Source organism: Stegostoma tigrinum, chromosome 29 (assembly GCF_030684315.1).
Source record: "Stegostoma tigrinum isolate sSteTig4 chromosome 29, sSteTig4.hap1, whole genome shotgun sequence".
Classification (NCBI taxonomy): domain Eukaryota; kingdom Metazoa; phylum Chordata; class Chondrichthyes; order Orectolobiformes; family Stegostomatidae; genus Stegostoma; species Stegostoma tigrinum.
In genome coordinates this window covers 28775741-29756796 of record NC_081382.1, presented here as the reverse complement: position 1 = coordinate 29756796, position 981056 = coordinate 28775741, and the positions used below count along the sequence as shown (strand labels likewise).

At 41.6% G+C, this 981056-nt stretch overlaps 7 protein-coding genes and 1 long non-coding RNA gene across 25 annotated transcripts; 4 read left to right on the top strand and 4 right to left on the bottom strand.

The window, feature by feature from the left end:
- Nucleotides 1-72019: 72019 nt before the first annotated feature.
- On the bottom strand, nucleotides 72020-102969 carry slc2a8 (solute carrier family 2 member 8). 2 transcript variants are annotated; one of them, XM_048558760.2, is made up of 10 exons: nucleotides 102344-102969; nucleotides 91754-91916; nucleotides 90975-91181; nucleotides 87898-87997; nucleotides 85951-86162; nucleotides 84770-84919; nucleotides 83178-83286; nucleotides 81675-81842; nucleotides 79660-79805; nucleotides 72022-73716 (listed from the first exon to the last, which is right to left on the bottom strand). In XM_048558760.2, the coding sequence occupies exons 1-10, from the start codon at nucleotides 102418-102420 to the stop codon at nucleotides 73576-73578; spliced, it is 1473 nt and encodes a 490-aa protein (XP_048414717.1). In that variant the 5' UTR covers nucleotides 102421-102969; the 3' UTR covers nucleotides 72022-73575. The 2 variants fall into 2 exon arrangements, with proteins under 2 accessions (XP_048414718.1, XP_048414717.1); XM_048558761.2 differs by lacking the exon at nucleotides 81675-81842 and having other exon boundaries at nucleotides 72020-73716.
- Nucleotides 102970-103076: 107 nt separating this feature from the next.
- fbxw2 (F-box and WD repeat domain containing 2) lies at nucleotides 103077-131370 on the top strand. 2 transcript variants are annotated; one of them, XM_048558725.2, is made up of 7 exons: nucleotides 103077-103270; nucleotides 111827-112336; nucleotides 114033-114227; nucleotides 115707-115840; nucleotides 118115-118201; nucleotides 120806-120975; nucleotides 122616-131370. In XM_048558725.2, exons 2-7 carry the CDS (start codon nucleotides 111847-111849, stop codon nucleotides 122902-122904), a joined length of 1365 nt encoding a protein of 454 aa, XP_048414682.1. In that variant the 5' UTR covers nucleotides 103077-103270; nucleotides 111827-111846; the 3' UTR covers nucleotides 122905-131370. The 2 variants fall into 2 exon arrangements, with proteins under 2 accessions (XP_048414682.1, XP_048414684.1); XM_048558727.2 differs by lacking the exon at nucleotides 118115-118201.
- A 2380-nt stretch (nucleotides 131371-133750) lies between these two features.
- LOC125465342 (ras-specific guanine nucleotide-releasing factor RalGPS1-like) lies at nucleotides 133751-847749 on the bottom strand. Of its 9 annotated transcripts, XM_059638202.1 has the most exons (22): nucleotides 847574-847749; nucleotides 846717-846856; nucleotides 777192-777266; nucleotides 661568-661694; nucleotides 637130-637237; nucleotides 635497-635547; nucleotides 615697-615780; nucleotides 612319-612408; nucleotides 608343-608435; nucleotides 552845-552971; nucleotides 330649-330786; nucleotides 306755-306848; nucleotides 258217-258284; nucleotides 200506-200632; nucleotides 184689-184837; nucleotides 173357-173408; nucleotides 171084-171164; nucleotides 159033-159138; nucleotides 153285-153377; nucleotides 140756-140861; nucleotides 139385-139476; nucleotides 133751-136910 (listed from the first exon to the last, which is right to left on the bottom strand). In XM_059638202.1, the coding sequence occupies exons 4-22, from the start codon at nucleotides 661622-661624 to the stop codon at nucleotides 136881-136883; spliced, it is 1746 nt and encodes a 581-aa protein (XP_059494185.1). In that variant the 5' UTR covers nucleotides 661625-661694; nucleotides 777192-777266; nucleotides 846717-846856; nucleotides 847574-847749; the 3' UTR covers nucleotides 133751-136880. The 9 variants fall into 9 exon arrangements, with proteins under 9 accessions (XP_059494185.1, XP_048414651.1, XP_048414649.1 ...); XM_048558694.2 differs by lacking the exon at nucleotides 777192-777266; XM_048558692.2 differs by lacking the exons at nucleotides 846717-846856; nucleotides 847574-847749 and adding an exon at nucleotides 823144-823427.
- Nucleotides 466536-519833, top strand: angptl2b (angiopoietin-like 2b). Its single transcript, XM_048558699.2, has 5 exons — nucleotides 466536-467218; nucleotides 483814-484622; nucleotides 513971-514164; nucleotides 516842-517112; nucleotides 517861-519833. The coding sequence occupies exons 2-5, from the start codon at nucleotides 483836-483838 to the stop codon at nucleotides 518058-518060; spliced, it is 1452 nt and encodes a 483-aa protein (XP_048414656.1). The 5' UTR covers nucleotides 466536-467218; nucleotides 483814-483835; the 3' UTR covers nucleotides 518061-519833.
- Nucleotides 847750-862527: 14778 nt separating the features above from the next.
- Nucleotides 862528-906406, bottom strand: zbtb34 (zinc finger and BTB domain containing 34). Of its 5 annotated transcripts, XM_048559057.2 has the most exons (3): nucleotides 905756-906406; nucleotides 905388-905482; nucleotides 862528-868897 (listed from the first exon to the last, which is right to left on the bottom strand). In XM_048559057.2, the coding sequence occupies exon 3, from the start codon at nucleotides 868870-868872 to the stop codon at nucleotides 867343-867345; it is 1530 nt and encodes a 509-aa protein (XP_048415014.1). In that variant the 5' UTR covers nucleotides 868873-868897; nucleotides 905388-905482; nucleotides 905756-906406; the 3' UTR covers nucleotides 862528-867342. The 5 variants fall into 5 exon arrangements, with proteins under 5 accessions (XP_048415014.1, XP_059494271.1, XP_048415013.1 ...); XM_059638288.1 differs by having other exon boundaries at nucleotides 905388-906406; XM_048559056.2 differs by lacking the exons at nucleotides 905388-905482; nucleotides 905756-906406 and adding an exon at nucleotides 893154-893344.
- On the top strand, nucleotides 893084-920278 carry cfap144 (cilia and flagella associated protein 144). 4 transcript variants are annotated; one of them, XM_059638289.1, is made up of 6 exons: nucleotides 893486-893644; nucleotides 903909-903987; nucleotides 908739-909002; nucleotides 912145-912204; nucleotides 912302-912405; nucleotides 918443-920278. In XM_059638289.1, exons 2-6 carry the CDS (start codon nucleotides 903936-903938, stop codon nucleotides 918533-918535), a joined length of 573 nt encoding a protein of 190 aa, XP_059494272.1. In that variant the 5' UTR covers nucleotides 893486-893644; nucleotides 903909-903935; the 3' UTR covers nucleotides 918536-920278. The 4 variants fall into 4 exon arrangements, with proteins under 4 accessions (XP_059494273.1, XP_059494272.1, XP_048415018.1 ...); XM_048559061.2 differs by having other exon boundaries at nucleotides 893486-893908; XM_059638290.1 differs by lacking the exons at nucleotides 893486-893644; nucleotides 903909-903987 and adding an exon at nucleotides 893084-893098.
- Nucleotides 920279-930639: 10361 nt separating this feature from the next.
- On the bottom strand, nucleotides 930640-941803 carry zbtb43 (zinc finger and BTB domain containing 43). The gene is made up of 2 exons (XM_048558514.2): nucleotides 941725-941803; nucleotides 930640-934676 (listed from the first exon to the last, which is right to left on the bottom strand). Exon 2 carries the CDS (start codon nucleotides 934671-934673, stop codon nucleotides 933240-933242), a length of 1434 nt encoding a protein of 477 aa, XP_048414471.1. The 5' UTR covers nucleotides 934674-934676; nucleotides 941725-941803; the 3' UTR covers nucleotides 930640-933239.
- Nucleotides 941804-942747: 944 nt separating this feature from the next.
- LOC132206047 (uncharacterized) lies at nucleotides 942748-979856 on the top strand. The gene is made up of 3 exons (XR_009442775.1): nucleotides 942748-943744; nucleotides 976215-976285; nucleotides 978906-979856. It is a non-coding gene; the product is annotated as an uncharacterized LOC132206047 (long non-coding RNA).
- The last annotated feature ends 1200 nt before the right edge of the window (nucleotides 979857-981056 follow it).

Sequence of the window (981056 nt, the reverse complement as noted above, 5' to 3'; positions counted from 1 at the left end):
AGAGGATCGATTGCTTTGCACTGCTCATTCGTTTTAGGATATCTGTTTAGGCGAATCACTCAGGGAGTTTATAGATGCTTTACCCAATCTCAGCAGCGCACAAACCAGAACATTTACAGAATTGAAGCAACTTCATAAATGACATTGCAAAATGTGTAAGAAAATCAATGGCAAGAAAATTGAGAGTCTTAGTACAAACTGAAAGCAGCCATGAAGATGTTCTTGCTGGAAATGCCCCTGATAATTGAGCTTTCTCTCATATGAGTACAATCTGAACTTGGACTTCTGTCTATGGAATACTTTTGCAGTAATGTTACTAGGCAACAATCTGTGAATACATCTAAAGGTCAATCCCATAAGTCCAAAACATTTTCGTATATTTTGGAAGAATCAATATAATCTAAGTGACGACTCCTTTATTCTAATGCCCTCATGTGGAAGCACTCCCTAGTCTCAAAAATTATGTGTGATAATATCAGTGCAGAAAATGCGCAGGTGATTAGAGTGGATTCACTAAAGCTGGTTATCTCACGAAGCTTCCTTGTTCCTTCCACACTGTGATAGTCAAGTTGTGTCCTGTCCATTTTCCAACACTGACCAGTCACGAGACCAGGAACTGTGATTGAGAAAAAAATGCAGATGGTGTCTTCAGTTCTCAGAGGCTGGGGCAAAAAACTAAAAGAGGAATGAGGCTTTTCAGGGACAGATGGATGGAGGGAGCCAACAACTAACACAGTGATAATAAAATGTGAGGCTGGATGAACACAGCAGGCCAAACAGCATCTCAGGAGCACAAAAGCTGACGTTTCGGGCCTAGACCCTTCATCAGAGTGAGCAGTCCAGAGGACACATTTCTGATTTAAACCATACAAAATTTCATGTTAACTTTGTTTCCCTCTCCGCAGACGTGGCCAAACCTCATGAGTTTCTCCAATACATTTTGTTTTTTATTTCAGATTTCCTGCAACCACGGTACTGAGCTTTCATTAAAAGGCCAATCTTCCATAAATAGACTGAAAGGAACTGGTGAGGAACTGCTTCTCTAATCACAGGTTGTTCATGGTCCAGGCTTACTGCTGATTGGCTCATTCGTGAGCCAATCAGTAGCAACTGCAGGAAAAAACTTGCTTGTCATTGGAGGAGAAACCACCATCTGGGAAAGCAGGCATTGGCAGTGATGCAGTTGTTGGGAGAATGTTGGCCCTTGCATAGGTAGACTTGAACTGGGGTAGGTAAACTCAATTCTTTTCCCCCCAAGACCTCCCTTTCTTGGATTTGCCGGGAACGGAGGGTTTGAGTTATAAGGATAGTTGGGACTTTTTGGACTGAAATGTACAGGGTTGAGAAACGTCTTGAAAAATTATGAGGGGTATAGGTAAGATGAATGACAGGTGTCTTTTCCCTTGGGTGGGGCACTTTAAGACAAGGGGGCATATTTCTAAGGTGAGAAGAGACACATTTGAAAAATACATTAAGGGCAATTTTTTTTAGACAGAGTGGTTTGTGGATGGAATGAACTTCCAGAGGAAGTGGTGGATGTGAGTACAGTTACAGACATTTAGATAAGTACATGAGAAAAAATTGTTTATTGGGATATCGGGCAAAAGCAAGCAGGTGCGAAAAGTTTAGTTTGAGTTTGTGGACAACATGGACTGGTCTATTTCCATGCAGTATGACTCTGTGGCTGCTTTTGTGGTGCAAGGTCCATGATGAAGCATTGGATGCCACCTTTTTCTGAGGCTGTGAAAAGGCCACTGGGGGATGGGGGTGTAGTTTGAGGTTGGGAGGGATGGTTGCCTTTTATCTGAGGTCATAAGGTGGTTGGTGGGGCTGGTGGCATTTGCTGGATTGGTGAGTTCTTTCTCCCAGGGCCAGGGAAGTAGGCATCTCACAAACGAGCGCAATTAGGGTGGCGAAGGAAATGGCTGGAAGAGAATTTGGAGAAGGAGAAGAAAATGACCTGGATTGGGAATTAGTGATGGGAGAGTGGGGTGCAGAGATGGGGAGAGAAGGAGCCTGCAAGAAGCTTGGATTTGAGACACGCAGCGTTCAACAGGGACAGATCTGGAAGGTGACCTGAGGGGGGAAGAGGGTGGTGAGGAAACAGGTTTAAGCTATCATTAAAGGAAAACAAAAAATTACTGTTGTAATTAATTCTTTGCAAATGAACATGGAATCTCTGACTTAAATTCAGAAGCTACTATACCTGGAAAAACGAAATGGATCCCACTCTAATTATAGAAGCCTAAAACCCTACAGTGTGAAAGTAGGCCATCAGACCATCAGACCATCACATCCACACTGAGACTCTGAAGAGCACCCCACCTAGAACCAACACCCAACCCTATCTCTGTAAGCCTGCATTTCCGATGGCTAGTCCACCTAACCTGTGCATCCCTGAGCACAATGGGCAATTTAGCACAGCCAACCCCTCTAACCTGCAGGTCTTTGTACTGTAGGAGAAAACCAGAGCACCCAAAGGAAACCCACACAGACACAGCGGCAATGTGCACACTCCACACAGACAGTTACCCAAGGCTGGAATCAAACCTGGGTCACCGGTGCTAACCACTGAGTCATTGTGCCACATGAACTGTAGCAGTTGTATTGAAATCTGAGATTGAGATGTGAGGTGTGGTAATTAACCTGGTCAAAATGTTCCAACCTTGTGCACGTGCACTGATAAAACTTTAGTTGGTGCTCAGTAATTTGTGAAAAGTGTGTTTGGGATAATGTGTGAGGATCTATCTGTCAGTTATTTTGAAATAAAATTATTAACTTATGTCTAATGGTTTGTGGCATTTAAATTGTGTTGTGTTGGAAAAGTAATGCCCTCTCTGTGCGCTGTGGCTTTAACTTTGATGAAGAGTTGAGGATTTTAATGAAACATTCTAATTCTGCTTCTGTGAGAATCAAAATACGCCATATGCCGATACAAGTACCAAAGATATTGTTATTACATGACTGCATCACCTCATATGTGGCGTTAATGGCAATGAAAAAGCAGCCCTTGAAACACTCTCGAGAGGAAGTTTTGGGGAAAAGCAATTGAGAAGTGAACTTGATTTGGAGGTTCGCGTGCCCTTTGGAATCATGCACATTGCAAATTGTAATTAATGAGCAGAGGCAGAGACATAGCAGTAATGTCACCAGATCACAACCCCAGATTTTTTAAAAAATTCATTCATAGGACAAGGGCATCACGGGCTAAGCCTGCATTTGTTGCCAGTCCGTAATTGCCCCTGAGGGCAGTTGAGAGTCCATAGAATCTCGACAGTGTGGAAACAGGCCCTGTTTCCAGCTCAACAAATCCAGACCGACCCTCGGAGCATCCCAACCAGACCCGATTCCCCAAGCCCACTAATTCTACGCATCCCTGAACACTATGGGCAATTTAGCCTGGCCAATCCACCTAACCTGTACATCTTTGGACAATGGGAGAAAACCAGAGCACCCAGCGGAAACCCACACAGACTGTTGCCCAAATCGGGAATTGAACCACAAGCCCCTGGTACTGTGAGGCAACAGTGCTAACCACCGAGGCACTGTGCCACCCAAACCACATTGCTGAGGGTGTGGAGTCACATGTAGGCCGGACCAGGAAAGGATCCAACAAAGGATTTCATGGTCATCATTAGACTCATAATTCCATTCCTTTTTAAAAAAAACAATTCGGATTTCACCATCTGCCATGCCATAGCAGGATTCAAACCTGGGCTCCTAAATTAACAATCCAATGTTCATTCCCCTAGGCCATCACCTCCCCACAGTTCTCTTCTTCGGAAGAAAAACAGAAATTGCTGGCAGCATCTGTGCGGCAAGAAAGCACAAATAACATTTCAAGGCTGGTAACGGGCTCTGATCAAGTGTCACTGGACTCGAAACATAAAATCTACTTACTTCCTACAGTTGCTATCAGCAATTTCAGTTTTTGTTTCGGATGTCCAGCATCTGCAGCTCTTTATTTTATTTTAATACTCTGGGGACATACGTTAGTGTGCCACCAACGTAGATGGTGAAATTGTAATTCAATAAAAATCTGGATTAAAAGCTAACCGAATGGTGACACTATAACAACTGTTGTTTATTGTTAAAAAAAAAACCATCTGATTCACTGGGAAAGAAATCTTTACTTGGTCTGGCCTACATGTGACAATAATGTGGTTAACTCTTAATTACCCTCTGGGCAATAAAATGGTGGCCTAGTCACATAACAGAGAATTTATCTTTTATAAAAAGACACATTATAAAAGATGGTAGGAACTGCAGATGCTGGAGAATGTGATGAACACAGCAGGCCAAGCAGCATCAGAGGAGCAGGAAAGCTGATGTTTTGGGCCTAGACCCTGCTTCAGAAATGAAGTCAGCCTTCTTGCTCCTCTGATGCTGCTTGACCTGCTGTGTTCATTCAGCTCTACACCTTGTTACCTCACATTATAAAAGGTGAGTGAATTCCCTGGAACTGATCTGTAATTTGCAGTGTTTTTGTTCACCTGACTCCAATATCTATGTCTATTCTTGAATTATTTGCTCTTCTAACTTTGTTTTTCATGGGATGTGCCCTGTGTCTAAACATGAAGTGCTTTATCCTGACTCATTGTGACCAGTTGGATTGTTCTCTTTCTGTGATTGACATGCTGTCCCATTATTGCTCTAGTTAAGATGAAAGCTGTGATAAGGGTATTTTTTTTAATGAGTTGTGGACATTTATGAAATCGAAGTTATGCTGACTGCTTTGCCTAAGAAACACTTGGCTATTTTTGGACATTAATCCTTTTCCATTACATTCAGTGGAGAAAACAGCTGTATCTCCTTTCCAGAAAAATCTGGCAGATCTGAAGCATCGCACAAACACCCCCATCGTGATTTGTAAGATGAAATCCCTCAGTCAGCCCACTCTTCAAATAATAGACAGAGATGAAGAGGAATGTGTTTTGTTGAAGCATATCCATCTTATTGTGCAGTGGACAACTCCTCCGGCCTCACCTGCATCCACTTCAAACTTCAAAGCTACTTCTTTCAGTGAAACATAAAGCACAGATCATTTGTTCATTTCTCACAGATAATACAGGACAAGTAGTGAGCAACACTGTGCTTTATTTGACTGTGCAAGGAAGTAAGGAAAAGGTCATGGTTCTGCAGTCAGAGTTAGAAACCATTAATGAAAATCTTCAAAAGAATCCAGCAATCTATTGAGTGGCGTCTTTTTATCTCTTGGAAAGGTCATGTCTTGCATTATTATTTACAAAGTGTTAATGCCTTCTCTAACAGGTTTATAGACAGATGGAAGGGCACTATCCTTCCAACAGCTACCCAGATTAGTAACCTGTTCTGCTACGTAGGCAAGATAATGAACCATCCTCAAATGCCTATGAAATTATATTGTACAAGGGGAGTCTGTGATATCAGAAGTTAGGACTGTTCTGAGTTTTACCTTCAAATCAGACCTCAAGACCATCACTCACCAGTAAAAATGAATGTAAATGCCCATGGTAAAAGCTTGTTACCATGCACTCCTTTTATATTGAATGAGGGAATTAATTTCCTACCACAGCGGAAAGAAATGACATGAATCTTCTTGAGAACACAATCTCGTTGAGGCCTTAGTAACAAACTCATAAGATTTCACTCATTACCTAGCAATCCTCACTGCTGCACAGGAACATAACATATTTCCCCATACTGTGCAGCAGCTCACCCCTATCTTCTCTAGGGCAATGGGGGATGGACAATGAATGCTGCCCCAGCCACTGAAGCTCACGTCCCATGAAATAAATTGAACTTTTTTTCTTTTATTCATTCACAGGATGAGGGTGTCACTGGCCAGGCAGCATTTATTGCCCACAGGGCAGTTAAGTTTCAACCCCATTGCTGTGGGTTTAGGAGTCACATGTAGGCCACACCAGATAAGGATGGCTATTTCCTTCCCTCAAGGACATTCGTGAACCAGATGGGTTTTTCCCCAACAATTGACAATGGATTCATATTCATCACTAGATTCTTAATTCCAGATATTTATTGAATTCAAATTCCACCATCTGCTGTGGCATGATTTGAACCTGGGTCCCTGGGACATTGTCTCTGGTTTGACAGTCCAGCGATAACGCCACTAGGCCATCACCTCCCCACATGGGACTTGTGAAAGTCTAGAGTATATTACATCCAATCCGGATGCTGGTTAGCTCAGTTGGTTAGGTCATCGTCAATGGCCTCCCGCAGACAAGGATGACTCTCGCCCACACTCAGGGGGAGTCCATAGGTGGCTGTACCGACTGATCCAGCTTCTACAGGCTCCATTCCACTCTGGGCAGGTGGTGGCCATAGGAAGGGGTGGTTGGGGCATTAGCTGTTTTCACCTGGCTTCCACTTTTTCCTGACAGGAAGTCTCGGGGTTCTTGACACCTTTCCAGGTGCTGCTCCTCCTCCACTTTGGATGACCTTGGGCCAGTGCTTTCCCAGGTGTCTGTGGAAATGCTGCACTTCACCAGTGAGACCTTGAGGGTATCACCGAAGCGCTTCCTCTGTCCGCCTGGGGCTCACCTGCCATTTCGAAGCTGGGAGTAGAGCCCCTGCTTGGGGAGTCTCGTGTCAAGCACATGGGCAATGTGTTCTGTCCATTGCAACCGAACAAGGATGGTCAGTGCATCGATGCTGGGGACGTTGGCCTGGTTAAGGACACTGGTGTTGGTGCATCTTTCTTCCAGCTGGTTGGATAGCTGGTCCACAATGCAGGAAGATGCCAGCAGTGTGGGTTCCATTCCTGTACTGGCTGAGGTTATTGCGAAGATCGCTCCTTCTCAACCCTTCCCCTCACCTGAGGCATGGTGAACTCCAGGTTAATCCACTACCAGTACACCCTAATGTTCATCTGGGACACTGGCAACTTTGTCTTACAGTTAAGTCTTAATTATATTTTGAGGATTTCACTTTGGTCAGATGGAGCGATTGAATTTTCAGTCTTGTGCTTTCTCTCTGGTGAGTGTGAATCAGATGCAAAGTATTGACTTAGGGAGGATTCTTCCCTGGCCCTGATCAATGTGGGTCTCAGTGAGAAATTTTTGGAGAATTGCATAAGAAGGTGAGCATTATTTAACTGGGCTTATCACCCTCATTTCTACCCAATCCTGTCACATTAACACACATTCTCCTGTTCTCTCACCCACCAGATTGAAACTAGACATTGATATGGACATCAGAACAGGTCCCTGGTGACCCAAATGCACTTTTTCCATCTCCAGATCTCCGCCTTGGACACTGGGCACCAATGTTTCAGGGAAAGCTTTGTGGCCAGTGTCTACCTGGGCTCCACATCCACTGATGCGGGGATCTGCCAGATGCCAACATCTCTGCAACATTGTGGCGATTCTCAGATCCACTTAGAGCATCCTTTCAAACTGTCATGCTGCGCTTTGGGGTACAATCATTGAAATACTGTTGCAAGGACATTTTGACACAGGGACAGACACTTCGGCCTGTATGTCAGGGCTGTCCACTTGCTCTCTTACCTTGCCTCGCACCTTCCTGCGTGCTCACAGCGTCTGTACCCTGCCTTGTCATGCCTCTTAGCACTTTGACCTCAGCTGTACTCAAACTAATCATGCCATTCCTGTCTTGCCTTGCCATTTTGTGCAAACACAAAACAAGGCAAGGTTATGAGCATGTTGCTGTACAGCTGAGTGCTACAACATGTACCAGCTGCCTGTGCAGCAAACACGTGCCATGCACATCAACCAAGCGGCCCTGCCTCAAGTAAAGAGGGGCCTACTCTCAGTCCGTGGGAGGTCATGGACAGTGTCTGATCAGTCCAGGGGCTTGGACACAGCTTGTGGTGGTCAGGACGAGGGGGATCTATCTCAGTATAGACCTGTAGACCAGGGAGTAGGTCATTGCAAACAGCAGGAGATTGGTGGAGATCAGTCAGGGGTCTGGTCAGCCATCAATCAGGTCAGAGGGTGCAGCACTGTCAGTCCTGAGGGTGAAAGGACTGAATGTCATTGAGGGGAGCACGTGATACTATGGCAGGAAGGTTGGGATGTAGAGACAGCAACCTGGGATGCTGAGGACACAAAGATGGTGAAGGAGTTTGACATATAATGGGGGGGTGTGTGGTGGGTGGATGGTGGTGGTAGAGAGAGCCGGAGGTGCCCTGGACGACGTAGGATGCTGTAGGAGGGTGGGGTGATGGACAGTCATCACCATGGCCTCAATGGAGAGGAGCTTTGCAGCACGATGGTGGGCAAGACCAAACTGCACTGAGGAGGCTCAGGACACAAGAATGTGGGGTTTAGTTCAAGGCCACACTGAGAGCCTGACAGATCACCTTAAACAATTTGTTAGCATAGCTCTCATTCCATGTCTGTTGACATTCACTCATCATGCTGTGCAAAGAGTTAATCTTTCAGCCTGCGTCCTTCCATCAAAATAAAAGATTTTACAATTTAATTCACTCACCTATCTTTATTCTACACTCCAGAGTATTTTGCTCCTAGAAGAACATACCAGTAGCTTGGGAATAGACTCGAAATGAGTAACACCTCTCTGGTACTGCTTCTTAACATCAAGATCTTCTATGAGTGCTGTTAAAAATGAATTTTATTCCATAAATTATATTCAGAGTGCTATAGAAATTGAAGATCAAATTAATCCAATAATAAGTCATTAAAACACATAGCTATTGGGGACTGTTCCTGCACATAATTTCCTACTTAAATTAGCACAAATAGGATGGCTAAGAAGGCTGGCACCATTCTCCTGGAGAGAAGTGAATGCTACTTCACACCAACACAAGAAACGCACTGAAGCATCCTCTGAGTCTATAGCGCAGCAGATTAAAAACAAAATGTTAATACTGGGAAAACAAAATGGAATTTTAAATTTATGACAATTTTTGAAGCTGTAGTTATACTGCGAGAAGGGTACTGAGAATTACTAACTTTTAGTGTTAAGTTGTGCCTTTTTGTTAAAACCATCAGCTAATGTGTGTCTTATTTAAAATGGGTTGTCCCTTTATAAAATGAACATTTGTAATAGATTGCTATGTGAACTTTCAGCATTTCCTTGAACAGTCTCACTCTCTGCTGTAATCTCTGGCTTATAAAATGTTCAGCTTTAAAACAAAGTTATCCATAGTTACTCCACATTGATACAGCAAGGACTCAGTGAAAGTATTTAGGGCTCTGGTGGCCTCTTTCCCATCTTGAATTAATTGCGGTGAAGTTCCTTATTTCCAGGGAATGGGATCAACAATCGGTTCTATCCACAAAATTAAAGAGCATCCTTGTAACACAAAGAACCATTGTTTACAACTGGGTCCATAGCTGATGCCAAATACATTAATGTTTTGTTCTGTTATTTATCTCTGTGAATGCAAAGATCAAAATGATTGTTGGGCTTCTAAGCATTAGACAGTGTTACCAATTAAACTGGACTTAGATAATTCATTGATAGGCTGGACACAAGCTTGGAATATTTTAGTGGGAAATGTTTCATACTTCAGGCTGGGTTTTAGCAAAGCCATGGCAGCAGGAACTTTTTCCTGAGAAAAGAACCATCTGTTTGTGACTAATTCCAGGCTGCACTGTGGCAACTGCAAATTCAGGACCATCATCTTTTTGAATCTCACATTTCCTCTTGCAATCTAATCTCCCTGAATGTCATTATTGGCTCTCTGTTTAGGCTCATGTTCAGTCTTGTTAGTCACATTCCTCCTAGGGGTGAGCAGTTCTATTTCTTGGAAATATTAAAACTCAGGTTTTTCCTCAGGTGTTGAGTTACAATCGAGCTGCTTGTGTTTTAGCTGTGTCTGCTTTCTGCAGTGTTCATTGTCTATTATACTGCAATATTAATGATCACACATCAAAAACCGCTAATGATGTTCAGTTATTAGACTGAATCCTACTTACTATTGCTGAAGTATCTCTGGAAAACAACACATTTTGTTGAAGCTTTTCATTTTATACTCATCAGGATAATTCATAAGAATAGCAATGTAAAGAGGAACCACACTTTTATCGAAGTGTTGCCAAAGAGAATGCACCGTTACTGATAGTTAACTGATTTGTTTACTTTTTAAACTGGGCATGTTATTTCTAATTGGACAAGGCGTTACCCTAAGAAATAACCACAGATGGCTGTCATCTACTTTGTTGGGTTGAACAATGTGTGTACATTCTCTCTCCAGAGCACAGGGTCCTGCGTATTACTGTATTCCAGTACACACAAATGTCCCACACAGGCACAGTGTCTATGGAAACACCTCTACCAATCAGAGTCCACTTACAACCAAACAACACTCTCCTCTCAGTATAAATGTTTTCCCCTTATGTTGGTATTTCTCGTTAATTGTCCGGATCACCGCAAGATGAAAATCTTCAACAAGACGTGACATTTTTCAGATTCTGTATTACCACTTAATGATATATTCTTTTCTTCGATGGCAGTGATATTTTGTTTTGTAATATCTAACTCCATTTCCAAATTCTTTCTGCCTAATTTATCAACAAATCAGCACAGGATCTATGGGCTGAATGTCCTTTAAGTTTCTATGATAATAAGAAGGAAACCTTTTTCCAGACTGGAGCCAGTTTCCTCTAAAATTCATAACTGGTGTCAGAGGCATCTCACTTTTCAACTACTCTGCTCCAAACTCTTCCTTTTCCTCCTGCAGATGGCTTTGTTCTTACACCACATGGAAATGTACAATATAACAGATAATGGGGCATCATTATACTGTGGAAATTATTCCCACAGTTATGGGCATTATTGGAAACCACACAACTAATTCCTAATGGTATCCATGATGTTATTTCATTATAGTTACAGAGATTCATTTTCCATCATTGGTACTGAATTTACTCACGTACTAATGTAATTACTATTCAGGAAACCTATCAAGCTGCGTTTCTGCAAGTGTTGTATCCCCATAAAACTCTCAAATATGCGCCCCCCCCCAGCCAAAAAACATCCTTACTTGGAAATCTATTGCCATTCCATCACTATCACTGGGCCAAAATCTTGGAACTCCCTCTCCTAGTGCATTGCGTGTACCTATCACAAATGGACTGCAGTGGTTTAAGAAAGCAGCTCAAAATTACCTTCTCAAGGCCATCCAAGAATGGGCATTAATATTGACCCAGCCAGAGGCACCCACATCCTATGAATGAATTAATTTTATTAATTAATTTTTAGAAATGAACTTGCAAGAAACCTACCCAAGTAGGCATTTTGTAGCCTTGTACAATCTTTTGGGAGTAAGTGTTGAGGGAGGCAATAGCCTAGTGGGATTATCCAGCTGGGTGGTTAACCTAGAGACACATGCATTGTTCCAGGGCCTGAGTTCAAATCCCACTGTGGTAGATGGTGGAATTTGAATTCAATAAATATGTAGCATCAGGAGTCTAATGATGACCATGTCACTTGTCCAAAAAAACTATCTGGTTCACTAATGTCCTTTAGGGGTGGAAATCTGCCATCCTTACCTGGTTTGGACTACATGTGACCCATAACAATTTGGTTAACTCTTAACTATCTTTTGGGATGGGTAATAAATGTTGGTCTAGCCAAAGATATCTTCATCCTGTGAGTGAATTTATTAAAAAAGATTTGCTAGAACATTACTATTGCTGGAGAATTGTAGCTACAAGGAGTAATTGGGGTTGTTTTTCTTGGGGCTGAGAAGACTGAGGGGTGGCATGATTGAGTGTACAAAACTGTGAGGTGTAAAATAGAGCAAACAGGAGGAATCTGTTTCCATTGGCAGAGAGCTCAAAAACCACAGTTCATGGATTTGAGCTAGTGGCAGAGGGATTAGAGGGCAGGTGAGGAAAAGCTTTTTTTTAATGAAAGCACAGAGGATAGTGGGTGTCTGGAATTCACTGCCCAAGTTCATGGTAAAGCAGAGATTCTAGATGGTTTTAACTGCTGTAATCTGCAGGGCAGGGGATCGTGTGCAGGAAGATGGAATTAGAACAGGTATCAGCATGGACAGGATAGGCTGAATGGCCCCTTCTGAGCTGTATCATTTCAATGGTTTCTAATATAACTGTATCCTATATCCATTGAGTGTCTAGAGTTCTCACTGAACCTCATTGTGTTTTTTACAATGGTATTACAATTCTGTTTAAGTGATAGCCCTGCAATAACTGATCCTTACAAATCCACTTCGTACCTAGGATGTCTCTATAGTATTGCATTTGCCTTCTTAAATGCCAACTGAACCTGTGTGTTAATCTTAAGAGAATACTGAACAAGGACTCCCAAGACTTTGTGCCTCAGGTTTCTAAGTAATTTTCCATTTCGAAAATAGTCTGTGCCTCTAATCTTCTTACCAAAGTGCATAACCTCACACTTTCCCACATTTCATTCCATCTACCACTTCCTCGCACATTCTCCTTTCTGTCCAAGTCCTTCTGAAACCTCCCCAGTTCCTCATCACTACCTGTCCCTCCACCTATCTGAGTCATCTGCAACAATGCCTTCAATTCTTTCATCCAGATGGTTAAGATATTATATAAATAGTTGAGGTTTCAACATGGACCTCTACGGAACTGCAGTAGATATCCTGAAAGGGACACCTTTATCCCCACTCTCTGCCCTCAGCTATTCAACCAATCCTCTATCCATGCCGATACCTTACCTATAACACCATTGATTCTTGTCTTATTTAGCAATTTCCTGTGCAGCACCTTGTCAAAAGCCTTCTCCAAATCCAAATAGATTACGCCCACTGGCTCTCCTTTATCTAACTTATTTATTACCTTCTCAAAGAATTTGAACAGACAAGGGAGCAGTCACCCCACTGGGGGTTTTCTGCAGACCCCCAAATAGCAGTAGGGAGATCGAAGAACTCATTGGGTGGCAGATTGTTGAAAAGTGCAAACATAGCAGGGTTGTTGTTATGGGTGACTTCAACTTTCCCAACATAGATTGGAACCTCCTTAGTGCAGATGGTTTGGATGGAGCCGTTTCCTTAGTTAGTATGTGGACAGGCTGACAAGGGGGGAGGCCATTTTGGATCTGGTGCTCGGCAATGAGCCAGGACAGGTGTCAGATCTCGTGGTGGGAGAACACTTTGGCGACAGTGACTACAACAGCCTCACATTTACCATAGCCATGGAAAGGGAAAGGAGCAGTTACCAGGGGAAGCTATTTAACTGGGGTAAAGGAAACTATGACGCTATCAGACAGGAGTTGGGAAGTACAGATTGGGAGCAATTGTTCCACAGCGGACACGTGGAGGCTGTTTAAGGAGCAGTTGTTGTGAGTGACGTATAAATTTGTTCCTCTGAGACAGGCAAGAAGGGGTAAGATTAAGGAGCCTTGGATGACGGGTACAGAGGTGCTTCTTGTCAAAAAGAAAAAGGCGGTGTACGTAAGGTGGAGGAAGCACAGCTTTAGAGGATTACAGGCTTGCTCGAAAGAAGCTCAAAAGTGGACTGAGGAGGGCCAGGAGTGGGCACGAAAAAGGCTTGGCAGAAAGGATTAGGGAGAACCCAAAGGCATTTTACTCATACGTGAGCAATAAGAGAATGATCAGGGAGAAGGTAGGGCCGATCAGGAATAGTGTAGGGAACTTGTGCGTGGAGTCTGAGCAGATAGGGGAAGCCCTAAATGAGTTTTTTGCTTCGGTTTTCACTAAAGAAAGGGACCTTGTTGTGAATGAGAACTTTGAGGAGCAGGAAAACAGGCTTGAACAGATCAAGATTGAGGAAGCTGATGTGCTAGAAATTTTGGCAAACATTAAGATTGATAAGTCCCCAGGGCCAGACCAGATTTATCCTAGGTTGCTCCGGGAAGCGAGAAAGGAGGTTGCTAAGCCGCTGGCAAAGATCTTTGCTTCCTCACTCTCCACGGGAATTGTACCGGAAGATTGAAGGGAGGCAAATGTTGTTCCTCTTTTCAAGAAAGGGAATAAGGAAATCCCTGGAAATTACAGACCAGTCAGTCTTACGTCTGTGGTCAGCAAGGTTTTGGAAAGAATTCTGAGGGATAGGATTTATGACTATTTGGAAAAGCATAGCGTGATTAAAGAGAGTCAGCATGGCTTTGAGAGGGGCAGGTCATGCCTTACAAATCTTATTGAGTTCTTTGAGGAAGTCATGAGGGTTGAGCAGTGGATGTGGTGTACATGGACTTCCACAAGGCATTTGATAAGGTTCCCCATGGCAGGCTCATTCATAAAGTCAGGAGGTATGGGATACAGGGTGATTTGGCTGTCTGGATACAGAATTGGTTGTCTGACAGGAGGCAAAGAGTGGTTGTAGATGGTAAGTATTCTGCCTGGAGGTCAGTGCTGAGTGGTGTTCCGCAGGGCTCTGTTCTTGGGCCTCTGCTCTTTGTAGTTTTTATAAATGACTTGGATGAGGAGGTTGAGGGGTGGGTTAGTATGTTTGCTGATGACACAAAGGTTGGAGGTGCCGCTGATAGTATCGAGGGCGACTGCAGGCTTCAGCAAGACATTGGCAGAATGCAGAGCTGGGCTAAGAAATGGCAGATGGAGTTCAACCTGGATAAATGCGAAGTGATGCATTTTGGAAGGTCGAACTTAAATGCTGAATAAAGGATTAAAGGCAGGATTCTCGGCAGTGTGGAGGAACAGCGGGATCTTGGTGTTCAAGTGCATAGCTCCCTCAAAGTTGCCACCCAGGTGGATAAAGTTGTTAAGAAAGCATATGGTGTTTTGACTTTCATTAACGGGGGATCGAGTTTAAGAGCTGCGAGGTTATGCTGCAGCTCTACAAAACCCTGGTGAGACCACACTTGGAATGTTATGTCCAGTTCTGATCGCCCTATTATAGGAAAGATGTGGATGCTTTGGAGAGGGTGCAAAGGAGGTTTACCAGGATGCTGCCTGGACTGGAGGGCTTGTCTTACGGGGAGAGGTTGACTAAGCTCGGACTTTTCCCTCTGGAGAGAAGGAGGAAGAGAGGTGACCTGATCGAGGTGTACAAGGTAATGAGAGGCATGGATAGAGTCGAGACCCAAAGACTTTTCCCCACGGCAGGATTGACTGCCACGAGGGGTCATAGTTTTAAGGTGTTAGGAGGCAGGTATAGAGGAGACGTCAGAGGGAGGTTCTTCACCCAGAGAGCTGTGAGCACATGGAATAGTTTACCAGTGGTAGTCGAGGAAGCAGAGTCATTAGTGACATTTAAGTGACTGCTGGACATGCACATGGACAGCAGTGAATTGAGGGGAATGCAGGTTAGGTTATTTTATTTTTGGATTAGGATTATTCCACGGCATAACATCGTGGGCCGAAGGGCCTGTACAGAAAAAAAAATTGTCAGGTATGACCTCCCCTTGACAAAGCTGTGCTGACTCTGCCCTATTTTACCATTCATTTCCAAGTACTCTGCAATTTCATCCTTACTAATGAACTCTACAACCTTACCAACAATTGAGGTCAGGCTAAACAGCCTCAAGTTTCCTGCCTTCTGACCCCCTCCATTCTTAAACAGGGGTGTTACATTAACTATTTTCCAGTCCGTCAGGACCCTCTCTGATTCAAGTGTTTCCTGAAAGCTCACCACCAATGTGTTTACAATCCTATCGGCTTCTCCTTCAGAACTATGGTGAGTAATCCATCTGGTCCATGTGATTTATCCATCTTCAGATCTTTCAGATTCCCCGGCACCTTCTCTTCAGTGACGGCCACTCACCTCTGCCCTGGGCTCTCTAGAGGCTTTGGTGTGCTGCTGGTTGCTTCACCCCGAAAACCAATACAAAGTAAATATTCAGTTCCACTGTCATTTCTTTGTTCCTCATTACTACTTCTCCAGCCTCATTTTCCAGTGATCCAATGTCGTCTTTTGCCTCTTTGTTACCTTTTTGATATATAAAAAAACCTCCTACAGTCTCCTTTTATATTACCAGCTAACTTACTCTCATATTTCACCTTCACCCCCTTATTGCTTTTCTCATTTAAATTCTCTGCTGGCTTTTAAAATGTCAAAAATCTCATGATACCAGGTTATAGTCTAACAGGTTTATTTGAAGACACAAGCTTTCAGAGTCTCGCTCCTCCTTCAGGTGTCACAGAGAGAGATGGCATCAGACACAGAATTTATAAGCAAAAAATCAAAGGGTCATAGAAATGGCATGATGTTGAACAAGCCTAAGATGTCTGTTAGATCTCTAATCAGCTAGAAAGGGTTAATATGCAAACTCCTGAATTTCTTTCAAGTCACAGCCCCAAGACAACTAAAGGTTTAATCAAGATAATAAAATGTGAGGCTGGATGAACACAGCAGGCCAAGCAGCATCTCAGGAGCACAAAAGCTGACGTTTCGGGCCTTACCCTTCATCAGAGAGGGGGATGGGGGGAGGGAACTGGAATAAATAGGGAGAGAGGGGGAGGCGGACCGAAGATGGAGAGTAAAGAAGATAGGTGGAGAGAGTGTAGGTGGGGAGGTAGGGAGGGGATAGGTCAGTCCAGGGAAGACGGACAGGTCAAGGAGGTGGGATGAGGTTAGTAGGTAGCGGGGGGTGCGGCTTGGGGTGGGAGGAAGGGATGGGTGAGAGGAAGAACCGGTTAGGGAGGCAGAGACAGGTTGGACTGGTTTTGGGATGCAGTGGGTGGGGGGGAAGAGCTGGGCTGGTTGTGTGGTGCAGTGGGGGGAGGGGACGAACTGGGCTGGTTGAGGGATGCAGTAGGGGAAGGGGAGATTTTGAAACTGGTGAAGTCCACATTGATACCATTAGGCTGCGGGGAACCCTGCCTCACATTTTATTATCTTGGAATCTCCAGCATCTGCAGTTCCCATTATCTCTAAAGGTTTAATCAGTTCCCTCAGTATACCAGAGGTGACATCCCAGGTCAGACAATGCATTTTAGGTGTGAGGCCTTGTTTAGAATCTGGATGCGTGTCGATGTGGAGTCAGACTGGTTTCATTTCTAATAAAGGAAGAAGGCTTCCCAATCCTTTGACTTCCGACTAAACTTCACAGTCAAAAACAAAATCTAGTCTCAAAGTGCAGGTCAAGTAAAACTGTTTGAAGCCTAAACACCCTTTCATTCTTTGTGTTTTTATTACATAATTATTAACGTGCAAAATGAGTCTTAGCTACAATTCATTGTATTTTCGTGTTGTCCCTACCATGGTAACTTGCCAGAATCTCAGAATGGAATCCAGATGATCTTACTGGTTCCACTAGATAGAGGAAAAAGTCTTTCCTTATTTTTGACATAGTCTGTACAGAATGACTTCATCAGTCAATGTTGGCTGCTTGAAAAGAAATCTGGTCAATCGTTTGTCTGGGAGACATTGAGCAGATGGCTCGGCTCTTCGGGAGACAGTGTTTACATTAGATGCGACGATGACGTAGATGTGTGATGACAGCTTTGGAAAATTGCATTTTATCTGTCTTTATCCCCCTTTTAATTCTAAGCACTAGAGCAGACAGCTGATCTAATCCTGTCCCATGCCACTATTATCCTGAAGTCTGATCCTAAGGATATACAAGAAGGTTTTTACATGGAATATTTTAAAAATTGCTGTCAATTATTTTTGCCACTCTTTATCTTTGGAGTAGCTTCGTTGCTTCCACTCATAATTAAGGAACTCAGCATGTAGGAATTGTGTGGGAGGACCATTTATAACATGTTAGTATTGCTTCCTGAACAGAAAAATAAAACGTATGCTGTTTATTATACCTTTTGCGCAAAACATTTTCACTTTTAACCTCCCCTATCCTCAGATACAAAATATATTGAAAAAAATCCCTCTCTAAAAGGAAAATTATATACAATACTTCCAGTGTATGACACACTTTGCTTATTTATGCTCTATTTATAACTCTGGAGACAGTTGCTGAGCAGCTCCACTGAACATAAACAATTACTACCAAGTTGAGCTGACACAATAGGATGGAGACAAATTAAAATGACAAATGAGTACCTTATGGGAATGAAATCCTTTTTTTTTCTCCCCAGTTAGTATCTTACTCTGGGGAGGCTGATTGATAGTTTATTGATGTCATCAGATTTCTGTTATCTCAACTGAGACTTTTTTCTGGTTAAATTTCTTTTCACAAAAGTCAGGTTGACTTTTATAAATAACAAAAACATTTATCTTCGCAAGTCCTGGCTCACCATCTAATAAAGAACACACAGTCCCCATGGCTCTTACTTTCAATTCCACCCCACACCCCCCCCCCCCCCCCCCCAACCACTGACACCCAACTACCAGTGTCACTCCCCACCCCGGGCACACAACTATACATTAATAAGCAGCTGCATTTTCAACATATATAGCCTGTGTTTCAAAGCTTTCTAAAACCATTCTCCAAAGCTGTTGTACTTCTCTTTTGAGGCAATGCCAATTTTGCAGACAGGGGAGCAAATTAATCCATTGTGTTTAAATATTACCAAGGGACATATCTGGCACATAACATAACTCACCCAGTTACTCCCTTGTTTGTTCATGTTGTAATGATGTGACACTAATACATCACATAACTCAGTGATGATGCATTCAGAGGGAGATCAATTAATGACAATAACGCACAGATCATACAGAAATCTGAACTGAAACCAGGAAATGCTGGTTGAATGATTGAATGTTACACTGCAGAGCAGGGGCATTCAGCCTGTTCAGCTGGTGCTGGGTGTTTGAAACAACCAATGATAGGCCTCCTGATCAACAATTTATCCAAGATAACAAAGTGTGAAGCTGGATGAACACAGCAGGCCAAGCAGCATCTCAGGAGCACAAAAGCTGACGTTCCATGTTCCTTTTGATTTCAGCTTAGAAAAACTGAGCATGTGAACAGAAGACTTGGCTTCTGACTCTATCACCAATTACTGGTAAAGTTCTGAAGAAGGGTCATTGGACCCAAAACCTTAACTCTACTTTCTCTCCCCTCTCACAGCACCAGGGACCTGGGCTCGATTCCACCTTTGGGCAACTGTCTGTCTGTGTGGAGTTTGCACATTCTCCCCGTTTCTGCGTGGGTTTCCTCTGGGTACTCTGGTTCCTTCTCACAGACCAAAGATGTGCATGCTCGGTGGATTGACCATGCTGAATTGCCCGTAGTGTTCAGGGATGTGTAGATTATGTGGGTTATAGATGACTGAGTCTGAGTGGGATGCTCTGGGGTCGGTGTGGACTTGTTGGGCCAAATGGCCTGTTTCCACACTGTAGGCATACTGAGATGTCACCAGGCCTGTTGAGTTTCTCCAGCAATTTCTGTTTTTGTTCCAAATTTGCAGCATCTGCAGTTCTTATTTTCTTTATGTTTACTGTTGGAGAGTTTCCTGGATAGTAGTCGTCTGTCACGTGAAGCAGTCACTCTAAGGAACCTCTGTCAGTCTGATTGCTGCTGTTAAATCGCATCTATCTCAATTTCTCTGTGTAACTGATATCACTCATCCTGGTTCCACTTCCAACACCTTGACTTCCTTCCTAAAGTGTGGTGCCCAGATTTGAACACAATTTAGCAACTTGCTTGCTTCGGGACTCTATTCACATATTTAAAAAGTAAACAATGCTTTTTTCTCCATCCTGCCTTACCATCTTCAAAGATTTCTGCACACAAGCCGGGAGTACCCTTATTGTTGCACCATCTTGAACACCTCACATTTGTAGCTTGGGTCTCTGTAAAGCTGCTGGGATGGTTTAAAAAAAAGAGAACTTTTGTCCTCCCAAACTTAATTTGATTATTTAGTTTTTATTTTACAGCAAAGTAGAATACTTTCCAGCTCTAAACAGCTGAATAAAAGATCATTAAGTGACTTCTTTAATCCTGAATTGTATAAAGCCTATCTGAGGAGCAAGCAACAGTTAAAATATTGAAGTAAACAATTGTCCATGTGAATTAAGCTTCGAGAGTAAATTGCTTTTATAATTTAGTTTTACCAGACTTTGACCTTTTTATATGTTTTCCCATATGGAACACAATCAAAGTGAATCAATCCCTCTGTATTTATTGACTTTCATCTTGAATTCTCAGAACTGCCCTTTTTGTGTCCTAAACTCCAGGCTTAGTTAATGTCAGGCACAGATATTGTGCGCAGGATAATGTAGATGAATGGATTATAGCAATTCACAAAGTAAGTGAAATAAAATCATGTCCTCTGCTTTGGGAGTGCTTAATGCTAACATTTGTGCATCTGATATTGGAAAGTGTTCTATTTCCCCACCACTAACATCAACAATATTAATGAGCAGGCAAAAGAAAATCACCCAAACCCTTTAGAAATCCTTTCAAAACGAAAAAAAATTGCATTTTCTTCCCTGCTGGTATTAACATTTACTAATAGCACAATAGGTCAACTTGAACAACGATATCTGACATAAATATCTGAGGCAAAATGGTATTGGAACATAATTATTAAATGGAAGGTCCATATTTCTTCTTCACATTGAGGATTTTTTTTTTAAAAGAGCATTTATTAAAATTCTCTTTTTTTTAATGCCAGCGACATGTAAAAAGAATGCTCTGGGAAACAGGTGCTTCCATCTTATTGCTTTGTAACCTATGAGGGTTTGAATTTTTACAATTCAACGTGGCCCTGGAGACATGTTTTCTGTGCTCCACGAAACTTTACAGTATTCACCTAAAATCTAAACTTGTATAGTAACCTCTGTCTATATTTTCAGTTGTACAGTGATAGGTTGCATTAAGCAAGCAGTTACCTTTCAGAAATACTTATATTGTCCTCAGTGCTTTAATAATGTTGCAGTGTTCTGCACCAGCCAAAGGACACTTTAATACAGGACGGTGAAGGACACTGTATTCTCTGGAAAAATAAACTTTAAAGATTTAGGGTGATAGTTTTCTTATATTCTTCCATGACCTTATGAGATTGGATCATTTTGCAAACTGACAAACAATAAATTCTCATTGTTGTTGAAGTTTGACAGGTTTAACATTTTAATCCATGGAATGTAGAACAAGACAAGGCTACAAGCCTTTTCTGCCATTCAATAAGCTCATGACTGATCTGATTCTAATCTCAACTCTATACTCCCGCGTACGCCTGATAGATTCTTGATAAGCAAGGGGCTGAAAGACTATCTACTTCCACCTTAAAAATTTTGAAAGATTCCGTATCCATTGGCTTTTGAAGAAGGGAATTCCAAATATTCTCAAACCTTCTGAGAGGGAAGAAAAATGTTTCTGCATCTCTGTCTTAAATAGATGACCCCTTTTTTTGCAACGGTCACCTGTAGTTCTAGATCCCGCCACAAGAGGAAACATCCTTTCAACATCCACCCAGTCAAGTCCTCTCAGGATCTGACATGTTTCAATTAAGTCACCTCTGACTCTCTGAGTTCCAGAGGATATAGGCCCAGCCTGTCTAGCCTTTCCTTATAAGACACAATCTGCTCATTCAAGGTATTAGTCTAGTCTAGCCTAGAGAGTTCACTGCTGCAGAAAAAGGTTGAGACCAAAACATTGAATATTTTCAAGAAGGCGTTAAATATAGTTCTTAGAGCTAAAGGAATCAAGGGGAATTGGGAGGAAGTGGGAATAGGGGACTGAATTGGATGACCAGCAATGATGATATTGGATGGTGGAACAGGCACAAAGGGCTTCTGTTCCCATTTTTTTATGTATTGGTGTTAAAGCTCTGAACTGTGTTAATTGACAACATCCCCCAGTTGAATATGGTGACCAGAGGAATACACAGTAGTCCAGACGCAGCATCGCCAATTGCCTTGTATAATTGAAGTATAACCTCCTTCCTCACAATCAGTTGTCCTCCCACAAAACATAGCTTTCCTGATTAGTTGCTGCAATTGCATACTAACCTTCTGTGATTTATGCACTAGGAGACCAGATCTCTCTGGATTTCAGTGCTTTGCGTATTTAGATAATATGCTTCTTCTTTATTCTTTCTACCAAAATGGACAATTTCACAGTTCCCAATACTGTACTCCATTTGCCAGATCCTATCTTTATCTCTTTGTAGGCTCCTTATCTCTTCTTCACATTCATTTTCCCATCTATCTTTGTGGCATCTGCAAATTTAGCTATGATACCTTTGATCACTTCATCTAAAACATATGTATATGTTGGAAAGAGTTGAGGCCCCAGCACTGATCCCTGCGGCATGCCACTTGAAATCCTGCCGGCCTGAAAAAGACTCATTTACTTCTAATTTCTGCTTCCTGCTAGCCAGTCAATCTTCTAACCATGCCAATCTGTTACCCACTTTGGCAGGGGCTTTTCTTTTATACAATAACCTTTGAAGTTGTACTTCATCAAATATTCTTCTGGAAATACATCCACTGGCTCCCTTTCATCTACAGCATAAGTTACTTCTTCAAAGAACTCCAATATGTTAGTTACACATGATTTCCATTTGTCAGTACCATGTTGGCTGTACATGATTGCCTTGAATATACCCCATGCTTCGGGTTCACAGCCATACCTGGCTCTTGTTGCTATAAAGAAATATATTGGTGGCAATTTTCTCGTTGACCTTCTTGTTTTGACCTGCAAATTCAATGAACGTTTGTTAAGTCCCAACACTCTGTTTCTCTTCATCATAGGAGTTTTCTGCCCTGTGACTCCAAATATTTATGGTTGTCCCCTGTCACCCTACCTCTCTGTGCTAATCAGCAAATCAAACTTCCTGAGCCATGTGTCAAATCATTGCCCCTAACTGCTTAACCACTCCACACTTGCCTACATAAATACTTCAGTCTTTAGATAGTTAGTTAACTATTTGAGAAGGAATAGGGCCTTGTTACAGGCATCTCATTCTCAATCAGATAGTAGGAACTGTTTGACCTGTCTGTCTCCTCTCCACCTGTTTTCCCCTTTATCCATCTTCTATCTATCTCCCCCTCTCTTCCTATTTATTTCAGAATCCCCTTCCCCTCCTCCATTTCTAAACAAGGGTCTAGACCTGAAACAACAGCTTTCCTGCTCCTCTGATGCTGCTTGGCCTGCTGTGTTCATCCAGCTCGACACCTTGTCATATCATTTTCGTTCAAATGAAACTAGGCCATGTTTAAATTTGAAATCTTTAAAGCTGCATCTTTTCTGAATAAGATCGGAAGAAAGACTTATATTTATGTAGCTCACAACCTTTTGTTTTCCCCTTTACTCATTTGAGGGATGAGGGTGCCGCTGGCCAGGCAGCATTTATTGCCCATCCCTAATTGCCCACAGGGCAGTTATGAGTCAACCACATTAGAACATAGAACATAGAACAGTACAGCACAGAACAGGCCCTTCAGCCCACAATGTTGTGCCGACCATTGATCCTCATGTATGCACCCTCAAATTTCTGTGACCATATACATGTCAAGCAGTCTCTTAAATGACCCCAATGACCTTGCTTCCACAACTGCTGCTGGCAACGCATTCCATGCTCCCACAACTCTCTGCGTAAAGAACCTGCCTCTGACATCCCCTCTATACTTTCCTCCAAACAGCTTAAAACTATGACCCCTCGTGCTAGCCATTTCTGCCCTGGGAAATAGTCTCTGGCTATCAACTCTATCTATGCCTCTCATTATCTTGTATACCTCAATTAGGTCCCCTCTCCTCCTCCTTTTCTCCAATGAAAAGAGACCGAGCTCAGTCAACCTCTCTTCATAAGATAAGCCCTCCAGTCCAGGCAGCATCCTGGTAAACCTCCTCTGAACCCTCTCCAAAGCATCCACATCTTTCCTATAATAGGGCGCCCAGAACTGGATGCAGTATTCCAAGTGCGGTCTAACCAAAGTTTTATAGAGCTGCAACAAGATCTCATGACTCTTAAACTCAATCCCCCTGTTAATGAAAGCCAAAACACCATATGCTTTCTCAACAACCCTGTCCACTTGGGTGGCCATTTTAAGGGATCTATGTATCTGCACACCAAGATCCCTCTGTTCCTCCACGCTGCCAAGAATCCTATCCTTAATCCTGTACTCAGCTTTCAAATTCGACCTTCCAAAATGCATCACCTCGCATTTATCCAGGTTGAACTCCATCTACCACCTCTCAGCCCATCTCTGCATCCTGTCAATGTCCCGCTGCAGCCTACAACAGCCCTCTACACTGTCAACGACACCTCCGACCTTTGTGTCGTCTGCAAACTTGCTGACCCATCCTTCAATCCCCTCGTCCAAGTCATTAATAAAAATTACAAACAGTAGAGGCCCAAGGACAGAGCCCTGTGGAACCCCACTCACCACTGACTTCCAGGCAGAATATTTTCCTTCTACTACCACTCGCTGTCTTCTGTTGTGGGTCTGGAGTCACATGTAGGCCAGACCAGGTAAGGATGGCAGTTTCCTTCCCTAAAGGACATTAGTGAAACAGTCAGGTTTTTCCCACATGACAACCAGCAATGGGGTCACGGTTAGCATTAGACTATTAATTCCAGATATTTATTGAATTCATGTTCCACTAGCTGCTGTGGCAGGATTCGAACCCAGGTCCCCAGGACATTACCTGGGTCTCAGGATTAACTATCCAGCGATAATACCACTAGCCCCTGGCCTCCCCTTGATTCTCAGAACATCTCAAAATGCTTCACAGGTCAGTGACATTAATTTGAGGTGGAGGTACTTTTGAAATGTAGGATGCATGACAGCAAATTTCCAATTAAATAAATGATCCAATAATGTTTTTAGGCCATCCTCTTGAAGTAAAACATGAACATTAGTAACGACAAGTAGGAGAGAATGAATGGGAGTCAAACTCTCTGACGGATCAATTTATTAGATCTGTGAACAATTGAACCTTGTGGACTCAAAGGCCGCAGGTTCGCCTGTTCTCTGTGCCGCTTGTTGTTCACTACCGCTGTAATGTCGTCAGGTTCTGCAGATCGGAAACATGTGCTCATCAGGTTTGAATTGTTACCAGAGTTTCAACATTGTAGGCTAACACTGAGCCAAAGTATCTGGTGTGTATCAATGTATCTGGGTGTCTGCACAATCATTGTGCATCAGGGATTCAATGATTTTAGCAGGATGTCAGAATACTGGTTGTGGGAGTGAAATGACAATCTCCAGCTTGGCCATATTAATCATCCACCATTGAGAGTTTAAACCTGCAGAAGTAAATCCTATATGAAGTCACAGATCGTATAAAGGGTATCAGTGACAATGGGAACTGCAGATGCTGGAGAATCCGAGATAACAAAGTGAGAAGCTGGATGAACACAGCAGGCCAAGCAGCATCTCAGGAGCACAAAAGCTGACGTTTCGGGCCTAGACCCTTCATCAGAGAGCTCTCTGATGAAGGGTCTAGGCCTGAAACGTCAGCTTTTGTGCTCCTGAGTTGCTGCTTGGCCTGCTGTGTTCATCTAGCTTCACACTTTGTTATCTCGTATAAAGGTATATTAGTATTTGAGATATCCAGGACAATGGAAAAGCAGAAATCAGCAGCCAGGTTGGGTGTACTTCTCCAGTGTGAAAGACGCCTCATGTTCTGTGGTGTGGTGTTAATATTCGAGTGACCAATACAACAAAGGGGCAGAAGGTGGTATAACAGAAAGATCACATCTCCCTCTGGGATGTGATAAAGCATCTCATGTTACTTTAATATAATGGACAGGAAGTAACAGATGAAGTTGGAGTCAGCTGCTGGAATGGTTACTACCATAGATGTATACTTCTGTCCTCTTGCCCTCACACTTTCCAATTGATCAACTGTATCCATTCCATTGTATCCATCATCCATAAGACCATAGCGACCATAAGATAAAGAAGCAAAATTAGACCATTCAGCCTATTGGGTCTGCTTTTCCATTCGATCATGGTTAATGTGTTTCTAAACCTCATTCTCCTGCCTTTCCCCTGTAACCCTTGATCACCCTTACTAATCGAGAACCTACCTTTCTCTGTCCTAAATACACTCAATGATTTGGCATCCACAGACCTCTGCAGCAATGAGCTCTGCAAATTAACCAGTTGGGCTGACAAAATTTACCCTTATCTCAATTATTAAGCATTGACCCTTCACTAAGGCTGTGCCCTCAGGTCCTGGCCTCTCCTATTGGTGGAAATATCTTCTCCACACCCACTTTATTCAGGCCCCTCAGTATCCTGTAAATTTCCATCAGATCCCCCTTTATCCTTTGAAACTCCATCAAGTACAGACGCAGAATCCTCGAAGGCACCTCATATGACAAGAACTTCATCCCTGAGATCATTTTTGTGAAGCTTCTCCGGAATCCCCCAATCCCAGCACATCCTTCCTTTGCTGCAGGGCCAAAAACTGCTCCCATACTAGAAATGTGGTCTGGCCAGAACATTATACAGTCTCAGCAGTATATTTCTTCCGCTTGTCCTCTCAAAATGAATGCTAACATTTCATTTGCTTTCCTAACTCTAATTGAACTTGCATGTTAACCTTAAGAGAATCCTGAACTAGGACTCCCAAGTCCCTTTGGGCTTCAGATTTCTGATGCGCTTCCGCATTCAGAACATAGTCTATGCCTCTATACTTCCTACCAAAGTGCACAATGTCACACTTGCCCACATTGTATTCTATCTGCCACTTCTTTGTCCACTTCCCTAGACTGTCCAAGTCCTTCTGCAGCCTCCCCACTTCCTCAACACTACCTGTCCCTCCACCTAACTTTGTGTCATCTATAAACTTCGCAACAATGCCCTCAGTTCTTTGTCCATGTGGTCGATATATAATATGAATAGTTGGGGTCTGACTCCTGCGAAACTCCACTAATCACCAGTTGACATCCTGAAAAAGACCCCTTTATCCATACTTTCTGTCTTTTTCCAGGTTCAGCCAATCTTCTATCACTATCAGCACCTTGCCCCTAACACTGGGTGCTCTTGTCTTATTTAGCAGCCTCTGAATCGACAACTTGTCAAAGGCCTTCTCGAATTCAAATAGATCATGTGTCTCTTTTGTCTATGTGCTCATTATCCGCTCAAAGCATTTTCAGGCTTTTCAGGCATGACCTCTCCTTGATGAAGCTGTATTGACTCAGCCCTATTTTACCATCGCACTTTCAAGTACTCCGCAATCTCACTCTAAATAATAGACTCTAAAATCTTACCAATGACTGAGGTAAGACTTATGCTTTCCTGCCTTCTGCGTCCCTCCCTTGTCAGTGTTACATCTGTCATTTTCCAGCCCTCTGGGACACTCCCTGACTCTGTGATTCCTGAAAGCTCACATAAGAGATTGGAACGGGGGTAGGCCATCTGACCCCTCGAACCTGCTCATGGCTGATCTTTTCATGGCCCCCAACTCCACTTACCTGCCCACTCACCATAACCTTTACTTTGTTTACTGTTCAAAAATCTACTTTTGCCTTTAAAACATTCAATGAGGTAGCTTCATCTGCTTTGCTGGGCAGGCAATTCCACAGATTCACAACCCTTTGGGTAAAGAATCTCCTCCTCAACTCAGTCCTAAATCTGCTCCCTCTTATTTTAAGGCTATGCCCCCTAGCTGTTATCAGTTTTAGACAATGCAGTGAAAAGATTAAGAATCTGAAGCAGTCATTGTGAGGGTGAGGTTAACTTTCTTCACCCTGAATTACTCTTGTACAAGGATTGTAACCTCATGCTCAAAGTTTAAAACTTCTGCTGCTGTGAGAAGAAATAAGGTTACACTATCAAGCTGGGCTTCTGTTCTATACGGAATTTACAGCATAAAACCAGGCTTTTCAACTCGGTCCTAAATCTGCTTCCCCTCATTTTGAGGCTATGCCCTCTAGTTCTAGTTTCACCTGCCAGTGGAAACAACCTCCCTGCCTTCATCTTATCTACTCCCTTCATAATTTGATGTCACCACCAATGCCTCCACAATCTCCTTCAGAACTCTGGGTATAGTCCATCTGGCCCAAGTGATTTATCCACCTTCAGACTTTAAACTTCTCCATCGCCTTCTCCTTAGTATGGCTACTACACTCTCCTTGCTCCTTGGTTCTCTTGAAGTTCTGGTATGTTGTTAGTATCTTTTACGGTGAAGAATGACGTAAAGTACCTATTCAATTTCTTCACCATTCCTTTGTTCCCCATTACTACTTCTCCAGCCTCATTTTCCAGTCCAGTGATTCTATGTCCTCTCTTGACTCTCTCTTCTTTTGTCAATAGCTTAAAAAATCTTGCAATTTGTTTCCTCCTCTGCTTTACTCTCCTATGGTTCAGTTGCTCTTTCTTTCTGATAATTATCCAGTAATTTACCGTCTGCTCTAATGTTGCGACCCCGGTACTATACCTTTCACTTTCTGTGATGATATCTACTAATTTTCTCAGCCATTTCAAGCACTTCCTTGTTGGTCTTTCTGTTGGTATAGGGCATGCAGAACATCTGCCTCCACACCATAAATGCATCCAGCTTATCAATAGGCTCCTGGTTTGAGGAACCTGTCTCTGAGCCATATAACACAGATGACAAGATGGATCACTTCAGCATTCTCTTCCTAAGGTGCAGGGTCAGCTTCTTTGATGTTCACGCATTCTTCATTCTGACAAAGCCGGTCTCAGTTATCTCCATTCTCCTTTGGACCTCACACTCACATCTCAAATCGTCTGGAATAATCTGCCCAAAGTAGGTGATCTTTTTTGTTTGTTTCAATATTGTTCCTTTATATCAAATTCACTTCTGGGTTATCCTCTGCTTATCTGACCTGTTGATTAATAGTTAAGCAAATGGGGCAGCCATTATCTGTTGAGTGGAGATGATGTTAAAGAGGTGATGGCCAGGAATTGGGAAGACTTGTTGCTAAGGGTATCCATGCTGTCAATACTGGGGGTAAACAGTTGCAGGGAAGCGCAGCCGGTGCAGTCCAGTTTCATTGTTCGCAGCTTCTAGGTACAATTAAACCAAGGAGCCACATCTGTAAACAGTCAGCTAGAAGGCACAATGTGACAGAGCTACTGCCTAGCAGTGGAATAGATAACATGAATCTTTGCACTATTCTATTGATTAAATGTGTACATCATATGCTTTAATTCATTGAGGATAAACAGCCATTATAAACTTTGTTTGTGCCAGTCCTGTACCGTTATACCTCTCCTAATCAAGGTTGGAGGAAAGGAAAAGGAGGAACGAAAAGCAAGACTCTAAATGTAATACTGGATATAGCAAAGACAATGACCAGAGGTACTGTACCACAGTGGTGCAGTCTCTGCCCCTGAGCTCCAGGTTCAAGTCCCATGCCCAGGCTTGGTGGACTAGGAAAGTGCATTCATAATGTGGTCAAATAGCTTTAATTCATTCCAATGGCAGACTAAGCAGATATTCCTGATTAGCCAGGTGATGGAAAGTAAATTGGAATCTCTATTATAGCATTGGATTACACCATGTACATAAAAGTACATGTTTCTATAGCAACCTAGAGTCTCCCAGTGAACTGTCACACAACTGCACCACAAAGGATATTGATGGCAGCTATGTAATCTTGGGATGATATCTGAGAAAAGCTATGGCACTGAATTCACTAAGCTGGAGTTTGGAGATAAAAAGCAGTACAAAACAGACAAGGGAAAGAACAAGTTACAAATAATGCAATTGGAACAACCTCTTTTAGAGATGACGAAGACAACAAAAGCTCTTGAGTCCGTAGGCTCTAATTTAATTAATCTTTATATGTTATGCAGGCACATGCACGTAGCCCACACTTTCCTTACATTTCCCCTAACCTATTCACTCAGAGCCACTTGGCAGAGTAGCTCAGGTTGTGAATTCTAGTTATGGAGTTTGAATGGGGATGAAGTGGAATCTCCTGAGGAACCGTTCATAAACTGGGAGGATAATAACAAAAGGGTAAACTATCTCCTGGTGGTGGAGTCAGGTAGTTTGCAGAATAACATTGAGTTGTTTCCCACTGAAATAAGGAGAAGTATTTTAAAAAGAAGTAAATAACACTTGTGTTGACTTTCTCGAGTGGGGGAATTACGCTTCATCAAGCTTTCATTGAAATTAAGCTCAGAGTGTCCAAAGAGGTTTCAGCATGCAACAACCAATTTTCCCAAGTCTTTTATTGTCAGCCTGTGGCACAAGCCTTGATCAGCAATAGTAATTTTCTACTTCTTTATTAAAGTGGTTTGCAACATAATCCTCCACACACTCCTTTGGTAACAAAAAGAACTTAAGGCTGCAATAAAACTGCTTCTTTGTGAAATCGTGACACTAAAGGTAATCAAGAACTATTTAGATGAGCACTTGAAATGCCATGGTATACAAGAATACGGGCCATGTGCTAGCAAGGTGGATTAGAATGAATGGATTTCTGATGGATGGACATTTGGCTGAATGGCCTCTATCCATGCTGTCAATACTCTGACTCTCTATGATGATATACTGCAGCTATTCTATTTACCATCACCATTTGTAGTGTGACAAAGGACTAGCAAAATAAAATCAACCCTTGCAGTTCTTCATCAAATGACCAACTGATTGCTCATTTTACACAAGACTTTATCAACACCACATGGACGTAAACAAAGTGATTTCTTTCGAATCAAGTCCAAAGGAGAAATCTAAATTGACAGTTACTCTTGATTCTTGGTCAATTTACTCACCGATATTCTTTATTTCTCTAAATGTTTTGCAATTCCTCAAAGGGCTCTTGTGGTAGTGTTCCTACCTCTGAGCCAGGAGGCCCAGATTCATGGATCACCTGGTCCAAAGGTGTGTTATAACATCCCTTCGCTGATTGGTAAATACCTTAGATATTATTTACCAATTCTCTCATTGACACACATTAGCCTGAGACGAGATGTTTGCTGAAGCTTGTACAAGGCAGATTCTGAGTGTCACAGCCTGAGATAGAAATACCTGCTCATTTAAGGTGTGTTAAAAAAGGATCCATCAAAGCAAATGCATGAGATAAAGAGAATATGGGAATATATTAACATTGTATAGAATGGAATAATATAGTAAAGAGAGTGTAAAATTCTTTAAACTCATACACGCCAGCATAGTGTGTAGAAAAGGATTATTTATTTACATTGAGGGAAGGCAATGGCCTAGTGACATTATCACAGGACTGTTAACGCAGAGTTGCAGGTAATGCTCTGGGGACACGGCCGATGGTGGAATTTGAATTCAATAAATATCTGTAATTAAGAGTCTAATGACAACCATTGCCATTTGGTTCACATTTTGGAAGAAAACTGCCATCCGTACCTGGTCTGACCTACATGTGACTCCGGACCCACAGCAATGTGGTTGATTCTTAACTGCCCCCTGGACAATTAGGGAAGAAATGTTGCCTCATCCCGTGAATGAATAAAGATAAAAAACATTAGTAGAGAGTTATGTAGCCAAGTGACATAGATTCAAAGTAATTGTTGGAACGATGAGAGGGGATTTGAAGAATTTTCACCCTGAGGCTGCTGGGTATCTGGGACCATCTGCCTGAAAGGGTGGTCACAGCAGAAAGCCTCAGAGTATTTTGGAAACAATTGGAAAAACATTGGAACGGCATCATCTGCAGGGCTACAGTCCAAGAGCTGGAATTTCATCACAACTTAACTCCGCAGCTGATGAACAAATTTGTTAAACTCTATCTCTTAATACGGAATGAGGGCCTTCAGTTATGCAGTGAGGCTGGGGAGCCTGAGGTTGTTGTACTTAGAATAGAAAAGGTAAATAGGAAGTTCAGTAAAGGTGTTCAAAACTACTCATAGTTCTAATTGAGTAAATGGAGAGAAGCTATTTGTACTGGTGGACAGACAAGTAATGAGTCAATGCAGTTTCAAGGTGATTAGCAAAAGAACATTAAGATAGGTCATAGTACCAAGAGTTCTTATTCCAACCAGAATTCCATCAACAAACACATTGACCTGGAGCCAATCTATCATCCTCTGAGAAAAAGAACAGGAAATGACATCACCAACCCAAGGAAACCTAACCAGATAAATAGAAAGCGGGACATAACACCAGCACTTCGTCGGAGGCTCACTGATGATGTTACCTAGAATGGTGACGAAACGTCTGAAAACTAACCTTCCAGCTCAGCGAGCAAACTCACATCCAGTTCTTATGTTCTGGAATGCACTGCCAGAAAGACTGAGGTAAACAGATTCAGAGGGAATGCTTGAAGGACAATTGGACAAATTAGTGAAGGGAATGAATTGCAGAAAGAGTAGACTGGGATTAATTAAGTAGAGCCAGCATAGAATCCCTGCAGTGTAGAAGGAGGCCATTTGGCCCACTGAGTCCACACTAACCCTCCAAAGTGCATCCCACCCACACTATTCCCATAACTCTGCATCTCTCACAGCTAATCCACCTAGACACTATGGACAAATTGACTACGGTCAATCAATCTAGCCTGCATATCTTGGGACTGTTGAGAACAAACTGGAGCACCCAGAGGAATAACCAATGCAGACGGGGGAGGATGTGGAAACTCCACACTGACAATTGACCAAGACTGGAAGCAAACTCAGATCCCTGGCTCTGTGAGGCAGCAGTACTAACCACTCAGCACCATGCTACCCCTTAAGTACAATTGACTGAATGACCTACTGTATCTGTGAACTATCTACTATCTATTTTTAATTGTAATTTTGACATTAAATTTCTCCCATTTCAAAATCACTGAAACTTCATGCTGATATGTTTGGTGTTCTTTCTGTTCTTTTAGGCCTATTTTGTACAGAAAATGTCCATAATTCTATTTGAACTCTCAGAGAACGCTGTTGAATTTCACTAGATATTTATTAACAACAATAGCTACTTAATAATCTCCACCTTTAACTTTTTACACGATTGTACAGGAGGTTTGCAATTTACAAATGTCTGACTCACGAACTCTCATACTTACAAATGCAATCCGTACAGTATGTAATGTTAAAGATCAGTCATTTAAACATCTCCTGTACTTACAAATGGCTGCTTTCTAATGGCCTGCATTGTACTTCAACTTGCATCCAAACTGATGTACGGACAAACTCAGGAGCAGAATTTGTTCACAACACAGAGACTACCTGTATAAATAATGTGCATTTGAAACTGAACAGTAGTGTCTGCTTCTGGGGAACTTGCACATGGCTGCAACTGATGCATCACCTGACTCATGCTATTACAAAGTTATTAAAACAATTAGCTTTACAAAAAAGGTGCTTTGTTATATGTGATTTGCATTGTGGAGTAGTTATGCTGCACATCACAAGAGGTTAATTGTAGCAGAAAGTAAATCAGCACAGAGTTAAAATGATTGGCACAAGGGGGAAAGGCATGGTAACAAAGAACATGTTCACCCAGTGAGTAATTGGGCTCTGCTATGTGCTGCAAGGACATGTAGTGAAAGCAGGTTCAATTGAAACACTGAAGAGGGTATTGGAAGAATATTTGGATAGAAATAAGGTGCAAGTATATGGAGGAAAGCTGGAGATTGGCAATAGGCAATGATGCTCATTTGAAGAGCCAGTGTGAACATGATGGGCTGAATGGTCTCCATCTGCACCATAATAATTCTGATTCATTTTTTAAAAGACAGAGTCATGGTGGGTGACCATAGATTTCAATATGCCTTGTTGAGAACTCACTTTCAGTGGAATAGGAATAGTGTTTTCTGTCAGCAATGCAGGCTCATGATTCCCTATATTAGGGCTGCACATCTTCAACATTAATTGATCAATGAGCAGCCATGCCTTCATCTGTCCTGGCTGTAAGCTCTGGAATGTCCCCTCTGAACATCATTGCCTTTTTATATCTCTCTACATTTTTAACTTATCTCTTTCTCCAAGCTTTTGGGCACTATTTCTAACAGCTCCTTAAGGAGTTCAGCATGTAATTTAGGTTGATATTACACTCCTATGAAGAACCTTTGCTCTAACATTAAAGGAGCTTTATCAACGGAACTTGTTGTTGGTCAATGCTTCAAAATCTCAAAACAACAGTCTGGCCTGTACCGTGACACTACTGAAATCTGTCTTGTATTGTGGTACTATTGAAGTTGGTCTGTACACTATTGTATACAGTATAGTGTACACTATTGTGTACTGTACTGTGACACTATTGAAGTCTGGCCTGTACACTATTGTATACAGTATAGTGTACACTATTGTGTACTGTACTGTGACACTATTGAAGTCTGGCCTGTACACTATTGTATACAGTATAGTGTACACTATTGTGTACTGTATTGTGACACTATTGAAGTCTGGCCTGTACACTATTATATACAGTATAGTGTACACTATTGTGTACTGTACTGTGACACTATTGAAGTCTGGCCTGTACACTATTGTATACAGTATAGTGTACACTATTGTGTTCTGTACTGTGACACTATTGAAGTCTGGCCTGTACTGTGACACTATTGAAGTCTGGCCTGTACACTATTGTATACAGTATAGTGTACACTATTGTGTACTGTACTGTGACACTATTGAAGTCTGGCCTGTACTGCGATAGTGTTGAAACTGGCTGCAAGATGGCAGCCCCCAAACAGTCCCTCATGGTAGGGGTCACATGACTGCAGCAAGCTAGGAAGTACCTTGGTATGGGTTTTATTCCATTCCAAACAATTTCCATTTGTGTCTGGGCTGCACAATGGAAACTCCTCCAATAAGCAGGTGATGTTTCTGCTGTAATATGGAGTTTAAGAAAAAGTTGTTGCATACTGCAACTAGCTGTGCCAAGCCCCAGATTTAGGACGGAATGCAGTGCAGTCAGCTCTGCTCTTGGGCAATACCAGCGAAGCAGCAGTTCATTCATCATGTGATGGTATAAGATTCACTCATGCTCAGGTCCGTGGTGTCCCAGAGTTTTTACTTCACCATTACATAAGAAACAGGAGCAGGAGCCGATGCAAATCTGTGTGTAATCACTGAATCTCTACATTGTGTACTCTGACCATTTATTCTAAGCCACTTTTGGGGGGGTCAGTTTTAGTTTTGTTGTACAATGATGTTGTAAATGTTTCTACCAAACTAAAGTCTGTAAGCGTGAAATTCTGTTATTGGTGCTGTTTGCCCTTTCTGCCACATTGTTGCCCACCGAATACTGAAATGACTCCCCTGTATTATTCTGCTTTGTCTTATCAGAATAAGTTCATTTTGTTGTATAGAGGGAAGGTCAGGTGAAAGATTCTGGCAAATAGGCCCTCCTTAAAGGATGTGTGTATTATAGAGGTACAACTTAATTCCAATCTCTGTCAAACATTAAAACAGAATAAAACAACATTAGAAATAGCAGCAGATGAGGCTGTTCATTCCATTAGGCCTGATCCATCAACTAGATCATCACTGATCTTCCATCTCCATACTATTTTCTGGCACTATCCCTGTATCTCTTGCTATCTGTTCACTTTGGTCAAGACCAAGAAGACAGGAGTGTGAGAGAACTTGCATGTGTAGGCGCAAAAGTAATTCTCTGTCCTTCAATCTTTAACGCTCTGTTTGATCGCTGGCCACAAAAGCTGGCCACGAGGAGGACTGCTTAATTTGATGCACTTCATGGCGCTCACCCTCGGGATTAGCAGAGCATCATTTCTCACAGTAGGCAGTAAGCCAGCTGAACACTGTGTGTGGTAGCTGTAGGGCTTGAGAACAGAAACAGAAGACAGCTCACTTCAAAAACCTGGCAAGTACCCAGCAGCCCACAGCATCCTGCATCTCTGAAATAGTTCAAGGATAGCTTTTTGGCATTGTATTCCTATCTTTGAGGGCTCCTTACCGTAACCCTAACCCTAATCCCCCTTTCACAAACGTACCACATGTTCTCTGAAAGCCATACATATCCATTCCTTGAGGACAATTTCAAAGTGAGTGACATCTTTGTCATATTGATCTTTCCAAGTGACTCACTATGGGCCATTTCAGAGCAGTCTAATTACATGATGGACAGTCACATACAGACAGCCAGTGTAACAATTTCTGTCCACATCTGTCACATGCTCCTTCAACAGAATTCAGTTCCTCCACAGCATCCATTTGGCTGCCTTCCTTAAAAGCACCAACAAAAAGACATTTCTGAAGAAGGGTCTCAACCCGAAACATCAAGCTTTCCTGCTCCTCTGATGCTGCTTGGCCTACCGTGTTCATCCAGCTTCACACCGTGTTATCAACAGAAAGACTTCCCTGGTTAAGTGTGTTTGTCAGAGGCACACATCCATTGATGGGCCAAAGAATTTGACTTGGATTGGTGGGTATTTGTTAGTGCCCACCTTATGTACTCATCTCTGATGAATCTTCTGGAAATTCCCACCAGCTTCCAGAGGGAAAGGAGGAGCACACAGGGAGCAGTCACCTTTTCCAGAAAAAAGAGCAAACAATTACAACATTTCACCTTTTATCATTTATACTGTCGCATCACATGCTGCAGTCCACAACCCACAGCAGGAAGACTGCAATGATTCAAGAAGGCATCTCACCACCAACTTCCCAAGGGAAACTAGGGACAGGCAATAAATGCTGGCCCAGCCAATGATGCCCATGAGTGAATTAAAAAATAAAATCAGAGCTAACTTAAACATTGTGCCATTAGACCTTGATTAGTGAATTCACCTGCTGGATAATTTGTGGCATTTATAACAAATTATAGCCATTAAATCGCTGATAAAATTATAATTAAAAAGTAGCTCAACTGAAAAAGTTGCCAATAACTTTTCCTATTGGGAACATATGTGTCCCCCTCCCATTGAGAAATGGAGCTTCTATACAAACGCAATGAGCGATTTATTTATGCATATGGTCGCAGTAAGGACTGCTTCAGTCCATTTGTTTTAACTTTAGTGAAACTTGTTTGTTAAGTAAATCCAAAGAACCAACAGGAATTACAACTCTCAGAGTCCATTTAGAACATGGAACATAGAACAGTACAGCACACTACAGACCCTTCGGCCTACAATGTTGTGCTGACCCAATACAATACCAAGATCAATTTACCCTGCATACCCCATATTTTTACTATCCTCTATGTGCCTATCCAAGAGTCACTTAAAAGTCTGTAAAGTATCTCTCTCCGCTACCTCTGTTGGCAGTGCATTCCATATGCCCACCACTCTCTGTGTAAAGAACCTACCTCTGACCACTCCCCTGTACCTTCCTCCAATCACCTTAAAGTTATGCCCCCTCATAATAGTCATTTCCACCCTGGGGAAAAAGTCTCCAACTATCCACTCTATCTATGCCTCATCATCTTGTACACCTCTATCAAGTCACCTCTCATCCTTCTTTGCTCTGATATAAAATATAGCAGCATAGTATCTGGGCATGGTCTCATCTAAAATCATCACATTGACTATTACGTTATGTCATCATATTTGCTCAGTGGTTAGTACAGTTGTCTCACAGCGCCGGGACCCAGGATCTATTCCAGCCTTGGACAACTGTCTGTGTAGAGTTTGCACGTTCTCCCTGTGCCTGCATAGGTTTCCTCCAGGTGTTCCAGTTTCCTCCCACAGTCCAAAGATATGCAGGTTAGGTGGATTGACCATGCTAAATTGCCCGCAATGTTCAAGGGCGTGCAGGCTGGGTGGATTAGCCACGGAGAATGCAGGGTTACAGAGATAGGAAAAGGGGGAATGGGTCTGGGTAGAATTTTCTTCACAGGGTCAGTGTGGTGGACTCAGTGGACTGAATGGCCTGCTTCTACACTGTTGGGATTCTGTGATCTCTACTTTCCTGGAAAATTAATTAAAAATATTGTATCTGATGTTCAGAGAAGTAAGTAAGGCGCTCTACTCAGTGATAAATGTGAAGCGAAGTGAGTAACTCACCTCTTGACTCCCCAAAGCCTGTCCACTGTCTACAAGTCAGGAGTGTGATGGAATACTCCCCCTTTGCCTCGATGGGTGCAGCTAAAACAACACTCAAGAAACTTGACACCATTCAGGACAAAGCAGGCCGCTTGATTGGCAAATGATCGACAGACATCCATACCCTCCACCACCGATGTTCAGTAGCAACAGTGTATACTATCTTCAAGATGCACTGCAGAAATTCAACAAAGATCCTTAGACAGCACCTTCCAAACCCATGATCACTTCCATCTGGAAAATCAAAGGCAGCAGATACATTGGAACATCAGCACCTGAAAGTTCTCCTCAAGCTACTCACCATGCTGACATGGAAATACATCTCTGTTCTTTCACTGTCACTAGATCAACATCCTGGAATTCCTTCCCTCACGGCATTATGGGTCTACTTACAGCACATAGACTGCAGTGGCTCAGGGAGGCAGCTCGCCACCATCAGCTCAAGGGCACATAGAGATGGGAAATAAATCCTTGGCCCAACCAGAAACTTCCACCTACCACAAGTGAATTTAAGTAAGTGTTATAAGGCCCATCATAGAAATTCCAGAAGTAGAGCAGGTTTTTTTTTAAAAGAATGTATTCTTAAATGCAAGCATCACTGGCAAGACAAGCATTTCTTTCATATCCCCCACTACACTTGAGAATGTGATGTTAAGCTGCCTTGTTGAACCCCCTGGTACAGCATCAATGCTGTTCGGGAGAGAATTCCATGATTTTAATCCAATGACAACAACACACAATTACACAGAGAGTTGTGAGAGCATGGAATGCATTGCCAGCAGTAGTTGCGGAAGCAAGGTCATTGGGGACATTTAAGAGACTGCTAGACATGCATATGGTCACAGAAATTTGAGGGTGCATACATGAGGATCAATGGTTGGCACAACATCGTGGGCTGAAGGGCCTGTTCTGTGCTGTACTGTTCTATGTTCTATGTTCTAAAGTCCTAGCCTGAATGCTATCACTTACCCTGCTTCCTTACCACCTTGTGTCCTGGCACTCTATTTCCCTTGGCACCCTATTAACTAGGCACCCTACTTCCCTTGGCACACTACCAACCTGGCACCCTACAACCCCTTACACTTAACTTTGGTACTTACCCTTTCAGAGCAGATGCCAAAGTGGCTGTCTAAGATGCTAGCCTATTAAGTTATAGATTACAGGATCTACATGCAGTTTGCATTCCCCGACAGTGCTGTGCTACAAAGAACCTGGCACAAAGGAAGTACCACCCCTCATTTCGGATGGAGCCCCGGCTGGAATCTCCTGTAAGAAATGCAGAGCTGTTCCGTTTTGTGAAAAAGGATCAGAGTGGAAACCAGTGTGTGATTTCCACTCTTCAGAAAATCCAGCCCACTGTGTGTAGATATTAACAAACTGGTTGGGAAAATGAGCGCACCTACTGTCAGCAGCAGTTTCAAGGGCACCATCTGAATTTCCATTTTGGGACTGGTTTAAATAGATCTTTCGAGTATCTCTTGAAAAACAATGTATTCAGTATTCATGTATTCAACGTATTCATATACAGCAGAATATAGCTATAGATAGACTGGAGACTTGGGCAGATAAATGGCAGATGAAGTTCAATCTGGGCAAATGCGAGGTGATGCATTTTGAATGATCAAATCCAAGGGTGAACTATACAATAAATGGAAAAGTCCTAGGGAAAATTGATGAACAGAGAGATCTGGGTGTTCAGGTCCATTGTTCCCTGAAGGTGACAACGCACGTCAATAGGGTGGTCAAGAAGGCATATGGCATGCTTTCCTTCATTGGGCGGGGTATTGAGTACAAGAGTTGGCAGGTCATGTTGCAGCTGTATAAGACTTTGGTTTGGCCACATTTGGAGAACTGTGTGCAGTTCTGGTCGCCACATTACCAAAAGGATGTGGATGCTTTGGAGAGGGTGCAGAGGAGGTTCACCAGGATGTTGCCTGGTATGGAGGGTGTTAGCTATGAAGAAAGTTTGAATAGATTAGGATTATTTTCATTAGAAAGACGGAGATTGAGGGGGGACTTGATTGAGGTCTACAAAATCATGAGGGGTATAGACAGGGTGGATAGCAAGAACTTTTTACCAGAGTGGGGGACTCAATTACTCGGAGTCATGAGTTCAAAGTGAGAGGAGGGAAGTTTAAGGGAGATAGCCGTGGAAAGTTCTTTACACAGAGGGTGGTGAGTGCCTGGAACGTGTTGCCAGCGGAGGTGGTAGACGCAGACACGTTAGCGTCTTTTAAGACCTATTTGGACAGGTACATGGATGGGCAGGGAGCAAATGGACACAGACCGTTAGAAAATAGATGACAGGTTAGACAGTGGATCTTGATCGGTGCAGGCTTGGAGGGCCGAAGGGCCTGTTCCTGTGCTGTAGGTTTCTTTGTTCTTTGTTCGTGTTCTCTCATTTGCCTTAAGGCCACATTCTACCATTTCTTAGTTACATCTCCAACAGTTTACTGTTTGGCAGCACTTAGCCATACGCATATCTTGTGTTTTTAACTTTTTTTAATTCTGAAAGGAAAATTAAAAGATTTAAGACCACAGGGTGCACATTTAAGAAGCTTTTGAAATAACTGACCATAATTTCAGGGATAGGTAATGAGTTTTGCCGCATAAACGAATGTCAGAAACAAAACAACACAAACTGCCGATTGGCCACGTCCTGTGCTGTAACCATTCTACACGCACATTGTCTGGTTGCTGTTGTTTTAGCGATTTTGATACCTCCTTATAAGAGGTACGTTTGCACCACCTTCTGGTACATTGTTGAAATACAGTTCAACTTGCCGTGCACTGATTTCATCGGGCCAGCTTTCACAATGATGTGTCTTTGACATATCCAGTGTATCCTGTGGGATGTCCTATGAAAATACAAACACATTGGACAGAAAATGTACAAATAGTGCCAATTTACATGTGCAAATGTTTACATGTTAAAATGCACAAAAAGCTATGCTTTCTATTAGCTCACTATAGATGTTAGGATCCAGTTTCTGAAATCATTTTGTAATCAAGTCACGTGAACCTGTCTTCAATCAGAATTGAGTATGATGTCACCCTCCCTGTACTCAACATTTTATCTAATTAAACAAAAGGAAACATTTAAAACATGACTACCTTATAAAGTCTCATACTGTAATAACATTAAATCACAGATTATTCATAATATAATAGAATGCAGTGAGGTTATGAGAAGTACTTATTAGAATCAGTTTTGGCCTTCCACCATTGTATTCTGGAGTATAGCCAGTAGAATTATTTCATTGCAAGCATTAAGTCTGAAGGATGCTATAAATCATGACCACTGCAGAACTAAATGCCTGTCTGATTGATTCAAAAATGCAATATAGACCGTCACTCTATATGTTTCCTTACACTTTAAACAGGGAGGACCATACAGTCAGCAATGAGTAAACAATAGAAGAACAGATTCTTTTTCACAAGTGTTCACAGCTACAAATTGTAAAGTCCATGCCATGGTTCTGTTGTAAATATTTGACTAAGATACTCTATAACGGAAATAGAAGGGGCTGGTGTGCAACACATAAGGGGAGCACAGTGGCTAGAACTGCTGCCTCACAGTGCCAGGGACCTGGGTTCAATTCCACCCTTGGGTAACTGTCTGTGTGGGCTTTGCACATTCTGCCTGCGTCTGCGTGGGTTTCCTGTGGGTGCTCTGGTTTACTCCCACAGTCCAACGATGTGAAGGTTGGGTGATTGCAAATGATGTACAGAGTAGGTACATTAGCCAAGGGTTACGGGGATTGGTTTGGTGTGGACTTGACGGGCTGAATGGCCTGCTTCCACACTGTAGGCATTCCATGATCTGGCTGTTTGTCTCTTATGTCATATGTTATGAAGATGATTACATGATTAACATTTTTGAAGAACCCATGTTGAAATATTGTGAACATTTCGATTGAATGACTGAGGAGACTTTTCTTAAAGAAAAGGTTACTAGAAGGACAATTTGGATTTTTAATTTAAAAAGCATATAATTAGTGGAAGAGACAATAAAGCTACGTAAACAGCTGGAGATTCATGGACTATGGAACCGCCAAGTCTTGCACACAGAGATGTCACATCAGGAGCCTGAAGTCTTTTTGGATATTGTTTAGAAATCAAAAATGGAGTGTAGCCTGCTAACAGAGAGGACAGTCAATTCAACTTTTCCCAATTTTTTGCAGGAAACCGTTTTGATAGTCTGGTTTGAGAGCTGGAAAAATGGATGCAGCAACTCTCCAGTTAAACTTCAGGAAGATTCCGCTTGATGTCTCCAGAATGAACAACTTCTGGAAAGATCCCAATGACAAACATACCTGCCGACTGAAACCTGTCATTATGTACCAGGACACCAGAATGAAAACAATATGAATTTTTCACATCTTAACACTTTCTATTCAAGAATTAACAATTATTTGGCCAAAATATTTTTTTAAAGTTAATCTCTGCAGAGAAAGTTCTTTTATTTCTGCTCTACCTACGTTGTGTGTGTGTATTCTAGGCTATATAGAAGGGTGAATACCTTCAATTTTGTATTTCAAACTGCATCAATCAGCTTTACAACTTTGCTGAGTAATAATAAATTCCTAATTTTATTGTTTACGAAAGAAACCTGGTTTTGGATTTATTCCTTTGCATTCTGAAACTAATTTCCAGATGAAATCTCCAATTGGTCATGATTGGTAAACAGGTAATACATTTAATTAAATGCTGTGACCAGAGTTGTGGTGGAAATAGACAGACAGTGCACTTCACCAGTTTTGCTGGTAATGCAAGATAGGGGAGCAGAGCTTTTACTGAGTCCAGATGCAGTGAACTGTCAGCCAGTAGTTGACAGTAGCACTTTGGTTAGAGCTGGGTGCGCCCTGCCAACAACACTGCCCCATTTTCCTCTTCACAATTAAAAGGGGAGAGCTATGCAACTTCCTTTTAGAAACCTACACTCTCACCTGCTCAGGAAGCTAGACCTATCTGCAAAAAGAGGATAACCTCCTGGAAGCATTAGGCTAGACCATTGAGTCTAGTGAACAAAACAACATTGCATAGTGGGTGGTCCTACAGATGTGGCTAACAATGACACATAGAATGTGCTGGATGCATTTATTCAATAGGGAAGAAACAGAAATTGCTGGAAAATCTCGGCAAGTCTATCAGCATCTGTAGGAAGAAGGCAGCGATAACATTTCATTGGGACTCTGGTGTAGAAACACTGGACTTGAAATGTGACTCTGTTTTCTTCCCCCAGATGGTGCCAGAGCTGCTGAGTTTCTCCAGCACCTTTCACCTTTGTTTCAGATCTCCAGCATCCACAGTTCTTTGTTTTGCATTTATTTAATACTTCTCTCCTTCACATTTTAACTGTAATAAGGGCCTCAGAGCAGAGATAAGCCCATGTGGTCCAGTTGATTTAGGCTGGTGTTTATGCTCTACATGATCCTTCTGTTGTTTCTTAACCTTCTCAAACTCCAACAGGGTATCCGTCAAACTATTCATATTTTTGTACTTGTCCTGGGGTGACCTCTCTCTCTTAGCAAAATCTGTTGCACTGATAACTCATTCCATTCTCTGCTGAGTGCTTCACTGAGAATAATTTTGTAATAATGGAGCATGAATGACCCCACTGCATCCATTGAGTCAGGGGGGGTGTTAGTCTAATTTAGAAGCAGCAAAGTCATTCTAAAATATAAATGTTAAATTCCCCCGTTCATGGCAGAAAGAGTGATGGAGATAAGCTGACCTTTGCCCTGAATGTGATTTAACACATTCATCTTCATCTCATCTTCAGACAAGGCAATTTACAACCTTCTGAACTTAATATTAAGTGCGGCACCTTCAGATTGTGAACCCACTCCCATTCCTTCCCTTTCTTTTAGCTTTACTGGTTGTATTCTATGTCACCATGTCCTTTATCCTCGACCCCCTACCCCTCACCCCAGTGCGATTGTCTGTTCTTTCCTATCTGAAATACCTTGTTCTTCCATTCTCACTTCTGATCACTTAATCTGTACTACCAACATCCTTTGTCCCCCAGCACTCCTCTCCTGACCCCCATCCACCCCACTATAACATAAATGCTGTGCCCTCCACACTTCATGTCAGCTCTGACGAAGGGTCATCTCAATTCAAAATGTTAGCTTGCGCTCTCTCCATGGATGCTGCCTGACCTGCTGTGATTCCCAGCATTTTTTGTTTTTTGCTCTTTCCTCTTGTTTACCTGATAATGTCAGCACCGAAATAGAGGGAAAATCTGTTGGTTATAATTCCCTGGGTAAGAACGTTATTCTGAAGTCAGTCTATTAAAATGCTGATGACTCTGTTGGACGAACATCGCTTTGTATTGCTTAATGGGTCTGCTTAGGTAGCTTTTCCCACTTGAGCTGGCATAATAACTGTGTCAGCTTGACACTGGTGATTTGAACACTTACTGTACTTGGAGGAGTGTTGTCCTAGTGGTGTTGTCGCTGGCCTGTTAACCCAGTGACTCAGACAACATTCTGTAGATGCAGAATTAGGCCAGTGACTAGGAGCAGGTTTGAATCCCACCATTGCAGATGGTAGAATTTGAATTCAATAAATATCTGGAATTAAAGACTCTAATGATGACCGTGAATCCATTGCCAAATGTCAGGTAAAACCTATCTGGTTCAGTAATGCCCTTGGGGAAGAAAACTGTTGTCTTTACCCAGTTGGACCTAGATGTGACTCCAGACCCACAGCAATACGGTTGGTTCTTAACTGCCACCTGGGTAATTAGGGATGGGCAATAAATGCAATGCCCTCATTCTGTGAATGAATAAAGAAAAGTACACTGTGCATTGCCAATAACTTAAATTCATAACTTTAGAAATGTGTGTTATCCCACATAGAACTGACAATACCTGTATAATTGGAAAGAATACTCTGCAAAACAAAAAGAACCGGCTACAGCAGCAACACAGTTTCATTTACAAGAAACAAGCCCCTTTGACAGTGACACCAGGTCTGCAACACTTTCAGAGGTCACTGGGTCCAGTTTGTGAGTGTGATAAAGCTTGTGGAATAGGGACAGACTGGCCAAGAGATAATTTGTTTGGAATAATAATACTGTTGGCTAATAAAACATTCAGTTAACCAAAAGAAGCCAAGGCCACAGTGTTCCTTTACAACCCAACTTGTTTTAAGAGAGGAGGGAGACGGGGGGAAGTGAGAAAAGAATCACGTGAACAAGACATCATATCCAGGAGGACGAACATAGCCCCGATCAGGGCTGGAGTGAGTAGGTTCAACTGATTCACAAGGGTCAAGTCTGGTTCCAGGTGGAATTGAACCAGGAGGAAACTGCCCTGGTATCCCTGAAGTTGGATCAAAGCCAGAACTTGGTAATCCTAACCTTGAAGGTTAAGAATCATCCCACCCCTTAGTTCATTAAATGGGCTGAGTCATCTCCTCCCACGACAAAAAATACCATAGAGTCAGACTAGGGGGCTGTGTCTGTGGTGCAGTGGGTGGGATGAAGAGTGGGTTAGTGCCTGAAAACCCTCTCAGCAGGATTGATGAGCTGTGAACCCATTGGAAAAGTTCATCACCACATTCCTAAAGGAGAATTCAGAATCTACACCAGCGTCTCCAGGGCAAGCGAAATCAGCTGGCCATAACTGAACCAGGAAGAGACCCAAGTACCAACAGCTTGTATGAAAGTGACTCTCGCTGCAAACTCACATTTGGAGTCAATCTGTGAGCTTGCTTTTTCTGAATTTGGCCAAAGTACTTTTAAGATAATACTTGCAGAGGTTGTTTATTTCTCCCAGAATGGGAGTATGTGCATTTTTTAAAGATGGTTATAGAGTTTTAGAGTCATACAGCACAGAAACAGACCCTTCAGTCCAACTCGTCTATGCTTACCAAGTTTCCCAAAGTAAGCTAGTTCCACCTGCCTGTGTTTGTCTCATATCCCTTTAAGCCATTCCTATTCATGTACCGATTCTAATGTCTTTTAAATGTTGTAACTGTAGTTCCATCTACCACTTCCTCTGACAGTTCATTCCACACACAAACCAACTTCTGTGTGAAAGAATTGCCCCTCAAGCCCCTTTTAAATTGTCCTCCTCTCACCTTGAAAATATGCCCTCTAGTTTTGAACTCACCCACCCTTTCATCTTATCGATGCCCCTCATGATTTTATAAACCTCTATGAGGCCATCCTTAACTTCCTACGGTCCAGTAAAAAAGTCCCAGCCTATCCAGCCTCCCCATAAAACTGAAACCTTCCATTCCCAGCAACATCCTGGTAAATCTTTTCTGAACTCGCTCGAATTTAATAATATCTTTCCTACAGCAGGGCGACTAGAACTATACTCAAAACATGGCCTCACCAACATCCTGTACAACCTCAACAGGATGGCCCAACTCCTATACTCAAAGGTCTGAGCAATGAAGGCAAGTGTGCTAAATGCCTTCTTAGCCACCCTGTTTGCCTTTGATGAAACTTTCAAAGAACTATGTACCTGAGCCCCTAATTCTCTCTGTTTGACAACTGTACCTAGGGGCCTACCATTAACTGTATAGGTACTGCCCTTGTTCACTTTACCAAAATGTAACACCTCACATTTATCTAAATTAAACTCTCTCTGACATTCCTGAGCCCATTCGTCCAATTGATCAAGTTCCCTTTATAATCTTAGAAAATCTTCTTCTCTGTCAATTATAGCAACAATTTTGGTGTCATCTGCAAAATTACTAACCATGTCTCTTAAATTCTCAAATTGTCTATGTAAATGACAAACAAAAAAGGACATAATACTGATCTCTGTGGCACACTGCTGGTCACAGGGCTCCAGTCCAACGAACAACCCTTCACCACCCTCTGTCTCCTACTATTGAACCAATTTTGCATTGAATTGGCAAGCTTACCCTGAATCCCATGTGATCTAACTTTATTAATCAGTCTATCATGCAGAAACTTATCAAATGCTTAACCAAAATCCATGCAGACATCTACTGCTCTGCGAACATTAATCTTTTTGTTTACACCCACCAAAAACTCAATGAAGTTTGTGAGACACGGTTTCCCACACACAAAGCCATGCTGACTATCCCTAATCAGTCCTTGCCTCTCCAAATGCATGTAAATCCTATCTCTGAGCATCCCCTCCAACAACTCATCCACCACTAATATCAGACTCACCAGCCTATAGTTCCCAGGCTTCTCCTTACAGTTTTTCTTAAATAAAGACACAACATTAGCCACCCTCCACTCCTCTGGCACCTCACCCATGACTGTAGATGAGACAAATATCTCTGCCAGAGACCCTGCAATTTCTTCCCTAACTTCCTGCATTGTCCTGGGATACATTTGATCGGGTCCTGGAAATTTATCCACCTTAATGTTTTTAAGACCTCCAATACTTCCCCTTCTGTAATGTGGACTATTTTCAAGACATCAATATTTATTTCCCTGAGTTCCCTAGCCTCCATGTCTTTCTTATATATGGAATGCTCTGCCCCAGAAGGCAGTGGAGGCCAAGTCTCTCGATAGTTTCAAGAAAGAGATAGATAGAGCTCTTAAAGATAGTGGAATCAAGGGTTATGTGGATAAGGCAGGAACAGGATACTGATTGTGGATGATCAGCCATGATCATAGTGAATGGTGGTCCTGGCTCGAAGGGCCGAATGGCCAACTCCTGCACCAATTTTCTGTTGTCTATTGTCTATTTCTCCACAGTAAAAACTGATGCAAAAAATTTGTTTAGTACCTTTCCTGTGACCTGTGGTTCCACACTTGGATGACGTTGTTTATCTTAAGGAACCCTATTCTCCCCCTTGTTGCTGTTTTACTCTTGACCCACATGTAGAATCTTTTTTGGATTATCCTTAACCTCATCTGCAAGGCTATCTCAAATCCCCTTTATGTCCTCCTGATTTCCCTCTGAAGAATGCCCCTTCTCCCCTTATACTCTTCAAGAGATTCACTTGATCTCAGTTGCCTATTTCTAATGTATGCCTCCTTCTTATTCTTGATCAGAGCCTCAATATATTTATTCATCCATTGTTCCCTTCTCTTATCAACATTGCCCTTCACTCAAACAGGAGCACAATGCCTCTGAACTCCTGTTATCTCACTTTTGAAAGCCTCCCCCTTGTCAGTCCTCCCTTTACCGGTGAACAGTCTACTCCAAACAACTTTTGAAAGTTCCTGTCTCATATTGTCAAAATTGTGTTACTCCAATTAAGAACTTTAACGTTGATTCAAGGCCTATCCTTTTTCATAACTATTTAAAAATTAACAGAATTACAATCACTCACTAACACTTCAGTCACTTACCCTGCCTTATGTCCCAAGACAAAGTCAAGTTTTGCTCCTTCTCTAGAAGGTACACCTACATATTGATAAAGAAAATATTCTTGATCACATTTAATGAATTCCTTGCCATCCAAGACTTAACACTATGGCAGTGCCAGTCAATATTTGGAAAGTTAAAATTCCCTACTATTACAACCTTGTTATGCTTACATATATATGAGATCTCTCTCCATATTTGCTCCTCAGTTTCCCATAGACACCTGGTGGGGAGGGGGTGTACAGTAGAATCTCATCAGGGTGATCGTCCTCTTCTTATTTTTGACTTCTACCCATTTAGCTTCACTGAGTGAACCCTCAGAAATATCCTAAGTACAACAGTAATGATTTCCCTAACCAAAAATGCCACGCCCCCTCCTCTCTCGTCTCCCATTCTGTCTTTCTTCTAGCATCAAAAAACTGGAACATTGAGCTGCCGGTCCTGTCCCTCCCTCCGTCATGTTTCTGTAATAGCTATGATGTTCCAGTTCCATGTTAACATTCGTGCCCTGAATTCATCAGCCTTACCTGTAAGATCCCTTGCAATGAAATCAATGCAGTTTAATTCTTCACAGTTACATCATTCTCTGATTTGTACTTCCCTGCCTTTTCCAATTAACTTGCTTTCTTTAGTTTCAGAGCCATCCTCATCTGTCTTTCTATTCTCAATGCTATGTAGGGTTCCTCCAGGTTGCATAAACTTGCACAGTGTCAAATCCTATGTTGATAATCTTTGCATCTTTGCTCGAGTAGGCATTTTTTACAATAAGCTAGGTTTTTACTTAAGAAACCAGGCTGACCCTATTTTTGATAGTGTAAGCTGCAGGGCCATGGGCCTTGTGGAAGAAGATGGGATTAGATAGGACATCTGACTGCCTTTGTGTCAGCATGGACAAGATGGGCTGAATGCTCACCTTCTGCGCTATATTATCTCTATGGCTCTGCTTACAGTCTACTGAATATTTAATTGGTAATATCACCTGCCCTGCTGTGACCAATGGAAAACTAAGACAATGACAGAAATAAGTACAACTCTTCCCCCAACGTGGTAGTGACATTAATGAGGACTAAATGAATGGAAGGACATATTGAAAGGGTTTGTGTGTGGAATGAACTGCCAGAGAAAATGGTAGATGCAGTTACAGTTACAACATCTAAAATATATTAGGACATGTACATGAAGCAGAAAGGTTTAGAGGGATATGAGCCAAGCATGTGCAAATGGGACGAGTTTAGTTTGGGAAACCTGGTCAGCATGGGTGAGTTGGATCGAAGTGTCTGTTTCCATTCTGTATGACTCTATGACAATATAAGTGGGACAAAGCTGAATGCAGCATACACACCAGCATGGACCATATGGGCTGAATGGCCCATTTCTGAGTTGTACCTTCTATGAATATATTCAAGATCCTTGCTTCTTATTTTTCCTTTCATTCCTGCTGCATAATTTATCATAAGTAGCTGGGGAGACTGCAGTGGTAGAGCCTGATGTATCTTTTCTATGGTAATTTTTGCTGCAATATAGGATTCAGCCTCATTTTACAACAATAGCTGAAAAATCATTATTTTACATATTATTTAAATGCGAATGAATGACAGAACCATGACACACAAATATGTCTCTGCTGGTTTTTTCATTGGAACAATATGGCCTAATGTTTCTGCTTGTCTATTCCCCTTTGGCTTGTGTCTCTGCTTTAAACATTAATCCACTTTTCCTTTAAAGGCAGCCACTGTCTCTGCCTTAGCTACTCTCTACAGTGATTTTACTCTTGTGCTTTTGTACGTCATATTATATTTATGCTAGCATCTGAAGAAGACCAGCAGGCATGTTGATTAAAATAAACTGTTGAACCGAGCAATTTTATATGAGTCAGTAAATCGATCAGTTAACAGATTTATATCCAAAGCTTTAGTCTTCATTCATTGTTAAACAATATGTTAAAAATACTTTTATTTTTGAAGAAATAGATCACGTTGGAAATAGTTAACTGAGATGGGATTTTATATTAAGATTGCCTCATAATATTGCAAAAATGAGAAAATGCTACTTAAATCCATTCAGCTACAAATATATATTCATTGCAAGCTACAAGTATCATTTCCTGTATCAGAGGCACGTCTATGGTGACTGAGGTTGTCTTATTATAAATTATGTGTTGCTCTGGTGCACTCGACGGTAACTTCAAAACATTCATAAATTTAGCTTGAACCTGAGTTTGTGAAAGCTAAATTAACATGCACAATTAAAATGACACTACAGTCAAAAGGTGTGTTTTAATGATTGCAATAAATCTTAAACTCCTTCAAAGTGTCAAAATAATGCCCTGCTTACATGCGGAACATACAACACCTCAGAAGTGTTGATTTATATTATTAACTACAGATCTTACTCAAAATACAAAGAAGTTGTTAATCTGTACAAGTGAGGTTGTGTACTGTGATGGACAATGTCAGGTGCCTACTTATGCATCTTCTTGTGTATATTTTAGACCATTACTAGGGCATTATTTCCTGTGGTGATAACAGCTGTCAGTGTGCAGTTTGCCCGATGTCATTGTTGTCCCAGTGACTTCAATGCTTTTGATTTTGCTGTGATCTCCAATTAGCGACTAAAGGACAACTGCAGAAGTACGTGATTCAAAAACCTGACAAACCAACTGTTTCCAATCCTGCGGTGCATTCTCCACATTCATAAAACATCATATCGGTTTCTTATGAGAATTTCCTCCGTCAGCACGTGACCTAGTCGGTGTATCTGTTTCTCACGGTCTTCCAATGCCAGCCTTTTGAGCCACAGCAGTTTATTCTTTTGATTTATTTTTTATCATACTGAACTGAAAAGGTTGCTTTCACTGTATTCTTTAAGTTTACACTACATGGGGCAGCTTGGTCTTTTGGGGTGGCATTTACACATTCACCTACAAGAGTCTAATGAGATACAATGTATTGTAAGCAGTTTTCATTAGTAGCTAGCTAGAGGTTATATTGATGTGATAGACACTGTTAGAAAATTTGAGATGTCAGGTCACAATGCTTCGAGATCTCAAGCTGTCTGCTCACAATTCTAGAGGGCATCATCACAGCTGGTGGTGCTTTCGCACTTCCCTCAGTCTTAACCCTTTTAGATCCCAAATGCAAGTACCACAAACCCAACAAGGAACTGACTGCTCCCTGAACTGCCAGTGCTCTATCCACCTGACCAACTCCGATTCACTCATTCACTCATGCTTTCACCCATCAGTTCACTATGTCCCACAAACTCACCTAAAGTCTTGAAACTCTTCCCTGAACATGGCAGCTACTGTCATAAAAGGGAGAGTGCTCTCTCCTTCTCTTGACCCTCCTGGTCTTCTGCATGAAAGACTTCACTGATCCATTCCTACTGCAGCTGAGATTGGAGGATTCATTTGAAAATGGGCAGTTTCATCAGGTGGAAGAGAGCTTCATGGGCAGTGGCAATATACCCAGCATTGATAAATAAAACCAACAGAACCGCAGATGCTGTAAATCAGGAACAAAAACAGAAGTTGCTGGAAAAGCTCAGCATGCCTGGCAGCATCAGTGAAGAGAAAATCATTTTAACATTTCAGGTCCAGTGACCCTTCCTCAGAGCTGTTCTGAGGAAGGGTCACTGGACCCGAAGCGTTAACTCTGAATTTTTCTTTTCTTCACAGATTCTGTCAGACCTGCTGAGCTCTTCTAGCAACTTCTGTTTTTGTACCCCAGCATTGATGCTGAATGGGGGATCTGGGCAAACCTCTTACCCATTTTACAGATTCTGTAAGATGGGCTGAGCATTTCCAGCAAGCTGTCTGTTTTGTTTCAGACCTTTTTCAGAATTTTGGAGAAGAAAATGAGATATGGGGTGAGCAAGAAATGAGGATTGATTGAACTGTCCTCCCAAAGAGCTGACAATGAGTCAAATAGAGGCTTTCTGTACTGCATTAGTCTAGAATTCTATTTACCCTAGAAGTTGACAAACCAGACGTGACAAAACAGATTACAGGATACTATCACTTTGTTGTTGGAGAGAGCTTTTTGTGCAAAAACTGGCAGCTGTGTTTTTCACATGATAACCATAAGTACGCATCAAAAATAATTATTTGGCCATAATGTTGTCTCTTGCAGCTTTTCCTTTACTGGGCCACTACCATCTCATATTAATTCCACTCTGGTAAAAGTTTGAGTAAGTTTGGCCTGTGTCTTGAATTCCTCTCACTTGCAAACAGCCATACTCAAGTTTAATAAAACAATTTTAATCCAAACAGAGGATGGGAAAAAAATTGTGGCTGTAGAGAGCTGCTCTTTTCTTGAGGTATTTCCAGTGTTGGAGCTGATTGCCTTAAATGCTAGGAGCAGCGATTACTGTTTTATTAGCTGTTGCATTGTTTTGGAACTTTGAAGAAAAGAGAGATCAGAGCAAAGGCATTTTAAAAAGGAGGAAGGAAGACAAAGCAGTGACCATGTGGGAGGTGAAACAAATGGAAAGTAACCCTGCACAGCTGTCTGACCCAGCAGTGAACCTGACAACAATTAGAACATAGAACAGTACAGTACTGTACAGGCCCTTCGGCCCACGATGTTGTGCTGAAATTTTACCTTAAACTTAAGGTCTATCTAACTGCCACCCCTACCTAATACTATAATTCATATGCCTAATAGCCACTTAAATGCCTCTAACGAGGCAGACTCCACTACCCTCTCCAGCAATGCATTCCATGCCCCTATCACTCTCTGAGTAAAGAACCTACCTCTGACATCTCCCCTACATCTATCTCCACTCACTTTAAAACTATGCCCTCTCATAATAGCTACCTTCACCCTGGGAAAAAGTCTCTGGCTATCCACTCTATCTATACCTCTGATTAAAAGGCATCTGGATGGGCATATGAATAGAAAGGGTTTAGAGGGATATGAGTCAAATGCTGGAAAATGAAACTAGATTAATTTAAGATATGTGGTCAGCATGGACAAGTTGGACCAAAAGCTGTTTCCATGCTGTACAACTCTATGATTCTGCGGCCCGCTCTTTTCCAAGCTAATGAACACTGTTTCTGCTGGTGAATATATCAGTATTCTGTGCTGCTAAGCAGGTGCAGACCAGTGAGAGAATAATCTGTTGCTTGTTTTGTATGCAGACTCTGTCCTTCTCTGGTGAGCATCAAGCCACTGAACACAACATGATTGTCTGGCATTTGACAAGTTTGACAAAACCAGAAGCAGTTGCTTCTTGTTCAAAGAAATTAGATTATTTAAATTTTGATATTTAAGTCTTTAAGAGCAGAGAATAGTGCAGGCTGTCATAATGTTGACTATTCCCTATGACACCGATGTTTTACCGATGAAAAGCATTCATTAAAATATTCAAAAAGAATAACTCAGGGCCATTTGCTGTTGCCGTCATGTTGCTAATACAAATTACTCATTATTTCTGCTCCTCCTTCTCAGAAAAGTATACATACCAGTCTCAATAAGTTATTCAGCTCAAACAAGAGATGAGAATGAATTTGTGCTGGCTGCTTGTTTAGACACCGAAATAGCCAGACAAGAGTTGACAGATTAATAATAAAGGAATGAGAGTTCACAGAATACAGTCGGCCTGTTGAAAGTATTTCTGCCTTTGTGCTCAGAATGAAAAAAGCAGTGGCCATGTGGGAGGTGAAACAAATGGGGAGTAACCCTGCACAGCTGTCTGACCCAGCAGTGAACCTGACAACAATTAGAACATAGAACAGTACAGCACTGTACAGGCCATTCGGCCCACGATGTTGTGCTGAAATTTTACCCTAAACCTAAGGTCTATCTAACTGCCACCCCTATCTTATACTATAATCCATATGCCTAATAGCCACTTAAATGCCCCTAATGAGGCAGACTCCACTACCCTCTCCGGCAATGCATTCCACACCCCATCACTCTCTGAATAAAGAACCTACCTCTGACATCTCCCCTACATCTACCTCCACTCACTTTAAAACTATGCCCTCTCATAATAGCTACCTCCACTCTGGGAAAAAGTCTCTGGCTATAGATTTTTATGTCACATTTTCAATGTACAATTGCAAGAGCTGAAATAGTCAAGAACAAAACGGAAAAGAAAGAAGCCCTGCATTGAGTTGAATTTGAACAGAAAAAGTACAATTTTATAGTTAACATGCATGTAACAAAAGTTATAGTAGATATGTTTTATATTATTTTTGGGGCTGTACAATATTATTTCCGTTCATTGTATTGGCTGTCTCTTTAAGCAGAGGCAAGAGGAATGTTATGATAAAATGACGATATGTTAAATGGTTAAAGTTTTGCATGTCGGGCTTCTGTAATTCCGCCTTGTTTTCTTGCTGTCACCTATGTGGGACACACTAAAGAAGCAGGATAGAAAATGCAAAATTATTCTTTAAAAGTTAACAAAGGAGGTAATTGATATAAAGATCTCTGCCAGGAGGCACTGATTGTATAAGAGTCCTAACCAGATAGTGTCAGCTGTGTCTTTGTTGACAGCACTCTTGCCTCTAAACCTCATGGTCATGCTTCAAATCCCAGTCCGTGGCTTAAGTACATAAATTTCAACATTGACAGTCCAGTACAGTACAGAGGAAGTGCTGCCCTGTTAGAGGTGCTGTTTTTTGGCTGAGACCTTAAACTTAGGCTCTGTCTGTTTTGTTGGGTGGTTGTAAAAATTTCAAGACACCATTTTGAAGAGTAGGATGATTATCCCCAATGCCTTGGCAAATGGATATCCCACAGCAATGCCCCACACAACGATCATTTGTACATCGTGCTGTTGATTGCATTCACAATTTTTAAGAGGTCTCCAAAATACAGATGTTAGTCTGTGATGCTGAAAAAAAACTGAACTGATGAAAATTTTGGTGCAAAAACAAAGATTCTGCAAACACTCAGCAGGTCAGTCAGCTTCTAGGGAGGGAACTGTCAAAATTTTAGAGTTGTACCTATTGCAAGTCCAAGAAATTGGGACAAATATTAATAGATTCAGGTAAAAGGAGGAGGAATGGTAAAGAGAAATGAAATAAATATATATGGATCTCTACTTGATGATGCTGCTCATTATTCTCAATCAAGTAACAAAAAAAATTAAAGGAACAAAATACTTGAAAGAAACGAAAGATTTCTGATTAGCTACATCAGTGGGAGGCCAAAGGAAAATGAGAGAAAATGGGCGAGTGGGTAAATTACAAGGAAATAACCAAATTTAATGTTTTCAGTGGCATATTGTATTTAGTTATGAAGATTGTCACTATGAATGTTAAATCTGTCTTCCAAATACCCCTCAAAACAAAGATTCCCCTCGAAAGGGAAATGCCTTCTGTCTTGATTTACAGGTTATCCCCATGTTACATTAAAAATGAGTTCCTGAATAAAATTGTTTTGTAAAACAGACACAATGATATGATTGGGGGTTATAATCCTGGGACAAGCCTTTTTGTTAATGCATTCTGATACAAATGTGTACTGCAATAATTTAAAGCTAAGGAAACATATAAAACAAGAACAATAGATTTATCCGATCAAGAGACAGCTATGAAAATGTATTTGATTAATTTGATTACACATCAGGCTGTGAATCTTTGTGTTACTTAGGGGAATGGATGAGTGGTGATAGAGGTGAGTTTTTATTCGAAGTTTGCACAAACCTTTTGGAAGGGGTTTTTGAGGATCATCAGCATTCTTTGAAGATTTCTTTGTAGTGGAACTTTTAATAACTTTTTTCCTGTGACATTGTACTACTCTACTGTGACTGATGCTTTGAGCATACATTAAAAGAATGCAGCTGTCAGACTGGAAAGTAACAATGTGCATATAATGGCATTTTTTTAAATAAAAGTGAAGTATACCAGAGCGCATAGAGGGGTGGTAGCATAGTAGTAATGTCACGGAACTAGTAGCCCAGAACTCTGGGCTAATGCCCTGAGGACATGGGTTTGAATCACACCTTGCAGTGGTAAAATAAATTTAAAAAGCTAGTCTATTTGCAACCATTGTCAACTATTGTAAAAACCCACCTGGTTTACATTCTTCAGGAAAGAAAAATTGCTGTCCTTAACTGGTCTGGCCTGCATGTGACTCCAGACCCAGAGAAATCTGGGCTTAATTAACCTCTGGGCAATAAATGCAGGCCTTTCCAGCAACGCCCACATCCCATCATTAAATGAATGATTATATTTAATACTTAATTTTATAACCTTGAGAGGGAAAAGCTCCACTTCATAACAAAAAGAAACTTGCCATGAATAACCCAAAGTGACCAGAGACAGCATAAACTAAATAAAGGACTTATAAATATGCAAAATCAGCACAGATCCTACTGAATGGGAAACATACAAGGCCACAAAGGGCCACAAGGCAGCTAATAAGAGCTACCAAAGGGTTAAAGAGGAAGCTTGCTAGTGACTTCAAAATCGGTAAGAAGGAATTTTATAGATATGTAAAGGGAAAGCAGGTGGTCAGCAGCAATGTTAGCCCAGTAAAGGCCGAAACTGGGAATCCTGTCAATGACTATAAGGAAAAGGCACACATTGTAAAATTACTCTGCCTCAGTATTTACTGTAGAAAAGAAGGATAGCATGCCCAATGTTGTCAGGGAGTTTAGAGTGGATTGGGAATGGGCGGAGTAAAATTAACGTAAGTAAAACAGTGCTAATGAGGAAATTAATGGAATTATAGAGTGACAAATCCCTAGGAAATGTTTCTATCCCAGGGTATTAAAGAGGAGCACATTGTAGATGCCCTAACTATGAACTTTCAGAATTCTCAGGGTGTAGAAGTCATCCCTCTGGATCTGATTTTTAAGAAAGGTGATATAGAAAAATCAGGGAATTACAAATCAGTTAGCTTAACATTCATGATGGGGAAATTGCTGGATTCGATAACCATTGATAGAATAACGGAACCTTGATAGGGAAAGCCAGCATGGATTCATGACAGACAAAGCTCACTGAATTTTTTGGAGAGGTAGTGGATAGGGGAATGCCTATGGGTGTAGTTTATATGGACTTCCTGAAGGCAGTTGATAAAGTTCCACATAACAGACTGTTAATTAAGATAAAAACTCACGGAACTGAAGTTACTAACATGCCTGGGTAATTGATTGAGTGGCAAGTGACAGATAGTAGGGATAACGGGTAAGTACTCAAGTTGCCAGGATGTGACAAGTGATAACCCACAAGGATCTGTGTTAGGGCCTCAGTTATTCACATCATTTGTTAATGACTTGGATAATGGCATAGAAAGTCAGAAGGCTGGGGGTTGATCTGATCAAAGTCTTCAAGATACTAATAGGGTAGACAAACTATTTCCACTGGTTAGGGATTCTAGAACTAGGGGGCTTAGTCTGAAAATTAAGGCCAAACCATTCAGGAGAGATGTTAGGAAGCACTTCAACACATAAAAGGATGGTAGAGGTTTGGATCTCTCTTCCACAAACAGCATTGGATGCTAGATCAGCTGCTAAATTTAATTTTAAGACATAATTATTTTGCTAAGCAAAACTGTTAAAGGGATATGCACCAAAGTTCAACCACGATCTCATTGAATGGTGGAACACACTCAATGGGCTGAATTGCCTACTCCTGTTCCCACATCAGGAACTATGGGCATTCTGACTAAGTTTGCAGATGATACAAAGATAGTTAGAGGGACAGGTAGCATTGAGGAGGTGGCAAGGTTGCAGAAGGACTTGGACAGGTTAGGAGAGTGGGTAAAGAAGTGGCAGATGGAGTACAACGTGGGAAAGTGTGAGGTCATGCACTTTGGTAAGAAGAATAAAAGCATGGACTATTTTCTAAATGGGGAGAAAATTCAGAAGTCTGAAGTGCGAAGAGACTTGGGAGTTCTAGTCCAGGATTCTCTCAAGGTAAACTTGCAGGTTGAGTCAGTAGTCAGGAAGGCAAATACAATGTTGGCATTTACTTTGAGAGGACTTGAATATAAAAACAGGGATGTACTACTGAGGCTTTATAAGGCTCTGGTCAGGGCACATTTGGAGTATTGTGTATAATTTTGGGCCCAATATCTCAGGAAGGATGTACTGACCCTGAAGTGGGTTCAGAGGAGGTTCACAAGAACAGTCTCAGGAATGGAAAGCTCAACATTGAGGAGTCTGGGACTATACTCAGTGGAGTTTAGAAGGATGAGGGGGAATCAAATTGAAACTTTCAGAACACTGAATGGCCTGGACAAGACAGATGATGCGAAGATGCTCCCATTGGTAGGAGAGTCTAGGACCCAAGTGCACAGCCCTAGAGAAAAGGGAAGTCCTTTTAGAACGGAGATAGGGAGAAACTTCTTCAGCCAGAGAGTGATGAATCTATGGAATTCACTGCCACAGAAGGCTGTGGAGGCCAGGCCATTGAGTACATTTAAGACTGAGATAGATAGGTTCTTGATTATCAAAGGGACAAAGGGTTATGGGGAGAAAGTGGGAGAATGGAGTTGAGGAACTTATTAGTTATGATTGAATGGTAGAGGACTCGATGGACCAAATGGCTTAGTTTCTGTTCCTATGTCTTACGGTCTTATGATCATAACCACAAAAAGTTCTTTGGCATTATTGGATGCAAGTTCGAAAATTATCATCCCAAATATTTATTTCTGTCATAGTCCTTCAATCTTCATACTTATATATGGCCCTCACAAATTCATTATATGTAGGCAACTTCCAGCAAAATCCTGCACCCTTTACTTTTACTGAAGTATATCAAAATGGGAGGGAAAAAACACCAGCTGCAAGTCTACACTCCTACATTTGGAGCAAAAGAAATTCTCCAGGTACAGAAAGGTAGCTGCAAGTTCTGTTTAATATGTAGACATTCACTTATCCTCATTCCAGGACATTCATTCACAGCTGCAGCTACTCTCTCCTGAACATGCCTTTCTCTCAGATTCACAAAGGGACTGCTAGACATCTACAGTGTTTATCACAGGTCAACTTGCAGACGAACTGTACCACAGTAATGGGTCTGAATGTGTATTAAACTTTTGACAAAGGAGTTTTATAAAATTGAAAAAAAAAACGCTCAGCAAGTTACTCATTATTCATGGATGCATTACCTGAATGTATAGCGTGCTAGTTGGGCCAAACAGCAATTCCTGATTGATTTAATGGAAATCTATATAGAACATTACAGCACAGTACAGGCCCTTCGGCCCTCGATGTTTTGCCGACCTGTCATACCGACCTGAAGCCCATCTAACCTACACTATTCCATGTACGTCCATATGCTTATCCAATTTATGTCCGTTCTTGAATAAGGAAATAAAGTTGCATATGGCCAGACTATCAGTGACGAAGGAGCGGTCAAACCTCACTTCAGAGGCTTGGGCACTAAATTCAGGCTGATAGTCACAGTGCAGCACTGAAAAAGTGAAACAGTATTGCAGGTACTGTCTTCTTGATGTTAAAATAAACTAAGGTCCTGAGATAGATGTGAAGGATCCCACAGCGCTGCCTAAAGAAATGTTGGGAAGTTCTGTGGCAGAACAATCTTTATTCCTCATTTCATACATTTAAATAGCTTAACTGGTAATTACACTGGGCTCTTTGACATTGGGAAATGTGCTATCAAAATGCAAATCTTCCTCTCTCTCACTCAACACTAAGCAAATCTCATGAGTTAGGCGCACAGCAAAAGCTTCATTCTGATTGCACCCAAAGCAATATTCCATTGCTTACGTCCAGCATCTGATGGGGCCCCACAATGTAATGTCCAGTTTATGTGAAAGCCAGCACTTCTGATGTAGTCACAGACTTCAGCACTGGACTGCAGGATTAGGTACTAAACACTTGCGGACTGCTAATTGAACATTCTTCTCACAATTTAAACAGCAGCTGACATGCGAAGACAGAAAGATTGGTATTTGTGAAGTACCAAAGAGCCTTCTGCATCTAAAACTGTTCTTTGAAGTACACAATTTGCAACTTTTTCCTAAGTGCCGGAGGCTGAGACAATCTCCCCATCAATCAACAGCACTGTCAAATTCACCTCCCCAAGTGGAATGGACAGTGTGCAATCCCTTTGCAGGTTGTCAAAACGACAATTCCAGCCAGATTTCTCCAAATATGGTCTAGTCATCATACCTGAACGTTGAATTTATCACTTGCCCAATGTCAACAAAGTCTGATGATCATTTTTACTCCTCTTGCATCTACAATGGAGTACTTTCTCCTTTGATCTAAAGTCACTGACAGCAAGTGTCCTATTATCGCTGGGTATTCACAGGATTCAGCACAAGAATGAGTTTAGTGCTAAATCCCCACCCAGAAGGCATTGATGTCTGGTTGGCTTCCAAGTTCTGGAAGGTTTCATCACATGATCTTAATGGCTCTGGTCCCACTCAAAGTCATTGATTACCAACATGCCCATTCTCACCGAATCCCATACGCTGTCAAATAAACAGGCCCTTTGCTATGCATTAGTTAAAAGTGTGTCTGTTTACTGACTAACCCCTCACGTTGGAAAGATGTTCAGACGGTAAATGATGCAGATTGAAATTACTTTGAAGTTTATTCTGGCTGCCACGAAACATATTTTTGAAAAGCTGGTGTGACTCAAGTGCAAGAGATAATGGGAACTGCAGATGCTGGAGAATCCAAGATAATAAAATGGGAGGCTGGATGAACACAGCAGGCCAAGCAGCATCTCAGGAGCACAAAGGCTGACGTTTCGGGCCTAGACCCTTCAACAGAGAGGGGGATGGGGTGAGGGTTCTGGAATAAATAGGGAGAGAGGGGGAGGCGGACCGAAGATGGAGAGAAAAGAAGATAGGTGGAGAGAGTATAGGTGGGGAGGTAGGGAGGGGATAGGTCAGTCCAGGGAAGACAGACAGGTCAAGGAGGTGGGATAAGGTTAGTAGGTAGATGGGGGTGCGGCTTGGGGTGGCAGGAAGGGATGGGTGAGAGGAAGAACAGGTTAGGGAGGCAGAGACAGATTGGACTGGTTTTGGGATGCAGTGGGTGGAGGGGAAGAGCTGGGCTGGTTGTGTGGTGAAGCGGGGGAAGGGGACGAACTGGGCTGGTTTAGGGATGCGGTGGGGCAAGGGGAAATTTTGAAACTGGTGAAGTCCACATCGATACCATTAGGCTGCAGGGTTCCCAAGCGGAATATGAGTTACTGTTCCTGCAACCTTCAGGTGGCATCATTGTGACACTGCAGGAGGCCCATGATGGACATGTCATCTAAAGAATGGGAGGGGGAGTAGAAATGGTTTGCGACTGGGAGGTGCAGTTGTTTGTTGCGAACCTAGCGGAGGTGTTCTGCGAAGCGGTCCCCAAGCGTCCGCTTGGTTTCCCCAATGTAGAGGAAGCCACACCGGGTACAGTGGATGCAGTATACCACATTGGCAGATGTACAGGTGAACCTCTGCTTAATGTGGAATGTCATCTTGGGGCCTGGGATAGGGGTGAGGGAGGAGGTGTGGGGGCAAGTGTAGCATTTCGTGCGGTTGCAGGGGAAGTTGCCGGGTGTGGTGGGGTTGGAGGGCAGTGTGGAGCGAACAAGGGAGTCACGGAGAGAGTGGTCTCTCCGGAAAGCAGACAGGAGTGGGGATGGAAAAATGTCTTGGGTGGTGGGTCGGATTGTAGATGGCGGAAGTGTCGGAGGATGATGCATTGTATCCGGAGGTTGGTGGGGTGGTGTGTGAGAACGAGGGGGATCCTCTTTGGGCGGTTGTGGCGGGGGCGGGGTGTGAGGGATGTGTTGCGGGAAATACGGGAGACGTGGTCAAGGGCGTTCTCGATCATTGTGGGGGGAAAGTTGCAGTCCTTGAAGAACTTGGACATCTGAGATGTGCGGGAGTGGAATGTCTTATCGTGGGAGCAGATGCAGCGGAGGCAGAGGAATTGGGAATCGGGGATGGAATTTTTGCAGGAGGGTGGATGGGAGGAGGTGTATTCTAGGTAGCTGTGGGAGTCGGTGGGCTTGAAATGGACATCAGTTACAAGCTGGTTGCCTGAGATGGAGACTGAGAGGTCCAGGAAGGTGAGGGATGTGCTGGAGATGGCCCAGGTGAACTGAAGGTTGGGGTGGAAGGTGTTGGTGAAGTGGATGAACTGTTCGAGCTCCTCTGGGGAGCAAGAGGCGGCGCCGATACAGTTATCAATGTACTGGAGGAAGAGGTGGGGTTTGGGGCCTGTGTAGGTGCGGAAGAGGGACTGTTCCACGTAACCTGCAAAGAGACAGGCAGAGCTGGGGCCCATGCGGGTGCCCATGGCCACTCCCTTAGTCTGTAGGAAGTGGGAGGAGTCAAAAGAGGAGTTGTTGAGGGTGAGGACGAGTTCGGCTAGACGGATGAGGGTGTCGGTGGAGGGGGACTGGTTGGGCCTGCGGGACAGGAAGAAGCGGAGGGCCTTGAGGCCATCTGCATGGGGAATGCAGTTGTATAGGGACTCAAGTGCAAAGTTGTTTCCAATCTTTTCAACTTACTGGCAATTCTCTAATATGAGCTAGCCTACTTCCAGAAGCACCTCTTCTTACACCTACACCATTCTACAGAGGGTTGAAGTGAAGCTATCTCAGAGGTAAATTTTGTCAAGCAGTTTGAAAAGAAACATTGGTTTGTGTAGAATAACTGATCAAAAGGTTCTATTTGGCTTTGTAGAAAAGAAAGTCAGTAAAATAATTACTTTACTCTAAATTTGTGAAAATGTCAATTTTTAAATAAGTTATGATACAAATACATTTAGGGTGCAACCAGGATGAATAGATGTTGTACTATTGCAGGAGTAATTAGTAACTAGCAAGCATCTTTCTGGTTAGAATTCAGTTGACAGCATTTTATGGCTTGGTCAATTTCACTTTCAACACCTCAGATCCATCAAATGAGAGGTTTTTTTTTAAAAGCTGGTTTGCAAAATCATCCACAAACTCTCAACTTCTATGACAAAAGGAGGGCATAGGTTTCGTATAGAGGTTGCGCTGATGAGAATACAGCTGTGAATGAGAGTAGATAGTAAGAACTGTTGATGCTGGAGTCTGAGATCTCAGTGTACAGCTGGAGGAACACAACAGGCCAAGCAGCATCAGAGGAGCAGGAAAGCTGATTTTGTGACAAAAAGGTCCTGACCAGAAACGTCAGCTTTCCTGTTCCTTTGATGATGCCTGGTCCGTTAACCAGGATAGATTGCTTCTAATGGAAAACTGTAGATTGTGAAGGGTAGCAGGTACAGGAACTGGAAACAGTGAGCACAGTGAGAACGTCAGAAACAAAGACACATTCCAGCGATCTGACATTAATGTCAACAGCTTGGAAAATTTCACAGCTGTTGCGTGATGGTACGAGCATCAACGTAATCCTTTGTGAAGAGACAGTAGAAACAGGAAGTATGTTTGCCCATGACAGGCTACTTGGATCTGTGAAATGTGTAATTAGCTTTCATTCGAAGTCAATCCAAAACTCACCAAAACTGCCTTCTTCAATGAGTGGTATTACCTTTTGAGTGTGGAACTCTCTGATCCCAACATACTTTAAAAATTATTAAATTTTAATTAGACGTTCTTCTACATTCGTCTTATATATTTAAAGTAAAAGCCAAGGGAAATAATACAAGTAGAAACCGAGCAGCTGCTAGCAGCATCAAGTACACCACTGGCAAGCATCCCCTGTCCTGCTGTTCTTTGAGGTTTTGAGCCATAGACACTGAGGTGTCTCCTCCAAGCTAATAAACACCTTGTGAGGCCTTGGCGTTTCTTTTTAAAAAAAAGGAACAATAAAAGCAGCCTGAATGGGTATAGTCAGATTTTAGCAGAACCAGGGTTTTAGTTTAGTTTTCAGGAGCACTTGGGGGTTTGAAGTTGCTATACATTTCTCTCTTCCCTCACAAAACACTGGAGGTCTCAGAGAATTTTCTCTCAATGCTCCTTCCTCATGTACTAGAGAACTACCTGTGAGATAATCTATTTTACTGAATTGGCCTTTGACAAGGGTGTGTTTATCGGATGTTGCTATATTGAACACTTGCTGTTTAGTAGTTAATTTTATTATTCTTTTAAAGTTTTCCAAGAGATAAAGTTAGACCAATTCTTTCTTCCTAATGTTGTATTTAACTGTAGGGAAAAAAAAATTAGGGCCTAGGCTACCTTCTTGATATATTTTAAGGAGGTTTGCTCTGGTCTATAACAACAGACAGGGAGAATATCCAGGGTTTAAAATATTTAATGAAAAAACCTTCAGTGAACAATTTGTTTTATGTCTATGAATAGGTAATAATTTACAGAGAGAAGCTGAACGATATGAGGTGATAAATAGGCTAAGACCTTTCAGTTCCCCCAACGTCAAGCTCATTTATGTCAACAGCCCAGAGAGAGTATATGAAGGATCATTCCACATTGCTGTCAATGCAACACTTCCTCAGCACTGAAATTCAAAATCAACTTTGGAAGGTATGTTTAAATCCTGGAGTGAGATTGGAAGATGCCTTTAATGTTTTCTTCCGGGTACTCATGTCCATTGTCTTTGTTTTCAGATCTGATACAAGGATATGCATTAAAAATAGCACAAATGAAGTGAGAGCAACAATCTGAACATAAGCAGAAATGATGGAAATTCTAACAAGTTCTAGCAAGTAGGATAGAATGTAACCTTTCCCGATCACTCCCTCAGTTTAGACACTTGAAACGTTCAGAACAATCAGTAGCAACTGGCTCAGACCCAGAGTTGATAGTTTTGTTTTAAAATCATCTTGATGTTACACTTAATCCTTCACGATGACCAGAAATATCAACTGCTTCCTCTGCAGATGCTGTCCAGCCTGCTGAGTATTTCCAGCATTTTCTGTTTTTAATTTGTAGATTGAACATCCATGATGTTCAGGTTTTGAGTTGAACCAAGTGCTTAGTCGAAATGCAGGGTGTACACAGAGTGTTAGGACATACAGGGTCACTAAAATCTGACTCACAATAAAACAGGGTAACTTTCTTTCAAAAAGGCTGCACCTACACACTACTTTGTGATTTGTTTATTTGAGAAGATAATTAAACTGAGAATGAGGTTTTAATATTTGTTTTGTGACTTTAGTTCAGCTAAAGCTGAATGGTATCGTTAAGTGGGGGATGGGGTGAGGGGTCTAGAATAAATAGGGAGAGAGGGGGAGGCGGACCGAAGATGGAGAGAAAAGAAGATAGGTGGAGAGGAGAGTATAGGTGGGGAGGGGATAGCTCAGTCCAGGGAAGACGGACAGGTCAAGGAGGTGGGATGAGGTAGGTAGGTAGGTAGGAGATGGAAGTGCGGCTTGGGGTGGGAGGAAGGGATGGGTGAGAGGAAGAACAGGTTAGGGAGGCAGAGACAGATTGGACTGGTTTTGGGATGCAGTGGGTGGAGGGGAAGAGCTGGGCTGGTTGTGTGGTGAAGTGGGGGGAGGGGACGAACTGGGCTGGTTTAGGGATGCGGTGGGGCAAGGGGAAATTTTGAAACTGGTGAAGTCCACATCGATACCATTAGGCTGCAGGGTTCCCAAGCGGAATATGAGTTACTGTTCCTGCAACCTTCAGGTGGCATCATTGTGACACTGCAGGAGGCCCATGATGGACATGTCATCTAAAGAATGGGAGGGGGAGTGGAAATGGTTTGCGACTGGGAGGTGCAGTTGTTTGTTGCGAACCTAGCGGAGGTGTTCTGCGAAGCGGTCCCCAAGCGTCCGCTTGGTTTCCCCAATGTAGAGGAAGCCACACCGGGTACAGTGGATGCAGTATACCACATTGGCAGATGTACAGGTGAACCTCTGCTTAATGTGGAATGTCATCTTGGGGCCTGGGATAGGGGTGAGGGAGGAGGTGTGGGGGCAAGTGTAGCATTTCCTGCGGTTGCAGGGGAAGGTGCCGGGTGTGGTGGGGTTGGAGGGCAGTGTGGAGCGAACAAGGGAGTCATGGAGAGAGTGGTCTCTCCGGAAAGCAGACAGGAGTGGGGATGGAAAAATGTCTTGGGTGGTGGGTCGGATTGTAGATGGCGGAAGTGTCGGAGGATGATGCGTTGTATCCGGAGGTTGGTGGGGTGGTGTGTGAGAACGAGGGAGATCCTCTTTGGGCGGTTGTGGCGGGGGCGGGGTGTGAGGGATGTGTTGCGGGAAATACGGGAGACGTGGTCAAGGGCGTTCTCGATCATTGTGGGGGGAAAGTTGCAGTCCTTGAAGAACTTGGACATCTGAGATGTGCGGGAGTGGAATGTCTTATCGTGGGAGCAGATGCAGCGGAGGCAGAGGAATTGGGAATCGGGGATGGAATTTTTGCAGGAGGGTGGGTGGGAGGAGGTGTATTCTAGGTAGCTGTGGGAGTCGGTGGGCTTGAAATGGACATCAGTTACAAGCTGGTTGCCTGAGATGGAGACTGAGAGGTCCAGGAAGGTGAGGGATGTGCTGGAGATGGCCCAGGTGAACTGAAGGTTGGGGTGGAAGGTGTTTGTGAAGTGGATGAACTGCTCGAGCTCCTCTGGGGAGCAAGAGGTGGCGCCGATACAGTTATCAATGTACTGGAGAAAGAGGTGGGGTTTGGGGCCTGTGTAGGTGCGGAAGAGGGACTGTTCCACGTAACCTGCAAAGAGACAGGCATAGCTGGGGCCCATGCGGGTGCCCATGGCCACCCCCTTAGTCTGTAGGAAGTGGGAGGAGTCAAAAGAGGAGTTGTTGAGGGTGAGGACGAGTTCGGCTAGACGGATGAGGGTGTCGGTGGAGGGGGACTGGTTGGGCCTGCGGGACAGGAAGAAGCGGAGGGCCTTGAGGCCATCTGCATGGGGAATGCAGATGTATAGGGACTCAAGTGCAAAGTTGTTTCCAATCTTTTCAACTTACTGGCAATTCTCTAATATGAGCTAGCCTACTTCCAGAAGCACCTCTTCTTACACCTACACCATTCTACAGAGGGTTGAAGTGAAGCTATCTCAGAGGTAAATTTTGTCAAGCAGTTTGAAAAGAAACATTGGTTTGTGTAGAATAACTGATCAAAAGGTTCTATTTGGCTTTGTAGAAAAGAAAGTCAGTAAAATAATTACTTTACTCTAAATTTGTGAAAATGTCAATTTTTAAATAAGTTATGATACAAATACATTTAGGGTGCAACCAGGATGAATAGATGTTGTACTATTGCAGGAGTAATTAGTAACTAGCAAGCATCTTTCTGGTTAGAATTCAGTTGACAGCATTTTATGGCTTGGTCAATTTCACTTTCAACACCTCAGATCCATCAAATGAGAGGTTTTTTTTTAAAAGCTGGTTTGCAAAATCATCCACAAACTCTCAACTTCTATGACAAAAGGAGGGCATAGGTTTCGTATAGAGGTTGCGCTGATGAGAATACAGCTGTGAATGAGAGTAGATAGTAAGAACTGTTGATGCTGGAGTCTGAGATCTCAGTGTACAGCTGGAGGAACACAACAGGCCAAGCAGCATCAGAGGAGCAGGAAAGCTGATTTTGTGACAAAAAGGTCCTGACCAGAAACGTCAGCTTTCCTGTTCCTTTGATGATGCCTGGTCCGTTAACCAGAATAGATTGCTTCTAATGGAAAACTGTAGATTGTGAAGGGTAGCAGGTACAGGAACTGGAAACAGTGAGCACAGTGAGAACGTCAGAAACAAAGACACATTCCAGCGATCTGACATTAATGTCAACAGCTTGGAAAATTTCACAGCTGTTGCGTGATGGTACGAGCATCAACGTAATCCTTTGTGAAGAGACAGTAGAAACAGGAAGTCTGTTTGCCCATGACAGGCTACTTGGATCTGTGAAATGTGTAATTAGCTTTCATTCGAAGTCAATCCAAAACTCACCAAAACTGCCTTCTTCAATGAGTGGTATTACCTTTTGAGTGTGGAACTCTCTGATCCCAACATACTTTAAAAATTATTAAATTTTAATTAGACGTTCTTCTACATTCGTCTTATATATTTAAAGTAAAAGCCAAGGGAAATAATACAAGTAGAAACCGAGCAGCTGCTAGCAGCATCAAGTACACCACTGGCAAGCATCCCCTGTCCTGCTGTTCTTTGAGGTTTTGAGCCATAGACACTGAGGTGTCTCCTCCAAGCTAATAAACACCTTGTGAGGCCTTGGCGTTTCTTTTTAAAAAAAAGGAACAATAAAAGCAGCCTGAATGGGTATAGTCAGATTTTAGCAGAACCAGGGTTTTAGTTTAGTTTTCAGGAGCACTTGGGGGTTTGAAGTTGCTATACATTTCTCTCTTCCCTCACAAAACACTGGAGGTCTCAGAGAATTTTCTCTCAATGCTCCTTCCTCATGTACTAGAGAACTACCTGTGAGATAATCTATTTTACTGAATTGGCCTTTGACAAGGGTGTGTTTATCGGGTGTTGCTATATTGAACACTTGCTGTTTAGTAGTTAATTTTATTATTCTTTTAAAGTTTTCCAAGAGATAAAGTTAGACCAATTCTTTCTTCCTAATGTTGTATTTAACTGTAGGGAAAAAAAAAATTAGGGCCTAGGCTACCTTCTTGATATATTTTAAGGAGGTTTGCTCTGGTCTATAACAACAGACAGGGAGAATATCCAGGGTTTAAAATATTTAATGAAAAAACCTTCAGTGAACAATTTGTTTTAGGTCTATGAATAGGTAATAATTTACAGAGAGAAGCTGAACGATATGAGGTGATAAATAGGCTAAGACCTTTCAGTTCCCCCAACGTCAAGCTCATTTATGTCAACAGCCCAGAGAGAGTATATGAAGGATCATTCCACATTGCTGTCAATGCAACACTTCCTCAGCACTGAAATTCAAAATCAACTTTGGAAGGTATGTTTAAATCCTGGAGTGAGATTGGAAGATGCCTTTAATGTTTTCTTCCGGGTACTCATGTCCATTGTCTTTGTTTTCAGATCTGATACAAGGATATGCATTAAAAATAGCACAAATGAAGTGAGAGCAACAATCTGAACATAAGCAGAAATGATGGAAATTCTAACAAGTTCTAGCAAGTAGGATAGAATGTAACCTTTCCCGATCACTCCCTCAGTTTAGACACTTGAAACATTCAGAACAATCAGTAGCAACTGGCTCAGACCCAGAGTTGATAGTTTTGTTTTAAAATCATCTTGATGTTACACTTAATCCTTCACGATGACCAGAAATATCAACTGCTTCCTCTGCAGATGCTGTCCAGCCTGCTGAGTATTTCCAGCATTTTCTGTTTTTAATTTGTAGATTGAACATCCATGATGTTCAGGTTTTGAGTTGAACCAAGTGCTTAGTCGAAATGCAGGGTGTACACAGAGTGTTAGGACATACAGGGTCACTAAAATCTGACTCACAATAAAACAGGGTAACTTTCTTTCAAAAAGGCTGCACCTACACACTACTTTGTGATTTGTTTATTTGAGAAGATAATTAAACTGAGAATGAGGTTTTAATATTTGTTTTGTGACTTTAGTTCAGCTAAAGCTGAATGGTATCGTTAAGTGGGGGATGGGGTGAGGGGTCTAGAATAAATAGGGAGAGAGGGGGAGGCGGACCGAAGATGGAGAGAAAAGAAGATAGGTGGAGAGGAGAGTATAGGTGGGGAGGGGATAGCTCAGTCCAGGGAAGACGGACAGGTCAAGGAGGTGGGATGAGGTAGGTAGGTAGGTAGGAGATGGAAGTGCGGCTTGGGGTGGGAGGAAGGGATGGGTGAGAGGAAGAACAGGTTAGGGAGGCAGAGACAGATTGGACTGGTTTTGGGATGCAGTGGGTGGAGGGGAAGAGCTGGGCTGGTTGTGTGGTGAAGTGGGGGGAGGGGACGAACTGGGCTGGTTTAGGGATGCGGTGGGGCAAGGGGAAATTTTGAAACCGGTGAAGTCCACATCGATACCATTAGGCTGCAGGGTTCCCAAGCGGAATATGAGTTACTGTTCCTGCAACCTTCAGGTGGCATCATTGTGACACTGCAGGAGGCCCATGATGGACATGTCATCTAAAGAATGGGAGGGGGAGTGGAAATGGTTTGCGACTGGGAGGTGCAGTTGTTTGTTGCGAACCTAGCGGAGGTGTTCTGCGAAGCGGTCCCCAAGCGTCCGCTTGGTTTCCCCAATGTAGAGGAAGCCACACCGGGTACAGTGGATGCAGTATACCACATTGGCCCATGTACAGGTGAACCTCTGCTTAATGTGGAATGTCATCTTGGGGCCTGGGATAGGGGTGAGGGAGGAGGTGTGGGGGCAAGTGTAGCATTTCGTGCGGTTGCAGGGGAAGTTGCCGGGTGTGGTGGGGTTGGAGGGCAGTGTGGAGCGAACAAGGGAGTCACGGAGAGAGTGGTCTCTCCGGAAAGCAGACAGGAGTGGGGATGGAAAAATGTCTTGGGTGGTGGGTCGGATTGTAGATGGCGGAAGTGTCGGAGGATGATGCGTTGTATCCGGAGGTTGGTGGGGTGGTGTGTGAGAACGAGGGAGATCCTCTTTGGGCGGTTGTGGCGGGGGCGGGGTGTGAGGGATGTGTTGCGGGAAATACGGGAGACGTGGTCAAGGGCGTTCTCGATCATTGTGGGGGGAAAGTTGCAGTCCTTGAAGAACTTGGACATCTGAGATGTGCGGGAGTGGAATGTCTTATCGTGGGAGCAGATGCAGCGGAGGCAGAGGAATTGGGAATCGGGGATGGAATTTTTGCAGGAGGGTGGGTGGGAGGAGGTGTATTCTAGGTAGCTGTGGGAGTCGGTGGGCTTGAAATGGACATCAGTTACAAGCTGGTTGCCTGAGATGGAGACTGAGAGGTCCAGGAAGGTGAGGGATGTGCTGGAGATGGCCCAGGTGAACTGAAGGTTGGGGTGGAAGGTGTTGGTGAAGTGGATGAACTGCTCAAGTTCCTCTGGGGAGCAAGAGGCGGCGCCGATACAGTTATCAATGTACTGGAGGAAGAGGTGGGGTTTGGGGCCTGTGTAGGTGTGGAAGAGGGACTGTTCCACGTAACCTACAAAGATCCCCCTCGTTCTCACACACCACCCCACCAACCTCCGGATACAACGCAACATTCTCGACACTTGCGCCATCTACAATCCGACCCCACCACCCAAGACATTTTTCCATCCCCACCCCTGTCTGCTTTCCGGAGAGACCACTCTCTCTGTGACTCCCTTGTTTGCTCCACACTGCCCTCCAACCCCCCACACCCAGCACCTTCGCCTGCAACCGCAGGAAATGCTACACTCGCCCCCACACCTCCTCCCTCACCCCTATCCCAGGCCCCAAGATGACTTTCCACATTAAGCAGAGGTTCACCTGCACATCTGCCAATGTGGTATACTGCATCCACTGTACCCGGTGTGGCTTCCTCTACATGCAGAACACCTCCGCTCGGTTCGCAATAAACTGCACCTCCCAGTCGCAAACCATTTCCACTCCCCCTCCCATTCTTTAAATGACATGTCCATCATGGCCCTCCTGCAGTGCCACAATGATGCCACCTGAAGGCTGCAGGAACAGCAACTCATATTCTGCTTGGGAACCCTGCAGCCCAGTGGTATCAATGTGGACTTCACCAGCTTCAAAATCTCCCCTTCCCCCACCTCATCCCAAAACCAGCCCAGTTCGTCCCCTCCCCCCACTGCACCACACAACCAACCCAGCTCTTCCCCTCCACCCACTGCATCCCAAAACCAGTCCAACCTGTCTCTGCCTGCCTAACCTGTTCTTCCCGCACCCATCCCTTCCTCCCACCCAAGTCACACCCCCATCTCCTACCTACCAACCTCATCCCACCTCCTTGACCTGTCCGTCTTCCCTGGACTGAGCTATCCCCTCCCTACCTATACTCTCCTCTCCACCTATCTTCTTTTCTCTCCATCTTCGGTCCGCCTCCCCCTCTCTCCCTATTTATTCCAGAACCCTCACCCCATCCCCCTCTCTGAGGAGTCTAGGCCAGAAACGTCAGCTTTTGTGCTCCTGAGATGCTGCTGGGCCTGCTGTGTTCATCCAGCCTCTCATTTTATTATCTTGGATTCTCCAGCATCTGCAGTTCCCATTATCACTGGTATCATTAAGTGACAGGTTGATAACTCTTTACACAATTTCCTTGTCTTCAAAGAGCAATTCCAACTGTTTTTTATTTTCATGAAGATTTTTTGATACGCTATTACATAATCTGCTTTATGGCGGTTGCTTAAAAAACAAAAGTTCATACAGCATGCAATGTTAAATTGTTTGTATTAGGTTTAGGAATGATCTAAGATTCGTCAAAAACAGAGGCAAAGCTCCCTGTAAAACAAGTAACAGGACATTTGTGGCTAGTACATTTCTCTTTACTCCACCCACTTCAAATCACTTATTGAGCCATGTTGTTAGGATCAAAATTCCTTTCCCTGCTTCACTATTGGTCGTGTTTGGTGAGGTGCAAATGAAACAATTATATCGCAGTCCATGTAACTGAAGCTCCTTATTCAACTGAGTTATCTGAAGCTCTCTAAAATGGATCACAAATCATCCAGGTTTTCTTCAGTCTATTCACACAAACACCTCCCTTGGCGGGTGAAAAAGATGAGCCACATATACTTGTCATCTAACCAAAGCTCACTCTCTTCTTGTTGGCAAACTGTTATCTGAACCTTTCTACTCAACTTGATAGGGATGGTAAAGGTTATTTTGTCAAGATATAGAATTACACTTTGTACATTAAAAGCAGTAAAATCCCAATTTTCAATGAAATAACTACAGTTGCCAGGTTGTACTCATGCTTAGATCAGGAAAGGCAATGCCTAATTAAAGAAGTGGATTAGACATACAACAACTTATAGATTCTATTATGTTCGATTTATTACAATATTGGCAAAAAATTCAACAATTTTAAAAACCAAGTATTTTATCATTCACATTTTATAACAAGCAAGGTAAACATGAAATTAACAACATACTTCATTTTTCTGACATTATTCAGTGAGGTAGTGTGTTAAATAGGGTTAAAAACAGAAAGTCCAAGGATGTAATCTTCTGTAAAACATAAAACTTATCAAAGCAACAAGGAATAAGTAGCCTTGTCAATTCTCTTCAATTTACAATAGTATGATAATTACACATTTTTGAAAGAAATTAGGCTTGCATTAAGTAGTTGCTTTGGATAATGGGCCTTGCTATTTGTTTTTAAACAAATTTACTGTAGACACTGTGGTAGCAATTTTGACTTTGAATAGTAGGGAATTGGGAGAAATGAAAACAGGCTCCTCATTTCCTGGTTCCAGTTTACACAATCCTTCAAAATTACCCCAAATAAATGTTTGTGTACAAACTTTGCCAGTTGAGATTCTTCCACCAAATGACTCATACAAATTTGGCTTTCTATAGTGACCATGCACAATTGTCAAAACAAATTTAAAATAAGATAAAATTTTAAAACAAAAATTTTAATCTGTACAGTACTATATTCACTTGTGTCCAGTCTTCTGTTTATATATATCAGTGCAGCATGACTTCCAGTCCTAGAATTTGCGTTTCGTGTCAAAACAGATTATAGGGGAAGATGAGCAGGGAACCAATACAAGGAAATAAACAATAATAAGATAATATATCGACAGTTGCAGTATCAACAGGGGTCCAGGGTTTGGTACTGTTTAATTACCACTTTAAAAGATTTGTATACAATCACAGGTATACAATATTGAATAAAAGCAGCTTTAAAATAATTGATTCATTTAACTGCCCTTAAGTAGGTGCTTTAAAATAGGCCTCAATTTGTTCCAATGTTCTCCCTTTTGTTTCAGGGACAAAGAAAATAGTGAAGAGCAGATTCATGAAACAGAAACTTGAAAAGAGCCAGAAGGTTCCATACTGGGTAATGTTTTCCTAAAACAAAATGGAATAATTTGAGATTTTCTGGTAAAATAAAAAAGTTATTTAAATACTTAAAAGAAACAAAGGATTATCCTAAATTTACGCATAAATAAAAGCACTGACTAACTTCATTAAGGGCATGACTTTTACTACAAAATGGGAGCAACAAATTTTATTCCTTTTTCAACATGTAGCAGCGATCTCCAGTGTGTGACAAGCAATATACATAGCTTATATCTGAATGCTGATATTTTTGACATCGCTCAAATCTATCTGTCAAAGAGTATAAGGTGGGAAAACGTAAGGTTGTAAGAAACCGTAACTAGGACCTGATCAACAACCTATTTCTCATCGGCTGGTATTTGAAGTAGTTTCTTTTTCATCATTTAGTGCTTTATCTTTCAAGTAAAACGTTCAGATATTGTTTCTGATTCAATGTCTGAATAGGCTGTTTGGTATCTCTCAATTCCATTGTGACTGAACGTCACAACCCTGCTCTTTTTACTTTTGAAGTTTGATTTTCGAAAATCATCTCCAATAACTGATTCATGAGCTCCTCTTCTTGCTGTCTAATTCTATGGGCTCTGAGATCACAGAAGCATAGAAAACAAGTACAGAAGCAGGCCATTCAACCCTTTGGCCTGCTTCAACATTCAATGTGATCACGGATGATCATGCTACTAAGTACCATGTTCCTGCTTTCATTCCATCCCCGAGTCAAAAATCAGGTGGTAAACAATCTAGGATGCTTCCTCCTGTGATGTTACAGGTTCTTTTATCTCTATTGGTTGTTCCACTATCACTTGACAACATTCTTGAGACCGGCAGGTTATTTCCCAAAATAAAATTAACTCCTTCTATAGGAATTTGTTTCACTAGTTGTATTACAATTTCTCCATTTACCAATTAACTCTTTAATCCAACTCTGTATAATGGTCTAATTTGTAACTTCCCTATTCAAGTTCAATTAATATTTTCTGCATCATTAACCCTTCTGGAAGGCAAATAATACCATCAGACAACGTCAGTGACTGACTTAGTCATACAGCTGTGCAGCTCAGAAACAGACCCTTTGGTTCAACTTGTCCATGCAGACTAGATAATCTAAATTAGTCTACTTCTATTTGTCAGCATTTGGCCCATAATCCCTCAGTCTTTCCTATCCATGTACCCAACCAGATACCTTTTAAAATATTGTTATCGTACCAGTCTTCACCACTTCTCTGGCAGCTCATTCCATACATGGACCACCTTCTGCATGAAGAGTTACCTCTTCTGTCCCATTTACACTTTTCCCTCTCACCTTAAAACTATGCCTTCTTGTTTTGGACATTACTTCGCTGGGAAAAAGACCTTGGCTAATCCCTCTATCCATGCCCTCGTGATTTTATAAACCTCAGCAAGGTCACCCCTCAGCCTTCAATGCTCGAGGGAAAATATTCCAGCCTATTCAGCCTCTCGCTATAGCTCAAAATGTCCAAACCTGGCAACATCCTTGTAAATCTTTTCTGCATCCTTTCAAGTTTAACAATATCTTTCTTAAGGCAGGGAGGCCAGAATTAAAGACAGTATTCCAAAAAGTGGCTTAACCAAAGTCCTGTACAACTGCAACATGACATCCTAACTCCTATATTCAATGCACTAATAAAGGAAAGTGTACCAAACAACTTCTACACTATCCTGTCTACCTGTGACTCTAACTTCAAGGAACTATGAACCTGAACCCCAAGGTATCTTTGTTGGCAACACACACGTTAAGTGTACAAGTCCTGCCCTGATTTGTCTTACCAAAATGCAATACCTCTTTTTTTCTAAATTAAACTGTATTTGCTACTCCTTGGCCCATTGGCCGATCTGATCAAGGCACAGTTATACTGAGGTAACCTTCTTCACTGCCCACTACACCTGACCTAGGGGTCATCTGCAAACTTTCTAACCATTCCTCCTATAGTCACGTTGAAAAGGACCAATCACTGATAGCACACTGGTCACAAGCCTCCAGTCCGAAAAACAACCCTCCACCACCACCGTGTCTCCAACCTTCAAGCCAAATTTGCATCCACATGGCTAGCTCTCTCCAGATTCCAGGTGATCTAACCTTGCTAACCAGTTTACCATGCGGAACCATGTCTGCTTCACTGTCTCTTAATATCCTCATTGATTTACATACTTGATTCAAACATAAGGAAATACCTCCTGTTTGAGTTGAAATATTTAACCTCCAGCAGTTTCAGAGACTTAATTCCAGCATTCAAAGGCGACATTTCAAGACTGTCCTGAGCCACTGTTCCCTTCTGAAAATATTCTGAGAAACCATGTTTGCCTCCTCAATAAATGTAGGCACTCTGCAGCTGATTATTAAATTAAATCCCTCCTTGGAACCAGAATCATTCTCAGAGCTGATACTTCTTTCTTCACTTTAAGCATTTCTTATGCTTAAACACTTGTTAAAATCTTTCTCCCTCTTTGGACTTAGTTGCTTTCCTTCCAAGTGCCTTTGCTTTTGTTTTTTATCTCAATTTCAATTTCAAGTATTCTTAACTTAATGTCCCTCTTTTCTTGCTTTCCCTTAGGAGACTTTACTTTTCTTCTACCATATATACATGTGTAAAAGTTGAATTTTTTAGACTTTTTAAAAGGTTACGGCGGGGGGGGGGTGGGAATTGTCTATTACATTGATGCTACTTTCGAGGGGCTGAAATTCATGCTAAGGTCCAAAACACCGCATCGTTAGCAGAAGCCCAATTATCTCTAAACGAAGGAAACAGAACAAATTATGGTAATTACTGTAATATCTTATCTTCTAGTTCTGCACAAAAGCTGTTGGCTATCTTACTTCTCTGCAAAATAGTAAACCACGCCTTCTCATGAACCTTGTACATCATCTAGCACTCGTCTTAAATCCAAAATTCCATCTTTTGATTTGTTTCATGCATGGATTCAGATGGTTTAATGCCTAATACGTTGTACATTTTGTCGATTTTCAAGTGCCCACTCAGCAACATTTTTTCTCCAGTTGTGGCCACTTGCTAGGTCTACCTCTGTTGGTACACTTTCAGTTTAGCATTGTCTGAAGTTGGTTTGATATCTATCAAGTTTCTGCGAATGCTAAATTATCTTGCTGCTAGAGTTATTTGTCTTCTCTGCAACTTCAATAACTTTCAGTTTAAAAGCTGCTGTTTTTTAAAATTTTGTTCCGGAAGGCATTTTTACATTAAAAGAAGAAGAAATTTCAAAACACAACAGCACGAAAGAACATTCATTTCCTCATCATAGCATTTATGTACAGGATAATACCTTGATTCACAAATGTTGATCTGTTATTTGTGAAGAAATAGGGTCAGTGTTTACATGAATTATACAAAACATGCCAGACCTTTTTTTTTGCCAAATAAGGGTCAACTTTTACGTGAGATTGACTTTTACTCGAGTACATATGGCATCTCAAGTCTTTATTTCTAACTACAATGCAGCTAATTCCAGTTGTGATAGCCCAATTTCAGGTTTCCTTTCTGCCAATTCTAAACATTAGATAATCACGTGAAACAGCTCTTCCTTACAAAGATCTTGCTTTTACTCCCAAGTTTCAATGTGCCTGCTAACGTTGTTTCATATTAGTCGAGTTTTCAAATGATTCACTAACATCTTCAGCTTTCAGAAAAGTTTTAGCAACATTTGAAGCTATCTTCAAAATTTGAGCAATGATCTTTACTAGCTGACTGAAATCCAGTTTGATAATTAATTTTTAAAAAAATGATGTGTGGTCTTTCACTGAAACAAACAATACTGCAGATTTAAAAGAATAGAAAAATGTAAAAAATGTGAAAGCATAATAAACCATGCTATTTACATGCAACACAATTTTAAAAGATTTTGAAGCACCTGGTAAAAATATAGTCCCAGCTGTTCAACATCACTCAACTATCCTTCTATATCCCATCTATAGGGGGTAACTTAATCTGATTCATTCAATTCTTGATCTTTAGAGTTTGACAGCTTTTCCTTGTATGTTCATATTTTAGGTTGGACTTTCTCAGCTTCACATAACTCCTTCAGAGTTCTAGCCAAATACTTCTCAGCTAGAACTTTCAAACAAAACCCTGTAACGCTGACGTAATCTATTTTCTAACTAACCCATTTTCTCCACGAGAAATTTGTTCTTACGTTTAAGCAGAACTTTGCTAACCAAAACCAAAAGCCATTCCAATCAAAGTTCTTTCCTTCAGCAAAAATGAATTCTTGCTTCCTCAAAACTGAAAGAAACCTAATGATTTTCAATATTTAATGTTAGATCAAAACCTCCAACTCAAACAAGTTCCCATTATTATTCCAGTCAATTACAAAACGATTTCATACACAGACACGAACCCATGTGACCACTTTAAAATTCAAACTCAAGCAAATGATAATACATAAGAATCACATACATTGTACCAAACTGAACTGTGTGATGTAAAGAACAGAAAAAAACAGATTATTAATCAAATGGAAATATAAAACTGTGGTATGAAAGGATTTCTATGTCCTTAATCATAAATCACGAAGGTAGTCTGCAGGTACAGCCCTTAATTAGGGGGATGACATATTAATAGTAAGGATGTCTTGCTACAAGTGTACGTGGCACTGGGGAGGTCAACAGGTTCGGACTCTTTACCTGAGAGGGATATCTTTGCATTAGGAAAGTTCAGAGGGATCAGCTTAGTGAACGCTCCGAGTTGGAGGCTGACTTGTGAGGAAAGTCCGAGTAAACTGCTCGGAATATTTTGGAGTTTTGAAGAATGCCACGCTCTTACAAAAACATAAGATTCTGAAGAGGCTTGATATGATGAATAAAGAAAGAAATTGCTGGAAAAGCTCAGTAGGTCTGGCAGCATCTGTGAAGATATATCAAAGTTAACAATTTGAGTCCAGTGACTCTTTCTCAAAAGGATCATTTCACCCAAAACAACAACAACTCTGATTTTTCTTCACTGATGCTGTCAGACCTATGGAGCTTTTCCAGCAATTCTGTCTTTATTCCCGATTTACAGTTTTCTTTTGGTTTTTACTGACATGAAGAATGCTGAGAGGACATTTCCTCATGAATCTGGTTGTAGAAGGCAAATAAGGGCTGTTCCATTTAAGACGGACAGGAAGAAGAATTTCATTTTTCATAGGGTTATTTAATTTTCAGAATTCATTTCTCCAAGAGAATGGAGGCTGTTTAACTCTCTTGTACCCTCCTTGCTTGTGTTTATGGGGGACTGGCAGAACAGTGAAACTGAAGACAGTTGTTTAAGCTATTGAATGGAGCAGGCTCGAGGGACCAACTGGCCAACTCCTGTTCCCATTTATTACGCACCAACTTTAAATAGTTAAAAATCCATTCATTTGAATGCGGTCAAAGGCATTAAAAACAAAGGTTAAGGTGGTGGCATTGTGGTAAACATCACGAGGCTGCCAATTCAGAGCCTCTGCCTAATGTTCCAGGATATGGGTTTGAATCCCACTGTGGCAGATGGTAAAATACGATTTCATTCCAGATTTCAGTTAATTAAGATAGACTAACAGCAACCAAGTATTATTTGCTGATTGTCATTAAAACCCAGCTGGTGCAATGTCCTTTAGGGAAGGACATCTTCCATACCTACTTGATCTGGCCTACATGAGACTCTGGGCCCTAATAAAATGTGACTGGTTCTCCAGACCATTTCAGAGGACAGGTAAGAGACAGAGTCAGTTGTTCAAAGCAATTAGGAATGGGCAAATGCCAGCAAAGGCAATATCCCCTGCAAGGAAAAAAAATGCAATCACTGCAGAGAGGTAGAAAACTAACCTTTTAAATCTGATGCTCAGAAGCAATTATCAATCCCATATTGAATACTGTCAAACTGGCTTGTCAATTCTGATACCGATACTAAATTCTTGTTTACTACTCTTCGGATAGTTACTCAAATAAAAAAATGTCATACTTACAACAAGGTCATGGAATTCCTTGGTTACCAGAAACGCTGTTGACCAATTTGTCAGGACACATGCTCCACTTGCTATGCCTCTCGCCCTGACTGGAAATATCTCTGACATCACCAACCATGGAATAGGGCCACAGCCAAGTGCAAAACCTGAGGTGATCATTTTGTCTTTTTAAATAAAGGTTGTAATTTATAAACATTGCAGAAATAACATTTACTGTTTTGCTCCAATTTCCAATCTGGAACTAAGGAACCGTCTCAAGATGAGGGGTCAAGAATGAGACAAGGAGTTATTTCTTCATACAAGACTGTGAATCTGTGAAGTGATCAATTCCAGAGATACAATGTGGTTGTTTTACTGGCTTAGCAATCCAGAAGCCTGGACATAGCTCCGGGTATTTTTATGCATCTGGTGAATTTAAATGCAATTAAACCTTCCATATAGAGACAGTATTGGTAACAGTGACCATAAAATTAAGGGACTATCATGAAAATACATCTGGATTGTTCATGTCATTTAGGGAAGGAGATCTTTGCTGTCCGGCCTACATGACTCAAAATCTACAGCGAATGGTTACACACCCCCTGGAAACTGCCTAACAGCAGGGCTGTTTTCAAAAGAAGTAGTTCACTATCAATTTCTCAAGTGCACTTGAAGATGGGCATTAAATGGTGATGCTGTATTCAGGGAACTAATTTATATTTAAAAGAAGGAGACAGATTGGGCTGTTTTTGTTCAGCTATTGAATATATTCAATGCTGGTTCAATAATGTATGAACTCCAAAGGAATGAAGGGATATGGGGACCACCTTGAAGTGATACGGGGATCGGGCAGGAGAGAGGAGTTGATGTTGAAAAGTCAGTGACAATCATACTAAGTGGCAGAGCAGGATTAAGAGGCTGTAAGGCCTATTTTTACTCCTCTCTTATAAGAGCAACTGCCATTAACCAACATGAATCACCTGATAAGAAGTGAATGACAACGGAGTATGTTCTGCCAAAGGCAAGATGGCGAGCACAGCACTGACATCATAATACCAAGAGAACACCTGCCCCATCCCCTACCCCATCCTCAATGCTAGCAGATTAAAACAGCCCACCACCACCACTCCAGCTGCATCTCGCAGCCCCTCGCTTCAATACAGCATCCCTTGCCGCACAGCTTGCCACTGTTTCTTGCTGAGCATGTCAATCACCTAGTGGTCGTTTTGCGTTATCATATAGCAGTCTATCAGCATTAAAGGTCACTCTGTTCAAACAGTCGTGCAAAGCCGAGTAAGTGGCATGTTGGTAGACAGAGGTGACTGAACCTGCCTCCACATTTGCACTTTGTTAATAAATGGTACCACAGTGGTTTCATTGAAGTTTTCTTTTCAATACTGGTAGGGTGACAATCTCTCATGATGGCAAGTAGAGGGGAATACAACTTCAAAACGCCACCCACATCTGATGATACAATGAAAACAGTGACTTCAGTGATCTGGGTAGCAGGAATATGAAAACCAGAGTTCCTGGCACCACTCCCAGTTTCAGAGTCAGAGTCAAATTGCTAAAATGCTTTCATGTATGTTTAGATAAAACATACAAAACTAAGAACACTTTGGGTTTCATAGCCTTGGACTATGGCAAGTTACGGCCTAAGAGTCACAGATGATTCAGTTCAACTCAGCAGCAAGGCAGGGGGATTCAGTTATTGCTGTAACTCCTGCTGGCCATGCAGCAATTACTGCTATAAATTCTGCAAGAGGACATCAGGAGATGTAAGGTTTGATTGCAAAAGTGATCCAAATCAGTCTGCTACGAGTGATGACCAAGGCTTATATGAATAAGGCTACGTTAGGTGGATGTCTGACGCATCAGTAAGTCTGCCTTTGGGAGCATAATGACATGGAGAAAATATCATTGGTACATAAAAACTTTAACAATTGTATTACATCAGTAATTTTTCAAACACTGAAAAGTGGAAAGTAAATTTGTTTCATTTGTTCAAGAAGAATTAGCACAAGTATTAAATTTACCTGTTATAAAGACGACTAGACAGACAAGAGGTAACCATGTTGGAACCTCAGAAACTGAATTCACAACGGTTAAAACGTCTGTTTTATGGAGAGAGGAGTTGTTGATATGCGCTTGCCAAATTTTAAAATATACCCCAAAGACTGCTGCACTGATGGACATGATCAATGCTGTAATTAAGCACAAAATAGCAATTACCGGCTAGTTTGGACCTCGCAACAAGTAATTTTTAAAAACAATAAAAGCTTTAAATCTCCATAATCCCAACAAATCTGAAATTTTGGGTGGTTTCTGCATTGATCTTGCTGACAGGGGCCTTCCCCAGAAGTCAATATGGGTGCTGCGGAGCTATGTTGCACTTAGATTTGTGTCATAAACGTGCATCCACACAGTACTGGCATACACGGAATATGTGGAGGGTGGGGCGACATGATCAGGTTTCAAAAGATTTTGTTTGATGCTTCTCTGAAATAAAATCAAATCAAGGAAATTCATAGTACATATGAATCTTGTAGCTACAGGGGGACAGTCTAAAATTCTAGGCCTACATTTTTAGGGGCTGCTAAACAGTGGGGAGGTTGAGAAGTGAGCTCACTGTGACAGACTTTCAAATTCTCTGTAATTACATCATTTCTAGCTCCCTATGTACTATTTTAGCACAAATTCTGAGATTAATTTAGGACAAGGCTACCTGAATGATGGACTAAAATTTAGAGACAATCCCTGTCTTGTTTCTATTCCATGATTTCACTCTTTCCTACAACTGCTGTACCAATTCTTGCACATACATTTTTTAAGATCTACCCTGGCATGGCAGTTGGGGAACACACCTTTAAGTTGGGCAATGTACAGAAAGTCTTGGACACCTACTAAAGGCTCAAGGAGAAACAAAGATGTAGAAGTTAACTGTCCTGGTAGGGATGTTCTTTAGTGATAAGCGGTCTCAGATTCCGAAATATACTTGTGCAAAACTCTGACTTCACAGAGACTAAATGTAAACAACACTTGTTCACAATCTGACTTCAAGCTTAAGCTAGTAATAACCTCTGGGTTCTGACAATACATGGGCGATGATTCAAACTTTGATCAAGATCATTTTCAGATTGCCAAGTCTGCCCTATTGCTCTGAAAGTTATGTTTTATTTCAAATTTAGACAGCTTGCAGTGCCGGCAAAACAACACTACTTTTACAGAAACAAAAACAGAAATTGCTGGATAAACCCGGCAGGTCTGTCAGCATCTGACGAGAGAAATCAGAGTAAATGTTTCAGGTCCAGTTCTGGGGAAGGATCACCGGACCAGTCAAGTTAACTCCTATTTTTCTCCTCGTTGCTGGCAGGTCTGGCAGCAACTTCTGTTTTTGTTTCGGATTTCCAGCCGTTCTTTTGGTTTTTACTTAAGATTTCCACAGTACATGCTGCCACTTGGGTTTTTAAAACTTACGTTTGCTGAATTTAGAACAAACTGAAGTTCTTTCTTTTGGTAAAAGAAGGAAATGGGCTCACCTGATATTGCCAGGAGAAGTTTTCTCCCTGCTTTGTCCATGATGATAGCAGCCACAGCTGTGAAAACTACCTGAACAACACCAACTATTACAGAACCCTCACTGCTGTTCTGAAAGAGAACAGCAGGGACAAAAATAATTGTTGCCATCCTAAGGATAAAAGATTATTAGTGCCACCTATAAGTGACTATAAACATTCCTATTCCATACCCCACAGTGAAATTTGTTATCACATACTATAGTTGGTAAGTTTTATGACTTGGGTGATGTAGTCTGGTCTTTGGAGCAACATTGTGCTCTGTTCTGATTCTATTCAACACGGGATTGCTGTAAGAACATTTTTAACTAGACAAAAAACACACAACCTATTCTTCAAGGGATAGATAACTGCATACATTAAGTGAGTATTTGATCTGGCGACTCAAATAAACCTGGGGCAGGAAGTTTCAGATGGTAGTTAGAGGTTGGGATTTGAGGGAGAAAAAAGAAACAGGCAAAGTGGTTTGGCAGCACATCAAAACCATACATGAGGTCCTGTCAGATCACTAGTAAATCAAAAAACAAACTTCCTTTGCATTATCTGGGGTTACTGGCAGTTTAACTCATGGCTAGTAGTACCACTGGGACTTAAACTAAAATACCTTTCTAAACAAAGCAGCTAGCACAGAGTTAAGAAATTAATATATACATTAAATAAAGTGGGAATAAAGCTTCAATGTTGATCATTGCTCATCTACCCAAGTTGAAATTGTGTATTTTTTTAAAACAAAAGTAACTCAAGAGATGTGGGCTTTGCTGGCTGGGCTAACCTTAATTGCCCATCCCTAGGAAAAAGTGATACGCAAAGGCAATGGAGCACAATATACATCTTGTATTTTATGCAGCACCTCTAACATATTGAAACATCCCAAGTGCCTCACAGGAGCATCACAAAGCTAAACCTGACACCAGGTCCCATACAGTATCATTTGGATAAGAGACCAACAGTTTGGTCAAAAGGTAGGCTTTCACAGAAGTTTTAAATGAATAATAGATGGAAAATTTAAGACAGAAGCTCAGAGCTTGGGCCTTTGACAGCTGAAAGTACATCCAATTGTTCAGGAATAAAAATCTGGGATGGTCAAGACAAGTCTTCTTGTTACATTTCTGACTATCTTATGTAGATATTAAACAATATGCTTAGACAGTTCCTTTGTAAAGGGCACTTTTCTGTGGTGATGGCAGATGGTAGTAACTTTCTCCCAATGAATCGATGAGAAAAAAAGGAATGGTTTTACTGCATCACTTAATTGCAAGTTTGTCTTGTATGACTCATGCATACTTGCATTAACTGGGCCTGTGCTTTCAAAAATCTCTGTTCTAACAGAAGCCACTTATAAACCAGTGAGGTCAATCAAGAACAACGTGCATTAATGCAGACTCATAATACAAGGATATATCTACATGTTGACGACTTGTCAAATTTAAGAACCAGGGTAATAACCGAATGTCTTGCAAGTGCAAACCTTTTTTGATGCAAGTACGAAAAAGGTGACTGCTGAACAGTTAATATAAAACATGAATATATTGTCTCTGATTATACAACTTTATTACCTTAAAATGTGCTTGTTCAAAGATGCTTTCAGCATAAAACATCACTGCATTGATTCCACTTAACTGCTGAAATAGCATCATAGATATTCCTATAAGTAAAGGCTTGTAAATTGTTGGATTTTTTAGATCTGAAAGTGCAAACTTGGTATCCTATGAACAAAATAGAAAAGGCATGAGCAGTTAAAATATAATGAATCAGTCAACTGACATAGCTGTTACAGTATCTAGCATTGCCCAAAATCTGTACGTTTTGCTATGTAAAACTGGTCTGCATGCACTGTCAATATCCTTCTGAATTGGGTCAGAACTACAAAATTTAGCCCATGTGTAGATGAACACAGAATTCCTGATTCTGTCAACAGGTTGTGCTATCACCTACAGCCAATGCCCTCTCACCCACCTCTCAAAAAGCTAACAACGAGATCAATTAATTTTGAGAAATTTAGCTTGTTATATTGCTGTTAGAAACAATAGAAGCAGCTTTGCTCAATGAGGTGCAAGGGGGTTTTCAGCATCAATTTGAATAATAACCAAACAATGGATCTGCCTACTAAAACTGTGGAATAGTATTATAACTGCTACTAAAGTGTGATGAATTGCCAAATTTTTCAAGTTCTGGCAAATATAATTGAATTCACTGAAGGTGAAAAACTTACGAACGACACTTTTATTACAGCAAACAAAACTGAAGTGATTTGACTATTTCTGCTTTTCATTTATGGTTTGGACAGCTCAATGTCACCGTTGCAGCTCTACAACAGGAATCCTCATTAAGCACTAGTGCTTGCTAAGGGGCATGTCTTGGGTTTTCCTTTGCAGTGGTGTATATATAGGGTCTAATTCAGTTTGTTTATTGATGCCCTTCTTGGTGGAGAACCAAGCCTCTAGAAATTCTCATGCCTATCTCAGTTTGGACCACAGCTAGGAAAAACTGGAAGTGGCGTAACCAGTTCTAACAGATGCCACAGTTTAAATACTAGACGGGAAAACACAACAGTGCTTCATGAGAAACTGTACTGATGATGTTACTCAGCAGGATCATGAAACGTCGGCGAACTAATGAACCAGCTCAGTGAGCGAACCAACCACAGCATGGAGTGAAGCAGTTTGAATTTCAAAGTTTATTCAAAATGTGTGACCAACCACTTTAAAAAGGTTGGAGCTTCATTCAGTACAATTACCTGCTCATCGCAATTTGCTTCAATCTGTCTGCATTCCCATTCAGAATCTACTTCAGGTCCTCTCAGCCATGCCAGGACCCTTAGTGCTTCAGCACGTTTGTTCTTTCTAAGCAGGTACCGGGGAGTTTCTGGCATGAAGCACATTAGTACGACCATGAGGGTTGGTGGTAAGGAACATAACACAGCAAGCCAATACCAGGTCAAGACCATTCCTGACAAAAATAAAACAAGTCATGATGTAGTTACCAGTAAAATAGTTGAGCTACTGCAATACAGATCATCCTTAAGGATCCTGACAGTGTGAATATGGAAAGAATTCTTCCTCTTGGAGAATCTAGAACAAGGCGGGGTGGGGGGGGGGTCAACATTTAAAAATAAAGGGATCGCCAATGTAAGACAAAAAGAAGAATACCCCTCTCCCCAGGACCGTAATTAGCCATGATCTTACTGAGTGGTAGAATAGATTTGAGTGCCATGTGGCCTACTATTACTTTTAACTTACATGCTGACAAAACTGAAGGTTAGATCAGAAACAAGATCCAATCTCCAAAACAATTCACCCACTTTTAATTGCCCAGTGTGAGCAGGAAATAAGTTGATACCAAACTTTACGTTGAGGGATATAGCTGTGGTTCTATGGCACGGGCAAACCAACAAGGTCGCTCATATGCGTGCACCCATACTATACAAGTTGTGCATATTTTAATGTTACTATTTGATGATCTCGTGTTGCATTGTGTTATATACACTTGGTGGCCAATTTATTCGTCCATACTTGCACGGTTTCCTTTTACTGTAAGTGCAGAGTTAGGTCAGTTCTCTAAAAAGCCACAAGCTGGTATTTTAAGCCGAAAATGATTGCCACAGAAATAGTACTGAACCCAGGCTGATTTCATAGCAGGCTGAGTTCAAATGTGTCCAAGCAAAATTTGTCAATTAATTGCAAGATTGAGTCTCTTCTGCAACCAATGTTCATTGTCAATGCTATTTATTGCCAAAGTGGAAATGCTGCCTGATTTCTACAGAAACAGAAGACTAAGAGTGGGCTTCCATGTAGCATGCCTTTTCTTTGAAAGGCGTAAACTTAGACAACTAGCGCTGTCAATTTATACCAAATGAACTGATCAAAACAATACTGAAAATAATTTGCAGGTAAAGCCATTATGACCACTACTTTACATATCTCAATGCCTTTCCTAAACAAAATGACAAATTGTCAGCTGGAAAATTAAAGAGTAAAGATGCAAGATTCAGGGTGTGCAGGGAAGTAACAAAGTAGTTGTGACAGGGAAATGCACAATAAAGTTGCATAATAGTTCAGCTTTTTGAAAATGCAATCTTAAAAGAAAATGATGCATTTCTGCCCAGTAATACCTGTAGGATTTTTCTTGGTGGCAGAAGGGAGAGAGTGACAGAATATACACACACAACCATAACATGCCTCTCAAAATTGGAGGGTCATCTTTTTACTTGTTTCAAATGATGCATGCTAGGAGTAAAAAAAATTAGCCCGGGTATGGTAGAAGGGCAAGTAGTTCATCTTTGATGGCCCAGTTTAATTGAATTATTTGGTTGAACCTCTTGTAACCTTGAACTGTCAAATGAGGAACCAAAGATTTTCTCAGTCAGCAACATTAATGTCAAGGGGCACAGGAATTGCTGTCTTCAGCGCAAGCAAGTCCACTGTCTCGTCTTGATGACTTTGTAACAAAAGCTCCTTTGAAAACAGTTTGGGAATGTGAACAATGATTTCAGTCTTTCCTCAAACCAAATCAACATCGAGGAGGTCATTTGCGCACGTGTACAAAACTAAAATCGCTTGTTGTCACTGTTAACCTATGGGTGCATCTGCAAGTGCACAGAGAGATTATGGCAGCCACATTTAATATGTGCACCTCATTTCAGCATTAGTAGCACACATACTGAAAAGAAAACCTTAATTCATACCACTGACATATGCACCCATGATTCCGGTTACCACCATCAGCTGAACACTGGATCCTAACAGCCCTCGTATTTTAGGGTGGGCCATTTCAGAAATGTAGACCTAGAAAAGAAAATATTATTGCACATCAATTATGTAATTTTTTTGTTGGGTAAACCCAAAAAATGAAGAGGGCTTACACCAGTCGCACCAGCACAAGGAACGTCAATTCTTTGCGATAACCATTGCTCATTCCTCTTATTTCTGAGTTGTTGACTGACTCCTCAGGAAGCAATAACAAATCAGTTTTCAGGAATGTAAACTCAGTGTTTCTTAACAATACATTATCAATTTTTCAGTTGAGCTTGCCTTCTCGTGGTTGACTTAAGCCAGAATAAGTGGCAGAAGTTTTGAATACTTTATGCTGATGGTTTTTTTTCCCCCAAACCTCACCCAATTCATGTAAATATTTAATTAAATGTGAAACAATTCAGGTTCAGAAAGTAGGCATTTCAGACCAGTTGGGAAGCTGATGCTTTCTGACATTACGCAGAGGCAGTTCCACAGATTCATTCATTTGATTTCTGTGGAGATGATCACAAGGGCAGAGAATGCTTGCATAATTCAACTTGTGGACCATACATGAGTCATCACCATGTGATGATTGTCTCTTTGTTTTCTTGAGGGAAACAAAGAATGAATTTTGATCATTTTAGCCTTTATCCTCCGCTGAGTACATAAGTACAAGTACATTTTTGTTTCTGCAAACTCTCTTATTGGCTTCAGGTTTGGTTCTTTTGAAGAACTTGCCCAAGTATGCATTTCTCTCAATTTGATCCTCTTGTACCTGACATGATGATACATTTGTTTATTTGGAACAGCATTCATCCAGCTGAATTTTATAAATAGGAAAAGCCACTATAGAATTTTTATTTATAGATGAGATGGTGAACAATTTTAAAATGGTCAGACTTGTGAAATAGCTAATATGTAGAGAATCCTGGTTAATAATTGAGGATAGTTTGACCTGTACGTGCAGAGTTTAACTGTGATCATACAAAATGTGTTGAGTAAAATGCCCAATTCCAAGTTTATACAGTAACTCTTTGGATCAAACAGATTGATTTTAAACTTACGAGGGATCTGTAAATATAAAACTAGGCAAACTGCCATTTTAATGCAAACAAACTTTCAGTATCCCAAACAGATTCTGGTTTTTGCCCAATATAAAAATTCAAGGACCTTTACTTATTAACCAAGTTGTGCAAATTTGTTAAAAAAAAACAGAATTGATAGCAATGGCCCAATGTAGTTGTGATGTGAAAGCTGTTCACATTGATCTCTGCTAACAATCACATAAGAAACTCACAATAATGATAACAGCTGTGGGTAATTTTAGCCTAATTCACTCAGTACAAAAAGAGACAGATTTGGGTCAGAAACTGGCACTACATTGCACTGATCTGGCCCTCGTGTGAGCAAATAAATATGGGCATGGTGTAAAAAAGGTTTTTTTTTTAAATTTCAAAAACATATTCCATTCATAAGGAAGCTTTATACCCTTAGTTACTACAGCAGTTCAGTTCTATATAGCTGTTGCACATTGAGAACAAAAACCCAAGACATTTCTTACTTATACAAGACTATATTTACATGCATTTGAGGCTCCACGACAATCCAATAACTGAATGACCCCAACTAACTTCAGCAGAAAGCGGACAACAGCCCCAACCTTTATTCCCTCCCTCAGCATATAGTTCTGGACCTAGGAACGTGCCAGTCTGCAACATTCAGTCGCGGTCAACTCTTTGCTCTTGAAGGCCAACAAGTTTCCGGCAAACCAAAGAACATCTTTCACCAAGCTGATGGTCCTCCAGGAGTAGTTGATATTTTGTCGCAGTTTGCATCTCAGGGGAACAGCCTGTAAAGCACACAGTCCTGCTTCATGGAGCTGCTTGGGATGAACCTTGACAAAAACTACTGCATCTCTCTCCAGACTTCTTTTGCAAAGACACATTCCAGTCGGTGACAGTCTCTATCCACTACACAACCACCAAGAAGATAGCGTGCAGTGTTGCAGAACATCCCGGTGTACACGAAGGATTTCACAGGTAGTGCTCTTCTCACCATCAGCCAAGTGATGTCTTAGCCCTTGTTGGGAACTTCTAGCAACAAGGTATTCTGTCAAGTGACTGAAAGCCTGCTGTATTAAAGAGCAAATCTCTTCATTACAATTATCCACATTGTTTCCTTCTATCTCAGTCAGCTTCTCCTTTTGGAGATAGACTTTACACTTTCCTCCTTCTACTGTTGACCGTAACTGACCTCAAATCATATGATACATATTACATAGTAGAAAGGCACCTCGCAAGAAAAAGACTGTAGTTTTTAATTTTCTACACTGAAAATTACAACTTATTAATCCTAAGGGCTTCTAATGGGATGAAACTTTAAGTGTTTTCCATGTTCCAGTTCAACCTAGAGGGCTGCCAAATAGGAGTAAGATAGCAATTTAATTTCATTTCCACTGCTAATCTTTGACAGAAGAGAAATGGGCACAAAGAGGACAGTAATTAACACAACTCTAATTGGTAAAATACAGGAGGACATGTTGAGTGACTGCAATGTGTTAATTATTGATTTGGTCTTTTACATTCCTCCAAAATGACATTTCAAAAGCTTTTGCTCAGAGCTACTATAGAGATCAGCTGGTAGCTATCAATAATATCTATTTTCAAAGGGGGAGCTTCCATATTGCATTGGCCTTTATTCTGACCACAAAAGATAAAATTTAGAGCAAGCTTAGTCTAATGTGTCTCTGGTGCTGTCCACAGGTCACAAAACAGGTGTCAACAGCAAGCACTGCAGGAGTCATGATACACACAGCACAATTAATGGACGTGTCTGACAGTAACGGGCCAGATCACAGGGAAATACAGAAAAACAATTTGTAAAAGGGGAGGTGTTGGAAGGGAATTCAATATACTTGGAAATTCATTTTACTCAGTGTACTTTTACATATTCTTGCAAGGCTGTCAATAATTCAAACATTTTTATATAAATACAAGAACCTTAATCAAAGTAGACACACAGAACTTACAGGCACAACCAGTGAGGTGACTCCACTGGCCAATCCAGTCAATATTCTACCACCGTACAGCATCCAGACATTCCGTGCTGCAACAATTATCATAAACCCGACAACATACGGAACAGCACAGCTCATCAGGGTCAGCTTTCTGCCAATTTTATCAACAATCCATCCTCCAATTATGCCACCCACAGCTGCACCTACAGTAACTAAGGACTACAAGAAAAAAGGCAGGTATTATTTTCATTTCCATTAAGTATTTCAATTGTTTCACTTACATTTATATTAGCTAGGCAGAAAAAAAACTCAATATTGAAACGATTCATGCAACTTAACAATCAAACAACTTAATGTATCCTTCTTATTCATTCAGACATTGCACGCTATCAAAAGAAGTATGAATATTCATTAAATTTCAACATGCAACCCCCATGGTGACAAAAGGCTGATTAAATTAAAATGTCTGTTGCCACAAAAAGGCTAGCTGACAGATGAAGTGGGGCAAATGAAGGAGATAAGTCAGCTGAGAAATTCTTTGAACAATGAATTAGTAACATGCTTTTTCCCAAACCTATTTTAAGTACCACCATAACTGTTACAAGCTTATTTGCTGATGGTTGGGAAGAATGGAAAATCAAAGAGGTGAATGAAACACCAAATATCAGATTCAACAGCAAGATGAGTACCTCAATTAGGAGGAACACTAAAATTAAATATTTAAAGAATCTGCAAAACCAAACATTCAAAAGGTTGAAAAGATATCCATAGATTGTAAGGTGATTGCTTACCCCAAACCAGGAAGCTTGAGTGGAATCAAGATTCAGATGCGGGTTTGAATCAGTTTGCAATTCTGGAATAGCAGGAGAACTGTAGCCAAGGACAAATCCAAAACTAAGAGGCCCCAGAACAGCAGTAAATGTAGCCAGATACAGATTCCTATTCCACACGTTTCTGTGAAAATACAGGGAAACAGAGCCAGCCTTTAATCCAAACATGTTTGAAGATTTGAACATTTAACACTGTGGGACAAGCATGTAAACCTTGCAAATAACAAAGGTAAGTTATGTTGGTCATATTTCATTTTGTAAGATGATAAGCAGGATTGCTTCATTATAAACAAAACATGAACAACACATTTGCAGGGGCACAGATAACCTTTGTTAGAATGGGATACTAGCAGAGGGCAAAAGACACGGAGGGGTTAAATTAAACACAGACACTTGCAAATCCAGTGTCACTGAGCTGCTTTCTAGCTACATACTCTCCTTTTTCTATTCATTGGACATATTCCACCTGTGTCTGCCCGTAACTCTGGACCAATTTTCTTTTGAGCCTGACAAGGTAATACACAGAGGTGGCTGGTGGCATTTCTTCATTCTTATGGAAATGCGTCTGTGTAACGCTGATTTTAAAAGAGTTTTTTTTAAAAAAGCAACAAGTTGATGCCTTCAAAAGGCAAGATTTAAAAATAAACAAAAATGGTTATATTTGAAACAAAGAGGAGGAATATCCATTCAACACTTCAAGTCTATTCCCCCATTCATAATGTTCATGCTGAATATCCAAATCGATATCTTGTGCCAACTTCTACCCCTTATCCTTTGAGGCCCAAATGCTACATCCAACTCCTGAAATCATAATGTTTTAACTGGAGTACTTTGTGGTTGCGAACTCCACAGGTTCACTACTAACTTGAAGAGATTTATCCTCATAGTCAGTCCTAAATGATTTCATTCTTCCAGAATCTACCTTGTCTAACCCTGTCAGAATTTTATAGGTTTTCATGAAATCCCACACCCCCCCATCCTTCTGAACCTAGGTAAAATAATTCTAAACAGCTTCTCCTCACGTCAGTCCTGCAATTCCAGGAACCAGTCTGGTAAACCTTTGCTGCACTCCCTCTATACCAACAGCACACTTCTTCAGATCGGGCAACCAAAACTGCATACAATATTCCAGCTGTAGTCTCATGAAGGCCCTATATAATTGCAGCAAGAAATTTATTGTTAAATAATGATTGAAATTATCAGTGAAGTATTTTCAGACATATTTATGTTACAAATTTCATTGAACTGAACCATGCTAGCTATAACAAGTTGTCTTTTGACTTGTCTTTACCATGAGAATCTTAAGTATTGGAAAATGGGCCAACTTTTAAATGTAGAGTGGACTGAGCCCTATTCAAATGACCTGTGATGCAGAAATGTAAAAGATTATTTAAAACACATTATAGGAGAACATTGTCAAATTTGACTTAGCGTTTTTGAATCAAAGCACATGAAGTACCGAAAGTCAAGAACTGAACCTAATCCTGTTTTAGAAACAGGCATTTTAAATATTGGTGAAGAAAAACAAAGGAGCATTGAAATGAAATCCAATATCTATAGAATTATGTCAGTCACTCATAGACAGGAATTTTCAGAAATTAGTTTTTCCTTCATATTATGTTTACATTATCAAGCAAAGGATATTCAACCTTGTGATTGGAACTATGCCCATTTTAGAATAGTCTTTCAAGTTGCCACTTTAGTAAATATTTTCTTGCAAACAAAGCATGAAAAATATCTTCATCAAGAATTTAGAATTAAAATTCTGAACTACCTAAGAAATTTCATGTTTCAGGAATAGATTAACTTCTCAGAAAGTTCGTATGTAGAAGACTAAAGGTTCAGAATGCAGTTCGAAAGATTTGGTCACAGAAGCGAACAAATATTTTTCAAATGTTTTGATCAGTAGTTTGCAGCTGTCTAGAAAACGAGGGATGTTTTGTGCGAGGCTTGCTGAAATCCTGCATTGGGCCAGCATAGCATCATCTAAAGGGAATCGGTGGAGTCTGTGAGCAGGGCAAAAAACAAAGGTTTTTCAACTTGTGACTGAAGAAGCCTCACTAAACCAGAATTTTCAAGTGTGTCCAAGAAATAAAAGATGAGAAGCATAAAACTAAATATTTTAAAAAAGCTTTGACAGATCAATTTCTGAAGTTACGGCCAGATTTCTAAAACTAAATATTCAGGGTCAGAGAAGCTAGTTGATGACACATGATACCACACTGAAAATTCACTTACTCCCGAAGACACCAGCTTAACTGGTTTTGGCACCTCTGGTGTTTCAATATCACATTTTGAGCCACTGCAGTGACTTCAGCGCTACATCTCTGGAGAGGAATGCTACAGTGACCCTCAAGAGATGGGAGATATCTTCCAGGTTTGTGTGCTTAAGTATAGATGCCAAGATTTGCTAACACATCTTTTCCATTATAAAGGATCAGTGAATGTCACTGTTATCACCAATTCAAAATCCAGATGATTGTATTTTATGAGCTCTATGCAATGAATCCAAGTCAAATAGTGTTGAATGGATAGTTTCCATTTTTCATACTTGGATGACATTTCTACTCCTTTTACAGCTGGGGAACCAAAATATCTCCAACCCCAGCCTTATCCCATGCCCATCCCTCCCTCTCCTCGTCCTCATCTCCCTGACTTGACTTAATTTGTCCACCTTCCCACCAAATGTTCTCAATAATCCCCTATCACCATCTCTTCTACCTTTTCACCAGCTGCACTCCCTCCATGTGATTCTGGGCTCCCCTCCTCTTCCCCAGTCCTGACAAAGGGTTTGAGCCTGAAACATTGACGTTCCTGCTCCTTAGACACTGTCTGACCTGCTGTGCTTTTTCAGATTCACACCTAAAGACACTGGCTTCCAGCATCTGCAGTCCTTATTGTCTGTAAGTCTATAAGTTTCTGTTAGAACTTGGAGTTCATGTTTCAGAATTCTCAAGTGTTTCTAATACAATTAAAAAATGGTTACTTTCTTTTAAAGCCACAATTCTAATCACCAATTAAAATTTGGGCTTAAGGTTTGCAGCAAGGTTAGAATACCTTCTTTCAACATAAACCTGTCTCTGCAAAAACAAAACTCTCTCATTGTATGAACATTTGCACTCATTAACCCAATTAAAAGGAAATTGCTTACCCATGTGCTGCTTTTGAAAAACAGTAAGAATTTGTACCAATACAGCATTATCTACCAACTACTGAGCATGCTAGGGAAATGGCAGTAGGGTACAGGTGATTAAGCCTTTAGCATGTGATAGAGTTCAGTCAAATTCAATTCAGTTTCTTTTCAAAAAAAAAGAAATTCAGTTTTGAAAAACACAAATGTTCTGATCAACAGCCTGAATTGGCTATCAAACTAGTCCAATCAATTACATGTCAATTCCCATTATTTTAGTTGTCATAAAAGTCCTACACTGGGGAAGCAAACTATTCGGTCCATAAGCCCACACCAACTCTCCAAAAAACATTCCACCCAGATCCATTGCCCACCCTATCCCTATAACCCTCCATTTCCAAAGGCTAATCCACCTAGCCTGCACATCTTTGGACTGTGGAAGGAAACTAGAGCACCCGGAGGAATCCCATGCAGACATGGGAGAATGTGCAAACTCCACACAGACAGTCGCGCCAGGGTGGAAGTGAACTCAGGTCCCTGGAGCTGTGAGGCAGCGTCGCTAATCACTGAGCCACCGTGCCATCTTGAATGAAGCATACTGTAGGAAACATTCATCTTCAGATGGACTGCATTGTAGGAGAAATTAAGGGCAAATGGTTTGTTTAAAAATTTATGAATACATGATTGAAAGAATCACTACCAAGGCTAATGTAGTTTTTCCATAATTTTTGGAAAAGGTTTAGAATCAAGCCCAGAGCTGAGAATTTGCTGGAGCTGCCAGTAATCAAAGGGATGGATTCTGTACAAACAGGTAATTCATGGTGATTCACACTCCAAATACGTAATAAAAGAGGGAAAAGGTATGTTTACCCTCAAAGCTCAAGTAACATCAAGACAAACATCAAGAGCATAAAGTCCATAGCAAACATATTATTTTAAAAGAATGAAGCTGGGGTGATGATAATAATAGGGAGCCAGGATGCAGAAGAGTTGAATCAAAATTTTTCATCTGTCTTTCCAGTGTAAGGCACTAATAAACAGATCAAAAGAAAAACACAATGTCAAAACAAGGAAATTTCTCTGGTCTTGATGGAATGCACCTTAGGATATTAAAAGGAAGTAGCTATGAAGAACTGGATGCAATTGGTTCCAATATTCCAAGAATCCTTCTGAAAAACTCTGGAAAGGTTTCAGAGGCCTGCAAAATTACAAATGTAGTTCAAAAAGGGAAGGAGACAAAACAGATAATCCTAGACCAAACTGGCTTAACATCCATTATTGGAAAAATGCTGGCATCCATGATAAAGAAGGTAATGGCACAGCACTTAGAAATATAAATCAGGCAAATTAAGCAGGGCTTCATAAAAGGGAAAACATGTGTGACAAATTTACCAAAAATCATCAAAGAGGTACCAAGCAGGATAAATAAAAGGGAACTACGCAGTAAAATATTTGAATTTGATAAAATGCCACATTAGGTTATTTAATAATAACATGATGTAGGTGGGGTGAAGAAGGTATTACCTTGGATAAAGAATTGACTAACTAGTAAAAAAACAAACAGACTTGGGATAAGGGGGCGGGGGGTGGGGGGGGGGGGGTATTTTCAGGGCAGCAACACCTAACTCAAAGTGCCATAGGGATCAGACCAGGAGCCTAGAGTCCAACTGTACTGTTTTTCTCTCTCCACAGTTGCTACCAGACATGTTGAGTTTCTCTATCACTTTCTGCTTTTATTACAACTTAGGCCACACATGGAATACCGTGAGCAGTTTTAGTCCCCTCATTTAAAAAGGAAAGATATAGTGCTATTAGAAGCAGTCCAAAGAAGGTTGCCCAAGTTGATCTTAGAACCACACCTAAGGACAGGTAAGTTGGGCCCGTATTTGTTGGAGATTACGAAAATGAGACGTCATGTTGTTGAAACATAGAAGATTCTTTGGGGTCTCAGAGGATAGACGTTAGAGAGGTTGATGCCCTCTCTGAAGAGTCTAGGATTGGGGGCACAATCTCTATTTAAGGGGTCACTTATGAGGTTGTACACATCTTGAAAAGCACAATCCACCATTGCCTCCGCAACAGACCTCAACAAGGCAACAACACAAATAGACACACTTGTCACCCTACCATACAGAGATGCATCACAGATGACCACAAGACCATTCAAGCTGCTAGGTGTCAGGGTAGCCCACAAACCAACCACTGCCATACAACAGCTACTGATGAACGTAAAGGATCCCATACCCACAACTAATAAAACTGATGTAATGTACAAAGTACCATGCAAGGACTGTGAGAAACATTACATAGGCCATATGAGAAGAAAACTCACAATAAGGATACATGAACACCAATTGGCCGTCAAGAGACACGACCAATTGTCACTGGTCTCAATTCACACTTTATTCTTTATTCATTCATGGGATGTGGGTGTCGCTGCCTAGGCCAGCATTTATTGCCCATCCCTAATTGCCCAGAGAGCAGTTAAGAGTCAACCATACTGCTGTCACATGTACGCCAGACCAGGTAAGGATGGCAGTTTCCTCCCCTGTAGGACATTAATGAACGAGATGGGTTTTTCCAACAATCAGCAATGGATTCATGGTCATCATTAGACTCTTTGTTCCAGATTTTTATTGAATTCAAATTTCACCATCTGCTGTGGTGGGATTTGAACCCAGATTCCCAGAACATTAACTGGGTCTCTGGATTAACAGTCCGGTAATCATACCACTAGGCCATTGCCTCCCACGGACAAAGAAGGACACAAACATCCCTGGGATAACACATCCATAACAGCACAAGCCAAACAGAGACATGCCAGGGAATTCCTGGTGGCCTGGCACACTAGCTGGAACTCCATCAAACGCACTGAACCAGGCCCGTGAAAAACCAGTGAAAAACAGAACCGTAAGTGATATCACCTACCCCAGCAAACAGAAGCATATAAATAACAAGTGGGACAGAACACGAACGCTCCACCAGAGGCACACTGACAATGTTACCTAGCACAGTGATGAAATGTCTACAGTCAAACACAAAAGCTCAGCGAGCAAGTCTACAATCTCATCCACAACCTGAGCTACAAATCTTTTCAAAAACTTTAAGCGGTCACCCACTTCAGACAGAGATAAGGAGGAGCATTTTTCTCTTAGAAGGAAATGAGTCTGTGGAACCTTTACTGCAGAGTTGGAGTGGTTGCGTTGTTAGGCATATTCAAAAATTGAGATAGGCAGGCATTTTACATCACTAAAGAAATCAAGAGTTATGGAGAAAAAGCAGGAAAGTAGATTTCAGGATAATCAGAAAATGGTGGAGCAGGCTTGATAGTCCTTCTCCTGACGTGCCTTATATTATCAAATTACTTAAACAACTGTATATGATGGAAAGCAGACATAACATATCATAGTCAAGAAGTACTGACACTAACAATAGTTCTGAAATAACAGAGCTATTCATGACATTCAAGAACAAATTAGAACATCAATAAATTCATAGATACATTGATTCAAATTTCACAATAATGTACAGATCTGAGTAAAATTTACACACCTATAGAATCAGCTCTTTACAATCCAATGGTACATGTTAATTTCGGAGACGCTGCTCAGTGAAATAATTACAGTTTTAATGAAAACGTTGATCTTACTCAGAGTGACACTGTTCATATCTCTGCTAACTGGAGCAAGGCAGTGTCATTGCTTGAAGAGATTAATCTGATATTTTTGCAGCTATTCAAACCAAATCATTACAAAACACACGAGCATGAAAAAGACACTTGAATCTCTTCAAATTGATCCAACAATTAGCAGAAGAGAGACAGGACACACACACGTCCAATGCCAGTGGGCACTGCAATAATTTTGAAACAAAACTCTGAATTTGATATTTATTGCTAAAGTGATAGAGGATAAAAGTAGGGAAGCATTACTGTGACTGCACAAGCATTAGAATAAAATGATACCTGGAGTTTTGCGTACAATTTCAGTGCCCTTACTTAAGGAGAGATGCAGTTGTACGGGAAGCAATTCAGAGGAGATATGCTAAATTGACTCGAGAGATGAGGGGCTTGTTTCACAAGAGATATTGAGCAGTTTAAGCCTATATTCTCTGGAGTTTAGCAGAATGAGGGGAGATCTAATGGAGGTATATTGCGGTATACAAAATGCTAAAATGGATTGACAAAGTAGGTGTAAAGAGTACATATCCTTATATGAGGCAATCTAGAATGAGACATCATAATTTTAGGATAACGGGTAGCAGATTTAAAACTGATGAGAAATTACTTCTCTGAAAGGGTTGTGAATTTGTGGAATTCACTACCTCAGAGTGTATGGATGCTGGGACACCGAGCATAGGAGGAGAAAGATTTTTAAATTAGAATTGTTTTGGACAGCAGGCAGGACAGTGAGGTCAAGATGAGGTCAGTCATGATGGTATCAAACAGCACAGCAGGCTCAAGTGGCTGAATTGACTATTCCAACGCCTAGTTCTTATGTATGTAGACCAGCCAGCAGCTATCAGGCAAAATATTACTACATTATGAAACTAGCTCTGATTAAGTGCTTACAGCCCAATCATCATCACTATAAAGCAAAATGTCATTGTTTTTATTTCAGATTTCCAGTAATAAAATGCTCAAGAAACACAGATCTGTGGAAACAGTAAACATTTCAAGTTAAATGACTTATTCAGTACTGAAGCAAGGTAGAAACATGATGGGTTATCAATTATCATAAACCATGCAGGAGGGGAGGATAAGCACAAGGGAAAATTTGGATATGGCAGAGGGATGGAGGGATTAACTGACAACAGTGTCACGGATCAAAAGGCAATGAGAGTGGTGATGGGTGTTATAAAGGGAAAAAGCTTTTTTCCTTTTACAGCCAAGAAATCTCTATTTCAAAATTTTCCAGTTTAGATGATGCTCCTTGCATTAGAAAAATCTCTGAATATTTCACTTGATTAAATGTGAAAAGAAAAATGGGCATTAAAAGGGGAGGTAAGAAGCCCCAGGAGGATGAATCCCACAGGTATGCATTGTGCTTTGGTTTTCATAGCAAGGTTGTTTTACCTTATCTGTTGTTTTAACACCGGAATTTAATAATAACATTTATTCTTGCTTTACAGGTTTATCCAACTCTGAATAGTGAGTCACGTGAGAAGGCTGCAGGTTAACAGTGGATTCATTCTCTGATTTAGATATGCTAATTTCACCATTGTTTCCAGAAAATCACTTTATTCTATGTATCGCTTACTGGCTATCCTGAAGATACTCTATGCATTACCTTAATGTAGCTTGATTTAAAAATCACCCATTAGATCACAAAGCTACAAATGTCTTATCAAAAGAAGGGAGGGAGAAATCAGATACCTACAGTCCTCTCAGTTTAACATTAACTGTAGAAAATTTGGTGGAATCAGTGGAAGCACTTGGACAGATATCACAGGAACAGTCAGGATGCTTTTATGAAACAAAGGACATGGCCTGATTTAATCTGATTGGATTTTGAGATCAGGGCACCAGCATGGCAGATAGAAGCCTATGGATGCTGTCCACATGAACTTTCAAGATATTCGATAAAGGTGCTGTACATGAGATAATGGGCTTAAAACTAAAAAGCAAAGAATAGGATGAAAATTTGAGATATGATTCCTAATTGGTTGGGAGGCAGAAGACAAAGTCAGCATTATTCTGATCAGATGCGACAAATGGTGCTCTCTAGGAATCTGTTCTGAAATCTCAGCCTCTCAATTTTGAATAACATCCGGCCTTGTTTAATTTGTGTCACTTGTAGTTATTGCTTTCTTTTTAAAAATGCCATCACGTTGTTATTACCTTTACAGTATAACTGGAAAGTGGACAAGGAAAGACTAACATTATATTTTCTTTCACAGTTTCTAATTTGACAAATTCCTATGAAGCCCCAGCCTTCTCAAGTGACTCCCTATTCAGAGTTGGATAAACCTGTAAAGCAAGAATAAATGTTATTATTAAATTCCGGTGTTAAAATAACAGATAAAAAGGTAAAATAACCTTGCTATGAAAACCAAAGCACAATGCATTCCTGTGGGATTCATTAACACCTAAGAATAGAGATCACAAACAAAGCAGGGAGCAAATTTAACAAACCTAGAACTTGATGTTAGAAATGGGCAACGAGGTGCAACTTTGGTGCAACTCTTGGTTCAGCGCTGCTACCCTTGCTTCCAAGCCTGAACGTTTTGGGTTTGAGCCTAATCCCAGAGATACGAGCGTATAACGGAGGCTGAGACTCCAGTGGCATGCTCCACAATGATTTTGTCACATGTCAGATGTTAAATACAGTCTCATCTGCCTTCTCAAGTAATTTTACGAGATCCTATGGCACCAGTTCCAAATGGTGCTGGGTCTTTCTCCTGATGTCCCAAGGTACTTTTTAATATTGCAACCGACAGCAAAACAAAATCTGCTTTTTATCTTGCTTTGAGCAATTTTACTGCTGCAATAGCTTTCAGTATAACTCTGAACATGGCATTTGAAGTACAGGAATGCTGAGTGTGCTATCTCAATGCAAGTTTGATCTCTCTTCCAGGGACTGTTGTGCTGATTCAAGTATGTATTCTATTTGCTGCCAGCCATATTACAGGACTAACAGGAACAATGACTTATTTATCATGCTATTGATGACAACTTTGAGAATCTAGCAAAGTCACATGTCAAACACTTGCTACTCAGAGTTCTTTACCTTACAATCCCACTGCTCATACTGTAGACAGCACAGTGGGTATACCGCCATCTGTGTGTGAAATGTATGAAATGAACTATTTGGGGGCACAGTGTGCAAATAGCAGCTGCAAACTCATTATTGAAAGCTCAGCAACTAAACACTAGATTATGGTTACACCCAGGATAGTAGGGTGTTTGCATAGTTGACCATTTCTCACCGAAAGGAACACCCTTACAAAATAAATCTTTCTACTTTACACGAATATCACCTGGCCATCACTATCCCCCATCGCATCGCAAAACAACACCTTCAGAAATAAGACGAGTATACGAACATTAACATTTTACAAATGTCAGTTACTGATTCACCAAAAAAAGTCTGCGAAGTGGCAGAACAAACGAAAACTTCCCAGTAAGTACTATGGCAAAAACACTAGCGAAAATAACTCAACATGATCGACAAGGAAGACAGCAATTGCCGCACGCACTGGGTGTAACAATGAGACAGTAAGAACCGCAGATGCTGGAGTCAGAGATAACACAGTGTGGAACTGGAGGAACACAGCAGGGCAGGAACAGCAACTTTCCTGCACCTCTGATGCTGCCTGGCCTCTTGGGTGTAACAATATTGCAAAGAACAAAATCAGATGCGGCTGGAAAGCACTGGGGGAGATGCAAATGAGGGGGGGGGGGGCGGGGGAGGATCACTTACTGAAAATACTGTTGCTGTTGTTCAGTGAAACCCCCAGCAGCAGGTTCCAGGAGCGGCGTGTGCTCTTCATTGCTCATCGTTGTCCTCCTCAACTCCTGCTAGCGCAGCAGATGCTTCGGGAGGAGCATGCGCTCTGGGGGACAAGGCAGGGGATGACCCTCATGTGACCTCCCCTCCCCCACAACAACTGCCTCGTCTGCCATTTGCCGACGGAACGGCTCCACTTCCACCGTTCGCGTTCAATCACACACACAGTACACTACGGTCCCTTTCACCTATCGACCTCCCCTCCCCTTCTTTTAGTTTCGACAGGCCGGATCTCGTTGTTCACCGCTTTCCCACCTCTCCCGTTAACAGGGGTGTGTGTCCCTGTATTAGATACCTCCCCGGACCTCCCCCCTCCCCCCAAAAACACACGGAACGGCGCGTGCGCACGCGTAACGCTGACCCAGTCCTGGTGTGGGGGGGGGAACGCCAGGGGCGCCGCCATCATTGATACAGGCTCCTTTTTTTTACACGTAAGGGTTTAAAATCAATCCCTCACGATAAAACATAAATATCCTTTTGACTTAATCGCCCTAACTCATCCCAAGGAGCTTCCTCCATTTTCCCCACCGCACTGTGTACCGAAAAGGAAGGCGGGTAATCCGGTTGGCGGGGTGACGCGTTATCGGAGCGACCTACGTCAGTATCCGGCTGGTCGCGCCCCTCTCGTCGTCATTTCCGACCGTCTTCCCTACTTGGACTTGTCCCTTTTCCCTCCTGCACGGCTGCCCCGGTAGTATTCCAGAGGATGCAGCTTCGGAGGTAGCAGGAGCAACAGCGGCAGCAACAACAGTAGCAGAAGGAGGGGGCTCGTGTGAAGAGTGAATGTCCCCCCGCCGGACCGGTGGCGACGGCAACTATGGTGACATTATTCAGGAGATGGTGAGTTGTGGTGGGGAAGGAGGGGTGCGATGGTCAGGGCCCGCTGGGCCTGGCGCTGTCCGTTTACTGTTTTAAAGTTATGCCAGCGTCGATGGCTGAAAGGTGTGGGCTCCTGCTTTATACGGCTGGCCGCCTCCAGCCCGATGGCATCACTCGAATCGGATGTTCTCCTGCTTGACTTCCACTTCATATAATTTTCCCTGGTTTAATGAGCCAGTGCAGGCACGAGTGGCCGCCACTGTCATTCACCTATTTGTACAGATTCAGCCGTGCCCTCCGTTTCTCAGCCAGTGATATCATGATGCCGTGCTTATGGGTGTGAATAGAGTACAGCCTTCATTTCAGTTCAGATTTTTATCTCGTAACTCAATTTAACTTCGGCTGATGTGCTCTTTTCTTGGTATGTATGGGTACACCGTGCAAATCTGGCCAGTCGTTTGTCACTCGTGTCTGTTTTGACCTTTCTGCGCTTGATAGTAGAGCGGACGTAGAGGATGGGAGGGAAAAATAAATTGGCGGAAAATCGACGCACACAGTAGACAAAGTCTGAAGAGGAGAAAGATGTCCGAAGATGTGCAGGTTAGGTGGATTGGCCATGCTAAATTGCCCTTAGTGTTAAGGGATGGATAGCTTAGGTGGGTTATAGGGGGACAGGTCTGGGTGAGATGTTCCAAGGGTCACTGTTTACTTGTTGGGCTGAAGGACCTGTTTCCACACTGTAGGGATTCTATGATCTATGTTCAGGAAGAGAGGTTTATAAGATTCAGAGCTGAGGCCAGGCTTGGGTAAAGTATGTTGATTCTGAAATGATGATGATCAGGAAGATGCTGCATATTAGCCAAGATGTGGGTGTTAGATGAGAGCATTCTGTATGATTAAATAGTGCATTTAATAGCAGAGGTGAGAAGTAGATTTGGTGATCGGCTAGGATATTCTGATGGGGTTAGATATCTAGCACAATATGTCCAAGGAAGGACCAGTGGCAGAGGGATGCAAAGTTGAACTGCTTGGCTTTAAAGCTGGGTATTTTTGAGCTGAAGAAAGTTCCGACTTGCTTCAGCCCAAATGTCTGACGCTACTGTGATGATTATGGAGAGGATTTTCTTGAAATCCTGATTATAGCAAGTTGGGCCAAATCAAGTTTCCCTCTCACTTGGTATTGTATGTTGTGCAACTTTTGTATTGGAGTATCTAACATGGAAAAAGTGGTTCCATTCTTTGCGCTTGTTTAAATAGGACGTGCTTCAAGTTGTCACAACACTATTTTATAGTACAGTACCGTCTTCCTTTTGGTCTCTGAATAGGGAGACATATTTTCAAAGCACTTTGTTACATGTTCATCAGGACAACGTGTAGAATGCCAAATTTCAAATGATCGTTACAATTTACACTGCAGGAATCAAAGGTATTCATTGGAATCACTCCACTTATGCTCAAATTTAATTTTGAGTTGGGGAGTTGAAAATCTGCAGATGAGTTCTCCACTCTGCTAATAAGTTCATGGGATGGTGATGGCCTGGTGCTGTTATCACCAGACCATTAATCCAGAGACTTAGGTCATGGACTCCCATGGTAGATGGTGGAATTTGAAAACTTTGAATTCAGTTTAAAAAAAGTCTAGAACTAAGAGCCTAAAGATGACCCTGAATCCTTTATCAATTATTGGAAAACCATCTGTTTTACTGTGTCCTTTAGGGAAGGAAACATGTGACTCCAGATCCACAGCAATGTGGTTGACTCTTTAACCACCCTGTGGGCAATTAGGGTGAGCAATAAATGCAAGACAGTGATGCCCTTTTCCCATGATTCAATTTTAAAAACTCACCTGTTAGAATTTGTATGATTTTATGCACCTAACATTGATCAGCAAAGATGTAAATAGGGCTCTCACCGTTTCCTCAGTTTGTAAGCCTGATGCACACACAGGTCACTGGCTGTCCAGATCAGATCATTGTGTGCTGTGCACCTTGCAAATGCAGAAAAATGCCAACTGTTGATACTTTCAAATCTGACAATTTTCAGGGAAATTTTAAGCTGTGTGACTCTTATTACACTTGCAATAACTAAGTAATTGCCAACAGAATGCTGATACCTGTCCAAAAATTAGTCTGCAACATATTTCTGCAGCAGTGTATGAATTTGTGTTGGTATGATACTATTTATATGAGCCACATGTTGTAATGCTTGTTCGATCAAATCAAAGAGCGTGTTTTTTCAATTATTTGTTGTAGGCAGAGCACAGGTTGTACACTGCAAAGCGCTTGCAGTCTCCAAAGTAGCATGTCTGCCATTAGATGCTATTCTGATATTGAGCAATACTTGCTGAACAACACCGAGTGCAGTTATATCTATGCTTGCAACCAATTTAACATGATGAGTTGAACTCTTAATCTGACTCAGTTATGCTAGCTAGACAAAGTTCTCTGTTTACAAAAATAATTTATTCAAGCCTTGCGCATTTTTAGGAATTTTCTCTGCAGCTTGAATCCTCATTTCTTTCTCCATGGCAATGCTTTGACAAACCAGAATTGACTTGTCAATTGCTTAGCACTCTTTTTTTTTCTCTTTTCCTCCTGTGGAATAAAATGCGATAGTTGGCGGTTTGGCATTCTGTCTTGTTTTGTCCTGATGAGTGCAAGATATGTTTGACAATATGCAATATCAATTATCACATTCTGTGCTATCTCTTTATTGACCATATAGTGGCAGCCATGACTCGAGTTGATAGCACACCAGCCTCTGAGTCACAAAATTCCAGGGTTGAGTCCATCTCAAGATCTTTGATCCTGAAAATCAAAGCTAATGCAGTACTGGAGGAATAGTATGTTGTTGCAAGAGCTAAAGCAGAGGGCTTATCTTTCCCCTCCTGTAGATACAAGACATCCTAAAACGCTGTTTCGGTGAAGACCAGGCAGTTTTCCCAGTGTTAACACAGTATGGAGTTGGAGGAGCACAGCAGGCCAGGCAGTATCAGAGGAGCAGGCAAGTTGACATTTTGGGTCGGGACCCTTGGCCGAAATCGTCAACTTTCCCGCTCCTCTGTTACCTGGCCTGCTGTGTTCCTCCAACCCTGCACTGTTATCCTCCAGTACTGCATTAGCTTTGATTTTCAGCATCAAGATCTTGAGATGGACTCAACCCTGGAATTTTGTGACTCAGAGGCTGGTGTGCTATCAACTCGAGTCATGGCTGCCACTATATGGTCAATAAAGAGGTAGCACAGAATGTGATAATTGATATTGCATATTGTCAAACATATCAGCATCAACAGTTCTTGCTGTCTCTGGGTTAGCTCGGTGTGTTGGCCAATGTCAATGTCCAAATCAACATTACAAAAACATTGTGGTTGGTGTTCATGGGATCTCGCTGTGTGCAAATCAGCTCCCATATTTCCTGCATTACAGAAATGACTTCACTTTGAGAGTACTTCCTTGGCTGTAAAGTGCAATGAGACATCTTGTGCCCATGTAATACATTATAAAAATGCAGTTCTTTTTATCTTGGGATTTACTGTCAGTTACCCTATGTGACTATTGTGGCCACTTTCTAACACTGTACAGGGAGCCTCTTTCACTTGTAAAACATAAATGGTTAAGAATTGCCATGCATTAATTTGTGATTAAAAATGGTGCCCATGGATTGCTGACATGTGTGAAACTACTCCCAGCAGCATTGATGTCGAAAAATAATCCCTCTGTTTAGCTTGTTGAACTACAGACTGATTCTCTCCCTGTTGCTATGGTTGGATTTTGTTATCGCATTAGTCTGAATATTTTCAATAGTTGTACTATTTAACTGTCATTGTTTTCAGCCCACTCAGTATACGGTACATACTTCTATCAGGGAGTCTTTGTAATCTGTTTTCACTTCAAAGATGAAAATTCTGTAGATAGTGACACTTCAGGGAGGGAATGCTCTTCCTGTTACTATTTAAAAGGAATTGGTTTTAGAATTAAATCAGGGTTGAAATAATATTCTTCTATTGGCCCAGTATATTGTAAATCCTGATCTGGTACTGCTTTGGTTTTGGATGAAACCCCTCAATGTCATAAACGGCATCTTTCCTAACACATTGAGGTCATTGCCTGTTTCCTTTTGTGTACCTGGACTTAGCTATCTTCCAGCAGTGTGCGTGTCTCTTTTTCTTCATTTTGGAAAGACAGGCATTCTTAGTTTTGCAGACAGAAGGTAATTAATTGTAAAGAATAAATAGATCAGCTTCTACTTTGTCTCATAATTTGAAGCAGTGAGGACTAAATTGCTGCTCAGAACATTTTGCATGGCCACCAGGCCAGTCCATTGACTGGAGTTCTGAATAATGCTGTGGGTTTATAGTTGCTTTAGTTATGACACAGTTAAACTAATGTCTGTTCTGTTTAATAGGAAGTTGATCCAACCTTGTGTAAACTTTGCATAGAGCAGTGACCTTGAGGCTAGATTCCCAATAGCATTCTATCTAGTGAGAATACCAGATTCCCTTTGGAATGAGGGCGACATTTCAGTATTTACCTTCTGAAAATGTTCTGTTCCTGCATTGCTGACTTAGATACTTGGAATGTTTATATTGTTGTTACCTTTTTTGTTGTTAATAGCTTGATACAAGAAGGGGCATACATGAGCCGCTGTAATTTAATGGTGGGAGCATCTTAGCAGTGAAATGAATTAAAGGCTACAGCCACCACCATTACTAGCACACATTGGATGCAGTATAAATCAAAATGATCTAGACACAGTCCAAATCTAGAAGGAGGAAAAAAATCAAGTGCGCTGTGAGAAACATACATTTCAAGTGGACATAGTATAAATTGCTATGCATGTAATTTAACCGGAACTCCATGAGATGTAAACACGGTAGTTGTGACAAGATTTCACATGAACTAAAACAATGCTCTACTTCGTTGTAATTGTAACACAAGACTACGTGTCAGATCAGAAATAGGAAATATGGGGCAGGATCTTGGGAGACAACGTCTGTCACCTTTTCAAGCTTTATGGATTGTATGGCCTAAGGTATCGACTGACTCCTGTGATTTTTGATATAAATGTTGTCTGACCAGCTGATTGTTTTCAGTATGCTAGCATCTTGAGTATTTTGTTTATTTCTTTACATGATACACAGCTGCAGTTTCTGCTTGATTTCCCTGTTGAGAAGAACACACTTGCGGTTTCAGTCTTGGCCTGGGTTGCCCACTCTCAATCTGCCTGAGTGAATGCAGTGTCTGCTGATATTATGCTTCACGGTGAGAGCTGTGCATTGTGTCCACGGTCAGCCAGTTGTGCTTAATTCTAAATTTTGGCGATCTCCGATTCATGCATCATTGAGCGTGAGCATAAAGCAGCATTTATCTGTCTCTAAAGGTACCAATATGAAGAGCTGAGAACAGGTAGCATTACTGTTCAATAGAGTAAAATCTAAAGGTTTAATTTCTTTTATATATTGAATTTTGTAAAGTTTTGTTTTAATACTGTACTGTATTTTTAGTGACTAACAGAAGTAGTGGACCCAAAGACTCTGTGTTGCCTATGTTAACTTAATTATATTTGTGTTATACAGCTTCCTTTCATCCCCAAAGCACTGAATTATTTGTGAAATCTGCTTTCTATATAAACATACCACTAATTTGATGCATGGCTAAGTTCCAGAAGTAGAATATCAGCTGAGTAAACAAGTATATTGATGGTTGGTTCAATGAAAAATGTTGACCAAAGCACTGGGAGATTTCTGAAATGGCCTTGACTTAACATCTCATCTGAAAGACATTGTGTATGACAGTGTGACCTTATTTCAGTGATACAGTGCTTATATTATGTTTTCAAGCTTTGGAATGTGATTTGGACGACTGACCTGCTGACACAGAGGTTAGTGTGCGGTCAGCTGAAGTAAGCTGAAAGCTGGTAGAGCTAGAAGTGGTATAAATGTTAAACCAGTAAAATGTCGGTAGATGAAGATAATCTGTCATCTACAGTCTTTGTACAGAAGACAAGAAACTCATTTGAAATAAACTGCTCGATAAACACAGTTGGATAATTTTGGATGCATTATTTCTGCATGAAACCAGGATGTTGGTGGGTTGTAAAAGGAATTTAATTTCCTCCCACCACTTAGCAATGCTGTCGGATCGCTGGCAAAGAAATTTCCTGGGCACCTGGAAGTTCCATCAGTGAGGGATTTGGGAGAGGGGGTGGGCGTTGTTCTACTTGGACTTTATGCTGTCTGGCCTGTTCCAAGCGGAGTAGAATAACATTGCTTCATCGGAGGCCTCATTGATGTTGTTACCTATCATGGTGATGAAACATCAGAATGAAAACAAGCCAGCTCCGTGAGCAAATCAACAACCTCACCCACAATCTGAGCCACAAACCTTTGCAAAAGCCTTAAACTCAATGCTTGTTTATTGCTCCAATTCTTGAGCAGAGGTAGGTTACTGTGGCTCAGGAACTTGCATGGTGTTGATGTTTAGTGAACTCTAGGTGCAGTTTACTTGCAGAATTTGAATTTTCCATGTGTAGAACCAGCACGCTAACTAGCTTTCTAGCACAAGGTCTGCAAAACATTATCATGACATGAAATTGTTTTTCATTTTGATTGCTTAAGCTGATACTGCTACTGATTTACAGAAGAGGAGATGAGAAGCTCAGTGATCTGAGTCAAACGGCTGTTCATATGATTTTTAAAACACTCCAAGGTGTGAAAATAGGTGAAAGTCAGAGCTTGTGTATCCCTCGTGTCCCGTGATATGCTGATACTGCTATAGGGATGCTTAGTGTAATGGACTTCAAGGTATTAACAGGCTTCATGGTTTGAATGCTGAACATCTGTTTCAGGGGAGATTGCTGTCATGCTGTCTGACTTGTTTTGCCAGCTCCAGAGCAGTTTCTTCAGTAAATGGTTGGAACGTGGAGATCTATTTTGAAATCATGACATCCTGAAGCTTGGGTCTGTATTGTCTTCAGTAGTGCCAGGAAGTGAGCTGGTCCTCTGGTTAGCTCGCTGTATGGCTCTCCTTGTCAGGTCCACCTGATTTAGCTGTGTTTGTGTTTGAGATGCTGACAGCACTGTTGTAAGTATCCTGACAAACTGAGCAGAGCACAGGCAAAGGACAAGAGAAAGTAATTTCCATGATAAGCATTTCTCAGTTCATTGCCAGCACTATGCCACACTAGCTTCTGTTGAGCAGAAGGGGTTAAACAGAATGACACCTGACACACATTATTTCCAAAGATTGCTGGGGCTTCTCGGTACGTCCTTGTGGCCTCTTTCATCAGGCTAAGTGTTTATGGAGCCACGGCACCATACTCCAGCTGTGCGCCGTCTTCTCCTTTACAAAAACCAGAAGTGAAAACAGGCTTTCAATTCAGAGCCCAACTGTGTGCTTAAATGAGAGGTATTGGAAATGGTCATAGAGTTATTATGAGGGTGAAGATGCGTAAAGGTTTCACTTTTTCCCTTTTGATTCAGCCATAAAGTTGGAAAGGCTCTGCAATTGTGTGGACATGATAGAGCATAAGGAGTGTAATGTTAGCATCAAGTCTTACCTGTAAGCTAGTCATGCCATGAAGGAAAATTCTGCATGCATTCCCGTGTGGGTTATTGACTTGCTCTAGAAAGAAGACTGCTGTGACATCTGACAAATCCATTGTGCAATATTCCACTGCTGTCAGGAAATTTTGGAGCCCTGCTCTTGTTAAGCTCTGGCATTTTCCTGCAACTCCACAACATTACTCCTCTATCTTGTCACAAAAATGCTTCTCTTTAAACTGCTAATAGCCGCTTTGAGCAGGGACCAACTACTTGATATCATTTGCCTATTCTCAGCAGATAAACAAAGAAGACTGGATGTGAGTTTGAATTTGCTAGTTAATTTAAAACTATTTGCTGCATTACAGGTGAATGGAAAATTGTAATTCCACAGACACACAACTTTTTAATTAAGTAGCTTTAGTGTAACAGGAAGAATGGCAAATCCATGTGCTTCACTTTTTAAAAATGGCATACTCATGTATTACTTTGTGGTGCTTTGTGGTCACACAGCCACTTAAGCACTTTTGAAGAGTGGAACTTTGTAGGTAGATAAGCAGAGCACCTAAGAACGCTGATCTGTTGATGGCCTAAATGCAAAGGTACTTGTTCAGTGTCATCAGAAATCAAGTTTTTTTTTAAACAATGCTTTCATATAAACTTGTATAATCTACAGTGTACTAGGCGTTGTTCATAATTAAAACAGTTGGTTCCATTGTGCTTTCAAGAAATTGGAGCAGAATTTGAAATGGCAAATGACATAGACATTGAAATACCAGCTTCACAGAAGTAAGTGACAAGAAAATTGGTTATAGGAAGCTCTTCTCAAAAGAAGCAAAAGTTGCAGTTCCATAAAATTTGCTGCTTTTTCTATGACAAAGCCCTGCCTGTGCAAATATATTCACTGCAGTTCATAAGGCAGCGTGGAGTGTGATTGTCTCCTTTCAACCCCTTCCCACAAAATGTTTTGGCTGATATTTTAATCTTTTCTATATGTGGTTAACTGCAGACGTAATATGTTGTCTTATGTTTCACAGGTATATTGTCACATGGCCATATGGAGAGAAAGGACTTTAATGCATGGCTTGATACCCTCTCCAGCACATTTATCACTCTGACCGAGAACCAGAAAAATGAGACCCTAGACCACCTGATCAGCTTAAGTGGGGCTGTCCAATTGAGACACCTCTCCAACAATCTGGAGACACTTCTGAAACGGGATTTCCTCAAATTGCTACCGTTGGAGCTTAGTTTTTACCTGTTGAAGTGGCTTGACCCATCAACCCTACTTATTTGCTGCCTAGTCTGCAAGCAGTGGAACAAGGTGATAAGTGCCTGTACTGAAGTGTGGCAGGAAGCCTGTCGAAGCTTAGGCTGGCAGATTGATGATACAATTCAGGACACTGTGCACTGGAAGAAGATTTATCTGAAGGCAGTTAGAAGGATAAAACAGCTACAGGACAAAGAAGCCTTTGAGACCTCCTCTTTAATTGGCCACAGTGCTAGAGTGTATGCTCTTTATTATAAAGATGGATTGTTGTGCACAGGTCAGTATAACAAACAACGACTGTTCCAAGAATGTTTGGGAAAAAAATGTGTACAAGATATGATTTGTGAAATGTTTATTTGTGCTAACTATTGGACTTCTTACAAAATAGCACCCATAAAATAGAGTGAATTGTTAGCCAGAATTTATTGGCAGCGTAAGATAATGTTTTTTTGTTGTAGTTGTGTTCTGCTTTTCCTCCTAAGTTCTTTTCCCCACATGACAGACAAACCTATTGGGGCTGAAATCCTCTCTGTTCTGTTGCCCAGTTAGCTTCAGATTGTTAGGAAGGCAGCGCCTAATCTTATTTATTCGTTATTTCCCTTACTTTCTTCCAGTCAGCACAGATACTGTTTGCTCTGACTAACATCCTGGTTCTGTATTCAAGTCACGGCTGACCTAGGGAGCCACATAGCTTTTAATGAGATTGAAATCTTTGTGTCATCAATATATCGGTGTCACTTGTAACTGGTTGTGGTTGTCATCAGTCTTTCTGGGTATTTGCTACAATCCACTCCAGACAAAAATTGTCTGTAAATAGTATCAAATGTCATGTTATCATTCTGGAGATGAAAATCACTGGGAGTTAAGGTCTCTATGTTTAGAATTCTGCAGGAGTAATGACCTCGCCAGTCTACTGTACCTATTGTATCTTGATTGTTACTAAAAATAAGCTGTATCTGCCTGTTACTACCTCATTTGCCAGTGCGCTGCTTTCAAGAGTACATTTCAGTCTCGTGCTTGTTCCACTTGCCATTGATGCTAGCATACAAAATGTCTCGTCTCATCTTGCGTATTGTTTGATTAATTGTCTCTTGGCTCTATAGTCAATTTAGGAGATACAATGTTCCCTTCTACACAAACAAACTGAATCCATAGTACTGACCAAAGCATTAAAGTTGACATTACAACCCAGAACTTTTCTAATCCAGCATGGGGGCTTTTATTTCTTCTGAAAATAAATTTGTAATTTCAGTTATCATAGATAAAGTATGCCTATTATTTTTGTTGAGGCTCCACCTTTTACCTTGCCTTGACAAATTGAACCCAGGTTCATGGATATGCTGAGCACTTGGATCTCTGAGGATCGAGGTAATCGGTAACAAGTGACTCAAATTATATTAGAGTGCCATTGGTTGAGGTCCACTTTAGAAACTAACTTTTGATATACTGATAAAAGGAATTTTGTAGGGAAATTACTGCAGTTTAAAGTTTGTAATAATATCCACTTGCGTTATATACAATAGTGCTTTTGTGCATGTCATCCTTTCTCAACTGCTTATTCTACATAGCTTTAGAAAATTTTTAGTATTTACTTAAAACTAAGTAAATCAAAACAATTTCAGTTTTTGTCATTTGGATTGGAAGTACCACTGACAGGTGCTTTTGGTTAGAGGTCCTGTCTCAATGCTTAAGTGCTTTTAGGTAAAGTTATACGGTAAAAAGGGGTTAGAGAGTTTTCTCAACACTGCTAACTCAGTTGAGCTAAATCTAATGTTTGCTGCAACAATAATTGAGGATTGAATGTCTCCAGGTAAGAGAAACTGGTTATTTAAGAATGATCAGGTCCTGTTTTGCAGACATCGGAAGTATGCGGAATTATCTGTTTGTGCTTTAAATTTGATGCATTTTTACGGTGAAATCCTTCAACGCATTTGCTGACAATATTAGTGAATTTATTTTCTTTTGAACTGCAGGCTCTGACGATCTATCTGCCAAACTCTGGGATGTTTGTACTGGTCAGTGTATATATGGAATCCAGACTCACACGTGCGCTACAGTAAAGTTTGATGAGCAGAAACTAGTTACTGGATCATTTGATAACACGATAGCCTGTTGGGACTGGAGCTCAGGAGCTAAAACCCAGAACTTCCGAGGTCATACAGGAGCAGGTAGTGAACAGTGCCATACCTTTTGTAAACAATGTGATCAACGATTCTGTTAATAGACCTTTACCGTAGTGATGTGGAGGTGCTGGTGTTAGACATGGGTGGACAAAGTCAGAAATCACACAACATTAGGCTATAGCCCCACAAGGGATTTATTTGAAATCACATGCTTTCAGAGTCACCTGACAAAGGAGCAGTGATCGAAAACCTTTGACTTCAGGTAAACCTGTTGGGCTATAACTTGATGTCTTGTGACTGCTGTACATTGTCCTTTTACAGTAAATTTGTGGTTAAATTAGAAATGGCTGTTAAATTTGGAGTGTTGCAACCCTTTGCCTGAAGTCCTAAGATCTCTAATTTAACAGGCCCATATTTCTTCCAATAAAAGAAACCCTGTAAAGCTATAATAAGGGGGATGGGGATTCTTATTTTTCATCATGCAGCTCCAATATATTAGGTATGATATTTTGTTACTATTCACTTCTTGTAGAAAGTGTTTTTTTTTCCACTCCCTAGCTGGCATCTGTAAATACTCTAAATCCTAAGCACAATTCCTTCTATCAGTTACACAGGGAATACCTTAACTTGTGCATTCATCATTTCTTGCTTTTTGGTGAGCAGGTGGGTGTTGTAATTTGGCATTTATTCACAACTTAAGAGCCTTTGCTTTGTTCATCTTGCATTTTTTTTTTCCTTGCCCAAAGTATCTTCCATCATGGATTTGAAGCTCTAAAATATTTTGAGAATATTAAATTGATGTATGTAATGTCATACATCACCTAGTCTGCTTGAACATTGAAAGCATGGTGCACTAATTTACTAGTTTTCATTTCTTTTTCCTCCCTTGTCTAGTGAAGCCTTTCTTCAGCTACTTAGCTTTATTCGCATCCTTGCTTCAATGCCACAGTCTGTACGCTGCTACCAAGCTGCCACAGTGACTAGAAAGCTACTTGACTAATTGGGACATATCCATTCTGGGTATCATTGTTGAAATTAATGGTGAAATTAAAACTAGTCCTAGTACAAAATAAAGTCAGTGAGTGATAACTCATCAGTGCTTCTCAAACTACTACTTCCCCCACTGTGACTCCATTTAGAACCTTGAAAATTGTCTCTGATGTTACTATCCCTCAGTGAATCATTGTTTGGGATGGAATTAGAGAAGACCTAATGAGAATGGGGATGGGGCAAGGGACTTAAGGAAGCCCTGGTATACACATTGGATTATTTACTGGCATAGGTAGTGATTCGAAAGATCATCTCTCTTTCTTGATTTGACCTGGCCCTTCCCTTCCCTAGACCCTGGTAAGCTCAGCTATCTTAAACTAAATGTCACCTTCACAGCATAGTTGGTTAGAACAGAGAGAAATATAATAGAAAGCACAAGCCATTTTATCCATACGTTTAAATAAATGTTGTTTTTGCTTACTGACTCTTGATATTAAACTGCTTGTTCTAATATCAAAACAATTTTCTGTTCAGTTTTCAGTGTTGATTATAGTGACGAGCTAGATATCCTGGTCAGTGGGTCTGCAGATTTCACTGTGAAGGTCTGGTCATTGTCAACAGGAATCTGCCTGAATACACTTACTGAGCACACTGAATGGGTGACTAAGGTACTACTATTGCACCACATTTCAGTTCCAGCACTGCTTGTTTGTTCTGTTTAATTAAAGTGAAGCTGTTCCTATGAAGACCTAACTCGGTGCTTTGCCACATACTATGGGTTTTGATAATTTTTAATATTCTGGGCTGGTAGCGGAAATGGATTATTTTCTACTGCAGGTATTCAATGTCCAGAACCTTCATGAGTCTACTCTAATCCGGATGCCTTGTAAAGCTTTTTTTTCTGATACCACAGAAATGCCCCTGGGAAGAGGACTTTACTGGTGTAAATTTTCCATTTTTCATCTGAGAGTCCCTTTAACTGAGCTTGTTGGCTTACAGACCAAGCATTGCTTTGGAGCTGCCAAATTTGAGATGGGGTTGGTTTGGAAACTGAAACCCAAAGTAAAAGGGCAGACTATTTATTTTTCCGTACTCTCATTTTCTTTAGTTATGTACTTGGTGGTTGTCATCAACTCCAGTTTATGGTACCTAGATCAAAATGAATCACTTCATGAAAATGGACCTGTCAAATGCAAGTGACATGCTCTATGCTATCGCAGTACTTCACACTAAGATTTTTGTACTCCAACTGTTGAAAGTTTTGTTTAATGTGAGACTTCAGAGCAGTTAGTCATTTAACACATTGAAGAGCCTCTTCTGTGCACTTTAATCTATTGAGTCTGAGCGAATCTAACAGCATTAATCCCACTTTCTGGCATTTGACTCATAATCTTAAATATTATGTCATTTCAACTGCTCATTTATTTACCTTTTTAAAGGTAGTGCGGTTTTCCATCTTTACCCTGTCAGGCAGTCAATTCCAGATTCCCATCACCCCCATGTGAGGAGAATGAAGTTTTCCTGCAATGCCATCTCAACCTCCTGCCTTTCACCTTAAAATTATGTTCCCTTGTTAAAGAAGCTTCATCTCTTAGGAACAGCTGCTTCCCATCCACCATGTCCAGGCCCCTCAAGGTCTTGTGCATTTCAATCTCCACTCAGCCTTCTTTGCTCTAAAGAAAACAGTCCGAGTGTTGACCGCACCTCCCTAACCTGTCCTTCCTCCCACCTCAAGCCCCACCCCCATCTCAAATCGACTAACCTCATCCTGCCCCCTTAACCTGTGCGTCCTCCCTGGACTGACCTATCCCCTCCCTAACTCCCCACCCACACTCACCTTTACTTCTCCATCCCTGCCTCTTTGACCTGTCTGTCTCCTCTCTACCTGTCTTCTCCTCTATCCATCTGCTATCTGCCTCCCCCTCTTTCCCTACTTATTTCAGAACCCCTCCCTCCCCATTTTTTTGAAGAAGGGTCTCGATCCGAAACGTCAGCTTTCCTGCTCCTCTGCTGCTTGGCCTGCTGTGTTCATCACCTTGTTATCTCAGATTCTCCAGCATTTGCAGTTCCTTCTACCTCCGAGTCTATCTAGTCTCTCTTTGTAGCTAAACAGTGATCAGAGGAATTTAGCTGCAACAGTTTTGCTGTTATGTAGCATTCGGTAGTTGTGAAGTTTGAAGACCCTAAGCAAAGCTTGACGGTTTCAGCATGTAGGATTAAATTTCTACCACTATGAAAATGTCAATTATTGCCTTTTAACGTAAGGGATTGAGTCATGTCATTGTCGGAAGAAGCTGGTCTAGTCATGGCCATTTGGCCAAGCTGAATTAAAAAATATAATATAGTTGTTTAACATATCACAGTTCCGTTCTTGTGTTACAAGAAAATGGCACAATAGCCGCACCATTTAAACTAATGGGGTGGAATTGCATTATAGCCAAAACAGGTAAGGAAAGTTCGCGTTCTAGAAATAAATTCTTTAATCCCCTTTAAAGCCAGTTTGCATTGAAGAAACACATTATGGCAGAACTAACTGCACAGTAATATTCTAACCGGAGTAGGTGGAGTACTGGAATATCGTAAGGTGCATGTAAAGTAGGTGTTATTCATTAGTTAGAATGGACTTATGCTTCCTGTTTGTCTTAAGTTTAAGTGCAATCTCAAAACTTATAATTTGACCAGGTTAATGACTTTCAGGAAACTGCTCTAATTGTTCATTTGCAACATGCTTACTGTGTTGGTGAATTGTTTGATCTTAAGGCATTTGGTGGACAATTCTGTGGTGTTGCAGTCTATGTTGAAAATCCCAAAAATGAGGATAATTTTGCCATAACGATGGGGCTGTGAGTTCAAGCTGTCGTAGTCCTCTGATTTTTAATAATGTTTGATGCTCTCGTGTCTGTTTCAATCTCTGCCTAAACCACCTCTCTTTCCCAATGTAGGTGGTTTTACAAGTCAGCCAGGTAGAATCCGTGATGCACAATCCGGGGGACTATATTTTACTAAGTGCTGATAAATATGAAATCAAGGTAACTCAGTTTTTAAGGGAAGATGCACTCTTGTAACATTTTACTACTAGGGGACTTGCATTTTGTCAGCAGTACTTGAGATTGCTGAGATTGGGCTTCTTCAAATCGCGCAGCTTGGAAATCTTGCACACTGATAATGGTACTCATGGCCTGACTCCTAAAGTATGTGCAGGTGTTCTGTGGTCTTATTGTTTAAATGATTGCTATTTCTAGACATGACTCTACTGGTCTATTTCTCATAACTATCATTAGAACTCCTTATCCTTTTGTCCTTTTATTACTGATGCATATAACTAATGACCTACTTCAATTATATGAATTTTAAGATTGCTACAAAACAGTTGGCATAAGGTGGTCTATTTACTGGTAAGCCAGATTTATATAAATAAAAGATTTAGGTCTTTGTACATCAAACAATGTTTCAGTCTGTTGCATCAGTCTTACAGTTATCAGATAACAGACAAGCTTGAATGGTGGAATGGATTGATAGAAATATGTTTTGTTCCAATATTTAACTTTTATCTGCAGTTTGTGAATGAGTTTTTTTTGTGGGTTTTCAGCCACAGCAGTGCGTGGAACTATTCATTCTGCCACGTTAGCAGGATTTGACCCGTAGGTAACAGCAGCTAAATGATGAGCTGGCATAGCAAAATATAAATCTATATTTTCTTTGACATTTGAAGCTTATGAAATGTAGATGCAACTGAACTGAAATAAATAGTTTTCAAAAAGCAAATAATTTACTAAGGTTTTGATGAAAGTTTGTCTCCAAAACCAGCACAGGAAACAAACTCCAAATTGGTGAGTGTTATGGGCTTATTTCAGCTTCAGACCCGTGTTGGAGGTATAAAATGGAGACTGCTACACATCTGTTTTTTAATTATCTTTGTTTTTTTTATATACTGACCTCTTTGTGCATAAAGTACTATTACTTGCACAACCTTAAGTATTTTTGATTCTTGATGAGGGAGTTAGCATGTAACTTAACCAGGGATGTGTCACAATCTTTGAGGAGACGTGACTATCTCCCTCTCCGTCTCCCCCACCCTTATCTTTTCTTCCACCTCACAAAGAAACCCCACCCAAGTCCCCGTTGCCTCACTTTTTGCACAGAGGTTAGGCATGCTGATTCCACAGCAGTTCTGCTAATGTTCAGATAATTTGTTAATGGATTCTGATCCATAAAGCAAAATTTAGTGGATGTGCCCCCCCCCCCCCCAATCAGAGAATTGGTGGTTCGGTAGATAGCACTGTTGCTTCACTGTACCAGGGACCTCCGTTCAATTCCAAACTCGGACAATTGTCTGTGTGGAGTTTTGCACATTCTTCCCATGCCTGCGTAGGTTTCCTCCTACAGTCCACAGATATACAGGCTGGGTGGATTGCCCATAGTGTCTAGGGATGTACAGACTAAGTGGATTAGCCATGGGGAGTTGCAGGGTTACAGGGATGGGATAGGGGCTGTGGCTCTGAGTTGGATGCTCTTCGAGTATTTGGGCTGAATGGTCTGCTTCCACACTATGACTCTAAGAATTCAATTTTTGTAACTTGAAAACGAGTCGGTATCACTGCAAAGTAAATGTGAATTAATAGGTACGTTGCATGCAGAATAGTACCTACAAAAAGGCTACCTCCTAGCATGAGTAGTCAGTTCACCCCACAGGTCTAGCCCTAGTTTCATCCAGTCAGTTGTTCCAAGTAGCATTCTACTTTCTCCTCTTCAAGGAGTTTGTGGATTCTTTGCAGGTAACATTTTAAAATCTGTACTTCTTTCCTCTTTGGCACACACAGAACATAGAGGCAATGAGTCTCTGTATTTTACCTTCCATAATGATGGCACTGCTACCATGTCAAAGGCTCCCAGATTGCATGGGCCCATTCTTTTTATCAATAATCACAATTTATTCCTTTTAGCAGTAATACAACCTCTTGAAAAAGGACTTCTAAACATTCCAAAAAAAAATTCTCACACATTTTAAAATAACTGCGAATCTCAAGTTGAGTTCTGAATAGTATTTCTTCAAATCCATTACATTCAGAGTCATCCCTTCAGGAAAATTTGCTAGGATGAAAATATTCAAAACATTCTCATCATGTGAGAATGGTTCTTTTGATTAACACTTTGAGTTCATATATTTTGCATGCTAGAGAATTATCTGTTGGTGGTAATTTCTAATGATTCCCCTTCAGTAACCAGTAAAGGTGTGAAAAGTACCAGTGAAACTATAATGTACTTGGGTGAGCAAAGCACATTTCAAGAAGTTGCATCCTGCTGCCTTCGTCAATATTTTTTGGGGATTCCTGGAATTAAAAGATGCTTTATTTTTTTTGGTTACCTCATTGCACACTCTGAAAGCTGGTTCCATCCTTCTGGATTCTATTACTTCTAATCTAAGAGGTCCGTTGAGGGCCGTTTAACGGAAATACATTGATTCAAATATATAAATTGGGAGAAACCTTTTAGGAAGGCTGGCTTGTCGTTTCGGAATGGTTGAGTTATGTATTCTGTTGTTGCATTCTAATGTGCACACTAACATTTTTTTGAAACAATCTGCTAATAGTTCTAAAAACTTTACAGAATATAATTAACTGTTGCATTTATAGGTTTGGCCAATTGGGCGAGAAGTCAACTGCAAGTGTTTGAAGACGCTTGCTGTGTCAAATGATCGAAGCATATGCCTCCAACCAAGACTGCAGTTTGATGGCAAGCACATTGTTTGTGCGTCTGATCTAGGATTGTACCAGTGGGACTTTGCCAGTTATGATATTATTAGGTATTGTTCAGTTGTTTCATTTGTCAAGATTATCAAAAACATTCGTAATGAAAACTTTACTGTCTCAGCATGGGGCATGTGGTGGTTATTTTGTTCAATAACCAACATGTAAATTCAATAAATCTGCATTGTGGCCCTGTACAAGAGAAATTAACAAATAGTTCTTTGGTACAGAATGTGAGTATTGCTGAAAACAATATATATTTTGTTGAAGCTTCTCGTCATGACTCAATAGGGGAGTTGGCAAGGAATACAAGTCTAATGGGAAAACAACCTTTTTCATATTATACGAATGAGACAATTGATTGGTAAGAGTGTTAGATCTGATTGTTAGAGGTCTTGCCATGGGGAATGCAACAAATGGATGATTGACAGTTAACTGCCAAATTTGCTTAAACTTAACTAAACACATTGACTCTGATCAAGGCATTGGCTTGAAAATGAACCAGCGAAAGAATATTAATCTATTTTGTTGAGTCGAAATGGGTTCAGTGTATGTCTGTAAAGAACAGGGCTGCGTGTGTTAATATATGTATTTTCCAGTAAGTGCAAATATATCATACTGTGGGCCTGACTGAGGTTAATGTAATTCCTGGTACAAAAAAAAACCTGAATGAACTGTGGATGCCTTATCAGACGTACAAACTGCTGGAAAATCTCATCAGGTCTGGCAACATCTGCAGAGAGATAGCAGTTTTGGGTCCAGTCATTCCTCTTCAGAATTGGTGGTGGGTAGGAAAAGGTTGGTATTTATGCAGAAGGTGGTGGTGGTGCTGAGCGGTGAAGGGGTAACTATAGGAGGAGATAGAGCCCAAAGAGAGAAAAATAGCTGGACAGACAAAGGAGGGGTGGGAAATGAATAGCTGCTGATGGGGACGACTAGCAGTTGACAATGGGTTAGGGGCAGTAGCACCCCATGTGATGACCAGGTTTGCTGTGTGGAGGTTGGGCTAAGGACAAGGGAGCAGGTGCCTCCAGCCTAAAATTGTTAGTCTTGATATTAAGTTCAGAAGGTTGCTGATTTCCCAAGCAGAGACAGATGTTGGCTAGGGAACACAGTGCTGTTCTGCACAACATTCGATCTAATCTACTGTATTCACTGCTCATAATATGGTCTGTTCTACACTGGGGAAATGAAGCACAGACAGGATGACTGCTTTACACAGCAGTTATGTTCTGACAAACAAAAATCACCCCGAGCTTCCGGTTGCCTTAGACTGCAACACACCAGTGTTCCCTGTTCAACATCTCTGTCTCAGACTTGCTGCAGTCCTCCAGCAAAGCTCCACGCAAACTGGAACGACAGCACCTCATTTTCTGCTTGAGAACTCGGCAGCCTCCAGGACTTGATATCAAGTCCAACAATTTTAGGCCTTAAGGCACTTGCCTTAGTATCTACTTACGTGCTGTGGTGTCAGATATTGTTTGGATATGCCGTGGGACATATCCCTGCCTGATGCGTGCTGTATAAATGCACATTGATAATTGCCATTCAACATAACAATCTACTAAATTGTCAATTTGCCTGCTTCCTTTTCGACCTTTTTGGAGAAATCCAAGCGTTAAATGATTTTTTTTCCCATTGTGTTAAAATCAGCAGTTAGAATACAGCTTCACTTACTTGTATTTCTTTTCTTCAGAGTTATTAGAACTCCGGATTCCTCGAACCTTTCTTTGCTGAGCCAGGGAGAAGTCTTTGCTCTGCTGTTTGACAGCCACTATCTGTACATCATGGACCTAAGGACAGAGAAACTGGTAGGTCGTTGGCCTCTACCCGCATACAGGAAATCTAAGAGAGGTTCAAGCTTCCTGGCAGGAGAAACAGCATGGCTAAATGGACTCAATGGCAAGAATGACACAGGCCTGGTTTTTGCAACGAGCATGCCGGATCATAGTATTCATTTGGTCCTATGGAAGGAGAATGGATGAAGTATGAAAACTGTAAGGCATAGAGTGCTTGTGCTGCTGCTGCAGATGATATTTCAGAGAATGCCAAATGCTGCATGAACCAAAGTCCTGCACAAGACCTGGCATTCTCGTGTGTGTATAGTACAGTTAATTGCCTTTATTTTTTTTAAAATGTCAAATGACACCAGCATGTTGGAAATTATTTTTACAGCTTGAATCCATTTGCTTGCGAATTGATGTAACCAATGCAGGAACAGGGAAGAGAGAACACACTCGTATCAATTTAATTTTGAGGCACTGTTTAGGAATTTATTTTGAGCTGATGATTGAAAATTATGCTTGAGAAGCACACTTCAAAGTAACAGATTTATTGTTTGCAGTATTCTGAACATTCCCTGAATGTCTTCGTTTCTTCTGCACCTGACAATATGGAATAACTTACTTTTTATACATATAAATATTTCCATTCAGGACTTTGCCTTAACGCTTTTAGTAGTGGTTGCTCTCAAAGAACATGTTTGTAGACCATAGGTAGGTACTTCAAATTTGTCCACATTTTATATTTTGGTATAGTCAGTATTTACAATGATATTTTTATTGAAATTTGCTCATGTTGTCACAGTTGTTAATTATCTTCAATATACTCTTTCTGAAAACAATAGTTGGAAATTTACTTGGTTGCTTTGCTCATTGCAAGTCTAAACATGGAACCTTTATTACAAAATACTGTAATGAAGAAGATATTGACGTTTGCACTTGAGTTTGCTAGACACTACTTAAGCTGTTTCGTTTTCTTTTGAGACTTGGGGTGATAGGTTAACGTGGGAAAAGAGAGTGGGTTGACCACTCCACCTCTGCCTCCCATAAAATGTGGTCATCTGCAAATCTGGTCATGAATGTTGAGATCATAAGCTATTGTACAGCTTTCAGTCAAGAGGTTTGCTATCCATACTGCTCAGATAGGAACAGGATTAGGCTGTTCTGCCATTCGGTGAGATTATGGCTTACTTGTATCTGCTTTGGCTTTATCCCTGCTGAGATGGAACTACTGTGCTCCTACCCAAGAGGAAGTTGAGTATGATTTTTAAATGTTATAGACTGTGGGCAGAGCAATCACTGATGTATGTATTATATAGTTTTTAAATGCAGGAGAGAGCATTTTTTTAAAAAAGTCTTCTAGTGTGCTTGTCTCTGTTAGGTCTGTAATTACAATTGTTCCATGGTGATGCTTAAATTACACCCCAGTGGTAATATTTGTTGAAGAATTGCACAGGTGTATGCGACTTGTTTCGAATCTGTGGATTTCTTCTTGAGTAATAGGTGCAGCTTTTGCTGAGAAATAACAAGAAATGAATAAGAAATCATCTGTTCCTTTTATTATATGTAAAATAGTGAAGATTTTTATTTTTAGAAGTCAACAAAATGAAAAATATGACTGAACTATAAATTATAAAGTTGTAATAGCAGAGTTGTCAACAAGTACTTTCTTCATACTTCTGAAGGGTGGATACTTTCCCCTCCTGATGCATGTAAAACCAAAATAACAGAGCAGGTCCAATGAAGAGGTCCCCTTTAGTTACGCTGTATACCATATCTTAAAAGCATATGCTACCATAATGTTGCAAATTTTATTTCTTGTGGTGTCATCCTTTTTTGGAATGTAATGTGTTATGATCCTGAGACACTCTTTTGATTGCAATTTGTGGAATAGATCGACGTCCACAATTTTAAAAGTATGAGGACAGTGTAAAGTTCCTGGCTTCACGTGACAACTACAATATTCACTTTCCTTCTATCTTTGGTTTGAATGTATTGAGTATTATTTTGCTTGTAGACTGATTCTGTAAGAAACTTCTAACCTCACATCAACAGATTAACCTCTTGCTGTCTGTCATAACCTCAGACTATCTGACAACACATGCAATAATACATTTGTCTAAGGAAGTGAAACATTTTGGTTTTTCTATGCAGCCTCTATGTTTATGTTTAATTTTACAGTTCATCATCTGTACTTCAAAATCTAATATTTTATGTTTTAATGTGAGGCATGAAAGCATTTAGTCAGCTTTTTCAAAATGCAGCTGACTGTCAAATGTGCAATTACCTGTTACGTTCTTGATGGCATTGTTGCTTAGAGATGCCGAAATTTCGTCATGGTAATGTCAAATGTTCACTGGAGTGGCCAAAGATTTACACCGAGGTTGTTCAGTTTTACCTTTGCATACAGATACACAGTAGCTATGTGGTTTGATTCCCAGAATGACAATGAGGTAAATTCTTCTTCTGAAGTATTATTTGTTTTGAAATCTGTTGGTTTAGCGTAACGATGATATCATTGAAGTAAAATCATCCTACTTATCCATATGACTGGCCGTGACGTGTAAACCGCAAGGTGTACATTTTTCTCTTTCTCCTCTTCTCCACCCCTCCCCCTCTTCCTCCCTTGACCTCCAGTACCCACAAGAATTCCCTACAAATGGTGTGTTTGAAATCCTGAAAGACCTCCAAGTAAGTAACAGCATTTGAACATTATTCCTGTTTGAATGGAAATGTAAACATCCATGGGCCTTTACTTTCTTTTAAACTCTTACTCTGTGACCAATTATCATTGGCTCAGCATTTTGAAGCTGTATATTATATTCTGCAGAAAACAGGGGAGGCCAAAATGTGTATTTAAAGAATAAGCGGCTCCTACCATTGATCTTAATTGAATTAATAATGTTTGTGTTTGCGATGGTAGTATTTAAGTCAGCAAGCAAGAAATGTCAAGGATATGGCTCCTTAATTTTACCATGTAGTAATTTTGGTGCATGGGTTTAATTAGCAGGTGTGAAAAATGATGTGAATTATAAACAATTTCTCTCAATTCCTGCAAGTATCTATTAAGTTTGACAAATGGGAAGATGTGCACTGATGTGAATGACTGTTGGGATACTTTTACACACAATTCCAGGAGATGTTTTATAAGCAACTCCTCACTATTCATGAGCCAATAATTGCAGCAGAAATATATGTGGAAGATGAGAAGCTATCTTTAGTGTAAAATGTAGGGACAGAAATAGGCCATTCACCCCGTCAAGTCAACTCTACCATCAAATGAGATCATGGCTGATCTGATCATCCTGTACTCCCCTTTTGGGCCTTTTACAGCCTTTGATTCTCTTACTGATTTAAAACTATCCGTCTCAGCCTTCAATGTAATTAATGATCTGGCCACTGCTGGTAAAGAATTTGACTACCCTCAAAGAAGAAATTATTCCTCATATCCCCAAAGTGTGCTAACCTTTATTCTGAGGTTATGCCCTCTGGTCCTGGACTCTCCCACCTGAGAAGACACCCTTTCTGCATCTGCTTTTCAAGCCCCCTAAGAGACTGTATGTTCCAATATGGCCACCTCTCTTTTTACTAAATTCCAATGAGTGCTGGTCCAGCCTACTCAACCTCTCCTTGTGAGCCAATCCCTCCAAACTTGGTTCACCCTAATCCATTTATTTAACCTAACAAATATCCCTCTGCCCTGATTTGCCTTCCCACATTTTTTGTCATCGGAAAATCTGGCTACAGAATATTTTCCTCCTCCAAATCATTCATGTATATTGTTCATAATTGTGGCCGCAGCACTGGTCCTTGTGGCACTCCTCTTGTTTACAGGTTGCCATCCTGAAAATGGCCCCCTAGTGCCAACTGTGTCTTGTTAGTTCAGGAATCCTCTATTCATGGTATATGCTACCCCCAGCATCATGGGCTGTTACCTTTATTAAGCCTACTGTGTGGTACCTTTTCAAACGCCATGTAAAAATCCAAGTATATTACATATACGGCTTCTCCTCTGTTCTCCCAGTTATATCCTAAAAGAATTCTAGAAAATTTGTCAGGTGTGAATTCCCTTCCTCTAGTCAGTCAGAGCTAACTCTGCTTAATTTTATATTACGTATTTCTAAATGTTCAATTATAATCTTTATAACTAACTCCTAATGTTTTCCCAATAACAAACTTTGTTAACTAGCCTTTAGACACCGGTTGTGTTTTTTTAATCTTCCCTTTCTTAAATAAGATATGGTAATTTTCCAATCATTTGGGACTTTTCCAAGAATCCTTAGATTCTGGTAGACTATTATTGGTGCATCCACTATCTCTGTAGCTAGCTTTTTTTAAGGTATATGTTTGACTCCTGTGCCATTTTTTGGTTCCCCATTATTATTTACCTAGCTATTCTCTAAAGAGCCCACGTTCACTTTGAGTTTTCTTTTCCTTTCTAAAGCAGCTGTTGCTGTTTGTCCAGATGCTACCTGCAGGTTTACCATCAAAATTTGCTTTCTCCTTCTTTTCACTTTATTTTTATCCTCTTTTGTTGAGTTTTAAAGCTTTCTCAATCTTTGCCACATCTGTATGTTTTTTATTTCTCAATTTGAAGTCCTCTTGGTTAACCATGGTTAGCTTATCCTCTTGCTACTTTTTCACTGGCATATATCTTTTCTGTGAGCCATGAGATATTTTCTTAAACCTATTTCATTGCTTCTTAACCATTTTTACTGCTAACCTCCATTTCTTGTCCATTCTAGCTGGCTTTGCCCTCATTCCTTTATTATCACACTAATTTTAATCATAACACAATTGTTTCTGATTCAAGTTACTCCTACTCAAACTGAATGCTAAATTCTGCTCGTTTATGGTCATTGTTTCCTAGAGTGCCTTTTATTCTGATATCATTTATTAAACATATCACCAGATCCAAAATAATCTGATCCCTGATTAGATCGACAACATATTGTTCTAAGCAGTAGTCCCAGATGTTCTATGCTGTCTGACAGTGTTGTCTTTTCCTTTCTCATTTCTTACCTCCACCCGTATGGATTCTGCGTCTTCTGATACAAGATCACTTCTTGCTGTTGTACTACTATCATCTCACTACTTTCCTTCCTGCTTGCCCTTTCAAGAAGTTGCACTTCTGAATATTTAGTTCCCAGCTTTGGTCTCATTGTAACCATGTCTCTGCAATGACTGTAAAGCCATACTTGTTAACCTCCATTTGTGCTGTTCATTCATTTATTTTGTCTGAATACTGTATGCATTTAAATAAAGATCTGTTAATTTTCCCTTTTAACCACTTTCACTCCTCTTGACTCTTACTGCTGTTTTCAATGTGTAGATTTAAAAATATAATCAGTGAAGTATGCTTCAGTTCTTTATTATGGCAGAGCTAATTTTGATTTTCATAAGCAGTGAATAGGCAAAATTGATGATGGCCTGCTGACGAGTTAAAAATCCATCCCCCCTCATTCTTTTCAGGTTGAAATGTGGATGTAGAGTTTAAAAGCACGTGAAGGGACCCTTCAGCTCATTGTGTCTGCACCAGTCTTCAAGTATCTGTCTACTCTAATCTCATCTTCTAGCACTTAGTCTACAGCCTCGCAGTTCAAGTATTCATCTAGATGAGGTTGCAGACTTGCTCGCCGAGCCAGTTTGATTGCAGATGTTTCGTCACCCTGCTCGGTAACACCATCAGTGCGCCTCCTGTGAAGCATTGGTGTTCTGTCCCACTTGTTTATATGCCTTGGTTTGCTGGGGTGATTGGTATTACTTTCGATTCTGTTGTTCAGTGGTTTGGATATTGGATCCAGTTCAGTGTGTTTGTTAAAGGAGTTCCGGTTGGAATGCCAGGCTTGAAGGAATTCCCTGGCATGTCTCTCTTTGGCTTGTGCTTTTATGGATGTGTTGTTCCAGTCGAATTTGTGTCCTCCTTTGTCCTTGTGTACTGAGACCAGTGAGAATCGGTTGTGTCTCTTGGTCGCTCGTTGGTGTTCATGTATCCTCATTGTCAGTTTTCTTTCAGTTTGGCCTTTCTAATGTTTCTCATAGTTCTTGCATGGTATTTTGTATATTACACTAGCTTTCTTGGTTGTGGATATGGGATCCTTTATGTCTGTCAGTAGCTGTCGCAGAGTGGTTGTTATTTTGTGGGCCACCCTGATACCTAGGGCTTTGAGTAGTCTTGTGGTCGTCTCTGATATGTTCCTGATTTACGATAGGGTGAACAGTATGTCTGGCCGTGTTATAGTCTTGTTATGGGGTCTGTCAGGGAGATAAGAGCAGCTTGTGCTTTTTGGGTATCCATTCCTTTTACAAACTCTGTATAAATGCTCCTGTTCCATTTTGCACAATTTAGGGTTGTGGCTCGTTTGAATAATGTCCTGATGCGGCTGTGTTTATGGATGTTTGCTGGTGTAATCTGGTCTGTATGTATTGTTTTTCTACATGCGCTAGTCTGGAGTTCCACCATTACATCTAGGAAGGGTAGTTGGATGTTGTTTCTTCCTCTTTTTTTGTAAATTTTATTCCAATGTGGATGTTGTTTGTCAGTGGATTTCTTTCAGTCTTGTGCGTTTGATAATCATGAAGGTGTCATCTACAAAGTGGACCCAGAGTTTGGGTTGGATAGTGGGGAGCATTGTCTGTTATAGCAGGGTGATGAAATGTCTGCAATTGAACACACCGGCTCGGCGAGCACATCTACAACCTCGTCCACAACCCGTGCTACAAATCTTCTCAAAAAGTTCATCTAGATACTTAAATGTTGTGAGGATTCCTGTTTCTATCAATCAGCTTTTCCGGCAATGAGTTCCAGATACTCCACCTTCTGGGTTTAAAAAAAGTTTCCTTAAAACCTCTTTACTGCTCCTGCCCTCAAATATGTGCCCGTGGTTATTGACCTCTGTGCCGGGGGGAGACAACCTTTCTATGTATCCTATCCATGCCCCTTATTTTGTATGCCTCAATTAGACCCACAGTTCACTCTGACGAAACCATGAAGCAGCTTCAAGTCTGATGGCACCAACATAATATAAAAACATCCTTCTGACAAATTTAAACTCAAGACCTAATCTGAAAGTTTGACCTAGAATTTGCAACACCACATATAGACAGCAGAAAGGCCGCAAACTGAGACACCATGCAAAAGCAAATGCCAGTTTTGAAATGTTCTTTTTTTTTCTGTTGCTTTTTTTCCAAACCACATTCTCTATTTACCTTGACTTCTTGGTTTGCTGCAGCCCACATAATGTAGATGTACCGACAGCGCTATTAGCAAGGTTTTCACCCAGTGACCAAGGGGGAGTAGAAATGTTGAGGGTGGTGGGGGATGTCTGCTGAATTTTAAACGGATAGTACATCAATGCATCTACTGCCAAGAAAAGGTCATACCTTTGGAAATTACAGCAAAAAAAGACTGTGTTGCTGCTGTGCTTCTTCTAGACGGTGCACACTAATCAGTGGTTGGAATGAATGTTTAAGTGGATTTTTTTTAAGCTTTTTGAATAGACCTTCAATCACATTCATGTGAAAGTATTCCATCGTACTCCTGATTAATCTTGTAAATGTTGGACAGGCTTTGAGTCAGACGGTGAGTTACTTGCCACAGAATTCTAAGCCTCTAACCTGCTTTCGTAGCTGCAGTGTTTTATATAGTTGGTCCAGTCCAGTTTCTGCTGACCTTCTGTTTAAAAACCCTTAGAAACAAACTCTATACACTGGGGACATAGGCATTCTGTTTCTTTTTGGGGGAAAAAAGACATGTTCCTTAAGATTTACCTTGAGTTGAGTCTAATCTTTGTCACAGTAGAAGTTTGAACAGGTGATGATCATGCCACTGAACATCAAGGGGAAGTAGGTAGCTAGCTTGTAGTGCATATATTACTTGCTATATATGGTTAATGGACTGTATTGAACATTATTGAATATGCCAGCTCTGACTGTATGATGAAGGGAAGATCATTGAAGCAACCACTGCATCAGAAGGATTCTTCACTTTAGTGTCTTTACTTCTGAACCTAGAGGCCTGGGTTGAAGACCTACCCGCTCCAGAGATGTGTCATAGCATCTCTGAATAGATTCATAGAAAATACCTATCCCCCACTAATTGCTGCAGTTCAATCATCCTTTTGTGCTATTTTGACCCCTGCCATCGTCCATTGCCTTCAAATTTACTAGTGCTTTTTGATGCTGTACTTGGACAAGTGTTGACTTGATGTTAAAGAAAGCCATTCTCCCCATACCTCTAGAATATGGATAGTCTGGCCATGTTTGAACCAAAGTTGTACTGAGGTCTGGGGCTGAAGAATACTGAAGAAGATTAAGCGAGGCATCAAGTCCTACAAATAAATAACCATAAAATCTCAGCATGTTCACTTCTTCAGAATAACTATTGGAAGCCTTCAGGTATTTCATGTAATTTTGCTTTGTATACATGTTTTCTGAAATTCTTACAGAAGTGTACAGAAAAGAGGTTGTAAAAAAGTGAAAACCAATGTTCGCACTTGGAGGTTATGGCAGTATTGCATTTCAGATGTGAATGCTGTTTCGCAAACACTGGTGTACAACATGAATTCAAGACATAACCAGAACCTTCTAACCATTTAATGACTACCTTTTTAAGTAGCGCACGGAAGTATGTTGTTCTCCACATTGATTAAATTATTCTTGTTTTTTGAATTGTGGCTGAAGTTTTTTTTAAAAGGTAAGATAAATTTAAGAACTTAGTGCCCAAACTGTGTGTGGTGTCGCTTGATATTTTAAATTCAAACTATGAATAGATGTTAACAGGGCTTATCCAATAGAGGGCAGTCCTTCAGTCCTGTATTGGTCTAGATTGTAAGTGTAAACAGAGTGCCATTTGAACCCAGGATCTTCGGACAGCACAGTGCTATAACCTAAGCCACTGCTGAAGCCTTTCTTTTCCTTATCTTCCGACCCACTTTTTTTGATGTCTTGTAGTAATATGACGTCATCCATGAAGCAAAATTACTTGAACATTTCACCAAGCTTGTGCTACAAAAGAGACTGAGTTGCTGTCAACCATTCAGATTAATGCACTTTTTTTAAAATAGCAATTTGTTTATTGAGTTAAGTGAAACTGCATCATCAATGTAACAAGCTGACAAAACAGCAACTTGATACAAGCCTGAGATAACAAATAATTTAGCTAAGAACATCCATTTGGGGCTGTCTGAATTCAGTGGTTTAAACAGATTAAGCTGAGCAGTTGTAGAAAGAAACACTGACACACATGCCATGCGAGTAACCTCCTTCTATTACCATACTTTCTTCTGGAGCTGTATGAAAATCTACAATTTACTACCCCTATGTGTAAAAGTTCAATAGCAACACCTGCTGATCCAGCACTTGCCTCAACTAAATAAATGTGCCTTTTTATTAGCACTTTAGCGATTGAACCCATTGCGTTCAAGCAAACCGATTTAGTTAATTATGTGCATTTTTATCAATACTTGTGTTACATTTGATGATTATAATCATGAATCGAGGTCAATGTGGATTCATATTTGTATAGTTATAGTGCACTTGGTGAACTCACCACACATTCTCTGGCTGCTTGCTGACAGAAGTGTCATGAAGGCAGCCAGTAGCAATCTACTGCACAGACATTTAATACAAGTGCTTAAAATAATGCAGCTTGGTGAAATGAGAAAATAAATTTCTGTATGGTAGTTGAATCGTGCAACAGAAGCTGTCATTTTAAAAATAAAAATGAGGTTCTCAGTTAACTAAAACAGCCATCATGGGGCTGTATCAGAGATAATGGGAACTGCAGATGCTGGAGAATCCAAGATAATAAAGTGTGAAGCTGGATGAATACAGCAGGCCAAGCAGCATCTCTGGAGCACAAAAGCTGACGTTTCGGGCCAAGACCTTTCATCAGAGAGGGGGATGGGGTGAAGATTCCGTAATAAATAGGGAGAGAGGGGGAGACGGACCGAAGATGGAGAGAAAAGAGTATAGGTGAGGAGGTAGGGAGGGGATAGGTCAGCCCAGGGAAAACTGACAGGTCAGGGAGGTGGGATGAGGTTAGTAGGTAGGAAATGGAGGTGCGGCTTGGGGTGGGAGGAAGGGATGGGTGAGAGGAAGAACAGGTTAGGGAAGCAGAGCCAGGCTGGGCTGGTTGTGGGATGCAGTGGGGGGAGGGGACGAACTGAGCTGGTTCAGGGATGCAGTGGGGGAAGGGGAGATTTTGAAGCTGGTGAAGTCCACATTGATACCATTGGGCTGCAGGGTTCCCAAGCAGAATATGAGTTGCTGTTCCTGCAACCTGCGGGTGGCATCATTGTGGCACTGCAGGAGGCCCATGATGGACATGTCATCTAAAGAATGGGAGGGGGAGTTGAAATGGTTCGTGACTGCGTGGCGTCCTCTACCTTGGGGAAACCAAGCGGAGGCTTGGGGACCGCTTTGCAGAACACCTCCGCTCGGTTCGCAATAAACAACTGCACCTCCCAGTCACGAACCATTTCAACTCCCCCTCCCATTCGTCAGACGACATGTCCATCCTGGGCCTCCTGCAGTGCCACAATGACGCCATCCGAAGGTTGCAGGAACAGCAACTGAAGTTCCGCTTGGGAACCCTGCAGCCCAATGGTATCAATGTGGACTTTACCAGCTTCAAAATCTCCCCTTCTCCCACTGCATCCCAAAACCAGCTCAGTTCTTCCCCTCCCCCCCACTGCATCACACAACCAGCCCAGCACTCCCCCCCCCCCCCCCCCCCCCCCACCACTGCATCCCAAAACCAGCCCAGCCTGTCTCTGCCTCCCTAACCTGTTCTTCCTCCCACCCCAAGCCGCACCTCCATTTCCTATCTACTAACCTCATCCCACCTCCTTGACCTGTCTGTCTTCCCTGGACTGACTTATCCCCTCCCTACCTCCCCACCTATACTCTCCTCTCCACCTATCTTCTTTTCTCTCCATCTTCGGTCCACCTCCCCCTCTTTTTCCCTATTTATTCCAGAACCCCACCCCATCCCCCTCTCTGATGAAGGGTCTAGGCCCGAAACGTCAGCTCTTGTGCTCCTGAGATGCTGCTTGGCCTGCTGTGTTCATCCAGCTTCACACTTTTTATTATCATGGGGCTGTTCCTTCAGATTGTGCCCTACAGCATGGAAACAGACCATTTGGCTCAACAAATCCACCCTGACCCTCCATCCCACCAAGACCGATTTTCCCCCTTACCCTCTATTTCCCACAACTAACATACACACCCTGGATCACAATGGCCAATTTATCTAACCCACACATGTTTGCGCAGTCCAAGGAAACTCATGCACCCAGCAGAAATGCAAACTCCACACTAGCAGTCACCTGAGGGTGGGATTGAACCTGTGTTCCTGGCACCATGAGGCAGAATTACTAACCACTGAGTGACTTGCTGTCCTATCCATGTTAGGCTTTAGTTTTTATGCTGAAGGGCTTCAGGTGTTGTACCCATACATTGCAGTACAATCTGCATGAGTATAAAGATGGGGAATTGGGAGACTGGGCATGTTGTCTTTAAGCATGGTTTGTGTTTTATTTCTGTAGTCATAATTTTCCCAACCAGCCGTATCTTGTGCACTTCTGTACATTTCAATATTAAGTAATGAATGCCAGGCACACTACCAGCCTTTGAATTAGACTTGGACATCTTCCCTATAAATAAGCTGCCACATGTAATTCTTGTGACAGTGCTGTTAAAGTGGACTGGCCTTGGAATTGTGTGGGTACCGTTAATGTTGGGCTGACTTCATTTGACATTTTTTCCCTACGCCATTGCTGGGTATATCACTAGTATACACTTGATGCATGTTATTGGAATGAGGAAATGAAAATTTCAAACTCAGACATGAAACAAAATAATACTGATTGCAGATTTACGCAAACTGGAATTGAGACATATTTATGATATCACAGAACAAATTGTGTGTTGGAGGGGGCTATGAGGTATAGAGAACAAGAAAAGTTATTACTCTAATAAGTCACAAGGTGCAAATTCAAACTTTAATACAGAGGCTGGGAATTAAATGGATCAAGCTACACTGACCTCAAATGCAGATTTCATACTTGAAGGTATAAAGTAAAATGTGGCTATGACATCTGCAGGATGGATATATTTGGTGCTAGGCAGTAGTTTTTGTTTTGGAAATTGTTTACTATTAATTATTTGTGCTTTTGGAAGTTGTTGATCCACAGAAATTCAAATTCAGCCACTAGCTGCATTCCAGTTTCAACAGAGCAGGAAATGTGGACAATTCATTTACTACTGCATCAGTGAAAGCTAGTACACAGATACCAAGTACATCACCAGTATAAGTAAGTAAGATTACATGCAATATTGTGGTTTACGCAACGTAGCCTCTGTTAATGTGGTTTTGGTTTGACATAACCTTGAAACTCCAGCTACAAATAAAGCACTGTGATATTCCCCTTACTTACTCCAGAAGCCCTAATACTAGATTAAGGATAACTTGCATTCCAGCATTTTCACCTGTAAGGAAATGCCTAGTCCTAGTTTAGTTCCTTCAAAGTACAAATTCTGATTGAGCTATGGTTTAGTGCCCCAACGAACATCTTCCCTTATTGTGGAACAGCAAAATGACTGACTGCATATTTTAATACCGTACAGTGCTAAATTATGAACCTTAATTAGTTTTCTTTCTATGAAAATACATGCTGACTTTGGCACAGAAAATCTGAACAACGAACTTATTAAAACAAAAAAATTCACTAGAGATGTTGCAAATTAGCCTGAATTACTATCAACAGAAGTCCTGGTGCCTGCCTGTCAGAACAGAGGGTTAAATTTGAACCAACTGAGCTACTTTTGATTGTCAGGCAGATAGTTTAAAAATAAATTATCCCAGTGTTGCCAAAACAGAATACATTTTATGTGGAAACCATGAGACACAAAGACACGGTGCCAGCAAATATTTTAACACATCTTGAAGGCTTAGATAAATGTTGGGACTCAAATTCATAGTCTTTGCTGAACCTTGCTTCTGCTGTACATTAACTACTATATGCAACTCTTTAAATAATACACGACAAAAGAGGGTTGTCATACATTATATACTTATTGCAACAGTTATGCAAAAGTCACTTAAATAGTTTAGAAAACTGAAGACTTTTACAAAGAATTGCTAGAATCAAGTAGCATAGCAAAATAAATGAACATTATCCAAACACATTTAATTTGATTTGTAAACCATATTATAACTGGCATAATGTGATGGTGTAAAGCGCACATCTGGCACAGTAAAGCAGTCATTATTGATTGGTGCATAATGGTTTCTTTACCTGGCTGTGCTGTATGTACAGAATTCACCTTTGCCCTCTGCACTGCTTCAACGAATTGCGTAGTGGCCAGGTAGAGAGTTCTACTGCTAAAGACCTTAGACCAGCATAAACATCCTCAAATTGAAAATACTGCCTGGCATGGGATAAGGTGGGTGGCAGTGTTAATGAAAATATTCAGTTGGGACAGTTTTATTTTAGAGAGGGGAGAAAAAGGTAAAAATAAATTGGTTTGGGATGGGCATGAACAATGAGGTTTGCTCAAATGTCACGATAGATTCAAACTCCACTAGATGAAGGTCGCTGGAACAATGAGATTACTATCACCGCCACAGATAACTTTGAGGCAACCACTGTGCCAAACAATTCAGTGCACTTCCATTACAAAAAAAACTGTTCACTGATTTACTATTCTAAATGCCACACAACGCAGCCTGTTAACACTGTCAGTAGTACATTTTGTGCATAAGAAAGATAATACCCAACATGGGCTAAAAATTGTTCCATTACAATAAAGCAGCTTAAGAATAAAAACAAACATTTAAAAAAAATATAGGCAGCAGTTATTACGCACAGTTCCGTGGTCGACAACTATTTGTGGTATAGTCAGTTTGTAGTTTCGCCAGTGCTAAAACTGTGTCTAATGTCTGCGGCTGATACCATAAATTAGGAACAGTCGTTAACTTCCTCTTTCAAGACATACCAAAATCATTTTAGGAAAAGTGCTTCAGTTTTCAACGCTGACAATTGATGCACAAATTTCTCCTCGTAAGAGTTGTTTTTTTCCTTCACTTTTTTTTAAAATCCATTCGATAGTTTTATTTCCCATTGCTTGGGTTGGCACTTTGATCACATCACATCACATGTACTGGATTCAAATGTTCACTCAAATGACATCAGATTGGTTGGTATCTGAAAGTAGATGAGAAGGAAACACAAAAGTCAAAAGCCATACAAGAACATGAGAATCAAAAGCACATGTAAGCCATTTCGCCCCCTTGATGAGCTCCGTCATTAACTCCGCTTTTCTGTTTGTCCCCCATAACCTTCACTTCCCTTGTCCATCAAAATCTCTCAATTCAGCCTTGAAAAAAAATGATCCAATCACTACAGTTAGCTGGAGGAGAGGTGACCTGAGCAAAGCACTTCCTCTTTATAATTGGGAGACTTCCTTCTCTTAAAGAAGGAAACTATATTCCTTAATTCTAGATATCCCCACAGGGAGGAATATCCTGTCAGCATTCACTCTGAAGCCACCTCAGTATGTTTTCTGTTTCAATGAGATAAGCTCTCATTCTTGTAAATGTTGCCAATGGGTCTGGAAAGATCTGAACAGGTTAACACTTGATTGAGTGCAAGGAATACAGCCCCTGTGATGATGTCATGAGAAATGGAGATTGAAGTAGGATTTCATAGGAGACTTTTTTATTTATAACTTGTAAATAGTGCAGAGATATAACAAACTACATCTTGTTCGTTCTCTGAGACTCTACGTGTTGGACCAGAAGGTGTACTGTAGAGAATTTCAGGATAAACTGACAAATGCAAGAATGCCCTTCCTTAAAGGTAGTGTGCAAAGCTGTGCATAGGACTGAGTGTGGGTTTACCAATGCCCTATACACTTGTAGCAAGACCTACTTACTTCTGTATTCCATTCCTCTCACTATGAAGGCTAACACTCCACTTGCCTTCCTAAGTGCTTATTATCCTTGCAAGGACACTCAGCCATCTTGTTCTACAGTATTGTGCGCTCTCTCCCCAGATTTCACTGTCTTCCCAACAACATGCCAGTTACATGATTGCACCATCCCCTGGAGAAACCTGGATCCATGGAAGATTGTATTATATTAATGAGTCACCAGGCATCTGCTGCCTGACGGAAAACGGTGGCAATCTCAAAATGGGTGCACTGACCATGTCTGTCATGGGAGCTGCTATTTCAGCCATAGCGAGTAATGTAACTTTGATGCTACTGGACTTGCTCATCTTGTCAACTGAAGGATGGTAATAACAGAAGGAGTAAAGGAGGGTAACACTCAAAACATTGACTGCTCCTTTCCATCAGATGCTGCCTGGTTTGCTGTGTTCTTCCAGCCTCTTGATTCCAGCATATGCAGTTTTTTTTGGTCTCTGGCCAATTTTTACCACTGCAAAGTCTTTTCACAGGACGTTTGCTTTGAAGAAGTTCTCTGCCTCCCTCAGACATGAACTCTGAGTCCTTTTCTCACAGCTACACTGCTGTAACCTCTTCAGCCCTCCATCTCTTTGACCACAGCATGTAACAAACCCACTACTACAGCCAATGTGACCTTCCTCAGCTCCAGTCCTGAAGAAGGGCAACACCCGAAACATTGATTGCTGCTTTCCTTCAGATGCTGCCTGGCCTGCTGTGTTCTTCCAGCTTCCTGTTGCCTACCATGGTTTAAATGTTGTGAATTTGTCACAAATTTGACCCCATATAAATTAGGCGGAAACAACACTTGCATTCTCAAATCAAAGGAAATGATTTAATTTATTGTTTCTGGCAAGTGAAGTAATAACAGTTACATATACTGTTCTCCAACTTAATTGGAGACTCAAACAGCCGCATTATTTCTCCAATGTCAATCTTTCTTCATTTTAGAGATTTTTGACATGGCTAGGATTATTAATAGTTGATGAGTGGAACTGATACATTCCAAAACATCTTTGCCTAGTTGATTTTTAAAAAATTTTTAACTAGGTACATTCTCAAAATCCAAATCTGAAACTGGGACGAATTGGTTTGGTACCAAGTTTTTGCAGTCCTAAAACTATGAACTCTCTGTGCTTTCCCCCACAACCTCCTTCTCAGTCTCTGTGAAGGAAAGAAAAATTGCAAACTAACAAAATTGGGCACCAAGTCGATCTTCCATTTAATTTTTCAGGTATTTAGTCATTATTTCAATGAGAAGGAATACTACCTACTGCGGGAGTCAATGAGCAAAATCGGCAAAACAAAGATTAACAATCAAAATGGGAACAAATGCCTTGGTTTTAACTCCACCTACTTTGTAGAAACATGAGGAATTCACTTCAGTCATTTTTGCCCTCCATCTGCACCACTACCTTTACTGCCCATGCCAGTGAAACCTCTTCGTAAATGCAGGTCAAGCTCTGATAAAATCAGAGGGGACCGACCTATCATTTTAATCTGAGCCGTGAGCAAGGGAACGATGCTGACTTCTCCTTAAGGCGTAAAGTCCTGGGCACAGCAGCCTGGGATGACAAGCTGTGTTTAATAATACAGATTTAACAAGCTTTGTGCAAGAGCTTTTCCTCATTTCTACAATTTAAAAAGGTGGTTTCATTTTTTTTTGCCATCACCAGTGAATACAATACTCACTTTGGATGGTCATACATCTTACCTGAGGCCGATTGCTTTTGCATGCATCATCCAAGTGCTTGTGCCACAATATTGCATGAAACCTCGAGCTGGTCTGGAACTTGTAAACATTACCTGTAATGGAAAGGCAAATGTGTATTCACATTGGCGACAACAACTTGCAAATATACAGAGCTTTCAAGATGATAAAATGACCTAAAAGTGTTTCACATGCAGTCAACAAATTTGAATCTTCAAAAATGAAGACCATTTGATACTAATTCCCTGTGACTCAACAAGTGAAGCAAGTCACTCACCTTTCATAAATGCTGTTGAACTGATTGAAAGAATGTCCTTTTGCAATGCAATCTTGGTAACAGCAGTGTATTGATCTAAACTGAATTGATTCATTATCTATTGAGGGAACACTTCAATTTCAATATTCATTAATTCCAGTGAATCTTCAGACGTATCCGATCTTTTTTTTCCATTGTTGATTTAATGGTCCACATTTTTACTTCCAAAATTTGATTGTCATGACTCCCCCAATACTCAACCCACCTGTGCTTTCTTCCCCTTACAATTTTGAAATAGCAATCAGTTTAAGGGTTAATGCTGTTTCATGCAACAGCTACTGACAATATTGGTAGCCCAGTCTCCGGTGTACAAAGAGAAGCCTCTGGTCTATAAACCAAATGGCCAACCACTGGTATTTGTGCATTCTGTAAATAAAACTTCCATTTCATCAAAAGAGTGAAGCGGAAGTTGCATTCCAGCTAAACATCTTCAGAGACTTTCAAGGAAACTTTCAATAGGAGAAACTATCTACAAGTCCTCAGCTACTGACGAGACAATTAACCATCTCCACGGAGCAATTTCAGTCTGCTGACCCTACCTCTGGATTCCATCTTAAAAGGAAGGATATTGTTAAACTGATATCTCTTAGTTATTTCGCACTTAAGTTGTTGCTCATCGAATAATCTTTCTCCTTTTTATGACTTTGTCTTTTCATATATGTTTGTAAATATGTCAGTGTTGCAAAATAATCCCTGGTGCCTACTGGTGTGTGAAATAAACCCTAGTCTAATGTTACAATCGTGTCATTGCGGTACTTATAAAGATGAGAATTCAGGGAGGGCGGGGGGGGAATTGTCACCCACGTTTCTTAAAATTAAATCACTATCTGCTTATGGACTGGTCATGAGTACAGTGAGACAAATTTGTCTTAAAGCTCACAATCTCTGTAAACCGAACTCAGCTAAAATGTCATAAGAAAATACATTGAAATGTCTGATTATACAAACAGTTTGGAGACTACATCTGCCACTGTAGCATTGAGGCCGAGTTACTCAAGGACAGCTCCGCACAAAGGAAATTTGAGAGAATAGACCATCTTTCTCATTCTGCGGCTCACCTTTATCAGGATCGCTTAACTGAAATATGTCTGGGTGCTCTGGGTCATCAGGTAGAACGACCATCCATCCTGCTATAGACACCTTCTTACTTGGTGATGATTTGAACTGTTCAAAAAATAGTAAAGTACAGGTTATGAACAATTCAGAAATCTTAAGAAAATGACTCATTAAAGAGATAAAATGGTCAGGAGGTTCAGAAACTGCAAACGAAAGACACACCAACTGATCAATTGAGTCTAGTGGCCATGATCCAGATACCCTGCTGACCGATGTCTTGGTGATTAAAGATAAATCGATTTTGCCAATTCGCTTTCAAGAAGTTTTCTTTGCTCTTCGTTAATCATTTGTTCATAGTTTGTGCAACATTGAGAAAAGATTTGATTTAGATAAATGAAAATTACAGATAAAAGATTTCCAGATTTATGAAACTCTGTAAATAGATGAACACGTTCTCAGTTGGAAAGCTACTTAAAATAAAGCAACTTGCAAACCATCAAGAGCTGTTACCAGGCTGACGATAGCTAAACAAAACATACAGAAGCATTTATTTCCTAACTTCCCCTCTGCCGACGCCTGCTCTGATTGTTGACTTATACATTCAGCTCTACTTACAGACGTCTAAATCGAGTAAACCATGTGTTCCAGACATGTAAAATCCCAGGAAACTATCAAATTGGTGTGCAGAATGATACTAATTTAATAGCATAAACTGTTTTGCTGCTATCCCCAGTCACGCACCATAGTTGTTGTGCCTACACAACTATCGACATATCCATTAGCTCGATATGACTTTTGAGGATTTTTTGGACAAATAGTGAATGTTGGAAAATATTCATATTAACCTACTGAGGTGTCCATTCAAGTGATCCACACAGATCGCCTGTTATTGGCCACAACTCTGGAACAGACCACAAAATATGCTGCAAACTGCTTAGGGACCAGTAACTTTTCCTCCCCACCCCCCCCCCCCCCCCCCCGCCCCCCGCCCCCCAGTGGACCAAGGTGAGAGTTTCAGGATGGAGCTCACTAAAACGGTAATATATTCCATGGTTTTAAAGAAATAACAATAAACTTTACAAACAAACATTAGAACAGTAATACAATCTACAGTACACGTACAATTTATTTCTAATACCTAGAATTAACATGTTAAATTTGGGTAACATCAAATAATGCACATCAAATAGCAAATGTCATCAAGACAGAACCTGCAGACTTCTCAGCAATTCCTGCAGACATTATTAACTTAGTGGGTCATCAAATCTTACCAAATTTCACATGGAATAATATTTCTTCATTTTTGCTGATCTGGCCTTGAAACTTTCTGTCAGGGATTGCTTTGACAACAGTGCCCTTTACTGGTTTGATCAGTCTCTTTTCCTTTGACTATGTTCCTCTGGACTCCAACAGCCTTCAGCACTCATTCGTAAGCATAACTACAGCTCTTCACTGACAACCAGCTTCATTAAGCTAAAACTGACCCTAAGTTTTAATCTGAGTGCTCAGTTGTATCCAGCAAATGTGGGCTTTTCGACTCTGCCATTCAGTTAGACTGAACAGTTAGTGGCACACTGCCTTTTCTGTGCTGTTTATGGTTCCCAGGACTTACACTACACAGAGCTTTTCATCTGCTTCAAGACTTCCCCCACACCCTCCTTGTGTAGTTCAGCTGCCTTTTGCAGCACAGTTATCAGTAGCACTGCTGAACATAGGGTTTTGCTTCTGTCTCTCGGTCTCCTTAGGCAAATAACTGGAACCCCAGAACTGCTCTTCATTAAGTTCAAACTGTTTTGAAGGCTCAATTGCAAAAAGCCTCTCCTCCATAGGTGAGCAGATCAGATCGCTGTCACCGAGTAACACTTAGAACTGTCTGTTCTCCAAGTGTATGTTCCTAAAGAATGTTGGAAATCGATTGAATCACTTGCCTAATAAGGAGCATATACTTTGCTCACATCAGCCAGCTTTGACAATGAAATCGTGAGGATTCAGGGTCACTAGCCCACTGAAACTGACAGCCACTTCAGGAAACTGCATGTGCACATAATAATACACACTCCAGAAGTTGTCAAAGGGTGCACACTTCTTCAGTTGGTGCCTCCCCCAACACCAGCCTACCATGGACTTGCATTACTAATTAAAAAGTAACTTCCACTTTCTGGCTGCGAAACTCACTAAAATCCCTTCATAAAAATTTCAACATCAAGAATCAAGTATCACTAACATACCAACTTAATACTAAACACCTTCACTGACCCTGTTTGTGAAAAGTAAACTTACGTTTGTGAAATGCCAAATCTCACCAGTATGATAAAATAGTCCGCATTTCAAAAAATACTTGTTCACTTTTAACTTCTAATGAACTCGATCATTTCTGTCGCAGAGTTTCAGTGTCTTTAACTATATGATTTGCTATTTGACAGAATCCTTCAAACATGGGTTGGTTGCTCACACTGATTGATGAAATCACTGTTTCTAACTGTCTGGGAGATCGCGTGCCAATTTAAACTGTTATGGGCAGAGGGGAAATTCAAACCATAGAGATTGCTAGCTCAACAACATTGCCTTTGTTGCTGACTGCAAACCCAGTCTATGAGTTAGGTAATTAAAATGTAGCCTGACTTGTATCCTAACAGTCCTTGGATAAGCATATGGATAATGATGGGATAGTATAAGGGGAGGGGATTAGATTAGTTCACAGGTAGGTGCAACAATCGAGGGCCGAAGGACCTGTTCTATGCTGTATTGTTCTATGTTCGATGTTCTGTTACAAATGCACCAAAAGAAAGTTGAGAAAAGACCAGCAAGACAAGAACATGCAGGGGGTGGTGTTCACATGTGTTTGTTAATCCTCGTCCTTCTAGACAGAAGTGGTCATGGGTTTGGAAGGTGCTGGTCTGAGGATTTTTGGTGAATTTCTGCAGTGCATTTCGTTGATGTGTCACGCGTGTTGAGTGTTATTGGGCTGCACCCATCCAGGCGAGTGGGGAGTATTCCATCAGACTCCTAACTTGCACCTTGGACCGGCTTTGGGGAGTCAGGTGATGAGTTACAGGTCGCAGGATTCTAGTTTCTGAACTTGCTCTTGCAGCCATGGTATCAATATGACCGGTCCAATTCATTTTCTGGTCAAAGATAAAACCCACGATATCGATAGTGGGGTATGATACATTGAATGTTGAGGAGGGACACTTAGATTCTGTCGTGGTTTCTCTCTCTTTCCATTCGGACAGATTTAGCACATTGCCTTTCCCCGTTAGATCATCCTCCAATTTCTTCCTTCATTTTCATCTCAAGAGATATTGTTTTGCATCCGGTGAAACAGCCCCACCACCACTACCCACCGCAGTTACAGATCCTGTCAAAAGCATAAGGAATTCATTTCTGAAGAAGGGTCTCGGCCTGAAACGTCAGCCTTCCTGCTCCTCTGATACTGCTTGGCCCGCTGTGTTCATCCAGCTCTGCACCTTGTAATATCAGGGATTAATAGCTGCTTTGGTCATGGCTTGAATGCAATGTCAGTGATGATCAGCTGATGCCAGACTTCACGTAATTGGAGACCGGGGGAAGAACGCAATCTGCTGAAGCCTATCTCTGTAAACAGTCAACATATGTTCACTGATTTGCAGTGGCATGGTTTCAGTCCTCTTATATCACAGGCAGCCAAAGCAGAATCGTGAAATTAATGCAAGCTGGTTGCAGTCTGCAAACCGTTTACCAAGGAGACCAGTCAACACCAATAAAAGTGGGAAAGTGAGCAGACAATGGGCTAGGTGGGGCACACTCCAGCAAACACCTACAATAGTAACAGGACCAACTAATCTCCCACAGCAGTCAACAAGAAGTGTACAGCAGCTGGCAAAACGCCTTACTCCTTCCCGAGCCCCTGGATCACACATCAATAAATGTTTGCTCGTTGCACTGGGTTCCAGCCTTCTTTGATCAAGAACTCAGAGCTTGGTCATGATCCCGAGACAGCACCAATCAACTCAGTGACTAATAACTTTGTACTTTAATGTGATTCTTCATCGCGGTGCAAAAATTAATGTTGCCAATAATTTTGAGTGTGACAGCAGATGGTACAGAGCTGTGGAGCTGTCATCAACAGGGAACAGTGCACAAATAGATGACACTAAGGTCACCACAAGCACTTGCAATCGAGTAACACAGCTGTCACACGCAGAAACCCGAGAAAAAGATCAGTTGCCCTGTTAGGGCAAAGACACATGGTCAGCGACAGCAGGATTCAGGGGAAAAATTTCCCCAGCTGGTCACATTTGAAAGATGTCAAAAAGCATTTGAAAGTAATTTCTCTCCTGCCAGCAGCACCAGCCTGTTTTAATTAACTGCTGTGGCTGGCAGAAGCAGACATTGTGCACACTTGCTTCTGGTTTAACAGGTTGTGTTTTTTTCTGCAGAAATAAATCCTGTGGTCACACTGCGCTCCTCCTAGGTGCCACAAGGTGGCAGTGGAACAGCCCTCCCCTGAAAGAACTGGGGAAAATCGTTCAGTTCTGAAAAAGTCATACTGATTTGAAACATTAACTCTTGTTTCTCTCATCACAGATGCTGCTGGAACTGACAAGTGTCTCCAGCAATTTCTGTTCTTGTTGCATGAGTCACATCTCAAATGTGGCCTTATCATTTGTTACTCTGTTACAAACGAGACAAACTATATGATCAAATATTATCTATATCTCATCAAAATGTTATTAAGCTCTCAAGACAGTCTGCACCCTAATAGGAGTATGGGTTGCGTATGTAGATTAATTTGAACCAATCTACAGTCCAGTATCATGATTTCACCGATAAACACTCATGACTTTTGCACCTTTGGTACAAATCTAATTTGCACATTCCAAACACTGCTATTGGTTCCAAGCTGTAAAGGACACATAGTCCCAAAGGAACACAGAGCTGCTCTCTCATTATAGGAGGAGAGGGAGAGAGAGAACTGATAGTGGTTTCGCCTGAGGGTCACCAACCTCAGGTGAGAGGAGAGATTGAGAAGGCAGGAATTAAATTAGCCCTGAAGGTGTCACTGAATCTCAAACCAGCCATCCAGTTAGCTGAGCGAACCGACCCTTTCCAAGCTGTAATGACATTTTTGCTCTCTGAGAGTTCACTAACTTGGCACAGAGTTTGAATGCAGTCAGAATATGTGGACAATAGATACTATTTGGGAAATTTCCAAAAGCTTTCTTTCCTAATCAAATATAATGCACTCAGCATCTCAGGAGCACAAAAGCTGACGTTTCGGGCCTAGACCCTTCATCAGAGAGGGGGATGGGGGGAGGGAACTGGAATAAATAGGGAGAGAGGGGGAGGCGGACCGAAGATGGAGAGTAAAGAAGATAGGTGGAGAAGGTGTGGGTGGGGAGGTAGGGAGGGGATAGGTCAGTCCAGGGAAGACGGACAGGTCAAGGAGGTGGGATGAGGTTAGTAGGTAGCTGGGGGTGCGGCTTGGGGTGGGAGGAAGGGATGGGTGAGAGGAAGAACCGGTTAGGGAGGCAGAGACAGGTTGGACTGGTTTTGGGATGCAGTGGGTGGGGGGGAAGAGCTGGGCTGGTTGTGTGGTGCAGTGGGGGGAGGGGATGAACTGGGCTGGTTTAGGGATGCAGTGGGGGAAGGGGAGATTTCATCCCTAAACCAGCCCAGTTCATCCCCTCCCCCCACTGCACCACACAACCAGCCCAGCTCTTCCCCCCCACCCACTGCATCCCAAAACCAGTCCAACCTGTCTCTGCCTCCCTAACCGGTTCTTCCTCTCACCCATCCCTTCCTCCCACCCCAAGCCGCACCCCCAGCTACCTACTAACCTCATCCCACCTCCTTGACCTGTCCGTCTTCCCTGGACTGACCTATCCCCTCCCTACCTCCCCACCCACACCTTCTCCACCTATCTTCTTTACTCTCCATCTTCGGTCCGCCTCCCCCTCTCTCCCTATTTATTCCAGTTCCCTCCCCCCATCCCCCTCTCTGATGAAGGGTCTAGGCCCGAAACGTCAGCTTTTGTGCTCCTGAGATGCTGCTTGGCCTGCTGTGTTCATCCAGCCTCACATTTTATTATCTTGGAATCTCCAGCATCTGCAGTTCCCATTATCTCTGATAATGCACTCAGGGTGACTTTATAGGGTGGAATTGTCCAGTAATTCTGATGATTGTTGTCAATTTGTTTTAAACTTCTTAGGAAGATGCCTGCGTCTTGCACTTCCGAAGCCTCTGGTTGGCAGTGACCTGAGATACTGCCTGAAATTTCATGCCTGCATTTTGTTGGTGTGTATTTGCAATTTGGGTGGTCACACTGCGCTCCTCCCAGGTGCCACAAGGTGGCAGTGGAACAGCCCTCCCCTGAAAGAACTGGGGAAAATGGTTCAGTTCTGAAAAAGTCATACTGATTTGAAACATTAACTCTTGTTTCTCTCATCACAGATGCTGCTGGAACTGACAAGTGTCTCCAGCAATTTCTGTTCTTGTTGCAGGTTTCAAGCACCTGCAGTATTTTGCTTTTTATTTGAACACACATTTAAAATTACTAATTGATAATGTTTCCATAAGTGCAAATAATATATCAGCTCTTCAGTCAGTTACACTGATAAAGAAAACAGAAATCGCTTAAGGTTGTCTTGCTTCACCAATAAATCTGGGGCCATTTTGAAGAATATGTGCAGGAGATAAGCAGGAACTCAGGAAAATCGCCTTTCTCCTCATATAGATCCAAGGCTGAAGAAACTGGTGAAGAAATAGCAAGAACAAATACAAAGTTGCAGGAAAAGCTCAGCAGGTCTGGCAGCATCTGGGAAGGTGAAAACAGAGTTAATGTTTCGGGCCCGGTGACCCTTCCTCAGAACGGAAGAAATAGCAAGGTTCATTCAAAGGGAAAAGGTCACTGTATAAGGCTCACCTGCCATACTATAATGAAGAACCTGGGTATACCCACTCTGGCTGTACACAGCAAACAATGTTTGTAATGTAAATGTAAATATACACTGTAAATATAACCTGGCATGACAAATGCAGTGATACACCACTAATAATGTATTGGGGGAAACAGATCCACTTTATCTGGTGTCAAGTTTGAAGTGATATGATACATTTTTACACATTTTAGGAAGGAAGTATAAAAGAACATGAGAAATAGGAGCAGGAGTAGACCATCCGGCCCCTCAGATCTGTTCTGCCATTCAATAAGATCATGGTTGATCCTTCTGTGGACTCAGCTCCACTTGCGCTCCCACTCACCATAACCCTTAATTCCTTTATTATCCAAAAATCTTCCTTTGCCTTAAAACAAAGTAGTCTCAACTGCTTCACCGGGCAGTGAATTCCACACATTCACAACCCTTTGGGAGAAGAGGTTCCTCCTCAACTCAGTCCTAAATCTGCTCCCCCTTATTTTGAGGCTATGCCCCCTAGCTGTTATCAGTTTTGGAAAATGCAGTGAAAAGATTAAGAATCTGAAGCAGTCATTGTGATGGTGGGGTTAACTTTCTTCACCCTGAATTACTCTTGTACAAGGATTGTAAGTTCACGCTCAAAGTTTAACACTTCTGCTGCTGTGAGAAGGAATAAGGTTACACTATTGAGCTGGTCTTCTGTTTCACACAGAATTTACAGCACAGAACCAGATGTCACACTGCCTCTTCTCCTTCGTTATATAACACTCTTCTCCTTTATCTCTCCAGAGTTTGTTTTGCTTCTTGGCCACCTTAAACACTCCACAACATTACCAATCGCTGTGTAAAGCAATTTATTGTCGTTGCTGACAGAATACACGTTCAGTCAGATGTTTCCACCTGTGAGGGTGCTAACTGATTGGTGAGCATGCTGCCATTGGAAAATGCAGCAGTTAATGATGGTTGACTGCCAGGTTTTATTAAGCTGTCAATCATCATTAATTGCTGCATTTTCCACAGCAACGTCCACTGGCCAATTCACACTCTTCTCATACGGTGTTTGATTTGATTTATCGTCACATGTTCTGAGATACAGTGAAAAGTATTGTTTTGCGTGAAAACTAGACAAGTCATACCCTACATAAGCACATCAGGGTAATAGAACAGAATGCAGAATATAACGTTACAGCTGCAGAGAAGGTGCAGTAAAATATCAATTCTAATATATGAGAGATCTGTTCATTAATCTGATAATAGCGGGAAAGAAACTGCTCTTCAATCTGTTGGTATATGTACATTTTTGTATCTTCTGCCCAGTGGAAGAGAGTATAACAGGGATGGGAGGGGTCTTTAATTGTGTCAGTCACTTTCCCAAGGCAGCAGGCAGTATACACGGAGTTAACAGAAGGAAGGCTGGTTTGTGCAAATGACTGGTCAGTATTCACCACTCTCTGTCGTTTCTTGCAGCCTTGGGCACAGAAGTGATGCCAAGCTGTGATGCATCCAGACAGGACGCTTTCTATAGTGCATCTATATAAATTAGTAAGAGACATTGTGGACATGCTGAATTTCCTTAGTCTTCAGGGGATGTAGAGGTGTTGGTGTTGACATGGATGGACCATGACACATTGTTGGTGATATTTACTCCTAGGAACCTGAAGCTCTGAACCATCCCTACCTCAGCACCATTAATGCAGACAGGAGAGTGTCCTCCACTCTGCTTCCTGAGGTCAGTGACCAGCTCCTTCATTTTAGCTGCCGCCAAAGGAGAGATTGTTGTATCTACACCATGTCACTAAACTGATGCTACAAATCAGGAACAAAAACTGTTCTTTCCCAGTTGAGGAAGGGTCACCGGACCTGAAATATTAACGCTGTTTTCTTTCCCTCACAGATGCTGCCAGACCTGCTGAGCTTTTCCAGCCACTTCTGTTTTATTGTTTCATCACCATAGGTGTTGGTGTTCCTCTTTATTCATATTCTTGCAAATTGTCCTGATGAATGTAAATTGAAAAGCTTCAACAAAATGTGCTTTTCTTCAGCAACACTCAAGTTTCTTACTACCAAACGAATAAAAGAAAATTTCTCCATCATTCCACATTGCATTTATTAGTCACTATCTTGTGTTTACAAGCCGTTGTCTTGCATCTTCAAAAACATCCCATTAGATCCTGACATGACCTTTTAACCTCTGTCAAGTAATCACTGCATGGCGACTGCCCTTAATTCAAATGACAGTGACAGATGCAGGGGGTGATCCACTGCTGTTGTTGCCTTTTGCCGCATTAGATCCTGCATGCAGCATAAAGACACCAGTAGATCCTACAGCTGGCAAGTTATGAGGAGGGAAAGTGAGACAAAGAACTGAAGAATGTCTAAAAATGTCAAAGTTACAGAAGTGTTACTTCTTTGTCCCAGTAACAAGTGTGATGGAGCAGGTTATTGCTTGTAATGATGTTTGTTTTGAGCAGAACTCAACCCCTTAGTTTCAAAAATATAATGCCTTTAATGAGGTAAATTGGGTAACACAGTCAGACACTAACCCACATAAGGAGACACAAAGGCTTGGTCATTGAGTTAGGTTTTTAGGAATGTCTTAAAGGAGGAGAGGTAAAGAAATGGTGATGTTTAGGGAGGGAATTCCAAAGCTCAGCAGCTGAAGGTACAACCATCATTGTTGGAGTGATTATAATCAGCTTGGAACAGACAAAATTGGAGAAATCCTAGACATAGGGTTGATGGCCTAGAGTTCTCTGATCTTTACTCTATTTAAGAATAATTTTTAACAAGTACTTTGGTTTGTGCATGAAATAGAAAGGTTTGTTAACACTTGCACCCTAACACCACGAGGAAGTACACCACTGGGTTAGATACATGCACAAACACCCAGAAGATGGAGCTGTTCAACTTTCTAATAGGGTAGTCCCAATCTTACCAACATTTATAAAAATGCAAAATAATTCAAGAACCACAGAAGTTCCTAACTGTTGCCATTGCTAACTTTTTACATCATCTGAACTGACCTCCAACTTCAAGCATTCAATTGCTGTTGTAGACAAAGTTCTGAATAATGTTCAAGTCACATTTCGTTCCATTCATTATCAAAGCAGATTTATGAATAAAGCCCAGAGATCAATTTAAATCAAACTGAAACATTCACAGATGCAAAGTAATTAAGAGTTTAAGCAGACCATCAAATACCACATCAAACAATTCAAAAATATTAAACCGGAGATTCAGGGTAAATTATCGCTGGCAGAAACATTGCTGTGTTTCTGGCTACATTGCTTTTCTCAGAAATCGACAAAATTCACATTTTTCTTCATTTGGATGTGCCTTTTTTCTACAAAGTAACTTTCATTTAACCAGAAATGGAACAATACTGTCAAATCAGATACTGTAAAGTAAAACAGAGTAAAATCAGATACCATAAAATAAGCCACTTCACTCGGCCTCAGTAATGTTCTTCAGCCGTTCCCACTGGTCAGTTCTCCCACCTTCATTCATTTGGGGCTCCTTTTGTCAATGTACCACCGAAATAAAGACCATTTTTTGTGATGATTCCAGATTCACAAAGGGCTGTTATGAAACTTGCTCAGGGTTTCTGTGCAGGACCAGTGTCAATCAGCTGAGTGAATTTGTATTCCAGAAGCCTGGGCAGAATTTGAACATTTCCCCAAGATGGAAATGACCAATGCATAGCTCGCTCTGTTACACAATCTCCTCAGGAACAGACAGCAAAGCGATACAAGATTGTTTATTTTCTCATGTACGGGATATCACTGCTCCGAGCAGCATTTGTGGCCTAGCCTTAGCTGTCCGTGAGCCAGTGGCTTGCCGGGCCATTTGAAAGGGCAGAAAAGAGTGAACAACATTGTTGTGGATCTGCTTCATGTGTAGTGCCAGACCAGATAAGGATGGCTCACGTCCTTCCTTAAAGGGCATTACACAACCAGACTGGAATTTACAACAATCAACAGCGGTTACATGTCATTAGAGTAGCTTTTCATTCGACGTTTCATTGAATTCAAATTTCATCGTCTGTCCGCGTGGGATTTAAACCCATGCCCTCCAGAACATTAGCCTGAGTCTCTGCATGGCCAATCCAGTGCTATTGCCAGTGTGCTACCACCTCCCCTACTTGAAATGAATCTGATGAGTTTTATGATTCAGACCATAAAATAGGTCTCTACAAAGACCAGAATGATCCAGGTTGGTATTTTTATCCCTAATGTCAGCATCAATAGTGTTAAGAACTACAACCAGCCCAAAAATGATGTGTTCATGGTCTATCATGTTTGTGAAACATTGTCAAAATAGGTCACACTTGTTGTTTTGTTGGCACACAATCTAAGCGTTTTAAACAGCCTGGAATCCCATGTTTCAGTGGGTTTTTGAACCACTGTTCAATTTTGATTTCTACAGAAAGGGGCAAGAGTCATTCCCTAAAGGCAAATGCGCAGCAGTGTCAAGAGCCTGAGTCTGCGATAAATTGTATTCGAGGTCCAAGAAATAAATTGGTTTGATCTTTTCATGGGAAATGGGCGTCACCGGTAACTCGCTTCTCATCCATTATTGCCCTTCAAGGGAGTGGCTTACCAGAACATTTCAGAGGACAATGAAGAGCCAATCACATTGCAGAGGTTCTGGGGTCATATGCAGGACAGACCAGGTAAGGATGACAGATTTCCTCAGGACCTCAGGTTGATGGTTTCACAGTCACTATTACTGAGATTAGATTTCAATTCCAGATTTTAATGATTGAGTTTCTGGTCTACCAGCTGTCAAGGGGAGGTCTGAATACATGTCTCCTGAAAATTAGTTGCTAGTTTACACCAAGCCACTGCTCTACCCACCTACTTAACTACTGCATTTGGCTGCATCCTGAATAGACATACGCGCTTCAAGAACACATTGACTCTTAAGTGGTGAAGGTCAGAAGTCGTACAATACCAGGTTATTGTCCAACAAGTTCATTTGGAACCACCAGCTTTCAGAACACTGCTCCTTCAACTGACGAAGCGCAGTGCTCCGAAAGTTTGTGACTTGAAATAAACCTGTTGGACATACCCTGCTGTTGTATCAATTCTGACTTTCACCATCCCAGTTCAACCCCAGTGCTTGCACATCATGAAGTGGCAAAAAGATGCAAAGTCCCCCTCTAAATCACTCACCATTCTGACTTGGAACTCTATTGTCATTCCTACAGTGTCAATGAATCAAAAGCCTGGAATTCCTTCCCTAACAATGCAGTGGTTGTTCTTGAAGCACATGGATAGCAGTGGTTCAGGAGAATGCTCACACCATCTCAAGTGCAAATAAGGATTGGCAATGAATGTTGGCCTGGCCAGCGACCCATAAGTCAATAGTTAAAAAGAGTAGGTATTGAATAGCATTCTTTTTCAGATGAAATGAAAATGATCAGAGAGTCAGGAAACTTCAAGTCAAAAGCCATTAGTGACTGAAGAGAATTAAAAATGAATATAAATTGATTTAAGAATAAGAGCCTGGACAGTTGCGTTGACAAGAGATTATTTTAACATCCATAACTAATACATAAGGAAATCCATTTCACGTTATAAAAATTAAGAAACTTTCTACTGCTCCTATTAACTTAAATCTGGGGATTACTTACATGCTTCCTCTCAGAGGCTCTCAGTGACTTTGCAGAATAATACAGCAAGAGTGATCCAGACAGTATGAGCCAGTAGCGAGTCCAGGATGACATCTGTAGGGAAACAGAAGGTCAAGCAACTTTTCAACATTAAACTGAGCGTAGCTGTATTCCTGGGTGAACAGCCACCTAGCCTGTGTTATCCAGTAAACCAGGTTATAGGTTGCCAATTTCCACATGTAAGACCCTTAACATTCTGCAAATGCCATCATTGTTTTTCTGATACTACACTGCAGGTAAAGAAGGTTGTTCTCTTTCATAGCATGTTGCCTCCCTCCCCCTCCCCCACCCGGTATTTCACAAAGTTTTGGCAAATCTTTGTTCCTGACATTTTCTTCCAGTGCGGTTTCTGGAGGTATTGGTATGGTCACAGCATGTGTACCATGACTGGGTGACTTCGTAATAATTAGAAAGTTGTGAGAATAATGAGGTTTAAATTATTACCATATTGTGTTGACAATACATAGAGATTGAATATAGAACATATCTCAGTACAGCACAGGAACATGCCCATCAGCCCACCATGTCTGTGTTGACTGTGAAACCATTCTAAGGTAATTCTATCTACCTACACATGATCTGTATCCCTGTATTCCCTGCCTGTTCATGTGTCTGTTTAACTACCTCTTAAACATTGCTACATCTCTGCTTCTACCAACTCCTCTGGCAGCTCATTCCAAGCACCTACCACCCTCTGTGTAAAAAATAACTTGCCTCATACATCTACTTTGAACTTTCCCCCTCTCACCTTAAAGCTAGGTGCCCTAGTATTTGACGTTTCCACCCTGGGAAAAAAGACTCCGATTAGGCCTGTCCTGGAATACTGTATCCAGTTCTGGCCTACATTTCCCTATCCATGGCTCTCAAAATTTTATATAGTTCTATTAGGTCACTCCCCAGCCTCTGATGCTCCACCAAAAACAAGCCAAGTTTGTCCATCCTCTCCTCATAGTTAGTGCATCAAAATCTAGGCAATATCCTGGTAAACCTCCTTTGCACCCTTTCTAAAGCCTCCACAGTCTTCCTATAGCGTGACAACCAGAACTGCACACAATACTCCAAATGTGACCCAAATAAAATCTTGTGCTGTTGCAACATGACTTGCCAATGTTTATACTCACTGACCCGACCAATGAAGGCAATCATGCTGTATACCTTCTTTACCACCTTATCCATTTGTGTTGCCACTTGCACCCCAAGGTCCCTCTGGATGTCACTGTTTAGATGCTGAAAGATAGGCTCGCATTCCCCTGAACCCTTCCAACAATCTGAATAGAGTTTTCTGTGTTGGCAAGCCCCCGGAGAAGGCAGTTAATAATCTGGGGACCAATGTAACAACCACTCAGTCAGTGATATCACTCAATTCAGGGAGTGCATTGCAACGAGAAATAGAAACAGCTTCAGAATGAAGTCTTTTCCTTGTAATTTCAGCGCCTTTCAATTGAGCTGCTGGTCTTACCAAAGAAAAGTGAAAAATTTTTCATATGACAAAGTGAATTCAAAGTGTCTTTGTTGAAGTGTAGCTGTTCTGTTAAAGAGGAGTAGTTGCTGGTGCAGTGTTAATGTAGCAAAACGGAAAAGGGCATTAATATATTAAAAGCAGAACATTTAATATCTGTAATTAGAAGTAATTAGTTGTTTCTGCATTTGTTATTTGTTTTCTACCTGTGAATGGATTATTTTTCAGGATGAAACGAGGTTGTGTCTTTTTATCGACAAGTCTGGATTACTCTATACCAGTTCCCTTTTGGGCTAGTGACAGTTTACAATCTGGGTTTGTCTATGTATCTCCTATGGGCACGAACACATGGTAGAACAGTGGACTCTTTCTGAAGTCCCACAGTGGATTGTGCTTCACAGTGTGATGCAAACGGTACAAGGATGCTTATTTATGGAAGACTCGCGAGGGCTGGCACAGTATCACCGGCAAACAAGGGTTCAGCTGTAAAGCTGTGATGCAAAGGGAAATAATTTGATAGGATGGTAATATTAAACAAATCATCTATCCATTTTATACTGTTTTATTTTGGCCATTATCAGCTGTACCATGGCCAATCCAAAATCCCTCCCCAACCTCCTGGACATTTTATCTCAGAAACCTCTTCCTGTTCCACGTTGCAAAAGAAAAATAATTTGCAGGAAGCAGCTGGTACTGGCCAGGCTGGTATTTATTGTCTGAAATTTGAGACGAGTTGCACGCAGCATGCTCCCACAAAAAAAACAAAATGCTTATGTCTTTTTTCAATACCGATTGAGATACACTTCTAAGAACTCCCTTGCTCTTTTTCAAAATAGACTATGGGATTTTATTTTTACATCTACCTGAGAAGACAAACGGGGCTTCAAATTAACATTTCCTCCAAGTGACAGCACTTTAGAGAATGCAGCACTCTGACAGCACTGTGCTGTAGTGTCAGCCTGGAGTTTTGTGCTCAAGTTCTAGAGTGTTACTTAAATCCATAACCTTGTTAAACAGAGATAGTAGGAACTGCAGATGCTGGAGATTCTGAGATAACGAGGTGTAGAGCTGGATGAACACAGCAGGCCAAGCAGCATCAGAGGAGCAGGAAAGCTGACGTTTTGGGTCTGGACCCTTCTTCAAACCCAAAATGTCAGCTTTCCTGCTCCTCTGACGTTGTCTGGCCTGCTGTGTTCATCCAGCTCTACACCTTGTTACCTTGTTAATCAGGCACGGTCTGGGAGATGTGGGGTTGGGAGTTGCACAATCACTAAAGTCCATCCCTTCAGCGGGTGTGCCCAGGCTCAGGCCGCATTGTCCCCCTCTGCATTTGAACATAGCAAGACTGAGCTCATATGTGAGAGAGACAGAGTCGTGAGGAGGTGCTCATCCAATCAAAGGCTGATTTTCACCCATATTTGGTGTTGATAGGTTCACGAGTGAGCCAATCAGCATCAAATGTGGGAGAAAGCCAGCCTGTGATTGTGGCAGCAGCTTGGAAGGCAAGTGGCCACTGGAATTGTAGTCAGCACAGCCCTGGGAGGTGGGGGCTGCTGTCAGAACGTCAGAGGTTGGCCGAGGACAGCTCCAAACCTGGGGGTTGGTTAACAGCGGTACAGGAGTTGCAAAATATGGCCCTATGTTGTACATGCTAAGCAGGGTTTCTGAGCATGAATCCCAGTCTCAGGGGTTACTGTTGAGGGTCGGCCGGGGCGGGGAGGGGATGCTGTTACCTGATACTGCGGTGGGAGTGTTGGGAAGGAAAGGGAAGGCTGTAAGTATAGCTTTGAGACTGGTGGTGTGAAGAGGAGATTGCAAAGGAGAGAGAATGGGTTTAAACCCGTCAACAATGGAACACTCAACTATTTAGGAGCCTAGAATATTTGAAGTCACAAACAATAAGTCCACTGAAAATGAATGTGGAATCTCTAGCTTAAGGCTGCATAAGATCAGGGGCTACTGTTTGGGGAGAAATGTAGCAGCTGCTGCTGCAAGCAAATTGTCAAATTGGAATCTGCAATTGAGATCTGAGTAGTAGACGGTTGGGGTAATGACTGTTAAAATCTTCCAGTTTTGTTTATGTGATAAAAATGCACTAACTACGCTCTCACCAGTCTGTAGAGGGTCCATTGTGGGTGATGCATTTCTGTGTGTCTTTATCGGTCATTCCAGAAGCATGAAAATTTTATTGCTAACTTATGTCTGTCATCTTGTGGCAGTTTAAATATTGTGGGGGCTGGGAAATTAGTGATTTTGTTAGAAGTTGAAATTTTAAGGGAGGGTTGATAATTGACATATTGTTACTGTGGGATTGTGTCAGCTATACTAACTGATTTAATGAGAATTAAAAAGGAGTCCCTGAAACCATAGCAAAAATCTTGAAAATTTTAAAGCAGCCCTGAAGAAAATCTCAAGGAGTGATCTTGGAAACAAATTACTTCAGAATGGGATAATAAAATGTGAGGCTGGACGAACACAGCAGGCCAAGCAGCATCCCAGGAGCACAAAAGCTGACGTTTTGGGCCTAGACTCTAGGCCCGAAACGTCAGCTTTTGTGCTCCTGGGATGCTGCTTGGCCTGCTGTGTTCGTCCAGCCTCACATTTTATTATCTTGGAATCTCCAGCATCTGCAGTTCCCATTATCTCTGATACTTCAGAATGGGAATAGGTTTAAAGCAGAGCTGGTGGCATAATACGAACGGTCAAACAAACAGTGTACAATCATCTGGAAGTTGTAGTTTTAATTGTCTATTGAACTGAAAATAGAGCTTTGAATGGTACTTTTGAATAAGGCATAGAGTACTAAAGTGAAGAAATCTTGTTGAACCTACATTAAACAGATTGACCCCATTGTGACTGTAACTTAAAAATGTAGGCACCAAAAGTTTATGAAGGTCTTATGCAGGGTTCAGAATAGGTTTACTAGAATGGTTCCAGGGATGAGAGATTACAGAGAAATTGACGTCACTGTCCCAAAAGCCAAGAAGGATTTGCTCAAAAAGTACAAACTATGACGGGTTTAGATGGAACGAATGGAAACTGTTTTTTAAACAGGAGGTCACGATTGATAATCAGGTGACTCAGATTGAATTGAACCAGACAGACTGAAATGAACTGATACCAGGAAATGTAATACAAAGTCTGGAATGCACTCATCGCTAACATTGAAGTGGATACAGATTCAAATTTGAGTTCGAAAGGATGTTGGAGGAAAAGTAAAACACCAGGCAGATTGGCTGGAAGGGTAGGAGGCAGCTGAAAGGCTGATTGGGTTTCTCTTCCAAAGAATTGGTGCTCATTCAATGGGCTGAATGGCTTCCTTCTGCGCTCCACAGTTATATTGGACCCAACAGACATCCCAAAAGCACTCGACAGAAACTGTCAAAGGTCAAAAGGTGGCTGACAAGGCAGGGCAGGGCAGAGATGGAGAGATGAGGGCGCAGAGTGGAGGTGGAGAGATGGTGAAAATGGAGGGGTTTAGACGAACAACAGAAGAGAGACATAGATAAGACACACTTTGACTGGTTCAATCTTCCTCTAAAATGGTTTCTTTCTTTCAGGAAGGGTAGGTGATATTTTTCCAAAGGTATGTCCTTGTATAAAACTCCACAGAAAGCACAGAGTTTCCTCGGTTGATGTCCTATGTTTTCCTAACTCTGATTACTAATGGCTGAATTAGTGCAAGGACCTCATGAACTCAAAGCATAACTCCATCACCATGTCAGCAGCCTTATTGACACTCTTAGAGATGCCATGATGCGAGTCCCGCTTTCTGGTCAATCTGGGCCTCCTTCCTATTGCTGCCATACCAACAGCACAGGACTGCTATACTCCTTCACGTAGTAACCTAACTCTGAAAGCACAAGGCTTCACAGTCTATCCACCTGCTCCCATCCCTGAAGCTGGATGCTGAAAAGGGAGAAGCAAAGGGACAACTGAATGCAAATCATTAGATAAATCTACATCTGCTTGCCCTTAGGACACAGTTCATGGTACCCATCATTCACCTGTTTTCCACTTCATTACACTGTTTGCTTTTATCATTTTTAATTATTTGTATAATTTAAGTGGAGGAAGAAAATCCCACGAATGTGAGACTGATGGGAATTCCTCAGTGCTCAGTGCTCATTAGGTTCAAAGATTTGATACACAGTCTGAAGATGATTAGCCACAAATCACTGCCAACTCAAACAGCTGAACATTTGGATGATCTGAAGAAAATTAATGCCGTTGATGTAAGTTCCACTTACTGCTGGCTTCTTGCCTTTCTTCAGTAAAGTTTTCCGTCTCAGTGGTCCTTCTATTGTGATGGCCATGGCGGTTCCACTTAAAGGGCAACTACATGCATCCGTTGGGCTGACAAGGAAGGAAATCAGGTTTAGAATCATTTGGAAATGTGACCGATGCAGCACTGTAGTCTGTAGATTTCTCTTAAGTGCTGCTTTTTATGGGTAATCATCAGCTCTGTCTTAAAGATTATAAGCTCAAGTTAACGTTTTAAGTACATTCAGTCTGAAGGTACATTACAGAACTCAACATGTGCCAGCAAAATCTCCAACACCGAATTATCAACTAATCCGTCCTTTTTGTTATTTTAGGAGTTACCTGCTATTGAATGAGATCACCACTAGCCAGTAACCAGGTATACTTTCACACATAAGAAAATGAGGTGTTGTATTTTCTACCACAGTGAGCAAACAAGGGGTTATATAGGAGTGTGTTGAAAGCAGTATAAAATTTATTATCGTTTTTGGAATTTCGATCATTTTTTAAGAAGATGTGGGTTTGTGATATAGTGTTTTTTTAAGAAGGGTCAGAATGTCATTCGGGAACAGTGACCAAAATGCAGTAGTTCCAAGAAGACATGTGACTATAATCAAGAACTTGGGAGTATCTGGGAATATCAATGCAAAAAGATGTTTATATTTCTAAATTTATGACAGGCAGTATAAATGCTTATGAACACAATATAAATCATTAGTTGTGTTTTTGTTTCAGTTCAAAATACACCAGAGTTTTCATTGAGAATATTCAAGAGCTGAATTCAAAAGCAAGTTTTAGGTTATCTCCTAGCAGATTTTAGTTCAGTTCAAAGGAGCAGCAGTGTTTTCGGGTTTGTGCAGTTTCCAAGCCAGGACAGTTTGAGATAAACATGTTCGGGTTGTTAGAACTGAAAATATTTAAACCATCACAGCTCTAAAAGGTTCATGACTCAGAGAGAATGCGTAACATTGCCTCCAACTCCAACAGAAAGAAACTGAAAGAAGTCAGCTATGCAGAAATTTAGAGCTGCATTAGACTATAATTTATGGAATCAGAGATTTTTACACAAGAGGGCCTTCTGGCCATCGTGTCTGTACTGGCTTCTGAAACTGCTGCACAGCTAGTCTCATGCTACAGGTATCTCCCTCTCAACCTTTGCTGGTCTAAAGAAAATAACTCCAGCCATCCGATCGTTCCTTACAGCACAAATCCTCCAGTGCTGGCAAGATCTTGGTAAATTCCTCATACAATCACAGTCTTCTGATAAAAGTGCTGACTAGAACAGCAAGCAGTCCTCCAGTTGTGGGCTAACCAGCATATTACAGAGTTCTAGATAACACCCCTGCTCCTGTGTGCTATACCTCAGCTGGTGGAGGTAAGATCTTGCATGCTTTCTTGACCACCTTATCCACCTGCTCTGCTACCTTCAGGGATCTATGAATGTGCAACCCTGGCTCCCTCTGTTGATCATTTTGGCTAACCCATTGGCACATTACTCACCAGTGACCAGAAAAAATGTTTCGCATTTACGCATCAATGCAGCTGAATGCCACACAATACTGAATCTCACCAAACGACATGCTCACAAAATGCACCTTACAGAACAGTGCATAGTTCCTTCACACAACATTTAGGTAGCATTCCTTGAGTTGGTTCTCTCAACTTCAGCCTGTTATAGCAAAACATGACAGCAATTAGCTGAGTTATCTGCCAATGGAAGCAGCAAAGCAACAGTATGAAAAGCAATGAAGGCTAAGTGGTATAGTTCCCTGGGTCAAGTCTGAGGAACCCTCTGTCTCTGGCCCAGGTCGATTTATAGGAAATATTCTACTACTGCTCTGTTTCAAAGCATGCACGCTTGATTTTGCCTTTTCCTTTTTCTTGGCCACAACATTGGTGCTTGGCCTGTTAGTTCACTTGATTGACAAAATTGGCTTGGGTTGGATAAAAAGTTTCCCTGACGTTAACTGCAGTCTATCATTTAGCTTGTGACCTGACCACTTCCACTGGGTTCAGATTTTACTTAATCTCTGTTATTCTACAGGGAATGATTCAGTTCAGGTTGTGTAGCACACAAAATTAGAGACAGAATCTCGCAAAGTTGGACAGGGGAATGAGGGGCCAGTGTCATTTCAGTCTGAATTTCTACAATTTATCAAAGTAACAGTACTGCCAGGCTGTAAAGACAGGGTAGATAAACAAAAACTATTTCCACGGGTTGAAGATTCTAGTACCAGGGGGCATAGTCTAAAACTTAGGGCCAGACCACTCAGGAGAGATATTAAAAAGCACTTCTACATGCAAAGAGTAGTGGAGGTCTGGAACGGTCTTCCTCAAACAGTGGTCAATGCAAATTCACTTGTTAAATTTGAATCTGAGACAGACAAGATTTTATTAAGCAAGGGATATGGGTCCAAGTCAGAGATATACAGTTAGACCACAGGTCTGCCATGATCTTAATGAATCTTGAGGACTAAATGGCCTACTTCTGCCCCTGAGAGATGGGATCATGTTAGTGGCTAAACTCCAAAACTATCATGAATGGTGCTTGCTGGCAGGCCTCTCAAGAACAGTTCACTCCTTGAGACAACTGATCCAAAGTTATTAAATAAATTTCATCTGGAATCTGGATGTCAATCTGTTCCCATGTAATTTCCACCATCTTTTCTACAGAGGAACAGGCCATTCTGCCCAATGACTTCATTTTAGCATTTATTCTCAACACAAGATCCCTCCAACTCTCGTTCTTCCAACTCTGTCAACATATCCTTCTATTATTTTCTCCCTCATGTGCGATATCAACTTTCACTTTAACTGCATCGATGCTTTTGTTTCAAAACTTCCTTGCGGTAATAAGTCCAATGGACTTAACCACTTTCTGGTTAAAAAGTTTCTCTTATATTACCAATTGGATTTAGGTGACCTTCTTACATACATGGCCCTGAGTTAAAGGTGCAGAGCTGGATGAACACAGCAAGCCGGGCAGCAGCAGTGGAGCAGGAAAGCTGACGTTTCAGGTCTAGACCCTTCTTCAGAAATGGGAGAGGGGAAGGGGGCTCTGAAATAAATAGGGAGGGAGAGGCAATGACAGATCCACCTTCTAGCATTTGTTTGCCATTCTCTAGTTGCCCTTAGGAAGGTGGTGCTGCAGTCCTTTTTTGGTGTAGTTACACTAACAATGCTGTTCAGGAAAGGGTTCCAGGATTTTCACCCTTCTATTAGGTTGCTCATTTCATCTTTTACTGAAAAAGCTTCTGCCTGATCAATTGCACTTGACAGGTTCCTTTCAGTTCTGGTATTATTTTGGCACATCATATTTTTTTTACGGCAGGCACGGAGCTTCTATATTCTTGCTATAATATGCAGACCAGAACTACTCATCGTACTCCGATGTGGTCTAGCCAAGGTTCTATATAAGGTCAGTATAAATTCTTGTTTCTCCTGCTTTTCTGAAAGAAACCAGTGTTTTGCTTACTTTCTTATGGCCATATGAACCAGCATTGTAACTACTCGTGAATTTGCAATATATGTTTTCACAGATCTCTATTCCTCTACCCTCATTTAGACTAATGCTTTCCATGGAATATGCGGTGTATTTGTTCTTACTACCAAGTGCCACCTTGCCCTTAACTATACTAAAGTCAATTCTAACGTGACCTTAAGTGCTACTGTTGAGATGTTTTGATCACTGCACAGAAAGCAGAATGAAGCTGTAATAGTGACATACCTGCTAGCAGTGACGTTTCTCCAAATCACTGTCACCTCCATCATTAGCCCATCAATCCCCCCAAAAGTTTATGTTTCTCCAACTCTGACCTCACACCCCGTTCACACTCCCCATACCGCACCATTGGCAGCTGGGTCTTCTGCCATCTAAGCTTTAAGCTTGGGAGTTCTGCCCTTTCAGACAATGCTAATAGAGCGGACTTCTTTGGCCAAACTCTTAGCCTAATTTTCTCCTCCTTTGGCTCAGTGACAATTTAGATCTGAGAATGCATTTTACCACATTAAAGAGGCTACACAAATGCTTTTGTTTGTTCATTCCACATCTGTACTGCAGCCCTCAGACAGTAAACAAAGGCCAATATTGCTTACGAACTGAAACAATGCAATGTTTATTCAATCAACTTTGTCTGGATTGCATATCATTAGAGTTCCTCTGATGCAGAATAAATATAGGGTCAAAATATCCCAAGTAAATGGACACAGATGCACTGAAGAGATGAAGGTGTTGTACAGGAAATTATTCAATACAGAGGTTTTGAATCTGTGAGGGAGCTTAGCTACTACCAGTTTTCTTTTTGGGAACACGGCCAAGTTTGGGCCCAGGCTGTGATTTCATGTTAGGGCCTGTGTGGAAGTGAGGTTAATCTATCCCAAATGAGACCTGACACATTGGAGAGTGGGCAGCCATTGGCCCTGTGTTAGCTGGATGCCCTCAATAAAAATGAAAATCACCTCTGCGACCCTAGAACATCCTAAAGCATCAGGCACTGTGGTTGCTAGGCAACCAATGCGTTATGCACCAACGTTGGCAGGATGAGGATGAGGATATTCAGGCCGAACATTTAATCTGCGAATGCAGGATGTTTTAGGAAAGAATGATCATCTCATTGTTTGCAGCTCTTCTTCACAAGCTAACCATTTCAGTAGTCTAACAATTTCAAACAAACGATCGTGAATTTTGGACCAGTCAATGAAACAGGATGCATTGCTATGGTTGGCATGGCGACAGTAAGGATGTCTGTCAATTGACAGTGTAGCATACAGTTGTTTGTTTGTTAGTTCCCTGTGCTTATTGAATGCTAACGCGTCCTGTGGGACCAGCAGTATTAGACTCAGTCACAGGCTGGTGAAGTCAAAGTTGGCAGGTTCTGCTGCTGGCATCAACCTAGACTTGACAAATCAGTATGAACCCAATTCCCCAGCGATTTATCAAACATACCCAAATTCAGAATTAAAGTGAGACTCTCACTGACGCTCTCCAGGGTGACCAGTGAGGAGAATGGAAAAATAATCACACAGTGGCCAAGGTGAGGTTGGGGTACTGTTCTGGGGCAGTTTAACCAATCCAGCTAGGGCCTAGCTGACTCTGTGCAGTTGGTGTTTACACAAAGCAACACTGCATTTCCCAGCATGAAAATTTCTTACTGTAAAAAAGAAAAAAAACTGCATTTCAGAGTTTCAGAAATAGTAGGAGCTGCAGATGCTGGAGAATCTGAGATAACAAGGTGTAGAGCTGGATGAACACAGCAGGCCAAGCAACATCAGAGGAGCAGGAAAGATCTCAGGATCTTCCAGTGTGATTTACAATACATATTTTTTTAAAGTGTTGCAATGTAGGAAAAACAGCAATAGACTTGAACACAGCATGTGCCCATAAAAAGCAATTTGACAACAAGCATCAAATTTGGTTTTTAGCCAGGTTGATTAAGGGAACAAGATATTCGGTAGGACATCCTGTCTTCAAAATAGTGCTGAGGGATCTTTCAGAGTATAAAAGTGGCCTTGGTTTCATTCCCATCAAGAGAACAGCAAAAATAATTCCTTTGAGAGTCCCTTCCAAATAGTGGAAAGGAAAGTAGCTGAAGTTGCATTCCCAAATGATACAAATGGAATATTTTTCATGTCTGACCAACTAACAGTTAGAGGCACACGTGCAGGCGACACAGTTTCATAGTAGTGCTTCCTCTTAGCTGTTGTTAACAGTGCAAGTATTCAGTCATTGAACATAACATCAGGCTGCATCTTGAATACATTTGCTGTATAATTGTTCCCACTGCTAGCATAAATAAACTTTGGTTATGTTAATCGACTGGTTTAAGGTCATTTATATCAGGGATTATCATTTCAGGACAGGCACAGTATATAAAAGCAGTCTCCTACGCACAATTTACTGGAGGATATGCTAGCAATGTTGGCAGAGCCATATCGATTCAAATTGCAACTGTCTGGTATGCACACACAATTATTAATGAGTGTCAACGTTACAGCAGCAAATATTAGCCTGGCATCTGGAGTACATGACTAATCATAGATGAGGTGAGCTCCATTCTAGTTGTATTTTCAAGTATCAAGCTGCCAAATCACCCTTAGTTAATCTAAAACTGCAATTGGAGTCAGGTTCTCTCATACATTAGGGTGTTGAGAAGGTGTCATGTGACACTCGGGTGCTTAATGTTTGTCATTGCTCTCATGCTCTGTTGTGTTTAGGCTGAGCTATTCCAATGCTTTCTCAGCTGGACCTCACCGGGCATCCTCCAGAACCTTAAATTCAAGCTGTTGCTGGTGTCCTAACTTGGACTCACCCTGTTCATTTTGACACTTGATGATGAGGTCACCGTTGATCAGCAACACCTCATTTTCCAAACTCTCATTTTTGTTCACAAATCCTTCCATGGTCTGTAATCCTCTCCCCCTACTCAACTGTCCAAGACCGCAACACGTCTAGAATTTTGTTCTCCATCACTGGTGGCTGGATATTTACTGAGCTCAGGGCCACTGTCTTGTCTAGAACTCTTCACCTCTCCTGCCACCTTCTAAGATTACTTACTACCTGCCTCTTTGACCAAGCAAATTATCTGTCTGAGCAGCTCATGTGACTCAGAATCAAATTCTGTTCTGTAACGCTCCTTGGATCATTTTCTAACATTAAAAAGTGCTACCTAATTGCTTGTTGTTGGCACTTTATTGTTCAGCCAGGTGCCTATGTATACGATAGTCTCCGAACCAACCTGCAGATATGGAGTGATTGCTTCTTTTTCCATATAAGGGTCATATCTAAAAGGCAAAAGGTTCAGTGGAATTGGAAACAGTGAGAGAACTCTTAACTCTGAAGGAACTCAACCAACTGAAGCATACCACTGGAATTATTTAGCTGCTCATAAGGTGAGAACCGTCTTTCCAAATGGTTTGCAGGATTATCTAAAACAAATGACAAGAAAGCTCAGGCCCCCATGTCCAGTTTACGTTCTCACTGTCTGTCAATGAACCACACCAGGGGGGCATTTAATAACTACACCTGAGAGCAAATTGGTTTCCTGCCAGGGACAGCTGCCTTGATACCAGCTTTCTCTGCCAGGTACATCACCTTGACCCCCAACAAGAACCCACTTCCCTTAGTCCTATGGAGGATACTGTCAGCGCAGTCAGAGAACAATTGAGAAGTGATTTCTTTCTTACCCCGATTCATCCTTAGAGTATGAGCACTGCTGGCAAGACTATCCCCAGTCACCTAAGAGAAAATGCTGGCATTATTACTTCAGCTTCCATCCATGTGGTGAAGGTGCTGCCCCCATGGCACCGTTAGGCTGGAATTCCATGAACATGACTTGGTAATAAATGAAGAAATGGCAATACGTATCCCAGCTGCGATGACACATGACTGAGAAGCACCTCATGAACAACGTACAAGAAGTATTCTCCACAGAATGAGGGGCTATCATGACAGTATCTTGCTGGATACAGTGCAGACACACACTAGACCCTTACAGAGCCACAATCAACATGAAACTTAACATCCATCATCAAGTAGTGAGCCCTGCTTTCTCAACACTCTGTGTCCAATGCCCTGGACTCAAAACATGGCTGTATAGCAGTTGGAGGCTGAGTAGCAAGCGCAATTATAACCCGTTTATTGTACCAAAATCCTGTGCATAATACCAGCAAATGAGTTTGTGCCCGTTCTTCAAGAACCTTTGTCCAAAACCTTTGTTTCCTCTTTGGTTAAGTTTAACTGTAATGGAAGGACGTAAACAGAGTTGGTCATGCTGTGCTAATGACTGAGAATTACTGAAGTCAATCTCACCTACTTGGGGTACTCACCAGCTGTGACTATTTAATTATTTCAAGTATTTTCAATTTTTGTTTTCAATTCTACCTTCAGTACCTTGTTGTTACTGTGCTGCAGTACATCCTATTGATTTTTTTTAAAAACACTCCCTGCAAAGCAAATGTTTAATGCAACATTAACTGGACACATTGAGCTTCCTGGCAAATGTGCAACTTTGCACACAACTAGTTGAAACTTCTAAGGAAACCAATATCTGCATCAAGGTAAGATATTGGATATGGCAGGCTGTCGTGAAAAGTCCCGAGGTGTTGGTTAATGTAGTCAATATCATTGGAAGTCCTATTTGTGTCTAGTGCAATTTCAACTATTTCCTCACAATGTGTCAACTCTGGCGTTTGCCTTGTTCATTAGGTGTCACCATGTAGAAGATCTCCTGATTGGAATTTCTAGAACAGAACAGAACAATTTTGATAAAGTCAACTGCATTTTCCCAAACTAACCATAAAGTCCTGATACTGCAAGAACAACAGTTGGAGGTGATGAGGTGAAGGTGAGCCCAAACATTGGGTACAGAATGCATAAATGCACCTTTATGGGTCGATATGCAATTGACCCTTATGCAATAATTACAATATTACAGATTATAATAAATCCTGCAGCCTTAAGTATTAACCTTTGTCTTTCTCAACCATCCACTGTCAAGCATTTGCAGTAACATTGGTTTGGGAACAATAATCATATTAAAAATCTGACTAAAAATCAACACCACTTTCGGTCATACTTCCATGCTAACAATTGATGTTTTAAATGCCACAGTAAACATTCAGAACCAAAGCCATATTTTCACAGGTACTGACGATAATCTTGCCATCTTCTTCAGATACAGGAGTGGTGACAGAGGACTGGAGAACAGCAAATGTTATATGCTTTCTCCAAATGGTTGTAAGGCCAAGTATAATAACTACAGGCCTGCTAGTTTAAGCTCAGTGGTGGGAAAACTTTTAGAAACTATAATCTAGGTCAAAATCTACAGTATTTGGATTAATGATGGGAAGTTTGGGTGAATACGTAAAATACATCTTTTTCTGTTTAACCGATTTTTATTTTGATGAAACAACAGTGAGGATAGATAAAGGGTTGAGGCACATGAACTTCAAAATGACAGTTGATAAAGTGCCAAAAACGAATCTTGTCAGCAAAGTTCAAAACCATGGAATGGAAAGGACCATGGCAGCAGAGAGAAGTACAGACGGCTGAGGGACAGGAAACAAGAAGTTAATTTTTAGACTGAAGGAATGTAGATATTTCAGTTTTCTGTATTAACATTAGGACTACTGCTTTTCTTAGTTTATATTAATGATCTGGACTTAGGAATACAGGGCATAATTCCGAAATGTTTAGATGACACAGTTAGCTTGGGACTATTGAGAACCATGAGGAGGATCATGGTAGACTGCAAGTAAACCTGGACAAGCCGGTGGAATGGTTGGACATTTGGCCAATGAAATATATTGCAGAAAGATGTGAAGTTATACATTTTGGAAGGAGGAACAGGGAGAGAAAATATATAAGAAAGGATATTACTCTAAAGGGGGTGTAAGGGAGCTACAGACTAATGACAGAAGAGTGTGACTAACTGAGCTTGCAGAAAACTTGAACAGACAAGATCAGCCCAATGGTCTCCTTGGTGTAAGTATTCTGTGCTATTTGTGAATAGTTGCCTGTAACAAAGCAGTCATCATCAGTAGATGAGGCTCTTTTGTGATCTATTGAAGTCTGTGTTCAAAACCATCCCCATCTTGTATGGAAAAATCCAAGTGTATGTCAAAACATTTACTTTTGGAGATAATTTGACATGTTCAAGCTGCATTTCGTCGGCTGAAAAATAAGAAGTATTTTAATTTGTACAACAAGCCTGCATACACTGGATACTGGTGGGAAACTCATTTCAATAGCAATTCTTTGCAAGCAGCCAGTTTAAAGGTTGTAATTTGATTTGTTTTTGCTGGCACTGAGTCTGTATCACAGTCCTATACAAAGGAATGAAAAGGATCTCGGATTTTGTGCTTATAAATGCAAAGACTGGCTGCAACGCAAGACTAGAGAGGGAGATGCTTCATTTAAGGAATAGGAGCAGGATGTCGCGTGGAGAGAGACCCAGAAAAAGAAACCGGCCAAACATGTAAATGAAATGTACCAATCAGAGTCATCTTGTTTCGTTCAAAATGGAGCTCCAGCATGTTCCAAAAGTTCATTTCCAAGTATTACTCTGTTTGTATTGGTTTTTCTCACAGGGGATCAGTGCTGTCTGGTTCTGCTTTAAACAGAGTGGCTGATTGCTGCCAGCCCACCAACCAGGGATGCTGGAAAAGTCCTGAACACTGGAGTAGGGCATTAGAAACATAGCCAAGGTTCCGCTCCCTATCCAATCAGCCCTGTTTGCAGACTTGAGGTGGAAACTTCTTCATGAAGTACTATTACTATTGACTCATGTCAATAACCAGTTGACAATGGCTTCATGAGTTCAGGGCGGGTGAGGTACCTGAAAAAAAAACCGGCTTGGGCAGTATTGTGTTGTCATGGGCAGATCTGTCATTGTTAGATAAGCCCTCTGCTCCCATAGCCCTTGATTGCAGTCAGTGGTTGCTAAGTTAGTTGCCTTAATAAAATGAAAAACCTTTGCACCTATTTTGTGCGAGTATACTGTGTTTCTATTGCATATCTTAGAGGCAATTAGGAATTAAAAGATATTTAGTGCTCACGTGCTGTCTTCCAAGCCGATCTGATATTGTATTTTAATCGATTATTATCCATTTTGCTCTCTGTTGCTTCCCAGCAAACATCCATGGAATAATTATTATATGACACCATGCCCAGAAAGCCAACCCAATTTCAAAGAATTTTTAGCGTTTTGTCAAAGTACTTGGTTAATTTTTTTTTGAAGACAGGTCTTTAATGGAAATACTCTATCCAAGGCAGAGTGTCATATAAGATCAATTATGAAAGCTATAAAAAGGGCAGAGTTCCTCACATACAGTTGATGAATGAATGATACAAGAGGCATCTGGGGTTTTAGCATGCTGGTATGCTCATTTCTGCAATCGTCTTCATTAGATAGAATGTCACACATACTGAAGTGATGCTCACATTGTGAGACAACACACAATGAGTTATCAGTGAGATAGAAGCTCAAGTATTCATGTCAAATAATATATACTGTATTTTCAGTTTGTAGGTGACCAGCTGCAGTTTTTTTTCTTAACAATTCCATTAAAGCCACCCAGCAAGTAACTATATGATCATGTATCCCAGACATGGAATGAAGTGCATGACTCTGTAGTGGCTATTGGTGCAAAAACTCACCGGTGTAACATTACAAACCCTCAATAAAGCTCCAACAGTATATACTATAATCATAACAGTCATGAGTGGCTGACCTCAAAGTTGGCAAGTAATTAGACACCAATTGACCTTTATAAAGCACATGATTTGCTCTTGCAGCCTATAACCCCTGTAGGTTATTGTCTTGGGATCAGCCTCACATGTCCATTATTGTGTACATTGTCTATACTTTGAGCTCAACACTCAGCATTATTCATAGCAATAAACCTAGACTCAGTCTACCTTGGGCTTGACAAAGGGTGCAATTCTAAAATAAGCCAAATCCGTGGCACTCTAGTGTAATACCACATTTTTGTTTTGAAAATAATCCTCAGCTTTGGGAACAGGGTGTTACTGCTAGCCCAGGCAGTTGAGAAGAGGTTCATGTTAGTTGTGTGCTCAGCTCAAAACCTTTCCATATCCTTTCACAAAACAAATTATGTATCGCCAGTATTCGGGCAGCCCAGCAGTTACTGATTTACAAGGTAAATGTGAATGATTAGTCGCTGCAGCATATCCAAAGAATCTCTTCACCTTTTCAGCCCATTATGTCACATTTGTGCTTTCTGATATTGCGTTGTGATGTACCAGCCCAATCAAAAGGGAAAATGCAGTTTCCAAAGGGAAATGGAACTGCTTCACTGTACGGTGATGCTGCCAGTGAGTGACAAATGGTGGCTGAAGAAACCAGGAATCAGGTGGGTCTGCCCGTACATGGAACATAAAGACTTTCCACTGAAGAGATAGCACTCAACATGGCAGATGACAAACTTGATTCGGGATGGAGGCATGCAGGTCCACAAGATTAGCTCACAATTTCTGACCTTTCACCTTTATGACAGGCCCCCTCCCCACCTTACTGTACCTGTTAATACTGCATCGGCTCCTTGGAGAATTCTTTACTGAAACCCGCCAGTTGGGACCTAGTGTTGCATACAACCGATTCCTGTTTGCAAATTTAAACATGAGTCCTGTAGAGCGCATAACCCCACATAATATACACACGCTCATATAAGCATAAAGAATAGGCCACATGCATTACTCTCAGCCAAGAGCTCGCTACTCCCTGCTTCAGTTCCTGGTATGCGTATGCTACAATGGGTGAGGCATTGCAATTGATCTCCATTCCCCTGGATCAGGCAGGGTGTAAGAACAATGCTCTTGCCCTCAATGTGCCCGCACTAACCAGTGCAGGTAACTGGATGGCAAATGGATCGCAGCCTTGGAGTGTGTTACAGCTCACATTTTCATATCTTGCTGACACCTGTTGTGCCAGCATTTTAGATGTCATGGGAAATAGACTTTAGCAAATCAGCATTATAAAGTATCAGGGCAAGCAGATTGGCAAATGAGAATTAGTAAATAAACATGAGATAGTAGGAACTGCAGATGCTGGAGAATCCAAGGTAACAAGGTGTGGAGCTGGTTGAACACAGCAGGTGTTTCTGAAGAAGGGTCCAGGCCCGAAACGTCAGCCTTCCTGCACCTCTGATGCTGCTTGGCCTGCAGTGTTCATCCAGCCCTGTGCCTTGTTAACTTAGAAAATAAACATATTCAGGCATTTACCAGGCCACATCATCCTGCGAGAGACGAGCAATTGATAGGTTCTGATGAAAGTCGTTCTAAACATTTAAAGTAAGTTGGTTCGTATCTTAAATTAAACAGTAGGAATATAAACTTCTTACAAATATTTTAATTGCGTAGTTTACTACTGTAGTGCCTAACGAGTTTTGAGAAGATTTGTAGCTCAGGTTGAGGTTCTGGATGTGAGTTTGCTCGCTGAGCTGGAAGGTTCGTTTTCAGACATTTCGTCACCATTCTAGGTAACATCAGTGAGCCTCCGACGAAGCGCTGGTGTTATGTCCTGCTTTCTATTTATCTGGTTAGGTTTCCTTGGGTTGGTGATGTCATTTCCTGCATTGGTGATGTCATTTCCTGCATTGGTGATGTCATTTCCTGTTCTTTTTCTCAGGGGATGGTAGATTGGCTCCAAATCAATGTGTTTGTTGATGGAGTTCCGGTTGGAATGCCATGCTTCTAGGAATTCTCGTGCGTGTCTCTGTTTGGCTTGTCCTAGGACAGATATGTTGTCCCAATCCAAAGTGGTGTCCTTCCTCATCTGTATGTAAGGATACGAGTGATAGTGGGTCATGTCGTTTTGTGGCTAGTTGATGTTCATGTATCCTGGTGGCTAGCTTTCTGCCAGTTTGTCCAATGTAGTGTTGGTCACAGTTCTTGCAAGGTATTTTGTAGATGACGTTCGTTTTATTTGTTGTCTGTATAGGGTCTGTTAAGTTCATTAGTTGCTGTTTTAGTGTGTTGGTGGGTTTGTGGGCTACCCTGATGCCAAGAGGCCCGCGTAGTCTGGCAGTCATTTCGGAAATGTCTTTGATGTAGGGGAGAGTGTTTATGGTTTCTGAGCCCGTTTTGTCTGTTTGTTTGGGTTTATTGCTGAGGAATCGGCGGATTGTGTTCATCGGGTACCCATTCTTTTTGAATATGCTGTATAGGTGATTTTCCTCTGCTCTGCGTAGTGCCTCTGTGCTGCAGTGTGGGGTGGCTCGTTGGAATAATGTTCTAATGCAGCTTCGTTTGTGGGTGTTGGGATGGTTGCTCCTGTAGTTCGGTATGTAAGAACAGGAAATGACATCACCAACGCAGGAAATGACATCACCAACCCAAGGAAACCTAACCAGATAAATAGAAAGCGGGACATAACACCAGTGCTTCGTCGGAGGCTCACTGATGATGTTACCTAGAAAGGTGACGAAACATCTGAAAATGAACCTTCCAGCTCAGCGAGCAAACTCACATCCAGAACTGTCGTGCCTTTATTTCCACTTTTGTTCTGTACTAGTGGAACTGGTTTTACAGCCTTATTTGACTATTTCTCAGTCACTGAGTAATTTTACCCTATTAGCTTCCAAAATGTTTCTAATTGATAATTCATAAGCATCACCAAACAGTAAATGGGTAAGGTGTTTCACTACTAAATATGTTGAAATTAGAAACAATTCCCCAGGAAATGCCATCAATTTACCTAAAGTCGGTTTAAACCACTAAACATTGAGGAAATCTACAAACAGTGAGGAGAGGTGAATAAATGCGATGAAAAATGTTTGCTTCAACACCACTCACCTCTCCAATCCCGAGGACAGCTCCTCACTGAACTCAGAGCTCTCGCTGCTTCCTGTTAAAAAAGAATAAATAAATGGAGAAACGTGTTGAATTGATTAATGTGAGATGGCGACTAAACATTACTGCAGCATTCTGGAATGTTGTTGTGATAAAGCAATGTTACTTCAGAAGTCATTTAGAAGACTTAAGAATTTCGGATCAGGATGAAAGGCAGCAGTTCTTTCAGTATTTCTGCAAGTTGAGTGTTGTCACGGTAACAGAAGAGTCCTCTTATTCCTATTGACCAAGTTATAAAGCATTTAGTTAGAAATTTTGCCACATTTCACTGAGACCTGTATTGTTCTGTTTGACCTGCGAGGCACTGCCAACATATGTCAGGATTGTTGTCAGTTCCTGCCTTGTGTGGTCAGGAAACAGAAAGTCCTTGCTTAGAGCCTTAGGGGAGACGGTGGCTCAGTGGTTAGCACTGCTGCCTCACTGCACCAGGAACCCAGGTTTGATTCCACTCTTGGATGACTGTCTGTGTGGAGTTTGCACCGTTCTCCCTGTGTCTGATTCTGCGTTTTCACTGTAACCCTTGATTTTCTTTATGATCACAAATCTGTCCATTTCCGCCTTGACTATTCTTAATCACTTAGCCTTAACAACCCAGTCTAGGCCTGAAACATCAAACTTCCTGCTCCTCTGATGCTGCTTGGCCTGCTGTATTCATCCAGCTCTATGCCTTGTTATCTCAGTGGTAAAGAATTCCATTGATACACCACTCTCAGAGAAGAAATGCCTCTCCTTCTCTGTCTTAAATGTGTGACCCTTATTCTCAAAAATATGCCCTTTGGCTCTAGACTTCCCCACAAGGGGAGATAACGTTTCCACATCTACCCTGTCAAGTTCCCTAAGAATCTTATATGTTTCACTAAGCTTGCTTCTCATTCTTCTACATTCCAATGCAGACCAACCACTCAGCCGCTCCTCATAAGACAATCCATCCATGTCAGGTTTCAACCTAGTGTATATAAGACATTAAGAAATAGGAACAACAGCAGGCTGATCAGCCCCTTGAGCTTGCTCTAACATTCAGTAGGATATTGGCTGATCCAACATTCGTCATTCACATTCTTGCATTTACCCCCCTAACCCTTGATTCCACAACTGATGAAGAATTGATCTATCTCTATCTTAAATATGCACAAGGACTTTGCCTCCACAGCTGTCTGTGACAAGAAGTTTCAAAGACTCTCAACTCTCAGAGCAGAAACTCCTCCTTGTCTTAGTCTTAAATTGGCACCTAATATTGTCAGACTGTGCTCCTCCGGTCCGAGACTCTCCCAAGAGGAGAAATATCCTCTCAGCATTTATCCCGTCAAGCCCCTTAAGAATCTTATACATTTCAATGAGATCGCTTATTAACCTTCTCTGGACCATCTCCAATGTGACTGCATTTTTTTCCCTCAGAAAAGGGGCTCAAAGCTGTTCACAGTATTGCAGCTATGGTCTCAGCGATACCTTGTACAGTTTTACCAAAACTTCTCTGTTGAAATAAACGCCAACATTCCTTTTGTCTTTCTTATTCCCTGATGAACTCAGAGCTCGCTTTTTTGTGAAACAAGGACAAGGACTCCTGAATCTTCTCGTTTGTAGTTTTCTGCAATTTAAAGGTTGGCAGCCTTAAAATGCCACTCCCCCTTATAACAACTCTGTCTTCGATGAGTTGGCCAACCTTCTAGCCATGCTCACAAACAGCCTCCAATAACATGGGTGCTAATCTGATGAAGTAGCCCAGAGTGTGGTAACATCAAATACCTTCTGGAAATCCAAATATATTACATCCACTGCTTCCCCTTTATCCATTCTGCCTGTTACCTCCTCAAAGATTTCTAATGAATTTGTCAGGCGTGATTTTCCCTTCATGAAGCATTGCTGATTCTATTAGATCGTATTATGCATTTTCCCCAATAACAGCCATTGTGTGGTCGCTATGAGCAATCAGGCAAGGAGTGGGGTTCATTTGTTCTTTTTAAATAGAGGGATGAAAATAGTGGGGAAGAAAGAGGGGTATTATCATTGGGTGTGGTGCCCCTTATCGAGCGGGAGCTCCTTCTAAGAAGGCAACAATACCATCCCTTCCTTCCTACCTGCAAGTTCTTTAATACCCATTTCCCCACGTCACTCCTGGAGATGCACTAGCCAGAGTGGAAGCATTGGAGCTATCCTCACTCAATCTGACCCCCAGGAATTTTCCATCTTCCATTATCAATGATTTCATTTCGAGAGTACTTTGTTCGGTGTAAGTTGCTTTGATACATCGAGTGTTTATGAGAAGTGCCACAACAATACCTCGTTGTACTTCATATTTGTTTTCGGTCCCCAAAAATGTATTCAAACAAAGCAGGGCAGGTTACTGCTCACTTTCCCACAATGTCTTTTCCTCTGTCTTTAATTCTTGCTGACATTTTCTTCCAGTTGTGACAGCTTCTGGCTACTCTGCAGCACAGATAATTCAATTCACAAGGTGAGGAGTAAAGAATTGGGCACCTTCATTCTACTGCAGTTTAATAAAACTGATCGAGTCCCATTAGAGTTTTACGATTACTGTTTCCCAGCTGATCTGATTGAGGAAATCCAAAGTAAAGTTATGAAGGTCGAGTAATTTCAAAAGCTGGAAGATTACAGGGGTCAGGCTGATGGGACACACGCACAAACACAATACAGTACCCAGTCATTATGAACTGTGAAATTTTCAGATCTTTTAAGTTCTTTTTGGTCATCTCTGGAAGCAAGAAAGACAGGTTAGACTGACCATACAAGGATTGTACTAAAAGTCAGGAGACATGAAACATTCCATGTCAGAAACTCCAAGAGTCATAGTCAAGAGAAAGCAAAATGAAATCTGCCTTCCATGTTACAATAATGTGGTTTTATCTCACTCCTCTCATTAAACAGATTCTCAATTAGTGTTTCCCATTTAATCTAAATCATTAGCTGTGTCATGAGAATATTCAACAGCAGTTTGGCTTTGGGAACAGAATCATCATGAAATCATTTATTTCTTGTTTGACATTTTCAGAAACAATATCCTCTTGAAGCAGCCACATGTTGGCAGCCAGTGTTATAAACTAAAGTGGAACTGCCTCTCCCAATTTGTGTCATTATCTTCATATTACTTGAAAGGAAAGCATTAACAAAACCAGCCAGCAGTTCTATCAATGGTCTGTGCATTGTAAAGAGACTCCTCATAGTGGGATTGAATGGTAAATTACAAACAATTTAAAAGAAAACTGTTGCCAGTGAATTCCTTGCACTTAACTATTCATTTCTTCCTGACTCATTGTTCCAGCCTCAGACAGCATTTTAGTGAGTTTCCACTATTTGAAAAGGCTAAATACATCTCCAACCTAACTGCATAGTTCCTGTTACCAACTGGTAATCTTCCATTTACATCAAGACAAAAAGAGGGGAGACCAAATTTACCTGTAGTTTCAACAAAAAGTTTTTGTCTTGTTTGTGGGACTTCTTGCAAATGCCAATGCTCAATTAACCTAGAATAGCAGCAGCTCACTGGCTGATCTCAGGTGAGTAGTCTCAGATTGGAACATTTCCTGGACTCAAAAAAATTATCACAGAGTGGGGCAGAAAGAAACCAGGAAAGAGTTGAGTTATGTGCAGCGGGGTTCAAGTGGGAAAATGGATTAAACTATAGCTGATAGCTATACACTTAAGGATAAAACTGAGGGAGGGCAGTGCAGCAGCAAAGAACAGTTCAGATAGCTTGATCACACGAATAGTTGTTCTCCAAAGGATTGGGGCAGGTTCGTGTTTTGGACTTGTTGCTTAGTCACTATGTGTAACCTCTTAATCATTACAATAGCAGATTGTTACTATATTCGCTGGCATATTGAACAAAGTTACAGGTGTATAAGAAATTGATGTATCTTTATTTTAGCACCAATTAAGATTTGACAATGACTTCTTTCAACATATGCCCTGGAACCATAAATCTATCTGCAGCTACATCCACTGTCCTTCTCATTATCCCCTCTCTCTGGTCAGTGTGTACTATAGCCTCCTCCACAAACTGCATGTTCAGCTCCTTGTACATATAGACACAGTAAGGCAAAATGCCATTTTCATTTATTAATAAATGATCCTAGCAATTCCCCTGGTGTATTTTTCCCTACTTTTTGAACTCTTTCATCACTCTGACACTGTCACCGAATTCCAGTTTCTTCACGCCCTCATGTTACCAAATTCAGGAATTAGAGCTGACACACTGCTGTGTTTCTCAGTCTCAAAGGGAAAGACATCTAGCTGTGACTCTAGGGGCAGTTTATGATTTTCATAACTGCTGTTTACCTGGATTAATCAATTTCTCAGCCAAATACACAGTTTACATCTCGCTTCCCAAACTGAGCAGATGGTGAGGACAGAGTTTACTGGGCAGACAGTTGAATGGATGGTCCATCAAACAAAGGCTAAGTCATTAACTGCTAGGAAAAGCTTATTCATGAACCATAGGCTACCCACATTAATACTACTCCAGTGATGTATCTTCAGTAGGTTTCTTAAACTGTACACGTTTAGGGTTAAATTACATAAAGCCAAAGATTTGAATAATTGTTTCAATCATTGCCTCAGGTTCTTGGCAACATTTCCATAGGAATAATAAAATTAACTCAAACATTAAAATTATACCTCATTTCTGTTTGTTCCTAGATGAATAAAGTATTGAGTCAATTTATGTTTGAAAGTTTTACCTGAGATGGCTCCTAATTTATTTTCTGTGTTAAAACCTCCACATGGAGAAATTATCCTTTAAGATTTGTTCATGACTTGTTTCTCATTTTCATATCTCCTGTGATGCACATAAAATATCTTCATATTCAAAATTTCGATACCACTAGCTTTTTTATTTCCAAAAATTGAGATTAATTATATAATAGCTAACTATAGAATATTCGAGGGTAATTACTAAGGGTTAGAGGTCATTGCCTCAGCTGTCCCTAGAACTTCCCTTGTCAATATTTCCAATTTTTTTCCCATCTCACAACCAAATGCAATCTTTTTGCCAGACCAACACAGTGTTCCTTCCCATCACATAATCCAGCTACAAAAGTAGCATCAGCCGACTGCTGGGATGTGACTGGATTGAAAGAGGTTCAAGAGGGTCAAAATCCTGGAACTCACTCCCAAACGGCATTGTGGGTCAACCTACGGAATATGGGCTGCAGTGTTTCAAGAAGGCAGCTCACCACCACCTTCAAGAGCAATTAGGGATGGGCAATAAATGCTGTCTAGCCCACATCCCATGAGCAAATAAGACAAATGAAGAAAACTAGAGGTGGTGGATAATATTGTGAGTAGGGTGGTTCTATATGGCCTCCAGTCACTACAGCATTGTCTCAGGATAACATTAGTTACTGTATTTTCACACTGTTTAAACTCAATTTTAAACTCATTTTAAACCATGAGTTGATAACATATTTCAAGAAGAGAAGTCCAACCAGACAATGGCCTTTCGCACCCTCAATCATTTATCTCCAGAGATCAGGCTAAAATCTGTAGCCTAGTCAGAGCCGACTTAAGAGTTGAATTTCCACTACTCCGGTGGGTGCCTCATGTTGGGAAACTACCCAATCTGGGCATTTTGCCTAGTTTCAAGGCCCCTGTTACACCCAATTTTAGCTCAGTGGAAGCAGGAATCAGATACAGTCAGGCCACTGACCCCAGTAGGAAATTGTACATTGTCTCTGGTATAGGCGATGCTGGTTACAAGACACATGGTGATTCTGTGACTTCATCACATTTGTTTTTGAAGATTTGTGCTTGTCTGTGTTGGTCTGGCTTTATCCCTCACACGCCTCACTGCACTGCCCCACCCATGACCATGCTGTCCCTTTCATGCCATGTCCCCACCATGCTACTGCATATCTCTATGGCACCTCTTTGTCTCCATATATGCCAATATTATTTTATTAGTTATTCAATTTCCACTAGGGACACAATCAGGAGCTATATGACGATGAAGAAAATAATGTCTGATTATCTAATGTAAACGTCATGTATTCATATCTGACACTGAAAATAAGTTCTTTTTATTCAAAGATTTTAGGTCCCCCCAAGTACTTAATCTGTTATTAAGACAAGGCTGTATTCAATTTCCACTTCAAAAACAACTAATCCTTATTAGCTTCTTTAAACCAAATATTAGGTCAACTCCCTAAATGTTTTTGTAGTTTACTGAGACTCATAGAACCAGTCAACAGTTCTTGAGAAACATCAACAAAGAATTCTCTTGAAGTTTCAGGAACAAATGGTAATTCTGTTTCAAACCTGCAGCTGGCAGCCTGTCAATAGAAGTAGGCAGCGCAAGGTGTTTCTTAACTTTAATAGATAGTTTCAGCCTGTTCAGGTTTAAAGGCTCAGGATTTTAATAAACATGCTATTATGACACATAAACAAATCTCACCCGCTCTTCAAGAGTATTTATCACTACCAATGCATTCAATTCATTAAGGTCCCTGGTGCATCAAAACTGAACTCAGCACGAATTTCAAATGGTTCTGCTGAAATGAAGTTCCTTGCCTGAGAGATACATGTTCCACCCCTTTCTCCCTGCCAACATTACATTGTGACAAAATGGGGCTTAACCCTCTGTTTTGGTTTCCATCTGCTGTTTTAAAGGTCTCAAGTCTTACTCCATGCAAGTCCGGCCCTTTGCCTCCAGTGAAACAACAACCCATAAGAATACCACACTGTCTAAAGGGAGAGAGTTTAGTAATGAGACAACTTGTCATTAATGATACCAAACTGAATGCAACAAACACAAAATCCATTCACATTCTTCCACAGGCTTTATTACATTCTCAGAATCATGAGCGACATTTCTTACATTTGACCCAGATACAAGCTAGAACAACATGTTGTTTGCCTGGTCCGACCTAAAATCCAGACTGGAAAATAAACGTCAGAGCCCGGCTGAAGCAAAATTCAGCGAGAGTAATTCTGGATTGCTCAAAGGCAAACAGCTCCACCAACCAGAAGGTGGAAGCTGACTTGTGCAAGATCCCAAAGGTTTAACAGTGGTTCAGTGTAACACGTTTCTGATAAGAGCAGCCAAGGGCTGGTTGGTAGCACACTTGGCTCTGGGTCACAAGGTGCTGAGCTCAGGTCCTGCACTACAGAAGTTGAGACTGACACTACAGAGCAGAGCTGAGGGAGCAATGCATATTGACCCGAAACGTCAGCTTTCCTGCTGCTCTGATGCTGCTTGGCCTGCTGTGTCCTCCAGCTCTACACCTCGTTGTCGCAGATTCTCCAGCATCAGCAGTTCCTGATATCTCTGAGTGAGTATGATTAGAGTTACTACCTTTGGGGTGAGACATTAAATTTAATTTCCAACTGCCCTCTCAAGCCTACGTAAAAGAAAATCCTGGAAAACTACTTTGGAGGAGAGTAGAGGGTTATTCCTGCAGACGTAGACATTAATTAGCCCTTGATCAACATCACAAAAAAAACTTATTCTGAAAAAGTGTTTCTTAAAATCATTGGAATTTTTAAAATCATTTCAAAATTCTGTTTGTTGGAACTTGCTGTGTGTAACCAAGCTGGCTGTGGAACTTCTTACAATCCTAAATTACTAGAAAACAGAAGTACCTCATTGTCTGTAAAATACTTTGAAATGCCAGGTCAATGGGAAAGTTGCTATCTAAATGCAATTAATTTTCCTTCTACGCAAGCAGACATCAAAGAAAATTTTTGTTGAAGTACATTGAGATCTGCAGATTGAGGGTCAAGAAGTGGATCCATCATAATATAAAAGCCTCCTGCAGCCTGCTGTGATGCTACAGGACTCTGTGCATCATACATTCATACAGACATACGGCATGGAAATAGACCCTTCGGCCCGATTCATCTATGTCAACCAGGTTTCCTAAACTGAACTAATTCTATTTGCCTGCATTTTGACCATATCCCTCTAAACCTTTCCTGTCCAAATAGCTTTTAAATGTTGTAATTGTATCAGCCTCTCTACCATTCCCTTTGGCAGCTTGTTCCAAATACACACCAACTTCTGCATGAAAATGTTGCCTCTCAGGTCCCTTTTAAATCTTTCCCCTCTCACCGTAAACCTATGCCCTCTAGTTTTGGACTCCCCCATCCTGGGGAAAAGACCTTGGCTATTCATGCCCCTCATGATCTTATAAACCTCTCCAAGGCACTCCTCGGCCTCCTATGTTTCAGGGAAGAAAATATCAGCCTATCCAGCCTTACCTAATAATTCAAAACCCTCTAGTTTGGGTAACATTTTTGTATCTGTCTTTAAATTCAGTACTTTGGGCGATTGGAGTTCGGCTGCTGAGTTCATCCCAAATGACAGTGGTAATTCCTATTAAGAATCATTTTAGCTTTGAATGAGAACACAATCAACTGTGTAAGAGTAATTCCCATGACACAAATTACTTAATAGTTCAAATTGCTTGTAACTGCTCCCTTGGTTAGGTATTTACATTTCTATCATGATCTATTCAATTTCATTACAACTTGCAATTATAATAGCACGCTCAACAAGCAGAAATGTCCCAAAGGACCAGGAGTCAATGTAGGTCAGTGAGGATTATATTGATGAGTGAATGTGACACGGATGGGGGCAGGAGAAGTTTGGATGAACTGATGTTTAGTGAATATGGAGGACAGGAAGCCAGCCAGGAAAAGATTGGAATAGCTGTACTTAAAGGGATGGAGGTATGGTTGAGGGCTTCGACAGCAAATGAGCAGAGACTAAAACTGAGGCAGGCAATGTTGTGGAGCTGAGTCCCAGTGGTTCTTGGTGTTGGAGAGGATCTGGTGTTTGAAGATCAACACTAATTTGAAAAGATTGGGGACAGTATGGTTCACCTGGATGCAGGGTCTAGGAGAATCCTTAATAACATCTCAGATTCTGCTTTCCTTTATTGAAAACTAATCAAGCCACAGTGTGTTTTCACATTGCAGCAACAGAGACTTAGCTCCAACTTGCCAACAATTCATGAACATATAATAGAGAAATACACTGCCTGCCACACTGACAGGCAGACCAGGTAGTTTTGAAAAGAAGGAAAGTTGACCACAGCTCTTTAAAATAAAACTACAACTCAAACAGCTTTAAATATTGACCCGTGATTTGCAAATTAGGAAGCCGTCCCAATGTGAAAGATGTCCGGTATATGAAAAATAAAAGTAACCTACAGGGAATAGAATCCCTACAGTGTGGAAACAGGCCATTCAGCCCAGCGAGTTCACATCAACCTCTGAAGAACATCCCACCCAGACCCAACATCCCCCCTCCCCTCACCCAGTAACCCTCCATTCCCCATGGCTAATCCACCTAGACTGCACATCCCCTGACACTGCAGGGTAATTTAGCATGGCCAATCCACCTAACCTGCACATCTCTGGACGGTGGGAAGAAACTGGAGCATGCAGAGGAAACCCACGTAGACATGAGGAGAATGTGCAAACTCAACACAGACAGCTGCCGAGGGTGGGATCGAACCCAGGTCCCTGGCACTGTGAGGCAGCAGTACTAGCTGCTGAGCAACTGCCGCCCCTCAAACTGCAGACACTGCAAGTCTGAAATGCAAGTGGAGAACAGCAAAGAAACTCAGGAGCTCTGGCAACATCTAAGGAGAAAGAAACAAGAGTTAGTGTTTTGCGTCTGATGCGACTCTTGTCCAGATCTAAAGAGTCATCTTGGATTTAAAGTGTTAACTCGGTTTCCTTTTCCACAGATGTTGCTAGACCTGCTGAGTTCCTCCAACATTTTCTGTTTATATTTCGCATCAATGAAAGTTGTTGTCAGAAGTACACAGCCAGAACAAGTGAGGCTTGGATTCATCATAAACTAGAGCTGCCAATAAGTTAGGGTCTGATTTTTATATGGCTAGCACTTTAAGACTGAATCCTAGATATAAATGTTGTGGTTGGAGTCATCAAGGTAGGTAATGTTAACACAACGAAGCAATGAATGAGACAGTGTGTGCACTCACTCTCGATTCCTCACAGCTGAGCTGCTGTTGGGTGTAACAAGCAGAAACCTGCACCCACCCCATAAGACATGTTTCTCAGTACTGTCCATAGATTCATGTAGATACATAGTCAGGTTAACAGAGCTGAAGCAGCAGTGTTGACTAATCCCTTCTGCTCAGGAATGAGTGCTAGTGGGGAGCAAGAAGGAGAAATGAAATAAACATCAAAAAAATGAATGTTCTTCAAAACTGAAGACCACAAGCGACCTTGGTGTGCATATCCATAGATCTCTCAAGGTGTCAGGGCAGGAGGAGGAAGGCAGATGGACTATTTGCCTTTTTACTTTCTGAGGGATAGAATACAAGAGCAAGGAGGTTTTGTGAATGTCCATGAGGCTAAGATAATGGAAAGCAATCGACTGAGAGTCATAGAGGATGTACAGCACAGAAACAGACCCTTCGGTCCAACTTATCCATGATGAGAGAGGAAAGAGAGAGAGAGAGAGAACGAGAGAGAGAGAGAAAACGAGAGAGAGAAAACAAGAGAGAGAGAGAACGAGAGAGAGTGAACGAGAGAGAAAGAGAGAGAGAGAGAGAAAGAACCCATCCAGATACCTTTCATATGTTGTAATTGTACCCACCTCTACAACTTCATCTGGCAGCTCATTCCATAAATGCACCACCCTCTGCATGAAAAAGTTGCCCCTTAGGTCTCTTTCAAAATTTTCCCCTCTCACTTTAAACCTGTGCTCTCTAGTTTTGGACTCCCCTTACCTGGGGCAAAGACCTTGGTTATTCAGCCTATCCAGGCACCTCATGATTTTATAAACTCTATAATGTCACTACTCAGCCTCCTATGCTCCAGGCAAAGCAACTCCAGCCTATTCTGCCTCTCCCATTAGCTCAAACCTTCCAACTTTGGCAGCATTCTTGTAAATCTTTTCTGAACCCTTTTCAAGTTTCACGACATCTTTCCTATAGCAGGGAGACCAGAATTGTACACAGCATTCCAAAAGTGGCCTAACCAACAGATATAATGGGTGGAACGACCTATCTCTGTGCTGTGAATATCCATAAGGCTATAATGATAGAAAGAAATTGACTAAATGGCACATTTTCCAACTGGCACTCTCTGGTGTTAATGCTTAATCTATTTGTATCCAACTCTCACCTGCACCATTTCAATGGTGGAAGATTGCATCAAATTCCTGGCTGTAACTTAAATGATTGGAACAACAGAGATTGGAGCTGACAGACAGGTTACGTTTTAAGTGCACTTCCATGAGATATGAATGACAGCTGTAGATCAGCCGGCAGAGGAGTACTCTTACCAATTGAAACTCCGTTGGAAAAGATGGAGCTTTCCTGATTCTTGGCAGGACTCTGACTTTCAAGAACGCTGTCGTCCAGCAGGTGTCGTGGCCGCTCAGTTGGGAACGTTGCACTTTTGCTTTCAACGACGCTAAACTGGCACATCACACTGGAAAAGAGGAAAACATTTGGTTTAACCAAAAGACACACCTCTCTCCTGTAATATGTCTTATTACCCCTGTGTACCAACACCAACTTGTATCTACTTAGGTAGCAACTTTAGGGGAATAACACATCCTAAGGTGCTCTGTCGGAGTGTTAGAGAAGAGAAGATAATGGAACAGATGACCAAAAGCTTAGTCAAACATTTTAGGGAGCACATCAATGGAAGAAAGAGAGGTCAATAAGCAGAGAGGTTTAAGGAGGGAATTCCTGAACTTTTGGGCTTACAGGCAGCCAAAGGCTGACGGTGAGAGATGAACAGGGCTTGGCGCAAAACCAATGAAGGCAATTCAGTCAAACAAAACTGAAAGAAAAATCTTTTCTCTCAGGCAGGTCAAGGCGGGACCACCAAACTCAGAGCAATTAAAGTCGGGAATGTGTAAGAGGTCAGATGTTTGATATCCGAAAGTATTGGAGGTCTGGAAGAAATTACAGCCCAAGAAAAGCATGGGGCCACATCAGACTTGAAAACAAAGATGTGAATTTTAAAATTCACGAGCATTGGTCGACCAGGAGACCATGGAGGTCAGCAGACAATGTGGATGAAAGGTGAATGAGATTTAACCTGAGGGAGAATACAGGCAGCAGGGTTTTGGATAATGTCAAATTTTTAAGGAGTGTAGAAAACAGGAGGGCAGAAAACATGAGGGCATCCAGGAGTGTGTTGGAATAGTTAGGTCAAAAGACAGGTAAAAATTACAGCAGCTTCATTAAGTGTGGCACAACCGATCCTGTTTTAATATGAATACTTAATGGTTAATAACATGCAGCATTTGAATATTCAATGGAACACTGGCAATAATCCAATAGCGAAGTGAGTTCATCAATAGTTCCAATTAAGAAGGTTAGTTTTAATCTACAGTCTGTGCTGTTAGTCAAGATCAGGCACAGTTGTGGCACTAGAATGTACCTTGGAGTTGCTTGACTGCTAAAGCTCCTGTACAGGATCATTATCCATTGACCTCTAGGGAAGGTATTTGTGTCTAAGTGCTGGATGGAGACACAATTGGAACTCTGCTGTAATTCTTTCAATAGGTACACATTTTGACACATGAATAATAAGTGACTGGTAGTGTATGGTAGTAATATGCCATACTCATCCATTCCGTGCATCACCATATACACAACTCTATACTTTGTCAACTTGTCTAAGGTGAACTAAACAATCTAAAGTCAATATTGAATTTCCTTGCTCTCTCCATCAACCCAAATTTCCAAAATGGAACATTTCTGTCTCCTGTTATCTCAGTTCCTTCATCACTGATAGCATCACCATCTCTACAATTCTTTTCCCACATATCTTCCTCTACAATCTCTCACTCTAAAATTCTAGTGTACCTAAAACACGGTTGTCTATAATTTCATCATCCCTCCCAACCCTCCGTGTCCCCCAATGTGTTGAATTTTCAATCTTCATAGCTCTACCACACTCCTAGCTGTGCGTACTTCTCCAGCCTGAAATAAACTCCAGTACTTTCCAGTTTCTGCATGTTGTAAAGCTTTAAGCCCTGTGACGATGACAACCCTTCATCACCAACAGCAAGGTATTTTTACCTGATGCAGCAACGCCTATGTTATCCCTCAGAAGGAAGGAACTAGGTGTAGATAATGTGTTATGAAGGATACAACATTGTTTATTGCAGTTAGCTATTAAGTACAATGATTACAATGACAGACCCCAATATCCAGTCTATATGAACCCACTAGAAGAGCATACTTCTAATGAATGTGTCATCCAGAAAGTCATTCCAATTGAGATGGTGTCTGTGATCTTTCTACCTTCTTGTGACATAAGATACAGAGACGTTATCACTTACTGACCATGAGTCATAACACAACAGCTTGACGCTTTATCCATCGTTTACTAATTTGGGAATCACCTCAGGGTGATTTTTTACATCAAAAAGTGTTGTAGGATTGCAATCTGTTGTTGTCAATCAATCAATCCATGGGAAGGTGTTTGATACCTTCAGCATTGCTTAGAAGAGGAGCAAACCAACAAAAAGACAGGGAATGGACATCCGAAAAAATGAAACACTTTTTAAACACTTGATCTCCATATTTCCACTGAGACACATCTTCAGACATCAGTTCACTTCTAAGTTTCCCCTACATGTCTCAACACCACTGTTTCCTCCCTGAGAGAGTGTCGTGATGTAAAACAGATGTTAATGATTAAGGAAGCAAATTAAACATTCGAAAGTTTTTATTCAGCCTGTGTTCTTTTATAACCTGTTTGTATGGAAACATGAACAGCTCTGACTGCAACCTGGCAACTGAACACAACAGGGCCACTGTGGGCTTAACATACTCATTTGTATGGGAAATCAGTGTGGGTTATCAGCTTTATTAAAAAATTGTGATCTATTGCTGCAAAACCTATTGCTAAACCATCAGGATGCGACATGTCTTTTGTCTTGGTTGAAGGTCTTTTGCAATTTAGGTGCCATCCTTAGGACACTATCTACTTGGTACAGCTGAGTTACACCCCCAGCACTGCCTGCAGGTGAAGTGGAGCTTGTTAATCTTCGCTCGGGCCTATAGTTACATTTTTAACAATCTCTAAGAATTTGTTGGCAAGACGCCTGAGATTTTTTCTTACTGTTCAGAAGGTGGTTTGCATTAGGTGCCATTAAACAGCTGAAGCCCTAGTGTCTCCAAGCCATCTTCTTGTAGCAGCACACAGTGTTTGCCTTCAGACTTGGCTTCTTGAACACAGTGGGATTTTGCCCTGCCTCACAAAACAACATTTCCATCTCTGCTGTACGACTGATCTGCATCATAATTTAATAATGCGCCTGGAGCAAAAAAGGCAGCTATAACACGATGTAGATTTCGTCAAACCACATTAAATTGTCTAAATGTGGGGTTGATCAATCACATGGACATGTGGATTTTATAGTCTGCATTTGCTCGGAAACTGATGTAATTGGAATTACTGCCTGCCCTCCTGGAGGTTCACTTGGGAACATTATTAAATTATAATGCATCACAAATGAGAGGAATTTCACTGCACACGTATTGGGGCTGAGAAACACTGAGCAGTGACTTCCCTCGACCATTCAGTTACATCCTAAGCTTTGCAATTTGGAATTTCCACTCAATTAGACTGGCTTTTGCTGCACAATCTACTTCAGATAATTGCACCCGACACAAACAATACTAGAACCTTAAGCAAAATTTCCGTTTGCCACTGACTCAACTTTCTGTGATCTTTTATGCTCATTTGAGTAACATGGGTGTTGGAAACCTCTCTGCTTGGCCACACCCTGAGATGGTCGAATTTGTCACCAAGTCAGAGTTCCATTTTGGGGCAATGACTCGCTGAGGCAGAACTGAGCTATACTGCTAGTTCTGCTCTCTACTCAAAGAGAGCTCATTAAACGCATGCACAGAACCTTGCTTAGCTTCTAAGAAGGTAGGTAACTGGCAGCTCACATTAAAGTACCCTTGCCCGTTCTCACTAACTGTGTCCATTTTTAGCATTCATAGAAACTTCAAGAACTTGATTCTTTTGACCACAAATAATTTTGTAGAGGCTTCATGTCAGAAATTTTCCAGTGCAGCCATACCCCCCACTGCTGTTTTCACAAGGGCACTTTCTTATTTTATTTAAACAATTCAAGGCTTTTGTGCACATACTATATGAAATGGCTGATAAACAAGCTAAATTTGCTGACATGATTGACTCCACATAAATTCTACAAGCTCATGGAATAGCTCCAAAACCAAATTTGTATTTATCTGTAAAGACCTCTCTTCACAGCAGTTTTTGCTGTACAGTGGAATTTGGTGACAATTTGAAGAGCAATTCAGTTGGAAGTGTTATAATTGAAAGAGCATTTTATTCCCATGGTTTTTCCTCACGTTTACCATAAATTGTTGGTTCCTCAGTTCTAATTAGTTTGACTACTATTTACTCAACTCCCAATGTTATGATTTTGGAAATAATTTGGTTGGCATATGTTCCACGCAACATATAATTATATAACATGTCTATCTCATAACCCTGAAGCTACACAGGACTTTTAAAGTGACACTAATTTTGATGAAAGTTCTTTTTGTTTCCCACTGAAGCATATTTGTATATTTCCCAAAAGCAAAATCTACCATGTTTATTTTAGAAAAAAAGATATTGAGTTTTAGAACATGCTTTGATGCATTTATGGAACTGTGTCCATTTGGACTAAGTCAGTACAGTGTGGAGCTGAAGGAACTCAGCAGGTCAGGCTGCATCAGAGAAGCAGGCAAGTTGACGTTTCAGCATTTGGATTAATCCAGCTGAATATGGGTTCATCACAGCAAAAACAATTCATGCTACTGTGAGAATCCATGCATCTCTCAACACAATTTTACATTATATTTACATTTTGAAATCTTACATTACTGAACATGATTTGTAAACAAATTGATACAGAATAATATTCTAGTAACTCTGTGTTTATACTCACTATCTAGCATTTAATTCTAATACCTCAGCTAAAAGACATGGTTAATCATCTGGATCGAGTCTGGAGCCTTGGGATTGTCAGGTTGTCACATAAAATGATGAGAAGCCCCTTAATATCGATGTATTGCTCCATATGATTTGATAGGATTTATTATCGTCACATGCATCGAGATACAGTGAAAAGTATTGTTTTGCATTTTAACCAGGCAAACCATACCTTACCAAAGTACACCATTAGGACAAACACCTGAATGAGCAAGGCTCTGAAAGCTTGTGTTTTCAAATAAACCTGTTGGACTATAACCTGGTGTTGTGTGATTTTTGACCTTGTTCACCCCAGAACAACACCAGCACCTCCACATCATACGTACGTCAGGATATTAGAACAGGCTGCAGAATACAGTGTTACAACTGTAGAGAAAGATCAACCCTAATATATGAAAGGTATGCTAATAAGTCTGCTAACAGCAGGGAAGATGCTTTTCTTAAATCTGTTGGTATGTGTTTTCAAACATTTTTATCTTCTGCCCGATGGAAGAGGATGGAAGACAGAATAATTAGGCTGGGATGGGTCTTTGACTATGTTGGTTGTTTTCCTAAAGCAATGTTGGACTAGGATAGAGATACTTTTTAGAAGTGTTCAAGGTACAGTTGACTAGGTTCAGTTCAGTTAACACTGGGGTGACAGTAGGTAGCAAAGTTTGAGTGTGTGCTAGGATAATGATCGGTATTGGGGTGAAGGTGGGCACGGCGACTTCTTTCCCGACTCTGATTTAATCTCTGAGGTTACCCACTGCTCTCTGAGTTTAATGTTGGCTTGCTTTCTGTCTTTATTGGCAATGCCAATCTAATATTGCTGGGTGTGAAGAGGCAGCCATGATGAAACAGTTGAACTCCTGCCTGAGTGCAGAGTACAGACGAGACACTTGTAGACACAGACTGGATAAGAGCCAGTGAACAGAATGTACACCTGGGGTTAGGATCAACACATCTGGAAACGATTGATTAATTATCACCACATTTAAGTTCAGTGACTCATACTAACTAACTCACTGAATACACTGAAGCTGCTCACCATGGAGACCCTATAAAAAAAATCAAGCCCAATAAAAACAGCTTCTGATTGCTCACCTTGTAACATTGCTGAAACAAGTTATTGAAGGATTTTCTTTGAGGTGCACTGAGCAGGATGCTGGAGGTATTTATTGTGCAGTGATTAGTGACCAAGTGCTTCCTCTTAATGGGGTACAGAGGGTCTCGTGTCAGATGGAAATTTACACTCATCAGCTTGCACTTTGTCAGCTTAAATTATTTCTTCACCATTTTACTGGGCCTTGCATTCCTCGATTACAATACAGAACAAAGATACAGGGTAAAGCAAAAGACAGGATAGTAAGATACAAAGATGCAGAGTAAAGAAAGATATAGATTATAGATACAGATTAAAGAAAGATAGAATGAATAAAACTATAGAGTAAACATACAGAGTAAAGAAAGATTCAGAACAAAGAAAGATACAGAATTACAAAGAGAGATACAGAATAAAGATACTGGCTAGAATAAAGTGCACTCTATTCTTCATTCACCAATCCTCATCTCAATAAACACTTCAGTTCTAAAGAAGTCCTTTTCCTATTTCCAATAGGAGTTATTCCCCTGGATGCCTACCTTGATATCAAAGAGTCAAGTTGCCAACTCTATTTTTCTGGAAGTTCCATCAACTGACTTCTGACTTTCAATTGCCCCACCTCCATTCCCTGCCAATGGTCCTGGTCCTCGAGCACGTTCATGCAGAGCCTTCTCTCAGCCAACTGGAAACTGAAAAGACTCTTCTTTATCTAAGCAGATGGTTCTTGCTGGTCGACCAGCCTTTTCCCATCAATGTTGATGCCTTCCAAAGGAATAAATAAAAACCCTCAGAAGAAAGCAGAACGAAACCTCCATTCTGTTTAATGCCCTAGGAATTAATCTGTAATGCCTGGAAACTCTTTGTCCAATCCTGTAGGGTTGGCAGCCATAACACAGTAATAATTAGTGCCAGTTGCTTCCCAACTCACTGTAAGATTCATGCTTATTGTGCAAGTGTATTGAGGTTACACTTTTCAAATGGCTTTCCATAACACAACAGAAAGGGTTCAATTTTAACCATGTTCTGCCTGGTACAGGGTGAAAGCGAGAGTCATCATACCCAATGCATTCCCACTTTCACATGGCTCTCTAACTATAAATTGTGGGCAGTGAGGACACCTGCACCAAGCTACCATTGACTCCTTTAAAGATGAGAAACCAACCCCCATCAAGTCTTCCAGATCCAATCTGCCATTTTTACCCAATCTAATACTGACACTGAAGTGAATGAACCAGGGAGCAATGTGGATCCACAAGATGATGTTTCAATTGGAGGCAATGCAGGAGAATATCAAGTTGGATATCTGTAATTGTGAACATGATTGGACCAGAGACAAGGGATGTACAAATCAAGAGTAGGCCATTCAGCCTACCATACCTGTTCCACCACTTGATAAGACCATAACTGGTTTGATTGTAACTTCAAATCTACATTGCCACTTACTCCTGATAATCATCCATCCATGGGCTTGTCATGAACCTCTCCACCTTTGCCTTAGAGCTATTTAAAGACTGTGATTCCAACATCATTTCAGGAAGAGGGTTTCAAGGACACACAAACCTGTGAAGAAGTTTCACCTCGTCTGTTTTACATGGACAAGCTCTGTTTTAAAACAGTGATCACCTAGTTCTAGACTGTCCCATAAAAAGAAACATCCTCTCCACATCTATCCCATCAAGGCTCCTCACGGTCTTATATGTTTCAATCCAGTCATCCCTTACTCACCTACAGGCCAGCAGGAGCAAGCCCATCTTTTCTTCATAAAACCGACCACTTATTCCAGGTATTATCTGGGGAATTTTCTCTGAACTGTTTTTAACATATTTGCACCTTTCCTTAAATAAGATGGCTAACACATGGTATCAACAATGCCCTGTATAACTCAAGTTTATAATCTCCCTACTTTTGTATTTAATTCTCCTTGCAATAAATAGTACAGTAGTAGACTCACCAACTTGAAGGGCATTTAAATGGTCATTGGATAAACATATGGATGATGATGGAATAGTGTAGGTTAGATTGGTTTCACAGGTCGGCGCAACATCGAGGGCCGAAGGTCCCGTACCGCGCTGTAATGTTCTATGTTCTAAATGATAACATTCTACCAGCTTTCCTAATTATTTGTGCTACCCACGTGCCAACATTTTGTGTTACAATTAATTGGATCCCTTTACATCTCAGTGCTGTGTAATTTCTCTTCCTTTAGAAAATATTGTTTTCATTTTCAATTTAATATTTCTCCACATCATATTTCTTTTGTTAGATCTTTGCCCATTAACTTTGTGCTCTTTATATCTTTTTGCAGCCTTCTCATGTCTCCTTTATCCAATGTAATTTCCTACCCATCTTTGTGTTATCAACAAATTTGGCAAAGCATACCTTCTGTCCCTTCATCCAAGCCATTTACATAAGATATAAACAGTTGACGCTTGTGGCACACACTCCCCCTTTCATTTTTCCAACCTGAAAGATTTATGCCTACATTTTACTTCCTGTTAACGAGCCAATTTTCCAACGATGCCATTATTTTAGTCCACTACACGATAAGTTACTATTTTCCACAATAACTCTTTATGTGACACTTTATTAAATGTCTTCTGCAAATCTAACAAAAGCCATTGGCTCCCAGTAATACACAGAACACATTACATACTCAAAGAATTTCAACACATTACTTAAAAAGTATTTCCTTTTCGCAGAACCATGTTGGCTCTATCAGATTGCATACAATGTTTCTCAGTGCCCTGCCGTGTCCTTTACTAACAGCTTCTGATGCCTACAGTCTAACAGATTTAAGCTAACTGTCCTGTGGTTTCCTGCTTTCTGTCTCCCTTCCTTTTTGAATAAAGGAACTGCGTTTGCTATCTTCGAATCTCGTGGGATATTCTTTGAATCTCAGAAGTTTTGGAAAATTAGAATCAATAGATCAAACCTTGCATTGGTCGCCTCTTTAAAGACCCAAGGATGAAATCCAATAGATCCCAAGCACCGTCAATTTGCAGCTCCAACATTTCACTCAGTGTCACTTATTTCCCTAGTGATTGTAACTTTCGTGTGTTCCTTCCTCCCTGCCATTTTCAGATTTTTAGCTGCTTCTGGGATGGTCCTTGTATTGTCTGTAGTGAAGCCTGATGTAAAGTATTTGGTCCACCAAACTACCATCATTTATTTTCTATTGTTAATTCTCCAGTTTCACTCGCTACAGGATCATCACTCACTTTTGTTACACCTTTCCTTTTATTTTTGCCTTTAGATATTTTTGGAAACTGTTGGATAGCAAGAAGCTTCCCCCTGCCCGAGTGGGGGACTCAGTTCCTAGGGATAACAATCTTAAGGCGAGAGGGGAAAAGTTTAAGGGAGATATGCATGGAAAGTTCTTTACGCAGAGGGTAGTGGGTGCCTGGAATGCATTGCCCGCAGAGGTGGTAGAGGCAGGCACGATAGCATCATTTAAGACGTATTGAGACAGTTACATGAATGGGCAGGGAGCAGAGGGATACAGACAGGCGACAGGCTTACATAGAGGAACCAGAACGGCACAGGCTTGGAGGGCTGAAGGGCCTGTTCCTGTGCTGTAACTTTCTTTGTTCTTTGTTATCATCTCATTTTAAATCTTGGCTAGCTTTCTCTTATTTTCCAATATTTCCCTTTACTAAATTTTCATCTATTTTTGATTTTTGTATTTTGCCCAATCTTCTGACCTGCCACCTATCTTTGCTCAGCGATACGTTTGTTTTAAATTTGATACATACTTTAATCTTTCTTGCTCACCATGGAATGTTTACTGTCAGAGCTGTGCAGCATGGAAACAGACCCTTCAGTTCAACTCATCCGTGCCGACTGGATAACCTAAAGTGATCTTGTCCTATTTATCAGCATTTGACCCTTTCTATTCACGTACCCATCCAGATGCCTTTTAAATGTTGTAATTGTACCAGCCTCCACCACTTCATCTGGCAGCTTTCCATACACATTCTGCCCCCTGTGTGAAAAAATTGTTCTTTAGGTCCCTTTTAAATCTTTCCCCTCTCACCTTAAACCTATGCTCTCTAGTTTTGGACTCCCTACCCTGAGAAAAAGACCTTGGCTGTTCATCCTATCTATGTTCCTTATGATTTTATAAACCTCTGTAAGGTCATCTCCTCAGCCTCTGACACTCGAGGGAAAATATCCCCAGCCTATTCAGCATCTCCCTATAGCTCAAACTCTCCAAACCTGGCAACATCCTTGTAAACCCCTTCTGCACCCTTTCAAATTCAACAACACCTTATTTTCGAAATGTATCAGCTCCGTATATTCGGAAATATCCCCTTAAATATCTGCCACTGCATCTCCATTGCCTTATCCCTTAAGCTAATTTACCAATTCACTTTAGCTAACTCTGCTTTCACGCTCTCATAATTGCCCTTATTTAAGCTTAAGAGCACAGGGCTGAACGTTATTTTTTTATTGGCTGTCATTGTTGTTGTATTTCAGTGGAGGGTTTCTCTCCACGAAGCCCCCTTTGTCTTCTCTTGCCATCCTCCAAAACAACCTCACTGACTACCACTCAGCCCCGTAGAGCCCCCCAATGCGAATGCTAGCCCAATTCCCCTACTCCCTTAGCCAGAGGAGCTCAGCACTTCCAGGATATCCTGGAATAGATCATCATCCCTGATGTCATTTTTAAAAGGCCCGGATACGGTAATAGATGAAATAAAAAGAAGTATTGCTCAGACTTCAGTAAGAAATAAAATGAAGGGTCTCTTTTTGAGTGCTGGAGAACAAATCTAAAGGGAGTCTAGGAAGACTCTACAGAAGAATGAAGAACAAGATTTGGCATGAAAATTTGCACGGTAGGGGAAACTATTAACTTATGTAGCTAAAATAGAAAAAAGAACCCTGAAGTTTAACTAAAAATCCTAATTCCACGATGGTAGCATGCTTTTGAGTAAATGAGGTGTGTCTCTAGTGCACCACTCAGTGGACAGTCCATGGAACTGCACACAGTGGTGAAGCAATTTTAAAGGTAAACTTCTGGAAGAACTGCTGATGCTGGAAATCAGAAACGAAAACAGAAATTGTTAAAAATTCTCAGCAGCATCTATGGAGAGAAAGTACGAGTTAAAGTTTCGGATCCAGTGACCTTGCTTTAGAGCTCGAACATGTTTTGAACCAGTTTGGGTGTTTTCTGATCACAGCCTGTCCCATTCAAGAATGTCAGGGCAGATGTGTCCTGGCATGGTCACCAAAAATATGCAATAAAAATAGAGACTGATGTGTATGTAGGAATTTTCCAAGAAAAGACGACAGAGCGTACAGATGCATCCAGACCTGGGTGTCCTTATTTGCTAATCATTATCCGTAAGCGTCCGGGTGCAATAGTTAGTGAGGGAGGCTAATGGTGTGTTGGCCTTCAGAGTGACAGGATTCGAGTACAGGAGCAAGGATGTCTTGCTGCATTTGCTCAGAGGCTTGGTGAGACCATACCTAGGGCAGCGTGTGAAAATTTCATCTCCTCGTCTGAGGAAGGATGTTCTGGCTACAGAGAGAATGCAACAAAAGTTTACCAGGCAGGACTGATGTGCAAAGAGAGACTGAATCGTTTCGGACTACACTCACTGGAGTTTAGAAGAACTGTCACAGAAACCTGTAAAATTCGATGAGGGCTACGCAGTGCAAATGCAGGAAGGATATTCTCGATAATCAGAGTCCAGAACCAGGACACTTAATAGAGATATGGGGTAGGCCATTTAGAACTGAAATGGGGAGAAATTTCTTCACCCAGAAAATAACAGAAATAGATGAGAATTGGATTATTCAGATTTCTCTGAAAAATGGAATGAACATTCTCCATTGAGTGCTGGACAGCAAACAGACAGCAAGGTGATACATCTATAGAAGATTTGGCATGAAGAGTTACATGGAAGCTGAACTGTTAATGAGAGGGTGTGGAGCCGGTGGAATTCTCTGCCAAAGACAGTGATAAAGACGAAAACTTTGAATGTTTTCAAGAGAGAGTTAGGTCTGTTTCTTGGGGATGAAGGAATCTAAGAAAATGTGGAGAACTGGGTACTGAGATGGATGATCAGCTATGTTCACACTGAGTGGCGGAACAGGCTCAAGGGGCTGAACGGCCTACTTCTGCTCCTCTTTTCTATATTTCTAATGTCAATCATACGGTATAAAAGAGAGTTTGCACTTCTGAGCTCCACAAAAACAGTCCAAGCCAGTACCACTGGGGGTTTAGGCCACAGAGCCTGTCCTAAGCTGCCCCAGTAAATGCCCAGGGATGGGTTGGGTATCAGTGCCAAGCCTAGCTGACTGCAATGGACAGTCCTTTTGGTTCTGAAATAACTGCACAGAGGCTGGTATCCCATCACCAAGTCACCCTCTCTTTTTTTTAAACTTGGGCAGAGTACACTGGCTGTGGCTGGCCAGCTCAGAGTCAGTCCCTGAAACTGAGGAGATTCCAAACTCCAGGTTATATTGGTCAGCCAGGGCTTTCCTGATTGGCCCGGGTTAACAACCCCAATCAAGGATCTCACAGACAACAAGATCAAAGCTGGTTCCAATCACCATAGGCTCCATTCAAACAAAGCCCACTGTGAAAGCTGTCATCTCCTCCAAGACTGACCAGCAGATGCCACACACACTGGTCTGCCTCCGAATTTGTTTCTTCCCTGAGGTATTTATTCCCTGTGTTTATTGCCCCTTTCCTGGTTCGCTTTCCAAACGCCCTTTGCTTCTGTAGAAGAGTTCACACATGCCCCTCCCCTCCCCCACCCCTGCCCAAACTCTTCTGTTTTGTTTCCCATAGACGTTGCCTGACCTGCTGAGTACTACCAGCTGAACCCGAGGTTTTTTTAAAATAAAGGCCATGATTTGCAGTCCATTCCCGCATCTGTTTCCGGGGCTAGAGCATTCGGAAATATCTAATGCATTCCAATTACATAAAGTAGGAATTTAGTGCAACAAAATGTCATTTGCCAGATAATTCGAATGAAGCAACTAGCTGAATAAACTGAGCCAATCTCAGTGAGCAGTGTTCCTAGCTCCCTTTGCTGGAAAATCTTCAAACTTTTGTTCTGAGTTGCAACAAGTACACAGCACCAAAGATTTTGATGAGATAAAGAGGCCCGCTTCATACATGTCCACAATCCCAACGGTATAAGTAAATGGACAGGACCGTGAACATCCAAAAAAAAAGACATAGCAAACAATTAGGTCATAAATTCCAACTTTGAATACACTCCTCCAATTTTTTTAACCAAGCATTCTAACGTATAGAACCAATTTTTAAAACCTAAAAACAAATACAACTTTGCTTGACTTTTTATTCTCTTCACCTATGTGCGCATTTTTCATTTTTAAGGGGTTTGTTTGACTTTTTAAGGCATTCTTTATTTCAATTTATTACAGAATTTTTTTTTCCTATTACGCCTGCTCCTGGAACATCAAACTCAGCCTTAGGTATTTGGGATCCATGTGTTTCTGGCTGTTTCCTTCCTCCAACCTAACTCTTTCAGCACTTAATACAAATTCTCACCTCCTTTAGGCAAAAAGCAAATGAGACTGGCTGCTACTAAAATGCTGAAGAAATCCAATTCCATTAAAGCTCATGTGGCCATTGTACCTCTTCTCACAGCAGATCTATAAATCCCATTTTATTTCCAACAAAGAATGCTCAATGGAAACAAAAACACTGCTAATACCCAGAATGGGAGGATGAAAAGCAAACAGAGATAAGAAATCTTCAAGCCTGAAACTGTTAAAACATCTTCTGCAACATTCCTCCTGCAAAGCTGTTTGCCCCAACACTTTGTGCCTGGAGGCATGAATCACTGGGAGTGATAGATATGTGAGGTGCATCAGTTTTTCCAAAACTCATCCGTAATGTTTATTAATTTTCATACTTTCAGTCTTGGGATCTCACAAAAATATCTGCAGGCACAGTTCTGAACAAGAGTGCTGGGGTTTCATCAAGTGTTATATTTCTGAAAATTTATGCTTAATTATTGTCAGAGGTTATTCTATACTTGACAGTGCAGCCTGACCAACACTTGAAACAGTCAAGGTGCCAGGGACCTACACGAGTAATAATTTTAGTTGACTTTCAGAAGGAGTGATTAACTGATCTTTGGAGAAATGATACAGCGCAAAAGCAGGCCATTTGGCCCTTTTTTCATCTTACAATAACAAATCATAAATGCATGAACCAAGCGGAGGCTTGGGGACCGCTTTGCAGAACACCTCCGCTCAGTTCGCAACAAACAACTGCACCTCCCAGTCGCAAACCATTTCCACTCCCCCTCCCATTCCCTAGATGACATGTCCATCATGGGCCTCCTGCAGTGCCACAATGATGCCACCCGAAGGTTGCAGGAACAGCAACTCATATTCCGCCTGGGAACCCTGCAGCCCAATGGTATCAATGTGGACTTCACCCTCTCCCATATGCAAACAACCACTGCTTTCCAATCATAACATCTGATATTAAATCAGGCCAAGTCAGATGCAACAGTTACAACAAAATAAATGCTTGCAAAGCAACAGTGACCTAATATAAACTGAAGCAAAACTATTCAAATTAAGCATTCCAAAGTAAAAACCCACATGTTTATGATAGTTTTGTTTCTTTTGTGCCTGCTACTGTAACAGAATTTGGCTGCTGAGATATGGAGTCAGAAATGAAGAAAGTGTGTGTAATTGCACACTTTGGCAGAGAAATGAGTGACGGGTGTCAGTAGAGGAGATTATTTTTCTGAATTTGGAGGTGGTAAATCTGTTATGGAGCTGTATGGCAGCAACATACAAACGGCAGGAAGTTGTTTCCGTTAAGCGGGGAGACTAGGACCCGTGGGCACAGCCTTAGAATTAGAGGGGGTAAATTTAAAACTGAAATGGGACGACATTTCTTCAGCCTGAGAGTGGTGGGCTTGTGGAATTCATTGCCACGGAGTGCAGTGGAGGCCGGGACGTTGGATGCCTTCAAGGCAGAGATCGACAAATTCTTGATCTCAGAAGGAATCAAGGGCTACGGGGAGAGTGCAGGGAAGTGGTGTTGAAGTGCCCATCAGCCATGATTTAAATGGCGGCGTGGACTTGATGGGCCGAATGGCCTTACTTCCACTCCTATGTCTTATAGTCTGATGATTTTATGGCAGAAATAAGAGTGACCCTGCACCAGAGGGTCCCCTCCATCATTCATTATCTCACAGCTGGGCTTCTACATCAACTTTATTTTCCTGTGAAGTCTTCATGTCCCTCGATTCCCTTACAGCCAAAAACCTATTGATCTCAAACGTGAACCTATACAACAAGAACTAAGCATTCGCAAACACCTGGCATTGAGAATTCCAAAGATTCACAGACCCATTGGTGAGGAAATTTTTTCTGAATCTCGGTCCAAAATGGCTAACCCCTCATTCTGGGACTTTGACCCCTACTTGGAGTCTCAGTGAAGGGGAGAAACAGCCCCTTTACATCTATTCTGTCAAACCCTCAATAACATTTACATGTTTCAACGAGATCACTTCTTATTCCTGTGAACTTTGGAGAATATAAGCCCGTTCTGCTCAATTTTAATTTGACAGAGCAATGGTGGAAGCCATATTAAAGGTGGTGGTTACAATACCAATGCCAATCTTTGCAGAAAAATTAGTCACACGGAGTGATGATTAATTTTATCCTGTGATAGAAGAGTATTCAATGGAAGAATCATTTATAGGATCTTGTATCTGCATGTTGAAACTCTCTTTCCTGAATTAAAGCAGTAAATTGACTTTTATACCAAAACTCTATTCAATGGGATTCTTTCACCATTATCTTAACAGTGGAGAAAATTCAAGCCACATTTTCCACAGTGATAGACATCCAGGGAAGAGAGATAATCCATTCAAATCTCTCAAATAATTTCCTCGCTGCACAACATGCAGAACCAACAAAACATGACATGACATTGCTGTTAATGCTGGGACAAGCCATTGGCTGTCCAAACCACATTTAGTGTGTCATGAGAGAACTCGCTTGAGATTGAGGAGATAATTTCACCCACTTGTTTCCCAGGCTGTGGCTCTTCCTGTGTCTCGGCACTGGGGGAGTGTTGAGGCTGCCCATTACGGAGGCATCAGGGCACGTTGGCCTACGACTGTACCTCACTGAGGCAGAAACCTCTGAGGGACCTGAAAAGAAACAAGAACAATCATCACAAAAATGTGCAGCTTGTCAGAAGTGGTAAGACTGATCTCCAAACACAAACTCAGGCTTTTCTATCAATTTCTCTGCATTGCAGAGTTTTAAATTATTACCTAAAAAGGATGTCTTTTACTAACAAAGTAAACGGTTTCGTCAGCAGAAAGCACTGTTCATCTTCAGTGGCATAAATGAAAATACCACAGTAAAATACTAAAAAGACCTTTAGCTTTCTTATATTCATTTTTGTGGGATGTGGTCATTGCCGACTGGCCAGCATTTATTGACCATCCCTAGTTGTCCTCGAGAAGGTTGTTGTGAGCTGCCTTCTGGAACCGCTGCAATCTACCTGCTGTGAGGTGACCCACAATGCCATGAAAGAGGGGAACTTGAAGGTGGTGGTGTTCCCATGCATCTGCTGCCCTTGTCCTTCTAGATGGAAGTGGTTAAAACAAATACATTGTTATGGGGCACATTTATCCCAAATATAGCTCCACTTAAAGGTCACTAACTGCAAACTGAAGGGTTTAACAAACCTATGAGGGATGTATTTTTAATAATAAATGGGTATGTCACAATGAGGAGGATTAATGACATCTCCTTACACTTGGAAGAGATTGGTTTGGTTGGACGTCAATTCCTTTCCTAATAGTTTGCACATACATCTCCTTCAAGACAGAAAAACCTAGAGATCAGTGCAATTTGAATTTACAAAGTATTCTCTAGTGGTACACAGTGTAAGCATAAGAATTGCCAGGCATCTGCATGATCTGGCATTCACTCAATATGCAGGCATTACCCAACAAGTGAGTGCATTGAGAGATAGATCATCATTCACTTGGGCATGACCAATGATCATGAGGCAGTCTTACTAAAACAATTTTATTTGTTCCATTCATCAGGCAGAAACAAAATAGGTTAAACCAGTATTTATTGCCATCTCTGATTACTCATGAGAAGGTGGTCATGAACGATGCACCTGTAGTGTTGTTAGGGACAGAATTTTAGGGTTTTGCAACAGTGAATGAATAATGATATACTTCCAATTGAAGATGGTATGTGACTTGGAGTGGCAGTTGCAAATGAGCAACTCCTCTACATATACTGATGTAGGTCATGCCCATAAGGAGATCACAGTAATATGTAATACAGTGAGAGGCTCAAATACCTATTTCAGTCACTGCTTTGCAACTCATTGGCTATTCCCCAGGCAACATGAAACAAAATTACCTCTCAGCAAGACCCCAACATTGGGAATTCCAATGTTTACATTGCAGGAAATGACAGCTTCTCAGCACATGGCACACCAGTGTTAACCTGGAAATGCATTTGTTATCATAAAATATTGAAGCAATTTCGAATGTCTGGAGACAATATCCACAGTTGAGCCTAAACTAACTTGAACAAAACTGTTTATTGTTTTATGATAAGGTTCATTTCTGCAGAGATTGCAGTAACAATGGGAGGCTACAGATCACTTGGTTTTGGCCTTGATCATAATATTAATCTAGACATTTATTTCATACCAAAGTTACTATTTTGCTCTCACCATTGAAGAGAGCAGGTTTTCAAAGCAACTGCAAAATCCTCATTTGAAAATGTACAAACTTAACAGCAAAGTTACTTTTTTTAAATATAATATCTTCATGTAGTTTTTGATTGACTGCTGGAGTTTAATGATGCCCCCTCTCCCCTTACCCTCATCCCAAGCTTATTTTGTGCAAGTTTCTTCTGTGTGCTTGGCAGAGACTTTTAGCTTGCTCACTTCTCCTGCAGGACATTGTCACCCTCTGGCACTTCAACCCAAATGGCCCTTCTTCACATGAAAACCATTTTGCTACTCAATTGCAGCATGTAGCACAGTCATTTGTCACTGGGTACAATCCAGAATTGGAACTTTGGCTGACTTCTCCCTTCTGTAATCCAGATGACCCTTGCCCCGGGATACTGCTCCATTGCAAACAGCTGCCCACTTTAGGCTGGGGATTGAAACTGGTACCTTCCCACTTTGCTGAAATCTGGGCAGTCGCCCGGTTCAGCTCTGACTTGCTGTTTGATTTTTCTGATCTGCCCTTGCGGATTCTAACTGTTCTTAATTTAACTTCGCGAGACTGAATAAACATATACCATATTAGATGGAACTCTCTTTACATTTACAGCTGTTCCCCCTTTCTCTGTGTCAAACCCAGCAGCCACTTTTGCACAGAAGCAAATTTAAACATGCATTTAATATAATCCATGTTTAGGATACACACCAGTTGGGGAAGCTGCTGTGGGGGTTTTTGATGGGTTTTTAATAGAGAGATGGAGATTGGGAGTGGGGCGCTGGGAAACAGGTTAACAGTAACTTAAACTTTCAATGTAGGGCATGGGAGAGGGTATATCTTCCTTCCTGCCCCCACTGAAGGTCTGGATGTTATATTAACCTTGAAATCAAAAGAAGCATCTTCTGACAGAGAAATCAGAAAAAGACAACATGGTCCTCTCTAAGTGGCCAGCCCCATTTTTCATCTATTGATGAGGCTCCCATCTGTACAATACATTATTGTTCGAGATGTAGGATTTGGTATATTCTCAGACAATTAATGTTTTTGTTTTCTTTTTCTTTCACTTCTAAATAACTTGTAGCTTTGCATCTCTGGTTTGGAATGATAAAATAGTTAAGTAGCTCATTCCCAGGTAATAGGTGACATAAAGCAAGAAAACACTTCATCAATGAGGAGTGGTTGTTAATGTAATGGGACGTCCAGCAGCAGGTGGATGGAGGGCACCAAACAAGGGAATGCAGCAGTTCACTCAGAGCTCTATCAGGACGCAATAATGAGGAGGCTGGGCAGCAGGAGCAGTTGAATGGACTTGCTGAAATACAGGATGTTTTTCATGCAAGTGAGAGAAGTTAGATAAAGGATTCCTCAGCCTGAAGTAACCTATAGGCTTTGCTCTGTGTACATACTGTAAATAATTTCTGTTTATCCTTAATTTCCCTTCCTATTCACCATGATCTACTACCTGTACAATAAAGAATCCCTGCTTCACGATCTTTAGGCCTTCTATCTGTTCAAATCTCATGTTATATTCACCAGACAGCTGAATAAATGATCTGTTGTTTCTTCAAAAAGAGATTAGTTAATATCATAGAATGAAGACTGGAAAGGAAGAGCCAATCATGTTGCACAGCTCTCTGCAAACACATATTACAAACAGGAGTGGGCCAGTTTGCCCCACCATTTATTAAGATAATAACTGATGTGACTCTTGCCTCAAACCAAACATTTTCTGGACCAAGAGGTATCAGATGTGTCAAGGGTATCTACTTCCACTTTAAAAATATTGAATATCCCTACCTCCAACAACTTCAAGCAAGAGACTTCCAAAACGCCATGTCATTTGAGGAGAAAATTCCACATCTCTCTCCTTATGTTTGAATTGTATCTCCTCATTCCACTCTCTCTTACGGGGGAGGTACCCTTTCAGCAGCTTCTCTGTCAAATCACCTCAATAAGATGAAGATGTCACAGAATTCAGCATGTCCCAATCCTTTGCCCTTACCTTGTATCTTTGCAATGTCATTCTCTCCATGTGCTTAGCCACTTTGAAAACCACAAATTGTATCTGTTTCCCTGTACCCACAGTGAGTGCATTCCAGATTTTAAACACAACAGAACAGATATTTTCCAAACAATCATTTCAGAGATGTCACCACCCACCCTTGGAGAACCTACGTCTCCTGGCACAGGGAAAAGACACTGGGAACAAATAGCATTAATGATAAAGGGGACAATTAGGAAACATCTCAATAGCTGTGTGTGACAATGCATAGAGATAGAAACAATGTAGTTTGCACTCTCTATTCAGAAGGAAAATGTGTAATATTCTCTATTTCACTGGAGAAGCCTTATTTTTACAGCATTGAGTCCATCCATCAAGTCTTGGCCAAACTCAACAAAGGCTATTTGGGTTAGATTCAAGCACTTTACACACCATAATCATCAAAATAAAAGTGTTGACAAACTAATAGCATGGAAATAAGCTCTATACTTGGGCTTAAAGTCCCATTCTACAAAGTATTCACTGGGCAGACAGAATTAATATTGCACTTCTAATCTCACTCAGTACTCAGAAAGCATTGCTCTGATACCGTAACGCTCGGTCCAATCAAGTGAAAATTAACAATCCCTCGGCACCAATCAAGGAGCTGCAGGGAGTCCTGACATTAACCATCATTGCAAAAGCAAACAAATTAACTAGCTATTCATTCCATTGCTATTGGAGAGATGATTCGGGTGCAGAATAATTGCTGCATTTGCCAAGCTATCTGCAAGCATTTCAATCCAGATGCCATTCATCGTGTAAAGTGGTTTGAGACATTTCACTGCTGCTTTATAATGGATCTCACAGATGATAGGAGACTGAAATCATACATTTCCTCATATCCTGCCTCTCTCAATTATATCTTGAAAGCTTTCATTCCCGTCCAATTACAGGAAACAGTCGAAATTTTACAATCTTTACTTTTTAAAGGAGACAGCCCATTGGCAAGTAATGGTTTCCAATTAAAGAAAGGAATACACAGCTTTTTCACACAGTTAATGTCACTGAGCTCCTGTCAGGAAAGCTGCTATTTTGAACTTCACCGCAACAGAACTTTCTCCACATTAACAAATTTAAAAGTTGTGACAATCAACCAACAAGGAAACTCCTGGTCCAAACAAAAATTACAGCAGTCAAGTTATTGCTAGGTCACGATCCCATTGTTTTTGCCTAATTTGTAGGTTAGTGTTTTCTGGTTTTGTCTTGATTAATTACAAATAAACAACATAATAAACTGAACAGCAATTCATAGATAAAACAAATTGTGTGAAGTAGTAATACGCAATGAGAAAAGAGGTGGAAAAATTAACTTGGTTTGAATCTGTGGAGGTAGTATCCAGGGTGGCATGGTGGCTCAGTGCTTAGCACTACTGCCTCACAGTGCCAGGGACCCGGGTTCAATTCCACCCTTGGGCAACTGTGTGGAGTTTACACATTACCCTATGTCTATGTGGGCTGCCTCTGGGTGCTACAGTTTTCTCCTACAGACCAAAGATATGCAGGCTAGGTGGATTGGCCATGCTCAGTGGCCTGTCGTGTTCAGGGATGTATAGATTAGGTGGGCTACAGGGGTGGGGGATTGTTCTGCGTGGGGTGCTCTGAGGGTTGGTGTAGACTTATTGGGCCGAAGGGCCTGTTTCCATGCTGCAGGGATTCTATGAGGGTGATGTCATAAAATCCTACAGTCCTTATGCCAACTCATCCAAAAATCTATTTGATTATGTTGCAAATGCTGGGCTTTGTAAGATGGTCATGTTTTAAACTGTCTTCTTTAATATTTAGTTCTGGATCCGAGACAAATCTATGTGACCTGCTTGTTAGAGAGAGAAATTCAAATTGCAACTTCTCCAAAGTCAGGTGCAAGTGTTAACACCTCAGTACCGAGCCTCGCTGGTGCCCAGACACTGAGTCAGACGAAGGTATTTCAGGAAAGATGACCTGCACCAGGCACTGATATTCCAGCAGAAAAAATAACTTGCTTTTGGATTAACCACCACGCTGAGGGTCAGTGAGGATGGAACACATGTACAAGGAAACTGGGATTGTGCAGAGTTTAAAATTATTGAATCACTGGAGGAGGAAACTTTACTCTTGAAAGTTCGTTTAAAAACTGAGTGAATACTGAGTGAACAGAACTTTAGACAAGAGGACTTTGAGAACATTCATTCTGTCAGGGCTGGAGGAGCTTGGGGTTTTTAAACACAGACTGCATTTCTGCTGATTGTTTCATTACAAAGTGTCAATACATTGAATGTTTGGTTGAGAAATCCATAAGAAACCTTTTCTGTAGCGTAGTGAATTATTGCCCACCAACTAATGTTTAGGCGATATTGATTTCAGGTTGTTTGTTACAGTCCAATCTTAAAATAGGAACTCTGATCTAATTCTTTGAGCAGGTTACCGGGAAATCCATTTCTCTTATTGAAAGCTATTGCTCTCCATGGGAATTGTAACATTACCACCAATTCTATGCTCTTTTCCCATTGCCCTGCAAGGTTTCCTCCCTGTAAGTGTTCTCTTCAGAAAGTTGCTATTGAATCTGTTTCTACCATCTTTTCAGTCATGCAATCCAGGCCTTAGCAGTTCATTACAGATAAAAATCCTCCTCGTCACATGTCAGATTCTCTGCTATGCCCTTGAATTCTTGTCCTGTGCTAACTGACTCTTTGTGCCAAGGAATCGCTTCCTCCTTATTTAGTCTATCAAAAGGCTTTCATGATTTTGAATGCCTTTATTAAATCTTCCCTTAACCTTCTCTGCTCGCAGGAAAGCACACACTACTTTTTGTGCACCTGAACTCCTTCATTTCTATTATTCTAGAAAATATGCATAGTCGTTATGGTCTTGCTATCTTTCCTGAAGGAAGATACTCAGGTTTGGCTACAATTGTCTAATTGAAACCTAACCAATGTTTTGTACAGATTTACCACCACCTCCATGCTTCCATATCTTGTGCTTCTGTCTACAAAACCAAAGATCTCACATACTTTTCAAAAACAACCTTCATAACCTGCCCAGCCCCCTTCAACGATTTCTGCACTTAAACCTCAGGAATTCTCTGTTTTTGCGTCTCCTTTAAATTTGTACCTTTTTGTTTAATTGCCTCTGCTAATATAAACCCCTCAATACACAACCTTTGGTGTTGCAGTCTTCGCTGCATTAAATGTTATTGACCTGGGATAAACCACAGTCTGAATTTATGTTTCGACAGTTTGTCTACTTGGGTTCCTTTCCCTGTTGCTTCTAACTGCCTTACCATTTGTCAATGGACTATTCAGGAAAATCTGTCTCCACAGTTTTCCACAGCTGTCCGTCTCCGGGCTGTTCAACATACGTTCACAGAGACATAACTGATGTTATACATTTTCCATCACCACCCCCCAGTGTTTTCCTCTATTAACCGTACTGTGGGTGGAAAAGTTTCAACGGGAATCTGAAGTCAGTCTTGCACAGTCCTTTTAAAGTTTTGACTAATCTGACACCGTGCTGTATTTTGTACATCTAAAGTATTTTTTAAAAATCATTCCCTTGGCTGTTTCTGCTTTCTGCACCCCGTGGTGCTTAATGCCATTACATTTCCAGGATATCACACGAACAGAACTGTCACACAGTCAGTGGGAGGTGATACAAGACACCTCATCAAAAATCAGAAAGACACTTGCCAGACACTGTTGATCAATGCAAGAAAACTTGTACTTTGAACATCATCAATTGGCAACAACGAAGTGTCATTTAAGTCTCCAGGATATCCAGAAACATTTTACAATCGACAAACTACTTTTGTAGTGTTCTCACTGCAATGTGTATTGTGCAGCTTTTGGGAGGGTGAAGTATCAAGTGTATGAAGTTCCTGGCCCCAGACCATTTAATGGTTACAGCATTGATGGAGGCCATTCAACCTATCATTCCCATGCTGGTTCTCTGTAAGAGCTACCTAGCAACAGCACTCTCCTGTCATTTTCCTTTTTCTTAAAAAAACACTCTTGAGAGAATTACATAATTATCTAAAACATTTTGATTGAATCTGCCTCTGCTCAGGCAGGGCATTCCAGATTGCAATAACTGCACAGTGGCTAGTATTCTGTAACCAAGTTACCCTTTAATTACATGTGCACAGTACACTGGCTGTGATCAGCCAGTTCGGAGTCAGGCCCTGAAGTCAGGAGACTCTCTGAATCCCCTGTTTACATCTGTCAACCAGTGCTCTCTGACTGACACAGGTTAACGACTCTAATCAGTGAACTCGGTCAATGAGATCCACCTAGATCCAATCACTGCACAGATCTTTACACAGAGAACAGGAGAAAAGATTTTCTATTATGTCACTGCCTCTTCTTTGGCCAATCACCTGAAAGAAGTGCCCTCTAGTTTTTTACACTTCATCCAACAGGAAAAGTCTCTCACTGGTTTCTATGTAATACCCTTAAGATCCTGAAATGGTTGTATTTTTCAATACATATCCAACTACCTCGTGAATACATTACGGTGTTTAGCATCTTAAAAACAAGTGTACGTGAGCTGTGCGAAATCCCTGACAGCTTGCACACTCCAGCTTAATAAGATTCTACATCCAGGCTTACACAATTTGATCTATACATTCAATGTTCTGCCACTATTATTATTTAGTGAATTTTGACTTCCTGTTGGAACATATTTCCATTGAACTGGCTCCCCATATAAATTAACTGCGGCTTGAGAACTGGCAGGAATAATCACCAATCTGTCACTAACTCTTTGAACTGCAGTCATATTCATTAAAAATTACATTGATGTTTTCTTTCATAAATCTCAAACCCCACTGTTAGTTTCTTGAACAAATCAAAAATGTGACACTTTGCTCTGCATTAACTTGGTTTTTTTTTCATTCTTCATGGAATCTTGTATGCCTCAAGGATAAAATCCTGTTTATATTTTAACAGAAGAACATCGTTATTTCGTAAAGATGGAAAATGAGACAATAACCATTTAAACAACAATCTGTGGTTGTCATGGTGATAATCAGATTCAATCAGATAATTTTTTCAAGGACTTTGAATGAAATGTTTCACAAGACAGGGACTTGAAAAGGCCTGTATACCTATCACTGTTAAGGAAAAAGATACAGATCAGTTCACAGATATCAATGAGAATGATATTCATCACAACAGTACACCAAACTGCTTTAAGTGATATGGTTTGAATTTTTTTTAACAAGTTGCATTTCCATATTGCTGATGTGGATTGGCTAGTAAGAGGACATGTCAAGGAGAAGCTCTAAGACAATATGCAAAGTAAATATCATTCTGAAGGATGCTCACCAGACCTGAAACACTAACTCAGCTTTTTCTCCACAGATGCTGCCAGGCCTGCTGAGTTTCTCCAGCTATTTTTGTATTTGTTACATATCATTTGTTCTGTTTTCATGTTGGAAGGTGCAGTATCATATGCATCATTAGAAATGAAAATGTAGAAATGACATGTTTGTTGGTTGCAGGACCCTTGCTATTGAGCTTATCCAGGCACCTCATGCTTTTATAAACCTCTATAAAGTCTCCCCTCAAACTCCTATGCTCTGGTGAATAAAGATTGAAGCTATTTTCATAACGCAAACCCCCAATTCTTGGCAACATTCTGGTGAATCTTTTCTGAACCCTCTCAATTAAATAATAGCCTTCCTCCAGCAGGGTGACCAGAATTGCACAGTACTCCAGAAGAGACCTTAGCAATATCCTGTACAACCTCAACACGACATCACAAATCCTATTCTCAAAAGTCTGAACAATGAACACAAGCACACAATACACCTTCTTAAACACTCTGTCCATTGCATAAAATCCTGCTCTGCAATGAACAATAAGGAAAGTGCAAGAGGTAGAGCTCATTGATTAAAAATCTTCCAATGCTTTCATTTATTCTTGAAGAGCACAACTATATGTTGACTCTCTAAAAGCTTTAACAGATGGCTGAACTCTGTTTGCCCTCTCTGCCACAAATGGATCCTGTGCTACCCATTTGGTTACACAGCAGTACTGGAGAATGACAGTTTATGTTTTAACAGATGCATGGGTTCTTGTGGAAGGTAATGGTTTTTCATGGCCAATTCAAGTGAGTGTTGGTTTATTTTGACAGATTCGTGAGCACCGAAAGGAGATAAAGTTTGTTTTTGCAAAGTGCTTATTCATGTGTTGGTTCATTTTGACAGATGTGTGAACTGTTTAATCACTTTCAAATGTTCTTATACTGCTCCTAAGGTCTATTTTTATAGTGAATCTTAGGCCAATGAGTTGGGGGATGGGGGGGGAGAAACAAATAGGAAATGATGGAGGGTGAGGGGGATAATTAGAGGGTCAGTAGGGAAAACAAGGGGGATGAGGTTGAGAGGAAGCGTTTTGCAGTAAGCTGATGAACTGGGGCTACTGTTTATAGGATACCTTCTCGAAGTCTACAACTGGCAAGTCTATGAAAGTTGTGTATGTCTTTCATGCTAGTAGCTTCTTTTACCAATAAATCTGCTAGATTAGTCAGACATTATCTACCCTTCACAAATCCAGGCTAACAGCATTGATCAGCTCAGTCATCCAAGTGCTCAGGCTGTCTGTCATTGATGATAGATCCCAGTAACATTCAGCAACTAACATCAAACTGGCAGTTTGCAGTTAACTGGGTTCTCTCTCCCCCCTTCCTATGTTTTGAACTTTGTGAAGAACCATGAATATATACACTAATTTCTCCATTTTGTCTTCTAAAATCCTGGCTTGGAAGCTATCAGGTTCTGCTGATTGATTTATTTCAAGTCATTTTATCCTTTCCATTCCCATTTTATGAAACATAAAGTATTCTAAATACACTAAGTGTCTTGCCTTGTATTATTTGTATTATTGTCTTTCTGAATCACTTTGAAAGCATACAAAGTACATATTAGATAGTTCTGCCATTCTCGATTTCAGATACAGTCTCACCTAGGTTTGTCTTCAGTTGATCCTTATTCTTTCTACTGATCTTTTTATACAAACTTTTGTTGTCAACTTTGATATTCCCTGCAAGTGGCTGTCATGGTCCTTTTTGCAGTTCTTAGTACTCTTTTGTTGTTTTTGAAATTCAGTCAGCAACCTATAATATGATGTGCCACCATCCGGCAACTTTACAGCTATAGCCTGCTAGATTTTCTGTATTCCTTTCAAATGCTTTGTCACTATTCCAATTCGTTTTCTACTTCACTTGAACAGTCAGTTTTTATTCATTAAATCATGTAATTTCTTTTTGTTTGAAGCACAAGAATTGTAAATCATTCTCGTCATGATCAAGTCAGAGATACAGAGTGGTAAGGGAATGGAACGCTTTGCCTGCAACGGTAGTAGATTCGCCAACTTTAGGTACATTTAAGTCGTCATTGGACAAGCATATGGACATACATGGAATAGCGTAGGTTAAATGGGCTTCAGATCGGTATGACAGGTCGGCACAACATCGAGGGCCAAAGGGCCTGTACTGTGCTGTAATGTTCTATGTTCTATGTTCTATGATGGTCCAATCTTACGCTTGTCTCCAGCTTGTATGCAGACAGTTTTCCAGGCCTTTGTTCACAGATTCAGTCTAAACTTCTCTCTTTTTTTTAAGATATTACTGCAGCCTGTGACAAAACCTGCAGCATTCCGGCTGCACTGGCTACACTAGATGGCGAATTTTCCCACTTAATTAATTTTTGTGCCTGCAATTTTTACATTAAATTCCTTCATAAGTTTCTTTTTCTACATACATTGAAATGCTTTATATTCAGTGCTTAATTTACCAACATCAATTGCTCAAGCTGACACAGCAGTAATGCAACCTAAACAAGTATAGAACCTTTTCTAATGGTCTAATAATAGTAAGCATGAAATTAAAACAATATATAAGCTCTAAGATTTAACAGAAAAACATCTAAAAGCTGAATATTCAACAACAGGCAATTAGCACAGATTCTGAAAGGAAAGGACATGGCTGACTAATCTTATTGAGGCAATGGAATGGAAAGGTAGGATACTGTGGCAGAAGTAGTCTACTCAAGGTTTCAGAAAAGCTCCACATAATATACACATAACTAAGATCATGTGAAGTCAGAAACAAGCAGCAGAACAGATAGCAAGCAGATTACAAAACAGAAAACAGAGTGTTGGGTTAAATGGTCATTACTCAAATCAGCAAACGTTGGGAAGTTGTATACCAAAAGGGTCAGTGTCAGGTCCACTGTTGTTTATTACTTGTATAAACAACTTTAACTCAGTGATCGGAAATATGGATGAATAAACAGCTGCAGTTCATTCAGAAGGGCATTGTGGCAAAATTCAGGGAAACATTATTAAACTTTCGGAATGGACGTACAAACTGGGAAATAAACTTTAATATCTTATTCCTTTCATGACAATGGTGGGGGCGGGGAGCGGTGTAGCTGCAAAGCCAACATTTTTGCCCATCTCAAACTGCAGCTGAACCAGGTGCCTCCTCGGCTATTCCACAAAATAGTCAAGAGTTAACTATGGAGAGGTATTGTGGGTCTGGAGTCATATGTAGGCCAGACGTCTTTCCCTAAGAAGGCCCTAATTATACATTATTACAACATTTGATGTTCAATGTTATGGTTACCATTACTGACACTTGCTTTATATTTGGAATTTTCTTCAGTGAATTTAAATTCCACCAATGCATTGGTGAAATTTAAATCCATGGCCCCTGACCATTTTTCTGAACTTCTGAATTATTACACTACTGTTTCCTCCCACATAGAGAAATGTGAGGGAAAATATTTGGTTGGAAAGGATGAAGCAGCTTGTATTTATTGGAGAATAAGCATCTTACATTGATGGTGGAATCAGGGCGAGGGTCAAAAATCACTCAATATAACAAGTCGGGTACTAATTTAGTAGTAAGTAATAAAGCAGTTGGGTTAATTTCTGAAGGGACAGAATTGAAAAGAAGACCATTTATGTTCCACTTCCACACAACATGGATTAGATTTTGCTTGAGAGTAGTGTCCATACTGGAGATGGTGCAAAAAGATTCAATAGAATGACACCAGAACTGGGAGGTTGTGATAACCTGGAAAAAATTGAACAGATTGGAAGTGAAAATTGACATTGAATGTTGCAAAAACAAAAAGCCGATGGTTAGAAGCTCAGCTCAGGAATTACTTGGATGTCATAACAGCAGCATTTGTTTCAGCCAAGGGTGGTTGTGTGGAGGGATGTTGAAATTGCCAATAAGGGTAAGAGATAATGGCTTTAGTCTTCCCAATGTGTAGCTGGAGCAAATTGCTGGTCATCCACGGGATTTTGCATTAGGAGTCTGACAGCACAGAGGCAATGGAGCAATGGGAAGAATTGATGGAGAAGACAGGTTGGTATGTCACTGTAGTGTTGAAGCTGATCCCACTCTGTAGATGACGGGCCAAAAGGCAAAAAATAGATGAGAATTAGGAAGGAGCTAAGAAAGGGAGGTTAAGATGGCACAATAGTGTGCAAGGTTAACTAGATTTCTAAATCAGAATACTAAACATGGACTCTTATTTGTAAATATAAGCAGCACTAGACATAATGATTTTTGACACAGATGCAGTATGGGAAGGAAAAATTGCAATTTTTTTTAACAGGTCTGTGGAATTTGTAATTCGATTTAAACATTTTTGACAGACATTTGAGAGTTTGCATCAAGGTAAACTGATCAACTGTAATTTTCTTGAATAAGGAGGAATACCAATGACTCTTGCCCTGGAACAGTGCCGACAAGATGGAAGTTAAGATGAAAAAGTATGGCCAGACACAGAGAAGACAGACAAATAAAGCAATTAAAGAATAAGGTAGAGAATTCAGCATGGAGAGAACACAGAAGTCACATTTACAAGGTGTTATGAGAGTGTAATACAGTTAAACACGATAAAAAGCTGAGGACAGGATTTAAGCAGGGATTGTGAATGGGACTACTTTCCAGCTCCAGTTTTGCCAGTGATGATTGGACCATTACTAGCAATTATTAAACGGACCAGATAAAAGACCATCTGGGGAACCTGTGCCATCGAGTCGTGAACCAAGCTAAACAGGTTCTGTAGCAGCATGCCATTCAGGTAATGATGATCTTCAGGGATCCCACATGGAATATTGATGCTGGTGAACATAGCTTAAGGGTTGAATCAGTTGCGTGGGAAACTGAGAGATCCTACGTACCAGAGATGGAGTTAGAGAATGCTGGAATTACACATGGTGTCACATGTTTATGGGAAGTGATGAAGGTTCCTCAACGTTATGTACCAATTTTGTCTTGAAATATAATTTGCTTGGTAATTTATCATTAATTTGCAACGGTCTTTATTCATGTTAAAGTTACAGCAAGTCAAACATTACTGCTATTTCTTTTCATTTGGGTTTTTTTTGATAGAACTGCTTATTTTGGTTTCTGTTTCTCCTACAGAGATTTCCATGAACTAATATTCCCAATTCCCACTTACCTTAGGACCTTACACAGAAATAGAAATGCTCTGAGCATCTGATTTATGGATATTCAAGTGTTTAAACTATTCTTATCTCTAGTACCCTGTAAATAGTTCAGTATGGCAAAAGTGTAACCAAAACTCTCTCAAAGTTGATTAAATAATTAGCAAAAACATTATGTTTAATTTCCCATCCCTCAAAGCATACCAAATAAGAACCACAACTTCATACATTTCAACCATGAGTTTTCGTTAGATCCACAGCAACATGAAAGAACAACTCCCAGACCAGAGTCAGCTGTTAGAGGGAGCGTGATGATGACTCAACAATTGGTTGATTCTAACGGGTGGAGGTAGTGTGTTCAGTCCCCCACCATGGTGGGTGTTAAAGTGCCAACTCAGACCTTACCATTTCTCCACCATTCCTGGGGGCATTGTTCTGCTGTTTACGGATGGGAGGAACGACAACACTGTGGAATAGAACTTCCCCGTTCAACAGGTCCCTTCCCCACAGTGACTGCATGCAGGTGGATTTAATACAAAACTATCTTCTGTCTCGTCTAACAATCAGTAGCTAGAAGATAGACTTGTTGCATCCTTTCCCTAAGATTAAATGCCATGCACTTTAATGCTCATTTTTCTGACTTTGGGACATCTAAAAGCATTTCACAGCCAAAATACATTAAGTCTGCTCACTGTAATCATGCAGGATACATGGAAATCCCAGCACATGCCCAAAAACAGCAATGGCCTGTTTTAATGGAGGTTAGCTCAGGTATAAATATTGACCAAGGTAACAGGGTGAATTCTCTTACTCTTCTTTAAATAAGACCATGGGATCTCATTACTAATCGAGACTCAGCTTAACATTTGGCTTGAAAGTTGGCAACTCCAACAGGGTAACCTTCCCTCAGTACTACACTGGCATGTCCACCAGGATTTCTGCAACCTCTTGTCTGGTCCAAGGCTTGAAGGAACAATGTTTTGATTCAGAGGAGGGAGTGCTACCCACTGTGCTACAGCAAACACCATTAACACAGCAACTTTAAGCAATGCCAAGATCAAGGCACTGGTGACTCTCCTGTAAAGAAACTCGCTTTCTAACTGACTTGAAATGAAAGTGACAGAACTGACACCAATCAAGGCAGCTTTCTGAATGTTCCCACAGACTGCAGAGGTAGAGCAGCTTAGAAACAAAAGCAGCTTGTTGCAGAGAAGTCCTCTATTTAGCAGAGCTGATATAACATCTGGAGAAAGCCGCAGGCAAAAATAGCTTTGGGTAGCACTCTATCATTTGTTAAACTTACTGTTCTTTCATTAAGATCATTAGATAGTCAATTATACTTCCACTGCATATGAAAAACTCAACACATCAGACCTGCAGCCACTGAGTCTACCAAACACTTCTGACAAATTTTGCAATAAATTTGTAATTGTATCATATAAATTTGCGATGATATTATCACTCTGCATACTTTCGGATTCCCTATAAATTGGACCACACAGCTGCTGCTACTATTTGCAAAAGCCCATAGCTAACATTATACTTTCCATGAGAGCACACCTCTTTTGATACAATTAATGACTTAACAGCGGCACGGTGGCTCAGCGGTTAGCACTGCAGCCTCACAGCACCAGGGATCCGGGTTCGATTCCAGCCTTGGGTAACTGTCTGTGTGGAGTTTGCACATTCTCCCCGTGTCTGCGTGGGTTTCCTCCCACAGTCCAAAGACGTGCAGGCTAGGTGGATCGGACATGCTAAATTGCCGGTAGTGTTCGGGGTGTGTGGGTTATAGGGGGATGGGTCTGGGTGCGATGCTTCAAGGGGCAGTGTGGACTTGTTGGGCTGAAGGGCCTGTTTCCACACTGTAGGGAATCTAATCTAATCCACATGATAACCAGACATTAAAGGGATACTTTGCAACAGTCAACCCTTCCACAAAGCCTCTTGACTTTAGCGAGTCTATTGTTTATCTGTTACGTTATTTACAAAGAAATGTGACAGTCTCTGAGTGACACTATTCTATATCTGTGCACATTACCACCTTTCTCTTTCCTTGGGGTAAAATGTACAGAGTAATACTAAAGCTAAGATCAATATCAAAAAGTACGGTGATATAAAAGTTGTTAGCCACTGTTTGTGCACAAGGTAAAATATTAAAAAGGCTCTTCCACTAAAATTTTTGTGGGAAGGCAAGTGAACAATTCTATTTCAATTTATATAGAATTTTGGATTAGTACCATCACAGTTAAATAGCCATGTTAGAAATATAACCAGGCTTACTTTCTCCCACATTCCCACTTCCAACAATCAGAATATAAAACTTGCTTTTCTCTTTTCCAATGCTATTCCAGTTGGTCAATGAGAGAACGGTCATGAACATCATGCATTTCAATACTATCTCAGTGACAAGGGGAAGGGGCTGCCTCAATGATGAGAGTCCCACTCACTGCTGAGAAAGGGACCCCCTCAGTGAGGGGGAGGTGATTATTTTGTTTTCTTTATGTGAGCCTAAAATTATTTTCAGTAAAAACCTTTTTATCAACTGACAGGATGAATCATTAATATCCCTCCTTCCACGTCATGTCTTTCAGATTCTTTTTGCTTGATTGCAAGTATCGAAAGTTTCTAACAGGTCTTGTTTTAGGCTATGAATAAAATAAATTGAACTGAATTCTTCCATATCACATCGATGGTAATAATTTGTGCCTGCTTCTGTGCATTTGGTGTTAAATATTTATGAGGGCGCACAGTGCATGAATCCAAACAAATTCAATTAAATCTCCCATAGTTAATACAAGTGAACAGGTAAACTGGCCATATTCCCAAGGAACAATCTCTCAGAAAAAGCCAACTGGTGATAGTTTAACCTGAGGGTCATCATATGGATACTGATGGGATAGTGTAGGGGGAGGGGGTTAGATTAGTTCACAGGTCGATGCAACATCGAGGGCCGAAGGGCCTGTTCTGCGCTGTATTGTTCTATGTTCTATGTTCTATTCTCTCAGCCGAGGGGAGAGATCGAGATGGACAGTCTTTCCCTGTAACCTCAGCCACTGAGGAATTCGAACCCATGCTGTTGGCATCACTCTGCATTACACACCAGCCATCCAGTCAACTGAGCTAAAATGACCCCTTTCAGCTGAACCATAGGTTAACTAAAATACAAAAACATGGCTGTTGCTGTGAAACCCAGAGTTGACAAACAGAAACAGATCACTCAGATATCATAATGTTTGTAAATGCTTGTGTCACAACTGCTCAGTTTTTCTTTAAAGGACTTTGCTACATACCAAACTTACTGGCAGTTTTTCATAATGTGCATTTCCCACAGTGTAATATGTAATTAAGAATTTTGTTACTGTTTAGAACAGTTTGTATATAAAATATAAATCAGAAATTTTTGGCAGGAAGAACAACATTTTTTGTTTCTGTTTATATTTCAGATAAGAAAAACGTTCATTTATAAAAACCAAAAGAACTGCAGATGCTGGAAATCCGAAACAAAAACAGAAATTCTTCGAAAAATTCAGCATCCGTGAAGAGATAGCAGAGTTAATGCTTCGGGTTCAGGGACCCTTCCTCAGAATTCTCATTTCAATTCGACTCTTAGATTTTCATGTGTATGCCATTTCTCAAAAAAAAAATTGGGCGCCCTAAAGCACTTTCCAAGAAATGAAGCACTTTTCGAGAACAGCCACTTTTTGGAATTTAGGAAACACAGTTGTCAACTGGTGCACAGCAAGCAGTCACAAATAGCAATACAATATTGCCCAGATAGTCTAATTTCCGCATTCTCTACTGAGGAATAAATGATGGTTAACATCACCTCCCCCATCCCACTTTTCTTTGAAATAGTACCACGGGGTCTTTTATGTTGATCTGAGAGGGCAGATGATTCTGAGCCCAATATCCTAATGACTGTAACTCTGAAAATGAAACAATCCCCTCAGTATGGAGCACTAGCCCAGAAATTGTGAACAGTTTTGGTGCTGTTATTTAAGGATATATATAGCAGCACTGAAAATCTGTCCGTAGAACATTCACTAGACTGATTCTGGGTATAGAGGGACTCCTGATGAGGAGAGATTGAGTAGATGGGATTATATTCATTGGAGGTTAGAATTATGAGGAGCATTTATTGAAACAGTCTAAGGGAGCTGACAGAGTAGCTGCAGAGAGATTGTTTCCCCTTGTCGGAGAGTCTAGGAGCAGAGAGCATAATCTCAGCCTAAGGGCTGCCTAGTTCGCACAGAAATGTTGCGGAATTTCTTCTTTGTGAATCTTTGGAATTCTTCACAACAGAGGGCTGTGGCAGCTTGTTAAGTGTATTCAAGACTGAGATAGATTGATTTTTGAACAATAAGGGAATCAATGGTTATGGGGCAGAGGCAGGAAAATGAATTTGTGGATTATCCACAAATCCATAAGCCAGAATGTCATTGAATGGCATAACAGACTTAAGGTGCTAAATGATTTAATTGTGCTTCTACAACTTATGGTCTTTGACTTCTGTGCTCAATTTTGAGAAAAGGACTCAAACAAGCAATCTTTGAGAAAAATCCTTCCAACTGAACCACAGATGACACTTGACAATGTTTGATTTTTTTTCTTTGTACTTTATTGAAGTGGTTATGTAGACTTGGTGAAATCTTGCTCTTCAAGGGGCACATGTAACAACAATAAGTTGCATTTATGTAAAGCCTTTAGTGTAGTAAAACACTTCATAAGAGCATAAACAGCCAAAATTTGATACTCACACAAAAGATGAGACGTTTCGACAAGGCAATTCAAAGCACGATCAATGAGATAGGTTTTAAGGAGAGAATGAGAGCAGTGCGCTGAGACATGCTAATTCTTTAGTTCTAGCATACTTTCCCAGTTCACTGAGTTTTATCACAAAGCTATACTCATTAGGATACAACGTGGTGAGATGGAGAACAAAGCTCTCTTTACAGAAACACCAGCGACTGCACTTCACAAAACTGTTCATCGTTAGAACATGCTGTGGGGTGTCCTGAGGCACTGTGTCAACACAGGGTTCTTTCTTTTCTTCACCTTTCTCCCAAACTCACAGAAGGCTCCTTTCTCCGCCAGTATCATGTTCCCACCTCCCACACCAGCCACTCTTGTGGCCTCACTGAATGATGTTGCAATATTAGTCTCAGGTCTGTGTGTGGCTGCACATCCCTGGCCATGGGTTTCAAACCACAGAGTCATGACTATAGACTTATTGTACCTGGCCGAGGTGAAAGGTGGCTTTCTTGCCATCTTTTTGGCCCACATCCTAGAGGTCAAAATATTTGGTTTATTCCGTCAGTAGAATTAACAAAACAGCATTTTATTTCCCATCCTGAATTGTCATTGAGAAGGTGACGGTTGGCTGCTTTCACGACATCCAAGCCCTTGTTCCACTCTGGCCATATTTCTCGGGTCTATGACATCAAGTATGGGTCAGACTGGGGAACGACAAAAACACCTTCCTTGAAGATTGTTAAGGATCCTGATGAGCTTTCTCAACAATATGGCTGTGAAATGGCCACCAAAACTGATACCTTTTTATCACGTGGTAATTAGAATAAATCTAGGCCATTTGGCCCTTCAAAACTATTCCACCATTAATGCAATCATGGATGATCCTCAATTGCAAAATCATATTCTTGCTTTCTGATCATGCCCCTTGATGCTGTCTAAATCCAGCAATATTTTATTCTAGAGTGCTTAATTCACTGCTGCATCTGATAAGGTACCGCATCGAAGGTTGGTGCAGAAACTAAAAGCTCATGGACAGACAGTGGGCAGGCCAACAGAAAACAGACTGTAGGTAAAGAAGCCACAAGTAGTGAACCACAGGGATTGGTGCTGGGACTGCAACGGTTTTAAAACGTACAGAAAAGTTTTAGTTGAAACAATGAAAGGTAATGGTTATCAAATTTACTGATGACATAAGGATGGATAGCGGATAGACCACATCTTTTTCTTGTTCTGTATTTCTGATTGTGTACTGAAATGGGAAAGGTACGGTTTTAAAACTGAGGAACATGAAAGGGATTGCTGATTTTTGAAAACAAGTTAGTGGAACTCATTGTGAGCATCTACAACATGTTGCTTTGCAAATGGTTGGGGAGGGGGTGGGGGGACGGTGTGAAGGAAAAGGCACAGGGAGATAAGATGGCCCAGTGCCTCAGTGTATAATAAGGTACAGTCAGCAACAGATTGCTAATTGGTTTGTGCAAATATGGCTAGTTGTGGATGTTGGAAGCCATCAGCCTGACAACTGGCTGATTGGCTTCTGGGTGGGTGACGAGGCTGGGTGTTTACTGCTGTAGCTTCCAGTCTGTTGGAACAGCAGGATCTGTGTCTCCATCTCTTTGTGAAGTAAAATACCTGAAGTGTGAAGAAAGCCAATTACTTTCTCCCACCAGTTGCTGGGAGCCATTGCCTTTAAACAGCAAGTAAAAGACTTTGAAACAAGAGTATCAGCTGCCCTGTGCCTCCTATGAAGAAATGAAAGAACCTAGAGGAGGGAGATCAAAGAATAGAAGAGCTTGAGAAACAAAATGAAGATCTCATTAAACACTGTGGGCTGGTGAGGGCAAGAGGGAGAAATCACATGCATAAACTGAGTCTCCAACAGGGTGACAATCCCTCAGTTCTGCACTGAGTTTCAGGCCACATTAAGTGTTTAAAGATCTGGAGTAAAGCTTAAGCCGACAACCATCCTATTTAAAGGCCAGTGTATTACCCACTGAATGAAGACTGAAACCTGTGCCTTGTTACTATTTCACTGAATATACCTCTTAATCAAATATGTGAATAAAAACAGCAGGGCTCCTATTATTGTTTCTGCAGTCTTAGTTCCTATTGCAAATTTTCTTAGGCTCCAGGGTGTTTGGGCACGTTATGATATTATCACACTATATTTAAATACATCATGTGGTGTCAGCAGACAGGTTGGCAGACTGAGAAATATGTTGGCAGTTTTGTTTTAATCCAGTCGTTATTCCAGGACACCACAGAGCATTGTATTAAAAAGGCACTAAAAATACTAGTCAGAGGTTTTAAGAAACTGGTGTGAAATACATAACCTGCAGCATCAGAAGGGAGTAACATTCCCTGCAGACTCACAAAGCAAAGGTGCCAGCAAGTTGGAGGATTTTGCTTTTATGCTACTGCATTATGAACTTTCCATGCAGTTTATCCATACAACGTTGGGTTTATTAGAGGTTTTGCCCTAATCTCAACTGTTTCCCAACACTGTAGCCACTGGATAAATGGCACATTACAAACCTTCCTGTGTGCTAATGCTGTTCAAACATCATACCCCCCTCCAAATATTTTTTTAAAAATTGTTTTTTTTTCAGTGCTTAATCTATTGTACTTATTGATTTCTAAAAAATAAATACACTCTAAAGAAATCTCAAAGTTTCTCTCACATTTTAATTTGGTTCCAAAACAGTGACCTATTTTCATTTTAATATAAAGTAAATATCCATTTAATAGCTGCAGAAAAAGGACGTAGAAACCCTTAGTTGCAGGACCAATGGGACATCATCTGGCCTCCTTTGTACTGAACAGAAACCCTCATCAAACCTCAGTTGAGACTGTGAATGAGAAAGTTGATCTGATCCACGACATGTTTCACTTGGATTTGCCGTTATCCCTCTTTCCCCAACATGGAATCAAATATCCACAGCTGCAATCTCAATAAAAACTGCAACTTTTCAGTGCCTAGAGAGTGGACCTACACATGAACAAAAAAAAAGCCAGCTTTGCCCATGAAAGAAAAATGAGCAATATGTTTCTGTATCACAGTTGTACAACGCACGTTCCACAAATATTTATATATTCACAAAAGTCAAGATGTACACAAAGATTTGCGTAGATGCACAAATATCTGCAGATAATTGTATCTGCTTCTTCTTCGGCAATGCCTTGGGATTGACAATATCTTGCTAGCACTTTAGTTTGATGGGTTTGGAGATGGCTGAAAAGACTAATATGTGATCTGCTTATGCAGCAGGTTTGTTTGTAATTAATTCTGTTGCTCGGATGTTAAATATTGATGATTCAAAGGTAATGAGGTAAGCAGATAGTCATAGGCCTGTCCAGCACGGAAACAGACCCTTCCATCCAACTCATCCATGCTGACCAGATACCCTAAATTAATCTAGTCCCATTCACCAACATTTGGCCCATTTCCTTCTAAACCCTTCCTGTCCATGCACACATCCGCATGCCTTTTAAATGTAATTGTGTCAGCCTCCTCCACTTCCTCCAGCAGCTCATTCCATACACACACCATCCGCTGCATGAAAATGTTGCCCTTTAGGTCCCTTGTAAATCTTTCCCTCCCTCGCCTTGAATGAAACAGCAAAGGCAGTCAGCTGTGAAAGTTTGACACTCCCTGTTTTTTTATTTACATCCCCTGTGGTCCCTGCTTCTTCTGTTGTTATAATGTACCCTTGATCTGATCTTATTTTTCTGACGTTCTAAAACAATGCAACAGGTTATAAAACAGTAATTACTGCTCCATGAATTCAGGCAAATCAACTCCAACAATGAAAAAAACCTCAAAAAAAAAGCAGCTCTTACAGCCACAATCTTTTCCTGTCCTCCATCTTGGATTACCCAGAATCCTCCTTCATTATGAACTCATGAGTTAATTGTATTCAATTATAAATATGAGAGGGGTCTTGAGGTGCAGTGGTAAGGTCTGTACCCCTGAGCCAGAAGCCCCAGGTTTAAGTCCCACCTGCTCCAGATAATACATCTGAGCATGTTTATTCAAAATATCTATAATTAAAGAGTCTTGTGGCAGTGTCCCTACCTCTGAACCAAAAGATTTAGGTTCAAGTCACACACAGAGGCGTGAGGGAACACACTTTCTAATCAACCTGTTCAGATGCCTATTCAAATGTATGTAAAGAAGATTCAGCCAGGGGCCAGCTGGGTTTCACAGAGCTAGATTGGCAGAAATAAATATCCAGCTAGGAAGTGTAAATGCCTGGACTTTGCCTAAATACAATTAACTTCCAGCGTACAAGACTGGTGATGCTGGAAGGCTGGGATGGATGGACTGTTTGCGCTCTCCAACACCGCAATATCAGCCACTCATGCTCCCTGCAGACTCACTGGATGGGGTCCGTGCATCCCTGAAAGAATCTTCCGGATGTTTCTTGGTCACAGGCCCTGGACTCCCATGAGTCACCGGGGGATGTTTGAGCTCTTTATGGATGCTTCCAAGACATCATGGAGGTGTTCTGCTCTTCCTGGGAGTCTTCTGTCATAATTGAATCCAGAGTAAAGTATCTGCATTATCATGCAGTGTCCCCTGTAATTGGCTCACGACTGATTGGGATTGAATGTGAATTGAACAGAGCACACAGACTTTAACTTCCATATGTGTGCCATTTTTCGTTACTTGTGTAACTTGGGTTGGTTCTCTGTTGCTCTGAGATGAGCTGAAATCATTCTAAGGAAAACAGAATTTTGAAGCATTTTGGCATATCTCTCCTCTTTAATGACCCATGTCCTATGACACTGGAGCCACTTCATTAAATCGATCTTGTGCCTGCCATTTATTGCGCTGTTTGCAGTTTATAACTGACTACAACTTGATTATTAATTCATATTTAACTCATGTCAATTTTGAATGTTAGAGTATGGGTAGTTAGGTATGATAATATTTCATTTTTGCTTTAACTCTTTTACAGTAAAAATTCTCCTGTTTTAAACCACGGCTTCACTCTTTATATAATTTAGTGAAATTTCAGATTGCTTATACTTGTTTGAAAAAATCTTTTCAATCGGTCTTTACAAAGATTGTGATAAAATGTAAGGCTTTTCCATTTCTTGATTATCTCCGGTCGTGTAGATGCTTTAGAAATAAATGAACCTCTTGAGGCTTGTAGCAAAATCTCTGCACCAATTACAGACAAACAATAAATTACATCACTTCCTGGAGTTCAGAAGGGACTTCTCCTTGAACAAAGACACTGCATAGAACTCTTCACTCTGTGAATGGATTAAAAGATAAACTGATTAATCTGCCAGGAAAACACCCACTCAGTTGGGAAAGGGTGATGTTGTTCATCTTGAATTGCACTCTAATAATGGACTGAATGAAGGTATTGTTTTCGAGGATGAGCATATTGATATATTGTCTTTGCTACAAGTGCAAATTTGCAGTTGTCTGGAGTATTTTCACATCTTCAGGACTCAGTAACTGAAACACCAATGAAAAGTGATCACTGCTATGTAGGCAAATATGGCAGTAAATTTAAATGAGCAAAATCCCACACACTACAAGTGAGATGAATGAGCAGTTAATTTGCTTTGTGGCCATATTAACTGCAAAAGAACTTGTGATGTACCTGAAGTAGCAAGGCCTGGCTTTAAATTAATGGCCCGAGTGGAATCTTCTGTCTCTGACAATGTGACATTCCCTCAGTCCTATTAAAATGTGCCACTCTAAGTTAGCTTGTGAAGTTAGATTTAATTTACTTTCTGACTTAGGTAACAGTGCTATTCTCCGTACCAGAATAACACTGAATGCCGTGCAGCTATTTAAAACATGATTGTAGAGTCTATTTGAGTCTTTTTTTATTGGATTTTAGTCAATTCTCAATTCTCCAGTTGTACTCATATTTTCAAAGTGCAATTTACCCTTATAACAGGATACATTTAAACAAATTAAAATCTCCTTTCAAGACTCAACACTAATCCAAAAAGACCAACAGGGCATAGTAACATGGTGATTATTTCATTGGAGAAGTAATCCAGAGAGGAGTTCAAATCACACCACAGTATCTCCAGACTTTGAATTTAGTACAATATGGGAATATAAAGGCTACAGAGGTGGGTACATGGTCACCAAAGAACAACAAGTTAACATTAAGCAAGACAACAAGAGTTAGCACCTTCAGGCGAGAAAAAAATTGCTTCAAAAGAAGTCACTTTACCTGTGACAAATACCCATTTGCACATTTCCTATTCCGTATTTAGGTTTAGGTCTTTATTGTTGTTCTGTTCTCCTTTTAAGCACAAGTATCTCCATCTGTAATGATCTAACAATTCACTGTGCCCATTTGGCAGAAATGCTAGTTTTCCCACGCCATTGCCAAAGTAAGATGTATCTGGGTAACATCAAGCTCTGAATAGGAGTCTGCAGGAAAGGTCATGATGAACAAACTTCACATTCACAGCCCTGGGAATACATCTTCCAAATTATTCATTGCAGCGATAGGGGTCAATCCTTTAATTTCTTGTGCAAATGAAGGACAATGTAAGCAAATTATTCCCTCATATCTTTTAGCACAAGTCATGAAAGTGCTCATTCTAACTTGGAAACAAAAGTATCTTTTTTTTTCCATAGAAGCTACTGCAGGGCTGTTGAAAGACATTTGGATCCCTCTGTTTACATTTTGCAAGTAGAGGTCCCTTCACTCCAGAAAGCCAGGCTGTGTAGAGCCTTGCTTCTCTCCAAACTCCACATCTTATTTGTCCAACTTAATACTGAGGCTGACCCATTGCCTCCCTCGAGCACCGCACAGACCTGAGGGATGGCATATCCATCAGTCACTGTGGTTAACATTTATAAAAACAAATATTCTCCTCAGCTTATTCATTTCTGATTCATAGTACTTAGAAGATTCTGCAAATTCAATTTACTGAATTGCTCAAAAAGTGAGGAATAAAATAAAGCAAGAAATTAAAATTTCAGTCTCATTTTGCTTTATGATATTTTAGCATCACATCGGGATGTCAGTGCAATATTTGCTCAGGCAACATCCTGGACCTAACCACATTTGCAAGTATTTCATTCTCTCCATCCTGCTGAGAGAAAATTAGCCTCTTCATAAATGTTCAGACATCATGCAGCTCCACTTACAATCGTTCAGACAATGAAACCGTACATGCTTTCAGCAGTATGAGCTAGGCACGAGCAGTTAAGTTGCTTGCAACATGAGTTCCAGGAAATGACCATCTCCTGTTGATATCCAGTGCCATACCCAATGCTGAGACACCAAAGCATCAACATCCTGAGATCCCCACTGACCAGAACGTCAGAATGATTATTGAAGCTGTGACAATTAGAATGCCTCACAGCCTGGGCGTCGACCAACTGAGGGGGTCCTCTGTGATAAAAAGTATCATATGGTAAAAGAATCACATGAAGAACAATAGACTTCCTGACAGGAGGCCACTCTTTGAAATTTGTGATAGGGTGATTAAAAAGGCATTTAGCATGCTTCAGCATGCTTGCCTTCATTTGAGTATAGGAGTTGGGATGTCATGTTGAGGTTGTAGAGGACATTGGTGAGGCCTCTTCTGGAGTACTGTGTGTAGTTCCAGAGGAAGTGGTGGAATCAGGTATAGTTACGACATTTAAAAGACCTTTGGATGAGTTCATGAATAGGAGCTAAGCGCAGGCAGATGGGACTAGTTTAGTTTGGGATTATAGTCGGCATGGACTGTTTGGACCGAAGGTATGTTTCCATGCTGTATGGCTCTATGAATCTGTTACATTGTTACGTGATCGCCATAATCATTTCTTCAAAGTTAAAGAGGGGGTGATAAGCAGATCCTGTCAAGCATCTTACAATTTGTTCTCACAGATGAGCCTGAATAATGGACTGCTTTCAATGCTTATCAATTCTTGTATAAGAATATCAGGTTTGATCATCTAAAAGTCCTGCTTAATCAGTGGTAAATTTCAGTGCTGTTTTGCTTGCCATGAGAATGTCGTCACCTGGGGATATCAACCACCATCAGTTCATGTGGAATAACTCTCAAGAAAACAGACATCAGTGACTAGGCTAAAGCAGAAAGGTCACAGAGAAACAGGAAATTAGTGGGAGACTTGGCCATAGCAGCTGTAGAGTCTTAGAACTTTCTGCCCAAGAGGACTGGGAAGTACCTTCGCCACATGGACCTGTGCAGTTCAAGGGATGGAGAAAGCCAAGAACCACCACATCAAGGGACTGGCATTAAATGCCGGCCTTGCTAGTCACAACCACGTTTCAAACCAAAATTGTACCAAACCATTTGGCTGGATAAACACACAGCCTTGTTTATCCAGGATTGACATTGGGATTGGGAGGAACAAGGAACTGGGAGGAAGGAAGAAGGCAGTGCAGAATAATGAAAGATCCAGATATAATGCTGAACCAAAGCTGTTCCTGCAGTTTGGCTAGAAGGCAGGCTTGCCTTTTCCTTTAAAAGCAAAATTAGCGACTAAGTATTCTTTTCTCATATTGCATTGTAAATGAAAATAACTAAGTATCTTTCCAAGGTATCAAATGCTTCAACCTATCTTTTTTCAAGTTGCAAGATTGCAATTTCCTAAGAGAACCTGCCCTTTTATATTGTGCTGCAAGGAAAGCACCATCAAATTCAACGACAGGTTTTCTGAGGTAGGGAATCTATTGTGAGCTTTCTGCTAACAAGACTTACCGGCAGAACTTAGAGTGGAACCTATTAGTAAGCATTAATCATTCCAAATACCATGTTTTTTAAAGTGTAATTTCATATGATATGTTTTTTATGTAGGGACTTGACACAATTTCTCATAATTGCTGTCTTCCTGGAATGTCTCTCTTTGGCTTCCTGGCTGTACCTTTATTTTGGCCAATCCCATTGGAAGGAAATGCCTCATACAGCTACTTAGGTGCATACGTGTCACAGTTAACTGCTAACTGCTCAAAACTCCCATCAAATCCAGAATTCTACTTCAAACACACATTACAAAATGAAGCTGGAAAAGCTTTGGGAAATAAACTGTTTGACCAGTATCGATGTCAACTAAAAATGTATTTGTTTTAAGAAAGTTCTTCTTTATCAAAGAACCATTGAGTAGTGTAACAGAAAAGGAGGATACTGTATCCATCTATTTGATGCAGGTTCTTTTTTTAAAAAAAAAGTAACTAAACTAGCTCTTTCCTTGCAATTGTTTTGCTTCATGCATTGATCTAATTCTCTCTTCATTTATAATCTCTCAGTTTAAAACAAAATGGATAAGTGAACTGCTACGTCTTGCACTTTTATGGGAACAGCACTTTTCACACATACACTATTCACCCATGACCATGCTAACATTCAACCTTTATTGCCAATGCCCAAGGAGGAGGTGGTAGCATGGGATAATGTCACCAGACTAGTAATACCAGAATGCCAGGCTAATGTTCTGAGACATGCGTTCAAATCCCACTGTGCCTGTTGGTGAAATTTGAATTCAATTTAAAAAATTGATTTTTTTTTTAAAAAAAAGCCCAATTCAGTTTCTAATATTTCAAACTTTTTTCTTGCTCCATAAAATGCATGAAAAAAACAACGTTTAATCAACTTCCTGGTCTGCCGTCGGTGAGAATTCCTTAATGTGATTGTTACCTATTTCGGCTTGATGACATTGCTGTTATTGGATGCCTGGAGATCTGATTGATTTGCTGTCACTTCCATACTCGCTTAAGGAAATCAATGCAAGAGAGATCACTGGATCATTCGGGCAGCTTTCTGTGAAGTTAGTATTGATGCTGTCACTTTGCTGCTAACAGTAAAACCTAAATCCAGGACTTGATTCATTTTGCACAAACAGATTTGCTAAATTAACCTGTATTGCTCTGTTTATTTTGAACAGTGCCGAAATTAGGGAAAAAGAAATTAATGTTCCCTCAAGAAACTGCAGTAATGGATTTATAAAAATGTCAGCCTTTTGTACAAAGTATAACTGCCTCATTTAATACATACAATAACACTAAGGCAATTTGCTTAGGGTAATTAAGAAGCATTTCAGAAGCAGTCATGAGTATTATGCTCTGACAAAACAATGTTTGTCTATATTGCTGTTAACTGGTGTTTCCCTTCAATTGTATTATTTATGTAAGGTTTGTGTGGAGCTTAAACACTGGCAGGGACTGGAAAGAGAACGGCTTCTGTCAATGTTGTACCATCCATGTCATTCTATGAAAGAGCTTTTGTAATTTTTTACTGCCCCACTTACAACCTTCCCATTCAGCTCCTTTTAGCTTGTAGGACTGGAGAGGGAGATGGGGAAAAGGAAGGATTAAGTACTGACTATGGGGTTTTATTACATTGAAGAAAAACATTGCTGCTTTTATTTGCAAATGCACACCAGTAAATTACTACCATGAGTTGTATTATGGGCATCGCGACTGTGTCTGCACAAAATGAAAGGCTACATATAAATATGAATATTTTACACCAAAAGAAGATAGAAAAGTGTACTTTCTAAACAGTGAAAAGCCAGAAACCATGGAGGTTCAAAGAGTATTATGGTTTCAAGCAGTAGGTGAAAATACCATGAGCAGATACAGAAAGTAATCAAAAAGGTTAACGGAATGCTTTTTTTTAAATTTGGAGGATTATAATATGGACGGTTACAAATTAAAGTTGAGCCACACACAAAGCCCTGGCTGTTCCTTCCTAAGGTTCTGGGAGCAGTTCTGATCAGCAGACCTTCGGGAAGGATAGATCAGCCCTGGACATTAATGGCAGTGCAGACATATCAGAAACCTGAACGATACTTGGATCCTAATGGTCAGGCTACGAGAAAAAAACTTCACTAACCAGGGTTGAATGCTCTAGAATTTAGTCAGTTAATGGGCGATCTGATCAAAGTTTTTAGGGTACTAAGGGAAAGAGATAGGTCACAGAGAGGAAGTTCTCCATGTGACACTCCTTGGCCCATTACCCATCTGGTTAAAGTCACAGAATCATACAAGCATTCCTTCGGTTTCCATCCACAGTCCAAAAAATGTCCAGGTCAGATGGACATGCCTTGCTAAATTGCCCATAGTGTCCAGGGATGTGTAGCCTAGGTGGATTAGCCATGGGAAATGCAAGATTAGGAGGGTAGTGTAGGAAGGTGTGTCTGGATTGGACGCTGTTCAGAGGGTCAGTGTGGACTTGATGGGCCGAATGGGATTCTATGATTCCATGAAAGGAATTATTCCTGATTAGGAAGTCTAGGATTAGAAAAATAGTGCAAAACACACAGCCAGGCATTTCAGGGGGTAACACCTGTTCACACAAAGCATGATAGTTCCACGCTTCTATCTCTTCCTCAAACAACAAATGATGCTTCAACCAAAGCTTTATTAAGAGAAGCACAGCAAATTTAGGCATCTATAATCCATGTGGAGGTAAGTAAATCATCTCATTGAACAACGGAAAGAGGCCTGATGAGTTGAAAAATAATCTAGTCCTGTACGAATTAATACTTTAAAAAAATTACTGCTTCATAAAATTAAAAGATCTACCTATGTGATATAATCTAGATACTTGTCAGGAGCATTAAAAATTATAATGCCCTGGCACAGGTTTTTAACGAGTATCCCACTCTCCAAAACTCCTCAATAACTCTGCTAACTTCAGATTTCACTGATTGTGGATGCAAAGGAAGACATCTTTACCCGTGTTCCCCTCGGTGACTGATGGAAAATTATATCAACAAACTTGAAGATGCCCCAAGATAAGGAAAAATATGACAGAATTTTTGAGGGAAAATAAATTACTGCCCACTTTTCCTGAGCTAATGTAAGGAGTGCATTGCCAATTTTTATAATGGTGTGGCATGAATAGCATTATGTTGCATCCTTTTTACAATTTGTAAAAGTACTCAGGAAATTATTAAATAGAATGCCAACTGGAGAAATGCAATCGGCTGACCTCAGCAGTTACAAATGTAAATAATAAAATCTGTGCCACTGCTGCAAGCTTTCTACAACCACCACACAAAAACCGCTTTAAGCATTATACAGAAGCTCTCAAGTCATCAATTGTTGACACAACTTCTCATTCCTCAAAAGTTGGTTCAAAATTCTTGGACTTGATTTGACTCAGGAATCCAGTGACTGGAATATTTATATTTTTGCCTCTCAGCTCCAGACACTGTTTTTCATTTGTCTCTGTTTGCTGTATTGGTCTTCTTTGTACATCTTATTTTGAACAGCTTTGCACAATTTACTATGTGCAATAACTGTGCTTGATTCCTTCCCTTTACAGTCCTTCATTAACATACACCGTAGCTTCTGAAAATTAGAAATGCTTTTCCAATTGAATTAGATTTTGTCTGTAATATGGTGGATGCCAATTATGATATTTACGCACAGACTCACTGTGGACTGTCATTCTGTGATGTTGGTTAATAGGTTGTCCAAGCAGTGCAGGGGTTCTGTGATGAGAGAGAACAGGGCAAGCAATGGTGTGCCTTCTTAACCAATCAGGCTGAAGAATCTTTACTGAGTCACACAGAGTCTAAACCAAGAAGCACAGTTAGAACACAACTCAATAAAATTCAACACAAAAAGCAAACTAAAATGAGGGAAATAAAAGTGGAATTATAAAAGGAGACAAAACAACAAAAATTTTTAAATTCCCATCCTAACGGCATGATGGAATGAAGCTTCACTCTCTATTTGCTTAGAAAAAAAATATTTCCAGTGTCTGAGGGGTTGATTGGTCATCAATACCTAACATGCTTTCAAAATTTCACTTAGACGTAGTGTGTATTTAGAATGCGATTGAAGTACAGTAACTTTACACTATTAACCTGTTCAAAAGTCAATTTTCTTGCCAAGGTAGCAGTGTAGAACATCTGTGGAGAAGCAAGCAATTTGGATACAACTTCCCCATTTCCATGTATAGCAGTTCTCGAAATACATTGGGGTTATCAACAAAAATCGCAGAATCCTGACAGTGTGGAAGTAGGCCATTCAGCCCATTAAGTCCACACCAACCCTCTGAAGCCGATCCCACCCTGACCCAAACCTCCTAACCCTATCCTTGTAACCTTGGTTATGCACCAGAAAAGTGCAGCCTACATCATAACGACTTGTGCTGAGGAATTTTTCCTGGCAAGACCTACGTCAATACATGGGATATGGACTGTAAGAACATTAAAGTCATCAATGCGATTTATATATGGTTTCAAACTGTATTCTTTATACAATCGTTTGTACATTCATTCAAGGAAGATACAAATAGCACCTAATATCAACCACATTTCACCTTTTCCACATGCTTTACCAGTACCAATTCAGCATCTAATGTAATAGAACGTAGAACAATACAGTGCAGAGCACGCCCTTCGGACCTCGATGTTGCGCTGACCTGTGAACTAATCTAAGCCCATCCCCCTACACTATCCCGTCATCATCCATATGTTTATCAAGGACTGAGGTAACTACATTGGCAGGCAGCGCATTCCACGCCCTTACCACTCCATGAGTAAAGAACCTGCTTCTGACATCTGTCTTAAATCTATCACCCCTCAATTTGCAACTATGCCCCCTCGTACAAGCTGACGTCATCATCCTAGGAAAAAGACTCTCACTGTCCACCCTATCTAATCCTCTGATCATCTTGTACGTCTCTATTAAATCCCCTCTTAGCCTTCGTCTCTCCAAGGAGAACAGACCCAGGTTCCTCAGCCTTTCTTCGTTAGATCTTCACTCCGGACCAGGCAACATCCAGGTAAATCTCCTCTGCACCTTTTCCAATGCTTCCACATCCTTCCTGTAATGGGGCGACCAGAACTGTACTCAACATTCCATAATAAGACAATTCTTATGCCCTCCACTAGCACTTCCATTATCACTGCAGTTGCCATAACTGCGAGCGTGTCGAAGATGCATTTTGCAGTCTTTTTTTACGCTGTAACAGCAATTAACATTGTTCAACTTGTTCAAAACCTCTCATTGGATATGAGTGACACTGGCTGGGCAGACATTTATCGCCCATCCGTGGTTGCCCTTGAAGTTGGTGATGAGCTGCCTTCTCAAACTGCTGTAGGTGGATGGATCATTAGGGAGGGAGTTCCAGGAGTTTGACTCATCAACAGCGAAGGGACAGCAATCTACTTCCAAGTCAGTGAACAACTTGGAGGGGAACCTGAAGGTGTCGGCATTCCCATGTATCTGCTTCCCTAGTCCTTCCGAATGGTAGCAGTTCTGGATTTGGAAGCAGCTGTTTAAGGTGACTTGGTGAATTTCTGCAGTGCCAGCTGTGACTGATACTCACTGCTGGCACTATGTATGTGGTGGTGGTGGAGGGAATAAATGTTGTTAGATGTTATGTTAACTATATAGGTACGAGCCGCAAAAATATTTAAATGGGTAACTGAACTATCCAAATTCATCACCATCAGATTTGTGCTCACGAATTGCTTTCTAGTTACCATTTTTCCTGTTGTTTGTGCAGGATTAATAGAATTTATTGCACATTAGCAGCAGTATAGGTAATTTTTAAATTCAACATAGATAGAACATAGAACAGTACAGCACAGTACAGGCCCTTTGGCCAATGACATTGTGCTAACCTATTATGCTACTGAGAACAAACTACTCTGCATACCCTACATTTTACTATCCTGTTCAGAGATAATACACATCTAGAGCAGGTAGGACTTGAACCCAGGCTTACCTGGCTGAGAGGTATGGACACTACCATTACACCTCGGCAGCACAGTATGCTTTGGGAATGTGATTTTATCTTTCAGATGTTTGCTCTAGCAGTTCCTTAGGAATGCATCAGCATTTACAGGAATTGTCTGCAAGTGTGCCAATATTTCAGTGTTTTGCTCAGAATGCAGCAATACTAAAAAAAAATCAGTGATGTTGATGTGGGAAAGTTGCTCACTTGTGTGAGATACAACTTTAGTATACAAGATGGAGGGGTAGAAAATCAGACCCAGGTACAAAAAGAAAAAAGGAAAAAGCAGCCCCAGGTCCATTACTGATGGCAGCTAATGATTAAAAACAAAAGTAACGGTGGGGGAAAACTGTTCAATTGTGAGAGATAACACTTCCAGTTGTTAAAATAAAGTGACCTAGGGATGTCTTGTGCTGGGGCGAGCCTATGTAGACTATGAGTAGTAGCTCTATTTTGGTACTCGACAATAAACAATGTTCCTTTCCAGACTCCTGAATTATGACAACGTGTCTCCAAGAGTACTTTGGTATTTCTTGTTGAAGCTTTGGGACATTCCCAACGTTTATAGAAACTTTTCACACACAGAACAGATTGAGTATTGCCGGTCTTGATGCTTAAATTAAAGTAGATTCTAAGCCATATAGGAGTCTTGCCGTAGCAATGTATAACCCAATTTTATTTCTTTTGGTAAAGAGCTCAGAGATATTTCAGCACAAAAAGGTAGCAGACACACAAATTTGTAGCGTGAATGCCTCATTCTGTGGGCATTGGCTTTTGGAGTCCAACAAATGATGGGAAGCTGACAAGGACAGTTTCTGGCCAATTTAAGAGCGAACTAAAACAATTGTTTATAGCACACAGTGTAAGACTAACACAATCAACAGCAGGCAGCCATTACAACTTTATTTACTACTTCCCAACAGAGAGGGCAGTATAACAAAATACTTGGTGATGACAAGACACTACAAAAGCACCTTTGTGTCAGAGATAATGGGAACTGCAGAGGCTGGAGAATCCGAGATAACAAAGTGTGGAGCTGGATGAACACAGCAGGCCAAGCAGCATCTTAGGAGCACAAAAGCTGACGTTTCGGGCCTAGACCCTTCATCATTTGTTGGACTCCAAAAGCCAATGCCCACAGAATGAGGCATTCACACTACAAATTTGTGTGTCTGCTACCTTTTTGTGCTGTGTTCATCCAGCTTCACACTTTATTATCTTAAAAGCACCTTTGTGTCTCAGTTTTGTACAGACTGCCATGTCACTGTTAATCATTAGCCCTCTCTCAGTCTTTTCCTGTACATTAGATGCCTTCCCCTGTCCTTGGGAAATTCATCTTGAATGTAAACCAAAAACCAAGCGACATAAGAAGTTTACATTCACTCGTAGTGCCTGGGCTAGCTCTCTGCTATCCATTTTGCCCCATTCATCGAATCTTTCCACCTCATTAATACATGGGTGCTTCAAAATCACTCACTTGCTCAGCTGTCTGAATAGAATTGCGTTTTCATTCTGATTTATTAGATTTTCCTTAATGGATGACATTGCATGAGTGTCATTCATGGCATTCATTAAAGAAAAACTAATAAATCAGATTTTGTGGAGCTGTACCCAAATATGTATTCCTTTTGAAAATCAATCAATCATTCACAAAGTAGTTACATAAAAGACATCAAGTTACATAAAGCTATGGGGATGAGACAAATGAGCATGTCCCAAAAGGGAAAAATGTATACATAGCCTTGGCAGCTCTCCTAAACTAAAACACCTCAAGTAGACATAACATTGTAAGTGTAGTCTAATTAATGAATTGTAAAAATTGAGTTTGCATTGGCACTTTATACTCTGACTAATAACATCTGGAATGCTAAAAAAAAGGTTTTACAACTTACAAACTTGACTTTAAAGGTTTATGGATCAGAAGCAAGCATATCTCTCAGTTACACTACTGCTTTCACAGTATTATTATCTCTTACATTCTTTCTTTAATCAACCTCTCAAAATGAATCACCTCACATTTCTTCACATTGGGCAAATTGATAACATACAGATTCTGTTCAATCTGTAAAACTGACGCAAGGTCACAACATGAAATATTGTCCCTGCTTCTCTGTCTGCAGAAGCTACCAAATCTGTGGAGTTCTTTTCCATTCTCCAGTTGTATTGTATTTTACGCTGCTCCCCTGAAACCACTCGTACTCCTTTGTCTCACCTGTAAATGTTGGCGGTGTGTTCTGAGAGCATACACATACGTTGTAACAACTCCCTACCCTGACTGGAGGGCTCCAATGTTCACACTTCTGCTGCCTAAAAGACACCCCCAATCCAGTATTTTTGTTTCCTGCTCTTCCACAGACACACTGTTAATGCCAATGCGCTCTTTTCCAAACCTTATGCTGAAGAATCAACCTCCAACTGTGCTAGTGTGACTCTTTCGTACGCTTTGTAATTTTTCACTAAAATTATGAAAGGTTCAGATAGAATGAATAGAAACGAATGGATAATCAAACGGCCCAGATTTAACTTCACAACTGGTTGCCACGAGATTCGGAGGCAACATGAAGCAAAGCTTTCCCGCAGAAAGAGTTAGGACTTGGAATTCATTCCGACTTGATCTTGTGGTGGGTTCACATTCAGCTTGGTGGCTCAAAAGGAAACTAGGCAAATATTTGGTGAGAAATTAAGGATTGGATAGATGGGAGGATGGATGGTGGAAGACTGTAGAATTGTTCTCTGGGCAAGAACTGGCACAGACTTGACGGGCTGAATGACCTTCTTCAATGCTGCACTATTCTCTACTATAGCCAAAGCCCACTGTGAAGGCATTTGGTAGAAGCTCTTGAGGATTAAAAGTGGTGGAAGAGGGGCCCAGAAACAGGAGAAGCACCAAGGCTCACGATTTCTCTCCCTGGCCCTGTTTGTAGTTTCTCCACTCTCACTGCCATTCTATCTTCAAGACTAAGACATAGCAGTGTGTCATGAGTGATATACCAGGGCACGCCTACTCTCCATGTAACTGTAAGCCAACAAAAACACTCCAATGAGAAAAGAGAAGTCGTGAGAACATAAACTGGGCAAAAACGAATGGTTCTTAGGCACAGCCATTTGATATAGTTCAGTACTGGATTATGCATAATATAAAACATGTTTATATGGGGGAGGAAATCCCAGATCATGATTTAATCTTCATTGTGATTCTGTTCAAAAGAATCAAAATGACAGCAATGGGTCAGGTTGACACATTTATAAGTCATCACAGGAACACCGATCTCTCCACAAACAGTTCTAAGTTTGGATGCTCTTTAAAAGAGACTAGCCTAATTGGAAAGCAGCCATTTATTGTATCGCACATGGCTTGCGCACGGTGGAAGGACTTGGAGTGGTCCTGGGTTCCAGATATAATCCCATACAACACAATGAGAGTCACCAAAGTGATGCAGCCATCCGATCGGTTATGATTTGTTCTCAGCCTCGAACAGAGTCGAACCACCAAATGAGCAGATCTCTAAGTGTTAAGGGAGGTTAAAAACCTTTGCGCAAATTACACCACTGGATGCACTCAGGGTGGCACAGTGGCTTTGTGGTTAGCACTTCTATCTCAGTGTCAAGGACCCGGGTGTGATTCCAACCCTCGGTCAACCGTCCGTGTGGAGTTTACACATTCTCCCCATCTCTGTGTGGGTTTCCACGGGGTGCTCTGGTTTCCTCCCAGAGTCCAAAGATGTGCAGGCTAGGTCGATTAACCATGGGAAATATGGGATGGGTCTGGATGGGATGCTCTTTGGAAGGTCAGAGCAGGCTCAATGGGCCGAATGCCCTCTGTAGGGTTTTCTATGGTTAAGCGAAGAACTTTGTTTTATTGGCCTTCATTGGAAGGAACTTACCAATAAAATATTAAGACAGATCAAAACAGGGCATACAAGCCAACTTCATCAGAGATGTAAAATGTGCAAGTGCAAACATGCCCTTCCTCGACAGGATCATGAATGGTAAGAGTGGAAGCGATGTTGTAACATATTGATCCCGTGAGAACTTCAACACTTTTACGCACCAGGAACCTTGTGTCTGATCCATTAGAGATTCTTATCCAGCTCCTGATTCAGAAAATCCAGCTATGTCAATGCGCAGATCATATGGTGAAAAAGCTGACATCAGACACAAACCAGTCTCTTTTGTTCTTGAGCTCACGATGATTAACAACCGGAAAGTGTGACCCTGTTGCTGACCGAATGACAAAAATGGTAGTGACAGCCCTGAGCCAGTACTCTCCATTAGAAATAGGAAGAAATACATTGCATCAATGCCAGATTGTCCATCAAGTTACAGAACATTGCAGCCAGATGTTCAACTAATGAATAGAAAGTCTGACAGTCGGATGACCTTTCAGGAAATCCAGTCGCAATTGAGCAAAGATGTACTGTTCAAAAATAAAGTGACTTAATATTCTGGACAGTAATATCATGGGATAGATCACCAACACTTCATTGAATTGCCCTGGTTCTCATCCAGATTGGAATCAAAATTCTGTCAGGTCCATAACAGGCATAGAATTTACTCCACCACATGACCAGCCTGGTGGTGAACGTAATTCTCTACCCTCAGAAAGGAAACACAGCACCAATGCAGACACTCAGGCTACCTAAACTCCTGTCCCATTTTATCTCCAATTGTCATGACTTTCACTCTCCATTTCAAGGACTACTCTCCTTCAATTCCACACCAATGGGACAACGGTGTTTCTATCCTTGAAAATATAATCCATGTACTTCACAGTGAAACACATCTTGTTCGACGGAAGTCATCACTAGACTTCCTCTGAGAACCTAAATGAATTCAGTTGTGAGCGATGGAACAGGAATGACCATGAGGCAGCCAGCATCTGTAAAAAGGAGAGATAATTGAGCTAAGGTTTTTGGGTGTAAGTTCTTGCTGGAAAACGATCCTTCTACAGGTTCTTCTGGTCTGTATCCCACTGAGCAATTCACTGCCCATGAGTTATAATGTCAACTCGATGTTCAAATCTCGAGGTGTAAAGTTCACACAGCGGTGTCATTACATCAAAGTACACAAGGAGGATTTGAAGAGGTCTGTGTACAGTCAGCCTACACAAAATTGAATGTGCTTCTGGAAACCGATATCTTGCTTTTGTCACCTATTAAATGCTTGGTAAAAAAAACTTCATTATTAATTATAGGAATAACTCTTCAACTGTGTTAACTTATGTGTTGTCACATCAGCACATGACACGGTGTGGCACCCGATTCTGAAAATGGTCTTGAGGATTTCGCCTTCACTATTTTTTGGGATCAGAGTTAAATTTGCCTTTTAAGAATCATAGAATTCTGATAGTGTGGAAGCAGACCATTCAGCCCTTCAAGTCTATGCCAACCCTCTGAAGAGCATCCCACTCAGATCCAAGTCCCCACCCCATCCCTGTAATCCTGCAATCCCCATGGCTAATCCACCTATCCTACACATCATTGGACTGTGGGAGGAAACTGGAACATCTGGTGAAAACCCATGCAGACATGGGGAGAATGTGCAAAATCTACACAAGTAGATGGAGTTGCTTATCATAGAACTGAAAACAATTCTTTAGATACATCTTTCTCATAACATTTTGTGAACTGTCTCAAAAAATTACTCCCCAGGCTAGCTGAGCAAGACAAATTTCAGTCTTCTATCCTCATAACTCAATGAGTTAACACAATCATTTGTGTATTGTACCTTATTTCTCCCTTGGACAGATTGAGTACAGTATTAAGATCAGAGCTCAAACACTGTGCAGTGTGATCAGGTGCCCACTGACTTGTATTCCTCAGTTTTGGTGATTGCTCCACAGTCAGAGGACAAGACATGAGGTAGTCATGGTTCTATCCTCAGTTAGCGGGCCTGAGACAACTCTCCAACTCTAGACCCAGCAGAAGATAAGGTTTGCCAGGAACACTTTGAATGAAAGCTGAGATTTGAGCTCATCGGTGATTGGTGCTGCAAGTCCTTGCTTTTTCAATTGTCTCCCCAAGCACATGTGCCAACCGAAGAAAAAAGACACATGCATTTCAATCAGAAACCACTTTTCTTCTCAAGCTGCTTTACAACCAAAGTCATACCTTTGAAATGTAACCATAGTCATAAAGGCAGGATAAGCAACAGCCAATTCTGTGCATAGTAAACCCCCAAACAAAGGAATCTCATATTGACCAGTTCATATGTTTGTTTTTTGTGATGTTGATATAGACATTATACTGACCAGGACACCAGGGAATAACTCCCTGCTCTATGTCGAAGTAGTGCCATGAGATCTTGAACATCCATCAGGACCTCAGGTTAACATCTCATTTATAAGACAGCACTGCCAACTGCATGGCATTCCTTAGTCACATACGCTTAAGTTTGTGAAATTGGAATAAAACCATGTAACTTCAAGGTACGAGTGAGTCATTATTGACCCAATAATCTATTAATGGTTGATTCCTCAAAAATCAATTCAAAAATTTCTGCCATGTCTTTAATGATTGCTTATTTCTACAGGACAATGCCGACCTCTTGTCCTGAACAGATGGCATCAACAGCAGGGAGACGGCCCAGCGTGGACTTTGTGGCAGCAACCAGCAAACTTTTCCAGGGCGAGCAAGGGAAGTGCCATTGGAATCGATGGCTGCTACTTGGCAGGGGCGACGTTGGTGAGGTCAGCCCAGCAGCGAAAGGCAGTGCCTGAGGATCTGCAACTTGGCCGTCGCTGGCAATGGGAAGGGCATCAGAGAGACATTGACAAGGTGGGCCCAGCAGTGAGAGATGCGACTCAGACGTTGGTGGGTCTAGCCCAGCTGACGGTCAGGGGGTAGCGGAAGACAATCAGCCCAGCAGCAGACGATGGCGCCTGAGGATCAGAGCCTCAACCTTGATTGGGTCTGGTGCAGACGGCGGTGGGGTGGTAAAGGAAGGATGACAGCATGATGATAAGCTGGCTCAAGACTGATAGACTTTATTTAAGCTACACCTTTTTATCTTCTTAAAACTGTTCAAAATGGCACTGGATTGTGGCAACAATGGAAAAGTTTTTCACTGTATTTTACTGTTTTTCTCACTGTAAAATACACATGGCAACCACAAATCATCCATTCATTCACTTGTTGATTGGGATGATGCGACATTTCATGGTGCACAGCAAATTAGGCTTCTTACGCCCATCGCATTGAGCCTGATAAGTGACGTTTAGAATTAGGCAATTGCTGGGTGAAAGCAGTAGCAGACTGATACTGCAGTCACATCACAAGAATATACAAATGTACACAATGGCTGGTTAGTGACCAACACAAAAATGAGCCATGTACCTAGACCTGACAAGGGTCAAGGGTCTGGCACTGGTCTGGCAAGGAGTGTGGGGGCTGGTCCACAGAAACGAGTACACTAAGCAAAAAGGAAAATCATATTTTTAAAGTTCTTCAGCTGCTAAAAGTGGGTCTCCACGTGTTCCTTGCTGAAAGGCCATTAGAAACTCATGTCAGTCTGCCTGGTTTGTGAGTGATGGTATGATCAGATTTAGGAAACAGGCACAAATTATCACCAATGAGCCATCCCGTCTGGAATGCGGAAAGCTGTATGTGGCAAACTAGTCTTACGTGGCAGGTTCTAATCTTCAGCACTCTGCCAGTTTTGTCTCGTAAACTCTTTAAACAAAAACCTACAACCCTTAAAAGAATTACATCGATCAAAATGTAAGATTTTACAGGCTGCTGCAGTTTGAGATTATTGTGCTAAGCACTGCAATGAAGACAAGAACAGATGTCAATTTCTAAATTCTTTAACACAAGTGATTTTAACAGCATCAATTAATGCTTATGGAAAGTTCCAGTCATCTGCTGTTTCAAGGCCTCAGTTTATCCATCTGCGACACTAGTTGGAATTCTATGCCAGTAAACTTTTAAACTTGTACCCACCATCCAACAAGCATGACGTCTCTTGTTTGTGGAGGCTGAATTTCGTTATCTTTGACTGCACCAGTGGCGAGGATTTTTCAAAGCCTCATTGTGCTCTCAGACAATATTCGTTCCATGGGGTTTGAAACTTGAATTCTGCTCCTGTTCTCTAACTAAATATACGACGTAACCAGTGTCTTCAGCTGGCTCTTGGTGCTGAATTAAACCTCAGGCAAAAAAAACCTGACACCGTCAATTTCCTGCATAAACACACAAGATAGGGCACCAAGGTTCGATTTCTGTGTCGCTTTTCAGGGACACTAGGCTGAGCCGTTAATTTTCCCCTATTTTTCCTTCTTGTTTCTTCAGTATGACCTCACCCCTCTAACTGTTAATCAGGAGCCAAGTTCCGTCTATTTGCTTTCCAATTGACCCTATACCAACATTAAGGTAAATATGTGGTCGAACAGCACCAATAAAGACAAAAATAATCCTATATATAGTATATGTTGCATGTTATAATATAATATAGGATAACTGCAATAATGATTTTCTAAAATTATTAGGCACGAGGAAGAAAATAACAGTCATTGATGTTCGAGTTCACAAAATTACCAGATTATTGAATTTGTGTCCGTTGTGAATGGAAGATTGAAGGTTAGAGAGACACAATGGGCTGGATTTTGTGACTGAGGCACTTTATTTTTTTTGAGTTGAGAGATTCGGACAGAGCCACCTTAGTTTAAAGGGCCCCAGACCAGGCAATTTGCACTCTGGGGAGGCAGGTGTGAGGCAGAGTCAGGCTTATTGATCTTGGAAACAGATCTTCTTAGGCAGCCACATGCACAGGGGAGAACTGAAGTAGAAGCCCACAACAATTTTCTGAACGCCCTCCCTGGGAGCAACAAAAATAATGAGACTCTCTCCCCCCTCAACCCTCACATTACCCGACTCATTCTCACTTCCCATCGCCCTTCACACTCTACTTTTATTTGCCATGGCCCCTCACATACCCAGGCCAACTCATGCCCATGTTGTGTCCTTTACCTGAATGTGCTATGTACATAGTGAATACATATGAATCATTTAATAATAATTTCAAATGTGGCACTGCTAAGGAAAAAGAAAACCCATTCATAAATGTGCTTTGAGGAAAAAATTACATCACGAAAAATGTTAAACAGACCCCTAAGTATGAATCATAGAGGCTTCAAGCGTATCATATCTTTTAATCCAGTCCAAATAAACACTGGAACATGGTTAAAAAAGATCACAGAAAGAACAACTTACTACAGCCTCTTAAAAAGGTCAGTCAAACATAAACCAGCCATTCAGTTCAGATCTCAAAACAAAAAAAAAATCCCTACTTAACTCATATTTTTTACTGGTCTTTGCTCTTAGCCAAGCCTGCATAGCAAAGGCAGTGGAGATGTTTGCAATTATGTATGTAAATGTAAAAGTATGGAAAGATTGGCTCCAATTCGATCCTTCAGAAAACAGCTCTTAGGAATAAAACAGAGTGCTTGAGAAGAGTTAAAAACATTTCTAAGAATTCAAAATTATGCTCTAACTTTTGTTTTCTATGAAAGCAGTAAGGGAGGTTACGTGAACAGAACAAAACATTGGCATATAGTTCACATCGATGTACGTGCAGCACAGCCACTTCAGAGAATCATCAGAGAATCCCTACAGTGTGGGAACAGACCCTTCAGCCCAAATAAAAGTCCAACCGACCCTCTGAAGAGCATCCTGCCCAGTCCCATTCCCCTGCTCTTTTTCTCTGCAGCCCTGCATTTCCCATGGCTAACACTTAACCTACACATCCCTTAACACAATGAGCAATTTGGCACGGTCAGTTCACCTAGCCTGCACATTTTTGAACAGTGGGAGGAAACAACAATACCTGGTGGAAACCCACACGGACACAGGGAGAAACTCCATACAGACAGTCACCCAAGGCTGGAATTGAATCCAGGTCCGCAGTGCCATGAGGCAGCAGTGCTAACCACTGAGCTACTTGTCAATTATTTATTTACTTCAATAACAACCCAACGAGATAGCATGGGATGTCCCACACTTGTACCAGTGGTAAATTGGTCCACCTTATTGAAGCACATCCAGCTCAGATATTAAGGCCGTTGTGTTACTATCATAAATGCAAGATATCCAGTTTATATACACATGTGTAAAGTTGTGCTGCTGGAGATTGATAAAGGATTAATAGAAACACTTGAGAATTAAAGACCAAGGAGATTAGTTTGTGAGCTGTCCTTAAGGGATTTCTCAGATTGTGGAAATATTAACATTATTTGCTTCATTCTTTCTGCAGCTGGTTTCATACTTCTTCCTTGCTGCACCAAAAATAAAGAAAAATTACTTCAAAAATGTTCCACAAGTCGAGTTAGTGCAGCGTCAGCGTTATTTTACAAAGGTGAAAAATATATGCTGCTCACAACCTTTGTTCCCAGTGTCATATCGCCTACTCAAAGGGTATAAGCCATCCTCCCTCACCACTGCAGACAAAGCCAGGTCTTTTGGACATTCTTTTCTCTCTGAACACAAGTGTCTAGTTGTATCTTCGCAATAAATGACACACTGGTAATCTTTCTTACAAACGAGAGTCAACATTGAAGCCTGATGGTGAAGCCCACATGACTAACAGTTGCCTCCATCTGATGCTGAAATTATTTCAAACAATTTGAAAATGAATAAGACCAGGCAGTAACTTCCTACAGATGCAGCAGCTGACATTCATTATCTAAGGGGAACCATAAAGGTTCATGTCATAGATTAGGAAACTCAACATCTATCAGCTGAAATATGACCACACTGCTAAACTAATTTGCCCCTTGCTGAGAGAGTTTACTGTCATGCAGCAAATGCCATTCCATTTCTCCGCCATTTGAAGTGGATTTAATTGCCTGAAAATTGAAAGCCTCCAGACAAACATTTTGATACCATGTTAACTTGAATCCACATTTTCCACCTCAAGTTACTGCTAATTCAGTCTCTTCATTGCTGCCAGAGACCTTACTGGGTTTCATCTATCCACTGCACTTTTGACAGGACATGGTGTAAAGTGAAAATCATCGACTATTCATAACTTCTAATTTGAACCATCCCTAAGAACATCAATGTGTGGCTCTGAGTAAAATGAGTAAGCAGCCATCAGTTGGGTACTGAATTACGATTCCAAGCTCAAAACTTTAGAAAGTAATTACTTAAACAGCAATGATTACAGAATGATTCATTACAATTCACTCACTGGATGTGGGTGTTGCTGGCTAGGCTAGCATTTATCGCCTGTCCCTAGTTGTCCTTGAGAAAGTGGTGCTGGGCTGCCTTCTTAAACTGCTGCCATCTATATGTTGGAGGTTGACCCACAGTGCCATTAGGGAGGGAGTTCCAGGATACTGACCTGGCAACAATGCAGGAACAGTATCATATTTCAAAGTCAGGATGGTGAGGGGCTCAGAGGGGAAGTTGAGGTGATGGTGTTCCCATATATCTGCTGCCCTTGTCCTTCTAGATGGAAGCAGTTGTGGGTTTGGAAGGTGCTGTTTAAATATCTTTGGTGAATTTTTGCAGTGCATCTGGTAGATAGCACTCACTACTCCTATTCAGCACTGTGTTGGAGGGGGTGGATCCTTGTGGATGAGGGGCTGATCAAGCAGATTGCTAGACCTGGGTGGTATCCAGCTTCTGGATATTAGTACTGCACTCATCCAGGAAAGTGAGGAGTAAAGCATCACGCTCCTGACTTGTGCCTTGTAAGTGTTTGCCTGGCTTTGAGGAGTGAGGAAATGGCTTACTTACTGCCCCTGACCTGCACTTGTAGCCACAGTATTTGACCTACAACCACAACAGATATTTATAAGGTGTCTTAATGTAGTGTAATGGTCTGAAGCACTTCAAAGGAACGCTATCAGGCAAAATTTGACATCAAGGAAATCCTAAGTCATATGACTAAAAGTTTGGTCAAAGCAGTAGTTTTAAGGCATGTTTTGAAGGAAGACTGTGAGGTAACAGGATGCAAAGATTTAAGGTAGGAATCCAGAGGGATAGGGTTACAAATGCTGCTGAAAATTGGAAATACAGAAGACGGCTTGCAGCTCAGTTTAAGAGATGATAGTTACTGAGGCAGACAGAGGCCTCCAGCCTATACAGAGAAAGACAAAAACCCAGCATAAACATTTCCAAAAGAAAGCATTGCAGCTGATTCTCTAGCTAGGCCTGGAGCCACTCAACTCTGCAACAGAAGATGCTCGAGCAGAATGACACAGTCAACCATTCAAAATGAAGGCGGCACAGGGCTGAGCTGGTTCACAATAATTGTGGGTTGTGGAATGAAAAGAACACTGGTTTATGTTGAACATAGAAGACAGAAGACAGAAGACAGAACAGGAAAATTGACCTATTCTAAGTTGCTTTCAGAGTAAAGGTAAGTTGGAGAAGCATTTTACAGATTAAAAACTAAAGACCAGTAGGAAATTTAAATACAAATTAAAAACTAAATAATATGGAGGTGCAGGGGCAGATGATTTGTTGTACCTGCATGATGTGGGAGCTGGCGGAACCCACTGCGGTTCATAGCGACCACATCTGTAGCAAGTATTGGTTACTCAAGAGTCTTTGGCTTAGAATTGATGAGCTGGAGTCGGAGCTTCGAATACAGTGACAGATCAGGGAGGGGAAGAGTTACTTGGACATCTTGTTCGTGGAGACAGTCACACCCTGCAGATTAATTATTTCAAATTTCACCAGTGGTCAGGGACTGGTGTTGGGTAGGGGTTGGGAGGGGGGTTTGGGTTGGGTTGGTGGTGACAGTGACATCAACTGAGACAGGTAGAGGGATCCTGAACATAATACTGGAGGACACTCCACTCTTGATCTCATCCAGCAGATAGGAGGGATTTGCTCCTTGACTGGTTGGGGAAAGAGTCTGCAGGGAGGATGGTCAAATTGACTACTGCATTGTGGCACGGGAAGCCATTCAAGTGGGTGGAACACAAAAAAATGTAGGGGATTCTGTAACGAGAGGCACAGATAGCATTGTGAGCAGGACCGAGAGTCCCACATAGTGTATGGCCTACCCAGGAAGGATCCAGTTGCTGTGGTCCATGTTGGGGCCAACAACATAGGCAAGAAGAGGCAAAAGGTCCTGTTCGGGAGTAAACAGGAATTAGGAGCAAAATTAAAGAACACGACCTCAAGGGTTATTAATCTTTGGATTATTTCCTGAACAATGTGCAAATTTACAGACCAGTAAAGACCAGCAGGAAATTTAAATACAAATTAAATAATATGGAGATGCAGGGCCAGGTGATGTGTTGTACCTGCAGAATGTGGGAGCTGGCGAAACTCACTGTGGTTTATAGTGGCCACATCTGAAGTAAGTGTTGGTTGGCATGGAGATAAGAAAATTAGGTAAGTGAACACATGGCTAAATGAGAGGAGTGGGAAAGAGGGTTTCCATATCGTAGAGCAATGGCATCAGAATTGGGGCAGGAAGGAAGGAATAGGCTCCACTTGAACCAATCTGGGAGCAGAATCCTGCGGAAAGGTTACACAGGGTGGTCACAAGAACTTTAAATTAGTGGGCGGGTGGCTAGGGTTGGGGGAAGGTGTTTAAGAGAGGTTATTAAAGTTTCCAGAACAAATAATAGGACAGAGAGTATGGAAAGGGTCAGGAATCTAACTTCAGGCACAGAAGATTGACTGACAAGGGAAATCAGAGACCGTATAAAAGCAGCAGAATAAGTATACCACACAATGAAGATTAGTGGGAAGCCAGAGGAAGTTCACAAGAATGATCCCAGGGATGAAGCATTTGTCACCCGAGGACCGGTTGAGGACTCCAGGTCTGTACTCAACAGAGCTTTGAAGACTGAGTTGGGGGGGTGGGGGCACGGGGTAGGGGTGGAGATTGGATTGAAACTTACAAAATACTGAGGTGCCAGGATTGACTGGAAGTGGAAAAGATGTTTCCATCAGTAGAAGTGACTCAGACCCAAGGGCACAGCCTCAAAGTGGAGGGATGGTGCTTTCGAACTGAGGTTGAGGAGGAATTTCTTCAGTCAGAGGGTGGTGAATGTATGAAACTCATTGCTGCAGAGGGTTGTGGAGGCTGAGTCATCAACACGTTTAAGGCAGAGATAGATCGGTTCTTGACCGGTAAGAGAATCAAGGGTTACAGGGAGAAGACAGGAGAATGGGCCTGAGAAACATTTCACTATGATCAAATGGTGGAGCAGATTTGATGGGCTAACGGTCCTAATTCTGCTCCTATATCTTACGATCTAAATGATTTTGCACAGTGAAATATGGAACAGATTACCAGAGATACTGATTGATGTGGAGATCATGTCAACCTTTAATAGAGAGATAGATAACTGAAGGATAGCAGACTCATGGAATTAGGGCAATTCTTCTGTGAAGGATTGACACTAATATGGTTGTGCTGAATGACCTGTATCTGTGTTATACGTTCAGGAAAAGGGAAACTCAGGGGCAGTCCTTTTCAAAAATGACACAAGAGCAATTAAAATGGCATAGAACTCAAAGTAGAGGAATGGGACTTATAGCTCTACCTAGAGCTTCAAGTCATCTACTCCTACCAGCGGTATCAATCTGTTTATTTCCCCCTTACATCAAGCTTCTCCTTAAATGCATCCGTGCTGTAATTTTCCAATAATTGATGATGTAATAGCAAGTTCAACAGTCTGATAGAGAGCATCATTCCAGACTTGAAAACATGCCCAAGTTAGAAGCAATGGTTCCCAAATGCAGTATTTGTTAAAACTTAGAGAAGCATTTGACTATCTACTATGCTCCATTGTTCTGTTTGCCTTCGTGCTTCTCTTCATTGAGTCAAGATGTTTTCCACGACAATAATGCAACGCACTCCTACTCTCCAGTACTCAAATGAGGATTCCAGGCCCTGTCTACTAAGAAGGTAACACTTACCTGCTCAGCTGCTAATTTACCTCTGGCTTTGATCCAAAAATACTTGAGCTTTACTGAAAATTTGGTTTTATACACCAAACAGAATGCAAGTGAAGATTATGGAATTGGTTCTGTGTTTTCTGGCATCTCATTCAGAACATTACTTGGTCTGTGAAATACTCAAGAACCACTTTGAACATTCAAACCATGTGACAGTTCCACATTGCAACCAATGAGACAAATGATTTGATAATGATCAACATCCCCAGTACATCTTGGAGGATTAGGATAAATTTTACACATTTGCACTTGTGTCAATCCTGTACCATCCTCTCCCATGTTGCACTCTAAACTTCAGCTCGTCCAAAACCCAGATCCTAAAGGTAACAAGTCTTCTGTCCCCACATTTCAGCCATACGTTTGCCCTACCTAATCCAACAATACCTTGATTTTGAACTTTCCATCCTCATTTTCAAATCCCACCCTTGGATTTGCCTTCCTCTGTCATTAACCTGCTCCCTAACCTAACAATACCACCAAGAACTCTGTGCTTTTCAAATTCTGGCTCCTTGAGAATCCCTGCTATTCCACTGGTCACCAAGAGCGCAGCCCCTCAAATTTGAAATTTACTGCAAGGATCTCCGTCCTCCTTTGAGATAGTCTATAGTCTACATCTTAGACAATGCTATTGGATATCTATTCTCCTTTCTCTTTATGTTACTGAGTGGTCACATGTTGTTCCATGCTGCTTCTTTGCTATATGAATGCAAGTTGCTGTTGCTGCAGAGCTTTGACTTGAGCAAAATCCAATAATGTGGGCAGTGAGTTGAATGTAGATTATTTGCTGCGCACTTTAATTACGCTATACTGTAACGAAAAGATGTAGGTGGGATGCACCATGAAATGAAGACACCACAGGCTCTAATTCCAGAGATGAGCTCCCATCGCTCAAAGCTCTGTGACAAATGCCATCTCTTTAAATGACATCTGGTGTAAGATTACTGTGTCGGACATGCTTTGCTATGGAACTACTGCGATTGTGCCGAGAACTCATGTTGGCACTGAGTTTCTGCACTGACGTGAGCAGTCATAAATCTGTCACTCTGTCCACTGTAAGTCCCTGCAGTATTTTCTCAATCCCCAACTGGATATATTGGCTCTTGGATTACAGATCTCAACCCATCCCATCCGATCCCATGAACTAGGATTAGCATCTGAAGCAACCTAGGCCCTGCAGTCAGCTAGCAAACATGTGGAAATCAGCTATATTGTTTTTGCATTTGATTTTTAATTTCATATGTAAATAAATCTTCTGCTGAAAGCTCAGCAACTTGGCAGTGACTGGTTCTGTCAAGGCAGCACAAAGACAGAGGGCTCAATGTGACTTCCCAACACATGGGATTTATTGCAAGATAGGCGAAGCCACAAACCGCAAGCCTAAATTCCAGTTTACAGTTCTCTGTTGTACAAGCTGATAATCAGATGGAAACAGTTGCTTGCAAAAAGCAGTTAATACCTGGAATAAACAGAAGCCTTGAAGTCTCAGTGACAGGAAATAAATGCACAGCAGTAACAATGTCTCTTATTGACAGTGACGTCTTCCTTCAGCACCTGTTCCCATTCAAATATTTAATTATTTACTTCCACTGAGAGGTACCTCCATCAGTTAACAGATAGCCTTTGTCCTTGACTTGCCATGCAACTCAGTTGGAAGTGAAGGAAATCAACAGCAATTGCCCCAACTAGGAACTGACTCAAGCCTGACCAGAAATTGTTAAATGGGTGCAATAAAAGGTGTATTTAACCAACTTTAAGTGACACTATATAATGTAAGCAAGCTCAAGTGCTACTTGAATCCCTACAGGCCTCCTCCATTAACCTATATTTTTATTACTTACTGCAAACCATCCATTACATTTAGACTATGCACACACATCAGTCTCAAAACTTATAGCAATGCTAACAGTACTTAAATCCAATGAGAAAATTACTTTGATTGATGTCATTACTGTAAAAATTACACTCCAAGACTTCCAAGAAGGCATAATTAAGGAATTATCTTGCAGTTGGTTATGGGAAAATCACAGGGCCATTCCGAGCATAGGAGAATAAAAAAGCCTTGTACACAAAATCACTTCTGATTCCTTTTCATTAAGTTCTTAATCCTTCTGTGAATATAACAAATGCTTGTATTTGAACATTGTATTTTACACACTAGAAACTTACTCTGCAGCAAACAATTGACCTTTTGTTGTTTGTCTCAAACAGCATGAATACATTTGCAAATCAGCTATGAGGAATGGGACCAGACCCGAAACGTCCGCTTTCCTGCTCCTCTGATGTTGTTTGGCTTGCTGAGTTCACCCAGCTCTACACCTTGTTATCTCAGATTCTTCAGCATCTGCAGTTCCTACTATCTCTGAGGAATTCTACGCCTACTTATCACACTGCTCCTTGATCCCATTTTTAATCATATAACACATTTGTTGCAAGCGAGTTTTGAGAAGATTTTTGTAGCTCAGGTTGAGGTTCTGGATGTGAGTTTGCTCGCTGAGCTGAAAGGTTCGTTTTCAGACGTTTCGTCACCATTCTAGGTAACATCATCAGTGAGTTTCCAACGAAGCGCTGGTGTTATGTCCCGCTTTCTATTCATCTGGTTAGGTTTCCTTGGGTTGGTGATGTCATTTCCTGCATTGGTGATGTCATTTCCTGTTCTTTTTCTCAGGGGATGGTAGATTGGCTCCAAATCAATGTGTTTGTTGATGGAGTTCCGGTTGGAATGCCATGCTTCTAGGAATTCTCGTGCATGTCTCTGTTTGGCTTGTCCTAAGATGGATGTGTTGTCCCAATCAAAGTGGTGTCCTTCCTTATCTGTATGTACAGGAGCAACCATCCCAACACCCACAAACGAAGCTGCACTAGAACATTATTCCAACGAGCCACCACACACTGCAGCACAGAGGAACTACGAAGAGCAGAAGTAAATCACCTATACAGCGTATTCAAAAAGAATGGGTACCCTATGAACACAGTCCGCCGATTCCTCAGCAACAAACCCAAACAAACAGACAAAACGGGCTCAGAAACCATAACCACTCTCCCCTACATCAAAGACATTTCCGAAACGACTGCCAGACTACTCGGACCTCTTGGCATCAGGGTAGCCCACAAACCCACCAACACACTAAAACAGCAGCTAATGAACTTAAAAGACCCTATACAGACAACAAATAAAACGAACGTCATCTACAAAATACCTTGCAAGAACTGTGACAAACACTACATTGGACAAACTGGCAGAAAGCTAGCCACCAGGATACATGAACATCAACTAGCCACAAAACGACATGACCCACTATCACTCGTATCCTTACATACAGATGACGAAGGATACCATTTTGATTGGGACAACACATCCATCCTAGGACAAGCCAAACATAGAGACGCACGAGAATTCCTAGAAGCATGGCATTCCAACCGGAACTCCATCAACAAACACATTGATTTGGAGCCAATCTACCATCCCCTGAGAAAAAGAACAGGAAATGACATCACCAACGCAGGAAATGACATCACCAACCCAAGGAAACCTAACCAGATAAATAGAAAGCGGGACATAACACCAGCGCTTCGTCGGAGGCTCACTGATGATGTTATCTGGAATGGTGACGAAACATCTGGGAACAAACCGGCAAGCTCAGTGAACTAGCTTACACCTCGAACACAATAAAGACCCACTCTCTTGTGGACCGAGAGGACGAGAGTGCTATCTTGGAGGTGAAAGGAGGACGTCGGGTTGGCTGTGCACCCTTGCGACCAGTGGATCTTAATGCTGGCTTCGGCCTAACGCTGGTTCAGGGGAGCAGCCAACCTGCAACGATGGCTGTGGCAAGTGCTCGTGCCCCAGGTCAGGGGGTCCGGAACACCATCCGTGTTTCTGTAAAGAAGGTGGATGAAGGTGCACCTGTGGACCGCACCTTCTTCGTGAAGAGGGTCCTGTTGGACTGTTGTGGGTTCGCTGCTGCGGACATTTACTGCCTGCAGGATTTCCCCGGAGGAGGTTTTTACGACGTGACCTTCAGGAGTGCCAAGCTTTGCGAGCGCTTCCTGGAGGTTTTCAAGGAGAAAGGAGGTGAGGGCCCCCTCTCTGTATTGACCGCTGTCCCACTGTTTGTGATGCCAGCACAGAGGAGCCGTATGGTGACTGTACACATGTACAACCCACATGTGCCAGCAGTTGATGTCCTGACCTTCCTCGGAAGGTATGTGAAGGTGGAAGGGGACCTAACTGACATCGTGGACCCCTTTGGCATCTGGACGAGTAAGAGGCAGGTCAAGGTGACGCTGAGGACGGGCGCAGACGGGAATGTCGCACACCCACCGTCCAGCTTCGCGATCGGCGGTAGCAGGGGCTACCTGACCTATGCAGGGCAACCTAAAGTCTGCCATGCCTGTGGTAGGTCAGGTCACATGGCGGCCGACTGCAAAGCCACCATCTGCAGGGAGGAGGGACACCTTGCAAAGGATTGCCCACGAGAGAGAAGCTGCAACCTTTGCGGGGAAGCGGGCCACTTCTATAGGGCATGCCCGCAGCGGGGTGCCACCTACGCCCAGGTCGCCGGCAGGGGAAATGCGGGGCCAGCCCCCCCGGAGGAGGAAGGCACCAGGGCCCAGCAAGGACCCCACTAATGTGCAGGAGGGCCAGGCCGTGCAGGATGGGCCCGAGGCCAGCAAAGCACCCCTGCAGCCTCCGATCCCCCCCGAAAACCCGGAGCCAATGGAGGCGGCGACAGGCGACCCAGGGGAGTGGACAACAGTCCGGAAAGCGAGGAGGAAGGTGCGTCGACAGGCCCAGGAACCGCAACAATCAGGCAGGAAGAGGCAGCTACAGGGGGGCTATAAGAGCTCCTCTGACGAGGAGGATTTGGAGAGGGCCCACCCGAAGCAGAAGTTAAAGGTCTCGAGGGGGAAGGAAAGCAGCACCCCGCTTCCAGGTGATGGGAGGCGTCCTGAGGCTCACTCCGACACCCAGTCAAGTGCCGCTGGAGCACTGGAGGGCCCCCCGGAACTTCCAGGCGGGAAGGAGGAAACAGCGCGTCCCCAGCCTGACCCGGAGCCAGACCCTCCTACCTCCGCACCCCTGACGGGGGGATGCCACCCGGAAGGCAGCACGGATGGTTTCCTGAGCCCGGAGAGCGTCCAGCAGTTAGCCCGGGCAATGGGCATGAAGGGACAGATGGAGGGGCTGGACCTTGGACTTGGGGAGGGTACTGCGGTCACTGCCCACAATGGGGGTACGAGTTGCAAGCATTAATGTGCGCAGCGTCAAGTCAACCGCGAGATGTGTGTCCACGTTAGCCTACCTGACCACCATCAAGGCGGACCTCCTGTTTCCGCAGGAGTGCGGGATACCGCACCCCGGCAGGTACGGGAAATGGTCCGGCGCCTGGACCTGTGGGCCTTCGATCTGGTCGGGGGGTAACGACTGTCGCTCCTCGGGCCTGGCTATTCTGCTGCGGGGGCGCAACTTCACTATCTCTCAAGTTCAGGAGGTGGTGGGGGGGCGCCTCCTAGTGGCTGACATCACCTACAGGAATGCTCCCCTGAGGCTGATCAACGTGTACGCCCCAGCGGTACGGAGTGAGCGGTTGGCCGTCCTGTAGCGGCTTCCACCCCTGCTGGCTACGTCCAGGCCAGTCATCCTAGGCGGAGACTTCAACTGCATCATCGATGCAGATGGAAGATCCGGCGTGGGGACAGCGGGTGGGGGGATTCAACTGGACGTCACGTCCAGATTCCTGATGGGCACGGTGAAGGATGCCAAGCTGCTCGACGTCTTCAGCACCCCTGCAGACGGAGCGCAGCAGAGGTACACCTGGTCGCGGCCAGACGGGTCTATCCGCTCAAGGATAGACTTCCTGTTTGTGTCACGGACGTTCTCGGTCAGGTCCACCGGTGTCGAGCCGGTGTTCTTCTCTGACCACTGCCTCCTGTTGGCCGACTGTCACTTACAGGTCGACCAGCTGGCCGGCAAGGGGACGTGGAAGCTCAACACGACTCTGTTGACCCCAGAGAACGTCGAGGAGCTTAAGAGGGAGTACGCCGGTTGGAGAACCGTGAAACCCCTCTTTGAGTCTCCAGGCGACTGGTGGGAGACGGAGAAGGAGAACATCAAGAGGTTCTTTGTCCTCAAGGGTGTTCAGAAGGCAAGAGAGTGGCGGGGAAAGCTGTCGCAACTCCAGAAAAGGGTGCAGAACCTGCTCCTTCTGCAGTTGATGGGGGTCGATGTCACGGAGGACCTCCGCGAGGTGAGGGGCCAGCAAGCCTCGCTCTTCGCTGCGCAGGCCTCCAGGAAAATCTTCCGGTCCAGGGTCCGCTCCGTGGAGCAGGACGAGACCTTTCAGAAGGTGCACAAAGAGAGCTCTGTGCTTAGCCGGCTGAAGGAGGACGACGGCTTGGTGACGTCGTCTCGGCCCGACATTTTGAGGATCAGCAGATCCTTCTATGCCGGACTGTACGACACGAAGCCCACGGACAGCACGGCCTCCAAGTCGTTCCTGTCGTCTATCACGGAGGTCTTAGATGACGGCACGAGGGAGTGGCTGGACCGGCCGATATCCCTGGACGAGCTGGCCAGAGCCCTCAAGTCCTTGCAGAGGAATAGGGCTCCCGGAAGCGACGGCTTACCGGTCGAGCTGTATTCCGCTCTGTGGGGCCTGGTTGGCCAGGACCTGCTGGAGGTGTACGATAGTGCGCTTCGGGCAGGGGAAATGTGCAAGTCCATGAGGAAGGGCATCATCACCCTCATTTACAAGAGGAAGGGGGAGAGGGAAGAAATTAAGAATTGGCGTCCCATTTCACTTTTGAACGTGGACTACAAAATCCTGGCCAAGGTCATTGCCAACCGTGTCAGGTCTGTCCTGGAGTCAGTGATTCACCCTGACCAAACTTGTGCTGTGCCGGGCAGGAAGATCACTGAGAGCCTCGCGCTCATCAGGGATACGATCGCCTACGTACAGGACAGGCGGGTGGACACCTGCCTCGTCAGCCTGGACCAGGAGAAGGCCTTCGACAGGGTCTCTCATGCTTACATGAGGGTCGTCCTCTCCAAATTGGGGTTCGGGGAGGGCATCCGCAATTGGATCCGGCTGCTCTACGCCAACATCGTTAGCGCAGTCTCGATCAACGGGTGGGAATCAGACAGTTTTCCCGTCAGATCTGGAGTCAGGCAGGGCTGCCCGCTCTCTCCTGCCTTGTTCGTGTGCTGTGTGGAGCCCTTCGCTGCCTCCATCAGGAAGGACGTGAGCCTGAAGGGCGTGACTATCCCAGGCAGCGGAGGCCTTCAGGTCAAGACCTCCCTGTACATGGACGATGTCGCCGTCTTCTGCACTGATCGTCGGTCGGTGAGTAGACTATTGGACATCTGCGGCCAGTTTGAACTGGCCTCGGGTGCCAAAGTCAATAGGGGTAAGAGCGAGGTCATGTTCTTCGGGAACTGGGATGACTGCTCCTTCATCCCCTTCACCGTCAGGACAGACTACCTGAAGGTGCTGGGTGTTTGGTTTGGTGGAGCTGGGGCATGCACTAAGACTTGGGAGGAGCGTATCGCCAAATTGAAGCAGAAGCTGGGCAGGTGGACGCTCCGGTCCCCCTCGATCGCGGGTAAGAACCTGGTTGTCAGGTGCGAGGGGCTTTCGGTACTGTTGTACGTGGCGCAGGCCTGGCCTATTACCTGGACCTGCGCCGCTGCGGTCACCCGGGCCATCTTCCACTTCATTTGGGGGTCGAGGATGGACCGGGTCCGCAGAGACACCATGTACAAAGACCTGGGAAATGGGCGAAATGGCGTACCGAACGCCACCTTCACCCTGATGGCTACCTTTGTGTGTGGCTGCATCAAGCTGTGCGTAGATCCTCAGTATGCAAACACCAAGTGTCACTACTTACTGAGGTTCTACCTGTCCCCGGTGTTGCGAAGGATGGGCCTGGCCTCGTTGCCGCGGAACGCTCCGAGTAGTTGGACCGTTCCGTACCACCTGTCCTTCGTGGAGAAATTTTTGAAAGGAAACACCTTTGACCACAAGGCCGTCAGGCAGTGGTCAGCACGTAGTATCCTCGGGACCCTCGGGAAAAGGAGAGGGTGGATCCCGTCGTGTGGTTCCCCACGCAGACTGCCAAAGTCGTTTGGCAGAATGCCTCATCGCCAGAACTCTCAAACAAGCACAAGGACATTGCTTGGCTGGCGGTGAGAGGGGCTCTGCCAGTGAGATCCTTTATGCATGCCCGGAATCTCTGCACCACCGCACGCTGCCCTCGAGGTGGCTGCGGGGGCGACGAGACTGTCGATCACCTCCTTCTGGAGTGTGCCTATGCGCAGGAGGTCTGGAGGGGGATGCAGTGGTATTTGTCGAGGTTCGTCCCGAGCAGCTCCGTGACGCGGGACTCCGTGCTCTACGGGCTGTTTCCGGGGACGCACACCGAGACCAACATCAACTGCGCCTGGAGGACCATCAATGGGGTGAAAGACGCTCTTTGGTCTGCCCGCAACTTGCTGGTCTGCCAGCTGAAAGAACTGACCCCGACCGAGTGTTGCAGACTGGCGCACTCCAAGGTCCAGGGCTACGTGCTGAGGGACGCGCTAATGCTTGGGGCAGCCGCCGCCAAGGCGCGGTGGGGAAAGACCACTGTATGAGCCCCCTCGTCCAGAAAAGGGAAAAGAATCCTATTTGGTAACTGGGCCCAGCTGGTGCCTTCCCCAACTGGTCAGGGGGCCAACTGGGACTGTGCGGCGTGACGACTGCCGGGGCGGTTTCTTTGCTTTGTTTTTTTTCCTCTGTTTTGTTTTTTTCCTTTAGTTGGTGTACGTACTCCCGGGTAACCCGGAGTGGCTTGCATGACTGGGTAGGTGTATGAATGTTTTATTTTTTGTACATTCCATGAATAAAGTATATTTTTTCAAATAAAAAAAAAAGGTGACAAAACGTCTGAAAACGAACCTTTCAGCTCAGCGAGCAAACTCACATCCAGAACATTTGTTGCAAACCTGACTTGGGGCAAAGCAACAATTTCAGCCACTAAGGCAAGCAAGGGTGTGTTGCTGAAGTAATCCTGGCTGCATTTACTGTTACTTTGTGTGTGAAGTACAAAGCAGAAATTCATAGGCAGTGGCTTCAGTTCTTACAGCCAGAGAAATCTGAAGGGATTAATTTCTGAAATCCTTTTCCTTACCTGCTAGGTCCTCTTTGGAGGAGACCAGACGGGGAGAACTGTTCCCTGGTTCTATCTTCAAAGATAATCTATGCATCAAGCAAAAGAGAGAGAAAAAAAACACACAAGGCTTCAGTTAAATCTGTGTAGACTCATTGATCACAGAAAGGAAAACAGAACATGTTCATATTCCTCTAATGAGCAAGCTGGAAGTACACTTTTTCTCTCTCAAGTATAAATGATTGTAAAGACAATTGTTTGTCTTTGTGACATCAAGCATAAAACACACATCTGATCTCAATTGTCCCAGTAGGAACTTGGGTAATCCTATGAGAACTACAGAAATGATTCAGAAGATGATGATAGATAGATGATACCAGTGGGTGACAGATTTATTTTTGGTTGAATAACTCCTTTTCAAACCCATTAGTAATCACAAACGTGCTATCTAAACGAGAGCACTACACAGCACAAAAAGGATGCTTCTGAGAAAAAAAGAGAGGGTTCTCATTTTCACACTGCTCTAAGTGTTCCTCCCCTCAGTGAGACAGCCTTTGAACTCTGCACTCCGGAGGTTTCACTCGACTCCCAGCCCGGGGATCACACTTTCACAGAACCTCCTGAACTCCTTCGAAAGACAACCTACTAAACTCTATATAATAGAAAGTTACCTCTAAGAGAAATATGGGGAACCTACTGCCCTTTCTAGAGATGTGAAAAATATTCCAACTTCTGTTCAGTTAACCACTTGGCACAGCAATGTCACTGTTTAAATGTCAAACTATTTAAGTAATGATTTTTTTTCTCCTGTGACCTTTGCGTGTATGAACAAATCATTATTTTGCAAGCCCAACTTATAGAACCATACGGTTACAGTACAGGAAGCCATGAAGCTAACTCTGTGTGTGCCAGCTCTCTGCAAGATAAGTTCATCTAGTTCCACTCCCCATGCAGTCCTGCAATTTTTCCCTTTTCAGATATCTATGCAATTCTCTGTGAAAGCTGTAATTGAGTTTGCCTTGACTACTTTCTTTGCAGGGCATTCCAGATTCTAAAAATCTTCCTTGAGTCAGCATTATTCCTTTACCTAATCACCTTAAATCAGCGTCCTCTGGTTCTCAACCTTTCTGCCAATGGGAATAGTTTCTCCCCTGCCTCTCTGTCCAGACCCCTCTTGATTTTGAATACCTCCATCAAATCTCCTTTTAATCTTCTCTTGGATTAGATTAGATTAGATTCCCTACAGTGTGGAAACAGGCCCTTTGGCCCAACAAGTCCACGCCGCCCCTTGGAGAATCCATTGAATACTCCATTCTCCAGTCCCATCCCCCTATAACCCACACACCCCTGAACACTATGGGCAATTTAGTGTGGCTGGTTCACTAGCCTGCACATCTTTGGACTGTGGGAGGAAACCGGAGCACCCGGAGGAAACCCACGCAGACACGGGGAGAATGTGCAAACTCCACACAGACAGTCGCCCGAGGCTGGAATCGAACCTGGGCTCCTGGTGCTGTGAGGCTGCAGTGCTAACCACTGAGCCACTGTGCCACCCTAGGTGAATAGTCACAGATTCCATCTGTGCAACTGTACATACAACAGCTTGGAACATCTACTGTAAATGTACACATAATGGTTTTGGAAAGTTTATTGCAACTGTACATGTGACAGCTTGGAACATCTACTGCATTTATTTTTTTCCCCTCTCTCCTAAAGGCTATGGCTTGTGTTGGGCTGTGACAATAAGACAGTTGGCACTCCCAGTTTATAATTGCACGTTTCATGCTGCGAACTGGTGAGAGTGCGTGTTGGGGTGAGTTCGCAAGCTTGACAGCAGCTTAACTGACTATGAGGGGCATCGGAGCTGAGCCCGACACTGTTTTCACTTTTGAAAATCAAGCTCAATGGATAGCCGAGGAATAAGGTTACCAACCCCCTCAGGTTTGGACTAGAATCTCCCTGAATACTTCAGTTCTGATGAAGGGTCACTGGACTCATTAACTGGTCACATTAACTCTGCCTTTCTCCCCAAAGATGCCACCAGACCTGCTGATCTTCTCCAGCAATTTCTGTTTTTGTTGCACATGTATATTAAGGCAGATCTCACTGGTGTGGTTCAGCAGCCCAACTCCTTCATTGCTTCCCACCAGCCCCAAGCCCTTGGCAGAGATGAAGGAGGACAGAGCAACAAACAGACACACAGATACCAGACGTACAGGCCTTCGAGTATCTGCTGAACAGCACTGGGCTGTATAAGTTTCTGAAAGTACTGAAGAATTTGTGATTTAACTGAGAACTCAGGCAGACCTTCCGATCTACGGAGGATCTCAGCCCAGACCCATGTCTAGGTTCCTATGGTGCTTTACCTTTTGGATATCATTAGACCATACGAACATAAAATGTTGGAGAAGTAGGTCATTCGGCCCATTGAATCTGCTCTGCCGTTCAGTGAGACCATAGCTGATCTGAAATCCTCAACCCTGCTTTCCGGCCTTATAACCTTTGATGCCTTGAATATAGCAAATAATACAGGCTCAGTAGCCCTCTGCAGTAAAGATTTCTACAAATTCATTACCCTCAGAAGAAATTCTTCCCTGTCTCTGTCCTAATTGAGCAGCTCTTATTCTCAGGTTATACCTCCCTGCTCCTAGATTCTCCCACAAGGGGAAACAATCTCTGCATCTATCCCGTCAAGCCCCCAACGAATCTTGTGTGTTTCCTCTTAATCTTCTAAAATCCAAAGAGTACAAGCCCAAGCTATTCAACCAATCCTTACGAGAAAATCCCTCTATTTCTGGGATGAACCTAATAAACTGTCTCTGGAATGCTTCCAATGACAGTGTATCTTTCCTTGGGTGAGGGAGCCCAAACTGTTCACTGCATTCCAGATGTGGTCTAATTCACGCCCTCTATAGTTTTATCAAGGCCTCCCTAATTGAATACTCCATTCTCTTTAAAAAGTGAAGCCAATGGGAGATCAGAATTGTGTCCTCTTGGCTCATAGAAAGGCCTACTCCAGATCTGAGCATACTTTTGTTGCAAGTCTAGTTGTGTGTAAATTTGGGAAAGCATAGAGGAGCATAAACATCAGCAGAGGCCAAATAATTTGCTGCTAAGGCAAAGATTGTATGTAATACATAAACTGCATTCCAAGGAACTCTTTCTTCTCCATTTTGTAAATCAAACAGCTTGAGAGGATTCAAACTGAGACATTTTAACAGGCTTTGGAATATATAAACAAAAATTAAATTATAAACAATACTGTAATTCAAAGATTGCATTCCAGTATTTCTTTATTAAAGCTAAATATTTCAACTTCTTCACCATTACTAATTTTCTCTTTTTCATGGTTTGCCATAGCTCACATTTTCTATATCTACTGCCATGTTGCTAGTTTTGACTTTGATTGAAATTCTCTCTCTGGCAATTAGTGTTTTTAGCAAGATTGACTGACTTGGACCAGGATTGGGACAAATGATATGAAACACCAACAGCACAGCAAATCTGAAATCGTCCAAATACCTAGCTGGCTCGAAGCACGATCATACCAAGTATATGAACGCACCTTTTCTTTTACAGCCACTCACTGCTGTGCTGTATCTCCTGATTGATATGCCTTGAAGAGACAAACTAATGTCATCACTACGTGTTTGCATAAGTCTCTGAATCTACATTACCTCAGATCACTTGAAGCATGGTACTCTACTAGAAACATGCTCTTCTGTTGTAAAACTTTAGTTTACTGTTAGTCCAGACACTACATACTTGAGGAATGTAATGTTTGTATATAATAGTTCATTTCAATAAATATCTGTTGGATTCTTCAATACCATAAGGGTTATGGTGAGTGAGCAGGTAAGTGGAGCTTACTGACAGAATTACTGCACATTTCCAGCATGTCCTGCTTAAGTTTATGATAAAATTAGCTGACAGAACAGAGGAATTTGAGATTCACCTCTTTGTTGCAATGAAGAAATGGTCACACAGTGAGAACCTACAGAGAACAGGATCACAAACTGGATCTGCAGTTCTGTTGGTAGCAACCTCAGCAGCAGGACGTTGGTGGGTTCAACGCCTATTCAGAGACCTGGGGGCAAAAGAACTGAACTGACTCTGACGCAGCCCTATGGCACTATACAATCAGAGACACGTTTCCTTGGAGAGAAGTTAAGCTGCCTGTTCTCTCAGGAGAACATAACAGATCCCATTGCATAATTTTGAACATTGGTGGAATTGTCCTCAGAGTCCTTGCCAATATTTATCCCTCAATTAACAACACAAAAAGTTTAATCAGCAAAATGCTGGTTATTGTGGTATTTGTGGAATTTGCTGTCTGCAAATTGGCAGTTTCTTTAAATAGCGATGACAACTGAATTGTCTGTGATCACCTGCCAATTGCTTTGCCAGCTCCTGAAGTCTTGAAAGGTGCTATATAAATGTAATTTTTTTTTACAAAATTTGGCAAACATCTTTGCTAAGTCAACATACTGGTTGATAACACAAAGGAGGAGAAGCTAGATACCATCTTTTGAATGAGAAGATAGGTTTCTGGACAGCTCTGATCCCAGTGTTCAGGATGCTCTCCTGAAACAGGAAATAGGTGCATCGAATGTGAAGGTCAGGGACCAGATGCCACCTTTTGGCCCTCAAAGCAAAACAGGTCATCAGCAGAAAAAATAGACACCATACGTACATCCTCAAGTTCATGCGAGGCCTTGTCAGCTAGAGACAGACAATAGATGTCAGCTTTGTGGGCGGCATGGTGGCTCAGTGGTTAGCACTGCAGCCTCACAGTGCTAGGGACCCGGGTTCGATTCCAGCCTCGGGTAACCGTCTGTGTGGAGTTTGCACATTCTCCCCATGTCTGCACGGGTTTCCTCCGGGTGCTCCGGTTTCCTCCCACAGTCCAAAGATGTGTGAGCTAGGTGGATTGGCAATGTTAAATTGCCCACACTGTTCACGGGTGTGCAGGTTATAGGGGGATGGTTCTGGATGGGATGCTGCAACGGGCAGTGTGGACTTGTTGGGCTGAAGGGCCTGTTTCCACACTGTAGGGAACCTAACCTAACCTTAGGCAGGGACGCCCATATCTCACAAAGGAACAGCATTTTAAAAAACTCTTTTTGGATAAGACTCACAAAATGGTAAGGAAACATTGGATTTTGAGATTTTATTAACTATTTCTTTTATAAATTTAGTCTGTATTGTATTTAATTGTCAATATGTCTGCTGCTAAGCAGGAAGTAGGTCAAAGATTCACTGTCCAATCCTGTATGGGATACACTGCTTGCAGTATCAACTTGTTATGTCTTTAGTCAGTGAAAGTAGAATTCACCCCATCCTACATCTATAGTATCTTCAGCAACCACAGCAAGGAGCAGATGGAAACATTACCATGGGTTCTTTCCTTTAAAAAATGGAATGCCTGTGGTTTTTAAAAGACAGTGGGTTTCTGTGTGCACCAGACAGGACTTTAGCCTAACAAACATTGCTGTTGCCTATGTAGAATCTTTGCAAAGTGGTGGAGACAAGGTCTATTTTGGCTGCCACTGTATCAACTGTTGTAATATGGCACAGATTAGAGACCAGTCAGGAGTGATATCTTTAAGACAGTTCCATGATTTCACGACCTGGTGATTTCTGGTATAGAGTTATCCAAGTCACCTTCAGTCACTCTCTCAGTCAGTTGTGTTCGTGTGATGTGCAGCAACATCAGTATTTGACTGTGTGCGTGTCAGTCTGTGATTATCATAGCCTTGAAAATAGGTAACATTGGAAAGAAACTTCAGCTTTTTGACCCAAGGAGAAATGGGCTATCTGTGGTATATCTTGTGAGGACTAATATGTAAAAAACACAGGAGTGACGTCCTGTACCACAAGTAGCGCTGTGAATCCAAACCCTCATCAGCAATCATTTTCGAAAATCACTTCATCATTAATGGTGGGAAACAGCAACATCAGTGGAACAGGCGCATTGCTACTTTCAAGCATCAAGTTTAATTTCTACCTGCAATATATAACTTCTTGCAGAGACACCACACTCCTGGTTCAAAATGAAGGATCAAAACGCTGGTGTTCATGGTGACTATGTTGGAAATCGTTGATACTGGACAGCTATTTTCACACTGCCAGCTGAGACATCTGCTGCCCACTCACACTGGGTTCCCAGTTTATTTCCTGGTGAGTTTTAAACCATCCACACTGGCAGCTGTTCGACTTGAAACTATCAGATATCACTCAAGTCAGGAGGTGTACATCCAGAGAGTTCTTGTTTTCAAAGAAGCTATTCTTTTGAAGCAAGGACATTGTTCACAAGACCAGTTTTTATTGTCCATTCCTAATTGCTGTTGAACTGAATTTCTCACTTGGCCATTTTAATAGGCAGCTAAGATAGAGTCATAAATATTGCCGTAGGTCTGAGTTCTCACGCAGGTCAGAATGCTAGATTTCCTTCTTTGAAGAGCATTAGTGAACCAGATGGATTCATATGACACTTGATGACAGCTTCATGGTCACATTGCTGAGACTACCTTTCAAGAATATTTTTATTAATTGGATTTAAAATCCTCCAGATGCTTTGGTTGGATACTGAGGGACTAATGAATGTGATGCTCAAAAACCTCATCCCTGCAGCTACATGATTCATACCAAACGAGACACAAGCACTGACTAATTGACTCCAGCCTCGCTGATTCCAGCGCCACACTAACAGATGGCTGAAGGCACTACTCACTGTGCAGGGATGATGTGTGAATATGAATCCAGGGATGAGGAATGTAGAAAAAATAGAGAATCTGCAACCTATTCACCCAAGGGAAGGAATAATTAAAAAGAGACTTGATAGAGCTGTTCCAAAACACAAGGAGGCTGGAAGGAGTAGCTTGTGAGAAATCATTGCAATTGCCAGAGGGGATGAGATCAGGGGTGGGGTTGGTGGTGTGCCGGTGACTGGGGAAACGGCTCTAAGTTTGAGATCCAGGGGACACTGGATCTGGAATGAAGTGCCTGAGATGATGATGGCTGTAGAGTCAGCCAAAACATTCAGAAAAGAAACGATAATTATCTGAAGAGGGAAAAACTGCCAGGCTGATGGGAAAAGACAAGTGAGGGTTTTTTGTCCTGCATCGATATGGACAAGATGGCATTAAAAATCCCCTAATGTACTTTTAGCATTCTATGATTCCAAGTAGACATATTGTATTTCATCTCTTCAATTTGGTACTAATTTAGTATACAAATTACAAATGAGCTTGTCCTGCTTTAAAATTCTAGAAGATAGTACAATAATTACACCACCATTGTCAATTGTTGTACAGTAATATGATCTGACGGAATGTTTGAGACCCAAGGGAATGGGGGAATAAATGATGGATATACTAATATTGAGTTAATTGGGTTTGAAATGATTGTACATATTTGGAGAGTTGATAATGGAGTGAGAGTTTTATGGAATGTAGCTAACTGAACTAAAGCTCTCAGATAAGCGTATGGACTTGAATTCTGTTTGAATACAGTTATCATTTGGAGTACATCATCAACTTTTACAGATGCACCATAGAAAGCATTCTATCTGGATGCATCACAGCTTTGCAAAGCAACTGGTCTGCCCGGGACTGCAACAGTTGTGAATACAGCCCAGTCCATCACACAAACTAACCTTCCATCCACTGACTTCATCTACACTTCCCACTGCCTCAGAAAGGCAGCCAGCATCAAAAACCCCTATCTCCCCACTTAATTATTTTCCAACCTCTTCCGCTAAGCAGAAGACTCAAAAACTTAAACACATGTACCAACGGGTTCAAGAACAGCTTCTTCCCATCTGTTGTTAGATTTCTGAATAGACCTCTCAAATTTCAAATCTTATGTTAGTCTTGCTTTGTGTGCACCTTCTTTGCAGCTGTAACTATGTATTCCTCACTCTGTTCAATCACCCTATGATCATTGTATGGTATGATCTGCCTGTACTGCATGCAAAACAAAACTTTGCACTATACCTAGGCACACGTGACAATAATAAATCAAATCAAAAGTTAACCAACAGGGCAAATTCAGTAAATATTTATACTGATTGCTTTCCCTAATATGTGCTGCTTATTTGTAGATATGAGGGACAGAACTGTTGCGAATGGGCCTTCACCCCCACTACTGTCCTTCCCCTGCACAGCCATCAGGGAACTGCTGTCAGCTGATGATCAATGTAAACTGTGGACAAGTTGGAGCTTGTCTCTTGACCATCCAGCAAGAGCTACAGCAACTCACTCTGAATGCTGATGTGAACTGGATGCCGAAAGGAAATTTTATTCTCTGTTCTATTCTATTAATAGCTGGTGCTGCAGACACACAATTGTCATTCAATATCATTATAATCTAACATAATCTGATGAATGCCTGAAACCTGGTGGAATGAAGGAATAAACAAGGGCATTGTGAGAAAACACATTTTGACGCAACAAATAGTTAGGGTAGGGGACCGGTTAGCTCAGATACTGGTTTGCGATTAGGAGCGATACCAACAGCATGGGTTCAATTTGTTGGCTGAGGTTACCATAAATGACTCTCCTCATTTGAGGTATGGTGACTCGCAGGTTAAACCACCAGCAGTTGCGTCTCTCTAATAAGAGAGCAGCCCTAAAGTCTGGTACGACCATGGCAACTGACGCTTACCTAAGTTAATTCCACTGCTTGGAATTGTGGTGGACTCATGTTCAACTCAGATATTCAAAAGGGCATTGAATGATTATCTGGATAGAAACAGTGTGTGGGGAAAAGGCAGGAGATTGGCACTAGGCAACAGAGCTCATGCAGGTGTGATGGGTCAATTTGTGATTCAGTACAAATTTATTTTAATCCAAAACTGATATCTACGTTGGTATTAAGTACATTCTACGATAGAGACTTTTAGAATAATTATTCGGTTTGTTTCTGGCCATATTAGCTTTACTGCGATGATTCTGAAAACTGAAATCTTACAGCATTCAAATAGGAAAGCAATTAATTCTCCTCCTCAACTCTCATGTGTAACAATGGATACTGCATTTAATTAGTAACATGTAGAAGGTGTAATGAGGAGGGGGCCTCTCGTGGTACAGCAGTAGTGTCCCTACCAGGGAGGCCTAGGTTCAAGTCCCACTTGCTCCAGAGGCGTATAATAACATTTCTGAACTGTTGATTCAGAAAAATAGGTTAAAGTTAAAAAAGGTGTAATGAAGACAATTTGGAGGTTGAAACTATTTGGAAACGTTCCCTCAGCTTAAGACCAAGACAAATCTCTCCATGTCTTATAAGGGTATGGACATGTATGTTGTGACACAGCTCCTGCAGGTCCAGTCAGCTTCCTGCCACATTAGCCATGCAGCTTTTCTTCAGATAGAAGTTGCAGCAAGCAGTGTATTCAACTACAGAACTCTGCACAGCCCAGCCTAGTCTACTCCTCACCCTAGGTACACACTAGCAACATACAGCAGGATGTTTCTTCTCAATGAAAAGGAACACTGATGCAGACTGTAACACATCTGCATACTTTGCTGATAGCATCAGTTAATTCAGTTTAAAAAAAACAGGCACTGAATATGATATCTATCTAATCTAGATAAATCTTTGGTTCACTGTTTTAATCATTCAAAACATCACAGCTCCTCTAATGATGAATTAAGTTGTTAATCAGTAAGTGTCACCATCTCCTTGTTGAACTTGGCCTCATTATTCAAAGAGGGATGCGTACATATAAACTGATGAAGAGTGAAGGGAAATGGAACAAGAGTCGCACAGAAAATTAACTAAATGCCAATTAGACAAAGAGGAGACAGGAAGAGAAAAAGAGAAGGAAGTAATGCAGTAATTTCAAAATTAAGTGCACTCTGTCCACTGGATAAACACCGCTGCTGATATCCTGCACAGCATCATGCCAATGTCCTTAGCTCATAATGAGACACCATGAGGTTCAGTCCAAATGTTCTGTTATGGCCAATCATTGCTTTATCTTATCATTACCACCACAGAAATGTAAATTGTAAACAATTATCTAACTTTCAGAACAAAACATTGTGTACAAAATCCCAAAGTGTTTTTCAGGACAGCAAGCAGGGAGGCTACAGAATGTGATCCTAGGCTTCCTTAAAGAGAGATGTGGGGAGGTGGTAAATGGCCAGGGAACACCAAGTTAGCAGACTGCGTTGACCGAAAGCTTTTCCATCTTGTTGAAGCATATAAATTTATTGAAACATAGTAACTACCAGGGGAGCTTCAGGCTGAACACTGAAAGGATGTTGACCCTTGTGGAAGAGATCAGAAATAGCAGTCTTGTTTTTAAAAAAAGATTTTTCCATTTAATATGGAGATTAGGAGACTTTTGTTTTACTCTCAACCTATCAAAAGTCTACAAAAATCTCTTTCCCCAGACTGCAGCAAGATCATTGAATATTTTTAAGGGAGAGGAGATAAATTATTGACTAACAGAGGTGTCCAAGGTTATGGTGTGGGGTGGGTGGGACTGGTGGCAAAATGGAGTTGAGGCCACAATCACATAAGTGTGAATGTAGGTCAGGCTTGAGGGGCTGAATAGCCTTGACGCGTTGAGTTGTTTGCTTTAGTGTTAGCGGTGGCGAAGTGGAGGGAAGGGAAGTGAGCAGAGGGGACAGCAGCTGAGGCCCTGAGGGAACATGCTGGAACTGGATGGCAATTTTTGGACTTCTCAGTGACGCTCACATGTCATGATCTGATGAGAAGCCCCAACTGAGTCAAGATGACAACAAAACAGTTACAAATCTATATCGCAATTATAAATTGTAACAAAGCTCAGCTGTCTTCAATCTCTGCATTTATTACAATGGTGGCAAGTGACAATAGACAGGATGAATGTTTTTCTGCCCAAAAGTGATTCCACCAACAGCTTAGTGGTGCTGGGACAAATAGGTGTGAAAGGACAATACAAAGTAAAATGACACTCTCAATTTTCTTCCTCCCTTTGAGTCTATGAACATGAGGAGTTATGGAGCCGGATGACCAAAGAGGCAGACAGTACATTGATTAATACAGCCATCACTTTAACTGTGAAATAAATACAGCCGCCTCCTCAGAAATTCCTCACAGCTTGTCCCATAATATTGTCATCACATAGAAGCAGAAACAAAACATTCAAACACAGAAGAATCCCTGCTTCCCTCCCCCATCCCTCGCATCCCAAACCAAAATAAAATCCCTGGAATTCATCAGAATACATTTTTTTGAGGTTGGCCAGATTTCTGACAGACGTTCCAAACAAATGTATCGAGAAACTCGCAAAAGTAGGTTAATGGCTGCCTGATGTGGAGCAGGAGTCCATTCTTTTCCAGCTGTGATACACTCATGTGTCGAAGCCTGGCGATTTTAGACACTCATTGCCTTTTATAATTATCTTGTAGATAATGGACTTGCAGAAGATGCACTGACGACAAGATGGTCTCTGTGTTCTCACCAGTTGTAAATACACTTTGCTCAAAACCCCAGCAGAATATGTTTCCTCAGCCTTTTTTTTAAAAACAAAGGTTTTTTACATTGCTACACTGTGATTCCATCTGAAGGGAAAGAGTCAGGTGCCTGAAACTGAAGTGTACGTTCGAACAGTTGTTGTGTTATTTGCCAGGATCTGTGGGAAGGGCCAGGGAGGGGTCTTAGGGAATGGATTTTTCATACACAAACATGGAAAGAGCCCATTCAGCCCATCCAGTCCATGCCAGAGGGTTTACGCTCCACTCAAGCCTCCTCCCTTCTTTCTTTACTATATCAACAGTCATAGCCCTGTATTATCTTCTCCCCCCCATGTGTTAGTGCAGCCTTTCCTTCAATACATCTATATTATTCACTTTAACCACTCTCTGTGCTAGCAAGTTCAAAATGCTCACCACTGTTTGGGGAAAGAAGTTCCTCCTGAATTCCCAACTGGATTCCTGGTGACTCTTTTATTGTTAACCTGTGGTTTGCTCCTCTCCACAAGCGATTACTTCTGTGCTAAAGATTCAATTATTTTATTTCTGCGAGATCGACAACAGTCTGATTACTAAATCCATTTCCATAAGACGTAGGAACAGGAGTTGGCCATTCAGCCCATCAAGTCTGCTCGACCACCCAACGAGATCATGACGGGTCTGATATTCCCTAAATCCACTTTCCTGCCTTTCCTCCATAACTCTTGATTCCCTTACAAGGCAAGCATCGGATGGATAATATGGCACTGTCAAGACAAGACAAACCCACAACATTGCCAGCTTGGCAGTTGTTGTCCTTTCTGGAGCAGAAATAAATTGCTGAGCCTAGTCTCCAAAACAGTGAGGCCTTTTTGCAGGTGACAGTGATTGAGGACAGCTATAAATGATGACAGAAGACTGGAAATAAAACCTTTCTATCTAAATGTATTTGAAACAAGCACCTTTCAAGTTGTTAGGCTACTCATGACAACAGAGCACAGATACTTGATTAATATTGAAGCTAGGCTTCAGTCAATTTTTGCCTTCAATTCAAAACACTTCACTTGTCCTGTTCACTTGATGTCCTGCAGTTATTACATCTTGACGATACTTATTCAGCAGTTCAGAATCGTTAACTGCTCTGTCAAGTAAGCACAATATCAGCTGAAACATTAACATTAATCAGAGCTGGCATATTTAAAAATAAAGCAAACATCAGATTTTATAAATTAATGCCTTGCTTAAGTACATTTGCATTAGTTTAAGTAGTTTAAGATGAATTATGTTTTGGAGTATTTCAAGAGTCATACTTACAACGGCAGCTTGCATCGATATAGTACCTTTAGAGGAGTAAAACGTCCTAGGCTGCTGCAAAAGAATAGACCAACACTGGCACTGGGCTGAAAGAGGAGACATTAGGCCTGGGGACCAACTGCTTGGCCAATGAATGAGGTTTTTAGCAGTGGAGAAGACAGACACTTTGACAAGGTGTTCTATTTCCAAATAATCTCGCACGCTTCCAAATCATTTATACACATCCACTTTACAATCAACAAGGAACAAATAAAATTAAGAGTGCTGCATTTCTTTCAGCTCTGGACAAGAATGTTTTGGTTCTGAACCTCACAATATGTTCTAAATGCCTAATTTATGCTGATGTAGGTCAGGATTTTCTGTTTGAACTCAGGACCCTGTTGCTAAGATCAAACGCAGATTCAGACCCTGCAACAGGTCAGGAATAGTCCCCCCAACAACAATTTTTGCATGATTGGTCAATGGATGACTTGATGAATGTCTCATTTAGAATGGTCGGTGAACTCCCAATACATGGCCTCCCAGCAATGACATATTAGCAGTCCCAGGGACCAAGCTCACAACAGCCAGCTCATTAGGAGGTCCAGGAAGCAATGGATGGAGAGGGAGTGAAAGGAGAGAGAGGGTAGACAGAAAGTGTGCACGTGTCTGTGAGACAGACAGATGGAAAGAGAAACAGTGAGAGAGAATGTGCACATATGAGACAGATAGACACAGAAATGCAGAATCAGAGGAGGGAGACTGCATGTGTTCGAAAGATAGACAAACAGAGAGAGAGACAGAATGAAGGAGAGAGAGTGTGCACGTCTGTGTGGGAAGGATAGACAGAAAGAGAGGCAGAGAGAGAAAGAGACAGTGTGTGCATGTGTGAGAGACAGATGGAAAGAGAGATAGAGTGACAGAGACAGACAATTGACAGAGAAACAGAGTGACAAAGAGAATGTGCATGTGAGACAGACAGAAAAATGGAAAGATAGACAGAGAGAGGGACCCAAGATGGAACGGCCTCCGGGGCAGATAATAAATAAGCTAACAAAGCCTCCAGCTGGCTAGCCATGATTGTGGAGGGACAAAACACTCCACTGCATGAACTGTTAACACTGCTTTGGTCAAACGGCCGTGACGGGAGCCGCTGGCAGTATGAATATTGACCCCCCCACCACCCTTTTCTCCCACCTGGAGGTCAACCACAGGAGAGCTGTTCAGATCTGACAAGACCTTCTCAAACATGGCTGGGAGGTAGCTTGGTGCCGGTAAATGCGCACAAACCACCTGATGGTAAACATCGCCCCTGGGCAGCTTGGAGAGGGAGTGCTGCCTTGTTGGCAATACAGTCCCTCAGGATGGAGGTAACGATGAAATCCCAGCTTCCTATTCATGCAGATCGCTGAGGACACAGTCCTAACGAACACACCCCATGCAGAGAGCAGTTTCCACTGTCGTTAGCTTTTTGGGAAGGGACACCACTGGTCTTGGAAAAAACCCTTTAGCGCTCTTGTAAAAACTAACACGGTCTGAGGTGATCTGAATTGATAGGGTGTAATGTTACAGTGAGTTTCAGAGCATGAGAACATTTAATGAATAAAGGCCCTTCAGTCCAGTAGCTCGCTCCATGTACAACATATAGATTTGACCCAGCTGAGGGCAACATCTGGCACACTTAACAACAGCCTCATTCTCCAAGGAAATCAAAGACGATTCCAGAATAACCGACTAAGTGTATAAATCCTGGACAATTGCTTTCCTTGGCATCTCATTTTCTTTTGCTGTCAACACATCAGTTATCATAGTGCTCCAGGCAGCCACAACATACTCCCATGCTGTACTGCTGCCAAGCAACAGCTCTCTCTGCTGGGAACAGCCCAGAGCAAATGCTGCCCCAAACTGTCAGCATTGGTAATCCCAGGAGATCAGGATGATTGTTTCTTGTGGGTGGCTGGTTTTAAGCAAGCAGTGTTGGCTGTGGATTGGAAGATGGCTGATGAGCTGTATCCTTACCTTGCAGGCTCTTCCAGAGTGAGGGCAGAGACATGGACCACTGGATGTGCTGGTCGTTTGTTGACATAAGCAGCTGTCTGTTGTACGTGTAGGTAAACTGAGCCTGTGTCTCCTCACAGTGTAGTTTTGCTGGCCCCATCCTCCAAGCATGGAGATCTGCAGATCTTGGTCAGGCGTGGTTGGGGAAAACAATTTCGCTGCCTCCCTATAGGAGTATCACATTGAGCAACTAGGTTTCATTTATGGGGGCATTACCCAAACCTAACAGTCCACAGTACAGTTCTGAACTGTTGGTCTGAAACCACATTTAGGACAGACCAGGTAAAGGCATCAGGTCTTCTTCCCTACAGGACATTAGTGAACCAGGTGGGTTTATAAAACAGTGGGCACTACCACAGGGCTAGCTTTTTATTCTGGATTTTTTTTTATTGAATTCAAACTTCAGCCATCTGCCATGTTGAGATTCCAACCTATGTTCCCAGTGTATTGACTTGCGCATCTGGATTACTAGCCCACTGATATTACCACAATGTCACTGCTTCCCCCAGTTACTGTGTGTTCCAGGATACTGATACAATAGTTCACACAAGCAATGTAGATGATAGATCCTAAATGGATTCTTCCACAAGGTATCGTTATAATGGGCAGTGCTTATGTCACTAATTAGCATTAACCCTTTCAGTCCCACATACAGCACTTTCCATCTCTTTCTCTCTGTGGCTGTTCATGTTGATCGGAAGCTCTTGGCACCACCTTCATTGACGTGTCTCAGTCTTGGTTACAATTTCATTTCTTCCCAAGTGACCTTCACAAGAGCTTGAAGATGGTCTTTGAAAGGTTTTCTTTGGTCCCTGTGTCAGTGGCCTTCCTCGCCTGCCTCTGACCACAACATAGGTTTGGACTCTGTCACTTTCCCCTATCAGACCAGGGAATTCCGACCCATTAGCTCAAAGCAAAATCAGGATTGTTTAAGGGTGAAAAGACCTCTGTTAAACCTCTTAAATTATTACTTTATCGCTTACCAAATGGAAATATTTCCTTTCTACAAAGTACAGACAGAGATTACTTCTTGCTCTGAGTAATTTATTTACGAGGTTTTAATCAGGAAGCCTGAAAATCAGGGTGATGCAGTTTGAAGAGAAATTATGTCAGACACAAGTATATTGGCCGTATGTACAGAGTACATTTACCACATGGCTCAGGGCAGCTGTTAATATGCTACAGATGTAACTGAGACACCTAGACTCAATTGAAGAAGAAGAAAGGCCCGGATTAGTATCCTGGGGAAAGCTGACAATTCCAATCAACAGCTTTTACAAATCTGTTGCTTCATAAACGTCAATAAAACCTAGAACGATCCATTTTTAAACTAGACCCTAAAGAGTACAGGCTGTGGTCTCAGACAGTCCCAAGGATCAACAGTTCCTGTATTTTTCTGTAGTTGCTGACTTGCTAGCCTCATACTCCTGTTGCGCTGAACAAATTGAAGAAGTGATTTTGATAGCACTGTTTACTTCTGGGTAGTCTCTCAAAATTCAGGATAGGAACTCCAGGAGAGAGTGTGTCAGCACTTGTAAAATGTTCCTGGGAATGTGTCAATGTTTATAACAAAACAGTGGTAAGTGCCAATATTTGCAGGGGGTTGCCTGGAGTATGTCAAATTTGTGCATGGGGTCCTCCGCATGGATATGTTGGCACAGCACAGCCCCCAAATCTGTTGCATGACACTATTTTTTGCACAATTGTCTATTTGAAGAAACAGCTGAACAGCATTACAGACTGATCTAGCTCAATCAATGTGCATAACAAATCCGATCTGACCAAGATTTATTCAACACTGGAAAATAATATCAAAACCCGGCTGTAAATGCAGTTGTGTCATTTTACAGTCTAGTTTAATTAACACATAATATTGGTGACAACAAACAGCAAGGCACCCCAATTCACATCAAGTACTGGGCCCCTCCAAGTACTGCATAAAAATTCAAAGCACATGCAACTGCCACAGTTAAGGGGTGATGTGCTTAAGATAAACTTCAGGCAAGATCCAGCAACCTCTTTTTATAAAAACAGAAAAGCCATCACAAATCATTATTGATGTAGAAAGTTGTGCATGGTTCATTTGAGTATTAAAGTGACAACATTTGTGAGACAGAGTCTAAAACACAGATACAGCTTCCACTTCCAAGGGATTTTAAATAAATGCTACACCAAATAAATAAATGTTACTTCAAAACTTTACTGACACTATCTGAGATGTTGTGGTTTTGACTAAGAAACAATTCAGCAGCAACATATCACCCAATGTTTACCATGTCATGGATTATTTTCCCTGAATGAGGTCCCAGATATAGGGATTGGCAGGGAAACAGCATCAAGTTCCTGAACTTGGCATTTGAAAAGGCCAAAGCTTTAAGGAACCAAAGGATAAAGAGCCAACTAAAGAAGTTGTCATCAATCAAAACTTCAAAATTAATTAGATGAAACACTAAAATATACAGGGTCCACACAGCCCACAGACCATGTCATTATTTTGGACTCAGGTTCTGAAGTTTTAGGCATGTCAGTGACATTTTAAACTTCTTTTCCCAGTCTTGTTTCAATGCTTCCCCATCCTGTGTTGTACATGGAATCTCAGCCAAGAGGGTTCAGAGGATCAGAACCTTGCCCAACCCGATCATAAATTGAACAAAATCAAAGACTCGCTTATTTAGCATGAATTTTGCAATCGTTCAGAACTTGAAGGAGGCCAATATTAGTGCAAGGTTGTCACATGCTGCCTGCAGGATTTGACCATCTTGTAATTCTCATTTATCTCAGGCAGTGAGTAATTAGGCAGAATAACGATTCAACAGATCCAAGTTATGACTAAGCCATCTAGCTCAAGCTGTACCCTTTCACAATCTGGATAAAGCCAGAATTATTAAAGGCTGAAACATATGAACTATGTCTTCAGATGTTAAAATACATTTGATACAATGAACTGATCTGGAATGTTGTGGAAGCCCGCTCGGGTATAGAGACAGTCAAGTGTTGAAATTTTCTCGCGTTCTATTCTTGAGCTGTTCTTCAAACTTGACAAAAATTACTTTGTACATAACCCAAAAAAAAGTTCCTCTCAGCAAAATCTACACAGCAACCAACTCCAACATCACTGTTTCAGTTCTAAACAGCCTGACCGAGACAGTTGCTCAATATTCAATCCGTTATTTGCTATGCTACTCAACAGACTGCCTTTCAAATGTGCAGTGTAATTGTATTGATTTTCACAATAAAATAGTCAGGCAATTCCAAAACTAAAACAATTATTTATCCTGAATTTCAACTAAAGTGCATTTAAATTGTGCAATTTTCATTCTCTGCCAACTCATTAAAAAATTATTGGGCTGATTTGAATTTTTGGGAGGAGATGTGAAGTGGCCATTATGGAGGTAGGCAACCCACCTAATCATCTATTCTGGTGAAATGAATGGAACTCAAAATCGTAAGCAGTGATTTGGCTAATCTGGTAATCACCCATTTCACACTATAATCCTCTGAACCCTCTTGGCTGAGATTCCATGAGGGAATACACTGAGTCTCCTTTACAACATCCTATAGAAGATGATGAGCAAAGAAAATAAATTTACAGCTTTGGTTTCGGAATTGACCAATTAAACACTGAACCGTACCTTTCTCTTTTAAAAATGCTGACAGAATGCTGTCTAATTCCAGCTTTCTCAAATGTTTATTTGCAATTTTAAGTGTTGTTATTGAGAGGTTTCTGCCTCATTGCAGCATTGTCAAGAAAAATGCACACAGGTTTGGGTTTCACTGTGAATGGTGAAGGAATGGCTTCCACTGTTTCCCTCGCATACAGTCACACTGTCATCTGTCAGGCTTGACAACCAAGATATCTACTAACTCCCTGGTTGATATATACAGCGGAATCTGTGGCGTTGTGAATTGGACAAGCAGCAGGGAAGCTCCTCAATCAATTAGATTGAAAGATCCTCACTGAGACATGTAGACTGCAAATCAGGATGTACAAAAATAGAATTACATACACATTATTGTACAGGATATGGAATAAAGACTGGAACATGCTTTTGGAATTAAGGGGAGACATTTGTGATGATGCCGTGACTTTAAGAAGGTTATTTTATCCTTGGTTTTTTTGGAAGAGAAGTTGTAAAGATCGAAGCACTGAAGAGTCTAGGGAATAGCAGTTTAATAATGGAAGGGGAGTAGCCAGTTCTCCCAGTTCAGATTTTTTCTAGTTTTTTTTTAAGCTGTAGCAGTCACAAGATGTTTTGAGTACCAGAAGTGTTGCAGCCTTCATTAAAGAATTCCACTGACTTGCCTGAAAACTCTCTCTGGATGTTGTTCTTTCCTGCCTGTAAGAATATGTGTTTGAATTTACATTTCTTGCCAAGGAGTGTGTTTATGGGATGTTACTCTATTGGAACAGCTCATTAGTTAAGTTGCTGTATTGGGTTTTCCAATAGTTGAGTTACTCTAAATTCCGCTTTCTTTTGTTCATGTTTCAACTGTAGTGTTTAAATAAATTTTGTTTTGCTTAAAGCCAAGTACTTTGACTGGTTGTATTGCACCTAGGAAACCCACTTCACACCTGCCTTTCAAATCAATTACAAGAAGTTCGAGTCTAGGCTACCAACTCAAAATATTTTGAGGGGGCCTGGCCTCGTCCATAACACATAAAAAAGGAAACGAACAAAACAAAAGTCTACAATATCAATTTCCTCCTGAGGAAATGATCTTCCACACTTCTAAAACTAACTGCTCAAGGCCAGAGAAGCTGTTCATAAATGACCTCATAACATGAAACTCTCTCACTGCTAAATAAACAACACTAACATGGTTTTTCCCTCTTTCGTGGAGACGAATGAGTAATTACCGTGAGTTCACACAATTACAAACATTTCGGTATGGATTCCATTGGCGAGGACCACAATAGCACTTCCAGCTTGCCACGGTGAAATGAAGTTGTGATGTCTTAAATAAAAGATGTCATGAATATACTGACAGGAAACCACTGGGATGATTTTTAAAAGGTGAGGCCACATTCTAGTGATTTGAGACCACAGGCTTCACCCAAAGAGAGTGGTGACCCTGTGAAATTCATGACCGCAAGAAGTAGTTGATGCCAAAACACTGAATGTATTCAAGAGGTGATGAGATATAGCACTTGGGGTGAATGGGATCAAAGGTTATGGGGAGAAAGCAGGACTAGGGCTACCGAGTTGGACAATCAGCCATGATCGTGAAGAATGGCAGAACAAGCTTGAAGGGCTGAATGGCCTCCTCATGCTCCTATCTTCAATGTTTCTATGTTTCTAAGAGGGAAGAATATTTCCGACACTGTACATGACAAATTTCAAAGTTGTTTAGGGGAGAAAGCCTGTCTGCATGAGCAAATCAAAATTATCTTAGGGGGTTATAAATGAATCCTGTTCCCTGTTCCAATATGCAGGAGATCCTGAATCACCTGCCCGAGGAATGAGCATTGAATAGATTAATTCAGATAAGTATTCTGACTGAAAGAAGAATTCTCTCAGCCACGATTTAATCAAATTACAACTGGAATCCACTTGCCATGATTATATTTGGGCTGCAGGTCAGTTGGAGAGAGGATAATGTGACAAGCCAGCTAACTTGTTTTCTTTTGGAGAAACTGTTTTCATCAGGCCAGAAGCAGAAAAGATGTTGAAGTGGCAAGCTCCCTGTGTAAGCCTCACTTCCTCTCCCTTCAGCCATCCTGCCAGCTCGTACCCTGCCTGCCGGTTATGACATCCTTGTGCCACAAGCAGAGATATATTTACTCAATTCAATCCAGCAGCTACTTTCAGAAGAACAGATAAACCATCCGTCTAGACTCCAAAGCCACAGGAGAACCGAGCCCAATCCAAACCCATGCAAGCCATCGACCTCCAAGACCTGTATCAGTTCACTCTTTATTATTCTTCAAAATTACCCTTTAATTTATCCTGCCAATTTGAAAACTGCTTTTTGTAGGTGTGTTTATGACAGTTGGGATTTTTACTTAGATTTGATTAAAAGCCATGAAAAAAATTATGCTCTACTTTTCCAGAAAAATAGCTGCTAAAAACTGCATATTTCACAGTCACAACACAATAACATTCAAGCGCTTACAGAATTGACAAGCATACCCTTCAAATGTATTTTTTAAAAATTACTCAAGTGAGGAGGGGGCAGAAAAAGAGCCATTCCAACTCTCCTCCTCACCCGACTGTAACTGTATCCAGGTCACGAACTGGTTTCCAACTAACAGGCAGCCACTTCAAGAGCAGTGACAGCATGGAAAGAGGTAGCTCAGTGGAGGAAATGGGACCCACGAGAACAAAACTGACTGTTCCAAGTGAAGTGGCAAGAAAAGGAAACTCAATAATTTAATGGCCAAATAGTTCCTGAGCTCAGATTGATACATAACAATAAATAGGATCCAAACAAAAGGAGAAATTGAAAATACACAAATGAAGCCAATATTATTTCCGATCTGGGGGAACGGACTGGATCCAAGTAGTATCAGGGAAATGCTCTCTGTCTGACCAATGCCTGGCACCTGACAATGTTCACACTGACTATGACCTCATTCCATTGTCAAATAATGGGCCAGATTTTCTGAGGAGGGCCAATTTTTCACATCACTAAGGATCTCAGTGTTTGAACTGTTGGGGGAAAGCAAAACACAACTCTTTTTCACAGCAAGATAATGAAATGTGAGGCTGGATGAACACAGCAGGCCCAGCAGCATCTCAGGAGCACAAAAGCTGACGTTTCGGGCCTAGACCCTTTCCGCTCTCTGATGAAGGGTCTAGGCCTGAAACGTCAGCTTTTGTGCTCCTGAGATGCTGCTGGGCCTGCTGTGTTCATCCAGCTTCACATTTCATTATCTTGGATTCTCCAGCATCTGCAGTTCCCATTATCACTGATACTCTTTTTCACAGCAGTCAGTTGTTGTGAAAAGCAAAGGGCCAAAATAACAGACTGCCACTTTCGCAGCTGCTATCAAAAGGCAAACATGAAAGGCAAGTGAGAGATGAGAATGGCAGAAGGATTAGGTGCAGGTTTGAAGGGTACCCGGAGGGTAGATGGACTAGGATTCGAGTCGAATTCATACTGATAGATTGTCATGTGGGTAGGGTGCCGCTAGCCAGTGTTGACCTGGTTAGTGGAGAGTTCAGATGGGTGACAAATATTGTGTTCAGCGGGTGGCAGGAGAGGAAGGGATGTTATGTCCCAGAGGAGGCGGGCGGTTTGCTGGGACCAGAACAAGGTGGGCTGTGGGGATCGGGTCCAGCAGAGTGGCAGGGATGTCACATTTGGAGAATGGGAAACGTGGTCGGATGGAACAGGTCAAAGAAAGGTCAGGTCCAGAGCAGGACAAGGGAAAGGAGTAAGGAAATGGAGGTCAAAGGAACGTCAGGAAATGGAGCAGGTCAAGGGGACATCAGCTCTGGTGCACAGCGTGTTGGGTCAGGCCTAAAGGAGGAGATTGAGGGCCAAATCCACAGCAGGCTTTTCCAGCCTATGAGGGAATTGGGCGCGGTGAGGACCAGACCTGAAGAAAGAGATGGGTCAGATTTGGAGCAGAAGGGGTGTAGGAATGGAATCATTCGTGGAAGTGGAGCAAGGGCTGTCTGGACCAAAGCAGGGGCAAGTGAGGAGGTTGGCTATGACGCTGAGTGAGTTGGGGGGGTGGTGGTGTGCAGATGTTGGGTCTTGCGGGTAGGTGAGTGAGTGTTAAGGATCTGGGGGTATTGGGACCCAGTGGGAAAAGGGGGTGAGGGGGTTTGTGTCTCATCAGAGTCGAGGGGAGATGGTATGGAGCAGTGAGGAAATCAGTTGAATAGTTTGTCAGGAAATGGTCTAGGTATTAAAGAGCCTAACCTTGCCTCCTTGATTAACTTCAATAGATCTTTTCAGATTCTTTTCGGTGGTCACAGTGGGGGGCAGAGGGGGGTGAATTACCCAGCAGAATGTTCAATTTCCTGGCCAATTCCTTCAAAGAGTGCTATGATGGGGATTCCATTGGGTCACTAAGTACAAACCACCTACATGCCAACCTACTGGGGCCAACCAAAAACGGTCAGGATGAAGAAACACAAGATTGATTTTAAATTACATAAATCTACATTTGAAGAACAAACATCAAACAATTCTACAATGAAGGGATTCCTGAGAGTAAAGGTGATAAAGAAAATGCTTTCGGTATGATGACAGACTATTAGTCAAAAGCCTCAATCAATACGATGAGATTATTACTTAAGATATTTACGCATTTGGATATGTCTCAAAGATAGCTGTCTAAGTCAAAAGACATTATTCTAACCTTGAATAATTTATTGGGAAGTCATATTATTTGTAACCATTTGTCTGCATTTATATAGAAACTTTCTTTGGGTGAAAATGACCCAAGGCACAATACAATGTGATGCAATTATTATGTAGGGAGTCGGTTAGCTCAGTTACTTGGACGGCTGCTTTATGATGCACAGTGATGCCAATAGCATGGGTCCAATTTCCCCATTGCCTGAGGTTACCACAAAGGGCTCTCCTTCTCAACCTCCTTCCTTGCCTGAAGTCTGGCAACCCTCAGGTTAAACCACCACCAGTCAGCTCTCTAATCAGTCCAGTAGGATCACAGAAACTTGGCCTTTTCTTAATTACGTATAACAATGCCTTCACATGCAAAATGTTCCGAGATAAACCACAAAGGGGTCTCTTCATAGTTCCATGGATTTGTGCAGTGATGAACTGAACAATACAGACTAGAAATGTTTTGAGGTTGAATTGCAGTTCTGTGACAGGTCAATTAATCTCGGATACAAGGCACTAAAACTAGACACTAAGTTACAGAGAAAACAATCAACTGGACTTACTTCTGATAGCAACAGTGATCCATGCATTATGGATTCTCAACAGTGCTCTTCTGTACTAACAAGATGTCACCATTCTAAAAGATGTCTGTTGAGAGCCCTAGCTTAAACTCAACCAGATTGTGAGAGCAGGCCTCAAACACTCCTTCAGAAAAAGAGACAAGCCATTTCAAAATCAGACATGGAGGAACTTCTTCATTCAGAGGGTGGTAGACCTTTGAATTCTCTACCCCAGGAAGGATGTCAAGATGGAGATCACTAGATTTCCAGTAACTAATGATACTGGGGATATGGAGATTTTGTGGAAAAATGGCTTTGAGATAGTTGATCAGCCTCGATCTAGAATGCAGTAGGCTTGAGGGGCTGATTGGTCTATTCCTATGACCTTTCAGGTTTTGGTGGCAGCCACACATCAATGCTTTGCTCAATGAGTTGAAACCATGGTGATGGAGAAAGCACGGTGACAAACATGTTCACTCAGCTGAACCAAACTGTCCTCCAAATCTTCACTCCAGGCCGGAGTCTGTAATCTAGGTTGACAATCTTGTGCACAACCGACGAAGTGCTGCCTTGTCAGAGATGAACCTTCCAGGTGAGAAATGGATGGTCTGACTGCATATTCTGGTAGGTACAGGAGGCACTGTGCATTTTCCTGATGTCCTTACCAGTATCTTGCCTCCTATCAGTAACACCAGAAACACTGTGTGCCCACTTGCCTTCATTGCAGCTTGTGGGACTTAATCTCTGTATCTGGCATGCTTTGAGCTATCTGCATACAAGTTGCAATTTTGAATCAATTCAAGTTGGAACTCTAGTGGTCCACTGGTAGTGTTATTGTTTCTGAACCAGAAAGTTCAGGTTCAAGTCCCACCTAATCCATAGGTGCTTCATAATATCTCTGAATCAGGTTGATTGGAAAATATCGCTCAGTACTAGTTAACATGTCTTTGCAGTGAGCTAATTTTTAACACCTGGTACAGATGGAAATTACATTTTTAGACTCCTATCACCCATATGAACCCACATGAATTAGCCTTGTGATTGTTCCCATGGAAACAAAACTAGTTGTGCTTTGGCCAGACAGACGTGGTTATGAAACAAAAATACATTTAAGGTCAGACATCTACACAGAATAATTTACCAAGGGATAATGGCTTTGGAGCTAGATATACATATATTAACCATGTGCAAAATGACTTTGCTGTAGAACAAAGAAAACCTCAAAAGACATATGAGATGGGCAGCTGGTTGATCCTGTTTTAAAACAGACTTAGCCTATTTAAAACCCAGTACAAAACTACCCCAACCTCTGTGTACAGAAGGTAATTCAAGATGCATAATGTAGGATGAGACAGAAGTTAAATATTCTGCAACTTTGCTTGAAGTACATTTGGAGACTCGTGAGGCATTAAAAGACTTTTTGTCAGAGATTAAATTAACCCGGTCTAATACAGTATATTGTGCAGTGCCTGGGAAAGGATTGGATTTTATTGCCCGAGTGATCTTTCTTTACATGCAGATTCTTAAATACTGAAGCAGAATGCAGACATTGCCGCACAAAATATATTTCTCAGCACACACTGTATAAATTACTACCACTTTTTGATGAACGATTTGCCTCCCTTACATATATGGGAGCAAGGCAAATATGCTGGAAATGGTCAAGTGAGGATGAGGTCAGGACAAATACAGGAAGGGAAAATTCGCACTGCTCCAGGTGAAACAATCTTTGAACATTTTTTCTTTTGAGGATATTTCCTTCAGAATATGTGCAGTCCCTTATATATTCTTCCAATTACTGGCTATACAATGCTGTCAACTCAATTACATGTGGATTGATTAAGAGACATCTGTCTCATAGAACTGTTGGTCATAACAATATCTCAGTTTATACACTGCCTTGTTGCATCAAGATATTCAAAATAGTTCGCAGAATGAAACACTCTGGAAGAGTACTGAAAGCCACTTTATTGGATTCAGCAAGGCCACAGAATCCCTACAGTACAGAAAGAGGCCATTGAGCCCATTGAGCCTGCACCAACACTCCAAACAGCATCCCAGCCAGGCCTTTAAAAATTGGGCCAAGGGGATCTGCTTGCATATGTCTGTTATTGTTGCATAAAAATCTGTTCTCATAGTTTTAGTTGACATTATCAAGAATGCTTTCATTATGGAATTATTTATATTTGACTGTATTCCACAACCTGTCATTATTACATTGGGGTCTGTAGGCTTGAGATTGGTTTGAAAACTCAAAGTGGCTGTTAAGGAGTTAACAGCCTTTAATGTACCATTATGAATACAAGTATTGTTTTTATAAGGGGTAAAGTCCTTGAGATGGTCAAAATGTATTGAATGCGTTTTCATGGATGGCCTTTTTTTTAAGTATACAGTGAAGTCTATGTGGTGGAGGCAGGTACAATTGCAACATTTAAAATGCATCTGGATGGGTACATGAATAGAAAAGGTTCAAAGAGATATGAGCCAAAAGCTGGCAAATGGGATTAGATTAATTTCGGATATCTGGTCGGCATAGAAGAGTTGGATCGAAGGGTCTGTTTCCATGCTCCACGTCTCTATGACTCCATTTCATTTCAGCTTGACTCCTAAGGACTGCCAATGGTGGATACTGTGCAGCTTAGCGTGGAATGTATGAAAGCAAGGGTTACTGAGTCGGGGAAGTATAAATTGGATTGAACTGGCACTACGTTGGTAGCTAGGGGCTACAAGGTGGCCATGGGGCTAGGTGGGTTAGTGTAGGCGTACAATAGGTCATAGCAGTGTGTGGTGGCCATAAAGTGAGAGAGGAGACTTCGAGGGTGTGGGGGATAGTTGAATGCATAGATTGGCAGGAGTTGACATGTAAGGGAATGTGGGACAGTTGGGGGAGGGGGACTTAAAGCAGTGTGAAGATGAGGGTCAGGAAGTCTAAAATTTAAAAAAAAACTGGGATGTTGTCCCAAATAGCAGAGGTAGTCCTTTTAAATAGTCTGCCCTGTGTTTTAGCAACAGGCCTGACTCTATTCTCACTCCAGGGTTGTGGGATGCAGGAAAATTTTCCTAGTTACCCCCATCTCAGGAGGACTTTCAGACCTGAATCTAATATGTAGGAGCTGCTACAAGTCTTAGGTCCACTCTAGATACTCTGTCATGAAGCATTTCTTGTTGCTCCCACAGGCAGATCCTAGATCTGATACATTCACAAATGCATGAGCACTGCCTAACGTGCAATTGCACAAAATATAGTCAGGGTGTACAGATGTTGGGCAGCTTTATATTATGAACCAAATATCACATCCGTGGCACTTGCCCACAAATGTTCTTCTCAACTTCTTCATCTGGCTGATCTAACACTTCATGACTTGACTAATGCATCGTTAAATTGTTTTATTTTGTTGAAGCCGAGTGAACATATAGAATAACTGTAATCAGATCTGACTTAGCTTTCACTGCACGTGCAATCTAAGCCAGGCTGCACAAACTCAAATTAGTGAGTTAGCCACCCCTTTTCTGACTGCAGTCAGTCTGCTTTGTCTTTTTATCATTCATTGGATGTGGGCGTTGTTGGCTAGGCCAGCATTTATTACTCATCTCTAAATGCCCAGAGTCAAGAGCCAATCACATTGCTTTGGATCTGGAGTCCAGACCAGGTAAGGACAATAGTTTTCTTTCCTACAGGACATCAGTGAACCAGATGAGTTATTCCAGATAATCGGTATTGGTTTAATTCATCATTAGGCTTCCAGGCTTTCTTTTCTATATGAATTAAAACTCACCATCTGCCCTGGTGGGATTTGAACCCACGTCCCCAGAATGTTAACTGGGTTTCTGGATTATTAGTCTAGTGATAACCCCACTAGGCCAACACCTCTCTCTAGTGTCTCTGAGCTTTCTTTCATTTGGTTAAGCTACCTCATCCTGCAGACAGACCTGAACTGATTGACCATCATAGGTGCTTTACTCATCCTCAATACAACTAACCATGGCAAGTGAGCGGACCTGACCTTTCAAGTTCTCTCTACTCAGTGACTTTCCAAGAGATCTGTCATTCGAATTGCCAAGGTGCTTCCCCAAGTTTTGGTACAGGATGCCTAGCAACAAGATCCTACCTTTTAAGAATGAAAGTAACCAGCCAGAATGAATGAGTTTTGGAACAGTCCACTGACTACTACTTTCTAAGTTTGAAGCAATGTACAAGCAATAGCATTCTGCACATCAATCCATTTGACTTGACATCCTCAATGCCCCGATCTTTGATAAATGCAGTCTTTTCTCTTTCAACAGCTGTTATATGTAACCGCAAGGAGAATGTGCACTTGTGTGAACCCACATGTCATTTGAATACAACACATCTCCAAATCTTTTTGGGAAATGAATAATCACAAAATGAAAAACAAGAAAACATTCCTGGATTTGAACAACATTTTTGTTTACAGCACTGACACTCATTACGAGCGATGTTGAATTCCCCAAGAATAGAAAGGACTAATATGATTTTGCAAAAACAGAGCAAACTACACTGACACCTGAGATGAAGATTACTTTTGTCAGTTCGCACTTTGGTTCGCTGACTGGTGCAATGCAAGTTAAATGGAGCTGCAATTTTAAAACATGTCAGTTTGAGAGGGCAACTGGTGTAAAATACCCATTTACAAATAGTGACAAGGGAGTACGCTCAGGACTAATACAGAAAGGAAGGGAGAATTTAGATTTCTTTTTACACAACAGATAACTAGAACAAGTTGTGTGTGGAGTAGAACCTATTCTAGGACAAGAATTTGAAAAGTGTGGCTATAAATAGTTACGGAGAGAGGGCATTTAATTTGGATCTCAATTACCTAGCTCTGGATGAAATGCTATTATTGACATGGAAAGCGGAATGGATTCTCGACAAGTTGCAACTGCAACAAATCATTGTCTATAAACTGTAGCATCTACCTAAAGCATGGAAACCTGAACTAAATGCCAAACATCAGGAGGGACAGCCCTCATAGCAGCAGTTTTTCATGTTAGAGTCTGTCTCCTACTGGCACATTCATGAAAATATTGAAAACTGGAATGGCACACAATCAGAATTATGATGGTGCAGGAGCAGGTTGTTCAGCACAACACGCCTGCACTGGTCCAATCATTTAGTGCCAATCCCCTGCCCTTTTCCCTATATCCTTGCACAACATTTGTATCCAAATCAACCAATGCCCCTTTTGCATGTATCAATTTAAACCGCACCCCCACCACATTTCCAGGCAGTGCGTTCCATACATACCCCAAATACCCACTGAATGAAGAGGTTTTATGTCACATTACCCTTACTTCTTTTGCATGTTTCTTTATATCCGTGCCTCTCATTCTTTTATCTTTTACGAACAGAAACAGCTTCTCCCTATGTACTCTGACCAGCCTGCACATGATTTTGGAAACATCCATCAGATTTCCCCCTTCTCTCCAAGGGCAACATTCCCAATTACTTCAATCTATCTTCAAAACTGGCATTTCTCATTCACGGACCCGATCTTGTAAATCACTTCTGCATTCTCTCCAACACATTCGTATCTTTCCTAGAATGTGACTTCCACAAATGTACACAATGCCCTTAAGTATTTGAATGTTAATATTATCAACAGTGTGTTTCTTGCTTGATTTCTTTAAGCAGTTATTTATTTCATGTGCTCAGTATCTTCTGCTGGACTTGAGATTCACCCCTATTTAGAATAAAATATGTTCATCTTAGTTTAATGATACTGAATTTCTTCTTGTTGTTTTTCACATCTGGAAATACTTCCAATTATTCCTAGCTTCGCTTCACCTCCCTTTGACATGATTCTGAACAGACAGTAGCCTTAAACAAGTAGTACTGCTAAAAGGGAGCCTCTAAAAAAATGACATATTTATGGCTACAAAGCAGCTCTGACACCTATGTTGATTTTCTATTCCATTAGCAACGCTCTCCCCCTCAGGATAAAAGTCAGGGCACTTCAAGTTAGAGGCAATTTATTTCAAATAGCATCTTGGATATTTGGTAAGGGAAGGCATTGTATAGATAAGTTTATTTACTAAGTAACCTGCCAATCCCATATTTTTCTATTTCCTGACAGCACACATTTTTAAAAGAAGCTAGAGAAGAATCTATTAATTTTTACAGGCCTCCTCCTGTGCTTCTGCTTCTTTTCCAAAGGATTCGTAATTACATAGAACATTCTTCCAAGATTTGTAATCTCTAGACCACAGTTTAATCCAACCATTCTGGTGAATACACACTGGCTCTTTGTAACTACATTGTTTATCATCCCATTTTGTGACCATTATTATAGGGTCAGACATTTTCCTTCATCCTACACAAACCCGCTGATAATTGGAATTCAGATTTCAATTTCCCATATATCATGCCAACAGCAGTCTGAATACACAACTCACTTCCGAAGTTTAAGAAGAGACTTGTCAGCCAGCAGACCATCAGGAGGGATTGGGCATAAGCTACAACGTTGAACGTGATGGAAAAAAAAAAGAACTTGTAATTACTCAGCACCGTGCATATTCTTAAGATAATTTTAAGCTTTTGCCTGATGGGTAAAGGTTGCCCAGAGCATGAAAAGAGCTCCCTGCATTTTTTTAAATTTGATTGTGTCGTTTGTTATTTTCAGCGGCTGAATAGATGAATGGGCCCTGGGTTAATGCCTCAGATGGAAGACAGTGTCTATGACAATGTTGTTCTTACTCAGCATTGTGATATCTATTGAGCCTCCAGCAGAGTACACCTATCTGAGTCAGCGATGATCATGTTATCTCTCATAGCATAAGGTGTAGACAACACTGTATTGAAAGATACAGTCTGTTACGTACAGACATTCTATTCACAGGGACATGCGTGTCTGGGCTAAAGTTCAGCTGTTAGATTATACAGAGCAGCACACTTCTCTCAGCGTGTCAGGCTTCAAGTGACCCCCAAGGAAGAAGGTGTCTGAGGCTGATACATTGCATGCTATGATAGTGTAATGATGCATTAACTTGTCTCCTAAACTGTATTGACAAACCGACTGTGATATAATGGAACATACTGCAGTGTCAGCAAAGAAATGTGTATCTACATCTGGAGTTTGGCTCGTGATTCAAGTGAAGAGTAATATCACTGAGCTGACACTGCCATTTCCTTGTAGCAATGTTGCATAGCAACAGTAAACCACTAACCCACACATTATCACACAGATTAAAAAAAAACATGTTAAACAACTGGCCATATGATCATCCTTTAATTCCACATCAGATCAAGTATGATTTTAGCTTAAACTTAGTCAACACAATATGACTTGAAAGAGGTGAGATATTTATTGGCATTGGACATCCTTGATCAAATTTCAGAGTTTTACATGCACCCCCTTATACTTAAGTTGCAAGGGGTTGGACAGTTCATGTAAAAGCTTCCTCTAATTTCATCCAGTAGTCTTACTTGCTGCAGAAGTAAGGAGGACAGTCCTGTTTCCAGACCCTTCCACTGAGCCTGCAGCTGCATTATTGCTGCTGCTTGTAGTTGACCCCAGCTGGGAATCTGCTGTCATGGTATGTCATGGTTCTCTGTCTTGGTCTATCATCCACCATACACTTCCACTGCCACTCAACTGCAATCACTCTGTGATGTTCAGCATCCAGCTTGCTCCCTCTTTCTGCTGTCCTCCACTCTGCCCTCTGGCAGACAGCTCTGTCACTTTGCACATCAAAATAATGACACTCTATTTGCTAAAGTTTTCTTTACAGAAGAGTTCTTTTTGTGCATGAAAGTAGCTTTCACTTGTCTGTAGTCTGTAAGTTGAACTTTTAGCATATGTCTTAGCATCTGTATTTCAAAAGCTTCTGTTTCCTTCCTCAGGCATTTACCCATTGCCCAGGTGTCTGAGGCATATGGGAAGGGGATAGACTGCAGCATCTTAAACTGGAGTTTTCCATCTTCACAATATTGCTTCTGGTTACTTTTTTGGAATTCAACATTGCATTCATCATCCTCTGTTTTCTTTTGTCCTAAAGAGTCCAACATATTCCTGGTAGCTAGTTCCTTTGCTACAGCTGTACAGATTCTATAATGTCTTTGTCAGAGTAATTTTAGTATCAGCGTTAATGTGCCTCCACCAACATAAGCGTATTCTTTTCTCACTCCGTGAACTATGAGGTCTCACTGCAGCATACGAAGTGAATACTATGAAATGGCAGTGAGAGGATGCACTGTTCTGATGTGGTTGTTGACTCGGACCCAAGCAGGCTGTGGTCTGTCTGACTGTGGCTGAACATCTTGGGCCCTTCAACAAACCCGATACTGTCAAAACTGGAAAATGTATGCAATGCTCCTCAATTTTCATTAAACAAAGTGCGTTTGTACTCCAAACTGTGAGAAAAGGTTCGAAGAAAGTATACATGTTATGGTTTGTCAGTTTTCTGCATATAATTTATCAGCAACCCTGTTAAATTCAGCTAAAAGCCAAGAGATAAGTGTTAACAAAGAGGCTATTCTGACCATGGGCCAGACACCTTGGCAGCAGTTTCTTTTTAAATAGATAGTGCAATAGTTTCCATCTCCCAAGAAACACGTGATTCATTGCACGTGGTAGGCTGTAATGAAATGCATCACTGAAGATGAAGTAATGCCAATGGTGACATTTCTATTGTACTGGTTTTGGATTCAGGGCATATGTTGAAACACAAATGATAACAGCTGAAAGAATTAATGAGTAAAAATATATGTATCAAACATAATGCTAGTAGGTTTTATTTTACAGAAACTGAAGAAATTCACTGCCAGAGGAAATGGTGAAGGCTGGTACAATTACAACATTTAAAAGGTATCTGGATAGGTATATGAATGGGAAGGGTTGGGAAGGACATGGGGCAAATGCTGGCAAAATTGAACTAGATTAATTTGGGATATATGTTCGGCATGGACAAAGGGTTTGGTTCCATGCTGTATGTCTCTATGGCGCTACACAAGATGTGAATGTCCTTAGACGTATGGTTGACTGATGTGTATTTAAATGTACTGAAGGCAACTCCAAATCCACTTTTGGATCTGCAAACTGACATCTTGATTGAAAAATCCCAATTGGAACAATATTCAAGAAATCTGTTTAGAGGGAGAGGAGTTGGTGTTAGTAGCTGGTACTGAAAAACATGAATATCCCTGTCATTATTTTGTAACATGAACAATTCCTGTCTTCGGGCATCTTTCTTCTACTGCTGCAGTAGCACATTCATTTAAAAATGGGTTCCAATGGGTCTAGTGTCTATATCCAAACTGGGATGTGGCAATATAGAGGCAAACAAGAAAGTGACTGTGACCAAGGAGGGAAGGCAAGTACCGATGTGATTTAGGCACTTGAAGAGGGGGTGGGGTGGGGGGAAGGCTGGGGAAACGAAGAGATTCCAATGGCTCTTGGTAGGGGGTAAGGACCTCTGTGACTTCAATTAGGAAAGCCAGCATGGCTGTGAGCAAGGATAATGGGGAACTTGAATGTTAGCCTAAAAACAAATTAGTGCAGATGCAAGTAATCTGAACTGATAACAGAAACTGCTTGAAACACTTAGCAAGTCAGGCAGCACCTATTGAGAGAGAAAAACAGAGTTAACATTTCAGGGTGTTGATCTTTCAGTTCGGACTTTTGTTTCCAAAAATTCTCAAATAATCTACACCCGCTCTAAGTGAGCTGACATATAACCCCTACAGTGCAGATAGTGGCTATTTGGCCCATCAAGACTGCACTAACCATCTGAAAAGCATTCCACACAGACTTAACCCCCAATCCCATTCCTGAAACCCTGCATTCCCCATGGCCAATCCACTTAACCTGCACATCTCTGGATTTTGGGATGAAACCAGCGCACCTGACAGAAACCCACACAGACACACGGAGAATATGCAATCTCCACACAGACAGTCACCTGAGAGTGGAATCAAACCCAGGTTCCTGGCACTGAGAGACAGCAGTGCTAACCACTGAGCCACCATACCAACCTTGATAGAATCATTCCTGCAGTCCATCACGTCTGCACTGACCCTTTGAAGAGCATCCCACCCACATTTAGCTCATTGACTCCATCCCTGTAAACCCACGACCAATTCATTGCGGTCACCTACACAAATTAAGAGCTCGGTGTCAGAAAGGTTTAAATCTTCATCAAGTTCACTACGCACCACCCACTGTGATGACGTCACAGGGGCTTGGTCAGAGGGAGGAAGGCAGGAAGGCAGGAAGGAGCTGGCAGGAGACAGACCTGAGGTTAGAGAGCTCCCAACAGTCTCTTTAATGTTGTAGGTCATGTTCGTGACTTCCGTAAATATTTGCAGTAATGCAATAAATTGTTCAGTCTTCAAAAGCCTCTAGTTCAACTAGAAAGGTAGCCATCTTCCTCTAGGCCTCAACCACTCGGGGCTTGGAGGAAGAACAATTCAAACTAAGCAGCCGCTATTACCCAGCTTTTAACTTGCTACCCTTCTTAATTATAAGGGCTGATAGCTCCAATTAATTGGTTCTATCTTGGGCCTGAATGAGCTATTGAATGGGTGTCGTGGTAACTGGTCTTTTAGCTGCCTTAGGAATGTTAATAATCTTGTATGGGCCTACCCCAATGTGTCCACATAAGATTTGCTACATGGCTCATGTCAAACACGAGCATGTCACATTCCAGCCCACCTCACACATTGTGTTGAACACCCATGCTCTCTTACTCTTATCTTGAAGACTTTTTCAACAAATGGTTAAATGTCTTGTGCTATGTTTTGGTTTATCTTTCAACATCACCTACTCACCAGTAAAGGCAATCTGGTCTAGTTTGATGTTGTACTTTCCTCTTTAAATCATATGGTGATATAAAGTCTCTTGTGTTATAACTAACGTTTTTCAAACTTCTTATTTGTTCCAGGGATGGTGACATTGTTGCCAAGACCAGCACTTGCTGTCCATCTCTAATTGCCTTAGACAGGGTGACTTGTTCAGCCGTTTCAGAGGTCAGTTTAGAGTCAAACACATTGGTGTAAAGCTGGAGTTAGATAGAAGATCGACCCGGTGAAGATGGCAGATTTCGTTTCAGAGGTCAGTTTAGAGTCAAACACATTGGTGTAAAGCTGGAATTAGATAGAAGATCGACCCGGTGAAGATGACAGATTTCGTTTCAGAGGTCAGTTTAGAGTCAAACACATTGGTGTAAAGCTGGAGTTAGATAGAAGATCGACCCGGTGAAGATGACAGATTTCCTTCTCAGATGAACACTAATGAACCCAATAGGTTCTCACAACAATCCAAGACTAACTGTGTATTTCAGCTGTATTAATTTATCAAATTTAAAATTTTTCCAGCTGCAATGAAGCTTATGTCTCTAGAGTTGCCCCCCTCCTACCTCTAAATGATGAGTCCAGTGACACATACCACTGCCGGAAATACATTTTTAAAAAATTCATTCACAGCATGTGGGCATCTCTGACGAGGCCAGCATTAATTGCCTTTCCCTAATTGCCCAGAGTTCAGTTAAAAGTCAACCACGTTGCTGTGGCTCATGAGTGCCAGACCAGGTAAAAGGTGGCAGTTTCTGTCCCTAAAGGACATTAGTGAACCAGATGGGTTTTTACAAAAATGGTTTTATGTTCATCATTTGACTTTTAATTCAAGATTTTTATTTAAATACCACCATCTGATATGATGGGATTTGAAGCCAGATCTCCAGAACTTTATCTGCATTAATAGTCTCATGATAGTACAACTAAGCTATCGCCTAATTCAATTAACTTTATCCAAATTATTCCAAATCCAGCTCTAATCTGGATCCTCAAATTGCTCACATAGACTCTGGAGAGAGTTGGGGTAGGGGAGAGGAGCAAGTGGGGAATGGTAATGGGAAGGAGTATTGCAGCAGAAACTCAGGCGGATAAGGAATGTGAAGTGAGAGTAATGGTTTGGGGGGGAAGGATGGTGAGAGGGGAGAAGAATGTGCATCCCGCATCACAGTGACTGTTCATAGAATCCATACAGGGTCTTCAACCCAAAATGTCCACATCAACCCTTGGAGCATCCTGCCCAGACTCATACCTCTAAAATCCATCTCATCAACATATCCCTGAACATCACAGGCAATTTAGCATGGCCAATCCACCTAGCCTGCACATCTTTGGACTGTGGGAGGAAACCAGAGCACCCGGAGGAAACCCACACAGATACAGGGAGAATGTGCAAACCCTACTGGGATTGAACCGGAGTCCCTGGTGTTGTGAGGCAGCAGTGCTAATCACTGAGCCACCATACTGCCCTTTCTAAGAGATATCCTTAACAAGATGTGAGGGAATAAAATTAAAATTTTTCCAAGGTCTTGCAACATGGAGGTCAGGACATCAAACTGAAACTTGAACTCTGTATTTCTCTACACAGATGCCAGTAAATTTAGTGAGTATATGTTGCACTTTTTGATTTTATTGGGAGGTGATGCAAGGGATACTTACAGCTTAGACTATCAAAACCCATGTCCTATGGCACACTCTGTGTAACAATGTGCCAAACGCCCACGTCTGCATTTGCTCCGTGTTGTTAAGTACGTACGTTTTATCACAGAGCTTCTGCTTTTAAGACATGGTTTATGCAGTTCCTCTATGCATTACTTTGCTCAGCTTAAAACAGGAAAACTGTGGGACTCTCTGCAGATTGGTGCCAGAAGAATGACGACTCTAGATTGAGTTTCCATATACTTCCATCGGTAATATCCGTGCAAACCAGGCAGAACGAGGGCAAAAACTCTGCCTGGGATTGCATCTATAAGGCGGCTTTGCCCAGCGCCTTGAGTTCTGCGTGCTTTCGTTTTTTTTAAACCTTGGTTCGGAGTTACCTCAGTCCCCTGGTCATACCTCCAGACTGAAATGGACAGGTTGTGTCTGTAGACTGCCTCAATAAGACTCTTCAAACTGCACACAGTTCCTGAAGCCACATTGTAATGTTTCTCAGATCAGGTAGTGTTTCACTTATTCAGGAAGTGACTGATACTTACCAATAAATTCATTCCATAGTAATTTGTCATCCTCAGAGAGTGTGGAATCAGGTTTATACAAAATGGAAGCCTCATTGAATATTCATTGCAACAGCTAAGTAACCCATTTTCAGCTGTTATACCAGAATTGCACCAGGTTATCACTCTTAAACACATTGGAGGATTACTTTTCAAATAGACAGAAAATCAAAAAGTACAATTAAATTGTATTACGCTACCCCAAATTCTGTGGGTTCCTGGAAAATTTGTGGTGACAGAAGTACATTTTAGACAAAGCTTCAAGCCTAACCTACACTGCACAATTTCAAACATATTCTCCCAGGTTGCAAAAGCAGAAACTTTAGCCCAGATAACAAAGTGTGAAGCTGGATGAAGACAGCAGGCCAAGCAGCATCTCAGGAGCACAAAAACTGATGTTTCGGGCCTAGATCCTTCATGATGAGGGGTCTAGGCCCGAAATGTCAGCTTTTGTGCTCCTGAGATGCTGCTTGGCCTGCTGTGTTCATCCAGCTTCACACTTTATTATCTTGGATCCTCAAGCATCTGCAGTTCCCATTATCACAGAAACTTTAGCCCCCTGTTTTCTTTGACTCAAAGTACAAGCCAGTCACCCTCAAGAGCTGCAAACAGTTAACACCTGGTTCTTCAGGTTCCACATAGATTAAGTAGCAATCTATCAGTATAATCCCAACAGAGGCAACTGTGGTGAAAGCACAGTCTGTTGTTAGAACACTGGGATGCACATTACGGTGTTTAAATAAAATAACTTTGTCTCAGATCAGATTCTCAAAGTAATTCTCTATTTCATATTGTTTCATGAGCCTAAGGCTTGCATATTTTTGCTGCAACATTGAAAATTTGATTCAGCTATGAGGGTCACAGAGACACGGCATTTTCCTCTTGATCCTTTTAGATTAGGGTTCTTCCTGGGATTATGCAAGAACACTGAGATTTCTGACAAATGCTGCACAAAACTGTCGCATCAGCCGGACTAAATTCACTCACTCAATCTTACTGCTTGCTCTTACAAACAACAATCAGTGAATAAATCTTCTCTGTGGTTAGATCATTTACAAAAGTGTCAGGGAAAAAAAATGTACACCCTGTTTCTGCCAGCAAAACATAGATGGATAGAAAACACAATGCAACATCAAAAGGTAACAAAATAAAAGTGTATGCAGGTTTATCCCAGAGCATTGGGCGTAACTGACACTGAACTGCGTTTGAAAAGGATTAGATTACACAGTGGAAATTTCACAGAATAAATTACATTACTTAGGACATGAAGAGTACAAAAGCAGACCACTTGGCCAACACAGCTCATGGCAACATCTATGTAGTAAATTCTCTACCCAATTTTTTCTTACCTACTTCTGTCAGCTTAACTCTCTACTCCCTTCCTCCTCAAATGCAAGTCCCACCTTTCCTGAACAGATTTTCTTCAATTGCTCCCTCTTGTTCCACATTCTTGCCAGTCTTTGGATAACAAAAATGATTCTACCACTTGTCCAAAGGTTTTTTCCTTTCATTCATGGCAGTGTGCGAGACAGACAGTGAAACTATGTGTGCAGATGTATTTTTTAAACCTGCACTCACCGAGCGTGATTGCCTGTAGCTAATTTTCCAGACTGCTGTGGATCTGGAGTCACATCTAGGCCAGAGCAGGTAAGGATAATAGTTTCCTTCCCTCAAGGACCACAGTGAATCAGATGGGATTTTTCTGGCAATAAACACTAATTTCCAGATTTTTATCGAATTCAAATTCTACTCTCTGCCATGGTGGGATTCGACTCCTGGTTCCCAGAACATTCCTTGGGTCTCTGGAGTAACAATCTTGCCATCACCTTCCCTTATGTGTGAAAGAGAGAGAAGAGAGTGAGTGAGTGAGTGAGTGAGTGAGTGAGTGAGTGAGTGAGTGAGTGAGTGAGTGAGTGAGTGAGTGAGTGTGAGAGTGTGTGTGTGTGTGTGTGAGAGTGAGAGTGTGTGTGTGTGTATATACATGAACATATGCATACACGTATGCAAAGGAGAGAGCGTTTGACAGTGTCTACACGTGCATGCACACGTGAAAGCAAGTGTGTGTCTGCATGTGTGTAAAAGAGAGTGTGTACACGTGTGAGAGAGTAAATGAGTTTGTGTGTGCGCATGTGTGTGTATGCAGGGAGATATGAGTTGGGCACAAAAAAAGTGAATTTTGAGAGATACCAACTGCGACAGGCGGTTTTTATTAATCTCTAATTTGGTTTCATGCAGGATTTGCATTGTCTGCAAAATATCTTAGGCCCATGTCCCTGCCTGTACCTTTTCCAGGCTTTTGGATTTTAAAAACTGAGGGTTTTCTTCCATGAAAAGGAATGTGTTTGAAAATTCCGGAATGTAATGTAACATATTCTTATGACACTTCATTAATTTGGCACATGGCCTCGCCAATACAAGGCCCAAATTTTAGATCATTGGCCATGCACTTTGTTGCGATTGGCAAGGCCACAGGGAAATGGAGTGTTGATCAGGAGAGGGACAAAATGGCACAAAGACTATGAAGGAGATGGAAAGAATGCAGATGGAGTGATAAACATCAATCAATGCCAATGGAACAACTTTTCATTCATCAGGGACTTTGGGAGATTTTTATATACATTTCCAGCAGATTGTACTTATTCAGCAAATGAACCACTTAAAAAAATACACAAAGATGGCAGAAGAGCTTGAAAACTAGACTCACAGTGGATCACAAACAAAAACATTTGAGAGTTCCCTGCTAGTAGCATAGTGATAATGAGTAGTATCCTGTGTAGAGTAAGTACTAATGTGTAGTAATAGTAATCTGGTGGCCCAGATTCTCCACACACAGTTCAATATTCAATTCAAGTCAAAATTACTCGATTCTTCCGAAAATTCACCCGATTCCCCCAGAAGGGAATGAGAACAGTAAACAAACAAATGTGGCATATGAGACTGGTCAGTCTCGTAAACTTCAAAATGGAGGACCAGTGTGACTGTACACTCACTTTCCAGTATTACTTTCTTTCAGTAAATCGGTTTTCTTTCTTCTGGGTCACTAACGCCCTTTGGGAATCTGCTGTTCTAAACTGGAATTGCCTCCATACATGTTTGCAGATCCATAGCAATGTGAATCAACAGAAATGGCTTAGCAAGTTACTCACTTCGAGGGTAGCTCAGTGGGCCTAGCCAGTGTTGAAAGCATAAAGAATTTACTTTGAGACACTGTTCGAGTAACAGCCTAGAATTTCCTCAGAAAGAGCTGTGCCTACTAAATGAACAGTGCCTGCCTGTAGCTTGCTGAGGGTGGGTCTCTTGCTCTGTCGCATTCCCACTGATGCAGTCACTCGTGTAAAAATCCATGCAGTTCTGCTGCGTGGAAACTCCCACACAACCTTTATTAAAAGCTTATTTCCTTCATTCCCAGACACTCAGTGGCACGTCTCATCAGTTTATGAGCTTTGCAGAATAATTTATGAATGCAAACTTTTCAGTCTTCTGTCGAGTGGAGATGAAATGAATTGACAGTCATCTGAGATCAGGTCATCAAGGGCACTTTGAGAGCCCCATTATTCTGTATCAGCACCATCAGGTCACTGGGTAAAGTGTTAACTGGTTGGCTGGAGGTGAGGGGAGAGAGAGAAAATGTCTAAAAATACTGATCAGAAGGGCAAGGGACAAATATGGCTCAAATGAACTAAAAAGGAGATAAAGACTAAGGAAGAACAAAGCAGGAAGTTAAGAATAAACTAGTCAGCAAAGCAGCTGGAAGAAGTGGGCCACAAGGGACAGAATTACAGAATATTGCGAACTATTGGTCTTATACCAGAGGGGAAAGCAATCTTCCCCCCCAGTACCAATGTTAACTGCATGCTGTAGTAATCCAAACCAAAAGCACTGCTGCACTTTTTCCCTATGGGCCACGATCGACTTTCGTTTCAAATATTCGTCCAATTTTCTATTAGCAGTTCCAATGGTCTCTACGTCAACTCATTGTGGCAAAGCATTCCAGAAATCTTGTGTAAAACCAGTAATTCCAAAACAAAATCCAACACATGTGGACGAGACAGACTTTTCAGTGCTCTGGGTAATCTGCCAGACAATAATCTTTCCATTTTGTGGCAGATTGAAGAAAAATTGTACTCAATGTCCCAATTGCTTCATATGCTAATCAGGTGGTTTACCAAAAAGCTTAATTTAAAAAAGAAGAGCCGATTTGAAGCATGTTCAAAGGATAAATAGATTGCAAGGCAGCAGAGCGTGGGTATGCAACTGCAGAGCATGGGGCCTTGAAAACACAGTAGCTAATGGTAGGGGCGAAAGGAATGGATAGCACACAAAGTGTAGGAGAATCTAAGGAATGCCGAGTACTGTGGAGTGCTAAGAATAAAGAACAATACAGCACAGTAACAGGCCCTTCAGTCCTCTAAGCCTACGTTGACATATTTTGCCCTTCCATACTGAAACTGCCTTCACTTCCTGGATCTCTATCCCTCCATTCCCTTCCTATTCATCCAGGTGCTTCTTGAATGCTGATGTTGCGTCTGCTCCCACCACCACCTCTGGCAGAGCATTCCAGGCACTCACAACCCTTTGTGTGAAAAACATACCTCGCGCATCTCTTTTAAACTTTCCCTCCCCCTGAACTTGAACCCGTCTCCCCTCGTAATTGACCTCTCCACCCTGGGGGAGAAAAAAACCTCTTACTTTCCACTCTATCAGTCTGAGAAACTTTTCAGGCTGCCCCTCAACATCCTGCATTCCAGTGAAAACAAACCCAGTCTATCCAACGAAATCAGAGGTAATGGGGACTGCAGATGCTGGAGAATCCAAGATAACAAAAGTGTGGAGTTAGATGAACACAGCAGGCCAAGCAGCATCTCAGGAGCACAAAAGCTGATGTTTCAGGCCTAGACCCTTCATCAGAGAGGGGGATGGGGAGAGGGAACTGGAATAAATAGGGAGAGAGGGGGAGGCGGACCGAAGATGGATGGAGGAGAAGATAGGTGGAGAGGGGATGTGTCAGTCTGGGGCGGACAGACAGGTCAAGGAGGCGGGATGAGGTTAGTATGTGGGAAATGGAGGTGCGGCTTGAGGTGGGAGGAGGGGATAGGGGAGAGGAAGAACAGGTTAGGGAGGCGGGGACGAGCTGGGCTGGTTTTGGGATGCAGTGGGAGAAGGGAGATTTAGAAGCTTGTGAAGTCCACATTGATACCATTGGGCTGCGGGGTTCCCAAGCGGAATATGAGTTGCTGTTCCTGTAACCTTCAGGTGGCATCATTGTGGCACTGCAGGAGGCCCATGATGGACATGTCATCTGAGGAATGGGAGGGGGGCGGTTGAAATGGTTCACGACTGAGAGGTGCAGTTGTTTATTGCGAACCGAGCGTAGGTGTTCTGCAAAGCGGTGCCCAGGCCTCCGCTTGGTTTCCCCAATGTAGAGGAAGCCACACCGGGTACAGTGGATGCAGTATACCACATTGGCAGATGTGCGGGTGAACATCTGCTTAAAATGGAAAGTCATCTTGGGGCCTGGGATGGGGGTGAGGGAGGAGGTGTGGGGGCAAGTGTAGCATTTCCTGCGGTTGCAGTCTATCCAACCTTTCTTCATAGTCAAAATCCCCCATACTAGACAACTTCCTGGTACACCTTTTCTATGCCCTCTCCAAAGCATCTACATCCTTCTGGTAGTATGATGATCAGAATTGAACACAATATTCCAAGTGTGGCCTAGCTAAAGTTCTACAAAGCTGCAGCATAACTTGCCTATGCTTACGCTGAATGGCCATTCCAATGAAGGCAAGCATACCATAAGCTTGTTTTACCACCTTCAATGATCTGTGAACCTGCACACTCAGATCTGTCGGCATATCAATACTCCTAAGGATTCTGCCATTAACTGTATAAATTCCGCCTGTACTTGACCTTTCAAAATGTATCACCTCACATTCGTCCGATTAAATTCCATCTGCCATTTTTCTGCTCATGCTTCCAATTGATCTGTATGCTGCTCTATCCTCCTCATTATCCACAACTCCTCCAATCTTTGTATCGTCTGCAAACTTGCTAATTAGACCAGCTACTTTTTCCTCCAAATCATTTATGTGGAACATGAACAGCAGAGGTCCCAGCACTGGTCCCTGTGGAACACCATTAGTCACAACCCTCCATTCTGAAAAGCATCCTTCCACCACAACCCTCTGTCACCTATGACTAAGTCAGTCCTGTATCCATCTTGCCAGCTCACCTTGTGACTTCATCTTTTGTAGCAGTCTGCTGTGAGAGACCTTGTCAAAGGCTCTATTGAAGTCCATGCAGACACTATCTTTTCCCTCATGTATCATCATCACCACCTCCTCAAAAAACTTCATCAAGTTAGTGAGGCATACCTCCCCTGTACAAAACCATGTTGTTTATCACCAAACAGCCCATTCGCCTTGACATGTGTATAGATCTTGTCCCTAAGAATCTTTTCCAATAATTTCCCTACCACCAAAGTGAGATTCACAGGTCTGTAACTTCCTGGATTAACAATGGGACAACATTAGCTATTTTCCAGTCCCCTGGGACCTCACCCGGGACCAAAGAGAAAACAAAGATATTTGTCAATGCTCCACCAATCTGTTCTCTTGCCCCCATCATTATTCTGTGATAGACGAAGTAAGAAGAGATTTACAGAGATAGGGAGAGCCAAAGTTTATGAAGAGACTTCTACGCAAATATGAAAATTTCACATCAGAGGTAATGGGAGTCAACGTACATCAACATCGATAGAGTATGAGTGAGTGGGATTTGGTGCAATGTAGGATAACAGGCAGCAAGTGATCTGCTATTCACTCAGGTTATGACAACTGGGAGATTAGCCCTGGATTAGCATAGTCAGGACTGTATACTAATATAGAGAAATCTTGTTACATGTATAGTCCAAAGTAACTAACTGAAAGTCTTGTTTATATTGAACCTTTCACTCCCTTTGGCTGCATCTAAAGTGCTCCATGGCTAATGAACGGTTTGCGAAAGAAAGAAGGAAGAAAGTTCCATGATTATAAACTCCTGTTATGGCCTCGGGCAGCTAAACTATTTTTGAAATGCAGTCATCATTGTAAATTTCGTGGAGCCTACAGCCACATTTCACACAGCAAGCTCCCACAAACAAGAATATGATGATGACAAGATAATAGGTTTTGTGAATAAAAACAAAATACTCTGCATGCTGGAAACACAAAACCAACACAGAAGTGAATTGAATCGAATTGAACTGAATTGAACTGAATGAGCTTTCTTGATATTATGTACTCAAATGAGAACAGTGAAAAGTTTATAAGTGACCACTTACAATGCTATCTTAGGTACAAAGGTATCTAGGCACAAACCTTAGTTCACGAATAGAGAAATGAAGAAAAAAATATATATTACAGCTATGCACAATATGATTATTGAGGGCAAGTTAAAATGCTGGAGAAACTCAGCAGCTCTGAAATCTTAGAATCCCTACAGTGTGGAAGCAGGCCAGTTGGCTCATTGAGTCCACACCAACCCTCCAAAGAGCATCCCACCAGACCCACCCTATTCTATCCCTGTAACCTTGCATTTCCCCTGGCTAATCCACCTAGCCTGCACATCCCTGTACACTACAGGCAATTTTGAATGGCCAACCCACCTAACCTGCACGTCTTTGGACTGTGGTGATGAAAACAGAGTTAACATTTTGAGTCCAGTATAACTCTGCCTCAGAACGTCTTGTGTTTTTTGGTTGAGAGATTAGACAAAGTGGATAACTGCCCCAATCTTCTTTGGAGCAATGTCTTTACATTCACCTCAGACAGCAGACAGAGCCTTGTTTTACTGTTTCATCTGAAAGAAAGTATGTCCACGTGTGCTTCCTCCATACTGAACTACAGTGTCAGCCTACTGTAGTCACCGTATCTTACAGAAGTAAATGAGGACCCAATTTATTTTATGCCTGTGGTAGAAATGATCAAATAATTCATATCTTGGTTGCACTAGTTGAGGAATAAAGGTTACCAAACAGGGAGAATTTGCTTAATCTTCATCTGCTAGTGTCAAGAGGTCTGCTACTTTAGTGATTGAAACCAGGCAGATCTTATTTACAATAAGATCCTTGATTGGGGGTTTTTAACCTGGGCCAATCAGGGAGCCCTGGCTGACAGATATAAACAGTGGATTCAGAGAGCCTCCTGACTTCGAAGAAAATAAAACAAGGGATTCAGAGAGTCCCCTCCCTTCAGGGATTGACTTCAAGCGGGCTGGTCACAGCCAGTATGCTGTCCAAGAGTCAATAAAGGCTAACTTGGTGATGGGATACTGCCTCTGTGCAATTATTTCAGTTACATTTCCAGAGCATGATGACAGGCCACAGTTTAATGCCTCATCTTGTATGACAGTTACATCTCCCTACATTTCAATAGTTAGTAGGTCCTGTGACACAGTGGGAATACTTGCTGCCTTTAAGCTAGAGAGTCTGGTTTCAAGACCCTCCCAAATTCCTGATCAGTTACGTGATGGAGAGAACATTGGAGCCTCTGCCATCACTATCCTTAGCTCCAGGGTGACATGCAAACATTCATGTTGCCACAACGACTCCTACACTGAGCGCACTGTAACACGCCACCATGACATTTCCATCTCTATTGAAAGATACCTTAAACAATAAACCACCACTGAGGTGATGTATAATCCTCTACACTTACTTAAAATCCACAAATATGACAGCTACTGCCAATTTCACAAGTTAGCACTGTTTTTAGTCTATACTGTGACATTCTTTCAATCGATACAGGCCAGAGTTTAAATTACAAACTTCAATGTGGAAGGAAATTATCCATTACGGGAATGTATGGCATCGGCATCATATTCTGAGAAAAACGTGTGCAGCAGCTCAATGTAAATCACATTGAAACAGGGAAATAAATTGTGAAAAAGAACAGAATCACACAATCAGCCGCAAAATCTGTTTCTTCCTTCAACAAACCATCTACAATCTTGTGGTTGAAGGAGACAGATGCCAGTAAACCACAGGTAAAACCTCCAAGACAATGTATCATTATGAAATATATTCCATCATCTGACAAAATTTCACATCCAAGTATGTCACAGGCCATCATTCAACCCTGACAAAATACAATACATTAATCCCATGTGCCAGCAGCACTGAAACCATTGTGAACTGCAGAATCTTGATTCTTTCAGACAGACACAGCAATAATTGCACTGAGGAGGCAATGGAGGGAAACTGAAGTAAAGCAGAATGTTTGTCAGATAACATCTGTAATTCACATGTTTTCCAACAAATTATTTGATCAAATTCGACAATGTTTGATTTTAAGAGTTGAAATGGACAGGCATCCAAGTTATTTTAGTGATGAAGATTATGATTAAAATTTAAAAATGTGCTAATAATTTGAAATCCATTCCATCAGTTCTTTTTTAATAAGGGTCAAAGCCAAGACTTTCCAGTAACTTTTAAATGCCAAAGCAAGTTAGTTAAATTCCTTTTCTTTTTCCACAGAGTGCAATCTGTGTTCATTAAATTCAGCAGACACTCAACAGTTTAGTTTTGAAGAAAAGATATATTTTTCCATGATTTCTTTAGAAAGAAACTATTTTCCATCTGTGTAAATATGATCTGTATTGTTGCATTAAACAGTACTCTATCCAGAATCTGATTCCCATTATCATGTATTGGCCAATTTGCTTTGTATCTCTTAGGTGTCTTATTTATCTCAGAACTATGTAGAGGTGACATGATGCACAAATGCACAACACATTTATATTCAGTACTTTAAAATTGATAAGGAGGTGGTATTGGATAAACTGATAGTACTTAAAAGTTGCTAAGGCATTAAAGCAGGGTAAGATGTATCAAAGGACATTGAAGGGAGTGAAAGTGGAAATTGTAGAGGCACTGGCAATTATCATTCAATCTTCCCTGGATTTGGAAAGGCTAGAGGTTTGCGTCAATTTTAAGCAGTGCAGACGCAATGGGCCAAATGACACCCTTCTACACTGAAACAGTTCTGTGATTCTGAAAATAACACAGGATTTTCCATACATATAGTCTTATCCCAGAACACAGGCCTTCTCTATGTTAATTTGATGTCTAGCTCCACCTACATGCTAAAGCAATCAAGCACAATTACGGAGAACAGTGGGTAGTCCAACACAAACAGATCAGTCAAACCGTTGGACACTACATTCATAATTAGAATGAGAAGATTAATTTTTTTGCATAATTTTGACTGCCTCACATTTTAGTATTGTTACTACATTCTGTGTTTTCTCAGTAGCCCTTGGCCTATTGCAGGAAAGCAATCAGAAATCCTTTCCTCTGTACTTCTCTTCTCTACTCCACACTGTCAACCTATATCTGTAAATATTATCCTATCGATAACATTTGAACATTAAAACTATTATTTATTGTTTGTGCATTGAGCAAGGCAAATGTTTGAACTCGGGTGTCTCATCTTAAATTGTTCCTGTCTAGTTAACATTTCCAGTGAATTCAATTTTTTCTTTGCCTTACCATTGACAGATGCTGGGGTGGATGGACGTATTACCCTGTCCAGCAATTCAAATTAGGAGTGTTGTCAAGAAGACACCTGCCCTTGTACATCATACTGTCAACGAGATGATGTGCTGCATTAGAAACCTCTGCTGTCTGGTTCCACCTTCATTCTGTCACTGTTGAACCTCCTCAATAATTGCACTGTCCAACCCCACCCTGCATTTAAGTTGGACTTCCTTGAAATTTGCTCCTTCCAGAAGAAGTAAGTTCATGTTTTTAGAGGCAGCAGCATTGGGTTGAACAAGATTAGCACATGTTAACAGTATGTTAACATACACCTGTAAGATGGGTATGCAGAGTTTGTCTTACTGTCTTGAGTGCTTCCAGACCATATACTTGGAGAACTGTTAGTCCACTTACTTGCCCAGTCCGGGCTAGTCCAAAATGAGTCTTTGAGAATAGGCTCATTCTAAAAACCATTGCGAGCCCAACAATGTGTCCTCTTGTTAGTTACAGATCTCAATAGGTGTGAAGGTACATGATTATAGACTTAACATCTGTAATACACAAAGAAGCTCTTTGGGGGGAGAAAATGCTTCACACTGATAAGTCTATAGACCAAGAACCACATTAGACTGGCATCTCTCTGTAGTTTACATGTGGTCTACCGGTTGGAGCAATTTTATATTGCTGATAACATGAAGAGGTCTGTTTTCCCCTCTTAAAAATATGATCATTACCATGTGATGACAGCAGTCTCCCACACAAACTAACTCTGCCAGGACAGGGAAAAGTGAACTCCTCCATTTCAATAACTGTCACCCATAGAGTTTGCTTTTCTTGTAATTCTGGAACTAGATTTTTTTATTTAAAAGCTGCAAATGTTGTTATTCTAAAGGGAACATTTTTTATTCCCTTCAGAAACTACAAAGAATACAGTATATTTATCTTGTTACTTCTATTGGATTTTAACTATAATCATTTGTGATGATTTTTCTCTGCACTGTGGAACATAGTTATTGTATACAGAGTTCTTCATGAGTGTCCGGTTAAAATGACAATATTTAATCCATGTGTTTGACATTTTGGTAAACGTAGCAAAATCAAAGCATTTTTAAGCTTTAGTTCATGAAATTATCTCATCTTAAATAAAATTCCAAAAAACATTACTATCAAACTGTAAACAGTCTTCACCCTGAGGTAAAGTAGTCATCATTTCTAAGTTACTCAACAATTCCCTTGTGAACCCCTTATTCCCGTATAAGCTACAGAAGTGCATTGGCATGCGAACAGTATATTACATCAGTTACTTTCCCAAACAATGCAATCTTTTTACTGAATACTATATGGTTGTAAAACAAAAATGCACTTACTTGTAATTGTCCTCTTCAACAAATTTTTGTAGCTCTTCGATATACCGGACAGACTTCAGATACTTCTGCACATGGGGCAATGTTACTAAATAATCTGTGAAGAAAATAGCCATTACAATTAGTTAAATCACTCCAGTGAGAAATCCAGTTTTTAAATGCCATTCTAAAGACATGCTGTTTCTTGAGAAAACTTGGTTAAGATCCTAAGTGCAGAACATCATTGACTCATTCTTTTGCAGTACTTTGAAAGAGAGATTTTTTTAAACCTGCTCTGAATTTTTTTTTGCTTTTCTCTTCTTCCTTCCAAAGTAGACAACTGTATTTTCCCCATGCTATACTCCATCTGCCAATTCTCTCAAGTCCAGTCCACTCACTTAACCTCTCAAAGTCCACATATATTCCTCACATTCACCTTTCTACTTTATTTTGAATTGTCATCAAATTTGGCTCCAACACCGAGTAGCAGAGAGATATCACGGCTTCACGACCTAAGCTTGGTCTTCCATCTAAAAGACACTGCAAGGTGTGAGCATAACAGGAGCAAAGGATAAGCAAAGAAATGTTGAATGAAATTAAAAGAGTTGCTTAATATAAATATCAACTACAATGGTCTTTTGTATTCTTAATCAGCTGTGTATTTGTTCAAATACTGAAGGAATTGCAGCAGTTGAAGCATTGCTGGACAAGTCATTTCAGATAATTTACTATGGGTTGCAGTACTCTTTGGGAGGACTGGTGGTAAAATAGGTGGTGATGTTGATTCTGAACCGAAAGCTGAGTTCAATTCACAGTTTAGGAATGATGAGCAAGGAATGCACATTGTTATAAAGTGGAGATTGAGACCTTCAGTAACCTAAAACCGAAACACCATCCTCACCCTATAATCTGTAAAAGGAGTGTGAAAAGTGGTGTAAACTGCCTTTCAGCAACTTATAGTGGTTAAATAAAACAAATCCCTGACACTCACTTTACAAATCAATACAATTTATTTATCTAACTCTAACAGCAAACAAATTAACTAAATTTTTAACAAACTGAATAATCCAGGCCACAATTCAGGATTTTTTTTATCATTTTTGTAGTTGTTGATGTGTTTGTTTATGATGATGTAGTCATTGTCTGGAAGCACTGATAAATTGATTCGAGTTCCAAGGCTGTCTCTATCTAGCTTTTTGATCATCATTTCCTATTCTCCTGATTTCTGTACTCTTCACTAACTTCTCCAGCCTAATCTAGGCAGCCCTTCCAAGCTTTCAACCTTGGTAGATAAGAGTAACAGGCAACTGATGACCCTCCTACACACACGCCATCCTGCTTTCTTTACTGGGTCACAGTGCTGGCACTCTTCCCATAACAGCCCTGCTGTGGTTCAAGAGGAAGTTAAACACCACCTCCTCAAGAGTAGTAAACGCTAGCCCAGCAAGAAACATTCACACCCACGAACAAATTTATTTTTTAAAATTCCACTTTTTTCCTCATTTGGAATCTGCGGGAGGTGTTTCATCACTTGAGTGATAAAGAGGCCACACAAGGTCTCCTCTGTAAGGCTATGCTCATGTTTTTCACAATTTCTTTACAAGTAATATCCTATATTTGAGTCAGTCTATCTAAGGAAGCACAGAGGAATAGCAGATAGCTTTGAAAATTCTACAAGAATGCAACAAAAATATTATCCAATTTCTGGGGTGCTTTCAAAATTGGCTGCAGCGAGATCTTTCAAGCTGTAAACATAACAAGCGGTTTAGGTTCAGATTGAACAACTGTCCAACTCGAACTGCTTCAGTTTTATTCAAATTCCTACTCATGGGTCAACGCAGCTTTCGGGAATGAGCAAAAGTGATTAGTATCCCAGCTTGATTTTTAATATCTCTAACCGCCTGGCAAAACAGGGTGCAGTCATCAAAGTCAGTGAGGTGTGGAATATTGTTTAGCACTTATTGTCTTTGAACTGATACTACTGGCAAACTCTGTATAAACAAGGCTTTAAATCTTGGATCTTTAAATATTTTCTGAAGAAGGGTCTAGGCCCAAAACATCAGCGTTCCTGCTCCTCTGATGCTGCTTGGCCTGCTGTGTTCATCCAGCTCTACACTTTTTTATTTCAGATTCTCCAGCATCTGCAGTTCCTGCTATCTTTAAATCTTGGAATTGTTTTTGTTCAGAGTTCGGAAAGCAGAATCTTTAAATCATCCAATTTGTGCCAGATCGAGACAACCTTGGAACTCGAATCAATTTATCAGTGCTTCCAAAACAATGACTACATCATTACAAACAAATACATCAACATCTAAAAAAAGGGAAAAAAAAATCCTGAATTGTGGCCTGGATTTGGCGGTCAGTCGCAAAATGCTGATGCTTGCTAATGTCCTTGAAGAAAGCTGCCTGCAAAATCTAACAAACCCTGTAGCATGGATTTCTCCTTTCCCAATGTCAGCATGAATCTGGTGCTAAGCCAAGAAGATCCGTCTGCATCCAGCAACAGTGATGACATGAAGTTGGGTAAGCAGCCAATCACTTTAATAAATTCTTACAGACAGCAAACCACTGGATAAAATTGGTCCGTCAGATTTTATCATCATTTTACAGCAAACAAAAATCAATGTGGCATACGTGGGATTAAAGTAGAAGTTGAAAAACTATCATAAATTTTGAAACTTTTTTTTAAAAAGAGCTGTTGGACTTATGGTAAGTGATAACAGAGGAATTATTGCAGGTGAACAAAGGGAACTATGGAGCTATGAAGGGGGAGCTGGCCAAGGTTCAGTGGTACAATTCCCTATCAGGGATGGCAGTGGAGCAACAATGGCAGCTATTTCTGGATATAATGCAGAAGGTGCAGGATCAGTTCATACCAAAGAGGAAGAAAGATCCTAAGGGGAGGCAGGGGCGGCCGTGGCTGACGATGGAAGTTAAGGACTGTATAAAGATAAAAAAGAAGTATAACATAGCAAAGATGAGTGGGAAGCCGGAGGTTTTAAAGAGCAACAGAGGATAACTAATAAAGGCAATACTTGGAGAAAAAATGAGGTACGAAGGCACACTAGCCAAAAATATAAAGGAGGATAGTAAAAGCTTTTTTAGGTATGTGAAAAGAAAAAAAATGGTTGAGACTAAAATTGGGCCCTTGAAGACAGAAACGGGTGAATTTATTATGGGGAACAAGGAAATGGCAGAAGAGTTGAATAGGTACTTTGGATCTGTCTTGACTAGGGAAGACACAAGTAATCTCCCAGATGTAATAGTGGTTGAAGGACCAAGGGTAATGGATGAACCGAAGGGAATTTATACTAGGCAGGAAATGGTGTTGGATAGATTGTTAGGTCTGAAGGCTGATAAGTCCCCAGGACCTGATGGTCTGCGTCCCAGGGTACTTAAGGATGTGGCTCTAGAAATCGTGGACGCATTGGTAAATATTTTCCAATGTTCTATAGATTCAGTATCAGTTCCTGTAGATTGGAGGGTGGCTAATGTTGTCCCACTTTTCGAGAAAGGAGGAAGAGAGAAAACAGGGAATAATAGACCGGTTAGCCTGACGTCAGTGGTGGGAAAGATGCTGCAGTCAATTATAAAAGATGAAATTACGAATCATTTGGATAGCAGTAACAGGATAGGTCAGAGTCAGCATGGATTTACGAAGGGGAAATCGTGCTTGACTAATCTTCTGGAATTTTTTGAGGATGTAACTATGAAGATGGACAAGGGAGAGCCAGTGGATGTAGTATACCTGGACTCTGAGAAAGCCTTTGATAAAGTCCCACATAGGAGATTAGTGGGCAAAATTAGGGCACATGGTATTGGGGGCAAAATACTGGCTTGGATTGAAAATTGACTGGCTGACAGGAAGCAAAGAGTAGTGATAAACGGGTCCCTTTCAGAACGGCAGGCAGTGACCAGTGGGGTTCCACAAGGTTCAGTGCTCGGACTGCAGCTATTTACAATATACATTAATGATATAGACGAAGGCATTAAAAGTAATATTAGCAAATTTGCTGATGACACAAAGCTGGGTGGCAGGGTGAAATGTGAGGAAGATGTTATGAGAATACAGGGTGACTTGGACAGGCTAGGTGAGTGGACGGATACATGGCAGATGTAGTTTAATGTGGATAAATGTGTGGTTATCCACTTTGGTGGCAAGAACAGGAAGGCAGATTACTATCGACATGGAGTCAAGTTAGGTAAAGGGGAAGTACAACGAGATCTGGGTGTTCTTGTACATCAGTCAATGAAAGCAAGCATGCAGGTACAGCAGGTCGTGAAGAAAGCTAATGGCATGCTGGCCTTCATAACAAGAGGAACTGAGTATAGGAGCAAAGAGGTCCTTCTGTACAGGGCCCTGGTGAGACCGCACCTGGAGTACTGTGTGCAGTTTTGATCTCCAAATTTGAGGAAGGACAATCTGGCTATTGAGGGAATGCAGCGTAGGTTCACAAGGTCAATTCCTAGAATGGCGGGACTATCATATGTTGATAGTTGAAGTCACCAGACTACCAGTATGAATCCATGGTTAGAATTCTCTCCATCTAGTTTGCTATCATGTTTGGTAAGATACTAGTTTGATGAATACTGATGGGATACAATGTTAATAAGGTATTTAATAACTTAGTAAGTGATGATCCTTCATTAGCAGCTCACCATTGTCTAATAAGAAACCCGGCAAATCTATAAAAGATGCAGCTGGTTGCTCCTTGCCTCACGTTGGGCCTAGTTGAATTTCTCACATGACATTGCCACAAATCTCTTCATCATCCACATTATTCAGGCCCTTATGAGATTCTGAGCATTGTTTCTGATGAACAATCTTGCCAGGTGTGGAAGTCCAATTTTATACTTATTGAATTTCAAGTTTCTATAGACAATAGACAATAGGTGCAGGAGTAGGCCATTCGGCCCTTCGAGCCAGCACCATCATTCGTTATGATCATGGCTGATCATCCACAATCAGTATCCGGTTCCTGCCTTATCCCCATAACCCTTGATTCCACTATCTTTAAGAGCTCTATCTATCTCTTTCTTGAAACTATCCAGAGACTTGGCCTCCACTGCCTTCTGGGGCAGAGCATTGCATTCGTCGAGTCATAGCAATGTACAGCACAGAAACTGAACCTTTGGTCTAACTCGTCGATCGTGACCACATATGCTAAATTAATTGTGTCCCATTTGCCAGCATTTGGCCCATATTCCTTTAAGCCCTTCCTATTCATTTAGCAATTCAGATGCCTTTTTAAATGTTATAATTGTATCAGCATCCACCACTGCCTCCAGCAGCTCATTCCATATGTGCACCACTCTCTGTGAGAGAGCATTGCCCCTTAGATTCCTTTTAATTTTTTCCCCTTTCACCTTAAACCTATGCCTTCTTGTTTTGAACTCGCTTACCCTTCAGAAAAGACCTTAACTATTCACCTTAACTATACCCCTCATGATTTTTTTAACCTCTGTAAGGTCAGCCTAAATACACCTCCCATATTCAGATCCAAATCATTTATTTAAATGACATGCGATTGGAATCTTCCAAAATTTCCTAGGGTCCAGGAAGATTGAAACAAAGTAACATCATCATTCAAAAAAGGGGGTGACAGAAAGCCGAAACTTAAGCAATTAAAGCTGCAATCAAGCAGTGTCAACATGGCTTTTCTAAAGGGAAATCATGTTTCACAGAATCATAGAATCCCGACAGTGTGGAAACAGACCCTTCCGCCCAACAAGTCCACACTGACCCTCAGAGCATCCCCCAGACCCATCCCTCTGTAACCCACCCATTCTACACATCCCTGTACACTATGGGCAATTTAGCACGGCCAATCCACCTGCACATCTTTGGACTGTGGGAGGAAACCAGAGCACCTGGAGGAAACCCACGCAGTCATGGGGAGAGTGTGCAAACTCTGCACAGACAGTCGCCCGAGGGTAGAATCAAACCCAGGTCCTGGATGCTGTGAGGCAGCAAGTGCTAACTACTGAGCATTTATTAAAATGCATTGTGCATGTAACAAGCAGGATAGATAAAGGGGAGCCTGTAGATGTAGTATACTTTGATTTCCAAAAGGCATTTGATAAGATGCCATGTGCATGGTTACCACACAAGATAAGAGCTCATGTTTTTGGGGAGAAAATTGGTATGGATACTGAATTGGTTAAGAGGAAACAGAATGTGGATAAAAAGGTGATTTTTAGGACGACAAACTGTAATCAGTTGAAGACCAAAGGGATCGTTCTGGGATCTCGACTATTCACAACATATTGATGATGTGGATGAGAGAAATAAGTGTGTTGTCACCAGATTTGCTGTGAATAATGTCCCAGTAGTATTACTGCTAGACTATTAATCCAGAGACACATCTAATGGTCTGGGGACTTATGTTCAAATCCCAGCATGGCAGATGGTGGAATGTGAATTCATTAAAGGTAAAAATCTGGGGTTAAGTCTAATGATGACGATGAAACTTTTGCCAGTGTTGGAAAAACCCATTTGGTTCACTAATGTCCTTTGGTAAGAAAACTGCCATCCTTCCCTGGTCTGGCCTACACTCAACTCTAACAAACAACAATGTGGTTGACTCTCAACAGTTATCTGGGCAGTTAGGGATAGGCAATAAATACTAGGCTGGCCAGGGATGTCTACATCCCATGAATGAATTTAAAAACAAAATGGAAGATTGTCCACTTTGGCAGGAAAATGAGAAAAGCAGAATATTATGTAATTAGAGGGATACTACAGAATGCCACAAGACATAAGGATCTGCTTGTCCTTGTGCACAAATTACAAAATGCTAGAAAACAGGCACAACAAGTAACTAGAAAAGCAAATGGCATGTTGAATTTTATTGCAAGTAGGATAGAGTCTTGCCACAATGGTACAGGATATTGGTTAAAAGCCACCCCAGAGCATTGTGTATAGTTATGATTCCTTCCTTGATGAGGGATATAATTGTATTGAAAGCAGTTCAGAGAAAGCTCACAAGGCCACTTCCTGTGACGAAATGTCAAGGAGATGATAGCTGGTCTGTTTGGTGTTGGGAAGAACAAGAGGTGATCTAAGTGAAACAAAAGATATCGGACGGGGCTCGAAAGCCGAGTTTCCCTGATCAGGGAATCCAGAACCTAGGGGGTCAGGGTTTCACAACAAGGGATTTCCCCAAGAATAAGCTGAGGAGAAATTTATTTTCTGCAAAGGTGGTTAGCCTTTGAAATTCTCTTCACAGGCCATTGTGGAGGCTTGGACACTCTCAAGGCCAAGTTGGACAGGTTATTGATCTACTAAGGACTCAAAAAGTGATCAGCATATCGGAGGAAGTTGAGTGAAGGCTGCTATCGGATTAGCTACGATCTTCATCGTGAAGGAAGATTCCAGACCAAATGGCTTAATCCTTCTCATGTTAATTCAAAGATATTTCTAGAATCAGTCTTTGTTGCTCAGCTAAAAATATTCAGGTGGCCTTGCGGTCCAGGGGTAATGCCCCTACTTCTGGAGCAGATGATCCAGGTTCATATCCCATCCAACTGCAACTGATCATAACATGGCCAAACAGGATGATTAAAAATATGTAGGAGCTACAATTTATGCATATATTTTTAATCATGAAGTATTCAAATGATTTTACTGACTGTTTATTTTAGGTATTGCAAATAAATGTTTAAGTTAATGTGGACAAGGCATTAATGAATAAATCACATATGTAAAATGACAAGAAATGTGCATCATTTTAATCCTTCCAGATTTACAACAATAAAGCTCCCAGCATTTTGCTAATTAATATTTAAAATCTATTAAAAGTATTGGAACATGAATATGAATCCACTTAAAAAAAATTAGATCATTATCATTTCCACATTCAACTAATTCCTCTGCTTGTCAATAGTCGCAAAATTACAGCTGACAAAGGTTATACCTCGTACTGTCAGGTCAAAGAGATTACACATCTGCTTTATGCATCAATATTTAAAATGAAATTACATCTGCACTGTTGATATAGGGCAATTACTCTTCCTGCAGTAATTAATTTTCAGAGCGACTTATCAATTCAAGTTTCCACCCTGTTAACAGCAAAGTATTTCCTCATTTCCAACATAACCTGGTTCACAACTGATAAAATTAATTCCTCATTTTGTTGAGAGTCAATGTAGGTTCCTGAAAGCCCTGGATGACTTCTTCCCTTCCCAGTCAAGGACTATCGTAAAACGCTAGCTGTTGTGTCAAACTTTGTTCTGTCATACTCCAGCTGACAAGTGACAGACTTTCTGGTACAGTAGCTAACTTTATAAAAGGCATTATCTCAGCCATTAGTGAAAATGTGAATTCACTAAACCAGAACCAGAACCACTTGGTGATGCATACATGGACAAACTATGGCCTGGTGGGATCATCACTAGACTATTAATCCAGAGACCCTGATAATGTTTTGGTGACCCAAGTCAAATCCTGCCAAGGCAGATAGTGGAATTTGAATTCAATAAATATCTGGAATTAAGAGTCAAATGAAAACCTTGGATGATTTAGGGGAGGAAACAGCCATCATTCTCTGGTCTGTCCTATATGTGACACTTAACTGTTCTCTGGACAATGAGGGATGGACAATAAGTGCTGGTCTAGCCCATGACATCCACATCCAGTGAATGGATCAAACAAATTGTACTTTTTCTTTTTGACATTCAGCACCAAATGTCACATAATTGAGTCTGACATTGATGGATGGTTTAATAGAGTGCTGCAAGCATATAGCAGCAGTGTTAGCAGTCGCGATGACAGTAAAAATGCAAATGCTCACCATCGCTGTGACTGTCAAACTGACAAGGCAACTCCCACATGTATAGTTTTCCAAGGTGCTATCAGAGATTCCAGATCTACACAAAGTGCACAGTTCAAATGCAGCCAAGTGGAAATCCTCTGAAGTCACCGGATTTGACACAAATTTTAAACATTTGTCATCAGTCTCAGTGAGGAAACCCTTGAAAAAGCTATCTTGTTGAGTAAGATAAAACTTGATTATTAATAATTTAACGAGTGCATAATTATTTATGATCAACCTCTCCGGCAGCAAAAAAGTCTTGATATTTATGGAATTGCACATTTCTCCATTTTGCTTTTAAAAACTTCCACATATTTTTAAATTATAATTCACGATGTTCATGATATTTCAGCTTTTACCTTACTCCTATGTGATAAGATTCATAGTTATGCAGCATGAAAACAGAAGCTTCAATGCAACATGTCCATGCTGCCCAAGTTTCCAAAACTAAACTAGTCCCATATCCTTCTAAACCTTTCCTCTTCACGTACCTGTCCAAATGTATTTTAATTGTCATAATTATACCTGCGTCTAACACTTCCTCTAGCAGCTCGTGCTATATATGAACCACTCTCTGTATGGAAAGGTCTTAGGTCCTTTTAAAATCTTTCTCCTCTCTCCTTAAAATTATGCCCGTTAATTTTGGACTCCCCTATCCTAGGGGAAAGACTTCTGCTATTCACCTTATCTATGCCCCTCATGATTTTATAAACCTCTACAAGAATACCCCTCAACCTGCTACACTCCAGTGAAATAAAAGAACCAGCTTATGTAGCCTCTTCTCATGACAATAACAGGACAGCATTGTGGCTCAGTGGTTAGCACTGCTAGGTCACAGTGCCAGGTTCGATTCCACCCTCGGGCGACTGTCTGTGTAGAGTTTGTACATTCTCTTTGTGGCTGCATGGGTTTCCTTCCACAGTCCAAAGATCTGCAGGTTAGATGGGTTGGCCTTGCTAAATTGTCCATAATGTCCAGGTGGGTAAGCCTTGGGAAATGCAAGTTTATGGCCTGCTTCCATACTGTAAGGGATTCTATGAACTCAAACTCTCAGTCCTGGTAACATCCTTGGAAATCTTTTCCGCACCTTCTCCAATTTAATGATATATTTGCTAGAGCACAGCGGCCAGAACTGTATTCCGTACTCAAAAAGTGGCCTCAACAATGTTCTGTAAAATTGCAACATGACATTCCAATTCCCAAACTCAATGGTCTCAGCAATGAATGCAAGCATGCCAAATGCCTTTACTACTCTGCTTACCTGTGGCTCAGTTTTCAAAGAATTATGTATCTAAATCCCCTGGGTCTCTGTTTGACAACACTCCTCAGCACCTGACTATTAACTGCATGAGTCCAGCCCTGGTTCATCTTACCTCGCATTAATCTAAATTAAACTTTATATGCCTCTTCTCAACCCATTGTTCCAATCGATGGCAATTCATTTGTAATCTTAGATAGCTTTCTTCCACTGTCTACCACTGATTTTGGTGTCATCTGCAAACCTACCAACCATGTTTCTTATATTCTCACCCAAATTGATTACATGAATGACAAACAATAGCAGACCCAGCACTGTCCCTACAGAACACAGTCTGAAAAACCGCCACCATCACCCAGTCTCCTATTGTCAAGCCAAATTTGCAACCAACTAGTAAGGTCTTGCTGAATCCCATGTCATCTAACTTTATTAACCAGTCTACCATGTGAAACCCTATCACAGGCTTTACTATAGTCCATGAAAGTCCCCATAATCTATTTCACACTCACTTAGTAATCATTTTATAGATAAAGGTAATGTTATTTATTTCTTGGTTTGCTGACTGTGGGAATATGTCACCAGGATTGGCTGTTTTGCCTGTTTAATGTTATCACTGAACCCCAGAGATCTTCATGAGATGACACTGGACTCAAACTAACATTGGGAAAGGGGAAATTCTCACCAGAAAATCAATAGGCTTTTATAGCCAACTACCTTGGAGTTCAAGGACAGATGGCATCTTCTTTCCTCTGACTGTGAAGCCATTGTATACTGAGAACTCCTTAGAAAGTGGGACTCATCCGCAGAACTAAGTTCAAAAACAATATTTGCCTCAGCATTTGTAAAGGCGGCAACCTAAGTAATAACATTATTTTACTAGCTACTGAAAATACACAAAACCATCGGTACTACTTTGATAGCTTTAGCTCTTCAGTTTTAAATCCCCATCCCTGGCAGCTACTGAAAACATATGGCAGTAAGAGTTTATTTTTATTCTCAGACTGTATAATAGCCTGCACAAAGATCCATAGATACTGCACATTGAGATCAAAACTGAGTGATTAGTGATAATCACAAAAAAACAAACCTACAGGTCAGCACTGCGTATGCAATGAAATTTGAGTACATCAATTGTCTCGCTGTTTTAATCAGACAGTACAACGCTGCCTTGTCTCCACTGCAATGTCGGTGAATAATATTTAAAAAAGAAAAAAGCATCAAGAAGACGACAACTTGTCAGCTTGCAGCTTTAATCGGCTCTTTTACTATCACTGAAAATAACATTGCTCAGAAGGGCAAGACCCTAGCTGTAACATATTATTTCTAATTAATAAAATAGATAGATGGCAATTTAGGTAGTCAAGTGGTCTGAGATCATCAGGATTGTCATATTCTGAGATATGTTGAGTTCTGAGCTACTTGACAGAGGAACAATGAAGAGGGAACTATCACTCATCTTCAGGATAAATTTATCTAAGAAGTTTATTAAGTTGGTCTCTCACATGCTGACAGCACAGGCAGAGTGGTCTTGGATACAAAGCATCACTCTGAAAGAATGCTATGTAAGCATGCACTGATTGCAAAGCAAGTTGGTATTGCTTCACACAGACTCACTTGTCTTGTTTTGAAATGAATGCATTGAAGTGACAGCCACTTTAATGGTCTTGTGCCTCATATCTGTATGGAATTCAACAATTTTAATTTGATTAACTTGGTTCAACCATACAAGGCCATGTTTCTTCCCCACTTTTGCAAGAGTTCAAGAATTCCAGGCTTTGAGTTTCCAAACCTTCAGCTCCTTTTGGCTCATCAACAGAGACAAATGGCAAAGAAAAATTATTAGTCAAACAGAATATCATGTCAGCTCCATTCTGGATAGTGGCCAAGATTACTAGAGCATAGCAATGTAATGTATCTAAAGGAAACCAGTAACTATCTGATGCAGTGTGCATTTCTCTGTTATCCTCGGGTTAGGAAGAACAGAGAATGCACATGCCAACCCTCAACATTATTATTGTAACTTGGGTCTTAACTCAATCACTAAGCGACTATCAGATACTGGGTGATTAAAATCAACCCAACAGGAAGTCAGTTACAGAAGAGGTTGTTGCCCTGAATATGAGAAAACTTGGAGTAAATTGTGAAAATGTAACAGAAAGATAAAGACAAAAAATCAATGGCTAAAATAAGATCCAACTGCTAATTTGATCCAAAAGCCCCACTGCAACCTGAATTACATTTTCCCCTCCACAGATTTAATACTTGTTTCTATTGAAGGCCAAGTGAAAATTGATTCTACAATTTGATGTGAACGTTGATATTCTGAATTCAATCCATTCACTTAAGCTGGCTGTGAGCCAACAGCAGCAACACTGGAAGGCTCTTCCATGAGCAATTGCTTAAAATTTCTATTCATGGTTGTGCTTTTCTGGCTGTAGGCTTTGCTGATGGTAGAGGGAGGTCAGTTGAGGAGAACTGTGCGGTACTATAACTAGGTTAAGAAGGAATCTACATAGCACAGCTGAGCTTTTTCTGACAAACCCTCACTAACCCAGTCAGTGTCAAGATTCTTGGCCTGATACAGGGTGGGTGCTGATTCAGGACATCTCCAACAGTAGGGGGAAAAAAAAATGGGGAAACTGAGCACTACACAACTTTTGGAAAAAAAGAAACCTAAAAATACTGCTCAAAATTTATATTAACAAGTTGGGCTTTGAAATGAAAAGTACAATTTCTAAATTTACTACGATGATGCCAAATCTAAAGTGGAGGATTCAATACAGAGGATAACAACAAGTTACAGATAGACATGAATAAATTTGCAGACGGGGAAAATTATTGAGAAATGATGTTAAAGACCAATAAATGTGAGATACTACTTATGACCTGGAAGGTACACGTCTGTGGAGGTTGGAGGAACAAAGTAATCTCAGAATGCAAACAGATTTATTATTAACTTGTGCCACAGGTTAGCAAAGTCAACTGAAAGCAAACCAAGCAGCAGGTATTATTTCTGAAGCATGAGAATTGAAAAGTAAGGACCCTATGCCAAGCCTGCATTGACCGTTAGACCATGAGTGCTGTTGAGTGCGTGGGCACAGGAAAAAAGTTACAACCTGGAAATAAAGGGACGTGTGTTATTTATGAAAGCTCTTTATGTTGACTGTTGCTTGGAGGACTTCGGTTTTGAAGGATTGTGGCATATGGAATTTATTGCAAGTTTTCTGTCCATACCTGGAATAATTTTATTAAAAAAAGGCCATTCAAAGTCACTATGGCGATCAGATTTTTTTTGGCTCCACGACTGGTGATAACCACATGCTTTGCTTTAGACCCTGGTGGGAATCTCGAACAGTGACTGGCTTGAAGAGCTGCATGGTTTATCTGGTTCAGTTGGAGAGGAGCTGCTAAGAACAAACTGCTCAGCCGATCTCTCTCACTTCTGAAGGCAGGAAACTTTATAGCAGTTAGCCAAACATCTGTCATAAGGAAAGTACTAGAATCCATTATTAAGAAGGTTACAGAGAGATACTTAGAAAATGACAATGTGATAAGGTAAAGCCAACGTGGCTTTATGAAAGGAAAATCATATTTAATTGATCTATTAGGGTTTATCAATGAAGTAACATCCCCTGGTGGACAGAAGGGGAATGATAAATGCAGTGTACTTGAATTTTCATCCAATAAGGCACTTCATCAACAGTTATTGCACAAGGTAAGAACACATGGTGTTGGAGGTAGCATATTAGGATTGGCAAATGAGCATTGATTAGCTAACAGGAGTGGGAGAGTAAAGATAGATGGGTCTCTCTCACATTGGCAAACTATCACTAGTAGACTGCCACAGGTATCGGTGCAAGGTCGTCAACTATCTACCAGCTGTATCAAAGATGTGGATGAGGGTACAGGCGTTAAATGTGCTGATGACACTGAGACGTAAGAGCTCAAGTTAAGAAGAAAAGGTTGAGTGTAAAAAAGCATAACAGACAGGTTAAGTGAATCAACAAGACTTTACTAAAGTTGTACAATGTGGATGAATGTGTGCTTGTTTGCTTTGGCAGCGAGAATAGAAAATCAATATACTGTTTAAATAAATAGACATTACAGAAATCAGTTGTATGGAGGGATCTGGGAACGCTGGCCAATGAATCACAAAAGGTTAGCAAGCAGGTGCAGCAAGTGATTAGGAAGGCAAATGAAATGTTGTCATTTATTGCAAGGGGAATGGAGCTGAAAAGCAGGAACGTGTCACTGTAACTGCAGGGCATTGATGAAACCACATCTGGAGTACCAAGTACAGTTTTGGTCTTCTGATTTCAAAAAAAGTGTAGTTGTTTTAGAAGCAATTGAGAGCAAGTTCACTTGACTCACTCCGGGGATGAAAGGGTTGTCCACAGAATCCCTACCATGCGGAAAAAAGCCATTTGGCCCAACAAGTCTGCATGAACCTCCAAACAGAGCATCCAACCCAAACCCATGCCCTTATTCTATCTCTGCATTTACCATGGCTAACGCACCTAATCTACACATCCCTGAACACTATGGGCAATTTAGCATGGCCAATTCATCTAACCTGTGCATCTCTGGATTGTGGGAGGAAACCACAGCACCCAGAGGAAACCCACTCAGAGACAGGGAGTACAAGCAAACTCCACACAGACAATTGCCTGAGGGTGCAATCGAACCCAGGTCTCCAGTGCTGTGAGGCAACAGTGCTAACCAATGAGCCACTCTGTCACCCTTTCTTATGAAGAAAGATTGAACAGATGAGGGCTGTGCCCATTGAAGTTTGAAAGAATGAACAGTGATCCTGAGGGGAGTGGAGAGGGTGAATACCAGGAAGAGGTTCTCTCTTGAGGTGAAGAGTTAGCTAAGGGAACATAGTTGAAGAATCAGAGGTCTTGCCAATAAGATGTTTTTTTTTGCTCTGTGGAGCTTATTAGAAAGTGGAATTCTTTTCTGCATAAGGTAGCACGGCTCAGTGCTTGAATTTATTCAAGGTTGAGTTATGTAGACTTTGATAGACAAAATAAGTAAAGGGTTTTGGGGCCCAGATAGGAAAGTGGATTTGAGACCACAATCAGAATAGCACGGCTTGGTGTTTGAATTTATTCAAGGGTGAGTTATGTAGACTTTGATAGACAAAATAAGTAAAGGGTTTTGGGGCCCAGATAGGAAAGTGGATTTGAGACCACCATCAGAATAACCACCATAAAAAAGAACAGTGGGGCAGGCTCATATGGCCTATTCCTGATCCTATGTCCGACATTGCTGTATCCTTGCGGCTTTATACCATACTGTGCGTTATAACACTCCTGTGAATCATTTTGGAATGCTTCTTTTCATTAAAGGCGCAGTATAAATATAATTTGTTGTCATAGCGGTACTGTTATATAGACTAATGCAAATAAAAGTTATATATACAGTTGTTATATAGATGTTTAATTTTAACACAAGTTGTTACATAGATAGTTCTTATTGCATAGATATAGTTGTTATATAAATGGATTTAGATGCACATATATGACTCCAATATGTTTCATTAGAAGATAATTTACATAGTTTCAGCTCAAATTAACAGCTGTTAATCAGCTCCAGGAAAGACTTTACATTTGAACAGTTGATGACACTGCCCAAATAACAGCACTCAGCTGTTCCTCCTTCAGCACGTCAGGGCTGTTGAAATCTTTCCTCAATCACAAAAATACTTCATTACAACCTACCATCCATCAGCTCACAGCGATACTAATGGATAATGGACAACTTGGGAAAATTCACACCACTGCAGTTTGTAAGCGGAAACCCACAGAGCTGATGACAGAGGAGCAGACTAATGCAGCTGTTACTGACCACTTACTAAAGCACAGATGTAAGAACACTCAGCCTCCTAAAGACCACACTATGTCAGCTTGTTTTATGCTGGGCGCAGTCTAACTGAACAAGGAACTTGTGTTCTATTTTTGGTTTAAAACAATTTGCCTGCTGTTTAATACTCTGTGCTATGTCTCGAGGTTGGGATACAGTTTACCTATATGAGGAATGTTCACAATGTCACCATTTCATAGTATAGTGGCCGGAGGGAATGAAGGTCTCAGACTCCGTCTCAACTAGGGCCATTTGAAGCATGACATGCTGATGGAGGCACTGCGACACCTCACTGGGGTAGCACAGTGGAAACCAAGCCCCAGGGTTATCACAAAATTCCCAAATAAATGTTTTTTAAATCTAGATTGATAGAAAACATGAATTAAATTTCTGTATCAGAGATAATGGGAACTGCAGATGCTGGAGAATTCCAAGATAATAAAATGTGAGGCTGGATGAACACAGCAGGCCAAGCAGCATCTCAGGAGCACAAAAGCTGACGTTTCGGGCCTAGACCCTTCATCAGAGAGGGGGATGGGGAGAGGGAACTGGAATAAATAGGGAGAGAGGGGGAGGCGGACCGAAGATCTGCGGTCCGCCTCCCCCTCTCTCCCTATTTATTCCAGTTCCCTCTCCCCATCCCCCTCTCTGATGAAGGGTCTAGGCCCGAAACGTCAGCTTTTGTGCTCCTGAGATGCTGCTTGGCCTGCTGTGTTCATCCAGCCTCACATTTTATTATCTTAAATTTCTGTACTTGTCCAATGCAAAGCCTCAACTTGTCACCCCTTATGTTTGAACATTTTATCCTTGTGTTGGATTCCCCCACGAGGAGGAAATGTTCCCAGAGTATCTATGCTCTCCGCAACCTTCCCATGTCTTCATTCTTTCATGAGTGTGGGCACCAGTAGAAATGCCAGTATTTGTTACACAGCCCGAACAGCCCTGTCTTGCTAGGCCAGTTCAGAGGGCAATTAAGAGTCAATCATATTGCTATGGACCTTGAGTCAAGTTTAGGTAGGAATCATAGAATCCTTACAGTGTGCAAGCAGGCCACTCAGCCCATCAAGTCCGTACCAACCCTGCAAAGAACATCCCTTTCAGACCCAACCCCCTACCCTATCCCTGTAACTTTGCATTTCCCATGGCTAACCAACATAGCCCACATATCCCTGGACACTGTGGACAATTTTCCATGGCCTATCCACCAAACTTGCACATCATTGGGCTGTTATTGTGAGACAGAAGTACTAAACACTGAGCTACCCTAAAGACGGCAGATTCCCTACCATTAGTGAACTAGTTGGGTTTTTACAGCAGTTGATAGTAAATCTCATGGTCACTATTATTGAGACTATTTTTATATTTATTAACTGAATTTAAATTCTACCAGTTGCTGTGATGGGATTTGAACCAGTGTTGTCAGGGTATTATTCTGAGACTTTACATCAATAGTGCAGTGGCATTAGCACAAGGATGCTGCCTGACCCCACCCAATAAGATGCATTCTTTTAAACTCCAAAGAGTATAGATCCAATCTGTCCAACCTGTCCTCGTAGGACAATACTCTCATCCCACGAAGCAGCTGAGTGAAACTTCTCTGAACTGCTTCTGATTCAAGTGCATAGTTATCCTTCAGTAAGGAACCAAAAACACCCTACACAGTTACTGCAATCTCACCAATAACCTGTACAGTCTCACTTCCTTCTGTGGGGATTGTAACAAGGCCAGCCAGGTGGATTGATAGAATGTGAGTTCCCTGATTGAGACTATTAATCCGGTCTGATCAGGGAGCCCTGGCTGACAGCGAGAAACAGGAAGCTCAGAGATTCCGTTCACTCTGACAGCTGACTCTGAGGGAGCTGCACCAGTGTCAAGTGTCACGCACATGTAAATAAAGGGTGACCTGGTGACAGGGTATCGGCTCCTGTGGAGTTATTTCACCTTCATCAAATATTTTTTTCCAGAAGTTATCATTATTCCTATTTAAAGGACATTTGGATAAATACATGAGAAGGAAACGTTGGGAGCAATTTGAACCAAGCACAGGCATGTGGGACCAGCTTAGTTTGGGAACATGTTTGGTGTGGACTAGTCTGTTTCCATGCTGTTTGATACTACATTTCTATGACTCTATTCTATTTGAACAGTTAAGGACAGACATCACAACACTACTTTTAAAGAAGAAAAGTGCAATGGGCCATATCTGTCCATTTGGATTGATCGAGATGGTTGCTGTGTAAGGCTTGCAGCAATTTGTGTTTAGCTTCGGTTAAAATTGAACTCTAAATCTGTGCTGAAATTTGAGTTTTGCTTTTCCCAATTGCCAACTGGGGTTTACTTGATGCATTTGACATGAATGAAAAGGCCGTAGGGTGCTGCCCTGTCTTGTGTCAAGGTCGTTGGCCTCAGCTGATGACAGAAAGGATAGGCCTTGATATCCCAAAAGAAAAATAAATCAGCCAAGCTTCTCAAGTAATGACCCACTTAGAAAATTTGCACTAAGGATGCAGGATGAGAATTGGAAGAGACCTGCAAGCATTTGAGTCAGAGGAAGTGGTCACTTTAGTTGGGAGAATGTCCAAGAATTTGTGAAATGGGATTACAATTGGAGTCAATACCGTTATGGGAGAGTGCTATGTAGGAGTGAGCAAAAATCTCTGTCATTTTGAATACTCGACTAAAATCTTGGATTTTTAACAGAACTTTCAAAAAACAAAAAGAAAGGCAGCTGGGCTATGTTCTGGAATCCACAATCATGTGGATAGCTGTCTGGAACCATAGCTCAGTTACAATTCCGATTCATGCCTTAGCCCTAAAGGATCAATGAACCAGACCTAAGGCAATAAACTTAGATATATTGGGCTCTTCAGAGGTACCAAGGCATTCAACTTCAACTCATAGATAACAGTGTAGAGCTGGATGGACACAGTAGGCCAGGCAGCATCAGAGGAGCAGGAAGGCTGACGTTTTGGGTCTGGACCCTTCTGTGGAAATAGGGGAGGGGAAGGGGGCTCTAAAATAAATAGAGGGGGTGGGGAGCAGTGATGGTGGATAGTGGAGCGGATAAGTGGGAGAGAAGATTGACAGGTCAATGAGGTGGGGATAATGGGGGGGCGGGTCTTGGGTGGGGAGATTTTGAAGCTTGTGAAGACCACATTTAGGCCATGTGGCTGTAGGCTTCCAAGGCGGAATATGAGGTGCTGTTCCTCCTGTTTCTGGGTGGCATCGTTGTACCACTGGAGGCGGCCCAGGATGGACATGTCGTCCAGGGAGTAGGAGGGGGAGTTGAAATGGTGCGTGACTGGAAGGTGCTGTCGTTTGTCACGAACCGAGCATAGGTGTTCCACTAAGCAGTCTCCCAGCCTCCACTTGAACTCCCCAACGTAGAGGCGGCCACATCAGGAACAATAGATACAATAGACCACATTAGCGGATGTTCAGGAGAACATCTGTTTAAGGTGGAAGGTTTTTCTGGGGCCTGGGATGGGGGTGAGGGGGAGGTGTAGGGGCAGATGTAGCACTTCCTGCGGTTGCAGGGAAAAGTGCTGGGGGTAGTGGCGCTGGTGGGGAGTGTGGAGCGGACAAGGGAGTGACGGAGAGAGTGGTACCTCCGGAAGGCAGACAAGGATAGGTAGGCAAATATATCGTGGCAGTGGGGTCAGATTGCGGGTGGCAGGAGTGGTGGAGAATGATGTGTTGAATCAGGAGGTTGATGGGGTAATACGTGAGGACAAGGGGAATTCTGTCTTGGTTTTTATTTTGGGGATGGGGTGTGCGGGGTGAGGTGAGGGAAACGCAAGAGATATGGTCAAGTGCATTTTCGACCTTAGTTTGGGGGGGGGCGGGGGTAGGTTTGGTCCTTGAAACAGGAGGACATCTGAGATGTTTGGGAGTGGAATGCCTCACCTTGGGAGGGGCAGAGACAGAGGAATTGGGAATAGGGGATCGCATTCTTGTGGGAAGGTGGGTGAAAGGAGGTGTAGTCCAGGGAGCTGTGTAAGTCAGTGGGCTTGAAATAGATATCAGTTTCCAAGAGTCTACCAGAATTGGAGACAGAGAGGTCCAGGAAGGAGAGAGACGTATCAGAGATAGGCCAGGTGAATTTGAGGTTGGGATGGAAGGTGTCTGTGAAGTGGATGAACTGTTCGAGCTCCTCATGGGAACATGAGGCGATGTCGATACAGTCATCGACGTAGCGGAGGAAATGGTGGGGGATAGGGCCAGTTTAGCTGCGTCAGAGGGCTGTTCCACTTATCCTACAAAGAGGCAGGCATAGCTTGGGCCCATGCAGGTTCCCATGGCCATCTCCTTAGTCGGTAAGAAGTGGGGGGAGTTGAACGAGAAGTTGTTAAGGATAAGGATGTGTTCAGTTATGTGGTTAAGGGTGTCGGTGGAGGGGGACTGGTTGGGCCTGCGGGACAGAAAGGCTCAATTTTAGGCCTCAATTTAGGCATCAATTCATATTCATTCACCAAAATACTCGACTTTCCACTTATTCAGAATACATTTACACTTACTCCAAACAATCAGGAAGCCAATTTACCATAAAGGGGACAACAGAAACACAATGGATAATACAGATCTGCGAGGTGATAACAGAGCACAGAGTCTGTGCAGAGACAGTAAGAACTGCCAATGCTGGAGTCAGAGATAACACAGTGCTGGAGCTAGAGGAGCACAGCAGGTCAGGCAGCATCAGGGGAGCAGATGTTTCAGGTCAGGATCCTTTCTCAGAAAAGGGTCTGAAGAAAACGGTCCTGACCTGAAACGTCAACTTTCCTGCTTCTCTGATGCTGCCTGGCCTGTTATGTTCCTCCAGCTCCGTGCTGTGTTAACACAGTCTGTGTGACTGCTAGCCCTGACCTGGGAGACAGACAATGAGAGAGCCATCTCTGCAGCTACCAACAGAAGAGAGAAGCCAGACAGCGACTCTTCCTGAGAACTATCTGCACAGCTATCTCCCTTGAAATATTCTCTACCAGGGGAGCCAGCGGTAACCGACCAAGACCTGCAAATCCGACGACCTCCGAAAACCACTGAGATGCCTGACAAGGCCTCAGACACATCCCGAGGTGAAAACTGGCTCATAAAACCACCATAGAGTAAGAAAACACGATGTAGAGCTGCATGAACACAGCAGGCCAAGCAGCATCTCAGGAGCAGGAAGGCTGACGTTTCGGGCCTAGAACCTCTTATATCTCTAAGTTCTTCCCGTTCTGATTAAAAAAAGGCATTGATCTGAAACATTAATTCTGAAGCTATGGACAGCCAACTGAGTTTTCACCTATAACAGTGACAGCAGTGTATTTTGTTATTTTTCATGTGTAAAAAGATAACAAATTGATTGAACTCATTCTAAGTACTTTATTCCAGTTAATTATAAGCTGCACATAAATTAAATCAGTTTGCTGTTCTAATTATGTGATCTTTCACTTGTGTTCCTTTTGGTCCAAAAAGTAAGAGAACACTTGACAGCACTTTTACACAATCTTCTAGGCCCAAAACGCCAGCTTTCCTGCTCCTAAGATGCTGCTTGGCCTGCTGTGTTCATCCAGCTCCATACTTTGTTGTCTCGGATTCCACAGTTTCTGCAGTTCCTATTATCTCAGAGTAAGAAAACGCAAGTTCTCAAACCAGACTGAAGCCCTACACTGTCCGAAGTCTTCAGTGAAGCACCAGCTGTGGCAAGTAGGAATGGCCAGCTGTACTTCAAAATTGAGTTGATCTCCAGTGATGAGCTTATGTCCTCGAGATCTAAAGTATCCAACCTAGCTGACAGGGAGGGGAAGGTGGGTTGGTGACAGTGCAGAGAACCCCCAAGGTCAGAAAATCAAATTAAACTGTCTGTGTTGTGAACGACTATTTAGTTTCTAATAACAATTAGCCTATGTCAAGTTAATACTGATAATGTCAGTTTCACTGTTTTGAATTTACCTTTTTATCTCTTATATCTTATTCACTTTTGTGTCATTTCTACTTTTATTATTTTTACCTTTTTATTTCTCATGATATACTCACCTTTGCATTTAATAAACACAGAGATTCTTTGCCCTGAAACACCTATCTATTGCCTTCTTCACTTCATATTCTTAAATTAAGTCTGGGATCAGAATTAGGGATCTGGGGGTGATTCGAACCACCGAAAACTCAGTAAATTACTTGATCACAGACCAGGATCCTTGTAGCTGTTATTACACAATGCAAAACCTGTTGTGAGATAAAGTAAAAGGTTAAATCCTAACCATACACCTATCACAAAAGTCAAGAATTGGCTGTAAAATGTGTGTTAAAGCATCTCCACGCATATTTTGTTTTGAAGGAAGCTCGGTTAATATATTATGCTTTAAAGCACGCTATTGTGAACGTTTCAGTTCTATTATTGGTATTTTGTTGGGATCAGAAACAGTGGTCACTCTAAGTAGACTTGTTACAACCATTTTGTTCTGTTAACACTGAATTTCGAGTCAATCAATAGTGAACGCTGTCGTATTGAACACTTGTTACTTGTACTGGATTCTCTAAACATGCTGTCAAGCGTCTTCTTACCTTTTGGAAGATCGGACCAAAAGGAACACAAGTGAAAGATCACGTAATCAGAACAGCAAACTGATTTATTTTATGTGCAGCTTACAATTAACTGGAATAAAGTCCTTAGAATGAATTAAATCAATTTACTATATCTTTATATGTGAAAAGTAACAAAATACACTACTGTGATAATGGGAACTGCAGATGCTGGAGAATCCAAGATAATAAAATGTGAAGCTGGATGAACACAGCAGGCCCAGCAACATCTCAGGAGCACAAAAGCTGACGTTTCGGGCCTAGACCCTTCATCAGAGGGTCTAGGCCCGAAACGTCAGCTTTTGTGCTCCTGAGATGCTGCTGGGCCTGCTGTGTTCATCCAGCCTCACATTTTATTATCTAAAATACACTACTGTCACTGTTATGGGCGCAAACTCACTTGGCTGACCATAGCTTCAGAATTAATGTTTCAGATCAATGCCCCCCTTTTCTTTTAATCAGAATGGGAAGAAATTAGAGATATGAGGTTTTAATTAAAGTAAGGAGAATAGGGTTGACATATAGCTCCAGCAATAACCTTATTGAATAATGGAGTAAGTTTGAGAATCACTGGACCTAATCTTGCCCCTGATTTCTTTTGTTCAAGATGTTAATTATTCATATAGCCTTTATTCACCTGCCAGCATTTCAGACCCAATACTGAGTTGAACAATTTTAGATCATAATCACAGCTCCCACTTTTTGGGACAGGAGATTCTGGTACTGCATCTGCTGTTTCCATTTACCTCTCCTCCAGGCCTTCTGATGATAACACAAGTCCCTCCAGACTTATCCTTTCTTTCATTGCCGATCTCGATGCCATCCCCTTTGTTTGTCTTTGCTTTTTGTCAGTCACTTTCTCTCTCCTGCTTTGTTACCTTTTGTTCTTACCCTGCACCCCCTACCTCTTTTCATTGGTTTTATGTAAAAACAGAAATGGTTAGAGTCAAACTCTATCCAGTTCAGTTCGAAGGTCATCAATCTGACATAGGAATTCTGTTTCTGTCTCCATTGATGCTGCTTGACGGAGTAGGCTTTTCTCGCATTTTTCTGTCCATATTTGAGACTTCTAACATCTGCAGTATTTATTTTCCACGCATTAAGTCAACACTTCTGCATGACGACAGAAGAATATTATTGTGGAAAGAACATACTGAATTAAACGCGAAAGCACAATATAATTCTAGAGTGAAAATGAGTAAGAGTGCAATTGAAAAATTTGATATTGATATGCAATTGGGTAATAAGTTGAACAAGTGTCCCACATTGCCAGATAAACAGTTTAGCCCCATGCTTCAATAAGCTGAGTAAATAATGTTCGCATTTTTAAAGCTTTTAAAGCACTTCTTACATAATCTATATTTGTTGTAGGATTTAGCTTCATTTAATCAAAAACAAATTGAAAATTGAATACAGACCACAATTGAAAGAAACTTGTAAATCTGAAATGATCCTCAAAATGTTGTTCATCTGATTTGACCTCTGCTCATTCTCCATGATGCTGTCAGATGCTGGGTAGGCAGAGTCAATGTAGATCAAATCCAACAAGTAAATTCCTAAAATTGAAAGACAATTTTCTATGTTAGACTATGAAGCCATAATTTGACAGCAAAATAAAAATTGGTTGGAAAAGAACTTGTTGAATCTCAGAATAACTTCTTGACAACATCTGTACAGAATGATTTTCTCCAAATTGTACATTATTGAATTTAACTAGAAAACCATTCTGAAAATTTTGATTGAAAATGAGAAAAAAAAACATGCAATCCTTCTTTTCCACTCTGCTAGAAATTTGTAACAGACAGTTTAATTGATTTCACTACAGTTTGTCAATATCTTGGATGTCACCATAAATGGACAGAAGACAAATAAGGCACCATTTCTGAATTGAGCCACTAATAAAGGCATGTTTTATTATTTTCTGACACTATTCGACTCAACTAGGTTAATGTTTCCTGGTTTGTTCCTCTATCCCCCTACCTCCACCTCCCTATTGTTGTTGTACAGAAGCACACTTCTTTATTCAGGCTTGTGTAAATAGAATGGGAGGAAGATTTCATCCAGTTGTAGTCCTTGGAGATCTGGGACAGTATTTCTTGCTATCTGTTGCACTTCAAAATCCATAAATGATCACTCTGCCGCTCTTATCCTGCTCATTATTGCTGGAAATTACAGGAGGTGTGAACGCAGCCATCACAAAACCTAGGTTTCCATCCACTGACTCTGTCTATACTTCCTGCAGCCTCGGCAAAGCAGCCAACGTAATCAAAGACCCCTCCCACCCCCGTTAGACTCCTTTCCACCCTCTTCCATCAGGCAGAAGATATAAAAGTTTAAAAACATGTACAAACAGATTGAAGAACAGCTTCTTCCCCACTGTGATCAGATTTGCGAATGGACCCCTCATATGGGAGGGCGGATCTTTCTCTGCACCTTTGCTGAGGCTGGAACACTATACTCTGCATTCTGTTCTAATTATCCTGATGTACTTACATAAGGTAGGATTTGTTGGGTTAGCACGCAAAACAATACTTTTCAATGTATTCCAGTACATGTGACAATAATGAATCAAATCAGAATGCATCGAGTCTCTCATCTTGGGCAGATTCCTGACGCAAGTCCAATGCCATAATTTTAAGCACACCCATGTATTTGTGTGCATTCCACCTTCCTATGATTGTTGTTTCTGTGTCTAATTCAGGCATGGGTACAGAACCACTGCCTCGGTATGAAAACAGTTTCATGAATATTTTTCCCCTTTCCCCTTTCCCTTCTCCTCCCCTCCCAGGGAACATCCAGATCAAATCAACCAGGAGATGTCAAATATTTGGCCTTTACGTTTCCAGTGGCATGTAATAGATAGGTTCCCATGTTACTTAAATACTGCTCAAAAAGTTGAACAAGTCACGAAATGAACCAACCAAGAAGATACCACTCTTTCACCTCTCAGACATTGTTGTAAATTCAGTCCAGGAAGACAGATTAGAAATCTCCTCTGTCTGCAATGTAGCGATCTTTTACAAATTGAACTTGCTCAGTTTTATGGAATTCACAGATGACATTTAATTTCCAATCGACTTGCAGTATCTTTCAGCGATTCATCAGGGGTAATTGAGGTCAAAAAAAGTACCAAAGGCAGCAGTGCTGCAAAAACGGGTGGTTTTCTGAAGCTGGAAGGTGGTCTACCATTTGTGCAATATATAGGCAGCCTAAATCTTTGTCTGACTGTGTTATAACCTGACACAGAACTGCTTGATGTTGATAGTGGTGGAAAGTATCTGAGATCCAGTACAAAAATATGGTGGCATTGAGCATTTTGTGGAACAATTTGGAGGCAGGGGGGTTGGGAAATGACACAGACCATGGAAAATGAAGAATTTTGTACGAGAACTGACAATGACCTGAGAACATTGGAGTGAAGTCATGAATGAGATACAAAGATTTTCCTCAGTTACAGAACATAAGGTTGGTGACAACGGTCAACAGTATTTAATTATATTCATTTTTACCAGAACACAACAGCTTCAACATTATAAATTTGTACTTTCCGACCACAACTTCGAAATAATTTGTTAATCAGCATTAAGATAACTTACTTGGAATTGGATTTTGCCATCATGCATGCCAGCTCCAGGCACAACCGTTTATTAATTGCAAAGGCATCAAATAAAATACAAATCCATGTCTACAAGTATATTAAAGTGCTTATACCTACTCTCGTATCTCAGTTCTGTTTAAGCCACTGGATCAGCTGTCACGAAATTTAAGATGCTGCAGTTTTCACCAAATATATCACCTTTTTTGTCTCTCTGGCAAAACACTGAGCAGAAAAAGCACTGAAACTTTCATGTGCTTAGTACAAGTGTGTAATCAAAGGTTTTCCACAAAATTTCAAGGCACAATAAAATTGAGATGGTGTTGTTGTATCAACTAGGTAGATGAAGAGTCATCTAGACTCAAAACGTTAGCTTGCTCTCTCTCCTGACCTGCTGTGATCGTGCAGCATTTGTTGATTTCAGTACAGATTCCAGCAGTAATTTGTTCCTGGAATGCTCCATGGCTCATTTGCAGAGAATATGAGAGCCACAATGAAGTCACTTCACACAGAAATGTGAGAAGAAAATGGTGCATTCCTCTGTCCCAACAAAATATTTCAAATAAACCCAATCGTGGAATTACAGGACAAGTCAGGCTCTAAAGAGTAAAAGGGATAGTTTATTTTCTGATGCGAGACCTAATTCAAGATTTAACGAAGGGCTTTGCTCTTCTCCTGTCTTTGTCGGACATGAACTAGCCTCCAGTGCATCTGTAGCCACATCTGCTTTTAAATACTCCAAATTGAAATCTGGACTTCCTGCAACACAGATCAACATCGCTCAGAACACCTCACAGAACATTTACACAGCATTTAAAAATAGGAGAGAGCTGCCTTTGATCTAACAGGCGAGATGTAGTGAATTTCCTCTTACAAATGTGGGATTGGGCAAATGGAACCTTCAGCTGGCATTCTTGCTAACTATTTTTTAATCATTCTTCCGTGGGAAGTGGGCATGTTTGGCTAGGCTAACTTAATGCCCCTCCCAAATTAAGAGGGTGGCACTGAGTTGTCTTCTTGAACTGTTGCCATCCTTGGGATGAAAATACTCACACACAGTGTTGTTATGGAGGCAGCTCCAAGACTTTTGCACAGTCACAGAGAAGGAATGGCAATGCTGTTCTGAGTCAGGATGGTTTGTAACTCAGATGGGTCCTTGCAGGAGGTTGTGTGTTGCACTTTCCATCCCGTGGTTCAGGGTTTGGAAGGCACCATTGAAGGAGCCTTGGTGAGCTGTTGCTGTGGATCTTGTAGATGGTATACACTGCTGCCACAGTGTGCCTGTAACTGAGGGAATGAAGATTCAAGGTGATAGGTGTGGTGCCAATCAAGCAGGCTGTTTTGTCTGGATGGTGTCAAGCTTCTTCAGTGTCGTTGGGGTGAAATTATTCAGACAAGTGGCGCGTATTCCATCACACTCCTGACTTGTACCTTGTAGATATTAGACAGGAATTGGTGAGTCGGGAGGTGATTTACTGACCACAGAATTCATAGTTTCAAAACAGTATTTATATTGCTTCTGCAGTTCAGGTTCTGGTCAACGGTAACCCTAAGGATGTTTATTCTAAACTAATAAGAATGGCAGAACGAACAGCAGTGCAGGCAAGTTTACACTAGCTCGTACTGAAGTGGAGTGCACCCTCGGGAGCTTGATGCGTGTTTCCCAAATAATTCTTGAATAGATGATCAACTGATGAGACCTCAGTCCTGAATTACTTCACATGATTAATTGTGCTGTAGATGATCTTTGCCAACAGCTGCATACATGCTATGCTGTGACTAATCTTCCAAAACCTGTTTTCTATAAAGGGACTCCAGCTTAAAATTCTCCATTTGTCATCACACCATCATGCATAGACACGACATCTCAGATCACCATCTCTTGCTGTCTGATCTCAATTGGTTTGCTTCTTTGAATGCCACAAACTAAAAGTACACTAACCTTTTTTAATGCATCACCTAAACTGTCTTCAACTCATTCCTAAGGGTATAAATCATTGACAACTCTGAACAGATGAAGGGTCACACTCGATGCCTGAAGCATACACATCTCACAGGTGAGATGTAGCATTAGGCCTTTTCATTGTGCGAACACATTGAGAGCTACTGGGGGAGCCTGTGCACATTTGATAAATGAGAGAAATTCTCATTGCCAAAATTGAAAAGAGTAACTATGCTGAAACCAGCTGAATACAGTATATAACCAAGAAAATCTCATGTATAAGTTGACCCCTATCATTTAGCCCAAATATGCATGTCCATATCATTCACCTGCCACTAAATTCAACCTCACTAGATTCCACATTTGCTCAATGATCAAATGATAGAGCAGTACTTCACTGTCCAGCCCCTTGTATCAGTGCATGTTAAGGCTCGTTGTTCTTATATTTTGAGAGTGGGTTGGAGGGACAGGTCCTGAGCTGGCAACTCTGCAACAATAAGGTGATGGGAGAAGGTGAATTTCAAGTCTCAAATATTACTAGTGGAAAAGACAATCCCTCCACTTTTTAACTAAAAATTCAGTCTTAAAAGCTTGCCCTGTACAGGTGTATTCAGTATAAGTTGTACTGGAAAAGCTGAACAGAAGGTTAGGTCCCATCACCTTATATTACAGAGACACTACTGATTTTATTACTATTACACTGATTGCCTGAGCAATGAAATTGCTCATCATTTTTCTTAAACAGGTTCCTGAGCTTCGTTTGCCAGTTTTTGCATTGCTAATGACATTTACAACATGTAGATCGCAGCTGACTGGTTGATTGTGGAGTCTCTGAGTGTCAATCTCACAGACCACCCACATTCCCTTGTGCACGTGGCTGACAGTTAATCACACTGTTTGCTCAGTGTCTGTGCAGTCATCCTCAAGCATTACTTTCACTCCCAGAAGTTATGCAGCTACAGAAAAGTGCACGCGCCAAACTGGCTCTGCCAGCCTGTTGTACAGAGTTTCAGTCTGGGCCAGATGGACGAGCATTGCATTGAAATGACTGTCAGAACCCACTGGTTGCTAAGGACACAACAACTAAACAGAATCTTCTCACCCCTTTGCCATGTCAAGACAGCACAATGGGTGAGGATGTCTACAACCCAATTCAAAAAGTACACACTTGAGAAAAAACATTTCAAGAAACTGGTTTCCATGTCAAGTGAGGATGCACCTACCATGCTTGGCACAAATGTGGACCTTGTTGCATTTTACAGAAGTGATCCTGATTTCCTCTCTTTCGTCAATTAGTTCTATATACTGCACCAGCAAACAGTAGCAAACAACATTATAGACGTTCCCATGTAATTAAAGTTGTTAAGACTATGGACTCCATGTGAGCAAGAGCCCTTCAGCACTGCTTATTTAAATCTTTACTCAATGAGCTCAATGCTGCTATGGCAAACTAATCTTCTTTGTTGATGTGTTGAGGTTATGTCAAGGGAAGGCCCTACAAACAGTTTTAGATCTGATGCCTGAAATCATCACTTATTTAAAAATCAAGAAGCAAAGCGTGCAGTGAGTTGGCAGACATTGCGTAGTTGCTAGGCTTCAGATTCCTTACAGACATAATGTCAAAACAAAATGAACAGAACAGTGAACGGCAGGGAAAAGACAGAGACATTGCAGTTATGATGTGCCGTGAATGCATCAGCATCGAAACTGGGCCTGTAATCATTCCAATTAAACAACGAAAATGCAACCTTTCCTGAGTTTGGAAAGAATACTAGAAAAAAAAATCAATAGGTGAAGAGAGATAATGGGAACTGCAGATGCTGGAGAATTCCAAGATAATAAAATGTGAGGCTTGGGGACCGCTTTGCAGAACACCTCCGCTCAGTTTGCAATAAACAACTGCACCTCCCAGTCGCAAACCATTTCCACTCCCCCTCCCATTCTCTAGATGACATGTCCATCATGGGCCTCCTGCACTGCCACAATGATGCCACCCGAAGGTTGCAGGAACAGCAACTCATATTCCGCTTGGGAACCCTGCAGCCTAATGGTATCAATGTGGACTTCACCAGTTTCAAAATCTCCCCTTCCCCAACTGCATCCCTAAACCAGCCCAGTTCGTCCCCTTCCCCCACTGCACCACACAACCAGCCCAGCTCTTCCCCCCCACCCACTGCATCCCAAAACCAGTCCAACCTGTCTCTGCCTCCCTAACCTGTTCTTCCTCTCACCCATCCCTTCCTCCCACCCCAAGCCGCACCCCCAGCTACCTACTAACCTCATCCCACCTCCTTGACCTGTCCGTCTTCCCTGGACTGACCTATCCCCTCCCTACCTCCCCACCTACACTCTCTCCACCTATCTTCTTTACTCTCCATCTTCGGTCCGCCTCCCCCTCTCTCCCTATTTATTCCAGTTCCCTCTCCCCATCCCCCTCTCTGATGAAGGGTCTAGGCCCGAAACGTCAGCTTTTGTGCTCCTGAGATGCTGCTTGGCCTGCTGTGTTCATCCAGCCTCACATTTTATTATCTTAAAAGGTGAAGAGAGGTGGTTCCACTCAGAAAACTCCTAAGTGTAACACAAAAATCTGCTCTCGATACATGGCTTGAATTTCTTTCGCAATGCCTCATTCGCAGCATCCATCTCATCAGCACTTTGTCAGGTAGCTGATGAACTGTTAACAAAGTAGCTGCAGTCAGCTATACTGGGTGCTGCCAGAATTTCTTTCTTTCCTCAAAAGGTAGAATATCTTGCTAGTACATTCAGTAACAGAAGATTCAATAAATTAGTGGTGAATTGGCCAAACATTCGAGCCAACACAATAATGTCACCATTAAAAGCTGCAGCTGCCACGTTGACAACTCTCAAAATTCCTTTGCAATTATTAACAGTGGGGATGTCAGCCCAGCCTGATGTTATAACCAATGACATTACACTGAAGCCACATGCAATTTCTAGTAGAGATCTGTCAATGTTCTACTATTAACTATTCTCCCCTCTGAGTCTGACCACTGAGGCCTTTTCTTTGCCTCTTCCTTCACCAATGTTCCACATTTCCTGAATCCATTTATTTACACTTTAGCTCCTTGAGCACCAGTTTCCCTCTGACACCATATCCACACAGCCATTATTACTTGCAAAACTGCTCTTCACGAGGACATGGGAGTGGAGGCCCGAGCTGTTCCCAGAGTTTTCTGCAGTTCCGCTCAGGAATAATTACCATTGTCTCCTATCACAGCCACTGCACAGTAATTCAAGTGATATGGAACAAAACTGTACATGTCCAAGTCTTGTTTTATTTCTAAAAAGCGATTCATCTTGCCAAAGCTTTTCTTTTTAAATCTTGCACTCATCTAGACAAACACAAGATTTCCAAATGTCAAATAAGCACAACAATTTTTAATTGTGGAGACAGTGGCTGGGTGGTATTATCACTAGACTATTTATATTGAAACTCAGCTAATGCTCTGGAGACATGGTCTGGAATTCTGCCATGGTGGATAGTGGAATTTGAATTCCATAAACATCTGCAATTAGGAATCTAATGACATCCATGAAACAAATGTGGATTAGTTGGAAAAACCCATCTGGTTCACTAATGTCCTTCAGGGAGAGAAATCTAGCAAGCCTAGTCTAGCTATATGTGACTCCCAAACCACAGCAATGTGGGTGACCCTTATCTGCAATCTGAAATGTCCTAACAGGCCACTCAGTTGTATCAATCGCTCTGAAGTCTAAACAAAGAAATGAAAGTGGGTGGACCAGCTGGTACAGGACACAGACTGCAGTGGCTCAAGGAGGAAGCTCACCACCACTTTTTTTCCAATGGCATCTAGGGACAGGCAATAAATGACAGACTGCACTCCAATGTCCTCATAAAGAGCAGTTTTGCAAGTAATAATGGCTGCATGGATATGGTGCCAGATGGAAACGGATATTCAAGGAGCTAAAGTGTAAATAAATGGATTCAGGAAATGGGGAACATTGGTGAAGGAAGAGGAAAAAGAATGAACTAAAAATAAAATCATAGGATGTTGAGTTGGTTGGCCACTTGACTTGGATTTTGCTGTACTGAAAGCAGTGGGGAACAACAGGCTTCCCAATAAAACCCCACTGCCTGGGCTTGCTGAACTCCATCTACCTTCATCAAAATACTCTAGCACATAGCACAGGATTGAACCCAGAATGTTCCTGATCGGAATGTGCTGCACAGTTGAGCTTTCAGGTCTTTGAATGTTATAGTTCATTCTGACTGAGCATTCTACTCGCTTGACTGTGGTGTTCAATCATACAGGATACCTGTCACGGCCCTCTGCTGCCAATATCGAAGTTGAGCACGTAACCAATAAGAGGTTGGCAACCACTAAGGCTCTGGTGATCATGTCTCTCTGGGTTTGAATAGAAGTGTGCTGTGTGAGTGGAGCATTTACCGAGTACCGTATCAACCACTTTCTGTAGCAGAGCTGGCAGTGGATAAAAAGGAGGAGAAAAAGCCCCCCGAGGTCTTTAAAACAGCATCGGATCACTTATCCCTGCGAAGATAGTCAACAGTGTAAATTGTTGTTTTGATCCTTCAGCTAATAAAGCCTTCTAGCATTCACTGTTTAAAGTGAATGTTATTTGGTGACAACATTTTATTTGGGTAAAAGGGGTTCTATGATTACACAGATTTTATCAAGAAGATCTATTAATAGACTGTCTTTGAGGGGAATAATGTTTGTTTATCATTCATGGATGTTGACATGGCTGTCTGGGAAGGGAAGTCTAGGATGCTTGCTGATGATTGCACAATGTTCAGCATCATTCGAGACTCCACAAAAGCTAAAGCCACGTGTGCCCATTTGCAGCAATACCCGAACCACATTTGGGTTTTGGGCAAGTAACATTTGCACACAAGTTTCAGGCAAGGATCAACCTGAACAAAACAGAATAAAACCGCCTCCGCTCACCATTTAACTGCATTACCATTGCGCATCCCACATCCTGAGAGTTACCACTAAGCAGAGACTGAAGGCCTCAGAGTGCCAAGAGCCTAGGTTCAATTTCACCCTCAGGTGGCCATCTGTGTGGAGTTTGCACATTTTCTCCATGTCTGTGTGGGTTTCCTCCAGATCCTCCAGCTTCCTCCCACAGTCCACAGATGTGTAGATTAGGTGGATTGGCCATGCCATAGTGTTCATGGGAGTAAAGGCGAAGTGGATTAGCCATGGGAATTGCAAGGATAGGGGAGAGAGTGGGGTCTGGTTGGGATGCTAACAGGGCCAGCGTGAACTCAATGAGCCATGTGGCCTGTTTCCATACTGTAGGGAGTCGATGATTCTGTGAACGGGATTAGCTGTAAGTTTGGTAGCTACAAAAGCAGGTCAGAGGCTGGAAATTCTCCAAGCTGTAACTCAACTTCTGACTCCCCAAAACATGTCTGTACACAAATCAGGAGCGTGGTGGAACACTGTCGTCTTGTCTGGATGAATGCAGCTCCAAAAGTACCCTCAAATTTGCACACCATGCCGAACAGATCAGCCTGCTTGATTGGTTCCCCATCCACCACATTAAATTTACTCCCTCCGCCATTGATGCAGAGTTGCAATAATATGTACCATCTATAAGATGCACTGCAAGAACTTACCAAGTCTCCTTTAGCAGTACTTTCCAAATGGGTGACCCCTACCATGTAGGAAGACAAGAGCAGCAGATACATGGGAACCCCACTGTCAGCAAGTTCCCCTTCAAGTCATTCACTATCCAATGTCTCTTTTCACTCAGAGTTGCTAGGCCAAAATCTTGTACTCGTTTCCTAACTACACAGTGGCTGGCCCAAAAACCAAGAACTGGCGTGGTTCAAGGCAGCAGCTCACCACCAGCTTCTCCAGGGTATTAGGAATGGGCATTACATGGCGGCCTAGCAGAAGCATCCACATCCCGTGAACCATTGAAGAAAATGATATTTAGATAGGTAATGCCTCAAGCAGACAATGTACCCTGCAACTTCCAAAAGAGGACTAAGCTATATTGCAATTTTAAAATCATAGTCACAACATGTGCTTTCATGTATATTGAAAACTATTGTGCAACAGCAAGCCTCCTTGCTGCAAATGATAAATAAGCATCTTTTATCTGTTAAAAATCATACCACAAAATGAGAAGTCAGGGTGAATAGTTTAAAGCTTCAATAGGAAAAATGGCCTAACCACACGCTACACCATATTTATTTAGCAGCACAATTATTAGTCTTCCTTTCTATATTAGGGATTAATGGACATTTCGACTCCATTGATACCAATGTTCAAAGAAACTAATGTGTAGAAGGCACATGTATACGGTCAAAGATGAGATTAAAACATTGTAGCTGTTTATGACCTGAAGCCAATAAAAATGTAAAATGGTAAAGCAACCTTTGGGTTTACTGCCAGATGCTCGTATTATTTAGCAGTTTCATGGCCAGAAGCTCAAAAAAGTAGATGCAAGCAAATTGCACTTTCCAGGAAACCTTCATGGATAGACAAAAGTACCCACGAACCCTAAGCTATTAACTGAACTGGAGACAATTTAAATATCTCAAGAAAATGGCTACACAGGGTAGATTTCCAGGTACAGCTACAATATAGCTGGAGTTTGAGAGGACATGGAACTAAAACCATAATCTCTGCAAAGTCAGGTTAACTACTACAGAAAACAGAACAGTGATGTGGCAGGAGGAGACTCCCTGATCCAAATGACTTTCAATAGAGCTGCCTGTGTAACAAGAAACAAACAGCTTGAGAGAAGGGGAAAAACATTTTAGCAAATTATCTATCCAGGCATTTGCCAATTAACATTTATTTTGCTAGTGGACTAACTAAAATGCAGCACCTAAATGGGGAAAAAAGTAAGTGCTGGCAGCATTCAGCAAAGTTAAAACTCTTGCTGATCGCATCTTCAGCTGTGTCAATACAGTGTGGAGCTGGAGGAACACAGCAGGTCAGGCAGCATCAGCGGAGTAGAAAAGTCAACGTTTTGAGTCAGGATGCTTCATCAGGGCTGGGGAGAGGGAAGGAAGCTCACAAATAAATGGGGGGCGGTGGGGCTGGGAGAAGGTAGATGGGGTGGTGATAGGTGGATGCAGGTAGAGATTGGTCAATGGGAAGGGTGGGGCAGATAGGTGAGAAGGAAGGTGGACATTACCTATACCCTCCATCTCCTCCAAGACTTTAAATTCCTGTCCTGCAGTTCTGATCAGTTCCCCTCCACCGACAGTCTTATCTGCTTGACAGAACTTGGCCTTACCCTCAACAGCTTTTCCTTTAACTCCTCCCACTTCCTACAAACCAAAGGATTCCCACATGGGTCCTAGCTGTGCCTACCTCTTTGTAAGATACATGGAACAGTCTCTCTTCTGGAGTTACACTGGCACTATCCCTCACCTCTTCCTCTGCTACATCGATGACTGTATTGGTGCTGTCTCATGCTCCCAAGAGGAGCTCAAACAGTTTAATCACTTCTCCAACACCTTTAACCCCAACCTCAAATTTATCTGGTCCATCTCTGACACCTCGCTCCCCTTCCTGGACTCCTCTGTCTCCATCTTCGGCAACTGACTCAGCACTAACATCTATTTCAAACCCACGGACTCCCATAGCTACATTAACTGCACCTTCTCTCACCCACCCTCTTGCAAAATGCAATCCCATTCTCCCAATTCTTCTGGCTCCTCTGCTTCTGGTGTTCCACTCCCAGACGTCCCAGATGTCCTCCTACTTCAAGAAATTTACCTTCCCCTCTCCTGTGATTCATAATGCACTCAACCGCATCTTCTGTATTTCCCGCACTTCTGCCCTCAAACCCCCTCTCCCCAACAACAATAAGGATTGAATCCCCCTGGAGGTGCTACATCCACCTCTACACCTCCCCATCACCCCTGTCCATGGCTCCAAACAATCATTCTGATTTGACAGGGATTCACCTGTACGCCTTCTAACTTAGTCTACTGCATCCGTTGCTCCCAATGTGCTCCCCTCTTCATCAGAGACCAAGTGCAGACTCGGTGACAGATTTGTGGATTATCTGCACTCTGTATGCTTCAATCAACACGACCTTCCAGTTGTCAACCACTTCAACTCTCCCTCCCACTCCCTTGGCGACATGTCCATCCTGGGCTCCTCCTGTGTCACAATGAGGCCACATGAAAATTGGGGGAACAACACCTTATATTCTGCCATGGGAACCTACAGCCCAATGACTTCAACATAGAATTCACTAGCTTCAAAATCTTGCCTCATCCCCTTTCCATCCTTCCTTCCACTTCCTCAACCCGACAATCTGCCTATCTTCTTCCCACTGACAAATCTCCACAACCCCCTACTGGCATCCACCTATCGCCACCCGACTTACCTTCTCCCAGCCCCACACCATCCCCTCCTCCATTTATTCCTGAGCTCCCTTCCCCCTCCCCAGTCCTGATGATGCATCCTGACCCGAAACATTGACTTTATGGCTCCTCTGATGCTGTCTGACCTGCTGCGTTCCTCCTGCTTCACACTGTATCGACACTGACTTCCAGCATCTGCAGTTTTTGCCGTCTCCTGCACGTTCCATTCGTGTTGACTGGAACTTGAGAGTATGAGACAAATGAGCCTGGTGCAGACTGAAAGGCCGAAATGCACTGGAATGCAATTCCCTACAGCTTGTCCATGTTTGTTCTCTACAACATTAAACAAGAACACAACTATGACACAGGAATGGTAGCTAGAATTAATGACAGTGCAGCTCAATTATTTGTCGAACACTGTGAGCTGCAGATGGATATGTGAATACAGTAATATGCATTGCTCTATTTGACACAGTGCAACTAAAATAGAAGTCAATTGTACACTGAAACCACCTTTTGTTGACTTATGTGACAGGCCATCCTTTACAGCTAAGATTAAGGCAGCTCTCTCAATTGGAAGTGTAGGTCAACCATCTGATCTTCACACCTAATACTAAGACAAAATAGAGCATTTACACAACAAATGCTAGAGGATGCTCATTCTCTGTTTTTATAATGAAAATAGATACAGGTTCATTGGTCTAACCCTATTGGAGGTTGGAAGGCATGGTTTTACTTGTTTTCTGTCGACAACTCATTCTCCTCATTCCCCAGCAACACCAACATAGACAGAAAGGAATCACTCCAATGTCTTTAACCAGAGCTATGGCAGCAGCCTGGAATTCAGATAATTCACAACTGAAGTCCGATAATGATGGTGTTAAATAGGGAGAAGGCGCCTTCTCACTGTTTCTGGCAGTGAGACAACAGCTGGATTTTACAGTCCCTCGCTGGTGGGGCTCAGAAAACACAGGGTGTGGCATGGCTGCCGGGTGTCTTCATGAGACCATCACTATTTTACACACAGCAGGGGGAGGCTTACACCAAACAGGTAGCCTGGCAGATGGAATGGTCCAATACTGTCAGGGGAGGCAAAGGGGTCCTTTGGGAGGCTCCTTGAGATATCCCCAGGTTCTGGATGTAAGTTTGCTCGCTGAGCTGGAAGGTTCATTTTCAGACGTTTCGTCACCATTCTAGGTAACATCATCAGTGAGCCTCTGGTAAAGCGCTGGTGTTATGTCCCGCTTTCTATTTAGCCACCAAAAGACATGACCCACTATCGCTAGTATCTTTATATACAGATGAGGAAGGCCACCACTTTGATTGGGACAACACATCCATCCTAGGACAAGCCAAACAGAGACACACACGAGAATTCCTAGAAGCATGGCATTCCAACCGGAACTCCATCAACAAACACATTGATTTGGAGCTCATCTTCTCCTCTCTGAGAAAAAGTACAGGAAATGGAATCAACACAGGAAATGACATCACCAACCCAAGGAACCCTAAACATATAAATAGAAAGCAGGACATAACACCAGTGCTTCACTGGAGGCTCACTGATGATGTTACCTAGAATGGTGACGAAACACCTGGAAACGAACCTTCCAGCTCAGCGAGCAAACTTACATCCAGAACCTCAACCTGAGCTAAAAATCTTCTCAAAACTCGCTAATATCCCCAGGTGAAATGTGCCACTTTAACCCTCCATGCCCTGACACACAAATCCCAGCATCCTTCCAGGGTCTGGTGATGCCACTCCAGACTTGAACTGCCCCCTCCATGACTTGCTTTTGTTTGGGTTCCAGCTATAGTCCTAACAGTGGTCATCGCTTGAACCTGGTGATACTGGGATGACAGAGGGCTGTCACCCACCCATTTTGGCTGGCACATTTTTCAGGCAGCAATCGCACTCCAGATTGGGACTGAAGTCTCACTCTGAACCAATGAATGCACTGCACAGATATATCTTCATTGCGGGTGGGCCCCCGACTGGCTGGCTGGCGTTGGGGGAACAGTGAGTGAGTGGTGGTATGTGAAACAGGCAAGCACACAAAACTTCACAAAATCAAGCAAAGTGAATACAATGTAGAAGGAATCATACATTACCTCTGCCAGCTGTCTAGTGACACTATTAGGCTGGACGACAGTGAATATCCCAACCAGCAGTGACAAATCAATCAGTCTAACCTCCCAATGGTCCTTCCTCCAGAATGAGCTAAACCTGTTTACCAGCAACAAAGTCCTCTTCCTCAATTCTTGCAACATATGAAAATCAATGGAAAAATGTTCACATTTAAGAGTCACACAGCATGAAAACATAACCTTCGGTCCAATTAGTTCATGCCAACCACTTTCTCAAACTGAACTAGACCTGCATTTGGGCCATATCCCTCCGTCCGGCCCATCATATTCAGGTCTGCATGATGAATTCTGAAAATGTTTCGCTTTTCCTCCAGTCCAGTGAGTTTAGTGAATGAACAGCTGTCCAGCAAATTCTAACAAGGTCTTAGGTTGGATCCTAGTCCAGGATGGGCCTAGTATTGGTAGGGGGTACAGGAGGGGTATAAATGGCACAGTATAGCCCAACATTCCCAGCAAAGGCAAAGAATCTACTGGCTCGGGATGATCGTCATGCTCAGCGTAATAACCCTGGCTCGAAGGCTGGGCAGGCAGTCTCTGCATGTGGCCAGTATCTGGATCAGATTCACCTTCTCCAAAATCTTATATGGTTGGCTGGAGTATCCTTTATGATAGTCTCCAAGCACCAAGAATCAATGTCAAAGTGCACACAGCAAGAATAGTAATCCCTTTCCAGCCAAGTATTTGCAGGAGACGAGCGGCAATGCAATAAATCCCAGCAAGAAGTCAGCGTGATAAAAAAGGCCAAGGGATAGAAAATAGGAAGAAAATTTTCTGTTAAATATTGCTGAAATAATTTAACGTTCAAACTGTCTTCAAACAAGGCATAACCTTTGTTTCAACAAAGGCATGAAATTAAAAATCTTCATCTCAACACTTACATTGACTTTTTAAAGAGTGCTGAGAAGGTTTAAGTATCTAGTCAGAAATGCTGCAGTAATTTGAGGTGCTGGCATTTGTAATGATCTGTTTGCTGCTGATTCAACCCATGCGAATGAAGAACAGTGGGCCACTCAGCCCCTCGAGTCTGCCCTGCCATTCAGTAAAATCCTGGCTAATCTGAACCTCATTTCCACCTGCTCCTTCAAGAATCTACCCACCACTGCCTCAAAAATATTTAAAGACTCTGCTTGTACATTTTTCCTGCAAGTGTTGTTCTTTAGCTGAACTAAAAGTGAACATTGTACACAAAATGCTAATGGAAAATAATAAAATACTACATCTAGCTTTCCTTAGAAACAGCAAGTACAATCCAACATGCATCCAGTCATGTCATAACATTCAACAACTCTTGTCGTACCTTTCTGCAGGGCTGAACATTGTATAATAGGATACATAAGGCAGGGGAGTAAGACTAGGGAGTAGTACCAGCTCTTGAGGCAGGTGAGGTTGATACTGGAGGAGAATATCTACACATTGCGCACAGCCCTTGCTTTGCCTTACCAAAAATTCAGCAAGCTTTACAACTGTTTGCTGAAGAATGTCACCTGCTAATGTCAACCTCCCACTGCAATCCAACCATTGCAGAATGGATTTTACATCGCTTGTCCTTTTTTGTTTAGTTCTAAAAGGTCCTTTAATACACCGAAAAATTCCTTGATTTAGTTTGCCACAACATGGAGATGTCAGTGTTGGATTGAGATGGACAAGATCAAAAATCACACAACACTAGGTTACAACCCAACAGGTTCATTTTAAAATGTAAGCTTTTGGAGCTGAGCTTTGAAAGCTTGCAGTTTCAAATAAACCCATTGGACTATTACTTAGTGACATGTGATTTTGGACCTAGTTTGCCATATGAATTGCTAAAAGGACCTGATTTAAGCTAAATCAATTTAAAACCTCTCTCTCTGCCATTAAGAAAAGCACATTGTAGAGAGAAATGCCCCTGTGGCAGCTCAGTTACAGAGAGTGGTTCATGAGCTATACATGTCACATCAGCTTTTATAGCCCAATGGAAGAGTTAATGTATTCTTATCATGACAACACATACTATTGGTAATAAATAGAATACACTACAAACAGCCCTAGTTTGGCTATGATAGACTGTAACTATTCGTAGAGAGGTATATGCCAGGTCAAATATGAATAGGCGTTATCTGAATCAAGGTCATTTATTTATGCACTCTTCACTGGGCAAAAACAAAATCCTGTTTAAGGCCTGCATTACCTTCAAGATTATACCCCCTGTACAATCCTTGAGGAGAGTAGCTCCACAGACTTCCATCAATGATCATGAAATTCAGGGGCATTTTATAAGATCCGATTCTAATCTTCTGTCATTCAAATGAGAAGGTACACATTGGCAAATTGCTTTGTAAATAAAAATATACTGCTTCTTAAATCATTCTCCTAGCATTCTCATGTGTAAACCAACCTCATCATTCATTTGGTCTATTGGAAAAACATTACCTTGTTCAATTTAAACACCTACATATCAACAATGGCAACATGTCAAATACAAAGGTAATTGGCTGTTAAACACTGAGGGGTGAAGACTGGTGCTATATCAATGCACGACTTTCTTTTATCCTGCAGCTAAGGCTCCATTATAGAGAACAAAAGTAGTTCAAAAAACGTTATCTTAACTTGAATTCTTTTAAAGAGCACAATGTTATTTAACTTTACTTGCTGGTCTGATTTTGGCTTACCCAAAGTCATTTGACTTTAATTTTATTGTCATGTGTATTTTACTATAAGAACTCAACAAAATACAGTGAAAACTTTTCATTTGTCACTATGAAATAGTACCATTTGGAATAATTTAACATCTAGGGGAGAAAAAAGCTACAGCTTAAAGACAGTCTATCAGTCCTGAGCCTGCTCATTAGTGTCAACAACACCCGCACTGCCATCCCTCCGTCACTGACACCGGACCCAAGGTACTTCAAAGTCATCAATTCTCTGGCACCATATTTTGCTGCTGGACCACCCCCCCGCCCCATGACACCTCTACTGATGTAGCACAGAGCAATTGCAAGTGCCGTGCCTGCTCCAGAAAATTAAGTAGTGTTATGAAGCATGGTCAACTCCCTCTGATAACTAAAATTGAAACACCTAAGGAAGCTCACCTTGCCTCTAAATCTGTTAAAAGAAGTGTGAAAAGTGGTATAACTAACTCCTTAACCTGCACCCTCCACCCATCACAATCAGTTATGAAGGGATGGTTAAATGAAATGAACGCCTGATAATCACTCTATAATCAATAAATAACAATTTATTTATCTAACTAACAGAATTATTAACAAACTGACCAATTCTCCCCTTAACTATTTACTATTCCAGAATAAAATTCTCATGGTAGGCTGTTCCAATAGATACAACACCCACTTATATAAATCAATTAATAAAAAATAACTTTAAAATTAGTCACTTAAAATTATATCCAAGAGACATCTTTGGGAATGTTTGGTGCCTTCTCTGCTGTTTTTCAGTCAGGAACATGAGTTCATAAATAAGGATTACAGGCTAGATTCTTCTATCCCAATGCAGGCTTTAAGCGTATTGGCAGGACTGGGATCTCCACTTCCCATCCCTGTTGCCAATGATTTTTAGCTGTGAAGGTTATGGAATGAGTGAGGAGCCTGCACGACAGTGATCCTATTTCTGGTACCATTTTTAAAGTTGTCATTTCAGGCCTTCTGTAATTTTGATGGAGTTGGACCAATTTGGGTAGATGACAAGAACTGCACCTCCACAGAGCATTGTGAACCATGCAGGGAACTGTGGTTTAGAGACTGGAACTATTTGAAGGATAAGTACAAAATTTCTTGCTTACTTCACCTGTCAGAATGAAAGGTTGAAGCCAAGGTTATATGGATGTTTTCAGTACAGTGAATGGGACTTTGTTTTGGCATAGCTAAGTGACCATTAAATAGTGCAGTTGCCAGATTGTTACTTCAAACAACTGACAAGATGTCAAGGTAATGAACAGCATTGTAGAAGTGGGATATACTTCCAATGCTTTAGATACATTAACCACTGGATAAAGTGCTGGGCTACATTCTACAATAGTGATCTCTAGACCTGATGGTATAAAGTGTCTCCAATGTTTTGATTTCATCTGTGAAGTTCAGCTAAGCCATCTGTTTTACTGTTTATACATTTTGTCAGAAAGCTGCATTTCTAGCGATATTGAATGGCTTGGATGAATTTTGCTCAGGAAGGTTTGATATACAACAGTTCTGTGGAATTTCATTATGTGGCTGATTTTCAAATCCACTAATGGATTTGGGGGTTGTTTACTGAATTGGAAAGAGAAATGTGACTTTTTCTCATTTGGTATATTTATCAGTTTAATGTTGACTTCAATTAATGGATATGATATTTTCAAAGACTTTCATATGTCATCATTGGGCTCTTGAGTCCTCTTATAGCAAATGCTGCTGAGAGCGGTATGGGGAGATGAGGGGGTTGAAGTATTTCTGGGAAGGGTGGGTAGTGAAGGGCTGTTGATGTATGGGAATGAGAGGGAGAGTAGGTGAGTGTTAGTGGACCAATGTCCAGCTAATAAAGCTGGCCGCCTTGGCTCTGGCTTCCTTCCAACTCCATCATGAACCTGCTCAACCGCAGGTTGGTCCCACCTCTGGAAAATCAAAATGGCAGCAGTGCCTGCCAGTTGGGAGGCAGCATTATGATGTCAGCAAGTCTGTCAACTTCCAATTCCATTGCAAAGGTGAAAGCCCAGTCCCATTCATCCCCTTTCCCCCAGCAAGAAAGCTTCCCTCAAACTTCCTCAACAATTACCAAAGGTCAGGCTTTCTCCCACTTTTTGAGAGCTCCCCATGCCATCTCACAGTCTAAATGCAATATGACAGTGATACAGAAGATAACCTCCATTTGACCTCTACGAGTTAAGAACAAGAGTCCACGTGGAGAATATGTGACATGTTCTATTTATTGCACAACTCAGCCCAGTTGTAAAAGAATTGATATATAATGCGGGAAAATTCAGCAACAGGAAAACAAATTCCACTGTATATTTAGAATAAAGCCTGTAACTCTATCTCAAGTTAATTGGACATTATATCAATCCACTTTGTGCCATAATAAGTAGGACTAGCAGCTTGGTGTGCTGACTTTTCCATTGACTACCTCAACTATGAACATTTGCTGACTGCACATGTTCGATTGCAGTCTTCAGAAATCTGCAGAGGAGAAGGTGGTCACTGTGGTGAGACATTCTTCTGAACCGTGGGACAGCAGCTGGGTCTAAGGCAGTCTGGTCATGCCACTCAAGTAGTAGAACTGACAGTGACGGAGCTGGCACCAGGGAGGAGGTGGTGACTGTAGAACCAAAGCTGGAACCTTTGGCATCTTGCCTTACTGCCCTGGGAGGAAATGGGAACCTAAAGACTGTAACATCAGCTGCGCAGCCGTCACAAGGAAGATGGATCAGATAAAAAAAATTCCCATATTTTACTGGTGACTTAATTCGAGCTCACTTACTCAATTGAGGTTAACATAAATAATATGGTTAATTTTGATGACATGACAGATACCTTAAAACATTTGAGCATGATCCCAACTGTGCAGCAACAATAATATTTTACACTATTTTATATATTTTATAACATGACATTTTACAAACACAACTGCTAACATTTGTCTTAATATGAGGGACATTCAGAACCCCCCACAAGGCTTTGCTGTTTCTGTAATTTTTAAACAAACTGTTTAATGCTTTGAATTGCTAACATTATACAATATGAAACTATCTTTTCATTTCACTTTGTGTCAGAATGCAAGCACTGCACAAATTAACAGGAACATTTCTCAGCCAGCTGAAAATTTACCAAGACCCCTGGATTTGCCACATTTAAAATTGATCTGGTATCATGTTAGAAACAATTTTTTTAAAAAGTGTGCTGATATCTTGGGTAATACTGATGGCTCTGACATGTCAGAAATTTCTTACAGTGACTGAAGTACAGTAATATGACTCTCTGACTAAATGATGGCCTTATTGTCACACAGAAGTACCTACAGATCTATATGTAATCCAAGAATGATTTTAGAGATAAAATGACAAAGTGTGGAGCTGGATGAACACAGCAGGCCAAGCAGCATCTCAGGAGCACAAAAGCTGACGTTTCGGGCCTAGACCCTTCATCAGAGAGGGGGATGGGGAGAGGATTCTGAAATAAAAAGGGAAAGAGGGGGAGGCAGACCGAAGATGGAGATAAAACAATATAGGTAGAGAGGAGAGTACAGGTAAGGAGGTAGGGAAGGGATAGGTCAGTCCAGGGAAGATGGACAGGTCAAGGAGGCGGGATGAGGTGGTAGGTAGGAAATGGAAGTGCGGCTTGGGGTGGGAGGAAGGGATGGGTGAGAGGAGGAACAGGTTAGGGAAGCAGAGACAGGCTGGGCTGGTTTTGGGATGAAGTGGGGGGAGGGGACCAGCTGGGCTGGTTTTGTGATGCAGTGGGGGGACGGGAAGAACTGGGCTGGTTGAGGGATGCAGTAGGGGAAGGGGAGATTTTGAAGCTTGTGAAGTCCACATTGATACCATTGGGCTGCAGGGTTCCCAGGCGGAATATGAGTTGCTGTTCCTGCAACCTTCGGGTGGCATCATTGTGGCACTGCAGGAGGCCCATGATGGACATGTCGTCTGAGGAATGGGAGGGGGAGTTGAAATGGTTCGCGACTGGGAGGTGCAGTTGTTTGTTGCGAACCGAGCGGAGGTGTTCTGCAAAGCGGTCCCCAAGCCTCCGCTTGGTTTCCCCAATGTAGAGGAAGCCACACCGGGTACAATGGATGCAATATACCAAATTGGCAGATGTGCAGGTGAACATCTGCTTGATATGGAAGGTCATCTTGGGGCCTGGGATGGGGGTGAGGGAGGAGGTGTGGGTGCAAGTGTAGCACTTCCTGCAGTTGCAGGGGAAGGTGACGGATGTGGTGGGGTTGGAGGGGAGTGTGGAGTGGACAAGGGAGTCGCGGAGAGAGTGGCCTCTCCGGAAGGCAGACAAGGGTGGGGATGGAAAAATGTCTTGGGCGGTAGGGTCGGATTGTAGATGGTGGAAGTGTCGGAGGATGATGCGTTGTATCTGGAGGTTGGTGGGGTGGTATGTGAGAACGAGGGGGATGCTCTTTGGGCGGTTGTGGCGGGGGCGGGGTGTGAGGGATGTCTTGCGGGAAATGCGGGAGACGTGGTCAAAGGCGTTCTCGACCACTGTGGGGGGGAAGTTGCGGTCCTTGAAGAACTTGGACATCTGGGATGTGCGGGAGTGGAATGCCTCACCCTGGGAGCAGATGCGGCGGAGGCGGAGGAATTGGGAATGGGGATGGAATTTTTGCAGGAGGGTGGGTGGGAGGAGGTGTATTCTAGGTAGCTGTGGGAGTCAGTGGGCTTGAAATGGACATCAGTTTCTAGCTGGTTACCTGAGATGGAGACTGAGAGGTTCAGGCAGGTGAGGGATGTGTTGGAGTTGGCCCAGGTGAACTTGAGGTTGGGGTGGAAGGTGTTGGTGAAGTGGATGAACTGTTTGAGCTCCTCTGGGGAGCAAGAGGCAGCGCCGATACAGTCATCAATGTAACGGAGGCAGAGATGGGGTTTGGGGCCTGTGTAGGTGCAGAAGAGGGACTGTTCCACGTCACCTACAAAGAGGCAGGCATAGCTTGGGCCCATGCGGGTACCCACGGCCACCCACTTTGTCTGTAGGAAGTGGGGTATATGTGCCAATGTGGTATATTGTATCCTTTGCACCCGGTGTGGCTTCATCTACATTGGGGAAACCAAGCGGAGGCTTGGGGACCGCTTTGCAGAACACCTCCGCTCGGTTCACAATAAACAACTGCACCTCCCAGTCGCGAACCATTTCAACTCCCCCTCCTCAGACGACATGTCCATCATGGGCCTCCTGCAGTGCCACAATGATGCCACCCGAAGGTTGCAGGAACAGCAACTCATAATCCGCTTGGGAACCCTGCAGCCCAATGGTATCAATGTGGACTTCACAAGCTTCAAAATCTCCCCTTCCCCCACCGCATCCCAAAACCAGCCCAGTTCGTCCCCTCCCCCCACTGCACCACACAACCAGCCCAGCTAGTCCCCTCCCCCCACTGCATCCCAAAACCAGCCCAGCCTGTCTCTGCCTCCCTAACCTGTTGTTCCTGTCACCCATCCCTTCCTCCCACCTCAAGCCACACCTCCATTTCCTACCTACCACCTCATCCCACCTCCTTGACCTGTCCATCTTCCCTGGACTGATCTATCCCCTCCCTACCTCCCCACCTCCCCACCTATACTCTCTCCACCTATCTTGTTTTCTCTCCATCTTCGGTCCACCTCTCCCTCTCTCCCTATTTTTCCAGTTCCCTCTCCCCCATCCCCCCTCCCTGATGAAGGGTCTAGGCCCGAAACGTCAGCTTTTGTGCTCCTAAGATGCTGCTTGGCCTGCTGTGTTCATCCAGCTCCACACTTTGTTATCTTGGATTCTCCATCATCTGCAGTTCCCATTATCAGAGATAAAATGAGCCTGGTTACAATTAGCCAGCCCTAACAGTCATAATAGCTGCATAAATAAATGAAACTGCACTTTTAAATGAAAAATCAAACATTTGTGGAAAATGTAACTTCAATGTTTTTCGACTTGCATGTACAGGTGGTTATACAATGTGTGCAGGACAAAGCACAGCCTTTATTGAATGTACAACTAAAACGAATCAACAAATTACCAAGGCTAAGAGGAATATTCTTGCCACATTTCTTCCGGTCATGTCCACCCCGGATTCTGCTCCTCTCTCCGACAGGATTTCAGTCCCAATCTTTGTTCTTGTTCGCTGTCATTCATTTTGCTGATGCTGTTGGTATCTGACCAGGTATTTGCTAAAAGTCATTGCCTCAGCCAATCATGTTCTTCAGTGACTCCCTCCAGCTCAGACTCACCTCGCGTGGATTCCAAGTCAAGTTTCATCCTTCCGGTTTTGAATCCACCCAGGATCACAGGTATCTCCACGATTTTAAGTGTCATACAGATGGCTGCTCTCGCTGCATCCATGAGATCCACATTCAGTGCCATGCAGCATTCATGTGCACACTCTGCTCCACAGTTCCACTTCATCCTCTGGCTCACTCTGCATGGTAACAAGAAACTATTTTTCTTTTCCTTTTCGGCACCAAGGCACACAAGAAAAGAAACCAGATTCTCACTGGGCCTGCAACATTAACTGATTTCTTTCAACTGATGCTGCTCGAACTGCTGAGATAGTCCAGCAATTTCTGTGTTATTTTCGGATTTTCAGCATCTGCAGTTCTTTCAGTTTTTTTTAAAATTTAGAAATAATCCTTTGTCTTTTTTGGCTTATTAAGAAAGAAATCTGCAGGGAAATAAGTAAACTGCATTTTCCAGTTAAATACATCCATTATGTCATGGATTAGCACTGATGTTTACCTTGGGTGTGCCCAAGTGTTGGTGAACTTGTGATAAACCCCCTTATGCATTATTCGTGTTAAGTTGAAATTGCAAGAATTGATAAAACAAATAGAAACCCATGTAATTTCTCCTATACTTGTTCCTAGTACTTTAGGAGTGCATATTATCTTTGTGTTCATTATCTATACTAATTTTTGTGTGTCTGATTCAATAATTGGCAATGGTTACATGTCCAAACTGGAGGAGATGATCTGTGCCTGATCAAATTTAGTTAATGTCTTAACCTCAAAGGAAATATACTGCAGTGCTCAACCCATCAACGCCTCTGCTTGACAGAAAAGATCCAACGAATTGGCTTTCACGTAATTGTTGCTTATAGCTCGAAGGTCGCCATGTCTATGTCATCCTGCCCTCCTGCTATAAGCCTTCCTTTAATGTAACATGATTTTCTGAACAAAGCTTCCCATAAAGTTTGGGACTTGATCAGGTCCCAGTGACTTAAAACACATAATGGTAGATAAGACATCCAGCACTTCCCCTTCCGTGACATGAACTCTTTTCAAGACATCACAACTATTTCACCAAGTTCTCTAGCTTCAATGTCCTTCTCCACTCTAAGTACTGATGCTACATATTTGTTTAGTATCTAACCCACCTCCTGTGGTTACCTTTAAGGTGCCCTATTCTCTCCATAGTTCCTCTTTAGCCCTTAATGTATTGATAAAATTTATTTGGATTCTCTTTAGCCCCATTTGCCAAAGCTGTCTAATGACCCCATTTTGCTTTCTTGATTTTCCTTAAGTATACTCCCACTGCCTTGAAACTCCTCATAGGATTCAGTCGATCCCACCTGTTTATACCTCATCTATGCCTCCTTTTTCTTGCCCAGAGCCTCAATTTCTCTAGTCATCCAGCATTCCCTATACCTACCAGCCTTATCCTTCACACTAACAGGAACATAATTACCTCTGACCTCTCATCATCTCAGCGGTAAAGGCCTCCCATTTCCCAACCATTCCCTTACTTGCAGATCACCTCCTACAATCAATGTTTTTAAGTTCCTGTCTAATACCATCAAAATTGGCCTTGGTCCAGTTATGAACTTTAACTTTCTGATCCTTTTCCACATCTATTTTTAAACTAATAGAATTCCAAATCACTTGCCCCAAAGTGCCCCCATCCCCCACTGACACCTCAGTCACCTGCCCTGCCTTATTTCCCCAAGAGTGGGTCACATTTTGCACTCTCTCTGGTATATACATCCACATACCGTTTCAGAAAATTTTCTTGTACACACTTAAATTCCTCTCCATCGAAGCCCATTACACTACGACAGCTCCAGTCTGTATTTGGAAAGTCAAAATCCCTACCATTACCGCCCTTTTATTCTTACAGATAACTGAAATCTCCTTACGAATTTGTTTCTCAATTTCCTACTGACTTTTTTTTGGGGGTGGGGCGCTCTGTGGTACAATCCCAAGAAGGTGATTATCCCTTTCTTATTTCTTAGTTCCATCCAAATAAGTTCCCTAGACATCACTTGTCCTACCTTATTTCCTAATGGGAACAGCCAGGATGATCACATTTCACAAGTGATTGTTCATCAACTGGCCTGAATCCATGACTTTTGTCATCAAAAATTAAGTGTAATATCATACACTCACTACTTGCAAAAGATCACTAGGTTAATGGATAGCCAGACCAACAGGGGTAAATAAACAAATAACCACAGTCACTCATGACTTGGCCTGACAGATCATGCAGAATTATTTCCAGTCTCTCAGAACTTTACAAGAAAGTGTGGCTGTTCAGTCCCTCATATCTGTATTGGCTCTTTGAAAGAGCTGTTTTGCCATCGCCCAAAACTCATTTCATTTCATCTCATCTCTGAGATAGTAAGAACTGCAGATGCTGGAGTCATAGATTACATAATGTAGAGCTGGAGGAACACAGTAGGCCAGGCAGTATTAGAGGAACAGGAAAGTTAATGTTTGGGCTAGGACCCTTCTTCAGAAATGAAGGTCCCGACCCGAAACGTCATCTTTCCCACTCCTCTGATGCTGCCCAGCCTGCTGTGTTCCTCCAGTTTCATACTATGTTATCTCATTTTATCTCTAGCTCTCTTCCCAATAATCTTAAGACAATTCTCTCTGATTACTGAATCACTAAGACTGTATTCCAATTTCTCCTAATTTTCTCCATCAAAACCCTTCAAACCTTTGATCATGTCTGTCAACTCTCACTTCAGCCTTCCTTGCTGCAAGGAGAACACTATCAGTTTGTTTAAGTTGCTTCAGATAACAGATGTCCTGTGCCTCTGGTACTATTCTCAATCTCCTTGGCAGGCTTTTCAAGTTCTTTTTCAAAAAAAAGAGAAAAAAAATTGTTCATTCATATGATATACAGATGTTGCTGGCAAAGCATGCATTTGATGCCTGTTTCTAAATATTTTTGTGTGAACTATGTGATTTCTAATTCCCCCTTATGGTACTACGCTCTTGTCTGCCTTTCATTCCCAAACATTTTAATGCCTTGAAAAATATATTTCTTCAAGTATGACTCCCAAAACGGGACATAATTCCTTGGCTGAAACCGCACCAGCAAAATAGAAGATTTTTAAAAATCATAAATTCTTCGCCTTTGTACCCTGCCTCTATTTATAAAGATAATAATTTGCAGATAATAATTCAACACAGCTTATCCAGCACTCTTTACAGATCGGAGATTGTGATCATGAGGTGCTGTTTCAGCACACCCACTTGTAATTCCTGTGAGCTATTTGTAATTCTATTCTTTTCATTTATATTGTTTTTTCAAATCCTCCCTATTATGTAGTGCTTTAAATTTTGCAATTTGTCTTTATTTGTAATAACTTTTATATAGCACACAGTAGGGCAGAAGAGACTAGCCAAATGGCACGGCAGTACAGCTCCTGCTGTTGTTAGGCAGCTTATTCCCACTGTTAGGTAATGAAAGACATACAAGAGCACAATGCCACAAAAGATAATTAGAAAACACAAAGTTAACTCATACAGAAAAATTTCAAACAAACTGTCTTAGCGTACCAGCTAAGAGGAAATAACTTGGAAAAGTTTAAACCCACAGCAGGGCCTCCTGTTAGCTCCAGATGAATGGTTACTACAGGAAAGAACAAACTTGGATTGGATTGTAATGTCTGCAAGAGGACTGCAAGCAGGCAGGGAAATTGGTGTCGCCCGCTGGAGTGCCAGTTTGCCAGCACCATCACATTGTTCAGAGGTTTATTAATTCAGGCCAATAGCAATGAGGTTGCTGGCTTGCTTGCAGAACTGGCTGGTTACTGTACAGGCGTTTTGCTGCCATAACCTAGCATGGTAACAAAACATCTGTACAATAATTAGACAGCTCAGCGATCGAGCCAACAATCTCATTCACAACCCGAGCTACAAATCTTTGCAAGGACCTTAAAGCTGATAGGAATTTTGGCCAAGAGACTCACTGAGATGTCAAGGACTGAGCCATTAGTGTGAATGAAGGCCATCCCTAGTGCTAAGACCAGTGGTGGCTGAGGGGGCAGGGGTTTGGGGGAGGGTAGTCAGAGCTGGGATCAAGTCAATGGTTTAGTCAGGTGGTTTGGCCTTCCCCCATCCTCCGCAATGGTAGCCCAGCTGCCAAAGCTATTTTTTAATATAATTCTAAAATTTGGACAGACAATCCCTCAAAATAGAGGTCTCCTCTCCCGATCTCCCTCACCCTGTCTTATGTGAACTTCAGGCTGCTGTGTCTTCGTGTGAGATTGACCAGAGAGCCTTGGAAAGCCATCATCCTTCATTGCCCATCCTCTGGGACTAACTGGCCAATGTAAGGAGCATCTCAGCCACATGATACGGGGCTGTGCCCACCACTGGCTCCTCCACCAATTTGACCTTGATGTTGAAACTCTGAAGCAGAGGACAAAATCCTGCCTCCTTAATTTCTCAGGTGGTCTTTAAGAAAATTGCAAAGCCACTCAAAACAACAAGCAGCACTTGTGTGTCTGAATGTAGGTCTGAAGGTGGTGGCAAGAAAGTCATGCAAAGTACAGAAGCTACATGTACCATCTTCACCAAGCTTTGTAAGCATTTTAACGTTAACCTCCTGAATCAAGATCCAGCACAAGAGAAATATTAGCTTTTGCTGTAATTCACAAATATTGTATGCCCACATGAATACTTACATCAGTGTTCTTATACATTTGTTAAGACACCAAGCGGCAAGTTTGCCTGAAAAGGATTTACATACATAGAATTATAGAGATGTACAACATGGAAAGAGACCCTTCCGTCCAACTCATTCATGGAGACCAGATATCCTAAATTAATCTAGTCCCATTTGCCAGTATTTGGCCTATAATCCCTTTCAACTCTTCCTGTTCATATACCAATCTGAATGCCTTTTAAATGTAATTGTACCAGTCTCCTCTGGCAGCTCATTCCGTACACAGAGTTCGTAGGAATGGCCGATGCTGGAGTCTGAGAGAACAAGATATGGAGCTAGAGGAACACAGCAGGCCAGGCAGCATCAGAGGAGCAGGAGATGGACCGAAAATGTCAGCTTTCCTGCTCCTCTGATGCTGCCTGGCCTGCTGTGTTCCTCCAGCTCCACACCATGTTACCACAATCCATAGACACCCTACCCTTTGTGTGAAAAGGTTGACACTTAGGTCAATTTTAAATCTTTCCTGACTCACCTTAAACCCATGTCCTCTGGTTTTGAACTCCCCACCCCTGAGGAAAAAGAACTTCATAATTCAGCCAATGTCCCTTATGATTTTATAAATTTCTATAAAGGTCACTCCTCAGTCTCCAATGCTCTCAGGAAAATAGGCCCAGCCTATTCAGCCTCTCCCTCTAGCTCAAACAAAACATTGGAGACATTTAGCAGCTCAGGCAACATCTTGACAAGTGAACACTCACTTGACTCTGGGTAATTTGCAGCTACTGTGTATCTGCTCCTTTTTTGCAACAGATTCTGTTCTTATCGTACACTGCAAATGAAGCTTTCAAATTGGACAACATAAATCTACAATATTTTCCCAGAATGCTAGATCTTCATAGGGTGTTGTTCTTTGTTTCTCCAATTCTGTTGAACAACTTTGCGAACTCTCATCATTTCTGCTGTTAGATTTTGGAGTTTTCATTTTCCACCAAGTTTTGTTTTTGAATTCTTGCCATAGAGTGATTTCAAATGGATTATGGACACAGACTTATCATTACATTTGAAAGAAGACTTCCGTTCTTTTCCAGGCTCTGTGTACTTACTTTGGCTTAAGTCATTTTCTTTAAACGGTATTCTGTTTTTATTACCTCAAAAGCTAAGTAAAAGAGTGGCAACAAGAAACTTGGAAAAGAGCTTGTGCTTTTATTAGGCATTGGAAGAAAAATCAAATCCATACATTAGTATTGAGATTCCAACTGGCCAATAATCTTCACTTCCAGTAAGCATCACTTTCTGAATGAATAGGATAACTTGTCTTCACTTGTTCTTGTTCATTTTGCTGTTGTAAAGACGAGGATATCCCTTTGGTTGGAAAAAAAGCATACATATTCCCATGAGCTGATATGTAGTGAACTACACAGCTAAAGGACACTAGCCAAAAAAAAATCACAGGAGGGATTCGCCAGAAATAGAAGGATGCATAGCAATCCCAACAAAATAAAGACAGAATTTAATGTTCTCCCTCGTTGTGGGATTGGGACAAGGGTCATTTAATCATGTGGGAGGAAGACCAGTGGAGACTCCCCTCCTTCCTGCCTGTGCTGACACAGCCTATCAACAGTCGTCCAGTCCAGATCCACTTCCTGCCCACATCTTACTGCTGCTGGTGTTAAACCAATGACAGGCTGGGGCTGGAGCTGGAGGTAAGGGGAGCTCAATAAATGAAGGCCACTGCCTCTGTGGACGTCAGAGTTAGCCACGTAGGTCCCTGTAAGGCTCAAAACAAATCAGCCCCAGAGTTGTTTGTGAGCAGGAAAAGCTCAGTGGCCTTTGAATTTAGGAGCTCTGTAGTCACTCCCTTTGAAACTCCAATTTAATTTTGCTTCCTCCCTCATTATTGTTGCATTGTCTCAGTGGTCAGTGCTGTTAATTGTTTGCTCGGGAGATCTATGTAAAACAAAATCCCCGGGGTCTCGGGTGCATTAGTTCCGCCAATAACTCTGTGTTGATTTCCCTCATTTCCTCACCATTCTGATTTTTATTATTATTATCACACTGTTCCTGGTGTGCAGTGCCTGGAGCCGTTTCTTAATTGTGCATCTTTGCTAATCTGCCGTTCGTTCATTAAAATAAAAAAAGGGGTTGTGGTCAAAGCGGTGGATGAGAAACCCATTTGAACTGGGCTGTTGTGCAGCGGCAGCATCCCAGCCTCGAGGCGAGGAGGCCAAGATCAATCAGCCACGGAAGTATACTGTAACATGTCCAAACAGGTCAGAGTTAAATAAAAGAACTGAGCCGGTGCGATATTGGCTTCTGGATAGCAGGAGGATTCAGAGGAAAAGGTGGAAACTGAAGATTGCACTATTCTTTCAATCTACAATGAACCTTTATGAAAACCTTTTACTGCTGAGTTCAACAGACACGCATAGGAGTGTGTGAAATTCAGTACATGGTGGTATTTCCTCCTTCAAAAGGTACCTGGTGCTGGATTAAGGGACATCAGGAAAGACGGAGGTGCTAAACCTCTCCCAGCATCACTCACCCATCGACTCGGAACCAGTGATAATACTGGGCTTCGGGCAAGTGTTGTAAAGCCAACAGCCACTGACTCCCCCATGATATTGTCACACCATTGGTCAGCCTTTTGGCAGAAGGACCTTGGCCTCCAACTTCCCTCATCTTAGGGAAAGAAGCTTGTTGCTGTCCAGTTAAGTGCCAGAGTGTCACTCAATTCAGAGGCAGTGAGCTCTGTCTGCCTCTCCCACTGTCAGACAAGACCCCTCCATTGAAAACCGTTCAATAACTGTTGGAGTGCTGTATACAGTTCTGGATATTAATAGGAAGGACATTAATAAATTGGAGAAGGTTCAGCAAAGATTTCCTGTAAGGAACTGTAAGGTTTGAGAGAGAGGAGAGGCTGGATAGGCTGGGCCTGTTTTCACTGGAGCATAGGAGATTGAGTGTGACCTTGTAGAGGTTTGTAAAATCATGAGGGGCACAGATAAAGTGATTAGCCAAAGTCTTTTCCCAAGGGTGGGAGAGTTCAAAACTAGGGGGTTTGAGGTGAGGAGAGAAAGATTTAAAAGGGATCTGAGGGACAACCTTTTCAAACAGAGGGTGGTTTAAGTGTGGAATGAACTACCAGAGGATGTGGTAGATGTAGGTACAGTTACAACTTTTAAAAGACATTTGAACGGGTTTGAAGGGATATGAGCCAAACGCAGGCAAATGGGACTAGTTAATTCTGGAAACTAGTTGGCATGGACGAGTTAGACCGCAGTGTCCTTCTGTGCTGTATGACTCTAACTAACTAACACCGTATGGAGGGTGGCGAAGATATCTACAAGACAAAGAGACAGAACAATGTACAAGGGACAAAGCCCTGGCAACATGAAGAGCCCCAAGGGAACCAGCCATCAATCTCTATTTTAGACTCGGGCACTTGAACAATTTAGTAGCAGGTAGCAAACTACCACTGAAACTGGCTCAGTGAAACAATTGCTCAGTTCTCTGCCAGCAGTGATTTGTGGCTTTATATGGGATACGAGCTGTTGCTGCAAATGACCAATAGCAACTCCAGGGGGCACTTGTACCTAATAATCAAAATGAACAGCTAGAAGAGAAAAGCGAAGACATCAAGGAAGAAAATGGTTGCCTCACGTACAAGTGGTGAGTCAGTTAGTTCAGACGGCTGGATGGCTGGTTAGCAATGCAGGGTAACATCAATAGCACAGGTTTAATTCCCAAATTGGCAGAAGTCATCTTGAAGGTCCCACCTTCCTGATCTTGCCCCTTGCCTGAGTATGGTGGCCCTCAGGTTGACATCATTGGGTGTCATTCTTAACTTAGAGAGAGCAGCCTTATTCCCCACTGCGATTTTGGTGCTGGCTGTTATTTGTACATATTTCTATACTATATTTGTTCAATGAGGCAGCACTATTCGTATAAGGCACTGGTTTAATTGAAGAAGAATTGAAACAAGTAGAAGCATAAGGGCTTCTACAGTAGTAAAGTCATCATTGTCTCAGAGGACCACAGGACTGCCACACACATGCTCGAGATAGTGAGCCATTACAACCCTGATAAACCCCATCACCACCTTTAAATCCAGAGTCTTCTCAAGGAAACCACCTCCCAGTACCACAATCAGTGTGTCCCTTACTGTATTTGAATATTTTTCCCATGATGCATGCAAAAGCCTCAATACATTCCCAAAACAGAAAAAATACATACTTTATGGAGAGTGCTCAACCTTTCCAGCATCAGACGGCAAGGAAGCTAATCCCAACATTATCAATTCCCTGCTGTTGATTTTGAGCCTTGAGTGAATTCTGAAGGTCATGCTGGGAAAATTCACAACACGTGCATTGGCAACCTGCCCTGGTCATGTTCTTGGTCCAATCCATTGGGCTTGGGATGGTACATTTAAATTGGATGAAGGGGGTGAATTGTCTGGCGCGGACACATTTCTGGCAGGGGGCCAGGAATTCCAATGCCACTGAATTTGTGAGTATTAGTACAAAGTATGCAACTGTGTGCAAACTGCTTTTTTTTTGTGCAAGCAGGTTGAAAAGTCGCTTGTTGTTGTGCAAATGCAAGGTCGCCTTTTTCATGCAGTAAGAATAGAAAGCCTATTCACATGGAAAAGCACTCCAGTATGGATAGAAAAGTCTCCAGTAGAACAGAAAATCCTGTTTTCCCAACAAACTGGCTTCCAGTAACCCACTTATACACCTCCTGGAGCAAATAATGAAAAATACACTTGTCAATCAACAAAGTGTGGAGCTGGATGAACACAGCAGGCCAAGCAGCATCTCAGGAGCACAAAAACTGACGTTTCGGGCCTAGACCCTTCATCCCCCTCTCTGATGAAGGGTCTAGGCCCGAAACGTCAGCTTTTGTGCTCCTGAGATGCTGCTGGGCCTGCTGTGTTCATCCAGCTCCACACTTTGTTATCTTGGATTCTCCAGCATCTGCAGTTCCCATTATCACTCACACTTGTCAATCAATTCTCTTTTCCCATGTGCAACTGACAGTTTGCCATTGAGATCAAAATCTCCACACAATTCAAGGAATAGCACCCATCATGTAGCTACAAGTCAACTTAGGTTATGTCACTAGTTAATGAGATCCATGCATTGATCTCAAAATGCCTGCCACGGAAACTAGTCAACTACAGTGTAAATCAAAAGGACTTCAAAACATGCAATTTTCTTCATGAAGTCAGATTTCATCCTCCGTGAATGGAAAGGCCAAAAGGTTAATCACAGATGAGTATTTCTGTTGCAAGCACTTTCTCACACAATGTTCCCATCAATATCTTCGCCCACAAACATATTCCCAAACTACATGGTGGAAAATTGCTGTATCCACCTCCATGTGGGAGAAAACCCTGTGTGAATCATGCTGAGAAAGAGTCTCACCATCAGGACCTTTCAATAAAACAAGTCCCCCTGTTGCATGACTGTTGCTGAGTTTGGTTAGCTCAGTTGCCCGAACAACTGGTTGCCACATGCTCACTTCTCACACTGGCTGAGGTTACCACGAAGGTTCCTCACAATCTCTCCTCTCTTTAATGAGCAAGCAATCCTATGGTCCTCTTGGGGCAATGATGACTTTACTACTGTAGAAGCCCTTACGCTTCCACTTGTTTCAATCCTTCTTCAATTAAATGTGCAACTCCAGTATCTTACACAAATAGTGCTGCCTAGTTGACAAATGGATTTAATTTTCCTCCAGCCATGAACAGGAGCTAAATAGACAGTTAGAACAGAAAGTAGGAAAATAAGTTTCTTGTTGCCCATGACATTTTTTCTCATGCGAGCGAAGTCACTCTGACCAATCAAAAGCAGGATTTGAACTGACAAGTCTCAGATAACATTCAAGCCACAAATGTGCCAGCAATGATAGCTTCCAAATAGAATATATAGCTGTGTCATCCAAACAGTATCCAATTATCAATGTGGGTGGCAGCAATATCACGTACATCATGACCACACCAGGCATAAAACTGAATCAGCTGTGAATTTGTATGGCTTGTTTAGCCTTGCTTAGTTCAGTGTTTCAATTTAAAAAAAAATCAGCAATGCTTTAGCCACGAACAAAAGCAAGGTTGATTATATATCCAACTATTGTTGCAAGTTGCCAAGTATAAAGTCATGCAGGCATGGCTAAAATCCAGATATAAAGATTAAAAGTAGATACACATAAAAGATACTTATAAGTATGAAAATAAGACATTCTAACTTTGTTGCAGGCCTGTTATTTGCTTGAACATTCTCTCCGAGGCCAAGTAGTTAAAAATTTTAAGTCAGAATTCTGCAGCTGTAAATCTTCTGTAGCTTAATAGTTGGTTATAGCTTCCACAGGTGAACTGAGACAAACAGGTTCTGGGAGGGGACTGAAGGCTCCTTTATTTTACCTTCATATTGCATGTTGAGTCTCTCGGTAGTCTGTGCTGGAGTCTTTGGATGGATTTCCTTTGTTCCTCCATCCCTCTACTGAGAGCCCTTTATCTAAAACGTGTCTCAGAAGCTTCTTGAAACTCTGTTTACTAGTGTGCCACAACCTTACACAGATCAAATTTAAGTTTGGGGCTATGTTACCTTCTGATGAACCATCGTTCCACAAATCCAGTCTCCATTTCTTCTCCTACGATTTGAATTCTCACAACTTAATGCAATCCTAAATGTCCCCCTTTGTGATTCATGCTGAGATAACATGTCAGTCTGAATGTGTTTTGTCTAATCGTGAACTGACAAGGATGTTACTTTGTGGAGAAATAGTAGGAACTGCAGATGCTGGAGAATCTGAGATAACAAAGTGTGGAGCTGGATGAACACAGCAGGCCAAGCAGCATCAGAGGGGTCTAGGTCCGAAACACCAGCCTTCCTGTTACTTTGTGGAGACACCTCTAAAATGTTATCTCAGTTTTATAAAGTCAGAATAGCCTTAGTTATCAAGTTTGTATCATTGTCACACAACTGGCCAGAGGGCTGCTTAACACAGCCAGAAGGATGTCATGGATCAGTGAAGACAGGAGAGATTGTTTACAATCAAACAAGCAGCTCACCCTCTTCATCCTTTACAAGCTGCACCTCACTCTACAATGTTCGAGTAAAGAATGAGGTGGGATATACAACCATGATAACACTTATAAAATCCAACATTATTTAGCTCACAGAAAGTTCCTTCAATACAATTTCTCCAGGGAACTAGGATGGAAATAAAAAGGCCTTGACATAGCACCCACAACATCCTGGGGACACATTTATATTAAGAGAACCCTGGCAACTATTTCTACTCCTGATAGTCCAAACAAGATGGCAGCAGAGTAGCAGGGCTGCAAGTGGGCCATGCCTGGGGCTCATCTATTTCCATCTGCTTTCTTTCTTTTCTTTTTTCCTTTTTACTTCAGCTCGCTCTCTTTCATTTCTTCTGTTGTTTCTCTTTGGCAGCGAGAGCAGGCCATGCACAGAGTGGCAGCAGTAACTTGGTGGTCAGAGGTGGTGGTGGCAGTGGATGCAGCTCCTCCTCCTGGTGACTGGAGGGAGTGACAGCAAGGACTCCTCCCAGCGTTCAGAGCCAGCAGTAAAGCTCCCCCAGTGATCGGGGGGGGGCAGCAGCAATGGATTCTTTAAGATGGCAATGCACATAATTCAACCAGAAACTAGAAATGATGTTCATTGCAATTCTTCCCGATTTGTGGATTTCCCATGGTGCAGTTCATAAAAAGTCAAGATAAAGCAAATTTCTCTTAGAGTATACACTGTTGGTTTGTTCTACTTCCCAGCCAAGTCCCCCCAGCAACGGCAGTGTGCAACAACATCTCTGAACAGGTTGATTAGAAAATATTTACATGCTATAGGTCTACAAATGATGATCTGCTATTTATTATATTCCATCTAGTGGTAAAAGTATGCAGTTTCACACTTAGCAGGAAGTTTTATAGGGGGAAAGGCACCATCTAGAGGCATTACAAGATGACGATAGCCAAATAAGGTGCACAGGACAAACAGTAGAATAATTAGACATTATGCTTTCAGAGGTACATACAGTGAACTCTTCTCCTAAAAACCATTCCGAAGAAAGCTTGGATACTTCCTGGAAAACCTGAATTCATTTGTTTTTGAACATTCTGTTTGCATCCATTGTTTGCATTTTCAGCTGTAGATGGTTTGAGCTATTCATTTTGGTTTTTATATTTTCAGGTTTAATTATTGGAAGTCATCCCTGTGGTACAATTAGGATTTTGCTCTGCCTCTATCCCAATATGGATGAAATCAATTATCCTCTCTTCCCTCCTGACAATGGGCTATCTTGCCTTGTTGACAGATCTGTAAAAGCTGCCACTGTCATACATATAAAACAGGGGATAATTATCAAAGGTCTTCAATGAAACTCAGTGGGTTCAAAATTCCACCAAACCTTAATCATGAAACTTACACCAGCGATAGTGATCATGAATCTGTCATTGACTTTTGCCAAAAAAAATCCTGGAAGGAAGGAAAATCTGTCATCCTAAGTTGGCCTGGTCTCCATATGACGCCAGACCCTCAGAAATACAGTTAGCTCGACTTATCCTTGGAAATGGCCTGGAAAGTCACTTCGTTCAAGGGTAGTTACACACAGGCAACAAATGCTGCTCTTGTCAGTAACACCCACATTCCAAACAAGATAAAAGCCACTGTATACATTTTGAGACCACTTTAGTCTTCAAAAAAGTTTTAAATCTTTAAAACATTCTATATTGCGATTCTATGTACAAGGTATAGCTGTCTGATATGCTAGGAAAGATTTGTCTGCAGTGTCTATGAAGGAATGAGCTGAAAGAGATTGTTCATTGGCTGTGAGTATACTCTCTGCACTTCTAAGCCAACAAGGGCCCCACATGGTCAGAGTAACAAACCTCATCAGTATTTCCAAGATCCTGTCATCAATGAAGCACTTCACTCAACTGAAGGGCTTAGAATTTTCTTGATTTCCTCCCCTGACCTCCAAGTCTAGCCCACAACAAAGCGTCCTCTCTCTCAGCCAGAGGAATTAGCCAGGACTTCAAACCACTGCCCAGACTACCTGCTTTTCCCGGCCTTCTTTCATTAGTTCACAGAAGCTGTCGTTTTACCGGCAAACAGCATAGTCCTGTCTCCCCTCTGAGTCACAACACACCCCATACCTCACAACTGGATTATCTGGAATGTCGACAGAAATTTTTTATTTCATTAAATCGACAAAAAAAATAATCACCAGATGCAACATCAGTTGAGCTGTTCAATAAGAGTTACCGCCATTAAATGAGTGAGAACAAATTGCAGGGTAGTTCTGGAATACTGATTACAATATTCGGCAAATCAAATATGAAAAGGCAGTGGTGTGCGAGATGGGAGAGGTTGCAAGGGGAGACTTTAGTTAACACTCCAAATCTCCTTGTCATAATCTCATGGAATCTTGGCAAAAATGGCAGCTCAGTGGGATGGATTTTACTGCAGCTCGCTATATCTTAAACAGATTTTCAAGATGCGACTAAGTTTATTAGGTTTTTCTTAAAATGGGCCAAATGTATGTGTAATATTAACGGTAGTAAAGAGCAGTGCAGACAAAGGACTCCATCAGAATCATTTCATTCAAGTACTTTTGAAAACATCAAAGAAACATCACAAACAAGTCTCAGTTTTATCTCAGTTGAGAGATAAGCAATTTGGAATCCAAAACGTCAAACTCTGACAAGGTCTGATGGTTCTTTTGTTTGTCCAATATCAACATTTTGGGCCAATTTGGAATGATTTTTGTTATACAAGTTTTGCTCTGGTGCCATTGCTAACACAGACCGGCCATGAGTTAAACACTTCACTTCATTTTGATCTTGTATCAGCCAACTTCTGAAGGAATAAAACAAACACCTGTTAGCATCCTGAACTTGGCCAACTTGAGAGGTTGAATGCCCAATGCTTTTTCTGACACCCTGCTGTGAATTAATCATGCTCCTTGGGTTGAAGGAGAGGAGGACAGTTTGTACAGCTACTGTTTACTGTTAATGGATTTAAAGAAGGCTCTTGAGATCCAGGAAAACTCTGAAAATGTAACCTAAACTGATGCTCTATTGTAGATATCAATATGGCATTCCTCACAAAATATGATCATTTGTCTGAAAATTGTTAACATATGTTTTGACTGATTGATTGAAGGATGGATTTATTGTCACATGTCCCGAGGTACAGTGACAAGCTTTGTTTACGAGCAGTACAGGCAGATCATAGTAAGCCAGGATGTACAGATCAAAAAGGCTTAGACAGGCATACAGGTTACATTGCACAGGGGGTGCATTTGGCGAGATCAAAGTTAGCTACAATCCTGCGCATGAATGGATCAGATTGCTTGGCAACAGCCCATAGAGGAAAATCCATTAGGTAGGAAACTATATCTAAAAAGGGACAGAGTCCCTAATCTATCCTAATTAACAAAGAGAAAATCTGACATGCTTCTCTGTAAACATGCATATTCAGGCATGAGAACCCTCCATTTTTTGAACTCATGTGGTCCAGAATAACACTGGGATTAAACAGGTCACATAACTGGTAACTCGTATTGACTCGACTTGTAACGCAGTGGTAGTGTTCCCACTTCTGAGACAGGAGACCCAGGTTCAAGACCCACCTGCTCCTGAGATGTGGAATAACATCTCTAATTAGGGGGAAAAAATTATCTAGACTAGGCTTGCATGCCCTTGAGTACAGAGGTTAAAGGCCACCGGAGGTAATTAATGAACTTAGTAGCAATAATCTTGAAGTAAGGTGATATAATCAAGTCAAAGGTTGGGTGACATTAGAAGGTCTTACTTGAACATAAAGTATCGGAATTCTGCAACACAACTGAAGGGCTCAGCTAAAAACCAAAATGGAGCTATTTCAGCTAAGTATATGGACCGATGTGGAGCCAGTGACCTCACCCTGGTTCTTATGATTAAATATGCCCAGTCACGTAATCAGGAGTTTTCACCCCATTAACAAATGCACCAGGGCTTTACGAATGGCAAGGCATTTAACCGCACACAGTAGCAAAGCAGAGGATTAAAGATATTTTCAGTATTTCTCAAAAGCAATGTGCAATGAGAAAATTATATCTGAAGTTTGCATTTTGGATCAGGCATAATCCATTATACTCACCACCACTGAAATGTCAGAGCAAAGCATTTGAGAGCAAAATAAAAGGAACGAATTAGAATAACTGAACACATTGGCCAATAAAAACTGCTTCAATGGCAACCTTTTTAAAAATATATTCACTCATGGGATGTGGGCATCACCGGCTGGCCAACATTACCCATTCCCAGTTCCACTTGGGAAGAACATTTTTAGTGTGATGCAACAAACTATTGCAAGGTACTTCACAGAAATGTTATAAGACAAAGTGTAATACTGAGCCATTTAAGGAGTATATAAATAGATTAGGAGAAATAAAATTAGTCAGGGAAAGAGAAGCTATGAGGGTAATTTACACCAGAACATAAGAAGCGATAATAAAATATTCTACAGCTACATTAATTTAAAATGTGAAAGTTAAAGGGAACAGGTCCACTAAGGGATGGTCAGGATTAAAATGAATCAAAAGTAAAATGACAGAAATATTAATTAACAATTTTGCTTCACGTAGATGAATCAGGTAAACATACTGTCGGAAGATGAGATTAGAGAATGACAGGAACTGCATTTAAAAAAAGACTAACAGTAAATTAGTTAACCAGACTCAAATAGGATTAAAATGCCTCAACAGATTAATTGCATCCCTTAACATTTCAAAATAATCCAGAAAAGGAAATCAGTGAATTCAAAGGAAATTTCTCTCCATAGAGAATGTGGATTTTGCTAATGCAGGGAATGGGGGAACCGAGAAGTACAGGCACAGTCAAATGGAAGTTAGATTTGAGAAGAGGCGGAGGATTATTCTGATAGAATTAGCCCAGTAAAAAAATGAAGGATGCTGGAGTAGAGCATAAATGAGTGCATGGACTGGTTGGGCTAGATAGCCTGTTTCTAAGCTCTCTAAGCTTTATACACTAAGTAAATCTGTCATTCACAGAATTCTGTCCCTTCTTTTCACATGGTTAAGCTTTACAACTGAACACTTGTCATTGCTTTATAAACTTCTTGTTCCATGTCACAAGCAGAATGTGCTGGCAGTGACACAGGGTAAAATCTGTGACGGAAACGTATGATGTGAATTAGCTGATCAAAGCTGACAAATGACAAGAGCGAGAAAGTGGAATGACTCTGAGTGCAGCGTTAAAGAATGTTTTGGATTGAGAAAAAGCCGCGAAGTGCAGCTGCCAGAATTGGATGACACAGTTTCTCAGTGACGTATGCTAACCCGGGCTTCCCTGTGTAATTATGTCTGTTGCCCCCACCCTCCATAATTTCTATCTATACTTTCCATCTCTTGGCTCACTTCTCGATGATCAATTGCTTTAGGTCAGCTCATCATTGTCGAAGTTATTGTGACAGACATGCTACATTCCAAGCCTGTGATATCAGGGGGTCATGGTTCCCATTATTGTAAACTTGATTTCTTTTTTGATAAATCATAGGTGTCAAAGATTCATGATAATACTCAGGAATAAATTTTGGCTGTCGGGTCCACGGTGGTTGGAAGCATCGATAGTTTAAAGAGAGCATCCCACACATAAACAACTCCAATCTGACTGGAAACTTGGAAAGATATCACACAACCACCTTCTTTTTGTGTAGTTTGACATAATGAAGCCTCATTCATTTTATTCATTTAAGTGATATATTGTTTAACAATTTCAATCTGTCTGGCATTTAATCATCGACATGTTCTTCACCAGTATTGTTTTCCACATTCCTTTCTTTTCTCCCTCTTTGGCCAGCCCATAATTTATGCTGAACTGTGTTGTGTTTGGATGGGACCCATCAGGAGAGAATGCAAGGCGTTCATGCAATTCCTCCAACTTTAACAAGTAAATCAAATGAACACCACGTGAGGACAGACTCCACTGCCTGGTTTTAAAGTAATACTGTAACTGAAGAAAACTTCAACCACAGGGGAATACAGTGTAATTTCCCTCAAACCCTCACAAATGACGTGTCTTAAAGTAACTTGGGTGGCCGGACAACAGTGAAAACAAAATGCTTTTTAGCAAATCCCTACTCAATCCAGACCCAGGGATGGTTTACTGCAACCATGTTTCAGCTTCATAAAATATTGTTTTGATAATGTTGGCCTGAAAGTCTTTGGGCGAGAGTCAGTTAAATATAGGAAAGAGCCGAATTACGTAATCCTGTCTGGAAGCAATTACACACCCACAACAGCGAGAGACCTGAACGACAGATCAACAATGCAAGATGCACTCTATCAAAGTCCTTATCAGTTAATCCCGTCACATGAATGTTTGACCAATTTTCACTCATTTAGTAGGGCCTGCTTTTTAAGGCCCAGAAATATTTTTACAAATTCATCTGCAATGGTGGGGAAAAAAAAATCACACTACCAATTTGATTCGTTTAAAATTTTCATTTGAACTTTTATTTACCAGGAGGAATGAATCTTTCCATTTTCTCCAAAGGCCTTGCGGATCTTCCTGGCCCACTCACTCCCTCAAACCAACGAGACAGATGGTTGCTACATTCCCAGGCCTCCGCTTGTGTTGTTGAGTTAGCTGTTCAGACTGGCTGTGACCTGGGAGCACACTCTCATCCTGCTCTTCTCCTGACTAACACCAGCTTCCCTTTCCAGACCACTGCAGGCATTAAGGAGCCATTCTGAGAGTTACCTTGAGGCAGGATTGGAAACCATTGGAAATTCAGTGCAAGGAAGAAGGGGAAGAGAAGTCACAGATAGTTCTAAGGAGGGAATTTCATAGTGTGGGGCACAAAGCTATTAAAGACACACAGTGAGGCAAAGGGATCTGGGCAATAGGCAGGAGTTGGAGCAAGTGTGTATTTGTGAATGGGATATGGGGCTAATAATGCTGTACAGAGAGAAGGTGGCATGAAAGAACACAAAATAAGTGTGAATTTTAAAATCTGTGATGTTGGGTGGTAAGCAACTCATGTAGCTCAGCAAGGGGACAGACGTGATGGGTGAGCAGGACTTGAAGAAGTATAGGATACAAGTAGCAGGATACCACTCTGAAATTGCAGTATTACAGTTAAAAGTAGAGAGGCAGGACTAATTGGATAGAATCATCATGATGGATCAAATGGCTTCCTTTTGATAGTGCAAAAGGAGTTGGCAAAAAATTTGCCTCGGTTTAGAGTGGATACAGTTCCCCTGGTATCATTCCGCACTCAAGTACCAATGTCCAGCAATAATGGAAGCCAATGAGGAATAAACTTTAAAAATGGATTCTTCAATAAATTCTCACTATTCAACAATTGTGCCAATAATCCGGCCTGCATCACCAGTAATTATCAGTCATTAAGAGGTGTCAATCTTTGGAAAATCTGACCACAAAGGTTGTAACTGCTTTTGAGGTGAATGGATAATACTTTACCTTCAATTTCCTTGGTCCCACATTGTGGAATTCCCTCACTCATCTGCCCCAAATTGCCTCTCTCCTGTTTTAAACGTTAGTGAAAGTGTTCAATCTCCCTCCGCAGCCTTGCCTCTCCCAGGCTCTATACTTTGATCATTTTGCCTTCCTCCAATTCTGGCTAGCGCACACACACATGCCCAATTTTCCATCACTTCACTCACAGGCATTGTTCCATCAGACACATGGAACCACAATTTGCTCTTTAAATAATTCTGTCTTCCTCTGTAAATCTTACATCTTTGACCAAGTTTGTAACACTGCTCCTAATTACTCCTTTTTCATCTTGGCTTTCTTTTTTTGGTTATTATGCCTCTGTTGATGCACCTTGGGATCGTTTTGTACATTCAAAGGTACTAAGCAAATGCAAATTGTTGTATTAAATTTCATCAGCACAAACATACAGGCTATAAATCTCCCAGTTTGTAAACTATAGTTCCAAAGATTTCAGTTCTCTACTGGAAGAAACATCAATTAGAAAATTATCCTTCAGTGTGTCCACCTTGTCTTTTTTCCTTTATATTACTGCTCTGAAGAAGCCAGAGCCAGATCTATCGCACACTTTCTTTCCATTCTTTCATTCAATGGCCAGCAGGGACATCTAATCTGAAACTGTACGCAGTGCATTATTGACAGACTCTCTCTCCCACTCTATGTTACTGTTTGGTGCTGAACACAGACTAAAACTATTGAGCTTTGCGATCTGCATCATCCATCCACAGAGCAGAGAAGGGTGTTGTTAATTACGAGAATCCATACAGTTTCAAACTGCAGTCCATGATTCCCCCTGATACCGCAGGGAGCATCAGGAGTCATTACATTACAATCCATCATTCACCACATTGCTACTCATTTTAAATACTTTTTTGAACAGCATTACATTAATAGAAGTTTCTGTAATTATTTCTTCGTGGACCAACCCAGACTTCTTGATATTTCTCCTGCCTACCCACCATGTTTATTGGATTTAGTGCATGTCATTGTCATCGCTCTGTGCTTATAATTGCTGCAATAACAGCATGCTGTAGAAGCTTCTCATCTTTCATTCAGTGAGAGAGGATTGCAAGAATGCCAAATCTCCAGAAGGACAACAATTTAGATTGTTTCAAAGGAACTTTAGTGCTCTTGTGATCATTCCTTGATGTGTGCAAATCAAAAAGCTGAAACTGTGTTCTTTTTTATTTTTTAATATTGAAATAAAAGATAGCTTTCTTTCCAGGATATTGTTTGTCAGGAGCATGGTCACAGATTCCAGGCAAAGGGTAGATGCCTGCAGAGATTTGCCTGCAAAGACTGATAACTTCTCTGTATATTTTTAATTCACTCCTGGGGTGGGGGCATTTCTGGCTTGGCCAGCATTTATTGCTCAATCCTAATCATCCAGAGGGCAGTTATGAAGTCAACCACATTGCTGGGATCTGGAGTCATGTTCAGGCCAGACCAGGTAATGATGACAGATTTCCTTCCCTAACTAAATAATATGGATTCGAAAGGCTTAATACTGAGGAGTGCCAGAAGCACCAATCACGATGATGATGTCATATGCATTTGTGGGCAGAACATCTTTGGTCTCGCTCTTTTCAAGATCCTAATGTGTGGTCCTCCTCCAACTCTCCAACAATGGAGACAGATCTAGTTTGTAAGGCTAAAGGGATCAAAAGAGAGTGGGGAGAAAGTGAGAACAAGGGACTGAGTTGGATGATTAGCCGTGACCATATTGAAAAGGGGATCAGGTTTGAAGAGAAGAATGGCCTACTCCTGCTCCTATTTTCCTTGTTTCGACATTTAATATCAATCATATCAATAACCTGCAATTAGTTGTTAGCATGCAATGAGTGACATCATGTTAACAAGAGGCTCCTCTACTTAGACCAGGAAGTGAATTTCCGCGACCACACCAGACCTAGCAGGGCCTGGAGTTACCAGTGTTTTAGGAGATTGGCAGAGGCACCTCATACAGTGCAGTGAGCTGGCATGCCTATTCAATAACATCACTGTTGTCTTTTAGGTCACATTCGTAGTTTGGCTCCCCTTTTCATTTACGGTGATTACCAAAATGCACTCATGGCTGGGCCTCCCCTCATTCCACCCTCCATATAGCAGACATCCCCCAAAATTCTTTTGCCCACAACCTAACCCACCCACCCATTCACCATTCATCCCTTTCCTCACTGACCTACCCCATCTCCTGGATAAGCAACGCCATGATTTTGAGATTCACATCCATGTTTTCAAATCCTTCCATGGCCTCTCCCTTCCCTACCTCTACAATCACCAGCAGCTCTAGCACCCCGAGATATCTGTGCTCCTCTATTCTGTCTACTTGGGCATCCCTGATTTTAATCACTCCACCCCTATTAAGATATTAAGCTCTAGACTTCAACACAGAAATCTCTCCAAACTCCTTCAAGTTCCTTAAAATCTACCATTTGGCTTTGTCATTGGTGATCATTTGAATACCTCTCAATGTAAGGCACATTTTAACATGAGCCATAAAGTTCCTCAGAAGAATCTTCGACATTGTGATACTTGAAGAGGTGTAATATAGCTCCACATTATTGTTCAAGAACTTACAAGTCACTAGCATTATGTACATGCTGGTCAATCGTCCGCTGGTTGGGTAGATAACAAAGTGCAGCTGATATTTTGCCAAACCCTTTTAGACAGTGCTTAGTGTCAACTCAGTATAGGATCAGAATTTGCTCACAAGACTAATAGACAGACAGAGGGGCGGATAGCCAAGAAATCAGCAAAGAAACAAATTTTCTGTAAAATATCTGAAGAATCTCATTGGCAGAAACATAGACGTCCCAAATATTGCACCTGAAAAAACAAAATCTCTAGATTGAAGCCCAGCAAACAGTCAACCATCATTACCAGTGATGTGGAGTCAACCTTCTGTGTAATGCTCTGAGAATCTGTGCAAAATAAAATCATTACGTACAAAGAGAAGAAAAGGGGTGGAAAGTGATGCCGTTCATGAACTACTGTCGCCATTCCAAAGGGATAGCCAAATTCTCCTCGCTCAAAGCAGAAATTCTAAAGCTGATTCAGTGATAATGGGAACTGCAGATGCTGGAGAATCCAAGATAATAAAATGTGAGGCTGGATGAACACAGCAGGCCCAGCAGCATCTCAGGAGCACAAAAGCTGACGTTTCGGGCCTAGACCCTTCAGAGAGGGGGATGGGGTGAGGGTTCTGGAATAAATAGGGAGAGAGGGGGAGGCGGACCGAAGATGGAGAGAAAGGAAGATAGGTAGGGAGGAGAGTATAGTTGGGGAGGTAGGGAGGGGATAGGTCAGTCCAGGGAAGACGGACAGGTCAAGGAGGTGGGATGAGGTTAGTAGGTAGGAGATTGAGGTGCGGCTTGGGGTGGGAGGAAGGGATGGGTGAGAGGAAGAACAGGTTAGGGAGGCAGAGACAGGTTGGACTGGTTTTGGGATGCAGTGGGTGGAGGGGAAGAGCTGGGCTGGTTGTGTGTTGCAGTGCGGGGAGGGGATGAACTGGGCTGGTTTTGGGATGCGGTGGGGGAAGGGGAGATTTTGAAGCTGGTGAAGTCCACATTGATACCATTGGGCTGCAGGATTCCCAAGCGGAATATGAGTTGCTGTTCCTGCAACCTTCGGGTGGCATCATTGTGGCACTGCAGGAGGCCCATGATGGACATGTCATCTAAAGAATGGGAGGGGGAGTGGAAATGGTTTGCGACTGGGAGGTGCAGCTGTTTATTGCGAACCGAGCGGAGGTGTTCTGCAAAGCGGTCCCCAAGCCTCCGCTTGGTTTCCCCAATGTAGAGGAAGCCACACCGGGTACAGTGGATGCAGTATACCACATTGGCCTGGGTGAAGAACATGAAAAATTATTAGCTATCAAGCCATGAATGGAGATAAGTCAGAACGTTTAGCACAGGAAAAAGTTCTTAATTACAGTCACATCAGGGAAGCTTCTCGCCCAAAAGTGTGCACACACGACACCCCAATTAGCTCAATTTCCATTTTGAATACTATACAGTACACGCTTAAAGATTAGAGTGCAGTAGCATAGATGCATTGGCAAAATTCATTGCCACAAAGCTGCATTGAGGAGGTCCATGATGAAAAAGACTCAAGCCTATGTTTCACTCATATTCTCAGTACTTTCGATGTTACTGCCAAACCTTTACAAGCGTGAAAGTTTTTCTGGCCAAACCAGAGCAATGGGTAGGTAATTGAGCTTTACACTCATCGAACTTTGCAAGTGTTTGAACCCATTTCAAATTTCAGACTTCAGAACTGTGCACACGCCTTGCATCTCATCAAAGACAGAGGATCCCCATCAGCCTGATAAAAACATTCTGCTTGAACAGATGATCTGCCGTTTGGTCAAATATTTTGCTGTTTTAATCGCAGGAAACTAATTGTGAAGAAATTAGCTTGTGCTTCATCTCCACATGTGCAGCTTGCTGCAATATAGTAGTCTGAGTGCCAAGGAATTCCTAATCTATTAACTACATTGTAATTTGCCACATTTCCCGAACACGATAATTCGGTATAATTTCCTCCAGCCATGTTATGGATTAATATATCAAACTGGTTAATTCAATCAACAACTAGAGAACATTAAAAATAGATATTACTATGTGGCAAGTGGGTATGCAAGTTCACATAAAGTCAGAACAGATTGGCTTAACTTCAGGCCCTGGACTGGCTAACTGTTCCACTTATAGATAGATGCTGCTATGTTCATTGTCTCAGTTTACTGTGCACCCATTTTTTGTGGTGAAAATAAAAATCTTGCAGTTTTATTTGGCCACACATCGCAGTGGCACCAATACTATGTTCACGCTGACCCTGCTACAATTCCTGGCTTCCACCTCCTGCCCTTTATATTGTTAAAGGATTAGCTTGAAGGTCAATGTCAGCACAAAGTCAAAACTGCTTTGCGCTGAGGTAAACATGAGACAGATCAAGTGGGAACACCTCAGGTGAGTATGAAATCCATTGCAGTGAGGTTCGGGGCAGAATGGAATACTTCACACTGCTGGCTTTTGCAATCTAGCTGTACCACCCCCACCATCAATATTTAGTTATTTATTGCACATGCCAGATCAGTGTCAGAATCACAGACTGCTCTCTAACAGTGACAGCGCCACCAGCACTGCAAGAAGCTGAGGCGGCCACATTGTCACCAGAGCCGACAGTGAGGCCTAGGGAAGGCAGCTTCAAAGGGGCCAGATAGGGAGGCCCCAGTTCTGAGGATGTGGGGGAGGGACAGTATTTCGAGCAAGTGGGGGTCTCCATCCATTGGCAATATCCTCCACTAAGACTTCCCGTTCAACATGGCCTACCCAATGAGAATGGGCTTCCCCCACCCCCATCCGTCCGCAGGCACACCGTCCGGGGTTTCCCTAGCAGGTTCGAAACATTGGCGTGGAGAAAGAAATCACAGTATAAACATCCGTATTAAATCCCAAGAAAGTTATTGAGTATTATAGAAAATAGCATCCCTCTCTGACTCTATCTCTTGTTAAAAGGGAAAGCTCTCAGCAGCTTCCTGGGTTGACAAACATGGGGAAGTGAAGTCTGCCAGCTTTATCATGGACACGTTTTCAGCACTGGCACCGAAGCAAGACATCGCCCATCCTGACAGGAAGAGGGGGCTGATCACACCCGGATGCAAACTGGTTATCCACAAGTTCAACAGGACATCGCAGAGACAGCTGGTTTACAAGCTGGCTCTGAGCATTTCCAATAGAAAGAGGAAGGATAACTTTGACTATTTGTCCCTTGCCAATGGAACAACTGAATAAAAACATTGAATAAAACTCCCAGGACTGGTGCACGGTCCTCAGCTTTTTGTCATTTACATAAATAATTTGGATGTAAACATCGGAGATACAGTTAGTTAGTTTGCAGATAACACAAAATTAGGTGGCGTCTTGGACAATATCTCAGAGTACAATGGGACCTTGATCAAGTGGGACAAGCACTGCCAGGCAGAGTTTAATTCAGATAAATGTGAGGTGCTACATTTCGGTGAGGCAAACCAGGGCAGGGCTCATTCAGTTAATGGTAGGGCCCTGAGGAGTGATAACAAACAAACAGACCCAGGGGAGCAGGTGAATAGCTCCATGAAAATGGGGTCACAGGAAGACATGGTGGTGAAGATAACATTTGGTAAGCTTGCCTTCATTGGTCAGAATATTGAGTACAGGAGTTGAGATGTCATGTTGTAGCTGTATACAACATTGGTAACGCCATTTTTAGAATACTATGTACAATTCCGGTCTTCCGGCAGAAGAGATATTGTTTAACTAAAAAAGGTGTAGGAAAGATTTACAAGGATGTCACCAGAACTGGACAGTTTGAACTATTTGGAGCGGCTGTAAATGCTGGGGCTATTTTCTCTGGAGTGTTGGAGGTTGAGGGGTGCCCTTATAGAGGTTAATAAAACCATGAGGGGCATGGATAGGCTGAATAGTCAAGGTCTTTTCCACAGGGTAGGGTAGTCCAAAACCAGAGGGCATGGGTTTAAGGTGAATGGGGAAAGATTTAAAAAGGATCAGAAGGTGGTGCATGTATGCAATGAGCTGCCAGAGGAAGAAGAGCCTGAGTACAATTACATTTAAAAGGCATCTGGATGGGTACACGAATAGGAAGGGTTTACGGGCCAAATGCTGGCAAATGGGACTAGGTCAGATTGGGATGTCTGGTCCGCATGGACAAGTTGGACCAAAAGGTCAGTTTCTGTGTTGTCTAATTCTGTAACTGTATGACTCTAATAAAGGTATGTCAAGCAGCTTGCAAGATGCAAAAATCTCTTCAAATTGTGGAGGGTTTGTAGAGGAAACCTTTCTGGCAAACACTGAAGGAGACTGAGAATAGAAGATGTATCGACCATGGAGATCAGCTTCACCTATCAATTTATCTGATCCAGGACCAGGAAACTGCTCAGAGCGGATTATCCCACCAGCCATGGAGAACTGCACCCCCTTAAAATCCCCCATCCATTTATCCAAACTGGGACCAGTTTTCTCTTTACGGGTCTTGTAATGTTTTTGCCTGTTTAGGTACCTTATCATATCTAATTGCTGTTTTAAAGTAATTTAATGAATTTTGAAACCAATTTTAACTGCTGTAAAAATCACCTTGTGACTTCAACCAACTTTTTTTTTAAGTAACCTTCTCTGGTTGAATACAAGTAGCAGCAGAAAGAAGCTCTTTAAGAGGCCACTTAAAGACCCTCAGCTGGTTACTGGGTTAAAAAAGTCACAAGCCTTCTCGCCCTTAGTATAACTGGGCAGATTCGGGAGGGTGGTGAAATTTCTACCCTACATCTCCCTGCCATCTCTGCTCCCCACCCCCAGCCCAATTAAAAACAAGCTTCCTGCCTCCCTATCTGCTTCCAGCGTAGAATAAACATCTGTCCCAAAAATTCTAGATAATTTCATTCTAGATATTTTTAAATCAACCCTATTCCAACATGTTATGATTCAGCTCTGGAGTAGATGGAACTTGAACTCAAGCCTTCTGGCTCAGAGTAGGGGCATTACAACCGTGGCATAACAAGCTTTACACGTAATCGCAGCACAGTGTAAGGCAAAATTGTTACATGCCAACACCCAAAACTTTAGAGTGAATGCACAGGAAGGGAAATGTAAATATTGAGCATTAATCCGATTACCCTGATCATATGGAAGTCTTGTTTAGACAATGGAATTGTGCCTAGTTGGGTAAACTAAGCTCTGTATTCTGCAACTGTGATGGACAATATTAAACATGGCAACTAATGTCCATCTGATTTAGTTAAACAGATCTTGTTTGGTTAATGCCGAGACAATCAGTTGATACAGTTGCCAGAAGGAAAAACGCTTCATTTTTGTTATCACTGACATTCCTGGCACTGTGGGATAAACAGAAAGCACCAAATCACAAATTACAATCCCCAACTGACCCCCATTTACTGATGTTAAACCGGTAATTTGTGTCTTAAGCTATTCCAGTAAAATTCTTGTAGATACAATTAGGCACTTAATTAAAACAACTGCCTCCAAAAATGCTAGAGACACAATTCACTTTGTCACGTCAAGCAATATGACTTGCCAAGATATAAACTGTTTAGGATTTACCCAAACACTTGGGATTTTTTTTAAAAGACTGGGGAAAAGAACATCAAAAGTCTTTAGTCATGGTCATTTTCTTTTTTTTTCAAAGTATGGTTAACACACTCATTTTTTATGAAGTGGAAAAGGCTGTATGCTGTCAAGTCTCAGTGAATGAGCTATTGCCTTAAAGGCTTACACTGAATTAGCCAATGCTCTTCCCTAAGAGTGTAATGTGATGGCATTCCTGCTTCTGCTGGCCGGATTGCAGGCTGCTCCCCTCACTCTGAAGAGTAGATAATTCCATCCATGTGAACAGAACAGCATTGATAAAAGTTGCATCAAGGCAGGAAGTACAATGTTTAGTAATTAAATTCAAGTGGAACGTCCATGACCTGGGGTCATGTAAAACAACTGCTTGCAATAATCAGCCAGCTCTGTCATGATTTACTCAGGCTCAAACCACCACATCCAGAATGCAAAAGTAGATTCTTCTTTAGTAGTGATAATGGGAACTGCAGATGCTGGAGAATCCAAGATAATAAAGTGTGAAGTTGGATGAACACAGCAGGCCAATCAGCATCTCAGGAGCACAAAAGCTGACATTTCGGGCCTAGACCCTTCATCAGAGAGCTTCTTTAGTACTTCTTTTGCACAACCCAACGGTCCTGTTCATTTTTATTTCATTTCCGGTACTGATAGGGAATCATATTCAATACTGTCACATAAAAGCCACACGCACATACACAATGAATACTGGGGTGTGGAGAGAAGGGTGGAATATGACTCCCAGACACTATGATAGGTTAGAACTTGACTGATTGCCTTTGCCAGTGTGTCCTCTCTCAGAGGACACGGTGTGAAGCTGGATTATCACAGCAGGCCAAGCAGCATCAGAGGAGCAGGAAAGCTGACATTTCAGGTCTAAACCCGAAACGTCTGCATTCCTGCTCGGCCTGCTGTGTTCATCCAGCTCTACACCTTGTTATATCTCTCATGCTCCATAAATGCATTATCTTTGGCCACATTGTGCAGAAGTGCCGAGAGTGAAAGCTGTCCAGCTGTCTGAGGTTCCACGGACTCCCCTCAGAAAATGCACAATTAATGAATTCAGGATTGCACGGTAGAATGCACTACTGATGCTAGGTAAACTGGATGAAGTTTTAGGCACCAACAATAAAGAGGAATTCTACACTGCTAATAATCTGTGACACAGGAATTCTATTAACAATACCCAAACAGAAAATAAGTTAGTGCTCTTTTGCCTAGTTCCTGTTGTTCTAGGCGGTGCAAATAAGACCAAGCCAACAAATGTCATGTTCAAAGAGTCTAGCAGTAAGGGGGAATCATGTTTAACAAATGTATTAGAATTCTTTGAGAGGTTAACACGCATGATAGATAAAGGCGGCTCGCTTGTTGTAATTTATTTGGAGTTCCAACAGGCATTTGATAATCTAACACATGTAAGGCTACGCATTAAGATTACAGCCCATGGAGTTGGGCATAGTATATTCGCAAATTAACTAATGGGAGACAGAGTTGGAATAAGCAGGGCATTTTCAGAATGGCAACCTGTAATTATTTGCCACATATATTACTGACTTAGATGAGGGGAAGTGAATGCATGACACCTAAGTGGCACAAATAGTCCGGTGAAGAAATACAAAAGGGGATAAATGAAAATGCAAGTGCCTAACAGATGGAATATAATATGTGGAACATGCGTTACATACTTCAGCAGCAAGAATAGAGGAACTGAATATTAGTTAAATGGAGAATGGTTGCAAGGATCTGGGAGTCCATGTGGATTGATCACAAAAAGCTAACGTAGAAGTTCAGCAAGTGATAGGGAAGGCAAATGGAATGCTGGCCTTCATTTCAAAATGAATGGAGTATAAATATAGGGAAGTCTTGCTAATACTATGCAATGTATGACTCACACCTCATCTAGGATACAGTGAATAGTTTTGGCCCCAGTCAAAGGAAAAACATGCTGCATTAGAGGCAGCCCAAAGAAGATTCACTAGGTTGGCCCTGGATATCAAGGATGTTCTTATGAGGAAAGGCTGAACAGGTTGGACTACATGCACTGGAGTTTAAAAGATTGAGAAGTGAACTTATTGAAATATGGAAGATTCTTAGAAGACTTGATAGGGCAGATGCAGAGAGGTGGTTCCCCTTGAGGGAGAGCTTAGGACCAATGGGCATAATCTCAAGGTTAAGGGGGTGCGCATTAAAGACTAAGAGGTGGAGGAGTTTTTTTTTTCCTGTCAAAGCACAGTGAATCTATGGAATTCTTTACCACAGTGGGCTATGGGGGCTGAGTTGTAAAGTATGTTCAAGACTGAGATAGATTGATCAGAAATCAGTCTTTGGGATCAATGGTTGAGGGGAGAAGGCAGAAGAGTGGATTTGAGGATTATCAGATCCCATTGAATGGCAGCATTCCATATACCAGCATTTGGGCCTCTAAACTCTTCATTGAATGGCCAAATGGTCTGTTAGCAGCCATGTCTTACAGGGAATGGTGAAACATCCCCTCTATTACTGGCCCACAAAAATAGCTCAAACTTGCCAAGACCATTTGGCCACAATCAGTGAAATCAGTGCATGGTGCATTCTATTTCATCTGGAAATAGGCATTGGGGTTTATGTCAAAGAGTCATAGAATTATAACGGCATGGAAACAGACCCATCAGTCCAACTCATCAAGGCTAACCAGATATCCTAAATTAATCCGCCCATATACCAGCATTTGGGCCTCTAAACTCTTCATATTCAAGAATCCATCCAGATGCCTTTTAAATGTTATAAATGTACCAGTCTCGACCCACGTCATCTATAGACTTCCGATTTAAATCGAAAACCACCCACAGGGAAGCCTCTCAGAACATGATAATCAATGGTCAATATTAACATGAACGGTCAGTCTCCAGGCACCGATGGAGCGTTTTATCACCTAGCTTATGGCCATTTTGGCAAGTTTGAATTGGACTATCCAGTTTAACCTAGGTCTATGCAGTTGCACTGCTGCTAATGGCACTTTGAGCTGACTGACTACATTTTGCTCCATCAGAGAGATAAAATGTAAATCTAAAAAAGTTCATTTGGCTAACTTAATTGAGTTTTTTGAAGAAGTAATGAAGAGGATTGATGAAGGCAGTGTGCCACACATGACCTATATGGACTTCAGTATGTTTCTACATGGTAGACTGGTTAGCAAGGTTAGATCACCTGGCATACAGGAGAACTAGACATCTGGATTGAGAACTGGCCAAGGGTAGGAGACAGAGGTGAGTGGTGGAAGGTTGCTTTTCAGCACAGAGGCCAATAACCAGTGGCATGCCACAAGGATCGGTGCTGTGTCCAATGCTTTTTGTCATTCATATAAATGATTTAGATGTGAACAGAGGAGGTATGGTTAGTAAATTTGCAGATGACATCAAATTGGAGTTGTAGTGGACAGCCTAGAAGGGTACCTCAGAGTACAATGGGATTTTGATCAGATGGGCCGATGGGCTGAGGACTGGCAGATGGAGGTTAATCTAGATAATTGTGAGATGCTACATTTTGGAAAGACAAATCAGGGCAGGGCTTATACATTTAACGGTAAGTTCCTGGGGAGTGTTGCTGAAAAAAAAAGCGACCTTGGAGTACAGGTTCATAGTTCCTTCAAAGTGGAGTGGCAGGTACACAGGATAGTGAAGGCGGCATTTGGTATGCTTGCCTTTATTGCTCAGTGCATTGCGTATAGGAGTTGGGAGGTCACATTGGGGCTGTACAAGACCTTGGTTAGGGCACTTTTGGAATACCGCATGCAATTCTAGTCACCCGGCTTTGGAAGGATGTTGTGAAACTTGAAAGGGTTCAGAAAGGATATACAAAGATGTTGTAAGGGTTTGAACTATAGGGAGAAGCTGAACAGACTGGGGCTATGTCCCCTGGAGCATCGGAGGTTGCAGGGTGACCTTATAGAAGTTTGTAATATCATGAGGGGCACAGATGTTTTGAATAGCCAAGGTCTTTTCCCAGGAGAGCCGAGTCCAAAATTAGAGATCATAGGTTTAAGGTGAGGGGGAGAGATTTAAAAGGGACCAAAGGAGCAACTTTTTCACACAGAGGGTGGTGCATGTACGGAATGAGCTGCCAGAGGAAGTGGTGGATGGCTGGTAAAATTACATCATTTAAAAGACATCCAAATGGGTATATGAATGGAAGCTTTTGGAGGGATTTGGCCATGTGCTCGCAAATGGGACTAGATTGGTTTGGGATATCTGGTCAGCATGGATGGGTTGGACCAAAAAGTCTGTATCCATGCTGTACAGGGCTATGAGTCTATGAATATTTTTACTAAATCGTACATTGCCGTGATACTTTAAGATACAAGTCCCAACTCTTTGTGTTCATGTGTCTAATTTGTAATGATCCAATTCTAGAGGTTAAGTACACACACTTGCAAAAGTCCATAACCTTTTCCTTATGTTAAATCAGGTGCAGCTGTGGCATAATATTCGAACACAAAATACACACTTTTGAAGGCAACATACAACCAGTTCCGATTATTCGAGTGACATTGTGCCTCAGAACTACTACAAACATTGTAAAGTGTGCGTAGACATTGTATGCCTCTGCAAATAGAAAATACAGATGCTAAGATCAGCTGAACAGCCAGCACTGACCTAAACCAAAGGTCTATCAATGACTGCTGTATAGAGAAACTAGGCTTATGTTTCAAGTGTGTGCCATCCTTCCTTTCTGAAAACTCACCAGTTAAGTGAATTATTGGTCATGTGCAAGATGGCAATAAAGTGAGATGGAGAAGAGAGAAGAGATTGGTCACTGAGTAGACTTGAATGAGTTAAATGACTTGTACAACCAGCTTTAGTAGAGAAACAGAAACACATCAGATGGTTTTATTCCTGAAGTAATGATGATTTAAGGGTGGCAATGAAGGAAACAAAGAATGTAAAAACAACCAAGGTGGTTAAAAGCACAGGGAAGGCATGAGGTTTGAAATGAAAACAGGAAATTCGGTAAAACACACAGCAGGTGCACCGGACTAGAAGATCATGGAGTGTGTCCTGATCAGAGCATTGACATAACGCTGAAACCCATGATTTTCTTGTGGTAAATGGCTTGCTGCATTAAGTAATTTTGTTGTGTTAAACTATTTATTATCATTGAGTTACAGTCAATAACTGGAAAGTACCAGTACTTTCAGAGCTGACAAAACCATGGTCAATGAGCAGCCAAATGTTGCGATGTGTGGTAAATGCTGAAAACCAAGAGATCTCTCCTGCAATATCACACCATGACAAAGCTTTTTCCTCAGACACCATTTAGACATGTGTGCCTTCAATATCGCTATTAAACTAGTTATTCAGCAGTCACAAACATGTAGGTGGGACTTCTGAATTCTACAAACAATCGAAGCCACATACCTGTTCTTACCTTAGGATGCTAGGTGTTAGTGAGTTCCAATATCACTCCAGAGAGCTATGCACGGTCTTGTGTGACCCTTCTGCGCAGTACCCTGAGGATGCTGCAGTGAAAAAGTGTGAATACAAAAAGATCCCTGGTGCTATTTTGAACAGCTAGGCAGCTCCACTGGTATAAAAACAAAGTGCTGGAGAAACTCAGTAGGTCTCGCAGCATCTGTGGAGGGAGAAAAACAGTGTTAACATTTTGAGTCTGAAATGGTGCTTCTTTGGAACCAAGAGGTAGAACGGTGTTCGAAAGAAGTAATTTCAGTCTCGAAACATTAACATTGTTTTTCTCTCCATAGATGCCATCAGACCTACTGAGTTTCTCCAGCACCTTTTTTTAATTTCAGATCGCCAGCACCTGCCTGGCTAATATCTATCCCTCAGTTATATTATGTAGAAAAAAGTTGAATTAATTGCTGTCATTATAAACATACAAACAGGAGACAAGAAAAGGCCATTTGGCCCTTCAAGATTGTCCACCATCCAACAAGATCACAGTTGGTCTAATTTTAACCTCAGATTAAGGTTACATTCCCAAAGCCCCAATCAAAATCAGCTGTCGCATTTCCTTATATAAGTAAACACTTGAGTACTTCATTGAATGTGCAGAACTTGGAGTATATCCTGAATGCAGTAAAGGTGCGACATGTGCGGGTAACTGTTCTCTGGAAGAATTCCTACAAAAAAAAGAGGGAGCTGTTTTCTTTCTTTCACTTCCAACCATTCAATGTGATTGCTTACAAAGCTATTGACATTGGGGTCATTTTCGATATATATTTATAAAGTAGGACAGCCTCTCTAACTGATACACAACATCATCCCTTTCAGGCCTTATTAATAGTTTATTTGATTGAGCATTCACAGCAAAAGTAAACTGGTGACATGAACAGGGATTCATCGCATTTCTGCAAAGAAAACACTGAAAAATGTATTTATTCAAAACAGAAGTCCCAAATGCTGCAGAGACCTATAAACCTATCAGCACCTGAAAACAAAGATGAAGATGAATTGGATTTTTGCTTGCAAACATTTGGCCATCATAGTTTTCTAAAATGGAAGTGCACAAATATTTGAGAAATCAAAATATATAAAAGAGCTTGGGGTGGCTAGGACAATGTGGATGAAAACACCTTTTGGCTATCAGGGGCTGAATAGATTCTTTCTGTACATTAGCTCTCTGCAGAACGTTAATTTGGCTTTTCCCACATCAGACGCTGATAGGCGGTACGTATAAATCCACACTTTCAATTTTGAGGGCTCTTTGTTTTGTAAATGTACATATTTAAGGTTGTATTTCATGGAAAAATATATTTTGCAAAATTATACCATTATTATTACCAAAACTATACAAAATTTAACACTACTGTTGCAAGCACTTACAAAACATGCAATGATGCCAGTTCAATTAAATTTCAGGCTCAGAAACCACGATACATCTTTTTTAAGGTAATGGCTCTGAAGAGGGTCATACTGATGTTGCATTAAACTTCACTTAATCTGATGACCTCATGCTGTCTTTGGGTGGAAGCTGTTGAAATGTGCTCCAGTGCCTGAGAGGTATTGATGTGTTCCCAATTGTCCAAAGTCATTATCATTATACCTTTCAATAACATACAGTACAAAACTTTGTTATGAAAGGCTACTACATCACACATGGTCTATCGTCCAGCATTGTTAATTAGATAGGCCCAACATTCAGCTTCGGGCTGCTCCTGAGCCTAGCCAAAATGGCCATCAATAGCTCCAGGCAGGAACCAGGAATTTGCCCTGATGAAGAGTCACCAAGACTTGCAATGTTAGCTTGCCGTCTCTCTCTCTCCAGCATTTATTGTTTTCCAATCATATTACTTGACCATCTGTCCCACACACAAATGTCCATCAAGAGGGGTCATGAGGTGCCCACTGGCATCATGGACACCAGTGGGACCCATAAGGTTGAGATGTCCCCATTCACTTTTTTAAAGTTTCCATTAGCAGTTTGATTGTGTTTTTGTCGCAGAGCTCCATCAGGGCCTACCTAACCTAACTATAGTTTTCTTTACAAGAATAGAAGCAAGAGGATTGGTGGCAGTAAACTAACCAAACCAGACAACCACAACTGGAATGAACTGTTGACATATTAAATACAAACAGTTGACAACTTAAGGGACTCATGTGCATTAGCTCTATTCTATCTTACAGTACATGCATCAATATTAGCCGCATCAGTTTCCAAGCATTCATGCTAGTTGCATTTGTGAGTAAGCACTAGTACAAGCCATTTCTAATTGCAAACAAAGAGTCATGCTGCACAGAAGCAGACCCTTTGGTCCAACTCATCCATGGCGACCAAGTTTCCCAAACTAAATTAGTCCCACTTGCCTGCGTTTGGCCCATATCCCTCTAAACCTTTCCTATTCACTTATCTATCTAAATATCTTTTAAATGTTGTAACTGTACCTACATCTACCACTTCCTCTGGCAGTTCATTCCACATAAGTACAAACCTCATCCATCCTTACACATATACACTTCCTGATTGACGCCAAATGCAATAAAAATGTCAGACACGTTCCGAGCTACAATAAACTGAAGATTTTTCTCCTCTGTTTTTTTAAGTGTGTTCCTGCACAATTGGACCTCTCCAAGCAGTACTTAAATTGTGAGAATCATCCATTTGAAGTACAACCTCACATTTCATTCACATTTACTCTTTTGTTAATATTAGCAGGAGGAATATGTAGCTCTCAATTTTTTCCTTTCTGTCAATTCATTTTCCAGGTGATTCATTTGAAAGTGAAAAATGAATTTGCCATATGGTGGAACATAAAGTGCAAGCTAAGGGGATTTTATGTCTGCCCATCCTGTTTGTTGCTTTCCCAACTGGATTTTGGCCAATCATAATTTATGGAAACTCAAGCAGCCAATTTCACTTCATCTTTTTCTTCTATGAAGAAAAATGCAAAGAAAAGATAAAATCAAGCAAGAGAAAAGAGAGATTTCCACTATCTGGTAGTAGCTGCAGCTCATTTCCACCTGACACAACTTGTCCTTTATATAATCCAGTCGATTTTGAACATTTCAACAGCACAATCCAAATTGAAATCTTGAGAAGCTTAGTAATGGGATTAAATCTCTTGAAATATCATTTGCCCTCAATGTCCAAATGCCTTGAGCAAAGTGGTCGAGATGACTAGTGCCGACAATGTTCATATCAAATAATTGCTACTTAATCACAAAGAACAGAGCAAGCAAATGGCAATAAGCTGACATGAGCTGCTACTTAATGTCCCTCCTTCTCTTGTGAGGATCGAGGCTTCTGTAAACCAGCTGGCTGCTCAGGAAACTACAAAGCAGCAAATCACACCAGCACAGCACTGGAGTTTTTACTGGCAGGCTAATTTCCCAATAATTTCCTTTGGTGCTCGTCATTTGCTGTTAAAGATGATCAAGAGATTGACTCACATTCATTGAGTTACGTTTCAGATGCAATGTTTTCAGAGATGACTGAGAAGTTCAACATGTGAATAAAAAGATCTGCAGCACATTGGACAGACGTGTATTGGTGTGGAACAGCTGCTTACATTTGATGTTGTGAAGCTTATGTTTCTTGGTGGTAGGTATGGCCCAGTTGTGTTGTCCACAGGTACTTTTCCTGATGGAGCTGCACCATGTAGAGTGCGGAGATCTCTCCTTACACTTGAAATTCTTTGGTGAGACCTTCAGAGTTTCCAATAGCAATTTTTTGGGCTCCATATGAACGTTTCCTTTTAATTTGTTTGTTACAGGAGAGCTTCTTTGGCAAGCTCGTAAGCATTTTGGCAATATGTCCTTCTTATCTCTCAATATGCTGTTAAGTGATCAGCTGGTTTGCATGTAAACACAGCTTACTTCTGCAGGCTGTCATGCAGCATATGGTTTACACAGGTATCATACCATCAATTTCCTAACAGAATTTATTTTCCTAATTAAATCAACCTGTTACTTCCTTTTACTATCTAAAAGTGCTCTCTTTATTCATGTTTAACAGTTATTTTTCTATTTTATTTATATTGCATTTTATGGTGTTTGCTTATGAGTACGTACAACTGAGGGGCTGTGCCTTTCCAGTTACTTGCAACCAGGCTTTTCTTTGGTCAGACAGTTAATCTCAACTTCAGAATATGTGAACCTTTGAACCACTGAGATTAGTCTCTGCAACTACGGTTAACTGAAAAGAATTCAGCACTACACTGACTCTGACATTCTCAGAGAGACATTGCATCATGCACAACTTTCTTTATTTCAATTGTAGGAAAACTATTACAAATTCACCTGGAATACATGGGTTAACCTACTCTTATATAGAGGTTAACAACTGCAAACTGTTAGAAACACTCTCCCGTTCTCAGCCAAATAAAAAAGGGAAAATGCAAAGGGTGGCTTGGCTGCTCTAGTCCACCATAAATGTGGTGAACGTATAGATCTCTCAACAAATTGAAACCACCTTCTGGGTGAATTTCATTTATTCTATCTGGTAAAAGGTACAGTTCAGTCTAGTTTTCAGAGTTTGACCAGCAGCCCAGGTGCCCATATAGCATACAATCATATTTCAACAGTCACAGTGATTCCCAAGAAACCCACCATACCTGTTGAGTTTTCTACTGCAGTTTTTAGAAAGGATCAACTATTTTTTAAGTTATGAATCAGATCAAACCCCCTCAAAATAAATTATGCAGATATTCTAGATCCTAACTGTTTCTTATTTTGAAGGCAAGTGTCAGGTATTGCATTCCAGATGCAATTCGAGTGGTCAAACTCTTGAAGCAAAACACACTTTATTCATACACTAAAAATTAAAAAAAAACACACCAAAAGGAAGATGAAACTGGAATAACAACTCTATTCAAAAACTGAACAGAACAATAGATTATTTAACTACTAAACAGCAATTCTTCACATTAACATCCAATTAACGTGCCCTTGACAAAGGCAAATTCAGTAAAACAGATTGTCTCACATGTAATTTTAGCAGCAGGAAGAGAACCCTGGTTTTTAGCTGTAACAGAGAGAGAGGAAAAACTGTTTCCACACCCAGCTTCAAGATCCCAGCAGAAAATACTGCTGAAAAACTAAAACTAAAAATCCTGCTTCTGTTTAAGCTTGACCTGACCCATTCAGGCTACTTCTATTGTTCCAACTTTAGGAAAATACACAAGACCTCACAAGCTGTTTACGTTATTGACTTTGCAGCAGACTGCTCAACACCTCTGTCTCAACCTTTCTTCTTAAAAAAGCAAAACAAAATACACCTCTTACAGCCACAGTATCATCACAATTACATTTCAAACTGTAATTGGGCTCCTCTGTGATACCTTCTTGCTACTTCTTTTAATGGAAGAGGATTACTGTGATGTTTCAAATAATAACACTCTGGGGTGTGAACACAAAAGTCCAGGCTAACACTTCAGTGTAGCACAGAGTGGGTGCTGCATTGTTGCAGGCACTTTCTATCAGATAGCATGTTGGACCGAGACCCCAACTACCCCCAGCAGAGGGATGTAAAAAACCTCACTGCGCTACTTTAAAAATGAAGCAGGAGAAGTTAACGTCCTCTTTCCTGATCAATTATTAGAAAGCAACATCAGAAGAACAGATTGTATGGTCATTATCATATTGTTGATAAGCATTGACAATTTGATTGATACATTTCCTCCATTACAATAGGTGACTGAATGTATTTCATAGCCTAGGACATACTGAGATTGTGAAAAGTGCCAGAGAGATTCATACTGCCTTTTTTTAAAAGACCCCTTCCTTTTGTTATCAACATCTCTTTTGAGTTTTGGTATTGACCTTTATTTTGAAACATGTTTCCAGATCAACTTCCACTAAACACAATAGTCACGTCTTATAAACTTTACTTGCCCAAGTCTCCCTTTTTATTTTCTTGTGAATTCCATTTGAAATTATACAATAAATAACAGAACCTTTAGGAGCATTGACAAAGAGGGATTGAGATGGACAGGTCCACAGATCCCTGAAAGTAGCAACACAGGCAGATAAGCTGGTCAAGAAGGCATACAGCACACTTGCCTTCATCAGTCAGGGCATCGGAAGAAGTTGACAAGTTATATACCACTGTACAAAACTTTAGTTAGGCCACATTTGGAATACTGAGTCCAGTTCTGGTTGTCACATTACCGGAAGGGCGAGGATGCTTTGGAGAGGGTGCACAGAAGGTTTGCCAAGATGTTAACTAATTTGGACCACAGGTTGCTTAAACTGAGATTATTTTCACTGGAAAATCAGAGGCCGAGGGGTGACCTAATAGTGGGTCTACAAAGTTATACAAGCATAGGCAGGGTGGAGAGTCAGAGGCTTTTTCCTAGGGTGGAGAGGTCAACTACAAGACGGCACAGGTTCAAGGTGCAAGGGGGAAAGTTTAGGGGAGAAGTGCTGGGAACACTGTTCACACAGAGGGTGGTGGGTGCCTGGAACTCACTGGCGGTGGAGATGGTGGAAACAGGCATGTTAGCAACATTTGAGGCAGATCTTGATCGACACTTGAAGGTGAGGTGAACAGAAGGATAGGTAACGCACATAGGCAATAAGTAGTGGGTCTAAATAAGGAAAAGGAATTGGCACAGGCTTCGGGGGTCAAAAGGCCTGTTCCTGTGCTATATTGTATTGATATTTTTTCTATAGTCATTGCTGTGCTTAAGGATGTCCTTCATCTCAAAAACATATTCAAGAATGGCAATTTATTATAAAGCAGTTTATCCTTAACCACTGCCCCAGGTAATGTTACCCTGTATAGACTATATTTGGGTTTTATTACATTGTGCACTGCTCCAATCTGTTATTGCAAACATCACCCTGTGATACAAATACATCTCATGTTCTCCAAACAGTTCTTGGGTGACTCAAAAAAATCAAAGATTTTTTAAAATCTTGTCCAATCTCTGATGCAATAATGCTAGTCAAACCTATAATACTTATAAAAGAGATAGTAAGAACTGCCGATGCTGGAGTTAGAAATAACACAGTGTGGAGCTGGAGGGACACAACAGGCCAGGCAGCATCACAGAAGCAGGAAAGTTGATGTTTCGGGTCGGGACATTCATTTTTGAATAAGGGTCCTGACCTGAAACGTCAACTTTCCTGGTCCTCTGATGCTGCCTGGCCTGCTGTGTTCCTCCAGCTCCACATTTTGTTATCTCTGACTACAGCATCTGCTGTTCTTTCTATCTTAGAGATGAAATGAGATGAAGTTTAGGGCAATAGCAAAACAGCGATTAGAAGAGCAGGAAAGTTGATGTTTCGGGAAGAAGAGTCCCAACCCGAAACGTCAACTGTCCTACTCTTCTAACCCTTACTTATGAAAGACTTGGAAAAGAAACAAACACTGTTGAAAACTTTGAGCATTTATTTTGTTAGTCTTCTATGTGCACAATGTTTAGAATAAGCATCTTTGTGAGCATTATGCTCATTACATCAATGAAATAATTTGTAATTTTAACAAAATTGACATAGGCTGGGTATAGCTATGTTTTTTATACATTTTTCAGTCCTAATCAGAAACTCACGGTCAATTTAATGTAAAAACGTAGGATGAAGATCTGAATCTAAATGACTCTTTGTGTTGTAATGAATAAGTGGCTGCTCTAACAGTAGCTACAATAATCAGTGTTATAATGAGCAATTAATCAGCAAATGTACGGCTTGGGCCAGAGGAGAGTGTATGTGAGATAGTGTGCGCGCGAGAGAGTGCGAGATTGAGAGCAAGTGTGTGTCTGAGAAAATATGAGGGAAAGGGTGAGCGAGGGAGGGTGAAATTGTGTGTGTGTGTGTGTGTGTACACATGTGTGTGTGTGTACACATGTATGTGTGTGTGTACGTGTGTGTACGTGTGTGTGTGTACACATGTGTGGGAGGGGAAGTTGTTGGGATGTGAGAGTGTGGCTGAGAGAGAGAGAGAGAGAGAGAGAGAGTGAGTGAATGTGACAGACTGTGATGGTGACAGAGTGTAACAATGTGACTGGAGAGATTGAAAGAGTTTCACAGTGTGTTCGTATTTCCAGTGTAATGTCTAATGGGATGTACAAACTGGAAATGCTCGGAGCAGTTATCCCAGGGAGTTTGGTTAATACTTGATTGCATTTGAGGTCATCTAGATCACCATCAATTTTCATAGAATAATGGGTGCTTAGATTCTGAAGCACATTTTTCGATGAATAGAGGAGTAAGTAGTTCTCCAGAAGCGAAGATGATCTTCTGCCATTCTACGAAAGTATCTGAGATTAAAATCTCTCCCTTGGAACTGGCTGACTCGTGAGCCACAGCATGCTGGGTTTTGCTCCAGGAATCAAGTTACAAGATCTATCAAGTAGTCAGTCAGCCACAAAAGCTCGAGCTCTTTAAAATGACTCCACTATCTGAGACTCCAAGTGTGATGAATTCCTGCTGCATACCACAATGACCATGACTGATTAAAGATGTTGTTGATTTCCCCAGCAAGTGGAGAGTGAAGGTTCAGCACACCTCCTAGAAGTAAGAGCTAAAGCGTGGGATACCAGACCAACGGTTCCCAACCTTCTCAGTATCAAGGCACACTTCAATGAGGCAAACAATTCCACGGCAAAAAAAACAAAACCACTTTTTTTCCCACAAACTGAATTGATGCAGACAAACTCAGTGCCGAATTCCCGTGCTTGAGGCACAATGGAAGCCTACATGTGAGGCTCTTGAGGCTTGTGAACGCACATTCGGTAGTGGCGCCTAGTGTCAATAGATACTGTCTTCAGTAACAGACACTGAGGCTCCAGAAAAGATTAAAAACACAGATACATCCTTGGTGCTCAGGGAAAACGATGCTGCTTCTCACCTTTTCACAGCTCAGGGTGAAACCCATTCTCCAGCAATATCAAGCATTTTCCTGTTTCAACACAGGAGTTAATGCGCAGAGTTACAGATTTTCACCTCTGTTACAACACGGCTGCAAACAACATTTTTCCTTTTATAAAAAATGTCAAGCATTCAGATGTGACTTCTGCAAGGCATCTCTTCAAAAGGTCAAATCAAAATGAGTAAAACTGACTTTTGCTCAAAATTTTGGACCCAAACGTCACATTTTTAAACAAGCTATAAAAGGCAACAGACTTCTATTTACAGAGACAACAAGGTGTAGAGCTGGATGAATGTAGTAGGCCAAGCAACATCATAGGAGCAGGGAAGCAGACATTTCGGGCCTAGAGCTCTCTGCTTCCCTGCTCCTCTGATGCTGCTTGGCCTGCTGTGTTCATCCAGCTCTGCACCTTGTTGTCTCAGATTCTCCAGCATCTGCAGTTCCTACTATCTCAGACTTCTATTTACATTGTGTCGTTCATGACCTTACCGTGTCCCAAAACACTTCACAGCCAGAAGTACTTCTGAAGGGTAATTAGTCACTGCTGCAAATTTGTGATTTGTGAATAGAAAGTTATGAGCTAAACGAAAGGAATAATAATAATGTGGAGGATCCTTCTCTCTCCCTTGTTCACTGTTAGTGAAAGTTGTTTGATTACGATTGGACTCAGTGGCAACTGAGACTGTGAAAATTAATATTAACGTATTTGTCCACGAATTCTCCTCCTCCCTGTCCCGGAGGAGGGGGTGAGTGGTTGAGAAAGCAAGGGCTTTACTGTGACTTACATTAAACAGATGGCCTTCTGTATGCCATCCTGACCTCAACTCACCTCACACTCAAAATCATTCATGATAATGAACAGATCCCACACATCATCATCCACCAGGACAAAACATTGTCAAAGTCTGATTTATGTTTACTGTGTGGCATTCCTTTACATACAGTGCCAAATGAGTTTCAGCATAAATGTTAGATTTTGGTGAGAAAAATTAGGTCATCATACTTTATATGGGAACTAAAACCCTAAATGCATTCGGGGAGCAAAGGGATCCAGGAGAGGAAGTGCACAAATCATTAAATATTGGGGTGCAGGTCAACAGGGACATAAGACCATAGGAACATAAGAAATCGGGAACAGAATTAGGCCGTCTGGCCCACTGACCCTGCTCCACCATTCAATAAGATAATGGCTAATCTTTTGGTGGACTCAGCTCCCCTTACCCACCCGCTCACCATAACCTTTAATTCCTTTACTGTTCAAAAATCTATCTTTGCCTTAAAAGCATTCAACAAGGTAGCCTCAAATGCTTCGCTGGGCAGGGAATGCCACGGATTCACAGACATGAGGAAAGCAAATATGAAGCACTAAGGCCTGTTTTTTTGTTGAATTGAATTAGGAAGTAAGAAAAAGTGATGCTAATTTTGCATTACATCCTGCCAACACCACATTTGGTGGAATGTGTACAGTTTCGATCACCATATTGTAAGGTACTGGAGAGAGTACAAAACATATTTATTAGATATGGGAGATTATAACTATGATGCATGTTTGGGGCTGGTGTGGTGTGTGGAGGTTTTGGAAAAATGAACTGCTTGCAAGAGTTAAAGAGAGTGGACTGGGAATTATGTACCTGTACAGATGTGTTTAGAGGGTATGTAGTAAAGGGAGGGTAGCTAGCCTCACCAACTTACCACCCACTCCAGAGCTCACGTCCATATTACAGGTAGGGTGTGCAGTTGCCAACAACATTGACACGCCTGCCCACCACGTATCAATAAGGGTCAACATGTGCTTGTTAAAAGTTCAATTCACCCCCATACCATGTTGCCCACCTCCATTATCCAGTTGATGTGGGCAGCAGGGAATTCCTGGTTTTGTTCTTCCAAAGTATTTAAAGTGTTAGGAAGGATGTTGGGATGTTATCATTGGAGACTGTCCCTTATCCATCAAAGGCATCTCCTAGTAAGTTGGCACCTTGCTTTGCTTCCCTCCAAAACATACCCTGTGACATTTACAACCATCCCTGAATCCACACCATCAATGTCCTGGGGTCACCACTGACCAGAAACTAAGTCGGATCAGTCACAAAATACTGGGGCCATAAGAGCAACTCAGAGGCTGAATAGCTGACTTCTCCAAAGTGCGTCCACCACCTACAATGCACACATCAAGAACATGAAGAAATATTCCCCACTTGGCTGGGTGAATGCAGCCTCAACAACACTCAAGAGCTTGACTCCATCCAGGAAAATGCAGCTTGCTCCAACAGCAGTAAGTCAAACACCTTGAGACATTCGATCTGTCCACTCATGACACAAACTGACAGCACTGCGTACCATCTCCAAGATGCACTGCAGAAACCTGTCAAGTCTTCTTCAACAGCACTCTCCAAACCTGTCACCTCTACCACTTCGTGATATACATGGGACCACCACCAACTGCAAGTTTCACTCCAAACTTCAAATCATCCTTGAACTATTACACTGCTCCTCCAGTGTCACTGGGTCAAAATCCTGAAACTCCCTGCCTAACAGCACTGGATGGGTGAATGGAGAAGACAGATGAGGAGATAGTTTTAAATGCCCAGCAGCGTTGTTATGAGAGAGAAGGCCGTGCCTGAAAGAATTCAATGATAACTTTCAAAATGGAACCAGATGGACAGTTGGAAAGGGATAACATGGATTAATCAGACAGCTCATTAAAAGCTGGTACAGGCTCAATGGGCCAAATGGTCTACTATCTGTCCTGCATGATTTTAGCACAACAATTTGGTCTTTATAATAGTTATTGTTGGTTGAATTGTGCTTTACAGTTGGTACTCCCTTCACTTCCTGTGCAACCACAACGTCTGATGTTGAGAATAAAGGCTTTCCCCCCATCACTTTCCAACAAGGAAACCAGCTCCAGATCATCACAGATCTCCTACCACACTACTCCATCTCAGTCTCTCAGCAGGTCTTTCTCGCTCCTTGAAGGATATTTGTCTCGCCCACTCTACCGGAAACTGAGTCCAAACATGAGCACACCCCTGGGTCAGGCAGCTTCTTTAGCTTTGAATGCACATGGAATACACACCTGAATCAGTGTAATGAGGTCACAGCAGGAACTGAACCTGCTGGCCCATCCTGCCACCTATGGTGCATCTTGGGACATGATCAAAATCCCAGGCTCAAAATCAATCAAAATTAGCTGGTTTCTTCCAAGTGACACGTTTACCAGCAAACTCTACCAATGGTGTCTGTTTTGAGATATAGCATTCTAGATTGTTCAAAGCTTAGACTGGTGATACGGATACAAACCTTCCAGTAACTCAAACCTGTTGTTCAATTTCAAGTCAGTTAACTCTCTCCTCAGAACAAAGGTTAAAAATGAAATCCAGACGCCACTGGCCTTACAGTCTCCAGCAATGGTTAACCACTATAGAGAAAATAAAAAGATTATTTTCTTCCTTGGAAGTTCTGACTGCCAAGTCTTCAAAAGTGAGGGTCAGCGACTGGCGCTACTGTCAGCTTGGCGTGTTCAACTTGGCCTCCTGAGAGTTACACTGTTTAAACAAGGAGCACTGGTTTCGTCTATTGGTAGAATAACTGAACCAGCAGTAAACTAAGGTGTCATTTGACCTCTGGAAAAACACACAACTTAAACCAACTTAAACAAAAGTGTATGACATTTACATCAATATTTGAAAAGGTTTCAGTCTTTCTTTTGGCAACTTTATTTTCTGTACGTAATCTGTTATTTCACAAAGTAGAAAACAAGCTCTGGAAAACAGTCAAATATTTTCAGTATCATTTCAAAGCTCATCAATCACAAACCGAATAAATTAAGTATCATTTTCAACTACACTTTTTCTTATTTTGTAAATGTTTTGACTCAAACTTGTTATTTTTGTTTAGATACATATCCCATCAGATGGTTTCAATCTGATATTATTTCTGGAGGCGAGTATATTTTTTTAAAATGTACTGATGGATGTGGGCGTCACTGGCAGGGTCAGTATTTATTACTCACTGGTGGTGAACTGCTCTCTTTAAAAGCTAGGGTGCAGGTGATGGTAGATGGGACATGGGCACTGCTGGCCAGTCAAGCATTTTGCCAATCCCTAAATATCTTTCAAAAGGTGGGGGTGAGCAGTCTTCTTGAACTGATGCAGTCTTTGGACTACCTGTAATTCCACAGTGCTGTTAGTCAGGGAGTCCCTAGATGTTAATCCAGCGACAGAGAAGGAATGGACATACAATTCCAAGTCAGGATGGTGCAAGGCTTGAAGAGAACATGCAGGCAGTGTTGTTTCCACACATCTGCTGCACTTGTCTTTCTGTCAGGTAGAAACATCAACTTTGGAAGATACTGCAGAGGAGCCTTGGTGAGATACTGCAGTGCCTTTTGTAGATGGCACACACTGCTCCCAGTCTGTGTCAGGGTTGGAGGAAGCGAATGTTAAAGTGGCAGATTGTGTGGAATCTAGTAAGCTGTTGGTCTTGAATGGTATTAAACTTCTCAAGTGTTAATGGAACCATGGCATTGAAAGGGATGATCCAGTTCAGTTTCTGGTCAATGATAGCCTGTAGGATGCTGACAGCAGGGAATTTGATGATACACCTGTCATTGAATGTTGAGGAGGATTGATCAGACTCTTCCTTACTGAAGGCAGTTATCGCCAGGCCCATATATGATGCGATTTGATTGGATTTATTATTGTCACATGTACCTAGGAACAGTGACAAGTTTTGTTTTGCATGCAGTACAGGCAGATCATACCATACAAAATGCATTAGGATAATAGAAAAGAGCAAGTAATACATGTTATGGCTGCAGAGAAGGTGCACAGAAAGCGAGATCAACATTAAACTTAAAATTTGAGAGGCTCATTCAGAAGTCTAATAACAGCAGGGAAGCAGTAACTGTTGAATCATGCTTGTTACCTTTCATATATCAGCCCGTACCCAAACGCAGTCCAGGTCTTGATGTGTGTGGGCAGAGGCTGCATCACGATCAATGGCAAATGATACCGAACATTGAAAAACTACTAGTAAACAGTCCCGATCCCGAAATCGTGTTGCAGTGAGGGGCATTGCTGAACTCGCTGAAGATGGTTGAGTTGACAGCATTTCCCTGGGGACCTCCTGATGGTGAATTACACTAAATGCAGCTACAGCACACGACTTGAATAACTATTCTTTTCAAAATAGTAATGCGGGAAGGAACTAGAGGAACAATTCATTAAAATGCTCCTTCACGATGCTTTTCATTACGAAGATAGCACAAGGAGTACTCACTGGACAATTTTTCTTTTGGGTTTTAAGCAATTCCGTAATTTGAAGAGAAAGATCAAAAATCATCAAAAGGAATACAGAAATCATCAGCCTGATTGAAATCTCCAGCAGGAACCACAAAATCCAAGCTGGCCAAACAAAAGTGCACAAAATGAGATTTTTTATTACTTGGTCACTGAGGAACTGCATCTTTAAGTGAACCCAAAGCAAATTCCTATATAATTGAGTGAATAAATTATAATTCATCCTTTTTCTCAGAATATCCATGCTTGGATTTTGAGATAGTTTGAAGGTTTGCTGGTTTTGGTTAGCTACATATTTCTGAGTAAACATCGCAGATTTAAACTTTTGAAGTTGATGTCAGGAATACTCCATTGTGCACCAATTTCACATGCTGGCATTTTAATTTATTTTGCTCCCTTCAAAGGTAGACTACGTCCAAGAGGAAAGGGACAGCAATGGCTGCAACAAGGTCAGCAGATCTAAGAAATAATCCTACTTCTCCTCCTCTGCCAAAAGTTTGATAAGTTCTTTTTTGTTACTTAGAAACAATATGAGGAAACAACATTTCTTTTCAAATGGCAACATACTGCAAATAACCCCCAGACAGCAATCACCTGATTTTTCTTCTATTTCTTTGTGGGAAATTCAACCAATCCCACCCGTTGGGAAAAGGATAGCATCAGGTTCAATGCTGATCCCACCCCAGTGACAGTGCTGCTGGTTATAATACCCCAGGGGGTTCTTTCTGTCTTATGTTTAAAAGGAACATCTCAGTTCCCGAGAAAGCAGGAATAAGTCAAGGCAGATTCTGGTAATTTTCATGAAACAACTACAAGGACAAGAGTCTTTCAAGAGGTCCATGGAGATAGACCTGCTGGAAAGTGAGATGCTGAAGCTGCTCTGTCTCTAATGCTTTTGAAACACAAAGCCCATTTCCACTGTTGGCAGCACCTCTAAGGAGTTGAAAAGCTCTGCTGTAATTATACAGATTGTGAAATTTTTTCAAATATTTTTGAACTCAAATTTGTTCACAATTTCAGAAACTGTACTCAATTACAGCAGATGTTGAAGCATACTCTGTTGAAGGATAACTCATTGCAAGATACTCAAAGGAAGAGGCCAAGTTGCCTTTGAGCAAGAGTCTTTTCTCTCCAGATACTCTGAGACCTGTTGAGCTTCTCAAATAATTCCTGGTTTAATCTTAGTCTCTTCCTTTTTTAAAAAATAACTACATTTTCTTTTCATACTCTCTCGCTTCACCCACAATGATGTGCTTGACAGTTTGATTTCCTTTGTGATCGACCATGAAGTTATGTTTTCTTCATCTGCCCTCAGGAAGTGAACATCACCAAACGGGCCAGCATTAGGGGAGGCGATGGCCTAGTGGTATTATCACTGGACTGTTAATCCAGAAACCTTTACAATGTTCTGGGGACCTGGGTTCAAATCCCACCATGACAGATCGTGGAATTTGGATTAAACAAATATCTAGAATTAAGAATTTAATGATGACAATGAATCCACTGTCAATTGAATCCACCTGGTTCTCTAATGCCCTTTAGGGAAGCAAACTGCCATCCTTACCTGGTCTGGTCTGCATGTGACTCCAGGTCCACAGCAATGTGGTTGACTCTGAACGGCTCTCTAGGCAATTAGGAATGGGCGATAAATACTGCCTAGCCAGCGATGTCCTTGTCCCATTAATGAATAAAAATAAATTCTGGTCAATCCCCAATGGCTCTCAAGGGAGGGGTGCTAAGCTTTCTTACTGCACTGCCGTCATTATGTATTGCAGGTACACTCACAGTGTTCTGTGCCTTTCCTGCAGTGGTTCTTTTTAAATGAACTTGAGGGGTTTGCTGGGCTATTTCAGGGAACCATCAATGAGTGCAACACGTTGTCATAGGCTTTGGAGCCTAGTGTAGGCCAAAGTAGATAAGGATAGTGGATTTCCTCCCCTGAATAGGGGGTGGCCATGGGCACCCGCATGGGCCCCAGCTATGCCTGTCTCTTTGCAGGTTACGTGGAACAGTCCCTCTTCTGCACATACACAGGCCCTAAACCCCACCTCTTCCTCCATTATATTGATGACTGTATCGGCGCCGCCTCTTGCTCCCCAGAGGAGCTCGAACAGTTCATCCACTTCACCAACACCTTCCACCCCAACCTTCAGTTCACCTGGGCCATCTCCAGCACATCCCTCACCTTCCTGGACCTCTCAGTCACCATCTCAGGTAACCAGCTTGTAAATGCTGTCCATTTCAAGCCCACCGACTCCCACAGCTACCTAGAATACATCTCCTCACACCCACCCTCCTGCAAAAATTCCATCCCCTATTCCCAATTCCTCTGCCTCCGCCGCATCTGCTCCCACAATGAGGCATTCCACACCCGCACATCCCAGATGTCCAACTTCTTCAAGGACCGCAACTTTCCCCCCACAGTGGTCGAGAACGCCCTTGACCGCGTCTCCTGCATTTCCCGCAACACATCCCTCACACCCCGCCCCCGCCACAACCGCCCAAAGAGGATCCCCCTCGTTCTCACACACCACCCCACGAACCACCGGATACAACGCCTCATCCTCCGACACTTCCCCATCTACAATCCGACCCCACCACCCAAGACATTTTTCCATCCCCACCCTTGTCTGCTTTCTGGTGAGACCACTCTCTCCGTGACTCCCTTGTTCGCTCCACACTGCCCTCCAACCCCACCACACCCGGCACCTTCCCCTGCAACCGCAGGAAATGCTATACTTGCCCCCACACCTCCTCCCTCACCCCTATCCCAGGCCACAAGATGACTTTCCATATTAAGCAGAGGTTCACCTGCACATCTGCCAATGTGGTATACTGCATCCATTGTACACGGTGTGGCTTCCTCTACATTGGGGAAACCAAGCGGAGGCTTGGGGACCACTTTGCAGAACACCTCCGCTCGGTTCACAATAAACAACTGCACCTCCCAGTCGCAAACCATTTCCACTCACCCTCCCATTCTTTAGATGACATGTCCATCATGGGCCTCCTGCAGTGCCACAATGATGCCACCCGAAGGTTGCAGGAACAGCAACTCATATTCCGCTTGGGAACCCTGCAGCCCAATGGTATCAATGTGGACTTCACCAGCTTCAAAATCTCCCTTACCCCCACCGCATCCCTAAACCATCCCAGTTCGTCCCCTCCCACCACTGTACCACACAACCAGCCCAGCTCTTCCCCTCCCCCCACTGCATCGCAAAACCATTCAACCTGTCTCTGCCTCCCTAACCTGTTCTTCCTCTCACCCATCCCTTCCTCCCACCCCAAGCCGCACCTCCATCTCCTACCTACTATCCTCATCCCACCTCCTTGACCTGTCTGTCTTCCCTGGACTGACCTATCCCCTCTCTACCTCCCCACCTATACTCTCCTCTCCACCTATCTTGTTTTCTCTCCATCTTCGGTCTGCCTCCCCCTCTCTCCCTATTTATTCCAGAACCCTCACCCCATCCCCCTCTCTGATGAAGGGTTTAGGCCCGAAACATCAGCTTTTGTGCTCCCGAGATGCTGCTTGGCCTGCTGTGTTCATCCAGCCTCACATTTTATTATCTTATTATGAGTGAACCTGACAGGTTTTTCCAACAATCTGGCAGTTTCACCGTTTTTATTGCTGTGCGTGGATCGAAAAGGGTTAATACTGAGGCATATGACAAGCAGCATCCACCACGTTGTCATCACTAGGGCAGAACAGCTAAGGTTGTCAAAGGACGAAGACCTGTCATCTGGTCCTCTCGACAGTTTCCGCATTAATCTCGACCGCACCAATGTAGTCGGTCACTACTTCCTAACATGTAATAAACTATACATTGTGCAATTCCAGGACCTTTTGTAGTTAGGCCAGGGAGTGGCTTTGCCCTGATCACACTAGGCCCAGCAAGCCCTGTAGATCTCTACACTCAGAGGATGGCAGCAATAAACCTACCAGTGAAATGGACACTTGGATTAGCTGCACATGAGTTATTAATCAGACAAATGGCTACCTAGGATTTCACCCCAGGTTTTTATTTAATGGTTTTTAACTTCTCCACGTGCTGTGGTGCGGTCTGAATTCATGTCTCCAGAGAACTAACCCGGGCCTTTGGATTACTAATTTCATAACAACACCACCCATGTGCCCAAGTGCTTCAAACTAATCTCAAAGACAAGCACATAGCTGTCAATTGATAGCTGTTGTATATGTTAATGGCGATGATAGAGTTAACTTTTGAGCCATGCTGAGTTGGTCTGACAGTGTCACACAGCTTGTGGTTCAAGATTCGTTTGGAGTCTGGTGCAGTTTCCTGATGAAGGCACACGTGATTTCAATACCTCTTGTTAAAAATAATTACTATGTAGAAGAGTTAATCTGATCTGTATACTGTTACTGTAATGTAACAAACTGCACTATGTCCAAACAGACAAGTGTCTCTGACATTGCAACTTATTCATGGTTCATTATACCAACTCAGGAAGTAAAAGCAGCAATAGGCTGCTCTACCGTTCTGTAAGATCATGGCTGATCTGTTGGTGTCTTGTCTTCCATATTGCTTCCCTCGCCTAAATATCTACACGGTCTTAAAAATATTCATGACACTGCTTCCTCATTATGACTCGGCCCATACTCTCTCTGCTGCCTCTGTGGGACATGGCCCGCGTGCTCAGCTCCCATCCGGCCTCCAGTCACCATTTGTCTCCCCTGACTCCTTTCTCCAGGAAGGGGTAGTTAAGAGGTTGTGAAAAGAAATCAGAGTTGACGTTTCAGGTCCGGTGACCCTTCCTCAGAACAGCAACTAGGCCAATCCTGAGTAGAGAGGGATTTCCTTACGAGGAGAGGTTCAGCACATTGAGCTTCTACCCATTGACGTGTAGAAGAATGAAAGGCAACCTTAGTGAAACGTAAGATTCTTCGGGCACTGGACAGGATAGATGTGAAGCGGCTCTTACCACTGTGGGACAGTCTAGGATCAGAGGGCATCATCTCAAAGTAAACAGTCATCCAATTAAGACAGTGAATGAGGAGGAACTCCTTCCCTTAGAAGGCGGCAAATCTGCATAATTCTTTACCACAGAGGACTGTAGAGGCTAGGTTGTTAAGTTTATTTGAGATGGAGTTTTAATCAGTAAAGTGAATCAAGGATTGTGAGGAAAAGGCAGTAAAGTGGAGTTGAGGATTGTCAGATCAGCCATCGAATGGTAGAGTGGATATGATGGGCCAAATGGCCTACTGCTGCTTCTAATTTTTTTTTAACTGAAATGCCAGGCGAATGACCTTCTGTGGGCCAGTGAATGAGCCTGCCTCTTCTATCCTCTGGTACAACTGCATGTGTACACTTTAGACAATAAGAGAGTACCAAGCCATGCAGCTAATAACTGGATAAACCTCAGGTTTTGGTAATGCTCCATAAATCCAAGTAATTTGATCTTTTCTAGCCTTATTCTATATGTCTGTGTATGCAACTTGGAAATGACATCATCCCTGTGGTTGAAACGAAATTCTGAACCATGTCTGAAACAAAGGCAAAATACAAATGTATCCTCCAATTCAGAAGGCTCAGAGACGTAAGCAGTAGTCTCAGAAACATGGTCATTACAAGTCAAAGTACAAAGAGCTCCTTACTTCATGACAAGTGAGGTGCAGTGGGAGGCAATGATGATATCTAATCAGATTTTATACAATGCATCTCTGGAAAGCTAAGAATAAAACCTCCTGGGTCAGGAAATGCCTGAAATCTAGCTTACAAACATTAATGCGAGCAGGCTCTGCTGAAAGCAGCCTGTATAGCCTTTCAAAGTGGACTCTAAGGTCTGCCCTGGAATGTGTTGGAAGGTGGGCAAAGGCCTATTTGGCTGCAGTGCTTTTGAAATATTCTCAGTTTCCATGGTCTCTTGTGTCAGTTATTTGTGCAGGATGTTTCAGATCCCAGGGCTCCATGATAGAAAGGTGAAGGTTGCAAACTTGAACCCGAACTATCAGTTTCGCACAACCTTCCAGTTAGGATAGCAGTTTCTCTGGCAGTTTTCCAATCCATGCTTAATGCTCTCTGTTGGAGTGCTAGGCACCTGAAGGTAAATGACTGGACAGGGATTTACAGGGATAGGCTAATTTGTGATGACACACAAACCTTCAAAAGAAAGAAGTAAAGTTTAATGATCTTCAAACAGATTATTTTTCTCCCTATTGATTCAGATGGCAGTTCTACATCACATCTTGATCAGACAACATATGAAAGTAATACATTTGGTTGATAAGGCCACCACTTTTCAACAGGAGTGCCTTCATATGCATTGGTCCCTTTGTGTAACAGATGAGACAGGAGCCATGTAAAACATGAAGCAGTGAGCTAATTCCTATTCACTCAGATAGCACTATACTAGAGAGCAGTATAGACAGGGAGGCAACTTAACAACCATATGCAAAATAACTCCAGGGCTAGATTGTGACTTAGCAATAAATTATTTCAACATTCCTGGTGAGAGGGACAAGGAAGTGTGCATTAAAACTACTCTTGCCTTGAAGGTAGAATTTTAGAAACCCGATGTTGATAGAGGCCACTTGGCCCATCGAGTCTGCACCAACTCTACAAAGAGCATCCCCACCTAGTCACACCCATCCCTCATCCCCATATGCAATGCACGTCCGTGGACACTACAGGGCACTTTAAGCGTGGCCAATCCACCTGCCCTGCACATCTTTGGACTGTGGGAGGCACCCAAGGGAAGCCCATGCAGATACGGGAGGAATGTGTAAACTTCACACAGACAGTTGCCTGAGGCTGGAATCAAACCTGGGTCGCTGATGCTATTAGGCAGCTGTGCTAACCACTGTGTCGCCCTAGATGGAGGGTCTGGTCTGGTTTTTGGCCTGGTACAGGTTGAAGCACACAAAAAGCAGACAGATGGTGAAGGGACATATACCCAATGTGATTTCCTTGACTGCTTTCAATTGTCTGCCAGGGTCACATTCCATAGTTTATTTTTCCTTTCTTGGCTATGGGTTTTGTTTTGTTTTGATTTGCAATATGCTCTGTTTGCATCAAATAGCTAGGAACCGGGGGATGGATAAATCTGAGTGAGATGGGATCAGATTACATGGGAAAGATATCGGCCTGTTGTTTACATCACCATTGAATAAACACGTTGAATACAGCAATGGTGCTGGTTGAGATGAATCCATTCGATAAACTCTTGCAAAACAAAGATTGTTCCACCTTCTGCGTTTTGCTGCTTGAAAAGTTGGGAGGTAATTGAATGCAGGCAGATTCATTTTCTCACTTCTCTTTCCTGGGCAGTCTAAGATTCTACTTTGGGCTGTGAAACATTGATATTTTCAAAATCATAGATTCTATTGGGGAGAAGTGAAAATCTGGGGCTGAGATAGCAAGAAATTAGCATGGTATGACTAATTAAACTGTAGGTGCAAAAACAGAAGTTGCTGGAAAAGCTCAGCTGGTCTGGCAGCATCTCTGAAGAAAAAATCAGAGTTAACGCTTCCGGTCCAGTGACCCACTGACCCAGTTCTGAGGAAGGGTCACTGGACCCGAAACATTAACTCTGATTTTTTCTTCACAGATGCTGCCAGACCTGCTGAGCTTTACCAGCAACTTCTGTTTTTGTTCCTGATTTATAGCATCTGCAGTTCTTTTGGTTTCTATTGAATCAAAAGTTCTCCTGGTTGGCAAGTGGCTACTTTAAAATGCTTTGAATGTAATGATTTTTCTGCTGTTGAGCCAAAGATGGAATGCAAAGGGTTGAAATTTCTCCTTGAGAGGGAATAATTCTGCTCCAAAATCAAAGAGGAAAGGAATAGGGAAACAAAGTTAATCTGAAACAAAGGAATGTTAATACTCCAAAAACAAAAAAAAACTTTTCTTAGAAAGACTAATTAAATTATAATATTGCATAAGAAGAGGCAGGTTGTTCCTTTTCTAGGACTGCTCATATGAAAAGTAGATCATCTTCTGGCCTGATAAGTCAAAACAGCACAGAGCTTCAGAAATAGTAGAGCATGAAAAGTCTTATAGGAAAGCATTCAGACTCATTGTGTAAAAATTGAAAATTATTAACATTGGTTTAGAAAAACAAACTTACAACAATTATCAAGAATTCAACAGGGAAACATTTCTCATGCCCTAGACTTAAGACAAACTATAGATAAGGCAGAGGGACAGAGTGATAGTGATCACAACACCAATGTCAAGTTGGCAATGAGGAAATCAGAGATTGAAAGAACATAAGTTTTGTTAGAACAAGTAATCTGATGGTTCCAGGAATTCCAGAGAGAAATTCAAGAGGATGTGAAGTGCCTTCGCTTGATGAATGTGATAGTTTGCCTAGCTGGCAAAGGTTACTAATATTCTATTAGCCTGTCACAGTTGAAAACATCGAGAGGCCTGGATGAAAGAGACCAGTGAAGGAGCCAGTTTCTAACTACTTAGATTTCTATCACTGCAATTCGCCAAAAGGTGAGTTCCCAAAATTAATAAACATCAAAGGCACTAAATGAAGAGCAGATATTTCTATTGATGGATGGGAAACAAAAGACCAAATTACTTTTGGACCAGATTGCTTCCTCCCCCTCTCAAAATCCCTTGTAGGGATGGAAAGAAGGAAAAATAATAAGAAGAACCTTTACAAATGCAAATGAAATTAGATAACAAGCAAAGAATTATACAGGAATATAGAAGCAGGGGTTTTGGACCTTTCCCACATTCAATTATGTCCTGCTGACCTGCATCTTAACTCTATCATAGTGTGCACTGGTTTGATGCTTAACTTGACTCATTTTTGCATGGTAAAATACTGAGTAATATTTTTGGCAAATAAATTCATTTACCTTTATAAATCCGAATTCTGTTCTAACAAAAACAAACATGGTGAAATTTACAGAAAGTCGCACAGAATAGTCCATCATTGTTCGCTAAGTGACTGAACATGCATCACTACATAGTAAAATAAAACAGAAAAAACTTGGAACGTTGAAGATCTGAAACAAAAGAAACATAAATTGATGGAAAAATTCAGCGGGTCAAGCAGCATCTGTGGAGAGAAAACAGAGTGACTGCTGGACCCAGTGATTTTGTTTTTGGTTCATATAACTATGAAGAATAGGAAGCAGTTACCATATTTGACATTTTTTTCCTTAATTCATAAACTGGTTACAAACATGTTATTCCACTGACTTGATGCTTTTGAAGGTAGCTTTTAAAACAGAACTGTTCTGAGTGCTATATGTAACACTCCTTGAGACAGATGTCAAAGTAATTACATGTTACTTACCCACACTTGGCTTCAGAAACTTCTAAGAAATTGTAAAGGTTATTGGATGGGCAAAGTTCTCTGTTAAAGAACTTGTCTACATTCTGAACTAAAAGTCAAAACAGTACGTGCATGTGTAGTATCTATTGTTTGCCTCCAACTCAACACATTTTTGGAGGATTTAAGCTGTTGTTTCATCCACAACTTTTGACAACATACCAAAGAGTAGCTTCACTATTTTGGCAGAGTTACCTAAGTTGTAATGCCAAACTCACTTATATGTGACAGCTGCTTTTCCCATCCAGTTCAAATACACACCAAAATGTATTTCTACAGTTACAAAGATTTGATATCTAATGTTTAAATGCTGTTACACTCAATGATCAGTGAAGCATCACAGAATCTCTACAGGGTGGAAGCAGCCATCGGCTCTTCTGAAAGGGTTCAGAAAAGATTTACAAGGATGTTGCCAGGGTTGGAGGGTTTGAGCTGTAGGGAGATGCTGAATAGGCTGGGGTTATTTTCCCTGGAGCATTGGAGGCTGAGGGATGACCTCATAAATGTTAAGAAAGTCATGAAGGGACTGGATAGGGTGAACAGTTTTACCCTACAGTGGGGGAGTCCAAAACTAAAGGGCATAGATTTAAGGTGAGTGGGGAAACATTTCAAAGGGACCTAAGGGGCAACTTTTCCACACAGAGGGTGGTGAGTGTATGAAATGAGCAGCCAGAGGAAGTGGAGGAGGCTGGTACAATTACTACATTTAAAAGGCATCTTGTTTGGTATATGAATAGGAAAGGTTGAGGGATATGGGCCAAATGCTGGCAAATCTGTCCATACTAATTTAAGATATTTGGTTGGCATGGACAAGTTGGACCGAAGGGTCTGTTTCCATGCTGTACAGCTCTATGACTCTAAGAGTTATTTTTAAAGATATCTAAAAAGTTGAGAGAGGCATAAGTGGAAGTATGGCTGGAGTAGTAGTAATGGGGAACAAGGAACTGGAAGGGCTGAATAGGTATTTTGCATCAGTTTTCACAGTGGAAGACAGCAGCAGCATACAAGGGAGTCAGGGGGCAGAGGTGAATGTAGTAACATCACCAAGGAAAAGGTGCTGGGGAAGCTGAAACATCTGAAGGTGGATAAATCACTTGGACCAGATGGGCTACACCACAAAATTCTGAAGGAGATAGCTGATGAGATTGTGGAGGCATTAATAGCGATCTTTCATGAATGGCTGGAGTCTGTGAGGATCCCAGAGGACTGGAAAAATGGTGAACGTAATACCCTGTGTTTAAGGAGGGAGGAAGGCAGAAGACAGGGACCTACAGGCCAGTTAGCCTGACCTCTATTGCTGGGAAGATTTTAAGGGTCCATTATTAATGATGAGATTGCGGACTACTTGGAAGTGCTTGGTAAAATAGGGCTGAGTCAGCACAACTTTGTCAAGTGAGGGGGTCATGCCTGACAAACCTGTTAGAGATCTTTGAGGGGGCAAGGAGTAAATTAGACAAAGGAGAGCCTTTGACAAGGTGGTGCACAGGAGGTTGCCAAATAAATCAAGGGCACGTGGTGTTAGGGGCAAAGTGCTAGAATGGACAGAAGCTTGGCTGACTGGCAGAAGGCACAGAGCAGAGATAAAGGGGCTTTTCTCAGAATGGCAGCCAGTAACTACTGGAGGTCCATGGGGTCGGTGATGGGACTAGAACTACTTTTGTATTACATTAACAAACTGAACTGAGGGCATTGCTGCTGAATGTGCAGATGACACAAAGATAGGTGGGGGGGTACACGTAGTGTTGAGGGAGTCAGGAGGCGGCAGAAGGACTTGGACGGATAGAAGAGTGAGCAACGAAGTGGCAGGTGGAGTACAGTGTGGGGAAACTGAGAGGTTAAGTACTTTGGTAGTAAGAAGAGAGGTAGAAACTATTTTCTAAATGGGGAAAGGTTTCAGAAAACTGAAGCACAAAGTGACTTGGGGAACCTGGTTCAGGATTCTCTCAAGGTTCACATACCGGTTTGGTGGCAATTAGGAAGGCAAATGCAATGCTAGTATCCAGCCAAACGGGCTAGAGTACAGGAGCAGGGATGTATTGCTGAGGCTGCATAAGGCTCTGGTCAGACTGCATTTGGAATATCGAGAACAGCTCCAGGCCCTGCATCTAAATGAAGGGCGTGCTGATGTTGGAGTGGGTCCAGAGGAGGTTTACAAGAATGCTTTCAGGATGAAGATCTTGTCACATGAGGAGCGGTTGAGGATTCTAGGTCTGTACTCAGGAGGGGTTTAGGAGGGGGGTGGGGAGGGGATCTGACAGAAGCATGCTGAATACTGAGAGGCCTGGATAGGTTGGATATGGAGAAATTGTTTGCATTCGTAGGAAAGCCTAGGACCTGACTGCAAAGCCTCAGAGTGCAGGGATGACCCTTTAGAACTGAGATAAGGAAGAATTTCTTCAGCCAGAAGGTGGTTAATCTGTGGAACTGATTGCCACAGAGCGATGTGGGAGCCGAGTAGTTAACAGTATTTAATACATAGATAGGCTCCTGATTGGTAAGGAGATAAAGGGTTACGGGAGAAGACAGGTGCTGAAAAACATATCAACCATGATTGAATGGCAGAGAGTGGACTTGATGGGCTAAGTGGCTTATTTCTGCTCCTGTATCTTATTCAGACAATGGCATAGTGAATGTTTGAATAGGACTTCACTTCGATTGAATATTTCTTTCATTTAAATATTCATTTCCAGGCTAATTATGATTGAAAACATTTTTGTCAAGCATTATTGTACATGTTCCTGATTAACACAAATTGCGAGGACCCAACAGTAATGACGAACTCTATGTTAAACAAACGCAATCAAAAATCTAGTGGCACTTTTGTCAATTAACGTGCAGTTTGGACATGGGTCACTCAAAACCTTACCCATTTTATCCCAGTTAAACCAGTACAGGCTGGGTCTGGGATAATAGTGTTGTAATGGAAAGAAATATTTTCCTGTTTTCATAAAATAACCAGTGGGATACTTCTTCGAGTGAGTTGAAAATCTTTTTCCAATATCTTGGTGTGGTAGAATCTGGATTTTGGCCTGGCAAGCCACACCAATCATGTGATGCTTCAAGTAGCAAATATTACTGACAGTATAACTTTTGTAGCAACCAGCTCACTTCATCTGATTGAGATAATATGCAATTAGTTATTTTAAAAGTTGAATACGTATGCAGCCAAAACAAATGTGGTCTCATAAATATTCTGACTATTAATATGCTACAGGGAATAAGAAAAAGCAATGTTCTTGTAAAAAAAATTATGTCTATTACAGAGGTGCAAATGTCTATTACGACTTCTGAATCATTTTCTTAGCTACTTCAAATACCTTTCAAAATGAAATTTTTACTTGACAGTTCTTAGGACATTAATACAAGTAATTAAAAGGCAACTTTTGGATTGTGTCAGGCTTTGGAACTGATCTGCTGTTTACTTTGTACCAAAGGTCTGCAAATCAAGTTCCCAGGGAAAAGTTCTGAGGAAGGGTCACTGGACCCAGAACGTTAACTCTGATTACTCTCCACAGATGCTGCCCGACCTGCTGGGCTTTATCAGCAATTTCTGCTTTAGTTTCTCAGTCAATAATTTTCATCTCTGAACTTTGCAAAAGAGAACCAGTTGCATTAAGTTGATAACAAAACAGGTGTAAACTCTCCTTTCCTTCCTCAATCATGGGGGGAGCCAAGAGCACCACAAGCAGTGAGATTAACACCACTGGTTATGATCTCTCCCACTATGCAGACTGATAAATCGCAACACTATCTGCAGTGAAACCAACGCAAGAGCAAACTCCACCTATGGAGCAATCATTGAAGCTCTCAAAGTTACCAGAGGCTGCAATTCTAAATTCATAACTTATTCACCTTTGCAATCTTAACCCCGTCGAGTTTTTCTTTTCACAAGCTGTAAGAGGAGTTCCTCGCGATTGATTCTGTCCGTGACAGCTGTGTTTGCTGTTGGAAAATATCAGCAAAGAGACACTGGCACACATTAGCTCCAAGCGCCCTCGGGGAAAACACCTCTCAGGAAGAGTTCACAGATGCAAACTCTTTTTTTAAAAATCCTGCATTGATTCTTGATTGTCTGCGTAATGTGAACATTCCAGTAGGGCAGACAACCACAACAATAGTCACCTACATGTCAATTCAAGTCCCCTTTGGTGGCACATTCTGTGTACACATTCTGTTTACTGGGTCATAAAGTTAATGAAAAATGATCTTGGAGTCTTTGAAGACCACTGCTGCATTTACTTCCTCGCTCCAATTTAACGGGAGGCTGTAAAAACTGAAAGGATTTTAATCTGCCAAGTAATTAGCAAAGCACTCTTAAAAACTTATGAGGGGGGAGCAAAGAGGAGGAAAATTGGTCATCGTGCAACTAAGTTCTCAAGAACAACTTCTTAAATCAAGAACATGAACATTTAATAGGCAGCAACATAAATCCAGAAGTGTATCATAATGTAAAACTAAAATTAACTTCTTCCAGGATAGAAGTTTCCTGAAACAATACACTTCATTATGCAACCATTTATTATCATATAGACAACTGTGCCATTTAGTTTACCATCACAATTCAATATATACCAAATGGCTGTTTTTGAAAGCAAGGACTAATTGTGAGAAAGGTCACAGGACATTATAGGCATTTAGTCAGTACAATGGTCTGCATCCTTTGATGATTTGTAAAAGCTGCTGTTGAAGTTAATTCCAGGCTTGGAATCCAGGCCCCAATGGCCATAAAGTCCACAATAACAGACCACCCTCACTTCAACACAACAGCAAAGAGTGAAAGCTTGCAACCCTGTGTCAACCTCATACCCCATTCATTCTGCAGCAGTCCCATCAGATCTCATGGCATGGTGTGTGAAGGAGTATGCTTATTGATGAAATACACTCATTTACACTCTTGTGTTTTAATGAGCGATGGCTGAATGAGGTGATCGTTTAATGCCTTGTCTGGCATTTGCTGCTGTCTGAAAAAATGTAATGAGACGCTGAATAATAGATCAGAGAGAAGTGAACGCCATTTTCACACTGTGTGAATTTTCAGAGGTTAAATTAAGACGCATTTATATTGGGAGCACCGTCTGATCATGCCTTTTCCCCAGGTCTCTCCCTCTCCCCCTCCCCACATATGCATCTTTATTTTGAGGTTGAGAATTTTTAGCTTATAGATCCTTCAAAGAAAAAAAGTGCTGACATTTCCTGATCAGCAAACAACAGGAGGCGCCAGCTTATGAAGTGCTCACAGGCTCAGGCCATTACAGGAAAGAAAGAGGCCATCATGTCCACATTGGTCAACAGACATCTGACTACACTCATCCCATTTTGCAGCTCTTGGCCCCTAACCCTGAGGCTATGGTAATGCCAGTGAACATACAAACGCTGCCAACAAATTTAGAAGTTTCTCTGACTCTACCATCCTTTCAGGCAGTTCCAGACTCCCACCTCTCATTGGGTGAAAAGAAATTCTCCTCGCATCTCCTCATAACCTTCTACCTTACACCTTCACCTATGCCCCTTGACCTCGACCTCTCTATTAATGAAAAAGAAGTGCATTTGCATCCATCTTAAGTATGCCCTTCAATATTACACGCCTTTCCAAGGTCCTCTTCCCAGTCCATCCAATCGTGCCTCACAGCCCAGGCCCTTCAGCCTACAGAGAAGCCTGGTACATCTGCTCTCCATCTTGTCTATGGCAATCACATCCTTCTTATAGTGTGGTAACCAAAAATGTACACCATGCTATAGGTGTGGCCTAAACAGAATTTTATGGAGTTACAGCACAACCTTTCCTGCTATCTACTAGCTGTTCACCCTCTCACCCACTGCTTCCCAAATGGATGTTCACACTGTGCTGTGGAGATTTAGAAGCTTGCACAAGAATTAAATGTAAAATACCTTGCCTAGACCCTGGTTCAACTTTTGACCTTAAATAGTCAAGATTTCAGCCATTTCTGACACCTGGTTACATTGATTAAAATAGGAATACGGAAAAATTACTCCAGCATTACTCCAGATTAGCATTTTACAGCCCCGTGAGGACAGTGAGGGAGATATCAGACTGGGCACAGCGGACGGAGGTGGCCCATAAAATTTTCTGCCATGCTATTGGCACCAGCCATTCCCTGTCCAACCAAGCAGCAATTTCACCAATGGCTGGGGAAATGCCAACCAGCCCACTATTCCAAGGAGCCAATTGAAACAAGTAAAGACCTTCTTGCTGCAACCACGGAAACTATTACACAGCAAACAACAATCAGCATCCCAGGTCTTATGGAAATTTTTAACCCAACTAAGAAAATCCCAAAACAATGGATTTGAACAAATATTTGCATTTCAGATCTAGATACAATGCAAAAAAACAAAAAATGCACAGCTTCCAAAATTATTATACCTCACCAGGTCACCATTAACAGTTTTTGATTAATAGGCAAGATGACCCTCTCTAATCCAATAATGTATCTATTTGCTTTCTAAACTGGATTGCTTCAAAGTACCACAGTTAAGAGAAAATATTAAGCTTTCATATTTCCATCTCAAAAGCCCAGAGTTAATTATCTTCAAAATGACTGCACTCAGAAAGAGAAAGGGGAGGGGGTGGGAGCGGGTTGGTGGGGAGGGGAGAATTTCAGTGGTTACACTGGCCTTTGCACCAGAGAATGATTGGTGGGAACATTAAACATAGAACTAATAACTGTGTTACAATGTGGAAATCTGGCTTCGGGCTAACAGGACAAACACCCCTGTGCTGCTATTTGCTACAATCTAATAGAAGGATGTATGTTTTCACAGGCTGCAAACTCCAAACTCCAGCTGATGCATGAACTTCTTCTTTTTGTACTGATGATGTAGGTTGAATAAGCATTGTATAAAACTAGTCACACCACACAGCTACTTTAAACGGATTACATATTTCACAGACAACAAAGTGTAGAGCTGGATGGACACAGCAGGCCAAGCAGCATCAGAGGAGCAGGAATGCTGATGTTTCAGGTCTAGGCCCTTCTTCAGAAATGATGTTTTCCTGCTCGGCCTGCTGTGTTCATCCAGTTCTATCACCTTGTTGTGTCAGATTCTCCAGCTTCGGCAGTTCCTACGATCTCTATTACATATTTCACAGCTCAGACGAGAAGCCTCCAACTTCATTGGTTGGCTCGAATTACTTTTGTTTCCCCCTGTCATCCCAAGAAAGAATGGGGCAGGAAAGTTTTGCCATTACAAAAGCACAGAACAAGGCTATTTGGCCCTATAGCATCATGCTGTGGTCAGTTCCGCACATCACCTAACCCATCAACGGTGGCTATAATCAATTCCTTTTCCTGTCATGCATATCTAAATTCTCCTTAAGCAACTTGTGGTTACATTCGAACCACTCACCTGGTAGAAGAATTGCCACTATTTATATTGGTGGTAATATATGAAAATGCAGGAACATCTTTTACTACTACATTCTGCTTCAGCCAGGCAGTGCTTAAAATTCAGCATTTCATTCATTTGAAAGGAGATCAGCACAAGTCACTTAATAATTTATGTATAAAGCAAAAACTGCACAATTATTTCCATGTAGACCAATTTTCTGAAAAATCCTTTTCATCCAAATATCTCCACAGAGAAGGCTAAATAATAGAGCGCCTTTATTTGGAATCATCATCCCAAAGGCTGGATTTCCCATACGTTATAATCATTATAGCTTTAAATTCTGAAGATATCTACTGATGGGGAGTATCAGGAATAGTAAAATGGCACAAATTAGGACATTCTCATGGTTTATCTGCCTGAGAATTGCAAGTTTGACATTTACTGGAGCAGTTTGAAAGTAGATAAATTGTAGTATGTTCCCCAAAGTTATTTTAACCTTTGCCAATTTTTCTTCTGCAACTGTTTATCCAGATGTGAAGTAACCATTAAACATCTGCATGCAATTAGTTCAGGTGAAGCAGCCAGCAAACCTTCAATTCCACGTAGCACTTAGAAGGACAGAAGAAAGAAATTGGAATTTTGTTGAAGGAGCTTTATGTGCAGGCTCCCAAAATAAAGAGATAGACAGATTTGTAACCACACTGAATTTTCCACTTGGATCACTAATGGAAGTAGTTTTTGTACCAAACTGCCTCGAAGAGAGAGGGCCATTCTATTACACTTCCTCATAAGCTGGAAGCTGACCCTGTAAAATTCTCCTGTTCTGGAACAATGCTTTAGGCTGACAAAATAACTGCACATCTGCACCTGGTAACTACCATGACCAAACATGTACGCATTTGTCAAGACTCTTGTCAAGGCATTTATCTCTTTTGATCTCTCCCTGCCAGAACTGTGCAAGGGCCAACTGATGTTTAGTCAGCAGGTTCCCTGAAACCAAATCAATCAGGACCTACCCGGTGGTGGGGGATTGGCAGTAGGTGAATCGCTCCTTTGGACAGTCAGGATGGGCCTGGCAGGCCGAATGTGCTGTAAATGTTTTGTGATTAGTTGTCACACACCCGAAATCTTTACAACAAATTAAAATTCAAATTTTCCACGTCCAACTCATATTGGTATTTGAATAACTGAAGAATTATGGTAAATTTTAATCCCCAATATTGAACCAAATTAAACAATATATTTCAGTTTCAAAGGTTATTTGCAGAAACATTTTGCTTTCTTCCATACAGAACTCTATTTGCTCGTTATTGTCAACATACCAATGTAGACAGCAATTGGCCTCCTGTTGAATATGAAACATTCCAAAAAAACAGACATGAACACAAAGGTCTTTGTAACCTGGAACCCAAATCTACTTGCCTGCTTTGAATTTTACTCATTAAATACAGTTTATCGGTCACACTGCATCTCCATAGCAATCAATTGCCATTCTCTTCTAAGGTCTAAATTGATCTTTCCTTTCTGAAATTGTTTTACTTGCGGTTCAGTCTTGATGAGTGCAAGACAAAAAGCCCAGATTTCAGAAGGAAAATCAGAAATTGCTAAAACAACTCAGCATTTGCAGAGAGAAAGCAGAGTAAATGTTTCGGATCCAGTGACTTTTCTTCAGAGCTTGCTTAGCTAAGAAAAGCTCGGTACATTTCAGCTTCAATTTCATCTCACTTCTTGGAGTCATACAGCATGGAAGCGGATCCTTCAGTCCAACCATGCTGACCATAATCCCAAGCTAAACCCATCCCACCTGCTGGTGCTTGGCCCATATCCTTCTAAACATTTCTTGTTCATGTACGTATCTGAATATCTTTAAAACATTGTAACTTTACCTGCATCCACTACCTCCTTTGGAAGTTCATTCTACACAAAAACTGAGTTAAAAGCTTGCCCTCATGTCTTTTTTGAACCTTTGTCCTCTTATCTGAAAAATAAGACCTTCACTCTTGAAATCCCCCACCCTACGGAAAAGACAATTGAGTAACGTTTAAATCCTTATGCTATCGAGCCACAGAGTTCACATCCTATCTTACTTCAGCAGTATGTGTTCAGTTAAAATTCTCTTCAAAACTTAGGTGCAGACACGATGGACCAGTATGTACAATCTTTCCTTGCTTTATTCCCCAATATATTTAAAGCCCCACACAAATGTTCTTACTGCAATGGAGTCAAAGCTCTCAAAAGGCCCCCATAAGGTGGCATGCTAAAAGCCAGATCATCCCTACACCAAATGCCTCAGCCATGGTTCAGTATTACCACTAAACTCAGAAGGTCGGGAGTTCGAGTCCCATTCCAGAGACTTTTGAACACAGAATCTGAGCTGACAGTGCAATGCTGGAGGTAGTGTCCCTCAGTGGGAAATCTCTCAATTTCAGATGGGATACTAAACCATAAAGTGGAGAGAAAAAATCCTATGGAAATTGGAGTGACTGTAACAAGGTCAGACAGCTGGACATCATTGACTCTGAGCTCCCTAACTGGACCAGACTGACAGCACCAATCAGGGAGCCCTGGCTGACATAAAAGGATGAATGCCAGGGAAAAAAAGCCCCCTGACTCAGTGAGAGGTAGTGCTATTACCAAAGGCTATGCATTTGTGAATAAAGGGTGATCGCTGATGAGATGCTAGCTGTTGAAGAGTTATTTCAGAGATATTTCAAAGAAGTGCAGGGGAGTTTACCCAGAGTTCTGGCCTGCATTTATTTATCAAAAAATATCCCTAGCACTGATTATCTGGTCATTGCCATATTGCTACATTTGAACATTACCATTTATCAGCTGTTACAAAGCAGTAAATCCACTTCAAAACGTAGCCAAATAATTGTAACGTATTTCGAGACTGCCTGCCGTCGGGGAAGGCATTATATAAATGCACATTCTTGTGTGTACTTGCCTCACTTATATTATAGCACAACAGTTTAAACTCGGGGTGCTATCAAAAGCAATAGTGAAAGAGAAATACAGTGCCCTAGTTGTACACACAAACATCAAAGGGAAACCCCATGAAATGGTCAGTGCAAAAGATTGATAAAATAGTTTAGTTACCTAAGCCAATCACACGTTTTTTTAAAAATGGTTTGATCAATGCAAGGATTAGCATTTGCTTCGACAAGCACAAAAAGAGAGTTCTTAATAGAATTTAAACATTATCTGCATCCAAATTATGTGAGCAAAGTCTTCTTACTTGTGTGACACAGCACAATGTAGCAGGACCTCCACAGCAAAACTGCTGCCAAGTACACAAACCAAGCCAGGGCAAAGGATTCATTTTGTAAACAGTGCAAAATTAGCTTGCTGTTATGAGCCAGGAGCTGTTCCATCACACAGGAGTGTGCCTGGCCCAATGTGATGAAAAGGGACATCACTCCCCTAAGTTGCTTTCCGCTAAATAACTTTGTGCATGGCAGCTAATCCTTTTGTCAAATCAAGATTTCAAAATGCTCAACAATGAAACAAAGCAAAGATATATGGCACATCCTGTTTTTATTAAATGTTTGAGAGTTTAATCTTTGACATTCTCCTACCTAGTCACAAAGCCTGGGCAAAACTTACTTTGAAAAATTCAGTTTTAATGTTCGAAAGTGTTTCCCTGACCAGCAGCTAACATCGGCAGTACTCTGTTTGTACAATTGCTCGAATTCACATTAAAAACTAACTAAAAGCAAATCCAAAGGGATTCTCTGAATACTTTCCAATTGATCATAAATGTACACCAAAATGACCGAAAACGCCACTTCAAATGCATTGTTTTGAAACAGGAACCGCCACGATTGCTGTGCAGCCAATAAAAGATGCATTATGGGTAATAAGGTAGATCCTAGACATAAATACATGCAAATTCTGTTGCATTTATACCGTACTGAAGAGCTTCGAATGGAAGTGTGTGCGCTCTTCTGGGAGCGTTGGAGTTTCTCCCATGTATGCTGTAATGAGTTCCCAAATGGGGATCAACTGAACTGTGAATTTCATTTTCTGGCCATGAAAGTCATCAGATGGTCATGGAAGGCTCAGGTAGGCAAGAAACAGAGAAAATGAAACTGTCGATAGTGCACCCAACCTGCAACTATGAAATATGACAAGTAAACCTACGCCCATGGCTACCACGTTTGCCTGAAGTCAAGTGGTCAAGGTTAGGTCACAGGGATGAAGAACAGCCCTTTCTTCCTGCTTTGTTTGCCACTTGGTATCAGAACCACAGCATAATTCAAACAAAAAAAAGAGAGAAAGATGTTCAGGCCCTTTCCTGATAAGGTTGTTTCTCCATTTTCAGCCCTAAAGAACAGGTTTAGTTCTGTTATTCACTATTATTTATAAGATTGTGCTCTGTAGTGAATTACTACAGTGCTTGCATTCCTGGAAATTCACTGTTAATAAGAAATACTAATTGTGTTAAACATTCAGGTTGGGGGTTCTAATTGGGATTTCATCTTCAAACATATACAGAAACACTTATTGAAATTGCAGTCTAGTTAAGAGATCTGTGCTTTTACTTGTTTACTTGACAAATATATGCGAAATTGAAATTTGGACTCCAATGCTATCCTCCACTAACTAGTTTTCCCAATCACAGCTTCAGATCAATTAAGCCACGCATTCAATCTTCAAATGGGAACCTGGACATAAACGTCAGCAGATTAAATGATCTGAACAGTATCATAGTCCTGGCAGTACTTGTTCTTGCCAGGCATGTACACATGAAACAATACGAACAACTGGGTTGCACTCAGCAATGCCTGATTCTTCCCTAAACTATTAACATGTACAGGACTGCTCTTTAACACAGTCCTTAAGACAACACAAGAGAGTTCACCAATGGAAATGTTAATAGGAAAATGAATCAGAGTACACAAGAGAAGCAAAAACAGGGGAACACTCACACATATGTAACCAGGACAAATTAGTTCAGGACAATGACTGAGAAAGAAAGTATGAAGGTGACCATGATAACAGATTGCAGAAAGCCATTTGATAAAATAAAGTGAATAACACTGGCGAATAACGACAAACAGCAACAAAGGAATCAACTGTGTTCAGTTGTCCCAGTGTTCACCTGGGTCCAAGAAAGCGCATTCCACAAAGAAACAGATCTAACTCTAATGAGTTAGAAAGCAGAAATAATGACATAGAGGAGACAAGAAAAGGGGTATACACTAAGTATATGGACAGCAGAGGACAGGTCAACAAGAAAGAGCACAAAGAGAATTTATTTTAAAATTTGTAAGGGAATGAACTTTAAAACTAAATTATCAAGCTACATAAAACAAGAGGTTTTATCAGCAGGATATTTGAAGAAAGGAGAGTTGGGATGGGTACAGAATCATTAAGAGATGGGCCAATTATTGTCATGAGCTGCAATAGCAACATGGCATAAATATTAAATAACAGACATGCTTGAAAGCATTAAGTAACCTAATCAAATACTAAGGCAACAATTTCTAAGTTTACATGACAACAACTTTCCTGAATGTGGTGTGGCATCTCTGGCTGGGCTACTGTTGATTGCTCGTTCCTAATTAAAGTTAAGGTGATGGGGAGCTGCCTTCTTGAAATTCTTGTGGTTCAGGTACTCCTAGAGCACCGGGAGGAAGAGAGATCCATTTTGACTCAGCAAGAAGGAAGAATGGTGACATAATTCCAAATCAGGATGGTGAGTGGTTTAGAGAGGAACTTGAAGGAGGTGGTGCACCCATGCACCTGCTACCCTTGTCCTTCAAGGTTGCAAAGGCCACAGATTTGGAAGGTGCAGTTGAAAGAGCGTTGGTGAGTCACTGCATTGTATCTTGTGGATGGTATACATACTGCTGCCACTGTGCACTCACAGAAAAGGAAGTGAATGGGGAAGGAGGTGTGGGGGTGCCAATGAAAAAAAGCCATGCCCTTGATGGCATTGAGCCTCTGGAGTGTTGTCAGAACCACACTCGTCCAGACAGGTGGGCAGCATTGCTTCTTGTGATAGAATAAACTCATGATTTGTCTCTTGTAGATTTTGAAAAGGCTTGCAGGAAAGTCAATAGACAAGTTACTTCCTGCTGGATTTCTAGCCTCTTAACTAACTCATATAATCACATTATTTATATGGCTGGACCAGTTCTATTCCCAATAATCCCATTAAATGTCCAGGGGAGATTATTAGATTCTCCCTTGTTGGCTATAGTTATTGGCTGGCACTTGTGCAGAACAAATGTTATTTGCCACTTCTCAGACCTAGCCTGGATGTTGTCCAGTTCTCACTTTATAACAGACAATGGGCTGCTTCAATATTAGCAGAGTTACAAACGGTGCTGTACATTGTGCAGTCATCGGTGAACATCCCAATTTTTGCCCTGATATTGCGCAGTTGATGAAGTAGCTAAAGCTGGTTGAGCCTAGGGTCCTAACCTGAGGAACTGCTGCAGACAACTTTTGTGCTTGGAATGACATCCACCAGTGGAAATTTGGAGTCATACCTAACAAGTGTTGTTTTGTGCACAAATCTTTCAGATGTGACATTTCTAAGGAAACTTAGAAGTGTTGTGTCATTGAGCCAGGAGAGATTTTAATCAAATGGTTGATGCCAACTTTTTTTTTGGAGTTGGTCAAAATTTGAACTCCAGAACTAAGGCTTCATGAGTAATAACCAAAAGAATTGTGAATGCTGTAAATCAGGAACAAAAACAGAAGTTGCTGGAAAAGCTCAGCAGGTCTGGCAGCATCTGTGAAGAATAAAATCAGAGTTAATCAGTGTTCTGAGGAAAGGTCACCGGACCTGAAATGTTAACTCTGATTTTCTCTTCACAGATGCTGTCACACCTGCTGAGCTTTTCCAACAACTTCTGTTTTTGGTCTCTTGTTGTTTATCGCTTCATGAGATCAGAATCTCGCGGAACCCAAACTAAGTGACAGCGACTAGGGTGTTGCTGAGCAAGTGCAAATTCGGAGCACTGCTGATGACTCCTTTGCTGAGGAGATCAGCAGTAACTGGCTGGGTTGGATTGCTCCTTCAAATTGTGGATAGGACATACCAAGGCAATTTTTCATTTTGCGGAGTAAATGCAAGTGTTACGACAGCACTGGGGCAGCACGGCTAGGGTCACAGCTAATTCCGTAGCATCTCTTCAGTACTATTGCCAGAGTGTTGCCAGGGCCCAAAACCTTACAGTGCCTTCAGCTGTTTTTTGGTATCACATGAGCAAACTGAAGTGACTGAAGACTGGCATCCATAATGGTGAGGGGAGGGCTCATAGGGAGGCTGAGATGGATCATCCATTCAGTAGTTCTGGCTGAAGATGGTAGTAAATGCTTTAGCCTTAAATCTGGCAGATGGTTAGTACTGAAGAATATCTGCAACAAGTTAGAAACCGTAGTAAACATGCAGGATGGGCACGTAATTGGCAAATAAATTCCACCACAGGCGAATCTGACGTATTATATCTAGCTGAGAAAAATAAGGAGGGCTCTTGTACTTCAAAATGAAAAATCTAATTGGACAGAGAAACAAAGGCTCTCGGAATAAAAATATACAAATCACAACAAATATACAGCACAAATTAGGCCATTAAAATACTTCACCACTTGGCTTTACCTCCAATAGGGAAAACTGGAAAGTAGAGAAGTTAGCAACACTTGGATGAAAACTTGAGTGGACCATATCTGGAACAATATCCTTCAAATGAATAGGGAGCATTACAAACAACAGGAAAACACTTCCCGTGTTCTGAATTGTCCGATAGTGATGAAAGCAGTATAAAAATGCCAACTCTTCTTTCTGTTTATAACCTTGTTTGCGCTACCGGCTAGCCTAATTCATTTTACAGGACTTGCTTCCAACAGTCATATTTTACATTTTAAGTAGGCCTTTTCTAAAGCAAAAGTAATGCTATAAACAAGGAGGATAGTTTTCATAGAATTCCTGCTAAAATTACAATGCCTGAGCTGGTCACTTTGTAATGATATGCATTTCATCTCCTTCATTCACCGTGTCAAAAATAAAACTGAATGCAGCAAGATCCAGCTGTATATTGACTGTTAAACACGCAGAAATTTAAAGAACGCATTCCTGGGCTCAACATTTTCCATCTCCAAAAGGCAGATGTCGCACGCAAATCTTCTGTGCAGCTCACTTCTTATCAATTTTATATCCTTCATCTAGGAGCTCCACACCAAGGCATCTTTATAGAATTAACACCGGGCCATGCCTACCTAGCTCAGCTGTCATTATTATATAAATAAATTGTTCTCCGATAAAATCATTTGCATCAAACTTGGCCGCACAGCAGGAGATGAGTCATTCCAACCTCATAGTTGGATCTTTTCAGGAGGCAAAAAAAGGGGGTGTCAAAAAGATTTAAGAGATTTTCTCATATCTGTGAATGTATAGTTCAAAGTATTCAACCGCAGGCCAGTCTCTAGTTTTTATATGTCCAGCTATTCTTTTTATACAATTTTGTTCATGCTATACTTTTTGCAACAGTTCCAGCTTTTTTTTTGTGACTTGAGAATGTTCCTCCCTCCCTCGTCTCCCTCCCCTTACCTTGACTGAAGGTGGGAATTGGGATAGAATTCCCCACTTTTGGATAATCTCTCTTTATTCTGAGAGTGGACTTATCCTAACTTGCTGACTAGCGAACTGAAAAGACCAGCAAATCCATCAAGATATGACCAATACATACTGACCAGACACTTTCTGCTTAATTACAGCAATAGAACCTGACCCCAGGAGGTAACAACAAAACACACTGAATCACCTAATGCCAACATGTTGAGGGACAACCTACGAAAACTTCGAAGTTCTGAAGAAGAGTCGCTGGATCTGAAATATTAACTCTGTTTTTCTCTCTCCACAAAGACTGTCAGATCTGCTAAGATTTTTTCGAAAGCTTCTCTTGAATACAGCTTAAAATGTGAGGTTCCTCACTTGTCACTCCTCCTTGACTCTCTTACAGTGTTGAAACTAATGCAGGCATTCCCATTGAACAGAAGTGCTATCTCCAAGGTAAATTAATTTTTCCACTGATATTGTCTCGGAGCCATTCCAGGTTCCATCCCGATGACAGTACTGAGAATCAGGAGCGATCATATCAATTGGTAATGTCTTCAAGATGCTCACAATTGCCTCAGAAAAGCTCAGCTGCTACCTAGTCTATTCCTACTCTCGCAAACTGGAGACATTTTCATGGGTCTGCCATCAGAAGGTGCTTCTGATCAAGTTCACCAATATCCTTACAAACACATTGATTCAAAGAGTCACTGCTTAGTAACCAAGAATTGGAATATAAAACCATTGAGACAATTACAGTCAACCGCTAACCAAGCAGAAATAAGCTAACTTATCAAAGAGGTGATGGTGGCAGAGAAGTGATATGACTGGCCTGGTAAGCCAGAGGTCCAGGATAGAGTCTTGGAGACTTGGATTCCAATCCCATTCTGGTAGCTCGGAGATTTCAACATCACAGCGAAAGAAATTCTGGAATTGAAAGTGAATCCCCCAATAATGATGACCTTGATAATGTCAACAATTGCTGAAAAAAATGACACATTTTGTCAAAGCTTTTGCCTTATACTCTCCTCCATGGCAGCATCTTTACCAAACAGAGACCACTTACCAACCAACAGCACTCTCCTTTCTGTGTTGTATAAATGTTCATTTCCCCCTCCGATTGGAATTGTCCTTAAATGCACGATATGAAAAGCTTCAAACAAATGTGTCCAAAACATGTCCAAATTTGGCTTAGGTGTCAGAAAGCCAATTGTGATGGTCAACAAGTGTGCTCGTGCGTGCATGTGCCCATGTCCGTGCGCATTAATCCAGTGACGTACCACAGAGTTTAATTTTGGGTCCGTTCGGGTTTGCGATGTAAATTAATGACTTGGAATAAATGGAGGAGGAATGATCAGCAAGTTCACAGATGATAACAAACAAGCAAATAGGAAAGTCTTCTATAACTGGATGATATAGACTGGCTGGTCAGATGGACTGAACAATGGCAAATGGAATTGAACCCAGAAGAGAGTGAGTGATGCATTTTTGAAGGACGAACAAAGAGACTAACGAAGGGGGACTATGCACATTGACCAGTATGACCCTGGGAAGTACAGAGATCAGAGGTGAAAGCTTTCTGTACACATCCATAGATGCTTGAAGGCAGATGTACAGATATTAAAATGGTTAAGAAGGCATACATTGCTTTATTAATCATGGCATTGAATACAAAACCAAGAGGGTTATGATGGAGCTGTATATAATGTTAGTTAGGCCACAGCTACAGCACTGTCCAGTTCTGGTCACCACACAATAGGAAAGATTTGATCACACTCGAGGAGGCATGGAGAAGATTCATCAGGATGTTGCATGGAATGATTCAGTCATAGAGAAAGATTAGATCGTCTGGGGTTGTTTTCCTCAGTGCTGCAAAGTGTGAAGGGGTGGGTTGGTGGGGGGGGATGCTGGGGGAAGAGAAACCTGATTGAGGTGTATGAAATTATGAGGGGCAGAGACATATTAGCCAAAATGAAATCTTTCCCCTAAGTAAAGGGCTCAAAAACCAGGGTGTACAGTTTTGAAGCTTGAGGGGATTTGAGTATTTTTAAAAATCCAAATGGTGAGCATCTGGAACTCACTGTCTAAAATAGTGGAAGAGGTTGGAACTTCAAGGCTATTAAGACATACCGAGAAGATCACTCAAAGCCCTGTAACATACAATGCTATGGGCCAAGTGCAGAAAAATTGGATTAGATTAGGTAGATGCTTAATGACTGATGTGAAAACGATGGGCTGAAGAGGCTGGAAAAGCTCTATGATTGGATTTGTAACACCATTTGATATGATGGTTCCCCTTAGGAAAGGAAATCCTTACTTAGTTTGGTCCACATAAAGATCCACAGGAAATGTGATTGACTCAACCTAGCAAGCTATTTGTGGCAATTATGAAAGGGTAAACAGTGTTGGCTTTGCCATATTCCACGAAAGAATAAAATGTAAAACATAAGTACACAGCAGCAGTCACAATTAGTATTGAACCAAATGGAAAAATACCACTGATGTAGAATTTTAATTCACATCATTCAGCTACAATCACATTCGTCCAGCACCGTAGTGATTCAGCTTGTGTAGGTACAGCTGTGCCTTTGTGTTTAAAAGAAATTCCTACGGCAAGTTCTCATGAAAGAGTTCCCTTCATTTTTAAAACTTGAATGAAATGTGCTATCATGGCAATGACATAATCCTCAAGCTGCATTTGTAACTGTCAAAGCTGTTTGACATTTACAAAGTACTTATTTCATTCCAGATTGTTCATAAACCCACCCACCAGTTGTTATAATTTCAGATTTGCAGATCATGGCATAAGTAATGGCAACTAAAGAATATTTTGCTTATTTCTTTTCCTCCCCCCTTCTTCAGATGCAGAGTCATGCAGTGTATTTCAGTCTAAGTTAATGTTTCTTAACGTTTTTGTAAAACAGTACCAGTTTAGTCCTGGTTACAGTTATGGGTAATTTCCACCATCAAAGTAATGCTGTGATGTAATACCTGTTTGTGAACTGATATCCATCCATCAGGGAAGGAAGAGGGACAGAAAGGGAAAAAGAGAGAAAGAGCGAGCGTGAGCAAGACGGACAATGAGATAACAAGACAGAGAGTGAGCAAATGTGAAAATCTTCATGCTCAGACTTGCAAAGGTTTGACAGTTGAGATTCAGTGCTTTATGAAAACATGACAAGGGACATTACTCAAATGCCCAAACAAAGTGCAACAAACCACCAAAACAGTTTAAAATATGTCGCAGAAGGCCTAACCACCACCAGCTTGCAAATCCAGGTTCACTGAAGGGCTCACAATGCTTGGCTTTGTTGGCTCGAGCACTGGGATTGGGACCAGGTTTCAGAACAATGCCACTGTATGTACGTCAAAGCTGTGCACAGGCACAAATGTAGCTCAGTAACTTGGGCCTAAGCCTTTTGGATATTGATTTTAACATGTTCAAACTCATCTTCAAATCTCTCTCTCACTCTCTCTGTAATCTCCTCTAGTCCCACAATTTTCTGAGATTTTATGTGCACCTCCATATTCAGGCCTCTTCTGCATCCCAATTTTCAGTGTTCCATCATCAGTGACGTCAATTGCCTGAGCCCTATGCACTGATTTCCCTAAACCTCTTGCATGTTCTCCTTCACTTATCTCCTGCAAGATGCTGCTTTAAATCAAGGTCCTTGGCCAAGCTTTTGGCTATCTGACCTCATATCTTCTTGCATAGCTCAAAGCCAAACTTTGCTCCATAATGCTCAAGTGTTTGCGTCATTTTACTAAATTACAGGTTCTGCAGTAATATGAGTTGTTGTACAACAAAAGGTCATTTTTCAGTCAAATGCCTTTTCAGAGTACTGGAGACAAAAATCAGAAGGTCCCTACAAATTAGAGACCCAAGCTCAAGGATTTTGTTTTCCAGAGACTTTCACACCAAATTCTTATCAATCTCGACAAACTCGACCGAAGTTTTAATGAAGGGAATTCAATTCTGAATGGTCAAGGGATAAAACTGACTGCAAAGAAATGCATGTTTCTAACTCTATATTCAAGTTGCCAGAGAGCTTAGACAAGTTAAAGACAGGTTAATGATCTGCTTTAATCAATATCAAACAAATTCAAATAGAAGGTCACTGAAATAGCTTGACCATATAACAGAGTTTTCAATAACATCAAGATGAAGATGTTGCAAGTGAAGGATTGAAAACTGCTTTTCACAATGAATTCCACTTATTGTTAATTATTTGCCGACTTAGCAAATGCTCCTGTTTTTACTATTACCAATGCTCTAGTTCGGAATTTAGCTATTCTTTGCACTGGTGGTTTCTGTATATTGTAGCAGGAGTGTTGACCAGGCAGTCAAACATTCCAGGTTAGAGAATCCCAAAAGGACTTCTTTAAAGCTCTCCATGTACTTGACATCTGCAGAACATTATACTACCCATCAATAAAGATGATGGCCAAAGTATTTTACTGCTTATAAAAGGTTGCCTTGTTTTCTCATGCAATCCACACAAATGCTGCAATGAATGCTTCCTTCCCACGCGCTGCACTTTGAACTGTTCCTTCATGATTTTGGCTAGTGAGTTGAAAAGTCGAAGAAGCCACAACATCAGTAACTAGTTTCTAATGGATTAGGTTAGTATTGAATTACATTGTAATGGATAGAGAGAGAGACATTGTGAAACATTCAAGCATTAACCCACTTTCCAATAAAACGCACAACACTACTCTTGCTTGCAAACTCAATCGTCAACTGTGGAAATGAGACACTAATGGACTAATGAACTCTGTCCTGCTCAGAATTTAACATGCATCGAAATAGCATTCAGGACATGGCAAGCCAAGCTCCTCGCTGACATAAACTGAAAAGGTGTTTGTTTTTAAAAACGAGTTGACTGGATACCACTTTGACCAAATATGAGAAAAACGGAAACAGAAATATTGCACGCAATTCTAGAAATTCATCCAGGCTCCTTAGACAGCACCTTCCAGAATCTAACCACTACCATTTAGAAGGACAAGGGCAACACACACATGGGAGCACCACCACCTTCAAAATCCCCTCCAAGCTATTCACCATCCTAAATTGGAAATATATTGTCATTCCTTCTCTGTCGCTGGGTCAAAATCCTGCAATTCCCTCCCCAAGGACATAATGGGTCAATCTACAGCATATGGACTGCAACAGTTCAAGAAGATAGCTCAGCATCATCTTCAAGGGAAATTAGGGATTGACAATAAATGCTGGTCCAGCCTGCAATGCCCACATCCTATGAATGAATAATAAAACTGTAAAACTGTGTCCACAAGCTGTTGTAGAAATAAGTAATGGATTTAACAGCAGATGGACAGGCAAGCCAAGTTTTCTTGTCCTCTTCATACAAAACCATAGATTAACCCGATGGCAATAATGGCCATAATGGGTTTGTTCCTCAAGAAAGCCACAAAAATCTGCAAATGGTTTTTTAAACTCAGTGAAAATAGGTGCAAAGGGACTAACAAACACAAAAAAAGGCTACAAACAAATCCTCCTCAATCAACAAAGTACCATTTACTTCCTGACCAGCTGATTCATTGACTCTTCCACCTGCAGCAAAATATATGTGCAGCACAGATAGCATCAACATTCTTCTTGCAACAGTAAGGACCTCACTGCAGGCGCAACATCTTTTACCTTTAACTTTTAAGCAACAAAATATAAAGAGCACAGAATGTGGACGCAACTGCAAAGCCTTGTTGTCAATGCCACAACTTACCTGCTGCAAATGTCACTTGCATCATTGACAACTTCACAGTATTTAGAAACAGGATTATAGGGGCTTTCAAACTCATTTCATTTTACCATTAAAAAGGAGGGAACAACAGTTTAAAATGTATGATTTCTGGTCTTTGTTCAAAACGTGGGGCAGCTGATACAATATATACCTGTCCGTGTCTATTGCATAGTATGTGCAATGATGTACAAGTACGTTACTTCAAAGTTAGCAAAGGCTTTTCTTCTTCCCCATTTCAAGGTAACCATCTGCAAAATCTTCAAGGGTCTCAGTAAATACCAAACATAGAGAAATGTTTTGTTCCAGGGTGATGTACAAACAGATGGACCCAATCACACGTTGTTCAATCATTTTACCCACTGCAAATTGATGACCTTTGCAAATACACCCAGGGCTCAAACACAACTTTGAACTGGTCAAATGGTTAATAACAAACATCTTTGACTTATTATCTCCGAGGACAGATGCCTAAAAATAAGACCACAACATATCAGTTATTTTCATCTACTTTTTCCAATTTTCCGAACACTTGCCACATGGTCAGTTCTGTTGTTATGTCAACATTGGGGCACATGCCATGCAAATAATAGCGAAGACCAGAGAATGTAATGGTGTAGAGGTAACTAACTAACTAATGAACTAACTAACCAGGGCTAATGAGTGCAGTACAGAATGAATGACATTGGATAGAAGTGGCAGAAACCATCATGACTTTTCATCAAAAAGGTTAATCTGTCACATATCATTGTGTTGATTTTAAAATCTTACTTTCAATATTGAGGAATGATCGCTGACCCTAAGCCCATTGGAGTTGTTCACTGTAAACCAGATGCTGAAATAGAATAGAAAGGAAGAATGGTTGGAGAGGAAAATTGCTGAGACACGGGATATGTAGAGGATAACCAGGGATAAAGCATGAGTGAATCAGGGCAGATGATGGTATTGGCAATTTCACTTGACTAGCAGTCCAGAGGTCCAGGCTAATGATCTGGAGACAATGGTTCAAAGTCCACTACAAAAGTTGGTGGAATTTAAACTCAATTAATAAATTAAGTTCATTAATTGGGTGGAGTTATACCAAACAAATAGGAAGATGGTTGTGGTCATTGGAGGTGAATCATCTCAGCTCCAGCACATTTTTGCAAGAGTTCCTCAGGGTAGTGTCCTATGCCCAACGATCTTCAGCTGCTTCAATGACCTTCCCTCTATCATAAAAATAAGAAGTGGAGATGTTCACTGATGACTTTGCAACGTTCAGCACCATTTACAACTCCTCCAGTACTGAATCAGTCCATGTTCGAATGCAATTAGATCTGGACAATATCTCGGTTTGGGCTGATAATGCTAAGTCATACTTGTGCCAAACAAATGCCGCTATCACCATCGCCAATCTAACCACTGCCCCTTGACACTCAATAGTGTTACCATCACTGAATTCTCCACGAACAACATTCTGGGGGTTACCCATTGACCAGAAACTCAACTGGACTCACCACATAAACACAGCAGCTACATGATCAGGTCAGATTCTAGGAATACTGTAATGAGTAACACACCTTCTGACTCACAAAACCTTGTCTATTACCTACATTGTATAAGTCAGGAGTGTGATGGAATACTCCCACTGACCTGGATGCTCCAACAACATTCAAGAAGCTTGACACCATCCAAGACAAAGCAGCAGCCTGATTGGCACCACATTCACAAACATCCACTCCCTCCATCACTGGCTTTTGGCAATTGCAGTGTGTACTATCTATGAGATGCACTGCAGAAATTCACCAAAGGTCCTCAGACAGCACCTTCGAAACCCATAACCACTTCCATCTAGAAGGAAAAGGGCAGTAGATACATAGGAACACCATTACCTGCAAGTTCCCTTCCTGGCCACTCACCATCCTGACTTGGAAATATATGGCCGTTCCTTTGCCCTCGCTAGGTCAAAATCCAGGAATTCACTCCCGAAGGGCATTGTGGGTCAACACACAGCAGGTGGACTGCAGTGGTTCAAGAAGGCATCTCACCACCACCTTCTCGTGGGCAACTAGGGTCAGACACTAAATGCTGGCCAGCCAGTGACACCCACGTCTCTCGAATGAATAAAGCAAAAATAAGTATGAAAGATAATGCTAGTCTCAGTAACGGTAGCCATGAAACTACATCAATTGCCATAAAAACCCACATGCTTCATTAATGTCCTTCCGGGAAGTAAATATGCCATTCTTACCCAGTTTGGCCAAGCTGGGACTTCTGATTCACAGTCATACGATCAACTTCTAATTGCCCTGTGAATTGGCTTAGCAAGCCACTCAGTTCAAGGGCAATTAGGAATGGAGAACAAATCCTGGGATTGCCAGACACTGCCACATCACTTTAAAAGAATGTCGAGAAAAAAACAAACAAGAATAAAGCAAAAGAGAAGAAAATGCAGGAATGGAAATATGGACTGCAGGAATAGAAGATGAGAGATAAAACACACTGTACAGGAGGAAGATTAAATCACTTGGTCTCTTCCCTGCGGGAAACAAGAGATACAAACTGTTCTGATCAGAGGACTTTAAGTTTCTATTTGGTGAATCTGTAGATGGGCAGAAAATTGTGGAAACTTGTGGAGGGACTCTGAAGGGACTCTGAAGCTAGGGATATCAGTACAAGGCAAGACCTAATAAATCCAAATGGGGATTTCAGGAGACATTTCCATACCCAAAAAGTGCAGAATGCAAAACTCATAATAAGACCGTAAGTCCATAAGACATAGGAGTGGAAGTAAGGCCATTCGGCCCATCATGTCCACTCCGCCATTTAAATCATGGCTGATGGGCATTTCAACACCACTTCCCTGCAGTCTCCCCAATAGCCCTTGATTCCTTCTGAGGTCAAAAATTTGTCGATCTCTGCCTTGAAGGCATCCAACGTCCTGGCCTCCATTGCACTTTGCGGCAATGAATTCCACAAGCCCACCATTCTCTGGCTGAAGAAATGTCGTCCCATTTCAGTTTTAAATTTATCCCCTCTAATTGTAAGGCTGTGCCCACGGGTCCTAGCCTCCCCGCCTAACAGAAACAACTTCCTAGCATCCACCCCTTCTAAACCATACATTATCTTGTAAGTTTCTATTAGATCTCCCCTCAACCTTCTAAACTCTAATGAGCGCAATCCCAGGATCCTTAGCCGTTCATCATACGTTAAACCTACCATTCCAGGGATCATCCGTGTGAATCTCCGCTGGACACGCTCCAGGGCTATTATGTCCTTCCTGAGGTGTGGGGCCCAAAATTGGACACAGTATTCTAAATGGGGCCTAACTAGAGCTTTATAAAGCCTCAGAAGCACATCGCTGCTTTTATATTCCAACCCACTTGAGATAAACAACAACATTACATTCGCTTTCTTAATTACGGACTCTACCTGCAAGTTAACCTTTAGAGAATCATGGAACAACACTCCCAGATCCCTTTGCATTTCTGATTTGCGAATTTTCTCACTGTTTAGAAAATAGTCCATGCCTGTATTCTTTTTTCCAAAGTGCAAAACCTCACATGTACTCACATTGAATTTCATCAGCCATTTCTTGGACCACTCTCCTAAACTGTCTAAATCTTTCTGCAGCTTCCCCACCTCCTCAGTACTACCTGCCAGTCCACCTATCTTCGTATCATCGGCAATGTTAATGAATGGTTAAAACGTATGGTCTAGGAGCTTTAGGAGGGAAACTAAATAAATACAAGACAGAAAACAAATTCAAAGGATTTTCTGGATGAAAAGCATGTGGGAGGAAGCTCATGCAGAACACGTACGCTAGAATGGATCTTTTGGGTAGAGTGGCCCCTTTCTGCGCTGTACATATTTTGCAAATTTTGTAAATTCAGGGGATCGTAAAATGGAGTAACGTTCCAGCAAGTGTTGCCAATAGCTCGAACCCACTCATGGTCGGTTAATTTTTACTTGCAACATAAAGGAGTTGACTCAAAGTCGTACAAATCTAATTTTACTGAATGTAAAAGGAAGCTGGATTAAAATGGAATGTAAAAAATAACAAATTCCTGTTGAAAGGATAAGCTTCTTCCCATCTGTTTTATCCAAAGAAGTTTTGAAGCATGGGTGGCTTTACAGGATCTCGTGTGGAAGAACATTGGAGCAGGAGTAGGCCATTCAGGCCTGCCCCACCATTCTAGATCATGGCTCATTGACCACACATGATTTGAGCATTCAAATACATGGCTTTGTATTTGATCCGAAAACCCTTTCTTTGATTTCCTCCTCAAAGGGTGGCTCCTCATGCTACACGATGAAACACTTTCCACAGGTCAAACTATCCTGCTTTGCAGCTGGTGACAGCGCTGAGCTGTGAAAAGTTTTCAAGAAGTGAGTTATTTCAGTGAGTTACCAGCCTTACAAAAACGTCAATCACAAAAGAACAACTGAACCCCTTCACTTTACCACTTTATGCTTGTAAACCTGCAGTGAGTGCATGTAGTGGGATTCTATTGGTATCCTTTAAAATGACCAGAAGTGAATGATCATTCATCACTCACCAGGCTAGTTCCTCCTGGGTTGAGCTGTTTTTACAGAAGAGTTCAGCTGTCAGCCACACATGCAAATGTAAAATGGTCCAGTTTTCACCCTGCCACTGACAAACAAAAAGGAATACTTTCCTTCTGATATGAATGCTGTCGACCCCTTTTCTAGGTATACATGTGTGGACAAATTTATTTGCTCGCAATTCCCAGCGCTCCTTGCGAAGGAGGCAATTGAGAAGGAAGAACTGAGAATAAAATGGAAAGAAAAAGGTCTCTAGTTGGACCTCTTGCGCTGGAATAGCTGAGCAAATGTGATTTTATTCTTCAATTGCAGATAGGAGTCACGTTAAAATGGTTAGGCCAAGAGGGGCTGAGTTCTCCTCGGAATCCTCTGACCCTCAAGGCCCTCAGTACAATTTTTTAAAATATGAAATGAGGCTACTTCATTGAGCAAAGGAACGTTTATTTCACAAGCCAGTGGCAATGGGTTTGCATTATATCAAGGAGTGATATTAACGTTGTTCAGTTTATGCTCACATTTTTCTGAAGAAGGGTCCCAACCCAAAATATCAACTTTCCTGCTCCTCTGATGCTGCCTGGCCTGCTGTATTCCTCCAACTCCACACTGTGTTATCACAGACTCCAGCATCAGCAGTTCTTACTATCTCTGATTAACATTGTCAACACCTATTGGGGTCCCACCAACATGTGACTTGCTACCACTGACTGCCATGCAAACATCTCCCTCATTAGAAACACAGCAAATAGGAGCATAAGCAGCCAGTTCATCCGTTGCTTGCTACACCTTTCAATATGATTATTCAGCTTTCAACCCAAGCCTTTGATCCCTTTAGCCCAAAGTATTCCATCTCTCTATCAATATTTTGGCCTCAGCTTCTTTCTGTGGTAAACAATTCCACAGTCACACCACTCTCTGCATGAAGAAATTTCCCATCTCAGTCCTAAATGTCCTGCCCTGTATCACCACTTAAACAGAAGTGACCATAAAAGCAATCCATTTCTTTTTCAATGTCATGATTTTATTTCCTTTAAGTTGCTCCCAAGAGTAATTCCGATTGAGCTGTAATCCATAGAGACTGCAGGACAACCTGAAGGATTGGAAAGCTGCGGCAGAGCTGAAGGTGTAGATGAAGTTTGGGAGGCAGCAGTTAAATCCAGATTTTGATTAACTTGTGGGCAGCATAGCCAAAAAATTATCTCCCAACATGTGCTGCTGCTCAAAATTGTAGTCACAATTAGCAAAGTTAGAAGATAAATGAGTCAATTATTGGCAATTAACTTCGGGCAGAGTGCTGGCATAAAACATTGGCTGACCTCAAAAGGGAGGGGCACATGATCCCTTCAGATACCTCACTGAGTCCGCTGCTACTGATGTCCCAACTGTATCTGGAGTCACTGCTATTTGGGCAGCACTGTTACATCTCGATGAACCTCATTTCAAAGAGACGTATCCTAACCCTGTCATAACCAGAACATCGCACTCAGCTCTAACACATGCCTGGATTGTATTTTACAAGGATGCACATAACATCCCATAACAGGATTTGGGGCAAGGAGAAGGTTACAGTTTTAACCCCATGTTGTGTCCTCACTTGCATCATTCCACTGTTGGTTCTCACCGTGCTGCCACGGTGAAGGCAAATAAAACAAAACCAAATGGCAGAACAGCGAATGAAAATGGTTTTGGTTGCGACACAGACTTGAAGGTGTCAGTGTATGTCAGGTGCTGACGTGGATTCCTGGCCTTTGGTGTCATTGATATCCCCAGAATGCAGGTATTTTTTCATGCCGAGCAAGGTGTGCTAAAGATCCATGCTATGGGAACTTAGAAGGTTTACCTGGCAGTTGATTTGGACAAAAGGCCATGGAGCTTCTGTAATGAAATATGTTTGTTGCTTTACTGGATTACCCCAACATATGTGAAACATTTTTCCAGTTTATTATCCTCATTCAGCTGAAATACAACTGTACCATTTCAGGAAACTAACTTGAAATGAAATAACTTACAGTAACACTACCCTCTTGGTCCATTGATGATTCTGGTGCTTACAGAAGTAATGCGAAACTGAAGACATTTCACTTGCTTGATGCAGTCAGACATCATTTGCATCCATGACAATTAAGGCTTCATTATCAAGTGGCATTTCAGATTAAAATTAAAATCATTCAAGCTCCAATTGCAAGAATCTCAGGGGAGTTCTATGTGACCCATTTACCGCTGTCAGCTGTCCCTTGACTCAGGGGTTTGGGTGCGTGGGTGGGGGGGTGGTGGGGGGATGGTGGGGGATGATCTGCTACAAGTTGACCCTCTGCCTCAGTCCAACCTAATGGCCAAAGCTCAACTTGACTTCTTGCTCACTCACATGGCCCCTTGGCTTGCAGGCAACTGTTCAGCTTCTGGGGAAAATGCTCCTTTTGTGTTCTGAGAGAACAATACACTTGGCCCCACAGAGCTGTGCATGTGCATGTGTATGTATATACACGCACATACACATACATATATTTCAGCGTGTGGGGGAAAGAAAAACAAAATATCTTTATGTACTGAAGCAGCTCAGTTTCTGCTCCGCCATTGGATTCTGACAACCATTGCCAACTAACAGGAACTGAAGTTCACTGATGCCCATAGAGGAAAGAAATCTGTCATCTTTACCTGTTCTGACCTACATGTGACTCTAGAACAACAGCAATGTGATTAACTGTTAAGTGCCTTCAGAAATGGCTGAGCAAGCCACCCGGTTGAGATCAAACTGCTGAAAGCTCTGTAAGGAACGAAGTTGGGACAGACCTCCTGGGATAGACAGCAGCACAAGAAGTTATCACGTCAAGTCCAGACCTGCTGACCCTGCAAAATCTTTTCAAATACGGGGGCCTGGGCCAAAATTGGGAGAGCTGGAGAGTATTCTAGCAACAAGCTGACTGAATCTGTAAGAAAGTATAACTCCATCAGTGAACTTACACCACAGTCAGCCCGGCACTATCCCTGGGTAAGTCGTTTCCCACCAGTAGGATAAAACCACTGAGGTAGTGGCAAGTGGCATTTAGGTGGAAGGGATTTGTCTTTGGGATTCCATGACATTGACTCCAAAACCCCCTAAATCTACAGTATAAAGTCAAATATGGGCAAAGAAATCTCCTGATGGTTACCAAGCACAATTGAAAGAATCCATGGAGAGTGGCAGGGGAACCATAAGTACTCTAGATGTAGGACTTTGACATCCATAAGTATGGCTTGGAGAGCATCACTATTGACCAAACTGACTGAATTTTAAACACATCTTCCAAGACTGGACCCATAGCAGGTAGAGAAAGAACCAAGAAAATAAATCTACTTGGCCTCACCTTCTCCATTCGCTGTTGAGATGTGTTTATCAATCGCAGTCTTGGTCAGAGTGACTACCTCACAGTCCATGGTGAGGAAGCCCTGTCTTCATATTGAGGATATGTGTGTTGTATGCACCACCCCTGTGTTAAGTGCAATAGACTTTGAAGATATCTAGCAGCTAAAGACTGGCCATCTGTCAGGCACTGTGGACCATCAATAGCAGCAGAGTTTTATTCAACCACAAAATGGAATCTCAAAGCCCGGCATATACCTCACTCCGTTATCGTCATCCAGGTGGAGATCAGCTTTGATTCAACAAGGAGGGCATCAAGAAACAGCAGCAGGTATACTTGGGGTAAATGTGGTGAATCCATAAAACAGGACCACTTACATGCCAAGCAGCAAAAGCAGCTGTTCCCAGTACCACATATCTCAAGGGGTAATGATGGTAAATACCACAAGGTACCATTTATGAAAATATCAACGGCATGCCGTGCAGCATCTGAAACATCCACTTGTTTCACAACCAAAGCGCAGTAGCAGCTGTGTGTACCACCTACAAGATGAACAGCAGCCACTCACCCAGGCTGCTTTGACAGCACTTTCCAAACCTGTGATCTCCAAAAGCAGCAAATGCATATATTGACATTACTGTCTGTTCTGATCTGATAACTGGCTGATACAGTAACGTTTTTCACATTCATTTGTCCTTTTTTATACAATAACTTGATTGATGCAGAGCAATGAAAAATATATCTTTTACTGACAGATGCATATTTATTTTGTTTCATGATCTGACAGTGATGGCAATATATAAATTTAGTTTTCGAAATGACTTTGTCTCAATTTTAAGTACTAACCCCCAGGTATCAAAGGCAACGTATAACTTGCGCGTTGGGTACTTTTCCAAAGTTTTCCCGAATATTTAAGGCTTGGACAAAGAACATTGTCATGGTAATGACGCTTTTTAAAAAATTTCCATTTGCTGTTAACAAAGAGTATCTTAATGACAGTCCCTTGACTTCAGATTAAACTTTAATAGTGAAGACGTTCTGCTACCCAGCTGGTGGAAGTGGACTAATGCCAGCCTATTCCTATTGAAAACACAGACGTAGAGGAATTACTTTTCTCAAAGGGTTGTGAATCTGATGTGCAGAGGATGGTGAGAGATTTAACAAATTTAGAAAGGAGATAGACAGGCTTTTAAATTAGTAATGGGTTAAAAGAGTTCTGGGGAGTGGGCGGGTAAGTGGAGTTGAAGCTGAGATTAGATCAGCCATCATCGTATTAAATGGTAGAGCAGGCTTGAGGAGCTGATTGGCCTTTTCCTGCTCCCAGTTACATCTTTATAGGAGACCACCACTAGCAATTGCCGCTCTGAGACACACAGCACTTGCCTTGGAATTACACCACTGTCCTTTCACTGTCTCTGGGTCAAAATCATAGAATTTTCTTCTGAACTTTACAGTGGATGCGCCAATGTGGACTGCAGTTCAAGATGGCTCACCTCTCATCTTCTCAATAAACATTGGCCCTGTGACACCAACATCCCACAAATGAATAAAATTTTTAGCAGTTTTTTGCCAATAAGAGTAAAGGCTTTGAAATTAGATTCAAAAGATTGAATCCATCTTTTCTCTTTCCACTTCCTCTTTCAAAAAAGTAAATTTCTATACAAGAGGATCAGCATCAGCTTGCAAGTGAGGTATTTAACAGAGAAAATATGTCTCAAGGTGTTTCATAGAGATAAAGTGACAAAAAAAGAGCAATGAGGAGGGCTGATCAAAAGGTTAAGCAAAGGCATGGATTTTGAGGAAGCTTTAAAAGGAACTGAAGGAGTTGGCAGAGTTAATTGAATATTTATACCTGCTGGCAAGGAGCTAAACACATGGATTTCAATGGAAGAGAACAGGGGAATATAACAGTAATGAGCCAGGACTCAGAAGCAGAACTGTAGGTGAGGTTACAGAGACAGCAACAGACTTTATTTAGGTTTCAACACAAAGGTTGGGAATTTACATTTGAGGTGGAAGATGAGGAGTCAGTGTAGGCCAGTGAGGACAATGGGAAGTGGTAAGGAAGAACACTTGTGCCTTAGGATACGTAGGATGTTGGAGGTGCCAGTGTTGGACTGGGGTGGACAAGGTCAGCAATCACACAACACCAGGTTATAGTCCGATAGGTTTATCTGAAAACACAAAAACCATTTCAACTCCCCCTCCCATTCCTTAGACGACATGTCCATTCTGGGCCCCCTGCAGTGCCATAATGATGTCACCCAAAGGTTGCAGGGACAGCAACTCACATTCCGCCTAGGAAACCTGCAGCCCAATGGTATCAACGTGGACGTCACAAGCTTCAAAATATCCCCCTCCCCCACTGCGTCCCAAAACCAGCCCAGCTCGTCCCAGCCTCCCTAACCTGTTCTTCCTCTCACCTATCCCCTCCTCCCACCTCAAGCCGCACCTCCATTTCCTACCTACCAACCTCAATCCGCCCCCTTGACCTGTCCGTCCTCCCTGGACTGACCTATCCCCTCCCTACCTCCTCACCTATACTCTCCTCTCCACCTATCTTCTCCTCTATCCATCTTCGATCCGCCTCCCTCCTATTTATTTCAGAATCCGTTCCCCATCCCCCTTTTCTGAAGAAGAGTCTAGGCCCGAAACATCAGCTTTTGTGCTCCTGAGATGCTGCTTGGCCTGCTGTGTTCATCCAGCTCCACACTTTGTTATCTCTTCTTTTAGAGTTTTACTCCTTCTTCAGGTGCTACTGAGACAGGTGGTATCAGACACATAATTATTAAATAAAAGATCAAAGGGTCATACCACTGATGAGGATGTACCAAACAAACCTGAGGTGCTGTTAAATCTTTAAATCATTGAGAAGGTTTTAATTGATTAATATGTATATGTAAACTCTGAATTCCTTTCAAGCCACTGTCCTGGGAGAACCAAAGGTTTTATCACCGTAAATAAGAGGTGACATTTCAGGTCAGACAATGCAGGTTAGGTGTGAGACCCTTGTTTAGAATCCATAAGACCATAAGACATAGGAGTGGAAGTAAGGCCATTCGGCCCACAAAGTCCACTCCGCCATTTAAATCATGGCTGATGGGCATTTCAACGCCACTTCCCTGCACTCTCCCCGTAGCCCTTGATTCCGTTTGAGATCAAGAATTTGTCAATCTCTGCCTTGAAGGCATCCAACGTCCTGGCCTCCACTGCACTCTGCGTCAATGAATTCCACAAGCCCACCACTCTCTGGCTGAAGAAATGGTTTGATTTGGACTAGTTTTATGTCTAAAGTAGGAATTTATAAAATGCCAAATTGACTGATTGTCTATAAATTATGTACTTTTTGAAGAAAATAGAATGTATCTGCAAATACAAGTTCATCCCATAGACCTGTGTGTGTGGGAGAGTCCATGTGAGGGTGAGGGTGAGAGTGTGTGAGGGTGAGAGTGTGTGTGAGAGAGAGTGTGTGAGAGTGAGAGTGAAAGAAAGACAGAAAGAAAGACAGAAAGAAAGACAGAAAGAAAGACAGAAAGAAAGACAGAAAGAAAGACAGAGAGGGAGGAGTTTTCGATGAGCTGAAGTTTACAGAGCATGAAGAACAAGAGGCCAGCCAAGAAAGCACTTCACTGGTCACACTGGAGTTAGCAAAGGTTGAGGGTTTATAAGCAGATGGCTTGAAACAGGGTGGAGACACACAATGCACAAATCTTTCCACAGTAAAAGGGACGGTGCATTTGTACCTTAGTCTTTTGTTTAAGATGTCATTTGCAATTGGCAAGGTGATGGTATCGGACATAATGTCCACACTTCAGGTACTACACATGCAGATGTGCGCCTCATACTCTGAAAAAATACCAAGGAAAACCAGTCTTTTCTACTCTTTCTAGCAACTTCCCTAGGAACAGAGAATGCCCTATGAGTGACCTCCAGCTATCCCCAAGTGTAATCAGCCTCTAAAACTGAGCTCAGACTATTCCATTCATTTGGTTTGCAGCAGGCTCTTAAAGGAAACTGTTTATCTTGCACACAGATGCACCTTGGCCACAGAATAAAGCTTCAAGCACTAAATGAAACATGTTTCTGTCCTTATAACATAGTCCATTTTATGCTTTAGCCACAAATTACACCACAGGACGCCCTCTGGTTTGAACACAGACACTGATAAATGGATCAGTGACAATGGGAACGGCAGATGCTGGAGAATCCAAGATAACAAAGTGTGGAGCTGGATGAACACAGCAGGCCAATCAGCATCTCAGGAGCACAAAAGCTGACCTTTCGGGCATAGACCCTTCATCAGAGAGGGGGATGGGGAGAGCGAACTGGAATAAATAGGAAGAGAGGGGAAGGCGGACTGAAGATGGAGAGAAAACAAGACAGGTAGAGAGGAGAGTATAGGTAAGGAGGTAGGGAGGGGATAGGTCAGTCCAGGGAAGATGGACAGGTCAAGGAGGCGGGATGAGGTGGTAGGTAGGAAATGGAGGTGCGGCTTGAGGTGGGAGGAAAGGATGGGTGGGAGGAAGAACAGGTTAGGGAAGCAGAGACAGGTTGGACTGGTTTTGGGATGCAGTGGGGGGAGGGGAAGAGCTGGGCTGGTTGTGTGGTGCAGTGGGGGGAGGGTAAGAACTGGGATGGTTTTGGGATGCAGTGGGGGAAGGGGAGATTTTGAAGCTTGCGACGTCCACATTGATACCATTGGGCTGCAGGGGATCCAAGCGGAATATGAGTTGCTGTTCCTGAAACCTTCGGGTGGCATCATTGTGGCACTGCAGGAGGCCCATGATGGGCATGTCGTCTGAGGAATGGGAGGGGGAGTGGAAATGGTTCGTGACTGGGAGGTGCAGTTATTTGTTGCAAACTGAGCGGAGGTGTTCTGCAAAGCGGTCCCCAAGCCTCCGCTTGGTTTCCCCAATGTAGAGGAAGCCACACCGGGTGCAATGGATACAATATACCACATTGGCAGATGTGCAGGTGAACCTCTGCTTGATATGGAAGGTCATCTTGGGGCCTGGGATGGGGGTGAGGGAGGAGGTGTGGGGGCAAGTGTAGCACTTCCTGCGGTTGCAGGGGAAGGTGCCGGGTGTAGTGGGGTTGGAGGGCAGTGTGGTGCGGACAAGGGCGTCGCGGAGAAAGTGGTCTCTCCATAAGGCAGACAAGGGTGGGGATGGAAAAATGCCTTGAGTGGTGAGGTCGGATTGTAGATGGCAGAAGTGCCGGGGGATGATGCGTTGTATCCGGAGGTTGGTAGGGTGGTGTGTGAGAACGAGGGGGATCCCCTGGGGGCGGTTGTGGCGGGGGCGGGGTGTGAGGGATGTGTTGCGGAAATGCGGGAGACACGGTCAAGGGCGTTCTCAATCACTGCGGGGGGAAAGTTGCGGTCCTTGAAGAACGTGGACATCTGCGGACATCTCCTCTCTCACCCCCATCCCAGGCCCGAAGATGACCTTCCATATCAAGCAGATGTTCACCTGCACATCTGTCAATGAGGTATATTGTATCCATTGCACCCGGTGTGGCTTCCTCTACATTGGGGAAACTAAGCGGAGGCTTGTGGACCGCTTTGCAGAACACCTCCGCTCAGTTCGCAACAAACAGCTGCACCTCCCAGTCGCAAACCATTTCGATTCCCCCTCCCATTCCTCACATGACATGTCCGTCCTGGGCCTCCTGCAGTGCCACAAGGATGTCACCCAAAGGTTGCAGGAACAGCAACTCATATTCCGCTTGGGAACCCTGCAGCCCAATGGTATGCATGTGGACTTCACAAGCTTCTAAATCTCCCCTTCCCCCACCGCATCCCAAAACCAGCCCAGTTTGTCCCCTCCCCCCACTGCATCACAAAAGCAGCCCAGCCTGTGTCTGCTTCCCTAACCTGTTCTTCCTCTCACCCATCCCTTCCTCCCACCTCAAGCCACACCTCCATCTCCTACCTACCACCTCATCCCGCCTCCTTGACCTGTCCATCTCCCCTGGACTGACCGATCCCCTCCCTACCTCCTTACCTATACTCTCCTCTCTACCTATCTTGTTTTCTCTCCATCTTCGGTCCGCCTCCCCCTCTCTCCCTATTTATTCCAGTTCCCTCTCCCCACCCCCCTCTCTGATGAAGGGTCTAGGCCCGAAACATCAGCTTTTGTGCTCCTGAGATGCTGCTTCGCCTGCTGTGTTCATCCAGCTCCACACTTTGTTCTCACTGATAAATGGACATTTGATTTGGATAAAGCCACCAAAAGGAGCTTACCAAGATTTTTATTGTCAGTGCTGTCCTAATTGCCTCTGTAAATAATCTTGAACCAAAGCAGCACATTCGAACAGTTTTATGCTTGGGGATGAAATGAAACTATATCTAAATACCCTGAACATGACAGTCCAAAATGAAACCCATTTGTACCCGCAAACAAATCACAACAACTTGTCTGAAGATCTGTTCAAGCACTGAATTTGAAACAGAATCCCTACAATTTGGAAGTAGACCATTCAACCCATTGAGTCCACACTGACCCTACAATGAACATCCCAGCCAAACCCAAACCCCTACCCTATCCTTTTACCTTACATTTCCCATGACTAATCCACCTAGCCTGCACATCCCTGGACACCATGGGCAATTTAGCATGGCAAATCCATGTTATTCTAGGCAAACAAAATTCGCACCCAGTCACTAAAGGAGATAATACAATAAATGACTAATGAGATATGTAAATCAACAGGCTTAGACATGCTTTGACACTTCCAGGTCAAGTGAAACTTGAACCATATCTCCTAATTCAGATTTAGGGACACTACCACTGCACTACAAGACCAGAAGCTTCATTTTTGAAAGGGAGTGACTTAAAGGCAGATGATCCGAGGAAGGGAATTCCAAGCCTTGGTCGCAGGCCAGTTAAATGCATGGCTTGTTTCTTTAATTCATTCATGAGATGGGGCATTCAAGGCTGGACAAGCATTTACTCCCTTCCCTGAATGTCCAGGGGACAGTTGAGAATAAACCACAATGATATGGGTCTGGAGTCATATGTACGCCTGACCAGGTGAGGTTTGGCAGCTTCCTGCAACTGGTGGCGTGATTGAAACTACAGATGTGCTTGTTGCTACTATTGATGGAATGCGAAATGCTGGAAAGGTTTGTTCGCAAGGTTGCACAGCTCGGTCACGGACCAACTTCACAATTCAAGGCACCTCCACACCAGGAGTTAAAGATGATCAGTGGGTACAGGGGTGCTGGGCGTGTGTGAACAGAATTCTGGATGAGCTCAAGTTTATAACTGGGTGAATGGTACGAGGCCAGCTGAGAGAGCATTGGAATAGTCCAGTCTAGACAGGGTTACAGAAAAAAAATCTGTGCGCGTTTTCAGAATGAACAACTGTGAATATTTCTGGCTCAATTATTCCTTAATTAGTCCCGGAGTTCACAAAATCCCAGGCAAAATTTCCAGATTATACCATTACCTCCAAGTATAGTTTGACAGTAATGTCATTTGGACTTGTGCCAATTTTAACTTAATGTGGGAATTGCAACTTAATTGTTTCTTGAACCAGTGCCCACTGCTGTTCATCAGCTTACCAGCTGTGCACTGGTTAACAAAACCATTCAGGCTATTGCAGCCCAAACATTGCTACATGATACAAGTTTAAAGCTAACAAAACCACTTCCCTGTTGAAGTGCGGCAGGCCGTCCTGCAGCGTGTGATGCATAGTGCTCCTGGCTTTATTAGGATTTATGGCATTCAGCTTTGTAGTTACCTCAGTAAACATTACTTTATATTTTATTTCCATTGCCTGTTTTTTCAGTTAATGAACTAATTATGCACAGCAAATAGCAGTATCAAAAATTTGAAGGCAATTTTACTGCAATTTAGCTCAAGTCAAAATTTAAGCCCCATAACAGAACTGCACCTGCAGCATCATTAACCCAGGAGTCATGAAGGCAAGAACCTTCTCATCTATACCACCTAATCACCTTGGCACAAAACCAGTTAGCTTCAAGGAATTTACCTGGGGGAGGATCAGGTGCTCCATATGCAACGCAGCGGGTGTCCCATGAATGACAGAATCACATGAATTCACTCGAGAGTGAAAGCCACACTCTTGACTGCATCAGTGCTGAGGTGGAGGTGGTAGAGAATGTCAGGTTCCTGGGAGTGATGATCAGCAACAATCTGTCTTGGTTCACCCAAGTCAAAACAACAGTCGAGAAAGCACAGCAATGCCTGTACTTCCTTAGGAAACTGAGGAATTTCAGCATGTCCACAAGGACTCTTACCAACTTTTATAGATGCACCATAGAAAGCATTTGTTTTGGATATATCACAGCATGCTGTTTTAAAATAATTTTGCAGATTGTTCTAGAATGCTGCAGATTTCATTAGTTGCTGTGGGGCAACTCATCAAAGCTGAGAAAACGTGAACAAAGTTTTCAGAGCAAGCTTTTGGATGCGAATTGGTTCGAAACTTCCTCAAATGAGACATTAGCTCAGGCCAAACGTTTTTTGTTTGTAGTTATAGAGCATCAAGCAGGCAGGGAAAGTGCTTAAGGAGGTGGTGTGTAATTGTAATAACATTAACAACATGAGGTACATGTTCTAAGAGCCCTTTTTATTTCTTTCCTATAGATTTGATTGTTTAATCAGACTTTCCAAAAAATATACACAATTTATATATTTAAAAAGGAAAATATTCCATAATAAATTGAAAGGCAAAATTAGTAATTACACCCTGGTATGACAGGGAGAAAACAATTTGGTTATAGTTCTAATCTTTAACCTCAAAGATTATAGAATTAATCAGCTTGAGTAGAGAACCTCTGTGAGGTAACCTCCTCTCCACAATATCCCCCCGCATTTCCCTCCTGGGTTTTACAGCCACCACACACCAGCTCAATACCTCCTTTGAGAGTGGCGATCACTCATGTGTATGAGCCTTGACAGGATGTCTGCGCACTATGTGACCCTTGCAGTCAAACAACGAACTCCAAACCTGTCCTACCCTGGCCTTTCCTTCCATTTAGAGCTCCTGGATAATGATTAGACGAAGGAATCCAAGTTGGTCCTGGTTTCCTTGATCCCTGGATTATTAAGATCAGCCAGAGCCATAGATAAGGACTGCAAGTAGGAGGTTTGCAGCTTATGCTGCCTGGTTACTCACTCTAAGGAAGTTACCCAGCAACTGGTCTTATTAAGAGGACTCCTACCCTGAACTAACCTGATAGCTGGGCCATCCTGAAGTTGTTCACAGTAAAATTTACAATTTAACAGTTTGCAGCATAGTCCTTCTCGCAGGAAATCTCTGCAATAATCAGTTGTTGGGACACGGAAGGGTAAGAACACAGGAACAAAAATAAAGCAGAAATGCATGGTAAGGAAGATACTGGTCACACTTGCTCCATTGGACTGACTCCTTTTGTACACTAATGTATCAATCATGGTTTTTAACTGCTGTCTCCTTCTATTGCGCAAGTCCTTTGGTCTCAGCAACTTAGTTACAAAATCATGTTGTTCATTTTTGTTTTTAAAAAGTGACCAATTTGCCTGTTGCCACATGCCCATGAATTTTACTAATAACAAGGCCCCAACAATGGGAGCAAGTTCAGTGCGTAGCTATGAGTAAAAATACATGTAAACAAACAGGGGAAGGGCACATAACTCTGAAAGGAAATGCAATGCTCATGTTTAATACTGAAAACCAATACTACACACTTCCTTTTGGTACTCTAGCTTCTAGACCAACGTGTGGTACTTTGTGAATCAACGATCTTGCAATTAACAGTGTGATTTTTGAAACAGTTTTTATATGATTAAAATGTCACTCTCAATTGTATTCTGCTCTCCTCCACTGTTGGCATCTTTGTCTCTGTTCGTTCAGAATGCTCCATTCATAGAGTTCTTCTATTCTTTCTCCCACGTGAAATTTGACAATACTTAACTCTCCATTCAGTTCTGTACCTCCCATTGGTGAGCATTACGTAACTGCCAAACTTACATCACATGCAGGTAACAATTTTCTCTCCAATCAGAGCTGCTTGTGAGCATTATTCCACATCATCAGTGAAAGTTAGCAGTTAAGAGAGTCATTAAAACATTCTGTGCAGTAAAACGTAAAAAAGTAAACATTTGCTGAGGTTATCCACCCATCTCTCATTTTTAGCTCTTTTAGTTATATCATTAAAAATGGAAGCTTGTTAATATAGAGTATTACTGCTCAAAGGAATAATTACTGGTAATTTGTGGGATGTGGTAAAGATTTTCAGAGGCACTCATTTAATGAGGCCTCAATTAACCTCACAAAGAACTCTTTCTTTTACTGAGGAGGCAGGCTGAGACATCAGCAATTTTTAAACCGAATATCGTTTGCTTTTAAGCTAGAACTGAGAGTTTATTAAGTTAACTGTAAGGGCAGTATGACTCTCTTGAGAGACCTCCTGCAATGATATCAGTGGAAAATTAGTACATTAAATGCCAAATAGGTTTGGGATTGGGAAGTCTCATGGAAAATAAATTTGAAGATGAAAGAAAACATACTATTAATGTAGTCAGTGACATACCATCGCAAAACATGTCACCAGATCCCACCTTAAACACAGTACTGTACTGACACTGTAACAAATAACAACAACCTCATGACTTAAGGTGGAGGGATTTTTGTGCAAAATCTAAGTGCAAATCCTTCAGAGTTCTGTTGAATTTATAAAATTGTTAGGCACAGCAGGCCAAAGGGGAAGTAAAGCACAAAATATTGACAGATGTCATGCTAAATGCCATGTAATAGATAATAACTGGATCATTTGTGTGATCAAAGCAACTGATTTATTGCTATGAGGACCATTTTTAAGTCTATACCCAGCACAATCATGCTCAGTTGATAGATCTAAAGTATACTCCAGCTGTCCCTCAAACTAAACACAAAATTTATCAAGTTCTTTGCAAAGATTTACTTTTTTTCCTAAGTTTAGCTTCATACCTGCTTGTAGGTATAAGATACAAGTACAATGTCCAAGTATGCAAAACTATCCACATCAATGTGAATCCTAGATTAACTTGTCGCTTTGCTTACATGTATCCCCAAGTGAGCTTCATTCTTACTTCAAGTTGATAACATCCATTCCCAAAAATCATTGGATGGTTTTAGTGCAATTGTAATTATGGATCTTGCAGTGAGATAAAAATCCTACATTGCCAGATGTGTGTGGAGAGTCAGGGAGGGAATAGCATCAACACTTCCATGAATTTCAGTTCAATAAAATTTGCAATGAACCTTTAAGGATTCAGGCTTATAATCTACTGGGGACTGAATGACAATTCCATTTTGCTCAAGCTTCAGTCTCCTGATTTATTTGGTCTATGATGCTGCTTGAATCTCTTAATAAAGGTCACGGCCTTGTAAATCATTCCGAAATATCCATGATTTTCATGACAGCCTCTGGCACATTTTTCATCTTCAATGCACAGAGTTAATAAGCACATTTCAAGCTCAGTCCTGGAATGGAGCCTGGGCTAAGATGAACAACTGCTGGACAAATGATACAGACTTAGAGACTAATGCAGAGAATCCCACCGCAAAGTGCCATTTTAATTTGACCCGGAATACTTTCAAACAGGACAAGCATGCTCCAAGGAAATAAGGCTCTGCATTATTTATAAAATATCCCTTGCTTCAGACATACAGCATTTGAACTAACCTCCATTCAGAGTTTACCAATGCACTAATTTGTCAGCTCTTTTATTTTAGTGCAATTGTTTCCCCTCAGTTGACTTAAAAGAATAATCCTCTCAATCCACAGAACTCAATAGACTTTTCCCAGCTACTATTCTACAGGGAGGTCACAGTTTCATGAGAGAGGACAATTTAGCAATTACCAGCTGACCTGGGGCATTACTAACAAAAGTAATCTTCTTGGTAATTGGCTGCAGCACATTGCAAGACAGGAGACAACATAGTCAAAGCTTTCCTGGGCTTGTGTTAAAGTAGTAACAAAATACTCTCGATTATTTCAAAGCCATCAAGCAGCCCAAGTGCTTTCCAAAACATGCAATCCACATAATTATAGTGACCCAATAGCAGTGCCTTTAATCTGTCCACTCCCCTTCCCGTTGCCATAAGTATCCTGCCAAATTTGACAATCTATTTTTGCTCTGACCTCATTTCTCTCATGCTATTTAATAAATAAGACATCTAAAATCCAAGAGCTTCAATAACAATTTGCATTTGTATAGCACCTTTAAACACTATACAACATTTGAAGGGTTTAATTAAGCTGTCAGGGCCCTCCTTCAGCAGATACAATAAGTGGCAGGCTTGGGAATAAAATCTGTCATTGAACAAAGTTGGTGACACATTGTCCATTATTCCTCTCATTTCTGCAGCTTACAGCATGAAACAAATATTTTCTTGGTCCCACCCTGCCAACTCACATTCATGGTTGCGTCTCTTCGGTTCATGTAATCAGTCTGACCATTTTCTATCTAACGGCTGAGGGAAGTCTGTAGAAAAATCTCATTTGCTCTGGTGTGTTTCAGAGTGTTTCTACACTTGCGATAACATAATTTAAACCACAAATCAAAGCAACATGAAAACCATTACATCCAAAGGCGAGGCACATTTAAAACATGAAAGACAAAAATAATTACAGATATCTAGCTCTTTTATGCTTCACTTTTCTGCCAACAAAATTTCTTTGAGTATCTACTTTAATGTCTTGACTATCTCAGTTGTATTTTCTTTATTCTGGTTCAGTAAGAATGCCTGCCTCTAAGAAGCTGTGTGGTTGCACAATGAATGGCAATGAGACATTGAGTTCCATAAACGTGAGGTGGAGTGTGGATTGAAATATAAGGACCGTTCTGTCTATGACTAAAGGATCCTGTTGCATTAACACATGCGTAGTGTACAAGTCTCTTGCTGTGATCAAAATTCACACATTGGAGTGACATATGGGAGAGATAGAAGCAGAATTGAAATGACAGCCGTCTAAAAGGTTTATACTAATGTCAAACAGGTTCAAATCTCACTTCTGTAGCTAGTGAAATGTCTCTCCCATTAATAAATTTGGAATATAAAAAGCTTGTCTCAATAATGGGACGGTGAAGCTATCAATAGTGGTAAACACGCGTGTGTTTCACTAATACCCTGTAGAGAAGAAAATCTGCCATAGCTGATTTAGCCCATACATGTGACTCCAGACTCAATATGTGGTCAGTGCTTAAATGGCCAATGAAATGGTCCAACTAGACACTGAGTGGAGAATAACTAGGAATGGGCTTCCTAGTGAAGCCCACTTAAAAAAGAATTTTTAAAAATGAATTTCAGTGTATCCCTTACTTTTGGAGATATGTATAAAATCTCTTCTGTAGCTTGACTCCAACAATGCCGTCCACATGTATCTTGGATAGACACTTACATAAAAGATACTGGGAGTACATTGGATGTTGTTATCTTTAGTGGCTTGAAATCCCCCACAATGCTGCTTTTTGCAAATTCAGCGGAGACTTAACGCGGCTGTGAACACACAGCAAAATCAAAAATGCCATGACGTAGATGCCGGTATTGCAACATTGCACATTACCGTGCCACTATCATAATGCAGGACAAAAATGGCAACAGATTAGATTCCCTACAGTGTGGAAACAGGCCTTCAGCCCAACAAGTCCACACCGCCCCTCAGTGCATCCCACGCAGACCCACCCCCTATAACCCACACACTCCTGAACACTATGGGCAATTTAGCATGGCCGATCCACCTAGCCTGCACATCTTTGGACTGTGGGAGGAAACCGGAGCACCCGGAGAAAGCCCACACAGACACTGGGAGAATGTGCAAACTCCAGAGAGACAGTTGCCCGAGGCTGGAATCGAACCCGGGTCCCTGGCACTGTGAGGCTGCAGTGCTAACCACTGAGCCACTGTGCCACCCCCAATGATAATCCAAATCTGAAAGATCAGCCAGATGGAAATCTTTCGTTGTTCTTTTCAATTCACTTGGTAGACAAAGTCAAACAGTAACCAGGAAAAATAATTCAGGGTCAAGAAAACAAATCACTGTTGACAGATACTAAAATGTGGAAACTTTGACATTCTCTCTAGGTAAATATTCATGTTGGGGCTAGTGGGGTAAAAGGCAAATGGCCCCATTAGCCATTTTCTATGAATTATTCTGTATTTTTTTGAACTAATCCAGGTTACCTCATCAATGGTTGTCTCATGATACACGAGTTGTACTTTGTTCAGTCAACGTGATGAATTTCCCTGGGCATGATAAATGACCTGCTTTAGGGAGATTTTGCAACAACAGATTCCCTTTAGTCAGTATATAAAGCAACTTAGAGGTGTCTGATCAAAAAGCAAATAAACCAAGTGCCAAATATCAGTTATTAATATGCCTCAGAGGAAAAGTGCTTTATGAAAACAAGGACAAATTCTGTCTCTCTCTCTCTCACTCACACACACACACACACACACACACACACACAAAGGGGCTTGATAAGCCACAGACAAAAGGCTTAGACCATTTCTTTTACAGTGCTGTTGGACAGGCTCTGCTTGGTGTACCTTTTATTTAGGATTAAACAGATAAGATTATAAAGGGTCTATATTTTTCCTCACATTACTGAGCTGAACCACATGTGTAAGCCTATCAATGTGTGAAATAAAGGAAGAGTTGAAGGAATAATAATAATAACTACTTTGAACTTTACAGAAAAGCAAAGTGAGGTCTGGAAGTTTTATGTCACAGCAATTAAGGCTGCAAAATATAAAAATCGCATTTTAGGAAGAACTTCATCATAAACTATTTTCACTAAATTTGCACAACACTGCTCCCTATATTCTTCCTTTCTGGCTTTGTTTAGTTCAAAGTTGCCACTTTTGGTTTTATCTTAAATAAAGGTATCACTTTGATTACTTTTTTCTTATTTTCTCTTTTGGTGTCCATCGTTTTCCATTGAACTAGAACTCAAAATGTGACAGTGATGTCAACCATGAGTCACAAACTCCCCAACAATCTCACTCACCAAAAAATTGGCAAGTGAGGGCAGGTAGGAGTAATGAGCAGTGTCTGGGTTGTGTTAACAACAGGCAAAATGGAAAATGGGATTTAGTTGGAAGAGGAATCATGTGGGCCAGGACAGAGAAAGGACACAACTAGAAACTGTAGGTGAGACAGTAGGAACTGCCGATGCTAAAATCTGAGATAACGAGGTGTACAGCTGGTCAAATACAGAAGGCCAGGCAGCAGAGGAGCAGAAAAGCTGACATTTCAGCTCAGGGCTGTTTTCTGAAGAAGGGTCCAGAACTGAAACATCAGTTTTCCTGCCCCTCTGATGCTGCTTGGCCTGTTGTGTTCATCCAGCTCTACACCTTGTTATCTAAAAGCTGTAGGTGATGCAGCCAGGAGAAAGACCAGGAAGTTGCCATTGAGGCGAAAATTGAGTAAAAAAAAGAGATCAGAAAACAAGAGGAGGTAAAGTGGGACAGTAGGAAATATATCCAAGAGGGCCAGAGGCACAGGCAGGTGAGTGACAGAGACTTGGAATTGTGTCAGTCCAATAGAACATCATTTTTGAAGCAAAATTAAGGTGATACTAAATGAAAGATGAGGCCATGTGACTTCCCAATTCGGCTCAGTTTGATTGTTTGGACGCCAGGCAGGGCCATGTTACAGTGTATATTATATGTAAATGCAAATATACAAAGTAGGGGTAGAAGGAGACCATTGGCCCCTTGAGCCTGTTCTGCCATTTCAATAAGATCACAACTTCAAATTCCACATGCTCATTCACCCTGGATAACTACCAATTCCCTCACTGAACAAGAATTTATCTGCCTCTGTCTTAAAAGTATTCAAAGGTCCCTCCTCAATCACCTTCTGAAGCAGAATTCAAAAGTAAGAGCTCCGCGGACAAAAAAAATCCTTATCTCCATAGTGCAGTCAATGAGCCGAGTGAGATGGCCAATTGGTTTGGCTGGTGATAAAAACAGCAGGCTGCCTGTTTCAAAGAACTGCTAACAGACCAGTGATCTCTGGGGGCTGACGGAGGGAGGATCGGTCAAAACGCTGTAGCAGCTTTGAACTGGGTGCGGAGGGATACTTTCAAACATTGCAAACAGAAGATACCACGGAGGAGGGAGATTGCTAAGTCAACAATAGCAGATGCAATGATATTCACTCAATTTCCTATAGCTCTCAGGAAAAAGCACGCCCGTGAATTTCTCTAGAAGGAACCTCCAGGGGCCACGTATTATGAACGTTCACACTAACCTGTGTGGATGCTGTTTTGGTGTGTGGACACCTCAACGTTTGGTACCAAAAGCTGCTTCTGTGTTTTATCCTAAGGGTTGTCCAGGAACAGGAAAAGTTAGCGCGTTATAGCTGCCTATACCACTGTCCAGTGAAAGGTCAAACATAGTTTGAATGTGTATCTGATCAATAACAGCCTCACCTCTCCAACATCTGCTTCGCAAGCTCATGATCATATTTGTTCACAACTCCATGCTTGATTCACAAGGCAGGTGCCCGGTCAAGGCACAATACCAAAAAACCGGCCCTTGTCAAATCTTGTGGTTGTGGCTTTTTTTTTCCCCATTCATTTACGGAATGAGGGCATCACTGGCCAGGCAGCATTTATTGCCCATCCCTAATTGCCCAGAAGGAAGTTCAGAGTCAACCACATTGCTGTGGGTCTGGAGTCCAGACCCAGAAAAGACAATAGTTTCCTTCCCTAAAGGACATGAGTGAACCAGATGGTTTTTCCAACAATCGACAATGGATTCACAGTCATCACTAGATTCTTAATTCCAGACATTTATTAAATTCAAATTCCACCATCTGCCATGGCAGGATTTTAACCCAGGTCCCCAGAATGTTATCTGGGTCTCTGGATTAACAGTCCAGCAATAATACCACTAGGCCAATGCCTCCTCTGACTGTGACTGGAATAACCATGCCATCGAACCGCCTTCCCTCGCCTCCACGTAAACCTCCCTAACCCCATGCCTGCACCTTCTCAACAAGGTTGGCTGCACCATCTTCCTTCATTGCCTCTCCACTGCCACTCAGCTAGGTGCACCTACAGTCAACATGGCTCCATTTTCCCCAACGCCAATGAGTCACGTACAATGGATATTCTTCCTAATATTGTTCGGTTTCCTCTGGGATTCCTCAGGGATCAATCTTTGGCTCTGTCCTTTTGCTTATCTACATTCTACCCAATGGTAATATTACCAGAGAACATAAAAGGTTGCCTGCAATTCTCATGACTCGTTGACGATGCAATCCGTATCATATTCTGCCACAGGCCAGTAGAAACTAGACAGTGACAATTCCCAAAGTGAGTAGTAAGAGCAAGTACCTTGACACTTGCTACTCTGGGCCTCGCTCTTGGGCAGTAGTTACCAACATCACTGGGCACCATCCATCAGGACTTCCTGTACCAGGATCTTCAGGTCCTTGTTGTCAAAGTGTGGTGGTAACTTGCCTCTGTCCGTCATTTGAACAGCCTGGGGCTGATTTCCCTGGATCATTGGAGGTTGAGGGTGCCCTTATAAGACGTCTATGAAATTATGAGAAGCATGGATAGGGTGAATAGTCAAGGTTCTTTCTTTCCCAGGGTAGCCATGTTCAAAACTAGAGGGCATAAGTTTAAGGTGAGAGGGGAAAGATGTAGAAGGGGCCAAAGGGGCAGCTTTTTCTCGCAGAGGGTTGTATGTGTATGGTAAAGGCTGGTACAATTAAACATATAAAAGGCATCTGATTGAGTACATGAATAGGAAGGATTTAGGAGGGATATGGAGCAAATGCTGGCAAATGGGACTAGATTAATTTGGGATATCTGGTTGGCATGGACCAGTTGGACCGAAGGGTCTATTTCCATGCTGTACAGCTCTATGACTATTTCCAGGACTATCTACAGTGACCCACACAGGCAACCCTGGACTGACAGCGCATGGCCCAGTGCACACCTGAGCTTTGACGAACTGCACGGAGAATCCTGGGAGTTCCCAGCAGGGATAAGCACTTGTGCTGCTGGTAAGGACAGCATGAATGAAGTGCCACACAACTGCAGCGCACAGTTCATAAAAAGGTGAACTGGAGAGGCTGGGAAAACTCAATCTGGCTCAACAAGAGAAATGCTCCATGGAAGTCACCGAAGTTGACTTCGCCAATTTCTGGTAAAATTCAACCCTTAGAAGCTATTGACAATGAAACAAAGTAATAGTAAAGCGGCAACAATTTTCAGTAATATAAATGCATAAGGTAACGCAAAAAGATTTTGATGGTGGCCACGAGAATGATCTATTTGTTAAAGAAATCTTAAGAATTTTAATATTACAGTACTACTACACAGTCTCTAAACTTGGAATAATGAACGCTAAAGCATCGATTACACCAAAATTAACACTGTAATGGAATCAGGCCTGCATATTTTTCCCCTTCCTGTTCATATTCAATGCAGTTCATGTTTCAAACAATGTAGGGCTACATCTCCTTTTTTGAATAGATGAAGAATACTCAATGACGTTGAGAAATTGAAAATCAGGCTCAAAATACAATCCGTCTTCTAAAGCTGCTGTCACTTAATTTACAGATGCCACTTTGGTATCATTATCAATAGGCGCACATACACACTTATCCTGTTCCCCTTCACTGTCCTCGTTTGGATTGTATTCAAGAAAACGCAACTGACATTAGAGACTCACTAAGGGATTGCGTGCAGAGGTGACTGCTTTCTCAGCCAACTCTCGCAAGAGTGCTCCATAAAAGCTTCACAGCACTTTTTTCACTCTAAAAAACAAACTGTTAGTAATTTTTGAGGGGATTTCTGGCAGATTTTCATTTGTAGATAAGTACTGGGAAATTGCCGCAACTTAAGTAAGGAAAAATTGAAAGCGTACAGTGGGTGCTGGTATTTAAACATTTTAACTGTGGTATTAAATCACTTAAAAGTGCACTTGCTGATTGTCATACAGCCTTATCTCATGAGTGTATCTCATCAGCACAAAGACTGGTCTTTGGAGAGATCAGTAGGGGCTTAAAGACAGATTCATGGTAGCAGTGAATCAAGCCATTTATCCCATCAAATCCATGCTAGATCTATGTAAGGCAATCCAATCAGTCACATTTGTCACCCCATCGCTGTAGTCCTGTGCAATTATTTCCCTGGGTGCCTGTTCAATTTCCTTGTGTACTCATTCACCATTTCCAATTCCCTATAGGCCGCAAGCTCCATTACCACTCGTGGAAATGTTGTTTGTCGGATCTTCCCTGCATTTCTTGCCAACATTTTACGTTGGTGTGCCTCAGTCCCTGAACCGTCAGCTAATAGAAAACAATCTTCTCTGTTTACCCTTTTAATGCCAGTCTTAACTTTGTAGACCTCTCCGAAATCTCCCTTCCAACCTCAGCATCTCAACCTAACCTTGTGCCTACCATAGACAACTATTCTGGTAGATTTCGTCTGCACTCTTGCAAAACTCCTATAATCCTTCTTCAGTGCAGGCATAAGACCATAAGAAATATAAGCAGGAGTGGACCATCTGGCTCCTCAAGCCTGCTCCACCATTCAGTAAGATCACGGCTGGTCTTTCACATGGACTCGGCTCCACTTACACCCCCTCACCCCTCAAACAGCATAACCCTCAATTCCTTTACTGTTCAAAAACCTACCTTTGCCTGAAAAACAAAGTAGCCTCAATTGCTTCACGAGGGAGGGTCTTTCTCCTCCGCTCAGTCCTAAATCTGCTCCCACTTATTTTGAGTTTATGCCTCCTCGTTCATCAGCCAATGGAAACAGCCTCCTCGCTTCTTATCTTATCTATTTCATTCATTATTTTATGATTCCATAAAGTCCACCCTCATTTGTCTAAATGCCAATAAGCATAGTCCCAAGTCTACTTCATCTCTCCTCATGAGAGGACCCTCTTGACACTGGAATCACGCCAATGAATCTCTACTGCACTCCAGTCACGCCTTAGTCACTCGAACTGGATGCTATTTCCTAGTTATGCCCTAATTAGAGCTTTCTAAAAAGGTTCACTGTAACTTCCCTGCTTTGGTCCTTCATGTCAGTATTTTTGAAGCCCACAATTTCATCTGCTTTGCTAACCAATATCTGATATCTGCAGTAGACCCGTGTACATGAAGCCCAGGACACACTGCTCATTGTACACTCTTTATAACTGCGACTAATAGAACTGTCACATAATATTAAGTCATTGATTTAGTTACTACTCCCTATTAATTGTGTGTGTTAACTCTCCCTGCTTTCAAAACCTCTCATTTCTATTAAATTCCACTCTTTCTTACCTGCTTATTCTGTTAGACTTTCCCAACCCTGCTACAACATTTAGATTACATTCATAAGAACTTAAGAACTAGGAGTAGGCCATCCGGCCCCCCCCGAGCCTGCCGCGCCATTTAATAAGATCATGGCTGATCTTTTTGAGACTCAACTCCACTTACGCGCCACTCACCATAATCCTTAAATCCTTCACTGTTCTAAAATTTATCCAGCCTTGCCTTAAACACATTCAGCGAAGCAGCTTCAACCGCTTCACTGGGCAGGGAATTTCACGGATTCACAATCCTTTGGGTGAAGAAGTTCCTCCAGACCTCAGTCCAACATCTGCTTCCCTTTATTTTAAGGCGATGCGCTCTAGTCCTAGTTTCACCTGCTAGAGGAAACAACCTCCCTGCCGCCACCTTATCTATTCCCTTCATAATCTTATATGTTTCCAGATGATCTCCCCTCATTCTTCTGTCAAATGTCAGAGTTTGGAAGCTTTGGAACATTTTGAAATCTTTCTCGAGATTCCAATATCCAAGTGAGTGATTGCGACTCACAAAGGTTAGTTTGATTGTTTTCTTTAAATAAAATGCCAATGGGATCCACTCTGAGCTCAGTGGGTAAATTGACACAGTGCCACTGTCCAGCAGATCCCCAGCCTCAACTGGCTTCAACGGCTCAAGGCTGAGAAAGGAGATGGTGGCCATTGGACAACTAATGTTGCAAGTGCCTCCACTGACAGGTCCGGGTAGTGTTGGCTATGGTACCCACTCATAATAAAAAGAAAGACCAGCCACTTGGCTAACTCCCCAGCAACTTTCCATTATGAATCAGAGCCTTCAGCACAGGAGTGACAAACATTGACAGTGTGGAGGAAAAGTGCAATTTGTCTAATTTGTTTGATGTTTATTTCATACACATAACCTATGCTAAAAAAAACACCAGACATGATTTTTTCCAATATTGGCGAATATTTCTGAACATTATGGATGCTGCTTCAACCAGGGTTAAGAAATTGGGGAATGAGAAATGGTTCTATTTTACATGTTTTCAGCATTTACCTTTCTTGAAGAATCACTACTCTCTCTGTGAAAACTGCAGGTGGCAGTGCCAAGCGATTTCAGTTGTCCCACGTCTGGTAGATTTAAAAACATGCTCTGGACACCCTTCTGTTCGGTTTAGGCCCTGTACTGCTTCAATTCCCAATCAAATTCAAAGACAAGAGATCTTCATCCTGGGATTCTGCACAGGAAGTGATCTTGGAACGGTTGACAGTCAGCCCATTTTCTGCCCTTCCTTGTGTTGTTAGCCCAAGATTTCTACAGGGCATTACAGCACTTCACAGAACATGATGGCCTTCCGCGCACCAGTCAAACGTTGCGACATGAGTTTTGTGATCAACTTTGGCAACTTTCTTTTGTTCATTCATTAGATAAGGGTAATGCCAGTATTTGATTTTTTTAAGCAGTTACCCAACCCCAATTGCACAGAGTAAGAGTTAACCACATTCACTTGTTCCAAGTAGACCAATCCAGGCAAAGGTGACAGACTTTCTCCCCTAAAGGAGCCAAATGAGTTTTAGGGCAATGAACAATGGTTACAAAGCCATTGTTAGACCAATTTTCTCCCCGTAAATTTTCCTTTATTGAATTTAAAATTTCACCACCTAACATGATGGGATTTGAACCTGTGTCTATAAAACATTAGCCTGACGTTTCGTCACCATTCTAGGTAACATCATCAGTGAGCCTCCGACGAAGCTTCGTCGGAGGCTCACTGATGATGTTACCTAGAATGGCGACGAAACATCTGAAAACTAACCTTCCAGCTCAGTGAGCAAACTTACATCCAGAACCTCAACCTGAGCTACAAATCTTCTCAAAACTCGCTAACATTAGCCTGAGATATGGATTTATGAGGCCAGTGACATTACCAGTGTGCCAATACCTTCTTTACTTTAAACAGCCACTGCAAGTTAATGCTAGCTCCTCCACAATGCTTCTTCTGAAAAATGAACAAGCACAGAACAAAAGAGATCATTTCTGACACTCAAAGTTCAACCTGGGGGCCATCCACTTGACATTGGGAGACATAAATTATGTTTAATACTATTGCGTGGACAATTTGGCATGGTGACCAATTTACATTGAGATTTCAAATTGCAGTCAATTTGCCATGGACCAGTTTTTAGTGTTTGGTGTCTAAATGCCAAATGTGCACAAAGGCATTGCTCAATAACATCTTAAGATCATAATTTATTTGCTACAGTCAACAAATGTATTGTGTTTCTGTTTACATTGTATCCACGGAAATTGCCAAAAAAATCCCCTTTACATTTGAAATATGATTCAGACTTCTTTGGCACTGAACTAAGGGCTAACTATGTGCTTGATGCATACATTTGATAGATGGAAAGTTCCACAATGTATGGCAATGTGCATTGGTTCATTCTTGGAGACCTTTGCAGTGGTAAACTGGCCTTGGGGAAAAGGGAATTTCATTTTTACTACCAAAACTGCCATCTGCACTAGTTCAAGAATAATGTCCAAATGGCTTAAGCCTAGACTGCCATTTTGTTGATTAGATTCCAAACGTTTTTGGATTGATAATTTCAGGTATATAAACAGAGAAATTTGACACAAAGAGTTGGATTTTACAGGCAGTAAGTGTGGCTGGAGGAGTGGATATGTCCCTTTTAAGAGCGAAATAACTCCACAGAGGCCGGTCTCACATCACCAAGTCACCTTTTATTTACAATGTGCATAGTACATGGACTCCGACCAGCCAGCTCAAAGCCATTCTGAGAGTGAGGAGTCTCTAATGCTCCTGCTTGTAATCTGTCAGCCAGGGGTCCCTGATTGGCCCAGGTTAACAGCCCCAAACAGGGATCTCACGGTCAAAATGACCTACCAGGCCATCTTTGCAACAATCACTACAATGAACAAAAACGGGGGCCTGGATAAGAAAGACAGCACCTACAGCGCCAGCGATTTCCCACAGGGGCTCCCCCTCCAGTACTCAGTCCCACAGTTATGTTAAGAAATGCTTTGCCAACCTTCTGTTGGCTGCAGGGCCACTGCCATCTTGGAGGTTACCAAGCTGATGGCCACCAGATCGGGTCAGCTGTTCTCCAGAGTGTGGTTTGCCATCCTTGGTGGCACTTATACAAGTCAGAGCTAAAGGCCCAGTTGCCCACACACGTCAGTCTCATGTATTTCCTGACATTCAACAAAATTCAGCCCAATGACTTCAATAAAAAAATGTCCTGAGATTTCAATTAGATTAGAACAGTCTAAGATAGCAGTTGAAGGAACTTGAGAGGTACAGGTCAGTCGTGATCTATTGAGCGGTGGAAGAGGTTTGAGGGATTGAATGGCCTACTCCTAGGGAGGGGGCGAGCTGGGCTGGTTTTGTGATGCAGTTGGGAGAGGGGAAGAACTGGGCTGGTTTTGGGATGCGGTGGGGGGAGGGGAGATTTTGAAGCTGGTAAAGTCCACATTGATACCATTGGGTTGCAGGGTTCCCAAGCGGAATATGAGTTGCTGTTCCTGCAACCTTCGGGTGGCATCATTGTGGCACTGCAGGAGGCCCATGATGGACATGTCATCAAGAGAATGGGAGGGGGAGTGGAAATGGTTCGCGACTGGGAGGTGCAGTTGTTTGTTGTGAACCGAGCGGAGGTGTTCTGCAAAGCGGTCCCCAAGCCTCCGCTTGGTTTCCCCAATGTAGAGGAAGCCACACCGGGTGCAATGGATACAATATACCACATTGGCAGATGTGCAGGTGGACATCTGTTTGATATGGAACCTTCACAAGCTTCAAAATCTCCCCTTCCCCTACTGCATCCCAAAACTAGCCCAGTTCTTCCCCTTCCCCCACTGCATCACACAACCAGCCCAGCTCGTCCCCTCGACCCACTGCATCCCAAAACCAGCCCAGCCTGTCTCTGCTTCCCTAACCTGTTCTTCCTCTCACCCATCCCTTCCTCCCACCTCAAGCCGCACCTCCATTTCCTACCTACCACCTCATCCCGCCTCCTTGACCTGTCCATCTTCCCTGGACTGACCTATCCCCTCCCTACCACCCCACCTATACCCTCCTCTCTACCTATCTTGTTTTCTCTCCATCTTCGGTCCGCCTCCCCCTCTCTCCCTATTTATTCCAGAACCCTCACCCCATCCCCCTCTCTGAAGAAGGGTCTAGGCCCGAAACATCAGCTTTTGTGCTCCTGAGATGCTGCTTGGCCTGCTGTGTTCATCCAGCTCCACACTTTGTTACCTTGGATTCTCCAGCATCTGCAGTTCCCATTATCACTTGTAATTGTGAGGTGTGTTTTTCAAAAGTGATCTGATACAGTGAGAAATGGCTACGAATGTAAATTAAGTGGTTGCCTCGAGAGGGAGCAAGAGCATGAGAAGGGGTGCGGGCAGGGGCGCGGGTGCGCGAGAGAGAGAGAGAGAGGGAGGGACGGAAGGAACATGAGAAAGAGAGACAAGGGCACGGGAAGGGGCAAGATCATAAGATGGGGCATGGGTGTGAGTAAGAGAGCGGGGGGGGGGCAAGAACACATGACAAATAGTGAGGAGGGGCCACAGCACACGAATGAGAGTGAGCTTGAGAACAAGGGCATGAGGAAGAGTGTGTAACTGCGAGAAAGAGCATGCGAGAGCAATGGCAAGAAAATGAGTGAGAGTGAGAGAGCAAGCGAAAGTGAGAGACAGCAACCCATTGAATGTCAAACCTAAACATGCAATGGGAACTTCCAACAAAATCGCTTCAAAAGAGAAAGGAGAAAGTCAAAATGGGCTGGACAGTGATCTCTTGTAACTATAAAAATAATGAGTTTACACATGCATTGGTGCGTTTACCAGGATAGTGGGGAAAACTGACTATTCCCTGGATTGCAGGTAAAGCTATTCTCTTACTCTGCATGCTAGAAGTCAGCAAGCTACTCTGGCAGAGGAAAACAAGGAACAGAACACAAAGGATTCTCTACAATCCGAAAATTTGGAATTCAAATTACAATCAAAGGATAAGAACAACAGAACCTCGAGCAATCTGTGAAACTAAGAACAAAAAACAGAAGTTGCTGGGAAAGCTCAGCAGGTGGGTAGCATCTATAGAGAGAAATCAGAGTTGACGTTTCAGGTCCGGTAATCCTTCCTCAGAACTTCTAAAATTAAAAATTTGAACTAGACTTTCAACGAGCAACTTTAATGCTGCCAGTAGCCTCCAGTATAGTGGCTGCAATGTTCAGCTATCTGCATTTTGTGACCAATTCAGAGACTGAACTTTGTATCTTCTTCATTAAACTCTTAGCATTCTGGACACCTCTAATTTCCAATCTGTTTGTTTGTGTTGTATTTGTATTTATTCTTGCATGTAGCAAACAATAAACTCACTCTTTAATGACACAAGAAAGCATGGTTACTTTGGCTCCTTTTAAAACAAATTCATTTTGGAACTGGGACAAAGCGAAGGGATCTGTTTTTAATTGAACCTTGTTGTGGCATCAAAAGGGGTGAGTGAACAAAAAAGGGGAGCTCGGGGATTCCCCTTCACCTGAGAGCTTCGGCTGTTTTGAGACGTCCCGTCTGGGACCATGACAAATCGAGGAGCCTTGCCTCAGGTCTTGGCGTCACACAATGCCCCTTCAAAGGTATTGTAACCATAGTGATTGGATTCAATTAGCCGTAAACAAACGAGAATACCAAGTGCTTCGTCAAATTTCTTTTTACCACTGCCAATGTTAGAAGCTGCAAATTCTCTCCAACACGTTTTTTAAAAAATCTTAGATCAATGCAGAGAGAGAAAGAAAATTTCAATTACAAATAAAACAGCACATCTTAAATGTCGGGAGGAGGGACAGTTCACTGTATTGTGTGAAACAGTTTAAACAATACCACCGTTAGAGATCTCCATTTATCCTGCAGAGCTGCTGAACTTTGACTCCACCACACCTGAGGGTATGCACCGTTTTCTTTGCTTAGTTTTCCCCACTCTACTTGTAAAACTTCAAATGTGTGTGTTAACTGGTCCACTCCTACGACTTACAAAGAAGATGTAAAATAAGGTTTAATGCAATGTGGAGGTGGTCTTCTGCCCTCTACTGAAACATCTAATTTAAAAACTGTTGACATCTTCATTGCATGTAGGTTGCATACTTCTGTGGTGCTGTCAGAAGGCAGGGTTTTCCATCCCAGAGGCTGCCAAAAGCTCAGGGGGCAGTCCACATCCCTTTAATTAGAGCTGACTGCCGTGACATCATTGTACTGAAGCTTTGGCTGGAACCCGCCTCCTGCTATCTGTGGTGGAGAAGGAAGGCTCTGCACATTGTACATCTGCTCCTGCAGCTCGCAAACAGAGGCAGTGCAGGAAAGGAGGTCCAATCAAGACTTGCCTACGTGCAGCAATTCTGTTCTTCAGAAACGTAAATACATTACAAAAAAAAGAGGATCCAGTCAGTTTGTCCTTCCCCAGTTATGTGCTCAGAATAAGAAGATGACATACTGGATTTGAACGTTCTTCATGACAATGCCATGCTGATGTTGCACACAGTCTGGTGTAACTACAAGCCACAAATCAGACAGACAGTGTGCTAACTCACTGCCTTAATAGACTTCAAGAATTCTCCTTACTCATTTTTACAACCTTTTTTTGCAGTAAAGTGACGACCAATGGTGCTGTTAATACAAAGGACTTGCTAAATGCCAATAGGAGTGTTCGGAATAAAATATTATTCTTTCTTTTAAAAAACAGAACTGTCTTTTTGGCATTTACTACTTGGAACTGATACCTGGGCATCAGAAAGTCTCTGACAAAGAGAGCCACAGTGATTTACACAGAGGACAGATTCAAGTTTCTGATAACAGCTACTCTGGTGAGATGCTACACTTCACACAGGCATTTTGTCCACTTAAAGAGAAAAGACAAAGAAGTTGAGAGTGAGGACGACAGTTCTGGCTACAGCAATCTGGTAAGAAAGTTTCTTTCAGTTTCTCCTTGGACTTACAGAATGAATTCTAAATATTAAATACGAATAGAAACCGACTCAGGGCAGTTTTATTTATGTTCAGAAAGGATTATAATAACCATGGCAAACCAAATTGAGGTGCACTAATGTTAAAATCTAGACTTTTATAAGGTCAGCAAGGCAGCCAGCTCAAACCAAAGATCAGAAAAGCAAACTGACTGCCTTTAACGTATTTCCCCATATGTGGGATGATTAGAAATTCACTGTATAACTAAGGGGAGCACAGTTTACAATTTAATTCTGAGAAGACTGGCTTGCATTCTCAGTTCCGTCACAAACTTTCTGCTTAATTTATTGGCCAACAAAATTGGCACCTTCTCGTGTTCTCACTCATTTACGGCTTCTTACAGCTGACTGGAAAAGTCACTTTAACCAGTGTTTCACACTTTCTCTTTAAAGCATTCAGTTCCACTACCACCACAGGACAAGATAAGCTAGTTTCAGAAAGGCAATTGTTACTAACATTTTAGGGTGACAGAAAACAGTGTAAAACTTCCATGCAGAGCATCACTTTACACGTATTCAACTACCACAAAAAGATGACCTGAGCTTCAAGTGTTACAGACTCAGCTTAATATTGCTGAATGTTTTTAGAAACTTAATCCTTGAAGTATTCAATTCAGAACGGCAAAGCACAAAATAAGCTTCCATTGAACAAAAACTAAGCCAAGTGTTTATTTGTTGCAGTACTTTTATACCTTCATTCGAAAATTGCTTTCTAGCACATGGTTTTAAAAAAGAAAATAGAATTCAAGATACAAAAGATTTTTCTTTCACAAAAAGTGTTTTCCAAGTCCTGTCATACTGATCAGCAGCTTGCCTGTGGCAGCAAACTTTAATGAGGTGCCCAAAAATGCCAAGAACGCCCAGTCCTGATCAGTCTGAAGACGTAGTCTCTTCGGTTGGCGGACTTGCCTGACAAAACGTCCGTGTCGAGGCTGTGAAGGGAACAAACGTTTCTTTCTCTCAGGTCACAGTGTGTGTACAGGAAGACGCAGGGGTTGGAGGGGGAGGCCAGGGGGGGTGGGGGGGGGGGGGGAAACTGAGGGCTACTGAATGACAACTGACAAGATAGCATGAAACAAAAACTGAGAGAGAGAGACAGACAGACTGACAGGCACACAGTGAAATTTGAATATTCTTGCCCTGCTTTATTTGTACGTTAGGAGTTAAGCTGGTGGTTTCACCACATGAGACACAGTTTCCACATGTGGGCTGACACTGAGAACAATCTTGGCAGGCTCTGTTGAATGCTGCCGCTGAACAGAAAGAAAAACAAAGCTGGGCACACAGCAGTTATCTCTGAGCCAGGTAACCTACTCCCCCCTCCCCATCCCAAACTACCACAGGAACACTATCCAGTGGGGAGGGCTGTGGGGGGGCTGGGTCTTGCCTGGATCTTTGTTCAAAGTCTGACATCAGAGAGAGAAAGACAGAGAAAATAATCCTCAAGCTTTTTTATCACAGACACGTGAAACGTTTGACCATTTCATGGCAGATCAGGTTACCAGTCCTGTGTTCCTACATTAGCCATGTCCAAATGCAACTGCTGTGGAAATTTCACACACAAAGAAACATGATCAGAAAGTTTTAAAAACTCTTCCAGACACAATCGGCTGGACTAGTTTGTGAAGGACCTAGGATCTTAAGTTTCTTGTGCTTGGTTACTGGAGGCAAGCAATTTTTTTTATATCTTCCGGAAACCTTTGTATTCAAGCTCAAGCAAGAGTGGTGCAGTCAATATAGTGATAGGGTCTAGATCACCCTGGTTTATTGCAGTTCTAGCTGCTAGAGCACATAGTGCTACTAAAAAGTGTTTGAAGACTGACATAACACTCTATATTAAACAAGAGACTTGTCAGTACCAACCAAACCAGCCCAGAACTGAGCTGAGCTGAACCAATACACCTGGAACTTTTGCAAGTATTTACTTTATTCACAAGATATCTAAAAGTTAGGTCCAAAAGATTTCAAATTGGATGTTATGGAAAATGCAACAAAATACAATTTTTCTCACTGGAGCATGTTCCACAATGAAGTGCCTCAATCTAGATACAATACGTGTGGCATTTACCGTGTGCATTCAGTGATAAGTATTCAGCCTGTAGAGCTGGGTGAACATATTCTTTCTTTGCTCACAGCACAGTCCTATCATTTACAGGAAATCCCAACTAGTCAATACAACACTTTACAAAATTCTGTTGACAATCCTTCAGATCTTCATCTCAACAGACCAGATAGTGCAGCACTAACAGATTGCAACATTCCTCTTGCTTTCATTACTATCGTCCCAAATACTAGTCTCACTCACTTGTTGAGAAATAAAAACACATTCAATAGATCATTGGACTAATCGAACCAATTCAGGTTTTTCCCCCACTGAGATTGCACCAAGTCACAAATGTTACTGGTTGCTGTCTATATAAGACTAGAGCCTGAAGTACAGTGCATGACACACACATAGGCAGATGCACTCTGGAAGGATCATTGTGTAGTTGTGGTTGAAAAGGAGCTGGCTGTCTAGGCCCGAAACGTCAGCTTTTGTGCTCCTGAGATGCTGCTTGGCCTGCTGTGTTCATCCAGCCTCACATTTTATTATCCTGGCTGTCATGGTTGTTGTTTGTAACAAACCCATGTTTCTAAGAAATGTTTGCTGCAATTATAAAGAGAACCGCTTCCAATCAATTCCATTTACCTAAAAACAAAACAGATGGGATATGCAGCTGGATGCATTGTGTCTGTGTCTGTGTCACACAGGCAGCAGGACACCTGCCCTGCACAGACTATAGATGGCTTCCTGTTAGACTCAAACAAAAGCAATGCCACTTTAAGACTTAGCCATTGTTTGATGCAAGTTTTGTTGCTCAGTTGGACTGTTAGGTTATGCTGGGGTGTGCCAACTCGAGAGCGCAAAGTCATCTAACACAGTTGGCTCACCTCCTACAATAAAGATTTCTTCAGAAGTATCATTCACTGAATGACACAAAGCTAAGATGAGGTCACGGAGACTTCCACAGACTAAACATGAACGCTATGCATGGGGCTGTTCCATTCCTCAGCACCATCCAGACCCCCCACCCCCCCGAACCCCACAACAGCTCTGACTGCAGCCAAATGGTTGCAATTGGTTCTAGAGAGTTAGAAAATAGGGAGACAAAGCAATTGATAACAGAAATATGAGATACCCCAACAAATATGTTGCAAAGTGTTAATGGCTCTCAGCCAATCTATCCTGGGGAATTCAGACTGCTAATACTTTATTACAATAAACGTAGAAGGCAGCATACAAAATATGTTGCAGCTTTCAACAACTGCAGTTTGTATTTATTTAGTGCCTCGAACATGATATTCCAAGGCCTTTTACAAGAATATTAGAAAGCATACTTTGATATCGAGTCACATAAGGCAATGCAGATGACTAAAAGCTCAGACAAAAAACATCCTTTAGGAGATGTTGAAAGGTGGCAGGGTTTAGGGGATTGGGGCCCAGGCAGCTGAAGGTATGGCCACCAACAGTACAATGATTAAAATCTGACATTCAAGAGGCTAGAATCAGAGCAACCTAAACACTTGTCAGCTTATACCTGGGGCAAGATGGGAGAAAATACTGTAACATCAGAATTCTTTACATGTGCTTATTCTGCCTGGATAAAAGTACAGCACAAACAGAATTACAAGCTGCTCTGAAGAAAAAAATATGACCATGGCCAAAGCACTAATTGTGGCTTGGGCCTATTTGTGCTGGAATGCTACTTTCCTTTTTCCATCTTGTAAGATGCCAATTATTTTCTTCATCCAGAAGAGATTCAGTAACAAACAAGAAGGCAAGACAATAAAAGCTGAAAACCTGCCAAAAATTTGCACGAGTTATTTCCAAAGTCCACACGCGACAAACCATAAGATGACTGAATTTAAGTTGGATAATATTTTGCCAGGTACCAACACCTTTCCAAGAAACCCACAATATAACCAATTGACACATTGCACTCGGCAAGTGGAAAGAAACAGTCTATGGTTCACTAATTACATTTCCCTTGACATTAGAATTGTTCACAAATACTGCAACAGTCGTCAAAATCTGTTGTGAGGCAACTTCCCAGAAACTGCTAGATAGCATGAGACATTAACTAACAAAAGTAGGAGAAAGAACAAGTCCAAATTATTAGAGGGAGACACTTCGGGAGGTAGTCGCACACCATGAAGCTTTTGGTCTTCCCATTCTAAGAGCATGTTGTTGAAGTGAAAGGTAATACTAAACCTCAGAGCAGATTTAAATGCGGCAGTACAAAAAAACAGCTTGCATTTATTTAGTATCAGTAACTCAGAAAGCACTGCCATTGTGAAAGGAGCAAACTGCCTTAACAGCTATGGATGTGATGATCAAAACTATGGTCCAACTGGTCAGTTTTATTGGTTGGCAGAGATGTAATGCAATAGGTTGGGATGATTTAGCAAGGTCATTCCAGACGGAGACAACTGAGGTTGGGCTATTGAAAGCGGAAGGGAAGGAGGATGGATGGCATAAAAACTAAGACAGTAAAAAATGGAGAATATGTACCCGGGAATATGGTGGAAGAACGTGACTGAAATGAGTCCAGAGTACAAAGCTGCAGCCAGTGAGAAAGATTGATCAGTGAGATTGAGATTAAAGAGTGTGATTTTAACTCATCCAAACATGCAACAGAAAGTTTTGAGTTGCAAAATGCAAACATAACCCAGCACCTTATCAGAAATATAACTGCACCCTGAAAATTCAACCTTCACGTGTGAAAAATATACAATAATATTTGAATTCATACATTGCATGCTGCATGAATATTAACAAGGCATTCCTAAGAAATCATGTGTTGCAAAAAAAACACAATTGTTACAAAAAAAAAGGACTGCAGAGTGGTCCCCAAGCCTCTGCTTGATTTCCCCAATGTAGAGGTAGCCACACCGGGTACAGTGATACAGTATACTACATTGGCAGGTGAACATCAGCTTAATATGGAACGTCGTCTTGGGGCCTGGGCTGGGCGTGAGGGACGTGGTGTGGGGGCAGGTGTAGCACTTCCTGCAGTTGGCAATTAGTATTTTCCCTCATTAACTCTGAAGTTTTTTGGGGGGGCGTGTTATGTGGAGGCAATTCCAACTTTCTAGAATTTAAATGCTGATATACAACTGAAGTCAGTGAGGCAACAGGAGCATTATTTTATTCACGAATATTTTTACATGCATAAAAGGTCACAAAATGAACTTCACAAATAAACTGAAATAAAAAATCAGAGGCCAAACAGCAGTGATTATAAAAGTGCAGTTGCTATGGGCTCTGTGACCCAGTCTCCTCTCTATTAATTCGAGAAATTTAAAACCATCTGAAGACAATACAATATAATCCGCAGAGATAGTAAGAACTGCTGATGCGGGAGTCAAAGATAACACAATGTGGAGCTGGAGGAACACAGCAGGCCAAGCAGCAGCAGAGGAGCAGGAAAGCTGACATTTTGGGTCAGGACAGCCCAAGCTATGCCTGCCACTTTGTAGGTTACATGGAACAGTCCCTCGTCCGCACCTACACAGGCCCCAAACCCCACCTCTTCCTCCGGTACATTGATGACAGTATCGGCGCTGCCTCTTGCTCCCAAGAGAAGCTCGAACAGTTCATCCATTTCACCAACACCTTCCACCCCAACTTCCAGTTCACCTGGGCCATCTCCAACACATCCCTCACCTTCCTGGACCTCTCAGTCTCCATCTCAGGTAACCAGCTAGAAACTGATGTCCATTTCAAGCCCACCAACTTCCACAGCTACTTAGAATACACCTCCTCCCACCCACCCCCCTGCAAAAATTCCATCCACTATTCCCAATTCCTTCGCCTCCGCTGCATCTGCTCCCAGGAAAGGGCATTCCACTCCCGCACATCCCAGATGGCCGCGTTCTTCAACGACCCCCGCAGTGGTCGAGAATGCCCTCGACCATGTCTCCTGCATTTCCCGCCACACATCCCTCACACCCCGCCCCTGCAATAGCCGCCCTAAGAGAATCCCCTTCGTCCTCACGTACCACCCCACCAACCTGCGGATACAACGCATCATCCTCCGACACTTCCGCCATCTACAATCTGACCCCACCACCCAAGACATTTTTCCATCCCCACCCTTGTCTGCATTCTGGAGAGACCACTTTCTCCGTGCCTCCCTTGTCCGCTCCACACTCCCCTCCAACCCCACCACACCCAGCACCTTCCCCTGCAACCGCAGGAAGTGCTACACTTGCCCCCACACCTCCTCGCTCACCCGTATCCCAGGCCGCAAGATGACTTTCCACATAAAGCAGATGTTCACCTGCACATTTGCCAATGTAGTATACTGCATCCACTGTGCCCGGTGTGGCTTCCTCTACATTGGGGAAAACCAAGCGGAGGCTTGGGGACCGCTTTGCAGAACGCCTCCACTCAGTTCGCAATAAACAACTGCACCTCCCAGTCGCAAACCATTTCCACTCCCCCTCCCATTCTTCAGATGACATGTCCAACATGGGCCTCCTGCAGTGCCACAACGATGCCACCCGAAGGTTGCAGAAACAGCAACTCATATTCCGCTTGGGAATCCTGCAGCCCAACGGTATGCATGTGGACTTCACAAGCTTCAAAATCTCCCCCTCCCCCACTGCATCCCAAAACCAGCGCAGCTCATCCCCTCCCCACCATTGCATCATAAAACCAGCCCAGCTTGTCCCCGCCTCCCTAACCTGTTCTTCCTCTCACCTACCCCCTCCTCCCACCTCAAGCGCACCTCACTTTCCTACCTACTAACCTCATCCCGCCTCCTTGACCTGTCCGTCCTCCCCGGACTGACCTATCACCTCCCCACCTATACTCTCCTCTATCCATCTTCAGAATGCCTCCCACTCTCCCCCTATTTATTTCAGAACCCTCTCCCCATCCCCCTCTCTGATGACGAGTCTAGGTCCGAATTGTCAGCTTTTGTGCTCCTGAGATGCCTGTGTTCATCCAGCTCCACACTTTGTTACCTTTTCAGAACGTCAGCTTTCCTGCTCCTCTGATGCTGCCTGGCCTGGTTTCCTCCAGCTCTACACAAAGTAATCTTGCTAAATTAATCCTTTCAGAGATTGACAAATTGAATTTTGGGTTCAAGCTCATTCACATTGTCATGAGATGCTTCGGGAGATTGGAATCAAACTGAATAGGTTTATTGTCACATGTACTTACATGAATACAGTGAAAAAGTTACAAGTTACCACTAACAGTTCCATCTTCGATACAAAGGTACCTTAGTGTAGAATCCTAGGTATTATGTACATTGTTACCTCTGGGTGGTTTTGAAGAGAGTAAAAGGTCAAATGCTGCCTAATCAACAATGAAGCATCATTGTAATCCAACAAGCTATCCTCTATTGTACAGATTGGGAAATCAAACTGAGGTCTGCTCATTGCTTCAGAAACCTTCAGAATAGAAAAGGGAGTGGCAAGACAGGACATATGGAAAAAAAAAAATTGGATTTTGTTTTTTTTCTTAAATGGAAAAGAACAGGTTGCTATCAATGAAAAGAAACCTCAGCTGATTCAATAAAAACAATAACTTATTGTTTCCTTTGAATTTTTAAATCTGGATGATTTGCAGACAAAATAGCATGGCCTAGGGATGACTCCAAATCTCTGCTGGTTGGAGTCATTTCCAGAACAAAAGGTTGCGATTCTACAAAGTCAACATCTCAGTACAGGCCATCACTGTTGGGAGTCTCTCAGGCTAATGCCCGAAGGCCAGTCATTTTGAGTTGCTTCAATAACCTTCCTTCCACCCTCAAGTGGGAATACTTGCTGATGGTTATACAGTTTTCAATGCAATTTGTAAGTCTTCAAATGCAAACACAGGCTGTTTCAGTTAAATCTGAACAATATTCAGGCTTGCATTGGTAAGTGACTAGTGTCATTCACATCACAGAAATGTAGTGCAATGACCATCTCTGACAAGAGAGAATGTGACTATTTCCCCCCTAGATTCAGTAACATTACCATTGCTGAAACTGCTCCCTAACCTCAACATCCTGAACAGTTATAATTGATCAAAAACTATGGCTACAAGAATAGGGGAGCCAACGTATTAAGTTGACTGTTAATCCAGAGACCCACATTATGTTCTGGGGATCCCAGATTGAATCCTGCCTCAGCAGATGGTGGATTGTGCATTCAGTTGACAAAAATCTGGAGTTAATGCATTGCCAATTGTTGGAGAAAAACCCATCAAGTTTTTCAGGGGAAGGAGGGAAGGAAGGAAATCTGCCATCCTTGCCTGGTGTGGCCTACATATGACACCAGACCCACAGCAATGTTGCCCTCTGGGTAATTAGAGTGCCCAATAAGTGCTAAGCTAGCCAGTGAAACCCTCATGCTGTGAATGAACTAATAACAAAAAAAAGGTACAACTTCTGACTTGCTAAAGCCTGTTCATTATCCACAAGACACTAGTCTGAAATACTCTGCTTGTCTGCAGAAATGCTACTGCAACAACATAAGAACTTAGTCACACCCCAAAAGTAGCAGCATTTTGTGCCATTGACAATTTGCATCGAAGGAACTCACTTAGCTCCTGCTAAGCCCATCACTGCTCCTGTTGAAAAAGGTCAAAATTCTGGAACATTCTGCCAAACTGCAGTGTGGGGAGGCTTACACACTGTGTGGTGCAAGAAGGCAGCTCACCACCACTTTCTTGAGGGCGCTAGGGATGGGCAATAAATGCTGGCCTGGCCAGTGATGCTCACAGTCCAGAAACAAATCAAAACAAACCAAAAAGAGCACATGTTCAGAATCACCGTTTTTAGCAATGGAAGAAGGGAACTGAAAGAAAACAAAACTCCAAAATGACAGCTGTGGTGCAGCTGAGTTCTTTCCTTTTCCGAAAGCGAAAACAACTACACAGAAAAATCAGCCCAAGATACTTGTGTTGGCTCCCAAGATTGGTAAGCCTCCAATTTGAGGTCATGTCTTCCTCTACTCCCATTCCATTCGGACAAGTGCTGTAGAATGCAGGAGAAATTGGAGCATGAATTCTGTTCGTTGTCCACAAATATTCAAATTGTCACTGCCATTAAGAACTCCATACCCCTGACGCTACCAAAAAGGTTTCTGCATCCTAGAGATCATATTTTTCCATTAGCAGGTGCTCTGTCTGCTTAAGGATTGCTCAAATGTTCCCACAACCTAATTCAAAGAATGGAATTCTCACTGAATCAATGTTAAACATTCCTGAGGTCTGGGATTTATTAAGCTTTCCACATTTTTTAATATAAACAGATTTGTATTTAACAGCAGCAGGAGAGAAACTGCAGTGACTCAGACTGTACGTTGAAAACAGGCAACTGTCAAAGACGATTGCTGTCATAAAACACCCTTTTAATGAACCTTGTCAAAAGAAACAGATAGACAGGAATTCTTTTCCAACACAGGCTTTAGATTTCTCCATCATTCATTCCCCAAGAGTAAAGGCTAATTACAGCATATCTCTCTCTCTCTCTCCCCCTCTCTCCCCCCCCCCCCCCCCCGGTTTCTCCCACAAACTACATAATGCAATATCTCGACTCTCCAAACAAAGTAAATACTTGCTGGGTTTATTAACCAAAGTCACTTGATTTAACCAAAGAGCAACTGCAATTGAACATCAATTATTTTTAAACCAACTAGTTCAACTAAGCATTTCTCTCTCCTTTCATGCTCGTTCCTTCAGCACAGTTTAACTAAAGCTCCTTTAAATGGATTTTCAACATGGAAATGAAATAACTGCACAGCAGCAGGAATCCAGACACCGAGTTACCCTTTGTTTACATGTGCACAGTACACTCGCTATGGCCAGTGAGTTCAGAGTCTGTCCCTGAACAGAGGAGATTCTGAATGCCCTGTTGATATCAGTCCGCCAGAGCTCTCCGATTGGGGGCTGTTAACCTGGACCAATCAAGAACTTCATACTCAATAAGATCCACCTGGTTCCAATCATTACAGCAAACAAACAATTCTGAATACACATGGAATCAGAGGGAGTGTGTACACAAGTTTTAAACAAGCAAGCTGTGAAAATCTTCTGTGACTAGAATGTTCAGGGGATGAAACAGTATGCAAACAAGACACAAACATCCATCCCAGCAAGGTCAGGATCAGTAACAAAACAGGCAGCACTGTTCTTATACTCAGTAGTTCTTATCTATTTGTACGTCGAACTCTGAAACCAGTCATATCAGTTTGTCATGTGTGTGCATTGTGCTGTCTTGTGACTGATGTCTAAACCATTACTAATGACTTCCAGCATCAACCAATGCAACAATGGAATACTTAATGAAAGGCATACACACAGTTCATTGAAAAAATGTCACAGACCTAGAATATTTTCTCTGAAGATGGTGCGTTAACTGGGCAGATAGTACAAATGCATCTTAAGTTGGCTTTCAATAGAGAATAATTCAAAACAGGTAGTGTAGGAAAAAATGGTTTAAATGGTATGCTTACAGATCACCAACTTGTTCCCTCAAAGGCATTCTGCATAAGGTTACAGTTCAGGATAGAGAGATAATACTGGAGAAGGATGGTAGCAATTTAGGCCATGGAACAGGATTCTGATTAGAAAGAGGCCTCTGGTTGTGGGTTCAACAAGCTGTTATGTGATCAAAGGGTCAAACAAGATGTTTAAAGTACAACAAAGCAAGAATTAGACAATGTGTGCTTCATTTTAAAATGATGGGGAAGAAAAAGCAAAACCTACATGAGGAACTTAAGCTATCTTCAAGGTTAGGTACTGTGAATGGTTCAGACAGGCATCACACATATCCACTGAAGTCCTTCACAGACAGGTTTCTGGATTTGAAAATACATGGCACTTAATTCAGTTGTAGGATTGGTATTTTAAGACGCTGATAAATGAAGCTAATTTTCAAAAGAGACCTTACTAACTCCAGATTTCACAAATTATCTAATAATCCCCATCGGTTGAGTCTTCAAGTTGGGGAGGCGATGGCCTAGTGATTCTGTCACTGACAGTATCCAGAAACGTAGCTGATGTTCTGGGGACCTGGGTTCAAATCCTGCTATGATAGATGGTGGTGGGATAATGGGAACTGCGGATGCTGGAGAATCCAAGATAACAAAGTGTGGAGCTGGATGAACACAGCAGGCGAAGCAGCATCTCAGGAGCACAAAAGCTGACGTTTCTGGCCTAGAATCTTCATCAGAAAAGGGGGATGGGGAGAGGATTCTGAAATAAATAGGGAGAGAGGGGGAGGCCGACAGAAGATGGATAGAGGAGAAGATAGGTGGAGAGGAGAGTATGGGTGGGGAGGTAGGGAGGTAGTTTTGGGATGCAGTGGGGGGAGGGGAGATTTTGAAGCTGGTGAAACCCACATTGATACCATTGGGCTGCAGGGTTCCCAAGTGGAATATGAGTTGCTGTTCCTGCAACCTTCGGGTGGCATCATTATGGCACTGCAGGAGGCCTAGGATGGAATGTCATCTAAGGAATGGGAGGGGGAGTTGAAATGGTTCGCGACTGGGAGGTGCAGTTGTTTACTGCGAACCGAGCGGAGATGTTCTGCAAAGCGGTCCCCAAGCCTCCGCTTGGTTTCCCCAATGTAGAGGAAGCCATCACGGGTATAGTGGATACAGTATACCACATTGGCAGATGTGCAGGTGAACCTCTGCTTAATGTGGAAAGTCATCTTGGGGCCTGGGATAGGGGTGAGGGAGGAGGCGTGGGGGCAGGTGTAGCACTTCCTGCGGTTGCAGGAGTAGGTGCCGGGTGGGGTGGGGCTGGAGGGGAGTGTGGAGCAGTCAAGGGAGTCACGGAGAGAATGATCTCTCCAGAAGGCAGACAAGGGTGGGGATGGAAAAATGTCTTTAGTGGTGGGGTTGGATTGTAGATGGTGGAAGAGTCGGAGGATGATGCGTTGTATCCGGAGGTTGGTGGGGTGTTATGTGAGGACGAGGGGATTTTCTTTTGGCGGTTATTGCTGGGGCAGGATATGAGGGATGAGGTGCGGGAAATGTGGGAGACACGGTTGAGAGCGCTCTCGACCACTGCGGGCGGGCGGGCGGGGGGGTAGTTTGCGGGAGTGGAATGCCTCATCCTGGGAGCAGATGTGGCGGAGGCGAAGGAATTGAGAATAGAGGATGGAATTTTTGCAGGAAGGTGGGTGGGAGGAGGTGTATTCCAGATAACTGTGGGAGTCGGTGGGCTTGAAATAGACACCTGCAGCCTAATGGTATTAATGTGGATTTCGCCAGCTTCAAAATCTCCCCTCCCCCCCACTGCATCCCAAAACCAGCCCAGCTCGTCCCCGCCTCCCTAACCTGTTCTTCTCTCACCTATCCCCTCCTCCCACCTCAAGCCACACCTCCATTTCCGACCTACTAACTTCATCCCGCCCCCTTGACCTGTCCTTCCTCCCCGGACTGACCCATCCCCTCCCTACCTGCCCACCCATCTTCTCCTCTATCCATCTTCAGTCCGCCTCCCCCTCTCTCCCTTTTTATTTCAGAATCCTCCCCCCACCCGCTTTTCTGATGAAGGGTCTAGGCCTGAAACCTCAGCTTTTGTGCTCATGATAGATGGTGGAATTTGAATTCAATTTAAAAAAAATCTGACCATAAATTCATTGTCGATTGTGGGGAAAAACCCAGCTGGTTCACTAATATCCTTCAGGGAAGGAAATCAGTCACTCTAACCTGGCCTGGCCTACTTGTGACTCCAGACCCACAGCAATGTGCTTGTCTCTGAACTGCATTTTGGAAATGGCCTAGCAAGCCACACAATTGTGTGAATCATTACAAAGTCTCAAAGAAGTGGAACTGGACTGACCACCTGGCATCGACAGAGGCACCAGGGAAGACAACGGCGGAAACAAAACTAAAGATCCTCAGACAGCACCTTCCAAACCCATGGCCACTTCCATCTAGAAGGACAAGTGCAGCAGATACATGGGATCACCACCACCTGCAAGTTCCCCTCCAATCCACTCACCATCCTGACTTGGAAATGTATGGCCGTTCCTTCATTGTCACTGGGTCAAATTCCTGGGATTCCCTCCCTAATGGCATTATGGATCAACCCACAGCAGGTGAACTACAGCAGTTCAAGAAGGTAGCTCACTACCACCTTCTCAAGGGCAACTGGGAATGGGCAAGAAATACTGGCCAGACAGGACCACTCACATCCCACAAAATGAATAAAGGTTAAAAAACCCTGCCAACCCTGCAAAGTCCTCCTCACTAACATCTGGAGACTAGTGCCAAAATTGATAGAGCTGTCTCACAAAGATTATCAAGCAACAGCCTGACACAGTCATACTCATGGAAACATACTTCACAGACAATGTCCCAGACACCACTATTACCATTCCTGAATATGTCCTGTTGGTAATGGCATTGTAGTATATAGTCGAAGGGAAGTTGCCCTGTCTGGGTGTCCCTCTTGGCATCAGGTTAAGAAGGGAAAAGAAAGCTGCTGATTACCATGTACCATCCTCCTTCGGCTAATGAATTGCTACTCCTCTATTTTGAGCACCACTTGGAGGAGACACTCAGGGCGGCAAGGGAACAAAGTGTACTCTGGGTGGGAGATTTCAGTGTCCACTGCAAAAAAAGTGTGGCTTGACAGCAGCATTACTGATCGAGTCGGTTGGGTCCTAAAGGACTTAGCTGTGCAACTGGGTCTGCAGCAGGTGGTGAGGGAACCAACAAGAGGGAAAAAACACACTGTCCATGACAGTATCGGTAAGAGTGACAATTGCATAGACCTTGCGGAGACAAGGTCCCACCTTAACATTGACAAAAATCTCCATCATGTTGTGTGGCACTATCACTGTGCTGAATGAGATAGACTTTGAATGGATCTAGCAATTCAAGACTGGGCATCCATGAGAAATTGCAGTCCATCAACAGCAGAATTGTACTCCAGCACAATCTGTAACCCAATGGCCCGGCATATCCCCCACTCAACCATTACCATCGAGCCAGGGGATCAACCCTGGTTCAACTGAGAGTGCAGAAGGGCATGTCAGGAGCAGCACCAGGCGTACCTGAAAATGAGGGGTCACCCCAGTGAAGCCACCGAACCAGACTATGTGCCCGCCAAACAGCACAAGCAGCAACTAATAAACAGAGCTAAGTGATCCCACCATTCACTGGAGGAGGCGGCTCTTCAGATATCCCCATCCTCAATGATGGAAGTGCCCAGCATATCAGTGGAAAATATAAGGCTGAAGCTTTCTCAGCAATCGTCAGCCAGAAGTGCTGAGTGGATGATCCATCTCAGCTTCCTCCAGTGGCCCCAGCATTACAGATACCAGTCTCCAGCCAATTTGATTCACTCCACGTGATATCAAGAAATGGTTGCAGACACTGGATACTGCGAAGACTATGGGCCCTGACAACATTCTGGCAATAGGACTGAAGACTTGTGCTCCAGAACTTGCCACTCCCCTAGCCAAGCTGTTCCATTTCAGCTACAATACCTGACATCTACCTGACAATGTGGAAAATTGCCCAGGTATATCCTGTACGTGAAAAGCAGGACAAATCTAACTCAGTTAATTACTGCCCCATCAGTCTACTCTTGATCAACAACAAGGCGATCGAAGATGTCATCAATAGTTCTATCAAGCAGCACCTGCTCAGTTCCACCAGGACTACTCAGCTCCTGACCTCATTCTAGCCTTGGTTCAAACATGGATAAAAAAGCTGAATTCCAGGAGTGAGGTGAGAGTGATAAACCTTGAGATCAAGGCTGCATTCGGCTGAGTGCGGCATCTAGAGCCCCTAGCAAAACTGGAATCAATAAGTATTAGTTGGAGTCATACCTGGAAAATTGGAAGATGGCTGTGGTTGGAGGTCAGTCATCTCAGCTCCAGGACACCTCTTGCAGGAGTTCCTCAGGGTACAGTCCTAGTCCCAATCAACTTCAGCCCCATGTTCAATGACCTTTCCTCCATCATAAGGTCAGAAGTGGGGATGTTCGCCGATGACTGCAAATGACTTCACAGATACTGAAGCAATCCACATTCAAATGCAACAAGATCTGGACAATATCCAGGCTTGGGCTGGCAAGTGGCAAGTGACATTTGCGCCACGCAAATGCTACGCTATGATCATCCCTAAATTGAGTCACAATCTAATCACTGCCTCTTGACATTCAATGGTATTACAATCACTGAATCGTCTGCTATCAACATCCTGGAGGTTACCATTGATCAGAAACTCAACTGGACTCGCCATATGAACAAAACAGCTGCAACAGCAGGTCAGAGGCTTGGAATATTACCTCACCTCCTAACTCCCCAAAGCCCATCCACTATCTACAAGGCACAAGTCAGGAGTGTGATGGAATGCTCCCCACTTGCCTGGATGAGTACAGCTCCAGCAACACTCAAGAAGCTTGACACCATCTAGTACAAAGCAGCCTGCTTGATTGGCACAACATTCACAAGCTTCCACTCCTTCTAGCAGTGATGCTCACTTGCAGCAGTGTGTATTATTTACAAGATGCACTGTGGAAATTCACCCAAGATCTTCAGACAGCACATTGCAAACCCATTACCACTTCCATCTAGAAGGACAAGGGCAGTAGATTCATTAGAACATTATCACCTCCAAGTTCCCCTCCAAGCCACTCACTATCCTGACCTGGAAATACGTTGCCGGTCCTTCACTGTCACGGCCAAAATCCTGGAATTCCCTCCCTTAATGGCATTGTGGGTCAACCTATCGCAGACTGCAGTGGTTCAGGAAGGCAGCTCACCATCACCTTCTCAAGGGCAATTAGGGAGGGGCAATAAATGCTGGCCAGCCAGTGATGTCCACATGCCACAAATGAATTTGACAAAAATGAAGATAATCAAGGACATAGGTGTAAAGAGGTGACCCAGAACTACAGCCGGTTGATAATCCCAGTCCCTGTGGGCAGAATTAAGTCCGGATGACCCAAGATGTACACAAACACTGACAGATAGATGAAATTAAATCCGAATGGAAATTTGGATCATAGTCCCCAACAGATTGATGCAAATTTCTCATTTCTCAGTCAGGACCTGGGCCAAGAATAAATTGCTGAAGTTGGCATCCCTTTCTATGCTGGAGAGAAATGCAGGTCTGGGTGATTTGAACCGAGTTAAAGTGCAAATTTCCAACAAGCGTGAATTTTATAGCTGCAGAACAAACAGAACAAGTCTGTGTTTGTTTTAAGAGTGTGGTGATCACAGCTGGCTCTGGCTATTATTAGTAGATATTGTGCAGCCTGGACAGATTCAGCCCAGATAGGTTTGTCTAGAATTGTAGACAGTGAAATTGAACTTAGGTAAATATAATTTTCATCAATTTAAAAGATATTTGATAAATTTTACAAGGACAACATTGTAAAGGGTGAACATCTACATAGAAACAATCTACAATAATTATTTTTAAAGAGTTTTTCCTTTAATAGTTTATTTATGTGTCTTTTTCCCTTTTTCTCTAATTCAGGATTGTTGTTATTAATTATCATTACTCTGTCTCTCTAACAGAGGTCATACACCTATAAACATCATGAAGAAACTGACTCTTTTAGTCTTGTTTACACTGGTCAAGTTGACATTCAGTGTTGACAAAGTGGAGGAATTTCAGGCTAATGAGGAAAACAATGAGCAGGAGTTCATTTACACAAACAGACACAAACGTGCCACAGTGTCGATGGAAAACAAGTGCTCATATACCTTCATTGTGCCCCAGCAGAAGGTCACAGGCGCGATTTGTGTGAACTCAAAACCTGAATCGGTGGTAGAGAGCAGGGTCAATAAACAGGAGCTGGAGATGCTTAACAATGAACTGCTGAAGCAGAAAAGACAGATTGAGAGTTTGCAGCAGCTTGTCGAGGTAGACGGTGGGGTTGTTAATGAAGTGAAGCTTCTGCGGAAGGAGAGCCGGAACATGAACTCTCGAGTCACACAGCTGTACATGCAGCTCCTGCACGAGATCATACGCAAGCGGGATAATGCACTGGAAGTCACCCATCTCGAGAACAAGATTCTTAACCAGACAGCAGAGATGATGCAGCTTTCCAATCGCTATAGGGACCTGGAGCACAAGTATCAGCACTTGGCATCGCTGGCAAATAACCAGACCCATCTCATTGCACAGCTGGAGGCAAGGTGCCAGCTGCTGCCAGCTGCTAAACCCATGCAGCCACCACCCCCGAAACGCAAAATCAACCTCATTACAACCAATGAGATCCAACGAGATCAGAACCATCAGGACAGACGCCAACTGGCACTAAACCTACTGCCAACCATGCCTGCTGTTCCTTCTAACATGCCCTCTGCAAATACACCTTCTGGTAAGTGAACTACAGCATGCATTGTGCAGGTTAAGACAAGTAACCTTCAGAAGATTAAATTGTGAGAAACGTCTCCAAAAGAGGAATGCACTCAACTTTTGTTTTAGCTCATTCATAGGATGTGTTCATCTCTGGCTAGGCCAGCATTTATTGTCCATCCCCAATTGCCAGAGGGCAGTTAAGAGTCAACCAAATGTGGGTCTGGAGTCACACATAAGGCAGGCTGAGTAAGGACTGTAGCTCTCTCCTCCAAAAGAACACTGGGAAAAAATTGGGCCATTAGTGAAATACAGCGTAGAACCCAACTAATTAAATATTGCATCACAGCCAATCTTTAATCACATTAATGTTCATGTTACATAACAGAGCACCTACATAAATTACAGACATAAACAGAAAGTGCTGAAGAAACACTGCATATCTGGCAGCATTTGTCGGGAGAGAAACAGATAATGTTTTGAGTCCTTTATGGACCTACTTCAGAACAGAAGTCATATGCAAGCCATCACCATGCCCTCAGAGCAAGTTGGCGACCATTGATTTCTATTGGTTTGGTTTCTGGTTATCCTTGGCACAGTACCCAGTGGTTTGCTACTGATTTCTGTAGCATGGTTGACCAGGAAACTCCCCATCTGCTGTTACCACTTGTCATCAGGTGTTTGAAAGTTTTACAGACTGTCAATCAACCTGTTTGACCATGGTACAAACACATCTCCCACAGCCAACCAGTCCTGGCATGGATTTTAACCAGAGCTTCTAGCCCAGACGTAGCAAACTACCACTGCACCTCAAGACATGTATAAACAACCAGACACGATAAAATACTCCAAATCGATTCCAATGAACTGCAACAAAGTAAAAATTCAATATTCCTCTGTCCTCTGATGGGAGAGTTTATTCATACTGTGTTAAGTGGGATGGAACAAATATATACTTTGGTACTCAAACATTTTGTGACAATATTTGGTTTGAACTGTTCTCTATGTATGACTCTGGCAGATGACTGGCCACATCTCTAGGCGGTACATCAGGAATTTAACATTGGAACCCAGAACACTGATTCTTCGTAAAATCTGAGTGAAAATTAGTTCACAAAGTCAATTGTTTATTCACAGAAAATGAGCTATGTTGGTTGAAATCTTACAGACCAAAACTGCATTGTCTGTGTCCAACGAAAGCAATGCTTTGGAGCAGAGGAGACAAGTCCTTCTAGCAAAATAAGGGTTAACAAGGTGTACAGCTGGATGAACACAGCAGGCCAAGCAGCATCAGAGCAGGAAAGCTGACATTTCAGGTCTAGACCCTTCTTCAGAAATGGGGGAGGGGAAGGGGATTCTGACATAAATAGGGAGAGAGGGGGAGGCGGATAGAAGATGGATAGAGGAGAAGTTCGGCGGAGAGGAGATAGACAAGTCAAAGAGGCAGGGATGGAGCTGTTAAAGGTGATCATAGGCAGGGAGTTAGGGTGGGCATAGGTCAGTCCAGGGAGGACGGACAGTTCAAGGAGCTGGGATGAAGGCTGGTAGGCAGGAGAGGAGGGTGAGGCTTGAGGTAGGAGGAGTGGATAGGTGGGAGGAAGGACAGGTTAGGGAGGTGAGGACGAGCTGGGCCGGTTTTGGGATGCGGTTGAGGGAGGGAAGATTTTGAAGCTCGTGAAGTCCACATGGAAACCCGCAACCCAAGGGTATCAAAGTGAAATATAAGGTGCTGTTCCTGCAAACTTTGGGTGGCATCATGTGGCACTGCAGGAGGCCCATGATGGACATGTTGTCTGAGGAATGGGAGGGGGGAGTTGAAATGGTTCACAACTGAGAGGTGCAGGCGTTTATTGCGAACCGAGCATAGGTGTTCTGCAAAGTGGTCCCCAAGCCTCCGCTTGGTTTCCCCGATGTAGAGGAGGCCACATTGGGAACAGCAGATACAGTATATCACGTTAGCAGATGTGCAGGAAAACATCTATTTGATGTGGAAGGTTTTCTTGGTGCCTGGGATGGGGGTGTGGTGGAGGAGGTGTAGCACTTCCTGCGGTTGCAGGGAAAAGTGCCGGGTGTGGTGGGACTCGTGGGAAGTGTGGAGCAGACAAGGGAGTCACACAGAGAGTGGTCCCTCTGGAAGGCAGATAAGGGTTGGGAGGGAAAACGTCTTTGGTGATGGGATCGGATTGCAGATGGTGGAAGTGCCAGAGGATGATGCATTGGATGCGGAGGTTGGTGGTGTGGTACGTGAGGACGAGGGGGATTCTGTTTTGGTTGTTATTGTGGAGAGGGAGTGTGAGGGATGAGTTGTGGGAAATGCAAGTGACACGGTTGAGGGCATTTTCAACCACTGTGGAGAGGAAATGGCGGTCCTTGAAAAATGAGAAGCCTCCCTGCAAAATCATGGTAATGTCTCACCATTTCACAAAAGTAGAAGATATCCTTGCACAGAAAATATAAACATTAGAAAGTCTTATCTTCCTGTGTGAAGCTTGCAATGTGGAGAAGCTAATATGCTCCATTTAGACAAATGCCTTGATCTTCCCTGTATATACAAAATGCAGCTTTACCATGTACAAACTGAGCAAGCTCTCAGTATGCAGCAAGCAGCGGGGGCTCTTGTGGTGCCATGGTAATGGCCCTAGCCCTGGGTCAGGAGGTCCAGGTTCAAGTCCTGCCTGCTCCAAAGGTGTGTCATAACATCCCTGAACAGGTTCTGTAAAAATATCTACACCAAGCAGTGACACATGCAAAAGAGAGAATCCTCTGAACACCATTGTTGCTTCCCTGCTTTCTTTCACGAAAGCTCGAAAGGAAAGCCCAGCTCAATGTCTTTAAGCTAGACGCACTGATTGGTGAAGTTGGACTAATGTGGGAGTGGGCATATCTGTTTCTGCCTTTTATTTCATTATTTGAAGTTGAGCTGTAGATATCCCTCCTTCCTGTAGAACAGACGGGCAGTTTCATGTGCAAGCACTTTTTGCACCTAGTGAAACTAACAAATAGTTGGAATTGACGTTGAGAGTTTACAACAGGAAAAGGTGTGGGCTGATTTAAAAAAAACAGCCAGCTTCATGACAATACACACAAAGACAACATTGCACAGCATTCATTCAGAAAGCTTTTGGTAATCTGCAATGATACTGGCAACGTAATGTTTGTACTGAATGCTGTGCAGGATGAATAAGAGCTGATCGAGAACTATAGAACTGACCATATTTTTCCAGAGAGTCATTTGTTTATTTTGAAACTCTCTGTGGGGAACAGTGGGAAGTTTCTCATAAAATAAGCATTATATTTTAGTGTCGATTTTTATTCAATTGCTTGGTTGGTTTCAAGCCAAATATGGGCTTCCAAATAAAGAAGAATCACAAGAACATATTTCATCTTATTTTTTAATGAGTTCAAGCTGGAGTTTGGCTATCATTCTTTACCAACATGAGCTTGTAATTTAAACAAAGTCAGCAGGTAAGGCCACATTTGGAGTACTGCGTGCAGTTCTGGTCGCCCTACTGTAGAAAGGATATTATTAGACTAGAAAGAGAGCACAAATGATTTACTAGGATGCTACCTGGACTGGATGGCTGGAGTTATAATGACAGGTTGGATAGGCTGAGACCTTTTCTCCCCGGAGCAGGGGACATTGAGAGGTGACCTTAGCGAGGTATATAAAAATCATGAGAGGCATAGTAAGGTACCTAGCCAACAGCTTTTCCTCATGATAGGGGAGTCTAAAACTAGAGGGTATAAGTTTAAGGTGAGAGGTGAGAAATACAAAAATGTCCAGAGAGTGCCAAGTGTCTGGAGTAGGATGCCAGACGTAGTGGTGGAAGTGAGTACAATTTTGTCATTTAAAAATATTTAGACAAGTAAATGGATGGGACGGGTATGGACCAAATGTAGGCATATGGGACTAGTTTAGTTGTGAAAACTGGGTGGCATGGACAGGTTGGGCCTGTTTCCTGCTGTATACCTCTATGACTCTAGGTGGACTCATTCAATAGGAGTTGTCCTTTTGAGGCTATTAATCAGGCCCAATCAGTGAGCCCTGGCTGACAAAGAAGACAGGAATTAGCAGAGATTCTGTTCACTCTGAAAACTGTCTCTGAGGGAGCTGGATCAGGGTAAAGGACTTTCCATGTCTAAATGAAGGGTGACGGGATACCAGTCTCTGTGGAGTTATTTCAGAGCTGTCTATTTCTCGGTTCTGCCTGCAAGATCAATGTTTAAATAACATTGTTGCTATGGCTGGCCCAGTGTAGATTTAGGCTCCTCAAAAAAAACAGGGGCTGACTTTTTGGTTTAGAAAAAGAAGTGCAGTTCTTTGTCCTGGCTTGTTAGGCTGCCAGACAAGAACATCCTGTATCTCACTACGGAATCATTTCAATCCAATGCCACGACTCAGAAATGTCAGTGGGATCCAGGGGTCACTCACTTTCACAGGAGTTTGATAAGCACTTACTCTTTGCAAAGATGCAGGTACAATGTAGGGCCAGCCTTCTGAGGAAATCATCTGGGAAAGGTTAGGACAAGCAGGATTCCACAGTGCAACATACCTGTATCCTTCAGATTTGCAAACAGCAAAAAAAAAGTGTTTCTGTTGTCAGCTTAATGGCATTGTGAGTATTTATGCTAATAAGCGATTTGTTTTTCTCTTCTCCAGCAACGTACTTAACTGGGTCATAGAGATGTACAGCACAGAAACAGGCCATTCAGTCCAACCTGTCCATGCCAACCAGACATCCCAAATTAATCTAGTCCCATATCCCTCTAAACCCCTCCTGTTCATATACGCATCCAGATGCCTTTTAACAGTTGCAATTGTACACCTCCACCATCTCCTCTGGCAGATCATTCCATACATGCACCTCTGCACACTCTGCATGAAAAGGATGCTCTTAGGTCCCTTTTAAATATTTCCCCTCTGCCCTTAAACCTATGCCCTCTAGTTCTGGTCTGTCCCATCCCAGGGAAAAGATTTTGGCTATTTACTCTATCTACAGCCCTTGTGATTTTATAAACATTTATAAGGTCACCCTTCAGCCTCCAACACTTCAAGGAAAATAGCCCCAACCCATTCTTATCTCGTAACTCATACCCTCCAACCCCAGCAATACCTTTGTAAATCCCTTCTGTACCCTTTCAAGTTTATCAACATCTTTCCAATACCAGGGAGACTGAACATGATCAGAATTGTTATTTTGGCTACATTGAAGTCACTGAATCCCTAAACCATTCACTGTGTCAAGGAGCCCTTTGACACATTTCAGTGTCGTTATAAAGTGTTGAACAAAGACGAGGGTTTTAATTCCTGTCACTTTTGCTGTGTTGATTTAAAATCTCTGACGTGAGCCACCGAAGAAAACTGAGGAATTTGTCCCAATGAGCAAGAAAGCAAATTTTTCACAATCTCTATTAATCCAGGTTAATTTTTTGAAGCAATCCTACAGTTAAATCTTGGCCTCAGTGGTAACGTGTTTTCTATTAACCCTATTGTTGGCAAGTGCATAACCATCATGTGTTTGAAAAGACCCAAACATCACCACTTTCACATAAATGGTATTATGCATTGAATGTCTATGGAGTGTTTAATTATGACTTGTGCATTGAACCATGCTAGCTAGTTCTGTTTCAAAACAAGACAACAACTAAGCTGACAGGATCCACAAATACTGTTACAAATGGGCATACATGCCTATACTCTTATTACTTAAGGCCATCACCTCACTTTCTTTGTAGCGAGTAGTCTGGCAGTCAAACAGACAGTAACCAAATTAGTGACAAAGGCAGCAAACTGTGCCTGGGAAAATAAATAAAAAAGTGATCAGTGGCCTTGTATCTATTTAGGCAGAGAGGAAGTAACTGATGACTCTAATTGCTTGACAGAACCACAAACTGGCCGTCAAGATTCTGATGGCCCTTGATATAACTGGACTATTAGAGCTAAAGAATACTTGAAGACTAGTTCCAGAAGGCAGAAGGAGCTGTTACCTGAAGACAAGGCACAACACAATTTTTAATAATCCTCACAGCTCAGAATGGCCAATGTGTGTTTTGGGAGTGAAGCAATCTGTCAAGTACAGGCTACTGCAATTAAACAGTCAAAATATTAATTCAATGGCAAACGGGAACCACACATTTGGGTAAAATTAAATTGTTTTACTGTGTGCATTTCATTTCCGGATTGTTTGTTTGGTACCAGGACTAAGGGGAGATTGCGCTTGTAAAGGATGAATTGCTTTTATGGTTAGGCTAAGCAAACTTTACGATATACCATCCCACTCCATGCAGTGGCTTTAGTTAACATTACTCAAGTTGTTTAGGTTCCAGAAAATCCATCTTGACTAGCATGTGAATTTATACTTGGCTGAAAATAAACACAATCATTAGCAACTTGCCCACATTTTCACCAGTCATTTAGTTTTGTCTTCTACACTCCCAATTTTTGCTGTAGCTGCTTTTCTGGGGCTGCTCATTCTTTGGCAATGTTTAATTATGACTTGTGCATTGAACCATGCTAGCTAGTTCTGTGTTAAAACAAGAGAACAACTGAGCTGACATCAGTTGCTTTATTCTGTTAACTTCCAACCCAGGTACCTCCCCTATCCTCTGATGGAGCAAAAGAATTTACAAGGTGATTGTTTAAATAAACTACAGAGTAAAAGACAGTTAAAATTTCAAAGGTTAAACACAACAATGCGGAACAGAAAACCCAAATCACAAGCATTTCCTACTGTACAAATATTACTCAGATTTTAAATGTGAAACTCTGAAATGAGTACCATAGAATTAAGTGCAATATTCAAACTTTTTCTTCATCTGACCCATATCCATTAGTAATGGTAATCCGTGGTAATTGTGAAGCAATCTGTCAAGTACAGGCTACTGCAATTAAACACAGTCAAAATATTAATTCAATGGCAAACGGGAACCACACATTTGGGTAAAATTAAATTGTTTTATCTATGCCAAATGAAGGCATGTGGTAGCAATGGGTAAGCTCAAGAAATGGCACAAACTTCTGAAAGATGTAGGCAAGAATAAATTGTACATATATAGGACATACCAATGAAAGCAAATCTCCTAAACCACCATAGTGGAGGAGAGTGTTTAAATAAGGCAGGTTAGACTGGTTCATACTAAATGCAAGCTGGATTCTTAAGCAGATTCCGTAATTCCCTCTAGACACACATAAGCACACTCCTTTGCTCACTTAACATCAGAAGCAAACACTGCAAAGTCCAGAAAAAATATTTTGAAATGCATCCTCAGATTACTATAAAAATGATAACTTTTCCAGTGAGATTAGGAGCAACAAGAATGTGGCTTCCTGAGGGCAGGAGACAGTGTGCTGTATATTCATGTGCAGCAGCACCATCTGTACAGTACTTTACACTTCAACTATATGGTGTTAATATACTTTATTGCTGTTTATAGCTATATTCTATAATTCACCCCATACAGAACAATGGTTATATACAATAAACGTAAGCAGACAAGTTGATCTCTACCAGCCTTATGATCTCTAGAAGCCTGCTCCCATCCCTCTGAATCTAAGGCGAACGCTACAGTCAGCCTGCTGGTAGGCTTAGAAAGTCCATCCCAATGAAAGCATAGCAGAACCTAGACAAGATCACCAGCTCCATTCCTGATTATCGTCTACTGTCAACTCTTTTCTTTCTGTTGACTCATAGCCACCTGAAGATTAGATCCTAAGCTTCTATATTTACCACAGTCTGTATTTATCCCAGAATGAGTCAGTACCATCAAGTGTATAGGGAGGAAATTGGAAGCAGAATTAAAGTCTTCAAAACATTTTTTTTGAATTGTAAGTAATTTCTCTACAGTCTTAACATTTGACATAATTACACAGCTGGTTTCAAGTCAGCTCATCCATAGATGCCCAAAGAACCATCAGATCTCAACTGTTGAAGCAGTGGTTCACTACCACATCTGTCAGTGCCAATTACTCTGCATATCTTATTCAGTTTACTTTATCGCCACTGACTCTAGCAGAGTCAAAGTTAAATGAAGGTTCTTTATAGCAGAGGCCTGGAAATTACAGCGCAGAATGCACAACAGATGTTTAATTCATCAATAGCGCAGTTATAGGATGTAATATTTGTAGAATTAGGTTGCCCATCATCCCACATTTCAACCAGAGAAAAAAAAAAGAGTTGTGTAAACATTCTTAAGACTTTTGCAAAGATCTGTAGCTCAGGTTGTGGGTGAGGTTGTTGACTTGCTCACCGAGCTGACTTGTTTTTGTTTAGACATCTCGTCACATGCTAGGTAACATCAGTAGCGAGGCCTCCGAAGAGGCGACGTTATTCTACTCCACCTGGAATTTATACTGTCCCGGTCTGTTATGGTAAGTTGTGTCATTTCCAGTTCTGTTCTGTATAGGTGTGTATATGGGGCACAATTCTATATGCTTGTTGATTGGCTTATGGGTTGGGAACCATGTGTCTCGGAATTCCTGTGCATGACTATATTTGACTTGGGCTACTATCGTTACATTGTTCCAGTTTAACTGATAGCCTTCATTGTCGGGGTGTACTGACATTAGGGCAAGTTCATTGCATCGTTTTGCTGCTAACTGATGTTCATGAATCCTGGTGGCTAGTTTACTTCCTGTCTGTCCGATGTAATGTTTGTGAAAGTCATTGTATAGTATTTTGTAAACTACGTTGGTTCTGCACGTTGAGAGTATGGGGTCTTTATTCCTTGTGAGTGTTTGTCGTAGCATGGCTGTGGGTTTGTGTACTACCATGATTGCTTGCGGTTGTAACAGTCTCATTGTCTGTTCTGATATATTCTTGATGGAGGGCAGTGTGGCCAGCGTGTGTACTGTGTCCTCTTGTTGTCTGTTTAGTAGGCACCTGCAGATGAAATTTTGGAGGGTGGGAGGGGGAATATCCGTTCATAGCGAATAGGTTCTCTTCCTCTTTCCTGAGTAGTTCTGGTTGTGTTGCAGTGAGTGGTGTCCCATTTAAATAGTGTCCTAACACAGCTATGTTTGTGGACATTGGGGTGGTTGCTGTGGAAGTTGAGGATTTGGTCAGTGTGCGTTGCTTTCCTGTACACCGAGGTTTGGAACTCCCCGTTGGTCATACGCTAAACTCTGACATCCAGGAACAGAAGCTGATTGTTGTTTTCTTCTTCTCTCGTGAAATTAATCCAGCGAATATGTTGCTGATGAGATGGTTTGTCTCTTCTAGTTTTGTGTGTTTAATGATGACTAATGCGTTCTCCATGTACCAGATCCACATCTTAGGTTGAATGGAGTGAGGCAGGGTTGGTGGTGGGGGAGAGGGTGGTGAGTTTTAATCTTTGCACAACTGCCTCTGCAATAGGTCCTGAGATGGGTGACCCCATGGGTGTGCCATTGATCTGTTAGCATACTTGACCATTAAAGACAAAGTGTGAGGTGAGGCACAAGTCTAGTCGTCTGAGTATATTGTCATTGCTGATGGAGCTGCTGGTCTGCATTCCTGCTGCCCCTAGTAATGTGGCCACCGTTTCTTTGGCTAGTAGAACGTCGATTGATGTGAATAATGCTGTGTTTTTAAACACTTAAACACTTCATCTTTAATGATCAAGTATACTAACAGATCCATGTCACACCCATGGGGTCACCCATTCAGGACTCATTGCAGAGGCAGTTGTGCAAAGACTAGAATACACCACCCACCCCCACATTCAACCTTAAGCTGTGGATGCAGTACCCGGACAACACATTTGTCATTATTAAATGTAAACCACAAGGGACCTACCACCTCATCAACAATGTATTCGCTGGGATTAATTTCACGAGAGAAGAAGAAAACAACAATCAGCTTCCGTTTCTGGGTATCAGAGTTTAGCGTATGACCAACGGGGAGTTCCAAACCTCGGTGTACAGGAAAGCAACCGACACTGACCAACTCAATTTCCACAGCAACCACCCCAACGTCCACAAACAAAGCTGCGTTAGGACACTATTTAAATGGGACACCACTCACTGCAACACAACCAGAACTACTCAGGAAAGAGGAAGAGAACCTATACAAAATCTTCGCTATGAACAGATATCCACCCCCCCCACCGCCCCAACTTCATCTGCAGGTGCCTATTAAACAGACAACAAGAGGACACAGTACACCCTAACACACTGGTCACACTTCCCTACATCAAGAATATATCAGAACAGACAATGATTCTCCTACAAACACGAGCAATCATGGTAGTATACAAACCCACGGCCATGGTACGACAAACACATTTGGATTAAAGACCCCATACTCACAACATGGAGAACCAACGTGGTTTATAAAATACGATACAATGACTACCACAAACATTACTTCAGACAGACAGGAAGGAAACTAGCCATCAGAATACGTGAACATTCAGTAGCAGTAAAAGACACAATGATTTTTCCCTAATATTAGTGCACTTGGACAATGAAGGCCATCAGTTTAACTGGGACAACGTAACAATAGTAACCCAAGCCAAAGGTGGACATGCACGGGAATTCCAAAAGGCATGGCTCTCAACCCATAAGCCAAACAAACATAGAATTGAACCCCACATACAAATCCACACAAAACAAAATCGGAAATGACAGTGCTCACCGTAACGGACCGGACAGTATAAATTCCAAGCGGAGTAGAACAACATCGCTTCATCGGAGGCCTCACTGATGATGTCACATGGCTTGGTGACAAAGCGAATACAAGCCAGCTTGGCGAGCAAGCCAACAACCTCACTCTTAATTGCAACACATTTTTCAAGAAACAAAAGTGTGGCTATTTTTGCAGCTGTTTAAGTTTAAAATTTAAAGGAATTTCAGATTTGCCACCACACTAGTTCTTACACTTGACGTATCTAGACTAAGTTCCCAATCGATTTGAATTGGCGATGTTCACTGATGACTGCACACTGTTCATGACTCAAATACTGTAGCAGTCCAAGCCATTGTGCAGCAAGACCTGAATTTCTTTCAGACTTGGACTGAGGTGTGGAAAGAATGTTACCTGCCATTTAAACGCCAGGCAATGACCATCTCCGACAAGACAGAATTGAATCATCTTCACCTTGACATTCAACGATGTTATTCTCAGTGAATCACCTACTATCAACATACTGGGAGCTACCATTTCCCAGAAACTGAACAAGACCAGCCAATTAAATCTGGGCTACGAGAGCAGGTCGGAGACTTGGGGGAATCCTGTGGTGAGTAACTCCTCATGATACCCCAAAGCCTGTTCACCATCTACAAAGCTCAAGTCAGGAATGCGATAGAATATTCTCCACTTGCCTGGTTGAGTGTGCAACTCCAACAACACTGACATGCAATTTTGGATGGGCAATAATGTTGATGTAATTGGTGACAGCCCCATGTCATAAAGTAAGGGATAACAAAGTGTGGAGCTGGATGAAGACAGCAGCATCTTAGGAGCACAAAAGCTGACATTTTGGGCCTCGGCCCTTCATCAGAAAAAGTTGCTGCTCGGCCTGCTGTGTTCATCCAGCTCCACACTTTGTTAGCTTTTGTGCTCCCAAGATGTTGCTTGGCCTGCTGTGTTCATCCATGTCCACACTTTGTTATCTTGGAATCTCCGGCTTCTGCAGTTCCCATTATCCCATCTCATAAAATGATTTTCTTTTAATATGTTAGGATAGCACAGGAGAAGGTTTAGCTATGGCCAGATCCATTAGTGAATAGCCTGTAGAAATGTGGACAATGAAAATGAGAAGTTATTGCTGGGAGAACCGTGTCCCAGCAGGATTGGGTGAAATTTGATACCAAATCAACTTCAATGTCAAAAGTAACCTGTAGTTATGTGGTTTCACGTGAAATGAAAAGCGGTGTTAAATCATCGCCTCATTCCAGATGAGCACCAAAGCAATGCTGATTTTCCATGATTACAATGTTCTTGCTGTATCAATCTAACAGGAAACCTTTTTGTATGAATTATTTGAGAAATAACAAGCACTGCTATTATCTCACTGAGGTTTGAAGTACAAAGAGCCCAATTTGAATCATAAACAAAGTCATTCACCTGTGGTTCAAATTGTGCTACTGTTTGCTCTACAATTTCAAAAAAAAGGAACTATTATAATCCATTATTACATTTTACAGTAGTTTGCTACATTTCCTTACAATAAAATGTTCAGGTTTTAACACCTACAAGGACCGAGATGATTACGCAGGGATGGGAACGGAGCCATGGGGGGTGGGGCGCGGAGGCAGTGAGCAATAATCCTGGAACACCATGGAAAAGACTGTTGTTGGGGACTTTTTTAAATATTACAGAATGGAGCTACATAAAAACAAGATTTTGCAATGCCATCAAAATGACAGCATCTGTAGTTAAACCATTGCAGTGATTTTGCACAAATCTCAGTTTGTTTCAGGAAAGGGAGGAAGAGCATTGGGATACAACAAGCTGAATTCAGTGGAGTCTACCAGAGCAGGAACAATTGCACAGGGTGGGTGTGTGAGTGCAGTGGGCGTGGGATAGCAGAAGACTAGATGGGAGCTACTATCTTCCATTCCTGGCATTGGCCAAACACCCCAGTAGTCTCACCACTTGCAGTGTTTGGCTAACATGAGGAATGGGGTGCAAGGACTCCCATCTGGGTCTCTGCTATTCCCCCCACCCCATCATTCCTGCTGTGGTGGGCGGGAAGGCTGGATGCAGTAATCACGGCTGTTGAGCCTGGGTCAGTCTCAGTAATAAACCTCAAGGCCAATAATCCCTGAGCCCAGCAGAATATAACGATGAATGAAGAATTTAATGGGATCCTTGGTGAAAGCCCTGAACGGCCACCAGTAACAACTGTTCATAAGAGAGGCCCGGGAGTTGGCCTGTTACATGCCTGAGTGCAAGTTTGAATAAAAATTGATTCTGTTAATTTTTGTATAAGTGAGTGAAGTGTGTATAATGAGGAGGAGATGGAAGGAATTAGAATCACACTCACTGTAGCTCTGAATCAGTTACAGGAAGACACCCAAGATGATAAAATGTGAGGCTGGATGAACACAGCAGGCCAAGCAGCATCTCGGGAGCACAAAAGCTGACGTTTCGGGCCTAGACTCTTCATCAGAGAGGGGGATGGGGAGAGGAACTGGAATAAATAGGGAGAGAGGGGGAGGAGGACCGAAGATGGAGAGAAAAGAAGATAGGTGGAGAGAGTATAGGTGGGGAGGTAGGGAGGGGATAGGTCAGTCCAGGGAAGACGGACAGGTCAAGGTGGTGGGATGAGGTTAGTAGGTAGATGGGGGTGCGGCTCAGGGTGGGAGGAAGGGATGGGTGAGAGGAAGAACCGGTTAGGGAGGCAGAGACAGGTTGGACTGGTTTTGGGATGCAGTGGGTGGGGGGGGGGGGGGGGGGGGGAAGAGCTGGGCTGGTTGTGTGGTGCAGAGGGGGGAGGGGACGAACTGGGCTGGTTTAGGGATGCAATAGGGGAAGGGGAGATTTTGAAACTGGTGAAGTCCACATTGATACCATTAGGCTGCAGGGTTCCCAGGCGGAATATGAGTTGCTGTTCCTGCAACCTTCGGGTGGCATCATTGTGGCACTGCAGGAGACCCATGATGGCCATGTCATCTAGAGAATGGGAGGGGGAGTGGAAATGGTTTGCGACTGGGAGATGCAGTTGTTTGTTGCGAACTGAGCGGAGGTGTTCTGCAAAGCGGTCTCCAAGCCTCCGCTTGGTTTCCCCAATGTAGAGGAAGCCACACCGGGTACAGTGGATGCAGTATACCACATTGGCAGATGTGCAGGTGAACCTCTGCTTAATGTGGAATGTCATCTTGGGGCCTGGGATAGGGGTGAGGGAGGTGGTGTGGGGCCAAGTGTAGCATTTCCTGCGGTTGCAGGGGAAGGTGCCGGGTGTGGTGGGGTTGGAGAGCAGTGTGGAGCCAACAAGAGAGTCACGGAGAGAGTAGTCTCTCCGGAAAGCAGACAGGGGTGGGGATGGAAAAATGTCTTGGGTGGTGGGGTCGGATTGTAAATGGCGGAAGTGTCGGAGGATGATGCGTTGTTTCCGGAGGTTGGTAGGGTGGTGTGTGAGAACGAGGGGGTCCTCTTTGGGCGGTTGTGGCGGGGGCGGGGTGTGAGGGATGTGTTGCAGGAAATACGGGAGACGCGGTCAAGGGCGTTCTCGATCACTGTGGGGGGAAAGTTGCGGTCCTTGAAGAACATGGACATCTGGGATGTGCGGGAGTGGAATGTCATATCGTGGGAGCAGATGCGACGGAGGCGGAGGAATTGGGAATAAGGGATGGAATTTTTGCAGGAGGGTGGCTGGGAGGAGGTGTATCCTAGGTAGCTGTGGGAGTCGGTGGGCTTGAAGTGGACATCAGTTACAAGCTGGTTGCCTGAGATGGAGACTGAGAGGTCCAGGAAGGTGAGGGATGTGCTGGAGATGGCCCAGGTGAACTGAAGGTTGGGGTGGACGGTGTTGGTGAAGAGGATGAACTGTTCGAGCTCCTCTGGGGAGCAAGAGGCGGCGCCGATACAGTCATCAATGTACCGGAGGAAGAGGTGGGGTTTGGGGCCTGTGTAGGTGCGGAAGAGGGACTGTTCCACGGAGCCTACTCCTCCTCCCTCACCCCTATCCCAGGCCCCAAGATGACATTCCACATTAAGCAGAGGTTCACCTGCACATCTGCCAATGTGGTATACTGCATCCACTGTATCCGGTGTGGCTTCCTCTACATTGGGGAAACCAAGCGGAGGCTTGGAGACCGCTTTGCAGAACACCTCCGCTCAGTTTGCAACAAACATCTGCACCTCCCAGTCGCAAACCATTTCCACTCCCCCTCCCATTCTCTAGATGACATGTCCATCATGGGCCTCCTGCAGTGCCACAATGATGCCACCCGAAGGTTGCAGGAACAGCAACTCATATTCCGCCTGGGAACCCTGCAGCCTAATGGTATCAATGTGGACTTCACCAGTTTCAAAATCTCCCCTTCCCCTACAGCATCCCTAAACCAGCCCAGTTCGTCCCCTCCCCCCACTGCACCACACAACCAGCCCAGCTCTTCCCCCCAACCCACTGCATCCCAAAACCAGTCCAACCTGTCTCTGCCTCCCTAACTGGTTCTTCCTCTCACCCATCCCTTCCTCCCACCCCAAGCCGCACCTCAATCTCCTACTTACTAACCTCATCCCACCTCCTTGACCTGTCCATCTTCCCTGGACTGACCTATCCCCTCCCTACCTCCCCACCTATACTCTCTCCACCTATCTTCTTTTCTCTCCATCTTCGGTCCGCGTCCCCCTCTCTCCCTATTTATTCCAGTTCCCTCTCCCCATCCCCCTCTCTGATGAAGGGTCTAGGCCCGAAACGTCAGCTTTTGTGCTCCTGAGGTGCTGCTTGGCCTGCTGTGTTCATCCAGCCTCACATTTTATCATCTTGGAATTCTCCAGCATCTGCAGTTCCCTTTATCACAGGAAGACACCTTTGTTTTATTATTTTTCTCCATAGCAACAGCACAGGAGATTAATTAATATAAAAGTACAATTTGTTCTTATACTGAAAAACATATTTCACATTTTAATTGTTTCTTCCCATTCGTTTCTGATATATGCTATTCCCCTCATTACCAGTAAAACAACACCCATTGAATCAACACATTCAAATGACATACTGTCAGTCAGTCAGTACAACATACTTCCCACTTTCACAAAAAGGACTGACTAGCCCATTTGGTATTCTGTGCCATCCATAAGAACAAGAAGCGATCATATAGAAAGATAGAATATTCTTATAAAAAGGATAGAGAAGATGCAGGATGGATGGTTTTACTGGCTGAGGGTCTTGAAGCAGGGACTAAAGAATCAGAGTCAGGGGTAAGCCATTTGGGACTGAGATGAGGATGGACCTGTTCGCTCAGAGGATGGTGAATCATTGGGATTCACTGCCCGAGCAGGGTCTGAAAGGTCACTTTTTCACTAAGTTCGAGACAAAAATTGGTAAGATTCCTGTAACGACATGGAGAGATATGGAAATAGTGCAGGGAAACCGGGTAGTGCATGACTGGTAAATAATTAGGCACCGTCTAGAATGGGGGCATAGATCAAACCTGGCATCCAAAATCTTGAGATCAATAGCTCACTTCCATTCCACATCTCAAGGGTGTAATACATTAATGTGAGATTGTCAATTAGACTTAAAAAGTCATTCCAATTTACAGCTGTAGATTCCTTCGGGAAATCATTACACACAGGCAGGTGAAGGCTCAGAAGTTACTTCTTCCATAACTGATCTTAAACTTTATAAAGATGCCATCTGTCAGACAGAAATCTTGTTTGGGGCCTCCTGGCTGTGCTTTATAAAGCAACACCAAAAAAGAAGCTGCTGTCTGAATAAATCTCTAATTACTTTGCCAGTCTACCTCATTACCCAATTCTTCCAATCCAATGTTTTTCTTGATGAGTTCGAGTTTGATTTATTGTTGTCACATGTACTGAGACACAGTGAAAAGTGTTGTTTGTGCGCTATGTAGGCAGATCATATTATACAAAGTGCATGAGGGTAGCAGAACAAGAGTGCAGAACACAGTGTTACAGCCACAGGGAAGGTGCAAAGACACAGATCACAATTTACATTTAAGAAGACGATTCAAAAGTCTGGTAGCAGTGGGGAAGAAGCTATTCTTGAAACTCTTTGTACATTCATTTAAACTTTTATATCTTCTGCCCAATGGTAGATGGTGGAAGAGAGTATTACCAGAGTGGGACAGGTCTTTAATTAGTACAAAACCAGAAGCTATTGGAAAAGATCAGCAGGTCTGGCAGCATCTGCGAAGAAACAAAGAGTTTCTTTGAAACAAAATAAACAGAACGTTCTGAGGATGGGTCACTGCCCATGAAATGTTACCTCTGATTTTCTCTTTGCAGATGCTTCCAGGCCTGCTGAGCTTTTCCAGCAACTTCTGGCTTTGTTCCTAATTTACAGCACCTGCAGTTCTTTTGGAGTCTTTAATTATGTTGTTTGCTTTCCCTAGGCAGAAGGAAGTATAATGGATGGAAGGCTGGTTTGTATGATGAACTGGGCTGTGATCACATCATCTCTATAGTTGCGTGTCTTGAGAGCAGCAAGTGCCTTACTATGACAAGTGTATTCTTTTCATAATCCACGTAATTTCAGATATCATTTACACTGGACAACTGCAGAACTGGGATAACAGCAAGATTTTGATACTGAGGTATTCAGTTAAGGGCGTTTTTATTGGTTCCCATTGTATTTCAGCCAATGCCAGCATTTGTTGCATATCGCTAACTACTTTTCACAAAGCGGTATCTTGAGCCGCTGCAGTTCGTTTAGAGTAGGAACAACCATGCTCCTGTTGCAGGTGTCCCAGGATTTTGATCCAGAGACAGTGAAAGAATTGCAGTACGTTTTCAACCTCGAATGATGTGTGGCTCTGAAGGGAACTTGCAGGTAGTGGTGCTCCCGTACACTTGTCCTTCAGTCAATGGTTTGGAAGGCGCTGTTGAAGGAGGGGTGGAGTTCAACCCGCAGCTACCACCACGTGGTAGTGGTGGTGGATGGGGCATGGGAGCAATGATTGCACTGCCTTGTTGATTGGCGTTGGAGTTGCACTCATCCAGGAAAATGAGGAGTTTCCATTGCCCTCTTGACTTGTGCATGTATTTCCCAATAAATAAGCGGTTATGAATAGTGATTTTAAAATCACAAAAAGCATGACAATTGTCAGTAACTAACTAACGGTCAAGCATATTATTTTATTGTTTCCAACTCCATTAGAGCCAGTCAATTTATATAGCATTTTTCATGATCTTAAGATAACAGCCAATGAAGTACTTCTGAAACGTCATAGTCATAACGATGGGAAACTGTGCCCAAGTATGTCTGCATTCCAGAGATCGGGAAGGTTATGCCCATATGTTGTTTCTCAAGAGAACCTTCTACTTCTACAAATTTAGAAAACACAACTCAGGATGATTTGTGCACAATTGGTAAGGAGAATGCACCCCAGCCCTAGTTATAGAGCCGACCAGCTTCAATCTTTACCCTCCCTGTCTGACCAGACAGCAGTTACATTCATCTGAATGGAAACAGGTATTTTTCTTCAAACATTTTAAAACAGGGACCAATAAAATCATCAGGCTTGTTGAACTTTGACTGGAGCAATCTCTGCAGCTCTCTTATCCAGTCTTGACAGGTCAGAAGAACATCTGAAGCAGGGATAGTCATTTCAGTGGCACTCCTCCATGTCCTGGAAGTTGTAAGGTTTTCCTACCTTGGCCTGTCCATGTGCCTATCACTACCTTGAACTGCCTGAGGATCTCTAGTCTCCATACTTAGTTCCAACAGCCGACCAAGGGCAGAGTTGTATGTTGTGTGTCTTGGAGCTAAATAGCAACCACACTCATTTCCTTGTAACACTTCTTACAGCTTTGTTTATTTTTTACCCCGAGTTCACACCCAGCCCCAACAAATTAAATATAGTGAACATCAATAGGAAGCAGACTCGCATAACTAAATACAGAATAACTGATCTCCACAGGCATTATAGGATTTCCAAGGTTGGCAGGAATTTGCAAATGTTAAAAATCACTTCATTCTGCTGGTGGTCAAACATAAGCTGAACAGTACCAGTGTGTACCTGGTGAAAACCATATGTCGCATTGCTTTTTAATGTTGTAAATATGGCATTGGAAGGAAACAGTTAGGGAAAGAGAGTACATTAAGCAGCATAAAAGTACCAAATGGTTGCAACTTGCATAATCAGAACGAATAAACAAATTGCATGTTGCAGACTTTGATCTGTTCTTTATTGGTCAGTGTAGATGGTGGAATAAACTCGGGACAAACTTTATTTTGAAGACTTCTCGTGATACAACAGGGTTTAACAGAGAATTATTGAGGAGATCGCATTATTCTGAGCGGAGGGGCAAGGGAAGATTTTGCCTGTGGACTATGCACAGTGAAACTGTAAAGATACAAAATTGATTTTATTACCTGTTAATGAAATAAGCGAATAGGATATGCATTTCTTCTTAGATTTGTAAAACAAAAATATTTACTTCAATACATGAACACTATCAAAATTAACGTGCCTCTAATAAAACTATGTTCAGGAGAACTTATTTTTGTCCAATAAATTCTCATGGACTTGTGCCTTAGTTTATTTATTGTCATTAGTTATGTGCTGGTTTTCTATGCTGCATTGAAAAGGCTGTTAAGTGCTTCTGGTCATTAAGAAGCTGGGAGTGAGCCTGCAATAAATGTTCGAAAGTTAGGTTTAGGTTTAGGTTTTATTGTCACGTGTGCTGAAGTACAGAGGTACATGTGACTCCCCAAGCAGGGGTTCTACTCCCAGCTCTGAAATGGCTGGTGAGCCTCAGGTAGACAAAGGAAGCGCTTCAAGGTCTCCCTGGTGAAGTGCAGCATTCTCACGGACACCTGGGAAATTACTGGCCCAAGACCGTGCAAACTGGAGGAGGAGCATTAGGGAAGGCATCAAGCACCTTTAGACTTGCTTTCAGGGCAAAAAATACAAGCGAGGTGAAAACAGCTAAACATAGAGACATAGAAGATAGGAGCAGAATGAAGCCATTCAGCCCTTTGAGCCTGTTCCACCATTCTTCACGATCATGACTGATTGTCCAACTCAACAGCGTAATCCTGCTTTCTCCCCATAGCCTTCGATACGACTCACCCCAAGCGGTAAATCTAGTCACCTCTTGAATATATTCAATGTTTTTGCATCAACTACTTCCTGTGCTAATGAATTCTACAGGCTCACCACTCTTTGGCTGAAGAAATGTCTCCTCGTCTCCACCTTAAACGGTCTACCCCGAATCCTTATACTGTGACCCTGGGTTCTGTACACACCCACCATCGAGAACATCCTCCCTGCATCTACCCTGTCCGAATTTTATAAGTCTCAACGGGATCCCTCCCCATTTGTCTGAGAGCATGGCCACACCAATGCCCCACCCACCCCTTCCCGTGACCCCCATCTGAACCAAATGTAACAGAACCTGTGCTAGCTGTAAATTAGTCTAAATAGCCACCTATGGGGTCACCCGGAGAGTGGGAAAGAGTCATCCTCATCTGCGAGGGACTGCCAAGGATGACAATACAGCGAAGAGTGTACAATGTCGCCATTCCTGGTGTCACTATGATACCTAGGTACAAAAACAGCAAAGTGTGGTAGAGCTCCTTCAAATAATTATTATGTACATTTTCAAGGCTTCCAGTAGCAAAGGGTGATGTGCTGGTAAAGAAATCCTATGAGGATTACCATGTTTTGATTTCTGTCCTTATACACAGTATGTTTTCAAAGCAACTGTGGCCAACAGTTGGAAAAACTGCTGTTGTCCCTGATTTAATCAGGACTGCTGCAACATAATTCAAGTCAGCTCTCTATGTGGACAAGACTGAAATGAGTTGTTTCCCTAGAAACAATGCAGGCGCTTCCTTTTTAAAATCTCAGTTCTCACAATAGCACCAGATGGCTTTCAGACAAACAGGTTTTGTCAGGATTCTTCTGCTGTGTGAAGCAAGTGGTCGCTCACGCTCACCCTTCAAATGTCTTCCACATAACAGGGATGGACTTCATAGTTGAGGCACCAAACGCCAGAAATGGCCCCTCTTACATTACTCAGCTGTTAGTGGTAAATACTCAACCTGCCAGCAATATTCTGCACTCTCTGATATTGTCTATATAACCTAGTCTCTCAAAATACAAGACTGAAAAAGGTGCTTAAAATAGACAATATGATTTAAAGTTCATTGGAAATAGTGGGTGTGCAGGATACTGAAATCCACATAAAATATATTTTGGGAGAGACAAAAGGACAAAGAGTTGCTGGGCCATTACTGTGTTTCTCATAAATTCACTTTCACAGATGGCATCGACTCTAATGCAACTAACTAATTTCTCCACAGCTTCTCACGTTAATAATGACTGTTGGTACTATGCACAAAAACTTGATTAGATTTCATTAAATAGTGAGCAAAATTCTATGAACCCATGCACACGGGACACACAGATGAACAACTGCTTATTTTTGAAAAAATAACTATTTTACTAATCAACATGATCAAAGATGTTATTATAGACCTCTGAAAAAGGTCTACTACTGAGCCACAAGACAGCACTTCTAACAATTGCTCTTTACACACTGCTATATCAGCAATTGGCTGTGAATTGCATGGGATCTGCTGGAGGCTTGATCAGGCATTTCTAAAGAGGAAGACCTTACCAACTGATTGATTGAATATAATCAGATACACACAATCAAGTGCAGCACGTCTGAAGTCTACACCACAGACGTGAAGGTCATGCAGCCCAGTGGTAGTATTTCCACCTCGAAGCCAGAAAGCCTGAACGGGGGTCAGGGGGGGCTCCAAAATATTCACCTCATATCCTTCAGGTTCCTGAAGAATCAAATATACTCTCACATACAGTTTAATATTCGCAAAATCTCTCAAAGGTGCCTGAGTTTGGTTCCTTCATTTTAAGGCTTTAACCCGTATAAGCCACAGGCAAATCACAGACATTACACAGGTCCAACAGCTAACACCATTTACTCATGCTGAAGTACAGCAATTTGACACATTCAAACATTATGAACACCAGTACTCTAAGCCGATAAGTACTATCTTAACTTGAATATCATCATTTGGCTACGCACACAAGACTGCCAAAACATAAAATCTCACATGAAATATTGCAGAGACATTTTCCAACTTTTTAAACAAAAAACATGTCAATAATTTCAAAAGAAAGCAACAGATTTGAGCATATCGCATTCTAACTGCAGCCCTCCTAACTCAGGTTAACTTGATCCTCATAAGTAAGCCATTTCTGTCACAATATCCCACTTGCGTAAAAATGTTCAATTACATTACAAGTTTAATTATATCAAAAATAAGCTAATTATACACGAGTGAGTTGGTGCACTGCTGCCTTACCAGCCCTTCAGCTAAATGGAAAAACTCAAGTTTAGATCCCAAAGATAGCAAGAACTGCCGATGCTGAAGTCAGAGATGACACAGTGTGGAGCTGCAGGAACACAGCAGGCCAGGCAGCATCAGAGGAGCAGGAAAGTTGGTATTTCAGGTCAGGACCCCTCTTCAGAAATGGGGCAAGCATAAGAGAGCTCTGAAATAGAGAGAGAGGAGAGGTGGGGCTGGGCAAGGCAGTTGGGATGGCGATAAGTGAGTGCAGGTAGGAAGTAGTGGGGATTGGTCAGCGAGGTGGGAGGACTGGATAGGTGGGAGAGAAGATGGACAGGTTGTGTCAGGTCAAGGAGGAGGGAATGAGAGGGAGGGTTGGACAAGGGATGAGGTCGGGGCGTGGTGAGATTTTAAAAATGGTGAATTCCACATTCAGGTCATTGGGCTATAAGGTCCTGAGGCAGAATGAGGTGCTGCTCGCTTAGTTTGTGAGAGGCTCAGGATCAGCATTACCCAGGGAGTGGGAGGGCAAGTTAAAATGGTTGGTGACCGCAAGGTGTTGTTGTTTGCCACGTAGAGAGCGCAATTGCTCTACAAAACTGCCTGAGTCTCTGCTTGGTCTGCCCGGTGCAGAGGAGGCCACGTGGGGAGCAGTGGATACAGAGACCACATTGATGGATGTGCAGGTGAACCCCTATCTAATGTGGAAGGTTTGTTTTGGGCCTTGACTGGAGACGAGGGGGGACATGTAGGGGCAGGTGTGCTACCTCCTGCGGTTGCAGGGAAAGGTACCGAGGGTAGTGGGATCAGTGGGGAGTGTGGAGTGGACAAGGGAGTCGTGGAGAGCGCGGTCCCTCAGATCCCAACAGGTTCTCAGAGGGAAATTGCTGATGGAGAGCCCCAGGATGAGTTGTGTTACTGGGGTTTGGGGCTGGGAGAGAAGTGAGTGTGGAATTATTGTATTCACAACTGTAGTTCAGACCCACCACACCACAGGAATTGCACACAAATTGGACCTCTATAATGACAAACGTAATGGTGCTGATGCTTTAGGTTTAATCTGGTGAATAAGATGCATGTTTCTCTTGTAAAAGTCTCTGTCCAATATTTAGGCAATGAAAGGAAAGAAATAATGTTTGACCAAAAACTTTGGTGTTACATTTTAGAAAGGACTTCTATTTTGGATGTGACGTCCCACAAACAACAAGATAAAGGATGAGTTGAAATCCTTATTAGTGCTGTTACAAGATAACTGATGGCCAGGACAGCCCCCCTAATTATCCTCAAAAATAATTCCATTGCGTCTTTACCGTTCATCTCGGAGGATAGATGGAGCCTTCATTTATTGTACTTTCAAAGATGTAATTCTTCTGGTAAGATATCACTCTCAAATTGTATAATGACAGTGTAGTGCAGATACATAGGTCTCTGGAATAGGACTTGAACCCATGACCCCCCTCAGTGGCAAGGGTGCCATCACAGGGCAAGGGCTAGAATTCTGTATGTCAAACCACGTGTGCTGCATGACATCTTGTTTGATACACTGGTAGAACGATCCTGATAGCACCAGATATCAAATAGCTTGCAAGTAAATAGGCAATCATTCAAAGATCTAAATCTGCAAGGGTCTGGAATAGAAATCCAATGTCCTTTCAGATACTAACCACACACTAATTGTCAGTCTGATTAAATAACATCAGTGTCAGGGATTCCTAATTACGCTGTCAGGCTGTATGAGTGAAGATACTTGTAGGAAAGACAGTCTGCTGCTAGCTGGCTGAGATACTTAATCCAGGTTGTAGGACTGAGGTTACTTAAATTTTCCAAAAGGAATAACACAGCTTACTTTAGACTTCAAACAAAAAAGGAGCAAAGATCATGCATGCTTATTCCTAAGGATTCAATGGCAGCCACTTGGGACATCATTGATTAAGTCCAATATGTAGAGGCCCAAAAAAAATTACATGTTGAGATTGACTATACAAGACCAAAGACCGATATCCATGCAAGATTCTCATCTAGGAATTTTGCATTTTAGAAAATTCAAGAATTTTACCAATTTTCAGCAAGAAGCTTAATTTTAACCCATTGACACACCCTTGCCTCAATACAAGTCCAACAAACACAAGGGGGCTCTTTGGTGGGATGCAACCAGGATAGATATTTTCTGATCAACTTGTCCAGAGGTACTACTGTTTGATTGAGAAGATGGTGAACTGAAAAGAGAGTTAGGACCATGAAAGGATCAATAATGTTCAACACTTTCTGGAGTAAATTAGTTTTCTTTAATGACGTCCGAAGAGCCATAGGGTTTAGCTTACAACTGTATCGATGTTACTTGTAGTGTGTCAGGGAGCAGCTAATGTGGCTCAGAAATTCAGTCAAATGGAATTATTCTGAAGTGAGTTTGTGAATGATATCTTGAAGGATTGTTCTTCTTTTAGCAATAATGAACAAAAATTGTGTCACCTCTAGAATGACAACCGTTCAGACTAGAACATAAAACTCTGCTTCTACAAATTGTCTTTTAAGGCCAAAGATTTGATTTCTGCTAAATAGAAGGTTAACATCCATGAGAATCCTTTTCCTCTACAAACTATAACATTCCTGTAAACAGAGATCTAATAACAGGAGGGGCAGATTATTTGGTTGTCGGTTACCATCGAATTCTTGTTTACACCCTCTTTCCCTTTGTGATCTATCTCCATTAGTGATCAAGCCCGCGCGAGCTGCAATAGATTGCAAAGATACTTCATTACGCCGCTGTGGTGCGGAATATTTGCTTGGCATGAGTACATGTGTAATACAGGACGATAACTAAATAGCAACTAGGGAATGGCCTGCTAGTCAAACCAGGAATGCCTACAATCTGAGGAGTGAATTTTAGAAAGAAAAGAAATAGGACCATGTTTAACACTCGCAAAAACAAATCATCATTCTGTAGAGACCAAATCATTCTGATAGTTTAATCCTTTAATTACACCACTTGCAAATATGGATTTTCAGAGATACAAATAAAAATTTTAACTATGTTTACAATTACAGATCCACTGAGCACCATGTCAAATCTGAGCTTTCAATAATCTGGGCAAGGCACTAGCTTGTAAAGGAAAAAACACATAGGATTGGGGTGGGATGGTGCACGGGCATGGACGGAGAAACTGTAGAAAAGGTACAGCACAGAGGGGGGCCATTTGGGCCACCTTGTCCATGCTGATCCCATTTCCCTGCATATGGCCCATAGCCCTGCAGCTTACAGCACTTAAGGTGCAAATCCAGGAACTTTGAGTGTGCTTATGGAGTCAGCCTTCACCATCAACTCAGGCACTGAATTCTAGACACCCACCAACCTCTATGTAAAAAAGCTCTCCTCACATCCCTTCTGCCACTGAGCTTGAATCTCTGACTCCTGGTTTTTGAAGTTTCTAGCGAGAGAAACAGGTTCCTCCTGCCTTCTCTTTCTTCCCCTGTCAATTTTGTTGACTTCAAATCATGTTACCCCTCGGCCTTTTCTGTTCCAAGGAAAACGGCCTCAACCTCTCCTCATGGGTACAATTCTCCTGCCCTGGCAACAGTCTTGTAAGTCATCTAGACCTGGTTGGCAGACAGGGAACAATGAGTCATAATAAATAGACTATTTTCCAAATGGCAGCAATTGACGAGTGAGGTATGGCAGGGATCAGTGCTTGGACACAGGCTCTTCAAAATATACATTAACAATTATAATGAGAGATCTAAATATAAGTTCTCCATGTTTGTAGACAGTACAAGGCTGTGGAACGGTGAACCTCAGTGTGATTTGAACAGTTTGAGTGATTGTGTAAATGCATGGCAGATGAAGTATAATATAGATAACCAGGGATGTTATCCACTTTGGTCACAACAACAGTAAAAAGAGTGTTCTCATCTGAATCGTGAAGGATTGGGAAAAAGGGAGGTGCAGCTCGATATGGGTATCCTTGTGCTCTAGTCACTGAAAGTAAGCATCCAGGTGCAGCAGGCAGTGAGGGAGGCTAATGGCATGTTGAACTTCATAGTGAGGGGATTCATGTACATGAGCAGGGATGTCATGCTGCAACTGTACAGGGCCTTGGTGAGACCATGTCTGGAGTATCGTGTGCCGTTTTGGTCACCTTATCTGAGGAAGGATGTTCTGGCTATAGGGGGAGTGCAGGTAATGTTATCACTGGACTTTAAACCAGGGTCCCAGATAATGTTCCGAGGGATGCAGGTTCAAATCCTGGAAGATGGTAGAATTCGAATTCAATAAAAATCTGGAATTAAGAGTCTAATGAGCATTGTCAATTGTCAGGAAGCAAACCAATCTGGTTCATTAATATTCTTGAAGGAAGGAACCTGTCATCCTTAGCTGGTCTGCCTATATATGACTCCAGACTCTAAGAAATGTGGTTGATTCTTAACCTCTCTCTGGGATGGACAAATGCTAGCAGAACCAGTGAATGAAGAAAAGTAAATGGTTTATCAGACCAATTGCTGGCATTTTAGGACTGATGAATGAGAGAAACTGAATTTGCATTATATACACTGGAGTTTAGAAGAATAAAATTCTAACAGGACCAGACTGGGTGAATGCAAGAAAGATGTTGCAAAAGACAAGTAAGTCAGGGTCTTACTCTTAATGTCTGAAAGGATTTAAAAGTAGTTCATGGAGATGAAAGGGTCAAAGGATATGGGGGGAAAGGCAGGACCAGAGTGCCATGTTGTATGATCAGCCATGATCACAGTGAATCGCGAGGCAGGCTTGAAGGGCCGAATGGCCTACATTTCAAAAGCTGCAGAGAGAATTTCCACGTGAAAAGGATGAAAGGGTTGGAGGTAAGGCCACAGGACCGCGGCGCTGATTCTGTGACTCAGGTTCACCGTGAGCCGAGGTCCTCGCCAAAGATCATTGAACTCTATCTACAAGAAGAAAATGGTTTTATTTTGGGCGAATGGTTGAAAATGATACTGTTGTACTTTGGGACAGTCTTTGCCATTCTTCCATGCCATACTGCATAGCACAGGGAGGTGTATCTTGCATTTGTCCACTTGAGGCATAATATGTCAGCATTAATACATTTGTAGGAGTACTGCAACCATATTTGGCTTTATCAAAAAGTTTTCCCAACCATAAAAATGTCTTATGCAAGTACACGGATTCATTATCTGAGTGTTATCAATAATATGGTGCAGATAATTTTGACATAGTCACAGTCAATCGCACATTCTCAAGCAAATGCATATATACACACATGCATGTAGATATTTTCCAATATACAAATTTACACATTTACTTACAATGCAAACAATCTGCCCAACAGTTCAATCTCTGACCCCATAACCATACCTAGAAGAGCCAATCTCCAGCTTCGATCTGGACTACACGCCAAGGCTGTTCTTGGATGTTTTGTCGAGCCGAGCTTGATCCTGTCCAGGACAGGAGCCAAAACACACTTCACTTGCACTGTTCACAGTTCCCCAAAGGAAAACTGAGCCTGTCAGTTGTATTTCTCCAACTTATTGTCATTAGGTGACAGCCTGGTTTAGTAAGTGAACTGATACTCCCTATGTTAGCAGATCAAGCAGTCGACTGCATCAAAAGCAGGTCTCTAGACTTTTCCTTCCTGAACAGGTGTAAATCTGCTGAGTCTGCTCAAGAAGTGTTACATCAGTCCACAAATATACATTCAAAATTAGGAGGAGAAACAGGCCATTTCGCTCTTCAAGCCCACTCTGCCATTCAACAAGATCATGGTTGATCAGTTTGTTTTTGAATTCCAAATTCCTATCTATCCCAACAACCCTTTATTCCCCAAACAATAATCTGCCTTGGTCTCAAAAACATTCAATGAAATTCTTTACCGCACAACTTTCAATGTCTTCTGAAGAAGAGGGTTCTAATGTCCACAGTCTCAGGAAAAATTCACATCTGTCCTGAAAGGGTAGCCCTAATTTGAAAACAGTGGCTTGTATTTCTGCATTTATCCACTGCAATAAACATCCTTTGCATGTCCGTCTTCTCATCATTCAGGATTTTATACACTTCAATCAAATCACACCTCACTCTTCTGAGCTTTAGTCAAAACAAGCCTGGACGGTCCAAACGTCCTTCATAAGACATGCCACTTATTCCAAGTGTCTAACTAGGAAATCATCTGGGAGAACTGTCTCCAAAGCATCTACATTCTCCCTTCAATAAAGGCGATCAAAATTGTGCCCTATATTTGAGAGATGGCTCCCCCACCAAAATGCTGCATAATTGACGCACAACACCCTCACTTCTTTGTTCAATTCCCATCATAATAAATGTTAGCATCCCTAACCACCTTGATTACATGCTGCAACTGTGTACTAAGCTGATGTGACTCATACCCTCCAACACCCAGATCTCTCTGCACCTTGGAATTCCAGAGCTGTTCACTGTTTCAGCACCATTGTTCACTTTCTGGCTGAACGAAATGCATGGTGTGTTCCTTAAATTTAGAAGCACAGTGTTTCATCTGACTAGCAATTTTGAATTATGGTAGAATAGGAACAAGGGGTCCACAATTGTAGGCAAATACCCAAAAGTTGAGAAGCTATTCGGATGCAGCTGACTGAGCAATTGCAGGGACACTGTTGCAATCAGACTGTCCTGCTGTTTAGCTGATTGCATTGGTGGGAGATCAGCCATCTGCACTGGAAGCTTCATGGGGTGAATAAGCCTCTTAAAGAAGAGGTTGCATTTCTTCTCTTGGCTTCAATTAATGCTTTGGTGCTGTGGAAGGTGACTGAAATGAGGAAAAAGAAAGATTGCTGACAGGATTTCTGTTATCTTCCTGGAGGCCAACATGGTTTCTACAATGTGAAAAGGAGGTGCTCATCACTACTACTGAGAATGGCTGTGTGTAACTATCAGAGAAAAGACAGACGCAGCCTCCCATCCAACATTCAAACAAGAACTGCAGGTTTCAAAGCCTCACTGAAAAATTACAGAATCATAGAATCCTTACGGTGTGGAAGCAGGCCATTTGGCCCATCGAGTCCACACCAACCCTCCGAAGAGCATCCGACCCACCCCCACCCCCACCCCGATCCTATCCCAGTGACACTGCATTCCCCATGCTAATTCACATAGCCTGCACATCCCTGGACACGATAGACAATTTAACATGGCCAATCCATCGAAAATATTTATTTTAATTTAGTTTTATTTTCTAATTGATAATTACAGGTTCTCTTGACAACACCGAGACTTTGGGACATTTAAATGGCAGAGTGACAGAGTGTTGTTTAATTCCCTGCATGTATCTCATTCTCCAATGCTGCTGCATTTGGAGTTCATGCTACTTACTGTGACTAGACTGCAGGAGATCCAGTCGACCCCTAGCTAAATGGTGCTGTCTCCCAAAAAGGTTTAACACGCTGTGCATTTCTTCAATTGATGTTCTGCAGGGCCGTGGAAAGATTGTTTAGAAGCCTCAGAAGCTGGCAAGGAAGCCACTGGTATCTACTTGCTGAAACCTGAAAACACAAACCGCCTCATGCAGGTCTGGTGTGACCAAACGCACGATCCTGGCGGTTGGACAGTCATCCAGAGACGACAGGACGGATCAGTGAATTTCTTCCGTAACTGGGAGACCTACAAGGTGGGTGAGGCTTTCATGAAGAGCGAGTTGGCTTTAAATCAAAAAGGCGGTCCTGTGCATCTCAAAAAGGAGGTTAAAAAAGTAGGTAAGGGAAAGGAGGCACTGAGAAGTGCACTGTTAGGGGGACCTGAAGTTTGGAGGGAGGCTGCTTAGGCATAGCACCAACCTTCAGGGCCGAATGGCCTTTTCCTATTTTAAAAGGTTCTTCATAATATTAAACAAAAATTGATAAAGATCACTGAGTCTCCTTAAAAAAATTAGAATGCTGGTTATTTGTTACATTTTACATCATGAATTATCCATTGCAAATATTTATTCTCTTCTAAATAGAAAGGAAAAGGTTCTCCTAAAATGCAAGCTCAGAGGTGAGTGCTTTGAACATCTGAGCCTTCAACAGTCACCAAACTGTTTTCCATATCGCTCCATTCAAAATATCCAAAAGGAAAAGTTGCTGGAGAGATTCTAGAATGCAAGTAATAACATGCAACCAAAGGTATTGTTAAGATATTTTTATTGAAATGTTTTTACAGCCCAGACTAGAACAAGACACAAGAGAACATTTTAAAAAGGGCGTTGTATATTTGTTGAGAAAAGGAGATATGCTCAGGACTAAGGGAGAGAGCAAGGGTGTCTGTCTAATTGGACCTTCTTTCAAGAGCTGGCAGAGATGGTGAGCTGAATGGCCTCCTCCTGTGCACTTTTGATTCCATCTCCTTTTTGGAAATTCAAGTCTTTTTCTAAATTATGATGCAAAAGCTGAGTGCAGTAGAAACTCGCAGGTGACAGAAACAGAGCTAGCATTTAGCCCAATCATTTAAGTCTGATATAACTAAACTTTGTCCTCACCTGCTGAATTCCTCCTGTGGTTTCTTTTATTTTAGCATCCAGTATTTTACCTTTGTCTCATGTTTAACATAGAAATAGAATTTGGGGGATTCCGAAGCCAAACCAAACCTTAGATTTCTGATTACAGTTTTTGAAATCAACCACAACTCAAAAACTGAAAGAACTGTATTTGCTGTAAATCAGGAACAAAAATAAACCTGCTGGAAAAGCTCAGGTCTGGCAGCATCTGTGAAGGAAGAAACAGAGTTAACGTTTTGTTAACCTGTTCTGAGGAAGGGTCACTGGACCCAAAACGTTAACTTCTTTTTTTCCTTCACAGACATTCGCTTTTCCAGCAAATTTGTTTTTGTTCAAAATAGCCAACCCCCAAACTAATGGGTCACATTTAGCTATAGTTGGTTTACAGCTGCACAAAAAAGTTTTTTTTACTGCCATACACCGACCTGTGTACAGCATTAGCAGAAATAACTGTACAAACAAATAAACCATTAGTCTCGTTGCCACTCTCTAAATCTGAATCTCTCTTAAATCTCTCTAAATTCCTTACGTTAAGAATCTTTCATCTGTACTTGTTCAAAACATTCATTCATTTCTTGTTCGACTGTCCTCCTGTTTGTCAAACCACAAATCTAGTTCACATTAAGCCCTCACTTAAAGTTGTGGTTGCATTCCAAAAATTGCTATTTTAAGTAGAATAACTTTTAATCTGGCAAACAACATTAAATGGCAATGCTGACATGATGTTGTCAAAGTGAAACAACATTCAACAAAGCAAAATTAAGTGGGCCTTAATATATCCAAACTGACCTGATAATATTTCTCCACAATTTCCTCTCAACTACATGCCAAACCGATTTAATAGATCAAACATTCTTTTGCCACACTAAGTGAAACATTAGGGAAGAAAGAAGCTTATATAACACTTTTCAGCCAATGAATACTCCGCTTATAACCAATGAGGTACTTTGGAATTTTTGTTGTAATGTAAGATACATGACAGTCAATTTTGCACTTAGCAAGCTCCAACAAATAACAATATGACAATGACCGGGTTGTCTACTTTTGTGATGTGGAATTGAAGGTAAGCATTAGCAAGGACACCAGGGATAACTCCTGCACTTGTCTTCAAAATAATGCATGGTCATCTTTTAGATTCAGTAGAGGGGGCAGATGGGACTATAATTTAGTGTCTCATCAATTATATAGCGCCTCCAATAATACGGTGCATCTTCAGTGCTGTACAAGAAAGCCAGCCTCAATTTCTGTGCTCGAGCCCTGAAATGGGACTTGAACAGGAACCTTGGGACTCAGACAAGAAAGTGCTGTTAACTGAGACACAGCAGATACACAAGTTATGATATATAAATTGGGTTTAATGGGATTAAAAGGAGGTTTGGAAAAGACACTTAATTTTATCTGCTGCAGCCTTTTTAAAGTATTTATAAGAAGCCAGCAACTCCTTAATGAATTATTACAGGGAGGAAAGGTTAATGCACAATCTTAACTCAATGCAAGGAGCAAAGAATAAACTTATCAGTATAACAGAATTACATGACAGTCAGAACCCCACAGACTGCTTTGAAATATAAGACACACTTATAAGTGGACAAATAACTCAGAGGCCTGATAGAAAGCATAATTGCAATGCCTTCAGTAGACCGATAACTAGCTAATGTGCTGATCCTTGTGGCAGTATTAACGAGCTCTTTCTCTCATGATTCTTTTGGGGGCTTTGATTATCAGGTAAGTTGGAAACCAAATTACAGTAAAAGCAAAGTCGTTGGAGTATTCTGAATTCAAGCATGTTAACCTTCATGATATTTTACCACAGCAAGGGTTCGGAAACATTGATGGGGAGTATTGGCTTGGTCTGGAAAACATTTACTGGTTGACAAACCAAGGGAATTACAAGCTGTCAATCACCATGGAGGACTGGCAGGGACGGAAGGTGTTTGCTGAATATGCCAGCTTCAGACTAGAGTCCGAGGCTGACAATTACAAGCTTCGGTTGGGACGTTACCATGGAAACGCTGGCGATTCCTTTACTTGGCACAATGGAAAACAGTTCACTACACTGGACAGAGACCGTGATGCATACACAGGTAACAGCAGCTTTACAGGAAGCCAGAGTCAAAAAACAACTGTAGCACTTCTCAAATTACACCTAAAATGCTGCAAGAATGTTTTTATTTATTCACCTCAACACCTCAGGTAGTTTTACTCTCCTCTATATCTTTATGTTTGGCCTGTCAGAATTAGAATTTACACCTGTTCTTGGTCAATCCTTTTCAAAGGCATAAAAGGTACCTTCCTCAGACTGTAAGAAACAAATCTAGAAGATGAAAATGGTCATTACTGCTTTTGTTTTTAAACTCTCGTCTTCCCTTCACCTCACCATTTTGAAAGGAGGAGGATTCAACATACACAAACCTACACCTAACACAGATGATAGTGATACCAGATTGCTTGCAGCAATGTCCCCACATTGATTGATGAATTTAGGTACTTCTTTTTTCAAAAACAAAGTAAATCCCAATGGAATTGACAGACTTCAAAAACTCTGCACAGTGGCATCAAATTGCCAGATGTTGCAAGTGCAGTGTGACCATTGGCGTCACAAAACTAACGGCAGACCACTGTCAATCAGAAATGTTGGCACAAAAATGTTGGCCTTAAACCACGACAGGCATAGCCAGGTTTGTGCATGGTAAGGGGAGCCCTACACTCTATTTATGTAAGGAAAAATTCAAAATGAAAATAACAGTTTCCTTTCAGAATGGAGGAATCGACTCAATTGATCCTTTCGGAAGTATTTTTCAACACTTGTAAGATGGCGTTTTCTTTTTTTAGGTAACTGTGCACACTATCAGAAAGGTGGCTGGTGGTATAACGCCTGTGCACATTCAAACCTCAATGGCGTATGGTACCGTGGTGGACATTATCGCAGCAAGTACCAGGATGGCGTATACTGGGCGGAGTTCAGAGGGGGTGCTTACTCCCTGAAATCTGTTACTATGATGATTAGACCCAATCCCAACACTTTCCATTGAAAAAGAACAAGGTGTCTTGGAACTCACTGAAGTAGAAATGAACAACAGCACTCTGTGTAATGAAATCCACCTTACAATTAACATATGTACCAAGCTGTGCTTATTCTTTGAGATGAAAAGAAAAATACTTCCATGTATTTATTTCCTGCAAAAAAGTACAAATTTGTAATGTCCTGTATACAAACATTTTTCTCATGTAACATCAATTTTCTGGTGAAAATGCTGAGTTCACAGTATTTGTGCTTACAGTCTTAAAATATAGTATTGTAATAAAATGCCAATGTGTTTGGGAGGATATATTCAATCCAAAAATGTGCATTGAGAAAGCAATCTGGTAAATTCCTCCGATACAGCAAATTGCAAGGCTAATGTAAGATTTTTGTCACACAGCAGGATTTCATTTGTTCTGTAACTCTGACGCAGGAAAAGGGTTCTGGTGAATCTATGGGTACATGTTGTACTCTAGAAGCTCGGCTCTGAATTTCCACAGACTAACATTTCTCCAAAAATTGTCAAATCAAGAATGCGTGCTAAACGCTTCTAAATTTTTAAACAGGGATAGATGTTTTAAACAACAGCAAAATGGACATCTACCCAAACAATCTCCCTCAAATTCTTTTGATGTCTGCACCTACTAGCCACTCCCAGACATTTTGAGTGAAAATTTTTCAAAAAAAAAATTGGGGTTGGGTAGAGAAGTGGACCTTGAGGTAAACGTACAACTTTAGAGAGCTTTGCATCTATTCTCCACTTGCCTGGATGAGTGCAGCCCCAGCAACACTCAAGAAGCTTCACACCGCCCAGGACAAAGCAGCCTGCTTGATTGGCACTACATCCAGAAACATTCATTCCCTCCACCACCCATGCTCAGTAGCAGCAGTGTGTACTATCCACAAGATGCGCAGCAGAAATTCACCAAAAAATCCTCAGGCAGCACCTTCCAAACCCACAACCTCTTCCATCTAGAAGGACAATGGCATCAGACATATGGGAACACCACTTCCTCCAAGTTCCCCACCAAGCTACTCACTATCCTGACTTGGAAATACATTGCCGTTCCTTCACTGTCGTTGGGTCAAAAATCCTGGAATTCCCTCCCTAATAGCACTGTGGGTCAACCCACAGCAGGAGAACGGCAGCGGTTCAAGAAGGCAACTCACCACCACCTTCTCAAGGGCAACTCGGGTTGGGCAAGAAATGCTGGCCTGCCAGTGACATCCACATCCCAAAAATGAATAGAACAAAAAAATCTCAAAAATAAGTGGGAATTCAAACGTGTGCCATATTCTAACCGCTAATATTGGGAATGTGTCCCGCTGTCCACAAGATATAATAATCTTGGCTTATAATAACGATCTCTGCAATGAAAAGGACAATTTATTCCACTCTGAGCTGTCAAAGACTAACTCTGCTGCTTTCGGAGGTCAAACCATTGCCCCATTGCATGACAAGTCTCCAGCATGGCATGGCATTTGAGGAAAAAGACGACAAAAATCTAATGTGATAAGGAAAATATGTTGGCCGTAAAACTCAATGTGTGGACAATGCAACAGCCAACGTGTCGATGTGAAATTCCTCCTTCCATTATTTAGCGGAGGCATTAGCATGTTATTGTAAACCGGTTGAAATTAAATCTATTTTAAAAGGGGCGGGGGTCATTTATCAAGTCAAAAATAATGCAAGGCATTTCACACCAACACATTCAGCATTCACAAGGGATTATCCCATCACATAATCTCCCATCCTTCCTTTTCCTTGGGGGGGGGGGGGAAAGGAGGGATGGCTGGAGGCAACAGAAATATTATTGGTAATGCAGCTTCAAAACTTAAGACAATGGGAATGATTGTGTGCGTGTTTGCGTATGTAAGTATTTTACTTCTGTTTTCTATCTTATGTTCATTGATTTAGGAATCTTTTACAGGTAAGTGAATATAGCCATAAATATTTGGGGTGGGGGGGATGCGGTTGGGTGGAGAATGGGCTGCACACCTTTTTTTATTTACGCAGTTACTTATAGTACTTTTGTACACCTTCCCTGTGTCTTACCAGCTGTTAACAGTCTGTAAAATACACTTTGTGATTCAAACTTTGAGCCTTCATTGTAGAGTCAAAAAAAGTATTGCTATTGGCAGAAAGAGTTTTGTCTTTTGCAACATTGTCTTGACAGTTTCAGTATAACCTTTAACTGCTGCAATAAACATACTTAAAAGAACGTTTGCTAGTATTATTTATACAGAACACTGAGGACCAAGCAAGCTGCAGAAAGCCAATGATTCAGTGCACAGTTCAGCTGGTTTCATTACTCCAGTGTTGATCAGGGGCCAAACAAGGTCACTCCTGCTGCACCATTTCTGAACCAGTCGATCCCTCAGCAAAGCAGTGCCTGACTTGAATGCTTAACAGCTGTTGTTAGCAAAGGACTGGGAATGGCAACAAAGCCCAGGAGAAACTTTAAACAAGTGACCATAAGGTGCGGTGGGCAAATAAAGCACAGTAGGAATGAATGGATGCATGTAAGCAAAGCTGCATTCACACTGCACCGGCCAACTTAGGTCTACATAGCGACTTTAACATTATATAACCTTCCATAATACTTCACAGGATGATTCTTGAACAAAGATCTCAAAAAGACAAGCAAGTAACAAAGCAAAATCAACTTCCTGTTAAAATGCTCTTCAAAGTAAACAAACCATTCCAGTTAACACAACAATTAACATTGAACAGAACTTTCATCTGCGATTCCAAATTTCTAGTCTAACGATGAAGCCACAAGCTCCCCTGGAGACCGAATGCATTGTTGCTAATTTTGGCACAAATATAGAAGGAAAGTGAGTTATGAAAAGGAAAATTACCTATGTCCCAATGAAGGTACCATAATTAAAAGGGTAAGCATTCGGCAGGTAAAATACACAGCTTGGGTACTTATTCACTTTGGCAGAAAGAATCAAGTTGCAGCACATTGTTTCAACAAACAGAGACACGAATGGAGTTTCAGGGGCACAGAGTTTCTCAAAGGCGACTATTGCTGATTACAGACCTCTAACTGCTGACCTCACCTTATTAATGCAGTTGCAAGCAAACTACATGCCAAGAATTCTTGACATGAAACTGAGAGCAGGCATCTGGTGATTCCAGCTCACACCTCACTCCGATAACCTTCAGGGTGGACACTGGACACCAAAATCTCAGGGCACACTCTGTGGGTACCAGCCACAGACGGCTCACATCCACTGATATCTGCTACGTGCCAGCCTTGCAGAACCCTCATGTCACAGCTCCGATCCACATATAAGACACCTCTAAACTTCAATATCACACCTCAGGTGGCTCTGACAGTTCTCAGTGTAGCGCTGTTGCCAGGGACAGACACCCAGCTCAGGGACTGGACCAGGCTGCACTTCCAGGGTCTTCACTCTCTCACACAGCACGTCACTTTGCCCTATCTACCTGGGAGGGGAGGAATTTCTTGAGGAGCAATTCCCACTCAGAGGGTACTGAATCTGAGGAATTCTTTACCATAAATGGTGTGCAAGATTGGGTTGTCAAGTAAGTTCAAGACTGAGTTGGACAGCATTTTAATCAGTAAGGGGACCAAAAATTATGGGTAAAAAGGCAGAATAGTGGGGTTGAGGATTGTCAGAACAGCTACAATTTCATTGAGTTATAAAGCAGACTCAATGGGCTGAATGGCTCCTGTGATTTATGGCCTTACGGAGATTCTGAGCATCCCTGCTTTGTCTGGTTGAGCCTTGCCCCTCAGCCAGATAAATCAGGCTCACTGTACTGCTGGATTACCTTTCCATTTAGTGCAGACAAAAAGCTAGGATGCTTGTTCATCATAGATGGCAATAGTGCTCAGTCAAGTCAAGGGAGATGGCTTTCAGTCAGAAGACAGTCAGTCAAGGGCAGTTCAGGGACTTGAACATGGCGAGTCAATCACCAGGGCAAACAGAGTCATGATCTTCTCCTTATAGTGAATGAAGAATCAAATCTTGGGTAGCCCACAGCTCATCCTGTCTCTTTCAGCCCTATTGTGGGCTATTTTCCTCCTGGAAGAAGACAGACGCATGATTACAGGCGGTGAGAGTAGCTCACACAGCTGAGACTTTCGGTGCAGTTGGAGAGAAGGGCTGAGAAAGTGACCGTACAGCCTGGAGGGCACACAGAGTTTGTGAGGTCAGGGGTTGGGACGTGTGACAACGTGAGGGAAGATTTTTCATGCAACGGTGAGAGTGGTAGAGCATGAGCCTGAGTGGATAGTGGGTACAGTCGTGGAGTTAGTGAGTGCAAGGTACTGGAAACAAAAATGGAGAGAATCCAACAACGCTGGGAGAGTGCACCTTGTACCTACAGCACCGGGCATTCCTCCAGACAGCCGAGATTGTACCGATCCAGGTGGCAACCTCAACTTTCCAGCTCTGGGAAAGCCCCTGCACCAGGACTGACAGGTCCCGGGCCACAAAGCAGGGCAATCAGATTCTCCCTGTCTACCACATCAGAGACAAAACGTCAGGAACGACATAGGGCAGCTCCGGACCAATAGCGTTCATCTGGGTGTGCACAAAATGGGCTTTCAAAGATGGTGCCCACTCCCAAGAGGCTGTCTCTTGGCAGTGGTAAGTTGTTCTGGGTACAACGAGAATGGGACCAGACTGGATAAGAGGGGCACCCCAGGGGCAGGGGAGGTAGTTTTTTTTTAATTATTCATCCTTGGGATGACGGTGTCAATGGCTAGGCAGCATTTATTGCCCAAGCTGAATTACCCACAGGGCAGCTAAGAGTCAGAGGCAATCATGTTGCTGTGGGTCTAGAGTCACATATAAGCCAGACCTGGTGAAGATGGCAGTTTCTCTCCCTAAAGGGCATTAGTGAGCCAGATGGGTTTTCCTGCCAATTAACAATGGATTCATGGTCATCATTAGACTTAATTTCAGATTAGTTAAAAAAAATTGAATTCAAATACTACCATGTGCCATACTGGGCATTGAACCAGTTACCCATCCGCTTGATGCGGTGAGCGAGGGGAGATGAAATGAGAAAATTCACTTGGGCCTCGCAGAGAGAAAGCCTCCATGAAATTCAATGGAACTGACAGTCAGTCAAAAGAGAAGAGATTCAGTCCATGGAATACCTTGGAGACAAAGGTGGATAGCCTGTGATTCCTTCGTTTGCCAAGAATCTAATCTGGAGTAAGCAGGAAAGTGGAGTTAAGGCCGTAGTCAGGTCAGGCATTATCTTAGTGAATATCAGAGCCAGCTCAGATGGCTTCCTGTTCCTGGTTTGTATATTTTTTTGTCTGCAAGCTAAACTGGATTGTGAAATTTGAGAGATGTTGTGTTCCTTGACACATTTCCTGCTGTGGCAGAGTCCACACGCGAGAGAAATTTCAGTGGCACTTTTCACAAACAATAAACATCAGCGAGTGAAGATTAGGGTGGCAGGTAAATGCAGAAAAGCATGTGTGAAGGAAGGAGACTGAGGATGTGTGGGGATGGCTGGGTGAGGAACTAGGGGCATGGGGCAGGTATCATGACAGGTGTGGGCAAAGCAGAGGGTCGCAAGTGGATGAGGGGTACAGATAGCTGATAGCACAGTGAGAGGATCAGGTGCATTAGGGGTTGTCAGGAGAACATTCTGATGTTTTGGGGGGGGCGGAGGGGAATGTGAGTTGGATGTCGGGGATGGCAGCCTTACGGTTATCTAGGGCTACAGTAGGTTTTTCTTCCTCTAACTTGGGCAACTATTAAGGTAAGTTAGCCAGAACACTCAAACTCAACGAAAAGGAAAGTACTCTACAGCCAATAAAGTACTTTTGAAAACAATACTCATTGTTGTAACGTAAGGAATGCAGCAGCTGAATTATGCACAGACTAACTCCCACAGGCAGCAATGTAGTCATAGTCACATAACGTGTTTGACATTCAAGAGTATTACGATCACAGAATACCCCATTATAAACATCCTTGTTATTCTTATTGACCAGAAACACAAGTGGACTCACCACATAAGCAGAGTGACAATAAGAACAGGTTGATCTATATAATTCTGAAGGACAGCTACAGCGTTGTGATTTGAATCTTAAATAATATTAAATCAAGTGACAGTTGCATCCCCATTTTGCACTCAAAATATTATGTCCAAGCTTGTGAAACTCTTACGTAAAAGACAATCGACATTTCTCTTGAGCCAGATTCTTGAATAAACCAGCTCAAATTTGCTACTGAGATGCTGCTTGACCTGCTGTGTTCATCCAGCTCCACACTTTGTTATCTCAAACCCACTTTGCTCAGTCTCCAGAAGCTGAAGACTGGCCATAGCAAAAAAAAAGGGTGAATCTGGGTTCCCAGAACCTTGGCACACTGAGTACGCAGTTATTGTTTAGGGGTGTTTAAATTGCTGGTGGGATCTTTGAACCCTCCAAAAACTTCAACAACTTTTCGTTGAGTTTGAGTGTTCTGGCTAACTTATCTTAATAGTTGCCCAAGTTAGAGGAAGCAAAACCTATGGTAGCCCTGGTGAACCATAAGATTGCTCTCCCTGACATCCAACTCTCACCCTGCACCACCCCAAAAACATCTGAATGCTCTCCTGACAACCCCTAACGCACCCTATCCTCTCACTGTGCTATCAGCTATCTGTACCCCTCATCCACTTGCGACCCTCTGCTTTGCCCACACCTGTCATGATACCTCCCTGCCCCCATGCCCCTAGCTCCTCACCCAGACATCCCCACATATCCTCAGTCTCCTTCCTTCACATACACTTATGCTGTTGGTGAACTTGCCCCCTTCCTAATCATCCTAACTACTAACCTATTGCCACTTCACCTCATCTACCAACCCCATATGCTCCCTACCACACTACCCTACTCCTCACCCACTTACCATTTTAACCACTTGCACACACACACTGCCCCTTCACTCCCTGGCACTGGCGCTCTACCCCTTATCCAGCCATCCAGCACACTACTTCCTCAGCTCCTACCCTAACCCTTCCAACCTACCCCTCACACATCCTGTATCATAGTTGTTGTTAATGAGCCATTGGGATCTTTCCACTGGTGTACCAATGTACCTGCTAAACAACCAACCAAACAACTATTGATGTCAAACTAAAATATGCTGCTTCTGTGGTTTTCTGGATAACATCCAGAAAACCACAGAAGCAGCATATTTGTTTGGATCAATGTTGTAAGTAAGCAAGTAGGCAGTATTTTGAGTTTAGGGGTCAAGAAAAGGGATTCTGTCACTGAGCGAAAGATTCAGGCCAGTATGACTCCAAGAAGGGGAAAAAAGGCAAATTGATGGTTTCACATGAACAACAAATATTGACACTAGCAGCCCAAAGTAAGCAAGAACAATGCACTGCGAGTGATCCTAACACCAACATCATAGAAACAGTCATCAGCTAACCCATTCATTAATAACCACACTCATCAAGGACTGTGCAAGAGGAGGAGAATCTTGAAAACAGTGGTGAAGACCTGCCTCTAAGTAGCAAACAGAAAGAGCTGATCGAGCTAATACAAGAGCAAGCGATGACGAGAAATCAATGTGACTTCCTGGTTTTGAGGCTGTCCAGATGGGAATCCCAAACAGCTGCATTCTGGGATAGTTGGAACGGCTAACCTTCACAGAAACAAAATCCCTTCACCAATAAGAACCACATGTGGGCAGAACTACCAATTGTACGAGGCAGAGCGGGGAAAGAAAAACTGATCACAACCCAAAACACACAGAAAAGCTAGACACAAAATGCCATCACTCAACCAAATCAGGTACAAAAATAAAGCAGAAAGCAGCTTGCCAAGGCTTTTCAGATGGGTCATTAGAGAGTGCACCAGTTTGAGAGGAATCTGCAAATTGCTTTTGGCGTGGCTTTTCAGACATTTCCATGCTCCTCTAACAATTGTCAGTCAAATTTATCCAAAATATTAGCAGTCATAGTTACACTGCCACCTACAATGTATAGAAGCCCTACAGTGTGGAAAATGCCATTTGGCCCATTGAGTCCACACTGATCCTCCAAACGGTATCCCACTCAGAGTGCCCTACACAAACACCCGGCAGAATCAAATAAACTCAGGAGTGATGTGTTCGTTTAAAGTAGCTCAATAGATTAGAATATACCATTGACCCAAGAAACATTCAAAATTGGGATTGTGAAGCCATTTGACCATAGTTAGAGCATTGCAGTCCTGGTCACCATGATGCAGGAAGGATGTGATCACATGCAGAAGAGATTCACAGGATGTTGCCAAGAAGAAAAAATTATTATCTATAAGGAAAGGTTTGGCAGGCTGTAGTAATTTTCTTCAAAAACAAGAGGCAGAGAGGATATTTTATTCGTTTGGTAGTACAGAGGTACGGTTGGAATAAAAAGCTTTTTTTTGAAGGTTATTGTCTTCCACTCAAGACCATTCATAAGGATACTAAATGTAACTGAGAAACAGCATTTACACTGCATGAGAGGAAAATGCCAACTGCAGGCACTAACAGTCTCTCGAAGATGCGCAGACGGTCCGTGCATGCCGATGGTGCACCAAGGCATTCCCTTCCATCTTCTCTGGCCGCTGCCGTGCATGGGTCTTGGAAGTCTGCGCAGCAGCGACAGAAACTCAAGGATGACAGCTGGCAACTTAACATGATTGGTACGTGATATGTCAGTCAATGACAACTGAAAGTTAAATGCCAAGCTTCAAATTTTAAACCAGGCAGCTCAACTCAGAAAAATGAACAAGAGAATGGCTGTCATCTATTTTACAGAGGTGAAAGAGGTGCAGTGTGAGCACTTACTTAAAAAAAAACCATCTGCATGGAACAGGGTCCTGTATATTAATACATAGCTTCCAGTATACACGTGAGTGTCTTGCTAACAACCCCAAGCTGACTGTCAATACAATACTTTGCACACTTGCAGAGTCATGTCTAATGTTGAATACTGTATTGTAATTGACTCAAGCATGGGTTAGTCAATGCCATGCTTATTGCAAGCAATTGAAGGGATATGGTGTTTGATGTGCCCCTGACTTTTAGACACATAGCCTACAAACCTGACATCACATTGGCACTGAAATTCATACACCACATACATTTTGTTGGAACTTTTGAATGATTGATCAGCAATGCTATGCTTTATAAAATGGGACATATAGCTAGAATGGATGAGAATGACTTACTTCCATGACCATGAAGTTCAATAACCAGGGAGGCAGGCAATTGATTTAAAAATAATTGAAGAAAATGATTAGAGGGAAATTGAGGAACAATAACAGAGATTTTGAACTCTCTGATGAAGGGTGTAGGCCCGAAACGTCAGCTTTTGTGCTCCTGAGATGCTGCTTGGCCTGCTGTGTTCATCCAGCCTCACATTTTATTACCTTGGATTCTCCAGCATCTGCAGTTCCCATTATCTCTGATACCATTTTGAACTAACCGCCTGGAAAGGGGGTAGAGACAGAAATCTTCATCTGCAAAGACACTTGGACATGCACTTGAGGTGCAGCAACCGACAGAGCTACAGAAAAAGCTGGAAAGTGGGATCAGACTGGATAGCTTTCTTGCTGGTACAAATACAACAGTCTCCCTATGCATTGTAGATCTATGCTTCTCCTCAAAACTGTATGAAGAAGTAAAACATTTCAAGTTGACTGTGTTCCACAGACCAAGAGTCAAAAGAGTTTGACACACAAGCTTTTACTGTTCCCGTTAACTGAATTAACAAATATTTCAAATTACAACCTAAGTGCAGAATGTTCTGAAAAAAAAATCAAAACACTCTCTGGACTGGTTAAATGTTTGACACTGCAATAAAGTACTAAAATACCGTCTAAAATAGGTGGTATTGTCCTTAGTTCATTGCAAATATTAGTTAATATGGTACAAAAGCAGATAACACTTTCCATAAAATCCTTTATATAGACCAGGTTGGCTCAATTTTTTGAACTCTTTTGCACAAAATAACATACCCTGGGTGCTGTCTCACGCTGGCTGTTTCCCTTAAGGTCAGCATTTCTGTCAGAAAATTAGTTAATTTCTTGCTTTTCATTCACCCAAAATGATGCATCCTTTGAAAGCCTTTGGATGGGCTGCATAACATTCTCAAGTTATTAGTATTATGAGTTAGTGAACCTCTAATCTATCAGCTGCAGGAAAATCCAACTGACATGAGACCAAAGTGCAAAGCCTTGTTTGGAATGTTCCACCAAACGGCAAAACAATTAGATAAAACACTAGGACAACAAGAGAAAAGGAATACTGACAGACCAATTCACACCCAATATACTAGGGAAATGCCAACATTAGACACAACAGCGTCCTCCCCACCAGGAACACTGGGTCCATATCACCTCAATTCCACCAAAATCTTACCGAGGCAAAAAATAAAGTCCAAAGCTTTACCCAGGAAAATAACTAGAAGTTGATCATTTACTGTACATTCCCTGTCAAAAAAATCTCATATTCAAAAAGTGCCCCAGACATAAATTCAGTTTTCCAGCTGTTTTAGGGGAGGTTCAGCGAAAATGGGCAGGCAATGGGTGTCAATGGATGAAGAGGTTGGTCAGACCATAGGCTTGGCTGAAGAGAAGTGAAAAGGAAGCCAGGAATTCAGGGCAGGAGGGGGAGTAAAGCCATACAGGCGATGAATTTGTTGCCAAGGTGGTGGTCAGGGAACACAGAGATGCAGCTGAAAGGCCGATCCTATCTTGGTGATAAGTTGTCTGATGAGACATTTCCACTTGCTCTTGCTCTGAGGCAATTAAGGACAGGAGGATGGGTAATAAATGTATGCAAGAAACAAACCTTACAATCTCTAGCAAATGCCCATTTTATGATGTTGGTTCTCTCCAATATCATTCCTGTGTTAACCTATACTAAAACTTCATCCACCTGCTCTTCACATGTGCCCAATAGTTGGCTGTTGGCATCTGTGGCTTGGAGAACACACAGAGATTCCTGTTGTCCATTGAATATGTATAACCTCTTCAATTTTAAAGCATCTCAGCAAGCTCTAGTTTTAAAGGCTGCTTGGCCTGTACAGAGGAGATGGCTCTTTTCCTCTGGTTAGGAAGAATGTTAATGACAAGCTCCTCTTTGACTGCTTAGGAGTTTTCCATTTTACTGCTTTCCGAGAAAATCATTTTGCCACGCTTGTGTTCAGGCTGACTAAACAAAACTGACCCAAAAATAAATTCAAATGGAATAAAGTATTGCCAACAATTGGCTAAGAGAGGGAGTAATTTAACAAATGTGGTGCTATAGGGGAAGTCCACCTTCAAACACCAATGCACAAGATGTGAAAGAAACCCATAAATCAGATATTCAATTTTTGCTGTTATTATTTTAGCCTTGTTAGCAATTTGCTAGGAATAGCTTTGTGTTATTATTTTTAACTTTTGTTTGCATTTAATTTTCTTCCTTCAGTTGGAAATATCAAGCCTACATAGGTTGGAGCTCAGGTTTTTTTGGAGACTGAGTAAATATAAAAACTGGTAACTTTGTTGAAGTAAATAAATGCCTCTGACATTTAAGAATAAGAATACAAGTTTTTTCTTTTTCTTTTCATCACAGCAAGCCAAACTTTTACTGTTTGCTGAACTATCTGACCCTCTGCTTTAGGGCATTCACAGAGAGCACATCATTAATTTCTTCCCAGCATCCCACACGCATGCTTGATGTCCCTTCCACATTGTACTGCTGTGGGGAATTGTTCAGCTTGGAAAGCTAACATGAGTTTTATTGCCCAGCAATCCAGGCCCTTCTCAAACAGTAACTCCATTCTCTCCTTAATTTTCCAATCAGAAACATCCCAATAATGTTTCTACTGCAGTTCAAGCAATCTGCACAGGGAGAAATAAACTTAGAAAAAAGTTATTGGGGCAGAGAGAGGGAGGGGGGGAGAAGGAGAGGGGGAGAGGGGGGGGAGAGCGGGAGGGGGGGAGAGAGGGAGGGGAGAGAGGGAGGGGAAAGAGAGGGAGGGGGGGGTAAAGAGAGGGAGGGGGGGAGAGAGAGGGGGGGGGAGAGAGGGAGGGGGGGAGAGGGGGAGGGGGGGGAGAGAGGAGGGGGGGAGAGAGGGGGGGGGGAGAGAGGGGAGGAGCAAAAAGAATCACAATTCTCCAATCACTAGAATAAAATCATTGGTAGAGGCATAAAAACAATTTGACTTTTCTTTCACATGGGCTATCTAGCCACTTGTTATTTGAAAAGAGAAAATCCTCATGAAAAAGGGTGAAGTTACATCAAACCACTCAGTTTTTTTTTAAATTTCACCTGTTATTTTTCAAATCAACCTGTTCAGAGATGTTACTACATACCTCTGAAACAAGTAGAACTTGAACTTGGGCCTCCTAGTCCTGGGGTGGGAGCACTTCCACTGCACCACGCAGGGGCCTTCATCCTGCCACTCCACAATTTACCCCCATTATGATAGCTAGGTGAGAACAGCTGAACTGTTTTTAACCTCTCAACTGGCTGCAACTATTTTTTCTATAACTATGTTAAAAAGAAAAGTTTTCTTAAACAGTGAAATATGAGGTTGATCACGTAAAGTTTCTAGAGGGGACAGTTTCTAGTACAAAAAACCAAGAGCAGGCAATTTAAAAAAAAGTCCCAAGAGCATTTGAAGTTTTAGATTTAGCCTGAGACCATGATCATTTCAGAGATACTGAGCACAAAACACAAAGAGTTTGGGTTCAAGACAGAATGGTCGACAAGGCAAGGTAAAGAATGATCCACAGGCTAAAGGTTCTTTCTAAATCTTCTTTTTGCAGATTAAGACCACCAACTACAGTATCCCCTGATTATTTCTGCAGATGTTTTAACCACAGATACTCAGGCAGTTTTTTTTTTAAACTGGAAGAGCCTAAAGGACAATATAAACCCATATATCGTGCTTCAAGGGTGTCAGAAGATGTGGAAAAAATAGTATGCTGTTAAATCAAGAAAGGGGCTTTCGTAATTACATGGGCCTGTGAAAAGTTCTGATTACATTTTGGGCTTCATATTCATAATTGAGAGCAATCATAAACTGTGTCCTCCTTACTAGATGAAAGGAATTAGCAAAAATATCTCCTCATATGAAATATACATAGATACACACACAGATATATAAATCACATGTATGCTTCAGGCATGAAATTCTCATAAGAGACTCAGTATGTCCAAAACAAGTAGCAGACATTAGCCAATCCTCTTTCCAAAGCCATTCCTGATGTACTCTTATCTGACACCAATGTTTTTGGGGCTGAACAAGACTTATAGGTCCAAGAAACAGCAATACCTTAGCCAATTTCACCAAACAAATGTAACTTCATCAAAGAGGAACAGATGAAGGATACTGCATGCATCAACGTGCACCATTACTGTACCTAAGGATGGTACGGAGCTCAGTCTGAAAATCTGCTTTGAATACAGGCAGCACCTCATTCAGGATTCCTTAATTTTCGATGATCAGCTGATAATGGGCTATTTATTGCGGAGCACCGTTCTTCAGCAGCATTTACCACAGACACTGACATAAAACAGATATGCAACACAAGAGCGTATCAGGACATTTGGCAGCCAGTGATCTCCAGTTGGAGGACCTTGTTAATTGTAATCAAAGCAGAAACTGCTGGAAACCCTCAGCAGGTCTGGCAGCATCTGTGGAGAGAAAGCAGAATCAACTGCTCGGGTCCACTGACCCATCTTCACAACTCAATCGCATTAATTTGTATTATTGATACAATTGTTAATTGTAATACATGTGCCATACACATCAAGGGGTCATAAGAACCTCTCATTCCTACTGAATTTCCTCAGATTCTGGGCCCGTTTCAACATGAATACTTACACATATAATGCAGCCAAGAATGGCCTTTGTAACTGATTACTGCAGAGGTGGCTCAAGGCTTTAAAAAAAATCACAACCTAGAAGGCACAAAAACCAAAAGAACTGCAGATGCTGTAAATCAGGAACAAAAACAGAAGTTGCTGGAAAAACTCAGCAGGTCTGGTAGCATCTGTCAAGAAAAGAAATCGGAGTTAATGTTTTGGGCCCAGTGACTATTCCTCAGAATGGAAGAGAAGTTGTGGCTTCAGATGACAGCCTACGGTTCACTGATGAAATGTTCAAAGCATTTGCAAAGACTTTCAACATGTCTCAAGTTTGCCAAGATACCTGTCGTCCACTGGGGAGGCAGGAAGAATGGTTCAAACATTTAAAGAAATCTGCAAAAATTCCATATTTTTTTCCCCTGTGTATTTACTACTCTTTCAGGCCTACCTCAGAGCTGTCCCCATCAGAACTCATGGGGCACAGATACATAACTCACCTTCTGACATTGCTCTATTGTTGTCTCTTGAAAACGAGTTACTTAGTAATCTAGATTACTTCACAGAAGGAATGCCGGCTCCAGGAGTAGCGAGCACACATGCAATGTTCCCTCACCAAAACATCATTGATGTTGGATAATGGACAATCTCTGGATAAGTGAGCTTCATAGAAAAGGTGGCATCAGAAAGCAACTGACTAGGCAGCACTGATTTGTAAACAAAGTCATCTCATGGTTCCTGGGGTAAGGACGAAGGAAATCAGATTCAGCAATGTGCCACAAAATGCCGCTACCATTGCCAGATCCCTTGGTTCAGACTATTGCTTCAGGTCTCTTGGGCAGGCCACCCAATCAATGAAATCTCTGATCTGATGGAAGCCAGCTCAGCAACTTTATCTCAAGTGTTTCCATATTTTGTCATGGACTTTCCTTGCCCACCTGCTAACTTGGATGAATGAAAAGCATGAGAGAGAAAAGGAAGGCAGGAAGGGCAAATGAAAGAAAAAGTGAAGAGATAAGAATCGTAGAATCCAATAATTTAACGCTATGAGACTTGGTTGAAATTTCTGAGGCAGTCAGGTTACTTACTGATATTTATTGATCTGACAACAGAAGGTAAAAAAGCTAGGATGTACTTACTTTGGTTACAAAAGAGTAACCGCAGGGAAAGATGGTGTTATCCATTCTTAAAGTTTGTTTACAACTGGAAATAAATTTAGTTTACAATTTAAACAATTCAGAAAAATCAAGTCCCTGTCAAAGTGCTATTTTGGCAGTGCTATGGTACCTGGTCATTTCTTTTAACAAAAAATTCTTTTACAATATTGCACTTTCAGCAGCATTGGAAAATCTTTTAAAAGGAACCAACTGGGAAGCAGCCAGCAGACACTTGCGAAAGATCTTAAAAAAAAATCAGACAACAGGTCAGGCATGAAATTCTTTCACAGATCTCTAGTTAGACACTTCAACAGCGGCCCTGTAAATGTGCAAGGAGGTCACCCTTTCAGAAAGAGTGTGGGGTAGAGAAACAGTGTCTCACCTCACCCCAGACCACACTTTAAAAAAATCCTGAAAAATGTACTGTCAAATAGGAGGGTTGGAAGAGGGAAAGAAAATCAAATTATTTAATTGGTGCAATTGGTGCTTTCAAACCAGAGAGAGAAGCAATTTCCACTCCAGATCATCAGAGCTTTAAAAAGTTTACTAGCATAGCACAAGTGTAATGTCTGTCTGCAATGACCAACAGGATGTGCCGAACTGGATCCTTTAACCTGCATATTTGTGATTAAAAAAATGCTTGAAGCAGAGTCCAAAACTTTCTGTTCATGTTACTTTCTAGAACAAAGGAAGTTAAACTTTGCATTTTACAAAGCAATTTCCTCCACTTATATCACAAAGTTTGGAATAAATCGAGAAAAGGAAGCAAGCAGAGCAATGACCTAAGGAGCAAAACGGTATATCTCAGATGTGAGTAACACGAAGTTGAATGTAAAACTTTTCTTGCAAATAGCCAACACATTTTCTTAAGTTGAATCATTGCATGCTGAGGCTTTAATATTATTAGACAGAGAGCATGGTCACAAGCACACGGTCACAGGCTCCCCAGTCTGGAGTATAAGTGACGTCACGCTGCCTTCGTAACATGAGTTGCATCAACACGTGACAAATGAACACCAGTGTCCTCGGTAACTAGTGTTAAAATGAGGCCAAAAAGCAAAAATTCCTGAAAAACTCAGCAGATCTGGCAGCACGTGTGGAGAAAAATCAGAGTTAATGCTGTTTCAGGTCCAGTGACCCTTCCTCAGAACTGGAGTTAATGTTAACTCTGATCTCTCTCCAAAATGCTGCCAGACCTGCTGAGCTTTACCAGCAATTTCTGTTTTTGTTTCTGATTTCCAGCATCTGCAGCTATAGAACGGTAGAACTGTACAGCACAGAAACAGACGCTTTGGTCCATCTCTTCTATGCCGACCAGATATCCTAAATAAATCTTGTCCCATCTGCCAGCATTTGGCCCATATCCCTCTAAACCCTTCCTACTCATGTACCCATCCAGATACCTTTTAAATGTTGTAACTGTACCCACCTCTACCACTTCCTCTGGCAGCTCATTCCATACATGCACCATCCTCGGCTTGAGAACATTTCCCTTTAGATCCCTTTTAAATCTTTTCCCTCTGACCATAAACCTATGAGATCTAGTTTTGGACTCTTACCACGGTGGGGGGGGGGGGGGGGGGGGGGGGGGGTGGTTGTGTTATCCAAAGACTTTGACTATTAACTCTCTCCATGCCCCACATGCTTTTATGAGCATCTATAAGATCACCCTTCAGCCTCCAACACAGTAGAGAAAATAGTCCCAGCCTATTCAGCCTTTCCCTATAGCTCAAACTCTCTGATATTGGCAACATTTTCTGAACACTTTCAAGTTTCACAACATCTTCCTTTAGTAGGGAGACCAGAACTTTACACAGTATTCCAAGAGTCTCCTTATCAATGTCAAGCACAGTCGCAACATGACCTTCCAACTCTGATATTCAATGCACTGACTAATAAAGACAAGCATACCAAACGCCTTCTTTGCTACCCGGTCTTCCTGCGACTCCACTTTCAAGAAACTATGAACCTGCCCTCCAAGGTTTCTTTGTTCAGCAACACTGCCCAGGACCTTACCATTAAGTATATAAGTCCTGCCCTGGTTTGCCTTTCCAAACTGCAGCACCTTGCATTTGTCTCAATTAAATTCCGTGTGCCACTCCTCGGCTCATTTTCCCATCTGATTAAAGTCCTGTTGTATTCCGAGGTAACCTTCTTTTGGTCTTTATTTAAAATGATGCTAGTTCTGCAGAAGGGTCACTGGGCTAAAAATGTTCCCTCTGCTTACTTTCCACAGACGCTGCCAGACCTGATGTCCTCCAGCAGCTTCTGCTTTAGTTCCAGATCTTCAGTTCTTTGTTTTGGAGTTAAAATGATGTTGGGGTACAGGGAGTCAGAGGTGGAGATATCATATACACTTGGGAGACACCACCAATAGGGGACACCATTTCAAAATAGAGGATCCCCCTATTAAGTCAGAAAGGAGAAGATTTTTTTTCCTCTCTCAGACAGTTACTGTTCTGTGGAATTCTATTCCCCACTGTGCAGTGGAGGCAGCTTCATTAAATCAGTTTATGAGAAAATTCAAACAGATTCTCAGTTGACAAGGGAGTTAATGAGGAGCAGGGAACAACATTGATGCCGCAGTCAGATGAGCCATGATTTCATTGAAGGGCAGAACAGAGGCTAGGTGCAATTCCGTCTCCTTAGTTGTATTTGGCCCGGCTTTTATTCCGAGACTGTGCTCGCTCGTTCTACATATCCCTGCACTGCGGAAACCATCCTTCCTGTAACCACCTGGTCGATCCCTAAAAGGCCCTTTTTTTGTGTTATATCAGCTGAGGCCAGTTGTAAAGCAATCGCAGAGGATGATCCCTCCATACTCTCTGTTTCAAAGTGCATTGCTGCATTTGAATTGGCATCTTCATTCATCATTCAAAGGATAGAAATAGCAACAACCTTCCACTACTTCTGTAACATTTCCATCTGTTTAAAAGGATTCCAGTTTATAAAGGACTTTGCTTTCATAGTCGTTGGTGCTCAAAACCTGAAATAAGAAGACGACTTTAACCACAAACTAATTCTTATCGGGATCGAGGGGATGGTAGCAGGAAACATACTTCTACTGGGCCAGGATAGCTAAAATGAATGGATAGTCTCAGAATAAAAAGGAGGCTGTGTCGAACTGAGGAAGAGGAGGAGGAACTTCTTTACTTTGAGAGTGGCAAAAACTTTGGAATTCTCCGTCCTAACAGATTGTGGAGCCTCGGACATTGTGCGAGAGAAATAGATTGACAGAGTTCTAAATGCTAAAAACATCAAGAGACTAGGGACTTGAAAATGCTGTTGAGCTAGTCAATGAGCCATGATTTAGTTGAATGATGCACAGCAAGCTCCTACTCTTAGGTTCCTATGAAGGTTTTCAGAATAGGGGCCAGGAGCTTATCTGTCAAAGTGAATTAATTAATTTTATGGAATAGCAATACTGCTGAACTAGGATAAATAAAATCACTTTGCTAAGGTAAAAGCTCATTAAATATCCATAACATTAACTGTAAAAAATGCTTCCTGGTTTTCCATCCCCACCCTTGTCTGCCTTCTGGAGAGACCACTCGCTCTGTGACTCCCTTGTCCGCTCCACACTCCCCTCCAACCCCACCACACCCGGCACCTTCCCCTGCAACCGCAGGAAGTGCTACACTTGCCCCCACACTTCCTCCCTCTTCCCCATCCCAGGCCCCAAGATGACTTTCCATATCAAACAGATGTTCACCTGCACATCTGCCAATGTGGTATACTGTATCCACTGTACCCGTGATGGCTTCCTCTACATTGGGGAAACCAAGCGGAGACCTGGGCACCGCTTTGTGGAACACCTCCGCTCGGTTTGCAATAAACAACTGCACCTCCCAGTCGCGAACCATTTTAACTCCACCCTCCCATTCCTCAGACGACATGTCCATCATGGGCCTCCTGCAGTGCCACAATGATGCCGCCCAAAGGTTGCAGGAACAGCAACTCATATTCCGCTTGGGAACCCTGCAGCCCAACGGTATCAATGTGGACTTCACAAGCTTCAAAATCTCCCCTTCCCCCACTGCATCCCAAAACCAGCCTAGCTCGTCCCCTCCCCCCACTGCATCCCAAAACCAGCCCAGCTTGTCCCCGCCTCCCTAACCTGTTCTTCCTCTCGCCTATCCCCTCCTCCCACCTCAAGCCGCACCTCCGTTCCCTACATACTAACCTCATCCCGCCCCGTTGACCTGTCCGTCCTCCCCGGACTGACCTATCACCTCCCCACCAATACTCTCCTGTCCACTTATCTTCTCCTCTATCCATCTTCGGTCCGCCTCCCCCTCTCTCCCTATTTATTCCAGTTCCCTCTCCCCATCCCCCTCTCTGAAGAAGCGTCTGGGCCCGAAACGTCAGCTTTTGTGCTCCTGAGATGCTGCTTGGTCTGTTGCGTTCATCCAGCTCCATACTTTGTTATCTTGTGTTGTATACTATGTCCAATTTCATAGGAGTGGGGTGGCTTAGCTCATAAAACTGGTTTAAATACAAACATCAAACATGTGATACCTTTGGGAGTTTGTTACTCCAACTGTCACTTGCATTGTGAGCGGAGTAGAGCTGGTAAAATAACTTACCATTTGTCGTCACACTTATATCAAATTACAGAGTGGTTGTCAGCACATAAGTGTCCTTTTGTCCTTGATAGTCAAAAGGATGTATGTAAATGGTTACATATTCTTTTATAGAGTCATACAGCAGGGAAACTGAACCTTTGGTCCAACTCATCCGTGGCCAGACATCCCAAACTAAACTAGTCCCATTTGCAAGCATTTGGCACATACCCCTCAGCCCTTCTTATTCAAGTACCCATCCAGATGCCATTTAAATGTTATAATTGTACCCACCTCTACCACTTTCTCTGGCAGTTCATTCCACAAATGCACCACCCTCTGCATGAAAATGTTACCCCAACGTCCCGTTTATATCTTTCCCCTCTCATCTTAAATCTATACCCTCTAGTTTTGGACTTCCCCACCCAAGGGAAAAGACCATGGCTATTCACCCTATCCATGCCCCTCATGATTTTAGAAACCTCTAAGAGTCACCCTCCAGCCACCAGTTAAACAAAAAGCCCCAGCTTACTCAGTCTTGCACCCTTTCCAAGTTAAACAACATCTTTCCCAAAGAAGGGTGACCAGAACTCTAAGCAGTATTCTACAAATGCCCTCTCAAATACCCTTTAAAGCTGTAAGATGATGTCCCAACTCTTATACTGAATGCACTGACCAATGAAGGCAAGCATACCAAATGCCTTCTTCACTGTGATTGGGCATAGTCAACATGGATTTGTGAAGGGGAAATCATGTTTGATATTATGGGCAGATTCAATAAGAGGGAACCAATGGGTGTAGTATTTTTCGGTTTTCAGAAGGCTTTTGATAAAGTCCCACATTGGAAGTTTATAAACAAAATTAAAGCATATAGAGGGAGTGCAGAGAAGGCTCATCAGTCTGTTTCTGAAAATGGTGGGGCTACTCTAGCAGAAGAGATCGAGACAAGTGGGCCTGTATTCTCTGGAGTTTGGAGAATGAAAGGCAGTTTCATAGAAGTGTACCAAACTCTTAATGGAATAGACCGAGTAGATGTAAAAAGGCTGTTTCCCCTGGCTACGGGGTCTACAAACTAGGGAAACTCACAGAATAAAGGACAAGCTATTTAAGACCAAGATGAGGAGGAAGTCAGAGGGTTGTGCATTTTAGGAATCCTCTACCTTCGATGCCAGTGGAAGCTCAGTCATTAAGGAAGTTCAAGAGAGAGATTTAAAGATTTCTAGTTTGCAATGACCACAAGGGAATTTTTATTTATTCATTCATTGGGTTTGGGTGGTGTTGGCTGGACCAGCATTTAATCTCTTGCCCCTGGTGACCCAAGAAGGTGGTGATGAGCTGCCTTCTTCAGGCACTGCAGTCTGTGTGCTGGTACACCCACAATGCCATGAGTTCCAGGTCAGGTCAAATGGGAGGAGCTAAAGCTAAAGCATTGAGGTGGATGATCAGCTTGATCTAGAACAGCAGAGCATGCTAAGGGTGGGTGAGCAGTGTACACCTGTTCCTTAGAGAAATCTGCTAGACTTAAGTAGCATTGCTTAAAAGTAATTCTTTGCATAACAGTGCAACTTAGGGAAATAATAATGTATGCAAGATCAAACATTTTGAGACAGTTTGAGACCATTATTAAATGACTTTTGTTTTTTATTAACCAGATAATTCAATATGAGGAAGTCTTCAAAGTGTAGCCATGAACACTTGTTAGAAACGAACAGAAGTACAGGCAGTTCTCCTATAAAGCAACAGTTGCGTTCTTGTGTGACCTTGCACTATAGAAAATCATGCTGTTGAAAACTGCTACAGAAAATCACATTTTAGGAAAATCGCTATACCTATACAACAGAAAGTTTATGTTATCCCAAGTGTCCACTATTCAATCGTGTTATAGCCAATTCGCAGTAACAAAACACATCCTACACTCTCTCCACCTATCTTCTTTACTCTCCATCTTCGGTCCGCCTCCCCCTCTCTCCCTATTTATTCCAGTTCCCTCTCCCCATCCCCCTCTCTGATGAAGGGTCTAGGCCCGAAACGTCAGCTTTTGTGCTCCTGAGATGCTGCTTGGCCTGCTGTGTTCATCCAGCCTCACATTTTATTATCTTGGAATTCTCCAGCATCTGCAGTTCCTATTATCTCTGATCAGTAATTTCTGATGTGCTCTGTTTGAACTAACATTCTGCAATAAAAATGTCAGCTACTGAATAATAGCAGCTCTGTAAATGATGTCTTGATGAATGCAGTGCTAGTTAGATAGTAACAAATATCTTTGAGTCACTCCTGGTTGTATATATGCTAACAGTACAGGTAGTTCTGCTGTAGTATGTGAGATAATGGGAACTGCAGATGCTGGAGAATCCAAGATAATAAAGTGTGAGGCTGGATGAACACAGCAGGCCAAGCAGCATCTCAGGAGCACAAAACCTGACGTTTCGGGCCTAGACCCTTCAAAGGGTCTAGGCCCGAAACATCAGCTTTTGTGCTCCTGAGATGCTGCTTGGCCTGCTGTGTTCATCCAGCCTCACATTTTATTATCTTACATCAGAAATTACTGTTGAACCAAGAGAAAGTTTGCTTCATTGCTCACAGTAGACAGTAAGCACGTGTGCAACATAAAAGTGTTCAAATTTCAAGTCAGTCTCAAATTGCAAACTACTGTAATATGAACTAATTACAATACCTGTAATTCGAAATTATTTACAGAAAGTGGTGGAGAGGTCTGGATCGATTTAGGAGAAAAATAGGCAGCTTGTCAAGCAACAAGCTTCACAAGCATTAACCACCATTAACCACAATCACTAGAGAAGCTTGGGCTCAATGTTAACCCATTCAAAACCATTCACTTACACAGTTAAATCGAGCTCATATTTGCCATGAATGTACTTAATTAATAAATGAGAAGCATTGCAGAACCTCATCATGAATGCAATATTTAGCATCAATGTAATTTGAATGCACAAACAAAATGTACAGGAGAAAGGTTACACCACATCATCCAATTGTCTGAAAGCACTTCACACAGAAGAGGACTACGGAAGTTAGCAACAATTGCCATTCTAGTCCATCTGATAGACGACCATGAAATCAATAAGTAGTTAACCAATGACCAGGTTTCAAGACTTGCCCATTAAGCACCCAATGATCTAGTCAATAGGGAATTATCACCACAACAATTATTGGATTTCACCAAGAAAAGGAATGATTACAAATCTCCATGATGATGGATACACTTCCTTGTTGTATATCTGAGGATTCTGTTCTCTAAAGTCCTGGTCTAACACACAGCATACTAATGCTTTAAAAGGAATAAAAACAATAATATCTCCAATATAAAAGCAAGTAAAATCCCTTCTTCTCCATGCGGTAATGTTCTTTATAATTAACCTCAGTCCAGTTGGAAGGAGGAAGGATCAAGTGACACGAGATATCAATGGCAGACATTTCTAAAACAATAAATAACGTCTAGTCACTTTTCACTTCTGCCCCAGCACCTCCTGACCTGTGCCACAGATGCAAGTAGACTCAACCCCAAAGGGTTTTGCACTGAAGAGAAGACCAGGATTGTCTTTCATTCAAGTTAAGTCTAGCTTACAAGAAAAATGCATGTAACTACTCCTGGGACAGCACATTTATTAATCTATAACTCACAGTAGATAGATCCCTCAAGACATCAGGGCAAATTATGGCTGTCAACAAAACTAATGGGATGTTAGGTTGCCTAAAAACAGGCATGGAGTATAGATCAAAGGAAATAGTGCTGCCCCAATATAGATTGCTGGCCACAGCTGGAATACTGCACAGTTCTGCAACTCCACACCAAAGGGAGAAACTATTGCTAAGCTGGAAAAAGAACAAAGAAGCATCACTAAAAGACTCAGGGCACTTGAGAACAAAAACACATGAGAATAGACTCCAAGGAGCCAGAATCCTTCCCTTTGCTGAGGGGATGCATAAAATGGGATGGGATTGAGGTCATCAACTTAATATGGTTCAGAGACACTGATGATCAGAGATTCTGTAAGAATCAATGCAGGGCAAACAAAGAAACAAAAAGAGGATTCCAAGATAATAAAATGTGAGGCTGGATGAACACAGCAGGCCAAGCAGCATCTCAGGAGCACAAAAGCTGACGTTTCGGGCCTAGACCCTTCGCAGTTCCCATTATCTCTAACAAGAGAATGTAGGCTTGAATGGAGATGTGAAGATCCTAGCTGGTTGTAATTTAAATAAGATCTGAGAATGAAACCCAGCATCGTATTTAACTGGCACTTTACTATGGTGGTTAGTTACTAGAACGTATTTACTGTTAAAAGAGGATGTAGGCTTGGTGCAATGATTGCTATATTCAGGGGTCGCTTGGGTGCAAGTAGGGACAGTGGCTTGCGTCTGGTCAAAGTGAAATGAGGCAAATATTTTTGGTTACAACTGTGGAGATTAGGCTGAACACATCTGTGTAGAGGGTTTCTATATTTTCTGCTGAGAAAGGAACTAATGTAAATACTCTTCTGTAACTGTTGAGGCTATGGCCAAACCTCTCTGTTGTGATGGCAGACGGCATTGGAAAATCAAAGTCTGCTCTAGTTCCGAATTTAAAAGTAGTTCAAATAAAGTTCTTAGACACAGTCTGTCTAGAATCAGCAGCTAAGTGCAACACAAAATTAATCAGATGCAGCTTGCAAACCCGCTTGTCAAAACCGACACGAAAGGATTTAAGCACGTGGAACAGCAAAGAATTTAGTAGCAGCCATAATGTAAAAGTAAGAGTTCAAATTTCCATTCATCCAATTCATCAATTTTCCTTCATGACAGCGAGTTGAGTGCAGCTACGGGCTGTTCATCCTTGGGATCTGCATTTATTCTCTTCTCCCCTACTGTCCTGACAATTGTGCTTGTCATGATGTATGCAGCGTGTTCTTGCATGGTACTGTAAATATTATCAATTTGAATAAAGTTTCAAAAGCATTCTGGGATCGGACTGGAATTGCATTTAGGGTCAGTCAGCTTAGTTAGCTGGACAGCTGGTTTGCAAAGCAATGTGATGCCAATTGCATAGATTCAATTCCTTCATTCAGTTGAGGTTACCATGAAGGACTCTCCTTCTCACCCACTTCTTCAGTTGAAGCGTGGTGACTCTCAGATTAAACTGCCACCAGTCATCTCTCTCCAATGAGAGAGAAGCCCAATGGACTGCTAAAACTATGGCTATGTTAGCTTTTATCATCAGCTGGGATTGCAACAGGGGAAGTGACAGTATTTCAGGTATACATCAATAGAACCCATTTAAACAGCATTTTTGAACTTGTAAAGCTTGTTGGAAACTGTTAAAATGAATGGAGATGTGAAGATCCTAGCTGGTTGTAATTTAAATAAGATCTGAGAATGAAACCCAGCATCGTATTTAACTGGCACTTTACTATGGTGGTTAGTTACTAGAACGTATTTACACCAAGCTGCAAACGCTCGTGAACAGAACAACATCAATTTATTGTGCAAATGTGTATGAAACAAAGCAATACAAGTCAAAAAAGGCATTAACACAAACAGTGAAGCAAAGTTTCAACCTGTTTCCCAGTGTTTTCCGTTACAGATACTTAACCCCAGAGAAATAACCACTGCAACACCTCAAGTCTTGAATTTCCTACTTAACTGGCTCTTCCCAGTTCTTTTATTCCCCCTTGGACCTGCTGAGACAGTTTGAGATTCCATTTGGAGTTTGCTGGCATGAAGTTTTTCCAATTCCAAACCCGTTTTTTTTGTTTGGATAGCTGGAAACCTCTATATGTACACACTGTCAACCTGGATGATATTGCACAGACCAAAACCACTTTTCTCAGAGTGAATGGTTCCCCTGCTCTGATAGCTTAATTTTCCTGCTAGGAGGAAACAGAACTGAACTCAAAAGTTAAACTAACGGCTCAGGCCGAAACTCAGCAGCAGAAGCATTCGGTTGATCCATATCATGGTATCTTAAAAGCACTTGAATGGATCACATGCCATCTTGGAAATGATACATTCACACTGTTTCAAATTACTTTCTGACCTTTCAAAATGCATTATCTTCACAAAACTGACCAGAATTCATCTCTCTCTATTTTAAAATTCAAATTTCTAATGATAATTATACATTATGAACCTTTTATCTCTCCACAATTCAAGACTTCCCTCATTTACCTTCTAATTTTGCATAACCTTCCAGTTTGGCTTTCTTCCTTATTGTTTCCTTGCTTCTCTATTTCAGTTGCAAATCTCATTAATGCTGCACTGAAGGAATTGGGTTTGGCATGAGCATTGATACAACAGTCCGTTTCTGCTCCCTGAAAGCTTACATGGCTGGTGAGGTGGTGGTAGCAAATTGATGTTGGGAAGGACCTTTACAAACCAGCTAGATGGAAAATGTTCAACATTGTAATCTCTGGAAACAAAGTCAGCACTTTCACCAAACTAATTTCAAAATTATTTCAAGCCCTGTGACGATCCTATACATCTTTGGACATCTTGCCTTGAGGCTGCTACTCAGATGGTGTCAACTGAGTTCCAGAAGGAAGTATCTTATTCCTGAATCTCATTGTGCCCATGGTATTTAAGGCGAGAATAGACAACACACTTTATTGATGATTAGGATTTACTCATCTTAAATTCAGTAAACTTTGCATGATCAGGAAAGAGAGAGAGAAAGCCTGAGTGAGTATAAAGTTAAGGGAAGATAATAAAGTGTGGAGCTGGATGAATACAGCAGGCCAAGCAGCATCTCAGGAGCACAAAAGCTGATGTTTCGGGCCTAGACCCTTCATCAGAGAGGGGGACGGGAGAGGGAGCTGGAATAAATAGGGAGTTGGGGGGGAGGCAGACCGAAGATGGGGAGAAAAGAAGATAGGTAGAGACGGGACTATAGGTGGGAAGGTAGGGAGGGGAGAGGTCAGTCCAGGGAAGATGGACAGGTCAAGGAGGCGGGATGAGGTGGTAGGAAGGAAATGGAGGTGCGGTTTGAGGTGGGAGGAAGGGATGGGTGAGAGGAAGAACAGGTTAGGGAAGCGGAGACAGGCTGGGCTGGTTTTGGGATGCAGTGGGGGGAGGGGATGAGCTGGGCTGGTTTTGGGATGCAGTAGGGGAGGGGAAGAACTGGGCTGGTTTTGGGATGCAGTAGGGGAAGGGGAGATTTTGAAGCTTGTGAAGTCCACATTGATATCATTGGGTTGCAGGGTTCCCAAGCGGAATATGAGTTGCTGTTCTTGCAACTTTCAGGTGGCATCAGTGTGGCACTGCAGGAGGCCCATGATGGACATGTCATCTAAAGAATAGGAGGGGGAGTTGAAATGGTTTGCGACTGGGAGGTGCAGTTGTTTATTGCGAACCAAGCGGAGGTGCTCTGCAAAGCGGTGTCCAAGCCTTCCGCTTGGTTTCCCCAGTGTAGAGGAAGCCACACCGGGTACAATGGATACAGTATACCACATTGGCAGATGTGCAGGTGAACATCTGCTTGATATGAAAAATCATCTTGGGGCCTGGGATGGGGGTGAGGGAGGTGGTGTGGGGGCAAGTGTAGCACTTCCTGCGGTTGCAGGGGAAGGAGCCGGATGTGGTGGGGTTGGAGGGCAGTGTGGAGCGAACAAGGGAGTCACGGAGAGAGTGGTCTCTCCAGAAAGCAGACAAGGGTGGGGATGGAAAAATATCTTGGGTGGTGGGGTCGGATTGTAGATGGCGGAAGTGTCGGAGGATGATGCGTTGTAACCGGAGGTTGGTGGGGTGGTATGTGAGAAAGAGGGGGATCCTCTTTGGGCGGTTGTGGCGGGGGCGGGGTGTGAGGGATGTCTTGCGGGAAATACGGGAGACACGGTCAAGGGCGTTCTCGATCACTGTGGGGGGAAAGTTGCGGTCCTTGAAGAACTTGGACATCTGGGATGTGCGGGAGTGGAATGCCTCATCGTGGGAGCAGATGCAGCGGAGGCGGAGGAATTGGGAATAGGGGATGGAATTTTTGCAGGAGCGTGGGTGGGAGGAGGTGTATTCTAGGTAGCTGTGGGAGTCGGTGGGCTTGAAATGGACATCAGTTTCTAGCTGGTTACCTGAGATGGAGACTGTGAGGTCCAGGAAGGTGAGGGATGTGCTGGAAATGGTCCAGGTGAGCTTGAGGTTGGAGTGGACGGTGTTGGTGAAGAGGATGAACTGTTCGAGCTCCTCTGGGGAGCAAGAGGCGGCGCCGATACAGTCATCAATGTAACGTAGGAAGTGGTGGGGTTTGGGGCCTGTGTAGGTGCGGAAGAGGGACTGTTCCACGTAACCGACAAAGAGGCAGGCATAGCTTGGGCCCATGCGGGTGCCCATGGCCACCCCCTTTGTAGGAAGTGGGAGGAATTGAAAGAGTTGTTGAGGATGAGGACGAGTTTGGCTGGGCGGATGAGGGGGTCGGTGGAGGGGGATTGGTCGGGCCTGCAGGACAGGAAGAAGTGGAGGGCCTTGAGGCCATCAGCATGAGGAATACAGGTGTATAGGGACTGGACGTCCATGGTGAAAATGAGGTGTTGGGGGCCAGGGAATTGGACATCCTGGAGGAGGTGAAGGGTGTGGGTGGTGTCACAGATGTAGGTAGGGAGTTCCTGGACCAAAGGGGAGAAAATGGAGTCCAGATCGGTGGAGATGAGTTCAGTGGGGCAGGAGCAGGCTGAGACAATGGGTTGACCAGGGCAGGCAGGTTTGTGGATTCTGGGAAGGAGATAGAAACGGGCCGTGCGGGGTTAGGGAACAATGAGGTTGGAGGCTGTGTGTGGGAGGTGCCCTGGGGTGATGAGATCATGGATGGTGTTGGAGATGATGGTTTGGTGCTCGGGGGTGGGGTCATGATCAAGGGAGCGGTAGGAGGTGGTGTCGGAGAGTTGGCGTTTGGCCTCGGCGATGTAGAGGTCAGTGCACCATTCTACCACTGCACCACCCTTGTCTGCGGGTTTGATGGTGAGGTTGGGGTTGGAGCGGAGGGCTGCCATTCTGCGGGAGAGAGGTTGGAGTGGCTGAGAGGGGTGGAGAGGTTGAGGCGGTTGATGTCTCGACGGCGGTTGGAGATGAAGAGGTCGAAGGAGGGTAGGTGGCCTGGAAGGCGACTTGTGTTGGAGGCGGGTGAAGGGGTCAGTGGATGGAGGGTTAGGCTCCCGGTTAAAGAAGTAAGCGTGGAGGCGGAAAAACTGCTCGATCCAAACGTGACTGGTATTCATTGATGTGCGGGTGGAGGGGGACAAAGGTGAGCCCCCTGCTTAGGACTGACCGTTCGTCCTCAGTCAGTGGGAGGTCTGGGGGGATTGTGAAGATGCGGCAGGGCTCAGTGTGGCTGTCTTCTCTGGGGTTGCTGGCTGTGGAGACTATGGGTGGAACGATGTGGTCCTCGGCTGTGGGTGGGGTTCCGTCGGCGTCCAGCCCAGCTCGACCCCTCCCCCCACTGCATCCCAAAACCAGTCCAGCCTGTCTCTGCTTCCCTAACCTGTTCTTCCGCTCACCCATCCCCTCCTCCCACCTCAAGCCGCACCTCCATTTCCTACCTACTAACCTCATCCCGCCTCCTTGACCTGTCCGTCTTCCCTGGACTGACCTATCCCCTCCCTACCTCCCCACCTATACTCTCCTCTCTACCTGTCTTCTTTTCTCTCCATCTTTGGTCCACCTCCCCCTCTCTCCCTATTTATTCCAGAACCCTCTCCCCATCCCCTTCTCTGATGAAGGGTTTAGGCCCACAACGTCAGCTTTTGTGCTCCTGAAATGCTGCTTGGCCTGCTGTGTTCATCCAGCTCCACACTTTGTTATCTTGGATTCTACAGCATCTGCAGTTCCCATTATCACTCAAAGTTAAGGGAATTTACTGCACAGAAGGAGGTGCTTGTTGCTTGCTCTTCCTTCGGCTCATAGTTTGTAAGGATTTTTTAAAGCAGGATCAATTGAAGACCAGGATCGAGGACCAGAACAGAAGATTGACATCCCAGGTGTTACAGGCCAGGCCAAACCCCTTTCAAGCATATCCAGGAGATAGCCTAGACTCCAACCTTTTCTTATTTAAAGGCAAGAGAAAGATGATGTGTTCCAGGTGCAATTCAATTGGTCACACTACTCAGCTTGAAACAAAACACATTTGATTTTTACATCAAAGTTAAAATGCAAATAAGGAAGTATTGGTCCAGCTTTAATTCCATTAGAAAACATAACGGACTAATAGATTATTTAACTGCTAAACAGCAACCGCTCCAGTATAGTAACATTCTATAAACACACCATTGGCAAAGGCAAATTCAGTAAAATGCATTGTCTCACATGCAGTGCCTCTCCAGTTTAGGAAGAAAGAATGTCAAGAGAAAATTCTGGGAGGCAACGCAAACTCAAGTGTTTTGCTGTAGCAGGGAGAGTTATATGGCAGCATCAAAGCCACAACATCTGCCAAAAACTAAACTAAAGCCATGGTTCTGTGTGAGCCTGGCTCCACCCATTCAGGCTGCATTTATTGTTCCAAATTTAACAAAACCCAAGACCTCACAAAGCTGTTTACAGAACAGGCCACTCATCACCTCTGTCTCAACTTTTCTTCATAAAGGAAGAAAAAAGGACAAAGTGCACCTCTTAAAACTAGAATATTGTCACACAGCTAAACTGTTAAGTTCAATGGTTGGCAATAGCTACTAATTTGACTATCTACTATGGGTTACTCTCAGATTGAAGGTAAATAGCAGAAATACTTAAAGCTACAAACTAAAAGTCAAGTATGAAATTTTTAAAAATAAAATTAAGAACTAAGTAATTAAAATAGAGATGCCAGGGAAGCGATGTGGTGTAAATGCATAATATGGGAGCTGGTAGAGCCAATGTGCTTCATAGTGACCACATTTGCAACAACTGCTAATTGAGTGAGGAACTCTAACTCAAAATTACTGAGCTGGAGTCAACTTTGAACAATGTGACACATTAAGGAGATGCTGTGTTTCAGGACAATGTCATATCCCTTGGATTAAATACTCTGATTTTGGTCAGTGGTTAGGGACAAGAAGGTGTGCCTATGAGCGAGACAGGTAGGGGATCCAGGAGGTAGTGCTGAAGGAGCCTTAGCCCTTGAGTGTGTTGAACCGGTTTGAAATTCTTGCTCCCTGCCTAGATAAGAGTGGAGACAATAGGGAGGATGAGCAAATTGAACATTGCACCATGGTACAGGGAGGAGAAAGCGAAATGTAATCTTACTCAAGGACAGTATACATCAAGGGAATAGATAATGTGACCAGAAATGAGAGTCCCAAAGGCAGTGTTGCCTGCCTAATGTCTGGTTGAAAGATATCTCATCTGATCTGCAAAGGAACTTGTAGTGTGAGGGGAAGACTCAATTGTTGTTGGTACCAATACGGGCAACAATAATAGGTAGAGAGGAAAGAGGCTCTGATGTGGAAATTTGAACAGTTAGGGGCTTCATTAAAAAGCAGAACCAAGACGGTAATAAAGTATGGATTACGTTCTACGATAAATGCAAATGGGCACAGGGTCAGCAAGATTAAAAAAAAGTAAATGTGTGGCTCAAAGACTGATTTGGGAGAAATGGGTTTGAATTCCTGGCACACTGGCACCAGTACTGGGGAAGGAGGAAGCTGTTCAAATGCACCAGCTTCACCTGAATCATGCCGGGACCGGGGTCCTGGTAAATTATGTAACGACTGCTTTATACTAAATCGCTGGGGGTGGGGTGTTCAAATTATGGAAAAAGTTAAATTTCCAGAACAATTAAGGGAGGCAGAGAATTTGGAAAGGGTCAGGAATCTAATAAGTTTATCATAGGAGGCTGCAGCACCTTATGGTCAGAAGCCATGGTGTTGGGAGCACGGTCCTCGTATGGATGGAAGATTGACTGACTGGCAGAATGCAGAAAGTAGAGATAAATGGGTCCTTTTCAGGATGGCGACTGGTGACTAATGGAGTTCTGCAGGGGTCCATGTTGGGACCACGACTAATTATGTTATACATTAACAATCTGGACAAAGGAACTAAGGGCATTGTTGCTAAGTTTGTAGATGACCCAAGAATAATCGGAGGAATAGGTAGAATTGAAGAACAGCGGAAGCTACAGACAGGGTAGGAGAGTAAACAAAGAAATAGCAGATAGAATACAATGCAGCAGAGCATGAGGGCATACACTTTGGTCAAAAGAATAAAGGCACAGAGTACTTTCTAAGCAGGGAAAGGCTTTAGAAATCTGAAATACAAAGGGACTTGAAATTCCTAATTCAGGATTCTCTTAACATTAACTAGGGATCAGTTGGCAGGTTAGGGAGGCAATTGTAATGCTGGCATTCATTCAAATAGGGCTAGAATACAACAGCAGAAATGTACTAGTGAGGCTATACAAGGCCCTGGTCAGACTACATTTGGAAAACCGTGAATAGTTATGGGCCATGCATCTATAGAAGGCTGCCAGCCTTTTGGGGGTTGGGGGCGGGGGGGGGGGGGGGGGGGGGGGGCGGTGGTGTGGTGCGGGGGTGGGTCTCCCTCTGAGGTTCACAAGAATGATCCCAGGGATGAAGTGCTTGTCAAACGAGGAGCTGTTGAGGACTCTGGCTCCATATTCAATATATGGAGTTTAGAAGGATTGAGGGGAGGGGGGTGCCCATCTGATTGAAACTTAGAATGCTGAGAGGCCGAGATCAGGTGAATATGGAGAAGAGGTTTCCACCAGTAGGAGAGACTTGGATCTGAGGGCACAGCCTCAATGAGAAGGGACAACCTTTCAGAACTGAGATGGGGAGGAATTTCTTCAGCCAGAGAGTGGTTAATTTGTGGAATTCACGGCCACAGAGGGATGTGGAGGCCAAGTCATTAAGACATACTTAAGACAGAGATAGATGTGTTCTTGGTTAGTAAGGGGATTAAGGGCTACTGGGAGAAGGCAGGAGAGTGGGCTTAAGCCATGATCAAATAGTGGAGCAGATTTGGTGGGCCAAATGGCCTAATTCTGCTTCTATATCTTAAGGTTTATTTTTGTAGAAAAAAATATTGTATTCTGGAGAGAAAAAAGTTTAACTTTTGTTCATTTTGCTTTTGTTTGGTTTGTGTACTGCGAGGGTCGGTGTTGGGTCCACTACTGTTTGTCATTTTTATAAATGACCTGGATGAGGGCGTAGAAGGATGGGTTAGTAAATTTGCAGACGACACTAAGGTCGGTGGAGTTGTGGATAGTGACGAAGGATGCTGTAGGTTGCAGAGAGACATAGATAAGCTGCAGAGCTGGGCTGAGAGGTGGCAAATGGAGTTTAATGCGGACAAATGTGAGGTGATGCACTTTGGTGGGAGTAACCGGAAGGCAAATTACAGGGCTAATGGTAAGATTCTTGGTAGTGTAGATGAGCAGAGAGATCTCGGTGTCCGTGTACACAGATCCTTGAAAGTTGCCACCCAGGTTGACAGGCCTGTTAAGAAGGCATACAGTGTTTTAGCTTTTATTAATAGAGGGATCGAGTTCCGGAACCAAGAGGTTATGCTGTACAAAACTCTGGTGTGGCCACGCTTGGAGTATTGCGTACAGTTCTGGTCACCGCATCATAAGAAGGATGTGGAAGCTTTGGAAAGGATGCAGAGGAGATTTACTAGGATGTTGCCTGGTATGGAGGGAAGGTCTTATGAGGAAAGGCTAAGGGACTTGAGGCTGTTTTCATTAGAGAGAAGAAGGTTGAGAGGTGACTTAATTGAGACATATAAAATAATCAGAGGGTTAGATAGGGTGGATAGGGAGAGCCTTTTTCCTAGGATGGTGACGGCGAGCATGAGGCGGCATAGCTTTAAATTGAGGGGTGAAAGATATAGGAGAGATGTCAGAGGTAGTTTCTTTACTCAGAGAGTAGTAAGGGAATGGAACACTTTGCCTGCAACGGTAGTAGATTCGCCAACTTTAGGTACATTTAAGTTGTCATTGGATAAGCGTATGGACGTACATGGAATAGTGTAGGTTAAATGGGCTTCAGATTGGTATGGCAGGTCGGCACAACATTGAGGGCCGAAGGGCCTGTACTGTGCTGTAATGTTCTATGTACTTGCTGCATACAATACTTAGAGAATGACATTCAGGTCTGGACAACTTGTGAAGCAACAAATTAAAGAAGGTAACCACATGAAACCTGAACATTTGGTTTGAGCTGCCAGGTTACATTACAGTGTCTTACAAGGTACGAGTGCAGTCTCTAGCCTGCTCAACATAAAACTCAGGGGCTCTCTCATTGGGCCATGAGGTTTCACTTTCCATTTAAAAAGGCAAAGCACTGTTGTGGGACAAAGGATGCTGCTGATCTGATGATTTATTTCTGAATCCTGTTGTAGATCCCAACAAATGCATGGCGATGCAATCTGGTCAAGTATTGGACAAGCTCTAATTATATGTATACTGGGAATTCTCTTGATCTGAAATAGAAGAAACTGAAAAGATACAATAGTTTGAAAATGTTAAAGGGAGTTTTTCAGATGATCCAGTGTGCAGCTGCTGTGTGCAGGCCTGTGTCAGAAACTTTCTTCAGGATCACTTTGCTGCTCAATAAAAATGCAGTTCAAGCTGAAATTAAGGCTGGATCTTTTGCTGAAAATCACCCGCATCAAGAAAGTCCACAAAGTTGATTAAAATTGGAGAACAAGGGAGGATTAGTTGGCATATTATTAGCTACCTTAACCTGCAAAGAGATTTCAGGCAGAACTCTGATTCCATCTGCAGCCAACGTTGTGATAAGTAACAGTGCAAAATGCAAGTCAGAAACCTAAAGTACTTAAGTGTTACTTCAAGCATCAAAGTGAATGGAAGCCACCTCTGTCCATTAAGCAAGTCCAGCAGTAGATTTACAAACAATAAAGGGCATAATGAGCTACATAAGAGTTAAACAATATCCAATTGTTTTAACTGTGTTAATTGTGGCAATCAAAATCGTAAATTTTGAGATTTTGCAACAACGTACAGAAATTCAGCATCTCATTTTCTTCAAGCACCCTTTCATTATGAAAAGAAATCTTCATTTACATCGAGAGCCTCTCAATTACATCTGGTGGGTGGTTAGGAGACCAATAGCAAAAAGAGAGAAAACTCTTGCAGCACTAGACACAAGTACAGCTTAAAATCGTTTCCTGGCACTTGCAACGACACTTTTCAAAACATGGCATGTGGTCCACATTATCTAGCTTTTTCACCGGCAGCTGGAGATATTTTGCATGATATCAACCCACAGCTTGATTGATTGCCCTTCAGTAATCAGAAAATAAAAGCCAGATATATGACTTACCCAAGTAGGGGATGCAGGGAACCATCCTCAAGCTGCTGATGAATTCACGCATTCTCTTGTAGTTGTCTTCTTTAGTCACTAAATAATCCAGCTTCTCAAATGTTGCTTTGTCTTTTCGACTGACTAGCTGCAAAGTGAGAAAAAGATAAAGCTCACTGATAAGATCCTTATGAACCAGAAGTCAAATGAAATATCATTTTTCCAACGATGGGTTTAACAATTTGGGAACAGATAGCAATAAAAAGCATGAGGTGACAAGCAGCATGTGAAAAGCCACCAAGATATTAACTGAGTGAATTCGGGTCAAGTACTCACAGGCTTTGGCAGGGCTTGTAGAAATGTGCATTCATTAGGACCATGGCTTCTGCACAAAGGATCTTATGCTAAAGGATCTTGTCATGCAGTGGTAAAAGGCCCTACCTCTGTGTTAAGAGATCTGGGATCAGCTCCCATCTGCCGCAGAGGTCTACAATGTGTTTAGAACAGGTTGGTCAAAAATAATTTGAGGTATTTTGTGGTGTAACTGGAGTCTGACTCCCAGCCATAAGATGGTGTTTTCAAACACCATCACACTCAAGGGTTTTCATGGCAACTTAGATATTCAGGTTTTCCCTTTTAAAAGGGACTGTTAATTTATTTACTAGCTTTAATTACTGCCCCTTTGGACTGTCAATTAATTCAATCATTTGTTTCTTCTTTACGGACAGAAGTGTATTAGGAAGTACAGCCTGTTGCCGTAACTGTTGGATGACAAAGCTGCACCGTACCTCACCATGTTCTACGTGCTACGTTACTGCTCACTGTAACAGCAGATGTAAGGCTTCTTCCAGTGTAGGGATCTACACGGCCTGTCTGGTCTGGTGTGAGGATGTGGTTGTGTAATGACAGAAAGCTCTTGTGCTAGTTTATGACATGATAGCAAGCAAGGTAAACTGGTGTACAAAGAACAACCACCAACGGAACAACAGAGAAGTACAGCATGGGAACAGGCACTTCAGCCCTATCACTCTGTGTGAAAAACATCCCTCACACATTTCCCTTAAACTTTCCCCCTCTCACATTGAACCTGCGCCACATTGTAATTGAAACTTCAACCTGGGGAAAAAGCCTCTGACCTTCCGCCTCTACGTTCGCCCTCTATCAGATCTTCTCTGAGCCGCTTTCTTCCCAGTGAAAACAATCCTAGCCTTTTTAACCCCCCCTCATAGCCAATGCTCTAAAAAATCAGGCAACATCCTGGTGATAACAAAGTGTGGAGCTGGATGAACACAGCAGGCCAAGCAGCATCTTAGGAGCACAAGAGCTGACGTTTCGGTTCTCGACACTTCATCAGAAAAAGGGGAGAGGAAGGGGGTTCTGAAATAAATAGGGAGAGCGGGGGAGGCAGATCAAAGATGGATAGAGGAGAAGATAAGTGAAGAGGAGACACACAAGTTAAAGGGGTGGCGATGGAGCCAGTAGAGGTGAGTGTAGATGGGGAGGTAGGGAGGGGATAGATCAGTCCGGGAGGACGGACAGGTCAAGGGGGTGGGATGAGGTTAATAGGTAGGAAATGGAGGTGCAGATTGAGGTGGGAGAAAGGGATAGGTGAGAGGAAGAACAGGTTAGGGAGGCGGGGCTGAGCTGGGCTGGTTTTGGGATGTTGTGGAGGGAGAGGAGATTTTGAAGCTTGTGAAATCCTTCTGTGCAGTCTCTCCAAAGCTTCCATATCCTTCCGACAGCATGGTGACCAAAACTGCACACAATACTCTAAATGCGGCCTAAAAAAGGTTTTATAATCACTGCAACATGTTCGCCAACTCTTCTACTCCATGCCCTGGGAGATGAAGACAAGTGTGCCATCTGCCTTCTTAGTTATTTTGGCCACCTGTGTTGCCACTTCTGGGAACATTGGACCTGCACACCCAGATCCTCTGTATGTTAATATTCCTAAGGGTTCTGCGATTAACAGTATCATTCACACCGAAATTTGATCCTCCAAAATGCATGACTTGGCATTTGTCTGGATTAAACTCCATCTGCCATTTCTGTGCCCAAATCACCAATCTATATATCCTGTTGTATCCTTTAACAATCATTGGCACTATCAGCAACTCCACCAATCTTTGTGTCATCAGCAAGCTTACTAATCAGACCACCCACATTTTCCTCCAAATCATTTATATGTACTACAAACAGAGGACCTAAGACTGATCCCTGTGGAGCTAGTTACTGGTCTCCATTTTGAAAAACATCCTTCCACCGCTGCCCTCTATGACCAAGCCAGTTTTGAAGAATCCAGCTAGCCAGCCCACCCCGAATGCCATGTGGTTTCAATTTTTGTAGCAATCTGCCATGTGGCACTTTATCAAACACCTTACTAATGACCATATAAATTACATCCACAGCCTTTCCCCCATCAATCATCTTCATCAGCTCTTCAAACAATTTAATCAGTTGATGAGGCATGACCTTCCCTGTACAAAACCATGCTGCCTATCACAAACTAGTCCATTTTCTTCCAAATGTGCATTTATCTCATCCCTCAGTACCTTCTCCAAGACCTTCCCACCACAGACATCAGGCTGAACAGCCTATAATTTCCTGAATTATCCCTGCTTCCTTTCTTAAACAAGGGAACATCATTGGCTAATTTCCAGTCCTCTGGAGCTTCACCTGTGGTCAAGGAGGATGTGAAGGTATCTACTAATGTCCCAGCTATTTCTTCCCTTTCCTCTTGTAGTAACCTGGGATAGATTCCATCTGGCCCTGGGAAATTATCTGCCTTAATGCAATTTAGGATACCCAAAATATTCACCTTCAATATAATGACATTCTCTAGAGAATTCACACACTCATTCCTGACCTCTGCATTAGCCACGTCCTTCTCCTCGGTGAATGCATAAAAAGCCTTGGGATTCTCCTTGACCCTATTTGCTAAAGACATTTCATGGCCCCTTTCAGCCTTCCTATTTCTACACTTAAGTTCCTTCCAAATTTCTCTATATTCCCCCAAGGGCTTCATCAGTTTGCAGCTGCCTAGACCTATCGCATGCTTCCTTTTTCCTTTTGACAAAGCTGACAATTTCCCTTGTCACTCATGGGTCCTGGATCCTGCCATTCCTATCCTTCGATGGTGTGGTTGGCAATGCTTACAGAGACCATGTGAAGGACGTGGATGGCAGGTCACCCTCTTTAGCTTATTCTTCCATCAAATTACATCAATACGACAAGAGGTGTTTCAGGCAGTCGTCAACATTAACTCTGTCAGCCCCTCACATAACAAAGATAGCTTCCAAGAGGAGGTTTTAAAAGCTAAGATAATGCCTGGTTAGTACTTGGCTGAGAGACAACCCTGGGAATACAGGGTGCAGTAAGCTTTTGCTGCCAGCAGAGGCTGCTCATGCCACCGACATGTACTCTGCCACAATTAATTGTCAAGCTTTCCCAGGGAACATTATTTCAATTTGATAAGTTTCCTTAGGAATTGGGAGGTCATGTTGTGGCACTACAGGACATAGGTTGGGGCACCTTTGCAATTCTGGTTTCCCTACTACAGGAGCAATGTTGTTAAACTTGAAAGGGTTCAGAAAAGATTTACAAGGATGTTGCCGGGGTTGAGCTATAGGGAGAGGCTGAATAGGCTGGGGCTATTTTCCCTGGAGCGTTGGAGGCTGAGCGGTGACCTCAGAGGTTTATAAAATCGTGAGGGACATGGATAGAAGGAATAGCCAAAGTTTTTCCCCTTGGGTGGGGAGTCCAAAATTAGAGGGTATAGGTTTAAGGTGAGAGGGAAAGATTTAAAAGGGACCTAAGGGGAAACTTATGGCAAAAAAACCATGTGGGTATAGAGTGAGCTGCCAGAGGAAGCGGTGCGAGCTAGTCTAATCACAATAATTAAAAGGTATCTGGATGGATATACGAATAGGAAGGGTATAGGGGGATATGGGCCAAATGCTGGCAAGTGGGGCGAGATTTATTTAGGATATCTGGTCGGCACGGACAAGTTGGACTGAAGGGTCCGTTTCCCTGCTGCACAGCTGAATTATTCTAAGTCTGAAAGGAATGTAAAAATTCAACCCTGTCAGTCCTTTTGGAGATTCCAGGTCATTCTTTGGCAATTCCCAATTAGTTCAGTTGGTAGTTAGTTAACATGGCTTTTAGCCCCACAGTCAGTCTCTGGTATCGTACAAATTTGAGGAATCCAAATTGTAGGAGGGAAGTCATTGAACTGGAGAGGATGCAAACGAGATTTACCAGGACATTGCCTGTGCTGGAGAGTTTGGTCATAAACAGACTGTGGTTATCTTCCTTGAAGAACAGGAGACTAACAGGGGACATGATTGAGATGTATAAAATGATGAGGGGTGTAGACAGGGTAGATGGGAAGGTACTTTACCCCTTGACATAGGAAACAATGATGAGGGGGTATAAATTGAAGAGGCAGGAGATTTAGAGGGGATGTGAGGAAAATAAATGCTTAGCCAGAGGATGGTGGGAAGTTGGAATACACTGTAAGGGTAGAGGCAGAGCCCCTTATATTTCCAAGGCATACAAGACTGTGGGCCAAGTGTTAGAAAGTGAGATTAGAATAGTTAGGTTTGACTGATGCAGACTTGATGGGCTGAAAGGCCTTTTCTGTGCTGTAGGTCTCAAATGATGCTCAGATACATTGACCTGTACTTTACCTACAGCCATACTAGTCTGAAAACATCCCATCTTGGAAGAAATGAGACATTGTATGGGGATAGTCATAACTGCTGATGCTGGAGAATCTGAGATAACACGGTGTAGAGCTGGATGAACTCAGCAGGCCAAGCATTATCAGATGTGCAGGAATTGACAGTTTGGGAAGAAATTTCTGAAGAAGGGTCTCGACCCGAAACGTCAGACATTACATAGGCCCTGGTTGGTAATTGAATGGGAGATAACCTGACATTTCAGCCACTCAGTGTGGAGCTGCTTTCTACAAGAGTGTATGCTTTGGCATTTGGTTTTCCCAGTAAGTGGTACCAAACTGAAACAGAATAATTTCTTTTGGAAAGTAAAGCAAAAAGAGAGAGAGCAGACTTTGTGTTGACGTCAAAGGGAAGAATTCTGATATTTCCTTCATGAATGGCAGTATCTTGTAGTTTACAAAATAGAAATGGAGTTATGCTGCACTTCTTTGAGTTCAAACCCTATGTTTTGGAATCTTGAAAGTTAGCTGTATGTTCTCAATATCTGCCAAGAAGAGTGTTACAAATTATGTGAATAAGTACACTGTGGCTGGAAAAATACATCAACCACTTTCGTTTATGACAAACAGGAAGACAAGAGTTACTCCAGACACTGACTAAAACTTCATTCATGCCAAGGTACATTATGCCATGTTACAGGCATTTAACACATTTTTGGAACAAACCGATTTTGAGAAGTGCTGTTCATTTACGCAGCGTGAAAGTTCTTCTCTCCTTTATTTTGCGAAATGAAAATGAAAATACTGTTAAGTCATAAGATATGCAGTGTTATTTTTATAGTTACTGACAATTTCAGATTGTGTATACAGTGTATTGCTTTCATATATTCTCAGAAATACACCCTAAACAAATTATTTCATGAGCATCCTCTTGTTTAAGTGTATTTTAAAATTGGTGTTTTGAAGCAAAATCTTTTAGTGTTTAATTGACAATCTATTAACACCATTAAAAATAAATTCTTGTGTTCATACTTTGTACAAATTCTGAAACGGTTCATAGCTCTGACAATTTTCAATTACTCATTTCACGTCAGATACAAATTTCAAAAATGCAACTAGGTGGGTTGCTAATATTTCGTAAAAGAATTCTGAATATTCATGTATTAACTTGGCACTGATCTTAAGTTACTTAAGGATCCACTCCACCTTTACACCAAACACTATTTAACATTTGCTAATCGGAAATGCACAGGCTTTTGAGGGCTCTGCCAGAGGATCAAACCTCCACTTCAGAACAACTTCACACAGAGCCCTTCTGACTTGGCTTTAGCTGCATGAGGTTTTGAGTAAAATATACCTCATTGTGCAGGTGTTTAGCTATCCAGCATCTCTTTAAGCAGATCAGTATCAACACTTGTTTGATAATTCTCCTCTGAAACTGCTTGGGATATTCTACGATGTTAGACAGTTTGAACTTAGATGTTAGACATATTATGAACACTTCTGTGGTGGCGCATCCAGCTTTCCTCAGAAAATCCAAGCTTATTTCACTTTACAATCTTAATAAGTGGAAAAGTTGTTAAGTGAAATCCAAACTTGAATCCATATACTGAAATGTCAGTTTTATAACCAAGCGATTCAACTTCTTAAATTTATTTGTTTAATAATTGAAATCAGTTGTTTAAAATTCAGTCAAAATTTACCCTGAAGAAAATGTGCTATATATCGTGTATTGTATAACTTGTAATTAAACAGAGTCCTTGGTGACTGCTAGTTTTTTCATTTTAGAAGGATTCTTGTTAAACTGATGCAAATAATTGAAATTAATATCATAAGGAACATCATTTTATTAAAATTTTCTAGAAAATGCTTTTTGAAGTGTTAGAAGCTCACACTTGTCTTAACTGCACTTTCCAAGGCAACCTTACCTTTGAAATAAGCACTTTAATTACAGCCAAAAAGAACTGACCAGTTATTTTATTACCTTTACAGCCAGTCAATTGTGTGTATGGCTAAGCCAAGATTTTGCAGCTCTGCTTTTCCTTAAGTTGGTAAAAATCCATTATTAGTCAGATAACTCAATCTTTTGCCTTAATAGACTGGCTGTCTTTATCTTATTGTGAATTTTGTGTGTAAATAATCAGATTCTCAATAAGAGGAAGGGCAGGGGCACAATAAAATCAAGTAAAGGGATCCTGCAAAATTAGAAACCACATCTCTCCGAAAATCTAATTACTTCCTCAAGTTATTGTTGACAGCAAGTTGTCAATCATACAACATGTTAACAAATGGGTAACTTAGGACATATAAAAACAAAGTGACAGATTTTTCTTTCCTGAAATGGGCTTTGCTGTTGTGTCAATTTCACAAGAGTAAAGCTACTGACAAAGGGTAATTGATAACAGAGTGGCTGTGTAAATATAAAGCGGGTAGAGGGTAGTGAGTGTGAAATCAGCTGTTCTTGAGTAGTCAATGAACTGTCTACAATAGACCAGGGTTGGTATAAAGTGCTAGATACTGTTTCATTACAGCTGATCCAGTAGCTACAAGGTGGTCCAATGTATAGACACCATAAGCTATGCACAAACAGAATGTCTAATAGTGGAGTCCAATATAATAACAGAGAAAAGACAGTTGAAACTTATTATCCAAGTGACTCTACCACAAGGCAAAAAAAAGTCTTGTTTCTCAACTTAATCCAAACCATGGGATGTAATTTTCAGCCTTGAGAGCCTTAGAAAGTTAAAAAGTTGGTCTTGTCTTTATATGTATATATATTAAATGATAATGCTGGGGGTGGAGTGGAAGTCTAGAGCCAGAGAACACAGCTAGTTAGGATTAAGATGACGAGCAGCATTTTTACTCAGAATGTGAAAAATCTTTGGCATTGTTTATCCCAGACGGCTGGGAAGATCTGGTATTAAGTATGTTCAAGGTCAAGGTTGACAGATTCCTAGATATTATTGATATCATTCGATTTGGGCATAGCCTGAGAAAATGGTGTTGTTGAGGTTGATAATTTAAAATAGCAGAGCGGAATCAATAGGCTGAACAGTCTACTCAGCTCCTATAGTCCTACACTCCAATGTGAAACGTTGTCCTTACCACTAAAATCAACTCAGCTGTACATTGCGTTTAAAGCTTTCACTATGTTTGCTGTGAAACGACACTTTTATCACAGAAAATACGCAAGAATTTTTGTTTAAAACACCTCAAACAAAAATTCCTCGTGCAATATGCTGAGTATGATGGAAAATGCACAGTAGAGGTCTCATTATATGCAATTATGAGGTTCAGCTGTCCTTCATACAGCAGTGCATTTCACAATAACTAAATTAAAATAGCTAGTTTTTTTTGAACACAGGAAAATGTGCTAAAGACAACGAACCCAAAACTCTGAGATAATGAAGTGTGAAGCTGGATGAACATAGCAGGCCAAGCAGCATCTCAGGAGCACAAAAGCTGATGTTTCGGGTCATCCAGCTTCACACTTTATTATCTTGGATTCTCCAGCATCTGCAGTTCCCATTATCACAAACCCAAAACTCTATTGGAGCAGACAGCAACGTTCAGAGTTCAAGCTTGGGTGTGAAGAGTTTCAAACATAGATTAATTTGACAAATATCCACGTCGCAACTAGTTCACTGACATGCTACATTCCATGATCAAGAGCTGTGTGACTTGTTTAGAAGCCCTAAGTTTTGTAGCACACAGCGCTAACTTCTCACATTGAAACATTTACTAAATAGCTAACCACCATTACACCTGTTTGCACTATATTTTTCTACATCAAATATACTGGGAGTGCCATTGCACTGGCTTAACCTAACCAAAGGCCATATTGGTTTTCCCTACACAAGTCAATGTTTGTAAACAAATTGATTATAAAAAGAATTCAGTTCACTCTGGTGGTTTACACACATCTGGTCACACACCAAATCAGAAACCCCACCACACCATCTCCTAAGCAAAGCAATTCTCCCTCGGGTCACCAAGTTCTTTTACCTTGTTCAAATGACAATTTGAAATGCCTGAGCTGCAGCTACATTAAGTAAATGCTTCAATCAGTGGATAGATACAAAGCAAAGGGGTCAGTTAGCTCAACAACTGGTTTGCCATGCAGTGTGACGCAAACAGCAGAGGTTCAATTCCTATAGCAGCTCAGGTTATCACGAAAGTCCCACATTGTCAACCTCACCCCTTGCCTGAGGCGTGGTGACCCTCATGTTAAACCACCACCAGTTGTCTCTGGGAGACTGGGACTATGATGACTTTCCTTCTACCAACAAGGCCAGGGAGCACTGTGGCGTGCAGAAACAGTAACAAAAATTTCCCTTTTGACAATTTCTTCCTAAAAGATGCTACATGATCAGATACTCATTCAGCTAAGAAAAAGCAAGCATCTGGTACAATTCCTTCCGATGTGCAATCTAAATAGTTGGAAAAACGGAACTGAATGTAGCCACAGTGAAGACTAACATCTTGAAACTTCTCCATTTTTTTTCCATCAGACGAGCTGAAATTGCGACATTAACCACTAAAATCTGGTTTTGATTGTAGTTCGGAAAATCTAGACAGTTCATTCATAAAATTACAACTGCAGCTGCCTAAAAATAGAAAACAATTTAATAATTTTGGACACGTCACCTCTGATCTTTCCCTGTCCACATACTGCTCAATCCCTGGACCCCTTCTCATTCAGACCGATTACATAGTCCAGGAACTCCTAAACTACACTATAACGAGAAGCATAGATAGTTTGGGAGGAGAATTAATGGAAGACATGATGGAAGGCACAGAAATGGTAGCAGCTGTTTATCATGATTGAGGCACAAGAACCGAACAGCTTCCAGAAATTATCATTTGTAAAAGCAGAATAATTGTTTTTCTGGGCAGTCAGAAGATAAAATATTTCATAACAACAAGATTACCATCAGAGTGCAATGAAGAATGTGTCGTGAGGAGATGGGGAATATATCCAGGCAGTTAATGCCGTAACATTTCCATTACACACCTGATAAAAGAAATGACTCAGTGGCAAGTAGGCAGTAATGAATTGTAGTACCATATTTACATGCACTGTCAATATGACAAAATTAATCAAGGCAACATTAGTTTTCCATCCACAATTCCATATTATAGACAGGTTAGTAATATTTATTAAAAAATGTTATTTGATGGTTTGGGAATATCAAATTGTTCACAGATCTAGAGAGTGTGTGTTCCCTTCCTGCCTGCTTCTGATTAGAGATATGAATGCTTCCTTACACTGAATGAGTGCAAACCAGTAAAACAGCCAGCATCACGATTTTGAGTGCTAAAAGACATTATTTATTCTCACACGCTGATCTCAAATTAAATGTGATATTTCACACACACATCGTAATAAGTGTCTCGACTGTGGCTTATTCCAAGGGGCTACAAATGTAAAGTTTGGGTTCAGTTGGACACGAATTAGAGTTGTTTACTCATATTTTCTTTCATTATGCCTGTGTGTACTTATAAATAATGCTCAACCTCTTAACTTCATTAAGAAACTTTTAGAAATGAAATAGTCCTGAGTTTGCTGTGGAGATAACTGGGGAAGGTATGCTCGAAGCAATACCTGGTATGTGTTCACTTTGATAACATAACTGAGTGAGAAGACAACTGGAATTTGGCTGGCGTCCAATCTGCTGCATTTTACTAAATACAGTAGTTTAATTCTTTCAATTAATTTTATCACAGTAGTCATCGTTGCAATGTCAGAAACAGCAGTGAATTTGCACGCAGTAATTACAATATGATTATCGCCAGATAATTTGCTTTAATGCTATTATTTGAAGAACACATATTGGGTGGGGTACCAGCTCCTCTCAAAATGATGTCGTATAAATCTATTTGCAAAGGTAGATAGGGCGTGGAATAATGTCTCAGCAGAAAAGTGGCATTTCTGACACCCTATTTAAGCACTTCACTGAAGTTTTGTCCAAGATTGTGTTCAAATTCCTGGAGGAGCTTCAAGGTGCAATCTTTGACTCAGAAACAAGAGGGTTATCACTGAACTATAGATGACACCACTGATATTGTGAATGAAAAGCAGCCTTACGAAAATGAGAACAGATAAACCAGTCAGAAATACAGCTAGCAGAGGGGCATTGGAGCACAATGTCCGTAAATGAACACAGCAAATAAGACAGAAAATAAATGTGCAAAATATATCTGAAATCTACATTGAGAAATAGCCTTTTTTAAATGCCATTAACTAGAATTTTCTCTTTCAGGCCTTACAATGCTGGCTCATTGCCCAGGTCTGATTCACTGTCTCGAGCTTGTGTTTATTTATTTAATTAATTTGCAGCCGCTCAATTCCGATTAACCCAGTTTCAACTGATGACTTCACAGTTGTTTGATTTATTTGCGCAATTAAAAAGGCCCATTCACTTCTGAAACCTTACAAAGCTGACAAAATGCCAAACAGTCTTCCCGAAGTTTTTTCAAACCCACCACTATAACTTAGACCAAAGTGCAGCTCAAACTGCCCTTGCACACAGCGTTGGATGTTTACAAATAGACATCAATGGGGGTGGATAGTGGAATCTATTATACACACATCACCACAAATGGTGGGAGGACAGGGAGGAGAGTGAGTGGATAACTCCGAGGAGTTCTAAGCAAGTATTACTCAGGTACAAAAGCAATGTGATAAAAGAGCTGCGCCACGCAGGAAATACAGGCATTTGCAAGAAAATTTTTTTGCAAACCTGTCTAACATACCGATGTCCCCAGTCCTTCTGACTTGTGCTCCTGATGTACAGTTTGAATTAAACAAATATATTCCCAGTTTTCACATCAAACACAGTTAACGTGCAAGTAACCTGGGGCTATGTTTACTTTATAACTCAGATATTATGATCTGAAGTGTACAACAGTATAGCATTAAAAAAGGACATCTAACCTGCTTAGCAACACAATTGTAAATCTGTTCATACATACAAACATGTCTTTTCTCCAAAATGATTTCAGCAAATATCAAATGGTAACACTTGAATAAAAGGAAAGCCAATCATTTCTGTTATTTTTCTCTTACATTGATCATTGAACTGCTATCCAAAGGAAGTAGCTGGAAGTGTACAAACAATGACCAAAGTACAGGAGGGGCTGAATCTTATGCTTTGTTTGGCTGTGCGCGTGTTGCTATGAGTTTCTTTGAGCGATTCTAGCTGCAAAGTCTAGCAAGTGATCTTGTTGTGTCCTATACAACCTGTCTCATTAATTACCTATTCTGGTTTTGATGGTGGTCTTTACATCAGATTCTATCCCCATTTTATCATGTTCTACAGCCAGAGCAACTTGCTGCTCAAGAGATGTCTATTGAAGACTGGCATCCCTATTGTTCATGCCATCTTTAAGAGGCCATTGTGCATACAGGCAGGCATTGACAGTCTGGTATTACCCCTCACTGGCAACATACTGGCAGAGCAGGCACACTGCCCACTGCACAAAGCCTGTGTAGCTGACGCTCCGTCGCACATATAACCCCAGGCTCCCACCCTCGCCTGCACCACAGAGATTACCTGCCCTGAGCTACCCTCCCTAGGACACCACTACTCTATCACCAAAGCCCACTAAATGTCCACAGCTTGTTCTTGCCCACTATGGCTACATCATATACAAGCAAGCAGTCAGATGATTCCAACCATGAGATTTTATTTACAGCCAGTTTAAGAGAACACAAAGAAAGCTAACAGAGGCAATGCAAACCGTTCACGACCAACAATGACCAATGGTCACTTTACAGCCCAGGTTGCTGCTGTCGTTGCAATGAGCTGGCAGGTAAGCAGCGGCAAAACAGTGGGCAGCTTTTCTTTCTTTCCTCCATTCAGGAAAAAATTGATTTGTGTGGATTTTCAGGATCTAAATTTCACACATTTTTAAAAAAAACTGCTTCATCTATCTCAAGAGCTCCATGTTTCAATTCTTGGCAGCACAGTTTTTCACTGTTACAACTATTTGCTGTTGTACAGTATTTCTAACATTGCACAAGCTCCCAAGACCCCTATCACAGTGCTGTCACCAGACACGTGACGCCAAACCATGTACGGTGTTTTCAGGACAGGGAACCATGAGCTTAGAGAGAGGTGGACATGTAGATTACCTTAAAGGAGGAAGAGAAGGGTGGAGATTTAAGGAGGCAATTTCACAGTTCCAGAACACAGCAATGGAAGGCTTTACCATCAGATGGAAAATGGAATGTGCAAAAGGCTGGAATTGGAAGATCCTGGAGGGTTGTAGGACTGGAAGAGGTTAGAGAGATAGGAAGGGCTAATTTACAGAGGTAAGGTGATTTAAATACCAGGATAGGAATTTTAAATCCCTAATTCTGTCAGACCAAGTACCAGGGTAAGTCAGTAAGTGATTGATGAACAGGACTATGGGCAATGGTGTCATTCACAATCAATGTCACCAGAGTCTTTACCCTTAACAGCTCAGGATCCAAGATAATGCGGTAGCACTTTTGCTCTGATTCCTTTGTGTCAAAAGCTGACGACTGATTACAGAGTTACCACACCATCACCAACTCAGTGAGTATGCATCCTAAAAGGCTAGCTGATGGGCGGAATATTAGGGGTTAAAATTTATTTCCTCATGTGGAACAAATGTCTCAGTAGAGCGTCGGAAGAATGTGTACAGAAGAGAGGGGTTTAACAGGAAACGTTTTGGGAATACTTTGCAGGCAATAGGTCACTCAACATTAAGCAGATGTTGTTTAGCAACTCTTATACTCACCGTTAATCTGTCAAACGATTTATCTGTTATATTTTATATATGATAATAAAATGCACACTATGAGATTTATGCATTTCAGTACTTTATCTACATTTTACAACTTTGGCTCAAAGACAGACATTTACATTTTAATAATTGTGATAGATATTCCCCTCCTCCACCACTTTGTGTAATGCACTTCATTCATCTTAGTAGCTGCACCATGTGTCAGATAACTGACTGCAAGATATTTTCCGGATGACATCACAATTAAATGCTTTTTTTTCCCCTTTAAACATCTAACCTCAAAATGCTCCGGAGAGATGAATCACTAAGCATGGAAAATGTACATTCAGATTTTGTTACTTTTTTTCATACACAGTGATATTATTCATGCCGTTTCATGTGGGGATACAAAGAATATCTGACCTTTCACTGAGAAGATTATGGGAAAAATACATCGACGACATAGACAATGTTCACATACCATTCAATTCCAAAACATAAAAACAAGTACAACAAGATGCTCATTTCAGCGTTGCAAACAGCTCTTCTTCAGCTGATAGTGAATCAAGGTTTTACTGCAGCTTGTCTTCCCTGTAACCATCTTAAATGTATTTGCTTCTATCTGTCCCTCTCTACTGTAAAATTTTACTTTCCAAAAATGTTGGCTTCCCCATTCATTCACTGACTCTCTCCTCTTTCAGCTGTCACTTCCTTTTCAATCTGTTGACAAATCCCAGTTTCGGACTTTCCACTTACTCTCTCAGTTGCAATCCCCTACTGATTCTTGCAACTTGTCTCTAGGTAATTTTGTGCACTGTTCACAAATTACACCAGTGTTTAGCAATCACTGAGATGTTCATCTTCAACACCAACGTAAATTTCTACATTTCCTGAGGGTGGCAGGGATGCTCGGTGGGGACTTCATCACCAAGGCGGCCTCAGTAGCACCACTGCTGACCAAATGATACAGAGCCAGTCTAACAGCTACGGCAGTTAGTAAGAGAACCAGCAAGACAGAAACCATCCCCTGGACCTCACTCTCATGAATCTACCTGTCACAGATACAGCTTACTACACTGAGTGGGTGATAAAACTCATGTCATACTTCCATGTTTAACAATTTCCCAAACAGTCCACAACATTAACGAGTAGGAGTGATAACACACAGTACTTGGGGAGATAAAGTTCCATCTTCACAACGCGGATACGCTTCATACGTTGTGTGGCACTATCATTGGGGGTTGGTTTAGCTCGGTTGGTTTACTTGGCAGTGTGATGCCAACAGCATGAGTTCACCTCCCATCACCAACAGAGTATACCACAAAGGACTCTTCTTTCAACCTCTCCCCTCGCCTGAGCTATGGTGGCCCTCAGGTTAAATTACCACCAGGGTAATGGAAGAGAACTTTGGTGAGACACAATATACCAGGGCACCACCACTGCAATTACTAGGCTAGATATTGAACCAAACTAGCAACTCAACATCGGCATTTGTAAGGCATTGCGGGTTATCAGCAGCGGAGTTACATTCAGTTGGTACCTTTTCCAGCAAATAAAGAGACCAATTGTGCTCCAATGACAGGAGGATTAGCGTGCCAGGAACAGCACCAGGAATACCTAAAGACTGAGGTGGCAAACTGGCAAAGCTATAGCGCAGGACTGCATACACGCCAAATAGCAGGAGCAACCAGATAGCCAGTGCTAAGCAAAATCAGAAACTACACTTTAGATCTAAGCTGTGCAGAACTACACACAGAGTTGTGTGTGATGCTGGGCAATTAAACAACTAACAGCTGGCGGAAACTCCACAACTGTCCCACCCTCAATATTTTTTAATTCACTTGTAAAACGTGGACATCACTGGCAGGGTCAGCATTTTTATTGCTCATCCTTAGGTGCCCTTGAGAAGGTGGTAGTGAGCTACCTTCTGGAACCATTGCAGGCCACATACTGTAGGTTTACCCATAATGCCATTGGGGAGGGAATTCCAGGATTTTCACCCAGGAATAATTGGGCAGCCCTGTGCTTCTGTACAAAAGATCAGGCTGAATGATGACCAAGTGAATTATCCATTTTGTGCTCCTCCAGAAGTTCCTAACATCTGAGGTGCCAGACTTCAGCCATTTCAATTCACTCTACATGGCAGCTAGAAATGGCTGAAGGTGCTGAATACTGCAGTGATGTGTCCTGGCAACATTCTAGCAATAGTATTGAAGATTTGTGCTCTGGAATTCTATGCCCGTAGCCAAGCTATACCAGCACGGTTACATTATTGGGCATCTACCCAAAAAAATGTAGAAAATTGACCAGCTATGTCCCACATTTAGGAATCAGGAAAAATTCAACACAGCCAGTTCTTGTCCCCTCAGGCTACTCTCAATCATCAAAGATGTGGAGATGCCGGTGTTGGATTGGGCCCGACTTTCATCTGATGGAACGGGTCAGCAACAGTGCTATGAAGTAGAACTTCCTCACTGATAGTCAGTTTTGGTCAATCAGCTTCTAATCTCATTGTAGGTTTGATCCAAATATGAGCAAATGATCTGAATTGCAGAGGTGAGGCGAGAGTGACTGTCCTTGGCATCATGGCTGTATTTGATCAACCGCAGCATCAAGGAATGTTGGCAAAACAGGAATCAATAGGAATCGGGCGAAGACCTCTCTGCTGGCTAGAGTCGTGGCACCTTGCATGAAGGAAGATGGTTGTGGTTGCTCGAGGTCAATTGTCACAGTTCATGGGTTTCCCTGCAGGAGTTCCTCAGGGTAGTGTCCTAGGCCCAACCAGCTTCAGTTGCTTCTTCAATGACCTCGCCTCCATCATAAAGTCAGAAGTGGGGACATTTGCTGATGATTACACAATGTTCAGCGCCATTCACAACTCCTGAAGCAGCCCATGTTCGAATGCAGCAAGACCTGCAAGGCTTAGGTTGTCAAGTAGTAAGGGACATATGCTTCGTACAAGTGCCAGACCTAATTCTGGACCCGGAGGCTAAATTCCTTCACCGGGTAAGGGCAGCAGATTTTGCTCCCTAAAAGAAGGCATCCAAGTACCAGGTAGGGTGGGTTTTAATTCCAACTGATGACAGCTTCACGGTGATAGATTTTATTTTCTGATTAATAAATTGAATGGATTAATTTATTTCATATAAATTCCACCAGCTGCCATTGTGGGATTTCTATCCATGACTCTAGGGCAACAACCCGATCTCTAGATTTATGTAATAAAATGCAAAATGTTGTGGATGCTGGAAAGAACAGACATATTGAACTCAAAGCATTAACTCTGTTCCTTGCTCCACAGATGCTGCCAGCCCTTCAGTTTTTTTCCAGTATTTTCTATGTTTACCCCTGCGTTACATGTCCTGAGGTATTACCATTCTACATAGTCTCCCTTTCATATGTTTCAAGTGATACCATTGCATGACTGCCCAGTGCACAGGGACTGTGTAGCACTACAAATGGGGAGTATGCAATTTTATCATCTGCTTCTTTGTCCATTGGGTAGAAAGCCAGGAGACAGAAGGTTGTGAGGGCTCTCTCAAACACATCTCTGCAAATGTAACTAACAGTTAGCTTTGTATTGAATCAGAAGAAAGTTTGGATAATTATAACTGCAATCATTGGAAGAGAGATCGACAATGGTTGTCTTAATGTTTGTATTTTGAATAAAAAAATGATCTTGTGGCAACTGTAACTATGCCCAGTGGAAGCTCAAATGAACCAATTTTCAGGAAAGTAGTTTCAACATCACTTTTATTTCCATAACCACTCACCAATAAATCTTGACATGGCCCAAAAAATGACTAGATAACAGCCCAAGACTGTGCCCTTATTGTACCAGGGCTCATTCAACACTGAGGTTAGCTGATAATGATCTTGTTAATCCTTTCAGAACTACAGCTGCCATTTTTCATGCATAAAACTATCACATCAATGATGACCACAGAGAGTCAGCAGCTAAAAATACTCTCTGATGGCTGCCTGCCCCGACATTTATTGATCACTGTTTACAAATTCCGCAGACTAGGCTAAAATCTTACAAGTCATGTGAAGAAGAAATTTCAATAGCTGTTCGATTAATATTCACTTTTAATACAGTGAAGTAACAATATATATTCAACAAAGTGAGTTAGACTGTGTATTAATTCACCTGCGTATGTTTAGGTCTATTAGATCATTGTCAAGTCAAGTGGATTTCTCGCCCTACTCAGAACGTTTATTAACTTGAAATACACTGCAGTTGTTTTTTTTTAAACAATGAACATCACCAGGATGAAGCAGCAATAATTATTCCTTTGAACACAGTTGGGGAATTTTCCATTTCCATGCTGTCTTCTGTCATGTTTGCTGGGTGGAGTTCAATTACAACTAGATTGATTCTCACTTTCCTGCCTTGGGCTGGGGCTGCGGGACATGGCTGTCACTTGGTCACACAACTGCCTTGGAGTCCTTTTCAAACGATACCTTTTCCAGCATGTAATTTGGTATTTCTTCATGTTATATTGAATTGCTGCCGCTTGTCGATTCATTCATTTATCCCAAGTTAAAAAATGCTTCAAATAACACAAATCGGAACTATGGTGAAAATTATTTTGAACTTGTTACTTGTAAAATTGAATGAAACAATTTGCAGCTTATACTTTTTACCCTTATTGAAGTATTTCTTTCATGCCATACACAGTTGATTTATTCTCTACAAAGCAAAGCAAATCAAACTGATGTACGAATATAAAAACATCAAAATACCCCGTACCCTCCCCCCACTGCACCACACAACCAGCCCAGCTCTTCCCCTCCACCTACTGCATCCCAAAACCAGTCCAACCTGTCTCTGCTTCCCTAACCTGTTCTTCCTCTCACCCATCCCTTCCTCCCACCCCAAGCCGCACCCCCATCTACCTACTAACCTCATCCCACCTCCTTGACCTGTCCGTCTTCCCTGGACTGACCTATCCCCTCCCTACCTCCCCACCTATACTCTCCTCTCCACCTATCTTCTTTTCTCTCCATCTTTGGTCCGCCTCCCCCTCTCTCCGTATTTATTCCAGAACCCTCCCCCCATCCCCCTCTCTGATGAAGGGTCTAGGCCGGAAACGTCAGCTTTTGTGCTCCTGAGATGCTGCTGGGCCTGCTGTGTTCATCCAGCCTCACATTTTATTATCTTAAATACTTTACACCACATGTTACCCAATGCTGATCAGACATGTTTATCTTATCTACACAACATTCAGTTCCTTCAGACACTTCACAGATAAATCTATGAGACAATGCATTGGAACACCAGGAAATACATCATGCTGAATGTTGCTTTAAACTTCTGCACCTCCTGTTTCCTCATTAACATCACAGCTCACTGCTGATAACGGCTCACCCATTCTCAATGTCTTGGAGTTGACTGACATATGAACCATACAATCTTTCCCTTGCCTCCAGACAAAAGAACACTCTTGGGTGCCACAAATAGCACCACAGGTCGACAGCCAAATTGTAACAAAGCTGGTGGATAAATTTTCTGAGGCACATAATAAGCCCGAGACTTGTACAAGTGTTCCCTGGCCAACATCTCCATTTCAGGCTTGCTGCAGTGCTCCAGCAAAGCTCAGTGCAAGCTGGAAGAACAGCACTTCAGTTTCTGCTTGGGGACCCTACAGCCACCCGGACTCAACAATGAGTTTAATCATTTTAGGGCTTGAGCACCCTCTCCCTTGTCCTTAACCCCAGCCCCACACACCAGGCCTTGTCATCACATGGGCTGCTACCACAAACTACCCTTTGTCAACCATTAATAGTCCCCATTAGCAGCTAATGATTCTCCCAGGCTGACCTGTACCCTTTCCTTTGTCTGCCCAACTGTTTTTTCACTTACTCTGGGTTCCATCTCTATCTATCATTTACTGCTTCCCCCTCCCCTTCTTTATCATATACACCAACATTTTCCAAGCTCCAATCAGTTCTGAAGAAGGGTCACTAGGCCTGAAAGGTTAACTCTGCTTTCTCTCCACTAATGCTAACAGACCCGCTATGGTTTCCCAGCAATTTCTCGTTTGGTTATAGTACTAAGGCTGCTCTCCGATTTGGGAACAATCAAATTTCTATGTCTTTCATTTCTAGTGCCACTCAAGGCCTAGCACCTCGTGTTATCCAAATTCAGCACATGCAGTTCAAAGTCCTCAGTATTCAGAAGGTTGTGACATAGTGACGCAGCAAGTAGACCATCCAGCCAGACTCTCAGGCTTAAATGTTATGACAACTTGCATTTGAATCCAACCATGACAGATAGTAAAACTTTAATTGGATAAAAAACTGGAATAAAAAAAGTCTGACTAATGGTCACCACATAACCAGTCAATTGTCATTAAAAGCAAGTTTAATAATGTCTCTTAAGGAAGGAAATCAGGAGCACAGTGGTTCCGTGGTTAGCACTGCTGCTTACCAGTGCCAGGGACCGGGGTTTGGTTCCCCACCTTGGGCGACAGCCTGTATGATGTTTGCACATTCTCCCTGCGTCTGTGTAGGTTTCCTCCCACAGTCCAAAGTTGTGCAGGTTAGGTGGATTGTTCATGCTAAATTGCCCACAGCGTCCAGGGATGAGAAGGCTAGGTGGGTTAACTATGGTAAATGTAGGGTTTACAGGGATAAGAGTGGGATGCTGTCTATAAGCTCAGTGCAGACTTGATGCCCGAATGGTTTGTACCTACACTGTATGGATTCTATGATGCTTGGCTGGTCTGGTTCACACTTGACTCCAGATCCACAGTCATGTGGTCTATTCTTAACTGTCCCCTGGGCAATTAGGGGCAGGCAATGAATACAAGCCTGGACAGTGACACCCACATCCTATGAATGAATATTTTCCTAAGCAAACTGTTCAGAGTTGTTCCTGCATACCTGTGGAGCAGGTGGGATTTGAACCCAGGCCTCCTGGTTCAGCAGTAGAGACCCCAGCACTGCAGAAGAAGACTCCAAACATATGAATATAAAATAAAATGTCCATTTTAGACACTTGCAAACATTTTTTTTTCCTCTTAAAATCACTAACTCAGTTACTGAAATTTGTCTGTTGTTTCTCAGAATCCAAGAGCATGGGTCTCCAGAATGGGAACTCACTGTCCCATTTTACGAGGTTTAACTCCCAGCCCAACATCTTCCATTTTACATTTGTGAAACAAAGCTTCAATGTTATCTTTTAATAGTCTTTAGGCAAAAACCTGTATCCTACTGGCCACGCTGCAAAGTAACAGCATCTTCGAAAGTTCTTCAGCACTTGCTTTACACTTCCGGGTTGAGAGACAACACAGGACAGTTGCTCAAATGGAGAATTTGGAGGGGTGGATGTCTTGACCAGATTTCAGTTAAAATTTCTTTCAAATGCTTTATTTTGCTTCTATCCCATGCCAGAGGTTATTACTACACTGAAGAAGTGGAAAAGCATTGTGCAATATCACCGAGTGATTCAGGCTGGACTTATCGTCATCTTGTTTTTCTCAACTAAAGACAATAATTTGTGCCTTTCCATTCTGCACTTACATGACTCTGCCTGTCCTTTCGTGTTGGGAGACTGTCATGATGAGCTTCAAAGCATTTAGTGGCTAATGAGATTCCCAAACATGAAAGAATAATAACAGACCATCAATGCAACATTCTGAATCAAATAAAAGGGAGGCCCCTCGGTGTACTGCATATTAACAGTGAACATTAAATGAAATGAACCAAACACAGTCTCTTGTCACCGAGTTATTCTGCAGTGAAATGTTAAACTATAGTAGGCGAGTGCTAAAACGTGTTACCTGGGAAATCTCTAACAATATTTGATGCAAAGCAAAAGTAACAGTTTTTATTTTAAGTTGAGGAATGTAAGCAGCTGTTTCTTTGAGACTTGTCATGCTTCACTCTAATGAGGCTCCTTTGTCCCTCATTATCCATTCAGTTTTCTTTGGCTTGACAGTCTTATGCCACAGTATATTGGAACAAATCCCATCAAAGAGTTTTAACTTCTCACTGGCCTTTTAACAAAACGTATCAAGAGAACTATGACAATCGGAACAAAGGACATGGGCCACAACTGGTCGAATGATCAATGGATCAATGTTGAAAGCATTCATCGGACAGAGCAAAGGACTGTGTATGTTCAGATATTCAGAGCTGATCATATACAGCGAAAACCATGAGATTGTTTGATAACCTTACACCATGCTGATATAAATATAAATGATTATAGATGCCAACTGAACATTGAAATGATATGGTGGTTTAAACATACAGACATAGTGATTGAAGACTAATTTGAACCATCAGGTTAGAAATTTTGAAAAAAAAAACAGGCATAGGAAATGTTTGCATTTTGAAGCTCATTTACATGAAAGTAAGTCCAACTTTAATGAATTGTCACCACCATCATCTCACACACCCAGACCCACACACACTTACAATGAATGTGTGACAGAACCACTGCTAATTGGTGCCCTTGCATCCTCAGGAAGAAATACGTGGCAATGATGACAAAGATTCACCGGTAAGAATAGTAGTTGAGATGAATCCAAGGCGAGGAAGGATGTGAGGGGAGGCATTGACAAAGACCTTGGGTCCTCCTGGCGCCTCAGTCAGCAAAACATTTAACTATCTTGATGGAATCAGCAGTCCCATTCAAGACCATTTGTTTGGGGAGCATCGGAAGAGGAGGAAAGTCTACATTTTTGGTTTACACCCTGCATCAGGAATCACCATCACCAGTCCTGGTGAAGGGTATAAAGCTGAAATGTCAACTTTCCTGTTCCTCTGATGCTGCCTGACCTGCTGTGTTCCTTCAGCTCCACACTGTATTGATTCTGACTCCAGCATGTGCACTTCCTGCTATCTCCAAGGCCATTTGTTTGTCTACTCCCTGCATGACCGTATACAGACCATTTCATTGTAGGAAGGCACAGGCCAATTTCACAGATGGTCACAAAATGGGTTATTGACCCTAATTCCCAATGAAGCTAACATCCATATCAGGGAGCTTCCCTGGGCAATCAGGGGCACTCTATCCAGTTGGTATGAGGTGCAGAGTGCACACACCACCTTAAACTCTTCAATATCTAACAAAGGGGAGCCGGATTATTTGATCTCAAGAGCAATATGCCACAGTCTCCTAAGCACACTCAGCAATTTTTTTTTTCCGTCCAGGTTGCAAGCAAGTAATCTGGAGCTGTTTGATTCAATTTGTTTTATTATTGTCACGTGTACTTAGGGACAGTGAAGTGTTTTCTTTTATGTGCTGTATCGTCAGATTATACCATATGGGTGCATCAGGGTAATGGAAAAGAGCAAGGAACACAACAGTATGGCTGCAGAGAAGGTGCACAAAGAGTGAGATCAACATTAAATTCTGAAGTCTAATAGCAGCAGGGAAGAAGCTGTTCTTGAATCTGGTCTTCCATACCTGGAAACTGGAATTGATAACAGTACACTCAATTAAAGCAGTTGGTCATGGAGTAGTCTGTAATGTTTTATCAACTGAAGAAAATGGTGACGACAGGAGTAAAGAGAGGAGCTTGCAAAAGTGGTTTGCAAAGTTAGTGGACTCTCAGCCCCACAGTGAGAAACCATCCAGAATTTATTTAACTTCCCTCAATTTTTGACATCATTAATTGATAATTTGATTTTCACACCTGAGAAAATAAAGCCATACACAAGGACCACACCATGAAGACTATCTTGATAGCAAAGTGATATTTGGATTAATATAAATTGTATGATGTTTGTCATTTTTATCTGTTTGTCATTTTTATAAATGATCTGGATGAGGGTGTAGAAGGATGGGTTAGTAAATTTGCAGACGACACTAAGGTCGGTGGAGTTGTGGATAGAGACGAAGGATGTTGTAGGTTGCAGAGAGGCATAGATAAGCTGCAGAGCTGGGCTGAGAGGTGGCAAATGGAGTTTAATGCGGACAAGTGTGAGGTGATGCACTTTGGTAGGAGTAACCGGAAGGCAAAGTACAAGGTTAATGGTAAGATTCTTGGTAGTGTAGATGAACAGAGAGATCTCGGTGTCCACGTACACAGATCCTTAAAAGTTGCCACCCAGGTTGACAGGGCTGTTAAGGCGGCGTACAGTGTTTTAGCTTTTATTAGTAGAGGGATCGAGTTCCAGAACCAAGATGTTATGGAGAAGCTGTACAAAACTCTGGTGCGGCCTCACTTGGAGTATTGTGTACAGTTCTGGTCACCGCATTATAAGAAGGATGTGGAAGCTTTGGAAAAGGTGCAGAGGAGATTTACTAGGATGTTGCCTGGTATGGAGGGAAGGTCTTACGAGGAAAGGCTGAGGCACTTGAGGCTGTTTTCATTAGAGAGAAGGTTGAGAGGTGACTTAATTGAAACATATAAAATAATCAGAGGGTTAGATAGGGTGGTTAGGAAGAGCCTTTTTCCTAGGATGGTGACGGCGAGCACGAGGGGGCATAGCTTTAAATTGAGGGGTGAAAGATATAGGACAGGTGTCAGAGGTAGTTTCTTTACTCAGAGAGTAGTAAGGGAATGGAACACTTTGCCTGCAACGGTAGTAGATTCGCCAACTTTAGGTACATTTAAGTCGTCATTGGACAAGCATATGGACGTACATGGAATAGTGTAGGTTAGAAGGGCTTGAGATTGGTATGACAGGTCGGCACAACATCGAGGGCCAAAGGGCCTGTATTGTGCTGTAATGTTCTATGTTCTATATGTAACTTTCAAAAACTTCCCCATGCCAATTTCTCCAAGTTATAATTATATAATACTTGCTACTATGTCCATTCTGGGAAGACACTGACCAAGATAACATTTTTATAGGTCAAAACCTTTCTCACCTCTTCTTTGTCTGTTGCCAACACTTCCAAAGAGGAGCTGCCATGGAACACCATCTTTGTGCTTCCTCTATCTTTCAACATAAACTCCATTAACAAGATAGGGGGAAAAAAAAGAAACTTGCATTCGCATAGCGCCTTTCCTGATTACTACAAGTCCCAAAGCATTTTACAGGAAATGAATAAATTTTCACGTGCAGCCGTTGTTGTTATGAAGGAAATTTGCATACAACAAACTTCCCACAAACAGCAATGTGGTAGTGATCAGATAATCTGTTTGCTATTGTTGAGGGAATGGATAATATTGACCAGTGCACGAGGATAAATCACCTGCTCAATTCTGAATTGTGACCTTTTATATCTACCCAAAGCCTCCCTACGACCCGACAATCCTTGACACAGACAGGACCTCGATTCAATCCCTCATTCAAATCACAGCACGTTCGACATTGCAGCGCTCCCTCAGTAGGCCACTGGCATGCCAGCCAAGAGTTTTGTTCATCAGTCCCGGAGTGAGGCCTGAACGCACAAGGCCCGGTTACCAAAGCAACAAGCCAGCTGACTCCTTAAAGGCATTACAGTCACAAGCACAGAAGATAGAAACAAGATTGTGATAGGCCCAATTTGTTTGTGGGAAATAAAACACACAGATATCTGGGGGCTTGGAAAGCACTCTCCTGCAGCTTACAGCTCTCTGTTTTGGTAATGATTAAGTCTGTTGTATATTCTACACCTTTGGGCGGGGGGTCTAATAAATGCAAGATACAAATAACAGAATTGTAAATTACAAGGATGACATGTTCAAAGTGGACATGAAACAGAACATTGATGGTTTAACTTCAATAAGATGACAGACTAGATTTGATAAATATTTTGGGTTATGCAACAATTGTATCATGCATCGGTCAACAATTTATTGCCATCGGTCTGATGGCTTTTTTTGGGTCAGTTTTATAATAATTTACCTGCTCTGACCGGACATGTAGGATATCACCCACCTCATTCATAGAACCAACACTTCGTCAAACTGTTGGGATGGATCACAAACATTTATATTTGGTCAACATGGCAAACACCATGGAAACAAACCATTCTTTCCATTTGCCTTGGGATTTATGCTGTAACAGAAAAATACTTGGTGAGTGTCATGTATATTGTGCAACTCTCACAAATGTACCCTGCTGTTTCATGGAACTTCAACACTTTTTAATGAGAACATGCAAAGCTGTGCAGATAAATTCCACATTGCCACACAATAGGGAGCAGTTAGCACAGGAATGTCTCTCATAAGTCTCCATATTGTACTCTTGCCTCTAGGTCATGGATTCAAATCTCACTCCAGAGACTCCACGGTTGTTGGAAGTGCCATCTTTCAGATAGACATGTTATACCAAGGCTCCAGCTACTTGGGTCAACACAAAGGATTCCATGGCACGCTTTGAAAAAGAGCAGGAGTGTTCTGGCCGATATTTATCCCAGAGCGAACAGGAGTAAAATAGATTATCTGGTCTTCATCACATTACTGTATGCGAGCTTACTGTGCATAAATTGTCTGCCACGTTTCTTTAACTCCAACAGTGACTACACTTCAAAACTATTTCACTAGTTGTAAAGAGCTTTGGGACATCCTGTGGTTATGAAAGCAACTATATTCATGCAAAGCGAAGCTTGCTTTCTTCCTGCTGTTTTTTCTCCCCCCAAATCTTTTCCCTTCATTATTAATTCATGTCAAAGATCTGGAAAAGTGAGTAGTGTGTTTTGACAGTAACAACAGGATAGCTAATAGTCAGCCCTCATTACAGCCTGCCGATTTTCATTCCATTGATGTGATTAATTTCCAGCCCAGACTGGCTCATTAGATGAAGGATTCTGAGATGAAAAGGTTAATTTATCACAAGTGGCTAAACAGGTTAGTCCCTTGATCAGAGTTAAGAGTAGTGAGGGGTGATCTTATTGAAATATACAAGATTATGAAGGCGTTTGACAAGTAAATGTTGAGATAACGTTTCCACTTGTGGGGAAATTTCCAACTTGGGGTCATAATTACTGAATAAGGGGACATTCATTTAAAACGGAGATGTTAAGGAATTTCCTAGCTCAGTGTAATCTACCTCCAAGATTTTCCACCCTATTGAGTTGCAGAGGGTAAATCACTGAAAGCATTTGAAGAGGATGTAGAGAGATTTCTGAAATATTGGGGAGGTGAGGGCTATGCTGAGCTGGCATAAAAGAGAAGTTCGGGACTGGGGTGGATCAACCAAGACCTTATGGAATGGTGAGGCAGTATTGTGGGGCTGAGCGGCGTACTGGAGCAAGCAGGACTTGAACCCATTTCCTAGTTCTTATGAACATCATTACCAAAACAGGCCACCTGACATCCAAGAGTTCATTTGACTAAACTAGTCAAACATTTTAGCTCCAGCTCAGAAGATGGAAATCAAAACCTTTCAAACACTCAAGAACGTAATAATTGACGAGTTATCAGAGATGCCGCCTTTCGGACTGTGTGTTAGGCTGAGGCCTTACATACCACAGAACAGGGAAGCGATGACGTCCGTGTCATTGCTGCCTTTCAACCCACAGTAAAACCATCAAAAGTAGGTTACTTGGTCATTCAGTTAACATCTGCAGAATTTTATTGTAAAATTTCTGATCAACTTTATTCACTCTTAATTGTGCATTTTGATAGCTCAAACTGTGATAGTTGTTTTTTTCATTAACTGAATAGTCACATGGGATGACTACATCTTGAACAGAATGTCCTCATTTCAAATTAAGGCAGAGCCTTACAAAGGTCTACAATTCTCTATCCCACAGAGTTGTGGAGGCTAAATCACAAAGTATTTAAAAGAAGGGGTAGGTAGATTTCTGAAATATTGACACCGTGAAAGAGGTGGTAAAATTGTTCATTCAAAGTGCCAAAAACTGATTTTTTTTTCTTTAAATTACCCAAAGCCATTTAAATGACGGTAGAAAAGATGCCAGCACAGCCTAACAGGGCACTTTAAAACATTGGTCGTGGTTATAATGCTTCCTCCATCGAAGCACTGTAGTGCATGTGAGCATATACATTAGGTTGATTGATGAACCAGTCAACCTAGAACAGTACCCTGTGAAGAATCATTGGATTACAAACAAATTCACTTTTGTAGTAATTGTGTCACAGGAAACACTTTGCACTTCCCTTTCAGAATATTCCTGACTCCTCGATAGGTTTTCCATCTTCTCCGCAAACTCTTCAACCCGACGTGCTTTGAAGCAGCTTCCAAAAAAACATGCCTCTGGATAGTCAGTGTGCAGGAATTAAATCAGAATTTTGTCCCTCATTTGCAATGGGGAACCTGACCTTAGTGATGCATTTCTCAATGAGATAGTCCTGATTCTGTAACAAGGCCTAAAAGGGAATGGCACGAGGTCGGGATTGTTATAAGGGAAGGATTTGCAGGCAGAAATCTCTAAACAAAATCACAAAGTCTGACAGTCGCTTAATTGACCAGGACCTGAATATCATTCATCTTTAAATCTAAAAGAAGAAGTAGGATTTCTGCTGTGTCTGCTAGAACAGATTTTAAACATCAGTTTGGTTGCTAAACACCAAGATGCACACACCTGAGGGAGAGTGTTCCAGTGTAGTGATGGTGGAAACAGCCTTAACAAGAACACAGCCTAAAAGAAATCAGACCACTCATGTCTAGAAACTGTATACGTGTTCCCTAGGGTGGGGGTGGGGGGAGTACAAAACATTTTTTTTAAAAAAGGTGAGAGGAGAAAGATTTGAAAGGGACACGAGGGGCAATTTTTTTCCCCCCACACAGAGTGGTTCATGTGGCAGTGAACCGCCAGAGGAAGTGGTGGATGTAGGTACAATTAGAAAATTTAAAAGACATTTGGATAGGTATATGAGTAGGGAATTTTTAGAGGGATGTGGGCCAAATGCAGGCAAGTGGGACGAATTAGTTTGGGAAACTTGGTCAGCACGGACAAGTCGGATTATAGGACCTGTTTCCACGCTGTAAGATTCCATGACACTGATTGTAAAGGAAAGCCAGGCTTAACTACTAATTTAATCTTTAACTAGAAGGAAGTGAAAGCGGAGCTGTAGCATCACTACACTTGTATTCCAGGAGCCCAGACCAATGTTCTGGGTAACATGGGTTTGAATACCACCACAGCAAATGGTGAAATTTGAATGAAGAAAACAATATCGGAAAATTAACAAGCCTAATGAAGAACTAGAAAGTGGGGTGGGCAGGGGGGAGCTAAAATTCCAAGAAGTATGAATGGCCAATTGGAAATAATTCAACAAGGTTAACATCTGTGGGGGTGGATTTAACTGCATGGAAGAGTATGAAGAAAATGAAAAGAAAGCAAAAAACTTAGGAGAGGTTATTAAAATCTCCAGAACACAAAATAGAACAGTATGTTTGAAAAAGGTTAGGAATCAAACCTCACGCACGCTAGATAAGTAATGAAAATGAGAAGAGGGACTGAAGATACAGGGCTGAAGGTGTTATATCTGAATGCACACAGTACACAAAATAAGGTAAATGAACTTGTGGTGCAGATCGGAATTGGCAGGTATTATGTGGTGGGCATCATGGAGATGTGGTTGCAAGGGGATCAGGACTGGGAGCTAAATATCCAAAGATATACACCCTATTGAATAAACAAGCAGGTGGGCGGGGGGGGGGGGTGGTGGTGAGGTTGCCTTATTAGTTAAAAAATGGAATTAAAATCAATAGTAAGAAACAACATAGGGTTAGAAGATGTAGAGTCTTTGAGGGCAGAGTTGAGGAATTGCAAAAGTTTAAAATAAAACATAATGGGAGTTATGTACAGGTCTCCAAACTGTAGTCAGGATGTAGGGCACAAGATACACCAGCAGGTAGAAAAGGCGTTGAGAAAGGCAAGGTTACAGTGATCGTGGGGGATTTCAATATGCAGGTGGACTGAGAAAATCAGGTTGGTAGTGATTGCAAGATAAAGAATTTGTGGAAAGTCTACGAGATGGCTTTTTGGAGCAGTTTGTAGTGGAGCCCACTAGGGAACAGGCAATTCCAGAGTTAGTGTTGTGCATTGAGGCAGACGTGATAAGGCATCTTCAGGTGAAGGAACCCTGAGGAGGCAGTGACCATAACACAATAGAATTTACAATGCAATTTGAGAGGGAAAAGCTGGAATTAGAGGTAATGGTGTTACAGCTGAAGAGGCACAAGGGAGGAGCTCAGCAGAATTCACTGGGAGAGAAGTCGAGCAGGAAAGGCAGTGGAACAGCAATGGCAAGAGTTTCTGGAAATAATTCAGGAGACACAGCAAAAATTCATCCCTGGGAAAAGAAGTGTACTAAAGGGAAGACAAGTCAACCATTGCTGACAAGGCAAGTCAGGGACAGCGTAAAAGCAAAAGATAAAGCATATAATGCAGCAAAGAGCAGTGTGAAACCAGAGGATTGGGAAGCCTACACAAACCAGAGAACAATTAATAAAGAACTAAGGAGAGAGAGGTTTAAATGTGAGGGTAAGTTAGCCAGTAGTATAAAAGAAGATTGCAAGAGTTTCCTTACACTTATAAACAGCAAAAGAGGTGCAAAAGTGGACACTGGGCCACTGAAAAATGCCACCGGGGAAGTAGCAGAGGGGACTAAAGAAATGGTGGAAGAACTGAACAAGTACTTTGTGTCTAGTTAGGAAAGCAAATGCAATATTGGCATTTATTTCAAGAGGACAAGAACATAAAAGCATGGAAGTACTTTTGAGGCTTTATAAGGCTCTGGTTAGGCCACACTTAAGACTTTTGAGTGCAATTTTGGGCCCCAGACCTCAGGAAGGACGTACTGACCCTGGAGTGGGTCCAGAGGAGGCTCATGAGCATGATTCCAGGGACGAAAGGCTTATCATATGACTTTGAGATACATCCAGGATTTCTCCAAGGCTAGGCTGACAGGTTCCAGAGAGGGGGCCGGGGTGCGTGGCAAAGGCCACAGGTTTGACAAGGCTGGAGGTGGCTTCCAATGGGCACAGGATGCACAAATTGGATGTACCTCCACTATACACACATCCAAACCTCACCTCAAAATCAGCAAAGGATGCAAGATTTGGCCAGGCACCCATTTTTACTTAAAATCATTCAAGACGTGGACATCGCTGGCTAGGTCAGCACTTATTGTCCATCCCTAATTGCCCAGTGAACAGCCAAGCATCAACCATATTGCAGTGGGTCTGGACTCACACGTAGGCCAGACCAGGTAAGGATGGCAGTTTCTTTCCCTAAAAGGGAGGACATTATTGAACCAGATGGGGTTTTTTTTCTAGCAGTTGGCAACAGTTTCAGTGTCATCCCTGAATTCTATAACTTCCAGATCTTTACCGGATTCAAATCTCACCACCGTGGTGGGATTCTAACATAAGGTCCCAGAACATAGCCCGAGTTATGAGATTAATCATTTCTAGCTATAATACCACTAAGCCATTTCCATCAACACCACCTCCCCAAACCAAAACACATGTCGATATAAAATCTCATCAGGAGTGGGAGAGGCTCTTTTGTGCTATACATTGGCTAAACTGGGTCCTCAATTACCCCAAGATGAGCAAGCTGCCTGATATCTCCCCTGCTGTGGGTGAAATCCCAGCAGCAGGCAGGCAGGCAACACAGTGCTATGATGCTGGCCTCCACACCTCTCTGGCGCGGTGTGTCAAATTCCAGCCCAAGTTTATTTGCCCTCTAAGAACTAGCTCTGCATTACCAACATTCGCCAAAAGTAGGGTAGCCTTTTTAAAGGTCTCTCTTCAATGCAGTTTTAATCAAATAAAGTTGCAGCTTTGTTTTAGATATGAAACATGAATGGTGGATGTAGTGTAACATCAGAAAAGTTTCCAGGATTTAATTGAAGAGATTAGAATTTGAAAGAAGTGTAATCTTCAAGATGTCAGACTGCAAATTGCTGATAGCATGTACAGAAAAGAAACTTCTGACAGAATTTGGGCATTGGTCCAATTTACAGTCAAATCCCACAGAAGTGATTGTGTAGAGCGCATAATTGCTGAAAACACATTGACTGCTGATGGATTTTCTGCCATGGGAAATCACAAATGAAAAGCTCTAACTCTAACAAACAAAAACACGTGAGCAAAACATGTAACCCCACTGCGAAGCCTCTTCTAAGGAAATAACCCCACTGTGAACCCTCTTCTAAGGAAATAGCTTTCCTGCTCCTCTGATGCTGCTTGGCCTGCTGTGTTCATCCAGCTCTGCACCTCGTTATTGCACATGAGCAATTACCTTGGTTTCGAGTTTGAGAACAAAAATGGAACGGATCATCATTTCAGAACAAAAATCAAAATAGGTGAAAGTAAAGATAAATCAAAGTCCGTCAGTTCTATTTCATACACTATTACAATTAGATTATTTCAAGATTAAGGTTTTGTACAAGCAAATACATATTGTACTCCTAATGGTTTAAACAGACAGAAGTATTATGTTGGGTCTCAGGTTACTGGTTCAAGCCAATGCAGTATGGCCACAAAGTCAGAGGCTAATGGGTTCAGTTATATATTGGGGAGTTTCACAAGAGATTTTGCATCCTTTTCTCCAGATTGCACTTGATAGAATCCCTACAGTACAGGTAGAGGCCATTCGGACCATCAACTCTACACTGACCTTCCGAAGAACATCCCACCCAGGCCCATAACATGGCTAATCCACCTGGCCTGTGTATCCTTGGAAACTTCAGGACAATTTAGCACAGCCTATCCAACTACCTGCGCATCTTTGGACAGTGCGAGGCAAGCTGAGCATCATGCAGAAACCCACGCAGACATGCAGAAGGCCAGCAGTGGAAAAGTGCCAAGATCTCAAAGGGTTGTGGGGATAGAGGAGAATGCAGCGATGGAAAGGACAAATGCATCAAGGGGATTTCACAACATTTTAAAATCCAAGCTTTGGCAATACTAGAGCCGATATTTGTTGGTGTTCACAAGGACAAACACTAATCATTTCTGTCACCTCCATCACGGCCAGCGGTACCTTTCTGGCCAAAGGGAGTGTTGGAATGATAAAATTCAAGAAGCAACAATAGCAGAACAGCAGATAAGCCAAGGTAGGGCTTGGTTATTGAGGTGGAAGAACAGCAGCGTTGACGATGAACTAACAAACTAAATTCCATGCTGGAGTCATAACTGATAGATGGAGCCATCCACTGCCTTTTCTTGCTGCATAGCATCAGAAATTCAGATTAGGATTCTGAGCAAAGCCTACTTTTCCTGAGAACCACTGTTGTTTGAGACTTAAACCTTATCATCATGCAGAAATGTGACCTTTACATTTTACAGAATAATCCACATGAGTTAATCCAGGTTACAAGCAGCTTGCTGAAAACATCTGTTAAAAGTCCATGTCTTGAAAGAAACCAAACAGGACCTTTGTTATTATAGGTATTGATAAGATTAGAATAAGCACAGGATTATGCTGCTAACTGTTCATTTACCTGTCTACATTTCCTTGCTTATTGCTGAATTGTTAAGATTTTGTATTCAGTACATTCTTGAGGACAGAAACACACAATATGACTCAGCAGCGGGTGAATACAATACCAAGTAGTGTTACAGTCCCTGGATCTTGCCACTATTTGGCGAGACGTTGCCTGGGTCTGGATTAAAAGGGAGACAAATCATTTCCAGGAATAATTGAGATCTGAGCCCTCGAAAACATCTCGTGTCAACAACTAAAATTATGGTAAGAACAGAAACTGCCCATAAACAACAATAAATCATCAAATAATTGCAAAATCAGCTGCAAATGCTGACATAAAGCTCCCTCAAGAAGGATTTACATAGTCTACTCACAGACTCTAATTAATGCTTCATGGACATAGCGCTCAGCAGACAAAGCACTAATCTGAGGGAACCGTAACTTTTAATTCTCACTCCATTATTTCCAATGGTTACAGTAATCACTGTTGCAAATATGCTCATTTCTCACATTGAAATCTGTAGTACTTCCACTTCAATGAGGTCTCCTCAGAAGATCTGAACCCCTTTCTGCACACTGATGTATCTGAACCAATGAATTATCATAAATTCTTTCCTCAACAGCTCTGTCACACAAATACTTCGTGCCTTCTCACGCTCAAGGGTGTGTGCAGCAATTTTTGTTATTTGAGACTGAGGTGAAGTTATGGAACATCATAGCCATGACTACTTTTAACATTACTCTCCATTAACAGAAATTGATTACTGTAGCTAAAGTAGGTTAATGAAGACCGAGTACAGATCAGCCATGATCTAACTGAATGACAGACAGCTGTGAGGGATTCAATGTCTTGCTCCTGTTCATATGCCATTCGAAGGACTCGCATCATTTGGAATCTAATTTACCACTGGGGCCAGTACATTACAACACAACTGCACAACAATTTTAACGAGGGTGTTATCAAAATATTATCCCAAACAGCTGTATGCCTATACAGGAAAAATACTTGCTCATTAAGGAAATTCCAGAATTGTATAAACAATGAGAAAGAAAAAAAAATCAGTTAAGCATTTCATTCAAAATGTTAAAATATCTTTATACCAGGACACAGACCAGCTTTGAACACAAAAGTCTGTAATTGCAGTGCAAGCTCCCTGAAATGCTTCTACTCTGCAAGTAAGTATAGAGAGCAAGAGATTGTAGACAGATGTAAATCCTGTTGCCATGCCTCATTGGATTTAAATATTTTACAATAGGTTTTCTTTATATCCCATGCCCATTCATCTAACTACATTACGAGTGCAAGGGACTCCGGATACATTCTAAAAATCTTGCATCTTTGCTCCATGGATTGTTTAGTTATGAGCAGAGCATTTCACGAAGCGCCCTGGGAAAAAGCAGAGGAATGTGCCCACGGGTTTAAATCTTTGCATGAGAGGGAATACAGGCACAAGGGGACAAATGTAAAATCCTCCATTTTTTTAAAAATTCAAATTGCAACAAGGAAACTATTGTGCTTAAAACTAGTTACTCCAGTGGCATGGCTAGTAGAGGAAAATGCACAAACGAAACACTAACTTTAATTATTTTAACAAATGTGCTGAACTATTATCTCCACATGGGCTGAGAACCGTAACCTGCAAAGCTATCAAGTCATTAAAAGTAGAGATGATTTGGGCTCATGAGCCTCAGGCACAGCTTATGGAATCGTTTTAAATCGGAGTTGAACTAGCTTACTTGGCAACAGTACAACCCACCAGCAGTTTTTTTTGTAGTGTTGGGAAGTGTCCTTGAGTGTGTAATTTAAACAAAAATAAAATGCAAATAACTGATCCATCCTCAAAAAATTCAAGATAATATTTATTAGAGCAGGGTGACTCAATTTATCCAAGGCCGATAGATCATTCAAAAACTGCTTCAGAAGCTTGGAACTACTAAATGTGTCAGTAACTGGGCTAACAATGTGGGCAGCCATCCTTTGCGTAATGTCTACTGGAAGTTGTAGTTCCAGTTGCTTTAAAAAAAACAAAACTACACAATATCTGGAAATTGCCTAGTAACAAAAACTATACCATCTAACAGCCAAAAATTGACAGCTGGTTACCACAAGTAAAAGCATTACATTTGGTACATATTGTCTCATTTAGATGGAATATCCAGAATTAAAAGTCAAAAGTATTACTGAGACGTGAAGTCATGCAGTAAGCCACGGGAAGCTGTTTTGAAAGAAATGAAGTTATTCTCCGTTGCAAAGTCTACTTTGCACTTTTCTGATTTCAACAGAAAGTCAGCTTTAGTAATAAATGTCAAGGGGCCAGGTTTGTGGCATGTTCTTTCTGGAAAATGTATCATGGGATCTTTTATTTCTATCTGAGGGAGCAGACAATGCAATATTGCCAGTCGTCCACTTACTGAAGAAGGGGTCAGCTTGTCTTCCAGAATTGTTTATTTATAATTTAATACACACTCCAGTCTGCTCTCTCCCATTCCCTAACCAGCAATCGGGGGAAACCAGCTCGTTTTCATTTTAAGAACCCATCCCACAATTATCCACAACATAAAGGACTCAGCTCTTATTTTGTTTTCCAAATGAACCTGTTCAGAGATGCAATTACACATCTCTTGAACAGGTAGGCTTCGAAATGCGGTCTTCTGGTCTAGACGTAAGACATTACCACTGCACCACAAAAGCCCCTGGAAAGACAGTTTTTTTAAAAAAAAATCAGATTTCCTAATTAACTGGTCTGGATGTGTTATGATTAACTGGTCTGGATGTGTTATGATGTATCTGGAGCACTTGGGGCTTGAACCCAAGCCTTCTGGCTCAAAGGGAGGAGCACAGCCACCGCATCACAATAGCCCCTGGAAAAGCAGTCCTTTCTAAAACTATTTTTGAACCGAAGTGTTCAGAGATATTATCACTCACCTCTGGAACAGGTGGGAGTTTTACCGGGACCTGTGGGATCAGCTGTCACTGTGCGGCATGAGCCTCTGGAAAATCAGCCCCTGTTTACCCAACCCCACCCAAATTGCCTTTTTGACCATCTAAAGGAGTAACAATTAACAAGAACTACCTACCACCACCCAGGGCAGTGCCAAGCCAAACAAAATAAGGAGATGTTGGGAAGAGAGGGAATAATGCTCCCTATGCCCCCCAGAGTGCCCACCTCTCTCTAAGGGCTTCAAGAATGTTAATGTTCACCATGTCCTTCCCCCTCGAGGCACAAACATGGCTGTAGGAGAGAGGGAGGCAGTCAGCAAATACAACCAAGTCCATACCCCACCTGGACCTGTTGATTCTGGTCAACCTGCCCAGGGATGTTATTACATAGCTCTGGAGCAGGTGGGACTTCAAACCAGACCTCCTGGCTCAGAGGTAGGGAGACTATCACTACACCAAAACAGCCCTCCACCGAAACTTGTTTTATTTTTCTTTTCTATGTCCAGAAGTGCTCTAACACACGTAACTGAATGCTTTCTTCACCATCACCAAATCGCCCGTGGTATATTTCCGTCTATTAGTCACCATCAGTAAATCACCTGTGTTTTCTGTTTGATTAATTTATGCACAAGACTAGTTAAAGGTGAAGCAGGCCATCACAATGAAAGGAGGCTTATGGAGAGTGGGAGAGATCTAAACCCAAATGGAGTTGAAGGGCACATAAAGCACTCTACCCTGCTGCAGTGCCCACCGCTCTCTAGTGGCACCCAGTTTTGGTGGACACCTGGGCACAAACACAGCTGTGGAGGACAGGTAGACAGCTGGCAGTTCAGACCAACCATCCTCCTGCCCACCGCCAGTGCGCTCGTCCTGGGCTTTCATTTATCTTTTGCTTTTACATCTGGAAGTGCAATTACGCAAAAACCCAACAGCTTTTGCCTCATCACCAAATCACCTTGTAGCAATTTTCACCCATTAACTGCCACCAGTAAATCAGCCATGTTTTCCAAATGATTCATTAAGAGCCCCTGCATGGACCTTTTAAATTTATGGTTGAATGAGCACCACCATTTCAAACATTGTTGAAGATATGGTTCCACCTGACAATGTTATCTGAAAGACAACATCCCCAACTGAATGCCTTGTATGATACCAACTTTTAAACTATTTGCTATTTGGATGTGTGCTTAGCCTCCCAAAGCAATGCTGTTGGAGTCCATGGAATTTTCTCAGAAATTCTTGAATTAGCACTCTATCCATCCAGATCCCCTTCACAGTAGCTTAAGAGCTTTTTTACACTAACCACGTGACTCTGACATCATTACAGCATTGTTAATCCCATTACTGTACCTGCTAACAAACTGCTCAGTGCTCACAGCATCTCCAAAACAGCACTCTCACATGGCAGTTAGTAGGCTATTGATCACACTTGAGCAGAAGATCTACACCACTTCTCCAGTGCAATACTGACGATGCTGTCTTTTGGATGAGGCAATGAACAGAAGATTGATTTGCCCTCTCACATGATGCACGTATATCGTGATAATGCACATGATAAAAAAATGGACACAAGAGGTTACATTAATCGGTGTTGTTTCCAATTCTGAGACAGTCCAAATCTCAGGGCCATGAATGTAGGGTAAACACCAATAAATCCACTCAGAAAATCAGAATGGTGAGAATGGGATAGTTGAAGTGAACAGTTACACGAACATGTAAAAAAAAGCATGAATTGGCCATTTACCCCCTATCTAGACTGTTCCTCCATTGAATACAACCATGACTGATCTGCCCCAGCCCTCAACTCCTCTTTGGTGACAGCTTCTCATCGCCTTCAATTCCTTGAGGTTTCAAATAACTGTCCACCTTTCTCTTTAAATACTTCAGTGATCTAGCCTCCACAACACTCTGGGGCACAAATCCCAAATGTTCACTACTCTCTAACAGAAGAAATTCCTTCGTATCTCAGTTCTAAATGAGTGTCCCCTCATTCTGTAACTTTGTCCCCCATAGTTTGGGATTATCACAGTACATTTGAGGAGAATCCGGTTGTCACACAATGAAGAAAGGAGGAGAAGGATTGATACGATGAGATGAAGCAAATGGGGAAGGGCTCGTTTAGTATAAAAGCACCTGTTGGATTGGGACGGTAACCGAACGGTTAGCACTGCTAACCTTGGGCAATTGTCAGTGTGGAGCTTGCACGTTCTCCTTGTGTCTGAGTGGGTTTCCTCCAGGTGCTCAAGTTTCCTCCCACAGTCCAAAGATGTGCAGGGTGGGTGGATGGACTAGCCATGCGTAATTGCCCATAGTCTCCAGGGGTGTGCAGGCTTAGTGGGTTAGCCATGGGAAGTGCAGGGCTAGATTGGGTCTGGGTGGGATGCTCTTCAGAGGGTCAGTATGGGTCAAATAGCCTGCTTCACACTATAGGGATTTTATGATTCCATGTTGGATTAAAAGGACAATATATTATTTTGCATCTCAGGCCATCTAAACATCCAGCCCATACCTCCAAAGTACACTTTGTACAGTACTCTTCCCGTCATGGAATTTGACATCTGATTCTGTAATCCTACTGAGAATAAAGCATTTACTCTATGATGTTTACCATTTGCTGAAAAGGAGCAAGATCCCACAGCAGCAATATTACTGCAGAACTCTGACACTACACTTCTTTTTCAGAGTGACTGACTAAAATTAGTCATAATTTGTCCTTTAGTTTACATCATATGTTTTTGGAACAGATATGTATTTGAATAGGTTTACAAGCAGTCACATTTGCTCTATCTTTACAAATCCCAGCTGCATGAAGTTGACAGGAAAGTAAATAATATGCTCCGGATAGGCAGCAATGCGAAGGTCAAGTTGCTGCAGTGACTCCTAGTGTTCAATATATTTTTCACCTCGCAGGCTTTGTTTTGTCTCACGCACCACAGGTACAAAGATCATCCTTCACTCATTCATTCACTCAGCGTTGCCGCACACAACATCTATGGTTCTTTCAGCATCGCAGCAGACACGCATATTTAAATTTTACCACGTTACTCCCTGCAGATTTCATGGCCTTCCTATGGGTCACAGGCTTACTGTTCTTTCTTGAACTGGATGAAACAAAATATCATAGAAAAGGACTTTTTCCTCATTCTTGCTGCTTATAGATGGCTATGTACAAAGAGCACACGATGATAGGATGCTACCCATTGCTTTGATGTATATTTATGTGAAGTTGTTTCTCAGCTTCTTCCATCATGGCTCTTACAGAAAGTCCATGACTGGGCTGTTAAATATGCAAGGTGTCTTTGATCACGATACCATCAAAGCATGGAAAATGGATGTAAAAAAGATTCTGCATGATGTGTTCCCTGTTGCATGCAAGTCAGAAACACTGATGTACTTGTGTGCATTGCACATCAAACCATTGCTTGTGCTCAAGGTTAGCTTGCTGTCATCTCCTTTCTCCTTGACTGGTCTAAAGGCCTAGTTTGCTTTCATGCTGTGGCAGAGGTAAACCATGAGTGAATTCCAAGAAGCAGCTAATTTTTGCCTTGAACAAGCTGTAGTTTATTGCATGATAGCAATCAAGTAAAGATTAAATTTGTAAATTAAACAGTGGGCTGACACTTACTTTATTTCCACTGAGACTTAGTTACATCAAGCTTTTCAGAATGTTTCTCTGTGATTTCTCTCACTCAATCTTACCAACCTCTCTACATTAATGACCTACCCCACTCCTACAGCACCTATTGTTAGATTCCGGCCACATTTTATCACGTGCTATTCCCAGTACTACTCGCCGCTCATCAGATATGCTCAAATTCACCAGTGTCACTTGTATGCTCGTCATTTCTAAAATGCCAGACAAGCACGGTCAGCTCGGAGCTGCTTCGTATGGTTCCTGAGATTGGCAAATAGGGGGTTATTGGCACTTGCAGCAAGGAAGCCAAGATCCTGCTGGACAGACTGTTGTAGACCCAGGACTTCCTTCTTCCACGCCCCACTCCCCAACCCCCACCTTTCCCAAAACCAGAGGTGATATGACAAAACCGTGCCAGCTTGGTCTGAGGTGGCCATTCAGGTCAGGCAGTCTCAGCCACCTGGAGGAGTTGTAGTATTTTAGGAAGAATGTCAAAATGACCTTCTCTAAACCTTTAGGGTAAGTGGCACCTTTCTCTGAAACCTCACAGACATCTCTCTCTCTGCTAACCCCTCCCATCAAGACTCATGCTCCACCACACTCAACATTGCTGACAACATTTTGCCCAATTGCTCAGTGCAATCCCAAATCCCCACACGAGTATCCCTGCATGCCCTTGAATTGCTGTGCCAGGACCCCCAAACTGAAGGCCACCCCCACCTCGAGTTGACTGAGTCCTGCAGACAACCTTGACAAGCTTCATTCCTGTGTCTGTTCTAAACAGCAAGGCACGACAGAAGTTATATAAACCTCACATCTCTGGCTGAGGCAAAACCCACAAAAGACACGAGAGAGCAATACACAAAATCATGGACTCCCTACTGTGTGTAAAGAGGCCAGTCAGCCCATCACATCCACACCAATCCTCCAAAGTGTGTCCCACCCAGACCCAACCCTCTACCCTATTCCCATAACCCTGCATTTACCCTATCTACCCAGCCTACACATCCCTAGACACTACAGGCAGTTTAGCATGGCCAATCTAACCTGCACAGCATAGGGATGCTGCAAACATCCAGAGTGAGCATGCAACCTAGTCCAGTCCCTGAGTTGGGTGTGTGTTCCTGAGCTACAATGTCCTTCCTGCAGCGTTACAATGGGAGTTGTCAGTGCAGCCCAAAGTGTAGCATTGGAGTACAGAAGCGTCTTGTATGTGAATTGAAGATGGCCATGGCTGTTGTTAGAGACTGGCACATGTTGGATTCCAGGAGATATGGGGTGCATATGGTTGGTGCCCAAGGGGCATACCCTGAGATGTTGATGTCTGGTATCCAACATGGAAGCGCGTTGTTTGCAGAGAGCTGAATTTGCCAGGTACCTGCTCTGGTTCCCACACTGAGGTTTCTCGCTGTTTAGCTTGTTTGGTGAATTTGGTAACATGACAAGCTGAATATTAACGAGGCAAGTTGCGCTGTCAACCTGGTTTTTCATGCTCATTGATCCCTCTTTAATTAGCAAGTCACCACTGCCTAGCGAGAAGATTCCCATGCTGCTTGTGAAAAGCATAAAAGGTGGAGCGAGAAGCTTCTGATGTCAAGACAGGTCTAGTCCAATTCGGCCACTCATCTCACCATTTGCCATGTTGCACAGTCTCTGATAAGAAGCCATCATCTACTGTTACTGGACCAGGAGGAGAGCTGTGGATAAAACTCTTCACCTCTCACAAGGTTCTAAAATGATCTGCCTTTCCCCACCTAAGTCCTCAAGATATTGTCAGACTGGTGGAGCTGAATGCAGTTTCCAACATTAACCCTTTCTGAACCCTTAACTTCCACCACAGTACTAATTGTAACTTGTTATATCATCCCTGCCCTCATACCACTCCTTAACTTGGGTGGAATTCAGGTCCTATGTAAACACAAACATCCAGCACCACAGGAAATTGCTTATCAGTAGTGATCCATATCACGTGACACAATTGAGATGGAATAACAGGGAATATAATGTGATGTTGATAGTGATAGTTTTAGTGAGCCCACGTTTACACACAGCGTCTATCAGAGCACTTTACCAAGGCCATAGAGTCACAATAGTACAGACAATGTGCCTTTCTGTCCATTAATCCAAGCTGGATCTCTCTGCAGCAAACCAGTCAGTCCCATTCCATTGCTCCAACCCTGTCGCCCTGCTTATTAATTTCCTTCAAGTGCTCTTCCACATAGCTCTAAAAGGGTTAATACTTGATTGAGTGCACATCCCAGGATCACATGGGATACAGAACTAAGGCCAGGGCCACCCATCAGTCTTTGTTCAAACATAGAGCCTATTGTAACCTGTAAATAGTTTCAGAGATGCAGTAATCTACATCTTGTTTACTCCACTGAGCTCCAGTCATTAGGGCAGCACAGGGTCTATCAAGCACATATTACACGTTGCAGATTCCTAAAGCGCACACATTCTGCAAAAGAAACAAACTGCATCACACCAACCCAACTTCCTGTGAAATCACGAATGGTCTCTATTTCCAACATTCACATAGGTGATGTGTTCCACTGTACAGCACGTACGATAGATATTAATAAAAAACAGGTCCTACAATTACATAATGGAATAAAACTATTTCACAAATGAATGAATACACAAGAGAATATTTGGAATTTGAGCTGAAGTGGCATACTAATACATACCTTCAACAGGAAAACTTAAAAGGAAGTTCATTCCCCTATAAAAATCTCCACAAAAAGGTGAAGGTTCACAGTGCAGGATGCCACTGAAGCAGAGCAGTACAGGCGAGAAGAATTGACTCAATCCACTAGTGCTCAGTTGGTGCCAAGATTGAATAGGATGCCAGCTGACTGAGAGGGGAATGTGGGCCTAGACCAGAGGAAGACAGAGGTTGTAGGAAACCCTCAGCAAGGAGGAAGATGGAGAGAGATGGTCAAGAAGGATTGCTGTACACAGTACGCACATCAGAGATCAGGAGTTACAAAACAGGATAATTCAAGGAAACAACAGCAAAAGGAGATAGAAGGAAGCATGGATGATTATGATTGTGTCAGTTGGTACCACTCCTTTCTGGGTCTGAATGCTTTGAGTTCAAGCCTCACATGAGGATTCCAAGCTCACAATCCAGGGAATCAAGCTGAAGAAATGTTACACTGATCGAGGTGCTCACTTAAAACAGCCAGATGTTCTTGCGTTAAGACCCTCACTGTACAGTTTGACCATGCAAGTGATGCCTCTCTCATGTCATGGGTGAGCTTCTCAGTGAACAGGATCAAATACCAATGGATAATTCAGCATTCAGTAAAAGACTGCTGGTACAGAACAGTAGTTGGTTATTGCATGTGAGTCAACCAGGTCCCCTCATGGAGTCTGAGTTGCAGTGACAGCATGAGCTTTTACAAACATGTTCTAGTTCAGGAATGATGGCTCTGACATTCTTTCCATTTTATAGCTGACCAGGAATCTCTCCACCTAATTACAACTGCCATTGATGTGACAATTAACCTGTATGTCCATGTTATGAACAGATTGACTGTCAAATCCTGGAATGGGATTCAAACCCAAGGTTTCTGACTCAGATGCAGGGATACTACTCGTTGCATTCCAAGAACTCCTTATATTGTTGTAATAAGGCACTTTGCAATTATCAAGCTTTTTGTAAAACAAAAGGAAAGCTAAACTCATGCTCCCGAAATTCCTGAAAAGCTACACTTAAAAATACAGGGAACAGTAGAAACAACAGTGTCAAAAACAAGAGGTTGCAGTTGTGCAAAATGGAGATCAGCTCCAGACGTTCTGGGCGAACAAAACAGTTTTCCATCTGTAATTCTCTTTTGAAATAAGCATTAAAAGTTTGGACTGAATCATTCCCAGAGAGCCTTATGCGAATCCCAAGCGTTTTGAAAGGTTTAATCAAACATAATTAACTTCAACATGAAGCAATGGAACTACTGACAGAACGTATCCAGCTCGGACACCACTCATTGCAACATTTATTTCCTGAGACAATCTTTTAAAAATCACACAGGTAAATGCAAATCACTTGGCTTTCAGGTTTCTGAGTTTAGACCTGCGCTCAAGATGGGCCTGGCAAGTGCAGTGTTTTACTGAACTGTTTGCCATGGTGAGTTCAGGAAGCTGGAAAGAGAGAGACAGGAAAGAATAAGAAAAAGGCAAGGGGAGTGAGAGAGGAGGCTAAGGCAGAAGTGAGACAGAGAGTAGGAGAGGAAAGAAAAACAGACAGGAGGAAATGTAGAGACAATAAGTAAAAAGGTCTTAAAAAGACCAGAAAAGGAAAAGTTCTGTTTTGAGGTTAAAACTAGATTTAATATAAAGCAAATCCTCCAAGTCACAACAAATGGAAAGAATGAGAAATTGTACAAGAAGTCATTCATCTGAAAAGCAGGATGTTTCTGAGAACACTGGTTCTCAGAACACTCATGGGCAGCTGTCTCACATATGAATTTTTTTTAAACTCCACTCTGACAAATGCAATTGCAAATGAGTTACTGATTACCATCTTTGGGATTTTCATTTGGAGTGCAAGCAACTGGAGCATTGAATCATTGACTTTTGATCTTTGCTTTCCCAGAATCTCCACCAGTGGGGCTTCCCCTGCATCATGTCTGGGTCTCTTGAAGACTGGTGTTTGGGGATAGATTACTGGGATTAATCAACATTGTGTTAGAATGTGCATACTGCAAACGAGATGGAGCTTGGAGCATTTTTCCTTCAGCATTCCCAATGCTCTTAACTAAAGTGAGGGGGGGACTGGTCACTGGTCACAAAATCTCAATAACTGTTCCACATAGATGACCAACTGCAGAATAAACTTAACATTTTACAGATTAGCATTTATATTCCACAGGTACACCTACTAGATGGATGAGAACAAAAGCTTATTTTTTGCATAAATCCGAGAAATTACTTGGAAACATAATGCACACAAAGTCGCTGGCAGAAGTAGAGAAACCAAAAGGCTCTTTAGACCTGGTTTTCCCTCCATCCAGTCTCGCAGTTACTGAAGCTGTTCCACCCGCTAGATTGACGAGGAAAGCAGACAACATTTTGATCTCCATTTGACCTGGATCAACGGTGATCAGGTGCAGAACTACTGAATCACCAAGATAACAGCTTTTAAGTCCTTCTATCATCAGGAACAAAATAAATCAGCACTAGCTGCTCTGCTGACAACCTCATCTAAGCCAATGGTTTGATGTGACAAGATGATGGCCCCATGTGATTTCTCAAAAGGTTGCATGTGCACAAACCAGATGTACCTCTGTGCCATGTGGGCTTCTACTCAAAAATATGTTCCCTTGTTTTGATAGTTGTAAAAGTTGAAGTGAAATTAGCTTAACGTACAACCTATTCCCTTGGAGTGTGACTCACAGCAGTAACTGCTGACAATTTGGCATCAAACTCCAATCTCAAGGAAACAGTGATGTCGGTCGATGTGGAAAGTGGACAAAGTAAGCCACAGAGGTAGAAACACGTATATACAGTTCAGAGCTTTGGAGCTAAAGCAAGTAACTGGAGCAGACTTTAAAAGGGCATTAATTTTGCTCCATCCGATTCTCCGAACACTCAAAGGTCATGTCGGTGGCCTTGCAGAAAATGTTTTATTGCCCAATAATGATAATTACAACATTGTTGAACATCAAAAAGTAAACATCCACACATTTTCAAGAACCAATCTCTATTTGTCTTATTCAGGCAGTCTGCAGCTCAACTGTGATGGTTATGTTGGCCTCAAAGCTTGCAAGAAGCAATGTAAAAATGCCAATCGGAGGCTAGCTGCTGAGTTAATGTTAAGTGTTATACACTTGTATATCCCTGTTCTTTGTCCCTTTTGAAGTGTCTCTATTTTGTGCAGCAAGAGAACTTCACAAACATTCCCCTGTGTGCAGGACTGAATGGTCATTGTTGTCACCAGACTCTATGGCTGTTAACCAAGTTGCTCTGTTCCACCGCACTCTTCCCTGGCCAACATTTCTGTCTCTGGCTTGCTGCAGTGTTCCAGCAAAGCCCAACGCAAGTTGGAAGAACAACACCTCATTTTCCGCTTGAGGACCCTGCAGCCTCTGGACTCAGTATTGAGCTCAATAATTTTAGGGTCTAAAAACTCTCCTATATCTCAGTCTCCTAACCCACACACCAGGCCTCGTTACCAATAGCCTGCCATTACACACAACCTGTTATTAGCCACTAATAGTCCCTATTAACAATCATTCACTCTCCCAGCCTAATCGTTATCAACTCTTTGTCTGTCCAACTGCTCTTCGCTCTTTGGGCACTCTCCTATCAATTACTCCCTACCCCACCCACCCCTCTATTTTCTGCATATAAACTGACGTTTTCCCAGCTACCATCAGTTCTGAGGAAGAGGCACTGGACCCAAAATGTTAACTCTGTTCTTTCCTTCATAGATACTGCCAGACCTGCTGAGCTTTTCCAGCAACTTTGTTTTTGGTCCCGATTTACAGCATCTGCAGTTCTTTTGGTTTTTATTTCATGGCTGTTAAAGCATGTATAAACTCAAATATATGCTCGCTATCAGAAAGATACTGTGCTGCATTCTTGATGTCTATCACTGCAACAGTCCCTGAATCTTCACACTGGAGATGACCATAGAGATGCTCTTTTAGAGAATAATTCAATTAATTCTCAACCAGGCTTCTGCACTGTAATAGTCCCTGGGTCAGTGAGGCCAGTTCCACAGAACCAAGGATGTTTCAGACTTAGGCTGGGGAAAAGACAAGGAAGTCTCCAGGGATTGCTCGAGTCTGTCTACAAAGAGGGAAAGCAGGGATTATTCACTGCATATCAAATGGTATATCAAAAAGGTGGATTTGATATATAATATCAGTACTAACCTTTAATGAATGATATAGTACATTTCAAATGGTTTACCCCGTGCATATTTATTACACGAACCATCAAACAGTAGCCACAACTTAAATTCCTGCACAAATGATGGCGATATGGGCCACGTGACTCTCAATATCTAAACTTACAGAAGATTGATCTGATGTCCATATCTGCAGATGTTTTCATCAGCATCAGTCTGGGTCTCCTTGTGGTGGCTTCCGTCAGACTGTGACTCCACGCAGTATTTTGTTCAGCATCGTGACAGGTCTGGCCCAGAATTCTAAAAACGGGGTGGGGGTCATGTCCTGGACCATAGAGCCGTGAAATAGACTAAGTGGACTCTGTCTTAAATTCTCTTTATGTTCGCATTTCTTCTTCATTCTACTTTTAGAAGTTCTGTTATCATGAAAGGATTGTAATTCAAATTTTTAAATTTCTTCTTCATTTTTCTAATTTATTACTACGATCTTGTACTTTTGAAGGCTTGAAATGTTGGACTTTTTATTATTTCTGTGCCTCGGTACCTAAGGCCGAGCCATAAGTAGTGACTTGTAAACTGTTCACTGTATTCATGGGGGTACGTGTGACAATAAAACCAATCCAATACAAGATGGACAGGGTCTCAGAGAGATTCACCAAAGGAGCACATCTAGTGAAAGACAGCATTTATGGCAACTGGATCTCAAGAAATTGTCTCTGCACACACCCCATGATATCACCCTAAAATAGAAAGAAAGTTAGCTGCACTATCACATGAATTGGTCCAACTAAGAACCAGGAGGGAAATCCAGAAGGCCTATTTCACACAAAAGAAGAGAGGAATCTAGAATCCTCTTTCCACAAAACAGTTGTGAACAATTTAAGCTTTCAAGCCACTAAACAATTGCTTTTGTTATACAAGACTGTCAAGGAAAATGGTGCAAACAGAGGAAAATGACAGTGAGAAGCAGATCATAGCTGCATAGCAGAACAGGACCTGACAGCTGTATAATAAAATGTGAGGCTGGATGAACACAGCAGGCCCAGCAGCATCTCAGGAGCACAAAAGCTGACGTTTCGGAAGGGTCTAGGCCCGAAACGTCAGCTTTTGTGCTCCTGAGATGCTGCTGGGCCTGCTGTGTTCATTCAGCCTCACATTCTATTATCTTGGATTCTCCAGCATCTGCAGTTCCCATTATCTCTGACAGCTATATAGCCCACTTCTGCTCTTCACAATTCTCTGAAGGCTAATAGGTATCCACACTTGACAGGGACTTACATGTAACTCATTCCAACAAGTCAAAAACAAAATCTGGCCTCAATGTGGTACATCATGAACTGTGTGTAAGATTAAACTCCGACCAAATGAGAAATAATTTCACCTCAGCCAAGATCATGACCAGATCAACCCATGAACAGAGTCAACAGTTGATTTTGCCCATTGCATTGTTGGCTCAGTTTTATTAGGTCCAATGCTGTCAGAATAATTTAAACTTTTCTACAAAAATATACAAATTCAAATAGAAGAACATTCATTCATTAGTAATAACTGTTGGCCCAGCCACATCTCCTGAAGGAGTAAATAAAAAATTACCAATAATAAGGTCTCCAAAAAAGCTGCATTGCAAAGTGCTCCCAGTCACAGAGTCATAGAGCTATACAGCACAGAAAGAGACCTTTCGATCCAATCAGGCTATGCCAAACATAATGCCAAATTAAACTCGTCCCACCTACGTGCCTGGCCCATATCACTCCAAACCTTTCCTGTTCACATATCCATCCAAATGTCTTTTAAATGTTGTAATTGTAACCACACCCACCACTTCCTCAGGAAGTTCTCTCCGCACATGAACCACACTCGGTATAAAAAAAATTGCCTCATGTCTTTAAGTCTCACTCCTCTTGCCTTAAAATGTAATCCCTAGTCTTGAAATTCCCCTTCTTAGGAAAAAGACAGCTACCATCAACCTGATCTACACCTGTCATTATCTTATAAACTTCTATCATGTCACCTATCAACTTCCTACACTCCTGTGAAAAATGCCCCAACCTATCCAGCATTTCCTTACAAATCAAACCTTCTATACCTGGCAACATCCTGGTAAATCTCTTCTGAACCATTTCCAGCGTGATCATTTCCTTCCTATAACGGGGCGAACAGAACTGGACACTGTCTTCCAGAAGAAGCCTCACCAATGTCCTGTACAACCTCAGCATGACTTCCCAACTCCTGTACTCAAAGGGCTCAGCAATAAAGGTAAATGTGCCAAAGAAATGTCTGCCCAAGTAGGGCTTTTTACAGGGAAATAACTGGAAATTCCTGCAGAGATTCAGTATTTTAGAATTACCACAAATATGATTGTTATTAATTTATTATAAGTGCACTCCACCAACAATCTGATAATCCAATGGGTATTAGACCAACAATCAAGCAATGTGCCATTGAGTCATACAGCACAGAAACAGACCCCTCAGTCCAACTGATAAATGCTGACCAAGTATCCTAAACTGGACTAGTCCCATTTGCCTGCATTTAGCCCATATCCCTCGAAATCTTTCCTATTCACGTACCTGTCCAAATGTTCTAATTGTAACCAGTGTTCAAACAATGTACAAAGCTATAACTAAATTCTATGAATTTCAAATTTTTGGGTCATTGGATTGTCCTAAAACGCTAACTGGAAAATAAGGAAAGGTTTGCATTTGTCCAGAACCTTTCATAATATCAGAATACTCCAAAGCACTTTTACAGTCAATAAAGTGCAGTCCCCATTGTTCTAAAGAAAAATAGTTCATTCATACCCTGAGGGAAATAGAAGGTTCTAGTCACTGCCAGGATTGGCTAGTTGCAGTGTGCAGATGGGGCAGTGAAATGCCTCCTCACATTCCCAGGATGTAATCCATTATTGAAAATTATTTCTTTGCGAATGTATCACGAGTAACAGATACAAGGGCCAGACTGAACCAAGAGACAATGGGGAAACATTTTTCACCTGAATCTCCCAAAAGACTTTTCAGACATGATGTACAACATGGTTGTAAGTTGCTGGTTATACAAGTGCCAATCTTTTTTGGCTAATCAACTCCTCCTTGATTAGTTTTGGGATTTGGTTTGACAGATGTTTGAAATCTCCAAAGTCTCACCCAAATGGATATTCTTCACGTGTAAGCTTAACAGCCAAGTTTGAACTGAAACAAAATGATCTCAGAAAATTATTTCCATTGGAATACTTTCTAGTTGAAAAGGCCAGAACCTTACAATTCTAATGTTGTTACGCTGGTAGAATTGTTGACAGCATGGCAATCGACTGCAGTAAAAACTTGCACTACCAGACGAATGCAAGCTCTGAGAAATATTTGATTTCCAAAGTCAATCTGTGTTCTAATCATTCATCCTGAGGACTGCTATCTCTTGGTCGGTGCAGAATGGATGGAGCAAATGACCTCTATGTGCACTGTAGGGATTCTACAATAATTTCTGCTAATGGATTTCAGTGTGTTTGAAACATGACAAGCGTGGTAACACAACATTTGAATACAAAATAGAAAAATCTAATTTTGACAGGAAGTCTCTACCAAATACATTATAGCGGTTTTAAAAAAGGGTTGCACTAGAGGGGAAAGAAAGTGATACTCCAAGGCATGTCTAGATTTAGCAAAAGGGATTCTACAATCTGATCCAGTTGTATTATTTCTACTTTCCTTGAACGTATTTGGCAACATTATTGCTTATTCAAGAACTAACAAACAAATGAATTCTGCAACAGTGTACTGTAACTCTAATCAACCCAGTGTCAGCTTACCAGGTCAGGAAACTAGTGATACATGGCTTCATGTTAAGAGAAACATAAAAAGCAGGCTAATGGGCTGCTGTCAGGTTGTCCATGTTATCTGTTGAACATTATCTGTCATCTCGAAGATAAACATCCACAGTTTTAGCCAAAAGGTATTATTCTTCAAATTCGTTGCTCATATTGCTTCATCTATTCAATGACAAAATAACCAGTGGCATCACATCACCATAACAAATATAACAACCTTTAAAAGGCTTGTTTTGTTCAGTCAAGCATGACTGAAATCCATCAGCTGTAAATACCCCATGAAGATATCCAGGCAAACTGATGTATTTATTTTTAAGATGTCATCATTTCTCCAATTCTTTAATATTAAAATGAATCACTGTATTATGAAAAGCAAGTATCATTATACTAAAAGATGATTAGCTTCGTCAGCGAGTGGTGAATGCTCACGTGGATTAGTTTATCAATTATGTTTATTTATATTTTATTAATTCTTGGTGTCAGTACCTAGGCAAGCATTTATTAGCCATTCCAAATAGTTCTGGAGAATGTGTGGTAGGTGCTGAACCACTTTGAAATCCTTGGAGAGTAGGTACATGAACACTACTTTTAGGAAAGGAGTTCCAGAATATTGGCCCAGCGACAGTGAAGGAGTGGTGATATAATTCCAAATTGGGATGATGGTGTTCCCTTTCATTTGGCCTTGTCCTACTAGGTGTTAGAGCTTTGAGTCTGGAAGATGCTGTTGAAGGAGCACCTTATATACAAATACCTTGACTCTGGGGCTTCTTTGAGAATACTGTGTCCTGTTCTGGTCACCCAGTTAATGGGAAGCATACTATTAAGTTGCAGAGAGTTCTGCAGAGATTTACCAGCATGTTGCTGGGTATAGAAGGTTTGAGTTGTAATGAAAGGCCGGATAGGCTGGGACTTTTTTTCACCACAGCATAAATAGTTTGAACGGCAAGCTTATCGAAATTTATAACATAATGAAGGGTATCGATCAAGTCAATGGTAGTTGACTTTTCATTAGGATGGAGGACTTCCAGACAAAGGGGCACATTTTTAAGATGAGAAGAGAGAAGTTTTAAAAAGGCATGAGGGACTAATTATTTTTTAGACAGAGGGTCGTTTGCCTGTTGAATGAACTTCCTGAGGAAGTGGTGGATGTGGGTACAATTACAACATTTAAAAGACATTTAGATAGATACCTGAATAGCAAAGGTTCAAAGGAAAATGGGCTAGGGGCAGGTAGGTGGGATGAGATTAATTTGGGATTATGTTTGGCATGGACTGGCTAGACCAAAGTGTCTGTTTCTGTGCTGAATGACATCACGTTCAAACTCCCTACCACCACTTTTCAGAAAAGTTAGTTTGGGGAAAAGTGAGGAGAAAGAGTGATACCCCAATTGAAAACTGGGCTAATTGTACGGAAGCAGAAAAAGGCCATAGTGGAGGTTTCTGATCAGAGACCACAAGTAATGGAGACCACTCCAAGACATCTGCAAGAAACACGGAGAATGCAGAGAGAAAGCAACAGAGGTAATGTTTCGAATCCAACATGATTCTCACCACAGATGCTGGCCGACCTTTAGCATCCACGGTATTTTGCTTCATCCAAGAAATCGTAGCTTGGTCAGGCCATCAGCAACTATCCACCAATCATTTCAGCATGGAGCTCGAACTTCGACAATATGGGGAAAATCTACATGTACCGACCCACTAAACTCATGAATGCTTAAAAGCAATTTCATTTAAATAAAAATTGACACAGTTCCGTCTGACTCAATCCAAACTCCCTCTCAAACAGCCCTGAATAACAGTCAAATCCATCACTGAAAAGTGATCAGTTATAACCTCTTCCTGCAGCATATTGGATTTCAACAACTTTTTGAATTCATGTTTATTTTTCTGTGCAAAATAAAATCAAATAAGCAATGCATGGAATACTGTGTTTAATTCTGCTTTCCCTAATATAGCAATGATGTTAAACTTGAAAGCTTTGAGAAACTATTTACAAGGCTTGGAGGGTTTGGGCAATAGGGACAGGCTGAATAGGCTGGGGCTATTTTCCCCAGAGTGCCAGAGACTGAGGGGTAACCTTACAGAAGTTTATAAAATCATGAGGGGCATGGATAGAGTGAAAAACCAAGGTCTTTTTCCCAGGGTCAGGGCGTCCAAAACTAGACACCATAAGGTGAGAGGGGGAAGACAAAAGTGACCTAAAGGGCAACTCTTATGAAGAAGGTGGTGTGTGCATGGAATGAGCTGCTAGAGGAAGCGGTGAAGGGTGGTACAATTATAACATTTAAAAGGCATCTGGATGGGTACATGAATAGGGAGGATATGGGCCAAATGGGACTAGATTAATTTAGGCTATCTGGTCAGCATGGGCGAGTTGGACCAGAACATCTGTTTCCATGCCGTGCATCTCCATACCTATGACAATAACTGTGCAATGGAAAGCAAAATTATCATGAGTTAAGTTACAGCTCCGCTGTTCCATAAAAGGGCAATCTTGCAATGAGAGATTTATAAATGGTTTTTGTCTTAATTTAGGATAGAGATCTGGCTCAAGCACTCTTTCCGCTACATATTCCAGCAGCAGTTTGTGAATCAGCTTTTGGGGCCAAATATATGCTTCAAAATACTTCTGTTATTTTCATATTTGAACATATAATATGAGTTAGAAAAAGAAATGACTTGATCTTTTGCACCTTAGCTAATACTCAAACGAGTACTGACTGAAAAACTACTACATAACGGCACATGTGGAAACCTTTTAAATCTGTGCACTAGCCACTGCAATGAATGACAAAAAATTGCCATTACAACACTGTTATTGTCAAAATAAGCAATCCCAATGTTTAGCCTGCGATTTCTGGAAAGAATTGGTCAGGGTTCTCAGCATTCTGAGAAGTTCGGGAGTCATTTGGAGTGTGTACACAAACAGAAGATCTGTTTCTGAAACCGAGCTAAACCGATACATCTATCAATGCTAGACTCCTTAGTCCAGCTGAATGTACTCAAGTATTTATTCCATTCTCATTTTTAACATCGGAATTGTTGAGGTTTTAGGAAGCAGCAGAAAAATCCACCGACGCCCTATCATCGTGGGACATTTCATTGTTAAAGCTCATGGACATTGCAGGCCATTCGGAAGGCATCATTGATAAGAGTCAGAGTCATACAGCTTGGAAACAGACCCTTCGTTCCAATTAGTGCACACCAGCCATGTTCCCAACCTATACTAGCCTCACCTGGCTGCATTTAGCCCATGTCCCTCCAAACCTTTCCCATTCATGTTCTTATCCAAATGCCTGTTATAACTGTATCTGCATCCAACGCTTCCAATCAACATATTAAAAGAATTTGTACACTTTGCTTCACAACAGTTTGTGGCAGGGAAATACATACTTGAAGCATTGTCTGTATCAAGAGTTGTTTCTCTAATGTATTCCCTTTAATTATATTTATTACTATTTTAAATGATTTGAGAGAGTTAAATGAGTTGAGCCTGGATTTCACTTCTAGCTGACCTTCCCAGAAATGCATATGCAGGCATTTATGGCATATGTTATATGAAGATAGGATGTTTGTACCTCAGGAATCATCTCATTTTTATATTGTAACAGACATCATTAGTAAATTATTGAACACACGTAGCTCTGGTTCAAATAAGAATTGCCTTGCACATAATTGGTAAACGTGACCATTGATGGAAAGGTTGGAATTTTATATTATACAATCTAGTCATTATTATTGTGAAGATGTAGTAGCTTGCCATCATGTCAGGATTTCTCTTTGTATATATTTCATAACAAAATTGTTGATGCCCTCAGAATTTGTCTGTGAATTGTAAGAACATAGTAAATAGTAGCAGAAACCATTCAGCCTTTCAAGCCTGTCCACCATTCTACAAGGTCATGGGTGATCTTCTCCAATCTTCGACTACTCCCCATGGCCTGCAACTACCTGATATTTCCAAAGCTTTCTCCTTTCTCTTCAAATAGTCTCAGTGATTTAGTTTCCACAACTCTTTGGCTAGAGAATTCTACCCATCCACAAACCTGAGAGGGAAGAAATTCCTTTGCATTTCAGTTTTAAATCAGTGTGTCTTTATTCTGTACCTACGGTCCCTAGTTTGAGATGGCCCCATTAGTGGAAACACCTTCTCAACATCTCCCCTGTCAGAGCCTCTTAGAAAGTTGTCCGTTTCAAATAGATTGCCGTTTATTGTTCTAACCTCTAATGAATAAAGGCCTGAGATAGTAGGAACTGCAGATACTGGAGAATCTGAGATAACAAGTTGTAGAGCTGGATGAACACAGCAGGCCAAGCAGCATCAGAGGAGTAGGAAGGCTGACATTTCAGGCCTAGACCCTTCTTCAGAAATCACCATTTCAGAAGGAGGGTCTAGACCCAAAACGTCAGCTTTCCTGCTCCTGTGATACTGCTTGGCCTGCTGTGTTCATCTAACTCTACACCTTGTTATCTCATGAATAGAGGCCTAACCTGTTTAGCCACTCATGATAAGTCAACCCTGCATGCTAATTTGCTTTTAGCTTAATGCACAAAAGTATCTAGATCCTTCTATGCTGCACTTTTTTGGAGTTGTTCTCCATCTTACAAATAGTCTATCTCTTAATTCTTCCTACCAAAGTGTATGACCTCACAGTCTCCTACATTTAACTCTTCCTACCAAGTTTTTGCCCATTCACTCAACCTATCCATATCCACTCAGACATTCCTCATGGATGTTCTCCCAGCTATTTTTGCATCAGCAGCAAATTTGAATACATTATACTTTGCCCTTCCTTCAAACCATTAATATAGACAATAAACAATTCAAAGCCTATGACTGACCCATGTAGCACTCTACTAGTTGAATCTTTCCAACCTGAAAGAGACCAGTTAATCCCAACTCGGTCTTCTGTTTGTTGGTCAATGTCAATCCACACTAGTACATTACCCCCAATTCCATGAACTCCCACCGTGTGCAACACCCTTTACATGACACCTTATTGCATGTCTTCTGGAAATTCAATTCCATTACCAGTTCCCCTTCATTAATTCTTCTTGTTATATCCTCGAGTGAACTCCAGCAGAATTGTAAAACCATGATTTCTCTTTCTCAAAACCATGTTGGCTGGACCGCGTTTGATTGCATGGCTTTTCTAAAGGTCCTGCAACTTCTTACCAATGGCAACCAACCTTTCCCCACATACATGGGCATTGAGCTATGAAACAGTACAATGCTGTAAGAGCTTACATAATTAGAGCGCTATCCTGGTTGTACCTAACTGAAATATATATTTCCCATTCTTTGAGAAATTAATGTTTCTGCAATTCTTCAAAACTAATTATTTTGCTAATGAGTTACATTCATAGGAATAAAATAGACACAGAACACGTGTCACAGCTCTTCTCTTGAGAATAAAGTTCAGCAATCAGCGCCAAAACTATTAGCAAAAACATTCCAATGTTTGGTTTGAAAATATCAGAAGTGGACTTGTGCATATTGCAGAGAGTAGCACAAAAGTAGCACAATGAAACTTACTGCCCAGGTTTTTGAGAGCCTGAATATTGGTGCACTTTGAAGACCTGAGACCACAGCCATGAGAGAGTGAAGGTTGTTTAATTCGAGCAGTTTCTGGAAAAGAGAGAGGGAAAAAAAAATGCAACTGATGCTTCAACATCTCCACAGCAAATCAAAATCGTTAAATCAGATGCCTCAGATTCAAATCAGTTATCTTCTTAACATGCTGCTTCTGCACAAATTGTTCTTAAAGTGATATCTTTTGCAAAATGTTGAGCCCTTGGAAACACAAAACAGATACAGTCACTCCTCATTATTAATGAAAGCACAATCTGGGCATTCACCATCTAGCCCCAGACCTCATTTTATTCCCCCCAATGACTTGTCTAGTCTGATCTTTCATGGTAAATGCGAGAGTTACATAGGAACAGTATCCATGGGTTCTTTTTTACCCCAAAGGAAGTCCATGCCCCTATCCCCTGTGGATAAAGAGGATTTGGTATATTCCACCATTAAGTTATTCTGCACTGTTTTTTAATTGTAAGCTTAATAACATATTTAAATAGGCAGAGAAATGGAGTAATCCTATTTTGCTTTGAAACATAAACCTTGTGAAACCAGAAAGCTCTCTCTAAGAACTGCAACCAACTGGTCTGACCGAATTTGGCCAGCCACCTTCATGGACTGCAGTTAAAACGAGGAGTATCAAATATTTCTTTTTAATTCACCTGGTTTTCAGTTTCTCCTCTTGTGAAGGTGTCACTTGAGTGACTCAGAATCTGGCCCCAACCCAAGCACACAAACTCGGTGCCTGTGTACTACCTCAGGTGAAACTGACACCACTGACAAAGCCATGGAAATTAAGGCTTGAGCCTTGCTGGGCGACATAGCTCAGCAATTTGCTTCCAAACTTGTTGAGTCATTGTTGAAGCCCAAGGCGAATTCTAATCAAGAGTCATCGAGACATACAGCATGGAATCAGGCCCTTCGGTCTGACTCATCCATGCTGATATCCAACATAAATCTAGTCCCATTTGTCAGCATTTGGCCCATATGCCTCTAAACCCTTCCTATTCAGAGCTTTTCATAACTTAAATTAAAAGTCTAGAACTGAATGAATTCATCCTGTAAAATGTAAACTGATATTAGGAATCATCTTCAAGAATTTCAACTATATCTTCTAATGTTTGTATATTTGATTTAAAGCAACAAATCTTGGATTCCTCACAGAGAAGAAAAAAAGACTTTGAGGAGCATCAGCAGAGATAATACAGTTGTGATATCTAAGCTTCCAGAAATCATTTAAGACAGAGATACAGCAAGGAGTGTTGGAAAAGCTTAGATTTAAAAAGTTAAATTTAAAAAGTTTAAAATAAGAGTTTAAGTTTAAAACGTACATCCTGGTAAAATTACACTTAAGATTACACAAAGGTTAGGACCAAATCTATCTGAGGAAAGGGATGAAAGTAAATAGGACACTTAGTATTGAGGGCTGAGGAGTTTAGGCTGGGATTAAAAAAACTGAAGGGATTGCAGAGGTAGAAGATTTGTAACCAAGAGAAAAGGTTTGGAATTCACTGCATTACAAGGCAGGAAACAGAATATGAGGACATGAGAGATAGATCATCAGAACAAAAAATATGAGTGACGAGATTTTGTGCATGTTGGCAGCTGTATAAAATAAAGAATAAGTAGGGCAGAATTAGGCCATTCAGCCTATAATTCTCCTCCACCATTCAATCATTGATGATTCTCAAACCCATTCTCCTGCCTTTTCCCATTATCCACCTCAGAGTTTGACATGCTCAACGACGTGGCCTCCACAGCCTTCTGCTGGAATGAGTTTTAGAGATTCAGTGCTCTCTGGCTGAAGAACTCCCTCCTTATCTCAGTTCCAGAGGGTATCCCTTCACTTGAGACCATGCCGTCAATTCCTAGTCTCTCCTACTCGGGGAAACATCCGGTCCATGGCCATGCTGTCCAAGCCCATCCCTGTTCAGCAAGTTTCAACCCTCAACTGCTTCTCATTAGGTCCTTCATCCTCTGACTCATTCTTGGAGACATCTTCCAGATTCCTTTCAAGGCCCACACATCCTTCCTTATGTACAGGGCCCAAAAGGGCTCACAATATTCCAAATGCGGTCTGACCATAGTCAGAAACAGCCTCAGTAGTACACTTCTGCTCTTGTACTGTATCCCTCTCAAAATGATTGCTACTATTACATTTGCCTTCCTAACTGCTGACTCAAACTGTATGTTAACTTTAAGAGAATCCTGAACTAAGACCACGTCCCTTTGTGCTTCAGATTTCCAAAGCCTTTCCCCATTTAAAGAGTACTTGCCTCTATTCTTCCTACCAAAAGTGCATAACCTCACTATTTCCTACATAGCATTCCATCTGTCACTTTTTGTCCCCTCTACTAACCTGCCCAACTTTTTCTGCAGCCTCCCTACTGACTCAACCCTTCTTGTAACTCTATTTATGTTTGTGTTGTGTGCAAACTAAGCAACAATGCCTTCAGTTCCTTTGTCCAGATGATTAATGCAAAACATGGACAGTTGTGGTCCCAACACTGACCCCTGCAGAACTCCATTAGACCGCCATCCTGAAAAAGACTACTTGATCCCAGTCTCTTCATTCTGCCAGTCAGCCAATCTTCTATCCCTGCCAATACCTTGCCCCTAACACCATGAGATCTTATCTTATTTAGCAGCTTCCTGTGTGTAGCACCTTATCAAAGGCCTTCTGGAAATCCAAATAGAGCAGGTCCATTGGCTTTCCTTTGTCTAACTTACTCATTGCCTCCTCAAAGACTTCTAACAGGTATGCTAACAAAGCTGCGGTGACTCTACCCTATTTTAATGTGCACTTCCAAGTACTCCACAATCTCATGCTTAATAACGTACTCTAAAATCTTACCAGTGACTGAGTTCAAGCTAACCAGCGTATAGTTTCCCATCTTCTGCCTTCATCCCTTCTCAAACAAGGGTGGCATAGTAACCATTTTCCAATCCTCTGGAATGCTCGCTTACCCCAGTGATTGCTGAAAGATCACCAACACCTCTACAGTCTCCTCAGCTATCTCCATCAGAGCTCCGGGTGTGGGCCATCTGGCCTGGTGGGTATTTTATCCACCTCCAGACCATTCAGCTTCCCCAGTTCCTTCTCCTTAGTCATGGCTACCATCCTGTCCTCTGCCTCCTGACTCTCTGTGCAGTTAGGAACCAGGTAATGTAGATGCGGTAGAAGTAAGTGGCCTCTGTGATGGACAGGATATAGGGTTGACGCTGTAAATGGGGTCAAACAGGGCACCCAACCCTCCCCCCTGCATTGCTTTGTGTGAGAGAGCAGCTGTAAAAGTAATAGAGTCACAGGCAAGGGTAGAGTTTTTGATATAAATAAATAAAATTTGTTCTTAATGTTCAATTTCACATCATTTCATAACGTAATTTAAGAGTTATTTTATCATATTAGCACCTCGTGGATTTTATCCAATCAGTTGGAGTACAATTCATGAAAGTACCCAAGCAGAAGTATATAAGAAATGTAAAGACAAAAATGAAGTGTAGTTTGGGTTATTGCTAGGTGCCTTTTCCCTAGGAAAGGGGATTACAAGTTTATGGACACATTTCTGAGAGGATATAGTGATTTATCAAAGGCATGAGGGGCAATTTTTTGTTTCTTTTTTAAAACACAAGAGTGTGGTTCACGTTTGGAATGAATTTCCTGAGGAAATGGAGAATGTGGGTACAAATTAAAGTGTCTTTTAAATGTTGTATAACCACATGAAATTGGAAAGGTTTGGAGCAATATGGGCCAGGAGCAGGCAGGTGAGACTAGTTTTGTTTGGGATTATGTTCAGCATGGACTGGTTGGACCGAAGGATCTGTTTCTGTGCTATGTAACGCTATGCTCTAGAAGAAGAAAGGAGCTACTTTGAATAGAAATAACTTTTAAACACGCTAAGTTATCAAAGCAGTTCAGCAAATTTCTTACCTTAGCTAGTTTTATAAAATGGCTCAATATTTCAGCTCTTATTTTCAAAGTCTGAGCAGTGAGGATCTCTCGAACAATCCAGAAGCTGACCTGTGAGTGAACACAGAAAGTTTCACCATGAAATTTGGATATATCTGAACTGGGGTTGCAGTGAGCTCTGTTGCGAAAAATCTCTTGAGTCACAGGTAAATCCTCCACGTAGTAATCATAAAGTAGGTTAAGATGCATGGGATCCACGGTGACTTAGCCACATTTGATTGAGCATGTGCTTGCCCATAGAAGGCAGAGAGTAGTGGTGAAAGTTTTTGGACTGGAGGTCTATGATCAGTGGTGTTCCACAGGGATCTGTCCTGGGACCTCTGCTGTTTGTGAAATGTATAAATGACTTGGATGAAAATGTAGGTGGGTGGGTTTAGTAAGTTTGCAAATGATACAAAGATCAGTGGAGTTGTGGATAGTGTAGAAGGTTGTCAAAGGATTGTTGTCTGTGGGATGTAGATCAGTTGCAGATATGGATGGGGAAATGGCAGATGGATTTCAATCTGGGTAAGGATGAAGTGCTGCACTTGGAGAAATCAAATGTTAATACAGTTATTGGCAGGACCCTGATCGGAGCATAGATGTGCAGAGGGATTTTGGGGTTCACGTCCATAGCTCCCCGAAAGTGGCCATGAAAGTAGACAGGGTAGTTTAAAAAAAAAGAAGGCATATGGCACGCTTGCCTTTATTGGTCAGGAATCGAGTACAAAAGTGAGGAAGTCATGCTGCAGCTTTGGTTAGGCCACACTTAGAGTGCTGCATTCACTTCTGGTCACCACATTACAGGAAGGATGTGAAGGTTTTCGAGAGCGTGCCGAAGAAGTTTACCAGGATGCTGCCTGGATTAGAGAATATGCGCGATTAGGAGAGGCTAGAAAAAACTCGAGGTGCTTTCTCTGAAACAGTGGAGGCTGAGGGGAGACTTGATCGATCTCTATAAAATTATGAGGTGCATAGATAGGGTTGACGGTCAGAATCTTTCTCCCCCCCCAGAGTTGAAAAATCTAAAACTAAGGGGCGTGCGTTTAAGGTGAGAGGGGGAATGTCAAAAGGAGATGTGAGGGGCAAGTTTTTTTGACACACAGGCTGGTAGGAATGCAAGGCTGGGATGGTGGTGGAGGCTGATACGATGCGGACGTTTAAAGAATTTTTAAATAATCTGTAAGGAATGGAAGAATACGAACCAAGGACAGGCAGAAGGGATTAGTTTAATTTGGTGTCACGTTTGGCACAATATTGTGGGCCGAAGGGCCTGTTCCTGTGCTGTACTGTTCTATGTTTTATGTTCTAGTAACACCAGCAATGGTTGTGAAAGGGTGCATAGCATGCTGTAGAATATCCTCGAACTTCAAGTGTGAAGGGTGGGAGGAGATTGCCAGAATGCTCTAAAACAGGAGCGTTTACACAACCATACGTGTTTGCCCAACAATGAAGGAAATAGGACTTTGAAACTGCCGCACAACTGAAAATTTAAATCAATACTTGCACAGATATGATGTTAAATCAATACTAACATACACTTACTTGGTCGGGTAAAATAAAGAACTGCGAAGCTGGAAATCTGAAACAAAAATAGAAACTGCTGGCAAAACTCAGCAGCTCTGGCAGCATCAGTGGGAAGAAAGCACATGTAACATTTTGAGCCTGGTGACTCTTCATCAGTTCTCATTTTGTTTCTATTTTGGTTTGCTTATGTTCTGACTGCAGAAATCATTACTCTTCAATTATCTGTATCTCTGCTGAAGAGATTTGGATTGATTATACCATCTCTGATAGAGTACAGATTGAATATAATTTGACTATATTAAACTCTGCTTATAAAAACGTACATTTAGCCCACTTAATTAATCAACAGCTTTTTTTCTACGTAACATTTTCACAAGGATTAAAAATTGTGTTCCTAGGAACTGATGTGACAAGCTGTATGCCAAAGATAATTAGCATACCTAGTTCAGAAACATCTGGTAACTTTCATTGACAGAAAGCAATTCCATTAGGGGATTTTGGCAGAACCATCAGTCATTAACACTATGCATGTTCAATTTTGCCGAAATATATTTGCGGTTTTCCATACTATGGAATCATCAACCTGAATTGGTGTTTTTAAACTCCGTTAGACATTAAATGAGGTATCAATAGTCACACTTGGTGTTGCTGATGAAGGGTCACTGCATTGTTTCCCAGCTATATGTTTCCTTTTCCTCTTCATGGTGATGATCTGATTCACACAACTGGGCTGGATTTGAACTTGCCTGAACATAGAAACAGAGTTTAACCTTGCAGCATACATGAGAGGTTCCCCCTTCGAACAGAGATGGTTGGAGGCTAGAAGGTAGGATTAGCGGTTTCACGGAGACAGCTGATGGGCTGAGGGCTGCCCAGGCAGATATCTTGGACCTAGCAGATCAGTGGAAAGGAGCACTCGATTCAATATTCCCTGTCTGACTGTAGTTGTTGGGCTTAGGAAACCCAGGTATCTATGGTTATATTCTAACAGAATACAAATGAAATCGGAATCCTTGTCATTATTTTAATGTGAAGTGTCAACCAACTGCCTTGGATTGCGGTGGATGGTCACCCCCTCATTTCCCACCAGAAATGGGTCACCACAAGGTACCACTAAGATTGGCAATGTGTTAATCCCCACCTCACCCAAGCCTATCTGTTCGTGGGGATTAAAATTCTTCTGGTATTTCATAATTTACCACTGACAAATTAGTGATAGTGATATGGTTGAAATTGTTCAGAGAATGCTTAATTTTGACAGCGTCAATTTCAGTTCACAATATCCAACCTCTCTTACAATGTTAAATGTTGCTCATCACCATGTTGAATTAATACTATGCATGGCTCCATGTCAGCTATAACACTTTGGTATGGGTCTTCCTCCAATCCCGATACCGATCCAAACACCAGTAAAACACACTCAGGTACATCTGGTGCTAAGTTAAGAATAAATATACATGTTTGTATTAATTTGCCCCAGAACAATAAGGTCAATTTTGGGGCTGTACCCTCATCACTATTACATGTAACAGAAAAATACATCAGAAATTTATTAGGAATTCAAAATCTCTGTATGTCAAAAAAAATTCAAACATTTAGATTGAAATGGTGTTGGTACTAGGGAAATACCATCGTTTCATTCAAATAATCAACCATTGTATTGCAGAAACAGGTCATTCATATGAGTACATATGAAGTGGAAATCACTTTACAAAACAAGGACTTGGACCATCTCACAGACTCCGTTAGCTTTCGGTCTAATTTCTAATGGAAAAATGAAGAGCAAACCAACAAGCAAACTACAAGATATTCCACTCCTAATGCAGAACCTACCTGATTAAACCGTCTTGTAAAAGCAACAATATTTGGTGCCAGGATATGCTTGTCTTTTTTATTCCACCCACAACTAGTCAGCTCCTGGAAATCAAATCATTGAACCAAATTAATAATTATTTCAAAATATTACATCAGTATTTCACTTAAAGACTAGGACAACGATCTTGCAATTAGAGTATTTGCTTCTATTGTGAAACTGGTTTGGTCAATCTTGTCAACTTAACCCAAGTTTGTAGAACAGGGACAAAACTTTAAAAATATGCAAACACATGCAGGAAATTTGGCATATCCCTTAGGGCCTTCGCCGACTTTTACAAATGCACCCTAGAAAATATACTGTCCAGGTGCATTATGGCCTGTTATGGTAACTGGTCTACCCAGGACTGTAAGAAACTACAGAAGGTCGTGTGCAGAGCACAGACCATCATGGAAGCCAACCTCCCATTCATGCACTCCATTTACAACTCTCATTGCTGCCAACATCAAAGACCCATCCCATCTCACCCCAGTAATGACCTCCAACAACCTCTTCAGTCAGGCAAAAGACACAGAAGTTTGAACTCCTGCACCAACAGGTTCAAGAACAGCTTCTTCCTGGCCATTATTAATGAATGGTCTCTCTAACTCTAAATAATGTTGATCTTGCCTCTCTCGTGTCCTGTTAAGTGCAATCTGTAGGCCTCACTCTGTTCAAGTCTTTTTCACCCTTTGATCTGTCTGGCCTTGTTTAATCTGAGCTGCCTGTACTACTTGCAAACAGAGCTTTTCACTGTCCTTAGGTACACATGACAATAAATCAAATCAAATCACATATCACTGTAGACCATGCTTTTGCAAGAAACCAAAAGTGACATTTCCAGACTAGTGAATGTCCATTAGGCTTATTATCAATATACTGATTATTATCCACAATAATGACAGTATCAAGCATATCGATGCTCTAATAGCTTGTATTGTTTTGTCTTTTTTCAGCTCTGGAGATAAATTCAACCAACTCAGTTGGACCATCTCTCCTTGCATTAACCATCATTTGTGAAAACACTTTGACTAAACCTATTATCTGTAGTTATAGAAAATGACTGATAAACTAAATTGTATTGCTTGGCTTTTGCTTTCTTTATTCTTTCAGGAAACGTGGATATTGCCAGCATTTGTAGGACATCTTTAATTGGCCTTGAACTGAATAGCCTGTTCAGACTTGTCACAGGACATTTAAGCGTAAAAGACATGACTGAGAGTCAGGAGTCACACATAGGCCAGACTGGATGCAGACAGCAGATTGCCTTCCCAATAGGACATCAGGCTTTTACAGCAATCATAGCTATCATGGTTGCCATGACAGAGACGAGCTTCATTTTCTAGTTTTCTTCACTGAATTGAAACACCACCAGGTGCTTGGGTCAGAATCGAACCCATGTCATCCATAGTATTAGCCCGAGATCTGGATTACGAGTCCACTACACCACCATCTCTCCCTACATTCTCTTGCAATATCCTGAAAAAGGAAGTGACAAAATAGAGATGTTTAAGAAGCACAGACTCTAAGCCTTTGTTCATCCCGAGGTAACGTCAGGCCTTATTTTCAAATGATTCGGTGGGAGGTAACAATGAGAGACAGGTTTTCCAGTCATCCAACAGCACAGCACAATCATTCAACTATGGACTTGCGGTGATGTTGCGTGTCCCGTGGTTTACAATATACTTTGCATTTGGGTCTTGGCAGCACGACTCACCTCCAGAAACTGGTCGAATTAGAGCCAGGATTCAGCAGTCATGAGAAACTTTAACTGTGCCTGACTGATGAAATTAGAATTTAATTGGTTTATTTTGTTTCATTGCATGGCACCATTACTTATTCCTCTGGATCAGGTGCCTTGATGAAAAGGCTAAGTGTTGCTTTACAATATTCCTCAACATTTTGTCTATTTTCGCAGACAGGTGTTATATAAAAAGCTCCTGACTATACGATCAAAGAATTACATGCTCGAGGAGACATTTTCAAATTCCAACATAGTCAGCAGACCATCTTGTCACTGTCTGTTAGCTGATTTGATTCAACTCTGTAGCGTCCTTCTCTAATCACTATACATCAACTGAGGAGAATATAGATCAAACTGAGTGGGTGAGCCTACCTTCTGTTTTGCCACACTTGGATATTTTTGCGCATCCTTTAATTTTTTTTTAAGTGAACTATTTTTCTAACCAACTTGTCCAGAGAGGTTATTACATAACTCCGAAGCATAACTTCTACTCCACAGATCAAGACACTACCAATGTGCCATTCTGTTCTCTAATTAGGGGTGAAACTTATGCCCAGCTCACAAAGGAAGTCCTGACTCTGAGCTGCTGTTCCTATGTTACAGCTCTGCACAATGGCAACACCAAACAGGAGCGGTGGTCACCTCTGGTCCTGCAGATAGGACAAAAAGATGGAGTCCAGCAACGCACCTTGACATTGAGGTAATGTGGCAATTTTGTTGTTGCCAGAATGACAGGACCCAGCGTGCACGTGTGAGTGTGTTCAAAGCTTCAGGAAAGAAACCTCGCCCTCACATACCACATCAATTTGCAACGACCACGCACAACCAGGGCTAAAGAGGCTAGGTTGCATTTGGGAACTGGCCTTGCCTGCCATCCATTATAGTTGGCTTTTAATCAATCTGTTTAGACGTGTGCTAATACAACGCAGGAGCAGGCAGGACTCGAACCTGAGACTTCTGGGCTCTGAGGCAGGAGCACTACCGTTGTGTTACAAGAGCCCTCTGCCATCTGTAAGAAAGGGAAAGTCACCATCGTCTCATTGAGATACTCTCTCATTGGAGAGAGAAGATTGGTGGTGGTCTAAACCGAGGGTCACTATGCCTCAGGCGAGGGGTGAAGTTGAGAAGGAGAGCCCTTTGCTGTAACCTCAGCCAGTGTGAGAATTGAACCCAAGTTATAGCCATCACACTCCGCATCACAAACCAGTCATCCAGCCAATTGAGCTAACTGAGACTGTGTATAACAGCAGAGCAGTGACAGGATGGGGCCTTTCAGTTCGGTTACTCATCAGAAACTCCCTCCTCCCATAAAACTGTGGAAGGAATGGCTGGACCAATGGCACATTGCCCCAGTTTTGAAATCGAGCCTGTGGGTGGCTCAGAATTCAACCCATTATTTTTGGCTTAAGAATTTGGCAAAAATAATTGCAGACCTTTTCCAGTGTTTTTGTCTCAAAAAAAGTCATTTTGCCTAAGGATCTATTTCAAATGCATCGAATCTTTTTCTGAGAAAAAGAAAGATGAATCCTAACCACTTGCTATAATCATGCAAGACTTGGCATCACATGCCAATCTGTGCTTAACTCCAAATGAGGTAATCGTTGTGCTGCTGTGGGCGACTGCCATCAACATTTAATTTCACTCCTTGCGTTGCATTTCTTCAATTCTTGGTTAAGTTATTAAATTAGAGTCAGCAATATGTAATACAGTAAATGGAAAACTGGCTCAGTCCTACATTCTCATCATTTGCAACACTCCTAAAGCAATCTGGGTTGCAAATGAAGCAAAGCTTCAAAATAAAGATGGTGGCACGAGATATGACACAAGAGGAGAAAAATATTAAGTCAAAAGAGAAAATGCTGGAAACTCATAACAAAACAGACTGTTTCTCGGTTGTTGTAGAAGTTTTGAACAAAATAGATTTACATGATTATTAATATCAAGTAAAAATAGAAATTATCGCTCATGAAAACTATGTTATCTGAAGACTTTAAACAAGAAGCAATTTTTTAATTTGCCTCAGTAACCCACACTCGTTCCCAATGTGAAGCTTTTAGTCCAGGTCAAAGAATACCCACAGCGTGGAAGCAGGACATTTGGCCCGTCGAGTCCATATTGACCCTCTGAAGAGCATCCCACCCAGAACCACACTGCCGCGAGCCCCACCCCCAATCCTATCCCATAACCCTGCATTTACCATGGCATCCTTGGACACTATCAGCAATTTAGCATGGCCAATCCACCTAAACTGCACATCTTTGGACTGTGGGAGGAAATTGGAGCATCTGGGAGGAAACCCACATGGACATGGACAATCTGCAAACTGCACACTGGCAGTCACCCGGGGCTGGAAATGAACCCAGATCCCTGGCACCGTGAAGCAGCAGTGCTAAACACTGAGCCACTGTGCTGCCCCTGCCATCATACTGGGTCATTCAGGCTACTTGGTCAGCCATCATTTCAGAGGGAGTTGGCTAGAAACAAAGACAGGTTTTATACGCTTGCAATAGGATAATTTGGCATTGGAAAACTCTAACCAACACCAAAACACTGGTGTAGGTTAGCCATTTCATTGCTCACCTAGAAATTCTAACCAGTTGAGTACTTGGCCCCAGATAACTCCAGCACAATGCTGATGTTACAACCTCCTCCAGGCACTTCACCAGATTTCCCCAGTCGCACCAACACCAGTCAGGTCACCCGCTTTCAACTCCCTCTATTCAGCTCTTTTTCTTATCCGAGGGGAAGGTAGCCCTCCATTGGGCAGGAAGGGCCGAGATGGGTAGGGAGTGACCAACATTCACCACCTTAGTCCCTAGGAGGGCAGAATCCTGATCCTCCCAGGAGAAGATGGGGACTGCTCCTCTGGGAATGTTGAGATATCCATGCCCCTCTGATTGAGTAATTACTACTCTTCATTCCACTGCAACTCCCTCAGTAACTCTGCCGTCAGTCTCATTCATTGTGCACCACCTCGAACCACTGGCCCAGGCACATTCTCTCCCTTTTGTCTTATAGGCACTGTCAGAATCTCCACCAAGTCCGCAATGAAATGGCCGGCTCTGTCCGAAACTACCTCCTTGGCCTCGGAGGACAGGAGGACCGAGGCTTAGAGGAAGTATCATCTTAGGCTTCAGTTTGACAATCTTTGGTACTATCCACAACTCCAACTTTCGTATCATCTGTAAACTTACTAATCAGACCATTTACATATCCATCCAGATTATTTAGATATGTTACAAATAACAGGGGCTCTAGCACTAGGCCTTGTGGAACACCACTGGTCATAGACCTTCAGTCAGAAAAACACCCATCCACAACCACCCTCTGTCTAAGACCAAGCCGAGTTTATATCCAATTTACCAATATCCCTTAGTCTTTGATGTTTGCACTTAAGGAAAAAAAGTCTCTGACTATCTACGCGATCCACGCCTTTCATACTGCTATCTACAGCAAACTTTGTTTTAACTGGCACCCTCGATAAACGTGCAAAAATCATACACCTCAAATACAGCAAAGTTTGCTGTATTATCGTAACCTGTACTGTGTCCAAATAATCAGTTGAGGGTGCGAGTGAGAAGGCTGTCTGCCTGTAAGTTTTCAGTCAAAGTTGCATTTTTATTTAGAGACAGTAAGGACTGCAAATGCCGGAAGCTAGAGTCGATAAATGTGGAACTGGAAAAAGTATAGCAGGTCAGACAGCAATCAGAAGAGCAGGGAAGTCAATGTTTTGTGTCCTGACCAAGGGTTTTGGCCTGAAACATTGGCTTCCCTGCTTCGCTTTTCCAGCTTCACATGAGTAAAGTGATTTATGCTGTAGGTAGAGTATAATGGTGATGGGCATATCCCCTGCTTTATGTTTCTATTACTTAGCTTGTGTTTTTGCATAGATGATGTGGACCGCTTGATCAACTGGAATGTGTGTTCAATCGGCACATTCCTGGACTCGTGGGCGCCAGTTAATAAAATGTTTGCTGCAATTCTACTTGTTTAGCGTCAACAACTTGGGTAGTGCCAACGTAACATGAGTATTTCAACCTTCAGAATCATTTAGAATCACATTTTAAAAATCACCACTGTTGGAACGCCAGAAACTTAACAATTGCATTTTGTCGTGCACTTTTCATAATATTTTTCATAGAAAACACAATGACAAAAATAGTATGAAAGCAATAGCTGGTACATCATAAACAAACATAAACAAAATAAAAATAAAATTAGTGCATGGAATGGAAAGATTATGGAATCACATCAAGAAGATGGTTCCGTTGTAATGAATATTTACAATGCAGTTAATTAATAAATTATATCTCACTGAACTTTTCAAAGGGTTGCAACATACAAATGGAAGTTTACAGTACCAAATCTCTGATTTCAATTGATTTCCAACTGTCAGGGCTTCAACAATGCACCCCTGCGGTAGCAGGCCAGCAGAGGCAGTGAGCTGTGAAGTTTCACGTGTAACTGCACAGGTGGACAATAGAGGCTGCTGTCAGTGTCGTAGCAGAATTACAGGGAATGCTGACAGCTTCACCATCAAATCTGGGATGCAATCAATCATCGACCAACCAAACATAACGCATCTCCCAGCATTCTTCAGTCCCTCCATGTCTTGCTCAGATTTCACTTCAGCTAACATCAAAATAAATCATCTGGCCTTTCATTCATTGTTTGTAGCAACTTGCTGTGCACAAAGTAGTCTGCCATATCGGCTCATTGTTCAAATCTAACCTATTTCATCGCATTGTCCATACACCAACAACATTCAATTAGCATACCACCTGAAGTAAAAATCTCTGGCATTGAAATCTACACTCAGTAACAGCGGCCATGAAATTATCATTGATTATTTGGAAGAAAAAGAACTCATCCAGTTCACCCAGGGCCTTTTAGGGATGGAATCTGCCTACAGGTGACTTCAAACTCACAGCAATGCGGTCGATTCTTAGCTGCCGTCAAAGGACAATGAGCTGTAGGTAACAATTGATCTTAAATGCCATTGCCACGTTCTATGAAAAAAACAAACATACTTGAAACAAAACATTTGCATTGCTCCCCAAAAGGTCTTCAATTCTCCTGTAACTTGGGGGTGAATAACTATTCACTAGTTACTTCCCAGAAGTTATTCAGCATATAGTAGCAAATTATCCATTACATAGAGAATATTGTGCCAATGAATTCCCGACACTCGCAGTTTACCACCAGGTGTTATTGTTTAAACAGCTTACAGAGCTCACACTGGATCTAAAACAGGAACAAAAACAAAGTTGCTGGAAACGCTCAGCAGATTTAGCAGCAGCTGTGAAGGAAACTCTGTGCATCTATTCGGCTGAGCCACTTTGACACTGTGACTCATTGCGAACCACCCAAGTCCATAACTGGAAGAGATCGAATTAAACAGTGAAGCTCTTACCATTACGTGGGTTTTATCCCACACTCGATTCCCAGATGCTCACCTAAGAGATCTTCCTAGGCAGCAATCTCCATGTCAGGAATGAATCAGAGAGAGTCAATAATCTTGGGTGGACAGCAGCTCCCCAACAGTAAGTATAGGCGATCTCGGGGACCAGGAGAGTATCTCCATGTTCAGGCACCGCCTGAATTAGGTCTCAACGTTTAAACAATGAACAGTGGCCACAGCTTTCAGGCCAACTGTTGTGGAGGGGGACACCTTCCCTGTGGGACTTCAGCACCCTGTCCTCACCCCCACATTAGGCAGCCAATCTGCCCACAAGTGGGTACTTAGTTATGCAAGTTGCAAATCCCTTGCTGCTGAGTGGGCAAGCTGTACTGTGGATGACCCATCATCAGGAAGGTCGAGAAGTGGCAACAGATTGGGCTGCTGACCCTTGCTTCAGAAGTATCACCTGGTCCTGCCTTCAGGCCTGCCTCTGCACACCCAGGAAGGTATTTTTTGGGGGTAAGGGGGAGAATTGAGGTCTCCCCTCCATGGCAGAAGTAATAGAAACACCCAGAAAATGTTGGGGAATAATATAACACCCTCTGACTGCCATGGGTGTGGCCATCACTACAACAGCCAGGGCACGTCGGCCAGTGGACCCATTTAATGTGGAAATCTGTGCCCACAGCACGTTCAGGGCCACATTGGGCCATGATCTCCTTTAAGCAAGGTGCATACAAACAGTGGAAATGTTTCAAGCAGAGAATGGTGAAATTAATTAACATAGTAACAGAAGGCTAAACAAATCACAAGACGATCCCTGTAAATGGGATGCTGAGTGGAGCATATTACTGGCACTAACACATATTGAAGCAATCTACTGGGTTTGAATACAGCTGACATCCCTATTGAACCTAAAATATGGTCATGCTCAAGTTCACAGATAGTCGCTCATTCCTTTATCAGGTGTCCTGATATTCAAGCACATTGCCAAAATGACCAATAAATTTGATGTATTGGAAGCCAGTTGAGTAACAAAAGTGACAACATTTGAAGGGCAATACATTTTTACAAGAAAATAAGTAAAGTCTGAAAAACCCATTGAAATTTTTTAAGTCACAGGAAACACTCTCATATGATTGATTGTATGCATTTGTTATGGCAGCTGTTTGACATTAACAACACATCGTTCGCTGTATTCCATCACAGTGTCAAAAACCCAAAATTCCCTGTAGTATAGTCATTGGAATTTCATCACTGCAGGGACTTGGGTCCATTGACGCCTTCTCAGAGCACACAAGGCAGGCCAATAAATGATCTTCCGTGCAGTGCTCACAACCCTAGGACATGCAGTAAATCCTGTATTGAACAATGGAATATCCTGGTGAGATATTCCCATGGCAACACTTTCATCAAGATATTTATGGCAACTGCAACTCTGGCACTGCCACTGGAAATATAAATAATCTTCAACCTAATATTGCAGTTGTGGCATTTTTGCTTCTGTTCAGAGAGCTGCAGCAATAAAATAACTGAAGTGGTTCAGTTTGCACGTTGAGCTAATGGTAATGTCAGAAAAATCACTTGCAATGCTTTGGAACAGATCACCAAAACACGTACCTCAGAAATTGTGAGGATTGTGTTTAAAGGATAGAAGCAGTACAAATTTATTGCCTTCAGTCCAATGGTAATCATTAACCTAGTCCAAGAACAGGCTCAGTGTCTGTACTGGAGGTATATTTTAGTTCCTTTGTAATATATAACTAAATAGTCAGAATATGACTGATCTTCCTTTCAGGCAGTAATGGTGTATCGGCTTTTTTTCATAATGTTAGGAAATCTAATGGTGCTAAAATAAACTGGATCTGTCCACGTAGAATGGATTCCCGATATCTAATTTCAGTAGTGGTATTCATCTGTGGTAAAACTGTATTGTAATCTGTGAAAAGGCATTGCCAACACTCAAACTTATTGCAACAATCAAATAGTCATTGCTGCCTGAAAGTAAGATCAGTCATATTCTGACTATTTAGTTATATATTACGAAGGAACTAAAATATACCTCCAGTACAGACACTGAGCCCATGATTTGAGGAAAGAGCTACAAATGGCCCAGGGGCAGATGACAAAGGAAAACAGAGGAGAAAAAAAGCAATGGCAAATCCCAAGTTGAAGAAAGAAGGCAGAGAGGGGCGAGAATGATTATTTTGAATTGCACTGTTGCTTACCACCAACAAGCCAGAAGAATCATTCAACTTTATATCAGGTATTTAGACTGGTCTACAATTACAATAAAAAAGGTCATTGAGACTTAGAATTAAGCTCCTGAACAATTCCAAAAAAATTGTAAATTTTTGTCAGAAAATTGCGATCTTCAGGTGATCTATGATTAGTTTCTGCTTTGATTAACATTATGCAACCATGATAATGCATTCATGGATTCTCAAACAAGCTATGGAAAGTGGTGAGAAAACCACTGAGAAAATTATTTGAAAACCATTAAACCTCAAAAAAAAACAAGAATCATAACAAGCCATGTATTAACATACTTTCCCTCAAAATGCAGCAATTCACCCACAAAACAATCAATACACAACATGTTCTTCTATACATGTTCTTCCGTTTTATCCATTCACAAAATCAGAAATGGCTTGAAGTTAGACCAGACTGATTTATAATTTCTTTGGCACGTTTGCAAACATCAGCCAGCTTTGATCTACAGGGAGAGTTGGGTGACTCAGCTTACTTTGCCTTGCTCTCCGCATTGAAAAATCAGGAACTAAAAGCAATCAGTACGTAAGTGTTGAAAAGGTGAGGTAGGTCATTGTCGTGACTGCATAAAATATCTTCTTGTGGTTGCCCAGACATGTGACGTACCGACATACAAACATGAGAATCCCATCATCCAGGTCTGTGACACTCCAGTCAGTAACCGAACCCTAAATTAATTCCCCTAACAAGGTCCTTCTAGCCAGATTTAGTTCAAACTCCCACCACTTTCAACTTCAATGCAGTTTTCACAGGAAACGCTGTCAAAGATACTTTGTCTAAACCTAGGTACAGTACATATGGATTACGACTTTCCTCTAGGCATGCTATTTCCTGAGAGACGTCAGAGTTTCAACCTGTGGGAGTTCCCTATTCTAAACTGGGTTCACTAATATTGATTAGATTATTTCAATTTAGGTACTCAAATTTGCTCCTGATGATCTGTTTCATTAGTTTCCAAGTAGTAACATGGTTGCCCAAACCAGATTTGACCATTTAGTGAAATTAGGGCTACTTAAGTTTATTTAGCCTTAATCTAATAACTCATTGACTCCATTTTATTAATGTTTAAAATTCTGTTACTGTTTTTCCATTGAATTGAAATGGATTTAATTGGATTTCCCATTCTACAGGTTACATTTAACTTTAAATATCGGTAAAATGCAGATTATTACTGCCATAAGATATTTTCCTTTTGTACATTTAGATTAAGAAAATACCATGGCATTCTGTAAAGAACCAATACCACAGTTGAGCCCCCAACCCTTGCTATTTTAAACAGATGCACATTTGCTCAAACTATAATATTCAAGCCTCTGTGAATGATGAATTGGCAGTTAATTGCACAGTTTAAACCAGGTAATTTGAAGCTAAGTGCTTTCACTATTGCCAAAATGTGCAAAGAGTTCATTCTGGGAGAAGAAAGAATCATGAAATATGAAATTTTAATCTTATCAATTGCGATACGTGCTGGTGATGATAAAAAGAGACAGGGAAAATTTTCTGCTTTATGACTGCGTGGTTTCTGTGAAATGTTTGCCATATTGTTTAAATGTACAAAGCTTAAACAAAGTCTTGGTAAATTGTTCAGAAATGATAAACAGTATCTGAGTAATCTGTGACTTGGACTACAAGTGAGAGGAGAGTAGAGTACTTTGCATGTTGCAAATATCATTAATTGTTTTGAAAATCAGTGAAAGCTTAAATTGTATGGGCAAATGAAAAAACTCTGGATAAACTACAAAACAGAAGAACGCCTCAATGATGAAATGAGTAAGTTTACAACTAAGCTGGGGATTTACCTTTAATAAACAAAAGGTGAGTAGATAGGACTAATGATTATTTAGTTAAGACTCAAGCTCAGTTTTGCAAATGTCCATGTCATTCTTGTGCCACTGGCAGATGTCTTGAAGCAGATAATCTATACTCTCCTTTGGAGATTGATTGCAGTCTCTGGAGAGACAGTGTAATCTTTTGGATAGTTCAAGTGACTGCAGAAACCTATCAGATGTAGTTCATGCAGTTTATAAAGCTGTCTAAGACTGCCAGCCATGTCGTTGCAGTGTGATAGTCTGATAACACTCATTATTCTGCATGTAATTAATTTTAAGGCCTATTTCTGCGTAGGGAAATGATTCATTGATGATATTTGCATAATAGCAACACATTTTAAAGTAAGAAACAAAATTGCCAGAATAAAACCCAGAATATTATTGGCTAAATACTTTATGCTGAAAGGAAAAGTTGTATAACATCTCATCATTTAGACTGAAAACAGATTTTTCTGATATTTTATGCAGACATAAAAGTCAACCAACGTATCTGTACATTATCCAACATTGATGTGTGCACTTTGGAATGTTCATAAACTCAGAGCCCCGAATCCTCTGATCCGCAGAGAATTGGAAAAGCTAGCTGCCTATTCCAGCATCTGGCTGCTTTGGTTATAGTGAAAGAGTCAGAAATCATTACAAATCGATAAAGTCTGATCCATACCATGTAATTTAAATTCTAATTACATTAAATTAAATTTGCCTGCCTGTTTGATCTTCCAATAACAGCAAGCATATGGCTAAAAACAACCATTCATTCAATCATAAACAGTCAAAGGAAGTTCGACTTAAAACAATTTTACAGGTAATTTTTCACTTAGACAGTGAAGTTTTTGTGTAACATTTTTTCTCTGGATCTCTCTTGGGCTAGCTACTACTCTGCAAGCAAGCAAAATTACATCTTTCCTAAACATCTGCTATTCATTGAGTTTGAATGAGTCTGCTTACATTGTAAAACTAAAATGACATTTCCAATCAAATTTACATAACAAAATTAGAAAATCTTGTCATTATCCTTGTAATTTTGAAAGTTAATTTGCAGATATACCATAAGGACCAGAGCCAAACCATACAGGAAAGAAATTAGGAAACATTTCTTTGTATAAAGGATGGTAAAAGTGTGGAATTCTCTTCCGCAATAAAAACAGTAGATACCAGCTTAACTAATGAGATCAATAGCTTCAACCTAAATATATTTAGGGATATGGAGCCAAAACGGGTGTAGGCATTTAGATACAAATCTGGCAATGATTTCAGTATATGACAACAGGGGCTAGGGAGGCTTAATGGCTTACTCCCATCTCTATTTCTAGGGAGGACAATTAGTAACGGTGCTCTGTAACTCCTTGTCACTTGGAGTCTCTTTTGGAAATTAGTGCCATTTGCTGAGTGACATGAGCAATAAGTAGTGCCTGGGAAGCAAAGCAACATGGGGGAAACAATAGGATCATCTGTAGTGTTGAATTTCTCCAACAAATTAGATCAGTTGAACAGGCAAAGACTATTGCCGATGCTGTATCCATTTCACAGTGAACAAAGGAAGTAAGCTAGTGGCGCAGTAAGAAGACCTAAACCAATCTAAGGAGGGAATCTTAATGAATTTAAGATTTAAGATCCAAGCAGGGGAGGCGATGGTCTAGTGGTATTATCACTAGACTGTTAATCCAGAGACCCAGATAATGTTCTGAGGGACATAGGTTCAAATCCCACCATAGCAGATAGTGGAATTTGAATTCCATAAAATATCTGGAATTAAGAATCTAATGATGACTGTCAATCCATTGTCGATTGTCAGGGAAAACCCACCTGGTTTGCTAATGTCCTTTAGGGAAGGAAACTGCCATCCTTACCTGGTCCAGCCTACACGTGACTCCAGACCCAAAGCAATGTGGTTGACTCCCCACTACCTTCTGGGCAATTAGAGATGGGCAATAAATGTTGCCTAGCCAGCAACACCCTCATCCCATTAACAAATAAATTTTAAAAATCCAGTTGTGCGTATGAAACTGAGAAAGGTAGCTAACATCTCTCTGGGCCTCCGAGTGCAATCTTGCTCTCACCCTGACAAGTCTCAATTTTACCTGCAAAAGGGATTCATGTCTCTGATAGATTTCAGTAATTTTCCCCACTACTAATGTTAAACCAATAAAGTGGGGTTAATATTGTATAAGAGATAACAGGAACTGCAGGTGCTGGAGAATCAGAGATGACTTGTAATCCCACTGTGAAGCCTCTAAGGACGCCTACCCTGAAGAAGTTACCGTCCTCCATCTGGACAAAAGTCTCTCCCACTGCAACTACCTGTCTGTGTCCTCTCCACCTATCTTCTCCTCTATCCATCTTCGTTCCGCATCCCTCTCTCTCCCTATTTATCTCAGAACCCCCTTCCCCTCCCCCATTTCTGAGGAAGGGTCTAGGCCCAAAACATCAGCTTTTGTGCTCCTAAGATGCTGCTTGGCCTGCTGTGTTCATCCAGCTCTACACCTTGCTATCTCGGAGTTCAGGAATGACTGCAATTCAAGTCAGGGAAATGTGTGGGTGGAGGAGCCCAGGAGTAAGGTGACCTCATGTTTCCTGGAGCTCAAGAGGCAGCAAGATACCACCTATTTAAAAAAAAACACCTTTTTGGGCATCTTCTGGCCCTTGCTACAGTTTCTGGAAGGCAGTACACCATGTGCCAAAAAGTAAAAACTAGTGTACAGAGAAAAGTAGTAATCAGAAAGGCAAATGGAACTTGAAATTTTATCTCAAGGGGATTGGAATACCAGTCTGTGGAAATTATGCTTTAAATCGGAACCATAGAGGAAACTATGTTTCACTCCAGATTCTAAACATCAAGGGTTTATCGTTATACAGTGCATAGCTGAACAGTCGAATTATGAAGTTCTCTCATCCCAGGTTTAATATATTGAACAAATTTGTAAGGGTAAATACTGAGAGTTGCTTTCCTCTGCCGGAGGTATTTTTTTCATTCATTCACAGGATTGGATTGACACAGGCTAGAATAGCTTTTATTGCTCATTCCCAATGGGTGAGGTGCCATCTTAAATTGCTATAGTTTATAGGGTAAAGTACACCCAAAGTGCTGCTTCAATAGCAGTTCAGAGAGTTCAAAGATCTTGACTCAGCAACGGTGAAGGAACAGCGGTATAATGCCAAGTCAGGAGGCTTGGAAGGGAACTTGCAACTGGTTGAGATACCATGCATCTGCTGCCATTACCCCTCCAGGCAGTCGAAATCAGAGCTTTGGAAGTGCTAAGGAGCTTTGATTAGTTGTTGCAATGCATTTTGTAGGTGGTCCACATTACTGAGTTAGGGGTGTTAGACAGACGCCAATCTAAAGAGCTGGTTCTAGATGGTGTACAGCTTCGTGACGGTTGCTGGAGCCAGACTATTCCAGGCAAGGAATATTCTATCAGACTCCCAAACTGTGCCTTGTGGATGACGGACAGGCTGTGAGAAGTAAGGAGGTATTTCACTCGGCACAGGATTCCCAGTCTCTGACCTACTCTTGTAGCTACACTATTTATACAACTGGTCCAGTGGAATTTCTGGTGAAGAGTAAATCCCTGGACAATACTGGGGATTTCGGTAATGGTAATACCATTGAATTTTAAGAGGCAATGGTTCGATCCTCTCTTGTTGGAGATGGTATTTGACTGTATGAACATTACTTGTCATGAAACAGCCTGACCCAAACAAAGGGGCAAATTCTTAACAAAGCTGATGATCTAGGACTGCAAACAATGAGAATTTTTCCAATAAAGGATGGTAGAAATCTGGAACTCAACCCCAAATGACAGTGGATGTTAGATTTAGTAAAATTGCCAAGACAGTGATAAAGAGATTTTTATTGGATAGGGAATCTGGAGCAAAGGTAGAGAATGGATTTGAATTATAGATCAGTCAAGATTTAACTGAATACGACAACAGGTCTGAAGGGCTGAATGTCCTGTCCCAATCCTTCTACGACCCTATGAAATTAGGGATAGATGCTGCTGCTAACATTAAGATTTGTCATCAGCCTAATTCTAATTGTTAAAATGGAATGTTTTTAAATCAGCTGGGCAGTCTGCCTCTAGACAGCTATCTAACTAAATAGAACAAGGTGGAACTGACTTATTTTTCTATTGGTGTCTGTCATGACCCCATGATGTCCCAAAGTATTTGACAAACAATTAACTCCATTTGAAGTTGTACTGTCGTTGTCTTGCTACCTTTGATGTTGATGTATATTTTGAGATTTTGGAATTATCTGGTTTCTAATTAAATGTCAGCATGATTGTTCTTCAACGTTCTTTCAATTTTACTTACTTTAAAAATTATTGGTTAAGTTATTATTCTATCTTTACTATAATTATTGTTGTTCCACAGTAATGATGGAGATCAAGGTTCAACTTTAATTAGGAGCACAAACTCTTCCTTGGGAGGTAAAGACAACTAGCTCAGTAGCCTATTGTAACTGCACTTCATAAAATTGTTTTTAGTCACGTCAAGCTCTGAACACTAAAACACCAAAATTAAAAGGAGATTTGTGAACAGATCAAAAAAAGTAACAAATTTGCATCCCCTCCCCACCTAAATATACGGTTTGAAAATTTGCCATCATCTGTCTGTAGGAAAACAGCTGCCTTCAAAGTAGTGGAAGGGAAAAAAAAAATCAACAAATTTTCTTTTCTTGCCATGATCCATGGGAATACTGCAACCAGTTTAAATGATCCACAGTAATCTGGAAAACCACTGATACACAGCTGAAATAAATTAGCTTTCAAGTTTTGGATTAATTGGAAGGTAGCACACCACAACTTCGTTTCGGGCTGTATGAGCTATGCACTTACAGCACACGTTCTGACAACTGTTGTTCTGCTCTGTTTGCCAGAACTAGATCCATAGCAATCATTGCTCAACAGTAGGATAATCCCCTCTTCCTTAAGGGGAAAAAAAATAGAGTATATTCAGGGTAATAAACATTCGCTGATGTCACAGATGTAGTGCCTTTGCACAATTTCTTATCGCTCACATCTTGGGTAGAACTTAATTGCCTCTACCCAGGGATTAGGGAGGGTATGAGGGGATGCAGGGTGGGGGCACTGCTGCCTTCTGGGAACCAGGTGGGTTTTTACAACAATGATTGTTCCATTACTGATGGTTAGTTCTCAGTTTTAACTGACTTAAATTTCTATCAGTCACCACGGCAGGATAACGAACCCATGTCTCCACAGCATTAGTCTGGATCACCAGTGCAGTGAGATTACAAACACTTCTCAAAAGTATGCACAGTGGTTACCCACAAGATCTTTCATTGCTTTAAAACAACAACTCAGTTACCTGGCTCCTTCATGACCATAATCACTGCCGTCGCTAACTACGTCTTAGGACAGAGAGTCATACAACATAGAAACAGACCCTTCGGTCAGACCAGTCTATTCCAACCATCTTCCCAAATTAATCTGATCTCACCTCCTTTGTTTAGTCCATTTCCCTCCAACTTTTCCTCTTCATATACTTATCCCATTGTCTGCTGTAACTATACCTGCAACCATCACTTCCTGTCAACATATTAAAAGAATTAATACATTTTTCTTTTCAATAGTTTGTGGCAGGAAAATGTTCAATTGAAGCATCTTTTGTGTGAACAGCTGTTTTTCTAATGTCTTCTGTTTAAATTTATTTGTTACCATTTTATTAATCTTGTCACTGTTTCTCTAACATTTATAGAACATAGAACAGTACAGCACAGAACAGGCCCTTCAGCCCACGATGTTGTGCCGACCATTGATCCTCATGTATGCACCCTCAAATTTCTGTGACCATATGCATGTCCAGCATTCTCATTAAATGTCCCCAATGACCTTGCGTCCACAACTGCTGCTGGCAACGCATTCCATGCTCTCACAACTCTGTGTAAAGAACCCGCCTCTGACATCCCCTCTATACTTTCCTCCAACCAGCTTAAAACTATGACCCCTCATGTTAGCCATTTCTGCCCTGGGAAATAGTCTCTGGCTATCAACTCTATCTATGCCTCTCATTATCTTGTATACCTCAATTAGGTCCCCGCTCCTCCTCCTTTTCTCCAATGAAAAAAGTCCGAGCTCAGTCAACCTCTCTTCATAAGATAGGCCCTCCAGTCCAGGCAGCATCCTGGTAAACCTCCTCTGAACCATCTCCAAAGCATCCACATCTTTCCTATAATAGGGCGACCAGAACTGGACGCAGTATTCCAAGTGTGGTCTAACCAAAGTTTTATAGAGCTGCAACAAGATCTCACTACTCTTAAACTCAATCCCCCTGTTAATGAAAGCCAAAACACCATATGCTTTCTTAGCAACCCTGTCCACTTGGGTGGCCATTTTAAGGGATCTATGTATCTGCACACCAAGATCCCTCTGTTCCTCCACACTGCCAAGAATCCTATCCTTAATCCTGTACTCAGCTTTCAAATTTGACCTTCCAAAATGCATCACCTCGCATTTATCCAGGTTGAACTCCATCTGCCACCTCTCACCCCATCTCTGCATTGTGTCAATGTCCCGCTGCAGCCTTCAACAGCCCTCTATACTGTCAACGACACCTCCGACCTTTGTGTCGTCTGCAGACTTGCTGACCCATCCTTCAATCCCCTCATCCAAGTCATTAATAAAAATTACAAACAGTAGAGGCCCAAGGACAGAGCCCTGTGGAACACCACTCACCACTGGCTTCCAGGCAGAATATTTTCCTTCTACTACCACTCGCTGTCTTCTGTTGGCCAGCCAATTTTGTATCCAGACAGCTAAGTTCCCCTATATCTCATTCCTCCTGACCTTCTGAATGAGCCTACCATGGGGAACCTTATCAAATGCCTTGCTGAAGTCCATATACACCACATCCACAGCTTGACCCTCATCAACTTTTCTAGTCACATCCTCCAAGAACTTTGAAGTGACTTGTGGTCAGACTTGACTATAACTTTATCTATAACTTGACTATCACTTTCCAAGGAAGTAAGGAAACACTTGTGGCCAGGTACTCTTTCTCCATCTGGGTGTACCATCTTTGTTTGTGTTACTGTGCTGGATAATCGAGCTTTTAATAAAAAGCATTTTTTCAATACCTTTACATAACTGTAACCCTCATCCTAATAACATGCTGGAGAATAGTTTCCATTTCTCTATTCTTATCATGATGGGGAGCCCTAAGCTGCACAGGACATTCAGACTCTGGTCTAAGTCAAGGTTTTGTTGAAGTTCAACTCTCTCCCTACTCTTCTATATTCTGCACATTTAAATTAAAAAAAAAACAAATCAGGTTCTATTCCTATTTTTACAGCTCTTCCTACATTCCAGCACTAACTGCACATCTAATGTCCTAAGTGTTTTTAGATGGTTCAAGGCCATAAGAAGCCCTATTGTAATAAAAAGTTTTTTTAAAATTTTCTTACCTTTATCTACTTCACCACCTTTAATGACCTGTGCTTTGTACCACAACAGCCTATAGCTGTTCCACTTCATTTCCTACTTAAGATGTATCTCAAATCGATATTCTTACTTCCAAGTGTATTGTTTCACTGAAGTGTCATGGCCATTACCTGCTCACCACCTTGGACGTCTCTAGTCTCCAGAAGCATCCCCATAATGGGCAATGCATAAATTCAAACATTTGCACAATTGTAAGGATGCGGTGTGTTATTTAGCAACAGTTTGGAAGAAAATTGTAAAAAGTAAGGGACGGTTGCGAGGACAAATTGAGGTAAAAGGAAGGCTAGAATAGCAAAGACAGATTTTTGCTGTTATTTAATTGTTCAGGATTATAATAACAAAACAACGACTCTTGGCTTTGAGCAGGACTGTGTTAGGATTTATCTTAGTGCTATGGTGTGTGAACCGAATACTTAAAAAAAAAAATCAAAAAAGCACAGGAAGGCTGGAGTAACCTTAGGCCTCTCAGTCGTGCCTTTGTTAGGTCTAGGCTTTTTTAAAATTCATTCATGGAATGTTGGTATCTTTGGCCAGGCCAGCATTTATTGCCTATCTAATTTCCCAAAGGGCAGTTGGCAGTCACTCACACTGCTGTAGGTCTGGCATTACATGAAAATCAGGCCAGGTAAGGACAACAGAATTCCTTTCTTAACCAGATGAGTTTTTCTGACAATCGGCAATTGTTTCATGGTCCTCATTAGACTGTTAATTCCATATTCCTTATTGAATTCAAATTCTTCCATCTGCCGTGACGGGATACGAATCCAGGTCCCCAGAACATTAGCGGAGTTTCTGGATTAATGGTGCAGCTATAATAACATTAGGCTATTGTTTTCCCCATGTTAACTTAACCTTGCCAATGCACAGTTGGTTAGTTTCCCATATTCCACCCTCCACAAATTTGAGGTCACCCAAAATTCTGCGGCGTGTTGATTCACACCACGACCTGTCCCCCTATTACCCCTGTACTTGATTCACACCATGATCTGTCCTATTACCCCTGTACTTGCCATTATGCTTTAACCCTCTGCTCTGGCTTTTCCCTGAAATGTACAATAGATAATCTCATGCCTTACCTCTGGCTGTATCGCTTTGAATACTGGGATGTCCATTAAAGTGATTTGACTCTGTAATACACAAGGTAAGTCAGTCATTTATTCTTTAATCCTGGCATTATTTTAGCCATAGGTGCACAACATCTTGTGGAAATTTCAAAACTTACACAATTTCATTGTCGTCTGTATAAACCAACTTAAAGCTCTTCATTTGTGGAAAATATTTGTAAACAATTCATGATTTTAGAAGTGGGTCTCCTTATTTACTTTTCTTTATAGATATTAAAAAGCATTTGCTTTGTATTAGATTATATCTAATTATATCATTTTTTGTATTCAGTTGCATGATTGTATCATTATCAGAATGGCTACAATAGAACAATTCAGGGTTTAAATTAACTTGCTGAATAGGCAAATTCATAGAACCAAGTCTGTGCCATGAAACATTCAAGTTGAAATGTTTCTAACATGTTCCCAAATTTCTAAGAGGAAAAGTGGTAGGATAGGAACTGCAAATTGCTGCTCTGTACGGCTCGAGAAGTGAATATCCAGAAAAGCAGCTCTTTCAAGTTCTGTCAGATTGCACATTTAGGATTATCAAAAGCATTGCTGTATACAATTTTAAAATATTATGCTATAAGAATGTCCTGTAACACATCCGTGCTCACACAACAAAATTAGAAACTCCATTCGAAAGATGGGATGCCAACAATTTAAAATAATATATTGTCTTTCTTGCCAGCATCACTTTTGGACCGAATCAGCAAAACTGGTGATTTTTATGATGCTACAAGATGGAGTCTTTTGCACTGTTAGAGAGTGATGAACAAAGACAAATAAACTCATTTGAAAGAAAGATTGCAAATGAAGTTTGCTGTGAAAATAAGGGGGATTTAGTGGGCAAATACCTTCAAGGGCAAAACAGGAGAGGTTAGAGTTCAGCAGATCTTCAAGTAGTGATACCAGCACAACAAGGGCTGTTAAAATCGCTGGAAACATGATTCAGAGAAAAAAATATAAACAAGAATTAAGAGAAAACAGAGAGGAACGGGGCAGGCAGTAAGAAAATAAATGAGAATGTCAGCTATTGAGGAGTAGAGGACAGTAGCTGATCTACAAAGGGGGCCCAGAGTGGACAACCAAAAGGCAGCCAGCCATGGATCAGATACTGGACAAGGCATGAGTGTGCAGTGCCAGAGGGGTTGGGAATGATGTGAGAAGGGGGTGAAGAGTAATAGTTGTCATGGTAGAAAATGTGGGACGAATTTATGAATCTAGCACTGGATCTGTCCTCTAAACAGCAGCTACTGGAGACCAGGGCTGATGTCTCAAGTCTGTGCCATTCACAGCAGTTACTACAGCCCAATATCAATTCACCTTGTGAAGCGTTTTTGAATGATTATAAAGTACAATTAAAATTCAAGAATTTCTTTTTGTTAAATGAACATTTTGAACTCCAGTTTTCTGATTGATTTTCTATTTGGCCAGAGAAAAAGGAAAATAAAGACCAAAAACCACCAGACCTACTCGACAGTAAATAAACTTTGAGGCCCAAATTACGAACAGATTACATCATGGTTCAGAATTTGCAGAAACTCAGGCCTGAAATGAGATATGGCACATGAAATAAACCCCATGGAAAATGTACACTTACTGCAAACTCCTCAGGTGTTACTTTAAGCACATCAAATACAACTGCATCATAGCTTTTCATTGCATAGTCTGCATAGGGTCCTTCGAGAGAGTCTGAACTACTACTGCCCTGAAAGAAAACAGGAGAACTTTAAATGTAACTCTCTTGAATGAGCATTAACAAATACGTCATCTTGCAAAATTCTCTCATGTGTGAAAATACTTCAGAAAGGATCATCAAGTGAAAGAAATGGAAGTTTTTTCTTAAAACAGTTAAATCAAATTATCATTAGACACTGCATGATATAATCAAAAACAGCACACTTCCAATTATCATAAATCTTCATCATGATTTTAAATGAATCTCCTACAAACAAAGCAGTTTTTAATGAGGTTACTGCTGACAAGTTGGCTTTGTTAAAAAAGCTTCTGAAGGTTCTGCAATAACTGTTATGTACACTGCAAATCTCTACATTTCAACAGACGGTGGGCAACATTACAGGAAATGTACACAAAATAAGAGCTATCTTAACCCAGTTAGGATCTGAATTCATTTGCTGAGAAGTCGAGGAGACATTTTCAAAAGAGAACTAGATAATAATCTGAAGACAAAGCTCTTGGAGAGCTAAGGGCAAAAGATGAGAGTTTGAGATGAGGTAGAGAATGGCACAGACACTCAAATACAACAGCTCCATAATTCTAGCACTGAATGCAAGATGGAGGAAGTCCCAAGCCTCATCTGCTCAAAGCTCCTTCTATGACCATATCTAACTGAGTTCTCCTCTTTGTTCCTCCATCAGGAGCAGCATCTGGGATCCCAGTATGATAATGATGGCTACCAAAGGTAAAGATGGCATAAAAGTTGAGCACCAATTCTGTTTCTCAGTGGGTAGATACACCTTGTCCAAGTAGAACTATGTCTGCCAACCATGTGTTAGGTCCCGCTAGATGGCCCTTGATATAGGTAATGACCAATGCTAACTCCACATGTGCCCTTCCTCTGAAGGCAGTGGTGATATGTAGATAAACAACAATGAAAATTTTCAGATATATCAGCTCAAGGATGGCATCTGCAGAGTTTCAGTCCCAAAGCGTTGACCTATTAAGCAGAAAGATGGGTATATCCTAAGGGCCGAGATCCCAATGCCAATACACCCAGCAACAGATTCAATCTTAGACTAGATTTGCAGGACCTCACTGTGTACCTACAGGAGAAGAGTTTTAGGAGGAATAAGGGTAGGGTACAGCAAGATCAATTTGAACTGCAGCTGTGTTGTGTCGTTTCAAATAGATACAGCAAGTGGAACTGTCCACCACAGTAAACATTCTACAGAGAATTAAACACCACAAAGAATTCAGCAATTTGAAAGGGATTTTTTTTTTCAAATTTATGCAGAGGCAATTCTGTGTCATTCAACCAGAAACCAAATCAGACCCTGACAAACTAAAGTGTTGTTCAGAATTCACCAGGATAGAGACACTGGTCATATTGTTACTGAGTGTTAGATGAGAGCAGACCGCAGGGAGCTCCTCATTCTCTTTTCTTGGGCTGTCACTGGGGAAGTTGACATGTTATTATTCAATGGTTAAACATGGATGCTTCTTTAAAACTGAAGTCAATTTTTACACCCTCAGAATTCACAAAAGAGAGAAGAGAGAGAATTGGGAATGGTTCAAATCACAATGTCACAAACAAAACCAGAGGTTGTTGCTGGAAAAGCTCAGCAGGTCTGGCGGCATCTATGAAGAGGAAAAAAAAATTAGAGTGAATGTTTCGGGTCTGATGACCCTTCCTCAGAACTTGGTCAGGAGGGGCAGCGAATACCCGACAGGAGGTGGGGTTGGGGGAGGGGATGGAGTCAGAGGAGAGGGTAGAACATTCCAGAGGGCCGTGGGCAACTTGTGGGCCTTGACGCCAGAAAGGATATGAAAAGGTTTCTTGTTAGCACGACAAATGAGCCGGAGGATGAAGTGGAACTGCAGAGTGGTGCAGCCCTGAGCCAGTGTGTTACGATGCTGTTGTAGAGAAAGGTTGAGTGTGTGCATGTGGCGCTGAGCATGGATCTCAGGATGCAGCGAGAGCAGCTGTCCGTGGAACGTTGAGCACCGCAGAGATACGAGAGATCCTGGGAGGATTCAAATCACGAGGGATGAAATTTCCGTTGGAATCCATGTGGGGGTGAGTCTGTGTCGGAGGCAGTCACTGAGGAATGTGATATGGCTGTGGGAGTGAGTTTTAGCAGATACCTGGTCAAACACCGGGACTGACAGTGAAATTAATGTTGGTGGAAAGGTTAGAACAGAAATCCCGTTGGAGAGAGGAGCAGAAGTTCTTCAAGGTGGGCATGCCTCGAAAGGATGTGGCAGTGAGTTAAATACTAAATAAAACCTATAAGAACTGCGGGTGCTGTAAACAGAAACAAAAATAGAAATTGCTGGAATAGCCCAGCAGGTCTGGCAACATCTGTGAAGAAAACAAAATCAGAGTTAATGTTTCGGGTCTAGTGACCCTTCCTCAGAACTCAATGTAATAATTGCTCAGACAACGGGAGTCTCTGTTGCTGAACCTACCAATGTTCACTGGACCAGCAAATCTCACCCTGTTTTGAATTGCAAACGTACGCACCATGTTCTATTGGGAGGGCTGGATCTCAGGCGACCTGTCTGAGCGGCAAGAACTTTGACCGGAGAATAACTAAGCAGGTGGAGTCCTAGGATTCAGACCCTCACTCAGGAAACACAGGGGCTAGATCCAGCACATTTAAAAAAAGGTTTTAAAACTTCCACTTTTGGCAAACTAAGCCTACCTTTCCTAATCCGACACTTTATCAATCTGAGGGCTGGAAAGTAGGCCTGACACAAGCTTCACCTGCTCATTTATTGGCCATCTTACTTAAGGCTGGTTATACAGCAGGATTGTACATGAGGTTGTGCAGCAAATTCCCAGAGGTCAGGTCCCTCAGCATGACCAACTCCTTGTCTAAGCTGTGGCCCTTTAGATGCACTCCCATGGAAGCTATGGCAGCTCAGCACTTTAACATAACAACAATTTCCACATCCCTTAATAGGTTTCTGCCAAAGAAAGAACTCTGAATTTGTTACCAGCTTATTGGAATTGGTGGATGCATTTCTTGTTGTTTTAAAAGTCATACTCTATCCGAATGTGCAATGTTTTCACATCTTCGGGTCCAGCCAAGTACAGCAATGAGGCACGTGCATGAAAACAGTTGATTTCAGACCTGGTGACTTCCAAACATCAATCACATTGAAGTTTTTGGGCAATCTCCTCTCTAATCAAATCCACTTCATGCTGTACATAAGGTTACATCAATAAAAGTTCAATTAACCTTCTCAAGGTGGCCAAAAGTTTGCACATCCACCAAACTGCCAGGTACAACAAAGTGGTAACATGGTTAGCATTAGTAATATTTCACACAAGTATCTGATCTGGAGCAGTAACTTGAATCCAAAAATCACTTCCAACGTAGTAAAACATCAATGCAGTTTTTACAAGTAACATCTGATGGGGAGGAAATCAAAAAAAAGTCCTTTTGTGAAGAAGTAAGGAACAAATTATGTAGGACAATAAAATCTCAGGACATGATCCCCTAGCCAGATTGTAACGGGCATCGAGACAGGACATAAACCAAACAAACATATGCAGACATCTCCCAGGTTTACATCAGTCTGAAAGTTATTAAGTATCATATTTTATCTTCCATCTCAGGAGGGTCATTTACACCCCTAAAGATACATTTGTGTTCCTTTTGGAACAGCTCCCTGATCAAAATACTTTGAAAACTCAATGACCTTTCTAATTTGGATCGGGGTGACCATGTGCATTTCTATGAAATAGTTACTGAGCAAAGATAAAGTAATCGATGGGAAAAAGGCAGGAAATGACATGGCAAAGGACTAACACATGACATAACATTGAGGTTAATATGGTTAGTGTTGAACAGAATTATAACTTGAAACATTTAGCCTTAATGGCAGAGATATGTCTGTAAAAACATTCCTTCCTTTAAGTGAAGCAAAAACAGCTGGAGGACAAGGTAACAGCCCTACAGATAAAACTAATAACCATATTGTAGCCTGCAGGATCTTCATTTCAAACTCCAATGCAGCAACTGCAACCTCATCTTCACCACAATTGCATTGCTTTCCCTTGGATGATGCTGCCATACAGACCCAGTGTTTTAGCAACAAACTAACAAAGATAATTCACATTTATTTAGCATTCTCAAGGAGCAAGAAACATGAGAAATGTGGATGAGAGTGAAAGGCTCCATCATCTCAGAGGACTGTGCACTACAAGCTCATTAATGAGACACGCCAACAGCATGGGCTCAATTTGCAAACCAGCAGGAGGCACCACAAAGACTTCACTTTCTGAACCTAGCCCCTCACCTAAAGCATGCAGACCCTCACTTAACCTAAATGCTTAAATGAAAGTTAACTAACCTTAGGAGAGTGGCTGTTGAATCTAGCAGAGTTTTTAGTTCTGGGAATTTTGCTCACATAAGAAGGTGTTTTTATTCCCCCAAGTATTGATCAAAATCCTGGGAGTCCCTCCTGGGCAGCCCAGTGGCTGTACATTCACCACATAGGCTACATCGGCTCAAGGCAGTGCTGGTGAGTCAGAGTCAGGATGCTTCAGGCAAGGAGCTGGGCTCACAATGTGAAATCTTCACAGTGATCCCTACTTAATTGGGAAGGAACTCACGCTGTTGGCATCACACTGCAATACAAACCAGTCATCCTGCCAACTGAGCTGACCACCAGTAACTTAAGCAGATTTAAAGAGACACTTACCAACAGAGGAATAGTGTGGAATCTGAAGATATATATATATATACCTGTAACATTTCACTCTGTGAGTAAATCTATTGCGAGTAAAGACTGACTCTGGTATCTTCCTTCACCAATTGGCTGTCAGGAGTAATACACAGATGTCTATACAGGTTGGAAAGTGGGTGGGAAATTATGAGTATAAACAGTCTTACATTCTTTGATGTACATTATCATGTTTCCGACAAATTGTATTACCAAACCAGGGCTAAATCTTCAGTCAATGTTCAATGTAAAATAATGCCAAGGCAGATCTTATGATTATTATATTCACTTCTTTTAAAATCACATGTCACTATTTCAGTGCTCTCTGATGAAGGGTCTAGGCCCGAAACGTCAGCTTTTGTGCTCCTGAGATGTTGCTTGGCCTGCTGTGTTCATCCAGCCTCACATTTTATTATCTTGGAATCTCCAGCATCTGCAGTTCCCATTATCTCTAATACTATTTCAGTGCAATTCATTTTGAACACGGTGGCCTGCAACGCTTCTCAGGAGCGATAAAGCTTTGCTGATTTCAGGTTTGTGTTTCAGTATCTTGGGCGCAGAAAGGGTGGCAGTTCCGTTTCAGGTGCAGCTAAACAACTCCTCTTCTATATCGTCCATGATACTACTGAATGGTGATGCAGGCTCAAGGGGTCAAACAGCCTACTCCTGTTCCTATTTCTTATGGTCTTATGAGAGGGAATGTGTTTTGGAATTTGTCATGTCAAATTTATAATGGCACCAATGAAGTATTCTGCTCCTCAACTTACTAAGGACAACTCTTCTCTGTAAAAATACATCTCCCTCCTCTCTCTATTTACACAAGAAACTAACCCAAGTTTCACTCATTAGTAGCCAACATAAAAGAGGAGAATGTTTCAGTTAAAAACAGGCTTGTTAAATTCCAATTTGGAAATTAAAACTCATCTTTTAATAATTCATTCACTGAATAGGGCCAGCATTTCACTCCCATCTCTAATTGCCAAAGAGAAGGCGCTGGTGAGTTGCCTTCTTAAACTGAACTAGTCTGTGTACTGAAGGCATACCCACAGGGCTGTTAGGTAGGAAAAGAAACTTCAGCAAATTTCCTAAAACTAAAAACGCTGTTAGACTGAACAGCCACAGTCCTAAAGTTAACGTTACATTTCCACATTAAAAAAAGTTGATTTTCATTCCTAGTTAGGCTACAACTTTATGACCCTGGATTCCCATGTTATACTGGCCAACCAAACACACAATGCAAAGACAGAACTTAGAACATGATTCATATTGCCATTTCAGTTTCATCAACTAGATTCTAAAGATGGGATTTATGGAGGAATAGAGAGGCAGGGTGAGTACCTCAGAGTCAATTGGCTGGGATTGTGGGCAAGGCTTACTGGTTTTCCTCATTTTCTCGCCTACGTTTGCCTGCAAGCAGCTGGTAACACACACAAGCGAGCATGAACTGGCACCACAAGAGATGAGCCAAATTAAGTGGGGGCATCGTCAGCTTCATCTAATGTGGATAGGGGGCATAACCTCTCCAAAGACATCCAGAATGATGGAAGAGCCAGATGACCCTGACAATAGTATCAGAGATAATGGGAACTGCAGATGCTGGAGAATTCCAAGATAACAAAATGTGAGGCTGGATGAACACAGCAGGCCAAGCAGCATCTCGGGAGCACAAAAGCTGACGTTTCGGGCCTAGACCCTTCATCAGATGATCATCTGATGAAGGGTCTAGGCCCGAAACGTCAGCTTTTGTGCTCCCGAGATGCTGCTTGGCCTGCTGTGTTCATCCAGCCTCACATTTTATTATCATGACCCTGACAATAGATTAGTGACTCTGCATGCAAACACCAGCAAGAAGTGACACATCCAGGGCCCTCTCCAGGTAAAACAGAACTTGTGGCTAGTTCCCTCGGACAAGTTTAGGGTCTCACCAAGTATTATCTCTAATCAGTAATGAAATCTAGCCATAAAAGTGCAGGTGCTAATAGCAGAAATGACTGGTGCAACACTGCATCCAAGAGGAACAAACTTGAAAGCAGGTTATAATGTAGGAATGGCGTTCAGTTAAGCCTAATCTAGGACGACTGGCTGGATGGTGTCATGAAGCTAAAAGATAGCAAGGGCCTTAAGGATTTCAGGGTCTGACTATAATTTTCATTCCACATGTGTTCACTCTCGAACTTTTACTGTACTTTTACTGAACCTTTGGCCGTTGATAACCATGTTAATGCAAGTGCATGGTGTTGGGGGTTTATTCCATTGTTTGAACAACCAATTTCCTGTTCTACTGCTCTTGCTGACACTCTTCGCCCAAACCACAACATCTTCAAATTCCAACTCTAAATTTACAAACAGAAGGAGTAGAAATGTTCTGCACAAACCTGGGCTCCTGTCACCCCCTCACCCTTGCATTCAACTAAATTTCCAGGGTTATAACCCACAGGGCTATGACCAAGGACTGGAAAGTGGGATCAGATTAGATTTTCACCTAGCATAAGCTGGACAGAGAAAATTAAGGTTTAGAAGGAGGCCATTCAGCCTCTCTCTAATCCAGAAATCAGTACAAATCTCAGCCTAAAGTCAAGGAAGTAACAGGAACCGATTTCTGTCCATGCTTAAAAAAACTTATCGAATTGTAATTTGGAAATTAGAGGTTTTTTTTAAAAAAGAAAAATGGATTCATTCATGTGATACAGGCATCACTACCAAGGCCAGTATTTATTGTCCATTCTTAAAATGCCCTCAAATCAATAGCGGTTACATCCACAATGTTATTTGATAGAGTGTTTCGGGATTTTGATCCAACTAGAGAGAAGGAATGGCAATATAATTCTAAATCGGCATGGTGTGCAACTTGGACATGAACTTAAAAGGTGATGGTTTTGCCGAACCCCTCAGTCAACTGGCTGGGACGGTCTACTTCTGGGTGTTAGAGGTCCTGTGAGCAAAGCCTTGTAGGGTGATGGAAGTTACCTGGAGGTGGTACACGCAGCTGCCATTCTGAGCTGAAGAAAGTAAATGCTTAAAGGTGGTGGATGAGATGCCAATCAACCAAGCTGCCAGGCCCTAGATAGTGTCGAGTTTCTTAAGTCTTATTCGTCATCCACACGAGTAGAAAATATTCTGTTGCACTCTTGACTTGGGCCTTGCAGATTGTGGAAAGGTTTTGGGGAGTCAGGAGATCACCTGAGACATATCCAACCTCTGGTCTGCACTTAGCCACAGGATTTTTGTAGCCAGTCCAGTTATGTTGCTGGGCAATGGAGAACCCCTAGACATCGATGGAGAGAGATTCCACAATGACTACAAATAAATAGCGAAGAATGGAGACTAGATTCTTGCTTGTTAGAGACGATCATTACCTGGCATTCATCAAGTGCATGTATTACTTTGCCATTTATCTGATGCAACCCTGGTGTTGTCTAGGTCCTTCCGCATGTAGACTTCATCAGCAGAGAAATTGATATTGGAATTGAATTGGAATAAACCCAAATGGTTAAATATACTAAGGCTCAGATCTCAAAGGCATAGTGGATCAGTAGACTGCACTTTCACCTCTGGGACCTGGCTTTGAGTACAACCTAGAGACACGGAATAAAATTTTTCTCCTGTTCAAGCCATCCGTAAGGATCCTACAATATTGACATGATCATAATTCTTCACAGATTGTCAGCAAATTAGAACTGTTAAGAAACGCCACAAAGATACCTGCTGACAGAATGAGGATTCACATTGGTGTTTAAGGATTTCTGTCCTGAAATTAGAACTAGGGGACATTCTGGGAGTGCAGACAGAGTACTTTATAACAGCCAACCAAGAAGATTTTGATGATGGCAGCATCAGCTTCCACTGAAAATGGTGAATGATATTCTGTCTTTTGTTGACCTTGTGCATTCAATGGACAGGAGACATTTCAGAACAATGAAGGTTTGAAGAGACCATCACAACAATTTCGGATTCCAGCCAAAACTAATAGTTGGGTTAATTAAATCAGTGCGAAGAGGAGCTCACAGATTACTTATTCAATTAGTCACACTATGTGTATTATTGTACATAGAAAGAATAAAATCTCTCTCTCTCTCTCACGAAAACTTGGCACATCTCCCATTTTACATTAAGACTCCATTGTACATGTGCATCGTACATGACACTGACCCAGCAATCTCAGAGCCACAGCTCCGAGACTAAACAGAACCTCTGGCTGACAGATATGAACAGGAGTGTCAGGATTCCCCGATTGGGGCTGTTAATCTAGTCTAATCAGGGAGCTCATATTTCTGAGATCCACCTGATGACTTCATTCCAATCACTACAACACTCTTTCTACTTTTGCCTTTCAAAAGATACATTTTTTCCTTATCACTCTAGTTTGCAAATTTTTCTCACTAGAGTTTAATTATGGGGTATTTCTCTACTCCCTGCTTGAATCTTTCATTATTCTGTCTGTATCTCTATTTTGTTCCTCTGTACTTTAGTTCTTCATCACTTTCCATTAAACAGTATACCTTGTACTCTCTTTCCTTTCTCCCTTTCAGCTAACCAAGACACAGAAAGGAACTGTAACTATCCACAACATTGGTGCTGTTACAATCAAGATATATTCATTGGCAACTTCTTCTGAGGCGCAAATGCTCATCGGTTTCACGCAACGCTGGTAACAACAGCCAGTAGTAAAATGTACCATTCCTGTCCAATGTATATTTTGCATTAAACGAGAACACAGAAATAAGCCTTTCAACGTATTAGTCCTAGTCTGCCTTTTGATTAGATCTATACCTCACTTACATTTACCCACTTTAATTAGCTCCACATTGTGACCATGCCATTACTTTAAAAGGTTATTTTGGCCCGGGTTTTCTTTTGGAGAGGTTGTAAGAGGTTGAACTGAGTACTGAACACGGCTTAAATAAACAGCTTGGAGGCCTTGGGTTCTTATTTCAAAACAGCCTGAATGGGTGTGACCAACTCTCAGATCCAGATTTCTGGGTTTTGGTGTTTTTCAGTAGCATCAAAAGCTTTTTGTGGGCCTCAGAAGAGTTGGAAGCTTCAGTAAATGATTCCTAGCTGCTATTTTCTCTTGACATTTCATTCCTCCTGGATTGGAGAAATTCAGTGAAGAATCTGTGCCTGAATTTGCTTTTTTGCCAAGGAGTACGTTTATGGAATGTTACTATATTGCAACAGTTAATTAGTAATAGGCACTGTATCTATTATTTGGTTAAGTTTTCCAATGGCTAAGTTATTTAACTTCCTCTTTCTTTTGTATGTATGTTAACTGTCGTGTTTAAATAAATTGCGTTTGGCTTATCGAGTGGTTTGACCAGATACATCACATCTGGTACATGGTACTTGCCATCTACCTTCAAAATAAACGATAAAAGTTAGGGTAACAAAGTGTGGAGCTGGATGAACACAGCAGGCCCAGCAGCATCTCAGGAGCACAAAAGCTGACATTTCGGGCCTAGGCCCTTTATCAGAGAGGGGGCTGGGGAGAGGGTTCTGGAATAAATAGGGAGAGAGGGGGTGGCGGACCGAAGATGGAGAGAAAAGAAGATAGGTGGAGAAGAGAGTATATGTGGGGAGGTAGGGAGGGGATAGGTCAGTCCAGGGAAGATGGACAGGTCAAGGAGGTGGGATGACGTTAGTAGGTAGGAAATGGGAGGTGGGGTTTGAGGTGGGAAGGGATGGGTGAGAGGAAGAGCAGGTTAGGGAGGCAGAGACAGGCTGGGCTAGTTTTGGGATGCAGTGGGGGGAGGGGATGAGCTGGGCTGGTTGTGTGATGCAGTGGGGGGAGGGGACGAACTGGGCTGGTTTTGGGATGCAGTGGGGGAAGGGGAGATCTTGAAGCTGGTGAAGTCCACATTGATACCATTGGGCTGCAGGGTTCCCAAGCGGAATATGAGTTGCTGTTCCTGCAACCTTTGGGTGGCATCATTGTGGCACTGCAGGAGGCCCATGATGGACATGTCGTCTAAAGAATGGGAGGGGGACTTAAAATGGCTCGCGACTGGGAGGTGCAGTTGTTTATTGCAAACCGAGCGGAGGTGTTCTGCAAAGCGGTCCCCAAGCCTCCGCTTGGTTTCCCCAATGTAGAGGGAGCTACACTGGGTACAGTGGATGCAGTATACCACATTGGCAGATGTGCAGGTGAACATCTGCTTTATGTGGAAAGTCATCTTGGGGCCTGGGATACGGGTGAGGGAGGAGGTGTGGGGGCAAGTGTAGCACTTCCTGCCGTTGCAGGGGAAGTTGCCGGGTGTGGTGAGGTTGGAGGGGAGTGTGGAGCGGACAAGGGAGTCACGGAGAGAGTGGTCTCTCCAGAAGGCAGACAAGGGTGGGGATGGAAAAATGTCTTGGGTCGTGGGGTCGGATTGTAGATGGCGGAAGTGTCGGAGGATGATGCGTTGTATCCGGAGGTTGGTGGGGTGGTGTGTGAGAACGAGGGGGATCTTCTTAGGGCGGTTGTGGCGGGGGCGGGGTGTGAGGGATGCGTTGCGGGAAATGCGGGAGACACGGTCAAGGGCGTTCTCGACCACTGTGGGGGGAAAGTTGCGGTCCTTGAAGAACTTGGGCATCTGGGATGTGCGGGAGTGGAATGCCTCATCCTGGGAGCAGATGCGGTGGAGGCGGAGGAATTGGGAATGCGGATGGAATTTTTGCAGGAGGGTGGATGGGAGGGAGGAGGTGTATTGTAGGTAGCTGTGGGAGTCGGTGGGCTTGAAATGGACATCAGTTTCTAGCTGGTTACCTGAGATGGAGACCGAGAGGTCCAGGAAGGTGAGGGATGTGTTGGAGATGGCCCAGGTGAACTTGAGGTTGGGGTGGAAGGTGTTGGTGAAGTGGAAGAACTGTTCGAGCTCCTCTTGGGAGCAAGAGGCAGCGCCGATACAGTCATCAACGTAACAGAGGAAGAGATGGGGTTTGGGGCCTGTGTAGGTGCAGAAGAGGGACTGTTCCACGTAACCTGCAAAGAGGCAGGCGTAGCTTCGGCCCATGCGGGCTAAAAGTTAGGGTCGTGTCTACCTTCTTAAAGTATTTTGAGAGGATCTGATCTGGTCTATAAGAGCCTCATTTAATGTCTTGTGCCAGCATTAATCTATCACCACTCTCTGGAGAGCATCAAATTGTCCGAGAGAAAAAGATGCAGTGACTGGAACAATATGTTGCAAACTGGGCAGAATTTAACATTTCTTGAAGTGGGGTGAGGATAGGAGTCACGCTATCAAGATGTGTAGTGTTTATTGTTCCTCTGGAACAATGCAGATTGCCACCGCTGCTGCCACCAATAAGTTAGATCATTATGCACATAATCCAGTAAATTCACTGACAAATTCCATTACCGCTAACTTCCATTTGTCGTTGGTAAAAACGCTGTATATTTTATGAGTATTGACACTCAAATTTAGAAATTGCTATTGACAAGCCTGGAAGGCACTGCCAGAAAGAGGCGGCGGAAGCAGGCACATTAAAAACATTTAAGAGGGACCGAGACGGTACAAGAATAGGGAGGGAATAGAGGGATACAGATCGAAAAATTGCTGGTTGGTTTTAGATTAATTAGGGTATGATGGTCAGCGCAGTCTTGGAGGGCCGAAGGGCCTGTTCCTGTGCTGTATTTTTTCATTTGTTCAATTACAGTGGCTGGACGCCTAATATATTGGCATGAGGTTTATTCAATTTGCTATTTTTGGAAAAAAAACTGGCTAACACAGTTTTTATAAAATGTCGGAGGAACATAACAGTCTTCAAGTATTACTGACAGTAATTTCTGGCCTTTAGTCTGAATTAACGTCTAGTCTTCTTTGCTAATATATTCTTTGAAACAAAAACACGCAACATCATCAGTTTTAAATGCTCTTATTTGCAGCATTAGATATTCATCAAAAACACAGTGACATTCAACTTGAATTCATTAAAAAGCTACTGTCACTGTAGCACTGCAGATCTCGCTCTCCACATCAAACGCAAGAGAGCAACAGCAAATAAGAAGATGACAGTGAGGAAATTGTGTGTGTGCGTGAAAGATGGAGAGCAGATGTGAAACGTAAAAGACGTGATACTGCTGCTGTTGTGCAATTAGAAAACGAGTTCACCTCCATGCTTTCTCATGGCTACAAAAATCAACATTCCCTGAAAGGTTTCTATAATATACTTAAAACATCTTGTCCTGAAAAAAAAGTCCTAGCCTATCCAGCCTCTCCTTATAACTCAAGTCTTCCATTTCTGGCCAGATCTCTCCTCTGAACCCTCTCCCATTTAATAACATCCTTCCTATAACTGGGCAACCAGGACTGTACACACTACTCCAGAAGAGGCCTCACATCTTGTACTACGTCAACATGCCGTCCCAAATCCTATGCTTAAAAGGTGTGAGCAGTGAAGGCAAGCGCATTAAATGCCAAGATAGTGGATGCCAGCTATGTCCCGGACAGGAATTAAGGGCAAGAAGTCAGAGGCATCAATGACAGAAATAAGGACTTGCCTGATTCATCTATGAAATGATTTGCCATTTCCTATTACAGGCAGACTGTCACCATTTGAAGTGTGCCATCGACTTTGTTGCATTGAAATGCACCAGTCATGATTCTGCCCACTCAGTTACTCCTTCTGTAATTTGGGCTCTCCATCATTTGCCCCAGTTTGTAGCTTAGTAGCGGCCATGAGATTGGATGTTCCTCATGATTTCAACTCCAGGTAAAAAGTGAACATTCCAAATAGAACCTCAATCCATGATACTTATCTATAATGTGGAAAGCAGGGACTGTGGGACAGCATTCATCATTTCCTGCTAATCCAGGCACTTCCTTACAACAAATAAAGAGAGTGATACATTTGATTTCATAAGTTGTTAAACAGTTAAGTAATTATGAAAGTTGGCTCCCCTCACCTACTTAAAACAGATAAAGGAAACAAGACCACTTACAGATAGACCGATTGCGTAGTCTGCAAATACCTAACTTGTTCCGGGTGTAAACCAAGCGATATGTAATGAAGGCAATAACAGGCATTTGCAACTGAAACACCTGCACCTTATCATTAGTGTTCAATGGGGAATGCTCATCAAATCATTACAAATTCAGTGGATTAACTCAGATTGAAACAGCCTTTGAACAGCACTGGAACTAGAGAAAAAAGGATGAGTTGTATTTACACAGTGCTTTCACAACTGAAAGATATTCATTCAAAACTACTTCATTGGCTGTGAGATATAGTCACTGCCATAATAAAAGGAACCACAGCTGTCGACTTGTGCACAGCTTAGTCCAGACATTCAATGACATTTCCATCACAGAATCTCCCACCATCATCATGCCTGGGGGTTTCGATTTGACATGAAATTGAACGAGCCATCTACATACGTGGCTGCAGAACCAGATTGGAGGTGGGGGGCTTGTAGTGAGTAGCTCATCTCCTGACTCTCCAAAGTCTGTCTTCCATCTAAAAAGACACTTCAGGAATACGAAGGAACACACACCACTTGTCTAGCCGAGTGCAGCTGCATCAACACTCGGGACTTGACACCATCCACGACAAAGCAGCCTGCTTGCTGGGCATCATGTTTACGAAACACATTCCCTCCACCACCAACACTGAGTAGCAGGCGGGTGTCCCATCTACAAAATGTACTGCAGAAACTCACCAAAACTCCTTGGATAGCACCTTCCAAACCCACAAATCACTCCCATCTAGAAGGACAAGGGCTGGGAACACCAGCACCTGCAAGTTCTCCTCCAAGCCACTCACCATCCTGACTTGGAAATACATTGGTGTTTCTTCACTGTTGCTAGGTCGGTATTGTGAAATTGCCTCCTTAATGATGTTATGGGTCTACCTACAGCAAATGGACTGCAGCAGATCAAAAGGGCAGCTCATCAACACCTTCCTGAGGACAATGAGGGCCTGGCAATTAACACTGGTCTAACCAGTGACACTTAAGTCATCTTAGAACCTTAAAAAAGCAATCTGATAATGGTCAAATAATTTATCTTTGTCATGCTGATCGAGGGATTTCAAGGACATCAGGGACAACTCCCAGCTCTTCAAAGTGTGGGCTCATTCACATCGGTAGGATGACATCTTCAACAGAACAGCGCTCTGTCAGAACTACATGCAAGCGTTAGTCTTAAGTATTTTGCTGAGGTCAAACTTGTGATTCAGAAGAAACAAACTCATTTGCAAACAAACTTACTGCTTCTCAAAAACTGTGACTGCAAGACTCTGCATGAAGCACATTCTAATAAAAATATGCCATTCTTGGCGTGGGCAGGGATGAGATATAAAATAAATTCCCCAACACCCCCTTCCTTTTGTCTGTAATTTGTATAGTTTAGTTTGAAAAGTAGATGTGTGTTCCTGAATCCTCTTTAGTGTGAGGCCAATTTAAGTTGCCAGCAGCAGGACTTTCGTGGATTGAAATAAGGAAGATTGTTTATTCACTCCTAACACTTTGTCAATCACCCTCAAGCACCATGGGAAGTTACAATTAAAAGAAGCTAGATCATTTCTACAATGATCAAAGTCAAACAGAGCAGTTTACAACTCTTCCAAAGAAGAGTCATACAGGACTCAAGATGTTAACGTCATTTCTCGCTCCACGGAAACTGCTACTTTTTGCTTTTATTTCAGATTTCTAGCATCCGTAGTATTTTGTTTTTAGTTAGCAGTTCATTTGCCTTTCAGCAAAACAGAGGTGTTTTCCACTCTGGAATTGTCGCCAAGTTACATTCAGATGGCTTAGGTCTGATTTAGATTAACCGCAGAGGCCCTTTCAAAGTACTGACGGTTAAACAGGTCATATAGATGGGTCTCGTGGCTGCTGTACCTGGAAGTACAACTTCTTAAAATTGTACTCAGAGTTTGATAGAAAAAGTCTGTTGTTGACTTTTAAATGAATTCAAGTACTGCAATACTTAAAACCAAGAAGAGACCTCCTTTCTCTACAACTGTGACATAACTGCTGTTGATCTGGAGACTGCCTGGTGTCTCCAGGGTTTGGGAAATAGTACTTTCAGTATCAGAGAACACAGTTTCATACACACAGGTCAAAGTCCACGGATAACGAATACAATGTCATTTGGACCTCAGTCATTACTAACTGATCTCAATAGCTTTGTTCCTCGGCAATCTGGAGCCAGCAAGTCTCAGTCTATTGTCTTTATGTTTTGCAGTAAGCTTTAACAAAGCAGGTGTAAAGTTTCATACAGCAGTATCATTTAGGCATGCCCACTCATTGTGAGATTTCAATTTAGAACCTTCTAGAAACTTGCTAGTCTGTTGCATTTGCAAAAGTTTCCTCTCAATAGCAGCCATCTTACTAGTTCATCCAGGTCCATTTTAAAAGTAATGCAGTTTTACAAACATTGTAACATCTTCACGCATGTACCAACATAACATAGCTTATGGGCCAACTGTAACTTCATTTGTTTTAGGCATTATAGGAGATTCATTGTTGCCACGTTTAACCTCTCTGTATTCATTCTTACCAATTCATTTTAACCCCAGGTCTGTGGTGAATTTCGGAAAATCATGTTAGGCACCAGTTAACGTCGGGTCAACAGTGAGGGAGACAAATTAAACTTGTACATGGAGCATCAGACATGGCATGTGCTATGATGGACACTTTGTTTTTGGGGAGGCACACTTTACATATGAAATGGCCTTCATCAATAAACTCAAAACAAAAACGTTAGGAAACAATAGCAATCCTTTTGTTCCAAATCTCAACAGCTCAACTCCCAATAATTTTTATCCTTGCAACTAAGTCATATCCAAAGAGAGCTATAGAGGTTGGATTGTTAAGTACACTCAAGGCTGAGGTGGACAATATTTAATGTGTAGGGAATCAGGGCTAATGGAAATAAAGCATTCAAATGGAGTTGACCATTATCTGATCAACCATGATCTCACTGAACAGCACAGCAGACTCGATGGGCTGAACAACTACGTCTGCTCCAACATCTTGTCTGCAGCAAATGCACCTGAATTTTAGCATGTATGACTCACGAAGAAATTTGTGAAGCACATGTTCAGAGTTTCCATAGAGATAGTAAGAAATGCAGATGCTGGAGTCAGAGATAACACAGAATGGAGCTGGGGGAACACAGCAGGCCAGGCAGCAGAGGAGCAGGAAAGTTGGTATTTCAGGTCAGGACCCTTCCTAAAATGTTAACTTTCCTGCTCCTCTGATGCTGTCGGGCCTGCAGTGTTCTTGCAGCTCCATACTGTGTTATTTCAGAGTATCCATTCCTTTTTCCTTCTCTACCAGCTCTGCATTAAAAAGACTCTTCATCTGGTTGACAAGACCATGCCAACACACCCCGCATCTTTTTCCAACTGTTCACATCCCTAATCACAAATCCTGGCAGAATTCCTTGGAGAAGTCAAAAAACCACCAGTCTGTAGTTACTTGTTTTATCTCTCCTTCATAATTTGCAAGCAGAGGAACATTTGTAACTTTGCAAATGCTTCCTTCACTGCCACTGGGTCAACCTCCTGGGAAGCTCCCCATTATAGCACGTAGGTGCAACTTCACCTCATGGATTACTGTAACTCACTCAAGATCGAGCAAAGGCTGAGTAACAAATGCTGCTAACCCTTCCCAGCAATGCCCACACCCTACGAGTAATTTTTTTTTCAAAATTCCCTGGACAATCTTTCAATTTCTGCAGACTGCACAAGATTGCAAATGACATTTTCTTCATTGTTGTAACTAATCACCATAATAATGTGAGAAACCAGTCCGGCACTACAGTATTCCCAAGCTTTTGTTGGGGTTGTTCCCACGCTTACTCACGGGTGCGGGAATTCTGCTGCATAATCAGGGGCATTATGTCAGTGCGGTGGGAGTTTTCAAAGGAAATTCCAAAGATATGTTGTTGGCAGAATTTATTTTTATTTTAGTAAATGCAAGTAAATTTATCTTAAAAGTAATGATAGCTCATGATGTTATTCCGACTTAGACAAACCATCAAAATCACTTGTGACAAACAACTTCCCAGCCTGATCCAAACTAAGCAGATATTTGACAACTGGTTAGTCATAAAAACAAAGGACTACTATTTATAGTGTGCTTTTCAGCACCATTGGATATAGAGTCAGGGTCATGCAGCATGGAAACAGACCCTTTTCATCCAACTAGTCTATGCCAACTATGTTCCCAAACTAAACTTTATGTCCCACTCGCCTGCATTTGGCCTATACCTCTCCAAACCATACCTATTCATTTCCAAATACCTTTTAAACGTTCCAACTGTACCCACATCCACCACTTTGATATAAGTCCATATAGACCAGTATCCCATCACCAACTATTTCCACACGCAGAGTACATGGACTCTGACCAGCTCAGTATGGGACAGTCCTTGGAATGGAGACAGTCCCTAAGACTCCTGTTTATATCTGTCAGCCTGGGCTCCCTGACTAACACTGGTTAACAGCCCCTGATCAGGGAACTCATACTCAAAGGGATCCACTTGGCTCTCATTCAAATTACTATAGGCCTCTCCCACAAACGCCATTTGAAAAGAAAGCCTCTCCTTCGTGTTTTCTCTCTTTGTTTTCTTATTTGGACTAAGTTCTGAAAAAAAAATTTAAAATTAAAACTTTTCTGCTTCTGCTATATGTTAACCATGGGAAAAGCCTGCAGCTCAGGAACAGCTGCAAGGATCTATACTACTCTTGTGCCAATGAAGTTTGTTTTAAAGGTGGGGTTGACATGTACCCACTCCTATCTACTAAAGGAAGGTGTCTTTTCCACCATTTCCCCACAAAACAGCAGTGTGATCATGACCAGACAATCTGATTTTTGCAATGCTGAATGAGATATAAAATACAATTCCTCTTTCCATTTTCAAAATAGCACCAAGAGATCTTTTATATGCCATAAACAGGTAAGGCCCCAGTTTAACACTATATCTAAAAAGACAGTAATGCAATGGTATGTGTGATATGTTTGCAAGACAGACTGTATACAGTGTGCAGCATATGGAGATTTGATACTGAACTAGACCCGCTTATTCTGAAATACACATACACAATTTATGAATGGCCACAAGAGGTTGCTATTACATTCTTCTTGCCTCAATGATCACGCTACAAAATGGTCAAAATTCCATTCAATTTTTATACATCTCTTGTTTCCCACTTGTTTAAATATCTCACTTAACCACTGGTTTCCTTTTCCCAAGATGTTACCTCCTTCCTTGGAACAATTAAGCTGGCATTAAAGCATTTAGATAAATTGGCAAAAATTTCACCTGTTTATGATTCAACAACACCTGATACTTCCTCCAATTTGTGTCTAACATGTGCTTGACAAGAGCACACCTAACAATTTGCCCTGTTTGTTCTGCTGCTCCATTCAAAACAGGATGATACAGTGGAACACCAGTGTGTTTTACCCTGCTCGTTTTTATTAAATCTGAGACTTTTTCTGAATTATAACCAAGGCCCAACTGACATATTACAAATCACTATCTATCACAATAAGCAGCTGCTGTCCTGCAAGTTCTATCAAGTCAAAGTTAATGTACAGCCTCTGCCAGCCTCCAGCTACCAATTCCATGTAGCTAGGCACCATCGGCAGCTTCTTTACAACACTGTGACATTTTCTAAGCTGTTTCACTCGGTCTTCTGTGTCTTTGTCCAACACTGGCCACCGAAGGCAACTTCACACTGAGCACTTTGTCGAGCTCAACACTAAGTGTTGATTAAGGGCTCTTGTGCTCTGTTGGTAGTATTCCTACCCTTGGTCCAGGAGACCCAAGTTCAAGCCCCACTTGTTCCAGAGGTGTGTAATAACATCTGTGAACAGGGTGATGAGAAATTAACTTTTATCATGTAAATACAAAGAAACCTACAGCACAGGAACAGGCCCTTCGGCCCTCCAAGCCTGCGCCGATCAAGATCCTCTGTCTAACCTGTCATCTATTTTCTAACGGTCTGTGTCCATTTGCTCCCTGCCCATCCATGTACCTGTCCAAATATATCTTAAAAGACGCTAACGTGTCTGCGTCTACCACCTCTGCTGGCAACGCGTTCCAGGCGCCCACCACCCTCTATGTAAAGAACTTTCCACGCATATCTTCCTTAAACTTTCCTCCTCTCGCTTTGAACTCATGACCCCTAGTAATTGAGTCCCCCACTCTGGTAAAAAGCTTCTTGCTATCCACCCTGTCTATACCCCTCATGATTTTGTAGACCTCAATCAGGTCCCCCCTCAATCTCCGTCTGTCTAATGAAAATAATCCTAATCTATTCAACCTTTCTTCATAGCTAGCACCCTCCATACCAGGCAACATCCTGGTGAACCTCCTCTGCACCCTCTCCAAAGCGTCCACATCCTTTCGGTAATGTGGCGACCAGAACTGCACACAGTTCTCCAAATGTGGCCGAACCAAAGTCCTATACAACTGCAACATGACCTGCCAGCTCTTGTACTCAATACCCTGCCCAATGAAGGAAAGCATGCCATATGTCTTCTTGACCACCCTATTGACCTGCGTTGTCACCTTCAGGGAACAATGGACCTGAATACCCAGATCTCTCTGTTCATCAATTTTCCCTAGGACTTTTCCGTTTACCTTAGAGTTCGCCCTTGGATTTGATCTTCCAAAATGCATCACCTCGCATTTGCCCGGATTGAACTCCAGCTGCCATTTATCTGCCCAACTCTCCAGTCTATCTATATTCTGCTGTAATTTCTGACAGTTCCCTTCACTATCAGCTACTCCACCAATCTTAGTGTCATCAGCAAACTTGCTGATCAGACCACCTACACCTCCTCCAGATCATTTACATATATCACAAACAACAGTGGTCCCAGCACAGATCCCTGTGGAACACCACTGGTCACACGTCTCCAATTTGAGAAACTCCCTTCTACTACTACTCTCTGTCTCCTGTTGCCCAGCCAGTTTTTTTATCCATCTAGCTAGCACACCCTGGACCCCATGTGACTTCACTTTCTCCATCAGCCTGCCGTGGGGAACCTTATCAAACGCCTTATCAATCTCATAGTAACTGTGCACTGTACCTTCCATGAATTATCACTCTAGCTCCTAGTGTTTATCAATTGATAACTCAGTCTTGCGGTAAAATAAAGGTCTGATTTCTAAATCCACCGTTGGCTGCTCGTTTGTGATATAATCATAAACCCCTAATAATACAGGCTCCTCCAAGTCGTTCCAGCAAAAGCATCTGCCATGTCTGGCAACATTTCTATAAGTGCGAAGAAAAATACATCCTACGTCTTGTTTTGCATCAGACAAGGACAGTAATCCAGACACTGCATTGCATCGCAATGATCTTCTGATCATCAGTGTTTAATGTCACTCTTCAAGCAATCAAAATCGAAGTCAGATCTGCATTCAGGCTGCTATTATAGTGAATTCTGGAGCCTTTGGTTTCAAACCAACTGCCAGTGGCTTATAAGTGGTTTTGATTGTGAAACTAACACTGTACAAGTATTTAATAAATCACCTAACTCCAAAGATTCCGAGCTTAATTTTACTCACAGACTGTGAGGCAAATGCAATCAGCCTGTCGTCACCATTATCCAACAATAAGAGTTTATAGCACCCATTATGGAGGGACATCAAGTACTGGCTCAATCTTTTTGGACCCATCGTATTGTAAAAATATTGTGCCAACTTCCAATTTACTATTACTCAGCCTGACTGTTTTGTCACTCCTTTGTCCAAAGCTGCGGAACACCATTCCTCAAGGTTTTACTCAATAGGCGCAACCAGGCTGTCAAATTTATTGTGAATTTACTGTAATAATGCATTGAATCCAAGAAAAGATCTGAGCTCTTAAACACTGAGGGTGTGGGTACGTTGTTTGAATCTTCCTCTGGGCAGCAAGAAACCCGTTATTATCCACCCAGTGACTCTAATAACCCAAAGACTTTTGGAATGTTATGCAGTTGGCTGCCTTTGCTTGAACTTCGCGCTTTTTCTAATGATACAGCACCTTCTTCAGTGTGTCATCCTGCGTCTGCCTACTTGAATTGTGAAGGAAGGGCATGATCAAAATAACAACTATTCTCCGAACTCCTTGTAAAATTTGGTTTGTTACCTCTTGAAAAATTCCGGGGGCTGAAGAAACACCAAATGGCAGCCTATGAAACTGAAAGAAACCCATGTGGGTATTAATGGTCAAACATGACTTTGACTGATCATCTAATTCAAATTATAGAAAGGCATTTATTTGTCAAGTTTGATTCTGCAAAAGATTTGACCACCTGACAACAGCATACACACCTGTTGGGCAAAATGTCAGGTGAATTACACTCTATTACCTAATTTATAGAAACTATATAATCCCCACATTATGTTACAACATCATTTGCCTTGGGTATTACAGATTGGGTATCCTTTATCCACACTTCCACAAAACAAAAAGACCTAAAATCTGAAGGTCCTTTTGAGAGCGGACTCAAACAGCCCTGTAACCAGGCTGGGCAGAAATAAAATTGGCAGCGTGGAGGAACAGAGGGATCTTGGTGTGCAGATACATAGATCCCTTAAAATGGCCACCCAAGTGGACAGGGTTGTTAAGAAAGCATATGGTGTTTTGGCTTTCATTAACAGGGGGATTGAGTTTAAGAGTCGTGAGATCTTGTTGCAGCTCTATAAAACTTTGGTTAGACCGCACTTGGAATACTGCGTCCAGTTCTGGGCGCCCTATTATAGGAAAGATGTGGATGCTTTGGAGAGGGTTCAGAGGAGGTTTACCAGGATGCTGCCTGGACTGGAGGGCTTATCTTATGAAGAGAGGTTGACTGAGCTCGGTCTCTTTTCATTGGAGAAAAGGAGGAGGAGAGGGGACCTAATTGAGGTATACAAGATAATGAGAGGCATAGATAGAGTCGATAGCCAGAGACTATTTCCCAGGGCAGAAATGGCTAGCACGAGGGGTCATAGTTTTAAGCTGGTTGGTGGAAAGTATAGAGGGGATGTCAGAGGCAGGTTCTTTACGCAGAGAGTTGTGAGAGCATGGAATGCGTTGCCAGCAGCAGTTGTGGAAGCAAGGTCATTGGGGTCATTTAAGAGACTGCTGGACATGCATATGGTCACAGAAATTTGAGGGTGCATCCATGAGGATCAATGGTCGGCACAACATTGTGGGCTGAAGGGCCTGTTCTGTGCTGTACTGTTCTATGTTCTATGTTCTAGTCTGACCACACTTCAGCCAGTGCAGGAATTGAACCCACACCGTGCAGGCCACTCTGCATCTCAAACCAGCTGTGCAGCCAATTGAGCTAACCTGCCCCTGAACACACCAAGTACAGGCTCTTTGGAAAAAAACTTTGCTTGGCCCAAATGGGCATCAACTGACATAAAAGCAAAGTTCCTTTCTCCCCAGACCCTGAACTGAGCGTATCTACAGAAGTGTTCAGGCCCTCTAAAAAAAAATTCCACTTTTAGACCTATTTGGACTTAGCGCAGCTTTTTTGCAAATGGACCCAAACAAACCATGGGTAAATGTATCCGAAAATACCCTTTATCCAAAAACTGTTGGTCACAAGATTTTCAGATAATGGATTCCTGACCTGGATCAATGTTAGGGTAATCCAGTTATTCTGTTCAACTTTTCTCATAATATTCTACACCTCAGCTCTTGTTCTAATTTCTCTATTCAAGATTTGCAGTAAGATGTTCCATTTGTAAACACATAGAATTCCAGAATTAACACACATAAATACTGTAATAGCATTCTCTTGTGGCCATGTATGAAACAAGAGGATGCTATTGTAATTCACTTCTCCTTCAGCGTCAGCTTTGATGTTTGTACCCAAGGGCCAGTGTGGGACTTGAATCAAGGACCTTGTGACAGAGAAGTGAGGGTGCTACCAGGGCAACGTGGCCAGAAATAAGACTGAAAATGTGATTCTCTAGTCTCAATACGTATAAACAGGCTCTCCATATGAATGCGCAACTGAAATAAATGGCACTTTGGGATAAAAAAACACTGCCGTTAAAAAAAACATTAAAAATAAGTGGAACAATTGCAGCTACTTTTTCTGAAAAGTCTGCAGCCAATTTGAAAATAGGGATTTTATTGTAGGTTTGGATGAAAATAGCAGTGGGAAATCTCTTGCAGTGACGGTCATACAGGTTACACTATGGCAGTGGTGGGGCTTAGAGGCTGCTAAGGACAAGCACTACTGAAAGGACATGGAAAGACATTTATATATTAAAAAAAAATCACCCCATGTATCATGTATCAAGTTTATTTTAATTGGGCACTGGCTGTTTATCAAGTTACACAAGTGCACAGTGTGATCAGCAGGGGGCGGTGTGCTCAGAGATAATGGGAACTGCAGATGCTGGAGAATCTAAGATAACAAAGTGTGGAGCTGGATGAACACAGCAGGCCCAGCAGCATCTCAGGAGCACAAAAGCTGACATTTCGGGCCCAGACCCAGTGTGATTTCTTATTTGATTAAATATAAATAACCACGACTGCGTGTATTAGATATCATTTCAAAGTCTGCAAATTACACAAATCTCAGGAGTGCAGTCAACAGTGATGACAATAAAGCCAACAGGATAAACAGCTCTTGTTCACAGGTGGCTCATTCAGCCTATCTGAAGAGGAGAGATATATCCACACATTCATACCTTACCTCTGGGGTGGCAGACGTGACTCTCAGATTGGCCATCAGGCCATTCCTCTTGTACATGCTCCCCCTCTTGTTGTGCAGTGTTTAGTTTTGCCTCAGCTGGTGGCAGTGTGCGATAGATGGACAAACCCTGCAAGAGAAAAAGACAGTTCAGACAAAAATCGATCCTCAGCATTTGCATTACAGACACAGTCCTGCTGGGACAGAAATAAATTATGTCCGTGCTCCCTCATGGTTCATTCATGGGCATATTTGATTGGTCTATGTCACAAGAGTGTCTGCAAAAAAAAAGATAAATTCTCAGCACAGACCCACAAAGGCTGTCAAACTGTCCCGATGTCATTACTTATTTTTATTTGTCTTTTAGGTCAATGCTTTTTCAGCAAGATAGCCTAACCATGTTGAGCAAAGGGAACTCAAAGATGCCACAGCAGAATATCGAGGGAGGAGACCAGTTCATGTAACATACAATTAAAAGCATGAAATTCCACAGTGCCAGGTACTGTAATGGTGTACATAACTCAGCTGATCAGCCTTTCACACGCTACCATTTCCTCCTCATCTAAACCAGAGATGAACATCTGGAAAAAAATTGCACAAATACTAGCTCTGGATATATATTTTGAAGTAATGTGAGCTCAGCATTAAGAATAACTGTGGAACACTCCAGCGCAGTTCCATAACAGTTTATTACAAAGCACATCCAACTTGACAGCGCACACCATTTCAGAAATCAAACATGATAGACGGCATCATTAGCATCTCCTGTTCATCCATTTCCAAGTAAAGTTAGACTCTCACAGAAAGTGTTTCAAATGCTTGGAAGCATACGTCTGTATTGCTAATATATGCAACACAATGATGTGACTAAAAACACCGAGTTCTCTGCATTTTTGCAGGAATAAATCATAATGGCTAACAAAGAAGTCAAATTCTAAACTAGTGCAAAGCCAGAAAATGTAAATTGGTGTTGCATGTTTCAGTACCTTAATGAACATGTGTGTTTTGGTATCAAGTGTACAAAGATGCTTTGGCCTGCTTTTGTTTTCTAGATAGTTGTGACAAAGACTTGCTTTGAGATAACAAGGTGTAGAGCTGGATGAACACTGTAGGCCAAGCTGCAGCACAGGAGCAAGCCTTCCTGCTCCTCTGATGCTGCTTGGCCTGCTGTGTTCATCCAGCTCTACACCTAGTTATCTCAGATTCTCCATCATGTGCAGTTCCTATTGTCTCTTGTTTTGACATTTTGGCTTTACAGTCTGTAGTAGCTTCTACTGTTTTCACAAGATCAAATACGGTTACAGATACAGAAAACCACTTGATCCGACTCATTTAACGCATCCAAAAGAACCAACACATATCCATTGTTCCTGACAGATTACTGCACTTTTTGCTTTCACTTCTCCATCAAGAAATCCATTCCATACAGTGATCTCACACCTGATCAATATGGATCAATATCTGTTTGTAGTTTTGCCCTTCACTAGCTTAAACTTCGACCTACTTTAATTAGATCATTTATCATACTGATATTGAGAAGTGAGGGACACACAAAGCATAAACATTCTTACAACCAATAGATGGGAAGTGAATAAATATCAACTACATATGGCCACGAACCTCAAGTATTTTTGTAATCATGTTGGATTCCCTAGTTACTGGATTAAAACATTCCAATTGGAATTTCAAATGTTCCAATTGTATTTCCTCAGAAAACCAGCAAGTTGCAAACTCCTCAGTCTCAGTCCCAAGGCTGGATCAACAGAGTGCATTTATATATTGAACCATTTGACTGGTTTCACTGGTGTACACTGCTCAGTTTCCTGATTTTTGCTTTGCAGAAGCTTGCAAATCCTGTTTAGCAAAGCCCATGCCTCAGCAAATGGGCACAATTTGAAAAGTGCTATGGAACCCTATGGAAACCCTGGCACTTTGATGCGGAAGTGTAGCAGTTTGTCACAGACCTGACTCTCTCCTGGCGAAATCAATCTTAATCCATCATGTGGAAAATAAGAACGTAAGTGTCTTTGGACATAACTCACCCATGTTTCCAACGTCACAATTCTTTGCAATGGCTGGGCCAATTGCAGTGGAATCTAGACAGAAAATGAGTGGAAACTCAATTTCATAATATTTATCCATTGCACAAACTCTGAGGAATGAGCAATAGTGTATACTTGACAGCTCTATGGAATATTTAATTCACCTTAAATTCGGCTCTCTACAACATTGACTTTTTCCTAAAACCTTTCCCTAACTACAGTCTCCTCTTTCTATTTTGTGTTGGTCTTCACTGTTGAGGATATAAGTAACTGCAGACTAGGATTTAAAACGGAGGGAGGAACTTAAGACAATTACATTCACTGGGGAAACACTATTCAGAAAATTATTAGAACTAAAAACTGATAAGTCTCTAGGTCCTGATGGGCTTCAAAGAGCTTGCTACCGAGATAGTAGAAGAGGTACTAGATTCTGGCAAGGTATAATTGGATTGGAAAATAGCACACGAACTCCTGTACTCAAGAAACTGAGTTCAGGATTGTACGGATAGACAGCAGGGAAATACAGACCAATTAACGCCTGCATTAGAGAAAATGCTGGAATCCTTCATTAAAGGGCACTTAAAAAACCTTGATGCAATCAGACAGAATCAACATGGCCTCGAGAAAGGTAAATTATGTTTGACGAACTTACAGGATTTTTTTTGTGGGAAGAACGAGCAACGAGGATGACATGGAACCAAAGCATGTGCTACACTTACAGTTCCATAAGGTATTTGAGAAGCTGCCATTTCAAAGATTATAATGCAACACAAATGTCCACAATGAGTAGGGGCTGAGAGCATGGAGAGAGGACAAACGGGGGCAGGTAGAAGCAAGTCATTTTTGGTTCGGCAAGTGGAGTGCAAGGAATCAATGTTGAGGCCTTAATTTTGATACTTTAGATCAATTAATTGGATGTAGGGACAGAATGTAGGCTTGCTACATTTGCCAATGTTACAAAGAAAACTGAATTGTGAGTCTGCACAGTAATATACTCAGGATAAGTGAATGGGAGAACATTGGGCAACTGCAGTATAACGTAGAAAAAAAACTGAACTTGTCCACTGTAGCAGGAAGAACACAACAGTAACATATTATTTTGATGTGGAAAAACTGATGGAGTGGAATCGGGGCAGGGAGGGCACATGGATTACACTGGCAGAAGGCACATCAAGTGGTTCAGAAGGAAAAATGTAATGTTGTCACTTATTGCGAGTGGAACAGAATATCAGAGTAAGGAAGATTTACTACCACTGTACAGTACACTGGTGAGCTCACACCTACAGTACTGTATAGTTTTGGTCTCATTTAAGAAAGGGTACAAATGCATTACAGGCAGTGTAGAGATAGCTCACTTGACTGATACCTGGGATTGGAGTTGGGTTGGACAGAGGTGGTGGTGAAGGTGCTTATCTTAGGGAGGAAATGTTGGTCAGATTAGACCTGTACCAATGGAATTTAGAAGAGTGAGAGGTGATCTTATTGAGGCTTATGGGATCCTGACATGGGTGGATGCTGAAAGCATGGTTCCTCTTGTGGCAAACAGTTTGAAAATAGGGGGTCTTCCATCACAGAAGTGATGGAGAGAAATATTGGTGTCTTTGGAACTCTCTTCCCTAAAGCAGTGGAGAGAGGGTCATTGATAATGGGAACTGCAGATGCTGGAGAATCCAAGGTAATAAAGTGTGAAGCTGGATGAACACAACAGGCCAAGCAGCATCTCAGGAGCACAAAAGCTGACGTTTCGGGCCTACATCCTTCATCAGAGAGGGGGATGGGGTGAGGGTTCTGGAATAAATAGGGAGTGAGGGGGAGGCGGACCGAAGATGGAGAGAAAAGAAGATTGTTGGAGAGGAGAGGAGAGTATAGGTGGGGAGGTAGGGAGGGGATAGGTCAGTCCAGGGAAAACGGACAGGTCAAGGAGGTGGGATGAGGTTAGTAGGTAGGAAATGGAGGTGCGGCTTGGGGTGGGAGAAAGGGATGGGTGAGAGGAAGAACAGGTTAGGGAGGCAGAGACAGGCTGGGCTGGTTTTGGGATGCGGTGGGGGAAGGGGATATTTTGAAGCTGGTGAAGTCCACATTGATACCATTGGGCTGCAGGGTTCCCAAGCGGAATTTGAGTTGCTGTTCCTGCAACCTTCGGGTGGCATCATTGTGGCACTGCAGGAGGCCCATGATGGACATGTCATCTAAAGAATGGGAGGGTGAGTTGAAACAGTTCGCGACTGGGAGGTGCGGTGGTTTATTGCGAACCGAGAGGAGGTGTTCTGCAAAGCGGTCCCCAAGCCTCCGCTTGGTTTCCCCAATGTAGAGGAAGCTACACCGGGTACAATGGATACAGTATACCACATTGGCAGAAGTGCAGGTGAACCTCTGCTTAATATGGAAAGTCATCTTGGGCCCTGGGATAGGGGTGAGGGAGGTGGTGTGGGGGCAAGTGTAGCACTTCCTGCGGTTGCAGCAGAAGGAGCCGGGTGTGGTGGGGTTGGAGGGCAGTGTGGAGCGAACAAGGGAGTCACGGAGAGAGTGGTCTCTCCGGAAAGCAGACAAGGGTGGGGATGGAAAAATGTCTTGGGTGGTGGGGTCGGATTGTAGATGGTGGAAGTGTCGGAGGATGATGCGTTGTATCCGGAGGTTGGTGGGGTGGTGTGCGATAACGAGGGGGATCCTCTTTGGGCGGTCCTGGTGGGGGTGGGGTATGAGGAATGTGTTGCGGGAAATGCGGGAGACACGGTCAAGGGCGTTGAATATTTTCAAGACAGATACAGATTCTTGACTAACAAGGGAGTCAAAAATTAATGGGGTTAGGCATGAAAATGGAAGAAAGGCCACAGGCAAATCAGCCATGATCAACTTGAGGAGCCAAATAGCCCACTCCTGCTTTGAATGTGTGGGGAATCTTATCTGAAATTTGTATTCTAACATTGTGGGATGGGATTACACATTATTCCAAAACAGCCTGTTCTGATATTTGTGTTACAAAGAGCAGTAAACAAAATAATAAGAGAAAGCCTTCAAGTGTAAGTGCTTTAGGAGACCATTTTCAGTTAAATGATCTTGTGCAAAACAGCGTCAATGTTGTAAGCTTATTGGTCAGGTACTCCAGAGGCTAACGACCTAGAGAATCAATTCAAATCCCACTGTAGCAGATGGTGCAATTTGAACTTGGTCCATAAATCTGAAACGTAAAACTCATCCCAAACCAGCGTTGGTATTTACAAAAATCAGTCTGTTTCACCAAGGACTTTTAAGGAAGGAAATCTGCCATCCTTAACCTGTCTGGACTGCTTGTGACTCCAGACCCACAGGAACATGGCTGAAATGTCAACTGCGCCCTGAAATGGCCAAGTGAGACACTCAGTTTTAGGGACGGGCAATAAATGCTGCCTGGTCAGCACTGCACGTATTCCAATAAGTAAAACAAAACAGATCTAACACAGAAATGTTCATATCAGATTCACTTATATGATTAACTCTGGAAACAATGCTCAGATCATATTTCTAACAGCATGAATCTGCTGAAATATGAAACACAGATGTTTAGAATTTCACTGCACATAGCCAGAGAAAAATAATTCTTCCCTAGTTCTTGCCATATAACCACACGGCAAATATTAATCCGTCTTATTGCAACTACAGTTCTGAAAACAGTAACATATACACCACGGCAAATATGTATGCATGGAACCAAGGTGCCATCTGGAGGAAATACTGTGCTAATAAACTGTGAAGCACTTTAACCTCAGGTGTAATTACTAAAGTCAAATAGTAAATATTTACTAGTATTAGTTTTGTAAATGTTGGTTCCTTTCTAATCTACTATTTTGTCATCTTAATTACCTACAAATGCTGTACCTTCTCCACTTTTAATAAAAATGTCAATCAATAGGCATTATTCAAAAGGACATTTCCTTTTTAACGCAAGGTGACAATATATCCTAAATATTATTTAATCCTGCAGCAAAATGGCTTCCAATTTATCCAAACTAGGAAACAACACACAAACCTTCCCATGCGCTCTCATCTACAAATGTGCAGAGAATTACACAGTCTTAGAAATGTGGGCGGGTTAGTTTTGGTGATAATGGGAACTGCAGATGCTGGAGAATCCAAGATAACAAAGTGTGAGGCTGGATGAGCACAGCAGGCCAAGCAGCATCTCAGGACCACAAAAGCTGACGTTTTGGGCCTAGACCCTTCATCAGAGAGGAGGATGGGGAGAGGGAAATGGAATAAATAGGGAGAGAGGGAGAGGCGGATCGAAGATGGAGAGAAAACAAGATAGGTAGAGAGGAGAGTATAGGTGGGGAGGTAGGGAAGGGACAGGTCAAGGAGGTGCGGCTTGAGGTGGGAGGAAGGGATGGGTGAGAGGAAGAACAGGTTAGGGAAGCAGAGACAGGCTGGGCTGGTTTTGTGATGCAGTGGGGGGAGGGGAAGAACTGGGCTGGTTTTGGTAATCTCCCCTTCCCCTACTGCATCACAAAACCAGCCCAGTTCTTCCCCTCCCCCCACTGCATCACAAAACCAGCCCAGCTCGTCCCCACCCCCCACTGCATCCCAAAACCAGTCCAGCCTGTCTCTACTTCCCTAACCCGTTCTTCCTCTCACCCATCACTTCCGCCCACCTCAAGCCACACCTCCATTTCCTACCTACTAACCTCATCCCACCTCCTTGACCTGTCCGTCTTCCCTGGACTGACCTATCTCCTCCCTACCTCCCCACCTATACTCTCCTCTCCACCTATCTTCTTTTCTCTCCATCTTCGGTCTGCCTCCCCCTCTCTCCCTATTTATTCCAGAACCCTCAGCCCATCCCCCTCTCTGATGAAGGGTCTAGGCCCAAAATGTCAGCTTTTGTGCTCCTGAGATGCTGCTGGGCCTGCTGTGTTCATCCAGCTCCACACTTTGTTATCTTGGGTTAGTTTTGGTGTCGGGATGGGAAGGTCCAGACTGGGCTGCTGTAATCAATATTGGTTTGCTGGCTCATTTACAACGGGAGTCAATGCACAGTGGATAGACCACATCTTTCAAAACATTTCTCATGATTGTTCAAGTTTATTATTGCCAAAATGCAAGCACTTAGGCAAACTAAAATTTTCAAAATTCACGTTCATTCCATGGTTATTTTATAAATACTATGATCCATAAACTGCTGGATATCTTTAAATTGAAACAATGCAAAATCAGCTAATTCTACGATGCTTACACAATCAGACTGATGAAGGGACATATCTACATTTGACAATGGTATGTGGACTTAATGGAAAACATGGTTATTCGTGCAATGCGATTCAAAGGGAAACAAATTGAGGAAGCAAATTTCATCACAAGACAAGAGTAAAGGTATCAGACCGGCAGAGGACTGGACAGGCAGCTGCGAAAGACCTCAGAGCAGCTGTTCAGAGGTCTACTTCATGCAGGAATTGACAATCTGGCAAATTGGATTGATGCAACAAGTCAACCTGCTTGCTCAGAATGGAGTTCAACATTTGCCTTTTTGGTAGCGGCGTCGATCCAGTGTTACATAACACAAAGCAATTTAAATTCAAGAGATTAACAGACGCTTTCACAACCTGCAGTTCTGGTACAAACCATTCCAACACCAGTAACTCGCACCTTGTGCCTAAGATTCTTACAATAACGAACCACCTGCTTCTATTAACAACTTAAAATACATAGTATAACCTGGATGTGCTTGGCGTTTTGAAATGGCGACGCATGTCTTTTCTTATATGAATTGTTATTCAATCCTGCTTTATCACTTGTCATTTCACAAATGGAGCAGAATTTTCCCCAGATGCAAGCGAATGAACTTTGTCACTGTGTTTCTGTCTTTAGTGTCCCCTGGACATCTCAAAGCACGCCATTGTCATGTGAAAGATTCCAATCTAGAAACAAAACCTGATGCGTTAGCTGTATGTCTTGTGGACAGTTCACACTGTGATCCTGTACCTGTACAGGCTGTCATGTGTGCCAGTAAAAGAATCAGCTTTTCGAGCTGCTTTGCAAAAATACTTTCAGGATCTAACTCTTGTATGATATACATGTTTATTTTAATTCAAGCATTGTTCAAACACCCGACTGCAGGGCACTGGAGTCCAAGCACAGCGTGCACGTGAATATCAGTATCCGTAAGAATAAATGCGATTTTAAAATGAACACACTTGAAGAAGTGTCAAAATTTTTAAATGGCAGGTTTTTTTTCCCCCAATAACTATTTCACATGGCCTCGTCAGTATTACTGTATATCCAGTCATTAAAATCCTGGTGGCAAGCACACCCAAAAATAGGCAGAAAACAAAGTTAAACATGGCTCACAGTTTCCTTTTAATGATAAAACTTAAAGAAAGCTAAATACTTGGAATCATAATTATAACACAATATTATACAAACAATTCTCACGCACCAGCCTCTGTACCTCACAAATCACATTACACACCTCCTTGTAATTTTGAGCCATCTTCAGTGATGCTACCACACAGTAAACCATTTGTCTTCCTTTGAGTTGTTTCTGCACCAGGCAGACACTACAGAGTAATCAAAGGACAAGAGAAATTCCAAGTCACTGGTCCATCCCATGTGTCCTTGCACACCTACTCACTTCAGCACAGACTCTCCAGAGTTAAGGAGAATGAGAGGAAATGAGAGGAAGCTGAAGGGGATCAATTAGTACATGTGGAGAAGATGTTTCCTCATGTGAGACAATCCAGAACAAGAGTTTATTGTTTTAGAATAGGAGTAACAGATTTAAAACAGAGAAGAGGAGAAATTACTGCTCTCAAAAGGTCATCGAATTCATAATCCAGAGTATGATGGATGCTGAAACATTGACTAAGTTGCTGCATAGGCTGCAAGCGAGGATGCCCCAAGACATGGTATATTGGCAAAACCATGCAAACACTACAACAATGGATGTAAGGGCACCATGCAACAATTGCCTGACAGGAATGTTCCCTCCCAGTCGAGGAACACATTACCAGTCAAAGACATTCAGCATCCGATCTTCGGGTAAGCTTCCTCCAGGGCGTTCTTCGACATACACAACAACGCAGAAAGGCCGGAGCAGGGACTGGTAGCCAAGTTCCCTACCCCATGTAGGCAGCTTCAACTATGATCTTGGGTTCATTTTGTCACCATCACCTGGATTTTTTTAATGATCCCCCTACCTTAATTAGTTTGTCCAGTTTTGGATTACTTATGACTTTGGTTAGACCCTCAGCATGCGACACTTCTACCTATCATGTTATTACAGTCATTTCATTTGTCTCCAGGACCACCTTATTTTTAAACTTTTGTAATTATCTCTCTACCTCAAATAGTCAGATTATAGGTCAACCCTTCGCTTGTTACTCAGCTATTGATGTTTTACTCACATCGTCTAACATTTTTGATCACCTGCAGAGACTTATTATTTGACACTCCACTTACACCATTTTGTATCATCTTTTGACCTCTCTGTCTATAAATTCTGTGCCTGTGTGCTTCACTCTCCTTTCACCTGATGAGGGGGCTATACTCCAAAAGCCTGTGATTTCAAATAAACCTGTCGGACTATAACCTGGTGTCAGATGACTTCTGACTTTGTCCAGCCCAGTCCAACATCGGGACCTCCATATCATAATCATAGGTAGCACAGAGCTTGTGTACTGCTGAAAAACATCAGATCCCATTTGTTAACAAATCTACACTCTCTTATACAGTGTAAACAGGTTCTCTCCCCAATAAATTGGCATTCTTGCAAATTGTCCTGATGAGTTAAAGACAAAAAGCTTTAAAAAGAGTCTTTCATTTCAATAAAGAATCATAAGTATTGTCCAGGATACTAGGAGTACTTCTTTGAAATAGTCCCAAAATGCAGAGAGTCAAAATTTCACATCTCATTTAAAGATGCACTCTGATAGCATGACACTCCTGTAGTATTGGAACTTGAATTCAAATCCCACTTGAGAGACTTGTGCACAAAACATCTCTGGAGTGAGACGCAATCCCACGACAGATGAGAATGCTACCTACTAAACCGCAGCTAACACTACTGCACTGAGAGAAAAGGAAAATAAAAACCTATCATTTATGAAACAAACTAAGAGAGTGCATATAAAAGAACAGCACAAGCAGAACAAATCTGAAGCATATGCCGTTCCTTAATGTGAGAAAACATATTGGGCTAGGTATTGTTAATAGTTGGTTTTCTTTCTCCAAAATAGCTAGAGGGGAGAGTAATTTTATTGTTGGCAGGTAAAACCCCATAATTACTGAAAATCCCTCAACTTGGAAATTACAAGCTACAAGTAAGTTCCAATCATAAAACTATAATGCAAAGCAATAGATAGAATTAGGAAAATTATACAGATTGCGCAACTGAATGGGGCACTGACAGTTGTTGCCTGCTCAAGGATAGGGTTTGAACTCATAAATATAAAATCTGTTATATTTAGGATTGTATCCTCACATTTAAAACCTGCCAATTATCAGAAACATGCCATTATTATCTGTGCTGTCTCTATTTTTTATCATTTTAAACTGCCTAGCGTGTTGCTATGTAATCTGCATTCTGGTCAGTCAGCAACACTATGATAAATCTGACCATTGTTTCAACACTATTTCAGATGATAAAAGAACAAAAGAAAACAAGAATGTGTGCTTGTATTGAAGCTTTCATGTCCTCAAGATGTCCCAAAATTGGTCACACCCAGTTCCTTAATCACCATATTGCCTCGACACTCAAGGGAAAATACATCTTGCAGAGTTATGGGGCAAGAGTAGGCAATGGGATTGACTGGGTCATTCTACAGAGGATTGGTGGAGGCTCAATGAGCCAAGTAGTGTCCTTCTGTGCCATAAATGACTCTTAAAACGATCTGATGGGTTTCAATTTGTGTTATATATATGAATAGCTGTTCGACATAGAATCCCTCCAGTGTGGAAGAAGGCCATTCAGCCCATCAAGTTCACACTGACCCTCCAAAGAGCATCCCACCCAGATCCACCCCTTACCCTAACCCTGCAACCCTTCATTTCCAATGGCTAATCTGCTGAGATACTATGGGCAATTTAGTATGATCAATACACCTAATCTACACATCTTTCGACTGTGGGAGGAAACTAGAGCACCTGGAGTAAACCCACACACATTTGGGAAGAACATATATACTCCACACAGATAATCTCCCCAGGGTGGAACCAAACCCGGGTACTTGGCACCGTGAGGCAGCTGTGCTAGCCACTGAGACACCCTATATTTCATCTTTTTTCTTCTGTGAGATAAACTTCTGTTTCATTGTTAAAAACAAATCTTCAACATTGTATGGGTGTGTCTTAGTGAAAGACCATCACATTGAATCAAGCTAGATTTAGTCTGAGATCTGATGTTGTCCAATAACAACATCAGCTGAGATCAGAATGATTACTTGATTTCAATGATTGGTATTTTTAAGATGTAAACTAAAAGGTACATTTACCTGGGTCAGTTCAAATGGACTGTCATATCTTGAAAGCTTCTGTAACACTTACAAGCTCTACACTGAGCCTAGAAACTCCCAAAAGTTCCAGGGCACTTGAGCTGGCTCATCATTTATCATTGGCCAAAGAGAAGATGATAAAATGACTTTACAGCATAGTGATTGAGAATATGAAAGTAGTGAGGATGCCACAGAGTATCTGTAGGTAGTTATAGGCAGTTTGAATGAGTGGGCAAAAATCTGGCAGTTGGAATATAATGTGAGGAAATGAGTTTATGCAGTTTGGCAGGAAGAACTGAGGAGCTGAATATTAGTTAAAAGGGGGACAGACTACAGAAAGCAACAGTGGGGTATTTGGGGTCCTCATGCATGAATTACAAAAAGCTAGCATACAAGTTCAAGTAACAGGGAAGGCAAATGGACTGTTAGTCTTTATTTCCAAGCGGATGCAGCATAAAAAGAGAAGTATCGCTAAAACTATTCAAGATGTTAGTCAGACAACAGTTGGAATACTGTGAATAATTTTGTATTTTTTTGGGAACAGTTTTTCCTGTGAAACAGTTTCCCCCCAATGTCTAAGCAAATATAAACTGGCATTGGAGACCGTCCAGAGAAGGTTCACTAGTTTGATCGTGGGTTTGGAGGGATTGCCTGTTGAGAAGAGGTCATGTAAGTTGGGCTTGTCCTTCTTGCAGTTTGGAAGAATGAGAGGAGACAGTGTTGAATGATAAGTTTCCTAGGGGGCTTCACACAGTGGGTGCAATGAGGTTGTTTCCCCTTGCAGGACAGTCTAGGACCACAAGGCACAATCTCAGAGTAGGAAGTTGCCCATTTAAAATGGAGTTGAGGAGACGACTCTGTGAATTTGGTGAGAATCTTTACTGGTATGAGCTATTGAGACCGTAGATTCGAGATTGAGGGAGATAGATATTTAATCAGTAAACAAACCAAAAGGTCATGGGGAAAAGGCAGGAGGATGGAGTTGAAGATAAGCAGATCAGCCATGATCTCAAAGGATGGCAGAGCTGACTCAATAGACTGATGGCATACTTCTGCTACTAAACCTTAAAGGTCTGTTACTCAGTGTTACATCCCCCATTTCAAGATTGAAAGTTTATTACATCCTGCAGTACCCTTGGTAATATTTGTATAATAGCTCATATAATAACCTGCTTAATTGCTTTCTTCTTTTGAAAGTGACACTTTGAGCTACTGCCTCTGACTACAAGATATTAATTACTACAAGGCTGCTTAACATGATTGTTTCAAATTCCTCACTGTTATTTTAAAAGAGGCATTAATCCACTTAATAAATGGATTTTCACCTGCAGTGAAACATTGGAGAGGAATTGAGAAACACGCCAGACAGTTGTACGATAATGTCAGCAGCAATAACTTGTGTTAAGATTACTTAACTCCAGATTAGCCATTTCTATCCACTAACGACTAACCACTGGACAGATTTTATGAAATATAAAGTGGTCATAATATTGAAGAAACTGTGTTCGCTTGCAAATTTTGAGACATTGAAACAAACAGAATATGCCAAAAATACTCAACAGGACAGGCAACGTCTCGGGGGAAAGAAACAGAATTAATTTTCTGATCAAGGACCCAATTTCAGAAACAAAGGAAAGAGGGCCATTTGATTCTAGGCCTCATTGCAGCCATGGCTCGAGCAGCTGAATCCCAGAGGTGAAGTGGGATGAAAGTTGCCGCCCTTTCACATCAATGCACCCTTTGACCAAGTGTGGCCTCAAGGAGTCCAAACAAAGCTGAAATCAAGAGGAATCAGGATGGAATTTCTCCAATGACTGCTGCCATCCCACCACAAAGGAAGATCGCTGTGATTACTGGAGGCAAAATATCTCCGCTCCAGGATATCACATCCAGGAATGGTATGCCAGGCCCAACCATTCTCAGATGCTTCAATGACTTTTCCCCGCACTAAGTGGTTCATATAACACGTGGAACTCCTGCAGCAGGAAGCTCAACAGGATAGTCCTAACTTTGAGCCATACAGCATGAAACCAGCATTTATTTAAAATAAACAAAGGACTAATGAAGGAATAACAATTGCAACGTAATTTAGTCCAAAGGCAAAAGAATTTATATGGAAAATTTGAAGCTAAAACAGAAAACAGCGGAAAGCCTTAACGTCCCAAATGTTTTGTGTCAACAAGCTGATCTAAGGAAAGCTCAAGGTGGGAAAGGAAAACATTGAGAGAGACTGGAGACCAAGGAAACTGCAATGCATTGCTTTGGGCCTTCAAAATATTTTCTAAAAAGATCCTGATCTACAAATTTTATATGCTGTGTATCAGACCAATTCTGAATGACGTTGCAATTGTTATTCCTTCATTAGTCCTTTGTTTATTTTAAATAAATGCTGGTTTCATGCTGTATGGCTCAGAGTCAGGACTATCCTGTTGAGCTTCCTGCTGCAGGAGTTCCACGTGTTATATGAACCACTCAGTGCGGGGAATACTTGATGTTCAGAGTTGTGTACAGCTCACCACTCTGCAGAAACCGAAGCAGTTCACTTCTGCATGTAGCCGCGGCAGGACGACATTCAGAATTGGTCTGATACGCAGCGTATAAAATTTGTGCCATACAAGTGCCAGACTTAACCATCACCAAGAAGGAAGAAGTCTCTCTCCTGTTATGTTCAATAAGATTACCATTGCTGAATTCCCCAACATTCATGGAGCCAACAGTGAGCAGGAATTAGATTGGACTAGCCATATAAATGTTGTAGCTGCATAGTAACTAGCATAGTGACAGGAGAAGGCTGTTGGGTGAACATGCTATAGGTCGAGGAACCCCACACTCCGAAATCAAAACAACTTGGATAGGATTTTGACCTGTGCAGCTGTGATCATGCCTGCAAAACCATCTTCAGAAAGCAAAAATTCAAGGGATGAGTCCAAAAATGAATTTCTGGGCTTTACAATTAAAGAATCCTTTACTCGAGTTCTTTGTTTATTTTAAATAAATGCTGCTTTCATGCTGTATGGCTCAGAGTCAGAACTATCCTGTTCAGCTTCCTGCTACAGGAGTTCCACGTGTTATATGAACCACTCAGTGCCCTCAAGTTCCCAGTCAATACTCTGCTGGATTTGTCAAAGTGTAGATCAGGATCTTATTAGAAAATATTTTGAAGGCCCAAAGCAACGGACTGCAGTTTCCTTGGTTTCCAGTCTCTCTCAATGTTTTCCTTTCCCACCTTGAGCTTTCTTTAGATCAGCTTGTTGACACAAAACATTTGGGACGTTAAGGCTTTCCACTGTTTTCTGTTTTAGCTTCAAATTTTCCATATAAATTCTTTTGCCTTTGGACTAAATTACGTTGCAATTGTTATTCCTTCATTTGTCCCCAGCACACATCATTCATCACCGATAACAAAGTGTAGAGCTGGATGAACACTGCAGGCCAAGCAGCAGAGGAGAAGGAAGGCTGACGTTTTGGGCCTAGAATCCATTTTTGAAGAAGGGTCTAGGCCCGAAACGTCAGCTTTCCTGCTCCTCTGATGCTGCTTGGCCTGCTGTGTTCATCCAGCTCTACACCTTGTTATCTCAGATTCTCCAGCATCTGCAGTTCCTACTGTCCCTGAAACAGTTATTCATCACATTTCATTTTCAGGGATAAATCAAGCCTTGGACAAGATGCACATCAAGAAGCATCTTGCACTATTCTGGTAACTGTGCCCACTTTAACTACACACAGAGGCTGGTTGGATTACATTCTCTGCTGTTGATTGTACATAATAAATAATCTCATGTCCAAACTTTTCTCAATTTGCTGAGATAGAGAAGTGACACCAGCAGTAGCAAAGTTGGCAGAACCTGGTGAGAATACAACAACAGTCACTGGCTAGCGAGGTGGAAAATCTATTGCTGAGTTCACATTAGTTCAATCAGAAGTTATTAGCAAGTCTAACAACCAGAGGGCAATAAAGAGTTGGGTCACTGGATTCCCACTGTCAGTGCAACTGATTTAGGAAAAAATGTTAGTTTGATGTGAAATTTTCAGCAGGGCCTTAACAATCAAAAAGCTGATCAATCATTGCCACGTCTCTGAAAGCGAAGTGCATGCCGGAACAACATGCAAGGATTAAAATTGGAATTTCACTCCTGCTTTGGTTAATGTTTCAATGTAATACCAGTTCTTTTTCCTCAACAATTTACTTCATTTCCTTCCTTTTTTTGATTTATTTTTCCACTTTGTTTAATCTCTGGAACAGTGACAAGGAATATTCTTTGATGCTTGAGGCTGCCACTGATCCCTTGCTTCTATAGAATTCACTTTGATGTTCAATTTATGCAAATGTTACCATTGGAGGAATCTGGGACGAGGATGCTGAATCCTACATCCTTAGATAGAGGAAAGGCGTACCAACTCTTTTGAAACCAAGTACTGTATACAAAGCACATTTATATCCTTGTTAATCAGCATGCCAAGGTCTTGAACATTTCAAAGATACTTTTTAATTTTTGGAATGCTTGGCACATAGAGAGAAAACACACAGGTTAAAAACGACAGCTTTGATATGGACTATCTTGCATGTCTTAAAATATTGGTGTTAAATGTACGTCTACAGTGACCACATCATTATTGTTTAAGTTTGGCCAGTGTTTAACACTGAGGGGATTCAATATTCTTTATTTCTCAGGAGATGTGATCAGACTGAATCAGGTAGTGAGTTACTCACTGCTGGATTCCTAGCCTCTGATCTGCTCTTGTAATAATAATATTTATGTGGCCAGCCTTATTCAGTTTCTGATAAAGGACTGATTCAGCATCTGAGGAGCTGAAAATGGCGCTGAGCACCAAAATCAGCAAACATTCCTACTTCTGACCTGATCATAGAGAAAAGTGAAGTGAATTGCTGAAGCAGCTAGTGGTAGTTGGTCCTAGAACACTACCCTGAGAAACTCAAACCTGATGTCCCGGTGCTGAGATGGCTGATCTCCAACCACCCAACCATCATCTTCTGTGTTTAGCATGATTCCAACCAATTGAGAGTTTTCCCAGAGTCCGACGCTCCATTCAGTCAAATACTTCCTTGATGTGAAGGGCAGTCTAAAAATTCAGCTCTTCCTTCCATGTTTTGGCCAAGGGTGTAATGATGTCAGGAGCTGGGTAGCCCTAGAGAAGCCCAAACTGAGTGTTAGTTAGAATGTTATTGCTTTGTAAGTGCTGCTCAATTGCAAACCCTTTCACCATTTTGCTGATGATTGGCCGTAAACTGTTGAGGCAGTAATTAGCTGTGATGTATTTGTCCTGCTTTGTGTGTATCGGATGTACCTGGGCAATTTTCTACACTTTTGGGAAGATACCAGTGTTGTAATTATACTGCAACAGCTTGGATGGCTGATTCTGGAGAACAGGTCTTCAGTACTATTGCAGAATATTGTCAGGCCCTATTGTCTTTGCAGCATCCAGTGCCTTCAGCTGTTTCTTCATTTCACGTTGAGTTAATTTAATTAGTTGAAGATTGGTGTTTGTGAAGCTGGGAACCTCTGTAGAGGCCATGATAGACCATCCACTCGGCACTTCTGACTGAAGATGGTTTTAAAATGCTTCAGCTTTATCTATTGTATTGATAGACATTCATTTTTTAAAAATCAACCTGCTCAGAGATGTCATTATAAAATTCTGGAGCAGGAGGGACTTGAACCCAAGTTCCCTGGCTCAGAGCTACAGTACTATCACCATGCCACCAGACCCCTCTCTTTTACTTGAAATTCTGGGTGAAGATGGAAATAGTTGTGGAGCTTCCTCCTTCTGAGACAACAAAGTATAGAGCTGGATGGACACAGCAGGTCAAGCAGCATCAGAGGAGGAAAGCTGACATTTTGGGTCTATCATTTCTGAAGAAGGAACTAGACCCGAAACGTCAGCCTTCCTGCTCCTAAGATGCTGCTTGGCCTGCTGTGTTCAGCCAGCTCTACACCTTGTCATCTCAGATTCTCCAGCATCAGCAGTTCCTACTTCCTCTTTCTGATGTTGTTTTATTGTCCACCACCATTCATGACAGAATACAGCAAGACAGTAGAGATTAGATCTGATTAGTTAGGTTGTGGGATCACTTAACTGTGCCTACTGCGTGCTGCATCAGCACCCATATATTTCAGCACTGCAGTTTCAAATTATAGTTTGGATACGCCTAGTGATAGTCCAGGTACAAAATCACAATAGTTACAATACAGAACAAGGCCATTTGGCTCACCTTTCTGTACCAGCTCTTCAAACATTCATCATTACCTAACAGCAACCTATTGCTTTATCCCCACATTATTTCAATCTGCGTAATCATCCCGTGCACTCTTGAACACCTTGGTAGAACCTGATTCTGCCATATCTCCAGGCAATGCATTCATACTGTAGCTACTCATTGTGCAAAAGCTTCTTTCTTATATCACCCTTGTTTCTTTTGCACATCAGTTCAAATCTATGCCATGGATTAGGTATGGCCTCCTACAGCTTTCTTTGAACCAGGGTTGATCTTTAGTCGGAGGGTTACAATGGAGTGGGAGATAAGCCTGGCCAGGCGATGACAGATTGTGGACTAATACAACTTTGCTGTCACTGATAGCCCACAGCAGCTCAGACTTGTCCAATTTAATCTTTGCAAAATCTGTCCCATTTACCAAAGTGGCAGTTTAACAATATCAGTTAGGATAGGGACATAGGCTAGTCCTCAGGGTGAACACAGGACTTGGCCTCCGCAAGAACTATGCAGTGTTCTCTCCTATTGATATCTAGGGAGAATTGCAGGGTTGTCATACTGTCTTGTTCAAAGGATAAGATGAACTACTAGAGTAAAGTATTATATTTTGAACTGTAAAACCAATGCAATCTTAACCTTGAAAAATCATACTCTTATATTACATAGAACACACAGTATAGAATTTCCAAATTGACTTTTTCTTTGCACAAAATATCGTAAGCACTGATACTTAGAGGAAACTTGCTCCGTATCATAGGTTCAGAAAGACATTGAAAAATTATCCAGTACAATGTGTTTAGCATATGGTGCCAATTGTTAGTGGTCAAGTATTACAGAATAATAGTCAGTATAAATTCTGTATGTGGTAACAGGAAGTAAACTGCAGCGTAGTTATACAACTGAAGCAAAAAACAGCATTAGCACATTTTGTACCATTAAAGACTTTGAACAGACAAACTGATTTAAAAAGTAATTTACGAACATGGCATGGCCTAGCAGACTACTTGTATGATGCCTCAGTGTTAAAGATGAACACTCCTGCAAGATAGTGCACAGGTTATTGTCAATTTTCAAATATCCGCTTCAAATGTACATTGGAGGTAGACAAAGCTGATTATACATTTGGCATTTCTTTTTCGGGCCTATTTATATCGTAGTGCTGTAAGAAACTTGTAAAGTTTTGGTTGATTTCTGAAGTGATTGGAACCAGGGTCAGGCAGACCTCATTGACTATAAAGACTGTTGATTGGCCCAGGTTAACAATCCCAATCAGGGAGCTCTGGCTGACAGATATAAGCAGGAGATTCAGAAGATCTCCTCAGTCTAGGGACTGGCTTTGAGCTGGCTGGTCACAGCCAATATACTATGCACGTGTAAATAACGGGTGATTGGTGACAGGATACTGGCCTCTGTGCAGTTATTTCAATTCCATAATTCTAAAACTGGTTTTGCACTTTCTCTTAATGGGCTCAGATTGCAATGAGGAACTGTCAGTCCCGCAAAACTGACTTCCACATGATTCAAGTTAAACAGGCTTTATACAAGAACATGCATTCGTTAATATCTCAAATGTATAATGTGCATTCTAACGTTCTACAGTTTTTCAAAAATGGCGATAATGAGCAATTGCATCTTCCTGAATCCGTTTAAAGTGATCAGACTTGCCTTTTCAGTTGGTCATACATAAAGCTAGTTGAGTTTGCCTGTCCTGAGAGAGCTCAAACATTTGGAAGGAACAGGTCTTGTTCTTATCTTTAATTCGCTACCTTGGACTTCACATACTGGTATCAGTTTGCAACCAAGCCAGTAATAGCAGGATGAGGTTTACGCAACGTCCAAAATGTTGTCCTCTCCCCTTATCTGTAATTGTCTGGCTCCCTACGTGTTATCACAACATGGCCTTGCTTACTAGGCTCTGGGTCTCTTAGCAACCAATCCATTATTCAAAACATAGTTTGGAGACTTTAGCATTTTGCCCATACAGCCAAAATGACAAAGCAAAGCACGTAGGGATATTCTCTCAACTCAAAACACCAGAAGGAGGTACTGCAAGGATTGACCCGCAAAAGCGAATGCATCGAATTCTTCATTATCACTGATTTGACATAATAGACTTTACATTGAGAAGGGGGAGAATTTCAGCCACAAAGTAAACAGAAACAAAGGGACAAAGGAGAGGGTTGCCAACTCGACTGTTTAAAATATAACAAAATAGACAGTTGACTTCCACAACAAGGAACAAGCAAGGAGAGAAAAAAAATGAAGACAAAGAAATGAAAGAAAGCGAATCAAATCAATTAAAGGAAGAACTCCAGTTAGAATACACAGTGACATTTTAAACTCATTAAACCATGATCACACTGCCTGGAGGTAAGTTCATACTGACATCCTGAAATGGGTAAAATAGGTTCTATATTCATTCTATAATTTAAAGTCATGCTCAGGGCTCATTCTCTCCCTTCCACACCTTAATTTATATCAACTTAACATCTCTTTTTCTCTTTCTCCATTATAAATAATCCTTCCGTCTTTTGCATTGGACTTCTGCCTCTGTCAAAAGCATTAAAAATAAAATTTCCAACATCTTTCAATTTTGAAGAATCATCATACCAGTTTCTAAACATGAACTCTGCTTCTCTCTCCATTGATGCCATCTGAACTTTAGAGTTTCTCCAGCATTCTCCGAGTTTTCTATCCTTTTCCTTTAGGCTTCAGAGTGTCATGAGCTTTGGCAGGTGCTGAAGGAAGTTTGGCAAGTTATTACAGTGCATCCTGAGCTATTCAAAAGAAAGATGACAAACAGACTCCCCAAGAGAAGACAAATGATAGCACTGGCATGTTCACAGAATCCAAAACGGCATGGAATCAGAAAATGGCATCTGCCAGGCCCTGGAAGGAACAGAAAGGCACAAGGGGCAATTCTGACAGCCTACACACTTAACTCACATTTAAAACTGTATTTTTTGAAAGTAAGCGTCTTTGAAATGATTGCTCTCTGCTATCATTAATACATAAAATTGAAGGCTAAAACTTGGGCTGCCTGGGTGCTTTCTAAAGCTTCAGATGCAGTTATATCGATAGCGTGAAGCCAAAGAGGTCTAACAATACACAGGGTGATATTGTATGACTTGCCTACATTTGACTTGAATTTACTGGAGCTAAGCTACACATTATACAGATATGAAGCTGACAGCACTTGCTATTGATTTAAAATGCCTAACTGTCCTATTAATCTCTGCACGTTATCTGTTCGATAGTTTGCAAATGCTCATATCAGGACGATGTAATGTGGTTAATGATTTTTCAAAGATATCGTAACAACTAAACCATCCTGTAGAACTATGAGCACCTCATAATGGTGATCTGGAATTCAACATTTCCTTGTACCTACATAACTTGTTCTATTTCACTGCTGCAATATTAGAAAAATGTGTCTGTCATTTTATATTTTACAAAATTTGTTCTGTTTTCCTTGAAGCGGGTAATGCTGAATCACAAAAAAAATCTTGCAAGCGCTTGACAACCAAGAACTTACAGCATGCTTGTTGTATCTAAAACATATATTTATTGATTATTTGCCATGTGTAGTTCCTCCAGAGGTCTTTCAGAGAGTAATGAAATGCAACACTGCTGGTTTGCTTTTCCTTTAATACTGGAGACTCAGCTGTGAGAGCAACCTCAGGATTTCAGCCATCAATAAAGTAGGACCAAGAAAGAAAACAGAAGAACTCAGCATTGATTCAGCAGCAACAGTAACATGCAATATTTCAGTATGTGCCAACAGCCTTAAACCTCTGCAGATATAAAACTTCATGGCAAACATGAATGATTTTCATTGATGCCACAAAATAGAACATAGAACATAGAACAGTACAGCACAGAACAGGCCCTTCAGCCCACAATGTTGTGCCGACCATTGATCCTCATGTATGCACCCTCAAATTTCTGTGACCATATACATGTCCAGCAGTCTCTTAAATGACCCCAATGACCTTGCTTCCACAACTGCTGCTGGCAACGCATTCCATGCTCTCACAACTCTAGATCTCATTTTTAATTGCTGAATTATTTTGGTTGATAAGCACAAAATATTACAATTCTATGGTTGCGATCATCTTTAAACATATTGTGTGCAAATATTTTTACAAAGCATTCAACATCAATTTACCACACCTCTCTGTCTCATCTCAAAGCATTTAACATACGATGAGCTGTTTTAAAAGCCAATGATTAGACTGAGGTAGACAGCCATTTTCTACAAGAAGATGTACCATAACAATGAAAAGAAGCAGCGACTGAATGCTGAGAATGCTGACCAGGACACCAGCACGATCCTAGATAATAAAGTGTGAAGCTGGATGAACACAGCAGGCCAAGCAGCATCTCAGGAGCACAAAAGCTGACGTTTCGGGCCTAGACCCTTCATCAGAGAGGGTCTAGGCCCGAGACGTCAACTTTTGTGCTCCTGAGATGCTGCTTGGCCTACTGTGTTCATCCAGCTTTACACTTTATTATCTTGGATTCTCCAGCATCTGCAGTTCCCATTATCTCACCAGCATGATACTCCTCTTTTTGGACTGTGCTGCAGGATTTTGAATGATTGGAACAGATGTCATGATTCCAGAATGTCTCCTCTGTACAATGGTGTCAGCAGTAGTGCAGCATTCCATTAAGGTGGAATGTGTGTGTCAAGTCCCACATGGGGCTAGGAACCGCAACATCTGACTTATAGGAGTGAGTGTCATCAAACTAACAAGCAGCTTACTTGCCGAATCACTACTTTCATGTCTGATTTTCTGCAATAAAAATAACTTGTTTAATCAACAAGTAAAACGTATCCAAGTCAACATAATAGGTTAAACAGATGTTATTGTAACCAGTATACCTTGATTTGATCTACATTTTGTGCAACTGAATTAGACTCCATTCTGGTCATTAAGAACATATCTCCTCTAGTCCCATTTTTCAGCACTTGGCCCATAGCCTTGACGACTATGAAATTTCGTATCATCTAAATACCTCTTAAATGTTGTGAGGGCTCCTGCCTCAACTACCTTTTCAGACAGTTAGTTCTAGATACCCATCAGTCTCAATGCAAAATAATTCTTCCTTAAATTGCCCTGAAGTGTCCTGCCATTTACCTTAAATCTATGGTCCCTTGCTGTTGGTCCCTTTACTCAGGGGAAACATTTCTTCCCATCCACCCTATCTATGCCCCTCGTAATCCTGTCCATCTCAATCAGACCTCCCCTCAACCTTTCCTACTCTAGGGAAAACAAACCTTTCCCTAACTAATCTCTCTTGGTAGCTGAATCACTCCAGCTCAAACAACATGCTGGTGAATCTCCTCTGCACCCTTTCTAGCACAGTCATATCCTTACCATAGTGTGACAACCAAGACTGCACATAGAACTCTAGCTGTGCCGAACTAATGTTATATTCAGTTCCATGACAAACTCCCTGCTCTCGTATTTAATACGATAACTGATTAAAAAGAAAAGTATTCTATATGCCTTCTTAACAACCTTATCCACTTGCCCCAATGCCACAATGATGCCACCCGAAGGTTGCAGGAACAGCAACTCATATTCCGCCTGGGAACCCTGCAGCCATATGGTATCAATGTGGACTTCACCAGTTTCAAAATCTCCCCTTCCCCTACTGCATCCCTAAACCAGCCCAGTTCATCCCCTCCCCCCACTGCACCACACAACCAGCCCAGCTCTTCCCCCCCACCCACTGCATCCCAAAACCAGTCCAACCTGTCTCTGCCTCCCTAACCGGTTCTTCCTCTCACCCATCCCTTCCTCCCACCCCAAGCCGCACCCCCAGCTACCTACTAACCTCATCCCACCTCCTTGACCTGTCCGTCTTCCCTGGACTGACCTATCCCCTCCCTACCTCCCCACCTACACTCTCTCCACCTATCTTCTTTACTCTCCATCTTCGGTCCGCCTCCCCCTCTCTCCCTATTTATTCCAGTTCCCTCCTCCCATCCCCCTCTCTGATGAAGGGTCTAGGCCCGAAACGTCAGCTTTTGTGCTCCTGAGATGCTGCTTGGCCTGCTGTGTTCATCCAGCCTCACATTTTATTATCTTATCCACTAGTCCTGTTGTCTTCAAGGATCTGTGGACATGCATACCCAGGTCTCTCTGAACCTCTGTACTTCCTAACATCCTACAATTCATTGTGTACTGTCTTATCTTATTAGTCTTCACCAAATGCATCGTCTCTAACTTTACAGGGTTAAATTCCATCTGCCAGTGTTCTGCTCATCTGACCATCCCCGCTATATTGTGCTTGTAGTCTAAGGCTTTCCTCTTCAATATTTACCACACCAGCAATTTTTGTGTCTTCTGTCAACATACTCAAGACGCCATCTACATTCACCTCTCGATCATTAATGTGCACAACAAACAGCAAGGCGCCCAGCATCAACCCTCTGGTACAGCTAGACACAGACTTCTAGTCACGCAAACAAAAACTTTCTGCCTCCTACTACCAAGCCAATTTTAGACCCAATTAGCAAAATTGCCCTGGTTCCTGGGGGGCTTGTATTATTGACCAGGCTTCCTTGAGACCTTGCTATAATCCTGACTGGCATCCATGTAAAATGTATTCAATGCTCTATCCTCATCCACACATCTAGTCAGCTCCTCCAGAAACTTAAATCAAACTTGTCACACATGTTGCTCCTATCATCTTTGTTTCATGTGTCTTATTTCCCTGCTATAGGAAACTTGAAAGGGTTCAGACAAGATTTACAAAGACATTGCCTGGGCTGGATGATTTGAGGTATAGCGAAAGGCTGAACAGACGGGGGTTATTTTCCCTGGAGTTTTGGAGACTGGGGGATGATCTTATAGATGCTCATAAAATCATTAGGGGCAGAGGTAGGGTGAATGGTCAGTCTTTTCCGCAGGTTACGGGACATGATCCTCACTGGCCTGCAGTTCCCTGCTTTATCCCTACCACCCTTCTTGAAAAATTGTGCCATATTATTTGGCATTCCATGTCGAATGAGATCATTCACAAGCAGCAAATAACTCACGATTGAAGACTATGTTGTAAAACTGAAGTAGAAGCTCAAATAGTATCAGAGATAATGGGAACTGCAGATGCTGGAGATTCCAAGATAATAAAATGTGAGGCTGGATGAACACAGCAGGCCAAGCAGCATCTCAGGAGCACAAAAGCTGACGTTTCGGGCCTAGACCCTTCATCAGAGAAGGGGATGGGGGGAGGGAACTGGAATAAATAGGGAGAGAGGGGGAGGCGGACCGAAGATGGAGAGTAAAGAAGATAGGTGGAGAGAGTGTAGTTGGGGAGGTAGGGAGGGGATAGGTCAGTCCAGGGAAGACGGACAGGTCAAGGAGGTGGGATGAGGTTAGTAGGTAGCTGGGGGTGCGGCTTGGGGTGGGAGGAAGGGATGGGTGAGAGGAAGAACCGGTTAGGAGGCAGAGACAGGTTGGACTGGTTTTGGGATGCAGTGGGTGGGGGGGAAGAGCTGGGCTGGTTGTGTGGTGCAGTGGGGGGAGGGGATGAACTGGGCTGGTTTAGGGATGCAGTAGGGGAAGGGGAGATTTTGAAACTGGTGAAGTCCACATTGATACCATATGGCTGCAGGGTTCCCAGGCGGAATATGAGTTGCTGTTCCTGCAACCTTCGGGTGGCATCATTGTGGCACTGCAGGAGGCCCATGATGGACATGTCATCAAGAGAATGGGAGGGGGAGTGGAAATGGTTTGCGACTGGGAGGTGCAGTTGTTTGTTGCGAACTGAGCGGAGGTGTTCTGCAAAGCGGTCCCCAAGCCTCCGCTTGGTTTCCCCAATGTAGAGGAAGCCGCACCGGGTACAGTGGATGCAGTATACCACATTGGCAGATGTGCAGGTGAACTTCTGCTTAATGTGGAATGTCATCTTGGGGCCTGGGATGGGGGTGAGGGAGGTGGTGTGGGGACAAGTGTAGCATTTCCTGCGGTTGCAGGGGAAGGTGCCGGGTGTGGTGGGGTTGGAGGGCAGTGTGGAGCGAACAAGGGAGTCACGGAGAGAGTGGTCTCTCCGGAAAGCAGACAGGGGAGGGGATGGAAAAATGTCTTGGGTGGTGGGGTCGGATTGTAAATGGCGGAAGTGTCGGAGGATAATGCGTTGTATCCGGAGGTTGGTAGGGTGGTGTGTGAGAACAAGGGGGATCCTCTTGGGGCGGTTGTGGCGGGGGCGGGGTGTGAGGGATGTGTCGCGGGAAATGCGGTCAAGGGCGTTCTCGATCACCGTGGGGGGAAAGTTGCGGTCCTTAAAGAACTTGGACATCTGGGATGTGCGGGAGTGGAATGTCTTATCATGGGAGCAGATGCGGCGGAGGCGGAGGAATTGGGAATAGGGGATGGAATTTTTGCAGGAGGGTGGGTGGGAGGAGGTGTATTCTAGGTAGCTGTGGGAGTCGGTGGGCTTGAAATGGACACCAGTTACAAGCTGGTTGCCTGAGATGGAGACTGAGAGGTCCAGGAAGGTGAGGGATGTGCTGGAGATGGCCCAGGTGAACTGAAGGTTGGGGTGGAAGGCGTTGGTGAAGTGGATGAACTGTTCGAGCTCCTCTGGGGAGCAAGAGGCGGCGCCGATACAGTCATCAATGTACCGGAGGAAGAGGTGGGGTTTGGGGCCTGTGTAGGTGCGGAAGAGGGACTGTTCCACGTAACCTACAAAGAGGCAGGCATAGCTGGGGCCCATGCGGGTGCCCATGGCCACCCCCTTAGTCTGTAGGAAGTGGGAGGAGTCAAAAGAGAAGTTGTTGAGTGTGAGGACGAGTTCAGCTAGGCGGATGAGAGTGTCGGTGGAGGGGGCCTGTTCGGGCCTGCGGGACAGGAAGAAGCGGAGGGCCTTGAGGCCATCTCCATGCGGAATGCAGGTGTACAGGGACTGGACGTCCATGGTGAATATGAGGTGTTGGGGGCCAGGGAATTGGAAGTCCTGGAGGAGGTGGAGGGCGTGGGTGGTGTCACGGACGTAGGTGGGGAGTTCCTGGACCAAAGGGGAGAAAATGGAGTCCAGATAGGTGTAGATGAGTTCGGTGGGGCAGGAGTAGGCTGAGACGATGGGTGGACCAGGGCAGGCAGGTTTGTGGATTTTGGGAAGGAGATAGAAACGGGCCGTGCGGGGTTGGGGAACAATGAGGTTGGAGGCTGTGGGTGGGAGGTCCCCTGAGGTGATGAGGTCGTGAATGGTGTTGGAGATGATCTCCAACACCATTCACAACCTCATCACCTCATCATCTCCAACAGCATTCACGACCTCATCACCTCAATCATCTCCGCATGGAGATGGCCTCAAGGCCCTCCGCTTCTTCCTGTCCCGCAGGCCCGAACAGGCCCCCTCCACCGACACTCTCATCCGCCTAGCTGAACTCGTCCTCACACTCAACAACTTCTCTTTTGACTCCTCCCACTTCCTACAGACTAAGGGGGTGGCCATGGGCACCCGCATGGGCCCCAGCTATGCCTGCCTCTTTGTAGGTTACGTGGAACAGTCCCTCTTCCGCACCTACACAGGCCCCAAACCCCACCTCTTCCTCCGGTACATTGATGACTGTATCGGCGCCGCCTCTTGCTCCCCAGAGGAGCTCGAACAGTTCATCCACTTCACCAACGCCTTCCACCCCAACCTTCAGTTCACCTGGGCCATCTCCAGCACATCCCTCACCTTCCTGGACCTCTCAGTCTCCATCTCAGGCAACCAGCTTGTAACTGATGTCCATTTCAAGCCCACCGACTCCCACAGCTACCTAGAATACACCTCCTCCCACCCACCCTCCTGCAAAAATTCCATCCCCTATTCCCAATTCCTCCGCCTCCGCCGCATCTGCTCCCACGATAAGACATTCCACTCCCGCACATCCCAGATGTCCAAGTTCTTTAAGGACCGCAACTTTCCCCCCACGGTGATCGAGAACGCCCTTGACCGCATTTCCCGCGACACATCCCTCACACCCCGCCCCCGCCACAACCGCCCCAAGAGGATCCCCCTCGTTCTCACACACCACCCTATCAACCTCCGGATACAACGCATTATCCTCCGACACTTCCGCCATTTACAATCCGACCCCACCACCCAAGACATTTTTCCATCCCCTCCCCTGTCTGCTTTCCAGAGAGACCACTCTCTCCGTGACTCCCTTGTTCGCTCCACACTGCCCTCCAACCCCACCACACCCGGCACCTTCCCCTGCAACCGCAGGAAATGCTACACTTGTCCCCACACCTCCTCCCTCACCCCCATCCCAGGCCCCAAGATGACATTCCACATTGGCAGATGTGCAGGTGAACCTCTGCTTAATGTGGTATACTGCATCCACTGTACCCGGTGCGGCTTCCTCTACATTGGGGAAACCAAGCGGAGGCTTGGGGACCGCTTTGCAGAACACCTCCGCTCAGTTCGCAACAAACAACTGCACCTCCCAGTCGCAAACCATTTCCACTCCCCCTCCCATTCTCTTGATGACATGTCCATCATGGGCCTCCTGCAGTGCCACAATGATGCCACCCGAAGGTTGCAGGAACAGCAACTCATATTCCGCCTGGGAACCCTGCAGCCATATGGTATCAATGTGGACTTCACCAGTTTCAAAATCTCCCCTTCCCCTACTGCTTCCCTAAACCAGCCCAGTTCATCCCCTCCCCCCACCGCACCACACAACCAGCCCAGCTCTTCCCCCCCACCCACTGCATCCCAAAACCAGTCCAACCTGTCTCTGCCTCCCTAACCAGTTCTTCCTCTCACCCATCCCTTCCTCCCACCCCAAGCCGCACCCCCAGCTACCTACTAACCTCATCCCACCTCCTTGACCTGTCCGTCTTCCCTGGACTGACCTATCCCCTCCCTACCTCCCCAACTACACTCTCTCCACCTATCTTCTTTACTCTCCATCTTCAGTCCGCCTCCCCCTCTCTCCCTATTTATTCCAGTTCCCTCTCCCCATCCCCCTCTCTGATGAAGGGTCTAGGCCCGAAACGTCAGCTTTTGTGCTCCTGAGATGCTGCTTGGCCTGCTGTGTTCATCCAGCCTCACATTTTATTATCTGAGAAGCTCAAATATTTGACTTTATTAATTCAGGAGTTTGATCAGTTTCTATTGAACCAGTTTATGGACCAGGTGCTGGTCACATGTTATGGTACTTATGGCTCAGCCATCCTCAATTTCCTGGTGCACATGACTGGAAAGCAAGGATTCCCATCAGGTGTGCAAGTTCAGTTTCAACCCGCATCTCTGTGGTCATTATGAGTTTTCGGACATAGAGTCACAGAGATGTACAGCGTTGAAACACTTCAGTCCAAATCATCCATGCTGACCAGATACCCTAAATTAATCTAGTCTGACTTGACAGCATTTGCCCATATTCCTCTAAACTAAGACTATTCATGTGACAATCCAAATGCTTTTTAAAATGTTGTAATTGTACCGGCCTCCACCATCATCTCTGGCAGCTCGTTCTGTATAGGCACCTCCCTCTGCATGAAAGAGTTGCCACTTAGGTCCCTTTTAAATCTTTTCCTTCTCACTGAAACTTGTGTCTTCTAGTTTTGGACTCCCCTAACCTGAGGAAAAGACTGAGTATTCACTTCTCCATGCTCCTCATGATTTTATAAACTTCTATAAGGTCACCCTTCAGCCTCCAACATGCCAGGAAAATAGCCCCAGTCTATGCAGTCTCTCCCTATAGCAGAAACTGTCCAACCCAGCCAACATCATTGTGACTAAAACAAAGTTGCTGGATAAGCTCAACAGTTCTGGCAGTATCTATAAAAGAAAATTCAGAGTTAACATTTGAGGTCGAGTGACCCTTCCTCAGAACTGATGGACGTGTGAAAACATCAGTTTATGGATGCGAGTTTGCTCGCTGAGCTGGAAGGTTCGTTTTCAGACGTTTCATTACCATTCTAGGTAACATCATCAGTGAGCCTCCGATGAAGCGCTGGTGTTGTGTCCCGCTTTCTATTTATCTGGTTAGGTTTCCTTGGGTTGGTGATGTCATTTCCTGCATTGGTGATGTCATTTCCTGTTATTTTTCTCAGGGGATAGAGCCAATGTGTTTGTTGATGGAGTTCCGGTTGGAATGCCATGCTTCTAGGAATTCTCGTGCGTGTCTCTGTTTGGCTTTTCCTAGGATGGATGTGTTGTCCCAAAGTGGTGTCCTTCCTCATCTGTATGTAAGGATACTAGTGATAGTGGGTTATGTCATTTTGTGGCTAGTTGATGTTCATGTATCCTGGTGGCTAGCTTTCTGCCAGTTTGTCCAATGTAGTGTTTGTCACAGTTCTTGCAAAAAATGAAACCAGATGGATCCAACACACCACGCTTCTACGGACTACCAAATATTCACAAACCAGGAGCCCCCCTCAGACCCATAGTGTCGCTACCTGGAACACCAACCTACAGATTAGCCAAGGAACTACACCTAAGACTAAAACACCTAGTAGAAAACTCCCACCACTCCATTCACTCCACCCAAGAATTCCTGAACACCAAAGACACCAAGATAGAAGAGGATGAAATAATGGTCACCTTTGATGTAACAGCCCTGTTCACATCCATCAACATCAACCTGGCCAAAGGAACACTGGCTACACTATTAGAAGAACAGAAGACACATACACCAGGCACCACCAACCTCATCAGCAAGGACAACATCATCAAGCTAGTGGACCTATGCCTCACCACCCACTTCACTTTCAATAACAAAACCTACAGACAAACCAACGGTACACCCATGGGATCTCCGATATCAGGGTTCTTAGCAGAGGCAGTAATGTAGAGACTCGAACAAACAGCTCTGCCAATCATCCAACCCAAACTTTGGGTCCGCTATGTGGGTGACACCTTAGTCATCACTAAACAAAACAAATTAGAGGAAACCTTCAAGACCATCAATAATACCCTTACTGGCATAACATTCACAAAAGAGGAGGAAAACAACAAACTGCCATTCCTAGATGTCACAGTAGAGCGAACAGCCAATGGGGAACTTCAAACCAGCGTCTACAGGAAAACAACACATACTGACCAAATACTGAACTACAGGAGCAACCATCCCAACACCCACAAACGAAGCTGCATTAGAACATTATTCCAACGAGCCACCACACACTGCAGCACAGAGGAACTACGCAGAGCAGAGGAAAATCACCTATACAGCGTATTCAAAAAGAATGGGTACCCAATGAACACAGTCCGCCGATTCCTCAGCAACAAACCCCAAACAAACAGACAAAACGGGCTCAGAAACCATAACCACTCTCCCCTACATCAAAGACATTTCCGAAATGACTGCCAGGCTACTCGGACCTCTTGGCATCAGGGTAGCCCACAAACCCACCAACACACTAAAACAGCAGCTAATGAACTTAAAAGACCCCATACAGACAACAAATAAAACGAACGTCATCTACAAAATACCTTGCAAGAACTGTGACCAACACTACATTGGACAAACTGGCAGAAAGCTAGCCACCAGGTTACATGAACATCAACTAGCCACAAAACGACATGACCCACTATCACTCGTATCCTTACATACAGATGAGGAAGGACACCACTTTGATTGGGACAACACATCCATCCTAGGACAAGCCAAACAGAGACACACACGAGAATTCCTAGAAGCATGGCATTCCAACCGGAACTCCATCAACAAACACATTGGCTCCAAATCAATCTACCATCCCCTGAGAAAAAGAACAGGAAATGACATCACCAATGCAGGAAATGACATCACCAACCCAAGGAAACCTAACCAGATAAATAGAAAGCGGGTCATAATACCAGAGCTTCGTCGGAGGCTCACTGATGATGTTACCTAGAATGGTGACGAAACGTCTGAAAACGAACCTTCCAGCTCGGCGAGCAAACTCACATCCAGAACCTCAACCCGAGCTACAAATCTTCTCAAAACTCACTAACATCAGTTTATATGTAGAAAATAGCGAGGTGGGTGGGGTAGAGAGTAAACAATAGGATAGAGCCCAAAAGAGAGAGAAGAACAATTGGACAGACAAAGGAGTTTGCTAACGATCAGGCTGATCGTGAATAGCTGTTGATGGGGACTGTTAGTGACTAACAAAGCAGGTGTGTAACGGCAGGCTATCTGGTAACAAGGCCCGGTGTGTGGGGTAGGGGGCTGGGACTTGGGAGAGTTTAGGGCCTAAAATTATTGAACTCAATATTGAGTCCGGAGGGCTGCAGGGTCCTCAAGCGGAAAATGGGGTGTTGTTCCTCCAGCTTGCATTGAGCTTCACTGCAAGACTGCAGCAAGCCAGAGATAGAGATGTTGACCAGGGAGCAGGGTGGTGTGTTTAAGTGGCAGGCAACAGGTAATTCAGGGCCTCTTTTGTGAGCAGAACGTAGATGCTCTGCAAAGCTGTCGCCAAGTCTGTGCTTTGTTTCCCTAGTGTAAAGGAGACCGCATTGTGAGCGGTAGACTCGATTCTTGGAAGTGTATGTGAAGTGTTGCTTCACCTGGAAGGTACGTTTGTGTCCTTGGATACTGGGGAAGGAGGTGATAATTGGGCAGGTATTGCACCTTCACTGGTTATAGGGGAAGGTGCTGTAGGGCTGTGCGGGAGTGTTGGAGTGAAGGAAGTGTGGACCAGGGTGTCCCGGAGGGAATGGTCTCTGTGGAAGGTGGACAAGGGAGGGGATGGAAATGTGTGTCTGGTGGTGGCATCTCGCTGGACCTATAGGAAATGGCATCTGATGATCTTCTGGATGTGGGTGCTGGTGGGATGGTAGGTGAGGCCAAGGGAAACCCTATCGCTGTTGCAGGAGGTAAGAGAAGGAATGAGGGACGAAATGCGGAAGGTGTGTCAGACCCAATTGAGGGCCCTGTTGACAATGTTGCTGGGGAATCCTTCATTGAGGAAGAAGGTGGACATTTCTGAGGCTCCCTTGTCGAAGTTGGCCTCACTTGAACATGTGCAATTGAGTCGGAGGAACTGAGAGAATGACAAGCAGGGTGTGAGGACGTATAGCCCAGGTAGCTGTGGGAGTCAGTGGGTTTGTAATGGATATTAGTGGCCAGTCTATCCCCAGAAATGGAAACAGAGATGTTGAGGAAGGGAAGAGAGGAGTCAGAGATAGACCAGGTGAAAGTGAGGACAGGGTGGAAATTGGAGGCAAAAATCAATGAGGTTTCCCCTCTCTCATCTGGAATTAGAAAACTTCACATAGGCAGACTTGCTGATCTTTAAAGTGCCCTGTTCCCTTCTTAGTTACTCTTTTGTCCTTAATGTATTTGTAGAAACCCTTTGGATTTTCCCTATTTGCCAAATTATCTCATTAGCCTTTTTGCCCTCTGGATTTCCCTCCTAAGTATTCTCTGACTGCCCTTATACTAGACTTCTGCTGTCTATAGTTGCCATATGCTTCCTTCTTTCTCTTGACCAAAACGTCAATTTCTCTCATCATCTAGCATTCGCTACACCTGCCAGCACTGCCCTTCACTCTAACGGTCCCCAGACTTTCATTATCTCATTTTTCCTCTTCATCATAGAAGCCCTACAGTGCAGAAACAGGCCCTTCAGCCCAACAAGTCCACACTGAACCTCAGAGCATCCCACCCAGACCCATCACCCTGTAACCCACCTTATCTATACATCCCTCAACACTGTGGGTAATTTGGCATAGCCAATCCACCTAACCTGCACATCCTTGGACTGTGGGAGGAAACCGGAGAATCTGGGAGGAAACCCACACAGACACGGGGGAGAATGTGAAAACTCTACACAGACAGTTGCCCGCGGGTAGAACTGAACCTGGGTCGTTGGAGCTGCGAGGCAGCAGGGCTAACCACTGAGCCACCGTGCCACCCAAAATGGAACTGAACCCAGCGCCTGAGATCACTCAGCCATGCTGACACACTCAAGAAAACAATAAACAAAAGTTTTGAAGGCTTCATACTTTCCAGCTGGCCCTTTACCTGCAAATATCTGCCCCCAATCAACTTTTGAAAGTTCTTGCATAATGCCATCAAAATTGGCCTTCCTCCAAATTAGAAATTTAACTTGAAAATCAGATCTGTTTTGGGGACATTCAAAACTATACTTTCTCATCAGTAAATATTTGTTTTTTTTCTACTTTTTGGTCAACTGTCCTGTTTTATTCCTTCTACTGTCATTATTCATCATTCTCTCCATCATGTCTCATTTCCAAAAACAGGCCTTGATCTTGTTGTGGCAAACAAAGATGACATCCAACTATCATGGTATCCCATTGAGGACTGATGGTTTCATGAATGGATGGCTTCACTCTAAGTACTGTTAGTTCATGACTAAGTGGGTTATCATGAAATAGGGCATTACAGAAGAGATCGCCAACAGAAAGCTAGGGAAAATCTATATCATCTCCATGCAAAGAAGCTTAGATCTGTACAGAATTAATCCTGATTTATTGAAGCAGCACGCAGTCCATGCTACTAACTCTTACCATGCTCACGGCTTTAAACTTTAACAACTATCAGGCAAGATTGTATGTATGTGTTAACAAGACCGTATAGCTGTGGTAATTTCTGTTTGATCGCAAGTGGGCTTGCTGCATCCTCCTTCCTTACACTTCAATAGTTAAAGATCAGCCGAGAAGAGATTTTGAACATCGTTGTGATGTGATTTGGGCTATTTCGTCTCCATCATCAAAATTCAACTATTATAGAGTCAGAGTCATACAGCATAGAAACAGACCCTTCGGTCCAAACTTGTCCATGCTGAACATTATCCCAAATTAAACTAGTCCCACCTGCCTGCTCCTGGCCCATATCCCTCCAAACCTTTCCTATTCATGTACTTACCCAAATGTATTTTAAACGTTCTAATTGTACCCGCATCCACCACTTCCTTAGGAAGTTCATTCCACATGCGAAACACCCTCTAAAATAAATTGCCCCATGTCTTTTTTAAAATGTCTCTCCTCTCATCTTAAAAATATGCCCCTTAGTCTTGAAATTCCACATCCTGCAGAAAAGACAAATACCATTAACTATATCGCTACCCCTCATTATTTTATAAACTTCTATAAAGTCGCCTCTCAGTCTAAATACTAGTTAAACTAAGACCCAACCTATCTACAGCCTTTCTTTACAACTCAAACCTAACATACCCAGCAACATCCTGGTAATCTCTTCTGAACCCTCTCCAGCTTAATAACATTGTTCCTATAATGGAGCACAGTATTCCAGAAGAGGCCTCACCAAAGTCCCATAGAACCTCAACATGACATCCCTACTCCTGTACTCAAAAGACAGGCCAATGAAGGCAAGCATGCTAAATGCTTTTTTTAAACCAGCCTATCTCTGTGATGTAAGCTTTAAGAAATTATGTATCACACTCCTAGGTCCTTCTGTTCCAGAACACTTCCCAAGGCCCTACCATTAGTTGTATGAGCCCTAATCTAACATTTAATCCTGCAGTGACCCTCCATGGATTCTACCTACCATGAGTCCTCTTGGGTGCTGGGTGTCTGAACTGTACTGTCTCTCTCAGCAAACTGTTCCTGCTCCATGTCTGCTGCATCTTTATCTGATCCTTACCGATAATACCTCTCCCTCACTCTCTAGAAAACTCTGATCACTAAGTCCTATACACTCATTAATGCTCTAACATACATGATGCTCATTACACTGAAAACAACAAACGCTGGAGATCACAGCAGGTCAGACAGCAACCATGGAGAGAGTGAGCTAATGTTTCGAGTCTAGATGATTCTTCATCAGAAGTGTTAGCTTGGTCTCTCCACGGATGCTGTCTGATCTGCTGTGATCTCCAGCATTCGCTGTTTTTAGGAGATTCCAGCACCTCCAGTAATTTGCTTCTACCTGAAACTGATTACATTTCTCTCATACAGCATTTCCATTCCTTTCCACTTCAAGTCCTGATCACATGTCTTATCATCATTAATGCATTCATCTCCACTATATTACAAAATCTGCTTTGGCAAGACATTGAACTACTTCAATCATCTTAACTCATTCTCCAAACCCTAATTGCAGAGCGGCTTGAGATAATGTTTACTGTAGTGTTAGGGGGAAAGTTTTTTTTATGCCTTAAATTTCTTTTTGTCAATTAATGATTTAAGCTGCTTTTTATTTAATTTATTTCTTTTGTCAGTTAGCCTCAGGAATGCCTAAAGACACCATTGGCATTCCTCATCCCTCAACCTGATATCTTCCCTTGTCCTATGCTTGGCACCGATTTCAATCATCCTGTTCAATCTTCCTTTCATTTTCTCTGACCTCTCAGCTCCAAAGCACATGACCTGACTATTATGAAAGAACAATATATTATGTGAAGGTCTGTTTCACATCATAATTAAAACAATATCTATTCTACTATCAAATGTAAATAAAAGTGTGTTGTGACAAATGGGTTAATGCATTCAATTACATGGGGTGGGATTATCCTAATTCAAAATTCTCTTTACAGTTAGGCCCTTTTAAAATTAGATATACAAGAGGTTTTCATATTGGAGGGAGTAAAATGACCACAGCCATCACTCCCCTGTCTAGACTTGCTAAGTCAGAGAGTTGAAAATTTGTTGATTTTATTTTACTCCAACCCTGCCTAGCATTCTGTTCCGGCTGAGTGAATTCATGACCAGACCGTTTTTACTCTCAGACACCTCCTGCTTGACATTAAAAAGAATGTCAACTGACATCGAATTTGACAGAGCAACTTGGTGATGAGAGCTTGGGACTAATCGGTTCTCTGGTGGGGTTAAAATTGTTTCAGAGATAGTAGGAACTGGAGAATCTGAGATAACAAGGTGTAAAGCTAGATGAACACAGCAGGCCAAGCAGCATCATAGGAGCAGGAAAGCCTGACATTTTGGGCCTAGACCCTTCTTCAAAAAACAGATTTGCTGGAAGCACTTAAATAAAGCCCTGAATCTAACGTACCAACTACACACACACACACACACACACACACACACACACACACACACACACACACACACACACACACACACACACACACACACACACACACACACACACACACACACACACACACACACACACACACACACACACACCGAACATAAAAAGTGCCTCTTCTCTCTACTGTTTATAAACTAATGTCATAAATGGTCAAATAATTCAAATCCCTTTATACATTTATTCTGACTGAACTTTTGATTTGTAATTCCTGTAATTCAAGTTCCCGGAATGTACAGATAAGGCTCATATGGTTTTAAAACTGGCAGAGTTTGCTGGTATGCTGAAAGTTTGATGCTCATGTTTACCTGTCCCAAAGTAAACATCAGAGCACCACATGGAGTTACAACACTTTGATTGCACAGTGATGCCTGCAAGGCAAAAGGAAACATCATAGTTTCCAAGCAACAGAGTGGGTGAGGGGAGGTGGAGGAACGGAGTCGAACAATGAAAGGAGGTGGTGAACAAAAGGTCCAGTTGAAAGAAGTGAACTTGAGCCATGCGAAAGTGGAAAGGCTTCAACTGCAAATGAGCAGCAGCTACCAAAGGAAAAAGTTGCAAACTGGGCACAAAGATGGTGACTGGCAGAATGAACACTGATGGCCCAATGCAGAATAAATAATGAACAGATATTTGCAACAGCGTGCAACACAATACTGCTGGGAGGTCAATGAAGTCATTTGGAAGAACATCAGAGGAATTTGAAAATGAGATTCCTTGTGAAATTCAAATCTCAAATGAAAATTAAATTCAAATTCCTTGAAGCAAATGCGTTGAGAGATAAAAGGGATGGATTGCAAAGAAGTGTAATTGAAGCAGGTTCAACCTGTGTGTTCTAGAGAGAATTAGGTCATTATTTGAATTGAAAATGACCTACATGGTGACAGAAAAAAGGCAGAATGATCACATCAAGTCAAAATGTTCAATCGAACAGCAGATACTACATAAATCAGCCAAATGGCCTGCTGCTGCACCAGAACAATTCAGTGATTCTGACTCTGTGAAATGATGTCAGTTTGGGTGGGGGGGAGGATGAAAAAGCAGGGCATAGACAAGGGAGAAGAGAGTCTAGAGTTGGAAAGAGTCATTAACTAGGTGTGAGATGGTACACAAAGATAAAGGCCCGCAAGATTCTGGATTGTATGTTGTGGGTACTTGAGGGCTGCCGGGAGAACACGAGGGTGGTCAAGATTTTGGCAAGGAAGGGCGAGGCGTAGAATGGAGATAGGTGCTGTTGTGCAGTCAGAATAGCTGAGTTGCAGAATTAACATACACGATGAAGCTCAGCTTGAGCTGGAATTCTCCATATTCAACTGTAGTGGATTCAGTGCATAGCCAAATCGATACGAAATATAGCAGTAGATCAGATCAGAAGAGTTTTGATTTAGGTGAAATTCAATGGGTAAAATGTTGGGTCACACGAGTTCTCAAGTTAAACAGCAAGCTGCAGCTTGGGATTAATAGCAAGGCACAATGGCAAAGTGAAGGGTGGTATCATGTATAAGTAGACCGAATATCTGTGTGGCACAGGGCATAAAATAATATTCTTCTGGAACAATCCACACACACACACACACACACACACACACATACACACACACACACAGGAATCTAAGCTTTCTGTTGCACTTTAGTCAGCTTATAACTGCCACTAAATTTGGTCAGATAATTGGAAGAAATATTTCCTTCCACCAGAACTTGTTTGAGAATGTTAAAGTTTAATCATGAATGCAAATACTTTACAATTTAGTCTTAGTCATAAAGTAAAAGCAAAAATACAATTTTCTACCTACATTTAATTTAAAATAAATTAGTAAACCTGGCACAAATCATCTTTGGTGTGTTCTAAAATCAAGAATGCAAACAACAAAAACTGCAGGATTCGCCATAGCTTTTCGACTAAACTCGAAACACTAGAGACAGTGACAGCTAAATGTCACCCTCAACAGTGAAGCAGCAAAATAAACACAAGTCATTAACTCACAAGTAGAACTGGAATTAGGTTTTATTGTCGCGTGCACTCTGGTTCAGGGATATAGGAGTACAGTGAAAGGTGTACAAAGTCACCGTTCTCCCGTATCATCTTAGGTACAAAAGTGCCTAGGTATAAAATATAAAAGTAGAAAAGAAAGCAGTAAAGTGAAAAATTTAGCATTACAGTCCTTCTTAAGTATATGATTTATTGGGCAAATGACAAAACAGGAACAAGTAAAATGCAATGTGATTTACAAGTGAATGGTCTTGCTTTTTAAAACTTCAAAATTATTATATACCGAACATGGCCATTATAACACCTCCTTACAATTGGGCTGCTAACTGTGGAGCTAAACACAGTTGCTGTGGGAAATGGGTTTATCAGCACCACATTATTAATACCACACTTATCACCTTATCAGAGGACTCCTACTTTAAACGTATTAATCTAAAACACTCCATTCCTGTCCATCAATTCATCTCTTTTATCTGACTTTTTATTTATCAGATGCTGATGCATTTAACTTCATATACTTGTTAATAATTATGAAGTGAACTGTGTCACTTGACAAAACAAGTCAGTCTTTGCAGATTGTGGTCATTGGACCCAGGGGACAGTGATGTTGGCAAATGTGATGTCAGCAGACACTTTATAAAAAGAAGGCGGAGGGGGCCAGGTCATTGACCATATTTAAGACAGAGATAGATAGGTTTTTGATTGTCACGGGGATCAAGGGTTACAGGGAGAAAGCAGGAGAATGAGTTCGAGTTTCCTCTCACAATCCAAAGTTGTGCAGGTTAGGTAGATTGGCCATGCTAAATTGCCCTTAGCGTTCAGGGATGTATAGATTAGGTATGTTATACAGGGATGGGTCTGAGTGGGATGCTCTGAGGGTTGGTGTGGAGTCGTTGGGCCTAAGTGCCTGTTTCCACACTGTAGGGATTCGAAGATCTAAAATGTAAGAATGGGGTTGAGAAGCTTAGCAGCCATTACTGAATGGCAGAGCAGACTCAATGGGCTGAATGGCCTAATTTCTGCACCTATGTCTCCTGGATCTTATGGACCAAGGGCACCATAAATAACAGTGGAGTAGGCATATGGTTCTTTAAGCTTTGCTACCACTCAGTAAAACCTTGGCTGATCATCTATCTTAACTCGACTTTCTCACCCTAACCCTCTATCCCTTGATTTCCTTATTGCCCAAGAATTAATTCTTAGAGTTGTAGGATGACTATATTTTGAAGTGTCTATTTAATTAAAGATCTTGAAACCTCTTTTGAATTCTGTCCAACAAGTCTCTGAGTTGGTTACCATTGAGTAAAGGAAGCTTGGGTTAGAATTTACAAGGAACAAAGGTGCAAATTGTTCACACCACGGAAATAAAGAAATCAGCGATTGGTTAACTGAGAGCAGGCTTTCTGTCTTCGAACAGCTAGACAAAGGATCTGAGAGATAAAAGGTTGTGGTCAGTGAAGTGGAGAAGGCTGAGAGTTCTCACTGAACTTTCAGGCAAAATGCAGGAGGCCAGACTATCTGCTCAGAGAGATCATCCCATGGTAGTCTGAAGATTCTGGAATGTATACTGCAGTCAGGAAGGGAAATCGGCTGGTGATAGTCAGTCTGGAAATCTTCCAAAAACATGGGGAAATTCTTTTTGACAGTCACTTGACATGACAATTCAGCAAAACAGTGGAGATATGAATCCATTGGAAACGGAACAATGTTTTGTTTCCCATACTTTAATCCCATAGATGCATGTGTGCATTTTGTAAAATCTGTCAATGCGGTGGCACTATCAGTCACGTTAAAACGTGAATAACCTTTTCTGTATGCTACACGATTAGTTACCCACTAAACAACGCTTCCTACAACCAGGTGAGAAAAAGGAAACCGGCTCCCCTCTGTTCAACTTTCTCAGTTAATCACATCAAATGTGCAAGCTCTCTTTTTTTGCAGGAGGCAAGACTCTTATTTAAAAGTACTGCTAACTGTGTTTTGCTGTTCAGTTAGGTGTCTGAGCAAATTTCTAACTTGTTAAACAAGACAAACAAATGCAATTTTAAGCATAAAGCCTTCATGCAGTCACACGGGTGTGTATGTGCACATACACACACACACACACGGGGAAATAGTGCGAACAGGGCATCACCTTCATACTGGATGTACAACAAGCAACTTGCAAAGATATCTCCATATAGCAAGAACCACAGCTTCCAATGATAGCCTCTCTCCAGAGGAGGGTTTTGATGTATCAAAACTGGCATTTAGCTCACAATGGGGGCAATTAATTGTTAAAAAGAATTTCAATGTCCATTATCAGCATGATTCTGTGATCTTTGATGTCAAAGGGGTGAGGGAAAGAGGTCCATCCACCTCTTGATACAAGTATCAGATTCCACCCTTTGTACCCGAATATCTGTAGTCATTGTCTTGGTGGGTGAGACTCAGAGATTTCTTAGGGAACAATAAAACAAATGTCCAGGCACTTAGCCCTTGGAATGCATTTTTGGACTCTGACTTGTTATGACTAACAAGAAGGGCCGAGTTCCTGTGTTCAAATTTGCCAGCTGGCTGCAGCAGGCTAAGTTCTTTTCAATATGTGGCTGTACCTTTTCCATAAATACAATGCAGTGAAGCCATTTTCACCAGAATCAACAAAGGGGTCCTTTGCAATTTATTCCAGTGGAAGAAAGGGCGGGTTTATTATTCTTCTCAAGGCTAGCAGATAAAGATGCAAAATCAAACAAATACCTACACAGGTACAAAATTACGCTGGGGCCATGTCTTGGAAAAAGGAGATGAAAGGAATGGGCAGCTTCAAGTCCTCAGGGTTTCCTTGAATCGTAAAAAAATTTAAATCAAGACTATTTTGTTAAATTGGTGTCTTGGACCAGCAGCAAAATTGGACCTTAGAGACTGCGAGAATGAGGAACACCTCTCCAGTTTCACTTTTGTAGTCACAAGTAACACCTTGAAATATTAGCTAATTTTACATATTCTGTGGAAATCTTCAGTGTAAGTTTGCTAAATGTAGGCAAGATTTCATCTCAATTCATGAGAATTCCCCCTAAAGGTAAATGTTGTATAAATGTCTGTGTGCCTGAAATAACTAATATTGAGGAGTGCCTTAAGCACTGCCCTTTCTAATGTCATCATATGGACTTGGCAGGAGAACAGTTAGGATCCTGAAGGAGTAAGACCCGTCATCTAGCTCGTTCTCGATCTCTGTACCAATGTCTATCACAACCTTGTAATTTCTAATAGTGTAATTTTCTAAAAACTTTATCTTTTTCTATTCTTACAACCAAAGTTGATCATGTCACACTCCATCCTCATTGTACCTTATCTGCCACCTCACTGCACGCTCACTGAACCCAACTATATTCTTTTGCAACCTTATTGCTTCTTCACAGCTATATTCCCACCTAGTCTTATACCAGAAGCAAAATTTTAGCCTGCACTTTTTAAAAAAAAAGTCATTCATGGGATATATGCTTTGCTGGTTGGGCCAGCATTTATTGCCCATCCCAGCTTGCTCCTTGAGAAGGCAGTGGTGAGCTGTTCTCTTGAACTGCTGCAATCCATTTGGTGTGGGTAGATCTGCAACGCTTTTTAGGGACAGCGTGCCAGGCTTTTGACGAATGACAGTGATGATATGGTGATTTATTTTCCAAGTCAGGACAGTAAGTGGCTTAGAGGGGAATTTGCAGATGGTCTTACCATGTAGCTGCTGCATTTGTCCCTTGAGATGACAGTAGTCATGCGTTTGGAAGGTGCTGTCTAAGGAGCCTTTCTGAATACTGGTAGAGTACCTTAAAGATAATCTTGAAGGCGACTGAGCATTGGTAATGGAGGGAGTAAATACTTGTGTATGGGATGTGCCTGATCCTTCATATGATCATTACGTCTCAATATAACTTCACCATTGGTTTGTCTCCACAGTCCAAGAATAAGGTGCAAGCCATTCAGGCTGAGTTGAGCAAGAATTTCTCCGCTCAGTTGTGAACCTGTGGAATTCTTTCCTACAGGAAGCTGCCAGGGCCAGTTCATTAGAAAAATTCAAGATGGAGCTGGACATGGCCCTCGCGGCTAAAGGGATCAAGGGGTATGGAGAGAAAGCGGGAGAGAGATACTGAAACTGCATGATCAGCTATGATCGCATTGAATGGTGGTGCTGACTCAAAAGGGTTGAATGGCTTATTCCTGTACTTAATTTTCCAAGTTTCTATGCGTCTAATATGATTATCACCCCTGGGCCACACTGATTGCTACCTTCTTCAGGTCAATTGGTGGGGAGCAATGAATTTCTTTCTTGAAGCACTGCAGTTCAGTTGGTGCAGATACAAAGTGCAGTCAAGAAGACAATTTCATGAGTTTAACCCAATGACAGAGAAGGAACAGATACTTGGTTCTTGAAGGTGATGGGGCTCCCATTCGCTTACTGTCGTTGTCCTCCGAGCTATTCGAGGCCAGAGTCTTGGAAGGAGATGTTGAAGGGACATTAGTGAGTTGCTGCAGTGGATCTTCCAGAAGGGAAATATTGCTGAGGTTCAAGTTGCAATCATTGCGGCATCCCAAACTCTATGCTGCCATTCAAAAAATAAATCATTTATTCCTACTCCCAGTTTTCCATCCATGTGTGGCACATTATTGTGCCTTTCAAAATGACTTATTGACATAGCAACAAAGTGACATTTTGTAGGAAGCATGGTAACAGAATACAACAAAATTGAACAATTATCATCTCCACTTGTTCAAAATGTCTTTCCGTTTCCCATTAAATTACTTTAGAAAAAAATGCAATTCTATTTATTTGCTAGTGGCAAGATTTCATTTATAAATTAAAGACAAAATGAATAACAGAAAAATAACCTGTAGGGAATAGATTTGCAGAACAAATTGCAAGTAAAAAGCATGTATATCAAAATAATTGGTTCAAAGCAAAGCCTTTGAGCTAAAGTGCACTGTGCTTTCCTTTCTCACTCTAGTTCTCTTCTGTTTCCATGGAGATACTTCGCACCAGCCCAAATATAGCTTTTATTCTTGTCTAGCTAAAACAATTTATCATAGCAGTAATGAACACTGTCTGCAAGCCATATATATCACAGGTTCATTAGCACTTTGTGTCTGACTCTGAAGTCAAAAGAGTGGACAATTTTCACTCACTGATTACGCAAACAACTGTCCATTAGTCTGACTAATCAGAATTTTATCTTATTAGAAGCTTTCAACAAAGTGTGCAGTCAAACACATTGAAGAAAGCTGTTGAAAAAAATATCAAGTAATCCACGGGACGTGTCTTGTCCATTTCCTGACATCTATTTTGTCTGGCACCAAGACAAAGAGATCCCCAGGAGTCCCAAATCAGTAATATCATGAAGCAGCCAAACAGCCAATCACATTGAAGCATCATCATAGCCAGTAAAACAGGAAATAAAATGTAATTACAAGTTTCACTTTTAGTGACAATTTTATGGAGGGTGAATTCAACGATCAGGTCACAAACACATGGAATTAAAGTAATTTCATACATTACGTAGAATTCTGACAGAGTGGAAGTAGGTCCTTCAGCCCACCAAGTCTACAACAACCTCAGAACATCCCATCCAGACCCATCCCCCTAAAACCCACCCAATCTACACCTCCCTGAACACTATGGGCAATTTAGCATGGCCAATCCACCTAAGCTGCGCGTCTTCGGACCGTGGGAGGAAACAGAGCACCTGGAGGAAGCCCACGCAGACACGGGGAGGTTATGCAAACTCCACACACACAGTCACCCAAAGGTGGAATCGGACCTGGGTCCTTGGAGCTGCAAGGCAGCAGTGCTAACCACTGAGCCAGAATTATCCACCTCAAAAAAAATATCAAAATGAAGAAATTTGACAGCCCACAAAATATAAAATTAGGTTCCTCAGAAACTGTAAAGCTGGCCAGCATGTATTGTGAACTTAGTGCACAATTGCAAACCTAGTTATCTATTACACAACACAATGCAACTTTCTCAAGAGCTTTTACACCAAGACTAATAGTTAAAAGTGTTAGTTTTCATCAGTTCAGTAAGTGCTACTTAACTGAGTCTTGGAGCACTTTACCAGCAGAACTATATAAAGAAGCGTAGAAAAACAGATCCTTTTGGATTTCTACATTTAATAACACACATGCAGAGAGTTTGCTGTCAATTTTAGATGACTGATGACACCAAACACTGACAGTTAGCCATTGTTACTGCTATAAATTCCCACCTAACAGTTTGCTTATAAGTTTTGTTGCATAATACTGGGACTTGCAACTTACTCACTACTAATAATAAAACATTGAACCGGTCATTAACCATTTGGTGAAAGGTTCCGCAACTGCTGTGTCAACATTTTGTTTTATGAAGTCAGGCTGTTATGTGCAATGGCATCAAATCAGTGTGCATTTGTAAAGATTAGTCAATTTACAAAGTAAGTCTATAATTACTCCATAAGATCACATTATTTTGTGTAACCTTCTGCCACATGAAGCAAGCTAAAAATGATCCTAAGTCATTTCTCGAAAAAATCTATACATAGTCTTAAAGATGTATGGTTCAGAAAAAGACCTTTCAGTCCAACTTGTCCATATAAACCCGATATGTTAAATTAACCCGGACCCATTTGCCAGCATTTGGCTCGTACCATTCTAAACCCTCCAGATGCCTTTCAAATGTTGCAATTGTGCCAGCCTCCACCACTTCCTCTGGCAGCTCACTCCATATGTGTACTGCCCTCTGTGTGAAAAATGTACCCCTTAGGTCCCAGTTAAATCTTTCCTCTCTCACCTTAGACCTATGTACTCTAGTTTTGAATTCCCCTACCCTGAGCAAAAGACCTTGGCCTCACCCTGTCCATGCCCCTCAGGATTTTATCAATGTTTTATAGCTCAAACCCTCCAACCCTGGCAACATCCCTGTAAATCTTTTCTGAACCCTCAAATTTAACAACATCTTTCCTATACCTGGGAGACCAGGCGGAATGCAGTATTCCAAAAGTGGCCTAACCAATGTCCTGTACAGCTGCAACATGATCCTCACATCTCCTATACTTAATGCACTGACAAAGGTAAGCATGCCAAATGCCTTCTTCACTATCTTACCTACCTGCAACTCCACCTTCAAGGGAATATGAACCTGTACTCCAGAGTCCCTTTGTTTATCAATACTCCCCAGGGCCTTACCACCAGGCATATACATCCCGTCCTGATTTGCCTTTCCAAAATGCAGCACCTCACATTTGTTGAAATTAAACTCCATCTGCTATTCCTCAGCCCAGCTGGATTAGCGTCGCATTGTACTTAAATAGCTGTGCACCACACCACCAATTTTGGTGTCACCTGCAAACTTACTCACCATTTATCCTATTTTCATGTCCAAATAAATATTACAGAATAAATTAGAGACGGGCATGTTTTCAGCTCTGTTCTTTCAATAAAAATCAGAGTGCAGGTGTCAAGGACAATGCTAGAATTTATTGCCCATCCCTTGTTGCCCCCTTCTGAAACTGCTGCAAGTGTGTCTTGTAAGCACTCCCTTAAGTGGGAAATTACATGATTTTGCCCCAGCAACGATGATGGAATGATGATTCTTTTTTCTGTTAGGTGCGCTTCTGGTAAAGAACTCGGGAGATAACATTCATAAGCACATATAATGCCATTGTCCTTTAAGGTGTTGGCATTGTCGAAGAAGCATTGCAATAGTACGTTCTGCAGACAGTCCACACTACAGCTTCAGTGCACGAATGATAGGGAGAATGATTATATAGGCTCATCCAGAGTAGATGAGGGCTATAATGGTTTGAGAAATAACAGCATGCACGGATAAAAATGAGAGGATTTGTCAGAGTTGGGCGTTTCACCGCAAAGAAATCGGATGACCTTTCTGTCAGAAAATAGTGGCATCTTTATTAATAGATTTGATAATGCTGCTGGGTTTGGACCTGAAAAAACGGAGAGCTACAAGTTCAAACAAGATAGATAAGTGCAAGGGGGTGAAAAAGAAATCCAATGAATGTGATATCAAAAGGAGCAAGAGAATTTAGAAAACCAGACCCAGGGTCTCAGTGGTTTGGAGATAGCTAATGACATGGGCGAGATGGGGTCAAAGACAAGAGGAGTAGAAGAGTGGGAGAGATAGAAGGAGAAGGGGGAATGGCCAAGGGATGGATGCGTAGAGGGATGAAGAGCTGGGACGGCGCAAGTGAAGAAGATGGATGGGAAAATGGCAAGAGAAGACAGACAGGCAGACAGAAATGCAGACAGAAATTGGTGTTAAGCCACTTGCTGAGTTGAAGAATGACATGGAACACAGGGCTATTGTAGCTCTGACGTAAAATGAATCCACATTGCTGAAGAGACTAACTGAAAGCAGCAGTGTACAGTGCTGTAGGTTAGAGAAATGCTGAACACTATTGATGATCATGAATAGCAGGGAAATGGACGAGGCGAAATTTGAGCTGGATGCTATTCAGAGGTAAATTGGTCATAGCACTCTCTCATTAGAGGCAGATGACGGATAGTGGCTTAAGCTGAGGATCACCATGCCTCAGGTGATGGGAGAGGTTAGGAAGGAGGTCCATTTGGGTAACCTCAGCCAATATGGGAATTGAACCCAAGCTGTTGGCATCACTTCACATCTGGGCAGCGAAGAGTTAACCGACCCTCTCAATTCTATGAAGAATGGCACAGCTGAAGCAGAAATGTGGGTCTGCAGCTCATAAGAATGCAATCAGGGAAAGGAACAGCAATGAAATTTAATCAAGTGAAAGATAGAAATGAGAACTATGCCAGAGGTTCTTCAAAGCAGGCATTTGGGACAACAGGAATGAAGAGTATGAGCTAAAAGCAAAACCTTGCAAATACTGAAGTTCTGAAAAAAAGGACACAAAACAATGGAAACACTTTGCTAAGCATTAAAACAGAGATAAAACACAGGTGAAGAATTTTCATGTAAAAGGGCCCTGGGTTTAAAAACCTTGCTGAGAATAACTGGCTCATTGCCAAGACAGCGAGAGCGAGAGCAAGAGCAGTTTTCCAGATGATTTTAAGAACATATGGCTTTGCCCAGTAATTAAATTTTAAACGTTCTGGGAAACCTGAGCTCTCTGTGTGATGAAATTTACAGCTTTCTAAAGTTTATAAAGTGCCCGAGAGATCCAAAGGACTGAGCACTGTTCTACCTGATCCAACGTCACACATAAGTAACAACCCATCTGGAGTTAAATACAAACAGTAAGAGCCAGATTCCTCACAGGCACTGAGGACCTCTTTCTGAAAACAGACTGTGACTGAACAAATTCAAATTTAAATGCATAGCTACACAAAAATAGCAGCACAAAACAACACTGATGCAACACACTGTTTACATTGAACAGGTGGTGTTGAAAGAGTTTAAAAGGAACAAAAGCAAAGTTGCTGGAAAAGCTCAGCAGTTCTGGCAACATCTGTGGAGGAGAAAACAGAGTTAATGTTTCGGGTCTGGGTGAAGGGTCACTGGAACCGAAACGTCAACTGTTTTCTGCTCCACAGATGCTGCCAGACCTGCTGAGCTTTTCCAGCAACTTTGTTTTTGTTCCTGATATACAGCATCTGCAGTTCTTTTGGACTTTATTGAAACAGTTTAAGGTGGCAAAGTTGAAAATCTAATGCTCTCCTTCCTTTGTCAAAACAAGACACTCATGCAAAGCTTACGCCTGCAAAGGGAAGTGTAACTCTAAAGGATAATAAAGTGTGAAGCTGGATGAACGCAGCAGGCCAAGCAGCATCTCAGGAGCACAGAAGCTGACGTTTCTGGCCTAGACCCTTCATCAGAGAGGGTCTAGGCCTGAAACGTCAGCTTTTGTGCTCCTGAGATGCTGCTTGGCCTGCTGTGTTCATCCAGCTTCACACTTTATTATCTTGGATTCTCCAGCATCTGCAGTTCCCATTATCTCTGTAACTCGAAAAGACTTAGTTGTTGAGCAATTATGTAGACACTTGCAAAACTCAGTGAATATTTAAAATTAGCAACAAAATAGAACCTCTCGGTGAGGAACCTTTGGTAAAAACACAAGTACTGATACATGTGTCATCAAAATGATTATCCTAAAGAGAATCCAAATTTGACTGTGGTGTTCATATAACTGCTGTGGGCTGGGCAACTACCTCCCAGGAAAACAGCACACAGAGTGTACAATGCGTTGTGAGATATTGATTGATTGTTGTCACATTATCCTGTTTTTCACTCTGCCTCAGTAACAATGTTTATCAATGGGCTTTTCAGGTGTGAATGGGATATATTTCAACAGCAACATTTATAACATGCTTACAAAAGTTTAACTTTTTATTTTTAAACCTTCTAATGGTTTTTTTTACATGAGGCACCCTTGTAGTTTCCCCAAGTAGGAAAAACCAGTGAAACACACCAATAAGACATTTTAGTCAAATGCAACCTGTATTATTGAAAATGGAGGTCCAAATAGCAGGCATGCTCACTTTCCAGTACTACTGAGATTTCCTTACTGTTTTATTTTCCTCGTCTGCGTCAGCAGGCACACGACAGTGCTCTGCTCGTCAAGCAAACTGAACATCCAGCAAAAATTAGCAAGTCCAAATAAGTGGACTATTGAGAATGAAAATCAGAGATCCAGGCAATTTTAGATACCGATATTGATAAACGGAACATGGCTAAAAGATATATGATTTACATTTGAGCTAATTCCTTGAAGGCATACAACTTTGTTGCAGCAATATTTAAATTTCTTTTCCCCCAGACAGGCCGGAGAAATTTCTGTTCAGTCAGTCAAGGGAAAGAGGTTCATAGAATGCAGGATGATCATTCAAAGCTTCTGCCAGATGGACCTCAGGTTAGATATAGATACTGAACAGCATGAACATGTGTTTGAGAGCAATCCAAGATCCACAAGAAGTAGCAGACACTGGGATTGGATTAATGCAACTTAATCTGTTCTGTAGTATATCAATACATTAGCAATATGCATCACGGGCTATAATGGAGGTGCTGAGTGAAAATGCATCCCTGCACCCTGTGCTACAAAAGTCCCTGTGGCTAGTTTTCAAGAAAAGGAAGAATTCATCAGCAAGTAGCAGTTCCGCACACGCACACACATATCCCTGGCGTAAGTTCAGAGTGAACATTGCATTGCTAAATGCACTATGAAATCAATACAATTTCACCTTGGCTATTCAAAGAATAGAATCCCTACAGTGTGGAAACAGCGCGTCAGTCCGTTAAGCCCACACCAATCCTCCGAAGAACATCCAATCTCGAACCACCCTTTCTACCCTATCCCTGTAAGCCAGCATTTTCCATGGCTGATCCATCTAGCCTGGGCATCCCTTGACACTAGGGGTAACTTAGCAACACCAATCCACCTAACATGCCCACTTTTGGGCTGAGAGAGGAAACCCACACAAACACAGGGAGAACATGCAAACTCCACACAGTTAGTCACCGAGGCCGAAATCAAACCTGGATGTCTGGCGCTGTGAGGCAGTTAGTGCTAACCACTGAGCCACCGTGCTGCGCCTAGTCTGGGAGGGAAATACAAAGTTGTGAATCATCCAGACAAAGCTTGCTGGCTTGGACATTTTTCAAGTTGCTAAAATCTGACAAAAAAAATACACAGTGAGCAGAAATATTGTTTTCTGCAGAGACAACTAATTTTAAAAAATAAAAAATAGTATTGGGAGTAGCTCTGTTGTTGCAGCTGGTTAAAAACAGTTTCCTGCGCAGTTTCTTATCCTGTTATGGTTGTTCACCACATTTACTATATATACACTCACATAAAAACCAATTTTTGAGACCAATTTTTGTTAGGGCAAATGTCACAGGATTGACTTTTAGAAACACAATGTGTATGAGGAATTGACTTTGCATTCATTGGTTAAACCCAGAAAGAGAGATTATTCCATTGCAACAAAGTAAAACCAATGCCGAAGAATTCAATTGAATTATCTGATGTTTAACAATTTACCAGTACTATATTTTCAATACAAATTACATATTTACACTGAACTGAGATAATGAACTTCTGTAGGGTTACCCATTGGTTCTAAAATGTTTGGACTGCGATCTCAGAAAAGCGAGGGTCAAATTTGAATATAGTATATGAATAGTTATGGCTTAAGAGCCAAACGGTCTTGGGGGCAAGTTGATAGAGGGTAACCTTTTCCACAAATACATCGGGTATTCAATGAATGGTGACCCCTCAGCTCAAAACTCGCTCAAACATCCAATTCTAATTCTGTACAGAGCCTGCTAATCTCACTATCAGCAGTAAAAGGTGTACAGCAGTTAGTTTCAGCTATTCTCTTTGCAGACTTGTCTTTCAAATCATGCTGATTACTGCTTCTCCCTTAAAAAAGAGGTGCGTACCCAAGGCTTCAGCTTTGATATGAATCACATTGCCTCCTCATTCCACGTCCAAAGTCAAGGTCTAAAAATGACTATCCCACCCTATTATTTTGTTCCCAACAGTAAATCATGCTTGTTCAGCTGGACATTCAGTCTGCTTGTTGGGGTGGGTTTGTCTCTCATTATACAGTGAGCATGCCAAAGACCTCTAATCACAGGGATGCCCCATCTAAAAAAAACCCCAAAGTATCAGAAGCTTCATAACAACTTGCAAATGCTTCAAAAATATGTTCTAAATGTAATGATGAAAATATATCCTATTCAAAAACTGAAATATTCATGAATGAAGCTTGCCTTGCATGTGGTGAACGTGTGTAGCAACTGAACAGATAGATGGTGGCTTTCTCTCTCGAAGTTACCACAGGAAGAGTGACAATGTGCCTAGTGTCTGTGCAGCCATATTCTAGCAAAAGTGACAAAGGGTGAAAGTTGGCAAGAGGTATAGAAACTATTTCTCAGTTTATCGTACGACCTTTTATTATTTTCATATTGTTTATTTTGTACTGACTCCCTCAACCTGCCTTTGGGTTTCAATGGGTCACACAAGAATCACACTCAATACATCAGTAACCATTTGATTCTGATGTTAGCTTCAGGTGGCTGTCAGAGAGCCTTCATTTAATTTTAATTCTTCCTTTTGTTGCACATTTCTCGTTGTCCTTGAACAGAATGGCTGACTTTGAGAGGGAAGTTAAAAGTCAACCACATTGCTGTGTCTTGAGTCACATGTCAGCCAGAGGGAAGAATAACAGATCTCCTTCCCTATTGGTCATTAGTGAACAGATGAGTTTGTGCAACAATGATAGTTGTCATGGTCACCAGTTTATGATGGTGGCTAGTTTTATATTGAATTTAAAGACAATGAATAAATCTACAATGAGCTGCCATTGTTGGGTTTGAACCCATGTCACCAAAGCATTAGCGTGAACATTAGGATTGCTGGCCCATTGACTTACTATCATGCAACCATCTCAGATGACGGCCAGTTTAGCTGAAGTTGTAGTCTTAGGATATTGTGAAGCTGAAATCACACTGAAGCAATCAAAGTAAGTATTTTAGTTATCCCAATTAAGAGCCACTTTCCAAAGATACGGGTATATACACACAACAATGGCATTTATGTAGCACCTTCAAATGGAGAAAGTCATTCCAAATTGATTCACAGAAGCACTGTCAAATAAATTTCAATAACAAGCCACCTAAGAGGATATGACCTAAAGTTTGGTCACAGAGGTAGGTTTCAGGGAGAAGCTTAAAAGGAAAAAAAGGGAGGCAGAGATTTGCAAAGGCTTATGAAGCAGAGTCTAGAGTTTAAGGTTTCAAAAAGCGAAGGCAAAGCCACCACATTGTCATAATTAAAATCAGGAATATGCAAGGTGCCAGAAGAGGGTGAGTGCAGGTATCTGAGGCTGGAGGAGATAGGGTAACACACAAATACATGAGAGATTACAGAATATAGCTAACTAGAGAAATATACAGGGCATACTTGCTGAGTCTGCTTATCTGCAACTTTTCTAATCTCTTAGACTGGTGAATAATCAGACCCACAGCATTAAGTTAGCAGCTTTGTATCAGTTTCGAGGAGCTGGACAAATATTTGTGGCAAGACATGTTGGTATTTATAAAAGTAGATATAGCTGGAGGAAATGAAATACCTAATGGGGTATTAATATGTTTTAAACAGTTGGGATAAGATGAAGTAGTATTGTCCACTGAGGATAGCAGACCTTCTGAATGGAAAACATTAAACAGTGTTTCTGGAACTGAAATGATGGGGTTTTTGTTAAAATGAAGAAAGAGTTCTGCTGTTCACTATTTTCATAAAAACCATGAATATTACGAACAAAATATACCATTTCACATCATCCTATTCCTCGCAAATTTCCTTTCTTCCCTGAAGATAGCAACTTACAATTGGATACCATTCTATTCATGTCAGCTACTATCCAACCTCTCATTCGGGGATAACATCTCATTCGGGTATACAGAGATAATGGGGATAATACATAGGGCCTCTTCAGGATTAAATGGTTCCACGATGCTACACTGGCAACGAGAGTTCTGTAGTAGATTGAATAAATCCAGAGCAGGATTTTTCTTTTTAAGAAAGCATATTTTCACACTTCCACTTTGGAAAACAGTGCCGTGACTGAAAAGCATTTTCAAAGTCTGACCAGAAAATGTACAGCTCATTCAAGGCCAGGATTCTTTGCAACTGAAAGAACTGCAGATGCTGTAAATCAGGAACAAAAACAAAGTTGCTGGCGAAGCTCAGCAGGTCTGGCTGCATCTGTGAAGGAAAAACAGCGTTAACACTGTTCTAAGGAAGGGTCACCAGACCCGAAACGTTAACTCTGCTTTTCCTTCACCGATGCTGCCAGACCTGCTGAACTTCTTCAACTTTGTTTTTGTTCAGGATGTTTTGCAATTGGCCCAGAGTTTACAGAATTTGGGAAAAATCTTGCTATCAAGAGAAAAGCTGATGACAGAGAATTGAACTGAATGAGGAAAGGCTAGATGCACAGAAATAGGAACATGACAGGAAGATTATCTTGGGCCCCTGACACAGCATGTTATGTTCTTGTAACAAAATAGTCATGTTAAAGAAGAATGGATCAACAGTAAAGGTTTGGGTGCAAGGCGATTTTAGTACCAGGAAGCTTTTTCAACATTTTATCTTAGAATAGAAACTACTGCACTTACCCATATCCCTCTTTTAGTTTTGCTTTGACATCTGTATGGTTGAGACAAAGATGAGGAACTGTCACAGCCAGAGACTAAACAAATACACAGTTATGTTTCTCACAACTTTGGAAATGAACAATGCTGAATGTCACAGTTTTCTGATGTTCCTCGATTAATCTATATTTCAATCTCTGCTGTATAAATACTCTCATTCCATTTACAATTTGTTTTGGAAAAATAGGTATTCTCTGAATCAAATGGCAGCATTGTTCTGTAATGATGACATCACAATAGCCCTGAAAGTTTCATTCACAGTAATCTCAGGTCCTTTATCTAACACAAGGTACACAAACTGCAGGGGCCTGCACTGATGTATTATCAGGAAATTTACAATCTACAGTTGTTGATCACTTTTCAAATAGTCTTCACAATCTTTTTAAATTCATTTACAGGATATAGGTGTCACTGGCCGCACCAGCATTTAAATCGCCCATCCCTAATTGCTCAGAGGGCAGTTATAAGCCAACCACATTGCTGTGGGTCCAGAGTTACATTTACGCCAGACCAGGTAAGGATGGTGGTTTCCTTCGCAAAAGGACATTAGAGAACCAGATGGGTTTTTTCGACAATGAATACAGGTCATCATTACAGTCTTATTTCCAGATTTTTATTGAATTCAAATTCAACCATCTGTCTTGGCAGGGTTTGAACCAAGGTTCCCAGAACATTGTCTGGGTCTCTGGATTAATAGTCTGGTGAAAATAATCATGGTCTTCCTGCCTCACCACCTTCAGAGATCCCTAGTATCACAGTTAGTGTCCCATTTCACTGCAAAACAGGGATTATGGTAACAGCTGAGATATATGGCGTGCCAAAGGGATTCTTTTCCCCCTAACAGCTGAATGGGTCTTGCATTAAAATCTGTCTTCTGTAACGATAGATCAAGTTGCATTCAGTGAAACGTTGATTAGTTATATTACCATATATGGCCAGCATCAAAAATATTCTAGGCCAATTTTTTTGTTTCTGATTGTACACGACCACAACTCCCAACCAGCTTTTTTGATCAGTTTAAAAATCTCCTCGGTAGGAATGACAATTTGAAGAGGTATTATTGTATTGTTTAGAGTTGCACAGGTCTTTGGCGAGACTACAGGGGCAGTACTGCAAACAAGATGATGGCCCTATGAATAGCTGAGGAAGTTGAGCCTGAATCAGTTCTGATCGGGGTCATTAGACCCAAAGTGTTCATCCTGCTTTCTCTCTACAGATGCTGCCAAATCTGCTGAGCTTTTCCAGTAATTTTGGTTTTTATTTCTGATATCTAGCATCTACAGTTCTTTGGGGGTTGTTTTGATAAATTGAGTCTGTATTCGCTAGACTTTAAATGAATGAGAATCTTTGAAACATGCAAGATTCCAGAGATAGCTCAAGTGTAAACACCTGGAGGTGGTTTCTTCCGGCTGGGAATCCTAGAACATGTACAGTCTCAGGATCAGACCATTGGTCTGAGATGAGGAAACAACACTTCTTTCAGAGGTTTCTGAAACTTTGGAACAGAAACAGGAAGTGGTAGGAAAATGCAGCAGGTCTGGCAGCATCTGTGAAGAGAGAAACGGAGTTAACATCTCAAGTCCAACATGATAAGTCTTTGAATGGAAAGGAATTTTATTTCAGATCTCCAACGTTTACATATCCTTTCTTGATTTAAATCTTTAAAATTGTCTCACTCAGACAGCAATGGACACTCCATCATTGAGCACCTTTGGGGTGAATCCATTTTTGAATCTCGAGGAAATGAGGACCAAGGGAATAGGTGAGAAAGTAGCATTCCAGCAGAAGATAGGTTATGATTGGTTTAAACAGTGGTACAGGCTCAAGGGGCAATATGGTCTGCTCCTGCTCCTAATTCTCATATTCTTGTGGTATTGCATTGTTTCAAAATGTAAAATAATTCAATTAAGGCCATTTGATTTAAGAACATAACTAGAAGCTTGAGTAGGCAATTCAGCCTCTCAAGTCTGCTCCCCCATTTAATAAATTCAAGGTTGGTTTCTATGATTCAGCATTTCAAGAAAAGCAATGACATCTTGTTCTACAATGTCCTAGTTGAACTATAATGTCCTAGTTGAGGACAGACAGGGGCTCTCTACGACTGTCTATTTCTTTGCTGGCCAGGATATACTTTGGGATTCCTATAGTGTTGTGGCCTCTAAGATTACCAATCAGGCTAACTTCGCAAGACATTTCTTCACCATATAAGGTTCTTTAAATGCTGATGCCACAAAAGTTTGCAGTGGGATAATGTCATTGCTACTAAAAAAAAAATTGGTTCACTGGTGTCTTTTGGGGAAGAAAATCTGTTATCCTCAACTGGTCTGGCCTACACGTGACTCCAGATCCACAGCAATGGGACGGATTCTCAACTGTTATTTGGGCAATTAGAGATGCCCATAAAAAAATGAAAAATGCAGCCACCCTCAGATTGTTTCTCACTGTATATCCTGCAAACCCATGGCTGAGCCTGAAAGATTGTCAATCTGCCTCAGATTACTTGGGAAGCTTAGGCATCTCAAATGCTTGAGCAAGGAGTGAAGATCTTATGCAGTGCTTGTAGGTAAATGCCACCCATTCCTATTCAGTAAATTTCCACAATTACACATCCCTGTGGCAAAGCAACAGGAGCTGACAAACTTGCTGTGATTCTGTTTTGAGATCCACTCCTGTGTTCAACATAGAGTTTGTCCCAAAGCAGGAACTTTTTCTAAAATTAGAGTTTGGCAATGATGCAAGAGTAAGTTTGTACCGTTAAATACAAGGGAGTTAATAAGCTCTTTGCAAGCACCTACTCCAGCCGAGGTGCTTTCTAGTTAGCAGACAGCAAGAGAAAGAGAGAACATGAGAGTTCTAGCTACAGTGATCACAACTGACACCTTGAAGATCAAAGAAACACATCATTTACTGGTGTATACAGAGCGTTCTATTTTGTTGGTGCTAAACAAATCCAAACAGAATTGTTGTATTGTAGTATGTGCTCAAAATCCCGTTGAATTAAATTGTTTCCAGTGCTGTTGTCCCACTTCTGTCACTGTCCACCCTGATGCTAGTTTCATCCAAAAAGATAGAACAAAATGATTCAGAATCTGGCTGCGCTAACACAGGTCATATATTTCAAGGCACGAGCCTATCACAGGATCATCAGCAAAACCCTGCAGCATTGCTCTTATGATTCAGGATTGAAATCTCAAAGCCCCTTTGCCTCCCTGCTTGGGTATGCTATAGTATATCTCAAAATCAATTCTTTGTTTATTAGAATTTTTCTTTTCCCTTGTCAATCCTACACACAATTCAGATTTCATACATCCACTTGCCCATTTTATGTATTCTCTTACGAGCTTTACCTCACATCTTATTATTTTTCTGTTATCTCCTGTTACCTGCTTTAGTCAATTCTACAGAAAATATGCTTCATTCATTTCACTTCCTAGGCAACAAGACGAAACCAGCAGAAAAATCGTAGCATGCTGAATGACATTTTATTCTGACAGAATTGTATCTAAACCATGACCATCAGACAATTACTATCCTACAGGAGAACCCAAGCATTTGACCTCTCATTATCCGCAGAATTCCAATGGGTGGATAGGGGCTCAGCAAAATTGTTGGGCGGAAAATGAACATTGATGTCATTAGACAATCAGACCTGCTGTTTCTATTGTGTACAGGAGAATCCAGTATTATGCAAAACAAGCCAGCAACTAATACATCTGTACTTTACTAGGGACACAACAAAGTCTCCCCACGTTCAATTAGAAAGAAGCAAATACGTTAGCACTCTTGATAATCTGAAACCTAACAAGAAACCAGCAAAACAAAATCGGCCATCTTTGAACACTGGCTGTAAACAAAACAGATGTTGAAGCAGGATTAAGTTCTGGAAAATGAGCCTGTGCCTGGCACACCCTGCAAGTCCTGGGGCTGCGATGCTTGTTACGAATGGGAGGCACTCTTAAATAACTCAGTGTGACAGTTTCCTGGCTTGCGTCCCCTACTTATTACGTGGCCTAATGTGCACCACTACAGTCCCAAACTGGAAATGGCACTAAACACTTTCATGCATACACCCCTCTCATCTTACTTTTACATGAATGTGAAACTTCACAAATGTGACCAAGCCACAAGGTTTCTGAATATATATATATAAAAAGCAACCCTGGTGTTCTACGAAAGGAACAGCATTCACATTAGAGCCAGTAAACAAACATAACAGTCTTCAATTTGCTGTACCGCAATGCAAATAAGCCAAGCCATTCCACGCCAACCACAGGTACGTATAAACAAACCTGGTTACCCTAGCCAACACAGTTGCCAAGCAGCAGAATTTGTTATTAAAATCTAGGAAGTGAGTCTTCGTTAGTGCTTGTTGATGAGCTGAAAAAACCTACAAGTGAACAGTTGAGAGCCCGGAGGGTTTTATGAAGGAAAAGTCTATGCTGTGTTGCTTTATGCTACTGTACAAACCGTGGGAAATGTCCTACATTGTCCCAGGACATGAGACCAAGTAACAAACAAATCAAAGAAAGGCCAGCTACATAAAGTGTACATAAACCTGGCTGAACCCTCCCAAAGGCAGTGACTTAAACTTGCAGATGCCCAAGTTAAAGCTAACCTGAAAAAGTGCAAATGTCCATTGGATAGATAATGTGATAGTTACATTTTTAGTGTTAAACTACAATCTCAAAAAGTACATGGATTCTTTCACTTCATTGATACAAGTGTCAGCACAATCGTACTGCACCTTAATTGATTGCTTTTATTTCAATTAATGTGTGACAACTTCAAGATAATCACCACAGTTACTGAAATTGCAGATGTCATGAGCATAAGCAATTTTTCATTTTGATATTCTGTTGCTTAGGGAAGAGAACCTTTGAGCAATGATAGGTTGTGGAGATTATAGGGAAACCAGATGCAATGCAACCATTACAAATCTGCAAGAGCCCAGATTTTTAAAGCAAACATTTTAAATATGCCCTCTACGTGGCCAGCCCAAACGTTTTGTCCACTGAGAGAATGGTCATCATTCTAATCTGAAACTCCAATTGAGATTAATCAAAGAACTCTACAGAGTAAAAGCGTCCCCTCTCCACCCCACCCCAGTCCTGTATTTCCCATGGCTGATTCCCTTGACCTAAGCATGCCTGGACATGATGAGCAAATGTACCACGGCCAATCCCCCTGACCTGCACATCTTTGGACTGCGGGAGGAAACCAGAGCACCCAGAGGAAACCCACACAGACACAGGGAGAATGTGCAAACTCCGCACAGAGGTTGGAATCGAACCCAGTTCCCTAGCACTGTGAGGTAGCAATGCAAACCTCTAAGCCACTGTGCCATCCTGCCGCATCGGCTAGATGGTGGCTGGCAGTTAACTGCCAAACTTTGTTTACATTTCAGTCAGGCAGATAAATTAGAATTTGTCATATTGCCCTGAAGAATTAATCAGAGAATGGCTATCGCCTGATTTTGTTAAGTGGAAAGGAGCACAACGTGCGTACTTCCTATCTGCAGATTGCAGGAGCCTGTGTATTAATCAATTGATTCCACTAAGTGCACACTGCAAGCTCAGGTGACAATCTTTATCAGGTACAGAACATAATTCTTCGCACTCAACATTAATTGACAAATAACGCCCACCATAGAATTGCATCAACTTTTGGCTGCAGAAGATTGTTTTAATTAACCTGTTCAGATGTATTATGACAAAACTCTGGACCAGTTAGGACTTGAACATGGCCTTCTGCCCCAGAGGTCAGGACATTTAGCTTCAGCTTTTGCTGAAGTATGAGAGGTACTTTGACCTTCCAGAGTAATTAAAGGTGGACTGGTCAATTCTCAGGACTGAAAGCAGTTGCCTTAGGCTCATGTGTTTGCATCCTGGACAGTTAGAAATGATCTGATTAGAGTAGTCTTCACCACCCAGGATAACTTAAATTCCCTATTTCAGCTTCAAGTCTGCAGGGTAAATAAATGGCTCAGGGCTTTTTATGAAGTTGCCAATCGTACAGTGTGACAGCGTGTATAGCTGCGGGAATCCCAGTGTGTATGCTGACCAGTGGAGATAGGTGTTTTGCAGACTGTAGTAGAGAATCCATGGTCAAATTTCTCAATGGCACATCAAGGAAAAGATGATTAGTTAATTTCTCCATTTTAAGAGGAGAATTTGAGCACAGGACAGAATGCATTAAGATGCTTGAGGAAATTCTGATACTCAGCTGCAAACTGAAGTATACCAAACATATTACCTAGTAAGGAGTAAACATAGAAACACATAAAATAGGAGGTGGAGTAGGCCATTCAGCCCCTCAAGCCTGTTCTGCTATCAAATATGATCATGGTTGAAACATTCAATTCAGTATATTGTTCCCACTGTCTCTGCATACCATTTGATCCATTTCGCCTTAAGAAATTATATCTAACTCCTTCTTGAAAATATTCAATGTTCTGGCCTCAACTTTCTGTGGCAGAGAATTCCACCAGTTCACAACTGTTTAGGTGAAGTGGAAATGAGGGGTCACGCAATCACATATGTTCCTCATGGAACCCAAAAAGAATGAATGCAATAGTTGTGTCACGAGGCGATTCCTTAAATTTAAAGGAAGTTTAGCAGTTAAATGTCAGTCATTTTCTAAGCAGTGCCAAAACCTCTACCAATTAGAGTAAACTTGCCAACCATTCAGCACTGTCCTCTCATATAGAATAAATGTTCTTCCCATTGACATTGCTCTAACCTTCAACAAAATGTGTGCTTTCTCATCGAAGATTGAAACCTGATTTCAAAACGGAGCAGGATTTTTAATAGCAGTAAAATTGATTATTAAAAATCTTTCTCCTCATTCTCCAGACAACAGACTAATTGCAAACACACAAGTCTCTTCAGATACTCTGAGCTAGCCCTGGAACATGTCCAGGAAACCTTGATTCTCTGATTGAATTCGCAACCATAAAAATTTGTCCTGAACACAGCCATCATCTTCTCTACCTCATCACAGTCCTGGAATTGGGATCGCTGCCATAGGCAAATTAGAGACATGAATATTCACCTCAGACTCTGTGAAACCAGACATTTCTGCTCACGTCTATAACCTTTCCAATAAACAACTTAAAGCAGATGGGAGATATAATCAAACGTTTATTTAAATCGCAGCAACCTTAGAGCAACCCTTAGCGTAGAATCTTCTACTCTTGAAGCTGGTGAACTTGGAGAGGAGAATGCATTTAGATCCAGGCATTGTAGCTGAATGCCATGCATTCTCATCTTCCACAGATCTGGCCAGGAAGATTCACGGCCAATGATTCTGCCCCTCACCCCCAGTTAAAGACCACTTAAGGGGCCCAATCCTACCATCACTGGAATGAAGCCAGCTGTAGGCAGCCTGTTGCGTATGGTCAAACTGTGCAGGCCACTTGTCACCATGGGTTGAGGGACAACTGGTTATTAACTGGTGTGTCCCTCAAGCAAAGGCAATCAAGCTAAGGAACCGGAGATGTGGCCGGATGGATCGAAGAGAGGGCCCACCCCTTCCCTCTGCATTGCCCACTGTGCAAAAATGTATCCCTCACCCACATTAGTCACCAGAATCCTCTGGGTGGGTGGGGTTTTGATTGGCTGGCAACACTCAATAACAGGATTTTCTCCTGCCTGCCCCCTCCACCGGGTCTTCAATCCAGACCAAAGCCCACTGGTGACCTGATTACTGCCTAATCAGAGTGCGGCTCTGTGGACTTCCCTCAAAAAGATCTCCAGGCAGCTGTCAGGGAAGACCCCATTGAAGTGTTATATCCAGATAGTATAATTAATAGTGACCATTTCACTAAAACAAAATCTAGCATCGATAGAAGCACTTTTCATATCCCCAGCCAATATTTCGCAGTAACAAATTCTTCTCAAAAGTGCACCGACTCTGCAGGCAAATCAGCAGCTAATTTGCACACAGCAGGATCCCATAAGCTGCAACGAGATAATTGAACAGATAAACTGCACTGGCATTGCTGGCAATAGGATACATGTTATTAAGGAACTCCTGGGGTGGGGGGGATGGTTCTTGAACCTACAGCTGTCTAACTCACAGCTGCAGGCTCAATCCCATCAGCTAAGGCTGGCACTCATAAGACAACCCTCACAGTACAGGAAGAAAATAAGTACTCCCACAGTTAACCTAACTGCCAGTCTTGGCAGATAAACAAACATTTATTCATTCATAGTCACAGGACATGGAAAAGAAGCTCATACTGAGCTTCTGTTTGATATTAAACCAACCAGCAAGGGACAGCAGTGACTATATTTAGGATCAGTGCATTTGCTTCATTTCATCTCAGGAACAACTAGAGAAGTACAGGCATGATCAAGGGTGAAGGTTTTGCAAGTGGCGAGGAACATGCTCAAAAGGTGTTTCCAACAAGATACAACATATAGGGCAGAGCAATTCCCTGATACTTTTGTTAAGGAATCATTTGTATTACGGTTATATGCTTCAATGTGGCACATATTCAAGCTTTAAAGAAAAGTTCCCTTTTTTTCAGGGTTTCTGATCCAGTCAGAAATTCAATTTGGGATTTAAAAAAAAAATTCTACCTCAGTACTACAATATAGGTTAATTTCTGATGAAATGTATGAGAAAGATCATGCAATGGGTGTTCTGAAACTGAAATCAAAAAGCAGAAAGTAAGTGCTGGGAAAACAGGACGTGAATATGACAATATATTTTCTTAATATTAATTCAAGAACGTCATGTCTACTTGCAGCCAATTTAACAAACCACCTGACATAGAACAATACAAAATAGGGTCTGCAAGTCCACGCTGTGTCGTGCCTGCAAGCAGGTTAGTGTGTGTTTTCCACATCAGCTGTTATTAGACATCTGAAACTGACTACAACATCAGGACTCAGCACCAACACAGAAATCCTCAAGTCACAGTCTGTCATTCTCTCCTCCACTACAGGCTGAGCTATACTGCAACACACTTCGTTGACTTAGCAATCCATGAAATCAACATGATCTTGCCGTTTTTCCCCATCCCACTCACACAGCTGCTGGGCATGCCATAACTTATCTTGTTCAATCAGGTTTAGCTAGGTTTTTTAAACTGTGATCTGAACATTTGTTATTACTGAACAATAGATAGATCCCTAACAAAAAAAAAATCACATTTTGGAGGGCTGTTCAATGCTTCCATTGCAATTTATGACGAGACAACATCTGAATTCAAACCAGTGGTTATTTTTTTAAAACCCCAAAACAAATGTAAAGATCAAATCTTGAATAGTTATTGCTCAAGAAAGTATTCAACACTGTATTTTCATTAGCACGTATTGAAACACACTTATCTGGGTATATTAAAGGATAACTTTACACACTTGTGGCTTAAAGCAATGATTAAAACTAGATAAAGTCAACCACTGAAATTCTCATTAAATTTGTTTCATTTCATTCCTCCACAGGACGTGAGGATTGGTGGTGAGGTCAGCATTTGTTTAGCATGGTCTCTGGTAAAGGTTACGGTGAGCCACCTTTGCAGTTCACAAGGTCAGAGAGAAACTATTCATTTCTCTGTGATAATGGGAAATGCAGATGCTGGAGAATCCAAGATAATAAAGTGTGAAGCTGGATGAACACAGCAGGCCCAGCAGCATCCCAGGAGCACAAAAGCTGACATTTCGGGCCTAGACCCTCCATCAGAGAGGGGGATGGGGTGAGGGTTCTGGGATAAATAGGGAGAGAGGGGGAGGCGGACCAAAGATGGAGAGAAAAGAAGATAGGTGGAGAGGAGAGTTTAGGTGGGGAGGTAGGGAGGGGATAGGTCAGTCCAGGGAAGACGGACAGGTCAAGGAGGTGGGATGAGGTTAGTAGGTAGGAGATGGAGGTGCGGCTTGGGGTGGGAGGAAGGGATGGGTGAGAAGAAGAACAGGTTAGGGAGGCAGAGACGGGTTGGACTGGTTTTGGGATGCAGTGGGTGGAGGGGAAGAGCTGGGCTGGCTGTGTGGTGTGGTGGGGGGAGGGGACGAACTGGGCTGGTTTTGGGATGCGGTGGGGGAAGAGGAGATTTTGAAACTGGTGAAGTCCACATTGATACCATTGGGCTGCAGTGTTCCCAAGCAGAATATGAGTTGCTGTTCCTGCAACCTTCGGGTGGCATCATTGTGGCACTGCAGGAGGCCCATGATGGACATGTCATCTAAAGAATGGGAGGGAGAGTGGAAATGGTTTGCGACTGGGAGGTGCAGTTGTTTATTGCGAACCGAGCGGAGGTGTTCTGCAAAGCGGTCCCCAAGCCTCCGCTTGGTTTCCCCAATGTAGAGGAAGCCACACCGGGTACAATGGATGCAGTATACCACATTGGCAGATGTGCAGGTGAACCTCTGCTTAATATGGAAAGTCATCTTGGGGCCTGGGATAGGGGTGAGGGAGGTGGTGTGGGGGCAAGTGTAGCATTTCCTGCGGTTGCAGGGGAAGGTGCCGGGTGTGGTGGGGTTGGAGGGCAGAGTGGAGCGAACAAGGGAGTCACGGAGAGAGTGGTCTCTCCGGAAAGCAGACAAGGGTGGGGATGGAAAAATGTCTTGGGTGGTGGGGTCAGACTGTAGATGGCGGAAGCATCGGAGGATGATGCGTTGTATCCGGAGGTTGGTGGGGTGGTGTGCGAGAACAAGGGGGATCCTCTTTGGGCGGTTGTGGCGGGGGCGGGGTGTGAGGGATGTGTTGCGGGAAATACGGGAGACGCGGTCAAGGGCATTCTCGACCACTGTGGGGGGAAAGTTGCGTTCCTTGAAGAACTTGGACATCTGGGATGTGCGGGAGTGGAATGCCTCATCGTGGGAGCAGATGCGGCGGAGGCAGAGGAATTGGGAACGGAATTTTTGCAGGAGGGTGGGTGGGAGGAGGTGTATTCTAGGTAGCTGTGGGAGTCGGTGGTCTTGAAATGGACATCAGTTACAAACTGGTTGCCTGAGATGGAGACTGAGGGGTCCAGGAAGGTGAGGGATGTGCTGGAGATGGCCCAGGTGAACTGAAGGTTGAGGTGGAAGTTGTTGGTGAAGTGGATGAACTGTTCGAGCTCCTCTGGGGAGCAAGAGGTGGCGCCGATACAGTCATCAATGTAACGGAGGAAGAGGTGGGGTTTGGGGCCTGTGTAGGTGCGGAAGAGGGACTGTTCCACGTAACAATGTGTACTTCACCAGCTTCAAAATCTCCCCTTCCCCCACCGCATCCCAAAACCAGCCCAGTTCGTCCCCTCCCCCCACCACCCCACACAACCAGCCCAGCTCTTCCCCTCCACCCACTGCGTCCCAAAACCAGTCCAACCTGTCTCTGCCTCCCTAACCTGTTCTTCCTCTCACCCATCCCTTCCTCCCACCCCAAGCCGCACCTCCATCTCCTACCTACTAACCTCATCGCACCTCCTTGACCTGTCCATCTTCCCTGGACTGACCTATCCCCTCCCTACCTCCCCACCTATACTCTCTCCACCTATCTTCTTTTCTCTCCATCTTCGGTCCGCCTCCCCCCCTCTCCCTATTTATTCCAGTTCCCTCCCCCCACCCCCCTCTCTGATGAAGGGTCTAGGCCCGAAACGTCAGCTTTTGTGCTCCTGAGATGCTGCTTGGCCTGTGTTCATCCAGCGTCACATTTTATTATTCATTTCTCTATTCATTTCTCCTTCACTTAGTCATAACGTCCTGTGGTTTCGGTCCTTCTGATGATCACTTACAAAGCACCATTAATCTAGCAGCTAAACGCAATATATGCCTGCATATACCTCTCATTACCACATAGGTCTGTTTACCTTGAGAGGGTCAATGGTCTGATTTGCCCGGTGTTAATATCTGGCATGAGGAACTATTTCCATAGATTGAGCACCACCTCAGGCAAAGTAGTAATGCTAACGAAGGTAAGTGGTTTTTGTCTTTTCCATTTGTGGGTGTGTTATCATCAAACCAAATGGCAGCTGGCAGAATTAGTCATGTGGGATCTTACAATTTTCCCCCTTCATTAACACAGTTCACTCCAGAAATATATTAAAAGATTGGATTGCCCAAATATCACGTTTGTACATCCACGTCACATTATTTTGAATCCATGCAGTAAACCCATCCCCTGTATCGTTATTATGGATCTCGTTTTAAATCTTTCTTTGCTCACTTGAATTTGTGTATGTTGCCTCATCCATTTCACATATGTAGAAGGTTAATAAGTTTTGGATAAGGAGTGAATCCTTCCACCACATTTACCTTATGCCAACAAATTTTCAAGCATTGAATTAAGCAATCAAGTTTCCTGTTGGCTCCTGAAAAACAAAAGGTTGACAACAGAAATAAAACAAAAAAGGGGGGCAAAATAAAAATGTCACTAACTATAAACATTGGTGATTAATCATTTTGTGTTCCGTAAGAATTAGCTGATTCTCTTTATAAGCCCCTGATTCTCTTGGTATTTCTTTTCAGTTCTAGCAAGAATTGCTGGGATAAACAGGAACAAAAATACACAAACCACAATATGCAAAGTGTTAGAATTAAACAAATCCCTGACCGGATGAACAATCTGAAGCCAAGCTCCAAGGGCTTGGAGCATTCTAGTGGCTGAGGTCACTGTCAAAGATCACCACTACGACAATAACACGTTTGCTTTGGCCGTGAACCAAGTGTGACTGAGTCAGAAAGATGCTCCATGGCATCTTATCATAGCTTTTGGCAAAAGCTGAGAAGACAACGAATGCAAATTAAGTTGGGGAAAAACAGCGTTAACAAACCAAACGGCGACTCTCCAGATCAGAGGCAAAGGTATATGTGAACACATGGACAATCTCATTTCATCAGAATGCAATGGGAATCCTCCAAGATTAAAAGGAACAGAAAAGGATACAACAGGGCAATGACACAGAGGAGGAAAACACAAACCCCCATGAATATTAAACACCAACAGCTCAACAACTGGCTGAGTCGATCACACATGCTGACCTGGAGCCTGGAAATACGCATAACAAAGTCAAAGCACATAGAAAAATCATTGAGTGCATTGCACAGATTCTCAAAATCTCTTTGTCAAAGAAAGAAGAAAACATTATGAAAAAATTCATTTGTCAGCTGGCAAAAATTCACCATTACACTAGTAGTTACACTACCAGGTGAAGAACATGAAATTGCAGGATACCGCCAGAATTGCAATCAACAAGAGTGAATTAGGTCCCAGAAATTTAGTTGTTATATACATGAATGCTCAAATAGTGAAATTTTATCCAAGGACTTGAACAGTTAAAAGTAAAGCTAAAATTAAGATAAAAAGTAGCAGAACACTTGAGAATTCTGCCGTATCAAACAAATCAGATTCTAACCTAATTGAATTTCCAACATTCTTGGCATTATTTCCAATACATGAAACAGAATAATTTTGTGTCCCTATATATAGCTATTATTCTGAGCAAATGGTTTGTTTGAGTTGTTAGAGCTGTTCCTAAAACCGTGGTAACGTTGATACATGTTCTAGTTCATTAATGCTGAAATAGGAAGTGCATTTGTCCTCCGTGTAAATGTGAAGTTTCATATTTTTGTTTGTGTAGTTAATACCAGGTTGGACGACTCAAATGTAGGTACCTACCATTCTGCCAAAATTAGGATTTTTGAAAATATTTTCTTCTATTTAAAACATATTTATTGTCTCATCGACTGCAAATGCAAAAACATAACTGTCAAAACTGTCTGATGTTCTGTCTAAAACGTTTATCTGAAAAGACAGAATTTAAGAAAACATCCGTAAGCATTTGTTAGTATCTTCTTTGCTGGTTTATTTGCTAACAAGTGGCAGGAATAAAAATCATGTTAAGTGCCTCAATATAGTGTCACAAACAAAACCAGTTTGTTATGAAATTGTGTGTCCAAGGCCAAAGTGGGCCTGGATGGCTGCCATTAGCTGTGAATTTTCAAACAATCATCTCTACTACACACACGTGAATGTGAAAACTGATCACGTGCTCTCTTTCAGCCAAAGATCAGGCAGAGTCTCTGTTAATGAATACCTCTGTTAATCTAATCAGGATTGCAATCCCCTTCATCCTTGAATTGCCGATTTGAACTACTTTTTAAATGTAGCAAAAGGCTGTGTTTAAAGTCATCTTTTTCTTTTGTATCCATTGGCAACCAGAGCAAGGTTACTGGGTGCAACAGACATGTTCTCGTTGAATGCATTAACAATGTCGCTATGTATTCTGACTAAAACCAATCTTCCTTCAGGCTGGCCCCATAGGTATAATGCATGCTTCTTCTGCAAGGTTGAATAAAGTGATGTGACATTAAGTAGCTACAGTGATAGACTGATGGCTTTAATGGTTTGTGAAATATCATGGAAAATATTTTCACTGTGGTAAAAATCTTATGCCGAATAGTTCCAAATTTAGATTTTGCAGAATTGCCTTCCTGTACATGAAGTGGTATGTAATAGTAAGTTCAAAAGTGTGAAGCTGGATGAACACAGCAGGCCAAGCAGCATCTCAGGAGCACAAAAGCTGACATTTCGGGCCTAGACCCTTCATCAGAGAGGGGGATGGGGTGAGGGTTCTGGAATAAATAGGGAGTGTGGGGCAGGCGGACCGAAGATGGATAGAGGAGAAGATAGGTGGAGAGGAGAGTATAGGTGGGGAGGTGGGAAGGGGATAGGTCAGCCCAGGGAAGACGGACAGGTCAAGGAGGCGGGATGAGGTTGGTAGGTGGGAAATGGAGGTGCGGCTTGAGGTGGGAGGAGGGGATAGGTGAGAGGAAGAACAGGTTAGGGAGGCAGGGACGAGCTGGGCTGGTTTTGGGATGCAGTGGGGGAGCGGGAGATTTTGAAGCTTGTAAAGTCCACATTGATGCCATTGGGCTGCGGGGTTCCCAAGCGGAATATGAGTTGCTGTTCCTGCAACCTTCGGGTGGCATCATTGTGGCACTGCAGGAGGCCCATGATGGACATGTCGTCTAAGGAATGGGTGGGGGGGGGGGGTTAAAACGGTTTGCCACAGGGAGGTGGAGTTGTTTATTGCGAACTGAGCAGAGGTGTCCTGCAAAGCCGTCCTCAAGCCTCCGCTTTGCAGAGCACCTCTGCTCGGTTCGCAATAAACAACTCCACCTCCCAGTCGCAAACCATTTCAACTCCCCCCCCCCCCTCATTCCTTAGACAACATGTCCATCATGGGCCTCCTGCAGTGCCACAATGATGCTACCCGAAGATTGCAGGAACAGCTACTCATATTCCACTTGGGAACCCTGCAGCACAATGGTATTAATGTGGACTTCACCAGCTTCAAAATCTCCCCTCCCCTGACTGCATCCCAAAACCAGCCCAGCTCGTCCCTGCCTCCCTAACCTGTTCTTCCTCTCACCTATCCCCTCCTCCCACCTCAAGCCACACCTCCATTTCCCACCTACCAACCTCATCCCGCCTCCTTGACCTGTCCGTCCTCCCTGGGCTGACCTATCCCCTTCCCACCTCCACGCTCCTCTCTACCTATCTTCTCCTCTAACCATCTTCCGTCTGCCTCCCCCTCTCTCCCTATTTATTCCAGAACCCTCTCCCTATCCCCCTCTCTGATGAAGGGTCTAGGCCCGAAAGGTCAGCTTTTGTGCACCTGAGATGCTGCTTGGCCTGCTGTGTTCATCCAGCTTCACACTTTGTTATCTTGGATTCTCCAGTATCTGCAGTTCCCATTATCTCTGTATTAGTAAGTTAGACTGAAAGAAGGCATAACTTGCAAGCTTCTGAGAACAAGTTCATTGACAACGTGTCAACCGACTCACAAATGTAAAATTGCATTGAGAGAGCAGAGAACAGGTCAAAACAAAGTTTACTTACTGATTTGTCACTGATGTAAACATCTGGTTAACCAGAAAACCACAAGGTGAACTGTACTTCTAACCAATGCACCAATTCACACTAGTGTTGATTGCAGTGGAATTTTAACTGTTGAAATTCCAAAGGATATATGTTTTGTTACTAAGTGCAATCATAGTTACAGAAATAAATAAGCAAATACAATTGATATCAGGCCCGAGATGTCTGGCCTACTGAAACATTATGCCGTGCCTCAGATTTCAGAGATATCCAGACAGAAGAAAGGATGAATAAACAAACATTCAGATGTCTGTTAAACTAATCTCTGCACCACTCAATCCAATCTCAGTCGCTAAGTGGCTTGCACCACATAGCTAATAATATCTATCAAGATTGCATTAATAGATACAGGGACAAGTGTAAATAGATAAAGCAGCATGGATTACAACAATTCTGGAATTTCTGGTTATGCAGGGATGTAAAGTAGTCAAGTGCAATTAATCAAGCTTTAACAACAGGCATATTTTGGGCAAATTAGTTGAATACCTTTGCAGGGTCACGTAAAAATTTTGCAACAGTTTTTCTTAGATGGGAAACCTGTTAAAACTACAATTACACAGTCAGAAGAGGAACCAGAGTAGCACGCAGGCTGACCTTTCCCTATTACAAAGATTAAGTTTGATTTTTACAAAATACTTGAAACAAAAAAAAGGAAGAATAACGTGGAATTCTGCACGTAAAAACTCTGATGGGTGAAGTTGCACTTCTTATGCAGGTTTAGTACTTGGATTGAAAACAGACCACCATTTCCAAAGTGAAAGCTCAGAATTGCTCCATTTTGATTGGAACATTACCCTCACCTAGAATTTCCTGGGATTTAACATGAAACAAATGTGCTCATTGCTCGGGCAAATAAATATTTATTTATCTATGATTGAGCAGCTTCATCATCAGTGAGTTTCGTCCTTTGCATAATTTGATTTCATTCTTCTGTTGGAGATTGTCAAACACACAATCTTGATTGTTAGATCACATTCAAGACACAACATCATCATTCACCATGACAACATTAATTTGTTGTTGTGCCACGGCATCTAAAAAGTAACTTAATTCTGGTGCCTGAGAGAAATCAATACAAACAGCAGTGTCTATCAACAGTTGTTGAAAGGAGTTCAAACCAAATGCAACATTTCTGAGTTTAGTTTTGGATTGTTTACAGTGTAACACTCTATAGAACATAAAGACACCTTTTTATTTAGAAAGTTTAACTGCTATACCCTTCTAAAACATTTCATGTACCTCAAATCAAGCAAAGCAATTCATCATATACCTCAATCAATGTTGTACTATTAAGCCCTGCATTTTATTCCTGTTCTTCCACTACTTTTGTTAGAAGCATTACTGTTTATCATGTTACAGCCAGGTGTTACATCCTATAAACAGATCTCAAGACTAAATGGCAGACTCTCTCAACATGGTGACTGATGAGCAATATCTGGCCAACAAACATTGACAATCTTTCAAGCAACTCCTTTCAACAGAGAATGATAGCCAAATAAATATTCCTTTAGTTCTCAGTAAACCGACAATACAAATGACTTCTAGCTGAATCCTCAATTAAGTCATTTGAGACATCGAGGAGAGTAATGACTTCTCAACTCTTGAGCTACACACTGCATACCTCCTTGGAGCTTACAAGAACACGCAATGAAATGGAAGAAGAAATACCCTGTGCAGAGAACTTGTGACAAAAAAAACTCATTTTGTTCCAATCATCTCTTCATGAGACGTGGGCATTGTTGACGAGGCATCAACTTATTGTCCATGATGATGCTAAGCCACCCTTCTGAATACAATGGAGTTGTTTTCTGGTCAATTTCAGAGGTCTATTCCGAGTCCGTCACATTGCTAAGAGAGTCAGAAGTCACATACAAGCTGAATCAGGGATGCACAGAAAATATTCTTCCCTGAAGGACATTTGTGAATAAAATGGGTTTTTAAGACAAGCTCATCATTTCATGGTCACCATTTCTAATGATTTATTCTACAATGTTCCAGTGGGGAAGCACGTGACGTTCAATTAAACAGTCCCCTGCTTGGTTATCGTCACTGGAAACTCTGGTGCACTACCATTTCCCAGCCCTCAAAAGGGATAGGAGTTACAACATAATCACCTGAACCATTGTGTATCACAAATATTTTCATGCTCATTATTCCTTATAATAGGACAACAAATTCCAAGACAATCACCATAATTTGCAGCAAAAAGATAATGTTTTACTGTGTACTTTAATGCACACATGGATGACACAGCCACAATTTAAATTTTCTTTTGGTAGGCTAAAATTGGCTGGCTCTTTCAAGCATACCTGTTCTTTTATCTGCAAGTATAACTTGCTGTGTCATTGTTCATTAGCTAGACAATATTTAGGCATTATGGTGACTAGTAGCAAGTAACATTTAGTCAGCACAAGGATCAATTTCCAACAACAGATTCTTATCATCTCCCTTTGACATCAACTGTATTACCAGTACTGAAGCCCCTAATATCAACCGTACCATTGATCAGAAACTGAACTGGATTAGCCAAGTAAATATTGTCTAGAGCAGACCTGAAGCTGGGAATTCTGCTACAATAAACTGACCTTGAGGCTCTCTGAAGCCATTCCACCATCTACAAGTCATTTGGGACAAAGGAATTGGAGAGTTCACTAGTTCCATATCTGGAGATCATAACACACTAAAATCTACTAAAAGAGGTGGTCATTCATTGTAAAATAGTCTGAATCAATCATTTTGTTAACATGGATGTAATGCCCAGTGAAAAACTATTATCATTAAATAGGCTATCAGTAAAAAGTACAAATGACACTTGAGTTGGAAAATTGAGTTTTTGTATTTGGAAAATCTATGAATTTGCAATTTACTTATTCAGGCCACAATTGAATTTCTTTAATGGAAGGTAATCTCTCCACTAAAGGAGTGCTATTGACATCAAATCAGAAATTTAGAAGACAAAATCAATTGTGTTAAAATAACATCAGCAATTTCCCCCATTTTTCCTCTGCAAGGATTAATAAAGGATGGAGGAATAAGGATTGGGTGTATGATAAACTCATCCAAGATAACAAGGATGCATGCGAGATGTGTAAGAAATGTCTAAGGACACAATGTAGGCCTAGAGTAAGTCTAACTATATTTCAAGGAGTTAGTGGCTATAGATGTAGGAGGTATGGAACAAAGAAGAAAATTATTTTAATACTACACTTTGTTGGTTTGGCAACTAAGCTTCCGTCAGTCAACAATCGTTCACAGTAAAGACAAGAAAATAATTGTGGATGCAGTCATCAAAAAGTGGCTAGGGACTAGACGTTGACTACTGACAAAGGAGAGAATTTTCTAACATGAATTTAGAAATGTCAGTGTCGATGAACATAATATAAATGTGCTGCAGAAAACCCTTTTAGCAATGGAGCATGAGAAAGGAACTGTGCAGTAGTAGACAAAATGGTTCATAAAATGTTGGTAGATCAGCCAAACTTTCCTGCACTAGTTACTGTAAGTGTTAAGAATTCATTATAGATGAGTGAAGTAAACTGTCCATGTCAGTAAGTTAGGAACAGGCAGGCATACTCGAGTTCAATCAGTAATATATGATCAGCTTCCAAGGGGTTACAATTAATTTTACTTTGTTGGATTATTTGAATGCACAGAATGCAGAGAGAAGAAAGCTTTCATCACAGCCAAAGTCTCAGATATTTCAGTGAGTCTTAAGTTATAAAGTAAGGCCATTGGAAACCAGTTTCAATCAGTAAGATACGGTTTATGATAAGTTAGAGAAGTCTTAAAAGAATGGAGAATACCAGGGATGGTTATTTTTAAAAACAATTAAAAAAATTGTACAGTATGTTATTCAGACCATTCAGGTACACTTTTCAATGTTGTTTGATATAGATTACCAATTTGCAGATTCTGAAGCAGTTGTAGGAAACAACAAGGAGCAGGTACCTCTCATACACAATTGCTGCACAGCTATGAGGGTCAAATGCCAAAAGTGAGAGTCTGTCTTATGATGGACATATCAGTTCCGATGGTCAATATGACACCATTGATCTTAAATGACAACTGCAAAAAAAAAGTGTGCGCGTAGATCAAATACTTAACAGAAAGGTCGAGTCAACGGACAAATTGCAGCTATTATAAAGTAGAGCAGGGAAAAGCACGAGAAAATGCAAAGTCTTGGTGAATGTACAGGAGGATGGTCAGGAGGTTATGATGACAGATTAGGAACATGAAGTACAGCAATACAGCACAAGTAAACACAGTGTAAGTTTAAGCAGTAGGTCCTGGAGTGAACATGTCCCTTGAATGAGATCATGAACCAGAAAAAAAAATGCATTAATAAGACAGGGAGATCAAATAGTAGCAGTCCAGAAATAGACAGAAAGCAAGATAGAGAATACAGTCCAACAAGGACAAGAAATACATTAGAAGCCAGGAATACCGTCAGAATCGGAGGCCATGTGATTGCAAAGTCTTAGTGGCCATGTATAACCTAGAAGATAAGTGAATGAAAGATGCCAGCGAAGAATCACAAAACTGGAGAGAATTTGGGACATACACAGAAGTGTCAGGTAGGGGGCAAGAAGCTCTGTAAAGGAGATTGGTATATATAGAAAAAGTGTCGGTTCAGGGAATTAACAAGCTAAGGCTAGTAGCATGGAAAACAAAACTGGGAAACTAAATAAAAAGTAGATTCACAAATGGAAGGGAAAGCAAGTTTCAAAATTTTCTTGATCTTGTTTGTAACAGATGTTCAGTAGCATAGGTCAATTGATATATTATAGATCAGCTCAAGAAGGAAGTGCTTATTCATCCCCCAATAGGGGTACCAAACATAGTGAGGACATTCTGGAAGTTAAATGTGTATTTAGCCTAAATGATGTCTCTAGAGTTTGGTCAAATCCTCCAGAGACGTACCAAACAATATTGGACTTTGCAAAGATGATTTGGGAGTTGGGGGGCGGGGGAGAATGGGAGAAGTAAATGTAAAAACATTGTCATAAGTAGGGTTAAAGCAGAATTTAAAGTTGGAAGTCAGGCTTCTGGGACTTTTGCATACATTGAATTAAACTGATCCGCTGTCCTTTTGATATATTCCCCACGTACTAAGAACGCTGATGCAATAATCTTTAATAGGACACATTTGATGAGAAATCTAAATGCACCACACCCACAGGTTCTCCTTGAACTACATTGCTTGTTACTCCCCTCAAAAAAAACTAAAATTAGTCAAACACCATTTTCCTTTCACAAAACCAAGTTGACTTTGTCTGATTGCATTGATTATCTAAATGACCTGTTATAATCTCCATAATAATAGATGCTATGACAGATGGTGGGCCAACTGATCTATAAAATTCCTTCTTTCTGTCTTTGTTTTTAAAAAAAAATCCAAAAAAAGACAAAGACATTGTCTTTCCAGTAGAAAAAAATTTGGGAACCTCGGATGTAGCATGTAAACTCACTGCATACTCACTGGTGACAAATTCCAGAGTTCCAAGAGATATTTGATGAGGATCATTATCATACATTGTTTAGTGCCTCCTGCTTCTCTATCTTTCAGTTTTGATTTACTCCAGGCTTCATTTTTTTTGGCACACCTCATATCATCATGACAATTGTCAACCACTAATTCCAATGAAATGCTTAGTCCATGTACAAATTATTTGCTGTGCTTTTCTAGCCCAGTATAGATTTGTGGTGATTGCCAGAAGTACAAAGTGACTATAACTTCACAGAAAGAACTGACAGAGCTGCAATAATCACGGCCACCTTCAGAGTTTGTCAAAGCAGTTTGTACCAATTGTAACCTTACAACACAGGTCTTACCAACAGCAACTTTGAAATAGGTTCATTCTGAAAACAATTAAACACACCTTTCTGTTAAGAGCAAGCACACCACTTTATAAAGAGATAGTAGGAACTGCAGATCCTGGGAGAATCTGAGATAACAAGGTGTAGAGTTAGGTGAACACAGCCGGCCAAGCAGCATCATAGGAGCAGGAAAGATGACGTTTTGGGCCTAGGCCCTTCTTCTCCCGTCCCAAAGCGTCAGCTCTATGGTCCTATGATGCTGCTCGGCCTGCTGCGTTCATCCAGCTCTACAACTTGTTATCACACCACTTTATCATCCCAGTTTTGTAAATTCACATTCCCTGGGGGAATGTTTTCAATTTTGGCTAATCTCTCCCGATTAGACAAATTACTTCCAGAAGCCAGTTTTTATAATGCAACTTAGTTGAGCGCTCCACGTACTGAGCTACTGTCAGCATTACTGAACAAAACACCAGCCAGGCAGCTTTGCTTTTCCCTGATGCCCAACTGGAATCAATGCATTCTTTCCAGCTTTTTCTACCAGTGCAATCTATTTGGAGTTAAGCGCAGAGGGACAAGCAACTCAGATTTGATGGATTTCCATGGCAACCCTCAGGAAATCTTGCAGAAAATAAATCTCAGAACTGGAGGCACTGAATTACTCTTTTAACTGTATACAGGAAAAATAAATTAACAAGGCAATGCATATTTAGAGGTGAGGACAATCTATATAACATTGTCATATGATGCTGTGGGACTATAACTATTTGCAGTCAGTTTCAAAAACAGACTGTCTGCACACCTCTCCCTATTCCATACTGAGATACAAATACACGTATACACTCGACAGCACTGACCAGTTCTGAACAGATCTTGCCACATAAACACCAGAGAGCACAGGTTGAATACTTTGTGATGAGTGGTTCACTTCCTGGTGGGTTAAAGCCGCTCCATCAACCAAACAGTTCAGCTGTGAAATATGCTGTAAATGCACAATTTCCTTTGGTGTTTGCAACTTGCACAGCACTGAAGTGGTTCCCCACTGGTCACATAGCATTCTGCATTCTGCATTGGCTATAGCTTATACACTTTCATCATTGCTGGGCCAGAACCCTGCAATTTCCTGGGCAGATGAAAATGGAATTGCTTTGGTTTTGCATATTCCATCTTTTTTGAACACCGCATACATAATTAACCATATGCTAGATGCTGTTCCGTTTTGTTCAATTTACCACAAACCAAGATCAGGTGTCAGCCTGCTTGATTCTATTTCCCCCATTCTGTGGCATGACTTCACAGCTCTCGTCATTATTCATCACCACATTGGTTTTGATGGGTGTTCCAACTGCTATATAAATAGCAACTCGCAGTAACTGGGCTCCAATTTGATCAGCCAGTCATTTTATTGACTACAGTCTGTCCTTTGATTCTGAAATCTATTATATATAAGGAGTGTTTTCTCTTTCACCTTGTTGGCCTGCACAGTGGGGAATGGTCTTCAAATTTGGGCTGCAGTTCAAACTTGTGTACTGCCCCTTTACTCCACACCTCCACAACATACCCCTCACCAAGCGACCCAGGAGCTATAAACTTACCCGCTCGATCAGAATTTTAATTTCATGTAATGACCCTCAGCCAATTTTAAAACACTTAGGATACTATTGACTATTGGGGTGTGGTAGTATAGAGCTAACTGGTAATCTAGAGCCCATGCCAATTGTCTGGATGCCGGATCAAATTCCACCATGTCACATGGTGAAATCTGTTATCATTAACATCTGGATTTAAAGAAGAAGCTCGGTTGATAGTGACCATTGTCAATTGTTATGAAAATACAATGTGTTCACCAATGCTGAAGATAAGGAAAGCTACCATCCTTCAATGTTCAGACCCACAGAAACATGTTTAACTTTTACCTTCTGAAATGGCCCAGAGTACCAATCACTTCAGGGGTAGTTAGGGATGGGCAGTAGCTACATCATCTGTAAGAATAAAAGTTCTGTTCCAAAGCATCAACTTGTGTTGAGAAGTTGGGTAGAGTATGTGTGGAATGGGAGGCATGATGATCAAGTATCACATTTGTAAAAATATCAGTGTTTGTAAAATGCTAGGAGGAAAGCAGTGTGTGGTCCCTTTAAAAGATGATGTGCTTTTTCTATGCTTAGAGATTCAAAAAGGAGATCTGTGAGCAGCTTAAAAGTTTACAAGTACAGAGAGCACTGATATTGAAACATTTGGATCAAAAAGGCCATATAATTAACAGGCTAAGCTACCTGTTATCAGAACAATATGTTTTGAATTTAGCCAAACAATTTGAACCAGGCACTGAGATACCAAAATCTAATTAAATTTAAATCTGAGGGTTTTAACAACTAGGACTAATCCTATTTTAAGAAATTGACATGTCATCAAGGATATAAAAGAAGGCATCAGTTGGTCAAAGATAGGAGAAAAAAACTGCAATCTTTCGGGCTTAACTCGAGGAGAGAGAATTTTTGGCCCTCACACTTTATTAAGGTTTAGAGAATGCACTATCAAAAAGATACCTACAGCAAAATTAATTAATATTACTTACCGAAAAATCAACAGTTAAAGGTGTTCCTGCCAAAACATTTGATGGAGAAGGCAGAGAGCATTCTGGAAGACATGTACCCTGGCTGTAGATTTGAGAGACTAATTTTTTTTATTTTATACAAGTGAGATTTGTATTTATTGGAACAGCATACCCATTAGAATCTTGTTTTATTCAGGAATAGTTAGTAGTTAAAAGGGACTTATTCAGCTTGTTACTAGTTTAGTTAATTTATTCATTGTTAAAGTTAAATAAATAAATTGCTACTTGTTGATTATAAAGTGAGTGTCGGGGTTTATTTTATTTAAGCACTAGAAGTTGTTGCTGAAAGGCAAGTTACACTACTTTTCACGCTCCTAGATTATAGGACGAGGCACTCCTCTTTGGGGGGTTTCAGTTTTAGTTCTCAGACAGGAGGCGGGGTGGTCAACTTCCACTTTATAACCATCATCAAGCACGTGATTTTTTCCGACATTGATATGACTCTAGCCATTAGTTGGTTCTTGCATGTTATAAAAGGGATGGTGTCAAGTTCAATCTGAATTCAAAACCCAGAGGATAATTGTTTCCTCTGGGGTCCATTTGCAATGCTATCTTTTGCTCCTCAGAAAAGCACGATGAGCGTGAAAAGGTTGAAAACACCCCAAATAACTCTAACCCGAGTTTCAGCAGCCTGGTTTATCCACAAGAGCTAATGCTTTTTCCACTGATTGAGTTAAATTGAGGTAAGTATCCAATGCTTGTCACCAATGTGGCAAATTAGTACTTTGCAACCAAGTTGACAGATTAAGGGCCTGTGAAAGAAAATCTAGATCTGATGCCAGGAGATGCACCTCTGTCTCCTTCCTTTCGTGGCTAATGCAAAGAGCCCTATTTAAGCTCCTGGAGAGTGAGAGAGAGCGAGAGAAAGAAAGATGGAAAAATGGAAAGAAAGACAGAAAGATGGAAAGGAAGACGGAAAGATGGAAAGAAAGACAGAAAGACGGCAAGACGGAAAGAAAGAATTAATTTGTAGTTTCTAAACGACACAGACTTTCAAAATCAAAACAAAACTAAAATATTTGTATTTGTCGAAGACCTTGTTGAAGTCTGTAAAAGATCTCAAAGCACTTCATATACATGAGCATTTTTCAAAGTTACATGGATAAAAACCTGAATACTGAATTTCATATGCTAAATCACGTCTCAAATCAATTTAATTATTAAGGGTGATATAAAATATAAAAAACTGAAATGGTACTGTGATATCATCCTGACTGATATTACCTATCACAATTGCTACATCCAATGAATGGACCTGAACATGAAACTGATGTGATGTTGTATAGTTATTCAGTAAATCAAAAGCAAAGTACACATATTATCCTATTAATAAACTAAAAGGCAAATGACTTTGACAATGTATTATATTAATTACAAATGTTACTAATTGTACCAGGTTTTGTTGTCAGAAAGGTACTGCAAAACATTTTAACCCCACATGCTAACATTTGCACAAAGCATTCCAGGCATTTCCTGGTGTGTACAGAACACCTATAATAGTGCTAAAATAAAAAGGTGACATTGTACTTTCACAATATTTACATAAACCAAATGCAAGGCTTTTTGATTTTCTGAATAATCAGATTTAGAACATCACATCAGTTTCATATTCTTGTCGTCTATTCATTGGTTGTAGCAATCGTTATAGGCAATATCAGTCAGAATAATGGTATTACTGTACCATTTCAGCTTTTCTTTTCTCTCACATTTTAAGTAGAAAGATCCAGGAAATCACTGCTAAGAATTAACCCATTTCCCAACTAAACACATTACAGATGAAAAGCAGCTGCACCAAGGTTTTCATAATTCCACAGTGATACAGACCACAGCGTGTTTCTTGTCCCCCATCACAAAAATTTAGAAAGGCAAAAAGCAGAACCATCTGCTAACTAAACATCACTTATTATAACTCAAAGCCACAACACACTATAATGTTCCTACAGTGAAGTAATTGCAAATTATGGAGCACACATTGCTGCCAATTACGCTCACAAAACTAAATAGTACAATGAGATAAATATTAGGCTGCCACAAATATTAAAATACTTCAACCATGATTATTACAAAAAAAACCTCCATTTATACAACAGTTTATGATCTCAGAAAATTTGCAACAATTGAACCATCAAACCGTAACCCCCTTACTGAGAAATCATCTTCTCGAAATGTCTGTTATCATGTATATTCAAGGCCGATACAGAGCGATTTGTAATAGTTAAGGGAATCAGGGTTTATGTAGGGAAAAGGCAGCAAATGGAATTGAGGATGATCAGATCGGCCATGATTTTATTGAATGACAGAGTGGACTCAATGGCTGAATGGTTTACATATGCTTCTATCTCTTATTGTCTGGAGTACAGCAGAAGAATAAACACTGTCCATTAGCAAAGAAGCTATTTTAAGTCATTTCGATTTCAGCTGAAATTAGTCCACAAGTTGTAGGAGCTCATACTGTGGCTGTACGGAGACATTGGTTAGACCACTTTTGGAAAACTGCATTCAATTCTGGTCTTCCTGCGAAAGGAAGGAAGTTGTGAAATTTGAAAGGATTCAGAAAAGATTTACAAAGATGTTGCCAGGGTTGGAGGGTTTGTGCTATAGGGAGAGACTGAATAAGCCAAGGCTAATGTCCCTGGAGGGTCAGATGCTGAGGGCTGACGTTATGGGGGTTTATAAAATCATGAGGGGCATAGGTTTAAGGTGAGAGGAAAGCAATTTAAAAGGGACCCAATGGGCAAATTTCCCCCCCCCCCCACCCCACACAGAGGGTGCTGCATGTGTGATACAAGCTGCCAGAGGAATAGTGGAGGGTGGTACAATTTCAACGTTTAAAAAGGCATTTGGATGGCTATATGAATAGGAAGGGCTTAGAGAAGTGCCGACAAATAGGGTTCGATTAATTTAGGATATCTAGTCAGCATGGACTATTTGGACCGAAGGGTCTGTTTTGGTACTGTATGACTCTATGACAACAATTAATTCACATTCAAGCTTGTTTCTCTGCTACTTAAAAACAAGCATCTTCACTAACAATTTGGTAGATGTTTAACTGAATGAAGGCAAAGTGACTTCAACAATATTTTAAAGCAGTTAGAAAGTTTCAATGCATCTCTGTGATTAAAAGAAATAAACTTTTCCTGTCCAGAAGTTTATTGATCTTCATATACAATTCAACTTTAAATCATTTTACCAATCGGCTTGGTCAGCGAAATCATTGGATTTTATCCCAAGGAATAAATATATCAAGTTGAGAATCAGCACTCTTATCCAACGTTTGTTTTCATTGTAGGTGGGAAAAGTAGAGGGAAGGGGTGAAAGGGGCTAGGAAAAAGGGATAGAAGAGAGAGGGAAGGGGGAGAAAGGAGAAAGGGAGAAGTGGCAGGGCGTGGGGAGAAAAGGAGAAGGGAAAGGGAAAGGGAAAGGGAAATGGGATTAAAGGGGGACAGGGAAAAGGCTGAAGGGGAAAAGTGGAAGGGACAGATTGGAAAGGGAGGTATAGTTAAAGGGAAAATAGTTGGCGTGGGGATTGCTAGACTTTGGAGTTCATCTTTTTCTCTAGGTCAGTGCCGCTCACCACTAAATTCAAACAAATGACCAGTTCAAAGGGTCAAGGTAATTCAAAACTTCTCTCTTCTAAAAACATTTGCAATTTATTTGCCTAGAGCCCTTTTGCATTTGGTGCATTCAAAAATTCTTTTAAAACAACCTCTAATCAAATTAAGAAAACCAGCCAGGTGTAAGGCTCAACTGTAGAGTACCCATTTCAACTGTTCTTTTGCATGCTAAAATTATTTTGTAGTTTAGGCAAGGTAATCAAATACACAGTCAGACCGATTAGATATGCCTTACTTTATCTACTCTGTAGCTTCAGTGGATCTTAAACCCTCTCTTCCTCTCTGTATTTCATTCTTGATATGAAAGAGACTTTTTAAAAGCCTTGATGAATCTGATCCCTCTCCCCTGTGCCTACTGCAGAGAAAGTAGGAACAGCAAATAAATTCAACTTTTCGTATTATCAGCTACATCCTTGAAGACATACTGAAATATTGCAGAAACAATCCAGCCAGTTGTGTAAATGTTAAAATAATAAAATCACATTGATATCAATCAATAGTCATTTCAAAAATTGGAATCTCCCTCAGCACACTGTGGACTATTTCAGGAGTTAGATATAATTTCTACTAGCCCCAACTCAAAATACAGTAGAAACAAGCTGAATTATGTAAGTATTGGTGTCATTCAAATTTGTCAAACGCAACAGAAATAGAAAACCAGTGATTGATGGTCTACAGATTATGTTCTGTTACAATGGTGTATACAAGGTCTTCAAAAAGGTTCAAGGACGCACATATCTTTTTATAAAGTACGTAAAGGGGCTCATTGATGTTTCTTTGAACACAGACTGAAGTACGGTTTCAAGAGAATGAAGACTAGAAGAAACTCATGGATGAATTCTTTGCCCATTCAATTCACAAAATAAAACAGTATAACTAACTAGGATCAGCAGATTATCCAGAGCTGCTACTTAAACCCTTATGGTCAATATGCATATAAAATGAGCCGCCTTTTAATTTATTGTATACAGCACTGCTTTGGAAAAAAGAAAAAAAAAAGAGACATCAAAAGTTTCCAGCTTCACACAGTGTTATCTCAGATTCTCCAGCATTGGCAGTTCCTACTATCTCTCGCTATCAAAAGTTGATCTGTTGTGAGGGGCTCTGCATGAATGTACCAGAACTTTACAAAAGGTTTTTCTTCAGGTTCCAGAACTACTGCAAATCTGGCTGAACTCAAGGCAGCTACACACAAGGAACAAGCTGAATTCAGAAATTGACAAGGTAGGGTGGATCCAAATGCAGGAGGGCATAATTTAACTGAGAACTTAAAAGTTCTCTGGCTTAATTCTTTGCAAGCTTGGAGATCTGATCTCATTGAAATGTATGGACCAATACAGGGTTTGTTGAATGGCTGTTCTCCCTGTCTGGTGTGTCCAATATCAGGGTCATAGTCTCAGGATAAGGATTAGGACTCAGAAGGAAATACTTTGGAATTGTCTGTTCCAGAAAGGTTAGGATGCTCACCTGTCAAGTATATTCAACACTGAGGTTGGTAGATTTTATAGAATTAAAGGAAAATCTAGAGAGAGATAGATAGAAGAGAACTGATGTTAAGCATCAGATTTTACTGGATGATGCAGCCTCAAGGGATAACTTGGTCTCCTGTGTTCCGATACACAAAAATATTTTGATCTTTACAAACGAACGTATTTTCAGATTTTAGTGCAAGTAGCTTTCAGAGATCTATTTTGCCCTGACTGGAGTTTATTTTCACTAATTGCATTGCTCTCTGAGGCAATCCAATAGACAACGAACATGGCAATATTTTCCAAAGGGTCGAGGGTTTTATAAATTCCATGCCTGCTCGCTCAATAGACTGGAGCCATGAAGCTGTAGAGAGAAGACGGACATGGGCTTGGCCATGCAGTGGTAATAACTGTTTCCATGCTAGGCACCGACATGACAATGCATATGAGTTTGGTGGAGCAACTGGGTGTACAAAATGTTAAAGCTCATTCTCTGAGCTATTGACTTTTACCTTAACATCAATACAACAACATAAGGCCTAAAAATCACTGAGCTTGGGTTTTCAGCATCTGTTTAGTATAATATTTGATTTGATCATGCTGAATTTTCCATTGATAAAATTCTACATAAATCTCTACAATATTAACCAACTTTGTATTGCCATAAATCCAACTTATCCTTTTAAACAAATTTTGAAAAATTATTTCCAAAATATTAAATTACCCAACAAAAATCAACTTGAACACGTGATTGAGTTTTCAGATTCTGCTGTGGGAGGACATCAAGAAAATCGGTAAGATGTTCCTCTCGCTAGTGGAGACTGTAGCATCATTTAAAAAAAAACTTTTAGTACAACTAAAACTCCTCCACTGCAATGCTTCCCTCAAGGGGCCTAATTTCTGCTGCTGGATAAATGCAGCCACAGTACAAACCCTGGCATTTTGGATATAATTAAGAACTCAATTAAAAGTCAAGTCTAAATTTAAAGTATTCCATACACTTTCTGGAACATAAACAATAGTAAACTGACTAAAAATTGCATCCAGTTAGATGTACTTTTTTCCCCCGAAATAATATGCTATTTTTAAATAGCTACTGATGGGAAAGCATTCCTCGAGCAAATGTCAAAAATAGCGTGTTGCAGAAGATCTTAGCTAACAAATCGATCAATGGTTAACCAGAATCAAGTCACCTACAGAGTCACTGAGACCTACAGCACGGAGAAAGGCCCTTCAGCCCATCTAGTCTGCACCTATTTAACTATTCTAATCCCCTTTTCTGGCACTTGGCCCATCTGTCCAAGGCAAAAGTAACATCAGCATTTCTTGTTCTTCAAAAAGCTGCCTTGAGAACTTTTCAAAACCCAAGGGCGTAGCTGCTATATTCCTACAAACTAAGTTTCATTAGTACTGTAAATTCTCCACAACAGAAGTGTTATACCTGTTCACAAAGAGCTGCTCCGATAAGCTCAAAAATGTAAGTGTCACAATGAAGCATATGTAACAGGATCTGAATATGCAATCATATATGTTTGAAGTTGACTTTTAATGGGTATTGGGAAAATATTTGAGAAGCCAATTGGAACCAGGTCTAAACAAAAGTTGTCAGGATATGAATTTTTATTGCTGTTTTGTCAATCGGAACATTATGACCATTGAAGCATAACGTCAATGCATGGTGGTATCTCTATTGAAGAGAAAGCAAGGAATAGCCCAGGTGCACTCGCTTCCTGCCATAAGTAAAATCAGCTGCAGTGTTCTCTGAACTAGAAGCTGAACCACTCTGTGGATAAAATTTATTTGAAAGGTGACTTGTGAATGGCTATGAGGTTTTGTCAGAATCTGAAAAATTCAAACAATGAGCTGATCTTTCCATCAAGGAATCCATCATGGCATGGAATTAATTGTGCACAAGTTTTGCAGCGATTCCAGTTGGAAGTCATACCGTCTGTACTTGCCTTCAGATTGGTAGATTGTACGAGAATAATGTCAAACATGGATAAGCCCGTGGCCCTGAACAGAGAGGGGTTCAAAAAGACAGACATACTTCTAGATCGGATGGCTGACACTTTAAAAGATAGATCTTGGGAAAGTATTCATCAGCAGTTTCTTTTATGAGACAAAAATGCCCATCAGTACTGACAGCAAAAACAGAAAATATAATGCTAGCAGTGTTGAGTCCATTTGCATATCAAACAGTTGCACTAGAGGGGAATTATGAATAAGAATGAGATAGTTGTCAAAAAGTCTTCTATAACAGGCAGCAACAGCTCGGCAAGTATGGAAGAAGGAAAAACCCCAGGAATAACCAAGGGATAATCTGTGGATGCTTCAGATAGGACACAAAAGTATCAATGTGGGAAATTGTCCAAAAAGCAATAACAAGGTTTTTGGGATGGCCAGTGACATGGAAAGTATGAAAAGGAGGATGACACTGACAGTCAAAAGGAATTTTACAGGTCACCAGATCTTTTAGCCCGTTAAGGAGTGTCCTAGTCATAGATTTGTTCAATTTGACGATATGCATAGCCATTTTGTTGAAACTTCACACTAATCAGAACATTTCACAAGAATTCCAAGTCGGGGGAGAATACCAACGTTTATATGACACAAGGGAAGCGTAGCGATGGGCAAACAAACACTGATTGGTAGAGATTTTGCATGGGAGAATGCACTCATTAATGCTGATTCAGAGTTAACAGTCAAGCTTTGAAACTGAACAGTTAAACAATCTTCCTCTTTTCTAATGGCCTATTAAGAAATAGGCCAGCAAGTTTCCCTACTACAGTCTACCTCAATGCTACATTCAGTGGGCAGCATACACATTTGGGATTCACACAGCTCCATAAGCTATAAGCTTGGCCTTACCAGAAATCTCTTAAACAGGGTCTGAGTTATTTGTTCAGCCTGATAACCTGATTCTGATGTAGGGTGGGCCAAAGTCATTCTGCAAAGTTGTGGCTAACCTGGTCAGATCATCATCCATCACGCAAACTCATGAAAGATCCTAAAGGAGTTTCCCCAGGTCCTGGGGAATTCCAAGTCTGTCTCAGGTTATCCCAAAAGGTCAAGGTATCTCACAATCTTGAGCCATAAATGAAGCTAGCTATTTCACATTTCTGACTACAGAGTAACAATGAGTCACATTTGCCACATAAAGGATGCTGCCACCAAGTCAAAAGGTCAACCTACCTATCACAAGTGAGCAACGTGGTATTTCAATTTCAGTGTCACTAGTGGATTGTATCAAACAGTTTGCCCATTCAACTTTTCAAAACAAGCAACCATACAGACGTATCTAATCGGTTCACACTTAGAAAACTTGCAACCATGTCGAACATTAGCTGTGGTTCTGCAATTGGACAATGTTTTCTGGATAATGTTGAGAGTTCAAAGAATTATGTTGACAAACAATTTAGCATTGTCAATCATTCTCACAGTGGTGTATCTGTGCATACTGGAACTACATAAGGAATTGTTCTTTGCACGTAGAAAGAACATGTACACACACTGCCATTGTCTCAACTCAAGAAAATCTCTGACAGACACTTTCTGGCTCATTTCTCAAAGTAATACTCTGATTAATCATTGTCAACATTCCTAGTTTAAAATTTAACAAACCCCGTCAATTAACTGTCAATCAGCATTAATATGTACATTCTCTTTGGAAATGCCCCTTTCAAAATCCATGTGCCAACCAATCAGCACTGCCCCTCATGCAGTATAAATGTTGGATTTTCCTTTGATTAGGTATTCTTGCAAAACATCCTGATAAGTGCAAGATATAAAGCTCTGACACAATGTCTTTTTTTTAAAAAGCAATACTCAAGTTCTGTAGTGCCAAACAAATATTTGCTCAATTAGGTGGTTCTAGATCGCAGGTATACACCTATAGTGTATGGAATGGACTGATTAAAGTGCTACATAGATTTATTGAGTAAGGAAGAACAAAGCAAGGTCAAACAATATGACAGCTCTATTCATTTTAGTTCTGGTAGAGAAAACACACTAAAATCACTGAAAACACTCAGTTAAAATTCCATGCAAGTGTGTCAGGGTAAATCAAATCAAATGTACTGATGTGGTTTGCAGTGAAATATCTTCTTTGTTATGTTTAGTAATCCTTAAATCTATAGTGGCCCAAATGCATTTAGGTATGAGACACAGCAAAGCACTGGTTTTTGGGAGAACTATAGATTTTTGGCTTACAGAATCAAGACGTACTGTATACCCTTAACTACAACTACCTTTTCTAAACATAATGACGGGAAAATATTAATGGCACCAGGGAATAAGAATTTGAAGGAAAAGAAACCGATTGCATTAAAATTGCACAGTTTGAACATCCATCATGTCACAAGTTGAAAATTCTGTGAAAGGGCACATAGGTGTCAGTTAAGGCCATCCTAAACTTAGGATATTAATTAAAATTATGACATTTGCAAGAAGTACAGAAGATTTCCATTCTGACCAATCTGTCTTGACGGAGACTTTTTAATGATGATAGATATTAAGATATGCAGTAAAGAAAAAAAACATTTCACATTTTGTGGACATATTGATGAGATATAGTCTGTGTTAATTTATGGTTAAAAAATAGACAGGATGCTGGAATATTGGATAGAATCAAGGCTAACAGCACTGAATAAATTCCTGACTGGCAAATTCTCAATTGTCCCTGAAGCTTTCAGGAGTATATGTAAGAAAATAAATATTGTAGCAATTCATATTATGCAGAAAAGTTCTTTCCATATGAAAATCTGAGAGATAAATCACACGTTAATTGGTGAAATGTGCCAAATATCCTCAGATGATTAAGAGGCTACAGCTTCCCACCAATTAGTTCATGGGACAAATGAGTGATGCATGTATGGGACAAGCTGCCAGAGAAGGTGCTGGAGGCAGGTACAGTAATAAGATTTAAAAGGTGTTTGGATGGTACATGACAGGAAGGGTTTAAAAGGGCTAAATGCTAGGAAATGGGACTAGATCAGTTTGAGATATCTGATCGGCACAGAAGAGTTGGATTGAAAGCTGTTTCCATGCTGTGTAACTCTAAATCCCAAATGTGGGGAGGCCCCCAGGAACTACAATTAGGTTGATTTTTGGCAGAATATTTTATAAATATCATGCATGCAGAAGAGCTTGTACTGAAGTGAAAGTCTTACAATAAGATAGAGAGATTTGCGATGAAATCAAGCCATTAGAAAAGTATTTTAATCACGCAGATACAGAATATTTCAAGAAGGAAGGGAAAAAAAGGAAGAGATTGCAGAAATAAGGAGCTAATCGAGGATGGACTAAGTGATGTAGAAGATCAGGACAAGGCCATGTAGCACAAGGATCAGTTAACAACAATTCCCAAGTTGACTTTCAGTGTTGACTTTGAGGGTGCTACTGAGTGAAAGGAAACCTGATAGTTGGAACAGCAGAAGAGGCCACAGGACAATGTAAAAACTGGTTGAATATGCAAGATAAGGGGAAAAATATCAAGTCTTCATATTTGAATGAGGAAAATGAAAACGTGAAATGCCAAGAGACATGGTTTAAACTGAAACAGTGAGTCCAGGGTTGCTCACACCTCAGGGAAAAGATCAAGTATTTCTGAAAGAAGTTTGATGGCAGGAATGACAGTTTAAGAAGTAGTCATCCAGATTGGGACAGGAGACCCCAGAGGGCACAGGTTAGCAAGAACAAGGACAAAAGAACAAGTGAAGATTATCACAAGGAGTCAGAGCCCTTACGTGAGAGAACTTGTACTGGCTATCAACCAGCCAAACGGGAAATTGGTGAAGGAAGCAAAACAAAAGATGTATGGCTGTTGGAAAGAGCTTGTGGTATATAAGGAATTGCCAGATAAAGAACCACCAGTGTGATCCCATAGAAGGACAAGCACAGAGAAATTACTTACCAATGATAAGCATAAAGTCAAGGCCAGATTTTCAGCTCAGAGATTTGAGGAATAATTAGGTGACTAGGAGTAATCCAAAGACCTAAATAACATTCTGGGGACCTGGATTCGAATCCTGCTATGGCAGATGGTTGAATTTGAATTCAGTAGAAGAAAAATCTGGAATTAAGAGCCTAAAGATGACTGTGAATCCATTGTTGATTGTCAGGCAAAGCACATCTAGATCACTAGTGTCCTTTAGGGAAAGAAATTGCCATCCTTACCTGGTCTGGTCTAGGCATGATTCCAGACCCTCAGCGATACAGTTGACTTGTAACTGCCCTCTGAACAATTGAGGATGGGAATAAATGCTGCCTAGCCAGCAAAGCCCATATCCCGCAAATAAAGAAAAGAAAAATTTAACAGAATCTGGAAGAGTAAGCTGGAGGATTTTTCAAAACTTTGTGACTCAGTTATGGGCACATAAAATACATTGATGCCAAAGCAGCATTTTTGCTAGGGCAAACAACTTCAAACAGAAGTATTTTTAAAACCTCCAAAATGAAGTTGGTGATGTTGAAGGGAAATTACAGGGCAGTGTATATCTTTGGGTTAAATTCTGCACTCAGAATGCAGTATCCTACTAAAAAGTGTGTTCAACTAAAAGCAGATCCAGCAAAGATTGACTAAAAGTGGAAAGAAAAACTAGAATGCGTTTTTTAATGCATGTCGATAATGTCTTGAGAAGGATCTGAGACATTTGAAAAATATTAGTGACAGGTACATTTCTAAAGGAATTCAAAATTCATAGTTTTTGAGAAGACTTGTAGCTCAGGTTGTGAATGAGGTTGTAGACTTGCTCACTGAGCCAGTGCATTTGTTTGCAGACGTTTCCTCACCCTGCTAGGCAACGTTGTCGGTGCTCCTCCAGTGAAGCATTGGTGTTCTGTCCCACTTGTTATTTATGTGCCTCCGATTGCTTCAAATTCAAAATTGGAAATCAGGCTTCAGGAGCTTTTAAACATACAAAGATTAAACATTAGTTGGACGAAGTTGCACACAACCATGAATCAGCAGTCTTACCCAGGAAATGTTAATAATATCTTGACAATGCAGGCTATACCCTTACAAAGGGCAGCTCAACAACACAAGCAGCAGATCAATCGACAAGTTCAATTGGGCAACTGAACTAGCCAACCACGCAAACTAAACTGGAAGGGTTCTCTTGTAGTGCAGTGGTAGCATCCCTACCTCTAAGCCAGGAGACCCAAGTTCAAGTCTCGTCTTCTGGAGAAGACATCTCTGAACAGATTAATTAGAATATATCACAAATTAAACTAGATACATGTATAATGTATTAGCCCCATGTTGAAGTATGCTGCTGTTGAAGTGTTAGTCTTTATTGCCCCTGAGGTGGTGAAATTGAGCTGCATTCTCAAACTACTGCAGTCCTTGGAGTGAAAAGGCGCCCCTAATGCTGTTAGGATCTGCATGTTCATTTCATGGTCTGTGTACAAGGACATCCAAATACCTCTATGTACCAATATTTAGATGACTATAAATTATTTTTTTTAAAAAACTGTCTTTCCAGTCTTTAATTCCTTACAGCCTCTTGACTTCCTCACAGCTTTGTCACCAAGTTCAGCATTATCAGCAAACCTGGATACAGGGCCTTTGGTCCCCTTACCTTCAGAATCATGCATGATTTGTAACATCACATAGTATTCCTGTCATTCTACAACAATTCCCCTTTCTGCTGAAAAGACAACAATCTGAAGTGTTCATTTTCTTTTCTCTCTCCAGTGTTGTCTTCCCAGCAGAGTATTTGCTGCATTCTCCATTTTAAAATAGAAAAGAACACATCATCCAATTGGTCAGCAGGACAGACTGACCTTTATAATAGGGGACCAGTTACCTCAGTTGCCTGGATAGATGCATTGTAATACAGTGATGCCAACAGCATGGGTTCAATTCCTGCTGTAGCTCAGATCATCATGAAGATCCTACCATCTCTTGAGGCATGATGATCTTCAAGTGAAACTCATTACCAATCAGGTCACTCTGATGAGACTTTGGTGACTTTGGTCACTATGGTGACTTTGCTTTTTTGTGTGGAGTTATCCAAGGTGACTTGAAGTGTCAGACCACTGACCTGCTGCAGGCTCTTCACTGAATGGTACATCTTAACTATGGTCATCAAAAGGCATTGAATGAAAACGTTACTGTAATAATTAGTTGCACAAGAGAATGACACCAACCATCCCAACCCCAAAATGCTCAATTGCAGTAATGCTAGCACAAAGTGATTCTCTATATATGTCATTAAATTTAATTGATATTTTGATACATTTATCCAGACGGGAATAAATTATAAAATGTATCATCAGGTCAAAAAGCAGACAGCCACTACAGAGATGCTCAGCTAGGTCTTGCCTGTGCAGCTTCATTCCATCCTGATGGTTCACTGTTCCCCTATCTGAATCTACACCTATTCGAGTGCTTCAATTTTTATTTTTTATTAAAGAGCTCAAAACAAACTGCCTGTTCTATAAATTAAATGTTCTTTTATAATATGTTTTTCTGAAATTCATCCTTGTTCACCCTTTGGAAACATTACTCTCAGAATCTCTTCACTGATATTTCCCTGGCTTTAGATCATGAATGTACAACATAACACTGCAACTAAGGGTCACAACCGCAATAATTGGCAACTGCGGTTCATTACTCCTTTCAGCTACGAGAACACCTTGAAGTTTTTTTTTTAGAAAGAAAGATAAAATGTAAAAGCTTTATCTTGAAGACTTTTATACTGCGAGGAAAATGAAAAAAGATATGGACATCAGAGCAGATTAAGTTCAGTGCTGTCAGCTTCAGTGGATGCTATACAAAAATCAAAACCCATCCAAATACATAATGCAAACTGTACAAATTTCTGCATTAAGTAGCTATTACACATTATGCTGACCTGAAAGTAGTTCTCACAATATACTCCTGAATACAACTTTTCGCCAGAAAATAAATGAATGCTCCAGTAATTTTAAATTATATAATGTAAAAACACAAAAGCACAAATTTAGTGTAAAATTATTAAGTTCAGACAATACGAATGTAACAACTTTGAACAAAGAGGAATGAAGGGTTAATAATAACTAATAAAAACAAAACATTGGATATCTTCACCAGGGCCGGTAGATTCCATGGAAAGAGAAACTGAATTGATGATTCAGGTTGAAGAGGACTCTTCTTCAGAACTGAAAGATGCAAAAAAAATGTAAATGGGTTTTATGGTGTCAGTGGGAGAAGAGCAAAATGGGAAGTCTAGGACAGGGTGGAGGGTTGGACCGAGTAAATGATTAAGATGATGGGACAAAAAGGTAAATAGAGAGGCAATTGTTGCATGAAAGTGGAAAAGCATTTGTCCAGAGTGAAAGTGTAGATGCTGGAATAGTGAACAGATCTCTCTGAAAGCATAAACGTTAAAAAAAAAGCTCAAACCGGCAAAGAAAACAAAGTCAACAAAAAGTGTACAGATTTCATGGCCTGAAAGTATTGAACTCAGGAGTGCAAAAAGTCACAAGTGCCTACATAATCAGAACAAAATATTCCTTAAGCTTGTGTTAAATTCACTGTAGTGGGCAAAGGACTGAAATCAGAGTGAGAGAGCAATGGGTGAATCAAAATGGTAAACCACAGGAGGAATGGAAGAGCTTTGTAGACTATATTCAACAAAACAGTCATCCAGTCTGATTGTGGTGACTTCAAAGTACAGCACACCACATTGCTCCTTCTGATAATGGTATTTGCTGTTTGCAAATTTAAACTGCTGCTTTACCTGGAAGTGGTTGAGGTCTCGCTGGCAAAAGAGTGAGGAATTAAATTGGAAAGGGGATGCATCTCCTGCAATTCTATGAGAAAGTGTTCATGGGTAGGGACAAGGTGTCAGGGAATAGATCATTGTTTTCTTTCCGTCAGTGTTGAAAGACAGTAATAGTTACTCTTTCTGAAAAACGTGCCTCTCAAGAATATTACATGCATAACCCAGGAATTCATAAGAAATACAAGTTGTCAAATCTGTAAAATGTTTTGACCCCTGAGGCCAAGTGTTCTCACTTTCAAATATGGCTAGAACCAAATCAGTTCAATTATGAAAAATACTGTTTTGTTTTCCATGTACACAATGATTTAACTTCAATGGCATATGTTATAAAGTTCCTTTACAGTTGATTAGATAGCAAAGTACAAAGTTTTATTATTGAACCCCAGATGAAATGACTAAGATTATGTACTAACTGAATACTATCAATTTGTCATTTTCACCTCAGCAACAACTTATCCCCCCAGCAATGCAACCACAGGAGTTATGCACTTTTAAATTCTCAGGGAGAGAGGAAGAATGATTTCTGAAGGAAACCGAATAGACACTTGACAGGAATAACGTTTAAGGACTATGGGAATAGAGGCAGGCAGTGGGACTAAGTGGATTGTTGCACATGGAGCCTGCACAGGGCTGAATGGCCTCCCACCACGCTAGAATGACTCAATAATTCTGTCTTCCAGTGAATCGAAACAAACACTAGTGAATGTTCGCACATTCACTGTGAGTGACTCATGGGTAAAATGACATCGAACATAAATTAATTCTAGATACTTAAGGCTATGAAACCACACAAGAACATGTTTTCTGCAGAATGCTTACTGATCAAAACTGTATAAATCATAGCCAAACAGTTGTTGCAAACAAATCTTTATAGGAGACAAGAATTTTTACTTTTACAGCATTTTGTAAACTAAGCTGACAGAATCCAAAGAATTCTTTGCTCATCACAAAGTTGTGTACAATTGGTGAATTCTGCTGTCACTTCAGTTCAAAATAAGTTAATGATGAATGTATTATAAAGGTCCTTTCATTATCAATTGACCAAGAATCCATCACAAATTGTCAGAAAAACCCACTTGGTTCACTAATCTCCTTTAGGGAAGGAAACTGTCATCCTTACCTGGTCTGGCCTACATGTGACTCTTGACTGACAGACCACGGCATGGACATGTTGCACCAAAGGGTCTGTTTCCATGCTGTACAATAAAGACTCCATGACCTGGATCATTTGCTTTCTTAAAATGTCACTGAAGGTACACCATGAGACACTGTTTTGTTTGAAAACAAAATGTTTACTGGAAGTCACATGTCTGAGTTTATGGCTGTCAGAACTGTGGCTAATTGATATTGTTGTGAAGTTCAGTTGAGGTGCAGGCTATGAAGAAATAATATTTCCTGTTCAACCTTTTCCAGTTTATTGAGAAACCTCAAGGATCCCATGAAAAGCCAAAATACCTTTTCTCTCTGAAAGTCTTCCTGAAGAGTTCCTCCCAACATCTGGAATGAACTGTATCTGAAGAGATCCCAGCGAGAAAATCATATCTGCCTACTGACACCATTTGTGTTTAACGACCTGTCAATAAGGACACGGGACTGAAAACAATCTTTTAATTCCCGGACAACTGAAGAGGAAATTTCTTATCTCTTTCATCAACTTGTGCATTTGCATGACTGTATTGGGGTTATTAGGAAGGGTAAAGAATGAAAACACATGTTTCAAACTGTATGTAAGTGTACTTTGCATTTCTGTCAAACAAAACCCAATATGATCAACAAACAAAAACTGATTTAAGAAACCTGGTTGATTTTTTTTAAAATTCTGAACCCAATAAAGTACATAATTAGTCATATCAATAGAGGTTTAAAAAAAAAGTGTAATGGAGAGAGTGGAGTGGTGAGGCCAGAAAGAGAAAAAGTGTACTCTCCTAATCCTGTCATAACAAAACAGAACACTTCCTTTACAAGACATTATAGCTAATATGAAAGGAAACATCAGATTCTAACAATTAGCTTAAGTCCTGAAAGCTATAAATTCAAAATCAGGTTCAGTCTCTCCTGTAAGAGCATCACGACACTACAGCAAAAAAAAATTACCTTTACAGTTCATAACTAACAATTAAATGTGATCCTTAGTGGAGTAATGTTACATCGTATATGTGAACTGGGTGCAATAATTTACATTCAAGAAAGATCTTCTATTTATAGCAGCACGTCACAATCTGATACCCCCAAGAACTTTAAAGCAAATACAGTAAAGTCCCACCTTCACAAATCACCTAGCCCAACAGAGCATTTGATGTACTCTCTGCCCTGCTACATCTATGGTGTTTACTTATCCACTATTGCCATGGGATACAACAGTCCACATACGGAGTGATTTCACAAGCAAAATCATTATAAAATCCCTCACACTCTTCAGATCCTCCAATCAACTAAAAGCAGAAGTGTAACGTGCTCCCTCTGTCGTCCTGTTGTTTACTCATGTGAAACTATCTTGTGCAAGACAGCAATAAGCCAGACGAAACAGCAAGTGAGGAAACTCAACAAAAGTCAAAAAGTGTTCGGTATCATTGCTTTCCAGTTCCAATAAATTACCATCAATAAAGTAATATTTAAATAGGTTGTAACTGTAGTTGCTGATCTCAAACTCATTTTAAGTTGCAAGCTGACTCAAAAGAAAAGAATAGAACATCAAAACTGAAGTAAACTAGAAATAGTAACATATTGTGTTCCATTAACACCATTTTTTTCGGCTAAAACAAGGTCTTTAGCTATCAAAATTCTGCTTGCTTGCAACTCGAATACATGTTGCTTCCCATTATAGAGCATGTTCACTGCTCTCAAAGGTGCCATTTGCAGCATTTTCCATGAATGCACCTCCAAACTTTACTGTATATATTTGAGTAACAGGATCTTGTGTAAAGAATAACACCATTATTTTAGCCAAAAGAACCCAGACTCTGTCTGCCCACTCGCCACTGAAGTCAGACTCACCCTAACGCAAAGCTAATCATTCAAAGTGTTCAGCTCTGTGTCTGTGCAAGTGCTGTCAAGCATACCATTCACTGGTCTATGCTTCATACTGGAAAATCTCCTTCTCTAACTATGACAATATGGCATCAAGAAGGGACAGATACAGAGGCCAGTTTAAACTTCAAGTGTGAAAATTACAGATCAGACAAATAATGGTGCAGCAGTAAACAACAGAAGTTGGAGGAAATTTTTTGTACAGCTTAAGAAGATGCTGAAGAATCAAAGAGATGAAAGCACATTGCTGCAGCTAAAATAAAAAATGAAGCTGTAAAATGCGCCATCGAAAATTACCCAAATGGACTCTATATCTCAAGGATCTAATTGAATACTCACCTTGAAATAAGCAAAAAAAAAGGTCATAGCAGGTTCACAAGCTAGCCCAGGATGGCATTTTCTTTATTCATTCGCGAGGCGTGGGTTTCACTGGTTCAGTCAGAATTTCCCACCCATCACTAACTGTTCCTGAGAAGGGGATAGTGAGCTACCTCTTCCAAATGGTTTTGGTACATGCAGTGCTGAGAGGGAGGGAGTCCCAGGCATGTGACCAAGGTTTAAAGAACAGAATGTGTTTCTAAGGGGGCTATTATTTTATAAATAAAAATTCAATGATAAAAATATATTTTTGCTTCTTTTGCACTCGAGGGCAGGATTGGTAAATACAAACAAACAAGTCTTCATCCTCACGACTCTGATCAGTTGATGTACCACCATCAGTAGGGAGTGACAGAAGGGGACAGGGTGGGTTTCCAAAATATTACTAATGTCTAAGACTACCCAGTACTTTTTTGCTAGGCTCTGGTTTCAGAATCCTGACATTTACCCGAGTAAACACTGCAAAGAACTTTTAAAATGTGGTCACTGTAGCCACATAGGAAAATTTGTAGCCACATTTGTTTATATAAAGCTCCCACAAGCAATAATCCAATAATGTTTTCCGATGTTCAAAAGGAGATAAATATGGGCACTGTGGAGAATTCACCTCCATCCAACAAAACAATGACTTGTAATCTTTTACATTCGCAAAAGGTAGATGCGGCCACATATTTAAATATTTTGTTAATAACGTGTGGCATACTCCCTCTATTTTAAGTTATTAGTCTGAACTATATTCCTACATTTCTGGAGTGGGACTTGAACCGACAACCCTTTGACTCAGAGGCTGAAGTCTTATTACGAAACCACTTCTCACACATAAGATACGGCAAAATGAACGCAATTTCTTTCACACAATTTATGTTAAGTAATCATGTCCAAATCGACTGGAACTCAAGGTAATCTTTGATGTCCATCATAACATTGAAAATAACTTAAAAATCAACAAAGTTAGGCCACGTTTGTAACATTTGCAATTACTGAGCAAACGGCCTCCAAATTTGCAAAAGAGGAAGCTCACCCTCATGATCAACTGTAGGAAACAGTATATTTTTGTCATTGCTTGCTAATTAAAAGTTTCAGCAAATAAACTTTAAAATTAAGAGTACTTATTTATATTGCGCAACAGGTTGTTGACATTATAAAAAGTGAGGACCTAGCATTTATATAGCGTCTTTCACAGCCTTGGGAATTCTCTTATGACCAAGTAAGGGGAGGGAATTAATCAGCTCACCTATTTACAATTCCCCGGCTGGTTTCACATGTTCATTTTGATTTTAGCTTGTATCTTTTTCCCCGCTTAAGACATAGCAAACTGTTTATACCAGAAAGAATAAGAAGCCAATTAAACGGTTTTTGCAAGTGAAAGAAAGGGCAAGTTTACTAATTGCTAACCCCAATAAAAATAATAAAAGCATGATGGCAAGGACATGGCTTCCATGAAATCACATGCAGATTCGCTTATGTGTACAACCTTGAAAAAGAGGCGGTGTGCAGTCTAAAAGGAAGTTAAAAGGAAGAGCCATTTAAAGTACTCAGGTTGTTCTTGACATAGAAGAAGGTGTTAATGTGAGATCATGGTTCTTTAACTGGTATTTTGGACCATCTGTAATAGCAAAATATTGCAGTTATCCTTTGATTTGTGTTCTGATGTTTCTTTTTAATCATTGATATCACCACATTCTCTCTTTCTCTATCAGTCAGAGAAAAAGTGAGAGAGGATAAGAGAGAGAAACAGAAGGAAAGAGAGAGAAAGAGAAAGAGTGCTAAACTTCTTTTCAGCCCTCTCTGCAAAAAGCAGCTTCTCGAATAAACAGAGATAGCAGGAACTGCCAATGCTGGAGAATCTGAGATAACAAGGTGTAGAGCTGGATGAACACAGCAGGCCAAGCAGCATCAGAGGAGCAGGAAAGCTGACGTTTCGGGTCTGGGCCCTTCTTCAGAATTCTTCAAAATAGGGCACCTCCTCAATCAGGACTTGCTAGATGGTTTTGTTGCCTTTGGCAATGTTAAATCAAATAAAATAATAATTCCAGTTTAGCTACCTGTTGCCTGGTCCAGCTGGGTTTCCTGAAATGTGACTGTGTATAATGCCATGACAATTAGAAGTCAGTGTTTTTGATCTATATTTAAAACTATTTCTATCCCTGAAAGTCCCAGGTATTGAAATGGATAGTTGAATACAAAAATCAATAGTCCATATTTTAATTTTAAAATCTTGACAGACTTTCATAAAAGGACCACATCCTTCTCTTACCTATACTAGATGAATGAGTAAATCACACACTATCAAACTGAGTTGGCTGGTGTGAAGTACCATCCTGAGTAAAATGTTTCCATTCCTGACCTGACTACTCCTAATCCGCATCTTTTAAAACTGTCATGAAATTGACTGTTGATTAGCTGAATTAATAGCATCTTAGCACAAATTACCCAAAAAACGTCCTGGCTAAAGAATCTAAAACACCAAATTTCAAGAACAGAATGTGGCATTTACGGGTCTTTTTTTCTACTCTGTTTAACTTACAATGAACTTTGCCCAAGGCCCAACTAACAAAACAGGTAAAACCAGAAAATATATCCACTCAGTTTCTCAGCAACAAACTTCTCTGAGGAAATCACCTCCTGTGGCATCTGCATTGTTGACTTGGCAATCATAAGAAATCAGTCTGTATACACGTTCCATCAATACTGTTCTCATTTTTAAACCTACGTTCATAATGTAAACCAGTCCTTCCTGCCAGTGGGGTACCGTACTACATACATTTTCCATCTCGTTATTAATTAACCTACTAATTCAGAGTTAGCTAAAATGTTACAAGTGTTGGCATTTAATAAATCAAAAGCGTTACATGAAAATAAACAGAACATGCAGCTTTTAAAGATGGTACCGAATTATATCTGCTCACCCTCTCGTTAAACTTTGTCATGTAACTTAAAAAGACGTGCACATCATTTTGACGGCTTATGTGCATGACATTGTGTCAGAACCAAAGTCCTGCGCTCAAGCTGACCGTTTTTCAGGAAATCACAATCGATAAACTTTGTTTGTTATCCGCATACAATGCAAAGGTATTAATCACATTAGTACATCATAATGGCATTAACCTGATGAGTACATCAACATACATACATTGACATTTTAAAAATTATGGTATAACAAGGTGTGGAGCTGGATGAACACAGCAGGCCAAGCAGTATCAGAGGAGCAGGAAAGCTGACGTTTTGGTTCGAGACCCTTCTTCAGAAATGGGGGATGGGAGGGGGAATCTGAAATAAATAGGGAGAGGGGGGGAGGCGGATAGTAGATGGACAAAGGAGCAGATGGATGGAGAGGAGAAAGAAAGGTTAAAGAGGTAGGGTTGGAGCCAGTAAAAGGCGAGTGTGGGTGGGGATATGTCAGTACAGGAAGGATGGACAGGTCAATGAAGTGGGATGAGACTGGTAGGTAGGAGATGGGAGTGAGGCTTGAGGTGGGAAGAATGGATTGGTGGAAGGAGAGGTTAGGGAGGCCGGGATGAGCTGGGCTGGTTTTGGGATGTGGTTGGAGAAGGGGTGATTTAAGCTTGTGAAGACATTTTAAAATTCATTCCTTATGAAGAGAAAAGTTTCTCTAAAGTATTCCCAGGAGATATTGTATTACAGGTTTCTCATTCGTTACTGGAGATGGCATTATATTCAATAGGGTCACACCATAGTCAATTGGTTCCTAAACATTTTCCTTCAGTCACCCCACTTTGAGCCTTGAACGCTGTCATGACCCCTTGGTGAGGGGCTGAGGGATGGGGTGTGGTGGCAATGAGACAACCAATAAGAGCAGGGTTGGCCACTACTGCCCCAGTGTTCACAGACTCAAAGTTCTAGCTCACAGGCCCACAAGGTCCTGAATCCAACTTTGATCATATTTACAACGTGGGGAAATTTGGCAATCAATTTCGGCAGCGAGGTTTCACAAATAATGAGAGCCACGACTGCATCATGTATTTTAGATTTGTTTAAGGGATAATGATTGGGCAAAGCACTGGAGAGAATTCCCTTAAACTGGTCTTGCCATAGTGCCATGGAATCTTTTGCATCCATCCCAGTTTAACATCCTACTGAGAAGGTGGAAGGACTTCCAGCAATGAGTAATGATATCATCAGCTTAGATTGACATGTGTCTGAATTTTGAGGGCTCACATTGAAAGCCTTTGGTGCCGTCAAGAATACTCTACATTTTAAGCTATTTTATTATAAAATTCCAAGAGCTAATCGACAAGTAATCATCAGTCATCTTGGATTATTAACAGCCAAGTGTTAAATATAAATGGGAATCAATAGTCACAATAGAATATTACAATAGAATCAATAGACTCAGAAATTATGCAAAAGCACAATTGTTTCGAAGTACTGCAGAAATGGTTTTAATAGTGAAAACTGAAACATTATTGTAAACAGTCTGCAAGGAAAGTTTTGAAAGACAGAATAAACGACACAGATTTCAGTCTCAGTGGTGGGCTGGTGACACATGTGGCTGACATCGAAGTAAGCTTATCTAGTAATCGCTGGATTTGAAGTTATCCAATATTAATTTCATGCTGAAGTGATCCCCTGTTGGGGGCAGATCTCTACCATTCAACTGTATAGCATCAATAAAAGCTAAACATCCAGTCACATTGAAGAACTGGCTCAGATAGACAGACAGGAAATTAAACATGTGCTGTTTATCCTTCACGTTTTAGTTAGCTTTAATAATAGTGAAACAGAGATTGAGACTTGCACACAAGATTAAGATAGAAGTTAGCCTATCAAACTTACTTTAAAATAATGTGATCTCTGGAATTTTATCGTAATTGACAAATTTAGTGGTCTACAGTATAAAATATGCTTTTCAGGGCCACAAATGTTATTCAAGCGTAACACTAACTTTAATATGGTATTAAAAACCCAGTTACACTTCTTGCAACATGGTACAACATTTTACCCCCCAAAGAGCTTTTGCAGGAGGGACTAATTGTTTAAAAGTGCCAAGTCATTAATTTTCAAAACATTGACGTCCCTGACAACAGCACAGTCAGAGGAACAGGGTGTCTCAGATTTCATACTTAACTGTATACAAGTGAATACCAGGAGTTGCTATCAGTTTCCTAGTTGTAATGACACTGAAAGCCGGAAGTTTCATGTTTACTGCAACCACAAAACCAGTGCTATTGAGTGCATAACTTCATTAGAAATAGCAGGTTTAGCCAGTGCCCTTTAGACCACAGGAAATTGGGCTTGGATCCAAAATGAAGAAAGGAGATTGTCTCTTCTCTTTCAGCTACAGATGGTTCAGCAAATCCAGCATCCGAGCATGAAATTCCCATCCTCCAAGGATGGAATCCTGCCTTCAGTTGACTTTCGTAATAGAAAAACAGATTCTTGGCCAGTTTTCAAGCTTAGGAAAGAAAATGATTAACAGTGGCGTCCATCCAATGTTGCAATGTACATCTCCAATATACAGGCACGGAGAAGTCAATATCCAGTGGCAATTTTTAAAAAAAATTTTTAAATTATTCAGATGGATTGGGCAGCTTTTGTTCCAGATCCCTGACAGCCATGAGGAGGTGTTGGCGAGCTACCTCCTAAAACCACACTGTGGTCCTTGGCACCTGAAGTGCTGTTGGGGGAGGGAGTTCCAGGATTTTGACCGAGCAACAGTGACGGAAGAGTATAATAGTTCCAAGTTCTGATAGTGAGTGATTTGGAGGAAGCTTTTAGAATAAGAGTTACATTTTATTGTCACATGTACTCAAGTAAGTACAGGTGTACAGTGATAAGTTTATAGTGCCACCCCTCACTGTGCCAACTTAGGTACAAAGGACCTAGGTACAAATCTTAGGTACAAAATAGAGAAATAAAGAAAAAAGTTACATTGCCTTATAGTGATTCATAGTATAAATTAGAAAAGAAGAACCAAAGTTCAAGGGATAAACATTATAGTCAGATAAACAGATTACAGATAAACATTGCATTGCAGTACATCAGAGTGGGGCTTCCACATGTCACATTCCCATGCATCTGCTGCCCTTGTCCTTCTAGCTGGCATAGGTCACGCATTGTTTGGCGCTTGAGATCATTCTCCTGAATGGACAGCAGTAAGAACAGCACTATGGGGGATATGTTATAGATCATAATGGAAAAAGGTTTAAGATACTGAGCAGAATTGCAATAAGCTGTCCACAACAACGTTCAAACAAACACCAGTTTGCACTGTGATCAATAAAGCACCAAGTGTTTACAAGAGTGATAATGGGAACTACAGATGCTGGAGAATCCAAGAAAGCAAAGTGTGAAGCTGGATGAACACAGTAGGCCAAGCAGCATCTCAGGAGCACAAAAGCTGATGTTTCGGGCCTAGACCTCCCTGAAGAAGGGTCTAGGCCCGAAACGTCAGCTTTTGTGCTCCTGAGATGCTGCTTGGCCTGCTGTGTTCATCCAGCTTCACACTTTGTTATCTTATATAAGTGTTTGCAAGATCTGTGCAGGTGTGGCAAAATCAAGACAAGCTTGATCCGTGTGTCAGAAAGCTTGATTCATCAGACTGCCCCTACCTTCGCCCGAAAGTTGTTGTGTATAGTACATCGGACCTTAAAAGGAGCAATATTCCCTGCAGAGTTTCAGGGGTAAGAAACAATCGATTGTATTCAGACAAATCCGAGTCATCTCTCGTTATTTCAGCCACACTGTAATATTGCAACATTAAGTAACACAGACTTTGAAACCCACAAATGGATCTTAGCAAGTCCTGTGACCATTGATTTAGCAACCAAAAGTATTTAAGTGTACAGCATCTGCAGAATGCCCCAACAAAAAGACAATTTCAGAGATTACAGTTGAATTCAAATCAAGACAGACTGAGTTAATGTTTTCCCTCACGTCCACAAGACAACGCCGTTAAATGTAAAACATTTACTCAACATTTTACTGCCTGGCTACCAATGATGAAAATCAATGCATATTGTATGTTAAACACTGATGTACGTTGCTATCACATCGAATCAAATCTGCAAATCTACTGATATGGAAAGATCACTCGATGTTGAAGTTATGTCGAAGAGTATAGTGAATGAGATAGTTGTAAAGTGGCTCGATTATGTAACCTGCAAAGCAGCTACACTCAGGATAAATTGTAGCTTCCTTAAATTTATGCACATCGAACCTAAATTTTGCAGAAAAGCACGTAATCACACTACTTTATGCAAAGAACATCATAGGTTACCAATTCCAGCTAGCTTGAACACTGACAATGGCTATACTGGCTAAAACTGCTGTGGAATTAGCCATGCACTCAATTGCTACATTGTAATGTTAATAAGGCTAACAACTGATACAACTGAAAGTGGCTATTACTTTACTGTTGTTAATATATTGCACACAAATGTCAAACAGCAAGTTTCATGACACAGTTATTATTTTCAAGATAATAAAATGTGAGGCTGGATGAACACAGCAGGCCAAGCAGCATCTCAGGAGCACAAAAGCTGATGTTTCGGGCCTAGACCCTTCATCAGAGAGGGGGATGGGGAGAGGGAACTGGAATAAATAGGGAGAGAGGGGGAGGCGGACCGAAGATGGAGAGTAAAGAAGATAGGTGGAGAGAGTGTAGGTGGGGAGGTAGGGAGGAGGTAGGTCAGTCCAGGGAAGACGGACAGGTCATTATTTCCATCTGTGTTTCATTTTAATAAACTGGCATTGTGATAGTAATATATTTTAGACCATTTTAATTTGAGGGACAGTCCATTTCCTTTGGACCCCATGGCCAAGAAGGATAAATACTTTATTTGTGATTAAGGCTCTGTTGATAACCTCCAACATGCAAGAATGGTGTGGGGGAAAGGCAATTTTGGCATTATTTCATTCGGCACACTGTGGTTCAATGTTTACTTCTCCACATCAGGTCCTTGATGACGGTCCTGCAGCAATCCAGATGGCATTCAAAAATTGATACACAATGATACTATTAGCACCATGACATGCCATGAACTGAAGATCCATAGATCGATCCAGGCTGGAGACTTTCTGGCGGTAATTTCGCGCTGACAGCACCCCTGCAGAAGAACTGTTTGTGACCTATCCAACGTCTCCACCAGTTTTGATCTTCTCCATGATTTCATTGGAATCTCACTCAATTCCCTGCAGAGTCCTTAGATGGAATAGCCAAATTTGACCCCGCAAGTCCCTGGTTGTGACTAAATTTCCACTTCCACCTGTCAGCAATACAGGAAAACCTGTGTCAGAATGGAATCTGCAAAGGGGTTGTTTAAGTGAGCCCCATAAACAAGAGTTCCATGTACCCTCTCTGTCTTCCTGTTAATATGGAGATCATTATCTTCAGCCTGTATTTATTACTCGCACTGTCATTGAAAGGTACCTTGATATCATGAGGGTGCAGGGCCTCACTGTATATTGCTATTTGGAGGGGAATCGGGCTGCAAAGTTTGCAAACCACAGTCCCACTTCCTCCAAGGCTTAAAAAGGCGCAATTTCTAAAAAGCAATTTTTTTAGTAGATTAGTAATGGGTGAAGTGGCCTTTTCTACTGTTTCATTAAATTCTTTGCATTTTCATTTCCAGTGTCAACACTGGCAGGGTTACAGTAGTATACGGTACATGAAATGCACAAATTGGGAAAACAGAACTATCCATGCCAAACATTGATTAATGCTGCTCTTTTAGGGTCTCTCTGTATGGAAGAGCATTTACAGCCTCATGTGAATATGTTTCAGTGACTAACCAATTGAAACACTTAAAAATATGATCTATCAAGTCAGATTTTATTCTGGGATCTGAATTGTCCAGTATTACCATCGGCAGAGAACGATAATAATTGTGATGAGAATACCAAATCCCCGTTAGATTTATTTTAAACTCAGGAAAAACCCAAATAAGACAAGTGCAAAGTTGAACAGAAATAAACTGGGAATATTGAATGAAGGATGCCATCAGGAGAGAACACAATGGAAGACAAACTGGAGGATGTTTAAGGGCAAGAGGAGGCTTCAATTAAATCTTTACAAAAGTGGAGTCGACGATGCTAAAGGCATAGAACACTGAAAAAGGATAATTTGTCTGAAAACTAAGCATGGATCTTGCCTTGAAGAATAAGTACATTGACTGCAATAGGAATTTTATAAATGTTAAACACATTGGGCAATTCTAGCTCTCAGAATCAAATTACAACATGTTAATATAAAACGCACTTATATTGTGCATCATGTTAACAGAGTTCTCCCAGATGGCTTCCTAAGCCTTGCTACCCAAGCACAATGATTCTGGTACTGTTCATTTTGCAGCATCTGTACTTGTGAAATATTTTACGCCAGAAGTTAAGGGGATTAGTCAATGTCACTCTTACACCAGGCTAAATGGAGATGATGTAAAGGTAACAGAAAACAATACAGACGCAAGTGAGAATAGATACCTTTCTCCAGAGTGATGAGAAGTAACAATGGTTAATTAATTCTATGAAGAACAATTACACTTCAAAACATTTAAGTGATCCAAAACTGCTGGATAGAAATAATATTACTCAAGAAATGATAAAGTTGCTCCATCAATCAAATATTTTGGATGGTGAGCAGTGTTCTGCCTTTCCACACTAGTATTACTGCAATGAAACAAGAATGGAGTCATTTGACCAACTAGAAGTTGCACCAGTGAATGAAACATGTCCTTTCTTTGGCTTCCCCACACCGATCATTTTCTGTAATGGACTGGGCTGCCCAACATCATGTCTCCCAGGATCTTTCAGGAGGACAGAGTGTCTGGCTGTCACAAAACAAAAAGGTTGGCAAGGAAAGGGAGAAAGAGTCCCCCTTATTTTTATTCCCTTTCACAATTAGGAAGTAGCTGGTTCGCTCATCACACTACAGCTCAGAGTCAGGCGTTGATTATACAGGCTTCAAGCTCTTCAAACTCAATGTTACAGCTATTGATGTCCCTGATTTAAAGTCATTAATCTGCTCATTCACCAAACTTTTTTCTATTAGAAAACACTGCAAGATCTGCAGTGCAGTGGAATTAATGTGAAAACACATTTACCACTTTAAAATGAAATTCTTTTCAAAAACCAACGGTTTAAACAGTGATTAAGAGAAGCATCCATGGGGTAACTGGGCTGAAGGAGCTGAGTTCAATTGCAGAAAGTGGTTATATAACATCTGTAGATTAAAGACATGAATTCAAGGAGCCTCAGCGATTTTGTTATTTTTAAACTTATGCTAATTCACTCTTTTGCACAGGAGAAGACGACCTTAACAGGAATTTCTGCCGCTATCATAATTGACTTGCACTGATCAAATTTAATCAAGAATAAAAATTAGCTGAAATGATCCAAGAGAATAAATAAATGTAAATAAAAATCTTTAGAAATCTGATTTTTTCCAAAATGCACATCTTCAGAAACTGAGTTCACTCAGAAAATGCAATAATAAAGTACATTAAATCTGATGTTATATTAGTGATAATGGGAACTGCAGATGCTGGAGAATCCAAGATAATGAAATGTGAGGCTGGATGAACACAGCAGGCCCAGCAGCATCTCAGGAGCACAAAAGCTGACATTTCGGGCCTAGACAGCTCTCTGATGAAGGGTCTAGGCCCGAAACGTCAGCTTTTGTGCTCCTGAGATGCTGCTGGGCCTGCTGTGTTCATCCAGCCTCACATTTCATTAAATCTGATGTTATATTGATCAGATTTATTATTTTTGTATTTTTGTTAAGTCAGAACCTCACTTATGAAAGATACAGACAACAAAGGTGGTCAGAAAGTGTGATAGGACCAATGGCAAATATTGCAATTCTTTACACCATCTATTTTAAAATGAAAAACAAGAAAGAACATAAAGCCAACATTGTTTGAACAAAATAAATCTCTGGGTCAGTTCCAAACCCTTAAATAGTACTCGGAAAGAATTTATAACACACACGCACACATTCACGTTTTTTCCAACTCATTTGAACTTGCATCAACATTGTATCATGCCTACAAATCCAGGATCGAGGTAACCACACACAAATTCACCAATTCCAAAAATTGATAACAGATTTATAGAGGTCTACGGCACAGAAAAAAGGTCTTCAGTGTATAGACAGGTAGAAAAGAAGAAACGTTTCCCCTTGGTAAATTGGAGAGCTCAGTGTCCAGGGGACATAGGTTTATGATAAGAGTCAGGAGGCACCCCCATCCCTCTGAGGATGGGGGAATTCTGGATCTCACTGCCTACAAGGTTGGTTGAGATTGAAACCCTCAACATTTAATTATCTAGATACACTCTTGCAATGCCGAGGCATACAGGTTATGGGCCAATTGCTGAAAATGGGATTACAATTAGTATGGTAGTAACATCTTCCTGTTTTTGAGAGAGACGTCATTTTCATGAGATAAAATTTTAAAACTTCATGCAACGATGAAGAATTATATTTTTCACAGCAATGATTGATTGCTCATTATCAACATCAAAACCACAAAAGGGAACAAAGGATAAGTCAGACCAAGATGTGAAAAATAGCTTATCTCTGCTAACATAAAGGGATTGGTAATATGCAAGAACATGGTCAACTTCTCAAAAAGAGCTTTACTGAAATGTTATCCTGCCTCTCTGATCACCATTCGCATTGCTCACCACCTGCTCCCCAATACATATACATTTATTGTAAAACCATTTTGATCCAATGTTATTGGCAGAACAGCATCAGAACCAGTTGCACCAACATAAAACAATTCATTCAAAATCGCTTCACTTGTGCTTTGATCAAAATGTGAATCCACACTCCAAACACAGTGACATTTTCCCTGGTGCATCTTCAAAATGAAATACTAAAAATCGATCATATTCAGCTCTGTTGTGTCTCATGCCATTGTCAATCTTGTCATTTCTCTGGTTAATGACTTTACAGAATTTTGTTCTCCCTCCTTTCTAATGTTTTTATCTTTCTCCACTGCTCTTACTCTGATACTTCATAAGCTGCAGATTCTGATGAAGAGCTTTGCTGAAAGATTAATGATTTTCTTTAAGTCAGGTCAGCCATGACTCATTTGGTAGCACTGTCACATCAGAATTTCAAAGGTCCTGGTTCAAGTCCTAATCCAGCACTTGAAGCACGAAGATCAAAGCTGACACTGCAGTGAGGGAATGCTGTACAGTTGACGTGCCATCTTTCAGATGAACAACTCCTTGATCTGTTTGTCACTTCGAAGAACAGCAATAGAATTCTCTTCGGTCCCTTTGCTAATCTTTATCTCAAATCAACATCACAACACAAGATTTTCTGACCATTATGACATTGCTTTTTTTTGCGGGAGTTTGCAGTGTGCTGTTTTTCCTACATCACGACAGAGACCTAGGAAATAATACATCGAATAAAACTTAGTTGGCTGTACCTCAAATAATAGGTTGTAAAGCACCTCGAGACATCTAGCGATCATAAAAAAGTATGATGTAAATGCAAATCTCTCTTTATTTGATGAATTTTACCAGACTTGCTCAGCACATCCAACAATTTCTTAGCTTTGGATTTTTAGCACCTGCAGTTCTCTTCTTTTGCAAAAGTTTGTGTACCTCTGTATGTGGAACACTTAAATCACAACAATATCTTAATGAATCCACTGCAATGCGCTGTTGAAGGGTGTGGACAAGAAACATGAACCACAGCCACCTATCCTACCTGCCAAAGACTTCTGATCCTCACTTCCGGACTTCCAGATTTGAATTATCTACACAGCATTTTGATTCTATCACTCCTCAGACTTTTTAATGTCTTCAAAGGCTAAAGAACATGCATCAACGCATCACTCAAACATCACAACCCACACTCAGCCAGGCAACAATCCAAACATCGATGTTAATCGGGACTTTTACTGAAGTAGGGGACTTTTCAAAGTCATTTGTATCATACGTAATAAATTACCTCAGTGTGTCGGTACACAAGTCAGAGATAAAAGGTAGCTTAATAATTTGGCATATTATCTGCAACAGATCATTCAAATGATACATTAGGTGACCATTTTTGAAAAAATTCCACAACTGTTCAATTTATCTACAGTCGTGGACAAATTCCTGCATTAAAAACTGGAAATGTAATGGAAAAATACTGTGGTCAATGACTTTCAGTCTCAATTTTTTTTAGAAAATTCCCATGATGCAAATGTACACAATCTCTTCAAACAAAAAAATTAAAGAGATTTGAAAGACAACTTCACTTTCAAAAATATGCAGATTGTTCTTACCACTTCCAATAGTTAGCAAACCCGTTTTATTAATCTCTGTATTCATGGATGGGTTCCCTCAAATTGTCATTTACCATCAGCATAAAACATTTGAAACAATAGCCAAGATGCAATAATTTAGTTTGTTACTGCAATGGGAAGAACAGAGTAGCGCAATTTCTTTTTTACCTTCACTCGTGGGACGAGGGTAACGCTTGTTGGGTCAGCATTTATTGCCCATTCCTATTGCCCTTGAGAAGGTGGTGAGCTGCCTTTTTGAGCCGCTGCAGTCCACCTGCAATAGGTTGGCCCACAATGCCCCTGGGAGGGGATTCCAGGATTTTCACCCTGTGACATTGAAGGAACAGAGATATATTTCTCTGATTTGTGTCAGCAGGAGCAGCACAGTCTCTCTTTGTACTGATATTCCTGCCATTGTTAAAATTAAATACAAGGGCCATTAACCAATTAGCAAGCAGTTTTGATACAGTGGATAGTGATATTACATGTGTGTTACCAATGTACCAGGGAAGGGAAAGGAAAACGGTTAGGGTTAGAGTCAGGGTCAGGTTTCAATATAATAAGATTAGGTCAACTGGTTTTATTCTCACCTAAGTGAACTGGCCTGGATTTACAGGATCCACTTCAGGTACATGTTCCCAGCTGACATTCCATGAAAACAGAGGACAGAGATGTACCTATTCCCAATTCCTCCGCCTCCGCCGCATCTGCTCCCACGATAAGACATTCCACTCCCGCACATCCCAGATGTCCAAGTTCTTTAAGGACCGCAACTTCCCCCCCACGGTGATTGAGAACGCCCTTGACCGCGTCTCCCGCATTTCCCGCGACACATCCCTCACACCCCGCCCCCGCCACAACCGCCCCAAGAGGATCCCCCTCGTTCTCACACACCACCCTACCAACCTCCGGATACAACGCATTATCCTCCGACACTTCCGCCATTTACAATCCGACCCCACCACCCAAGACATTTTTCCATCCCCACCCTTGTCTGCTTTCCGGAGAGACCACTCTCTCCGTGACTCCCTTGTTCGCTCCACACTGCCCTCCAACCCCACCACACCCGGCACCTTCCCCTGCAACCTCAGGAAATGCTACACTTGTCCCCACACCTCCTCCCTCACCCCCATCCCAGGCCCCAAGATGACATTCCACATTAAGCAGAGGTTCACCTGCACATCTGCCAATGTGGTATACTGCATCCACTGTACCCGGTGCGGCTTTCTCTACATTGGGGAAACCAAGCGGAGGCTTGGGGACCGCTTTGCAGAACACCTCCGCTCAGTTCGCAACAAACAACTGCACCTCCCAGTCGCAAACCATTTCCACTCCCCCTCCCATTCTCTTGATGACATGTCCATCATGGGCCTCCTGCACTGCCACAATGATGCCACCCGAAGGTTGCAGGAACAGCAACTCATATTCCGCCTGGGAACCCTGCAGCCATATGGTATCAATGTGGACTTCACCAGTTTCAAAATCTCCCCTTCCCCCACTGCATCCCTAAACCAGCCCAGTTCATCCCCTCCCCCCACTGCACCACACAACCAGCCCAGCTCTTCCCCCCCACCCACTGCATCCCAAAACCAGTCCAACCTGTCTCTGCCTCCCTAACCGGTTCTTCCTCTCACCCATCCCTTCCTCCCACCCCAAGCCGCACCCCCAGCTACCTACTAACCTCATCCCACCTCCTTGACCTGTCCGTCTTCCCTGGACTGACCTATCCCCTCCCTACCTCCCCACCTACACCCTCTCCACCTATCTTCTTTACTCTCCATCTTCGGTCCGCCTCCCCCTCTCTCCCTATTTATTCCAGTTCCCTCCCCCCATCCCCCTCTCTGATGAAGGGTCTAGGCCCGAAACGTCAGCTTTTGTGCTCCTGAGATGCTGCTTGGCCTGCTGTGTTCATCCAGCCTCACATTTTATTATCTTGGAATCTCCAGCATCTGCAGTTCCCATTATCTCTGACAGAGATGTACCGTTTGGTTGAGGCATTAAACCTTAGTGCCTCCTTTAATAGATGCTATTAATTCTATGGTTGAATATATTCAACCGTGAGTCTTGCCAATATTCCTTCTTCAAACAAAATCCACCACTTTTTGAGAATCTGACCGAACTCAACATAATTACAGACTTAAACATTACAGTGAAGAATTACTTATTTTCATATTCAGCATCATGAGAGACATTTGATAAAAGGAGGAAAGCCCTATTGGAAATCCCATCCTTGCTTTGATATTGCCAGACATAAAATTTTCCAAGAAGTGAACCAGTTTCAATTGGCATTTATTATACCCGATCTGAAAAATTGAGATACTGCATTATGATTAAGAATCTTTTGACATGCACATGCACAGGGATTTAGTTCGAGGAACTGGGACAGAATGAACTGTTACTCCAATCAAGCTAGACATTGCCAGTAAATGTTAACAGATGTGAGGAGTAATGTGATTTCTATCACAGAAAAATAATACTTAAGATAAAATATTCAAAAACAATTGGAAAAGCTTGCTGAGAGCCCGAACGTCTTGCCAATATTCTACAGAAATGCTGCTCACCCTAACCCTAACTCCCAAGAGAACAACTATTGCCAAAGTTTGATCAAAATTAAAAATTGCATTTTTTTTTTCCACAAAGACCAAACACTGTCAAGGACTTTCATTAAACAAAGCATTCAAATGCAGTTTAATGTTTGCATTAACGGGATTGTTTTTTTAAAAAAAACAAATGCTTACTTAACAAAATAAAAGGAACACTGTCCAGCAAATTAAGCTCGTCTCACCAGTTTGAAACCATTTTGTTCTATTTAATTTGCCATTTTGTGAATTCTAACCTTTGCCCAAGGTCTCATGATTTACATTTTAACGGAAAACTGCACAAGGAGGACAAATTTAGCTTTCTGCATGAGTTTCCAAGTTACAGGTTAAATACAAATAAGATTCTGCACTTACAGAAATGAAGTGAACACTTCAATATTGGAACAGGTTAAAAATAAATCCAAATTAAGTGCCAAACATGGGTAAACACATGCTATTTAAAAAGTTAGCATAAGAGCCTGTTTTGCTTGCGAGTAGCAGCTCAGCAGAATTATAAGGCTCTGGGATGCACATCAATCTTAAAATTTAAGCATCTGTTCATATTCTTCAGAAATATTGCAAGGTCAAAATCCTGGAAGTCCTTGCTTGAAGGGACAGTGGGTGCACCAATATCATGTGGTGAGCAACCGTTTTGAACTAATTCATTCCATCCCATTGTAAGTGGTAATAAGTGCTGACCTTGTCAGTAATGCTTGCATCTCAGAACAAATTGAAACTAAAACATCTTCAATTTGGGAAGATAACAAGATTAGAGCTGGATGAACACAACAGGCCAGGCAGCATCTGAGGAGCAGGAAGTTTCAGGTCTGGACCCTTCTTCAGAAATGACGAATGAATCAATTTCTGAAGAAGACTCCAGGCCTGAAATGTCAGCTTTCCTGCTCCTCAGATGCTGCCTGGCCTGCTGTCTTCATCCAGTTCTACACTGATCTCAGACTCCAACATCAGCAGTTCCTACTATCTCTGAGTGAGTTTCAATTTGGGAAGAAAGCTGCAGTTGCAGTGACATCATTCACAAGTCACACACCTTCCTGGTTTGGACGAATTACCACTGCTTTGTTATCAATGTGTCAAATTCCTACAACTCTCCACCCAGTGCAATTGCAGGAGAATGTTCACCAGACAGACTACAATCATTTCAGAAGATTGCTTGCAATCATCTACTGCTCATGGATAACAAGTGGAAAGCAAGAAATTCCAGCCTTGCCAGCAATGCCCACATCCTGAAAATGAATGCAAGTCCTTTCTTTCTTTCCTAATAACACACCATGCACAACAATGGTCCCATCAGGTTAGGATTGACAAGGATACAAATTGCATCCCATTAAACGTTGATATTTTCTAATCAAACAGTTCAGCAGTGTTATTTCACACCCCCAGAGCAGGGCGTGAACCTGGATCTTCTAGCCGAGAGATAGCAAAATTATCATTTTACCACAAGAGCATTGATTCCTATGAAATGCATACATCTGGAGTGGCTGTAATTCATTAAATCACTGTTGATTTAAAATTATTGAGACAACATCCTTACATCCATGGGAACTATTATATTTACCTTTGCTAACACTCAGTCACACTGTTCCGGCTACATTCTGCACCTTACCAGTGGATTGGCGAGTAGAAAATGAACGGTAATTTGAACGTTCCAAAACTCTCAGAAAAGTGATTTAAACACCATGGTTGGAGCATCCTTGACAGAAAGTTTAACACAAATTCCAAAAGCTTAATTCCACACTACAAGCAAGGGAAATGGATTCAACCTGATTACTATCTCATTACTACTACTCTTATCTTTGTGACTCCCCAGTTGCTCCTTGCCACATGAAGGGCCCACATGGAGAGACTTCTGATGTTCTTCTGACAGGCAGCGTCCAACCTAGCCACATTCCATTGTTCTCAGCAGATCATGAGGAGATCTCTGACATGGATTAATTTTTCTCTCCACTGTGGCAGATTTCCCATGCTTCTTCAAGTTGGGAATAAATGCTCACGCTGGCACTACTCATGAATGAGCGTCGGATTCCACCCAGGGCCCAAGCCAACACTTGTACCTCAACCAACCTTTAAATCAGTTGGTCTGGACCTTTGTTATGGTTGATTGTTGGAGCTTACTGTGTGCAAATTGGCTACCACCTTTGCCCCTCATCAGCAGTGACTGCACTTCAGAAGTAACTTGGAATGGTCAACAAACTGCTATTGAAATAAAAATTTGTATTTCTTTCGCCATTTGTTCACAGAATTCTATCTTGTCAAAGTGATGTAGCTAAAGATAGCAATGTGCCATTACAGGAACAATATTTGCATATCCTACCAAAATATCATCACGCTACTCCCAATTCTTTGAATATTACAAGAGCATTTAAATGGATCAAATGGAACATGGATATAGCCCAATATTAATTTACAGAAGTATCAGTCAGCTAGGCAGAGAGATATTAATGTAATTAGGTTTTCTCTTCACAGCACATTCACCAGCTTCTTTGCTTCCAGCTAACTCTACTTAGAAGTTTCGTAAAGCACAAGACGTCAAAGCTGTACTGGAAAACAAGTTCCATCCAGTTATGATTTTAGCTAATTATCTGTGGCAACCTACTTATTTTCCAATGAACATAGTAATTAGAGAGGTCTAATCTGTGCATTATGTTCAGATTCCATCGGATTCCCGAGGCTGTATTTTTAAAAGAAAACAAAAATCAATTCCAAGGGTTTCTCAGCCACAGGTTGAGCAACTGGTAGGGAAACGCCATCTATTCCTGCCATGATGCCCAATTCCTGCATGAGGTGCCCTTCATGGGTTCCCCCTAGGACAGGTGCCGATGTTCAGGAGCATGGCTGCAAAAATCTGATTACCCAGAGCTGCTATCCAACCCCTCAGTGCCCCCACAACCACTGGGAGTGGTAACAACTGCCAGGAACACATCCACCAGGAGCCCAGGATTGACAGTGACCCCAGGTCAAAGAGACAAGTGAGGGCAGAGAGGGGAAAGGAGGGGAGAGAGGCAGAGCGTAGGAGGGAAGGGCAGTGAGTTGGCATTTTCAACACTTCCCCCCCCCCACCCCCAACACTCCTACAATGCAACAAACACTAAGGGGCATACTCCCAAAGTCTAAAAACCTCCTGGCAAATCCCAATAACTGGTGAATCAGTGGGCCTTGGTGCCACGATTCTTGCCATGACATATGCCATTCAATCCACCCATACTTCTTGCTCTAAAGAAGAAACTTGGGCAACCTCTCATGTATGCAAAGCAAAAGACTCATTTTGGTTATTTTGGCAGGCAGCCACAAGGTGAGCTTCCTCCGTGCATAATATGTAGAGAGGTTGCAAAAGCATTCCTTGTAAGTGACAGACAACTTGATAGGAGTACACATTATAAACATTACCTCTTGAAGTTTCAGGTAACTGGATTAGTGTTACACAAGGTATGCGATCTGTCAGTGCTTGAATCCGTTCAGCATCTGCGATAAGCACAAAGTACAGAATTTCATATGCTGTCACATACACTGCAAGGTATTTGCCCTAATTAAAAAAAAAGCGAGCTATATTTTAAAAAAAATGGGAGCTCCTGTCTAAAAAGCCCAAGGAAAGTCCCTTCTCCTGAGAATTATGCAATTAAGTTTCAGTTTCAACTTTGCAGCCTCATAATTCTGTACAATAATAGACATGCTGTGTAAACTCCCCAATGACGACTGCCAAAGGCAGCAAGCAGCGAAGTCCACATTACAACTCCCTCCTTCTCCAAACTAGCAAATTTCAACCAGGATAGCAGCAGACGTGGCCCAGGGTTGATCAGTAGAATATACTGGAATTTAGATTGGAGAAGTTTCCTCAGTTGTTCCTCAGACAGGGGCAGAATATTATCAAACAGAAGAGCGACCAGCAGGAGGTTGTTGTAAATGTTGGTACCAAAAATATAGTTAGAGAAAGGGACAAGGTTCTGAAGAGAGAATAAAGGAAGCTCGGCAGGAGTTTAAAAAAAGAAGGTCCTTGAGGGTAGTAACATCTGGATTAGTAATATAAATTGGTGCTAGATGGCGGTGAGAGTAGGATCAGAAGGATAGAGCAGATGAATGCACGGCTGAGGCGGAGGGGACAGTGATTCATACTTTTTGGATCAGTGCAATCTCTTCTGTGTTGGAAGTGACCCTAGAAGGATGGGTTACACCTGGATTGGAAAAGGGACCAATACCTGTCAGGGAGGTTTGTTGAAGTTGCTCAGGAGGCTCAAACGAATGTGGGGAGGGGTGGTACCCAAAGAGACAATGATAAAAAAATGTACATTTGAGGTGGGTCCTGTTGAAAAGAGGAGCAATTCAAATAGTCAAGGGGGCAAGGGCATGGCAGAGAATGAGGTAGGACTGGCAAATTAAACTACATTCATTTTAATGCAAGAGGCCTAACAGGTAAAGCAGATTAACTCAGAGTGGTTGAGAACATGAGACTGGGATATCATAGCTTTGTGAAGGGCAGGGCCGGCAGCTTCATGTTCCAGGATATAGATGCTATAGGAAAGCTGGGAAGGGGAGCTAAAGTGGAAGGGGCAGTGGTGTTTTTGGTGAGGGATAACATTACGCTGTACCGATGGAGGATATTCTGGGAATATGTCCAGTGAAGTTATTTGGATGGAACTGAGAAATAAAAGAGGGATGATCACCTCATTGAGATTGTACTATAGACCGAATAGTCAGCCAGAAATTGAGAAGCAAATTTGTCAGGAGATCTCAGTTATCTGTAAGAATAACGGGGTTGTAAGATGAGGGGAAAAATATAGAAGGGATCTAAGGGGCAACTTTTCATGCAAAGGGTGGTTTAATGATGGGGTTATCTCAAAGTACAACTGGATCTTCATTAGATAGGCGGATAGACCAAAGGGTGCTAGATGGAGTTTAATTTAAATAAGCATGAAGCTTTGCAGTTTGGGAAGCAAATCAGGGCAGGATTATACAGTTAATGGTAGGACCCTGGGAATGTTGCCGAACAAAGAGACCTCTGGGTGTAAGTTCGTAGTTCCTGAATGCGAAGTCACAGGCAGACAGGGTAATGAAGGTGGTGTTTGCCTTTATTGGTTAGCACATTGAGTACAGCACTTGGGAGGGTCATGTTATGGCCAACAGAACATTGATGAGGCCCCGAGATAATGGGAACTGCAGATGCTGGAGAATCCAAGACAACAAAATGTGAGGCTGGATGAACACAGCAGGCCAAGCAGCATCTCAGGAGCACAAAAGCTGACGTTTCGGGCCTAGACCCTTCATCAGAGAGGGGGATGGGGTGAGGGTTCTGGAATAAATAGGGAGAGAGGGGGAGGCGGACCGAAGATGGAGAGAAAAGAAGATGGGTGGAGAGAGTATAGGTGGGGAGGTAGGGAGGGGATAGGTCAGTCCAGGGAAGACGGACAGGTCAAGGAGGTGGGATGAGGTTAGTAGGTAGGAGATGGGGGGGGCGACTTGGGGTGGGAGGAAGGGATGGGTGAGAGGAAGAACAGGTTAGGGAGGCAGAGACAGGTTGGACTGGTTTTGGGATGCAGTGGGTGGAGGGGAAGAGCTGGGCTGGTTGTGTGGTGCAGTGGGGGGAGGGGACGAACTGGGCTGGTTTAGGGATGCAGTTGGGGAAGGGGAGATTTTGAAACTGGTGAAGTCCACATTGATACCATTAGGCTGCAGGGTGCCCAGGCGGAATATGAGTTGCTGTTCCTGCAACCTTCGGGTGGCATCATTGTGGCACTGCAGGAGGCCCATGATGGACATGTCATCTAGAGAATGGGAGGGGGAGTGGAAATGGTTTGTGACTGGGAGGTGCAGTAGTTTGTTGCGAACTGAGCGGAGGTGTTCTGCAAAGCGGTCTCCAAGCCTCCGCTTGGTTTCCCCAATGTAGAGGAAGCCACACCGGGTACAGTGGATGCAGTATACCACATTGGCAGATGTGCAGGTGAACCTCTGCTTAATGTGGAAAGTCATCTTGGGGCCTGGGATGGGGGTGAGGGGGGAGGTGTGGGGCCAAGTGTAGCATTTCCTGCGGTTGCAGGGGAAGGTGCCGGGTGTGGTGGGGTTGGAGGGCAGTGTGGAGCGAACAAGGGAGTCGCGGAGAGAGTGGTCTCTCCAGAAGGCAGACAGGAGTGGGGATGGAAAAATGTCTTGGGTGGTGGGGTCGGATTGTAGATGGCGGAAGTGTCGGAGGATGATGCGTTGTATCCGGAGGTTGGTGGGGTGGTGTGTGAGAACGAGGGGGATCCTCTTTGGGCGGTTGTGGCGGGGGCGGGGTGTGAGGGACATGTTGCGGGAGATACGGGAGACGCGGTCGAGGGCGTTCTCGATCACTGTGGGGTGAAAGTTGCGGTCCTGGAAGAACTTGGACATCTGGGATGTGCAGGAGTGGAATGTCTTATCGTGGGAGCAGATGCGGCGGAGGCGGAGGAATTGGGAATAGGGGATGGAATTTTTGCAGGAGGGTGGGTGGGAGGAGGTGTACTCTAGGTAGCTGTGGGAGTCGGTGGGCTTGAAATGGACATCAGTTACAAGCTGGTTGCCTGAGATGGAGACTGAGAGGTCCAGGAAGGTGAGGGATGTGCTGAAGACGGCCCAGGTGAACTGAAGGTTGGGGTGGAAGGTGTTGGTGAAGTGGATGAACTGTTCGAGCTCCTCTGGGGAGCAAGAGGAGGCGCCGATACAGTCAGCAATGTAACGGAGGAAGAGGTGGGGTTTGGGGCCTGTGTAGGTGCGGAAGAGGGAATGTTCCACGTAACCTACAAAGAGGCAGGCATAGCTGGGGCCCATGCGGGTGCCCACGGCCACCCCCTTAGTCTGTCGGAAGTGGGAGGAGTCAAAAGAGAAGTTGTTGAGGGTGAGGACGAGTTCGGCTAGGCGGATGAGGGTGTCGGTGGAGGGGGACTGGTCGGGCCTGCGGGACAGGAAGAAGCGGACGGCCTTGAGGCCATCTGCATGCGGAATGCAGCTGTATAGGGACTGGACGTCCATGGTGAAGATGAGGTGTTGGGGGCCAGGGAATTGGAAGTCCTGGAGGAGGTGGAGGGCGTGGGTGGTGTCACGGACGTAGGTAGGGAGTTCCTGGACCAAAGGGGAGAAGATGGAGTCCAGATAGGTGGAGATGAGTTCGGTGGGGCAGGAGCCGGCTGAGACGATTGGTCGACCAGGGCAGGCAGGTTTGTGGATTTTGAGAAGGAGGTGGCGCAGTGGTAGTATGGCGCACTGACCTCTACATCGCCGAGGCCAGACGCCAACTCTCCGACACCACCTCCTACCGCCTCCTCGATCATGACCCCACACCCGAGCACCAAACCATCATCTCCAACACCATTCACGACCTCATCACCTCAGGGGACCTCCCACCCACAGCCTCCAACCTCATTGTTCCCCAACCCCGCACGGCCCGTTTCTATCTCCTTCCCAAAATCCACAAACCTGCCTGCCCTGGTCGACCAATCGTCTCAGCCTGCTCCTGCCCCACCGAACTCATCTCCACCTATCTGGACTCCATCTTCTCCCCTTTGGTCCAGGAACTCCCTACCTACGTCCGTGACACCACCCACGCCCTCCACCTCCTCCAGGACTTCCAAGTCCCTGGCCCTCAACACCTCATCTTCACCATGGACGTCCAGTCCCTAGACACCTGTATTCCGCATGCAGATGGCCTCAAGGCCCTCCGCTTCTTCCTGTCCCGCAGGCCCAACCTGTCCCCCTCCACCGACACCCTCATCCGCCTAGCAGAACTCATCCTCACCCTCGACAACTTCTCTTTTGACTCCTCCCACTTCCTACAGACTAAGGGCGTGGCCATGGGCACCCGCATGGGCCCCAGCTATGCCTGCCTCTTTGTAGGTTACGTGGAACAGTCCCTTTCCGCACCTACACAGGCCCCAAACCCCACCTCTTCTTCTGGTACATTGATGACTGTATCGGCGCCGCATCTTGCTCCCCAGAGGAGCTCGAGCAGTTCATCCACTTCACCAACACCTTCCACCCCAACCTTCAGTTCACCTGGGCCATCTCCAGCACATCCCTCACCTTCCTGGACCTCTCAGTCTCCATCTCAGGCAACCAGCTTGTAACTGATGTCCATTTCAAGCCCACCGACTCCCACAACTACCTAGAGTACACCTCCTCCCACCCACCCTCCTGCAAAAATTCCATCCCCTATTCCCAATTCCTCCACCTCCGCCGCATCTGCTCCCACGATAAGACATTCCACTCCCGCACATCCCAGATGTCCAAGTTCTTCCAGGACCGCAACTTTCCCCCCACAGTGATCGAGAACGCCCTCGACCGCGTCTCCCGTATTTCCCGCAACACGTCCCTCACACCCCGCCCCCGCCACAACCGCCCAAAGAGGATCCCCCTCGTTCTCTCACATCACCCCACCAACCTCCGGATACAACGCATCATCCTCCGACACTACCGCCATTTACAATCCGACCCCACCACCCAAGACATTTTTCCATCCCCACCCCTGTCTGCTTTCCGGAGAGGCCACTCTCTCCGTGACTCCCTTGTTCGCTCCACACTGCCCTTCAACCCCAGCACACCCGGCACCTTCCCCTGCAACCGCACGAAATGCTACACTTGCCCCCACACCTCCCCCCTCACCCCCATCCCAGGCCCCAAGATGACATTCCACATTAAGCAGAGGTTCACCTGCACATCTGCCAATGTGGTATACTGCATCCACTGTACCCGGTGTGGCTTCCTCTACATTGGGGAAACCAAGCGGAGGCTTGGAGACCGCTTTGCAGAACACCTCCGCTCAGTTCGCAACAAACTACTGCACCTCCCAGTCGCAAACCATTTCCACTTCCCCTCCCATTCTTTAGATGACATGTCCATCATGGGCCTCCTGCAGTGCCACAATGATGCCACCCGAAGGTTGCAGGAACAGCAACTCATATTCCGCCTGGGAACCCTGCAGCCTAATGGTATCAATGTGAACTTCACCAGTTTCAAAATCTCCCCTTCCCCAACTGCATCCCTAAACCAGCCCAGTTCGTCCCCTCCCCCCACTGCACCACACAACCAGCCCAGCTCTTCCCCTCCACCCACTGCATCCCAAAACCAGTCCAACTTGTCTCTGCCTCCCTAACCTGTTCTTCCTCTCACCCATCCCTTCCTCCCACCCCAAGCTGCACCTCCATCTCCTACCTACTAACCTCATCCCACCTCCTTGACCTGTCCGTCTTCCCTGGACTGACCTATCCCCTCCCGACCTCCCCACCTATACTCTCTCCACCCATCTTCTTTTCTCTCCATCTTCGGTCCACCTCCTCCTCTTTCCCTATTTATTCCAGAACCCTCACCCCATCCCCCTCTCTGATGAAGGGTCTAGGCCCGAAACGTCAGCTTTTGTGCTCCTGAGATGCTGCTTGGCCTGCTGTGTTCATCCAGCCTCACATTTTGTTGTCATTGATGAGGCCCCTTTTGGAATACTGCAGTCTCCCTACTATAGGAGAGATGTTGTTAAATTTAAAGGGATGCAAATAAGATATACAAGGATATTGCGAGGGTTGCAGGGTTTGAGCTATAGGGAGAGGCTTAATAGGCTAGAGTATTTTGCCTGGAGCTTCAGAAGCTAAGTGGTGACCTTATAGAATGATGAAGGGCATGGATAGGGTGAAAAGCCAAGGTCTTTTCTCAAAGGGGAGGGGATTCCAAACCTGGAGGGCATAGCTTTAAGATGAGAGGGGAAAGATATAAAGGGACCTAAGGGGCAACTTTTCATGCAGAGGGTGGTGCATGTATGCAATGAGCTGCTGGGGAAATGCTACAGGTTGGTACAATTACAACATTTAAAAGGCATCTGGATGGGTACATCAACAGGAAGGGTTTACAGGGATACAAATCAAATGGGCCCAGATTGATTAAGTTTATCTGGTCAGCATGGACGAGAACAGTCTGTTTCCGTGCTGTACGATTCTATGACTCTGTTCCAAGCCGACGATCTCCTCTGATGAACCACCTTAGTTGGGCACATTAAAGGCCTAAATTATTTTTTCCCCTCAAGAAGTTAAACCTCCCTCCACTTAAAACATGTAGTGAACTGTGTTCTACTGTTCGCAAAAAAAAGTCACTAGTAGTCGAGTCAATTTAAGAATAAATTTATCAGCGACATCCAAGAAAAATAAACAAACATGCAATGTCAAGCATACAGCCTTCATGTAGTCACACAGACTTGCACACAGAATACAACGGTAAAAGGAAGTCATGACCCATGCAAAAGGAAGATAAAACAAACATTTGGCTTAGAGTACTTTGGTTGCCTGTGTGGTTTTAACAAGGGCTGTTTACAATTGACTGCATCTGAGCAACCAAATAGCGAACATTGCATTTATTGAAGAGATTTCTATTTGCAGCTGAAATTCTCTCAGGGATGACTGCATTTTGCAGAACCATGCACTACTTGTAAAGAGAGAGAGCCCCTTTTTCTTGACATTATTCCATGTTTCTGAATGCATTCTTGTAGCAAAAAGCACAGGCTTACATTCATAGATGTCCACACGATTAGGGATCATGATATGAAAAAACTGGCTGCTCACCATTGAGGGCAATTCAATTTTATGAAGATGTTTGCAAGGTCTATTATCAGTGCTCATCTGGAATCCTTTGATAGAGCTGGAGAAGGGTGAGGACTTCAATACTTCCAGATGCAAGACAAGTTTCAGGTTTAATTCTTTGTTTCAGCAATACCCGTAGTCAAGAAGTATCATCCTGGAAAAATTTGGAAGTCACGTTGTGACGCAACGTAATCCAGATGGTGACTTTCAGTGCCCAGTTAATTACCACTCAAGCCGTCTTTTCGGGGTGCAAGTCTCAGCCTTGACATTAGAAATTCTTTTGTTCATTCCCTGTTGACTTTGGTGGCCATTTTAAAATGTCCCAGGTCATTTTAAACTATATTTCTCAACCTGAAGTCCAAGACTTTTGAGGCAAGATTTCAAAAATTAATAATTAGCATTTTATGTCATGATAAAAGGAGAAGAGGAGATGGAATGGCAATCTGACGGAAATATTCAAAATCACGAGGAGATTGAACAGAGTAGATCTGGAGAAACTGTGCCCCATCACGAAATGATGGGCATCCAGACCATCCAGCTCAAAAGGCAATAGCAAAATAAATTAAACAAAAAGACAGGAGGAAACAAAATACCCTCACATCATGGGCAGTTAGGCTCTGAAATGAATGGTGATGGAGGTAGGTTCAAATCATTCAGATTCAAAAAAGGAGGTGGACATTATTTGAAGTACATGGTTGTGGGAGAAAGGCAAGAAAACGGCACTAAGTAAAACTTATAGTTGTGTGGTTCTGCGGAGAGTTCCCACTGCTGACTCCTACTGGCATGCAATGAATGGCCAAAGTGAAAACTGGCATCAACTGCAACGCCTCTACTCATTGAGACTAGACACCAAGTGTCAAAAACAAAAAAAAAGCAATAGTCTATTTAACTATGAGATACTAGAAGTGTCACTGCATCTCTGAAACTTGGGTTAATGTGGAATTCCTGCCTTTAGAGCAGAGAAGAAATCCAGAGTACAAAGTAACTCGGGCAAATAAACGTGAGTGGGTGTGTTTAACTACTGAAATGTGAATAAAACTCCCCGGTCACTGATGTATGAGGCTCATCTTGCATTCTCCAATTCAACCATTTTACAGTTTGCTTAGGTTGGTTCGGTTTTCTTAGGTTTACTGTTTGAACAAAATGAATAAACTTTCCACAACACTATTACCACACTTGGATTGACGAGCTGGAAGCTGAGCAGCAATTTCCTTCAAATTAAACTATTGCGTGCAGAAAAGATATGGATTTAAATGACCATGAAGAGCCATTTATGCTTAACAAACGGGCAGTTTTCATTCTTTGTGGAAGTTGACAAACACTGAAAAATGTTGTCATTTTTAACCACTGAACTTTCCACAGATGAAAGCTAATTGGTTAGCTGCTCAAGGGTCTTCGGTTGACTCCTGAGAATGACAATCCATCTTGAAACAAAGGGATCTGTGCAGGAGGGGGTAAGAGAAGTGTACAATAAAGGGAACAGTTGCTATGGGAATAGAATGCTCTTACGTTGAAACACAGAACCTAGGCGCAGGTGGTGGCCATTTGGCCCTTCAAACCTTCTCCAACATTCAGTAGGATCATGGCTGATCCTCAATCTCTGTGTCATATTCTTGCTTTCTCCCCATAACTCTTGATGACTCTAAAATTGAAAACTTCATCTATCCTTTTCCTGGATATATTCAATGGCTTGATTTCCACAACTTTTTGCAGTAGTGAATGCCATAGGTTCCTTACCTGCGCCCCCCCCGCCAAGGGAAGAAATCTTTCTTAATCTCAAACTTAAATGGTCTACTCCATGTTCTGAGACTGTGCGCCCTGGTTCTAGACTCTCCAACCAGGGAAAACATCCTCTCTGCATCTGGAGCTCTGAAAAAAGGGTCACTTGACCCAAAATGTTAACTCTGCTTTCTCTCTACAGATGCTGCCAGATCTGCTGAATTTTCTCAACAATTTTTGTTTTTTTCTTTTCTCTTTGCATTAAGCCTGTCCAACCTTGTTGGAATGTTATACGTTTCTATCAGATGCCTTCGCATCCTCATAAACTCTGTTGAATACAGGCCCAGAAAAAAGTCTCTCCTCATTGGGACACTCCTTCCATCCCAGTACAAGCCCAATGAATCTCAGCTGCACTCTGTCTATGGCAAGTCCATCCTTTCTGGACGTAGGGAGATCAAACCTACATGCAACATTCTAAGCAAGGTCTCACCAATGCCCTGTATAACTGCGGACATCTCCACTTCTGAACTCCATTCTCTTGCAGTAAAGATCAATAGATCATTTGCCTTCATAATGGCTTGGTGTCTGCCTATTTTCAATGACTGGAGTATAAAGGACACCCATTTATACAGATCCCTTTGGTTATCCACAAATACCAAATTTATCACTATTTAAATAACACTCTTTCTTCCTGTTTTTCCACAGGAAAGTGTAAAATGTTGCATTTAGCCACATTACATGTGTCATTTGTTTGCCCATTCATTCAACTTGGCTGAATCACCTGGAAGCCTCCTTACCTCCTCTTAACATACTCCCACCCAGTTCTGTGGTTAAATGGGGATGGCAAAATGATTGGGAAGAGACATCTTTTCCATATGTTCATAGTGCTGAGAATACAGATAACACGGATGAAAGGAGATTATACAATGTGAATGGTCAACAAAAAAAAAATCAGAGAACAAGCAGGGTATTAACAATTAAATATGATAGTTACCTGCCCAGATTCAAATGACAATAAAATTGATTCCTAACTAAACCCAGTTCATATTTTCAATTAAGTTATAACAATTACTTGAAAAGCAACAGCATTTTAGTAACGTACATGTTCCAGGTGCAAACACAAAAATTGAACACTCTGATAAACAATATTGTACGTGCTGGTGTTATGAGGGGGGGGGTGCCCGAGTGCACTCTCTAATAACGCTATCTCACTGGTCACAACATAAATTTAAACGTTTAACCTTGTTACCAATGTGGCCAATTACATACTATTAGGTTTGAATGAAAAGATCAATAACCAGGATTCTTTAACAAAGAAGTGACTTATTGTGAAATAGCACTTATTTGGCAAAGATGCAAAACTGATTAACACTGCCTCTCTCTCTCGTACACGCACACACACACACACACACACACGCCCCTTTTTCAGGAGAATGCTTGGAACACTTTCAGTTATCATCACATTTAACTCTTCAGAAGGGTTCTCTCAGAAAATAGGTGGGTAAGCTTGGTAGCTTCTCTCTCACTCTCTCTCTCTCTCTGCCTGCCTCTTTCAGCAGGCTGTATCCCAACTGAACTCCAATACAATTTCAAAATCAAAGCCAGAATCCCAGACATATGATTTCCAATAAATGAATCCAAACAATGAACAATCCACATTGCTTTATTTTAGTGTGAATCGTCAAAATATATTTCATCTCGCGCCTTCATTATACTGATACTGAGCATGTTTCATCTGTGAATCACAACTGGCAAAAGTGAACAAGTGTCTTGTGTTTGCATTAGTGTAGTGTAGGAATTTTGCTCCAGTATTCCACAGAAAATGAAAGGCATTTTGTCATTTTCTTTGAAATTTATCTTATGAATTTTCAAGTCCTTCAAGGGGGTTAGAGAAATTGTGTACAGTCTAATGACAGTACACTTGCTGTGTGGAAGAGCGAGCTTCAAATAACCAATACGTTGATATCCTATTTCATACTTCTGTGGGATCATAACCAAAGTGCTGGTAGCTGTACAGGATAGGGATCCCACACTGTGGTGCAGTCATATGGGAAGGATTGCTTGATAAAAAAAAGTGGGTGCGTATTTTCACTGTTTAATATGACAGTCACTACTCTTCAGTAATAAATCCATGCTATTTAATTTAACTTAACCAGAAGAAAATGATATGAAAAGAACATTTTGTTTTTAAAAATTCTGAAATACAGTGTTGATGATGTACAATATCACAAATAATATTCATTTCAAAACATAAAATCACCACAAGACCTAGCTCTTTCAAAAGTAAAACAGGAGAACAAACTATACAGCAAAGGGACCAATCAATATTCATACACTAAATGGATCTAAACACCTACAATATACGTATGAAAAATTATTCATTATGGTTTTGGTTTATACACAGATCACCTTCGTCCACAGATGGATCAGGCACATTCTTAGTAACGTCACTCCCTTGGTCCTTCCACTCTCTGGCAGCAACTGCAAGAGAGCAGGACTGGAACAGGTAATGTTACATTGCTTTGTGCAACAAATACAGTGAAGAGCAAAGTTCCCACAGCCCTGGCACCGGTTCCACTTTTGGTTAATACAACACAATGCTTTCATCTGGGGGAAGGTATTTCGGTGCTTTTGATGAGAGGCCAGGGAGAAGTAAATTGGCACTGCTGCCAAGTTATTGTGCAAACAGCTTTACAAAAGGCACAGAGCTTCAAATAAATGCTCAACATATCGCTGCCTCCACTATTAACCAACCCAAAAAGTACTAAAAAATATGAATGCAGCGTATCCATTATTTAAATTGATGCTGAATGTTTGAAAGCTTTTGTAAATACTCAGTTGATAATTACACTTTCTTTTTCACCCTTATGAGGGCAGTGTGGCTGTGTAATACTTAACACAAGGACAATGTTCTGTAATGAGTGGCTCTCTAAGGAAAGACACCAAAAGCCTACACCTTCAGTAAAGGCTCGAATCAAAAGAAAATATTTAATATTAAGAAGGTATTACAGGGGTTTTAATTGCCTGCTAACTTCAACAGGCAGGATTTACAAAAGAAACAACAAGCATTGGATTCTTACCAAGTCAGAGAGGCCAATAGCTAAAAAAAATGTTGAACATTGACATCTCTGCTTTCAATTGACCCCTCCACCAAGAAAACAAGCTAAACTGTCCCCAGATTTTTCCATACATTCTGTTCATATAATACCTTCACTCTGTTCCTTCACTCACTGGGGGATAGCACTTTTGAAAGAAAGCAAATTTAAGGTTTTATTCCTTTTGCTAAAAGCATTGAAGTCACTAGCACAAGACACAAAGCAGCTTCACTGAAGCTCGTCTTTCAAACATTCAAAGTGAGCCCTGGGTTTGAAGAGGTTGCAGCACTTGCTGCATCTCATATGCTGCAGAACATGTGCAACTTGAGCAGGAGAGGAACTGAAAGCACCCAGTATATAGTTTGGTTACACGTTCAAACTGCACGTAGGCATGTGTATACAAGCCCAAGAAGCACAACGGGAGAGAGAAAGTAAGTACATTTGTGTTCTCACATTCTGTGCCAGCTTCAACTAAGACCAGAGGACTGTGGGTGGATCTCATCAAAGATGCTAAAGTAATCTTTCTTTTGTCAATTGCATGCTCCTATGGTTACTGAGCATGAATCACATCAGGACACAAACAACAACTTATAGTCACAGAACACCTCTAACAGTCAATACATACACTCCAAGGTTTGTCACAGGAGTATTACGAAAATAAGCATTTTCCCAAACCATACAAGGAAGTATTAGGTCAGGTGACAAAAGCTTGGTCAATGGGATAAATTTCATGAATTGTCTTAAAGGAGAAAGCAGCATAGAGAGGCAGAAAGGTGTAGAGGGGGTCTGAGGCCTACATAACTGAACACATAACCAAAAATTGTGAAGATGTTTTCAAATGCACAAAAAAGCCAGGTTTAGAAGAGTACTGATATTTCAGGGCGTTGGAGGACAGAACAGGGATGGGCAGAATGGAAGTGGGATTAGAAAACTAAATGCTTGATTTCTTGACTCATTAACAGCTGGGAATAATGCCCATTTGGATTCATTTTTAATACTGAGCATCAATGTAATACTTGCTAACAACACGACAAGAGAGGAACAGAAAGGAAACACAAGGACTAATAACCACAAGTAAATAGCTAACCTAATTCCCATGGTAACAAAATCCTAATTGCTTGATTTGCAACTGGTCAGATAATAAAGCATTCTTTAGTTACTGATCAAGCCTCAGATTTACATAGTCAATTACAATTGGAGCACAGCTAAAGGTCTTGCATTCCCTTACTGTCACCCGTTTTCTCCAAATCCATATAACTTATTATCTTCCCTCTTTTCACAGCCCAATTCCCTACATTTTATTCCCAGGCATTGAGGCAGAGCAATGATGAAACTTTTAAGTGAAGTCACAGATTAGCGACATGGATCTCCCAACAAATTGAAGTAAAACTAACTTGCATTAAAAGGAGCAAATGCTAAATTAATAAATTATTTTAAATGTATAAACATTTATGTCCTTCAGAATGGTTGCAAGATCAAGTCAAGACACACATGCTTGAAGAAAGAGAAATATTGTGATTCCAGTGGACATAAAAAGCACAAGGAAATTGACTGCATCATGCAGTTGATTAGTGTTGCCAAGAGTTTGAAGTGAAAGTTCGTACTTTGTTTAATTACTTTTTGTGATTAGAAAAACGTTGGTAAATTTTACACTGAAAGATGAACCTTTGATGATTAATTGTATAAAGATACTATGGCTTTAAGAGGTGTATTTTGTCCTTTTTTTAAATGAAGTAAGGGTTGAGAGAAAGCTGATGAGCAATCTGCTCCAATGCCAATAAAAGTTTGTGAAGCGTTGGGGATATTTTTGAAGTTAGCCTGAAAGGAATAGGGTCAAGTTCCCACAGAATCATGATTTTTAGTTTTAGTTTTAAGTAGCAGTTGTTGGGGTCCGGAAGCTCTTGTTCCTCTCTCTGTTACAGCTAAAAGCTGGGGTTCTCTTCCTGCTGCTAGATTTGTATGTGAGAAAATCTATTTTTACTGAATTTGCCTTTGCTAAGGGTGTGTTTATGGGATGTTACTGTATTGGAACAGTTGCTATTTAGTAGTTAAATAATCCATTATTCTGTTACATTTTCCAATACTGTTGAGTTATTCCAATTTCTTCTTCCTTTTATTGCATTTTAACTATGGTGTATGAGCAAAATGCGCATTGCTTCAAGGCCAGTAGTTTGACCAATCAAAACTGCAATGGAATGCCGTGCCTGGCACTTTGCTTTAAAAATGAGAAAGTGTTAGGGTCCAGGCTGTCATCTTAATTTATTTTGAGGAAGTTTGGTCCATAACAATAGCTAAGGAGTTCAAGAGGGGACCTCAATTGTCTCGAGTCTTAACCTCACAAAAGATAGCTGGTGCTCAGTCTGATTTCCTTCTCAGTTAATTACTAGGCTTCCAAGGATCATTCTTGATTTTGTTGCTTTGGTACATGGTGAAGGTTCCAATAAAACATGAATCCGCTGCGGGGCTACGTACTGATGTCCAACTATACCTGAAATCTCAATCCTATTCCAGTTTTGTTAGAAGACTGAGCTAAATGTGAAATTATTTCCATTTATATGATATATCTTCAATTGCAACAAATACATTAATCAAACCAAAGCAATTCATTGAATAAATCCTTAGTTATAGAAAAGGGCAATGTAGCCATCTCAGGCATTCTGTCTGAGCAATGTCATATCACGGAGTCTTAGAGATGTACAGCCCAGAAACAGATCCTTCAGTCCAACTCACCCATGCCAACCAGATATCCTAAATAAATCTAGTCCCTTTTGCCAGCATTTGGCCCATATTCCTCTAAACCCTTCCTATTCATATACCCATCCAGGTGCCTTTTCAATGTTGTAATTGTAACGGCCTTTACCACTTCCTCTGGCAACTCATTCCATTTACGCATCACCCTCTGTGTGAAGGCATTGCGCTTTGGATCCCTTTTATACTTTCCACTTTCACCTTAAATCTATGCCCTCTAATTTTGGACTCCCCAAGGCCAGGGAAAAGACCTTGTCTATTTATTCTATCCAGGACAAAACTTAAAATCCCCTAAGGTCACCCCTCAATCTCCGAAGCTTCACTCAAACAAAAATGAAAGGACACGTGCCATTTTTCTCCTGCACCCCCACCCCATAGTAACCAGTAGGTTTTACCTTGAACTCAACAAAGAGGATTCTTTACTCAAGTAGGAGAGATCAGCTGGGCAGACATTCCTCACAGATCTTGTCTTTCAACTAATTCCAGCCACCAAAACTCTCACCATTTAATCAATCAGTGTTTAAAACAGCCCCAGAAAGGGTATATAGCAGAACCAGCAGTAATCACTAGTTATGAGTTTTCTCAGAGGTTATACTATATCCAATATCTTCAATGTTTCATTTGCAAGATTTCTCACAACAGTAGTAAACTTAATTCTCACTTTGCAGATTCTGAGATCAAACATCAGTTCAAGAATGGAAAGTACTATTTTAACCACAAATACATTTCATTTGTATTTACAGAATTAGATCTATTGAACAAAGCAATAAGATCCAAAGTCGGAAGACCACAATTAAGCAATCTAATAGCTCATTGCCAAATTGTCCTTAAAGCTTGGACTCATGAATCACACAAGAATAAACTAATTTGTCTATATTTATTGGGGTATCTTAAAGAGTGTGGTATAACATGCATTATTGGAGTCTTCATTTGGTTTACTGATTAGGTTCTCTAACAAGACAGTAATACAAACACCTTCTTAGAAACCCTCATCAAGAGAGGATCAGCATGAAGCGCCATTTATGAAAAGTGTGCAAGTGCTCCACATACACCTCAGTTATTTGCTCTCCACAATACAAGAAGTTAAAATGTAATAAAAAAAGGGAAGATATCTAGATATTCTGAAGATGTTGCTCCTCTAAAGCAGCTGTTATGAGCTACACAGGAGCAACTAGTTCATGTTTACATCTTTTCTGACAGCACGTAGACTGTTCAACAGTTTCGAACAAAAGCATGATTAACATTGAAACAAGAAGCGGACTGATCAATCTCTCTAACCTGTTTTGCCATCCATTTAGATTGTAGCTGATTTGGATCTGAAGTCAATCAACCTACTTTGTTCCGTAAGCCTTCATACACTTGCCCAACCAAATTATGTTAATCTCTAATTTAGATCATTATCAACAGAGGCTCAAAAGAGCAAGGGCCCGTAGAGACTTAAAATGTTTCAAGCCAATTCCTACATGAAGTATATTTTTGTTGGGCAAGATGCTACTCCCATTATTTATTCCACACTCTGTATACACCACTTTCCCCACTTCGGTTGCAAGGAATAACAGCAAACTAAACTGAACTAATATCATTTCCAATGTATCATTTGGCTAGTTTCCTTCACTCCGACCAAATTGTACTCAAAATTACTGATGTCAAACACCTTAGGATCCATGAACAGGGTCAATGTCAAAAATGCATTCACATTTCTCAGAAAAAAAAATAGGAATTGCTGAGAAAGCTCAGCAGTTATGGCTGCTCATGTGGAGAGAAATTGGAGTTAACATTTCCTCGTACTGAGGAAGGGTCACTGGACCCAAAATATTAACTCTGATATCTCTTCCCAGAAGCTGCCAGACCTGCTGAGCTTTTACAGCAATTCCTGTTTCTAATTTACAACATTCACAGTTCTTTCAATGTTCATATTTCTCAGATTTGGTATTTGCAGTTGAGGTTTCATTCTCAGAATGAAAAAAACATCACATTGGCGTACTAAATTTCACACATCTTTGCAAATTAACAAGAACTCATTTCTCAGAATATGACACGACTAATGTTGATATTTGTTTCTGTTCATACAGACTGTTCTTTAATACATACAGTAGCGAAAAATAGCAGCACCCCACCAAAATCCCAAATATTTCAGTGTAAAGAGATATTCACAGGATGCGATTTCATTGCTGAAACTCAAATCTCTCATCTTTACTGAAAAATTTCTAAATGCAGCATAAGAAAAAAATTCTCAGCAATAGAATGGCTTTCCATTGTTAAACATCCAAGAACAATAAACACTGCTCCAAACATGGTCACAATCTCCATGTTGTAGAACAAAATTAGTCACGGGATATAAGCATTACAGGCTAGGCCAGGGATTTCTTTTCCCCTCTAAATCCAATTACCATTACCAAGCTGTGTTCTTGAACTGCTACAGTCTTTGTGGTGTAGGTACATTCACAGTGTTGTTAGGAACAGGGTTCTAGGATATTGAATAGCGGCAGCAAAGAATTGCTGATATGTTTCAAACTCAGGATGGTGTCTGTCATTTTGACAAAAACTTTAGTCATGCTGCCATGCATCTGCTGCCCTCGTTTTTTTGAGGTCATAAGTTTGCTTTGGTTTATTATCAAGTGTATTTAATACAAATATGGTGAAATATGTTGCTTAGTGTTGCCAATCTCCAGCACCATGTGTGAACACAGAAAATAAACCAAAACACAGAATATTAAAGCCTGAAAAATAAAACTGTAAAGTTCATCTTAGTTTGGAAGGTGGTGTAAAAGAAGATAAAAGTCATTGGCTTTTTAGCCACAATCAATCACCCCAGTTAAGTCCACATTGGATTGCTTGACAGGGAGCCTATCAAGTGGTCCCATTCCATACCATAATGATTTCACTTCCCTTGAGTATCCTTTAGAAATCATTCATTGTTTCTACTTCACCTGCACCCTCATCAATAAAGAGTCCCAGGTATGGAATCACTGCATGGAAACAAACTTTGTCCCTCACACGATTACCACCTGCCCTCAATTTCTCCTGCTCTCAGCTAGCCTGGTGTAAATCAAACTGACCATCAATGAGCAGATTATTTCTATACAACTCCCATATGCTAACACTGTTGATGACTCCTTCCATTACGTGGAAGAACACGGCACAGATGGTGCTAGGTCAAAGATTGGATTTGTCCTGCTTCTTGTGGACAAAACATACCTGGGCAAAGTGATAGTGGGAACTGCAGATGCTGGAGAATCCAAGATAATGAAATGTGAGGCTGGATGAACACAGCAGGCCAAGCAGCATCTCAGGAGCACAAAAGCTGACGTTTCGGGCCTAGACTCTCTGAAGAAGGGTCTAGACCCGAAACGTCAGCTTTTGTGCTCCTGAGATGCTGCTGGGCCTGCTGTGTTCATCCAGCTTCACATTTTATTATCTTATACCTGGGCAAAGTTCCATTTTTTCCAGGTAGATGCCAGTGTTGTGGCTATATTGGATAAGCCTGTCTGCAGCACAGCTAATCCTCCAGCAAATACTTCCAATGCCACAACTCGGACGTTATCAGGGCTCGGCCTTTGATGTTACCCGGTGCCTTCAGCCATTTCTTGACATCATGTGGGGTCAAACAAATGGGCTGAGGTCTGAAATCTGGGATTTTGGGGATCTCAGGGGGAGGAGGAGGAGCTGGATCACCCACTCAGCATTTCGGTCTGAAGATGGTTGCGGATGCTTCACTCCATCTTTTGATGAATGTGCTAGACTCCTCCACCATCGAGAATGGGAATGTTTTTGTAGCCTGCTCCTTCTCTCGGTTGTTTTAATTGTTGTTCATCACCATTCATACTTGCTGACTTCAGAGCCTTGATCACATGCGTTGCTGGAGCCAATCACTTCCCTCTTACCGGAGATTGGAATAGTCCATACAGTCCATTGTGTATGCTCCACCATCATAGGACCATCTCCTCCCTGTATACCTCAACTCCCCACAAGAATGAAAATCTTTCTGGCTCAGCCTTAAAATCTATTCAATTCTGGACAATCCCTAACCCTCTGGAGCACAGAATTGCAAAGAATCACAATCTGTGGGACTTACGGGCAGCACAGTGGCTCAGTGGTTAGCCCTGCAGCCTCACAGCACCAGGGACCCGGGTTCAATTCCTGCCTCGGGTGGCTGTCTGTGTGGAGTTTGCACGTTCTCCCCGTGTCTGCGTGGGTTTCCTCCGGGTGCTCCGGTTTCCTCCCACAGACCAAAGATGTGCAGGCTAGGTGGATTGGCCATGCTAAATTGCCCGTAGTGTTCAGGGGTGCTTGGTTATAGGGGGATGGGTCTGGGTGGGATGCTCCAAGGGGCGGTGTGGACTTGTTGGGCCAAAGGGCCTGTTTCCACACTGTTGGGAATCTAATCTAAAAGAAGCTTGCCTCATCTCAGTCCTAAATAATCCACCCTTTCACCAGAGGCTACGCCCATCATTCCCTCTAATTATTACTTCTGCTGTGGAGTTCTCCAAGCTCCATACTTGGCAGCTGTTTCCAGAAGCCTCTTTGGAATCTTGCACAGAGAACATCTTAAACCCCAGAAAACATAGATCCACTTGCCTCAGCCTCTCCTCATTGTACATGCCACTACGGAGGAACCAATTGAGGGAGCCTTTTGCTTTTCAGTCGCCAATGCAATTATATCTTTCCTTAAACAGGCTGTTTATAACACAGACTGTCCTGTATTGAACCATCATCAGATTAAGACCACACGTTTAACTATTCCACTCAAACGAATCACATTGATGCAGAATGGTAAAGTTGAGAGAAATACCACGTTCCAAAGTTACAGATCGTGGTGTGTGCAGTTGCAAGGAGGGTTCACAGCTAGTGTGTCCAGTTTTTTGAGTACAAGATCTATTATTAATCTATCACAGTGCCCCACAACACATTGGAGGGTAGAAGAAGCTCACCAAGGTCAGCCATAATAGGGCAGCAGCAGCAGTCTGATTCAGCCAAACTGAACTAAATTGTCACTAACTTAGCTGCGCCCCACATTCAAGCTTCCTGTGCCACTTATCAAGCTAAACCAAAAAGCAGCTAAAAGTCACGCACAGACACTATAAGCAAATTGGAAGTCTTCCATCAAACTTCAGCGACCTAGCTGTGGAATTGCTGATGAGCTGCTTTGCAACATGGATCAATGTCTCGAGAAAAGTAGGCCAGGGCTGTTGAGGCATGTTACATCAACGATGCTTAATGAGAAACAGCGAGAGCTATATCCCCCTTGAGACTTCAAGATGCAGACCAATGTATAACCCTGCTCTTTATTCCGTATTTGCATTCAACACCTGGCTCCGCATTATTTGAAAGTCATTTTGAAAATAAAAGCATTTTAAATACATCTCACCAATAAAATCTGCCATTCTCAGTATGTTAGGTACTTACATGGAGTTGAAGGGAAATTGACGAGAATTCACTCTTATGGCAAGTACAAAGTGATTGTGTTTATACAAGCTTTGAAGAAGCTGTGAGACTCATTACTGTGTTGTAACTGGTATTGCAGAAATATTTTTATTTCTTCCCTCAGGGAGTAACATTCAGCATTTAAATAGTTGTACTTTTACAGCGCACAAGGGAATTATAATAATTAGATCTCTGAATAGATGCTTACCAGCAACGCTAGCCACTGATGTCAACATTCATCTATTTTTGTGAAAATGCAAATTCTGTTTGCATGTTGTTTCTCCAAACTGTAATTTAACTGCCAATGATTCAGAAACACTCAGCCTCAAGAGGAGCAGAAACCGCTCATCTTCCTGCCAAAGTTCATTCTTCCCTGCACTTTCTTGGAACATTGAAGTATTGTTTCCTTGGCAACAAAACAAAACAAGGGGAAATTAGATAAAACCTGGAAGGCGGGACCTATTCAGTAATCTGGGAACAAAGCACAGAAGCGCATTTGACAGCTCAGATGTGCAGCTCGCGCTAGTTCAGACATGACAAAAGCAAATTGTCTCCGATTGAAATTTCTGAGGGTGTATTCACACTCTACAGTTTTTACCAAAGTCAAAGCCGCTTGGCTCCAACACTACCCTAGGCCTTTTATTCTGCTCATCCTCTACCTCCATGTCCTTCTTCCATCCGCTGAGAGGCAGCTTTAAGGCTACTCTAGGGTGGAAAGAAATAAATGTGCTTAATTCCTTCTCATTTATGGACTATAATTCCCGGTAGCATTAAAAAAGACTAAGGTCTTGGATTTGGTGAAGGTAGTATAAATATTTACTGGATTCCACCTCTTGGATTTGGAACAGAGTCATGAAGAGGTCAAATGGTGACCGAAAGTCTCTCCTGAACAGGTAACAGTGTTTGTAGAATTGGACCATTGTCATAGTCTGATTGCATTAATACCGCAAATTTATTATCCGTGCCATGTAAAAACACTGCACTTTTCAGTACCATTATAGCCATATGATATAACATACCATTATAACCCCACAGTCCGCAAAAAAGGTCATAAGAACAAGTAGCAGGAGTGAATGACTCAGCTCATTGAATCTGCTCTGCCGTCTAAAAACTCATGATTTGATCATGGCCTTAACTCCACTTTCCTGTCAGCCCTTCACAAACCTCAATCCAAAATGATTAAAAATATGTCTAACTCAGCCTTGAATATATTATTCCATGGCCATGATCCATTGGATTAAATGGGAAAGAATTCCAAAGCCTAAAACTACTCAAAGAAAATCCTCCACACCCCAGTCTAGTCAAAAACAGGAGACCGCTTAGTTTTAGCTTTACTGTCTCTTAGTTTAGAACCGCACCCCCTACCATCGCTATGCATTTACCCCCTCCCACCAAACACAAGAGGAAACATCCTCTCAATAGGCATCCTATCAAGTCCCAGAATGTATTTTTCAACAGTTGAATGAAAAATGTAGAGGGGCATGTCAGGAGCAGCAGCAGACATATCTGAGAATGAGATGTCACCCAGTGAAACTTAACACAGGACTATGTGCATGCCAACCAGAAGCAATATGGATAGACAGAGTTCAGTGATCCCACAAGTAACAGATCAAATCTACATTCTGCAGCCGTCAGATGCAGTTGTGAATGGTTGTGCACAATTAACCAACTCACTGGATGAGAAGGCTCCACAAATGTTTCCCAGCTTCAGTGAAAGGGAAGATAAGCACATCAATGCTATGGTCCAGTTGGAAGTGTTTGCAGTATGGGCTGATATTTTGTGGACTAGCCTTTTATGTGGCATTTAAAATGTTTTTCAAAAACCCAAATATGCTGTGTGTCCTGCATCCCCTTTGTCTCACTGTGCTCCCACCAGAAGATTTAATTCTGTCTCTCTAATTAACTCAATTGTTCCGTTAAAAATATACATATAAGTTAAAAGGATATTTTTCAAGTTCTCTTCCTTTAAATTGTCTCTTTGCACATTGTGTGCCTCCCTCATTCTGTATATTTTCTCTGGTGTCCTACTGTGTTCTGAATCAGACTGGTATTCATTACAAATCTTCTGCTTTGTTTCAATATATTTGCCTCTTCATCCAGAAAGCCACAGCATTGGTACAAGAGAGCTGAGGTGGGAGAGAGATTCCCTGAGGTTGGTCCGGAGGGAGGAGGGTAACTTCTTCAGGTTAGGCATCCCTGGAAGAGGCTTCGCAGTGAGGTTAAAATTGGTAACCTACTTTCGTTCCTTAAAAAGGAGATGCTTGGTTTGTATTGGAATTATTTCAATAAAGGAAGGCACACCATTGCTCATTCCTGGTCACTTTTTCTTTCTACTACATTGTGTTCAATCCTTGAAACTAACTCGCTCTTTCACTTGATAGCTTTTGAACTTTTTTTGTGTCCATCCTGTAACCATTGTAAATCGATTTGTATTGTGATCACTGTTAGCTAAATGATCTTCCACTAATTTCCACTCATCCTAGATCAAGATGAAGCATCGCTTCCTTCTTTGCTGAACTAGAAACAATACTCAAGAAAAATAAAAATGAATTAAAATAAAGAATTGCAGCCGTTGGAAATCTGGAACAAAAAAAGAAAATGTTGGAGAATTTCAGCAGGGCTGACATCATCTGTGGGGAGAGTAATAGAATTAATGTTTCAATTCCAGTGATATTTTATCAGAATTTTCTGAAGAAGGGTCACTGCACTTGAAATGTGAACTCTACTTCTTTCTCCAGCACTTCCTACTTCTGTTACAAATCAAGAAGGTTCCCTGTTAAAAATTAATGAATATTCTGCCCTCCTGGCCCTTTACATGTCCTTCCCCCAGCCAATATTATAACAATTGTTATTTTTAATATTTGACAAAGAATCCCTACAGTATGGAAACAGGCCATTCAGCCTAATGTGTTCACACCAACTCCCCAAAGCATCCCACGCAGACTCTCTCCCTATCCTCTCTCTGTAACCCTACATATCCAATGGCTAATCCACCTAATCTACACATCCGTGGACAATATGGGCAATTTAGCATGGCCAACCCACCTAATCTGCACATCTTTAGACTGTGGGAGGAAACCAGAGCACCCAGAGGAAACCCACACAGACACAGGGACAATGTGCAAACCCCACAGACAGTCACCTGAGGCTCGAATTGAACCAGGATCCCTGGTGCTGTGAGGCAGCAGGGCTAACCACTGAGCTACAGTGCCACCACAAAAGTTCTCTAAAGTTTGCATACAGTTTTGTTCCACTATCTCTGTGTAGCTACGTAGGGGTCTGTAGTAAACAACCAGTTCATTTTCTGTTCCTTAATTCAAAGCAAATAGATTCAGTCTTTAACCGTCTTGTTTATCATTCTTCTGCACAACTAAAATATTCAACATTCAATGCTGACTCTCTCTTCTTTCATCTAAAAATTGTTTTACATATTAGATCATTATTCAACAGGACCCTGTCTAAAGGGTCAATAGACTCACAATGTTTTCTGTTTTCTTTCCACAGATGATGCCAGAACTGCTGGGTTTCCGCAGCAATTTCTGCTTTTGTTTCTGTCCTAAATTGATTTCTATTGTTAATAATTATCATTCAAAACCAATTGCTGAACAGACAGAATATTCTTATCAAATTTGACAACCTTGAGAGAACCAAACATCTTGGGATTTGATGGAAAGAGAGTTTATTACCATCTCTAAATTGTTAAAATACTTAATCAATCTGCCAATCTCATTAAGCTGGATTGTGTGCAATTTTCTAATTATTTATTTTGCTATTTTTGATCAATGTGCAATTAAGATGTTTTAATATTTCTATGATTTCAAGAAATTAAATTCAGATCATCAAAACATTATCTGAGCTTGGAATTTTTAAAAAAAATTTCCAAACCATTTTTCGCCACACTTTGCACAAGCTTTATTATTATGGCCAAAGATGGAGTAATGAATGGTGTGAAGTAGTTTGTTTGTTATCAGTTCACCAGCCATGTTGTCAAAAGGAGCCAAGTGTACATTATTGATTGTATTAGGTATACAGTGTAAACTCCATCTAAAAATAGTATGTGTCATCTGAGTAGCATGTCAAACCTGTGATCTCAGACATTTACAGCATGGAATGAGGCCAGTCAACCTATCAAGACCATACCAGTACAATCATTCCATTGTCTAGCTCACAGCCCATGAGCCTGGAGGCTATTGCAATGCAATATCTAAACACTGATGCTGCTTGGCCTGCTGTGTTCATCCAGCTCCACATTTTGTTATCTCTGCTTAAATGTTACGCAAGTTTCTGACTCAACCACTCTCTCAGGCAGCATGTTCCAGACTCCCAACACATTTCTCAACTCTCCACTCTTCCTTCTACCTTTTATCTTAAATCTATGCACCTTGGCATTTGACCCCTCTATTAACAGAAATAATGTCTTATGGGTCCACCGTGTCTGTATTCCTCATAAAGCTATACACCTTTATCAGGGCCCCTCTCAACCTTTGTAGCTCCAGGAGAAACAGTCCCAGGCTATCTAAATCTCTTCTCATACCTCAGGCCCTCCAGCCTGGGCAGAATCCTGGTAAATTTTGTCTGTACCCTCTCTAGTCTATCCTTCCTATAATACGGCAACCAGAGCTGCACACTGTACTCTACTTGTGACCAAACCAGCATTTTATACAGTTCCAGTATAAGGTCTTTGCTTTTAAATGCTATGCCTTAGCTAGTCAGGGCAAGTATCCAATATGCCTTCTTAACCATCTTTTCTACCTGCCCTGCTACCTTCAGGTGCACATTAAGGTCCCTCTGATCTTCAGTACTCACCGGAGTCCTACCATTCACAGTACAATCCCTTGCCTTTTTAGTTCTCCTCAAGTGTATTACTTTATACTTTCCTGGGTTGAATTCCATCTGTCACTGCTTTGGCCAGCTGACCAGTCATTGATATCCTCCTGCAGTTGACAGCTTATACACCTCAATTGTTACTACCTTACAAATTTTTGTGTCATTGACAAACGCCTTGATCGTATCCCCTGCAATTAAGTCCAAGCCATTAACCTACAATACAAATAGTCAGGGCCCCAGCACTGACCGTTGCACACCTTCACGAGGAACAAGCAACTTCCAGCCACTCTACCATCACCTGTGGCTTTCTGCCTCTCAGCCACTTGGCCTTGGATCGCAATCTCCTTGACAAGTTTGCCATGGGGAGGCCGTGGCTTGTGGTATCGTTGCTGGACTATTAATCCAGATAATGTTCTGGGGATCTGGGTTCAAAATGCACCACTGCAAGTGGTGGAATTTAAATTCCACAAAAGTCTGGAATTAAGAGTCTTATGATGACAATGAAGCCATTGTTGATTGTCCCAAAAAACTGATCTGGTTCATTAATGTCCTTTAGGGAAAGGAACTGCTGTCTTTACCTGATCCAGTCTACACGTGACTCCAGACCCACAGCAACATGGTTGACTCTTAACTGCCCTCCGGGCAATAAAGGATGGGTACGAAATGCTGGCCTAGCCCACATCCCATGAATGAATTTGAAAAGAAAAGATATTTTAACAAAAACCTTCATGTAGACCACAGAATATGTATGACTCCCATTAACACTCCTGGTTGTCTCCTCAAAAACAATTTGATCAAATTTGTAAAACTCATCCACCCCTTAACAGGTCCACACTGACTATCCCTATTATTCTGTGCCCTCCAAGTGCAGATATGTTCTGTCCCTCAGAACTCAGTAGAATAATTTCCCCACAACTGAGCTTAGACAGGATGGCCTGTAATTTCCTGGTCTTTCCTTCTTCCTTTTAAGAATAGCACACTGTTATACGCCCTTTGGTTCTCAGGCACCTCACCTGTGGCCAGAGAGGATTTGACAATTACTTCCAGAGCCCCTGATATCTCTCTTGGCCTCTCTCAACATCCTGACATACATCTCATCTGGGCCTCCTAAATAAATCTATTCCTGGCTAATTAATGCAAGTATCTCATATGGTTTGAGCAAATTTTAAATCTTACTATGGCCTTGCCCTTTCCCGTCTCTTAAACACCTTCCATTCCATCAATTCTCAAGGAGATATCTACACTCTTCCAAATCCAGCCTCCTGTACATTTCAATTGTAACAATGGGCCAAGGTGCCTCTTTCCATGCTGTAATACTCTCATTTCTCCAGCACTGGTTATTGCAATTTAATCTGTCCAGGCTCTGGAATACTCGTCCCTACGTTTTGTCTCTTTGATTGGTCTTTACTCCATGGAAATAATCCTCAAAACCAAGCCTTCAGTCAACTTCCCCTTAATATTGCTCAGTGTCACATACTCCATTTTATAGTGCTTCTGTAAAGCATATTACACACCAAGGTGCTACATAAATACAAGTTTATTGTAATTCCCACAGGACCATTAAGAATATTGAGAAAGTCTCATTCCTACATTTGTGTGGCCATTACTATTCCTACAAACACAAAAGAATGACCTGAAGCAAAAAACTTTTCATACTGTGCAGAGCAATTTGATTCTTATACTTCACTAGAGCTTACAATATTCCTCAACAATGGCCCCGTGCAGCAATGACCATTTCTCAGTCTCTTTAGAGATGTGGAACTGTTGCAGAAACATTGCATGCAGGAGAGTTGGTTAGGGAAAGGGAGGGAGCCAGTGGAGTCAGGTCACCACTCTCAATTTTTGCAACAAAGAAATCTATGATCTTCTCTTTGGTTGCTGAAAGGGAGAGTGGGGCTGGTGGAAGAGAAGGGTTTAAGATGATCATTTGTAGGATAGAACCTTTGCATCCTTAATGGCCTGAAAAAAACAAGCAGTCTTGATAGGTGGGACCAGAACTTGCTCATGCTACACTGAGTCCAGTCAGGCCTACTAAAGCAGTGTTCGCACATCCTTTCAACTTGATACTCATTGGACTTGAAGAATGGGGCAACAAGGCCATATTGGGGCAAACAGCCAGGGTGCAAAACAGCAACTGTTTTAATAGGGCACGATTATCAAAGGGAGAAGTGAGTGTGCAGCTCAGCAGGTTGGTAGCTGCAGAATGTCATGGTGAATGCAGGGCCAAAGCCTAGATGGTTGAATTGGCATAGCTGCTATCAGAGGTAAGTTGAGAGATAACTTTACAATGGACAGACAGAAATGATATTATCCATACTGACATAACAGGGCTGCTGAGGTCACGCAAAGTAGCAAGAACGAGGCTCCTATGGAGGAGGAGATTAAGGTTGGTAGGACAAGAGCAAGTAATCAGATGGAAGTTGAAATGGCCAAGGACAAGATATCATTCAATCAGAAACCAGGATAAGCTAACGTAATTTCTCAGTGAAAAATGATTTAAGGTACTTGAATGGGCGGCAAAAAAAATGAAGAATTTGAGTAAGTATACCTCTCACCTCCCTAATCTCTCTGATGCACTCATCAAATATTAATACAATGCAGAGGAAATACCACACCGCTTTACATCAGTGAATCACCTTATAAACAAGATGGCATTTAACTGAAAACTTTTCTTACTCCTCAGCCTTAGTGAAAGCACTTAACAATTTTCCTTTCAACATTTCCAACATTCTCCACAGCTTTCACAAGTAATAAAGCTGTCGCTCCCTTTTTATCTCTATCCTTTCGCAAACAGATTCCAAAATACTTACCCAGCACTGGGCAAGAAGAGATTTTTTTTTACAAACACCTTGACAAGCAAGTGAAGCAGCTGCTTCACTGGGGAGAAACAATTCCCATTGAAGATGGGGGCCATACCAAACTAGTACGCACTTGTTTTACTTAAAATAGAGAACACACTGCATTTAAAAGATTGAAAGAGCAACACTCTTCCTAAATGCTTGAGGAAAAACAAGCTCCGGAAGGAAAGGCCAGTAAAAATTGCAAATGACAGATAATAGTACATCTTGCTTTCTTCAAAATGAAAGCCCTGCATGGTCAAATTGTTCATTTCTAATTGTCACTGGATTTTTACGCACCCCCCCAACCCCACTTCCCTGTCTCGAAGTTTGATGAATGTGGGCAGATTGATTATGAAATCACATAAACTGTGCCAAAAGCCACTCACCATCTCAACTTGGAGATATATTTCCATTCCTTCACTATCACTGGGACAAAATCTTGAAATTGCCTTTCTAACAGCATTGCGGGTGTATTTATTCCCCGTGGACTGCATCAGTTAAAAGAAGGCAGCTCATCACTTCCATCTCCAGGTAAATTAGGGATGTGAATTAAACATTGGCCTTATGAACAACGTACTCATCCAGAGAACAGTTGGGATATATTTGTACAAACCATTGGATAGATCACAGTTTGGGATTACTGCATACAGTCCTTTCTGCTCCATTCAGAAAAATAGAAACCATGATGTGAAAATGCAACATGGTAGCAAAAACACAAAAAAGGTGCAAAAAAAATTAATTTACAGTGGAAGAGAGAAAACTAAAGGTAGGTGGTAAGAGGAGTGCACATTTTCAAAATTATGAAAGATTTTGAAAGCATAAACAATGCACAACTATTTCAGCTGTTTAACAAGTAGGTAACAATGGTACTCTGAGAAAAAACAAGAATACTCAGGATTAGCATCAAAAGAATGAGGTTGGAAATTAGCATTCGTAGACTCAAAAGACGATTAGAACATGAAATGTCTTTTCACAAGTGACTATTGACGCAAAGAAAGTAACCTGATTTGAATTGGAATTGGGCAATTATTCAAGAAAGGAATGCAATAGGTTACAGGGACAAAGCAGGTTAATGGGATTTTCCAGGAACCAAATGCTGGCTGAAGCTAAAAATGCTAAATTAAGTTACAGGTTAGAAATGACCCATGTGATCTTCATTGCCTAACCAAGTCAGAGGAGAGGCTTACAACACATTTTCCTCACCTCTCCGAGGAGTTGTGTGGCTATGAGTATCAGCATGAAGAGGGAAGGTGAGTTTGTCAGGACAGTCAGAGTTATACAGCTCAGAAACAGACCTTACAGTCCAACTTGTCTATGCTGACCAGACATCCCAATCTGACCTAGTCCTATTTCAAGTTTTGAACTCCCTAATCCTGGGGGAAAAACCTTGTCTGTTCACCGAGTGCATACCCCCCATGATTTAATGAACTTCTGTCAGGTCACCCCTCAGACTCCAACACTCCCGGGAAAATAGCCCCAGCCTATTCAGCATCTCCCTATATCTCAAACCCTCCAACCCTGGCAACATCCTTGTAAATCTTTTCTGAACGCTTTCAAGTTTCACAATGTCTTTCCAATAGCAGGGAGACCAGAAAGAGGTATTTGAAAATTTGTCTAGCCAATGTCCCATTCGGCGTCCTAACTCCTATATTCCATGGACTGACCATAAGAGCCAGGAGTACCAAACGCCTTCTTCACTACCCTGCCTGCCTGCGACTTCACTTTCAAGGAGCTGCAAACCTGCACTCCTAGGTTTCTTTGCTCAGCAACACTCCCCAGGACCTTACCACTGAGTTTATAAATACTGCCATGATTTGTCTTACCAAACTGCAGCACCTCTTATTTATCTAAACTAAACTCCATTTGCCACTCCTTGGCCCATTTGCCCATGTGATCAAAGTCCCATTGTATGCTGAGATAACATTATTCTCTATACACGACACCAATAATTTTGGTGTCATCTGCAAACTTACTAGTCATACCTCCAATACTCGCATTGAAATCCAAACCTCTAAGATCACCCCTCAGCCTCCAATACTGAAGGGAAAATATCCCCAGCCTATTCAGCATCTCCCTATAACTCAAACCCTCCAATCCTGGCAACATCCTTCTAAATCTTTTCCGCACAGTCTCAAATTTAACAACATCTTTCTTATTGCACAATTGTATTCAACCTGCTGAGTATTCTAAAAGTGGCCTCACCAATGGGAAGGGGTTTTTACTGGCTCCACTAGGCCAGAAATTGAGATAGGGAATTGGCTTACATGGGCCAGTGAGTCTTTACCTGCCAGTTATTTTCACACATGCTTTACAATGCAGTATGGACTTGATGGGCTGATTGGCCTCCCTGTGCGATCTAATTACTATCACTCCATTACACTGTACGGACCAGTCCAATACTCACCTGGTCTGATACCCAAAGTCGAGATGTGTGTCATGGAAGCATTCAAACCGTTCACTATTTTGCATGGATGTTTGGTGTCATTCAGTAAGGCAGGTTTGTGAGAATTCCCCACAGACAAAATTGCAAAGATCAGTCGGATGGATGAGGGTGTTTCCTTTAGTTTACTTGCCCAGCGGAAAGGAGATAGTCACTTAGAGGTAATTCAATGGACTGGGACAGCAGAAGCCCAGGCTAATACTATGGGGACAGGGGTTCAAGGGTTCAAATCCCATGACAGCAGCTGGTGGAATTTCAAAGGTGGCACAGTGGTAGTGTTCCTCGCTGTGAACCAGGAGTCCTGGGCTCAGATTCCAAATGCTCTAGAGGTGCATCATAACATAGCTGAACGGGTTTATTGAAGAGAAAAAAAATCTATAAATGGTGACCATGACCGATATCACTGATTGTTAACATAGAACATAGAACATAGAACAGTACAGCACAGAACAGGCCCTTCAGCCCACAATGTTGTGCCGACCATTGATCCTCATGTATGCACCCTCAAATTTCTGTGACCATATGCATGTCCAGCAGTCTCTTAAATGACCCCAATGACCTTGCTTCCGCAACTACTGCTGGCAATGCATTCCATGCTCTCACAACTCTCTGTGTAAAGAACCTGCATCTGACATCCCCTCTATACTTTCCACCTCGTGCTAGCCATTTCCGCCCTGTTTGTTATTGTTCTTAAGAAAAGAAAACTTGTCCAATAGAGCCACATCATCCTTAAAGTGTCCAATAGGTAATGGCATGACTCGGGTCGTAGCATAGTTACCAAAGAACATGATGGCTTCAACCCATCGGCACTGATAAGCATGCGTGCAAATCACTGGCAGGAAATAATTCACTGAGGGGTCTGCAGTTGTTCCCTGCCTCTGTACAAACAAGGGCAGAGTGCTCCCTGGCCAAGGTCCTCTAGCCAAGATGAGCAAAAAACAAAGACCAGTTGAACATTCAGGAGTAATTCATTGAATGTGAAATACCACGAGACATCTACAGACTGCAGCTTTTTATGGAAAGACTGAGTAGATGGGCAAATCACATTAAACATGAAATTCCACCTCTCAAAAGAAAATTTAAGCACAAATATTAAATACACAAGCAATGCTAATCTGTCGTTGCATGACCATCACTGAATAATTGACAGATTCTTCACCAATTAAACAGTGTATTCACGTTGAACGGAAGAGAATGGCATTTTTAATGGTTCTTGGAGCCACAAATGTTTAAATAGTTTCCTTACCCCTGAGCATAAGACAACATCTCGCTTTCCTGGGAAATTCTCTCTGTCTCTGGTGCCAATGGCACCTTGAATTAAAATTTATCATCTACTCCTTTATTCATTTATTAACCAGAGTCAAATAGCTTTGCATGCAGAATTCATGCAAATCTTCACCGCTATCCAAACGAATTACCCTAACTTGTCATCTGTCAAGTTTGTGGGTGAAAAGTGGTTTTCAGACCTATGCAATTTACTTTTAAAAATGCCTTCCTCTGTACGTTGAGAATATCACAATTCTTTTCCCAAAGTATTTTATCCCCTATTGGTTATTGGCTTTCATTCAGTCTGTGTAAAGTCAGAGAGCATGTCTGCAAAGCACCCTCAGCCAAGAATTCCCTTTCCCTAAAGAGAAGGCAGTCTTTAAAGTTTATTAGCACAGCTTTCATCATTTATCCTAATGCTCCCTTATGAGATGCAGTGTCAAAATTTGTTGACAACATTCTTAAGAAATGTTTCAACATATTTAAGGTGCTATATAACTGGAAGTTGTGGTTGTCCCATCAGGGTACTCCTTCAATATTAATACTTTGGTAAAGTTGAACAATGGTAATTAGTTGTGCCTTTCTTGAACATTTAAATAGGAATTGCATCATATAAAAGTGTGTGGTACCATAAATGGGGTTTGCTGTTAAATGATGTGTGTTTGCTCAGCCAAATTTCCTAGCCACTTTAGGCAAAACAGTTAGAACAAAATTTACTCTGCTTACTGACTGAAAACAAATAACAAAATCTCAATAGTCGTTAAATACCTTTTCAATCATTTCACTTTGTTCAAAGATATTTTGCACCTATTTTCTTCTTAAAGTCATCTTTAGAAATTTGGTGTTTCATGTTGAGCAAGGGAATGCTATACCAAGCATTTTAAACTTGCAGCATCAGCAAACACCCCCAGATTTGGCACCACTTAAACAGCCAAGGAGAAAAGCAGCCTCTACTGCATTGAAAAAAGACAGACTTAGAGGAGCCCCAAACCGCACTTTGGATATCTAATGAAATGACCAATTAGTGTCAAATTGGTGACAGGTGTGTGTTTGGACTCAAATGAGATGTCCTGAAATTTATTCTACGTGGGATATTTCCATTCAGCCAGAGATTATTTTTTAATCCCTTTAGTCTGGGTAGATTTTGAGCCCCGGACACAGAATGGTTATAGAATAGGAGACCATTCGATCTATCATGACTGCACCAAGATATTGTACCAGATGGCCACTCCTTATACCTTGTGGTATTTGCCACTTGTACCACTAAGTGGCGCTGGGAAGGGCGTCTTTGAGGTAGTTTGCTACCAGCAACCCTCGTTTTGACTTTTTAAAAAAAAAATCTTTAGCCTATTTAGTGATCCATAGTAAGGGACATAACACTGGTAGAGTTGGAAAGATGAGGCACTCTTTTTAGATAAGGAGTTTTATTGCATGATAGGAATAAATATAACCACATTTGGTCAATTACCAAGACCGTAGGGAACCAGTCCAGATTCAACTGTCCTCTTACGAACTAGAGAAGGACTCTTCATCTCCACTCCCAAGCTATGTGACATCAGTAGAATGGATAGAACCAATGCACCATGAACACTGACCCCTTCAGAACCATCACATTATACAACTCCTTCCGAACAACTAATCTTGTCCTACTTCCTTGCCTCTCCCTGTAATCTTGCACATTCTACCTTTATAGACAGTAACTCACATTCCCTCTTGAATGTCTCAACCGAATCTGCCTCTGACACATAAGCAACACACAGATCTTGCTGTATGCTTTCATGCATTTCCTGCAAGAAAGCGTTTCTCATGCTTCTACTGCTTTATCTGACACTCACTTATGTGGCGTTGCATTCTCAACCCTACCACAAATCCAAACAAACAGTTTCTTTCTACACCGAACAAACCCCTCACGATTCTGACACCTACCAAACCTCTTCTTAACTTCCTCTTCTCCAAGGACAACCAACCCGATTCCAATCAGTGCAATTATATAAACACCTTTCATAATCTCAGGACATCCCAAATAACCCCCAACTAATTTTCAACTCAAAGCGTTGTCACTACTGCAATGCAGGAAGGGCCCAGTCAGTCAGTCTCTTGGCCAAACAGCTGAAACATATCAATGTTTACCAACAGGCTTTTAAAACAACAATTTTACTTCAGAAAAGGAGCTGTCTTTTTAAAGCCATAATTGCTGGTTCCATGTTAAAGTATTTGCCAGCAAACCATATAATTCAACTAATCAATTTCAGCAAGGTCAAAGGTAACTCGTTTATTAAAGGTCAACTTACACGAATAATTGGGCAGTAGTTGGCAAAGCTACAGAATTGATATCACATGTAAGATTTATACCGTATATACTTGTTTAAAAGTCAAATTTTTAGGGCAAAAGTTTTAGCCAAAATCAGGGGGTTCTACTCTTAAAGGAGTATTATTTTCAACAGGTTAAAACACACCCTGCTCCACTGTTTTGCCTTTGTAGAGGTGCTGGCTCAGAGACTGCTTCCTGCCAAACCTGCTGACAGAAGCAGCACAGAGGGAACACAGTGTACACCACTGAAGTGGTAGTTATTTCAAACCACTGTTTGGACATATTATGGCACATGTCTAGAGCAGGAGGGACACTACTGCTGTGCAACAAGACCCTTCCTAGATTAATTACTTGAAACCCTGGAGTTGAGGTTGAACTCAAATGTGCATGCTCCTAACTAACACTTCAGAAGACTAGCAAATGGCCACTTTAGCACCACACCCCTCCCCAAGCTTGCTCTACTTGGAGCTTGTTCCAGTGACTTAAACTGCTGGGCCACACCACCACACCAGTGAGATCGTAACGTGGACACCAGGAGCTAAACAGAGATTGGGAGACTGGTCTACGATTAGGGCTGGTTAGCTCAGTTGGCTGGATGGCTTATGAGTGATGCCAACATCATCCAATTTGCACAGCAGCTGAGATTACCATGAAGGGCTGTCCTTCTCAATCTCTTCTTCATGGTGTCCCCCAGGTTAAACCACCACCAGTCGTCTCTCTAATGATAGAGCAGCCCTTTGGTCTGGTAAGATTATCTTTATTCTATGGTGCCCTTGATGAATGGGCATGTCGCGTGTGTGTGTAAATGATAGACTTTTACACAACTTCAGTTGTTACTTGAGAAAATTCGGAATGATGTGGTAGTGAACATGATGTTGCATCATAAAAAACACAGGTCCGGATGGTGTTCCGAGCTCGTTCAATTTTCCCCTGAATATATCAGTACAGGAATCTGCTTATAAATACTGGTGTACACACTAAACTCCTTCGCCATTCATAGATCTCAAAAATCTTTCAACACTCGACGCTGACAGCTATGAAACTAGTTTAAACAGTTCACTCTGCGGATGATTGTCCTTTCAAGTTTCTAATTACAAATCAGCCTTCAGCAAAGTGCCTTGCAAAATGATTAATCTTGAGGCAGACATTAAATTAAACTGGCCACTCAATCTCTTGTTTGATCCTCCTGCAGTAAAGTACGTACAATATCAAGTCTCTTTTAGGAGGCAGCTCAGCCCAATATTTATTTGGTTTGTATTGATAATTAACCTTCCTGTTAAGGCTCGACTACGGTTGGCTCAAAGGGAAGTGTTGTTCTTCTGCCAGAGACATGAATGGGCCAGATTTCTCAGTGAGTCTGGCCCTTTCTGTTCACAGAAGAGTTGCACATTTCCAACAGGAGGCTTCCTCAGAAACATGGAGTCCTACTTCCGTTCTGACAGAGCTTTAGGCTGCAGAGCTGTCAGAGGAAGGAGAGCCCAGTCCCCTCAAACTTCATCGCAGTCAGCTGCTGTCTTCTGAAATGTAAACATCCTCACAGCCACTTTGACAACCTGCTGTCATCCCCAAATTATACGGGTGATGTAAACAGAACTTGGGATGGGGGGGGTGGTGGGGGAAGGTACCACGTGGATAGGGGTGGAGAGTCCAGTCCAGGTAAGTAGGGTGACAGGCCAGTGCCAGCTAAATAGGATACCAGCTGCGATGGGATAGGATGTGAGCTGGAGAACTGATAGGAGTGTCAGAGTGCAAGGTGACAAAGGGGTGGGTGAATGTTTGGGGGTAGGGTTAAATGGTCTGGAGAAATCAGATCGGGAGGTGGTGGAGAGAAGTGGGTATGGGGAGGGTAGGTGTTGGGTCTGGGGTGAGGGTGTGGAGAGGAAGGAGGGTAGAGTCCAGTCTGACAGGCAAAGGGGAATGCTCAGTCGGGTCCAGCAGCAGAGCTGGGGGACATTGGAGGGGGGGGGGTCAAATTGAGTTGGATCAGGGTCTTGGGGGGGTGGGGGTGTGTTCTGGAGGATGTAGATGAACTCAGCATGGGGTCAGTTTCTTTGTCTGGAGTTACTGACTATTTCACGCAGAGCTATTTTCCTTAATTTCATTAGAACCATCCAAAGTATCTGATTTTTATAGAGCCTTTCAAAAAGTTCCAAGAATGAAGGGATTCCCAGTGGGAAAATTCCCAGGCAATTCCTTTGGAGTATGCTATGACAGGGATTCCGCAGGTTCAAGGTGTGCAACTCCCATCTGCACCCATATACTAAGTGTCTACCAGAGGAAAATCTGCCTTGCTCTCCATCCATTGAATGATACAAAGACTAGCCATTACAATATTTTTCCTTTTTTTTTGAGATGAGATACTACCCCAAGTTCATAACTTTCAGAAGTTGATTTCAAGTATGTCTGGAGACAGCAGATTTTCAAAGTTTAGCAGACAGAATTCCATGATGTAATTCAATGCGCTGCTAGCATTTATTCGCAATGTTTAAAGTCAAATAAAGGAAAGTTTCCTGGCCACATGAGCTACTGTTGAATTGGATTATCATACATTATAAAATTCATTTACAGCATTCTATCACTGGTTATCAATCTCCAGCCATATTTTAGAAAATATTCAATATTTTGCTCTTCCTAGATTCATGACTGTAAAAGGATTTTATCCTTGAATTTACCCCAGTGCTATTTTTATCCATTTTTCTTCAACAAGAGAAAACAAACTGATTCAAGGTAAAATTTGCAAATTGTCCCCATTATTTAATTCCAAATCATGCTGATTGAACATTTTGCTTTTCACTCAACACCAACAAAAAAAATTGCTATTAGCTATTGCACTACGACCTCAAAAGAAAAACAGCAACAAAATGTTGCCTGCAACTTGGGTCATATGCAGTCCAAAATAATTGAAAACAAAATAATATCACAGTCTGTACGCAAATAAATATTAAAATCTGCATGACACAGACATATAACAGGGCCCGTAAATATATCTAAGGCTTAGTAGGTAAGATGGTCTGATGCTGGATCAAACCCTACTGACTTTATGGATAGTGATTCAATCCCTAGCCCATGCTGAACTTAACAAATCTCACCTTGCCTCTACTGGAAAATGGATGATTAATGATCCACCTTGCCATCCTCATCACCTTGTAAATTTCATCTTCATCTCGCGTCACAGCAAACTCCGCTCACCCATTGTCCTTTCCTTCACTGACCACAGCCCTGAGCTCCCAAGATCCCAGATTTCAAAATCTCATCCTTTTGTTTAAAACCCTCACGAGCATACTTTCATGTTAGTAGCCTCCAAAAGATCTAAAATCTGTCATCATTTCCTGACTGCAAACAATTGTGCATGCCACTCTCCCTTTGCCTTGTGTTTAGGAGCTGAGCACTTAGTCATCTAGGCTCAGGCTAGCAACTCTCAACATTATTCAAACACCCTTTCCTGAGTAAGATGCTTCTTAGCATAGGTATGTGTGAAACACACAACCCGTCTTATGTTTTCACCAAGATGGAAGAAATCACCTTAATTTATTACGTGACAGATTGCTTCTTTTGTAATCTTGGTTCAACTGCACCTGTTATAATCAAATTCTACCATATAAAGTGATATTCTGTTCTTCACCAATAAATCTGTCATCACTTATCATAATCCTAGTAGATCATTCGCATACTCGAGGGATAAAAAGACCTGCCTCCTCTACTCAGTGTGGGCTACATTTAATTGTAGGCTACAGCATCAAAATGATTCTTAAGGCTCTCAATGTAGCCCACCTCTACCTTCTCGAGGACACTAGAAGTAATTGCATTCTTGTCCATTACTACTGAATAAATGTACCAAATTGCTCTGTTAAGACAAAAAGTAAACACTCCAACACATTGACCATTTTGCACTGCACTCTGCGAACAGACAACATTTGTTTCAGTTTGATATTCATTTTTCATTCCAAATATTAGATTCTTTCATTCTGTCTTTGGTAGTTAAATTTACAAAAAGAAGCATGACAGTTTGGTCAAAGTTCAAATTACTTTGATTCGGTAGGCAGGATGCCACCTGCATGCTCATGAGTGCTGTCCATTTCCCAAATCAATCAATCAATCAATCAGCCACATGCCTCATGGTCAATCTGAAGACTACTACACATCAACCTGTTTTGAATTCCTTTGGTAAGTCAAACCACACTGAATCCCAATGAGCTTTCAAGTGTGCTTTGACAAGGCAGGCAGTTTCCCCAGGCTTCAAACATAAATGGGTATTGCATTCTCAATAACATGGACACAGGCCAAGTCATCTCAGAATACATTTAACTGTGGTCAACAAATAAATGAACATATGATTTTATTATCCTACATCATCATTTTCTGCCCTACTCAAAAGCAAGAACCAATATCAATTTTTCCTTCATTACAGCCAGATTGGCCAAGTATGAGTGGCGTCTGCCTGTCCAGAGTTCCAAAATACAGAGCATCAAAGAGCTGATCTATCAACTGAGACTGAATCAACCTCCAAAAATCATTATTTACTGAACTAGTAAATATAGCTCTTAATTGAATCATACCTTGTGAAAATTTAAGAATATTCACATCACACAGAAATGTTAACCCTTCTCAAACTCCTCACACAAGCACCAAACTGAGGAGACCACTCCACAGTAGATAAGTCACTCTTTACAAGGTACCCAGATCTCAAGCCCACAGCCACATCTATACGGATGGTCCAATTATGTTGTGGTTACTAATGAGTCTGGCCTGTAGCTGGTGTCATTGTAGCTCAGAGAGGGGTGAGTGGGTCTTTTCCTTTTGGGGATAATCTCTGCCTGGCAATGATCTGGCGCAAACGATACCCACCACTTTTTCGTGCAAGACATTTTTTTTCCTCTTATGTCCTGCTATGATCTGGCATGATCCTTCACTTTAAAATTACAAGTTGTAAGTGAGTCTATTTATGTTTTTGCAATTATATTTGATGCCATGCTTATGAAAACTTTTTTTAAAAGAAGATACTCTCTTGGATAGCTGGCAATAAGTCTACACGAAATGAAGCAGAGTGCATTCTGAAACTGTTAGTATGTGCAGGCGTATACAAAAAAATGCTCATTGATTCATGCCAATTCGTTCCTTGTATTTGAATGATCCATTCAGATTGAGCAGTTGATCATGCAGCTCTAAAATTAAGTACATTTTTCTTTTATATTTGCATCTACATGATTCTCCCTAGAGTTTTTAGTGAGTTCCTGAGTAGACATCTGTCCTTCATTAAAAAACGTATTCAGACATATTTATTACACCACAATTGTAGTTTATAAATAATTCAAGAAGCCACAATTTTACAAGCAGCTTGCCTCGGGAAAACAACGAGCAGTTCGATGGCTGAAATACAAATCAGCAGCGAGTTCTATGTCAGAAACATGTCAGTTACAATGACCTTATCCAACTCCTCAGTCAACTCAGCAGATGTGAGGAGCAATACAAATTTTCCTTCTGGTTGAAATCAACAAGGTCCAAATTCCACAGGATGAAGAGCTACTTTAAAGAAAGAAAGAGATAACACCGTGTGGAGCTGGAGGAATGCAGCAGGCCAGGCAGCATCAGAGGAGCAGGGAAGTTGGCATTTTGGGTTGGGACCTTTCTTCATGGGAGAGGGGGAAGGGAGCTCAGAAATAAATAGAGAGAGGAAGAGTGGGGCTGGGGAAGGGAGGTAGGATGGTAATCAGTACCCTTTTGCATGCTACAGCTGTAACATGAACGTGTAAAACGCCATTCGAAGAATTAATTCTTCTCACAGACTAACACCTAATGAATCTTTTAATCTGCCACTGGATTTATTGTAAATAAAACCTGTAACTGCTAAGTGTAGTGAGGCATGTCAGTGTGTCACATAATGTGTTGAAAGCAATTTAATTCTTTGCAATATCACTTCACGTAATGTCAAATTTGGACTATTGTAATAAACTTTTACAAATCTTATGAATAAAGCATACCTTTTTAGGAAAGTCCTGAGGGAGTAGAGAGGAAAAAAAAACTAGTGAAGTCATTTCATTGCCAGATAAATCTCCACCTCGGAGTAATTAAGTGCAGACTTCATTTAGCATTGCTCAATTTTTGGACCCAAACAGCTTACCCGGCCAGCAGTCAACTTTAATGTTCTGAATCCAAATTACTTCTGTGGGGTGAAAGTTTATATTTTTAAAAATATTCAGGCTCACCACGCTCAATCATAGTGCAATGACAATGACTGGATATCAATTTACTTGAATCATGAGCATTGGTCTTGCCTGCTGTTCAGTGTTCCTGCTGGCACTTCCATTTGATGCCAATAAATAGTATTGACGGCTGGCAGGTGCATGTGGATGCGGACCCCCAGCAAAACAAAAATCGATGTCTTCATCAAAACGAGAGATGGAAAGGAAAATTACAGTCTTGGGTTGCAAAAACAGATGATTTAAATTTGAGATAAATGTCCCGATATATAAATATAAGTTACACTCTTAAATTTAGCCCCAAAAAAAACTGCTGTCGTGCTTTTGAAAAAAATGAACCCACAATGCAAACAGCTGTACTTTTTACATTGGTTTGAATAATAGTGTACAGTCTAGGACACAAGGAGTTATGTAATTCAGAGAGAAGATTCCAGCTTCAAAAAAAAATCAACAACTTAATTTTTGGAGATGTTTGAAGCTTAAGGTAGCATCATCTTGAAAGAATGCCTGGCAAAACAATTCCTGCAGCTACCAAAAATAATCTGATTCAAAATTAATAGTTTTCCAAAACGTATTTGTTGTACTTCCTACTGTAGGGTACTGAGCTCTCAATTATTTATTTTCTATTTCAACCCCCAAGCTGTGGAAAAATATGATGTGAGAACAGCAGACAATTCACTTCAGACATTTTTTTAAAAAGTCAAAAATTTAAAAAAAGGAATGGACTGGACCAAATGGTCTCAAGTTTGTTCAGCCATTCAACAGATTGTGGCTGTTACATCAATTCTATTTTCTTATCTTCTCCGATCTGCTCATTTTTTAAAAATTGCACAATAATCTATCAAATTCAGCCCTGAATATATGACTTGAATAAGCACAAATCTACAGAGATGGAGAGTTTCAAAGATTCACAACACAGTGTCTGAAAAAAAATTCTCTTCCTCTCAGTCCTGAGAGAATACACCTAGCTCCGGACTCTCCAGCTGATGGAACTATCTTCCAGCATCAAACTTTTAATGCCGAGAGTCATAAACTTTTCAATGAGATCATCCCTATGGTCCATTCTATTCAATGTTTTCTCACAACGCAAACCTCTCATCCCAGGAATCTTCACGGTAGCCCCCAAGTATATCCTACACCAGGTGACAGACTGAAGCTGTACGCAGCACTTCTGCTATCATTTCCCCCAAACCCTATATAACTGCACTAAGATTTTGTTATTATTAATACAGTGATACAAGCCCCTTTCAGGAAAGAGTAACATAGCAACTGCCTTCTGAATTATTGTTGTATCTGAGGTAACGTGAGGAGTTCTGCATACGCAATTTCCTTAGGATACCAACATTAATTAGTTTCTCGCCTTTTTGAAAACTATACTTTCTACTAAGTGGATAATTTCAAATTTGTCCCACATCATTCTTTCTCTGTTAGCTAGCTGATTATTCATTGAACATCTTTCTATCCCTTTGCAGCCATTCTGCATTATTCTCACAGCTTATTTTCCCAACACATTTTGTATCATCAGCAATTTTGGATGATTACATGTGATCCCCTACTGCAAACCATTGATATAGATCTTAAATAACAAACACCTCTCGTTACAGCAGCTCACAAAGTACAACCTGCAAAAACCGAAAAATGATCCTTCTATTCCTACATCCGATCCTCTGTCCATTAACTAGTTCTCAATCCAAAAATAATACATTCCCCCAATCCCATGCATCTGAGATCTTGTGCAGCGTATTTTCAAATGTCCTGTGAAAATGTAAATGTCTGACACCTGCTGGTTCCCCGTTATCTAACTACACCTACATAAAATGCTGGCAAACATCATTTCCTGTCATAAAGCAATCTGACTCTGCCTAATCGTATAACGTTTTTTGAAGTTTCTTAACACCATTTCTCTCAAGTTTCCCTGTTACTCATCAGGGTGCTGGCCTATGTTTCTGAAATAAAAGCAGATATTGCTGAAGAAATTCAGCAGGTCTGACAGCATCTGCAAAGAGAAAGCAGACTAAACACTTCAGGGCCAATGACTCTTTCTGATATTAGCCAGCCTATGGGTTCTGTTTTCTCCTTATCTCCTTTCTTTCTTAAAGGACCATTTGTTACCTTCAGTGTTGCAAAATAATTTTAGAATCTAAATAATTCTAGAAGTTCAAAGGCAACACATTCACTGTCTCTGTGACCACTTCTTTTAAATCTCGAAGGCACAATCCATCAGGTCCAGAGGATTTCTGTAGCATTTGGCTGTGTCACTGTTGTTTAAATCAATTAAACACTGTTAGCCTTAATAACTGGTTATGGTCTCAGATCCTTACACGTGTTTTATATTCCTAGCAGATTAGGACACCCAAACACAATCAAACGAGATGTGTAAAATGATAGAGATGACAAAGTGTAGAGCTGGATGAACACAGCAGGCCAAGCAGCATCAGAGGTACACCAAAGCTGACGCTTCCATTCTTCAGAAAATGAGGAGCTTTTCCAGCCTTGCACTTTTGTCACTACACATAGATAGTATTTGCATGCATGTAACACTTGTAATATAGTATGTGAAGTGATAAGAAAATTGTCAATTTTCAGTGGTTCATTTAGATAGTTATGATTGTATGGCATGACTGAGTGACAATACTTGCCACAGAACAAACGCTTCTCTGCATCATTCCCCTTATCCTGCTTGTTAATCTGAACCGGGTAGGAATTAGAATTCAAATTTGAAATTTTGCCCAAATTTATTTTCACAAGACTCTTAGTTTACACACAAAACATATGACCTTGCCCAAGCCTATGTTAGTCAGGATAAGGAGTTTTACAAGTCTCTGCATCACGTGCACTCTCATTGATTATAAAATTCTGAAAGAAGTTTGACAGGAATAATTCTGGGAAGCTGCTTGCTCTGAATGGCGAGTCCAGAAATTGGAGTCACAATCTCAGAATAAGTATTCAGCCATTTTGGACCTGTTCTTAAAAACTCTTATCACAGAGTGTGTGTGAATATTAATTGCCTATCCCTAATTTTCCTTGAGAAGGTGGTGGTGACACAGATGAAAAAAATGTTTTCACTCAAAGCATTGTGCACTTTTAGAATTCTCATAGAACTGGAGGCTCTCTTGCTGTGTATATTTAAGGCAAGTTGTTTCAATTAGTATCGTAAATATCTTTTCATAAGACATGAGGTTAATAAAGACTCTGGACCTGATGCACTATATCTTAGAGATTTAAAAAAGAGAGGAGATGTGAAATGCAGCGTTGATCTTGCTGAATGCCAGACCAAATGGCCTACTCCAAGTCAATTTCTCAAAAGTGTCATTCAATATCAGATATTTTCCAGTCTTGGTTAACTCACCTAAAAAGGCAGGAAAACTAAGTGGAGCACTTCCCTTGACTATTCTACACCTTGGAAAAATTGCTAAGCGCTTATAAGTTTGGCAGGAACATCTTGCCTTCATGAACAGCTGCAGATGGAAAAATATAACATTGCTGATAAAGAGACATGCTGTCAAAGCATTTCCTCATCAACTCACCAGGAACATTTGTAAGAAGTGAACATTTCAAAGGGAACAACAAGTTATAGTGCCTGAGAAAAGGGTGTTGTTTGATTGGCAAGTGGGCTGTGATTAGTCAAGACTTTGTTGATGAGAATGTATCCTTGAACAGTTATCATCTAAGTTTTTATTAAAATTCAAGGAAGGAAAGTTAGATCCATCTGCTCAAAGAATTACCACCAGAAAACCATTGCCCCCCATATTAAGAATTAGATTAACAACCAGTTTTTAAAAATTCTCTTGTGAGATGTGGGCATTGCTGGCATTTAATGTCTGGCTCTAGTTTCCCTTGAGATTTCATGTTATAGTGATCAATTAGCAATCTAAGAATATCATTTGGATTCAAAATGTGGCTCAATGGCACCTTGCAAGAAGCCACATGTATTCATATACAGGGCCTTGGTCTCTGCAAACAGAATTTTGTCCAGGCATCGCATGTTTTCAAATAATTAAAAGCATTGGAAACTCTTTTACATTTCCTATGGTAACACTTCGACCAGTTCAACTTTCCTTTCACCAAGTAATACCAGACTGTGTCATAAAAAAGTAATTTGGCTATTTATTCTTTCCATACAGATACAGTACTGTATCTCCCAAAATCCATTTTTTATATCCACTCCAAAATACCTGTTTTACAATGAGGACCTCAGAAAAATCAACTCGAAATTCTCCAACTCCCAATTTTTTTTTCAAGTCCCATCTCTGAGATGCTGGTTACAAGCAGTAATGCAGTTATTTTGTTTTAAATGGCTACAGTTAAAATAAATTGCACTTTTCTTAACACCTACTTTTTCATATCATCCAATCTTTCTTTTAAGAGAGCATTACATCCCAGGCAGGTTTAAATGGAAAGTATTCAACGACTATACAAATACATTAATTCCATGGGCTCAATTTATGGAAAGGTTTTCTTAAAGTGTGAACATTTTAAAATTTCCTATTGACAATTTTCGAAGATTGATATCCACAAAGGTTAAAATGTCAAGGAAAGTAATCCGGAATAGATACGAATTATGATAACAAATCAATTTATCTGCATTGACATTTCTCTTACAATCGAGGGGTTTGTCATCCTATTATAACGTTTAAGATGATAATTGGACAGCAGAAAAGATGTAACGCTCTTAAGCGTAGGTCTTTCTTCCAGATGGATGAAGTGTCACATTGTCTCGGCCAGCAAAGAAGATTGTTTCAGAATTACTCAAACAGACCAGGTATTAATCAGAAATTATACCGTGCACACTCCACACACAAATGACAGGTGCAACCATTTTGTGCCAAACTGTTGTCATTTCCAAAGCAAAAAAAAATACACACAATCTGGCGCGATGAATTCGCAGTTTCACATAATGACTGCTGGCCGACACAGCAAACGTTTTGTTGTTAATATCAAAATGCTACGTCCTTTTGTTGACTGGTTTAGGGGGTGGTGGCGGAGCGTATAAACAAACGGCATATTAGGCTAATCCTAATGGGAATGTAGATTTCACCAAAATTCCCATTCAAAAAGCAGACAAGACCCTAGCAATTCATTGCGGTTGGGAAGGGGGAGGATTGGGAAAGGGGGGTTGCTGGCTGATACTGCCGGAGCAGCGAGAATCCGATACAATAGGAGCCAGAAGGAGACTTGCTGTTCATGTTACTCCTACATTCGCTACGGTCGGGCGTGCGGTTCATACAGATACCAGAGAGAGAGAGAGAGAGTAGGAACTCTCACTCAAATCCTTTAAGCTCGTTATGTGCAGTAGCAAGATTACTGACTTCATACAAATATATCCCGCATATTATTGCCCTGCCGAAATGCCGTGACACTTAAAGGGGCATTGGATCAATAATCATGTCCATTTAGTAAACAAAAGGACCCAATTGTTGTTAGAAACTAACAAATCCTACCTCAAATCCCGGTCTAAAACAAAACCCTCATAGATACGAATACCCCATGGAAAGGGGTTATCATTTAAGTTTCCCCTCACAAGATAAGTCGAATATTGGGGAAGCTCAGTCTGTCTCTCACACGCACACTAACACAGCAACACCTCGTCCCATTATCCGCAAGGAGAAAGTGCGAGAGGAAATAAGAACCTTTGTGTTGCTGACAGCGTCAGACTCCGCTAGGGTGGCGATGCAATGTTCCCGTTTGTATTGAATTAAAATAAAAGATTAATTACTGCGTTTGTGGGTAAAATTTGTGAATGAGGGAGGGAGGCGGTGAGAGAATGGTGCAACAATAGAGGAGTACAGGCTTCCAGCCACAATTCCAATTCTGCCATGCATACAGCGCACCCCTGTACGATGATATTTCTTTACGTTTCTGTTCCCACCCCTTTATTTTGATAGCACCGGACCAACGACACTAACTCACCGCTCCCTCTGCTGTCACCGCAGTCTGTCATTCCACTGAATATTCTGTCTGAGGCACCTCCTGCATTCCGCTGAGCAACGATAATATTGGGGGCTGCTGTATTGTCTCTAAATCATCCCCTCTGCAAAAAGTGAGCGCTTTGCAGTAGTCTCTCGCTGCCTTTTGTTGCTTTGCCGGGCTACAAACGCAATTGTGCTGAGCGATCCATTGCTGAATACGGCGGAGTTGAGTTGTCTCTGTTCCTTTCGCAGACACTTGACACTCACTCCAGCTGGCCAGCTTCCCCGCCCCCCTGCAACTTGACAGCAGGAAGTGCAGGTACATTGACTGATTGACACCATCCTCCTACCAATAGTATGGAGGTGGCAATCCAATCTGACACTTCCTTGTCTCCCCCACCCCTCAACGTCCTCCAATCACTGGCAAGAGGAGGTGGGATTTTCCACTGCTTTTGATCAAGGCATAAGGTTACCGTCTCCACTGCATTCTGGGGATCGTAGTTCAGCCAGACATCTCAGCATCCCAAAAGAGAGTAAGGAAATGAAAAAAACAGGCGATAATATGAACTCACTAATTTAAACGTGCAATTAGGGGTTGTATTGTAGGGCCTAAGTTGCATTGGAATAAAAGCAAAATGCTCTGGAGGCTGGAAATCTGAAACAAATTCGGAGAATTATGGAAAATCTCAGCAGGTCCGGCAGCGTCTGCGGAGAGAGAAAAATCGAGTTAACTACTAAACAAAAACCGAAAGGACTGTGGATGCTGGAAATTAGAAACAAAAACAGAAATTTCTGGTAATGCTCAGCAGGTCTGGCAGCATATGTGGAGAAAAATCAGAGTTAAAATTTCGGGTTGAGTGTCCCTTCCTCAGAACCTGAAATGTTAACTCTGATTTCTTTATACAGATGCTGCCAGACTTGCTAAGTTTCTCCAGCAGTTTCCAATTTATTTCACATTTTCAGCATCTGCTTTAACATTTCGAGTTCAGTATGACTTATAGAACATAGAACACTACAGCACAGTACAGGCCTTTTAGCCCTCGATGTTGAGGGCTAAAACAGAAGAGTCTGTTTACGCCAAAGCTGCAGCACACTTCTGTAACTGTCCTATCCAATTGTAACTTCTACATTTACAGAATTATAGAGATTTCAAAAAAAATCACCCATGCAACAAATCTGATCCAATCACCAAAAACTAGTGGAAATAAAAAAATGAAAATGGCTAAGGGATATTGTGTAATCTTTCAAAATGGCAGATCTGTAGTTTCACAGCTTCTGAAGAAGACTCCAAACATTAACTTTGTTTCTCTCTCCACAGATGCTGTCAGACTTGACGAGTTTCTCCAGCATTTTCCAATTTATTTCAGATTTCCAACATCTGCGGTATTTTTCTTTTATTGAGCCACCATCTGAGACCAGTGGGCTGGAACAGTGCAGGATTAGCTGTCCTCTCTTTGCCTTGGATTCTTAGCCAGCTTAGGTTTCTATTTCTCCTCAGCTCTTCCAATCCTTCCGTGGCCAGACTGGGAGGCGGACGAAGACCTAACTGTGATTCCTTGTTGTCTGTATCAAGATCCACCATTTTTATATCTCCTTTGTAGGAACTCCTCAATAATAGTTACAGACATTGTGCTGGTAGTAATCCACTTGCAAGCTTTAGCTAAACCTAAATTAACCCTAGTTCTTGACAGTGCATTTCAAAAAGAAAATGCAGGTTTGGATCTACAGAAGCAGGTCCCACAGAATGATACAAGCATTGAGTTTTGTGAAAAAGCTGTGCAGTCAAGGTTTGATTAAAGAAAATTAGGAAGTGATTCAGAGAGGTGTTCAAGATACTTAAGGAATTTGATAGAATGGTTAGAGTTATTTCACTTGAAGTTCAGAATATGAGGCTATCGCTTTTTTAAAATGAGAGCAAGGCCTTGCAAGGGGGTTATCCACATGGATAATAGAATTCTACAATTCTCTCCTCCAAATAGCTGGACTGGGAAGAGGAGCCTGAATATCATAGGTTGATATTCAGCAAGATTTTGATGAATTATGGAAGCAAGGCAGATTGAGAGAGAGTCAGGATACAGATTGATTGAATGGTGAGATTGACCTGATGGGGTGAGTAGCCTATTCCTGTTGGTATGTCACGAGTAAGTAATTTGCCACCTCTAAATATTGGTCACGCGGAAGACTGGAACGTGGCCAATGTGGTGCCATTATCGAAGAAAGGCTGTAAGGAAAAGCCAGGAACCGTAGACTGGTGAGCTTGATGTCAGTGGTAGGTAAGTTGTTGGAAGGAATTCTGAGAGATAGGATTTTCATGCATTGGAAAGGCAAGGACTGATTCGGGATAATCAGACTGGCTTTGTGCATGGACGATCATGTCTCATTAATTTAGTTGAGTATGTTTTAAGACATGACAAAGAATGATGAAGGCAAAGTGGTAGATGTTATATACTTGGACTTCAAAGTGTTCGACAAGGTTCCGAATGGTAGATCTGTTAGTAAAGTCAGATCACATGGGATCTGGAGGGGCTAACCAATTGAATAAAAAATTGGCTTGAAGGTGGGAAACAGAGGATGGTGGTACAGAATTGATTTTCAGACTGGAGGCCTGTGACCAGAGGTATGCCACAAACGTCGGTCCGGGGTTCATTGCTTTCATCATTTGCATCAATGATTTGCATGTGAATACAGGAGGTATTGTTAATAAGTTTGCAAATGACACCAAAATATGTGGTGGAGTGGGCAGTGAGGAAGATTATCCTAGAGTACAACAGAACCTTGAGCAGATGAGCCAATGGGCTGAAGAATGGCAGATGGAGTTTAAATCAGATAAATGTGAGGTGTTGCACTTTGATAAGGCAACACAGGGCAGGATTTATATAGTTAAAGGTAGGGCCTTGGGGAGTGTTGCCAAACAAAGACACCTAGCAATGCAGGTGCATGGTTCCTTGAAAGTGAAGTCGCAGGTAGACAGGATGGTGAAAAAGGCATCTGGCACACATGCCTTCATTGGTCAGAGTTGAGTATAGGAGTTGGAATGTCATGTTGTGGCCATATAGGACATTGGTGAGGTCACTTTTAGAATACCGCATTCAATTCTAGTCGCTCTTCTACAGGAAAGATATTAAGTTTGAGAGGATACTGAAAAAGATTTACAAGGATGTTGCAGGGAATGGAGGGTTTGAATTATATCTACTGGGACTTTTTTCCCAAAAGAAGTTTATACAATCATAAGGGGCATGGATAGGGTGAATCGACAAGGTCTTTTCCTAGGGTGGAGAAGACCAAAGCTAGAGGGCATAGGTTTAAGGTGAGAGAGGAAAAATGTAAAAAGGACCTGATGGGTAACTTTGTCATGCAGAGGTGGTGCATGTGTAGAACATGCTGCCACAGGAATTGGAGGAAGCTGGTACAATTACAAGATTTAAAAGGCATCTGGTTGGGTAGATGAATAGGAAAGATTTAGAGGGATACGAGTCAAATGCTGGCAAATGGGACAAGGTCAGATTGGAATGCCTGGTTAGGATGGACAAGTTTGACTCGGATCTGTTTCCGAGTTATGTGACTGTACGACTATATAACTTGTCGTAAAAATCAACTTCCAGCCTTGGCATCTGCAGTGATTTTAATGAGGTTGGCCAGATGCACCTCACAGAATTTGAGTTCCATGACCCATTCAGGGACCCCTGGCTGACAGACATAAATAGGAGTGTCAGAGGATCTGTTCTCCTCTGAGATCAGGCTCTGAGGGAGCTGGATCAGTGTCAAGGACTTTTCATATGTAAGTCAAAGGTGACTTGGTGAAAGGATACCAGCCTCTGTGGAGTTATTTCAGCATCATTTTGCTGAACCTGTGCTGCATGTCCGAACTAAGCATCCTTCCTGAACTGCATTGCTTTAATTGAATGCACTGAGTTCAAAAATCTTCTATTATTTTAGTCCCATTTCTTCCTCTTTCCTCCAAAGATAACAATTTATTTTGATCTGAGGTGCTACAGATACCAGCACCACAGATCAAACCATTGTGCATGAAATGCAAGGTTGACAGTAAGCATTGTCGGGTTATTTAGCAATGGGAAGACTCCAGAGTGACATCTAGTCCAATCCAATCCTCATCCAAATTCCAGCCAATATTACTGGATAAGAATGAAGAGCATGGACTCTGCCCTGTATTATCTTTCATTGCTGACAGTGAGTATGGCTAACTTAGGTCATGCAAACTAGCACTGTTTAATTTATTGGATAATAATCATGTCGGGTTGCCTCTGTGTCATACCACTTGCCAGAGGATCTCGTTGTGATTGGTGGCTATCCTCCAGTGTGTCTGCCTGCCTTGGTGCATAACACTTCACTAACAAATAATGATAAAGCTCAGTTTTGAAATTTTCAGCTGCCAACCTTCTACTCCCTTTGCCCAACATTCCCAGCTGCAAGGAGGCAGAAAGGTCTGAGGTGGTGGAAGTCAGAGCCAATAAATGTGAAGCTGGAAAAACAGAGCAGGTCAGACAGCATCCAAAGGGCAGGAAAGTGAACAGTTTGGGCCAAATCCCTTCCTCAGGACAAGCTTTTTAGAAAAGAGAATTCCAGATTTCCATTGTCCTTTGCGTGTAAAAACACTACCTGCCATCATGATTTTTGAAAAGCTTCATCCCTTTGTTCTGGAAAGAATTCATTTAGTCATCTAAGAGTATTATTCATAGTTTGCAACATTTCAGATTTTTATGAAGTTGTTTGTCTTTTGTTATGACTGCTCTGTAAACTGACTGTCATTGTGTTTGGGGATGCCAACTCAAGATCTTCTGAGATTCACAATCACTCCATTTCGAATCTCTGTCAAAAAAAGTGTGTTTAATTATTGAGAAATTCAAGATTTAATGCTAAAGGAATGAAATTGGACAAATGACATTTTCATTCCGGACGTTGTATCATCAATGTATGACAGCTTAAACTAATGAGCTTTTACTTTGCTCTGGAGGGGAAACGAAGTAACTTTCATTGTATTCACCTTAAATTTATAAAACATTGAAATGCATAACGATTATCTTTTAAGAAAAGCACATTAGACTATTTTTTCTCAAGAGTCCTTCAGAATTTGAGTCTAATGGGTTTGGACAGGAGAGAAAATCAAAACAATGTTGAGTAAGGAACATTTTAATAAAAATTTACCATCAATGACTAGAAGCTGAAAAGTTATTCCAAATCTTGACTGCAACATCAATTTAGACTTTACAGTGACAAACTGCAATCAACAGAAAAGCAACCTAAATTTGAGGAATGCATTTCATTTAAAACGCAAATTGTTGCCGATGCTTAAAATCTAAGACAAAAACAGAAAATATTGGAAATACTCAGTATGTCAGGAGGCAATTCTGAATCAGAAAATAGTTTAACGTCCATGAAAATTCACCTCAACATGAGTTGCTTGGATTTAGAAACCTTTAAATCAAAATAAAGTGTTACAAATTTGTTCCAAATGTTGAAACAAGATGCATGTTGTGGAGTCCTCCAAAGGGACCCAATGCATTTTCTTCCTGGTTTAAAAATCAATATGCCTAGTACTTCACATCTGTTCTCTTGCGTTCTAACAGAGGAATTTAATTTCCTGCTGTGTTGTTGGACAGAGTGGGTGTTGGTTAGCTCATCTGGCCAAGAGTAGTCTATAAAATGTCCAATGGCTCAGGTTCAATTCCTGTAATAGTTGTGGGTGCTGCCTGATTGCTTTGCCTCATCCTTTACATGGAATGGTGCTGAAAATACATAACCACCTATTGTCTATGGCCCGTCATAATCATTGATAATGTTAATTTCACATAGTCTAACAAAAACAGAAGTTGCTGGAAAAGCTTAGCAGGTCTGGCAGCATCTGTGAAGAGAAATCACAGTTAACGTTTTGGGTCCGGTGACCCTTCCTCAGAACTCAAGACGTTAACTGTGATTTCTCTTCACAGATGATTACGAGACCTGCTGAGTTTTTCCAGCAACTTCTGTTTTTGTTTCTGATTTACAGCATTCATAATTCTTTCAGTTTTTATTACCAATGACTATGTTTGTCTGAGAGGGCAAGTTAGTGAGTGACATACTCGCAGATTCAATTTGATGAAGATGATTAATAGAACCTATTCATATTTCCAATTTTGATCTAATTTGTCCAACACAAATAACACGGCCAGTTATTGTAGCTGCCTGTATCAATGCCAATGGTTGGTGGAGTCTTCAAGCCCAAATCTACTCTATTATTAATGGTGTCTTGATACTAGGGGTAGCCTTGCCTCAATGGTGTGTTTTACAACTCTGGAAAACGCAATGTGCTATATGTAACAAATTTGGTTTTTGTAGCAGATTTAAATTCAAAACATCATTATATCTCCTTATTCATACATAATTTGATTATCAATTGCAGAGTTAAAATGCAATCAGCATTACAAATTGGAATTTCTGTTTCCTTACTCCAACTTCATCCACCTCCTTTGCAACACGATGGAGACTGAACCAGACAGTTCTCAAACTTGGTGTCAAATTTGATCTCACAATTAACACAAATGACATATGACCACATATCTGTGCCATCATTAGGATCATCTACTTCTACGTACATAACATCATTCAATTCTGCCCCTACCTTGGCTCATCCACTGCCGAAATAGTCATCGATGCCTTTATTCCCTTGGGATTTGAATATTTCAATGCACTTTTGCTGGCCTCATTCAATGAGAGTCCACTCTGGAATTAAGATCCCCCCCTAAATTTGCACTACTTGTAAAGCTTTATACTAATCTTAAAAGTTGTTTTGTACATGGGATCAAAAAAGGCAGGAGGAAAATATTGATTTTAAAAATAGATCCAAATCAGCAATTTTAAAATCTTTCACACCAGCCCTCATTAATATTGATGAGGTTCAAATATGATTCCTGAACATCAGTATTATTATTTCCATGTAGATTACACAACTTTTAATAGGGTCCTGCAAATGTGCAACATTTAATCTACCACTAATTTAAGGAACAGGTGGAAGAATCATCTGCTGTGCCAATTGATCCAGAGAAAGACATCTACTTTCCTGGTTTCATATTAACTCTTACTTGCAATTCAGCCACTGTCACAGTATGGGCGATCTATTATCATGGGCTTTTCAAAAATCTTGCCTAAGTAGACAAAAAATAAACATATGGGAAAGAAACACAGAAACTGACAGACCCTTGGATTGAAACTGAGCCAGGCATGAGCAGTGGATTTATCTTCGTACTTTTTTTTTTACAATTCATTCTCTCCCTATGGGCATTGTTCACCCTTGAGAAGGAGGTGATGAGCTGCCTTCTTGAATTGCTGCAATTCATGTGGTGTATGTACACCCACAGTGCAGCTATGAAGGGAGTTCCAGGATATTGACCCAGTGACAGTGAAGAAATGGCAATATATCTCCATGTCAGGATGTTGAGTGGTTTGAAGAGGAACATGCAGGTGGTGTTGTTCCTATGTACTTGCTGCCCTTGTCCTTCTCAACAGTTTGGAAGGTGTTTTTGAAGGAACTTTGTGCAATGCATCTTGAAAATGATACACGCTGCTGCTACTGTGTATTGATGATGGAGAGGATGAATGTTGAAGGTGGTACATATGGTGTCATTCAAGTTGCTTGCTTAATCCTGGATGGTATCAAGCGTCGAGAGTTCTCAGAAATGCACTCAAACAGGCAAGTGGGGAATATTCCATCAGACTACTGACTTGTGCCATAGATGGCAAACAGGCTTTGGGAAAAGAGGAGGTCCATTTCTTGCTGGAGAATTCCCAGCTCAGATTTCCACAATAGCCAATTTCATAAGGCTAATCCAGTTAAGTTTCCTTCCACTTGCAGGACAAGTGGATAAAGTACATAAATATTATAAGTACTTTTCTTTCACTCACTGAGCATGGACATCGTTGGCTGGGCCAGCATTTATTGCCTACCACAATTATAATCATATAAAGTTTGGAATTGTGCTTATTTCTGTGAATGTGACATTGTTTTTCACCTTGAGGGTGAGGCTTACTCTGTTCATAATGAATACATTTGTGTTTAAATAGCCTGGTCTGCCAAAAGCTGCAAATAGTTTAATAAGCCAACTAAGTTTCTACCATTTTGATCAAATTGAGATGTGCTTCTTTATGTTTGGAGACTAATGGTTCTATTCTGTGTAACAAAGCATGGCCTTTCAACAAAAATATTTTGGTATTAAAGCTAATGATTGTCCTGCAAGAAGTCCACTGTTGATTTGCGATTTATCTGAATACCGAATCAAATTTGAAGCACAGATTCAACTTCCATTACCTATGATTTTCCACAACATGTTGGCTGCTCACGTAAAGTGTTATGCTGTGTCATTTCATTCAGCTCATGGACTCATAGACGTATACAGCAGAGAAGGGGGCCATTCAGCCCACTGTATCCATCCTAATGAATGGAAATCTGACAGTATCTGGAGTCTATGGAAATGCAAAGCAATACTTAAACGCTGCTCAATGGTAATGGAGTTTCCCACCCAATGGCCTTTGTAGGCAGTGCATTCCAGACTCCCAGCATCTTCTAAATGAACACATTTCTCCTCAACTCTCCTCTTATTTTTCTACCTCAAATGTGTGCCCCTTCATCATTGACCCCTCTATTAATGGAAAATGTGTCTTCTTATCTACCGTATCTATGTCCCTCCTAATCACATACACCTCTTTCAGGGCCCCTCTCAACCTTCCCCGGTCCAAGGGAAACAACCCTAGCCTATCCAATTTTGTCTCATAGCTCAGACCCTCCAACAAGGCAACAGATTGGTAAATCTCCTCTGCACCCTCTCTGAGTGTAATTATATTTTTCTGATAGTGTGGTGCCAGAACCACACACGGTACTACAGTTGAGGCCTAAACAGCATTTTATACATTTCCAGCATAAACTCTTTCCTCTTGTATTCTATGCCTTCACGAATAAAGGCAAGGACCCAAATGCCCTCTTAACCACCTTATCTACCTGCCCTGCTGCCTTCAGAGGCCTGTGGATGTGCAAACCAATATCTCTCTGATCTTCAGAACTTTCTGGTATCCTACCGTTCATAGTGCGATCTCTCACCTTTTTAGCCCAATACCTCATACTTTTCCAGGTTGACCACTATTTGGGACTGCTGAGCAGTGTAGCGATGCCTCCCAGTAGTTCCCGACAGTATTCTCTTGAATATTTTGCGAACCCTTCCTCAAGCCTTCACATCTTTCCCGTCATTTTGTGCCCAGAATTAGTTAAAACTTGAGACTAAACCAGAGTTCTAGAAACGCTTAGTAGATAGTTGGGAGGTGGAGATGTGCGAAAGAAACGAGCATCTGAAACAGCACGAGAATGAGCAGTTTCATTAAAAAGGCGGGGGTGGGGGGAGCGGGGGGGCAGCCACATAAAGAGAGAAAGAGGGGACAGCAGCTTTATTAAAAAGGAGGGTCCGAGAAGGGGCAGGAGCTTCCTAAAGAGACCGCAGACATATGGGAGAAGGCCCATGATGACTGATGATAAAAACCAGTGGCAGTAAACCCCCTTCAACCTGTTTGTCCCTGTCGGAGCCTGAGAGTGGTGTTACAAGAAAACAGCTACATGATTGTTGTGTATATCTTCCATGCCTCTTTTAATTGACCAATTGGTTTAAATTAGCAAATGTTATTACAGCTGAACAGAGCAGTTTAAAAGTTTTCAGTTTTGAAATATTTGACATGGCAACTGATTAAATGGAGTGAAGTTGTCGGGGTTACCAGCTACAGCTGAATTGTGCTGTGATTCACGGTGGCCGCATCTGCAGGCAGTTTGAGGAAGTTCGGTTCCGGGTTGATGAGCTGAAACCTGAGCCGTGACACATCAGGGGAAGAGAGGGAGGGATTTGGAAACTGTTTCAGGAGGCAGCCACGCCCCCAAGGTTCATAACATTTCATTTCACATGTGGACAGGGAAAGGAAAGTGTGATTGTGAGTGAGACAGGTCTGGGGCATCCAGGATTTAGCGTGGGAGGAGCCTCAAGGAGCCCCTTTTCCAACAAGTATGAGATTCTTACTCCGAGGGCGGATAAGGTCACAGACTGCAGGTCAGATGGTCAAACTGATCTCAGAGATAGTATGAACTGCCGATGCTGGAGTCTGAGATAACACAGTGTGGAGCTGGAGGAATACAGCAGGCCGGGCAGCTTCAGAGGAGCAGGGAAGTTGATGTTTTGGGTCGGGACCCTTTTTCAGAAATGTTAAACCGATCTCAGCACCGTGGCCCAGTGCGCCAATCAGGTCAGGAGAGAAAATGAGAAAGATACTATTAAAAGGAGTTAGCGTAGTTAGGGTAAGAGTCTGTGCTCTGCAGCAAAGTTAGGGAGTCCTGAAGGCTGTGTTGCCCACTTGGAACCAAGGACGAAGGTATCTCCTTTGCACTGGAGAGGAAGATGGAGTTGGATCAGGAGGGGGAGGGGGAGGGGGAGGGGGAGGGATCCAGTTGGCCAGATCCATGGAGGTACTAATAAAATCGGTTGGGCTGGAAAAGAATTTCTGCTGGGAGATCACAAGAATTTAGGGCTAAATTAGAAAGCAGAACCACAAAGGTAATAATCTAAGGATTACTACCTGAGACACAAGTAAATTGATGTGGGTTAAGTGTTAACAAGAGATTAGAGAGGTAAATGCCAAGCTGAAGGTTTGGGAGAAATAGGTTCAGTTCAGTTCAGGATTGGATTGGAGAAAGCATAAGCTTCATTTGAATCATGCAGGGAGAAAAGACCTGCTGAATCATACAACAAGGTTTATGGATATGACATTAAACTAATTATTTCAGGGGAGGGTTCAACTGAAGGGAAGTTTAAAACATCAAAAAGAAACGAGAGAGCAGAGGTCAGCGCAACAAGAAAGTGAACAATAATCAAAGTGTGGCAGGAAGGCGTCATAAATATGTACAGACGAGTGCAGCAGAAATTAGAATCAGTGGAAGTAAAGGAAGCGGGGCTAATGCATCTAAGAGTGAAAGTAGGCATTACTGGGTCTTTTTCAGGTTAGAAAGATACAATTAGTGGAGTTCCACAAGCTCAGTCCTAGGGCCTGAAATGTTTCCTATTTAGATTAATGACTTGGAGGAGGGGAAAGAATGTAAGGTACGCAGTGCATTGTTAAAACATAAAGAGGTGGGAGGGCATGTTGCAATAGAAGCACAAGGAATCTGCACAGGGACAAAGATTGGTTGGGAGAACAAGCAAGTAAGTGGCAGATGGAATTTTAGGTATCAAAGTGACAGCTTATGCACTTTAGTACGAAGAATCAAAAGGGAGACTATTATTTAAATGGAGAGAGACTCCAAACAAGCATAGCACAGAGAGATAATAAAATGTGAGGCTGGATGAACACAGCAGGGCAGCAGCATCTCAGGAGCACAAAAGCTGACGTTTCAGGCCTAGACCCTTCATCAGAGAGGGGGATGGGGTAAGGGTTCTGGAATAAATAGGGAGAGGCGGACCGAAGATGGAGAGAAAAGAAGATAGGTGGAGAGGAGAGTATAGGTGGGGAGGTGGGGAGGGGATAGGTCAGTCCAGGGAAGACGGACAGGTCAGGGAGGTGGGATGAGGTTAGTAGGTAGGAAATGGAGGTGCGGCTTGGGGTGGGAGGAAGGGATGGGTAAGAGGAAGAACCGGTTAGGGAGGCAGAGACAGGCTGGGCTGGTTTTGGGATGCAGTGGGTGGAGGGGAAGAGCTGGGCTGGTTGTGTGGTGCAGTGGGGGGAGGGACAAACTGGGCTGGTTTTGGGATGTGGTGGGGGAAGGGGAGATTTCGAAGCTGGTGAAGTCCACATTGATACCATTGGGCTGCACGGTTCCCAAGCGGAATATGAGTTGCTCATCCTGCAACCTTCGGGTGGCATCATTGTGGCACTGAAGGAGACCCACGATGGACATGTCATCTAAAGAATGGGAGGGGGAGTGGAAATGGTTTGCGACTGCGAGGTGCAGTTGTTTACTGCGAACCGAGGGGAGGTGTTCTGCAAAGCGGTCCCCAAGCCTCCGCTTGGTTTCCCCAATGTAGAGGAAGCCACACCGGGTACAATGGATGCAGTATACCACATTGGCAGATGTGCAGGTGAACCTCTGCTTAATATGGAAAGTCATCTTGGGGCCTGGGATAGGTGAGAGGGAGGTGGTGTGGGGGCAAGTGTAGCATTTCCTGCGGTTGCAGGGGAAGGTGCCGGGTGTGGTGGGGTTGGAGGGCAGTGTGGAGCAAACAAGGGAGTCACGGAGAGAGTGGTCTCTCCGGAAAACAGACAAGGGTGGGGATGGAAAAATGTCTTGGGTGCTGAGGTCAGATTGTAGATGGCGGAAGTGTTGGAGGATGATGCGTTGTATCCGGAGGTTGGTGGGATGGTGTGAGAGAACGAGGGGGATCTTCTTTGGGCAGTTGTGGCGGGGACGGGGTGTGAGGGATGTGTTGTGGGAAATGTGGGAGACCCGGTCAAGAGCATTCTCGACCACTGTGGGGGGAAAGTGCGGTCCTTGAAGAACTTGGACATCTGGGATGTGCGGGAGTGGAATGCCTCATCGTGGGAACAGATGCGGCGGAAGCGGAGGAATTGGGAATAGGGGACGGAATTTTTTGCAGGAGGGTGGGTGGGAGGAGGTGTATTCTAGGTAGTTGTGGGAGTCGGTGGGCTTGAAATGGACATCAGTTACAAGCTGGTTGCCTGAGATGGAGACAGAGGTCCAGGAAGGTGAGGGATGTGCTGGAGATGGCCCAGGTGAACTGAAGGTTGGGGTGGAAGGTGTTGAAGTGGATGAACTGTTCGAGCTCCTCTGGGAAACAAGAGGCGGCGCCGATACAGTCATCAATGTAACGGAGGAAGAGGTGGGGTTTGGGGCCTGTGTAGGTGCGGAAGAGGGACTGTTCCACGTAACCTACAAAGAGGCAGGCATAGCTGGGGCTCATGGCCACCCTCTTAGTCTGTAGGAAGTGGGAGGAATCGAAAGAGAAGTTGTTGAGGGTGAGGACGAGTTCGGCTAGGCGGATGAGGGTGTCGGTGGAGGGGGACAGTCGGGCCTGCGGGACAGGAAGAAGCGGAGAGCCTTGAGGCCATCTGCATGCGGAATACAGGTGTATAGGGACTGGACGTCCATGGTGACATCCTCCGACACTTCTGCCATCTACAATCCGACCCCAGCACCCAAGACGTTTTTCCATCCCCACCCTTGTCTGCTTTCCAGAGAGACCACTCTCTCCATGACTCCCTTGTTCGCTTCACACTGCCCTCCAACCCCACCACACCCGGCACCTTCCGCTGCAACCGCAGGAAATGCTACACTTGCTCCCACACCTATCCCAGGCCCCAAGATGACTTTCCATATTAAGCAGAGGTTCACCTCCACATCTGCCAATGTGGTATACTGCATCCATTGTACCCGGTGTGGCTTCCTCTACATTGGGGAAACCAAGCGGAGGCTTGGGGACCGCTTTGCAGAACAACTCCGCTCGGTTCGCAATAAACAACTGCACCTCCCAGTCGCAAACCATTTCTACTCCCCCTCCCATTCTTTAGATCACATGTCCATCATGGGCCTCCTGCAATGCCACAATGATGCCACCCGAAGGTTGCAGGAACAGCAACTCATATTCCGCTTGGGAACCCTGCAGCCCAATGGTATCAACGTGGACTTCACCAGCTTCAAAATCTCCCCTTCCCTCACCGCATCCCAAAACCAGCTCAGTTCGTCCCCTCCCCCCACCGCACCACACAACCAGCCCAGCTCTTCCCCTCCACCCACTGCATCCCAAAACCAGTCCAACCTGTCTCTGCCTCCCTAACCGGTTCTTCCTCTCACCCATCCCTTCCTCCCACCCCAAGCTGCACCTCCATCTCCTACCTACTAACCTCATCCCACCTCCTTGACCTGTCCGTCTTCCCTGGACTGACCTATCCCCTCCCTCCCTGTACTCTCCTTTCCACCTATCTTCTTTTCTCTCCATCTTCGGTCCTCCTCCCCCTCTCTCCCTATTTATTCCAGAACCCTCACCCCATCCCCCTCTCTGATGAAGGGTCCAGGCCCGAAACGTCAGCTTTTGTGCTCCTGAGATGCTGCTGGGCCTGCTGTGTTCATCCAGCCTCACGTTTTATTATCTCGGATTCTCCAGCATCTGCAGTTCCCATTATCACTCACACATAGCATAGAGAAATATGTGTGTTCTTGTGCTCGGAACAAAAAAAGATACACAGGTGCTGCAAGTAATGAAGAAAGTGAATGGAATGTTGGCTTTTATTGCAAGGGTGTTGGAATTTACGTATGTAGAAATTCTGTTATAATCATACAGTGTATCAGGGAGACTGCACCTGGAGTTGCATAGGCTAGATCATTGGAAATATGTAAGGAGGAGATAGATAGTGTTATGTATTATAATTGGCGAAATGTTGGGATAGTGTCCCTTAAGGCATGAGTCATGTGAGCACTGGTGAGTCATCCGCCAGGTTTATTCAAATTGGTACTGAACATTTACCGAGTGCACATCTACGGAATAAAACCTCCCTGTAGGAGGTTGCAGCGAACAACAAGTTTGTACATTCTTTAGTTCTGACAGGAGCCTAGTAACTGCCCAGTACAGAATGGATAGATTTTGAAATCCTGGGGAATTGAGGGCAATGACAAGCTGTGATCAAAGAGATGTTGAGGCCTGGGGTAGATCCACCATGATCTTGTTGAATAGCAGGGCAAGTCTGAGGCAGTCAATGTCCTGCTCCTATTTCTGGCAGCAGGTGGTAACGTAGGGAAGAGCACATCAGTTCCTTTGGTCATCTTCATTGAAGGGTCAAGCACGGAGGAAATAATGACGGCCAGGCAGAGTAGGACGCCGTGGGCAAGGGATCTACAAATAGAGAACAGAAGGCCGAGACTTGTGAGTGGAAAAGAGAGAGAGAGAAAGAGAAGAACAGGAGTTGGAGCAGAGTTCCAGTGTGGTGGGCCAGCATTAAAGGGCCAGGGTCACGGTCATGGCCATGAAGAGTACAGGACTAAAGCCTGTGAACGTTGCTGCAAAGCTGGGAAATGGTAGTGGAATTGGCCAACAGCTTCAGGAGATTTAGGTGGAAGCCCTAGGGGAGAAAAAACACAAGTTCAAGAGGCCATGAGAAAGAACAATCCCCTTACTCTTTGGCAGACAAGGGAATTTACATTATACGGTCTAAGAAAGTTAGCCATATTGTTGCCTCTTATTCTTCCTACTGAAAACATACTATTTCACACTTTTCAGTATCAACTTTCACCTGCATCTATTCCAAATGTCTGTCTACATCCTCCCAAATTCTGTAACTATCCTTTGCTGTTCACTATACCTCCAAGTTCATGTCATCAAGGAACCTGAGAATATCTGAGTAAAAGAAAACTGGGGAAAACCCTTATCTGGTTAGAGTCATAGCTAGCACAAAAGAAAATGGTTGTTGTTAGAAGTCTTCTGAGCTCCAAGTCAGCTGTGCAGGAGTTCCTCAGAGTACTGTCCTAAGCCCAACCATCTTCAGCTGCTTCCTCAATCATCTCCCCTCCATCATTAGGTCAGAAGTGGGGATGTTCACTGATGCTAACACATTGTTCAGCATCATTTGTGACTCCTCAGATGCTGAATCAGTCCATGTTCAAACGTATCAAGACCTGGACAATATCCAGGCTTGGGCTGACAAGTGGCAAGTAACATTCATGCCATCCTAAGTGCTAGGCAATGAATATCTCCAATAAGAGTAAATATAATCCTTGTTCTTTAACCTTTAGTGGCATTATCATCACCAAATCTCCATTATTAATGCTGTGGTGGTTACCATTGACAGAAACTAAACTGGCTGTATAAATACAATGGCTACAAGAATAGATCAGAGGCTCACAATCCTGCAGCAATGAACTCACCTCTTGACTGCCCAAAGTTAATCTATTATCGACTGTCTACCAGGCATTAAACAAGTGTATGATGAAATTCACCCCACTTGCTGGATGAGTGCAGCTCCAGCAACACAAGAAGTTTGGCACCCTCCAAGTCATAGCAGCCTGCTTGATTGTTACCACATCCACAAACATCCACTCCCCTAACTACTGCCACACATTAGCAATAGTCTGTACCATGTACAATATACACTACAGAAATTCACTGAGGGTCTTGGACATCATCTTCCCAATCCATGATCACTTCCATATAGAAGAACAAGTGCATTAAATACATGGGAACACTACCATCCACATTATCCTCTCCAAGCCACACTTTCCAACCTGGCTTGGAAATATATCATTATTCCTTCTGTATCGCTGGGTCAATATCTTGGAATTCCTTCCATAACAGCGTTTCAGCTTAACATACATACAATCAACAGCACTGTTCGAGAAGACAAGTTATCAGCATTTTAAGGGCCGCTGGGATAGATAATTAATGCTGGTCTAGACATCAACACCCATACCCCAAGGATTATTTTTTTTTAAATTTGAATTTTCCATTATTCTAGTAGCCCCATAATACAATAATGGAGTGACTGATTGCTGTGACTAGTCAATCTCTTCTTAACATCAACAGATTGAGTACGAGCTTGAGGAAACTTGTGGTGGAACATTTCGGGAGCTTTAGATCCTTCGTAATTATTATCTTTCCAAAACCTGACTCAGTTACCATGTTGTGTTACAAGTTACTCATGTGTATCCCACAACATTATATTCCAAAACAAATCTAGTTTACAATTGAATGAATCAATGTTGAGTGATTTTACTATCTCTAAATCAAGTCTGTTCAATAAAAAGAGGAAGTAGTTCTGGGGAAGGGTTGCTCAACCCGAAATGTTAAGTCTGATTTCTCTTCAAAGATGCTGCTTGACCTGCTGAGATTTACCAGTCTGTTCTACAGATTGCTCAAGGAAACACCAAGTTATTTTGAAATTAATCCCTTTTTAAATACAGTGTCCTCTGTTCTATTGCTTTGGTGAGAACAATGGTCCCATGATGTAGAATACCAAAAGGGAAAAGACATTTGTTATACTTGATGGTTATTGCTTGCCTGTCAAAAATATGTCATAAGATGTTGGTCAGAGGCACTTATATCTAGCAATGTAATGTAGTTATATTGTGTGGAATTCCTGTTGCAACAACTGAACGCTGTCCATTGGTGGCATTGGGAAAGGAGAAGGTTGATCACACAGTACTGTGTTGACTCCCAAAGGACCTGGGGCTGAATTTCAGCATGTTCTGCAAAGTGCAATCATCCTGGTTGCTGTTGGCAGGGGAAATAAAAATCACTGTAGTTATATCTACAAGTGGAATCTGCTACACTGAACTTTTGCCAGGCAGCATGGGACTGTTGAGACTATGGGCTTGACAGCAAACTGTTTAAACAAAATAAATATATATACACCTGCAGATTTTAGTGGTCACTTGTGAAATGGAACAGACACATGGTGGAAACAATGCAAGCACAAAGCAGGGCTGACAGTGGAAAGCAGGTTAAAAGTGGAAGAATGTACAGAGACATAAGTGCAAAATGTCTTTAAGATTTCATGTCCCATTGTTTTTCATATTTGATTTCTCATTCCAGGCAATAAAAATGAGTTGATACAATCTGATTAAAATGTCATGTGAGAGAAAACTGATGGATGCATTTCTGCATCTATGAAAGCTTCATACTAAATCAACCAAATCCAGATTTTAAGCATGTGCAGGAACCATTCTGCTTGCTCCAGTGGATGTGTGCATAACTGTGCAACATTTGCAGAACACTACAGAGGCTAAAAATTGAAAATAAGAACAAAATGTGAGAAATAGTCTGCAGGTCAGACAGCATCTAGAGAGAGTAAAACAGAAAGAAAGTGGTGGAGAGACTCAGATCTGACAGCATCTGTGGAGACAGAAACAAATGTTAACATTTCCAGTTTGATATGACTGAGGCACTGAAAGAAGTTGGAATGCACTTTTTAAAATCCTGTTTTTGACATAGGCAGAGGACGAATGAGGGGAACGGATGATATAGAGGCCAGTGCCAATGACAAAGGGCTTTCTAATTGGGTTGAAAAAGAAATAGAGATGTAGAAGGAGTGTAAATCAAAGTGTGGAAGGGTTGTCAACACCAAGAGCAAATTAATCAAGACATGAACAGGACAGGTCCATGTGAAGGGTGGGACAGGTGGTGAGAGTGAATAAGATGAGAATGGAAGGAAATGAGGTCCAAATCAGAGGTTGTGGAATTCAGTATTGAATCCTAGAGGCTATAAAGATCCCAAGCAGAAAATGGAGTGCTGTTCTGTCAATGTACATTGTGCTTTTGTGGTACATTGTAGTCAGCCAAGGACTGAAGTGTTAGCATGGAGAGTAAGGCAAGCAACTATAAGGTCAGGATCATTCCTAAGGACATAGTGGAGGTGTTCAACCAGAAGGTCACCTAGTCTGCATTTGGTCCTAACAAAAACAGAAGTTGCTGGCAAAGCTCAGCAGGTTTGGCAACATCTGTGAAGGAAAAAACAGTATTAATGTTTTGGGTCTGGTGACCCTTTCTCAGAATGGTCATTTGGTTTTGCATTTGGTCCTGCTGATGTAAAGGAGACCACAATGTAATTTGTGAATACACAGTCGTCTAGGTTGGGAGAAGCACAAATGAAATGCTGCTTCACCTGGAAGTGACTTTGGGATCTTGGACAGTGAGGGGATGAATGGGCAAGTGTTACACATTCTGCATTTGCACAGGAGGATGCTGTGGGGGAGTAATAGAGGAGTGGACCAGAGTGTCATGGAGGGAGTGGCCCCTGTGGAATGTTGACAGTGGAGGGGAGGAGGTGGTGTGTTTGGTGGTGGCATCCTGCCAGAAGGTGGTGGAAATGGCAGAAGATAACCCTTTGAATGCAGAAACCGGTGGAAGGGAGAGTGAGGACAAGGGAAACCTCTCATTGTTCTGGAAAGGAGTTCAAGGGATGAGGACAGAAATGCAGGAAGTTGGTCAGACATGGCTGAAGGCTATGCCAACCACAGTCAGGAGGAATCCTCAGGTAAGGACAAAGGAGGGCATGTTGGAGGCTTTATCGGAACAGAATTGACATCTGGAGAAACTGGCAGGACGGGAAAGAATCCTGGCAGGATGTAGGGGGTGTGGAAGTGTAGCTGAGGGAACTGTGGGAGTCAGTGGATTTGTAATAAATATTAGCGGGCAACCTATGCCCAGAAATGGAAACAAAGAAGTCAAGGATCTAGGGTCTAGGCCTGAAACATCAGCTTTCCTGCTCGGCCTGCTGTTTTCGTCCAGCTCTACACCTTGTTATCACAGATTCTCCAGCATCTACATTTCCTACTATCTCTGAAACAACTTAACCAGCAGGTAACTTCACCAGAGTTGGTTAGCTCAATCAAGTAGATGGCTGATTTACGATGCATGGCAATGCCAACAGCATGGGTTCAGTTCTTGTACTGGTTGAAATCACCAAGAAGGTCCCACCTTCTCAATCTCACCTCCGAGGCATGGGGACCAGTCATCTTTCTCCAATGAACAAGCAGGCTTATGGTGAATTTACCGTTCCATCACACCAAGTCAATTAATTACAGACACCGCACTTGAAAGACCTGAGTTTAGAATATTTGGCATATTTGAAATGAGCAGAGTGTATGGAAAAGGCAGACAGGAATGATGAGATAAGGAGGAACTACAGATGCTGGAGAATCAGAGATAACAAGCTTTAGAGCTGGATGAACACAGCAGGCCAAGCAGCATCAGAGGAGATGGAAAGCTGATGTTTCGAGCCGAGACCCTTCTTCAGAAATGGTGGAGGGGAAGAGGATTCTGCAATAAATAGGGAGAGAGGGGGAGGCAGCTAGAAGATGGACAAAGGAGAGGATAGGTGGAGAGAAGACAGACAGGTCAAAGAGGCAGGGGTGTAGCTAGATAAGGTGAAAGTAGGTGGGGTGTTAGGGTGGGGATAGGTCAGTCCAGGGAGGACGGGAAGGTCAAGGGAGTGGGATGTCTATACCCCTCATGATTTTGTAGACCTCAATCAGGTCCCCCCTCAATCTCCGTCTTTCTAATGAAAATAATCCTAATCTATTCAACCTCTCTTCATAGCTAGCACCCTCCATACCAGGCAACATCCTGGTGAACCTCCTCTGCACCCTCTCCAAAGCATCCACATCCTTTTGGTAATGTGGCGACCAGAACTGTACACAGTACTCCAAATGTGGCCGAACCAAAGTCCTATACAATTGCAACATGACCTGCCAACTCTTGTACTCACTACCCCGCCCAATGAAGGAAAGCATGCCATATGCCTTCTTGACCACCCTACTGATCTGCATTGTCACTTTCAGGGAACAATGGACCTGAACACCCAGATCTCTCTGTTCATCAATTTTCCCTAGGACTGTTCCATTTACTGTATAGTTCGCCCTTGGATTTGATCTTCCAAAATGCATCACCTCGCATTTGCCCGGATTGAACTCCATCTGCCATTTATCTGCTCAACTCTCCAGTCTGTCTATATTCTGCTGTAATTTCTGACAGTCCCCTTCACTATCAACTTCTCCACCAATCTTAGTGTCATCAGCAAACTGAAACCAAGTGGAATATGAGTCGCTGTTCCTGCAGCTTTTGGGTGGCAGCATTGTAGCACGGCAGGAGGCCTGGGATGGACATGTTGTGAAAGGAATGGGAGGGGGGGTTGAAATGGTTCGCGACTGGGAGGTGCAGTTGTTTGTTGTGAACCGAGCGGAGGTGTTCTGCAAAGCAGTCCCAAGCCTCTGCTTGGTTTCCCCGATGTAGAGGAGCCCACATCTGGAACAGCAGATACAGTATCCCACATTAGCAGATGTGCAGGTGAACATCCGTTTGATGTGGAAGGTCTTCTTGGGGCCTGGGATGGGGGTGAGGGAGGAGGTGTGGGGGCAGGTGTAGCATTTCCTGCGGTTGCAGGGGAAGGTGCCGGGTGTGGTGGGGCGGACAAGGGAGTCACGGAGAGACTGGTTCTTCCAGAAAGCAGATAAGGGTGGGGAGGGAAAAATGTCTTTGGGGGTGGGGTCGGACTGCAGATGGCAGAAGTGCCAGAGGATGATGCATTGGATCTGGAGGTTGGTGGGGTGGTACGTGAGAACGAGCGGGATTCTGTTTTGGTTGTTGTTGCGGGGAGGCGGCATGAGGGATGAGTTGCGGGAAATGCAGGAGACACAGTCAAGGGCATTCTCGACCACTGAGGGGAAGTTGCAATCCTTGAAAAACAAGGACATCTGAGATGTTCATGAGTGGAACGCCTCATCTCGGGAGCAGATTGGCGGAGATGAAGGAATTGGGAATAGGGGATGGCCTTTTTGCAGGAAGTGGGGTGAGAGGAGGTGTATTCTAGATAGCTGCGGGAGTCGGTAGGCTTGAAATGAATATTGGTTTCCAGGTGGATGCCAGAGATGGAGACAGAGGTGTCCAGGAAGGAGAGAGAGGTATAAGAGATGGTTCAGGTGAACTTAAGATTGTGGTGGAAGGTGTTGGTGAAGTGGATGAACTTTTCAAGCTCCTCATGGGAGCACGAGGTGGCACCGATACAGATATCAATGTAACGGAGGAAGAGATGAGCGTGAAGGCTAGTGTGGCTGCACACTCCCCTCCAGCCCCACCACACCCGGGACTTTTCCCTGCAACCGCAGGAAGTACTACACCTGACCCTACACCTCGTCCTCACCCCCATCCCAGGCCCCAAGACGACTTTCCACATCAAACAGATGTTCATATGCACATCTGCTAACGTGGTATACTACATCTGCTGTTCCAGATGTGGCCTCCTCCACATCGGGGAAACCGAGCAGAGGCTTGGGGACTACTTTACGGAACACCTATGCTTGGTTTGCAACAAACAACTGCACCTCCCAGTCGCGAACAATTTCAACTGCCTCTCCCATTCCTCAGACGACACGTTCATCCTGGGCTTCCTGCGGTGCTACAATGACGTCACCCAAAAGCTGTAGGAACAGCAACTCATATTCCACTTGGGAACCCTGCAGCCCAATGGTATCAATGTGCACTTCACGAGCTTCAAAATCTCTCCTCCCCTGACTGCATCCCAAAACCAGCCCAGCTTGTCCCTGCCTTCCTAACCTGTCCTTCCTTCCACGTATCCCCTCCTCCACCCCAAACCCCACCCCCAACATCTACCTGCTAGCCTCATTCCGCCCCTTGACCTTTCCGTCCTCTCTGGATTGACCTATCCCCACCCTAACTCCCCTTATCTGGCTCCACCCCCACCTCTTTGACCCGTTTGTCTTCTCTCCAGCTATCTTCTCCTTTCGGCCTCCCCCCTCCCTATTTATTTCAGAATCCCCTTCCAACCTTCCACCCACCTCCAATTTCTGAAGGAGGGTCTAGGCCTGAAAGGTCAGCTTTCCAGCTCCTCTGATGCAGCTTGGCCTACTGTGTTCATCCAGCTGTACACCTTATTATCGTAGCAATGATGAATCGTGTTTTGCACTGGATAGTGAGAGGTTAATTCTGATCAGGTTTTCGTCTCTACAATAAAATGAACAAGTATGACAAGTGTGAAAATAGATTGCTGCATTAAAAAGCTTCAGACTTCCAGCTGAGTTTATTCGCAGCAACTGCAGCAAATGAAACACCACACAAGCAACACTCAAACTTCCAGTGTTGTGGGCGAGTGACCACTTCCCTTGCGTTGAGTCATACATGAAGTACATTCTTGGTTGCACTTGTTTTCAAGTCAGATGTCACTTTTCTCTGACACTACTTTTTGCATGATCAACAGAAGAGGCAAACTACTTGTCTTATGGTATCTTGACTCAGTTATCTAGATATGGCCAACAGTTCTCATCCTATACTATTTCCCCTACCTACACCAGCTCACTCCACTGTTTCTTAAACAGTTCATAGGGCTCTTATCTAACTGGCTGCCTATTCCAACATCCATGTTGTGACTTTGCATCCACACTTAAGTATGTTTTGACTTCTATTGGTTTGAACACATGTTCCCTTGTTGTGTTTTGTGGCAAGAAAGACAATCACTGTTTGCTTAGTTCAAGGTTAAACTTTTTCAGTTTAAAACTCAATAATCGAGACAACAGTACCTTCTACTCCAAGCATGTTTCAATCATCACTTCCTGGTATTTTATCTCAATTACATAAAGGGGCATCCAGACTTACCAAGGTATCAGTGATAATGGGAACTGCAGATGCTGGAGAATCCAAGATAACAAAGTGTGAAGCTGGATGAACACAGCAGGCCCAGCAGCATCCCAGGAGCACAAAAGCTTTTGTGCTCCTGAGATGCTGCTTGGCCTGCTGTGTTCATCCAGCTCCACACTTTGTTACCAAGGTATCATTCTTGTTACTATCCCTAGTGTTCACCCAAAAAAAGTATTTTTAGCCAATTTGTTTGGGAATGTTACAACACACTTTTGGAGCAGGTAGGATTTGAACCTGGGACTTGTGACCCACAGATAGGAACACTACCATTGCACAAGAGCCCTCCTCAAATGATTTATCGTCTTACCACTTCTGCAGCACCAAAGGAAATGCAGCAGCAGTCCTACTTAGCATGAACAGAGGGCAGCACTGAGGAATAAAAAGGCACGCACTGGCCAGTTTCACATACATGTTATAATTGTGTTCGTTCTCTGGAGAAGGTCTCGCTGATTTTGATGTTGTCTTATAAATCTTTTGCTTGGCAGAGATTCCATCATTTGTCCCATTACCAAATGAGCCGTTTAGACACGAGGCATTTTTCTTCCGTTTCTGAATGGAAAAACACCTATAAATTATTTAATTTAAAAGCCAACTATTGAAAACAAAGTCACATAATTGAGCATGAAGGTGGGAAATTTTCAGCGAGATTTGTGAACGGGGTTGTTGTTAACAGTGAACCTCGCAATATCAGTCCTTGGGCAAGTAGCAGTTTCCAACGTGAATAACTGATTAAGATTTCGAGGTTATCACAATTTGCAGAGATATTGGAGTATCTCGCGGATACCAGTAAACTGCCTTAACCATGACGTAGCAATTTCTGAGCGATTTCTATTGCTTCATAGGAAATAGCTCTTCTTTAAAATGGCGAATATTAACCGATTGTTATGAAAATAAACATTTCTTTAGGAATGCTTCAAGCATTCTGTTCACGCTGTGCTTCGAATTTTTTTGTTGATGATACAACGGAGCCAGGGCTGGTGCACTCGAGGTGATAAGCTTTGCTTTGGAACAATTAAACCTTGCTGATGTGCATCAGTTACAAGTGCTCCCCTGCCATTTCAGTCATTAACTGAACTGATCTGAAAATATTCCAAATGAGACGGTGCAAGAATGTGTTACTTAAATCTCAAATACTTGTGCATGCACGGGGGTAAAAGGAACAATGTGTGGATAATGCCCCAAGAAACGAGACAAATAAAACAAAAATCCAACAGCCTAAGCACACCACATGACCTCAAAATACAGATAAGATGTTATCATACTCACGTTATTGGTTCGGTGATTGTGAAGGATGATTAAACAGTTTCTCGGGAAAGTGAGTCATAAGTCATTTCCACTAATTTGCTTAGTGTTGCTTGTGGAGCTGGGTGTATCTACAGCACATCGATTGCAGAAGTTCAAGGGAGCAGCTCACCTTTTCAAGGGTATTCACTGTTGGCACAGACAGTGATGCCCACATCTCATGGCTGAATAGAGGCAGAGTGGGAATGCCGGAAATTCAGAGTTTAGTGGCATGAAGTACATTCCCTGTTTGCACTTGTTTTCAAGTCAGATGTCATTTTTCTCTGACACCGTACTTTTTGCATGATAAACAGACGGGGCAAGCCTCTTGTCTTATGGTGTCTAAAATCTAGATATGGCCAACAGTTCTCATCTTATACTATTTCCCCTACCTACACCAAACAAAAACAGGGCCAAGTGGTTGAATAACAAAATCAAGGATGTACAAAGATATTACACAGAGAAGGAAATACCCATGGTTTCTTTTCCTACAAGGCAATATTTGTCCAAGACAGGTTTTCATTAGTTATCTATACGTTGAATATTTTACAACATATTTGAACTAAAGACAAGGGTAAAACCCTACAAATCCGTCATTTTGACATGTCTGTAAATGGACCGACACAAATTTAGAAGCAAAAATAGAAATTGCTGGAAAAACTCAGCAGACCTGGCAGCATCTATGGAGAAAAATCAAGAGTTAATGTTTCAGGTCCAGTGACCCTTGTTCAGAAACCAAGAATTTGGGTTTAATGTAAATCTCAAGTCCCCAGTTACCTATCAAATAAAGCACCAGTCAGTGTAACACTAACACATAAAACTCTCTGGCATTTAAGTTGGATTAAAAGACCTGTAGTGATGTGATAGATTTTACTGTTGCTCGAGTGACCGTGCGATTGGAATTTTGCACTTGCCTTCATTGCTCAGACCATTGAGTGTAGGAGGTGGCATGTCATTGTGCGGCTCTACAAGACGTTGGTGGGGCCACTTTTGGAGTAGTGTGCGCAGTTCTGGTCGTCCTGTTAAAGGAAGAATGTTATTAAATGGGAGAGAGTCCAGGAAGAGATTCACCAGGATTTTGCCGGGACTAGGAGGTTTTTAGTTAGAAAGGAGAAGCTGGGTATGTTATGACATTTTTCACTGGGGCATAGGAGGTCAAAGGGTTACCTTATTGAGATTTATAAAACCATGAGCAGAATAGATAAGGTGAATTGCAAAGGTCTTCTCCATCGGGTGGGGGAGCTCAAAACTGGGGCATATTTTTAAAGGTGACAGGAGAAAGATTTAAAGGGGACCCGACCGGCAACTTTTTCCACACAGAGGGTGGTTCTTATGTGAAATGAAATGCCACAGGAAGGCGATAGCCTAGTACTACCATGGCTACACTATTAATCTAGAGACCCAGATAATGTTTCGGGGACCCAGGTTCAAATCCTGCAATGGCAGATGGTAGAACTGAATTAAAACAAAGTCTGGAATTAAAAATCTACTGATGATTATTAGAAAAAACCCACCTGGTTCACTGATATCCTTCAGGGAAGGAAGTCTGCCACCCGCACCTGGTCTGGCCTACGTGTGACTCTAGACCCACAGCAATGTGGTGGGCTCTCTATTCCCCTCTGAAATGGCTGAGCAAGCCACCTCAGTTGTATCAATCACTACGAAATCTCAAAGAAATGAAACTGGACAGTACTCCTTATTAACTTCTGGGGAGTAGTGCCAAAATTGGGAGAGCTATCTCACAGACTAGTCAAGCAATAGCCTGAGACAGTCATACACATGGAATCATACCAAACACACAATGTCCCAGATACCACCATCACTATCTCTGGATATGTCCTGTCCCACCGGCAGGACAGACCCAGCAGAGGGTGCAGCACAATGGTACACAGCCAGGAGGGAGTCCAAAACATTGACTCCCGGTCCAATGAAGTCTCATGGCTTTGGATTAAACATGGGAAAAGAAACCACCTCGTCACCACGTACTGTACTCCACAATGAATCAGCACTTGTCTGTGTTGAGCAACACATAGAGGAAGCACTGAGGATGGCAAGGGCACAAAATGTACTCTGGGTGGGGTATTTCGATGTCCACCATCAAGAACGGCTCCCCAGCAGTACCACTGATCGAGTTGGTCGGGTTCAACAGGTCATAGCTGCTGGACCGGGAACCAAGAGGGAAAAACATATTTGACTTCATCCTAACCAATCTGCCAGCTGCAGTTACATCTGTCCATGAGCGTTGATAAGAATGTCTCCACAAGGACTGTTTGGTTGTCAAAGTCCCGCCTTCACATTGCAAATGACCTCCATTGTGTTGTGTGGTACTATTGTTGTGCTAAATGGGACAGACTTTGAACAAATCTAGCAACACAAGGCTGGGCATCCATGAAGTGTTGTGCACCACGAACAGCAGTAGAATTGTACTCCAGCACAATCTGTCACCTCATGGCCTGGCAATATCCCCCATTCAACCATTCCCACCAAGCCAGGGGATCAACCCTGATTCAATGGAGAGTGCAAGAGGGCATGCCAGGAGCAGCACCAGGCATGCTTGAATATGAGGTGTCATCCTGGTTGCGCCAAACAGGACTATTTGCACTCCAAACAGCATAAGCAGCAACTGATAGACAGAACTAAGTGATGCCATTAACGGATCGGATCTAAAGTCTGCAGTCCTGCCACATCCAGTCATGGAGGCTCCACAAATAGCCCCATCCTCAATGATGGAAGTGCCCAGCACATCAGTGCAAATGATAAGGCTGAAGCATTTGCAGCACTCCTCAGTCAGAAGTGCTGAGTGGATGATCCATCTCAGCTTCCTCCAGTGGTCCCCAGCATTACAGATACCAGTCTTCAGCTAATTTGATTCATTCCATGTGATATCAAGAAACGGTTGGAGGCACTGGTTACTGCAAAGATTATGGGCCCTGACAACATTCCAGCTATAGGACTGAAGACTTGTGCTCCAGAACTTGCCACTCCCCTGATCAAGTTGTTCCAGCACAATTACCACACTGGCTTCTACCCTATAATGTGGGAAATTGTCCAAGTCTGTCCTGTACATAAAAAGGACAAACCCAACCAGTCAATTACTGCCCCATCAATATACCTTCGATCAGTAAAGTGATGGAAGGTGTCATTAACAGCGCTATAAAGCAGCACCTGCTCAGTGATGCCTAGTTTGGATTGTACCAGGGCCCCTCAGCTCCTGACCTAATTCCAGGCTTTGTTCAATCATAGACAAAGAGCTGAATTTCAAAGGTGAGGTGAGAGTCTCAGCTCTTGACATCAAGGCGTTCAGCAAAACTGGAATCAACGGGTATCGGGGGCAAACTTTCTAGTAGTTGGAGTCATTCCTGACACATAGAAAGATGGTCATGGTTGCTGGAGCTTAATCATCTCCAGGACATCTCTTCAGGTGTTCCTCAGGGTAGTGTCCTAGGCCCAACTATCTTTAGCTGCTTCATCAATGGCCTTCCCTCCATCATAAAGGTCAGAGGTGGGATGTTCACCAATTATTGCACAATATTCAGCACCATTCTCAACTCATCAGACATCAAAGCAGTCCATGTCCAATTGCAACAATTTCAGGACAAGGCTTGGGCTGACAAGGGGCAAGATACATTCATGCCACATGGATGCCAGGCTATGACCATCACTAGTAGGAGACAATCTAACCACCGCTCCTTCACATTGAACGGCATTACCATCACCGAATCCCCCACCAACATCCTGGGAGTTATCATTGACCAGAAACTCAACTGGAGTCACCACATAAATGCAATGGCTACAACTGCAGATCAGAAGCTAGAATACTGCAGCAAGCAACTCACCTCCTGACTCCTCAAAGCCCATCCATCATCTACAAGGCACAAGTCAGGATTGTGAAGAACTACTTCCCACTTGCCCGGATGAGTGAAGCCCAACAGTCAGGAAGCTTGACATTATCCAGCAGCCCTTTGATTGGCACTGCATCCATGAGCATCCACTCCCTCCACCACCAAAGCTCAGTACATGCAGCTGCTACTATCTACAAGATACACTGCAGAAATTCACCAAAGACCTTCAGATAGCACCTTCCCAACCCACGGCCACTTCCATCTAGAAGGACAAAAGGCAGCACATACGTGGGAACACCACCACCTCCAAGTTCCCGTCCAAGCCACTCACCATACCGACTTGAAAATATATTGCTGTTCATTCAGGCACTGGGTCAAAATCCCAGATCTCCCTACCTAATGGCTCTATGGGTCAATCCACAGGAGGTGACCTGCTGCAGTTCAAGAAGTGGAGGTGCCAGTGTTGGACTGGTGGACAAGCTTATAGTCCCACATGTTTATCTGAAAACACAAGCTTTCGGACATGCAAACAAAGACTGAGGCTCAGAAACCTTGCATTTTCTAATGAACCTGTTAGACTATAACCTGGTGTCATGTGATTTCTGATGCAGTTCAATAAAGTAGCTCACCGCCACCTTCTCAAAGGCATACTAGGGGCGAGCAATAAATGCTGGCCTAGTCAGCAATGCCCACATCCCACAAAATGAATAAATTAAAAAAAATAGGTATAGTTATGAAATTTAAACGCCATTGAGCCAGATATGTGAATAGTAAAGGTTTATAGAGATACAGGCCAAAAAGCAAGCAAGTGGGATTAGTCTCGTTTGGGAAACTTTGTCAGCATAGACAAGTTGGACAGAAGGGTCTGTTTCCGTGCTGTATGACACTGCAGCAAATCATACTGAAAGCATGCACCTTTGACTTCCCACTTCAAATATGCTTTTTCCTTTTGCTTAGAATTGTAGAGGCAAAGCCCCAAAGCAAGTAAGGCAGCGAGCTCAGACAGGAATGTATTGCTTCCAATACAAGTGAAGAATTGTGATACAGCTACAGGTAGATTTCAGTGACAAGATGATCCCACATTCAGCAGCAACATTGACATTCAAGTGGTTTAATAAAGTCTTATGGATCCAGAGCTATTGATTTAATCGCTTGACACTGAGCTAGGAACAAAATATATTGACAATCAACACCTTTCTTTATGTTCCAGAAAGACTGGATGCCCAGGTTAATCTGAAAATAAAAAGTGAAAAGTCAAAAATACACTAAAAAGTAACATTTTCAAGGATCATTTCCCAAATACAGAATGGATGTGACAATTACAATACTTATGCTTATTGAAAAGTTTATTGAAAATGTCACACTGAGGAAACCTTAAACATTCAAAAGCCAGTTCCAGATACTAACACTTTGATTTATTCAAGTCTTACAGTAAGTCTCATTGTTGTCCATGACAGCACACACAGACAGACTCAAGATCTCAATGGAATTTTTGCATCATTCACGGATGACTGTCTCAGTATGGTAAGCTCAGGTATCTTATTCTGTCACTTGACCCTCAGGAGCTTTTGAAGGCAGCTCAAGTGAAAGTGTTTGAACATCTCACAATGACACTGGTACACAATCCAAGTCTCTCATCTATACAGAATAGGCAGGACTAATGCTCTATAGACCGACTGTACAAATTTGTTGAGAATTGTTACAGCTGAATACTGTTTACAGGGGGCAGTTTGTCACAAACCCAGCGCTCAGCAGAGACAAGCATGTCTTCAGTTTGTTTAACCTGGATGGGAAGCAATTCACGTGCAACAGTTTGCCTTGACATCATTGTCAGGGAATTGTCTCAAGGCATTTTCCCCTACAGAAATCAATGGCTTCCACATTTTAGAACACTCAGCACACTTTGCTCATGCATCAATCTTATCTCAAGTTTCACACACCAATTGTAAAATTTTGGGGTACTCTTTAATTGCTAGACCCCAAGTGCAGCCTCATTTGGAATATTGCATGGAGTTCTGGTCCCCCTCAATACAGGAAGGATGTGGAAGCATTGGAAAAGGTGCAGAGGAGATTTACCAGGATGTTGTCTGGTCTGGAGCGAAGGCCCTACGAAGAAAGGCTGAGGGTCTTGGGTCTGTTCTCATTGGAGAAGAAGGCTAAGAGGGGATTTAATAGAGACATACAACATGACCAGAGAATTAGATAGGGTGGAGTGAGTCTTTTTCTGAGGACAATGACGTCAGCTTGTACGAGCTACAAATCGAGGGGTGATAGATTTAAGACAGATGTCAGAGGAAGGTTGTTTACCCAGAGAGGAATGCCGACGTTTCAGGTCAGGACCCGAAGAAGGGTCCCAAGCCGAAACATCAGTTTTCTTGGTCCTCTGATGCTGCCTGGCCTGCTGTGTTCTACGCCTTGTTATCTCAGATTCTCCAGCATCGGCAGTTCCTACTATCTCCAGATATGAATATGTTTTCAGAAGTTTGTAAAAAATGGGTTAAGTTTATCACATGCACAAAAAGAACACTTAATAAAACACATGGCTTAACCACCTATTCACTTCACGATGCCTGTCCACGACACTGGTTGGCCAGGTACAGGTTTTTTTTTTGGTTGATTCAAGTTTTTTTTACGTCTTTGACCTTTGTTTGTTCTACATCAAACCACTAAAATCCAGGCATTATGAACCCTTGCTAGCCACGACTCCTGAGATGATCAAAGGCATCCTGAATTGGTTTACTAGTGCATGAGCAGTTCACAAATCATTCTCAGATTAGCTAAACAGTATATGTCTAGTTCCAGTCAGGTTTCTTTAAAAGAAATGGCCATCTTATTGACATCATATCTATTTGACTCCTGACTCATGCTTCGACATCTATTATTTTGTAATATCATCCCTTTTATGACAGCTAATTCGCCTTATTTTACCAACGCCATAGATCTTTACTAAGATGTCACCAATGAACAATTTATGTGAGCCAAGAGAATGTACTGTTACCTCTATATAATTAACTACCATCCCAGATGATACTAGAGTCTAATTCCAAAGTGATATACACACATTCTGTGATGTAAATCGTGGGATATAGATGTATTATTGATTGTATGTTTGGGTTTATGGGTTTTTGAATTAGTAACCAAAGGGTTTTCTGGGTATAAAATGAATAACTAACTTAAGAATTTCTGCAACCATGGTGATTTACTTTTAGAAGTTTCTGAGGCCTGTCTTTAGAGTGACTGGGTTTTGTGCATCACTAATGCACTTCTTTAGATTATTTTGCGACCCATAGAAAATATCAGGGTCCCAAGAGTTGTTAGTGATTTCTCAAGCTTGTGAGTTTTCAAAGTTTAAAGGAAACACCCCTATTAGAGAGGGAGACTTTTGGGTTTCAGTTTTACTTTTTGAGTGTAGTAGTCCCACGAAGTCCTTAGGACACAATGGCTCTATGGCTGTGTACTCCTGAGAAGGGAAATATATATATATGGTGAACTAGATTACCTTACAGTGAGGACTGAATGTTATTTCCACACCAGAGAATATTAGGATAAAACCCTGAAGTTACTTAAAGCTGAAAATATTGAAACTCAGGTGTAAAATAGCAGGTTTCTGCAGTTCTAATCTAAAAAAGTTCAAGTCACAAGCGGCTTAAAATTATCAAAAGTTAGATACAGGGACTCTGATATACTGAGTAATGTTTTGGGCACTGCAACAGGGCTATGTTCTGGCTGCTATACGAAAGTTGTTTATTTTCATTTTGTAGAGGAGTGTTTTCAGAGTAATGTGATTATACACATTGTGCGTCTGAAAATCTTTGATTTTGTATAAGTTGACGGTTTGGTTAATTCTATTGCATCGTTTCTTTTAAATTTTTATTGTTAATGTTGTTTTATTGTTAAAGCAAAATTGGCATCATTTTTGTTTCAGCAAGGGATCACTCGTATTACAAACAAAACAAATCGAAACATGATCTATCAAGCTAGGTTCCAATCTGGGATCTACCTTGTTGGGAAGTAACATCAGCTGGGATCATAATAATTCCCATAAGCCTGTTACAAAACCGATCCATTTGAAAACATAGCTATGTCTGGGTAAAAGTTGCATCCACTTCAGAAAAAGTGTTCTCACCAAAGTTTACATTAGCACCAGTCATAATCAGCAGTAAAATCATGAACCTGACATATGACCTATGCCGTATGGCTTTCTTCTGCTTTACAACTAACTTCAATTAAACAGAATTTAATCTAATTCTTCACTTTCAAAGCAAGTCAGAATTAATTATTGAAAGGTAACTTAATCTTACAACTCCTTCAGTTAAATATTAAAAGGGGGACTATACATCAAGAATGTATAGTACTTATTAAGCTTTGCTAAAAATGATTGCAAAGAATTTGGTAAAGTACCACATTTACGTTTAAAATGTGAAAAACATACAAGGTGTTAAAAGTACCTTTTGGATAGGATTTGCTATCTATCATTGCAGCAGGTAACCAATAATCCAGGAGCATAGCAAGAGGACAGTCATATTCAAGCCTCAGGGGTAACACTGCTTTGATAATCTGTTGGGACAATCGTGATGTGTTCTCATCTCTCCCTCAAAAGGTAATTAGAAATTAAACACGGATCATAAAATCATGAATTCTAAATTGTATTAAATATTCAGGCCTTCCTTGGAATGAAAATGGTATGGAAAAGACACATGTAAATGTGGTCAGAAGTTCAATATTCTTAATCAAAATGCTTTCCAACAATATCAATTATACAAAAACTCAATCATAACAGTTCAACATTATTTTTATCCATTTAACAAGTGGAAGAAAATTGAGTCAATTCACACACAGATCATTTATATCATTACAATTCTGCTATTAGCCTAAATTCACTAATGACACATCTGGATTGTGCTAGGGAAGTATGGAGAGACCATTAAGGGATATACAAACTCTCAGGTGGTGGCAGTGAAGTAGCAGAAATACTAAATCATTGCCTTGGTATTTGAGGGTGATTAATGTGGCACTCATGACATTTGAAGAGATCAAAGAGAATAGAAGGCCATTTAAGATAGTAAAGGGGTGGGGGCAGGGTACATGAAACAAATCAATTGCATCTGTGCATATTAAAAAGATATTCAGGAGAGATACCGAAGACACATAATAAACATTAACAAATAAAATCTTTGGTAAAAGGGAACATTGCCAGAAGACTGGCCAAGGCAAATATGATTTCTATATTTAAAAAGGTAAGTATAAAAGTCCAGGAAGCAACAGAGCTATCAGGTTAATGTCTGGTTTAGGAAAGATAATAAAACTGTACTCAAAAGGTGTAATAGGAAAACATGCAAAAATTTTTTAAAAATAACAATTTCAGAATGATTTTTTGAACAATCCACTCAACTCTTGAATAAAAGTAGTACCAAGGGTAACACAATCAAAGGAATGTGTTTGGTGTCACAATCCCTGTGGAGACTATTAACTTTAAAAAGAAATCAAACTTCCTGTAAATAGTTGAAAGAATGATGTATCCTGATTTCAAATTTAAGATGCTTACTATAATAAAATGGCTAAAAACAAACAACTGTGGTTGCACGAGCAGAAAGTGCAGGAGAAAATCAACAACTCCGGCAGCATCTGCACAGAGAAAAGCAAGGCCAACATTTTGAGTCCATGTCCCAATCATCAGACCTAGAAACTCTTAACTAAACCATATCTTTGTGGGTAACCTATACGTTCCACCACAGGTGCATTATCTCCTCTCCCTCCTCATTGTTAGCCCAACCATTAAAACACACCTCAATAAGAACAAAATCCTGCAGATGCTAAAGTCTGAAAGAAAAACAAAGTACTGGAAAAACTCAATAGGTCTGGAAGTATCTGTGCAGAGACAGTCAGAATTGATCTTTCAGATCTGAAATGACTTCTCACTCCATTGAGATGCCAGATCTGCTGAGTTTCTTTAGATTAAAACACACTTCACTGGTAAACTGCAGACTCTCCTATCCACAGGTATTCACAGTTTTACCAAAACCAGTCCAAAGTTACTTAGACTTCTAGACGGTTTATTCCTGCTTTTTTCCTCAACCTAGTAACTTGCAATCTTACAGCTATATTTCACAACCACTAAAATGTACCATCGTGAACTGTGGAAACAGGAACATCCTGCTCAAGTACAAATCAGGTGATTATTCACTTGCACCCCACTGTGGTGGTAATGGTATACAAAGAGATGATTAAGGGGCAAAGCAATGACGCAGTGTTATTATCACTGGACTGTTAAACCAAAGACCCAAATAACATTCTGGCGATGTGCAGTCAAATCCTGCCACAGCAGATGGTGGAATTTGAATTCAATAAAAATATCTAGAATTAAGAATCCAATGATGATCATGAATCCATTGTTGATAGTTGGGAGGGAAAAAAAACACCATCTGATTCACTGAGATAATGGGAACTGCAGATGCCGGAGAATCCAAGATAATAAAGTGTGAAGCTGGATGAACACAGCAGGCCAAGCAGCATCCCAGGAGCACAAAAGCTGAAACATCACTAATGTCCTTTAGGGTAGGAAACTGCCATCCCTACCTGGTCTAGACCATGTGACTCCAGACGTGCAGCAATTTTGGTGACCCTGAACTGCGCCCTGGGCAATAAATGCTGGCTAACCAGTGACACCCTCATCCTGTTAAGGAATAATAAAAAATATTGGACATCGTACACTGTGCTTTTAAAAAATAAAATACCATGAAATAATGGACAGTTTACCCTTTTAGAATAGATTTCAAAGCCAGGTGATTTCCACATTCGGACAATATATCTGGGAAGTTATTCAAAACTATAATTGAAGTTTCCAAATCAAATCCACTGCGCCTCACATTTCAGTGGAAGGGTTTGAAAGGGCTGAGACTATTAGCCTGGTTAGCCTCACGATGATGGAATGTCAAATAAAGTTTCAGTGAGTTAATCATATCTGATACTTAGATGGGTGTCATTCATTCCCTACTTCCAATTTTGTATCAATTTCCACAACTTGTTACTCCACATGGAAGCACTGCAAGATAAGGGCTGTTTCTGCGCTGTATTGTTCTATGTTCTAAAGCAACAGAAAGATTCCACCTTAGAAGTGTTATTTTAAGCAGTGAAAAAGGTGCTAACTTGGTTCAACTACAAGATTATCTTTCTTCACTATGACTTTGTCTGAAAATGCTAGAGCCCTCCAAACTCTATCTCCAAGGAACCAAAATTTGATCCTTCATGCCTGCTTTTCATACACTATCAAAATAAATGAGTTTATTTTTTGATATGCTGTTAATAATATTGAGTCTGTGTTACGTCTCTAAAAATTACCTCCTCTTCTGTGCGTGTGTGTGTTTAGGAAGTGGGTGTTTGCTCCGTGCATCTTGAGTGTTGTAAATAACAAGAAATAGGACAAGTCAGAAATTCAGTGCTGTGAGCACATATCATCATTCAATGAAAATATGGCTGATATGCAATACCACTTACCTACATTACTTCCCTATCCCTTAATGTTTTTAATACGTAGAAATTTGTCAAGTTGGCATGAACAACCGAAATGCCACAGCCTCCTGGGACAGAGATATTCAAAAGATTCACCCCGCCGTGTGAACAAATTCCTCATCTCACTCTTAAATGCACCTTATTCTGAGACTGGTTCCTCTGGTTCTAGACTCCCAGTCAGGGGGAAAAAAGTTCATAATTTCTTTTGATTTTTACACTTACAAGAAAGAGTGCATGTGTCCATTCCTTACCATTAGAAAACTCTAATTAGAACCATTACCTTACCATTAGAAAACTGAAAACCTGTCACCGCATCACATCCAGAAGATCTACTCAAAAGTAGAATGATAAAAATTTGGTTTTTAAAACAAATCAACTCCCCCATCATATATTTCTGTATTTGCAATAATGTGGATAACAGCTTATTATTATGTTTTCACATAACATTCAATTGTTATGGCTCACTTCTCCGATGCTACAAATATTTGCTAATAAAGCATTAAGCGGAAAAATGGAAACACTAGAATTTTTAAAATAGAAATAGAAAATGCTTGAAAGATAGGCCAGGTCACAATGAATATTTGTGAAAAGCAGGCTGAAGCATTTCAGGATGCAACTCATCAACACCAACTTGCATTTAAATTGCACATTTAATGTCAAAGATGGTCCCAGAGCATTTTAGGAAGACATTATAAAATATACCAAGCAACATAAAGGGATATTGGAACATATGACCAAAAGCTTGTTTAAGCAAAGATACAAACCCAAAACATCATAATCTGTCTTTCCTCAGTGGATACTCTCTCATCTTTTGCATATGTCCAGCAGTTTTGCTTTCCATATTTTTGCTCATTCACTTTAGTTGCTCAAATGCCACATCACATGCAGATTAATTTAGCAGTTTATATTTAAAAATAATTTGATTCTTCCACTTTGGGACACAGGTTAAAAATAAGAAGGGAAATTGGGAACAATTTAAAATCTCAGAGGAATGGAGTTGTAAATGTATTATCATCAGGAAGGAATTTGAAGCAGGTCATGTATAAAGGTTCAAAAGATAATTAAATAGGTTTCTGAAGAGAAAAGGAATTCACATATCTGTGGTGTGTGCCAGTGGGTGGAGTTGCTCTAGTTAAATCTAAGTACCTTTTTCTTTCACAATTGTGATGCAAATTAAAATTTAATACAAAAGAAATATTTGCTAAGTTCTAATCTTATCTATCTCAATTTTCCTCATTAAGAGCTCTTGGTGAGAATCAGGATGAACAAAATTCTGTATAAGCTATACATTTAGATTTGAGTTCTGAGGATGGGTCACTGGACCCATAACGTCAACTCTGATTTTTCTTCACAGGTACTGCCAGACCTGCTGAGCTTTTTTGGCAATTTCTGTTTTTGTCTCTGATTTACAACATCTGTAGTTCTTTTGGTTTTTATTTAAAATTTTGCTTGGGGGAAAGTTTTTTTTTAAAAAAGATTTATTAACAGAATGAGGATGTCGCTGGCTCAGCAGCATTTAATCGTCCAAAGGGCAGTTCAGAGTCAACCACATTGCTGTGGGTCTGGAGTCGCACGTAGGCCAGACTAGGTAAGAATGGTAGTTTCCTTTCCTGAAGGACATCGGTGAACCAGGTGGGTTTTTCCGACAATTGGCAATGGATTCATGGTCAACATTAGATTCTTAATTCCAATCATATTATTGAATTCAAATTCCATCACCTGCTGTGGTGGGATTTGAACCCAGGTCCCCAAAATGTTGTCTTGGTCTCTGGATTAACAGTCCAGCAATAATGCCAGGAAGCCATTGCCTCCCTGAGCTGGATAAATTGAAGACGACATTACAGTATCTAAGAAATTTATCGTTTACAAAATTGCTCAATACTCCTGCACATACTGTGGAACATAACTATCAACTTCGACATTCCCATTCATTAGAATGATTTAAATTATAGCAGACTAGTTAAAACTTTGCAGTGATTGAAGTTTCATTTATTGTTGCCTGATCCTGTTCATCTTCGTTCAAAACAAAGTCCACCACAAGCAGCACCTCCTCTGGCCACAATGAAGGAGTAACAAGCTGTCAGGGTGCCTGATTTCATAAAATATTAAACTTAAAACCCGGTCTGTTCTTTCAGGTGACCATGAAAGGTCCTATTTTGAAGGGCAAGAGGGGACTTCTTCTTGGCCAACATTTAACCATAGAAAAGTTTTATGACCACAGTAAGTCGTGATATGGCTTGTATGTATGTGCCAATTGAATAAGTGCACCATTCCTTCTAACCCCCACTTTTCAGGACCTGGTCCATTGCCTTTTGGGTTACAGTGCTTCCAGTGCAGATCCAATGAGTTGGTCAAAACTTCTGACTCAAACACCAACTGGGCAGCAACTTCATTGCTGGAAACTGCTTTCCATTTGCAAAAATAGGTCAATTACCTTTGTTTTCAATCACTGGACCAATTCACCAAATTCCCTATGTATTCCCCGGGCTTTAAGTTTTTATTATTGACTTTCAGCAACAATATAAAAGTTTTAGTCATTGCTATTTTGGACGTTGTGTGGAAATTGTCTACTGTATTTCCTATGCTACAACACAAATTTTGAGATACCAGAAAAAGGTGACAAACTCAATTTCTTTTCTGTGAGCATTTTGTAAAACGCCCAGTAAAACAGAACAAAAATAACTTCAACTATGCAGTTCAGATGAAGCCTGAAGAACACGAGGGGATTAAAAATCCTTGATGGAATTATAAAGAACCGGTTTTGGGGATTCTCCAATTTAAATCCAAACCCAAGTCTGTGCATAATCTCAGTATTTCTCTTTGGAAAAAAAACTTAGTTATTTTATTAATACAAATACCAGAGATCCCTTTGTCATCCATTAATCAAGAACCATACTCATCATGTACTTCAATAAAATCAAAAGTATTGAGCAAGTTTCTTCTAATCGTGTCACAAATCTCCAAGATGACTTTTATGGAAATTTGCTTGACTTTAGCTCATTCATTAGATGGCAAAGTGAGATACTTGATCAAGGGAACAATGAAAAGGGCAGACCTATTAAATCCATTACATACCTCCCTGATTAATAATATAGCACGAACTGCAAGTGCATCATGCTTTCCAAACACTCAACACTGAAACTGAGCAGAGGCAACCAGTCCATATGAATCCCACATTCTGTCTTCCAGTATAACAAAGTGTGAAGCTGGCTGAACACAGCAGGCAAAGCAGCATTTCAGGAGCACAAAAGCTATTTTTTTTGGAAAAGGTACATTTTCACACTATTTTTCAACACTCTTAAACTTACAGGCTGCACGAGCTTACAGGCAACTGCACTTTGCCATCACAGCCGACAGCTGCTTCTTCACAATGCTTTTAAGGTTTAGTGACCAGAGTCCTGGTTATAGTTTGGGGGGAAAAAGTGACCTTGAACAAAGCAAGTATAGGAAATGAACGTTGTCAATCATTCACTTTACCACACTAAGCTAAGTGGAAACCAAACGGTTGGGGTTCTATAACAGCAAAAGATTTATTTACAAAAACAGAAGCTTTCCATTTATTACTCTTCAAACAATACAAAAACCGTATACAGGCAACAAAATGGAAACACAGAAAAAGGATTATCAAAACAAAAATTAAGCAGCACTGAAATATTAATTGATCACAGATACAGCTAATAGTTTAAGAGAAAAACATATACTTTTGAATAAATATTGATTGCATTCATGCTAGAAAATACATCCATAATGGCTAGTTATCAACTGTCAGAGCATCAGCTTTACATAGCTTCATTATTTCACTCATTCATGGATTATGGCCTGCTAAAGAAAATCTCCAGAGTTTTAATAAGTGAACAGCACATTAATGTCCTCCCTAGATAGTGACAGTGAAAACCTAGCAGCCACTTTGTAGTTCTTTAAGATCACATTGACAGAGCTTAGAAGAAAATTAACTACTCTGCTTGCAAAATGAAATCTGCTCCGATGATGTCAAATCATTTCCCTTATAGCTTTATTACTCTTTCTCAAAAAGCTCTGTTCTAACTTCTGTAATTGCTTCATGGAACAATCAAAAAAAAGCTTCTCGAGATATACTGCTTAATAAAACAGTGGAATACATTTTTGGTTGCTTATGACTCAAATGGTCCTAAACAGATTATACACCGTAAATATGAAAATTTAAAAAAAAATGCACTATATCATTTGAAAATAGCTTATTTAAAACTGTGTGTCTATTGTGAATGAGTGTTTATTGCACTAATATTGTCCGAGTCAGGGTGTTTAAGAAAGTGTTAGGTAGATGTCCAATATAGGCTCTGTTAAAAGTCTTTTTTATATTATATACATACAAGCACCTTTTAAATGCTTAGTGGCAGCTAATTTAACTGTCTTCCTGCCCAACAGCCCAGATTTGTATGTTGCACTATTCTATGTAATAGGTACCTGTGTCTCTGAACTCAGATCCTGAAATTTACCCACATAATGCAACAAATATCAAGTATGTTCCTGCTTGTCTCCAATTTTACTGATGGTATTACATCCATTTTTATTTAATGCAAAACATGTTAACATTGAACATTTCAAATATCATCTTATTAGGATTTCCTTTCAGTATGAACAAGGGGATGGCTGGGAATTAATTCATCATTGCTTTGCAATAAAATCTTTTAAAATGCTTGTCCTTTAACTGCTGAGTCCAACAAGCAGTTCTGTCTGAGTTCAGGCAAAGTGCAATAGGGTGCCCATTTGGCATTGTAGCTCAGAGTCTGAGAAATTCAAAATGGCAGATCAGGTTAGGGTCATGAAATTTTAGCCATACACGAAATACACTAGTCATAAAGAAAATTAATAGGTCGCATTTGTGCTTTATGATTAATACAGTTAGTTATAATTTAGAAATTGTTATGACAATTGCTAGCTTCTTCAGAAAACAAAATCCCAGGAATAATCTAAGAGACAAAATGACATCACCAGTTTAGCTCTTGATTCATCCAAAAAGTGTTAAATCAGTATGTTCTATTAAATTATAGTGTATTAGCTGGATTTTAGAACAGATTAAAACTCTATAGGTTTCCTTAAAGATTACATGCATTCTAGAAAACATCAACTTCAATCATCCTGTCAATACTTTGGAGTTGACTAGAATTTCAGATCGATTATATTACAGGGTTCATATAAAGAATTTATATAAACAAAAATTTGAAACAGTACACACCCAAATATTATATATAAAATTGTTAATGCTGGTTCAATAAATAATTCTAACCTGATCTAACAGCACCATTTGAGGGAAAATACCCCAAGAAAGGTAGGTGAGACTACACACAACCATGTCCCTTTTGGAGTTTGTATCCTCTTCAAAACTTTAGTAACCTGAAAATCTTTATGTTAAGTGTCCACTGATCCAGGATTGATGGTAATCAAAATGACCATACATACATTTCCCAATAAACAACTTCCATTTGAATACCAAAAAGGTATTGGACTTTAACCAGGTAATAAGTAAACTGTTTACGTTTAGTTGTACTGCTTACTTGTTCTTAAACTAGAACATCACAGCATGTATATTATTGTCTTAGAGTGGGTATGATTCCTCGGTGATTCTATTACCTGGCTCGTACAAAGTAAAATGTACTACAGAGAAATACACACCAAAATAACATTCCTATTTAAAGATGGAAAAAAATCCACAATTCCTCCATTCAGTTTTAACTTTATCTGCTAATACAATTTATTTGCTCAACATGGTTAATAAATATAGCATGAGTTCATCCATTTATTCAGTATTCGTGTAGACTAAATTGGCAGAATTATATTGAATGGTTAGCTGAACTCCTGGACCTCAGATTTTTTTTTAAATAAAAGTGATGTGCAATCAGATCAAAAATCTAGAATGAATACAGGACCAGCAGATTTTTCCAGGACTTGTTGAGCAGACACTAAAACTTGCACAAGGATCTTTTGTGACAGAAGTAAAACAATTTTCTCAAATAAATCTTTTTTAGACATGTGATCCAAATCGTACTGACTCTTTTCAAAAAGGTACAAGTTTAGCAATATTATTTTTCCCCCTAAAAACTTACGTCAGAAGCCTCTAGGTATTCATTTATTTACCACATTGGGAATATAGGCAATTATACCCTTAATCAAATAATTCTACACAAGTTCATTTGGCATAATGTATACAGTAAATGTATTGAAAACACCATTCAGAAAGTGTTTGTGAAAGGGAGATTTGCAGGATGAGAAGGGTTATCATTTTCTAAATGTAGATGTACTACGATTTCACGTGAACTGCTATTGTCTGTTTATAAAGGATCTGCAAATCATAAACTTCCTTACTTTAAATACTGGTTTGATTTATTTTTGCTCCAAAACTCAGCTCTGATGTGGAACTGAATCTAACTTAAAAATTTAGAAGCTTGCCTACTCATGTCATAAGAACTGACAGTCAACCTTCTTAAAGGGTCAGAAGTAGCTGAATCCCAGGGGCTTCAAACCCAATACTGCATGAAAAGAAGCTGAATGATCCAAAGAGACAGATTTTTAAAATTAAATTTTGTACAAGCATTTTTGCAGACACAACTATATTTCAGTGCTAGACTGAGATCACTACTAGCACAGGAAATAACATGGTAATTTGAAATATTAACTTCATAATTTAACAGATTTCTGAAATTATGATCCCATCAGCAACCCTTTAAAATGAGTTAACCTTATTCACATCTTTCACCAAGGACATGCAGAGAAGAGAGACTCATGAACGGTGGTTAAGACAAAGTTTTTGAACATATAAGTTACTTGAATTGTTTTGAATATCTTTCTATAATAGAACATTTAACAGTCTTCTGCTAATTATAATTTGCATAAATAAAACCATTATTAAATGGCAAACACAATGCCTGCATCTACCTAGTATTTTAAATACTGCCTTGATTTCTCTCCCTACAAAACTGAACTGACAAAAGTTCCGTGGTGTTGAATTTAGACAAAAACCTGGAAGTGCAACTACCAACAGAAAAACCAGTTGCCTTCACTGAATGAAATCTAGCTCAGCAAAGTAAACATCTATTTAATTAAATCCGATTTCTTCAGAGTAAATTCTAATCTCTAAATTTGAAGATGGAAGAAGCATTCCTTACTGGCCAAGTTTTTAAGAGCAAAAGAATAACAGAATAACCCCATTAGTTAGGGCAAATTATTGTATTTTCAGATTTTTTTTTAAAAACAGAAAACAACACTAGAGAAGAGACAATGCTGCCCCTTCACCAGGCCGACCATGAATGAAAATAACTACTGTCCATCTGACAAATGCCATTTCCCTGAAGATGCTGGGTACATGCCTGATCAGAGCTGGGCGTGTGCTAAGTCTATTCCTAAAGTACATTAAAGATTGCACTCATTTGACACAGATAATTTTGATAATAACCTAAAGCCTGGAGGGCTTTAACATCAGTGAAAAGAATGTGTTGAGAGGTCGCTTGAGTGTGAATGAAATGATTTTTAAAATACAGTTTATCATTGAAACCAGTAAATATGACCCTTAAGCATTCAAGCTATTCCACACAGCAGTATGAATGTAACACAGATCAGAGAGAGACCTAGGTAAACCAGGTATAGAATTTAATAGTGCAGGCTGAACCAAGCCAGGTAGAAGTCTGACCTGAGAAAGAGACAGCAAGAAATGCAGATGCTGAGTTTTGGGATATTTTTGGAAGCATGTTACACATGGATTGAACAGCAGAGGGTGCTCATAATATGTCAACTCAAGCTGGGATCATTTAAATGAAATTTTGCCGAGCTGCGGGTTAAAAATAAATATCAAACTCATCACAATTGGTGTAATGGAACTGCAAAGTGTGATGGCTGCCAGGCATCCAATGTTGCCCCACTGAAGAGTTGAGTTCAATTCTAACCCCTTACCACAACATTGTCTTTAACCTTCATTGATAAAATAATTTGTAAAATGAAACACTGGACTGAATAGCATTTTCCACTGCTGTGTGAAGCATTAACGGATGCCTTGGCTGGTCATATTGACTTTTAGTTATTATAACGGTGCATCACTGTATTATCTCATGCACATTTCTTCCTGTTACCATAACTAATTATCTCACCATTCTCCTGAACATGGTAATTTATTTTATTTTTGTATTTATATAATACACTATGCCTTTAATCAGGCAAATACTAATCTTTTCTGAAGTATTCAAAATTATCAATTTTCAGGAAAAATCGATACAAGAAAAAAATAGAACTTGATTGGGGAAAAATAGTAGTTTCATAACCAGAAACATTATATAAATGCTGAATACTGTGCTACAAAAAGAAAAACCCAAAATACGAATATTGTAGCATTATTTCTAGCTGTGTACACCTCTGGCTTTGTTATGCCTAAGCTATTCATTCAGAAATATGAGACAATGGAAGAACATCTTGCACTGCAGTCTCCATGTTGGTTTCTTCTGAAGGAGAAGGTTCATCGCCTTCTTTTTGTTCTATGTGTGTGTCTGTTCGGTCAGGTGACTCAACTCGTCCTTTAATTTCAGCAGCGCCGGGATGGTTTTTCCTCAAATGTTGGTTTAGAGTGCCTTGGAAAGGGAAACATTTACCACAGATTTCACAGCGGTATGGCTTGTCATCCGTGTGCCCACGAATGTGATATTCAAGTTGGTCTTTTCGTGTGTATTTTTTTCCACAAAAGCGGCAAACAAACGGAGTTATTCCCATGTGGAGGCGCATGTGTCGGTCAAGACTCCCTTTCTGGTTGAAGGATTTTCCACAGTAGATACAAATTAACCTTTGATTGTATGGAAACCAGTGTTCCCTTGCATCATGGTCATGGGGATTATTCTCAAAACCTTGCCTGTTTGACCCACTGTCGCCATCAGAGGACTGACTAATCACATTTTGCCCTTCATTCTGTATCTGTATGTTTCGTTTCAGTCGGCCCCGACCTCTAAAATTACTAAGCATAGATCTAGAGGGACTTGAATTTGCGATGCAACCATAGGTTGACGATAAGCCAGCCGACTGTGATGTGGGTTGAGATAGTGAGAAAGCCTGTTGCAATACTGGTCCATATGAGCTGACATTCACAGCCACCATTCTGTCCACATGATCTCCATCTACCATTTCTGTATGATATCCATCATCACCCACGGATGAACTATCAGAACAACTTGGCCGATCGGATTTTTCCATTTTGACTTTGACTTCTGTAATCTGAGCACCGATTGGATTATTCTCCCTCACTATTAACTCTGCTTGCTCATGATCACCTTCAATTTGGATTTCGTGCTCCGAAATACTACCGCTGCTTCCAGGATCAGAGTGTCTCTCCTCCATAGCCCGATTCTGAAAACTTCGGTTTGGTGTGGCCTCCATGCGTGACTCATTAGCAATTGTTGTCTGCCTTACTTGACCATAATATGGAGGAGAAATTTCAACTGGATTCAAGAAGCGGCTACTGCTCTCTCTAACCCCATTGCGATTTCCCTGATTATCATCAGTACTGACAACTACAGAGTCAATACTCACAATACTGAATTTTGAGTGAATGCTCTCCAGGATCTGAGTACATTTGTCAATTATGCACTGCATCTGAAGAAAGCTTGCAGCAGTAAGAAAGCTAACAACATCTTTCAAGTGCAACGATAGTCTTCCAGTGTAACAAAACGAAAGTAACTGCTCAAATACATCTGGATTTTTAATAACTGAAATTGATAAACCACTCATGGTGCTCAGTGCTGAATGATCACGGAAATATGGGGAGCTGGCAGCAAGGACAGCTTTATGGGCTCTGAATGGCTGACCCTGAATGTGAACTATAATGTCACATAACTTTCCTTGTAAGCGTAGTTCGTTAAGTTGGCTCAGGACACAGTTGCTGTACTCAGGCACATCAAACTGGATATAACCACCGTTATCCATTTCTGCTATCGTCAATCTTGAAAACCTGTGAGGGTCACAGAATGGAACAAATAAAACCATTGCACTAAATCCTTTGGAAAAAAAATCACAAACATTTACATTGCACTGAATGGAAATTAGAAGTGTGATTTCAAGGCATTAACAAGGCACACCTAAAACTGGATGATTCATGTAAACTGACAGTTCAGCTCCACTGATTACAACTCAAGTAGGCCATGTACAAATTACACAAAGGAAAATATCCCCAAAATGTGTAGCATTACAAAAAAGAATGCACAAGACCAGATTAATTTCAAGAAAGAAGCTTGAAGAAAATGTATATGTTTAAAAGAAATGAACAAATGTCAATGTACATGCAACACAAAATCCAGAAAGAAACTGAAAATATTATTTTTTCAGAATATTTAATCCATCTTTTTCAACTTGCAAGCAAAAATGATTTTACTGTTAAATGTTCTATGATTACAGCTTAAATACAAGGTGAAGGTATCTTTACAAATGAACAATGGCCACTTTTGCTGCAAGTTCTTTCTGCTTATTTCCCCCAAATCCAAAAAAACTGTGGATATTTGAGTGAGGAAGTATTCTGAAGATTTATAACGTCACAAAGTAATTTTGGTATTTTATAAATACAGCATGGTTCAAATTAGGTTTGTCATATGGCACCTTTTTAAGCCGCGGCATTACAAAGTGAAGTATAATGTAAATTTTGGCTACTTTAGAATCAGGAATGGTTCAGACTTGTATTTTATTGACAGTGCAATTAACACTGGTTTCTTGTGCCTTCAGGGCATTGAGACAGGATAACCAGGATTAGATTCTTTTCTGTATAAGGTATTCAGAAAAGAGAGGCATCCTTTATACAGGCTGCAGTTCGGATACCCAAAGGGTCCTTTTATTTTTATTCATTTATTCATTCATGGGATGCGGGTGTTGCTGGCTAGGCCAGCATTTATTGCCCATCCTTAAATACCCAAAGGGTAGTTTCAGTCAACCACATTGATGTGGGTCTGGAGTCACATGCAGGCCAGTCCAGATAAGTATGACAGTTTCCCTCCCTAAAGGTCGCTAGTGAAACAGATGGGTATTTTCTCCCAACAGCTAACAATGAATTCATGGTTATTATTAGACTCAATTCCAGATTTTACTGAATTCAAATTCCATCTGCTGTGGTGGGATTCAAACCTGGTCCCCCAACATTACCTGGGTCTCTGGATTTAAAGTCCAGCAATAATACCACCAGGCTACCACGTCCCCTTTTAGCTTAATTAGCTCAGATGGTTTGCGATGCAAAGAATCGCGAACAGCAGGGGTTACTATGAAGACTTGCCTTCCAAACCTTTCCCCTGTCCCAGAGGCATGGAGACTCTCAGGCTAAAACACCACCTAATGAGATAGCAGCCCCACAGTTTGGTAGGACTATGGCTATTTTACCTTTAAAGCATACCTGCGCCAATGATTATTTCAACTAAATATTTAAATAAGAACCACAAAACTATGCTATCCAAGAAGTGCACAAGACATCAAATAAACCTAAGCACATACTTAACATCAGCATTCTACAAATGCATCACCAGCAGCAAACCTAAAATCTAACCACAGCCTTTAAGAAATCTTGACTGCTAAAGGCAGTACTACTTTAAGTCTCTGATACAGCACGGTGTGAAACTGGATGAACACAGAAGGCCAAGCAGCAGAGGAGCGGGAAAGTTGATGTTTTGGGTCGAGACCCTTCTTCAGAAATTGGAGCGGGGTGGGGGAGAGAGGAAGAGTGATTCTGAAATAAACAGAGAGGGGGAGGCAGATAGAAGATGGATAAAGGAGAAGACAGGGTGAGAGGAGACAGACAGGTCAAAGAGGTGGGGTTAGAGCCAGTGAACGTGAATGTAGGTGGGGAGTTAGGGAGGGGATAGGTCAGTTCAGGGAGGACGGACAGGTCAAGGAGGTGGGATGAGGTTAGTGGGTAGGAGTTAGGAGTGGGAGGAATGGTTAGGGAAGTGGGGACTAGCTGGGCTAGTTTTGGGATGTGGTCGGGGGAGGAGAGATTTTGAAGCCCGTTTGAAGCCACATTGCAGCCCAAGGGTATCAGGGCTCCCAAGCAAAATATGAGATGCTGTTCCCGACCCAACCCAACCACCCAGGTCTCTCCCACACCCGCGCCGCCTGCTTCTTTCTCCTTTCCAAAATCTGCAAACTTGACTGCCCTGGTCGACCCATTGTCCCCGCTTGCTCCTGCCGCACCAAATTTAGCTCCACCTATCTCGAATCCATTTTCTCCTCCTTGGTCCAGGAACTCCCCACCTACCCACGCTCCCCTCCTCCTCAACTTCCAATTTCCCGGTCCCTAACACCTCATTTTTACCACGGACGGAAAGTCCCTATACACCTGCATTCCCCATGCAGATGGCCTAAAGGCCCTCCACTCTTCCTGTCCCGCAAGCCCGATCAGTCCCCCTCCAGCGACACCCTCATCCGCTTATCCAAACTCATCCTCACCCTCAACAACTTCTCTTTCAATTCCTCCCGACAAAATGGGTGGCCATGGGAACCCGCATGGGCCCAAGCTATGCCTGCCTCTTTGTAGGATACGTGGAACAATCCCTCTTCCAAAGCTACACTGGCCCTATCCCCCATCTCTTCCTCCATTACATTGATATCTGTTTCGGTGCCGCCTTGTGCTCCCACAAGGAGCTAGAATAGTTCATCCACTTTTCTAACATCTTCCACCCCAACCTCAAATTCACCTGGACCATCTGATACCTCTCTTTCCTTCCTGGACCTCCCTGTCTCCATCTCTGGCATCCACCTGGAAGCTGATATCCATCTTAACCCTACCGACACCCACAACTACCTAGAATAATACTCCTTTCACCCATCTTCCTGTAAGAAGGCTATTCCCTATTCCAGAGATGAGGCATTCCACTACTGAATATCCCAGTTGTCCTCTTTTTTCAAAGACCGCAACTTCCCCTCAGCAGTGATCGAAAATGCCCTCGACTGTGTCTCCCGCATTTCCTGCAACTCATCCCTCACACCCCCTACTCGCAATAATAACCAAAACATAATGTCCCTTGCCCTCACGAACCACCTCAACAACCTCCAAATCCAATGCATCATCCTCTGACATTGCTGCCATCTGCAATCTGACCCCACTACCAAAGACATTTTTCCCTCCCCCACCCTTACGTGCATTCCGGAGGGACCGCTCTCTCCGTGGCTCCCTTGTCCGTTCCACTCCAGCCCCACCACCCCTGGCACTTTTCCCTGAATCTGAATCAAGTGCTACACCTGCCCCTATACCTCCTCCCTCAGCCCCATCCCAGGCCCTAAGACGACCTTCCACATCAAACAGATGTTCACCTGAGATCTGTTAATGTATCTGCTGTTCCTGTGTGGCCTCCTCTACATCAGGGAAACTAAGCGGAGGCTTGGGGACCGCTTTGCGGAAGACCTACGCTTAGTTCGCAACAAACAACTACACCTCCCAGTCGCGAACCATTTCAATTCTCCTCCTGCCCCACCCCCAGCCCACACTCCTCGGATGAAATGTCCATCCTGGGCCTCCTGCATTGCCACAATAACACCACCCGAAAGATGCAGGAACAGCATCTCATATTTCGCTTGGGAACCCTGCAGCCCAGGGGTATCAATGTGGACTTCACAAGTTTCAAAATCTCCCCTTCCCCAACTGCATCCCAAAACCACCCCAGCTAGTCGCCACCTCCCTAACCATTCCTCCCATCTCAAGCCCCACAGCCATCCCTTACCTACTAACTTCAACCCGCCTCCTTGACCCGACCGACTTATCCCCTCCCTAACTCCCCACCTACATTCACCTTCACTGGCTCTAAACTGCCTCTTTGACCTGTCTGCCTCCTCTCACCCTATCTTCTCCTTTATCCATCTTCTATTCGCCTCCCTCTCTCCCTATTTATTTCAGAATCCCCTTCCCTCCCGCCATTTCTGAAGAAGGGTCTCGACCCGAAACGTCAACTTTCCTGCTCATCCAACTTCACACCGTGTTATCTCAGATTCTCCAGCATCAGCAGTTCCTTCTATCTGTACTTTAAGTCTCTGTTTTGTTCAACTGCAGCAAAATATTTTACATAATTTCTCTTACAAATAAACATCCCAACTGAAATAGGTCGATTCTGAAAGTTTACTATTTCCACAGAAAGGTACAAAGATTACATTACGTAAGGTATTTGCTAGCTAGAATATACCTATACAGAGGAAAATGTTGTGCACCAGCAATCAGGGTCCAAGTGAATTGTACAAAGCGATCTCAAGTCAAGTTAAAGTGGCCTGGCAGGCAGTTCTTCCAAATTAAATACAACAATTTCACTTTTGGCCATTCATTTTCCCCTCGGCAAATCTGTACTATCTAGAAAATGCTCCCGTTTTGTACAGTTTTTACTCATTGCATAGAGATTTAAGTTCATATTCTGAAGAACAGTCACTCAATCTGAAACATTAACCCTGATCTCTCTCCACAGATGCTACCGGACCTGCTAACTTTTCCCGCAATTTGTTTTCATTTCTGATTTCCAGCATCCGCAGGTCTTTCAGTTTTGATTCAAGTCTGACTTTGTTCTCAGACAGTATTAGTTTGAAGGGCTTTTAAAAAAAACACTATCAAAATCAACTGCACAAGTGGGCACTGGCAAAAGGTGAAGCATAAGGTAAAAAGAACATAAATAAATGCAAGACTAAACCACATGGCCCTTCACGCCTGCTCCACTTTTCAGTACGGTCACGGTAGGTTGTCTACTTTAATTCTCTCACTATCTCCATACCCCTTAAAATCCACAAATCAGTCTCGAATCAACATTTCTCCAGAGTTTTCACATAATTGAAGACTATCATTCTTGATACCATCTCACTGAGTTTTCTTTGAAAAAGCAGAAGTGGGAACGTACCCCTCAAAGTGTGCGCCATCATCCAATATGGCCACGGTTGATCTTCTGCTTCAGTTTAGGGTGGTTGACACCGCTGCCTCACAGTACCAGGGGCCTGGGTTTAAATCCACTCTTGGCCGACTGTGTGTGTGAAGTTTGCACGTTCTCCCCACGTACGGATGGGTTTCCTCTGGGTGCTCTGGTTTCTCCCGCAGTTCAAAGATGTGCAGGCTAAGTGGATTGACCATGCTACATTGCCCCCAGTGATCAGGGATGAGTAGATTCGATGGGTTATAGGGGGATGGTCTGAGGATTGGTGTGGACTCGTGGGCCAAAGGGCCTGTTTCCACTCTGTAGGAAATCTAAGACTCTATTCTCATCACCGCTCATATCCCTTGATCTCCTGAAAGCCAATAATCTGTATCTCAGCCGCATCCCCAACCGTCTTGGGAAGAGGGTTCTCAAGATTCATAACCTCAATTTCTCATTTCTCATCTCAGTCCTAAATGATTGGCCCCTTATTCTAAGCCATACTCACTTTTCCTAGTTTCCTCAGCTAAGGAAGCAACCTACGTACATAACCTGACAAGCCACTTCAGAATCTTATGACGTTATCCTTTATTCTTATATACTCTACTAAGTCTATGCCCAGTTACTTATATTAAATCATAAGACAACTCTCACATCCTTGTAACCTCTGAATTTTCACTGTCTCACCTCCAAAGTACAACTTTCGTTAGATATGGAGGCTCCAAGTATGGCCGAACAAAAATTTTGTACAATTGCAGCAAGACTTCCATATTCTCGTAATCCAATGCCTTTATTATAAAACCAACATGCCATGTGTCTTCCTAACTGCTTGCTATATCTGCATGCCTTGTGCTTATTGTACAAATGCACCAAATCCTTCCAAATATATTTTACAGCTTTCTTTTCAATTCTGACCAGAAACTGAATAACTTCACACTGGTTCACATCATGCTCCATCTGTCACCTTGTTCCCCACTTATTTAATTTTCACATATCTGTTTGCGGCCTGTGTTTCACTGTCACATTCAAAACTAGCTAAATATCATCAGCAAAACAAGACACATTAGCAACTGGGAACAACACAAAATGGAGACATGGGGAAGGTGTCCAGATGAAGATGCAGTATCATACAATAAGCATAAATCAAAAGCACCTTATGGCAATACTTTCCTTGAAATAGAGATAATTAAGAATGTCTTTAACACTGCACTTAAGAACATAGGAACTAAGCAGGAGTAGACAACTCAGCCCCTTGAGCTGATTCCGCCACTCAATATAATCATGGTTGATCTTATTTCAGTCTCAACTCCACTTTCCTGCCCTCTCACCATAACTCTCCAACTCATCACCTCTTTAGTTTTACTCAATACCTCGGCATCCATGCTGCGATAGTGAATTCCACAGATTCACGGCTCTTTGAGAAGTAATTTCTCATCTCTGAATGAAATGTGCTCTCCCTTATCCTTAAACAATGATCTCTAATTGTAGATTTCTTCACAAGAAACTTCCATTCTACCAATGTCAATCCCCTTTATATACGTCAATTAATTTCCTCTCATTCTTCTAAACTGTAGAGCATAGGTCTAAATTTCTCAAACTCTCCATGTAAGACAAATCCTCACCTCTGGAATCAATCTAATTAATCTTCTCTAATCTGCATCCAATACAACTCCTCAAATCAAGGGAGCAAAACTGTAGGCAATACTCCAAATGTGGTCTCACCGATGACTTACAGTTCCAGCTTTTACTTTCATACTATTCCTTTGTAATAAATGCAAAAACTCCATTTGCCTTCCTTCTTTTCTGTGAATCATGCATGTGGACACCCAGATTCCTCTGCACCAAAGCACTCTGAAGTTTCTCTTCATTCTCAAGTTGCTTTTCTTTTCTGCAGAACAGAGATACCCTCACACATGTATGTAAAACTGCATCTGTCAAATTTTGGCCTTTTCTCCCACTCTTGCTTGTGTTATTGCAACTTATTTCCCACTTATTTTAGTGCCATCTGGCCAGCATTAGATGAAAAACTTGAAAGAGACCTGTGTTTCCAAACAAGAAATTACAACGAGTAGGCAGAGGTGTTGATGTGGGATGGATTACCAATTCTAGAAACTAAACAGGCAAAAAATAAGATGGACAAAGGACAATACAGTGCTTCTCCAGCGAGACACATCAGTCAGCAGAAACATATTTCCAACTTCAGTTTAAAGTCTGTTCGAATATCATGTTATGTTATTGCAGCGAGAAATCAAACTGATTTAATTGCATCAAATTCTGTCTTGAAATTAAACAAATATTGCATAGTCGTCACTTTTAAAAAACCAAACAATTTCCTCATACTTCTTTTACCTTTAATTTTAAAATGACATGCAGTTAATAATTGGCCACAGGCTAACCTGCCATTTGATCTGATCTCCTGAATTAGCAATTTCCTGTTCCTCTCCCACTCCAACCCAGTAGACCATTACAGCTCAATAAGGGGCAAACACAACAGAACGGAAATCCAAATGCAGTACATTCACAGCACAGTACCACTATAATTAAGCAAACTACTAAAGTATCAACTTGGTTTACCACAGGCTGATTAGCTTGACTTCAGTTCCTTGATTAAGGATGAGATTGTGGAGTGTTTGGAAGTGCATGGTAAAATAGGGCTGAGTCAGCACAGCTTTGTCAATGGGAGGTCATGCCTGACAAACCTGTTAGAATCCCTCAAGGAAGTTAGACAAAGAGGAGCCAGTGGACCTGATCCAAGATAACAAAGTGTGGAGCTGGATGAACACAGCAGGCCAAGCAGCATCTCAGGAGCACAAAAGCTGACGTTTCGGGCCTAGCCCCTTCATCAGACATCCATATGGATTTCCAGAAGGCTTTTGATGAGGTGCTGCACAGGAGGCTGCTCAATAACATAAAAGCCAACAGTGTCACGGCCGAGGTCCCAGCACAGATTGAAGGTTAGCTGATTTAAATGTGACGTTATGCATTTTGGTAGGAAGAATAGAAGCATAGTCTTCCCTCATTTAGAAATAGTGTCCTGAAATCGAAAGCATGATGAAACTCGGTCAGGACTCTCGAGGTTAACCTACAGGTTCACCTGGCAGTTAAGAACACAAATGTGATGCTAGCACTCATTTCAAGTGAGCTAGAATACAACAGCAGAAATGTACTGCTGAGGCTTTGTAAGGCCCGGTCCACCTGGAATATTAAGAATAGCTTTGGGTTCCTAATCTAAGGAAGGATGCTGACACTGGAGGGGATCCAGAGGAGATTTCCAAGAATGATCCTGGAGATGAAGAGTTTGACACATGGGGAGCAGTTGAGGGCTCTGGATCTACACTTCAGAGTTTAGAGGGCAGATCTGATTGAAACTTAAAGAATACTGAGGGGCATGGATTGAGTGGATGCTTCCATCAGTAAGAGAGACTAAGACCAAAGAACACAGCCTCAGAGTGAAGGGACGATGTTTTAGAAATGCGATGAGAAGGAATTTCTTTAGCCAGAGTGGTGAATCTGTGGAACTCACTGCCACAGAAGGCTGTGGAAGTCAAGTCATTGAGAATATTTGAGGCAGAGATAGATATGTTCTTGATTGGTAATAGAATCAAAAGTTACGGGGAGAAGGCCAGATAAGTGGTTTGAGAAACATATCAGCCATGATCAAATGGCAGAGCTGACTCAACAGGTTAAACAGCCTAATTCTTCTCCTAAATCTTATCTTATGGCTCTTTTTTGATACCTCAGTGGTTACCAGCCTCACCTAGTATGTTAGTTGGCCACAAAGATCAAAGATCTCATTCAAAACCTCACATTCTCTGGCTTAGCTTATCTTAGTGGGTATGCTACTTAAGTCTACCAGAAGTGTCTAAATGCTCCTGACAAAAGGAGATGGAGAACAAACTCAACCAAGGTTTCATTTGTTGACAACTATCAGGGCCCCTGACTGAAATATGTATATGGAATTTGGGTGTTTGGCCTCTAACTACACCCACAATCCAGCAGTTTACCAATTCTCATTTAATTGGCCTCACAGAGAATGATCACTCAAGTTAATAACAAATGTAATGAGAAACAGAAGGTAGAGAGAAAATTGGGGAAAAAATGAACTTTCCATAAATAAATTGTTTTTAAAGTAACCAGCTTACTTCATGCTCAAACAATGATTTGGTTCTTTTTATTCATTCATCGGTGGTCCCTAGTGTTTGACTCTTCCACTCTCAAGATGAATCATAATTGGCTGTGCAGGCCAATGTGGCTTCCGCAGGCTGTTACACTTGGGGCAGAAGGTGGTTATGGGAACTGGTTGGTGGGGTGTTGGTGCGGCAGGGTGCTCTTTGTACTGTTATTGCTTGGACTCTAGTTTTTCCTGGTTGCAAAGGTGCTCAACACCTTCCTGGACGCTCCTCCTCCACTTTGGGTCGTCTCGGGCCAGAGATTTCCCAGGTGTCTGCGAGAATGCTGCACTTTACCGGGGAGACTTCGAGGGTATCACTGAAGTGACTCCTCTGTCCACGTGCAGCTCACCTGCCGTTTTGGAGATGGGGGTACAGCACTTGCTTGAGGAGTCTTGTGTCAATCATATGGAAGACGTGCTCAGCCCATTACAGTCAAACAAGGGTAGTCAGTGCCTCAAGGCTGGTGGTGTTGGCCTGCTTGCAGACACTGGTATTAGCCTGTCCATCTTCCCTGCCGATTCATAGGATCTTCCACAGGCAAGGTTAATGGTACTGCTTCAGTGCCTTGAGACGAGTGCTGTAGACAGTTTTACTTAGTATTACATTTAACATGCAGCCAGCTTCACAATATCTGCACTGCTGAAAACGGGTCAAATTAGTCTAATATTTAAGTGACACAGTTACAGCCGCCCTGCTTCCGAGCTTCTGCTATGCCTTAGAAGGACTTGATCAGACTTGGTATTGGTGCCTCCATTGTTTAACAGCATGTCAATGCTCACCCGTGGAACTGTAACCAGTACCTTAAGAATAAGGTAGGTGAATGAAGATTTCATTGAAACAAAATGAAAAGAAAACAGATAATTGTGCATAAAGGCCTACATTTAAAACATATGTAGCAAAGTCACTACACCAGTTAATTTATTGTTACACTTATCATATGAAAGCCATGTTTGGGGACAAAAGGTGCTGCATCCCCATTCATTCAACTCTGTCCAAGTAACTGGTTTTTTAAATCATGAAAGTTTTAATTGTTTTAAGTTATTAATCCCCTTGACATGAGTCATGAAAAGTACACACATTAACTGTGATCACAGTCCTCAGAAACAGAAAAAAAGGCAATCTTTAGGAACACAGTTAAATTTTCTAATTATTACCCAGAATTCATCTATATTGTAAAACCAAACAGAGAATGGCATGATTGGGATTCAAAGTTAGATCCATGTTTCAAGATAGATGATTTATGTCATGAGTTATTAAAAAGGTGGTTTCTGATGACAATTTTCATGAGTTCAATAATAGAAATTACGCTTGTTTTTTTTGGTAGTATTTAGTTATATAAGCTGTAATGAAGAAAATAATTTTATTTTTTACTATTAAAAAACATGTTTGCCATAGTTTACACAAAATCAGATTTAAGACAAGGAGCCCATCTAACACCAGCTCTATGAAAGATCTGTGCACATTGCAATTCCCCTACCCATTCCATATATTTTCACATTTTTCTTTTCAAATATTTACACCTTTAAAATATAGCGTAGATTCTGCTTCTACTTTTGTTGCTATTTCCTCACAATCTTCCATACAGAACTTTCCTTTGGCAATGATCCTGAACACAAAACATGACAGCATTCAAGCATGTCGAGCAATCTAGCTACTGATGTTTGACCAGCGGCAATAGTTTTTTTTCTGTTTACTTTAGCAAAACTATACAAGTTTTAGCATTTATCAGACGTCCTCTTAATCATCTTTATGGATAAAAGGAGCCCTGGTTTCTCTTGCATTTCCTCATAATGAAAGACTGATGTATCTTCTCTGTGGGCTTGACGTCCTTACAAAAGTAGGGCACCTAAAACTGGACGATGTTCTAACTTGTACAAATAAGTACATGACAAGTTCATATTGACTTCTGTTGTTTTTGCATCCCTTTGTCCCATTTATAGAATATATGCTTTTTAAAGATTCAAATGCCTTATATATTGAAGACTTGGGCTACCTAAACCCCAAGTCACCGGTTCTTTCAAACCACATACTGTATGTATCATTCTCTTTTCTTACTTGCATTAAATTTCATCTCAGATCTTACTTCTCCATAGGCAGTCAGTCTTGCTTTGAAAAAAATCTGAAATACAAATGTTTACTGAATAACGATCTTAGAAATAACAGGAAAACGACTTAAATCCCTTCAGTGCATTAAATCACCACTCTTCTTCAAATCATTTCCTCTCAACCTTGTTGCTAGATTTTCCTTAAAAGCACGTGTTCAAGCATCATTAAACAAACAAGCCTTCTCTTAACAAATGTTCTCTGAAACAGCTTCACTTCCTTTATCAATATACTTGTTATTTCCTCAAATAACTCGATTAAACTGGCTGAACATTACTTTCCTTTGTCAAATTTATGGTAGTCACCCCTAATTAATCCACATTTCTAGATAAGAATTAATTTTTTCCCCACACTTGGATCCCAGAAGCTTAACAAATACCATATTAAACAGAGTGTCGGAAGAGTGTTCTGACATTTGTTTTGAATGTTGTTATTTTGACAATCCTCTGGGCCTCGGTCACAACTAAGGATGCTTTAATGGTTGGTGCTGAAAACCTCTGATTAACATGTTTTAGCACCCTAAAAAAACCTGGTGCCTTGTGTTCACATCTTTTTCCCCGATTTTTAATTCCTTATCTACAAATCCATTCACACACATTCGTGCAAAAATTAAATACCTAATTAGTAGTTTTCACCATTGTAATGCCCTTTTCCTTATCTTTTCTATGAAACAAATACTTGTGTTAAAAAAGTGAATAGACCGTAGCATTGCCCAGTCAATTACAAAAATAAGCTCTTAAAAGGTGAAGAGGTGAAAGAAACATGAGAAATTTACTCTGAAGAGCCACCTAGTGATCAGAACAGATAACTGGACAGTGACAACTGACAGTAAAATTAGAGCGGGAAAGTTGGCACAATATTTTAAATGTTGGCATAAAATAAATCCTGACAACTGGAAGTGAACAAATTATTGATTTGTAGCCATGCTCAATGCAAAACTTGCCGTATCACGTGAATAATTATCTATTTTCCATGCTTAAATTCCGGCTGTTAATTGTCCTTGAATGATCTTCTTCAAAAAAAATACTCAGTTAATGCACATTTCTCTGCTAATTCAAAGACAGCCAATTTTTTTGTGCTAGGTCACCTTAAATTACTACTGTGTGGAAATGATGAACCAGCCAACTTGCATAATATTTCGCAGAAATCCCCAGCATTGGAAATACGTGGATGGAGCTTTGGACTTTTACAACCTTTAAAACTGTGCTGGGTCCACAATAAGTGTAAACCACAAGCAGGTGATGGGAATGCTCTGTGCATGAGGGTTTGCGTATTTTGAATGCAATTAGAAGGAAACGGCTGTTTAGTAGGGAACATTGACTCCATCAAACATTTTGCATTTGCAATTAAAACTTTGCATCTGAGACAATTAACCTGAGGACGAAAAGGAATCCAGCCCCAAACATCTTTCACACCTCTGGTTACACAGCCTATACAAGATTCTGACCCAAGGAGACAGCGTGGAGCCAAGAAGGCTACTGTAACTATCATCTGGTATTCAAACCCATGACGCTGCTTGGCCTACTGTGTTCAACCAGCTCAACACCTTGTTATCTCAGATTCTCCAGCATCTGCAGTTCCTACTATCGCTAAAACTGTTAACACCACTTCTAACCATTGGAAATCTAATTAAACCACTCTAGCCCACAAGGAAATATCAATGAGACAACTGGCCTGGAGAATGGTTTGAAGATTTGGGAGATCCTGCAATTGGTAAAACCATTGGCCCGGTCCAGGGGTATGGTGAACGTGCTTGCAGACAGTACGGAGAAAAGGAAAAACTGCGCCGGGACTGGTGAGCATATATTCAAGATCCCAGAGTCCCAACTAAGTTAATAGTGAGAGACAGGTGGTATCGGTGCATTGTCAGTCTGCGTAATAGTGTCTTATTGTACTACTTTTTGAAAAAAAAGTCAATAGAGATTCTCTTGCCCTCAAACATTTGTCTGCTGTCTTTTCATTGCATCCTGATTAATGAATCCAATGCCTAGAACCAGGGACTGCAGTAATTTGAACCGCTTAGAAGTCAGAAGTAAAACTGATGGAAAACCAAAACCCCTACAATTGCTGTGCTGCACAGGATACTGTCAAAACCTGGAAGAACAATCTGCAAATAAGATTGTGAAACATTCTCATGCATTGCATTGACCCAAATTTAGTTTTCTCACTTTCATTTGTCTCTGGGCATTTACTGATGTGAATAAAAAATATCAACTCCAAAGCCACTCCTGTGTAAATGGCAAAAAAACTTGAGGGGAACTCGGCCAACTATTATGATTTGAAATATATCATCTGAAAAGGAGGTGAAAGTAGATTTAATAGAAATTTTCAAAAAGGCAATTCAATTTGTACTTGGAGGATTAATGTGGTGTTACGGGGTCATGGTGGGAGGGGGGGTAGAGAAGGTTGGTTTGGGATGCTAAATTGGATAGTGCTTTCCACATGCAACAGACAAAATGGATTCCTTTGATACCGTGAAGTTAAAATTATAGAGCCCCGAGTTTTTTGTTGATACCTTCTTGATATGATTCACGGAACAGCTGGAATATGAACTTGTCTAACTCTCAGCTACAGTCAAAAATCCAGAAATTGGTGAAAGTAAAAAAAAGTACACAATTAATTTGTATTCTTACCAGCACTCTCCACCAAGTCCACAACCTCTTAAATGCTCTTGAACCTCACCATGGCATTTAAATAAAGCAGCACATGACATATGCATGGAAATCTACATTAAATTGGTATTTTCACATCTTAACCATATAGCCTTAAAACTAGAAATCAGATCAGACTATTACAATGCATACTCCACATTTCATGTGACCATGAGCCACTTTTCACAATGTACAATGCCACTATTGTAGTCATTTTCACATATTCGCTGCAAGTAAATGCTCTGTTTCAACTGAAAGAAAGAGGATTCTTTATTGGTGCAAGACCAAAACACTGAAGCGGTTTGAAATCAGAAATAAAACTGAAAAAAGCTGCAAACACTTAAGTCAGACAGTCTCTGTGGAGAGAAAAACAGAAATAATGGCCTTTCATCAGAAGTGGAAGAAGTTTGAAGTGTAACACAGTCTTTAAGTACAGTGACAATGAAAGGGGAGAGATGAAGCAAGAACAAAAGGGACAATCTGTGATAGGCTCGAAAACAGGATTCAATGTCAAAAAGGATGTCTGGACAAAGTTAAGAAAGGTGTGGGGAGTCAATAATGGGAGAAGTAATGATACAAAAGAGCAGCACTGAAAGAAAAAAGTGAAGCATTAACATCTGAAGTCCAAAATCTCATGAGCTGTGGTTGCATTGCAAAATTGTTGAATTTAATGGTGAGCTAATGTTGCAAAGTGCCCAACTGAAAAAGGCGGTGCTGTTCATTGAGCTTCCCTGGAATTATAAAGGAGTCCAAGGACAGGGAGGTCAATGAGAGAACTGAGTAGAGAATTGAAATGACATAACAGGAAGATCAAGGTCTCATTTGCAGAATGAACAGGGATGTTCCATAAAGCAATTGCCTGTTTAGTGATTAGGTTTCCCAGTGTAGATGAGGTTACATCATGAGCAAGGAATGCAACATACGACATCAACAGTACTACGGCTTTCAACTAAAAGGTGCGTTTGGGGCCCTGAACGGTGAGAAGAGGGGAACAGAAAAGGCAGGTGTTACATTTCCTGCGCTAATATAAGAAAGGTGCACGAAATCTCAGGAGATTTCCCTTGAGAGTGGGGGTAGAAAAGAGGAAACCACACAGGCTGGTTGGCTTGATGTCTGTCACGGGAAAGGTGTTAGAATTGATCATTATACATATTTTAGCTGCACCCTTAGAAACCCTTAAGATAATTGAGAATAGTCAGCATGTGTTCAAAGGTAAATCACATTTAACAAATTCATTAAGTTCTTTGAAGGAGTAACATACACTTGAATAAAGGGATCCTGCACATTTACTATACTTGGATTTCCAGGAGCATAGGCAATGATGCCACATCAAAGACTATGGTGAAAAATAAAGGCTCTAGTTTTGGGGGTTACACATTAGCATGGATAGAAGATTGGTTGGCTGGCTGGCAGGCAGAAAGTAGATGATGTATAAATGGGTCTTTATCTGATTGGCAAGATGTGACAAAAGGTATCAAACAGGGCCTCAACCTTTTACTATTTACATCCATACTTAGATGAGGGGTGGAAAGGCATACTAAATTTGCAGTCAACACCAAGAAAGGTAGGAAAATATGCTGTGAAGACATAAGGAAGTTGCAAAGAAATACATACAGGTTCCGTGAGATGGCAGAAGTCTGTTACAATGTGGGAAAATGTGAAGTTGCTCACGATGGTAGGAAGAATGAAAAAAAACATTACTTAGACAGAGAATGATGGCAGAGTTCTGAGGAGCTCCTCCCAAGGTATTCTGGTGTATGAATCACAAAAAGTTAGTCTACAGATATGATGCACAATCTAGAACGCTAATACAATGTCATCTATTATTGCAAGAGGAATTGAACATAAAAGAAAGGACATGTTGCGTCAGTTTTAAGGAGAATTGGGGTGATCACATCTTGAATACTGTGTGTAGTCTTGGTTTATTAATTTAAGGATTGTATTGTATTGGAGGCAGATCGGAGGCTGCTTACTAGATTGACTAGATGGATTCCTGGAATGCGTGGGTTTTCATACAGCGATAGTTTGGACTTGCAGGCTTCTTTCCACTGGAATTGAAGAGTGATCGATGACTTGACTGACATGTATCAACTCAGTTTGCTGGACAGCTGGATTATAATGCACAGTAAGGCCAACAACACGGGTTCAATTCCTGAACTGGTTAAGGTTACTCTCCTTTTCAACCTCACCTGAGGTGTGGTAACCCTCTGCTTAAACTACCCCAGCTGTCTCTCTTTAATCACAGAGCAGCCCTATGGTCTGATAGACAGCAGTGACTTTATCTTTTTAAGATCCTGACCATCTCGACAAGGTGGACATGGAAAAGATGCTTCCTCCGTGGATCAGTCCACAATTAGAGACACTGCTTTAAATTTTAGGTCACTCTACAGAACAGAGATAAGGAGAGTCTTTTTCTCTCAGAACTGCAGAACTTTGAAACCTGCCTCAGACAATGGCAAAGGCAGCTTCATTGAATATTTTTAAGGCAGAAATGATAGATTGTTAGGGATAGAAATCAGGAGTTATTGAGGTAGCTGTGAATGTGGAATTCCAAACAACAGATCAGCCATTTTCTTACTGAAATGGTGGAGAAGGTGAGAATCCAAATGGTCTGTTTCTGCTCCTATTCTGCAAGCTTGTTATGCTTGTAAGTTGGGTAAAGTCAAAGTCCCAGAGAACCACAGGGCTGCTCACTCAGACAGATGACTGGTGTTTAACCTAAGGTTCAGGCAAGGAGAGAAGTTGAGAAGGCAGTAAGGGAATTGAATCCGTTTAGAGACAAAAAATACCGCAGATGCTCGAATCTAAGGTACACAAACAGGAGACTGGAAGAACGCAGCAAGCCAGGCAGCATCTGGGGAAAAGGAGAAGTCAATGTTTCGCGTAGTATCCTTCTTCAGAACTGAATCCTCATTGCAGGTTTCGCTCCGCAGCACAAACTGGCTACGCGTTCAAATGTTAGAGGTACGCAGTGAGAGTCTGCAGAGTGACTGGAGATAATTCATGGTTCAAGGGAGGTAGAGGAAGGCAAGTTGTTTTCAACCTCAACAAAGTAGAGGTCAATTTATCAAACAACTGGGAGAACAAGAGGAGGTGGTTAAAAGTCAGTATATGGAGCAGAAGAATTTTGTCAGCCACTTTCATGCCAGTGGTTCTCCCCAGACAAAAGATAGAGGTGTGGAAAGGACCACACTGAAGCCCATGTTCAATCCTAATTTGAAAATGGGTGAAAGGTTTTGTTCTATAGTGGGGCAATGTCCTGGCTAAAGAAGTGATCATGGAGGCAACTGAAGAAAAGCTCAGCCATGTGAAGCTCAAAATTCATTTCAGGGGGGATAACAAAATTCGGCCTTTGCTAAGGAGTGATCATGGAGGACCACAGAGATGTAGTCAGAATAAAAGGACGGAGCAGAAGTTGAAGCGAAATGTGAGAACCAAGTCTGTCTTTTCCAATGAAACCTTCACACACTCACATTAAGAATCCCCTGCATCTTCCTATCATGTTTAAATGTTATGCTTTGCTGCTTGTAAATCTGTGATAAAACTTATGCACAGTGAGAGTAATATCTGCAACACCGAATGAGATGAATGTAATCTATGAAGTCATGTGACAAGCTGTGTTGTGGCAAACAGTACTGTGTTTCAGAAAGCAGTGTATGCTCAAAATATCTTTCTTGGTTGTCAAAATATGCAGTAAACTTAAACTGAAACCTAAAGCAAACATCTGCCGATATGCAGCAAAAACAAGAAGACGTGTACCTGTCCAAACTGTATTTATTGGAGACTGTGTAAAGAAAACAGGACTGGTTGAAACTATTCAGTGACAAAACTAGCATGATCAGCAACGGCCATGTGCAACTACACTAGGAAAAATGCAACTCTAATGCTTTTTTTAAAAAGTCCTTATCAATTTTCTCCATTGAAATCACTGATTCCTTACTGATAACAGCTTGCCAGCAGCAGTACTCCAACTGATTTTTCATAACAAGCATAAGTGGGCTAGTTTATGTTAGAGGTTGATCCTAATTCTTTCTTCATCCAGCCCCAATTTGCACAACTTTAGCAAGGCAAAAAGATCTCGAATCACTTTCCTTTTTCCTACCTGGAACTGACATCTTTTGTACTATCCTTGCTGATGGCACTTTAATCACTATTAATCGATCTAACAGACACCAGAATTCAGGCTGTGCAGTGGTAGTTGAGAGAGTGTTACATCTTCTCCATTGCTGCAACACTACCTGGACTCTGTCTTAGCAAGGATCGATCACTAACTTACTTGCTACCGCCGTAAAACAACTATTGGTATTTATGCATGTTGTACACCTCTTGCGTGCACCTTGTAAAAATGGTAAAACCTAGGCATGAAAGCATGAACAAGCATCCAATGATGCTAGGTCTCACTTTTGGAGAACTGGAATTGACCACTGAGAAACCCCAGAAGTCTGACCAATTTCAGCTCAACAAGCAATACAACCATACAAGAATGAACAGCAGTAGGCCATACAGCCCCTTGAACCAAGATCATGGCTGGTGTGATCTTGACACCAATCATTCTCCTGTCTGCTTCCCATAACTCTCAGTTCCCCAATACTTTAAAAACTCTGTCTATCAACCCTTAATATGTTTAATGACAGCCTCCACTATTCTTTGGGGTACAGAACTCCAAAGATTCATAGCTATTAACAGAAGAAATTCTCATCTCTTAAATCAATGACACTTCATTCTGAGATTATGCCTCCTAATTCTTGATACCACTGTGTGTTGATGGACAGAATTAGGAACTTCACAGAACAAGATAAATGCAGAGTTTAGTTTTTTGCATTGCTCACTGTAGAGGGTATTCAGTTGAGGCAGAGAAAAATTAATAGGAAAATATCCTTGCTAACTCTTAGGACAAGTTCAATCTATGGAAGTATGGGAAATATTTCAGCTTCAAGCCCACACAAATTAAGTGAAGAGGAACGCTACACTGCCTCAAAAATTATTTTTCACGCTGGGTAATATGTCCCATATGGCAAAACATTCTGCAATCTTACTGAGTCAAAGTGAGAGATCACTACCATGCTTTGTAGATTATTGGGCCTCCCATGCAAAAAAAAGGAAATATTCAAACCAGTTAAAAGGTATTCTGCACTTTTGGACAATCTAGGAATCATAACAGTATTCTTACATGTCTTTTTACTATCTCTTGGTTAGAAACAGTCCAATCTGATCCAGATTCTGTCTCGTCAGCCAGTATTTAGATCTTCAGTTACTTTTTGCTGTATTAAAAACTTCTACTGGCACAATGCTGGCAAGAATATAATGCAGATAATGTAAAATGTACAGAACAAACATTCTTACACAACAGGAAACCATTTCGAACCTATTTTTGAGTTTCCCTTCAAAAATTGTAAAGACATACCGAACAGCCATCAAGAAGTGGTACAGTGGGAAAAGGGATAATTTCTTTACGAATATGAAAACAGTTTAAATCTGACATGCGCAAATTCAAGATCTTGGGCTTGCATTCAAGCATAAACACCAGGTCACAATGCTCCCTAAAATGAAAGCTAGCCCAAGTATCATTCTGATGTCCCAGACATTTTGGCATAACAGGAAGCTCCAATTTGACTAGGGCAAAGAATATCAATTTGCCTGTTCCCTCTCACTTTTCAGCTGGATTACCAAAAATCGAGGAAGGGCTAACTTACCAACAATCTCTATCAGAAGTGCATTTAATACACAACGCTTATGCCCTCTCAAACTGTTCAGTATCTCAGAACTCGAACATCTGACAGACATGGAAGTTAGGGCATGTTGTAAAAAGTGAAGGCACATTTGTTTCTACTATTCATTTAATTTTACAAGTGAACAGTACTGAAACCTATTTACAGCATGATTTAAGTGTTTTGACAGTTAACATTATTTTCAGTTGGTGTTTTTGCTTTCAACTGGTCAAGAATGTTTAGAGTTCAAGGTCCACTACAGCCTTGGGAGCATATTCCAGAATCAGCGAGTACTGAAAGATTGTTGCACTGACTTTTGGGAGAGAGATTAAACTGAAGTCCTGCCTGTCTTTTCAGCTTGACCTAAAAGAACCTATGGCACAATTTACTGTAGAGTAAAGGACTTCTGGGTCATCTGGCTAACATTTATCTTTCAACAAGAATAGATTGTCTGGTCATTTATCTCATTCATATTTATTAGAGCTTGCTGTTTCCCAAATGATTGCTGCATTTCTCTTGGACAGTGACTCCATTTCAAAAATACCTCATTAAGCTGTGAAACACCTTGGGAACCTTCTGAAAACGTGAAATGCCCTATATAAATGATAAATCTTTATCAGGGCAGTATCTTTAAAAATAGTGAAAAAACAAAAATTTCCATTAAAATTGATCATCCATTAAAAGACAGCACAACAGACCAGAAAAAGTGTTTCATAGTGTGACTTGGGCCCGTGGCATTCTTGACTTATAGGCCTTTCACACTTCATCACTGCTATAATTAGCCTCATCACATTACTGCATAGCAACATTTCATTTATAATGGTTCAACCTTATTTACAAATGCGAGACATTGTGAATGTTTCAGAAAAATTCCTGAGAGATAATTTTATCCCAAGTTGTGAAGCTTCCTGTAATTCGCCACTTTAAAACTTCAGGTGCAATATCACATGTTTACTTTTTTTTCCAACAGATCTTACACCAAATTCAACACTTTTCAACCCTAAGCCATTTTTAAAAAAAATTAAATGGAAAAGGAAAATTAAAGTCTGGCATTACAAAAATTAAGGACAATAACAACAGATTTGCATTGCTTAAAAATAGTAAATGGTAACAGATACTTCAGAGAATTTAGGCAATAATCAAATTGCAGAATTGAGGGTCCACATCAACTACGTGAGCTGAGCTCTTGGCTTTATGATTAGATAATTCAGAAAGGAATTTTTTTTTCCCTCTATTTCCAAATTGACACTGTACTTTCAAAGAGTGACAAAATTACAACAGCAATGACCAGCATCAAAAGGATATCACAGGGGTCAGCAAGTGACACAGTGCCAAAGAGGATATTAGGCGGGGTGGCTAAAGGATCCTCAAAAAGGCAGGTTTCAAGGAAAGTGTCAAAGGATGAAACGCAGAGGTAGAGGACTTTAGATCTTAGGGCCTAGATGGTTGGAAACATGACAGGTAACAGAGTGTGAATGGAGTAAGGAATACAAGCATTCTGCTAGTTGGAAGAGGCTAGAGAATTCAGCATAACCATGTGATTTTTTTAAAAACTGGAGTGTTGGTGAACAGGTGGCTGACAGGTCAGTGAATACAGGGCAAATTTCCACCGGTTAAGATACCGATTCAGGCAGCAGAGCTGTGGATGTGGTCAAGTTTATGAAGAGTGGATGATAACAGGCCAGCCAGGAAGTAATCCAATAATTCAGCACAGTACGTCAGACAAACTGTTGAGGCAACTGTGGACTCACAGGAGACGTCAAAGCCAGCCATGTCAGAGGCTGCTTTATCTGTGCCTTAACTTAGGACCATTTCAGTGCCCAAGCAGAGGGATTTATATATTATGTTATAAAAAAGAGAAGCATGATCTTGGAGCAGACACCACACTCAAGTGTTTCAAAGGCATGTGATTATGGAGCTACAGAGTAATTTGCAAGATGAAGGTCGTGTTTATTTTTTCAAAATGCAGGTGATAATGACAGATTTGTAAGGAGGTTGGAGGGAGGTCTATTTATGGTGTCATCTAACAAGGAGACTAGCTAGGAAGGAAAGTGTGTGGTCGGGAATTTAATGTGATTAAGGTTGTGAGCAAGAAATTTGTCTCAAGGAAAAGATGATCTCACAGAAGGCAGGAGGAGAAAAAATAGGGAGAGAAACTAGGTTAAGGGAACCTCAAGATTTATATTCACTCTTTTGTTCAAGTGAGCAAAGCTATTTCCCAACTCAAAACAACATTTCAGGGACTAGACCTTAAAACTTCTGTTGATCCTTCTCAAAACGTAGCCACACGGCTGCCAGTTTGTCACCAAATTACTCAGATTTTGTAAGGAAGCCTGCCCCTCACCCACAGTCAGCTCACTTCCATATCTACAAATTTATGGAAATATGAAAACTTGAATTCCACAGATTCATAATCTCAAACTTTATGCCAGACACAAACATCTGTAGGTTTCTTTTAAAATATTATGTAGTTACAAATTTAAGTGTACATTTAATTTGTAATCTCAGTATAATTTCCTTCTACATCTTTCCAATTTCTCTTTCTGCAAGTCCTTGGAACATGCTCAACGCTACACTGCAACATGACGTCTTACGTTGTACAGGAACAGACAACATGCAGTACCTCATTCAAACTTATCCACACCATGAAGCATTAGACTTCTCACCGGACCTCACTAAATTAGCAATGTTTAATCATGGAGCTTACTGTGCAGGAAATTGAGAGTATAAACTGCTCAATTCAACAAAACATTGTCTGCAGCATAACGATGCCAAAGGTATAAGTTTATGACCATACTTCTCCAGAATACAAATGTTATGGATAAAGGAAACAAAGTTCAAATATGACAAAATACTAGAATCTACTTAAAAGCAGCGAGCAAGTAAAATACAGGTAAACTAAAACAAACCAATTTTAAAAAAAGAAAACTAAGGCACAGAAGTTTGATGGATTATAATTCCCCTTCTTTCAAGTATGTGCAATAAAAAAAAACACACAGGGTTAAATAGCTAATACATCTGAAGTCAATCAAAATGGTGGCTCAGGCTACAGCTTGCAGTATTTACTATGTGACTAGAGATATGTAATCAAAAACAATCCCAGTTTTCAAACAAAGTGACCACTGACTTGGATTTTTCTAGATAAAAGGTGGAGAGCTGCTACAGTTGTCACTGTACTGAACTGATTTCAGAATGTTATCACCATGCTGAAATTATCAGTTTGATTCTGAATAACTCAATTTCAAATCAAAGTGGTATTGTTGTCTTGGGATCAGAGGAAAAAAGGATTAAAGAACATCATCTGTGTTGCATTATTCTATGATGCAGAAGAATAAAAAAGTGAGATTAAATGAGATGTAGAATGCAAAGGCAACATCCCATCAAAATTTTGCTGGCAAAGTGCTTGTTCCATACTACAAATGTTCTATAGTGCTAATCAGGATTCTGAAAGTTCAGCTATGAACAATGCAAAAACAATGTCAACGAGGTCACAGGAAACGGCATGAGTATATTTTGAAAGCTAATGTAAAAGGACTTCAGATAAAAACAATAAACATCCATCTTGATTTGAGACAATCACGAGTGCTTCCATAATGACAAAAATGAAATCTCTACATTGATAATTTCTTAGCCTGAAAAATACATACAAAACAGCAAAGATGATGTGGGGAACAATCTTAATTTTCCAGTGCACAACTCAATGGTAACTTCACTCGAAAATTCTACCTTGACTTTTGTTTTGATGAACGTCCTTCTCAAAATGTTTTTCAAATGGACATGAAGACAACAAAACGAAACCCAAGCTCGCACATACAAACAAAAACATGCATACTACCACAATGTAATGGGAAAAACAAGGTTAATCTGCTTTTCCAGCTGCAAACTCTTGCTCTCCGTTGTAAATGAAATGTTCATGGCTATGTACTTTGAGGAAACCGCGCTTACAAGGTCAGTTTTACTGAGAAAAGGACAAGCTTAAAACACTTTAGACACGGGCAGCAGTTAGGACAGTGTTGATCTTGGCCGGATGATCTACACCACGGTGAACTGGCCGCTCGTTTCACTTCTAAAATGCAGAGCGTCTCCTGCAACTTTGTCCTCTTGGTAAACAGAATTACAAACAGATATGCTGATAATCGAGCAGATTTAGTTTTTACCAGAGGGCTTGAGAATGTTCTGAAGGACATGTCTAGGGCCTGGAAATTACCTCGTGGGTGTTTATTTCCCTTGCAAATCGCAGGGCAGTTTGCTTTGAAAGACAAAAATGCAACTGTTATCAACATTTCCTCACAAAGGACAAGAGCGCGTCATGAACAACCCTTTCTGTTATTTAACTCTCCTCAATTGTTACGTTGATTACAGTTCAAATCTTCAATAATTCTCGCCGTGAGAGAAACACGGCCAGGCATGGGAAACAAGCTGAGTAGGGGCATTTTGTGAAACATTAATAAACTGCTTTAAACTTGAAACGGGGCGGGGAGTTAGGGGGTGGAAGACACTTAAGTGACATTGCTGGGGGGGGGAGAAAAAGAGGGCAGAAGGGAAGGGACCACCAAATTAAAAACAGGCTGTGATCGTCAATGAAATAAGGACAGGGGAAACCAGACAGTAATAAATGCAGAGACGAAGGCGGAAACTTATTTTTTGTGCAGCCTGTGCATACGGTATGTGAGAGAAGTGAGTGGTCCGAACACAGAAACAACTCAAGAAAGCACTTACTTGGTTCCTAACTTCACATACAACATGGAGGCCCGGCCCTGCTCTGCTCTGCTCTCGCTTAAACCAGCTGCTCACTTTATCGGTAGCCGGCCGCCGCCTTGCATTGCATACTTACTCCGCCTTGCAGCGCTGCGAGGTTCCCTGGGTTTGTCCCTCACATTTTTTTTTGTTTTTTTAATTTCTCTCTTCACTTTCCCACCCCCCCCATCCCCAGGCCGGCGCTGCCCAGGCCTCACATACAAACCCCCCCTCCCTCCCCCCCCGGTAAACTAACCGTCCCGACCCCGGAACTGAATCCGCTAAACCACCATCACCCCGCATTTCCGGTGGGGGAAAGCCCGAGCGCGGAGCTGAACTCGGAGGAGCCCGAGCCCTGAGCCGAAGCCGGAGGAACACAAACTCGGACACCGAATCCGGTGTCCGCCAGCTTTGAGCCAAAGTCGAAGGAACCCGAACTCGGTGCCGAAGCCGGAGGAGCCCGAGATAACAAGGTGTAGAGCTCTAGGCCCGACATGTCAGCCTTCCCGCTCCTCTGATGCTGCTGGGCCTGCTGTGTTCATCCAGCTTCACACCGTATTTTCTCGGATTCTCTAGCATCTGCAGTTCCCATTATCTCTGATACAGTTCCTGCTGTCTCGGAGGAGCCCGAGCTCCGAGCCGAAGGTTGAGGTGTCTGAGCCCTGAACTGGGCAGAAGTAACCACAAGGATGTTGACTGTGGGTTTTAATGATGGCATATACATCGAATATCAAGGGGCAAGAGCTATATTCTTTCATATATTCATTCTCATTGAAAAATCACACGACAACAGGTTATCGCCCAAACAAGGGTCACTGGACCTGAAATGTTAACTCTGTTTTATCTTTCACAGATGTTGCTTTTCCCGCAATTTTGTTTTTGTTCCTGATTTACAGCATCCGCAGTTATTTCGGTTTTTACAGGCTATAGTCTAACAGGTTTATTTGAGGGCACAAGCTTTCAGTGTCACTCCTTCAGGTGTCAGTGAGAGGTGGTATAGGACACAGAATTTATAAGCAAAAGATCAAAGGGTCACAGAACTGATGTGATGCTGAACAAATTTAAATCGTTAATCAGTTAGAAAGGATTAATATGAAAATTCATTAATTTCAGAGTTAAGTACTGCCTGGAGACACTAAAGATTTTATCAGTTCCCTCAGTATACCAGAGGTGACATCCCAGGTCAGACAATGCACTTTAGGTGTGAGGCCTTGTTTAGAATCTGTGTATCAACTTGGGAGTCAGACTGGTTTCATTTCCAATGTAGGAAAAGCCACAATGACTGTCTACAAAATGAGATTTTTGAACAAAATTGAATGTGTTTGCAAATGCAAATTCACCTCATAGCTTTATATGTAAATGTGTGTGTGTGTGTGAGGGACAGAGTGTATATGTGTGAAGGAGGGAGCATGTGAATGTCTGAGTTTTTTGTTTATTCAGTCACAGGATAAGGGTATCACGGGCGAGGCAGCGTTTCTTGCCCATCCCTATTTGTTCAGAGGGCAGCTAAGAGTCAATCACATTGCTGTGGGTCTGGAATCCCTTGGAGGCCAGACCAGGTAAGGGTGGCTGTTTCCTTCCCTAAAGGACATTAGTGAACCAGGTGGGTTTTTTCCTGATGATCAGCAATGGACTCACAGTCATCATCAGCTTCTTAATTCCAGATATTTATTAAGTTCAAATTCAACCATCTGCCATGGTGGAATTCCAACCTGGGTCCCCAGAACATTATTTGGGTCTCTGGATTAATAGTTTAGCGGATAATACCGCTAGGCCAACCCCCTGCTGTAATATGCATGTGTGTGTTTTTGTGTGAGTGTGTATAGCATGGTAGGGTCACCCGTAGTGTCACATGATCCCAAGATCCCAGTTGAGGCCATCCTCAGGGGTATCGAACTTGGCTATTAGCCTCTTCTCGGTGACTCTGCGTTGTTGTGTTACCTGAAGTCCACCTTGGAGTATGTTTAACCAAAGATCTAAGATTGAAAGTCCTTGACTACTGAAGTGACAGGGATGCTCTCTCCTGGAGGGGTAACACTTCAGTGGTTAAGCAGAGTTATTCCCCATCCCTTCCTCCCACCCCCAGCCGCACCCCCAGCTACCTACTAACCTCATCCCACCTCCTTGACCTGTCCGTCTTCCCTGGACTGACCTATCCCCTCCCTACCTCCCCACCTACACCCTCTCCACCTATCTTCTTTGCTCTCCATCTTCGGTCCGCCTCCCCCTCTCTCCCTATTTATTCCAGTTCCCTCCCCCCATCCCCCTCTCTGATGAAGGGTCTAGGCCCGAAACGTCAGCTTTTGTGCTCCTGAGATGCTGCTTGGCCTGCTGTGTTCATCCAGCCTCACATTTTATTATCTTGGAATCTCCAGCATCTGCAGTTCCCATTATCTCTTATTCCCATTGACTTCAGTTTTGGTAGAGTTCCTTGCTAGCAAAGGCAGTAACTCACTTCATATCTGGAATTAGCTGTTTTGGTCCAAGTTTGACTGTAAGCCAACAAAGCTGTAATGTGGACAGGAATTGAGTGGCTTTGGTGGAACCCAAACTGACTGTGAGTGAGCAAATCCTGCTTGATAACACTATCATTGACACCTTCCATCAGTTTACAGGTGATGAAGAGGAAACTTGATGGTGTAATTCTCTAGGTTGTTTTTTTTTATACAGGGCACACTTGGGCAATTGTCCACAGTGTTAGGCAGCTGCCAGTATTGTAACAGTACCGTAAAAACTTGGTCAGGGTACAGCCTGTTCTGCAGCCCAATTCTTAGTACTACTGCCACAATATTATCAAAGTTCACAGATTTTGCAGTATCCAGTGTCTTCACCATTTTTGTGATTAAAATGTGAAGTGAATTGATTATACTGAAAACTGGCATTTGAGATCCTAGCGACCTTAGAAGGCTGAGAGGGATCATCCACTCGCATTTCTGGCTGACAGTTGTTGCAAATGCTTCAGCCTTACCTTATGCACTGAGGTGCTAGGCTCCCTCATCGTTTAGGATGAAACTATTTCTGGAGTCTCCTCTTCCAGTTAGCTTTTAATTGTCCAATACTATTCATGACTCGGTGTGACAGGACGGAGCTGATAGATTTCCAGCAACTAACCCAACTATTCTAATTTGTGTTTGAAACAACTCAACTAAGAGTGAAATCAAGGAGCCCAAGCAATGAGAATTGGGCAAGTTTTCCACAAGTTAATTGCTGCTTCAATGTCAAGGGCTGTCACTCTTATCTCACCTTTAGAGCTCTGTTCTTTTGCTCGTGTTGGCATGAAGGCTGTAATGAGGTCAAATGCTAAATGACATTTGCAAAACTCAAACTGACGTAAGTAAGCAGGTTATTGAAGGGTAAATGCCACTTGATAGCACTGCAGATATCTTTCATCAGTTTGTTGATCATGGAAAGTAAGCTGATGAGGTACCACCTGTCTGGGTTGGATGTGTCTTGCTTTTTGTGAACAGGACGTACCTAGGCAACTTTACACATTGTTGAAGCACGTTTCAGTATTTTAATTGCATTTGAACAACTTGGCTAGACGTGAAGCATGTTCAAGAGGATTTGTCTTCAGTTGCTTGAATGTTGTTACAGCCTTTTCCGTATGCAGTGCCTTCAGTGGTTTTTTTTATGTCATGCGGGGGAGTGAATCAAATTGATTAAAGAGAGCAATTTGTGTACTGTAGACCTTTTGAAGGAGGCCAAGATGGACACCCAAGTCAGCAGTTCTGGCTGAAGGTGGTTGGAAATACAATAGACTGGTCTTTTGCACTGATGTGCCAGATTCCCCCATCGTTGAGAATGGGGATATTAATGGAACCACCTTCTCCAATTAGTTGTTTAATTGTCCACCACCATTCATGAATTAATGTGGCAGGATTGCACACCCTTAGTTTGATCTGTTGGCCGTGGAAACGGTTAGTAATTATTGCATGCAATGTGCTGATGACAGTGGTCTGAAAGCAAGTTGTTAAGAACACAAGGAAAGGCTACAAAACATGTAGAAACATTAAGTGAGTGAGGAAAGATCTGGCAAATAGATAATAATGTGGAAAAAGTGTGAAATCATCCATTTTGGCAGGTAGAATTAGAAAGCATATTGTCTAAATGGAGAGAGATTGCAGAGCTCTAAGGAGAGGGTTCTGGGTACCCTAGTGCATGAAACTTAGTATGTAGACACAGCAAGTAAATAGAAAAGCTAAAAGAATGACCTCATTTCATGAGACCTCACGGGGTAAAGATTCAATACTGGGGACGCCCAGGGAAACAGCCTCATGCCTGTATGTTTCTGTGCTAATACCCCTCGTGGACCTTATGAATGTGATGGTGGTATCTGAAACATTGTCTGCAAGGTATGATTCACTGAGCACACATCTATAAGAAGGCCGTTGCCTGATGAGGCTATTGGACAAGTCTCCCAATTTTGGCACAAGCCCCAGATCTCAGTAAAGAAGACATTGCATGGCCTACAGGGCTGGGACTGCCACTGAATTTTCTGGGTCCCTAGGTCAATTCTGGGTGAACAGTTCAATTCCATGCCTTTTTGACTTTCCTGTGGTGTTTGTTATAACCAAGTGGTGTGCAAGGTCATTTTTGGGACAGTTGAGCATTGACCACATTGCTGTGGGTCTGGAGTTAATTTTGGCCAGAATAATATTTCCTTCCCCAAAGGACCTAAGTTGGTCTTTATGACAGTTGAGAATGGATCATGCCACCATTGGTTGGCTTAGCTTCTCACTTCCAATTTACTTAATAAATAAACTGCTTATCATGACCAAACTTCAGTAAGGATGTGAGTTTTTCCGAAATGATGCGAATAGATTTATCAAAGCGATTCCATGGCGAAGGGATTTTAATGACAAGATTAAGTTGGAAAAGGTAGAGTTGCCATCCTTGGAGGAGGAGATAGAGATATACAAAATTATGGCCAGGTTTCAATAAGACAGACAAAATAAATTGTTCCATTAGCTGATCGGACAAGGACAAAGGGGACACAATTTTTTAAAATTTTGGGCAGCAATGAAGAAGAAATTTTTTTTAAGATGGCAAATAATAATAACTTGGAATTTGCTGCTTACAAGGTTGTTAGAAGCAGAGATAATGAACAACTTCATAAGGAAACTGGATGAGCACTTGGGGGAAATAACCTCACATGGTGATGGACAGAAAGGAAGAGAATGGGAGGAGCTGAATTACTTTACAGAGAGCCACATGGACCTGAGGTGCTGAATAAGCTCTTGCTCCTTTCACAGCCTGGGACATGAATATTTGGCCCATTATACATGTAGGCCTCTCTGAAACCACAACTCTGCTAGTCCCACACCCCCACCTTTTCCCTTCAGATGGTTAATTTACTTTTGAACCATGTTTGAATTTTGCCTCCAGCACACTCTGCATCTCAGATCCTCATCACAAGCAACATGTAAAGATTTTCTCATGTTGCTATTAATTCTTTTGTCATTCATCTTCAATCATGTCTTCTGCCTTTTGACTGTTACACTGATAGGAATACTTTCTTTCCCTCTATTCTGTCCAGACGGCTCACAAAATTGAACGCCTCTTTCAAATTTCATCTCAATTTTCAATAATCTTCTCCAATCTATTCATGTAACTGGAATCCCCCATGCCTGGAACCATTTGCACATCTCTTTCCTCCGTCATCTTCAGTGCAGTCACATTTCCACTAAAGTGATGCTCAAATTTGGATACAGTAGTCCAGTTGAGACAGAATCTGTCTGTTTTGAAACACTCATTCTAACTTCTTTGTTTTTGTTGTTTACACACTGCCTATGTGTGTTTCTGGTTGTAAGCCTTTGTACAAAACATAGCAACTCTTGAACTTACAGGGAATAAAAATGAAGATATAACGTGCTGCTTATTGTGCAAAGCTGATTTAATTGAACATTTCCTTTCAGAACAGCTCTGAGGAAACAGTGTCCTTGTTGTCTGGTCCATAAGACCACATAAGATGTAGGGACAGAAGTAGGTCACTCAATCTGTCGAATTTGCTCTGTCATTCAATGAGGTAATGATTGTTCTGATGATCCTCAACTCCACGTTCCTGCCTTTTCCCCATAATCCTCAATTCCCTCGCTGATATTAAAATTCTGTCCATCTCAATGTAGTTAATGACCCAGCTTCTACAGGCCTCTGTGATAAAGAATTCCACTGTCACTATTGAGAGAAACTTAAATCCTCCTCATTTTTGTCCCGGTTTAGGTAAGCCCTTATTCAGAGATAATGCTGTCTGATTTTAGACATGCCCTCAAGCAGAAAACAACCTTTCTGCAGGCCTTCTAAAAATTTTGCATGTTTCAGCAAAAATGCTTCTCATTCTTTTAAATTCCAGTGACTACAGTCCCAACTTACTCAACCTTTCTTCATAAGACAGTCCCTCACATATCTGGGATCAATCCAATGAACCTTCTCTGGACTGCCTCCAATGTCAGTATATCAGTATAAGGGGACCAAACTTTAACAGCCTTCCAGATGTGCACTAATCAGTGCTTCTGTATTTTTGGCAAGACTTCCCTATTTTCATACTTTATTCTCTTTGAAATACATTTAAGGTTTTCGAGTAGATTTTTAGCTCAGGTCGTGGATGTTGTAGTTGGTTGGCTCGCCGAGCTGGTTCATTGTTCTGCAGACCTTTCATTACCCTGCTGGGTAACATCATCAGTGCAGCCTCCAAGTTGCTGTGTTTTCCCACGTGGTATTTAAACTTTGGCGTGCATTGAGCTGGATTACCTCACTTCCAGAATAAGAGGTCACACATTTAAGGCAGATGAGGAGGAATTTCCTCTCTTGGGAATCGTAAATGTGTAGTTTTGTTTTTACCACAGAGGGCTGTTGAGGCTAGGTCGTTAAGTATATTTGAGGCTGAGATAGACAGATTTTTAATCCATAAGGAAATTGAGTGTTATGGGAAAGAGGTAGGAAAATGAAATTCAGGATCATTAGGTCAGCCATTATCTCACCTAATGGCAGAGCAGACATAATGGGCTGAATGGTCCATTTCTGCTCTTATGTCTTCTGGTCATACAAATGAAGAAAAGAATACAATTGCCGCTTGGTTTATTAGTTGAATTGATGCTTCAGCTTAAGTTATTCTAAAAACAAGGTTTCTTAGTAAGATGTGAGGCTTCCTGTAGTTGAGTTTTCAAGAACTCAGCTCTTGGGCAAACTTAAAAGGAGCAGTTTGTTGGGGAAACAGTATAACTGTATGTTACCTTAGCTGCATAGTTGTCTTGCATTTAGTTCAATGGAAATCAGATAGTACCACTGGAGAGGTCCAGAGGAGGTTTACAAGAATGATCCTGGGAATGAAGGGCTTGTCATATGAAGAGCTATTGATGACTGTGGGCATATACTTGGCACAGCTGAGAAAGATAGGGGTAGAACCTCCTTGAGAATTAGGGAATGTTGAGAGATCTGGATAGAGTGGACGTGGAGAAGATGTTCCCACTAGTAGGGGGACATGAAGACCTGACCAGAGCGGACAACTCTTTAGAACCGAGATAAGGAGGAATTTCTCCAGCCAGGGTGAATCTGTGAAATTTATTGCTGTAGAGGTCAAGTTATTGAGTGTATTGAGGACAGATATGGATCGGGGGGCAGACTCGTTAGGCTAAATAGCCTAATTCTGCTCCAATATCTTGTGGTCTCAATGGTGTTTCCGTCTCACAACAGCTTCTTCTGTTACTTTTAAAAGCAGATAACAAGTATGCCTGACCTACATAGGATTTGAATCCCTTCTAACTGGACTTTATGAAATATGAAAAACAACCTTAAAACCCATGGACACAACTGCTGCAAGTAAAACCCGTTTCTGTGCAATTCTGTTCTCTGTAATATGCTCAAGTCCAAGAGTCATTGTAAGTGGAAAATATGAACAGAAACTGCTTACACTTACCAATGTGACTTGATATAAGTCCAAACACCGTTGCCTAATATGCAGGCATGTTAGGCCAGTAAATATCCTGTTTTGACTTTGCAGACCTGATTGCTTGAGACAGTAAGGTTTTTGTGTTTGAATGAGGAGCCGTCAGAACATTATGAAAAGTTGATGAGATCCATTTTCATATGTATAAATTCACTGAGAGGAGGTCAGGGCGTGTACTTTTTCTAATGTGGTCTCAAAGCTGTTTCTCTTCTCATAGCAGAACAAAGGAATTTCTACCACTTATTCCAAAACTGTGCTCAGTTTCTGGAAAAATCTCTGGCATTCAGCCAATGATTTGATCAAATCCTGATCACATTGTTCGATCCCAACCAATGGACTTTTACTGATAAATAAAAACCTCTCAAAAATTAAACGTCCACATTCCATGCCCCATGTAGGGTAATATGGTGCCAGTATGTCTCGCTAGTCACATGACACACACCTTATTTGGTCAACTCGGGAACCTGAATATAACAATATTCAAGTTTTTTTTAAAACACAGCATGGTTCCTTTGTGGAATGAACTTCCAAAGGAAGTGCTAAATGTGGGTACAGTTACAACATTTAAAAGACATTTAGAAAAGTACAAGAATAAGCAATGTTTGGAGGGATGTGGGCTTAGCTCAGGCAGGTGGGACCAGTATTGTTTGGGATTATGGTTGGACTGAAGGCTTTGTTTCCAAGCTGTATGACTACAACTGTGAGTCTTAATGTTTTTTTTGTCTATGGTGAAGCAGTAAGATCAGTCAGCTTTCGGGTTATAGTCCTTTCTGTTGTTTAAAAAAAAGGCCTGAGTGAATTTCATTAATGGCTGGGATTATCCATATGTATTTAGGGATCTACTCAAGTTACAAGACTGAGAGAAACTGAATACTGCCGAAAAACAAAAGATAAGTCATCACTGTCTTAAAACAGTTGGTGTCCATTTTACAACTTTAAGGTTTGTAACAATTTCATGACTGTGCTGGGGATGGCATTCTTTTCTTTGCTTGTGGCTAAAAGAATATCAACCAGTGCACTAGGACAATAGCATCACGGGATCATTAACATCCACCTGAATCAGATATGTTGAATCTCAATTTAATATTACATTGCAAAAGTAGCTTTCTCTCAATACATTTACAGAATGTCAGGTTAGCTTGTGCTTAGAGACCCCATAGCTGGACTTAACACCAACCAAAAAGAACCCATTCAACCATACAGAAAATTATAACTGAGAAAGGTTAGATTTTGGATCAAATCAGTAAGTATTGAGCTATGAATTCTTATATGACAACTTCCAAGGGCCAGTAATTTAAAGAAAGAAATATTCTTCTTTGTCACCCCACACACTTATGTAGTCAAACACAGATTTGTTGCAATTATGTCATATTGGGGGAAAAAACATTTTAAATAGCAGCATAGCTCAAATCATGTTTTGACGATAAGACAGAATTTACTTTTTTTCACAATGCTATGGTGGCCATCAACCAACATAAATGAAATATGTAATTATGCACTTCATTTCAGATAATTTATAAAATTTCTGTACTTTCAAAATAGATAATAGTTCTAATAATAACTGATGATATAAAAGTAGACCATTAAAAGTCGTCATATTATTTAATTTGTGTTAGGTTTAGGATAAGTAGTATTGCTGCTCATGTCCTGACCTATACTCAATCCCATTCACTCATCATAGTGATCTCTGATCTATACTGGCTTCTAGTTAAGCAGTGCCTCATTCTACCCCAGTTTTGAAACATCCTGCAGCTTTAGAATCCTCCGATATCCTCAATTTTCCTGTAATTCTGACCATCTCTACTTCACTAATCTACACCTCTCTGCTCTTTTAATTCTCTTTTCTACATTTAAAAATACTCCACTCCTACCTCTTTGACTAAGCTTTTGTTTATCTGCCCAAATATGTCATTCGTCCTGACATGGTCTTTGATTTTATAATGCCCAAAGAGATTTGACGTGTTTTACAGTATTACAAATACAAGTTCCTGTTGTGATGATTCTACCATAAATATTCTAGAACGCACAAATCCAAATTCAAAATAAATAGGTTATTACCTCCTGGTTTATCTCTCTTTTTTACCCTTTAAAACAGCGACATTCATGAGGATATATCAGGTCTGTTATCTTATTATAAATTCAATCAACTGTATCGACTGTGGAAGTGAATCCAGTTCACTGCTGAACAGTGTTGTGACAGATATAACTAACTGGGTTACAATTGCCTATCTGAATCCAGCAACTCTAGAAAAGGAGAGGAAGTCTCTTCAAAAAAAAAAGAGGTTATTTTGCCCTGTAAAAACGTTACTGAATTTAAAGAATTTGAGATTTTCGCAACAAATCTTTGTAGCGTCAAACCAAATCTTCAGTCAGACACTATGTTAGTCAGAATATGACTTTTGCAAGTCAACTTTGGGTTAGCTTGCAGAAGGACCTCCTGAAGAAGAGAGGTAATGCTGTAATGAATACTTACAAACATGGAATTTAAATGTTACTTATTCTTTGAAAAAATGAGTGTGTCACAGGAAATGCTCATGCTTATTACTCTTCTGTGGTTGCACTCAGCTCTATATAACTGTTTAGAACTTATAGACTGCTTCTAGCCAACCACATAAAGGCCACGCTGAATGAGAACAGTGGGTTTCCTGGCCTAAATGGCATTAGTTGTTTTGACATGACAGCGAACAGTCTCAAGATCTTTTTGCTGATGCTATTTTTCTTTCTCCAACCTTTAGATAAAGGTACAGAATAAAAATCTGTCGCAGTGGGATTTTAACTCTAAATTTACTCTACAGAAACAGGCCATTCAGCCCTATCAACTCATGCCAGCCTTTATGCTCCATTCAAGCATCACATCCTTCTTCAGTTATCAGGGTAATGCTCTATGACTTTCTCCTTTACATTCTTATCTAGCTTCTCCTTAAATTCATCAAAGCTATTCATTTTGTCTGCTCTCTTCAGTTGAATTGCAAATGGCATGACGATTTATTTTCATGTTGAACTTTGTGTCTTAATGTCACATTTACCATACTAGCAGACCAGAAACCAGTCATGAGGAGGGGTAAGAGAAAGGAATGTCTAGTTGGGCTTTTTATTACATGAGGACAACTAGGGACAGGCAATATATGTCGAATTACCAACTCTACCCACATGCTAAAAACAAATTCGAAAAAGGATCTCAATGTAAATCACCATAGGTTTGGGTTTGTTGTCAAGTTTTTCTCACGTGCCCTTCCAAAAAGAGCAAAACCTTGATCTTCCTACTCCTCAGAATTTTGAGGCTCAGTGGTTTATAATTTGTACCAAGGAACTATCTTATTACAATTTTTATAAAGGAATGTTATATTTATTGATTGAAGATTACAAGGAGTTTCAGTTAATATAAAGATTCGTAAATCATTTGCAGACTGTTTTATGTGAAAGAGAGAATTCTGATAAGAGTGAGTGAGCAATTTGTTTTTTTTTGTTAGCTGTTTTCCCAGATATATTCTGAAAAGATATTGGGGAAGAGTCTTATAGGGGCCTGGATAATATGGGCTACAATGAGAATCCGGGAGAGTTGAGAGAGAAGTTGAACGAGGCGTTCCTGACAGCAAAAACAATTAGTTGCATTTTCCAGCCAAGTTCCAGATAATGATTTGAGATTCTCACTAGGTATCAGCAAGATGCCTATTAAAGGGGATTATTGCTTGTTGTCAGCCTGATTAATTGCAGATCTTACATAAGTAATGTGCAGCCTCTTATCCTATCACAGGCTGTGAACAAATTAGACGCTGAGAAATCTTAACAAGAAGTCTGAGCCGGTATCTGCTCACTGCTTGTTATCAAGGCCCTCCATCTTAGACACCCAGTACCAGCATCTCAGGGCACACCCATGGACAGGGACTGCACACACAATTTCCAAAGACCTTGGCAGTGCACATCTCTGATTCACTTACATCGTGCTTCTGCAGTTTACACTTCAGGGTTCACAGGCAACTAACAGAGGTAGGCATCCAGCTCGGGAATGGGACCAGGCTGCATCTCCAGGATGTTACTTGCTGTTATAATGTTTACTTAATTTAAGCATACCCGGACACTTACAGTATCCCTGCCTTGCCTTTTCATACTCTGCCCTCACAATCAGAGCTATAAGGCTCATGGTACTTCAATCTTGCCTTGCCGTTTAGCACAGACACAAAACCACAAAGTTTAACCTGGTTGACAGCTGCTGTCAGTGAAAGGAGATTGCCTCAAGTCAGGGGCCCCAGCACATTAAGGGCGGTCTCCAGTACCTGTCTTGGACGCAGTCAGTATCCTTTTCTCAGAAGGGATGAAGAACTGAACATCAGAACCTGTTCATTTCTGCCCTATTGTGCGTTGTTTTCTCCTGTAATGAGAGAATAGGAGGAATTGAGTAATAGGAAAGTGGCTGGAACAACTGTTAGTGTTCTGCAGGTGGGGGGGGAAAGATAGTGATCTATCCCAAGGGAATGAGTAAGAGCAGAGGCATGCAGGGTTAGTGTGTGGGGATTGAGGTGGGTGACAACGAATCAGGGAAGATGTTGCATGCAATAGTAAGAGGGGTAGAGCCTCAATGGAAAATTGGTGTAGAAGAGACAAAGTGATAAAGAAGTAGTGAAGAGATAATAGCAACACTTACCCTGATTCAAGAAGGTCTATGACCTTCTTCTTACAGTGCAGGGTATTCTCCAGATGGCTGAGATTGCACTGACTTGTGTGGCAACGTAGGACCAGGTTGGCAAGGCCTGGCATCGTGGTCTTCTTTGGCAGTCCTGGAGGAAGAGGATGGCACTCCTTTGCACCATCCCGTGGAAAAGAACTATCAGTCACCTGTCCTGAAAGTTGGTCGAAACTTCCCCTTCTCTGCTTTGACATTTGCCATGGGAAAACATCACAAACTGTGCAGGGTAGTTTGGGTCTGTCAGTGCATGTTCGGGTGTACAAAAATCTTCTAAAGATGGTACTGGTACTGTCAACAGGAATGTCAGTCCATTCCAAAATGTATGGCCAGTGGCGAGTTCTTCCAGTTGTGGCAAGTGATAGAATCAGGCTAGCATTTAGTTGCTATTAGATTGGGCAGGTAGATAATGAAGTAGGTTTTGGACAATAGAGAGTTGTGAGAGCATGGAATGCGTTGCCAGCAGCAGTTGTGGAAGCAAGGTCATTGGGGTCATTTAAGAGACTGCTGGACATGCATATGGTCACAGAAATTTGAGGGTGCATACATGAGGATCAATGGTCGGCACAACATTGTGGGCTGAAGGGCCTGTTCTGTGCTGTACTGTTCTATGTTCTAATAGTGAAATAAAACTTGGAGATAAACCTTCAGTGGAACTCAATGAAATTGACATGGAACCAAAAAGAAAAAGGTTCAGCCGGTTGCCATTGCAGGCCATCTAATAACAGTTAAAATCCATTAGATTAGAAGTCAACTTTTGCTATGGTTAGTTATGACGATCCTAAATGGTTAAGGTAAACATTGCATCAAAAAAAATCTACTTTATTTACAGTTCTCAGTCCAACTGAGGGCAAATTGGTGAAAAAAAAGTGTTATGTTTGTGAAAGAAGTAAATTGTACAAGTTCTGGACAACACCAAACCGATCTCAACTCATTGCTTTAATGTAGAGAAACTGGTAACTGTATAGTACAATGTAGAATGCTCTTAAATTGTCCTAAAACAAAACACATTTAGAGAGTCCAACCATTCATTTTGTTACATTTGCTACATGTATGATAGCATGTGTGAAAAACGTAATATCTAGTCGACATCATAAGACAGCCCTTTGCTTGACTATAGTTCAGTTTTGGGTGATGAGCACATTGTAGAACAGAAGACAGTCAGACTGTGTACAGTCGTCAGCAACATCACTGCATCACCACACACAAAATATCTAAAGTAGATACAAAATGTGCCTTTTATATCTCTCCTGGTCCTCAAATGCCACCCTGTCCCTTCCTTGATGCCCATTTACTGCCCAAGGTACATCCTAGTCCCCTCCACCGATTGATAAGCTTATCACTCCTATTTTCCACACAGCACAATGTTCTGTAACTGCAGCAGACAACATTTCAACACCAGGGTGTGGGGAGGGGACTATGGTTGGTCAGGTGCATAACCTGAACCACGACTCAAATCAGGCTGTTGGAATCATAACGGTGAGATTTTCCATGCTCCAACATAATAATATGGAGCTATCTGGGAACACTGTTATCTTGGAAGAGAAGTTGCTTGAATTGGTGGCTTTACTGGTCAATTCCAGGCTCAAAGAGGTCAGTTGGGGACAAATCACATGCCTGGAAGGACATACAAGAGACTGACATTTTTTTTAAAAATTGCACATTTTGTGTAGAAGAATTACACTTACAAAATAGTTTCAAAAGTGTGTTAACTTTCCTGAAAATTAAAATAAATTTGAATTTCAAATTCAAATTTGAGTCTGAAATTGAGCTTTTATTCAGAAACTTCCAAGGGATTAAAATATTAAGCAGGAATGACTATGTTACTTTGATTTCATATCCCCAACCGGACATTTGAAGGATCATTAATGCCTCTTTGCATTTGGAAATCAACTCATTATTGAAAATTCCTTTCCACCATTGATTATCGCTCAGCTGGCTGTACAGCTAGTTTTCACTGCAGTGTTGTCAACGGTGTGGGTTCAATTTTCACACAAGCTGAGGACTTTCCTTCTCAACCTCTCCCCTCACCAGAGGCATAGTGATCCACCACCACCTATTGGCTCTGTCTAATGGGACAACAGCTCTATGGTTTGGAAGACAATGGTGACTGTAGGATATCTTCAAATCAACCTGTTCAGAAAACACATGTCTGAGGCAAGTGGTACTTGAACATGACTTTCTGGCCCAGACGCAGAGACACTATCACTGTGCCACAAGAACCTTCCATTATTGATGATGTTCTTACCTTAACGAACTAGTAGATCCCATGTCACTGCTAATTGCAAATCAGAAGATAATTATTTCAGAACATGTTCTGTAGTAGAATATACTGCTTATTTGACCTAACCAGTTATAATCATAAAATCTAACATAGCCAGAAATGAAACATGATCTACTCGTCGCGATGTTCTTTCCAGTCAAGCACTATAATTAGTCAAGCCAATTCTTGTGGCTCAGGAAAGTTTTACATTAAAACGAAGTTAATTCAGCATTTATTACTGTGTCAGCGATATTAGAATTTCAGTCAAATAATCGTTTTAACCAGAGGCGACATTTGGACAGCTTCTAACTTTTAGTTTCAGGAGCTGGACGCAGTGCAACTCTGAAGATTGTGAGTGAGGAAGCGTTCGAGAGAATGGAATCGGATTACAACAGGGGTTTTTGAGCTGCACCCAGCGTCCAATGTGGAGCAAAAGCAAAATGGGGGTGGGGGAACTTAAAATGCAAAACGTTGTAAACTAAAAATACGGCGAAAAGTAAAAACTAATTGAATTTCCAATTTATAATTCATGTTTTTTGTCTAAAGAGACATTTCATCATAATATTCACAATTCCTTTTCTACTGGGAAACTTCAACATCTCTAATAAGACATATTTCTCACGATTTCTGGTTGTGTATATCGTTTTTTAAAATGTTTTTGCTGGTTAACGTTTCGATCAGGTACACCACGTCCACGTGTGTTTGTTTCCTTGTATTGGTTGCCGGGCAACTGTGTAACAATCTTCAGGAGGCAGTCTCGGGGGAGTGACGGGTGGGGAAAAGCCTCCACCAGTGAGGAGCCGAGAACCAGAATGGCCAAAGCCCCGGTCGAGAAGCCGCCAAAGGACATGGTGCACCAACTGGCATTTGATCGTGAGTCGATCAGGAAAGAACTGCGCTCTCAGAAACTGAACACCACCTTTAATATCAACCCCCGCTCCAAATGTAAGCGATCGGTGTTATTTGTGACTCAGGCATAAACTGTGTGTCCAGTTTTGGTAGCCTCTAGATCGGAAACAGTCTGTGAATCATAAACAGACTCCAATCGCATCTCATTAACTGGTTCTCAAGTGAAAAGTAATGAACACAATATTGGGAATTTTAAGCTTATAAAATGCTGAAAATGTGTTAACCAAATACAAGCATAGCGATTGTTACCTGATTAATAAACTGGGACACAGTAGCGAGGGAATTTAAATGTAATTAATTATATAAATCTTTAAAGAAAAGCTAGTACCAGTATTCTCCAGCATCTACAGTTCCTACTATCTCTGAACCAGTAATGGTGTCCTTGGACCTTTGACTGCTCTAAAAACCGCCTGATTTAGAGGTCTTTACATGACAAATTTGCTGGCCTGACGGAGTCTTGTCTATTTGCGAATCTAGTCCTTGTGGGAAAATTAAGTAGCAAATCATTCAGTTTAGTTCAAGAATATTATTCACAAAGCACCTTCTCAATGTGATAGACAATAAATGCTGGTCTTGTCATCCCCATCCCCTGAATGAATAAAACAACAGGGTTGGTAAGCATCAGTGTGGTTGCCCAGATTTTTCATGAAGATTGGAAGTTTCAAAGTACTTTATAGCCAATCAAATACTTTTTAAAGAGCAGTCACTGTTGTAATTTAGAAAGCACAACAGTTAATTTGCACACAGTAAGCTGTCACAAATAACAAGGACATAATGAGCAGCTAAAATACATTTTTGTGCTGATGTTTGAGGTAGTGGTCAGAGCAGCAAGAATTGCCCTGCTCTTTGAAATTGTGTCATGAGATTTCTTATATCCAGATAAGCAGACCGTGGGTCCTCAGGTCAATGTTTTACAAAAGACAGCAACTCAAATAGAACAAGCTCTCCTTCAGTACTGAAAATCAAGTGTTAACTTTGTTTTAGTGCTCAAGCCCCAGATTAGGATATGAACCTGTAACTCAGTTGCGAGCATCCTACCCACTGAGCCACAACTAACAGAACAAACATGTCTAAGGTTTGGGTTCAGCCCTTTGCAGCATTCCAAAAATAATTGTGAAGGAGTTGTGAGGGAGGAAGCAAAACTAGTGGAATACCTTGTAACTGGCTTTAAAGTAGAAATGGAGAATAAATGATGTGAATGATTTTCTATTCAGACAAATGAGCAGAAAAGAAATCAAATAAATCACAACTTTTTAAAAGAAAACATTCAAACAGCCATACCAAAGAGACAGTTTGTCCATCCAAGCAATGCATGAGAGAACCTGGAAAATGCAGACCGGGTCAATTGTGCTAGGTTTGTGGATATAAATATGTTCCATCCCAACATCATCAACAGAATGACACTAGACAAACATAAGAATGAAGTGTAGGCCCTCCAAACCTGCAATGTTGCTATGTCACTCAATAATCAATCTTTTATCACAACTCTACCTTCCCGCACTATCCCCATAATCCTTAATTCACTTAGTTCCCCCATATTGATATCAGTTCTGAATATTTTTAAAGATTCTAAAATCATTTGCGAAGAAATTTCTCATCTCAGTCCAAAATGGCCAACCCCTTATCCTGAGAATGATTCAAATAATGCAACCAGTAGGTGACGAGCTTAAAAAAAAGATTCTTTACTATTTCAAATATCTTGCACGATATCTACTGATCAATAGACAGTTTAATTGATAAACCTTAAATATTTCAAATCAATCCATCAACACAACATACAGTATTTTGGGAAAGATCTATCTATAAATTTTGAGCAACTATAGGTAGCATTTCCAGAGAAACTACACACTCACAAAACTAAGTAAATTAATAGAAATTATTACAAAGGGAGAATCTGATGCTGGTAAAGTTTAGATTATAAAGACATTATTTAAAAAATTCCTGTTTTGGATTTGGAAGCCCTTTACTTCTCTCGTTTCCGTTTTTCCATCCAGGCCACAGTGAATTAAAGGTTGTTAAACATTCAAAAGATTAAATAGGTCAATGTGGAAAAAAAACACCTCTTGCAGCAAGGTGAACTTCAGATACTACTTTCATGATCTTGCAGAAAGGGTTTCTGAAGGGTCCAGACCCAAAATGTCCGCTTTCCTGCTCCTCTGATGCTGCCTGGTCTGCTATGTTCATCCAGCTCCACACCTTGTTATCTCAGACTCCAGCATTGGCAGTTCCTACTATCTCACAGGAACTTTAAAACTGTGCTCCACTATCATGTGCACCTTACAAAATCTGTCTTCTTCAGAAAGCTGTCAAACATCTTGGATATATTATAGGGTTAAATAATATAGAATCAGCTAAGTGAACAAAATTGTTATGGCTGTGACAGACCAAAGAAAATTCTTGACCAACTGGTTTATCTCAAGGAACAGTATCTAACACAACAACAATTATAGCCTAAGGGCTACAATTACTGTTATTAGTATTAGTACTGTATTTTTATATTGGTTGTATAAATGTCAACTTATTGCTCCCTTTCTACCGAAGGAAGTGCATGTTTGGAATGCACAACTTTCCAGGCTTTTCTCCAGTGAGAACAAATAATCATAAAAGCCTGTGCTACAGCCAGTCCCTCAGTGTCTGTAATTGATACAGTGAACGCTGCCTGTTTTTGAATAATCTTTTTTGCAGTAAACATTTCAGCTTTTCCAGAAATTATTGGCAAAATTTCCAAAGGATCAGAAAAAAATCAATGGGGCAGACAAATTAATACTAGAAGTGATGCAAATTGGCCAGTGGCACATTGTTTCAAGGTGGCAGCTGGCATCTTATCTATACATCAAGAAATTTATACTAACAACCGAGATCAAAGTGCCACAAAAATGATACAGCAAACTTGTGAGGGAAAAAGTATAGTTTTCAGCAGCATAATAGTGAGGTGGGGTGAAATGAAGGAGGAGTATTTGATAATATCTTACTGTTTATCTACAAGGAAGAAATTGCTTAAAAAGGACAGGAAATCTGATTTTAAGCTTATCAGGCTGTTTCACAAATTATACTTGGAATATAAAAGTTGTTTTGCTGGATAGGGATTAACTTATTTTCAACTTTAAATAAAATCAATAACATCTGTGATCTGTAAATCACACACGTTCAATAAGCATTCTACATTTATTTTCAACAGTTCATTGTATAACGGGGAAACCTAATGTCCGAGATGTAGAGATGGAAAGCAAAGAGGACCGTATGTACCAAATTATTTATTTTGCATATCAATTAGTATAGAATTTTTTCATGTTGTACAAAAATTATTCTGAAGATTGTTTCTATTTTCTTTCTAGAGAATTTAGCAAAAGTACTCCGGCGTAACTTTTTGGAACCACGGATGAAATATACATTCCCGCAAACAGAAGCACAGGAGATTGGCTGGATAACTACTCCACTGGTAAAGACCTGAATGTTCTTGAATAAAAATACAAAGGGAAAACTTAACTGTGAAAATCTCAGGAGAAAGCTGGTTGAATTGCGTAGTCCAATAATGAAGGAACTTAAATTTTATAGGATGACAGTTCAGACAAGACTAAAGAAGCATGTATAAAAACTCCAGATTGATATAATCAACTTTCTATAACCAATTTATGTTTCGAGAAGTGTTTTACAATTCAATTTGTTATTAAGTATCTGAGCTATGTTGTAGGTTTTTTGATTGTGGGTCCAATGTTTCTGGGGAAAAAATGGTTTTAAGATGCACCTGGCAACAGAGAAAATCAGTTCACCAGTTAGGGTGGACAGAAACTTACATGCACCCCATTTTACCACTTTAAACATTCATTTAACCATACTGGCATACAAAGATGGCAGATTGTACCATCTGCATTATGCACTGAACAGCCTTGACATGGCTTCTTTGGCAGCTGCCAAATCTGTAAACTACCATAAGCTATAGGAGCAAAGTTAGGCCATTCAGCACATTGTTTGCCATTCAATCATCTCTGATATGTTTCTCAACTTCATTCTCCTAACTTCACCTCATAACCTTTGAAACCCTTACTAATCAAGAACCTATCGCTGTCTTAAAATACACTCAATATCTCTGCAGCAATGAGATTCACCATGCTCTGGCTGAAGCTATTCTTCCTCATCTCAACAGTTCTAAACAAACAGTCATTCCTTGACTGAGGCTGTGGCCCCAGGTCTTAGTCTCTCCTAATAATGGAAACATCTTCTCCACATCCACTCTATCCACACCTCTCAGTATTCTGTAAGTTTCAATCAAATCCCCTTCACCTTTCTAAATTCCATCTGCTACAGACCCAGAGTCCTCAACTGCTCCTAATATGACAAGTCCTAGATTCCCAGCATCATTCTTGTGAACCTCCTCTGGACTCTCTCCAACATTAGCACATCCTTCCTTGGATAAGTGGCTCAAAACTGTTCACAATATTCAGAATGTGGTCTGAACAGACCCTTATGCAGCCTCAGCATTGGATCTTTCCTCCGGTGTTTCTAGCCTCTTGAAAAGATAACGTTGCATTTGTCTTTCCTAACTGCTGACTACAGCTGCATGTTAACCTGAAGAGAATCCTGAACAAGGATTCCCAAGTCCCTTTGTGCTTCAGATTTCAGAAGAACCACCAAGAAGAACAAAGATATCAAGCGTTTGGGAATGCCACTACTTGTGCATTTCTTTCCAAGTCACAGTATTCGTTCTGGGGTCTATATTGTCTCTCTTTCACTGTTGCTGGGTCAAAAACCTGAAATTCCCTTCCTTACAGCACTGAAGACCTGAATTCATCATGTAAACTGCCATGATTTAAGAAGATGGTTCTTCAGCAGCTTCTCACGAGTGATTAGAAATGGGCAATAAATGCTTGCCTTAGCAACAGTGACAATACTCCATGAATAAATAAATTAAAAAAAGTAAGAACGCCTCCATGCACATTCCCACAGAAAAGTAGGAATCCAAGAAAAATGTAAAGGGAATAAGTTGATATAAAACAACAACCAAGAGCCTAAGAATTAGAATAAATTACTGATAAAAATTAATATTTAGAGTAATATATTCATTTAAAATTACTTCATAAATAACTGAAATAAATCAAAACATTTAAAAATGACTAATCTAATTACATTTATCAAAACTTGTTACCAATTATACTAAGCCAAGATATGGTTCCTGTGCCCAGAGAAAGTTCTTAACCATGATTTCTTGCATTTCTGAAATTCGTGTCAGGTAAAAAACAATACAGTATGTGGGTCATACATTACCATCTTGCTTGGAACAGAATAAATAAAGCTGTTACTTCACAAAATAATTCAGACATCATCTTTATGTAGATATTAATTCGTTGACTAATTTCACCTAAAACACTTTTCACAGTAGAAAACAATTTTAAATACTGAAAATAATTATTATTACCATTTATTGCAATACCATCCCCAAAATGCTTCTCTAGTCTCCCTACTTCCCATCCTAATTATAGGTAAATTGCTCCTGAATGCTTGCTAATTATAATCTGTCGTGTCTGCAATCGAGAGCAGCTTCGCGTTCTCTCCTGTGAGAAGCTGTACAGTTTAATGCCAGTAGTAGTTGAGATTGAAGACTCCTGAACTGATGTTGATCAACTCTTCAAGTATGTTGAGATAGAAATAGCACAAATTGACAAAGTTAGCTTCAGTTCATGATCTATATTAAATATTGTTGAGAACTGTTTAAGGCATTTTCCTTTGTACAGTGAATAATCATGCACCATGGTAACTTATTAAGTACATCAAGTGACCTTAATTCAGAAGCTCAATACTACCCTGCAAAATTCACATTAAGAACAAATTAGGAAGAGGCAGCAGAAATGGATCCAAGACTAAAACAGAGTAGAAGGATTTAAAAAATGAGTAAGATAAATTGTAAAAATAGCTATTGCCAGAAAATAATACTAAAATGCTACACATAAGGTGAAAAATGAGATTTTAATTTATTTTTAAATATTAGGACAAAGCTGACAGACTGGGACCGGTGATGAAGGAACTGACAAGAAGGAAAAACCTTCTTACTTCATGCTCCCCACTCTGCCACTCAGAGTGTCCATTACAGTATTAGTAAAAGTGATCATTCCAGTCATGTGAAGATAAAGTCCATCTTCACGGGGAGGACATCATCATATTGTGTAAAACTACCACAGCGTTAAATGGGATATTCAGAACAGACCGAACAGCCCAAATCTGGGCATCCATGAAGTGGGCCACCAAGTGGAATTACACTCCACCGTATTCTGTGGTCTCAAAGCCTGACATATCCTTTATTCTGTTGTTACTATCATACTAGATGGCTGACCCATATTAACTTTGAGCTTCTGAGTTAAGGTTCAATGAGGGGCATGGGAGAATATGCTAAAAAGCAGTACCAGGCAGACCTAAAGATGGTAGATAATAAAAGCAAAACACTGTAGATACTGGAAATCTGAAGCAAACGGACAGAATTGTGGAGAAATTAGTAAGTCTGGCAGCATCTGTGGAGAGAGAAACAGAATTAACATTTAGAGTGTAGTCTGACTCTTCTTCAGATCTAAAGATGAAGTGTCAACCTCGTGAAGCAACAACACAGGATATTAGCATGCTACGGACAGAACTAAACAATGCCACAATTAACACATCAAATTTTCACTGTCCTTTGACATCTAATTGTGAACAGTGGTGAACAATTAAACAATTAATTATTAGGAATTGGAGTTTCTACAAGCATTCCTATTCTCAACAATATCGGAGCTCAGCATGTCTATGCAAAAGGCAAAGCGGGAGCATTCACCACTAATTCAGCCAGAAGTTCCAAGTGGGTGATTCCAAAAAAACCTGCAATACCACAAATTTTCAGCTAATTTGATTCACTCCATGTGATATCTTGTAATGGCTTTCAGCCATGTAAGAAGGTCCAACATTATTTGATATTGGGAGCTTCTCTGATGCTGCTTGGCCTGCTGTGTTCATCCAGCTCTACACCTTGTTATCTCAGATTCTCCAGCATCTGCAGTTCCTACTATCTCTCTCAAAGTGAAATATTGCCCAGGTTTGTCCCATCCACAAAAGCAAGAATCCAATTACTCATTGATTACTCTCAAATCATTGGCAAACAGTGTTATCAGGCACCACCAATAACTTGCTCACCAATGCAAGTTTAGGCTATGCCAGGAACTTGTAGCCTCAAATCATATCATAAATACAGTTTAATTATTCACAAAAGAGCTCAATGAAATGAGTATGTATTTGATATGTATCAGAGATAATGGGAACTGCAGATGCTGGAGAATTCCAAGATAATAAAATGTGAGGCTGGATGAACACAGCAGGCCAAGCAGCATCTCAGGAGCACAAAAGCTGTGCTCCTGAGATGCTGCTTGGCCTGCTGTGTTCATCCAGCCTCACATTTTATTACCATGTATTTGATATGTATTTGAACATGCCATTTGATTGGGCATGGCATCAAGAAGCCCTGGTAAAATTACGGTCAATGCGATCTGGGGGAACCCTCCGATGGAAGGGCACACCTAGTAGAAGGAAAAATGACAGAGTTTGTTGGAGTTCAATGACCTTAGCCCCAGAACATCATTGCAGCATTTTCTTCGGGTATATTCTAGGCCCTGTCTGTTAAGGAATTTCATATGGAACTTAGGTATTGAAGGATTCTGCACATGTAACACATGCAACAAGATTGGGACAATATTCAAGCTTGGGCTGACATGTAGCAAATAAAAATCATGCTACAGAAGTGCCAGGTAATGGTCCCCTTTAAAAAGGATAGAATCTAACCACTACCACTTGACATTCAGTGTAGTAAGATCATCAAATCCCTGAAAAATCAATATCACCAATGACCAGGAACTTAGCTGGGTGAACCATTCAAACTCCTGCAGCCAAAGGCGCTGGTGAGTGATCAAGTCTTCTGCAGTGAGGAGTTGCCTCCTGACTTTCCAAAGCCTTTCCACCAGCTACAAGGCACAAGTCAAAACTATGATGGAGTATTCTCCATTTGCTTGGATGACTGTGGTCCTGTCAGCACTCAAGAATCTTGACATCATGTGAGATATAGTGTGCCAATTGAATGGGCAACTATCTAGCTCCTGAAGCATTCAATCCCTCTACCACTCATGCAAGGTGGTTGCGTACCGTACACAAGATGCACTGCAGCAACTTGCTGAGGTTTCTTCTACAGGATTTTGCAAACTTGTGACCTGTACCACCTGGAAGAACCAGGCCAACAGGCAAATGATAAAACCTCCAAGTACAATACTATCCTAACTTATCCCCATTCCTTCATCATAACTGGAGCAAAATCCCAAAACTCCCAACCACCAGCACTCTGGGAACACCTTTACTGGTCATACAAATTAGGAATGGACTATTCATTCCTTCAGTTTGTACTACTTTTCAGTAAGATCATGGCTGATTGAATTGTAACCTCAAATTTGCATTTCTGCTTATCCCAAATAACCTTTCAGCCCTCACATAAGAATCTAACTATATCAGTCTTAAAAATATTCAAGGTCTCTGCTTCCACCATTTTTCCAGTTTCAAAGACCCATGATCTTAAAAGACAAAACATTTTATTTAAGTGGGTGACCACTAGTTCTAGATTCTCACATAAGAGAGAAGATCCTCTTCACATCTAACCTGTCAAGATTCCTCAGGACCTTATGTTTCAATCATGTCACCTCTTGCTCTTCTAATCTCCACTGAGTAGAAGGTTAGCTTGTCTATTATTTCTCTATTAGTCTACTTAATCTTCTCTAAACTGCTTCCACGTATTTACGACCCTCCCTTATTAGCGTAACTTATATTATGCACAATACTCCAGATGCACTCTCACAGTATCCTGTACAATTTAAGTATAACCTCGCAGAACCCAGATTGGTTCAAGAAAGTGGTTCATTACGACCTTCCACAAAGCAATTAGACATGGGCAATAAATGCTAGCTTCGAATGTACAAGTCTCGTTAAGAAACCAAAGCACCTAAGTTTGAATTAGGAGCGGGAAAAATCAAAATGTGTTTTTTTTCATACTGGGTAGAAAGCAGATGAGATATTTTAGAGATGTACAAGATCGTACTGAAAAGGAAAACTCAGAACATTAAATTAAACTTGTAGTCAGGCATGGAGAACTGGGCTCAAACTGGTAAAAAGCACAGGTTCACAGGTATGGTATAAAAAGCTACCTCAAAGGGATAAGTTAATGTTGGATACTGTGATACGAAACAGAGGGCCAAAGGGTTTTTTCCAAGATCATATTCCTTATTTGTATTTCTTTTGAGACGTTTTTAAGATAATAGCTTTTGGGCAAGATAAAGATGCAATATGAACTTTAATAGTAAAATAAGACTGCACGTGTATATTCAGGAGTTTAATTTTAGAGTATTTTCCCTTTTGTTGTGCAAAAGTTATATGAGTCTTTTGATACCTTGTATAATTCAATAAATTGTCAATGTCTGTTATAGATTGATACAGATCCAAATGATCGGAGACTGAACTTCCATCGTCGCAGTAATGAAATTACAAAATTCATGGCACTTTCATCAAAAACAACATAAGGAGAAAAATGATATTATGGTTGTGTCAATGCTGCTGGTTATTATTTTACCTCATCCTCTAAAACATCAGCAATCATGGGAGAAGAGGATTCATATAATTTGAAATAAAAGGCAAGATAAAAGTATTCTCGTGTAGTGGTGAAGAATAAAGGATATAACAAGCCTCAGAATAAAAAAGGAGTTTTATTGAAAAATCAAATTACTTGGCTACACTGAGTTAGGGTAACCCTTAGTTGAATGTAGTAGCTTAGTTTGAAACAAACACAGAAGTTAGTTTTAGGTTTCTTAAGGACAGAATACAAATCTAGAAGACAGTATTTCCTAACCTGTATAGGATAAGTTTTGAGATGTTTATAAAAGCTCTTCAGAGTGTTCCACTTAAACATGTAATTTCAGTAATTTTAAATAATGCAACAAAGAGATTCTTAACAGGGGCTGCTCTCGAGAAATCATCGAAAATGGGCTGGGGGAGTGTAGTCACCTTGCCATTTCATTGTTTAAGTTCAGCTCCAGCCTTGTATTACACCTACCTGTGTGTTTTGTTTTTAATCCTTTATTCATTTACAGGATGAGGGTATTACTGGCTAGACAGCATTTATTGCCCATCCCTAATTTCCTAGAGGGCAGTTCAGAGTCAATCACATTGCTGTGGGTTTGCAGTCACATGCAGGCCAGACCAGACCAGGTAAAGATGGCAGTTTTCTTCCCCAAAAAGGACATCAGTGAGTCAGATGAGTTTTTCCTGACAATGAACAATGGATTCAAAGTCATCATTAGATTCTTAATTCCCAATACCAACCTCTGAGGAACTCCACCACAAATCATCCTCCAGTCTAAAAGCTACCAGTCCTGTTTCTAATCTGTGATCCAATTTCATATCAACATTGTTCTTGTTGCTTTTATTGTGCCAGACACAACTTTTTTCTCAATTGTGGCAAGCTACTTAGACACAACTTTCTCTGAAAAAGATCCCTGCTGGCACTTCTGAATTAACTTATATTTTGCCATGTGACCATTAGTCCTATCCCTGATAATTGTTTCTTCAAGTTGCCCCATCACTGAAATTAAAGTGTCTGGCTAGCAGAGCTTATCTCTGCTACCTTTTTTGAATAAGGAGGTAAAAAGCCTCATCCGTGAAATGGCACAAATCTTGGCAGACTTTTTACTTTCAATATTAAGCAAAACAGTATAGTATGGTCTTCAGATTAAGGCTGCACTCAAAATTTGAGCAGGGAAAATTTCCATGATTCTGAAGTGCTACTTTACATTTTCTGTTACAGTCATAAGCCCAGTTACACTCTATTGTTTCTCCACATGATTGGTAACAGTATTCATCCAAAGATCTGGTGTTACGCATGGGATTCATAACTTGAGTTTGACATTTTTAACAAAATATTAAATAACATACTGGATTCATCTCTAAATCTTCAATTGATAACTCTATGGTTTTACTCTACCATCTCTTGTATTGACAGACATCTATTTCTCTCCAATATTTCATCTCAACTGTTTTGTTTTTAAATTGGTGGGTTTTTTTTAAAAACTTAAATCTGGTTTTCATAAATGAACAATTTTGTGACTGACAGATTTTCCCAAATAATTAATACTTTAGTTAACTCAGATCCAACATCGCAGAGATAAAAATCCCTTCTAAATCAACATTGTAAAGAAAAAAAAATCACTTGCCACATTTAAAGCTGTTACTCTTTGATATAAAATTTGTTGAAGTTCTAAGTGTTTCAAGCAGCCAAATTTTATTTATTCAAGTGCTTCACACTTAATACAGAACAAGAAGTGTGATTACTTTATATACAAAGGCTCAGGATTATCAACCTTGGAAAATGTTAAATTTAAACCTGGCCTTTTATTTAATGATACACATTGGTGTGGATTTACTTTTCTACAATAAACAGATCTAATAGTAATAGTTTTCTAACATTTTTGGTTGAACAGCATGTTTTCAAATGGATTATAAATAGGCATCCTTTCCACTCATAATATGAGCAAAACATTACATCTACTTATGCACGTAAAGTGTGCTTTAATAATACTTGCTTCCTTGCACTCTCAATACTCTCATAGACTTCAGTTTTGATAGGCCTCCTTGATGCCATCAAATACTACCTTGATAACAACACAGTAATCTCCACCTCAGCTCCGGAGCACAGCTCTTTCGTTAGTTTGGACCAAAGCTATAATGAGGTCAGAAGCCGAATAGCTCTAACAGAACCCAAGCTGAGCATCAGCAAACAAGTATTGCTTAATAGCACTGTCAATAATCACTTGCTGATGATTGAGACTAGACTGACAGGGTTGTATTTAGCCAGGTTGGATTTCCTGCTCTTCATCCACAGGGCAGACCTGGGCAATTTTCCACATTGTCAGGTAAATGACAGCATTGTACAAGAACAGCTAGGCTACGGGGCACAGCCAGTACAGAAGTACAAGTTTAAATAATTTTTAGGAACTAATGCTGGAATGTTGTCAAAAGGCCATAGCCTTTACTGTATTCAGTGTCTTCAGCTGTTTATTTGTATCACCTGGAGTGAATGGAATAGGTTGAAGACTGGCATCTGTTATGTTGGGAGGAGACCAAGAATAGATCATTCACATGGCACATCTGACTGTAGATAGATGTAAATACATCAATATTGTCCCATTTACTCGTGTGCTAGGCTCCTCCATCATTGAAGATGTGGATATTTGTGAAGTCTATACGTCCTTTGAGCTGTTTTAATTGTCAATCACTGTTCACTACTGGACATACAGAACTTAGATCCGATCCACTGGTTGCAGGATCACTTAGCCCCATCTGTTCCATGCTGCTTCCACTGTTTGCGAAATGAGTACAACTGTGTTGTGCCTTCACTAGACTGACACCTCATTTTGAGGTATGCCTGCTGTTGATGCTAGCAAGCCCTTCTGTGCTCTGCAGTAAACCAATGTTGATTCCCTGGCATGATGGTAATGTTGAGTAGGGGATATGCTAGACCATGAGGTTACCAATTATGATTAAATACAATTCTGCTGCTGATGTTGACCATGCCTCGTGGATGCTTGGTTTTGAGTTGCTAGATCTGGTTGAAGTCTTTCCCATTTCGAAACATAGAAAATAGGAGCAAGAGTAGATTAATAGGCCCCTTGAACCTTCTCTACCATTTGAAATATGAGCATGAATGTTTCTCTATCTCAGTGCCAGAGTCTCCTTTTCTCCCCATACCCCTGACCTTATAGTGTCCAGAAATTAATTTCTTTCCTAAATAGATTCAATGACTTGATTCCCACCACCTTGTGGTAGACAATTCTATTGGTTCACCAACCTGTTGTGTACTTGGCCACTGACAACTTTCCTAAACTGTCTTGAAGCCTATTTACTTCCTCCTCACCACTTACTGTTTCTCTTAGTGTCAACAGCAAACTATGAATATATGGTTCCCCAGCAAATACCTGTAGTAGTCCACAGGACACCATTCTCCATGAAAAATACCAATTCATTCTTCTGTTCCTATTTGTTAATCAATTCTCAGTCCATGTCAGTATATTATTCCCAATCTTATGTCCTTTATTTTTGCCTACTAACGTCTTTTTTGGGACTTTTCAACATCTTTCTGAAAATCCAATAAACTACACCACCCATAAACCTTATTTATTCTACTAGTTATATCCTCAAATAACTCCAATAGTTTTGTCAAATGTGATTTCTCTTTCATAAATCCAGGTTGACTTTGTCTAATCCCGTTGATATTTTTGAGTGTGTTTTATCATATCCTTTATAATACTCTTATCATTTTACCTATGAATTTCATTACGGTCTGTAACTCCCATTTACCCTGTCCTTTTTCTTAAAAGTAGTGGGGTTACATCTGCCTCCTTCCAATCTAGAGGGACTATTCCCAGAATTTAAAGAATTTTGGAAGACGCATTCACCATTTTCATGGCCACCTGCTTTAGTACCCAGGAATGTAAATTATCAAGCCCTGGGAATTTATCATCAAGTATTTCTTTTTTTAAAACCAGTAATAACTTCCATAAATTACTTATAATCAATAGACCCTTGCTTCCCTATCATTTCTGGGACGTTATTTGTGTCTTCTGCAAAAGTGGATTCTTAATTGTACTAGCACCATTTCCTTTTTCTCCATAAACAATTCTGCCATTTCAGACTGTCAGGGACCTAACCCTTATCTTCACTGATGTTTTCCTTTTCACATACTTTCAGACGCTTTTACAATCTGCTTATATATCCTCTGCAAATTTACTCTCATACTCTATTTTTCCCCACTTAATCAATCTCTTGGTCCTCATTTGCTGAATTCTACGGCGCTCTCAGGCTTGCTATTTTTTTTCTAGCAACCTTATGTGACTCTTTCGATCTTTTAACCAAACTATTCCAATCAACTCATGCTTCATATCTTTATAGTTCCCTTTGTTTAGATGTAGGGCCCAAGGTTTGGATTCCACCACTTCACTTTCTATCACGGTACGGTTAGTCTTCACCAAAGGGTTTTATACCACAAGATTATTTGTTAATCTCTTTTTACTGAATAATACCAAATCTAAAATAGCTGTTTCCTCATTGGTTCTTCAGCACACTGATGTCAAAAAGATCTTGAACCAATGATATAGCTAAAGAGAGTGGAATCCCGCAAGCAGAATGTAGAGAGCTAGGACTTCACCTATAAGGTTTTATTGCTAATCTGGTTTATCTAGTCTACATATAGATTAAAGTCATCTGTGATTTTTGTAGCCCACTTGTTACATGCACCGCTTCCTGTTTAAAACTGCTCCAGGGCTTACCATTATAGTTTGGAGGCCAACGGAAAACATTTGTTAGTGTTTTCTGCATCTTGTCGATTCTTAGTTCCACCAAGACTGATTCTGCATCTTGTCTTCCAAGCCAATATTATTTCTCACTATTGTTGATTTCATCTATGACTGACAATGCTAGCCCACTTTCCCTTCCTTTTTACCTGTCCTTCCTAATACAGAATATTCTTGAATATTTTGTTCACCCTGTAGCCATATCTCCAGCAATTTATGTTGTTAATTAACTATCTTATTGCAAATGCTCTATGTACTCAGATGCAGGACCATTAGGGGTGTAGCTAACATTTTTACACAACTTTTTTGGAATAGGGCTTGATTTGCTGATAACCCTTCTTTCCCCTGACTTCCATATTTGCTTTCTAATTTTTTACCTTTTATTTTCATCTTTGTTTCCATTTCTTGCGTCTACCAGCTCAGCTTCACATGCTCCTGCTACTCTATCCCTGCAAGGATAACAATCCTGCTGTCCTGGGGGGCAACGCATGCAATGTGAAGAGGTTTCTTCTTTCCCAGAATCAGTCCCAATGTTTCAGGAATCTAAATCCCTCCTCGTATACCATTTCTTCAGCCACATATTCATCCTATCTATTTTTCTGTTCTTGATTTCGCTAGCATGTGACATGAGGAATAATCCTGAGTTATTACCTTTGAGGTCCTGCCGTTTATTTCCTAGCTTGCTACACTCTGCTTGCAGGATTCCATTCTCCTTCTCCCTGTATCATTGGTACCAACATGGGTCATGACTTTTGGCTGTTCATACTCCCACTTCAGAATGTTCTGCAACCACACATTCAAATCCTTGACCCTGGCATTAGACATACAACAGACCATCCTGGTGCTGTGTTGGCAGCCGCATAAACATCTATCTGTTCCCATTACAACAGAATCCATTATCCCTATTGCTTTCAACCTTTTTGTTTGTACCCATTCCACCCCTCACCTATCCAGCCATTTGCAACACTGTGGTCTTGGCCTCTCAGGGAAAAGTAGTGACAGCCACCTCCCCCAGTAGCATCTGCAATGAAAATATCTATTAGCAGGGGGACCTGGACCTAGGAGACTCCTGTGCTATCTATCTAGTATTATTTCCCCTGTTTGGTGTTCACCCATTAAGTTTCTGCCCATGCACTCTATACCTGCAGCGTGATCGCTGTACTTTATGTGCTTTCCACAAAAATCTAGTCTTGTGGGTGCTCCGGTGAATCCAACAACCAGTCCAGCTTCAAAATGCAGATTTTGAGTAGCTGCCGCCATAGACTCTTCCTGCACAGTCACCCTGACTTCCCACACCATATGGGAGGAACATTCCACTTAGTTAAACTGCCCTGCCAAGACTTATCCTTAAATTTTTCCCTCTAAGTTTACTTCTTCTAGTTTAAGGAATATTAAATACATGTTACAGAACCTGACATAATCTAAACCAAAGACCAGATATCTTTTCAATTCAAATTTTGCCACAAATTTGAAAAAAGAAATAAATTTTATGTGGCTCTTCTGATATAAATAGAGTCCTGTTATTTTGGGAAAAAATTGGAACAAGCCAGCAAGCAAATTATCCGAGTCAGTTTACATTTATTTTACTATATGTAGTGATACAAACAATCACAGTTTCTTCTATGAGAAGAAGTTAATACTCACAGCATTGGCAATTTAAATAAACAAGCCACATACTGTATACTTATCAGAACATAAAGAGAAGAATAAACCACAAAAAGAAAAAAAAGTAGATTCACATAATAGCTGACATTATTGTGGTTAGTTTCAGTGTAAATTCACATTGACAGCACTTTTTAAATAACATTAGACAAAACATGAACACTTGTGACTTAACAGTTAATAAACAACTTTGATATCAATTGTTCAGAAAGAATAACCATTTATAGCTGAAAACCTAATTGACATAGGTTAAACAAACAGAGAATATCATGTAGTGACCCGCTTGATTTTAAAACTAGATGTGAAGATAATATCAATTTGATGTTTCTTTTTTAATATTTTCTAATATACACTGGTATTGGAGAACTGCAATATTTCAAATAAACTGCAATCTTTGCTTCGCATTTTGCTAGAAAGGTCAAATGACAAGATGCATCACATGTCAAAATTTCCTCAATGCACAACTTCTCTACTTCTTTTTGCAATTGGCTTATATTATGTATATTATGTAACTGGTAGTCCCAATGCTAAACATACTTTGAAATTGTTTTCTAAGCGAAGAAATTAAGGAAGGTACTAAATAGGTTTTTCAGAGACAAAATGTTAGCTTATTCTTGTCCTTTCATAACATGCACCAAATTAGTAGCATCATTACTGATTCATAGGCTGAAGAAAATTACAAAAGGAGACAAAGTAATTTGAAGGTCAATCATATAAACATCTCTTATTCATAACATTATGTTAGACAGCAAAGTTACACAGGTTTTCTTGTTCTTCATACTAATAAAATAAGGAAGAATTACCTTCTTGTTACTTGACCTTTAAAATCAAAAATGCTATTTATCCACTCAGGTTGAGGCTCAGTGCTACATACATTTTGTAATATCTAATCAAAATAAAGAACCAGGATTTAGAACCAAAGTTGCAATTATGAAAACAAAAGTTTAAATTTACCACCTTATATTCAGTGATTATATTGTCATATATAGCGTAGTTCACAAGCAACAATCACAAAATAGTACATTCTGAGCATTTCGCTATACAATACCTTAATTCGCCATCACGATTATTCCCCGAGTCATTCATAATGACTCAAGCCCAGTACCAGAAATGTGCTTAACGTGCATGGTACCTTTTGTCGATATCTGAACTAATGACGTTCAAAGCTTAGCCATGTTAACACACAAATAACAATACTTTAACACAATGGGAAACCTGACAAACTAGTGATGTGCAATAGAGAGTAACTCTTAAATTCACTGAAATTTCACTTGGCATCAAAAAATAACTATCGTAAATACATTTCACACAACCTAAGTTTGTTGCAGCTAGCACTTGAAACTTTTACATCTGATATTTGGTAGTATTACAATTTAACACACAGTTTTACATAGCTTTTACACAGACAAGATAGCTGTTGGAAACTCACTGTATGGAGTTATACTGAATATTTATCACAGAATAGGTCACATTTTTGAAGTTATAATGCGAGAATGTCTTTCAAAAGATGATCATGTCAATTATTGCAACTACTGTAATCCACTGATCAAATGCTTCAAAGTATGCTTTTCTATATTTCTGCAATAAGTCTTTTGTTGGTAACCAGGTCAGTCAATTATGCCTTGGAAAACAGTAACTGTTTTAACTCATCATTTTTATTATATATAAAAAGTCTAACATCAATTATATTATTCTATGGTATAATAAACTATCAATTTCAAAATCTGATAAACTAAAATTCTGTAATCTAATAAAATAATCAGTGCACGTTTACTTACCACCTTTAATACATTTAATTTTAGATTAGTTCAAATAAAGATGAAAATGGCTGAAAAGGGGAAATGATGGAATAGTAACAGATTCAAAATATTGTTCAGGTGTAAACAAGTCTTAGCTGAAATATAGCCACTCATTATGCCAATGTTACTTACAAACCAGTTTTTTCCAATATTAATGTCATATTATACAAAGGTATTACTCCAGTAATATACCCAAAAATGGCATCAATGGCATTTGCAAAGCCAGTACAATGTGCAAGTGCTGGTGTTGGACTGAGGTAGACAAAGTCAGAGGTCACATGACACCACATTATAGACCAACAGGTTTATTTGAAATCACACAAGCTTTCGGAGCACAGCCCCTTTTGTCAGGTGCAGTGAAAGAGTCGAGTAAACAGACAAAGAGTTTATAGGCAGACAGATCAAAGATCATACAACTGGTGTGAGTGCAGTGTCAGATAAGAAGTCTCTGCCAATGACCAAGAGTGTTAGACAGTGAGTAAAGCATTTATAAAGTCAAAGTCATTGCTGTGTTGTCATGCCAATCAGGCACAGCGATATGAACACACAAAAGGTGACATCTCAGGTTAGACACTGAATTGTAAGCGTGAGGTCTTGCTCAGAGTCTGTCTCAAGAGACTTCCCCAGAATCAGGCTGGTTTTATTCTGAAAGCAGTAATTTATAAAATGCCACACTGACCGCCTGTGACTACAAATGGTGTTTTTTTGGACAGAATAGAATGTACCTGCAAATAAACAAACATCTTTGCACAAACATAGATTTATGTGTACGTGTCCACGAGAGCGAGAGAGTTAGTGAGCATGCACGAGATTGAGAGAATGTTTACGAGAGAGGGAGGGTGACAGAGACACAGCGCGCACGTGTGAGGGAGTACAGGGCACACGAGAGAGAGTGTAGAGTGTACGTGAAAGTGATAGTGTAAGACCATAAGACATAGGAGTGGAAGTAAGGCCATTCGGCCCATCAAGTCCACTCCGCCATTTAAATCATGGCTGATGGGCATTTCAACACCACTTCCCTGCACTCTCCCCATAGCCCTTGATTCCTTTTGAGATCAAGAATTTGTCGATCTCTGCCTTGAAGGCATCTAACGTCCCGGCCTCCACTGCACTCCGTGGCAATGAATTCCACAAGCCTACCACTCTCTGGCTGAAGAAATGTCATCTCATTTCAGTTTTAAATTTACCCTCTCTAATTTTAAGGCTGTGCCCCCAGGTCCTCGTCTCCCCCCCAATGGAAACAACTTCCTAGCGTCCACCCCTTCTAAGCCATACATTATCATTTCAGTGAAATACAATAGCGAGTAAGTGATTATAAAAATTGTTTTGATAAGGTCTAATGGAGACCTTAATTTAAAATAAGAGAAGGAATTAAGTCTCATAATATTAAATTACTATTGTAAGTTTCTATTAGATCTTCCCTCAACCTTCTAAACTCTAACATGTAAGAAGAAATTCAAATCCATACTAACTAATTAAGGTAGACTCTCTCTCACACAAACCGCACCCCCACACACCCCTATGGGGTGAATCATTTCATCCACTTGCAGATACATTCTCTTTTGCTCAAAAAAACTACACGATTTGTAGCAACAGTCAATCGGTGTGGCATCTTATAAATTCCTGCTTTCAAAATAAAACCTGGCCAATTCTAGAAAATTGAGACAGATTCTAAACGAGACATCACACCTACAATTTAGCATTCAACTAAGATGTCACCTTTTGCATATTCCTATCGCTCTGCCCGACTGTCATGACAGCACAACACTGACATGGACTTTATAAACACTTCACTCACCTTCTTAGTCACCTGCAGAAACTTATTATCTGACACTGCACACACACCAGTTGTATGATCTTTTTATCTCTCTGCCTATAAAATGTGTCTGTGCGCTCTCCTCTCTCACTGCACCTGAAGAAGGGGCTGTGCTCCAAAAGCTTGTAATTTCAAATAAACCTGTTGGACTATGACCTGGCATCGTGTGACTTTTGACAAAGCCAGAATCTAGTTGTTGGTTGGTTTGCCGCACTGGTTTTCATGCAAACATTTCATCTCCCTTCTCAGTGCTCTATCAGTGCTGTGTAGCCTCCGCTGAAGCACTGTTGTTCTGTTCCGTTCTGAACTTACATGGTCCGGTCTGTCATGGTGGGCACCCATCTACATACCACTACAGTCCAAAACTGCAAACAAGACAGCCACCATGACAGACCAGGCCATAGAAATTCAGAGCTTGACAGAACAACAGTGCTTCAACGGGGGCTACACAGCTTTGACAAAGTCACCTACAAGGGAGATGAAATACTTGCGTGAAAACCAGTCAGCTGAGTTAACCAGCCAACAACTCCAACCACAACCGAGCTACACATCTTTATTAAAAACATCAAAGCTAGAACAGAATGGGAACCATGTGACCAGTGACAGCAACAAAACCTGTTTCAGGAGAACATGCAGGTGTTTTGGGTAGGGGGGGGAAATCACGTTTTATTCTCATTGTCATAAAAATCAAAAGATGTCAGAAATATGCAAGACTAGCAATCAAATAAGGACAATATTTGAAATAAGACAATGTGATAAAACTAGCTGTGTGCAATTAAGTGCAGATTATCATAATGAAGAAGCCACTCATTTCAGGACAGTTTAGTTACTTGTAATACATTCACACAGAATCATTAAAGTTCAAATGAGAAGCAGAGTATTTGGAGTGTTGTATGCAGGTGCTATATCCCTCAGTTAGGTGGGGGTGGGGGGTGGGGGGTGGTGGTGAAGAAGAGAGAGCAAAAGAGAGAGAGAGAGAGAGAGAGAGAGAGGAAAAAATGCAAAAGATTTACCAAATGTCAAGTTTGTACTTTCTAATAAGAAACCCCAAGTAAAGATAACCAGCTGGAATTTTTCAGTGAAACACAATAGCGAGTAAGTGATTATAAAAATTGTTTTGATAAGGTCTAATGGAGACCTTAATTTAAAATAAGAGAAGGAATTAAGTCTCATAATATTAAATCACTTAGCCATGTACTACTGATAACAGAAATCCAGTACCTTCATGGACTGTATATTTTTAAAATGGCACTTTATAAATCACTACTAGACTAGTTTTGTGTTCATAAATACATTATTAAGATATACAAATGAATCAAAAGCTGCTGGCCTTTGCTCTGCAATTAGCCTGCGGTTAATGTTGAAAAAATAGTGGTGGGGTATAAACTATCTTGGGCATTTTGTTCTCAGGGTCCTTATTTTTTAAGAAAAAAAAGTTATATCATGCACGCCTGTATGATTCTGACCTGGAGTATAGTGTAGAAAGTGTTGAATAAGTTCAAATAAAGTTGCCAGGCATGTAGCTTTATTCCAGAATTAACTAGTCACAAGAAAGGACATGCAATGGAATTCAAGGATTAAACAACACTTAAGTCACTCTCTAATTGTCAAGGCACAAACTGATCCTTTCTTTCTCACTCCAATTCATACCAATCATACTGTCCGTGACATTTGATAAATCCTGCTGGTACTGGAAGGGCAGACTCAGGTGATTCATATCAATAATGCTTTATGTGATCCAATATGTGTATTGACATAATCAGCCATTAGAAGTTTCAGTACTTGAAGCTGAGCAGCAATCCTTAATTGAAGTACAATGGAGTAAACTTTAAGCTGGCTACTCGGCCGAGGGCCTGATATTTCAGGTTTGTTATCTGCTAGGGAAACAGCCCAATTTTCATATACATTCAAACCAACACCAGGTATCTTTGTGATCTAAGTGTGGAGCTGGATGAACACAGCAGGCCAAGCAGCATCTCAGGAGCACAAAAGCTGATGTTTCGGGCCTAGACCCTTCATTAGAGGGCTGAAGTTTCCTGAGATGCTGCTTGGCCTGCTGTGTTCATCCAGCTGCACACTTTTGTTATCTTGGATTCTCCAGCATCTGCAGTTCCCATTATCACCAGGTATCTTAGCTGCTTTCTCGCATGGCGGGGTTAGCCAATCTGCAATGCCAATTTTATGCCTGGTTGAAAATCCATGACAAGTTTGTAATTTAGACTACGTACCTATTTCACCTTCAAGTTCGCCATTTAACTTAAGATATTGCTGTGATTCACAAAGGTTGAATTTTTAAAAAGCCAATCAGTTTAGACTCTTGATAACGGGCAGAAACTAATTATGGATAACATGTTCTTTCCCTCTTGTGGCACATGCCGCTTTACTAAGTCCAGAAAATCCCGGCAAAGTTAGAAACCATCAAGTCTGTATTAGGGCATTCCTAAATTTTGGACAGTTTACAACTCTGCAACTTACCAGCAGAAGATACTGGCAAGCTTGCTGCCACCTATCAATTTGGTCAATGTCAACCGATCTCCGCTGAAAAACCTATCTTTCCACATCCTACCAACAAATCAATCCGGCTGATCCATTAACAACGACATTCTAAAGTTCCAAGCTCAGGCATCAGATTGACATCTAGTTTCAAATTCCTATCAACATGTTTCAGAGTCAAACCAGCTAAAGACTCAATTTACTGAGAATGAATGGATATGAATACACAAGTGGCAGTTCTCTATAGAGAGCACTTGCAATAACAGGAATCCTCTGTATCCACAAAATCACAAACTGAGAATTCATCTATTCGGATAAAAAATAAGTTAACGAAAATCAACATGTGGACAAAAATCACATTTTTTGCTATATTTTAAATTTTTTTTAAACGAGCTTTGCGGTGGTGGATTTCATCATTTGCAGGAGTTCTCAGGAACGCTCATGGATACGGAGGAATGATTATATTATTTCTTTGTGGAAAAGTTGTAAAACTGTAGCAGATTGGAAGCACTATATTTGCAATTATATATGTTTATCACATCACTTCAGGGTCAAGGTAGTTTATAGCTAAACTATTGCTACAATTATTGCAAATTAAAATTCAACTGTTTGCAGTCTTTTGCAATCTAAAATCCCAACATACAGGTATTTATACCCAGACTCCCTTTAATCCTACAGCCTAATTATGGCAATGGAAATCACTGAATGGATGTGCAATTGACAACTGTTTAATTCCTGCAGAACATCGCTGGCCATTTTCAAGAAAACAATGAACTTTAGATACTTCCCTATACACACATACAAGGAGATTAATTATCAACTGATTGGACCAAAAGCTGTTCCATTGAATCTTGCACTCTAGGCTTTGGTTGCTAGAAAGCGATCTTTTTACCTCCAAAAAATGTTTGTCTTATTATTGGGTCACAGTTTCAAGAGCCTATGTCTGTATGAGCAATATTTACTTGAAAGGAATCTTTTACTTATCAGACTAATAATTGATTATTTAAACCACCAATAAGACTGACGGATAATCATTATCCAATAATTGTGTTCAATATTTACTCTGCTGAAGATATAACAATTGCAAATATATACAGTATATAAATAAAAAACACCTATCAATCAACTACCTTTGTTACTGTCAATCCGCTGCACACTTACTTACATAAAGCCAGTATCAACCAAGCCAAGTCTGAAGTTTGCACTGCAACTATGTCAAATATTCCAATATTACTCAAAGATTTTTCCTGAACTGTTGCTCTCATTATCCAACATCTGAAATAAAAAGTCTTTCTGAAAGTTCAGAAGTTTTAATGGCTGTTGTAATTTGCATTTCTATGCTGTTTGCAAACCGATGTGTGGCCTACTCATACAGATCACATTTAGAACTAATTAACACCAGGAGTCTGAGCTAACTGCAAAGTCACAAGGCCCAGATATAATTTTTTTTGAGAATTAGGCTCAAGAACACAGTAAATCAAATGGAATTACCACAACAGTGCCCTTTTCAGCCTTTGAGAATAAAGTCCTAGATTGGTTACAATACAGGAGGCCGCCATTTGGTCTGTCATGTCCACACAGACCCTCTCAAACAGCAAATGATTGTGGTCAATTTTCATTTTTACCTTTAATCACTTGCATGGAAACCAAAGTCACTTTAAGCTGCTACCTCAATCCTCTGTTACAAAGAATTGCCTTTGTGAGTTGAGCAGCATATCTACACATAATACTCCCAGTCTAACTCAACAGTATTGGTGTGCAAATGGAGCTTACAACACGTTAGCAAAATACCAAAGTCTATTCTTGGTTTTGCTTTTTCTTCTTTCCATTCAATTTTATATGTAAGGCTCAACTCTTCATTTCAATCCATCAAAGACAACATAATTGTGCAATACTTAAAAGTAACACGACTGGAAAAATGTTTTGGTTAAGTAACTAAGTGTTGTCATGGTACCAAAATACAGTTCAACTGATGCCCAGGCTGTCACTACTGAGACTGTTGATTTTCTACTGGATATGAGAACACCATTGAATGAGTCAAAAGCACTTGAAATGTCTTCACTATATAAAGTACCTTATATCATTCAGTGAGCTAGTTGGCCCATAAGCTTTGTCAGCGAACATCAGGTACCTGATACAGCTTAGTGCATGATGTCACATGACGATGAAAACTGTCTCGCCACATGAATTTCTTACCACAGATGTGGCACTCGTAGGGTTTAATGCCAGTGTGGATCTTCATGTGGCCAACAAGATGGTGCTTCATTTTAAATTTCTTACCACAAACACCACAGCCATAAGGCCGAAGACCTAGATGCATGCTCATGTGCCGATCTCGCTGACTCTTGTGAGTAAAATTTTTGCCACATTGGCAAGGGTAAAGTTTGTAAACAACAGCTGTGAAGCCAGAGTGCGAGTTCTTTTCATTGACACCCGTTCCTAGTTCAGCTTCAACACCATAGCCTGGCAACCGATTCACCTGCATTTCAGCTGCCATTAAAGGGTCCTGATGGTGGCCGTCGACATTTATCTCTCCCCGATCAGCTGAAAATTCATCCAGTGATGAACCATAGTAATCAACCTGCTCATCATAAGAACTATGCTCATGAGCTTCTTTAAAAATCTCCTGGGTTTTGGCAGCAACAACATTAAAGCTGTCGTCAATGCTAGAAGACTGGATCACTGGCTCAGCCTGAGTAATATTTTCTGATTCAGAGATACGTTGCTCTTCAGCAGGAGGGAATGTTGTTCCATCACCGTAATCCTCTTCAAACTTTTCTTGCTTCACATACACCCACCGCTTCTGAGGCATTATACTAGGTCGACTATAGATTGGCCTGGTGTATGGATACTCTACAGTATCGCTTGCTCCTTCCTCACCATCCTGACTGCTCATTTCTGCACTTAAATGATCATGTTCTCCGGAAGAATTGCTAGGAAGGTTGTCATGATCCATTAACTGGGGCGGTGACATATCATCCTCTTTGGGGCTCTCTTCGCCATTTTCAGGTTTTGAACCCCCATTCAAACTTTTATGAAAATCAGGCTGCCCCACAGCCCCAAGTTCTGAAGGTTCTACCAAACCATTGAAATTGCTGCTGCTGGGTGACTGATGATCATTCAAGTGATTAGACTTCCGGCAATGAACTGCTGGGCACACTTTTAAAAGTTCAGTACACTTATCTACAACATGCCACATTTGAAGAAAGCTTGCCACTGTTAAGTAACTAACAATGTCAGTGGCTGGTAGTACAAGTTTTCCTGTGTAGCAAAACAACAAAACATTTTCAAAAGCCTTTGGATTCATTACATCTGGTAGAAGGATTCGATTACTGTTCTTCAGTAGTACCTGATCACAAAAATAAGGTGAAGTGGCAGCAAGAACAGCCCTATGGGCTCTGAATAAATGGCCCTGAACTTGAATGGCAATGTCACATAACTGTCCCTCTTGACGCTGTTGGTTTAACTTCTGTAGAAGAGTATTTGTAAAATTTGGGAATTCCACATGAAAAAAATTAGTTGCTAGTTCCATTGTAGATGAAAGCATGTACTGTTCAAAACATAAAACAATAAATATGTTAAACATGATTTTGGAAAACTGTTACTGTAATGTCAATACTCAAAAAGGTCAGTCTTAGCCTCAGAAACCTTTTGTTAACTATTTGCTGTCAAACAAAGCAGTCTTATTGAAGGTCAAAACTAAAGCCTCAAATCATTGCAAGCAGTGTGGTTGCAGAGGTTTGTTGTTTGGACTGGACGCCTTTGACCAGTGGTGTGCCACAAGGATCGGTGCTGAGGCCACTGTTTTTCGCACTAAAATAAATTATTTTGATATAAATATAGGGAGTATCGTTAGCAAGTTTGCAGATGACACCAAAATTATCTAAGGTTATCTAAGAGTACAAAGGGGCCTTGATCAGATGGGCCAATGGGCCAAGGTATGACAGATGGAGTTTAATTTATGTAAATATGTTGCATTTGGGAAAGGCAAACCAGGGCTGGGGAATGTTGCCAAAGAAAGAGACCTCGGGGTATAGGCGCATAGTTCCTTGAAAGGAGTCGCAGGTAAACAGTGTGGTACAGAAAGCATTTGGTACGTTTGCCCCATTGGACAGTGCATGTGGTACGGGAGTTGGGACGTCATGTTGTGGCTGTACAGGACACTGGTGAGGCCATTCTTAGAATACTGCATACAATTCTGGTCTCCCTGTTATTGGAAAGCTGTTGTTAAATCTTTTCTGAACTCTTACAAGTTTACAAGGATGCTGCCGAAATTGGAAGGTTTGGATTTTAGGGAGAGGCTGAATAGGCAGGGGCTTTTTCTCCCCAAGAGTGTCCAAGGCGTAAGGGTGTCCTTATAGAGGTTAATAAAATCATGAGGGGCATGGATAGGATGAGTAATCAAGGTCTTCTTCCCAGGTTAAGGGAGGCAAAACATGAATTTAAGGTGAGAGGTGAAAGCATTAAAAAAGACCTGAGTGCCAACTTTTTCCACGGTGCACATATGGAATGAGCTGCCGGGGAGGAGGTGGAGGTGAGTACAATTACAACATTTAAAGGGATTGTGGACAGGTATATGAGTAGCAAGGGTTTAGAGGGATATGGGCCAAATTCTGGCAAATGCAGCTAGATCAGTTTAGGATATCTGGTGAACATGGACGAGTTGGACAGAAGGGTTTATTTCCGTGGTGTATAAGTCTATAACACAAATCAAATCCATAAGCTTCCAATTCAGATCTTTCCTTTTAGTTTTGAAGATCAGGTCTGGGCTGACTTCTTCGCATTGCAAACATCTTATAGTGACAGAGCTAAATGCGGTGGGGCGGGGGTTAGAACTCCCGGAGTGAGAAAAAACAGCAGCAAGTCATATAATGCACTGAAATAATTAAAACATCCATAATTATAATTTGTTTTTAGAATTAAGGATATCTGCATTCAATAATTGGGAAACTCTTAACAAGTGGAAAGATTTATAATTTGTCCACGTACAGAGTCAAACCACATTCGCAGCCTATATTGATACTGCTCATATTGAAACTGCTATGATACTTACGCCAATTTCTGGGTTAAAAAAGTGACACTGCACCATTTTATTGGATGAATGCTGAAGTAATCATACATATTTGTTTTTGTTATTCACAGTACTTCTTTATGTTAAATTAGAGCTGTTGACACTTAAGAATTGGGAGCATTAGGTTCTCACTGAACAATGAATCTTAGAGCAGTTATACATATGTTTACAGCAATTATTTTAAGATCCAATGATATCAAATTGACCCATGTTAAATAAACTCTCTTAAAATAATTAATTTTTAATTAAAGATACTTATTCCATCCAACCCAAATCTGGATCATTCATGTAGGAATGCAATATCATGAACACTGCTTTCCTTTTCAAAACACTTTCCTAAATTATTTATTTTCAAATGATGATTTTACTTCCACATTTCTTACACAATTTTATAGACAGCATGAGATTTCATAGGTCAGTCAAAATGTTGGCAGTTTCAATTCTGTCTAAGGCAAAATAAACTGCTAACTGCATACAGTTACTAACTCTTGGGGTTATTTGTACAAATTATTTTCAATTCGTAATGCAAAAATCCTTGTGCCTGTACTTGTATGGACTGTAAGGCAAATTTGCCAGCAAGGAATTACTCTCTGTGAGGTGAAATATCTAAATTTACCAACGTAGCACAACTTAGAATTAAAATAATGGTTTGAATTTTGCTCCGAAATAGGGCCACAGTTAGAAAGTTTCAATTTTGGAGTTTTAGCTATGGAAATACTCACAGATGAACATGTACAATAATGTCCAGTGACAGTTTCGTACATCTTTAGGGCAGGATTGCAGGTTTTCATGAGCTGAATGACAATCTCAATATAACTGTCACGTAGTACATAATTTGTTTCAGTTTTAGAATTCACAATACTATTATTTTTCAAATTTAACGATACAGATGGAAATTCTTGGATCCATGTTGAATACGCTTAATAAAAATTTATGTTTCTTAGCTGTTGGTTTTATTCATTTAATGGTATTAATTTGATGGTCCAGAAAAAAAAGTGAACAGAAAAAGTTTACTTTGTCGCCTTCTGACAAGTTGAAAGCAATAAAATTTAAGAGCAAATATATTTTCCCCCTTTTCCAACACGCCAAATCGACTGTCCATCAATTATAAACCAGTCCATCCTTCCTCGCCGCAAGGCCCCTTTTCCTTTCCTAGCATCTTCCCATTCAAGTGCATGAACTGCCACATCTATCCATTCAATTCCTCCACTTCCATAGTTCTTGCCCAAACACTCTTTCCAGGGGAAGTATTGATTTTCTTGTAGTACAACATATTATACAGTACTGTATTCAGTGCTAGTAATGTAGTCTCGTTAAACAATGGGGAGACAAAAATGCAGATTAGGTGATCACTTTGCTGAGCAACTCCAATCTGTCCACTTAACTGACCTGGAGCGTTGAGCCACTTGTCATTGTAACTCTCTATCCCGTTTCACTGCCTGGGCTCCTACAGTGTTCTAATGAAGATGGATTTGGAGGAAGTCGAGTTCATTCATCATTACTAATCAAATTTTAAAATCTATGGATAGTCTCTGAATAGGTTCAGCAGCTGCTCATGATGTGCCATTTGAACAACCCAGTTGTGCATCAGTTCCTATTCAATTTTTGATATCTGTGAGAGATTTTTAGCAGCAATTTCATTTGGAATTGGGTTCTAAATTTGCTCATTTATGTAAGATTCAAAAATAAGGGCACTTATTTCAATAGAATGTGTGCTTGAGAATACATTTGTGGAAGAATGCATCTTTGTAATTGAATTTAAAATTCCCCACATCAAGGGTGCTCTAAGTACTTGCTGCACTTTGAGACAAATATGAGGAAAATCCAAACGTCTGACAATCAATATCTTGTGGTTAATCTCTACTGCTGTCAGGATCTCTTTGTTTCAATGACACTGTAAAACCAACTGTTGTCCTGAATCTGCCTTACTTTAAGCTGTAAATAAGTAGCCCTATCTGCACACCCTTGGCTTGAATTGCTGAAAACCTATCTACATCTGTATTGTACTTAATGCAAGACATATTACAAAGAATCTGACTTAAAACTCATTCTTTCCTAAGCCTCAACTGGGACTCTTCTCTCAGTCACTCCACACAATACATAATCTTCAAGCTTGATGTCATTTAATAACTAAGATATGGTCCTCTCAGTTTACCTTTATTAGTACCCATGTTGGTTCCTGTAATTATAACACATCTAAAAATATTGGTGCTAATGCAAACAATATTTTGATCATACATCATCATTTCTCATTTTAATTTGACCAATTAACCCACATCCACCAATTCTTGCAAATTCCTCTTCCCTCTAGCCAAGGTGTCGAACACTATAACTGGATCAATGTCAGGAAACATAATAGTATGGAATCAGCATATTACTGTTGAAATCAGAGGGGTACCAGAGCTTTAAATAGAAAATCAATATAAATAATTTCCTCCTAGAGATGGCACAAAACATTGTGGCAAATTGTTTTGTCAAGATGACTAAGAGCACTGGTAAAGAAACTTACAATTAGCTAACTAAGTATTAAAAACACTGTATACTGCCATTAGCAGGTCTCTATGTTCAAAGTGTATTTCAAAAGATCTGCATTTTCATGAATAATCAGTAGAGTGCATTTCAACCCCACTGTACTGCAGGAGATTCATCGTGATGCCTTGTTAGGTATGGCACCGTCTCCAATGCTTCCTGGACAAGGAATCCAGACTGCAGAAAAATTCCACACAAAAGCACCGAGACTGTCTCCTTACATCAGCTAAAAAGTGAATGTCAAAAGCTATCCAGGTATCAGATATTCAACATTAAAAATGGACCATTTCATCCAAACACAGATTACAAACTTATTTTCTCATGAAACTCGCATCCAAGCAATTTACCCTAAAAATAATAGGCAGGAATCTACCTAATTAGTAGTGGAGTAGAATTCGAATGTTCCACATAGATGATGATTATGTCTGCAGATTGTAATTGGGTTCCCTTATATTAACAATATGGAGGTAAAATCATTGGTGCAACCACTCAGAATACTAAGTAGAGTTATACTTCTCACAATTCAGTACAGAAGAGAGCAAAATATTGCTTGCAAGATTGGAGAGTTTGAACTACAGCAAGAATTTAAATAGACTGGGCATATTCTGACAGAAAAATGGGTCAGAGGGTGACAGAAATGATCTTCTTGGAATTCTTTTTTAAAAAATCTAGATAAGGTAGGCCATAAGGAGCAATTTCACGTTGGGCAGACAGAGAACTAGAGGATATGGTTTATGCTGGATTTAAATTCAAAACTAATTTGAGGGAATACTGTTTCAATGAGCAAATGATCAACAGAGGTAACAGACTCCTTATAGAGATGGCGGAAATGGTCCTAATTACTTAAACATAAATTCAAATGGTTTTCAGAAAATGACATTTTGGAATGCATCATACAAATAATTTAAAAGATATCATTTGGTAGGGGTTTTTCAAGTGTCAAGTCTGGGTCTATTGTAGATAGATTACTGTGATCAATCTCTTGCTCAATCTCCAAATTTATTATTACTGTATCTTGCAACTATGAGGGTAGTAGAAGAACCCACAGGTGGATCTTGGTTTTTTTTCTCATTTCCTAACTTCTACGTTCTTATTCTTAATTACCTTCAGAAGGTAGTAGTGGTGGACTGTGTTCTTATAATTTACAGGATTATATTTGGAACAGGGATTCACCACGCTAATTAAGCATAACATTAACACAGTGTGGGAAAAAAAACAAAAAAACTTTATGCTAAAGTATTTATGTTAAGTTGTCAAGGAACCAGGCTTCATGTTAAGTTGTGCTTGAGTTCAATTCATTCTTCAATAATTAAATTTCAATGTTCACTACGTGAAAACACAACTTTCTAAACCCCTAACTAGAGCGCTGAATGGAGTTTAAATTTAAAACTCTGGCTGAAGTAGAATGTTAGGTTATTAGTGCATGGTAATTGAGAGCGTGCACTTGAAGTTCTACGCTTAAAGGTATGTCAGGATTTCACAGCACAGTCTGATTTTGCCTTGCATTTGATTCCAAATGATTCAGTAATCATGATCGCAATATAACTGTCACAACTTCAGCTGCATTTCATTTCACTCTTAGTTGACACAGTGAAAAAGTACATAGTTTCTTATGTATCAGGCATACATACATTTCAATCTTTTCTTTACAAGTGGAAATCTATCACTAGCTTGTTTCAAATCATACCTATAACCGGGCGAGACTGAAGATTTCTATTCTATCAAACTGTAATTGATGCATTCTCCATGACAATGCTTTGACCAGAGACTACTTGCCAACCAATCAGCATACTCCTCCTACAATATAAAATGTTATTTTCTATTGGTCTTGTAAATTTTCCAGATGAGAGCAAGTCAAAAAGCATCTTTGTTTCAGCAAAACTGAAAATGTAAAGAGATGAAGATGGTAATATGTAACATTGTCCAATATTCAGATGTTTAATAACACTTATTACCAGATGAACATTTAACAAATTGGTGGAAGCGTCTTCTTTATGGAACATCGAACAGTATCAGAATGGATCACATATACATGAAATATGCAACAGAGAACGGTGAAGGTTATCCATTTGACAGGTGATTTACCAAAGAGCTATGAATAGGTATTTTATGAAATTTCCATTGCAAAGCCTCCATATTCAAAATAAGGAAACAATTTCCTAAATATAAAACAAGATGAGAATCTCATTTTTTTCATCATGGGTAGTGCAAGTTTTCAAAACAACCTACTTGCGAAGATCAAAATGAACTCTAATAGCCTCCTGTTCTTTTGAATAGTCCGTTAAAGTTCGTACATTTGCAGAACGAAAATTTATTAGTGGGTTTGAGCTCATGATTTGCAACTGGCCAGATTAGATGTCAAATAACAAATCCTTGTCACAATGAGTACGTAACCGCATATTCCTTGTGAAATAATAATTAAACGAAGTAGGGTCGGGGAAAGGAATTGTGAGGGGTGGTGGTGAAGAAAAAGTACTATGCAATAGCATCTCCCCTACTCTCAGACGACTCGGTTGATAATCAGTGGAAAATCAAGCCCCGCCTCATCCCGGGCAGCAGCGACCCGCCTTACCCGACACCTGATTCGCTACCCGCCCGCCCATCAGATAACCCCGCCCGTTTCTAATGACGACGCGCGGTCCAATTCAGTGAGGGGTTTGTCTCTCATTCAGCAGCCGGCCAATCAAAACGGTAGTCCCCATCCCCACGCCCCCCCCCCCCGACTCCCAACAACCACACGCTCGCGCGCTCCGTTCCGAGACGTCAACAATCCTCTCTCTGTCTCTCTTGTGCGATGGGGCCTTGACAACCTCACGTCAGCCGGGCCGAGGGAGGACAGGGACAAAGCGGCAGGGCGGGCCGGGCCAAGACGGGCCTGGCATGCCTGCCAGTCAATCAGCGATTCCGTTCACTCACCCCCGCCGACGCCGCAGTCGGCCTGGCTTGAGAAGCCCGCCCCTGGACCGGGAGAGTTGGACCCGCACACCCGTTTGCTCACCTGTGAGCTTCCCTTCACCTGAATCCTCGCCTCGCCAGCAGGGCCTCGGCACCTCGCGTACACGTCACCCGCTCACGTGATCGCTGCCGCACGCACACCGTGTAAACAAACGGGACGCGCTGGTGCGCATGCGTGCATGTTCCCTTCATCTTCCAAGATCACGGTGCAGGCCGTTCAGCCTATCGAGCTACTCCTCCATTCCAAATGATCTCAACCTCAATGCCCGTTTCCGCTTTCTCCCCCTACCCTTGACACCTTTACAGCTAAGAAAGTATCTAGAATGATAGAATCCCTACCTAAGTCTTTCTTAGTCGTTTGGAAAGCCGGATGGTTCATAGATACGAAGGAGAAGGCCATTTGAGCCAACTCCACCATTCAATATGATGTTTCAATACCGCAGCCCCAATTTCCCCATACCCTCTGATGTCTTTAAAAATCTAATGAAAAATAAAATCCTTTCTGGAATATACTCATAAACTTGGCATCTACGCACTTCTGTTGTGGAGAATTTCACCGGTTCACAACACTTTGAAATGAAGGAATTTTTGCTCAGCTCTGTCTTAAATAGCTTATTGTACCCTAATGCTGTGACTCCTGCTTCTGGATTTCTCAACGAAGGAAAAAATACTTCTGTATATCATGTTTTTTATTTCCACCTTAGTCTGGCCTACTCAACCTGCATAGGCATAGTGTTGTAAAATCCTTCAAAATTACCCGGCTCCTCACAGGATTCCACAGATTCTGTTGCCGCAAACAAAATGCTGCACATGCATGTGATGAAGACATTGAATGTATTAACACCTGATGTGTTACATATATGAGTGAATAAAAAACTTGCATTTGTATAGCTAGGAATTCCTCAAGATTCCATTGTCCCTCCACTGCATTTTCAAAGGGTCATTTCTCTGTAATTACTAGTGTAATTAGTTTATTCATCACATTTTGGGGGAGAGGGTCAGTGTTGGGGGTCTGGTCAGAGAGGGAGATATGTAGCAAGCAGCTAAAGCAGTGTGGGAAGCAGGATCGACAGTGAGCTGCACCATCCTGTTCGTTCTTTATTTTACTTTATAAGTTGTTTCTTAACCATCAGCAATGGTTAGACTTTAGCAATTTAGCACATTTCAGCTTAGAGGATGTAACATTTTAATGCTTCTTTTCTAATTAGAAAGGTCCTACAGACATAACCACAGCTTTTATATTGGTTTTATTGGGAAAACGCGATTCAATTAAAGTCAGTTCATGTAAACTTGCATTTTTCATGAAACCAGTTACAAGTTGACAAATGAGGGCTTGTTGTACTTTCGTGAAAGTACCTCAGGGGTATCTATTGAACATTTACTGTCATTTAACCCTAAAACCATCGGCCATTGCTTGTGTCTTTACAAATCGTACCATAGATCTTAGTATACCATTAGGAAAATCTCTGATACCATTAGGAATGATTGTTTTCCATACAAATAGATAAATGGAGCAGTAAGTAAGCATAGTCATGCTCTTATCTTCTGGATCCTTAAGAGGAACAGCTGATATTCTCTCCTTTGGAACATCTGAGCAATGTGACAAGTGGATACTGTAAAACCGATTCGAAGCAACACACCTGGAAACAACTGAAAAAGATCAAAAGAAAGGAGATAACTCTATAAGATAATCTCAAGAATGGGATGTCAAACTGTGAGGCAAAAAGTAATCCATCTGATATCATTTTGGTGGTTGAAAGATTGAGCAATTACCAGGAGCAATTATCTGGAACCCAATGCAGTGCTGTAATCACAGACTATTTTCTTCAAAGTATTGAACAATAACTTCCTTCAGAAGGTTATAGCCAGGAGGAATACAATGCCGATGGATCGATATCTTACGGAAGTGTTGGGTCTTAAAATTTTTATCTCTCACAGTAGATTTCCATTGTGAGAGAAATGATACTTTGCATGTTTGTTCCAAATACATAATCATTATAGACTTCTCATTTTCGGGAGGAGAGCGAGAGAGATACAGAGAGCACCAGGAGGCTGCCGGGAAGGTAAGGCTTTTCCCACTTTAAAAAGCTTACCTTGAGCGGGAGCGGTCTTCATTTATTTGGGCAGCGGCTGAACCCGAGACGCTACACGTGTAGTGTCTCCCACCCGCGCTCCTCCTCCTCTAACCAAAAAAAAGACTCGGTGGTGTGTAGACAAGGTAAGGTTTTCTCTATTTCATGTTTCTTTATATATATCGTGTGATTGCTAATAACTTTTTTCGTTCCTTTTTCATTTATCTACGTTAAGTTTCACAATGTCAGGAGATCTCACACCCATGTTGTGCTCCTCTTGCTCAATGTTGGAGTTCAGGGATCGGGCTGATGTCCCTGACTCCTTCACTTGCAGGAAGTGTGTCCAGCTGCAGCTCTTGTTAGACCGCATGACGGCTCTGGAGCTGCGGATGGACTCACTTTGCAGCATACGCAATGCTGAGGGGGTCGTGGATAGTACGTTTAGCAAGTTGCTCACTCTGCAGATTAGGATTGCTGAGGGAGAAAGGGAATGGGTGTCCAAAAGGCAGAGGAAGAGCAGGAAGGCAGTGCAGGTGTCCCCTGCGATCATCTCCCTCCAAAACAGGTATTCCGTTTTGGATACTGTTGGGGGAGACGGCTCACCAAGAGAAAGCAGCAGTAGCGAGGTTCGTGGCACCATGGCTGGCTCTACTGTACAGAAGGGTGGGAAAAAGAGTGGAAGGGTGATAGTCATTGGGGATTCAATTGTAAGGGGAGTAGATAGGCGGTTTTGCGGTCAAAAACGAGACTCCCGAATGGTATGTTGCCTCCCAGGTGCACGGGTCAGGGATGTCTCAGATCGGCTGCAGAACATTCTGAAGGAGGAGGGTGAACAGCCAGTTGTCATGGTGCATATAGGCACCAATGATATAGGTAGAAAATGGGATGAGGTCCTACAAGCAGAATTTAGGGAGTTAGGAGCCAAGTTAAAAAGTAGGAGCTCAAAGATAGTAATCTCTTGCTACCTGTGCCACGTGCTAGTCAGTGCAGAAATGAAAGAATAGCCAGGATGAATGTGTGGCTTGAGAGATGGTGCAGGAGGGAGGGGTTCAGATTTTTGGGATATAATTTGCTCCTTTTGAAAGGCTAATGTTCAGCTGCAGTTTGTACTTTGACTTCAGGTCAAGTTTTCTGTAAATAAAAGAAATTGAGCCAAATCCTACCTTTTTTGGCTGTACAAGTTGCATTGATTTTGTTTATGGCATGAGTTGGTCCTAACACAATGTAAGTCCCACCAGACATCCTGTCTGATTCTGCCAGAAATCCCTTCATAGCCCATGATGCTCAGGCCCCTATACAATTCCTTACAATTTTGACATTCATAATCCTGGAAATAAACTCCAACAATCATTTATGCACTTTATGATTTTATGATTTTGCAATTGAGTACATTTTTGTTTTCCTTCCTTTCAGTACCCGAAGCAGGCTCGTCTATTCCTTTCACATCAGCAGTCACATTGCAATTTTTCATTCACTTGGGGTCCAGAGAGCAAATATTAGAAAGATAACACTTGTCACAATGATGAATGTGTCTGAATGGGCCAAGCAAAACAATTATGAAACAATAATTTGATCCTTAATGAGTAATTAATAAAAATTTACAACATTTAAAAAGTGTCGAGCTGCACAGCTAACTGGCAAAACTATCTTAGATAATGGGAACTGCAGATGCTGGAGATTCCAAGACAATAAAATGTGAGGCTGGATGAACACAGCAGGCCAAGCAGCATCTCAGGAGCACAAAAGCTGACGTTTCGGGCCTAGACCCTTCATCAAAGCTCTCTGATGAAGGGTCTAGGCCCGAAACGTCAGCTTTTGTGCTCCTGAGATGCTGCTTGGCCTGCTGTGTTCATCCAGCCTCACATTTTATTATCTTGGCAAAACTATCTTGCTCTTTTTGTTAAAGAAGCAGAACGAACAAGAGAAAAATGATGAATTCTAACTGCTGGTCACGAGGTTGGGGACCAGGGCTGAGTTAAGGAGTTTTATTTAAGTAAGATTGCCCTTGATTCGTTTTGGTTGGGCGTCACCCCAAGCTGGCCTCAGCAGAATTCATGTCAGGGTGGATGTCATAAGTGTGTTGTCTTTCAACCTAGTGTCTCCTCCTTTTCCAGCCTGCTATGCAGAAAGGCTTTTGGGGGTGGGTGTGTGTCAGTTAACCAGGCCCAGTTAACCACCAACCAAACCCTCCAGGTGCATACTCAGTCACCCATTCACTTCTCCAGTCACTGCGTCACTCACTCATCCAAACAGTTGTTCAATTACTCGCAGGCCCGATCAGCCATCCTGCAACTAACTCACACTCATCCCTCTGCTTGCCCACATTACAACATCTCCAGTTGCTCTCTCTCTCTCACACACACACACACACACACACACACACACACACACGTACACACACTTCCTCCCCCTCAGTCACCAATAATGTCAACTCTAGCTGCCCCCTTACCAAATTACCCCCTAACCAACATTAGTTCCCCCACTCACTCACCTTCATTCACTCATTCAGGCCTGTGGAATTTGATGAGGAACAGTTCTTGCAACTTTAAGAGGTAGTGAGTCCCCAAAATCTCTGATTAGCCAAATGAGCTGCCCGATTGAATGGCAATTCAGAAACACCGAAAGGCAAATTAAGGTAGTAAAAATCTGTCCAATGCCAAAGGTGTTTGGGGAAGAGAAAAGACCTTTGGAAACTCACTGGTGACCCGATTTTCATCCACCACTACCAACCCTCATCTGCCAATCACCATTCCAATTCACAAGACCTTCCTCCTCAAGCCATTGTCTCATCCAATCCTTTCCAGCCCCCATCCCACAGACTCACCACAGTGGTCCCAGGCCTTGGGCTGAGTTAACTCGTGTAATGTATGCTCCACCAATTAAAGACTGGATCTCTTCCACTTGTGAGTCAATGAGTAACAAACACGAGAGAAATGGCCTCCGATCAGAGGAGCTACTCCCTGGAAAACTCTCTCGCTTCCCTGTATTTTGAACAACATTCTGGTAAGCCACACAGGACTGCTTAATGGGCGCATTATGGCCTAGGGATGCTTGTTCGACAAGCTTGCGCTATGCCTTCTCTAAATGAAATAAAAAAAGTGATGAAGCCTGTTTCCAAGCCTCCACTTTAAAACCAAAAGAACTGTGGATGCTGTAAATCAGGAGGAAAAGCGGAAGTTACTGGAAAACCTCAGCAGGTCTGGCAGCATCTGTGAAGAAAAGAAAAATCAGAGTTAAAGTTTCAGGTCCGGTGACCAACTGACCAGTTCTGAGGATGCTGCCAGACCTGCTGAGCTTTTCCAGCAATTTCTGTTTTTGTCTCCACTGATGATAGTTTCACTGAGATCACAGCCACTTGCAAGTATCCCTTTAAATGATTCACCATCCTAACTTGGAACTATGTCACTGATCCTGAATCAAAATCATGAAACTCCCTCCCTAACAATGTTGTGGATGGAGCTACATCAAATTGTCCGTTGAGATACAGTAAGGCAGCTCACCACCCATGCCTTCTCAAAGGGAACTGGGACAGAGTCGAAATGCTGGCCCAGTCAGCAACACTCACGTTCCACGAATGAATATAGAAAAATGAAGCAGCTAGGAGCTGCAAAGAAATGTTTGATCTTGTGAGGAGATTCATGACTTCCACTTGCTACCTCTGTAAGATAACTGAAGCTGTTAGCATTACAGACATAAATCTCTGTTTTGTTAATCTGTGGTGTGTTTGAAGTACAACTGTGTCAATGTTTTAAAAACTATACTCCTCAGATTTCCTCACCAAGGATCTTGCATCACTTGCACTCCTCCATCACCAGCAGATTTGGTGACTTACTTCCAAGACTTTTACAATGTCAATGAAAACTTATCAATAGGAATATTAAAAAGTAACACAGCTAAATTTCCTCACTTTCTTCTCTCAGAATTCTGGCAACAACTTGGACTAAACAAAATAGTCTTCAACTTGGGATATTGACAGTTGCATCTGGGTTACTCTGAGCTTGAAATGTGACCGAATTAATTAAACTGAATTAAGACAGGATATACTTACTATGAATGAAACTGGTAATTAGCACTTTCTAGGCCACACTAAATCATAGATTAAAAGCTTTCATTCAGTTACACGTGTCAACAATGGAAATGATACCAACAGGAGTCAATACTTTTAAAAGAGAAAGAAAGGGGAAAGTTGGCAAAAAAAATTGTCAGGCCATTACAATTGAATTTCGATATTGCTGCCAATAATTAGGTGCCTACAGTTGCTTGGAAAAATACTTATAAAATAATTAGTACCTATTTGGTCAATAATTGCCATTGCATTTAGTTCATTTTCTGTGATACTTATGATCACCTTCTGAACTCTCAGCCCAGTGTTTTCTAATTTTGATTTTGATTTAAAAAATAAGAACAAATTCTTTGTCCCCGTGTGGTACCCTTTAAGAAAATGCTTCTAGGTGTGAACATTGCAACAACAAGTAGTGCAGAACCTCCTTTAAAACGCAATCAGCACATAGCTGTTTGTCAGAGACGTTGCATTGCATTGAAAATCACGGCAACCAATGATGCTCCAGGTGCCTTCAAGAAACACCTTTGGGGCTTCATTATCACTTCACATTGCATGAGAATTAAGTCTCATATTGCTGCTCAGTGAACCTTAATTATCCAAGCATTAATTAATTTGATAGACACTAATGTACAAATGGTTGGCATATTTACTACCTTAGTTTATAGGACGTATTTGTGTGTTTAAAGCAACATGCAAAGATATATCTTAGCAGTAATGTAATGCTTGAATATTAAAACTAACTTCAATTTCAGGAAAAAATACAAACAATCAAAAACCTTCACAACCTAGTGGAAAGTATCCTAAATGTATCATTATCCCTGCATGGTTGTTAAAGCTCAGTACTTTCACTCCCCATATTAGCTCTCAGCATTTCACAGAAACCAATGAGTAGACATACAAACAAGGATCAAAAATAGGCTGCCTGGCCCTTTGAGTCTGCTGTGTCATTCAACAAAATCAGAGCTGATCTGATTTTATCTGAACTCTACATCCCTGTATACCCCCAATAATCATTCATCCTCTTGGTAATCAAAAATCTATCTAACTCTGCCTTTAAAATATTTTAAAACTGTGCATCTGTGGCCTCTCAAGGAAGGAAATTCTAAGACTCTCAACTCTCTGAGAGGGAAAAAAACAATGCTTTCTCATCTCTGTTTTAAATGGGTATCCCTTTACCTTTAATCTACAACTCCCATTTTGAGAATCTCCTACAACAGGAAACATCCACCTAATCAAGTCCCTTCGGGTTTTAGTATGTTTTAATTAATTCATCACTGACTCTTCTAAATTCCAATGGATACAGGTCTAGCCTGTTTAGTCTTTCCTCAAAAGTCAATCCATTCATTCGGTATTAGTAAACTACTAAATCTTCTCTGAACTGCTTCCAATGCATTAATGTCCTTCCATAAGTACAATGATCAGTACTGTGCAGATGCAGTCTCATCAATGTGTTGTATAACTGAAGCATAATCTTCCTATTTTTGCATTCAATTCCCTTTGCAATAAAGCATTATATTCCATTAGCTTTCCTGATTCATGGCTGTACCTGCACAGTGACCTTCAGTGATTTATGCACTCAGACACCCAGATCTCTCTGCATCTCAGAACTCTGCAGCCTCTGATCATTTAGATATTATGATTCTTTTGTATTCTTTCAATTTCACACTTTGCCACATTATACTCACTTGCCAGATCTTTGCCTACTCACTGAGCCTGCCTTTCTCTTTGTAGGCTCCTTATGTCTTCTTCATGATTCATTTTTCTACCTATCTTAGTGCCATTAGCTAATTTAGCTAACATATCTTCAATCCGTTTATTGAAAATATTTATATAAATTGTAACGAGTTGAGTCACCAACACTGACCCCTGTGACACATCACTCGTGCCATCCTGACAGCCTGAAAAAGATCCAATTATCCATACTCTCTGCTTCCTCTTAGCCAGCCAAACTTATATGCAAGGCAATATGTTACCAATTATAGGGTGAGCTTTTATTTCTGTAATAACCTTTGATGTGACATTTTATCAAATGCCTTCTGGAAATCTATATTGGTTCTCCTTTATCACAAATTACTTCTTCAAAGAACTCCCACAAATTAGTTAAACATGATTTCCCATGACAAAATAATGTATACTCTGTCTGATTGCCTTGAACTTATCCAAACTGCCTTGTTACAATGTTTTCAAAAACAGCTTCTCTCATTTTTCCTGTGATAGAAGTTAACTGGTCTGTAGTTTCATGCTTTCTGCCTCCCTTCTTCTTGAAGAAAGGATTTACATTTGCTATGTTCCAATGTGAAGATGTCTTCCCTTAATCAAGTGAGTTTTGGAAAATTAAAACTAACACATCAGTTATTTCATTGGGTACTTTGTTTAAAACCCTAGAATGAATTTGATCAGGACCTGGGTTCTTGACAACTTCCAGTTCCAACAACTTACTTAGTGCTACTTCCCTGGTGATTGTAATTTTCTTGAGTTTCTCCCTCCCTTTCGATTCCTGAATTACAGCTATTTCCAGGATGCCACTTGTATTGTCCCGAGTAAATACCAACCAAAAATATCTATTCATTTCATCTGCATTCTCTTTATCCTCCATTACTAATTCCCAGAGTCATTTTTTCAGACCAACGCTTACCAAGTTAACTCTTTTCTTTTCCAAATATCTGAAGAAATTTTTCCTTTTTTTTATTTTTGTTCTCACAGACTCTAATTTTCCCCTCCTCATTAACCTTATAGTAATTCTTAGCATCTTTTAAAATATTTTGTCCAATCTTCTGATCTACAACCTGCCTTGGAAGAATGATATATCTTTTCCTTGAGTTTGATGCTATGTTTAACTTCTTTAGTTAACCACAGATGGCAAGTCTATTCCTTAGAATTGTTCTTATTTATGAGAAAGTATTTATTCTGAACTTTCTTGAATATCCTCTTAAACTCCATTGTAACTCTATTGACTTATCATTTAATCTAAATTGCTGGTTAACTTTCATTAGCTCTGCTTTTATGCCCTCATAATTGCCCTTCTGCTGATCCTGAATTCTGCATCATCACCTTTCATTGATTAATTTTGAATTTTAGACCATAGAAAATACATGCAGCAGTAAGACATATGACCCGTCAACCTATTCTGTTGTTCAATGATACCAATTTCAACAGCTTCATTAAGTGCCTTAACTTTTCTTTTCCATCCAGCTCCATATTTCTAAGTTCTTTGGTGTTCAGGGATCTAGTGATCCCAGCATTGAGTATACTCAATGACTAATCACGCATAATTCTCTGGGTAGAGCATTTCAGATTCACAGCTTTCAAAATGAAAAGAAAAATATCTTTATCTCAGTTCAAAATGGCCATTCCTAATGCTGAGATTAAAAAACCTAGTTCTAGACTCAATAGACAAGTGAAACAGCCATTGAGCACTTACCCTGTCAAACCCCCTAAAAATCGTATACATTTCAATGTGTTTCTTTTTATTTCAGCACTAGTGGCCTGAGTAAGCCTCTAAATACAGCCAATACTTCTCTCCCCAGTTACATGACTTTCAGTGGTGGTGGATAATTAAGCAACTAAGAACAGGAGGCAACTCCACAAATATTTGTCATCAATGGGGTGCCCAGAACATCATTGCAAAAGTCAGGGTTGAAGCACTTACATCCTTCTTCAGCTAGAATTTCCAGGTGGACAATCCATCTCGGCCTCCTACTGAGGACCCCAGCATTCACAGATGGCAGTCTTCAACCAACTCATTTCACTCCATATGATATCAAGAAATGGGTGCAAGTACTGGTACGCAAAAGCTGTGGGCCCTGAAAACATTTCAGCAGGAGTTCTGAAGATTGTGCTCCAGATCTTGCTGCACCCCTAGCCAAGCAATTCTGGTACAGGCATAATACTGGCATTTGTGACAGTACAGAAAATTACTCAGGTATATCCTTCCCTATCAGACTAAAATAATAACCTGCTCACTGATGCTCACTTTGGGTTCTGCCAGGACCACGTAGTTCATGACATCATTATAGCCTTGGTGTTAACATGGGTAAAAGAGCTGAACTCCAGAAGTGAAGTGAGAATGATTGCCCTCTACAGCAAGGCAGCATCAACTGAGTATCAAGGAGGTATCTTCTGCATTGACTAATCAGCATTTGGCTGACCCATCAATGTCAATGATGGTGAGCTGCAGCTTATACCCTATCCCCCATTTCCTGCAGGTAATCAGGAATGTTGGAAGGTGCTGTTGAGTGGTACCAAGGACAATTGTCCCTGAAACCAGCTCATGCTGTGACAGTATCACTGCAACAGCCATTAAACAGAAGATTAGGTGTTGACCCTCTCCATCATTAACCTGCAAAGAAAAGGTGCTGTCTGAGGACCTTTGGTGAATTCCTGCAGTGCATCTTGTACATGGTGCTGCTGCTGGGTGTTGGTGGTGGAGGGAGTGGATGCTTGTGGATGTGGTGCCAATCAAGTGGGCTGCTTTGTCCTGGATGGTGTCAAGCTTCTTGAGTGTTGTTGGAGCTGTCCTGGCAAGTGACTCCCGACTTGTGCCTTGGACATGATGGACAGGTTGTGATGAATGAACCGCTACTGTGTTTCTAGTTTCTGACCTAGCCACTGTATTTTTATAGTCAGTCCAGTTCAGTTTCTGGTGAATGGTAACCCCCAGGGATGTTAATATTGGAGAGGGTGTGGGTGGTGGGAGGTGAGGGTATAGTGATGTTAACCTATTGAATGTCAAAGTCCTATATTAGATCCTGTCTTGTTGGAGATGGTCATTGCTTTGTATTTGTATTGTGTGAACGTTACCTACCGCTTTTCAGACAATGCCTGAATGTTGTCCAGGTCTTACTGCATTTGGGCATGAACTGCTTCAGTACCTGAGGATTTGTGAATACCGCTGATCCTTGTGCAATCATTAGTGAACATCTTCATTTCTGACCATATGATGGAGGCAAGGTGATTGATATGACCATAAGCCCATGAGACCATATGAAGCAGGAACAGGAGTAGGCCATCCAGCCCCATGAGCCTGCCCTGCCATTCAATATGATCATAGCTGATCTGACGCTCCTTGAATCTACCTTCCTGTGTTTTTGCCAAAAACCTTGATTCTGCAATTGATCAAGAAGACACCAATAGCAGCCTAAATATACATAAGGATTCTATCCCCACAGCTCTTTGTGGAAGGGAGTTCCAAAGACTCACAAGCCTTTGAGAGAAGAAATTCCCCCTCACCTCAATCTTAAATTGGTACCCCTTTATTCTGAGACTATGGCCTCTGGTTCTGGACTTTTTGTATGAGGGTAAACATCCTCTCAGCATTTACCCTGTCTAGCCCTTTAAGAATCCTGCATGTTTCACAGAATCCCTACAGTGTGGAAACAGGCCCTTTGACCCAACAAGCCAGCACTCATGCCAGCACTCAGCGCACCCCAACCAGACCCACCCCTCCTATAACCCACCTACTCTACACATCCCTGCTCATTATGGGCAACGTAGCATGGCCAATCTGCCTCCTTGCACATCTTTGGGCTCAGCTGCAGATAGGATTCCTGAGGATATTAATATACCCTCATATATATCCCTACACGGACATATGAATCTTGGTAATAGTATTATGCCCAGTTAATGTAGCAGTTTCACTTCATGTTATTGGGTAATGAGATAAGGTCATTGATGGCAAAGACAACACTTTTTTTTACCCATAAACATGATTTTATGTGGTTTGCTACAAACATCCTCTCCTGTGGACTGCATGTGCGCATAATCTTTCATGTAGCATTCCCACTCTCACTTTCCCTCCTTCTGTCCCCTGCCTTTGCCTCCTGGTGAAGTTTCCCAGCTTTGTTCCTGCTCTGGCCTCCTGCCCTTTGTTTTTATGTTAGGGACCATCATCTATTCTTTGAGAGATAGCAAGAACTTCCGATGCTGGAGTCAGAGATAACTCAGTGTGGAGCTGGAGGAACACAGCAGGCCAAGCAGCATCAGAGGAGCAGGAAAACTGACATTTCTGTTGGGATCCTTTTTCAGAAAACTGAGATCAGCTGCAGATAGGTATCCCTAGACACTACCCTGAGGATATTAATATAACCCTCACATCTATCCCTACACAAACATATGAATCATTTGAAGAAAGGTCCCGGCCCGAAATGTCAACTTTCCTGTTCCTCTGATGCTGCCTGGCCTGCTGTGTTCCTTCAGCTCCACTCTATGTTATCAAACTCTGCTCTTTAGCTGTCCTGTTTCCAATCTGAACCCACATTGAGTTCCTGGGCCCCCTCTAATGGCAGATTTTGGTCAGTGAAGAGAGCCTGAGGCTTTCAGCAGTGACCTGCATCAGCCAGTATCAGCTGGATAGAACCCTCATCAATCTGAAAGATAAGTGGTATTTAAAAGCAAACTTTACATTGTATTGTATATTGTATTTATTTTATATATAATTATCTATTTTAATTTACAATTAAAACTACGAATGCATAATGCTACACATGTACGATTGAGTATTTTGAGGTTTTTTCATTACAAGAAATGTTTGAAGGAACCAAACTCTTTCTTTAACATTGATTTATATGGGAACCCATGATGCAATTAAAATTTCTTCATCTCAAATTTGTGATTTGTAGTAAAGCAACCTCAGCTTTATTTCAGGACTCCTGCCTGGACTATTAGCAAAGTGCTTACCTTGATCAGGTTTTATAGTTGTCAGGCTGGTAGGAACGTATGAACAAAGCAGCAAGGATAGGCCATTCAGCTCCTCAAGCCTTTTAAGCTCATGGCTTCCACTCCGACGTGGGAGGTTGTCCCAATTTCAAGAGCTGCTGGCCAGGCAAACGTATAGTCCCACTGGAGATACAGTCACCCTGGGACCACAGTCAGTTCCTAACAAGGAATAGCCCTGCAGACTGCACAGCTATGTAAGTGGTGCATCTTCATTGTAGCTAGCCCAGCAGGGCCCCATAGACCCAATGTTAAATGAATACAACCTTCCTTGATCATGCCATTGTCTCGAAATTGTCGAACTGCTTGTCTAACATCCAGTATTGAAAAAGCAGGAATGTTTTCCAATTAAAAATTGGGAAAATTGAAACTCTTGTCTTTGGCCCCCTCCATAAATTCCATTCATTGATTAGAATTGATCAGTAAATAATTAGGGGCACTGATGTGTGGAAGACTGAGTAATTAACAAACTTGACTACAAAGACGTGTCTTGTTTTGTCTCATTATCTGTCTTGCATTTGATTGAGAGTATCCTGTTCTGGGAAAATCTCAAGTCTAAAAATCTCATCCTTGTTTTCAAGTCTCCCTAGGGCTTTATCTTTCACAAACTCTCTATCATTCTTGTAAAAACCTTTAATATCTCTATATACTCCAATACCGGACTGTTGCACATCTTCAATTTTGATCACTGTTATTGGTGGCTCTGCCCTCATCTGCCAATGCCTTAAGATCTGAAATCATCTCTTTATATCTCTCTGCCTCTCCACATCTTTCTTTAAAACCACTGTTGCCCATGCTTTCTGTCAACTGTCCTGTTACTTCATTATGTGGCTTCTATGAGATTTACGTTTGATACAGTTCACTGAAGTACTTTGGGTGTTTCACGTCATTAAAGGTACTATACAGTGCAATTGGTTGGTGATCTGCTGCTTTCCCATTTGCTTACCATGCTCTAAGACAAAAAGATCATTGCTAAAACAAAAGAAGTGTTGTTTTTCATCAATCTTGTTCGTCTCTGGGTTATATTGTTCATGGAGAGGTAATTGATTATTGGTATTATCATGAGACTGTTAATCCAAAGACTCAGATTATGTTCTGGGAGCCCAGGTTTTAATCTTGCCATGGGAGATGGTGGAATATGAATCAAGTAAAAGGAATCTGGAATTAGGATGACCATGAATCAATTGTCAGAAAAACCCATCTGGTTCATTAATGTCCTTAATGGAAAGAAACTGTCATTCTTACTGCAAATTGGAAACTGCAGTCCTACATGTGACTCCAGACCTGCAGCGATGCGGTTGATTCTAAATTGCCTTCTGGGCAAATAGAGATGGGCAATAAATGCTGCCTAGTCAGTGATGTCCATGTCCACAAATGAATTTTACAAAAAATTATGCTTTTTTACAATAGCAGGTTTTATTTCTTTGCTTCATACTGTCAGGTGCATGTGGCAGTTACCTGTTTGCACTTATCCAAGTGCAGGTTTTAACCCAACAGTGGCTTAATTATATGTTAAAAATAATAACAGCTATTGAAAAATAAATTAGGCAGCAACTTTATAAATATGCACAATTAAGTACAAAGTTTAGGAATCAGCGGTCTGAGTTACTCAGAAGCTCTGCTACTGCAGTATCTCATCAACAGATTCAATGTCAAAACGCATGGAATGGCATAAAACTATGTACCTAATAAATAAATAACTACTAAGCTCACTGGAGAGCTTCTCCAAACATGCAGATTTAAATTTTTAACATTAATTTTGACATTAATACCAGACACACACTATAGCTCTTTACAAGAACAGAGCTTCATTCCTTCGGATTTTAGTTATTGTTGAAAGTTTTACAAATTTGGAAATATAAATATTTCTTTGGAAAAATCTCTTTCTCATGGAGTCATAGAGCCATACATTGTGGAAACAGACCCTTTGGTCTAACTAGTCCATGTCAACTATATTCCCAAAACAAACACTTCCCACTTGCCTGTGTTTGGCCCATATCCACCTAAACCTTTCCTATTCATGTACTTGTCTGAACATCTTCTGAATGTTGTAACTGTACCTGCGCCGATCACTTACTCTGGCAGTTGATTCCACATACAAACCACTCTCTGTGTCGAAAAGTTGCCCCTCATGTATTTTTTGAATCTTTCCCCTCTCACCTTAAAAATATGGCCACCAGTTTTGAACTCCCCCATCCTAAGGAAAAGACCCTTGCTATTCACCTTAATTATGCCCCTCATGAGTTTATAAACCCCAGTAAGGCCACCCCTCAACTTCCTGTGCTCCAGTGAAAAAAGTCTCTTAATTCTTCATTTCTTTCCATTTCTAAATATCACTTTGTGTATCTGATGTGGTCTTGAATTAATGATTTGAAACAATATTTTCTGCATGTCTTAGGAAGGATTCTTAAGTCTGTTTGATTAACGAGATGCTCACTTGTATGCCTTGTTCATCCAAGTTCTGCAATACAGCAAAATATCTTTCTAAGTTCCAGTACATGATCCCCGTGGAAACTCATGAGCAAGTTTAAGTGTAATGAATGACTTGTACTATTTATTCACCAGCAGCCACAAAATCCAGTCGGCCAAGTAGCAAAGCTAACAGTATGTGTCTAAAAATGTAACTTTTGAGCTCTAAAATAGGTATGATAATTTTTTTCCCCGATGTTGGCCGACTGTTTCTCTGATCTTTTCCAAAGCTAATGTTGCAATGCTCTCCCATTATAACCGACGGCTCTATGTAGATAGTAGAGCATAAACACAAAGTCTATAGGGCATAGACCGTCACCACAAATTTCCCACACCTAATCAGCGCCAGGTTGCCTGAGGGGGATGGTGAATTGAGATGATGTACCTTCTCAAAGTGAAAGAGGGTGAACAGAAAGGAATCCGGCATTCTTCTCTAACCCTAAATGAAGTCAGATTTACAGCGACATTGGGACGACTGTTGCTTTCCACAAATTAAATAGTACACACTTTAAACTTCTACATTCCATGGAGAAAATAATTGTTCCTGTAGTCGTGGAATCTGTTCCACTATGGATTCTTTGGTATTCAAACAGAAAGTTACAATGTATGCATCATCATTAGATGAAGCGGGTTAGGCCGTAAGATACAGGAGCAGAATTAGGCCATTTGGCCCACATGTCAGTTCTACTATTTGATCATGGCTGGTATTTTTCACAAACCCATTCTCCTGCGTTCTCTCTGTATTGATCCACTTAGCAATCAAGGATCTATCTATCTCTGTCTTAAAGGTGCTCAATAGCTTGACTTCCACAGCCTTCTGCGGCAATGAATTCCAAAGAGTAATCATGATCGGGCTGAAGAAATTTGATTTTGACTTTATGGTCACGTGTATTTTACAGTAAGAATACAATAAAATACAGTGAACAGCTTTCATTTCCTCTTCATCTCAGTTCTAAACGGTCATCCCTTCACTCTGAGGCTGTATCCCCCTTGGGTGCCTTGTCTTTTCTACTAGTTGAAACACCTTCTCCACATCCATTTTATCCAGGCTGCTCAATATTCTACAAGTTTCAATCAGATGTCCCCCCCATCCTTTTCAACTCCATGGAGTACAGGCCCAGAGTCTTCAACCACTTCCCATCCAACAAGCCCTTCATTCCTGGGTTAATTCCGATAATTTGGGATGCCAATTGTTAAACAGACTGACAGCTCTGCTTTGTTAGAGTTTGAGTGGATGGAGGATACATTTGGAGGGCAAGGTTTGAAGATGAATTGTAGGATACAGTAGTCTGACTAATTGTCCAGTTGTATGAAGAATATGAACTTTACCAACCTCAAATTCCTGTTATAAATTTGATAATGCCATAGTCAATACATACTACTAGAGTGTTTGGAGACAAAATTCCAATTGTTGTGCCAATTTCTCTAAATTTCTGGCCTTTGCAATTTTTTTGTTTATAACATGTCAATTCATTTAAAAATACATTATATCAATGATATTGCAAACATATAGAGTAATGTTTGGCATGATTATAGAGTGTTAAACAACTCGTGCGTAATAATTGGACATTCTAGTTTAAATTGATGACATGAAGTTCGAGGTTGTGTAATATTCCCAGCTACAGCCAGCAGATGGCAGGGAAAGCTAGGTTTTGAAACATCTAGGATGTGGAGATGCCGGTGTTGGACTGGGGTCGTGTGATTTCTGACCCTGAGGCATGTAATACATTATTCAACGCAAACAGAAAGTATTGAAGAAACTCAGCAGGTTGAGTAGTATCTGTGGACAGAAAGCAGAGTTAATCTTTTGAGTCCAGTGACCATTCTTCAGAACAGTATATTGTGCAGTTTGATATAGCACCAAAGGAAATTATGTCTGTGTTTGTATGTGTCATTTCAGCAAAGAGTAATTTAAGATAGCTAACTAGTTTGCACATAAATTGAAAACAGCCCACTGATAATAATCAGGTGCATTTTTCCTTTGTGTCACATGGTGCTGAATGCAACATTGTTGATTTATGAGAAATTGGAGGATAGGTAGACTTTGATATCAACATAAACCTGATTATAGAAATTATTTTTTGAAAATTATCAATGAAAAGTTTTCAGGGGGCTAACAGTGCTGCCATTTCTTAATAATTGTTTAATTCTTGTCAGGGAGGGAAATCAAGGATTATCAAAGGTAGATGGGAATATGGAAATCGAAACACAAATCACCCATGATCTTACAAAAGTCAAATGCTGCGGATGTTGGAGTTGAGAAACAAACACAGAGAATGCCAGAGAAACTCAGAGGATCACATTTGAACATGCTGTCCGTGTCTGCATTGGGTTTCCTCCGGGTGCTCTGGTTTCTTCCCACAGTCCAAAAATGAGCAGGTTGGGGTGGTTTGGCCATGCTAAATTGCTCATTGTGTCCAGAGATGTGGAATTTAGGTGGATTAGCCTTGGGAAATGCAGGGTTTCAGTGATAGGGTAGAGGGCTGAGTCTGGGTGGGATGCACTTTGGAGGGATAGTGTGGACTTGCTGGGCCAAATAGCCTATACACACTGTAGGAATTCTACGATTCTTTGACCAGCAGCATCTGTGGATAGAGAAACACAGTTAATGTCTTGGGTCCAGTATGAATCTTCTACAGAACTGATCTGGAGTCCATTGGATTTGAAATGTTAACTGTGTACCTCTGTGTACAGATGCTGCTGGCCTGCTGAGTTTCTCCAGTATTCTCTGTGTTTGTTTCAGCCATGATCTTATTGTAAGCTGGAATGGTCAACTTCAGCTCCTATTTTGTATGCTTATATAATTGAAAAGCAACAGAATGCTTTCTAGGTTTTTATAGTAGCTTAACATTTCTTTGGCAAACAGAAAATTGAGAATGAGATTTGATAGAGGTGTTCAAAATCATGGAGGATACAGGTAGCATATTGCTAGGAGAAACTGTTCCCATTGGTGGAAGGATCAAGAAGCAGAAGGCAAGGATTTAAGGCAATTATAGATGCCAATATAACCAAGGCAGAAAAAGCAATGATGAATGAGGAAAGAATTCTACATTCAGCTAGCTGTTAGGATTTAGATTGCACTGCTGTCTCACAGCACCTTGGACCCTGGTTTGAATCCAACCTCAGATGACTGTCTGCGTGGAGTTTGCACATTCTGTCTGAGTCTATGTGGTTTTCCCCTGAATGCTGCAGTTTCCTTCCACAGTCCAAAGATGTGCAGGTTAGGTAGATTGGCCCTGCTAAATTGCCCCATAGTGCCCAGGGATGTGTAGGCTATGTGGATTAACCATGGGAAATGCAGGGCTACAGGAATAGGGTAGGGGTGTGGGTCTGGATGGCCTGTGCTTCAGAGGATTGGTGTGGACTTGACAGGCTATGGGGAGAAGGAAGGGAAATAGCCGCTCTCTCCTTCAGAAAAACTGGTAGAGACAGAATGAGCCAAATGGCCTCCTCCTGCACTGTAATCATTTTGTGAACTCATTGACTTTCGAATTCCAGGAAATAGCGTATCAAGGAAGCAAATGACAGCATCTGCAACTCCCAGCCTTCAAAACAGCAACATGTCAAGGGCTGCCATTACTGCATAACTTGTAAAATGGTAGTGGTCGTGGCTCTGGTATAACTGACACATAATAGGATTTAGATTAGATTCCCTACAGTGTGGAAATGGGCCCTTCGGCCCAACAAGTGCACACCACCCCTTGAAGCATCCCAACCAGAACTATCCCCCTATAACCCACACACCCCCTGAACACCAAGGGCAATTTAGCATGGCCGATCCACCTAGCCTGCACATCTTTGGACTGTGGGAGGAAACTGGAGCACCCGGAGGAAACCCACACAGACACAGGGAGAATGTGCAAACTCCACACAGACAGCCACCCGAAGTTGGAATCGAACCGAGGCCCCTGGCGCTGTGAGGCTGCAGTGCTAACCACTGAGCCACCGTCTTACTTTCTGGATTAAATCAAAGCATTCCTTCTTTGTAATGTCAGATGTCAGAAATCTGCATTACATTTCATATTGTTCTGACAATGTCCTTCTTGCAATGTGTAGATAATTGTTTCATTTATATAGCATTGGCAGGAGAGACTAGAACCTGAGGGCATAGCCTCAGAGTAAAGGGAAGACCTTTTAGAACAGAGATAAGAAACCACTTCAGCCAGAGAGTAGTGAATCTATGGAATTCACTGCCACAGAAGGCTGTGGAGGCCAGGTCATTGAGTACATTTAAGACTGAGATAGATAGGTTCTTGATTGTCAAGGGGATGAAGGATTACAGGGAGAAAGTGGGGTTGAGAAATTTATCAGCCATGATTGAATGGTGGACTGACTTGATGGGCTGAATGGCCTTACTTCTCCTCCTATATCTTATGGTCTTATGATCATACAGTCCAAGATTCACTAATATTCATATTTATGTAGACCAATATGTTCAAATATAGCAGTATCTCAATAGTATAAAGTAACGTCAAATTTCTGTATATATTACACATTCACACACTTATAAAGCACCAGATGGTCCTACTGGTAAAAGCAATTGGTTTATGACGATCCAAATAGTTTGGAATTTTTGTTGAAATAAGCTCAAATGACTGCCTGTCTGAAATGCCAAACAAGAAAAAAATACATTTATACTGTTTCTCCAAGATTTGGGAAGTTCTGGAGGTGGTTGAAAGTATCCTCATAGAAATTCCATCTCAGTGATTCCTGTTAATACATTTTTGATCAGATTTGTCATCTGATGTTACTTTGGATGCATAATGCCATCATTAGAATTTTAACAATGCTGTCACTGTAGGCACAAAAATATTTTCCTTTTGTTAGCTGCCAGCTTGAGTTTCTCTCTCTCTCCTGTCAGACTTGCTGAGGATTTTCAGAATTTTCTGCATTTACTGCCTTCTTCCAGAATCTGCAGTATTTCATTTTGAGTAGATTTTTCCCAGGACTACCCCATAACCTCCCTGAAACTCAGTGTCAGGAGAAAACCTCTTACTGCCATCTGTTTAATATTCTGTTTGCTCACTTCACCAGACTTGTAGATTTTACAGGATCAAGTTTCCAATGTTAGGCACTATTGGAGAATTAGGGATCATTAGAAATGGGCTGAAATTATAGGAGTTTATTTCACTGCAGATTTTTGGACCCAATTTAAATGACATCTTTTGGGTTCAAAATTTGGATTGCTACAAATGCTGCTCCCAGAGGGGAAAGGGGCCAACATGCCTGAGGTGTGTAGTAAGTTACCATACATTAACCCAACCACAACAACTTGAATTTATATGTCACCTTTAAAAGTTAAATGTCTCTTGGATGATTAATCTCTGATTGATGTTGGGTTATCTCATGTTGGGCTGTTGCTGTCTGTGACAATTGGTTTCAGCAACTCCAGGTTAAGAAGGTGAAAATTAGTTAAGGTGCTTACTGTTCATTGTTCTTGATCTTTAAGAGTCAGTGATTCTCACTGAATGGCCGAAAGCAACGAGAGTGTGTGTGTGTGTGTGTGTGTGTGTGTGTGTGTGTGTGTGTGTGTGTGTGTGTGTGTGTGTGTGTGTGTGTGTGTGTAGGTGGGGAGTGAGGGCACTATGCACATGTGCATGCATATGTATTTTTATGCATGTGTGTTTGCACATGTGAATGAGAAGTGAGTGAATTTGTCAGTGCAGTTCTCTCTTGAAGAACTGCTGACACTTTCTCAAATGAAATCATTTATTCGATTAAAACATCTAATTTTCCCATATTGGCAAATAGAAGCTAAGCAATGAGGAAATGTGAAGAAAATATCGCTGTTAGATTAAGTTCATAAACTACAAATCATAGGACCACTGTTTATCAGGGATACGAAACACTGGCACTTGCAATATAAATGAAGTTTGAGGTACAATATTGATTTCTGAGGTTTTTCTGCAGATTCTGGCTGAAAATTTATGTTTCATCCTAATTCTTTTTATGTCTAAAATTGTGGATCGAAAACATTATTAAAATTCATTTTGCTGCTGCACTGTGCTTTGAAAATTTCATGTCAGAAGAACAAAACTGTTATGCCAAATTCAAAGTGATGAATGAGAGCTGACAGTAATCATTGGATACCCCTCAAAGTGACAAGCAGGTTTTGTTTTGCTATTTTTCATTAGCCAGCAGGTTAGGGACAGTGGATGTTTCATTGTGTTTTAAATTGGAGAGGAAAAATGCCATCCCTCAAAAGACTTAAAGGTTTTGGGATGGGAGAATAACATTAACGTCATCAAAAGTCATTCATGGGTAACTCAGTGTCCTGGAGCTAAAATACTCCCCACATATGGCTGCATATTTGAGGCTTGACCAATTTATCAATGTGCTATGTCAGGCCTGAACCCTGTTATTGGGATGGACTTCCAGGAAGGATGCTTCTTCAAATGGCTGGATTTGAAAATTCTCATTTCTGCCTCTAATCACTCCAAATGATTTACTCCCTTGGGAACTGCTGAAGGCCCACGACTCTGTGAGCGAAAGTTTTGTGATAAGACTTTGATCTGTTGTCCTACCACCTCTTCCCCTGCCTGCCCACACTTGCATTACCCTACCATTGGCAGCTGCCAAGGCCCTTCGCTCTGAAACTCCCTCCCTACAGCACTCCTAATCTCCACCTATCTCCTAAACCATCTTGGTTTGGCATCAATTGTGGGCTGGATTATAAGACCATAAGACATAGGAACAGAAATAAGTCATTCAGCCCGTTAAGTCTGCACCTCCATTTAAGGAGATCATGGCCGATCAAATAATCCTCAACTCTGCCTTCCTGCCATTTTCCTACAATCCTTGATTTTATTACTGATTTTAAAAATCTGTCTGCCTCAGCCTTGAATAACCTTAATGACCCAGCCTCATTAATCCTCTTTGGGGAAGACTTCCACAGATTCACAACACTCTGAGAGAAGAATTTCCTCCTCATCTCTGTGTTATGTATTCCCTTGTATTCCCAATTTCATTCGTTCAGGTATTCTACTACATTAATGGCTCTATAACAAGATGGTACTGCTGAAAAAGAGGTACTGAATCAGATGAAAATTCAAATAATTAGGCAAAAATTCTTCAGCTTTCTTTTTCAGTCTTGCTCAGGTAGCTTTCAAAGCAACTTACAAGCGATGCTGAAGATATTGAAAGCCATATTACCTGAGTGTGCTGTCAGGCCTGACAGCAGCATTTGGAGCCCCGTTGTGTGCCTGAGATAATTTCAAAGCAGGTGGGTATTGAAGAAAGGGCACAAGTAGTTTGTCAGTGCACATGTTACTGACAGGTCACCATGTTAAACAAGTTCTATCCAAGGCAGTGATTTCACTTAAAAAGGCGGGGGCATCATGATTAGAAATGGTTTTCTTGACCTCAGAGGGATGATCAAGGTAATGATAAAATTTCAAACAATTTTTCTAATCAAAGGGTTTCCTGTTTAAGTTGTAATCTTTTCTGAAAGTAACCTTTGTTACATGTTGTCCTGCTCACTTGACTAAAAATTCCTTCCAACTGAGATAATGGGGCCACTTAGGGAAGGCTTGTGATGTGCGGGGTTGGGGGGGGAGTAGGGACTGTATTTAGTTTTGTTGTCAAAGTACAGAACCCAGTATTCAACTTCATTTTTGCCAGGATATTGTCTGATGTCAGTGTATTACATTGGCATATTAACTATATATGTATTTTTGTAAAAGATTTTTAATGCCAATTTCTTCTGCTTCATAAGCAGCTACTTTGTAAAAACTAAATTCCTGACCGTCTTGAAGAAGTTGAATGTGGAAGAGATGTCCCATTGCAGTTGGCCACTGTTCACTAAGAAGAAAAGATGCTTCTAATCTTCATCAAGGTGCAGTCACACTGTCGCACACCAGTCAGTGAGCATCTAAGCGTCCCTGTGTTGGTGCAGAGTGTGGAGGTCTAACTCATCGGATGTCTGAGCACACAACTAGAAGGCACCTTGTGAATGGAATTGGTTCACAGTAACTGCTGGATAGATTTGATCTGGTGTGGAGTAACTTTTTCAAAGTGCCTATGCGGTCCATTTCATGACCCGAGATCTCCTAAAAACTTGGTTTTAACTCTTCCTGTAATCATTTTAATGGTTTGTCTAGCCCACTTTGTGTTGACATGCTGCATTTAGTGCTGATGGCATTAAGGTTGCACTGCTATATATTAAAGAAGTCCACTGATGAATACCAGCCCCACACCAGTAACCGCAGCATTGCAGCCCTTATTTCTACCTTTCAAAATAGATCACAGTAAGCATTCATGTCAGCACACATTAAAACATAATGTTTTCTACCACTATCTTGCATAATTCAAAAAGATCACATTCATCTAAATCAGGCAATTTACTGTTGTCCCTATTCTAATCATATGGACTCAACTGAATTTGGGCAAATATGCAAGTACCATCATTCATTACGTTTTAGCAAGTACTTGGACCAGTCTACAATGTACAAAAATACTTGGCCTGTAATTTGTCCATATATTATTCATGCACTCTTGCCTAGTAAGCATTTGCTAGTATTTCATTGGGAGGGAGCATCTCAGATAATGTTCCAGTTCAGCACTTCATGTACATCTTCCAGTTAGTGAAGAGGAGTGAGGAATCTTGCCAATTTCTGCATTCTTATCTCACTGGCAATGAGACTAGATCTTGTGCGCAAAAACCCTATAACACTTAAAATAGGTTTTTTTTGAAAAAGGTATCAGTTAATGTGGTACTGAGCAGAGAGGGAATGTGGACTTGGTATTTTCATCAAGTAATTTAAGAGAGAAGATTGGAACTTGTCTGCACCATCACTGCCAACATCCACTGCATGATCTCATGTTTTTAACCTCAGCTCACCTGCTGCTGTACCCTCTTTTATAATGTTGCTATCTCTAGATATTTTTAATCAACCTGTTCAGACATGTTATGGCACATCCCCAGAGCAGGTGGGACTTGAACTCCTGGCTCAGAGGTAGGGACACTACCACTATACCACAAGAACCCCCACATTACTATCTTGAGGCCTGAACACACCAAAGTTATCCTGGTGAAACTCACATTTTCCTCATTCCATAAATTTAAACTAACCTCAAACTCTGTTGCTCATATCTAGATCTCACATGTAGTCCCATGCACCTGTCACCCCGATGGTCACTGACTTCTGTTGACTCCTATTTAAGCAATGATTTTAAGATTTTCACCTATTTTTAACATTCATTCTTGATTAACTTGATACCTCTTAGGTCATTCATGTGACCTTTTTGCATCTAACAGGAAAGCTTTCAGTCTTCTAGGTTTTATGCCTAGCATCTTCTCATCACACTTTAATTCTGATTAAACTATTGCCCATCTCCAATGCCTCTATCCTCTCCAAATTTCTTGAACATGCTGTTGCCTTCCAAATCTGAGCCTTTCTTTCCCGGACCTTTACTGTTAAACACCACCAAATTAGGGTGTCCAGACTATTTTTATGAAAATAGTCGTATGAAATCCCTAAATAACATTCCACATGACTGTGATTGTGCGAAACGATCCTTCCTTATCTTTCTCAATGTATCTCCAAATTGTGATGCAGTTAGACACCCAGCTCCACTTATCACAATGCTTCGACTGTCTCTAAGTTGTCAAAATGTTTGTCCGACACCAAGCACTGGTGGAGCAGAAATTTCCTCCAAACGAATATCAGGAAAGCTGAAATCACTGTTGTCTTCAGTCACTGCTTCTGACTCTGTTCCTTAGCCATTAATTTGATCCATCTCCTTGTAGACTGTATCAGTCTAGTATCATTTTTGACCTTGAGGTGAGATCTGGCCACATATCTGCACCATGATAAGCAACATAACCTGATTCCACTCCCCACCTCAGCTTGTCTTCTACTGAAAATCTTTTTCACGTCTTTGCTGACTCAAAGCCTGACTGTTCCAGTCATTCCACATTCAATCTTCTGCAAGCAGGAAGTCATCCAAAGTCTTGCTGCTGGGGTTTGAACTCATACTATGTTTTATCCATCTAGTATCCCAATGTTTGTTAACCTGCACTGATGCTCAGTTTTTACATTTTCATCCTTGTTTATGAAACCTCCACTGATGTCGACCCTCGCAGCGATATTCACCAACCCTCAACTTCCCAAGAAAACTGCACCCATCTAATTCTGCCTTCTTGAACAATTGCAGTTTTAATTACTCCATCAATTGTAGACAGACCATCAGCTGGCTGAGCTTAGATTTAACCTTTGGACCAATTTTTCTCTCTACTTCCCTTTCCTCTTTTCAGATACTCCCTAAAACCTACCTTTCTCGCTAAGATTTTGGTCACTCACACTTGTATTTTGTTCAACAGTTTGGGGTCAAACTTTGTTTAATTACACAGCTGTGAAGAATCTTGTGTCGTGTTACTATATTCGAGCTGCTATATAAATGCAGTTTGTTTTTCATTGCTTTGTTGGTGCAAGTTTCAAAGCAGGAAACAAAGACACAAGTCAAAATGAAAACTTTCAAGCAGCTGAACACTAAGAGGGCTAATTCCATTCTTACAACTTCAACCACAATAATAATGTTTCTGGATGTTAAAAAGCAATGTACTTTTCTGGATTGAATCAGAAAGAAGAAGAGGAAGTACAGTTTAAAAATAGCTCAACTGAACTGCAGGAATCTCTGGACTGTTAATATAATTTTGATCTCTCAGCCAACATAAGCTGCACGTGCCTTCAGAACAGTTCTCTTCACTGTTTCCTCTTCATTGAACACCAATAACAATTTGAAATCTGCACTCTATCATGGATGTTTTGTATGTTTTTCAATGAAAGAAACAACATTTTCATTTAACAAAGCAGGGCCATGATACAGCTGTCCAAAGGATAGCTCTAACAACAGGATATTTTTCCTAGTTCCTTTTTTTTCTGATGTATTTCTGAGAGAGTCTGGTTTGCAGAAGTTATGATTGTAATCTTTATTTTCTCCTTGATACATGACAGATATTGTAATAATATAGGTTACAAATATGCATTTTACTCAGTATTACTAGATGACGATAATCATATTTGGAGATCATTAATATGGTCTTTGTTAGCGCACAGGTAAGAATTTCTATCACCTTTTGGATTTGACTAGAAATGTTGCAGTCATGAAAATTTAAAAAAACTTGCTTTATACTATTGTTTTTGCTCTCTCCAGTTGCCACAAAACACTTTACAGCCAATGAAGTACTGTTGAAATGTTGTTCTAATGTAGAAAACAATATATATGAGATATATATATAAATAATGGCATTAAGTTAGAAGACCATCCATGACTATAGAATGGCAGAGTAGCATAGAGGGGCTGAATGGCCTACTCCAGCCTTATGTTTCGATATGCAAGATGCAGCAACTCACCAAGCCTCTTTGGACATCACCTTTCAAACCCATCACCTCCACCACCTATAAAGGAAAAGAGCAGCAGATTCAGGGGAACACCACCACCTGAGTTCCCTTCAGGTTACACATCTTGACCTGGAACTATATCACCATTCCTTCATTGTTACTGCATCAAAGTCCTGGAATTCCTTTCTGAACAGCACTATGGTTGTCCCTACACCTGCAAGACTGCAGTGGTTCTAAATAGCAGCTCAGTACCACACAATCCCAAGGGCAGTTGGGGATGGGCAACAAATGCTGGCCTTACCAGTAACAACCACATCCCATTACAGAATAAGATGAAACTGCAGCAGCCAATTTTGGTCTTACTAACAGCGATGTAATACTAACTTTGGTGAGATGTTAATTGAGGTATAAATATTACCTAAACCAGTGGGGATAATGCCTAGCTCCTTTTTGAAATGATGTTCTACGTGCCCAGGAATGCTGTCAGTGCTCTAGTTTAATAATGCATCCATAACATGGCACCCACAGCACTCCCTTAGCAGTAAACTGGAACATCAGTCTTGGTTTGTGTCAATAGCCAAGGCAATATCATAGTAACAAGCATTTCAGCTTCCTTGACTGTTCTCCCACTAATCACAGAGAAACACTTGCTCCTGAACTTCTGTGGGGTACAGATTCTGATGTGCCAGCCTCCTTGGACATACCCAACGGGTTTGGGGGTGGAGGCAGGTGTGTAGGATTGTTGGTAGGGGTACAGGGGAACATTTTAGGAATTTTAAAACATCCAAAAGAACTTCGGATGTTGGAAATTTGAAACAAAAACAGCAGTTGCTGGAAAATCTCTGCAGGTCTGGCAGCATCTATGGAGAGAAAGGGGAGTTAACATTTCGGGTCTAGTGACCCTTCTTCAGAACTATTATCAGAATTATCAGAGCTACAACTTAGGAACTGCCTAGTTCCAGCCCATTAAACTTAATGTATAGCAAGATGTGGGCAATTACCTGTTGGGCACCTGGAGTCAGTGAACCAGGTCATTTACCCCCATATCTCTGGGACTGTCTATGGCACATTCACATGTACACCATTAATATCAGAGATCTCGGCTGCTATATGAAACATCTTACAATTTCACCATTTACCTTATCTGCTGCAAGAATTGCTGAGGGTTTGTTTATCTCACCTGTAGACACACTACCAAGGAATGAAATACCCTAATACCCACACTAAATAATTAAAAACACATTTTAATTATCAAAATATTGGTCTTATTGATTTGACACAACAACAGTTGCATGTAATGAATAAAAATGGAATTTGAGTTCCCTGAATGTTCTTTGTTGATTTTATGGTCAGTCCTTCGAACATTTCATAAGGAGTATGGATAAGGTGGATAGACAAGGTCTTTTCCCCAAGATGGGGGAGTCCAATACTAGACAGCATAGGTTTAAGGTGAGAGGGGAAAGATTTAAAAGGGACCTTAGGGGCAACGTTTTCACACAACAGGTGGAGTGTGTATGCAATGAGCTGCCAGAGGAAGTGGTGGAGGCTGGTACAATTACAACATTTAAAAAGCATCTGGATGGGAATGTGAAGAGGAAGGGTGGAGAGGGATATGGGCCAAATGCTGGCAAATGGGATGAAATTTATTTAGGATATCTGATCAGCATGGACAAGTTGGACCGAAGGGTGCGTTTCCACGCTGTACAGCTCTATGACTCTATGATGCTATCCCATACTCAATTTTTGCTAGAAATAAAATATTCCGATCTGGCTAGATAAAGAATTATTCTTTAGGATACCATTAAGTGCATTCAGTAATAGTGGTGAACGTGGCCTTTGACATGTTAGGTTCAATTCCCATACTAGCTGAGGGTACTATGAAGGACTCCTCTCATTGTCTTCCTTTGCCTGAGATGTGATGACCTGCAGGTTAAACCACCACCAGTTGGCTCTTGATGTAAGTTTGCTCGCGGAGCTGGAAGGTTCGTTTTCAGACATTTCAACACCATTCTAGGTAACATCATCAGTGAGCCTCTGGTGAAGTGCTGGTGTTATGTCCCACTTTCTATTTATCTGTTTAGGTTTCCTTGGGTTGGTGATGTCTCCAAGGAAACCTAAACACATAAATAGAAAGCGGGACATAACACCAGCGCTTCACCAGAGGCTCACTGATGATATTACCTAGAATGGTGACGAAACGTCTGAAAATGAACGTTCCAGCTCAGCGAGCAAACTTACATCCAGAACCTCAACCTGAGCTCCAAACCTTCTCAAAACTCACTACCACTTGGCTCTGTCTAATGAGAGAGCAGCTCTTTGGGATCTGGTAAGACTAAGGCAACTTCATCATTTTCTTTGTCTTGTTGAAATGTTCAGAAAAATATTCAGTCTTCTCAGAAATTTCATTTGTAAAGAAGCTGATCACAGAAATAGTTGATTAAGAATGTCATATATAAATTGGGAAATGTATATTAAGATAAAAATTAAAAACTATTATCAAAGAGGTATTTTAAAAGGACAGAAAACTAAAAACTGAGTGAATTTGAGTTTACATTTGGACCCGTATTTGCACTTGAGATAAAAATAGGCATTTCTATCGCCCAGCAGTGCTGTAAATTGCAGCATGGCCCACTACAACCCACTAACAGATATTACAGCTTATAATATCGGGCTGTGTAATTGATCAGAAGTCTCCTCCAAGGCCATGCTATTTTGCTAGATTCCGTAAGCAGAGATGGCCGGTAATTTCACAACTAACCCCTCTTTTGATACAAATCACATGTCATGTGCGTCTTTACAAATTTGCAACGAGATGAAGACAAAAAATAAAAAGGCGTGGAAGGAAGGCATGGAAGTGAATGTGCATTTTACAGAGGCAGAAAATAACTAAGACTTAATTCTTTCAATGCTACCCTATTCAGACACTGACAAAATCCAAACTTGTTTTCCTTGCTGTAAGAAACCCTGCAGAGAGTTTGGAGCATGTGACTAGACAGACAGCTGGCGGTTGACTATCAGCTGCACAATTGTTAGTGAAATTAAACAAAACATTCTAGATGTGGAGCAAGGTAATGAATGCTTAGTGTAGATGGTAACATTTCATTTGATGTTGGTTCGAAATTAGTTTATTTTGCAACTTACAATTTCAGATTTCTGCAAGATATTCTGAGATGAATTATGTTTCATAGTCACAGTAGGGCCTTACAGTAGCTGCTCCATTATTGTCTGTCAGGTTTCCTGTTTCTGAAATGCACATGTGGTGTCTATGAATAGTGGATTGCTCCTTGTCTAAAATTATATCCGCATTTTATAAAGGATATGGTCCCATAATCTGGCAGGATCAGCACAAGGTTGAGCGACTGAATTCTGGGGTTTCTAGAAAGTTATGAACATCTGCTGTGGGCTCAGAGTGAGGATGGAAGAGGTAAGGGTTGGGGTGAGGAGGAGAAGTGGAGAGGGTGGGGTGAGGAGGAAAAGTGTAGGGGGTGGGGTGTGAGGATGGAAGAGGTAGGGGTTGGGGTTGAGGAGGGGAAGTGTGGGGTGGGACTGAAGAGGGGAAGTGTAGGGGGTAAGGAGGGGAAGTGTAGAGGGTGGGAGTGAGGAGGGGAGATGTAGGGTTGGGGGTTGAGGAGGGTAAGTGTTGGGGGTAGGGGGTGAGAATGGAAGAGGTAGGGGGTGGGACTGAGGAGGGGAAGTGTAGGGGTGAGGGTGAGGAGGGGAGGTGTACGGGTGGGAGTGAGGAGGGGAAGTATAGGAGGGTGGAGTTGAGGAAGGGAGGGTAGGATGTAGGGGTGATGGATGAGCAGGTAGGGCTTAGGTTTGAGGAGGGCAGAGAGTTAAGATGAGGAGTGGGGATATGGGTGAGGAGGGGAGGGGTAAAGGGTGAGGGTGAGGTCTGAGGAGGGGATGTGTAGGGGGTAAGGATATGGTTGGAGGGGAGGGGTATTGGGTGGGATTGAGAGGAGGGGTGGGATGAGGATGGGAGACAAATGGGGTGGAGGTGAAGGGGAGTTGTAGGGTGTGGAGTCAGGGGTAGGGAATGGGATGAGGAGGAAAGCAGTAGAGGTTGGAGTGGAGGAGAGGAGCGGTAGGTGGTGGGAGTGAGGGAGAAGGTTTGGGGGTTGAGGTGAAGAGGGGAGGAGTAGGTTATGTGGGTGAGGAGTAAGGGGTAGAGTGATGGGTTGAGGGAGCTGGTGTAGGTATAGGTGTTCAGAGTTGAGGTGTAGTAGGGTGCACTAGTCATCTCGTTGTTATATGCAAATATGGAAACTAATATCTACTTAAGGACAACTTTGCAACTGATACTTTATAAAAGCGAAGGTTGAGAGGAGATTTCATAGAGAAGCCTGTACTGAGATAGAGACTGTTCCCATTCCAGGAGAAGTCAAACTCGTCTACTTCACTGATGTCCTTTAGGGAAGGAAATCTGTCATCCTTAAATGGTCTGGCCTACATGTGACTCCAGAACCACAGCAATGTGATTGGCTATTAACAATTAGGAATCAGCAAGAATTGCCAGCCTAGTTAGCGATGATCATGTCCTGTGAATGTTTAAAAAAAAGTACCAAATAAAACCAACTCAAAGTAATCAGTTAACGTACCGAAAGTGACATGAGAAAACCTTTTATCTTTACGCAGTGGGTGGTTAGGATCTGGAATGCAGTGCCTGAGAGTGTTATGCAGACATTCAATTCATGATTTTCAAAAAGGGCTTATCAGAAAGGAAAACATTTACCTGATTATGGCAAATTGGCTGGGGTATGGTTCTGGCTACATGATTCTTGCACAGGCAAAATGGGCTGAATGGCCTCCTTCTGTGTTGTAGCTGTTCTATGATTCTCTAACCATGCTGCAATCCAGATGCCATCCAATTTTACAGCTCCTTGAATTTTTCACTGGGTGAAAGGTAGCTGCACAGCTCATTTCTCAGATTTTCCCAGCTGTTTCTCTTCGTTGCTGTCACACAGCTCCTTGTGGACTAGAGAAAGAATCAATAGATCAGAGGGGTAGAAATGTTCAAAAAAATCTTCCACTCACTCAGCAAAATTAATGGAAGAAGAAGCCATGCTGGAAGGAAGGATAAGATGATGGGATGGGATGAGGGAATATGCGAGGATTCTGGTAGACAACAGAAGCATTAGTGTTGTTTTAGCTGTGTAGTCTGTTTCAGTGCAATGCCAGAAAGAATGGAAAAACAAAATGGGCTGGCTAAATCATTTTACAGCAGCAGTTATCTTTTTCCCTAAAACCTTGACCAGAGTATAGGATCCAGAAGGTAAAGCCCTTCAGACACAAAATTGCTTTATTCTAATCCTAACAAACAATCAATAGGCTTAGGATTTTGATGTCTCACTTCAGCTATTCAGAACATGGAACGTAGAACATAGAACAGGAGCAGGCCCTTTGGTCCATGATGTTATACCAAACATGACGCTAAATTAAATTAAGCCCTTCTGCCCGCACTTGGCCCATATTCCTCCATTCCTTGCATATTTATGTGCTTATCTAAAAGCCCCCTAAAAGCCCCTCTCTTGTCTGCCTCCACCACCAACCCAGGCAGTTCCTGACTCCTACCACTCTCTGTGTAAAAAACTTGCCCCTCACATCTCCTTTCAGCTTTCTCCTCTCACCTTAAATGCATGCCCCCTTGGTATTAGATATTTTAACTCCAGGAAAAAGATTCTGACTGTCAACCTCATCTCATAATTTCATAGGCTTCTATCAAGTCTCCCCTCAGCCTCTGCCACTCCAGGGAAAACAACCAAAGATTTTCTAGACCCCCCTTGTAATTCATACCCTCCAACTGAGGCAGCATCCTGGTCAACCTCTTCTTCGTCCTTTCTCCACATCTTTCCTGTAATGTGACAACTGGAACTGAATGCAATACTCTAAGTGTGGCCTGACCAAAGTCTCATAAAGCTGCAACATGACATCCTGGCTCTTGTACTCAATTCCCCAAATCAACTAAAGCAAGCATGCCATGCGCTTTCTTTACCGTCCTGTCTACTTGTGTGGCCTCTTTCAGGGAGCTATGGAATTGAGCCCCAATATCCTTGTGTACATCAATGTTGTTCAGGATCCTTCCATTAACTGTATACTTTTCATTAACATTTGACCTCCCAAAGTGCAGCACCTCACACTTACCTGGATTAAACTCCATCTGCCACTTCTTTGCCCATATTTACAACTGATGTATATCGCACTGTATCCTTTGACAACCTTCTAAATTATTGTCAACTCCAACGATCTTTGTGTCATCTTCAAACTTACTAACCTACACATCTACACTTACATCCGAGTCACTTATATGAATCACTGGCAGCAGAGGTTCCAGGATGGATCCCTGTATGGATCCTTATGGAACACCACTAGTCACAGACCTCCGGGCAGAAAAGCACTCTTTCACCATTAGCCTCTGCTTTCTATGGCCAAGCCAATTCTGAATCCAAGTCATCAAGTCACCATGGATTCCATGCGTCTTATTCTTCTGGATGAGCCTACCATGAGGGACCTTGTCGAAAGCCTTACCAAAATTCATATAAACAATATCCACTGCTCTACCCTCATCGATCACCTTCGTCATCTCCTCAAAAATTCCATCAAGTTAGTAAGACATGAACTGCCCTGCACAAAGGCATACTAACTGTCCCTAATTAGGCCATGCTTTTTCTGAATGCTAGTAAATCCTGACTTTAAGAATTCTGTCTTATACCCCTCCAACCACTAATGGAAGACTCACTGGTCTATAGTTTCCTGGTTTATCCCTATTTATCTCCTCCATATTTAAATGTTTCTGTATTTGCTCTGGAACCACCACTGATCAAATATCCCAATCCTGAGCTGTGTTGCATTTACGCACTCATAAAGATCAACATGCAAACATACAACCTACTTTTCAATACTGCAGCAATACCCCACCAGTGCTGCAATTCGTGTAGAATTTTGAGCCTAGTCATACTGAATTCAAAATGTTAACTTTGTTTCTGTCTCCCCAGATGCTGCCAGACCTGCTGAGTTTCTCTGGCACTTTCTGTCTTTATCTCACTTTTTTGACACATACCTTTTATGTTCTATATAATTTCCAATCATTTCAATTTTACAGAAGCATGCATACTGTATTATAATGTATTAGAAAAGAACACTTGGTAATGTTACACAAGAACATCTGGTTTGATGCAACAATTTTACCGCACATACAAATTTCAGTGAAACTTCAAACCAGCAACTTCCATTATGCACTAAAATCATTTTATCAATCGTTCCTTTTGTTTAATTTTAATTTGAAACAAAATTGTGCCAAATCCCTTGAGCTAAACTTTAATAATGCTCCATGAATGCACCACCCGATTCTCCCAAAAATTCAGAATTGTTATGTGTTGCTTGCCAACCCAACGATAGAATATAACATGCTGCGTGGGAGCATTTATGGTCCATCCAAATGGCTGGCTTTATTGAACTTATAAAATATACATTGCCACTTATTGAATTGGCTTGTGTTGAAATCTGCTGGAATTTTATTGCCGTTGCTCTGATCAAGAAGACTGAGCTAGCACTTGTAGAATTTGATAAGGTGTAAGATAGCACAATAAATATAATTTGATTTGATTAGGATCGACTAGGCGAAAACCTGTAATAAACAACTTACACTGTAAGAGCAATAGAAGACAATAGGTGAAACATCATTTTACTGTCCTTTGGTATTTTGCAACTGGCTTACAGACCAGAATAATTCATTCAAATGTTCTTTATGCTTGTCCTGATTAAGTATGAAATGTCCCACCATTTTTTGTATAATGTCTTCATTAAAGAGATAGCACAACATCATTGAAGTTTGCTGTTCTGAATGTGTTCTTTTGATAACTTCATACTATTGCAGGTGTGTTGGGGATCTTGTCAGCGCTCAGGTCTCATCATTACTGGAATGAAGTAGCTGTTGACCTTCTGCAGGTGCGTGCATACAGTGTGTCTGTCTTAAGGCTATCAGGTTTCACCTTCTGAGAAGCAGGTTGACAATACATAAGTACGTAGTTACACACTGATGGGTCGAGACAGACTGTTACAGTTCATTGAAATATAACATCTGCACTGTAAATTGTTGATACATATTTTTGTTGAAGACAACGACAAGATTGAAAACAGAAGCAATCTCACATAAAAATCTAATGTATTTTCTTTTATTTTCAAGGTGTCTTTCTGAGACTTGGATTTAGCCACAAAGTAACACTTCAACAGTCATGGCTATGTACACTCTTCCTTAATGATGTGATTTAAGTTTCAAAGTTATCTTCAGGGACTGCCTCCTGCAGTGTACATACACCCCATTATAAATCAGCACCAATTCTGTTTAGTCTTCTGTTATACAGCAGCAGTTTGTTGTATTATTTTGTGGCTAGCATGACTGAATGATTTTTGAAACAATGCAGGACAGCAGAAAGAGAGTTTGATAAATTCTCGGGAACAAATTTAGATTGGATTCCAAAAACTTTATTAACTGTGATAAATGTTTGGAATAATCTGGCAGGTGGAAACGGTGACACAAAGAGCAGTTCACAGATTCTGTCTTGCAAGTGATGAGCAACAGTCAGATCATACACGTCTAAATATTGTTAACTTCTTAACTTACATGGCATTTGACCATGACTGCCCATAGCAAGGACAGAATTAACAATACTACACTGAAATCTTTAGAAGTGGTGGCTCAGTGATTAGTACAGCTGCCTCATAGCGCTAGGAACCCGGGTTCGATTCCACCCTCGGGGGACTGTCTGTGTGGAGTTTGCACATTTCTCTCATGTCTGTGTGGGTTTCATCTGGGTGCTCCAGTTTCCTCCCATAGTCCAATGATGTGCAGGCTAGTTGGGTTGGCCATGCAAAATTGCCCATAGTGTTCAGGGATGTGTAGATTAGGTGCGTTTATGGGGATGGGCCTGGGTGGGGATGCTCTGAGGGTTGGTGCGGACTTGTTGGGCTGAAGGGCCTGTTTCCATTCTGTAGGGATTCTATGATGTTCTGAACACTGCCTCTGGACTCGATAAGGAACTGATTGGCATTGGTGCAAACTGTTGAGCTTCCCCTGCACTTTCTGTCTTTATTATGGATCTCTGGTATCTGCAGTGCTTCAGTTTTAGTATGTGTAACCAGCACTCAGCCTTAGAAGGCAGGCTGTTCTTCGTCAAAGGAATCCGTGCACAATAATAGTGCTAACATTTGAAATGAAACACTAGGGAAGAGAGAAGGTTCAGGACAAAGGACATGGCTTGGGGCATTAATGCTGGAGGTTAGTAGAAGGAAGGAGACCATGGCTAAAATTTGATCACATGCTATGAGTCCTACTGCCATGGCCAATGCAGGTCCTGAGCACCTGGTTAAGAAGTCACTGCCAGTACAGCCATTTAGCAATGGGCAGTGGCCTGGCCTTTAGAGAATTGGAAACCTCAGACAGATCACCATCAGAGGCAGCTGATGCTGAGTGAGACTGTTGGGAGAAGGAGAGGGCCCATGGAATGGCCAGTGAGGAATTTTCTGAAAGTGGCGGTGTCAGGCAGGCAGACCAGGGATTGGAGTGGTGAGTGTTTGTTGATAGTGTTACAGTCAAATTGCTATCCATAAACCCCCTCCTGGCACGTGGAGACTCTGAAAGGGAGGGTCCCATAGCCACCTCATAGGAGGATGTTTCTCTGACCTGGCAGTCTCCCAGTGCAGCCTAGTATGATGCTAGTTTTGTGGAAAATGCCCATTAGTACTCTTATTGATTGGATTGGTGGGTACCATCCATTCCTGCATTTGGAAATATTCTGTGGCAGTGGGAAATCTTGGACATTCACCTTCATTTCCCCAGTCTTTCCATCTCCCAGCCCATCTACAATAGGTTGGTAAAATCCTGATTTCTGATTCCAGATAGGGGCCTGGACACTCATAAGTTACACCTAGAATAGAGTGGGCAGTGTGGCCGACTCCTGAATTCTGGACCGAAGGAACCTGTAGCAGTACCATTAAAAGTGCAATAACCTCAAACAGATGATCTAGGTCAGCTAATGTATCTTCACATCACATCTCTTTCCCAGCACAGCTCTAACCTCATACAAAACCCAAGGTATCATAATCCCATCCCTCATGGAGAAACACTCCCTGGATATGTAACATCCGAGCTACCTCAACTCACCCCTATATACTGACAAATCGTACCAACTCAATACCCACAGCACAGTGTACCTCCAACTAATCCACCACTGTGGCAGGCAAACACAATGCAACCCAATTACTAACAATAGTTCTGATACAGGGTTACTGGACCCAAAACATTAACTGAGGTACCTTGGATGTTACATATTCAGGGAGTGCTTCTCCGTGAGGGATGGGATTATTTTACCTTGGGTTTTGTATGAAGTTAGAGCTGTGCTGGGAAAGCAATGTGCAGTGGGTATTGAGTTGGCATAATTTGTCAGTATATAGGGGTGGGTTGAGGTACCTCGGATGTTACATTAACTCTGCTTTCTCTCCACAGCTGCAGCCTGACCCACTAAGTTTCTCCATAAACATTACTGACATTCCACCCTTTCTCTTCCAGGACACAAGAGTCAGGAGCAGAGTGGAACTGGCACAGAACAAGGTGGCAACAGAGGAGATGACTCTCAGCACTGGGGCTATGATAGGGCCCAGGGTGTTCAGCATTGCTGAGCACATTGAGGATGAATGTTCCAACATTTTTCTGTTTCTTAACTCTGAGCATGATGAGCATAGGCCTCCTGTTTGCCAACTCATGCCACGTCCCACACATCAAATATCCCCTTGTGATTTCATGCTGTCAGATAACCAAGAACTCCCAGCTGCTCTGCCGCACTCAGGAGATAGACAGAGAGACAGGGAGAGAGAGGGAGACCATCAGTAAAGTGCTAATGAACAGACCCTGACATTGGCAACCACCAGCTCATACAATGACATTGCACTTACCTTGGAGGTTATTATTAACTTGGGAAGGTCAACAGGCACAAGTGAGATGCCACCAGAAGAGGGAGAAGGTCAGGCTACTCACTGGGGGTGAGTACATTACTATTGTCAGAGATTCAGATGTGGTCCCACACAGAGGGCATACAGGAATGAAATGCTGGGTGCATTGGTTGGCATGTGAACAGTTTCCTGTCACTGCTAAAGAGCATTGAGGAGTCTGACTTGAAGATGGTGGAGGACATCACCGAGAGGGTCCCCTCTTCCTAGTGTCTGCTCCATCTCCCCAGTGTGCTACAAACACTGAGGCACTATCATTACTACCATCATATCTATGCAGCACTTCTACTGACAGGTCATCTCCTCCTCTGTGCTCTCTGTGAGGATACAACACTGCAATTGCTGTAATGTAACACACAAAACCTCCAGAGTCATTAGAGACACTGCAACAACAGGAGTTCTTTTGATGAATTTAACTTCAATGCGTGAGCCTGCTTCTTTAAAGAATAAACAGTAGAACACCAGTCCTAGTGTCTCTGTTTCAAGGTTGGCTGTTCATCTTGATAAAAAGTAAATCTGGGCACTTGTCCAATTTACCAGAGAAGCTGCATACACTACCAATGGGCAATCTGAGTGGGACTTCAGAATTTCCCATTTCTGCTTCAAGAATAGTCAGCCCAGCAGTGTAATGCTTTCAGTGGATTAATTTTGTTATGGAAGAGAGAAATCTTCATGTAGGATGCAACTTAATCAATTGGGCTGCTCCTTTTTATGCTCCCATGGTTTGTGAAAGGAATGCAATAATTCACTAAATATTAAAACAGCAACTTTCAATAAGTATTGTACAGAAACCCTCGAGAAATGGATTGAGAACTTAGAGTACTGCTTTAGAAATAGAACTTGAGCTCATTTGATGTTAATATGCTTGCATTTATTCCCTTTTGACATCTTTACAGAATAAATGTTTCTGCATATCTCCCACTACCTTTATTTTCCTAATTCTATATATACTCTACTGCTAAACTGTACTACTTCTGTTTAATTATTTCTGTCTTAATATAATATTGAAATACTATAACCATAGTTTGGGATTCAAGGAGTAGTTATTGAGCAACATGCTCGCCCTCATTCTAAATTTATTGACAGCATATACTATTAAAATTATGATAAGGCAATTTGACAAGCCATATTAACACTCAATATAGATTACACAATATTGGACAAAGATTTTCAAAAATGCACATTGTGCAGAAAAAGGCTTAGCTATGGTGTACATCAAAATAATCTGTATTCCAAATCTAGATCAACCAAAATTGATTGTATGAAAATTGAAATGCCTGGTATTTATAGATTTCAATAAAAAAAAATTGGATCTCATATATTTGAAACTATACCAACTATTCCCTTTCAGTGTCAGGGCAAAAAGGTCTGTTCATTTCACATTTTTCAATACTGATTTGATAACCAAGTCTGCATGGTAGAGTTTAATGTCCATGTCTCCTCTTCCATTGATTTCAATGAGAAAGCTAATTTAAGAAAATGCTTAGCTCCAGGTTTTTTTTTGACAGAAAACGATTAATAAAAAAATTGATGAAATTAATTTATGAGATACTGTTGATTTGTGAAACTGATTTCTCTGTCAAAGATTGGAAATGGATGTTATTGAAATAAAGTCTAATTCCATTCAATATAGTATAAGACAGCAGTAAACATCCCACTTGTTTAGAATTTAACATAACTGGACATAGAGTCTATTCACAGAAAGGCAAAGTCA

Coding starts and splice junctions, on each gene's coding strand:
- slc2a8 (XM_048558760.2), bottom strand. CDS start 102,420: ATGAGCAATGAAGAGCACACGCCGCTCCTGGAACCTGCTGCTGGGGGT. Junction 91,917..102,343: donor CAACAGCAACAGTATTTTCA/GTAAGTGATCCT, acceptor GTATTTTCACAG/AAACGTGTGGAATAGGAATC. Junction 73,717..79,659: donor AGGAATTCCATGACCTTGTT/GTAAGTATGACA, acceptor ATTTTGTTTTAG/GAAAACATTACCCAGTATGG.
- fbxw2 (XM_048558725.2), top strand. CDS start 111,847: ATGGAGAGAAAGGACTTTAATGCATGGCTTGATACCCTCTCCAGCACA. Junction 114,228..115,706: donor CCGAGGTCATACAGGAGCAG/GTAGTGAACAGT, acceptor TTTTCTGTTCAG/TTTTCAGTGTTGATTATAGT. Junction 120,976..122,615: donor GCCAGTTATGATATTATTAG/GTATTGTTCAGT, acceptor TCTTTTCTTCAG/AGTTATTAGAACTCCGGATT.
- angptl2b (XM_048558699.2), top strand. CDS start 483,836: ATGAAGAAACTGACTCTTTTAGTCTTGTTTACACTGGTCAAGTTGACA. Junction 514,165..516,841: donor GTAACTGGGAGACCTACAAG/GTGGGTGAGGCT, acceptor ATTTTACCACAG/CAAGGGTTCGGAAACATTGA. Junction 517,113..517,860: donor AGACCGTGATGCATACACAG/GTAACAGCAGCT, acceptor TTCTTTTTTTAG/GTAACTGTGCACACTATCAG.
- LOC125465342 (XM_059638202.1), bottom strand. CDS start 661,624: ATGTACAAGAGGAATGGCCTGATGGCCAATCTGAGAGTCACGTCTGCC. Junction 635,548..637,129: donor TAACACCTGAGGAGTTTGCA/GTAAGTGTACAT, acceptor TGTGTATTACAG/AGTCAAATCACTTTAATGGA. Junction 615,781..635,496: donor TCAAAGCGATACAGCCAGAG/GTAAGGCATGAG, acceptor TTTGATTTCCAG/GAGCTGACTAGTTGTGGGTG.
- zbtb34 (XM_048559056.2), bottom strand. CDS start 893,179: ATGTTGTATGTGAAGTTAGGAACCAA. Junction 868,898..893,153: donor TATGTGAAGTTAGGAACCAA/GTAAGTGCTTTC, acceptor TGACCCTCACAG/GTTTTCAAGATTGACGATAG.
- cfap144 (XM_048559061.2), top strand. CDS start 893,861: ATGTTGACTGTGGGTTTTAATGATGGCATATACATCGAATATCAAGGG. Junction 909,003..912,144: donor TATCAACCCCCGCTCCAAAT/GTAAGCGATCGG, acceptor TATTTTCAACAG/TTCATTGTATAACGGGGAAA. Junction 912,406..918,442: donor GCTGGATAACTACTCCACTG/GTAAAGACCTGA, acceptor TGTCTGTTATAG/ATTGATACAGATCCAAATGA.
- zbtb43 (XM_048558514.2), bottom strand. CDS start 934,673: ATGCTTTCATCTACAATGGAACTAGCAACTAATTTTTTTCATGTGGAA.